Genomic DNA, 1,012,371 nt, shown 5'->3' on the forward strand with positions numbered 1-1,012,371 from the left:
TTAAATGCTTTAATCCATAGTCCTTTTTAATCGATTGTGAAACAAAATCTAAACGACATAATAAAAAGTCAACCGCACCACGGATTCCCAGACAGTCTCCCACACTGGTACTAGCGAGGCCTTAAGCTGTGTAACTTCTGCGATCTGACGAGAGCAGGCACATTCAGCTTAGAATGGCCATTGACGTTAAATGCTTTAATCCATAGTCCTATTTAATCTATTGTGAAACAAAATCTAAACGACATAATAAAAAGTCAACCGCACCACGGATTCCCAGACAGTCTCCCACACTGGTACTAGCGAGGCCTTAAGCTGTGTAACTTCTGCGATCTGACGAGAGCAGGCACATTCAGCTTAGAATGGCCATTGACATTAAATGCTTTAATCCATAGTCCTTTTTAATCGATTGTGAAACAAAATCTAAACGACATAATAAAAAGTCAACCGCACCACGGATTCCCAGACAGTCTCCCACACTGGTACTAGCGAGGCCTTAAGCTGTGTAACTTCTGCGATCTGACGAGAGCAGGGACATTCAGCTTAGAATGGTCATTGACATTAAATGCTTTAATCCATAGTCCTTTTTAATCGATTGTGAAACAAAATCTAAACGACATAATAAAAAGTCAACCGCACCACGGATTCCCAGACAGTCTCCCACACTGGTACTAGCGAGGCCTTAAGCTGTGTAACTTCTGCGATCTGACGAGAGCAGGCACATTCAGCTTAGAATGGCCATTGACATTAAATGCTTTAATCCATAGTCCTTTTTAATCGATTGTGAAACAAAATCTAAACGACATAATAAAAAGTCAACCGCACCACGGATTCCCAGACAGTCTCCCACACTGGTACTAGCGAGGCCTTAAGCTGTGTAACTTCTGCGATCTGACGAGAGCAGGGACATTCAGCTTAGAATGACCATTGACATTAAATGCTTTAATCCATAGTCCTTTTTAATCGATTGTGAAACAAAATCTAAACGACATAATAAAAAGTCAACCGCACCACGGATTCACAGACAGTCTCCCACACTGATACTAGCGAGGCCTTAAGCTGTGTAACTTCTGCGATCTGACGAGAGCAGTCACATTCAGCTTAGAATGGCCATTGACATTAAAAGCCTTAATCCATAGTCCTATTTAATCTATTGTGAAACAAAATCTAACCAACATAATAAAAAGTCAACCGCACCACGGATTCCCAGACAGTCTCCCACACTGGTACTAGCGAGGCCTTAAGCTGTGTAACTTCTGCGATCTGACGAGAGCAGGGACATTCAGCTTAGAATGGCCATTGACATTAAATGCTTTAATCCATAGTCTTTTTTAATCGATTGTGAAACAAAATCGAAACGACATAATAAAAATTCAACTGCACCACGGATTCCCAGACAGTCTCCCACACTGGTACTAGCGAGGCGTTAAGCTGTGTAACTTCTGCGATCTAACGAGAGCAGGCACATTCAGCTTAGAATGGCCATTGACATTAAATGCTTTAATCCATAGTCCTTTTTAATCGATTGTGAAACAAAATCTAAACGACATAATAAAAAGTCAACCGCACCACGGATTCCCAGACAGTTTCCCACACTGGTACTAGTGAGGCCTTAAGCTGTGTAACTTCTGCGATCTGACGAGAGCAGGCACATTCAGTTTAGAATGGCCATTGACATTAAAAGCCTTAATCCATAGTCCTATTTAATCTATTGTGAAACAAAATCTAAACAACATAATAAAAAGTCAACCACACCACGGATTCCCAGACAGTCTCCCACACTGGTACTAGCGAGGCCTTAAGCTGTGTAACTTCTGCGTTCTGACGAGAGCAGGCACATTCAGCTTAGAATGGCCATTGACATTAAATGTTTTAATCTATAGTCCTATTTAATCTATTGTGAAAAAAAATCTAAACGACATAATAAAAAGTCGACCGCACCACGGATTCCCAGACAGTCTCCCACACTGGTACTAGCGAGGCGTTAAGCTGTGTAACTTCTGCGATCTGACGAGAGCAGGCACATTCAGCTTAGAATGGCCATTAACATTAAATGCTTTAATCCATAGTCCTTTTTAATCGATTGTGAAACAAAATCTAAACGACATAATAAAAAGTCAACCGCACCACGGATTCCCAGACAGTCTCCCACACTGGTACTAGCGAGGCCTTAAGCTGTGTAACTTCTGCGATCTGACGAGAGCAGGCACATTCAGCTTAGAATGGCCATTGACATTAAAAGCCTTAATCCATAATCCTATTTAATCTATTGTGAAACAAAATCTAAACAACATAATAAGAAGTCAACCATACCACGGATTCCCAGACAATCTCCCACACTGGTACTAGTGAGGCCTTAAGCTGTGTAACTTCTGCGTTCTGACGAGAGAAGGCACATTCAGCTTAGAATGGCCATTAACATTAACATTAAATGCTTTAATCCATAGTCCTATTTAATCTATTGTGAAACAAAATCTAAACGACATAATAAAAAGTCAACCGAACCACGGATTCCCAGACAGTCTCCCACACTGGTACTAGCGAGGCCTTAAGCTGTGTAACTTCTGCGATCTGACGAGAGCAGGCACATTCAGCTAAGAATGGCCATTGACGTTAAATGCTTTAATCCATAGTCCTATTTAATCTATTGTGAAACAAAATCTAAACGACATAATAAAAAGTCAACCGCACCACGGATTCCCAGGCAGTCTCCCACACTGGTACTAGCGAGGCGTTAAGCTGTGTAACTTCTGCGATCTAACGAGAGCAGGGACATTCAGCTTAGAATGGCCATTAACATTAAAGGCTTTAATCCATAGTCCTTTTTAATCGATTGTGAAACAAAATCTAAACGACATAATAAAAATTCAACCGCACCACGGATTCCCAGACAGTCTCCCACACTGGTACTAGCGAGGCCTTAAGCTGTGTAACTTCTGCGTTCTGACCAGAGCAGGCACATTCAGCTTAGAATGGCCATTGACGTTAAATGCTTTAATCCATAGTCCTATTTAATCTATTGTGAAACAAAATCTAAACGACATAATAAAAAGTCAACGGCACCACAGATTCCCAGACAGTCTCCCACACTGGTACTAGCGAGGCGTTAAGCTGTGTAACTTCTGCGATCTAACGAGAGCAGGCACATTCAGCTTAGAATGGCCATTGACATTAAATGCTTTAATCCATAGTCCTTTTTAATCGATTGTGAAACAAAATCTAAACGACATAATAAAAAGTCAACCGCACCACGGATTCCCAGACAGTCTCCCACACTGGTACTAGCGAGGCCTTAAGCTGTGTAACTTCTGCGATCTGACGAGAGCAGGCACATTCAGCTTAGAATGGCCATTGACATTAAAAGCCTTAATCCATAGTCCTATTTAATCTATTGTGAAACAAAATCTAAACAACATAATAAAAAGTCAACCGCACCATGGATTTCCAGACAGTCTCCCACACTGGTACTAGCGAGGCCTTAAGCTGTGTAACTTCTGCGATCTGACGAGAGCAGGGACATTCAGCTTAGAATGGCCATTGACATTAAATGCTTTAATCCATAGTCCTTTTTAATCGATTGTGAAACAAAATCTAAACGACATAATAAAAATTCAACCGCACCACGGATTCCCAGACAGACTCCCACACTGGTACTAGCGAGGCCTTAAGCTGTGTAACTTCTGCGTTCTGACGAGAGCAGGCACATTCAGCTTAGAATGGCCATTGACGTTAAATGCTTTAATCCATAGTCCTATTTAATCTATTGTGAACCAAAATCTAAACGACATAATAAAAAGTCAACCGCACCACCACGGATTCCCAGACAGTCTCCCGCACTGGTACTAGCGAGGCCTTAAGCTGTGTAACTTCTGCGATCTGACAAGAACAGGCACATTCAGCTTAGAATGGCCATTGACATTAAAAGCCTTAATCCATAGTCCTATTTAATCTATTGTGAAACAAAATCTAAACAACATAATAAAAAGTCAACCGCACCACGGATTCCCAGACAGTCTCCCAAACTGGTACTAGCGAGGCCTTAAGCTGTGTAACTTCTGCGATCTGACGAGAGCAGGCACATTCAGCTTAGAATGGCCATTGACATTAAAAGCCTTAATCCATAGTCCTATTTAATCTATTGTGAAACAAAATCTAAACAACATAATAAAAAGTCAACCGCACCACGGATTCCCAGACAGTCTCCCACACTGGTACTAGCGAGGCCTTAAGCTGTGTAACTTCTGCGATCTGACGAGAGCAGGGACATTCAGCTTAGAATGGCCATTGACATTAAATGCTTTAATCATAGTCCTTTTTAATCGATTGTGAAACAAAATCTAAACGACATAATAAAAATTCAACCGCACCACGGATTCCCAGACAGTCTCCCACACTGGTACTAGCGAGGCCTTAAGCTGTGTAACTTCTGCGTTCTGACGAGAGCAGGCACATTCAGCTTAGAATGGCCATTGACGGTAAATGCTTTAATCCATAGTCCTATTTAATCTATTGTGAAACAAAATCTAAACGACATAATAAAAAGTCAACCGCACCACGGATTCCCAGACAGTCTCCCACACTGGTACTAGCGAGGCCTTAAGCTGTGTAACTTCTGCGATCTGACGAGAACAGGCACATTCAGCTTAGAATGGCCATTGACATTAAAAGCCTTAATCCATAGTCCTATTTAATCTATTGTGAAACAAAATCTAAACAACATAATAAAAAGTCAACCGCACCACGGATTCCCAGACAGTCTCCCACACTGGTACTAGCGAGGCCTTAAGCTGTGTAACTTCTGCGATCTGACGAGAGCAGGCACATTCAGCTTAGAATGGCCATTGACATTAAAAGCCTTAATCCATAGTCCTATTTAATCTATTGTGAAACAAAAATCTAAACAACATAATAAAAAGTCAACCGCACCACGGATTCCCAGACAGTCTCCCACACTGGTACTAGCGAGGCGTTAAGCTGTGTAACTTTTGCGATCTAACGAGAGCAGGCACATTCAGCTTAGAATGGCCATTGACATTAAATGCTTTAATCCATAGTCCTTTTTAATCGATTGTGAAACAAAATCTAAACGACATAATAAAAAGTCAACCGCACCACGGATTCCCAGACAGTCTCCCACACTGGTACTAGCGAGGCCTTAAGCTGTGTAACTTCTGCGATCTGACGAGAGCAGGCACATTCAGCTTAGAATGGCCATTGACATTAAAAGCCTTAATCCATAGTCCTATTTAATCTATTGTGAAACAAAATCTAAACAACATAATAAAAAGTCAACCGCACCACGGATTCCCAGACAGTCTCCCACACTGGTACTAGCGAGGCCTCAAGCTGTGTAACTTCTGCGATCTGACGAGGGCAGGGACATTCAGCTTAGAATGGCCATTGACATTAAAGGCTTTAATCCATAGTCCTTTTTAATCGATTGTGAAACAAAATCTAAACGACATAATAAAAATTCAACCGCACCACGGATTCCCAGACAGTCTCCCACACTGGTACTAGCGAGGCCTTAAGCTGTGTAACTTCTGCGTTCTGACGAGAGCAGGCACATTCAGCTTAGAATGGCCATTGACGTTAAATGCTTTAATCCATAGTCCTATTTAATCTATTGTGAAACAAAATCTAAACGACATAATAAAAAGTCAACCGCACCACGGATTCCCAGACAGTCTCCCACACTGGTACTAGCGAGGCCTTAAGCTGTGTAACTTCTGCGATCTGACGAGAACAGGCACATTCAGCTTAGAATGGCCATTGACATTAAAAGCCTTAATCCATAGTCCTATTTAATCTATTGTGAATCAAAATCTAAACAACATAATAAAAAGTCAACCGCACCACGGATTCCCAGACAGTCTCCCACACTGGTACTAGCGAGGCCTTAAGCTGTGTAACTTCTGCGCTCTGACGAGAGCAGGCACATTCAGCTTAGAATGGCCATTGACATTAAAAGCCTTAATCCATAGTCCTATTTAATCTATTGTGAAACAAAATCTAAACAACATAATAAAAAGTCAACCGCACCACGGATTCCCAGACAGTCTCCCACACTGGTACTAGCGAGGCCTTAAGCTGTGTAACTTCTGCGATCTGACGAGAGCAGGCACATTCAGCTTAGAATGGCCATTGACGTTAAACGCTTTAATCGATAGTCCTATATAATCTATTGTGAAACAAAATCTAAACGACATAATAAAAAGTCAACCGCACCACGGATTCCCAGACAGTCTCCCACACTGGTACTAGCGAGGCGTTAAGCTGTGTAACTTCTGCGATCTAACGAGAGCAGGCACATTCAGCTTAGAATGGCCATTGACATTAAATGCTTTAATCCATAGTCCTTTTTAATCGATTGTGAAACAAAATCTAAACGACATAATAAAAAGTCAACCGCACCACGGATTCCCAGACAGTCTCCCACACTGGTACTAGCGAGGCCTTAAGCTGTGTAACTTCTGCGATCTGACGAGAGCAGGCACATTCAGCTTAGAATGGCCATTGACATTAAATGCTTTAATCCATAGTCCTTTTTAATCGATTGTGAAACAAAATCTAAACGACATAATAAAAAGTCAACCGCACCACGGATTCCCAGACAGTCTCCCACACTGGTACTAGCGAGGCCTTAAACTGTGTAACTTCTGCGATCTGACGAGAGAAGGCACATTCAGCTTAGAATGGCCATTGACATTAAATGCTTTAATCCATAGTCCTTTTTAATCGATTGTGAAACAAAATCTAAATGACATAATAAAAAGTCAACCGCACCACGGATTCCCAGACAGTCTCCCACACTGGTACTAGCGAGGCCTTAAGCTGTGTAACTTCTGCGATCTGACGAGAGCAGGGACATTCAGCTTAGAATGGCCATTGACATTAAATGCTTTAATCCATAGTCCTTTTTAATCGATTGTGAAACAAAATCTAAACGACATAATAAAAATTCAACCGCACCACGGATTCCCAGACAGTCTCCCACACTGGTACTAGCGAGGCCTTAAGCTGGGTAACTTCTGCGATCTGACGAGAGCAGGCACATTCAGCTTAGAATGGCCATTGACGTTAAATGCTTTAATCCATAGTCCTATTTAATCGATTGTGAAACAAAATCTAAACGACATAATAAAAAGACAACCGCACCACGGATTCCCAGACATTCTCCCACACGGGTACTAGCGAGGCCTTAAGCTGTGTAACTTCTGCGATCTGACGAGAGCAGGCACATTCAGCTTAGAATGGCCATTGACGTTAAACGCTTTAATCGATAGTCCTATATAATCTATTGTGAAACAAAATCTAAACGACATAATAAAAAGTCAACCGCACCACGGATTCCCAGACAGTCTCCCACACTGGTACTAGCGAGGCCTTAAGCTGTGTAACTTCTGCGATCTGATGAGAGCAGGGACATTCAGCTTAGAATGGCCATTGACATTAAATGCATTAATCCATAGTCCTTTTTAATCGATTGTGAAACAAAATCTAAACGACATAATAAAAAGTCAACCACACCACGGATTCCCAGACAGTCTCCCACACTGGTACTAGCGAGGCCTTAAGCTGTGTAACTTCTGCGATCTGACGAGAGCAGGGACATTCAGCTTAGAATGGCCATTGACATTAAATGCTTTAATCCATAGTCCTTTTTAATCGATTGTGAAACAAAATCTAAACGACATAATAAAAATTCAACCGCACCACGGATTCCCAGACAGTCTCCCACACTGGTACTAGCTAGGCCTTAAGCTGTGTAATTTCTGCATTCTGACGAGAGCAGGCACATTCAGCTTAGAATGGCCATTGACGTTAAATGCTTTAATCCATAGTCCTATTTAATCTATTGTGAAACAAAATCTAAACGACATAATAAAAAGTCAACCGCACCACGGTTTCCCAGACAGTCTCCCACACTGGTACTAGCGAGGCCTTAAGCTGTGTAACTTCTGCGATCTGACGACAGCAGGCACATTCAGCTTAGAATGGCCATTGACATAAAATGCTTTAATCCATAGTCCTTTTTAATCGATTGTGAAACAAAATCTAAACGACATAATAAAAAGTCAACCGCACCACGGATTCCCAGACAGTCTCCCACACTGGTACTAGCGAGGCCTTAAGCTGTGTAACTTCTGCGATCTGACGAGAGCAGGCACATTCAGCTTAGAATGGCCATTGTCATTAAATGCTTTAATCCATAGTCCTTTTTAATCGATTGTGAAACAAAATCTAAACGACATAATAAAAATTCAACCGCACCACGGATTCCCAGACAGTCTCCCACACTGGTACTAGCGAGGCCTTAAGCTGTGTAACTTCTGCGATCTGACGAGAGCAGGCACATTCAGCTTAGAATGGCCATTGACATTAAAAGCCTTAATCCATAGTCCTATTTAATCTATTGTGAAACAAAATCTAAACAACATAATAAAAAGTCAACCGCACCACGGATTCCCAGACAGTCTCCCACACTGGTACTAGCGAGGCCTTAAGCTGTGTAACTTCTGCGATCTGACGAGAGCAGGGACATTCAGCTTAGAATGGCCATTGACTTTAAATGCTTTAATCCATAGTCCTTTTTAATCGATTGTGAAACAAAATCTAAACGACATAATAAAAATTCAAACGCACCACGGATTCCCAGACAGTCTCCCACACTGGTACTAGCGAGGCCTTAAGCTGTGTAACTTCTGCGATCTGACGAGAGCAGGCACATTCAGCTTAGAATGGCCATTGACATTAAAAGCCTTAATCCATAGTCCTATTTAATCTATTGTGAAACAAAATCTAAACAACATAATAAAAAGTCAACCGCACCACGGATTCCCAGACAGTCTCCCACACTGGTACTAGCGAGGCCTTAAGCTGTGTAACTTCTGTGATTTGACGAGAGCAGGGACATTCAGCTTAGAATGGCCATTGACATTAAATGCTTTAATCCATAGTCCTTTTTAATCGATTGTGAAACAAAATCTAAACGACATAATAAAAATTAAACCGCACCACGGATTCCCAGACAGTCTCCCACACTGGTACTAGCGAGGCCTTAAGCTGTGTAACTTCTGCGATCTGACGAGAGCAGGCACATTCAGCTTAGAATGGCCATTGACATTAAATGCTTTAATCCATAGTCCTATTTAATCTATTGTGAAACAAAATCTAAACGACATAATAAAAAGTCAACAGCACCACGGATTCCCAGACAGTCTCCCACACTTGTACTAGCGAGGCCTTAAGCTGTGTAACTTCTGCGATCTGACGAGAGCAGGCACATTCAGCTTAGAATGGCCATTGACATTAAAAGCCTTAATCCATAGTCCTATTGAATCTATTGTGAAACAAAATCTAAACAACATAATAAAAAGTCAACCACACCACGGATTCCCAGACAGTCTCCCACACTGGTACTAGCGAGGCCTTAAGCTGTGTAACTTCTGCGATCTGACGAGAGCAGGGACATTCAGCTTAGAATGGCCATTGACATTAAATGCTTTAATCCATAGTCCTTTTTAATCGATTGTGAAACAAAATCTAAACGACATAATAAAAAGTCAACAGCACCACGGATTCCCAGACAGTCTCCCACACTGGTACTAGCAAGGCCTTAAGCTGTGTAACTTCTGCAATCTGACGAGAGCAGGGACATTCAGCTTAGAATGGCCATTGACATTAAATGCTTTATTCCATAGTCCTTTTTAATCGATTGTGAAACAAAATCTAAACGACATAATAAAAAGTCAACCGCACCACGGATTCCCAGACAGTCTCCCACACTGGTACTAGCTAGGCCTTAAGCTGTGTAACTTCTGCATTCTGACGAGAGCAGGCACATTCAGCTTAGAATGGCCATTGACGTTAAATGCTTTAATCCATAGTCCTATTTAATCTATTGTGAAACAAAATGTAAACGACATAATAAAAAGTCAACCGCACCACGGTTTCCCAGACAGTCTCCCACACTGGTACTAGCGAGGCCTTAAGCTGTGTAACTTCTGCGATCTGACGAGAGCAGGCACATTCAGCTTAGAATGGCCATTGACATAAAATGCTTTAATCCATAGTCCTTTTTAATCGATTGTGAAACAAAATCTAAACGACATAATAAAAATTCAACCGCACCACGGATTCCCAGACAGTCTCCCACACTGGTACTAGCGAGGCCTTAAGCTGTGTAACTTCTGCAATCTGACGAGAGCAGGCACATTCAGCTTAGAATGGCCATTGACGTTAAAAGCCTTAATCCATAGTCCTATTTAATCTATTGTGAAACAAAATCTAAACGACATAATAAAAAGTCAACCGCACCACGGATTCCCAGACAGTCTCCCACACTGGTACTAGCGAGGCCTTAAGCTGTGTAACTTCTGCGATCTGACGAGAGCAGGGACATTCAGCTTAGAATGGCCATTGACTTTAAATGCTTTAATCCATAGTCCTTTTTAATCGATTGTGAAACAAAATCTAAACGACATAATAAAAATTCAAACGCACCACGGATTCCCAGACAGTCTCCCACACTGGTACTAGCGAGGCCTTAAGCTGTGTAACTTCTGCGATCTGACGAGAGCAGGCACATTCAGCTTAGAATGGCCATTGACATTAAAAGCCTTAATCCATAGTCCTATTTAATCTATTGTGAAACAAAATCTAAACAACATAATAAAAAGTCAACCGCACCACGGATTCCCAGACAGTCTCCCACACTGGTACTAGCGAGGCCTTAAGCTGTGTAACTTCTGTGATTTGACGAGAGCAGGGACATTCAGCTTAGAATGGCCATTGACATTAAATGCTTTAATCCATAGTCCTTTTTAATCGATTGTGAAACAAAATCTAAACGACATAATAAAAAGTCAACCGCACCACGGATTCCCAGACAGTCTACCACACTGGTACTAGCGAGGCCTTAAGCTGTGTAACTTCTGCGATCTGACGAGAGCAGGCACATTCAGCTTAGAATGGCCATTGACATTAAATGCTTTAATCCATAGTCCTTTTTAATCGATTGTGAAACAAAATCTAAACGACATAATAAAAAGTTAACCGCACCACGGATTCCCAGACAGTCTCCCACACTGGTACTAGCGAGGCCTTAAGCTGAGTAACTTCTGCGATCTGACGAGAGCAGGCACATTCAGCTTAGAATGGCCATTGACGTTAAATGCTTTAATCCATAGTCCTATTTAATCTATTGTGAAACAAAATCGAAACTACATAATAAAAATGCAACCGCACCACGGATTCCCAGACAGTCTCCCACACTGGTACTAGCGAGGCCTTAAGCTGTGTAACTTCTGCGATCTAACGAGAGCAGGCACATTCAGTTTAGAAAGGCCATTGACATTAAATGCTTTAATCCATAGTCCTTTTTAATCGATTGTGAAACAAAATCTAAACGACATAATAAAAAGTCAACCGCACCACGGATTCCCAGACAGTCTCCCACACTGGTACTAGCGAGGCCTTAAGCTGTGTAACTTCTGCGATCTGACGAGAGCAGGCACATTCAGCTTAGAATGGCCATTGACATTAAAAGCCTTAATCCATAGTCCTATTTAATCTATTGTGAAACAAAATCTAAACAACATAATAAAAAGTCAACCGCACCACGGATTCCCAGACAGTCTCCCACACTGGTACTAGCGAGGCCTTATGCTGTGTAACTTCTGCGTTCTGACGAGAGCAGGCACATTCTGCTTAGAATGGCCATTGACGTTAAATGCTTTAATCCATAGTCCTATTTAATCTATTGTGAAACAAAATCTAAACGACATAATAAAAAGTCAACCGCACCACGGATTCCCAGACAGTCTCCCACACTGGTACTAGCGAGGCGTTAAGCTGTGTAACTTCTGCGATCTAACGAGAGCAGGCACATTCAGCTTAGAATGGCCATTGACATTAAATGCTTTAATCCATAGTCCTTTTTAATCGATTGTGAAACAAAATCTAAACGACATAATAAAAAGTCAACCGCACCACGGATTCCCAGACAGTCTCCCACACTGGTACTAGCGAGGACTTAAGCTGTGTAACTTCTGCGATCTGACGAGAGCAGGCACATTCAGCTTAGAATGGCCATTGACATTAAATGCGTTAATCCATAGTCCTTTTTAATCGATTGTGAAACAAAATCTAAACGACATAATAAAAATTCAACCGCACCACGGATTCCCATACAGTCTCCCACACTGGTACTAGCGAGGCCTTAAGCTGTGTAACTTCTGCGATCTGACGAGAGCAGGCAAATTCAGCTAAGAATGGCCATTGAGGTTAAATGCTTTAATCCATAGTCCTATTTAATCTATTGTGAAACAAAATCTAAACGACATAATAAAAAGTCAACCGCACCACGGATTCCCAGACTGGTACTAGCGAGGCGTTAAGCTGTGTAACTTCTGCGATCTAACGAGAGCAGGCACATTCAGTTTAGAAAGGCCATTGACATTAAATGCTTTAATCCATAGTTCTTTTTAATCGATTGTGAAACAAAATCTAAACGACATAATAAAAAGTCAACCGCACCACGGATTCCCAGACAGTCTCCCACACTGGTACTAGCGAGGCCTTAAGCTGTGTAACTTCTGCGATCTGACGAGAGCAGGCACATTCAGCTTAGAATGGCCATTGACATTAAAAGCCTTAATCCATAGTCCTATTTAATCTATTGTGAAACAAAATCTAAACAACATAATAAAAAGTCAACCGCACCACGGATTCCCAGACAGTCTCCCACACTGGTACTAGCGAGGCCTTAAGCTGTGTAACTTCTGCGTTCTGACGAGAGCAGGCACATTCTGCTTAGAATGGCCATTGACGTTAAATGCTTTAATCCATAGTCCTATTTAATCTATTGTGAAACAAAATCTAAACGACATAATAAAAAGTCAACCGCACCACGGATTCCCAGACAGTCTCCCACACTGGTACTAGCGAGGACTTAAGCTGTGTAACTTCTGCGATCTGACGAGAGCAGGCACATTCAGCTTAGAATGGCCATTGACATTAAATGCTTTAATCCATAGTCCTTTTTAATCGATTGTGAAACAAAATCTAAACGACATAATAAAAAGGCAACCGCACCACGGATTCCCAGACAGTCTCCCACACTGGTACTAGCGAGGCCTTAAGCTGTGTATCTTCTGTGATCTGACGAGAGCAGGCACATTCAGCTTATAATCGCCATTGACATTAAATGCTTTAATCCATAGTCCTTTTTAATCGATTGTGAAACAAAATCTAAACGACATAATAAAAAGGCAACTGCACCACGGATTCCCAGACAGTCTCCCACACTGGTACTAGCGAGACCTTAAGCTGTGTAACTTCTGCAATCTGACGAGAGCAGGCACATTCAGCTTAGAATGGCCATTGACATTAAATGCTTAAATCCATAGTCCTTTTTAATCGATTGTGAAACAAAATCTAAACGACATAATAAAAAGTCAACCGCACCACGGATTCCCAGACAGTCTCCCACACTGGTACTAGCGAGGCCTTAAGCTGTGTAACTTCAGCGATCTGACGAAAGCAGGCACATTCAGCTTAGAATGGCCATTGACATTAAATGCTTTAATCCATAGTCCTTTTTAATCGATTGTGAAACAAAACCTAAACGACACAATAAAAAGTCAACCGCACCACGGATTCCCAGACAGTCTCCCACACCGGTACTAACGAGGCCTTAAGCTGTGTAACTTCTGCAATCTGACGAGAACAGGGACATTCAGCTTAGTATGGCCATTGACATTAAATGCTTTAATCCATAGTCCTTTTTAATCGATTGTGAAACAAAATCTAAACGACATAATAAAAAGTCAACCGCACCACGGATTCCGAGACAGTCTCCCACGCTGGTACTAGCGAGGCCTTAAGCTGTGTAACTTCTGCGATCTGACGAGAGCAGGCACATTCAGCTTAGAATGGCCATTGACGTTAAATGCTTTAATCCATAGTCCTTTTTAATCGATTGGGAAAAAAAATCTAAACGACATAATAAAAAGTCAACCGCACCACGGATTCCCAGACAGTCTCCCACACTGGTACTAGCGAGGCCTTAAGCTGTGTAACTTCTGCGATCTGACGAGAGCAGGCACATTCAGCTTAGAATGGCCATTGACTTTAAAAGCCTTAATCCATAGTCCTATTTAATCTATTGTGAAACAAAATCTAAACAACATAATAAAAAGTCAACCGCACCACAGAATCCCAGACAGTCTCACACACTGGTACTAGCGAGGCCTTAAGCTGTGTAACTTCTGCGATCTGACGAGAGCAGAGACATTCAGCTTAGAATGGCCATTGACATTAAATGCTTTAATCCATAGTCCTTTTTAATCGATTGTGAAACAAAATCTAAACGACATAATAAAAATTCAACCGCACCACGGATTCCCAGAAAGTCTCCCACACTGGTACTAGCGAGGCCTTAAGCTGTGTAACTTCTGCGTTCTGACGAGAGCAGGCACATTCAGCTTAGAATGGCCATTGACGTTAAATTCTTTAATCCATAGTCCTATTTAATCTATTGTGAAACAAAATCTAAACAACATAATAAAAAGTCAACCGCACCACGGATTCCCAGACAGTCTCCCACACTGGTACTAGCGAGGCCTTAAGCTGTGTAACTTCTGCGATCTGACGAGAGCAGGTACATTCAGCTTAGAATGGCCATTGACATTAAATGCTTTAATCCATAGTCCTTTTTAATCGATTGTGAAACAAAATCTAAACGACATAATAAAAAGTCAACCGCACCACGGATTCCCAGACAGTCTCCCACACTGGTACTAGCGAGGCCTTAAGCTGTGTAACTTCAGCGATCTGACGAAAGCAGGCACATTCAGCTTAGAATGGCCATTGACATTAAATGCTTTAATCCATAGTCCTTTTTAATCGATTGTGAAACAAAACCTAAACGACACAATAAAAAGTCAACCGCACCACGGATTCCCAGACAGTCTCCCACACCGGTACTAACGAGGCCTTAAGCTGTGTAACTTCTGCAATCTGACGAGAACAGGGACATTCAGCTTAGTATGGCCATTGACATTAAATGCTTTAATCCATAGTCCTTTTTAATCGATTGTGAAACAAAATCTAAACGACATAATAAAAAGTCAACCGCACCACGGATTCCGAGACAGTCTCCCACGCTGGTACTAGCGAGGCCTTAAGCTGTGTAACTTCTGCGATCTGACGAGAGCAGGCACATTCAGCTTAGAATGGCCATTGACGTTAAATGCTTTAATCCATAGTCCTTTTTAATCGATTGGGAAAAAAAATCTAAACGACATAATAAAAAGTCAACCGCACCACGGATTCCCAGACAGTCTCCCACACTGGTACTAGCGAGGCCTTAAGCTGTGTAACTTCTGCGATCTGACGAGAGCAGGCACATTCAGCTTAGAATGGCCATTGACTTTAAAAGCCTTAATCCATAGTCCTATTTAATCTATTGTGAAACAAAATCTAAACAACATAATAAAAAGTCAACCGCACCACAGAATCCCAGACAGTCTCACACACTGGTACTAGCGAGGCCTTAAGCTGTGTAACTTCTGCGATCTGACGAGAGCAGAGACATTCAGCTTAGAATGGCCATTGACATTAAATGCTTTAATCCATAGTCCTTTTTAATCGATTGTGAAACAAAATCTAAACGACATAATAAAAATTCAACCGCACCACGGATTCCCAGAAAGTCTCCCACACTGGTACTAGCGAGGCCTTAAGCTGTGTAACTTCTGCGTTCTGACGAGAGCAGGCACATTCAGCTTAGAATGGCCATTGACGTTAAATTCTTTAATCCATAGTCCTATTTAATCTATTGTGAAACAAAATCTAAACAACATAATAAAAAGTCAACCGCACCACGGATTCCCAGACAGTCTCCCACACTGGTACTAGCGAGGCCTTAAGCTGTGTAACTTCTGCGATCTGACGAGAGCAGGTACATTCAGCTTAGAATGGCCATTGACATTAAATGCTTTAATCCATAGTCCTTTTTAATCGATTGTGAAAGAAAATCAAAACGACATAATAAAAAGTCAACCGCACCACGGATTCCCAGACAGTCTCCCACACTGGTACTAGCGAGGCCTTAAGCTGTGTAATTTCTGCGATCTGACGAGAGCAGGCACATTCAGCTTAGAATGGCCATTGACATTAAATGCTTTAATCCATAGTCCTTTTTAATCGATTGTGAAACAAAATCTAAACGACATAATAAAAAGTCAACCACACCACGGATTCCCAGACAGTCTCCCACACTGGTACTAGCGAGGCCTTAAGCTGTGTAACTTCTGCGATCTAACGAGAGCAGGCACATTCAGCTTTGAATGGCCATTAAAATTAAAAGCCTTAAGCCTTAATCCATAGTCCTATTTAATCTATTGTGAAACAAAATCTAAACAACATAATAAAAAGTCAACCGCACCACGGATTCCCAGACAGTCTCCCACACTGGTACTAGCGAGGTGTTAAGCTGTGTAACTTCTGCGATCTAACGAGAGCAGGCACATTCAGCTTTGAATGGCCATTAAAATTAAAAGCCTTAAGCCTTAAGCCTTAAGCCTTAATCCATAGTCCTATTTAATCTATTGTGAAACAAAATCTAAACAACATAATAAAAAGTCAACCGCACCACGGATTCCCAGACAGTCTCCCACACTGATACTAGCGAGGCCTTAAGCTGTGTAACTTCTGCGATCTGACGAGAGCAGGGACATTCAGCTTAGAATGGCCATTGACATTAAATGCTTTAATCCATAGTCCTTTTTTATCGATTGTGAAATAAAATCTAAACGACATAATAAAAATTCAACCGCACCACGGATTCCCAGACAGTCTCCCACACTGTTACTAGCGAGGGCTTAAGCTGTGTAACTTCTGCATTCTGACGAGAGCAGGCACATTCAGCTTAGAATGGCCATTGACGTTAAATGTTTTAATCCATAGTCCTTTTTAATCGATTGTGAAACAAAATCTAAACGACATAATAAAAAGTCAAGCGCACCACGGATTCCCAGACAGTCTCCCACACTGGTACTAGCGAGGCCTTAAGCTGTATAACTTCTGCGATCTGACGAGAGCAGGCACATTCAGCTTAGAATGGCCATTGACATTAAAAGCCTTAATCCATAGTCCTATTTAATCTATTGTGAAACAAAATCTAAACAACATAATAAAAAGTCAACCGCACCACGGATTCCCAGACAGTCTCCCACACTGGTACTAGCGAGGCCTTAAGCTGTGTAACTTCTGCGATCTGACGAGAGCAGAAACATTCAGCTTAGAATGGCCATTGACATTAAATGCTTTAATCCATAGTCCTTTTTAATCGATTGTGAAACAAAATCTAAACGACATAATAAAAAGTCAACCGCACCACGTATTCCCAGACAGTCTCCCACACTGGTACTAGCGAGGACTTAAGCTGTGTAACTTCTGCGATCTGACGAGAGCAGGGACATTCAGCTTAGAATGGCCATTGACATTAAATGCTTTAATCCATAGTCCTTTTTAATCGATTGTGAAACAAAATCTAAACGACATAATAAAAATTCAACCGCACCACGGATTCCCAGACAGTCTCCCACACTGGTACTAGCGAGGCCTTAAGCTGTGTAACTTCTGCGATCTGACGAGAGCAGGCACATTCAGCTTAGAATGGCCATTGACATTAAATGCTTTAATCCATAGTCCTTTTTAATCGATTGTGAAACAAAATCTAAACGACATAATAAAAAGTCAACCGCACCACGGATTCCCAGACAGTCTCCCACACTGGTACTAGCGAGGCCTTAAGCTGTGTAACCTCTGCGATCCAACGAGAGCAGGCACATTCAGCTTAGAATGGCCATTGACATCAATAGCCTTAATCCATAGTCCTATTTAATCTATTGTGAAACAAAATCTAAACAACATAATAAAAAGTCAACCGCACCACGGATTCCCAGACAGTCTCCCACACTGGTACTAGCGAGGCCTTAAGCTGTGTAACTTCTGCGATCTGACGAGAGCAGGCACATTCAGCTTAGAATGGCCATTGACATTAAATGCTTTAATCCATAGTCCTTTTTAATCGATTGTGAAACAAAATCTAAACGACATAATAAAAAGTCAACCGCACCACGTATTCCCAGACAGTCTCCCACACTGGTACTAGCGAGGACTTAAGCTGTGTAACTTCTGCGATCTGACGAGAGCAGGGACATTCAGCTTAGAATGGCCATTGACATTAAATGCTTTAATCCATAGTCCTTTTTAATCGATTGTGAAACAAAATCTAAACGACATAATAAAAATTCAACCGCACCACGGATTCCCAGACAGTCTCCCACACTGGTACTAGCGAGGCCTTAAGCTGTGTAACTTCTGCGATCTGACGAGAGCAGGCACATTCAGCTTAGAATGGCCATTGACATTAAATGCTTTAATCCATAGTCCTTTTTAATCGATTGTGAAACAAAATCTAAACGACATAATAAAAAGTCAACCGCACCACGGATTCCCAGACAGTCTCCCACACTGGTACTAGCGAGGCCTTAAGCTGTGTAACCTCTGCGATCCAACGAGAGCAGGCACATTCAGCTTAGAATGGCCATTGACATCAATAGCCTTAATCCATAGTCCTATTTAATCTATTGTGAAACAAAATCTAAACGACATAATAAAAAGTCAACCGCACCACGGATTCCCAGACAGTCTCCCACACTGGTACTAGCGAGGCCTTAAGCTGTGTAACTTCTGCGATCTGACGAGAGCAGGCACATTCAGCTTAGAATGGCCATTGACATTAAAAGCCTTAATCCATAGTCCTATTTAATCTATTGTGAAACAAAATCTAAACAACATAATAAAAAGTCAACCGCACCACGGATTCCCAGACAGTCTCCCACACTGGTACTAGCGAGGCCTTAAGCTGTGTAACTTCTGCGTTCTGACGAGAGCAGGCACATTCTGCTTAGAATGGCCATTGACGTTAAATGCTTTAATCCATAGTCCTATTTAATCTATTGTGAAACAAAATCTAAACGACATAATAAAAAGTCAACCGCACCACGGATTCCCAGACAGTCTCCCACACTGGTACTAGCGAGGACTTAAGCTGTGTAACTTCTGCGATCTGACGAGAGCAGGCACATTCAGCTTAGAATGGCCATTGACATTAAATGCTTTAATCCATAGTCCTTTTTAATCGATTGTGAAACAAAATCTAAACGACATAATAAAAAGGCAACCGCACCACGGATTCCCAGACAGTCTCCCACACTGGTACTAGCGAGGCCTTAAGCTGTGTATCTTCTGTGATCTGACGAGAGCAGGCACATTCAGCTTATAATCGCCATTGACATTAAATGCTTTAATCCATAGTCCTTTTTAATCGATTGTGAAACAAAATCTAAACGACATAATAAAAAGGCAACTGCACCACGGATTCCCAGACAGTCTCCCACACTGGTACTAGCGAGACCTTAAGCTGTGTAACTTCTGCAATCTGACGAGAGCAGGCACATTCAGCTTAGAATGGCCATTGACATTAAATGCTTAAATCCATAGTCCTTTTTAATCGATTGTGAAACAAAATCTAAACGACATAATAAAAAGTCAACCGCACCACGGATTCCCAGACAGTCTCCCACACTGGTACTAGCGAGGCCTTAAGCTGTGTAACTTCAGCGATCTGACGAAAGCAGGCACATTCAGCTTAGAATGGCCATTGACATTAAATGCTTTAATCCATAGTCCTTTTTAATCGATTGTGAAACAAAACCTAAACGACACAATAAAAAGTCAACCGCACCACGGATTCCCAGACAGTCTCCCACACCGGTACTAACGAGGCCTTAAGCTGTGTAACTTCTGCAATCTGACGAGAACAGGGACATTCAGCTTAGTATGGCCATTGACATTAAATGCTTTAATCCATAGTCCTTTTTAATCGATTGTGAAACAAAATCTAAACGACATAATAAAAAGTCAACCGCACCACGGATTCCGAGACAGTCTCCCACGCTGGTACTAGCGAGGCCTTAAGCTGTGTAACTTCTGCGATCTGACGAGAGCAGGCACATTCAGCTTAGAATGGCCATTGACGTTAAATGCTTTAATCCATAGTCCTTTTTAATCGATTGGGAAAAAAAATCTAAACGACATAATAAAAAGTCAACCGCACCACGGATTCCCAGACAGTCTCCCACACTGGTACTAGCGAGGCCTTAAGCTGTGTAACTTCTGCGATCTGACGAGAGCAGGCACATTCAGCTTAGAATGGCCATTGACTTTAAAAGCCTTAATCCATAGTCCTATTTAATCTATTGTGAAACAAAATCTAAACAACATAATAAAAAGTCAACCGCACCACAGAATCCCAGACAGTCTCACACACTGGTACTAGCGAGGCCTTAAGCTGTGTAACTTCTGCGATCTGACGAGAGCAGAGACATTCAGCTTAGAATGGCCATTGACATTAAATGCTTTAATCCATAGTCCTTTTTAATCGATTGTGAAACAAAATCTAAACGACATAATAAAAATTCAACCGCACCACGGATTCCCAGAAAGTCTCCCACACTGGTACTAGCGAGGCCTTAAGCTGTGTAACTTCTGCGTTCTGACGAGAGCAGGCACATTCAGCTTAGAATGGCCATTGACGTTAAATTCTTTAATCCATAGTCCTATTTAATCTATTGTGAAACAAAATCTAAACAACATAATAAAAAGTCAACCGCACCACGGATTCCCAGACAGTCTCCCACACTGGTACTAGCGAGGCCTTAAGCTGTGTAACTTCTGCGATCTGACGAGAGCAGGTACATTCAGCTTAGAATGGCCATTGACATTAAATGCTTTAATCCATAGTCCTTTTTAATCGATTGTGAAAGAAAATCAAAACGACATAATAAAAAGTCAACCGCACCACGGATTCCCAGACAGTCTCCCACACTGGTACTAGCGAGGCCTTAAGCTGTGTAATTTCTGCGATCTGACGAGAGCAGGCACATTCAGCTTAGAATGGCCATTGACATTAAATGCTTTAATCCATAGTCCTTTTTAATCGATTGTGAAACAAAATCTAAACGACATAATAAAAAGTCAACCACACCACGGATTCCCAGACAGTCTCCCACACTGGTACTAGCGAGGCCTTAAGCTGTGTAACTTCTGCGATCTAACGAGAGCAGGCACATTCAGCTTTGAATGGCCATTAAAATTAAAAGCCTTAAGCCTTAATCCATAGTCCTATTTAATCTATTGTGAAACAAAATCTAAACAACATAATAAAAAGTCAACCGCACCACGGATTCCCAGACAGTCTCCCACACTGGTACTAGCGAGGTGTTAAGCTGTGTAACTTCTGCGATCTAACGAGAGCAGGCACATTCAGCTTTGAATGGCCATTAAAATTAAAAGCCTTAAGCCTTAAGCCTTAAGCCTTAATCCATAGTCCTATTTAATCTATTGTGAAACAAAATCTAAACAACATAATAAAAAGTCAACCGCACCACGGATTCCCAGACAGTCTCCCACACTGATACTAGCGAGGCCTTAAGCTGTGTAACTTCTGCGATCTGACGAGAGCAGGGACATTCAGCTTAGAATGGCCATTGACATTAAATGCTTTAATCCATAGTCCTTTTTTATCGATTGTGAAATAAAATCTAAACGACATAATAAAAATTCAACCGCACCACGGATTCCCAGACAGTCTCCCACACTGTTACTAGCGAGGGCTTAAGCTGTGTAACTTCTGCATTCTGACGAGAGCAGGCACATTCAGCTTAGAATGGCCATTGACGTTAAATGTTTTAATCCATAGTCCTTTTTAATCGATTGTGAAACAAAATCTAAACGACATAATAAAAAGTCAAGCGCACCACGGATTCCCAGACAGTCTCCCACACTGGTACTAGCGAGGCCTTAAGCTGTATAACTTCTGCGATCTGACGAGAGCAGGCACATTCAGCTTAGAATGGCCATTGACATTAAAAGCCTTAATCCATAGTCCTATTTAATCTATTGTGAAACAAAATCTAAACAACATAATAAAAAGTCAACCGCACCACGGATTCCCAGACAGTCTCCCACACTGGTACTAGCGAGGCCTTAAGCTGTGTAACTTCTGCGATCTGACGAGAGCAGAAACATTCAGCTTAGAATGGCCATTGACATTAAATGCTTTAATCCATAGTCCTTTTTAATCGATTGTGAAACAAAATCTAAACGACATAATAAAAAGTCAACCGCACCACGTATTCCCAGACAGTCTCCCACACTGGTACTAGCGAGGACTTAAGCTGTGTAACTTCTGCGATCTGACGAGAGCAGGGACATTCAGCTTAGAATGGCCATTGACATTAAATGCTTTAATCCATAGTCCTTTTTAATCGATTGTGAAACAAAATCTAAACGACATAATAAAAATTCAACCGCACCACGGATTCCCAGACAGTCTCCCACACTGGTACTAGCGAGGCCTTAAGCTGTGTAACTTCTGCGATCTGACGAGAGCAGGCACATTCAGCTTAGAATGGCCATTGACATTAAATGCTTTAATCCATAGTCCTTTTTAATCGATTGTGAAACAAAATCTAAACGACATAATAAAAAGTCAACCGCACCACGGATTCCCAGACAGTCTCCCACACTGGTACTAGCGAGGCCTTAAGCTGTGTAACCTCTGCGATCCAACGAGAGCAGGCACATTCAGCTTAGAATGGCCATTGACATCAATAGCCTTAATCCATAGTCCTATTTAATCTATTGTGAAACAAAATCTAAACAACATAATAAAAAGTCAACCGCACCACGGATTCCCAGACAGTCTCCCACACTGGTACTAGCGAGGCCTTAAGCTGTGTAACTTCTGCGATCTGACGAGAGCAGGCACATTCAGCTTAGAATGGCCATTGACATTAAATGCTTTAATCCATAGTCCTTTTTAATCGATTGTGAAACAAAATCTAAACGACATAATAAAAAGTCAACCGCACCACGTATTCCCAGACAGTCTCCCACACTGGTACTAGCGAGGACTTAAGCTGTGTAACTTCTGCGATCTGACGAGAGCAGGGACATTCAGCTTAGAATGGCCATTGACATTAAATGCTTTAATCCATAGTCCTTTTTAATCGATTGTGAAACAAAATCTAAACGACATAATAAAAATTCAACCGCACCACGGATTCCCAGACAGTCTCCCACACTGGTACTAGCGAGGCCTTAAGCTGTGTAACTTCTGCGATCTGACGAGAGCAGGCACATTCAGCTTAGAATGGCCATTGACATTAAATGCTTTAATCCATAGTCCTTTTTAATCGATTGTGAAACAAAATCTAAACGACATAATAAAAAGTCAACCGCACCACGGATTCCCAGACAGTCTCCCACACTGGTACTAGCGAGGCCTTAAGCTGTGTAACCTCTGCGATCCAACGAGAGCAGGCACATTCAGCTTAGAATGGCCATTGACATCAATAGCCTTAATCCATAGTCCTATTTAATCTATTGTGAAACAAAATCTAAACAACATAATAAAAAGTCAACCGCACCACGGATTCCCAGACAGTCTCCCACACTGGTACTAGCGAGGCCTTAAGCTGTGTAACTTCTGCGATCTGACGAGAGCAGGCACATTCAGCTTAGAATGGCCATTGACATTAAATGCTTTAATCCATAGTCCTTTTTAATCGATTGTGAAACAAAATCTAAACGACATAATAAAAATTCAACCGCTCCACGGATTCCCAGACAGTCTCCCACACTGGTACTAGCGAGGCCTTAAGCTGTGTAACTTCTGCGATCTGACGAGAGCAGGCACATTCAGCTTAGAATGGCCATTGACATTAAATGCTTTAATCCATAGTCCTTTTTAATCGATTGTGAAACAAAATCTAAACGACATAATAAAAATTCAACCGCTCCACGGATTCCCAGACAGTCTCCCACACTGGTACTAGCGAGGCCTTAAGCTGTGTAACTTCTGCGATCTGACGAGAGCAGGCACATTCAGCTTAGAATGGCCATTGACGTTAAATGCTTTAATCCAAAATCCTATTTAATCTATTGTGAAACAAAATCTAAACGACATAATAAAAAGTCAACCACACCCCGGATTCCCAGACAGTCTCCCACACTGGTACTAGCGAGGCGTTAAGCTGTGTAACTTCTGCGATCTAACGAGAGGAGGCACGTTCAGCTTAGAATGGCCATTGTCATTAAAAGATTTAATCCATAGTCCTATTTAATCTATTGCGAAACAAAATCTAAACAACATAATAAAAAGTCAACCGCACCACGGATTCCCAGACAGTCTCCCACACTGGTACTAGCGAGGCCTTAAGCTGTGTAACTTCTGCGATCTGACGAGAGCAGGCACATTCAGCTTAGAATGGTCATTGACATTAAATGCCTTAATCCATAGTCCTATTTAATCTATTGTGAAACAAAATCTAAACAACATAATAAAAAGTCAACCGCACCACGGATTCCCAGACAGTCTCCCACACTGGTACTAGCGAGGCCTTAAGCTGTGTAACTTCTGCGATCTGACGAGAGCAGGGACATTCAGCTTAGAATGGCCATTGACATTAAATGCTTAATCCATAGTCCTTTTTAATCGATTGTGAAACAAAATCTAAACGACATAATAAAAATTCTACCGCACCACGGATTCCCAGACAGTCTCCAACACTGGTACTAGCGAGGCCTTAAGCTGTGTAACTTCTGCGTTCTGACGAGAGCAGGCACATTCAGCTTAGAATGGCCATTGACGTTAAATGCTTTAATCCATCGTCCTATTTAATCTATTGTGAAACAAAATCTAAACGACATAATAAAAAGTCAACCGCACCACGGATTCCCAGACAGTCTCCCACACTGGTACTAGCAAGGCCTTAAGCTGTGTAACTTCTGCGATCTGACGAGAGCAGGCACATTCAGCTTAGAATGGCCATTGACATTAAATGCTTTAATCCATAGTCCTTTTTAATTGATTGTGAAACAAAATCTAAACGACATAATAAAAAGTCAACCGCACCACGGATTCCCAGACAGTCTCCCACACTGGTACTAGCAAGGCCTTAAGCTGTGTAACTTCTGCGATCTGACGAGAGCAGGCACATTCAGCTTAGAATGGCCATTGACAATAAATGCTTTAATACATAGTCCTTTTTAATCGATTGTGAAACAAAATCTAAACGACATAATAAAAAGACAACCGCACCACGGATTCCCAGACAGTCTCCCACACTGGTACTAGCGAGGCCTTAAACTGTGTAACTTCTGCGATCTGACGAGAGCAGGGACATTCAGCTTAGAATGGCCATTGACATTAAATGCTTTAATCCATAGTCCTTTTTAATCGATTGTGAAACAAAATCTAAACGACATAATAAAAATTCAACCGCACCATGGATTCCCAGACAGTCTCCCACACTGGTACTAGCGAGGCCTTAAGCTGTGTAACTTCTGCGATCGGACGAGAGCAAGCACATTCAGATTAGAATGGCCATTGACGTTAAATGCTTTAATCCATAGTGCTATTTAATCTATTGTGAAACTAAATCTTAACGACATAATAAAAAGTCAACCACACCACGGATTCCCAGACAGTCTCCCACACTGGTACTAGTGAGGCGTTAAGCTGTGTAACTTCTGCGATCTAACGAGAGCAGGCACATTCAGCTTAGAATTGCCATTAACATTAAACGCTTTAATCCATAGTCCTTTTTAATCGATTGTGAAACAAAATCTAAACGACATAATAAAAAGTCAACCGCACCACGGATTCCCAGACAGTCTCCCACACTGGTACTAGCGAGGCCTTAAGCTGTGTAACTTCTGCGGTCTGACGAGAGCAGGCACATTCAGCTTAGAATGGCCATTGAGGTTAAATGCTTTAATCCATAGTCCTATTTAATCAATTGTGAAACAAAATGTAAACGACATAATAAAAAGTCAACCGCACCACGGATTCCCAGACAGTCTCCCACACTGTTACTAGCGAGGCCTTAAGCTGTGTAACTTCTGCGATCTGACGAGAGCAGGCACATTCAGCTTAGAATGGCCATTGACATTAAAAGTCTTAATCCATAGTCCTATTTAATCTATTGTGAAACAAAATCTAAACAACATAATAAAAAGTCAACCGCACCACGGATTCCCAGACAGTCTCACACACTGGTACTAGCGAGGCCTTAAGCTGTGTAACTTCTGCGATCTGACGAGAGCAGGGACATTCCGCTTAGAATGGCCATTGACATTAAATGCTTTAATCCATAGTCCTTTTTAATCGATTGTGAAACAAAATCTAAACGACATAATAAAAAGTCAACCACACCACGGATTCCCAGACAGTCTCCCACACTGGTACTAGCGAGGCCTTAAGCTGTGTAACTTCTGCGTTCTGACGAGAGCAGGAACATACAGCTTAGAATGGCCATTGACGTTAAATGCTTTAATCCATAGTCCTATTTAATCTATTGTGAAACAAAATCTAAACGACATAATAAAAAGTCAACCGCACCACGGATTCCCAGACTGGTACTAGCGAGGCGTTAAGCTGTGTAACTTCTGCGATCTAACGAGAGCAGGCACATTCAGTTTAGAAAGGCCATTGACATTAAATGCTTTAATCCATAGTTCTTTTTAATCGATTGTGAAACAAAATCTAAACGACATAATAAAAAGTCAACCACACCACGGATTCCCAGACAGTCTCCCACACTGGTAATAGCGAGGCCTTAAGCTGTGTAACTTCTGCGATCTGACGAGAGCAGGCACATTCAGCTTAGAATGGCCATTGACATTAAATGCTTTAATCCATAGTCCTTTTTAATCGATTGTGAAACAAAATCTAAACGACATAATAAAAAGGCAACCGCACCACGGATTCCCAGACAGTCTCCCACACTGGTACTAGCGAGGCCTTAAGCTGTGTATCTTCTGTGATCTGACGAGAGCAGGCACATTCAGCTTATAATCGCCATTGACATTAAATGCTTTAATCCATAGTCCTTTTTAATCGATTGTGAAACAAAATCTAAACGACATAATAAAAAGGCAACTGCACCACGGATTCCCAGACAGTCTCCCACACTGGTACTAGCGAGACCTTAAGCTGTGTAACTTCTGCAATCTGACGAGAGCAGGCACATTCAGCTTAGAATGGCCATTGACATTAAATGCTTTAATCCATAGTCCTTTTTAATCGATTGTGAAACAAAATCTAAACGACATAATAAAAAGTCAACCGCACCACGGATTCCCAGACAGTCTCCCACACTGGTACTAGCGAGGCCTTAAGCTGTGTAACTTCAGCGATCTGACGAAAGCAGGCACATTCAGCTTAGAATGGCCATTGACATTAAATGCTTTAATCCATAGTCCTTTTTAATCGATTGTGAAACAAAACCTAAACGACACAATAAAAAGTCAACCGCACCACGGATTCCCAGACAGTCTCCCACACCGGTACTAACGAGGCCTTAAGCTGTGTAACTTCTGCAATCTGACGAGAACAGGGACATTCAGCTTAGTATGGCCATTGACATTAAATGCTTTAATCCATAGTCCTTTTTAATCGATTGTGAAACAAAATCTAAACGACATAATAAAAAGTCAACCGCACCACGGATTCCGAGACAGTCTCCCACGCTGGTACTAGCGAGGCCTTAAGCTGTGTAACTTCTGCGATCTGACGAGAGCAGGCACATTCAGCTTAGAATGGCCATTGACGTTAAATGCTTTAATCCATAGTCCTTTTTAATCGATTGGGAAAAAAAATCTAAGCGACATAATAAAAAGTCAACCGCACCACGGATTCCCAGACAGTCTCCCACACTGGTACTAGCGAGGCCTTAAGCTGTGTAACTTCTGCGATCTGACGAGAGCAGGCACATTCAGCTTAGAATGGCCATTGACTTTAAAAGCCTTAATCCATAGTCCTATTTAATCTATTGTGAAACAAAATCTAAACAACATAATAAAAAGTCAACCGCACCACAGAATCCCAGACAGTCTCACACACTGGTACTAGCGAGGTCTTAAGCTGTGTAACTTCTGCGATCTGACGAGAGCAGAGACATTCAGCTTAGAATGGCCATTGACATAAAATGCTTTAATCCATAGTCCTTTTTAATCGATTGTGAAACAAAATCTAAACGACATAATAAAAATTCAACCGCACCACGGATTTCCAGAAAGTCTCCCACACTGGTACTAGCGAGGCCTTAAGCTGTGTAACTTCTGCGTTCTGACGAGAGCAGGCACATTCAGCTTAGAATGGCCATTGACGTTAAATTCTTTAATCCATAGTCCTATTTAATCTATTGTGAAACAAAATCTAAACAACATAATAAAAAGTCAACCGCACCACGGATTCCCAGACAGTCTCCCACACTGGTACTAGCGAGGCCTTAAGCTGTGTAACTTCTGCGATCTGACGAGAGCAGGTACATTCAGCTTAGAATGGCCATTGACATTAAATGCTTTAATCCATAGTCCTTTTTAATCGATTGTGAAACAAAATCAAAACGACATAATAAAAAGTCAACCGCACCACGGATTCCCAGACAGTCTCCCACACTGGTACTAGCGAGGCCTTAAGCTGTGTAATTTCTGCGATCTGACGAGAGCAGGCACATTCAGCTTAGAATGGCCATTGACATTAAATGCTTTAATCCATAGTCCTTTTTAATCGATTGTGAAACAAAATCTAAACGACATAATAAAAAGTCAACCACACCACGGATTCCCAGACAGTCTCCCACACTGGTACTAGCGAGGCCTTAAGCTGTGTAACTTCTGCGATCTAACGAGAGCAGGCACATTCAGCTTTGAATGGCCATTAAAATTAAAAGCCTTAAGCCTTAATCCATAGTCCTATTTAATCTATTGTGAAACAAAATCTAAACAACATAATAAAAAGTCAACCGCACCACGGATTCCCAGACAGTCTCCCACACTGGTACTAGCGAGGTGTTAAGCTGTGTAACTTCTGCGATCTAACGAGAGCAGGCACATTCAGCTTTGAATGGCCATTAAAATTAAAAGCCTTAAGCCTTAATCCATAGTCCTATTTAATCTATTGTGAAACAAAATCTAAACAACATAATAAAAAGTCAACCGCACCACGGATTCCCAGACAGTCTCCCACACTGATACTAGCGAGGCCTTAAGCTGTGTAACTTCTGCGATCTGACGAGAGCAGGGACATTCAGCTTAGAATGGCCATTGACATTAAATGCTTTAATCCATAGTCCTTTTTTATCGATTGTGAAATAAAATCTAAACGACATAATAAAAATTCAACCGCACCACGGATTCCCAGACAGTCTCCCACACTGTTACTAGCGAGGGCTTAAGCTGTGTAACTTCTGCATTCTGACGAGAGCAGGCACATTCAGCTTAGAATGGCCATTGACGTTAAATGTTTTAATCCATAGTCCTTTTTAATCGATTGTGAAACAAAATCTAAACGACATAATAAAAAGTCAAGCGCACCACGGATTCCCAGACAGTCTCCCACACTGGTACTAGCGAGGCCTTAAGCTGTATAACTTCTGCGATCTGACGAGAGCAGGCACATTCAGCTTAGAATGGCCATTGACATTAAAAGCCTTAATCCATAGTCCTATTTAATCTATTGTGAAACAAAATCTAAACAACATAATAAAAGGTCAACCGCACCACGGATTCCCAGACAGTCTCCCACACTGGTACTAGCGAGGCCTTAAGCTGTGTAACTTCTGCGATCTGACGAGAGCAGAAACATTCAGCTTAGAATGGCCATTGACATTAAATGCTTTAATCCATAGTCCTTTTTAATCGATTGTGAAACAAAATCTAAACGACATAATAAAAAGTCAACCGCACCACGGATTCCCAGACAGTCTCCCACACTGGTACTAGCGAGGCCTTAAGCTGTGTAACTTCTGCGATCTGACGAGAGCAGGGACATTCAGCTTAGAATGGCCATTGACATTAAATGCTTTAATCCATAGTCCTTTTTAATCGATTGTGAAACAAAATCTAAACGACATAATAAAAATTCAACCGCACCACGGATTCCCAGACAGTCTCCCACACTGGTACTAGCGAGGCCTTAAGCTGTATAACTTCTGCGATCTGACGAGAGCAGGAACATTCAGCTTAGAATGGCCATTGACATTAAAAGCCTTAATTCATAGTCCTATTTAATCTATTGTGAAACAAAATCTAAACAACATAATAAAAAGTCAACCGCACCATGGATTCGCAGACAGTCTCCCACACTGGTACTAGCGAGGCCTTAAGCTGTGTAACTTCTGCGATCTGACGAGAGCAGGGACATTCAGCTTAGAATGGCCATTGACATTAAATGCTTTAATCCATAGTCCTTTTTAATCGATTGTGAAACAAAATCTAAACGACATAATAAAAATTCAACCGCACCACGGATTCCCAGACAGTCTCCCACACTGGTACTAGCGAGGCCTTAAGCTGTGTAACTTCTGCGTTCTGACGAGAGAAGGCACATTCAGCTTAGAATGGCCATTGTCGTTAAATGCTTTAATCCATAGTCCTATTTAATCTATTGTGAAACAAAATCTAAACGACATAATAAAAAGTCAACCGCACCACGGATTCCCAGACAGTCTCCCACACTGGTACTAGCGAGGCCTTAAGCTGTGTAACTTCTGCGATCTGACGAGAGCAGGCACATTCAGCTTAGAATGGCCATTGACATTAAATGCTTTAATCCATAGTCCTTTTTAATCGATTGTGAAACAAAATCTAAACGACATAATAATAAGTCAACCGCACCACGGATTCCCAGACAGTCTCCCACACTGGTACTAGCGAGGCCTTAAGCTGTGTAACTTCTGCGATCTGACGAGAGCAGGCACATTCAGCTTAGAATGGCCATTGACATTAAATGCTTTAATCCATAGTCCTTTTTAATCGATTGTGAAACAAAATCTAAACGACATAATAAAAAGTCAACCGCACCACGGATTCCCAGACAATCTCCCACACTGGTACTAGCGAGGCCTTAAGCTGTGTAACTTCTGCGATCTGACGAGAGCAGGGACATTCAGCTTAGAATGGCCATTGACATTAAATTCTTTAATCCATAGTCCTTTTTAATCGATTGTGAAACAAAATCTAAACGACATAATAAAAAGTCAACCGCACCACGGATTCCCAGACAGTCTCCCACACTGGTACTAGCGAGGCCTTAAGCTGTGTAACTTCTGCGATCTGACGAGAGCAGGCACATTCAGCTTAGAATGGCCATTGACATTAAAAGCCTTAATCCATAGTCCTATTTAATCTATTGTGAAACAAAATCTAAACAACATAATAAAAAGTCAACCACACCACGGATTCCCAGACAGTCTCCCACACTGGTACTAGCAAGGACTTAAGCTGTGTAACTTCTGCGATCTGACGAGAGCAGGCACATTCAGCTTAGAATTGCCATTGACATTAAATGCTTTAATCCATAGTCCTTTTTAATCGATTGTGAAACAAAATCTAAACGACATAATAAAAATTCAACAGCACCACGGATTCCCAGACAGTCTCCCACACTGGTACTAACGAGGCTTTAAGCTGTCTAACTTCTGCGATCTGACGAGAGCAGGCACATTCAGCTTAGAATGGCCATTGACATTAAATGTTTTAATTCATAGTCCTTTTTAATCGATTGTGAAACAAAATCTAAACGACATAATAAAAAGTCAACCGCACCACGGATTCCCAGACAGTCTCCCACGCTGGTACTAGCGAGGCGTTAAGCTGTGTAACTTCTGCGATCTAACGAGAGCAGGCACATTCAGCTTAGAATGGCCATTGACATTAAATGCTTTAATCCATAGTCCTTTTTAATCGATTGTGAAACAAAATCTAAACGACATAATAAAAAGTCAACCGCACCACGAATTCCCAGACAGTCTCCCACACTGGTACTAGCGAGGCCTTAAGCTGTGTAACTTCTGCGATCTGATGAGAGCAGGGACATTCAGCTTAGAATGGCCATTGACATTAAATGCTTTAATCCATAGTCCTCTTTAATCGATTGTGAAACAAAATCTAAACGACATAATAAAAAGTCAACCGCACCACGGATTCCCAGACAGTCTCCCACACTGGTACTAGCGAGGCCTTAAGCTGTGTAACTTCTGTGATCTGACGAGAGCAGGGACATTCAGCTTAGAATGGCCATTGACATTAAATGCTTTAATCCATAGTCCTTTTTAATCGATTGTGAAACAAAATCTAAACGACATAATAAAAATTCAACCGCTCCACGGATTCCCAGACAGTCTCCCACACTGGTACTAGCGAGGCCTTAAGCTGTGTAACTTCTGCGATCTGACGAGAGCAGGCACATTCAGCTTAGAATGGCCATTGACGTTAAATGCTTTAATCCAAAATCCTATTTAATCTATTGTGAAACAAAATCTAAACGACATAATAAAAAGTCAACCACACCCCGGATTCCCAGACAGTCTCCCACACTGGTACTAGCGAGGCGTTAAGCTGTGTAACTTCTGCGATCTGACGAGAGCAGGCACATTCAGCTTAGAATGGCCATTGACATTAAATGCTTTAATCCATAGTCCTTTTTAATTGATTGTGAAACAAAATCTAAACGACATAATAAAAAGTCAACCGCACCACGGATTCCCAGACAGTCTCCCACACTGGTACTAGCAAGGCCTTAAGCTGTGTAACTTCTGCGATCTGACGAGAGCAGGCACATTCAGCTTAGAATGGCCATTGACAATAAATGCTTTAATACATAGTCCTTTTTAATCGATTGTGAAACAAAATCTAAACGACATAATAAAAAGACAACCGCACCACGGATTCCCAGACAGTCTCCCACACTGGTACTAGCGAGGCCTTAAACTGTGTAACTTCTGCGATCTGACGAGAGCAGGGACATTCAGCTTAGAATGGCCATTGACATTAAATGCTTTAATCCATAGTCCTTTTTAATCGATTGTGAAACAAAATCTAAACGACATAATAAAAATTCAACCGCACCATGGATTCCCAGACAGTCTCCCACACTGGTACTAGCGAGAACTTAAGCTGTGTAACTTCTGCGATCTGACGAGAGCAAGCACATTCAGATTAGAATGGCCATTGACGTTAAATGCTTTAATCCATAGTGCTATTTAATCTATTGTGAAACTAAATCTTAACGACATAATAAAAAGTCAACCACACCACGGATTCCCAGACAGTCTCCCACACTGGTACTAGTGAGGCGTTAAGCTGTGTAACTTCTGCGATCTAACGAGAGCAGGCACATTCAGCTTAGAATTGCCATTAACATTAAACGCTTTAATCCATAGTCCTTTTTAATCGATTGTGAAACAAAATCTAAACGACATAATAAAAAGTCAACCGCACCACGGATTCCCAGACAGTCTCCCACACTGGTACTAGCGAGGCCTTAAGCTGTGTAACTTCTGCGGTCTGACGAGAGCAGGCACATTCAGCTTAGAATGGCCATTGAGGTTAAATGCTTTAATCCATAGTCCTATTTAATCTATTGTGAAACAAAATGTAAACGACATAATAAAAAGTCAACCGCACCACGGATTCCCAGACAGTCTCCCACACTGTTACTAGCGAGGCCTTAAGCTGTGTAACTTCTGCGATCTGACGAGAGCAGGCGCATTCAGCTTAGAATGGCCATTGACATTAAAAGTCTTAATCCATAGTCCTATTTAATCTATTGTGAAACAAAATCTAAACAACATAATAAAAAGTCAACCGCACCACGGATTCCCAGACAGTCTCACACACTGGTACTAGCGAAGCCTTAAGCTGTGTAACTTCTGCGATCTGACGAGAGCAGGGACATTCCGCTTAGAATGGCCATTGACATTAAATGCTTTAATCCATAGTCCTTTTTAATCGATTGTGAAACAAAATCTAAACGACATAATAAAAAGTCAACCACACCACGGATTCCCAGACAGTCTCCCACACTGGTACTAGCGAGGCCTTAAGCTGTGTAACTTCTGCGTTCTGACGAGAGCAGGAACATACAGCTTAGAATGGCCATTGACGTTAAATGCTTTAATCCATAGTCCTATTTAATCTATTGTGAAACAAAATCTAAACGACATAATAAAAAGTCAACAGCACCACGGATTCCCAGACAGTCTCCCACACTGGTACTAGCGAGGCCTTAAGCTGTGTAACTTCTGCGATCTGACGAGAGCAGGTACATTCAGCTTACAATGGCCATTGACATTAAATGCTTTAATCCATAGTCCTTTTTAATCGATTGTGAAACAAAATCTAAACGACATAATAGAAAGTCAACCGCACCACGGATTCCCAGACAGTCTACCACACTGGTACTAGCGAGGCCTTAAGCTGTGTAACTTCTGCGATCTGACGAGAGCAGGCACATTCAGCTTAGAATGGCCATTGACATTAAATGCTTTAATCCATAGTCCTTTTTAATCGATTGTGAAACAAAATCTAAACGACATAATAAAAAGTTAACCGCACCACGGATTCCCAGACAGTCTCCCACACTGGTACTAGCGAGGCCTTAAGCTGGGTAACTTCTGCGATCTGACGAGAGCAGGCACATTCAGCTTAGAATGGCCATTGACGTTAAATGCTTTAATCCATAGTCCTATTTAATCTATTGTGAAACAAAATCGAAACGACATAATAAAAATGCAACCGCACCACGGATTCCCAGACAGTCTCCCACACTGGTACTAGCGAGGCGTTAAGCTTTGTAACTTCTGCGATCTGACGAGAGCAGGGACATTCAGCTTAGAATGGCCATTGATATTAAATGCTTTAATCCATAGTCCTTTTTAATCGATTGTGAAACAAAATCTAAACGACATAATAAAAAGTCAACCGCACCATGGATTCCCAGACAGTCTCCCACACTGGTACTAGCGAGGCCTTAAGCTGTGTAACTTCTGCGATCTGACGAGAGCAGGCACATTCAGCTTAGAATGGCCATTGACGTTAAATGCTTTAATCCATAGTCCTTTTTAATCGATTGTGAAACAAAATCTAAACGACATAATAAAAAGTCAACAGCACCACGGATTCCCTGACAGTCTCCCACAATGGTATTAGCGAGGCCTTAAGCTGTGTAACTTCTGCGATCTGACGAGAGCAGGGACATTCAGCTTAGAATGGCCATTGACATTAAATGCTTTATCCATAGTCCTTTTTAATCGATTGTGAAACAAAATCTAAACGACATAATAAAATGTCAACCGCACCACGGATTCCCAGACAGTCTCCCACACTGGTACTAGCGAGGCCTTAAGCTGTGTAACTTCTGCGATCTGACGAGAGCAGGTACATTCAGCTTAGAATGGCCATTGACATTAAAAGCCTTAATCCATAGTCCTATTTAATCTATTGTGAAACAAAATCTAAACGACATAATAAAAAGTCAACCGCACCACGGATTCCCAGACAGTCTCCCACACTGGTACTAGCGAGGCGTTAAGCTGTGTAACTTCTGCGATCTGACGAGGGCAGGCACATTCAGCTTAGAATGGCCATTGACATTAAATGCTTTAATCCATAGTCCTTTTTAATCGATTGTGAAACAAAATCTAAACGACATAATAAAAAGTCAACCGCACCACGGATTCTCAGACAGTCTCCCACACTGGTACTAGCGAGGCCTTAAGCTGTGTAACTTCTGCGATCTGTCGAGAGCAGGCACATTCAGCTTAGAATGGCCATTGACATTAAAAGCCTTAATCCATAGTCCTATTTAATCTATTGTGAAACAAAATCTAAACGACATAATAAAAAGTCAACCGCACCACGGATTCCCAGACAGTCTCCCACACTGGTACTAGCGAGGCCTTAAGCTGTGTAACTTCTGCGTTCTGACGAGAGCAGGCACATTCAGCTTAGAATGGCCATTGACGTTAAATGCTTTAATCCATAGTCCTATTTAATCTATTGTGAAACAAAATCTAAACGACATAATAAAAAGTCAACCGCACCACGGATTCCCAGACAGCCTCCCACACTGGTACTAGCGAGGCCTTAAGCTGTGTAACTTCTGCGATCTGACGAGGGCAGGCACATTCAGCTTAGAATGGCCATTGACATTAAATGCTTTAATCCATAGTCCTTTTTAATCGATTGTGAAACAAAATCTAAACGACATAATAAAAAGGCAACCGCACCACGGATTCCCAGACAGTCTCCCACACTGGTGCTAGCGAGGCCTTAAGCTGTGTAACTTCTGTGATCTGACGAGAGCAGGAACATACAGCTTAGAATGGCCATTGACATTAAATGCTTTAATCCATAGTCCTTTTTAATCGATTGTGAAACAAAATCTAAACGACATAATAAAAAGTCAACCGCACCACGGATTCCCAGACAGTCTCCCACACTGGTGCTAGCGAGGCCTTAAGCTGTGTAACTTCTGTGATCTGACGAGAGCAGGAACATTCAGCTTAGAAAGGCCATTGACATTAAATGCTTTAATCCATAGTCCTTTTTAATCGATTGTGAAACAAAATCTAAACGACATAATAAAAAGTCAACCGCACCACGGATTCCCTGACAGTCTCCCACACTGGTATTAGCGAGGCCTTAAGCTGTGTAACTTCTGCGATCTGACGAGAGCAGGGACATTCAGCTTAGAATGGCCATTGACATTAAATGCTTTAATCCATAGTCCTTTTTAATCGATTGTGAAACAAAATCTAAACGACATAATAAAAATTCAACCGCACCACGGATTCCCAGACAGTCTCCCACACTGGTACTAGCGAGGTGTTAAGCTGTGTAACTTCTGCGATCTAACGAGAGCAGGCACATTCAGCTTAGAATGGCCATTGACATTAAATGCTTTAATCCATAGTCCTTTTTTATCGATTGTGAAATAAAATCTAAACAACATAATAAAAATTCAACCGCACCACGGATTCCCAGACAGTCTCCCACACTGTTACTAGCGAGGCCTTAAGCTGTGTAACTTCTGCGTTCTGACGAGAGCAGGCACATTCAGCTTAGAATGGCCATTGACGTTAAATGCTTTAATCCATAGTCCTATTTAATCTATTGTGAAACAAAATCTAACCAACATAATAAATAGTCAACCGCACCACGGATTCCCAGACAGTCTCCCACACTGGTACTAGCGAGGCCTTAAGCTGTGTAACTTCTGCGATCTGACGAGAGCAGGGACATTCAGCTTAGAATGGCCATTGACATTAAATGCTTTAATCCATAGTGCTTTTTAATCGATTGTGAAACAAAATCTAAACGACATAATAAAAATTCAACCGCACCACGAATTCCCAGACAGTCTCCCTCAATGGTACTAGCGAGGCCTTAAGCTGTGTATCTTCTGCGATCTGACGAGAGCAGGCACATTCAGCTTAGAATGGCCATTGACGTTAAATGCTTTAATCCATAGTCCTATTTAATCTATTGTGAAACAAAATCTAAACGACATAATAAAAAGTCAACCGCACCACGGATTCCCAGACAGTCTCCCACACTGGTACTAGCGAGGCGTTAAGCTGTGTAACTTCTGCGATCTAACGAGAGCAGGCACATTCAGTTTAGAATGGCCATTGACATTAAATGCTTTAATCCATAGTCCTTTTTAATCGATTGTGAAACAAAATCTAAACGACATAATAAAAAGTCAACCGCACCACGGATTCCCAGACAGTCTCCCACACTGGTACTAGCGAGGCCTTAAGCTGTGTAACTTCTGCGATCTGACGAGAGCAGGGACATTCAGCTTAGAATGGCCATTGACATTAAATGCTTTAATCCATAGTCCTTTTTAATCGATTGTGAAACAAAATCTAAACGACATAATAAAAAGTCAACCGCACCACGGATTCCCAGACAGTCTCCCACACTGGTACTAGCGAGGCGTTAAGCTGTGTAACTTCTGCGATCTAACGAGAGCAGGCACATTCAGCTTAGAATGGCCATTGACATTAAATGCTTTAATCCATAGTCCTTTTTAATCGATTGTGAAACAAAATCTAAACGACATAATAAAAAGTCAACCGCACCACGGATTCCCAGACAGTCTCCCACACTGGTACTAGCGAGGCCTTAAGCTGTGTAACTTCTGCGATCTGACGAGAGCAGGCACATTCTGCTTAGAATGGCCATTGACATTAAATGTGTTAATCCATAGTCCTTTTTAATCGATTGTGAAACAAAATCTAAACGACATAATAAAAATTCAACCGCACCACGGATTCCCATACAGTCTCCCACACTGGTACTAGCGAGGCCTTAAGCTGTGTAACTTCTGCGATCTGACGAGAGCAGGCAAATTCAGCTTAGAATGGCCATTGAGGTTAAATGCTTTAATCCATAGTCCTATTTAATCTATTGTGAAACAAAATCTAAACGACATAATAAAAAGTCAACCGCACCACGGATTCCCATACAGTCTCCCACACTGGTACTAGCGAGGCCTTAAGCTGTGTAACTTCTGCGATCTGACGAGAGCAGGCAAATTCAGCTAAGAATGGCCATTGAGGTTAAATGCTTTAATCCATAGTCCTATTTAATCTATTGTGAAACAAAATCTAAACGACATAATAAAAAGTCAACCGCACCACGGATTCCCAGACAGTCTCCCACACTGGTACTAGCGAGGCCTTAAGCTGTGTAACTTCTGCGATCTGACGAGAGCAGGGACATTCAGCTTAGAATGGCCATTGACATTAAATGCTTTAATCCATAGTCCTTTTTAATCGATTGTGAAACAAAATCTAAACGACATAATAAAAAGTCAACCGCACCACGGATTCCCAGACAGTCTCCCACACTGGTACTAGCGAGGCGTTAAGCTGTGTAACTTCTGCGATCTAACGAGAGCAGGCACATTCAGCTTAGAATGGCCATTGACATTAAAAGCCTTAATCCATAGTCCTATTTAATCTATTGTGAAACAAAATCTAAACAACATAATAAAAAGTCAACCGCACCACGGATTACCAGACAGTCTCCCACACTGGTACTAGCGAGGCCTTAAGCTGTGTAACTTCTGCGTTCTGACGAGAGCAGGCACATTCTGCTTAGAATGGCCATTGACGTTAAATGCTTTAATCCATAGTCCTATTTAATCTATTGTGAAACAAAATCTAAACGACATAATAAAAAGTCCACCGCACCACAGATTCCCAGACAGTCTCCCACACTGGTACTAGCGAGGACTTAAGCTGTGTAACTTCTGCGATCTGACGAGAGCAGGCACATTCAGCTTAGAATGGCCATTGACATTAAATGCTTTAATCCATAGTCCTTTTTAATCGATTGTGAAACAAAATCTAAACGACATAATAAAAATTCAACCGCACCACGGATTCCCAGACAGTCTCCCACACTGGTACTAGCGAGGCCTTAAGCTGTGTAACTTCTGCGATATGACGAGAGCAGGCACATTCAGCTTAGAATGGCCATTGACATTAAATGCTTTAATCCATAGTCCTTTTTAATCGATTGTGAAACAAAATCTAAACGACATAATAAAAAGTCAAGCACACCACGGATTCCCAGACAGTCTCCCACACTGGTACTAGCGAGGCCTTAAGCTGTGTAACTTCTGCGATCTGACGAGAGCAGGGACATTCAGCCTAGAATGGCCATTGACATTAAAGGCTTTAATCCATAGTCCTTTTTAATCGATTGTGAAACAAAATCTAAACGACATAATAAAAATTCAACCACACCACGGATTCCCAGACAGTCTCCCACACTGGTACTAGTGAGGCCTTAAGCTGTGTAACTTCTGCGTTCTGATGAGAGCAGGCACATTCAGCTTAGAATGGCTATTGACGTTAAATGCTTTAATCCATAGTCCTATTTAATCTATTGTGAAACAAAATCTAAACGACATAATAAAAAGTCAACCGCACCACGGATTCCCAGACAGTCTCCCACACTGGTACTAGCGAGGCCTTAAGCTGTGTAACTTCTGCGTTCTGACGAGAGCAGGTACATTCAGCTTAGAATGGCCATTGTCGATAAATGCTTTAATCCATAGTCCTATTTAATCTATTGTGAAACTAAATCTAAACGACATAATAAAAAGTCAGCCGCACCACGGATTCCCAGACAGTCTCCCACACTGGTACTAGCGAGGCCTTAAAGGAACAGTGTCATGGCAAATAATTTTTTTTATATGTTAAAGATGTTAGTGCTTTAATAAAAACGTTTTTATTCATTTGTGTGTTTGTGTTTTACTTTTTATTATTTTTACACTTTTTCTTCCCTATGGGGGCTGCCATTTTTTGTTCCATTTCTGTGTGTGTCGATTAACGACACACACAGACATGGAGTACGGCAGCCACAGTCCCATAGGGACTGTGAACGGCTCCCGTCCCATTCACGTCCGTGTACGGCGTCTGTGTGGGAACTGCGCATGCGCCGCTCCCACACAGTCCTATTCGAAATTGGCGCCGTCCGGCGCCATTTTCCTGTGGACCGGAAGTCGCGGCCGGACTGTAATATTACTACTTCCGGTCGCGGCTTCCGGACTTGTGCACATGGAACAGCGGCAGCAAAGGGAGCGGACGGGCCGGAGGGAGCCGCGGCGGCAGGAGCAGGTAAGACATTTCAATGTATGTTAGTGTTTGTGTGTGTTTACTACTGTATGTAAACCTACTACACTGTGGGTTACCTCAAAAAATGGCGACACACAGTGTAGGAGGTTAAACCTTTCAAACCCCTCGTTTATCCCGGCACTAGCCAGGATAAAGGAGGGGGGGATGCTGAGAGCTCACTAGAGCGAGGGCTTTTAACCCAATGTTGCAATGCTGCAATTTTGGGAACTAGCTCCATCTAGTGACCAAAAATGGGTAGTATTATAAATTAGAATTAATTTATAATATTTCCTGACTATTTCCTGACTCGTGAAAAAAATAAAAAAAATTTGAACCATGTTTAATCACCCACACACTAAATGTTTAATTTTTTTAAAAAAAACATGTTTTTCTGCGAACACCATGCCTTTAAGCTGTGTAACTTCTGCGATCTGACGAGAGCGGGGACATTCAGCTTAGAATGGCCATTGACATTAAATGCTTTAATCCATAGTCCTTTTTAATCGATTGTGAAACAAAATCTAAACGACATAATAAAAATTCAACCGCACCACGGATTCCCAGACAGTCTCCGAAACACGTGTACTAGCGAGGCCTTAAGCTGTGTAACTTCTGCGATCTGACGAGAGCAGGCACATTCAGCTTAGAATGGCCATTGACATTAAAAGCCTTAATCCATAGTCCTATTTAATCGATTGTGAAACAAAATCTAAACGACATAATAAAAAGTCAACCGCACCACGGATTCCCAGACAGTCTCCCACACTGGTACTAGCGAGGCCTTAAGCTGTGTAACTTCTGCGATCTGACGAGAGCAGGCACATTCAGCTTAGAATGGCCAATGACATTAAATGCTTTAATCCATAGTCCTTTTTAATCGATTGTGAAACAAAATCTAAACGACATAATAAAAAGTCAACCGCACCACGGATTCCCAGACAGTCTCCCACACTGGTACTAGCGAGACCTTAAGCTGTGTAACTTCTGCGATCTGACGAGAGCAGGGACATTCAGCTTAGAATGGCCATTGACATTAAATGCTTTAATCCATAGTCCTTTTTAATCGATTGTGAAACAAAATCTAAACGACATAATAAAAAGTCAACCACACCACGGATTCCCAGACAGTCTCCCACACTGGTACTAGCGAGGCCTTAAGCTGTGTAACTTCTGCGATCTGACGAGAGCAGGGACATTCAGCCTAGAATGGCCATTGACATTAAATGCTTTAATCCATAGTCCTTTTTAATCGATTGTGAAACAAAATCTAAACGACATAATAAAAATTCAACCACACCACGGATTCCCAGACAGTCTCCCACACTGGTACTAGCGAGGCCTTAAGCTGTGTAACTTCTGCGTTCTGACGAGAGCAGGTACATTCAGCTTAGAATGGCCATTGTCGTTAAATGCTTTAATCCATAGTCCTATTTAATCTATTGTGAAACAAAATCTAAACGACATAATAAAAAGTCAACCGCACCACGGATTCCCAGACAGTCTCCCACACTGGTACTAGCGAGGCCTTAAGCAGTGTAACTTCTGCGATCTGACGAGAGCGGGGACATTCAGCTTAGAATGGCCATTGACATTAAATGCTTTAATCCATAGTCCTTTATAATCGATTGTGAAACAAAATCTAAACGACATAATAAAAATTCAACCGCACCACGGATTCCCAGACAGTCTCCCACACTGGTACTAGCGAGGCTTTAAGCTGTGTAACTTCTGCGATCTGACGAGAGCAGGCACATTCAGCTTAGAATGGCCATTGACATTAAAAGCCTTAATCCATAGTCCTATTTAATCTATTGTGAAACAAAATCTAAACAACATAATAAAAAGTCAACCGCACCACGGATTCCCAGACAGTCTCCCACACTGGTACTAGCGAGGCCTTAAGCTGTGTAACTTCTGTGATCTGACGAGAGCAGGGACATTCAGCTTAGAATGGCCATTGACATTAAATGCTTTAATCCATAGTCCTTTTTAATCGATTGTGAAACAAAATCTAAACAACATAATAAAAATTCAACCGCACCACGGATTCCCAGACAGTCTCCCACACTGGTACTAGTGAGGCCTTAAGCTGTGTAACTTCTGCGTTCTGACGAGAGCAGGCTCATTCAGCTTAGAATGGCCATTGACGTTAAATGCTTTAATCCATAGTCCTATTTAATCTATTGTGAAACAAAATCTAAACGACATAATAAAAAGTCAACCGCACCACGGATTCCCAGACAGTCTCCCACACTGGTACTAGTGAGGCCTTAAGCTGTGTAACTTCTGCGATCTGACGAGAGCAGGCACATTCAGCTTAGAATGGCCATTGACATTAAATGCTTTAATCCGTAGTCCTTTTTAATCGATTGTGAAACAAAATCTAAACGACATAATAAAAAGTCAACCGCACCACAGATTCCCAGACATTCTCCCACACTGGTACTAGCGAGGCCTTAAGCTGTGTAACTTCTGCGATCTGACGAGAGCAGGGACATTCAGCTTAGAATGGCCATTGACATTAAATGCTTTAATCCATAGTCCTTTTTAATCGATTGTGAAACAAAATCTAAACGACATATTAAAAATTCAACCGCACCACGGATTCCCATACAGTCTACCACACTGGTACTAGCGAGGCCTTAAGCTGTGTAACTTCTTCGATCTGACGAGAGAAGGCACGTTCAGCTTAGAATGGCCATTGACGTTAAATGCTTTAATCCATAGTCCTATTTAATCTATTGTGAAACAAAATCTAAACGACATAATAAAAAGTCAACCGCACCACGGATTCCCAGACAGTCTCCCACACTGGTACTAGCGAGGCATTAAGCTGTGTAACTTCTGCAATCTAACGAGAGCAGGCACATTCAGCTTAGAATGGCCATTGACATTAAATGCTTTAATCCATAGTCCTTTTTAATCGATTGTGAAACAAAATCTAAACGACATAATAAAAGTTAACTGCACCACGGATTCCCAGACAGTCTCCCACACTGGTACTAGCGAGGCCTTAAGCTGTGTAACTTCTGCGATCTGACGAGAGCGGGGACATTCAGCTTAGAATGGCCATTGACATTAAATGCTTTAATCCATAGTCCTTTTTAATCGATTGTGAAACAAAATCTAAACGACATGATAAAAATTCAACCGCACCACGGATTCCCAGACAGTCTCCCACACTGGTACTAGCGAGGCCTTAAGCTGTGTAACTTCTGCGATCTGACGAGAGCAGCACATTCAGCTTAGAATGGCCATTGACATTAAAAGCCTTAATCCATAGTCCTATTTAATCTATTGTGAAACAAAATCTAAACAACATAATAAGAAGTCAACCGCACCACGGATTCCCAGACAGTCTCCCACACTGGTACTAGCGAGGCCTTAAGCTGTGTAACTTCTGCGATCTGACGAGAGCAGGGACATTCAGCTTAGAATGGCCATTGACATTACATGTTTTAATCCATAGTCCTTTTTAATCGATTGTGAAACAAAATCTAAACAACATAATAAAAATTCAACCGCACCACGGATTCCCAGACAGTCTCCCACACTGGTACTAGTGAGGCCTTAAGCTGTGTAACTTCTGCGTTCTGACGAGAGCAGGCACATTCAGCTTAGAATGGCCATTGACGTTAAATGCTTTAATCCATAGTCCTATTTAATCTATTGTGAAACAAAATCTAAACGACATAATAAAAAGTCAACTGCACCACGGATTCCCAGACAGTCTCCCACACTGGTACTAGTGAGGCCTTAAGCTGTGTAACTTCTGCGATCTGACGAGAGCAGGCACATTCAGCTTAGAATGGCCATTGACATTAAATGCTTTAATCCATAGTCCTTTTTAATCGATTGTGAAACAAAATCTAAACGACATAATAAAAAGTCAACCGCACCACGGATTCCCAGACAGTCTCCCACACTGGTACTAGCGAGGCCTTAAGCTGTGTAACTTCTGCGATCTGACGAGAGCAGGGACATTCAGCTTAGAATGGCCATTGACATTAAATGCTTTAATCCATAGTCCTTTTTAATCGATTGTGAAACAAAATCTAAACGACATATTAAAAATTCAACCGCACCACGGAGTCCCAGACAGTCTACCACACTGGTACTAGCGAGGCCTTAAGCTGTGTAACTTCTGCGATCTGACGAGAGCAGGCACGTTTAGCTTAGAATGGCCATTGACGCTAAATGCTTTAATCCATAGTCCTATTTAATCTATTTTGAAACAAAATCTAAACGACATAATAAAAAGTCAACCGCACCACGGATTCCCAGACAGTCTCCCACACTGGTACTAGCGAGGCATTAAGCCGTGTAACTTCTGCAATCTAACGAGAGCAGGCACATTCAGCTTAGAATGGCCATTGACATTAAATGCTTTAATCCATAGTCCTTTTTAATCGATTGTGAAACAAAATCTAAACGACATAATAAAAAGTCAACCGCACCACGGATTCCCAGACAGTCTCACACACTGGTACTAGCGAGGCCTTAAGCTGTGTAATTTCTGCGATCTGACGAGAGCAGGGACATTCAGCTTAGAATGGCCATTGACATTAAATGCTTTAATCCATAGTCCTTTTTAATCGATTGTGAAACAAAATCTAAACGACATAATAAAAAGTCAACCGCACCACGGATTCCCAGACAGTCTCACACACTGGTACTAGCGAGGCCTTAAGCTGTGTAATTTCTGCGATCTGACGAGAGCAGGGACATTCAGCTTAGAATGGCCATTGACATTAAATGCTTTAATCCATAGTCCTTTTTAATCGATTGTGAAACAAAATCTAAACGACATAATAAAAATTCAACCGCACCACGGATTCCCAGACAGTCTCCCACACTGGTACTAGCGAGGCCTTAAGCTGTGTAACTTCTGCGATCTGACGAGAGCAGGCACATTCAGCTTAGAATGGCCATTGACGTAATGTGCTTTAATCCATAGTCCTATTTAATCTATTGTGAAACAAAATCTAAACGACATAATAAAAAGTCAACTGCACCACGGATTCCCAGACAGTCTCCCACACTGGTACTAGCGAGGCCTTAAGCTGTGTAACTTCTGCGATCTGACGAGAGCAGGCACATTCAGCTTAGAATGGCCATTGACATTAAATGCTTTAATCCATAGTCCTTTTTAATCGATTGTGAAACACAATCTAAACGACATATTAAAAATTCAACCGCACCACGGAGTCCCAGACAGTCTCACACACTGGTACTAGCGAGGCCTTAAGCTGTGTAATTTCTGCGATCTGACGAGAGCAGGGACATTCAGCTTAGAATGGCCATTGACATTAAATGCTTTAATCCATAGTCCTTTTTAATCGATTGTGAAACAAAATCTAAACGACATAATAAAAATTCAACCGCACCACGGATTCCCAGACAGTCTCCCACACTGGTACTAGCGAGGCCTTAAGCTGTGTAACTTCTGCGATCTGACGAGAGCAGGCACATTCAGCTTAGAATGGCCATTGACGTAATGTGCTTTAATCCATAGTCCTATTTAATCTATTGTGAAACAAAATCTAAACGACATAATAAAAAGTCAACCGCACCACGGATTCCCAGACAGTCTCCCACACTGGTACTAGCGAGGCCTTAAGCTGTGTAACTTCTGCGATCTGACGAGAGCAGGCACATTCAGCTTAGAATGGCCATTGACATTAAATGCTTTAATCCATAGTCCTTTTTAATCGATTGTGAAACACAATCTAAACGACATATTAAAAATTCAACCGCACCACGGAGTCCCAGACAGTCTACCACACTGATACTAGCGAGGCCTTAAGCTGTGTAACTTCTGCGATCTGACGAAAGCAGGCACGTTCAGCTTAGAATGGCCATTGACGTTAAATGCTTTAATCCATAGTCCTATTTAATCTATTGTGAAACAAAATCTAAACGACATAATAAAAAGTCAACCGCACCACGGATTCCCAGACAGTCTCCCACACTGGTACTAGCGAGGCCTTAAGCTGTGTAACTTCTGCGATCTGACGAGAGCAGGCACATTCAGCTTAGAATGGCCATTGACATTAAATGCTTTAATCCATAGTCCTTTTTAATCGATTGTGAAACACAATCTAAACGACATATTAAAAATTAAACCGCACCACGGAGTCCCAGACAGTCTACCACACTGGTACTAGCGAGGCCTTGAGCTGTGTAACTTCTGCGATCTGACGAGAGCAGGGACGTTCAGCTTAGAATGGCCATTGACGTTAAATGCTTTAATCCATAGTCCTATTTAATCTATTGTGAAACAAAATCTAAACGACATAATAAAAAGTCAACCGCACCACGGATTCCCAGACAGTCTCCCACACTGGTACTAGTGAGGCATTAAGCTGTGTAACTTCTGCAATCTAACGAGAGCAGGCACATTCAGCTTAGAATGGCCATTGACATTAAATGCTTTAATCCATAGTCCTTTTTAATCGATTGTGAAACAAAATCTAAACGACATAATAAAAAGTCAACTGCACCACGGATTCCCAGACAGTCTCCCACACTGGTACTAGCGAGGCCTTAAGCTGTGTAACTTCTGCGATCTGACGAGAGCAGGCACATTCAGCTTAGAATGGCCATTGACTTTAAAAGCCTTAATCCATAGTCCTATTTAATCTATTGTGAAACAAAATCTAAACAACATAATAAAAAGTCAACCGCACCACGGATTCCCAGACAGTCTCCCACACTGGTACTAGCGAGGCCTTAAGCTGTGTAACTTCTGCGATCTGACGAGAGCAGGGACATTCAGCTTAGAATGGCCATTGACATTAAATGCTTTAATCCATAGTCCTTTTTAATCGATTGTGAAACAAAATCTAAACAACATAATAAAAATTCAACCGCACCACGGATTCCCAGACAGTCTCCCACACTGGTACTAGTGAGGCCTTAAGCTGTGTAACTTCTGCGTTCTGACGAGAGCAGGCACATTCAGCTTAGAATGGCCATTGACGTTAAATGCTTTAATCCATAGTCCTATTTAATCTATTGTGAAACAAAATCTAAACGACATAATAAAAAGTCAACCGCACCACGGATTCCCAGACAGTCTCCCACACTGGTACTAGCGAGGCCTTAAGCTGTGTAACTTCTGCGATCTGACGAGAGCAGGCACATTCAGCTTAGAATGGCCATTGACGCTAAATGCTTTAATCCATAGTCCTATTTAATCTATTGAGAAACAAAATCTAAACGACATAATAAAAAGTCAACCGCACCACGGATTCCCAGACAGTCTCCCGCACTAGTACTAGCGAGGCGTTAAGCTGTGTAACTTCTGCGATCTAACGAGAGCAGGCACATTCAGCTTAGAATGGCCATTGGCATTAAATGCTTTAATCCATAGTCCTTTTTAATCGATTGTGAAACAAAATCTAAACGACATAATAAAAAGTCAAACGCACCACGGATTCCCAGACAGTCTCCCACACTGGTACTAGCGAGGTCTTAAGCTGTGTAACTTCTGCGATCTGACGAGAGCAGGCACATTCAGCTTAGAATGGCCATTGACATCAAAAGCCTTAATCCATAGTCCTATTTAATCTATTGTGAAATAAAATCTAAACAACATAATAAAAAGTCAACCGCACCACGGATTCCCAGACAGTCTCCCACACTGGTACTAGCGAGGCCTTAAGCTGTGTAACTTCTGCGATCTGACGAGAGCAAGCACATTCAGCTTTGAATGGCCATTAACATTAAATGCTTTAATCCATAGTCCTTTTTAATCGATTGTGAAACAAAATCTAAACGACATAATAAAAAGTCAACCGCACCACGGATTCCCAGACAGTCTCCCACACTGGTACTAGCGAGGCCTTAGGCTGTGTAATTTCTGCGATCTGACGAGAGCAGGGACATTCAGCTTAGAATGGCCATTGACATTAAATGCTTTAATCCATAGTCCTTTTTAATCGATTGTGAAACAAAATCTAAACGACATAATAAAAATTCAACCGCACCACGGATTCCCAGACAGTCTCCCACACTGGTACTAGCGAGGCCTTAAGCTGTGTAACTTCTGCGATCTGACGAGAGCAGGCACATTCAGCTTAGAATGGCCATTGACGTTATGTGCTTTAATCCATAGTCCTATTTAATCTATTGTGAAACAAAATCTAAACGACATAATAAAAAGTCAACCGCACCACGGATTCCCATACAGTCTCCCACACTGGTACTAGCGAGGCCTTAAGCTGTGTAACTTCTGCGATCTGACGAGAGCAGGCACATTCAGCTTAGAATGGCCATTGACATTAAAAGCCTTAATCCATAGTCCTATTTAATCTATTGTGAAACAAAATCTAAACAACATAATAAAAAGTCAACCGCACCACAGATTCCCAGACAGTCTCCCACACTGGTACTAGGGAGGCCTTAAGCTGTGTAACTTCTGCGATCTGACGAGAGCAGGGACATTCAGCTTAGAATGGCCATTGACATTAAAGGCTTTAATCCATAGTCCTTTTTAATCGATTGTGAAACAAATTCTAAACGACATAATAAAAAGTCAACCGCACCACGGATTCCCAGACAGTCTCCCACACTGGTACTAGCGAGGCCTTAAGCTGTGTAATTTCTGCGATCTGACGAGAGCAGGGACATTCAGCTTAGAATGGCCATTGACATTAAATGCTTTAATCTATAGTCCTTTTTAATCGATTGTGAAACAAAATCTAAACGACATAATAAAAATTCAACCGCACCACGTATTCCCAGACAGTCTCCCACACTGGAACTAGCGAGGCCTTAAGCTGTGTAACTTCTGCGATCTGACGAGAGCAGGCACATTCAGCTTAGAATGGCCATTGACGTTATATGCTTTAATCCATAGTCCTATTTAATCTATTGTGAAACAAAATCTAAACGACATAATAAAAAGTCAACCGCACCACGGATTCCCAGACAGTCTCCCACACTGGTACTAGCGAGGCGTTAAGCTGTGTAACTTCTGCGATCTAACGAGACCAGGCACATTCAGCTTAGAATGGCCATTGACATTAAATGCTTTAATCCATAGTCCTTTTTAATCGATTGTGAAACAAAATCTAAACGACATAATAAAAAGTCAACCGCACCACGGATTTCCAGACAGTCTCCCACACTGGTACTAGCGAGGCCTTAAGCTGTGTAACTTTTGTGATCTGACGAGAGCAGGCACATTCAGCTTAGAATGGCCATTGACATTAAAAGCCTTAATCCATAGTCCTATTTAATCTATTGTGAAACAAAATCTAAACAACATAATAAAAAGTCAACCGCACCACGGATTCCCTGACAGTCTCCCACACTGGTACTAAGAAGGCCTTAAGCTGTGTAACTTCTGCGATCTGACGAGAGCAGGGACATTCAGCTTAGAATGGCCATTGACATTAAAGGCTTTAATCCATAGTCCTTTTTAATCGATTGTGAAACAAAATCTAAACGACATAATAAAAAGTCAACCGCACCACGGATTCCCAGACAGTCTCCCACACTGGTACTAGCGAGGCCTTAAGCTGTGTAACTGCTGCGATCTGACGAGAGCAGGTACATTCAGCTTAGAATGGCCATTGACATTAAATGCTTTAATCCATAGTACTTTTTATTCGATTGTGAAACAAAATCTAAACGACATAATAAAAAGTCAACCGCACCACGGATTCCCAGACAGTCTCCCACACTGGTACTAGCGAGGCCTTAAGCTGTGTAACTTCTGCGATCTGACGAGAGCAGGCACATTCAGCTTAGAATGGCCATTGACATTAAAAGCCTTAATCCATAGTCCTATTTAATCTATTGTGAAACAAAATCTAAACAACATAATAAAAAGTCAACCGCACCACGGATTCCCAGACAGTCTCCCACACTGGTACTAGCGAGGCCTTAAGCTGTGTAACTTCTGCGATCTGACGAGAGCAGGCACATTCAGCTTAGAATGGCCATTGACATTAAATGCTTTAATCCATAGTACTTTTTAATCGATTGTGAAACAAAATCTAAACGACATAATAAAAAGTCAACCGCACCACGGATTCCCAGGCAGTCTCCCACACTGGTACTAGCGAGGCCTTAAGCTGTGTAACTTCTGCGATCTGACGAGAGCAGGCACATTCAGCTTAGAATGGCCACTGACATTAAATGCTTTAATCCATAGTACTTTTTAATCGATTGTGAAACAAAATCTAAACGACATAATAAAAACTCAACCGCACCACGGATTCCCAGACAGTCTCCCACACTGGTACTAGCGAGGCCTTAAGCTGTGTAACTTCTGCGATCTGACGAGAGCAGGCACATTCAGCTTAGAATGGCCATTGACGTTAAATCCTTTAATCCATAGTCCTATTTAATCTATTGTGAAACAAAATCTAAACGACATAATAAAAAGTCAACCGCACCACGGATTCCCAGACAGTCTCCCACACTGGCACTAGCGAGGCGTTAAGCTGTGTAACTTCTGCGAGCTAACGAGAGCAGGCACATTCATCTTAGAATGGCCATTGACATCAAATGCGTTAATCCATAGTCCTATTTAATCTATTGTGAAACAAAATCTAAACAACATAATAAAAAGTCAACCGCACCACGGATTCCCAGACAGTCTCCCACACTGGTACTAGCGAGGCCTTAAGCTGTGTAACTTCTGTGATCTGACGAGAGCAGGGACATTCAGCTTAGAATGGCCATTGACATTAAATGATTTAATCCATAGTCCTTTTTAATCGATTGTGAAACAAAATCTAAACGACATAATAAAAATTCAACCGCACCACGGATTCCCAGACAGTCTCCCACACTGGTACTAGCGAGGTGTTAAGCTGTGTAACTTCAGCGATATAACGAGACCAGGCACATTCAGCTTAGAATGGCCATTGACATTAAATGCTTTAATCCATAGTCCTTTTTAATCGATTGTGAAACAAAATCTAAACGACATAATAAAAAGTCAACCGCACCATGGATTTCCAGACAGTCTCCCACACTGGTACTAGCGAGGCCTTAAGCTGTGTAACTTTTGTGATCTGACGAGAGCAGGCACATTCAGCTTAGAATGGCCATTGACATTAAAAGCCTTAATCCATAGTCCTATTTAATCTATTGTGAAACAAAATCTAAACAACATAATAAAAAGTCAACCGCACCACGGATTCCCAGACAGTCTCCCACACTGGTACTAGCGAGGCCTTAAGCTGTGTAACTGCTGCGATCTGACGAGAGCAGGTACATTCAGCTTAGAATGGCCATTGACATTAAATGCTTTAATCCATAGTACTTTTTATTCGATTGTGAAACAAAATCTAAACGACATAATAAAAAGTCAACCGCACCACGGATTCCCAGACAGTCTCCCACACTGGTACTAGCGAGGCCTTAAGCTGTGTAACTTCTGCGATCTGACGAGAGCAGGCACATTCAGCTTAGAATGGCCATTGACATTAAAAGCCTTAATCCATAGTCCTATTTAATCTATTGTGAAACAAAATCTAAACAACATAATAAAAAGTCAACCGCACCACGGATTCCCAGACAGTCTCCCACACTGGTACTAGCGAGGCCTTAAGCTGTGTAACTTCTGCGATCTGACGAGAGCAGGCACATTCAGCTTAGAATGGCCATTGACATTAAATGCTTTAATCCATAGTACTTTTTAATCGATTGTGAAACAAAATCTAAACGACATAATAAAAAGTCAACCGCACCACGGATTCCCAGGCAGTCTCCCACACTGGTACTAGCGAGGCCTTAAGCTGTGTAACTTCTGCGATCTGACGAGAGCAGGCACATTCAGCTTAGAATGGCCACTGACATTAAATGCTTTAATCCATAGTACTTTTTAATCGATTGTGAAACAAAATCTAAACGACATAATAAAAACTCAACCGCACCACGGATTCCCAGACAGTCTCCCACACTGGTACTAGCGAGGCCTTAAGCTGTGTAACTTCTGCGATCTGACGAGAGCAGGCACATTCAGCTTAGAATGGCCATTGACGTTAAATCCTTTAATCCATAGTCCTATTTAATCTATTGTGAAACAAAATCTAAACGACATAATAAAAAGTCAACCGCACCACGGATTCCCAGACAGTCTCCCACACTGGCACTAGCGAGGCGTTAAGCTGTGTAACTTCTGCGAGCTAACGAGAGCAGGCACATTCATCTTAGAATGGCCATTGACATCAAATGCGTTAATCCATAGTCCTATTTAATCTATTGTGAAACAAAATCTAAACAACATAATAAAAAGTCAACCGCACCACGGATTCCCAGACAGTCTCCCACACTGGTACTAGCGAGGCCTTAAGCTGTGTAACTTCTGTGATCTGACGAGAGCAGGGACATTCAGCTTAGAATGGCCATTGACATTAAATGATTTAATCCATAGTCCTTTTTAATCGATTGTGAAACAAAATCTAAACGACATAATAAAAATTCAACCGCACCACGGATTCCCAGACAGTCTCCCACACTGGTACTAGCGAGGTGTTAAGCTGTGTAACTTCAGCGATATAACGAGAGCAGGCACATTCAGCTTAGAATGGCCATTGACATTAAATGCTTTAATCCATAGTCCTTTTTAATCGATTGTGAAACAAAATCTAAACGACATAATAAAAAGTCAACCACACCATGGATTCCCAGACAGTCTCCCACACTGGTACTAGCAAGGCCATAAGCTGTGTAACTTCTGCGATCTGACGATAGCAGGCACATTCAGCTTAGAATGGCCATTGACATTAAAAGCCTTAATCCATAGTCCTATTTAATCTATTGTGAAACAAAATCTAAACAACATAATAAAAAGTCAACCGCACCACGGATTCCCAGACAGTCTCCCACACTGGTACTAGCGAGGCCTTAAGCTGTGTAACTTCTGAGATCTGACGAGAGCAGGGACATTCAGCTTAGAATGGCCATTGACATTAAATTCTATAATCCATAGTCCTTTTTAATCGATTGTGAAACAAAATCTAAACGACATAATAAAAATTTAACCGCACCACGGATTCCCAGACAGTCTCCCACACTGGTACTAGCGAGGCCCTAAGCTGTGTAACTTCTGCGTTCTGACGAGAGCAGGCACATTCAGCTTAGAATGGCTATTGACGTTAAATGCTTTAATTTATAGTCCTATTTAATCTATTGTGAAACAAAATCTAAACGACATAATAAAAAGTCAACCGCACCCCGGATTCCCAGACAGTCTCCCACAGTGGTACTAGCGAGGCCTTAAGCTGTGTAACTTCTGCGATCTGACGAGAGCAGGTACATGCAGCTTAGAATGGCCATTGACATTAAATGCTTTAATCCATAGTCCTTTTTAATCGATTGTGAAACAAAATCTAAACGACATAATAAAAAGTCAACCGCACCACGGATTCCCAGACAGTCTCCCACACTAGTACTACCGAGGTCTTAAGCAGTGTAACTTCTGCGATCTGAAGAGAGCAGGCACATTCAGCTTAGAATGGCCATTGACATTAAATGCTTTAATCCATAGTCCTTTTTAATCGATTGTGAAACAAAATCTAAACAACATAATAAAAAGTCAACCTCACCACGGATTCCCAGACAGTCTCCCACACTGGTACTAGCGAGGCCTTAAGCTGTGTAACTTCTGCGATCTGACGAGAGAAGGCACATTCAGCTTAGAATGGCCATTGACGTTAAATGCTTTAATCCATAGTCCTATTTAATCTATTGTGAAACAAAATCTAAACAACATAATAAAAAGTCAACCTCACCACGGATTCCCAGACAGTCTCCCACACTGGTACTAGCGAGGCGTTAAGCCGTGTAACTTCTGCGATCTAACGAGAGCAGGCACATTCAGCTTAGAATGGCCATTGACATTAAATGCTTTAATCCATAGTCCTTTTTAATCGATTGTGAAACAAAATCTAAACGACATAATAAAAAGTCAACCGCACCACGGATTCCCAGACAGTCTCCCACACTGGTACTAGCGAGCCTTAAGCTGTGTAACTTCTGCGATCTGACGAGAGAAGGGACATTCAGCTTAGAATGGCCATTGACATTAAATGCTTTAATCCATAGTCCTTTTTAATCGATTGTAAAACAAAATCTAAACGACATAATAAAAATTCAACCGCACCACGGATTCCCAGACAGTCTCCCACACTGGTACTAGCGAGGCCTTAAGCTGTGTAACTTCTGCGATCTGACGAGAGCAAAGACATTCAGCTTAGAATGGCCATTGACATTAAATGCTTCAATCCATAGTCCTTTTTAATCGATTGTGAAACAAAATCTAAACGACATAATAAAAATTCAACCGCACCATGGATTCCCAGACAGTCTCCCACACTGGTACTAGCGAGGCCTTAAGCTGTGTAACTACTGCGATCTGACGAGAGAAGGCACATTCAGCTTAGAATGGCCATTGACATTAAAAGCCTTAATCCATAGTCCTATATAATCTATTGTGAAACAAAATCTAAACAACATAATAAAAAGTCAACCGCACCACGGATTCCCAGACAGTTTCCCACACTGGTACTAGCGAGGCCTTAAGCTGTGTAACTTCTGCAAACTGACGAGAGCAAGGACATTCAGCTTAGAATGGCCATTGACATTAAATGCTTTAATCCATAGTCCTTTTTAATCGATTGTGAAACAAAATCTAAACGACATAATAAAAATTCAACCGCACCACGGATTCCCAGACAGTCTCCCACACTGGTACTAGCGAGGCCTTAAGCTGTGTAACTTCTGCGATCTGACGAGGGCAGGCACATTCAGCTTAGAATGGCCATTGACGTTAAATGCTTTAATCCATAGTCCTATTTAATCTATTGTGAAACAAAATCTAAACGACATAATAAAAAGTCAACCGCACCACGGATTCCCAGACAGTCTCCCACACTGGTACTAGCGAGGCCTTAAGCTGTGTAACTTCTGCGATCTGGCGAGAGCAGGCACATTCAGCTTAGAATGGCCATTGACATTAAAAGCCTTAATCCATAGTCCTATTTAATCTATTGTGAAACAAAATCTAAACAACATAATAAAAAGTCAACCGCACCACGGATTCCCAGACAGTCTCCCACACTGGTACTAGCGAGGCCTTAAGCTGTGTAACTTCTGCGATCTGACGAGAGCAGGGACATTCAGCGTAGAATGGCCATTGACATTAAATGCTTTAATCCATAGTCCTATTTAATCTATTGTGAAACAAAATCTAAACGACATAATAAAAAGTCAACCGCACCACGGATTCCCGGACAGTCTCCCACACTGGTACTAGCGAGGCCTTAAGCTGTGTAACTTCTGCGATCTGACGAGTGCAGGCACATTCAGCTTAGAATGGCCATTGACATTAAAAGCCTTAATCCATAGTCCTATTTAATCGATTGTGAAACAAAATCTAAACGACATAATAAAAAGTCAACCGCACCACGGATTCCCAGACAGTCTCCCACACTGGTACTAGCGAGGCTTAAGCTGTGTAACTTCTGCAATCTGACGAGAGCAGGCACATTCAGCTTAGAATGGCCATTGACATTAAATGCTTTAATCCATAGTCCTTTTTAATCGATTGTGAAACAAAATCTAAACGACATAATAAAAAGGCAACTGCACCACGGATTCCCAGACAGTCTCCCACACTGGTACTAGCGAGGCCTTAAGCTGTGTAACTTCTGCGATCTGACGAGAGCAGGGACATTCAGCTTAGAACGGCCATTGACATAAAATGCTTTAATCCATAGTCCTTTTTAATCGATTGTGAAACAAAATCTAAACGAAATAATAAAAAGTCAACCGCACCACGGATTTCCAGACAGTCTCCCACACTGGTACTAGCGAGGCCTTAAGCTGTGTAACTTCTGCGATCTGACGAGAGCAGGCACATTCAGCTTAGAATGGCCATTGACATTAAACGCTTTAATCCATAGTCCTTTTTAATCGATTGTGAAACAAAATCTAAACAACATAATAAAAAGTCAACCGCACCACGGATTCCCAGACAGTCTCCCACACTGGTACTAGCGAGGCGTTAAGCTGTGTAACTTCTGCGATCTGACGAGAGCAGGCACATTCAGCTTAGAATGGCCATTGACATTAAATGCTTTAATCCATAGTTCTTTTTAATCGATTGTGAAACAAAATCTAAACGACATAATAAAAAGTCAACCGCACCACGGATTCCCAGACAGTCTCCCACACTGGTACTAGCGAGGCCTTAAGCTGTGTAACTTCTGCGCTTTGACGAGAGCAGGCACATTCAGCTTAGAATGGCCATTGACATTAAATGCTTTAATCCATAGTCTTTTTTTAATCGATTGTGAAACAAAATCTAAACGACATAATAAAAAGTCAACCGCACCACGGCTTCCCAGACAGTCTCCAACACTGGTACTAGTGAGGCCTTAAGCTGTGTAACTTCTGCGATCTGACGAGAGCAGGGACATTCAGCTTAGAATGGCCATTGACATTAAATGCTTTAATCCATAGTCCTTTTTAATCGATTGTGAAACAAAATCTAAACGACATAATAAAAATTCAACCACACCACGGATTCCCAGACAGTCTCCCACACTGGTACTAGCGAGGCCTTAAGCTGTGTAACTTCTGCGATCTGACGAGAGCAGGGACATTCAGCTTAGAATGGCCATTGCCATTAAATGCTTTAATCCATAGTCCTTTTTAATCGATTGTGAAACAAAATCTAAACGACATAATAAAAATTCAACCGCACCACGGATTCCCAGACAGTCTCCCACACTGGTACAAGCGAGGCCTTAAGCTGTGTAACTTCTGCGATCTGACGAGAGCAGGCACATTCAGCTTAGAATGGCCATTGACGTTAAATGCTTTAATCCATAGTCCTATTTAATCTATTGTGAAACAAAATCTAAACGACATAATAAAAAGTCAACCGCACCACGGATTCCCAGGCAGTCTCCCACACTGGTACTAGCGAGGCCTTAAGCTGTGTAACTTCTGAGATCTGACGAGAGCAGGCACATTCAGCTTAGAATGGCCATTGACATTAAATGCTTTAATCCATAGTCCTTTTTAATCGAATGTGAAACAAAATCTAAACGACATAATAAAAAGTCAACCGCACCACGGATTCCCAGACAGTCTCCCACACTGGTACTAGCGAGGCCTTAAGCTGTGTAACTTCTGCGATCTGACGAGAGCAGGCACATTCAGCTTAGAATGGCCATTGACATTAAATTCTTTAATCCATAGTCCTTTTTAATCGATTGTGAAAGAAAATCTAAACGACATAATAAAAAGTCAACCGCACCACGGATTCCCAGACAGTCTCCCACACTGGTACTAGCGAGGCCTTAAGCTGTGTAACTTCTGCGATCTGACGAGAGCAGGGACATTCAGCTTAGAATGGCCATTGACATTAAATGCTTTAATCCATAGTCCTTTTTAATCGATTGTGAAACAAAATCTAAACGACATAATAAAAATTCAACCGCACCACGGATTCCCAGACAGTCTCCCACACTGGTACTAGCGAGGCGTTAAGCTGTGTAACTTCTGCGATCTAACGAGAGCAGGCACATTCAGCTTAGAATGGGCATTGACATTAAACGCTTTAATCCATAGTCCTTTTTAATCGATTGTGAAACAAAATCTAAACGACATAATAAAAATTCAACCGCACCACGGATTCCCAGAGAGTCTCCCACACTGGTACTAGCGAGGCCTTAAGCTGTGTAACTTCTGCGATCTAACGAGAGCAGGCACATTCAGCTTAGAATGGCCATTGACATTAAACGCTTTAATCCATAGTCCTTTTTAATCGATTGTGAAACAAAATCTAAACGACATAATAAATAGTCAACCGCACCAAGGATTCCCAGACAGTCTCCCACACTGGTACTAGCAAGGCCTTAAGCTTTGTAAGTTCTGCGATCTGACGAGAGCAGGCACATTCAGCTTAGAATGGCTATTGACATTAAAAGCCTTAATCCATAGTCCTATTTAATCTATTGTGAAACAAAATCCAAACAACATAATAAAAAGTCAACCGCACCACAGATTCCCAGACAGTCTCCCACACTGGTACTAGCGAGGCCTTAAGCTGTGTAACTTCTGCGATCTGACAAGAGCAGGGACGTTCAGCTTAGAATGGCCATTGACATTAAATGCTTTAATCCATAGTCCTTTTTTATCGATTGTGAAACAAAATCTAAACGACATAATAAAAATTCAACCGCACCACGGATTCCCAGAGAGTCTCCCACACTGGTACTAGCGAAGCCTTAAGCTGTGTAACTTCTGCGATCTGACGAGAGGAGGCACATTCAGCTTAGAATGGCCATTGACGATAAATGCTTTAATCCATAGTCCTATTTAATCTATTGTGAAACAAAATCTAAACGACATAATAAAAAGTCAACCGCACCCCGGATTCCCAGACAGTCTCCCACACTGGTACTAGCGAGGCGTTAAGCTGTGTAACTTCTGCGATCTAACGAGAGCAGGCACATTCAGCTTCGAATGGCCATTGACATTAAATGCTTTAATCCATAGTCCTTTTTAATCGATTGTGAAACAAAATCTAAACGACATAATAAAAAGTCAACCGCACCACGGATTCCCAGACAGTCTCCCACACTGGTACTAGCGAGGCCTTAAGCTGTGTAACTTCTGCGATCTGACGAGAGCAGGCACATTCAGCTTAGAATGGCCATTGACATTAAAAGCCTTAATCCATAGTCCTATTTAATCTATTGTGAAACAAAATCTAAACAACATAATAAAAAGTTAACCGCACCACGGATTCCCAGACAGTCTCCCACACTGGTACTAGCGAGGCGTTAAGCTGTGTAACTTCTGCGATCTAACGAGAGCAGGCACATTCAGCTTAGAATGGCCATTGACATTAAATGCTTTAATCCATAGTCCTTTTTAATCGATTGTGAAACAAAATCTAAACGACATAATAAAAAGACAGTCTCCCACACTGGTACTAGCGAGGCCTTAAGCTGTGTATCTTCTGTGATCTGACGAGAGCAGGCACATTCAGCTTAGAATGGCCATTGACGTTAAATGCTTTAATCCATAGTCCTATTTAATCTATTGTGAAACAAAATCTAAACGACATAATAAAACGTCAACCGCACCACGGATTCCCAGACAGTCTCACACACTGGTACTAGCGAGGCGTTAAGCTGTGTAACTTCTGCGATCTGACGAGAGCAGGGACATTCAGCTTAGAATGGCCATTGACATTAAATGCTTTAATCCATAGTCCTTTTTAATCGATTGTGAAACAAAATCTAAACGACATAATAAAAAGTCAACCGCACCACGGATTCCCAGACAGTCTCCCACACTGGTACTAGCGAGGCCTTAAGCTGTGTAACTTCTGCAATCTGACGAGAGCAGGGACATTCAGATTAGAATGGCCATTGACATTAAATGCTTTAATCCATAGTCCTTTTTAATCGATTGTGAAACAAAATCTAAACGACATAATAAAAATTCAACCGCACCACGGATTCCCAGACAGTCTCCCACACTGGTACTAGCGAGGCCTTAAGCTGTGTAACTTCTGCGATCTGACGAGAGCAGGCACATTCATCTTAGAATGGCCATTGACGTCAAATGCTTTAATCCATAGTCCTATTTAATCTATTGTGAAACAAAATGCAAACGACATAATAAAAAGTCAACCGCACCACGGATTCCCAGACAGTCTCCCACACTGGTACTAGCGAGGCCTTAAGCTGTGTAACTTCTGCGATCTGACGAGAGCAGGCACATTCAGCTTAGAATGGCCATTGACATTAAAAGCCTTAATCCATAGTCCTATTTAATCTATTGTGAAACAAAATCTAAACAACATTATAAAAAGTCAACCGCACCACGGATTCCCAGACAGTCTCACACACTGGTACTAGCGAGGCCTTAAGCTGTGTAACTTCTGCGATCTGACGAGAGCAGGGACATTCAGCTTAGAATGGCCATTGACATTAAATGCTTTAATCCATAGTCCTTTTTAATCGATTGTGAAACAAAATCTAAACGACATAATAAAAATTCAACCACACCACGGATTCCCAGACAGTCTCCCACACTGGTACTAGCGAGGCCTTAAGCTGTGTAACTTCTGCGTTCTGACGAGAGCAGGCACATTCAGCTTAGAATGGCCATTGACGTTAAATGCTTTAATCCATAGTCCTATTTAATCTATTGTGAAACAAAATCTAAACGACAATAAAAAGTCAACCGCACCACGGATTCCCAGACAGTCTCCCACGCTGGTACTAGCGAGGCCTTAAGCTGTGTAACTACTGCGATCTGACGAGAGCAGGGACATTCAGCTTAGAATGGCCATTGACATTAAATGCTTTAATCCATAGTCCTTTTTAATCGATTGTGAAACAAAATCTAAACGACATAATAAAAATTCAACCGCACCACGGATTCCCAGACAGTCTCCCACACTGGTACTAGCGAGGCCTTAAGCTGTGTAACTTCTGCGATCTGACGAGAGAAGGCACATTCAGCTTAGAATGGCCATTGACATTAAATGCTTTAATCCATAGTCCTTTTTAATCGATTGTGAAACAAAATCTAAACGACATAATAAAAAGTCAACCGCACCACGGATTCCCAGACAGTCTCCCACACTGGTACTAGCGGGGCCTTAAGCTGTGTAACTTCTGCGATCTGACGAGAGCAGGGACATTCAGCTTAGAATGGCCATTGACATTAAATGCTTTAATCCATAGTCCTTTTTAATCGATTGTGAAACAAAATCTAAACGACATAATAAAAAGTCAACCGCACCACGGATTCCCAGACAGTCTCCCACACTGGTACTAGCGAGGCCTTAAGCTGCGTAACTTCTGCGATCTGACGAGAGCAGGCACATTCAGCTTAGAATGGCCATTGACATTAAAAGCCTTAATCCATAGTCCTATTTAATCTATTGTGAAACAAAATCTAAACAACATAATAAAAAGTCAACCGCACCACGGATTCCCAGACAGTCTCACACACTGGTACTAGCGAGGCCTTAAGCTGTGTAACTTCTGCGATCTGACGAGAGCAGGGACATTCAGTTTAGAATGGCCATTGACATTAAATGCTTTAATCCATAGTCCTTTTTAATCGATTGTGAAACAAAATCTAAACGACATAATAAAAATTCAACCACACCACGAATTCCCAGACAGTCTCCCACACTGGTACTAGCGAGGCCTTAAGCTGTGTAACTTCTGCGTTCTGACGAGAGCAGGCACATTCAGCTTAGAATGGCCATTGACGTTAAATGCTTTAATCCATAGTCCTATTTAATCTATTGTGAAACAAAATCTAAACGACAATAAAAAGTCAACCGCACCACGGATTCCCAGACAGTCTCCCATGCTGGTACTAGCGAGGCCTTAAGCTGTGTAACTTCTGCGATCTGACGAGAGCAAGGACATTCAGCTTAGAATGGCCATTGACATTAAATGCTTAAATGCTTTAATCCATAGTCCTTTTTAATCGATTGTGAAACAAAATCTAAACGACATAATAAAAATTCAACCGCACCACGGATTCCCAGACAGTCTCCCACACTGGTACTAGCGAGGCCTTAAGCTGTGTAACTTCTGCGATATGACGAGAGCAGGCACATTCAGCTTAGAATGGCCATAGACATTAAATGCTTTAATCCATAGTCCTTTTTAATCTATTGTGAAACAAAATCTAAACGACAATAAAAAGTCAACCGCACCACGGATTCCCAGACAGTCTCCCATGCTGGTACTAGCGAGGCCTTAAGCTGTGTAACTTCTGCGATCTGACGAGAGCAGGGACATTCAGCTTAGAATGGCCATTGACATTAAATGCTTTAATCCATAGTCCTTTTTAATCGATTGTGAAACAAAATCTAAACGACATAATAAAAATTCAACCGCACCACGGATTCCCAGACAGTCTCCCACACTGGTACTAGCGAGGCCTTAAGCTGTGTAACTTCTGCGATATGACGAGAGCAGGCACATTCAGCTTAGAATGGCCATAGACATTAAATGCTTTAATCCATAGTCCTTTTTAATCGATTGTGAAACAAAATCTAAACGACATAATAAAAAGTCAACCGCACCATGGATTCCCAGACAGTCTCCCACACTGGTACTAGCGGGGCCTTAAGCTGTGTAACTTCTGCGATCTGACGAGAGCAGGGACATTCAGCTTAGAATGGCCATTGACATTAAATGCTTTAATCCATAGTCCTTTTTAATCGATTGTGAAACAAAATCTAAACGACATAATAAAAATTCAACCGCACCACGGATTCCCAGACAGTCTCCCACACTGGTACTAGCGAGGCCTTAAGCTGTGTAACTTCTGCGATCTGACGAGAGCAGGCACATTCAGCTTAGAATGGCCATTGACGTTAAATGCTTTAATCCATAGTCCTATTTAATCTATTGTGAAACAAAATGTAAACGACATAATAAAAATTCAACCCACCACGGATTCCCAGACAGTCTCCCACACTGGTACTAGCGAGGACTTAAGCTGTGTAACTTCTGCGATCTGACGAGAGCAGGGACATTCAGCTTAGAATGGCCATTGACATTAAATGCTTTAATCCATAGTCCTTTTTAATCGATTGTGAAACAAAATCTAAACGACATAATAAAAATTCAACCACACCACGGATTCCCAGACAGTCTCCCACACTGGTACTAGCGAGGCCTTAAGCTGTGTAACTTCTGCGTTCTGACGAGAGCAGGCACATTCAGCTTAGAATGGCCATTGACGTTAAATGCTTTAATCCATAGTCCTATTTAATCTATTGTGAAACAAAATCTAAACGACAATAAAAAGTCAACCGCACCACGGATTCCCAGACAGTCTCCCACGCTGGTACTAGCGAGGCCTTAAGCTGTGTAACTTCTGCGATCTGACGAGAGCAGGGACATTCAGCTTAGAATGGCCATTGACATTAAATGCTTTAATCCATAGTCCTTTTTAATCGATTGTGAAACAAAATCTAAACGACATAATAAAAATTCAACCGCACCACGGATTCCCAGACAGTCTCCCACACTGGTACTAGTGAGGCCTTAAGCTGTGTAACTTCTGCGATCTGACGAGAGCAGGGACATTCAGTTTAGAATGGCCATTGACATTAAATGCTTTAATCCATAGTCCTTTTTAATCGATTGTGAAACAAAATCTAAAAGACATAATAAAAATTCAACCACACCACGAATTCCCAGACAGTCTCCCACACTGGTACTAGTGAGGCCTTAAACTGTGTAACTTCTGCGTTCTGACGAGAGCAGGCACATTCAGCTTAGAATGGCCATTGACGTTAAATGCTTTAATCCATAGTCCTATTTAATCTATTGTGAAACAAAATCTAAACGACAATAAAAAGTCAACCGCACCACGGATTCCCAGACAGTCTCCCATGCTGGTACTAGCGAGGCCTTAAGCTGTGTAACTTCTGTGATCTAACGAGAGCAGGCACATTCAGTTTAGAATGGCCATTGACATTAAATGCTTTAATCCATAGTCCTTTTTAATCGATTGTGAAACAAAATCTAAACGACATAATAAAAAGACAACCGCACCACGGATTCCCAGACAGTCTCCCACACTGGTACTAGCGAGGCCTTAAGCTGTGTAACTTCTGCGATCTGACGAGAACAGGCACATTCAGCTTAGAATGGCCATTGACATTAAAAGCCTTAATCCATAGTCCTATTTAATCTATTGTGAAACAAAATCTAAACAACATAATAAAAAGTCAACCACACCACGGATTCCCAGACAGTCTCCCACACTAGTACTAGCAAGGCCTTAAGCTGTGTAACTTCTGCGATCTGACGAGAGCAGGCACATTCAGCTTAGAATGGCCATTGACATTAAATGCTTTAATCCATAGTCCTTTTTAATCGATTGTGAAACAAAATCTAAGCGACATAATAAAAAGTCAACCGCACCACGAATTCCCAGACAGTCTCCCACACAGGTACTAGCGAGGCCTTAAGCTGTGTAACTTCTGCGATCTGACGAGAGCAGGCACATTCAGCTTAGAATGGCCATTGACATTAAAAGCCTTAATCCATAGTCCTATTTAATCTATTGTGAAACAAAATCTAAACAACATAATAAAAAGAAAACCACACCACGGATTCCCAGACAGTCTCCCACACTGGTACTAGCGAGGCCTTAAGCTGTGTAACTTCTGCGATCTGACGAGAGCAGGCACATTCAGCTTAGAATGGCCATTGACGTTAAATGCTTTAATCCATAGTCCTATTTAATCTATTGTGAAACAAAATCTAAACGACATAATAAAAAGTCAACCACACCCCGGATTCCCAGACAGTCTCCCACACTGGTACTAGCGAGGCGTTAAGCTGTGTAACTTCTGCAATCTAACGAGAGCAGGCACATTCAGCTTAGAATGGCCATTGCCATTAAAAGCCTTAATCCATAGTCCTATTTAATCTATTGTGAAACAAAATCTAAACAACATAATAAAAAGTCAACCGCACCACGGATTCCCAGACAGTCTCCCACACTGGTACTAGCGAGGCCTTAAGCTGTGTAACTTCTGCGATCTGACGAGAGCAGGCACATTCAGCTTAGAATGGCCATTGACATTAAATGCCTTAATCCATAGTCCTATTTAATCTATTGTGAAACAAAATCTAAACAACATAATAAAAAGTCAACCACACCACGGATTCCCAGACAGTCTCCCACACTGGTACTAGCGAGGCCTTAAGCTGTGTAACTTCTGCGATCTGACGAGAGCAGGGACATTCAGCTTAGAATGGCCATTGACATTAAATGCTTAATCCATAGTCCTTTTTAATCGATTGTGAAACAAAATCTAAACGACATAATAAAAATTCTACCGCACCACGGATTCCCAGACAGTCTCCAACACTGGTACTAGCGAGGCCTTAAGCTGTGTAACTTCTGCGTTCTGACGAGAGAAGGCACATTCAGCTTAGAATGGCCATTGACGTTAAATGTTTTAATCCATAGTCCTATTTAATCTATTGTGAAACAAAATCTAAACGACATAATAAAAAGTCAACCGCACCACGGATTCCCAGACAGTCTCCCACAATGGTACTAGCAAGGCCTTAAGCTGTGTACCTTCTGCGAACTGACGAGAGCAGGCACATTCAGCTTAGAATGGCCATTGACATTAAATGCTTTAATCCATAGTCCTTTTTAATTGATTGTGAAACAAAATCTAAACGACATAATAAAAAGTCAACCGCACCACGGATTCCCAGACAGTCTCCCACACTGGTACTAGCAAGGCCTTAAGCTGTGTAACTTCTGCGATCTGACGAGAGCAGGCACATTCAGCTTAGAATGGCCATTGACAATAAATGCTTTAATCCATAGTCCTTTTTAATCGATTGTGAAACAAAATCTAAACGACATAATAAAAAGTCAACCGCACCACGGATTCCCAGACAGTCTCCCACACTGGTACTAGCGAGGCCTTAAGCTGTGTAACTTCTGCGATCTGACGAGAGCAGGGACATTCAGCTTAGAATGGCCATTGACATTAAATGCTTTAATCCATAGTCCTTTTTAATCGATTGTGAAACAAAATATAAACGACATAATAAAAATTCAACCGCACCATGGATTCCCAGACAGTCTCCCACACTGGTACTAGCGAGGCCTTAAGCTGTGTAACTTCTGCGATCGGACGAGAGCAGGAACATTCAGATTAGAATGGCCATTGACGTTAAATGGTTTAATCCATAGTCCTATTTAATCTATTGTGAAACTAAATCTTAACGACATAATAAAAAGTCAACCACACCACGGATTCCCAGACAGTCTCCCACACTGGTACTAGTGAGGCGTTAAGCTGTGTAACTTCTGCGATCTAACGAGAGCAGGCACATTCAGCTTAGAATTGCCATTAACATTAAATGCTTTAATCCATAGTCCTTTTTAATCGATTGTGAAACAAAATCTAAACGACATAATAAAAAGTCAACCGCACCACGGATTCCCAGACAGTCTCCCACACTGGTACTAGCGAGGCCTTAAGCTGTGTAACTTCTGCGATCTGACGAGAGCAGGTACATTCAGCTTAGAATGGCCATTGACATCAAAAACCTTAATCCATAGTCCTATTTAATCTATTGTGAAACAAAATCTAAACGACATAATTAAAAGTCAGCCGCACCACGGATTCCCAGACAGTCTCCCACACTGGTACTAGCGAGGCCTTAAGCTGTGTAACTTCTGCGATCTGACAAGAGCAGGCACATTCAGCTTAGAATGGCCATTGACAATAAATGCTTTAATCCATAGTCCTTTTTAATCGATTGTGAAACAAAATCTAAACGACATAATAAAAAGTCAACCGCACCACGGATTCCCAGACAGTCTCCCACACTGGTACTAGCGAGGCCTTAAGCTGTGTAACTTCTGCGATTTGACGATAGCAGGCACATTCAGCTTAGAATAGCCATTGACATTAAAGGCTTTAATCCATAGTCCTTTTTAATCGATTGTGAAACAAAATCTAAACGACATAATAAAAATTCAACCACACCACGGATTCCCAGACAGTCTCCCACACTGGTACTAGCGAGGCCTTAAGCTGTGTAACTTCTGCGTTCTGACGAGAGCAGGCACATTCAGCTTAGAATGGCTATTGACGTTAAATGCTTTAATCCATAGTCCTATTTAATCTATTGTGAAACATAATCTAAACGACATAATAAAAAGTCAACCGCACCACGGATTCCCAGACAGTCTCCCACACTGGTACTAGCGAGGCCTTAAGCTGTGTAACTTCTGCAATCTGACGAAAGCAGGCACATTCAGCTTAGAATTGCCATTGACATTCAATGCTTTAATCCATAGTCCTTTTTAATCGATTGTGAAACAAAATCTAAACGACATAATAAAAAGTCAACCGCAACACGGATTCCCAGACAGTCTCCCACACTGGTACTAGCCAGGCCTTAAGCCGTGTAACTTCTGCGATCTGATGATAGCAGGTACATTCGGCTTAGAATGGCCATTGACATCAAAAACCTTAATCCATAGTCCTATTTAATCTATTGTGAAATAAAATCTAAACGACATAATAAAAAGTCAGCCGCACCACGGATTCCCAGACAGTCTCCCACACTGGTAGTAGTGAGGCCATAAACTGTGTAACTTCTGCGATCTGACGAGAGCAGGGACATTCAGCTTAGAATGGCCATTGACATTAAATGCTTTAATCCATAGTCCTTTTTAATCGATTGTGAAACAAAATCTAAACGACATAATAAAAATTCAACCGCACCACGGATTCCCAGACAGTCTCCCACACTGGTACTAGCGAGGCCTTAAGCTGTGTAACTTCTGCGATCTGACGAGAGCAGGCACATTCAGCTTAGAATGGCCATTGACGTTAAATGCTTTAATCCATAGTCCTATTTAATCTATTGTGAAACAAAATCTAAATGACATAATAAAAAGTCAACCGCACCACGGATTCCCAGACAGCCTCCCACACTGGTACTAGCGAGGACTTAAGCTGTGTAACTTCTGCGATCTGACGAGAGCAGGCACATTCAGCTTAGAATGGCCATAGACATTAAATGCTTTAATCCATAGTACTTTTTAATCGATTGTGAAACAAAATCTAAACGACATAATAAAAAGTCAACCGCACCACGGATTCCCAGACAGTCTCCCACACTGGTACTAGCGAGGCCTTAAGCTGTGTAACTTCTGCGATCTGACGAGAGCAGGCACATTCAGCTTAGAATGGCCATTGACGTTAAATGCTTTAATCCATAGTCCTATTTAATCTATTGTGAAACAAAATCTAAACGACATAATAAAAAGTCAACCGCACCACGGATTCCCAGACAGTCTCCCACACTGGTACTAGCAAGGCCTTAAGCTGTGTAACTTCTGCGATCTGACGAGAGCAGGCACATTCAGCTTAGAATGGCCATTGACAATAAATGCATTAATCCATACTCCTATTTAATCTATTGTGAAACATAATCTAAACGACATAATAAAAAGTCAACCGCACCACGGATTCCCAGACAGTCTCCCACACTGGTACTAGCGAGGCCTTAAGCTGTGTAACTTCTGCAATCTGACGAGAGCAGGCACATTCAGCTTAGAATTGCCATTGACATTCAATGCTTTAATCCATAGTCCTTTTTAATCGATTGTGAAACAAAATCTAAACGACATAATAAAAAGTCAACCGCAACACGGATTCCCAGACAGTCTCCCACACTGGTACTAGCCAGGCCTTAAGCTGTGTAACTTCTGCGATCTGACGATAGCAGGTACATTCGGCTTAGAATGGCCATTGACATCAAAAACCTTAATCCATAGTCCTATTTAATCTATTGTGAAACAAAATCGAAACGACATAATAAAAAGTCAGCCGCACCACGGATTCCCAGACAGTCTCCCACACTGGTAGTAGTGAGGCCTTAAGCTGTGTAACTTCTGCGATCTGACGAGAGCAGGGACATTCAGCTTAGAGTGGCCATTGACATTAAATGCTTTAATCCATAGTCCTTTTTAATCGATTGTGAAACAAAATCTAAACGACATAATAAAAATTCAACCGCACCACGGATTCCCAGACAGTCTCCCACACTGGTATTAGCGAGGCCTTAAGCTGTGTAACTTCTGCGATCTGACGAGAGCAGGCACATTCAGCTTAGAATGGCCATTGACTTTAAATGCTTTAATCCATAGTCCTATTTAATCTATTGTGAAACAAAATCTAAACGACATAATAAAAATTCAACCGCACCATGGATTCCCAGACAGTCTCCCACACTGGTACTAGCGAGGCCTTAAGCTGTGTAACTTCTGCGTTCTGACCAGAGCAGGCACATTCAGCTTAGAATGGCCATTGACGTTAAATGCTTTAATCCATAGTCCTATTTAATCTATTGTGAAACAAAATCTAAACGACATAATAAAAAGTCAACCGCACCACGGATTCCCAGACAGTCTCCCACACTGGTACTAGCGAGGCCTTACGCTGTGTAACTTCTGCGATCTGACGAGAGCAGGCACATTCAGCTTAGAATGGCCATTGACATTAAATGCTTTAATCCATAGTACTTTTTAATCGATTGTGAAACAAAATCTAAACGACATAATAAAAAGTCAACCGCACCACGGATTCCCAGACAGTCTCCCACACTGGTACTAGCGAGGCCTTAAGCTGTGTAACTTCTGCGATCTGACGAGAGCAGGGACATTCAGCTTAGAATAGCCATTGACATTAAATGCTTTAATCCATAGTCCTTTTTAATCGATTGTGAAACAAAATCTAAACGACATAATAAAAAGTCAACCGCACCACGGATTCCCAGACAGTCTCCCACACTGGTACTAGCGAGGCCTTAAGCTGTGTAACTTCTGCGATCTGACGAGAGCAGGCACATTCAGCTTAGAATGGCCATTGACGTTAAATGCTTTAATCCATAGTCCTATTTAATCTATTGTGAAACAAAATCTAAACGACATAATAAAAAGTCAACCGCACCACGGATTCCCAGACAGTCTCCCACACTGGTACTAGCGAGGCCTTAAGCTGTGTAACTTCTGCGATCTGACGAGAGCAGGCACATTCAGCTTAGAATGGCCATTGACATTAAATGCTTTAATCCATAGTACTTTTTAATCGATTGTGAAACAAAATCTAAACGACATAATAAAAAGTCAACCGCACCACGGATTCCCAGACAGTCTCCCACACTGGTACTAGCGAGGCCTTAAGCTGTGTAACTTCTGCGATCTGACGAGAGCAGGGACATTCAGCTTAGAATAGCCATTGACATTAAATGCTTTAATCCATAGTCCTTTTTAATCGATTGTGAAACAAAATCTAAACGACATAATAAAAAGTCAACCGCACCACGGATTCCCAGACAGTCTCCCACACTGGTACTAGCGAGGCCTTAAGCTGTGTAACTTCTGCGATCTGACGAGAGCAGGCACATTTAGCTTAGAATGGCCATTGACGTTAAATGCTTTAATCCATAGTCCTATTTAATCTATTGTGAAACAAAATCTAAACGACATAATAAAAAGTCAACCGCACCACGGATTCCCAGACAATCTCCCACACTGGTACTAGCGAGGCCTTAAGCTGTATAACTTCTGCAATCTGACGAGAGCAGGCACATTCAGCTTAGAATGGCCATTGACATTAAATGCTTTAATCCATAGTCCTTTTTAATCGATTGTGAAACAAAATCTAAACGACATAATAAAAAGTCAACCGCACCATGGATTCCCAGACAGTCTCCCACACTGGTACTAGCGAGGCCTTAAGCTGTGTAACTTCTGCTATCTGACGAGAGCAGGGACATTCAGCTTAGAATGGCCATTGACATTAAATGCTTTAATCCACAGTCCTTTTTAATCGATTGTGAAACAAAATCTAAACGACATAATAAAAATGCAACCGCACCACGGATTCCCAGACAGTCTCCCACACTGGTACTAGCGAGGATTTAAGCTGTGTAACTTCTGCTATCTGACGAGAGCAGGCACATTCAGCTTAGAATAGCCATTGACATTAAAGGCTTTAATCCATAGTCCTTTTTAATCGATTGTGAAACAAAATCTGAACGACATAATAAAAATTCAACCACACCACGGATTCCCAGACAGTCTCCCACACTGGTACTAGCGAGGCCTTAAGCTGTGTAACTTCTGCGATCTGACGAGAGCAGGCACATTCAGCTTAGAATGGCCATTGACGTTAAATGCTTTAATCCATAGTCCTATTTAATCTATTGTGAAACAAAATCTAAACGACATAATAAAAAGTCAACCGCACCACGGATTCCCAGACAGTCTCCCACACTGGTACTAGCAAGGCCTTAAGCTGTGTAACTTCTGCGATCTGACGAGAGCAGGCACATTCAGCTTAGAATGGCCATTGACAATAAATGCATTAATCCATACTCCTATTTAATCTATTGTGAAACATAATCTAAACGACATAATAAAAAGTCAACCGCACCACGGATTCCCAGACAGTCTCCCACACTGGTACTAGCGAGGCCTTAAGCTGTGTAACTTCTGCAATCTGACGAGAGCAGGCACATTCAGCTTAGAATTGCCATTGACATTCAATGCTTTAATCCATAGTCCTTTTTAATCGATTGTGAAACAAAATCTAAACGACATAATAAAAAGTCAACCGCAACACGGATTCCCAGACAGTCTCCCACACTGGTACTAGCCAGGCCTTAAGCTGTGTAACTTCTGCGATCTGACGATAGCAGGTACATTCGGCTTAGAATGGCCATTGACATCAAAAACCTTAATCCATAGTCCTATTTAATCTATTGTGAAACAAAATCGAAACGACATAATAAAAAGTCAGCCGCACCACGGATTCCCAGACAGTCTCCCACACTGGTAGTAGTGAGGCCTTAAGCTGTGTAACTTCTGCGATCTGACGAGAGCAGGGACATTCAGCTTAGAATGGCCATTGACATTAAATGCTTTAATCCATAGTCCTTTTTAATCGATTGTGAAACAAAATCTAAACGACATAATAAAAATTCAACCGCACCACGGATTCCCAGACAGTCTCCCACACTGGTACTAGCGAGGCCTTAAGCTGTGTAACTTCTGCGATCTGACGAGAGCAGGCACATTCAGCTTAGAATGGCCATTGACTTTAAATGCTTTTATCCATAGTCCTATTTAATCTATTGTGAAACAAAATCTAAACGACATAATAAAAATTCAACCGCACCATGGATTCCCAGACAGTCTCCCACACTGGTACTAGCGAGGCCTTAAGCTGTGTAACTTCTGCGTTCTGACCAGAGCAGGCACATTCAGCTTAGAATGGCCATTGACGTTAAATGCTTTAATCCATAGTCCTATTTAATCTATTGTGAAACAAAATCTAAACGACATAATAAAAAGTCAACCGCACCACGGATTCCCAGACAGTCTCCCACACTGGTACTAGCGAGGCCTTAAGCTGTGTAACTTCTGCGATCTGACGAGAGCAGGCACATTCAGCTTAGAATGGCCATTGACATTAAATGCTTTAATCCATAGTACTTTTTAATCGATTGTGAAACAAAATCTAAACGACATAATAAAAAGTCAACCGCACCACGGATTCCCAGACAGTCTCCCACACTGGTACTAGCGAGGCCTTAAGCTGTGTAACTTCTGCGATCTGACGAGAGCAGGCACATTCAGCTTAGAATGGCCATTGACGTTAAATGCTTTAATCCATAGTCCTATTTAATCTATTGTGAAACAAAATCTAAACGACATAATAAAAAGTCAACCGCACCACGGATTCCCAGACAGTCTCCCACACTGGTACTAGCGAGGCCTTAAGCTGTGTAACTTCTGCGATCTGAGGAGAGCAGGCACATTCAGCTTAGAATGGCCATTGACATTAAATGCTTTAATCCATAGTACTTTTTAATCGATTGTGAAACAAAATCTAAACGACATAATAAAAAGTCAACCGCACCACGGATTCCCAGACAGTCTCCCACACTGGTACTAGCGAGGCCTTAAGCTGTGTAACTTCTGCGATCTGACGAGAGCAGGGACATTCAGCTTAGAATAGCCATTGACATTAAATGCTTTAATCCATAGTCCTTTTTAATCGATTGTGAAACAAAATCTAAACGACATAATAAAAAGTCAACCGCACCACGGATTCCCAGACAGTCTCCCACACTGGTACTAGCGAGGCCTTAAGCTGTGTAACTTCTGCGATCTGACGAGAGCAGGCACATTTAGCTTAGAATGGCCATTGACGTTAAATGCTTTAATCCATAGTCCTATTTAATCTATTGTGAAACAAAATCTAAACGACATAATAAAAAGTCAACCGCACCACGGATTCCCAGACAGTCTCCCACACTGGTACTAGCGAGGCCTTAAGCTGTATAACTTCTGCAATCTGACGAGAGCAGGCACATTCAGCTTAGAATGGCCATTGACATTAAATGCTTTAATCCATAGTCCTTTTTAATCGATTGTGAAACAAAATCTAAACGACATAATAAAAAGTCAACCGCACCATGGATTCCCAGACAGTCTCCCACACTGGTACTAGCGAGGCCTTAAGCTGTGTAACTTCTGCTATCTGACGAGAGCAGGGACATTCAGCTTAGAATGGCCATTGACATTAAATGCTTTAATCCACAGTCCTTTTTAATCGATTGTGAAACAAAATCTAAACGACATAATAAAAATGCAACCGCACCACGGATTCCCAGACAGTCTCCCACACTGGTACTAGCGAGGATTTAAGCTGTGTAACTTCTGCTATCTGACGAGAGCAGGCACATTCAGCTTAGAATAGCCATTGACATTAAAGGCTTTAATCCATAGTCCTTTTTAATCGATTGTGAAACAAAATCTGAACGACATAATAAAAATTCAACCACACCACGGATTCCCAGACAGTCTCCCACACTGGTACTAGCGAGGCCTTAAGCTGTGTAACTTCTGCGATCTGACGAGAGCAGGCACATTCAGCTTAGAATGGCCATTGACTTTAAATGCTTTAATCCATAGTCCTATTTAATCTATTGTGAAACAAAATCTAAACGACATAATAAAAAGGCAACCGCACCACGGATTCCCAGACAGTCTCCCACACTGGTACTAGCGAGGCCTTAAGCTGTGTAACTTCTGCGTTCTGACCAGAGCAGGCACATTCAGCTTAGAATGGCCATTGACGTTAAATGCTTTAATCCATAGTCCTATTTAATCTATTGTGAAACAAAATCTAAACGACATAATAAAAAGTCAACCGCACCACGGATTCCCAGACAGTCTCCCACACTGGTACTAGCGAGGCCTTAAGCTGTGTAACTTCTGCGATCTGACGAGAGCAGGCACATTCAGCTTAGAATGGCCATTGACATTAAATGCTTTAATCCATAGTACTTTTTAATCGATTGTGAAACAAAATCTAAACGACATAATAAAAAGTCAACCGCACCACGGATTCCCAGACAGTCTCCCACACTGGTACTAGCGAGGCCTTAAGCTGTGTAACTTCTGCGATCTGACGAGAGCAGGGACATTCAGCTTAGAATGGCCATTGACATTAAATGCTTTAATCCATAGTCCTTTTTAATCGATTGTGAAACAAAATCTAAACGACATAATAAAAAGTCAACCGCACCACGGATTCCCAGACAGTCTCCCACACTGGTACTAGCGAGGCCTTAAGCTGTGTAACTTCTGCGATCTGACGAGAACAGGCACATTCAGCTTAGAATGGCCATTGACATTAAATGCTTTAATCCATAGTCCTATTTAATCTATTGTGAAACAAAATCTAAACGACATAATAAAAAGTCAACCGCACCACGGATTCCCAGACAGTCTCCCACACTGGTACTAGCGAGGCCTTAAGCTGTGTAACTTCTGCAATCTGACGAGAGCAGGCACATTCAGCTTAGAATGGCCATTGACATTAAATGCTTTAATCCATAGTCCTTTTTAATCGATTGTGAAACAAAATCTAAACGACATAATAAAAAGTCAACCGCACCATGGATTCCCAGACAGTCTCCCACACTGGTACTAGCGAGGCCTTAAGCTGTGTAACTTCTGCTATCTGACGAGAGCAGGGACATTCAGCTTAGAATGGCCATTGACATTAAATGCTTTAATCCACAGTCCTTTTTAATCGATTGTGAAACAAAATCTAAACGACATAATAAAAATGCAACCGCACCACGGATTCCCAGACAGTCTCCCACACTGGTACTAGCGAGGCCTTAAGCTGTGTAACTACTGCGATCTGACGAGAGCAGGGACATTCAGCTTAGAATGGCCATTGACATTAAATGCTTTAATCCATAGTCCTTTTTAATCGATTGTGAAACAAAATCTAAACGACATAATAAAAATTCAACCGCACCACGGATTCCCAGACAGTCTCCCACACTGGTACTAGCGAGGCCTTAAGCTGTGTAACTTCTGCGATCTGACGAGAGAAGGCACATTCAGCTTAGAATGGCCATTGACATTAAATGCTTTAATCCATAGTCCTTTTTAATCGATTGTGAAACAAAATCTAAACTACATAATAAAAAGTCAACCGCACCACGGATTCCCAGACAGTCTCCCACACTGGTACTAGCGGGGCCTTAAGCTGTGTAACTTCTGCGATCTGACGAGAGCAGGGACATTCAACTTAGAATGGCCATTGACATTAAATGCCTTAATCCATAGTCCTTTTTAATCGATTGTGAAACAAAATCTAAACGACATAATAAAAAGTCAACCGCACCACGGATTCCCAGACAGTCTCCCACACTGGTACTAGCGAGGCCTTAAGCTGCGTAACTTCTGCGATCTGACGAGAGCAGGCACATTCAGCTTAGAATGGCCATTGACATTAAAAGCCTTAATCCATAGTCCTATTTAATCTATTGTGAAACAAAATCTAAACAACATAATAAAAAGTCAACCGCACCACGGATTCCCAGACAGTCTCACACACTGGTACTAGCGAGGCCTTAAGCTGTGTAACTTCTGCGATCTGACGAGAGCAGGGACATTCAGTTTAGAATGGCCATTGACATTAAATGCTTTAATCCATAGTCCTTTTTAATCGATTGTGAAACAAAATCTAAACGACATAATAAAAATTCAACCACACCACGAATTCCCAGACAGTCTCCCACACTGGTACTAGCGAGGCCTTAAGCTGTGTAACTTCTGCGTTCTGACAAGAGCAGGCACATTCAGCTTAGAATGGCCATTGACGTTAAATGCTTTAATCCATAGTCCTATTTAATCTATTGTGAAACAAAATCTAAACGACAATAAAAAGTCAACCGCACCACGGATTCCCAGACAGTCTCCCATGCTGGTACTAGCGAGGCCTTAAGCTGTGTAACTTCTGCGATCTGACGAGAGCAGGGACATTCAGCTTAGAATGGCCATTGACATTAAATGCTTTAATCCATAGTCCTTTTTAATCGATTGTGAAACAAAATCTAAACGACATAATAAAAATTCAACCGCACCACGGATTCCCAGACAGTCTCCCACACTGGTACTAGCGAGGCCTTAAGCTGTGTAACTTCTGCGATCTGACGAGAGAAGGCACATTCAGCTTAGAATGGCCATTGACATTAAATGCGTTAATCCATAGTCCTTTTTAATCGATTGTGAAACAAAATCTAAACTACATAATAAAAAGTCAACCGCACCACGGATTCCCAGACAGTCTCCCACACTGGTACTAGCGGGGCCTTAAGCTGTGTAACTTCTGCGATCTGACGAGAGCAGGGACATTCAGCTTAGAATGGCCACTGACATTAAATGCCTTAATCCATAGTCCTTTTTAATCGATTGTGAAACAAAATCTAAACGACATAATAAAAAGTCAACCGCACCACGGATTCCCAGACAGTCTCCCACACTGGTACTAGCGAGGCCTTAAGCTGCGTAACTTCTGCGATCTGACGAGAGCAGGCACATTCAGCTTAGAATGGCCATTGACATTAAAAGCCTTAATCCATAGTCCTATTTAATCTATTGTGAAACAAAATCTAAACAACATAATAAAAAGTCAACCGCACCACGGATTCCCAGACAGCCTCACACACTGGTACTAGCGAGGCCTTAAGCTGTGTAACTTCTGCGATCTGACGAGAGCAGGGACATTCAGTTTAGAATGGCCATTGACATTAAATGCTTTAATCCATAGTCCTTTTTAATCGATTGTGAAACAAAATCTAAACGACATAATAAAAATTCAACCACACCACGAATTCCCAGACAGTCTCCCACACTGGTACTGGCGAGGCCTTAAGCTGTGTAACTTCTGCGTTCTGACGAGAGCAGGCACATTCAGCTTAGAATGGCCATTGACGTTAAATGCTTTAATCCATAGTCCTATTTAATCTATTGTGAAACAAAATCTAAACGACAATAAAAAGTCAACCGCACCACGGATTCCCAGACAGTCTCCCATGCTGGTACTAGCGAGGCCTTAAGCTGTGTAACTTCTGCGATCTGACGAGAGCAGGGACATTCAGCTTAGAATGGCCATTGACATTAAATGCTTTAATCCATAGTCCTTTTTAATCGATTGTGAAACAAAATCTAAACGACATAATAAAAATTCAACCGCACCACGGATTCCCAGACAGTCTCCCACACTGGTACTAGCGAGGCCTTAAGCTGTGTAACTTCTGCGATATGACGAGAGCAGGCACATTCAGCTTAGAATGGCCATAGACATTAAATGCTTTAATCCATAGTCCTTTTTAATCGATTGTGAAACAAAATCTAAACGACATAATAAAAATTCAACCGCACCACGGATTCCCAGACAGTCTCCCACACTGGTACTAGCGAGGCCTTAAGCTGTGTAACTTCTGCAATCTGACGAGAGCAGGCACATTCAGCTTAGAATGGCCATTGACATTAAATGCTTTAATCCATAGTCCTTTTTAATCGATTGTGAAACAAAATCTAAACGACATAATAAAAATTCAACCACACCACGGATTCCCAGACAGTCTCCAACGCTGGTACTAGCGGGGCCTTAAGCTGTGTAACTTCTGCGTTCTGACGAGAGCAGGCACATTCAGCTTAGAATGGCCATTGACGTTAAATGCTTTAATCCATAGTCCTATTTAAACTGTTGTGAAACAAAATCTAAACGACATAATAAAAAGTAAACCGCACCACGGATTCCCAGACAGTCTCCCACACTGGCACTAGCGAGGCCTTAAGCTGTGTAACTTCTGCGATCTGACGAGAGCAGGCACACTCAGCTTAGAATGGCCATTGACATTAAATGCTTTAATCCATAGTCCTTTTTAATCGATTGTGAAACAAAATCTAAACGACATAATAAAAAGTCAACCGCTCCACGGATTCCCAGACAGTCTCCCACACTGGTACTAGCGAGGCCTTAAGCTGTGTAATTTCTGCGTTCTGACGAGAGCAGGCACATTGAGCTTAGAATGGCCATTGACTTTAAATGCTTTAATCCATAGTCCTATTTAATCTATTGTGAAACAAAATTTAAATGATATAATAAAAAGTCAACCGCACCACGGATTCCCAGACAGTCTCCCACACTGGTACTAGCGAGGCCTTAAGCTGTGTAACTTCTGCGATTTGACGAGAGCAGGCACATTCAGCTTAGAATGGCCATTGACATTAAATGCTTTAATCCATAGTCCTTTTTAATCTATTGTGAAACAAAATCTAAACGACATAATAAAAAGTCAACCGCACCACGGATTCCCAGACAGTCTCCCACACTGGTACTAGCGAGGCGTTAAGCTGTGTAACTTCTGTGATCTAACGAGAGCAGGCACATTCAGCTTAGAATGGCCATTGACATTAAGTGCTTTAATCCATAGTCCTTTTTAATCGATTGTGAAACAAAATCTAAACGCCATAATAAAAAGTCAACCGCACCACGGATTCCCAGACAGTCTCCCACACTGGTACTAGCGAGGCCTTAAGCTGTGTAACTTCTGCGATCTGACGAGAGCAGGCACATTCAGCTTAGAATGGCCATTGACATTAAATGCTTTAATTCATAGTCCTTTTTAATCGAATGTGAAACAAAATCTAAACGACATAATAAAAATTCAACCGCACCACGGATTCCCAGACAGTCTCCCACACTGGTACTAGCGAGGCATTAAGCTGTGTAACTTCTGCGATCTAACGAGAGCAGGCACATTCAGCTTAGAATGGCCATTGACATTAAATGCTTTAATCCATAGTCCTTTTTAATCGATTTTGAAACAAAATCTAAACGACATAATAAAAAGTCAACCGCACCACGAATTCCCAGACAGTCTCCCACACTGGTACTAGCGAGGCCTTAAGCTGTGTAACCTCTGCGATCTGACGAGAGCAGGCACATTCAGCTTAGAATGGCCATTGACATTAAATGCTTTAATCCACAGTCCTATTTAATCTATTGTGAAACAAAATCTAAACAACATAATAAAAAGTCAACCGCACCACGGATTCCCAGACAGTCTCCCACACTGGTACTAGCGAGGCCTTAAGCTGTGTAACTTCTGCGATCTGACGAGAGCAGGGACATTCAGCTTAGAATGGCCATTGACATTAAATGCTTTAATCCATAGTCCTTTTTAATCGATTCTGAAACAAAATCTAAACGACATAATAAAAATTCAACCGCACCACGGATTCCCAGACAGTCTCCAACGCTGGTACTAGCTAGGCCTTAAGCTGTGTAACTTCTGCGTTCTGACGAGAGCAGGCACATTCAGCTTAGAATGGCCATTGACGTTAAATGCTTTAATCGATAGTCCTATTTAATCTATTGTGAAACAAAATCTAAACAACATAATAAAAAGTCAACCGCACCACGGATTCCCAGACAGTCTCCCACACTGGTACTAGCGAGGCCTTAAGCTGTGTAACTTCTGCGATCTGACGAGAGCAGGCACATTCAGCTTAGAATGGCCATTGACATTAAAAGCCTTAATCCATAGTCCTAATTAATCTATTGTGAAACAAAATCTAAACAACATAATAAAAAGTCAACCGCACCACGGATTCCCAGACAGTCTCACACACTGGTACTAGCGAGGCCTTAAGCTGTGTAACTTCTGCGATCTGACGAGTGCAGGGACATTCAGCTTAGAATGGCCATTGACATTAAATGCTTTAATCCATAGTCCTTTTTAATCGATTGTGAAACAAAATCTAAACGACATAATAAAAATTCAACCACACCACGGATTCCCAGACAGTCTCCCACACTGGTACTAGCGAGGCCTTAAGCTGTGTAACTTCTGCGATCTGACGAGAGCAGGCACATTCAGCTTAGAATGGCCATTGAGATTAAATGCTTTAATCCATAGTCCTCTTTAATCGATTGTGAAACAAAATCTAAACGACATAATAAAAAGTCAACCGCACCACGGATTCCCAGAGAGTCTCCCACACCGGTACTAACGAGGCCTTAAGCTGTGTAACTTCTGCGATCTGACGAGAGCAGGCACATTCAGCTTAGAATGGCCATTGCCATTAAAAGCCTTAATCCATAGTCCTATTTAATCTATTGTGAAACAAAATCTAAACAACATAATAAAAAGTCAACCGCACCACGGATTCCCAGACAGTCTCCCACACTGGTACTAGCGAGGCCTTAAGCTGTGTAACTTCTGCGATCTGACGAGAGCAGGCACATTCAGATTAGAATGGCCATTGACATTAAAAGCCTTAATCCATAGTCCTATTTAATCTATTGTGAAACAAAATCTAAACAACATAATAAAAAGTCAACCGCACCACTGATTCCCAGACAGTCTCCCACACTGGTACTAGCGAGGCCTTAAGCTGTGTAACTTCTGCGATCTGACGAGAGCAGGGATATTCAGCTTAGAATGGCCATTGACATTAAATGCTTAATCCATAGTCCTTTTTAATCGATTGTGAAACAAAATCTAAACGACATAATAAAAATTCTACCGCTCCACGGATTCCCAGACAGTCTCCAACACTGGTACTAGCGAGGCCTTAAGCTGTGTAACTTCTGCGTTCTGACGAGAGCAGGCACATTCAGCTTAGAATGGCCATTGACATTAAATGCTTTAATCCATAGTCCTATTTAATCTATTGTGAAACAAAATCTAAACGGCATAATAAAAAGTCAACCGCACCACGGATTCCCAGACAGTCTCCCACACTGGTACTAGCGAGGCCTTAAGCTGTGTAACTTCTGCGATCTGACGAGAGCAGGGACATTCAGCTTAGAATGGCCATTGACATTAAATGCTTTAATCCATAGTCCTTTTTAATCGATTGTGAAACAAAATCTAAACGACATAATAAAAAGTCAACCGCACCACGGATTCCCAGACAGTCTCTCACACTGGTACTAGCGAGGCCTTAAGCTGTGTAACTTCTGCGATCTGACGAGAGCAGGCACATTCAGCTTAGAATGGACATTGACATTTAAAGCCTTAATAAATAGTCCTATTTAATCTATTGTGAAACAAAATCTAAACAACATAATAAAAAGTCAACCGCACCACGGATTCCCAGACAGTCTCCCACACTGGTACTAGCGAGGCCTTAAAGTGTTATATATCTGCGATTTGACGAGAAAAGGCACATTTAAGCTTAGAATAGCTATTAACTTTTAAAGCTTTAGTTTATTATTATTTTTAATCGATTGTGAAACAAATTCTAAACGACATAATAAAAAGTCAACCGCACCATGGATTCCCAGACAGTCTCCCACACGGTACTAGCAAGGCCTTAAGCTGTGTAACTTCTGCGAACTCACGAGAGCAGGCACATTCAGCTTAGAATGGCCATTGACAATAAATGCTTTAATCCATAGTCCATTTTAATCGATTGTGAAACAAATCTAAACGACATAATAAAAAGTCAACTGCACCACGGATTACCAGACAGTCTCCCACACTGGTACTAGCGAGGCCTTAAGCTGTGTAACTACTGCAATCTGACGAGAGAAGGGACATTCAGCTTAGAATGGCCATTGACATTAAATGCTTTAATCCATAGTCCTTTTTAATTGACTGTGAAACAAAATCTAAACGACATAAAAAAAATTTAAACCGCACCACGGATTCCCAGACAGTTTCCCACACTGGTACTAGTGAGGCCTTAAGCTGTGTAACTTCTGCGATCTGACGAGAGCAGGCACATTCAGCTTAGAATGGCCATTGACAATAACTGCTTTAATCCATAGTCCTATTTAATCTATTGTGAAACAAAATCTAAATGACATAATAAAAAGGCAACCGCACCACGGATTCCCAGACAGTCTCCCACACTGGTACTAGCGAGGCCTTAAGCTGTGTAACTTCTGCGATCTGACGAGAGCAGGCACATTCAGTTTAGAATGGCCATTGACATTAAAAGCCTTAATCCATAGTCCTATTTAATCTATTGTGAAACAAAATCTAAACAACATAATAAAAAGTCAACCGCACCACGGATTCCCAGACAGTCTCCCACACTGGTACTAGCGAGACCTTAAGCTGTGTAACTTCTGCGATCTGACGAGAGCATGCACATTCAGGTTAGAATGGCCATTGACGTTAAATGCTTTAATCCATAGTCCTATTTAATCGATTGTGAAACAAAATCTAAACAACATAATAAAAAGTCAACCGCACCACGGATTCCCAGACAGTCTCCCACACTGGTACTAGCGAGGCCTTAAGCTGTGTAACTTCTGCGATCTGACGAGAGAAGGGACATTCAGCTTAGAATGGCCATTGACATTAAATGCTTTAATCCATAGTCCTTTTTAATCGATTGTGAAACAAAATCTAAACGACATAAAAAAAATTTAAACCGCACCACGGATTCCCAGACAGTTTCCCACACTGGTACTAGTGAGGCCTTAAGCTGTGTAACTTCTGCGATCTGACGAGAGCAGGCACATTCAGCTTAGAATGGCCATTGACAATAACTGCTTTAATCCATAGTCCTATTTAATCTATTGTGAAACAAAATCTAAACAACATAATAAAAAGTCAACCGCACCACGGATTCCCAGACAGTCTCCCACACTGGTACTAGCGAGGCCTTAAGCTGTGTAACTTCTGCGATCTGACGAGTGCAGGGACATTCAGCTTAGAATGGCCATTGACATTAAATGCTTTAATCCATAGTCCTTTTTAATCGATTGTGAAACAAAATCTAAACGACATAATAAAAATTCAACCACACCACGGATTCCCAGACAGTCTCCAACGCTGGTACTAGCGAGGCCTTAAGCTGTGTAACTTCTGCGTTCTGACGAGAGCAGGCACATTCAGCTTAGAATGGCCATTGACGTTAAAAGTTTTAATCCATAGTCCTATTTAATCTATTGTGAAACAAAATCTAAACGACATAATAAAAAGTCAACCGCACCACGGATTCCCAGACAGTCTCCCACACTGGTACTAGCGAGGCCTTAAGCTGTGTAACTTCTGCGATCTGACGAGAGCAGGCACATTCAGCTTTGAATGGCCATTGACATTAAATGCTTTAATCCATAGTCCTCTTTAATCGATTGTGAAACAAAATCTAAACGACATAATAAAAAGTCAACCGCACCACAGATTCCCAGACAGTCTCCCACACTGGTACTAACGAGGCCTTAAGCTGTGTAACTTCTGCGATCTGACGAGAGCAGGCACATTCAGCTTAGAATGGCCATTGCCATTAAAAGCCTTAATCCATAGTCCTATTTAATCTATTGTGAAACAAAATCTAAACAACATAATAAAAAGTCAACCGCACCACTGATTCCCAGACAGTCTCCCACACTGGTACTAGCGAGGCCTTAAGCTGTGTAACTTCTGCGATCTGACGAGAGCAGGGATATTCAGCTTAGAATGGCCATTGACATTAAATGCTTAATCCATAGTCCTTTTTAATCGATTGTGAAACAAAATCTAAACGACATAATAAAAATTCTACCGCTCCACGGATTCCCAGACAGTCTCCAACACTGGTACTAGCGAGGCCTTAAGCTGTGTAACTTCTGCGTTCTGACGAGAGCAGGCACATTCAGCTTAGAATGGCCATTGACGTTAAATGCTTTAATCCATAGTCCTATTTAATCGATTGTGAAACAAAATCTAAACGACATAATAAAAAGTCAACCGCACCACGGATTCCCAGACAGTCTCCCACACTGGTACTAGCGAGGCGTTAAGCTGTGTAACTTCTGTGATCTAACGAGAGCAGGCACATTCAGTTTAGAATGGCCATTGACATTAAATGTTTTAATCCATAGTCCTTTTTAATCGATTGTGAAACAAAATCTAAACGACATTATAAAAAGACATCCGCACCACGGATTCCCAGACAGTCTCCCACACTGGTACTAGCGAGGCCTTAAGCTGTGTAACTTCTGCGATCTGACGAGAACAGGCACATTCAGCTTAGAATGGCCATTGACATTAAAAGCCTTAATCCATAGTCCTATTTAATCTATTGTGAAACAAAATCTAAACAACATAATAAAAAGTCAACCACACCACGGATTCCCAGACAGTCTCCCACACTGGTACTAGCAAGGCCTTAAGCTGTGTAACTTCTGCGATCTGACGAGAGCAGGGACATTCAGCTTAGAATGGCCATTGACATTAAACGCTTTAATCCATAGTCCTTTTTAATCGATTGTGAAACAAAATCTAAACGACATAATAAAAATTCAACAGCACCACGGATTCCCAGACAGTCTCCCACACTGGTACTAGCGAGGCCTTAAGCTGTGTAACCTCTGCGATCTGACGAGAGCAGGCACATTCAGCTTAGAATGGCCATTGACATTAAATGCGTTAATCCATAGTCCTTTTTAATCGATTGTGAAACAAAATCTAAACGACATAATAAAAAGTCAACCGCACCACGGATTCCCTGACAGTCTCCCACACTGGTACTAGCGAGGCGTTAAGCTGTGTAACTTCTGCGATCTAACGAGAGCAGGCACATTCAGCTTAGAATGGCCATTGACATTAAATGATTTAATCCATAGTCCTTTTTAATCGATTGTGAAACAAAATCTAAACGACATAATAAAAAGTCAACCGCACCACGAATTCCCAGACAGTCTCCCACACTGGTACTAGCGAGGCCTTAAGCTGTGTAACTTCTGCGATCTGACGAGAGCAGGCACATTCAGCTTAGAATAGCCATTGACATTTAAAGCCTTAATCCATAGTCCTATTTAATCTATTGTGAAACAAAATCTAAACAACATAATAAAAAGTCAACCACACCACGGATTCCCAGACAGTCTCCCACACTGGTACTAGCGAGGCCTTAAGCTGTGTAACTTCTGCGATCTGACGAGAGCAGGGACATTCAGCTTAGAATGGCCATTGACATTAAATGCTTTAATCCATAGTCCTTTTTAATCGATTGTGAAACAAAATCTAAACGACATAATAAAAATTCAACCGCACCACGGATTCCCAGACAGTCTCCAACGCTGGTACTAGAGAGGCCTTAAGCTGTGTAACTTCTGCGTTCTGACGAGAGCAGGCACATTCAGCTTAGAATGGCCATTGACGTTAAATGCTTTAATCCATAGTCCTATTTAATCTATTGTGAAACAAAATCTAAACAACATAATAAAAAGTCAACCGCACCACGGATTCCCAGACAGTCTCCCACACTGGTACTAGCGAGGCCTTAAGCTGTGTAACTTCTGCGATTTGACGAGAGCAGGAACATTCAGCTTAGAATGGCCATTGACATTAAATGCTTTAATCCATAGTCCTTTTTAATCGATTGTGAAACAAAATCTAAACGACATAATAAAAATTCAACCACACCACGGATTCCCAGACAGTCTCCAACGCTGGTACTAGCGAGGCCTTAAGCTGTGTAACTTCTGCGTTCTGACGAGAGCAGGCACATTCAGCTTAGAATGGCCATTGACGTTAAACGCTTTAATCCATAGTCCTATTTAATCTATTGTGAAACAAAATCTAAACGACATAATAAAAAGTCAACCGCACCACAGATTCCCAGACAGTCTCCCTCACTGGTACTAGCGAGGCCTTAAGCTGTGTAACTTCTGCGATCTGACGAGAGCAGGCACATTCAGCTTAGAATGGCCATTGACATTAAATGCTTTAATCCATAGTCCTCTTTAATCGATTGTGAAACAAAATCTAAACGACATAATAAAAAGTCAACCGCACCACGGATTCCCAGACAGTCTCCCACACTGGTACTAGCGAGGCCTTAAGTTGTGTAACTTCTGCGATCTGACGAGAGCAGGTACATTCAGCTTAGAATGGCCATTGACATTAAATGCTTTAATCCATAGTCCTTTTTAATCGATTGTGAAACAAAATCTAAACGACATAATAAAAATTCAACCGCACCATGGATTCCCAGACAGTCTCCCACACTGGTACTAGCGAGGCCTTAAGCTGTGCAACTTCTGCGATCGGACGAGAGCAGGAACATTCAGATTAGAATGGCCATTGACGTTAAATGCTTTAATCCATAGTCCTATTTAATCTATTGTGAAACTAAATCTTAACGACATAATAAAAAGTCAACCACACCACGGAATCCCAGACAGTCTCCCACACTGGTAGTAGTGAGGCCTTAAGCTGTGTAACTTCTGCGATCTGACGAGAGCAGGGACATTCAGCTTAGAATGGCCATTGACATTAAATGCTTTAATCCATAGTCCTTTTTAATCGATTGTGAAACAAAATCTAAACGACATAATAAAAATTCAACCGCACCACGGATTCCCAGACAGTCTCCCACACTGGTACTAGCGAGGCCTTAAGCTGTGTAACTTCTGCGATCTGACGAGAGCAGGCACATTCAGCTTAGAATGGCCATTGACTTTAAATGCTTTAATCCATAGTCCTATTTAATCTATTGTGAAACAAAATCTAAACGACATAATAAAAATTCAACCGCACCACGGATTCCCAGACAGTCTCCCACACTGGTACTAGCGAGGCCTTAAGCTGTGTAACTTCTGCGTTCTGACCAGAGCAGGCACATTCAGCTTAGAATGGCCATTGACGTTAAATGCTTTAATCCATAGTCCTATTTAATCTATTGTGAAACAAAATCTAAACGACATAATAAAAAGTCAACCGCACCACAGATTCCCAGACAGTCTCCCACACTGGTACTAGCGAGGCCTTAAGCTGTGTAACTTCTGCGAGCTGACGAGAGCAGGCACATTCAGCTTAGAATGGCCATTGACATTAAATGCTTTAATCCATAGTCCTCTTTAATCGATTGTGAAACAAAATCTAAACGACATAATAAAAAGTCAACCGCACCACGGATTCCCAGACAGTCTCCCACACTGGTACTAGCGAGGCCTTAAGCTGTGTAACTTCTGCGATCTGACGAGAGCAGGGACATTCAGCTTAGAATGGCCATTGACATTAAATGCTTTAATCCATAGTCCTTTCTAATCGATTGTGAAACAAAATCTAAACGACATAATAAAAATTCAACCGCACCACGGATTCCCAGACAGTCTCCCACACTGGTACTAGCGAGGCCTTAAGCTGTGTAACTTCTGCGATCTGACGAGAGCAGGCACATTCAGCTTAGAATGGCCATTGACAATAAATGCTTTAATCCATAGTCCTTTTTAATCGATTGTGAAACAAAATCTAAACGACATAATAAAAAGTCAACCGCACCACGGATTCCCAGACAGTCTCCCACACTGGTACTAGCGAGGCCTTAAGCTGTGTAACTTCTGCGATCTGACGAGAGCATGCACATTCAGCTTAGAATGGCAATTGACATTAAATGCTTTAATCCATAGTCCTTTTTAATCGATTGTGAAACAAAATCTAAACGACATAATAAAAATTCAACCGCACCACGGATTCCCAGACAGTCTCCCACACTGGTACTAGCGAGGCCTTAAGCTGTGTAACTTCTGCGATCTGACGAGAGCAGGCACATTCAGCTTAGAATGGCCATTGACTTTAAATGCTTTAATCCATAGTCCTATTTAATCGATTGTGAAACAAAATCTAAACAACATAATAAAAATTCAACCGCACCAAGGATTCCCAGACAGTCTCCCACACTGGTACTAGCGAGGCCTTAAGCTGTGTAACTTCTGCGTTCTGACGAGAGCAGGCACATTCAGCTTAGAATGGCTATTGACGTTAAATGCTTTAATCCATAGTCCTATTTAATCTATTGTGAAACATAATCTAAACGACATAATAAAAAGTCAACCGCACCACGGATTCCCAGACAGTCTCCCACACTGGTACTAGTGAGGCCTTAAGCTGTGTAACTTCTGCGATCTGACGAGAGCAGGCACATTCAGCTTAGAATGGCCATTGACATTAAATGCTTTAATCCACAGTCCTTTTTAATCTATTGTGAAACAAAATCTAAACGACATAATAAAAAGGCAACCGCACCACGGATTCCCAGACAGTCTCCCACACTGGTACTAGCGAGGCCTTAAGCTGTGTAACTTCGGCGATCTAACGAGAGCAAGAACATTCAGCTTAGAATGGCCATTGACATTAAATGCTTTAATCCATAGTCTTTTTAATCGATTGTGAAACAAAATCTAAACGACATAATAAAAATTCAACCGCACCACGGATTCCCAGACAGTCTCCCACACTGGTACTAGTGAGGCCTTAAGCTGTGTAACTTCTGCGTTCTGACGAGAGCAGGCACATTCAGCTTAGAATGGCCATTGACGTTAAATGCTTTAATCCATAGTCCTATTTAATCTATTGTGAAAAAAAATCTAAACGACATAATAAAAAGTCAACCGCACCACGGATTCCCAGACAGTCTCCCACACTGGTACTAGCGAGGCGTTAAGCTGTGTAACTTCTGCGATCTAACGAGAGCAGGCACATTCAGCTTAGAATGGCCATTGACATTAAATGCTGTAATCCATAGTCCTTTTTAATCGATTGTGAAACAAAATCTAAACGACATAATAAAAATTCAACCGCACCACGGATTCCCAGACAGTCTCCCACACTGGTACTAGCGAGGCCTTAAGCTGTGTAACTTCTGCGTTTTGACGAGAGTAGGCACATTCAGCTTAGAATGGCCATTGACGTTAAATGCTTTAATCCATAGTCCTATTTAATCTATTGTGAAACAAAATCGAAACGACATAATAAAAAGTCAACCGCACCACGGATTCCCAGACAGTCTCCCACACTGGTACTAGCGAGGCCTTAAGCTGTGTAACTTCTGCGATCTGACGAGAGCAGGCACATTCAGCTTAGAATGGCCATTGCAGTTAAATGCTTTAATCCATAGTCCTATTTAATCTATTGTGAAACAAAATCTAAACGACATAATAAAAAGTCAACCGCACCACGGATTCCCAGACAGTCTCCCACACTGGTACTAGCGAGGCCTTAAGCTGTGTAACTTCTGCGATCTGACGAGAGCAGGCACATTCAGCTTAGAATGGCCATTGACATTAAAAGCCTTAATCCATAGTCCTATTTAATCTATTGTGAAACAAAATCTAAACAACATAATAAAAAGTCAACCGCACCACGGATTCCCAGACAGTCTCCCACACTGGTACTAGCGAGGCCTTAAGCTGTGTAACTTCTGCGATCTGACGAGAGCAGGCACATTCAGCTTAGAATGGCCATTGACATTAAATGCTTTAATCCATAGTCCTTTTTAATCGATTGTGAAACTAAATCTAAACGACATAATAAAAAGTCAACCGCACCACGGATTCCCAGACAGTCTCCCACACTGGTACTAGCGAGGCCTTAAGCTGTGTAACTTCTGCGATCTGACGAGAGCAGGGACATTCAGCTTAGAATGGCCATTGACATTAAATGCTTTAATCCATAGTCCTTTTTAATCGATTGTGAAACAAAATCTAAACGACATAATAAAAAGTCAACCACACCACGGATTCCCAGACAGTCTCCCACACTGGTACTAGCGAGGCCTTAAGCTGTGTAACTTCTGCGATCTGACGAGAGCAGGCACATTCGGCTTAGAATGGCCATTGACGTTAAATGCTTTAATCCATAGTCCTTTTTAATCGATTGTGAAACAAAATCTAAACGACATAATAAAAAGTCAACCGCACCACGGATTGCCAGACAGTCTCCCACACTGGTACTAGCGAGGCCTTAAGCTGTGTAACTTCTGCGATCTGACGAGATCAGGCACATTCAGCTTAGAATGGCCATTGACGTTAAATGCTCTAATCCATAGTCCTATTTAATCTATTGTGAAACAAAATCTAAACAACATAATAAAAAGTCAACCACACCACGGATTCCCAGACAGTCTCCCACACTGGTACTAGCGAGGCCTTAAGCTGTGTAACTTCTGCGATCTGACGAGAGCAGGCACATTCGGCTTAGAATGGCCATTGACGTTAAATGCTTTAATCCATAGTCCTTTTTAATCGATTGTGAAACAAAATCTAAACGACATAATAAAAAGTCAACCACACCACGGATTCCCAGACAGTCTCCCACACTGGTACTAGCGAGGCCTTAAGCTGTGTAACTTCTGCGATCTGACGAGAGCAGGCACATTCGGCTTAGAATGGCCATTGACGTTAAATGCTTTAATCCATAGTCCTTTTTAATCGATTGTGAAACAAAATCTAAACGACATAATAAAAAGTCAACCGCACCACGGATTCCCAGACAGTCTCCCACACTGGTACTAGCGAGGCCTTAAGCTGTGTAACTTCTGCGATCTGACGAGAGCAAGCACATTCAGCTTAGAATGGCCATTGACGTTAAATGCTCTAATCCATAGTCCTATTTAATCTATTGTGAAACAAAATCTAAACGACATAATAAAAAGTCAACCACACCACGGATTCCCAGACAGTCTCCCACACTGGTACTAGCGAGGCCTTAAGCTGTGTAACTTCTGCGATCTGACGAGAGCAGGCACATTCGGCTTAGAATGGCCATTGACGTTAAATGCTTTAATCCATAGTCCTTTTTAATCGATTATGAAACAAAATCTAAACGACATAATAAAAAGGCAACCGCACCACGGATTCCCAGACAGTCTCCCACACTGGTACTAGCGAGGCGTTAAGCTGTGTAACTTATGCAATCTAACGAGAGCAGGCACATTCAGCTTAGAATGGCCATTGACATTAAATGCTTTAATCCATAGTCCTTTTTAATCGATTGTGAAACAAAATCTAAACGACATAATAAAAAGCCAACCGCACCACGGATTCCCAGACAGTCTCCCACACTGGTACTAGCGAGGCCTTAAGCTGTGTAACTTCTGCGATCTGACGAGAGCAGGCACATTCAGCTTAGAATGGCCATTGACATTAAAAGCCTTAATCCATAGTCCTATTTAATCTATTGTGAAACAAAATCTAAACAACATAATAAAAAGGCAACCACACCACGGATTCCCAGACAGTCTCCCACACTGGTACTAGTGAAGCCTTAAGCTGTGTAACTTCTGCGTTCTGACGAGAGCAGGCACATTCAGCTTAGAATGGCGATTGACGTTAAATGCTTTAATCCATAGTCCTATTTAATCTATTGTGAAAAAAAATCTAAACGACATAATAAAAAGTCAACCGCACCACGGATTCACAGACAGTCTCCCACACTGGTACTAGCGAGGCCTTAAGCTGTGTAACTTCTGCGATCTGACGAGAGCAGGCACATTCAGCTTAGAATGGCCATTGACATTAAATGCTTTAATCCATAGTCCTTTTTAATCGATTGTGAAACAAAATCTAAACGACATAATAAAAAGTCAACCGCACCACGGATTCCCAGTCAGTCTCCCACACTGGTACTAGCGAGGCCTTAAGCTGTGTAACTTCTGCGATCTAACGAGAGCAGGCACATTCAGCTTAGAATGGCCATTCACATTAAATGCTTTAATCCGTAGTCCTTTTTAATCGATTGTGAAACAAAATCTAAACGACATAATAAAAAGTCAACCGCACCACGGATTCCCAGACAGTCTCCCACACTGGTACTAGCGAGGTCTTAAGCTGTGTAATTTCTGCGATTTGACGAGAGCAGGCACATTCAGCTTAGAATAGCCATTGACATTAAAGGCGTTAATCCATAGTCCTATTTAATCTATTGTGAAAAAAAATCTAAACGACATAATAAAAAGTCAACCGCACCACGGATTCCCAGACAGTCTCCCACACTGGTACTAGCGAGGCGTTAAGCTGTGTAACTTATGAGATCTAACGAGAGCAGGCACATTCAGCTTAGAATGGCCATTGACATTAAATGCTTTAATCCATAGTCCTTTTTAATCGATTGTGAAACAAAATCTAAACGACATAATAAAAAGTCAACCGCACCACGGATTCCCAGACAGTCTCCCACACTGGTACTAGCGAGGCCTTAAGCTGTGTAACTTCTGCGATCTGACGAGAGCAGGCACATTCAGCTTAGAATGGCCATTGACATTAAAAGCCTTAATCCATAGTCCTATTTAATCTATTGTGAAACAAAATCTAAACAACATAATAAAAAGGCAACCACACCACGGATTCCCAGACAGTCTCCCACACTGGTACTAGCGAGGCCTTAAGCTGTGTAACTTCTGCGTTCTGACGAGAGCAGGCACATTCAGCTTAGAATGGCGATTGACGTTAAATGCTTTAATCCATAGTCCTATTTAATCTATTGTGAAACAAAATCTAAACGACATAATAAAAAGGCAACCGCACCACGGATTCACAGACAGTCTCCCACACTGGTACTAGCGAGGCCTTAAGCTGTGTAACTTCTGCGATCTGACGAGAGCAGGCACATTCAGCTTAGAATGGCCATTGACTTTAAATGCTTTAATCCATAGTCCTTTTTAATCGATTGTGAAACAAAATCTAAACGACATAATAAAAATTCAACCGCACCACGGATTCCCAGACAGTCTCCCACACTGGTACTAGCGAGGCCTTAAGCTGTGTAACTTCTGCGTTTTGACGAGAGTAGGCACATTCAGCTTAGAATGGCCATTGACGTTAAATGCTTTAATCCATAGTCCTATTTAATCTATTGTGAAACAAAATCGAAACGACATAATAAAAAGTCAACCGCACCACGGATTCCCAGACAGTCTCCCACACTGGTACTAGCGAGGCCTTAAGCTGTGTAACTTCTGCGATCTGACGAGAGCAGGCACATTCAGCTTAGAATGGCCATTGCAGTTAAATGCTTTAATCCATAGTCCTATTTAATCTATTGTGAAACAAAATCTAAACGACATAATAAAAAGTCAACCGCACCACGGATTCCCAGACAGTCTCCCACACTGGTACTGGCGAGGCGTTAAGCTGTGTAACTTCTGCGATCTAACGAGGGCAGGCACATTCAGCTTAGAATGGCCATTGACACTAAATGCTTTAATCCATAGTCCTTTTTAATCGATTGTGAAACAAAATCTAAACGACATAATAAAAAGTCAACCGCACCACGGATTCCCAGACAGTCTCCCACACTGGTACTAGCGAGGCCTTAAGCTGTGTAACTTCTGCGATCTGACGAGAGCAGGCAAATTCAGCTTAGAATGGCCATTGACATTAAAAGCCTTAATCCATAGTCCTATTTAATCTATTGTGAAACAAAATCTAAACAACATAATAAAAAGTCAACCGCACCACGGATTCCCAGACAGTCTCCCACACTGGTACTAGCGAGGCCTTAAGCTGTGTAACTTCTGCGATCTGACGAGAGCAGGCACATTCAGCTTAGAATGGCCATTGACATTAAATGCTTTAATCCATAGTCCTTTTTAATCGATTGTGAAACTAAATCTAAACGACATAATAAAAAGTCAACCGCACCACGGATTCCCAGACAGTCTCCCACACTGGTACTAGCGAGGCCTTAAGCTGTGTAACTTCTGCGATCTGACGAGAGCAGGGACATTCAGCTTAGAATGGCCATTGACATTAAATGCTTTAATCCATAGTCCTTTTTAATCGATTGTGAAACAAAATCTAAACGACATAATAAAAAGTCAACCACACCACGGATTCCCAGACAGTCTCCCACACTGGTACTAGCGAGGCCTTAAGCTGTGTAACTTCTGCGATCTGACGAGAGCAGGCACATTCGGCTTAGAATGGCCATTGACGTTAAATGCTTTAATCCATAGTCCTTTTTAATCGATTGTGAAACAAAATCTAAACGACATAATAAAAAGTCAACCGCACCACGGATTCCCAGACAGTCTCCCACACTGGTACTAGCGAGGCCTTAAGCTGTGTAACTTCTGCGATCTGACGAGAGCAGGCACATTCAGCTTAGAATGGCCATTGACGTTAAATGCTCTAATCCATAGTCCTATTTAATCTATTGTTAAACAAAATCTAAACAACATAATAAAAAGTCAACCACACCACGGATTCCCAGACAGTCTCCCACACTGGTACTAGCGAGGCCCTAAGCTGTGTAACTTCTGCGATCTGACGAGAGCAGGCACATTCGGCTTAGAATGGCCATTGACGTTAAATGCTTTAATCCATAGTCCTTTTTAATCGATTGTGAAACAAAATCTAAACGACATAATAAAAAGTCAACCACACCACGGATTCCCAGACAGTCTCCCACACTGGTACTAGCGAGGCCTTAAGCTGTGTAACTTCTGCGATCTGACGAGAGCAGGCACATTCGGCTTAGAATGGCCATTGACGTTAAATGCTTTAATCCATAGTCCTTTTTAATCGATTGTGAAACAAAATCTAAACGACATAATAAAAAGTCAACCGCACCACGGATTCCCAGACAGTCTCCCACACTGGTACTAGCGAGGCCTTAAGCTGTGTAACTTCTGCGATCTGACGAGAGCAGGCACATTCAGCTTAGAACGGCCATTGACGTTAAATGCTCTAATCCATAGTCCTATTTAATCTATTGTGAAACAAAATCTAAACGACATAATAAAAAGTCAACCACACCACGGATTCCCAGACAGTCTCCCACACTGGTACTAGCGAGGCCTTAAGCTGTGTAACTTCTGCGATCTGACGAGAGCAGGCACATTCGGCTTAGAATGGCCATTGACGTTAAATGCTTTAATCCATAGTCCTTTTTAATCGATTGTGAAACAAAATCTAAACGACATAATAAAAAGGCAACCGCACCACGGATTCCCAGACAGTCTCCCACACTGGTACTAGCGAGGCGTTAAGCTGTGTAACTTCTGCGATCTAACGAGAGCATGCACATTCAGCTTAGAATGGCCATTGACATTAAATGCTTTAATCCATAGTCCTTTTTAATCGATTGTGAAACAAAATCTAAACGACATAATAAAAAGTCTACCGCACCACAGATTCCCAGACAGTCTCCCACACTGGTACTAGCGAGGCCTTAAGCTGTGTAACTTCTGCGATCTGACGAGAGCAGTCACATTCAGCTTAGAATGGCCATTGACACTAAAAGCCTTAATCCATAGTCCTATTTAATCTATTGTGAAACAAAATCTAACCAACATAATAAAAAGTCAACCGCACCACGGATTCCCAGACAGTCTCCCACACTGGTACTAGCGAGGCCTTAAGCGGTGTAACTTCTGCGATCTGACGAGAGCAGGGACATTCAGCTTAGAATGGCCATTGACATTAAATGCTTTAATCCATAGTCTTTTTTAATCGATTGTGAAACAAAATCTAAACGACATAATAAAAATTCAACCGCACCACGGATTCCCAGACAGTCTCCCACACTGGTACTAGCGAGGCCTTAAGCTGTGTAACTTCTGCGTTCTGACGAGAGCAGGCACATTCAGCTTAGAATGGCCATTGACGTTAAATGCTTTAATCCATAGTCCTATTTAATCTATTGTGAAAAAAAATCTAAACGACATAATAAAAAGTCAACCGCACCACGGATTCCCAGACAGTCTCCCACACTGGTACTAGCGAGGCGTTAAGCTGTGTAACTTATGCAATCTAACGAGAGCAGGCACATTCAGCTTAGAATGGCCATTGACATTAAATGCTTTAATCCATAGTCCTTTTTAATCGATTGTGAAACAAAATCTAAACGACATAATAAAAAGCCAACCGCACCACGGATTCCCAGACAGTCTCCCACACTGGTACTAGCGAGGCCTTAAGCTGTGTAACTTCTGCGATCTGACGAGAGCAGGCACATTCAGCTTAGAATGGCCATTGACATTAAAAGCCTTAATCCATAGTCCTATTTAATCTATTGTGAAACAAAATCTAAACAACATAATAAAAAGGCAATCACACCACGGATTCCCAGACAGTCTCCCACACTGGTACTAGTGAAGCCTTAAGCTGTGTAACTTCTGCGTTCTGACGAGAGCAGGCACATTCAGCTTAGAATGGCGATTGACGTTAAATGCTTTAATCCATAGTCCTATTTAATCTATTGTGAAACAAAATCTAAACGACATAATAAAAAGTCAACCGCACCACGGATTCACAGACAGTCTCCCACACTGGTACTAGCGAGGCCTTAAGCTGTGTAACTTCTGCGATCTGACGAGAGCAGGCACATTCAGCTTAGAATGGCCATTGACATTAAATGCTTTAATCCATAGTCCTTTTTAATCGATTGTGAAACAAAATCTAAACGACATAATAAAAAGTCAACCGCACCACGGATTCCCAGTCAGTCTCCCACACTGGTACTAGCGAGGCCTTAAGCTGTGTAACTTCTGCGATCTAACGAGAGCAGGCACATTCAGCTTAGAATGGCCATTCACATTAAATGCTTTAATCCGTAGTCCTTTTTAATCGATTGTGAAACAAAATCTAAACGACATAATAAAAAGTCAACCGCACCACGGATTCCCAGACAGTCTCCCACACTGGTACTAGCGAGGTCTTAAGCTGTGTAACTTCTGCGATTTGACGAGAGCAGGCACATTCAGCTTAGAATAGCCATTGACATTAAAGGCGTTAATCCATAGTCCTATTTAATCTATTGTGAAAAAAAATCTAAACGACATAATAAAAAGTCAACCGCACCACGGATTCCCAGACAGTCTCCCACACTGGTACTAGCGAGGCGTTAAGCTGTGTAACTTATGAGATCTAACGAGAGCAGGCACATTCAGCTTAGAATGGCCATTGACATTAAATGCTTTAATCCATAGTCCTTTTTAATCGATTGTGAAACAAAATCTAAACGACATAATAAAAAGTCAACCGCACCACGGATTCCCAGACAGTCTCCCACACTGGTACTAGCGAGGCCTTAAGCTGTGTAACTTCTGCGATCTGACGAGAGCAGGCACATTCAGCTTAGAATGGCCATTGACATTAAAAGCCTTAATCCATAGTCCTATTTAATCTATTGTGAAACAAAATCTAAACAACATAATAAAAAGGCAACCACACCACGGATTCCCAGACAGTCTCCCACACTGGTACTAGCGAGGCCTTAAGCTGTGTAACTTCTGCGTTCTGACGAGAGCAGGCACATTCAGCTTAGAATTGCGATTGACGTTAAATGCTTTAATCCATAGTCCTATTTAATCTATTGTGAAACAAAATCTAAACGACATAATAAAAGGGCAACCGCACCACGGATTCACAGACAGTCTCCCACACTGGTACTAGCGAGGCCTTAAGCTGTGTAACTTCTGCGATCTGACGAGAGCAGGCACATTCAGCTTAGAATGGCCATTGACTTTAAATGCTTTAATCCATAGTCCTTTTTAATCGATTGTGAAACAAAATCTAAACGACATAATAAAAAGTCAACCACACCACGGTTTCCCAGACAGTCTCCCACACTGGTACTAGCGAGGCCTTAAGCTGTGTAACTTCTGCGATCTGACGAGAGCAAGGACATTCAGCTTAGAATGGCCATTGACATTAAATGCTTTAATCCATAGTCCTTTTTAATCTATTGTGAAACAAAATCTAAACGACATAATAAAAATTCAACCGCACCACGGATTCCCAGACAGTCTCCCACTCTGGTACTAGCGAGGCCTTATGCTGTGTAACTTCTGCGATCTGACGAGAGCAGGCACAATCAGCTTAGAATGGCCATTGACGTTAAATGCTTTAATCCATAGTCCTATTTAATCTATTGTGAAACAAAATCTAAACGACATAATAAAAAGTCAACCTCACCACGGATTCCCAGACAGTCTCCCACACTGGTACTAGCGAGGCGTTAAGCTGTGTAACTTCTGCGATCTAACGAGAGCAGGCACATTCAGCTTAGAATGGCCATTGACATTAAATGCTTTAATCCATAGTCCTTTTTAATCGATTGTGAAACAAAATCTAAACGACATAATAAAAAGTCAACCGCACCACGGATTCCCAGACAGTCTCCCACACTGGTACTAGCGAGGCCTTAAGCTGTGTAACTTCTGCGATCTGACGAGAGCAGGGACATTCAGCTTAGAATGGCCATTGACATTAAATGCTTTAATCCATAGTCCTTTTTAATCGATTGTGAAACAAAATCTAAACGACATAATAAAAAGACAACCGCACCACGGATTCCCACACTGGTACTAGCAAGGCCTTAAGCTGTGTAACTTCTGCGATCTGACGAGAGCAGGGACATTCAGCTTAGAATGGCCATTCACATTAAATGCTTTAATCCATAGTCCTTTTTAATCGATTGTGAAACAAAATCTAAACAACATAATAAAAATCCAACAGCACCACGGATTCCCAGACAGTCTCCCACACTGGTACTAGCGAGGCCTTAAGCTGTGTAACTTCTGCGATCTGACGAGAGCAAGCACATTCAGCTTAGAATGGCCATTGACATTAAATGCGTTAATCCATAGTCCTTTTTAATCGATTGTGAAACAAAATCTAAACGACATAATAAAAAGTCAACCGCACCACGGATTCCCAGACAGTCTCCCACACTGGTACTAGCGAGGCGTTAAGCCGTGTAACTTCTGCGATCTAACGAGAGCAGGCACATTCAGCTTAGAATGGCCATTGACATTAAATGCTTTAATCCATAGTCCTTTTTAATCGATTGTGAAACAAAATCTAAACGACATAATAAAAGTCAACCGCACCACGAATTCCCAGACAGTCTCCCACACTAGTACTAGCGAGGCCTTAAGATGTGTAACTTCTGCGATCTGACGAGAGCAGGCACATTCAGCTTAGAATGGCCATTGACATTAAAAGCCTTAATCCATAGTCCTATTTAATCTATTGTGAAACAAAATCTAAACAACATAATAAAAAGTCAACCACACCACGGATTCCCAGACAGTCTCCCACACTGGTACTAGCGAGGCCTTAAGCTGTGTAACTTCTGCGATCTGACGAGAGCAGGGACATTCAGCTTAGAATGGCCATTGACATTAAATGCTTTAATCCATAGTCCTCTTTAATCGATTGTGAAACAAAATCTAAACGACATAATAAAAAGGCAACCGCACCACGGATTCCCAGACAGTCTCCCACACTGGTACTAGCGAGGCCTTAAGCTGTGTAACTTCTGCGATCTGACGAGAGCAGGCACATTCAGCTTAGAATGGCCATTGACATTAAATGCTTTAATCCATAGTCCTCTTTAATCGATTGTGAAACAAAATCTAAACGACATAATAAAAAGTCAACCGCACCACGGATTCCCAGACAGTCTCCCACACTGGTACTAGCGAGGCCTTAAGCTGTGTAACTTCTGCGATCTGACGAGAGCAGGAACATTCAGCTTAGAATGGCCAGTGACAATAAATGCTTTAATCCATAGTCCTTTTTAATCGATTGTGAAACAAAATCTAAACGACATAATAAAAATTCAACCGCACCACGGATTCCCAGACAGTCTCCAACGCTGGTACTAGCGAGGCCTTAAGCTGTGTAACTTCTGCGTTCTGACGAGAGCAGGCACATTCAGCTTAGAATGGCCATTGACGTTAAATGCTTTAATCCATAGTCCTATTTAATCTATTGTGAAACAAAATCTAAACGACATAATAAAAAGTCAACCACACCACGGATTCCCAGACAGTCTCCCACACTGGTACTAGCGAGGCCTTAAGCTGTGTAACTTCTGCGATATGACGAGAGCAGGCACATTCAGCTTAGAATGGCCATTGACATTAAATGCTTTAATCCATAGTCCTCTTTAATCGATTGTGAAACAAAATCTAAACGACATAATAAAAAGTCAACCGCACCACGGATTCCCAGACAGTCTCCCACACTGGTACTAGCGAGGCCTTAAGCTGTGTAACTTCTGGGATCTGACGAGAGCAGGCACATTCAGCTTAGAATGGCCAGTGACAATAAATGCTTTAATCCATAGTCCTTTTTAATCGATTGTGAAACAAAATCTAAACGACATAATAAAAAGTCAACGGCACCACGGATTCCCAGACAGTCTCCCACACTGGTACTAGCGAGGCCTTAAGCTGTGTAACTTCTGCGATCTGACGAGAGCAGGGACATTCAGCTTAGAATGGCCATTGACATTAAATGCTTTAATCCATAGTCCTTTTTAATCGATTGTGAAACAAAATCTAAACGACATAATAAAAATTCAACCGCACCACGGATTCCAAGACAGTCTCCCACACTGGTACTAGCGAGGCCTTAAGCTGTGTAACTTCTGCGATCTGACGAGAGCAGGCACATTCAGCTTAGAATGGCCATTGACGTTAAATGCTTTAATCCATAGTCCTATTTAATCTATTGTGAAACAAAATCTAAACGACATAATAAAAAGTCAACCACACCCCGGATTCCCAGACAGTCTCCCACACTGGTACTAGCGAGGCCTTAAGCTGTGTAACTTCTGCGATCTGACGAGAGCAGGCACATTCAGCTTAGAATGGCCATTGACATTAAATGCTTTAATCCATAGTCCTTTTTAATCGATTGTGAAACAAAATCTAAACGACATAATAAAAAGTCAACCGCACCATGGATTCCCAGACAGTCTCCCACACTGGTACTAGCGAGGCCTTAAGCTGTGTAACTTCTGCGATCTGACGAGAGCAGGGACATTCAGCTTAGAATGGCCATTGACATTAAATGCTTTAATCCATAGTCCTTTTTAATCGATTGTGAAACAAAATCTAAACAACATAATAAAAATGCAACCGCACCACGGATTCCCAGACAGTCTCCCACACTGGTACTAGCGAGGACTTAAGCTGTGTAACTTCTGCGATCTGATGAGAGCAGGCACATTCAGCTTAGAATGGCCATTGACATTAAATGCTTTAATCCATAGTCCTTTTTAATCGATTGTGAAACAAAATCTAAACGACATAATAAAAATTCAACCACACCACGGATTCCCAGACAGTCTCCAACGCTGGTACTAGCGGGGCCTTAAGCTGTGTAACTTCTGCGTTCTGACGAGAGCAGGCACATTCAGCTTAGAATTGCCATTGACGTTAAATGCTTTAATCCATAGTCCTATTTAATCTATTGTGAAACAAAATCTAAACGACATAATAAAAAGTCAACCGCACCACGGATTCCCAGACAGTCTCCCACACTGGTACTAGCGAGGCGTTAAGCTGTGTAACTTCTGTGATCTAACGAGAGCAGGCACATTCAGCTTAGAATGGCCATTGACATTAAGTGCTTTAATCCATAGTCCTTTTTAATCGATTGTGAAACAAAATCTAAACGCCATAATAAAAAGTCAACCGCACCACGGATTCCCAGACAGTCTCCCACACTCGTACTAGCGAGGCCTTAAGCTGTGTAACTTCTGCGATCTGACGAGAGCAGGCACATTCAGCTTAGAATGGCCATTGACATTAAAAGCCTTAATCCATAGTCCTATTTAATCTATTGTGAAACAAAATCTAAACAACATAATAAAAAGTCAACCACACCACGGATTCCCAGACATTCTCCCACACTGGTACTAGCAAGGCCTTAAGCTGTGTAACTTCTGCGATCTGACGAGAGCAGGCACATTCAGCTTAGAATGGCCATTGATATTAAATGCTTTAATCCATAGTCCTTTTTAATCGATTGTGAAACAAAATCTAAACGACATAATAAAAATTCAACAGCACCACGGATTCCCAGACAGTCTCCCACACTGGTACTAGCGAGGCCTTAAGCTGTGTAACTTCTGCGATCTGACGAGAGCAGGCACATTCAGCTTAGAATGGCCATTGACATTAAATGCTTTAATTCATAGTCCTTTTTAATCGATTGTGAAACAAAATCTAAACGACATAATAAAAAGTCAACCGCACCACGAATTCCTAGACAGTCTCCCACACTGGTACTAGCGAGGCCTTAAGCTGTGTAACCTCTGCGATCTGACGAGAGTAGGCACATTCAGCTTAGAATGGCCATTGACATTAAAAGCCTTAATCCACAGTCCTATTTAATCTATTGTGAAACAAAATCTAAACAACATAATAAAAAGTCAACCGCACCACGGATTCCCAGACAGTCTCCCACACTGGTACTAGCGAGGCCTTAAGCTGTGTAACTTCTGCGATCTGACGAGAGCAAGGACATTCAGCTTAGAATGGCCATTGACATTAAATGCTTTAATCCATAGTCCTTTTTAATCGATTCTGAAACAAAATCTAAACGACATAATAAAAATTCAACCGCACCACGGATTCCCAGACAGTCTCCAACGCTGGTACTAGCGAGGCCTTAAGCTGTGTAACTTCTGCGTTCTGACGAGAGCAGGCACATTCAGCTTAGAATGGCCATTGACATTAAATGCTTTAATCCATAGTCCTTTTTAATCGATTGTGAAACAAAATCTAAACGACATAATAAAAATTCAACCGCACCATGGATTCCCAGACAGTCTCCCACACTGGTACTAGCGAGGCCTTAAGCTGTGTAACTTCTGCGACCGGACTAGAGCAGGCACATTCAGATTAGAATGGCCATTGACGTTAAATGCTTTAATCCATAGTCCTATTTAATCTATTGTGAAACTAAATCTTAACGACATAATAAAAAGTCAACCACACCACGGATTCCCAGACAGTCTCCCACACTGGTACTAGTGAGGCGTTAAGCTGTGTAACTTCTGCGATCTAACGAGAGCAGGCACATTCAGCTTAGAATTGCCATTGACATTAAATGCTTTAATCCATAGTCCTTTTTAATCGATTGTGAAACAAAATCTAAACGACATAATAAAAAGTCAACCGCACCACGGATTCCCAGACAGTCTCCCACACTGGTACTAGCGAGGCCTTAAGCTGTGTAACTTCTGCGATCTGACGAGAGCAGGTACATTCAGCTTAGAATGGCCATTGACATCAAAAACCTTAATCCATAGTCCTATTTAATCTATTGTGAAACAAAATCTAAACGACATAATAAAAATTCAACCGCACCACGGATTCCCAGACAGTCTCCCACACTGGTACTAGCGAGGCCTTAAGCTGTGTAACTTCTGCGATCTGACGAGAGCAGGCACATTCAGCTTAGAATGGCCATTGACATTAAAAGCCTTAATCCATAGTCCTATTTAATCTATTGTGAAACAAAATCTAAACGACATAATAAAAAGTCAACCACACCACGGATTCCCAGACAGTCTCCCACACTGGTACTAGCGAGGCCTTAAGCTGAGTAACTTCTGCGATCTGACGAGAGCAGGCACATTCAGCTTAGAATGGCCATTGACATTAAATGCTTTAATCCATAGTCCTTTTTAATCGATTGTGAAACAAAATCTAAACGACATAATAAAAAGTCAACCGCACCACGGATTCCCAGTCAGTCTCCCACACTGGTACTAGCGAGGCCTTAAGCTGTGTAACTTCTGCGATCTGACGAGAGCAGGCACATTCAGCTTAGATTGGCCATTGACATTAAATGCTTTAATCCATAGTCCTATTTAATCTATTGTGAAACAAAATCTAAACGACATAATAAAAAGTCAACCGCACCATGGATTCCCAGACAGTCTCCCACACTGGTACTAGCAAGGCGTTAAGCTGTGTAACTTCTGCGATCTAACGAGAGCAGGCACATTCAGCTTAGAATGGCCATTGACATTAAATGCTTTAATCCATAGTCCTTTTTAATCGATTGTGAAACAAAATCTAAACGACATAATAAAAAGTCAACCGCACCACGAATTCCCAGACAGTCTCCCACACTAGTACTAGCGAGGCCTTAAGATGTGTAACTTCTGCGATCTGACGAGAGCAGGCACATTCACCTTAGAATGGCCATTGACATTAAAAGCCTTAATCCATAGTCCTATTTAATCTATTGTGAAACAAAATCTAAACAACATAATAAAAAGTCAACCACACCACGGATTCCCAGACAGTCTCCCACACTGGTACTAGCGAGGCCTTAAGCTGTGTAACTTCTGCGATCTGACGAGAGCAGGGACATTCAGCTTAGAATGGCCATTGACATTAAATGCTTTAATCCATAGTCCTTTTTAATCGATTGTGAAACAAAATCTAAACGACATAATAAAAATTCAACCGCACCACGGATTCCCAGACAGTCTCCAACGCTGGTACTAGCGAGGCCTTAAGCTGTGTAACTTCTGTGTTCTGACGAGAGCAGGCACATTCAGCTTAGAATGGCCATTGACGTTAAATGCTCTAATCCATAGTCCTATTTAATCTATTGTGAAACAAAATCTAAACAACATAATAAAAAGTCAACCGCACCACGGATTCCCAGACAGTCTCCCACACTGGTACTAGCGAGGCCTTAAGCTGTGTAACTTCTGCGATCTGACGAGAGCAGGCACATTCAGCTTAGAATGGCCATTGACATTAAAAGCCTTAATCCATAGTCCTATTTAATCTATTGTGAAACAAAATCTAAACAACATAATAAAAAGTCAACCGCATTACGGATTCCCAGACAGTCTCCCACACTGGTACTAGCGAGGCCTTAAGCTGTGTAACTTCTGCGAACTGACGAGAGCAGGAACATTCAGCTTAGAATGGCTATTGACATTAAATGCTTTAATCCATAGTCCTTTTTAATCGATTGTGAAACAAAATCTAAACGACATAATAAACATTCAACCGCACCACGGATTCCCAGACAGTCTCCAACGCTGGTACTAGCGAGGCCTTAAGCTGTGTAACTTCTGCGTTCTGACGAGAGCAGGCACATTCAGCTTAGAATGGCCATTGACGTTAAGTGCTTTAATCCATAGTCCTATTTAATCTATTGTGAAACAAAATCTAAACGACATAATAAAAAGGCAACCGCACCACGGATTCCCAGACAGTCTCCCACACTGGTACTAGCGAGGCCTTAAGCTGTGTAACTTCTGCGATCTGACGAGAGCAGGCACATTCAGCTTAGAATGGCCATTGACGTTAAATGCTTTAATCCATAGTCCTATTTAATCTATTGTGAAACAAAATCTAAACGACATAATAAAAAGTCAACCGCACCACGGATTCCCAGACAGTCTCCCACACTGGTACTAGCGAGGCCTTAAGCTGTGTAACTTCTGCGATATGACGAGAGCAGGCACATTCAGCTTAGAATGGCCATTGACATTAAATGCTTTAATCCATAGTCCTCTTTAATCGATTGTGAAACAAAATCTAAACGACATAATAAAAAGTCAACCGCACCACGGATTCCCAGACAGTCTCCCACACTGGTACTAGCGAGGCCTTAAGCTGTGTAACTTCTGGGATCTGACGAGAGCAGGCACATTCAGCTTAGAATGGCCAGTGACAATAAATGCTTTAATCCATAGTCCTTTTTAATCGATTGTGAAACAAAATCTAAACGACATAATAAAAAGTCAACGGCACCACGGATTCCCAGACAGTCTCCCACACTGGTACTAGCGAGGCCTTAAGCTGTGTAACTTCTGCGATCTGACGAGAGCAGGGACATTCAGCTTAGAATGGCCATTGACATTAAATGCTTTAATCCATAGTCCTTTTTAATCGATTGTGAAACAAAATCTAAACGACATAATAAAAATTCAACCGCACCACGGATTCCAAGACAGTCTCCCACACTGGTACTAGCGAGGCCTTAAGCTGTGTAACTTCTGCGATCTGACGAGAGCAGGCACATTCAGCTTAGAATGGCCATTGACGTTAAATGCTTTAATCCATAGTCCTATTTAATCTATTGTGAAACAAAATCTAAACGACATAATAAAAAGTCAACCACACCCCGGATTCCCAGACAGTCTCCCACACTGGTACTAGCGAGGCCTTAAGCTGTGTAACTTCTGCGATCTGACGAGAGCAGGCACATTCAGCTTAGAATGGCCATTGACATTAAATGCTTTAATCCATAGTCCTTTTTAATCGATTGTGAAACAAAATCTAAACGACATAATAAAAAGTCAACCGCACCATGGATTCCCAGACAGTCTCCCACACTGGTACTAGCGAGGCCTTAAGCTGTGTAACTTCTGCGATCTGACGAGAGCAGGGACATTCAGCTTAGAATGGCCATTGACATTAAATGCTTTAATCCATAGTCCTTTTTAATCGATTGTGAAACAAAATCTAAACGACATAATAAAAATGCAACCGCACCACGGATTCCCAGACAGTCTCCCACACTGGTACTAGCGAGGACTTAAGCTGTGTAACTTCTGCGATCTGATGAGAGCAGGGACATTCAGCTTAGAATTGCCATTGACATTAAAAGCCTTAATCCATAGTCCTATTTAATCTATTGTGAAACAAAATCTAAACAACATAATAAAAAGTCAACCGCACCACGGATTCCCAGACAGTCTCCCACACTGGTACAAGCGAGGCCTTAAGCTGTGTAACTTCTGCGATCTGACGAGAGCAGGGACATTCAGCTTAGAATGGCCATTGACATTAAATGCTTTAATCCATAGTCCTTTTTAATCGATTGTGAAACAAAATCTAAACGACATAATAAAAAGTCAACCGCACCACGGATTCCCAGACAGTCTCCCACACTGGTACTAGCGAGGCCTTAAACTGTGTAACTTCTGCGATCTAATGAGAGCAGGCACATTCAGCTTAGAATGGCCATTGACATTAAAAGCTTTAATCCATAGTCCTTTTTAATCGATTGTGAAACAAAATCTAAACGACATAATAAAAAGTCAACCTCACCACGGATTCCCAGACAGTCTCCCACACTGGTACTAGCGAGGTCTTAAGCTGTGTAACTTCTGCGATCTGACGAGAGAAGGGACATTCAGCTTAGAATGGCCATTGACATTAAATGCTTTAATCCATAGTCCTTTTTAATCGATTGTGAAACAAAATCTAAACAACATAATAAAAAGTCAACCGCACCACGGATTCCCAGACAGTCTCATACACTGGTACTAGCGAGGCCTTAAGCTGTGTAACTTCTGCGATCTAACGAGAGCAGGCACATTCAGCTTAGAATGGCCATTGCCATTAAATGCTTTAATCCATAGTCCTTTTTAATCGATTGTGAAACAAAATCTAAACGACATAATAAAAAGTCAACCGCACCACGGATTCCCAGACAGTCTCCCACACTGGTACTAGCGAGGCCTTAAGCTGTGTAACTTCTGCGATCTGACGAGTGCAGGCACATTCAGCTTAGAATGGCCATTGACGTTAAATGCTTTAATCCATAGTCCTATTTAATCTATTGTGAAACAAAATCTAAACGACATAATAAAAAGTCAACCGCACCACGGATTCCCAGACAGTCTCCCACATTGGTACTAGCGAGGCGTTAAGCTGTGTAATTTCTGCGATCTAACGAGAGCAGGAACATTCAGCTTAGAATGGCCATTGACATTAAATGCTTTAATCCATAGTCCTTTTTAATCGATTGTGAAACAAAATCTAAACGACATAATAAAAAGTCAACCGCACCACGGATTCACAGACAGTCTCCCACACTGGTACTAGCGAGGCCTTAAGCTGTGTAACTTCTGCGATCTGACGAGAGCAGGCACATTCAGCTTAGAATGGCAATTGACATTAAATGCTTTAATCCATAGTCCTTTTTAATCGATTGTGAAACAAAATCTAAACGACATAATAAAAAGTCAACCGCACCACGGATTCCCAGACAGTCTCCCACAATGGTACTAGTGAGGCCTTAAGCTGTGTAACTTCTGCGATCTGACGAGAGCAGGGACATTCAGCTTAGAATGGCCATTGACATTAAATGCTTTAATCCATAGTCCTTTTTAATCGATTGTGAAACAAAATCTAAACGACATAATAAAAAGTCAACCTCACCACGGATTCCCAGACAGTCTCTCACACTGGTACTAGCAAGGCCTTAAGCTGTGTAACTTCTGCAATCTAACGAGAGCAGGCACATTCAGATTAGAATGGCCATTGACATTAAAAGCCTTAATCCATAGTCCTATTTAATCTATTGTGAAACAAAATCTAAACAACATAATAAAAAGTCAACCGCACCACGGATTCCCAGACAGTCTCCCACACTGGTACTAGCGAGGCCTTAAGCTGTGTAACTTCTGCGATCTGACGAGAGCAGGGACATTCAGCTTAGAATGGCCATTGACATTAAATGCATTAATCCATAGTCCTTTTTAATCGATTGTGAAACAAAATCTAAACGACATAATAAAAATTCAACCGCACCACGGATTCCCAGACAGTCTCCCACCCTGGTACTAGCGAGGCCTTAAGCTGTGTAACTTCTGCGATCTGACAAGAGCAGGCACATTCAGCTTAGAATGGCCATTGACGTTAAATGCTTTAATCCATAGTCCTATTTAATCTATTGTGAAACAAAATCTAAACGACATAATAAAATGTCAACCGCACCACGGATTCCCAGACAGTCTCCCACACTGGTACTAGCGAGGCCTTAAGCTGTGTAACTTCTGCAATCTGACGAGAGCAGCCACATTCAGCTTAGAATGGCCATTGACATTAAAAGCCTTAATCCATAGTCCTATTTAATCTATTGTGAAACAAAATCTAAACAACATAATAAAAAGTCAACCACACCACGGATTCCCAGACAGTCTCCCACACTGGTACTAGCGAGGCCTTAAGCTGTGTAACTTCTGCGATCTGACGAGAGCAGGCACATTCAGCTTAGAATGGCCATTGACATTAAATGCTTTAATCCATAGTCCTTTTTAATCGATTGTGAAACAAAATCTAAACGACATAATAAAAAGTCAACCGCACCACGGATTCCCAGACAGTCTCCCACACTGGTACTAGCGAGGCCTTAAGCTGTGTAATTTCTGCGATCTGAAGAGAGCAGGCACATTTAGCTTAGAATGCCCATTGACATTAAAAGCCTTAATCCATAGTCCTATTTAATCTATTGTGAAACAAAATCTAAACAACATAATAAAAAGTCAACCGCACCACGGATTCCCAGACAGTCTCCCACACTGGTACTAGCGAGGCCTTAAGCTGTGTAAGTACTGCGATCTGACGAGAGCAGGGACATTCAGCTTAGAATGGCCATTGACATTAAATGCTTTAATCCAAAGTCCTTTTTAATCGATTGTGAAACAAAATCTAAACGACATAATAAAAAGTCAACCGCACCATGGATTCCCAGACAGTCTCCCACACTGGTACTAGCGAGGCCTTAAGCTGTGTAACTTCTGCGATCTGACGAGAGCAGGCACATTCTGCTTAGAATGGCCATTGACGTTAAATGCTTTAATCCATAGTCCTATTTAATCTATTGTGAAACAAAATCTAAACGACATAATAAAATGTCAACCGCACCACGGATTCCCAGACAGTCTCCCACACTGGTACTAGCGAGGTATTAAGCTGTGTAACTTCTGCGATCTAACGAGAGCAGGCACATTCAGCTTAAAATGGCCATTGACATTAAATGCTTTAATCCATAGTCCTTTTTAATCGATTGTGAAACAAAATCTAAACGACATAATAAAATGTCAACCGCACCACAGATTCCCAGACAGTCTCCCACACTGGTACTAGCGAGGCCTTAAGCTGTGTAACTTCAGCGATCTGACGAGAGCAGGCACATTCAGCTTAGAATGGCCATTGACATTAAAAGCCTTAATCCATAGTCCTATTTAATCTATTGTGAAACAAAATCGAAACAACATAATAAAAAGTCAACCGCACCACGGATTCCCAGACAGTCTCCCACACTGGTACTAGCGAGGCCTTAAGCTGTGTAACTTCTGGGATCTGACGAGAGCAGGGACATTCAGCTTAGAATGGCCATTGACATGAAATGCTTTAATCCATAGTCCTTTTTAATCGATTGTGAAACAAAATCTAAACGACATAATAAAATTTCAACCGCACCACGGATTCCCAGACAGTCTCCCACACTGGTACTAGCGAGGCCTTAAGCTGTGTAACTTCTGCGTTCTGACGAGAGCAGGCACATTCAGTTTATAATGGCCATTAACATTAAATTCTTTAATCCATAGTCCTTTTTAATCGATTGTGAAACAAAATCTAAACGACATAATAAAAAGTCAACCGCACCACGGATTCCCAGACAGTTTCCCACACTGGTACTAGCGAGGCCTTAAGCTGTGTAACTTCTGCGATCTGACGAGAGCAGGGACATTCAGCTTAGAATGGCCATTGACATTAAATGATTTAATCCATAGTCCTTTTTAATCGATTGTGAAACAAAATCTAAACGACATAATAAAAATTCAACCGCACCACGGATTCCGAGACAGTCTCCCACACTCGTACTAGCGAGGCCTTAACCTGTGTAACTTCTGCGATCTGACGAGAGCAGGCACATTCAGCTTAGAATGGCCATTGACATTAAATGCTTTAATCCATAGTCCTATTTAATCTATTGTGAAACAAAATCTAAACGACATAATAAAAAGTCAACCGCACCACGGATTCCCAGACAGTCTCCCACACTGGTACTAGCGAGGCGTTAAGCTGTGTAACTTCTGCGATCTAACGAGAGCAGGCACATTTAGCTTAGAATGGCCATTCACATTAAATGCTTTAATCCATAGTCCTTTTTAATCGATTGTGAAACAAAATATAAACGACATAATAAAAAGGCAACCGCACCACTGATTCCAAGACAGTCTCCCACACTGGTACTAGCGAGGCCTTAAGCTGTGTAACTTCTGCGATCTGACGAGAGCAGGCACATTCAGCTTAGAATGGCCATTGACATTAAAAGCCTTAATCCATAGTCCTATTTAATCTATTGTGAAACAAAATCTAAACAACATAATAAAAAGTCAACCGCAACACGGATTCCCAGACAGTCTCCCACACTGGTACTAGCGAGGCCTTAAGCTGTGTAACTTCTGCGATCTGACGAGAGCAGGCACATTCAGCTTAGAATGGCCATTGACATTAAATGCTTTAATCCATAGTCCTTTTTAATCGATTGTGAAACAAAATCTAAACGACATAATAAAAAGTCAACCGCACCACGGATTCCCAGACAGTCTCCCACACTAGTACTAGCGAGGCCTTAAGCTGTGTAACTTCTGCGATCTGACGAGAGCAGGCACATTCAGCTTATAATGGCCATTGACATTAAATTCTTTAATCCATAGTCCTTTTTAATCGATTGTGAAACAAAATCTAAACGACATAATAAAAAGTCAACCGCACCACGGATTCCAAGACAGTCTCCCACACTGGTACTAGCGAGGCCTTAAGCTGTGTAACTTCTGCGATCTGACGAGGGCAGGGACATTCAGCTTAGAATGGCCATTGACATTAAATGCTTTAATCCATAGTCCTTTTTAATCGATTGTGAAACAAAATCTAAACAACATAATAAAAATTCAACCGCACCACGGATTCCCAGACAGTCTCCCACACTCGTACTAGCGAGGCCTTAACTTGTGTAACTTCTGCGATCTGACGAGAGCAGGCACATTCAGCTTAGAATGGCCATTGACGTTAAATGCTTTAATCCATAGTCCTATTTAATCTATTGTGAAACAAAATCTAAACGACATAATAAAAAGTCAACCGCACCACGGATTCCCAGACAGTCTCCCACACTGGTACTAGCGAGGCGTTAAGCTGTGTAACTTCTGCGATCTAACGAGAGGAGGCACATTCAGCTTAGAATGGCCATTCACATTAAATGCTTTAATCCATAGTCCTTTTTAATCGATTGTGAAACAAAATATAAACGACATAATAAAAAGGCAACCGCACCACTGATTCCCAGACAGTCTCCCACACTGGTACTAGCGAGGCCTTAAGCTTTGTAACTTCTGCGTTCTGACGAGAGCAGGCACATTCAGCTTAGAATGGCCATTGACGTTAAATGCTTTAATCCATAGTCCTATTTAATCTATTGTGAAACAAAATCTAAACGACATAATAAAAAGGCAACCGCACCACGGATTCCCAGACAGTCTCCCACACTGGTACTAGCGAGGGCTTAAGCTGTGTAACTTCTGCGATCTGACGAGAGAAGGCACATTCAGCTTAGAATGGCCATTGACGTTAAATGCTTTAATCCATAGTCCTATTTAATCTATTGTGAAACAAAATCTAAACGACATAATAAAAAGTCAACCGCACCACAGATTCCCAGACAGTCTCCCACGCTGGTACTAGCGAGGCCTTAAGCTGTATAACTTCTGCGATCTGACAAGAGCAGGCACATTCAGCTTAGAACGGACATTGACATTAAATACTTTAATCCATAGTCCATTTTAATCGATTGTGAAACAAATCTAAACGACATAATAAAAAGTCAACCGCACCTCGGATTCCCAGACAGTCTCTCACACTCGTACTAGCGAGGACTTAAAGTGTTATATATCGGCGATTTGACGAGAAAAGGCACATTTAAGCTTAGAATGGCTATTAACTTTTAAAGCTTTAGTCTATTTTTATTTTTAAACAATTGTGAAAGAAATTCTAAACGACATAATAAAAAGTCAACAGCACCACGGAAGCCCAGGAAGTCTCCCACACTGGTACTAGCGAGGTGTTAAAGTGTTATTGATCTGCGATTTGACGAGAAAAGGCACATTTCACCTAAGAATAGCTATTAACTTTTAAAGCTTTAGTTTATTATTATTTTTAATCGATTGTGAAACAAATTCTAAACGACATAATAAAAAGGCAACCGCACCATGGATTCCCAGACAGTCTCCCACACTGGTACTAGCGAGGCCTTAAGCTGTGTAACTTCTGCGATCTAACGAGAGCAGGCACATTCAGCTTAGAATGGCCAATGACATTAAATGCTTTAATCAATAGTCCTTTTTAATCGCTTGTGAAACAAAATCTAAACGACATAATAAAAAGTCAACCGAACCACGGATTCCCAGACAGTCTCCCATACTGGTACTAGCGAGGCCTTAAGCTGTGTAACTTCTGCGATCTGACGAGAGCAGGCACATTCAGCTTAGAATGGCCATTGACATTAAAAGCCTTAATCCATAGTCCTATTTAATCTATTGTGAAACAAAATCTAAACAACATAATAAAAAGTCAACCGCTCCACGGATTCCCAGACAGTCTCCCACACTGGTACCAGCGAGGCCTTAAGCTGTGTAACTTCTGCGATCTGACAAGAGCAGGGACATTCAGCTTAGAATGGCCATTGACATTAAATGCTTTAATCCATAGTCCTTTTTAATCGATTGTGAAACAAAATCTAAACGACATAATAAAAATTCAACCTCACCACGGATTCCCAGACAGTCTCCCACACTGGTACTAGCGAGGCCTTAAACTGTCTAACTTCTGCGATCTGACGAGAGCAGGCACATTCAGCTTAGAATGGCCATTGACATTAAATGCTTTAATCCATAGTCCTATTTAATCTATTGTGAAACAAAATCTAAACGACATAATAAAAAGTCAACCTCACCACAGATTCCCAGACAGTCTCCCACACTGGTACTAGCGAAGCCTTAAGCTGTGTAACTTCTGCGATCTGACGAGAGCAGGGACATTCAGCTTAGAATGGCCATTGACATTAAATGCTTTAATCCATAGTCCTTTTTAATCGATTGTGAAACAAAATCTAAACGACATAATAAAAATTCAACCGCACCACGGATTCCCAGACAGTCTTCCGACACTGGTACTAGCAAGGCCTTAAGCTGTGTAACTTCTGCGTTCTGACGAGAGCAGGCACATTCAGCTTAGAATGGCCATTGACGTTAAATGCTTTAATCCATAGTCCTATTTAATCTATTGTGAAACAAAATCTAAACGACATAATAAAAAGTCAACCGCACCACGGATTCCCAGACAGTCTCCCACACTGGTACTAGCGAGGTCTTAAGTGTGTAACTTCTGCGATCTGACGAGAGCAGGCACATTCAGCTTAGAATGGCCATTGACATTAAAAGCCTTAATCCATAGTCCTATTTAATCTATTGTGAAACAAAATCTAAACAACATAATAAAAAGTCAACCGCACCACGGATTCCCAGACAGTCTCCCACACTGGTACTAGCGAGGCCTTAAGCTGTGTAACTTCTGCGATCTGACGAGAGAAGGGACATTCAGCTTAGAACGGCCATTGACGTTAAATGCTTTAATCCATAGTCCTTTTTAATCGATTGTGAAACAAAATCTAAACGACATAATAAAAATTCAACCGCACCACGAATTCCCAGACAGTCTCCCACACTGGTACTAGCGAGGCCTTAAGCTGTGTAACTTCTGCGATCTGACGAGAGCAGGCACATTCAGCTTAGAATGGCCATTGACGTTACATGCTTTAATCCATAGTCGTATTTAATCTATTGTGAAACAAAATCTAAACGACATAATAAAAAGGCAACCGCACCACGGATTCCCAGACAGTCTCCCACAATGGTACTAGCGAGGCATTAAGCTGTGTAACTTCTGCGATCTAACGAGAGCAGGCACATTCAGCTTAGAATGGCCATTGACATTAAATGCTTTAATCCATAGTCCTTTTTAATCGATTGTGAAACAAAATCTAAACGACATAATAAAAAGTCAACCGCACCACGGATTCCCAGACAGTCTCCCACACTAGTACAAGCGAGGCCTTAAGCAGTGTAACTTCTGCGATCTGACGAGAGCAGGGACATTCAGCTTAGAATGGCCATTGACATTAAATGCTTTAATCCATAGTCCTTTTTAATCGATTGTGAAACAAAATCTAAACGACATAATAAAAATTCAACAGCACCACGGATTCCCAGACAGTCTCTCACACTGGTACTAGCGAGGCCTTAAGCTGTGTAACTTCTGCGATCTAACGAGAGCAGGCACATTCAGCTTAGAATGGCCATTGACATTAAATGCTTTAATCCATAGTCCTTTTTAATCGATTGTGAAACAAAATCTAAACGATATGATAAAAAGTCAACCGCACCACGGATTCCCAGACAGTCTCCCACACTGGTACTAGCGAGTCCTTAAGCTGTGTAACTTCTGCGATCTGACGAGAGCAGGCACATTCAGCTTAGAATGGCCATTGACATTAAAAGCCTTAATCCATAGTCCTATTTAATCTATTGTGAAACAAAATCTAAACAACATAATAAAAAGTCAACCGCACCACGGATTCCCAGACAGTCTCCCACACTGGTACTAGCGAGGCCTTAAGCTGTGTAACTTCTGCGATCTGACGAGAGCAGGGACATTCAGCTTAGAATGGCCATTGACATTAAATGCTTTAATCCATAGTCCTTTTTAATCGATTGTGAAACAAAATCTAAACGACATAATAAAAAGTCAACCGCACCACGGATTCCCAGACAGTCTCCCACACTGATACTAGCGAGGCCTTAAGCTGTGTAACTTCTGCGATCTGACAAGAGCAGGGACATTCAGCTTAGAATGGCCATTGACATTAAATGCTTTAATCCATAGTCCTTTTTAATCGATTGTGAAACAAAATCTAAACAATATAATAAACAGTCAACCGCACCACGGATTCCCTGACAGTCTCCCACACTGGTACTAGCGAGGCCTTAAGCTGTGTAACTTCTGCGATCTGACGAGAGCAGGCACATTCAGCTTAGAATGGCCATTGACGTTAAATGCTTTTATCCATAGTCCTATTTAATCTATTGTGAAACAAAATCTAAACGACATAATAAAAAGTCAACCGCACCACGGATTCCCAGACAGTCTCCCACACTGGTACTAGCGAGGCCTTAAGCTGTGTAACTTCTGCGATCTAACGAGAGCAGGCACATTCAGCTTAGAATGGCCATTGACATTAAATGCTTTAATCCATAGTCCTTTTTAATCGATTGTGAAACAAAATCTAAACGACATAATAAAAAGTCAACCGCACCACGGATTCCTAGACAGTCTCCCACACTGGTACTAGCGAGGCCTTAAGCTGTGTAACTTCTGCGATCTGACGAGAGCAGGCACATTCATCTTAGAATGGCCATTGACATTAAAAGCCTTAATCCATAGTCCTATTTAATCTATTGTGAAACAAAATCTAAACAACATAATAAAAAGTCAACCGCACCACGGATTCCCAGACATTCTCCCACACTGGTACTAGCGAGGCCTTAAGCTGTGTAACATCTGCGATCTGACGAGAGCAGGGACATTCAGTTTAGATTGGCCATTGACATTAAACGTTTTAATCCATAGTCCTATTTAATCTATTGTGAAACAAAATCTAAACGATATAATAAAAAGTCAACCGCACCACGGATTCCCAGACAGTCTCCCACACTGGTACTAGCGAGGCCTTAAGCTGTGTAACTTCTGCGATCTGACGAGAGCAGGGACATTCAGCTTAGAATGGCCATTGACATTAAATGCTTTAATCCATAGTCCTTTTTAATCGATTGTGAAACAAAATCTAAACGACATAATAAAAATTCAACCGCACCACGGATTCCCAGACAGTCTCCCACACTGGTACTAGCGAGGCCTTAAGCTGTGTAACTTCTGCGTTCTGACGAGAGCAGGCACATTCAGCTTAGAATGGCCATTGACGTTAAATGTTTTAATCCATAGTCCTATTTAATCTATTGTGAAACAAAATCTAAACGACATAATAAAAAGTCAACCGCACCACGGATTCCCAGACAGTCTCCCACACTGGTACTAGCGAGGCCTTAAGCTGTGTAATTTCTGCGATCTGACGAGAGCAAGCACATTCAGCTTAGAATGGCCATTGACCTTAAACGCTTTAATCCATAGTCCTTTTTAAGCGATTGTGAAGCAAAATCTAAACGACATAATAAAAAGTCAACCGCACCACGGATTCCCGGACAGTCTCCCACACTGGTACTAGCGAGGCCTTAAGCTGTGTAACTTCTGCGATCTGACGAGAGCAGGCACTTTCAGCTTAGAATGGCCATTGACATTGAATGCTTTAATCCATAGTCCTTTATAATCGATTGTGAAACAAAATCTAAACGACATAATAACAATTCAACCGCACCACGGATTCCCAGACAGTCTCCCACACTGGTACTAGCGAGGCCTTAAGCTGTGTAACTTCTGCGTTCTGACGAGAGCAGGCACATTCAGCTTAGAATGGCCATTGACCTTAAATGCTTTAATCCATAGTCCTTTTTAATCGATTGTGAAACAAAATCTAAACGACATAATAAAAGTCAACCGCACCACAGATTCCCAGACAGTCTCCCACACTGGTACTAGCGAGGCCTTAAGCTGTGTAACTTCTGCGATCTGACGAGAGCAGGCACATTCAGCTTAGACTGGCCATTGACATTAAATGCTTTAATCCATAGTCCTTTTTAATCGATTGTGAAACAAAATCTAAACGACATAATAAAAAGTCAACCGCACCACGGATTCCCAGAAAGTCTCCCACACTGGTACTAGCGAGGCCTTAAGCTGTGTAACTTCTGCGATCTGACGAGAGCAGGCACATTCAGCTTAGAATGGCCATTGACGTTAAATGCTTTAATCGATAGTCCTATTTAATCTATTGTGAAACAAAATCTAAACGACATAATAAAAAGTCAACCGCACCACGGATTCCCAGACAGTCTCCCACAATGGTACTAGCGAGGCCTTAAGCTGAGTAACTTCTGCGATCTGACGAGAGCAGGGACATTCAGCTTAGAATGGCCGTTGACATTAAATGCTTTAATCCATAGTCCTTTTTAATCGATTGTGAAACAAAATCTAAACGACATAATAAAAATTCAACCGCACCACGGATTCCCAGACAGTCTCCCACACTGGTACTAGCGAGGCCTTAAGCTGTGTAACTTCTGCGATCTGACGAGAGCAGGCACATTCAGCTTAGAATGGCCATTGGCGTTAAATGCTTTAATCGATAGTCCTATTTAATCTATTGTGAAACAAAATCTAAACTACATAATAAAAAGTCAACCGCACCACGGATTCCCAGACAGTCTCCCACAATGGTACTAGCGAGGCCTTAAGCTGAGTAACTTCTGCGATCTGACGAGAGCAGGGACATTCAGCTTAGAATGGCCGTTGACATTAAATGCTTTAATCCATAGTCCTTTTTAATCGATTGTGAAACAAAATCTAAACGACATAATAACAATTCAACCGCACCACGGATTCCCAGACAGTCTCCCACACTGGTACTAGCGAGGCCTTAAGCTGTGTAACTTCTGCGTTCTGACGAGAGCAGGCACATTCAGCTTAGAATGGCCATTGACATTCAGCTTAGAATGGCCATTGACATTAAATGCTTTAACCCCTTAACGCTCCAGGACATACTATTATGTCATGGTAAGTGCATCGTTCGCGCTCCATGACATAATAGTATGTCATGGAGTAAACACGGCGCCGTTCGCGCGGGGCGCGTGCATGAGCTGTGATAGCTGCTGTTTCCGACAGCAGACTATCATTGCTCAATGTGCCGGGACCGATCGCGGTGGTCCCCGCAGATTTAACCCCTCAGAAGCCGCGTTCAATAGCGATAGCGGCTTCTTAGGGGTTAATCCGCCATCGCCGGCCTCCTACACGATAGCGGCCGGCGATGGTGACTATGGCAGCCGGACACCAAACAATGGCGTCCGGCTATGCCATAGACGGAAGCCTAGTGGGTCCTGACAGAGTCAGGACCCACTATGCTTGCTGTCAGTGAGTAGCTGACAATTCTAATACACTGCACTACGCATGTAGTGCAGTGTATTAGAATAGCGATCAGGGCCTCCTGCCCTCAAGTCCCCTAATGGGACAAAGTAAAAAAGTTAAAAAAAAGTAAAAAAAAGTTGTGTAAAAATAAGAAAATAAAAGTTTTAAAAGTAATAAAAGTAAAAATCCCCCTTTTTCCCTTGTCAGTTTTTATTATTAAAATAAATAAATAAACAAATAAACTATACATAATTGGTATCGCCGCGTCCGTAACGGCCTGAACTACAAAATTATTTCGTTATTTATCCCGCGCGGTGAACGTCGTAAAAAAAATAAATAATAAACCGCACCACAATCACAATTGTTTGGTCACTTGACCTCGCAAAAAATGGAATAAAAAGAGATCAAAAAGTCGCATGTACCGAAAAATGGTACTGATCGAAACTACAGTTCGTTACGCAAAAAATAAGTCCTCGCACGGCTTTTTTGAAGGAAAAATAAAAACGTTATGGCTCTTAGAATAAGGCAACACAAAAAGTAAATGATTTATTACAACAAGTATTTTATTGTGCAAACGCCATAAGACATAAAAAAACTATAAACATCTGGTACCGCCGTAATCGTATCGCCCCGCAGAATGAAGTGAATGTGTCATTTATAGCGCACGGTGAACGCTGTGAAAAAAATAGAACAAAAAAACAATAGTAGAATTGCGGTTTTTTAGTCACCGCGCCACCTAAAAATAGAATAAAAACTGATCAAAAAGCCGCATGCATGACATGAAAACTGCAATGGATTCCTCAAGGGGTCTAGTTTCCAAATTCGGGTCACTTTTGGGGGTTTTCCACTGTTTTGGCACCACAAGACCTCTTCAAACCGGACATGTTGCCTAATAAAAAAGAGGGCTCAAAATCCACTAGGTGCTCCTTTGCTTCGGAGGCCGGTGGTTCAGTCCATTACCGTACTAGCGCCACATGTGGGATATTTCTCTAAACTGCAGAATCTGGGAAATACGTATTAAGTTGCGTTTCTCTGATAAATCCTTTTGTGTTATAAAAAAAATGATATAAAGAGGATTTTCTGACAAAAAAAGAAAAGTAAATTTCACCTCTACTTTGCTCTAAATTTCTGTGAAACACCTAAAGGGTTCATAAACTTTCTAAATGCTGTTGTGAATACTTTGAGGGGTCTAGTTTCTAAAATGGGGTGTTGGATAGGGGTTTCTAATATATGGGCCCCTCAAAGCAACTTCAGAACTGAACTGGAACCTAAAAAAATAAATAAATGAGGCAATACTTCGCTTCTTACATTATACTGATAATGAGCCGTGCCCACCCCGAGATGACCCCAGTTTTGACCGTTTGTATAAATGGAGACCCCTATTAGACCGTTTCAGTGACCGGTTTTCCCAAGCATACACCCCCGAGAAGTGTATTTCTATTGATGAGTCCCTGGTACATTTTAAAGGGAGGGTTCAATTCCGCCAGTACCTGCCGGGTAAGAGGTCAAGGTATGACGTGAGGATGTATAAGCTGTGCGAGAGTGCCTCAGGGTATACCTACAGGTTTAGGATATATGAAGGAAAGGCCACCCCCAAACCAGACTGCATCCTGGACTACAATAGGTACATGGGAGGGAAGGACTTGTCAAATAAAGTCCTGAAGCCCTACAGCGCCATGCGGTGTGGTATAAGAAGCTGGCCGGGCACATCATACAGATGACTTTGTACAATGCGTACGTGCTACGTCGATGTGCAGGCCAGAGGGGAACTTTCCTGGAATTTCAAGATCTAATCTTTAGGGATCAGGAAGGGGGGGCACCCAGTACTTCTGGAAGCGAGGCCACACGCATCGTACCAGGGCAACACTTTCCAAGAGAAGTTCCCCAAACCGGTGGAAAGGGAAAGAGTCAAAAGAGGTGCAGAGTCTGCTATAAGAGGGGGATAAGGAAGAACACAATATACCAATGTGACACGTGTCCCGAAAAACCAGGGCTCTGTATAAAAGATTGTTTTAAAATGTATCATACATCCCTTGATTTTTAATTTACCCTGATGCACTCCGCACAGCTTACCCCCCTCATCTTTCCCTTCTGAGCCCTGCCGTATGCCCAGGCAGCTGATAACAGCCACATGTAGGGTATTGCCGTACCCAGGATAACCCACATTACAATTTAAGGGGTGTATATCTCCGGTGGCGCATGCTGGGCACACTATATCGGACACTGGCATGCCATATATATATATATAAAATTGCAAATCTCACTCTGCACCATCTGCTGCGCATTATCTTTTACACAGTACCTGTGGGGTCAAAATGCTCACTACACCTCTAGATGAATGTCTTAAGAGGTGTAGTTTTTAAAATGGGGTCACTTCTCGGGGGTTTCAACTGTACTGGTACCTCAGGGGCTTCTGCATACATGACTTAGCACCAGAAAAGCTCCAGAAGGCCAAATGGTGGTCCTTTCCTTCTGAGCCCTCCCATGGGCCCAAACGGCAGTTTATCACCACAAATGGGGTATTGCCGCACTAAGGACAAATTGGTCAACAAAATGGGGTATGTTGTTCCTTGTGAAAATAAGAAATTTTGATCAAAAATAACATCTTATTGGAAAAAATATCATTTTTTTCATTTCACAGCCCAATTCAAATAGGTGCTGTGAAAAAACTGTGCTGTCAAAATGATAACAAAAACCATAAATGAATTCCTTGTGGGGTGTAGTTTCCAAAATGGGGTCACTTATGGTGGGTTTACATTGCTTTGATACCTCTGGGGCTCTGCAAATGCGACATGGCACCCGAAAACCAATCCAGCAAAAACTGGACTCCAACAAACACATAGCGCTCCTTTCCTTCTGAGCCCTCCCATGGGCCCAAACGGCAGTTTATCACCACAAATGGGGTATTGCCGCACTAAGGACAAATTGGGCAACAAAATTGGGGTATGTTGTTCCCTGTGAAAATAAGAAATTTTGATCAAAAATGACATCTTATTTGAAAAAATATCATTTTTTTCATTTCACAGCCCAATTCAAATAGGTGCTGTGAAAAAATTGTGCGGTCAAAATGATAACAAAAACCATAAATGAATTCCTTGAGGGGTGTAGTTTCCAAAATGGGGTCACTTCTGGTGGGTTTACATTGCTTTGATACCTCTGGGGCTCTGCAAATGCGACATGGCACCCGAAAACCAATCCAGCAAAATCTGGACTCCAACAAACACATAGCGCTCCTTTCCTTCTGAGCCCTCCCATGGGCCCAAACGGCAGTTTATCACCACAAATGGGGAATTGCCGCACTAAGGACAAATTGCGCAACAAAATGGGGTATGTTGTTCCCTGTGAAAATAAGAAATTTTGATCAAAAATGACATCTTATTGGAAAAAATATCATTTTTTTCATTTCACAGCCCAATTCAAATAGGTGCTGTGAAAAAACTGTGCGGTCAAAATGATAACAAAAACCATAAATTAATTCCTTGAGGGGTGTAGTTTCCAAAATGGGGTCACTTCTGGTGGGTTTCCATTGCTTTGATACCTCTGGGGCTCTGCAAATGCGACATGGCACCCGAAAACCAATCCAGCAAAATCTGGACTCCAACAAACACATAGCGCTCCTTTCCTTCTGAGCCCTCCCATGGGCCCAAACGGCAGTTTATCACCACAAATGGGGTATTGCCGCACTAAGGACAAATTGGGCAACAAAATGGGGTATGTTGTTCCCTGTGAAAATAAGAAATTTTGATCAAAAATGACATCTTATTGGAAAAAATATCATTTTTTTCATTTCACAGCCCAATTCAAATAGGTGCTGTGAAAAAACTGTGCTGTCAAAATGATAACAAAAACCATAAATGAATTCCTTGAGGGGTGTAGTTTCCATTGTTTTGATACCTCAACACCTCTTCAAACCTGGCATGCTGCCTAAAATATATTCTAATAAAAAAGAGGCCTTAAAATGCACTAGGTGCTTCTTTGCTTCTAGGGCTTGTGTTTTAGTCCACGAGCGCAATAGAGCCACATGTGGGACATTTCTAAAAACTGCAGAATCTGGACAATACATATTTAGTAGTATTTCTCTGGTAAAACCTTCTGTGTTATAGAAAAAAAATGAATAAATTTGAAATTCAGCAGAAAAAATGAAATTTGCAAATTTCATTTCCACTTTGCTTTAATTCCTGTGAAATGCCTGAAGGGTTAAAAAACTTTCTATATGCTGTTTTGAATACTTTGAGAGGTCTAGTTTTTAAAATGGGGTATTTTATGGGGGTTTCTAATACATAGGCTCCTCAAATCCACTTCAGAACTGAACTGGTACCTTCAAAAAAAGGCTTTTTAAATTTTCTTAAGAATATGAGAAATTGCTGTTTATGTTCTAAGCCTTGCAACGTCCAAGAAAAATAAAATAATGTTCAAAAAACGATGCCAATCTTAAGTAGACATATGGGAAATGTGAACTAGTAACTATTTTGAGTGGTATAACCGTCTGTTTTTCAAGCAGATGCATTTAAATTCTGAAAAATGCTATTTTTTGTAAATTTTCTCTAAATTTTGCAATTTTTCACAAATAAAGATTGAATATATCGACCAAATTTTACCACGAACATGAAGCCTAAAGTGTCACGAGAAAACATTCTCAGAATCGCTTGGATAGGTTTAAGCATTCCGACGTTATTACCACATAAAGTGAAATATGTCAGATTTGAAAAATGGGCTCTGAGCCTTAAGGCCCAAACTAGGCTGCGTCCTTAAGGGGTTAATCCATAGTCCTTTTTAATCAATTGTGAAACAAAATCTAAACGACATAATAAAACGTCAACCGCACCACGGATTACCAGACAGTCTCCCACACTGGTACTAGCGAGGCCTTAAGGTGTGTAACTTCTGCGTTCTGACGAGAGCAGGCACATTCAGCTTAGAATGGCCATTGACGTTAAATGCTTTAATCCATAGTCCTATTTAATCTATTGTGAAACAAAATCTAAACTACATAATAAAAAGTCAACCGCACCATGGATTCCCAGACAGTCTCCCACACTGGTACTAGCGAGGCCTTAAGCTGTGTAACTTCTGCGATCTGACGAGAGCAGGCACATTCAGCTTAGAATGGCCATTGACCTTAAATGCTTTAATCCATAGTCCTTTTTAATCGATTGTGAAACATAATCTAAACGACATAATAAAAAGTCATCCGCACCACGGATTCCCAGACAGTCTCCCACACTGGTACTAGCGAGGCCTTAAGCTGTGTAACTTCTGCAATCTGACGAGAGCAGGCACATTCAGCTTAGAATAGCTATTGACATTAAATGCTTTAATCCATAGTCCTTTTTAATCGATTGTGAAACAAAATCTAAACGACATAATAAAAAGTCAACCGCACCACGGATTCCCAGACAGTCTCCCACACTGGTACTAGCGAGGCCTTAAGCTGTGTAACTTCTGCGATCTGACGAGAGCAGGGACATTCAGCTTAGAATGGCCATTGACATTCAGCTTAGAATGGCCATTGACATTAAATGCTTTAATCCATAGTCCTTTTTAATCGATTGTGAAACAAAATCTAAACGACATAATAAAAATTCAACCGCACCACGGATTCCCAGACAGTCTCCCACACTGGTACTAGCGAGGCCTTAAGCTGTGTAACTTCTGCGATCTGACGAGAGCAGGGACATTCAGCTTAGAATGGCCATTGACATTAAATGCTTTAATCCATAGTCCTTTTTAATCGATTGTGAAACAAAATCTAAACGACATAATAACAATTCAACCGCACCACGGATTCCCAGACAGTCTCCCACACTGGTACTAGCGAGGCCTTAAACTGTGTAACTTCTGCGATCTGACAAGGGCAGGCACATTCAGCTTAGAATGGCCATTGACATTAAATGCTTTAATCCATAGTCCTTTTTAATCGATTGTGAAACAAAATCTAAACGACATAATAAAAAGTCATCCGCACCACAGATTCCCAGACAGTCTCCCACACTGATACTAGCGAGGCCTTAAGCTGAGTAACTTCTGCGATCTGACGAGAGCAGGCACATTCAGCTTAGAATGGCCATTGACATTAAATGCTTTAATACATAGTCCTTTTTAATCTATTGTGAAACAAAATCTAAACAACATAATAAAAAGTCAACCGCACCACGGATTCCCAGACAGTCTCCCACACTGGTACTAGCGAGGCCTTAAGCCGTGTAACTTCTGCGATCTGACGAGAGCAGGGACATTCAGCTTAGAATGGCCATTGACATTCAGCTTAGAATGGCCATTGACATTAAATGCTTTAATCCATAGTCCTTTTTAATCGATTGTGAAACAAAATCTAAACGACATAATAAAAATTCAACCGCACCACGGATTCCCAGACAGTCTCCCACACTGGTACTAGCGAGGCCTTAAGCTGTGTAACTTCAGCTTAGAATGGCCATTGACGTTAAATGCTTTAATCCATAGTCCTATTTAATCTATTGTGAAACAAAATCTAAACGACATAATAAAAAGTCAACCGCACCACGGATTCCCAGACAGTCTCCCACACTGGTACTAGCGAGGCCTTAAGCTGTGTAACTTCTGCGATCTGACGAGAGCAGGCACATTCAGCTTAGAATGGCCATTGACATTAAATGCTTTAATCCATAGTCCTTTTTAATCGATTGTGAAACAAAATCAAAACGACATAATAAAAAGTCAACCGCACCACGGATTCCCAGACAGTCTCCCACACTGGTACTAGCGAGGCCTTAAGCTGTGTAACTTCTGCGATCTGACGAGAGCAGGGACATTCAGCTTAGAATGGCCATTGACATTCAGGTTAGAATGGCCATTGACATTAAATGCTTTAATCCATAGTCCTTTTTAATCGATTGTGAAACAAAATCTAAACGACATAATAAAAATTCAACCGCACCACGGATTCCCAGACAGTCTCCCACACTGGTACTAGCGAGGCCTTAAGCTGTGTAACTTCTGCGTTTTGACGAGAGCAGGCACATTCAGCTTAGAATGGCCATTGACGTTAAATGCTTTAATCCATAGTCCTATTTAATCTATTGTGAAACAAAATCTAAACGACATAATAAAAAGTCAACCACACCACGGATTCCCAGACAGTCTCCCACACTGGTACTAGCGAGGCCTTAAGCTGTGTAACTTCTGCGATCTGACGAGAGCTGGCACATTCAGCTTAGAATGGCCATTGACATTAAATGCTTTAATCCATAGTCCTTTTTAATCGATTGTGAAACAAAATCTAAACGACATAATAAAAAGTCAACCGCACCACGGATTCCCAGACAGTCTCCCACACTGGTACTAGCGAGGCATTAAGCTGTGTAACTTCTGCGATCTGACGAGAGCAGGCACATTCAGCTTAGAATGGCCATTGACATTAAAAGCCTTAATCCATAGTCCTATTTAATCTATTGTGAAACAAAATCTAAACAACATAATAAAAAGTCAACTGCACCACGGATTCCCAGACAGTCTCCCACACTGGTACTAGCGAGGCCTTAAGCTGTGTAACTTCTGCGATCTGACGAGAGCAGGGACATTCAGCTTAGAATGGCCATTGACATTAAATGCTTTAATCCATAGTCCTTTTTAATCGATTGTGAAACAAAATCTAAACGACATAATAAAAATTCAACCGCACCACGGATTCCCAGACAGTCTCCCACACTGGTACTAGTGAGGCCTTAAGCTGTGTAACTTCTGCGTTCTAACGAGAGCAGGCATATTCAGCTTAGAATGGCCATTGACGTTAAATGCTTTAATCCATAGTCCTATTTAATCTATTGTGAAACAAAATCTAAACGACATAATAAAATGTCAACCGCACCACGGATTCCCAGACAGTCTCCCACACTGGTACTAGCGAGGCCTTAAGCTGTGTAACTTCTGCGATCTGACGAGAGCAGGCACATTCAGCTTAGAATGGCCATTGACCTTAAATGCTTTAATCCATAGTCCTTTTTAATCGATTGTGAAACAAAATCTAAACGACATAATAAAAAGTTAACCGCACCACGGATTCCCAGACAGTCTCCCACACTGGTACTAGCGAGGCCTTAAGCTGTGTAACTTCTGCGATCTGACGAAAGCAGGGACATTCAGCTTAGAATGGCCATTGACATTAAATGCTTTAATCCATAGTCCTTTTTAATCGATTGTGAAACAAAATCTAAACGACATAATAAAAATTCAACCGCACCACGGATTCCCAGAAAGTCTCCCACACTGGTACTAGCGAGGCCTTAAGCTGTGTAACTTCTGCGTTCTGACGAGAGCAGGCACATTCAGCTTAGAATGGCCATTGACGTTAAATGCTTTAATCCATAGTCCTATTTAATCTATTGTGAAACAAAATCTAAACGACATAATAAAAAGTCAACCACACCACGGATTCCAAGACAGTCTCCCACACTGGTACTAGCGAGGCCTTAAGCTGTGTAACTTCTGCGATCTGACGAGAGCAGGCACATTCAGCTTAGAATGGCCATTGACCTTAAATGCTTTAATCCATAGTCCTTTTTAATCGATTGTGAAACAAAATCTAAACGACATAATAAAAAGTCAACCGCACCACGGATTCCCAGACAGTCTCCCACACTGGTACTAGCGAGGCCTTAAGATGTGTAACTTCTGCGATCTGACGAGAGCAGGCACATTCAGCTTAGAATGGCCATTGACATTAAATGCTTTAATCCATAGTCCTTTTTAATCGATTGTGAAACAAAATCTAAACGACATAATAAAAAGTCAACCGCACCACGGATTCCCAGACAGTCTCCCACACTGGTACTAGCGAGGCCTTAAGCTGTGTAACTTCTGCGATCTGACGAGAGCAGGGACATTCAGCTTAGAATGGCCATTGACATTCAGCTTAGAATGGCCATTGACATTCAGCTTAGAATGGCCATTGACGTTAAATGCTTTAATCCATAGTCCTATTTAATCTATTGTGAAACAAAATCTAAACGACATAATAAAAAGTCAACCACACCACGGATTCCCAGACAGTCTCCCACACTGGTACTAGCGAGGCCTTAAGCTGTGTAACTTCTGCGATCCGACGAGAGCAGGCACATTCAGCTTAGAATGGCCATTGACCTTAAATGCTTTAATCCATAGTCCTTTTTAATCGATTGTGAAACAAAATCTAAACGACATAATAAAAAGTCAACCGCACCACGGATTCCCAGACAGTCTCCCACACTGGTACTAGCGAGGCCTTAAGCTGTGTAACTTCTGCGATCTGACGAGAGATGGCACATTCAGCTTAGAATGGCCATTGACATTAAATGCTTTAATCCATAGTCCTTTTTAATCGATTGTGAAACAAAATCTAAACGACATAATAAAAAGTCAACCGCACCACGGATTCCCAGACAGTCTCCCACACTGGTACTAGCGAGGCATTAAGCTGTGTAACTTCTGCGATCTGACGAGAGCAGGCACATTCAGCTTAGAATGGCCATTGACATTAAAAGCCTTAATCCATAGTCCTATTTAATCTATTGTGAAACAAAATCTAAACAACATAATAAAAAGTCAACCGCACCACGGATTCCCAGACAGTCTCCCACACTGATACTAGCGAGGTCTTAAGCTGTGTAACTTCTGCGATCTGACGAGAGCAGGGACATTCAGCTTAGAATGGCCATTGACATTAAATGCTTTAATCCATAGTCCTTTTTAATCGATTGTGAAACAAAATCTAAACGACATAATAAAAATTCAACCGCACCACGGATTCCCAGACAGTCTCCCACACTGGTACTAGCGAGGCCTTAAGCTGTGTAACTTCTGCGTTCTAACGAGAGCAGGCACATTCAGCTTAGAATGGCCATTGACGTTAAATGCTTTAATCCATAGTCCTATTTAATCTATTGTGAAACAAAATCTAAACGACATAATAAAATGTCAACAGCACCACGGATTCCCAGACAGTCTCCCACACTGTTACTAGCGAGGCATTAAGCTGTGTAACTTCTGCGATCTGACGAGAGCAGGCACATTCAGCTTAGAATGGCCATTGACCTTAAAAGCCTTAATCCATAGTCCTATTTAATCTATTGTGAAACAAAATCTAAACAACATAATAAAAAGTCAACCGCACCACGGATTCCCAGACAGTCTCCCACACTGGTACTAGCGAGGCCTTAAGCTGTGTAACTTCTGCGATCTGACGAGAGCAGGGACATTCAGCTTAGAATGGCCATTGACATTAAATGCTTTAATCCATAGTCCTTTTTAATCGATTGTGAAACAAAATCTAAACGACATAATAAAAATTCAACCGCACCACGGATTCCCAGACAGTCTCCCACACTGGTACTAGCGAGGCCTTAAGCTGTGTAACTTCTGCGTTCTGACGAGAGCAGGCACATTCAGCTTAGAATGGCCACTGACGTTAAATGCTTTAATCTATAGTCCTATTTAATCTATTGTGAAACAAAATCTAAACGACATAATAAAAAGGCAACCGCACCACGGATTCCCAGACAGTCTCCCACACTGGTACTAGCGAGGCCTTAAGCTGTGTAACTTCTGCGATCTGACGAGAGAAGGCACATTCAGCTTAGAATGGCCATTGACCTTAAATGCTTTAATCCATAGTCCTTTTTAATCGATTGTGAAACAAAATCTAAACGACATAATAAAAAGTCAACCGCACCACAGATTCCCAGACAGTCTCCCACACTGGTACTAGCGAGGCATTAAGCTGTGTAACTTCTGCGATCTGACAAGAGCAGGCACATTCAGCTTAGAATGGCCATTGACATTAAAAGCCTTAATCCATAGTCCTATTTAATCTATTGTGAAACAAAATCTAAACAACATAATAAAAAGTCAACCGCACCACGGATTCCCAGACAGTCTCCCACACTGGTACTAGCGAGGCCTTAAGCTGTGAAACTTCTGCGATCTGACGAGAGCAGGCACATTCAGCTTAGAATGGCCATTGACCTTAAATGCTTTAATCCATAGTCCTTTTTAATTGATTGTGAAACAAAATCTAAACGCCATAATAAAAAGTCAACCGCACTACGGATTCCCAGACAGTCTCCCACACTGGTACTAGCGAGGCCTTAAGCTGTGTAACTTCTGCGATCTGACGAGAGCAGGGACATTCAGCTTAGAATGGCCATTGACATTAAATGCTTTAATCCATAGTCCTTTTTAATCGATTGTGAAACAAAATCTAAACGACATAATAAAAATTCAACCGCACCACGGATTCCCAGACAGTCTCCCACACTGGTACTAGGGAGGCCTTAAGCTGTGTAACTTCTGAGATCTGACGAGAGCAGGCACATTCAGCTTAGAATGGCCATTGACATTAAATGCTTTAATCCATAGTCCTTTTTAATCGATTGTGAAACAAAATCTAAACGACATAATAAAAATTCAACCGCACCACGGATTCCCAGACAGTCTCCCACACTGGTACTAGCGAGGCCTTAAGCTGTGTAACTTCTGCGTTCTGACGAGAGCAGGCTCATTCAGCTTAAAATGGCCACTGACGTTAAATGCTTTAATCCATAGTCCTATTTAATCTATTGTGAAACAAAATCTAAACGACATAATAAAAAGGCAACCGCACCACGGATTCCCAGACAGTCTCCCACACTGGTACTAGCGAGGCCTTAAGCTGTGTAACTTCTGCGATCTGACGAGAGCAGGGACATTCAGCTTAGAATGGCCATTGACATTAAATGCTTTAATCCATAGTCCTTTTTAATCGATTGTGAAACAAAATCTAAACGACATAAAAACAATTCTACCGCACCACGGATTCCCAGACAGTCTCCCACACTGGTACTAGCGAGGCCTTAAGCTGTGTAACTTCTGCGTTCTGACGAGAGCAGGCACATTCATCTTAGAATGGCCATTGACGTTAAATGCTTTAATCCATAGTCCTATTTAATCTATTGTGAAACAAAATCTAAACTACATAATAAAAAGTCAACCGCACCATGGATTCCCAGACGGTCTCCCACACTGGTACTAGCGAGGCCTTAAGCTGTGTAACTTCTGCGATCTGACGAGAGCAGGCACATTCAGCTTAGAATGGCCATTGACCTTAAATGCTTTAATCCATAGTCCTTTTTAATCGATTGTGAAACAAAATCTAAACGACATAATAAAAAGTCAACCGCACCACGGATTCCCAGACAGTCTCCCACACTGGTACTAGCGAGGCATTAAGCTGTGTAACTTCTGCGATCTGACGAGAGCAGGCACATTCAGCTTAGAATGGCCATTGACATTAAAAGCCTTAATCCATAGTCCTATTTAATCTATTGTGAAACAAAATCTAAACAACATAATAAAAAGTCAACCGCACCACGGATTCCCAGACAGTCTCCCACACTAGTACTAGCGAGGCCTTAAGCTGTGTAACTTCGGCGATCTGACGAGAGCAGGGACATTCAGCTTAGAATGGCCATTGACATTAAATGCTTTAATCCATAGTCCTTTTTAATCGATTGTGAAACAAAATCTAAACGACATAATAAAAATTCAACCGCACCACGGATTCCCAGACAGTCTCCCACACTGGTACTAGCGAGGCCTTAAGCTGTGTATATTCTGCGATCTGACGAGAGCAGGCACATTCAGCTTAGAATGGCCATTGACATTAAATGCTTTAATCCATAGTCCTTTTTAATCGATTGTGAAACAAAATCTAAACGACATAATAAAAATTCAACCGCACCACGGATTCCCAGACAGTCTCCCACACTGGTACTAGCGAGGCCTTAAGCTGTGTAACTTCTGCGTTCTGACGAGAGCAGGCTCATTCAGCTTAAAATGGCCACTGACGTTAAATGCTTTAATCCATAGTCCTATTTAATCTATTGTGAAACAAAATCTAAACGACATAATAAAAAGGCAACCGCACCACGGATTCCCAGACAGTCTCCCACACTGGTACTAGCGAGGCCTTAAGCTGTGTAACTTCTGCGATCTGACGAGAGCAGGGACATTCAGCTTAGAATGGCCATTGACATTAAATGCTTTAATCCATAGTCCTTTTTAATCGATTGTGAAACAAAATCTAAACGACATAATAACAATTCAACCGCACCACGGATTCCCAGACAGTCTCCCACACTGGTACTAGCGAGGCCTTAAGCTGTGTAACTTCTGCGATCTGACGAGAGCAGGCACATTCAGCTTAGAATGGCCATTGACATTAAATGCTTTAATCCATAGTCCTTTTTAATCGATTGTGAAACAAAATCTAAACGACATAATAAAAAGTCAACCGCACCACGGATTCCCAGACAGTCTCCCACACTGGTACTAGCGAGGCCTTAAGCTGTGTAACTTCTGCGATCTGACGAGAGCAGGCACATTCAGCTTAGAATAGCCATTGACATTAAATGCTTTAATCGATAGTCCTATTTAATCTATTGTGAAACAAAATCTAAACAACATAATAAAAAGTCAACCGCACCACGGATTCCCAGACAGTCTCCCACACTGGTACTAGCGAGGCCTTAAGCTGTGTAACTTCTGCGATCTGACGAGAGCAGGGACATTCAGCTTAGAATGGCCATTGACATTAAATGCTTTAATCCATAGTCCTTTTTAATCGATTGTGAAACAAAATCTAAACGACATAATAACAATTCAACCGCACCACGGATTCCCAGACAGTCTCCCACACTGGTACTAGCGAGGCCTTAAGGTGTGTAACTTCTGCGTTCTGACGAGAGCAGGCACATTCAGCTTAGAATGGCCATTGACGTTAAATGCTTTAATCCATAGTCCTATTTAATCTATTGTGAAACCAAATCTAAACTACATAATAAAAAGTCAACCGCACCATGGATTCCCAGACAGTCTCCCACACTGGTACTAGCGAGGCCTTAAGCTGTGTAACTTCTGCGATCTGACGAGAGCAGGCACATTCAGCTTAGAATGGCCATTGACCTTAAATGCTTTAATCCATAGTCCTTTTTAATCGATTGTGAAACAAAATCTAAACGACATAATAAAAAGTCAACCGCACCACGGATTCCCAGACAGTCTCCCACACTGGTACTAGCGAGGCCTTAAGCTGTGTAACTTCTGCAATCTGACGAGAGCAGGCACATTCAGCTTAGAATAGCCATTGACATTAAATGCTTTAATCCATAGTCCTTTTTAATCGATTGTGAAACAAAATCTAAACGACATAATAAAAAGTCAACCGCACCACGGATTCCCAGACAGTCTCCCACACTGGTACTAGCGAGGCCTTAAGCTGTGTAACTTCTGCGATCTGACGAGAGCAGGGACATTCAGCTTAGAATGGCCATTGACATTAAATGCTTTGATCCATAGTCCTTTTTAATCGATTGTGAAACAAAATCTAAACGACATAATAACAATTCAACCGCACCACGGATTCCCAGACAGTCTCCCACACTGGTACTAGCGAGGCCTTAAACTGTGTAACTTCTGCGATCTGACAAGGGCAGGCACATTCAGCTTAGAATGGCCATTGACATTAAATGCTTTAATCCATAGTCCTTTTTAATCGATTGTGAAACAAAATCTAAACGACATAATAAAAAGTCAACCGCACCACGGATTCCCAGACAGTCTCCCACACTGGTACTAGCGAGGGCTTAAGCTGAGTAACTTCTGCGATCTGACGAGAGCAGGCACATTCAGCTTAGAATGGCCATTGACATTAAATGCTTTAATACATAGTCCTTTTTAATCTATTGTGAAACAAAATCTAAACAACATAATAAAAAGTCAACCGCACCACGGATTCCCAGACAGTCTCCCACACTGGTACTAGCGAGGCCTTAAGCAGTGTAACTTCTGCGATCTGACGAGAGCAGGGACATTCAGCTTAGAATGGCCATTGACATTCAGCTTAGAATGGCCATTGACATTAAATGCTTTAATCCATAGTCCTTTTTAATCGATTGTGAAACAAAATCTAAACGACATAATAAAAATTCAACCGCACCACGGATTCCCAGACAGTCTCCCACACTGGTACTAGCGAGGCCTTAAGCTGTGTAACTTCAGCTTAGAATGGCCATTGACGTTAAATGCTTTAATCCATAGTCCTATTTAATCTATTGTGAAACAAAATCTAAACGACATAATAAAAAGTCAACCGCACCACGGATTCCCAGACAGTCTCCCACACTGGTACTAGCGAGGCCTTAAGCTGTGTAACTTCTGCGATCTGACGAGAGCAGGCACATTCAGCTTAGAATGGCCATTGACATTAAATGCTTTAATCCATAGTCCTTTTTAATCGATTGTGAAACAAAATCAAAACGACATAATAAAAAGTCAACTGCACCACGGATTCCCAGACAGTCTCCCACACTGGTACTAGCGAGGCCTTAAGCTGTGTAACTTCTGCGATCTGACGAGAGCAGGGACATTCAGCTTAGAATGGCCATTGACATTCAGCTTAGAATGGCCATTGACATTAAATGCTTTAATCCATAGTCCTTTTTAATCGATTGTGAAACAAAATCTAAACGACATAATAAAAATTCAACCGCACCACGGATTCCCAGACAGTCTCCCACACTGGTACTAGCGAGGCCTTAAGCTGTGTAACTTCTGCGATCTGACGAGAGCAGGCACATTCAGCTTAGAATGGCCATTGACATTAAATGCTTTAATCCATAGTCCTTTTTAATCTATTGTGAAACAAAAGCTAAACAACATAATAAAAAGTCAACCGCACCACGGATTCCCAGACAGTCTCCCACACTGGTACTAGCGAGGCCTTAAGCCGTGTAACTTCTGCGATCTGACGAGAGCAGGGACATTCAGCTTAGAATGGCCATTGACATTCAGCTTAGAATGGCCATTGACATTAAATGCTTTAATCCATAGTCCTTTTTAATCGATTGTGAAACAAAATCTAAACGACATAATAAAAATTCAACCGCACCACGGATTCCCAGACAGTCTCCCACACTGGTACTAGCGAGGCCTTAAGCTGTGTAACTTCTGCGATCTGACGAGAGCAGGCACATTCAGCTTAGAATGGCCATTAACGTTAAATGCTTTAATCCATAGTCCTATTTAATCTATTGTGAAACAAAATCTAAACGACATAATAAAAAGTCAACCGCACCACGGATTCCCAGACAGTCTCCCACACTGGTACTAGCGAGGCCTTAAGCTGTGTAACTTCTGCGATCTGACGAGAGCAGGCACATTCAGCTTAGAATGGCCATTGACATTAAATGCTTTAATCCATAGTCCTTTTTAATCGATTGTGAAACAAAATCAAAACGACATAATAAAAAGTCAACCGCACCACGGATTCCCAGACAGTCTCCCACACTGGTACTAGCAAGGCCTTAAGCTGTGTAACTTCTGCGATCTGACGAGAGAAGGGACATTCAGCTTAGAATGGCCATTGACATTCAGCTTAGAATGGCCATTGACATTAAATGCTTTAATCCATAGTCCTTTTCAATCGATTGTGAAACAAAATCTAAACGACATAATAAAAATTCAACCGCACCACGGATTCCCAGACAGTCTCCCACACTGGTACTAGCGAGGCCTTAAGCTGTGTAACTTCTGCATTCTGACGAGAGCAGGTACATTCAGCTTAGAATGGCCATTGACGTTAAATGCTTTAATCCATAGTCCTATTTAATCTATTGTGAAACAAAATCTAAACGACATAATAAAAAGGCAACCGCACCACGGATTCCCAGACAGTCTCCCACACTGGTACTAGCGAGGCCTTAAGCCGTGTAACTTCTGCGATCTGACGAGAGCAGGCACATTCAGCTTAGAATGGCCATTGACATTATAAGCCTTAATCCATAGTCCTATTTAATCTATTGTGAAACAAAATCTAAACAACATAATAAAAATTCAACCGCACCACGGATTCCCAGACAGTCTCCCACACTGGTACTAGCGAGGCCTTAAGCTGTGTAACTTCTGCGATCTGACTAGAGCAGGGACATTCAGCTCAGAATGGCCATTGACATTAAATGCTTTAATCCATAGTCCTTTTTAATCGATTGTGAAACAAAATCTAAACGACATAATAAAAAGTAAACCGCACCACGGACTCCCAGACAGTCTCCCAGACTGGTACTAGCGAGGCCTTAAGCTGTGTAACTTCTTTAATCTGACGAGAGCAGGGACATTCAGCTTAGAATGGCCGTTGACAATAAATGCTATAATCCATAGTCCTTTTTAATCGATTGTGAAACAAAATCTAAACGACATAATAAAAGGTCAACCGCACCACGGATTCCCAGACAGTCTCCCACACTGGTACTAGCGAGGCCTTAAGCTGTGTAAGTTCTGCGATCTGACGAGAGCAGGCACATTCAGCTTAGAATGGCCATTGACATTAAATTCTTTAATCCATAGTCCTATTTAATCTATTGTGCAACAAAATCTAAACGACATAATAAAAAGTCAGCCGCACCACGGATTCCCAGACAGTCTCCCACACTGGTACTAGCGAGGCCTTAAGCTGTGTAACTTCTGCGATCTGACGAGAGCAGGCACATTCAGCTTAGAATGGCCATTGACATTAAATGCTTTAATCCATAGTCCTTTTTAATCGATTGTGAAACAAAATCAAAACGACATAATAAAAAGTCAACTGCACCACGGATTCCCAGACAGTCTCCCACACTGGTACTAGCGAGGCCTTAAGCTGTGTAACTTCTGCGATCTGACGAGAGCAGGGACATTCAGCTTAGAATGGCCATTGACATTCAGCTTAGAATGGCCATTGACATTAAATGCTTTAATCCATAGTCCTTTTTAATCGATTGTGAAACAAAATCTAAACGACATAATAAAAATTCAACCGCACCACGGATTCCCAGACAGTCTCCCACACTGGTACTAGCGAGGCCTTAAGCTGTGTAACTTCTGCGATCTGACGAGAGCAGGCACATTCAGCTTAGAATGGCCATTGACATTAAATGCTTTAATCCATAGTCCTTTTTAATCTATTGTGAAACAAAAGCTAAACAACATAATAAAAAGTCAACCGCACCACGGATTCCCAGACAGTCTCCCACACTGGTACTAGCGAGGCCTTAAGCCGGGTAACTTCTGCGATCTGACGAGAGCAGGGACATTCAGCTTAGAATGGCCATTGACATTCAGCTTAGAATGGCCATTGACATTAAATGCTTTAATCCATAGTCCTTTTTAATCGATTGTGAAACAAAATCTAAACGACATAATAAAAATTCAACCGCACCACGGATTCCCAGACAGTCTCCCACACTGGTACTAGCGAGGCCTTAAGCTGTGTAACTTCTGCGATCTGACGAGAGCAGGCACATTCAGCTTAGAATGGCCATTGACGTTAAATGCTTTAATCCATAGTCCTATTTAATCTATTGTGAAACAAAATCTAAACGACATAATAAAAAGTCAACCGCACCACGGATTCCCAGACAGTCTCCCACACTGGTACTAGCGAGGCCTTAAGCTGTGTAACTTCTGCGATCTGACGAGAGCAGGCACATTCAGCTTAGAATGGCCATTGACATTAAATGCTTTAATCCATAGTCCTTTTTAATCGATTGTGAAACAAAATCAAAACGACATAATAAAAAGTCAACCGCACCACGGATTCCCAGACAGTCTCCCACACTGGTACTAGCAAGGCCTTAAGCTGTGTAACTTCTGCGATCTGACGAGAGAAGGGACATTCAGCTTAGAATGGCCATTGACATTCAGCTTAGAATGGCCATTGACATTAAATGCTTTAATCCATAGTCCTTTTCAATCGATTGTGAAACAAAATCTAAACGACATAATAAAAATTCAACCGCACCACGGATTCCCAGACAGTCTCCCACACTGGTACTAGCGAGGCCTTAAGCTGTGTAACTTCTGCGTTCTGACGAGAGCAGGTACATTCAGCTTAGAATGGCCATTGACGTTAAATGCTTTAATCCATAGTCCTATTTAATCTATTGTGAAACAAAATCTAAACGACATAATAAAAAGGCAACCGCACCACGGATTCCCAGACAGTCTCCCACACTGGTACTAGCGAGGCCTTAAGCCGTGTAACTTCTGCGATCTGACGAGAGCAGGCACATTCAGCTTAGAATGGCCATTGACATTATAAGCCTTAATCCATAGTCCTATTTAATCTATTGTGAAACAAAATCTAAACAACATAATAAAAATTCAACCGCACCACGGATTCCCAGACAGTCTCCCACACTGGTACTAGCGAGGCCTTAAGCTGTGTAACTTCTGCGATCTGACTAGAGCAGGGACATTCAGCTCAGAATGGCCATTGACATTAAATGCTTTAATCCATAGTCCTTTTTAATCGATTGTGAAACAAAATCTAAACGACATAATAAAAAGTAAACCGCACCACGGACTCCCAGACAGTCTCCCAGACTGGTACTAGCGAGGCCTTAAGCTGTGTAACTTCTTTAATCTGACGAGAGCAGGGACATTCAGCTTAGAATGGCCGTTGACAATAAATGCTATAATCCATAGTCCTTTTTAATCGATTGTGAAACAAAATCTAAACGACATAATAAAAGGTCAACCGCACCACGGATTCCCAGACAGTCTCCCACACTGGTACTAGCGAGGCCTTAAGCTGTGTAAGTTCTGCGATCTGACGAGAGCAGGCACATTCAGCTTAGAATGGCCATTGACATTAAATTCTTTAATCCATAGTCCTATTTAATCTATTGTGCAACAAAATCTAAACGACATAATAAAAAGTCAGCCGCACCACGGATTCCCAGACAGTCTCCCACACTGGTACTAGCGAGGCCTTAAGCTATGTAACTTCTGCGATCTGACGAGGGCAGGCACAATCAGTTTAGAATGGCCATAGACATTAAATGCTTTAATCCATAGTCCTTTTTAATCGATTGTGAAACAAAATCTAAACGACATAATAAAAATTCAACCGCACCACGGATTCCCAGACAGTTTCCCACACTGGTACTAGCGAGGCCTTAAGCTGTGTAACTTCTGCGTTCTGACGAGAGCAGGCACATTCAGCTTAGAATGGCCATTGACGTTAAATGCTTTAATCCATAGTCCTATTTAATCTATTGTGAAACAAAATCTAAACGACATAATAAAAAGTCAACCGCACCACGGATTCCCAGACAGTCTCCCACCCTGGTAATAGCAAAGCATTAAGCTGTGTAACTTCTGCGATCTGACGAGAGCAGGCACATTCAGCTTAGAATGGCCATTGACGTTAAATGCTTTAATCCATAGTCCTTTTTAATCGATTGTGAAACAAAATCTAAACGACATAATAAAAAGTCAACTGCACCACGGATTCCGAGACAGTCTCCCACACTGGTACTAGCGAGGCCTTAAGCTGTGTAACTTCTGCGGTCTGACGAGAGCAGGCACATTCAGCTTAGAATGGCCATTGACATTAAATGCTTTAATCCATAGTCCTTTTTAATCGATTGTGAAACAAAATCTAAACAACATAATAAAAAGTCAACCGCACCACGGATTCCCAGACAGTCTCCCACACTGGTACTAGCAAGGCCTTAAGCTGTGTAACTTCTGCGATCTGACGAGAGCAGGGACATTCAGCTTAGAATGGCCATTGACATTAAATGCTTTAATCCATAGTCCTTTTTAATCGATTGTGAAACAAAATCTAAACGACATAATAAAAATGCAACCGCACCACAGATTCCCAGACAGTCTCCCACACTGGTACTAGCGAGGCCTTAAGCTGTGTAACTTCTGCGATCTGACGAGAGCAGGCACATTCAGCTTAGAATGGCCATTGACGTTAAATGCTTTAATCCATAGTCCTATTTAATCTATTGTGAAACAAAATCTAAACGACATAATAAAAAGTCAACCGCACCACGGATTCCCAGACAGTCTCCCACACTGGTACTAGCGAGGTGTTAAGCTGTGTAACTTCTGCGATCTGACGAGAGCAGGCACATTCAGCTTAGAATGGCCATTGACATTAAATGCTTTAATCCATAGTCCTTTTTAATCGATTGTGAAACAAAATCTAAACAACATAATAAAAAGTCAACCGCACCACGGATTCCCAGACAGTCTCCCACACTGGTACTAGCGAGGCCTTAAGCTGTGTAACTTCTGCGATCTGACGAGAGCAAGCACATTCAGCTTAGAATGGCCATTGACATTAAAAGCCTTAATCCATAGTCCTATTTAATCTATTGTGAAACAAAATCTAAACAACATAATAAAACGTCAACCGCACCACGGATTCCCAGACAGTCTCCCACACTGGTACTAGCGAGGCCTTAAGCTGGGTAACTTCTGCGATCTGACGAGAGCAGGCACATTCAGCTTAGAATGGCCATTGACATTAAATGCTTTAATCCATAGTCCTTTTTAATCGATTGTGAAACAAAATCTAAACAACATAATAAAAAGTCAACCGCACCAGGGATTCCCAGACAGTCTCCCACACTGGTACTAGCGAGGCCTTAAGCCGTGTAACTTCTGCGATCTGACGAGAGCAGGGACATTCAGCTTAGAATGGCCATTGACATTAAATGCTTTAATCCATAGTCCTTTTTAATCGATTGTGAAACAAAATCTAAACGACATAATAAAAATTCAACCGCACCACGGATTCCCAGACAGTCCCCCACACTGGTACTAGCGAGGCCTTAAGCTGTGTAACTTCTGCGTTCTGACGAGAGCAGGCACATTCAGCTTAGAATGGCCATTGACGTTAAATGCTTTAATCCATAGTCCTATTTAATCTATTGTGAAACAAAATCTAAACGACATAATAAAAAGTCAACCGCACCACGGATTCCCAGACAGTCTCCCACACTGGTACTAGCGAGGCCTTAAGCTGTGTAACTTCTGTGATCTGACGACAGCAGGCACATTCAGCTTAGAATGGCCATTGACATTAAAATCCTTAATCCATAGTCCTATTTAATCTATTGTGAAAAAAAATCTAAACAACATTATAAAAAGTCAACCGCACCACGGATTCCCAGCCAGTCTCCCACACTGGTACTAGCGAGGCCTTAAGCTGTGTAACTTCTGCGATCTGACGAGAGCAGGGACATTCAGCTTAGAATGGCCATTGACATTAAATGCTTTAATACATAGTCCTTTTTAATCGATTGTGAAACAAAATCTAAACGACATAATAAAAATTCAACCGCACCACGGATTCCCAGACAGTCTCCCAAACTGGTACTAGCGAGGCCTTAAGCTGTGTAACTTCTGCGTTCTGACGAGAGCAGGAACATTCAGCTTAGAATGGCCATTGACGTTAAATGCTTTAATCCATAGTCCTATTTAATCTATTGTGAAACAAAATCTAAACGACATAATAAAAAGTCAACTGCACCACGGATTCCCAGACAGTCTCCCACACTGGTACTAGCGAGGCCTTAAGCTGTGTAACTTCTGCGATCTGACGAGAGCAGGCACATTCAGCTTAGACTGGCCATTGACATTAAATGCTTTAATCCATAGTCCTTTTTAATCGATTGTGAAACAAAATCTAAACGACATAATAAAAATTCAACCGCACCACGGATTCCCAGACAGTCTCCCACACTGGTACTAGCGAGGCCTTAAGCTGTGTAACTTCTGCGATCTGACGAGAGCAGGCACATTCAGCTTAGACTGGCCATTGACATTAAATGCTTTAATCCATAGTCCTTTTTAATCGATTGTGAAACAAAATCTAAACGACATAATAAAAATTCAACCGCACCACGGATTCCCAGACAGTCTCCCACACTGGTACTAGCGAGGCCTTAAGCTGTGTAACTTCTGCGATCTGACGAGAGCAGGCACATTCAGCTTAGAATGGCCATTGACGTTAAATGCTTTAATCCATAGTCATATTTAATCTATTGTGAAACAAAATCTAAACGACATAATAAAAATTCAACCGCACCACGGATTCCCAGACAGTCTCCCACACTGGTACTAGCGAGGCCTTAAGCTGTGTAACTTCTGCGATCTGACGAGAGCAGGCACATTCAGCTTAGACTGGCCATTGACATTAAATGCTTTAATCCATAGTCCTTTTTAATCGATTGTGAAACAAAATCTAAACGACATAATAAAAATTCAACCGCACCACGGATTCCCAGACAGTCTCCCACACTGGTACTAGCGAGGCCTTAAGCTGTGTAACTTCTGCGATCTGACGAGAGCAGGCACATTCAGCTTAGAATGGCCATTGACGTTAAATGCTTTAATCCATAGTCATATTTAATCTATTGTGAAACAAAATCTAAACGACATAATAAAAATTCAACCGCACCACGGATTCCCAGACAGTCTCCCACACTGGTACTAGCGAGGCCTTAAGCTGTGTAACTTCTGCGATCTGACGAGAGCAGGCACATTCAGCTTAGAATGGCCATTGACGTTAAATGCTTTAATCCATAGTCCTTTTTAATCGATTGTGAAACAAAATCTAAACGACATAATAAAAATTCAACCGCACCACGGATTCCCAGACAGTCCCCCACACTGGTACTAGCGAGGCCTTAAGCTGTGTAACTTCTGCAATCTGACGAGAGCAGGTACATTCAGCTTAGAATGGCCATTGACATTAAATGCTGTAATCCATAGTCCTTTTTAATCGATTGTGAAACAAAATCTAAACGACATAATAAAAATTCAACCACACCACGGATTCCCAGACAGTCTCCCACACTGGTACTAGCGAGGCCTTAAGCTGTGTAACTTCTGCGCTCTGACGAGAGCAGGCACATTCAGCTTAGAATGGCCATTGACGTTAAATGCTTTAATCCATAGTCCTATTTAATCTATTGTGAAACAAAATCTAAACGACATAATAAAAGGTCAACCGCACCACGGATTCCCAGACAGTCTCCCACACTGGTACTAGCGAGGCCTTAAGCTGTGTAACTTCTGCGATCTGACGAGAGCAGGCACATTCAGCTTAGACTGGCCATTAACATTAAATGCTTTAATCCATAGTCCTTTTTAATCGATTGTGAATCAAAATCTAAAAGACATAATAAAAAGTCAACCGCACCACGGATTCCCAGACAGTCTCCCACACTGGTACTAGCGAGGCCTTAAGCTGTGTAACTTCTGTGACCTGACGACAGCAGGCACATTCAGCTTAGAATGGCCATTGACATTAAAATCCTTAATCCATAGTCCTATTTAATCTATTGTGAAAAAAAATTTAAACAACATTATAAAAAGTCAACCGCACCACGGATTCCCAGCCAGTCTCCCACACTGGTACTAGCGAGGCCTTAAGCTGTGTAACTTCTGCGATCTGACGAGAGAAGGGACATTCAGCTTAGAATGGCCATTGACATTAAATGCTTTAATCCATAGTCCTATTTAATCTATTGTGAAACAAAATCTAAACGACATAATAAAAAGTCAACCGCACCACGGATTCCCAGACAGTTTCCCAAACTGGTACTAGCGATGCCTTAAGCTGTGTAACTTCTGCGTTCTGACGAGAGCAGGCACATTCAGCTTAGAATGGCCATTGACGTTAAATGCTTTAATCCATAGTCCTATTTAATCTATTGTGAAACAAAATCTAAACAACATAATAAAAAGTCAACCGCACCACGGATTCCCAGACAGTCTCCCACACTGGTACTAGCGAGGCCTTAAGCTGTGTAACTTCTGCGATCTGACAAGAGCAGGCACATTCAGCTTAGACTGGCCATTGACATTAAATGCTTTAATCCATAGTCCTTTTTAATCGATTGTGAAACAAAATCTAAACGACATAATAAAAATTCAACCGCACCACGGATTCCCAGACAGTCTCCCACACTGGTACTAGCGAGGCCTTAAGCAGTGTAACTTCTGCGATCTGACGAGAGCAGGCACATTCAGCTTAGAATGGCCATTGACATTAAATGCTTTAATCCATAGTCCTATTTAATCTATTGTGAAACAAAATCTAAACGACAAAATAAAAAGTCAACCGCACCACGGATTCCCAGCCAGTCTCCCACACTGGTGCTAGCGAGGCGTTAAACTGTGTAACTTCTGCGATCTAACGAGAGCAGGCACATTCAGCTTAGAATGGCCATTGACATTAAATGTTTTAATCCATAGTCCTTTTTAATCGATTGTGAAACAAAATCTAAACGACATAATAAAAAGTCAACCGCACCACGGATTCCCAGACAGTCTCCCACACTGGTACTAGTGAGGCCTTAAGCTGTGTAACTTCTGAGATCTGACGAGAGCAGGCACATTCAGCTTAGAATGGCCATTGACTTAAATGATTTAATCCATAGTCCTTAATAATCGATTGTGAAACAAAATCTAAACGACATAATAAAAAGTCAACTGCACCACGGATTCCCAGACAGACTCCCACACTGGTACTAGCGAGGCCTTGAGCTGTGTAACTTCTGCGATCTGACGAGAGCAGGCACATTCAGCTCAGAATGGCCATTGACATTAAATGCTTTAATCCATAGTCCTTTTTAATCGATTGTGAAAGAAAATCTAAACGACATAATAAAAAGTCAACCGCACCACGGATTCCCAGACAGTCTCCCACACTGGTACTAGCGAGGCCTTAAGCTGTGTAACTTCTGCGATCTGACGAGAGCAGGGACATTCAGCTTAGAATGGCCATTGACATTAAATGCTTTAATCCATAGTCCTTTTTAATCGATTGTGAAACAAAATCTAAACGACATAATAAAAATTCAACCGCGCCACGCATTCCCAGACAGTCTCCCACACTGGTACTAGCGAGGCGTTAAGCTGTGTAACTTCTGCGATCTAACGAGAGCAGGCACATTCAGCTTAGAATGGCCATTGACATTAAAAGCCTTAATCCATAGTCCTATTTAATCTATTGTCAAACAAAATCTAAACAACATAATAAAAAGTCAACCGCACCACGGATTCCCAGACAGTCTCCCACACTGGTACTAGCGAGGCCTTAAGCTGTGTAACTTCTGCGATCTGACGAGAGCAGGGACATTCAGCTTAGAATGGCCATTGACATTAAATGCTTTAATCCATAGTCCTTTTTTATCGATTGTGAAACAAAATCTAAACGACATAATAAAAATTCAACCGCACCACGGATTCCCAAACAGTCTCCCACACTGGTACTAGCGAGGCCTTAAGCTGTGTAACTTCTGCGATCTGACGAGAGCAGGCACATTCAGCTTAGAATGGCCATTGACGTTAAATGCTTTAATCCATAGTCCTATTTAATCTATTGTGAAACAAAATCTAAACGACATAATAAAAAGTCAACCGCACCACGGATACCCAGACAGTCTCCCACACTGGTACTAGCGAGGCGTTAAGCTGTGTAACTTCTGCGATCTAACGAGAGCAGGCACATTCAGCTTAGAATGGCCATTGACATTAAATGCTTTAATCCATAGTCCTTTTTAATCGATTGTGAAACAAAATCTAAACGACATAATAAAAAGTCAACCGTACCACGGATTCACAGACAGTCTCCCACACTGGTACTAGCGAGGCCTTAAGCTGTGTAACTTCTGCGATCTGACAAGAGCAGGCACGTTCAGCTTAGAATGGCCATTGACATTAAAAGCCTTAATCCATAGTCCTATTTAATCTATTGTGAAACAAAATCTAAACAACATAATAAAAAGTCAACCACACCACGGATTCCCAGACAGTCTCCCACACTGGTACTAGCGAGGTCTTAAGCTGTGTAACTTCTGCGATCTGACGAGAGCAGACACATTCAGCTTAGAATGGCCATTTACATTAAATGCTTTAATCCATAGTCCTTTTTAATCGATTGTGAAACAAAATCTAAACGACATAATAAAAATTCAACCGCTCCACGCATTCCCAGACAGTCTCCCACACTGGTACTAGCGAGGCGTTAAGCTGTGTAACTTCTGCGATCTAACGAGAGCAGGCACATTCAGCTTAGAATGGCCATTGACAGTAAAAGCCTTAATCCATAGTCCTATTTAATCTATTGTCAAACAAAATCTAAACAACATAATAAAAAGTCAACCGCACCACGGATTCCCAGACAGTCTCCCACACTGGTACTAGCGAGGCCTTAAGCTGTGTAACTTCTGCGATCTGACGAGAGCAGGGACATTCAGCTTAGAATGGCCATTGACATTAAATGCTTTAATCCATAGTCCTTTTTTATCGATTGTGAAACAAAATCTAAACGACATAATAAAAATTCAACCGCACCACGGATTCCCAAACAGTCTCCCACACTGGTACTAGCGAGGCCTTAAGCTGTGTAACTTCTGCGATCTGACGAGAGCAGGCACATTCAGCTTAGAATGGCCATTGACGTTAAATGCTTTAATCCATAGTCCTATTTAATCTATTGTGAAACAAAATCTAAACGACATAATAAAAAGTCAACCGCACCACGGATACCCAGACAGTCTCCCACACTGGTACTAGCGAGGCGTTAAGCTGTGTAACTTCTGCGATCTAACGAGAGCAGGCACATTCAGCTTAGAATGGCCATTGACATTAAATGCTTTAATCCATAGTCCTTTTTAATCGATTGTGAAACAAAATCTAAACGACATAATAAAAAGTCAACCGCACCACGGATTCACAGACAGTCTCCCACACTGGTACTAGCGAGGCCTTAAGCTTTGTAACTTCTGCGATCTGACAAGAGCAGGCACGTTCAGCTTAGAATGGCCATTGACATTAAAAGCCTTAATCCATAGTCCTATTTAATCTATTGTGAAACAAAATCTAAACAACATAATAAAAAGTCAACCACACCACGGATTCCCAGACAGTCTCCCACACTGGTACTAGCGAGGTCTTAAGCTGTGTAACTTCTGCGATCTGACGAGAGCAGACACATTCAGCTTAGAATGGCCATTTACATTAAATGCTTTAATCCATAGTCCTTTTTAATCGATTGTGAAACAAAATCTAAACGACATAATAAAAAGTCAACCGCACCAAGGATTCCCAGACAGTCTCCCACACTGGTACTAGCAAGGCCTTAAGCTGTGTAACTTCTGCGATCTGACGAGAGCAGGCATATTCAGCTTAGAATGGCCATTGACATTAAAAGCCTTAATCCATAGTCCTATTTAATCTATTGTGAAACAAAATCTAAACAACATAATAAAAAGTCAACCGCACCATGGATTCCCAGACAGTCTCCCACACTGGTACTAGCGACGCCTTAAGCTGTGTAACTTCTGCGATCTGACGAGAGCAGGGACATTCAGCTTAGAATGGCCATTGACATTTAATGCTTTAATCCATAGTCCTTTTTTATCGATTGTGAAACAAAATCTAAAAGACATAATAAAAATTCAACCGCACCACGGATTCCCAGACAGTCTCCCACACTGGTACTAGCGAGGCCTTAAGCTGTGTAACTTCTGCGATCTGACGAGAGCAGGCACATTCAGCTTAGAATGGCCATTGACGTTAAATGCTTTAATCCATAGTCCTATTTAATCTATTGTGAAACAAAATCTAAACGACATAATAAAAAGTCAACCGCACCACGGATTCCCAGACAGTCTCCCACACTGGTACTAGCGAGGCCTTAAGCTGTGTAACTTATGCGATCTAACGAGAGCAGGCACATTCAGGTTAGAATGGCCATTGACATTAAAAGCCTTAATCCATAGTCCTATTTAATCTATTGTCAAACAAAATCTAAACAACATAATAAAAAGTCAACCGCACCACGGATTCCCAGACAGTCTCCCACACTGGTACTAGCGAGGCCTTAAGCTGTGTAACTTCTGCGATCTGATGAGAGCAGGGACATTCAGCTTAGAATGGCCATTGACATTAAAAGCCTTAATCCATAGTCCTATTTAATCTATTGTGAAACAAAATCTAAACAACATAATAAAAAGTCAACCACACCACGGCTTCCCAGACAGTCTCCCACACTGGTACTAGCGAGGTCTTAAGCTGTGTAACTTCTGCGATCTGACGAGAGCAGACACATTCAGCTTAGAATGGCCATTTACATTAAATGCTTTAATCCATAGTCCTTTTTAATCGATTGTGAAACAAAATCTAAACGACATAATAAAAATTCAACCGCTCCACGCATTCCCAGACAGTCTCCCACACTGGTACTAGCGAGGCGTTAAGCTGTGTAACTTCTGCGATCTAACGAGAGCAGGCACATTCAGCTTAGAATGGCCATTGACATTAAAAGCCTTAATCCATAGTCCTATTTAATCTATTGTCAAACAAAATCTAAACAACATAATAAAAAGTCAACCGCACCACGGATTCCCAGACAGTCTCCCACACTGGTACTAGCGAGGCCTTAAGCTGTGTAACTTCTGCGATCTGACGAGAGCAGGGACATTCAGCTTAGAATGGCCATTGACATTAAATGCTTTAATCCATAGTCCTTTTTTATCGATTGTGAAACAAAATCTAAACGACATAATAAAAATTCAACCGCACCACGGATTCCCAAACAGTCTCCCACACTGGTACTAGCGAGGCCTTAAGCTGTGTAACTTCTGCGATCTGACGAGAGCAGGCACATTCAGCTTAGAATGGCCATTGACGTTAAATGCTTTAATCCATAGTCCTATTTAATCTATTGTGAAACAAAATCTAAACGACATAATAAAAAGTCAACCGCACCACGGATACCCAGACAGTCTCCCACACTGGTACTAGCGAGGCGTTAAGCTGTGTAACTTCTGCGATCTAACGAGAGCAGGCACATTCAGCTTAGAATGGCCATTGACATTAAATGCTTTAATCCATAGTCCTTTTTAATCGATTGTGAAACAAAATCTAAACGACATAATAAAAAGTCAACCGCACCACGGATTCACAGACAGTCTCCCACACTAGTACTAGCGAGGCCTTAAGCTTTGTAACTTCTGCGATCTGACAAGAGCAGGCACGTTCAGCTTAGAATGGCCATTGACATTAAAAGCCTTAATCCATAGTCCTATTTAATCTATTGTGAAACAAAATCTAAACAACATAATAAAAAGTCAACCACACCACGGATTCCCAGACAGTCTCCCACACTGGTACTAGCGAGGTCTTAAGCTGTGAAACTTCTGCGATCTGACGAGAGCAGACACATTCAGCTTAGAATGGCCATTTACATTAAATGCTTTAATCCATAGTCCTTTTTAATCGATTGTGAAACAAAATCTAAACGACATAATAAAAAGTCAACCGCACCAAGGATTCCCAGACAGTCTCCCACACTGGTACTAGCAAGGCCTTAAGCTGTGTAACTTCTGCGATCTGACGAGAGCAGGCATATTCAGCTTAGAATGGCCATTGACATTAAAAGCCTTAATCCATAGTCCTATTTAATCTATTGTGAAACAAAATCTAAACAACATAATAAAAAGTCAACCGCACCATGGATTCCCAGACAGTCTCCCACACTGGTACTAGCGACGCCTTAAGCTGTGTAACTTCTGCGATCTGACGAGAGCAAGCACATTCAGCTTAGAATGGCCATTGACATTAAATGCTTTAATCCATAGTCCTTTTTAATCGATTGTGAAACAAAATCTAAACGACATAATAAAAAGTCAACCGCACCACGGCTTCCCAGACAGTCTCCCACACTGGTACTAGCGAGGCCTTAAGCTGTGTAACTTCTGCGATCTGACGAGAGCAGGGACATTCAGCTTAGAATGGCCATTGACATTAAATGCTTTAATCCATAGTCCTTTTTAATCGATTGTGAAACAAAATCTAAACGACATAATAAAAATTCAACCACACCACGGATTCCCAGACAGTCTCCCACACTGGTACTAGCGAGGCCTTAAGCTGTGTAACTTCTGCGCTCTGACGAGAGCAGGCACATTCAGCTTAGAATGGCCATTGATGTTAAATGCTTTAATCCATAGTCCTTTTTAATCGATTGTGAAACAAAATCTAAACGACATAATAAAAAGTCAACCGCACCACGGATTCCCAGACAGTCTCCCACACTGGTACTAGCGAGGCCTTAAGCTGTGTAACTTCTGTGATCTGGCGACAGCAGGCACATTCAGCTTAGAATGGCCATTGACGTTAAAATCCTTAATCCATAGTCCTATTTAATCTATTGTGAAAAAAAATCTAAACAACATAATAAAAAGTCAACCTCACCACGGATTCCCAGCCAGTCTCCCACACTGGTACTAGCGAGGCCTTAAGCTGTGTAACTTCTGCGATCTGACGAGAGCAGGGACATTCAGCTTAGAATGGCCATTGACATTAAATGCTTTAATCCATAGTCCTTTTTAATCGATTGTGAAACAAAATCTAAACGACATAATAAAAATTCAACCGCACCACGGATTCCCAGACAGTCTCCCAAACTGGTACTAGCGAGGCCTTAAGCTGTGTAACTTCTGCGTTCTGACGAGAGCAGGCACATTCAGCTTAGAATGGCCATTGACGTTAAATGCTTTAATCCATAGTCCTATTTAATCTATTGTGAAATAAAATCTAAACGACATAATAAAAAGTCAACCGCACCACGGATTCCCAGACAGTCTCCCACACTGGTACTAGCGAGGCCTTAAGCTGTGTAACTTCTGCGATCTGACGGGAGCATGCACATTCAGCTTGGAATGGCCATTGACGTTAAAATCCTTAATCCATAGTCCTATTTAATCTATTGTGAAAAAAAATCTAAACAACATAATAAAAAGTCAACCTCACCACGGATTCCCAGCCAGTCTCCCACACTGGTACTAGCGAGTCCTTAAGCTGTGTAACTTCTGCGATCTGACGAGAGCAGGGACATTCAGCTTAGAATGGCCATTGACATTAAATGCTTTAATCCATAGTCCTTTTTAATCGATTGTGAAACAAAATCTAAACGACATAATAAAAATTCAACCGCACCACGGATTCCCAGACAGTCTCCCAAACTGGTACTAGCGAGGCCTTAAGCTGTGTAACTTCTGCGTTCTGACGAGAGCAGGCACATTCAGCTTAGAATGGCCATTGACGTTAAATGCTTTAATCCATAGTCCTATTTAATCTATTGTGAAAAAAAATCTAAACGACATAATAAAAAGTCAACCGCACCACGGATTCCCAGACAGTCTCCCACACTGGTACTAGCGAGGCCTTAAGCTGTGTAACTTCTGCGATCTGACGAGAGCATGCACATTCAGCTTAGAATGGCCATTGACATTAAATGCTTTAATCCATAGTCCTTTTTAATCGATTGTGAAACAAAATCTAAACGACATAATAAAAATTCAACCGCACCACGGATTCCCAGACAGTCTCACACACTGGTACTAGCGAGGCCTTAAGCTGTGTAACTTCTGCGATCTGACGAGAGCAGGCACATTCAGCTTAGAATGGCCATTGACGTTAAATGCTTTAATCCATAGTCATATTTAATCTATTGTGAAACAAAATCTAAACGACATAATAAAAAGTCAACCGCACCACGGATTCCCAGACAGTCTCCCACACTGGTACCAGCGGGGCGTTAAGCTGTGTAACTTCTGCGATCTGACGAGAGCAGGCACATTCAGCTTAGAATGGCCATTGATGTTAAATGCTTTAATCCATAGTCCTATTTAATCTATTGTGAAACAAAATCTAAACGACATAATAAAAAGTCAACCGCACCACGGATTCCCAGACAGTCTCCCACACTGGTACTAGCGAGGCCTTAAGCTGTGTAACTTCTGCGATCTGACGAGAGCAGGGACATTCAGCTTAGAATGGCCATTGACATTAAATGCTTTAATCCATAGTCCTTTTTAATCGATTGTGAAACAAAATCTAAACAACATAATAAAAATTCAACCGCACCACGGATTCCCAGACAGTCTCCCACACTGGTACTAGCGAGGCCTTAAGCTGTGTAACGTCTGCGTTCTGACGAGAGCAGGCACATTCAGCTTAGAATGGCCATTGACGTTAAATGCTTTAATCCATAGTCCTATTTAATCTATTGTGAAACAAAATCGAAACGACATAATGAAAAGTCAACCGCACCACGGATTCCCAGACAGTCTCCCACATTGGTACTAGCGAGGCCTTAAGCTGTGTAACTTCTGCGATCTGACGAGAGCAGGCACATTCAGCTTAGAATGGCCATTGACATTAAATGCTTTAATCCATAGTCCTTTTTAATCGATTGTGAAACAAAATCTAAACGACATAATAAAAAGTCAACCGCACCACGGCTTCACAGACAGTCTCCCACACTGGTACTAGCGAGGCCTTAAGCTGTGTAACTTCTGCGATCTGACGAGAGCAGGGACATTCAGCTTAGAATGGCCATTGACATTAAATGCTTTAATCCATAGTCCTTTTTAATCGATTGTGAAACAAAATCTAAACGACATAATAAAAATTCAACCACACAACGGATTCCCAGACAGTCTCCCACACTGGTACTAGCGAGGCCTTAAGCTGTGTAACTTCTGCGCTCTGACGAGAGCAGGCACATTCAGCTTAGAATGGCCATTGATGTTAAATGCTTTAATCCATAGTCCTTTTTAATCGATTGTGAAACAAAATCTAAACGACATAATAAAAATTCAACTGCACCACGGATTCCCAGACAGTCTCCCACACTGGTACTAGCGAGGCCTTAAGCTGTGTAACTTCTGCGATCTGACGAGAGCAGGCACATAAAACTTAGAATGGCCATTGTCATTAAATGCTTTAATCCATAGTCCTTTTTAATCGATTGTGAAACAAAATCTAAACGACATAATAAAAAGTCAACCACACCACGGATTCCCAGACAGTCTCCCACACAGGTACTAGCGAGGCCTTAAGCTGTGTAACTTCTGTGATCTGACGACAGCAGGCACATTCAGCTTAGAATGGCCATTGACATTAAAATCCTTAATCCATAGTCCTATTTAATCTATTGTGAAAAAAAATCTAAACAACATAATAAAAAGTCAACCGCACCACGGATTCCCAGCCAGTCTCCCACACTGGTACTAGCGAGGCCTTAAGCTGTGTAACTTCTGCGATCTGACGAGAGCAGGGACATTCAGCTTAGAATGGCCATTGACATTAAATGCTTTAATCCATAGTCCTTTTTAATCGATTGTGAAACAAAATCTAAACGACATAATAAAAATTCAACCGCACCACGGATTCCCAGACAGTCTCCCAAACTGGTACTAGCGAGGACTTAAGCTGTGTAACTTCTGCGTTCTGACGAGAGCAGGCACATTCAGCATAGAATGGCCATTGACGTTAAATGCTTTAATCCATAGTCCTATTTAATCTATTGTGAAACAAAATCTAAACGACATAATAAAAAGTCAACCGCACCACGGATTCCCAGACAGTCTCCCACACTGGTACTAGCGAGGCCTTAGGCTGTGTAACTTATGCGATCTGACGAGAGCAGGCACATTCAGCTTAGAATGGCCATTGACATTAAATGCTTTAATCCATAGTCCTTTTTAATCGATTGTGAAACAAAATCTAAACGACATAATAAAAGTTCAACCGCACCACGGATTCCCAGACAGTCTCCCACACTGGTACTAGCGAGGCCTTAAGCTGTGTAACTTCTGCGATCTGACGAGAGCAGGCACATTCAGCTTAGAATGGCCATTGACGTTAAATGCTTTAATCCATAGTCATATTTAATCTATTGTGAAACAAAATCTAAACGACATAATAAAAAGTCAACCGCACCACGGATTCCCAGACAGTCTCCCACACTGGTACCAGCGAGGCGTTAAGCTGTGTAACTTCGGCGATCTAACGAGAGCAGGCACATTCAGCTTAGAATGGCCATTGACGTTAAATGCTTTAATCCATAGTCCTTTTTAATCGATTGTGAAACAAAATCTAAACGACATAATAAAAAGTCAACCGCACCACGGATTCCCAGACAGTCTCCCACACTGGTACTAGCGAGGCCTTAAGCTGTGTAACTTCTGCAATCTGACAAGAGCAGGGACATTAAGCTTAGAATGGCCATTGACATTAAATGCTTTAATCTATAGTCCTTTTTAATCGATTGTGAAACAAAATCTAAACGACATAATAAAATTTCAACCGCACCACGGATTCCCAGACAGTCTCCCACACTGGTACTAGCGAGGCCTTAAGCTGTGCAACTTCTGCGATCTGACGAGAGCAGGCACATTCAGCTTAGAATGGCCATTGACATTAAAAGCCTTAATCCATAGTCCTATTTAATCTATTGTGAAACAAAATCTAAACAACATAATAAAAAGTCAACCGCACCACTGATTCCCAGACAGTCTCCCACACTGGTACTAGCGAGGCCTTAAGCTGTGTAACTTCTGCGTTCTGACGAGAGACGGCACATTCAGCTTAGAATGGCCATTGTCGTTAAATGCTTTAATCCATAGTCCTATTTAATCTATTGTGAAACAAAATCTAAACGACATAATAAAAAGTCAACCGCACCACGGATTCCCAGACAGTCTCCCACACTGGTACTAGCGAGGCCTTAAGCTGTGTAACTTCTGTGATCTGACGAGAGCAGGCACATTCAGCTTAGAATGGCCATTGACATTAAATGCTTTAATCCATAGTCCTTTTTAATCGATTGTGAAAACAAAATCTAAACGACATTATAAAAAGGCAACCGCACCACGGATTCCCAGACAGTCTCCCACACTGGTACTAGCGAGGCCTTAAACTGTGTATCTTCTGTGATCTGACGAGAGCAGGCACATTCAGCTTAGAATGGCCATTGACATTAAATGCTTTAATCCATAGTCCTTTTTAATCGATTGTGAAACAAAATCTAAACGACATAATAAAAATTCAACTGCACCACGGATTCCCAGACAGTCTCCCACACTGGTACTAGCGAGGCATTAAGCTGAGTAACTTCTGCGATCTGACGAGAGCAGGCACATTCAGCTTAGAATGGCCATTGACATTAAAAGCTTTAATCCATAGTCCTATTTAATCTATTGTGAAACAAAATCTAAACAACATAATAAAAAGTCAACCGCACCACGGATTCCCAGACAGTCTCCCACACTGGTACTAGCGAGGCCTTAAGCTGTGTAACTTCTGCGATCTGACGAGAGCAGGGACATTCAGCTTAGAATGGCCATTGACATTAAATGCTTTAATCCATAGTCCTTTTTAATCGATTGTGAAACAAAATCTAAACGACATAATAAAAACTCAACCGCACGACGGATTCCCAGACAGTCTCCCACACTGGTACTAGCGAGGCCTTAAGCTGTGTAACTTCTGCGATCTGACGAGAGCAGGCACATTCAGCTTAGAATGGCCATTGACATTAAAAGCCTTAATCCATAGTCCTATTTAATCTATTGTGAAACAAAATCTAAACAACATAATAAAAAGTCAACCGCACCACGGATTCCCAGACAGTCTCCCACACTGGTACTAGCGAGGCCTTAAGCTATGTAACTTCTGCGTTCTGACGAGAGCACGCACATTCAGCTTAGAATGGCCATTGACGTTAAATGTTTTAATCCATAGTCCTATTTAATCTATTGTGAAACAAAATCTAAATGACATAATAAAAAGTCAACCGCACCACAGATTCCCAGACAGTCTCCCACACTGGTACTAGCAGGGCCTTAAGCTGTGTAACTTCTGCGATCTGACGAGAGCAGGCACATTTAGCTTACAATGGCCATTGACATTAAATGCTGTAATCCATAGTCCTTTTTAATCGATTGTGAAACAAAATCTAAACGACATAATAAAAAGGCTACCGCACCACGGATTCCCAGACAGTCTCCCACACTGGTACTAGCGAGGCCTTAAGCTGTGTAACTTCTGCGATCTGACGAGAGCAGGCACATTCAGCTTAGAATGGCCATTGACTTTAAATGCTTTAATCCATAGTCCTTTTTAATCGATTGTGAAACAAAATCGAAACGACATAATAAAAATTCAACCGCACCACGGATTCCCAGACAGTCTCCCACACCGGTACTAGCGAGGCCTTAAGCTGTGCAACTTCTGCAATCTGACGAGAGCAGGCACATTCAGCTTAGAATGGCCATTGACGTTAAATGCTGTAATCCATAGTCCTATTTAATCTATTGTGAAACAAAATCTAAACGACATAATAAAAAGTCAACCGCACCACGGATTCCCAGACAGTCTACCACACTGGTACTAGCGAGCCCTTAAGCTGTGTAACTTCTGCGCTCTGACGAGAGCAGGCACATTCAGCTTAGAATGGCCATTGACATTAAAAGCCTTAATCCATAGTCCTATTTAATCTATTGTGAAACAAAATCTAAACGACATAATAAAAAGGCTACCGCACCACGGATTCCCAGACAGTCTCCCACACTGGTACTAGCGAGGCCTTAAGCTGTGTAACTTCTGCGATCTGACGAGAGCAGGCACATTCAGCTTAGAATGGCCATTGACATTAAATGCTTTAATCCATAGTCCTTTTTAATCGATTGTGAAACAAAATCGAAACGACATAATAAAAATTCAACTGCACCACGGATCCCCAGACAGTCTACCACACTGGTACTAGCGAGCCCTTAAGCTGTGTAACTTCTGCGCTCTGACGAGAGCAGGCACATTCAGCTTAGAATGGCCATTGACATTAAAAGCCTTAATCCATAGTCCTATTTAATCTATTGTGAAACAAAATCTAAACAACATAATAAAAATTCAACCGCTCCACGGATTCCCAGACAGTCTCCCACACTGGTACTAGCGAGGCCTTAAGCTGTGTAACTTCTGCGATCTGACGAGAACAGGCACATTCAGCTTAGAATGGCCATTGACATTAAATGCTTTAATCCATAGTCCTTTTTAATCGATTGTGAAACAAAATCTAAACGACATAATAAAAAGTCAACCGCACCACGGATTCCCAGACAGTCTCCCACACTGGTACTAGCGAGGCCTTAAGCTGTGTAACTTCTGCGATCTGGCGAGAGCAGAGACATTCAGCTTAGAATGGCCATTGACTTTAAATGCTTTAATCCATAGTCCTTTTTAATCGATTGTGAAACAAAATCTAAACGACATAATAAAAAGGCAACCACACCACAGATTCCCAGACAGTCTCCCACACTGGTACTAGCGAGGCCTTAAGCTGTGTAACTCCTGCGATCTGACGAGAGCAGGCACATTCAGCTTAGAATGGCCATTGACATTAAAAGCCTTAATCCATAGTCCTATTTAATCTATTGTGAAACAAAATCTAAACAACATAAAAAAAAGTCAACCGCACCACGGATTCCCAGACAGTCTCCCACACTGGTACTAGCGAGGCCTTAAGCCGTGTAAGTTCTGCGATCTGACGAGAGCAGGCACATTCAGCTTAGAATGGCCATTGACATTAAACGCTTTAATCCATAGTCCTTTTTAATCGATTGTGAAACAAAATCTAAACGACATAATAAAAAGTCAACCGCACCACGGATTCCCAGAAAGTCTCCCACACTGGTACTAGCGAGGCCTTAAGCTGTGTAACTTCTGCGATCTGACGAAAGCAGGCATATTCAGCTTAGAATGGCCATTGACATTAAAATGCTTTAATCCATAGTCCTTTTTAATCGATTGTGAAACAAAATCTAAACGACATAATAAAAAGTCAACCGCACCACGCATTCCCAGACAGTCTCCCACACTGGTACCAGCGAGGCCTTAAGCTGTGTAACTTTTGCGATCTGACGAGAGCAGGGACATTCAGCTTAGAATGGCCATTGACATTAAAGGCTTTAATCCATAGTCCTTTTTAATCGATTGTGAAACAAAATCTAAACGACATAATAAAAAGTCAACCGCACCACGGATTCCCAGACAGTCACCCACACTGGTACTAGCGAGGCGTTAAGCTGTGTAACTTCTGCGATCTAACGAGAGCAGGCACATTCAGCTTAGAATGGCCATTGCCATTAAATGCTTTAATCCATAGTCCTTTTTAATCGATTGTGAAACAAAATCTAAACGACATAATAAAAAGTCAACCGCACCACGGATTCCCAGACAGTCTCCCACACTGGTACTAGCGAGGCCTTAAGCTGTGTAACTTCTGCGATCTGACGAGAGCAGGCACATTCAGCTTAGAATGGCCATTGACATTAAAAGCCTTAATCCATAGTCCTATTTAATCGATTGTGAAACAAAATCTAAACGACATAATAAAAATGCAACCGCACCACGGATTCCCAGACAGTCTCCCACACTGGTACTAGCGAGGCCTTAAGCTGTGTAATTTCTGCGATCTGACGAGAGCAGGCACATTCAGCTTAGAATGGCCATTGACATTAAATGCTTTAATCCATAGTCCTTTTTAAGCGATTGTGAAACAAAATCTAAACGACATAATAAAAAGGCAACCGTACCACGGATTCCCAGACAGTCTCCCACACTGGTACAAGCGAGGCCTTAAGCTGTGTAACTTTTGCGATCTGACGAGAGCAGGCACATTCAGCTTAGAATGGCCATTGACATTAAATGCTTTAATCCATAGTCCTTTTTAATCGATTGTGAAACAAAATCTAAACGACATAATAAAAAGTCAACCGCACCACGGATTCCCAGACAGTCTCCCACACTGGTACTAGCGAGGCCTTAAGCTGTGTAACTTCTGCGATCTGACGAGAGCAGGCACATTCAGCTTAGAATGGCCATTGACATTAAATGCTTTAATCCATAGTCCTTTTTAATTGATTGTGAAACAAAATCTAAACGACATAATAAAAAGTCAACCGCAAAACGGATTCCCAGACAGTCTCCCACACTGGTACTAGCGAGGCCTTAAGCTGTGTAACTTCTGCAATCTGACGAGAGCAGGGACATTCAGCTTAGAATGGCCATTGACATTAAATGCTTTAATCCATAGTCCTTTTTAATCGATTGTGAAACAAAATCTAAACGACATAATAAAAATTCAACCACACCACGGATTCCCAGACAGTCTCCTACACTGGTACTAGCGAGGCCTTAAGCTGTGTAACTTCTGCGATCTGACGAGAACAGGCACATTCAGCTTAGAATGGCCATTGACGTTAAATGCTTTAATCCATAGTCCTATTTAATCTATTGTGAAACACAATCTAAACGACATAATAAAAAGTCAACCGCACCACGGATTCCCAGACAGTCTCCCACACTGGTACTAGCGAGGCCTTAAGCTGTGTAACTTCTGCGATCTGACGAGAGCAGGCACATTCAGCTTAGAATGGCCATTGACATTAAAAGCCTTAATCCATAGTCCTATTTAATCTATTGTGAAACAAAATCTAAACAACATAATAAAAAGTCAACCGCACCACGGATTCCCAGACAGTCTCCCACACTGGTACTAGCGAGGCCTTAAGCTGTGTAACTTCTGCGATCTGACGATAGCAGGGACATTCAGCTTAGAATGGCCATTGACATTAAATGCTTTAATCCATAGTCCTTTTTAATCGATTGTGAAACAAAATCTAAACGACATAATAAAAATTCAACCGCACCACGGATTCCCAGACAGTCTCCCACACTGGTACTAGCGAGGCCTTAAGCTGTGTAACTTCTGCGATCTGACGAGAGCAGGCACATTCAGCTTAGAATGGCCATTGACGTTAAATGCTGTAATCCATAGTCCTATTTAATCTATTGTGAAACAAAATCTAAACGACATAATAAAAAGTCAACCGCACCACGGATTCCCAGACAGTCTACCACACTGGTACTAGCGAGCCCTTAAGCTGTGTAACTTCTGCGCTCTGACGAGAGCAGGCACATTCAGCTTAGAATGGCCATTGACATTAAAAGCCTTAATCCATAGTCCTATTTAATCTATTGTGAAACAAAATCTAAACGACATAATAAAAAGGCTACCGCACCACGGATTCCCAGACAGTCTCCCACACTGGTACTAGCGAGGCCTTAAGCTGTGTAACTTCTGCGATCTGACGAGAGCAGGCACATTCAGCTTAGAATGGCCATTGACATTAAATGCTTTAATCCATAGTCCTTTTTAATCGATTGTGAAACAAAATCGAAACGACATAATAAAAATTCAACCGCACCACGGATTCCCAGACAGTCTCCCACACTGGTACTAGCGAGGCCTTAAGCTGTGCAACTTCTGCAATCTGACGAGAGCAGGCACATTCAGCTTAGAATGGCCATTGACGTTAAATGCTGTAATCCATAGTCCTATTTAATCTATTGTGAAACAAAATCTAAACGACATAATAAAAAGTCAACCGCACCACGGATTCCCAGACAGTCTACCACACTGGTACTAGCGAGCCCTTAAGCTGTGTAACTTCTGCGCTCTGACGAGAGCAGGCACATTCAGCTTAGAATGGCCATTGACATTAAAAGCCTTAATCCATAGTCCTATTTAATCTATTGTGAAACAAAATCTAAACAACATAATAAAAATTCAACCGCTCCACGGATTCCCAGACAGTCTCCCACACTGGTACTAGCGAGGCCTTAAGCTGTGTAACTTCTGCGATCTGACGAGAACAGGCACATTCAGCTTAGAATGGCCATTGACATTAAATGCTTTAATCCATAGTCCTTTTTAATCGATTGTGAAACAAAATCTAAACGACATAATAAAAAGTCAACCGCACCACGGATTCCCAGACAGTCTCCCACACTGGTACTAGCGAGGCCTTAAGCTGTGTAACTTCTGCGATCTGACGAGAGCAGGCACATTCAGCTTAGAATGGCCATTGACATTAAATGCTTTAATCCATAGTCCTTTTTAATCGATTGTGAAACAAAATCTAAACGACATAATAAAATGTCAACCGAACCACGGATTCCCAGACAGTCTCCCACACTGGTACTAGCGAGGCCTTAAGCTGTGTAACTTCTGCGATCTGACGAGAGCAGGCACATTCAGCTTAGAATGGCCATTGACATTAAAAGCCTTAATCGATAGTCCTATTTAATCTATTGTGAAACAAAATCTAAACAACATAAAAAAAAGTCAACCGCACCACGGATTCCCAGACAGTCTCCCACACTGGTACTAGCGAGGCCTTAAGCTGTGTAACTTCTGCGTTCTGACGAGAGCAGGCACATTCAGCTTAGAATGGCCATTGACGTTAAATGCTTTAATCCATAGTCCTATTTAATCTATTGTGAAACAAAATCTAAACGACATAATACAAAGTCAACCGCACCACGGATTCCCAGACAGTCTCCCACACTGGTACTAGCGAGGCCTTAAGCTGTGTAAGTTCTGCGATCTGACGAGAGCAGGCACATTCAGCTGAGAATGGCCATTGACATTAAATGCTTTAATCCATAGTCCTTTTTAATCGATTGTGAAACAAAATCTAAACGACATAATAAAAAGTCAACCGCACCACGGATTCCCAGAAAGTCTCCCACACTGGTACTAGCGAGGCCTTAAGCTGTGTAACTTCTGCGATCTGACGAAAGCAGGCATATTCAGCTTAGAATGGCCATTGACATTAAATGCTTTAATCCATAGTCCTTTTTAATCGATTGTGAAACAAAATCTAAACGACATAATAAAAAGTCAACCGCACCACGGATTCCCAGACAGTCTCCCACACTGGTACTAGCGAGGCCTTAAGCTGTGTAACTTCTGCGTTCTGACGAGAGCAGGCACATTTAGCTTAGAATGGCCATTGACGTTAAATGCTTTAATCCATAGTCCTATTTAATCTATTGTGAAACAAAATCTAAACGACATAATACAAAGTCAACCGCACCACGGATTCCCAGACAGTCTCCCACACTGGTACTAGCGAGGGCTTAAGCTGTGTAAGTTCTGCGATCTGACGAGAGCAGGCACATTCAGCTTAGAATGGCCATTGACATTAAATGCTTTAATCCATAGTCCTTTTTAATCGATTGTGAAGCAAAATCTAAACGACATAATAAAAAGTCAACCACACCACGGATTCCCAGACAGTCTCCCACACTGGTACTAGCGAGGCCTTAAGCTGTGTAACTTCTGCGAACTGACGAGAGCAGGCACATTCAGCTTAGAATGGCCATTGACATAAAAAGCCTTAATCCATAGTCCTATTTAATCTATTGTGAAACAAAATCTAAACAACATAATAAAAAGTCAACCGCACCACACATTCCCAGACAGTCTCCCACACTGGTACCAGCGAGGCCTTAAGCTGTGTAACTTTTGCGATCTGACGAGAGCAGGGACATTCAGCTTAGAATGGCCATTGACATTAAAGGCTTTAATCCATAGTCCTTTTTAATCGATTGTGAAACAAAATCTAAACGACATGATAAAAACTCAACCGCACCACGGATTCCCAGACAGTCTCCCACACTGGTACTAGCGAGGCCTTAAGCTGTGTAACTTCTGCTATCCGACGAGAGCAGGCACATTCAGCTTAGAATGGCCATTGACGTTAAATGCTTTAATCCATAGTCCTATTTAATCTATTGTGAAACAAAATCTAAACGACATAATAAAAAGTCAACCGCACCACGGATTCCCAGACAGTCACCCACACTGGTACTAGCGAGGCGTTAAGCTGTGTAACTTCTGCGATCTAACGAGAGCAGGCACATTCAGCTTAGAATGGCCATTGACATTAAATGCTTTAATCCATAGTCCTTTTTAATCGATTGTGAAACAAAATCTAAACGACATAATAAAAAGTCAACCGCACCACGGATTCCCAGACAGTCTCCCACACTGGTACTAGCGAGGCCTTAAGCTGTGTAACTTCTGCGATCTGACGAGAGCAGGCACATTCAGCTTAGAATGGCCATTGACATTAAAAGCCTTAATCCATAGTCCTATTTAATCGATTGTGAAACAAAATCTAAACGACATAATAAAAATGCAACCGCACCACGGATTCCCAGACAGTCTCCCACACTGGTACTAGCGAGGCCTTAAGCTGTGTAACTTCTGCGATCTGACGAGAGCAGGCACATTCAGCTTAGAATGGCCATTGACATTAAATGCTTTAATCCATAGTCCTTTTTAAGCGATTGTGAAACAAAATCTAAACGACATAATAAAAAGGCAACCGTACCACGGATTCCCAGACAGTCTCCCACACTGGTACAAGCGAGGCCTTAAGCTGTGTAACTTTTGCGATCTGACGAGAGCAGGCACATTCAGCTTAGAATGGCCATTGACATTAAATGCTTTAATCCATAGTCCTTTTTAATCGATTGTGAAACAAAATCTAAACGACATAATAAAAAGTCAACCGCACCACGGATTCCCAGACAGTCTCCCACACTGGTACTAGCGAGGCCTTAAGCTGTGTAACTTCTGCGATCTGACGAGAGCAAGCACATTCAGCTTAGAATGGCCATTGACATTAAATGCTTTAATCCATAGTCCTTTTTAATTGATTGTGAAACAAAATCTAAACGACATAATAAAAAGTCAACCGCAAAACGGATTCCCAGACAGTCTCCCACACTGGTACTAGCGAGGCCTTAAGCTGTGTAACTTCTGCAATCTGACAAGAGCAGGGACATTCAGCTTAGAATGGCCATTGACATTAAATGCTTTAATCCATAGTCCTTTTTAATCGATTGTGAAACAAAATCTAAACGACATAATAAAAATTCAACCACACCACGGATTTCCAGACAGACTCCTACACTGGTACTAGCGAGGCCTTAAGCTGTGTAACTTCTGCGATCTGACGAGAGTAGGCACATTCAGCTTAGAATGGCCATTGACATTAAATGCTTTAATCCATAGTCCTTTTTAATCGATTGTGAAACAAAATCTAAACGACATAATAAAAAGTCAACCGCACCACGGATTCCCAGACAGTCTCCCACACTGGTACTAGCGAGGCCTTAAGCTGTGTAACTTCTGCGATCTGACGAGAGCAGGCACATTCAGCTTAGAATGGCCATTGACATTAAAAGCCTTAATCCATAGTCCTATTTAACCTATTGTGAAACATAATCTAAACGACATAATAAAAAGTTAAGCGCACCACGGATTCCCAGACAGTCTCCCACACTGGTACTAGCGAGGCCTTAAGCTGTGTAACTTCTGCGATCTGACGAGAGCAGGCACATTCAGCTTGGAATGGCCATTGACATCAAATGTTTTAATCCATAGTCCTTTTTAATCTATTGTGAAACAAAATCTAAACGACATAATAAAAAGTCAACCGCACCACGGATTCCCAGACAGTCTCCCACACTGGTACTAGCGAGGCCTTAAGCTGTGTAACTTCTGCGATCTGACGAGAGCAGGCACATTCAGCTTAGAATGGCCATTGACATTAAAAGCCTTAATCCATAGTCCTATTTAACCTATTGTGAAACATAATCTAAACGACATAATAAAAAGTTAAGCGCACCACGGATTCCCAGACAGTCTCCCACACTGGTACTAGCGAGGCCTTAAGCTGTGTAACTTCTGCGATCTGACGAGAGCAGGCACATTCAGCTTGGAATGGCCATTGACATCAAATGTTTTAATCCATAGTCCTTTTTAATCTATTGTGAAACAAAATCTAAACGACATAATAAAAAGTCAACCGCACCACGGATTCCCAGACAGTCTCCCACACTGGTACTAGCGAGGCCTTAAGCTGTGTAACTTCTGCGATCTGACGAGAGCAGGCACATTCAGCTTAGAATGGCCATTGACATGAAATGCTTTAATCCATAGTCCTTTTTAATCGATTGTGAAACAAAATCTAAACGACATAATAAAAAGTCAACCGCACCACGGATTCCCAGACAGTCTCCCACACTGGTACTAGCGAGGCCTTAAGCTGTGTAACTTCTGCGATCTGACGAGAGCAGGCACATTCAGCTTAGAATGGCCATTGACATTAAATGCTTTAATCCATAGTCCTTTTTAATTGATTGTGAAACAAAATCTAAACGACATAATAAAAAGTCAACCGCACCACGGATTCCCAGACAGTCTCCCACACTGGTACTAGCGAGCAGGGCCGCCATCAGGGGGGTATTAGGGGTACTACTGTAGGGGGCCCGGCCAAACTTAATTGAAAGGGGGGCCCGGCAACTGCCGCGACTTGCCTTTGTTAGAAAAAAACAGGCCCCTGCAATGGGGCCTGTTCTTTTCACCAAAGCAATGTCGTGAGCTGCGGGCCCCCCTCTCATCAAACACCGCTGTGAGCTGCGGGCCCCCCTCTCATCTAACACTGCCGCGAAACACCGCGCGCGACCGCAAGCGCGAACGACCGCAAGCGCGCGCCGGCGCGCTCGTTACCGCAAACGCGCGCTCACGCGCGAACGACCTGGGGAAGGCTGGAAAGCAACCCGCTCGTGCCCGCCGCCGAGAGGGATGCGGTGCGCACGCACCAAAAGTACAGCGACCAATCAACTGGGAAGAACAGCGGCGCACAGTCTAATTACCTGCTGGCCCGCCTCCGACTCCTCGTCCTCCTCCTCCGCCTCCTCGTCCTCCTCCTCGGCCTCCTCGTCCAGCGCCTCCTCGTCCGACTCCGCCTCCGCCTCCTCCTTCTTCTCCTCCTCCAGAGCGTAGCTGCGTAAGGAGAGGGGGAGGAGTCCAGTTCTTGCGCGACGGCAGGAGTTCTTCGATCCCCGCAATTTTCTGGAGCCTGGAGGTGAAGGACGACATCTGGACCGAAGACATCGCCTGACGAGGACTGGAGAGGGAGCAGCTCTTCTGACACAGTGAGTAAAGTGTCTGAAAGTGCTGTTTATGTATGGCCCTGTTCACACAGAGTATTTTTGCAGGCCAAAAAAATCTGCCTCAAAATTCCTTAAAGAATTTTGAGGCAGATTTTGACCTGCCCACACTATCTTGCCGCGTTTTTTGCTGCGTTTTTTGCCCGCGGCGATTGAGGACAGCAGACAAAAAAGGCAGCGAAAAATGCATTTTCTGCCTCCCATTGATTTCGATGGCAGGTCAGAGGCAGAACCGCGGCAAGAAAGGACGTGCTGCTTTTTCTTTTTTCCGCGACTGGCTCCCATTGATTTCAGATTAAATCAATGGGAGGCGGTTTTGGAAGTTTTTTGGTGCTGATTCTGGCGCAGTGTCCGAGTCAATATCAAGGCCCAAAAACTCTGTGAACTGGGCCTTATTGTTAGGGCTTATTCAGACGAACGTGTAATACGTCCGTACAACGTGTGTGATTTTCACGCGCCTCGCACGGACCTATGTTAGTCTATGGGGCCGTGCGGACTGCCAGTGATTTTCACGCAGCGTGTGTCCGCTGCGTAAAACTCACGACATGTCCAATATTTGTGCATTGTTCGCGCATCACGCACCCATTGAAGTCAATGGGTGCGTGAAAGTCACGCCCAGCACATGGAAGCACTCCCGCAGCCGTATAAACTATGAATGAAAACAGAAAAGCACCGCGTGCTACAAACATCCAAACAGAGTGTCATAATGATGGCGGCTGCGCGAAAATCACGCAGCCACGCATCATACGCTGCTGCCACACGGAGCTGTTATGGACCTTTTGCATGCGCAAAACGCCACGTTTTTTGCGCACGCAAAAATCACACGCTCGTGTAAATCCGGCCTTAGGGTAGGAACACACTAGGCATGAACACTGCAGATTTTATGCAACACATTTTATTGTGGAAAATCCTCAGCGTATCACAGTCACAGCCGAGTGGATGAGATTTGAACAAATCTCATCCACACGCTGCAAAAATAATGGACCTGCAGTGTGGCTTTTTAGGCCGCAGCATGTCAATTTATGCTGCAGAATCGCCACTCGTCTGGTGCGGAAATGCTGCGGTTCTGCCGCAAAAATCACAAAAGAGAAAAAAAAAAGGCACTTTTTTAAATTGATAAAAAAGTTTATACTTACCCCGGCCGTAGTCCTGGTGACGCGATCTTCTATTCTTAGCGCAGCTCCTGGAGCTGCTGCCGGTCTCTAAATAGGCAGTTGGTCCAGTAAAATTTGGAATTATTTTTTTTTGTGAACCAGCTTAAAAAAATACAAAACTTTTGTGTTAGGGCCTGTTCACATCACCGTTCGCTTCCGCTCCGGGGTTCCATCTGAGGTTTCTGTCGGGTGAACACCGCAACGGTAAGTGAAAGTGACTGCACAGCTTCCGTTTCAGTCACCATTGATCTCAATGGTGACGGAAACATCGCTAATGGTTTCCGTTCGTCACCATTCCGGCTGGTTTTCGGACGGAATCAATAGTGCAGTCGACTGCGCTAATTGTGACGGAAGCTGTGCTGTCACTTTCACTTTCCGTTGCGGGGTTCACCCGACGGAAACCTCAGATGGAACCCCGGAGCGGAAGCGAACGGTGATGTGAACAGGCCCTAACACAAAAGTTTTGTATTTTTTTAAGCTGGTTCACAAAAAAAAATAATTCCAAATTCTACTGAACCAACTGCCTATTTAGAGACCGGCAGCAGCTCCAGGAGCGACATCATAAGGGACACACTAGGCGGATATGCTGAGTAAAACTACACAGCTTATCCGCCCCGGTAGCCGCAGGGAATTCTGCCAGCAAAACCGCACCAAATAGTGGCGCAGGTTTCGTGAGGCGTGTCCGCTGCGGGAATCCTGCAGGGAAAAAAAAGTTTAGACTTGCCCCGGCCGTAGTCCTGGTGACGCATTTCTCTCTTCTGAACGTAGCCCCGCCTCCTGGGATGACGCTGTAGACCATGTGACCGCTGCAGCGGTCACATGGGATGAAAAGTCATGACAGGAGGCCGAGCTGCGCTAAGAATAGAGGATCGCGTCACCAGGACTACGGCCGGGGCAAGTCTAAACTTTTTTATAAATTTAAAAAAGTGCCTTTTTATTTTTTCTCATGTGTGATTTTTGCGGCAGAACCGCAGCATTTCCACAACAGAGGAGCAGCGATTCCACAGAATACATTGACACGCTGCGGCTTAAAAAGCCAAAAGTCACACTGCAGGTCAATTTTTTTTGCAGAGTGTGGATGAGATTTGTTCATATCTCATCCACTCTGCTGCGACTGTAATACTCTGCGGATTATCCACAATAAAATGTGTTGCATAAAATCCGCAGTGTTCATGCCTAGTGTGTTCCTACCCTAAGGCCGGATTCACACGAGCGTGTGCTATTTGCGCGCGCAAAAACATGGCGTTTTGCGCATGCAAAAGGTCCATAACAGCTCCGTGTGGCAGCAGCGTATGATGCGCGGCTGCGTGATTTTCGCGCCATCATTATGACACTCTGTTTGTATGTTTGTAGCACGCGGTGCTTTTCTGTTTTCATTCATAGTTTATACGGCTGCGGAAGTGCTGGGCGTGATTTTCACGCACCCATTGACTTCAATGGGTGCGTGATGCGCGAACAATGCACAAATATAGGACATGTCGTGAGTTTTACAAAGCGGACACACGCTGCGTGAAAATCACGGACAGTCTGCATGGCCCCATAGAGTAACATAGGTCCGTGTGAAAATCACGCGCGTTGCACGGACGTATTACACGTTCGTCTGAATAAGCCCTAACAATAAGGCCCAGTTCACAGAGTTTTTGGGCCTTGATATTGACTCGGACACTGCGTCAGAATCAGCACCAAAAAACTTCCAAAACCGCCTCCCATTGATTTAATCTGAAATCAATGGGAGCCAGTCGCGGAAAAAAGAAAAAGCAGCACGTCCTTTCTTGCCGCGGTTCTGCCTCTGACCTGCCATCGAAATCAATGGGAGGCAGAAAATGCATTTTTCCCTGCGTTTTTTGTCTGCTGTCCTCAATCGCAGCGGGCAAAAAACGCAGCAAAAAAACGCGGCAAGATAGTGTGGGCAGGTCAATATCTGCCTCAAAATTCGGTGCGCAGTTCCAGGCGGTCGCGGGTGCCCATGCGCAGGAGTTTGCGGGTGCGCGCGATCGGTCGCACGGGCGGCGGTGTTTGACGGCCCCATGACGACCCCCATGCTACCCAGGGCCGCCATCAGGGGGGGTATTATGGGTACTGATGTGAGAGGCCCGGCCAAACCTAATTGAAAGGGGGGCCCGCAGCTCACAACATTCTTTTGGTGAAAAAAACGGGCCCCATTGCAGGGGCCTGTTTTTTTTCTACCAAAGGCAAGTCGCGGCAGTTTGCCGGGCCCCCCTTTCAATTAGGTTTGGCCGGGCCTCTCACATCAGTACCCCTAATACCCCCCCTGATGGCCGCCCTGGGTACCATGATATAGTGCTGGACGGAGTACCGTTAACAGGCGGTGCCACGGTAGGGGGGCCCAAAAAATTTAGCTGTAGGGGGCCCTGAAATTCCTGATGGCAGCCCTGCTAGCGAGGCCTTAAGCTGTGTAACTTCTGCGATCTGACGAGAGCAGGCACATTCAGCTTAGAATGGCCATTGACATTAAATGCTTTAATCCATAGTCCTTTTTAATTGATTGTGAAACAAAATCTAAACGACATAATAAAAAGTCAACCGCAAAACGGATTCCCAGACAGTCTCCCACACTGGTACTAGCGAGGCCTTAAGCTGTGTAACTTCTGCAATCTGACGAGAGCAGGGACATTCAGCTTAGAATGGCCATTGACATTAAATGCTTTAATCCATAGTCCTTTTTAATCGATTGTGAAACAAAATCTAAACGACATAATAAAAATTCAACCACACCACGGATTTCCAGACAGACTCCTACACTGGTACTAGCGAGGCCTTAAGCTGTGTAACTTCTGCGATCTGACGAGAGTAGGCACATTCAGCTTAGAATGGCCATTGACATTAAATGCTTTAATCCATAGTCCTTTTTAATCGATTGTGAAACAAAATCTAAACGACATAATAAAAAGTCAACCGCACCACGGATTCCCAGACAGTCTCCCACACTGGTACTAGCGAGGCCTTAAGCTGTGTAACTTCTGCGATCTGACGAGAGCAGGCACATTCAGCTTAGAATGGCCATTGACATTAAAAGCCTTAATCCATAGTCCTATTTAACCTATTGTGAAACATAATCTAAACGACATAATAAAAAGTTAACCGCACCACGGATTCCCAGACAGTCTCCCACACTGGTACTAGCGAGGCCTTAAGCTGTGTAACTTCTGCGATCTGACGAGAGCAGGCACATTCAGCTTGGAATGGCCATTGACATCAAATGTTTTAATCCATAGTCCTTTTTAATCTATTGTGAAACAAAATCTAAACGACATAATAAAAAGTCAACCGCACCACGGATTCCCAGACAGTCTCCCACACTGGTACTAGCGAGGCCTTAAGCTGTGTAACTTCTGCGATCTGACGAGAGCAGGCACATTCAGCTTAGAATGGCCATTGACATGAAATGCTTTAATCCATAGTCCTTTTTAATCGATTGTGAAACAAAATCTAAACGACATAATAAAAAGTCAACCGCACCACGGATTCCCAGACAGTCTCCCACACTGGTACTAGCGAGGCCTTAAGCTGTGTAACTTCTGCGATCTGACGAGAGCAGGCACATTCAGCTTAGAATGGCCATTGACATTAAATGCTTTAATCCATAGTCCTTTTTAATCGATTGTGAAACAAAATCTAAACGACATAATAAAAAGGCAACCGCACCACGGATTCCCAGACAGTCTCCCACACTGGTACAAGCGAGGCCTTAAGCTGTGTAACTTCTGCGATCTGACGAGAGCAGGCACATTCAGCTTAGAATGGCCATTGACAATAAATGCTTTAATCCATAGTCCTTTTTAATCGATTGTGAAACAAAATCTAAACGACATAATAAAAAGGCAACCGCACCACGGATTCCCAGACAGTCTCCCACACTGGTACTAGCGAGGCCTTAAGCTGTGTAACTTCTGCGATCTGACGAGAGCAGGTACATTCAGCTTAGAATGGCCATTGACATTAAATGCTTTAATCCATAGTCCTTTTTAATTGATTGTGAAACAAAATCTAAACGACATAATAAAAAGTCAACCGCACCACGGATTCCAAGACAGTCTCCCACACTGGTACTAGCAAGGCCTTAAGCTGTGTAACTTCTGCAATCTGACGAGAGCAGGGACATTCAGCTTAGAATGGCCATTGACATTAAATGCTTTAATCCATAGTCCTTTTTAATCGATTGTGAAACAAAATCTAAACGACATAATAAAAATTCAACCGCACCACGGATTCCCAGACAGTCTCCCACACTGGTACTAGCGAGGCCTTAAGCTGTGTAACTTCTGCGATCTGACGAGAACAGGCACATTCAGCTTAGAATGGCCATTGACGTTAAATGCTTTAATCCATAGTCCTATTTAATCTATTGTGAAACAAAATCTAAACGACATAATAAAAAGTCAACCGCACCACGGATTCCCAGACAGTCTCCCACACTGGTACTAGCGAGGCGTTAAGCTGTGTAACTTCTGCGATCTAACGAGAGCAGGCACATTCAGCTTAGAATGGCCATTGACGTTAAATGCTTTAATCCATAGTCCTTTTTAATCGATTGTGAAACAAAATCTAAACGACATAATAAAAAGTCAACCGCACCACGGATTCCCAGACAGTCTCCCACACTGGTACTAGCGAGGCCTTAAGCTGTGTAACTTCTGCGATCTGACGAGAGCAGGCACATTCAGCTTAGAATGGCCATTGACATTAAAAGCCTTAATCCATAGTCCTATATAATCTATTGTGAAACAAAATCTAAACGACATAATAAAAAGTCAACCGCACCACGGATTCCCAGACAGTCTCCCACACTGGTACTAGCGAGGCCTTAAGCTGTGTAACTTCTGCGATCTGACGAGAGCAGGGACATTCAGCTTAGAATGGCCATTGACAGTAAATGCTTTAATCCATAGTCCTTTTTAATCGATTGTGAAACAAAATCTAAACGACATAATAAAAATTCAACCGCACCACGGATTCCCAGACAGTCTCCCACACTGGTACTAGCGAGGCCTTAAGCTGTGTAACTTCTGCGTTCTGACGAGAGCAGGCACATTCAGCTTAGAATGGCCATTGACCTTAAATGCTTTAATCCATAGTCCTATTTAATCTATTGTGAAACAAAATCTAAACGACATAATAAAAAGTCAACCGCACCACGGATTCCCAGACAGTCTCCCACACTGGTACTAGCGAGGCCTTAAGCTATGTAACTTCTGCGTTCTGATGAGAGCAGGCACATTCAGCTTAGAATGGCCATTGACGTTAAATGCTTTAATCCATAGTCCTATTTAATCTATTGTGAAACAAAATCTAAACGACATAATAAAAAGTCAACCGCACCACGGATTCCCAGACAGTCTCCCACACTGGTACTAGCGAGGCCTTAAGCTGCGTAACTTCTGCGATCTGACGAGAGCAGGCACATTCAGCTTAGAATGGCCATTGACATTAAATGCTTTAATCCATAGTCCTTTTTAATCGATTGTGAAACAAAATCTAAACGACATAATAAAAAGTTAACCGCACCACGGATTCCCAGACAGTCTCCCACACTGGTACTAGCGAGGCCTTAAGCTGTGTAACTTCTGCGATCTGACGAGAGCAGGCACATTCAGCTTAGAATGGCCATTGACATTAAAAGCCTTAATCCATAGTCCTATTTAACCTATTGTGAAACATAATCTAAACGACATAATAAAAAGTTAACCGCACCACGGATTCCCAGACAGTCTCCCACACTGGTACTAGCGAGGCCTTAAGCTGTGTAACTTCTGCGATCTGACGAGAGCAGGCACATTCAGCTTGGAATGGCCATTGACATCAAATGTTTTAATCCATAGTCCTTTTTAATCTATTGTGAAACAAAATCTAAACGACATAATAAAAAGTCAACCGCACCACGGATTCCCAGACAGTCTCCCACACTGGTACTAGCGAGGCCTTAAGCTGTGTAACTTCTGCGATCTGACGAGAGCAGGCACATTCAGCTTAGAATGGCCATTGACATGAAATGCTTTAATCCATAGTCCTTTTTAATCGATTGTGAAACAAAATCTAAACGACATAATAAAAAGTCAACCGCACCACGGATTCCCAGACAGTCTCCCACACTGGTACTAGCGAGGCCTTAAGCTGTGTAACTTCTGCGATCTGACGAGAGCAGGCACATTCAGCTTAGAATGGCCATTGACATTAAATGCTTTAATCCATAGTCCTTTTTAATCGATTGTGAAACAAAATCTAAACGACATAATAAAAAGGCAACCGCACCACGGATTCCCAGACAGTCTCCCACACTGGTACAAGCGAGGCCTTAAGCTGTGTAACTTCTGCGATCTGACGAGAGCAGGCACATTCAGCTTAGAATGGCCATTGACAATAAATGCTTTAATCCATAGTCCTTTTTAATCGATTGTGAAACAAAATCTAAACGACATAATAAAAAGGCAACCGCACCACGGATTCCCAGACAGTCTCCCACACTGGTACTAGCGAGGCCTTAAGCTGTGTAACTTCTGCGATCTGACGAGAGCAGGTACATTCAGCTTAGAATGGCCATTGACATTAAATGCTTTAATCCATAGTCCTTTTTAATTGATTGTGAAACAAAATCTAAACGACATAATAAAAAGTCAACCGCACCACGGATTCCAAGACAGTCTCCCACACTGGTACTAGCGAGGCCTTAAGCTGTGTAACTTCTGCGATCTGACGAGAGCAGGGACATTCAGCTTAGAATGGCCATTGACATTAAATGCTTTAATCCATAGTCCTTTTTAATCGATTGTGAAACAAAATCTAAACGACATAATAAAAATTCAACCGCACCACGGATTCCCAGACAGTCTCCCACACTGGTACTAGCGAGGCCTTAAGCTGTGTAACTTCTGCGATCTGACGAGAACAGGCACATTCAGCTTAGAATGGCCATTGACGTTAAATGCTTTAATCCATAGTCCTATTTAATCTATTGTGAAACAAAATCTAAACGACATAATAAAAAGTCAACCGCACCACGGATTCCCAGACAGTCTCCCACACTGGTACTAGCGAGGCCTTAAGCTGTGTAACTTCTGCGATCTGACGAGAGCAGGCACATTCAGCTTAGAATGGCCATTGACATTAAATGCTTTAATCCATAGTCCTTTTTAATCGATTGTGAAACAAAATCTAAACGACATAATAAAAAGTCAACCGCACCACGGATTCCCAGACAGTCTCCCACACTGGTACTAGCGAGGCCTTAAGCTGTGTAACTTCTGCGATCTGACGAGAGCAGGCACATTCAGCTTAGAATGGCCATTGACATTAAAAGCCTTAATCCATAGTCCTATATAATCTATTGTGAAACAAAATCTAAACAACATAATAAAAAGTCAACCGCACCACGGATTCCCAGACAGTCTCCCACACGGATACTAGCGAGGCCTTAAGCTGTGTAACTTCTGCGATCTGACGAGAGCAGGGACATTCAGCTTAGAATGGCCATTGACAGTAAATGCTTTAATCCATAGTCCTTTTTAATCGATTGTGAAACAAAATCTAAACGACATAATAAAAATTCAACCGCACCACGGATTCCCAGACAGTCTCCCACACTGGTACTAGCGAGGCCTTAAGCTGTGTAACTTCTGCGTTCTGACGAGAGGAGGCACATTCATCTTAGAATGGCCATTGACTTTAAATGCTTTAATCCATAGTCCTATTTAATCTATTGTGAAACAAAATCTAAACGACATAATAAAAAGTCAACCGCACCACGGATTCCCAGACAGTCTCCCACACTGGTACTAGCGAGGCCTTAAGCTATGTAACTTCTGCGTTCTGATGAGAGCAGGCACATTCAGCTTAGAATGGCCATTGACGTTAAATGCTTTAATCCATAGTCCTATTTAATCTATTGTGAAACAAAATCTAAACGACATAATAAAAAGTCAACCGCACCACGGATTCCCAGACAGTCTCCCACACTGGTACTAGCGAGGCCTTAAGCTGTGTAACTTCTGCGATCTGACGAGAGCAGGCACATTCAGCTTAGAATGGCCATTGACATTAAATGCTTTAATCCATAGTCCTTTTTAATCGATTGTGAAACAAAATCTAAACGACATAATAAAAAGTTAACCGCACCACGGATTCCCAGACAGTCTCCCACACTGGTACCAGCGAGGCCTTAAGCTGTGTAACTTCTGCGATCTGACGAGAGCAGGGACATTCAGCTTGGAATGGCCATTGACATTAAAGGCTTTAATCCATAGTCCTTTTTAATCGATTGTGAAACAAAATCTAAACGACATAATAAAAACTCCACCGCACCACAGATTCCCAGACAGTCTCCCACACTGGTACTAGCGAGGCCTTAACCTGTGTAACTTCTGCGATCTGACGAGAGCAGGTACATTCAGCTTAGAATGGCCATTGACATTAAATGCTTTAATCCATAGTCCTTTTTAATTGATTGTGAAACAAAATCTAAACGACATCATAAAAAGTCAACCGCACCACGGATTCCCAGACAGTCTCCCACACTGGTACTAGCGAGGCCTTAAGCTGTGTATCTTCTGCGTTCGGACGAGAGCAGGCACATTCAGCTTAGAATGGCCATTGACGTTAAATGCTTTAATCCATAGTCCTATTTAATCTATTGTGAAACAAAATCTAAACGACATAATAAAAAGTCAACCGCACCACGGATTCCCAGACAGTCTCCCACACTGGTACTAGCGAGGCCTTAAGCTGTGTAATTTCTGCAATCTGACGAGAGCAGGCACATTCAGTTTAGAATGGCCATTGACATTAAATGCTTTAATCCATAGTCCTATTTAATCTATTGTGAAACAAAATCTAAACGACATAATAGAAAGTCAACCGCACCACGGATTCCCAGACAGTCTCCCACACTGGTACTAGCGAGGCCTTAAGCTGTGTAACTTCTGCGATCTGACGAGAGCAGGCACATTCAGCTTAGAATGGCCATTGACGTTAAATGCTTTAATCCATAGTCCTATTTAATCTATTGTGAAACAAAATCTAAACGACATCATAAAAAGCCAACCGCACCACAGATTCCCAGACAGTCTCCCACACTGGTACTAGCGAGGCCTTAAGCTGTGTATCTTCTGCGTTCGGACGAGAGCAGGCACATTCAGCTTAGAATGGCCATTGACGTTAAATGCTTTAATCCATAGTCCTATTTAATCTATTGTGAAACAAAATCTAAACGACATAATAAAAAGTCAACCGCACCACGGATTCCCAGACAGTCTCCCACACTGGTACTAGCGAGGCCTTAAGCTGTGTAACTTCTGCGATCTGACGAGAGCAGGCACATTCAGCTTAGAATGGCCATTGACATTAAAAGCCTTAATCCATAGTCCTATTTAATCTATTGTGAAACAAAATCTAAACAACATAAAAAAAAGTCAACCGCACCACGGATTCCCAGACAGTCTCCCACACTGGTACTAGCGAGGCCTTAAGCTGTGTAAGTTCTGCGATCTGACGAGAGCAGGCACATTCAGCTTAGAATGGCCATTGACATTAAATGCTTTAATCCATAGTCCTATTTAATCTATTGTGAAACAAAATCTAAACGACATAATAAAAAGTCAACCGCACCACGGATTCCCAGACAGTCACCCACACTGGTACTAGCGAGGCGTTAAGCTGTGTAACTTCTGCGATCTAACGAGAGCAGGCACATTCAGCTTAGAATGGCCATTGACATTAAATGCTTTAATCCATAGTCCTTTTTAATCGATTGTGAAACAAAATCTAAACGACATAATAAAAAGTCAACCGCACCACGGATTCCCAGACAGTCTCCCACACTGGTACTAGCGAGGCCTTAAGCTGTGTAACTTCTGCGATCTGACGAGAGCAGGCACATTCAGCTTAGAATGGCCATTGACATCAAAAGCCTTAATCCATAGTCCTATTTAATCGATTGTGAAACAAAATCTAAACGACATAATAAAAATGCAACCGCACCACGGATTCCCAGACAGTCTCCCACACTGGTACTAGCGAGGCCTTAAGCTGTGTAACTTCTGCGATCTGACGAGAGCAGGCACATTCAGCTTAGAATGGCCATTGACATTAAATGCTTTAATCCATAGTCCTTTTTAAGCGATTGTGAAACAAAATCTAAACGACATAATAAAAAGGCAACCGTACCACGGATTCCCAGACAGTCTCCCACACTGGTACAAGCGAGGCCTTAAGCTGTGTAACTTTTGCGATCTGACGAGAGCAGGCACATTCAGCTTAAAATGGCCATTGACATTAAATGCTTTAATCCATAGTCCTTTTTAATCGATTGTGAAACAAAATCTAAACGACATAATAAAAAGTCAACCGCACCACGGATTCCCAGACAGTCTCCCACACTGGTACTAGCGAGGACTTAAGCTATGTAACTTCTGCGTTCTGACGAGAGCAGGCACATTCAGCTTAGAATGGCCATTGACGTTACATGCTTTAATCCATAGTCCTTTTTAATCGATTGTGAAACAAAATCTAAACGACATAATAAAAATTCAACAGCACCACGGATTCCCAGACAGTCTCCCACACTGGTACTAGCGAGGGCTTAAGCTGTGTAACTTCTGCGATCTGACGAGAGCAGGGACATTCAGCTTAGAATGGCCATTGACATTAAATGCTTTAATCCATAGTCCTTTTTAATCGATTGTGAAACAAAATCTAAACGACATAATAAAAAGTCAACCGCACCACGGATTCCCAGACAGTCTCCCACACTAGTACTAGCGAGGCCTTAAGCTGTGTAACTTCTGCGATCTGACGAGAGCAGGCACATTCAGCTTAGAATGGCCATTGACATTAAATGCTTTAATCCATAGTCCTTTTTAATCGATTGTGAAACAAAATCTAAACGACATAATAAAAAGTCAACCGCACCACGGATTCCCAGACAGTCTCCCACACTGGTACTAGCGAGGCCTTAAGCTGTGTAACTTCTGCGTTTTGACGAGAGCAGGCACATTCAGCTTAGAATGGCCATTGACGTTAAATTCTTTAATCCATAGTCCTATTTAATCTATTGTGAAACAAAATCTAAACGACATAATAAAAAGTCAACCGCACCACGGATTCCCAGACAGTCTCCCACACTGGTACTAGCGAGGCCTTAAGCTGTGTAATTTCTGCTATCTGACGAGAGCAGGCACATTCAGCTTAGAATGGCCATTGACGTTAAATGCTTTAATCCATAGTCCTTTTTAATCGATTGTGAAACAAAATCTAAACGACATAATAAAAAGTTAACCGCACCACGGATTCCCAGACAGTCTCCCACACTGGTACTAGCGAGGACTTAAGCTGTGTAACTTCTGCGATCTGACGAGAGCAGGCACATTCAGCTTAGAATGGCCATTGACATTAAATGCTTTAATCCATAGTCCTTTTTAATCGATTGTGAAACAAAATCTAAACGACATAATAAAAAGTCAACCACACCACGGATTCCCAGACTGTCTCCCACACTGGTACTAGCAAGGCCTTAAGCTGTGTAACTTCTGCGATCTGACGAGAGCAGGGACATTCAGCTTAGAATGGCCATTGACATTAAATGCTTTAATCCATAGTCCTTTTTAATCGATTGTGAAACAAAATCTAAACGACATAATAAAAATTCAACCGCACCACGGATTCCCAGACAGTCTCCCACACTGGTACTAGCGAGGCGTTAAGCTGTGTAACTTCTGCGATCTGACGAGAGCAGGCACATTCAGCTTAGAATGGCCATTGATATTAAAAGCCTTAATCCATAGTCCTATTTAATCCATTGTGAAACAAAATCTAAACAACATAATAAAAAGTCAACTGCACCACGGATTCCCAGACAGTCTCCCACACTGGTACTAGCGAGGACTTAAGCTGTGTAACTTCTGCGATCTGACGAGAGCAGGCACACTCAGCTTAGAATGGCCATTGACGTTAAATGCTTTAATCCATAGTCCTATTTAATCTATTGTGAAACAAAATCTAAACGACATAATAAAAAGTCAACCGCACCACGGATTCCCAGACAGTCTCCCACACTGGTACTAGCGAGGCGTTAAGCTGTGTAACTTCTGCGATCTAACGAGGGCAGGCACATTCAGCTTAGAATGGCAATTGACATTAAATGCTTTAATCCATAGTCCTTTTTAATCGATTGTGAAACAAAATCTAAACGACATAATAATAAGTCAACCGCACCACGGATTCCCAGACAGTCTCCCACACTGGTACTAGCGAGGCCTTAAGCTGTGTAACTTCTGCGATCTGACGAGAGCAGGGACATTCAGCTTAGAATGGCCATTGACATTAAATGCTTTAATCCATAGTCCTTTTTAATCGATTGTGAAACAAAATCTAAACGACATAATAAAAAGTCAACCGCACCACGGATTCCCAGACAGTCTCCCACACTGGTACTAGCGAGGCCTTAAGCCGTGTAACTTCTGCGATCTGACGAGTGCAGGCACATTCAGCTTAGAATGGCCATTGACATTAAAAGCCTTAATCCATAGTCCTATTTAATCTATTGTGAAACAAAATCTAAACAACATAATAAAAAGTCAACCGCACCACGCATTCCCAGACAGTCTCCCACACTGGTACCAGCGAGGCCTTAAGCTGTGTAACTTCTGCGATCTGACGAGAGCAGGGACATTCAGCTTAGAATGGCCATTGACATTAAAGGCTTTAATCCATAGTCCTTTTTAATCGATTGTGAAACAAAATCTAAACGACATAATAAAAACTCAACCGCACCACGGATTCCCAGACAGTCTCCCACACTGGTACTAGCGAGGACTTAAGCTATGTAACTTCTGCGTTCTGACGAGAGCAGGCACATTCAGCTTAGAATGGCCATTGACGTTAAATGCTTTAATCCATAGTCCTTTTTAATCGATTGTGAAACAAAATCTAAACGACATAATAAAAAGTCAACCGCACCACGGATTCCCAGACAGTCTCCCACACTGGTACTAGCGAGGCCTTAAGCTGTGTAACTTCTGCGATCTGACGAGAGCAGGCACATTCAGCTTAGAATGGCCATTGACATTACATGCTTTAATCCATAGTCCTTTTTAATCGATTGTGAAACAAAATCTAAACGACATAATAAAAAGTCAACAGCACCACGGATTCCCAGACAGTCTCCCACACTGGTACTAGCGAGGCCTTAAGCTGTGTAACTTCTGCGATCTGACGAGAGCAGGCACATTCAGCTTAGAATGGCCATTGACATCAAAAGCCTTAATCCATAGTCCTATTTAATCGATTGTGAAACAAAATCTAAACGACATAATAAAAATGCAACCGCACCACGGATTCCCAGACAGTCTCCCACACTGGTACTAGCGAGGCCTTAAGCTGTGTAACTTCTGCGATCTGACGAGAGCAGGCACATTCAGCTTAGAATGGCCATTGACATTAAATGCTTTAATCCATAGTCCTTTTTAAGCGATTGTGAAACAAAATCTAAACGACATAATAAAAAGGCAACCGTACCACGGATTCCCAGACAGTCTCCCACACTGGTACAAGCGAGGCCTTAAGCTGTGTAACTTTTGCGATCTGACGAGAGCAGGCACATTCAGCTTAGAATGGCCATTGACATTAAATGCTTTAATCCATAGTCCTTTTTAATCGATTGTGAAACAAAATCTAAACGACATAATAAAAAGTCAACCGCACCACGGATTCCCAGACAGTCTCCCACACTGGTACTAGCGAGGACTTAAGCTATGTAACTTCTGCGTTCTGACGAGAGCAGGCACATTCAGCTTAGAATGGCCATTGACGTTAAATGCTTTAATCCATAGTCCTTTTTAATCGATTGTGAAACAAAATCTAAACGACATAATAAAAATTCAACAGCACCACGGATTCCCAGACAGTCTCCCACACTGGTACTAGCGAGGGCTTAAGCTGTGTAACTTCTGCGATCTGACGAGAGCAGGGACATTCAGCTTAGAATGGCCATTGACATTAAATGCTTTAATCCATAGTCCTTTTTAATCGATTGTGAAACAAAATCTAAACGACATAATAAAAAGTCAACCGCACCACGGATTCCCAGACAGTCTCCCACACTAGTACTAGCGAGGCCTTAAGCTGTGTAACTTCTGCGATCTGACGAGAGCAGGCACATTCAGCTTAGAATGGCCATTGACATTAAATGCTTTAATCCATAGTCCTTTTTAATCGATTGTGAAACAAAATCTAAACGACATAATAAAAAGTCAACCGCACCACGGATTCCCAGACAGTCTCCCACACTGGTACTAGCGAGGCCTTAAGCTGTGTAACTTCTGCGTTTTGACGAGAGCAGGCACATTCAGCTTAGAATGGCCATTGACGTTAAATTCTTTAATCCATAGTCCTATTTAATCTATTGTGAAACAAAATCTAAACGACATAATAAAAAGTCAACCGCACCACGGATTCCCAGACAGTCTCCCACACTGGTACTAGCGAGGCCTTAAGCTGTGTAATTTCTGCTATCTGACGAGAGCAGGCACATTCAGCTTAGAATGGCCATTGACGTTAAATGCTTTAATCCATAGTCCTTTTTAATCGATTGTGAAACAAAATCTAAACGACATAATAAAAAGTTAACCGCACCACGGATTCCCAGACAGTCTCCCACACTGGTACTAGCGAGGACTTAAGCTGTGTAACTTCTGCGATCTGACGAGAGCAGGCACATTCAGCTTAGAATGGCCATTGACATTAAATGCTTTAATCCATAGTCCTTTTTAATCGATTGTGAAACAAAATCTAAACGACATAATAAAAAGTCAACCGCACCACGGATTCCCAGACTGTCTCCCACACTGGTACTAGCAAGGCCTTAAGCTGTGTAACTTCTGCGATCTGACGAGAGCAGGGACATTCAGCTTAGAATGGCCATTGACATTAAATGCTTTAATCCATAGTCCTTTTTAATCGATTGTGAAACAAAATCTAAACGACATAATAAAAATTCAACCGCACCACGGATTCCCAGACAGTCTCCCACACTGGTACTAGCGAGGCGTTAAGCTGTGTAACTTCTGCGATCTGACGAGAGCAGGCACATTCAGCTTAGAATGGCCATTGATATTAAAAGCCTTAATCCATAGTCCTATTTAATCCATTGTGAAACAAAATCTAAACAACATAATAAAAAGTCAACTGCACCACGGATTCCCAGACAGTCTCCCACACTGGTACTAGCGAGGACTTAAGCTGTGTAACTTCTGCGATCTGACGAGAGCAGGCACACTCAGCTTAGAATGGCCATTGACGTTAAATGCTTTAATCCATAGTCCTATTTAATCTATTGTGAAACAAAATCTAAACGACATAATAAAAAGTCAACCGCACCACGGATTCCCAGACAGTCTCCCACACTGGTACTAGCGAGGCGTTAAGCTGTGTAACTTCTGCGATCGAACGAGGGCAGGCACATTCAGCTTAGAATGGCAATTGACATTAAATGCTTTAATCCATAGTCCTTTTTAATCGATTGTGAAACAAAATCTAAACGACATAATAAAAAGTCAACCGCACCACGGATTCCCAGACAGTCTCCCACACTGGTACTAGCGAGGCCTTAAGCTGTGTAACTTCTGCGATCTGACGAGAGCAGGGACATTCAGCTTAGAATGGCCATTGACATTAAATGCTTTAATCCATAGTCCTTTTTAATCGATTGTGAAACAAAATCTAAACGACATAATAAAAAGTCAACCGCACCACGGATTCCCAGACAGTCTCCCACACTGGTACTAGCGAGGCCTTAAGCCGTGTAACTTCTGCGATCTGACGAGTGCAGGCACATTCAGCTTAGAATGGCCATTGACATTAAAAGCCTTAATCCATAGTCCTATTTAATCTATTGTGAAACAAAATCTAAACAACATAATAAAAAGTCAACCGCACCACGCATTCCCAGACAGTCTCCCACACTGGTACCAGCGAGGCCTTAAGCTGTGTAACTTCTGCGATCTGACGAGAGCAGGGACATTCAGCTTAGAATGGCCATTGACATTAAAGGCTTTAATCCATAGTCCTTTTTAATCGATTGTGAAACAAAATCTAAACGACATAATAAAAACTCAACCGCACCACGGATTCCCAGACAGTCTCCCACACTGGTACTAGCGAGGACTTAAGCTATGTAACTTCTGCGTTCTGACGAGAGCAGGCACATTCAGCTTAGAATGGCCATTGACGTTAAATGCTTTAATCCATAGTCCTTTTTAATCGATTGTGAAACAAAATCTAAACGACATAATAAAAAGTCAACCGCACCACGGATTCCCAGACAGTCTCCCACACTGGTACTAGCGAGGCCTTAAGCTGTGTAACTTCTGCGATCTGACGAGAGCAGGCACATTCAGCTTAGAATGGCCATTGACATTACATGCTTTAATCCATAGTCCTTTTTAATCGATTGTGAAACAAAATCTAAACGACATAATAAAAAGTCAACAGCACCACGGATTCCCAGACAGTCTCCCACACTGGTACTAGCGAGGCCTTAAGCTGTGTAACTTCTGCGATCTGACGACGGCAGGGACATTCAGCTTAGAATGGCCATTGACATTAAATGCTTTAATCCATAGTCCTTTTTAATCGATTGTGAAACAAAATCTAAACGACATAATAAAAATTCAACCGCACAACGGATTCCGAGACAGTCTCCCACACTGGTACTAGCGAGGCCTTAAGCTGGGTAACATCTGCGATCTGACGAGAGCAGGCACATTCAGCTTAGAATGGCCATTGACATTAAATGCTTTAATCCATAGTCCTTTTTAATCGATTGTGAAACAAAATCTAAACGACATAATAAAAAGTCAACCGCACCACGGATTCCCAGACAGTCTCCCACACTAGTACTAGCGAGGCCTTAAGCTATGTAACTTCTGCGATCTGACGAGAGCAGGCACATTCAGCTTAGAATGGCCATTGACATTAAATGCTTTAATCCATAGTCCTTTTTAATCGATTGTGAAACAAAATCTAAACGACATAATAAAAAGTCAACCGCACCACGGATTCCCAGACAGTCTCCCACACTGGTACTAGCGAGGCCTTAAGCTGTGTAACTTCTGCGTTTTGACGAGAGCAGGCACATTCAGCTTAGAATGGCCATTGACGTTAAATTCTTTAATCCATAGTCCTATTTAATCTATTGTGAAACAAAATCTAAACGACATAATAAAAAGTCAACCGCACCACGGATTCCCAGACAGTCTCCCACACTGGTACTAGCGAGGCCTTAAGCTGTGTAACTTCTGCGATCTGACGAGAGCAGGCACATTCCGCTTAGAATAGCCATTGACGTTAAATGCTTTAATCCATAGTCCTTTTTAATCGATTGTGAAACAAAATCTAAACGACATAATAAAAAGTTAACCGCACCACGGATTCCCAGACAGTCTCCCACACTGGTACTAGCGAGGACTTAAGCTGTTTAACTTCTGCGATCTGACGAGAGCAGGCACATTCAGCTTAGAATGGCCAATAACATTAAATGCTTTAATCCATAGTCCTTTTTAATCGATTGTGAAACAAAATCTAAACGACATAATAAAAAGTCAACCGCACCACGGATTCCCAGACAGTCTCCCACACTGGTACTAGCAAGGCTTTAAGCTGTGTAACTTCTGCGATCTGACGAGAGCAGGCACATTCAGCTTAGAATGGCGATTGAAATTAAAAGCCTTAATCCATAGTCCTATTTAATCTATTGTGAAACAAAATCTAAACAACATAATAAAAAGTCAACTGCATTACGGATGCCCAGACAGTCTCCCACACTGGTACTAGCGAGGCCTTAAGCTGTGTAACTTCTGCGATCTGACGAGAGCAGGGACATTCAACTTAGAATGGCCATTGACATTAAATTCTTTAATCCATAGTCCTTTTTAATCGATTGTGAAACAAAATCTAAACGACATAATAAAAATTCAACCGCACCACGGATTCCCAGACAGTCTCCCACACTGGTACTAGCGAGGCCTTAAGCTGTGTAACTTCTGCGTTCTGACTAGAGCAGGCACTTTCAGCTTAGAATGGCCATTGACGTTAAATGCTTTAATCCATAGTCCTATTTAATCTATTGTGAAACAAAATCTAAACGACATAATAAAAAGTCAACCGCACCACGGATTCCTAGACAGTCTCCCACACTGGTACTAGCGAGGCCTTAAGCTGTGTAACTTCTGCGATCTGACGAGAGCAGGCACATTCAGCTTAGAATGGCCATTGACGTTAAATGTTTTAATCCATAGTCCTATTTAATCTATTGTGAAACAAAATCTAAACGAAATAATAAAAAGTCAACCGCACCACTGATTCCCAGACAGTCTCCCACACTGGTACTAGCTAGGCCTTAAGCTGTGTAACATCTGCGATCTGACGAGAGCAGGCACATTCAGCTTAGAATGGCCATTGACATTAAATGCTTTAATCCATAGTCCTTTTTAATCGATTGTGAAACAAAATCTAAACGACATAATAAAAAGTCAACCGCACCACGGATTCCCAGACAGTCTCCCACACTGGTACTAGCGAGGCCTTAAGCTGTGTAACTTCTGCGATCTGACGAGTGCAGGCACATTCAGCTTAGAATGGCCATTGACGTTAAAAGCCTTAATCCATAGTCCTATTTAATCTATTGTGAAACAAAATCTAAACGACATAATAAAAAGTCAACCGCACCACGCATTCCCAGACAGTCTCCCACACTGGTACCAGCGAGGCCTTAAGCTGTGTAACTTCTGCGATCTGACGAGAGCACGGACATTCAGCTTAGAATGGACATTGACATTAAATGCTTTAATCCATAGTCCTTTTTAATCGATTGTGAAACAAAATCTAAACGACATAATAAAAAGTCAACAGCACCACGGATTCCCAGACAGTCTCCCACACTGGTACTAGCGAGGCCTTAAGCTGTGTAACTTCTGCGATCTGACGAGAGCAGGGACATTCAGCTTAGAATGGCCATTGACATTAAATGCTTTAATCCATAGTCCTTTTTAATCGATTGTGAAACAAAATCTAAACGACATAATAAAAAGTCAACCGCACCACGGATTCCCAGACAGTCTCCCACACTAGTACTAGCGAGGCCTTAAGCTGTGTAACTTCTGTGATCTGACGAGAGCAGGCACATTCAGCTTAGAATGGCCATTGACATTAAATGCTTTAATCCATAGTCCTTTTTAATCGATTGTGAAACAAAATCTAAACGACATAATAAAAAGTCAACCGCACCACGGATTCCCAGACAGTCTCCCACACTGGTACTAGCGAGGCCTTAAGCTGTGTAACTTCTGCGTTTTGACGAGAGCAGGCACATTCAGCTTAGAATGACCATTGACGTTAAATTCTTTAATCCATAGTCCTATTTAATCTATTGTGAAACAAAATCTAAACGACATAATAAAAAGTCAACCGCACCACGGATTCCCAGACAGTCTCCCACACTGGTACTAGCGAGGCCTTAAGCTGTGTCATTTCTGCGATCTGACGAGAGCAGGCACATTCAGCTTAGAATGGCCATTGACGTTAAATGCTTTAATCCATAGTCCTTTTTAATCGATTGTGAAACAAAATCTAAACGACATAATAAAAAGTTAACCGCACCACGGATTCCCAGACAGTCTCACACACTGGTACTAGTGAGGCCTTAAGCTGTATAACTTCTGCGATCTGACGAGAGCAGGGACATTCAGCTTAGAATGGCCATTGACATTAAAAGCCTTAATCCATAGTCCTATTTAATCTATTGTGAAACAAAATCTAAACAACATAATAAAATTCAACCGCACCACGGATTCCCAGACAGTCTCCCACACTGGTACTAGCGAGGACTTAAGCTATGTAACTTCTGCGTTCTGACGAGAGCAGGCACATTCAGCTTAGAATGGCCATTGACGTTAAATGCTTTAATCCATAGTCCTTTTTAATCGATTGTGAAACAAAATCTAAACAACATAATAAAAAGTCAACCGCACCACTGATTCCCAGACAGTCTCCCACACCGGTACTAGCGAGGCCTTAAGCTGTGTAACTTCTGCGATCTGACGAGAGCAGGCACATTCAGCTTAGAATGGCCATTGACATTAAATGCTTTAATCCATAGTCCTTTTTAATCGATTGTGAAACAAAATCTAAACGACATAATAAAAAGTCAACCGCACCACGGATTCCCAGACAGTCTCCCACACTGGTACTAGCGAGGCCTTAAGCTGGGTAACTTCTGCGATCTGACGAGAGCAGGCACATTCAGCTTAGAATGGCCATTGACGTTAAATGATTTAATCCATAGTCCTATTTAATCTATTGTGAAACAAAATCTAAACAACATAATAAAAAGTCAACCGCACCACGGATTCCCAGACAGTCTCCCACACTGGTACTAGGGAGGCGTTAAGCTGTGTAACTTCTGCGATCTAACGAGAGCAGGCACATTCAGCTTAGAATGGCCATTGACATTAAATGCTTTAATCCATAGTCCTTTTTAATCGATTGTGAAACAAAATCTAAACGACATAATAAAAAGTCAACCGCACCACGGATTCCCAGACAGTCTCCCACACTGGTACTAGCGAGGCCTTAAGCTGTGTAACTTCTGCGATCTGACGAGAGCAGGCACATTCAGCTTAGAATGGCCATTGACATTAAAAGCCTTAATCCATAGTCCTATTTAATCTATTGTGAAACAAAAGCTAAACAACATAATAAAAAGTCAACCGCAAAACGGATTCCCAGACAGTCTCCCACAGTGGTACTAGCGAGGCCTTAAGCTGTGTAACTTCTGCGATCTGACGAGAGCAGGGACATTCAGTTTAGAATGGCCATTGAGATTAAATGCTTTAATCCATAGTCCTTTTTAATCGATTGTGAAACAAAATCTAAACGACATAATAAAAATTCAACCGCACCACGCATTCCCAGACAGTCTCCCACACTGGTACTAGCGAGGCCTTAAGCTGTGTAACTTCTGCGATCTGACGAGAGCAGGCACATTCAGCTTAGAATGGCCATTGACATGAAATGCTTTAATCCATAGTCCTTTTTAATCGATTGTAAAACAAAATCTAAACGACATAATAAAAAGGCAACCGCACCACGGATTCCCAGACAGTCTCCCACACTGGTACTAGCGAGGCCTTAAGCTGTGTAACTTCTGCGATCTGACGAGAGCAGGCACATTCAGCTTAGAATGGCCATTGACATTAAATGCTTTAATCCATAGTCCTTTTTAATCGATTGTGAAACAAAATCTAAACGACATAATAAAAAGTCAACCGCACCACGGATTCCTAGACAGTCTCCCACACTGGTACTAGCGAGGCCTTAAGCTGTGTAACTTCTGCGATCTGACGAGAGCAGGCACATTCAGCTTAGAATGGCCATTGACATTAAATGCTTTAATCCATAGTCCTTTTTAATCGATTGTGAAACAAAATCTAAACGACATAATAAAAAGTCAACAGCACCACGGATTCCCAGACAGTCTCCCACACTGGTACTAGCGAGGCCTTAAGCTGTGTAACTTCTGCGATCTGACGAGAGCAGGCACATTCAGCTTAGAATGGCCATTGACGTTAAATGCTTTAATCCATAGTCCTATTTAATCTATTGTGAAACAAAATCTAAACGACATAATAGAAAGTCAACCGCACCACAGATTCCCAGACAGTCTCCCACACTGGTACTAGGGAGGCGTTAAGCTGTGTAACTACTGCGATCTAACGAGAGCAGGCACATTCAGCTTAGAATGGCCATTGACATTAAATGCTTTAATCCATAGTCCTTTTTAATCGATTGTGAAACAAAATCTAAACGACATAATAAAAAGTCAACCGCACCACGGATTCCCAGACAGTCTCCCATACTGGTACTAGCGAGGCCTTAAGCTGGGTAACTTCTGCGATCTGACGAGAGCAGGCACATTCAGCTTAGAATGGCCATTGACGTTAAATGATTTAATCCATAGTCCTATTTAATCTATTGTGAAACAAAATCTAAACAACATAATAAAAAGTCAACCGCACCACGGATTCCCAGACAGTCTCCCACACTGGTACTAGGGAGGCGTTAAGCTGTGTAACTTCTGCGATCTAACGAGAGCAGGCGCATTCAGCTTAGAATGGCCATTGACATTAAATGCTTTAATCCATAGTCCTTTTTAATCGATTGTGAAACAAAATCTAAACGACATAATAAAAAGTCAACCGCACCACGGATTCCCAGACAGTCTCCCACACTGGTACTAGCGAGGCCTTAAGCTGTGTAACTTCTGCGATCTGACGAGAGCAGGCACATTCAGCTTAGAATGGCCATTGACAATAAAAGCCTTAATCCATAGTCCTATTTAATCTATTGTGAAACAAAAGCTAAACAACATAATAAAAAGTCAACCGCAAAACGGATTCCCAGACAGTCTCCCACAGTGGTACTAGCGAGGCCTTAAGCTGTGTAACTTCTGCGATCTGACGAGAGCAGGGACATTCAGTTTAGAATGGCCATTGAGATTAAATGCTTTAATCCATAGTCCTTTTTAATCGATTGTGAAACAAAATCTAAACGACATAATAAAAATTCAACCGCACCACGCATTCCCAGACAGTCTCCCACACTGGTACTAGCGAGGCCTTAAGCTGTGTAACTTCTGCGATCTGACGAGAGCAGGCACATTCATCTTAGAATGGCCATTGACATGAAATGCTTTAATCCATAGTCCTTTTTAATCGATTGTAAAACAAAATCTAAACGACATAATAAAAAGGCAACCGCACCACGGATTCCCAGACAGTCTCCCACACTGGTACTAGCGAGGCCTTAAGCTGTGTAACTTCTGCGATCTGACGAGAGCAGGCACATTCAGCTTAGAATGGCCATTGACATTAAATGCTTTAATCCATAGTCCTTTTTAATCGATTGTGAAACAAAATCTAAACGACATAATAAAAAGTCAACCGCACCACGGATTCCTAGACAGTCTCCCACACTGGTACTAGCGAGGCCTTAAGCTGTGTAACTTCTGCGATCTGACGAGAGCAGGCACATTCAGCTTAGAATGGCCATTGACATTAAATGCTTTAATCCATAGTCCTTTTTAATCGATTGTGAAACAAAATCTAAACGACATAATAAAAAGTCAACAGCACCACGGATTCCCAGACAGTCTCCCACACTGGTACTAGCGAGGCCTTAAGCTGTGTAACTTCTGCGATCTGACGAGAGCAGGCACATTCAGCTTAGAATGGCCATTGACGTTAAATGCTTTAATCCATAGTCCTATTTAATCTATTGTGAAACAAAATCTAAACGACATAATAAAAAGTCAACCGCACCACAGATTCCCAGACAGTCTCCCACACTGGTACTAGGGAGGTGTTAAGCTGTGTAACTACTGCGATCTAACGAGAGCAGGCACATTCAGCTTAGAATGGCCATTGACATTAAATGCTTTAATCCATAGTCCTTTTTAATCGATTGTGAAACAAAATCTAAACGACATAATAAAAAGTCAACCGCACCACGGATTCCCAGACAGTCTCCCACACTGGTACTAGCGAGGCCTTAAGCTGGGTAACTTCTGCGATCTGACGAGAGCAGGCGCATTCAGCTTAGAATGGCCATTGACGTTAAATGATTTAATCCATAGTCCTATTTAATCTATTGTGAAACAAAATCTAAACAACATAATAAAAAGTCAACCGCACCACGGATTCCCAGACAGTCTCCCACACTGGTACTAGGGAGGCGTTAAGCTGTGTAACTTCAGCGATCTAACGAGAGCAGGCGCATTCAGCTTAGAATGGCCATTGACATTAAATGCTTTAATCCATAGTCCTTTTTAATCGATTGTGAAACAAAATCTAAACGACATAATAAAAAGTCAACCGCACCACGGATTCCCAGACAGTCTCCCACACTGGTACTAGCGAGGCCTTAAGCTGTGTAACTTCTGCGATCTGACGAGAGCAGGCACATTCAGCTTAGAATGGCCATTGACATTAAAAGCCTTAATCCATAGTCCTATTTAATCTATTGTGAAACAAAATCTAAACAAAATAATAAAAAGTCAACCGCAAAACGGATTCCCAGACAGTCTCCCACAGTGGTACTAGCGAGGCCTTAAGCTGTGTAACTTCTGCGATCTGACGAGAGCAGGGACATACAGTTTAGAATGGCCATTGACATTAAATGCTTTAATCCATAGTCCTTTTTAATCGATTGTGAAACAAAATCTAAACGACATAATAAAAAGGCAACCGCACCACGGATTCCCAGACAGTCTCCCACACTGGTACTAGCGAGGCCTTAAGCTGTGTAACTTCTGCGATCTGACGAGAGCAGGGACATTCAGCTTAGAATGGCCATTGACATTAAAGGCTTTAATCCATAGTCCTTTTTAATTGATTGTGAAACAAAATCTAAACGACATAATAAAAACTCATCCGCACCACAGATTCCCAGACAGTCTCCCACACTGGTACTAGCGAGGCCTTAAGCTGTGTAACTTCTGCGATCTGACGAGAGCAGGGACATTCAGCTTAGAATGGCCATTGACATTAAAGGCTTTAATCCATAGTCCTTTTTAATCGATTGTGAAACAAAATCTAAACGACATAATAAAAATTCAACCACACCACGGATTCCCAGACAGTCTCCCACACTGGTACTAGCGAGGCCTTAAGCTGTGTAACTTCTGCGTTCTGACGAGAGCAGGAACAGTCAGCTTAGAATGGCTATTGACGTTAAATGCTTTAATCCATAGTCCTATTTAATCTATTGTGAAACATAATCTAAACTACATAATAAAAAGTCAACCGCACCACGGATTCCCAGACAGTCTCCCACACTGGTACTAGCGAGGCCTTAAGCTGTGTAACTTCTGCGATCTGACGAGAGCAGGCACATTCAGCTTAGAATGGCCATTGACATTAAATGCTTTAATCCATAGTCCTATTTAATCTATTGTGAAACAAAATCTAAACGACATAATAAAAAGTCAACCGCACCACGGATTCCCAGACAGTCACCCACACTGGTACTAGCGAGGCGTTAAGCTGTGTAACTTCTGCGATCTAACGAGAGCAGGCACATTCAGCTTAGAATGGCCATTGACATTAAATGCTTTAATCCATAGTCCTTTTTAATCGATTGTGAAACAAAATCTAAACGACATAATAAAAAGTCAAACGCACCACGGATTCCCAGACAGTCTCCCACACTGGTACTAGCGAGGCCTTAAGCTGTGTAACTTCTGCGATCTGACGAGAGCAGGCACATTCAGCTTAGAATGGCCATTGACATTAAAAGCCTTAATCCATAGTCCTATTTAATCTATTGTGAAACAAAATCTAAACAACATAATAAAAAGTCAACCGCACCACGCATTCCCAGACAGTCTCCCACACTGGTACCAGCGAGGCCTTAAGCTGTGTAACTTCCGCGATCTGACGAGAGCAGGGACATTCAGCTTAGAATGGCCATTGACATTAAAGGCTTTAATCCATAGTCCTTTTTAATCGATTGTGAAACAAAATCTAAACGACATACTAAAAACTCAACCGCACCACAGATTCCCAGACAGTCTCCCACACTGGTACTAGCGAGGCGTTAAGCTGTGTAACTTCTGCGATCTAACGAGAGCAGGCACATTCAGCTTAGAATGGCCATTGACATTAAATGTGTTAATCCATAGTCCTTTTTAATCGATTGTGAAACAAAATCTAAACGACATAATAAAAAGTCAACCGCACCACGGATTCCCAGACAGTCTTCCACACTGGTACTAGCGAGGCCTTAAGCTGTGTAACTTCTGCGTTCTGACGAGAGCAGGCACATTCAGCTTAGAATGGCCATTGACGTTAAATTCTTTAATCCATAGTCCTATTTAATCTATTGTGAAACAAAATCTAAACGACTTAATAAAAAGTCAACCGCACCACGGATTCCCAGACAGTCTCCCACACTGGTACTAGCAAAGCCTTAAGCTGTGTAACTTCTGCGATCTGTCGAGAGCAGGCACATTCAGCTTAGAATGGCCATTGACATTAAATGCTTTAATCCATAGTCCTTTTTAATCGATTGTGAAACAAAATCTAAACGACATAATAAAAATTCAACCGCACCACAGATTCCCAGACAGTCTCCCACACTGGTACTAGCGAGGCCTTAAGCTGTGTAAGTTCTGCGATCTGACGAGAGCAGGCACATTCAGCTTAGAATGGCCATTGATGTTAAATGCTTTAATCCATAGTCCTATTTAAGCTATTGTGAAACAAAATCTAAACGACATAATAAAAAGTCAACCGCACCACGGATTCCCAGACAGTCTCCTACACTGGTACTAGCGAGGCGTTAAGCTGTGTAACTTCTGCGATCTAACGAGAGCAGGCACATTCAGCTTAGAATGGCCATTGACATTAAATGCTTTAATCCATAGTCCTTTTTAATCGATTGTGAAACAAAATCTAAACGACATAATAAAAAGTCTACCGCACCAAGGATTCCCAGACAGTCTCCCACACTGGTACTATCGAGGCCTTAAGCTGTGTAACTTCTGCGATCTGACGAGAGCAGGTACATTCAGCTTAGAATGGCCATTGACATTAAATGCTTTAATCCATAGTCCTTTTTAATCGATTGTGAAACAAAATCTAAACGACATAATAAAAAGTCAACCGCACCACGGATTCCCAGACAGTCTCCCACACTGGTACTAGCGAGGCCTTAAGCTGTGTAACTTCTGCGATCTGACGAGAGCAGGGACATTCAGCTTAGAATGGCCATTGACATTAAATGCTTTAATACATAGTCCTTTTTAATCGATTGTGAAACAAAATCTAAACGACATAATAAAAAGTCAACTGCACCACGGATTCCCAGACAGTCTCCCACACTGGTATTAGCGAGGCCTTAAGCTGTGTAACTTCTGCGATCTAACGAGAGCAGGCACATTCAGCTTAGAATGGCCATTGACATTAAATGCTTTAATCCATAGTCCTTTTTAATCGATTGTGAAACAACATCTAAACGACATAATAAAAAGGCAGCCGCACCACGGATTCCCAGACAGTCTCCCACACTGGTACTAGCGAGGCCTTAAGCTGTGTAACTTCTGCGATCTGACTAGAGCAGGCACATTCAGCTTAGAATGGCCATTGACATTAAAAGCCTTAATCCATAGTCCTATTTAATCTATTGTGAAACAAAATCTAAACAACATAATAAAAAGTCAACCGCACCACGGATTCCCAGACAGTCTCCCACACTGGTACTAGCGAGGCCTTAACCCCTTCCCGCTCCTTGACGTACTATTACGTCATGGCAGCTCTATCGTTCGCGCTCCATGCCGTAATAGTACGTCTTGCAGTTAGAACAGCGGTGCGCGCGCCCGGCGCGTTCATGCGCTGTGATAGCTGCTGTTTCTGACAGCAGGCTATCACGGCATAATGGGACGGGACCATTTACTATGGTCCCGCCTCGCCGATCGCCGCTATTGGCTAGTCAGTGAGTAACTAGCCAATAGCAGCGATCGGTCTCATTCAGCACAGCAGTGCTCGAGCCCGGCGTTCCTGAGCTGTGATAGCTGCTGTTTCTGACAGCATGCTATCACAGCATAATGGGCCGGGACCATTTACTATGGTCCCGCCTCGCCGATCGCCGCTATTGGCTAGTCAGTGAGTAACTAGCCAATAGCAGCGATCATTCTCGTCACTTCCTCTCTCTGACCTCACATCCTGCTGCAACCGCCCTGAACGCCCTGTTGGAGTTAGCGAGGCGTTGAGATCGGTTGTGAGCAGAGAGTCAGAGAGAAAAGAAGTGAAAAAAAGTGAAAAAAAGTTTCTAAAACAACGTTTTTTTTGCTTCCCACCACCCAATCCACTACCCACTCCTGTTCCCTTCCTCTTTGAGTTCTACCCACGTTTTTTGGTCAGTGATCTCCTATCACTGACCACTTTTCAGTTTTCAGGACCACATTTCTTGGTCCCTGGGGATTTTTTTTTCATTTTTTTCTATATAAAACATAAAACAAAAAAAAAAATATAAAAAGAAAAAAAGAAACAAAAAAAAATAGTTAGTTTAGCCAATTTTGAAAATTTAACTGGTTAGTTTAGTATTAGCCCCTTCCCGCTCCTTGACGTACTATTACGTCATGGCAGCTCTATCGTTCGCGCTCCATGCCGTAATAGTACGTCTTGCAGTTAGAACAGCGGTGCGCGCGCCCGGCGCGTTCATGCGCTGTGATAGCTGCTGTTTCTGACAGCAGGCTATCACGGCATAATGGGACGGGACCATTTACTATGGTCCCGCCTCGCCGATCGCCGCTATTGGCTAGTCAGTGAGTAACTAGCCAATAGCAGCGATCGGTCTCATTCAGCACAGCAGTGCTCGAGCCCGGCGTTCCTGAGCTGTGATAGCTGCTGTTTCTGACAGCATGCTATCACAGCATAATGGGCCGGGACCATTTACTATGGTCCCGCCTCGCCGATCGCCGCTATTGGCTAGTCAGTGAGTAACTAGCCAATAGCAGCGATCATTCTCGTCACTTCCTCTCTCTGACCTCACATCCTGCTGCAACCGCCCTGAACGCCCTGTTGGAGTTAGCGAGGCGTTGAGATCGGTTGTGAGCAGAGAGTCAGAGAGAAAAGAAGTGAAAAAAAGTGAAAAAAAGTTTCTAAAACAACGTTTTTTTTGCTTCCCACCACCCCATCCACTACCCACTCCTGTTCCCTTCCTCTTTGAGTTCTACCCACGTTTTTTGGTCAGTGATCTCCTATCACTGACCACTTTTCAGTCTTCAGGACCACATTTCTTGGTCCCTGGGGATTTTTTTTTCATTTTTTTCTATATAAAACATAAAACAAAAAAAAAAATATAAAAAGAAAAAAAAGAAACAAAAAAAAATAGTTAGTTTAGCCAATTTTGAAAATTTAACTGGTTAGTTTAGTATTAGGGTTAGTTAGTGTCAGGGAACCGTCAAAAAGCGTAGTTAGGTATAGTGTCAGGGAATTTAGCGTCAGGAATCGGTCACCGTAGATAGGCTTAGCGTTAGGGATCCATCACCGTAGTTAGGTTTAGCGTCAGGGAAGCTCGGAATAATTAGATAGGTTTAGTGTCAGGCACCCGTCACCGTAGTTAGGTTTAGTGTCAGGGAAGCTTGAAATAATCTAGATAGGTTTAGTGTCAGGGAATCGTCGCCGTAGTTAGGTTTAGCGTTAGGGAAGTCCACATAAAATTTAGTTAGGTTTAGTGTTAGGAACCCTCGCCCTAGTTAGCTTTAGTGTCAGGGAAGTCCACTTGCTCTCTAAAAACAAAACACACATTTGTGCTAGTTGTGCTATCCTATTGCTCCCAGTTAGGGATTTATTTTTTTGCAGTATATAAATTTTGTCTTCGCACAACAAGCATGTCCCAACGGACATTTACTGCTGAAGAGGCGTATGCATTTCTGGCCTCCGACACAGACTCGTCGGATGGCGATACACTATTTTATTTGTCTACCTCCTCATCCAGCGATGAAGAGGAGGGACCCCCTAGGAGACGCCCCAGGACCACCACCATAGTAGAAATCCCTGAGAGAAGTGACCCCACAACAAGTGATACCCCTGAGCGAAGTGACCCCATTTGGACGCCCACACCAGACCATTATGAACCCCAAATCCCTGAGTACACGGGCAGCCCAGGCATCAAATTTAACACGGCAGGGTTCAGTGAGATGGACTTTTTCAAGTTCTTCTTCACTGATAACTTTATAGAGCTAATGGTCACCCAGACTAATTTATATGCCCAACAGTATATCACCAAGAACCCCAACTCATTTTATGCCCAATCCCAGAGGTGGACTCCTGTAAACGCAGCAGAGTTGGGCAAGTTCTGGGGACTGCTCTTGAACATGGGGCTTCTAAAAAAGCCATCCATTAGGACCTACTGGAGCACGGACATCCTATACCACACCCCGATGTACCGTATGGCCATGTCCAGGATGCGTTATGAGGCAATACTTTGCTTCCTACATTATGCCGATAATGAGCAGTGCCCACCCCGAGATGACCCCAGTTTTGACCGTTTATATAAACTGAGACCCCTATTAGACCATTTCAGTGCCCGGTTTGCCCAAGCATACACCCCCGAGAAGTGTATTTCCATTGATGAGTCCCTGGTACATTTTAAAGGGAGGCTTCAATTCCGCCAATACCTGCCAAGTAAGAGGGCAAGGTATGGCGTGAAGTTGTATAAGCTGTGCGAGAGTGCATCAGGGTATACATATAAATTCAGGATATATGAAGGGAAGGACAGCAGTATTCAGCCCCCAGAATGCCCCCCCTTACTGGGAATTAACGCAAAAATTGTGTGGGATTTGGTGCACCCACTGCTGGACCAGGGTTACCACCTCTACCTGGATAATTTTTATACCAGCGTCCCGCTCTTCAAGTGCCTCGCTTCCAGAAGGACTGCGGCATGCGGCACTGCTAGAAAAAATCTTAGAGGCCTCCCTAAAACACTGCTTGGGCAAACACTCAGAAGGGGTGAGAGCAGGGCACATTCTAGTAGCAACATATTGTGTGTCAAGTACAAGGACAAGAGAGATGTCCTTGTATTGACAACAATACATGGCCACACCAGTACCCATGTACCTGTACGAGGTACCAGTACAGAGACCCCCAAACCAGATTGCATCCTGGACTACAATAGGTACATGGGAGGGGTGGACTTGTCAGATCAAGTCCTGAAGCCCTACAGCGCTACGCGGAAATCGAGGGTGTGGTATAAGAAGCTGGCCGTGCACATCATACAGATGGCATTGTACAATGCGTACGTGCTACGTCGATGTGCAGGCCAGAGGGGAACTTTCCTGGAATTTCAAGATCTAATCTTTAGGGACCAGGAAGGGGGGGCACCCAGTACTTCTGGAAGCGAGGCCACACGCATCGTACCAGGGCAACACTTTCCAGGAGAAGTTCCCCAAACTGGCAAGAAGGGAAAAAGTCAAAAGAGGTGCAAAGTGTGCTATAAGAGGGGGATAAGGAAGGACACAACATACCAATGCGACACGTGTCCCGAAAAACCAGGGCTCTGTATGAAAGATTGTTTTAAAATTTACCATACATCCCTTGATTTTTAATTTACCCTGATGCACTCCGCACAGCTTATCCCCCTCATCTTTCCCTTTTGAGCCCTGCCATGTGCCCAAGCAGCAAATAACAGCCACATGTAGGGTATTGCCGTACCCGGGAGAACCCACATTACAATTTATGGGGTGTATGTCTCCGGTGGCACATGCTGGGCACAATATATCGGACACTGAAATGGCATATATGTATAGGAAATTGCAAATCTCACTTTGCACCATCTACTGCGCATTACCTTTTACACAATAACTGTTGGGTCAAAATGCTCACTACACTCTAGATGAATGTCTTAAGGGGTGTAGTTTTTAAAATGGGTTCACTTCTCGGGGGTTTCAACTGTACTGGTACCTCAGGGGTTCTGCCTACATGACTTAGCACCAGAAAAGCTCCAGTAGGCTAAATGGTGGTCCTTCCCTTCTGAGCCCTGTCGTGTGCCCAGGCAGCTAATAACAGCCACATGTAGGGTATTGCCGTACCCGGGAGAACCCACATTACAATTTATGGGGTGTATGTCTCCAGTGGCACATGCTGGGCACAATATATCAGACACTGAAATGGCATATATGCATAGGAAATTGCAAATCTCACTTTGCACCATCTGCTGCGCATTACCTTTTACACAATAACTGTGGGGTCAAAATGCTCACTACACCACTAGATGAATGTCTTAAGGGGTGTAGTTTTTAAAATGGGGTCACTTCTCGGGGGTTTCAACTGTACTGGTACCTCAGGGGTTCTGCCTACATGACTTAGCACCAGAAAAGCTCCAGTAGGCTAAATGGTGGTCCTTCCCTTCTGAGCCCTGTCGTGTGCCCAGGCAGCTAATAACAGCCACATGTAGGGTATTGCCGTACCCGGGAGAACCCACATTACAATTTATGGGGTGTATGTCTCCAGTGGCACATGCTGGGCACAATATATCAGACACTGAAATGGCATATATGCATAGGAAATTGCAAATCTCACTTTGCACCATCTGCTGCGCATTACCTTTTACACAATAACTGTGGGGTCAAAATGCTCACTACACCACTAGATGAATGTCTTAAGGGGTGTAGTTTTTAAAATGGGGTCACTTCTCGGGGGTTTCAACTGTACTGGTACCTCAGGGGTTCTGCCTACATGACTTAGCACCAGAAAAGCTCCAGTAGGCTAAATGGTGGTCCTTCCCTTCTGAGCCCTGTCGTGTGCCCAGGCAGCTAATAACAGCCACATGTAGGGTATTGCCGTACCCGGGAGAACCCACATTACAATTTATGGGGTGTATGTCTCCAGTGGCACATGCTGGGCACAATATATCAGACACTGAAATGGCATATATGCATAGGAAATTGCAAATCTCACTTTGCACCATCTGCTGCGCATTACCTTTTACACAATAACTGTGGGGTCAAAATGCTCACTACACCACTAGATGAATGTCTTAAGGGGTGTAGTTTTTAAAATGGGGTCACTTCTCGGGGGTTTCAACTGTACTGGTACCTCAGGGGTTCTGCCTACATGACTTAGCACCAGAAAAGCTCCAGTAGGCTAAATGGTGGTCCTTCCCTTCTGAGCCCTGTCGTGTGCCCAGGCAGCTAATAACAGCCACATGTAGGGTATTGCCGTACCCGGGAGAACCCACATTACAATTTATGGGGTGTATGTCTCCAGTGGCACATGCTGGGCACAATATATCAGACACTGAAATGGCATATATGCATAGGAAATTGCAAATCTCACTTTGCACCATCTGCTGCGCATTACCTTTTACACAATAACTGTGGGGTCAAAATGCTCACTACACCACTAGATGAATGTCTTAAGGGGTGTAGTTTTTAAAATGGGGTCACTTCTCGGGGGTTTTAACTGTACTGGTACCTCAGGGGCTTCTGCCTACATGACTTAGCACAAGAAAAGCTCCAGTAGGCCAAATGGTGGTCCTTTCCTTCTGAGTCCTGCCATGGGCCCAAACATCAGTTTATCACCACAAATGGGGTATTGCCGCACTCAGGACAAATTGGGCAACAAAATGGGGTGTTTTATTCCTTGTGAAAATAAGAAATTTTGAACAAAAATTACATCTTAATGGAAAAAAATATCATTTTTTTAATTCACAGCCCAATTCAAATAGGTGCTGTGAAAAAACGGTGTGGTCAAAATGATAACAACAACCATAAATGAATTCCTTGAGGGGTCTAGTTTCCAAAATGGGGTCACTTCTGGTGGGTTTCCATTGCTTTCATACCTCAACACCTCTTCAAACCTGGCATGCTGCCTAAAATATATTCTAATAAAAAAGAGGCCTCAAAATGCACTAGGTGCTCCTTTGTTTCTGAGGCTTGTGTTTTATTCCACGAGCGCACTAGAGCCACATGTGGGACATTTCTAAAAACTGCAGAATCTGGACAATACATATTTAGTAGTATTTCTCTGGTAAAATCTTCTGTGTTACAGAAAAAAATGGAATAATATTGAAATTCAGCAAGAAAAATGAAATTTGCAAATTTCACCTCCACATTGCTTTAATTCCTGTGAAATGCCTGAAGGGTTAAAAAACTTTCTAAATGCTGTTTTGAATACTTTGAGGGGTCTAGTTTTTAAAATGGGGTGTTTTATGGGGGTTTCTAATACATAGGCCCCTCAAAGCCACTTCAGAACTCAAGAGGTACCTTAAAAAAAAGGCTTTTGAAATTTTCTTAAAAATATGAGAAATTGCTGTTTATGTTCTAAGCCTTGTAACGTCCAAGAAAAATAAAAGAATGTTAAAAAAACGATGCCAATCTAAAGTAGACATATGGGAAATGTGAACTAGTAACTATTTTGGGTGGTATAACCGTCTGTTTTACAAGCAGATGCATTTAAATTCTGAAAAATGCAATTTTTTCAAAATTTTCTCTAAATTTTGCAATTTTTCACCAATAAACACTGAATATATCGACCAAATTTTACCACGAACATGAAGCCCAAAGTGTCACGAGAAAACAATCTCAGAATCGCTTGGATAGGTTTAAGCATTCCGACGTTATTACCACATAAAGTGAAATATGTCAGATTTGAAAAATGGGCTCTGAGCCTTAAGGCCCAAACTAGGCTGCGTCCTTAAGGGGTTAAGCTGTGTAACTTCTGCGATCTGACGAGAGCAGGGACATTCAGCTTAGAATGGCTATTGACATCAAATGCTTTAATCCATAGTCCTTTTTAATCGATTGTGAAACAAAATCTAAACGACATAATAAAAATTCAACCGCACCACGGATTCCCAGACAGTCTCCCACACTGGTACTAGCGAGGCCTTAAGCTGTGTAACTTCTGCGATCTGACGAGAGCAGGCACATTCAGCTTAGAATGGCCATTGACGTTAAATTCTTTAATCCATAGTCCTATTTAATCTATTGTGAAACAAAATCTAAACGACATAATAAAAAGTCAACCGCACCACGGATTCCCAGACAGTCTCCCACACTGGTACTAGCAAAGCCTTAAGCTGTGTAACTTCTGCGATCTGACGAGAGCAGGCACATTCAGCTTAGAATGGCCATTGACATTAAATGCTTTAATCCATAGTCCTTTTTAATCGATTGTGAAACAAAATCTAAACGACATAATAAAAATTCAACCGCACCACGGATTCCCAGACAGTCTCCCACACTGGTACTAGCGAGGCGTTAAGCTGTGTAACTTCTGCGATCTAACGAGAGCAGGCACATTCAGCTTAGAATGGCCATAGACATTAAATGCTTTAATCCATAGTCCTTTTTAATCGATTGTGAAACAAAATCTAAACGACATAATAAAAAGTCAACCGCACCACGGATTCCCAGACAGTCTCCCACACTGGTACTAGCGAGGCCTTATGCTGTGTAACTTCTGCGATCTGACGAGAGCAGGGACACTCAGCTTAGAATGGCCATTGACATCAAATGCTTTAATCCATAGTCCTTTTTAATCGATTGTGAAACAAAATCTAAACGACATAATAAAAATTCAACCGCACCACGGATTCCCAGACAGTCTCCCACACTGGTACTAGCGAGGCCTTAAGCTGTGTAACTTCTGCGATCTGACGAGAGCAGGCACATTCAGCTTAGAATGGCCATTGACGTTAAATGCTTTAATCCATAGTCCTATTTAATCTATTGTGAAACAAAATGTAAACAACATAATAAAAAGTCAACCGCACCACGGATTCCCAGACAGTCTCCCACACTGGTACTAGCGAGGCGTTAAGCTGTGTAACTTCTGCGATCTAACGAGAGCAGGCACATTCAGCTTAGAATGGCCATTGACATTAAATGCTTTAATCCATAGTCCTTTTTAATCGATTGTGAAACAAAATCTAAATGACATAATAAAAAGTCAACCGCACCACGGATTCCCAGACAGTCTCCCACACTGGTACTAGCGAGGCCTTAAGCTGTGTAACTTCTGCGTTCTGACGAGAGCAGGCACATTCAGCTTAGAATGGCCATTGACGTTAAATTCTTTAATCCATAGTCCTATTTAATCTATTGTGAAACAAAATCTAAACGACATAATAAAAAGTCAACCACACCACGGATTCCCAGACAGTCTCCCACACTGGTACTAGCAAAGCCTTAAGCTGTGTAACTTCTGCGATCTGACGAGAGCAGGCACATTCAGCTTAGAATGGCCATTGACATTAAATGCTTTAATCCATAGTCCTTTTTAATCGATTGTGAAACAAAATCTAAACGACATAATAAAAAGTCAACCGCACCACGGATTCCCAGACAGTCTCCCACACTGGTACTAGCGAGGCCTTAAGCTGTGTAACTTCTGCGTTCTGACGAGAGCAGGCACATTCAGCTTAGAATGGCCATTGACGTTAAATTCTTTAATCCATAGTCCTATTTAATCTATTGTGAAACAAAATCTAAACGACATAATAAAAAGTCAACCGCACCACGGATTCCCAGACAGTCTCCCACACTGGTACTAGCAAAGCCTTAAGCTGTGTAACTTCTGCGATCTAACGAGGGCAGGCACATTCAGCTTAGAATTGCCATTGACATTAAATGCTTTAATCCATAGTCCTTTTTAATCGATTGTGAAACAAAATCTAAACGACATAATAAAAAGTCAACCGCACCACGCATTCCCAGACAGTCTCCCACACTGGTACTAGCGAGGCCTTAAGCTGTGTAACTTCTGCGATCTGACGAGAGCAGGGACATTCAGCTTAGAATGGCCATTGACATTAAATGCTTTAATACATAGTCCTTTTTAATCGATTGTGAAACAAAATCTAAACGACATAATAAAAAGTCAACCGCACCACGGATTCCCAGACAGTCTCCCACACTGGTACTAGCGAGGCCTTAAGCTGTGTAACTTCTGCGATCTAACGAGAGCAGGCACATTCAGCTTAGAATGGCCATTGACATTAAATGCTTTAATCCATAGTCCTTTTTAATCGATTGTGAAACAACATCTAAACGACATAATAAAAAGTCAACCGCACCACGGATTCCCAGACAGTCTCCCACACTGGTACTAGCGAGGCCTTAAGCTGTGTAACTTCTGCGATCTGACGAGAGCAGGCACATTCAGCTTAGAATGGCCATTGACATTAAAAGCCTTAATCCATAGTCCTATTTAATCTATTGTGAAACAAAATCTAAACAACATAATAAAAAGTCAACCGCACCACGGATTCCCAGACAGTCTCCCACACTGGTACTAGCGAGGCCTTAAGCTGTGTAACTTCTGCGATCTGACGAGAGCAGGCACATTCAGCTTAGAATGGCCATTGACGTTAAATGCTTTAATCCATAGTCCTATTTAATCGATTGTGAAACAAAATGTAAACGACATAATAAAAAGTCAACCGCAACACGGATTCCCAGACAGTCTCCCACACTGGTACTAGCGAAGCCTTAAGCTGTGTAACTTCTGCGTTCTGACGAGAGCAGGCACATTCAGCTTAGAATGGCCATTGACGTTAAATTCTTTAATCCATAGTCCTATTTAATCTATTGTAAAACAAAATCTAAACGACATAATAAAAAGTCAACCGCACCACGGATTCCCAGACAGTCTCCCACACTGGTACTAGCAAAGCCTTAAGCTGTGTAACTTCTGCGATCTGACGAGAGCAGGCACATTCAGCTTAGAATGGCCATTGACATTAAATGCTTTAATCCATAGTCCTTTTTAATCGATTGTGAAACAAAATCTAAACGACATAATAAAAATTCAACCGCACCACAGATTCCCAGACAGTCTCCCACACTGGTACTAGCGAGGCCTTAAGCTGTGTAACTTCTGCGATCTGACGAGAGGAGGCACATTCAGCTTAGAATGGCCATTGACGTTAAATGCTTTAATCCATAGTCCTATTTAATCTATTGTGAAACAAAATCTAAACGACATAATAAAAAGTCAACCGCACCACGGATTCCCAGACAGTCTCCCACACTGGTACTAGCGAGGCGTTAAGCTGTGTAACTTCTGCGATCTAACGAGAGCAGGCACATTCAGCTTAGAATGGCCATTGACATTAAATGCTTTAATCCATAGTCCTTTTTAATCGATTGTGAAACAAAATCTAAACGACATAATAAAAAGTCTACCGCACCAAGGATTCCCAGACAGTCTCCCACACTGGTACTAGCGAGGCCTTAAGCTGTGTAACTTCTGCGATCTGACGAGAGCAGGTACATTCAGCTTAGAATGGCCATTGACATTAAAAGCCTTAATCCATAGTCCTATTTAATCTATTGTGAAACAAAATCTAAACAACATAATAAAAAGTCAACCGCACCACGGATTCCCAGACAGTCTCCCACACTGGTACTAGCGAGGCCTTAAGCTGTGTAACTTCTGCAATCTAACGAGAGCAGGCACACTCAGCTTAGAATGGCCATTGACATTAAATGCATTAATCCATAGTCCTTTTTAATCGATTGTGAAACAAAATCTAAACGACATAATAAAAAGTCAACCGCACCACTGATTCCCAGACAGTCTCCCACACTGGTACTAGAGAGGCCTTAAGCTGTGTAACTTCTGCGATCTGACGAGAGCAGGCACATTCAGCTTAGAATGGCCATTGACATTAAATGCTTTAATCCATAGTCCTTTTTAATCGATTGTGAAACAAAATCTAAACGACATAATAAAAAGTCAACCGCACCACGGATTCCCAGACACTCTCCCACACTGGTACTAGCGAGGCCTTAAGCTGTGTAACTTCTGCGATCTGACGAGAGCAGGCACATTCAGCTTAGAATGGCCATTGACATTAAATGCTTTAATCCATAGTCCTTTTTAATCGATTGTGAAACAAAATCTAAACGACATAATAAAAAGTCAACCGCACCACGGATTCCCAGACAGTCTCCCACACTGGTACTAGCGAGGCCTTAAGCTGTGTAACTTCTGCGATCTGACGAGAGCAGGCACATTCAGCTTAGAATGGCCATTGACATTAAATGCTTTAATCCATAGTCCTTTTTAATCGATTGTGAAACAAAATCTAAACGACATAATAAAAAGTCAACCGCACCACGGATTCCCAGACAGTCTCCCACACTGGTACTAGCGAGGCCTTAAGCTGTGTAACTTCTGCGATCTGACGAGAGCAGGCACATTCAGCTTAGAATGGCCATTGACATTAAATGCTTTAATCCATAGTCCTTTTTAATCGATTGTGAAACAAAATCTAAACGACATAATAAAAAGGCAACCGCACCACGGATTCCCAGACAGTCTCCCACACTGGTACTAGCGAGGCCTTAAGCTGTGTAACTTCTGCGATCTGACGAGAGCAGGTACATTCAGCTTAGAATGGCCATTGACATTAAATGCTTTAATCCATAGTCCTTTTTAATCGATTGTGAAACAAAATCTAAACGACATAATAAAAATTCAACCGCACCACGGATTCCCAGACAGTCTCCCACACTGGTACTAGCGAGCCCTTAAGCTGTGTAACTTCTGCGATCTGACGAGAGCAGGCACATTCAGCTTAGAATGGCCATTGACGTTAAATGCTTTAATCCATAGTCCTTTTTAATCGATTGTGAAACAAAATCTAAACGACATAATAAAAAGACAACCGCACCACGGATTCCCAGACAGTCTCCCACACTGGTACTAGAGAGGCCTTAAGCTGTGTAACTTCTGCGTTCTGACGAGGGCAGGCACATTCAGCTTAGAATGGCCATTGACGTTAAATGCTTTAATCCATAGTCCTATTTAATCTATTGTGAAACAAAATCTAAACGACATAATAAAAAGTCAACCGCACCACGGATTCCCAGACAGTCTCCCACACTAGTACTAGCGAGGCGTTAAGCTGTGTAACTTCTGCGATCTAACGAGAGCAGGCACATTCAGCTTAGAATGGCCATTGACATTAAATGCTTTAATCCATAGTCCTTTTTAATCGATTGTGAAACAACATCTAAACGACATAATAAAAAGTCAACCGCACCACGGATTCCCAGACAGTCTCCCACACTGGTACTAGCGAGGCCTTAAGCTGTGTAACTTCTGCGATTTGACGAGAGCAGGCACATTCAGCTTAGAATGGCCATTGACATTAAAAGCCTTAATCCATAGTCCTATTTAATCTATTGTGAAACAAAATCTAAACAACATAATAAAAAGTCAACAGCACCACGGATTCCCAGACAGTCTCCCACACTGGTACTAGCGAGGCCTTAAGCTGTGTAACTTCTGCGATCTGACGAGAGCAGGGACATTCAGCTTAGAATGGCCATTGACATTAAATGCTTTAATACATAGTCCTTTTTAATCGATTGTGAAACAAAATCTAAACGACATAATAAAAATTCAACCGCACCACGGATTCCCAGACAGTTTCCCACACTGGTACTAGCGAGGCCTTAAGCTTTGTAACTTCTGCGTTCTGACGAGAGCATGCACATTCAGCTTAGAATGGCCATTGACGTTAAATGCTTTAATCCATAGTCCTATTTAATCTATTGTGAAACAAAATCTAAACGACATAATAAAAAGTCAACCGCACCACGGATTCCCAGACAGTCTCCCACACTGGTACTATCAAAGCCTTAAGCTGTGTAACTTCTGCGATCTGTCGAGAGCAGGCACATTCAGCTTAGAATGGCCATTGACATTAAATGCTTTAATCCATAGTCCTTTTTAATTGATTGTGAAACAAAATCTAAACGACATAATAAAAAGTCAACCGCACCACGGATTCCCAGACAGTCTCCCACACTGGTACTAGCGAGGCCTTAAGCTGTGTAACTTCTGCAGTCTGACGAGAGCAGGCACATTCAGCTTAGAATGGCCATTGACAATAAATGCTTTAATCCATAGTCCTATTTAATCTATTGTGAAACAACATCTAAACAACATAATAAAAAGTCAACCGCACCACGGATTCCCAGACAGTCTCCCACACTGGTACTAGCGAGGCCTTAAGCTGTGTAACTTCTGCGATTTGACGAGAGCAGGCACATTCAGCTTAGAATGACCATTGACATTAAAAGCCTTAATCCATAGTCCTATTTAATCTATTGTGAAACAAAATCTAAACAACATAATAAAAAGTCAACCGCACCACGGATTCCCAGACAGTCTCCCACACTGGTACTAGCAAAGCCTTAAGCTGTGTAACTTCTGCGATCTGTCGAGAGCAGGCACATTCAGCTTAGAATGGCCATTGACATTAAATGCTATAATCCATAGTCCTTTTTAATTGATTGTGAAACAAAATCTAAACGACATAATAAAAAGTCAACCGCACCACGGATTCCCAGACAGTCTCCCACACTGGTACTAGCGAGGCCTTAAACTGTGTAACTTCTGCAGTCTGACGAGAGCAGGCACATTCAGCTTAGAATGGCCATTGACATTAAATGCTTTAATCCATAGTCCTTTTTAATCGATTGTGAAACAAAATCTAAACAACATAATAAAAAGTCAACCACACCACGGATTCCCAGACAGTCTCCCACACTGGTACTAGCGAGGCCTTAAGCTGTGTAACTTCTGCGATCCGACGAGAGCAGGCACATTCAGCTTAGAATGGCCATTGACATTAAATGCTTTAATCCATAGTCCTTTTTAATCGATTGTGAAACAAAATCTAAACGACATAATAAAAATTCAACCGCACCACGGAATCCCAGACAGTCTCCCACACAGGTACTAGCGAGGCCTTAAGCTGTGTAACTTCTGCGATCTGATGAGAGCAGGCACATTCAGCTTAGAATGGCCATTGACGTTAAATGCTTTAATCCATAGTCCTATTTAATCTATTGTGAAACAAAATCTAAACGACATAATAAAAAGTCAACCGCACCACGGATTCCCAGACAGTCTCCCACACTGGTACTAGCGAGACCTTAAGCTGTGTAACTTCTGCGATCTGACGAGAGCAGGGACATTCAGCTTAGAATGGCCATTGACGTTAAATGCTTTAATCCATAATCCTATTTAATCTATTGTGAAACAAAATCTAAACGACATAATAAAAAGTCAAATGCACCACGGATTCCCAGACAGTCTCCCACACTGGTACTAGCGAGGCCTTAAGCTGTGTAACTTCTGTGATCTGACGAGAGCAGGCACATTCAGCTTAGAATGGCCATTGACATCAAATGCTTTAATCCATAGTCCTTTTTAATCGATTGTGAAACAAAATCTAAACGACATAATAAAAATTCAACCGCACCACGGATTCCCAGACAGTCTCCCACAGTGGTATTAGCGAGGCCTTAAGCTGTGTAACTTCTGCGATCTGACGAGAGCAGGCACAATCAGCTTAGAATGGCCATTGACGTTAAATGCTTTAATCCACAGTCCTATTTAATCTATTGTGAAACAAAATCTAAACGACATAATAAAAAGTCAACCGCACCACGGATTCCCAGACAGTCTCCCACACTGGTACTAGCGAGGCGTTAAGCTGTGTAACTTCTGCGATCTAACGAGAGCAGGCACATTCAGCTTAGAATGGCCATTGACATTAAATGCTTTAATCCATAGTCCTTTTTAATCGATTGTGAAACAACATCTAAACGACATAATCAAAAGTCAACCGCACCACGGATTCCCAGACAGTCTCCCACGCTGGTACTAGCGAGGCCTTAAGCTGTGTAACTTCTGCGATCTGACGAGAGCAGGCACATTCAGCTTAGAATGGCCATTGACATTAAAAGCCTTAATCCATAGTCCTATTTAATCTATTGTGAAACAAAATCTAAACAACATAATAATAAGTCAACCGCACCACGGATTCCCAGACAGTCTCCCACACTGGTACTAGCGAGGCCTTAAGCTGTGTAACTTCTGCGATCTGACGAGAGCAGGGACATTCAGCTTAGAATGGCCATTGACATTAAATGCTTTAATACATAGTCCTTTTTAATCGATTGTGAAACAAAATCTAAACGACATAATAAAAATTCAACCGCACCACGGATTCCCAGACAGTTTCCCACACTGGTACTAGCGAGGCCTTAAGCTGTGTAACTTCTGCGTTCTGACGAGAGCAGGCACATTCAGCTTAGAATGGCCATTGACGTTAAATGCTTTAATCCATAGTCCTATTTAATCTATTGTGAAACAAAATCTAAACGACATAATAAAAAGTCAACCGCACCACGGATTCCCAGACAGTCTCCCACACTGGTACTAGCAAAGCCTTAAGCTGTGTAACTTCTGCGATCTGACGAGAGCAGGCACATTCAGCTTAGAATGGCCATTGACATTAAATGCTTTAATCCATAGTCCTTTTTAATTGATTGTGAAACAAAATCTAAACGACATAATAAAAAGTCAACTGCACCATGGATTCCCAGACAGTCTCCCACACTGGTACTAGCGAGGCCTTAAGCTGTGTAACTTCTGCGGTCTGACGAGAGCAGGCACATTCAGCTTAGAATGGCCATTGACATTAAATGCTTTAATCCATAGTCCTTTTTAATCGATTGTGAAACAAAATCTAAACGACATAATAAAAAGTCATCCGCACCACGGATTCCCAGACAGTCTCCCACACTGGTACTAGCCAGGCCTTAAACTGTGTAACTTCTGCGATCTGACGAGAGCAGGTACATTCAGCTTAGAATGGCCATTGACATTAAAAGCCTTAATCCATAGTCCTATTTAATCTATTGTGAAACAAAATCTAAACGACATAATAAAAAGTCAGCCGCACCACGGATTCCCAGACAGTCTCCCACACTGGTACTAGCGAGGCCTTAAACTGTGTAACTTCTGCGATCTGACGAGAGCAGGCACATTCAGCTTAGAATGGCCATAGACATTAAATGCTTTAATCCATAGTCCTTTTTAATCGATTGTGAAACAAAATCTAAACGACATAATAAAAAGTCAACCACACCACGGATTGCCAGACAGTCTCCCACACTGGTACTAGCGAGGCCTTAAGCTGTGTAACTTCTGCGATCCGACGAGAGCAGGGACATTCAGCTTAGAATGGCCATTGACATTAAATGCTTTAATCCATAGTCCTTTTTAATCGATTGTGAAACAAAATCTAAACGACATAATAAAAATTCAACCGCACCACGGATTCCCAGACAGTCTCCCACACTGGTACTAGCGAGGCCTTAAGCTGTGTAACTTCTGCGATCTGACGAGAGCAGGCACATTCAGCTTAGAATGGCCATTAACGTTAAATGCTTTAATCCATAGTCCTATTTAATCTATTGTGAAACAAAATCTAAACGACATAATAAAAAGTCAACCGCACCACGGATTCCCAGACAGTCTCCCACACTGGTACTAGCGAGGCGTTAAGCTGTGTAACTTCTGCGATCTAACGAGAGCAGGCACATTCAGCTTAGAATGGCCATTGACATTAAATGCTTTAATCCATAGTCCTTTTTAATCGATTGTGAAAAAAATCTAAACGACATAATAAAAAGTCAACCGCACCACGGATTCCCAGACAGTCTCCCACACTGGTACTAGCGAGGCCTTAAGCTGTGTAACTTCTGCGATCTGACGAGAGCAGGCACATTCAGCTTAGAATGGCCATTGACGTTAAATGCTTTAATCCATAGTCCTTTTTAATCGATTGTGAAACAAAATCTAAACGACATAATAAAAAGTCAACCGCACCACGGATTCCCAGACAGTCTCCCACACTGGTACTAGCGAGGCCTTAAGCTGTGTAACTTCTGCGATCTGACGAGAGCAGGCACATTCAGCTTAGAATGGCCATTGACGTTAAATGCTTTAATCCATAGTCCTATTTAATCTATTGTGAAACAAAATCTAAACGACATAATAAAAAGTCAACCGCACCACGGATTCCCAGACAGTCTCCCACACTGGTACTAGCGAGGCGTTAAGCTGTGTAACTTCTGCGATCTAACGAGAGCAGGCACATTCAGCTTAGAATGGCCATTGACATTAAATGCTTTAATCCATAGTCCTTTTTAATCGATTGTGAAACAACATCTAAACGACATAATCAAAAGTCAACCGCACCACGGATTCCCAGACAGTCTCCCACGCTGGTACTAGCGAGGCCTTAAGCTGTGTAACTTCTGCGATCTGACGAGAGCAGGCACATTCAGCTTAGAATGGCCATTGACATTAAAAAGCCTTAATCCATAGTCCTATTTAATCTATTGTGAAACAAAATCTAAACAACATAATAAAAAGTCAACCGCACCACGGATTCCCAGACAGTCTCCCACACTGGTACTAGCGAGGCCTTAAGCTGTGTAACTTCTGCGATCTGACGAGAGCAGGGACATTCAGCTTAGAATGGCCATTGACGTTAAATGCTTTAATACATAGTCCTTTTTAATCGATTGTGAAACAAAATCTAAACGACATAATAAAAAGTCAACCGCACCACGGATTCCCAGACAGTTTCCCACACTGGTACTAGCGAGGCCTTAAGCTGTGTAACTTCTGCGTTCTGACGAGAGCAGGCACATTCAGCTTAGAATGGCCATTGACGTTAAATGCTTTAATCCATAGTCCTATTTAATCTATTGTGAAACAAAATCTAAACGACATAATAAAAAGTCAACCGCACCACGGATTCCCAGACAGTCTCCCACACTGGTACTAGCAAAGCCTTAAGCTGTGTAACTTCTGCGATCTGACGAGAGCAGGCACATTCAGCTTAGAATGGCCATTGACATTAAATGCTTTAATCCATAGTCCTTTTTAATTGATTGTGAAACAAAATCTAAACGACATAATAAAAAGGCAACCGCACCATGGATTCCCAGACAGTCTCCCACACTGGTACTAGCGAGGCCTTAAGCTGTGTAACTTCTGCGGTCTGACGAGAGCAGGCACATTCAGCTTAGAATGGCCATTGACATTAAATGCTTTAATCCATAGTCCTTTTTAATCGATTGTGAAACAAAATCTAAACGACATAATAAAAAGTCAACCGCACCACGGATTCCCAGACAGTCTCCCACACTGGTACTAGCCAGGCCTTAAACTGTGTAACTTCTGCGATCTGACGAGAGCAGGTACATTCAGCTTAGAATGGCCATTGACATTAAAAGCCTTAATCCATAGTCCTATTTAATCTATTGTGAAACAAAATCTAAACGACATAATAAAAATTCAACCGCACCACGGATTCCCAGACAGTCTCCCACACTGGTACTAGCGAGGCCTTAAGCTGTGTAACTTCTGCGTTCTGACGAGAGCAGGCACATTCAGCTTAGAATGGCCATTGACGTTAAATGCTTTAATCCATAGTCCTATTTAATCTATTATGAAACAAAATCTAAACGACATAATAAAAAGTCAGCCGCACCACGGATTCCCAGACAGTCTCCCACACTGGTACTAGCGAGGCCTTAAGCTGTGTAACTTCTGCGATCTGACGAGAGCAGGCACATTCAGCTTAGAATGGCCATAGACATTAAATGCTTTAATCCATAGTCCTTTTTAATCGATTGTGAAACAAAATCTAAACGACATAATAAAAAGTCAACCACACCACGGATTCCCAGACAGTCTCCCACACTGGTACTAGCGAGGCCTTAAGCTGTGTAACTTCTGCGATCCGACGAGAGCAGGCACATTCAGCTTAGAATGGCCATTGACATTAAATGCTTTAATCCATAGTCCTTTTTAATCGATTGTGAAACAAAATCTAAACAACATAATAAAAAGTCAACCGCACCACAGATTCCCAGACAGTCTCCCACACTGGTACTAGCGAGGCCTTAAGCTGTGTAACTTCTGCGATCTGACGAGAGCAGGGACATTCAGCTTAGAATGGCCATTGACATTAAATGCTTTAATCCATAGTCCTTTTTAATCGATTGTGAAACAAAATCTAAACGACATAATAAAAATTCAACCGCACCACGGATTCCCAGACAGTCTCCCACACTGGTACTAGCGAGGCCTTAAGCTGTGTAACTTCTGCGATCTGACGAGAGCAGGCACATTCAGCTTAGAATGGCCATTAACGTTAAATGCTTTAATCCATAGTCCTATTTAATCTATTGTGAAACAAAATCTAAACGACATAATAAAAAGTCAACCGCACCACGGATTCCCAGACAGTCTCCGACACTGGTACTAGCGAGGCGTTAAGCTGTGTAACTTCTGCGATCTAACGAGAGCAGGCACATTCAGCTTAGAATGGCCATTGACATTAAATGCTTTAATCCATAGTCCTTTTTAATCGATTGTGAAAAAAATCTAAACGACATAATAAAAAGTCAACCGCACCACGGATTCCCAGACAGTCTCCCACACTGGTACTAGCGAGGCCTTAAGCTGTGTAACTTCTGCGATCTGACGAGAGCAGGCACATTCAGCTTAGAATGGCCATTGACATTAAAAGCCTTAATCCATAGTCCTATTTAATTTATTGTGAAACAAAATCTAAACAACATAATAAAAAGTCAACCGCACCACGGATTCCCAGACAGTCTCCCACACTGGTACTAGCGAGGCCTTAAGCTGTGTAACTTCTGCGATCTGACGAGAGCAGGGACATTGAGCTTAGAATAGCCACTGACATTAAATGCTTTAATACATAGTCCTTTTTAATCGATTGTGAAACAAAATCTAAACGACATAATAAAAAGTCAACCGCACCATGGATTCCCAGACAGTCTCCCACACTGGTACTAGCGAGGCCTTAAGCTGTGTAACTTCTGCGGTCTGACGAGAGCAGGCACATTCAGCTTAGAATGGCCATTGACATTAAATGCTTTAATCCATAGTCCTTTTTAATCGATTGTGAAACAAAATCTAAACGACATAATAAAAAGTCAACCGCACCACGGATTCCCAGACAGTCTCCCACACTGGTACTAGCCAGGCCTTAAACTGTGTAACTTCTGCGATCTGACGAGAGCAGGTACATTCAGCTTAGAATGGCCATTGACATTAAAAGCCTTAATCCATAGTCCTATTTAATCTATTGTGAAACAAAATCTAAACGACATAATAAAAATTCAACCGCACCACGGATTCCCAGACAGTCTCCCACACTGGTACTAGCGAGGCCTTAAGCTGTGTAACTTCTGCGTTCTGACGAGAGCAGGCACATTCAGCTTAGAATGGCCATTGACGTTAAATGCTTTAATCCATAGTCCTATTTAATCTATTGTGAAACAAAATCTAAACGACATAATAAAAAGTCAGCCGCACCACGGATTCCCAGACAGTCTCCCACACTGGTACTAGCGAGGCCTTAAGCTGTGTAACTTCTGCGATCTGACGAGAGCAGGCACATTCAGCTTAGAATGGCCATAGACATTAAATGCTTTAATCCATAGTCCTTTTTAATCGATTGTGAAACAAAATCTAAACGACATAATAAAAAGTCAACCACACCACGGATTCCCAGACAGTCTCCCACACTGGTACTAGCGAGGCCTTAAGCTGTGTAACTTCTGCGATCCGACGAGAGCAGGCACATTCAGCTTAGAATGGCCATTGACATTAAATGCTTTAATCCATAGTCCTTTTTAATCGATTGTGAAACAAAATCTAAACAACATAATAAAAAGTCAACCGCACCACAGATTCCCAGACAGTCTCCCACACTGGTACTAGCGAGGCCTTAAGCTGTGTAACTTCTGCGATCTGACGAGAGCAGGGACATTCAGCTTAGAATGGCCATTGACATTAAATGCTTTAATCCATAGTCCTTTTTAATCGATTGTGAAACAAAATCTAAACGACATAATAAAAATTCAACCGCACCACGGATTCCCAGACAGTCTCCCACACTGGTACTAGCGAGGCCTTAAGCTGTGTAACTTCTGCGATCTGACGAGAGCAGGCACATTCAGCTTAGAATGGCCATTAACGTTAAATGCTTTAATCCATAGTCCTATTTAATCTATTGTGAAACAAAATCTAAACGACATAATAAAAAGTCAACCGCACCACGGATTCCCAGACAGTCTCCGACACTGGTACTAGCGAGGCGTTAAGCTGTGTAACTTCTGCGATCTAACGAGAGCAGGCACATTCAGCTTAGAATGGCCATTGACATTAAATGCTTTAATCCATAGTCCTTTTTAATCGATTGTGAAAAAAATCTAAACGACATAATAAAAAGTCAACCGCACCACGGATTCCCAGACAGTCTCCCACACTGGTACTAGCGAGGCCTTAAGCTGTGTAACTTCTGCGATCTGACGAAAGCAGGCACATTCAGCTTAGAATGGCCATTGACATTAAAAGCCTTAATCCATAGTCCTATTTAATTTATTGTGAAACAAAATCTAAACAACATAATAAAAAGTCAACCGCACCACGGATTCCCAGACAGTCTATCACACTGGTACTAGCGAGGCCTTAAGCTGTGTAACTTCTGCGATCTGACGAGAGCAGGGACATTGAGCTTAGAATAGCCATTGACATTAAATGCTTTAATACATAGTCCTTTTTAATCGATTGTGAAACAAAATCTAAACGACATAATAAAAAGTCAACCGCACCACGGATTCCCAGACACTCTCCCATACTGGTACTAGCGAGGGCTTAAGCTGTGTAACTTCTGCGATCTAACGAGAGCAGGCACATTCAGCTTAGAATTGCCATTGACATTAAATGCTTTAATCCATAGTCCTTTTTAATCGATTGTGAAACAAAATCTAAACGACATAATAAAAAGTCAACCGCACCACGGATTCCCAGACAGTCTCCCACACTGGTACTAGCGAGGCCTTAAGCTGTGTAACGTCTGCGATCTGACGAGAGCAGGTACATTCAGCTTAGAATGGCCATTGACATTAAAAGCCTTAATCCATAGTCCTATTTAATCTATTGTGAAACAAAATCTAAACAACATAATAAAAAGTCAACCGCACCACAGATTCCCAGACAGTCTCCCACACTGGTACTAGCGAGGCCTTAAGCTGTGTAACTTCTGCGTTCTGACGAGAGCAGGCACATTCAGCTTAGAATGGCCATTGACGTTAAATGCTTTAATCCATAGTCCTATTTAATCTATTGTGAAACAAAATCTAAACGACATAATAAAAAGTCAACCGCACCACGGATTCCCAGACAGTCTCCCACACTGGTACTAGCGAGGTGTTAAGCTGTGTAACTTCTGCGATCTAACGAGAGCAGGCACATTCAGCTTAGAATGGCCATTGACATTAAATGCTTTAATCCATATTCCTTTTTATCGATTGTGAAACAACATCTAAACGACATAATAAAAAGTCAACCGCACCACGGATTCCCAGACAGTCTCCCACACTGGTACTAGCGAGGCCTTAAGCTGTGTAACTTCTGCGATCTGACGAGAGCAGGCACATTCAGCTTAGAATGGCCATTGACATTAAAAGCCTTAATCCATAGTCCTATTTAATCTATTGTGAAACAAAATCTAAACAACATAATAAAAAGTCAACCGCACCACGGATTCCCAGACAGTCTCCCACACTGGTACTAGCGAGGCCTTAAGCTGTGTAACTTCTGCAATCTGACGAGAGCAGGGACATTCAGCTTAGAATGGCCATTGACATTAAATGCTTTAATACATAGTCCTTTTTAATCGATTGTGAAACAAAATCTAAACGACATAATAAAGATTCAACCGCACCACGGATTCCCAGACAGTTTCCCACACTGGTACTAGCGAGGCCTTAAGCTGTGTAACTTCTGAGTTCTGACGAGAGCAGGCACATTCAGCTTAGAATGGCCATTGACGTTAAATGCTTTAATCCATAGTCCTATTTAATCTATTGTGAAACAAAATCTAAACGACATAATAAAAAGTCAACCGCACCATGGATTCCCAGACAGTCTCCCACACTGGTACTAGCGAGGCCTTAAGCTGTGTAACTTCTGCGGTCTGACGAGAGCAGGCACATTCAGCTTAGAATGGCCATTGACGTTAAATGCTTTAATCCATAGTCCTATTTAATCTATTGTGAAACAAAATCTAAACAACATAATAAAAAGTCAACCGCACCACGTATTCCCAGACAGTCTCCCACACTGGTACTAGCGAGGCCTTAAGCTGTGTAACTTCTGTGATCTGACGAGAGCAGGCACATTCAGCTTAGAATGGCCATTGACATTAAATGCTTTAATCCATAGTCCTTTTTAATCGATTGTGAAACAAAATCTAAACGACATAATAAAAAGACAACCGCACCACGGATTCCCAGACAGTCTCCCACACTGGTACTAGCGAGGCCTTAAGCTGTGTAACTTCTGCGTTCTGACGAGAGCAGGCACATTCAGCTTAGAATGGCCATTGACGTTAAATGCTTTAATCCATAGTCCTATTTAATCTATTGTGAAACAAAATCTAAACGACATAATAAAAAGTCAACCGCACAACGGATTCCCAGACAGTCTCCCACACTGGTACTAGCGAGGCCTTAAGCTGTGTAACTTCTGCAATCTGACGAGAGCAGGCACATTCAGCTTAGAATGGCCATTGACATTAAATGCTTTAATCCATAGTCCTTTTTAATCGATTGTGAAACAAAATCTAAACGACATTATAAAAAGTCAACCGCACCACGGATTCCCAGACAGTCTCCCACACTGGTACTAGCGAGGCCTTAAGCTGTGTAACTTCTGCGATCTGACGAGAGCAGGCACATTCAGCTTAGAATGGCCATTGACATTAAATGCTTTAATCCATAGTCCTTTTTAATCGATTGTGAAACAAAATCTAAACGACATAATAAAAAGTCAACCGCACCCCGGATTCCCAGACAGTCTCCCACACTGGTACTAGCGAGGCCTTAAGCTGTGTAACTTCTGCGATCTGACGAGAGCAGGGACATTCAGCTTAGAATGGCAATTGACATTAAACGCTTCAATCCATAGTCCTTTTTAATCGATTGTGAAACAAAATCTAAACAACATAATAAAAATTCAACCGCACCACGGATTCCCAGACAGTCTCCCACACTGGTACTAGCGAGGCCTTAAGCTGTGTAACTTCTGCGATCTGACGAGGGCAGGCACATTCAGCTTAGAATGGCCATTGACGTTAAATGCTTTAATCCATAGTCCTATTTAATCTATTGTGAAACAATATCTAAACGACATAATAAAAAGTCAACCGCACCACGGATTCCCAGACAGTCTCCCACACTGGTACTAGCGAGGCGTTAAGCTGTGCAACTTCTGCGATCTAACGAGAGCAGGCACAATCAGCTTAGAATGGCCATTGACATTAAATGCTTTAATCCATAGTCCTTTTTAATCGATTGTGAAACAAAATCTAAACGACATAATAAAAAGTCAACCGCACCACGGATTCCCAGACAGTCTCCCACACTGGTACTAGCGAGGCCTTAAGCTGTGTAACTTCTGCGATCTGACGAGAGCAGGCACATTCAGCTTAGAATGGCCATTGACATTAAATGCTTTAATCCATAGTCCTTTTTAATCGATTGTGAAACAAAATCTAAACGACATAATAAAAAGTCAACCGCACCCCGGATTCCCAGACAGTCTCCCACACTGGTACTAGCGAGGCCTTAAGCTGTGTAACTTCTGCGATCTGACGAGAGCAGGGACATTCAGCTTAGAATGGCAATTGACATTAAACGCTTCAATCCATAGTCCTTTTTAATCGATTGTGAAACAAAATCTAAACAACATAATAAAAATTCAACCGCACCACGGATTCCCAGACAGTCTCCCACACTGGTACTAGCGAGGCCTTAAGCTGTGTAACTTCTGCGATCTGACGAGGGCAGGCACATTCAGCTTAGAATGGCCATTGACGTTAAATGCTTTAATCCATAGTCCTATTTAATCTATTGTGAAACAATATCTAAACGACATAATAAAAAGTCAACCGCACCACGGATTCCCAGACAGTCTCCCACACTGGTACTAGCGAGGCGTTAAGCTGTGCAACTTCTGCGATCTAACGAGAGCAGGCACAATCAGCTTAGAATGGCCATTGACCTTAAATGCTTTAATCCATAGTCCTTTTTAATCGATTGTGAAACAAAATCTAAACGACATAATAAAAAGACAACCGCACCACGGATTCCCAGACAGTCTCCCACACTGGTACTAGCGAGGCCTTAAGCTGTGTAACTTCTGCGATCTGACGAGAGCAGGCACATTCAGCTTAGAATGGCCATTGACATTAAAAGCCTTAATCCATAGTCCTATTTAATCTATTGTGAAACAAAATCTAAACAACATAATAAAAAGTCAACCGCACCACGGATTCCCAGACAGTCTCCCACACTGGTACTAGCGAGGACTTAAGCTGTGTAACTTCTGCAATCTGACGAGAGCAGGGACATTCAGCTTAGAATGGCCATTGACATTAAATGCTTTAATCCATAGTCCTTTTTAATCGATTGTGAAACAAAATCTAAACGACATAATAAAAAGTCAACCGCACCACGGATTCCCAGACAGTCTCCCACACTGGTACTAGCGAGGACTTAAGCTGTGTAACTTCTGCGATCTGACGAGAGCAGGGACATTCAGCTTAGAATGGCCATTGACATTAAATGCTTTAATCCATAGTCCTTTTTAATCGATTGTGAAACAAAATCTAAACGACACAATAAAAAGTCAACCGCACCACGGATTCCCAGACAGTCTCCCACACTGGTACTAGCGAGGCGTTAAGCTGTGTAACTTCTGCGATCTAACGAGAGCAGGCACATTCAGCTTAGAATGGCCATTGACATTTAATGCTTTAATCCATAGTCCTTTTTAATCGATTGTGAAACAAAATCTAAACGACATAATAAAAAGTCAACCGCACCCCGGATTCCCAGACAGTCTCCCACACTGGTACTAGCGAGGCCTTAAGCTGTGTAACTTCTGCGATTTGACGAGAGCAGGGACATTCAGCTTAGAATGGCAATTGACATTAAACGCTTTAATCCATAGTCCTTTTTAATCGATTGTGAAACAAAATCTAAACGACATAATAAAAATTCAACCGCACCACGGATTCCCAGACAGTCTCCCACACTGGTACTAGCGAGGCCTTAAGCTGTGTAACTTCTGCGATCTGACGAGGGCAGGCACATTCAGCTTAGAATGGCCATTGACATTAAATGCTTTAATCCATAGTCATTTTTAATCGATTGTGAAACAAAATCTAAACGACATAATAAAAAGTCAACCGCACCACGGATTCCCAGACAGTCTCCCACACTTGTACTAGCGAGGCCTTAAGCTGTGTAACTTCTGCGATCTGACGAGAGCAGGCACATTCAGCTTAGAATGGCCATTGACATTAAAAGCCTTAATCCATAGTCCTATTTAATCTATTGTGAAACAAAATCTAAACATAATAAAAAGTCAACCACACCACGGATTCCCAGACAGTCTCCCACACTGGTACTAGCGAGGCCTTAAGCTGTGTAACTTCTGCGATCTGACGAGAGCAGGAACATTCAGCTTAGAATGGCCATTGACATTAAATGCTTTAATCCATAGTCCTTTTTAATCGATTGTGAAACGAAATCTAAACGACATAATAAAAATTCAACAGCACCACGGATTCCCAGACAGTCTCCCACACTGGTACTAGCGAGGCCTTAAGCTGTGTAACTTCTGCGTTCTGACGAGAGCAGGCACATTCAGCTTAGAATGGCCATTGACGTTAAGTGCTTTAATCCATAGTCCTATTTAATCTGTTGTGAAACAAAATCTAAACGACATAATAAAAAGTCAACCGCACCACGGATTCCCAGACCGTCTCCCACACTGGTACTAGCGAGGCCTTAAGCTGTGTAACTTCTGCGATCTGACGAGAGCAGGCACATTCAGCTTAGAATGGCCATTGACATTAAATGCTTTAATCCATAGTCCTTTTTAATCGATTGTGAAACAAAATCTAAACGACATAATAAAAATTCAACCGCACCACGGATTCCCAGACAGTCTCCCACACTGGTACTAGCGAGTCCTTAAGCTGTGTAACTTCTGCGATCTGACGAGAGCAGGCACATTCAGCTTAGAATGGCCATTGACGTTAAATGTTTTAATCCATAGTCCTATTTAATCTATTGTGAAACAAAATCTAAACGACATTATAAAAAGTCAACCGCACTACGGATTCCCAGACAGTCTCCCACACTGGTACTAGCGAGGCCTTAAGCTGTGTAACTTCTGCGATCTGACGAGAGCAGGGACATTCAGCCTAGAATGGCCATTGACATTAAATGCTTTAATCCATAGTCCTATTTAATCTATTGTGAAACAAAATCTAAACGACATAATAAAAAGTCAACCGCACCACGGATTCCCAGACAGTCTCCCACACTGGTACTAGCGAGGCCTTAAGCTGTGTAACTTCTGCGATCTGACGAGAGCAGGCACATTCAGCTTAGAATAGCCATTGACATTAAAAGCCTTAATCCATAGTCCTATTTAATCTATTGTGAAACAAAATCTAAACAACATAATAAAAAGCCAACCGCACCACGGATTCCCAGACAGTCTCCCACACTGGTACTAGCGAGGCCTTAAGCTATGTAACTTCTGCGTTCTGACGAGAGCAGGCACATTCAGCTTAGAATGGCCATTGACGTTAAATGCTTTAATCCATAGTCCTATTTAATCTATTGTGAAACAAAATCTAAACGACATAATAAAAAGTCAACCACACCACGGATTCCCAGACAGTCTCCCACACTGGTACTAGCGAGGCCTTAAGCTGTGTAACTTCTGCGATCTGACGAGAATAGGCACATTCAGCTTAGAATGGCCATTGACATTAAATGCTTTAATCCATAGTCCTTTTTAATCGATTGTGAAACAAAATCTAAACGACATAATAAAAAGTCAACCGCACCACGGATTCCCAGACAGTCTCCCACACTGGTACTAGCGAGGCCTTAAGCTGTGTATTTTCTGCGATCTGACGAGAGCAGGCACATTCAGCTTAGAATGGCCATTGACATTAAATGCTTTAATCCATAGTCCTTTTTAATCGATTGTGAAACAAAATCTAAACGACATAATAAAATGTCAACCGAACCACGGATTCCCAGACAGTCTCCCACACTGGTACTAGCGAGGCCTTAAGCTGTGTAACTTCTGCGATCTGACGAGAGCAGGGACATTCAGCTTAGAATGGCCATTGACATTAAATGCTTTAATCCATAGTCCTTTTTAATCGATTGTGAAACAAAATCTAAACGACATAATAAAAATTCAACCGCACCACGGATTCCCAGACAGTCTCCCACACTGGTACTAGTGAGGCGTTAAGCTGTGTAACTTCTGCGATCTAACGAGAGCAGGCACATTCAGCTTAGAATGGCCATTGACATTAAATGCTTTAATCCATAGTCCTTTTTAATCGATTGTGAAACAAAATCTAAACGACATAATAAAAAGTCAACCGCACCACGGATCCCCAGACAGTCTCCCACACTGGTACTAGCGAGGCCTAAAGCTGTGTAACTTCTGCGATCTGACGAGAGCAGGCACATTCAGCTTAGAATGGCCATTGACATTAAAAGCCTTAATCCATAGTCCTATTTAATCTATTGTGAAACAAAATCTAAACAACATAATAAAAAGTCAACCGCACCACGGATTCCCAGACAGTCTCCCACACTGGTACTAGCGAGGCCTTAAGCTGTGTAACTTCTTCGATCTGTTGAGAGCAGGGACATTCAGCTTAGAATGGCCATTGACATTAAATGCTTTAATCCATAGTCCTGTTTAATCGATTGTTAAAGAAAATCTAAACGACATAATAAAAATTCAACCGCACCACGGATTCCCAGACAGTTTCGCACACTGGTAATAGTGAGGCCTTAAGCTGTGTAACTTCTGCGATCTGACGAGAGCAGGCACATTCAGCTTAGAATGGCCATTGACATTAAATGCTTTAATCCATAGTCCTTTTTAATCGATTGTGAAACAAAATCTAAACGACATAATAAAAACTCAACCGCACCACGGATTCCCAGACAGTCTCCCACACTGGTACTAGCGAGGCCTTAAGCTGTGTAACTTCTGCGATCTGACGAGAGCAGGGACATTCAGCTTAGAATGGCCATTGACATTAAATGCTTTAATCCATAGTCCTTTTTAATCGATTGTGAAACAAAATCTAAACGACATAATAAAAATTCAACCGTACCACGGATTCCCAGACAGTCTCCCCACACTGGTACTAGCGAGGCCTTAAGCTGTGTAACTTCTGCGATCTGACGAGAGCAGCACATTCAGCTTAGAATGGCCATCGACGTTAACTGCTTTAATCCATAGTCCTATTTAATCTATTGTGAAACAAAATCTAAACGACATAATAAAAAGTCAACCGCACCACGGATTCCCAGACAGTCTCCCACACTGGTACTAGCGAGGCGTTAAGCTGTGTAACTTCTGCGATCTAACGAGAGCAGGCACATTCAGCTTAGAATGGCCATTGACGTTAAATGCTTTAATCCATAGTCCTATTTAATCTATTGTGAAACAAAATCTAAACGACATAATAAAAAGTCAACCGCACCACGGATTCCCAGACAGTCTCCCACACTGGTACTAGCGAGGCCTTAAGCTGTGTAACTTCTGCGTTCTGACGAGAGCAGGCACATTCAGCTTAGAATGGCCATTGACGTTAAATGCTTTAATCCATAGTCCTATTTAATCTATTGTGAAACAAAATCTAAACGACATATAAAAAGTCAACCGCACCACGGATTCCCAGACAGTCTCCCACACTGGTACTAGCGAGGCCTTAAGCTGTGTAACTTCTGCGCTCTGACAAGAGCAGGCACATTCAGCTTAGAATGGCCATTGACATTAAATGCTTTAATCCATAGTCCTTTTTAATCGATTGTGAAACAAAATCTAAACGACATAATAAAAAGTCAACCGCACCACGGATTCCCAGACAGTCTCCCACACTGGTACTAGCGAGGCCTTAAGCTGTGTAACTTCTGCGATCTGACGAGAGCAGGCACATTCAGCTTAGAATGGCCATTGACATTAAATTCTTTAATCCATAGTCCTTTTTAGTCGATTGTGAAACAAAATCTAAACGACATAATAAAAATTCAACCGCACCACGGATTCCCAGACAGTCTCCCACACTGGTACTAGCGAGGACTTAAGCTGTGTAACTTCTGCGATCTGACGAGAGCAGGCACATTCAGCTTAGAATGGCCATTTGACGTTAAATGCTTTAATCCATAGTCCTATTTAATCTATTGTGAAACAAAATCTAAACGACATAATAAAAAGTCAACCGCACCACGGATTCCCAGACAGTCTCCCACACTGGTACTAGCGAGGCGTTAAGTTGTGTAACTTCTGCGATCTAACGAGGGAAGGCACATTCAGCTTAGAATGGCCATTGACATTAAATGCTTTAATCCATAGTCCTTTTTAATCGATTGTGAAACAAAATCTAAACGACATAATAAAAAGTCAACCGCACCACGGATTCCCAGACAGTCTCCCACACTGGTGCTAGCGAGGCCTTAAGCTGTGTAACTTCTGCGATCTGACGAGAGCAGGCACATTCAGCTTAGAATGGCCATTGACATTAAAAGCCTTAATCCATAGTCCTATTTAATCTATTGTGAAACAAAATCTAAACAACAAAATAAAAAGTCAACCGCACCACGGATTCCCTGACAGTCTCCCACACTGGTACTAGCGAGGCCTTAAGCTGTGTAACTTCTGCGATCTGACGAGAGCAGGCACATTCAGCTTAGAATGGCCATTGACATTAAATGCATTAATCCATAGTCCTTTTTAATCAATTGTGAAACAAAATCTAAACGACATAATAAAAAGTCAACCGCACCACGGATTCACAGACAGTCTCCCACACTGGTACTAGCGAGGCCTTAAACTGTGTAACTTCTGCGATCTGACGAGAGCAGGCACATTCAGCTTAGAATGGCCATTGACATTAAATGCTTTAATCCATAGTCCTTTTTAATCGATTGTGAAACAAAATCTAAACGACATAATAAAAAGTCAACCGCACCACGGATTCCCAGACAGTCTCCCACACTGGTACTAGCGAGGCCTTAAGCTGTGTAACTTCTGCGATCTGACGAGAGCAGGCACATTCAGCTTAGAATGGCCATTGACATTAAATGCTTTAATCCATAGTCCTTTTTAATCGATTGTGAAACAAAATCTAAACGACATAATAAAAAGTCAGCCGCACCACAGATTCCCAGACACTCTCCCACACTGGTACTAGCGAGGCCTTAAGCTGTGTAACTTCTGCGATCTGACGAGAGCAGGGACATTCAGCTTAGAATGGCCATTGACATTAATGCTTTAATCCATAGTCCTTTTTAATCGATTGTGAAACAAAATCTAAACGACATAATAAAAATTCAACCGCAACACAGATTCCCAGACAGTCTCCCACACTGGTACTAGCGAGGCCTTAAGCTGTGTAACTTCTGCGTTCTGACGAGAGCAGGCACAATCAGCTTAGAATGGCCATTGACGTTAAATGCTTTAATCCATAGTCCTATTTAATCTATTGTGAAACAAAATCTAAACGACATAATAAAAAGTCAACCGCACCACGGATTCCCAGACAGTCTCCCACACTGGTACTAGCGAGGCCTTAAGCTGTGTAACTTCTGCGATCTGACGAGAGCAGGCACATTCAGCTTAGAATGGCCATTGACATTATAAGCCTTAATCCATAGTCCTATTTATTCTATTGTGAAACAAAATCTAAACAACATTATAAAAATTCAACCGCACCACGGATACCCAGACAGTCTCCCACACTGGTACTAGCGAGGCCTTAAGCTGTGTAACTTCTGCGATCTGACGAGAGCAGGGACATTCAGCTTAGAATGGCCATTGACATTAAATGCTTTAATCCATAGTCCTTTTTAATCGATTGTGAAACAAAATCTAAACGACATAATAAAAATTCAACCGCACCACGGATTCCCAGACAGTCTCCCACACTGGTACTAGCGAGGCCTTAAGCTGTGTAACTTCTGCGTTCTGACGAGAGCAGGCACATTCAGCTTAGAATGGCCATTGAAGTTAAATGCTTTAATCCATAGTCCTATTTAATCTATTGTGAAACAAAATCTAAACGACATAATAAAAAGTCAACCGCACCACGGATTCACAGACAGTCTCCAACACTGGTACTAGCGAGGCCTTAAGCTGTAACTTCTGCAATCTGACGAGAGGAGGCACATTCAGCTTAGAATGGCCATTGACATTAAATGCTTTAATCCATAGTCCTTTTTAATCGATTGTGAAACAAAATCTAAACGACATAATAAAAAGTCACCGCACCACGGATTCCCAGACAGTCTCCCACACTGGTACTAGCGAGGCCTTAAGCTGTGTAACTTCTGCGATCTGACGAGAGCAGGGACATTCAGCTAAGAATGGCCATTGACATTAAATGCTTTAATCCATAGTCCTTTTTAATCGATTGTGAAACAAAATCTAAACAATATAATAAAAAGTAAACCGCACCACAGATTCCCAGACAGTCTCCCACACTGGTACTAGCGAGGCCTTAAGCTGTGTAACTTCTGCGATCTGACGAGAGCAGGAGCATTCAGCTTAGAATAGCCATTGACATTAAATGCTTTAATCCATAGTCCTTTTTAATCGATTGTGAAACAAAATCTAAACATAATAAAAAGTCAACCTCACCAAGGATTCCAAGACAGTCTCCCACACTGGTACTAGCGAGGCCTTAAGCTGTGTAACTTCTGCGATCTGACGAGAGCAGGCACATTCAGCTTAGAATGGCCATTGACATTAAATGCTTTAATCCATAGTCCTTTTTAATCGATTGTGAAACAAAATCTAAACGACATAATAAAAAGTCAACCGCACCACAGATTCCCAGACAGTCTCCCACACTGGTACTAGCGAGGCCTTAAGCTGTGTAACTTCTGCGATCTGACGAGAGCAGGGACATTCAGCTTAGAATGGCCATTGACGTTAAATGCTTTAATCCATAGTCCTATTTAATCGATTGTGAAACAAAATCTAAACGACATAATAAGAATTCAACCGCACCACGGATTCCCAGCCAGTCTCCCACACTGGTACTAGCGAGGCCTTAAGCTGTGTAACTTCTGCGATCTGATGAGAGCAGGCACATTCAGCTTAGAATGGCCATTGACACTAAATGCTTTAATCCATAGTCCTTTTTAATCGATTGTGAAACAAAATCTAAACGACATAATAAAAAGTCAACCGCACCACGGATTCCCAGACAGTCTCCCACACTGGTACTAGCGAGGCATTAAGCTGTGTAACTTCTGCGATCTAACGAGAGCAGGCACATTCAGCTTAGAATGGCCATTGACTTTAAATGCTTTAATCCATAGTCCTTTTTAATCGATTGTGAAACAAAATCTAAACGACATAATAAAAAGTCAACCGCACCACGGATTCCCAGACAGTCTCCCACACTGGTACTAGCGAGGCCTTAAGCTGTGTAACTTCTGCGATCTGACGAGAGCAGGCACATTCAGCTTAGAATGGCCATTGACATTAAAAACCTTAGTCCATAGTCCTATTTAATCTATTGTGAAACAAAATCTAAACAACATAATAAAAAGTCAACCGCACCACGGATTCCCAGACAGTCTCCCACACTGGTACTAGCGAGGCCTTAAGCTGTGTAACTTCTGCAATCTGATGAGAGCAGGGATATTCAGCTTAGAATGGCCATTGACATTAAATGCTTTAATCCATAGTACTTTTTAATCGATTGTGAAACTAAATCTAAACGACATAATAAAAATTCAACCGCACCACGGATTCCCAGACAGTCTCCCACACTGGTACTAGCGAGGCCTTAAGCTGTGTAACTTCTGCGTTCTGACGAGAGCAGGCACAATCAGCTTAGAATGGCCATTGACGTTAAATGCTTTAATCCATAGTCCTATTTAATCTATTGTGAAACAAAATCTAAACGACATAATAAAAAGTCAACCGCACCACGGATTCCCAGACAGTCTCCCACACTGGTACTAGCGATGCCTTAATCTGTGTAACTTCTGCGATCTGACGAGAGCAGGCACATTCAGCTTAGAATGGCCATTGACATTATAAGCCTTAATCCATAGTCCTATTTATTCTATTGTGAAACAAAATCTAAACAACATAATAAAAATTCAACCGCACCACGGATTCCCAGACAGTCTTCCACACTGGTACTAGCGAGGCCTTAAGCTGTGTAACTTCTGCGATCTGACGAGAGCAGGCACATTCAGCTTAGAATGGCCATTGACATTATAAGCCTTAATCCATAGTCCTATTTATTCTATTGTGAAACAAAATCTAAACAACATAATAAAAATTCAACCGCACCACGGATTCCCAGACAGTCTTCCACACTGGTACTAGCGAGGCCTTAAGCTGTGTAACTTCTGCGATCTGACGAGAGCAGGGACATTCAGCTTAGAACGGCCATTGACATTAAATGCTTTAATCCATAGTCCTTTTTAATCGATTGTGAAACAAAATCTAAACGACATAATAAAAATTCAACCGCAACACAGATTCCCAGACAGTCTCCCACACTGGTACTAGCGAGGCGTTAAGCTGTGTAACTTCGGCGATCTAACGAGAGCAGGCACATTTAGCTTAGAATGGCCATTGACATTAAATGCTTTAATCCATAGTCCTTTTTAATCGATTGTGAAACAAAATCTAAACGACATAATAAAATGTCAACCGCACCACGGATTCACAGACAGTCTCCCACACTGGTACTAGCGAGGCCTTAAGCTGTGTAACTTCTGCGATCTGACGAGAGCAGGCACATTCAGCTTAGAATGGCCATTGACATTAAAAGCCTTAATCCATAGTCCTATTTAATCTATTGTGAAACAAAATCTAAACAACATAATAAAAAGTCAACCGCACCACGGATTCCCAGACAGTCTCCCACACTGGTACTAGCGAGGCCTTAAGCTGTGTAACTTCTGCGATCTGACGAGAGCAGGGACATTCAGCTTAGAATGGCCATTGACATTAAATGCTTTAATCCATAGTCCTTTTTAATCGATTGTGAAACAAAATCTAAACGACATAATAAAAATTCAACCGCACCACGGATTCCCAGACAGTCTCCCACACTGGTACTAGCGAGGCCTTAAGCTGTGTAACTTCTGCGTTCTGACGAGAGCAGGCACATTCAGCTTAGAATGGCCATTGAAGTTAAATGCTTTAATCCATAGTCCTATTTAATCTATTGTGAAACAAAATCTAAACGACATAATAAAAAGTCAACCGCACCACGGATTCACAGACAGTCTCCAACACTGGTACTAGCGAGGCCTTAAGCTGTGTAACTTCTGCAATCTGACGAGAGGAAGCACATTCAGCTTAGAATGGCCATTGACATTAAATGCTTTAATCCATAGTCCTTTTTAATCGATTGTGAAACAAAATCTAAACGACATAATAAAAAGTCAACCGCACCACGGATTCCCAGACAGTCTCCCACACTGGTACTAGCGAGGCCTTAAGCTGTGTAACTTCTGCGAACTGACGAGAGCAGGCACATTCAGTTTAGAATGGCCATTGACATTAAAAGCCTTAATCCATAGTCCTATTTAATCTATTGTGAAACAAAATCTAAACAACATAATAAAAAGTCAACCGCACCACGGATTCCCAGACAGTCTCCCACACTGGTACTAGCGAGGCCTTAAGCTGTGTAACTTCTGCGATCTGACGAGAGCAGGGACATTCAGCTTAGAATGGCCATTGACATTAAATGCTTTAATCCACAGTCCTTTTTAATCGATTGTGAAACAAAATCTAAACGACATAATAAAAATTCAACCGCACCACGGATTCCCAGACAGTCTCCCACACTGGTACTAGCGAGACCTTATGCTGTGTAACTTCTGCGTTCTGACGAGAGCAGGCACATTCAGCTTAGAATGGCCATTGACGTTAAATGCTTTAATCCATAGTCCTATTTAATCTATTGTGAAACAAAATCTAAACGACATAATAAAAAGTCAACTGCACCACGGATTCCCAGACAGTCTCCCACACTGGTACTAGCGAGGACTTAAGCTGTGTAACTTCTGCGATCTGACGAGAGCAGGCACATTCAGCTTAGAATGGCCATTGACATTAAATGCTTTAATCCATAGTCCTTTTTAATCGATTGTGAAACAAAATCTAAACGACATAATAAAAAGTCAACCGCACCACGGATTCCCAGACAGTCTCCCACACTGGTTCTAACGAGGCCTTAAGCTGTGTAACTTCTGCGATCTGACGAGAGCAGGGACATTCAGCTTAGAATGGCCATTGACATTAAATTCTTTAATCCATAGTCCTTTTTAGTCGATTGTGAAACAAAATCTAAACGACATAATAAAAATTCAACCGCACCACGGATTCCCAGACAGTCTCCCACACTGGTACTAGCGAGGACTTAAGCTGTGTAACTTCTGCGATCTGACGAGAGCAGGCACATTCAGCTTAGAATGGCCATTTGACGTTAAATGCTTTAATCCATAGTCCTATTTAATCTATTGTGAAACAAAATCTAAACGACATAATAAAAAGTCAACCGCACCACGGATTCCCAGACAGTCTCCCACACTGGTACTAGCGAGGCGTTAAGTTGTGTAACTTCTGCGATCTAACGAGGGAAGGCACATTCAGCTTAGAATGGCCATTGACATTAAATGCTTTAATCCATAGTCCTTTTTAATCGATTGTGAAACAAAATCTAAACGACATAATAAAAAGTCAACCGCACCACGGATTCCCAGACAGTCTCCCACACTGGTGCTAGCGAGGCCTTAAGCTGTGTAACTTCTGCGATCTGACGAGAGCAGGCACATTCAGCTTAGAATGGCCATTGACGTTAAATGCTTTAATCCATAGTCCTATTTAATCTATTGTGAAACAAAATCTAAACGACATAATAAAAAGTCAACCGCACCACGGATTCCCAGACAGTCTCCCACACTGGTACTAGCGAGGCGTTAAGCTGTGTAACTTCTGCGTTTTGACGAGAGCAGGCACATTCAGCTTAGAATGGCCATTGACGTTAAATGCTTTAATCCATAGTCCTATTTAATCGATTGTGAAACAAAATCTATACGACATAATAAGAATTCAACCGCACCACGGATTCCCAGCCAGTCTCCCACACTGGTACTAGCGAGGCCTTAAGCTGTGTAACTTCTGCGATCTGACGAGAGCAGGCACATTCAGCTTAGAATGGCCATTGACATTAAATGCTTTAATCCATAGTCCTTTTTAATCGATTGTGAAACAAAATCTAAACGACATAATAAAAAGTCAACCGCACCACGGATTCCCAGACAGTCTCCCACACTGGTACTAGCGAGGGATTAAGCTGTGTAACTTCTGCGATCTAACGAGAGCAGGCACATTCAGCTTAGAATGGCCATTGACTTTAAATGCTTTAATCCATAGTCCTTTTTAATCGATTGTGAAACAAAATCTAAACGACATAATAAAAAGTCAACCGCACCACGGATTCCCAGACAGTCTCCCACACTGGTACTAGCGAGGCCTTAAGCTGTGTAACTTCTGCGATCTGACGAGAGCAGGCACATTCAGCTTAGAATGGCCATTGACATTAAAAGCCTTAGTCCATAGTCCTATTTAATCTATTGTGAAACAAAATCTAAACGACATAATAAAAATTCAACCGCACCACGGATTCCCAGACAGTCTCCCACATTGGTACTAGCGAGGCCTTAAGCTGTGTAACTTCTGCGTTCTGACGAGAGCAGGCACAATCAGCTTAGAATGGCCATTGACGTTAAATGCTTTAATCCATAGTCCTATTTAATCTATTGTGAAACAAAATCTAAACGACATAATAAAAAGTCAACCGCACCACGGATTCCCAGACAGTCTCCCACACTGGTACTAGCGAGGCCTTAAGCTGTGTAACTTCTGCGATCTGACGAGAGCAGGCACATTCAGCTTAGAATGGCCATTGACATTAAATGCTTTAATCCATAGTCCTTTTTAATCAATTGTGAAACAAAATCTAAACGACATAATAAAAAGTCAACCGCACCACGGATTCACAGACAGTCTCCCACACTGGTACTAGCGAGGCCTTAAGCTGTGTAACTTCTGCGATCTGACGAGAGCAGGCACATTCAGCTTAGAATGGCCATTGACATTAAATGCTTTAATCCATAGTCCTTTTTAATCGATTGTGAAACAAAATCTAAACGACATAATAAAAAGTCAACCGCACCACGGATTCCCAGACAGTCTCCCACACTGGTACTAGCGAGGCCTTAAGCTGTGTAACTTCTGCGATCTGACGAGAGCAGGGACATTCAGCTAAGAATGGCCATTGACATTAAATGCTTTAATCCATAGTCCTTTTTAATCGATTGTGAAACAAAATCTAAACAATATAATAAAAAGTAAACCGCACCACAGATTCCCAGACAGTCTCCCACACTGGTACTAGCGAGGCCTTAAGCTGTGTAACTTCTGCGATCTGATGAGAGCAGGGACATTCAGCTTAGAATGGCCATTGACATTAAATGCTTTAATCCATAGTCCTTTTTAATCGATTGTGAAACAAAATCTAAACGACATAATAAAAATTCAACCGCACCACGGATCCCCAGACAGTCTCCCACACTGGTACTAGCGAGGCCTTAAGCTGTGTAACTTCTGCGTTCTGACGAGAGCAGGCACATTCAGCTTAGAATGGCCATTGACGTTAAATGCTTTAATCCATAGTCCTATTTAATCTATTGTGAAACAAAATCTAAACGACATAATAAAAATGCAACCGCACCACGGATTCCCAGACAGTCTCCCACACTGGTACTAGCGAGGCCTTAAGCTGTGTAACTTCTGCGATCTGACGAGAGCAGGAGCATTCAGCTTAGAATAGCCATTGACATTAAATGCTTTAATCCATAGTCCTTTTTAATCGATTGTGAAACAAAATCTAAACATAATAAAAAGTCAACCTCACCAAGGATTCCAAGACAGTCTCCCACACTGGTACTAGCGAGGCCTTAAGCTGTGTAACTTCTGCGATCTGACGAGAGCAGGCACATTCAGCTTAGAATGGCCATTGACATTAAATGCTTTAATCCATAGTCCTTTTTAATCGATTGTGAAACAAAATCTAAACGACATAATAAAAAGTCAACCGCACCACGGATTCCCAGACAGTCTCCCACACTGGTACTAGCGAGGCCTTAAGCTGTGTAACTTCTGCGATCTGACGAGAGCAGGCACATTCAGCTTAGAATGGCCATTGACATTAAATGCTTTAATCCATAGTCCTTTTTAATCGATTGTGAAACAAAATCTAAACGACATAATAAAAATTCAACCGCAACACAGATTCCCAGACAGTCTCCCACACTGGTACTAGCGAGGCCTTAAGCTGTGTAACTTATGCGATCTGACGAGAGCAGGCACATTCAGCTTAGAATGGCCATTGACGTTAAATGCTTTAATCCATAGTCCTATTTAATCTATTGTGAAACAAAATCTAAACGACATAATAAAAAGTCAACCGCACCACGGATTCCCAGACAGTCTCCCACACTGGTACTAGCGAGGCGTTAAGCTGTGTAACTTCTGCGTTTTGACGAGAGCAGGCACATTCAGCTTAGAATGGCCATTGACGTTAAATGTTTTAATCCATAGTCCTATTTAATCGATTGTGAAACAAAATCTAAACGACATAATAAGAATTCAACCGCACCACGGATTCCCAGCCAGTCTCCCACACTGGTACTAGCGAGGCCTTAAGCTGTGTAACTTCTGCGATCTGACGAGAGCAGGCACATTCAGCTTAGAATGGCCATTGACATTAAATGCTTTAATCCATAGTCCTTTTTAATCGATTGTGAAACAAAATCTAAACGACATAATAAAAAGTCAACCGCACCACGGATTCCCAGACAGTCTCCCACACTGGTACTAGCGAGGGATTAAGCTGTGTAACTTCTGCGATCTAACGAGAGCAGGCACATTCAGCTTAGAATGGCCATTGACTTTAAATGCTTTAATCCATAGTCCTTTTTAATCGATTGTGAAACAAAATCTAAACGACATAATAAAAAGTCAACCGCACCACGGATTCCCAGACAGTCTCCCACACTGGTACTAGCGAGGCCTTAAGCTGTGTAACTTCTGCGATCTGACGAGAGCAGGCACATTCAGCTTAGAATGGCCATTGACATTAAAAGCCTTAGTCCATAGTCCTATTTAATCTATTGTGAAACAAAATCTAAACGACATAATAAAAATTCAACCGCACCACGGATTCCCAGACAGTCTCCCACATTGGTACTAGCGAGGCCTTAAGCTGTGTAACTTCTGCGTTCTGACGAGAGCAGGCACAATCAGCTTAGAATGGCCATTGACGTTAAATGCTTTAATCCATAGTCCTATTTAATCTATTGTGAAACAAAATCTAAACGACATAATAAAAAGTCAACCGCACCACGGATTCCCAGACAGTCTCCCACACTGGTACTAGCGAGGCCTTAAGCTGTGTAACTTCTGCGATCTGACGAGAGCAGGCACATTCAGCTTAGAATGGCCATTGACATTATAAGCCTTAATCCATAGTCCTATTTATTCTATTGTGAAACAAAATCTAAACAACATAATAAAAATTCAACCGCACCACGGATTCCCAGACAGTCTCCCACACTGGTACTAGCGAGGCCTTAAGCTGTGTATTTTCTGCGATCTGCCTAGAGCAGGGACATTCAGCTTAGAATGGCCATTGACATTAAATGCTTTAATCCATAGTCCTTTTTAATCGATTGTGAAACAAAATCTAAACGACATAATAAAAAGTCAACCGCACCACGGATTCCCAGACAGTCTCCCACACTGGTACTAGCGAGGCCTTAAGCTGTGTAACTTCTGCGATCTGACGAGAGCAGGGACATTCAGCTTAGAATGGCCATTGACATTAAATGCTTTAATCCATAGTCCTTTTTAATCGATTGTGAAACAAAATCTAAACGACATAATAAAAATTCAACCGCAACACAGATTCCCAGACAGTCTCCCACACTGGTACTAGCGAGGCGTTAAGCTGTGTAACTTCTGCGATCTAACGAGAGCAGGCACATTTAGCTTAGAATGGCCATTGACATTAAATGCTTTAATCCATAGTCCTTTTTAATCGATTGTGAAACAAAATCTAAACGACATAATAAAATGTCAACCGCACCACGGATTCACAGACAGTCTCCCACACTGGTACTAGCGAGGCCTTAAGCTGTGTAACTTCTGCGATCTGACGAGAGCAGGCACATTCAGCTTAGAATGGCCATTGACATTAAAAGCCTTAATCCATAGTCCTATTTAATCTATTGTGAAACAAAATCTAAACAACATCATAAAAAGTCAACCGCACCACGGATTCCCAGACAGTCTCCCACACTGGTACTAGCGAGGCCTTAAGCTGTGTAACTTCTGCGATCTGACGAGAGCAGGGACATTCAGCTTAGAATGGCCATTGACATTAAATGCTTTAATCCATAGTCCTTTTTAATCGATTGTGAAACAAAATCTAAACGACATAATAAAAATTTAACCGCACCACGGATTCCCAGACAGTCTCCCACACTGGTACTAGCGAGGCCTTAAGCTGTGTAACTTCTGCGTTCTGACGAGAGCAGGCACATTCAGCTTAGAATGGCCATTGACGTTAAATGCTTTAATCCATAGTCCTATTTAATTGATTGTGAAACAAAATCTAAACGACATAATAAAAAGTCAACCGCACCACGGATTCCCAGACAGTCTCCCACACTGGTACTAGCGAGGCATTAAGCTGTGTAACTTCTGCGATCTAACGAGAGCAGGCACATTCAGCTTAGAATAGCCATTGACTTTAAATGCTTTAATCCATAGTCCTTTTTAATCGATTGTGAAACAAAATCTAAACGACATAATTAAAAGTCAACTGCACCACGGATTCCCAGACAGTCTCCCACACTGGTACTAGCGAGGCCTTAAGCTGTGTAACTTCTGCGATCTAACGAGAGCAGGCACATTCAGCTTAGAATGGCCATTGACTTTAAATGCTTTAATCCATAGTCCTTTTTAATCGATTGTGAAACAAAATCTAAACGACATAATAAAAAGTCAACCGCACCACGGATTCCCAGTCAGTCTCCCACACTGGTACTAGCGAGGCCTTAAGCTGTGTAACTTATGCGATCTGACGAGAGCAGGCACATTCAGCTTAGAATGGCCATTGACATTAAAAGCTTTAGTCCATAGTCCATAGTCCATAGTCCTATTTAATCTATTGTGAAACAAAATCTAAACAACATAATAAAAAGTCAACCGCACCACGGATTCCCAGACAGTCTCCCACACTGGTACTAGCGAGGCCTTAAGCTGTGTAACTTCTGCAATCTGATGAGAGCAGGGATATTCAGCTTAGAATGGCCATTGACATTAAATGCTTTAATCCATAGTACTTTTTAATCGATTGTGAAACTAAATCTAAACGACATAATAGAAATTCAACCGCACCACGGATTCCCAGACAGTCTCCCACACTGGTACTAGCGAGGCCTTAAGCTGTGTAACTTCTGCGTTCTGACGAGAGCAGGCACAATCAGCTTAGAATGGCCATTGACGTTAAATGCTTTAATCCATAGTCCTATTTAATCTATTGTGAAACAAAATCTAAACGACATAATAAAAAGTCAACTGCACCACGGATTCCCAGACAGTCTCCCACACTGGTACTAGCGAGGCCTTAAGCTGTGTAACTTCTGCGATCTGACGAGAGCAGGCACATTCAGCTTAGAATGGCCATTGACGTTAAATGCTTTAATCCATAGTCCTATTTAATCTATTGTGAAACAAAATCTAAACGACATAATAAAAATTCAACCGCACCACGGATTCCCAGACAGTCTCCCACACTGGTACTAGCGAGGCTTTAAGCTGTGTAACTTCTGCGATCTGACTAGAGCAGGCACATTCAGCTTAGAATGGCCATTGACATTAAATGCTTTAATCCATAGTCCTTTTTAATCGATTGTGAAACAAAATCTAAACGACATAATAAAAAGTCAACCGCACCACGGACTCCCAGACAGTCTCCCAGACTGGTACTAGCGAAGCCTTAAGCTGTGTAACTTCTTTAATCTGACGAGAGCAGGGACATTCAGCTTAGAATGGCCATTGACAATAAATGCTATAATCCATAGTCCTTTTTAATCGATTGTGAAACAAAATCTAAACGACATAATAAAAATTCAACCGCACCACGGATTCCCAGACAGTCTCCCACACTGGTACTAGCGAGGCCTTAAGCTGTGTAATTTCTGCGTTCTGACGAGAGCAGGTACATTCAGCTTAGAATGGCCATTGATGTTAAATGCTTTAATCCATAGTCCTATTTAATCTATTGTGAAACAAAATCTAAACGACATAATAAAAAGTCAACCGCACCACGGATTCCCAGACAGTCTCCCACACTGGTACTAGCGAGGCCTTAAGCTGTGTAACTTCTGCGATCTGACGAGAGCAGGGACATTCAGCTTAGAATGGCCATTGACATTAAATGCTTTAATCCATAGTCCTTTTTAATCGATTGTGAAACAAAATCTAAACGACATAATAAAAAGGCAACCGCACCACGGATTCCCAGACAGTCTCCCACACTGGTACTAGCGAGGCCTTAAGCTGTGTAACTTCTGCGATCTGACTAGAGCAGGGACATTCAGCTTAGAATGGCCATTGACATTAAATGCTTTAATCCATAGTCCTTTTTAATCGATTGTGAAACAAAATCTAAGCGACATAATAAAAAGTCAACCGCACCACGGACTCCCAGACAGTCTCCCAGACTGGTACTAGCGAGGCCTTAAGCTGTGTAACTTCTTTAATCTGACGAGAGCAGGGACATTCAGCTTAGAATGGCCATTGACAATAAATGCTATAATCCATAGTCCTTTTTAATCGATTGTGAAACAAAATCTAAACGACATAATAAAAATTCAACCGCACCACGGATTCCCAGACAGTCTCCCACACTGGTACTAGCGAGGCCTTAAGCTGTGTAATTTCTGCGTTCTGACGAGAGCAGGTACATTCAGCTTAGAATGGCCATTGATGTTAAATGCTTTAATCCATAGTCCTATTTAATCTATTGTGAAACAAAATCTAAACGACATAATAAAAAGTCAACCGCACCACGGATTCCCAGACAGTCTCCCACACTGGTACTAGCGAGGCCTTAAGCTGTGTAACTTCTGCGATCTGACGAGAGCAGGGACATTCAGCTTAGAATGGCCATTGACATTAAATGCTTTAATCCATAGTCCTTTTTAATCGATTGTGAAACAAAATCTAAACGACATAATAAAAAGTCAACCGCACCACGGATTCCCAGACAGTCTCCCACACTGGTACTAGCGAGGCCTTAAGCTGTGTAACTTCTGCGATCTGACGAGAGCAGGCACATTCAGCTTAGAATGGCCATTGACATTAAATGCTTTAATCCATAGTCCTTTTAATCGATTGTGAAACAAAATCTAAACGACATAATAAAAACTCAACCGCACCATGGATTCCCAGACAGTCTCCCACACTGGTACTAGCGAGGCCTTAAGCTGTGTAACTTCTGCGATCTGACGAGAGCAGGCACATTCAGCTTAGAATGGCCATTGACATTAAATGCTTTAATCCATAGTCCTTTTTAATCGATTGTGAAACAAAATCTAAACGACATAATAAAAAGTCAACCGCACCACGGATTCCCAGACAGTCTCCCACAATGGTACTAGCGAGGTCTTAAGCTGTGTAACTTCTGCGATTTGACGAGAGCAGGGACATTCAGCTTAGAATTGCCATTGACATTAAAGCCTTAATCCATAGTCCTATTTAATCTATTGTGAAACAAAATCTAAACAACATAATAAAAAGTCAACCGCACCACGGATTCCCAGACAGTCTCCCACACTGGTACAAGCGAGGCCTTAAGCTGTGTAACTTCTGCGATCTGACGAGAGCAGGGACATTCAGCTTAGAATGGCCATTGACATTAAATGCTTTAATCCATAGTCCTTTTTAATCGATTGTGAAACAAAATCTAAACGACATAATAAAAAGTCAACCGCACCACGGATTCCCAGACAGTCTCCCACACTGGTACTAGCGAGGCCTTAAACTGTGTAACTTCTGCGATCTAACGAGAGCAGGCACATTCAGCTTAGAATGGCCATTGACATTAAAAGCTTTAATCCATAGTCCTTTTTAATCGATTGTGAAACAAAATCTAAACGACATAATAAAAAGTCAACCTCACCACGGATTCCCAGACAGTCTCCCACACTGGTACTAGCGAGGTCTTAAGCTGTGTAACTTCTGCGATCTGACGAGAGAAGGGACATTCAGCTTAGAATGGCCATTGACATTAAATGCTTTAATCCATAGTCCTTTTTAATCGATTGTGAAACAAAATCTAAACAACATAATAAAAAGTCAACCGCACCACGGATTCCCAGACAGTCTCATACACTGGTACTAGCGAGGCCTTAAGCTGTGTAACTTCTGCGATCTAACGAGAGCAGGCACATTCAGCTTAGAATGGCCATTGACATTAAATGCTTTAATCCATAGTCCTTTTTAATCGATTGTGAAACAAAATCTAAACGACATAATAAAAAGTCAACCGCACCACGGATTCCCAGACAGTCTCCCACACTGGTACTAGCGAGGCCTTAAGCTGTGTAACTTCTGCGATCTGACGAGTGCAGGCACATTCAGCTTAGAATGGCCATTGACGTTAAATGCTTTAATCCATAGTCCTATTTAATCTATTGTGAAACAAAATCTAAACGACATAATAAAAAGTCAACCGCACCACGGATTCCCAGACAGTCTCCCACATTGGTACTAGCGAGGCGTTAAGCTGTGTAATTTCTGCGATCTAACGAGAGCAGGAACATTCAGCTTAGAATGGCCATTGACATTAAATGCTTTAATCCATAGTCCTTTTTAATCGATTGTGAAACAAAATCTAAACGACATAATAAAAAGTCAACCGCACCACGGATTCACAGACAGTCTCCCACACTGGTACTAGCGAGGCCTTAAGCTGTGTAACTTCTGCGATCTGACGAGAGCAGGCACATTCAGCTTAGAATGGCAATTGACTTTAAATGCTTTAATCCATAGTCCTTTTTAATCGATTGTGAAACAAAATCTAAACGACATAATAAAAAGTCAACCGCACCACGGATTCCCAGACAGTCTCCCACAATGGTACTAGTGAGGCCTTAAGCTGTGTAACTTCTGCGATCTGACGAGAGCAGGGACATTCAGCTTAGAATGGCCATTGACATTAAATGCTTTAATCCATAGTCCTTTTTAATCGATTGTGAAACAAAATCTAAACGACATAATAAAAAGTCAACCTCACCACGGATTCCCAGACAGTCTCTCACACTGGTACTAGCAAGGCCTTAAGCTGTGTAACTTCTGCAATCTAACGAGAGCAGGCACATTCAGATTAGAATGGCCATTGACATTAAAAGCCTTAATCCATAGTCCTATTTAATCTATTGTGAAACAAAATCTAAACAACATAATAAAAAGTCAACCGCACCACGGATTCCCAGACAGTCTCCCACACTGGTACTAGCGAGGCCTTAAGCTGTGTAACTTCTGCGATCTGACGAGAGCAGGGACATTCAGCTTAGAATGGCCATTGACATTAAATGCATTAATCCATAGTCCTTTTTAATCGATTGTGAAACAAAATCTAAACGACATAATAAAAATTCAACCGCACCACGGATTCCCAGACAGTCTCCCACACTGGTACTAGCGAGGCCTTAAGCTGTGTAACTTCTGCGATCTGACAAGAGCAGGCACATTCAGCTTAGAATGGCCATTGACGTTAAATGCTTTAATCCATAGTCCTATTTAATCTATTGTGAAACAAAATCTAAACGACATAATAAAATGTCAACCGCACCACGGATTCCCAGACAGTCTCCCACACTTGTACTAGCGAGGCCATAAGCTGTGTAACTTCTGCAATCTGACGAGAGCAGCCACATTCAGCTTAGAATGGCCATTGACATTAAAAGCCTTAATCCATAGTCCTATTTAATCTATTGTGAAACAAAATCTAAACAACATAATAAAAAGTCAACCACACCACGGATTCCCAGACAGTCTCCCACACTGGTACTAGCGAGGCCTTAAGCTGTGTAACTTCTGCGATCTGACGAGAGCAGGCACATTCAGCTTAGAATGGCCTTTGACATTAAATGCTTTAATCCATAGTCCTTTTTAATCGATTGTGAAACAAAATCTAAACGACATAATAAAAAGTCAACCGCACCACGGATTCCCAGACAGTCTCCCACACTGGTACTAGCGAGGCCTTAAGCTGTGTAACTTCTGCGATCTGACGAGAGCAGGCACATTTAGCTTAGAATGCCCATTGACATTAAAAGCCTTAATCCATAGTCCTATTTAATCTATTGTGAAACAAAATCTAAACAACATAATAAAAAGTCAACCGCACCACGGATTCCCAGACAGTCTCCCACACTGGTACTAGCGAGGCCTTAAGCTGTGTAAGTACTGTGATCTGACGAGAGCAGGGACATTCAGCTTAGAATGGCCATTGACATTAAATGCTTTAATCCAAAGTCCTTTTTAATCGATTGTGAAACAAAATCTAAACGACATAATAAAAATTCAACCACATCACGGATTCCCAGACAGTCTCCCACACTGGTACTAGCGAGGCCTTAAGCTGTGTAACTTCTGCGTTCTGACGAGAGCAGTCACATTCAGCTTAGAATGGCCATTGACGTTAAATGCTTTAATCCATAGTCCTATTTAATCTATTGTGAAACAAAATCTAAACGACATAATAAGAAGTCAACCGCACCACGGATCCCCAGACAGTCTCCCACACTGGTACTAGCGAGGCCTTAAGCTGTGTAACTTCTGCGATCTGACGAGAGCAGGCACATTCAGCTTAGAACGGCCATTGACATTAAATGCTTTAATCCATAGTTCTTTTTAATCGATTGTGAAACAAAATCTAAACGACATAATAAAAAGTCAACCGCACCATGGATTCCCAGACAGTCTCCCACACTGGTACTAGCGAGGCCTTAAGCTGTGTAACTTCTGCGATCTGACGAGAGCAGGCACATTCTGCTTAGAATGGCCATTGACGTTAAATGCTTTAATCCATAGTCCTATTTAATCTATTGTGAAACAAAATCTAAACGACATAATAAAATGTCAACCGCACCACGGATTCCCAGACAGTCTCCCACACTGGTACTAGCGAGGTATTAAGCTGTGTAACTTCTGCGATCTAACGAGAGCAGGCACATTCAGCTTAAAATGGCCATTGACATTAAATGCTTTAATCCATAGTCCTTTTTAATCGATTGTGAAACAAAATCTAAACGACATAATAAAAAGTCAACCGCACCACAGATTCCCAGACAGTCTCCCACACTGGTACTAGCGAGGCCTTAAGCTGTGTAACTTCAGCGATCTGACGAGAGCAGGCACATTCAGCTTAGAATGGCCATTGACATTAAAGGCCTTAATCCATAGTCCTATTTAATCTATTGTGAAACAAAATCGAAACAACATAATAAAAAGTCAACCGCACCACGGATTCCCAGACAGTCTCCCACACTGGTACTAGCGAGGCCTTAAGCTGTGTAACTTCTGGGATCTGACGAGAGCAGGGACATTCAGCTTAGAATGGCCATTGACATGAAATGCTTTAATCCATAGTCCTTTTTAATCGATTGTGAAACAAAATCTAAACGACATAATAAAATTTCAACCGCACCACGGATTCCCAGACAGTCTCCCACACTGGTACTAGCGAGGCCTTAAGCTGTGTAACTTCTGCGTTCTGACGAGAGCAGGCACATTCAGTTTATAATGGCCATTAACATTAAATTCTTTAATCCATAGTCCTTTTTAATCGATTGTGAAACAAAATCTAAACGACATAATAAAAAGTCAACCGCACCACGGATTCCCAGACAGTCTCCCACACTGGTACTAGCGAGGCCTTAAGCTGTGTAACTTCTGCGATCTGACGAGAGCAGGGACATTCAGCTTAGAATGGCCATTGACATTAAATGATTTAATCCATAGTCCTTTTTAATCGATTGTGAAACAAAATCTAAACGACATAATAAAAATTCAACCGCACCACGGATTCCCAGACAGTCTCCCACACTCGTACTAGCGAGGCCTTAACCTGTGTAACTTCTGCGATCTGACGAGAGCAGGCACATTCAGCTTAGAATGGCCATTGACATTAAATGCTTTAATCCATAGTCCTATTTAATCTATTGTGAAACAAAATCTAAACGACATAATAAAAAGTCAACCGCACCACGGATTCCCAGACAGTCTCCCACACTGGTACTAGCGAGGCGTTAAGCTGTGTAACTTCTGCGATCTAACGAGAGCAGGCACATTTAGCTTAGAATGGCCATTCACATTAAATGCTTTAATCCATAGTCCTTTTTAATCGATTGTGAAACAAAATATAAACGACATAATAAAAAGGCAACCGCACCACTGATTCCAAGACAGTCTCCCACACTGGTACTAGCGAGGCCTTAAGCTGTGTAACTTCTGCGATCTGACGAGAGCAGGCACATTCAGCTTAGAATGGCCATTGACATTAAAAGCCTTAATCCATAGTCCTATTTAATCTATTGTGAAACAAAATCTAAACAACATAATAAAAAGTCAACCGCAACACGGATTCCCAGACAGTCTCCCACACTGGTACTAGCGAGGCCTTAAGCTGTGTAACTTCTGCGATCTGACGAGAGCAGGCACATTCAGCTTAGAATGGCCATTGACATTAAATGCTTTAATCCATAGTCCTTTTTAATCGATTGTGAAACAAAATCTAAACGACATAATAAAAAGTCAACCGCACCACGGATTCCCAGACAGTCTCCCACACTAGTACTAGCGAGGCCTTAAGCTGTGTAACTTCTGCGATCTGACGAGAGCAGGCACATTCAGCTTATAATGGCCATTGACATTAAATTCTTTAATCCATAGTCCTTTTTAATCGATTGTGAAACAAAATCTAAACGACATAATAAAAAGTCAACCGCACCACGGATTCCAAGACAGTCTCCCACACTGGTACTAGCGAGGCCTTAAGCTGTGTAACTTCTGCGATCTGACGAGGGCAGGGACATTCAGCTTAGAATGGCCATTGACATTAAATGCTTTAATCCATAGTACTTTTTAATCGATTGTGAAACAAAATCTAAACAACATAATAAAAATTCAACCGCACCACGGATTCCCAGACAGTCTCCCACACTCGTACTAGCGAGGCCTTAACTTGTGTAACTTCTGCGATCTGACGAGAGCAGGCACATTCAGCTTAGAATGGCCATTGACGTTAAATGCTTTAATCCATAGTCCTATTTAATCTATTGTGAAACAAAATCTAAACGACATAATAAAAAGTCAACCGCACCACGGATTCCCAGACAGTCTCCCACACTGGTACTAGCGAGGCGTTAAGCTGTGTAACTTCTGCGATCTAACGAGAGGAGGCACATTCAGCTTAGAATGGCCATTCACATTAAATGCTTTAATCCATAGTCCTTTTTAATCGATTGTGAAACAAAATATAAACGACATAATAAAAAGGCAACCGCACCACAGATTCCCAGACAGTCTCCCACGCTGGTACTAGCGAGGCCTTAAGCTGTATAACTTCTGCGATCTGACAAGAGCAGGCACATTCAGCTTAGAACGGCCATTGACATTAAATACTTTAATCCATAGTCCATTTTAATCGATTGTGAAACAAATCTAAACGACATAATAAAAAGTCAACCGCACCTCGGATTCCCAGACAGTCTCTCACACTCGTACTAGCGAGGACTTAAAGTGTTATATATCGGCGATTTGACGAGAAAAGGCACATTTAAGCTTAGAATGGCTATTAACTTTTAAAGCTTTAGTCTATTTTTATTTTTAAACAATTGTGAAAGAAATTCTAAACGACATAATAAAAAGTCAACAGCACCACGGAAGCCCAGGAAGTCTCCCACACTGGTACTAGCGAGGTGTTAAAGTGTTATTGATCTGCGATTTGACGAGAAAAGGCACATTTCACCTAAGAATAGCTATTAACTTTTAAAGCTTTAGTTTATTATTATTTTTAATCGATTGTGAAACAAATTCTAAACGACATAATAAAAAGGCAACCGCACCATGGATTCCCAGACAGTCTCCCACACTGGTACTAGCGAGGCCTTAAGCTGTGTAACTTCTGCGATCTAACGAGAGCAGGCACATTCAGCTTAGAATGGCCAATGACATTAAATGCTTTAATCAATAGTCCTTTTTAATCGCTTGTGAAACAAAATCTAAACGACATAATAAAAAGTCAACCGAACCACGGATTCCCAGACAGTCTCCCATACTGGTACTAGCGAGGCCTTAAGCTGTGTAACTTCTGCGATCTGACGAGAGCAGGCACATTCAGCTTAGAATGGCCATTGACATTAAAAGCCTTAATCCATAGTCCTATTTAATCTATTGTGAAACAAAATCTAAACAACATAATAAAAAGTCAACCGCTCCACGGATTCCCAGACAGTCTCCCACACTGGTACCAGCGAGGCCTTAAGCTGTGTAACTTCTGCGATCTGACAAGAGCAGGGACATTCAGCTTAGAATGGCCATTGACATTAAATGCTTTAATCCATAGTCCTTTTTAATCGATTGTGAAACAAAATCTAAACGACATAATAAAAATTCAACCTCACCACGGATTCCCAGACAGTCTCCCACACTGGTACTAGCGAGGCCTTAAGCTGTCTAACTTCTGCGATCTGACGAGAGCAGGCACATTCAGCTTAGAATGGCCATTGACATTAAATGCTTTAATCCATAGTCCTATTTAATCTATTGTGAAACAAAATCTAAACGACATAATAAAAAGTCAACCTCACCACAGATTCCCAGACAGTCTCCCACACTGGTACTAGCGAAGCCTTAAGCTGTGTAACTTCTGCGATCTGACGAGAGCAGGGACATTCAGCTTAGAATGGCCATTGACATTAAATGCTTTAATCCATAGTCCTTTTTAATCGATTGTGAAACAAAATCTAAGCGACATAATAAAAATTCAACCGCACCACGGATTCCCAGACAGTCTTCCGACACTGGTACTAGCAAGGCCTTAAGCTGTGTAACTTCTGTGTTTTGACGAGAGCAGGCACTTCCAGCTTAGAATGGCCATTGACGTTAAATGCTTTAATCCATAGTCCTATTTAATCTATTGTGAAACAAAATCTAAACGACATAATAAAAAGTCAACCGCACCACGGATTCCCAGACAGTCTCCCACACTGGTACTAGCGAGGTCTTAAGTGTGTAACTTCTGCGATCTGACGAGAGCAGGCACATTCAGCTTAGAATGGCCATTGACATTAAAAGCCTTAATCCATAGTCCTATTTAATCTATTGTGAAACAAAATCTAAACAACATAATAAAAGTCAACCGCACCACGGATTCCCAGACAGTCTCCCACACTGGTACTAGCGAGGCCTTAAGCTGTGTAACTTCTGCGATCTGACGAGAGAAGGGACATTCAGCTTAGAACGGCCATTGACGTTAAATGCTTTAATCCATAGTCCTTTTTAATCGATTGTGAAACAAAATCTAAACGACATAATAAAAATTCAACCGCACCACGAATTCCCAGACAGTCTCCCACACTGGTACTAGCGAGGCCTTAAGCTGTGTAACTTCTGCGATCTGACGAGAGCAGGCACATTCAGCTTAGAATGGCCATTGACGTTACATGCTTTAATCCATAGTCCTATTTAATCTATTGTGAAACAAAATCTAAACGACATAATAGAAAGCCAACCGCACCACGGATTCCCAGACAGTCTCCCACAATGGTACTAGCGAGGCATTAAGCTGTGTAACTTCTGCGATCTAACGAGAGCAGGCACATTCAGCTTAGAATGGCCATTGACATTAAATGCTTTAATCCATAGTCCTTTTTAATCGATTGTGAAACAAAATCTAAACGACATAATAAAAAGTCAACCGCACCACGGATTCCCAGACAGTCTCCCACACTAGTACAAGCGAGGCCTTAAGCAGTGTAACTTCTGCGATCTGACGAGAGCAGGGACATTCAGCTTAGAATGGCCATTGACATTAAATGCTTTAATCCATAGTCCTTTTTAATCGATTGTGAAACAAAATCTAAACGACATAATAAAAATTCAACAGCACCACGGATTCCCAGACAGTCTCTCACACTGGTACTAGCGAGGCCTTAAGCTGTGTAACTTCTGCGATCTAACGAGAGCAGGCACATTCAGCTTAGAATGGCCATTGACATTAAATGCTTTAATCCATAGTCCTTTTTAATCGATTGTGAAACAAAATCTAAACGATATGATAAAAAGTCAACCGCACCACGGATTCCCAGACAGTCTCCCACACTGGTACTAGCGAGTCCTTAAGCTGTGTAACTTCTGCGATCTGACGAGAGCAGGCACATTCAGCTTAGAATGGCCATTGACATTAAAAGCCTTAATCCATAGTCCTATTTAATCTATTGTGAAACAAAATCTAAACAACATAATAAAAAGTCAACCGCACCACGGATTCCCAGACAGTCTCCCACACTGGTACTAGCGAGGCCTTAAGCTGTGTAACTTCTGCGATCTGACGAGAGCAGGGACATTCAGCTTAGAATGGCCATTGACATTAAATGCTTTAATCCATAGTCCTTTTTAATCGATTGTGAAACAAAATCTAAACGACATAATAAAAAGTCAACCGCACCACGGATTCCCAGACAGTCTCCCACACTGATACTAGCGAGGCCTTAAGCTGTGTAACTTCTGCGATCTGACAAGAGCAGGGACATTCAGCTTAGAATGGCCATTGACATTAAATGCTTTAATCCATAGTCCTTTTTAATCGATTGTGAAACAAAATCTAAACAATATAATAAACAGTCAACCGCACCACGGATTCCCAGACAGTCTCCCACACTGGTACTAGCGAGGCCTTAAGCTGTGTAACTTCTGCGATCTGACGAGAGCAGGCACATTCAGCTTAGAATGGCCATTGACGTTAAATGCTTTTATCCATAGTCCTATTTAATCTATTGTGAAACAAAATCTAAACGACATAATAAAAAGTCAACCGCACCACGGATTCCCAGACAGTCTCCCACACTGGTACTAGCGAGGCCTTAAGCTGTGTAACTTCTGCGATCTAACGAGAGCAGGCACATTCAGCTTAGAATGGCCATTGACATTAAATGCTTTAATCCATAGTCCTTTTTAATCGATTGTGAAACAAAATCTAAACGACATAATAAAAAGTCAACCGCACCACGGATTCCTAGACAGTCTCCCACACTGGTACTAGCGAGGCCTTAAGCTGTGTAACTTCTGCGATCTGACGAGAGCAGGCACATTCATCTTAGAATGGCCATTGACATTAAAAGCCTTAATCCATAGTCCTATTTAATCTATTGTGAAACAAAATCTAAACAACATAATAAAAAGTCAACCGCACCACGGATTCCCAGACATTCTCCCACACTGGTACTAGCGAGGCCTTAAGCTGTGTAACATCTGCGATCTGACGAGAGCAGGGACATTCAGCTTAGATTGGCCATTGACATTAAATGTTTTAATCCATAGTCCTTTTTAATCGATTGTGAAACAAAATCTAAACGACATAATAAAAATTCAACCGCACCACGGATTCCCAGACAGTCTCCCACACTGGTACTAGCGAGGCCTTAAGCTGTGTAACTTCTGCGTTCTGACGAGAGCAGGCACATTCAGCTTAGAATGGCCATTGACGTTAAATGCTTTAATCCATAGTCCTATTTAATCTATTGTGAAACAAAATCTAAACGATATAATAAAAAGTCAACCGCACCACGGATTCCCAGACAGTCTCCCACACTGGTACTAGCGAGGCCTTAAGCTGTGTAACTTCTGCGATCTGACGAGAGCAGGGACATTCAGCTTAGAATGGCCATTGACATTAAATGCTTTAATCCATAGTCCTTTTTAATCGATTGTGAAACAAAATCTAAACGACATAATAAAAATTCAACCGCACCACGGATTCCCAGACAGTCTCCCACACTGGTACTAGCGAGGCCTTAAGCTGTGTAACTTCTGCGTTCTGACGAGAGCAGGCACATTCAGCTTAGAATGGCCATTGACGTTAAATGTTTTAATCCATAGTCCTATTTAATCTATTGTGAAACAAAATCTAAACGACATAATAAAAAGTCAACCGCACCACGGATTCCCAGACAGTCTCCCACACTGGTACTAGCGAGGCCTTAAGCTGTGTAATTTCTGCGATCTGACGAGAGCAAGCACATTCAGCTTAGAATGGCCATTGACCTTAAATGCTTTAATCCATAGTCCTTTTTAATCGATTGTGAAGCAAAATCTAAACGACATAATAAAAAGTCAACCGCACCACGGATTCCCGGACAGTCTCCCACACTGGTACTAGCGAGGCCTTAAGCTGTGTAACTTCTGCGATCTGACGAGAGCAGGCACTTTCAGCTTAGAATGGCCATTGACATTGAATGCTTTAATCCATAGTCCTTTTTAATCGATTGTGAAACAAAATCTAAACGACATAATAACAATTCAACCGCACCACGGATTCCCAGACAGTCTCCCACACTGGTACTAGCGAGGCCTTAAGCTGTGTAACTTCTGCGTTCTGACGAGAGCAGGCACATTCAGCTTAGAATGGCCATTGACCTTAAATGCTTTAATCCATAGTCCTTTTTAATCGATTGTGAAACAAAATCTAAACGACATAATAAAAGTCAACCGCACCACAGATTCCCAGACAGTCTCCCACACTGGTACTAGCGAGGCCTTAAGCTGTGTAACTTCTGCGATCTGACGAGAGCAGGCACATTCAGCTTAGACTGGCCATTGACGTTAAATGCTTTAATCCATAGTCCTTTTTAATCGATTGTGAAACAAAATCTAAACGACATAATAAAAAGTCAACCGCACCACGGATTCCCAGAAAGTCTCCCACACTGGTACTAGCGAGGCCTTAAGCTGTGTAACTTCTGCGATCTGACGAGAGCAGGCACATTCAGCTTAGAATGGCCATTGACGTTAAATGCTTTAATCGATAGTCCTATTTAATCTATTGTGAAACAAAATCTAAACGACATAATAAAAAGTGAACCGCACCACGGATTCCCAGACAGTCTCCCACAATGGTACTAGCGAGGCCTTAAGCTGAGTAACTTCTGCGATCTGACGAGAGCAGGGACATTCAGCTTAGAATGGCCGTTGACATTAAATGCTTTAATCCATAGTCCTTTTTAATCGATTGTGAAACAAAATCTAAACGACATAATAAAAATTCAACCGCACCACGAATTCCCAGACAGTCTCCCACACTGGTACTAGCGAGGCCTTAAGCTGTGTAACTTCTGCGATCTGACGAGAGCAGGCACATTCAGCTTAGAATGGCCATTGACGTTACATGCTTTAATCCATAGTCCTATTTAATCTATTGTGAAACAAAATCTAAACGACATAATAGAAAGCCAACCGCACCACGGATTCCCAGACAGTCTCCCACAATGGTACTAGCGAGGCATTAAGCTGTGTAACTTCTGCGATCTAACGAGAGCAGGCACATTCAGCTTAGAATGGCCATTGACATTAAATGCTTTAATCCATAGTCCTTTTTAATCGATTGTGAAACAAAATCTAAACGACATAATAAAAAGTCAACCGCACCACGGATTCCCAGACAGTCTCCCACACTAGTACAAGCGAGGCCTTAAGCAGTGTAACTTCTGCGATCTGACGAGAGCAGGGACATTCAGCTTAGAATGGCCATTGACATTAAATGCTTTAATCCATAGTCCTTTTTAATCGATTGTGAAACAAAATCTAAACGACATAATAAAAATTCAACAGCACCACGGATTCCCAGACAGTCTCTCACACTGGTACTAGCGAGGCCTTAAGCTGTGTAACTTCTGCGATCTAACGAGAGCAGGCACATTCAGCTTAGAATGGCCATTGACATTAAATGCTTTAATCCATAGTCCTTTTTAATCGATTGTGAAACAAAATCTAAACGATATGATAAAAAGTCAACCGCACCACGGATTCCCAGACAGTCTCCCACACTGGTACTAGCGAGTCCTTAAGCTGTGTAACTTCTGCGATCTGACGAGAGCAGGCACATTCAGCTTAGAATGGCCATTGACATTAAAAGCCTTAATCCATAGTCCTATTTAATCTATTGTGAAACAAAATCTAAACAACATAATAAAAAGTCAACCGCACCACGGATTCCCAGACAGTCTCCCACACTGGTACTAGCGAGGCCTTAAGCTGTGTAACTTCTGCGATCTGACGAGAGCAGGGACATTCAGCTTAGAATGGCCATTGACATTAAATGCTTTAATCCATAGTCCTTTTTAATCGATTGTGAAACAAAATCTAAACGACATAATAAAAAGTCAACCGCACCACGGATTCCCAGACAGTCTCCCACACTGATACTAGCGAGGCCTTAAGCTGTGTAACTTCTGCGATCTGACAAGAGCAGGGACATTCAGCTTAGAATGGCCATTGACATTAAATGCTTTAATCCATAGTCCTTTTTAATCGATTGTGAAACAAAATCTAAACAATATAATAAACAGTCAACCGCACCACGGATTCCCAGACAGTCTCCCACACTGGTACTAGCGAGGCCTTAAGCTGTGTAACTTCTGCGATCTGACGAGAGCAGGCACATTCAGCTTAGAATGGCCATTGACGTTAAATGCTTTTATCCATAGTCCTATTTAATCTATTGTGAAACAAAATCTAAACGACATAATAAAAAGTCAACCGCACCACGGATTCCCAGACAGTCTCCCACACTGGTACTAGCGAGGCCTTAAGCTGTGTAACTTCTGCGATCTAACGAGAGCAGGCACATTCAGCTTAGAATGGCCATTGACATTAAATGCTTTAATCCATAGTCCTTTTTAATCGATTGTGAAACAAAATCTAAACGACATAATAAAAAGTCAACCGCACCACGGATTCCTAGACAGTCTCCCACACTGGTACTAGCGAGGCCTTAAGCTGTGTAACTTCTGCGATCTGACGAGAGCAGGCACATTCATCTTAGAATGGCCATTGACATTAAAAGCCTTAATCCATAGTCCTATTTAATCTATTGTGAAACAAAATCTAAACAACATAATAAAAAGTCAACCGCACCACGGATTCCCAGACATTCTCCCACACTGGTACTAGCGAGGCCTTAAGCTGTGTAACATCTGCGATCTGACGAGAGCAGGGACATTCAGCTTAGATTGGCCATTGACATTAAATGTTTTAATCCATAGTCCTTTTTAATCGATTGTGAAACAAAATCTAAACGACATAATAAAAATTCAACCGCACCACGGATTCCCAGACAGTCTCCCACACTGGTACTAGCGAGGCCTTAAGCTGTGTAACTTCTGCGTTCTGACGAGAGCAGGCACATTCAGCTTAGAATGGCCATTGACGTTAAATGCTTTAATCCATAGTCCTATTTAATCTATTGTGAAACAAAATCTAAACGATATAATAAAAAGTCAACCGCACCACGGATTCCCAGACAGTCTCCCACACTGGTACTAGCGAGGCCTTAAGCTGTGTAACTTCTGCGATCTGACGAGAGCAGGGACATTCAGCTTAGAATGGCCATTGACATTAAATGCTTTAATCCATAGTCCTTTTTAATCGATTGTGAAACAAAATCTAAACGACATAATAAAAATTCAACCGCACCACGGATTCCCAGACAGTCTCCCACACTGGTACTAGCGAGGCCTTAAGCTGTGTAACTTCTGCGTTCTGACGAGAGCAGGCACATTCAGCTTAGAATGGCCATTGACGTTAAATGTTTTAATCCATAGTCCTATTTAATCTATTGTGAAACAAAATCTAAACGACATAATAAAAAGTCAACCGCACCACGGATTCCCAGACAGTCTCCCACACTGGTACTAGCGAGGCCTTAAGCTGTGTAATTTCTGCGATCTGACGAGAGCAAGCACATTCAGCTTAGAATGGCCATTGACCTTAAATGCTTTAATCCATAGTCCTTTTTAATCGATTGTGAAGCAAAATCTAAACGACATAATAAAAAGTCAACCGCACCACGGATTCCCGGACAGTCTCCCACACTGGTACTAGCGAGGCCTTAAGCTGTGTAACTTCTGCGATCTGACGAGAGCAGGCACTTTCAGCTTAGAATGGCCATTGACATTGAATGCTTTAATCCATAGTCCTTTTTAATCGATTGTGAAACAAAATCTAAACGACATAATAACAATTCAACCGCACCACGGATTCCCAGACAGTCTCCCACACTGGTACTAGCGAGGCCTTAAGCTGTGTAACTTCTGCGTTCTGACGAGAGCAGGCACATTCAGCTTAGAATGGCCATTGACCTTAAATGCTTTAATCCATAGTCCTTTTTAATCGATTGTGAAACAAAATCTAAACGACATAATAAAAGTCAACCGCACCACAGATTCCCAGACAGTCTCCCACACTGGTACTAGCGAGGCCTTAAGCTGTGTAACTTCTGCGATCTGACGAGAGCAGGCACATTCAGCTTAGACTGGCCATTGACGTTAAATGCTTTAATCCATAGTCCTTTTTAATCGATTGTGAAACAAAATCTAAACGACATAATAAAAAGTCAACCGCACCACGGATTCCCAGAAAGTCTCCCACACTGGTACTAGCGAGGCCTTAAGCTGTGTAACTTCTGCGATCTGACGAGAGCAGGCACATTCAGCTTAGAATGGCCATTGACGTTAAATGCTTTAATCGATAGTCCTATTTAATCTATTGTGAAACAAAATCTAAACGACATAATAAAAAGTGAACCGCACCACGGATTCCCAGACAGTCTCCCACAATGGTACTAGCGAGGCCTTAAGCTGAGTAACTTCTGCGATCTGACGAGAGCAGGGACATTCAGCTTAGAATGGCCGTTGACATTAAATGCTTTAATCCATAGTCCTTTTTAATCGATTGTGAAACAAAATCTAAACGACATAATAAAAATTCAACCGCACCACGGATTCCCAGACAGTCTCCCACACTGGTACTAGCGAGGCCTTAAGCTGTGTAACTTCTGCGATCTGACGAGAGCAGGCACATTCAGCTTAGAATGGCCATTGGCGTTAAATGCTTTAATCGATAGTCCTATTTAATCTATTGTGAAACAAAATCTAAACTACATAATAAAAAGTCAACCGCACCACGGATTCCCAGACAGTCTCCCACACTGGTACTAGCGAGGCCTTAAGCTGTGTAACTTCTGCGTTCTGACGAGAGCAGGCACATTCAGCTTAGAATGGCCATTGACATTAAATGCTTTAACCCCTTAACGCTCCAGGACATACTATTATGTCATGGTAAGTGCATCGTTCGCGCTCCATGACATAATAGTATGTCATGGAGTAAACACGGCGCCGTTCGCGCGGGGCGCGTGCATGAGCTGTGATAGCTGCTGTTTCCGACAGCAGACTATCATTTCTCAATGTGCCGGGACCGATCGCGGTGGTCCCCGCAGATTTAACCCCTCAGAAGCCGCGTTCAATAGCGATAGCGGCTTCTTAGGGGTTAATCCGCCATCGCCGGCCTCCTACACGATAGCGGCCGGCGATGGTGACTATGGCAGCCGGACACCAAACAATGGCGTCCGGCTATGCCATAGACGGAAGCCTAGTGGGTCCTGACAGAGTCAGGACCCACTATGCTTGCTGTCAGTGAGTAGCTGACAATTCTAATACACTGCACTACGCATGTAGTGCAGTGTATTAGAATAGCGATCAGGGCCTCCTGCCCTCAAGTCCCCTAATGGGACAAAGTAAAAAAGTTAAAAAAAAGTAAAAAAAAGTTGTGTGAAAATAAAAGTTTTAAAAGTAATAAAAGTAAAAATCCCCCTTTTTCCCTTGTCAGTTTTTATTATTAAAATAAATAAATAAACAAATAAACTATACATAATTGGTATCGCCGCGTCCGTAACGGCCTGAACTACAAAATTATTTCGTTATTTATCCCGCGCGGTGAACGTCGTAAAAAAAATAAATAATAAACCGCACCACAATCACAATTGTTTGGTCACTTGACCTCGCAAAAAATGGAATAAAAAGAGATCAAAAAGTCGCATGTACCGAAAAATGGTACTGATCGAAACTACAGTTCGTTACGCAAAAAATAAGTCCTCGCACGGCTTTTTTGAAGGAAAAATAAAAACGTTATGGCTCTTAGAATAAGGCAACACAAAAAGTAAATGATTTATTACAACAAGTATTTTATTGTGCAAACGCCATAAGACATAAAAAAACTATAAACATCTGGTACCGCCGTAATCGTATCGCCCCGCAGAATGAAGTGAATGTGTCATTTATAGCGCACGGTGAACGCTGTGAAAAAAATAGAACAAAATAACAATAGTAGAATTGCGGTTTTTTAGTCACCGCGCCACCTAAAAATAGAATAAAAACTGATCAAAAAGCCGCATGCATGACATGAAAACTGCAATGGATTCCTCAAGGGGTCTAGTTTCCAAATTCGGGTCACTTTTGGGGGTTTTCCACTGTTTTGGCACCACAAGACCTCTTCAAACCGGACATGTTGCCTAATAAAAAAGAGGGCTCAAAATCCACTAGGTGCTCCTTTGCTTCGGAGGCCGGTGGTTCAGTCCATTACCGTACTAGCGCCACATGTGGGATATTTCTCTAAACTGCAGAATCTGGGAAATACGTATTAAGTTGCGTTTCTCTGATAAATCCTTTTGTGTTATAAAAAAAATGATATAAAGAGGATTTTCTGACAAAAAAAGAAAAGTAAATTTCACCTCTACTTTGCTCTAAATTTCTGTGAAACACCTAAAGGGTTCATAAACTTTCTAAATGCTGTTGTGAATACTTTGAGGGGTCTAGTTTCTAAAATGGGGTGTTGGATAGGGGTTTCTAATATATGGGCCCCTCAAAGCAACTTCAGAACTGAACTGGAACCTAAAAAAATAAATAAATGAGGCAATACTTCGCTTCTTACATTATACTGATAATGAGCCGTGCCCACCCCGAGATGACCCCAGTTTTGACCGTTTGTATAAATGGAGACCCCTATTAGACCGTTTCAGTGCCCGGTTTTCCCAAGCATACACCCCCGAGAAGTGTATTTCTATTGATGAGTCCCTGGTACATTTTAAAGGGAGGGTTCAATTCCGCCAGTACCTGCCGGGTAAGAGGTCAAGGTATGACGTGAGGATGTATAAGCTGTGCGAGAGTGCCTCAGGGTATACCTACAGGTTTAGGATATATGAAGGAAAGGCCACCCCCAAACCAGACTGCATCCTGGACTACAATAGGTACATGGGAGGGAAGGACTTGTCAAATAAAGTCCTGAAGCCCTACAGCGCCATGCGGTGTGGTATAAGAAGCTGGCCGGGCACATCATACAGATGACTTTGTACAATGCGTACGTGCTACGTCGATGTGCAGGCCAGAGGGGAACTTTCCTGGAATTTCAAGATCTAATCTTTAGGGATCAGGAAGGGGGGGCACCCAGTACTTCTGGAAGCGAGGCCACACGCATCGTACCAGGGCAACACTTTCCAAGAGAAGTTCCCCAAATCGGTGGAAAGGGAAAGAGTCAAAAGAGGTGCAGAGTCTGCTATAAGAGGGGGATAAGGAAGAACACAATATACCAATGTGACACGTGTCCCGAAAAACCAGGGCTCTGTATAAAAGATTGTTTTAAAATGTATCATACATCCCTTGATTTTTAATTTACCCTGATGCACTCCGCACAGCTTACCCCCCTCATCTTTCCCTTCTGAGCCCTGCCGTATGCCCAGGCAGCTGATAACAGCCACATGTAGGGTATTGCCGTACCCAGGATAACCCACATTACAATTTAAGGGGTGTATATCTCCGGTGGCGCATGCTGGGCACACTATATCGGACACTGGCATGCCATATATATATATATAAAATTGCAAATCTCACTCTGCACCATCTGCTGCGCATTATCTTTTACACAGTACCTGTGGGGTCAAAATGCTCACTACACCTCTAGATGAATGTCTTAAGAGGTGTAGTTTTTAAAATGGGGTCACTTCTCGGGGGTTTCAACTGTACTGGTACCTCAGGGGCTTCTGCATACATGACTTAGCACCAGAAAAGCTCCAGTAGGCCAAATGGTGGTCCTTTCCTTCTGAGCCCTCCCATGGGCCCAAACGGCAGTTTATCACCACAAATGGGGTATTGCCGCACTAAGGACAAATTGGTCAACAAAATGGGGTATGTTGTTCCTTGTGAAAATAAGAAATTTTGATCAAAAATAACATCTTATTGGAAAAAATATCATTTTTTTCATTTCACAGCCCAATTCAAATAGGTGCTGTGAAAAAACTGTGCTGTCAAAATGATAACAAAAACCATAAATGAATTCCTTGTGGGGTGTAGTTTCCAAAATGGGGTCACTTATGGTGGGTTTACATTGCTTTGATACCTCTGGGGCTCTGCAAATGCGACATGGCACCCGAAAACCAATCCAGCAAAAACTGGACTCCAACAAACACATAGCGCTCCTTTCCTTCTGAGCCCTCCCATGGGCCCAAACGGCAGTTTATCACCACAAATGGGGTATTGCCGCACTAAGGACAAATTGGGCAACAAAATTGGGGTATGTTGTTCCCTGTGAAAATAAGAAATTTTGATCAAAAATGACATCTTATTTGAAAAAATATCATTTTTTTCATTTCACAGCCCAATTCAAATAGGTGCTGTGAAAAAATTGTGCGGTCAAAATGATAACAAAAACCATAAATGAATTCCTTGAGGGGTGTAGTTTCCAAAATGGGGTCACTTCTGGTGGGTTTACATTGCTTTGATACCTCTGGGGCTCTGCAAATGCGACATGGCACCCGAAAACCAATCCAGCAAAATCTGGACTCCAACAAACACATAGCGCTCCTTTCCTTCTGAGCCCTCCCATGGGCCCAAACGGCAGTTTATCACCACAAATGGGGAATTGCCGCACTAAGGACAAATTGCGCAACAAAATGGGGTATGTTGTTCCCTGTGAAAATAAGAAATTTTGATCAAAAATGACATCTTATTGGAAAAAATATCATTTTTTTCATTTCACAGCCCAATTCAAATAGGTGCTGTGAAAAAACTGTGCGGTCAAAATGATAACAAAAACCATAAATTAATTCCTTGAGGGGTGTAGTTTCCAAAATGGGGTCACTTCTGGTGGGTTTCCATTGCTTTGATACCTCTGGGGCTCTGCAAATGCGACATGGCACCCGAAAACCAATCCAGCAAAATCTGGACTCCAACAAACACATAGCGCTCCTTTCCTTCTGAGCCCTCCCATGGGCCCAAACGGCAGTTTATCACCACAAATGGGGTATTGCCGCACTAAGGACAAATTGGGCAACAAAATGGGGTATGTTGTTCCCTGTGAAAATAAGAAATTTTGATCAAAAATGACATCTTATTGGAAAAAATATCATTTTTTTCATTTCACAGCCCAATTCAAATAGGTGCTGTGAAAAAACTGTGCTGTCAAAATGATAACAAAAACCATAAATGAATTCCTTGAGGGGTGTAGTTTCCATTGTTTTGATACCTCAACACCTCTTCAAACCTGGCATGCTGCCTAAAATATATTCTAATAAAAAAGAGGCCTTAAAATGCACTAGGTGCTTCTTTGCTTCTAGGGCTTGTGTTTTAGTCCACGAGCGCAATAGAGCCACATGTGGGACATTTCTAAAAACTGCAGAATCTGGACAATACATATTTAGTAGTATTTCTCTGGTAAAACCTTCTGTGTTATAGAAAAAAAATGAATAAATTTGAAATTCAGCAGAAAAAATGAAATTTGCAAATTTCATTTCCACTTTGCTTTAATTCCTGTGAAATGCCTGAAGGGTTAAAAAACTTTCTATATGCTGTTTTGAATACTTTGAGAGGTCTAGTTTTTAAAATGGGGTATTTTATGGGGGTTTCTAATACATAGGCTCCTCAAATCCACTTCAGAACTGAACTGGTACCTTCAAAAAAAGGCTTTTTAAATTTTCTTAAGAATATGAGAAATTGCTGTTTATGTTCTAAGCCTTGCAACGTCCAAGAAAAATAAAATAATGTTCAAAAAACGATGCCAATCTTAAGTAGACATATGGGAAATGTGAACTAGTAACTATTTTGAGTGGTATAACCGTCTGTTTTTCAAGCAGATGCATTTAAATTCTGAAAAATGCTATTTTTTGTAAATTTTCTCTAAATTTTGCAATTTTTCACAAATAAAGATTGAATATATCGACCAAATTTTACCACGAACATGAAGCCTAAAGTGTCACGAGAAAACATTCTCAGAATCGCTTGGATAGGTTTAAGCATTCCGACGTTATTACCACATAAAGTGAAATATGTCAGATTTGAAAAATGGGCTCTGAGCCTTAAGGCCCAAACTAGGCTGCGTCCTTAAGGGGTTAATCCATAGTCCTTTTTAATCAATTGTGAAACAAAATCTAAACGACATAATAAAACGTCAACCGCACCACGGATTACCAGACAGTCTCCCACACTGGTACTAGCGAGGCCTTAAGCTGAGTAACTTCTGCGATCTGACGAGAGCAGGCACATTCAGCTTAGAATGGCCATTGACATTAAATGCTTTAATCCATAGTCCTTTTTAATCGATTGTGAAACAAAATCTAAACAACATAATAAAAAGTCAACTGCACCACGGATTCCCAGACAGTCTCCCACACTGGTACTAGCGAGGCCTTAAGCCGTGTAACTTCTGCGATCTGATGAGAGCAGGGACATTCAGCTTAGAATGGCCATTGACATTCAGCTTAGAATGGCCATTGACATTAAACGCTTTAATCCATAGTCCTTTTTAATCGATTGTGAAACAAAATCTAAACGACATAATAAAAATTCAACCGCACCACGGATTCCCAGACAGTCTCCCACACTGGTACTAGCGAGGCCTTAAGTTGTGTAACTTCTGCGATCTGACGAGAGCAGGCACATTCAGCTTAGAATGGCCATTGACGTTAAATGCTTTAATCCATAGTCCTATTTAATCTATTGTGAAACAAAATCTAAACGACATAATAAAAAGTAAACCGCACCACGGACTCCCAGACAGTCTCCCACACTGGTACTAGCGAGGCCTTAAGCTGTGTAACTTGTGCGATCTGACGAGAGCAGGCACATTCAGCTTAGAATGGCCATTGACATTAAATGCTTTAATCCATAGTCCTTTTTAATCGATTGTGAAACAAAATCTAAACGACATAATAAAAAGTCAACAGCACCACGGATTCCCAGACAGTCTCCCACACTGGTACTAGCGAGGCCTTAAGCTGTGTAACTTCTGCGATCTGACGAGAGCAGTGACATTCAGCTTAGAATGGCCATTGACATTCAGCTTAGAATGGCCATTGACATTAAATGCTTTAATCCATAGTCCTTTTTAATCGATTGTGAAACAAAATCTAAACGACATAATAAAAATTCAACCGCACCACGGATTCCCAGACAGTCTCCCACACTGGTACTAGCGAGGCCTTAAGCTGTGTAACTTCTGCGATCCGACGAGAGCAGGCACATTCAGCTTAGAATGGCCATTGACGTTAAATGCTTTAATCGATAGTCCTATTTAATCTATTGTGAAACAAAATCTAAACGACATAATAAAAAGTCAACCGCACCACGGATTCCCAGACAGTCTCCCACACTGGTACTAGCGAGGCCTTAAGCTGTGTAACTTCTGCGATCTGACGAGAGCAGGGACATTCAGCTTAGAATGGCCATTGACATTAAATGCTTTAATCCATAGTCCTTTTTAATCGATTGTGAAACAAAATCTAAACGACATAATAAAAATTCAACCACACCACGGATTCCCAGACAGTCTCCTACACTGGTACTAGCGAGGCCTTAAGCTGTGTAACTTCTGCGATCTGACGAGAACAGGCACATTCAGCTTAGAATGGCCATTGACGTTAAATGCTTTAATCCATAGTCCTATTTAATCTATTGTGAAACACAATCTAAACGACATAATAAAAATTCAACCGCACCACGGATTCCCAGACAGTCTCCCACACTGGTACTAGCGAGGCCTTAAGCTGTGTAACTTCTGCGTTCTGACGAGAGCAGGCGCATTCAGCTTAGAATGGCCATTGACGTTAAATGCTTTAATCCATAGTCCTATTTAATCTATTGTGAAACAAAATCTAAACAACATAATAAAAAGTCAACCGCTCCACGGATTCCCAGACAGTCTCCCACACTGGTACCAGCGAGGCCTTAAGCTGTGTAACTTCTGCGATCTGACGAGAGCAGGGACATTCAGCTTAGAATGGCCATTGACATTAAATGCTTTAATCCATAGTCCTTTTTAATCGATTGTGAAACAAAATCTAAACGACATAATAAAAATTCAACCGCACCACGGATTCCCAGACAGTCTCCCACACTGGTACTAGGGAGGCCTTAAGCTGTGTAACTTCTGAGATCTGACGAGAGCAGGCACATTCAGCTTAGAATGGCCATTGACATTAAATGCTTTAATCCATAGTCCTTTTTAATCGATTGTGAAACAAAATCTAAACGACATAATAAAAATTCAACTGCACCACGGATTCCCAGACAGTCTCCCACACTGGTACTAGCGAGGCCTTAAGCTGTGTAACTTCTGCGTTCTGACGAGAGCAGGCTCATTCAGCTTAAAATGGCCACTGACGTTAAATGCTTTAATCCATAGTCCTATTTAATCTATTGTGAAACAAAATCTAAACGACATAATAAAAAGGCAACCGCACCACGGATTCCCAGACAGTCTCCCACACTGGTACTAGCGAGGCCTTAAGCTGTGTAACTTCTGCGATCTGACGAGAGCAGGGACATTCAGCTTAGAATGGCCATTGACATTAAATGCTTTAATCCATAGTCCTTTTTAATCGATTGTGAAACAAAATCTAAACGACATAATAACAATTCTACCGCACCACGGATTCCCAGACAGTCTCCCACACTGGTACTAGCGAGGCCTTAAGCTGTGTAACTTCTGCGTTCTGACGAGAGCAGGCACATTCATCTTAGAATGGCCATTGACGTTAAATGCTTTAATCCATAGTCCTATTTAATCTATTGTGAAACAAAATCTAAACTACATAATAAAAAGTCAACCGCACCATGGATTCCCAGACGGTCTCCCACACTGGTACTAGCGAGGCCTTAAGCTGTGTAACTTCTGCGATCTGACGAGAGCAGGCACATTCAGCTTAGAATGGCCATTGACCTTAAATGCTTTAATCCATAGTCCTTTTTAATCGATTGTGAAACAAAATCTAAACGACATAATAAAAAGTCAACCGCACCACGGATTCCCAGACAGTCTCCCACACTGGTACTAGCGAGGCATTAAGCTGTGTAACTTCTGCGATCTGACGAGAGCAGGCACATTCAGCTTAGAATGGCCATTGACATTAAAAGCCTTAATCCATAGTCCTATTTAATCTATTGTGAAACAAAATCTAAACAACATAATAAAAAGTCAACCGCACCACGGATTCCCAGACAGTCTCCCACACTAGTACTAGCGAGGCCTTAAGCTGTGTAACTTCGGCGATCTGACGAGAGCAGGGACATTCAGCTTAGAATGGCCATTGACATTAAATGCTTTAATCCATAGTCCTTTTTAATCGATTGTGAAACAAAATCTAAACGACATAATAAAAATTCAACCGCACCACGGATTCCCAGACAGTCTCCCACACTGGTACTAGCGAGGCCTTAAGCTGTGTAACTTCTGCGATCTGACGAGAGCAGGCACATTCAGCTTAGAATGGCCATTGACATTAAATGCTTTAATCCATAGTCCTTTTTAATCGATTGTGAAACAAAATCTAAACGACATAATAAAAATTCAAAAGCACCACGGATTCCCAGACAGTCTCCCACACTGGTACTAGCGAGGCCTTAAGCTGTGTAACTTCTGCGTTCTGACGAGAGCAGGCTCATTCAGCTTAAAATGGCCACTGACGTTAAATGCTTTAATCCATAGTCCTATTTAATCTATTGTGAAACAAAATCTAAACGACATAATAAAAAGGCAACCGCACCACGGATTCCCAGACAGTCTCCCACACTGGTACTAGCGAGGCCTTAAGCTGTGTAACTTCTGCGATCTGACGAGAGCAGGGACATTCAGCTTAGAATGGCCATTGACATTAAATGCTTTAATCCATAGTCCTTTTTAATCGATTGTGAAACAAAATCTAAACGACATAATAACAATTCAACCGCACCACGGATTCCCAGACAGTCTCCCACACTGGTACTAGCGAGGCCTTAAGGTGTGTAACTTCTGCGTTCTGACGAGAGCAGGCACATTCAGCTTAGAATGGCCATTGACGTTAAATGCTTTAATCCATAGTCCTATTTAATCTATTGTGAAACAAAATCTAAACTACATAATAAAAAGTCAACCGCACCATGGATTCCCAGACAGTCTCCCACACTGGTACTAGCGAGGCCTTAAGCTGTGTAACTTGTGCGATCTGACGAGAGCAGGCACATTCAGCTTAGAATGGCCATTGACCTTAAATGCTTTAATCCATAGTCCTTTTTAATCGATTGTGAAACAAAATCTAAACGACATAATAAAAAGTCAACCGCACCACGGATTCCCAGACAGTCTCCCACACTGGTACTAGCGAGGCCTTAAGCTGTGTAACTTCTGCAATCTGACGAGAGCAGGCACATTCAGCTTAGAATAGCCATTGACATTAAATGCTTTAATCCATAGTCCTTTTTAATCGATTGTGAAACAAAATCTAAACGACATAATAAAAAGTCAACCGCACCACGGATTCCCAGACAGTCTCCCACACTGGTACTAGCGAGGCCTTAAGCTGTGTAACTTCTGCGATCTGACGAGAGCAGGGACATTCAGCTTAGAATGGCCATTGACATTAAATGCTTTAATCCATAGTCCTTTTTAATCGATTGTGAAACAAAATCTAAACGACATAATAACAATTCAACCGCACCACGGATTCCCAGACAGTCTCCCACACTGGTACTAGCGAGGCCTTAAACTGTGTAACTTCTGCGATCTGACAAGGGCAGGCACATTCAGCTTAGAATGGCCATTGACATTAAATGCTTTAATCCATAGTCCTTTTTAATCGATTGTGAAACAAAATCTAAACGACATAATAAAAAGTCAACCGCACCACGGATTCCCAGACAGTCTCCCACACTGGTACTAGCGAGGGCTTAAGCTGAGTAACTTCTGCGATCTGACGAGAGCAGGCACATTCAGCTTAGAATGGCCATTGACATTAAATGCTTTAATACATAGTCCTTTTTAATCTATTGTGAAACAAAATCTAAACAACATAATAAAAAGTCAACCGCACCACGGATTCCCAGACAGTCTCCCACACTGGTACTAGCGAGGCCTTAAGCAGTGTAACTTCTGCGATCTGACGAGAGCAGGGACATTCAGCTTAGAATGGCCATTGACATTCAGCTTAGAATGGCCATTGACATTAAATGCTTTAATCCATAGTCCTTTTTAATCGATTGTGAAACAAAATCTAAACGACATAATAAAAATTCAACCGCACCACGGATTCCCAGACAGTCTCCCACACTGGTACTAGCGAGGCCTTAAGCTGTGTAACTTCAGCTTAGAATGGCCATTGACGTTAAATGCTTTAATCCATAGTCCTATTTAATCTATTGTGAAACAAAATCTAAACGACATAATAAAAAGTCAACCGCACCACGCATTCCCAGACAGTCTCCCACACTGGTACTAGCGAGGCCTTAAGCTGTGTAACTTCTTCGATCTGACGAGAGCAGGCACATTCAGCTTAGAATGGCCATTGACATTAAATGCTTTAATCCATAGTCCTTTTTAATCGATTGTGAAACAAAATCAAAACGACATAATAAAAAGTCAACCGCACCACGGATTCCCAGACAGTCTCCCACACTGGTACTAGCGAGGCCTTAAGCTGTGTAACTTCTGCGATCTGACGAGAGCAGGGACATTCAGCTTAGAATGGCCATTGACATTCAGCTTAGAATGGCCATTGACATTAAATGCTTTAATCCATAGTCCTTTTTAATCGATTGTGAAACAAAATCTAAACGACATAATAAAAATTCAACCGCACCACGGATTCCCAGACAGTTTCCCACACTGGTACTAGCGAGGCCTTAAGCTGTGTAACTTCTGCGTTCTGACGAGAGCAGGCACATTCAGCTTAGAATGGGCATTGACGTTAAATGCTTTAATCCATAGTCCTATTTAATCTATTGTGAAACAAAATCTAAACGACATAATAAAAAGTCAACCGCACCACGGATTCCCAGACAGTCTCCCACACTGGTAATAGCAAAGCATTAAGCTGTGTAACTTCTGCGATCTGACGAGAGCAGGCACATTCAGCTTAGAATGGCCATTGACGTTAAATGCTTTAATCCATAGTCCTTTTTAATCGATTGTGAAACAAAATCTAAACGACATAATAAAAAGTCAACTGCACCACGGATTCCGAGACAGTCTCCCACACTGGTACTAGCGAGGCCTTAAGCTGTGTAACTTCTGCGGTCTGACGAGAGCAGGCACATTCAGCTTAGAATGGCCATTGACATTAAATGCTTTAATCCATAGTCCTTTTTAATCGATTGTGAAACAAAATCTAAACAACATAATAAAAAGTCAACCGCACCACGGATTCCCAGACAGTCTCCCACACTGGTACTAGCAAGGCCTTAAGCTGTGTAACTTCTGCGATCTGACGAGAGCAGGGACATTCAGCTTAGAATGGCCATTGACATTAAATGCTTTAATCCATAGTCCTTTTTAATCGATTGTGAAACAAAATCTAAACGACATAATAAAAATGCAACCGCACCACAGATTCCCAGACAGTCTCCCACACTGGTACTAGCGAGGCCTTAAGTTGTGTAACTTCTGCGATCTGACGAGAGCAGGCACATTCAGCTTAGAATGGCCATTGACGTTAAATGCTTTAATCCATAGTCCTATTTAATCTATTGTGAAACAAAATCTAAACGACATAATAAAAAGTCAACCGCACCACGGATTCCCAGACAGTCTCCCACACTGGTACTAGCGAGGTGTTAAGCTGTGTAACTTCTGCGATCTGACGAGAGCAGGCACATTCAGCTTAGAATGGCCATTGACATTAAATGCTTTAATCCATAGTCCTTTTTAATCGATTGTGAAACAAAATCTAAACAACATAATAAAAAGTGAACCGCACCAGGGATTCCCAGACAGTCTCCCACACTGGTACTAGCAAAGCCTTAAGCTGTGTAACTTCTGCGATCTGACGAGAGCAGGCACATTCAGCTTAGAATGGCCATTGACGATAAATGCTTTAATCCATAGTCCTTTTTAATCGATTGTGAAACAAAATCTAAACGACATAATAAAAAGTCAACCGCACCACGGATTCCGAGACAGTCTCCCACAATGGTACTAGCGAGGCCTTAAGCTGTGTAACTTCTGCGGTCTGACGAGAGCAGGCACATTCAGCTTAGAATGGCCATTGACATTAAATGCTTTAATCCATAGTCCTTTTTAATCGATTGTGAAACAAAATCTAAACAACATAATAAAAAGTCAACCGCACCACGGATTCCCAGACAGTCTCCCACACTGGTACTAGCGAGGCCTTAAGCTGTGTAACTTCTGCGATCTGACGAGAGCAAGCACATTCAGCTTAGAATGGCCATTGACATTAAAAGCCTTAATCCATAGTCCTATTTAATCTATTGTGAAACAAAATCTAAACAACATAATAAAACGTCAACCGCACCACGGATTCCCAGACAGTCTCCCACACTGGTACTAGCGAGGCCTTAAGCTGGGTAACTTCTGCGATCTGACGAGAGCAGGCACATTCAGCTTAGAATGGCCATTGACATTAAATGCTTTAATCCATAGTCCTTTTTAATCGATTGTGAAACAAAATCTAAACAACATAATAAAAAGTCAACCGCACCAGGGATTCCCAGACAGTCTCCCACACTGGTACTAGCGAGGCCTTAAGCCGTGTAACTTCTGCGATCTGACGAGAGCAGGGACATTCAGCTTAGAATGGCCATTGACATTAAATGCTTTAATCCATAGTCCTTTTTAATCGATTGTGAAACAAAATCTAAACGACATAATAAAAATTCAACCGCACCACGGATTCCCAGACAGTCCCCCACACTGGTACTAGCGAGGCCTTAAGCTGTGTAACTTCTGCGTTCTGACGAGAGCAGGCACATTCAGCTTAGAATGGCCATTGACGTTAAATGCTTTAATCCATAGTCCTATTTAATCTATTGTGAAACAAAATCTAAACGACATAATAAAAAGTCAACCGCACCACGGATTCCCAGACAGTCTCCCACACTGGTACTAGCGAGGCCTTAAGCTGTGTAACTTCTGTGATCTGACGACAGCAGGCACATTCAGCTTAGAATGGCCATTGACATTAAAATCCTTAATCCATAGTCCTATTTAATCTATTGTGAAAAAAAATCTAAACAACATTATAAAAAGTCAACCGCACCACGGATTCCCAGCCAGTCTCCCACACTGGTACTAGCGAGGCCTTAAGCTGTGTAACTTCTGCGATCTGACGAGAGCAGGGACATTCAGCTTAGAATGGCCATTGACATTAAATGCTTTAATACATAGTCCTTTTTAATCGATTGTGAAACAAAATCTAAACGACATAATAAAAATTCAACCGCACCACGGATTCCCAGACAGTCTCCCAAACTGGTACTAGCGAGGCCTTAAGCTGTGTAACTTCTGCGTTCTGACGAGAGCAGGAACATTCAGCTTAGAATGGCCATTGACGTTAAATGCTTTAATCCATAGTCCTATTTAATCTATTGTGAAACAAAATCTAAACGACATAATAAAAAGTCAACTGCACCACGGATTCCCAGACAGTCTCCCACACTGGTACTAGCGAGGCCTTAAGCTGTGTAACTTCTGCGATCTGACGAGAGCAGGCACATTCAGCTTAGACTGGCCATTGACATTAAATGCTTTAATCCATAGTCCTTTTTAATCGATTGTGAAACAAAATCTAAACGACATAATAAAAATTCAACCGCACCACGGATTCCCAGACAGTCTCCCACACTGGTACTAGCGAGGCCTTAAGCTGTGTAACTTCTGCGATCTGACGAGAGCAGGCACATTCAGCTTAGAATGGCCATTGACGTTAAATGCTTTAATCCATAGTCATATTTAATCTATTGTGAAACAAAATCTAAACGACATAATAAAAATTCAACCGCACCACGGATTCCCAGACAGTCTCCCACACTGGTACTAGCGAGGCCTTAAGCTGTGTAACTTCTGCGATCTGACGAGAGCAGGCACATTCAGCTTAGACTGGCCATTGACATTAAATGCTTTAATCCATAGTCCTTTTTAATCGATTGTGAAACAAAATCTAAACGACATAATAAAAATTCAACCGCACCACGGATTCCCAGACAGTCTCCCACACTGGTACTAGCGAGGCCTTAAGCTGTGTAACTTCTGCGATCTGACGAGAGCAGGCACATTCAGCTTAGAATGGCCATTGACGTTAAATGCTTTAATCCATAGTCATATTTAATCTATTGTGAAACAAAATCTAAACGACATAATAAAAATTCAACCGCACCATGGATTCCCAGACAGTCTCCCACACTGGTACTAGCGAGGCCTTAAGCTGTGTAACTTCTGCGATCTGACGAGAGCAGGCACATTCAGCTTAGAATGGCCATTGACGTTAAATGCTTTAATCCATAGTCCTTTTTAATCGATTGTGAAACAAAATCTAAACGACATAATAAAAATTCAACCGCACCACGGATTCCCAGACAGTCCCCCACACTGGTACTAGCGAGGCCTTAAGCTGTGTAACTTCTGCAATCTGACGAGAGCAGGTACATTCAGCTTAGAATGGCCATTGACATTAAATGCTTTAATCCATAGTCCTTTTTAATCGATTGTGAAACAAAATCTAAACGACATAATAAAAATTCAATCGCACCACGGATTCCCAGACAGTCTCCCACACTGGTACTAGCGAGGCCTTAAGCTGTGTAACTTCCGCGATCTGACGAGAGCAGGCACATTCAGCTTAGAATGGCCATTGTCATTAAATGCTTTAATCCATAGTCCTTTTTAATCGATTGTGAAACAAAATCTAAACGACATAATAAAAAGTCAACCGCACCACGGATTCCCAGACAGTCTCCCACACTGGTACTAGCGAGGCCTTAAGCTGTGTAACTTCTGTGATCTGACGACAGCAGGCACATTCAGCTTAGAATGGCCATTGACATTAAAATCCTTAATCCATAGTCCTATTTAATCTATTGTGAAAAAAAATCTAAACAACATTATAAAAAGTCAACCGCACCACGGATTCCCAGCCAGTCTCCCACACTGGTACTAGCGAGGCCTTAAGCTGTGTAACTTCTGCGATCTGACGAGAGCAGGGACATTCAGCTTAGAATGGCCATTGACATTAAATGCTTTAATCCATAGTCCTTTTTAATCGATTGTGAAACAAAATCTAAACGACATAATAAAAATTCAACCGCACCACGGATTCCCAGACAGTCTCCCAAACTGGTACTAGCGAGGGCTTAAGCTGTGTAACTTCTGCGTTCTGACGAGAGCAGGCACATTCAGTTTAGAATGGCCATTGACGTTAAATGCTTTAATCCATAGTCCTATTTAATCTACTGTGAAACAAAATCTAAACGACATAATAAAAGGTCAACCGCACCACGGATTCCCAGACAGTCTCCCACACTGGTACTAGCGAGGCCTTAAGCTGTGTAACTTCTGCGATCTGACGAGAGCAGGCACATTCAGCTTAGACTGGCCATTGACGTTAAGTGCTTTAATCCATAGTCATATTTAATCTATTGTGAAACAAAATCTAAACGACATAATAAAAATTCAACAGCACCACGGATTCCCAGACAGTCTCCCACACTGGTACCAGCGAGGCGTTAAGCTGTGTAACTTCTGCGATCTAACGAGAGCAGGCACATTCAGCTTAGAATGGCTTTTGACATTAAATGCTTTAATCCATAGTCCTTTTTAATCGATTGTGAATCAAAATCTAAAAGACATAATAAAAAGTCAACCGCACCACGGATTCCCAGACAGTCTCCCACACTGGTACTAGCGAGGCCTTAAGCTGTGTAACTTCTGTGACCTGACGACAGCAGGCACATTCAGCTTAGAATGGCCATTGACATTAAAATCCTTAATCCATAGTCCTATTTAATCTATTGTGAAAAAAAATCTAAACAACATTATAAAAAGTCAACCGCACCACGGATTCCCAGCCAGTCTCCCACACTGGTACTAGCGAGGCCTTAAGCTGTGTAACTTCTGCGATCTGACGAGAGAAGGGACATTCAGCTTAGAATGGCCATTGACATTAAATGCTTTAATCCATAGTCCTTTTTAATCGATTGTGAAACAAAATCTAAACGACATAATAAAAATTCAACCGCACCACGGATTCCCAGACAGTTTCCCAAACTGGTACTAGCGAGGCCTTAAGCTGTGTAACTTCTGCGTTCTGACGAGAGCAGGCACATTCAGCTTAGAATGGCCATTGACGTTAAATGCTTTAATCCATAGTCCTATTTAATCTATTGTGAAACAAAATCTAAACGACATAATAAAAAGTCAACCGCACCACGGATTCCCAGACAGTCTCCCACACTGGTACTAGCGAGGCCTTAAGCTGTGTAACTTCTGCGATCTGACGAGAGCAGGCACATTCAGCTTAGACTGGCCATTGACATTAAATGCTTTAATCCATAGTCCTTTTTAATCGATTGTGAAACAAAATCTAAACGACATAATAAAAATTCAACCGCACCACGGATTCCCAGACAGTCTCCCACACTGGTACTAGCGAGGCCTTAAGCAGTGTAACTTCTGCGATCTGACGAGAGCAGGCACATTCAGCTTAGAATGGCCATTGACATTAAATGCTTTAATCCATAGTCCTATTTAATCTATTGTGAAACAAAATCTAAACGACAAAATAAAAAGTCAACCGCACCACGGATTCCCAGCCAGTCTCCCACACTGGTGCTAGCGAGGCGTTAAACTGTGTAACTTCTGCGATCTAACGAGAGCAAGCACATTCAGCTTAGAATGGCCATTGACATTAAATGCTTTAATCCATAGTCCTTTTTAATCGATTGTGAAACAAAATCTAAACGACATAATAAAAAGTCAACCGCACCACGGATTCCCAGACAGTCTCCCACACTGGTACTAGCGAGGGCTTAAGCTATGTAACTTCTGCGATCTGACGAGAGCAGGCACATTCAGCTTAGACTGGCCATTGACATTAAATGCTTTAATCCATAGTCCTTTTTAATCGATTGTGAAACAAAATCTAAACGACATAATAAAAATTCAACCGCACCACGGATTCCCAGACAGTCTCCCACACTGGTACTAGCGAGGCCTTAAGCTGTGTAACTTCTGCGATCTGACGAGAGCAGGCACATTCAGCTTAGAATGGCCATTGACGTTAAATGCTTTAATCCATAGTCATATTTAATCTATTGTGAAACAAAATCTAAACGACATAATAAAACGTCAACTGCACCACGGATTCCCAGACAGTCTCCCACACTGGTACCAGCGAGGCGTTAAGCTGTGTAACTTCTGCGATCTAACGAGAGCAGGCACATTCAGCTTAGAATGGCCATTGACATTAAATGTTTTAATCCATAGTCCTTTTTAATCGATTGTGAAACAAAATCTAAACGACATAATAAAAAGTCAACCGCACCACGGATTCCCAGACAGTCTCCCACACTGGTACTAGTGAGGCCTTAAGCTGTGTAACTTCTGCGATCTGACGAGAGCAGGCACATTCAGCTTAGAATGGCCATTGACGTTAAATGCTTTAATCCATAGTCATATTTAATCTATTGTGAAACAAAATCTAAACGACATAATAAAACGTCAACTGCACCACGGATTCCCAGACAGTCTCCCACACTGGTACTAGCGAGGCCTTGAGCTGTGTAACTTCTGCGATCTGACGAGAGCAGGCACATTCAGCTCAGAATGGCCATTGACATTAAATGCTTTAATCCATAGTCCTTTTTAATCGATTGTGAAAGAAAATCTAAACGACATAATAAAAGGTCAACCGCACCACGGATTCCCAGACAGTCTCCCACACTGGTACTAGCGAGGCCTTAAGCTGTGTAACTTCTGCGATCTGACGAGAGCAGGGACATTCAGCTTAGAATGGCCATTGACATTAAATGCTTTAATCCATAGTCCTTTTTAATCGATTGTGAAACAAAATCTAAACGACATAATAAAAATTCAACCGCTCCACGCATTCCCAGACAGTCTCCCACACTGGTACTAGCGAGGCGTTAAGCTGTGTAACTTCTGCGATCTAACGAGAGCAGGCACATTCAGCTTAGAATGGCCATTGACATTAAAAGCCTTAATCCATAGTCCTATTTAATCTATTGTCAAACAAAATCTAAACAACATAATAAAAAGTCAACCGCACCACGGATTCCCAGACAGTCTCCCACACTGGTACTAGCGAGGCCTTAAGCTGTGTAACTTCTGCGATCTGACGAGAGCAGGGACATTCAGCTTAGAATGGCCATTGACATTAAATGCTTTAATCCATAGTCCTTTTTTATCGATTGTGAAACAAAATCTAAACGACATAATAAAGATTCAACCGCACCACGGATTCCCAAACAGTCTCCCACACTGGTACTAGCGAGGCCTTAAGCTGTGTAACTTCTGCGATCTGACGAGAGCAGGCACATTCAGCTTAGAATGGCCATTGACGTTAAATGCTTTAATCCATAGTCCTATTTAATCTATTGTGAAACAAAATCTAAACGACATAATAAAAAAAGTCAACCGCACCACGGATACCCAGACAGTCTCCCACACTGGTACTAGCGAGGCGTTAAGCTGTGTAACTTCTGCGATCTAACGAGAGCAGGCACATTCAGCTTAGAATGGCCATTGACATTAAATGCTTTAATCCATAGTCCTTTTTAATCGATTGTGAAACAAAATCTAAACGACATAATAAAAAGTCAACCGTACCACGGATTCACAGACAGTCTCCCACACTGGTACTAGCGAGGCCTTAAGCTGTGTAACTTCTGCGATCTGACAAGAGCAGGCACGTTCAGCTTAGAATGGCCATTGACATTAAAAGCCTTAATCCATAGTCCTATTTAATCTATTGTGAAACAAAATCTAAACAACATAATAAAAAGTCAACCACACCACGGATTCCCAGACAGTCTCCCACACTGGTACTAGCGAGGTCTTAAGCTGTGTAACTTCTGCGATCTGACGAGAGCAGACACATTCAGCTTAGAATGGCCATTTACATTAAATGCTTTAATCCATAGTCCTTTTTAATCGATTGTGAAACAAAATCTAAACGACATAATAAAAATTCAACCGCTCCACGCATTCCCAGACAGTCTCCCACACTGGTACTAGCGAGGCGTTAAGCTGTGTAACTTCTGCGATCTAACGAGAGCAGGCACATTCAGCTTAGAATGGCCATTGACATTAAAAGCCTTAATCCATAGTCCTATTTAATCTATTGTCAAACAAAATCTAAACAACATAATAAAAAGTCAACCGCACCACGGATTCCCAGACAGTCTCCCACACTGGTACTAGCGAGGCCTTAAGCTGTGTAACTTCTGCGATCTGACGAGAGCAGGGACATTCAGCTTAGAATGGCCATTGACATTAAATGCTTTAATCCATAGTCCTTTTTTATCGATTGTGAAACAAAATCTAAACGACATAATAAAAAGTCAACCGCACCAAGGATTCCCAGACAGTCTCCCACACTGGTACTAGCAAGGCCTTAAGCTGTGTAACTTCTGCAATCTGACGAGAGCAGGCATATTCAGCTTAGAATGGCCATTGACATTAAAAGCCTTAATCCATAGTCCTATTTAATCTATTGTGAAACAAAATCTAAACAACATAATAAAAAGTCAACCGCACCATGGATTCCCAGACAGTCTCCCACACTGGTACTAGCGACGCCTTAAGCTGTGTAACTTCTGCGATCTGACGAGAGCAGGGACATTCAGCTTAGAATGGCCATTGACATTAAATGCTTTAATCCATAGTCCTTTTTTATCGATTGTGAAACAAAATCTAAAAGACATAATAAAAATTCAACCGCACCACGGATTCCCAGACAGTCTCCCACACTGGTACTAGCGAGGCCTTAAGCTGTGTAACTTCTGCAATCTGACGAGAGCAGGCACATTCAGCTTAGAATGGCCATTGACGTTAAATGTTTTAATCCATAGTCCTATTTAATCTATTGTGAAACAAAATCTAAACGACATAATAAAAAGTCAACCGCACCACGGATTCCCAGACAGTCTCCCACACTGGTACTAGCGAGGCCTTAAGCTGTGTAACTTATGCGATCTAACGAGAGCAGGCACATTCAGGTTAGAATGGCCATTGACATTAAAAGCCTTAATCCATAGTCCTATTTAATCTATTGTCAAACAAAATCTAAACAACATAATAAAAAGTCAACCGCACCACGGATTCCCAGACAGTCTCCCACACTGGTACTAGCGAGGCCTTAAGCTGTGTAACTTCTGCGATCTGACGAGAGCAGGGACATTCAGCTTAGAATGGCCATTGACATTAAATGCTTTAATCCATAGTCCTTTTTTATCGATTGTGAAACAAAATCTAAACGACATAATAAAAATTCAACCGCACCACGGATTCCCAAACAGTCTCCCACACTGGTACTAGCGAGGCCTTAAGCTGTGTAACTTCTGCGATCTGACGAGAGCAGGCACATTCAGCTTAGAATGGCCATTGACGTTAAATGCTTTAATCCATAGTCCTATTTAATCTATTGTGAAACAAAATCTAAACGACATAATAAAAAGTCAACCGCACCACGGATTCCCAGACAGTCTCCCACACTGGTACTAGCGAGGCCTTAAGCTGTGTAACTTCTGCGATCTGACAAGAGCAGGCACGTTCAGCTTAGAATGGCCATTGACATTAAAAGCCTTAATCCATAGTCCTATTTAATCTATTGTGAAACAAAATCTAAACAACATAATAAAAAGTCAACCACACCACGGATTCCCAGACAGTCTCCCACACTGGTACTAGTGAGGTCTTAAGCTGTGTAACTTCTGCGATCTGACGAGAGCAGACACATTCAGCTTAGAATGGCCATTTACATTAAATGCTTTAATCCATAGTCCTTTTTAATCGATTGTGAAACAAAATCTAAACGACATAATAAAAATTCAACCGCTCCACGCATTCCCAGACAGTCTCCCACACTGGTACTAGCGAGGCGTTAAGCTGTGTAACTTCTGCGATCTAACGAGAGCAGGCACATTCAGCTTAGAATGGCCATTGACATTAAAAGCCTTAATCCATAGTCCTATTTAATCTATTGTCAAACAAAATCTAAACAACATAATAAAAAGTCAACCGCACCACGGATTCCCAGACAGTCTCCCACACTGGTACTAGCGAGGCCTTAAGCTGTGTAACTTCTGCGATCTGACGAGAGCAGGGACATTCAGCTTAGAATGGCCATTGACATTAAATGCTTTAATCCATAGTCCTTTTTTATCGATTGTGAAACAAAATCTAAACGACATAATAAAAATTCAACCGCACCACGGATTCCCAAACAGTCTCCCACACTGGTACTAGCGAGGCCTTAAGCTGTGTAACTTCTGCGATCTGACGAGAGCAGGCACATTCAGCTTAGAATGGCCATTGACGTTAAATGCTTTAATCCATAGTCCTATTTAATCTATTGTGAAACAAAATCTAAACGACATAATAAAAAGTCAACCGCACCACGGATACCCAGACAGTCTCCCACACTGGTACTAGCGAGGCGTTAAGCTGTGTAACTTCTGCGATCTAACGAGAGCAGGCACATTCAGCTTAGAATGGCCATTGACATTAAATGCTTTAATCCATAGTCCTTTTTAATCGATTGTGAAACAAAATCTAAACGACATAATAAAAAGTCAACCGCACCACGGATTCACAGACAGTCTCCCACACTGGTACTAGCGAGGCCTTAAGCTTTGTAACTTCTGCGATCTGACAAGAGCAGGCACGTTCAGCTTAGAATGGCCATTGACATTAAAAGCCTTAATCCATAGTCCTATTTAATCTATTGTGAAACAAAATCTAAACAACATAATAAAAAGTCAACCACACCACGGATTCCCAGACAGTCTCCCACACTGGTACTAGCGAGGTCTTAAGCTGTGTAACTTCTGCGATCTGACGAGAGCAGACACATTCAGCTTAGAATAGCCATTTACATTAAATGCTTTAATCCATAGTCCTTTTTAATCGATTGTGAAACAAAATCTAAACGACATAATAAAAAGTCAACCGCACCAAGGATTCCCAGACAGTCTCCCACACTGGTACTAGCAAGGCCTTAAGCTGTGTAACTTCTGCGATCTGACGAGAGCAGGCATATTCAGCTTAGAATGGCCATTGACATTAAAAGCCTTAATCCATAGTCCTATTTAATCTATTGTGAAACAAAATCTAAACAACATAATAAAAAGTCAACCGCACCATGGATTCCCAGACAGTCTCCCACACTGGTACTAGCGACGCCTTAAGCTGTGTAACTTCTGCGATCTGACGAGAGCAGGGACATTCAGCTTAGAATGGCCATTGACATTAAATGCTTTAATCCATAGTCCTTTTTTATCGATTGTGAAACAAAATCTAAAAGACATAATAAAAATTCAACCGCACCACGGATTCCCAGACAGTCTCCCACACTGGTACTAGCGAGGCCTTAAGCTGTGTAACTTCTGCGATCTGACGAGAGCAGGCACATTCAGCTTAGAATGGCCATTGACGTTAAATGCTTTAATCCATAGTCCTATTTAATCTATTGTGAAACAAAATCTAAACGACATAATAAAAAGTCAACCGCACCACGGATTCCCAGACAGTCTCCCACACTGGTACTAGCGAGGCCTTAAGCTGTGTAACTTCTGCGTTTTGACGAGAGCAGGCACATTCAGCTTAGAATGGCCATTGACGTTAAATGCTTTAATCCATAGTCCTATTTAATCTATTGTGAAACAAAATCTAAACGACATAATAAAAAGTCAACCGCACCACGGATTCCCAGACAGTCTCCCACACTGGTACTAGCGAGGCCTTAAGCTGTGTAACTTCTGCGATCTGACGAGAGCAGGCACATTCAGCTTAGAATGGCCATTGACATTAAATGTTTTAATCCATAGTCCTTTTTAATCGATTGTGAAACAAAATCTAAACGACATAATAAAAAGTCAACCGCACCACGGATTCCCAGACAGTCTCCCACACTGGTACTAGCGAGGCCTTAAGCTGTGTAACTTCTGCGATCTGACGAGAGCAGGGACATTCAGCTTAGAATGGCCATTGACATTAAATGCTTTAATCCATAGTCCTTTTTAATCGATTGTGAAACAAAATCTAAACGACATAATAAAATTTCAACACCACCACGGATTCCCAGACAGTCTCCCACACTGGTACTAGCGAGGCCTTAAGCTGTGTAACTTCTGCGATCTGACGAGAGCAGGCACATGCAGCTTAGAACGGCCATTGACGTTAAATGCTTTAATCCATAGTCCTTTTTAATCGATTGTGAAACAAAATCTAAACGACATAATAAAAAGTCAACCGCACCACGGATTCACAGACAGTCTCCCACACTGGTACTAGCGAGGCGTTAAGCTGTGTAACTTCTGCGATCTGACGAGAGCAAGCACATTCAGCTTAGAATGGCCATTGACATTAAATGCTTTAATCCATAGTCCTTTTTAATCGATTGTGAAACAAAATCTAAACGACATAATAAAAAGTCAACCGCACCACGGCTTCCCAGACAGTCTCCCACACTGGTACTAGCGAGGCCTTAAGCTGTGTAACTTCTGCGATCTGACGAGAGCAGGGACATTCAGCTTAGAATGGCCATTGACATTAAATGCTTTAATCCATAGTCCTTTTTAATCGATTGTGAAACAAAATCTAAACGACATAATAAAAATTCAACCACACCACGGATTCCCAGACAGTCTCCCACACTGGTACCAGCGAGGCCTTAAGCTGTGTAACTTCTGCGCTCTGACGAGAGCAGGCACATTCAGCTTAGAATGGCCATTGATGTTAAATGCTTTAATCCATAGTCCTTTTTAATCGATTGTGAAACAAAATCTAAACGACATAATAAAAAGTCAACCGCACCACGGATTCCCAGACAGTCTCCCACACTGGTACTAGCGAGGCCTTAAGCTGTGTAACTTCTGTGATCTGACGACAGCAGGCACATTCAGCTTAGAATGGCCATTGACGTTAAAATCCTTAATCCATAGTCCTATTTAATCTATTGTGAAAAAAAATCTAAACAACATAATAAAAAGTCAACCTCACCACGGATTCCCAGCCAGTCTCCCACACTGGTACTAGCGAGGCCTTAAGCTGTGTAACTTCTGCGATCTGACGAGAGCAGGGACATTCAGCTTAGAATGGCCATTGACATTAAATGCTTTAATCCATAGTCCTTTTTAATCGATTGTGAAACAAAATCTAAACGACATAATAAAAATTCAACCGCACCACGGATTCCCAGACAGTCTCCCAAACTGGTACTAGCGAGGCCTTAAGCTGTGTAACTTCTGCGTTCTGACGAGAGCAGGCACATTCAGCTTAGAATGGCCATTGACGTTAAATGCTTTAATCCATAGTCCTATTTAATCTATTGTGAAATAAAATCTAAACGACATAATAAAAAGTCAACCGCACCACGGCTTCCCAGACAGTCTCCCACACTGGTACTAGCGAGGCCTTAAGCTGTGTAACTTCTGCGATCTGACGGGAGCATGCACATTCAGCTTAGAATGGCCATTGACGTTAAAATCCTTAATCCATAGTCCTATTTAATCTATTGTGAAAAAAAATCTAAACAACATAATAAAAAGTCAACCTCACCACGGATTCCCAGCCAGTCTCCCACACTGGTACTAGCGAGGCCTTAAGCTGTGTAACTTCTGCGATCTGACGAGAGCAGGGACATTCAGCTTAGAATGGCCATTGACATTAAATGCTTTAATCCATAGTCCTTTTTAATCGATTGTGAAACAAAATCTAAACGACATAATAAAAATTCAACCGCACCACGGATTCCCAGACAGTCTCCCAAACTGGTACTAGCGAGGCCTTAAGCTGTGTAACTTCTGCGTTCTGACGAGAGCAGGCACATTCAGCTTAGAATGGCCATTGACGTTAAATGCTTTAATCCATAGTCCTATTTAATCTATTGTGAAAAAAAATCTAAACGACATAATAAAAAGTCAACCGCACCACGGATTCCCAGACAGTCTCCCACACTGGTACTAGCGAGGCCTTAAGCTGTGTATCTTCTGCGTTCGGACGAGAGCAGGCACATTCAGCTTAGAATGGCCATTGACGTTAAATGCTTTAATCCATAGTCCTATTTAATCTATTGTGAAACAAAATCTAAACGACATAATAAAAAGTCAACCGCACCACGGATTCCCAGACAGTCTCCCACACTGGTACTAGCGAGGCCTTAAGCTGTGTAATTTCTGCAATCTGACGAGAGCAGGCACATTCAGCTTAGAATGGCCATTGACATTAAATGCTTTAATCCATAGTCCTATTTAATCTATTGTGAAACAAAATCTAAACGACATAATAGAAAGTCAACCGCACCACGGATTCCCAGACAGTCTCCCACACTGGTACTAGCGAGGCCTTAAGCTGTGTAACTTCTGCGATCTGACGAGAGCAGGCACATTCAGCTTAGAATGGCCATTGACGTTAAATGCTTTAATCCATAGTCCTATTTAATCTATTGTGAAACAAAATCTAAACGACATCATAAAAAGCCAACCGCACCACGGATTCCCAGACAGTCTCCCACACTGGTACTAGCGAGGACTTAAGCTGTGTATCTTCTGCGTTCGGACGAGAGCAGGCACATTCAGCTTAGAATGGCCATTGACGTTAAATGCTTTAATCCATAGTCCTATTTAATCTATTGTGAAACAAAATCTAAACGACATAATAAAAAGTCAACCGCACCACGGATTCCCAGACAGTCTCCCACACTGGTACTAGCGAGGCCTTAAGCTGTGTAACTTCTGCGATCTGACGAGAGCAGGCACATTCAGCTTAGAATGGCCATTGACATTAAAAGCCTTAATCCATAGTCCTATTTAATCTATTGTGAAACAAAATCTAAACAACATAAAAAAAAGTCAACCGCACCACGGATTCCCAGACAGTCTCCCACACTGGTACTAGCGAGGCCTTAAGCTGTGTAAGTTCTGCGATCTGACGAGAGCAGGCACATTCAGCTTAGAATGGCCATTGACATTAAATGCTTTAATCCATAGTCCTATTTAATCTATTGTGAAACAAAATCTAAACGACATAATAAAAAGTCAACCGTACCACGGATTCCCAGACAGTCACCCACACTGGTACTAGCGAGGCGTTAAGCTGTGTAACTTCTGCGATCTAACGAGAGCAGGCACATTCAGCTTAGAATGGCCATTGACATTAAATGCTTTAATCCATAGTCCTTTTTAATCGATTGTGAAACAAAATCTAAACGACATAATAAAAAGTCAACCGCACCACGGATTCCCAGACAGTCTCCCACACTGGTACTAGCGAGGCCTTAAGCTGTGTAACTTCTGCGATCTGACGAGAGCAGGCACATTCAGCTTAGAATGGCCATTGACATCAAAAGCCTTAATCCATAGTCCTATTTAATCGATTGTGAAACAAAATCTAAACGACATAATAAAAATGCAACCGCACCACGGATTCCCAGACAGTCTCCCACACTGGTACTAGCGAGGCCTTAAGCTGTGTAACTTCTGCGATCTGACGAGAGCAGGCACATTCAGCTTAGAATGGCCATTGACATTAAATGCTTTAATCCATAGTCCTTTTTAAGCGATTGTGAAACAAAATCTAAACGACATAATAAAAAGGCAACCGTACCACGGATTCCCAGACAGTCTCCCACACTGGTACAAGCGAGGCCTTAAGCTGTGTAACTTTTGCGATCTGACGAGAGCAGGCACATTCAGCTTAGAATGGCCATTGACATTAAATGCTTTAATCCATAGTCCTTTTTAATCGATTGTGAAACAAAATCTAAACGACATAATAAAAAGTCAACCGCAAAACGGATTCCCAAACAGTCTCCCACACTGGTACAAGCGAGGCCTTAAGCTGTGTAACTTCTGCAATCTGACGAGAGCAGGGACATTCAGCTTAGAATGGCCATTGACATTAAATGCTTTAATCCATAGTCCTTTTTAATCGATTGTGAAACAAAATCTAAACGACATAATAAAAATTCAACCACACCACGGATTCCCAGACAGTCTCCTACACTGGTACTAGCGAGGCCTTAAGCTGTGTAACTTCTGCGATCTGACGAGAACAGGCACATTCAGCTTAGAATGGCCATTGACGTTAAATGCTTTAATCCATAGTCCTATTTAATCTATTGTGAAACACAATCTAAACGACATAATAAAAAGTCAACCGCACCACGGATTCCCAGACAGTCTCCCACACTGGTACTAGCGAGGCCTTAAGCTGTGTAACTTCTGCGATCTGACGAGAGCAGGCACATTCAGCTTAGAATGGCCATTGACATTAAAAGCCTTAATCCATAGTCCTATTTAATCTATTGTGAAACAAAATCTAAACAACATAATAAAAAGTAAACCGCACCACGGATTCCCAGACAGTCTCCCACACTGGTACTAGCGAGGCCTTAAGCTGTGTAACTTCTGCGATCTGACGAGAGCAGGGACATTCAGCTTAGAATGGCCATTGACAGTAAATGCTTTAATCCATAGTCCTTTTTAATCGATTGTGAAACAAAATCTAAACGACATAATAAAAATTCAACCGCACCACGGATTCCCAGACAGTCTCCCACACTGGTACTAGCGAGGCCTTAAGCTGTGTAACTTCTGCGTTCTGACGAGAGGAGGCACATTCATCTTAGAATGGCCATTGACTTTAAATGCTTTAATCCATAGTCCTATTTAATCTATTGTGAAACAAAATCTAAACGACATAATAAAAAGTCAACCGCACCACGGATTCCCAGACAGTCTCCCACACTGGTACTAGCGAGGCCTTAAGCTATGTAACTTCTGCGTTCTGATGAGAGCAGGCACATTCAGCTTAGAATGGCCATTGACGTTAAATGCTTTAATCCATAGTCCTATTTAATCTATTGTGAAACAAAATCTAAACGACATAATAAAAAGTCAACCGCACCACGGATTCCCAGACAGTCTCCCACACTGGTACTAGCGAGGCCTTAAGCTGTGTAACTTCTGCGATCTGACGAGAGCAGGCACATTCAGCTTAGAATGGCCATTGACATTAAATGCTTTAATCCATAGTCCTTTTGAATCGATTGTGAAACAAAATCTAAACGACATAATAAAAAGTTAACCGCACCACGGATTCCCAGACAGTCTCCCACACTGGTACTAGCGAGGCCTTAAGCTGTGTAACTTCTGCAATCTGACGAGAGCAGGCACATTCAGCTTAGAATGGCCATTGACGTTAAATGTTTTAATCCATAGTCCTATTTAATCTATTGTGAAACAAAATCTAAACGACATAATAAAAAGTCAACCGCACCACGGATTCCCAGACAGTCTCCCACACTGGTACTAGCGAGGCCTTAAGCTGTGTAACTTATGCGATCTAACGAGAGCAGGCACATTCAGGTTAGAATGGCCATTGACATTAAAAGCCTTAATCCATAGTCCTATTTAATCTATTGTCAAACAAAATCTAAACAACATAATAAAAAGTCAACCGCACCACGGATTCCCAGACAGTCTCCCACACTGGTACTAGCGAGGCCTTAAGCTGTGTAACTTCTGCGATCTGACGAGAGCAGGGACATTCAGCTTAGAATGGCCATTGACATTAAATGCTTTAATCCATAGTCCTTTTTTATCGATTGTGAAACAAAATCTAAACGACATAATAAAAATTCAACCGCACCACGGATTCCCAAACAGTCTCCCACACTGGTACTAGCGAGGCCTTAAGCTGTGTAACTTCTGCGATCTGACGAGAGCAGGCACATTCAGCTTAGAATGGCCATTGACGTTAAATGCTTTAATCCATAGTCCTATTTAATCTATTGTGAAACAAAATCTAAACGACATAATAAAAAGTCAACCGCACCACGGATTCCCAGACAGTCTCCCACACTGGTACTAGCGAGGCCTTAAGCTGTGTAACTTCTGCGATCTGACAAGAGCAGGCACGTTCAGCTTAGAATGGCCATTGACATTAAAAGCCTTAATCCATAGTCCTATTTAATCTATTGTGAAACAAAATCTAAACAACATAATAAAAAGTCAACCACACCACGGATTCCCAGACAGTCTCCCACACTGGTACTAGTGAGGTCTTAAGCTGTGTAACTTCTGCGATCTGACGAGAGCAGACACATTCAGCTTAGAATGGCCATTTACATTAAATGCTTTAATCCATAGTCCTTTTTAATCGATTGTGAAACAAAATCTAAACGACATAATAAAAATTCAACCGCTCCACGCATTCCCAGACAGTCTCCCACACTGGTACTAGCGAGGCGTTAAGCTGTGTAACTTCTGCGATCTAACGAGAGCAGGCACATTCAGCTTAGAATGGCCATTGACATTAAAAGCCTTAATCCATAGTCCTATTTAATCTATTGTCAAACAAAATCTAAACAACATAATAAAAAGTCAACCGCACCACGGATTCCCAGACAGTCTCCCACACTGGTACTAGCGAGGCCTTAAGCTGTGTAACTTCTGCGATCTGACGAGAGCAGGGACATTCAGCTTAGAATGGCCATTGACATTAAATGCTTTAATCCATAGTCCTTTTTTATCGATTGTGAAACAAAATCTAAACGACATAATAAAAATTCAACCGCACCACGGATTCCCAAACAGTCTCCCACACTGGTACTAGCGAGGCCTTAAGCTGTGTAACTTCTGCGATCTGACGAGAGCAGGCACATTCAGCTTAGAATGGCCATTGACGTTAAATGCTTTAATCCATAGTCCTATTTAATCTATTGTGAAACAAAATCTAAACGACATAATAAAAAGTCAACCGCACCACGGATACCCAGACAGTCTCCCACACTGGTACTAGCGAGGCGTTAAGCTGTGTAACTTCTGCGATCTAACGAGAGCAGGCACATTCAGCTTAGAATGGCCATTGACATTAAATGCTTTAATCCATAGTCCTTTTTAATCGATTGTGAAACAAAATCTAAACGACATAATAAAAAGTCAACCGCACCACGGATTCACAGACAGTCTCCCACACTGGTACTAGCGAGGCCTTAAGCTTTGTAACTTCTGCGATCTGACAAGAGCAGGCACGTTCAGCTTAGAATGGCCATTGACATTAAAAGCCTTAATCCATAGTCCTATTTAATCTATTGTGAAACAAAATCTAAACAACATAATAAAAAGTCAACCACACCACGGATTCCCAGACAGTCTCCCACACTGGTACTAGCGAGGTCTTAAGCTGTGTAACTTCTGCGATCTGACGAGAGCAGACACATTCAGCTTAGAATAGCCATTTACATTAAATGCTTTAATCCATAGTCCTTTTTAATCGATTGTGAAACAAAATCTAAACGACATAATAAAAAGTCAACCGCACCAAGGATTCCCAGACAGTCTCCCACACTGGTACTAGCAAGGCCTTAAGCTGTGTAACTTCTGCGATCTGACGAGAGCAGGCATATTCAGCTTAGAATGGCCATTGACATTAAAAGCCTTAATCCATAGTCCTATTTAATCTATTGTGAAACAAAATCTAAACAACATAATAAAAAGTCAACCGCACCATGGATTCCCAGACAGTCTCCCACACTGGTACTAGCGACGCCTTAAGCTGTGTAACTTCTGCGATCTGACGAGAGCAGGGACATTCAGCTTAGAATGGCCATTGACATTAAATGCTTTAATCCATAGTCCTTTTTTATCGATTGTGAAACAAAATCTAAAAGACATAATAAAAATTCAACCGCACCACGGATTCCCAGACAGTCTCCCACACTGGTACTAGCGAGGCCTTAAGCTGTGTAACTTCTGCGATCTGACGAGAGCAGGCACATTCAGCTTAGAATGGCCATTGACGTTAAATGCTTTAATCCATAGTCCTATTTAATCTATTGTGAAACAAAATCTAAACGACATAATAAAAAGTCAACCGCACCACGGATTCCCAGACAGTCTCCCACACTGGTACTAGCGAGGCCTTAAGCTGTGTAACTTCTGCGTTTTGACGAGAGCAGGCACATTCAGCTTAGAATGGCCATTGACGTTAAATGCTTTAATCCATAGTCCTATTTAATCTATTGTGAAACAAAATCTAAACGACATAATAAAAAGTCAACCGCACCACGGATTCCCAGACAGTCTCCCACACTGGTACTAGCGAGGCCTTAAGCTGTGTAACTTCTGCGATCTGACGAGAGCAGGCACATTCAGCTTAGAATGGCCATTGACATTAAATGTTTTAATCCATAGTCCTTTTTAATCGATTGTGAAACAAAATCTAAACGACATAATAAAAAGTCAACCGCACCACGGATTCCCAGACAGTCTCCCACACTGGTACTAGCGAGGCCTTAAGCTGTGTAACTTCTGCGATCTGACGAGAGCAGGGACATTCAGCTTAGAATGGCCATTGACATTAAATGCTTTAATCCATAGTCCTTTTTAATCGATTGTGAAACAAAATCTAAACGACATAATAAAATTTCAACACCACCACGGATTCCCAGACAGTCTCCCACACTGGTACTAGCGAGGCCTTAAGCTGTGTAACTTCTGCGATCTGACGAGAGCAGGCACATGCAGCTTAGAACGGCCATTGACGTTAAATGCTTTAATCCATAGTCCTTTTTAATCGATTGTGAAACAAAATCTAAACGACATAATAAAAAGTCAACCGCACCACGGATTCACAGACAGTCTCCCACACTGGTACTAGCGAGGCGTTAAGCTGTGTAACTTCTGCGATCTGACGAGAGCAAGCACATTCAGCTTAGAATGGCCATTGACATTAAATGCTTTAATCCATAGTCCTTTTTAATCGATTGTGAAACAAAATCTAAACGACATAATAAAAAGTCAACCGCACCACGGCTTCCCAGACAGTCTCCCACACTGGTACTAGCGAGGCCTTAAGCTGTGTAACTTCTGCGATCTGACGAGAGCAGGGACATTCAGCTTAGAATGGCCATTGACATTAAATGCTTTAATCCATAGTCCTTTTTAATCGATTGTGAAACAAAATCTAAACGACATAATAAAAATTCAACCACACCACGGATTCCCAGACAGTCTCCCACACTGGTACCAGCGAGGCCTTAAGCTGTGTAACTTCTGCGCTCTGACGAGAGCAGGCACATTCAGCTTAGAATGGCCATTGATGTTAAATGCTTTAATCCATAGTCCTTTTTAATCGATTGTGAAACAAAATCTAAACGACATAATAAAAAGTCAACCGCACCACGGATTCCCAGACAGTCTCCCACACTGGTACTAGCGAGGCCTTAAGCTGTGTAACTTCTGTGATCTGACGACAGCAGGCACATTCAGCTTAGAATGGCCATTGACGTTAAAATCCTTAATCCATAGTCCTATTTAATCTATTGTGAAAAAAAATCTAAACAACATAATAAAAAGTCAACCTCACCACGGATTCCCAGCCAGTCTCCCACACTGGTACTAGCGAGGCCTTAAGCTGTGTAACTTCTGCGATCTGACGAGAGCAGGGACATTCAGCTTAGAATGGCCATTGACATTAAATGCTTTAATCCATAGTCCTTTTTAATCGATTGTGAAACAAAATCTAAACGACATAATAAAAATTCAACCGCACCACGGATTCCCAGACAGTCTCCCAAACTGGTACTAGCGAGGCCTTAAGCTGTGTAACTTCTGCGTTCTGACGAGAGCAGGCACATTCAGCTTAGAATGGCCATTGACGTTAAATGCTTTAATCCATAGTCCTATTTAATCTATTGTGAAATAAAATCTAAACGACATAATAAAAAGTCAACCGCACCACGGCTTCCCAGACAGTCTCCCACACTGGTACTAGCGAGGCCTTAAGCTGTGTAACTTCTGCGATCTGACGGGAGCATGCACATTCAGCTTAGAATGGCCATTGACGTTAAAATCCTTAATCCATAGTCCTATTTAATCTATTGTGAAAAAAAATCTAAACAACATAATAAAAAGTCAACCTCACCACGGATTCCCAGCCAGTCTCCCACACTGGTACTAGCGAGGCCTTAAGCTGTGTAACTTCTGCGATCTGACGAGAGCAGGGACATTCAGCTTAGAATGGCCATTGACATTAAATGCTTTAATCCATAGTCCTTTTTAATCGATTGTGAAACAAAATCTAAACGACATAATAAAAATTCAACCGCACCACGGATTCCCAGACAGTCTCCCAAACTGGTACTAGCGAGGCCTTAAGCTGTGTAACTTCTGCGTTCTGACGAGAGCAGGCACATTCAGCTTAGAATGGCCATTGACGTTAAATGCTTTAATCCATAGTCCTATTTAATCTATTGTGAAAAAAAATCTAAACGACATAATAAAAAGTCAACCGCACCACGGATTCCCAGACAGTCTCCCACACTGGTACTAGCGAGGCCTTAAGCTGTGTATCTTCTGCGTTCGGACGAGAGCAGGCACATTCAGCTTAGAATGGCCATTGACGTTAAATGCTTTAATCCATAGTCCTATTTAATCTATTGTGAAACAAAATCTAAACGACATAATAAAAAGTCAACCGCACCACGGATTCCCAGACAGTCTCCCACACTGGTACTAGCGAGGCCTTAAGCTGTGTAATTTCTGCAATCTGACGAGAGCAGGCACATTCAGCTTAGAATGGCCATTGACATTAAATGCTTTAATCCATAGTCCTATTTAATCTATTGTGAAACAAAATCTAAACGACATAATAGAAAGTCAACCGCACCACGGATTCCCAGACAGTCTCCCACACTGGTACTAGCGAGGCCTTAAGCTGTGTAACTTCTGCGATCTGACGAGAGCAGGCACATTCAGCTTAGAATGGCCATTGACGTTAAATGCTTTAATCCATAGTCCTATTTAATCTATTGTGAAACAAAATCTAAACGACATCATAAAAAGCCAACCGCACCACGGATTCCCAGACAGTCTCCCACACTGGTACTAGCGAGGACTTAAGCTGTGTATCTTCTGCGTTCGGACGAGAGCAGGCACATTCAGCTTAGAATGGCCATTGACGTTAAATGCTTTAATCCATAGTCCTATTTAATCTATTGTGAAACAAAATCTAAACGACATAATAAAAAGTCAACCGCACCACGGATTCCCAGACAGTCTCCCACACTGGTACTAGCGAGGCCTTAAGCTGTGTAACTTCTGCGATCTGACGAGAGCAGGCACATTCAGCTTAGAATGGCCATTGACATTAAAAGCCTTAATCCATAGTCCTATTTAATCTATTGTGAAACAAAATCTAAACAACATAAAAAAAAGTCAACCGCACCACGGATTCCCAGACAGTCTCCCACACTGGTACTAGCGAGGCCTTAAGCTGTGTAAGTTCTGCGATCTGACGAGAGCAGGCACATTCAGCTTAGAATGGCCATTGACATTAAATGCTTTAATCCATAGTCCTATTTAATCTATTGTGAAACAAAATCTAAACGACATAATAAAAAGTCAACCGTACCACGGATTCCCAGACAGTCACCCACACTGGTACTAGCGAGGCGTTAAGCTGTGTAACTTCTGCGATCTAACGAGAGCAGGCACATTCAGCTTAGAATGGCCATTGACATTAAATGCTTTAATCCATAGTCCTTTTTAATCGATTGTGAAACAAAATCTAAACGACATAATAAAAAGTCAACCGCACCACGGATTCCCAGACAGTCTCCCACACTGGTACTAGCGAGGCCTTAAGCTGTGTAACTTCTGCGATCTGACGAGAGCAGGCACATTCAGCTTAGAATGGCCATTGACATCAAAAGCCTTAATCCATAGTCCTATTTAATCGATTGTGAAACAAAATCTAAACGACATAATAAAAATGCAACCGCACCACGGATTCCCAGACAGTCTCCCACACTGGTACTAGCGAGGCCTTAAGCTGTGTAACTTCTGCGATCTGACGAGAGCAGGCACATTCAGCTTAGAATGGCCATTGACATTAAATGCTTTAATCCATAGTCCTTTTTAAGCGATTGTGAAACAAAATCTAAACGACATAATAAAAAGGCAACCGTACCACGGATTCCCAGACAGTCTCCCACACTGGTACAAGCGAGGCCTTAAGCTGTGTAACTTTTGCGATCTGACGAGAGCAGGCACATTCAGCTTAGAATGGCCATTGACATTAAATGCTTTAATCCATAGTCCTTTTTAATCGATTGTGAAACAAAATCTAAACGACATAATAAAAAGTCAACCGCAAAACGGATTCCCAAACAGTCTCCCACACTGGTACAAGCGAGGCCTTAAGCTGTGTAACTTCTGCAATCTGACGAGAGCAGGGACATTCAGCTTAGAATGGCCATTGACATTAAATGCTTTAATCCATAGTCCTTTTTAATCGATTGTGAAACAAAATCTAAACGACATAATAAAAATTCAACCACACCACGGATTCCCAGACAGTCTCCTACACTGGTACTAGCGAGGCCTTAAGCTGTGTAACTTCTGCGATCTGACGAGAACAGGCACATTCAGCTTAGAATGGCCATTGACGTTAAATGCTTTAATCCATAGTCCTATTTAATCTATTGTGAAACACAATCTAAACGACATAATAAAAAGTCAACCGCACCACGGATTCCCAGACAGTCTCCCACACTGGTACTAGCGAGGCCTTAAGCTGTGTAACTTCTGCGATCTGACGAGAGCAGGCACATTCAGCTTAGAATGGCCATTGACATTAAAAGCCTTAATCCATAGTCCTATTTAATCTATTGTGAAACAAAATCTAAACAACATAATAAAAAGTAAACCGCACCACGGATTCCCAGACAGTCTCCCACACTGGTACTAGCGAGGCCTTAAGCTGTGTAACTTCTGCGATCTGACGAGAGCAGGGACATTCAGCTTAGAATGGCCATTGACAGTAAATGCTTTAATCCATAGTCCTTTTTAATCGATTGTGAAACAAAATCTAAACGACATAATAAAAATTCAACCGCACCACGGATTCCCAGACAGTCTCCCACACTGGTACTAGCGAGGCCTTAAGCTGTGTAACTTCTGCGTTCTGACGAGAGGAGGCACATTCATCTTAGAATGGCCATTGACTTTAAATGCTTTAATCCATAGTCCTATTTAATCTATTGTGAAACAAAATCTAAACGACATAATAAAAAGTCAACCGCACCACGGATTCCCAGACAGTCTCCCACACTGGTACTAGCGAGGCCTTAAGCTATGTAACTTCTGCGTTCTGATGAGAGCAGGCACATTCAGCTTAGAATGGCCATTGACGTTAAATGCTTTAATCCATAGTCCTATTTAATCTATTGTGAAACAAAATCTAAACGACATAATAAAAAGTCAACCGCACCACGGATTCCCAGACAGTCTCCCACACTGGTACTAGCGAGGCCTTAAGCTGTGTAACTTCTGCGATCTGACGAGAGCAGGCACATTCAGCTTAGAATGGCCATTGACATTAAATGCTTTAATCCATAGTCCTTTTGAATCGATTGTGAAACAAAATCTAAACGACATAATAAAAAGTTAACCGCACCACGGATTCCCAGACAGTCTCCCACACTGGTACTAGCGAGGCCTTAAGCTGTGTAACTTCTGCGTTCGGACGAGAGCAGGCACATTCAGCTTAGAATGGCCATTGACGTTAAATGCTTTAATCCATAGTCCTTTTTAATCGATTGTGAAACAAAATCTAAACGACATAATAAAAACTCAACCGCACCACGGATTCCCAGACAGTCTCCCACACTGGTACTAGCGAGGCCTTAAGCTGGGTAACTTCTGCGATCTGACGAGAGCAGGCACATTCAGCTTAGAATGGCCATTGACATTAAATGCTTTAATCCATAGTCCTATTTAATCGATTGTGAAACAAAATCTAAACAACATAATAAAAAGTCAACCGCACCACGGATTCCCAGACAGTCTCCCACACTGGTACTAGCGAGGCCTTAAGCTGTGTAACTTCTGCGATCTGACGAGAGCAGGCACATTCAGCTTAGAATGGCCATTGACATTAAATGCTTTAATCCATAGTCCTTTTTAATCGATTGTGAAACAAAATCTAAACGACATAATAAAAAGTCAACCGCACCACGGATTCCCAGACAGTCTCCCACACTGGTACTAGCGAGGCCTTAAGCTGTGTAACTTCTGTGATCTAACGAGAGCAGGCACATTCAGCTTAGAATGGCCATTGACATGAAATTCTTTAATCCATAGTCCTTTTTAATCGATTGTGAAACAAAATCTAAACGACATAATAAAAAGTCAACCGCACCACGGATTCCCAGACAGTCTCCCACACTGGTACTAGCGAGGCCTTAACCTGTGTAACTTCTGCGATCTGACGAGAGCAGGTACATTCAGCTTAGAATGGCCATTGACATTAAATGCTTTAATCCATAGTCCTTTTTAATTGATTGTGAAACAAAATCTAAACGACATCATAAAAAGTCAACCGCACCACGGATTCCCAGACAGTCTCCCACACTGGTACTAGCTAGGCCTTAAGCTGTGTATCTTCTGCGTTCGGACGAGAGCAGGCACATTCAGCTTAGAATGGCCATTGACGTTAAATGCTTTAATCCATAGTCCTATTTAATCTATTGTGAAACAAAATCTAAACGACATAATAAAAAGTCAACCGCACCACGGATTCCCAGACAGTCTCCCACACTGGTACTAGCGAGGCCTTAAGCTGTGTAATTTCTGCAATCTGACGAGAGCAGGCACATTCAGCTTAGAATGGCCATTGACATTAAATGCTTTAATCCATAGTCCTATTTAATCTATTGTGAAACAAAATCTAAACGACATAATAGAAAGTCAACCGCACCACGGATTCCCAGACAGTCTCCCACACTGGTACTAGCGAGGCCTTAAGCTGTGTAACTTCTGCGATCTGACGAGAGCAGGCACATTCAGCTTAGAATGGCCATTGACGTTAAATGCTTTAATCCATAGTCCTATTTAATCTATTGTGAAACAAAATCTAAACGACATCATAAAAAGCCAACCGCACCACGGATTCCCAGACAGTCTCCCACACTGGTACTAGCGAGGCCTTAAGCTGTGTAACTTCTGCGATCTGACGAGAGCAGGCACATTCAGCTTAGAATGGCCATTGACATTAAAAGCCTTAATCCATAGTCCTATTTAATCTATTGTGAAACAAAATCTAAACAACATAAAAAAAAGTCAACCGCACCACGGATTCCCAGACAGTCTCCCACACTGGTACTAGCGAGGCCTTAAGCTGTGTAAGTTCTGCGATCTGACGAGAGCAGGCACATTCAGCTTAGAATGGCCATTGACATTAAATGCTTTAATCCATAGTCCTATTTAATCTATTGTGAAACAAAATCTAAACGACATAATAAAAAGTCAACCGCACCACGGATTCCCAGACAGTCACCCACACTGGTACTAGCGAGGCGTTAAGCTGTGTAACTTCTGCGATCTAACGAGAGCAGGCACATTCAGCTTAGAATGGCCATTGACATTAAATGCTTTAATCCATAGTCCTTTTTAATCGATTGTGAAACAAAATCTAAACGACATAATAAAAAGTCAACCGCACCACGGATTCCCAGACAGTCTCCCACACTGGTTCTAGCGAGGCCTTAAGCTGTGTAACTTCTGCGATCTGACGAGAGCAGGCACATTCAGCTTAGAATGGCCATTGACATCAAAAGCCTTAATCCATAGTCCTATTTAATCGATTGTGAAACAAAATCTAAACGACATAATAAAAATGCAACCGCACCACGGATTCCCAGACAGTCTCCCACACTGGTACTAGCGAGGCCTTAAGCTGTGTAACTTCTGCGATCTGACGAGAGCAGGCACATTCAGCTTAGAATGGCCATTGACATTAAATGCTTTAATCCATAGTCCTTTTTAAGCGATTGTGAAACAAAATCTAAACGACATAATAAAAAGGCAACCGTACCACGGATTCCCAGACAGTCTCCCACACTGGTACAAGCGAGGCCTTAAGCTGTGTAACTTTTGCGATCTGACGAGAGCAGGCACATTCAGCTTAGAATGGCCATTGACATTAAATGCTTTAATCCATAGTCCTTTTTAATCGATTGTGAAACAAAATCTAAACGACATAATAAAAAGTCAACCGCACCACGGATTCCCAGACAGTCTCCCACACTGGTACTAGCGAGGCCTTAAGCTGTGTAACTTCTGCGATCTGACGAGAGCAGGCACATTCAGCTTAGAATGGCCATTGACATTAAATGCTTTAATCCATAGTCCTTTTTAATTGATTGTGAAACAAAATCAAAACGACATAATAAAAAGTCAACCGCACCACGGATTCCCAGACAGTCTCCCACACTGGTACTAGCGAGGCCTTAAGCTGTGTAACTTCTGCGATCTGACGAGAGCAGGCACATTCAGCTTAGAATGGCCATTGACATTAAATGCTTTAATCCATAGTCCTTTTTAATTGATTGTGAAACAAAATCTAAACGACATAATAAAAAGTCAACCGCAAAACGGATTCCCAGACAGTCTCCCACACTGGTACAAGCGAGGCCTTAAGCTGTGTAACTTCTGCAATCTGACGAGAGCAGGGACATTCAGCTTAGAATGGCCATTGACATTAAATGCTTTAATCCATAGTCCTTTTTAATCGATTGTGAAACAAAATCTAAACGACATAATAAAAATTCAACCACACCACGGATTCCCAGACAGTCTCCTACACTGGTACTAGCGAGGCCTTAAGCTGTGTAACTTCTGCGATCTGACGAGAACAGGCACATTCAGCTTAGAATGGCCATTGACGTTAAATGCTTTAATCCATAGTCCTATTTAATCTATTGTGAAACACAATCTAAACGACATAATAAAAAGTCAACCGCACCACGGATTCCCAGACAGTCTCCCACACTGGTACTAGCGAGGCCTTAAGCTGTGTAACTTCTGCGATCTGACGAGAGCAGGCACATTCAGCTTAGAATGGCCATTGACATTAAAAGCCTTAATCCATAGTCCTATTTAATCTATTGTGAAACAAAATCTAAACAACATAATAAAAAGTCAACCGCACCACGGATTCCCAGACAGTCTCCCACACTGGTACTAGCGAGGCCTTAAGCTGTGTAACTTCTGCGATCTGACGATAGCAGGGACATTCAGCTTAGAATGGCCATTGACATTAAATGCTTTAATCCATAGTCCTTTTTAATCGATTGTGAAACAAAATCTAAACGACATAATAAAAATTCAACCGCACCACGGATTCCCAGACAGTCTCCCACACTGGTACTAGCGAGGCCTTAAGCTGTGCAACTTCTGCAATCTGACGAGAGCAGGCACATTCAGCTTAGAATGGCCATTGACGTTAAATGCTGTAATCCATAGTCCTATTTAATCTATTGTGAAACAAAATCTAAACGACATAATAAAAAGTCAACCGCACCACGGATTCCCAGACAGTCTACCACACTGGTACTAGCGAGCCCTTAAGCTGTGTAACTTCTGCGCTCTGACGAGAGCAGGCACATTCAGCTTAGAATGGCCATTGACATTAAAAGCCGTAATCCATAGTCCTATTTAATCTATTGTGAAACAAAATCTAAACGACATAATAAAAAGGCTACCGCACCACGGATTCCCAGACAGTCTCCCACACTGGTACTAGCGAGGCCTTAAGCTGTGTAACTTCTGCGATCTGACGAGAACAGGCACATTCAGCTTAGAATGGCCATTGACATTAAAAGCCTTAATCCATAGTCCTATTTAATCTATTGTGAAACAAAATCTAAACAACATAAAAAAAAGTCAACCGCACCACGGATTCCCAGACAGTCTCCCACACTGGTACTAGCGAGGCCTTAAGCTGTGTAACTTCTGCGTTCTGACGAGAGCAGGCACATTCAGCTTAGAATGGCCATTGACGTTAAATGCTTTAATCCATAGTCCTATTTAATCGATTGTGAAACAAAATCTAAACGACATAATAAAAAGTCAACCGCACCACGGATTCCCAGACAGTCTCCCACACTGGTACTAGCGAGGCCTTAAGCTGTGTAACTTCTGTGATCTAACGAGAGCAGGCACATTCAGCTTAGAATGGCCATTGACATTAAATGCTTTAATCCATAGTCCTTTTTAATTGATTGTGAAACAAAATCTAAACGACATCATAAAAAGTCAACCGCACCACGGATTCCCAGACAGTCTCCCACACTGGTACTAGCGAGGCCTTAAGCTGTGTAAGTTCTGCGATCTGACGAGAGCAGGCACATTCAGCTTAGAATGGCCATTGACATTAAATGCTTTAATCCATAGTCCTTTTTAATCGATTGTGAAACAAAATCTAAACAACATAATAAAAAGTCAACCGCACCACGGATTCCCAGACAGTCTCCCACACTGGTACTAGCGAGGCCTTAAGCTGTGTAACTTCTGCGATCTGACGAGAGCAGGCACATTCAGCTTAGAATGGCCATTGACATTAAATGCTTTAATCCATAGTCCTTTTTAATCGATTGTGAAACAAAATCTAAACGACATAATAAAAAGTCAACCGCACCACGGATTCCCAGACAGTCTCCCACACTGGTACTAGCGAGGCCTTAACCTGTGTAACTTCTGCGATCTGACGAGAGCAGGTACATTCAGCTTAGAATGGCCATTGACATTAAATGCTTTAATCCATAGTCCTTTTTAATTGATTGTGAAACAAAATCTAAACGACATCATAAAAAGTCAACCGCACCACGGATTCCCAGACAGTCTCCCACACTGGTACTAGCGAGGCCTTAAGCTGTGTATCTTCTGCGTTCGGACGAGAGCAGGCACATTCAGCTTAGAATGGCCATTGACGTTAAATGCTTTAATCCATAGTCCTATTTAATCTATTGTGAAACAAAATCTAAACGACATAATAAAAAGTCAACCGCACCACGGATTCCCAGACAGTCTCCCACACTGGTACTAGCGAGGCCTTAAGCTGTGTAATTTCTGCAATCTGACGAGAGCAGGCACATTCAGCTTAGAATGGCCATTGACATTAAATGCTTTAATCCATAGTCCTATTTAATCTATTGTGAAACAAAATCTAAACGACATAATAGAAAGTCAACCGCACCACGGATTCCCAGACAGTCTCCCACACTGGTACTAGCGAGGCCTTAAGCTGTGTAACTTCTGCGATCTGACGAGAGCAGGCACATTCAGCTTAGAATGGCCATTGACGTTAAATGCTTTAATCCATAGTCCTATTTAATCTATTGTGAAACAAAATCTAAACGACATCATAAAAAGCCAACCGCACCACGGATTCCCAGACAGTCTCCCACACTGGTACTAGCGAGGCCTTAAGCTGTGTATCTTCTGCGTTCGGACGAGAGCAGGCACATTCAGCTTAGAATGGCCATTGACGTTAAATGCTTTAATCCATAGTCCTATTTAATCTATTGTGAAACAAAATCTAAACGACATAATAAAAAGTCAACCGCACCACGGATTCCCAGACAGTCTCCCACACTGGTACTAGCGAGGCCTTAAGCTGTGTAACTTCTGCGATCTGACGAGAGCAGGCACATTCAGCTTAGAATGGCCATTGACATTAAAAGCCTTAATCCATAGTCCTATTTAATCTATTGTGAAACAAAATCTAAACAACATAAAAAAAAGTCAACCGCACCACGGATTCCCAGACAGTCTCCCACACTGGTACTAGCGAGGCCTTAAGCTGTGCAACTTCTGCAATCTGACGAGAGCAGGCACATTCAGCTTAGAATGGCCATTGACGTTAAATGCTGTAATCCATAGTCCTATTTAATCTATTGTGAAACAAAATCTAAACGACATAATAAAAAGTCAACCGCACCACGGATTCCCAGACAGTCTACCACACTGGTACTAGCGAGCCCTTAAGCTGTGTAACTTCTGCGCTCTGACGAGAGCAGGCACATTCAGCTTAGAATGGCCATTGACATTAAAAGCCTTAATCCATAGTCCTATTTAATCTATTGTGAAACAAAATCTAAACGACATAATAAAAAGGCTACCGCACCACGGATTCCCAGACAGTCTCCCACACTGGTACTAGCGAGGCCTTAAGCTGTGTAACTTCTGCGATCTGACGAGAACAGGCACATTCAGCTTAGAATGGCCATTGACATTAAAAGCCTTAATCCATAGTCCTATTTAATCTATTGTGAAACAAAATCTAAACAACATAAAAAAAAGTCAACCGCACCACGGATTCCCAGACAGTCTCCCACACTGGTACTAGCGAGGCCTTAAGCTATGTAACTTCTGCGTTCTGACGAGAGCAGGCACATTCAGCTTAGAATGGCCATTGACGTTAAATGCTTTAATCCATAGTCCTATTTAATCTATTGTGAAACAAAATCTAAACGACATAATACAAAGTCAACCGCACCACGGATTCCCAGACAGTCTCCCACACTGGTACTAGCGAGGCCTTAAGCTGTGTAAGTTCTGCGATCTGACGAGAGCAGGCACATTCAGCTTAGAATGGCCATTGACATTAAATGCTTTAATCCATAGTCCTTTTTAATCGATTGTGAAACAAAATCTAAACGACATAATAAAAACTCAACCGCACCACGGATTCCCAGACAGTCTCCCACACTGGTACTAGCGAGGCCTTAAGCTGGGTAACTTCTGCGATCTGACGAGAGCAGCCACATTCAGCTTAGAATGGCCATTGACATTAAATGCTTTAATCCATAGTCCTATTTAATCGATTGTGAAACAAAATCTAAACAACATAATAAAAAGTCAACCGCACCACGGATTCCCAGACAGTCTCCCACACTGGTACTAGCGAGGCCTTAAGCTGTGTAACTTCTGCGATCTGACGAGAGCAGGCACATTCAGCTTAGAATGGCCATTGACATTAAATGCTTTAATCCATAGTCCTTTTTAATCGATTGTGAAGCAAAATCTAAACGACATAATAAAAAGTCAACCGCTCCACGGATTCCCAGACAGTCTCCCACACTGGTACTAGCGAGGCCTTAAGCTGTGTAACTTCTGTGATCTAACGAGAGCAGGCACATTCAGCTTAGAATGGCCATTGACATTAAATGCTTTAATCCATAGTCCTTTTTAATTGATTGTGAAACAAAATCTAAACGACATCATAAAAAGTCAACCGCACCACGGATTCCCAGACAGTCTCCCACACTGGTACTAGCGAGGCCTTAAGCTGTGTAAGTTCTGCGATCTGACGAGAGCAGGCACATTCAGCTTAGAATGGCCATTGACATTAAATGCTTTAATCCATAGTCCTTTTTAATCGATTGTGAAACAAAATCTAAACAACATAATAAAAAGTCAACCGCACCACGGATTCCCAGACAGTCTCCCACACTGGTACTAGCGAGGCCTTAAGCTGTGTAACTTCTGCGATCTGACGAGAGCAGGCACATTCAGCTTAGAATGGCCATTGACATTAAATGCTTTAATCCATAGTCCTTTTTAATCGATTGTGAAACAAAATCTAAACGACATAATAAAAAGTCAACCGCACCACGGATTCCCAGACAGTCTCCCACACTGGTACTAGCGAGGCCTTAACCTGTGTAACCTCTGCGATCTGACGAGAGCAGGTACATTCAGCTTAGAATGGCCTTTGACATTAAATGCTTTAATCCATAGTCCTTTTTAATTGATTGTGAAACAAAATCTAAACGACATCATAAAAAGTCAACCGCACCACGGATTCCCAGACAGTCTCCCACACTGGTACTAGCGAGGCCTTAAGCTGTGTATCTTCTGCGTTCGGACGAGAGCAGGCACATTCAGCTTAGAATGGCCATTGACGTTAAATGCTTTAATCCATAGTCCTATTTAATCTATTGTGAAACAAAATCTAAACGACATAATAAAAAGTCAACCGCACCACGGATTCCCAGACAGTCTCCCACACTGGTACTAGCGAGGCCTTAAGCTGTGTAATTTCTGCAATCTGACGAGAGCAGGCACATTCAGCTTAGAATGGCCATTGACATTAAATGCTTTAATCCATAGTCCTATTTAATCTATTGTGAAACAAAATCTAAACGACATAATAGAAAGTCAACCGCACCACGGATTCCCAGACAGTCTCCCACACTGGTACTAGCGAGGCCTTAAGCTGTGTAACTTCTGCGATCTGACGAGAGCAGGCACATTCAGCTTAGAATGGCCATTGACGTTAAATGCTTTAATCCATAGTCCTATTTAATCTATTGTGAAACAAAATCTAAACGACATCATAAAAAGCCAACCGCACCACGGATTCCCAGACAGTCTCCCACACTGGTACTAGCGAGGCCTTAAGCTGTGTATCTTCTGCGTTCGGACGAGAGGAGGCACATTCAGCTTAGAATGGCCATTGACGTTAAAAGCTTTAATCCAAAGTCCTATTTAATCTATTGTGAAACAAAATCTAAACGACATAATAAAAAGTCAACCGCACCACGGATTCCCAGACAGTCTCCCACACTGGTACTAGCGAGGCTTTAAGCTGTGTAACTTCTGCGATCTGACGAGAGCAGGCACATTCAGCTTAGAATGGCCATTGACATTAAAAGCCTTAATCCATAGTCCTATTTAATCTATTGTGAAACAAAATCTAAACAACATAAAAAAAAGTCAACCGCACCACGGATTCCCAGACAGTCTCCCACACTGGTACTAGCGAGGCCTTAAGCTGTGTAAGTTCTGCGATCTGACGAGAGCAGGCACATTCAGCTTAGAATGGCCATTGACATTAAATGCTTTAATCCATAGTCCTATTTAATCTATTGTGAAACAAAATCTAAACGACATAATAAAAAGTCAACCGCACCACGGATTCCCAGACAGTCACCCACACTGGTACTAGCGAGGCGTTAAGCTGTGTAACTTCTGCGATCTAACGAGAGCAGGCACATTCAGCTTAGAATGGCCATTGACATTAAATGCTTTAATCCATAGTCCTTTTTAATCGATTGTGAAACAAAATCTAAACGACATAATAAAAAGTCAACCGCACCACGGATTCCCAGACAGTCTCCCACACTGGTACTAGCGAGGCCTTAAGCTGTGTAACTTCTGCGATCTGACGAGAGCAGGCACATTCAGCTTAGAATGGCCATTGACATTAAAAGCCTTAATCCATAGTCCTATTTAATCGATTGTGAAACAAAATCTAAACGACATAATAAAAATGCAACCGCACCACGGATTCCCAGACAGTCTCCCACACTGGTACTAGCGAGGCCTTAAGCTGTGTAACTTCTGCGATCTGACGAGAGCAGGCACATTCAGCTTAGAATGGCCATTGACATTAAATGCTTTAATCCATAGTCCTTTTTAATCGATTGTGAAACAAAATCTAAACGACATAATAAAAATTCAACCACACCACGGATTCCCAGACAGTCTCCTACACTGGTACTAGCGAGGCCTTAAGCTGTGTAACTTCTGCGATCTGACGAGAACAGGCACATTCAGCTTAGAATGGCCATTGACGTTAAATGCTTTAATCCATAGTCCTATTTAATCTATTGTGAAACACAATCTAAACGACATAATAAAAAGTCAACCGCACCACGGATTCCCAGACAGTCTCCCACACTGGTACTAGCGAGGCCTTAAGCTGTGTAACTTCTGCGATCTGACGAGAGCAGGCACATTCAGCTTAGAATGGCCATTGACATTAAAAGCCTTAATCCATAGTCCTATTTAATCTATTGTGAAACAAAATCTAAACAACATAATAAAAAGTCAACCGCACCACGGATTCCCAGACAGTCTCCCACACTGGTACTAGCGAGGCCTTAAGCTGTGCAACTTCTGCAATCTGACGAGAGCAGGCACATTCAGCTTAGAATGGCCATTGACGTTAAATGCTGTAATCCATAGTCCTATTTAATCTATTGTGAAACAAAATCTAAACGACATAATAAAAAGTCAACCGCACCACGGATTCCCAGACAGTCTACCACACTGGTACTAGCGAGCCCTTAAGCTGTGTAACTTCTGCGCTCTGACGAGAGCAGGCACATTCAGCTTAGAATGGCCATTGACATTAAAAGCCTTAATCCATAGTCCTATTTAATCTATTGTGAAACAAAATCTAAACGACATAATAAAAAGGCTACCGCACCACGGATTCCCAGACAGTCTCCCACACTGGTACTAGCGAGGCCTTAAGCTGTGTAACTTCTGCGATCTGACGAGAACAGGCACATTCAGCTTAGAATGGCCATTGACATTAAAAGCCTTAATCCATAGTCCTATTTAATCTATTGTGAAACAAAATCTAAACAATATAAAAAAAAGTCAACCGCACCACGGATTCCCAGACAGTCTCCCACACTGGTACTAGCGAGGCCTTAAGCTATGTAACTTCTGCGTTCTGACGAGAGCAGGCACATTCAGCTTAGAATGGCCATTGACGTTAAATGCTTTAATCCATAGTCCTATTTAATCTATTGTGAAACAAAATCTAAACGACATAATACAAAGTCAACCGCACCACGGATTCCCAGACAGTCTCCCACACTGGTACTAGCGAGGCCTTAAGCTGTGTAAGTTCTGCGATCTGACGAGAGCAGGCACATTCAGCTTAGAATGGCCATTGACATTAAATGCTTTAATCCATAGTCCTTTTTAATCGATTGTGAAACAAAATCTAAACGACATAATAAAAACTCAACCGCACCACGGATTCCCAGACAGTCTCCCACACTGGTACTAGCGAGGCCTTAAGCTGGGTAACTTCTGCGATCTGACGAGAGCAGCCACATTCAGCTTAGAATGGCCATTGACATTAAATGCTTTAATCCATAGTCCTATTTAATCGATTGTGAAACAAAATCTAAACAACATAATAAAAAGTCAACCGCACCACGGATTCCCAGACAGTCTCCCACACTGGTACTAGCGAGGCCTTAAGCTGTGTAACTTCTGCGATCTGACGAGAGCAGGCACATTCAGCTTAGAATGGCCATTGACATTAAATGCTTTAATCCATAGTCCTTTTTAATCGATTGTGAAACAAAATCTAAACGACATAATAAAAAGTCAACCGCACCACGGATTCCCAGACAGTCTCCCACACTGGTACTAGCGAGGCCTTAAGCTGTGTAACTTCTGTGATCTAACGAGAGCAGGCACATTCAGCTTAGAATGGCCATTGACATTAAATGCTTTAATCCATAGTCCTTTTTAATTGATTGTGAAACAAAATCTAAACGACATCATAAAAAGTCAACCGCACCACGGATTCCCAGACAGTCTCCCACACTGGTACTAGCGAGGCCTTAAGCTGTGTAAGTTCTGCGATCTGACGAGAGCAGGCACATTCAGCTTAGAATGGCCATTGACATTAAATGCTTTAATCCATAGTCCTTTTTAATCGATTGTGAAACAAAATCTAAACAACATAATAAAAAGTCAACCGCACCACGGATTCCCAGACAGTCTCCCACACTGGTACTAGCGAGGCCTTAAGCTGTGTAACTTCTGCGATCTGACGAGAGCAGGCACATTCAGCTTAGAATGGCCATTGACATTAAATGCTTTAATCCATAGTCCTTTTTAATCGATTGTGAAACAAAATCTAAACGACATAATAAAAAGTCAACCGCACCACGGATTCCCAGACAGTCTCCCACACTGGTACTAGCGAGGCCTTAACCTGTGTAACCTCTGCGATCTGACGAGAGCAGGTACATTCAGCTTAGAATGGCCATTGACATTAAATGCTTTAATCCATAGTCCTTTTTAATTGATTGTGAAACAAAATCTAAACGACATCATAAAAAGTCAACCGCACCACGGATTCCCAGACAGTCTCCCACACTGGTACTAGCGAGGCCTTAAGCTGTGTATCTTCTGCGTTCGGACGAGAGCAGGCACATTCAGCTTAGAATGGCCATTGACGTTAAATGCTTTAATCCATAGTCCTATTTAATCTATTGTGAAACAAAATCTAAACGACATAATAAAAAGTCAACCGCACCACGGATTCCCAGACAGTCTCCCACACTGGTACTAGCGAGGCCTTAAGCTGTGTAATTTCTGCAATCTGACGAGAGCAGGCACATTCAGCTTAGAATGGCCATTGACATTAAATGCTTTAATCCATAGTCCTATTTAATCTATTGTGAAACAAAATCTAAACGACATAATAGAAAGTCAACCGCACCACGGATTCCCAGACAGTCTCCCACACTGGTACTAGCGAGGCCTTAAGCTGTGTAACTTCTGCGATCTGACGAGAGCAGGCACATTCAGCTTAGAATGGCCATTGACGTTAAATGCTTTAATCCATAGTCCTATTTAATCTATTGTGAAACAAAATCTAAACGACATCATAAAAAGCCAACCGCACCACGGATTCCCAGACAGTCTCCCACACTGGTACTAGCGAGGCCTTAAGCTGTGTATCTTCTGCGTTCGGACGAGAGGAGGCACATTCAGCTTAGAATGGCCATTGACGTTAAAAGCTTTAATCCATAGTCCTATTTAATCTATTGTGAAACAAAATCTAAACGACATAATAAAAAGTCAACCGCACCACGGATTCCCAGACAGTCTCCCACACTGGTACTAGCGAGGCTTTAAGCTGTGTAACTTCTGCGATCTGACGAGAGCAGGCACATTCAGCTTAGAATGGCCATTGACATTAAATGCTTTAATCCATAGTCCTATTTAATCTATTGTGAAACAAAATCTAAACGACATAATAAAAAGTCAACCGCACCACGGATTCCCAGACAGTCACCCACACTGGTACTAGCGAGGCGTTAAGCTGTGTAACTTCTGCGATCTAACGAGAGCAGGCACATTCAGCTTAGAATGGCAATTGACATTAAATGCTTTAATCCATAGTCCTATTTAATCTATTGTGAAACAAAATCTAAACGACATAATAAAAAGTCAACCGCACCACGGATTCCCAGACAGTCACCCACACTGGTACTAGCGAGGCGTTAAGCTGTGTAACTTCTGCGATCTAACGAGAGCAGGCACATTCAGCTTAGAATGGCCATTGACATTAAATGCTTTAATCCATAGTCCTTTTTAATCGATTGTGAAACAAAATCTAAACGACATAATAAAAAGTCAACCGCACCACGGATTCCCAGACAGTCTCCCACACTGGTACTAGCGAGGCCTTAAGCTGTGTAACTTCTGCGATCTGACGAGAGCAGGCACATTCAGCTTAGAATGGCCATTGACATTAAAAGCCTTAATCCATAGTCCTATTTAATCGATTGTGAAACAAAATCTAAACGACATAATAAAAATGCAACCGCACCACGGATTCCCAGACAGTCTCCCACACTGGTACTAGCGAGGCCTTAAGCTGTGTAACTTCTGCGCTCTGACGAGAGCAGGCACATTCAGCTTAGAATGGCCATTGACATTAAATGCTTTAATCCATAGTCCTTTTAAGCGATTGTGAAACAAAATCTAAACGACATAATAAAAAGGCAACCGTACCACGGATTCCCAGACAGTCTCCCACACTGGTACAAGCGAGGCCTTAAGCTGTGTAACTTTTGCGATCTGACGAGAGCAGGCACATTCAGCTTAGAATGGCCATTGACATTAAATGCTTTAATCCATAGTCCTTTTTAATCGATTGTGAAACAAAATCTAAACGACATAATAAAAAGTCAACCGCACCACGGATTCCCAGACAGTCTCCCACACTGGTACTAGCGAGGCCTTAAGCTGTGTAACTTCTGCGATCTGACGAGAGCAGGCACATTCAGCTTAGAATGGCCATTGACATTAAATGCTTTAATCCATAGTCCTTTTTAATTGATTGTGAAACAAAATCTAAACGACATAATAAAAAGTCAACCGCACCACGGATTCCCAGACAGTCTCCCACACTGGTACTAGCGAGGCCTTAAGCTGTGTAACTTCTGCGATCTGACGAGAGCAGGCACATTCAGCTTAGAATGGCCATTGACATTAAATGCTTTAATCCATAGTCCTTTTTAATTGATTGTGAAACAAAATCTAAACGACATAATAAAAAGTCAACCGCAAAACGGATTCCCAGACAGTCTCCCACACTGGTACAAGCGAGGCCTTAAGCTGTGTAACTTCTGCAATCTGACGAGAGCAGGGACATTCAGCTTAGAATGGCCATTGACATTAAATGCTTTAATCCATAGTCCTTTTTAATCGATTGTGAAACAAAATCTAAACGACATAATAAAAATTCAACCACACCACGGATTCCCAGACAGTCTCCTACACTGGTACTAGCGAGGCCTTAAGCTGTGTAACTTCTGCGATCTGACGAGAACAGGCACATTCAGCTTAGAATGGCCATTGACGTTAAATGCTTTAATCCATAGTCCTATTTAATCTATTGTGAAACACAATCTAAACGACATAATAAAAAGTCAACCGCACCACGGATTCCCAGACAGTCTACCACACTGGTACTAGCGAGGCCTTAAGCTGTGCAACTTCTGCAATCTGACGAGAGCAGGCACATTCAGCTTAGAATGGCCATTGACGTTAAATGCTGTAATCCATAGTCCTATTTAATCTATTGTGAAACAAAATCTAAACGACATAATAAAAAGTCAACCGCACCACGGATTCCCAGACAGTCTACCACACTGGTACTAGCGAGCCCTTAAGCTGTGTAACTTCTGCGCTCTGACGAGAGCAGGCACATTCAGCTTAGAATGGCCATTGACATTAAAAGCCTTAATCCATAGTCCTATTTAATCTATTGTGAAACAAAATCTAAACGACATAATAAAAAGGCTACCGCACCACGGATTCCCAGACAGTCTCCCACACTGGTACTAGCGAGGCCTTAAGCTGTGTAACTTCTGCGATCTGACGAGAACAGGCACATTCAGCTTAGAATGGCCATTGACATTAAAAGCCTTAATCCATAGTCCTATTTAATCTATTGTGAAACAAAATCTAAACAACATAAAAAAAAGTCAACCGCACCACGGATTCCCAGACAGTCTCCCACACTGGTACTAGCGAGGCCTTAAGCTGTGTAACTTCTGCGTTCTGACGAGAGCAGGCACATTCAGCTTAGAATGGCCATTGACGTTAAATGCTTTAATCCATAGTCCTATTTAATCTATTGTGAAACAAAATCTAAACGACATAATACAAAGTCAACCGCACCACGGATTCCCAGACAGTCTCCCACACTGGTACTAGCGAGGCCTTAAGCTGTGTAAGTTCTGCGATCTGACGAGAGCAGGCACATTCAGCTTAGAATGGCCATTGACATTAAATGCTTTAATCCATAGTCCTTTTTAATCGATTGTGAAACAAAATCTAAACGACATAATAAAAACTCAACCGCACCACGGATTCCCAGACAGTCTCCCACACTGGTACTAGCGAGGCCTTAAGCTGTGTAACTTCTGCTATCCGACGAGAGCAGGCACATTCAGCTTAGAATGGCCATTGACGTTAAATGCTTTAATCCATAGTCCTATTTAATCTATTGTGAAACAAAATCTAAACGACATAATAAAAAGTCAACCGCACCACGGATTCCCAGACAGTCTCCCACACTGGTACTAGCGAGGCCTTAAGCTGTGTAACTTCTGCGTTCTGACGAGAGCAGGCACATTCAGCTTAGAATGGCCATTGACGTTAAATGCTTTAATCCATAGTCCTATTTAATCTATTGTGAAACAAAATCTAAACGACATAATACAAAGTCAACCGCACCACGGATTCCCAGACAGTCTCCCACACTGGTACAAGCGAGGCCTTAAGCTGTGTAACTTCTGCAATCTGACGAGAGCAGGGACATTCAGCTTAGAATGGCCATTGACATTAAATGCTTAATCCATAGTCCTTTTTAATCGATTGTGAAACAAAATCTAAACGACATAATAAAAATTCAACCACACCACGGATTCCCAGACAGTCTCCTACACTGGTACTAGCGAGGCCTTAAGCTGTGTAACTTCTGCGATCTAACGAGAACAGGCACATTCAGCTTAGAATGGCCATTGACGTTAAATGCTTTAATCCATAGTCCTATTTAATCTATTGTGAAACACAATCTAAACGACATAATAAAAAGTCAACCGCACCACGGATTCCCAGACAGTCTCCCACACTGGTACTAGCGAGGCCTTAAGCTGTGTAACTTCTGCGATCTGACGAGAGCAGGCACATTCAGCTTAGAATGGCCATTGACATTAAAAGCCTTAATCCATAGTCCTATTTAATCTATTGTGAAACAAAATCTAAACAACATAATAAAAAGTCAACCGCACCACGGATTCCCAGACAGTCTCCCACAATGGTACTAGCGAGGCCTTAAGCTGTGTAACTTCTGCGATCTGACGATAGCAGGGACATTCAGCTTAGAATGGCCATTGACATTAAATGCTTTAATCCATAGTCCTTTTTAATCGATTGTGAAACAAAATCTAAACGACATAATAAAAATTCAACCGCACCACGGATTCCCAGACAGTCTCCCACACTGGTACTAGCGAGGCCTTAAGCTGTGCAACTTCTGCAATCTGACGAGAGCAGGCACATTCAGCTTAGAATGGCCATTGACGTTAAATACTGTAATCCATAGTCCTATTTAATCTATTGTGAAACAAAATCTAAACGACATAATAAAAAGTCAACTGCACCACGGATTCCCAGACAGTCTCCCACACTGGTACTAGCGAGCCCTTAAGCTGTGTAACTTCTGCGCTCTGACGAGAGCAGGCACATTCAGCTTAGAATGGCCATTGACATTAAAAGCCTTAATCCATAGTCCTATTTAATCTATTGTGAAACAAAATCTAAACGACATAATAAAAAGGCTACCGCACCACGGATTCCCAGACAGTCTCCCACACTGGTACTAGCGAGGCCTTAAGCTGTGTAACTTCTGCGATCTGACGAGAACAGGCACATTCAGCTTAGAATGGCCATTGACATTAAAAGCCTTAATCCATAGTCCTATTTAATCTATTGTGAAACAAAATCTAAACAACATAAAAAAAAGTCAACCGCACCACGGATTCCCAGACAGTCTCCCACACTGGTACTAGCGAGGCCTTAAGCTGTGTAACTTCTGCGTTCTGACGAGAGCAGGCACATTCAGCTTAGAATGGCCATTGACATTAAATGCTTTAATCCATAGTCCTAATTAATCTATTGTGAAACAAAATCTAAACGACATAATACAAAGTCAACCGCACCACGGATTCCCAGACAGTCTCCCACACTGGTACCAGCGAGGCCTTAAGCTGTGTAACTTTTGCGATCTGACGAGAGCAGGGACATTCAGCTTAGAATGGCCATTGACATTAAAGGCTTTAATCCATAGTCCTTTTTAATCGATTGTGAAACAAAATCTAAACGACATAATAAAAACTCAACCGCACCACGGATTCCCAGACAGTCTCCCACACTGGTACTAGCGAGGCCTTAAGCTGTGTAACTTCTGCTATCCGACGAGAGCAGGCACATTCAGCTTAGAATGGCCATTGACGTTAAATGCTTTAATCCATAGTCCTATTTAATCTATTGTGAAACAAAATCTAAACGACATAATGAAAAGTCAACCGCACCACGGATTCCCAGACAGTCACCCACACTGGTACTAGCGAGGCGTTAAGCTGTGTAACTTCTGCGATCTAACGAGAGCAGGCACATTCAGCTTAGAATGGCCATTGACATTAAATGCTTTAATCCATAGTCCTTTTTAATCGATTGTGAAACAAAATCTAAACGACATAATAAAAAGTCAACCGCACCACGGATTCCCAGACAGTCTCCCACACTGGTACTAGCGAGGCCTTAAGCTGTGTAACTTCTGCGATCTGACGAGAGCAGGCACATTCAGCTTAGAATGGCCATTGACATTAAAAGCCTTAATCCATAGTCCTATTTAATCGATTGTGAAACAAAATCTAAACGACATAATAAAAATGCAACCGCACCACGGATTCCCAGACAGTCTCCCACACTGGTACTAGCGAGGCCTTAAGCTGTGTAACTTCTGCGATCTGACGAGAGCAGGCACATTCAGCTTAGAATGGCCATTGACATTAAATGCTTTAATCCATAGTCCTTTTTAAGCGATTGTGAAACAAAATCTAAACGACATAATAAAAAGGCAACCGTACCATGGATTCCCAGACAGTCTCCCACACTGGTACAAGCGAGGCCTTAAGCTGTGTAACTTTTGCGATCTGACGAGAGCAGGCAATTCAGCTTAGAATGGCCATTGACATTAAATGCTTTAATCCATAGTCCTTTTTAATCGATTGTGAAACAAAATCTAAACGACATAATAAAAAGTCAACCGCACCACGGATTCCCAGACAGTCTCCCACACTGGTACTAGCGAGGCCTTAAGCTGTGTAACTTCTGCGATCTGACGAGAGCAGGCACATTCAGCTTAGAATGGCCATTGACATTAAATGCTTTAATCCATAGTCCTTTTTAATTGATTGTGAAACAAAATCTAAACGACATAATAAAAAGTCAACCGCAAAACGGATTCCCAGACAGTCTCCCACACTGGTACTAGCAAGGCCTTAAGCTGTGTAACTTCTGCAATCTGACGAGAGCAGGGACATTCAGCTTAGAATGGCCATTGACATTAAATGCTTTAATCCATAGTCCTTTTTAATCGATTGTGAAACAAAATCTAAACGACATAATAAAAATTCAACCACACCACGGATTCCCAGACAGTCTCCTACACTGGTACTAGCGAGGCCTTTAGCTGTGTAACTTCTGCGATCTGACGAGAGTAGGCACATTCAGCTTAGAATGGCCATTGACATTAAATGCTTTAATCCATAGTCCTTTTTAATCGATTGTGAAACAAAATCTAAACGACATAATAAAAAGTCAACCGCACCACGGATTCCCAGACAGTCTCCCACACTGGTACTAGCGAGGCCTTAAGCTGTGTAACTTCTGTGATCTGACGAGAGCAGGCACATTCAGCTTAGAATGGCCATTGACATTAAAAGCCTTAATCCATAGTCCTATTTAACCTATTGTGAAACATAATCTAAACGACATAATAAAAAGTTAACCGCACCACGGATTCCCAGACAGTCTCCCACACTGGTACTAGCGAGGCCTTAAGCTGTGTAACTTCTGCGATCTGACGAGAGCAGGCACATTCAGCTTGGAATGGCCATTGACATCAAATGTTTTAATCCATAGTCCTTTTTAATCTATTGTGAAACAAAATCTAAACGACATAATAAAAAGCCAACCGCACCACGGATTCCCAGACAGTCTCCCACACTGGTACTAGCGAGGCCTTAAGCTGTGTAACTTCTGCGATCTGACGAGAGCAGGCACATTCAGCTTAGAATGGCCATTGACATTAAATGCTTTAATCCATAGTCCTTTTTAATCGATTGTGAAACAAAATCTAAACGACATCATAAAAAGTCAACCGCACCACGGATTCCCAGACAGTCTCCCACACTGGTACTAGCGAGGCCTTAAGCTGTGTAACTTCTGCGATCTGACGAGAGCAGGCACATTCAGCTTAGAATGGCCATTGACATGAAATGCTTTAATCCATAGTCCTTTTTAATCGATTGTGAAACAAAATCTAAACGACATAATAAAAAGTCAAACGCACCACGGATTCCCAGACAGTCTCCCACACTGGTACTAGCGAGGCCTTAAGCTGTGTAACTTCTGCGATCTGACGAGAGCAGGCACATTCAGCTTAGAATGGCCATTAACATTAAATGCTTTAATCCATAGTCCTTTTTAATCGATTGTGAAACAAAATCTAAACGACATAATAAAAAGGCAACCGCACCACGGATTCCCAGACAGTCTCCCACACTGGTACAAGCGAGGCCTTAAGCTGTGTAACTTCTGCGATCTGACGAGAGCAGGCACATTCAGCTTAGAATGGCCATTGACATTAAATGCTTTAATCCAAAGTCCTTTTTAATTGATTGTGAAACAAAATCTAAACGACATAATAAAAAGTCAACCGCACCACGGATTCCAAGACAGTCTCCCACACTGGTAATAGCAAGGCCTTAAGCTGTGTAACTTCTGCAATCTGACGAGAGCAGGGACATTCAGCTTAGAATGGCCATTGACATTAAATGCTTTAATCCATAGTCCTTTTTAATCGATTGTGAAACAAAATCTAAACGACATAATAAAAATTCAACCGCTCTACGGATTCCCAGACAGTCTCCCACACTGGTACTAGCGAGGCCTTAAGCTGTGTAACTTCTGCGATCTGACGAGAGCAGGCACATTCAGCTTAGAATGGCCATTGACGTTAAATGCTTTAATTCATAGTCCTTTTTAATCGATTGTGAAACAAAATCTAAACGACATAATAAAAAGTTAACCGCACCACGGATTCCCAGACAGTCTCCCACACTGGTACTAGCGAGGCCTTAAGCTGTGTAACTTCTGCGATCTGACGAGAGCAGGCACATTCAGCTTAGAATGGCCATTAACATTAAATGCTTTAATCCATAGTCCTTTTTAATCGATTGTGAAACAAAATCTAAACGACATAATAAAAATTCAACCGCACAACGGATTCCCAGACAGTCTCCCACACTGGTACTAGCGAGGCCTTAAGCGGTGTAACTTCTGCGATCTGACGAGAGCAGGCACATTCAGCTTAGAATGGCCATTGACATTAAAAGCCTTAATCCATAGTCCTATTTAATCTATTGTGAAACAAAATCTAAACAAGATAATAAAAAGTCAACCGCACCACGCATTCCCAGACAGTCTCCCACACTGGTAACAGCGAGGCCTTAAGCTGTGTAACTTCTGCGATCTGACGAGAGCAGGGACATTCAGCTTAGAATGGCCATTGACATTAAAGGCTTTAATCCATAGTCCTTTTTAATCGATTGTGAAACAAAATCTAAACGACATAATAAAAACTCAACCGCACCACAGATTCCCAGACAGTCTCCCACACTGGTACTAGCGAGGCCTTAAGCTGTGTAACTTCTGCGTTCGGACGAGAGCAGGCACATTCAGCTTAGAATGGCCATTGACGTTAAATGCTTTAATCCATAGTCCTTTTTAATCGATTGTGAAACAAAATCTAAACGACATAATAAAAAGTCAACCGCACCACGGATTCCCAGACAGTCTCCCACACTGGTACTAGCGAGGCCTTAAGCTGGGTAACTTCTGCGATCTGACGAGAGCAGGCACATTCAGCTTAGAATGGCCATTGACGTTAAATGCTTTAATCCATAGTCCTATTTAATCGATTGTGAAACAAAATCTAAACAACATAATAAAAAGTCAACCGCACCACGGATTCCCAGACAGTCTCCCACACTGGTACTAGCGAGGCCTTAAGCTGTGTAACTTCTGCGATCTGACGAGAGCAGGCACATTCAGCTTAGAATGGCCATTGACATTAAATGCTTTAATCCATAGTCCTTTTTAATCGATTGTGAAACAAAATCTAAACGACATAATAAAAAGTCAACCGCACCACGGATTCCCAGACAGTCTCCCACACTGGTACTAGCGAGGCCTTAAGCTGTGTAACTTCTGTGATCTGACGAGAGCAGGCACATTCAGCTTAGAATGGCCATTGACATGAAATTCTTTAATCCATAGTCCTTTTTAATCGATTGTGAAACAAAATCTAAACGACATAATAAAAAGTCAACCGCACCACGGATTCCCAGACAGTCTCCCACACTGGTACTAGCGAGGCCTTAACCTGTGTAACTTCTGCGATCTGACGAGAGCAGGTACATTCAGCTTAGAATGGCCATTGACATTAAATGCTTTAATCCATAGTCCTTTTTAATCGATTGTGAAACAAAATCTAAACGACATAATAAAAATTCAACCACACCACGGATTCCCAGACAGTCTCCTACACTGGTACTAGCGAGGCCTTAAGCTGTGTAACTTCTGCGATCTGACGAGAACAGGCACATTCAGCTTAGAATGGCCATTGACATTAAATGCTTTAATCCATAGTCCTTTTTAATCGATTGTGAAACAAAATCTAAACGACATAATAAAAATTCAACCACACCACGGATTCCCAGACAGTCTCCTACACTGGTACTAGCGAGGCCTTAAGCTGTGTAACTTCTGCGATCTGACGAGAACAGGCACATTCAGCTTAGAATGGCCATTGACGTTAAATGCTTTAATCCATAGTCCTATTTAATCTATTGTGAAACACAATCTAAACGACATAATAAAAAGTCAACCGCACCACGGATTCCCAGACAGTCTCCCACACTGGTACTAGCGAGGCCTTAAGCTGTGTAACTTCTGCGATCTGACGAGAGCAGGCACATTCAGCTTAGAATGGCCATTGACATTAAAAGCCTTAATCCATAGTCCTATTTAATCTATTGTGAAACAAAATCTAAACAACATAATAAAAAGTCAACCGCACCACGGATTCCCAGACAGTCTCCCACACTGGTACTAGCGAGGCCTTAAGCTGTGTAACTTCTGCGATCTGACGAGAGCAGGCACATTCAGCTTAGAATGGCCATTGACATTAAATGCTTTAATCCATAGTCCTTTTTAATTGATTGTGAAACAAAATCTAAACGACATAATAAAAAGTCAACCGCAAAACGGATTCCCAGACAGTCTCCCACACTGGTACTAGCAAGGCCTTAAGCTGTGTAACTTCTGCAATCTGACGAGAGCAGGGACATTCAGCTTAGAATGGCCATTGACATTAAATGCTTTAATCCATAGTCCTTTTTAATCGATTGTGAAACAAAATCTAAACGACATAATAAAAATTCAACCACACCACGGATTCCCAGACAGTCTCCTACACTGGTACTAGCGAGGCCTTTAGCTGTGTAACTTCTGCGATCTGACGAGAGTAGGCACATTCAGCTTAGAATGGCCATTGACATTAAATGCTTTAATCCATAGTCCTTTTTAATCGATTGTGAAACAAAATCTAAACGACATAATAAAAAGTCAACCGCACCACGGATTCCCAGACAGTCTCCCACACTGGTACTAGCGAGGCCTTAAGCTGTGTAACTTCTGTGATCTGACGAGAGCAGGCACATTCAGCTTAGAATGGCCATTGACATTAAAAGCCTTAATCCATAGTCCTATTTAACCTATTGTGAAACATAATCTAAACGACATAATAAAAAGTTAACCGCACCACGGATTCCCAGACAGTCTCCCACACTGGTACTAGCGAGGCCTTAAGCTGTGTAACTTCTGCGATCTGACGAGAGCAGGCACATTCAGCTTGGAATGGCCATTGACATCAAATGTTTTAATCCATAGTCCTTTTTAATCTATTGTGAAACAAAATCTAAACGACATAATAAAAAGCCAACCGCACCACGGATTCCCAGACAGTCTCCCACACTGGTACTAGCGAGGCCTTAAGCTGTGTAACTTCTGCGATCTGACGAGAGCAGGCACATTCAGCTTAGAATGGCCATTGACATTAAATGCTTTAATCCATAGTCCTTTTTAATCGATTGTGAAACAAAATCTAAACGACATCATAAAAAGTCAACCGCACCACGGATTCCCAGACAGTCTCCCACACTGGTACTAGCGAGGCCTTAAGCTGTGTAACTTCTGCGATCTGACGAGAGCAGGCACATTCAGCTTAGAATGGCCATTGACATGAAATGCTTTAATCCATAGTCCTTTTTAATCGATTGTGAAACAAAATCTAAACGACATAATAAAAAGTCAACCGCACCACGGATTCCCAGACAGTCTCCCACACTGGTACTAGCGAGGCCTTAAGCTGTGTAACTTCTGCGATCTGACGAGAGCAGGCACATTCAGCTTAGAATGGCCATTGACATTAAATGCTTTAATCCATAGTCCTTTTTAATCGATTGTGAAACAAAATCTAAACGACATAATAAAAAGGCAACCGCACCACGGATTCCCAGACAGTCTCCCACACTGGTACAAGCGAGGCCTTAAGCTGTGTAACTTCTGCGATCTGACGAGAGCAGGCACATTCAGCTTAGAATGGCCATTGACATTAAATGCTTTAATCCATAGTCCTTTTTAATTGATTGTGAAACAAAATCTAAACGACATAATAAAAAGTCAACCGCACCACGGATTCCAAGACAGTCTCCCACACTGGTACTAGCAAGGCCTTAAGCTGTGTAACTTCTGCAATCTGACGAGAGCAGGGACATTCAGCTTAGAATGGCCATTGACATTAAATGCTTTAATCCATAGTCCTTTTTAATCGATTGTGAAACAAAATCTAAACGACATAATAAAAATTCAACCGCTCTACGGATTCCCAGACAGTCTCCCACACTGGTACTAGCGAGGCCTTAAGCTGTGTAACTTCTGCGATCTGACGAGAGCAGGCACATTCAGCTTAGAATGGCCATTGACGTTAAATGCTTTAATCCATAGTCCTTTTTAATCGATTGTGAAACAAAATCTAAACGACATAATAAAAACTCAACCGCACCACGGATTCCCAGACAGTCTCCCACACTGGTACTAGCGAGGCCTTAAGCTGTGTAACTTCTGCGATCTGACTAGAGCAGGCACATTCAGCTTAGAATGGCCATTGACATTAAAAGCCTTAATCCATAGTCCTATATAATCTATTGTGAAACAAAATCTAAACGACATAATAAAAAGTCAACCGCACCACGGATTCCCAGACAGTCTCCCACACTGGTACTAGCGAGGCCTTAAGCTGTGTAACTTCTGCGATCTGACGAGAGCAGGGACATTCAGCTTAGAATGGCCATTGACAGTAAATGCTTTAATCCATAGTCCTTTTTAATCGATTGTGAAACAAAATCTAAACGACATAATAAAAATTCAACCGCACCACGGATTCCCAGACAGTCTCCCACACTGGTACTAGCGAGGCCTTAAGCTGTGTAACTTCTGCGTTCTGACGAGAGCAGGCACATTCAGCTTAGAATGGCCATTGACTTTAAATGCTTTAATCCATAGTCCTATTTAATCTATTGTGAAACAAAATCTAAACGACATAATAAAAAGTCAACCGCACCACGGATTCCCAGACAGTCTCCCACACTGGTACTAGCGAGGCCTTAAGCTATGTAACTTCTGCGTTCTGATGAGAGCAGGCACATTCAGCTTAGAATGGCCATTGACGTTAAATGCTTTAATCCATAGTCCTATTTAATCTATTGTGAAACAAAATCTAAACGACATAATAAAAAGTCAACCGCACCACGGATTCCCAGACAGTCTCCCACACTGGTACTAGCGAGGCCTTAAGCTGTGTAACTTCTGCGATCTGACGAGAGCAGGCACATTCAGCTTAGAATGGCCATTGACATTAAATGCTTTAATCCATAGTCCTTTTTAATCGATTGTGAAACAAAATCTAAACGACATAATAAAAAGTTAACCGCACCACGGATTCCCAGACAGTCTCCCACACTGGTACTAGCGAGGCCTTAAGCTGTGTAACTTCTGCGATCTGACGAGAGCAGGCACATTCAGCTTAGAATGGCCATTAACATTAAATGCTTTAATCCATAGTCCTTTTTAATCGATTGTGAAACAAAATCTAAACGACATAATAAAAATTCAACCGCACAACGGATTCCCAGACAGTCTCCCACACTGGTACTAGCGAGGCCTTAAGCGGTGTAACTTCTGCGATCTGACGAGAGCAGGCACATTCAGCTTAGAATGGCCATTGACATTAAAAGCCTTAATCCATAGTCCTATTTAATCTATTGTGAAACAAAATCTAAACAAGATAATAAAAAGTCAACCGCACCACGCATTCCCAGACAGTCTCCCACACTGGTACTAGCGAGGCCTTAAGCTGTGTAACTTCTGCGATCTGACGAGAGCAGGCACATTCAGCTTAGAATGGCCATTGACATTAAATGCTTTAATCCATAGTCCTTTTTAATCGATTGTGAAACAAAATCTAAACGACATAATAAAAAGTCAACCGCACCACGGATTCCCAGACAGTCTCCCACACTGGTACTAGCGAGGCCTTAAGCTGTGTAACTTCTGTGATCTGACGAGAGCAGGCACATTCAGCTTAGAATGGCCATTGACATGAAATTCTTTAATCCATAGTCCTTTTTAATCGATTGTGAAACAAAATCTAAACGACATAATAAAAAGTCAACCGCACCACGGATTCCCAGACAGTCTCCCACACTGGTACTAGCGAGGCCTTAACCTGTGTAACTTCTGCGATCTGACGAGAGCAGGTACATTCAGCTTAGAATGGCCATTGACATTAAATGCTTTAATCCATAGTCCTTTTTAATTGATTGTGAAACAAAATCTAAACGACATCATAAAAAGTCAACCGCACCACGGATTCCCAGACAGTCTCCCACACTGGTACTAGCGAGGCCTTAAGTTGTGTATCTTCTGCGTTCGGACGAGAGCAGGCACATTCAGCTTAGAATGGCCATTGACGTTAAATGCTTTAATCCATAGTCCTATTTAATCTATTGTGAAACAAAATCTAAACGACATAATAAAAAGTAAACCGCACCACGGATTCCCAGACAGTCTCCCACACTGGTACTAGCGAGGCCTTAAGCTGTGTAATTTCTGCAATCTGACGAGAGCAGGCACATTCAGCTTAGAATGGCCATTGACATTAAATGCTTTAATCCATAGTCCTATTTAATCTATTGTGAAACAAAATCTAAACGACATAATAGAAAGTCAACCGCACCACGGATTCCCAGACAGTCTCCCACACTGGAACTAGCGAGGCCTTAAGCTGTGTAACTTCTGCGATCTGACGAGAGCAGGCACATTCAGCTTAGAATGGCCATTGACGTTAAATGCTTTAATCCATAGTCCTATTTAATCTATTGTGAAACAAAATCTAAACGACATCATAAAAAGTCAACCGCACCACGGATTCCCAGACAGTCTCCCACACTGGTACTAGCGAGGCCTTAAGCTGTGTATCTTCTGCGTTCGGACGAGCGCAGGCACATTCAGCTTAGAATGGCCATTGACGTTAAATGCTTTAATCCATAGTCCTATTTAATCTATTGTGAAACAAAATCTAAACGACATAATAAAAAGTCAACCGCACCACGCATTCCCAGACAGTCTCCCACACTGGTACTAGCGAGGCCTTAAGCTGTGTAACTTCTGCGATCTGACGAGAGCAGGCACATTCAGCTTAGAATGGCCATTGACATTAAATGCTTTAATCCATAGTCCTTTTTAATCGATTGTGAAACAAAATCTAAACGACATAATAAAAATTCAACCGCACCACGGATTCCCAGACAGTCTCCCACACTGGTACTAGCGAGGCGTTAAGCTGTGTAACTTCTGCGATCTAACGAGAGCAGGCACATTCAGCTTAGAATGGCCATTGACATTAAATGCTTTAATCCATAGTCCTTTTTAATCGATTGTGAAACAAAATCTAAACGACATAATAAAAAGTCAACCGCACCACGGATTCCCAGACAGTCTCCCACACTGGTACTAGCGAGGCCTTAAGCTGTGTAACTTCTGCGATCTGACGAGAGCAAGCACATTCAGCTTAGAATGGCCATTGACATTAAAAGCCTTAATCCATAGTCCTATTTAATCTATTGTGAAACAAAATCTAAACAACATAATAAAAAGTCAACCGCACCACGGATTCCCAGACAGTCTCCCACACTGGTACTAGCGAGGCCTTAAGCTGTGTAACTTCTGCGATCTGACGAGAGCAGGGACATTCAGCTTAGAATGGCCATTGACGTTAAATGCTTTAATCCATAGTCCTATTTAATCTATTGTGAAACAAAATCTAAACGACATAATAAAAAGTCAACCACACCACAGATTCCCAGACAGTCTCCCACACTGGTACTAGCGAGGCCTTAAGCTGTGTAACTTCTGCGATCTGACGAGAGCAGGCACATTCAGCTTAGAATGGCCATTGACGTTAAATGCTTTAATCCATAGTCCTATTTAATCTATTGTGAAACAAAATCTAAACGACATAATAAAAAGTCAACCGCACCACGGATTCCCAGACAGTCTCCCACACTGGTACTAGCGAGGCCTTAAGCTGTGTAACTTCTGCGTTCGGACGAGAGCAGGCACATTCAGCTTAGAATGGCCATTGACGTTAAATGCTTTAATCCATAGTCCTATTTAATCTATTGTGAAACAAAATCTAAACGACATAATAAAAAGTCAACCGCACCACGGATTCCCAGACAGTCTCCCACACTGGTACTAGCGAGGCGTTAAGCTGTGTAACTTCTGCGATCTAACGAGAGCAGGCACATTCAGCTTAGAATGGCCATTGACTTTAAATGCTTTAATCCATAGTCCTTTTTAATCGATTGTGAAACAAAATCTAAACGACATAATAAAAAGTCAACCGCACCACGGATTCCCAGACAGTCTCCCACACTGGTACTAGCGAGGCCTTAAGCTGTGTAACTTCTGCGATCTGACGAGAGCAGGCACATTCAGCTTAGAATGGCCATTGACATTAAAAGCCTTAATCCATAGTCCTATTTAATCTATTGTGAAACAAAATCTAAACAACATAATAAAAAGTCAACCGCACCACGGATTCCCAGACAGTCTCCCACACTGGTATTAGCAGGACTTAAGCTATGTAACTTCTGCGTTCTGACGAGAAGAGGCACATTCAGCTTAGAATGGCCATTGACGTTAAATGCTTTAATCCATAGTCCTTTTTAATCGATTGTGAAACAAAATCTAAACGACATAATAAAAAGTCAACCGCACCACGGATTCCCAGACAGTCTCCCACACTGGTACTAGCGAGGCCTTAAGCTGTGTAACTTCTGCGATCTGACGAGAGCAGGCACATTCAGCTTAGAATGGCCATTGACATTAAATGCTTTAATCCATAGTCCTTTTTAATCGATTGTGAAACAAAATCTAAACGACATAATAAAAATTCAACAGCACCACGAATTCCCAGACAGTCTCCCACACTGGTACTTGCGAGGCCTTAAGCTGCGTAACTTCTGCGATCTGACGAGAGCAGGCACATTCAGCTTAGAATGGCCATTGACATTAAAAGCCTTAATCCATAGTCCTATTTAATCTATTGTGAAACAAAACCTAAACAACATAATAAAAAGTCAACCGCACCACGCATTCCTAGACAGTCTCCCACACTCGTACCAGCGAGGCCTTAAGCTGTGTAACTTCTGCGATCTGACGAGAGCAGGGACATTCAGCTTAGAATGGCCATTGACATTAAAGGCTTTAATCCATAGTCCTTTTTAATCGATTGTGAAACAAAATCTAAACAACATAATAAAAACTCAACCGCACCACAGATTCCCAGACAGTCTCCCACACTGGTACTAGCGAGGCCTTAAGCTGTGTAACTTCTGCGTTCGGACGAGAGCAGGCACATTCAGCTTAGAATGGCCATTGACGTTAAATGCTTTAATCCATAGTTCTATTTAATCTATTGTGAAACAATCTAAACGACATAATAAAAAGTTAACCGCACCACGGATTCCCAGACAGTCTCCCACACTGGTACTAGCGAGGCCTTAAGCTGTGTAACTTCTGCGATCTGACGAGAGCAGGCACATTCAGCTTGGAATGGCCATTGACATTAAATGCTTTAATCCATAGTCCTTTTTAATCTATTGTGAAACAAAATCTAAACGACATAATAAAAAGTCAACCGCACCACGGATTCCCAGACAGTCTCCCACACTGGTACTAGCGAGGCGTTAAGCTGTGTAACTTCTGCGTTCTGACGAGAGCAGGCACATTCAGCTTAGAATGGCCATTGACGTTAAATGCTTTAATCCATAGTCCTTTTTAATCGATTGTGAAACAAAATCTAAACGACATAATAAAAAGACAACCGCACCACGGATTCCCAGACAGTCTCCCACACTGGTACTAGCGAGGCCTTAAGCTGTGTAACTTCTGCGATCTGACGAGAGCAGGCACATTCAGCTTCGAATGGCCATTGACATTAAATGCTTTAATCCATAGTCCTTTTTAATCGATTGTGAAACAAAATCTAAACGACATAATAAAAATTCAACTGCACCACGAATTCCCAGACAGTCTCCCACACTGGTACTTGCGAGGCCTTAAGCTGTGTAACTTCTGCGATCTGACGAGAGCAGGCACATTCAGCTTAGAATGGCCATTGACGTTAAATGCTTTAATCCATAGTCCTATTTAATCTATTGTGAAACAAAATCTAAACAACATAATAAAAAGTCAACCGCACCACGGATTCCCAGACAGTCACCCACACTGGTACTAGCGAGGCGTTAAGCTGTGTAACTTCTGCGATCTAAAGAGAGCAGGCACATTCAGCTTAGAATGGCCATTGACATTAAAAGCCTTAATCCATAGTCCTATTTAATCTATTGTGAAACAAAACCTAAACAACATAATAAAAAGTCAACCGCACCACGCATTCCCAGACAGTCTCCCACACTGGTACCAGCGAGGCCTTAAGCTGTGTAACTTCTGCGATCTGACGAGAGCAGGGACATTCAGCTTAGAATGGCCATTGACATTAAAGGTTTTAATCCATAGTCCTTTTTAATCGATTGTGAAACAAAATCTAAACGACATAATAAAAACTCAACCGCACCACAGATTCCCAGACAGTCTCCCACACTGGTACTAGCGAGGCCTTAAGCTGTGTAATTTCTGCGTTCGGACGAGAGCAGGCACATTCAGCTTAGAATGGCCATTGACGTTAAATGCTTTAATCCATAGTCCTATTTAATCTATTGTGAAACAAAATCTAAACGACACAATAAAAAGTCAACCGCACCACGGATTCCCAGACAGTCTCCCACACTGGTACTAGCGAGGCCTTAAGCTGTGTAATTTTTGCAATCTGACGAGAGCAGGCACATTCAGCTTAGAATGGCCATTGACATTAAATGCTTTAATCCATAGTCCTATTTAATCTATTGTGAAACAAAATCTAAACGACATAATAGAAAGTCAACCGCACCACGGATTCCCAGACAGTCTCCCACACTGGTACTAGCGAGGCCTTAAGCTGTGTAACTTCTGCGATCTGACGAGAGCAGGCACATTCAGCTTAGAATGGCCATTGACGTTAAATGCTTTAATCCATAGTCCTATTTAATCTATTGTGAAACAAAATCTAAACGACATCATAAAAAGACAACCGCACCACGGATTCCCAGACAGTCTCCCACACTGGTACTAGCGAGGCCTTAAGCTGTGTATCTTCTGCGTTCGGACGAGAGCAGGCACATTCAGCTTAGAATGGCCATTGACGTTAAATGCTTTAATCCATAGTCCTATTTAATCTATTGTGAAACAAAATCTAAACGACATAATAAAAAGTCAACCGCACCACGGATTCCCAGACAGTCTCCCACACTGGTACTAGCGAGGCCTTAAGCTGTGTAACTTCTGCGATCTGACGAGAGCAGGCACATTCAGCTTAGAATGGCCATTGACATTAAATGCTTTAATCCATAGTCCTTTTTAATCGATTGTGAAACAAAATCTAAACGACATAATAAAAATTCAACTGCACCACGGATTCCCAGACAGTCTCCCACACTGGTACTAGCGAGGCGTTAAGCTGTGTAACTTCTGCGATCTAAAGAGAGCAGGCACATTCAGCTTAGAATGGCCATTGACATTAAAAGCCTTAATCCATAGTCCTATTTAATCTATTGTGAAACAAAACCTAAACAACATAATAAAAAGTCAACCGCACCACGCATTCCCAGACAGTCTCCCACACTGGTACCAGCGAGGCCTTAAGCTGTGTAACTTCTGCGATCTGACGAGAGCAGGGACATTCAGCTTAGAATGGCCATTGACATTAAAGGCTTTAATCCATAGTCCTTTTTAATCGATTGTGAAACAAAATCTAAACGACATAATAAAAACTCAACCGCACCACAGATTCCCAGACAGTCTCCCACACTGGTACTAGCGAGGCCTTAAGCTGTGTAATTTCTGCGTTCGGACGAGAGCAGGCACATTCAGCTTAGAATGGCCATTGACGTTAAATGCTTTAATCCATAGTCCTATTTAATCTATTGTGAAACAAAATCTAAACGACACAATAAAAAGTCAACCGCACCACGGATTCCCAGACAGTCTCCCACACTGGTACTAGCGAGGCCTTAAGCTGTGTAATTTTTGCAATCTGACGAGAGCAGGCACATTCAGCTTAGAATGGCCATTGACATTAAATGCTTTAATCCATAGTCCTATTTAATCTATTGTGAAACAAAATCTAAACGACATAATAGAAAGTCAACCGCACCACGGATTCCCAGACAGTCTCCCACACTGGTACTAGCGAGGCCTTAAGCTGTGTAACTTCTGCGATCTGACGAGAGCAGGCACATTCAGCTTAGAATGGCCATTGACGTTAAATGCTTTAATCCATAGTCCTATTTAATCTATTGTGAAACAAAATCTAAACGACATCATAAAAAGACAACCGCACCACGGATTCCCAGACAGTCTCCCACACTGGTACTAGCGAGGCCTTAAGCTGTGTATCTTCTGCGTTCGGACGAGAGCAGGCACATTCAGCTTAGAATGGCCATTGACGTTAAATGCTTTAATCCATAGTCCTATTTAATCTATTGTGAAACAAAATCTAAACGACATAATAAAAAGTCAACCGCACCACGGATTCCCAGACAGTCTCCCACACTGGTACTAGCGAGGCGTTAAGCTGTGTAACTTCTGCGATCTAACGAGAGCAGGCACATTCAGCTTAGAATGGCCATTGACTTTAAATGCTTTAATCCATAGTCCTTTTTAATCGATTGTGAAACAAAATCTAAACGACATAATAAAAAGTCAACCGCACCACGGATTCCCAGACAGTCTCCCACACTGGTACTAGCGAGGCCTTTAGCTGTGTAACTTCTGCGATCTGACGAGAGCAGGCACATTCAGCTTAGAATGGCCATTGACATTAAATGCTTTAATCCATAGTCCTTTTTAATCGATTGTGAAACAAAATCTAAACGACATAATAAAAATTCAACAGCACCACGAATTCCCAGACAGTCTCCCACACTGGTACTTGCGAGGCCTTAAGCTGCGTAACTTCTGCGATCTGACGAGAGCAGGCACATTCAGCTTAGAATGGCCATTGACGTTAAATGCTTTAATCCATAGTCCTATTTAATCTATTGTGAAACAAAATCTAAACAACATAATAAAAAGTCAACCGCACCACGGATTCCCAGACAGTCACCCACACTGATACTAGCGAGGCGTTAAGCTGTGTAACTTCTGCGATCTAACGAGAGCAGGCACATTCAGCTTAGAATGGCCATTGACATTAAAAGCCTTAATCCATAGTCCTATTTAATCTATTGTGAAACAAAACCTAAACAACATAATAAAAAGTCAACCGCACCACGCATTCCCAGACAGTCTCCCACACTGGTACCAGCGAGGCCTTAAGCTGTGTAACTTCTGCGATCTGACGAGAGCAGGGACATTCAGCTTAGAATGGCCATTGACATTAAAGGCTTTAATCCATAGTCCTTTTTAATCGATTGTGAAACAAAATCTAAACGACATAATAAAAACTCAACCGCACCACAGATTCCCAGACAGTCTCCCACACTGGTACTAGCGAGGCCTTAAGCTGTGTAACTTCTGCGTTCGGACGAGAGCAGGCACATTCAGCTTAGAATGGCCATTGACGTTAAATGCTTTAATCCATAGTCCTTTTTAATCTATTGTGAAACTAAATCTTAACGACATAATAAAAAGTCAACCACACCACGGATTCCCAGACAGTCTCCCACACTGGTACTAGTGAGGCGTTAAGCTGTGTAACTTCTGCGATCTAACGAGAGCAGGCACATTCAGCTTAGAATTGCCATTGACATTAAATGCTTTAATCCATAGTCCTTTTTAATCGATTGTGAAACAAAATCTAAACGACATAATAAAAAGTCAACCGCACCACGGATTCCCAGACAGTCTCCCACACTGGTACTAGCGAGGCCTTAAGCTGTGTATCTTCTGCGATCTGACGAGAGCAGGGACATTCAGCTTAGAATGTCCATTGACATTAAATGCTTTAATCCATAGTCCTTTTTAATCGATTGTGAAACAAAATCTAAACGACATAATAAAAAGTCAACCGCACCACGGATTCCCAGACAGTCTCCCACACTGGTACTAGCGAGGCCTTAAGCTGTGTAACTTCTGCGATCTGACGAGAGCAGGGACATTCAGCTTAGAATGGCCATTGACATTAAATGCTTTAATCCATAGTCTTTTTTAATCGATTGTGAAACAAAATCTAAACGACATAATAAAAAGTCAACCGCACCACGGATTCCCAGACAGTCTCCCACACTGGTACTAGCGAGGCCTTAAGCTGTGTAACTTCTGCGATCTGACGAGAGCAGGCACATTCAGCTTAGAATGGCCATTGACATTAAATGCTTTAATCCATAGTCCTTTTTAATCGATTGTGAAACAAAATCTAAACGACATAATAATAAGTCAACCACACCACGCATTCCCAGACAGTCTCCCACACTGGTACTAGCAAGGCCTTAAGCTGTGTAACTTCTGCGATCTGACGAGAGCAGGCACATTCAGCTTAGAATGGCCATTAACATTAAATGCTTTAATCCATAGTCCTTTTTAATCGATTGTGAAACAAAATCTAAACGACATAATAAAAAGTCAACCGCACCACGGATTCCCAGACAGTCTCCCACACTGGTACTAGCGAGGCCTTAAGCTGTGTAATTTCTGCGATCTGACGAGAGCAGGGACATTCAGCTTAGAATGGCCATTGACATTAAATGCTTTAATCCATAGTCCTTTTTAATCGATTGTGAAACAAAATCTAAACGACATAATAAAAATTCAACCACACCACGGATTCCCAGACAGTCTCCCACACTGGTACTAGCGAGGCGTTAAGCTGTGTAACTTCTGTGATCTAACGAGAGCAGGCACATTCAGCTTAGAATGGCCATTGACATTAAATGCTTTAATCCATAGTCCTTTTTAATCGATTGTGAAACAAAATCTAAACGCCATAATAAAAAGTCAACCGCACCACGGATTCCCAGACAGTCTCCCACACTGGTACTAGCGAGGCCTTAAGCTGTGTAACTTCTGCGATCTGACGAAAGGAGGCACATTCAGCTTAGAATGGCCATTGACATTAAATGCTTTAATCCATAGTCCTTTTTAATCGATTGTGAAACAAAATCTAAACGACATAATAATAAGTCAACCGCACCACGGATTCCCAGACAGTCTCCCACACTGGTACTAGCGAGGCCTTAAGCTGTGTAACTTCTGCGATCTGACGAGAGCAGGCACATTCAGCTTAGAATGGCCATTGACATTAGATGCTTTAATCCATAGTCCTTTTTAATCGATTGTGAAACAAAATCTAAACGACATAATAAAAAGTCAACCGCACCACGGATTCCCAGACAGTCTCCCACACTGGTACTAGCGAGGCCTTAAGCTGTGTAACTTCTGCGATCTGACGAGAGCAGGGACATTCAGCTTAGAATGGCCATTGACATTAAAAGCCTTAATCCATAGTCCTATTTAATCTATTGTGAAACTAAATCTTAAAGACATAATAAAAAGTCAACCACACCACGGATTCCCAGACAGTCTCCCACACTGGTACTAGCGAGGCCTTAAGCTGTGTAACTTCTGCGATCTGACGAGAGCAGGCACATTCAGCTTAGAATGGCCATTGACAAAAAATGCTTTAATCCATAGTCCTTTTTAATCGATTGTGAAACAAAATCTAAACGACATAATAAAAAGTCAACCGCACCACGGATTCCCAGACAGTCTCCCACAGTGGTACTAGCGAGGCCTTAATCTGTGTAACTTCTGCGATCTGACGAGAGCAGGGACATTCAGCTTAGAATGGCCATTGATATTAAATGCTTTAATCCATAGTCCTTTTTAATCGATTGTGAAACAAAATCTAAACGACATAATAAAAATTCAACCGCACCACGGATTCCCAGACAGTCTCCCACACTGGTACTAGCGAGGCCTTAAGCTGTGTAACTTCTGCGATCTGACGAGAGCAGGCACATTCAGCTTAGAATGGCCATTGACATTAAATGCTTTAATCCATAGTCCTTTTTAATCGATTGTGAAACAAAATCTAAACGACATAATAAAAAGTCAACCGCACCACGGATTCCCAGACAGTCTCCCACACTGGTACTAGCGAGGCCTTAAGCTGTGTATCTTCTGCGATCTGACGAGAGCAGGGACATTCAGCTTAGAATGGCCATTGACAATAAATGCTTTAATCCATAGTCCTTTTTAATCGATTGTGAAACAAAATCTAAACGACATAATAAAAAGTCAACCGCACCACGGATTCCCAGACAGTCTCCCACACTGGTACTAGCGAGGCCTTAAGCTGTGTAACTTCTGCGTTCTGACGAGAGCAGGGACATTCAGCTTAGAATGGCCATTGACATTAAATGCTTTAATCCATAGTCCTTTTTAATCGATTGTGAAACAAAATCTAAACGACATAATAAAAAGTCAACCGCACCACGGATTCCCAGACAGTCTCCCACACTGGTACTAGCGAGGCCTTAAGCTGTGTAACTTCTGCGATCTGACGAGAGCAGGCACATTCAGCTTAGAATGGCCATTGACATTAAATGCTTTAATCCATAGTCCTTTTTAATCGATTGTGAAACAAAATCTAAACGACATAATAATAAGTCAACCGCACCACGCATTCCCAGACAGTCTCCCACACTGGTACTAGCAAGGCCTTAAGCTGTGTAACTTCTGCGATCTGACGAGAGCAGGCACATTCAGCTTAGAATGGCCATTAACATTAAATGCTTTAATCCATAGTCCTTTTTAATCGATTGTGAAACAAAATCTAAACGACATAATAAAAAGTCAACCGCACCACGGATTCCCAGACAGTCTCCCACACTGGTACTAGCGAGGCATTAAGCTGTGTAACTTCTGCGATCTGACGAGAGCAGTGACATTCAGCTTAGAATGGCCATTGACATTAAATGCTTTAATCCATAGTCCTTTTTAATCGATTGTGAAACAAAATCTAAACGACATAATAAAAATTCAACCACACCACGGATTCCCAGACAGTCTCCCACACTGGTACTAGCGAGGCGTTAAGCTGTGTAACTTCTGTGATCTAACGAGAGCAGGCACATTCAGCTTAGAATGGCCATTGACATTAAATGCTTTAATCCATAGTCCTTTTTAATCGATTGTGAAACAAAATCTAAACGCCATAATAAAAAGTCAACCGCACAACGGATTCCCAGACAGTCTCCCACACTGGTACTAGCGAGGCCTTAAGCTGTGTAACTTCTGCGATCTGACGAAAGGAGGCACATTCAGCTTAGAATGGCCATTGATATTAAATGCTTTAATCCATAGTCCTTTTTAATCGATTGTGAAACAAAATCTAAACGACATAATAATAAGTCAACCGCACCACGGATTCCCAGACAGTCTCCCACACTGGTACTAGCGAGGCCTTAAGCTGTGTAACTTCTGCGATCTGACGAGAGCAGGCACATTCAGCTTAGAATGGCCATTGACATCAAATGCTTTAATCCATAGTCCTTTTTAATCGATTGTGAAACAAAATCTAAACGACATAATAAAAATTCAACCACACCACGGATTCCCAGACAGTCTCCCACACTGGTACTAGCGAGGCCTTAAGCTGTGTAACTTCTGCGATCTGACGAGAGCAGGCACATTCAGCTTAGAATTGCCATTGACGTTACATGCTTTAATCCATAGTCCTATTTAATCTATTGTGAAACAAAATCTAAACGACATAATAAAAAGTCAACCGCACCACGGATTCCCAGACAGTCTCCCACACTGGTACTAGCGAGGCCTTAAGCTGTGTAACTTCTGCGACCTGACGAGAGCAGGCACATTCAGCTTAGAATGGCCATTGACATTAAAAGCCTTAATCCATAGTCTTATTTAATCTATTGTGAAACAATATCTAAACGACATAATAAATAGTCAACCGCACCACTGATTCTCAGACAGTCTCCCACACTGGTACTAGAGAGGCCTTAAGCTGTGTAACTTCTGCGATCTGACGAGGGCAGGCACATTCAGCTTAGAATGGCCATTGACATTAAGTGCTTTAATCCATAGTCCTTTTTAATCGATTGTGAAACAAAATCTAAACGACATAATAAAAAGTCAACCGCACCACGGATTCCCAGACAGTCTCCCACACTGGTACTAGCGAGGCCTTAAGCTGTGTAACTTCTGCGATCTGACGACAGCAGGCACATTCAGCTTAGAATGGCCATTGACATTAAATGCTTTAATCCATAGTCCTTTTTAATCGATTGTGAAACAAAATCTAAACGACATAATAAAAAGTCAACCGCACCACGGATTCCCAGACAGTCTCCCACACTGGTACTAGCGAGTCCTTAAGCTGTGTAACTTCTGCGATCTGACGAGAGCAGGGACATTCAGCTTAGAATGGTGATTGACATTAAATGCTTTAATCCATAGTCCTTTTTAATCCATTGTGAAACAAAATCTAAACGACATAATAAAAAGTCAACCGCACCACGGATTCCCAGACAGTCTCCCACACTGGTACTAGAGAGTCCTTAAGCTGTGTAACTTCTGCGATCTGACGAGAGCAGGCACATTCAGCTTAGAATGGCCATTGACATTAAGTGCTTTAATCCATAGTCCTTTTTAATCGATTGTGAAACAAAATCTAAACGACATAATAAAAAGTCAACCGCACCACGGATTCCCAGACAGTCTCCCACACTGGTACTAGCGAGGGCTTAAGCTGTGTAACTTCTGCGATCTGACGAGAGCAGGCACATTCAGCTTAGAATGGCCATTGACATTAAATGCTTTAATCCATAGTCCTATTTAATCTATTGTGAAACAAAATCTAAACAACATAGTAAAAAGTCAACCGCACCACGGATTCCCAGACAGTCTCCCACACTGGTACTAGCGAGGCCTTAAGCTGTGTAACTTCTGCGTTCTGACGAGAGCAGGCACATTCAGCTTAGAATGGCCATTGACGTTAAATGCTTTAATCCATAGTCCTATTTAATCTATTGTGAAACAAAATCTAAACGACATAATAAAAAGTCAACCGCACCACGGATTCCCAGACAGTCTCCCACACTGGTACTAGCGAGGCCTTAAGCTGTGTAACTTCTGCGATCTGAGGAGAGCAGGCAAATTCAGCTTAGAATGGCCATTGACATTAAATGCTTTAATCCATAGTCCTTTTTAATCGATTGTGAAACAAAATCTAAACGACATAATAAAAAGTCTACCGCACCACGGATTCCCAGACACTCTCCCACACTGGTACTAGCGAGGGCTTAAGCTGTGTAACTTCTGCGATTTAACGAGAGCAGGCACATTCAGCTTAGAATTGCCATTGACATTAAATGCTTTAATCCATAATCCTTTTTAATCGATTGTGAAACAAAATCTAAACAACATAATAAAAAGTCTACCGCACCACGGATTCCCAGACAGTCTCCCACACTGGTACTAGCGAGGCGTTAAGCTGTGTAACTTCTGCGATCTAACGAGAGCAGGCACATTCAGCTTAGAATGGCCATTGACATTAAATGCTTTAATCCATAGTCCTTTTTAATCGATTGTGAAACAAAATCTAAACGACATAATAAAAAGTCAACCGCACCACGGATTCCCAGACAGTCTCCCACACTGGTACTAGCGAGGCCTTAAGCTGTGTAACTTCTGCGATCTGACGAGAGCAGGGACATTCAGCTTAGAATGGCCATTGACATTAAATGCTTTAATCCATAGTCCTTTTTAATCGATTGTGAAACAAAATCTAAACGACATAATAAAAATGCAACCGCACCACGGATTCCCAGACAGTCTCCCACACTGGTACTAGCGAGGCCTTAAGCTGTGTAACTTCTGCGATCTGACGAGAGCAGGCACATTCAGCTTAGAATGGCCATTGACATTAAAAGTTTTAATCCATAGTCCTATTTAATCTATTGTGAAACAAAATCTAAACAACATAATAAAAATTCAACCGCACCACGGATTCCCAGACAGTCTCCCACACTGGTACTAGCGAGGCCTTAAGCTGTGTAACTTCTGCGATCTGACGAGAGCAGGCACATTCAGCTTAGAATGGCCATTGACATTAAATGCTTTAATCCATAGTCCTCTTTAATCGATTGTGAAACAAAATCTAAACGACATAATAAAAAGTCAACCGCACCACGGATTCCCAGACAGTCTCCCACACTGGTACTAGCGAGGCCTTAAGCTGTGTAACTTCTGCGATCTGACGAGAGCAGGGACATTCAGCTTAGAATGGCCATTGACATTAAATATTTTAATCCATAGTCCTTTTTAATCGATTGTGAAACAAAATCTAAACGACATATAAAAATTCAACCACACCACGGATTCCCAGACAGTCTCCCACACTGGTACTAGTGAGGCGTTAAGCTGTGTAACTTCTGCGATTTAACGAGAGCAGGCACATTCAGCTTAGAATGGCCATTGACATTAGATGCTTTAATCCATAGTCCTTTTTAATCGATTGTGAAACAAAATCTAAACGACATAATAAAAAGTCAACCGCACCACGGATTCCCAGACAGTCTCCCACACTGGTACTAACGAGGCCTTAAGCTGTGTAACTTCTGCGATCTGACGAGAGCAGGCACATTCAGCTCAGAATGGCCATTGACGTTAAATGCTTTAATCCATAGTCCTATTTAATCTATTGTGAAACAAAATCTAAACGACATAATAAAAAGTCAACCGCACTACGGATTCCCAGACAGTCTCCCACACTGGTACTAGCAAGGCCTTAAGCTGTGTAACTTCTGTGATCTGACGAGAGCAGGGACATTCCGCTTAGAATGGCCATTGACATTAAATGCTTTAATCCATAGACCTTTTTAATCGATTGTGAAACAAAATCTAAACGACATAATAAAAAGTCAACCGCACCACGGATTCCCAGACAGTCTCCCACACTGGTACTAGCGAGGCCTTAAGCTGTGTAACTTCTGTGATCTGACGAGAGCAGGCACATTCAGCTTAGAATGGCCATTGACATTAAATGCTTTAATCCATAGTCCTTTTTAATCGATTGTGAAACAATATCTAAACGACGTAATAAATAGTCAACCGCACCACTGATTCCCAGACAGTCTCCCACACTGGTACTAGAGAGGCCTTAAGCTGTGTAACTTCTGCGATCTGACGAGAGCAGGCACATTCAGCTTAGAATGGCCATTGACATTAAGTGCTTTAATCCATAGTCCTTTTTAATCGATTGTGAAACAAAATCTAAACGACATAATAAGAAGTCAACCGCACCACGGATTCCCAGACAGTCTCCCACACTGGTACTAGCGAGGCCTTAAGCTGTGTAACTTCTGCGATCTGACGACAGCAGGCACATTCAGCTTAGAATGGCCATTGACATTAAATACTTTAATCCATAGTCCTTTTTAATCGATTGTGAAACAAAATCTAAACGACATAATAAAAAGTCAACCGCACCACGGATTCCCAGACAGTCTCCCACACTGGTACTAGAGAGTCCTTAAGCTGTGTAACTTCTGCGATCTGACGAGAGCAGGCACATTCAGCTTAGAATGGCCATTGACATTAAGTGCTTTAATCCATAGTCCTTTTTAATCGATTGTGAAACAAAATCTAAACGACATAATAAAAAGTCAACTGCACCACGGATTCCCAGACAGTCTCCCACACTGGTACTAGCGAGTGCTTAAGCTGTGTAACTTCTGCTATCTGACGAGAGCAGGCACATTCAGCTTAGAATGGCCATTGACATTAAATGCTTTAATCCATAGTCCTATTTAATCTATTGTGAAACAAAATCTAAACAACATAGTAAAAAGTCAACGCACCACGGATTCCCAGACAGTCTCCCACACTGGTACTAGCGAGGCCTTAAGCTGTGTAACTTCTGCGATCTGACGAGAGCAGGGACATTCAGCTTAGAATGGCCATTGACATTAAATGCTTTAATCCATAGTCCTTTTTAATCGATTGTGAAACAAAATCTAAACGACATAATAAAAATTCAACCGCACCACGGATTCCCATACAGTCTCCCACACTGGTACTAGCGAGGCCTTAAGCTGTGTAACTTCTGCGTTCTGACGAGAGCAGGCACATTCAGCTTAGAATGGCCATTGACGTTAAATGCTTTAATCCATAGTCCTATTTAATCTATTGTGAAACAAAATCTAAACGACATAATAAAAAGTCAACCGCACCACGGATTCCCAGACAGTCTCCCACACTGGTACTAGCGAGGCCTTAAGCTGTGTAACTTCTGCGATCTGAGGAGAGCAGGCAAATTCAGCTTAGAATGGCCATTGACATTAAATGCTTTAATCCATAGTCCTTTTTAATCGATTGTGAAACAAAATCTAAACGACATAATAAAAAGTCAACCGCACCACGGATTCCCAGACACTCTCCCACACTGGTACTAGCGAGGGCTTAAGCTGTGTAACTTCTGCGATCTAACGAGAGCAGGCACATTCAGCTTAGAATTGCCATTGACATTAAATGCTTTAATCCATAATCCTTTTTAATCGATTGTGAAACAAAATCTAAACAACATAATAAAAAGTCTACCGCACCACGGATTCCCAGACAGTCTCCCACACTGGTACTAGCGAGGCCTTAAGCTGTGTAACTTCTGCGATCTGACGAGAGCAGGTACATTCAGTTTAGAATGGCCATTGACATTAAAAGCCTTAATCCATAGTCCTATTTAATCTATTGTGAAACAAAATCTAAACAACATAATAAAAAGTCAACCGCACCACGGATTCCCAGACAGTCTCCCACACTGGTACTAGCGAGGCCTTAAGCTGTGTAACTTCTGCGATCTGACGAAAGCAGGAACATTCAGCTTAGAATGGCCATTGACATTAAATGCTTTAATCCATAGTCCTTTTTAATCGATTGTGAAACAAAATCTAAACGACATAATAAAATTTCAACCGCACCACGGATTCCCAGGCAGTCTCCCACACTGGTACTAGCGAGGCCTTAAGCTGTGTAACTTCTGCGTTCTGACGAGAGCAGGCACATTCAGCTTAGAATGGCCATTGACGTTAAATGCTTTAATCCATAGTCCTTTTTAATCGATTGTGAAACAAAATCTAAACGACATAATAAAAAGTCAACCGCACCACGGATTCCCAGACAGTCTCCCACACTGGTACTAGCAAGGCGTTAAGCCGTGTAACTTCTGCGATCTAACGAGAGCAGGCACATTCAGCTTAGAATGGCCATTGACATTAACTGCTTTAATCCATAGTCCTTTTTAATCGATTGTGAAACAACATCTAAACGACATAATAAAAAGTCAACCGCACCACGGATTCCCATACAGTCTCCCACACTGGTACTAGCGAGGCCTTAAGCTGTGTAACTTCTGCGATCTGATGAGAGCAGGGACATTCAGCTTAGAATGGCCATTGACATTAAATGCTTTAATACATAGTCCTTTTTAATCGATTGTGAAACAAAATCTAAACGACAAAATAAAAATTCAACCGCACCACGGATTCCCAGACAGTTTCCCACACTGGTACTAGCGAGGCCTTAAGCTGTGTAACTTCTGCGTTCTGACGAGAGCAGGCACATTCAGCTTAGAATGGCCATTGACGTTAAATGCTTTAATCCATAGTCCTATTTAATCTATTGTGAAACAAAATCTAAACGACATAATAAAAAGTCAACCGCACCACGGATTCCCAGACAGTCTCCCACACTGGTACTAGCAAAGCCTTAAGCTGTGTAACTTCTGCAATCTGAAGAGAGCAGGCACATTCAGCTTAGAATGGCCATTGACATTAAATGCTTTAATCCATAGTCCTTTTTAATCGATTGTGAAACATAATCTAAACGACATAATAAAAAGTCAACCGCACCACGGATTCCCAGACAGTCTCCCACACTGGTACTAGCGAGGCCTTAAGCTGTGTAACTTCTGCAGTCTGACGAGAGCAGGCACATTCAGCTTAGAATGGCCTTTGACATCAAATGCTTTAATCCATAGTCCTTTTTAATCGATTGTGAAACAAAATCTAAACAACATAATAAAAAGTCAACCGCACTACGGATTCCCAGACAGTCTCCCACACTCGTACTAGCAAGGCCTTAAGCTGTGTAACTTCTGCGATCTGACGAGAGCAGGGACATTCCGCTTAGAATGGCCATTGACATTAAATGCTTTAAACCATAGTCCTTTTTAATCGATTGTGAAACAAAATCTAAACGACATAATAAAAATTCAACCGCACCACGGATTCCCAGACAGTCTCCCACACTGGTACTAGCGAGGCGTTAAGCTGTGTAACTTCTGCGATCTAACGAGAGCAGGCACATTTAGCTTAGAATGGCCATTGACATTAAATGCTTTAATCCATAGACCTTTTTAATCGATTGTGAAACAAAATCTAAACGACATAATAAAAAGTCAACCGCACCACGGATTCCCAGACAGTCTCCCACACTGGTACTAGCGAGGCCTTAAGCTGTGTAACTTCTGCGATCTGACGAGAGCAGGTACATTCAGCTTAGAATGGCCATTGACATTAAAAGCCTTAATCCATAGTCCTATTTAATCTATTGTGAAACAAAATCTAAACAACATAATAAAAAGTCAACCGCACCACGGATTCCCAGACAGTCTCCCACACTGGTTCTAGCGAGGCCTTAAGCTGTGTAACTTCTGCGATCTGACGAAAGCAGGAACATTCAGCTTAGAATGGCCATTGACATTAAATGCTTTAATCCATAGTCCTTTTTAATCGATTGTGAAACAAAATCTAAACGACATAATAAAAAGTCAACCGCACCACGGATTCCCAGACAGTCTCCCACACTGGTACTAGCGAGTCCTTAAGCTGTGTAACTTCTGCGATCTGACGAGAGCAGGGACATTCAGCTTAGAATGGTGATTGACATTAAATGCTTTAATCCATAGTCCTTTTTAATCGATTGTGAAACAAAATCTAAACGACATTATAAAAAGTCAACCGCACCACGGATTCCCAGACAGTCTCCCACACTGGTATTAGAGAGTCCTTAAGCTGTGTAACTTCTGCGATCTGACGAGAGAAGGCACATTCAGCTTAGAATGGCCATTGACATTAAATGCTTTAATCCATAGTCCTTTTTAATCGATTGTGAAACAAAATCTAAACGACATAATAAAAAGTCAACCGCACCACGGATTCCCAGACAGTCTCCCACACTGGTACTAGCGAGGCCTTAAGCTGTGTAACTTCTGCGATCTGACGAGAGCAGGCACATTCAGCTTAGAATGGCCATTCACATTAAAAGCCTTAATCCATAGTCCTATTTAATCTATTGTGAAACAAAATCTAAACAACATAGTAAAAAGTCAACCGCACCACGGATTCCCAGACAGTCTCCCACACTGGTACTAGCGAGGCCTTAAGCTGTGTAACTTCTGCGATCTGACGAGAGCAGGGACATTCAGCTTAGAATGGCCATTGACATTAAATGCTTTAATCCATAGTCCTTTTTAATCGATTGTGAAACAAAATCTAAACGACATAATAAAAATTCAACCGCACCACGGATTCCCAGACAGTCTCCCACACTGGTACTAGCGAGGCCTTAAGCTGGGTAACTTCTGCGATCTGACGAGAGCAGGCACATTCAGCTTAGAATGGCCATTGACATTAAATGCTTTAATCCATAGTCCTTTTTAATCGATTGTGAAACAAAATCTAAACGACATAATAATAAGTCAACCGCACCACGCATTCCCAGACAGTCTCCCACACTGGTACTAGCAAGGCCTTAAGCTGTGTAACTTCTGCGATCTGACGAGAGCAGGCACATTCAGCTTAGAATGGCCATCAACATTAAATGCTTTAATCCATAGTCCTTTTTAATCGATTGTGAAACAAAATCTAAACGACATAATAAAAAGTCAACCGCACCACAGATTCCCAGACAGTCTCCCACACTGGTACTAGCGAGGCCTTAAGCTGTGTAACTTCTGCGATCTGACGAGAACAGGGACATTCAGCTTAGAATGGCCATTGACATTAAAAGCCTTAATCCATAGTCCTATTTAATCTATTGTGAAACAAAATCTAAACAACATAATAAAAAGTCAACCGCACCACGGATTCCCAGACAGTCTCCCACACTGGTACTAGCGAGGCCTTAAGCTGTGTAACTTCTGCGATCTGACGAGAGCAGGCACATTCAGCTTAGAATGGCCATTGACATTAAATGTTTTAATCCATAGTCCTTTTTAATCGATTGTGAAACAAAATCTAAACGACATAATAAAAATTCAACCGCACCACGGATTCCCAGACAGTCTCCCACACTGGTACTAGCGAGGCCTTAAGCTGTGTAACTTCTGCGATCTGACGAGAGCAGGCACATTCAGCTTAGAATGGCCATTGACATTAAATGCTTTAATCCATAGTTCTATTTAATCTATTGTGAAACAAAATCTAAACGACATAATAAAAAGTCAATCACACCACGGATTCCCAGACAGTCTCCCACACTGGTACTAGTGAGGCGTTAAGCTGTGTAACTTCTGCGATTTAACGAGAGCAGGCACATTCAGCTTAGAATGGCCATTGACATTAGATGCTTTAATCCATAGTCCTTTTTAATCGATTGTGAAACAAAATCTAAACGACATAATAAAAAGTCAACCGCACCACGGATTCCCAGACAGTCTCCCACACTGGTACTAACGAGGCCTTAAGCTGTGTAACTTCTGCGATCTGACGAGAGCAGGCACATTCAGCTTAGAATGGCCATTGACAAAAAATGCTTTAATCCATAGTCCTTTTTAATCGATTGTGAAACAAAATCTAAACGACATAATAAAAAGTCAACCGCACCACGGATTCCCAGACAGTCTCCCACACTGGTACTAGCGAGGCCTTAAGCTGTGTAACTTCTGCGATCTGACGAGAGCAGGGACATTCAGCTTAGAATGGCCATTGACATTAAATGCTTTAATCCATAGTCCTTTTTAATCGATTGTGAAACAAAATCTAAACGACATAATAAAAATTCAACCGCACCACGGATTCCCAGACATTCTCCCACACTGGTACTAGCGAGGCCTTAAGCTGTGTAACTTCTGCGATCTGACGAGAGCAGGCACATTCAGCTTAGAATGGCCATTGACGTTAAATGCTTTAATCCATAGTCCTATTTAATCTATTGTGAAACTAAATCTTAAAGACATAATAAAAAGTCAACCACACCACGGATTCCCAGACAGTCTCCCACACTGGTACTAGTGAGGCGTTAAGCTGTGTAACTACTGCGATCTGACGAGAGCAGGCACATTCAGCTTAGAATGGCCATTGACATTAAATGCTTTAATCCATAGTCCTTTTTAATTGATTGTGAAACAAAATCTAAACAACATAATAAAAAGTCAACCGCACCACGGATTCCCAGACAGTCTCCCACACTGGTACTAGCGAGGCCTTAAGCTGTGTAACTTCTGCGATCTGACGAGAGCAGGGACATTCAGCTTAGAATGGCCATTGACATTAAATGCTTTAATCCATAGTCCTTTTTAATCGATTGTGAAACAAAATCTAAACGACATAATAAAAAGTCAACCGCACCACGGATTCCCAGACAGTCTCCCACACTGGTACTAGCGAGGCCTTAAGCTGTGTAACTTCTGCGATCTGACGAGGGCAGGCACATTCAGCTTAGAATGGCCATTGACATTAAATGCTTTAATCCATAGTCCTTTTTAATCGATTGTGAAACAAAATCTAAACTACATAATAATAAGTCAACCGCACCACGCATTCCCAGACAGTCTCCCACACTGGTACTAGCAAGGCCTTAAGCTGTGTAACTTCTGCGATCTGACGAGAGCAGGCACATTCAGCTTAGAATGGCCATTAACATTAAATGCTTTAATCCATAGTCCTTTTTAATCGATTGTGAAACAAAATCTAAACAACATAATAAAAAGTCAACCGCACCACGGATTCCCAGACAGTCTCCCACACTGGTACTAGCGAGGCCTTAAGCTGTGTAACTTCTGCGATCTGACGAGAGCAGGGACATTCAGCTTAGAATGGCCATTGACATTAAATGCTTTAATCCATAGTCCTTTTTAATCGATTGTGAAACAAAATCTAAATGACATAATAAAAATTCAACCACACCACGGATTCCCAGACAGTCTCCCACACTGGTACTAGCGAGGCGTTAAGCTGTGTAACTTCTGTGATCTAACGAGAGCAGGCACATTCAGCTTAGAATGGCCATTGACATTAAATGCTTTAATCCATAGTCCTTTTTAATCGATTGTGAAACAAAATCTAAACGCCATAATAAAAAGTCAACCGCACAACGGATTCCCAGACAGTCTCCCACACTGGTACTAGCGAGGCCTTAAGCTGTGTAACTTCTGCGATCTGACGAAAGGAGGCACATTCAGCTTAGAATGGCCATTGACATTAAATGCTTTAATCCATAGTCCTTTTTAATCGATTGTGAAACAAAATCTAAACGACATAATAATAAGTCAACCGCACCACGGATTCCCAGACAGTCTCCCACACTGGTACTAGCAAGGCCTTAAGCTGCGTAACTTCTGCGATCTGACGAGAGCAGGCACATTCAGCTTAGAATGGCCATTGACATTAAATGCTTTAATCCATAGTCCTTTTTAATCGATTGTGAAACAAAATCTAAACGACATAATAAAAATTCAACCACACCACGGATTCCCAGACAGTCTCCCACACTGGTACTAGCGAGGCCTTAAGCTGTGTAACTTCTGCGATCTGACGAGAGCAGGCACATTCAGCTTAGAATTGCCATTGACGTTACATGCTTTAATCCATAGTCCTATTTAATCTATTGTGAAACAAAATCTAAACGACATAATAAAAAGTCAACCGCACCACGGATTCCCAGACAGTCTCCCACACTGGTACTAGCGAGGCCTTAAGCTGTGTAACTTCTGCGATCTGACGAGAGCAGGCACATTCAGCTTAGAATGGCCATTGACATTAAAAGCCTTAATCCATAGTCCTATTTAATCTATTGTGAAACAAAATCTAAACAACATAATAAATAGGCAACCACACCACGGATTCCCAGACAGGCTCCCACACTGGTACTAGCAAGGCCTTAAGCTGTGTAACTTCTGCGATCTGACGAGAGCAGGCACATTCAGCTTAGAATTGCCATTGACGTTAAATGCTTTAATCCATAGTCCTATTTAATCTATTGTGAAACAAAATCTAAACGACATAATAAAAAGTCAACCGCACCACGGATTCCCAGACAGTCTCCCACACTGGTACTAGCGAGGCCTTAAGCTGTGTAACTTCGGCGATCTGACGAGAGCAGGCACATTCAGCTTAGAATGGCCATTGACTTTAAAAGCCTTAATCCATAGTCCTATTTAATCTATTGTGAAACAAAATCTAAACGACATAATAAAAATTCAACAGCACCACAGATTCCCAGACAGTCTCCCACACTGGTACTAGCGAGGCCTTAAGCTGTGTAACTTCTGCGATCTGACGAGAGCAGGCACATTCAGCTTAGAATGGCCATTGACATTAAATGTTTTAATCCATAGTCCTTTTTAATCGATTGTGAAACAAAATCTAAACGACATAATAAAAATTCAACAGCACCACAGATTCCCAGACAGTCTACCACACTGGTACTAGCGAGGCCTTAAGCTGTGTAACTTCTGCGATCTGACGAGAGCAGGCACATTTAGCTTAGAATGGCCATTGACATTAAATGCTTTAATCCATAGTCCTTTTTAATCGATTGTGAAACAAAATCTAAACGACATAATAAAAAGTCAACCGCACCACGGATTCCCAGACAGTCTCCCACACTGGTACTAGCGAGGCCTTAAGCTGTGTAACTTCTGCGATCTGACGAGAGCAGGGACATTCAGCTTAGAATGGCCATTGACATTAAATGCTTTAATCCATAGTCCTTTTTAATCGATTGTGAAACATAATCTAAACGACATAATAAAAATGCAACCGCACCACGGATTCCCAGACAGTCTCCAACGCTGGTACTAGCGAGGCCTTAGGCTGTGTAACTTCTGCGTTCTGACGAGAGCAGGCACATTCAGCTTAGAATGGCCATTGACGTTAAATGCTTTAATCCATAGTCCTATTTAATCTATTGTGAAACAAAATCTAAACAACATAATAAAAAGGCAACCGCACCACGGATTCCCAGACAGTCTCCCACACTGGTACTAGCGAGGCCTTAAGCTGTGTAACTTCTGCGATCTGACGAGAGCAGGCACATTCAGCTTAGAATGGCCATTGACATTAAAAGCTTTAATCCATAGTCCTATTTAATCTATTGTGAAACAAAATCTAAACAACATAATAAAAAGTCAACCGCACCACGGATTCCCAGACAGTCTCCCACACTGGTACTAGCGAGGCCTTAAGCTGTGTAACTTCTGCGATCTGACGAGAGCAGGCACATTCAGCTTAGAATGGCCATTGACATTAAATGCTTTAATCCATAGTCCTCTTTAATCGATTGTGAAACAAAATCTAAACGACATAATAAAAAGTCAACCGCACCACGGATTCCCAGACAGTCTCCCACACTGGTACTAGCGAGGCCTTAAGCTGTGTAACTTCTGCGATCTGACGAGAGCAGGGACATTCAGCTTAGAATGGCCATTGACATTAAATGTTTTAATCCATAGTCCTTTTTAATCGATTGTGAAACAAAATCTAAACGACATAATAAAAATTCAACCGCACCACGGATTCCCAGACAGTCTCCCACACTGTTACTAGCGAGGCCTTAAGCTGTGTAACTTCTGCGATCTGACGAGAGCAGGCACATTCAGCTTAGAATGGCCATTGACGTTAAATGCTTTAATCCATAGTTCTATTTAATCTATTGTGAAACAAAATCTAAACGACATAATAAAAAGTCAACCACACCACGGATTCCCAGACAGTCTCCCACACTGGTACTAGTGAGGCGTTAAGCTGTGTAACTTCTGCGATTTAACGAGAGCAGGCACATTCAGCTTAGAATGGCCATTGACATTAGATGCTTTAATCCATAGTCCTTTTTAATCGATTGTGAAACAAAATCTAAACGACATAATAAAAAGTCAACCGCACCACGGATTCCCAGACAGTCTCCCACACTGGTACTAACGAGGCCTTAAGCTGTGTAACTTCTGCGATCTGACGAGAGCAGGCACATTCAGCTCAGAATGGCCATTGACGTTAAATGCTTTAATCCATAGTCCTATTTAATCTATTGTGAAACAAAATCTAAACGACATAATAAAAAGTCAACCGCACCACGGATTCCCAGACAGTCTCCCACACTGGTACTAGCGAGGCCTTAAGCTGTGTAACTTCTGCAGTCTGACGAGAGCAGGCACATTCAGCTTAGAATGGCCATTGACATCAAATGCTTTAATCCATAGTCCTTTTTAATCGATTGTGAAACAAAATCTAAACAACATAATAAAAAGTCAACCGCACTACGGATTCCCAGACAGTCTCCCACCCTGGTACTAGCAAGGCCTTAAGCTGTGTAACTTCTGCGATCTGACGAGAGCAGGGACATTCCGCTTAGAATGGCCATTGACATTAAATGCTTTAATCCATAGACCTTTTTAATCGATTGTGAAACAAAATCTAAACGACATAATAAAAAGTCAACCGCACCACGGATTCCCAGACAGTCTCCCACACTGGTACTAGCGAGGCCTTATGCTGTGTAACTTCTGTGATCTGACGAGAGCAGGCACATTCAGCTTAGAATGGCCATTGACATTAAATGCTTTAATCCATAGTCCTTTTTAATCGATTGTGAAACAATATCTAAACGACATAATAAATAGTCACCCGCACCACTGATTCCCAGACAGTCTCCCACACTGGTACTAGAGAGGCCTTAAGCTGTGTAACTTCTGCGATCTGACGAGAGCAGGCACATTCAGCTTAGAATGGCCATTGACATTAAGTGCTTTAATCCATAGTCCTTTTTAATCGATTGTGAAACAAAATCTAAACGACATAATAAAAAGTCAACCGCACCACGGATTCCCAGACAGTCTCCCACACTGGTACTAGCGAGGCCTTAAGCTGTGTAACTTCTGCGATCTGACGACAGCAGGCACATTCAGCTTAGAATGGCCATTGACATTAAATGCTTTAATCCATAGTCCTTTTTAATCGATTGTGAAACAAAATCTAAACGACATAATAAAAAGTCAACCGCACCACGGATTCCCAGACAGTCTCCCACACTGGTACTAGCGAGTCCTTAAGCTGTGTAACTTCTGCGATCTGACGAGAGCAGGGACATTCAGCTTAGAATGGTGATTGACATTAAATGCTTTAATCCATAGTCCTTTTTAATCGATTGTGAAACAAAATCTAAACGACATAATAAAAAGTCAACCGCACCACGGATTCCCAGACAGTCTCCCACACTGGTACTAGAGAGTCCTTAAGCTGTGTAACTTCTGCGATCTGACGAGAGCAGGCACATTCAGCTTAGAATGGCCATTGACATTAAGTGCTTTAATCCATAGACCTTTTTAATCGATTGTGAAACAAAATCTAAACGACATAATAAAAAGTCAACTGCACCACGGATTCCCAGACAGTCTCCCACACTGGTACTAGCGAGGGCTTAAGATGTGTAACTTCTGCGATCTGACGAGAGCAGGCACATTCAGCTTAGAATGGCCATTGACATTAAATGCTTTAATCCATAGTCCTATTTAATCTATTGTGAAACAAAATCTAAACAACATAGTAAAAAGTCAACCGCACCACGGATTCCCAGACAGTCTCCCACACTGGTACTAGCGAGGCCTTAAGCTGTGTAACTTCTGCGATCTGACGAGAGCAGGGACATTCAGCTTAGAATGGCCATTGACATTAAATGCTTTAATCCATAGTCCTTTTTAATCGATTGTGAAACAAAATCTAAACGACATAATAAAAATTCAACCGCACCACGGATTCCCATACAGTCTCCCACACTGGTACTAGCGAGGCCTTAAGCTGTGTAACTTCTGCGTTCTGACGAGAGCAGGCACATTCAGCTTAGAATGGCCATTGACGTTAAATGCTTTAATCCATAGTCCTATTTAATCTATTGTGAAACAAAATCTAAACGACATAATAAAAAGTCAACCGCACCACGGATTCCCAGACAGTCTCCCACACTGGTACTAGCGAGGCCTTAAGCTGTGTAACTTCTGCGATCTGAGGAGAGCAGGCAAATTCAGCTTAGAATGGCCATTGACATTAAATGCTTTAATCCATAGTCCTTTTTAATCGATTGTGAAACAAAATCTAAACGACATAATAAAAAGTCAACCGCACCACGGATTCCCAGACAGTTTCCCACACTGGTACTAGCGAGGCCTTAAGCTGTGTAACTTCTGCGATCTGACGAGAGCAGGTACATTCAGCTTAGAATGGCCATTGACATTAAAAGCCTTAATCCATAGTCCTATTTAATCTATTGTGAAACAAAATCTAAACAACATAATAAAAAGTCAACCGCACCACGGATTCCCAGACAGTCTCCCACACTGGTACTACCAACGCTTAAGCTGTGTAACTTCTGCGATCTGACGAAAGCAGGAACATTCAGCTTAGAATGGCCATTGACATTAAATGCTTTAATCCATAGTCCTTTTTAATCGATTGTGAAACAAAATCTAAACGACATAATAAAATTTCAACCGCACCACGGATTCCCAGGCAGTCTCCCACACTGGTACTAGCGAGGCCTTAAGCTGTGTAACTTCTGCGTTCTGACGAGAGCAGGCACATTCAGCTTAGAATGGCCATTGACGTTAAATGCTTTAATCCATAGTCCTTTTTAATCGATTGTGAAACAAAATCTAAACGACATAATAAAAATTCAACCGCACCACGGATTCCCATACAGTCTCCCACACTGGTACTAGCGAGGCCTTAAGCTGTGTAACTTCTGCGTTCTGACGAGAGCAGGCACATTCAGCTTAGAATGGCCATTGACGTTAAATGCTTTAATCCATAGTCCTATTTAATCTATTGTGAAACAAAATCTAAACATAATAAAAAGTCAACCGCACCACGGATTCCCAGACAGTCTCCCACACTGGTACTAGCGAGGCCTTAAGCTGTGTAACTTCTGCGATCTGAGGAGAGCAGGCAAATTCAGCTTAGAATGGCCATTGACATTAAATGCTTTAATCCATAGTCCTTTTTAATCGATTGTGAAACAAAATCTAAACGACATAATAAAAAGTCAACCGCACCACGGATTCCCAGACAGTCTCCCACACTGGTACTAGCGAGGCCTTAAGCTGTGTAACTTCTGCGATCTGACGAGAGCAGGTACATTCAGCTTAGAATGGCCATTGACATTAAAAGCCTTAATCCATAGTCCTATTTAATCTATTGTGAAACAAAATCTAAACAACATAATAAAAAGTCAACCGCACCACGGATTCCCAGACAGTCTCCCACACTGGTACTACCGAGGCCTTAAGCTGTGTAACTTCTGCGATCTGACGAAAGCAGGAACATTCAGCTTAGAATGGCCATTGACATTAAATGCTTTAATCCATAGTCCTTTTTAATCGATTGTGAAACAAAATCTAAACGACATAATAAAATTTCAACCGCACCACGGATTCCCAGGCAGTCTCCCACACTGGTACTAGCGAGGCCTTAAGCTGTGTAACTTCTGCGTTCTGACGAGAGCAGGCACATTCAGCTTAGAATGGCCATTGACGTTAAATGCTTTAATCCATAGTCCTTTTTAATCGATTGTGAAACAAAATCTAAACGACATAATAAAAAGTCAACCGCACCACGGATTCCCAGACAGTCTCGCACACTGGTACTAGCGAGGCCTTAAGCTGTGTAACTTCTGCGATCCGACGAGAGCAGGCACATTCAGCTTAGAATGGCCATTGACATTAAATGCTTTAATCCATAGTCCTTTTTAAACGATTGTGAAACAAAATCTAAACGACATAATAAAAAGTCAACCGCACCACGGATTCCCAGACAGTCTCCCACACTGGTACTAGCAAGGCGTTAAGCCGTGTAACTTCTGCGATCTAACGAGAGCAGGCACATTCAGCTTAGAATGGCCATTGACATTAAATGCTTTAATCCATAGTCCTTTTTAATCGATTGTGAAACAACATCTAAACGACATAATAAAAAGACAACCGCACCACGGATTCCCAGACAGTCTCCCACACTGGTACTAGCGAGGCCTTAAGCTGTATAACTTCTGCGTTCTGACGAGAGCAGGCACATTCAGCTTAGAATGGCCATTGACGTTAAATGCTTTAATCCATAGTCCTATTTAATCTACTGTGAAACAAAATCTAAACGACATAATAAAAAGTCAACCGCACCACGGATTCCCAGACAGTCTCCCACACTGGTACTAGCGAGGCCTTAAGCTGTGTAACTTCTGCGATCTGACGAGAGCAGGCACATTCAGCTTAGAATGGCCATTGACATTAAATGCTTTAATCCATAGTCCTTTTTAATCGATTGTGAAACAAAATCTAAACGACATAATAAAAATTCAACCACACCACGGATTCCCAGACAGTCTCCCACACTGGTACTAGCGAGGCCTTAAGCTGTGTAACTTCTGCGATCTGACGAGAGCATGCACATTCAGCTTAGAATGGCCATTGACGTTAAATGCTTTAATCCATAGTCCTATTTTATCGATTGTGAAACAAAATCTAAACGACATAATAAAAAGTCAACCGCACCACGGATTCCCAGACAGTCTCCCACACTGGTACTAGCGAGGCCTTAAGCTGTGTAACTTCTGCGATCTGACGAGAGCAGGCACATTCAGCTTAGAATGGCCATTGACATTAAAAGCCTTAATCCATAGTCCTATTTAATCTATTGTGAAACAAAATCTAAACAACATAATAAAAAGTCAACCGCACCACGGATTCCCAGACAGTCTCCCACACTGGTACTAGCGAGGCCTTAAGCTGTGTAACTTCTGCGATCTGACGAGAGTAGGGACATTCAGCTTAGAATGGCCATTGACCTTAAATGCTTTAATCCATAGTCCTTTTTAATCGATTGTGAAACAAAATCTAAACGACATAATAAAAATTCAACCGCACCACGGATTCCCAGACAGTCTCCCACACTGGTACTAGCGAGGCCTTATGCTGTGTAACTTCTGCGATCTGACGAGAGCAGGCACATTCAGCTTAGAATGGCCATTGACGTTAAATGCTTTAATCCATAGTCCTATTTAATCTATTGTGAAACAAAATCTAAACGACATAATAAAAAGTCAACCGCACCACGGATTCCCAGACAGTCTCCCACACTGGTACTAGCGAGGCGTTAAGCTGTGTAACTTCTGCGATCTAACGAGAGCAGGCACATTCAGCTTAGAATGGCCATTGACATTAAATGCTTTAATCCATAGTCCTTTTTAATCGATTGTGAAACAAAATCTAAACGACATAATAAAAATTCAACCGCACCACAGATTCCCAGACAGTCTCCCACACTGGTACTAGCGAGGCCTTAAGCTGTGTAACTTCTGCGTTCTGACGAGAGCAGGCACATTCAGCTTAGAATGGCCATTGACGTTAAATGCTTTAATCCATAGTCCTATTTAATCTATTGTGAAACAAAATCTAAACGACATAATAAAAAGTCAACCGCACCACGGATTCCCAGACTGTCTCCCACACTGGTACTAGCGAGGCCTTAAGCTGTGTAACTTCTGCGATCTGACGAGAGCAGGCACATTCAGCTTAGAATGGCCATTGACATTAAATGCTTTAATCCATAGTCCTTTTTAATCGATTGTGAAACAAAATCTAAACGACATAATAAAAAGTCAACCGCACCACGGATCCCCAGACAGTCTCCCACACTGGTACTAGCGAGGCCTAAAGCTGTGTAACTTCTGCGATCTGACGAGAGCAGGCACATTCAGCTTAGAATGGCCATTGACATTAAAAGCCTTAATCCATAGTCCTATTTAATCTATTGTGAAACAAAATCTAAACAACATAATAAAAAGTCAACCGCACCACGGATTCCCAGACAGTCTCCCACACTGGTACTAGCGAGGCGTTAAGCTGTGTAACTTCTGCGATCTGACGAGAGCAGGCACATTCAGCTTAGAATGGCCATTGACATTAAATGCTTTAATCCATAGTCCTTTTTAATCGATTGTGAAACAAAATCTAAACGACATAATAAAAATTCAACCGCACCACGGATTCCCAGACAGTCTCCCACACTGGTACTAGCGAGGCCTTAAGCTGTGTAACTTCTGCGATCTGACGAGAGCAGGCACATTCAGCTTAGAATGGCCATTGACGTTAAATGCTTTAATCCATAGTCCTTTTTAATCGATTGTGAAACAAAATCTAAACGACATAATAAAAAGTCAACCACACCATGGATTCCCAGACAGTCTCCCACACTGGTACTAGCGAGGCCTTAAGCTGTGTAACTTCTGCGATCTGACGAGAGCAGCACATTCAGCTTAGAATGGCCATTGACGTTAACTGCTTTAATCCATAGTCCTATTTAATCTATTGTGAAACAAAATCTAAACGACATAATAAAAAGTCAACCGCACCACGGATTCCCAGACAGTCTCCCACACTGGTACTAGCGAGGCGTTAAGGGGTGTAACTTCTGCGATCTAACGAGAGCAGGCACATTCAGCTTAGAATGGCCATTGACGTTAAATGCTTTAATCCATAGTCCTATTTAATCTATTGTGAAACAAAATCTAAACGACATAATAAAAAGTCAACCGCACCACGGATTCCCAGACAGTCTCCCACACTGGTACTAGCGAGGCCTTAAGCTGTGTAACTTCTGCGTTCTGACGAGATCAGGCACATTCAGCTTAGAATGGCCATTGACGTTAAATGCTTTAATCCATAGTCCTATTTAATCTATTGTGAAACAAAATCTAAACGACATAATAAAAAGTCAACCGCACCACGGATTCCCCGACAGTCTCCCACACTGGTACTAGCGAGGCCTTAAGCTGTGTAACTTCTGCGATCTGACGAGAGCAGGGACATTCAGCTTAGAATGGCCATTGACATTAAATGCTTTAATCCATAGTCCTTTTTAATCGATTGTGAAACAAAATCTAAACGACATAATAAAAATTCAACCGCACCACGGATTCCCAGACAGTCTCCCACACTGGTACTAGCGAGGCCTTAAGGGGTGTAACTTCTGCGTTCTGACGAGAGCAGGCACATTCAGCTTAGAATGGCCATTGACGTTAAATGCTTTAATCCATAGTCCTATTTAATCGATTGTGAAACAAAATCTAAACGACATAATAAAAATGCAACCGCACCACGGATTCCCAGACAGTCTCCCACACTGGTACTAGCGAGGCCTTAAGCTGTGTAACTTCTGCGATCTGACGAGAGCAGCACATTCAGCTTAGAATGGCCATCGACGTTAACTGATTTAATCCATAGTCCTATTTAATCTATTGTGAAACAAAATCTAAACGACATAATAAAAAGTCAACCGCACCACGGATTCCCAGACAGTCTCCCACACTGGTACTAGCGAGGCGTTAAGCTGTGTAACTTCTGACGAGAGCAGGCACATTCAGCTTAGAATGGCCATTGACGTTAAATGCTTTAATCCATAGTCCTATTTAATCTATTGTGAAACAAAATCTAAACGACATAATAAAAAGTCAACCGCACCACGGATTCCCAGACAGTCTCCCACACTGGTACTAGCGAGGCCTTAAGCTGTGTAACTTCTGCGTTCTGACGAGAGCAGGCACATTCAGCTTAGAATGGCCATTGACGTTAAATGCTTTAATCCATAGTCCTATTTAATCTATTGTGAAACAAAATCTAAACGACATAATAAAAAGTCAACCGCACCACGGATTCCCAGACAGTCTCCCACACTGGTACTAGCGAGGCCTTAAGCTGTGTAACTTCTGCGCTCTGACAAGAGCAGGCACATTCAGCTTAGAATGGCCATTGACATTAAATGCTTTAATCCATAGTCCTTTTTAATCGATTGTGAAACAAAATCTAAACGACATAATAAAAAGTCAACCGCACCACGGATTCCCAGACAGTCCGCCACACTGGTACTAGCGAGGCCTTAAGCTGTGTTACTTCTGCGATCTGACGAGAGCAGGCACATTCAGCTTAGAATGGCCATTGACGTTAAATGCTTTAATCCATAGTCTTTTGTAATCTATTGTGAAACAAAATCTAAACGACATAATAAAAAGTCAACCGCACCACGGATTCCCAGACAGTCTCCCACACTGGTACTAGCGAGGCGTTAAGCTGTGTAACTTCTGCAATCTAACGAGAGCAGGCACATTCAGCTTAGAATGGCCATTGACATTAAATGCTTTAATCCATAGTCCTTTTTAATCGATTGTGAAACAAAATCTAAACGACATAATAAAAAGTCAACTGCACCATGGATTCCCAGACAGTCTCCCACACTGGTACTAGCGAGGGCTTAAGCTGTGTAACTTCGGCGATCTGACGAGAGCAGGCACATTCAGCTTAGAATGGCCATTGACATTAAAAGCCTTAATCCATAGTCCTATTTAATCTATTGTGAAACAAAATCTAAACAACATAATAAAAAGTCAACCGCACCACGGATTCCCAGACAGTCTCCCACACTGGTACTAGCGAGGACTTAAGCTGTGTAACTTCTGCGATCTGACGAGAGCAGGGACATTCAGCTTAGAATGGCCATTGACATTAAATGCTTTAATCCATAGTCCTTTTTAATCGATTGTGAAACAAAATCTAAACGACATAATAAAAATTCAACCGCACCACGGATTCCCAGACAGTCTCCCACACTGGTACTAGCGAGGCCTTAAGGGGTGTAACTTCTGCGTTCTGACGAGAGCAGGCACATTCAGTTTAGAATGGCCATTGACGTTAAATGCTTTAATCCATAGTCCTATTTAATCGATTGTGAAACAAAATCTAAACGACATAATAAAAAGGCAACCGCACCACGGATTCCCAGACAGTCTCCCACACTGGTCCTAGCAAGGCCTTAAGCTGTGTAACTTCTGCGATCTGACGAGAGCAGGCACATTCAGCTTAGAATGGCCATTGACATTAAATGCTTTAATCCATAGTCCTTTTTAATCGATTGTGAAACAAAATCTAAACGACATAATAAAAATTCAACCGCACCACGGATTCCCAGACAGTCTCCCACACTGGTACTAGCGAGGCCTTAAGCTGTGTAACTTCTGCGATCTGACGAGAGCAGGCACATTCAGCTTAGAATGGCCATTGACACTAAATGCTTTAATCCATAGTCCTTTTTAATCGATTGTGAAACAAAATCTAAACGACATAATAAAAAGTCAACCGCACCATGGATTCCCAGACAGTCTCCCACACTGGTACTAGCGAGGCCTTAAGGGGTGTAACTTCTGCGTTCTGACGAGAGCAGGCACATTCAGCTTAGAATGGCCATTGACGTTAAATGCTTTAATCCATAGTCCTATTTAATCGATTGTGAAACAAAATCTAAACGACATAATAAAAAGGCAACCGCACCACGGATTCCCAGACAGTCTCCCACACTGGTACTAGCGAGGCCTTAAGCTGTGTAACTTCTGCGATCTGACGAGAGCAGGGACATTCAGCTTAGAATGGCCATTGACATTAAATGCTTTAATCCATAGTCCTTTTTAATCGATTGTGAAACAAAATCTAAACGACATAATAAAAATTCAACCGCACCACGGATTCCCAGACAGTCTCCCACACTGGTACTAGCGAGGCCTTAAGGGGTGTAACTTCTGCGTTTTGCCGAGAGCAGGCACATTCAGCTTAGAATGGCCATTGACGTTAAATGCTTTAATCCATAGTCCTATTTAATCGATTGTGAAACAAAATCTAAACGACATAATAAAAAGGCAACCGCACCACGGATTCCCAGACAGTCTCCCACACTGGTACTAGCGAGGCCTTAAGCTGTGTAACTTCTGCGATCTGACGAGAGCAGCACATTCAGCTTAGAATGGCCATCGACGTTAACTGCTTTAATCCATAGTCCTATTTAATCTATTGTGAAACAAAATCTAAACGACATAATTAAAAGTCAACCGCACCACGGATTCCCAGACAGTCTCCCACACTGGTACTAGCGAGGCGTTAAGCTGTGTAACTTCTGCGATCTAACGAGAGCAGGCACATTCAGCTTAGAATGGCCATTGACGTTAAATGCTTTAATCCATAGTCCTATTTAATCTATTGTGAAACAAAATCTAAACGACATAATAAAAAGTCAACCGCACCACGGATTCCCAGACAGTCTCCCACACTGGTACTAGCGAGGCGTTAAGCTGTGTAACTTCTGCAATCTAACGAGAGCAGGCACATTCAGCTTAGAATGGCCATTGACATTAAATGCTTTAATCCATAGTCCTTTTTAATCGATTGTGAAACAAAATCTAAACGACATAATAAAAAGTCAACCGCACCATGGATTCCCAGACAGTCTCCCACACTGGTACTAGCGAGGCCTTAAGGGGTGTAACTTCTGCGTTCTGACGAGAGCAGGCACATTCAGCTTAGAATGGCCATTGACGTTAAATGCTTTAATCCATAGTCCTATTTAATCGATTGTGAAACAAAATCTAAACGACATAATAAAAAGGCAACCGCACCACGGATTCCCAGACAGTCTCCCACACTGGTACTAGCGAGGCCTTAAGCTGTGTAACTTCTGCGATCTGACGAGAGCAGCACATTCAGCTTAGAATGGCCATTGACGTTAACTGCTTTAATCCATAGTCCTATTTAATCTATTGTGAAACAAAATCTAAACGACATAATAAAAAGTCAACCGCACCACGGATTCCCAGACAGTCTCCCACACTGGTACTAGCGAGGCGTTAAGCTGTGTAACTTCTGCGATCTAACGAGAGCAGGCACATTCAGCTTAGAATGGCCATTGACGTTAACTGCTTTAATCCATAGTCCTATTTAATCTATTGTGAAACAAAATCTAAACGACATAATAATAAGTCAACCGCACCACGGATTCCCAGACAGTCTCCCACACTGGTACTAGCGAGGCCTTAAGCTGTGTAACTTCTGCGTTCTGACGAGAGCAGGCACATTCAGCTTAGAATGGCCATTGACGTTAAATGCTTTAATCCATAGTCCTATTTAATCTATTGTGAAACAAAATCTAAACGACATAATAAAAAGTCAACCGCACCACGGATTCCCAGACAGTCTCCCACACTGGTACTAGCGAGGCCTTAAGCTGTGTAACTTCTGCGATCTGACGAGAGCAGGGACATTCAGCTTAGAATGGCCATTGACATTAAATGCTTTAATCCATAGTCCTTTTTAATCGATTGTGAAACAAAATCTAAACGACATAATAAAAATTCAACCGCACCACGGATTCCCAGACAGTCTCCCACACTGGTACTAGCGAGGCCTTAAGGGGTGTAACTTCTGCGTTCTGACGAGAGCAGGCACATTCAGCTTAGAATGGCCATTGACATTAAATGCTTTAATCCATAGTCCTATTTAATCGATTGTGAAACAAAATCTAAACGACATAATAAAAAGGCAACCGCACCACGGATTCCCAGACAGTCTCCCACACTGGTACTAGCGAGGCCTTAAGCTGTGTAACTTCTGCGATCTGACGAGAGCAGCACATTCAGCTTAGAATGGCCATCGACGTTAACTGCTTAAATCCATAGTCCTATTTAATCTATTGTGAAACAAAATCTAAACGACATAATAAAAAGTCAACCGCACCACGGATTCCCAGACAGTCTCCCACACTGGTACTAGCGAGGCGTTAAGCTGTGTAACTTCTGCGATCTAACGAGAGCAGGCACATTCAGCTTAGAATGGCCATTGACGTTAAATGCTTTAATCCATAGTCCTATTTAATCTATTGTGAAACAAAATCTAAACGACATAATAAAAAGTCAACCGCACCACGGATTCCCAGACAGTCTCCCACACTGGTACTAGCGAGGCGTTAAGCTGTGTAACTTCTGACGAGAGCAGGCACATTCAGCTTAGAATGGCCATTGACGTTAAATGTTTTAATCCATAGTCCTATTTAATCTATTGTGAAACAAAATCTAAACGACATAATAAAAAGTCAACCGCACCACGGATTCCCAGACAGTCTCCCACACTGGTACTAGCGAGGCCTTAAGCTGTGTAACTTCTGCGATCTGACGAGAGCAGGCACATTCAGCTTAGAATGGCCATTGACGTTAAATGCTTTAATCCATAGTCTTTTTTAATCTATTGTGAAACAAAATCTAAACGACATAATAAAAAGTCAACCGCACCACGGATTCCCAGACAGTCTCCCACACTGGTACTAGCGAGGCGTTAAGCTGTGTAACTTCTGCAATCTAACGAGAGCAGGCACATTCAGCTTAGAATGGCCATTGACATTAAATGCTTTAATCCATAGTCCTTTTTAATCGATTGTGAAACAAAATCTAAACGACGTAATAAAAAGTCAACCGCACCATGGATTCCCAGACAGTCTCCCACACTGGTGCTAGCGAGGGCTTAAACTGTGTAACTTCGGCGATCTGACGAGAGCAGGCACATTCAGCTTAGAATGGCCATTGACATTAAAAGCCTTAATCCATAGTCCTATTTAATCTATTGTGAAACAAAATCTAAACAACATAATAAAAAGTCAACCGCACCACGGATTCCCAGACAGTCTCCCACACTGGTACTAGCGAGGACTTAAGCTGTGTAACTTCTGCGATCTGACGAGAGCAGGGACATTCAGCTTAGAATGGCCATTGACATTAAATGCTTTAATCCATAGTCCTTTTTAATCGATTGTGAAACAAAATCTAAACGACATAATAAAAATTCAACCGCACCACGGATTCCCAGACAGTCTCCCACACTGGTACTAGCGAGGCCTTAAGGGGTGTAACTTCTGCGTTCTGACGAGAGCAGGCACATTCAGCTTAGAATGGCCATTGACGTTAAATGCTTTAATCCATAGTCCTATTTAATCGATTGTGAAACAAAATCTAAACGACATAATAAAAAGGCAACCGCACCACGGATTCCCAGACAGTCTCCCACACTGGTCCTAGCAAGGCCTTAAGCTGTGTAACTTCTGCGATCTGACGAGAGCAGGCACATTCAGCTTAGAATGGCCATTGACATTAAATGCTTTAATCCATAGTCCTTTTTAATCGATTGTGAAACAAAATCTAAACGACATAATAAAAATTCAACCGCACCACGGATTCCCAGACAGTCTCCCACACTGGTACTAGCGAGGCCTTAAGCTGTGTAACTTCTGCGATCTGACGAGAGCAGGCACATTCAGCTTAGAATGGCCATTGACATTAAATGCTTTAATCCATAGTCCTTTTTAATCGATTGTGAAACAAAATCTAAACGACATAATAAAAATTCAACCGCACCACGGATTCCCAGACAGTCTCCCACACTGGTACTAGTGAGGCCTTAAGCTGTGTAACTTCTGCGATCTGACGAGAGCTGGCACATTCAGCTTAGAATGGCCATTGACGTTAAATGCTTTAATCCATAGTCCTATTTAATCTATTGTGAAACAAAATCTAAACGACATAATAAAAAGTCAACCGCACCACGGATTCCCAGACAGTCTCCCACACTGGTACTAGCGAGGCGTTAAGCTGTGTAACTTCTGCAATCTAACGAGAGCAGGCACATTCAGCTTAGAATGGCCATTGACATTAAATGCTTTAATCCATAGTCCTTTTTAATCGATTGTGAAACAAAATCTAAACGACATAATAAAAAGTCAACCGCACCATGGATTCCCAGACAGTCTCCCACACTGGTACTAGCGAGGCCTTAAGCTGTGTAACTTCTGCGTTCTGACGAGAGCAGGCACATTCAGCTTAGAATGGCCATTGACATTAAATGCTTTAATCCATAGTCCTATTTAATCTATTGTGAAACAAAATCTAAACGACATAATAAAAAGTCAACCGCACCACGGATTCCCAGACAGTCTGCCACACTGGTACTAGCGAGGCCTTAAGCTGTGTAACTTCTGCGATCTGATGAGAGCAGAGACATTCAGCTAAGAATGGCCATTGACATTAAATGCTTTAATCCATAGTCCTTTTTAATCGATTGTGAAACAAAATCTAAACGACATAATAAAAAGTCAACCGCACCACGGATTCCCAGACAGTCTCCCACACTGGTACTAGCGAGGCCTTAAGCTGTGTAACTTCTGCATTCTGACGAGAGCAGGCACATTCAGCTTAGAATGGCCATTGACGTTAAATGCTTTAATCCATAGTCCTATTTAATCTATTGTGAAACAAAATCTAAACGATATAATAAAAAGGCAACTGCACCACGGTTTCCCAGACAGTCTCCCACACTGGTACTAGCGAGGCCTTAAGCTGTGTAACTTCTGCGATCTGACGAGAGCAGGCACATTCAGCTTAGAATGGCCATTGACATTAAATGCTTTAATCCATAGTCCTTTTTAAGCGATTGTGAAACAAAATCTAAACGACATAGTATATCGTGCAAGCAATCTAACGATCGCTGGTTAAAGTCCCCTAGGGGGACAAGTAAAAAAAGTAAGAAACAGTCAAATAACGTTTTTTTTAACAAATACAAAAAAAGAAATAAATTAAAAGCTCAAAAAAAAACCCTTTTCCAATTTTCCCTTGAAGCAAAATGTAAAAAAAATAAAAAGTTAACATAACTGGTATCGACGCGTCTGTAAAAGTCTGAACTATTACAATATATCATTATTTAGTCCGCACGGTGAACTGCGTAAAAAAAATAAAAATTAAAAACATCATATATGCTGTTTTTTGGTCACTTCTTCTCCCACAAAAAATTACATAAAAAGTGATTCAAAATTCTCACGTACCTAAACTGCAGCTTGCCCCGCAAAAAATAAGCCCTCACACGGGTAAATCGACAGAAAAATAAAAAACTTTATGGCTCTCAGAATGTGGCGAGAAAACTAAAATTTTATTTTTAACAATCAGTTTTTCCCTTGTAAAAGTAGTAAAACATAAAGAAAACTATATATATTTGGTATCACTGTAATTGTATTGACCCGCAGAATAAAGTTAACATGCCATTTTTTCCGTACGGTAAACGCCGTAAAAATAAAACCACCCAAATGGTTGAGGAACCGCTATATTTTTCCTATTCCACCCCACAAATATTTTTTTTCTCATTTCCCACTACATTATATGGTAACAAAAATGATGCTGTGAAAATCTACAACTCGTCCTGCAAAAAACAAGCCCTTATACGGCAATATTGATGAAAAAATAAAACAGTTATGGCTTTTGGAAGGTCGGGAGGAAAAAACAAAAGTGAAAATCCGAAAAATGGCTGCAGAGGGAAGGGGTTAAGTTTGTCCTTGAAAATGGTCTCCTAGTGTTTTCCAGTTCCCAGTGTTACCCGTTCCTGCTGCCTGTACCCTGTGTCCGTGCTATGGTGCCTTCAAGAGTTGGAGTCTCTCTTGTGTCGCACCCCGCCGGGTGTGTGTCTACTGTCGGAACTTCATCTTAGCCTGACTCCACCGCTACTGTCTACATTGCCTCAGGTACCCTTTCTGAACTATAGACATTGCATTATGGGTCCCACACCCAGAGCCGTGACACTGAATTCTTGCACCAGGGCCCATGAGCCTTTAGCTACGCCGCTGGGCGGATACACATCAAATCTGCAGCGTATGAACATACCCTTATGCCTCAACTTCCTTCATCAACCGAGTATACTAGATAACAATAATGTCAGTGATGTTTTTGTCTAGGTTTTTGCTTTATTTTGCATTAACATGTGTTTTTTTGGGGGAAAAATTATAAACATATTTTCTTGTAATTTTAATCAAAGAACGCCAAAAATACCATAGAAGTTTTGATCGGTGGGTGTCCAAACGCTAAGACCCCCACGATCGCTAAAACTAAGTGACAGAAGCACTCAGGTGGGTGCTCTGCCGCTTTGTTTTTAATCGGCTTTCCTCAAACTCATAGACTTTCAATTGAGCCTGTACACCACTCCGAGGAAAGCTGAGAAAAGACAGAGACGAATTGGCACAGCACTTACCCGAGTGTTTCTGCCACTTCGTTTTAGCAATCTGTGAGAGTCATAGTGCTCAGACCCCCACCGATCAAAACTTCTGACAAGTCTAAAAGTTTAGTTACTGTTTAAGGTAGTTTTGGTGTTCTTTGATTAAAATTACAGGAAAATATGTTTAGTATTTTTGCCCAAAAAACACATGCAAAAAAATAATGAAGCAAAAACCATGACAAATACATCGGCTAATTGAATCGTTTCTGCAGCACAAAATATTATCGTTGTCAGCAGCACAACTTCCTGTGTAAACATGGAGATGCACTGCCAATATGATGGAAATTCAAGTGTTACGATACTGGCGAACACTGCTGGAATCCTATGGTCAGAAGTAGCGAGCGGAGCACAGTGCAGAACCCGGTGAGACGTCCCCAGGAACAGTGCTTGGAGGGTGGAACACGAGTAGTAGTAGTAGCAGCAAGGAAGTAGGAACAGTCTGGCAAAGACAGTTCTCAGGAGCAGGAGACTGGAACAAGTCACAATACTCAAGCACTGTTTGGTATTCCATGTGGTCTGAAGTAGGCCCAAACAGGAAACAAGATGGTTCACACGATGCAACATTTGCCATCTTGGTTAAGGGCAAGTTTAAGGGCAAAACAGCAGCCTCCAGTGGTAAGGAGTAAAGGTGCAGCACAATTCTTCAAAGTGTAAAACAGCGGCCACTAGTGCTAATTTTGCAGTACAACAACAGCATCCTGACATTACTCCCTCCTTTCGACAGCGGCCTCAGGACGATGTTTGACTTGGTTTATCTGGATATCTTTGGTGAAATTCCCTAACCAGTCGAGGAGCATTGAGATTGCCTACGGGCTCCCACGAATTATCCTCAGGGCCATATCCTTGCCATTTTATTAGATATTGCAACCGATTTCTGAATATCCTGGAGTCCAGGATGTTTTCAACAGTATAATGTTCTTGTCCATCAACTTCGATAGGATCAGGGGGAGGCAGGTGGCGTCCTGGAAATGGATTTGAAACAACAGGTTTCAATAGGGATACATGGAACACTGGATGTATTCTCATTGGTCTGGGAAGTTTGAGACGAAAAGCCACTGAGTTTACTTGTCCAATAATCTTGAAAGGACCAATAAATTTTTGGCCCAATTTTGCTGAAGGTAAGTGAAGTTTCAGATTCTTGGTGGAAAGCCATACTTCATCTCCCACTTTGAAGGTTGGAGAAGGTCTACGAGATTTATCTGCTGTTTCTTTATATTTCTCCTGGGCAATTGATAATGTAATTTTTAGCATTTCCAGATTCTGTTGAAGTGATTGTATTCTGTCAGTCACTGCAGGAATAAAAGTTTCTCTGGGAAGATTGGGAAGAATACTGGGATGGTAACCCAAATTTGCAAAAAACGGTGTTTGTTTAGTGGAGGCATTCTGAGAATTATTGTAGGAGAACTCCGCCATTGGAAGCAAATCGACCCAGTCATCCTGTAAATGGCAGATGTAGCATCGGAGATACTGTTCTAACGTTTGATTTGTGCGCTCAGTCTGACCATTAGACTGGGGATGAAAAGCAGAAGACAAACTGACATTTATGTCGAGTGCTGTGCAAAAACTCTGCCAGAATCTTGATGTGAATTGTACTCCGCGATCCGAAACCACTTCATCTGGTATTCCATGAAGACGAAACACATTCTGAATTATAAGATCAGCAGTCTCTTTAGCAGAAGGTAGTCCAGGGCAAGGAATAAAATGGGCTGCTTTAGTGAGCCGATCAACCACTACTAAGATGGAATTCTTCCCTTTGGAGACTGGTAAATCGACAATAAAGTCCATAGAGATAGATCCCCAAGGGCGAGATGGAATTGACAGAGGCTGCAATAATCCCATGGGTGAGGTACGAGGAGTTTTGTACATGGCACAGGTGTTGCAAGAAGAAACATATTTCTTCACATCTTTTTGATAATTGGGCCACCAAAAGAAGCGGGAAAGAAATTCTTGTGTTTTCTGAATCCCCTTGTGACCTGCTAGTTTAGAGTCATGCATTAATTTTAGCACGTTTAATCTTACAGTTTCTGGAACGTAAATGCAGTGCTTGTTAGTCCATACTTGATTTTTGAAAGTTAGGGACACTTCCTCTGGTGGGTGCAAAAGAATTGGGTCGGTCTCATAGGCTTCCTTTATCTCATCAAGCAAGTCCTTGCTATGGATCACCCCCAGGAAATTGGACTCGGAAAGAATAGTTGTTGGTGGTACTGTCGAGGAGGAGTCATTGGAGAACAACCTAGATAAGGCTAAGAATTTCTACTCGGCACACCTTGCTGTGTTACAAAAATATATATTTTTATTATGGATGCCAGAGGCTGCATGTGCGACGTCGACGTTTCGGTCAGACAGACCTTCGTCGGGCACTAGAGAAATGTACAATTGATTAGATTATGGCATGGATATAGGAGAACTATCACTTACGATATACATGATAACATCGTAAAATATGTCATATAGGTGAAAAAACAGAGCGTGTAACTGGGTCAATTCAAACATAGTATACCTAACACATAGGACTATGAAATCAACGTGAAAATTAAAAGCAAAAACGAAAACAAAAAAGGAGGAAACAGAGACATAGATCCCAGGAACATGCAACACATCAGGGAATGTCCCATATGGCTATGGAGAGAAATCTTGTGTCTAGGAAACTCATAATTTGGACGATACGAATCGTTGTGCGAGCACAAGGCGCGGTAGAATCACATGATGATCTACGGTACTGATTTAAGGCATAAATACAGATACGGACGTAATTTTTTACGGACAATATGGAGGTACAACTCAGGTATATACAATGCAGAAATGAACACAGAATGCATCACTGAAGAAAGCATGGACATAGACATGTCATATAGAAACGACCAGAAGGTGGAGACAAATAGATGATACAGGTGAAATAGCGTGGGTGTAGTACCCTAAACATCTTCAGATGATATGTATCTTACCTGAGCCGTGCTGGGGACTGGACCGGTACAAAATATGATGCGTATATAGCGCTGCTGTGGTCAGTAATCGGCGGCTTACCGCTCTGTGTTGGCGCTGGTATACCCTGGTCACTTCCTGGTTTATATGTGTGTGTAAGATGGTGGGTGTGTCTAGACGTGTGGAACGCATCGGCCAAGATGGCCGTGCGTTCCACTGACGTGTCGGTGAAACGCATGCGCATGCTCAGAGGGAATGGTTGTGTTGGGCAGAGGAATATCACTATAACTGTAGATAGTGCGCTTGGTTGGATATAATAACAATATTACAGACTAGATAGTCTATGGGTAGATGGCTACGGGAAAAAATACTGGAGCGCTATTGATTTGAGTAATATTAGGGAGGCTGGATTGTGCTCTAGCGCCATCTTGTGTCTGAGTGTGGAGGTGCAGCATGAGATGGAAATAAGTACAGATGCAGGGAAAAAGAGGGGGAATAGAACAGGATAACTCTAGTATGCCCTAGTTAAAAGGATACCGTGTCAATTTGGATGGTGTATAGGCGGGATCTCTTGTAGTATAGGCAGGCTCAGGGAAAATCATCGTGTCTGTGATGAAACAGATGCAAATAGTATTAATGACAATAGCATAACAGTGTGGTACATTTACAATACGTAAAACCTCATTTTCCTACAGTACAGAGAGGTGACGCCTTAGAATAGATAAACGGAATCACACTTAAGATATGGTTACCCGAGACGTCTCGGCATCGAATACTGTTATAAAAAGCTACTAATCTCGTACTCTCTATTCAGGCCCTTTGGTTCTAATGTCTGGAGTTTGTGAATCCAGTAGGCTTCTCTCCGTTTAAGAGAATTAATCCTGTCACCCCCTCTTCTATGAGCTGGGACGTGTTCAATAACTTGAAACATAAGTTGGGAAATATTATGTTTATGGCGGGCAAAATGCGCAGGGATAGGAAGTAATATTTTGCCGCATCTGATGTTGGACTTATGCTGGCTGATTCTATCTTTGATTCGCTGTGTGGTCTCTCCTACATAGGCTAATCCACAGGGACACTTGATCAAATAGACCACGAAGTTTGTGTTGCAATCAAAGTATTCTTTGATTGGAATACTTTGTCCCGACGATGGATGGTGTATTTTATCGCCCCTAATGATGTGGGAACATTGGAGGCAGCTTCTGCAGGGGAAGGTGCCCCTCTTGGGTGTGTTCAAGAAAGTCTGCCTAGAAATTTTACGGGACGATCCGATGTCAGCCCTAACAATCTTATCTTTAAGATTTTTTGTTCTCTTTAAACAGGGTAAGAAGGGGGATTTGAACTCAGTAATTTGTGGGTAGGCTTCTTGTAATAGGGGCCAGTGTTTCCTGATGACGTGATGGATCTTATAGGTACAAGGGTGATAGACATGTACGAAGGGAATACGTTTAGGTTTGTCCAGGGTTTGGGGAACAGTGGTTATTTGAGCTGATTTTAAGACTCCACTAGGATAACCCCTTTCTAGAAACTTTTTGGTCATATTGTCAGTTCTCTCTCTCAGAAGTAGTGGATTATCTACAATCCGATTTACCCGTGTGTACTGGGATTTAGGTAACGAATTTCTGGTAGTTAATGGATGGCAGCTGGAGTAGTGTAGTAAACCATTCTTATCCGTTTCTTTTGTAAAGAGGTCACTGCTAAGATTGCCAAATGGATCTTTAATAATGGTAGTATCAAGGAAGTTGATTTTGGACACATCATGGCTCAGAGTAAACTGAAGTTCTGGCCAGATGTTGTTCAAATAAGTAGTGAAATTGAGAAGGCTATCAATTGGTCCTTCCCATAGGCAAAAGATGTCATCTATGTACCTTTTCCACATACGTGCGTGTTTTATGAAGAGGTTATTGGGATAGATGTGATGTTCTTCTAGATGGGCCATGTAGCAATTCGCATATGGGGGGGGCAACATTGGAGCCCATTGCCGTACCTTGTAGCTGTATATAGTACTGGTCCTCAAAGAGGAAGAAATTGTCAGTGAGTACAAGATGGAGTAATTCGTCACAGAGGTTTATGACATCTGGATTTGTGCTAGTGTCAGTTAAAATCTCATGTACTGCTTGTGTGCCCTTTGGATGTTGGATGGACGTATATAAGCTACAGACATCTAGTGTGACTAGAATGGTCTCCGTGGATACTGTCTTTAAATCTCTGATATGTGAGAGAAAATCTGTAGTGTCTAATAGGTAGGATTTTGTTTTCCTAACTAATGGTGTAAGTATTTTTTCCAAAAATTTTGAGACGGGTGAGAGAATAGAGTCAGTAGATGCAACTATAGGTCTGCCGGGGGGTTTATCGAGTCTTTTATGAATTTTCGGGAGGACATAGAACACCGGTGTAATTGGATACCTATTTGTCAGGAATGATGCTGTCTCTTGATCTATGGTGCCATTGGTTACGTATTTATCTAGAATCTTAGTCGCTCTGGTCATGATTCTACTAGTTGGGTCATGATCAATACGTCTATATACTGACGTGTCATTCAGCTGTCTAAGAACTTCCTCTATATATGTGTCCCTATCCATAACAACTATAGCACCGCCTTTGTCAGCGGGTTTGATGATCAGATCCCTATCGTTTGTTAGGGAGAGTAGGGCTTGCCTCTCAACATTACTCATGTTGGTCTGGCTTTTGAAAAGACCTTGGTCGAAGTCGTGGCGAAAGTTCTCCACGTCTCTCTGGACCAGTCCAATAAACGTTTCCAATGGGGGCGAAGTCTTTGGGGGAGCAAACAAACTCTTGTTCCTCAGACCCAGTTCCTTCGAGGTGATCGTAGAGGTCATACTCGACGTAGCGGGACCTTCCGGTCCTCGTGTATCCCCCTTATTGGAAAAAAAGACCCGTAGACGCAAGGTTCTGTAGAAGCGGTTAAGATCCATATCCAGCTGGAATAGATCGTACCGGTAAGTGGGGCAGAAGGAAAGGCCCTTCTGTAGTAAGAGGAGTTCGGCTGGACCCAGTAGCTTCGAAGAGATATTGACTACCAATGGTTGTGGGGTGCTCGTCATACCTGCGACCTCGTCGTCATCAGTCGATTTGTGTCTTCTACTGCCGCCTCTCCTCGTCCTCTTCTTGGGCGCCTGCCCCTGCGTTGGTCTAAAAAACGGAATCTGCCTTGGTTTGAGTAGCCAGGATAGTGGTAGTCCGATCCTTCTCCACCCGATCCGGATTGCGATGAGTCCGATGACTGGTATGGTGTTCTGCGTTGTGGTCGCATGGATGTGAATCCTTCGTGCCATCTATATACTCTATTCCTTAGGTAATCCTCTTGATCTCTTTGGAACTTGCTTCTCTTGAAAGCCTCAACCTCGCTTCGGTGGGTGTTGAGATTTGTTCTCAATTTGCTGTCGAACTCAGAGAACTCTGAACTAGAGAGGGTTGCTTTCAATTGTTGTTCGGAGGCTGCGATTTTCTCCTGAAGTTCTGTGATATTCTTCTGTAGGTATGATACAGTGAGTGTCATCAGATCAAATGAACATTTATTGAGGATGTGTTCGAACTGCGTACAGTAATCAGGGTCTTCTTTGAAGATGGTAGGCTTGATTTGTACGCGTAATCCTCGAGGAATACGTTGGACTTTAATATATTCGGCCAATGTGGCACTGTGTAGCTCCTGGTTGATGAGTTTCCTCTTATTCCTTTCGTGATCCCTGTTCCGGATTTCTGTTGGTGGGATCTGTAGAAAATCCCTAGGTGTGGTGACTGTAGATAGGATACTATCTGTTTCCTCCTTGTTGTAGGAAAAGGTTGGATTGGACATATTCACCGTGCTCGTCTGAAAAGGAGATGCATATATTCAGATGGCAGATGGCACTGGTTTCTTTGGGTGCTCGAGGTAGGGTCCCAACCCGGGTGTAGGTTAAGAATTTGTACTCGGCACACCTTGCTGTGTTACAAAAATATATATTTTTATTATGGATGCCAGAGGCTGCATGTGCGACGTCGACGTTTCGGTCAGACAGACCTTCGTCGGGCACTAGAGAAATGTACAATTGATTAGATCATGGCATGGGTATAGGAGAACTATCACTTACGATATACATGATAACATCGTAAAATATGTCATATAGGTGAAAAAACAGAGCGTGTAACTGGGTCAATTCAAACATAGTATACCTAACACATAGGACTATGAAATCAACGTGAAAATTAAAAGCAAAAACGAAAACAAAAAAGGAGGAAACAGAGACATAGATCCCAGGAACATGCAACACATCAGGGAATGTCCCATATGGCTATGGAGAGAAATCTTGTGTCTAGGAAACTCATAATTTGGACGATACGAATCGTTGTGCGAGCACAAGGCGCGGTAGAATCACATGATGATCTACGGTACTGATTTAAGGCATAAATACAGATACGGACGTAATTTTTTACGGACAATATGGAGGTACAACTCAGGTATATACAATGCAGAAATGAACACAGAATGCATCACTGAAGAAAGCATGGACATAGACATGTCATATAGAAACGACCAGAAGGTGGAGACAAATAGATGATACAGGTGAAATAGCGGGGGTGTAGTACCCTAAACATCTTCAGATGATATGTATCTTACCTGAGCCGTGCTGGGGACTGGACCGGTACAAAATATGATGCGTATATAGCGCTGCTGTGGTCCGTAATCGGCGGCTTACCGCTCTGTGTTGGCGCTGGTATACCCTGGTCACTTCCTGGTTTATATGTGTGTGTAAGATGGTGGGTGTGTCTAGACGTGTGGAACGCATCGGCCAAGATGGCCGTGCGTTCCACTGACGTGTCGGTGAAACGCATGCGCATGCTCAGAGGGAATGGTTGTGTTGGGCAGAGGAATATCACTATAACTGTAGATAGTGCGCTTGGTTGGATATAATAACAATATTACAGGCTAGATAGTCTATGGGTAGATGGCTACGGGAAAAAATACTGGAGCGCTATTGATTTGAGTAATATTAGGGAGGCTGGATTGTGCTCTAGCGCCATCTTGTGTCTGAGTGTGGAGGTGCAGCATGAGATGGAAATAAGTACAGATGCAGGGAAAAAGAGGGGGAATAGAACAGGATAACTCTAGTATGCCCTAGTTAAAAGGATACCGTGTCAATTTGGATGGTGTATAGGCGGGATCTCTTGTAGTATAGGCAGGCTCAGGGAAAATCATCGTGTCTGTGATGAAACAGATGCAAATAGTATTAATGACAATAGCATAACAGTGTGGTACATTTACAATACGTAAAACCTCATTTTCCTACAGTACAGAGAGGTGACGCCTTAGAATAGATAAACGGAATCACACTTAAGATATGGTTACCCGAGACGTCTCGGCATCGAATACTGTTATAAAAAGCTACTAATCTCGTACTCTCTATTCAGGCCCTTTGGTTCTAATGTCTGGAGTTTGTGAATCCAGTAGGCTTCTCTCCGTTTAAGAGAATTAATCCTGTCACCCCCTCTTCTATGAGCTGGGACGTGTTCAATAACTTGAAACATAAGTTGGGAAATATTATGTTTATGGCGGGCAAAATGCGCAGGGATAGGAAGTAATATTTTGCCGCATCTGATGTTGGACTTATGCTGGCTGATTCTATCTTTGATTCGCTGTGTGGTCTCTCCTACATAGGCTAATCCACAGGGACACTTGATCAAATAGACCACGAAGTTTGTGTTGCAATCAAAGTATTCTTTGATTGGAATACTTTGTCCCGACGATGGATGGTGTATTTTATCACCCCTAATGATGTGGGAACATTGGAGGCAGCTTCTGCAGGGGAAGGTGCCCCTCTTGGGTGTGTTCAAGAAAGTCTGCCTAGAAATTTTACGGGACGATCCGATGTCAGCCCTAACAATCTTATCTTTAAGATTTTTTGTTCTCTTTAAACAGGGTAAGAAGGGGGATTTGAACTCAGTAATTTGTGGGTAGGCTTCTTGTAATAGGGGCCAGTGTTTCCTGATGACGTGATGGATCTTATAGGTACAAGGGTGATAGACATGTACGAAGGGAATACGTTTAGGTTTGTCCAGGGTTTGGGGAACAGTGGTTATTTGAGCTGATTTTAAGACTCCACTAGGATAACCCCTTTCTAGAAACTTTTTGGTCATATTGTCAGTTCTCTCTCTCAGAAGTAGTGGATTATCTACAATCCGATTTACCCGTGTGTACTGGGATTTAGGTAACGAATTTCTGGTAGTTAATGGATGGCAGCTGGAGTAGTGTAGTAAACCATTCTTATCCGTTTCTTTTGTAAAGAGGTCACTGCTAAGATTGCCAAATGGATCTTTAATAATGGTAGTATCAAGGAAGTTGATTTTGGACACATCATGGCTCAGAGTAAACTGAAGTTCTGGCCAGATGTTGTTCAAATAAGTAGTGAAATTGAGAAGGCTATCAATTGGTCCTTCCCATAGGCAAAAGATGTCATCTATGTACCTCTTCCACATACCATTTCGGGAACCAGGCCTGTAAGAGATCACAAAGTTGAAACGATTTAGAAACAGACTCCACCGGGCTTGGCGGGGAGACAAACATTTGGCAGATCTAACAAATTCAAGGTTACGATGATCAGTTAGAACCACTATTTGTTGAGCTGTGCCTTCTAAATGATGTCTCCATTCTTTGAAAGCAGCAATGATGGCTAGGAGTTCCTTGTTCCCCACGTCATAATTCTTTTCAGCAGAAGTCAAACTTCGAGAAAAGTAAGCACAAGGGTGCAGCAAATCTTTCTCTCCAGTTCTCTGTGATAGAATAGCCCCTATTGCACAGTCTGAAGCATCCACTTCAACAATAAACGCTTTTTCAGGGTTAGGATGAACCAGTATAGGGGCTGTTGTGAATTTTGTTTTCAAATTGAAAAAAGCATCTTGTGTCTGAGGAGACCACACAAAAGGTATCCTTTTCTTTGTTAATTGGGTAATTGGTGTAATAATGCCCGAAAAATTCTTGATAAAACGTCTATAGAAATTAGCAAATCCTACAAATCGTTGGACCTCTTTCACATTTTTTGGAGTTGGCCAGTCTCTAATTGCTTGAATCTTGCTAGAATCCATGTGTAACCCTAGGGGAGAAATGATATAACCCAAGAACTGTATTTCCGTTTGATGGAATTCACATTTCTCCAACTTGATATAGAGTTGATATGCTTTCAGACGTTCCAACACCATTCTCACATGATTCTGATGTTCTTCTGTAGAATTAGAAAAGATTAATATGTCATCCAGATAGATGACTACGAACTGATCTAACAAGTCCTTGAAGATATCGTTAATAAAATGCTGAAAGGTTGCAGGAGCATTGCAAAGTCCAAAAGACATGACTAGGTATTCATAATGTCCATAACGTGATCTAAACGCTGTCTTCCATTCATCACCTGGTCTAATGCGAACCAAATTATATGCACCTCGAAGATCCAATTTGGTGAATATTTTAGCTTGACGAACTCTATCCAGCAACTCCGGAATCAATGGCAGAGGGTAACGGTTTTTAATTGTGACTTTGTTTAATTCTCTATAGTCCACGCAAGGTCTCAAAGAGCCGTCTTTCTTTTTAACAAAAAAAATAGGTGCACCTGCTGGCGATGAAGATGGACGAATAAAACCTTTAGCTAAATTTTCATCTATGTATTCTTTAAGAGCCTTCAGTTCCGGCTCTGCTAATGGGTAGATGCATCCAAAAGGTCTAATAGCTGCTCCAGGCAACAGTTCAATCGGACAATCGTAAGGTCGATGTGGAGGAAGTTTATTAGCATTCTCTTTGTCACATATATCGGTAAATTCGTCATATAGAGGAGGTAATTTAGGAGATACTTCAAGCTCCCCTTCAATCTTTTCGTGAGATTGTTCTGGTAAAGACTCTGAGGAGGGGACCTCTGATGGAAAAGACACTTCTTTGGTTTCCCAGTCAATTGTAGGGTTCTGAGCCTGCAGCCATGGTAGTCCAAAAATAATTGGAAAATGTGGGGATGAAATTAATAGGAAAGATAGAACCTCATGGTGATTAGGTCTCATAATTATCTCCAATGGTTCAGTCTCTTGATCAACTGGACCTGAGTTCAGAGGGGATCCATCTACAGTTTCCATAAGAATGGGTGACAGTCTCTCTTGAAATTTTACACCATGTTTATTAGCAAAAGAAATGTCCATAAAGTTCCCATTTTCTCCAGAGTCCACCATGGCAGAGGCGGATATCCATTGAGAATCAATTCTAAACTTGATGGGAATAAAGCAATGAGTGCCTTTGTGTTCTTTTTTAATATTGGGTGCTGTGCAGGAGACTGAATGAATGAGTGCATGCACTGGTGGCACTTGTTCAGAAGAAACAGATTCTACACCAGAGAATTCATGATCTGCTACTACCGCCACCATCTTGCGTTGACGACATGGACAATTGATAAGGAAGTGATCAGTTTTACCACAATAGAAGCATTGATTTTCTCTAAACCTTCGTTCTCTTCTGTCGGCACTTTCACGCTTTTGTATACTGTCAATTTGCATAGGTTCAGCTTGGTGTTCTTGGTAATTCTTTGTTTCAGAGTCTCTCTAGGAGTGGGAGCTGAAGCAGACGAGTAATAGTTATTATTACGGGACCAGGTAGAACCCCATTTTTCTTGTCGACGCTCTGACAGCCGAGTGTCTATTCGGATACAATGGTGTACAAAATCATCAAACTCTGTGGGAGCTTCAGCCCGTGCTAACTCGTCCTTAAGTGCACTAGATAGTCCTTTTTTAAAGAATGTTAATTTTGCAGCATTATTCCACTCAGTATCCATCACCCACTGTCTGAAATCTGTGGCATATTCAGCAACAGAGCGTCTGCCCTGACGTAGAGCCATCAACGCTGCTTCTGCTGTAGTACACCGGTTAGGATCATCAAATACTTGGCTCATGGCTGCTAGGAAGGCGTCCAAGTCATCAAGCCGAGCATCGTTGGTTTCAATAAGAGGGCTTGCCCAGGCTACAGCCTTATGTGTCAGAAGCATAATAATACACAGCACCTTTGAATTATCAGTAGGGAAGTGAGCAGGATGTGCACCAAAATATAACTTGCATTGGTTTATAAATCCACGGTATTTGTCACGATCCCCACCAAACCTGAATGGTGGAAGCGGCAGGGTAGATGAAGAGGCTGGGGTCACAACTCGAGTCTGAAGTTCCCGGATCAGCTCTGCTTGCTGAGCCACCATGCCTTGTAAACCCTGTGTAGCTTGTCCATAAACTTGAACATCATGGGTTGTTTGATTTTCAAACGCCAAATATTTAGTCTTTAAAGTTTGCATGTCAGCAAAGATGTTAGTAAGCAAACAGTTCATATTGTTCACACGAACCTCCAAACTTGCTTCTCTGGCGGATTCCATGGAAATGGCTTGAGTATCCTGTTACGATACTGGCGAACACTGCTGGAATCCTATGGTCAGAAGTAGCAAGCGGAGCACAGTGCAGAACCCGGTGAGATGTCCCCAGGAACAGTGCTTGGAGGGTGGAACACGAGTAGTAGTAGTAGCAGCAAGGAAGTAGGAACAGTCTGGCAAAGACAGTTCTCAGGAGCAGGAGACTGGAACAAGTCACAATACTCAAGTGCTAATGCTGCTCAGCAGGCAGCACTGGACTGGATTAAAGCTGATACAAGGTGTGAAAGGAGAAGGGGTGGTAGTGGGCATGCACTTACTGCTGCTGCTGCTGCTGCCAGTGTTTGCACGGCAGGAGGGCATTTGGGCGTTGCCAGGAAGGCGTTTTTATGTCGATTCCTCCTCTTTCAGCACTGCATTGTGGTGCAAGCAAAAGAAGCAAATCCTGTCTTGCTTCCTCTCCGGCCTTTATTCACCTCCCGCTTAGTAGCTGTGAGTGTGTGTGATACTGCAGGGCCCCATGGAATTGCCTAGGAGTAGGCTGAATCGCTGCAAGGGTGAACAGCAGTATTGGGCAGGCTCGGTCAACGCGCGGCCCGTTCGGGTTATCGCTTCTCGGCCTTTTGGCTAAGATCAAGTGTAGTACTTTAGGGTATTGCCTTGTCTCTTGGTCAGGAGGTGCCCTGGTACCCTTTTCCTTGGCCTGGGGGGATCGTCTCTTTCACAAGAGACTTCACCCCTCTGCTGCTATTGGGGAGGAGGATTAGTCCAGGGCAACGAGGAGCGATCACCTACCTGACACCTCGGTGTTGAAGGTTTATCCTGAAAACCATCAGAATGGAGGCCATACCGGAATATATGAAGACCAGGAATGCTGTTCGTTTTACGGTGACGGAACTGGAAAGGACCAAGAAAGACCTGCGTTTCCTGAGCGAAGATTTGTTGCTGGGACTGTTTCGGCTGAGCAAGGAGGACATACTGGCTGTAATGGACTACCCACGGAGAGGTGTTTATGACGTCACGTTCATCAATGAAGAAACATATTTGAAGTTTTTGGGAATCATGGTGAAGTCACGTGAAGATCCAAAGTTGGGAGGTGTGGTGATGGTACCACACTTTCCTGTGTGGCAGCGACTTGTGACCGTCAAGATGTACTCGCCATATGTTGAAGAGGAGGATATTAGTATATTCCTAGGAAAGTATTGCGAGAAAGTTGTGGAGAAAGGCAAAGTTCTAAATGAATTTGGCTTTTGGACCGGGAAATGGAGATTTTTTTGTTCAATGAAACTGGACAGAACTTCAGGAAAAATGGTAACCCCACCAGCTCGCTTTAAAATTGGAAACACGACTGGAGATTTGTTCTTTTCTGGGATGGACATTTTTTGCAGGAACTGTAAGAAATATGGGCACAATACAGCAGAATGTCAAAAGATTGTGTGTACAAAATGTTTGCATGAAGGCCACGACTATCAAGACTGCAAAGAGGAAAAAATTTGTAACATGTGTGGAGAAGGTGGGCATGTCTTTAGGATATGTCCAAAGAGACATAGAAGAGTAATGCAACAAGAGAGTGGAGCAAGCAGGGAGAACAGCAAACCGAATATTGAAGAGGTTTCTTCAGTAACGGGAAAAGTGGAGAATAGTGGAGGAGGAAGTATTAAAGATACGGATGTGGGCAAAGGTAAAATTGCTGAAAAAAGGAAAATTGGGAAAGTTAAAATATCTAAAGAAGAAAGTGAAGAAAGAGAGGATATAATAAGAGAGTCGATTAATTTACGGAAGAAGGTGGATGTAGAGGTTTTGCGTGGACTAATAGAGGCGCATTTGACAAAACAATTTTTCCGTTTTATGGAAACATATAATATACCACCTTGGTTGGTGGAAGAGGTCAAAAATGAATGGGATGGTAAACCTCTGAAGCAGGAACTATTGGAGATGCTTGCCGTTTACGCGGTTAGAAAAGGCTTGGTGCCATGATTTAAATGTCATGTAAATAATTGAAAAATATATGTATGTGTTTGTGTAATGGATAATATGGAAAGGGAAAAAATATATATAATTTTTCATTATGATGATCCAAGTCTTAAGATTTGAGTTTTAAGATTTTAGACTTGAGACCTGAGTGGAAAAAAAAAAAAAAAAAAAATCTGTTCTTATCAGTTTAATATCTGATACGTCCCCTATCTGGGGACCATATATTAAATGGATTTTTAGAACAGGGAGATGGAAATAGAGCTTGCTCTGTCCACTCCACGCATTGACCTGGTATTGCAGTATTTCCTGGACCGGTGCACCCTTTCCTTATGTGTTTACTAAAATCAGATTCCAAAAGTGCTTTTTGTGTTTTCCATTGTTTTTGTCTTTCGGATGGGATCTCCCCTTTTAATCCCATTATTTCAACACCTGTTGGACAATGCATTTGTACAGTCATGTGTGATAATGAGCTAATTTATTAAATGCAATTAATTAATACATTGCCACCTCTTGTTTTGTGTCGTCTGTGTTTCTGTGTTTCCGGCATTTCACATTGGAACAGCTCATTCACCTTCCTTGTCTTCTCTCCGCCCTCCCTCCTAGGTAGGTTAAAGAGCTGCACCTGAGCCAGCCACTGATTGATGCAGCACCATAGTCAAATAGTGGAGTGGAGTAGGGGAACAGCAAACAGCCATTAAAGCAGCCAGCCCGCCCGCCCGTCACAATGGACCTACCTGTGTACACTAGATGGATGTGATGGAATGTACTGTGGTCCTTGTAGACACTGAAGCACCTAGGGAGAGTGTCAGGGACTGCAAGGGGTTAAGAAAGGATGGAACGGTTTAAAATAATGCCCAGGATCAGGATTGGTCAACAAGGGGTAAGAGGGGCGTGGTTAAGAAGATATAAGGCAGAGGTTTGGAGCAGGAAGCCCTCTTACCTTCAAGCTGCAGTGGAAGAAACACCTTTGCTGCTGCTGTGGAGTTTCAGAGCGTGGTCGTTAAGAAGATGGCAGAAGAACTGTTGCGGAAGGTGGCACAGCGGGTAGCGGCAGAAGGGCCTGCCTGGCTGGAATCCCTGTTGGAGGAAGGAGAGAGGCGAGGAGCGGAGCGGGGCACGGAACAGTCGGGAGCGGCTACCCGAGGTAGGCCGCAGCGCGTTACACGCCCTCCGGTTAGACTAAGCCCTAGCCCTGTTGCTATGAGGGGTGCTGTGACTGCTGCACAGTCATGCGGTGGTCCCAGCAGGTCCCCTAGGCCTATGTCGACGGGTGCTTCGTCGGTCGACATAGTGCCCCCCTCCCCCCCGTCCACTCGTCGCGCTGGCGTCCTTCCCCATGGCGGTAAGAGGGCGGCTGTTAAACCGGCACGGGCACGGTACAACCCGCCTCGAGCTGCTGATGCGGGCGCGGAGGCAGCGGCCGACTATCGTGACAGTGGGGTGAATATGGCGGACTCAGGCGACTGGTCCGACATGGTCGCTTACCATGCGGCATGTTCACAGGAGCTGGGACTTGCTTCTGGGGCCTGTGTGCAGCCGGGGTCGGCGCCATCTTTCCCCGTGCTGTTCTCTACGCAGCCAGAATTGGCGGCGGGGGGAACAGGGGCGGGACGTCCTGGCAGGCGCAGTGCAGCCAGGACACAAGATGGCGGCGCACGAAAAAAGAAGATGGCGGCGGGTGCGGGGAGGCGGACGGTGAGCAAGCAGCCCAGCCAGGGGGCGGGGGCTTCTGCGGTGCCTGTCGCTTCTCCACCCCGGTCCCCCACGGGCCCCTGTCAGCACGGGTCAGGGGCAGGGGGGGAGTGTGCTAGGAAAGATAGGAGTGAGGGTGTTTTGGATGCTATTTGCCCTTCTCCTGCCTTGTCATCTTTCTCTCCTGCAGGTCCAAGAAGGGAGCGTTCCAGGCGAGGGAGGAAACGCCGGGCTGGTGGACATCGCCGGCACGGCCATCATGGACGTCGCAGGTCAGGTGACGGGAAGAGGCGTGGTCGACGGTATTCCTCGTCTTCCAGCGATGGTTTCTCCTCCTCGTCTGCGACGACGTCCGCATCATCCGGATCATGGAGGAGGTCGTCGAGGAGATCCTCACGGCCGCAGAGACGCAGTCGACGCCGGGAGGTGCAGCGCTTGTCGGTGGATCAGGAGCAGCTGTCCCAGGTTGTACCTCCCGCCGGGCCGGTGGAGGAGGTGCAGGCCGTGGTTCCAGTGCCGCGGCAAGTGGCTGAAGGACCCTCTGGAGTCGGTGGGACCTCTGGGAGCGGTGAGTCGGCCTGCGGTGACGCATGGCTTAATAAACCTAATGCAGCGGGTGCGGATTTGATTTCTGTTTTAAAAGCCGTGGTGGCTGGGTTGAAAGTGAATGAGGGAACGTCGTGTCCCTCTGTGCCACCAGAGGGAGCTATGCCCCCGTCTGAGAAAGAGAATGCTTTAGCTAGTTTGACGTTTAGAGATTCATTGTTTTGTGGAGTCGCTCCTCTCGGGACTCATTTGTCAGCTGAGGTCAAGGACAAGATTTGGAGGAATGAATTTGTGGATATTTGGTCCTTGGTCTCGGTGGAGCAGGTGACTGTCGACAAGGAGCGGGGCTTTGAGAGAGGTTCGGATAGGAAAGCAAAAGTAGCGAAAACATTTGGCAACTGGGTACAGTGTTACGCTACACTGGCTCATGTTATTTGCCAACGCTATCCTGGGAAAGGGGCCGAGTTGTTTGTCTATTTTGACACAATTTTCAGCGCCCACAGGCTGCACGGTGGTGCGGCCTGGTGGCGATATGATGAAGAATTTCGGCGACGTTTGGCTTTGTCGCCTGATATTAGTTGGGCGACGAAGGCAACGGACGTGTGGTTGCAGCTTATTTTAGCGCAAGGGAGTAGGCAACAACGCCCCTTTCCCAGTGCGGCCGCAGCACCGGGCCCCGCCCCTGGAGTTGCGGCCGCTAGGCCCACAGGTGCCTGTTGGCTCTACAATGAGGGCCACTGTCGTTTCTTTGCCACGTGCAAATTTCGACATGAATGCTCCATCTGTGGGGGCGCTCATTCGGCGCTCCGGTGTTTCCGGAGAGGTAAGCAGCCGGTCAAGGCACCTCCTTCCGGCGCAGCGGAGAACGCCGGTGAACGTGCTCGAGATGGGCCCATGGTTAGAGCGGTACCACAGGAGGCGGGAAGCAGAGGTGCTCACTAACGGGTTTTCGTTTGGTTTTGAGATTCCTTTTGAATATTCTGCGACATTGTCATTGGCTGACAATTTGAAGTCGATCAATGAGAATGTGGGCATTGCGCGGCTAAAATTAGCTAAAGAAGTGGAATTAGGAAGAATGGCAGGTCCATTCAGCGAGCCGCCGTATACGAATCTGCGAGTTTCCCCCCTTGGTTTAGTTCCAAAGAAGGAACGAGGAAAGTTTAGGCTGATTCATCACCTTTCTTTTCCTCGCGGTGGTTCTGTTAATGACGGTATTTCTAGGGCGGAGGCGGCGGTTTCGTATACGTCTTTTGATGTTGCAGTAAGGTTGGTACAGGCGGCTGGACAAGGGGCGTTGTTAGCCAAATCTGATATTGAAGCGGCCTTTCGTTTGCTGCCGGTTCATCCGGAGTGTTTTCACCTGCTGGGTTGTTGTTTAGACAAAGGGTTTTACGTGGATATGTGCCTTCCTATGGGTTGTTCAATATCATGCAGTTACTTTGAGATGTTTGCGTCATTTTTAGAGTGGGTAGTTCGTTTGGAGTCTGGTTGTGACTCGGTCATTCATTATCTGGATGATTTTCTTTTTGTGGGCCCGGGGGGCTCTGGGTTGTGCAGCACGTTGCTAAGAGTGTTTCGACAGGTGATGTCGCGTTTCGGGGTACCTATTTCCGAGGATAAGACGGAAGGTCCTGTAACGGTTTTGTCATTTTTGGGTATCGAAATAGATAGCGAGCGGATGATTTTTCGGTTGCCGGATGATAAATTGGCAAGGCTAGTGACGCAGGTTGACCAGGTCATGGGGTCGAAAAAAGTGACGTTAAAACAGTTACAGTCGTTAATGGGATTGCTGGTGTTTGCTTGTCGTATAATTCCAATGGGTCGTGTTTTTTCTAGGCGTTTGTCTTTAGCCACTAGAGGTATCTCGAAGCCAAATCATTTTATCAGGGTAACCTCTTGTATGAGGAAGGATTTGTTTGTCTGGCATTCTTTTTTGAGTTCGTTTAACGGGAGGTCGGTGTGTCAGGACGCTGAGTTGTCTAATGTAGACTTGGAATTATTTACGGATGCAGCCGGAAGTGATGGTTTTGGAGCAATTTTGGGCCGAAGTTGGTGTAGATCCCCTTGGCCCTTGCATTGGAGTGATTTGGGAGTCTTACGTAATTTAACGCTATTGGAATTGTTTCCTATTATAGTTGCAATAGAGTTATGGGGTAGCGTGATGGTGAATAAGAGGATTGTATTTTGGACAGACAACATGGCGGTGGTGCATGCGGTGAACGGGTTGTCGTCTAGTTCGTTGCCGGTATTAGCTTTATTAAGACGGTTGGTTTTGAAGTGTTTGCGTTTGAATGTGTGGTTTCGTGCAAAACATGTTCCGGGTGTCAGTAATGTGATGGCTGATGCTTTGTCTCGTTCACAGATGTCCCGGTTTCGGGAATTGCACCCGGCAGCTTTGGCAGAAGGGGTGTCCCCCCCCCTTCACTTATGGGCCCTGGTCGAGGACAACTTATGAGACTGTTGAGGGGTTCGGTGGTACCGGCGACTTGGAAGAGTCATTGCAGAGCGTGGGATCGGTGGTTGGAGATTGCGGGGAATGACTTCCCATCACAGGAGGGGTGTCACCTGGACGTTACGATAGCAAGTTTGGTACAAATACGTCAGGAAGGGGGTAGTGCGGCCACGGCGAGCAAGTTTTTAGCAGGAGTGGCCTTTATGTTAAAATTGTGGGGATGCAGAGATGTTACAAAAGAATTTGTAGTTCGGCAGTCTTTAAAAGGGTGGAAAAAAGAGGCGTGTTCAAGGGACACGAGGCGGCCAGTATCTTTTTCACTTTTGGGTCGGCTTCTAGCCGTTTTATGTTTTGTGTGTCGGGATGAATATGAAGTGTCCTTGTTCGGCGCGGCGTTTTCGTTGGCTTTCTTTGCCGCTTTGCGAGTTAGTGAGCTGGTTCCGCACAGAGTAAGTGCGAGCGGTGGTCTTCTCGGATCGGATGTAGTAACGTTGGGAGATTCTCTCAGGGTCTGTGTGCGGAGGTCAAAGACTGATGTGGTAGGAAAGGGGGCTTGGCTGTCGATTGGGAGGATTGGGGGGCAGTATTGCCCGGTAAAATGGGTCCAGGAATTCGTGTTGGTCCGAGTGCCCGGGACGCAATTCTTGATCCATCAGGATGGATCCGCGATGTCGCGTTTTCAATTTGAGGCGATTTTTAAGGCCGGCTTGAAGTATCTAGGTTTGCCGCCGGGCGAGTTTGGTACACATTCATTTAGGATAGGTGCGGCAACTGAGGCGGATGCCTTGGGTTTGGATTCAGCGGCTATCATGAGTCTGGGTAGATGGCGCTCTAATAGCTATAAGTCATATGTGCGACCTGATCTGGTTTTAAAGATGGTGTAAGCTGGAAGTTTTCATAAGAAAGGTCGCCCCCTCCCCTTCCCCCCCCTCCCCTTCCCCCCCCCCCCCTGTTTTCCTTCCTGTTATATGGAGTGTTATGTTAACCCTGCCTGTAATTTTCATTTGACCGGAATGTAGCTTAATTTCTTTGTTAGGGTTGCGGCGCCCCCAAGTGTGGATCTTGGGGCATTCGTATGTGCATTGGGCAGCGGTTCGAGCGGGTCGAAGGCCATTAGGTCCGAATTTGGGCCTCGCACAGGCCGACGTCCATTGGAGAGGTGTCCGGGGATTACGGTGGGTGCAGTTACTGCCAGAAGTAGTGGCAGTTACAAGGCACACGTACGGACCTGTTGTCCTAATCATCCATGCGGGTGGAAATGATATCGGCCAAGTGAAAATGGCTGAGTTATTGTCAATTATACGAACTGATTTGGCGCGTTTTCGGGATCTGTTCGCCCGTTGCGTGATAGTTTGGTCCCAAATAGTGGCGCGCACGGTGTGGCGAGGAGCGAGGAATATGGCAGCTTTGGAGAGAGTGCGCAGGTTAATTAATGTGCGGGTGTCGCGGTTCATTCGCTCTATAGGGGGGATCGGGTTGCGACACCAATCCCTGGAGGGGGATAATGCAGATCTGCTGGCACCGGATGGAGTGCATCTGAATGATATCGGGCTCGATATCTTTTTATTGGATCTCTTGGATGGTGCCGAGAGAGGGCTGGCGTTGCTTGGTGGGGGTGGTCGGGGGACTGAGTAGGTGTCTCAGTTCCCCCTTCTTGGCGGAAAGTACGGCAGATGAAGACGGAGGTAGCACCCTACATGCCTGATGGAGACAGGGAGCATCGGCATTTCAGGAGGAGAGGAAATAAATAAATATATATATGTCTTCATGCCGATGGTTGTAAATAATAATAAAGCTGTGGCCACTTCCACATTTGCATAAAGAAGGTGTTGGTGTGTTAATTCAAAGAAGGATGGTTAAGGTCCTGGGCAGGTAAAGTGGATAATGGGTCCTTGCAGTCTTGTAGACACTGAAGCGCCTAGGGAGAGTGTCAGGGACTGCAAGGGGTTAAGAAAGTATGGAACGGTTTAAAATAATGCCCAGGATCAGGATTGGTCAACAAGGGGTAAGAGGGGCGTGGTTAAGAAGATATAAGGCAGAGGTTTGGAGCAGGAAGCCCTCTTACCTTCAAGCTGCAGTGGAAGAAACACCCGCCCTCCCTCCCCTGGTGGTTTTGGTTTTGTTTTTAATAAATTTTTCTACGGTTATATTCTTGTTCTGGCGTTTTTCTGGTTTTTTCGTAGATGTCACAGCTGGCGGAAAGTACGGCAGATGAAGACGGAGGTAGCACCCTACATGCCTGATGGAGACAGGGAGCATCGGCATTTCAGGAGGAGAGGAAATAAATAAATATATATATATGTCTTCATGCCGATGGTTGTAAATAATAATAAAGCTGTGGCCACTTCCACATTTGCATAAAGAAGGTGTTGGTGTGTTAATTCAAAGAAGGATGGTTAAGGTCCTGGGCAGGTAAAGTGGATAATGGGTCCTTGCAGTCCTACATTTCAAGAAGAAGTAAGAATTGCAGTTGCAACAAACCCTTGCTTGCCTACAAAGAGAGCAGCAATTTCGATTTGTTACTATGTTACCTGGAAGAATAACAAACTGTGCAAGGATGGAGGTTGTAGGAGCAAGGAGAACAAGTTGTCTGTAAAGTTGGTGGATGCCTATTTTCCATTTTGCAGTCCCTTGTCTCCCTCTTGTGGCCTCCTGGTGGCAACTAGCTGTGCAAAAAAAAGACAGCCTGGGGGCTGGCTGTTGCAGTGTTGCCCTCTCAGGCAACACTGAGTGACTGACTGAGCCGCACCGTCTTATATAAAGTTCAGACGGAACTTTGCACGTGTCATAGTGGAGACCTCAGGAGCCAGAGCCAGCTTTCTGACATCATAATGGGGCCTCAGAGATAAAAGCCTGGGCCCAGGCAGTGTTGGTCAGTGCTGCTCAGCAGGCAGCACTGGACTGGATTAAAGCTGATACAAGGTGTGAAAGGAGAAGGGGTGGCAGTGGGCATGCACTTACTGCTGCTGCTGCTGCTGCTGCTGCTGCCAGTGTTTGCACGGCAGGAGGGCATTTGGGCGTTGCCAGGAAGGCGTTTTTATGTCGATTCCTCCTCTTTCAGCACTGCATTGTGGTGCAAGCAAAAGAAGCAAATCCTGTCTTGCTTCCTCTCCGGCCTTTATTCACCTCCCGCGTAGCTGTGAGTGTGTGTGAGCCTGCAGGTCCCCATGGAATTGCCTAGGAGTAGGCTGAATCGCTGCAAGGGGTGAACAGCAGTATTGGGCAGGCTCGGTCAACGCGCGGCACGTTCGGGTTATCGCTTCTCGGCCTTTTGGCAAGATCGGGTGTAGTATTTCTGCATCTGGTTTTGTTGGGAGGTGTCCGGGGTACCCTGCTCCTTGGCCTTGGGGGATCGTCTCTTTTCACAGAGAGACTTCACCCCCTTGCTGCTATTTGGGGAGTGGGCTTAGCCCCCGGACAACGAGTGGCGATCGCGCCTTTTCCAAGAGGTCAACCGGCCTTGAGGCGTCATTAAACGAGCGTTCCAAGGGCGTTTTGTCGGGCATCGTAGGTGTCTGGGGTACCCTAATCCTTGGCCTTGGGGGAGGGTTTCACTTAATTGTGGAATCTGAGCCCTTGCTGCTATAAGGGACAGGCTTAGCCCCCAGGCACTGAAAATGCCATTCACATTTGGTTTCGCATCCGGGGACACCCGGTTGCGCCAGTCCGTCCGCATCGAGGTGGAAGAAGGCCATCGTCAGCGGAAGAACCTTCGCTTCATTGTGGAGGTGATTCTGCTGGACTTCCTGGGGCTTAAGCGGGCGGACATCCTGTGTCTCAATGACCAGGAAAGCCGCGGTCGGTACACCATCTCCTTTACGGCCGCGGCATGCTGCGAGAATATGCACAAGAAACTATCTGATGCGGGCCAGAGTGAGGAGCGGCTAAATGGACTGAACTTTTTATTCCTCTACGGGGAGGAAGAGGTCCCGCTCGTGATATGTATGTTCAGTCCATTTGTCCCAGAGTGTGACATTGAAACCTTCCTCAGTCGTTACTGCAGGGAGGTCCGCTTCTCACACAAGATCTTGAATACCCAGAGCTTCTGGAATGGGAAAAGAAAATATTGGGTGAAGTTCCGCCAGGATCCCAATGGCATTGGAGGCTTTCACCACCCACCCCAGAACTTTGCCATTGGGAAGAATCGAGGATTCTTATTTTACCCCCAGATGCCAATAGCCTGCCGGAACTGCTTGAGATATGGCCACACCAGAGAACATTGTGACCGGCCCCATGTGGTGCAGTGTAACAGGTGTGGCCAGGTTGGACACGTGGCGGCAAAATGCAGTTCCGAGGTGTTGTGCAATCTGTGCGGCATGACTGGGCATGCTTTTAAAGACTGCCCCCGCAGAGCGAAGTCTGGGCCACCCAGACCAGGGCCAGAGCGGCAGTTTGCAACATGTGCAGACGCCGCTGGTAATGCCCCAAAACGAGCATTGACGACTGAGGGGTCCAGGCCAAAGTCCTTCACAGCTCCATCGGGGGGCCCACCGATGTCAGCCTCGAGGGACGGCCACAGGGATTCCACTGGGTCCAGGCAGAGCAGGAGGAATTCTGACTCTGCTGGACATAAGTTGACCGGCACCTCTGCAGGCGGGTCCTCTGCTCCGCCTGCAGTGGACCCTGTTGAGGCAGTGGTTAGCGACAGGCGTCGTGCTTCCGTAGGTTCTGCGGTAAGACCTGACGCCTGTCCCAAGAGTGTGGGCATGGAGCGGAGACACTCTGTGTCAAACGAGGGCTCCATTAAGAAAACCCCCAAACATGCTGGATTGGAGCCTCGTTTTGACCATTACCGGTCAACAGGGGAGCCAGAGCAAAGTTCCTCCACTGCGGTTGTAGAGGGGCTTGCGATGAAGGCTCCCCGTAAGCAGGCAAAGGTTGCCAAAAGTGATGGGACCTCACAGGCCCCTGTGCAGCTGCCAAGTAGAGACATCAGCGATATCTTCAGCCAGGGGCCAGAGATGGGTGAGAGCGACTTCGAGGAGATGGATAGGAGCCATTCTGCTAAGAGACAGCGAGAGGAGGAGGAGTCCGGAGTTCGGAGGAAAGCTGCCTACCGGAGTTCCGATGAAAGCAGTGTGGGGGTTGGAGCCGCCCACGTATCTGGCTCTGACCCTACCAACATTAAAGATTTGTTGACCCCTCAAAAAGGGGGTCCAGATTCGCAGCTGATCTCCGAGTACGACTCTTCTGGTTCGGACTCTGACTTAAACTGAGACTATGTTGGTTCCTATCAAAGTCGCCTCACTAAATGTGAGGTCCCTAAAGAGCCCTGTTCGCAGGACTGCTTTATTTTCATTTTTAGAGACTGTGGACTTTGACCTTTGCCTGCTTCAGGAATGTGGAATCCCTAATGACTTGGAATATGAAGATCTAAAGATGGACTGGAAACTAGGCCCCTCAGTCTGGTCTGGTGGAAATGACTGTCGCTCTGCGGGGGTTGGATTGCTCTGCCGAGGTCGTTTTATCTCCATCCAAACAGTGACTGAAATCATGCCCGGCAGAGCTATTTTAATACATTTGCTTTTTAATGGAATTTTAATTCGTGTTTTAAACGTTTATGCCCCTCCTTCCAAACAGGAGAGGGCAGAACTATTAGAAATTTTACCATTGTTTTGTGTTGGGTCTACCCCCCTGCTGGTGGGTGGTGATTTTAACTGTGTACGAGATGGAGAACAACGGCAGGGTGGGGATTTTAATCGAAAAATTGACCGTACTTCTTACCTGCTCAAGAATTTTATTGGTGATTTTAAATTGAAAGATTGCTGGAGGGAACTCTTGCCTGCAGACCCAGGCCCCACCTGGTCCAATGGAAGAGTGAGCTCCAGAATTGATTTTATTTTCACTTCTAACAGTTTTATTCCCAAAAAATGTTTGCTTTTAACAAATATTTTATCTGATCACAAGCTCCTTTCGGTGCACTTGGAGCTAGAGGGGGAGCAAAAAGCTTGTAGGGGTCCCTGGAGACTAAACACCACGCTCCTGGAGGACCCCATCATTAAAGAGGAGTTTGTGCGGACCTACCAGTGTTGGCAGTCCCATAGAGCGCCCAGTCAGCCTATGCTACACTGGTGGGAGGGCATTAAACCCAAAATCAGAGCTTTTTTTATTCGAGCAGGTAAGAAGAAAGCAAAAGAGAAAAAACAATGGTTTTATGTTCTTAATAAACGTTTACATGTGCTTTTTAAATTGAAGGAGATTGGTATGGATGTTGATGATGATATCTTAAATCTTAAAGCTGAAATAAAACATGCCATAGAAGAGAAAGGGAAACAAATAATTTTTAATTCACATGTAAAGCACCTCGAGGATGGCGAGAAGTGTTCCCGGTTCTTCTTCAAAAAGGTAATGGATAAACGAGATGTCATTTTAAACCTTGAAGGAGAAACCACTATGGTCGGCATTTTAAATTCTGCTTTTAATTTCTACCAATCTCTTTTTAACAAGAAAAATATTGATCCTTCCTTTTTAGAACATGTTCTTAATTCCCTTGATGCCAAGCTAGATATTTTAGACCAGGAAGTTTTATCCCGTAATATTACCTTGGAGGAACTTTTATTTGCTTTTAAAAGTTTTTCTAATGGGAAAGCTCCTGGGGAAGATGGTCTGCCCATCGAATTTTATCATGCTTTTTGGGAAATTTTAAAGAATGACATGTTTTTATTGTATAAGGAAGTTTTTATTGCTGAAGAGCTGCCACCTTCCTGGAGGAGGGGGATTGTGTCCTTAATTTTTAAAAAAGGTGAGAAGGACCAGTTAAAAAACTGGCGTCCTATTACTCTTTTAAACGTTGATTGTAAAATTTTAGCTAAACTAATAACAATCCGTTTTAAACCTTTTATTCATAAATTAATCCATCCAAACCAGGTATGTGGGGTACCTGGGAGGTCAATTACTGAGTCCCTGAATATTTTACGTGACATCATTTGGTATTTTAAAGAAAGGGGTCAAAGTCTTGCTATTTTATCCTTAGATTTCGAGAAGGCTTTTGACCGGGTCTCCCATGAATATCTTTTTATGGTTCTTAAAAAGATGGCTGTTCCTGAAATTATTTTAACACGTATTAAGCTTTTATATCGATCCTGTTTTAGCCAAATTTCTATCAACGGATTTTTAACTAAAGGTGTTCCTCTTTTATCAGGGGTGAAACAGGGGTGCCCGTTGTCTCCGCTCCTTTTTATTTGTGCCATAGAACCTCTGTTCACCCTAATAAGAGATGATAAAGTCATCAGAGGCGTGCCCATACCTGGAGGAAGGGGGAACCAGGTAAAAATCCTGGGCTATATGGATGACGCCACCGTCCTATGCCCAGACGCCGCTTCTATGAGAAGGGCATTGAGGAACACCGGCTTTTTTTGTGAAGCCTCTGGTTTTAAATTAAACGTTGATAAGTGTGACTGTTTTTATACTGGTGTATGGGATTCCTCTGTGACACCAGGAGTTAACATGCAGCAGGATCAGATAAAAATTTTAGGAATTGTTTTTAATCAAGAAAACGATGGGAGACCCAATTGGGATTCAGTAATTGCCAAAATGGAAAAAAAGGTTTTAATGTGGAATTTGAGAAATCTCACCATGGAGGGAAAAGTTTTAATAATTAAATCTGTTTTATTACCTATAATGCTCTATGTAGCTATGGTTTTCCCTCCAACAATTTTATATATTAAAAAAGTGACCAGGATCTGTTTTATGTTTTTATGGGGTTCCAAAATGGAAAAACTAAAACGTGATTTTATGTACAGATGTAAGGACAATGGCGGGAGAGATGTTCCTAACCTTTTTAACTTCTTTTACATTAAATACTTTTGCTTCTGTTTTAAAATGTATAATTCTGATGGTATTTTTAGCTACTTTTTAAAGTACGCTACGGGCATGATTTTTAAACGATGGTTTCGTGTCCCTTTGAATTCTCCTGTGCTTCTGTGTCCCCCAAAACAATATGCGGTGCTCGAAAAAACTGTCAGGCTCCTAGGTCTCCAAGAATTGGAGCCTGACATATTGGGGGACCAGAAAAAAGTGTCACTCTCCTGTAGGCGGCAGGAAGATACACTGGCAGTTTCAAATTTCTCACAGGCAAGGTCCAAGGTGGTGTGGCGGAACGTTTTCGGAAAATTTATGGCAAATGTGCACAGGGACCTTGCCTGGGCAATCGTTCACCAGTGCCTCCCTACCCGTGAATTCCAGCATAGGCGAGGACTGGTGGCGAGAGCCAAGTGCCCGAGAGACAGGTGTGGTGACGACGAGACGGTAATGCACCTGTTTTGGAACTGCCCATATGCACAGGAGGTTTGGAGGAAGGTAGGCCCATTGCTGAAATGGGCCTGCGGTCTTAAAGATCTTAAATTTGAATACGTGTTTTATGGTCTTTTTAACTGCCCAAGTTTTAAACAGCAAATGGTCTGTTGGATCATTTTAAACTGTTTTAAGAATGCCATCTGGAAGGTTAGGAACATTCTGCTTTTTAAACATGATTTTATTGACGTTAAAAATTGTGTGAAATATGCCCTAAGTGAAATGTATATTTATTATCTTAGGGACAAAAAGCAGCTAGGGGTAAAAGAAGCAACATCCATGTGGTGTTTGCAAATGTGGAATACCATAACATTGTAAATAAAAATGGTTTTATTCTTTTATGTCTTTTATGCCCTGTATAAATTTTATCCTGCTATTGTTCTGTACTTTTATTATAACATCTGTATTACTGGTCTTATTATTATTACTTTTGTATTCATTTAAATGTATGAATATTCATGTATTATGCTGTTGATTTTATCTTGTGGTTTCAATTTTTTAAAAAAAAAGTCTGTAAAATATATTATTTTTGCCAATAAAAAACTTTGTTGAAACCTTATCTGCTCTTATCAGTTTAATATCTGATACGTCCCCTATCTGGGGACCATATATTAAATGGATTTTTAGAACAGGGAGATGGAAATAGAGCTTGCTCTGTCCACTCCACGCATTGACCTGGTATTGCAGTATTTCCAGGACCGGTGCACCCTTTCCTTATGTGTTTACTAAAATCAGATTCCAAAAGTGCTTTTTGTGTTTGCCATTGTTTTTGTCTTTCGGATGGGATCTCCCCTTTTAATCCCATTATTTCAACACCTGTTGGACAATGCATTTGTACAGTCATGTGTGATAATGAGCTAATTTATTAAATGCAATTAATTAATACATTGCCACCTCTTGTTTTGTGTCGTCTGTGTTTCTGTGTTTCCGGCATTTCACATTGGAACAGCTCATTCACCTTCCTTGTCTTCTCTCCGCCCTCCCTCCTAGGTAGGTTAAAGAGCTGCACCTGAGCCAGCCACTGATTGATGCAGCACCATAGTCAAATAGTGGAGTGGAGTAGGGGAACAGCAAACAGCCATTAAAGCAGCCAGCCCGCCCGCCCGTCACAATGGACCTACCTGTGTACACTAGATGGATGTGATGGAATGTACTGTGGTCCCTACATTTCAAGAAGAAGTAAGAATTGCAGTTGCAACAAACCCTTGCTTGCCTACAAAGAGAGCAGCAATTTGGATTTGTTACTATGTTACCTGGAAGAATAACAAACTGTGCAAGGATGGAGGTTGTAGGAGCAAGGAGAACAAGTTGTCTGTAAAGTTGGTGGATGCCTATTTTCCATTTTGCAGTCCCTTGTCTCCCTCTTGTGGCCTCCTGGAGGCAACTAGCTGTGCAAAAAAAAGACAGCCTGGGGGCCGGCTGTTGCAGTGTTGCCCTCTCAGGCAACACTGAGTGACTGACTGAGCCGCACCGTCTTATATAAAGTTCAGACGGAACTTTGCACGTGTCATAGTGGAGACCTCAGGAGCCAGAGCCAGCTTTCTGACATCATAATGGGGCCTCAGAGATAAAAGCCTGGGCCCAGGCAGTGTTGGTCAGTGCTGCTCAGCAGGCAGCACTGGACTGGATTAAAGCTGATACAAGGTGTGAAAGGAGAAGGGGTGGCAGTGGGCATGCACTTACTGCTGCTGCTGCTGCTGCTGCCAGTGTTTGCACGGCAGGAGGGCATTTGGGCGTTGCCAGGAAGGCGTTTTTATGTCGATTCCTCCTCTTTCAGCACTGCATTGTGGTGCAAGCAAAAGAAGCAAAACGCGCGGCACGTTCGGGTTATCGCTTCTCGGCCTTTTGGCTAAGATCAAGTGTAGTATCTGTTCTTATCAGTTTAATATCTGATACGTCCCCTATCTGGGGACCATATATTAAATGGATTTTTAGAACAGGGAGATGGAAATAGAGCTTGCTCTGTCCACTCCACGCATTGACCTGGTATTGCAGTATTTCCAGGACCGGTGCACCCTTTCCTTATGTGTTTACTAAAATCAGATTCCAAAAGTGCTTTTTGTGTTTGCCATTGTTTTTGTCTTTCGGATGGGATCTCCCCTTTTAATCCCATTATTTCAACACCTGTTGGACAATGCATTTGTACAGTCATGTGTGATAATGAGCTAATTTATTAAATGCAATTAATTAATACATTGCCACCTCTTGTTTTGTGTCGTCTGTGTTTCTGTGTTTCCGGCATTTCACATTGGAACAGCTCATTCACCTTCCTTGTCTTCTCTCCGCCCTCCCTCCTAGGTAGGTTAAAGAGCTGCACCTGAGCCAGCCACTGATTGATGCAGCACCATAGTCAAATAGTGGAGTGGAGTAGGGGAACAGCAAACAGCCATTAAAGCAGCCAGCCCGCCCGCCCGCCCGTCACAATGGACCTACCTGTGTACACTAGATGGATGTGATGGAATGTACTGTGGTCCCTACATTTCAAGAAGAAGTAAGAATTGCAGTTGCAACAAACCCTTGCTTGCCTACAAAGAGAGCAGCAATTTGGATTTGTTACTATGTTACCTGGAAGAATAACAAACTGTGCAAGGATGGAGGTTGTAGGAGCAAGGAGAACAAGTTGTCTGTAAAGTTGGTGGATGCCTATTTTCCATTTTGCAGTCCCTTGTCTCCCTCTTGTGGCCTCCTGGAGGCAACTAGCTGTGCAAAAAAAAGACAGCCTGGGGGCCGGCTGTTGCAGTGTTGCCCTCTCAGGCAACACTGAGTGACTGACTGAGCCGCACCGTCTTATATAAAGTTCAGACGGAACTTTGCACGTGTCATAGTGGAGACCTCAGGAGCCAGAGCCAGCTTTCTGACATCATAATGGGGCCTCAGAGATAAAAGCCTGGGCCCAGGCAGTGTTGGTCAGTGCTGCTCAGCAGGCAGCACTGGACTGGATTAAAGCTGATACAAGGTGTGAAAGGAGAAGGGGTGGCAGTGGGCATGCACTTACTGCTGCTGCTGCTGCTGCTGCCAGTGTTTGCACGGCAGGAGGGCATTTGGGCGTTGCCAGGAAGGCGTTTTTATGTCGATTCCTCCTCTTTCAGCACTGCATTGTGGTGCAAGCAAAAGAAGCAAAATGCGCGGCACGTTCGGGTTATCGCTTCTCGGCCTTTTGGCTTCGATCAAGTGTAGTATCTGTTCTTATCAGTTTAATATCTGATACGTCCCCTATCTGGGGACCATATATTAAATGGATTTTTAGAACAGGGAGATGGAAATAGAGCTTGCTCTGTCCACTCCACGCATTGACCTGGTATTGCAGTATTTCCAGGACCGGTGCACCCTTTCCTTATGTGTTTACTAAAATCAGATTCCAAAAGTGCTTTTTGTGTTTGCCATTGTTTTTGTCTTTCGGATGGGATCTCCCCTTTTAATCCCATTATTTCAACACCTGTTGGACAATGCATTTGTACGGTCATGTGTGATAATGAGCTAATTTATTAAATGCAATTAATTAATACATTGCCACCTCTTGTTTTGTGTCGTCTGTGTTTCTGTGTTTCCGGCATTTCACATTGGAACAGCTCATTCACCTTCCTTGTCTTCTCTCCGCCCTCCCTCCTAGGTAGGTTAAAGAGCTGCACCTGAGCCAGCCACTGATTGATGCAGCACCATAGTCAAATAGTGGAGTGGATTAGGGGAACAGCAAACAGCCATTAGAGCAGCCAGCCCGCCCGCCCGCCCGCCCGCCCGTCACAATGGACCTACCTGTGTACACTAGATGGATGTGATGGAATGTACTGTGGTCCCTACATTTCAAGAAGAAGTAAGAATTGCAGTTGCAACAAACCCTTGCTTGCCTACAAAGAGAGCAGCAATTTGGATTTGTTACTATGTTACCTGGAAGAATAACAAACTGTGCAAGGATGGAGGTTGTAGGAGCAAGGAGAACAAGTTGTCTGTAAAGTTGGTGGATGCCTATTTTCCATTTTGCAGTCCCTTGTCTCCCTCTTGTGGCCTCCTGGAGGCAACTAGCTGTGCAAAAAAAAGACAGCCTGGGGGCCGGCTGTTGCAGTGTTGCCCTCTCAGGCAACACTGAGTGACTGACTGAGCCGCACCGTCTTATATAAAGTTCAGACGGAACTTTGCACGTGTCATAGTGGAGACCTCAGGAGCCAGAGCCAGCTTTCTGACATCATAATGGGGCCTCAGAGATAAAAGCCTGGGCCCAGGCAGTGTTGGTCAGTGCTGCTCAGCAGGCAGCACTGGACTGGATTAAAGCTGATACAAGGTGTGAAAGGAGAAGGGGTGGCAGTGGGCATGCACTTACTGCTGCTGCTGCTGCTGCTGCCAGTGTTTGCACGACAGGAGGGCATTTGGGCGTTGCCAGGAAGGCGTTTTTATGTCGATTCCTCCTCTTTCAGCACTGCATTGTGGTGCAAGCAAAAGAAGCAAAACGCGCGGCACGTTCGGGTTATCGCTTCTCGGCCTTTTGGCTAAGATCAAGTGTAGTATCTGTTCTTATCAGTTTAATATCTGATACGTCCCCTATCTGGGGACCATATATTAAATGGATTTTTAGAACAGGGAGATGGAAATAGAGCTTGCTCTGTCCACTCCACGCATTGACCTGGTATTGCAGTATTTCCAGGACCGGTGCACCCTTTCCTTATGTGTTTACTAAAATCAGATTCCAAAAGTGCTTTTTGTGTTTGCCATTGTTTTTGTCTTTCGGATGGGATCTCCCCTTTTAATCCCATTATTTCAACACCTGTTGGACAATGCATTTGTACAGTCATGTGTGATAATGAGCTAATTTATTAAATGCAATTAATTAATACATTGCCACCTCTTGTTTTGTGTCGTCTGTGTTTCTGTGTTTCCGGCATTTCACATTGGAACAGCTCATTCACCTTCCTTGTCTTCTCTCCGCCCTCCCTCCTAGGTAGGTTAAAGAGCTGCACCTGAGCCAGCCACTGATTGATGCAGCACCATAGTCAAATAGTGGAGTGGAGTAGGGGAACAGCAAACAGCCATTAAAGCAGCCAGCCCGCCCGTCACAATGGACCTACCTGTGTACACTAGATGGATGTGATGGAATGTACTGTGGTCCCTACATTTCAAGAAGAAGTAAGAATTGCAGTTGCAACAAACCCTTGCTTGCCTACAAAGAGAGCAGCAATTTGGATTTGTTACTATGTTACCTGGAAGAATAACAAACTGTGCAAGGATGGAGGTTGTAGGAGCAAGGAGAACAAGTTGTCTGTAAAGTTGGTGGATGCCTATTTTCCATTTTGCAGTCCCTTGTCTCCCTCTTGTGGCCTCCTGGAGGCAACTAGCTGTGCAAAAAAAAGACAGCCTGGGGGCCGGCTGTTGCAGTGTTGCCCTCTCAGGCAACACTGAGTGACTGACTGAGCCGCACCGTCTTATATAAAGTCCAGACGGAACTTTGCACGTGTCATAGTGGAGACCTCAGGAGCCAGAGCCAGCTTTCTGACATCATAATGGGGCCTCAGAGATAAAAGCCTGGGCCCAGGCAGTGTTGGTCAGTGCTGCTCAGCAGGCAGCACTGGACTGGATTAAAGCTGATACAAGGTGTGAAAGGAGAAGGGGTGGCAGTGGGCATGCACTTACTGCTGCTGCTGCTGCTGCTGCTGCCAGGGTTTGCACGGCAGGAGGGCATTTGGGCGTTCCCAGGAAGGCGTTTTTATGTCGATTCCTCCTCTTTCAGCACTGCATTGTGGTGCAAGCAAAAGAAGCAAAACGCGCGGCACGTTCGGGTTATCGCTTCTCGGCCTTTTGGCTAAGATCAAGTGTAGTATCTGTTCTTATCAGTTTAATATCTGATACGTCCCCTATCTGGGGACCATATATTAAATGAATTTTTAGAACAGGGAGATGGAAATAGAGCTTGCTCTGTCCACTCCACGCATTAACCTGGTATTGCAGTATTTCCAGGACCGGTGCACCCTTTCCTTATGTGTTTACTAAAATCAGATTCCAAAAGTGCTTTTTGTGTTTGCCATTGTTTTTGTCTTTCGGATGGGATCTCCCCTTTTAATCCCATTATTTCAACACCTGTTGGACAATGCATTTGTACAGTCATGTGTGATAATGAGCTAATTTATTAAATGCAATTAATTAATACATTGCCACCTCTTGTTTTGTGTCGTCTGTGTTTCTGTGTTTCCGGCATTTCACATTGGAACAGCTCATTCACCTTCCTTGTCTTCTCTCCGCCCTCCCTCCTAGGTAGGTTAAAGAGCTGCACCTGAGCCAGCCACTGATTGATGCAGCACCATAGTCAAATAGTGGAGTGGAGTAGGGGAACAGCAAACAGCCATTAAAGCAGCCAGCCAGCCCGCCCGCCCGCCCGCCCGTCACAATGGACCTAATTGTGTACACTAGATGGATGTGATGGAATGTACTGTGGTCCCTACATTTCAAGAAGAAGTAAGAACTGCAGTTGCAACAAACCCTTGCTTGCCTACAAAGAGAGCAGCAATTTGGATTTGTTACTATGTTACCTGGAAGAATAACAAACTGTGCAAGGATGGAGGTTGTAGGAGCAAGGAGAACAAGTTGTCTGTAAAGTTGGTGGATGCCTATTTTCCATTTTGCAGTCCCTTGTCTCCCTCTTGTGGCCTCCTGGAGGCAACTAGCTGTGCAAAAAAAAGACAGCCTGGGGGCCGGCTGTTGCAGTGTTGCCCTCTCAGGCAACACTGAGTGACTGACTGAGCCGCACCGTCTTATATAAAGTTCAGACGGAACTTTGCACGTGTCATAGTGGAGACCTCAGGAGCCAGAGCCAGCTTTCTGACATCATAATGGGGCCTCAGAGATAAAAGCCTGGGCCCAGGCAGTGTTGGTCAGTGCTGCTCAGCAGGCAGCACTGGACTGGATTAAAGCTGATACAAGGTGTGAAAGGAGAAGGGGTGGCAGTGGGCATGCACTTACTGCTGCTGCTGCTGCTGCTGCCAGTGTTTGCACGGCAGGAGGGCATTTGGGCGTTGCCAGGAAGGCGTTTTTATGTCGATTCCTCCTCTTTCAGCACTGCATTGTGGTGCAAGCAAAAGAAGCAAAACGCGCGGCACGTTCGGGTTATCGCTTCTCGGCCTTTTGGCTAAGATCAAGTGTAGTATCTGTTCTTATCAGTTTAATATCTGATACGTCCCCTATCTGGGGACCATATATTAAATGGATTTTTAGAACAGGGAGATGGAAATAGAGCTTGCTCTGTCCACTCCACGCATTGACCTGGTATTGCAGTATTTCCAGGACCGGTGCACCCTTTCCTTATGTGTTTACTAAAATCAGATTCCAAAAGTGCTTTTTGTGTTTGCCATTGTTTTTGTCTTTCGGATGGGATCTCCCGTTTTAATCCCATTATTTCAACACCTGTTGGACAATGCATTTGTACAGTCATGTGTGATAATGAGCTAATTTATTAAATGCAATTAATTAATACATTGCCACCTCTTGTTTTGTGTCGTCTGTGTTTCTGTGTTTCCGGCATTTCACATTGGAACAGCTCATTCACCTTCCTTGTCTTCTCTCCGCCCTCCCTCCTAGGTAGGTTAAAGAGCTGCACCTGAGCCAGCCACTGATTGATGCAGCACCATAGTCAAATAGTGGAGTGGAGTAGGGGAACAGCAAACAGCCATTAGAGCAGCCAGCCCGCCCGCCCGCCCGCCCGCCCGTCACAATGGACCTACCTGTGTACACTAGATGGATGTGATGGAATGTACTGTGGTCCCTACATTTCAAGAAGAAGTAAGAATTGCAGTTGCAACAAACCCTTGCTTGCCTACAAAGAGAGCAGCAATTTGGATTTGTTACTATGTTACCTGGAAGAATAACAAACTGTGCAAGGATGGAGGTTGTAGGAGCAAGGAGAACAAGTTGTCTGTAAAGTTGGTGGATGCCTATTTTCCATTTTGCAGTCCCTCGTCTCCCTCTTGTGGCCTCCTGGAGGCAACTAGCTGTGCAAAAAAAAGACAGCCTGGGGGCCGGCTGTTGCAGTGTTGCCCTCTCAGGCAACACTGAGTGACTGACTGAGCCGCACCGTCTTATATAAAGTTCAGACGGAACTTTGCACGTGTCATAGTGGAGACCTCAGGAGCCAGAGCCAGCTTTCTGACATCATAATGGGGCCTCAGAGATAAAAGCCTGGGCCCAGGCAGTGTTGGTCAGTGCTGCTCAGCAGGCAGCACTGGACTGGATTAAAGCTGATACAAGGTGTGAAAGGAGAAGGGGTGGCAGTGGGCATGCACTTACTGCTGCTGCTGCTGCTGCTGCTGCTGCTGCCAGTGTTTGCACGGCAGGAGGGCATTTGGGCGTTGCCAGGAAGGCGTTTTTATGTCGATTCCTCCTCTTTCAGCACTGCATTGTGGTGCAAGCAAAAGAAGCAAAACGCGCGGCACGTTCGGGTTATCGCTTCTCGGCCTTTTGGCTAAGATCAAGTGTAGTATCTGCTCTTATCAGTTTAATATCTGATACGTCCCCTATCTGGGGACCATATATTAAATGGATTTTTAGAACAGGGAGATGGAAATAGAGCTTGCTCTTTCCACTCCACGCATTGACCTGGTATTGCAGTATTTCCAGGACCGGTGCACCCTTTCCTTATGTGTTTACTAAAATCAGATTCCAAAAGTGCTTTTTGTGTTTGCCATTGTTTTTGTCTTTCGGATGGGATCTCCCCTTTTAATCCCATTATTTCAACACCTGTTGGACAATGCATTTGTACAGTCATGTGTGATAATGAGCTAATTTATTAAATGCAATTAATTAATACATTGCCACCTCTTGTTTTGTGTCGTCTGTGTTTCTGTGTTTCCGGCATTTCACATTGGAACAGCTCATTCACCTTCCTTGTCTTCTCTCCGCCCTCCCTCCTAGGTAGGTTAAAGAGCTGCACCTGAGCCAGCCACTGATTGATGCAGCACCATAGTCAAATAGTGGAGTGGAGTAGGGGAACAGCAAACAGCCATTAAAGCAGCCAGCCCGACCGCCCGCCCGCCCGCCCGTCACAATGGACCTACCTGTGTACACTAGATGGATGTGATGGAATGTACTGTGGTCCCTACATTTCAAGAAGAAGTAAGAATTGCAGTTGCAACAAACCCTTGCTTGCCTACAAAGAGAGCAGCAATTTGGATTTGTTACTATGTTACCTGGAAGAATAACAAACTGTGCAAGGATGGAGGTTGTAGGAGCAAGGAGAACAAGTTGTCTGTAAAGTTGGTGGATGCCTATTTTCCATTTTGCAGTCCCTTGTCTCCCTCTTGTGGCCTCCTGGAGGCAACTAGCTGTGCAAAAAAAAGACATCCTGGGGGCCGGCTGTTGCAGTGTTGCCCTCTCAGGCAACACTGAGTGACTGACTGAGCCGCACCGTCTTATATAAAGTTCAGACGGAACTTTGCACGTGTCATAGTGGAGACCTCAGGAGCCAGAGCCAGCTTTCTGACATCATAATGGGGCCTCAGAGATAAAAGCCTGGGCCCAGGCAGTGTTGGTCAGTGCTGCTCAGCAGGCAGCACTGGACTGGATTAAAGCTGATACAAGGTGTGAAAGGAGAAGGGGTGGCAGTGGGCATGCACTTACTGCTGCTGCTGCTGCTGCTGCCAGTGTTTGCACGGCAGGAGGGCATTTGGGCGTTGCCAGGAAGGCGTTTTTATGTCGATTCCTCCTCTTTCAGCACTGCATTGTGGTGCAAGCAAAAGAAGCAAAACGCGCGGCACGTTCGGGTTATCGCTTCTCGGCCTTTTGGCTAAGATCAAGTGTAGTATCTGTTCTTATCAGTTTAATATCTGATACGTCCCCTATCTGGGGACCATATATTAAATGGATTTTTAGAACAGGGAGATGGAAATAGAGCTTGCTCTGTCCTCTCCACGCATTGACCTGGTATTGCAGTATTTCCAGGACCGGTGCACCCTTTCCTTATGTGTTTACTAAAATCAGATTCCAAAAGTGCTTTTTGTGTTTGCCATTGTTTTTGTCTTTCGGATGGGATCTCCCCTTTTAATCCCATTATTTCAACACCTGTTGGACAATGCATTTGTACAGTCATGTGTGATAATGAGCTAATTTATTAAATGCAATTAATTAATACATTGCCACCTCTTGTTTTGTGTCGTCTGTGGTTCTGTGTTTCCGGCATTTCACATTGGAACAGCTCATTCACCTTCCTTGTCTTCTCTCCGCCCTCCCTCCTAGGTAGGTTAAAGAGCTGCACCTGAGCCAGCCACTGATTGATGCAGCACCATAGTCAAATAGTGGAGTGGAGTAGGGGAACAGCAAACAGCCATTAAAGCAGCCAGCCCGCCCGCCCGCCCGTCACAATGGACCTACCTGTGTACACTAGATGGATGTGATGGAATGTACTGAGGTCCCTACATTTCAAGAAGAAGTAAGAATTGCAGTTGCAACAAACCCTTGCTTGCCTACAAAGAGAGCAGCAATTTGGATTTGTTACTATGTTACCTGGAAGAATAACAAACTGTGCAAGGATGGAGGTTGTAGGAGCAAGGAGAACAAGTTGTCTGTAAAGTTGGTGGATGCCTATTTTCCATTTTGCAGTCCCTTGTCTCCCTCTTGTGGCCTCCTGGAGGCAACTAGCTGTGCAAAAAAAAGACAGCCTGGGGGCCGGCTGTTGCAGTGTTGCCCTCTCAGGCAACACTGAGTGACTGACTGAGCCGCACCGTCTTATATAAAGTTCAGACGGAACTTTGCACGTGTCATAGTGGAGACCTCAGGAGCCAGAGCCAGCTTTCTGACATCATAATGGGGCCTCAGAGATAAAAGCCTGGGCCCAGGCAGTGTTGGTCAGTGCTGCTCAGCAGGCAGCACTGGACTGGATTAAAGCTGATACAAGGTGTGAAAGAAGAAGGGGTGGCAGTGGGCATGCACCTACTGCTGCTGCTGCTGCTGCTGCTGCTGCCAGTGTTTGCACGGCAGGAGGGCATTTGGGCGTTGCCAGGAAGGCGTTTTTATGTCGATTCCTCCTCTTTCAGCACTGCACTGTGGTGCAAGCAAAAGAAGCAAAACGCGCGGCACGTTCGGGTTATCGCTTCTCGGCCTTTTGTCTAAGATCAAGTGTAGTATCTGTTCTTATCAGTTTAATATCTGATACGTCCCCTATCTGGGGACCATATATTAAATGGATTTTTAGAACAGGGAGATGGAAATAGAGCTTGCTCTGTCCACTCCACGCATTGACCTGGTATTGCAGTATTTCCAGGACCGGTGCACCCTTTCCTTATGTGTTTACTAAAATCAGATTCCAAAAGTGCTTTTTGTGTTTGCCATTGTTTTTGTCTTTCGGATGGGATCTCCCCTTTTAATCCCATTATTTCAACACCTGTTGGACAATGCATTTGTACAGTCATGTGTGATAATGAGCTAATTTATTAAATGCAATTAATTAATACATTGCCACCTCTTGTTTTGTGTCGTCTGTGTTTCTGTGTTTCCGGCATTTCACATTGGAACAGCTCATTCACCTTCCTTGTCTTCTCTCCGCCCTCCCTCCTAGGTAGGTTAAAGAGCTGCACCTGAGCCAGCCACTGATTGATGCAGCACCATAGTCAAATAGTGGAGTGAAGTAGGGGAACAGCAAACAGCCATTAAAGCAGCCAGCCCGCCCGCCCGCCCGTCACAATGGACCTACCTGTGTACACTAGATGGATGTGATGGAATGTACTGTGGTCCCTACATTTCAAGAAGAAGTAAGAATTGCAGTTGCAACAAACCCTTGCTTGCCTACAAAGAGAGCAGCAATTTGGATTTGTTACTATGTTACCTGGAAGAATAACAAACTGTGCAAGGATGGAGGTTGTAGGAGCAAGGAGAACAAGTTGTCTGTAAAGTTGGTGGATGCCTATTTTCCATTTTGCAGTCCCTTGTCTCCCTCTTGTGGCCTCCTGGAGGCAACTAGCTGTGCAAAAAAAAGACAGCCTGGGGGCCGGCTGTTGCAGTGTTGCCCTCTCAGGCAACACTGAGTGACTGACTGAGCCGCACCGTCTTATATAAAGTTCAGACGGAACTTTGCACGTGTCATAGTGGAGACCTCAGGAGCCAGAGCCAGCTTTCTGACATCATAATGGGGCCTCAGAGATAAAAGCCTGGGCCCAGGCAGTGTTGGTCAGTGCTGCTCAGCAGGCAGCACTGGACTGGATTAAAGCTGATACAAGGTGTGAAAGGAGAAGGGGTGGCAGTGGGCATGCACTTACTGCTGCTGCTGCTGCTGCTGCTGCTGCCAGTGTTTGCACGGCAGGAGGGCATTTGGGCGTTGCCAGGAAGGCGTTTTTATGTCGATTCCTCCTCTTTCAGCACTGCATTGTGGTGCAAGCAAAAGAAGCAAATCCTGTCTTGCTTCCTCTCCGGCCTTTATTCACCTCTCGCGTAGCTGTGAGTGTGTGTGAGCCTGCAGGGCCCCATGGAATTGCCTAGGAGTAGGCTGAATCGCTGCAAGGGGTGAACAGCAGTATTGGGCAGGCTCGGTCAACGCGCGGCCCGTTCGGGTTATCGCTTCTCGGCCTTTTGGCTCAGATCAGGTTTATTGCCTGGTCTGGGCCGGGGGTTCGGTCTTTCGTGGAGTCCTCTCCGACGTTTTTGGGAGCGATCACCGTGCCGTTGGGCATTCCATATCAAGATGGCAGCTGTGCGGAATACTATTCGTTTTGTGGTAAATGAGCAGAGGAGAGACGAAGTGGATACTGGGCACATCATTGAGAACATCCTTCTGGACCTGGCTGGAGTTAAGTTGGTAGAGGTATTCTGTATCCAAGCTTTCAGTAATATTGCTACGTATGACGTATCCTTTTTTGAGGCCGCCTACTGTCTAAATGTTTTTCAGTTGCTCAAGGAGAAACACATGCATGAGGCTTTAACATCTATTGAAGTGCAACCTCTTTTTTCAGCAGTGGAGAAATGTATCACAATCCACATGTATAACCCATTTCTGGATAGAAGGCTGGTTAGGGCCTTTTTAGCTCACTACTGTACCCATGTTAGAGGTGGTGTGGAGCAGAAGAATCTATGGGGAGTTTTCAATGGTGATATCAAGTACTGGGTCAGGCTGAAACCTGACTCCAGCTGTATTGGAGGAGTGATGAATCCTCCTGCTAATTTTTCAATTGGTGGTAATAAGGGATATCTTTACTACCAAGATATGCCATGCTTTTGTAGATCATGTTTTTCCTACGGGCATACCAAAGATGCATGCAAAGGCAAGGTATGCAGGAATTGTAAAGAAACAGGACATGAGGCTAGTGCATGTATTTCCCCATCCAGGTGTGACATTTGTGGTTTGCCTGGTCATACCTGTAGAAAATGCCCAAAGGTGTTTCCCTTCTTAGGGCAAGAGAGAAGGACATGGGGCAGACAGGTGAGAACAACAGGTTCCCTTGCTGCCTCTTCTGATGTAATTTCAGAGCCTGCTGGCAGTGTTTCTGTGGCTGCTTCTCAGGACCCTGGGAAAGCTGGATTTGGAGAGGTTCTAACCTCACATACTGATAGCATGGAGTTGGGTGTGGTCCCTCCTGCAGAGCCAACTGTTGATGAGACACCTGTGGTTATACCTATGGAAGGTGAAGACACAGCGCCACCTAGTGGGTGTGCATACCCTGATAATGGTGCAAGTATGCAAATTTTGTCTTTCTCTAGCCCAGAGTCAAAAACGGAAGACTCAGCTAAAGTGGAGTGGTCAATATCGGAGGAGGACGAGAAGGAGGCCAGGATGCCTAGTGCCACTAGTGCGGAAATTTTCCACAAAGTTGTCTCAAAAAGGGGGAAGTCTGGAAAGGCGGTGAAGAGACTGAAGATAGGTTTGTTGGAAGATTCTGCTCATGCAAATCCTTTCTCATTGCTGGACAGTGACTCTAGTTGTAGCCCTAAGTCATCTGAGGTGGCCTCAGAAGTACCCAGCTCTCCTGGGGAAGGTTTCCTCAGTGAAGCCAATGTGGCGAATCTGGAAAGAGCTATGTATTTCCCTGGGACGTGATATGTTCTGGTTTTCTCATGGCTTTCTTTTCCACTAACCATACTATGCCCGCATGTCTTTGAGATTAAAGATTGTCTCTCAAAATGTACGGGTGTTCTCCTCTGCTCACAAGCGTGCTGCAGTCCTGGACTTTTTGGCCTCTAAGGGCAGTGACATTGTTTGCGTACAAGAATGTGGTTTATCAAAAATGCCTAGGAAAGAAGAATGGAAGTTTGGGGAAGCAATTTGGTCCTTTTCTTCCACAAATAGGAATGATGGAATTGGTATTCTCTTCAAAAATAATGAGTTTGTCATCAAACAGACTCAAATCATTCAGGAAGGAAGATGTGTCTGTGTGTTACTATCCTATAAGGGATGGCAGTTTAGGCTTATCAATATCTATGGCCATGCTGTGAAAACTGATAGGTTGGCACTTTTTGATAGTTTAAAATTTTTTCTACATGGTAAAGTTCCTGTTATTATTGTCGGTGATATTAACTGTATCCTGGAGAAGCAGGCCCGAGCTGGATCCACAGAGTCTAATGTGGACGCTACCGGAAGTTTGTGGAATAAAATTTTGCAGGACTTTGCTTTGCAGGACGCTGTCACCAGGAAACCAGGTCCATTTACTTACCATGCCGATGACGGAAGAACGGATTCTCGTCTGGACTTTTTCTTTTTTTCTACTTCAGCAATGAAATGTGTCGATTATGCGCAGGAGAGAGTGTGGTTTTCAGATCACGAGTGTTTGTTGGGGGTTTTTGTTATAAATAATTTCTTTTATGGTAGAGGGGTATGGAAGATGAATGTCAGTTTTCTGAGTGATGAAAGGGTAAAAACTAGGTTTGGGAAAAAATATGGGTTTTGGGTTAGGAAGAAAAGTTCTTTCTCTAATGTGTGTGAATGGTGGGTATGGGTGAAAAAAAAGATTGGTGGGTTTTTTAGACAGATAGGATATAGAAGAGCGAGAAGGAAAAGATTGCAATATTCACGCTTTAATATGCGGATGACGTTCCTTCATCAATGTAAAAATTTGGGTATGGATGTAAGACACGATTTAGAAAAAACAAAAAAAGATATTAAGGAGTGGTTCCGAGAGAAAGGGAAAGAAATAATATTTAGGTCTAAGGTGGAGGTTAGAGATAATCATGAGAAGTGCACTAGATTTTTCTTTAAAAAAATGTGTGGTGGGAAAAGTGGTATGAATGTGTTATTGGATAAGGATGATAAAGAGGTGTTTGGTAAGGATGTGATTGATGTGGTGTCTGATTTTTATAAACAACTGTATGATGTGAAGAAGTGTGATCTGGGTGATGATGAGGAGTTTTTGGATATTGTGTGTAATTTTGTTCCTGAAAGTGAATGTGAGCTTTTGCTTGGTGAGATTATGGATGGTGAAGTAAAGGATGTGGTGGGAAGTATGGCCAAAAATAAGTCTCCAGGGATCGATGGAATACCAGCTGATTTCTATGGGAAATATTGGGATATAATTGGGAAGGATGTTATTGATGTTATGAGAGTGTTGTTTTCTGGGACGAATATGTGTGATGTGATGAAGAAGGGTATGGTAGTTCTGTTGCATAAAAAAGGAGATAAGAGACGGTTAGAAAACTGGCGACCAATTACTTTGCTGAATACGGATTATAAAATTTTTGCCAAGCTGATTGCGAATCGTATGAGAGATGTGATTGGGTGTGTAATTGATGAGGATCAGGTATGTGCGGTACCGAAAAGGAAATTGCATGAGAACGTGGCGTTGGTGCGGGACATGCTTGAGGATTGTAAGGGTCGGAATAAGAAGGTGATTGTGTGTGCGTTAGATTTTGAGAAAGCGTTTGATCGTGTGGCGCATGTGTTTTTGTTCAAAGTGTTAGAGAGAATGGGTTTTCCGGTTCAGTTTGTGAGTTTGTTGAAGAAATTATACGCGAATGCAAAGAGTTGTGTGCAGGTGAATGGGTTTTTTTCAGAATCATTTAGTATTATGTCTGGTGTGCGACAGGGTTGTCCGTTGTCTCCCATCCTTTTTATTTGTGCGATTGAACCATTGTTGCAAATGATTAGAAATGATAAGGTTGTGAAAGGTTTGGTGGTGCCCGGGTGTGATGGAAAGCGTGTGAAAGCTTTGGGATATATGGATGATATTTGTGTATTGTGTGATTCAGTGTATGATATGTCCAGAGTGAAGTTGATTGTAAATATGTTTTGTATTGCGTCTGCTTTTAAAATAAATTGGGGTAAGAGCAAATTTAAAATTTTTTTCAGTAATGAGCGAGTGTGTGATTCTGATATGGAACAGGTGAATGGTGTGAAAATTTTGGGTATTGTGTTTGATGATGAGCTGAAAGGGAAAGAAAGTTGGGATGAGTTAGGTGGTAGGATTGTGAGAAAGTTGGAAATGTGGAGAATGAGGGATCTTTCTTTTTCGGGGAAGGTTTTAATTGTCAAAAGTATTATTCTACCTATGATTTTATATGTTGCTCTGGTTTTTCCTCCTGCTGTTGCTATGTTAAAAAAAGTGAATAGAGTTTTGTTCCTTTTTCTATGGGGGAGCGGGATTGAGAAGGCAAGGAGAGAAATTCTAATGAAAAGCAGACGTAATGGAGGCCTTGATTTCCCAAATTTGGAGATTTTCATTGGAATTAATTGTGTACGTTTTTTTGTAGAGCTTTTATTTAAGGAATCCAAGGCTTCCAGAATGTCTAAGTATCTAGCTGGAACGGTGATTCAGCGTCTAAGTTGGGAAAAAAGAAATTTATGTAAACCAATTGCTTTCCAGTGCACGGGGTGGTATTTGTATGTAGAAAAATTTATCAAAAAGTTCCAGCTAGAGGATGTAAGAATGGAGAGATTTTTGAGAGAAAAGAATGTTGTGAGAAGTATGTGTATGAATAATGTGATGTGTTCTGTAAATGGTTTGAATTCGATGGAGTCTAAGTCTGTGTGGAAGAAGATTGTTACGTTTGATGTGTCAAATAAGCAGAAAGATTTGTTATGGATGTCGGTACATGGAGTGTTGCCTGTAAGGAGTGTTCAGAAAAGAAGAGGTTTGGTTGCGTCTGAAAGGTGTCCGAGAGAAGGTTGTGGGGATGATGAGGATGTGAGTCATGTGTTTTGGTCGTGTAAGCATGCAAAGGATGTTTGGAAAAAGTTGAGTGGGTTGTGTGAAGAATTGACTGGTTTGAAGGTTTTGACGTATGAAATTGTCTTGTTTGGTTTGTGTAGTTTGGGTAGTGAAAAGGATAGAGTGTTGTGGATTTTTCTGACTTGTGTGAAAGAAGTATTGTGGAATACGAGGAATTTGAATGTGTATAAAAGAGAAGTATTTGAGATGGAGGATGTGGTTAGTATGGTATTGGCTAAATTGTATTTTTATTATAAATGGGATCTAGAAAGAGGTATGGATGCGGAAGGGATATGGCGAATGTTAAAATGGAGGTATTTAGTTTGAGGAATTTTGTTTGATTTATCTTGTATTTGATGGAAAAATAAAATAATGAACCAGAGTGATGAGATTTTTTGAAAAATAGAGAGGTGGTTTGAACAACTACAGTTCTCGGTTTTATTCAAAAAAACCTGAATGGTTTAATAAAAAAAAAAAAAAAAAAAAAAAAAAAAAATCTGTTCTTATCAGTTTAATATCTGATACGTCCCCTATCTGGGGACCATATATTAAATGGATTTTTAGAACAGGGAGATGGAAATAGAGCTTGCTCTGTCCACTCCACGCATTGACCTGGTATTGCAGTATTTCCAGGACCGGTGCACCCTTTCCTTATGTGTTTACTAAAATCAGATTCCAAAAGTGCTATTTGTGTTTGCCATTGTTTTTGTCTTTCGGATGGGATCTCCCCTTTTAATCCCATTATTTCAACACCTGTTGGACAATGCATTTGTACAGTCATGTGTGATAATGAGCTAATTTATTAAATGCAATTAATTAATACATTGCCACCTCTTGTTTTGTGTCGTCTGTGTTTCTGTGTTTCCGGCATTTCACATTGGAACAGCTCATTCACCTTCCTTGTCTTCTCTCCGCCCTCCCTCCTAGGTAGGTTAAAGAGCTGCACCTGAGCCAGCCACTGATTGATGCAGCACCATAGTCAAATAGTGGAGTGAAGTAGGGGAACAGCAAACAGCCATTAAAGCAGCCAGCCCGCCCGCCCGCCCGTCACAATGGACCTACCTGTGTACACTAGATGGATGTGATGGAATGTACTGTGGTCCCTACATTTCAAGAAGAAGTAAGAATTGCAGTTGCAACAAACCCTTGCTTGCCTACAAAGAGAGCAGCAATTTGGATTTGTTACTATGTTACCTGGAAGAATAACAAACTGTGCAAGGATGGAGGTTGTAGGAGCAAGGAGAACAAGTTGTCTGTAAAGTTGGTGGATGCCTATTTTCCATTTTGCAGTCCCTTGTCTCCCTCTTGTGGCCTCCTGGAGGCAACTAGCTGTGCAAAAAAAAGACAGCCTGGGGGCCGGCTGTTGCAGTGTTGCCCTCTCAGGCAACACTGAGTGACTGACTGAGCCGCACCGTCTTATATAAAGTTCAGACGGAACTTTGCACGTGTCATAGTGGAGACCTCAGGAGCCAGAGCCAGCTTTCTGACATCATAATGGGGCCTCAGAGATAAAAGCCTGGGCCCAGGCAGTGTTGGTCAGTGCTGCTCAGCAGGCAGCACTGGACTGGATTAAAGCTGATACAAGGTGTGAAAGGAGAAGGGGTGGCAGTGGGCATGCACTTACTGCTGCTGCTGCTGCTGCTGCCAGTGTTTGTACGGCAGGAGGGCATTTGGGCGTTGCCAGGAAGGCGTTTTTATGTCGATTCCTCCTCTTTCAGCACTGCATTGTGGTGCAAGCAAAAGAAGCAAATCCTGTCTTGCTTCCTCTCCGGCCTTTATTCACCTCCCGCTTAGTAGCTGTGAGTGTGTGTGAGCCTGCAGAGCCCCATGGAATTGCCTAGGAGTAGGCTGAATCGCTGCAAGGGGTGAACAGCAGTATTGGGCAGGCTCGGTCAACGTGCGGCCCGTTCGGGTTATCGCTTCTCGGCCTTTTGGCTAAGATCAAGTGTAGTATCTGTTCTTATCAGTTTAATATCTGATACGTCCCCTATCTGGGGACCATATATTAAATGGATTTTTAGAACAGGGAGATGGAAATAGAGCTTGCTCTGTCCACTCCACGCATTGACCTGGTATTGCAGTATTTCCAGGACCGGTGCACCCTTTCCTTATGTGTTTACTAAAATCAGATTCCAAAAGTGCTTTTTGTGTTTGCCATTGTTTTTGTCTTTCGGATGGGATCTCCCCTTTTAATCCCATTATTTCAACACCTGTTGGACAATGCATTTGTACAGTCATGTGTGATAATGAGCTAATTTATTAAATGCAATTAATTAATACATTGCCACCTCTTGTTTTGTGTCATCTGTGTTTCTGTGTTTCCGGCATTTCACATTGGAACAGCTCATTCACCTTCCTTGTCTTCTCTCCGCCCTCCCTCCTAGGTAGGTTAAAGAGCTGCACCTGAGCCAGCCACTGATTGATGCAGCACCATAGTCAAATAGTGGAGTGGAGTAGGGGAACAGCAAACAGCCATTAAAGCAGCCAGCCCGCCCGCCCGCCCGTCACAATGGACCTACCTGTGTACACTAGATGGATGTGATGGAATGTACTGTGGTCCCTACATTTCAAGAAGAAGTAAGAATTGCAGTTGCAACAAACCCTTGCTTGCCTACAAAGAGAGCAGCAATTTGGATTTGTTACTATGTTACCTGGAAGAATAACAAACTGTGCAAGGATGGAGGTTGTAGGAGCAAGGAGAACAAGTTGTCTGTAAAGTTGGTGGATGCCTATTATCCATTTTGCAGTCCCTTGTCTCCCTCTTGTGGCCTCCTGGAGGCAACTAGCTGTGCAAAAAAAAGACAGCCTGGGGGCCGGCTGTTGCAGTGTTGCCCTCTCAGGCAACACTGAGTGACTGACTGAGCCGCACCGTCTTATATAAAGTTCAGACGGAACTTTGCACGTGTCATAGTGGAGACCTCAGGAGCCAGAGCCAGCTTTCTGACATCATAATGGGGCCTCAGAGATAAAAGCCTGGGCCCAGGCAGTGTTGGTCAGTGCTGCTCAGCAGGCAGCACTGGACTGGATTAAAGCTGATACAAGGTGTGAAAGGAGAAGGGGTGGCAGTGGGCATGCACTTACTGCTGCTGCTGCTGCTGCTGCCAGTGTTTGCATGGCAGGAGGGCATTTGGGCGTTGCCAGGAAGGCGTTTTTATGTCGATTCCTCCTCTTTCAGCACTGCATTGTGGTGCAAGCAAAAGAAGCAAATCCTGTCTTGCTTCCTCTCCGGCCTTTATTCACCTCCCGCTTAGTAGCTGTGAGTGTGTGTGAGCCTGCAGGGCCCCATGGAATTGCCTAGGAGTAGGCTGAATCGCTGCAAGGGGTGAACAGCAGTTTTGGGCAGGCTCGGTCAACGCGCGGCCCGTTCGGGTTATCGCTTCTCGGCCTTTTGGCTAAGATCAAGTGTAGTATCTGTTCTTATCAGTTTAATATCTGATACGTCCCCTATCTGGGGACCATATATTAAATGGATTTTTAGAACAGGAAGATGGAAATAGAGCTTGCTCTGTCCACTCCACGCATTGACCTGGTATTGCAGTATTTCCAGGACCGGTGCACCCTTTCCTTATGTGTTTACTAAAATCAGATTCCAAAAGTGCTTTTTGTGTTTGCCATTGTTTTTGTCTTTCGGATGGGATCTCCCCTTTTAATCCCATTATTTCAACACCTGTTGGACAATGCATTTGTACAGTCATGTGTGATAATGAGCTAATTTATTAAATGCAATTAATTAATACATTGCCACCTCTTGTTTTGTGTCGTCTGTGTTTCTGTGTTTCCGGCATTTCACATTGGAACAGCTCATTCACCTTCCTTGTCTTCTCTCCGCCCTCCCTCCTAGGTAGGTTAAAGAGCTGCACCTGAGCCAGCCACTGATTGATGCAGCACCATAGTCAAATAGTGGAGTGGAGTAGGGGAACAGCAAACAGCCATTAAAGCAGCCAGCCCGCCCGCCCGCCCGCCCGTCACAATGGACCTACCTGTGTACACTAGATGGATGTGATGGAATGTACTGTGGTCCCTACATTTCAAGAAGAAGTAAGAATTGCAGTTGCAACAAACCCTTGCTTGCCTACAAAGAGAGCAGCAATTTGGATTTGTTACTATGTTACCTGGAAGAATAACAAACTGTGCAAGGATGGAGGTTGTAGGAGCAAGGAGAACAAGTTGTCTGTAAAGTTGGTGGATGCCTATTTTCCATTTTGCAGTCCCTTGTCTCCCTCTTGTGGCCTCCTGGAGGCAACTAGCTGTGCAAAAAAAAGACAGCCTGGGGGCCGGCTGTTGCAGTGTTGCCCTCTCAGGCAACACTGAGTGACTGACTGAGCCGCACCGTCTTATATAAAGTTCAGACGGAACTTTGCACGTGTCATAGTGGAGACCTCAGGAGCCAGAGCCAGCTTTCTGACATCATAATGGGGCCTCAGAGATAAAAGCCTGGGCCCAGGCAGTGTTGGTCAGTGCTGCTCAGCAGGCAGCACTGGACTGGATTAAAGCTGATACAAGGTGTGAAAGGAGAAGGGGTGGCAGTGGGCATGCACTTACTGCTGCTGCTGCTGGTGCTGCCAGTGTTTGCACGGCAGGAGGGCATTTGGGCGTTGCCAGGAAGGCGTTTTTATGTCGATTCCTCCTCTTTCAGCACTGCATTGTGGTGCAAGCAAAAGAAGCAAAACGTGCGGCACGTTCGGGTTATCGCTTCTCGGCCTTTTGGCTAAGATCAAGTGTAGTATCTGTTCTTATCAGTTTAATATCTGATACGTCCCCTATCTGGGGACCATATATTAAATGGATTTTTAGAACAGGGAGATGGAAATAGAGCTTGCTCTGTCCACTCCACGCATTGACCTGGTATTGCAGTATTTCCAGGACCGGTGCACCCTTTCCTTATGTGTTTACTAAAATCAGATTCCAAAAGTGCTTTTTGTGTTTGCCATTGTTTTTGTCTTTCGGATGGGATCTCCCCTTTTAATCCCATTATTTCAACACCTGTTGGACAATGCATTTGTACAGTCATGTGTGATAATGAGCTAATTTATTAAATGCAATTAATTAATACATTGCCACCTCTTGTTTTGTGTCATCTGTGTTTCTGTGTTTCCGGCATTTCACATTGGAACAGCTCATTCACCTTCCTTGTCTTCTCTCCGCCCTCCCTCCTAGGTAGGTTAAAGAGCTGCACCTGAGCCAGCCACTGATTGATGCAGCACCATAGTCAAATAGTGGAGTGGAGTAGGGGAACAGCAAACAGCCATTAAAGCAGCCAGCCCGCCCGCCCGCCCGCCCGTCACAATGGACCTACCTGTGTACACTAGATGGATGTGATGGAATGTACTGTGGTCCCTACATTTCAAGAAGAAGTAAGAATTGCAGTTGCAACAAACCCTTGCTTGCCTACAAAGAGAGCAGCAATTTGGATTTGTTACTATGTTACCTGGAAGAATAACAAACTGTGCAAGGATGGAGGTTGTAGGAGCAAGGAGAACAAGTTGTCTGTAAAGTTGGTGGATGCCTATTTTCCATTTTGCAGTCCCTTGTCTCCCTCTTGTGGCCTCCTGGAGGCAACTAGCTGTGCAAAAAAAAGACAGCCTGGGGGCCGGCTGTTGCAGTGTTGCCCTCTCAGGCAACACTGAGTGACTGACTGAGCCGCACCGTCTTATATAAAGTTCAGACGGAACATTGCACGTGTCATAGTGGAGACCTCAGGAACCAGAGCCAGCTTTCTGACATCATAATGGGGCCTCAGAGATAAAAGCCTGGGCCCAGGCAGTGTTGGTCAGTGCTGCTCAGCAGGCAGCACTGGACTGGATTAAAGCTGATACAAGGTGTGAAAGGAGAAGGGGTGGCAGTGGGCATGCACTTACTGCTGCTGCTACTGCTGCTGCCAGTGTTTGCACGGCAGGAGGGCATTTGGGCGTTGCCAGGAAGGCGTTTTTATGTCGATTCCTCCTCTTTCAGCACTGCATTGTGGTGCAAGCAAAAGAAGCAAAACGCGTGGCACGTTCGGGTTATCGCTTCTCGGCCTTTTGGCTAAGATCAAGTGTAGTATCTGTTCTTATCAGTTTAATATCTGATACGTCCCCTATCTGGGGACCATATATTAAATGGATTTTTAGAACAGGAAGATGGAAATAGAGCTTGCTCTGTCCACTCCACGCATTGACCTGGTATTGCAGTATTTCCAGGACCGGTGCACCCTTTCCTTATGTGTTTACTAAAATCAGATTCCAAAAGTGCTTTTTGTGTTTGCCATTGTTTTTGTCTTTCGGATGGGATCTCCCCTTTTAATCCCATTATTTCAACACCTGTTGGACAATGCATTTGTACAGTCATGTGTGATATAGAGCTAATTTATTAAATGCAATTAATTAATACATTGCCACCTCTTGTTTTGTGTCGTCTGTGTTTCTGTGTTTCCGGCATTTCACATTGGAACAGCTCATTCACCTTCCTTGTCTTCTCTCCGCCCTCCCTCCTAGGTAGGTTAAAGAGCTGCACCTGAGCCAGCCACTGATTGATGCAGCACCATAGTCAAATAGTGGAGTGGAGTAGGGGAACAGCAAACAGCCATTAAAGCAGCCAGCCCGCCCGCCCGCCCGTCACAATGGACCTACCTGTGTACACTAGATGGATGTGATGGAATGTACTGTGGTCCCTACATTTCAAGAACAAGTAAGAATTGCAGTTGCAACAAACCCTTGCTTGCCTACAAAGAGAGCAGCAATTTGGATTTGTTACTATGTTACCTGGAAGAATAACAAACTGTGCAAGGATGGAGGTTGTAGGAGCAAGGAGAACAAGTTGTCTGTAAAGTTGGTGGATGCCTATTTTCCATTTTGCAGTCCCTTGTCTCCCTCTTGTGGCCTCCTGGAGGCAACTAGCTGTGCAAAAAAAAGACAGCCTGGGGGCCGGCTGTTGCAGTGTTGCCCTCTCAGGCAACACTGAGTGACTGACTGAGCCGCACCGTCTTATATAAAGTTCAGACGGAACTTTGCACGTGTCATAGTGGAGACCTCAGGAGCCAGAGCCAGCTTTCTGACATCATAATGGGGCCTCAGAGATAAAAGCCTGGGCCCAGGCAGTGTTGGTCAGTGCTGCTCAGCAGGCAGCACTGGACTGGATTAAAGCTGATACAAGGTGTGAAAGGAGAAGGGGTGGCAGTGGGCATGCACTTACTGCTGCTGCTGCTGGTGCTGCCAGTGTTTGCACGGCAGGAGGGCATTTGGGCGTTGCCAGGAAGGCGTTTTTATGTCGATTCCTCCTCTTTCAGCACTGCATTGTGGTGCAAGCAAAAGAAGCAAAACGTGCGGCACGTTCGGGTTATCGCTTCTCGGCCTTTTGGCTAAGATCAAGTGTAGTATCTGTTCTTATCAGTTTAATATCTGATACGTCCCCTATCTGGGGACCATATATTAAATGGATTTTTAGAACAGGGAGATGGAAATAGAGCTTGCTCTGTCCACTCCACGCATTGACCTGGTATTGCAGTATTTCCAGGACCGGTGCACCCTTTCCTTATGTGTTTACTAAAATCAGATTCCAAAAGTGCTTTTTGTGTTTGCCATTGTTTTTGTCTTTCGGATGGGATCTCCCCTTTTAATCCCATTATTTCAACACCTGTTGGACAATGCATTTGTACAGTCATGTGTGATAATGAGCTAATTTATTAAATGCAATTAATTAATACATTGCCACCTCTTGTTTTGTGTTGTCTGTGTTTCTGTGTTTCCGGCATTTCACATTGGAACAGCTCATTCACCTTCCTTGTCTTCTCTCCGCCCTCCCTCCTAGGTAGGTTAAAGAGCTGCACCTGAGCCAGCCACTGATTGATGCAGCACCATAGTCAAATAGTGGAGTGGAGTAGGGGAACAGCAAACAGCCATTAAAGCAGCCAGCCCGCCCGCCCGTCACAATGGACCTACCTGTGTACACTAGATGGATGTGATGGAATGTACTGTGGTCCCTACATTTCAAGAAGAAGTAAGAATTGCAGTTGCAACAAACCCTTGCTTGCCTACAAAGAGAGCAGCAATTTGGATTTGTTACTATGTTACCTGGAAGAATAACAAACTGTGCAAGGATGGAGGTTGTAGGAGCAAGGAGAACAAGTTGTCTGTAAAGTTGGTGGATGCCTATTTTCCATTTTGCAGTCCCTTGTCTCCCTCTTGTGGCCTCCTGGAGGCAACTAGCTGTGCAAAAAAAAGACAGCCTGGGGGCCGGCTGTTGCAGTGTTGCCCTCTCAGGCAACACTGAGTGACTGACTGAGCCGCACCGTCTTATATAAAGTTCAGACGGAACTTTGCACGTGTCATAGTGGAGACCTCAGGAGCCAGAGCCAGCTTTCTGACATCATAATGGGGCCTCAGAGATAAAAGCCTGGGCCCAGGCAGTGTTGGTCAGTGCTGCTCAGCAGGCAGCACTGGACTGGATTAAAGCTGATACAAGGTGTGAAAGGAGAAGGGGTGGCAGTGGGCATGCACTTACTGCTGCTGCTGCTGGTGCTGCCAGTGTTTGCACGGCAGGAGGGCATTTGGGCGTTGCCAGGAAGGCGTTTTTATGTCGATTCCTCCTCTTTCAGCACTGCATTGTGGTGCAAGCAAAAGAAGCAAAACGTGCGGCACGTTCGGGTTATCGCTTCTCGGCCTTTTGGCTAAGATCAAGTGTAGTATCTGTTCTTATCAGTTTAATATCTGATACGTCCCCTATCTGGGGACCATATATTAAATGGATTTTTAGAACAGGGAGATGGAAATAGAGCTTGCTCTGTCCACTCCACGCATTGACCTGGTATTGCAGTATTTCCAGGACCGGTGCACCCTTTCCTTATGTGTTTACTAAAATCAGATTCCAAAAGTGCTTTTTGTGTTTGCCATTGTTTTTGTCTTTCGGATGGGATCTCCCCTTTTAATCCCATTATTTCAACACCTGTTGGACAATGCATTTGTACAGTCATGTGTGATAATGAGCTAATTTATTAAATGCAATTAATTAATACATTGCCACCTCTTGTTTTGTGTTGTCTGTGTTTCTGTGTTTCCGGCATTTCACATTGGAACAGCTCATTCACCTTCCTTGTCTTCTCTCCGCCCTCCCTCCTAGGTAGGTTAAAGAGCTGCACCTGAGCCAGCCACTGATTGATGCAGCACCATAGTCAAATAGTGGAGTGGAGTAGGGGAACAGCAAACAGCCATTAAAGCAGCCAGCCCGCCCGCCCGCCCGCCCGTCACAATGGACCTACCTGTGTACACTAGATGGATGTGATGGAATGTACTGTGGTCCCTACATTTCAAGAAGAAGTAAGAATTGCAGTTGCAACAAACCCTTGCTTGCCTACAAAGAGAGCAGCAATTTGGATTTGTTACTATGTTACCTGGAAGAATAACAAACTGTGCAAGGATGGAGGTTGTAGGAGCAAGGAGAACAAGTTGTCTGTAAAGTTGGTGGATGCCTATTTTCCATTTTGCAGTCCCTTGTCTCCCTCTTGTGGCCTCCTGGAGGCAACTAGCTGTGCAAAAAAAAGACAGCCTGGGGGCCGGCTGTTGCAGTGTTGCCCTCTCAGGCAACACTGAGTGACTGACTGAGCCGCACCGTCTTATATAAAGTTCAAACGGAACTTTGCACGTGTCATAGTGGAGACCTCAGGAGCCAGAGCCAGCTTTCTGACATCATAATGGGGCCTCAGAGATAAAAGCCTGGGCCCAGGCAGTGTTGGTCAGTGCTGCTCAGCAGGCAGCACTGGACTGGATTAAAGCTGATACAAGGTGTGAAAGGAGAAGGGGTGGCAGTGGGCATGCACTTACTGCTGCTGCTGCTGCTGCCAGTGTTTGCACGGCAGGAGGGCATTTGGGCGTTGCCAGGAAGGCGTTTTTATGTTGATTCCTCCTCTTTCAGCACTGCATTGTGGTGCAAGCAAAAGAAGCAAAACGCGCGGCACGTTCGGGTTATCGCTTCTCGGCCTTTTGGCTAAGATCAAGTGTAGTATCTGTTCTTATCAGTTTAATATCTGATACGTCCCCTATCTGGGGACCATATATTAAATGGATTTTTAGAACAGGGAGATGGAAATAGAGCTTGCTCTGTCCACTCCACGCATTGACCTGGTATTGCAGTATTTCCAGGACCGGTGCACCCTTTCCTTATGTGTTTACTAAAATCAGATTCCAAAAGTGCTTTTTGTGTTTGCCATTGTTTTTGTCTTTCGGATGGGATCTCCCCTTTTAATCCCATTATTTCAACACCTGTTGGACAATGCATTTGTACAGTCATGTGTGATAATGAGCTAATTTATTAAATGCAATTAATTAATACATTGCCACCTCTTGTTTTGTGTCGTCTGTGTTTCTGTGTTTCCGGCATTTCACATTGGAACAGCTCATTCACCTTCCTTGTCTTCTCTCCGCCCTCCCTCCTAGGTAGGTTAAAGAGCTGCACCTGAGCCAGCCACTGATTGATGCAGCACCATAGTCAAATAGTGGAGTGGAGTAGGGGAACAGCAAACAGCCATTAAAGCAGCCAGCCCGCCCGCCCGCCCGCCCGTCACAATGGACCTACCTTTGTACACTAGATGGATGTGATGGAATGTACTGTGGTCCCTACATTTCAAGAAGAAGTAAGAATTGCAGTTGCAACAAACCCTTGCTTGCCTACAAAGAGAGCAGCAATTTGGATTTGTTACTATGTTACCTGGAAGAATAACAAACTGTGCAAGGATGGAGGTTGTAGGAGCAAGGAGAACAAGTTGTCTGTAAAGTTGGTGGAAGCCTATTTTCCATTTTGCAGTCCCTTGTCTCCCTCTTGTGGCCTCCTGGAGGCAACTAGCAGTGCAAAAAAAAGACAGCCTGGGGGCCGGCTGTTGCAGTGTTGCCCTCTCAGGCAACACTGAGTGACTGACTGAGCCGCACCGTCTTATATAAAGTTCAGATGGAACTTTGCACGTGTCATAGTGGAGACCTCAGGAGCCAGAGCCAGCTTTCTGACATCATAATGGGGCCTCAGAGATAAAAGCCTGGGCCCAGGCAGTGTTGGTCAGTGCTGCTCAGCAGGCAGCACTGGACTGGATTAAAGCTGATACAAGGTGTGAAAGGAGAAGGGGTGGCAGTGGGCATGCACTTACTGCTGCTGCTGCTGCTGCCAGTGTTTGCACGGCAGGAGGGCATTTGGGCGTTGCCAGGAAGGCGTTTTTATGTCGATTCCTCCTCTTTCAGCACTGCATTGTGGTGCAAGCAAAAGAAGCAAAACGCGCGGCACGTTCGGGTTATCGCTTCTCGGCCTTTTGGCTAAGATCAAGTGTAGTATCTGTTCTTATCAGTTTAATATCTGATACGTCCCCTATCTGGGGACCATATATTAAATGGATTTTTAGAACAGGGAGATGGAAATAGAGCTTGCTCTGTCCACTCCACGCATTGACCTGGTATTGCAGTATTTCCAGGACCGGTGCACCCTTTCCTTATGTGTTTACTAAAATCAGATTCCAAAAGTGCTTTTTGTGTTTGCCATTGTTTTTGTCTTTCGGATGGGATCTCCCCTTTTAATCCCATTATTTCAACACCTGTTGGACAATGCATTTGTACAGTCATGTGTGATAATGAGCTAATTTATTAAATGCAATTAATTAATACATTGCCACCTCTTGTTTTGTGTCGTCTGTGTTTCTGTGTTTCCGGCATTTCACATTGGAACAGCTCATTCACCTTCCTTGTCTTCTCTCCGCCCTCCCTCCTAGGTAGGTTAAAGAGCTGCACCTGAGCCAGCCACTGATTGATGCAGCACCATAGTCAAATAGTGGAGTGGAGTAGGGGAACAGCAAACAGCCATTAAAGCAGCCAGCCCGCCCGCCCGCCCGTCACAATGGACCTACCTGTGTACACTAGATGGATGTGATGGAATGTACTGTGGTCCCTACATTTCAAGAAGAAGTAAGAATTGCAGTTGCAACAAACCCTTGCTTGCCTACAAAGAGAGCAGCAATTTGGATTTGTTACTATGTTACCTGGAAGAATAACAAACTGTGCAAGGATGGAGGTTGTAGGAGCAAGGAGAATAAGTTGTCTGTAAAGTTGGTGGATGCCTATTTTCCATTTTGCAGTCCCTTGTCTCCCTCTTGTGGCCTCCTGGAGGCAACTAGCTGTGCAAAAAAAAGACAGCCTGGGGGCCGGCTGTTGCAGTGTTGCCCTCTCAGGCAACACTGAGTGACTGACTGAGCCGCACCGCAGGGCCGCCATCAGGGGGGTATTAGGGGTACTACTGTAGGGGGCCCGGCCAAACTTAATTGAAAGGGGGGCCCGGCAACTGCCGCGACTTGCCTTTGTTAGAAAAAAACAGGCCCCTGCAATGGGGCCTGTTCTTTTCACCAAAGCAATGTCGTGAGCTGCGGGCCCCCCTCTCATCAAACACCGCTGTGAGCTGCGGGCCCCCCTCTCATCTAACACTGCCGCGAAACACCGCGCGCGAACGACCGCAAGCGCGCGCCGGCGCACTCGTTACCGCAAACGCGCGCTCACGCGCGAACGACCTGGGGAAGGCTGGAAAGCAACCCGCTCGTGCCCGCCGCCGAGAGGGATGCGGTGCGCACACACCAAAAGTACAGCGACCAATCAACTGGGAAGAACAGCGGCGCACAGTCTAATTACCTGCTGGCCCGCCTCCGACTCCTCGTCCTCCTCCTCCGCCTCCTCGTCCTCCTCCTCGGCCTCCTCGTCCAGCGCCTCCTCGTCCGACTCCGCCTCCGCCTCCTCCTTCTTCTCCTCCTCCAGAGCGTAGCTGCGTAAGGAGAGGGGGAGGAGTCCAGTTCTTGCGCGACGGCAGGAGTTCTTCGATCCTCGCAATTTTCTGGAGCCTGGAGGTGAAGGACGACATCTGGACCGAAGACATCGCCTGACGAGGACTGGAGAGGGAGCAGCTCTTCTGACACAGTGAGTAAAGTGTCTGAAAGTGCTGTTTATGTATGGCCCTGTTCACACAGAGTATTTTTGCAGGGCAAAAAAATCTGCCTCAAAATTCCTTAAAGAATTTTGAGGCAGATTTTGACCTGCCCACACTATCTTGCCGCGTTTTTTGCTGCGTTTTTTGCCCGCGGCGATTGAGGACAGCAGACAAAAAAGGCAGCGAAAAATGCATTTTCTGCCTCCCATTGATTTCGATGGGAGGTCAGAGGCAGAACCGCGGCAAGAAAGGACGTGCTGCTTTTTCTTTTTTCCGCGACTGGCTCCCATTGATTTCAGATTAAATCAATGGGAGGCGGTTTTGGAAGTTTTTTGGTGCTGATTCTGACGCAGTGTCCGAGTCAATATCAAGGTCCAAAAACTCTGTGAACTGGGCCTTATTGTTAGGGCTTATTCAGACGAACGTGTAATACGTCCGTGCAACGTGTGTGATTTTCACGCGCCTCGCACGGACCTATGTTAGTCTATGGGGCCGTGCAGACTGTCAGTGATTTTCACGCAGCGTGTGTCCGTGTGTCCGCTGCGTAAAACTCACGACATGTCCGATATTTGTGCATTGTTCGCGCATCACGCACCCATTGAAGTCAATGGGTGCGTGAAAGTCACGCCCAGCACATGGAAGCACTCCCGCAGCCGTATAAACTATGAATGAAAACAGAAAAGCACCACGTGCTACAAACATCCAAACAGAGTGTCATAATGATGGCGGCTGCGCGAAAATAACGCAGCCACGCATCATACGCTGCTGACACACGGAGCTGTTATGGACCTTTTGCATGCGCAAAACGCCACGTTTTTTGCGCACGCAAAAATCACACGCTCGTGTAAATCCGGCCTTAGGGTAGGAACACACTAGGCATGAACACTGCGGATTTTATGCAACACATTTTATTGTGGAAAATCCACAGTGTATCACAGTCACAGCCGAGTGGATGAGATTTGAACAAATCTCATCCACACGCTGCAAAAAAAATTGACCTGCAGTGTGGCTTTTTAGGCCGCAGCATGTCAATTTATGCTGCAGAATCGCCACTCGTCTGGTGCGGAAATGCTGCGGTTCTGCCGCAAAAATCACAAAAGAGAAAAAAAAAAGGCACTTTTTTAAATTGATAAAAAAGTTTATACTTACCCCGGCCGTAGTCCTGGTGACGCGATCTTCTATTCTTAGCGCAGCTCCTGGAGCTGCTGCCGGTCTCTAAATAGGCAGTTGGTCCAGTAAAATTTGGAATTATTTTTTTTTGTGAACCAGCTTAAAAAAATACAAAACTTTTGTGTTAGGGCCTGTTCACATCACCGTTCGCTTCCGCTCCGGGGTTCCATCTGAGGTTTCTGTCGGGTGAACACCGCAACGGAAAGTGAAAGTGACAGCACAGCTTCCGTTTCAGTCACCATTGATCTCAATGGTGACGGAAACATCGCTAATGGTTTCCGTTCGTCACCATTCCGGCTGGTTTTCGGACGGAATCAATAGTGCAGTCGACTGCGCTAATTGTGACGGAAGCTGTGCTGTCACTTTCACTTTCCGTTGCGGGGTTCACCCGACGGAAACCTCAGATGGAACCCCGGAGCGGAAGCGAACGGTGATGTGAACAGGCCCTAACACAAAAGTTTTGTATTTTTTTAAGCTGGTTCACAAAAAAAAATAATTCCAAATTCTACTGGACCAACTGCCTATTTAGAGACCGGCAGCAGCTCCAGGAGCGACATCATAAGGGACACACTAGGCGGATATGCTGAGTAAAACTACACAGCTTATCCGCCCCGGTAGCCGCAGGGAATTCCGCCAGCAAAACCGCACCAAGTAGTGGTGCAGGTTTCGTGAGGCGTGTCCGCTGCGGGAATCCTGCAGGGAAAAAAAAGTTTAGACTTCCCCCGGCTGTAGTCCTGGTGACGCATCTCTCTCTTCTGAACGTAGCCCCGCCTCCTGGGATGACGCTGTAGACCATGTGACCGCTGCAGCGGTCACATGGGATGAAAAGTCATGACAGGAGGCCGAGCTGCGCTAAGACTAGAGGATCGCGTCACCAGGACTACGGCCGGGGCAAGTCTAAACTTTTTTATAAATTTAAAAAAGTGCCTTTTTATTTTTTCTCATGTGTGATTTTTGCGGCAGAACCGCAGCATTTCCACAACAGAGGAGCAGCGATCCCACAGAATACATTGACATGCTGCGCCTTAAAAAGCCAAAAGCCACACGGCAGGTCCATTATTTTTGCAGCGTGTGGATGAGATTTGTTCATATCTCATCCACTCTGCTGCGACTGTGATACGCTGCGGATTTTCCACAATAAAATGTGTTGCATAAAATCCGCAGTGTTCATGCCTAGTGTGTTCCTACCCTAAGGCCGGATTCACACGAGCGCGTGCTATTTGCGCGCGCAAAAACATGGCGTTTTGCGCATGCAAAAGGTCCATAACAGCTCCGTGTGGCAGCAGCGTATGATGCGCGGCTGCGTGATTTTCACGCCATCATTATGACACTCTGTTTGTATGTTTGTAGCACGTGGTGCTTTTCTGTTTTCATTCATAGTTTATACGGTTGCGGAAGTGCTGGGCGTGACTTTCACGCACCCATTGACTTCAATGGGTGCGTGATGCGCGAACAATGCACAAATATAGGACATGTCGTGAGTTTTACGCAGCGGACACACGCTGCGTGAAAATCACGGACAGTCTGCACGGCCCCATAGAGTAACATAGGTCCGTGTGAAAATCACGCACGTTGCACGGACGTATTACACGTTCGTCTGAATAAGCCCTAACAATAAGGCCCAGTTCACAGACTTTTTGGGCCTTGATATTGACTCGGACACTGCGTCAGAATCAGCACCAAAAAACTTCCAAAACCGCCTCCCATTGATTTAATCTGAAATCAATGGGAGCCAGTCGCGGAAAAAAGAAAAAGCAGCACGTCCTTTCTTGCCGCGGTTCTGCCTCTGACCTCCCATCGAAATCAATGGGAGGCAGAAAATGCATTTTTCCCTGCGTTTTTTGTCTGCTGTCCTCAATCGCCGCGGGCAAAAAACGCGGCAAGATAGTGTGGGCAGGTCAATATCTGCCTCAAAATTCGGTGCGCGGTTCCAGGCGGTCGCGGGTGCCCATGCGCAGGAGTTTGCGGGTGCGCGCGATCGGTCGCACGGGCAGCGGTGTTTGACGGCCCCATGACGACCCCCATGCTACCCAGGGCCGCCATCAGGGGGGGTATTATGGGTACTGATGTGAGAGGCCCGGCCAAACCTAATTGAAAGGGGGGCCCGCAGCTCACGACATTCTTTTGGTGAAAAAAACGGGCCCCATTGCAGGGGCCTGTTTTTTTTCTACCAAAGGCAAGTCGCGGCAGTTTGCCGGGCCCCCCTTTCAATTAGGTTTGGCCGGGCCTCTCACATCAGTACCCCTAATACCCCCCCTGATGGCCGCCCTGGGTACCATGATATAGTGCTGGACGGAGTACCGTTAACAGGCGGTGCCACGGTAGGGGGGCCCAAAAAATTTAGCTGTAGGGGGCCCTGAAATTCCTGATGGCGGCCCTGCCGCACCGTCTTATATAAAGTTCAGACGGAACTTTGCACGTGTCATAGTGGAGACCTCAGGAGCCAGAGCCAGCTTTCTGACATCATAATGGGGCCTCAGAGATAAAAGCCTGGGCCCAGGCAGTGTTGGTCAGTGCTGCTCAGCAGGCAGCACTGGACTGGATTAAAGCTGATACAAGGTGTGAAAGGAGAAGGGGTGGCAGTGGGCATGCACTTACTGCTGCTGCTGCTGCTGCTGCTGCTGCCAGTGTTTGCACGGCAGGAGGGCATTTGGGCGTTGCCAGGAAGGCGTTTTTATGTCGATTCCTCCTCTTTCAGCACTGCATTGTGGTGCAAGCAAAATAAGCAAATCCTGTCTTGCTTCCTCTCCGGCCTTTATTCACCTCCCGCTTAGTAGCTGTGAGTGTGTGTGAGCCTGCAGGGCCCCATGGAATTGCCTAGGAGTAGGCTGAATCGCTGCAAGGGGTGAACAGCAGTATTGGGCAGGCTCGGTCAACGCGCGGCCCATTCGGGTTATCGCTTCTCGGCCTTTTGGCTAAGACCAAGTGTATTTATACAGGAGGTTTTTGGTCAGAAGGTGCTCAGGTACCCTCTCTCTCGGCCTCGGGGGATCGTCCAGGTTCGCCTGGACTTCACCCCCGTGCTGCTATTTGGGAGAGAGGCTTAGTCCTGAGCAACGAGTTGCGATCCCCCCCCCCCAGCCCTTTGGTGTGTCTCCTTAAAGCCAAAGGGCGCAGCGCAAGCTGTGCGGTACCGACCTGGCCACGCAAATGGCAGGCGGACCTGATGCGGTGCCGGTATACGCCCGGTTGAGGAATACTGCAAGATTTATCTTGGCAGAGGGTGGAGGCGGTCCTCGTGGTCTCAAGTTCCTTGTCCACGATATTTTGGAAAAGCGGTTGGCGGTCCACAAGAACGAGATTTTGGCGATCCAGGACTACCCAAGGCGTGGAGTGTACGACGTGACTTTCATGGGAGAAGGAATCCTCCGTGATGCCATGGGAAAAGCTGAGAGGCAACAAGGTGAACTCATGGCCTTGGGAGTCCAGGTAATTGAACACGCTTTTGAAGTAACCAAACTCGTAGTGATTAAAATGTATTCCCCATACGTGAAAGATCAGGAAGTGGCGGCGTTTCTTGCTGCATACTTTAAGAACGTTAAGCTGCTGGGGAGAGTTATGAACGAGTGCGGTGTGTGGACCGTCAAATGGAAATTTATTGTTACGCTAATAAAGGACCCCTCCACCCAAGAAACGAAGCTACCACCTGCTCGTTTTAAACTTGGGAATGTGAATGGCGACCTCTATTTCTCAGGAATGCCAAACTTCTGCAGGGCCTGCGGTACCTATGGACATACCAGTTTTAACTGCGATGTCACCTGCAGGAACTGTGGAAGTAAACAACACACAATGAGAGAATGTACAGAAGAGAAAAAATGCAATTTTTGTCAAAAAACTGGTCATCTTTACTATGCTTGTCCACATAGGTACCGAGGCGAAGAAGATGAGCAACCCGAGGTGCCCCCACGTGCTCCACCAGCAGAGCAGTCCCGTCCTCAAGGAGGAGAACAAGCTGTTGCGGCGAAAGAGCAGAGAGGTACCTGGGCTTCAAGAGTACGGCTAGCCGAAGCCAAAACAGGTGCCTCTCAGCCAGCGACCTCAGGGGATAAAAATGAGCCCAGCGCCAAGGAAAAACGGCAGGCCAAGAGGAAGGCAGAAAAGGAGCAGGCCATCGATGAACCTGTGGCATCCCAGACGGCTGGTTGCTCAGGCGGTGCCGGGCCTGCTCCTAATCCTGGGTCTCTAGAGACCGACTCGGAAGGAGAAGACTGGGTACAGGTGGGTCCCCGTAAAAAGGGGAAGCAAGAACGTGCCAGTAGGAGGGAGACAGGGGAGGAGCAGATGGATACGTCCGTGCGGAAAGATGTGGCTCCTCCTGGGACCCCCTCCTCGCCTGCACTGGTGAGGAGGACGGGCACTGCTCCCTCCGTATTATCGGACACCCCGCCATGCGCACAACCTCCCCCTCTAGACCGGCCTTCTCGGGCCCAGGGGGGAGAGGCGGGGCCCTTGGGGGACCCACCAGACATGGACCCAGTCGGTCAACCGAGAGAGACCCAGGTGAGGCTGTGCGAGTCTGGGCTCCCCGTGTACGAGGTGAGTGTTGCTGGCTCAGCTCTCAGCGACAGTAGTTCTTCTCCTGCCTCGTCCCTCTTTTCAGTTGAGTCGGATGAGGGCGGGGCCATGAGTTCAAGTGAGGTTTCGGGTATTGCTGGTGGAGGAGCAATCTGATTTTAAGTACGCCTATTATTTATTATTTTAAAATCAGAATTTTGCTTTAACTCTCCACGATGTCTGAGCTCATGGGAATCTCCCTCAACGTGAGGGGCGCCAAGTCAAAAGTGAGAAGGGTTGCTCTCTTCAATTTTTTATCTTGCCTGGCAGCCTCTGTATTTTTCCTGCAGGAGTGCGGCATTCCCCATACAATGAGATATGAAAATTACAAAAAGGATTGGAAGTATGGTCCATCCGTCTGGTCTGGATCCAACGAGTCCAGATCAGCAGGGGTCGCCATTCTTTTTAAGGGAAACGTTTTAATTGATTTTATTCAAGAAATCTTACCAGGACGTATTTTAATGGTTAAAGCTTTTATTGATGGTGTAAAGTGGCAGTTTTTAAATTTTTACGGATCACCAGAAAAGAACGAAAGAGCGAGGATGCTGGAGATTTTACCGCTTTTTATCAACACATCTGAGCCTTTTATCCTCGCAGGTGATTTTAATTGTATCCTGAGAGGAGAACGCCGGCTTACCAACAGTACGAGTAGGAACTATGACAAGACCTCTGGACTGCTCAAGGATATCGTGACTGATTTTAAATTAAAAGACATATACAAAGAATGTAACAGGAGCAGTCCAGAGGAAGCCGGCGTTACCTGGAGCAACGCCACCTGTAGCTCCAGGATTGATTTTATCTTTTGTTCTGAAAATTTACTGCCTTTTAATTGTGAAGTTTTAACCAATGTGTTTTCAGATCACAGGCTTTTATCTTTTAAAGTAAAGCATGATCTTAATAATATTGTATGTAAAAAGTCCTGGAAGATGAATGTTTCCCTTTTAGACGATCCACAGGTTTTAGCAGATTTTATTGAATTTTACCAAGAAAGCAGGCGGGTAAGAGACACACGTACTCCCATCAGTGCATGGTGGGAGAAAATGAAAAAGAAAATAAAAGATTTTTTTATTAAGAAAAGCGTGGCGAAAGCCAAAGAGAAATACGCTTTTTTTAAAATTCTCAATACCCGTCTGCAGACCCTGTACAAAATGCAAGATCATGACATAGACGTTAAAGATGACATCACCAATTTGAAAAAGGAGATAGCCCAGTGCCTGGAGCAGAAAGGTAAAGAGATTATATTCCGTTCAAAAATACAACATGTGGAGGAGAACGAGACCTGCTCCAGGTACTTTTTTAAGAAAATAAATAACAAAAAGGCAATTATCAAAAATATAGAAGGGGTGTCAGATGTACAGGGTCTTTTAAGTAAAGTTCATGAGTTTTACACTGACCTTTTTAATGTTAAGACTGTGGATCATAATTTTATGCGTGACTCACTGAAGGAGATTACTACTGTTTTAGACCCTGTCTCCCAGAATTTTTTATTACAGGAGCTGACGGAGCAGGAGGTTTTAGAAACTGTTAAGAGTTTTAAAACAGGGAAAGTTCCCGGACCGGACGGTATACCCAGTGAGTTTTATGTAAAATTTTATGACATTTTAAAAGAGGATCTTTTTAACCTTTTTTCTGATGTTTTTAATTCCAAGATGCTGCCTAAGTCCTGGCGGAAGGGTGAGGTCTCCCTGCTGTATAAGACGGGTGACATCGCAGTTTTAAAGAATTGGAGACCAATAACCCTTCTAAATAGCGACTATAAAATTATGGCTAAAATATGTGCAAATAGATTAAAAGCCATAATACCCCACATTATACACTCTGACCAGGTGTGTGGGGTGCCAGGCCGCAGCATCTGGGATAATTTAAACCTAATAAAAGACGTGATTGAGGACACGAGGTCTAGAAAAGTTAAATTAGCCATTTTATCTATAGACTTTGAGAAGGCGTTCGACCGTGTCTCTCATTTTTATCTTTTTAAGGTTTTAGAACGTATGGGTATACCTGAAGGATTTTTATTATCTATTAAAGCCTTTTACAGAGAATGCACCAGCAAAATTTTAGTGAATGGTTTTAAGACACAGGACGTATTTTTAAACTCTGGGGTGAAGCAGGGGTGTCCCTTGTCCCCACTGCTTTTTATATGTGCATTGGAGCCTCTGTTATGCGCAATTCGCCGCGATAAGTGTATCCGTGGAGTCCCCCTGCCCGGGGGAGGCGGCGTAGAGGCCAAAGCAGTGGGGTACATGGATGATGTGGCGGTTTTATGTAGGGACGCCCTGTCGCTTCAGAGAACCCTTAGGCAAATCGAGTTTTATTGCTGTGCTTCCGGTTTTAAAGTAAACTTCAGCAAGAGTCATATTTTAAACATAGGAAGCATGGCTCTTAGAGATATACCGGTTCCTGTGTCTGATAATATTAAAATTTTAGGTGTCTCCTTCAGTGGGTACGACAATGGTTTTATCAGTTGGGACATGGTGGCGCAGAAGGTAAATCAAAAAATATGCATGTGGAACATGAGGAAGCTTACCATGGAGGGAAAAATTTTAATAATTAAAATGATAATTTTACCTTTGCTTTTATACTTAAGCATGGTTTTCCCTCCTCCCACGGTTTTATTAAGAAAATTACTAAAGCTTGTTTTACCTTCTTTTGGAGTTCCAGAATGGAGAAACTTAAACGTGAGACGGTAATGAAAATCAAACCAAAGGGTGGCAAAGACTTTCCAGATTTTAATAGGTTTCTTTTAATCAAGTACTTTTGTTTCTGTCTTAATTCTCTTTTTAAACAACATCATTGGTCTTATTTTCTACGTTTTAATACTGGGTTTTTTATGCGAAGGATGGGGTGGTTTGAAATTGTTTTAACCTCACCTTATGCTTTTAATCTACCAGCAAATTACGTGATTTTAGAGAAAATAGTGGCCTTGTTTAATTTTAAAGGGAAAAATTTTAATGATATGATAAACAGTAAGAAACTTATAAAAGACATAAGAGGAAATGAAGTCGTCACTAATATTGAAAATTTTAATAATGAACGCTGTGCTTTTATCTTCAAAATGGTTAATGTGTTTTATCTTTTTAATACACAGATGGACCTGGCCTGGAGCTGCGTTCATCAATGTCTTCCATGCCGGGCATTCCAATTCAGGAGAGGATTCGCGAGGTCTGCCATCTGTCCGAGGGAAGGCTGCCAGGCTGAGGAGACCGTGCGTCATATTTTTTGGACTTGCGATTTTACTAAACATATTTGGATAAAGATATTCCCTCTAATGAAGAAGATGGCAGACCTAAAGGACTTGACTTACGAAATGATTTTATATGGACTCTTTGGATGCCCAACCGCGAACCAAAAGACTATTGCATGGAAGACGATGAACTGCGTAAAAGAAGCTCTGTGGAAGGCCAGGAACATCCTGATTTTTAAGCACGATGTTTTATCTGTTGACGATGTTTTAGGTCTTTGTTTTAGCGAGATGTACATTTATTATTTATTAGATAAAAAAAGAAATGCCACCCTTTCAAATAAATGGTTTGTAAAAGAATGGAACTCCAATATATAAGAATTTGCCACCATGTCCCCTTTTTATGTGTTTTTATGTAAATTGATTTTATTACTGTAATTCATTGTAAAAAGCTGTAATTCATTGTAAATATTTTTTGAATTTTAAGTAATAAATCATTGACACCCCCGCGAGGGGGTAGCCAACTTAAAAAAAAAAATCTGTTCTTATCAGTTTAATATCTGATACGTCCCCTATCTGGGGACCATATATTAAATGGATTTTTAGAACAGGGAGATGGAAATAGAGCTTGCTCTGTCCACTCCACGCATTGACCTGGTATTGCAGTATTTCCAGGACCGGTGCACCCTTTCCTTATGTGTTTACTAAAATCAGATTCCAAAAGTGCTTTTTGTGTTTGCCATTGTTTTTGTCTTTCAGATGGGATCTCCCCATTTAATCCCATTATTTCAACACCTGTTGGACAATGCATTTGTACAGTCATGTGTGATAATGAGCTAATTTATTAAATGCAATTAATTAATACATTGCCACCTCTTGTTTTGTGTCGTCTGTGTTTCTGTGTTTCCGGCATTTCACATTGGAACAGCTCATTCACCTTCCTTGTCTTCTCTCCGCCCTCCCTCCTAGGTAGGTTAAAGAGCTGCACCTGAGCCAGCCACTGATTGATGCAGCACCATAGTCAAATAGTGGAGTGGAGTAGGGGAACAGCAAACAGCCATTAAAGCAGCCAGCCCGCCCGCCCGCCCGTCACAATGGACCTACCTGTGTACACTAGATGGATGTGATGGAATGTACTGTGGTCCCTACATTTCAAGAAGAAGTAAGAATTGCAGTTGCAACAAACCCTTGCTTGCCTACAAAGAGAGCAGCAATTTGGATTTGTTACTATGTTACCTGGAAGAATAACAAACTGTGCAAGGATGGAGGTTGTAGGAGCAAGGAGAACAAGTTGTCTGTAAAGTTGGTGGATGCCTATTTTCCATTTTGCAGTCCCTTGTCTCCCTCTTGTGGCCTCCTGGAGGCAACTAGCTGTGCAAAAAAAAGACAGCCTGGGGGCCGGCTGTTGCAGTGTTGCCCTCTCAGGCAACACTGAGTGACTGACTGAGCCGCACCGTCTTATATAAAGTTCAGACGGAACTTTGCACGTGTCATAGTGGAGACCTCAGGAGCCAGAGCCAGCTTTCTGACATCATAATGGGGCCTCAGAGATAAAAGCCTGGGCCCAGGCAGTGTTGGTCAGTGCTGCTCAGCAGGCAGCACTGGACTGGATTAAAGCTGATACAAGGTGTGAAAGGAGAAGGGGTGGCAGTGGGCATGCACTTACTGCTGCTGCTGCTGCTGCTGCTGCTGCCAGTGTTTGCACGGCAGGAGGGCATTTGGGCGTTGCCAGGAAGGCGTTTTTATGTCGATTCCTCCTCTTTCAGCACTGCATTGTGGTGCAAGCAAAAGAAGCAAATCCTGTCTTGCTTCCTCTCCGGCCTTTATTCACCTCCCGCTTAGTAGCTGTGAGTGTGTGTGAGCCTGCAGGGCCCCATGGAATTGCCTAGGAGTAGGCTGAATCGCTGCAAGGGGTGAACAGCAGTATTGGGCAGGCTCGGTCAACGCGCGGCCCGTTCGGGTTATCGTTTCTCGGCCTTTTGGCTAAGCTCAAGTGGCTAACCAGAGGCGTCCAGTGCTGAACTCTCGGCCCTGCAGCATCGCCCTTTGGGGCTTAAGCTGCTTGTTGCTATAGGGAGACAGCCAGTGGCAGGAAGGCGATCGACATGGGCGTTATTGTACGTCACGCTAAGGCCGGGGAAACCCGGGTCAAGTACGGCATTCGGATCGAAGTTGATGTTGGATCAGAGAAGACCCTGGACCTACGACACCTGGTGAACAACATCTTGTTTGGAATTTTGAAAGTGGAGCGGAAGAAAATCCTTTGTCTTCAGGAGCATAAGGTTGGTCATTTTACCTTGATATTGACGGATTTACCTGCCTGCCATACTTTCCATTACAATTTGATGCAAAATGTGAACAATCCTGAGCTTGGAGGACTTACTTTTATCCTGCTGTATGATGAAGGAGAAGTCTTCCTGGTTGTTTTTCTCTACAATGCACATGTACCTTTGCAAGATATCACGGCATTCCTGTCTAGACATTGTGCATATGTTAAGTTTGAGAATAAAATCTTGAACACTGAAATGATCTGGAATGGGAAATACAAATTTCGGGTCCGGTTTCGGCAAGATATTGAGGAACCAGGAGGCTTCCATTTCCCTCCATCGAACTTCTCCATTGGAAGAGACAGGGGATATCTGTTTTTTCCCAGGTGTCCTCCCTTCTGCAGGAATTGTAAAGTTTTTGGCCACACAAGGGAAGGATGTCAAAATTCAGGGAAGTGTTCCAGATGTAACCAGGAGGGTCACAAAGCAAAAGAATGTGTCAACCGCATTGTTTGTAATCTCTGCGAGGTGGAAGGGCATACATTCAAAGACTGCCCTCTGCGGAAGAAGTCATATGCAGAGGCAGCCAGGAGCCAAGTGGCTGAGATGATAGCGAGAACTGGACGGTTGGGCGAGGAGGTACCCGCTGACTATCTGGCTTCTTTAAGCACATCTCCAGTAGAAGTACGTGTGGAGGAAGGGGCAGGCATGGAGGTAGCCCCGGTCGAGGAGGATCTTCCTCACCCATCCGATGCCCAGACTGGGCTACAGGGTGAGGGAGAAATTGAGGGCGACGTCCCCGTGACTCCTCCTGTTTCTTGGAGTCTGGATGAAGTGTTCCTGGAAGGAGTTGGAGGTCAAGGGGATTTTACCACTGTAGGCACCCGACCTGCAGATGAAATTCTGGATATGGGGGCTAAGAGAGCCAGGCTGGCCGCGTCACCCCCTGTAACCCCTGGAAGGGAGGAGGAATACCCCTCATCAGTGATTTCGTTTGATGAGCCTTTTCTAGAAGATCAAGGGACCAGTTTCTTCACATTAGGTTGCCAGCCTCCAGAAGGCAAAGGCTGAAGTGCAAATGGACAACCTGCGGTTATCTGGCTATGAAAATTAAAATATGGCATCCAAACCTACATTTGATGTCGTATCCTTAAATGTACGACTGATTCAATCTAAGCCCAGGAGGGCTGCAGTTCTGGATTTTTTAAAAAATTTAGGAGCTGATGTATATTGTTTGCAAGAATGCGGTATTAGGGAACCTGTGCCAGAACAGGAATGGCCATATGGCCAATGTATATGGTCTGGTTCTTCTATAAATAAAAATGATGGGGTAGGAATATTGCTAGGGAATAGGAATTTAAAATTAGAAAGTTATATTGTGGTGGAAGTGGGGAGGTGTATTTTGGCAGAGATAAATATCAGAGGGTGGAGGGTAAGGGTAATTAATATATATGGAGCAACAAAAAAAGAAGAGAGGTTAGAGCTCCTAGAGAAGTTGTCCTTTTTTTTGCCAGGGAGAATTCCTACGATTTGGGTTGGGGACTTTAACTGTGTGACGGAAAGGGAAAAAATGGATGTGTCTGGTAAAAAGTTGTACCAATTAATCAAAGATTTTTCTTTTATAGATGCTGCTGAGGTTCATTTGGGAAAGCCACCACCCGACACTTATAGGTCTGATAGAGGAGGGGTAACATCAAGGATAGATCGGGTGCTTTTCTCAAAAAATGTGGGGTGTATGAGTTTGCGGCAGCGCGATGTGACCTTTTCTGACCATGTGTGTATGTGTGCAACCTTTGAAGGGGATGCTCGTTTAGTGCGTGGTGCAGGGGTATGGAAGTTAAATGTAAGTTTATTAGAGGATGAAAGAATTGTGAAGGCTTATATATATGCTTATAAAGGATGGAAATTGCGGCAGGAATTTTTTGGGAATGTGTTGGAGTGGTGGGATTGGATGAAGAATGAATGTAAAAAATTCTTTAAAAAATGGGGCTATAAAAAAGCAGCTATGCTAAGAAACCAATATAATGAGTTGAATGTTCGAATAGAATGGTTGAGAAAACTTGGCGAGCTTGGTGTGGATGTGAGTGATTTGATGAGGGACGCAAGGAATGAAAGTAGGCTTTTATTAGAGGAAAAAGGGAAAAAAATTATATATAGATCAAAAGTTGAGAACTTAGACAAAGATGAAAAATGTACAAGATTTTTTTTCAAAAAAATATGTGGTAAAAAGGATGATATGGATGAATTATTGAATGATAGGGGTGAGTGTGTTTCTGGAAAGGATGTGATGAGTGAAGTTGAAGGTTTTTATACCCAGTTGTATGGAGAGAAGTGGTATGATAAGGATTTGATGAATGAGGTTTTGAATGGGTTGGAAAATAAACTTGGAGAGGAAGATCGTGAGTCTCTGTGTGGTGATATTACCATGGATGAAGTGAGAAATGTGGTGATGAGTGCAAGTAAAAATAAAACACCTGGGAAGGATGGGATCCCAATTGAATTATATGTGAGGATGTGGGATATAATGGGTGGGGATTTGCTTGAGGTATGTCAGTATATGTGGAAGCATGGTGTGTTGAGCAAATCTATGAAAGAAGGTGTGGTTGTGCTGATATATAAAAAAGGTGAGAAGAAAAATTTGGCAAATTGGAGGCCAATTACTTTGTTGGATTCTGACTATAAGTGTTTTAGTAAAGTATTGGCCAATAGGATGCGTGAGGTTGTTGGTGAAGTGGTGAATGAAGATCAAGTGTGTGCAGTGCCTGGTAGAAGTATGACTGATAATTTGTTGTTACTAAGGGATATGATTGGGGACTGTATGGATAGAAAGCAGAAATGTATGGTCCTATCTGTGGATTTTGAAAAGGCATTTGATAGGGTGTCGCATGAGTTTATGTTTAGGGTGCTGTGTAAAATGGGTTTTCCGAGAAAGTTTGTGTATGCAGTGAAAGGTTTGTATGGGAACGTAACAAGTGAGTTTCTCGTAAATGGGTTTCTGAGTGGAAAAGTGGGGATAAGGTCAGGTGTCAGGCAGGGTTGTCCTATGTCCCCTGTCCTGTTCATTAGTGTGATTGAAGTATTGTTGTGTATGGTTAGAAGGGAAAAATTTATGAGGGGGTTATTAATTCCTGGGAGTAATGGTAAGTTCCTGAAAGTATTGGGTTATATGGACGATGTGGTAATTGTTAGTGAGAGAGAGGCGGAGATAAATAGAGCGAGATTGTTGTTGAGGTTGTTTTGTAGTGCGTCTGCGTTTAAAGTGAATTGGGGTAAATGTAGCTTTAAGTGCTTTGGTGATAGGAGTGTGAGAATGGATGGGGTTAATTGTGAGATGGGTGCTATTAAAATATTGGGTGTGCAATTTAATGAGGATTTGAGAGGGAATGAAAGTTGGGATGAATGTGGTATGAGAATAGAACGAAAGCTGAACTTTTGGAGCCTGAGAAGTTTGACACTGACGGGAAAAATTTTGATAGTTAAATCTGTTGTGTTACCAATTTTACTTTTTTGTGCAGTTGTTTTCCCTTTTGCTACTCACAAAATTAAGAAGACGGAAAAGATGATTTTTACATTTTTTTGGGGGAGTAGAATGGAAAAATTGAAGAGAGAGTATGTGTATAAGATGTGTGTGAATGGTGGTTTGGATTTTCCAAATGTTGAGTTATTTTTGGGTTTGAATTATATCAAAGTGGTGTCTGTGTTAGTGCAGAGGAATAACAAGACTGGTTTCATGATTAGATACTTGGCTGGTTGGATGTTGTATGGTCTGAATTGGGTAAAGAGAGATGCAAGTGTGCCTGTGGCTTTCAAGTGTCCAGTGTGGTATATGAGGATTGAGGTTTTTGTGAGGAAAAATGACTTGCTTGCTGTGCCAATGAGTGAGTTTAAAAATAAGAATGCGGTGATGAAGAGAATACGTGCGAATGAAATTCCATGTGAAATTGCAGGTTTGAGGTTAAACGAAGTGCAGAGTGTATGGAGTAAATTGAAGGTGAGTGGTCTGTCAAACAGACAGCGTGATATTGTGTGGATGTCGCTGCATAATATCCTACCTGTTAGGCAAGTGCAGAAAAGAAGGGATCTTATTAGGTCTGAGGTTTGCCCGAGGAATGGATGTGGAGCAAGTGAGAGTGTGAGACATATGTTGTGGGATTGTGACTATTCGTATGAAGTATGGAAAGGGGTGGGTGGTTTGTGTAAAGAACTAGCGGGGGTAAAATTTGTTAATTGGAAAGTAGCAATGTTTGGAATGGGTGCAAGTAGTCGTATGAAAGATAGAATTATGTGGTTAATTATGGCATGTGTGATGGAAAGTTTGTGGGATGTGAGAAACTTGTTAGTGTTTAAAAGGAAATTAGTGCCTGTAAATGAGTGTATTAGGATGATTTTGTCTAGACTATACGTCATGTATTTGTGGGATAGACAGCGTGGTGGTGGCCTAGATTCAGAGGGGATATGGAAGTTCAAAAAATGGAAATTCCTGATACGATGTAGGTAATATTGTTCTGTTTTTTTTGTGATTGTTTATGTAAATTGAAGAAAAAATAAAGAACAAACCAGAATGATGATAAGTTTGAAGCAACGTGGATTTGATTTTCAAGTTTTGAGAAACATTATAAGTTGCTTATAACTAACTGAAATGGTTTTAAAAAAAAAAAAAATCTGTTCTTATCAGTTTAATATCTGATACGTCCCCTATCTGGGGACCATATATTAAATGGATTTTTAGAACAGGGAGATGGAAATAGAGCTTGCTCTGTCCACTCCACGCATTGACCTGGTATTGCAGTATTTCCAGGACCGGTGCACCCTTTCCTTATGTGTTTACTAAAATCAGATTCCAAAAGTGCTTTTTGTGTTTGCCATTGTTTTTGTCTTTCGGATGGGATCTCCCCTTTTAATCCCATTATTTCAACACCTGTTGGACAATGCATTTGTACAGTCATGTGTGATAATGAGCTAATTTATTAAATGCAATTAATTAATACATTGCCACCTCTTGTTTTGTGTCGTCTGTGTTTCTGTGTTTCCGGCATTTCACATTGGAACAGCTCATTCACCTTCCTTGTCTTCTCTCCGCCCTCCCTCCTAGGTAGGTTAAAGAGCTGCACCTGAGCCAGCCACTGATTGATGCATCACCATAGTCAAATAGTGGAGTGGAGTAGGGGAACAGCAAACAGCCATTAAAGCAGCCAGCCCGCCCGCCCGCCCGTCACAATGGACCTACCTGTGTACACTAGATGGATGTGATGGAATGTACTGTGGTCCCTACATTTCAAGAAGAAGTAAGAATTGCAGTTGCAACAAACCCTTGCTTGCCTACAAAGAGAGCAGCAATTTGGATTTGTTACTATGTTACCTGGAAGAATAACAAACTGTGCAAGGATGGAGGTTGTAGGAGCAAGGAGAACAAGTTGTCTGTAAAGTTGGTGGATGCCTATTTTCCATTTTGCAGTCCCTTGTCTCCCTCTTGTGGCCTCCTGGAGGCAACTAGCTGTGCAAAAAAAAGACAGCCTGGGGGCCGGCTGTTGCAGTGTTGCCCTCTCAGGCAACACTGAGTGACTGACTGAGCCGCACCGTCTTATATAAAGTTCAGACGGAACTTTGCACGTGTCATAGTGGAGACCTCAGGAGCCAGAGCCAGCTTTCTGACATCATAATGGGGCCTCAGAGATAAAAGCCTGGGCCCAGGCAGTGTTGGTCAGTGCTGCTCAGCAGGCAGCACTGGACTGGATTAAAGCTGATACAAGGTGTGAAAGGAGAAGGGGTGGCAGTGGGCATGCACTTACTGCTGCTGCTGCTGCTGCTGCTGCTGCCAGTGTTTGCACGGCAGGAGGGCATTTGGGCGTTGCCAGGAAGGCGTTTTTATGTCGATTCCTCCTCTTTCAGCACTGCAATGTGGTGCAAGCAAAAGAAGCAAATCCTGTCTTGCTTCCTCTCCGGCCTTTATTCACCTCCCGCTTAGTAGCTGTGAGTGTGTGTGAGCCTGCAGGGCCCCATGGAATTGCCTAGGAGTAGGCTGAATCGCTGCAAGGGGTGAACAGCAGTATTGGGCAGGCTCGGTCAACGCGCGGCCCGTTCGGGTTATCGCTTCTCGGCCTTTTGGCTACGATCTGGTAGGGGAAACCTTATTGGGTCAGGTCAGAAGGCTTCTTTGGGGTCCTCCTTGTGGGGGCCCCGGGTAAACGAGTTGGGATCTTGGAGGTGCGAAGGACGACGACATGGCGGTTCGAGGGGCGGAGGACACGATCCGTTTTCAGGTAAAGCCTGCTTTTCTAAAGAAAATTTCGTTAAAAGAAATCGTGGAGGAGATCATTTATGGCGTGTTGAAGCTTCGTGCATCGGATGTGGAGAGCCTGCAGGATTTTCCTAATCAAGGTACTTTTGATATGACTTTAACAAATGAATACATGTGCATGGATGCAATGGAGAAAATCAGACTAAGTACTGCAGAGATTTTGAAAAAAGTGGATATTGAACCTTTATTCAAGCAAGCAAGAAGGGTCCTGATTGTGCATATGTACAACACCAGATTTTCAGAGGAACTTTTAAAAGCATACTTGTGGCGGTTTTGTGAGGAAATTTCTGCTGGAGAGAGACTAAAAAACTCATATGGTATACCTAATGGTAAAAGGAGGTACTTGGTGGTGTTTAAAAAAGACAAGAATGCTTTGGAGGGATATTTATGTCCACCTGCTTCATTTTCTATAACTGGGGAGAGAGGGTTTTGTTTCTTTAGAGGACAGCCAGAGTTTTGCAGGAATTGCAGTAGATATGGTCATACTAAGGACAGGTGTGTGAAGGGGGAGGTGTGCAGGATTTGTGGGAGTTCTTCACATAAGGCTGCTAATTGTGGTAGTGCAAGAGTTTGTGACTTGTGTGGGTTGGCTGGACACATGGCTAGGAAATGCCCTGAGCATGGGGAGGTTTTTACTTATGCTCAAGCTGCCAGGAGAAATGTAAGACGCAGGGTGCCAAATGTGGAGGTGTCTGGTGCCAAACTGCGGCAAACTGATGTAGGGATTGGGGCATCATCGGCTGATTTCGCTGAGGCTGGAGAACCCCAGTCGCTCGGAAATGTGGGATTTGTGGATACCGCAGGAGTGGGGCTCCCTCCCGACAGTGGGGAGTGTGAGCTAGTCCACATGGAGACTGTTCCTACAGTGGAGCAGGCATTAGACCTTCCACAAGAGGCACAATGTGCAATTGGTGATTTGGAGGTAATGATGGATGAGTTTTCTCAGGTGGCAGCTGAAAGTGATTTGGGTGTGGTGAGCCCCGTTAGTCTCCCTGACCTGGATGAGGTTGATTCAGATGACTTGCTAACGCCTGGACAAAGGAGTACTAGGAGAGCCTCTGGTGAGGATGAAAGACCTGTGAGGGCAGTATTGAAAAAGCCAAGGTTTGATCATGCCAATAGGTATGCATGCTTATCTGTAGAGGCAATGCCTTCCTTCTCAGGGGACGGTGGAGGTTTTGAATCTCCAGGTTCGCCTGTTATTGAATATCTGGAAAAAGATGATGTTGAGAAGTTAAAAAAGACTAGTCAGTTTAAAAAGTAGTACAGATTCAAATTATAATGGCTAAGTATTGTATAAAACTTGCTTTTATCCTTATAATGGCATTGATAGTAGCTTCCCTTAATGTTAGGAGTATAGGATCTGAATTTAGAAGGGCAGCAATTTTTGACCAATTAAAAAATGTTAATGCTGACATAATTTGCATACAGGAGTGTGCTATTCAGATCGCTCCAGCTGGGGCTGAGTGGAATTGTGGGAAATCCTTTTGGTCGGTCGGTGGTGAGAATCGGAATGAAGGAGTGGGTATTCTCCTTAAGAATAATAATGTTACAGTGAGTGATTTTAGAATTATTGTACCAGGTCGTTTTATAATTTTAGACTGTGTTTTTTTAGGTCATAAAATTAGGGTTTTTAGTATTTATGCTCCTGCTGAGAAGCAGGCTAGAATTTCCTTTTTTGAGACACTTAAATTATATATGCCTGGTCGTGCTTTTACAATTGTTGCAGGGGATTTTAATTGTATCAGAGTAGTAGGGGATAGAGAAAGTGTTGCAGAGGTAAAATTGGACTTTTCTTCTAAAATTTTAAATCAGCTTATTTTAGATTTGAGATATCAGGATGCTGGAGTATCGATTGACGGAGAGGATAAATATACTTACCTGGCGGAAAGTGGAAGGGCCAAATCCAGAATTGATTTTATTTTTGCCTCTGAAGGTATAAAAACTAAGAATTGCAGACATCAGAAAAATAGTTTTTCAGACCATAAAATGGTTTCTGTTGAATTTTGTTTTAATGAGTCTCTCAGGTTTGGAAGGGGGTTGTGGAAACTAAATACAAGTTTGTTGCAGGAGGTTGACGTATTGCAGGAATTAAAAAAGGTATTTCAATTTTGTGTTGAGAAACAATCTGATTATGCAGATTTGTTGGTTTGGTGGGATTGGGCAAAAGAACAGATGGTTTCCCTCCTTAAAAGAATAGGTATCAGGAAGGCAAAAGAGAGGAGGGAAGAGGAAGCCCGTTTGACGAGGAAGTTGGAGACTCTCCAGAAGTTTAAAAATGCAGGTTGTGATGTGGAGGAGGACTTAAAAATCATAAAGGATGAGATAAAGAAAGGTTTGATGGATCGAGGGAGGCAGATTGTGTTCCAATCAAAGATAAGGCATTTGGAGGAAAACGAACAGTGTTCGAGGTATTTCTTTAAAAAAACCTTTAATGCAAAAGGGATCATTTCCTCAGTTTTAACACCTACAGGAGAAGTTTGTGGCAAGGGAATGACTACTGAGGTTTGTAGGTTTTATCAATCATTGTTTGGAGTGGATGAGGCGGCATGTGACAACGAGATTTATGACTACTGCAAAAACGTGGAGAATAATATCTTGCTTGAAGATATAGAAAATATGTCTAGCGATATTAGTGAGTCAGATATTAAAAAAAGTATGGACGCCATGGCTAAAGATAAGACCCCAGGGTGTGATGGGCTCCCGGTTGAATTTTACCAAGAATGCTGGTCTTTCATCAAGGAACAGGTGGTGAAAGTTCTGAGATATGCATTTGATAGTGGGGGGCTTTCAACCTCAATGAGGCAGGGAGTGGTGACTTTGATTCATAAGAAGGGAGATAGGAGGGAAATGAAGAACTGGCGTCCTATCACCCTCTTGAATACGGACTATAAGCTATTAGCAAAGATCATTGCAGGAAGGATGAGTCAGGTAGTAAAATACATGGTTGGTATGCATCAAACTTGCGCTGTCCCTGGGCGTAGGATATCGGACAATTTGCTGTTATTACGGGATCTGATATTTTATGCAAACGAGGTGGATATATCTTTGATATTGGAGTCAATTGACTTGGAAAAGGCGTTTGACAAAGTTTCTCATCGATTTATGTTCGCAGTATTGAAGAGGATGGGAATACCTGCAAAACTAATGACGATGATCCAAGGGCTGTATAATGGGGTTGAGAGCCAGGTATTAATTAATGGGAATGTGAGTCCCTCCATTAAGGTTAAATCCGGTGTGAGGCAAGGGTGCCCGCTCTCACCCATTTTATTTGTGTGTGTTATGGAGCCTTTGTTTATTAGTTTACAAAATGATAAAAAAATATCTGGTTGTTTTATTCCGGGAGGCGATGGGCATCAGGTCAAGTCACTAGGATACATGGATGACGCAGTATTTGTGTGTACCTCGGTGGCCGATCTTAATCGAGCTAACTTACATCTTAGGATTTTTTGTGCAATATCAGGGATGAAAGTCAACTGGGACAAATGTCAGTTGTGTAACTTTGGCAAGCAGGTACAAGTGAAGGTGGACAGAGTGATACAGACTGATAACATTGAAGTCTTGGGAGTTACCTTTGAGAGGGATCTCAAGGGTAAACACAGCTTCTCTCTATTAGAGGCTAAAGTCGACCAGAAGCTTGCCTTCTGGAAACTGAGAAGCCTGTCCCTGAAAGGGAAGGTATTGGTTATAAAGTCGGTAATCCTTCCTTTGCTGTTGTATGTTGCTGTAATTTTCCCTCCCAACAAGTTATGGGTAAGAAGAATTACCAGAAAATTATTCGTGTTTTTCTGGAACTCCAAAATGGAGAAACTAAGACGGGAGGTGGTCATGAGGAAAACGATTTTGGGAGGGTATGATTTTCCTAATATTGATGTGTTTTTAAATCTGCACTATTTATTGTTGATTCTTAAAACTGTGAAAGGGGAAAACAGAGCGGCAGATATGATACGTTACCTGGCTGGATGGTTGATGGTGAAATGGAAATGGTGCGTAAGAGATTTAAAACGGCCGATATCCTGGAAACTGCCTGTATTTTATGTCATCTTAAAATCCTTTTATGTGCGTTTTAATCTGGGTACTGCAGGTGACATTGAGAAAAAGAAAATTATTGATATAGTTAGGAATAACGAGGTTTTATGTGAGGTTCCTTTTTTAAATAACACACAATCTGCTAGAGTTTGGAAGCTCTTTAAGACACCTGGAGTATCAAATAGACAACATGATGTGGTTTGGTTGACTTTACATAACTGTCTTCCAACAAGGTCTCTCCTCGAGAGAAGAGGTGTGGGAGTATCAGAGGTCTGTCCCAGGAGTGGTTGTGGAGGTATTGAAGATGTAAAACATGTATATTGGAATTGTAATTTTACAAAGCAGGTTTTATCACTTTTAAACCGGCTCTTAATGTTCTTATTGAAATCTAATGCTTTTAGCTATGAGAATATTTTGATTGGATGTGATTTTACAAAACTTGAAAATGTACGTATTTATTGGATTGTCTTTGCTATTTTTAAAGAAACTGTCTGGGATGCAAGAAATCTTATTATTTTTAGGAAGACTGTTTTAACTCCAAACGATGCTGTCAAACTGTTTTTATCCAGGCTGCATACTGTGTACCTCTATGACAAGAAAAGGTGGGGTGAGGTTAAGGCTGAAGGTATGTGGAATGTTAAAAAATGGAACCTGTATTGTTAACGCATGTAAAGAAATAAATTTTCTGATATGACTCATATGATGTAAGGTCTAACCGCAGTATGAAGTAGCTTTTATGTGAAATAAGATGCGGATAGTATATAAACTGATGAGTTAAAAAAAAAAAAAAAAAATCTGTTCTTATCAGTTTAATATCTGATACGTCCCCTATCTGGGGACCATATATTAAATGGATTTTTAGAACAGGGAGATGGAAATAGAGCTTGCTCTGTCCACTCCACGCATTGACCTGGTATTGCAGTATTTCCAGGACCGGTGCACCCTTTCCTTATGTGTTTACTAAAATCAGATTCCAAAAGTGCTTTTTGTGTTTGCCATTGTTTTTGTCTTTCGGATGGGATCTCCCCTTTTAATCCCATTATTTCAACACCTGTTGGACAATGCATTTGTACAGTCATGTGTGATAATGAGCTAATTTATTAAATGCAATTAATTAATACATTGCCACCTCTTGTTTTGTGTCGTCTGTGTTTCTGTGTTTCCGGCATTTCACATTGGAACAGCTCATTCACCTTCCTTGTCTTCTCTCCGCCCTCCCTCCTAGGTAGGTTAAAGAGCTGCACCTGAGCCAGCCACTGATTGATGCAGCACCATAGTCAAATAGTGGAGTGGAGTAGGGGAACAGCAAACAGCCATTAACCTGGCCCGACCCAATGGACCTACCTGTGTACACTAGATGGATGTGATGGAATGTACTGTGGTCCCTACATTTCAAGAAGAAGTAAGAATTGCAGTTGCAACAAACCCTTGCTTGCCTACAAAGAGAGCAGCAATTTGGATTTGTTACTATGTTACCTGGAAGAATAACAAACTGTGCAAGGATGGAGGTTGTAGGAGCAAGGAGAACAAGTTGTCTGTAAAGTTGGTGGATGCCTATTTTCCATTTTGCAGTCCCTTGTCTCCCTCTTGTGGCCTCCTGGAGGCAACTAGCTGTGCAAAAAAAAGACAGCCTGGGGGCCGGCTGTTGCAGTGTTGCCCTCTCAGGCAACACTGAGTGACTGACTGAGCCGCACCGTCTTATATAAAGTTCAGACGGAACTTTGCACGTGTCATAGTGGAGACCTCAAGAGCCAGAGCCAGCTTTCTGACATCATAATGGGGCCTCAGAGATAAAAGCCTGGGCCCAGGCAGTGTTGGTCAGTGCTGCTCAGCAGGCAGCACTGGACTGGATTAAAGCTGATACAAGGTGTGAAAGGAGAAGGGGTGGCAGTGGGCATGCACTTACTGCTGCTGCTGCTGCTGCTGCCAGTGTTTGCACGGCAGGAGGGCATTTGGGCGTTGCCAGGAAGGCGTTTTTATGTCGATTCCTCCTCTTTCAGCACTGCATTGTGGTGCAAGCAAAAGAAGCAAATCCTGTCTTGCTTCCTCTCCGGCCTTTATTCACCTCCCGCTTAGTAGCTGTGAGTGTGTGTGAGCCTGCAGGGCCCCATGGAATTGCCTAGGAGTAGGCTGAATCGCTGCAAGGGGTGAACAGCAGTATTGGGCAGGCTCGGTCAACACGCGGCCCGTTCGGGTTATCGCTTCTCGGCCTTCTGGCTGAGATCAAGTGTAGTTCTGATTACTTGTAGTCAGTGCTGCCTGGTCTTGGTTAGGAGGTGCTCAGGTACCCTCTCTCTCGGCCTCGGGGGATCGTCCAGGTTCGCCTGGACTTCACCCCCGTGCTGCTATTTGGGAGAGAGGCTTAGTCCTGAGCAACGAGTTGCGATCCACATATCCCCCGTGTAGGCTTCGGCCGAAAAGGGGAAAAGCTGCGTAGACGTTACGTCACCAACGGGTGGCGTAACTTTCCTTGAAAACCCCTCACCATGGACGAAAGTCCTGGTGAGATACCGGCGTATGCCCGGATAAAGAATACAATCCGTGTAATTGTATCAGAAGAGAAGGCGACGACCTGCGGCCTGAAGTTCTTGGTGGAGACCGTGCTTGTTGGCATTTTCAACATTCAGAAGCGGGAGATATTGGCGGTACAAGACTATCCTAGGAGAAGAACATACGACATAACTTTTGTACAGAATGGAGTGTTCCAAGATCTGCTGGCGGCATACATGGTAAAAAACGATCCGAGACTGGACGGTATTGAATTTTACGAACATGTGTTGGACATCACTAAGATGATTGTGATAAAAATGTACTGCCCGTTTGCTGATTTAAAAGATGTGATGTCCTTTTTATCCCCCTATTTCAAAAGTGTAAAATATATTGGCAAAATAATGAACGAAGTTGGAGTTTGGACGTCAAAGTGGAGATTTTTAGTAACTTGTTATAGAGATGCCAATACAGCAGGGGGGATAATGTTGCCGCCAGCACGCTTTAAATTAGGTGATATGGCAGGAGATCTTTTTTATACAGGAATGCCTCCATTCTGTAGAAAATGTCAAAAGTACGGTCACACCAAAGAGTTCTGCGAAAGCACCTGTAGGAACTGTGGCAGCTCTGAGCACGAGGCCAAAACTTGCCCTCTGGGGAAAAGGTGTCGTTTTTGCAGCCGAGTTGGTCATCTATATGCTACTTGTCCCCACAGATCGGAACAACCCGAGGTCCGGCCGAGGCGTCCAGAGCAGCCAGCAGGCCAGATCGCCCCCGCACAAGGAGAGGAACCAAGAGGTGAAGAGGCAGATGACATGGACACCTCCAGCAGACCCCCCCAAACAGGTGACCCAAAGGAGCAAAGGCGGTTTAAGAGAAGAGCCAGTGATCAGCGGACGAAAAAGCCCCCTCAGGAAACGGAGGAGATGGGTAGTTCGGATGAAGCTGATCCGCCTGGGCCGCAGGAGGTGCTGGGTCAGCCTGTACCTGAGGCAGAGGACCCGGGCGGAGCGGCAGCAAGGACTAAAAGGCGTAGGGCGTACTCAGAGGTGGCAGCGGGGGTGCCGATGGGAGTACCTGCTAGAGCGAAAGCAGGGAAACCAGTTGACGCGCCCCCGGAAGCACCAGCTGAAGGTCTCCCCCCTTCTCGCCAGTTGGGGGAGACAAGCATAGCTACCTCTGAGGTGACAGAAGTCCCGGAAACGGCCGCGAGTGCGTTTCCTGCCCCTATCGTAGGGGAGGAGGCTGCCATACAATATGCTCCAGAAACCTTGCCCGTGGAGTCCATCTGGGACCCATTTGCGATAAGTGCCTCAGGTATGGCGGGGGGTCAGCTGTCTGACATGAGTTCCTCTCCAATCTCCTCAAGTTATACAGTCGGTTTGAAGTCGGAGGGCGATGAGAGTTCGAGTGAGGTCTCTGGTAACGCCGAGGACTGCTGAGGCCACCTCGGGTAAGATTACATAAGACTGTCTCTTTTCCCTTTTCCTCATGGCAGAGTTAGGTGGCATTTCCTTAAATGTTAGGAGCGTGCATTCTAAGACGAGAAGAGCTGCCCTGTTTGACTATCTTTCTATTTTTTCCGCCACCGTTTTTTTCCTACAGGAATGCTGTATCCCACATCGCACGAACTACAACAAATATAAGGAAGACTGGAGACTCGGACCTTCAGTGTGGTCCGGGTCTAACGATTCCAGAGCCGCAGGTGTCGCCATTTTATTTAAAGGGAACGTTTTAATTGACAGTTTTAATGAAATTTTACCAGGTAGAATTTTATTGGTCAAAGCTTTTATAGACGGTATTAGATGGCAGTTTTTAAATTTTTATGGGTCCTCGGACAAGAATGAAAGAGCTAGAATGCTAGAGATTTTACCCCTTTTTTTAAACGATTCAGAGCCACTTGTTTTAGCGGGTGATTTTAATTGTATTTTAAAGGGGGAACGCCGGTTCTCTAACTCAGTAAGCAGGAATTATGACAAAACCTCCTCATTATTAAAAGATATAGTTACTGATTTTAAACTTACTGATGTTTTTAAGAAATGTAACAGCAATTTATCTGCAGAGGCCGGCGTCACCTGGAGCAATGTGAACTGTAGCTCCAGGATCGATTTTATATTCTGCTCTTATCAAGTACTGCCTTTTAAATGTGATCTTAATCCCAATGTTTTATCTGATCATAAATTATTGTATTTTAAAGTTAAAAATGATATTGGGAAAAATACTGTCAAAAAAGCCTGGAAAATGAACGTTTCCCTTTTAGATGATCCGCAAATTTTATCTGATTTTATTACCTTTTATAAGGGCTGCAGACGGGTAAGACATCCAAATATGTCCATAGTCTCATGGTGGGAGAAAATAAAAATAAAAATAAGAGACTTTTTCATAAAAATCGGAAGGAGAAAAGCAAAAGAAAAACAGGATTTTTTTGCTAATTTGAATACCCGTCTGCAGACCCAATACAAGTTCAGAGAACAGGGTATGCAGGTGGAGGAGGAGATTATGGAGATTAGGAAGGAGATCTCCCAGTGCCTGGAGCAGAGAGGTAAGGAAATTGTCTTTCGTTCAAAAATGAAACACCTCGAGGAAAATGAGACCTGCTCCAGGTACTTTTTTAAGAAAATTAACGATAAGCATACCCTGTTAGACAATGTTGATGGAGATACAAATACTGACAATATTTTAAAAAAGGTGCACAGATTTTATGCGGATCTTTTTAATATAAAGCTTGTTAATGTTGATTTGATGAACGACTCATTGAAGGAGGTTGACGCTGTTTTAAATCCTGTCTCCAAAGATTTTTTATTACAGGATATTACGGAACAGGAGATTTTAGATACCATCAAGAGTTTTAAAACAGGTAAAGTCCCTGGCCCTGATGGTATACCCATAGAGTTTTATGTCACATTTTATGGAGTTTTAAAAGAGGATCTCTATTCCCTTTTTACTCAAGTTTTTAGAACAAAAGCCCTCCCGGGGTCCTGGAAGAAAGGTGAGGTGTCCCTGCTTTATAAAAAGGGGGACAAAACAGATATTAAAAACTGGAGGCCTATCACCTTACTAAACACAGACTACAAAATAATGGCCAAGATTTGCGCGAATAGGCTAAAGGCTGTTATAGAGAAAATCGTCCACTCCAACCAAGTCTGTGGGATACCTGGGAGGAGCATATGGGACAATTTAAACCTTTTAAAAGATGCTATTGGTGATACGAAGGAGAGAAAAGGCAGATTGGCGGTTTTATCCATAGATTTCGAGAAAGCCTTTGATAGAGTATCACATTTTTATCTTTTTAAGGTTTTAGAAAAGATGGGTATACCAGAAGGCTTTTTACAGTCTCTGAAGGCCTTTTATGAAAATTGTACGAGCAAGATTTTAGTAAAGGGTTTTAAGACACAGGATGTCCTTTTAAACTCCGGAGTGAAGCAGGGGTGTCCCTTGTCCCCACTACTTTTTATATGTGCGATCGAGCCTCTACTCTGCAGATTGAGGAATGACAGGCAGATATGTGGAGTCCCCCTGCCGGGCGGGGGGGGACTAGAGGCAAAAGTAGTGGGGTACATGGATGATGTCGCGGTCCTGTGCAGGGACGCCCCGTCACTGCAAAAAGCATTACAACAGATATACCAATTTTGCTGCTCCTCCGGTTTTAAAGTCAATTTTAATAAAAGTAATATTTTAAATATTGGCAATATGATTTTACAGGACATTCCAGTCCCTGTGTCGGAGTCTGTACAGATTTTAGGGGTCTCCTTCAATGAGTCAAACAATGGTTTTATCAGTTGGGACTTGGTGGCACAAAAAGTTAATAAGAAAATTTGTTTATGGAATCTTAGAAAACTGACAATGGAGGGAAAAATTTTAATCACAAAAATGGTGATTTTACCAATTTTATTATATCTAAGTATGGTTTTCCCTCCCCCTGATATTTTATTAAAAAAGATTACCAAGGCATGTTTTACATTTTTATGGAATTCTAGGATGGAGAAGCTCAGGAGAGAAAAAGTGATGTTACCAAAGCTAATGGGTGGTAAAGATTTTCCAAATATAAAAGCATTTCTTTTAATCCATTTTTTTACACTGTGTCTTAATACTGTTTTTAAGGAACACTACTGGTCTTATTTTATCCGTTTTAACACTGGCTATTTTATGAGGAGGTACGGATGGTTCTCTACGGTTTTAAGCTCGCCATATGCTTTTAACCTGCCAGACCAGTATAAGATTTTAGAAAAAATAGTGAACCTTTTTAACCTAAAAGACAAAAGAATAGAAGATGTAAAAAATAGTAAATATGTTTTAAAGGAAATAAAAGAAAATGTTTTAATAGCCCCCATTAGCAATTTTAATGAAAACAAATGCAAAATTATCTGGAGCATGGTTAATGCTAAATTCATTTTTAATTCACAGAAGGATCTGGCCTGGAGCTGCGCCCACGAGTGTCTTCCATGCCGGGCATTCCAGCATCGAAGGGGACTGACCAACTCGGCTGCGTGTCCAAGGGGAGGATGCCGCGATGACGAGACAGTCTTACATCTCTTTTGGCAATGTTATTTTTCACAACTTATATGGACAAAAATCCTCCCCTTGATGAAGAAGATAACCGGAATAAAGAGAATTACAAGTGAAGGCGTTTTTTACGGATGTCTGGAGTGCCCAACAAGGACTCAGAAAATTATGGCATGGAAGATTACTAACTGCGTTAAAGCAGCTCTGTGGGCGGCCAGGAATATTCTTTTATTCAAACATGAAATTTTATCTGTGAATGATATTTTAGGAATTTGTTTTTATGAAATGCACAAGTATTATCTTTTAGACAAAAAATTCTCTCCTGTTTTAAGTAGAAAATGGTTTTTTAGCGAATGGAATTCTATAATATGATGCCACCAAGTGCCCTTTTATAAATTGTATGATTTTAATCTGACAATTTGTATTTATTTTTTAACCATTGTTGTAAAATTTGAATCCCTGTAAAAATGTTGAAAAATGTTAATTTATTGCAAAACCTGAAAAATTTTAAATAAACGGTTACCCCCAAAGTTGGGGTAGTCAACTTAAAAAAAATCTGTTCTTATCAGTTTAATATCTGATACGTCCCCTATCTGGGGACCATATATTAAATGGATTTTTAGAACAGGGAGATGGAAATAGAGCTTGCTCTGTCCACTCCACGCATTGACCTGGTATTGCAGTATTTCCAGGACCGGTGCACCCTTTCCTTATGTGTTTACTAAAATCAGATTCCAAAAGTGCTTTTTGTGTTTGCCATTGTTTTTGTCTTTCGAATGGGATCTCCCCTTTTAATCCCATTATTTCAACACCTGTTGGACAATGCATTTGTACAGTCATGTGTGATAATGAGCTAATTTATTAAATGCAATTAATTAATACATTGCCACCTCTTGTTTTGTGTCGTCTGTGTTTCTGTGTTTCCGGCATTTCACATTGGAACAGCTCATTCACCTTCCTTGTCTTCTCTCCGCCCTCCCTCCTAGGTAGGTTAAAGAGCTGCACCTGAGCCAGCCACTGATTGATGCAGCACCATAGTCAAATAGTGGAGTGGAGTAGGGGAACAGCAAACAGCCATTAAAGCAGCCGGCCCGCCCGTCACAATGGACCTACCTGTGTACACTAGATGGATGTGATGGAATGTACTGTGGTCCCTACATTTCAAGAAGAAGTAAGAATTGCAGTTGCAACAAACCCTTGCTTGCCTACAAAGAGAGCAGCAATTTGGATTTGTTACTATGTTACCTGGAAGAATAACAAACTGTGCAAGGATGGAGGTTGTAGGAGCAAGGAGAACAAGTTGTCTGTAAAGTTGGTGGATGCCTATTTTCCATTTTGCAGTCCCTTGTCTCCCTCTTGTGGCCTCCTGGAGGCAACTAGCTGTGCAAAAAAAAGACAGCCTGGGGGCCGGCTGTTGCAGTGTTGCCCTCTCAGGCAACACTGAGTGACTGACTGAGCCGCACCGTCTTATATAAAGTTCAGACGGAACTTTGCACGTGTCATAGTGGAGACCTCAGGAGCCAGAGCCAGCTTTCTGACATCATAATGGGGCCTCTGAGATAAAAGCCTGGGCCCAGGCAGTGTTGGTCAGTGCTGCTCAGCAGGCAGCACTGGACTGGATTAAAGCTGATACAAGGTGTGAAAGGAGAAGGGGTGGCAGTGGGCATGCACTTACTGCTGCTGCTGCTGCTGCTGCCAGTGTTTGCACGGCAGGAGGGCATTTGGGCGTTGCCAGGAAGGCGTTTTTATGTCGATTCCTCCTCTTTCAGCACTGCATTGTGGTGCAAGCAAAAGAAGCAAATCCTGTCTTGCTTCCTCTCCGGCCTTTATTCACCTCCCGCTTAGTAGCTGTGAGTGTGTGTGAGCCTGCAGGGCCCCATGGAATTGCCTAGGAGTAGGCTGAATCGCTGCAAGGGGTGAACAGCAGTATTGGGCAGGCTCGGTCAACGCGCGGCCCGTTCGGGTTATCGCTTCTCGGCCTTTTGGCAAAGATCAGTGGTGGGGGACTGCTACTGGTCTGCGTCAGAAGGAGTGATCGGGGTCCTCCTTGTGGGGGCCCCGGATTGTGTTCGGGGGTGATCGTGGGTTGGAGAATATATCGACCTGCAAAATGGCGAAAACGGCTCAAGGACTTGAGGACACGGTGCGATTGGAAGTCGAGGAGGGATTTCGTGACCGAATTGGATTGGATCAGATCGTGAGGGAGATTCTGCAGAAGCTCCCTTATCTCAAGGTAACGGATGTGTTAGCTTTGCAAGATTTCCAGAGGCAAGGAATTTATGATATCACTCTTTGTTTTGAGGATATATGTAAGAAAGTGTATGCAGATATATTGAAGATGAAGGAGGAGAAGAAAGTGACTGTTTTGGAGCATATAAGAGTGATACCATCGTTTAAACAGCAAAAGAAAATGTTAATAGTGCACATGTATAACCCAAAAGTTAAGGACGACACGGTGAAGGTTTTTTTGACAAGATATTGCAAGGAAGTAGTTTTTGACAGAAGATTGGTGAACAAACATGGATATTTGAATGGTAAAAGAAGATTTTTTGTTATATTTAAAGAAGATTGTGAGGTCCCTGCAGTTTTTTCAATTGGTGGAGAGAGGGGCTTTTGTTACTACCCAGGACAGGATATGTATTGCAGGCATTGTTTTGTTTATGGCCATGTACAGGAAAATTGTCCAGTGAAAGAAGAGGTATGTAGGAACTGTAATAAACAAGGACATAGTGCTAGAGAATGTCAGGTAGCAAGGTTGTGTGACATATGTGGAAGTGGGAATCATCTAGCAAGAAAATGTGTACACTGGGGGAAGCAGGTGCAGGCAAGGGAGGAAGGAGTTAAGAGAATTGGGAATAGTTCCATTAGAGGCAAAAGTACATATGCAGACAGAGTTAAAAGTATAAGTCATGGCTTGCAAGATGTTGCAAAAGTACAAGCAGATAGAAGGATTGTTGGTGCTTGTAGTTCCACAGAAGATGGTGGACAAACAGTTTTGGAGGGAAAAACAGTTTTGGAGGGAAATGCATATTCAAATGAGGGGGAGGGGCTTGAGGACATTTTGAATGAGATCTTTCTGGCTCCTTCAGTGATGGTAGAGAATATCTCCAATAGTAGTGAGAGTGATGTGGATGGGGAGGATTGCCCTGATCCTGCAGTAGGAGAAGGTGAGGAGATGGAGTGCCAGGGTGATAGCTCTGACGCCTCCTTGACTCCAGGACAAAGAGTTTTAAGTGAAGAAGAATATGAAGATGCTGATGATGTTGATGTTGAGAGAGGAATGGAGGAAGGGGAGGCCGCTTCTGCCAGTAAAAGAACTAGGGTAGAAGGGTCTTGGACTGGGTTGCAGAGGGATCCTGTCTTAACTGGAGGTAGTCAGATGTGCAGGGATTCTGATACAGGATCGCCTGATATAGGGGTTTTTTTAAGTCGCAAGGTTGAGAGACAGGGCCCTTTTAAGTAAGAATATGGCTGACAAAATGGTGAACATTGCTATAGTTGCAATAATGAGTGTGTTGGTAGCTACACTGAATGTGCGGAGTATTGGATCCAGCACAAGAAGAGCTGCAATTTTTGACCACCTAAGCACATTGAAGGTTGATGTGATATGCTTGCAAGAGTGTGCTATAAGATCTGCACCCCATAGCAGTGAGTGGCCTCAGGGGCAGTCCTTCTGGTCACCTTGCGCTGAGAATAAAAATGAAGGCATTGGTATTTTACTCAAGAACAGTAATTTTAAAGTTTTGGAGTGTAATGTGATTTTACCAGGTCGTTTTATGATATTGGTTTTAGAGTTTTTAGGACAACGTATTAGGATTTTTAATGCTTATGCACCAGCAGATAAGCAGGCACGTGTGTCATTTTTAGAAACTCTTAAACTTTTTATGCCTGGTAGGGTTTTTACCATTGTCTTAGGTGATCTTAATTGTATCAGAAGTATTAATGATCGTCAGAGCTCTACAGATGTCAAGTTAGATATTACCTCTAATGCTTTAAATAATATGGTGCAGGACTTACGTTATACAGACGCAGGGCTGATGGTTACCACCGAGGAGAATTTTACATACATAGCTGATAGTGGGAGATCAAAATCCCGGATTGATTACATTTTTGCGTCCGAAGGAGTTAAGGTGGCTCGATGTGACCAAGTGATGACCAGCTTTTCAGATCATAAGATTATTACTGCGGAAATAAGTGTCTCAGAGTCAGCTGTCTTTGGCAGAGGGCTCTGGAAATTAAATATAAGTCTTTTGCAGGAAGAAGAGGTAATGGAAGATTTTAAAAAAGTGTTTTTATCTTGTGTTGATAAACAGAAGTGTTTTAGCAGCATACTGGTCTGGTGGGATTGGGCCAAGGAGAAGTTTGCTGTTTTTTTTAAACAAACTTGTTTTAAGAAGGCACAAGATAGGAAGAAGAAGGAAGCCATTTTAATCTCAAGATTGGAAGCACTTTATAAATTCAGGAATATTGGTTTTGATGTGAGTAGCGAAATTGAGGATATTAGGGAGGAGAGGAGAAAGTGCTTCAAAGAAAGTGGGAGAAACATTGTGTACCGTGCAAAAGTACAGCATATGGAGGAGAATGAGAAGTGTACTCGGTACTTTTTTAAGAAATGTTTTAATTCCAAAGGGCTTTTTAAATCGATTCTAACCCCAGATGGTGAAGTGACTGGGAAGGAGATGGTGAAGGGAATCGTTGGCTTTTATGAAACACTTTTTAATAATGATAGTAGAGCGTCTGACGTGGAGATTAATGACTATTGTAAGATTTTATCCAATAATGTGCCAGAGGAAAGTGTTGGCTTTTTAACGGAAGATGTGAGGAAGGGGGAGGTCAAGCGCGCCATGGAGGGTATGGCAAAAGGGAAAACTCCTGGTAGCGATGGCCTCCCTGCTGAGTTTTATTGTTCTTATTGGCATATAATTGGGGAAGAATTTCATAAGGTTGTGCAATATATCTTTAGTTGCGGGCTTTTATCATCTTCTATGCAGAATGGGATTGTGACTTTGATACATAAAAAAGGTGATGAAAAAGATATAAGAAATTGGCGCCCAATCACATTGTTAAATAATGATTATAAAATTGTGGCAAAGATTGTGGCAAACAGGTTAAACGATGTGATAGGTCTTATGGTAGGGGACTATCAGGTGTGCGCAGTACCTGGAAGAAAGATTTCTGACAACTTAGTGCTTTTAAGAGATATTATTTATTATTCAAATTTTAACAAAATTCCTTTATTTATTGAATCAACTGACTTTGAAAAAGCATATGATAAAGTGTCACACCGTTTTATGTTTACAGCTTTGAGACAGTTAGGCGTCCCTGAAAAACTGCTTAGAGTGATTAGAGGATTGTACAGTGGAGCTAATAGTCAAATATTAGTAAATGGTCATGTTAGTGAAGCATTTAGGGTAAGATCAGGAGTGAGACAGGGATGCCCTCTCTCCCCAATTCTTTTTATATGTGTAATCGAAACACTTTTAAAATCAGTTCAGCAGGACAAAGGAATGAGAGGAGTTTTTGTCCCAGGTGCCAATGGGAAAAATGTAAAATCGATAGGCTACATGGATGATGTGGCCTTTATCTGTAATTCTCAGAGTGATCTAAATAGAGCGAATCTCCATTTGAGGATTTTTTGTAGCTTGGCAGGGATGAATGTAAATTGGAGCAAATGCCAGCTAGTGAATTTTGGACAACAAATGGATGTAGTGGTGGATAAGATTCAAAAGAAAGAAGAGATAGAGATACTAGGTATAATTTTTGAGAAAGATTTAAAAGGCAAGAAGAGTCATGCAATATTGGAGAAAAAGGTGGAGAAGAAGATACATTTTTGGAAATTGAGAAAATTGTCTTTTAAAGGGAAAATTTTAATAATCAAAGCTGTGATTTTACCTCTACTTTTATACACAACGATGATCCTCCCGCCGGGGAAGTTATGGATGAGAAGAATGACGAGGAAACTGTTCATTTTCTATTGGGGATCAAAAATGGAAAAGATAAGAAGAGCGACTGTTATGAGCAACACCGAGCGGGGAGGGTATGGTTTTCCAAATATAGAAGTTTTTATAAAAATGCATTATTTTTTATTGATTTTTAAAACCGTACAGTGCAACAACAGGACAGCTGACATGTGTAAGTATCTAGCAGGTTGGTTGCTTACAAAATGGGGATGGTGTGAAAGGGATCTGAGGAGACCTATGTCATTGGTAATGCCTGTTTTTTATACGGTCCTCAGGTCCTTTAGTGATCAATACCGATTGAGTTCCCTTGGTAAGCCTGAGAAAAGTGCAATAGTACAACATTTGAGGAAAGATGAGGTTTTGTGTGATGTGCCATTTTGCAGTTCTGCACAGTCAGCTAAGATATGGAAGTTATTTTACGTGTCTGGGCTGTCAAATAGACAAAAAGACGTGACATGGCTCTCCTTACATGGCTGCCTCCCAACCCGATCTTTTATGAGTAGACGGGGCATTAATATACGAGAAGTATGTCCAAGAGAGGGTTGTGGAGGTATAGAAGATATTTATCACATATTTTGGGACTGTTTTTATGCCAGACAAGTTCTGTTTTTATTAGAGGGCCTGTTTGCTGCACTTACTGGTGTTAGGAATTTTATTTTTGAAAGGGTTTTAATTGGTCAAGATTTTACTTCTGATTTAAATGTACGCGTCTGCTGGATTGTTTTTACTATTTTTAAGGAGGTTTTGTGGGATACTAGAAACCTGCTGGTTTTTGGAAAGAACATACTAACTCCGAGAGAATGTAGAAAAGTGTTTTTATCCAGATTATTTACAGTGTTTTTATGTGATAAGAAGAGATTAGGTAATGGAAAAGCGGAAGAAATCTGGAAACATACGGAATGGAACAGTTTTTGTAAGTAAACTTGATTATTTATTCTTTTACTAGAAGTGTCGACCAATAGGTTTTTCCAAATGATGTTTTTTTAGACCTTGTTTTATGGCTTGAGTCACATGACGTGAAACTGATTACAGAAATATAAACGAGAGTCTGTTAACTGAGGAAAAATTTAAAAAAAAAAAAAATCTGTTCTTATCAGTTTAAAATCTGATACGTCCCCTATCTGGGGACCATATATTAAATGGATTTTTAGAACAGGGAGATGGAAATAGAGCTTGCTCTGTCCACTCCACGCATTGACCTGGTATTGCAGTATTTCCAGGACCGGTGCACCCTTTCCTTATGTGTTTACTAAAATCAGATTCCAAAAGTGCTTTTTGTGTTTGCCATTGTTTTTGTCTTTCGGATGGGATCTCCCCTTTTAATCCCATTATTTCAACACCTGTTGGACAATGCATTTGTACAGTCATGTGTGATAATGAGCTAATTTATTAAATGCAATTAATTAATACATTGCCACCTCTTGTTTTGTGTCGTCTGTGTTTCTGTGTTTCCGGCATTTCACATTGGAACAGCTCATTCACCTTCCTTGTCTTCTCTCCGCCCTCCATCCTAGGTAGGTTAAAGAGCTGCACCTGAGCCAGCCACTGATTGATGCAGCACCATAGTCAAATAGTGGAGTGGAGTAGGGGAACAGCAAACAGCCATTAAAGCAGCCAGCCCGCCCGTCACAATGGACCTACCTGTGTACACTAGATGGATGTGATGGAATGTACTGTGGTCCCTACATTTCAAGAAGAAGTAAGAATTGCAGTTGCAACAAACCCTTGCTTGCCTACAAAGAGAGCAGCAATTTGGATTTGTTACTATGTTACCTGGAAGAATAACAAACTGTGCAAGGATGGAGGTTGTAGGAGCAAGGAGAACAAGTTGTCTGTAAAGTTGGTGGATGCCTATTTTCCATTTTGCAGTCCCTTGTCTCCCTCTTGTGGCCTCCTGGAGGCAACTAGCTGTGCAAAAAAAAGACAGCCTGGGGGCCGGCTGTTGCAGTGTTGCCCTCTCAGGCAACACTGAGTGACTGACTGAGCCGCACCGTCTTATATAAAGTTCAGACGGAACTTTGCACGTGTCATAGTGGAGACCTCAGGAGCCAGAGCCAGCTTTCTGACATCATAATGGGGCCTCAGAGATAAAAGCCTGGGCCCAGGCAGTGTTGGTCAGTGCTGCTCAGCAGGCAGCACTGGACTGGATTAAAGCTGATACAAGGTGTGAAAGGAGAAGGGGTGGCAGTGGGCATGCACTTACTGCTGCTGCTGCTGCTGCCAGTGTTTGCACGGCAGGAGGGCATTTGGGCGTTGCCAGGAAGGCGTTTTTATGTCGATTCCTCCTCTTTCAGCACTGCATTGTGGTGCAAGCAAAAGAAGCAAATCCTGTCTTGCTTCCTCTCCGGCCTTTATTCACCTCCCGCTTAGTAGCTGTGAGTGTGTGTGAGCCTGCAGGGCCCCATGGAATTGCCTAGGAGTAGGCTGAATCGCTGCAAGGGGTGAACAGCAGTATTGGGCAGGCTCGGTCAACGCGCGGCCCGTTCGGGTTATCGCTTCTCGGCCTTTTGGCTACGATCAAGGTTCGTCCTGACGTAGCTGAGGGTGCGAGTACTTGGGCGACTTCCGGAGCAGGAGGAATCTCTATTTCTGTGGTCCAAGGACTGACAGGTGCGTCATGGCTGGAAAAAATACCATTCGTTTGGAGGTGAGTCCCACGGACATGCTAAAGAATAATGTTGTGTTCCTGGTTCGGGACATTATGATGAGGAAAATCGGAGTCCAGAAGGAGGAAATCTTTAGTGTGAACGAGTTCCCACGCAGAGGTATCTATGAAGTTACTTTTGAGAATGGGGGAAGGTGTCTGCATGTCTTTGAGTGGATGAGAACATATGCAAATGACTCACTGCTGGAAGGAATCAAAGTAACACCGTTGTTTGGGCTACAAGAGAAAATGGTTGTTGTCCATGTGTACAACCCCTACACAAGTGTGGACCTGATAGAGAACTTTTTAAAGCAGTATTGTGAACATGTGCGTGGTGGGGACAAACTCACCAATGTGTTGGGCATTTATAATTGCAAGCTCAGATATTTTGTCCGCTTCAAAATGGACTCTACCTGTGTGGGAGGCTTCAAGCACCCTCCTGCAAATTTCTCTGTTGCAGGGTTCAGGGGCTATATCACCTATGCTGGACAGCCAACCTTTTGCCGCAATTGCTTTCAGTTTGGCCACACAAAAGATAGTTGTGAGAAGGGCCAGGTGTGCAGAAACTGCAAGAAAGTTGGACACCATGCTGGAAGTTGCACCCAAGGCAGAGTGTGTGATTTGTGTGGAGCCGACACCCACCTGTACAGAGATTGCCCAGCTGTCATACAAAGGAGGGAGGAGGCGTGGAGCAGAAGTATGCAAATTGGAAGGGAGGCGGCCTCCAGACAGAGTGAGGCTGAAGTGGAAAGAGAAATGGAGAGAGTCCAGAGGGAAGTGTCCAGAGAGGAAAATGCAGCCCAGGATGTTGCAGCAGCAGCAGTAGAACCTGTAGTGCCCAATATTGTGGAGGAAACACAAATGGAGGACGTTATCCGCCAACTGGAGGAGGTAATTGACGGAGTTGTGAGTCCAGTTCACCCCTCGGATCCGGCGAACATTGAGATGTTCTCATCAAGCAATGAGACTAGTTTGTGTCACAGGGAGGGTGGTGGGAAACAAAAAAATGAGAACGAAGACAGTGATGAGTTTGTACAAGTGGAGACCAAAAGAAGAAAAAGATCCGCCAAAAAAAATGGTGGTGAGACGAGTTCGGAGGCGGTCTCTGAAACTGACAAAAACCCGTTTGATGCGTTACAGGCACAGGACCCAGATTCTGATTAAAGTGGCTAAAAGTTATGCAACTATATAAGCTTTTTGTTATGTTTAAGTTTTGGTGTTTAATATGCCTGTAAAGTTTATTTTTCCTCAGAGTCTTGCAGGAAGTGAGGAATGTCAGAGCCTGGGTATGGTAAGGCAATAACTGGGAACTGCTGACTTTTTGGTGCAATGGGTTTTATTATTTGTTCACAGAATGTGAGGGTCTTTAAGAACAAGGCTAGGAGAACTGCAATTTTAAGTTTTCTTAGGCAGGAAAATGCGTCTATTTTTTGTTTGCAGGAGTGTGGCATTGAATGTGCGATAAGTCCTGACGAATGGCAGTGTGGGAGTGCGGTGTGGTCTGGAAGTGTGAGTAATAAAAATGATGGGGTGGGAATTTTGATAAAATCTAAAGAAATTACTCTAGATAGTTACATTGTAGTAGAGGAGGGGAGGTGTGTATCCGCAATATTAAAATATAATAATGTGAATTTTAAATTAATTAATGTTTACGCGTCCGCAAATAAAAATGAAAGGGCAGCATTATTTGAAAAAATGAAATTTTATGTTCAGGGTAGAATGCCTGTTATCATTATTGGGGATATGAATTGTGATCTGTCTAAACGTTCTTTTGATGTGTCTGGGAAAATTTTGTCTGATTTAATTTGTGATTTTAGGTTGGGGGATATTCAGAATCTGTGTAAAATTGACCCAGAATTAAAAACATACCATTCTGATAGAGGGGGTATCCACTCCAAATTAGATTATTGTTTACTGTCCGAAAATGTGAAGTCAGTAAGTTATAGACAGAAGCCTGTAATGTATTCGGACCATGATGCATTGTTCTGTGGGGTTGATGTTGGGATGAGTGGTACGTATGGGAGAGGATTGTGGAAGCTCAACATAAGTCATCTAGATAGTGTGGATGTGAGGGAGCAGTATGAACGGTTGTATGCAGTGTGGAGTGAAAAACAAAGTGAATTTGGAGATATACTTTTGTGGTGGGAGTGGGTGAAATGTAAAACAAAGTCCTTTTTCAAAACTGTTGGATATAAAGCAGGTACAATTAGAAGGAGAAATTATGTCAGACTGAATTCAAGATTGAGGTTTTTGTATAGATTGAGAGAGGAAGGAATGGATGTTGAGGATGAAATTGTGGGTGTGAGAAGGGAAATTAAAAAATTTTTGTCTGAAAAGGGGAGGAACATTATTTTCAGAGCAAAGTTGGATAAAATGGAACAGGATGAGAAGTGTTCGCGTTTCTTCTTTAAGAAAGTTTTTTCAAAGAAACCAGCAATTGAGGTTGTTTTGAAAGAAGATGGAAGTGAAGTGTGCGGTGATGAGGTGAGTGAGGAGATTGCAAAGTTTTATGAAGATTTGTATGCGGTGAAATGGAGGGATGAGAATTTGGAGAGTGAAGTTTTGAGTGTGTTAGAAAATAAGCTTGGGGAGAGTGAGAAAGAGATGATTATGCATAAGGTGTCTAGTGAGGAAGTATGGGAAGTGGTGGAGAGAATGGCAGCAAATAAGACGCCTGGAGAGGATGGTTTGCCAATAGAATTTTATCGTGTGATGTGGAAGGTCATAGGGAAGGATGTTGTGAGAGTGTGTGAATATATGTGGGAGCATATGGAAATTGCAAAGGGTATGAAGAGTGGTGTGGTGGTCTTGATCCCAAAGAAAGGGGATATAAGAAACTTGAAAAATTGGCGTCCAATAAGTCTACTTAATTGTGACTATAAAATATATGCAAAAATGATTGCAAATAGGATGAAGAGTGTTGTTGAGAGTGTAGTGGGGGATGATCAGTTCTGTGCTGTGCCTGGGCGTCGTATCCAAGAGTGTCTGTGTTTGTTGAGAGATTGTCTGTGGGATTGTAAGAGTAGAAAGAAGGATGTGTTTGTGCTGTCTCTAGATTTTGAGAAGGCATATGATAGGTTGGCACATAATTTTTTGTTCAGAGTATTGTTACGTATGGGGTTTCCGAGTGATTTTGTTGGAAGAGTGAGAAGTTTGTATCAGGGAATATATAGTAGTGTGCTTGTAAATGGAAGATTAGGAAGGAGAGTGAATGTTTGTTCTGGTGTTAGACAGGGATGTCCACTGTCACCTGTTGTCTTTATTTGCGCAATAGAGCCGTTGCTTTGTCTTATTAGGCGTGACAAAGTAGTAAGGGGAGTTTTTTTGCCCGGTAGTGATGGAAGACAAGTAAAGGTGAGTGGTTATATGGATGATGTGTGTGTGGTGTGTGATTCTGAATGTTCGGTGAAGAGAGTTAAGTTGTTAGTGTCTATTTTTTGTGGAGCATCTGCCTTTAAGGTCAATTGGTTGAAGAGTGAATGTAAATGTTTTGGTAGCAGGGAGATGTCAGATGATGTGGGAGTAAATAAAGTGACTGGTCCTATTAAGATCTTGGGGGTTAAATTTGATGATAAATTAGATGGGAGGGAAAGTTGGGAGGATGCAAAAAAGAAAGTAGAGGTCAGGCTAAATTTTTGGAAGTTGAGAAGCCTTTCTTTCATAGGGAAAATTGTGGTGATCAAAAGTGTGGTATTGCCTATTTTTTTGTACATTGCAATGATTTTTCCACCAGATAATATGTGCTTGAGGAGAGTAAATAGGGTTTTATTTATTTTTTTCTGGGGTTCCAAAATGGAACGGTTGAGAAGAGAGGTAGTGGTGAAAAGTTGGAAAAATGGTGGGATGAGTTTTCCAAATTTAGAAGTATATTTTGGAGTTAATATGTTGGTATTTTTATTGGTAATAATTGATAGGGATCGGAAGGTGTCTTGTATGTCTAAATATTTGGGCGGAAGAATCTTTGTTAGGCTGAAATGGTATCAGCCTGGTTTGAATAAACCTGTGTCGGGTGAAATTCCCAAGTGGTATGAGTGGGTAGTGAAGTTCTTGGAGAAGTTTGAGTTGCGAGAAGTTGAAAAGAATGTGTTGAAAAATAAACGGGTGGTTTTGAGAATGATTGAGAGTAAGGAAGTAGTGAGCGGGATAAATACTGTGAGAGGTGGTGATGTGCAAAGGGTGTGGAAGAAAATTAGAATGGATGGTATGTCAAACAAACAGAGAGAAATAGTATGGCAGAGTTTGCATGGTGTGTTGCCTGTGCGTGAATTTCAGAGAAATAGGGGTCTTGTGAGAGAAGAAAGATGTCCAAGAGAGAGTTGTAATGGGTGTGAAAATATTGTCCATTTGTTTTGGAACTGTAAGTTTGCGAGAGATGTTATTAAGAGGTTGGGGCCTTTATGTAAAGAACTAACGGGGGTTAATTTCATGACATTCGAGTGTTTGATGTTTGGGTTGAGTGTATGTGGTGGTGTGAAGGAGAGAGTACTGTGGCTGTTCTTGGCGTGTATTAAAGAAGTTTTGTGGGATGTGAGGAATGTCTATGTGTATAGGAGAAAGGAATTGAGTGTGAATGACAGTGTTAGGATGGTGTTAGGTAAACTTTATGTTTGTTTTTTGTGGGATAAAAAAAAGGGTGGGATGGATGCGGAGGGAATCTGGAAGGTCAAAAAATGGCTAGATGTTGTTGACCTGTATTGATTTTTTCATGCCTGTATTATGTATGTTATAAATGTTATGTAATTAATGAATATGTAATAAAGCCTGGTGATGACAGGGTGATGAGGTATACGAGTACCAGTATCACAGAGAGTATAGATGTATGTACTCTCAACCCTATCTGAGGGTTTAAAAAAAAAAAAAAAAAAAAAATCTGTTCTTATCAGTTTAATATCTGATACGTCCCCTATCTGGGGACCATATATTAAATGGATTTTTAGAACAGGGAGATGGAAATAGAGCTTGCTCTGTCCACTCCACGCATTGACCTGGTATTGCAGTATTTCCAGGACCGGTGCACCCTTTCCTTATGTGTTTACTAAAATCAGATTCCAAAAGTGCTTTTTGTGTTTGCCATTGTTTTTGTCTTTCGGATGGGATCTCCCCTTTTAATCCCATTATTTCAACACCTGTTGGACAATGCATTTGTACAGTCATGTGTGATAATGAGCTAATTTATTAAATGCAATTAATTAATACATTGCCACCTCTTGTTTTGTGTCGTCTGTGTTTCTGTGTTTCCGGCATTTCACATTGGAACAGCTCATTCACCTTCCTTGTCTTCTCTCCGCCCTCCCTCCTAGGTAGGTTAAAGAGCAGCACCTGAGCCAGCCACTGATTGATGCAGCACCATAGTCAAATAGTGGAGTGGAGTAGGGGAACAGCAAACAGCCATTAAAGCAGCCAGCCCGCCCGCCCGCCCGCCCGTCACAATGGACCTACCTGTGTACACTAGATGGATGTGATGGAATGTACTGTGGTCCCTACATTTCAAGAAGAAGTAAGAATTGCAGTTGCAACAAACCCTTGCTTGCCTACAAAGAGAGCAGCAATTTGGATTTGTTACTATGTTACCTGGAAGAATAACAAACTGTGCAAGGATGGAGGTTGTAGGAGCAAGGAGAACAAGTTGTCTGTAAAGTTGGTGGATGCCTATTTTCCATTTTGCAGTCCCTTGTCTCCCTCTTGTGGCCTCCTGGAGGCAACTAGCTGTGCAAAAAAAAGACAGCCTGGGGGCCGGCTGTTGCAGTGTTGCCCTCTCAGGCAACACTGAGTGACTGACTGAGCCGCACCGTCTTATATAAAGTTCAGACGGAACTTTGCACGTGTCATAGTGGAGACCTCAGGAGCCAGAGCCAGCTTTCTGACATCATAATGGGGCCTCAGAGATAAAAGCCTGGGCCCAGGCAGTGTTGGTCAGTGCTGCTCAGTAGGCAGCACTGGACTGGATTAAAGCTGATACAAGGTGTGAAAGGAGAAGGGGTGGCAGTGGGCATGCACTTACTGCTGCTGCTGCTGCTGCTGCTGCCAGTGTTTGCACGGCAGGAGGGCATTTGGGCGTTGCCAGGAAGGCGTTTTTATGTCGATTCCTCCTCTTTCAGCACTGCAATGTGGTGCAAGCAAAAGAAGCAAATCCTGTCTTGCTTCCTCTCCGGCCTTTATTCACCTCCCGCTTAGTAGCTGTGAGTGTGTGTGAGCCTGCAGGGCCCCATGGAATTGCCTAGGAGTAGGCTGAATCGCTGCAAGGGGTGAACAGCAGTATTGGGCAGGCTCGGTCAACGCGTGGCCCGTTCGGGTTATCGCTTCTCGGCCTTCTGGCTGAGATCAAGTGTAGTGCTGGTTACTTGTAGTCAGTGCTGCCTGGTCTTGGTTAGGAGGTGCTCAGGTACCCTCTCTCTCGGCCTCGGGGGATCGTCCAGGTTCGCCTGGACTTCACCCCCGTGCTGCTATTTGGGAGAGAGGCTTAGTCCTGAGCAACGGGTTGCGATCCATATACCCCCGTGTAGGTTTCGACCGAAAAGGGGAGTTGCGCCCAAAGTTGCGCCTACTAAGGAGTAGCGTAACGATCCCAAAAAAACCTTACTCACCATGGACGAGGATCCATGTGAGATACCGGCTTATGCCCGGATTAAAAACACAATTCGTGTAGTGCTATCGGAGGAGAAGGCGACGACCTGCGGCTTAAAATTCGTGGTGGAGACCGTACTTGTTGGTATCTTCAACATCCAGAAGCGAGAAATTTTGGCGGTGCAGGATTACCCAAGAAGGAGGACATACGACGTTACTTTCATACAGAATGGAGTATTCCGAGATCTGCTGGCGGCTTATACGGTAAAAAATGACCCGAGACTGGACGGTGTTGATTTTTATGAGCACGTTGTGGACATCACTAAAATGATAGTTATAAAGATGTACTGCCCTTTTGCCGACTTAAAAGAAGTGATGTCCTTTTTATTCCCTTATTTTAAAACTGTGAAATGTATTGGCAAAGTAATGAATGAGGTTGGTGTATGGACCTCAAAGTGGAGATTCAATGTAACATGTTATAAAGATGCCAATTTTACAGGAGGGATAATGTTGCCGCCAGCACGTTTTAAAATAGGTGATATGGCCGGAGACTTTTATTTTTCAGGGATGCCTCCATTCTGTAGGAAGTGCCAAAAGTACGGTCACACCAAGGAGTCTTGTGACAGCACCTGTAGGAACTGCGGCAGCTCTGAGCACGAGACCAAAACTTGCCCTCTGGGGAAAAGGTGCCGTTTTTGCAGCCGAGTTGGTCACCTCTATGCTACTTGTCCCCACAGATCTAAAGAGTTGGAACAACCCGAGGACCGGCCAAGGCGTCCCGAGCGGCCCGCAGGCCAGATCACCCCTGTACAAGGAGAGGAACCCCAAGGAGGCGAGCAAGACGATATGGATACCTCCAGCAGACCCCCCCAAACAGGTGACCCTAAAGAGCAGAGGCGACAAAAACGCAGAGCCAGTGATCAGCGGACAAAAGAGCCCCCCCAGGAGACTGGGGCGCAGGATAGTTCGGATGAAGCTGATCCTACTGGCCTGCAAGAGATGCTGGGTCAGCCTGTACCTGAGGCAGAGGTCCCGGGCGGAGCGGCAGCGCTCACTAAGAGACGTAGGGCGTACTCGGAGGTGGCAGCGGGGGTGCCGATGGGAGTACCTGCCAGGTTGAAGGCAGGGAAACCAGTTGACGTGCCCCCGGAAGCGACAACTGAAGGTCCCCCCCCTTCCAGACAGTTGGGGGATATAGGGACAGCTGCCTCCGAGGTAAGCGTGGTCCCTGAGACGTCCAGAAGCGCGATTCCTGCCCCTATAGAAGTGGAGGACGCTGCCAAAGATTGCAGAATCTTACCCGTTGAGTCCGTCTGGGACCCATTTTCAAGAAGCGCCTTAGGTATGGGGGGTCAGCTGAGTGACGGGTCTTCCTCTCAAACCTCATCGATGCGTACATTTGACTCGAGGAAATATGATGATGAGAGCTCGAGTGGGGTGTCTGGCGACGCGGAGGACTGCTGAGGCCTCCTCGGGTAAGATAAAAATAGACTGTCTCTCTCCCTTTTCCTCATGGCTGAGTTATGTGGTCTTTCCCTTAATGTAAGAAGCGTGCACTCACAGACAAGAAGAGCTGCCCTTTTCAACTACCTTTCTGTTTTTACCGCCTCAGTGTTTTTCCTACAGGAATGCTGCATACCTCACCGCATGAATTATAAAAAATATGAGGAAGACTGGAGACTCGGACCTTCAGTGTGGTCCGGGTCCAATGAATCAAAAGCCGCAGGTGTCGCCATTTTATTCAAAGGGAACGTTTTAATTGATAATTTTTATGAAATTTTACCAGGCAGAATTTTAATGGTCAAAGCTTTTATAAACGGTGTTAGATGGCAGTTTTTAAACTTTTATGGTTCTACAGACAAAAAAGAAAGAGCAAAAATGCTAGAAATTTTACCCCTTTTTATCAATGATTCAGAACCACTTATTTTAGCTGGTGATTTTAATTGTATTTTAAAGGGGGAACGCCGGTTCTCTAATTCAGTAAGTCGAAACTATGATAAAACCCCGTCTATTTTAAAAGATATTACAGTGGATTTTAAACTTACTGATGTTTTTAAAAAATGCAATAGGGATCTACCGGAAGAGGACGGCGTCACCTGGAGCAATGTAAACTGCAGCTCCAGGATTGATTTTATTTTTTGCTCTTATCAAATACTGCCTTTTAAATGTGATCTTAATTCTAACGTGTTTTCTGACCATAAACTTTTATATTTTAAAGTTAATTTGAACGATCAAAGGAGAACTCCGAAGAAAGCCTGGAAATTAAACGTATCCCTTTTAGAGGATCCGCAAATTTTATCCGATTTTATCACCTTTTATAAGGGCTGCAGACGGGTAAGACATCCCAATATGCTAATTGTTTCCTGGTGGGAAAAAATGAAAATAAAGATAAGAGATTTTTTTATTAAAGCTGGGATGAAGAAAGCAAAAGAAAAATCTGAATTTTATGCTAATTTAAATACCCGTCTGCAGACCCAATACAAGTTCAGAGAACAGGGTATGCAGGTGGAGAAAGAGATCACCGAAATTAAAAAAGAAATCTCCCAGTGCCTGGAGCAGAGGGGAAAGGAGATAATCTTTCGCTCTAAGGTGAATCATCTTGAAGAAAACGAGACCTGCTCCAGGTACTTCTTCAAGAAAATAAATGATAAGCATACCCTGTTAAATGAGATAGATGGGGAAACAAATACCCAAAACATTTTAAAAAAGGTGCACGGTTTTTATGCGGATCTTTTTAATACAAAACATGTTGATGTTGATTTTATGAACGACTCATTGAAGGAGGTGGATGCTGTTTTAAATCCTGCTTCCCAAGTGTTTTTATTACAGGATATTACGGAACAGGAGATTTTAGAAACTACAAAGAGTTTTAAAACAGGTAAAGTCCCTGGTCCTGATGGTATACCCATAGAATTTTATGTCATATTTTATGGTATTTTAAAAGAGGATCTCCACCCTCTTTTTACCCAAGTTTTTAGAACAAAATCCCTCCCGGGGTCCTGGAAGAAAGGCGAGGTGTCCCTGCTTTACAAAAAGGGGGACAAAACAGACATTAGAAATTGGAGGCCTATCACTTTACTAAACTGTGACTATAAAATAATGGCAAAGATATGTGCGAACAGATTAAAAGCAGTGATAGGCCAGATCATACACTCCAATCAGGTCTGTGGGATACCCGGGAGGAGTATATGGGATAATTTAAACCTTTTAAAAGATGTGATCAGTGACACGAAAGAGAGAGGAGGTAAAATGGCAATTTTATCTATAGATTTCTAGAAAGCCTTCGATAGAGTGTCACATTTTTATCTTTTTAAGGTTTTAGAAAAGATGGGTATACCGGAAGGTTTTTTACAGTCTCTGAAGGCCTTTTATGAAAATTGTACTAGCAAAATTTTAGTAAAGGGTTTTAAGACACAGGATGTCCTTTTAAATTCCGGAGTGAAGCAGGGGTGTCCCTTGTCCCCACTACTTTTTATTTGTGCGATCGAGCCTCTACTCTGCAGGTTAAGAAAGGATAAGCAGATAAGAGGAGTCCCCCTGCCGGGCGGGGGGGGACTAGAGGCTAAAGTGGTGGGGTACATGGACGATGTCGCGGTCCTTTGCAGGGACACCCTGTCATTACAGAAATCTTTTAAACAGATTTACCAATTCTGTTGCTCCTCCGGTTTTTTAGTAAATTTTAATAAAAGTAACATCTTAAATATCGGCAAAATGGTTTTAATGGACATTCCAGTCCCTGTGTCAGAGTCTGTACAAATTTTAGGAGTCTCCTTCAATGAGTCAAATAATGGTTTTACCAGTTGGGACTTGGTGGCACAAAAAGTCAATCAGAAAATTTGCATGTGGAACATGAGACAGTTAACAATGGAGGGAAAGGTTTTAATTACAAAAATGGTGATTTTACCTATTTTATTGTATCTAAGTATGGTTTTCCCTCCCCCTGAGATTTTATTGAAAAAAATAATTAAAGCATGTTTCACATTTTTATGGAACTCCAGGATGGAAAAGCTCAGGAGAGAGAAGGTAATATTACCCAAACCAATGGGGGGGAAAGATTTCCCCGATATAAAAGCATTCCTTTTAATAAAATTTTTTACTTTATGTCTTAATGCAGTTTTTAAGGAACATTACTGGTCATATTTTATACGTTTTAACACAGGTTATTTTATGAGGAGGAACGGTTGGTTCTCCACGGTTTTAAGCTCCCCGTATGCTTTTAACCTTTCGGGCCAGTATAAGATTTTAGAAAAAATTGTAAACCTTTTTAACTTAAAAGACAAAAATATTAACGAAGTAAAAAATAGTAAAGGAATTTTAAAAAAGATAAAAGAAAATGTTTTAGTAGCTCCCATCAGTAATTTTAATGAACAAAAATGCAAAGAAATATGGAAGATGGTGAGCGCTAAATATCTTTTTAACCCACAGAAAGATCTGGCCTGGAGCTGTGCCCACGAGTGTCTTCCATGCCGGGCATTCCAGCATCGAAGGGGACTGACCAACTCGGCTGCGTGTCCAAGGGGAGGATGTAGAGATGACGAGACAGTCTACCACCTATTCTGGGAATGTTTTTACGCGCAATTGATATGGACAAGAATCCTCCCCTTGGTACAGAAGATTACAGGACTTCGGAGATACACAAGTGATGGCGTTTTATATGGATGCCTGGAATGCCCAACACAGACTCGAAAAATGATGGCATGGAAGATCACCAACTGCGTTAAAGCAGCTCTGTGGGCGGCCAGAAACATTTTATTATTTAAGCATGAAGTTTTAGCTGTGGAAGATGTTTTAGCCATTTGTCTTAATGAAATGTACAAATATTTTCTTTTAGATAAAAAACTCTCTCCTGTTTTATGTAGAAAATGGTTTTTAAGTGAATGGAGTTCCATAATATGATGCCACCAAGTGCCCTTTTATAAATTGTTTTTATTTGACAATTTGTATTTATCTGTATTAAAAACCATGATTGTAAATTTATGTAAATTTCTTTTGTAAAAACGTATTGATTTTTTGTAAATCTGTTCAAAATTTTAAATAAACGGTTACCTCCTTTGTTGGGGTAGTCAACTCAAAAAAATCTGTTCTTATCAGTTTAATATCTGATACGTCCCCTATCTGGGGACCATATATTAAATGGATTTTTAGAACAGGGAGATGGAAATAGAGCTTGCTCTGTCCACTCCACGCATTGACCTGGTATTGCAGTATTTCCAGGACCGGTGCACCCTTTCCTTATGTGTTTACTAAAATCAGATTCCAAAAGTGCTTTTTGTGTTTGCCATTGTTTTTGTCTTTCGGATGGGATCTCCCCTTTTAATCCCATTATTTCAACACCTGTTGGACAATGCATTTGTACAGTCATGTGTGATAATGAGCTAATTTATTAAATGCAATTAATTAATACATTGCCACCTCTTGTTTTGTGTCGTCTGTGTTTCTGTGTTTCCGGCATTTCACATTGGAACAGCTCATTCACCTTCCTTGTCTTCTCTCCGCCCTCCCTCCTAGGTAGGTTAAAGAGCTGCACCTGAGCCAGCCACTGATTGATGCAGCACCATAGTCAAATAGTGGAGTGGAGTAGGGGAACAGCAAACAGCCATTAAAGCAGCCAGCCCGCCGGCCCGCCCGTCACAATGGACCTACCTGTGTACACTAGATGGATGTGATGGAATGTACTGTTGTCCCTACATTTCAAGAAGAAGTAAGAATTGCATTTGCAACAAACCCTTGCTTGCCTACAAAGAGAGCAGCAATTTGGATTTGTTACTATGTTACCTGGAAGAATAACAAACTGTGCAAGGATGGAGGTTGTAGGAGCAAGGAGAACAAGTTGTCTGTAAAGTTGGTGGATGCCTATTTTCCATTTTGCAGTCCCTTGTCTCCCTCTTGTGGCCTCCTGGAGGCAACTAGCTGTGCAAAAAAAAGACAGCCTGGGGGCCGGCTGTTGCAGTGTTGCCCTCTCAGGCAACACTGAGTGACTGACTGAGCCGCACCGTCTTATATAAAGTTCAGACGGAACTTTGCACGTGTCATAGTGGAGACCTCAGGAGCCAGAGCCAGCTTTCTGACATCATAATGGGGCCTCAGAGATAAAAGCCTGGGCCCAGGCAGTGTTGTAGACACTGAAGCGCCTAGGGAGAGTGTCAGGGACTGCAAGGGGTTAAGAAAGGATGGAACGGTTTAAAATAATGCCCAGGATCAGGATTGCTCAACAAGGGGTAAGAGGGGCGTGGTTAAGAAGATATAAGGCAGAGGTTTGGAGCAGGAAGCCCTCTTACCTTCAAGCTGCAGTGGAAGAAACACCTTTGCTGCTGCTGTGGAGATTCAGAGCGTGGTCGTTAAGAAGATGGCAGAAGAACTGTTGCGGAAGGTGGCACAGCGGGTAGCGTTGGAGGGACCTGCCTGGCTGGAATCCCTGTTGGAGGAAGGAGAGAAGCGAGGATCTGAGCGGGGCACGGAACAGTCGGGAGCGGCTACCCGAGGTAGGCCGCAGCGCGTTACACGCCCTCCGGTTCGACTGAGCCCTAGCCCTGTTGCTATGAGGGGTGCTGTGACTGCTGCACAGTCATGCGGTGGTCCCAGCAGGTCCCCTAGGCCTATGTCGACGGGTGCTTCGTCGGTCGACATAGTGCCCCCCTCCCCCCCGTCGCGCTGGCGTCCTTCCCCATGGCGGTAAGAGGGTGGCTGTTAAACCGGCACGGGCACGGTACAACCCGCCTCGAGCTGCTGATGCGGGCGCGGAGGCAGCGGCCGACTATCGTGACAGTGGGGTGAATATGGCGGATTCAGGCGACTGGTCCGACATGGTCGCTTACCATGCGGCATGTTCACAGGAGCTGGGACTTGCTTCTGGGGCCTGTGTGCAGCCGGGGTCGGCGCCATCTTTCCCCGTGCTGTTCTCTACGCAGCCAGAATTGGCGGCGGGGGGAACAGGGGCGGGACGTCCTGGCAGGCGCAGTGCAGCCAGGACACAAGATGGCGGCGCACGAAAAAAGAAGATGGCGGCGGGTGCGGGGAGGCGGACGGTGAGCAAGCAGCCCAGCCAGGGGGCGGGGGCTTCTGCGGTGCCTGTCGCTTCTCCACCCCGGTCCCCCCCGGGCCCCTGTCAGCACGGGTCAGGGGCAGGGGGGGAGTGTGCTAGGAAAGATAGGAGTGAGGGTGTTTTGGATGCTATTTGCCCTTCTCCTGCCTTGTCATCTTTCTCTACTGCAGGTCCAAGAAGGGAGCGTTCCAGGCGAGGGAGGAAACGCCGGGCTGGTGGACATCGCCGGCACGGCCATCATGGACGTCGCAGGTCAGGTGACGGGAAGAGGCGTGGTCGACGGTATTCCTCGTCTTCCAGCGATGGTTTCTCCTCCTCGTCTGCGACGACGTCCGCATCATCCGGATCATGGAGGAGGTCGTCGAGGAGATCCTCACGGCCGCAGAGACGCAGTCGACGCCGGGAGGTGCAGCGCTTGTCGGTGGATCAGGAGCAGCTGTCCCAGGTTGTACCTCCCGCCGGGCCGGTGGAGGAGGTGCAGGCCGTGGTTCCAGTGCCGCGGCAAGTGGCTGAAGGACCCTCTGGAGTCGGTGGGACCTCTGGGAGCGGTGAGTCGGCCTGCGGTGACGCATGGCTTAATAAACCTAATGCAGCGGGTGCGGATTTGATTTCTGTTTTAAAAGCCGTGGTGGCTGGGTTGAAAGTGAATGAGGGAACGTCGTGTCCCTCTGTGCCACCAGAGGGAGCTATGCCCCCGTCTGAGAAAGAGAATGCTTTAGCTAGTTTGACTTTTAGAGATTCATTGTTTTGTGGAGTCGCTCCTCTCGGGACTCATTTGTCAGCTGAGGTCAAGGACAAGATTTGGAGGAATGAATTTGTGGATATTTGGTCCTTGGTCTCGGTGGAGCAGGTGACTGTCGACATGGAGCGGGGCTTTGAGAGAGGTTCGGATAGGAAAGCAAAAGTAGCGAAAACATTTGGCAACTGGGTACAGTGTTACGCTACACTGGCTCATGTTATTTGCCAACGCTATCCTGGGAAAGGGGCCGAGTTGTTTGTCTATTTTGACACAATTTTCAGCGCCCACAGGCTGCACGGTGGTGCGGCCTGGTGGCGATATGATGAAGAATTTCGGCGACGTTTGGCTTTGTCGCCTGATATTAGTTGGGCGACGAAGGCAACGGACGTGTGGTTGCAGCTTATTTTAGCGCAAGGGAGTAGGCAACAACGCCCCTTTCCCAGTGCGGCCGCAGCACCGGGCCCCGCCCCTGGAGTTGCGGCCGCTAGGCCCACAGGTGCCTGTTGGCTCTACAATGAGGGCCACTGTCGTTTCTTTGCCACGTGCAAATTTCGACATGAATGCTCCATCTGTGGGGGCGCTCATTCGGCGCTCCGGTGTTTCCGGAGAGGTAAGCAGCCGGTCAAGGCACCTCCTTCCGGCGCAGCGGAGAACGCCGGTGAACGTGCTCGAGATGGGCCCATGGTTAGAGCGGTACCACAGGAGGCGGGAAGCAGAGGTGCTCACTAACGGGTTTTCGTTTGGTTTTGAGATTCCTTTTGAATATTCTGCGACATTGTCATTGGCTGACAATTTGAAGTCGATCAATGAGAATGTGGGCATTGCGCGGCTAAAATTAGCTAAAGAAGTGGAATTAGGAAGAATGGCAGGTCCATTCTGCGAGCCGCCGTATACGAATCTGCGAGTTTCCCCCCTTGGTTTAGTTCCAAAGAAGGAACGAGGAAAGTTTAGGCTGATTCATCACCTTTCTTTTCCTCGCGGTGGTTCTGTTAATGACGGTATTTCTAGGGCGGAGGCGGCGGTTTCGTATACGTCTTTTGATGTTGCAGTAAGGTTGGTACAGGCGGCTGGACAGGGGGCGTTGTTAGCCAAATCTGATATTGAAGCGGCCTTTCGTTTGCTGCCGGTTCATCCGGAGTGTTTTCACCTGCTGGGTTGTTGTTTAGACAAAGGGTTTTACGTGGATATGTGCCTTCCTATGGGTTGTTCAATATCATGCAGTTACTTTGAGATGTTTGCGTCATTTTTAGAGTGGGTAGTTCGTTTGGAGTCTGGTTGTGACTCGGTCATTCATTATCTGGATGATTTTCTTTTTGTGGGCCCGGGGGGCTCGGGGTTGTGCAGCACGTTGCTGAGAGTGTTTCGACAGGTGATGTCGCGTTTCGGGGTACCTATTTCCGAGGATAAGACGGAAGGTCCTGTAACGGTTTTGTCATTTTTGGGTATCGAAATAGATAGCGAGCGGATGATTTTTCGCTTGCCGGATGATAAATTGGCTAGGCTAGTGACGCAGGTTGACCAGGTCATGGGGTCGAAAAAAGTGACGTTAAAACAGTTACAGTCGTTAATGGGATTGCTGGTGTTTGCTTGTCGTATAATTCCAATGGGTCGTGTTTTTTCTAGGCGTTTGTCTTTAGCCACTAGAGGTATCTCGAAGCCAAATCATTTTATCAGGGTAACCTCTTGTATGAGGAAGGATTTGTTTGTATGGCATTCTTTTTTGAGTTCGTTTAACGGGAGGTCGGTGTGTCAGGACGCTGAGTTGTCTAATGTAGATTTGGAATTATTTACGGATGCAGCCGGAAGTGATGGTTTTGGAGCAATTTTGGGCCGAAGTTGGTGTAGATCCCCTTGGCCCTTGCATTGGAGTAATTTGGGAGTCTTACGTAATTTAACGCTATTGGAATTGTTTCCTATTATAGTTGCAATAGAGTTATGGGGTAGCGTGATGGTGAATAAGAGGATTGTATTTTGGACAGACAACATGGCGGTGGTGCATGCGGTGAACGGGTTGTCGTCTAGTTCGTTGCCGGTATTAGCTTTATTAAGACGGTTGGTTTTGAAGTGTTTGCGTTTGAATGTGTGGTTTCGTGCAAAACATGTTCCGGGTGTCAGTAATGTGATGGCTGATGCTTTGTCTCGTTCACAGATGTCCCGGTTTCGGGAATTGCACCCGGCAGCTTTGGCAGAAGGGGTGTCCCCCCCCCTTCACTTATGGGCCCTGGTCGAGGACAACTTATGAGACTGTTGAGGGGTTCGGTGGTACCGGCGACTTGGAAGAGTCATTGCAGAGCGTGGGATCGGTGGTTGGAGATTGCGGGGAATGACTTCCCATCACAGGATGGGTGTCACCTGGACGTCACGTTAGCAAGTTTGGTACAAATACGTCAGGAAGGGGGTAGTGCGGCCACGGCGAGCAAGTTTTTAGCAGGAGTGGCCTTTATGTTAAAATTGTGGGGATGCAGAGATGTTACAAAAGAATTTGTAGTTCGGCAGTCGTTAAAAGGGTGGAAAAAAGAGGCGTGTTCAAGGGACACGAGGCGGCCAGTATCTTTTTCACTTTTGGGTCGGCTGCTAGCCGTTTTATGTTTTGTGTGTCGGGATGAATATGAAGTGTCCTTGTTCGGCGCGGCGTTTTCTTTGGCTTTCTTTGCCGCTTTACGGGTTAGTGAGCTGGTTCCGCACAGAGTAAGTGCGAGCGGTGGTCTTCTCGGATCGGATGTAGTAACGTTGGGAGATTCTCTCAGGGTCTGTGTGCGGAGGTCAAAGACTGATGTGGTAGGAAGGGGGGCTTGGCTGTCGATTGGGAGGATTGGGGGGCAGTATTGCCCGGTAAAATGGGTCCAGGAATTCGTGTTGGTCCGAGTGCCCGGGACTCAATTCTTGATCCATCAGGATGGATCCGCGATGTCGCGTTTTCAATTTGAGGCGATTTTTAAGGCCGGCTTGAAGTATCTAGGTTTGCCGCCGGGCGAGTTTGGTACACATTCATTTAGGATAGGTGCGGCAACTGAGGCGGATGCCTTGGGCTTGGATTCAGCGGCTATCATGAGTCTGGGTAGATGGCGCTCTAATAGCTATAAGTCATATGTGCGACCTGATCTGGTTTTAAAGATGGTGTAAGCTGGAAGTTTTCATAAGAAAGGTCGCCCCCTCCCCTCCCCCCCCCTCCCCTTCCCCCCCCCCCCCCCTGCTTTCCTTCCTGTTATATGGAGTGTTATGTTAACCCTGCCTGTAATTTTCATTTGACCGGAATGTAGCTTAATTTCTTTGTTAGGGTTGCGGCGCCCCCAAGTGTGGATCTTGGGGCATTCGTATGTGCATTGGGCAGCGGTTCGAGCGGGTCGAAGGCCATTAGGTCCGAATTTGGGCCTCGCACAGGCCGACGTCCATTGGAGAGGTGTCCGGGGATTACGGTGGGTGCAGTTACTGCCAGAAGTAGTGGCAGTTACAAGGCACACGTACGGACCTGTTGTCCTAATCATCCATGCGGGTGGAAATGATATCGGCCAAGTGAAAATGGCTGAGTTATTGTCAATTATACGAACTGATTTGGCGCGTTTTCGGGATCTGTTCGCCCGTTGCGTGATAGTTTGGTCCGAAATAGTGGCGCGCACGGTGTGGCGAGGAGCGAGGAATATGGCAGCTTTGGAGAGAGTGCGCAGGTTAATTAATGTGCGGGTGTCGCGGTTCATTCGCTCTATAGGGGGGATCGGGTTGCGACACCAATCCCTGGAGGGGGATAATGCATATCTGCTGGCACCGGATGGAGTGCATCTGAATGATATCGGGCTCGATATCTTTTTATTGGATCTCTTGGATGGTGCCGAGAGAGGGCTGGCGTTGCTTGGTGGGGGTGGTCGGGGGACTGAGTAGGTTTCTCAGTTCCCCCTTCTTGGCGGAAAGTACGGCAGATGAAGACGGAGGTAGCACCCTACATGCCTGATGGAGACAGGGAGCATCGGCATTTCAGGAGGAGAGAAAATAAATAAATATATATATGTCTTCATGCCGATGGTTGTAAATAATAATAAAGCTGTGGCCACTTCCACATTTGCATAAAGAAGGTGTTGGTGTGTTAATTCAAAGAAGGATGGTTAAGGTCCTGGGCAGGTAAAGTGGATAATGGGTCCTTGCAGTCTTGTAGACACTGAAGCGCCTAGGGAGAGTGTCAGGGACTGCAAGGGGTTAAGAAAGGATGGAACGGTTTAAAATAATGCCCAGGATCAGGATTGGTCAACAAGGGGTAAGAGGGGCGTGGTTAAGAAGATATAAGGCAGAGGTTTGGAGCAGGAAGCCCTCTTACCTTCAAGCTGCAGTGGAAGAAACACCCGCCCTCCCTCCCCTGGTGGTTTTGGTTTTGTTTTTTAAAAATTTTCTACGGTTATATTCTTGTTCTGGCGTTTTTCTGGTTTTTTCGTAGATGTCACAGCTGGCGGAAAGTACGGCAGATGAAGACGGAGGTAGCACCCTACATGCCTGATGGAGACAGGGAGCATCGGCATTTCAGGAGGAGAGAAAATAAATAAATATATATATGTCTTCATGCCGATGGTTGTAAATAATAATAAAGCTGTGGCCACTTCCACATTTGCATAAAGAAGGTGTTGGTGTGTTAATTCAAAGAAGGATGGTTAAGGTCCTGGGCAGGTAAAGTGGATAATGGGTCCTTGCAGTCTTGGTCAGTGCTGCTCAGCAGGCAGCACTGGACTGGATTAAAGCTGATACAAGGTGTGAAAGGAGAAGGGGTGGCAGTGGGCATGCACTTACTGCTGCTGCTGCTGCTGCTGCCAGTGTTTGCACGGCAGGAGGGCATTTGGGCGTTGCCAGGAAGGCGTTTTTATGTCGATTCCTCCTCTTTCAGCACTGCATTGTGGTGCAAGCAAAAGAAGCAAATCCTGTCTTGCTTCCTCTCCGGCCTTTATTCACCTCCCGCTTAGTAGCTGTGAGTGTGTGTGAGCCTGCAGGGTCCCATGGAATTGCCTAGGAGTAGGCTGAATCGCTGCAAGGGGTGAACAGCAGTATTGGGCAGGCTCGGTCAACGCGCGGCCCGTTCGGGTTATCGCTTCTCGGCCTTTTGGCTCAGATCAGGTTTATTGCCTGGTTTGGGCTGGAGGTGCGAGTTTGGAGCGATCCTCCGTTTCCGTTTACGGGAAACTTTTTTTGCTGTGGTTTTGTACCGACAGGTTTATTGTGAAGAATGGCTGCCATCAAGAATACCATCCGGATTGAAGTGCCCCCGAGAGAAGCCAACAAGAACAACGTGAAATTTGTGGTTGCAGATCTTATCGAAAAAAAGGCTGGAGCAGAAAGGCAAGACATCTATGCTGTACAAGACTTTCCAAAAACAGGTGCGTACGATGTCACGTTCCATGAGGATTTTACTTGCCTTAATGTATATGAGTGGCTGAGAAACAACACTGAAGATCCCATGATGCAAGGAGTTAAAGTTACACCATTGTTTGGATTCAATGAAATTAACTTGCTTGTACATGTGTATAACCCTTACACCAAGATTGATCTGCTGGTGGATTTCCTGCTCAAGTACTGTGAGTATGTGAAAGGAGGAGTTGCACAGACCAACATCCTAGGGATTTTTAACTGTAAGTACAGATTTCAAGTCAAGCTGAAACGTGACTTAAACTGTGTTGGGGGTTTTCAACACCCACCGTCAAGTTTCTCTGTCGCAGGGCACCGTGGTTTTCTAAGTTATCCAGGACAGCCAAGGTATTGCAGGAAATGTTTTTCCTTTGGTCACACACAGGTCTTCTGTGATAAATCAGTGTGTTGCAGAAATTGCAAACAAGAAGGCCACACTGCAGGTGAGTGCCCCACCCCAAAATCCTGTGATGCGTGTGGGGGGACTGACCACATGTACAAGTTTTGTCCTGTAGCAGATGCTCAAAGGGCTGCAAATGAGGAAAAAACCAAAGCAGCACAGCAGAGACAGGAGGAGCAAAGAAAGCAAAGACAAATGCAACAGGTAAAGTCTTATGCTAGTGTGGTGAAAGACTCGGGCGGAGCACAGAAGCTGAAAGTAAGTGAGCCACAGATTTTGCAACCAGGTGGGCCCCACCCTTTCTTACCCCTGATGAGGCACTTTGAGGAGCTGTTTGAAGAGGCAGGGGAGGCGGTGCATGAATCAGATCCAACGAATATTCATGAGTTCCCATCAAGCATAGAGACGGTAAAGAGTCAAAGGGAGGGTGGTGGGGATGAATCAGACGAAGATGGCCAAGCATTGTGCGTGCAGAGGAGGGTTTTCAAGAAAAGACGTAGTGAGGAGGGTGAAAACCAAACCCCGCAAGCCGGCTCTTCGTTGCAAACGCTGGAGGAAGACATTGCGGACGTTGTGGATGGTGGTGGAACTTTATAGATAATGTTTTTCCTTTGTTCTGTTTTTTCAGTGTTCTCCATGAGCTAAAAGTTTTTTGGCAATATGGGAGTCAAAATCGCTTCACAAAATGTGAGAGTGTTTAAAACTAAGAATAGAAGAACTGCCATATTAGAGTTTCTTGCACAAGAAAATGCAGTCATATATTGTTTGCAAGAATGTGGTTTGAATGAAGCAATTAGTAGTGATGAATGGGTGCATGGAAGTTCAATTTGGTCATGGAGTGTATCAAATAAAAATGATGGGCTGGGAATTTTAGTTAAGGGAAAAGAAGTGTCTCTTATTAGTTATACAGTTATAGAGGAGGGGAGGTGTATCTTGGCCTTTTTTAGCTATAAAAATGTTAAGTTTTGTATCATTAATGTTTATGCGTCAACGGACAAAGTTGAAAGAAAAAATTTGTTTGATAAAATTAAGTTTTTCGTTCCAGGAGGGCTACCGGTAATATTAGTTGGAGACATGAACTGTGATATTGGTAAAAGTACTGTCGATATTTCAGGGAAAGTATTATTAGAAATAATTAATGATTTTCATTTATCGGACATGCAGAAATTATGCAAAATCGATCCCAGGTTGAATACCTATCATGCAGATAGAGGTAGAATACATAGTTGTTTAGATTATTGTTTTATTTCTCGGAACTTAGTTCCTTTAAGTTACAGTCAACAGCAAGTGGTATTTTCTGACCATGAATTGGTTATATGTGAAGTAGATGTGGATGTAAACAATGTGTCTGGGCGTGGTTTATGGAAATTAAATGTTAATTTGATGGAAAGTGAAGATGTGAGAAAGGAGTATGCTAGAAAGTATGAGAGTTGGTGTAGACAAAAAGGAACTTTCAATAATATAGGTAAATGGTGGGATTGGGTTAAATGGAAAACAAAAATATTTTTTAGGAATCTTGGGTATAAAACTGCTGCAGTTAAAAGAGAGAAGTATGTGAGACTAAATGCACGTCTGAATTTATTGTATAAATTGAGAGAGAGCGGTGCGGAAGTGAATGAAGATATCTTGTGTGTAAGAAGAGAGATTAATGAATATTTGAATGATAGAGGAAAAAGTATTATTTATAGGGCAAAATTAGATAAAATGGAGTTTGATGAGAAGTGTAGCAGGTTTTTTTTCAAAAAAGTCTTTAGTAAAAGACAAAGTATGAATGTGTTGGTTGGAAGAGATGGCAATGAGGTGAGCGGTGATGGAGTAAGTGAAGAAGTTGCGAGTTTTTATGAGGATTTGTATGCAAATAAGTGGAGAGATGAAGATATGGAAAGTGATGTGCTAAAAGTTTTGGATGGTAAGTTGAGTGATGTAGAAAAACAAGGTGTCATGAAAGAGTTGGTGATAGAAGAATTATGGAAGGTAATAAATAGTATGGCGGTAAATAAAACGCCTGGTGAAGACGGATTACCAATAGAATTTTATAGACGTATGTGGGATGTGATAGGGCGTGATTTCTTCGAAGTATGTAAATATATGTGGACGAATGAAGAAATGGTTGAGAGTATGCGTGCAGGAGTAATTGTATTGATACCAAAAAAAGGGGATTTGAAAGATTTGAAGAATTGGCGTCCAATAACGTTGCTCAATTGTGATTATAAAATTTATGCAAAGGTGATCGCGAATAGGATGCGTGATGTGATAGAGAGTGTGATTGGGGAAGAACAGTGTTGTGCAGTGCCTGGAAGAAGATTGCATGAGAATGTGTGTATGCTGAGAGATTGTTTATGGGACTCTATGGAGAGGAAAAATGATGTCTTTTTATTAAGTTTAGACTTTGAAAAAGCCTATGACAGGTTATCTCATAGTTATTTATTTAAGGTTTTAGTTAGAATGGGGTTTCCAGTTGAGTTTGTCTGGCGTATTAGAAGCCTATATAAAGGGATATATAGTCGGGTGTTATTGAATGGGCATGTAGGAAGGAAAGTGAATGTGTTGTCAGGCGTGCGTCAAGGATGTCCGTTGTCTGCGATTGTTTTTATTTGTTCAATTGAACCTTTGTTGTGTATGATAAGAAAGGACAAAGTTATTCGTGGTGTACATGTGCCAGGTGGAGGAGGGAAAGAATGGAAAGTAAGTGGTTATATGGATGATGTTTGTGTTTGGTGTGATTCTGAGTGTTCAGTGAGACGAGTGAAATTGCTAGTGTCCTTCTTTTGTAGCGTGTCTGCTTTTCGTGTGAATTGGGACAAGAGCGAATGTAAAAATTTTGGAAAAGGCGTTTTGAGGAGGGATATAGGAGTGAATGTAGTGAATGGACCAATTAAGGTTTTGGGTGTAAAGTTCAATGAAAGATTGGATGGTGCGGAATGTTGGGAAGATGCTAAGAAAAAAGTTGAAAACAAGTTAAATTTTTGGAAAATGAGGAGTTTATCCTTCTTTGGGAAAATCTTAGTAATCAAAAGCATTATTTTACCGATCTTTTTGTTTATTGCCATAGTCTTTCCACCAAGCTATATGGGTCTTAGGAGTCTAAATAGAATTTTGTTTGTTTTTTTATGGGGATCCAAAATGGAGAGGGCTAAAAGAGAAATTTTAGTGAAAAGTATAGATAAGGGAGGTCTTGGGTTTCCAAATTTAGAAATTTATTTTGGGGTAAATTTGGTTATCTTTCTATTGAGAGTAGTTAGATCAGATGGAAAGTACGCATATATGTGTAGATTTTATTTGGTACCTATTTGATTCGAATGAAGTGGTGTGTGCGAGATTTGCGTCGTCCTGTTTCCTTCGTCATTCCTGTGTGGTATGTATGGATGTACAAGTTCCTTGGTAAATATGAATTACGGGATGTGGATGTCAGAATGTTGCGAAATAAGAGTCTAGTGTATAGGATGATTGAATGTAGAGAGACTGAGTGTAGTATAAATATGGTGAGAGGAAGAGATGTAAGTAAAGTATGGAAGAAAGTAAGAATGGATGGCTTAACGAATAAACAGAGAGAGTTAGTCTGGCAAAGCCTTCACGGAGTACTACCGGTTAGAGAGTTCCAGAGGAATCGAGGTTTGGTCAGGAGTGATGCGTGCCCGAGGTCTGGCTGTAATGGAAAAGAGAGTATTGTTCATTTGTTTTGGAATTGCCAGTATGCAAGAGAAGTGATAAAGAGAATGGGACCGTTATGTAAAGAGTTGACTGGGGTAAGTTTGTTATCTTTTGAAATATTTATGTTTGGTTTGTGTGCGTGTAATGGAGAAAAAGAGAGAGTGTTGTGGTTGCTGCTTGCATGTATAAAAGAAGTATTATGGGATGTTAGAAATGTGTATGTATTTAAAAGAAAAGAATTTCCTGTAAAAGACAGTGTAAGAATGGTGTTAGGAAAATTATATGTTTGTTTTTTGTGGGATAAAAGGAGAAGAGGAGAAGATGCTGAAGGAGTGTGGAAAGTGAGAAAGTGGATAGATGTAGTAAATTGTTCCTAATAGCTATTTTATGTTTATTTATGTGTATTATTTGTTGGAAATAAAGAAAGTCCACATGATGATGGGAAACAGTGCCCTATAACTGTTACTGATGTTCTAATGGTAGTTTTGGACCGTTGAATATCCCATCTGAGGATTTAAAAAAAAAAAAAAATCTGTTCTTATCAGTTTAATATCTGATACGTCCCCTATCTGGGGACCATATATTAAATGGATTTTTAGAATAGGGAGATGGAAATAGAGCTTGCTCTGTCCACTCCACGCATTGACCTGGTATTGCAGTATTTCCAGGACCGGTGCACCCTTTCCTTATGTGTTTACTAAAATCAGATTCCAAAAGTGCTTTTTGTGTTTGCCATTGTTTTTGTCTTTCGGATGGGATCTCCCCTTTTAATCCCATTATTTCAACACCTGTTGGACAATGCATTTGTACAGTCATGTGTGATAATGAGCTAATTTATTAAATGCAATTAATTAATACATTGCCACCTCTTGTTTTGTGTCGTCTGTGTTTCTGTGTTTCCGGCATTTCACATTGGAACAGCTCATTCACCTTCCTTGTCTTCTCTCCGCCCTCCCTCCTAGGTAGGTTAAAGAGCTGCACCTGAGCCAGCCACTGATTGATGCAGCACCATAGTCAAATAGTGGAGTGGAGTAGGGGAACAGCAAACAGCCATTAAAGCAGCCAGCCCGCCCGCCCGCCCGTCACAATGGACCTACCTGTGTACACTAGATGGATGTGATGGAATGTACTGTGGTCCCTACATTTCAAGAAGAAGTAAGAATTGCAGTTGCAACAAACCCTTGCTTGCCTACAAAGAGAGCAGCAATTTGGATTTGTTACTATGTTACCTGGAAGAATAACAAACTGTGCAAGGATGGAGGTTGTAGGAGCAAGGAGAACAAGTTGTCTGTAAAGTTGGTGGATGCCTATTTTCCATTTTGCAGTCCCTTGTCTCCCTCTTGTGGCCTCCTGGAGGCAACTAGCTGTGCAAAAAAAAGACAGCCTGGGGGCCGGCTGTTGCAGTGTTGCCCTCTCAGGCAACACTGAGTGACTGACTGAGCCGCACCGTCTTATATAAAGTTCAGACGGAACTTTGCACGTGTCATAGTGGAGACCTCAGGAGCCAGAGCCAGCTTTCTGACATCATAATGGGGCCTCAGAGATAAAAGCCTGGGCCCAGGCAGTGTTGGTCAGTGCTGCTCAGCAGGCAGCACTGGACTGGATTAAAGCTGATACAAGGTGTGAAAGGAGAAGGGGTGGCAGTGGGCATGCACTTACTGCTGCTGCTGCTGCTGCTGCCAGTGTTTGCACGGCAGGAGGGCATTTGGGCGTTGCCAGGAAGGCGTTTTTATGTCGATTCCTCCTCTTTCAGCACTGCAATGTGGTGCAAGCAAAAGAAGCAAATCCTGTCTTGCTTCCTCTCCGGCCTTTATTCACCTCCCGCTTAGTAGCTGTGAGTGTGTGTGAGCCTGCAGGGCCCCATGGAATTGCCTAGGAGTAGGCTGAATCGCTGCAAGGGGTGAACAGCAGTATTGGGCAGGCTCGGTCAACGCGCGGCCCGTTCGGGTTATCGCTTCTCGGCCTTTTGGCTAAGACCAAGTGTATTTATACAGGAGGTTTTTAGTCAGAAGGTGCTCAGGTACCCTCTCTCTCGGCCTCGGGGGATCGTCCAGGTTCGCCTGGACTTCACCCCCGTGCTGCTATTTGGGAGAGAGGCTTAGTCCTGAGCAACGAGTTGCGATCCCCCCCAGCCCCTTGGTCTCCGTTAGTCAAGGGGCGCAGCGAAAGCTGCGCGGTTTGACCTGGCCACGCTAATGGCAGGCGAACCCGATGCGGTGCCGGTGTACGCCCGGCTGCGAAACTCTGCTAGAGTCATCTTGGCAGAGGGTGGAGGCGGTCCACGAGGTGTCAAGTTCCTCGTCTACGAAATCCTCGAGAAGTTGCTGGCGGTCCGCAAGCATGAAATTTTGGCGATCCAGGATTACCCAAGGCGTGGAGTTTTTGACGTAACTTTTGTTGGAGAAGGTATCCTCCGTGATGCTATGGACAAAGCTGAGAGGGAAAAAGTTCAACTCACGTCTTTGGGAGTCCAGGTAATAGAGCATGCTTTTGAGGTAACCAAACTCGTGGTGATTAAGATGTATTCCCCATATGTGAAGGACCAGGAAGTGGCAGCATTCTTAGCTGCCTACTTCAAGAACATCAAGCTTATGGGGAGAGTTATGAACGAGTGCGGTGTGTGGACCGTCAAGTGGAAGTACTTAGTGACTTTGATAAAGGACCCCTCCACCCAAAATACGAGACTCCCACCGGCTCGTTTTAAAATTGGAACAGTGAATGGCGACCTCTACTTCTCGGGGATGCCAAACTTCTGCAGGGCCTGCGGTACCTATGGGCATACCAGTTACAACTGCGATGTCACCTGCAGAAACTGCGGAAGCAAAGAGCACACAATAAGAGAATGCATAGGAGAAAAAAAATGTAACTTTTGTCAGAAAACTGGTCATCTGTATTTTTCTTGCCCCTATAGGTACCGAGGCGAAGAAGATGAGCAACCCGGAGCGCCCCCACGTGCTCCACCAGCGGACCAAACCCGTCCCCAGGGAGAGGAACAGACCAGCCACACGAAAGAGGAGAGAGGTACCTGGGCTTCAAAGGTGCGAGGGACTGGAGCCAAAACAGGTACCTCGCAGCCAGCAACCTTGGAGGATAAAGGGGAGCCCAGTGCGAAGGAAAAGCGGCAGACTAAGCGGAAGGCGGAAAAGGAGCAGGCCGGAAAAACTGAGGCATCCCAGAAGGCTGGTTGCTCAGGGGGTGCCGGGCCTGCTCCAAGCCCTGGGTCTCTGGCATCCTCGTCGGATGAAGAGGACGAGGTGCCGGTGGGTCCCCGTAAAAAAGGGAGGCAAGCCAGAGTCAGTAGGGGGGAGACAGGGGAGGAGCAGATGGACACAACGGTGAAAAACGATGCGGCTCCTCCTAGAACCCCCTCCTCGCCGCGACTGGTGAGGAGGGCGGGCACTGTTCCCCCCGTGGAAACTGACACCCCACCTTGTGCGCAACCTCCCCCTCCAGAAGGGCCTGCACGGTCCCAGGGGGGAGGTGCGAGCCCACCCGACCTAGACGGTCAACCGTTTGAGACCCAGGGAGATCCGAATGAGTTTGGGCTCCCCGTACGCAGAAGTTTGGTTGCTGGCGTTACCCTCAGCGAAGGTAGTTCCTCTCCTTCGTTCTCCCTCCTGACAAATGATTCGGACGGGGGCGGGTATCTGAGCCCAAGTGAGATATTTGGTATTGCTGGTGGAGAAAATGTGTGATTTTAAAATACCGCTACTATTTATTATTTTAAAATCAAATACGCATTCAAAACTCCACAATGTCTGAACTAAAGGGAATATCCCTCAACGTGAGGGGCGCCAAGTCTAAAGTAAGAAGGGTTGCTCTCTTCAATTTTTTATCTTGCCTGGCAGCCTCTGTTTTTTTCCTGCAGGAGTGCGGTATTCCCCATACGATGAAGTACACCAAATATAAAGAAGATTGGAAATATGGTCCATCCGTCTGGTCTGGATCAAACGAGTCCAGATCAGCAGGGGTCGCCATTCTTTTTAAGGGAAACGTTTTAATTGATTTTATTCAAGAAATCTTACCAGGACGTATTTTATTGGTTAAGGCTTTTATTGACGGTGTGAAATGGCAGTTTTTAAATTTTTACGGCTCACCTGATAAAAATGAGAGGGCAGAAATGCTAGAAGTTTTATCTCTTTTTATTAACACAACTGAGCCTTTTATCCTCGCAGGTGATTTTAACTGTATCCTGAGAGGGGAACGCCGGCTTACAAGTGCTACAAGCAGAAATTACGATAAGACCTCTGGACTGCTCAAAAATATGGTGAGCGATTTTAATTTAAAAGATGTTTACAAAGAATGTAACAGGAGCAGTCCAGAGGAAGCCGGCGTTACCTGGAGCAACGCCACCTGTAGCTCCAGGATAGATTTTATATTTTGTAATGAGAACTTACTGCCTTTTAAATGTGAAGTTTTAACCAACGTGTTTTCTGATCATAGGCTTTTATCTTTTTATGTGAAGCGTGATCTTAATAATCTTATTTGTAAGAAGTCCTGGAAGATGAATGTTTCCCTTTTAGATGATCCACAGGTTTTAACCGATTTTATTGAATTTTACAAGAAAAGCAGGCGGGTGAGAGATACCAGAGCTCCCATCAGTGCATGGTGGGAGAAGATGAAAAGTAAAATAAAAGATTTTTTTATTAAAAAGAGTGTGGCAAAAGCCAAAATAAAATATTCTGTTTTTAATACACTAAACACCCGTCTGCAGACCCTGTACAAAATGCGAGACAATGAAATAGAAGTGGAAGCCGACATCACCGACCTCAAAAAGGAGATAGCCCAGTGCCTGGAGCAGAAAGGTAAAGAAATAATCTTTCGTTCAAAAATTCAAAACATAGAGGAGAACGAGACCTGCTCCAGGTACTTTTTAAAAAAAATCAACAATAAAAGGGCTGTCATCAAAAATATTGAAGGTGTGTCGGATGTACAGGGTCTTTTAAGTAAAGTTCATGAGTTTTATACTGACCTTTTTAATGTTAAGACTGTGGATCGTGATTTTATGCGTGACTCACTGAAGGAGATTACCACTGTTTTAGACCCTGTCTCCCAGAATTTTTTATTGCAGGACCTGACGGAGCAGGAGATTTTAGAAACAGTTAAAAGTTTTAAAGCAGGTAAAGTTCCTGGTCCGGACGGTATACCCAGTGAGTTTTATGTAAAATTTTATGATCTTTTAAAAGAAGATTTGTTTTTACTATACGCAGAAGTTTTTAAATCCAAGATGCTGCCTAAGTCCTGGCAGAAGGGTGAGGTCTCCCTATTATACAAGACGGGTGACATCGCAGTTTTAAAGAACTGGAGACCAATAACCCTTCTAAACAGCGACTACAAGATCATGGCTAAATTATGTGCGAACCGGATGAAAGCCATAATACCCCACATAATACATTCCAACCAAGTATGTGGGGTGCCAGGCCGCAGCATCTGGGACAATCTTAACCTTATTAAAGATGTGATTGAGGACACGAGGTCTAGGAAGAATAATTTAGCAATTTTATCAATAGACTTTGAAAAAGCTTTTGACCGTGTCTCTCACTTTTATTTGTTTAAGGTTTTAGAGCGTATGGGTATACCTGAAGGATTTTTATTATCCATCAAAGCCTTTTATAAAAATTGTACAAGTAAGATTTTAGTAAATGGTTTTAAGACACAGGACGTATTTTTAAACTCTGGGGTGAAGCAGGGGTGTCCCTTGTCCCCACTGCTTTTTATATGTGCGTTAGAGCCTCTATTATGCGCAATTCGCCGAGACAAGTTGATACGTGGAGTCCCCCTGCCAGGGGGAGGCGGCATAGAGGCTAAAGCAGTGGGGTACATGGATGATGTAGCGGTTTTATGCAGGGACACCCGGTCGCTTCAGAGAGCCCTCAAGCAGATAGAGTTTTATTGCTGTGCTTCCAGTTTTAAGATAAACTTTAGCAAGAGTAGTATTTTAAGCATAGGAAGCATGGTTTTTAGTGACATACCAGTTCCTGTGTCGGATAATATAAAAATTTTAGGGGTCTCCTTCAGTGAGTACGACAATGGTTTTATCAGTTGGGACATGGTGGCGCAGAAAGTAAACAAGAAGATATGTATGTGGAATATGAGGAAGCTTACTATGGAGGGAAAAATTTTAATTATTAAAATGGTCATTTTACCCCTGCTTTTATATCTGAGTATGGTTTTCCCTCCTCCCACGGTTTTACTGAGAAAAATAACCAAAGCTTGTTTTACTTTCTTTTGGAGTTCCAGAATGGAGAAATTAAAGCGAGGAATCGTGATGAAGTCCAAACCAAAGGGTGGCAAAGACTTTCCAGATTTTAATAGGTTTCTTTTACTAAAATTTTTTAGCTTCTGTTTTAATTCCCTTTTTAAAGAGCACTATTGGTCGTTTTATTTACGTTTTAATACAGGGTTTTTTATGCGAAGGTGTGGGTGGTTCCAGATTATTTTAACCTCACCTTATGCTTTTAATTTACCCCCACAATATGTAATTTTAGAAAAAATAGTTGCTTTATTTAAATTAAAAGGGAAGAGTATTAATGATCTTAAAAATAGCAAGAAGCTTTTAATTGACCTAAAAAGAGAGGATGCGGTCAGCAGAATAGACAATTTTAACGAAAAACGCAGTGGTTTTATCTGGAAAATGTCTAACATATTTTATCTCTTTAACACACAGAAGGACCTGGCCTGGAGCTGCATTCATCAATGTCTTCCATGCCGGGCATTCCAATACAGAAGAAGATTCGCGAGGTCTGCCGTCTGCCCGAGGGAAGGCTGCCAGGCTGAGGAGACAGTGCGTCATATACTTTGGACATGTTACTTTGCACAACATTTTTGGAAAAAGATATTCCCTCTTATGGAAAAGATGGCAGACCTGAAGGACTTATGTTACGATGATATTTTATATGGACAATTTGGATGCCCGACCGCGAATCAGAAGACAATAGCATGGAAGACGATGAATTGCGCTAAAGAAGCTCTTTGGAAGGCCAGGAACATCCTTCTTTTTAAACACGACGTTTTAACAACGGATGATGTTTTAGGTCTTTGTTTTAGTGAGATGTATTTATATTATTTAATTGACAGGAAAGCAAATGCCACCCTTCTAAATAAATGGTTTGTGACTGACTGGAACTCCAATAAATAAAGATTTGCCACCATGTCCCCCTATAAATATTAATGTAATTTGATTTTTACTATTGTAACAATATGAAAATGTTTGATGTAATTGTAGTGTTATCTATTGTAAAATTGAATTTTTATTAATAAATCATTGACACCCCCGCGAGGGGGTAGCCAACTGAAAAAAAATCTGTTCTTATCAGTTTAATATCTGATACGTCCCCTATCTGGGGACCATATATTAAATGGATTTTTAGAACAGGGAGATGGAAATAGAGCTTGCTCTGTCCACTCCACGCATTGACCTGGTATTGCAGTATTTCCAGGACCGGTGCACCCTTTCCTTATGTGTTTACTAAAATCAGATTCCAAAAGTGCTTTTTGTGTTTGCCATTGTTTTTGTCTTTCGGATGGGATCTCCCCTTTTAATCCCATTATTTCAACACCTGTTGGACAATGCATTTGTACAGTCATGTGTGATAATGAGCTAATTTATTAAATGCAATTAATTAATACATTGCCACCTCTTGTTTTGTGTCGTCTGTGTTTCTGTGTTTCCGGCATTTCACATTGGAACAGCTCATTCACCTTCCTTGTCTTCTCTCCGCCCTCCCTCCTAGGTAGGTTAAAGAGCTGCACCTGAGCCAGCCACTGATTGATGCAGCACCATAGTCAAATAGTGGAGTGGAGTAGGGGAACAGCAAACAGCCATTAAAGCAGCCAGCCCGCCCGCCCGCCCGTCACAATGGACCTACCTGTGTACACTAGATGGATGTGATGGAATGTACTGTGGTCCCTACATTTCAAGAAGAAGTAAGAATTGCAGTTGCAACAAACCCTTGCTTGCCTACAAAGAGAGCAGCAATTTGGATTTGTTACTATGTTACCTGGAAGAATAACAAACTGTGCAAGGATGGAGGTTGTAGGAGCAAGGAGAACAAGTTGTCTGTAAAGTTGGTGGATGCCTATTTTCCATTTTGCAGTCCCTTGTCTCCCTCTTGTGGCCTCCTGGAGGCAACTAGCTGTGCAAAAAAAAGACAGCCTGGGGGCCGGCTGTTGCAGTGTTGCCCTCTCAGGCAACACTGAGTGACTGACTGAGCCGCACCGTCTTATATAAAGTTCAGACGGAACTTTGCACGTGTCATAGTGGAGACCTCAGGAGCCAGAGCCAGCTTTCTGACATCATAATGGGGCCTCAGAGATAAAAGCCTGGGCCCAGGCAGTGTTGGTCAGTGCTGCTCAGCAGGCAGCACTGGACTGGATTAAAGCTGATACAAGGTGTGAAAGGAGAAGGGGTGGCAGTGGGCATGCACTTACTGCTGCTGCTGCTGCTGCTGCTGCTGCCAGTGTTTGCACGGCAGGAGGGCATTTGGGCGTTGCCAGGAAGGCGTTTTTATGTCGATTCCTCCTCTTTCAGCACTGCAATGTGGTGCAAGCAAAAGAAGCAAATCCTGTCTTGCTTCCTCTCCGGCCTTTATTCACCTCCCGCTTAGTAGCTGTGAGTGTGTGTGAGCCTGCAGGGCCCCATGGAATTGCCTAGGAGTAGGCTGAATCGCTGCAAGGGGTGAACAGCAGTATTGGGCAGGCTCGGTCAACGCGCGGCCCGTTCGGGTTATCGCTTCTCGGCCTTCTGGCTGAGATCAAGTGTAGTTCTGATTACTTGTAGTCAGTGCTGCCTGGTCTTAGTTGGGAGGTGCTCAGGTACCCTCTCTCTCGGCCTCGGGGGATCGTCCAGGTTCGCCTGGACTTCACCCCCGTGCTGCTATTTGGGAGAGAGGCTTAGTCCTGAGCAACGAGTTGCGATCCACATATCCCCCGTGTAGGCTTCGGCCGAAAAGGGGAAAGCTGCGTAGACGTTGCGTCACCAACGGGTGGCGTAACTTTCCCGAAATCCCCTCACCATGGACGAAAGTCCTGGTGAGATACCGGCGTATGCCCGGATAAAAAATACAATCCGTGTTATTGTATCAGAAGAGAAGGCGACAACCTGCGGCCTGAAGTTCTTGGTGGAGACCGTGCTTGTTGGCATTTTCAACATTCAGAAGCGGGAGATATTGGCGGTGCAAGACTATCCAAGGAGAAGAACATATGACATAACGTTTGTACAGAATGGAGTGTTCCAAGATCTGCTGGCGGCATACATGGTAAAAAACGATCCGAGACTGGACGGTATTGAATTTTACGAACATGTGTTGGACATCACTAAGATGATTGTGATAAAAATGTACTGCCCGTTTGCTGATTTAAAAGATGTGATGTCCTTTTTATCCCCCTATTTCAAAAGTGTTAAATGTATTGGCAAAATAATGAACGAAGTTGGAGTTTGGACGTCAAAGTGGAGATTTTTAGTAACTTGTTATAGAGATGCCAATACAGCAGGGGGGATAATGTTGCCGCCAGCACGCTTTAAATTAGGTGATATGGCAGGAGATCTTTTTTATACAGGAATGCCTCCATTCTGTAGAAAATGTCAAAAGTACGGTCACACCAAAGAGTTCTGCGAAAGCACCTGTAGGAATTGTGGCAGCTCTGAGCACGAGGCCAAAACTTGCCCTCTGGGGAAAAGGTGTCGTTTTTGCAGCCGAGTTGGTCATCTATATGCTACTTGTCCCCACAGATCGGAACAACCCGAGGTCCGGCCGAGGCGTCCAGAGCAGCCAGCAGGCCAGATCGCCCCCGCACAAGGAGAGGAACCAAGAGGTGAAGAGGCAGATGACATGGACACCTCCAGCAGACCCCCCCAAACAGGTGACCCAAAGGAGCAAAGGCGGTTTAAGAGAAGAGCCAGTGATCAGCGGACGAAAAAGCCCCCTCAGGAAACGGAGGAGATGGGTAGTTCGGATGAAGCTGATCCGCCTGGGCCGCAGGAGGTGCTGGGTCAGCCTGTACCTGAGGCAGAGGACCCGGGCGGAGCGGCAGCAAGGACTAAAAGGCGTAGGGCGTACTCAGAGGTGGCAGCGGGGGTGCCGATGGGAGTACCTGCTAGAGCGAAAGCAGGGAAACCAGTTGACGCGCCCCCGGAAGCACCAGCTGAAGGTCTCCCCCCTTCTCGCCAGTTGGGGGAGACAAGCATAGCTACCTCTGAGGTGACAGAAGTCCCGGAAACGGCCGCGAGTGCGTTTCCTGCCCCTATCGTAGGGGAGGAGGCTGCCATACAATATGCTCCAGAAACCTTGCCCGTGGAGTCCATCTGGGACCCATTTGCGATAAGTGCCTCAGGTATGGCGGGGGGTCAGCTGTCTGACATGAGTTCCTCTCCAATCTCCTCAAGTTATACAGTCGGTTTGAAGTCGGAGGGCGATGAGAGTTCGAGTGAGGTCTCTGGTAACGCCGAGGACTGCTGAGGCCACCTCGGGTAAGATTACATAAGACTGTCTCTTTTCCCTTTTCCTCATGGCAGAGTTAGGTGGCATTTCCTTAAATGTTAGGAGCGTGCATTCTAAGACGAGAAGAGCTGCCCTGTTTGACTATCTTTCTATTTTTTCCGCCACCGTTTTTTTCCTACAGGAATGCTGTATCCCACATCGCACGAACTACAACAAATATAAGGAAGACTGGAGACTCGGACCTTCAGTGTGGTCCGGGTCTAACGATTCCAGAGCCGCAGGTGTCGCCATTTTATTTAAAGGGAACGTTTTAATTGACAGTTTTAATGAAATTTTACCAGGTAGAATTTTATTGGTCAAAGCTTTTATAGACGGTATTAGATGGCAGTTTTTAAATTTTTATGGGTCCTCGGACAAGAATGAAAGAGCTAGAATGCTAGAGATTTTACCCCTTTTTTTAAACGATTCAGAGCCACTTGTTTTAGCGGGTGATTTTAATTGTATTTTAAAGGGGGAACGCCGGTTCTCTAACTCAGTAAGCAGGAATTATGACAAAACCTCCTCATTATTAAAAGATATAGTTACTGATTTTAAACTTACTGATGTTTTTAAGAAATGTAATAGCAATTTATCTGCAGAGGCCGGCGTCACCTGGAGCAATGTGAACTGTAGCTCCAGGATCGATTTTATATTCTGCTCTTATCAAGTACTGCCTTTTAAATGTGATCTTAATCCCAATGTTTTATCTGATCATAAATTATTGTATTTTAAAGTTAAAAATGATATTGGGAAAAATACTGTCAAAAAAGCCTGGAAAATGAACGTTTCCCTTTTAGATGATCCGCAAATTTTATCTGATTTTATTACCTTTTATAAGGGCTGCAGACGGGTAAGACATCCAAATATGTCCATAGTCTCATGGTGGGAGAAAATAAAAATAAAAATAAGAGACTTTTTCATAAAAATCGGAAGGAGAAAAGCAAAAGAAAAACAGGATTTTTTTGCTAATTTGAATACCCGTCTGCAGACCCAATACAAGTTCAGAGAACAGGGTATGCAGGTGGAGGAGGAGATTATGGAGATTAGGAAGGAGATCTCCCAGTGCCTGGAGCAGAGAGGTAAGGAAATTGTCTTTCGTTCAAAAATGAAACACCTCGAGGAAAATGAGACCTGCTCCAGGTACTTTTTTAAGAAAATTAACGATAAGCATACCCTGTTAGACAATGTTGATGGAGATACAAATACTGACAATATTTTAAAAAAGGTGCACAGATTTTATGCGGATCTTTTTAATATAAAGCTTGTTAATGTTGATTTGATGAACGACTCATTGAAGGAGGTTGACGCTGTTTTAAATCCTGTCTCCAAAGATTTTTTATTACAGGATATTACGGAACAGGAGATTTTAGATACCATCAAGAGTTTTAAAACAGGTAAAGTCCCTGGCCCTGATGGTATACCCATAGAGTTTTATGTCACATTTTATGGAGTTTTAAAAGAGGATCTCTATTCCCTTTTTACTCAAGTTTTTAGAACAAAAGCCCTCCCGGGGTCCTGGAAGAAAGGTGAGGTGTCCCTGCTTTATATAAAGGGGGACAAAACAGATATTAAAAACTGGAGGCCTATCACCTTACTAAACACAGACTACAAAATAATGGCCAAGATTTGCGCGAATAGGCTAAAGGCTGTTATAGAGAAAATCGTCCACTCCAACCAAGTCTGTGGGATACCTGGGAGGAGCATATGGGACAATTTAAACCTTTTAAAAGATGCTATTGGTGATACGAAGGAGAGAAAAGGCAGATTGGCGGTTTTATCCATAGATTTCGAGAAAGCCTTTGATAGAGTATCACATTTTTATCTTTTTAAGGTTTTAGAAAAGATGGGTATACCAGAAGGTTTTTTACAGTCTCTGAAGGCCTTTTATGACAATTGCACGAGCAAGATTTTAGTAAAGGGTTTTAAGACACAGGATGTCCTTTTAAACTCCGGAGTGAAGCAGGGGTGTCCCTTGTCCCCACTACTTTTTATATGTGCGATCGAGCCTCTACTCTGCAGATTGAGGAATGACAGGCAGATATGTGGAGTCCCCCTGCCGGGCGGGGGGGGGACTAGAGGCAAAAGTAGTGGGGTACATGGATGATGTCGCGGTCCTGTGCAGGGACGCCCCGTCACTGCAAAAAGCATTACAACAGATATACCAATTTTGCTGCTCCTCCGGTTTTAAAGTCAATTTTAATAAAAGTAATATTTTAAATATTGGCAACATGATTTTACAGGACATTCCAGTCCCTGTGTCGGAGTCTGTACAGATTTTAGGGGTCTCCTTCAATGAGTCAAACAATGGTTTTATCAGTTGGGACTTGGTGGCACAAAAAGTTAATAAGAAAATTTGTTTATGGAATCTTAGAAAACTGACAATGGAGGGAAAAATTTTAATCACAAAAATGGTGATTTTACCAATTTTATTATATCTAAGTATGGTTTTCCCTCCCCCTGATATTTTATTAAAAAAGATTACCAAGGCATGTTTTACATTTTTATGGAATTCTAGGATGGAGAAGCTCAGGAGAGAAAAAGTGATGTTGCCAAAGCTAATGGGTGGTAAAGATTTTCCAAATATAAAAGCATTTCTTTTAATCCATTTTTTTACACTGTGTCTTAATACTGTTTTTAAGGAACACTACTGGTCTTATTTTATCCGTTTTAACACTGGCTATTTTATGAGGAGGTACGGATGGTTCTCTACTGTTTTAAGCTCGCCATATGCTTTTAACCTGCCAGACCAGTATAAGATTTTAGAAAAAATAGTGAACCTTTTTAACTTAAAAGACAAAAGAATAGAAGATGTAAAAAATAGTAAATATGTTTTAAAGGAAATAAAAGAAAATGTTTTAATAGCCCCCATTAGCAATTTTAATGAAAACAAGTGCAAATTCATCTGGAGCATGGTTAATGCTAAATTCATTTTTAATTCACAGAAGGATCTGGCCTGGAGCTGCGCCCACGAGTGTCTTCCATGCCGGGCATTCCAGCATCGAAGGGGACTGACCAACTCGGCTGCGTGTCCAAGGGGAGGATGCCGCGATGACGAGACAGTCTTACATCTCTTTTGGCAATGCTATTTTTCACAACTGATATGGACAAAAATCCTCCCCTTGATGAAGAAGATAACCGGAATAAAGAGAATGACAAGTGAAGGCGTTTTTTACGGATGTCTGGAGTGCCCAACAAGGACTCAGAAAATTATGGCATGGAAGATTACTAACTGCGTTAAAGCAGCTCTGTGGGCGGCCAGGAATATTCTTTTATTCAAACATGAAATTTTATCTGTGAATGATATTTTAGGAATTTGTTTTTATGAAATGCACAAGTATTATCTTTTAGACAAAAAATTCTCTCCTGTTTTAAGTAGAAAATGGTTTTTTAGCGAATGGAATTCTATAATATGATGCCACCAAGTGCCCTTTTATAAATTGTATGATTTTAATCTGACAATTTGTATTTATTTTTTAACCATTGTTGTAAAATTTGAATCCCTGTAAAAATGTTGAAAAATGTTAATTTATTGTAAAACCTGAAAAATTTTAAATAAACGGTTACCCCCAAAGTTGGGGTAGTCAACTTAAAAAAATCTGTTCTTATCAGTTTAATATCTGATACGTCCCCTATCTGGGGACCATATATTAAATGGATTTTTAGAACAGGGAGATGGAAATAGAGCTTGCTCTGTCCACTCCACGCATTGACCTGGTATTGCAGTATTTCCAGGACCGGTGCACCCTTTCCTTATGTGTTTACTAAAATCAGATTCCAAAAGTGCTTTTTGTGTTTGCCATTGTTTTTGTCTTTCGGATGGGATCTCCCCTTTTAATCCCATTATTTCAACACCTGTTGGACAATGCATTTGTACAGTCATGTGTGATAATGAGCTAATTTATTAAATGCAATTAATTAATACATTGCCACCTCTTGTTTTGTGTCGTCTGTGTTTCTGTGTTTCCGGCATTTCACATTGGAACAGCTCATTCACCTTCCTTGTCTTCTCTCCGCCCTCCCTCCTAGGTAGGTTAAAGAGCTGCACCTGAGCCAGCCACTGATTGATGCAGCACCATAGTCAAATAGTGGAGTGGAGTAGGGGAACAGCAAACAGCCATTAAAGCAGCCAGCCCGCCCGCCCGCCCGTCACAATGGACCTACCTGTGTACACTAGATGGATGTGATGGAATGTACTGTGGTCCCTACATTTCAAGAAGAAGTAAGAATTGCAGTTGCAACAAACCCTTGCTTGCCTACAAAGAGAGCAGCAATTTGGATTTGTTACTATGTTACCTGGAAGAATAACAAACTGTGCAAGGATGGAGGTTGTAGGAGCAAGGAGAACAAGTTGTCTGTAAAGTTGGTGGATGCCTATTTTCCATTTTGCAGTCCCTTGTCTCCCTCTTGTGGCCTCCTGGAGGCAACTAGCTGTGCAAAAAAAAGACAGCCTGGGGGCCGGCTGTTGCAGTGTTGCCCTCTCAGGCAACACTGAGTGACTGACTGAGCCGCACCGTCTTATATAAAGTTCAGACGGAACTTTGCACGTGTCATAGTGGAGACCTCAGGAGCCAGAGCCAGCTTTCTGACATCATAATGGGGCCTCAGAGATAAAAGCCTGGGCCCAGGCAGTGTTGGTCAGTGCTGCTCAGCAGGCAGCACTGGACTGGATTAAAGCTGATACAAGGTGTGAAAGGAGAAGGGGTGGCAGTGGGCATGCACTTACTGCTGCTGCTGCTGCTGCTGCCAGTGTTTGCACGGCAGGAGGGCATTTGGGCGTTGCCAGGAAGGCGTTTTTATGTCGATTCCTCCTCTTTCAGCACTGCATTGTGGTGCAAGCAAAAGAAGCAAATCCTGTCTTGCTTCCTCTCCGGCCTTTATTCACCTCCCGCTTAGTAGCTGTGAGTGTGTGTGAGCCTGCAGGGCCCCATGGAATTGCCTAGGAGTAGGCTGAATCGCTGCAAGGGGTGAACAGCAGTATTGGGCAGGCTCGGTCAACGCGCGGCCCGTTCGGGTTATCGCTTCTCGGCCTTTTGGCTAAGACCAAGTGTATTTATACAGGAGGTTTTTAGTCAGAAGGTGCTCAGGTACCCTCTCTCTCGGCCTCGGGGGATCGTCCAGGTTCGCCTGGACTTCACCCCCGTGCTGCTATTTGGGAGAGAGGCTTAGTCCTGAGCAACGAGTTGCGATCCCCCCCCCAGCCCTTTGGTGTGTCTCCTTGAACCCAAAGGGCGCAGCGCAAGCTGTGCGGTACCGACCTGGCCACGCAAATGGCAGGCGGACCTGATGCGGTGCCGGTATACGCCCGGTTGCGGAATACTGCAAGATTTATCTTGGCAGAGGGTGGAGGCGGTCCTCGTGGTCTCAAGTTCCTTGTCCACGATATTTTGGAAAAGCGGTTGGCGGTCCACAAGAACGAGATTTTGGCGATCCAGGACTACCCAAGGCGTGGAGTGTACGATGTAACCTTTATGGGAGAAGGAATCCTCCGTGATGCCATGGGAAAAGCTGAGAGGCAACAAGGTGAACTCATGGCCTTGGGAGTCCAGGTAATTGAACACGCTTTTGAAGTAACCAAACTCGTAGTGATTAAAATGTATTCCCCATATGTGAAAGATCAGGAAGTGGCAGCGTTTCTTGCTGCATACTTTAAGAACGTTAAGCTTCTGGGGAGAGTTATGAACGAGTGCGGTGTGTGGACCGTCAAATGGAAATTTATTGTTACGCTAATAAAGGACCCCTCCACCCAAGAAACGAAGCTACCACCTGCTCGTTTTAAACTTGGGAATGTGAATGGCGACCTCTATTTCTCAGGAATGCCAAACTTCTGCAGGGCCTGCGGTACCTATGGACATACCAGTTTTAACTGCGATGTCACCTGCAGGAACTGTGGAAGTAAACAACACACAATGAGAGAATGTACAGGAGAGAAAAAATGCAATTTTTGTCAAAAAACTGGTCATCTTTATTATGCTTGTCCACATAGGTACCGAGGCGAAGAAGATGAGCAACCCGAGGTGCCCCCACGTGCTCCACCAGCAGAGCAGTCCCGTCCTCAAGGAGGAGAACAAGCTGTTGCGGCGAAAGAGCAGAGAGGTACCTGGGCTTCAAGGGTACGGCCAGCCGAAGCGAAAACAGGTGCCTCTCAGCCAGTAACCTCAGGGGATAAAATGGAGCCCAGCGCCAAGGAAAAACGGCAGGCCAAGAGGAAGCAGGCCATCGATGAATCTGTGGCATCCCAGACGGCTGGTTGCTCAGGCGGTGCCGGGCCTGCTCCTAATCCTGGGTCTCTAGAGACCGACTCGGAAGGAGAAAACTGGGTACAGGTGGGTCCCCGTAAAAAGGGGAAGCAAGAACGTGCCAGTAGGAGGGAGACAGGGGAGGAGCAGATGGATACGTCCGTGCGGAAAGATGTGGCTCCTCCTGGGACCCCCTCCTCGCCTGCACTGGTGAGGAGGACGGGCACTGCTCCCTCCGTATTATCGGACACCCCGCCATGCGCACAACCTCCCCCTCTAGACCGGCCTTCACGGGCCCAGGGGGGAGAGGCGGGGCCCTTGGGGGACCCACCAGACATGGACCCAGTCGGTCAACCGAGAGAGACCCAGGTGAGGCTGTGCGAGTCTGGGCTCCCCGTGTACGAGGTGAGTGTTGCTGGCTCAGCTCTCAGCGACAGTAGTTCTTCTCCTGCCTCGTCCCTCTTTTCAGTTGAGTCGGATGAGGGCGGGGCCATGAGTTCAAGTGAGGTTTCGGGTATTGCTGGTGGAGGAGCAATCTGATTTTAAGTACGCCTATTATTTATTATTTTAAAATCAGAATTTTGCTTTAACTCTCCACGATGTCTGAGCTCATGGGAATCTCCCTCAACGTGAGGGGCGCCAAGTCAAAAGTGAGAAGGGTTGCTCTCTTCAATTTTTTATCTTGCCTGGCAGCCTCTGTATTTTTCCTGCAGGAGTGCGGCATTCCCCATACAATGAGATATGAAAATTACAAAAAGGATTGGAAGTATGGTCCATCCGTCTGGTCTGGATCCAACGAGTCCAGATCAGCAGGGGTCGCCATTCTTTTTAAGGGAAACGTTTTAATTGATTTTATTCAAGAAATCTTACCAGGACGTATTTTAATGGTTAAAGCTTTTATTGATGGTGTAAAGTGGCAGTTTTTAAATTTTTACGGATCACCAGAAAAGAACGAAAGAGCGAGGATGCTGGAGATTTTACCGCTTTTTATCAACACATCTGAGCCTTTTATCCTCGCAGGTGATTTTAATTGTATCCTGAGAGGAGAACGCCGGCTTACCAACAGTACGAGTAGGAACTATGACAAGACCTCTGGACTGCTCAAGGATATCGTGACTGATTTTAAATTAAAAGACATATACAAAGAATGTAACAGGAGCAGTCCAGAGGAAGCCGGCGTTACCTGGAGCAACGCCACCTGTAGCTCCAGGATTGATTTTATCTTTTGTTCTGAAAATTTACTGCCTTTTAATTGTGAAGTTTTAACCAATGTGTTTTCAGATCACAGGCTTTTATCTTTTAAAGTAAAGCATGATCTTAATAATATTGTATGTAAAAAGTCCTGGAAGATGAATGTTTCCCTTTTAGACGATCCACAGGTTTTAGCAGATTTTATTGAATTTTACCAAGAAAGCAGGCGGGTAAGAGACACACGTACTCCCATCAGTGCATGGTGGGAGAAAATGAAAAAGAAAATAAAAGATTTTTTTATTAAGAAAAGCGTGGCGAAAGCCAAAGAGAAATACGCTTTTTTTAAAATTCTCAATACCCGTCTGCAGACCCTGTGCAAAATGCAAGATCATGACATAGACGTTAAAGATGACATCACCAATTTGAAAAAGGAGATAGCCCAGTGCCTGGAGCAGAAAGGTAAAGAGATTATATTCCGTTCAAAAATACAACATGTGGAGGAGAACGAGACCTGCTCCAGGTACTTTTTTAAGAAAATAAATAACAAAAAGGCAATTATCAAAAATATAGAAGGGGTGTCAGATGTACAGGGTCTTTTAAGTAAAGTTCATGAGTTTTACACTGACCTTTTTAATGTTAAGACTGTGGATCATAATTTTATGCGTGACTCACTGAAGGAGATTACTACTGTTTTAGACCCTGTCTCCCAGAATTTTTTATTACAGGAGCTGACGGAGCAGGAGGTTTTAGAAACTGTTAAGAGTTTTAAAACAGGGAAAGTTCCCGGACCGGACGGTATACCCAGTGAGTTTTATGTAAAATTTTATGACATTTTAAAAGAGGATCTTTTTAACCTTTTTTCTGATGTTTTTAATTCCAAGATGCTGCCTAAGTCCTGGCGGAAGGGTGAGGTCTCCCTGCTGTATAAGACGGGTGACATCGCAGTTTTAAAGAATTGGAGACCAATAACCCTTCTAAATAGCGACTATAAAATTATGGCTAAAATATGTGCAAATAGATTAAAAGCCATAATACCCCACATTATACACTCTGACCAGGTGTGTGGGGTGCCAGGCCGCAGCATCTGGGATAATTTAAACCTAATAAAAGACGTGATTGAGGACACGAGGTCTAGAAAAGTTAAATTAGCCATTTTATCTATAGACTTTGAGAAGGCGTTCGACCGTGTCTCTCATTTTTATCTTTTTAAGGTTTTAGAACGTATGGGTATACCTGAAGGATTTTTATTATCTATTAAAGCCTTTTACAGAGAATGCACCAGCAAAATTTTAGTGAATGGTTTTAAGACACAGGACGTATTTTTAAACTCTGGGGTGAAGCAGGGGTGTCCCTTGTCCCCACTGCTTTTTATATGTGCATTGGAGCCTCTGTTATGCGCAATTCGCCGCGATAAGTGTATCCGTGGAGTCCCCCTGCCCGGGGGAGGCGGCGTAGAGGCCAAAGCAGTGGGGTACATGGATGATGTGGCGGTTTTATGTAGGGACGCCCTGTCGCTTCAGAGAACCCTTAGGCAAATCGAGTTTTATTGCTGTGCTTCCGGTTTTAAAGTAAACTTCAGCAAGAGTCATATTTTAAACATAGGAAGCATGGCTCTTAGAGATATACCGGTTCCTGTGTCTGATAATATTAAAATTTTAGGTGTCTCCTTCAGTGGGTACGACAATGGTTTTATCAGTTGGGACATGGTGGCGCAGAAGGTAAATCAAAAAATATGCATGTGGAACATGAGGAAGCTTACCATGGAGGGAAAAATTTTAATAATTAAAATGATAATTTTACCTTTGCTTTTATACTTAAGCATGGTTTTCCCTCCTCCCACGGTTTTATTAAGAAAAATTACTAAAGCTTGTTTTACCTTCTTTTGGAGTTCCAGAATGGAGAAACTTAAACGTGAGACGGTAATGAAAATCAAACCAAAGGGTGGCAAAGACTTTCCAGATTTTAATAGGTTTCTTTTAATCAAGTACTTTTGTTTCTGTCTTAATTCTCTTTTTAAACAACATCATTGGTCTTATTTTCTACGTTTTAATACTGGGTTTTTTATGCGAAGGATGGGGTGGTTTGAAATTGTTTTAACCTCACCTTATGCTTTTAATCTACCAGCAAATTACGTGATTTTAGAGAAAATAGTGGCCTTGTTTAATTTTAAAGGGAAAAATTTTAATGACATGATAAACAGTAAGAAACTTATAAAAGACATAAGAGGAAATGAAGTCGTCACTAATATTGAAAATTTTAATAATGAACGCTGTGCTTTTATCTTCAAAATGGTTAACGTGTTTTATCTTTTTAATACACAGATGGACCTGGCCTGGAGCTGCGTTCATCAATGTCTTCCATGCCGGGCATTCCAATTCAGGAGAGGATTCGCGAGGTCTGCCATCTGTCCGAGGGAAGGCTGCCAGGCTGAGGAGACCGTGCGTCATATTTTTTGGACTTGCGATTTTACTAAACATATTTGGATAAAGATATTCCCTCTAATGAAGAAGATGGCAGACCTAAAGGACTTGACTTACGAAATGATTTTATATGGACTCTTTGGATGCCCAACCGCGAACCAAAAGACTATTGCATGGAAGACGATGAACTGCGTAAAAGAAGCTCTGTGGAAGGCCAGGAACATCCTGATTTTTAAGCACGATGTTTTATCTGTTGACGATGTTTTAGGTCTTTGTTTTAGCGAGATGTACATTTATTATTTATTAGATAAAAAAAGAAATGCCACCCTTTCAAATAAATGGTTTGTAAAAGAATGGAACTCCAATATATAAGAATTTGCCACCATGTCCCCTTTTATGTATTTTTATGTAAATTGATTTTATTACTGTAATTCATTGTAAAAAGCTGTAATTCATTGTAAATATTTTTTGAATTTTAAGTAATAAATCATTGACACCCCCGCGAGGGGGTAGCCAACTTAAAAAAAAAAAAATCTGTTCTTATCAGTTTAATATCTGATACGTCCCCTATCTGGGGACCATATATTAAATGGATTTTTAGAACAGGGAGATGGAAATAGAGCTTGCTCTGTCCACTCCACGCATTGACCTGGTATTGCAGTATTTCCAGGACCGGTGCACCCTTTCCTTATGTGTTTACTAAAATCAGATTCCAAAAGTGCTTTTTGTGTTTGCCATTGTTTTTGTCTTTCGGATGGGATCTCCCCTTTTAATCCCATTATTTCAACACCTGTTGGACAATGCATTTGTACAGTCATGTGTGATAATGAGCTAATTTATTAAATGCAATTAATTAATACATTGCCACCTCTTGTTTTGTGTCGTCTGTCTTTCTGTGTTTCCGGCATTTCACATTGGAACAGCTCATTCACCTTCCTTGTCTTCTCTCCGCCCTCCCTCCTAGGTAGGTTAAAGAGCTGCACCTGAGCCAGCCACTGATTGATGCAGCACCATAGTCAAATAGTGAAGTGGAGTAGGGGAACAGCAAACAGCCATTAAAGCAGCCAGCCCGCCCGCCCGCCCGTCACAATGGACCTACCTGTGTACACTAGATGGATGTGATGGAATGTACTGTGGTCCCTACATTTCAAGAAGAAGTAAGAATTGCAGTTGCAACAAACCCTTGCTTGCCTACAAAGAGAGCAGCAATTTGGATTTGTTACTATGTTACCTGGAAGAATAACAAACTGTGCAAGGATGGAGGTTGTAGGAGCAAGGAGAACAAGTTGTCTGTAAAGTTGGTTAATGCCTATTTTCCATTTTGCAGTCCCTTGTCTCCCTCTTGTGGCCTCCTGGAGGCAACTAGCTGTGCAAAAAAAAGACAGCCTGGGGGCCGGCTGTTGCAGTGTTGCCCTCTCAGGCATCACTGAGTGACTGACTGAGCCGCACCGTCTTATATAAAGTTCAGACGGAACTTTGCACGTGTCATAGTGGAGACCTCAGGAGCCAGAGCCAGCTTTCTGACATCATAATGGGGCCTCAGAGATAAAAGCCTGGGCCCAGGCAGTGTTGGTCAGTGCTGCTCAGCAGGCAGCACTGGACTGGATTAAAGCTGATACAAGGTGTGAAAGGAGAAGGGGTGGCAGTGGGCATGCACTTACTGCTGCTGCTGCTGCTGCTGCCAGTGTTTGCACGGCAGGAGGGCATTTGGGCGTTGCCAGGAAGGCGTTTTTATGTCGATTCCTCCTCTTTCAGCACTGCATTGTGGTGCAAGCAAAAGAAGCAAATCCTGTCTTGCTTCCTCTCCGGCCTTTATTCACCTCCCGCTTAGTAGCTGTGAGTGTGTGTGAGCCTGCAGGGCCCCATGGAATTGCCTAGGAGTAGGCTGAATCGCTGCAAGGGGTGAACAGCAGTATTGGGCAGGCTCGGTCAACGCGCGGCCCGTTCGGGTTATCGCTTCTCGGCCTTCTGGCTGAGATCAAGTGTAGTTCTGATTACTTGTAGTCAGTGCTGCCTGGTCTTGGTTAGGAGGTGCTCAGGTACCCTCTCTCTCGGCCTCGGGGGATCGTCCAGGTTCGCCTGGACTTCACCCCCGTGCTGCTATTTGGGAGAGAGGCTTAGTCCTGAGCAACGAGTTGCGATCCACATACCCCCGTGTAGGCTTCGGCCGAAAAGGGGAGGCTGCGTAGACGTTACGTCACCAACGGGTGGCGTGACTATTCCAAAAAAATAAAAGATTCACTATGGATGAAAATCCAGGTGACATACCGGCGTATGCCCGGATTAAGAATACCGTGCGAGTTATTCTTTCGGAGGAGAAGGCGACGACTTGCGGCTTGAAATTCGTGGTGGAGACCGTGCTTGTTGGCATTTTCAATGTCCAAAAGAGGGAGATTTTGGCAGTGCAGGACTACCCAAGAAGAAGAACCTATGACATCACATTTATACAGAATGGAGTATTCCAAGATCTGCTGGCGGCATATGCAGTAAAAAAGGACCCGAGACTGGACGGAGTGGATTTTTACGAGCATGTTTTGGACATCACAAAAATGATTGTTATTAAGATGTACTGCCCATTTGCTGACGTAAAAGATGTGATGTCCTTTTTATCCCCCTATTTTAAAACGGTAAAGTGTATTGGCAAAGTCATGAATGAGGTTGGGGTCTGGACCTCTAAATGGAGATTTCTAGTGACATGCTACAGAGATGCCAATTTTACAGGAGGGATAATGTTGCCGCCAGCACGTTTTAAATTAGGAGATATGGCAGGAGACTTTTATTTTTCAGGGATGCCTCCATTCTGTAGGAAATGCCAAAAGTACGGTCACACCAATGAGTCCTGCGAGAGCACCTGTAGGAACTGTGGCAGCTCTGAGCACGAGGCCAAAACTTGCCCTCTGGGGAAAAGGTGTCGATATTGCAGCCGAGTTGGTCACCTTTTTGCATTTTGTCCCCACAGATCGGAACAACCCGAGGTCCGGCCGAGGCGTCCCGAGCAGCCAGCAGGCCAGATCGTACCCCCAGAAGGAGAGGAACCCCAAGGAGAAGGCCAGGATGAGATGGATACCTCTAGCAGACCCCCCCAAACAGGTGACCCAAAAGAGCAGAGACGGAACAAGCGTCGATCCAGTGATCAGCGGACGAAAAAGCCCCCCCAGGAAACTGGGGAGACGGGTAGTTCGGATGAAGCTGATCCTACTGGTCCGCAAGAGATGCTGGGTCAGCCTGTACCTGAGGCAGAGGACCCGGGCGGAGCGGCAGCGACACACAAGCGACGTAGGGCGTACTCGGAGGTGGCAGCGGGGGTGCCGATGGAAGTACCTGCATTGGCGAAGGCAGGGAAACCACTGGACGTGCCCCCGAAAGTGACAACTAAAGGTCCACCCCCTTCTAGCCAGTTGGGGGATACACGGACAGCTGCCTCCGAGGTGACGGAGGTCCCAGAGACGTCAGGGAGCGCAATTCCTGCCCCTATCGAAGGGGAGGTCGCTGCCAAAAAAGCTCCAGCAGATGAAATGTTGCCCGTGGAGTCCATATGGGATCCATTTATGATTAGTGCCTCAGGTATGGCGGGGGGTCAGCTAAGTGATGGGAGTTCCTCTCCTACCTTCTCCATATTTTCCGTGGACTCCAAAATTGAAGGCTATGAGAGTGCAAGTGGGGTCTCTGGCGACGCGGAGGACTGCTGAGGCCACCTCGGGTAAGATTATAAAGACTGTCTCTCTCCCTTTTCCTCATGGCTGAGTTATGTGGTCTTTCCTTAAATGTAAGAAGCGTGCATTCTAAGACAAGAAGAGCTGCCCTGTTTGATTACCTCTCTATTCTTACCGCGTCAGTTTTTTTCCTACAGGAATGCTGCATCCCACATCGCATGGACTATAAAAAATATGAAAGAGATTGGAGACTCGGACCTTCGGTGTGGTCCGGGTCTAACGAATCTAAAGCCGCAGGTGTCGCCATTTTATTTAAAGGGAACGTTTTAATTGACAGTTTTTATGAAATTTTACCAGGCAGAATTTTAATGGTCAAAGCTTTTATAGACGGTATTAAATGGCAGTTTTTAAACTTTTATGGTTCTCCTGAGAGAAATGAAAGAGCTAGAATGCTAGAGATTTTACCCCTTTTTATTAATGATTCAGAACCACTTGTTTTAGCGGGTGATTTTAATTGTATTTTAAAGGGGGAACGCCGGTTCTCTAATTCAGTAAGCAGGAACTACGACAAGACCTCGTCAATTTTAAAAGATATTGTTACTGATTTTAAACTCACCGATGTTTTTAAAAAATGTAACAGGGATTTATGTGAAGAGGCCGGCGTTACCTGGAGCAACGTGACCTGCAGCTCCAGGATTGATTTTATCTTCTGCTCTTACCAAATACTGCCTTTTAAATGTGATATTAACCCAAACGTCTTTTCTGACCATAAGTTATTGTATTTTAAAGTGAAATGTGATAACGAAAGAAGAACTCCGAAAAAAGCCTGGAAATTAAACGTATCCCTTTTAGAAGATCCGCAAATTTTAGCTGATTTTATTACCTTTTACAAAGGCTGCAGACGGGTAAGACATCCCAATATGCCCATCGTCACCTGGTGGGAAAAAATGAAAGTTAAAATAAGAGATTTTTTTATTAAGATTGGGATGAGAAAAGCAAAAGAGAAATGCAAATTTTATGCAAATTTAAATACCCGTCTGCAGACCCAATATAAATTCAGAGAACAGGGTATGCTGGTGGATAAGGAGATCATTGAGATTAAAAAAGAGATCTCCCAGTGCCTGGAGCAGAGGGGAAAGGAAATAATATTTCGCTGTAAGGTAAAACATCTTGAGGAGAACGAGACCTGCTCCAGGTATTTTTTTAAGAAAATCAATGATAAGCATACCCTGTTGGATAATATTGAAGGTGAAACAAATACCCAAAATATTTTAAAAAAGGTACATGGGTTTTATGCGGATCTTTTTAATGTTAAAAACATTGACAATGCTTTTATGAATGACTCATTGAAGGAGGTTGATGCTGTTTTAGATCCTGTCTCCCAAAACTTTTTATTACAGGAGATTTCAGAACAAGAAATTTTAGAAACTACCAAGAGTTTTAAAACAGGTAAAGTTCCTGGTCCTGATGGTATACCCATAGAGTTTTATGTTCTATTTTACGGTGTTTTAAAGGAGGATCTCCACTCTCTTTTTACACAAGTTTTTAGAACAAAAGCCCTCCCGGGGTCCTGGTAGAAAGGTGAGGTGTCCCTGCTGTACAAAAAGGGGGACAAAACCGACATTAAAAACTGGAGACCAATTACACTGCTAAATTGCGACTACAAGATAATGGCTAAAATTTGTGCAAATAGATTAAAAGCAGTCGTAAACAAAATAATTCACTCCAACCAGGTCTGTGGGATACCCGGGAGGAGCATATGGGATAACCTGAACCTTTTAAAAGATGTTATTAATGACACAAAGGAGAGGAAAGGCAAAATGGCAGTTTTAACAATCGACTTCGAGAAAGCCTTTGACAGAGTGTCACACTTTTATCTTTTTAAGGTTTTAGAGAAAATGGGTATACCGGAAGGTTTTATACAGTCTCTGAAGGCCTTTTATGACAACTGCACTAGCAAGATTTTAGTCAAAGGTTTTAAAACACAGGATGTCCTTTTAAATTCCGGAGTGAAGCAGGGGTGTCCCTTGTCCCCACTACTTTTTATTTGTGCAATTGAGCCTCTACTGTGCACCTTGAGGAAAAGCAAACAGATACGTGGAGTCCCCCTGCCGGGCGGGGGGGGACTAGAGGCAAAGGTAGTGGGGTACATGGATGATGTCGCGGTACTGTGTAGGGACACCCTATCACTGCAAACAACTTTAAGACAGATCTATAAGTTTTGTTGCTCCTCCGGTTTTAAAGTCAATTTTAATAAAAGTAACATTTTAAACATTGGCAATATGATTTTACAGGACATTCCAGTCCCTGTGTCAGAGACTGTGCAGATTTTAGGGGTCTCCTTCAATGAGTTAAACAATGGTTTTAACAGTTGGGACTTGGTGGCACAAAAAGTTAATAAAAAGATTTGTATGTGGAATTTGAGAAAGCTGACTATGGAGGGAAAAGTTTTAATTACCAAAATGGTGATTTTACCGATTTTATTATATTTGAGTATGGTTTTCCCTCCCCCTGATATTTTATTAAAAAAAATAAATAAAGCTTGTTTTACATTTTTATGGAACTCCAAAATGGAAAAACTCAGGAGAGAGAAGGTGATGATGCCAAAACTAATGGGTGGTAAGGATTTCCCTGACATAAAGACCTTTCTTTTAATCAAATTTTTTACTGCATGTCTTAACGCTGCTTTTAAGGATCACTACTGGTCATATTTTATCCGTTTTAACACCGGTTATTTTATGAGGAGGAACGGATGGTTCTCCACGGTTTTAAGCTCCCCGTATGCTTTTAACCTCCCTGACCAGTACAAGATTTTAGAGAAAATTGTGAACCTTTTTAACTTGAAAGGCAAGAGAATTGAAGACGTGCAAAATAGTAAAAGTGTTTTAAAAAAGATAAAAGAAAATGTTTTAGTAGCCCCCATTAGTAATTTTAGTGAACAAAAGTGCAAACAAATATGGAGAATGGTAAATATTAATTATCTTTTTAATCCTCAGAAAGATCTGGCCTGGAGTTGTGCCCACGAGTGTCTTCCATGCCGGGCATTCCAGCATCGAAGGGGACTGACCAACTCGGCTGCGTGTCCAAGGGGAGGTTGCAGAGATGATGAGACAGTCTACCACATTTTCTGGCAGTGCTACTACGCACAATTGGTGTGGTCAAGAATCCTCCCCTTGGCACAGAAGATTACAGGACTACAGAGATTTACTAGCGATGGCGTTTTTTATGGATGTCTGGAATGCCCAACACAGACCCGAAAAATGATGGCATGGAAGATCACTAACTGCGTCAAAGCAGCTCTGTGGGCGGCCAGAAACATTCTTTTATTTAAACATGACGTTTTAACTGTGGATGATGTTTTAGCCATTTGTTTAAGTGAGATGCACAAGTATTTTCTTTTAGATAAAAAACTCTCTCCTGTTTTATGTAGAAAATGGTTTTTTTAGTGAATGGAGTTCCATAATTTGATGCCACCAAGTGCCCTTTTATAAGTTATGTGATTTTATCTGATAACTTGTATTTATTATTATACCATTGTTGTAAACCCTGTGTATTTATTGATTTATTGTAAAAATGTAAAAATTTGTAAATCCTTTTTTGTCAAAAATTTTAAATAAACGGTTACCTCCTTTGTTGGGGTAGTCAACTCAAAAAATCTGTTCTTATCAGTTTAATATCTGATACGTCCCCTATCTGGGGACCATATATTAAATGGATTTTTAGAACAGGGAGATGGAAATAGAGCTTGCTCTGTCCACTCCACGCATTGACCTGGTATTGCAGTATTTCCAGGACCGGTGCACCCTTTCCTTATGTGTTTACTAAAATCAGATTCCAAAAGTGCTTTTTGTGTTTGCCATTGTTTTTGTCTTTCGGATGGGATCTCCCCTTTTAATCCCATTATTTCAACACCTGTTGGACAATGCATTTGTACAGTCATGTGTGATAATGAGCTAATTTATTAAATGCAATTAATTAATACATTGCCACCTCTTGTTTTGTGTCGTCTGTGTTTCTGTGTTTCCGGCATTTCACATTGGAACAGCTCATTCACCTTCCTTGTCTTCTCTCCGCCCTCCCTCCTAGGTAGGTTAAAGAGCTGCACCTGAGCCAGCCACTGATTGATGCAGCACCATAGTCAAATAGTGGAGTGGAGCAGGGGAACAGCAAACAGCCATTAAAGCAGCCAGCCCGCCCGCCCGCCCGTCACAATGGACCTACCTGTGTACACTAGATGGATGTGATGGAATGTACTGTGGTCCCTACATTTCAAGAAGAAGTAAGAATTGCAGTTGCAACAAACCCTTGCTTGCCTACAAAGAGAGCAGCAATTTGGATTTGTTACTATGTTACCTGGAAGAATAACAAACTGTGCAAGGATGGAGGTTGTAGGAGCAAGGAGAACAAGTTGTCTGTAAAGTTGGTGGATGCCTATTTTCCATTTTGCAGTCCCTTGTCTCCCTCTTGTGGCCTCCTGGAGGCAACTAGCTGTGCAAAAAAAAGACAGCCTGGGGGCCGGCTGTTGCAGTGTTGCCCTCTCAGGCAACACTGAGTGACTGACTGAGCCGCACCGTCTTATATAAAGTTCAGACGGAACTTTGCACGTGTCATAGTGGAGACCTCAGGAGCCAGAGCCAGCTTTCTGACATCATAATGGGGCCTCAGAGATAAAAGCCTGGGCCCAGGCAGTGTTGGTCAGTGCTGCTCAGCAGGCAGCACTGGACTGGATTAAAGCTGATACAAGGTGTGAAAGGAGAAGGGGTGGCAGTGGGCATGCACTTACTGCTGCTGCTGCTGCTCTGCTGCCAGTGTTTGCACGGCAGGAGGGCATTTGGGCGTTGCCAGGAAGGCGTTTTTATGTCGATTCCTCCTCTTTCAGCACTGCATTGTGGTGCAAGCAAAAGAAGCAAATCCTGTCTTGCTTCCTCTCCGGCCTTTATTCACCTCTCGCGTAGCTGTGAGTGTGTGTGAGCCTGCAGGGCCCCATGGAATTGCCTAGGAGTAGGCTGAATCGCTGCAAGGGGTGAACAGCAGTATTGGGCAGGCTCGGTCAACGCGTGGCCCGTTCGGGTTATCGCTTCTCGGCCTTTTGGCTCAGATCAGGGTTTATTGCCTTGGTCTGGGCCGGGGGGCTGGTTTTCGTGGAGGAGACTCCGGCGTTCTGAGGGCGATCATCGTGCCGCTGGGCATTCAGGAAACATGGCTGCTGTCAGGAATACCATCCGGTTCGTTGTAAATGGACAGAAGAAGGACGATTATGGAACTGCACACGTTATCGAGACAATTCTCTTGGACTTGGCTTGCATTGATTTGGATCAGGTATTCTGTATACAATCCTTTTCTAACATTGGTACATATGACGTATCTTTTTTTGAAGCTGCTTACTGTCTGAATACGTTTCAGTTTTTGAAAGAGAAACATTTGCATGAGGCCTTGCGGTATGTTGAAGTTCAACCTCTCTTTTCTGCAGTTGAAAAATGTGTAACTATACATATGTACAACCCTTTTTTGGACAGAAGGCTGGTCAAGGCATTTTTGGCTCACTATTGTACCCATGTCAGAGGAGGTGTGGAGCAAAAAAATCATTGGGGGGTGTTTAATGGTGACATAAAATATTGGGTGCGTTTGAAGCCAGACTCCAGCTGCATTGGAGGGGTAATGAATCCCCCAGCCAATTTCTCAATTGGTGGAAACAAAGGTTATTTGTACTACCAGGACATGCCGTGTTTCTGTAGGTCATGTTTCATGTATGGCCACACTAAAGAGGAGTGTAAAGGCAAATTGTGCCGTAATTGCAAAAAGTCTGGGCATGAAGCAAATGCTTGCCCTTCTCCACCTATGTGTGACATTTGTGGATTGCCTGGACACACATGTAGGAAATGCCCAAAAGTAAGCCTGTTTCATGGTCTGGAGAGAGGACCTGGTTGGCAAGTAGGACCTACTGGTTCTGTGGCCTCTACATCGGCTAAAAATAAAGAGCCTACCAGCAGTGTTGCAGTATCTGCCCTTCAGAAGCCTGAGAAAGCAGAGTCCTGTGCAAAGGTAGTTGCTGATACTGGCAGTATGGTTTTGGGTGTGGTCCCTCCTGTGGAACAGGCTGATGCCAGTACACCTGTTGTTGAATCAGTGGAAAGTGGAGCAGCAGCGCCACCTACTGGGTGTGCATCTCCAGAGCATGGTGCAAGTATGCAAATTCAGGAGTTCTCCAGCCCAGAATCCAAAATGGATGAGTCAGCTCAGGTGGAATGGTCGGTATCAGAGGAGGATGAGAGGGAAGCCAGGATGCCTAGCGCTACTAATGCTGCAATATTTTATAAAGTTGTTTCCAAAAGGGGCAAGTCTGGTAAGGCTGTGAAAAGGCTGAAGAGAGGCTCTTTAGAGGATGTGGCGCACTCTAACCCTTTTTCCGTACTGGACACTGACTCAAGCACTAGCCCTAAGTCTGTTGGGGCAGGCTCAGAAGCACCCAGTTCCCCTGGGGAAGGGTTTCTGAATGAAGAAAATGTGGCAAATTTGGAGAAAGCAATGCATTTTGCTGGAACTTGATGTGTGTCATGTCCTTTTTTCCATTTGTCTAAACATGACCTTACTAAATGTCTTTGAGAATTAAAATCCTTTCTCAGAACGTGAGGGTTTTCACATCTAGCCATAAGCGGGCTACTGTATTGGATTACCTGTCTTGTAAAGGCAGTGATATCATCTGTGTACAGGAATGCGGCTTATCAAAAATGCCTAAAAAAAGTGAATGGAGTCATGGTGAAGCGGTCTGGTCTTTTTCCACCCAAAACAGGAATGATGGAGTGGGCATATTGTTTCACAGCAAAGAGTTTATTATTAAGCAAACAGAAATTATCCAAGAAGGAAGATGTGTTTGTCTATTGTTGTCCTATAGGGGTTGGACTTTCAAACTAATCAACATATATGCAAATGCTGACAAAAAAGAGAGATTGGCGCTTTTTGAAAAGTTAAAGTTTTTTTTGCATGGCAAAGTCCCGGTCATCATTGTTGGTGATATCAATTGCATTTTTGAAAAGCAGGCTCGTGCTGGATCCACTGAATCCAAGGTTGACATAACTGGGAATTTTTGGAAACAATTACTGTTAGATTTTTCTTTGCAGGACGCTGTATCCCAGAAACCTGGACCATTTACATACCATGCAGACGATGGGAGGACTGATTCACGTCTGGACTTCTTTTTCTTTTCTGCGACTGCAATGAAATGTGTGGAATACACACAAGAAAGGGTTTGCTTTTCGGATCACGAGTGTTTGATGGGGGTGTTTGAGATAAATAATTTCTTTTATGGTAAAGGGGTATGGAGGATGAATGTTAGTTTTTTGGCTGAAGAGAGAGTTAAAAGTATGTTTGTAAAAAAATATGGGTTTTGGGTAAGGAAAAAACGTGCTTTCCGTAATGTGTGTGAATGGTGGGTGTGGGTGAAGAAGAAAATTGGTGGGTTCTTTAGGCAGTTGGGATATAGGAGAGCAAAAAGGAAAAGGTTGCAGTACTCTCTTCTCAACAGGAGGATGTCTTTTTTGCGTGAGTGTAAAGCTATGGGGATGGATGTGCAACATGACTTGGAAAAAACAAAAAAAGATATAACTGATTGGTTTCGGGTGAAGGGGAATGAAATAATTTTTAGATCTAAGGTGGAGGTTAGAGAGAAGCATGAGAAGTGCACTAGGTTTTTCTTTAAAAAAATGTGTGGTGGGAAAAGTGGAATGAATGTGTTATTGGATAAGGATGATAAAGAGGTGTCTGGTAAGGATGTGATGGATGTGGTGTTTGACTTCTATAATGAACTGTATAATGTGAAAACGTGTGATTTGGGGGAGGATGATGAGTTTTTGGATGTTGTGTGTAAATATGTTCCTGAAAGTGAGTATTCCTTTTTGCTTGGTGAGATTATGGATGATGAAGTTAAGGATGTAATTGGAAGTATGGCCAACAATAAGTCTCCAGGGTGTGATGGGATACCAGTAGAATTTTATAAGAAGTATTGGGATGTGATTGGGAAGGATGTGATTGACGTTATGAGAGTGTTGTTTTCTGGGACAAACATGTGTGATGTGATGAAGAAAGGTATGGTTGTTTTGTTGTACAAAAAAGGAGATAAAAAGCGTTTGGAAAATTGGCGACCAATAACTCTATTAAATACGGATTATAAAATTTTTTCTAAATTGATTGCGAACCGTATGAAAGAAGTGATTGGATGTGTGATAGATGAAAATCAGGTGTGTGCGGTACCGAAAAGAAAATTGCATGATAACGTGGCGTTGGTGCGGGATATGCTTGAAGATTGTAAGTATCGGAATAAGGAGGTGATTGTATGTGCGTTAGATTTTGAAAAAGCTTTTGACCGTGTGGCGCATATGTTTTTGTTTAAAGTGTTAGTAAGAATGGGTTTTCCGTTTCGTTTTGTGAGTTTGCTGGAAAATTTATATGCGAATGCAAAGAGTTGTGTGCAGGTGAATGGGTTTTTCTCAGAACCGTTTGAAATTATGTCAGGTGTGCGTCAGGGTTGTCCGTTGTCTCCCATTTTATTTATTTGTGCGATTGAACCGTTGTTACAAATGATTAGGAATGATAAAGTAGTGAAAGGTTTGTTGGTGCCTGGGAGTGATGGAAAACGAGTAAAGGCTCTAGGATATATGGATGATATTTGCGTTTTGTGTGATTCTGTGTACGATATGTCTAGAGTGAAGTTGATTGTGAATCTGTTCTGTATTGCGTCTGCTTTTAAAATTAATTGGGGTAAGAGTAAATTTAAAATCTTCTTTAGTAACAAAAGGGTGAGTGATTCTGACATGGAACAGGTGAATGGGGTGAAAATTTTAGGGATAGTGTTTGACGATGATTTGAAAGGGAGAGAAAGTTGGGAGGAAGTGGGTGGTAGGATTGCGCGTAAGTTGGAAATGTGGAGAATGAGGGACCTTTCTTTTTCGGGGAAAGTATTAGTCGTTAAGAGTATTATTTTACCAATGATCTTATATATTTCTTTGGTTTTTCTTCCTAATGCCTTAACTCTGAAAAGAGTAAATAGAATTTTGTTCCTTTTTTTATGGGGGAGCGGGATAGAAAAAGCAAGAAGGGACATCTTAATGAAAAGCAGGCGCAACGGAGGCTTGGATTTTCCGAATTTGGAAATATTTATCGGGTTAAACTGTGTACGTTTTTTTGTTGAACTTTTATTAAAGGAATCCAAGACCTCCGGAATGATGGAATATTTAGCTGGAACGGTGATTCGGCGGTTAAGGTGGAAGGAAAGGAATTTATGCAAACCTATTGCTTTTCAGTGCACGGGGTGGTATTTGGGAGTTGAGAAATTTATAAATAAGTTCCAGCTAGAAGATGTGAGAATGGAGAGGTTTTTGAGTGATAGGAATGTTGTGAGGAAAATGTGTATGAATAATGTGATGTGTTCTGTAAATGGTTTGAATTCGAATGAGTCTAAAACTGTGTGGAAGAAGATTGTTACGTATGATGTGTCGAATAAGCAGAAGGATTTGTTATGGATGTCGGTACATGGTGTGTTGCCTGTGAGGTGTGTTCAAAAAAGGAGAGGCTTGGTTGCGTCTGAGAGGTGTCCGAGAGAAGGTTGTGGTGATGACGAGGATGTGAGTCATGTGTTTTGGTCGTGTAAGCATGCAAAGGATGTTTGGGAAAAGTTGAGTGGCTTGTGTGAAGAATTGACTGGATTGAAGAAATTGACGTATGAAATTGCTTTATTCGGTCTGTGTAGTCTGGGTAGCGAAAAGGACAGAGTGTTGTGGATCTTTTTGACGTGCGTGAAAGAGGTATTATGGGATACGAGGAATTTGAATGTATATAGAAGAGAGGTTTTTGAGATGGATGAGGTGGTTAGAATGGTGTTGGCTAAATTGTATTTTTATTATAAATGGGATCTAGAGAGAGGTATGGATGCGGAAGGTATATGGCGAATGATGAAATGGAGGCACTTAGTTTGAGGGAATATTGTTTATGATTTTCTGTATTGTGTTGAAAAATAAATAACGAACCAGTATGATGATTTTTGATAAATAGAGAGGTAGTTTGTTTCAAACTACAATTCTCGGTTTTATTAAAATAACCTGAATGGTTTAATAAAAAAAAAAAAAAAAAAAAATCTGTTCTTATCAGTTTAATATCTGATACGTCCCCTATCTGGGGACCATATATTAAATGGATTTTTAGAACAGGGAGATGGAAATAGAGCTTGCTCTGTCCACTCCACGCATTGACCTGGTATTGCAGTATTTCCAGGACCGGTGCACCCTTTCCTTATGTGTTTACTAAAATCAGATTCCAAAAGTGCTTTTTGTGTTTGCCATTGTTTTTGTCTTTCGGATGGGATCTCCCCTTTTAATACCATTATTTCAACACCTGTTGGACAATGCATTTGTACAGTCATGTGTGATAATGAGCTAATTTATTAAATGCAATTAATTAATACATTGCCACCTCTTGTTTTGTGTCGTCTGTGTTTCTGTGTTTCCGGCATTTCGCATTGGAACAGCTCATTCACCTTCCTTGTCTTCTCTCCGCCCTCCCTCCTAGGTAGGTTAAAGAGCTGCACCTGAGCCAGCGACTGATTGATGCAGCACCATAGTCAAATAGTGGAGTGAAGTAGGGGAACAGCAAACAGCCATTAAAGCAGCCAGCCCGCCCGCCCGCCCGTCACAATGGACCTACCTGTGTACACTAGATGGATGTGATGGAATGTACTGTGGTCCCTACATTTCAAGAAGAAGTAAGAATTGCAGTTGCAACAAACCCTTGCTTGCCTACAAAGAGAGCAGCAATTTGGATTTGTTACTATGTTACCTGGAAGAATAACAAACTGTGCAAGGATGGAGGTTGTAGGAGCAAGGAGAACAAGTTGTCTGTAAAGTTGGTGGATGCCTATTTTCTATTTTGCAGTCCCTTGTCTCCCTCTTGTGGCCTCCTGGAGGCAACTAGCTGTGCAAAAAAAAGACAGCCTGGGGGCCGGCTGTTGCAGTGTTGCCCTCTCAGGCAACACTGAGTGACTGACTGAGCCGCACCGTCTTATATAAAGTTCAGACGGAACTTTGCACGTGTCATAGTGGAGACCTCAGGAGCCAGAGCCAGCTTTCTGACATCATAATGGGGCCTCAGAGATAAAAGCCTGGGCCCAGGCAGTGTTGGTCAGTGCTGCTCAGCAGGCAGCACTGGACTGGATTAAAGCTGATACAAGGTGTGAAAGGAGAAGGGGTGGCAGTGGGCATGCACTTACTGCTGCTGCTGCTGCTGCTGCCAGTGTTTGCACGGCAGGAGGGCATTTGGGCGTTGCCAGGAAGGCGTTTTTATGTCGATTCCTCCTCTTTCAGCACTGCATTGTGGTGCAAGCAAAAGAAGCAAATCCTGTCTTGCTTCCTCTCCGGCCTTTATTCACCTCCCGCTTAGTAGCTGTGAGTGTGTGTGAGCCTGCAGGGCCCCATGGAATTGCCTAGGAGTAGGCTGAATCGCTGCAAGGGGTGAACAGCAGTATTGGGCAGGCTCGGTCAACGCGCGGCCCGTTCGGGTTATCGCTTCTCGGCCTTTTGGCTCAGATCAGGTTTATTGCCTGGTCTGGGCCGGGGGTTCGGCCTTTCGTGGAGTCCTTTCCGACGTTTTTTGGGAGCGATCACCGTGCCGTTGGGCATTCCAGATCAAGATGGCAGCTGTGCGTAACACTATCCGTTTCGTGGTGAATGAGCAGAGGAGAGACGAAGTTGATACTGGACATATCATTGAGAACATCCTTCTGGACCTGGCTGGAGTTAAGTTGGTAGAGGTATTCTGTATCCAAGCTTTCAGCAATATTTCTACATATGATGTATCTTTTTTTGAGGCCGCCTACTGTTTAAATGTGTTTCAGTTGCTCAAGGAAAAACACATGCATGAGGCTTTGACATCCATTGAAGTGCAACCTCTTTTTTCTGCAGTGGAAAAATGCATAACAATCCATATGTATAACCCATTTTTGGATAGAAGGCTGGTCAGGGCTTTTTTAGCTCATTACTGTACCCATGTTAGAGGAGGTGTGGAGCAGAAGAATCTATGGGGAGTCTTTAATGGTGATATCAAGTACTGGGTCAGGCTGAAACCTGACTCCAGCTGTATTGGAGGAGTGATGAATCCTCCTGCTAATTTTTCTATTGGTGGTAATAAGGGATATCTTTATTACCAAGATATGCCATGCTTTTGTAGATCATGTTTTGCCTACGGGCATACCAAAGATGCAAGTAAAGGCAAAGTTTGCAGAAATTGCAAGGAAACAGGACATGAGGCTAGTGCGTGTATTTCCCCATCCAGGTGTGATATTTGTGGTTTGCCTGGTCATACATGTAGAAAATGTCCAAAGGTGTTTCCCTTTTTAGGGCAAGAGAGAAGAACATGGGGCAGACAGGTGAGAACAACAAGTTCCCTTGCTACCACTTCTGATGTAATTCCAGAGCCAGCTGGCAGTGTTTCTGTGGCTGCTTCTCAGGACCCTGGGAAAGCTGGATTAGGAGAGGTTCTAACTTCACATATTAACAGCATGGAGTTGGGTGTGGTCCCTCCTGCAGAGCCGATTGTTGAGGAAACGCCTGTTGTTATGCCTATGGAAGGTGAAGACACAGCGCCACCTATTGGATGTGCTTCCCCTGGAAATGGTGCAAGTATGCAAATTTTGTCCTTTTCTAGCCCAGAGTCAAAAATGGACGACTCAGCTAAAGTGGAGTGGTCAATATCGGAGGAGGATGAGAAGGAGGCCAGGATGCCTAGTGCCACTAGTGCGGAAATCTTCCATAAAGTGGTCTCAAAAAGGGGCAAGTCTGGAAAGGCAGTGAAAAGACTGAAGATAGGTTTATTGGAAGATTCTGCCCATTCAAACCCTTTTTCATTGCTGGACAGTGACTCTAGTTCTAGCCCTAAGTCATCTGAGGTGGCCTCAGAAGTACCCAGCTCTCCTGGGGAAGGTTTCCTCAGTGAAGTTAATGTGGCAAATCTGGAAAGAGCGATGTATTTCCCTGGGACGTGATATGTTCTGGTTATTTCATGGCTTTACATTGCACTAACCATACTATGCCCGCATGTCTTTGAGATTAAAGATTGTCTCTCAAAATGTACGGGTGTTCTCCTCTGCTCACAAGCGTGCTGCAGTCCTGGACTTTTTGGCCTCTAAGGGCAGTGATATTGTTTGCGTACAAGAATGTGGTTTGTCAAAAATGCCTAGTAAAGAAGAATGGAAGTTTGGGGAAGCAATTTGGTCTTTTTCTTCCACAAATAGGAATGATGGAATTGGTATCCTCTTTAAAAATAATGAGTTTGTCATCAAACAGACTCAAATTATTCAGGAAGGAAGATGTGTCTGCGTGTTACTATCCTATAAGGGGTGGCAGTTTAGGCTAATTAATATCTATGGCCATGCTGTGAAAACTGATAGGTTGGCACTTTTTGATACTTTAAAATTTTTTCTACATGGTAAAGTTCCTGTAATTATTGTTGGTGACATTAACTGTATCCTGGAGAAGCAGGCCCGAGCTGGATCCACAGAGTCTAATGTGGACGCTACCGGAGTTTTGTGGAATCAAATTTTGCAGGACTTTGCTTTGCAGGACGCTGTCACCAGGAAACCAGGTCCATTTACCTATCATGCCGATGACGGAAGAACGGATTCTCGTCTGGACTTTTTCTTTTTTTCTACTTCAGCAATGAAATGTGTCGATTATGCGCAGGAGAGAGTGTGGTTTTCAGATCACGAGTGTTTGTTGGGGGTTTTTGTTATAACTAATTTCTTTTATGGTAGAGGGGTATGGAAGATGAATGTTAGTTTTCTGAGTGATGAAAGGGTAAAAACTAGGTTTGGGAAAAAATATGGGTTTTGGGTTAGGAAGAAAAGTTCTTTCTCTAATGTGTGTGAATGGTGGGTATGGGTGAAAAAAAAGATTGGTGGGTTTTTTAGACAGATAGGGTATAGAAGAGCAAGAAGGAAAAGATTAGAATATTCACGCTTTAATATGCGGATGACGTTCCTTCAACAATGTAAAAATTTGGGTATGGATGTAAGACACGATTTGGAAAAAACAAAAAAAGATATTAAGGAGTGGTTCCGAGAGAAAGGGAAAGAAATAATATTTAGGTCTAAGGTGGAGGTTAGAGAAAATCACGAGAAATGCACTAGATTTTTCTTTAAAAAAATGTGTGGTGGAAAAAGTGGAATGAATGTGTTATTGGATAAGGATGATAAAGAGGTGTTTGGTAAGGATGTGATTGATGTGGTGTCTGATTTTTATAAACAACTGTATGATGTGAAGAAGTGTGATTTGGGTGATGATGATGAGTTTTTGGATATTGTGTGTAATTTTGTTCCTGAAAGTGAATGTTTGCCTTTGCTTGGTGAGATTATGGATGGTGAAGTAAAGGATGTGGTGGGAAATATGGCTAAAAATAAGTCTCCAGGGATCGATGGAATACCAGCTGATTTCTATGGGAAATATTGGGATATAATTGGGAAGGATGTTATTGATGTTATGAGAGTGTTGTTTTCTGGGACGAATATGTGTGATGTGATGAAGAAGGGTATGGTAGTTCTGTTGCATAAAAAAGGAGATAAGAGACGGTTAGAAAACTGGCGACCAATTACTTTGTTGAATACGGATTATAAAATTTTTGCCAAGCTGATTGCGAATCGTATGAGAGATGTGATTGGGTGTGTAATTGATGAGGATCAGGTATGTGCGGTACCGAAAAGGAAATTGCATGAGAATGTGGCGTTGGTGCGGGACATGCTTGAGGATTGTAAGGCTCGGAATAAGAAGGTGATTGTGTGTGCGTTAGATTTTGAGAAAGCGTTTGATCGTGTGGCGCATGTGTTTTTGTTTAAAGTGTTAGAGAGAATGGGTTTTCCGGTTCAGTTTGTGAGTTTGTTGAAAAATTTATATGCGAATGCAAAGAGTTGTGTGCAGGTGAATGGGTTTTTTTCAGAATCATTTAGTATTATGTCTGGTGTGCGACAGGGTTGTCCGTTGTCTCCCATCCTATTTATTTGTGCGATTGAACCATTGTTGCAAATGATTAGAAATGATAAGGCTGTGAAAGGTTTGGTGGTGCCAGGGTGTGATGGAAAGCGTGTGAAAGCTTTGGGATATATGGATGATATTTGTGTATTGTGTGATTCAGTGTATGATATGTCCAGAGTGAAGTTGATTGTAAATATGTTTTGTATTGCGTCTGCTTTTAAAATAAATTGGGGTAAGAGCAAATTTAAAATTTTTTTCAGCAATGAGCGGGTGAGTGATTCTGATATGGAACAGGTGAATGGTGTGAAAATTTTGGGTATTGTGTTTGATGATGAGCTGAAAGGGAAAGAAAGTTGGGATCAGTTGGGTGGTAGGATTGTGCGAAAGTTGGAAATGTGGAGAATGAGGGATCTTTCTTTTTCGGGGAAGGTTTTAATAGTCAAAAGCATTATTCTTCCTATGATTTTATATGTTGCTCTGGTTTTTCCTCCTGCTGTTGCTATGTTAAAAAAAGTGAATAGAGTTTTGTTCCTTTTTTTATGGGGGAGCGGGATTGAGAAGGCAAGGAGAGAAATTCTAATGAAAAGCAGACGTAATGGAGGCCTTGATTTCCCAAATTTGGAGATTTTCATTGGAATTAATTGTGTACGTTTTTTTGTAGAGCTTTTATTTAAGGAATCCAAGGCTTCCAGAATGTCTAAGTATCTAGCTGGAACGGTGATTCAGCGTCTAAGGTGGGAAAAACGTAATTTATGTAAACCAATTGCTTTTCAGTGCACAGGGTGGTATTTGTATGTTGAAAAATTTATTAAAAAGTTCCAGCTAGAGGATGTAAGAATGGAGAGATTTTTGAGTGAAAAGAATGTTGTGAGAAGTATGTGTATGAATAATGTGATGTGTTCTGTAAATGGTTTGAATTCGATGGAGTCTAGGTCTGTGTGGAAGAAGATTGTTACGTATGATGTGTCAAATAAGCAGAAAGATTTGTTATGGATGTCGGTACATGGAGTGTTGCCTGTAAGGAGTGTTCAGAAAAGAAGAGGTTTGGTTGCTTCTGAAAGGTGTCCGAGAGAAGGTTGTGGGGATGATGAGGATGTGAGTCATGTGTTTTGGTCGTGTAAGCATGCAAAGGATGTTTGGAAAAAGTTGAGTGGGTTGTGTGAAGAATTGACTGGTTTGAAGGTTTTGACGTATGAAATTGTCTTGTTTGGTTTGTGTAGTTTGGGTAGCGAAAAGGATAGAGTGTTGTGGATTTTCTTGACTTGTGTGAAAGAGGTATTGTGGAATACACGGAATTTGAATGTGTATAAAAGAGAAGTTTTTGAGATTGAGGATGTGGTTAGTATGGTATTGGCTAAGTTGTATTTTTATTATAAATGGGATCTAGAAAAAGGTATGGATGCGGAAGGGATATGGCGAATGTTAAAATGGAGGTATTTAGTTTGAGGAATTTTGTTTGACTTATCTTGTATTTGATGGAAAAATAAAATAATGAACCAGAGTGATGAGATTTTTTGAAAAATAGAGAGGTGGTTTGAACAACTACAGTTCTCGGTTTTATTCAAAAAACCTGAATGGTTTAATAAAAAAAAAAAAAAAAAAAAAAAAAAAAAAATCTGTTCTTATCAGTTTAATATCTGATACGTCCCCTATCTGGGGACCCTATATTAAATGGATTTTTAGAACAGGGAGATGGAAATAGAGCTTGCTCTGTCCACTCCACGCATTGACCTGGTATTGCAGTATTTCCATGACCGGCCTAGGTAGAGTCGTGTGTTAACCTTAGACCATACTATCCCCCACCCCCATTTAGTAACGACACATGACACCGAGGTTGGATGTGAAATGGCCACAGCAGCCGTTTATTAATTTCACAGTTTTATAAAAACAATTTAAATCCGAAACATTCGGATAACTAGTTAGGAATCCACCAGAGAATTCCTCCTAATAATTCACATGACCCAACATGGGTCAGAATCATAAATAACAATTAAACGTTAACATTAACCCGAGCAGAGGAAGTCCTTGAAGCCCCTTCAGATGTTCCTTTCAAGAACACACCGAATTAGCCATCTGCAAACCACTAATTACCTCCAGCCGTAAACCAGCTCGGAAGCACCGTTCACCTCTGCAGATGGCTCCAACCACTAGAAGTCCACTTCAAGGGGATAACACCCGATGAAGCCCTCAAGTGATATACCGACCACTAGAAGTCCACTTCAAAGGGATAACACCCGATGAAGCCTTCAAGTGACATACCTTCTACCAGAAGACCACTTCAAAGGGATAACACCCGATGAAGTCTTCAACCATGTACCTTTTTTGGGGGACGCATACCCCCGATGCGACCCCCCCACCATTTTGTACTGACTGGCCTGAAGGACTCCCCCCGCCAGCTGCCATGACAACAGAACCTACTCCGGAAAAAAGAAAAACATGTTAAATAAGCACACAAAATAACACACAACGCTCATAGACGGACGTACATAAGACCTAAGGAGTAACAAAACAAGGGTGGGAGGGTGGGAGCTTTGCTTAGTGTGTGTTACTCCTCCCGCTGCTTCCGGCTCAATGCCGAGAAACAGCGGGAAGCGCAGTAATGGCCCCCCCGTCCCCCTTAACTCCTCCCCGTCCCTCCTTCAGCTCCTTCAACTTTCCCTCACCTCATAACATTAACCCTTTCCCTACCAGGACTGTCATGTCGGCTTCCCTTAAGCCTGCAGCTGCGTCCAGCCTCTTCTTGACCTGCCTAGGTAGAGTCGTGTGTTAACCTTAGACCATACTATCCCCCACCCCCATTTAGTAACGACACATGACACCGAGGTTGGATGTGAAATGGCCACAGCAGCCGTTTATTAATTTCACAGTTTTATAAAAACAATTTAAATCCGAAACATTCGGATAACTAGTTAGGAATCCACCAGAGAATTCCTCCTAATAATTCACATGACCCAACATGGGTCAGAATCATAAATAACAATTAAACGTTAACATTAACCCGAGCAGAGGAAGTCCTTGAAGCCCCTTCAGATGTTCCTTTCAAGAACACACCGAATTAGCCATCTGCAAACCACTAATTACCTCCAGCCGTAAACCAGCTCGGAAGCACCGTTCACCTCTGCAGATGGCTCCAACCACTAGAAGTCCACTTCAAGGGGATAACACCCGATGAAGCCCTCAAGTGATATACCGACCACTAGAAGTCCACTTCAAAGGGATAACACCCGATGAAGCCTTCAAGTGACATACCTTCTACCAGAAGACCACTTCAAAGGGATAACACCCGATGAAGTCTTCAACCATGTACCTTTTTTGGGGGACGCATACCCCCGATGCGACCCCCCCACCATTTTGTACTGACTGGCCTCAAGGACTCCCCCCGCCACCGCGAAACAGGCCTTGACCACCTTAAGCCTGTGAGTTCCTCCACACCACCACCGCCCTTTCTATGCCTTCTGCTATAGCCAAGCTCCAAATATCAATGCCAACCTCGGTCAGATGAACCCCGTCACTTCTCCAGAAATTCCCCAATCCTGACTCCAAATCCCTATGCCTCACGCAAATGCCCCCGTTCTTCGCCACAAAACGGGACACCGCCCGGTTAACTTTTATCCGAGCCTTATTGACTCTCTCCACCGATCTAGCTAACCGCCAATGCTTCCTTGGGACTATGTCCGACCACACTACCACCAACTTGGGATAAGATACCCACAAACACAACAAATCATGTTTGATATCCCGCACCAACTCACGAAAAGGGCGGACTCCTAAGTCATTCCCACCCACGTGCAACACTAAAACCTCCGGAACCCTATCAAGCCGCACATATGTCTGGAATTCCGCCAACACCCTGTTCCACGACATACCTCTAAACCCCAGCCAATGCACAACCGCATCCTGTCGCGGAATGCGCAACTGGCGACCATCCGGGCGGACGTCCGCCCTCAAAGCCCCCCAGTGCACGTACGAATGACCCATCAACCACACCAGACAAGGAGGCGAATCTGAAACGGAAAACACAGTTAGGCACCACCATATAACATTCGCAAGCATAAACAACAAAATTACAACATATGGGGGCGGACATAGGACTTAAACCTTTTAGACTCCCAACGACCAATACGCCTCACCCCCTCATCATCCAACCCCCAGCGCCCTGCTTCCGTTGCTGCGCCAATCCGGAAGGAATGAGATGAATATGAGCCTGCCGCAACCCCCACCGCCGTCAAACATTTTTTAAAAACAGCTCCAAACTGAAACCTGGACAAGAACGACCCGTCCACATGACGTAACAAAGGCAAATCTGGAGACCCCCTGTTTTTTGTAAAACCCTGCATGCACTCTACTGGGCACATGACCGACCCCGGGAGAGCGAACAAAACTATCAGTTTTCCCTTCCCTAATTGGTCAGTTTTTGATCTACGCAACCATACCTCCAGCCGATCTGCAAAAAGGCTCACCTCCCCAGATCTCAGCCCCCTGCCTGTTTAGTACTTGGCGACACCAACTCACCTATTCTAAATGCTCCGAAGAACGCCAACGAAAAAGCCAACCGAAACAAATCCCTTTCATCTGAAGAACGACATACCGATGCTAATGAACCGCCCAACAAGCCAAGCAAAGCAAACGACACCGGCCTTCTACTATCCGCCTCCAACCTACCTCTGCGCAACCCCTTCAAAGCCTGCGATACCAGAAATTCCTTCGATACATCCCGCAAGCCCCGCAACTTAAGCCCAAATGCCACCGCGGATATGAACCGGTTCACCTTCGCTACTGAAAACCCCACCTCCCAGGCATCCCCTAACCAATACAAAAGTGCCACCAACCTGTCTCTATCCGTATTGACATCACCCAACTCTCTTACCCACTCCTCCCACTGCCTCCAACAAGCAGCATAAGCACTCCACGTCGCGCGCGCCAAAGACCTTTGTAACAGCTGCTCTACGGGACCGATACCAGATCCCATAGATGATCCGGACAAGCCAAACCGAGACGTTCCGCTCCCGGGGCCAATTGCCGAAACCGGTCCCACTGCGAGCGAGAAAGAGCATCAGCAACACAATTCCGTACACCCGGGACATGCACCGCCACCACCCACGCGTTCAACGACAAACACACCAACACTAAATGTCGCAACAATTGAACTACCGGAGGAGAGGACGCCGTGATGTTATTAATGGCAAGCACCACCCCCATGTTGTCGCAGTAAAAACGGACCTTCTTATCCCTGAGCCTGTCCCCCCAAATGGTAGCCGCCACCACGATGGGAAACAGCTCGAGCAGGGCCAGATTCCGCGTCAATCCACTGGACACCCAGCTAGCCGGCCATTGACCTGCGCACCACGGACCTCCCCCGTAAGCTCCAAAGCCACCCGCCCCAGCCGCATCCGTGAAAATATTCAGATCACTCGTATCCTGCGCTGGGGCCATCCATAGCGATCGACCATTGTACTGGCCCAAGAAGTCATCCCAAACCTGAAGATCAGCTCGGTGCTCCTCCTTGAGCCGCACAAAATGATGCGGCGCCGTACTCCTGCCGTTGCCGCCGCCAACCTTCTACCAAACACCCTCCCCATCGGCATAATCCGGCATGCGAAATTCAACTTCCCCAGCAGCGACTGAAGCTCCCGCAGCGACATTTTCTTCCTTCTACAAGCCCGTCGCACCTCCAGCCTCAAAGCACCCAACTTATCCGCCGGGAGCCGACACTCCATTGCCACCGAGTCAATTTCGATTCCCAAGAAACAAATCGTCGCTACCGGGCCCTCCGTTTTTTCCGGCGCCAAAGGGATCCCAAAATCCCTCGCCACCTTCTGCAGGGCATGAAGCAAGTTACCGCAAACCGGCGAACCCCCCGGGCCAACGCACAAAAAATCATCTAAGTAATGGATCAACGAATCGACCCCGGATACTCCCCTCGTTACCCACTCCACGAAGCTACTAAACGCCTCGAAGTATGCACAAGAAAGAGAACACCCCATCGGAAGGCACCGATCCACGTAAAAGGCCCCATTCCAAAAACAACCCAACAGCCGTTGGCTTTCTGGATGGACCGGCAACAACCTGAACGCCGCCTCGATGTCGGTTTTTGCTAGCAGCGCCCCCGGACCCGCAGCCCGCACTAACCCCACCGCCTTATCGAATGAGGTATAAACTACGGAACACAACTCGTGATCAATCCCGTCATTTACCGACGAACCTTTGGGATACGATAAATGTTGAATCAAACGAAACTTTCCGGGCTCGCGTTTAGGGACAATACCCAAAGGGGACACAACTAAATCTTTCACCGGCGCCTCCCCAAATGGCCCCGACATGCGCCCCAACGAAACTTCTTTTAACAACTTTTTCGACACGACTTCCGCCTGCAAGTAAGCCGATTTTAAATTTCTCCGCGTAACCGGAACCTCATAAGGAGGCGGAGGAATAACAAAACCAACACTAAACCCTTCATAAAGCAACTTAGCTGCCGCCCTATCCGGATACTCACTTAGATAAGGGGCCATCCTTTCCACCCTCACCGGCGACACCCCCTTGACCAGCCCCGTGCTGGTTCCCTGACCTCTTTTTTCGCAGACATTTTGCCGCCCCGTGTGATGCACCATTACACTCGGAGCACACGTGCTTGAACTTGCACGTGGCCCCGAACTTGCACTGGCCTTCATTGAATTGCCAGCAAAACCCCGCCTTTCCCCCGCCGCTTTGTCCACTCTGACTAGACTGGCCTCCCTGGCCACCGCTCCCGGGAAAGGGCTGCCTAACCGGAGCCGTAACCCGTAACCAGAGAGCAATATCCTTCTGGTCCCACCGAATCGCCGGCCGAACCGCCTTCCGCTGACGGAATTGCTCATCATATCGCAGCCACGCCTGACCCCCATACGCCCTATGAGCCTCCCCAATAGCATCAAAATAACAAAATAACGCCGAACAATTTTCCGGCGCCTTTTCCCCTATCACACTAGCCAATATGGCGAACGCCTGCGACCAATTAACGAACGTCTGCGGGATAAGCCTATACCGCCGCCGTTCCTCCTCGTCCTTTTTACTCTCATCCCGCTTGCTCTTATCCAAATTAAATTTAGCCAGCGGCAAGAGAGAAAAAATTTCAACATATTCATCTTTCCAGATCCGATCACGCACCTCCTGCTTTAAATGCGCCCCCAACGGACCCTCAAAACAAACATACACCTCCCCCCGAGCACGATCATCCATGCGCACTAGATCGCCGTCCTTCTGTGCCTCAGTCTGTACCGACACCGCGACCGCCTCTCTAACCGCCACCACAGGACGCGCCTGCAACGATCCCACGTCCCTGGGGCCTTCCCAAACTACCGCAGGGGACACTTCCGTTACTACCGGCGCCGCGGCCCTATCCAGGCGCCCCACCAGCTCCCGTAAGCAACCCACTAAATCTGCCAAACCCGCTCCGTCGCGTCCGCCCGCGCCACTACCGGCCCCCGATGCTATGCTAGCAGCCCCCCCGCCGACACCCGACATAAAAATCGCTGGATAAGACAATAATGGAGTTATACACTCACCGGGCTGCACAGGCGCTGTGTTCCCGTCAGCCGGACCATCCTGACCTCGACGATACACGTCCAGTTCACCTTCCTCCAATTCTTCTCTCGCCGACGACTGTCCCTCCCAACGACATCTTCGGAAAGGGGATGAGGACGCGCTGACCGATGGGCCGGCAACCTGCCGCCCGACCGCCGGGACCCAGACTTCCGACCGGACCTGTTGCCTCGACGTCGCTGCAGATCTAGTCGCCCGTCTAGACGATCCTGACGAAGCCTGCCCCCTGGCCGGAACATCACCATGCGGGGCGGCCGTACCTTGCTCTCGACATCTTCCATCTGATGGGGGAGGGGTGACAGGGAGCCCAGCCTGCGACTCCCTGCTTACCGCCGGACCCCGTCGCGGCCTGGGATTCCTGCCAGGACGCAGGGCCTGGGAAGGGGCGGTCCTCCCAGCTGCCTGGCCTGCAGCGTCCGGGATCGGGCTCCCACTGCGACGCCGTGTCCGCGGGACTACCTCCGGACTAAGGCGCTATGGAGGTCGGGACCGCCGAGAGGGACGGGTCGACACAGCCTGCATCGCCGTCACCCCTGGCACCGCTCTCTGCCTGCCCAGCGCAGGAGCGGTTGTTGCCGACTCCCCCCCCGCCGCCATAGCCATGCTCGTAAGGGGGCCGGGGGAGGGGAGCCTGTCCCTTACAACAGACCCCGAACGCCGTGCCCGGCGTGGCGAAACGGCGTCCGGGATCCGCGTTAATGCAGCCACGGTCTCCTCCAGCCATCCGGGACCGTGGTGCACAGCAGCGGCACGCAGCCGCTCTAAAATCAGGGCCTCTGCCATTACTAAAAAACCGGGCAACGGGGAGCTTTGCTTAGTGTGTGTTACTCCTCCCGCTGCTTCCGGCTCAATGCCGAGAAACAGCGGGAAGCGCAGTAACGGCCCCCCCGTCCCCCTTAACTCCTCCCCGTCCCTCCTTCAGCTCCTTCAACTTTCCCTCACCTCATAACATTAACCCTTTCCCTACCAGGACGGTCATGTCGGCTTCCCTTAAGCCTGCAGCTGCGTCCAGCCTCTTCTGGACCGGTGCACCCTTTCCTTATGTGTTTACTAAAATCTGATTCCAAAAGTGCTTTTTGTGTTTGCCATTGTTTTTGTCTTTCGGATGGGATCTCCCCTTTTAATCCCATTATTTCAACACCTGTTGGACAATGCATTTGTACAGTCATGTGTGATAATGAGCTAATTTATTAAATGCAATTAATTAATACATTGCCACCTCTTGTTTTGTGTCGTCTGTGTTTCTGTGTTTCCGGCATTTCACATTGGAACAGCTCATTCACCTTCCTTGTCTTCTCTCCGCCCTCCCTCCTAGGTAGGTTAAAGAGCTGCACCTGAGCCAGCCACTGATTGATGCAGCACCATAGTCAAATAGTGGAGTGGAGTAGGGGAACAGCAAACAGCCATTAAAGCAGCCAGCCCGCCCGCCCGCCCGTCACAATGGACCTACCTGTGTACACTAGATGGATGTGATGGAATGTACTGTGGTCCCTACATTTCAAGAAGAAGTAAGAATTGCAGTTGCAACAAACCCTTGCTTGCCTACAAAGAGAGCAGCAATTTGGATTTGTTACTATGTTACCTGGAAGAATAACAAACTGTGCAAGGATGGAGGTTGTAGGAGCAAGGAGAACAAGTTGTCTGTAAAGTTGGTGGATGCCTATTTTCCATTTTGCAGTCCCTTGTCTCCCTCTTGTGGCCTCCTGGAGGCAACTAGCTGTGCAAAAAAAAGACAGCCTGGGGGCCGGCTGTTGCAGTGTTGCCCTCTCAGGCAACACTGAGTGACTGACTGAGCCGCACCGTCTTATATAAAGTTCAGACGGAACTTTGCACGTGTCATAGTGGAGACCTCAGGAGCCAGAGCCAGCTTTCTGACATCATAATGGGGCCTCAGAGATAAAAGCCTGGGCCCAGGCAGTGTTGGTCAGTGCTGCTCAGCAGGCAGCACTGGACTGGATTAAAGCAGATACAAGGTGTGAAAGGAGAAGGGGTGGCAGTGGGCATGCACTTACTGCTGCTGCTGCTGCTGCTGCTGCTGCCAGTGTTTGCACGGCAGGAGGGCATTTGGGCGTTGCCAGGAAGGCGTTTTTATGTCGATTCCTCCTCTTTCAGCACTGCATTGTGGTGCAAGCAAAAGAAGCAAATCCTGTCTTGCTTCCTCTCCGGCCTTTATTCACCTCCCGCTTAGTAGCTGTGAGTGTGTGTGAGCCTGCAGGGCCCCATGGAATTGCCTAGGAGTAGGCTGAATCGCTGCAAGGGGTGAACAGCAGTATTGGGCAGGCTCGGTCAACGCGCGGCCCGTTCGGGTTATCGCTTCTCGGCCTTTTGGCACGATCTCGTGTCATTAGGTGATCAGCATGTCATGCCCTTGGCCTTTTGGCATCGCCACCTCGGTGGCTTAAGCCATCTGCTGCTATTAGGGGGTAGGCTGGGTGATCATTAGTAGAGCGATCATGGGAGCTAGGCTCCGCTACGCTGGGATCGGGGAAACCCGGATCAAGAACGCTTTCGGTATCGACGTACCCTTGGATAAAAGAGATCTGTTTTCATTGAAGCATCTGGTGCAAGACATCCTCTTCAAGACCCTCAATGTCAGCAGGAGCGACATTCTATGCCTTCAGGACCCTAGAGGTAACCGTTTTACTCTTGTTCTCAACAGTCTCAATGCTTGTTACAATTTGTATGCGACAATCAAGGCAAACCTGCAAAATACTGAGCTGGATGGACTTGTCTTCACTGTGCTGTATAACAATGATGTGCCATTGGTTGTGCTTATGTACAATCCTCATGTGTTGGTGGAGGACATTCTTTCTTTTCTAAGGAAGTACTGCTCCTATGCAAGTTATTCCCACCAGGTTCTAAACACTGAGTCTATATGGACTGGAAAACATAAGTTTTTTGTGCGCTTTGAAGAGGACCCTGCAGGACCATTGGGGGTTAAATACCCTCCCAGAAATTTTGCAATTGGCCGTGATAAAGGTTATTTATTTTTTCCCCAGCCTCCTGTGTTTTGCAGGAAGTGTAAAACGTATGGGCATACTTATGAAGACTGCACACAGGAAGGGGTTACATGCAACAAATGCAACCAGGATGGTCATCTGGCTAAAGACTGTAAGAATCCTATTGTGTGCAATATGTGTAGTACAGTGGGACATGCATTTAAAAACTGCCCAATGCGTGCAAAAAATAAGAGGGTGAGGACTATGGCGGAGGTAGTAGCAGGTGAAGCCAGTGGCAGTACATCTAATGTGGTTCTAAGCTCTGTTGTCCAGGGAATTCAGGAGCCGACGCCTAAGGAGCCTGCTGAGCCGACGCCTCCCAGAGGGCCTGCTGGGCCATCACCTCCTGGGGAGCCTGCTGAATCTCTCACTGAGCTAACTCATGCTAGCAAAACGGTGGCTGAAGAAATGGAAGTGGCTTTGTTGGAAGGAGACCTGCCTCACCCCTCTGATGACTTGACTGGTTTGAGGGGGGATGGTGAGATAGATGCTTCTCTCTCCAGGACTCCGGTCTTGTCCTGGGAAGGAATTTACATAGAACAAGATGGCGGAGGTGGCCAAGGAGACTTTCCATCTTCTCTTGTGAGATCTGCTGAGGAGGAGGGAGAAGGGTCGTCTTCCAAAAGACTACGTACTATGCTGTCACCCTTGAGTGAGGATGGAGCCAGTCCAGACAGGGGAATTTACCCTATCTCTCATTTCTCTGAGGATTTTCCTTTTTTAGGGGAGGACGCAGAAAAAGCTGTCTTTGTGTCCGGTTGCCAGCCTCCAGGAGGCGTAGGCTGATCAGACAGTGGGGTATCGGTGGTTACGTCCGTAAAAAGATCAAGATATGGGCTCCAAAACTACATTTAATGTCATATCCATAAATGTCAGACAAATAGCATCTAAGTCTAGACGTGCTTTAGTTTTGGATCATGTCAGGAATCTTGGAGCAGAAATTTCTTGCCTGCAGGAATGTGGCATATCTGAACCACCGGGGGAGGGGGATTGGCCCTATGGGCAATGTGTTTGGTCAGGGTCTTCGTTTAATAAAAATGATGGTGTAGGGATACTACTGGGGAATAAGGGTATAAACTTGGAGAGTTACACAGTGGTTGAAATAGGTCGATGTTTGATTGCAGTAGTGTGTTGTAGGGGATTTAGGGTCAGGGTGATAAATACGTATTGCCCTACAGACAGGGCGAGTAGGCTGGCTTTGTTAGAAAAGCTGAGCCTTTTCCTACCTGGGAGGATACCTACAATTTTTGTAGGAGATTTCAATTGCTCCTTTGATGGAGAGGGCCTGGATGTGACCGGGAAAAAGTTAAATCAATTAATGTCTGACTTTTCTTTTCTAGATACGGCAGAAATGCATTTGGGTAAGCCACCACCACCAACGTATAAATCAGACAGAGGAGGGGTTGAGTCTAGGATTGACCGTATATGTGTATCCAAGAATCTAGTTTGTAAGACTTTTGTTCAAAGTGAGGTACCATTTTCGGATCATGTATGTTTGCAAGTATGGATGGAAGGTAATTGTAAATTTAGTTTTGGGAGGGGTGTATGGAAGTTGAATAGTAGATTATTAGAGGACGTGGAAGTGATGGATGAGTTTAAGTGTAAGTATGCTGTGTGGAAAAGGGAGAAAAATAGTTTTAAAGATGTGCTTAAGTGGTGGGATTGGGTGAAAGTGCAGATTAAAATTTTTTTTGTAAAATGGGGACATAAACAAGCTACTAGACTACGTAACCAGTATAAAGATCTGAATGTTAGGATAGAATGGTTACGTAAGATGGGTGAAAATGGGATTGATATGAGTGATTTGTTGGAAGAAGCCAGAAAGGAGTTAAAGCAGGTTTTGGAAAGAAAAGGTAAAGAAATCATTTTTAGATCAAAAGTGGAATATCTAGATAAAAATGAAAAATGTACAAGATTTTTTTTCAAAAAAATGTGTGGTAAGAAAGAAGATATGAATGAAGTTGTTAATGAGAAAGGTGAGTGTATGGAGGGTGTAGATGTGGTAAAAGTGGTGGAATCATACTATTCAGAGTTGTATGGGAAAAAATGGATTGATAATGGTTTGATGAATGAGGTTTTGGGTGGTTTGGAAAGTGTCCTTGGTGAGGATGACTGCGTGGGGTTGAATGAAGAGATAACTCTTGAAGAAGTGAAGAATGTGATAATGAGTGCGGGGAAAAATAAAACTCCTGGTAAAGATGGTATTCCGGTGGAATTCTACGTAAAGATGTGGGAGGTAATTGGGGTAGACTTGCTGGAAGTGTGTAAGAATATATGGGATAAAGGGGTTTTGTGTGAGTCTATGAAAGAAGGTGTGATTGTTTTGATCTACAAGAAAGGAGACAAGAAGTGTTTGGGTAATTGGAGGCCAATTTCATTATTGAATGCAGATTATAAATGTTTTAGTAAAATCTTGGCTAATCGTATGCGTGAGGTGGTAGGTAAAATTGCAGGGGAGGAGCAAGTGTGTGCTGTGCCAGGTAGAAGTATGACTGATAATTTGGTTTTGTTGAGAGATTTGATTGGTGACTGTATGAGTAGGAAACAGAAGTGTATGATGCTTGCATTGGATTTTGAAAAGGCTTTCGATAGGGTGTCGCACGGGTTTATGTTTGCTGTACTTGCTAGGATGGGTTTTTCCACTAGGTTTTTGGACGGTGTGAAGTGTTTGTACAGGGATGTGTCAAGTGAAGTTTTGGTGAATGGTAATTTAAGTTCAAAAGTAAGTGTAGAATCTGGGGTTAGACAGGGGTGCCCTATGTCCCCTGTTTTGTTTATTTGTGTAATTGAAGTTTTGATGTGTTTAGTAAGAAGAGATAAGGTAATGAGAGGTTTTCTGATTCCAGGGAGTGGGGGTAAATGTGTTAAAATTTTGGGTTATATGGATGATGTGGTGGTCGTGAGTGATTGTATGGCTGGGCTGAATAGAGTTAAATTATGGTTGGATTTCTTCTGTGGTGCATCTGCTTTTAAAGTGAATTGGGGTAAGTGTGTATTCAAGTGTTTTGGAGACAGGGGAGTAAGAATGGGAGGGGTGAGAAATGAAGTGGGTGCAGTGAAAGTGTTGGGGATTCAGTTTAATGATGATTTAAGAGGGAATGAGAGTTGGGATGAATGTGGCTTGAGAATTGAGAGGAAGTTAAATTTTTGGAGGCTTAGGGACCTGACTCTATCGGGGAAGGTATTGATAATAAAATCGGTTATTCTGCCAATTTTGGTCTTTGTGGCTTGTGTTTTTCCAACCGCTAGTAGGAAGATTAAGAAGTTAGAGAAAATGGTTTTTACCTTTTTTTGGGGAAGCCGAATGGAGAAACTGAAGCGTGAATTTGTGTATAAGTCTTGTGAGAATGGGGGTTTGGGTTTTCCACATGTTGAGGTTTTTCTTGGGCTTAATTATATTAAAATGGTGGTGGTTCTTTTGGGGAAAGGCAGTAAGAGCGCGTATATGGTTAGGTATATGGCTGGTTGGATGCTTTATGGGTTAGATTGGGTTAAGAGAGATGCCACTGTGCCTGTTGCTTATGTATGTCCTGTATGGTATATTCTGATTGAAAAATTTATTAGGAAGCATGATTTGATTGCAGTTCCAATGGGTGAGTTTAAGAATAAGAAGGCTGTGTTAAAAAGGTTGTGTGTGAATGAGGTTGTGTGTAATATTGTGGGTTTGAGAGGACAGGATGTTGTGAATGTTTGGAAGAAGTTAAGTGTGACAGGTATGTCAAATAGGCAAAAAGACATAGTGTGGATGGCGATGCATGATATTTTGCCTGTTAGAGATGTGCAGAGGAGGAGGATGTTAGTTAGATTTGAGGTTTGTCCGAGGGTTGGGTGTGGTTCTTGTGAGACTGTAAGACATCTCTTTTGGGACTGTGATTATGCCTATGAGGTCTGGAGAAGAATGGGTGGTTTGTGTAAGGAATTGGCTGGGGTAAATTTTATGGATTGGAAGGTTGCAATGTTTGCTATAGGTGCATGTAATAGGGCAAGTGATAGGGTATTATGGCTGATTATGGTGTGTATAATGGAGAGCTTGTGGGATGTGCGCAATTTAGGTATTTTCAAGCACAAGTGGGTACCAATTAATGATTGTGTAAGGATGATATTGTCGAGATTATATGTGGTTTATCGCTGGGATAGTCAGTGTGGTGGTGGCATAGACGCAGAGGGAGTTTGGAAATTTAAGAAATGGAGAAGGTTAGTGAAATACAGTTAATTGTTGTTTTCTATCTCTGTTTCAAATGTTGTCCCTTGTATTATTATGTTCCTTTTTTTGATCGGAATAAAGTATTACCATGATGATGTATGACTAAGGCAACTTATGCCTTAAAGATGCAAAATGGTTCTTGCGTTGTACTGTTGCTTTAAGTTGAACTGAATGGTATTAAAAAAAAAAAAAAAAAAAAAAAAAAAAAAAATCTGTTCTTATCAGTTTAATATCTGATACGTCCCCTATCTGGGGACCATATATTAAATGGATTTTTAGAACAGGGAGATGGAAATAGAGCTTGCTCTGTCCACTCCACGCATTGACCTGGTATTGCAGTATTTCCAGGACCGGTGCACCCTTTCCTTATGTGTTTACTAAAATCAGATTCCAAAAGTGCTTTTTGTGTTTGCCATTGTTTTTGTCTTTCGGATGGGATCTCCCCTTTTAATCCCATTATTTCAACACCTGTTGGACAATGCATTTGTACAGTCATGTGTGATAATGAGCTAATTTATTAAATGCAATTAATTAATACATTGCCACCTCTTGTTTTGTGTCGTCTGTGTTTCTGTGTTTCCGGCATTTCACATTGGAACAGCTCATTCACCTTCCTTGTCTTCTCTCCGCCCTCCCTCCTAGGTAGGTTAAAGAGCTGCACCTGAGCCAGCCACTGATTGATGCAGCACCATAGTCAAATAGTGGAGTGGAGTAGGGGAACAGCAAACAGCCATTAAAGCAGCCAGCCCGCCCGCCCGCCCGCCCGTCACAATGGACCTACCTGTGTACACTAGATGGATGTGATGGAATGTACTGTGGTCCCTACATTTCAAGAAGAAGTAAGAATTGCAGTTGCAACAAACCCTTGCTTGCCTACAAAGAGAGCAGCAATTTGGATTTGTTACTATGTTACCTGGAAGAATAACAAACTGTGCAAGGATGGAGGTTGTAGGAGCAAGGAGAACAAGTTGTCTGTAAAGTTGGTGGATGCCTATTTTCCATTTTGCAGTCCCTTGTCTCCCTCTTGTGGCCTCCTGGAGGCAACTAGCTGTGCAAAAAAAAGACAGCCTGGGGGCCGGCTGTTGCAGTGTTGCCCTCTCAGGCAACACTGAGTGACTGACTGAGCCGCACCGTCTTATATAAAGTTCAGACGGAACTTTGCACGTGTCATAGTGGAGACCTCCGGAGCCAGAGCCAGCTTTCTGACATCATAATGGGGCCTCAGAGATAAAAGCCTGGGCCCAGGCAGTGTTGGTCAGTGCTGCTCAGCAGGCAGCACTGGACTGGATTAAAGCTGATACAAGGTGTGAAAGGAGAAGGGGTGGCAGTGGGCATGCACTTACTGCTGCTGCTGCTGCTGCTGCTGCCAGTGTTTGCACGGCAGGAGGGCATTTGGGCGTTGCCAGGAAGGCGTTTTTATGTCGATTCCTCCTCTTTCAGCACTGCATTGTGGTGCAAGCAAAAGAAGCAAATCCTGTCTTGCTTCCTCTCCGGCCTTTATTCACCTCCCGCTTAGTAGCTGTGAGTGTGTGTGAGCCTGCAGGGCCCCATGGAATTGCCTAGGAGTAGGCTGAATCGCTGCAAGGGGTGAACAGCAGTATTGGGCAGGCTCGGTCAACGCGCGGCCCGTTCGGGTTATCGCTTCTCGGCCTTTTGGCTCAGATCAGGTTTATTGCCTGGTCTGGGCCGGGGGTTCGGTCTTTCGTGGAGTCCTATCCGACGTTTTTGGGAGCGATCATCGTGCCGTTGGGCATTCCATTTCAAGATGGCAGCTGTGCGTAACACTATCCGTTTCGTGGTGAATGAGCAGAGGAGAGACGAAGTTGATACTGGACATATCATTGAGAACATCCTTCTGGACCTGGCTGGAGTTAAGTTGGTAGAGGTATTCTGTATCCAAGCTTTCAGCAATATTGCTACATATGATGTATCCTTTTTTGAGGCCGCCTACTGTTTAAACGTTTTTCAGTTGCTAAAGGAAAAACACATGCATGAGGCATTAACATCCATTGAAGTGCAACCTCCTTTTTCTACAGTGGAGAAATGTATAACAATTCATATGTATAACCCATTTTTGGATAGAAGGCTGGTCAGGGCTTTTTTAGCTCATTACTGTACCCATGTTAGAGGAGGTGTGGAGCAGAAGAACCTATGGGGAGTCTTTAATGGTGATATCAAGTACTGGGTCAGGCTGAAACCTGACTCCAGCTGTATTGGAGGAGTGATGAATCCTCCTGCTAATTTTTCCATTGGTGGGAATAAGGGATATCTGTACTACCAAGATATGCCATGCTTTTGTAGATCATGTTTTTCCTACGGGCATACCAAAGATGCATGCAAAGGCAAAGTTTGCAGAAATTGCAAGGAAACAGGACATGAGGCTAGCGCATGTATTTCCCCATCCAGGTGTGATATTTGTGGTTTGCCTGGTCATACCTGTAGGAAATGTCCAAAGGTGTTTCCTTTCTTAGGACAAGAGAGAAGAACATGGGGCAGACAGGTGAGAACAACAAGTTCCCTTGCTGCCTCTTCTGAGGTAATTTCAGAGCCAGCTGGCAGTGTTTCTGTGGCTGCTTCTCAGGACCCTGGGAAAGCTGGATTAGGAGAGGTTCTAACCTCACATACTGACAGCATGGAGTTGGGTGTGGTCCCTCCTGCAGAGCCAACTGTTGATGAGACACCTGGGGTTATACCTATGGAAGGTAAAGACACAGCGCCATCTAGTGGGTGTGCATACCCTGATAATGGTGCAAGTATGCAAATTTTGTCCTTTTCTAGCCCAGAGTCAAAAATGGACGATTCAGCAAAAGTGGAGTGGTCAATATCGGAGGAGGACGAGAAGGAGGCCAGGATGCCTAGTGCCACTAGTGCGGAAATCTTCCATAAAGTTGTCTCAAAAAGGGGGAAGTCTGGAAAGGCGGTGAAGAGACTTAAGATAGGCTTATTGGAAGATTCTGCTCATGCAAATCCTTTTTCTTTGCTGGATAGTGACTCCAGTTCTAGCCCTAAGTCATCTGAGGTGGCCTCAGAAGTACCCAGCTCTCCTGGGGAAGGTTTCCTCAGTGAAGTCAATGTGGCAAATTTGGAAAGAGCGATGTATTTCCCTGGGACGTGATATGTTCTGGTTTTTCCATGGCTTTCCATTGCACTAACCATACTATGCCCGCATGTCTTTGAGATTAAAAATTGTCTCACAAAATGTACGGGTGTTCTCCTCTGCTCACAAGCGTGCTGCAGTCCTGGACTTTTTGGCCTCTAAGGGCAGTGACATTGTTTGCGTACAAGAGTGTGGTTTGTCAAAAATGCCTAGGAAAGAAGAATGGAAGTTTGGGGAAGCAATTTGGTCTTTTTCTTCCACAAATAGGAATGATGGAATTGGTATTCTTTTTAAAAATAATGAGTTTGTCATCAAACAGACTCAAATTATACAGGAAGGAAGATGTGTCTGTGTGTTACTATCCTATAAGGGGTGGCAGTTTAGGCTTATCAATATCTATGGCCATGCTGTGAAAACTGATAGGTTGGCACTTTTTGATTCTTTAAAATTTTTTCTTCATGGTAAAGTTCCTGTAATTATTGTTGGTGACATTAACTGTATCCTGGAGAAGCAGGCCCGAGCTGGGTCCACAGAATCTAATGTGGATGTCACTGGAGTTTTGTGGAATAAAATTTTGCAGGACTTTGCTTTGCAGGACGCTGTCACCAGGAAACCAGGTCCATTTACTTACCATGCCGATGACGGAAGAACGGATTCTCGTCTGGACTTTTTCTTTTTTTCTACTTCAGCAATGAAATGTGTAGATTATGCGCAGGAGAGAGTGTGGTTTTCAGATCACGAGTGTTTGTTGGGGGTTTTTGTTATAACTAATTTCTTTTATGGTAGAGGGGTATGGAAGATGAATGTTAGTTTTCTGAGTGATGAAAGGGTGAAAACTAGGTTTGGGAAAAAATATGGGTTTTGGGTTAGGAAGAAAAGTTCTTTCTCTAATGTGTGTGAATGGTGGGTATGGGTGAAAAAAAAGATTGGTGGGTTCTTTAGACAGATAGGGTATAGAAGAGCGAGAAGGAAAAGATTAGAATATTCACGCTTTAATATGCGGATGACTTTCCTTCAACAATGTAAAAATTTGGGTATGGATGTAAGACACGATTTGGAAAAAACAAAAAAAGATATTAAGGAGTGGTTCCGAGAGAAAGGGAAAGAAATAATATTTAGATCTAAGGTGGAGGTTAGAGATAATCACGAGAAGTGCACTAGATTTTTCTTTAAAAAAATGTGTGGTGGGAAAAGTGGAATGAATGTGTTATTGGATAAGGATGATAAAGAGGTGTTTGGTAAGGATGTGATTGATGTGGTGTCTGATTTTTATAAACAACTGTATGATGTGAAGAAGTGTGATCTGGGTGATGATGAGGAGTTTTTGGATATTGTGGGTAATTTTGTTCCTGAAAGTGAATGTGAGTCTTTGCTTGGTGAGATTATGGATGGTGAAGTAAAGGATGTGGTGGGAAGTATGGCTAAAAATAAGTCTCCAGGGATCGATGGAATACCAGCTGAGTTCTATGGGAAATATTGGGATATAATTGGGAAGGATGTTATAGATGTTATGAGAGTGTTGTTTTCTGGGACGAATATGTGTGATGTGATGAAGAAGGGTATGGTAGTTTTGTTGCATAAAAAAGGAGATAAGAGACGGTTAGAAAACTGGCGACCAATTACTTTGCTTAATACGGATTATAAAATTTTTGCCAAGCTGATTGCGAATCGTATGAGGAATGTGATTGGGTGTGTGATTGATGAGGATCAGGTATGTGCGGTACCGAAAAGGAAATTGCATGAGAATGTGGCATTGGTGCGGGACATGCTTGAGGATTGTAAGGGTCGGAATAAGAAGGTGATTGTGTGTGCGTTAGATTTTGAGAAAGCGTTTGATCGTGTGGCGCATGTGTTTTTGTTCAAAGTGTTAGAGAGAATGGGTTTTCCGGTTCAGTTTGTGAGTTTGTTGAAGAAATTATACGCGAATGCAAAGAGTTGTGTGCAGGTGAATGGGTTTTTTTCAGAATCATTTTGTATTATGTCTGGTGTGCGACAGGGTTGTCCGTTGTCTCCCATCCTTTTTATTTGTGCGATTGAACCATTGTTGCAAATGATTAGAAATGATAAGGTTGTGAAAGGTTTGGTGGTGCCCGGGTGTGATGGAAAGCGTGTGAAAGCTTTGGGATATATGGATGATATTTGTGTATTGTGTGATTCAGTGTATGATATGTCCAGAGTGAAGTTGATTGTAAATATGTTTTGTATTGCGTCTGCTTTTAAAATAAATTGGGGTAAGAGCAAATTTAAATTTTTCTTCAGTAATGAACGGGTGAGTGATCCTGATATGGAACAGGTGAATGGTGTGAAAATTTTGGGTATTGTGTTTGATGATGAGTTGAAAGGGAGAGAAAGTTGGGATGAGTTAGGTGGTAGGATTGTGAGAAAGTTGGAAATGTGGAGAATGAGGGATCTTTCTTTTTCGGGGAAGGTTTTAATTGTCAAAAGCATTATTCTACCTATGATTTTATATGTTGCTTTGGTTTTTCCTCCTGCTGTTGCTATGTTAAAAAAAGTAAATAGAGTTTTGTTCCTTTTTTTATGGGGGAGCGGGATTGAGAAGGCAAGGAGAGAAATTCTAATGAAAAGCAGACGTAATGGAGGCTTGGATTTCCCAAATTTGGAGATTTTCATTGGAATTAATTGTGTACGTTTTTTTGTTGAGCTTTTATTTAAAGAATCCAAGGCTTCTAGAATGTCGAAGTATTTAGCTGGAACGGTGATTCAGCGTTTAAGGTGGGAAAAACGGAATTTATGTAAACCAATTGCTTTTCAGTGCACGGGGTGGTATTTGTATGTAGAAAAATTTATCAAAAAGTTCCAGCTAGAGGATGTAAGAATGGAGAGATTTTTGAGTGAAAAGAATGTTGTGAGAAGTATGTGTATGAATAATGTGATGTGTTCTGTAAATGGTTTGAATTCGATGGAGTCTAAGTCTGTGTGGAAGAAGATTGTTACGTATGATGTGTCAAATAAGCAGAAAGATTTGTTATGGATGTCGGTACATGGAGTGTTGCCTGTAAGGAGTGTTCAGAAAAGAAGAGGTTTGGTTGCATCTGAAAGGTGTCCGAGAGAAGGTTGTGGGGATGATGAGGATGTGAGTCATGTGTTTTGGTCGTGTAAGCATGCAAAGGATGTTTGGAAAAAGTTGAGTGGGTTGTGTGAAGAATTGACTGGTTTGAAGGTTTTGACGTATGAAATTGTCTTGTTTGGTTTGTGTAGTTTGGGTAGTGAAAAGGATAGAGTGTTGTGGATTTTTCTGACTTGTGTGAAAGAAGTATTGTGGAATACGAGGAATTTGAATGTGTATAAAAGAGAAGTATTTGAGATGGAGGATGTGGTTAGTATGGTATTGGCTAAATTGTATTTTTATTATAAATGGGATCTAGAAAGAGGTATGGATGCGGAAGGGATATGGCGATTGTTGAAATGGAGGTATTTAGTTTGAGGAATTTGTTTGATTTATCTTGTATTTGATGGAAAAATAAAATAATGAACCAGAGTGATGAGATTTTTTGAAAAATAGAGAGGTGGTTTGAACAACTACAGTTCTCGGTTTTATTCAAAAAAACCTGAATGGTTTAATAAAAAAAAAAAAAAAAAAAAAAAAAAAATCTGTTCTTATCAGTTTAATATCTGATACGTCCCCTATCTGGGAACCATATATTAAATGGATTTTTAGAACAGGGAGATGGAAATAGAGCTTGCTCTGTCCACTCCACGCATTGACCTGGTATTGCAGTATTTCCAGGACCGGTGCACCCTTTCCTTATGTGTTTACTAAAATCAGATTCCAAAAGTGCTTTTTGTGTTTGCCATTGTTTTTGTCTTTCGGATGGGATCTCCCCTTTTAATCCCATTATTTCAACACCTGTTGGACAATGCATTTGTACAGTCATGTGTGATAATGAGCTAATTTATTCAATGCAATTAATTAATACATTGCCACCTCTTGTTTTGTGTCGTCTGTGTTTCTGTGTTTCCGGCATTTCACATTGGAACAGCTCATTCACCTTCCTTGTCTTCTCTCCGCCCTCCCTCCTAGGTAGGTTAAAGAGCTGCACCTGAGCCAGCCACTGATTGATGCAGCACCATAGTCAAATAGTGGAGTGGAGTAGGGGAACAGCAAACAGCCATTAAAGCAGCCAGCCCGCCCGCCCGCCCGTCACAATGGACCTACCTGTGTACACTAGATGGATGTGATGGAATGTACTGTGGTCCCTACATTTCAAGAAGAAGTAAGAATTGCAGTTGCAACAAACCCTTGCTTGCCTACAAAGAGAGCAGCAATTTGGATTTGTTACTATGTTACCTGGAAGAATAACAAACTGTGCAAGGATGGAGGTTGTAGGAGCAAGGAGAACAAGTTGTCTGTAAAGTTGGTGGATGCCTATTTTCCATTTTGCAGTCCCTTGTCTCCCTCTTGTGGCCTCCTGGAGGCAACTAGCTGTGCAAAAAAAAGACAGCCTGGGGGCCGGCTGTTGCAGTGTTGCCCTCTCAGGCAACACTGAGTGACTGACTGAGCCGCACCGTCTTATATAAAGTTCAGACGGAACTTTGCACGTGTCATAGTGGAGACCTCAGGAGCCAGAGCCAGCTTTCTGACATCATAATGGGGCCTCAGAGATAAAAGCCTGGGCCCAGGCAGTGTTGGTCAGTGCTGCTCAGCAGGCAGCACTGGACTGGATTAAAGCTGATACAAGGTGTGAAAGGAGAAGGGGTGGCAGTGGGCATGCACTTACTGCTGCTGCTGCTGCTGCCAGTGTTTGCACGGCAGGAGGGCATTTGGGCGTTGCCAGGAAGGCGTTTTTATGTCGATTCCTCCTCTTTCAGCACTGCATTGTGGTGCAAGCAAAAGAAGCAAATCCTGTCTTGCTTCCTCTCCGGCCTTTATTCACCTCCCGCTTAGTAGCTGTGAGTGTGTGTGAGCCTGCAGGGCCCCATGGAATTGCCTAGGAGTAGGCTGAATCGCTGCAAGGGGTGAACAGTAGTATTGGGCAGGCTCGGTCAACGCGTGGCCCGTTCGGGTTATCGCTTCTCGGCCTTTTGGCTGCGACCAAGTGTATTCGTACAGGAGGTTTCAGTCAGAAGGTGCCTGGGGTACCCGGCTACTTGGCCTGGGGGGATCGTCACTGGTTTATCGCCTTGACTTCACCCCCCTGCAGCTATTGGGTAGTCGGACTAGTCCTCAGGCAACGGGAAGGGATCGCTAGGCGGACAGCTTGCGCTGGACGGCCTAGAAGGGCGGAAAAAACTTGTTGGGACAAGCAGGAATGCCGTTCACCTATGGGTTTGTAACTGGGGAGACCCAGTTACGCCAAACCATCCGGATCGAGGTCGGAGAGGAACATCGCCAGCGGAAGAACCTGAAATTCATAGTAGGGGAAATCCTGCTTGGCTCCTTCGGCCTCAGACGGGAAAATATCCTGTGTCTGAATGACCAGGAAGGCCGCGGTCGGTATACCATCTCCTTCTGCACCGCGGCCTGCTGCGATACGATCTGTGCAGCCCTGTCTGGTTCCGACCAGACAGATGAGCGCCTAGATGGGCTTCATTTTTCTCTCCTCTACGGAGAAGAATCTATTCCACTGGTCGTGGTAATGCATAGCCCCTTTGTCCCCGCCAAGGACATTGACACATTCCTAGGGCGCTATTGCAAGGAAATTCACTTCTCGCATGAAGTAAAAAATGCTGAGGGATTTTGGAACGGAAAGAGAAAGTACTTTGTCAAGTTCTTTCAAGACCCCAATGGCATACGTGGCTTTGTGCACCCTCCAGCGAATTTTGCCATTGGGAAGAACCGGGGATACCTGTTTTACCCCCAGATGCCCCGGTTTTGCTGGAACTGCCAAAAATATGGGCACACAAAAGAATCATGCAGTGAAAACAGTGTTGTTCGCTGTAACAAATGTGGAGGCCTGGGGCACGTGGCCGCCAAGTGCAGTTCCAGAGCAACATGTAACCTGTGCGGGGAGGCAGGTCACATGTATAAAGACTGTCCTAAAAGAACGCAGTCATTGAGGGGTGGGCCTAGGCCTGGTCCATCCCGTCCGGGGCCAGGGCAGCAGTCCACAACAGGTGTGGACTCTGCTGGTAATGCCCCGGAAACGGCACCCGCCGAAGGGCCAGGACCAAGACCCTCCAAGTCACGAGTGGAGGGTGGTCCTGGGGATTCCAAAGGGCCGGAGCAGGGCTGTTCTGGTTCTGCGATGAAGGCCCCGAGCTCCATACCTGAGTCGGTTGGTAGGAAATCTCGCCGGTCCTCGGTGCCGTCAAAGGAGGACTGGGCAGAGGTGGTGGCTGGTGATGATCCAATTAAGGGATCTAGAAGGAGGGGCTCCACGCTGGACCTCCCTGCCACCAGCTGCCTCCGACCGACTGAGAAGCCCGAGTCTGACCCTCTTATTACGCCAACAGGGGGTCGGGCATTGACGGCTTCAGGTGCAGTAGGCAAGATGACGAGAGAGAAGGAGGGGACCTCACAGGCTCCTGAGCGCCCTGAGCAGATGAGTGACCCGGAGATACCTGCAGCCGTACCGGAGGTAGCAGCGGCCGGAGTTCGCGATGGTGATGACAACAGCCAGGAGTCGGAGGTGACATCCAGTGACGGGGAGGAGGAATCAAGGATGGACCTGACGAGTACGGGGAAAAGGCTAAGAGAAGAAGATGTGCCCACCATAAAGAGGAAGACAATATGCCGCAGCTCGGATGAGAGTGAGTTCAGGGGAAGAGTCGGGTCGATTCATATATCTGGCTCTGACCCTGGGAAAATCCTGGAGTTTGCGTCCCCTGATACAGGGGAGTCTGGCTCCCAATTTATATCGGAGTCGGATTCCTCGGAGGTGGACACTGACGCCTAACAATAACTATGCCTTGTATTCCTCTGAAAGTTGCCTCGCTAAATGTGAGGTCCCTAAAGAGCCCTGTTCGCAGGGCTGCTTTATTCTCTTTTCTACAGACTATGGACTTTGATTTTTGCCTACTGCAGGAGTGCGGAATCCCTAACAGCATGGACTATATGGACTTGAAAAAAGACTGGAAGCTGGGCCCTTCGGTGTGGTCGGGTGCTAATGACTGTCGTTCTTCAGGTGTGGGATTGCTCTGCCGTGGCCATTCTATTTCGATACAAACCGTCACTGAGATTATGCCTGGCAGAGCTATTTTAACCCACCTGCACATTAATGGACTTTTAATACGTATTTTAAATGTCTATGCCCCTCCTGATAAACAGGAGCGGGCAGAGCTTTTTAATATTTTACCACTGTTTTGTGTTGGGTCTACCCCCCTGCTGGTAGGAGGTGATTTTAACTGCACAAGAGAAGGAGAAGGCCGGCAGGGTGGGGATGCAAATAGAAAAGACCGCACTACCTACCTGCTCAAAAATTTTATTGAAGATTTTAAATTGCGCGATTGCTGGAGGGAACTCTTGCCAGGAGACGCAGGTGCCACATGGTCTAATGGAAGAGTGAGCTCCAGAATCGATTTTATTTTTGCTTCCCATGATTTTATCTCTCAAAAATGTATGATTTTAACAAATATATTTTCAGACCATAAGCTCCTTAGTGTGTCCCTGGAGCTGGAGGGAGAGCAAAAAGTGAGTAAGGGCCTCTGGAGGTTAAACACCACGCTCCTAGAGGACCCTGAAAACAAAAGTGAGTTTGTGCGGACCTACCAGTGCTGGCAATCACAGAAAAAGCCCCACGAGACCATGCTGCACTGGTGGGAGGGCATTAAACCCAGAATTAAATTATTTTTTATCCGAGCAGGTAGGAAGAAAGCTAGAGAAAAGAAACAGTGGTTTTATGTTCTTAATAAGCGTTTGCATGTGCTTTTTAAACTAAAGGATGTTGGGTTTGAGGTGGATTCGGATATTTTAAATTTAAAAGCTGAAATAAAAAAATGTTTAGATGATAAAGGCAAACAAATCATTTTTAACTCCCATGTAAAACACCTTGAAGAAGATGAGAAGTGCTCCCGATTCTTTTTTAAAAAGGTAAATGGTAGGCGAGATGCTATTTTAAACCTAGAAGGGGAGACTTCTATGGGAGGAATGTTGAATGCAGCTTTTAACTTTTACCAACTCCTTTTTAGTAAAAAAGCTATTGATAAATCCTTTTTAAATCATGCTCTTAACTCCCTTGATTTTAAGTTAGATATTTTAGACCAGGAGGTTTTATCCCGAGATCTTAATTTAGAGGAACTTTTATCTGTTTTTAAAAGTTTTTCAGCGGGAAAGGCCCCTGGGGAGGATGGGTTGCCTATTGAATTTTATCTAACTTTTTGGGATGTTTTAAAAGAGGATATGATTTTACTGTACAAAGAGGTTTTTATCACTGAAGAGCTGCCCCCTTCCTGGAGAAGGGGGATCGTGTCTTTAATTTTTAAAAAAGGTGAAAAGGACCAACTGAAAAATTGGCGTCCCATTACACTTTTAAATGTAGACTACAAGATTTTAGCCAAATTGATAGCGGTCCGTTTTAAACCTTTTATCAGTAAGCTAATCCACCCAAACCAGGTCTGTGGGGTACCTGGTAGATCTATCACTGAGTCCCTTAATATTTTAAGAGATGTTATTTGGTATTTTAAAGATCGAGGCCAAAATCTTGCTATTTTATCACTAGACTTTGAAAAGGCCTTTGATAGAGTGTCCCATGAGTTCCTTTTTATGGTTCTTAAAAAGATGGCGGTGCCTGATTTTATGATAAGTCGTGTTATGCTTTTATATCGGTCCTGTTTTAGTGAAATTTCTGTAAATGGATTTTTAACTAAAGGTGTTCCTCTTTTATCTGGAGTCAAGCAAGGGTGCCCATTGTCTCCCCTACTATTTATATGCGCAATGGAGCCCCTGTTAGCTATGCTCAGAAGTGACAAAGTAGTCAGAGGCGCCCCGATACCTGGTGGGAGGGGTAACCAAATAAAGGTATTGGGCTACATGGATGACGTAACAATTTTATGCCCTGATTCAACATCCATGAGGAGGGCGCTGAGGAACACCACCTTTTTCTGCGAGGCTTCTGGTTTTAAACTTAACATTGATAAATGTGAGTGTTTTAATATAGGAGGCTGGGATTCCTCCCTGACCCCAGGAGTCAGAATGCAGAAGGACCAGATTAAAATTTTAGGCATTGTTTTTAATCAGGCGAACAATGGGACCTCTAACTGGGACTCAGTGATAGCAAAAATAGAGAAGAAGGTTTTAATGTGGAATCTTAGGAGCCTCACGATGGAGGGGAAAATTTTAATTATAAAAATGGTTTTAATCCCAATAATGCTTTATGTTGCCATGGTTTTCCCTCCGTCCATTTTATATATTAAAAAGCTAACACGCATTTGTTTTATGTTTCTGTGGGGCTCCAAGATGGAAAAATTAAAACGTGATTTTATGTATAAATGTAAGGACAATGGCGGGAGAGATGTTCCTAACCTTTTTACATTTTTTTATATCAAATATTTCTGCTTCTGTTTTAAAATGTTTAAATCCGATGGCATTTTTAGCTGCTTTTTAAAATATGCAGCGGGCATGGTTTTTAAGCGTTGGTCTCGTATCTCCCTAAATTCTCCTGTGCTCCTGTGTCCCCCAGAACACTACGTGGTGCTGGAGAAGACTGTCAGGCTCCTGAGCCTCCATGAGTTGGAGCCTGATATATTGGGGGACCAGAGGAAGGTGTCAGTGGCGTGTAGACACAGAGAAGAAATGGTGGCAGTTTCCAATCTCTCACAGGCAAGGTCCAAGCAAGTGTGGCGGAATGTTTTTGGGAAATACCTTGCAAATGTGCATAAGGACCTTGCCTGGGCGATCGTGCACCAGTGCCTCCCTACACGTGAGTTCCAACACAGGCGAGGACTGGTGGCGAGAGCCAAGTGCCCGAGAGATATGTGCAGAAATGATGAGACGGTAATGCACTTATTCTGGAACTGCCACTATGCACAGGAGATTTGGAGGAAGGCTGGCCTTTTATTAAAATGGATTTGCGGTCTTAACGATTTTAAATACGAGTACGTTTTTTATGGCCTTTTTACCTGCCCATCATTCAGACAGCAGATGATCTGCTGGATGATTATTAATTGTTTTAAAAATGCCATCTGGAAGGTTAGGAACATTCTTCTTTTTAAACGTGATTTTATTGATATTAAAGATTGTGTTAAAATCGCGTTGAGTGAATTATATGTATATTATCTAAGAGACAAAAAACATCTCGGAGCAAAAGAGGCGGCATCCATGTGGTGTCTGTCTCTATGGAACACAATTATTATGTAAATTATCCATGTATTTATAATTGTGATTTTATTGCTTGTTTTATGATGTTTTATCCTGCCATTGTCATACTTTTAAAGAAACCTTCTTCTCGTTGAAAATATATTGCCTTTATCGTTTTAATGAAATGTATTAAAAATAAACATTTTTAGTACCGAATTTTATGCTATAAAAAGGTTTTTTAATGAAATGTATTAAAAACGTTTTATTACTAATCTTATTGGACAATTGAATGTATAAACAAATTTATTATTACGGAATTTTATTTAACAGCATTTCATTACTGAATTTTATTTTGTAAAAATTGCATTCTATGTATGTGAATATTTGTCAATAAAAATTTGTTGAAACCTTATCTGTTCTTATCAGTTTAATATCTGATACGTCCCCTATCTGGGGACCATATATTAAATGGATTTTTAGAACAGGGAGATGGAAATAGAGCTTGCTCTGTCCACTCCACGCATTGACCTGGTATTGCAGTATTTCCAGGACCGGTGCACCCTTTCCTTATGTGTTTACTAAAATCAGATTCCAAAAGTGCTTTTTGTGTTTGCCATTGTTTTTGTCTTTCGGATGGGATCTCCCCTTTTAATCCCATTATTTCAACACCTGTTGGACAATGCATTTGTACAGTCATGTGTGATAATGAGCTAATTTATTAAATGCAATTAATTAATACATTGCCACCTCTTGTTTTGTGTCGTCTGTGTTTCTGTGTTTCCGGCATTTCACATTGGAACAGCTCATTCACCTTCCTTGTCTTCTCTCCGCCCTCCCTCCTAGGTAGGTTAAAGAGCTGCACCTGAGCCAGCCACTGATTGATGCAGCACCATAGTCAAATAGTGGAGTGGAGTAGGGGAACAGCAAACAGCCATTAAAGCAGCCAGCCCGCCCGCCCGCCCGCCCGTCACAATGGACCTACCTGTGTACACTAGATGGATGTGATGGAATGTACTGTGGTCCCTACATTTCAAGAAGAAGTAAGAATTGCAGTTGCAACAAACCCTTGCTTGCCTACAAAGAGAGCAGCAATTTGGATTTGTTACTATGTTACCTGGAAGAATAACAAACTGTGCAAGGATGGAGGTTGTAGGAGCAAGGAGAACAAGTTGTCTGTAAAGTTGGTGGATGCCTATTTTCCATTTTGCAGTCCCTTGTCTCCCTCTTGTGGCCTCCTGGAGGCAACTAGCTGTGCAAAAAAAAGACAGCCTGGGGGCCGGCTGTTGCAGTGTTGCCCTCTCAGGCAACACTGAGTGACTGACTGAGCCGCACCGTCTTATATAAAGTTCAGACGGAACTTTGCACGTGTCATAGTGGAGACCTCAGGAGCCAGAGCCAACCTTTCTGACATCATAATGGGGCCTCAGAGATAAAAGCCTGGGCCCAGGCAGTGTTGGTCAGTGCTGCTCAGCAGGCAGCACTGGACTGGATTAAAGCTGATACAAGGTGTGAAAGGAGAAGGGGTGGCAGTGGGCATGCACTTACTGCTGCTGCTGCTGCTGCTGCTGCTGCCAGTGTTTGCACGGCAGGAGGGCATTTGGGCGTTGCCAGGAAGGCGTTTTTATGTCGATTCCTCCTCTTTCAGCACTGCATTGTGGTGCAAGCAAAAGAAGCAAATCCTGTCTTGCTTCCTCTCCGGCCTTTATTCACCTCCCGCTTAGTAGCTGTGAGTGTGTGTGAGCCTGCAGGGCCCCATGGAATTGCCTAGGAGTAGGCTGAATCGCTGCAAGGGGTGAACAGCAGTATTGGGCAGGCTCGGTCAACGCGTGGCCCGTTCGGGTTATCGCTTCTCGGCCTTTTGGCTAATCTCAAGGGGTTGGTCAGGAGGTCCGTCTGTGTGCTCGCCCTTGGCCTTGTGGCATCGCTGGTTTACCAGCTTAAGCCACCTGCTGCTTTAGGGGGTGAGCCAGGAGACAAAGAAGGCGATCATGGGCGTTCAGATCGTATATCCCAGGACCGGAGATCTCCGGGTCAAGTTTGGAATCCGCATCAATGCTACAGCTGGATTGGAGAATCGCTTTCCTCTTGGACGTCTGGTGGACGAAGTTATTTTTGGAGCTCTGAAGATCCCTCGCCCTGCCATCCTCTGCCTCCAGGAACATAAGGTGGGTCATTATACCCTTGTGCTTAATTCTAGGAGCGACTGCCTAAATTTCTACAACACTTTGAAGAAGAACCGCAACAATGCTGCTTTGGATGGTCTTGTTTTCACTCTCCTCTATGAAGATGGGAATGTCCCTTTGGTTGTCTTCATGTACAATCCCCATGTGCCAAGGTCGGACATTGAGGCCTTCCTCCTCCGCCATTGTGAGTCTGTGGTCTTTTCCAACAAGATCCTCAACGAGGCTGGAATCTGGAGTGGCAAGTACAAATTTATTGTTAATTTTAAGAGGGATCCAGAAGGGGTTGATGGGCTAAGCAGACCCCCCTTGAACTTTTCTATTGGCAGGGACAGGGGCTATCTTTTCTTCCCTAACCCCCCTCTCTTTTGCAAGAACTGCAAGATCTTTGGACACATACTGGAGTCCTGTAATCAAGGAAAAAGGTGTGGGAAATGCGGCCAGGTGGGCCATGAGTCAAAGGTTTGTACCAACCCCATCGTTTGCAACCTCTGTGCACAGACAGGACACGCCTTCAGGAATTGTCCTAAGCGTTCTTATGCAGATATGGCCAGACAGAGGCCTGCTGGGAGACCTGAAGATCCTGAGGTTGCTGGTCCAATTATCCAGGCAGAAAGTCCACTGTCTGAGGAAATTGCAGTTGCAGGTGCGGAGGGTGGAGTGATGGAAATATCACCTGTGGAAGAAGACCTTCCCCCTCTTTCTGATGAGCAAACCGGGCTGCAAGGTGAAGGTGAGGTTGAGACTTCAGTCTCCATAACCCCAGTGATTGTGTGGGAGGAGGCAGAGGAGGCTCATGAGGTGGCTGGAGAGCAGGGTGATTTTGCAACAGCTGTTGTGAGACCAGGTGAAGAGGAGTTTGGGATGGCTCCAAAAAGGCAGAGAACAAACTTTTCACCATCAAGTGAAGGAAGTGCGAGTCCACAGAGGGACGGCGTGTATCCTGTGACTAGTATTTCTTTTGACACTCCTTTTCTAGGGGATCTGGAAGGCTCTATCTTTGCGTTGGATTGCCAGCCTCAAGAAGGAAAAGGCTGAGGAAAAGATGGGCTTGTTGTTCAACGTTTTCATCTCCAGATTAAAACATGGCTGCCAAAATCACATGTCATGTCCTATCCCTGAATGTCAGGCTGATTAAATCTAGGCCTAGGAGAATTGCAGCACTAGATTTCCTTAAAAATCTAGGGGCTGATATTTTTTGCTTGCAAGAATGCGGCATCTCTGATGCATTAGATGAAAAAGAATGGCAATATGGCCAAAGTATATGGTCAGGCTCGGTTAAAAATAAAAATGATGGTGTGGGAATCTTATTGGGGAATAAGGATTATAAATTTGATAGTTATACTGTGGTGGAGGCGGGTAGATGCTTATCTGCAATTATAAGCTATAGAGGGTGGAAGGTCAGGGTAATAAATGTGTATGGGCCAACAAGTAAAGGGGATAGAGTAGAGTTGTTAGAAAAATTGAGTATTTTTTTGCCTGGTAGGATCCCTACTGTGTGGGTGGGGGACTTCAATTGTGTTACCGAAGGATTTACTATGGATGTGTCGGGTAAAATGTTAAATAATTTAATTAATGATTTTTCTTTTGTAGATGCATCTGAAATGTTTTTAGGTAAGCCGCCGCCCGCAACCTTTAGAGCAGAGGGGGGTGGGGTGACATCCAGGATTGACCGGGTGTTTTTCAAAAATTTGGTATGTAAATCTTTCCGCCAAGATGATGTGATGTTTACTGATCACGTGAGTATGAGTGCTTTTTTTGAGGGGAATACAAAATTAAAGTATGGTAAAGGGGTGTGGAAGCTGAATATCAGGTTGCTTGAAGATAAAAAAGTGATGGATGATTTTAAGCGTGCGTATGTGGGATGGAAGTGGAAAAAAAGAAATTTTGCGAATATGTTAGAATGGTGGGATTGGATGAAGGGTGAAGTTAGGAAATTTTTTAAAAAATGGGGATATAAAAAAGCTGCAATTCGTAGGAATAAATATAAAGAGCTGAATATGAGAATGGAGTGGTTGAGGAAGCTTAGTATGCTTGGGTATGATGTGGGTGACTTGCTTTGTGCGGTCAAAAGTGAGATTAAGAAAGAGATGGATGAGAGGGGGAAAGAAATCATATATAGATCTAAGATTGAACATCTGGAAAAGGATGAGAAGTGCACAAGATTTTTCTTCAAAAAGATGTGTGGGAAGAAGGATGATATGGATGTTGTTATGAATAGTGGGGGTGACTGTGTTTATGGGGAGGATGTGATGAATGAAGTGGAGTCGTTCTATCGCGAGCTGTATGGTGACAAATGGACTGATAGAGATTTGGTGAATGATACCATGAATAAATTAGAGAATGTGCTAGGGAAGGAGGATTCTGATATGTTATCAGAGGGAATTACAATGGATGAAGTTATGCAAGTGGTCAAGAGTGCTAGTAAAAATAAAACTCCAGGGAAGGACGGTATTCCTGTGGAATTGTATGTGCAAGCGTGGGACATAATGGGAGCAGACCTAGTGGAAGTGTGTCAGTTTATGTGGGACAATGGGATAATGAGTGAATCTATGAAAGAGGGTGTTGTTGTGTTAATACATAAAAAGGGTGATAAAAGGAATCTGGGTAATTGGAGACCTATCTCTTTGCTCAATAGTGATTACAAGTGCTATAGCAAAATTCTAGCAAATCGAATGCGTGAAGTGATCGGTCAAGTAGTGGGGGAGGATCAGGTGTGTGCGGTACCAAGTAGGCGTATGACTGACAACCTGTTGCTGTTAAAAGATTTGATTGGGGATAGCATGGACAGAAAGCAAAAGTGTATGGTGCTAGCTGTGGACTTTGAGAAGGCGTTTGACCGCGTGTCACATGAATTTATGTTTGGTGTGTTGAATAAAATGGGTTTTCATAGCAAGTTTGTGAGTGCAGTAAGATGCTTGTATGGAGGAGTGACGAGCGAATTTTTGGTGAATGGGTTTTTGAGTGGTAAAGTGAGAATTAAATCGGGAGTCAGACAAGGTTGTCCGATGTCCCCCGTTCTTTTTATTAGCGTAATTGAAGTTTTGTTGTGTATGTTTAGGAAAGAGAAGGTGATGAGGGGCTTGCTGATACCTGGTAGTGGAGGTAAGGTGGTGAAAACTCTAGCTTATATGGACGATGTGGTCATTGTGAGTGAGTCTCTAGCTAGTTTGACTAGGGCTAGATTGGTGTTAGATCTTTTCTGTAGTGCGTCCGCTTTTAGAGTGAACTGGAGTAAAAGCATTTTTAAGTGTTTTGGTGACAGTAATGTTAGAATGGATGGTGTAAAGTGTGAACAAGGCGCAATTAGGGTTTTGGGTATTTTATTCAATGAAAACTTAAAGGGGAACGAGAGTTGGGATGAATGTGGTATGCGGATTGAGCGAAAGTTGAATTTCTGGCGTATGCGTAGTTTGACGTTTTCTGGTAAAACCTTAATCATTAAGTCAGTTATTTTGCCAATCCTGCTCTTTTGTGCAGTGATATTTCCCTTTTCAACCAGGAAAATAAAAAAAGCAAAGAAAATGGTTTTTACTTTTTTTTGGGGATGCAGGATGGAAAAGTTGAAGCGGGAGTATCTATATAAATTGTGCGAGCATGGTGGAATGAATTTCCCAAATATTGAGGTTTTCTTGGGGTTGAGTTATGTGAAGGTAGTGACGGTGTTGATTGAGCGGAATAACAAAACTGCGTATATGATGAGGTATTTGGCTGGATGGACGCTTTTCGGGTTAAATTGGGTGAAGAGGGATGCAAGAGTGCCTGTGGCATTTAAATGTCCTGTGTGGTACATGAAGATTGAATGGTTTGTGAGGAAGTATGATTTACTATCTGTACCTATGGTGGATTTCAAGAATAAGAATGGTGTGATGAAAAGAATGCGGGCGAATGAGCTTGCATGTAATATTGATGGGCTGCGGTCAGGTGAAGCGGATGCAGTATGGAAGAATTTGGATATTGTAGGGGTGTCAAACCGCCAACGGGATGTAGTGTGGATGTCATTACATAATATACTGCCTGTGAGACAAGTCCAAAAGCAGCGGGATCTCATTAGACATGAAGTGTGCCCTAGGGAGGGGTGTGGGGCTAGTGAGAGCATACGCCATCTAATATGGGATTGTGACTTCTCTTATGAAGTATGGAAGAGAGTAGGGGGTTTGTGTAAAGAGCTGGCAGGTGTAACATATGTGAATTGGAAGGTGGCAATGTTTGGGATGGGTGCATGTAGTAGAGCTAAAGATAGAATATTATGGTTAATAATGGTATGTGTGATGGAAAGTCTGTGGGATGTGAGGAATCTTTTGGTATTTAAAAGAAAGGTTGTGTCTGTAAATGATTGTGTTAAGATATTTTTGTCCCGGTTATATGTCAAATATTTATGGGATAAGCAGCGCGGTGGTGGCAATGTTGATTCCGAAGGGATTTGGAAATTCAAAAAGTGGAAAGCATTAATCCGCTATAAATAATGTTGTTTTGTCATCTGTTATTTCTGTAATGCATTGTCTTTCTTTTGGAATTAAATAAAAGAACAAATTTAAAGAGTAACCATAGAGATGATTGATATAAGCGATATCGTTTTTTTGATTATTCAGATTGAAAAACTTAAGTTTTCGCTTCGTATCTAACTGAATGGTTATTAAAAAGAAAAAAAAATAAAAAAAAAAAAAAAAAAAAAAAAACTTTAGGGTATTGCCTTGTTTCTTGGTCAGGAGGTGCCCTGGTACCCTTTTCCTTGGCCTGGGGGGATCGTTTCTCTTAGGAGAGACTTCACCCCTCTGCTGCTATTGGGGAGGAGGATTAGTCCAGGGCAACGGGGAGCGATCACTTGCCTGGCATCTAGGTGCTGAAGGTACTATCTTTGGATTTCTTTGGATATCGTTGGCTTTTGTTGCGGCAGGATGGAGGAAGTCCCTGACTACATGCGTACTCGGAATGCTGTTCGTTTTACGATGGAGGAATCTGGAGGACAAAGCAGAGACTTGGAATTCCTAACGAAGGTACTCTTGCTTGATCTTTTCCAGTTGGAGAGACAATGGATATTGTCTGTAATGGACTATCCAAGAAGAGGATGTTTCGATGTCACTTTTTGTACAGAGGACATTTATCTGGATTTTCTGGACACTTTAAAGAAGAAGAAGCAGGATCCAAGACTGGTTGGTGTGATTGTAACACCGCACTTTGCTCCTAGCAAAAAGTTGGTCATTGTTAAAATGTTTTCCCCCTATGTGTGTAAAGACGATATTATATGCTTTCTCACTAAGTTCTGTGAGGAGGTGGTGGAGAAGGGTAAGGTCTTTAATCCCTTTGGATTCTGGACAGGTAAATGGAAATTCCTGTGTAAATTTAAGGCAGTTGGAGAGGCTGGAAACTTATTGCTTCCTCCAGCACGCTTTAAAATTGGCAGTGCAAGTGGGAATCTCTACTTTTTTGGAATGGGGATTTTTTGCCACAATTGTAAAGAGTATGGGCATGAGAAGGAGAATTCTGGAAAAATAATTTGTACCAAATGTTTTAAGGAAGGTCATAAGTATAATGATTGTGAGAAGGGCAAAGTGTGTAACATGTGTAGAGAAGAAGGGCATGTGTTTAAAAATTGTCCAAAAAAAAGTAAAAGTGAAGCAAAGGAGGAGAGTAAGAAGACCGTTAAAAGAAAGGAAGAGAAAGTTACCCCACAAAAAGAGGATAAACCACAGAAAAAGGGAGGAGCGGGGAAAAGTGTTGAGGTTAAAAAAAGTGATGAAACAAAAAGGAGGAAAATTGTGGAACAAAATGTAGTTTCAGATGAAGATAGAGCAGAAAGAGATAAACTAGTGAAAGACGTGGAGGGATTAAGAGATAAAATTAATTTTGAGAAGGTTCGGAGGCGGGTACGAACCTGTTTAAGAGGGAATATACCAGATTTTCTGGAGAGATATAAAGTACCAACCTGGTTGGCATGTATTGTAAATTTGGAATGGGACGGTCAAGATCTTCGAGAACATCTTGTGGATATGCTTGGTGTAATCGCTGTAAGAAACGGTTTGTTTTATTAATTTTACTTAAAAAAAAAAAAAAAAAAGAGAGAGAAATAAAAATTATATTTGGTTTTTTCATAATGATGATCAAGTCTTTAAATTTGAAGTTTAAAATTTAACTCGAGACGGATCTGAGTGGAAACCTTATCTGTTCTTTTCAGTTTAATATCTGATACGTCCCCTATCTGGGGACCATATATTAAATGGATTTTTAGAACAGGGAGATGGAAATAGAGCTTGCTCTGTCCACTCCACGCATTGACCTGGTATTGCAGTATTTCCAGGACCGGTGCACCCTTTCCTTATGTGTTTACTAAAATCAGATTCCAAAAGTGCTTTTTGTGTTTGCCATTGTTTTTGTCTTTCGGATGGGATCTCCCCTTTTAATCCCATTATTTCAACACCTGTTGGACAATGCATTTGTACAGTCATGTGTGATAATGAGCTAATTTATTAAATGCAATTAATTAATACATTGCCACCTCTTGTTTTGTGTCGTCTGTGTTTCTGTGTTTCCGGCATTTCACATTGGAACAGCTCATTCACCTTCCTTGTCTTCTCTCCGCCCTCCCTCCTAGGTAGGTTAAAGAGCTGCACCTGAGCCAGCCACTGATTGATGCAGCACCATAGTCAAATAGTGGAGTAGGGGAACAGCAAACAGCCATTAAAGCAGCCAGCCCGCCCGCCCGTCACAATGGACCTACCTGTGTACACTAGATGGATGTGATGGAATGTACTGTGGTCCCTACATTTCAAGAAGAAGTAAGAATTGCAGTTGCAACAAACCCTTGCTTGCCTACAAAGAGAGCAGCAATTTGGATTTGTTACTATGTTACCTGGAAGAATAACAAACTGTGCAAGGATGGAGGTTGTAGGAGCAAGGAGAACAAGTTGTCTGTAAAGTTGGTGGATGCCTATTTTCCATTTTGCAGTCCCTTGTCTCCCTCTTGTGGCCTCCTGGAGGCAACTAGCTGTGCAAAAAAAAGACAGCCTGGGGACCGGCTGTTGCAGTGTTGCCCTCTCAGGCAACACTGAGTGACTGACTGAGCCGCACCGTCTTATATAAAGTTCAGACGGAACTTTGCACGTGTCATAGTGGAGACCTCAGGAGCCAGAGCCAGCTTTCTGACATCATAATGGGGCCTCAGAGATAAAAGCCTGGGCCCAGGCAGTGTTGGTCAGTGCTGCTCAGCAGGCAGCACTGGACTGGATTAAAGCTGATACAAGGTGTGAAAGGAGAAGGGGTGGCAGTGGGCATGCACTTACTGCTGCTGCTGCTGCTGCTGCTGCTGCTGCTGCCAGTGTTTGCACGGCAGGAGGGCATTTGGGCGTTGCCAGGAAGGCGTTTTTATGTCGATTCCTCCTCTTTCAGCACTGCATTGTGGTGCAAGCAAAAGAAGCAAATCCTGTCTTGCTTCCTCTCCGGCCTTTATTCACCTCCCGCTTAGTAGCTGTGAGTGTGTGTGAGCCTGCAGGGCCCCATGGAATTGCCTAGGAGTAGGCTGAATCGCTGCAAGGGGTGAACAGCAGTATTGGGCAGGCTCGGTCAACGCGCGGCCCGTTCGGGTTATCGCTTCTCGGCCTTTTGGCTACGATCTGGTAGGGGAAACCTTATTGGATCAGGTCAGAAGGCTTCTTTGGGGTCCTCCTTGTGGGGGCCCCGGGTAAACGAGTTGGGATCTTGGAGGTGCGAAGGACGACGACATGGCGGTTCGAGGGGCGGAGGACACGATCCGTTTTCAGGTAAAGCCTGCTTTTCTAAAGAAAATTTCGTTAAAAGAAATCGTGGAGGAGATCATTTATGGCGTGTTGAAGCTTCGTGCATCGGATGTGGAGAGCCTGCAGGATTTTCCTAATCAAGGTACTTTTGATATGACTTTAACAAATGAATACATGTGCATGGATGCAATGGAGAAAATCAGACTAAGTACTGCAGAGATTTTGAAAAAAGTGGATATTGAACCTTTATTCAAGCAAGCAAGAAGGGTCCTGATTGTGCATATGTACAACACCAGATTTTCAGAGGAACTTTTAAAAGCATACTTGTGGCGGTTTTGTGAGGAAATTTCTGCTGGAGAGAGACTAAAAAACTCATATGGTATACCTAATGGTAAAAGGAGGTACTTGGTGGTGTTTAACCCCTTAAGGACGCAGCCTAGTTTGGGCCTTAAGGCTCAGAGCCCATTTTTCAAATCTGACATATTTCACTTTATGTGGTAATAACGTCGGAATGCTTAAACCTATCCAAGCGATTCTGAGATTGTTTTCTCGTGACACTTTGGGCTTCATGTTCGTGGTAAAATTTGGTCGATATATTCAGTCTTTATTTGTGAAAAATTGCAAAATTTAGAGAAAATTTACAAAAAATAGCATTTTTCAGAATTTAAATGCATCTGCTTGAAAAACAGACGGTTATACCACCCAAAATAGTCACTAGTTCACATTTCCCATATGTCTACTTTAGATTGGCATCGTTTTTTGAACATTATTTTATTTTTCTTGGACGTTACAACGTTTAGAACATAAACAGCAATTTCTCATATTCTTAAGAAAATTTCAAAAGCCTTTTTTTGAAGGTGCCAGTTCAGTTCTGAAGTGGATTTGAGGGGCCTATGTATTAGAAACCCCCATAAAACACCCCATTTTAAAAACTAGACCCCTCAAAGTATTCAAAACAGCATATAGAAAGTTTTTTAACCCTTCAGGCATTTCACAGGAATTAAAGCAAAGTGGAAATGAAATTTGCAAATTTCATTTTTTCTGCTGAATTTCAATTTTATTCAATTTTTTTTTAGTAACAGAGAAGGTTTTACCAGAGAAACACTACTAAATATGTATTGTCCAGATTCTGCAGTTTTTAGAAATGTCCCACATGTGGCCCTACTGCGCTCGTGGACTAAAACACAAGCCCTAGAAGCAAAGAAGCACCTAGTGCATTTTGAGGCCTCTTTTTTATTAGAATATATTTTAGGCAGCATGCCAGGTTTGAAGAGGCGTTGAGGTATCAAAACAATGGAAACCCACCAGAAGTGACCCCATTTTGGAAATTACACCCCTCAAGGAATTCATTTATGGTTTTTGTTATCATTTTGACCGCACAGTTTTTTCACAGCACCTATTTGAATTGGGCTGTGAAATGAAAAAAATGATATTTTTTCCAATAAAATGTCATTTTTGATCAAATTTTCTTATTTTCACAGGGAACAACATACCCCATTTTGTTGCCCAATTTGTCCTTAGTGCGGCAATACCCCATTTGTGGTGATAAACTGCCGTTTGGGCCCATGGGAGGGCTCAGAAGGAAAGGAGCGCTATGTGTTTGTTGGAGTCCAGATTTTGCTGGATTGGTTTTCGGGTGCCATGTTGCATTTGCAGAGCCCCAGAGGTATCAAAGCAATGGAAACCCACCAGAAGTGACCCCATTTTGGAAACTACACCCCTCAAGGAATTCATTTATGGTTTTTGTTATCATTTTGACCGCACAGTTTTTTCACAGCACCTATTTGAATTGGGCTGTGAAATGAAAAAAATGATATTTTTTCCAATAAGATGTCATTTTTGATCAAAATTTCTTATTTTCACAAGGAACAACATACCCCATTTTGTTGCCCAATTTGTCCTTAGTGCGGCAATACCCCATTTGTGGTGATAAACTGCCCTTTGGGCCCATGGGAGGGCTCAGAAGGAAAGGACCACCATTTGGCCTACTGGAGCTTTTCTGGTGCTAAGTCATGTGTGCAGAAGCCCCTGAGGTACCAGTACAGTTGAAACCCCCGAGAAGTGACCCCATTTTAAAAACTACACCCCTTAAGACATTCATCTAGAGGTGTAGTGAGCATTTTGACCCCACAGGTACTGTGTAAAAGATAATGCGCAGCAGATGGTGCAGTGTGAGATTTGCAATTTTATATATGTATATGCCATTTCAGTGTCCAATATATTGTGCCCAGCATGCGCCACCGGAGATATACACCCCTTAAATTGTAATGTGGGTTCTCCTGGGTACGACAATACCCTACATGTGGCTGTTATCAGCTGCCTGGGCATACGGCAGGGCTCAGAAGGGAAAGATGAGGGGGGTAAGCTGTGCGGAGTGCATCAGGGTAAATTAAAAATCAAGGGATGTATGATACATTTTAAAACAATCTTTTATACAGAGCCCTGGTTTTTCGGGACACGTGTCACATTGGTATATTGTGTTCTTCCTTATCCCCCTCTTATAGCAGACTCTGCACCACTTTTGACTCTTTCCCTTTCCACCGGTTTGGGGACCTTCTCCTGGAAAGTGTTGCCCTGGTACGATGAGTGTGGCCTCGCTTCCAGAAGTACTGGGTGCCCCCCCTTCCTGGTCCCTAAAGATTAGATCTTGAAATTCCAGGAAAGTTCCCCTCTGGCCTGCACATCGACGTAGCACATACGCATTGTACAAAGCCATCTATATGATGTGCCCGGCCAGCTTCTTCGTACGCATGGCGCTGTAAGGCTTCAGGACTTGATTTGACAAGTCCATCCCTCCCATGTACCTATTGTAGTCCAGGATGCAGTCTGGTTTGGGTGTGGCCTTTCCTTCATATATCCTAAACCTGTAGGTATACCCTGATGCACTCTCGCACAGCTTATACATCTTCACGCCATACCTTGCCCTCTTACCTGGCAGGTACTGGCGGAATTGAACCCTCCCTTTAAAATGTACCAGGGACTCATCAATAGAAAAACACTTCTCGGGGGTGTATGCTTGTGAAAACCGGGCACTGGAACGGTCTAATAGGGGTCTCCGTTTATACAAACGGTCAAAACTGGGGTCATCTCGGAGTGGGCACGGCTCATTATCAGTATAATGTAAGAAGCGAAGTATTGCCTCATTTATTTATTTTTTTAGGTTCCAGTTCATTTCTGAAGTTGCTTTGAGGGGCCCATATATTAGAAACCCCTATCAAACACCCCATTTTAGAAACTAGACCCCTCAAAGTATTCACAACAGCATTTAGAAAGTTTATGAACCCTTTAGGTGTTTCACAGAAATTTAGAGCAAAGTAGAGGTGAAATTTACTCTTTTTATACCATTTTTTTTATAACACAAAAGGATTTAACAGAGAAACGCAACTCAATACTTATTGCCCAGATTCTGCATTTTTGAGAAATATCCCACATGTTGCCCTCGGGCGGTAATGGACTGAAGCACCGGCCTCCGAAGCAAAGGAGCACCTAGCGGATTTTGAGCCCTCTTTTTTATTAGGCACCATGTCCGGTTTGAAGAGGTCTTGTGGTGCCAAAACATTGGAAACCCCCCAAAAGTGACCCCAATTTGGAAACTAGACCCCTTGAGGAATCCATTGTAGTTTTCTTGGGGTGCATGCGGCTTTTTGATCAGTTTTTATTCCATTTTTAGGTGGCGTGGTGACTAATAAACAGCAATTCTACTATTGTTTTTGTATACTTTTTTTTTTTACAGCGTTCACCGTGCGCTATAAATGACATATTCACTTTATTCTGCGGGGCGATACGATCACGGCGATACCAGATGTTTATAGTTTTTTTTTATGTCTTATGGCGTTTGCACAATAAAATACGTTTTGTAAACAATCACTCACTTTTTGTGTTACCTTATTCTAAGAGCCAGAACGTTTTTATTTTTCAATCAATAAAGCCGTGCGAGGACTTATTTTTTGCGTAACGAACTGTATTTTCCATCAGTACCATTTTTAGGTACATGCGACTTTTTGATCTCTTTTTATTCCATTTTTTGGGAGGTGAAGTGACCAAACAATTGTGATTGTGGTACGGTTTATTAATATTTTTTTTTACGGCGTTCACCGTGCGGGATAAATAACAAAATAATTTTGTAGTTCAGGCCGTTACGGACGCGGCGATACCAATTATGTATAGTTTATTTGTTTGTTTATATATTTTTATTAATAATAAAGGACTGATAAGGGAAAAAGTGGGACTTTTACTTTTATTACTTTTAAAACTTTTATTTTCTTATTTTTACACATCTTTTTTTAACTTTTTTTTTACTTTATTACTTTGTCCCACTAGGGGACTTGAGGGCTGGAGGCCCTGATCGCTATTCTAATACACTGCACTACATGCGTAGTGCAGTGTATTAGAACTGTCAGCTACTCACTGACAGCAAGCATAGTGGGTCCTGACGTTGTCAGGACCCACTAGGCTTCCGTCTATGGCATAGCCGGACGCCATTGTTTGGTGTCCGGTTGCCATAGTCACCATCGCCGGCCGCTATCGCGTAGCAGGCCGGCGATGGCAGCTTAACCCCTAAAAAGCCGCGATCTCTATAGAACGCGGCTTTTAAGGGGTTAATCAGCGGGGACACAGCGATCGGTCCCCGCTGTAGGAGCTGTGACAGCTGCTGAACAAGACAGCAGCGTCACAGCTCCTGTATGTGTCGGGAGGACGGCCGAAACGGCCGTTACTCCCGAGACGTACTATTACGGCATGGAGCGCGAACGATACAGCTGCCATGACGTAATAGTACGTCAAGGAGCGGGAAGGGGTTAAAAAAGACAAGAATGCTTTGGAGGGATATTTATGTCCACCTGCTTCATTTTCTATAACTGGAGAGAGAGGGTTTTGTTTCTTTAGAGGACAGCCAGAGTTTTGCAGGAATTGCAGTAGATATGGTCATACTAAGGACAGGTGTGTGAAGGGGGAGGTGTGCAGGATTTGTGGGAGTTCTTCACATAAGGCTGCTAATTGTGGTAGTGCAAGAGTTTGTGACTTGTGTGGGTTGGCTGGACACATGGCTAGGAAATGCCCTGAGCATGGGGAGGTTTTTACTTATGCTCAAGCTGCCAGGAGAAATGTAAGACGCAGGGCGCCAAATGTGGAGGTGTCTGGTGCCAAACTGCGGCAAACTGATGTAGGGATTGGGGCATCATCGGCTGATTTCGCTGAGGCTGGAGAACCCCAGTCGCTCGGAAATGTGGGATTTGTGGATACCGCAGGAGTGGGGCTCCCTCCCGACAGTGGGGAGTGTGAGCTAGTCCACATGGAGACTGTTCCTACAGTGGAGCAGGCATTAGACCTTCCACAAGAGGCACAATGTGCAATTGGTGATTTGGAGGTAATGATGGATGAGTTTTCTCAGGTGGCAGCTGAAAGTGATTTGGGTGTGGTGAGCCCCGTTAGTCTCCCTGACCTGGATGAGGTTGATTCAGATGACTTGCTAACGCCTGGACAAAGGAGTACTAGGAGAGCCTCTGGTGAGGATGAAAGACCTGTGAGGGCAGTATTGAAAAAGCCAAGGTTTGATCATGCCAATAGGTATGCATGCTTATCTGTAGAGGCAATGCCTTCCTTCTCAGGGGACGGTGGAGGTTTTGAATCTCCAGGTTCGCCTGTTATTGAATATCTGGAAAAAGATGATGTTGAGAAGTTAAAAAAGACTAGTCAGTTTAAAAAGTAGTACAGATTCAAATTATAATGGCTAAGTATTGTATAAAACTTGCTTTTATCCTTATAATGGCATTGATAGTAGCTTCCCTTAATGTTAGGAGTATAGGATCTGAATTTAGAAGGGCAGCAATTTTTGACCAATTAAAAAATGTTAATGCTGACATAATTTGCATACAGGAGTGTGCTATTCAGATCGCTCCAGCTGGGGCTGAGTGGAATTGTGGGAAATCCTTTTGGTCGGTCGGTGGTGAGAATCGGAATGAAGGAGTGGGTATTCTCCTTAAGAATAATAATGTTACAGTGAGTGATTTTAGAATTATTGTACCAGGTCGTTTTATAATTTTAGACTGTGTTTTTTTAGGTCATAAAATTAGGGTTTTTAGTATTTATGCTCCTGCTGAGAAGCAGGCTAGAATTTCCTTTTTTGAGACACTTAAATTATATATGCCTGGTCGTGCTTTTACAATTGTTGCAGGGGATTTTAATTGTATCAGAGTAGTAGGGGATAGAGAAAGTGTTGCAGAGGTAAAATTGGACTTTTCTTCTAAAATTTTAAATCAGCTTATTTTAGATTTGAGATATCAGGATGCTGGAGTATCGATTGACGGAGAGGATAAATATACTTACCTGGCGGAAAGTGGAAGGGCCAAATCCAGAATTGATTTTATTTTTGCCTCTGAAGGTATAAAAACTAAGAATTGCAGACATCAGAAAAATAGTTTTTCAGACCATAAAATGGTTTCTGTTGAATTTTGTTTTAATGAGTCTCTCAGGTTTGGAAGGGGGTTGTGGAAACTAAATACAAGTTTGTTGCAGGAGGTTGACGTATTGCAGGAATTAAAAAAGGTATTTCAATTTTGTGTTGAGAAACAATCTGATTATGCAGATTTGTTGGTTTGGTGGGATTGGGCAAAAGAACAGATGGTTTCCCTCCTTAAAAGAATAGGTATCAGGAAGGCAAAAGAGAGGAGGGAAGAGGAAGCCCGTTTGACGAGGAAGTTGGAGACTCTCCAGAAGTTTAAAAATGCAGGTTGTGATGTGGAGGAGGACTTAAAAATCATAAAGGATGAGATAAAGAAAGGTTTGATGGATCGAGGGAGGCAGATTGTGTTCCAATCAAAGATAAGGCATTTGGAGGAAAACGAACAGTGTTCGAGGTATTTCTTTAAAAAAACCTTTAATGCAAAAGGGATCATTTCCTCAGTTTTAACACCTACAGGAGAAGTTTGTGGCAAGGGAATGACTACTGAGGTTTGTAGGTTTTATCAATCATTGTTTGGAGTGGATGGGGCGGCATGTGACGGCGAGATTTGTGGCTGCTGCGGGGATGTGGAGAGTGGTGTCTTGCTTGAAGATGTAGAGGGTATGTCTGGCGGTATTGGTGAGTTAGAGATTGGGGAAGGTGTGGACGCCATGGCTGGAGATGGGACCCCGGGGTGTGGTGGGCTCCCGGTTGAGTTTTGCCGGGGGTGCTGGTCTTTCGTCAAGGAACAGGTGGTGAAAGTTCTGAGATATGCATTTGATAGTGGGGGGCTTTCAACCTCAATGAGGCAGGGAGTGGTGACTTTGATTCATAAGAAGGGAGATAGGAGGGAAATGAAGAACTGGCGTCCTATCACCCTCTTGAATACTGACTATAAGCTATTAGCAAAGATCATTGCAGGAAGGATGAGTCAGGTGGTAAAATACATGGTTGGTATGCATCAAACTTGCGCTGTCCCTGGGCGTAGGATATCGGACAATTTGCTGTTATTACGGGATCTGATATTTTATGCAAACGAGGTGGATATATCTTTGATATTGGAGTCAATTGACTTGGAAAAGGCGTTTGACAAAGTTTCTCATCGATTTATGTTTGCAGTATTGAAGAGGATGGGAATACCTGCAAAACTAATGACGATGATCCAAGGGCTGTATAATGGGGTTGAGAGCCAGGTATTAATTAATGGGAATGTGAGTCCCTCCATTAAGGTTAAATCCGGTGTGAGGCAAGGGTGCCCGCTCTCACCCATTTTATTTGTGTGTGTTATGGAGCCTTTGTTTATTAGTTTACAAAATGATAAAAAAATATCTGGTTGTTTTATTCCGGGAGGCGATGGGCATCAGGTCAAGTCACTAGGATACATGGATGACGCAGTATTTGTGTGTACCTCGGTGGCCGATCTTAATCGAGCCAATTTACATCTTAGGATTTTTTGTGCAATATCAGGGATGAAAGTCAACTGGGACAAATGTCAGTTGTGTAACTTTGGCAAGCAGGTACAAGTGAAGGTGGACAGAGTGATGCAGACAGATAAGATTGAAGTCTTGGGAGTTACCTTTGAGAGAGATCTCAAGGGTAAACACAGTTTCTCTCTATTAGAGGCTAAAGTAGACCAGAAGCTTGCCTTCTGGAAATTGAGAAGCCTGTCCCTGAAAGGGAAAGTATTGGTAATAAAGTCGGTAATCCTTCCTTTACTGTTGTATGTTGCTGTAATTTTCCCTCCCAATAAGTTGTGGGTAAGAAGAATTACTAGGAAATTATTCGTATTTTTCTGGAACTCCAAAATGGAGAAACTAAGACGGGAGGTGGTCATGAGGAAAACGATTTTGGGAGGGTATGATTTTCCTAATATTGATGTGTTTTTAAATCTGCACTATTTATTGTTGATTCTTAAAACTGTGAAAGGGGAAAACAGAGCGGCAGATATGATACGTTACCTGGCGGGATGGTTGATGGTGAAATGGAAATGGTGCGTAAGAGATTTAAAACGGCCGATATCCTGGAAACTGCCTGTATTTTATGTCATCTTAAAATCCTTTTATGTACGTTTTAATCTGGGTACTGCAGGTGACCTTGACAAGAAGAAAATTATTGATTTAGTTAGAAATAACGAGGTTTTATGTGAGGTTCCTTTTGCAAATAATGCACAATCCGCTAGAGTTTGGAAGCTCTTTAAGACACCTGGAGTATCTAATAGACAACATGATGTGGTTTGGTTGACTTTACATAACTGTCTTCCAACAAGGTCTCTCCTCGAGAGAAGAGGTGTGGGAGTATCAGAGGTCTGTCCCAGGAGTGGCTGCGGAGGTATTGAAGATGTAAAGCATCTATTTTGGAGTTGTAATTTTACGAAGCAGGTTTTATCACTTTTAAACCGGCTCTTAATATTCTTATTGAAATCTAATGCTTTTAGCTATGAAAATATTTTGATTGGATGTGATTTTACTAAATTTGAAAATGTACGTATTTATTGGATTGTCTTTGCTATTTTCAAAGAAACTGTCTGGGATGCAAGAAATCTAATTATTTTTAGGAAGACTGTTTTAACTCCAAACGATGCTGTCAAACTGTTTTTATCCAGGCTGCATACTGTGTACCTCTATGACAAGAAAAGGTGGGGTGAGGTTAAGGCTGAAGGTATGTGGAATGTTAAAAAATGGAACCTGTATTGTTAATGTATGTAAAGAAATAAATTTTTGATATGACTCATATGATGTAAGGTCTAACCGCAGTATGAAGTAGCTTTTATGTGAAATAAGATGCGGATAGTATATAAACTGATGAGTTTAAAAAAAAAAAAAAAAAAAAAAAAAAAAAAAAAAAATCTGTTCTTATCAGTTTAATATCTGATACGTCCCCTATCTGGGGACCATATATTAAATGGATTTTTAGAACAGGGAGATGGAAATAGAGCTTGCTCTGTCCACTCCACGCATTGACCTGGTATTGCAGTATTTCCAGGACCGGTGCACCCTTTCCTTATGTGTTTACTAAAATCAGATTCCAAAAGTGCTTTTTGTGTTTGCCATTGTTTTTGTCTTTCGGATGGGATCTCCCCTTTTAATCCCATTATTTCAACACCTGTTGGACAATGCATTTGTACAGTCATGTGTGATAATGAGCTAATTTATTAAATGCAATTAATTAATACATTGCCACCTCTTGTTTTGTGTCGTCTGTGTTTCTGTGTTTCCGGCATTTCACATTGGAACAGCTCATTCACCTTCCTTGTCTTCTCTCCGCCCTCCCTCCTAGGTAGGTTAAAGAGCTGCACCTGAGCCAGCCACTGATTGATGCAGCACCATAGTCAAATAGTGGAGTGGAGTAGGGGAACAGCAAACAGCCATTAAAGCAGCCAGCCCGCCCGCCCGCCCGTCACAATGGACCTACCTGTGTACACTAGATGGATGTGATGGAATGTACTGTGGTCCCTACATTTCAAGAAGAAGTAAGAATTGCAGTTGCAACAAACCCTTGCTTGCCTACAAAGAGAGCAGCAATTTGGATTTGTTACTATGTTACCTGGAAGAATAACAAACTGTGCAAGGATGGAGGTTGTAGGATCAAGGAGAACAAGTTGTCTGTAAAGTTGGTGGATGCCTATTTTCCATTTTGCAGTCCCTTGTCTCCCTCTTGTGGCCTCCTGGAGGCAACTAGCTGTGCAAAAAAAAGACAGCCTGGGGGCCGGCTGTTGCAGTGTTGCCCTCTCAGGCAACACTGAGTGACTGACTGAGCCGCACCGTCTTATATAAAGTTCAGACGGAACTTTGCACGTGTCATAGTGGAGACCTCAGGAGCCAGAGCCAGCTTTGTGACATCATAATGGGGCCTCAGAGATAAAAGCCTGGGCCCAGGCAGTGTTGGTCAGTGCTGCTCAGCAGGCAGCACTGGACTGGATTAAAGCTGATACAAGGTGTGAAAGGAGAAGGGGTGGCAGTGGGCATGCACTTACTGCTGCTGCTGCTGCTGCTGCTGCCAGTGTTTGCACGGCAGGAGGGCATTTGGGCGTTGCCAGGAAGGCGTTTTTATGTCGATTCCTCCTCTTTCAGCACTGCATTGTGGTGCAAGCAAAAGAAGCAAAACGCGCGGCACGTTCGGCTTATCGCTTCTCGGCCTTTTGGCTAAGATCAAGTGTAGTATCTGTTCTTATCAGTTTAATATCTGATACGTCCCCTATCTGGGGACCATATATTAAATGGATTTTTAGAACAGGGAGATGGAAATAGAGCTTGCTCTGTCCACTCCACGCATTGACCTGGTATTGCAGTATTTCCAGGACCGGTGCACCCTTTCCTTATGTGTTTACTAAAATCAGATTCCAAAAGTGCTTTTTGTGTTTGCCATTGTTTTTGTCTTTCGGATGGGATCTCCCCTTTTAATCCCATTATTTCAACACCTGTTGGACAATGCATTTGTACAGTCATGTGTGATAATGAGCTAATTTATTAAATGCAATTAATTAATACATTGCCACCTCTTGTTTTGTGTCGTCTGTGTTTCTGTGTTTCCGGCATTTCACATTGGAACAGCTCATTCACCTTCCTTGTCTTCTCTCCGCCCTCCCTCCTAGGTAGGTTAAAGAGCTGCACCTGAGCCAGCCACTGATTGATGCAGCACCATAGTCAAATAGTGGAGTGGAGTAGGGGAACAGCAAACAGCCATTAAAGCAGCCAGCCCGCCCGCCCGCCCGTCACAATGGACCTACCTGTGTACACTAGATGGATGTGATGGAATGTACTGTGGTCCCTACATTTCAAGAAGAAGTAAGAATTGCAGTTGCAACAAACCCTTGCTTGCCTACAAAGAGAGCAGCAATTTGGATTTGTTACTATGTTACCTGGAAGAATAACAAACTGTGCAAGGATGGAGGTTGTAGGAGCAAGGAGAACAAGTTGTCTGTAAAGTTGGTGGATGCCTATTTTCCATTTTGCAGTCCCTTGTCTCCCTCTTGTGGCCTCCTGGAGGCAACTAGCTGTGCAAAAAAAAGACAGCCTGGGGGCCGGCTGTTGCAGTGTTGCCCTCTCAGGCAACACTGAGTGACTGACTGAGCCGCACCGTCTTATATAAAGTTCAGACGGAACTTTGCACGTGTCATAGTGGAGACCTCAGGAGCCAGAGCCAGCTTTGTGACATCATAATGGGGCCTCAGAGATAAAAGCCTGGGCCCAGGCAGTGTTGGTCAGTGCTGCTCAGCAGGCAGCACTGGACTGGATTAAAGCTGATACAAGGTGTGAAAGGAGAAGGGGTGGCAGTGGGCATGCACTTACTGCTGCTGCTGCTGCTGCTGCTGCTGCCAGTGTTTGCACGGCAGGAGGGCATTTGGGCGTTGCCAGGAAGGCGTTTTTATGTCGATTCCTCCTCTTTCAGCACTGCATTGTGGTGCAAGCAAAAGAAGCAAAACGCGCGGCCCGTTCGGGTTATCACTTCTCGGCCTTTTGGCTAAGATCAAGTGTAGTATCTGTTCTTATCAGTTTAATATCTGATACGTCCCTATCTGGGGACCATATATTAAATGGATTTTTAGAACAGGGAGATGGAAATAGAGCTTGCTCTGTCCACTCCACGCATTGACCTGGTATTGCAGTATTTCCAGGACCGGTGCACCCTTTCCTTATGTGTTTACTAAAATCAGATTCCAAAAGTGCTTTTTGTGTTTGCCATTGTTTTTGTCTTTCGGATGGGATCTCCCCTTTTAATCCCATTATTTCAACACCTGTTGGACAATGCATTTGTACAGTCATGTGTGATAATGAGCTAATTTATTAAATGCAATTAATTAATACATTGCCACCTCTTGTTTTGTGTCGTCTGTGTTTCTGTGTTTCCGGCATTTCACATTGGAACAGCTCATTCACCTTCCTTGTCTTCTCTCCGCCCTCCCTCCTAGGTAGGTTAAAGAGCTGCACCTGAGCCAGCCACTGATTGATGCAGCACCATAGTCAAATAGTGGAGTGGAGTAGGGGAACAGCAAACAGCCATTAAAGCAGCCAGCCCGCCCGCCCGCCCGCCCGTCACAATGGACCTACCTGTGTACACTAGATGGATGTGATGGAATGTACTGTGGTCCCTACATTTCAAGAAGAAGTAAGAATTGCAGTTGCAACAAACCCTTGCTTGCCTACAAAGAGAGCAACAATTTGGATTTGTTACTATGTTACCTGGAAGAATAACAAACTGTGCAAGGATGGAGGTTGTAGGAGCAAGGAGAACAAGTTGTCTGTAAAGTTGGTGGATGCCTATTTTCCATTTTGCAGTCCCTTGTCTCCCTCTTGTGGCCTCCTGGAGGCAACTAGCTGTGCAAAAAAAAGACAGCCTGGGGGCCGGCTGTTGCAGTGTTGCCCTCTCAGGCAACACTGAGTGACTGACTGAGCCGCACCGTCTTATATAAAGTTCAGACGGAACTTTGCACTTGTCATAGTGGAGACCTCAGGAGCCAGAGCCAGCTTTCTGACATCATAATGGGGCCTCAGAGATAAAAGCCTGGGCCCAGGCAGTGTTGGTCAGTGCTGCTCAGCAGGCAGCACTGGACTGGATTAAAGCTGATACAAGGTGTGAAAGGAGAAGGGGTGGCAGTGGGCATGCACTTACTGCTGCTGCTGCTGCTGCTGCTGCTGCCAGTGTTTGCACGGCAGGAGGGCATTTGGGCGTTGCCAGGAAGGCGTTTTTATGTCGATTCCTCCTCTTTCAGCACTGCATTGTGGTGCAAGCAAAAGAAGCAAAACGCGCGGCACGTTTGGGTTATCGCTTCTCGGCCTTTTGGCTAAGATCAAGTGTAGTATCTGTTCTTATCAGTTTAATATCTGATACGTCCCCTATCTGGGGACCATATATTAAATGGATTTTTAGAACAGGGAGATGGAAATAGAGCTTGCTCTGTCCACTCCACGCATTGACCTGGTATTGCAGTATTTCCAGGACTGGTGCACCCTTTCCTTATGTGTTTACTAAAATCAGATTCCAAAAGTGCTTTTTGTGTTTGCCATTGTTTTTGTCTTTCGGATGGGATCTCCCCTTTTAATCCCATTATTTCAACACCTGTTGGACAATGCATTTGTACAGTCATGTGTGATAATGAGCTAATTTATTAAATGCAATTAATTAATACATTGCCACCTCTTGTTTTGTGTCGTCTGTGTTTCTGTGTTTCCGACATTTCACATTGGAACAGCTCATTCACCTTCCTTGTCTTCTCTCCGCCCTCCCTCCTAGGTAGGTTAAAGAGCTGCACCTGACCCAGCCACTGATTGATGCAGCACCATAGTCAAATAGTGGAGTGGAGTAGGGGAACAGCAAACAGCCTTTAAAGCAGCCAGCCCGCCCGCCCGCCCGTCACAATGGACCTACCTGTGTACACTAGATGGATGTGATGGAATGTACTGTGGTCCCTACATTTCAAGAAGAAGTAAGAATTGCAGTTGCAACAAACCCTTGCTTGCCTACAAAGAGAGCAGCAATTTGGATTTGTTACTATGTTACCTGGAAGAATAACAAACTGTGCAAGGATGGAGGTTGTAGGAGCAACGAGAACAAGTTGTCTGTAAAGTTGGTGGATGCCTATTTTCCATTTTGCAGTCCCTTGTCTCCCTCTTGTGGCCTCCTGGAGGCAACTAGCTGTGCAAAAAAAAGACAGCCTGGGGGCCGGCTGTTGCAGTGTTGCCCTCTCAGGCAACACTGAGTGACTGACTGAGCCGCACCGTCTTATATAAAGTTCAGACGGAACTTTGCACGTGTCATAGTGGAGACCTCAGGAGCCAGAGCCAGCTTTCTGACATCATAATGGGGCCTCAGAGATAAAAGCCTGGGCCCAGGCAGTGTTGGTCAGTGCTGCTCAGCAGGCAGCACTGGACTGGATTAAAGCTGATACAAGGTGTGAAAGGAGAAGGGGTGGCAGTGGGCATGCACTTACTGCTGCTGCTGCTGCTGCTGCTGCTGCTGCCAGTGTTTGCACGGCAGGAGGGCATTTGGGCGTTGCCAGGAAGGCGTTTTTATGTCGATTCCTCCTCTTTCAGCACTGCATTGTGGTGCAAGCAAAAGAAGCAAAACGCGCGGCACGTTCGGGTTATCGCTTCTCGGCCTTTTGGCTAAGATCAAGTGTAGTATCTGTTCTTATCAGTTTAATATCTGATACGTCCCCTATCTGGGGACCATATATTAAATGGATTTTTAGAACAGGGAGATGGAAATAGAGCTTGCTCTGTCCACTCCACGCATTGACCTGGTATTGCAGTATTTCCAGGACCGGTGCACCCTTTCCTTATGTGTTTACTAAAATCAGATTCCAAAAGTGCTTTTTGTGTTTGCCATTGTTTTTGTCTTTCGGATGGGATCTCCCCTTTTAATCCCATTATTTCAACACCTGTTGGACAATGCATTTGTACAGTCATGTGTGATAATGAGCTAATTTATTAAATGCAATTAATTAATACATTGCCACCTCTTGTTTTGTGTCGTCTGTGTTTCTGTGTTTCCGGCATTTCACATTGGAACAGCTCATTCACCTTCCTTGTCTTCTCTCCGCCCTCCCTCCTAGGTAGGTTAAAGAGCTGCACCTGAGCCAGCCACTGATTGATGCAGCACCATAGTCAAATAGTGGAGTGGAGTAGGGGAACAGCAAACAGCCATTAAAGCAGCCAGCCCGCCCGCCCGCCCGCCCGTCACAATGGACCTACCTGTGTACACTAGATGGATGTGATGGAATGTACTGTGGTCCCTACATTTCAAGAAGAAGTAAGAATTGCAGTTGCAACAAACCCTTGCTTGCCTACAAAGAGAGCAGCAATTTGGATTTGTTACTATGTTACCTGGAAGAATAACAAACTGTGCAAGGATGGAGGTTGTAGGAGCAAGGAGAACAAGTTGTCTGTAAAGTTGGTGGATGCCTATTTTCCATTTTGCAGTCCCTTGTCTCCCTCTTGTGGCCTCCTGGAGGCAACTAGCTGTGCAAAAAAAAGACAGCCTGGGGGCCGGCTGTTGCAGTGTTGCCCTCTCAGGCAACACTGAGTGACTGACTGAGCCGCACCGTCTTATATAAAGTTCAGACGGAACTTTGCACGTGTCATAGTGGAGACCTCAGGAGCCAGAGCCAGCTTTCTGACATCATAATGGGGCCTCAGAGATAAAAGCCTGGGCCCAGACAGTGTTGGTCAGTGCTGCTCAGCAGGCAGCACTGGACTGGATTAAAGCTGATACAAGGTGTGAAAGGAGAAGGGGTGGCAGTGGGCATGCACTTACTGCTGCTGCTGCTGCTGCTGCTGCTGCCAGTGTTTGCACGGCAGGGGGGCATTTGGGCGTTGCCAGGAAGGCGTTTTTATGTAGATTCCTCCTCTTTCAGCACTGCATTGTGGTGCAAGCAAAAGAAGCAAAACGCGCGGCACGTTCGGGTTATCGCTTCTCGGCCTTTTGGCTAAGATCAAGTGTAGTATCTGTTCTTATCAGTTTAATATCTGATACGTCCCCTATCTGGGGACCATATATTAAATGGATTTTTAGAACAGGGAGATGGAAATAGAGCTTGCTCTGTCCACTCCACGCATTGACCTGGTATTGCAGTATTTCCATGACCTGCCTAGGTAGAGTCGTGTGTTAACCTTAAACCATACTATCCCCCATCCCCATTTAGTAACGACACATGACACCGAGGTTGGATGTGAAATGGCCACAGCAGCCGTTTATTAATTTCACAGTTTTATAAAAACAATTTAAATCCGAAACATTCGGATAACTAGTTAGGAATCCACCAGAGAATTCCTCCTAATAATTCACATGACCCAACATGGGTCATAACATTAACCCGAGCAGAGGAAGCCCTTGAAGCCCCCTCAGATAGTCCTTTTTAAAGAACACACCGAATTAGCCATCTGCAAACCACCAATTACCTCCAGCCGTAAACCAGCTCGGAAGCACCGTTCACCTCTGCAGATGGCTCCAACCACTAGAAGTCCACTTCAAGGGGATAACACCCGATGAAGCCCTCAAGTGATATACCGACCACTAGAAGTCCACTTCAAGGGGATAACACCCGATGAAGCCCTCAAGTGATATACCGACCACTAGAAGTCCACTTCAAAGGGATAACACCCGATGAAGCCTTCAAGTGATATACCTTCTACCAGAAGACCACTTCAAAGGGATACCACCCGATGAAGTCTTCAACCATGTACCTTTTTTGGGGGACGCATACCCCCGATGCGACCCCCCCACCATTTTGTACTGACTGGCCTCAAGGACTCCCCCCGCCAGCTGCCATGACAACAGAACCTACTCCGGAAAAAAGAAAAACATGTTAAATAAGCACACAAAATAAAAACACAACGCTCATAGCCAGACGTACATAAGACCTAAAGAGTAACAAAACAAGGGTGGGAGGGTGGGAGCTTTGCTTACTGTGTGTTACTCCTCCCGCTGCTTCCGGCTCAATGCCGAGAAACAGCGGGAAGCGCAGTAACGGCCCCCCCGCCCCCCTTAACTCCTCCCCGTCCCTCCTTCAGCTCCTTCAACTTTCCCTGACCTCGTAACATTAACCCTTTCCCTACCAGGACGGTCATGTCGGCTTCCCTTAAGCCTGCAGCTGCGTCCAGCCTCTTCTTGACCTGCCTAGGTAGAGTCGTGTGTTAACCTTAAACCATACTATCCCCCATCCCCATTTAGTAACGACACATGACACCGAGGTTGGATGTGAAATGGCCACAGCAGCCGTTTATTAATTTCACAGTTTTATAAAAACAATTTAAATCCGAAACATTCGGATAACTAGTTAGGAATCCACCAGAGAATTCCTCCTAATAATTCACATGACCCAACATGGGTCATAACATTAACCCGAGCAGAGGAAGCCCTTGAAGCCCCCTCAGATAGTCCTTTTTAAAGAACACACCGAATTAGCCATCTGCAAACCACCAATTACCTCCAGCCGTAAACCAGCTCGGAAGCACCGTTCACCTCTGCAGATGGCTCCAACCACTAGAAGTCCACTTCAAGGGGATAACACCCGATGAAGCCCTCAAGTGATATACCGACCACTAGAAGTCCACTTCAAGGGGATAACACCCGATGAAGCCCTCAAGTGATATACCGACCACTAGAAGTCCACTTCAAAGGGATAACACCCGATGAAGCCTTCAAGTGATATACCTTCTACCAGAAGACCACTTCAAAGGGATACCACCCGATGAAGTCTTCAACCATGTACCTTTTTTGGGGGACGCATACCCCCGATGCGACCCCCCCACCATTTTGTACTGACTGGCCTCAAGGACTCCCCCCGCCACAGCGAAACAGGCCTTGACCACCTTAAGCCTGTGAGTTCCTCCACACCACCACCGCCCTTTCTATTCCTTCTGCTATCGCCAAGCTCCAAAGATCAATGCCAACCTCGGTCAGATGAACCCCGTCACTCCTCCAGAAATTCCCCACTCCTGACTCCAAATCCCTATGCCTCACGCAAATGCCCCCGTTTTTTGCCACAAAACGGGACACCGCCCGATTAACTTTAATGCGAGCCTTATTGACTCTCTCCACAGATCTAGCTAACCGCCAATGCTTTCTTGGGACTATGTCCGACCACACTATCACCAACTTGGGATAAGATACCCACAAACACAACATATCATGTTTGATATCCCGCACCAACTCACGAAAGGGGCGGACTCCTAAGTCATTCCCACCCACGTGCAACACTAAGACCTCCGGAACCCTATCAAGCCGAGCATATGTCTGGAATTCCGCCAACACCCTGCTCTACGACATACCTCTAAAACCCAGCCAATGCACAACCGCATCCTGTCGCGGAATGCGCAACTGGCGACCATTCGGGCGGACGTCCGCCCTCAAAGCCCCCCAGTGCACGTAAGAATGACCCATCAACCACACCAAACACGGAGGCGAATCTGAAACGGAAAAACAATTAGGCACCACCATATAACATTTGTAAAGCGTTAACAGCAAAATTCATAACATATGGGGGCGGACATAGGACTTAAACCTGTTGGACTCCCAACGACCAATACGCCTCACCCCCTCATCATCCAACCCCCAGCGCCCCGCTTCTGTTGCTGCGCCAATCCTGAAGGAATGAGATGAATATGAGCCTGCCGCGACACCAACCGCCGTCAAACATTTTTTAAATACAGCTCCAAACTGAAACCTGGACAAAAACGACCCGTCCACATGACGTAACAAAGGCAAATCTGGAGACCCCCTGTTTGGCGTAAAACCCCGCATGCACTCTACTGGGCACATAACCGACCCCGGGGCGCAACCCCTTCAAAGCCTGCGATACCAGAAATTCCTTCGATACATCCTGAAAGCCCCGCAACTTAAACCCAAACGCCACCGCAGATATGAACCGGTTCACCTTCGCCACTGAAAACCCCGCCTCCCAGGCGTCCCCTAACCAGTACAAAAGTGCCACCAACCTGTCTCTATCCGTATTGACGTCACCCAACTCTCTTACCCACTCCTCCCACTGCCTCCAACAAGCAGCATAAGCACTCCACGTCGTGCGCGCCAAAGACCTTTGTACCAATTGTTCTACGGGACCGAGACCAGATCCCAAAGATGCTGCGGACAAGCCAAACCGAGACGTTCCGCTCCCGGTGCCAATTGCCGAAACCGGTCCCACTGCGAGCGAGAAAGAGCATCAGCGATACAATTCCGTACACCCGGGACATGCACCGCCACCACCCACGCGTTCAACGACAAACATACCAACACTAAATGTCGCAACAATTGAACTACCGGAGGAAAGGACGCCGTGATGTTATTAATGGCAAGCACCACCCCCATGTTGTCGCAGTAAAAAACGGACCTTCTTATCCCTGAGCCAGTCCCCCCAAATGGTAGCCGCCACCACGATGGGAAACAGCTCGAGCAGGGCCAGATTCCGCGTGAGTCCACTGGACACCCAGCTAGCCGGCCATTGACCTGCGCACCACGGACCTCCCCCGTAAGCTCCAAAACCACCCGCCCCAGCCGCATCCGTGAAAATATTCAAAACACTCGTATCCTGCGCTGGGGCCATCCATAGCGAGCGACCATTGAACTGGCCCAAGAAGTCATTCCAAACCTGAAGATCAGCACGGTACTCCTCCTTGAGCCGCACAAAATGATGCGGCGCACGCACTCCCACCGTTGCCGCCGCCAACCTCCTACCAAACACCCTCCCCATCGGCATAATCCGGCAGGCGAAATTCAACTTCCCCAGCAGCGACTGAAGCTCCCTCAGCGTCATTTTCTTCATTCTACAAGCCCGTTGAACCTCCAGCCTCAAAGCACCCAACTTATCCGCCGGGAGACGACACTCCATTGCCACCGAGTCTATTTCGATTCCCAAAAACAAATCGTCGCTACCGGGCCCTCCGTTTTTTCCGGCGCCAAAGGAATCCCAAAATCCCTCGCCACCTTCTGTAGAGCATGAAGCAAATTACCGCAAACCGGCGAACCCCCCGGGCCAACGCATAACAAATCATCTAAGTAATGGATCAACGAGTCGACCCCGGATACTCCCCTCTTTACCCACTCCACGAAGCTACTAAACGCCTCGAAGTATGCACAAGAAAGGGAACACCCCATCGGAAGGCACTGATCCACGTAAAAGGCCCCATTCCAAAAACAACCCAACAGCCGTTGGCTTTCTGTATGGACCGGCAACAACCTGAACGCCGCCTCGATGTCAGTTTTTGCTAGCAGCGCCCCAGGACCCGCAGCCCGCACTAACCCCACCGCCTTATCGAATGAGGTATAAACTACGGAGCACAACTCGTGATCAATCCCGTCATTTACCGACGAACCTTTGGGATACGATAACTGTTGAATCAAACGAAACTTTCCGGGCTCGCGTTTAGGGACAATACCCAAAGGGGACACAACTAAATCTTTCACCGGCGACTCCACAAATGGCCCCGACATGCGCCCCAACGAAACTTCTTTTAACAACTTTTCCGACACGACTTCCGCATGCAAGTAAGCCGATCTTAAATTTCTCCGCGTAACCGGAACCTCATAAGGAGGCGGAGGAATAACAAAACCAACACTAAACCCTTCATAAAGCAACCTAGCTGCCGCCCTATCCGGATACTCATTTAGATAAAGGGCCATCCTTTCCACCCTCACCGGCGACACCCCCTTGACCAGCCCCGTGCTGGTTCCCGGACCTCTTTTTTCGCAGACATTTTGCCGCCCCGTGTGATGCACCATTACACTCGGAGCACACGTGCTTGAACTTGCACGTGGCCCCAAACTTGCACTGGCCTTCATTGAATTGCCAGCAAAACCCCGCCTTTCCCCCGCCGCTTGGTCCACTCTGACTAGACTGGCCTCCCTGGCCACCGCTCCCGGGAAAGGGCTGCCTAACCGGAGCCGTAACCCGCAACCAGAGAGCAATATCCTTCTGGTCCCACCGAATCGCCGGCCGAACCGCCTTCCGCTGACGGAATTGCTCATCATATCGCAGCCACGCCTGACCCCCATACGCCCTATGAGCCTCCCCAATAGCATCAAAATAACAAAATAACGCCGAACAATTTTCCGGCGCCTTTTCCCCTATCACACTAGCCAATATGGCGAACGCCTGCGACCAATTAACGAACGTCTGCGGGATAAGCCTATACCGCCGCCGTTCCTCCTCGTCCTTTTTACTCTCATCCCGCTTGCTCTTATCCAAATTGAATTTAGCCAGCGGCAAGAGAGAAAAAATTTCAACGTATTCATCTTTCCAGATCCGATCACGCACCTCCTGCTTTAAATGCGCCCCCAACGGACCCTCAAAACAAACATACACCTCCCCCCGAGCACGATCGTCCATGCGCACTCGATCGCCGTCCTTCTGTGCCTCAGTCTGCACCGACACCGCGACCGCCTCTCTAACCGCCACCACAGGACGCGCCTGCAACGATCCCACGTCCCTGGGGCCTTCCCAAACTACCGCAGGGGACACTTCCGTTACTACCGGCGCCGCGGCCCTATCAAGGCGCCCCACCAGCTCCCGTAAGCAACCCACTAAATCTGCCAAACCCGCTCCGTCGCGTCCGCCCGCGCCACTACCGGCCCCCGATGCTATGCTAGCAGCCCCCCCGCCGACACCCGACATAAAAATCGCTGGATAAGACAATAATGGAGTTATACACTCACCGGGCTGCACAGGCGCTGTGTTCCCGTCAGCCGGACCATCCTGACCTCGACGATAGACGTCCAGTTCACCTTCCTCCAGTTCTTCTCTCGCCGACGACTGTCCCTCCCAACGACATCTTCGGAAAGGGGATGAGGACGCGCTGACCGATGGGCCGGCAACCTGCCGCCCGACCGCCGGGACCCAGACTTCCGACCGGACCTGTTGCCTCGACGTCGCTGCAGATCTAGTCGTCCGTCTAGACGATCCTGACGAAGCCTGCCCCCTGGCCAGAACATCACCATGCGGGGCGGCCGTACCTTGCTCTCGACATCTTCCATCTGATGGGGGAGGGGTGACAGGGAGCCCAGCCTGCGACTCCCTGCTTACCGCCGGACCCCGTCGCGGCCTGGGATTCCTGCCAGGACGCAGGGCCTGGGAAGGGGCGGTCCTCCCAGCTGCCTGGCCTGCAGCGTCCGGGATCGGGCTCCCTCTGCGACGCCGTGTCCGCGGGACTACCTCCGGACTAAGGCGCTCTGGAGGTCGGGACCGCCGAGAGGGACGGGTCGACACAGCCTGCATCGCCGTCACCCCTGCCACCGCTCTCTGCCTGCCCAGCGCAGGAGCGGTTGTTGCCGACTCCCCCCCCGCCGCCATAGCCATGCTCGTAGGGGGGCCGGGGGAGGGGAGCCTGTCCCTTACAACAGACCCCGAACGCCGTGCCCGACGTGGCGAAACGGCGTCCGGGATCCGCGTTAATGCAGCCACGGTCTCCTCCAGCCATCCGGGACCGTGGTGCACAGCAGCGGCGCGCAGCCGCTCTAAAATCAGGGCCTCTGCCATTGCTAAAAAACCGGGCAACGGGGAGCTTTGCTTACTGTGTGTTACTCCTCCCGCTGCTTCCGGCTCAATGCCGAGAAACAGCGGGAAGCGCAGTAACGGCCCCCCCGCCCCCCTTAACTCCTCCCCGTCCCTCCTTCAGCTCCTTCAACTTTCCCTGACCTCGTAACATTAACCCTTTCCCTACCAGGACGGTCATGTCGGCTTCCCTTAAGCCTGCAGCTGCGTCCAGCCTCTTCTGGACCGGTGCACACTTTCCTTATGTGTTTACTAAAATCAGATTCCAAAAGTGCTTTTTGTGTTTGCCATTGTTTTTGTCTTTCGGATGGGATCTCCCCTTTTAATCCCATTATTTCAACACCTGTTGGACAATGCATTTGTACAGTCATGTGTGATAATGAGCTAATTTATTAAATGCAATTAATTAATACATTGCCACCTCTTGTTTTGTGTCGTCTGTGTTTCTGTGTTTCCGGCATTTCACATTGGAACAGCTCATTCACCTTCCTTGTCTTCTCTCCGCCCTCCCTCCTAGGTAGGTTAAAGAGCTGCACCTGAGCCAGCCACTGATTGATGCAGCACCATAGTCAAATAGTGGAGTGGAGTAGGGGAACAGCAAACAGCCATTAAAGCAGCCAGCCCGCCCGCCCGCCCGCCCGCCCGCCCGCCCGAATGGACCTACCTGTGTACACTAGATGGATGTGATGGAATGTACTGTGGTCCCTACATTTCAAGAAGAAGTAAGAATTGCAGTTGCAACAAACCCTTGCTTGCCTACAAAGAGAGCAGCAATTTGGATTTGTTACTATGTTACCTGGAAGAATAACAAACTGTGCAAGGATGGAGGTTGTAGGAGCAAGGAGAACAAGTTGTCTGTAAAGTTGGTGGATGCCTATTTTCCATTTTGCAGTCCCTTGTCTCCCTCTTGTGGCCTCCTGGAGGCAACTAGCTGTGCAAAAAAAAGACAGCCTGGGGGCCGGCTGTTGCAGTGTTGCCCTCTCAGGCAACACTGAGTGACTGACTGAGCCGCACCGTCTTATATAAAGTTCAGACGGAACTTTGCACGTGTCATAGTGGAGACCTCAGGAGCCAGAGCCAGCTTTCTGACATCATAATGGGGCCTCAGAGATAAAAGCCTGGGCCCAGGCAGTGTTGGTCAGTGCTGCTCAGCAGGCAGCACTGGACTGGATTAAAGCTGATACAAGGTGTGAAAGGAGAAGGGGTGGCAGTGGGCATGCACTTACTGCTGCTGCTGCTGCTGCTGCTGCTGCTGCCAGTGTTTGCACGGCAGGAGGGCATTTGGGCGTTGCCAGGAAGGCGTTTTTATGTCGATTCCTCCTCTTTCAGCACTGCATTGTGGTGCAAGCAAAAGAAGCAAAACGCGTGGCACGTTCGGGTTATCGCTTCTCGGCCTTTTGGCTAAGATCAAGTGTAGTATCTGTTCTTATCAGTTTAATATCTGATACGTCCCCTATCTGGGGACCATATATTAAATGGATTTTTAGAACAGGGAGATGGAAATAGAGCTTGCTCTGTCCACTCCACGCATTGACCTGGTATTGCAGTATTTCCAGGACCGGTGCACCCTTTCCTTATGTGTTTACTAAAATCAGATTCCAAAAGTGCTTTTTGTGTTTGCCATTGTTTTTGTCTTTCGGATGGGATCTCCCCTTTTAATCCCATTATTTCAACACCTGTTGGACAATGCATTTGTACAGTCATGTGTGATAATGAGCTAATTTATTAAATGCAATTAATTAATACATTGCCACCTCTTGTTTTGTGTCGTCTGTGTTTCTGTGTTTCCGGCATTTCACATTGGAACAGCTCATTCACCTTCCTTGTCTTCTCTCCGCCCTCCCTCCTAGGTAGGTTAAAGAGCTGCACCTGAGCCAGCCACTGATTGATGCAGCACCATAGTCAAATAGTGGAGTGGAGTAGGGGAACAGCAAACAGCCATTAAAGCAGCCAGCCCGCCCGCCCGCCCGTCACAATGGACCTACCTGTGTACACTAGATGGATGTGATGGAATGTACTGTGGTCCCTACATTTCAAGAAGAAGTAAGAATTGCAGTTGCAACAAACCCTTGCTTGCCTACAAAGAGAGCAGCAATTTGGATTTGTTACTATGTTACCTGGAAGAATAACAAACTGTGCAAGGATGGAGGTTGTAGGAGCAAGGAGAACAAGTTGTCTGTAAAGTTGGTGGATGCCTATTTTCCATTTTGCAGTCCCTTGTCTCCCTCTTGTGGCCTCCTGGAGGCAATTAGCTGTGCAAAAAAAAGACAGCCTGGGGGCCGGCTGTTGCAGTGTTGCCCTCTCAGGCAACACTGAGTGACTGACTGAGCCGCACCGTCTTATATAAAGTTCAGACGGAACTTTGCACGTGTCATAGTGGAGACCTCAGGAGCCAGAGCCAGCTTTCTGACATCATAATGGGGCCTCAGAGATAAAAGCCTGGGCCCAGGCAGTGTTGGTCAGTGCTGCTCAGCAGGCAGCACTGGACTGGATTAAAGCTGATACAAGGTGTGAAAGGAGAAGGGGTGGCAGTGGGCATGCACTTACTGCTGCTGCTGCTGCTGCTGCTGCTGCTGCTGCCAGTGTTTGCACGGCAGGAGGGCATTTGGGCGTTGCCAGGAAGGCGTTTTTATGTCGATTCCTCCTCTTTCAGCACTGCATTGTGGTGCAAGCAAAAGAAGCAAAACGCGCGGCACGTTCGGGTTATCGCTTCTCGGCCTTTTGGCTAAGATCAAGTGTAGTATCTGTTCTTATCAGTTTAATATCTGATATGTCCCCTATCTGGGGACCATATATTAAATGGATTTTTAGAACAGGGAGATGGAAATAGAGCTTGCTCTGTCCACTCCACGCATCGACCTGGTATTGCAGTATTTCCAGGATCGGTGCACCCTTTCCTTATGTGTTTACTAAAATCAGATTCCAAAAGTGCTTTTTGTGTTTGCCATTGTTTTTGTCTTTCGGATGGGATCTCCCCTTTTAATCCCATTATTTCAACACCTGTTGGACAATGCATTTGTACAGTCATGTGTGATAATGAGCTAATTTATTAAATGCAATTAATTAATACATTGCCACCTCTTGTTTTGTGTCGTCTGTGTTTCTGTGTTTCCGGCATTTCACATTGGAACAGCTCATTCACCTTCCTTGTCTTCTCTCCGCCCTCCCTCCTAGGTAGGTTAAAGAGCTGCACCTGAGCCAGCCACTGATTGATGCAGCACCATAGTCAAATAGTGGAGTGGAGTAGGGGAACAGCAAACAGCCATTAAAGCAGCCAGCCCGCCCGCCCGCCCGCCCGCCCGTCACAATGGACCTACCTGTGTACACTAGATGGATGTGATGGAATGTACTGTGGTCCCTACATTTCAAGAAGAAGTAAGAATTGCAGTTGCAACAAACCCTTGCTTGCCTACAAAGAGAGCAGCAATTTGGATTTGTTACTATGTTACCTGGAAGAATAACAAACTGTGCAAGGATGGAGGTTGTAGGAGCAAGGAGAACAAGTTGTCTGTAAAGTTGGTGGATGCCTATTTTCCATTTTGCAGTCCCTTGTCTCCCTCTTGTGGCCTCCTGGAGGCAACTAGCTGTGCAAAAAAAAGACAGCCTGGGGGCCGGCTGTTGCAGTGTTGCCCTCTCAGGCAACACTGAGTGACTGACTGAGCCGCACCGTCTTATATAAAGTTCAGACGGAACTTTGCACGTGTCATAGTGGAGACCTCAGGAGCCAGAGTCAGCTTTCTGACATCATAATGGGGCCTCAGAGATAAAAGCCTGGGCCCAGGCAGTGTTGGTCAGTGCTGCTCAGCAGGCAGCACTGGACTGGATTAAAGCTGATACAAGGTGTGAAAGGAGAAGGGGTGGCAGTGGGCATGCACTTACTGCTGCTGCTGCTGCTGCTGCTGCCAGTGTTTGCACGGCAGGAGGGCATTTGGGCGTTGCCAGGAAGGCGTTTTTATGTCGATTCCTCCTCTTTCAGCACTGCATTGTGGTGCAAGCAAAAGAAGCAAAACGCGCGGCACGTTCGGGTTATCGCTTCTCGGCCTTTTGGCTAAGATCAAGTGTAGTATCTGTTCTTATCAGTTTAATATCTGATACGTCCCCTATCTGGGGACCATATATTAAATGGATTTTTAGAACAGGGAGATGGAAATAGAGCTTGCTCTGTCCACTCCACGCATTGACCTGGTATTGCAGTATTTCCAGGACCGGTGCACCCTTTCCTTATGTGTTTACTAAAATCAGATTCCAAAAGTGCTTTTTGTGTTTGCCATTGTTTTTGTCTTTCGGATGGGATCTCCCCTTTTAATCCCATTATTTCAACACCTGTTGGACAATGCATTTGTACAGTCATGTGTGATAATGAGCTAATTTATTAAATGCAATTAATTAATACATTGCCACCTCTTGTTTTGTGTCGTCTGTGTTTCCGGCATTTCACATTGGAACAGCTCATTCACCTTCCTTGTCTTCTCTCCGCCCTCCCTCCTAGGTAGGTTAAAGAGCTGCACCTGAGCCAGCCACTGATTGATGCAGCACCATAGTCAAATAGTGGAGTGGAGTAGGGGAACAGCAAACAGCCATTAAAGCAGCCAGCCCGCCCGCCCGCCCGCCCGTCACAATGGACCTACCTGTGTACACTAGATGGATGTGATGGAATGTACTGTGGTCCCTACATTTCAAGAAGAAGTAAGAATTGCAGTTGCAACAAACCCTTGCTTGCCTACAAAGAGAGCAGCAATTTGGATTTGTTACTATGTTACCTGGAAGAATAACAAACTGTGCAAGGATGGAGGTTGTAGGAGCAAGGAGAACAAGTTGTCTGTAAAGTTGGTGGATGCCTATTTTCCATTTTGCAGTCCCTTGTCTCCCTCTTGTGGCCTCCTGGAGGCAACTAGCTGTGCAAAAAAAAGACAGCCTGGGGGCCGGCTGTTGCAGTGTTGCCCTCTCAGGCAACACTGAGTGACTGACTGAGCCGCACCGTCTTATATAAAGTTCAGACGGAACTTTGCACGTGTCATAGTGGAGACCTCAGGAGCCAGAGCCAGCTTTCTGACATCATAATGGGGCCTCAGAGATAAAAGCCTGGGCCCAGGCAGTGTTGGTCAGTGCTGCTCAGCAGGCAGCACTGGACTGGATTAAAGCTGATACAAGGTGTGAAAGGAGAAGGGGTGGCAGTGGGCATGCACTTACTGCTGCTGCTGCTGCTGCTGCTGCCAGTGTTTGCACGGCAGGAGGGCATTTGGGCGTTGCCAGGAAGGCGTTTTTATGTCGATTCCTCCTCTTTCAGCACTGCATTGTGGTGCAAGCAAAAGAAGCAAAACGCGTGGCACGTTCGGGTTATCGCTTCTCGGCCTTTTGGCTAAGATCAAGTGTAGTATCTGTTCTTATCAGTTTAATATCTGATACGTCCCCTATCTGGGGACCATATATTAAATGGATTTTTAGAACAGGGAGATGGAAATAGAGCTTGCTCTGTCCACTCCACGCATTGACCTGGTATTGCAGTATTTCCAGGACCGGTGCACCCTTTCCTTATGTGTTTACTAAAATCAGATTCCAAAAGTGCTTTTTGTGTTTGCCATTGTTTTTGTCTTTCGGATGGGATCTCCCCTTTTAATCCCATTATTTCAACACCTGTTGGACAATGCATTTGTACAGTCATGTGTGATAATGAGCTAATTTATTAAATGCAATTAATTAATACATTGCCACCTCTTGTTTTGTGTCGTCTGTGTTTCCGGCATTTCACATTGGAACAGCTCATTCACCTTCCTTGTCTTCTCTCCGCCCTCCCTCCTAGGTAGGTTAAAGAGCTGCACCTGAGCCAGCCACTGATTGATGCAGCACCATAGTCAAATAGTGGAGTGGAGTAGGGGAACAGCAAACAGCCATTAAAGCAGCCAGCCCGCCCGCCCGCCCGCCCGTCACAATGGACCTACCTGTGTACACTAGATGGATGTGATGGAATGTACTGTGGTCCCTACATTTCAAGAAGAAGTAAGAATTGCAGTTGCAACAAACCCTTGCTTGCCTACAAAGAGAGCAGCAATTTGGATTTGTTACTATGTTACCTGGAAGAATAACAAACTGTGCAAGGATGGAGGTTGTAGGAGCAAGGAGAACAAGTTGTCTGTAAAGTTGGTGGATGCCTATTTTCCATTTTGCAGTCCCTTGTCTCCCTCTTGTGGCCTCCTGGAGGCAACTAGCTGTGCAAAAAAAAGACAGCCTGGGGGCCGGCTGTTGCAGTGTTGCCCTCTCAGGCAACACTGAGTGACTGACTGAGCCGCACCGTCTTATATAAAGTTCAGACGGAACTTTGCACGTGTCATAGTGGAGACCTCAGGAGCCAGCTTTCTGACATCATAATGGGGCCTCAGAGATAAAAGCCTGGGCCCAGGCAGTGTTGGTCAGTGCTGCTCAGCAGGCAGCACTGGACTGGATTAAAGCTGATACAAGGTGTGAAAGGAGAAGGGGTGGCAGTGGGCATGCACTTACTGCTGCTGCTGCTGCTGCTGCTGCCAGTGTTTGCACGGCAGGAGGGCATTTGGGCGTTGCCAGGAAGGCGTTTTTATGTCGATTCCTCCTCTTTCAGCACTGCATTGTGGTGCAAGCAAAAGAAGCAAAACGCGCGGCACGTTCGGGTTATCGCTTCTCGGCCTTTTGGCTAAGATCAAGTGTAGTATCTGTTCTTATCAGTTTAATATCTGATACGTCCCCTATCTGGGGACCATATATTAAATGGATTTTTAGAACAGGGAGATGGAAATAGAGCTTGCTCTGTCCACTCCACGCATTGACCTGGTATTGCAGTATTTCCAGGACCGGTGCACCCTTTCCTTATGTGTTTACTAAAATCAGATTCCAAAAGTGCTTTTTGTGTTTGCCATTGTTTTTGTCTTTCGGATGGGATCTCCCCTTTTAATCCCATTATTTCAACACCTGTTGGACAATGCATTTGTACAGTCATGTGTGATAATGAGCTAATTTATTAAATGCAATTAATTAATACATTGCCACCTCTTGTTTTGTGTCGTCTGTGTTTCTGTGTTTCCGGCATTTCACATTGGAACAGCTCATTCACCTTCCTTGTCTTCTCTCCGCCCTCCCTCCTAGGTAGGTTAAAGAGCTGCACCTGAGCCAGCCACTGATTGATGCAGCACCATAGTCAAATAGTGGAGTGGAGTAGGGGAACAGCAAACAGCCATTAAAGCAGCCAGCCCGCCCGCCCGCCCGCCCGTCACAATGGACCTACCTGTGTACACTAGATGGATGTGATGGAATGTACTGTGGTCCCTACATTTCAAGAAGAAGTAAGAATTGCAGTTGCAACAAACCCTTGCTTGCCTACAAAGAGAGCAGCAATTTGGATTTGTTACTATGTTACCTGGAAGAATAACAAACTGTGCAAGGATGGAGGTTGTAGGAGCAAGGAGAACAAGTTGTCTGTAAAGTTGGTGGATGCCTATTTTCCATTTTGCAGTCCCTTGTCTCCCTCTTGTGGCCTCCTGGAGGCAACTAGCTGTGCAAAAAAAAGACAGCCTGGGGGCCGGCTGTTGCAGTGTTGCCCTCTCAGGCAACACTGAGTGACTGACTGAGCCGCACCGTCTTATATAAAGTTCAGACGGAACTTTGCACGTGTCATAGTGGAGACCTCAGGAGCCAGAGCCAGCTTTCTGACATCATAATGGGGCCTCAGAGATAAAAGCCTGGGCCCAGGCAGTGTTGGTCAGTGCTGCTCAGCAGGCAGCACTGGACTGGATTAAAGCTGATACAAGGTGTGAAAGGAGAAGGGGTGGCAGTGGGCATGCACTTACTGCTGCTGCTGCTGCTGCCAGTGTTTGCACGGCAGGAGGGCATTTGGGCGTTGCCAGGAAGGCGTTTTTATGTCGATTCCTCCTCTTTCAGCACTGCATTGTGTTGCAAGCAAAAGAAGCAAATCCTGTCTTGCTTCCTCTCCGGCCTTTATTCACCTCCCGCTTAGTAGCTGTGAGTGTGTGTGAGCCTGCAGGGCCCCATGGAATTGCCTAGGAGTAGGCTGAATCGCTGCAAGGGGTGAACAGCAGTATTGGGCAGGCTCGGTCAACGCGCGGCCCGTTTGGGTTATCGCTTCTCGGCCTTTTGGCTAAGATCAAGTGTAGTATCTGTTCTTATCAGTTTAATATCTGATACGTCCCCTATCTGGGGACCATATATTAAATGGATTTTTAGAACAGGGAGATGGAAATAGAGCTTGCTCTGTCCACTCCACGCATTGACCTGGTATTGCAGTATTTCCAGGACCGGTGCACCCTTTCCTTATGTGTTTACTAAAATCAGATTCCAAAAGTGCTTTTTGTGTTTGCCATTGTTTTTGTCTTTCGGATGGGATCTCCCCTTTTAATCCCATTATTTCAACACCTGTTGGACAATGCATTTGTACAGTCATGTGTGATAATGAGCTAATTTATTAAATGCAATTAATTAATACATTGCCACCTCTTGTTTTGTGTCGTCTGTGTTTCTGTGTTTCCGGCATTTCACATTGGAACAGCTCATTCACCTTCCTTGTCTTCTCTCCGCCCTCCCTCCTAGGTAGGTTAAAGAGCTGCACCTGAGCCAGCCACTGATTGATGCAGCACCATAGTCAAATAGTGGAGTGGAGTAGGGGAACAGCAAACAGCCATTAAAGCAGCCAGCCCGCCCGCCCGCCCGTCACAATGGACCTACCTGTGTACACTAGATGGATGTGATGGAATGTACTGTGGTCCCTACATTTCGAGAAGAAGTAAGAATTGCAGTTGCAACAAACCCTTGCTTGCCTACAAAGAGAGCAGCAATTTGGATTTGTTACTATGTTACATGGAAGAATAACAAACTGTGCAAGGATGGAGGTTGTAGGAGCAAGGAGAACAAGTTGTCTGTAAAGTTGGTGGATGCCTATTTTCCATTTTGCAGTCCCTTGTCTCCCTCTTGTGGCCTCCTGGAGGCAACTAGCTGTGCAAAAAAAAGACAGCCTGGGGGCCGGCTGTTGCAGTGTTGCCCTCTCAGGCAACACTGAGTGACTGACTGAGCCGCACCGTCTTATATAAAGTTCAGACGGAACTTTGCACGTGTCATAGTGGAGACCTCAGGAGCCAGAGCCAGCTTTCTGACATCATAATGGGGCCTCAGAGATAAAAGCCTGGGCCCAGGCAGTGTTGGTCAGTGCTGCTCAGCTGGCAGCACTGGACTGGATTAAAGCTGATACAAGGTGTGAAAGGAGAAGGGGTGGCAGTGGGCATGCACTTACTGCTGCTGCTGCTGCTGCTGCTGCTGCTGCCAGTGTTTGCACGGCAGGAGGGCATTTGGGCGTTGCCAGGAAGGCGTTTTTATGTCGATTCCTCCTCTTTCAGCACTGCATTGTGTTGCAAGCAAAAGAAGCAAATCCTGTCTTGCTTCCTCTCCGGCCTTTATTCACCTCCCGCTTAGTAGCTGTGAGTGTGTGTGAGCCTGCAGGGCCCCATGGAATTGCCTAGGAGTAGGCTGAATCGCTGCAAGGGGTGAACAGCAGTATTGGGCAGGCTCGGTCAACGCGCGGCCCGTTCGGGTTATCGCTTCTCGGCCTTTTGGCTAAGATCAAGTGTAGTATCTGTTCTTATCAGTTTAATATCTGATACGTCCCCTATCTGGGGACCATATATTAAATGGATTTTTAGAACAGGGAGATGGAAATAGAGCTTGCTCTGTCCACTCCACGCATTGACCTGGTATTGCAGTATTTCCAGGACCGGTGCACCCTTTCCTTATGTGTTTACTAAAATCAGATTCCAAAAGTGCTTTTTGTGTTTGCCATTGTTTTTGTCTTTCGGATGGGATCTCCCCTTTTAATCCCATTATTTCAACACCTGTTGGACAATGCATTTGTACAGTCATGTGTGATAATGAGCTAATTTATTAAATGCAATTAATTAATACATTGCCACCTCTTGTTTTGTGTCGTCTGTGTTTCTGTGTTTCCGGCATTTCACATTGGAACAGCTCATTCACCTTCCTTGTCTTCTCTCCGCCCTCCCTCCTAGGTAGGTTAAAGAGCTGCACCTGAGCCAGCCACTGATTGATGCAGCACCATAGTCAAATAGTGGAGTGGAGTAGGGGAACAGCAAACAGCCATTAAAGCAGCCAGCCCGCCCGCCCGCCCGCCCGTCACAATGGACCTACCTGTGTACACTAGATGGATGTGATGGAATGTACTGTGGTCCCTACATTTCAAGAAGAAGTAAGAATTGCAGTTGCAACAAACCCTTGCTTGCCTACAAAGAGAGCAGCAATTTGGATTTGTTACTATGTTACCTGGAAGAATAACAAACTGTGCAAGGATGGAGGTTGTAGGAGCAAGGAGAACAAGTTGTCTGTAAAGTTGGTGGATGCCTATTTTCCATTTTGCAGTCCCTTGTCTCCCTCTTGTGGCCTCCTGGAGGCAACTAGCTGTGCAAAAAAAAGACAGCCTGGGGGCCGGCTGTTGCAGTGTTGCCCTCTCAGGCAACACTGAGTGACTGACTGAGCCGCACCGTCTTATATAAAGTTCAGACGGAACTTTGCACGTGTCATAGTGGAGACCTCAGGAGCCAGAGCCAGCTTTCTGACATCATAATGGGGCCTCAGAGATAAAAGCCTGGGCCCAGGCAGTGTTGGTCAGTGCTGCTCAGCAGGCAGCACTGGACTGGATTAAAGCTGATACAAGGTGTGAAAGGAGAAGGGGTGGCAGTGGGCATGCACTTACTGCTGCTGCTGCTGCTGCTGCTGCTGCTGCCAGTGTTTGCACGGCAGGAGGGCATTTGGGCGTTGCCAGGAAGGCGTTTTTATGTCGATTCCTCCTCTTTCAGCACTGCATTGTGGTGCAAGCAAAAGAAGCAAAACGCGCGGCACGTTCGGGTTATCGCTTCTCGGCCTTTTGGCTAAGATCAAGTGTAGTATCTGTTCTTATCAGTTTAATATCTGATACGTCCCCTATCTGGGGACCATATATTAAATGGATTTTTAGAACAGGGAGATGGAAATAGAGCTTGCTCTGTCCACTCCACGCATTGACCTGGTATTGCAGTATTTCCAGGACCGGTGCACCCTTTCCTTATGTGTTTACTAAAATCAGATTCCAAAAGTGCTTTTTGTGTTTGCCATTGTTTTTGTCTTTCGGATGGGATCTCCCCTTTTAATCCCATTATTTCAACACCTGTTGGACAATGCATTTGTACAGTCATGTGTGATAATGAGCTAATTTATTAAATGCAATTAATTAATACATTGCCACCTCTTGTTTTGTGTCGTCTGTGTTTCTGTGTTTCCGGCATTTCACATTGGAACAGCTCATTCACCTTCCTTGTCTTCTCTCCGCCCTCCCTCCTAGGTAGGTTAAAGAGCTGCACCTGAGCCAGCCACTGATTGATGCAGCACCATAGTCAAATAGTGGAGTGGAGTAGGGGAACAGCAAACAGCCATTAAAGCAGCCAGCCCGCCCGCCCGCCCGCCCGCCCGTCACAATGGACCTACCTGTGTACACTAGATGGATGTGATGGAATGTACTGTGGTCCCTACATTTCAAGAAGAAGTAAGAATTGCAGTTGCAACAAACCCTTGCTTGCCTACAAAGAGAGCAGCAATTTGGATTTGTTACTATGTTACCTGGAAGAATAACAAACTGTGCAAGGATGGAGGTTGTAGGAGCAAGGAGAACAAGTTGTCTGTAAAGTTGGTGGATGCCTATTTTCCATTTTGCAGTCCCTTGTCTCCCTCTTGTGGCCTCCTGGAGGCAACTAGCTGTGCAAAAAAAAGACAGCCTGGGGGCCGGCTGTTGCAGTGTTGCCCTCTCAGGCAACACTGAGTGACTGACTGAGCCGCACCGTCTTATATAAAGTTCAGACGGAACTTTGCACGTGTCATAGTGGAGACCTCAGGAGCCAGAGCCAGCTTTCTGACATCATAATGGGGCCTCAGAGATAAAAGCCTGGGCCCAGGCAGTGTTGCTCAGCAGGCAGCACTGGACTGGATTAAAGCTGATACAAGGTGTGAAAGGAGAAGGGGTGGCAGTGGGCATGCACTTACTGCTGCTGCTGCTGCTGCCAGTGTTTGCACGGCAGGAGGGCATTTGGGCGTTGCCAGGAAGGCGTTTTTATGTCGAGTCCTCCTCTTTCAGCACTGCATTGTGGTGCAAGCAAAAGAAGCAAAACGCGCGGCCCGTTCGGGTTATCGCTTCTCGGCCTTTTGGCTAAGATCAAGTGTAGTATCTGTTCTTATCAGTTTAATATCTGATACGTCCCCTATCTGGGGACCATATATTAAATGGATTTTTAGAACAGGGAGATGGAAATAGAGCTTGCTCTGTCCACTCCACGCATTGACCTGGTATTGCAGTATTTCCAGGACCGGTGCACCCTTTCCTTATGTGTTTACTAAAATCAGATTCCAAAAGTGCTTTTTGTGTTTGCCATTGTTTTTGTCTTTCGGATGGGATCTCCCCTTTTAATCCCATTATTTCAACACCTGTTGGACAATGCATTTGTACAGTCATGTGTGATAATGAGCTAATTTATTAAATGCAATTAATTAATACATTGCCACCTCTTGTTTTGTGTCGTCTGTGTTTCTGTGTTTCCGGCATTTCACATTGGAACAGCTCATTCACCTTCCTTGTCTTCTCTCCGCCCTCCCTCCTAGGTAGGTTAAAGAGCTGCACCTGAGCCAGCCACTGATTGATGCAGCACGATAGTCAAATAGTGGAGTGGAGTAGGGGAACAGCAAACAGCCATTAAAGCAGCCAGCCCGCCCGCCCGCCCGCCCGTCACAATGGACCTACCTGTGTACACTAGATGGATGTGATGGAATGTACTGTGGTCCCTACATTTCAAGAAGAAGTAAGAATTGCAGTTGCAACAAACCCTTGCTTGCCTACAAAGGGAGCAGCAATTTGGATTTGTTACTATGTTACCTGGAAGAATAACAAACTGTGCAAGGATGGAGGTTGTAGGAGCAAGGAGAACAAGTTGTCTGTAAAGTTGGTGGATGCCTATTTTCCATTTTGCAGTCCCTTGTCTCCCTCTTGTGGCCTCCTGGAGGCAACTAGCTGTGCAAAAAAAAGACAGCCTGGGGGCCGGCTGTTGCAGTGTTGCCCTCTCAGGCAACACTGAGTGACTGACTGAGCCGCACCGTCTTATATAAAGTTCAGACGGAACTTTGCACGTGTCATAGTGGAGACCTCAGGAGCCAGAGCCAGCTTTCTGACATCATAATGGGGCCTCAGAGATAAAAGCCTGGGCCCAGGCAGTGTTGGTCAGTGCTGCTCAGCAGGCAGCACTGGACTGGATTAAAGCTGATACAAGGTGTGAAAGGAGAAGGGGTGGCAGTGGGCATGCACTTACTGCTGCTGCTGCTGCTGCTGCTGCTGCCAGTGTTTGCACTGCAGGAGGGCATTTGGGCGTTGCCAGGAAGGCGTTTTTATGTCAATTCCTCCTCTTTCAGCACTGCATTGTGGTGCAAGCAAAAGAAGCAAAACACGCGGCACGTTCGGGTTATCGCTTCTCGGCCTTTTGGCTAAGATCAAGTGTAGCATCTGTTCTTATCAGTTTAATATCTGATACGTCCCCTATCTGGGGACCATATATTAAATGGATTTTTAGAACAGGGAGATGGAAATAGAGCTTGCTCTGTCCACTCCACGCATTGACCTGGTATTGCAGTATTTCCAGGACCGGTGCACCCTTTCCTTATGTGTTTACTAAAATCAGATTCCAAAAGTGCTTTTTGTGTTTGCCATTGTTTTTGTCTTTCGGATGGGATCTCCCCTTTTAATCCCATTATTTCAACACCTGTTGGACAATGCATTTGTACAGTCATGTGTGATAATGAGCTAATTTATTAAATGCAATTAATTAATACATTGCCACCTCTTGTTTTGTGTCGTCTGTGTTTCTGTGTTTCCGGCATTTCACATTGGAACAGCTCATTCACCTTCCTTGTCTTCTCTCCGCCCTCCCTCCTAGGTAGGTTAAAGAGCTGCACCTGAGCCAGCCACTGATTGATGCAGCACCATAGTCAAATAGTGGAGTGGAGTAGGGGAACAGCAAACAGCCATTAAAGCAGCCAGCCCGCCCGCCCGCCCGCCCGTCACAATGGACCTACCTGTGTACACTAGATGGATGTGATGGAATGTACTGTGGTCCCTACATTTCAAGAAGAAGTAAGAATTGCAGTTGCAACAAACCCTTGCTTGCCTACAAAGAGAGCAGCAATTTGGATTTGTTACTATGTTACCTGGAAGAATAACAAACTGTGCAAGGATGGAGGTTGTAGGAGCAAGGAGAACAAGTTGTCTGTAAAGTTGGTGGATGCCTATTTTCCATTTTGCAGTCCCTTGTCTCCCTCTTGTGGCCTCCTGGAGGCAACTAGCTGTGCAAAAAAAAGACAGCCTGGGGGCCGGCTGTTGCAGTGTTGCCCTCTCAGGCAACACTGAGTGACTGACTGAGCCGCACCGTCTTATATAAAGTTCAGACGGAACTTTGCACGTGTCATAGTGGAGACCTCAGGAGCCAGAGCCAGCTTTCTGACATCATAATGGGGCCTCAGAGATAAAAGCCTGGGCCCAGGCAGTGTTGGTCAGTGCTGCTCAGCAGGCAGCACTGGACTGGATTAAAGCTGATACAAGGTGTGAAAGGAGAAGGGGTGGCAGTGGGCATGCACTTACTGCTGCTGCTGCTGCTGCCAGTGTTTGCACGGCAGGAGGGCATTTGGGCGTTGCCAGGAAGGCGTTTTTATGTCGATTCCTCCTCTTTCAGCACTGCATTGTGTTGCAAGCAAAAGAAGCAAATCCTGTCTTGCTTCCTCTCCGGCCTTTATTCACCTCCCGCTTAGTAGCTGTGAGTGTGTGTGAGCCTGCAGGGCCCCATGGAATTGCCTAGGAGTAGGCTGAATCGCTGCAAGGGGTGAACAGCAGTATTGGGCAGGCTCGGTCAACGCGCGGCCCGTTTGGGTTATCGCTTCTCGGCCTTTTGGCTAAGACCAAGTGTATTTATACAGGAGGTTTTTAGTCAGAAGGTGCTCAGGTACCCTCTCTCTCGGCCTCGGGGGATCGTCCAGGTTCGCCTGGACTTCACCCCCGTGCTGCTATTTGGGAGAGAGGCTTAGTCCTGAGCAACGAGTTGCGATCCCCCCAGCCCCTTGGTCTCTGTACGTCAAGGGGCGCAGCGAAAGCTGCGCGGTTCGACCTGGCCACGCTAATGGCAGGCGAACCCGATGCGGTGCCGGTATACGCCCGGCTGCGAAACTCTGCTAGAGTCATCTTGGCAGAGGGTGGAGGCGGTCCACGAGGTGTCAAGTTCCTCGTATACGAAATCCTCGAGAAGTTGCTGGCGGTCCGCAAGCATGAAATTTTGGCGATCCAGGATTACCCAAGGCGTGGAGTTTTTGACATAACTTTTGTTGGAGAAGGTATCCTCCGTGATGCTATGGACAAAGCTGAGAGGGAAAAAGTTCAACTCACGTCTTTGGGAGTCCAGGTAATAGAGCATGCTTTTGAGGTAACCAAACTCGTGGTGATTAAGATGTATTCCCCATATGTGAAGGACCAGGAAGTGGCAGCATTCTTAGCTGCCTACTTCAAGAACATCAAGCTTATGGGGAGAGTTATGAACGAGTGCGGTGTGTGGACCGTCAAGTGGAAGTACTTAGTGACTTTGATAAAGGACCCCTCCACCCAAAATACGAGACTCCCACCGGCTCGTTTTAAAATTGGAACAGTGAATGGCGACCTCTACTTCTCGGGGATGCCAAACTTCTGCAGGGCCTGCGGTACCTATGGGCATACCAGTTACAACTGCGATGTCACCTGCAGGAACTGCGGAAGCAAAGAGCACACAATTAGAGAATGCACAGGAGAAAAAAAATGTAACTTTTGTCAGAAAACTGGTCATCTGTATTTTTCTTGCCCCTATAGGTACCGAGGCGAAGAAGATGAGCAACCCGGAGCGCCCCCACGTGCTCCACCAGCGGACCAAACCCGTCCCCAGGGAGAGGAACAGACCAGCCACACGAAAGAGGAGAGAGGTACCTGGGCTTCAAAGGTGCGAGGGACTGGAGCCAAAACAGGTACCTCGCAGCCAGCAACCTTGGAGGATAAAGGGGAGCCCAGTGCGAAGGAAAAGCGGCAGACTAAGCGGAAGGCGGAAAAGGAGCAGGCCGGAAAAACTGAGGCATCCCAGAAGGCTGGTTGCTCAGGGGGTGCCGGGCCTGCTCCAAGCCCTGGGTCTCTGGCATCCTCGTCGGAGGAAGAGGACGAGGTGCCGGTGGGTCCCCGTAAAAAAGGGAGGCAAGCCAGAGTCAGTAGGGGGGAGACAGGGGAGGAGCAGATGGACACAACGGTGAAAAACGATGCGGCTCCTCCTAGAACCCCCTCCTCGCCGCGACTGGTGAGGAGGGCGGGCACTGTTCCCCCCGTGGAAACTGACACCCCACCTTGTGCGCAACCTCCCCCTCCAGAAGGGCCTGCACGGTCCCAGGGGGGAGGTGCGAGCCCCCTAGGGGACCCACCCGACCTAGACGGTCAACCGTTTGAGACCCAGGGAGATCCGAATGAGTTTGGGCTCCCCGTACGCAGAAGTTTGGTTGCTGGCGTTACCCTCAGCGAAGGTAGTTCCTCTCCTTCGTTCTCCCTCCTGACAAATGATTCGGACGGGGGCGGGTATCTGAGCCCAAGTGAGATATTTGGTATTGCTGGTGGAGAAAATGTGTGATTTTAAAATACCGCTACTATTTATTATTTTAAAATCAAATACGCATTCAAAACTCCACAATGTCTGAACTAAAGGGAATATCCCTCAACGTGAGGGGCGCCAAGTCTAAAGTAAGAAGGGTTGCTCTCTTCAATTTTTTATCTTGCCTGGCAGCCTCTGTTTTTTTCCTGCAGGAGTGCGGTATTCCCCATACGATGAAGTACACCAAATATAAAGAAGATTGGAAATATGGTCCATCCGTCTGGTCTGGATCAAACGAGTCCAGATCAGCAGGGGTCGCCATTCTATTTAAGGGAAACGTTTTAATTGATTTTATTCAAGAAATCTTACCAGGACGTATTTTATTGGTTAAGGCTTTTATTGACGGTGTGAAATGGCAGTTTTTAAATTTTTATGGCTCACCTGATAAAAATGAGAGGGCAGAAATGCTAGAAGTTTTACCTCTTTTTATTAACACAACTGAGCCTTTTATCCTCGCAGGTGATTTTAACTGTATCCTGAGAGGGGAACGCCGGCTTACAAGTGCTACAAGCAGAAATTACGATAAGACCTCTGGACTGCTCAAAAATATGGTGAGCGATTTTAATTTAAAAGAGGTTTACAAAGAATGTAACAGGAGCAGTCCAGAGGAAGCCGGCGTTACCTGGAGCAACGCCACCTGTAGCTCCAGGATAGATTTTATATTTTGTAATGAGAACTTACTGCCTTTTAAATGTGAAGTTTTAACCAACGTGTTTTCAGATCATAGGCTTTTATCTTTTTATGTGAAGCGTGATCTTAATAATCTTATTTGTAAGAAGTCCTGGAAGATGAATGTTTCCCTTTTAGATGATCCACAGGTTTTAACCGATTTTATTGAATTTTACAAGAAAAGCAGGCGGGTGAGAGATACCAGAGCTCCCATCAGTGCATGGTGGGAGAAGATGAAAAGTAAAATAAAAGATTTTTTTATTAAAAAGAGTGTGGTAAAAGCCAAAATAAAATATGCTGTTTTTAATACATTAAACACCCGTCTGCAGACCCTGTACAAAATGCGAGACAATGAAATAGAAGTGGAAGCCGACATCACCGACCTTAAAAAGGAGATAGCCCAGTGCCTGGAGCAGAAAGGTAAAGAAATAATCTTTCGTTCAAAAATTCAAAACATAGAGGAGAACGAGACCTGCTCCAGGTACTTTTTTAAAAAAATCAACAATAAAAGGGCTGTCATCAAAAATATTGAAGGTGTGTCGGATGTACAGGGTCTTTTAAGTAAAGTTCATGAGTTTTATACTGACCTTTTTAATGTTAAGACTGTGGATCGTGATTTTATGCGTGACTCACTGAAGGAGATTACCACTGTTTTAGACCCTGTCTCCCAGAATTTTTTATTGCAGGACCTGACGGAGCAGGAGATTTTAGAAACAGTTAAAAGTTTTAAAGCAGGTAAAGTTCCTGGTCCGGACGGTATACCCAGTGAGTTTTATGTAAAATTTTATGATCTTTTAAAAGAAGATTTGTTTTTACTATACGCAGAAGTTTTTAAATCCAAGATGCTGCCTAAGTCCTGGCAGAAGGGTGAGGTCTCCCTATTATACAAGACGGGTGACATCGCAGTTTTAAAGAACTGGAGACCAATAACCCTTCTAAACAGCGACTACAAGATCATGGCTAAATTATGTGCGAACCGGATGAAAGCCATAATACCCCACATAATACATTCCAACCAAGTATGTGGGGTGCCAGGCCGCAGCATCTGGGACAATCTTAACCTTATTAAAGATGTGATTGAGGACACGAGGTCTAAGAAGAATAATTTAGCAATTTTATCAATAGACTTTGAAAAAGCTTTTGACCGTGTCTCTCACTTTTATTTGTTTAAGGTTTTAGAGCGTATGGGTATACCTGAAGGATTTTTATTATCCATCAAAGCCTTTTATAAAAATTGTACAAGTAAGATTTTAGTAAATGGTTTTAAGACACAGGACATATTTTTAAACTCTGGGGTGAAGCAGGGGTGTCCCTTGTCCCCACTGCTTTTTATATGTGCGTTAGAGCCTCTATTATGCGCAATTCGCCGAGACAAGTTGATACGTGGAGTCCCCCTGCCAGGGGGAGGCGGCATAGAGGCTAAAGCAGTGGGGTACATGGATGATGTAGCGGTATTATGCAGGGACACCCGGTCGCTTCAGAGAGCCCTCAAGCAGATAGAGTTTTATTGCTGTGCTTCCAGTTTTAAGATAAACTTTAGCAAGAGTAGTATTTTAAGCATAGGAAGCATGGTTTTTAGTGACATACCAGTTCCTGTGTCGGATAATATTAAAATTTTAGGGGTCTCCTTCAGTGAGTACGACAATGGTTTTATCAGTTGGGACATGGTGGCGCAGAAAGTAAACAAGAAGATATGTATGTGGAATATGAGGAAGCTTACTATGGAGGGAAAAATTTTAATTATTAAAATGGTCATTTTACCCCTGCTTTTATATCTGAGTATGGTTTTCCCTCCTCCCACGGTTTTACTGAGAAAAATAACCAAAGCTTGTTTTACTTTCTTTTGGAGTTCCAGAATGGAGAAATTAAAGAGAGGAATCGTGATGAAGTCCAAACCAAAGGGTGGCAAAGACTTTCCAGATTTTAATAGGTTTCTTTTACTAAAATTTTTTAGCTTCTGTTTTAATTCCCTTTTTAAAGAGCACTATTGGTCGTTTTATTTACGTTATAATACAGGGTTTTTTATGCGAAGGTGTGGGTGGTTCCAGATTATTTTAACCTCACCTTATGCTTTTAATTTACCCCCACAATATGTAATTTTAGAAAAAATAGTTGCTTTATTTAAATTAAAAGGGAAGAGTATTAATGATCTTAAAAATAGCAAGAAGCTTTTAATCGACCTAAAAAGAGAGGATGCGGTCAGCAGAATAGACAATTTTAACGAAAAACGCAGTGGTTTTATCTGGAAAATGTCTAACATATTTTATCTCTTTAACACACAGAAGGACCTGGCCTGGAGCTGCATTCATCAATGTCTTCCATGCCGGGCATTCCAATACAGAAGAAGATTCGCGAGGTCTGCCGTCTGCCCGAGGGAAGGCTGCCAGGCTGAGGAGACAGTGCGTCATTTACTTTGGACATGTTACTTTGCACAACATTTTTGGAAAAAGATATTCCCTCTTATGGAAAAGATGGCAGACCTGAAGGACTTATGTTACGATGATATTTTATATGGACAATTTGGATGCCCGACCGCGAATCAGCAGACAATAGCATGGAAGACGATGAATTGCGCTAAAGAAGCTCTTTGGAAGGCCAGGAACATCCTTCTTTTTAAACACGACGTTTTAACAACGGATGATGTTTTAGGTCTTTGTTTTAGTGAGATGTATTTATATTATTTAATTGACAGGAAAGCAAATGCCACCCTTCTAAATAAATGGTTTGTGACTGACTGGAACTCCAATAAATAAAGATTTGCCACCATGTCCCCCTATAAATATTAATGTAATTTGATTTTTACTATTGTAACAATATGAAAATGTTTGATGTAATTGTAGTGTTATCTATTGTAAAATTGAATTTTTATTAATAAATCATTGACACCCCCGCGAGGGGGTAGCCAACTGAAAAAAAAAAAATCTGTTCTTATCAGTTTAATATCTGATACGTCCCCTATCTGGGGACCATATATTAAATGGATTTTTAGAACAGGGAGATGGAAATAGAGCTTGCTCTGTCCACTCCACGCATTGACCTGGTATTGCAGTATTTCCAGGACCGGTGCACCCTTTCCTTATGTGTTTACTAAAATCAGATTCCAAAAGTGCTTTTTGTGTTTGCCATTGTTTTTGTCTTTCGGATGGGATCTCCCCTTTTAATCCCATTATTTCAACACCTGTTGGACAATGCATTTGTACAGTCATATGTGATAATGAGCTAATTTATTAAATGCAATTAATTAATACATTGCCACCTCTTGTTTTGTGTCGTCTGTGTTTCTGTGTTTCCGGCATTTCACATTGGAACAGCTCATTCACCTTCCTTGTCTTCTCTCCGCCCTCCCTCCTAGGTAGGTTAAAGAGCTGCACCTGAGCCAGCCACTGATTGATGCAGCACCATAGTCAAATAGTGGAGTGGAGTAGGGGAACAGCAAACAGCCATTAAAGCAGCCAGCCCGCCCGCCCGCCCGTCACAATGGACCTACCTGTGTACACTAGATGGATGTGATGGAATGTACTGTGGTCCCTACATTTCGAGAAGAAGTAAGAATTGCAGTTGCAACAAACCCTTGCTTGCCTACAAAGAGAGCAGCAATTTGGATTTGTTACTATGTTACATGGAAGAATAACAAACTGTGCAAGGATGGAGGTTGTAGGAGCAAGGAGAACAAGTTGTCTGTAAAGTTGGTGGATGCCTATTTTCCATTTTGCAGTCCCTTGTCTCCCTCTTGTGGCCTCCTGGAGGCAACTAGCTGTGCAAAAAAAAGACAGCCTGGGGGCCGGCTGTTGCAGTGTTGCCCTCTCAGGCAACACTGAGTGACTGACTGAGCCGCACCGTCTTATATAAAGTTCAGACGGAACTTTGCACGTGTCATAGTGGAGACCTCAGGAGCCAGAGCCAGCTTTCTGACATCATAATGGGGCCTCAGAGATAAAAGCCTGGGCCCAGGCAGTGTTGGTCAGTGCTGCTCAGCTGACAGCACTGGACTGGATTAAAGCTGATACAAGGTGTGAAAGGAGAAGGGGTGGCAGTGGGCATGCACTTACTGCTGCTGCTGCTGCTGCCAGTGTTTGCACGGCAGGAGGGCATTTGGGCGTTGCCAGGAAGGCGTTTTTATGTCGATTCCTCCTCTTTCAGCACTGCATTGTGTTGCAAGCAAAAGAAGCAAATCCTGTCTTGCTTCCTCTCCGGCCTTTATTCACCTCCCGCTTAGTAGCTGTGAGTGTGTGTGAGCCTGCAGGGCCCCATGGAATTGCCTAGGAGTAGGCTGAATCGCTGCAAGGGGTGAACAGCAGTATTGGGCAGGCTCGGTCAACGCGCGGCCCGTTCGGGTTATCGCTTCTCGGCCTTTTGGCTAAGACCAAGTGTATTTATACAGGAGGTTTTTAGTCAGAAGGTGCTCAGGTACCCTCTCTCTCGGCCTCGGGGGATCGTCCAGGTTCGCCTGGACTTCACCCCCGTGCTGCTATTTGGGAGAGAGGCTTAGTCCTGAGCAACGAGTTGCGATCCCCCCAGCCCCTTGGTCTCTGTACGTCAAGGGGCGCAGCGAAAGCTGCGCGGTTCGACCTGGCCACGCTAATGGCAGGCGAACCCGATGCGGTGCCGGTATACGCCCGGCTGCGAAACTCTGCTAGAGTCATCTTGGCAGAGGGTGGAGGCGGTCCACGAGGTGTCAAGTTCCTCGTATACGAAATCCTCGAGAAGTTGCTGGCGGTCCGCAAGCATGAAATTTTGGCGATCCAGGATTACCCAAGGCGTGGAGTTTTTGACATAACTTTTGTTGGAGAAGGTATCCTCCGTGATGCTATGGACAAAGCTGAGAGGGAAAAAGTTCAACTCACGTCTTTGGGAGTCCAGGTAATAGAGCATGCTTTTGAGGTAACCAAACTCGTGGTGATTAAGATGTATTCCCCATATGTGAAGGACCAGGAAGTGGCAGCATTCTTAGCTGCCTACTTCAAGAACATCAAGCTTATGGGGAGAGTTATGAACGAGTGCGGTGTGTGGACCGTCAAGTGGAAGTACTTAGTGACTTTGATAAAGGACCCCTCCACCCAAAATACGAGACTCCCACCGGCTCGTTTTAAAATTGGAACAGTGAATGGCGACCTCTACTTCTCGGGGATGCCAAACTTCTGCAGGGCCTGCGGTACCTATGGGCATACCAGTTACAACTGCGATGTCACCTGCAGGAACTGCGGAAGCAAAGAGCACACAATTAGAGAATGCACAGGAGAAAAAAAATGTAACTTTTGTCAGAAAACTGGTCATCTGTATTTTTCTTGCCCCTATAGGTACCGAGGCGAAGAAGATGAGCAACCCGGAGCGCCCCCACGTGCTCCACCAGCGGACCAAACCCGTCCCCAGGGAGAGGAACAGACCAGCCACACGAAAGAGGAGAGAGGTACCTGGGCTTCAAAGGTGCGAGGGACTGGAGCCAAAACAGGTACCTCGCAGCCAGCAACCTTGGAGGATAAAGGGGAGCCCAGTGCGAAGGAAAAGCGGCAGACTAAGCGGAAGGCGGAAAAGGAGCAGGCCGGAAAAACTGAGGCATCCCAGAAGGCTGGTTGCTCAGGGGGTGCCGGGCCTGCTCCAAGCCCTGGGTCTCTGGCATCCTCGTCGGAGGAAGAGGACGAGGTGCCGGTGGGTCCCCGAAAAAAAGGGAGGCAAGCCAGAGTCAGTAGGGGGGAGACAGGGGAGGAGCAGATGGACACAACGGTGAAAAACGATGCGGCTCCTCCTAGAACCCCCTCCTCGCCGCGACTGGTGAGGAGGGCGGGCACTGTTCCCCCCGTGGAAACTGACACCCCACCTTGTGCGCAACCTCCCCCTCCAGAAGGGCCTGCACGGTCCCAGGGGGGAGGTGCGAGCCCCCTAGGGGACCCACCCGACCTAGACGGTCAACCGTTTGAGACCCAGGGAGATCCGAATGAGTTTGGGCTCCCCGTACGCAGAAGTTTGGTTGCTGGCGTTACCCTCAGCGAAGGTAGTTCCTCTCCTTCGTTCTCCCTCCTGACAAATGATTCGGACGGGGGCGGGTATCTGAGCCCAAGTGAGATATTTGGTATTGCTGGTGGAGAAAATGTGTGATTTTAAAATACCGCTACTATTTATTATTTTAAAATCAAATACGCATTCAAAACTCCACAATGTCTGAACTAAAGGGAATATCCCTCAACGTGAGGGGCGCCAAGTCTAAAGTAAGAAGGGTTGCTCTCTTCAATTTTTTATCTTGCCTGGCAGCCTCTGTTTTTTTCCTGCAGGAGTGCGGTATTCCCCATACGATGAAGTACACCAAATATAAAGAAGATTGGAAATATGGTCCATCCGTCTGGTCTGGATCAAACGAGTCCAGATCAGCAGGGGTCGCCATTCTATTTAAGGGAAACGTTTTAATTGATTTTATTCAAGAAATCTTACCAGGACGTATTTTATTGGTTAAGGCTTTTATTGACGGTGTGAAATGGCAGTTTTTAAATTTTTATGGCTCACCTGATAAAAATGAGAGGGCAGAAATGCTAGAAGTTTTACCTCTTTTTATTAACACAACTGAGCCTTTTATCCTCGCAGGTGATTTTAACTGTATCCTGAGAGGGGAACGCCGGCTTACAAGTGCTACAAGCAGAAATTACGATAAGACCTCTGGACTGCTCAAAAATATGGTGAGCGATTTTAATTTAAAAGATGTTTACAAAGAATGTAACAGGAGCAGTCCAGAGGAAGCCGGCGTTACCTGGAGCAACGCCACCTGTAGCTCCAGGATAGATTTTATATTTTGTAATGAGAACTTACTGCCTTTTAAATGTGAAGTTTTAACCAACGTGTTTTCAGATCATAGGCTTTTATCTTTTTATGTGAAGCGTGATCTTAATAATTTTATTTGTAAGAAGTCCTGGAAGATGAATGTTTCCCTTTTAGATGATCCACAGGTTTTAACCGATTTTATTGAATTTTACAAGAAAAGCAGGCGGGTGAGAGATACTAGAGCTCCCATCAGTGCATGGTGGGAGAAGATGAAAAGTAAAATAAAAGATTTTTTTATTAAAAAGAGTGTGGCAAAAGCCAAAATAAAATATGCTGTTTTTAATACACTAAACACCCGTCTGCAGACCCTGTACAAAATGCGAGACAATGAAATAGAAGTGGAAGCCGACATCACCGACCTCAAAAAGGAGATAGCCCAGTGCCTGGAGCAGAAAGGTAAAGAAATAATCTTTCGTTCAAAAATTCAAAATATAGAGGAGAACGAGACCTGCTCCAGGTACTTTTTTAAAAAAATCAACAATAAAAGGGCTGTCATCAAAAATATTGAAGGTGTGTCGGATGTACAGGGTCTTTTAAGTAAAGTTCATGAGTTTTATACTGACCTTTTTAACGTTAAGACTGTGGATCGTGATTTTATGCGTGACTCACTGAAGGAGATTACCACTGTTTTAGACCCTGTCTCCCAGAATTTTTTATTGCAGGACCTGACGGAGCAGGAGATTTTAGAAACAGTTAAAAGTTTTAAAGCAGGTAAAGTTCCTGGTCCGGACGGTATACCCAGTGAGTTTTATGTAAAATTTTATGATCTTTTAAAAGAAGATTTGTTTTTACTATACGCAGAAGTTTTTAAATCCAAGATGCTGCCTAAGTCCTGGCAGAAGGGTGAGGTCTCCCTATTATACAAGACGGGTGACATCGCAGTTTTAAAGAACTGGAGACCAATAACCCTTCTAAACAGCGACTACAAGATCATGGCTAAATTATGTGCGAACCGGATGAAAGCCATAATACCCCACATAATACATTCCAACCAAGTATGTGGGGTGCCAGGCCGCAGCATCTGGGACAATCTTAACCTTATTAAAGATGTGATTGAGGACACGAGGTCTAAGAAGAATAATTTAGCAATTTTATCAATAGACTTTGAAAAAGCTTTTGACCGTGTCTCTCACTTTTATTTGTTTAAGGTTTTAGAGCGTATGGGTATACCTGAAGGATTTTTATTATCCATCAAAGCCTTTTATAAAAATTGTACAAGTAAGATTTTAGTAAATGGTTTTAAGACACAGGACGTATTTTTAAACTCTGGGGTGAAGCAGGGGTGTCCCTTGTCCCCACTGCTTTTTATATGTGCGTTAGAGCCTCTATTATGCGCAATTCGCCGAGACAAGATGATACGTGGAGTCCCCCTGCCAGGGGGAGGCGGCATAGAGGCTAAAGCAGTGGGGTACATGGATGATGTAGCGGTTTTATGCAGGGACACCCGGTCGCTTCAGAGAGCCCTCAAGCAGATAGAGTTTTATTGCTGTGCTTCCAGTTTTAAGATAAACTTTAGCAAGAGTAGTATTTTAAGCGTAGGAAGCATGGTTTTTAGTGACATACCAGTTCCTGTGTCGGATAATATTAAAATTTTAGGGGTCTCCTTCAGTGAGTACGACAATGGTTTTATCAGTTGGGACATGGTGGCGCAGAAAGTAAACAAGAAGATATGTATGTGGAATATGAGGAAGCTTACTATGGAGGGAAAAATTTTAATTATTAAAATGGTCATTTTACCCCTGCTTTTATATCTGAGTATGGTTTTCCCTCCTCCCACGGTTTTACTGAGAAAAATAACCAAAGCTTGTTTTACTTTCTTTTGGAGTTCCAGAATGGAGAAATTAAAGAGAGGAATCGTGATGAAGTCCAAACCAAAGGGTGGCAAAGACTTTCCAGATTTTAATAGGTTTCTTTTACTAAAATTTTTTAGCTTCTGTTTTAATTCCCTTTTTAAAGAGCACTATTGGTCGTTTTATTTACGTTATAATACAGGGTTTTTTATGCGAAGGTGTGGGTGGTTCCAGATTATTTTAACCTCACCTTATGCTTTTAATTTACCCCCACAATATGTAATTTTAGAAAAAATAGTTGCTTTATTTAAATTAAAAGGGAAGAGTATTAATGATCTTAAAAATAGCAAGAAGCTTATAAATGACCTAAAAAGAGAGGATGCGGTCAGCAGAATAGACAATTTTAACGAAAAACGCAGTGGTTTTATCTGGAAAATGTCTAACATATTTTATCTCTTTAACACACAGAAGGACCTGGCCTGGAGCTGCATTCATCAATGTCTTCCATGCCGGGCATTCCAATACAGAAGAAGATTCGCGAGGTCTGCCGTCTGCCCGAGGGAAGGCTGCCAGGCTGAGGAGACAGTGCGTCATTTACTTTGGACATGTTACTTTGCACAACATTTTTGGAAAAAGATATTCCCTCTTATGGAAAAGATGGCAGACCTGAAGGACATATGTTACAATGATATTTTATATGGACAATTTGGATGCCCGACCGCGAATCAGAAGACAATAGCATGGAAGACGATGAATTGCGCTAAAGAAGCTCTTTGGAAGGCCAGGAACATCCTTCTTTTTAAACACGACGTTTTAACAACGGATGATGTTTTAGGTCTTTGTTTTAGTGAGATGTATTTATATTATTTAATTGACAGGAAAGCAAATGCCACCCTTCTAAATAAATGGTTTGTGACTGACTGGAACTCCAATAAATAAAGATTTGCCACCATGTCCCCCTATAAATATTAATGCTAATTTGATTTTACTATTGTAACAATGTGAAAATGTTTGACGTAATTGTAATGTTATTTATTGTAAAATTGAATTTTTTATTAATAAATCATTGACACCCCCGCGAGGGGGTAGCCAACTGAAAAAAAAATCTGTTCTTATCAGTTTAATATCTGATACGTCCCCTATCTGGGGACCATATATTAAATGGATTTTTAGAACAGGGAGATGGAAATAGAGCTTGCTCTGTCCACTCCACGCATTGACCTGGTATTGCAGTATTTCCAGGACCGGTGCACCCTTTCCTTATGTGTTTACTAAAATCAGATTCCAAAAGTGCTTTTTGTGTTTGCCATTGTTTTTGTCTTTCGGATGGGATCTCCCCTTTTAATCCCATTATTTCAACACCTGTTGGACAATGCATTTGTACAGTCATGTGTGATAATGAGCTAATTTATTAAATGCAATTAATTAATACATTGCCACCTCTTGTTTTGTGTCGTCTGTGTTTCTGTGTTTCCGGCATTTCACATTGGAACAGCTCATTCACCTTCCTTGTCTTCTCTCCGCCCTCCCTCCTAGGTAGGTTAAAGAGCTGCACCTGAGCCAGCCACTGATTGATGCAGCACCATAGTCAAATAGTGGAGTGGAGTAGGGGAACAGCAAACAGCCATTAAAGCAGCCAGCCCGCCCGCCCGCCCGTCACAATGGACCTACCTGTGTACACTAGATGGATGTGATGGAATGTACTGTGGTCCCTACATTTCAAGAAGAAGTAAGAATTGCAGTTGCAACAAACCCTTGTTTGCCTACAAAGAGAGCAGCAATTTGGATTTGTTACTATGTTACCTGGAAGAATAACAAACAGTGCAAGGATGGAGGTTGTAGGAGCAAGGAGAACAAGTTGTCTGTAAAGTTGGTGGATGCCTATTTTCCATTTTGCAGTCCCTTGTCTCTCTCTTGTGGCCTCCTGGAGGCAACTAGCTGTGCAAAAAAAAGACAGCCTGGGGGCCGGCTGTTGCAGTGTTGCCCTCTCAGGCAACACTGAGTGACTGACTGAGCCGCACCGTCTTATATAAAGTTCAGACGGAACTTTGCACGTGTCATAGTGGAGACCTCAGGAGCCAGAGCCAGCTTTCTGACATCATAATGGGGCCTCAGAGATAAAAGCCTGGGCCCAGGCAGTGTTGGTCAGTGCTGCTCAGCAGGCAGCACTGGACTGGATTAAAGCTGATACAAGGTGTGAAAGGAGAAGGGGTGGCAGTGGGCATGCACTTACTGCTGCTGCTGCTGCTGCTGCTGCTGCCAGTGTTTGCACGGCAGGAGGGCATTTGGGCGTTGCCAGGAAGGCGTTTTTATGTTGATTCCTCCTCTTTCAGCACTGCATTGTGGTGCAAGCAAAAGAAGCAAAACGCGCGGCACGTTCGGGTTATCGCTTCTCGGCCTTTTGGCTAAGATCAAGTGTAGTATCTGTTCTTATCAGTTTAATATCTGATACGTCCCCTATCTGGGGACCATATATTAAATGGATTTTTAGAACAGGGAGATGGAAATAGAGCTTGCTCTGTCCACTCCACGCATTGACCTGGTATTGCAGTATTTCCAGGACCGGTGCACCCTTTCCTTATGTGTTTACTAAAATCAGATTCCAAAAGTGCTTTTTGTGTTTGCCATTGTTTTTGTCTTTCGGATGGGATCTCCCCTTTTAATCCCATTATTTCAACACCTGTTGGACAATGCATTTGTACAGTCATGTGTGATAATGAGCTAATTTATTAAATGCAATTAATTAATACATTGCCACCTCTTGTTTTGTGTCGTCTGTGTTTCTGTGTTTCCGGCATTTCACATTGGAACAGCTCATTCACCTTCCTTGTCTTCTCTCCGCCCTCCCTCCTAGGTAGGTTAAAGAGCTGCACCTGAGCCAGCCACTGATTGATGCAGCACCATAGTCAAATAGTGGAGTGGAGTAGGGGAACAGCAAACAGCCATTAAAGCAGCCAGCCCGCCCGCCCGCCCGCCCGTCACAATGGACCTACCTGTGTACACTAGATGGATGTGATGGAATGTACTGTGGTCCCTACATTTCAAGAAGAAGTAAGAATTGCAGTTGCAACAAACCCTTGCTTGCCTACAAAGAGAGCAGCAATTTGGATTTGTTACTATGTTACCTGGAAGAATAACAAACTGTGCAAGGATGGAGGTTGTAGGAGCAAGGAGAACAAGTTGTCTGTAAAGTTGGTGGATGCCTATTTTCCATTTTGCAGTCCCTTGTCTCCCTCTTGTGGCCTCCTGGAGGCAACTAGCTGTGCAAAAAAAAGACAGCCTGGGGGCCGGCTGTTGCAGTGTTGCCCTCTCAGGCAACACTGAGTGACTGACTGAGCCGCACCGTCTTATATAAAGTTCAGACGGAACTTTGCACGTGTCATAGTGGAGACCTCAGGAGCCAGAGCCAGCTTTCTGACATCATAATGGGGCCTCAGAGATAAAAGCCTGGGCCCAGGCAGTGTTGGTCAGTGCTGCTCAGCAGGCAGCACTGGACTGGATTAAAGCTGATACAAGGTGTGAAAGGAGAAGGGGTGGCAGTGGGCATGCACTTACTGCTGCTGCTGCTGCTGCCAGTGTTTGCACGGCAGGAGGGCATTTGGGCGTTGCCAGGAAGGCGTTTTTATGTCGATTCCTCCTCTTTCAGCACTGCATTGTGTTGCAAGCAAAAGAAGCAAATCCTGTCTTGCTTCCTCTCCGGCCTTTATTCACCTCCCGCTTAGTAGCTGTGAGTGTGTGTGAGCCTGCAGGGCCCCATGGAATTGCCTAGGAGTAGGCTGAATCGCTGCAAGGGGTGAACAGCAGTATTGGGCAGGCTCGGTCAACGCGCGGCCCGTTTGGGTTATCGCTTCTCGGCCTTTTGGCTAAGATCAAGTGTAGTACTTTAGGGTATTGCCTTGTTTCTTGGTCAGGAGGTGCCCTGGTACCCTTTTCCTTGGCCTGGGGGGATCGTCTCTTTTACAAGAGACTTAACCCCTCTGCTGCTATTGGGGGAGAGGATTAGTCCAGGGCAACGGGGAGCGATCACTTGCCTGGCATTTAGGTGCTGAAGGTATTATCGTTGGAGTTCGTTGGATATCGTTGGCTTTTTTGCGGCAGGATGGAGGAAATCCCTGACTACATGCGGACTCGGAATGCTGTTCGTTTTACGATGGAGGAATCTGGAGGACAAAGCAGGGACTTGGAATTCCTAACAAAGGTACTCTTGCTTGGTCTTTTCCAGTTGGAGAGACAATGGATATTGTCTGTAATGGACTATCCAAGAAGAGGATGCTTCGATGTCACCTTTTGTACGGAGGAAATTTATCTGGACTTTCTGGACACTTTGAAGGAGAAGAAGCAGGATCCAAGACTGGTTGGTGTGATTGTAACACCACACTTTGCTCCTAGCAAAAAGTTGGTGATTGTTAAAATGTTTTCCCCCTATGTGTGTAAAGACGATATTATATGTTTTCTCACTAAGTTCTGTGAGGAGGTGGTGGAGAAGGGTAAGGTCTTTAATCCCTTTGGATTTTGGACAGGCAAATGGAAATTCCTGTGTAAAATTAAGGCAGTTGGAGAGGCTGGAAACTTATTGCTTCCTCCAGCACGCTTTAAAATTGGCAGTGCAAGTGGGAATCTCTATTTTTTTGGAATGGGGATTTTTTGCCATAATTGCAAAGAGTATGGACATGTGAAGGAAAATTGTGGGAAAATATTCTGTACAAAATGTTTCCAAGAAGGTCATAGGTACAATGATTGTGAGAAGGGTAAAGTGTGTAACATGTGTAGAGAAGAAGGGCATGTGTTTAAAAATTGTTTAAAGAAAAGCAAAAGTGAAGTAAAGGAGGAGAGTAAGAAGACCGTTAAAAGAAAGGAACAGATAGTTAAAAGAAAGGAAGAGAAAGTTACCTCAGGAAAAGAGGATAAGCCACAGGAAGTGGGAGGAGGATGGAAAAGCGTTGAGGTTAAAAGGAGTGATGAAACAAAAAGGAGAAAAATTGTGGAAAAAAATGTTGTTTCAGATGAAAATAGAGCAGAAAGAGATAAATTAGTAAAAGACATAGAGGAATTAAGAGAGAAAATTAACTTTGAGAAGGTTCGGAGGCGGGTACGAACTTGTCTAAGAGGAGATATATCTGATTTTCTTGAAAGATATAAAGTGCCAACCTGGTTGGCGTGTATTGTAAATTTGGAGTGGGATGGTCAAGATCTTCGAGAACATCTTGTGGATATGGTAGGTGTAATCGCTGTAAGAAATGGTTTGTTTTATTAATTTTACTTACAAAAAAAAGAGAAATGAAAATTATATTTTGGTTTTTCATAATGATGATCAAGTCTTTAAATTTGAAGTTTAAAATTTAACTCGAGACGGATCTGAGTGGAAACCTGATCTGTTCTTATCAGTTTAATATCTGATACGTCCCCTATCTGGGGACCATATATTAAATGGATTTTTAGAACAGGGAGATGGAAATAGAGCTTGCTCTGTCCACTCCACGCATTGACCTGGTATTGCAGTATTTCCAGGACCGGTGCACCCTTTCCTTATGTGTTTACTAAAATCAGATTCCAAAAGTGCTTTTTGTGTTTGCCATTGTTTTTGTCTTTCGGATGGGATCTCCCCTTTTAATCCCATTATTTCAACACCTGTTGGACAATGCATTTGTACAGTCATGTGTGATAATGAGCTAATTTATTAAATGCAATTAATTAATACATTGCCACCTCTTGTTTTGTGTCGTCTGTGTTTCTGTGTTTCCGGCATTTCACATTGGAACAGCTCATTCACCTTCCTTGTCTTCTCTCCGCCCTCCCTCCTAGGTAGGTTAAAGAGCTGCACCTGAGCCAGCCACTGATTGATGCAGCACCATAGTCAAATAGTGGAGTGGAGTAGGGGAACAGCAAACAGCCATTAAAGCAGCCAGCCCGCCCGCCCGCCCGTCACAATGGACCTACCTGTGTACACTAGATGGATGTGATGGAATGTACTGTGGTCCCTACATTTCAAGAAGAAGTAAGAATTGCAGTTGCAACAAACCCTTGTTTGCCTACAAAGAGAGCAGCAATTTGGATTTGTTACTATGTTACCTGGAAGAATAACAAACAGTGCAAGGATGGAGGTTGTAGGAGCAAGGAGAACAAGTTGTCTGTAAAGTTGGTGGATGCCTATTTTCCATTTTGCAGTCCCTTGTCTCTCTCTTGTGGCCTCCTGGAGGCAACTAGCTGTGCAAAAAAAAGACAGCCTGGGGGCCGGCTGTTGCAGTGTTGCCCTCTCAGGCAACACTGAGTGACTGACTGAGCCGCACCGTCTTATATAAAGTTCAGACGGAACTTTGCACGTGTCATAGTGGAGACCTCAGGAGCCAGAGCCAGCTTTCTGACATCATAATGGGGCCTCAGAGATAAAAGCCTGGGCCCAGGCAGTGTTGGTCAGTGCTGCTCAGCAGGCAGCACTGGACTGGATTAAAGCTGATACAAGGTGTGAAAGGAGAAGGGGTGGCAGTGGGCATGCACTTACTGCTGCTGCTGCTGCTGCTGCTGCTGCCAGTGTTTGCACGGCAGGAGGGCATTTGGGCGTTGCCAGGAAGGCGTTTTTATGTTGATTCCTCCTCTTTCAGCACTGCATTGTGGTGCAAGCAAAAGAAGCAAAACGCGCGGCACGTTCGGGTTATCGCTTCTCGGCCTTTTGGCTAAGATCAAGTGTAGTATCTGTTCTTATCAGTTTAATATCTGATACGTCCCCTATCTGGGGACCATATATTAAATGGATTTTTAGAACAGGGAGATGGAAATAGAGCTTGCTCTGTCCACTCCACGCATTGACCTGGTATTGCAGTATTTCCAGGACCGGTGCACCCTTTCCTTATGTGTTTACTAAAATCAGATTCCAAAAGTGCTTTTTGTGTTTGCCATTGTTTTTGTCTTTCGGATGGGATCTCCCCTTTTAATCCCATTATTTCAACACCTGTTGGACAATGCATTTGTACAGTCATGTGTGATAATGAGCTAATTTATTAAATGCAATTAATTAATACATTGCCACCTCTTGTTTTGTGTCGTCTGTGTTTCTGTGTTTCCGGCATTTCACATTGGAACAGCTCATTCACCTTCCTTGTCTTCTCTCCGCCCTCCCTCCTAGGTAGGTTAAAGAGCTGCACCTGAGCCAGCCACTGATTGATGCAGCACCATAGTCAAATAGTGGAGTGGAGTAGGGGAACAGCAAACAGCCATTAAAGCAGCCAGCCCGCCCGCCCGCCCGCCCGTCACAATGGACCTACCTGTGTACACTAGATGGATGTGATGGAATGTACTGTGGTCCCTACATTTCAAGAAGAAGTAAGAATTGCAGTTGCAACAAACCCTTGCTTGCCTACAAAGAGAGCAGCAATTTGGATTTGTTACTATGTTACCTGGAAGAATAACAAACTGTGCAAGGATGGAGGTTGTAGGAGCAAGGAGAACAAGTTGTCTGTAAAGTTGGTGGATGCCTATTTTCCATTTTGCAGTCCCTTGTCTCCCTCTTGTGGCCTCCTGGAGGCAACTAGCTGTGCAAAAAAAAGACAGCCTGGGGGCCGGCTGTTGCAGTGTTGCCCTCTCAGGCAACACTGAGTGACTGACTGAGCCGCACCGTCTTATATAAAGTTCAGACGGAACTTTGCACGTGTCATAGTGGAGACCTCAGGAGCCAGAGCCAGCTTTCTGACATCATAATGGGGCCTCAGAGATAAAAGCCTGGGCCCAGGCAGTGTTGGTCAGTGCTGCTCAGCAGGCAGCACTGGACTGGATTAAAGCTGATACAAGGTGTGAAAGGAGAAGGGGTGGCAGTGGGCATGCACTTACTGCTGCTGCTGCTGCTGCCAGTGTTTGCACGGCAGGAGGGCATTTGGGCGTTGCCAGGAAGGCGTTTTTATGTCGATTCCTCCTCTTTCAGCACTGCATTGTGTTGCAAGCAAAAGAAGCAAATCCTGTCTTGCTTCCTCTCCGGCCTTTATTCACCTCCCGCTTAGTAGCTGTGAGTGTGTGTGAGCCTGCAGGGCCCCATGGAATTGCCTAGGAGTAGGCTGAATCGCTGCAAGGGGTGAACAGCAGTATTGGGCAGGCTCGGTCAACGCGCGGCCCGTTTGGGTTATCGCTTCTCGGCCTTTTGGCTAAGATCAAGTGTAGTACTTTAGGGTATTGCCTTGTTTCTTGGTCAGGAGGTGCCCTGGTACCCTTTTCCTTGGCCTGGGGGGATCGTCTCTTTTACAAGAGACTTAACCCCTCTGCTGCTATTGGGGGAGAGGATTAGTCCAGGGCAACGGGGAGCGATCACTTGCCTGGCATTTAGGTGCTGAAGGTATTATCGTTGGAGTTCGTTGGATATCGTTGGCTTTTTTGCGGCAGGATGGAGGAAATCCCTGACTACATGCGGACTCGGAATGCTGTTCGTTTTACGATGGAGGAATCTGGAGGACAAAGCAGGGACTTGGAATTCCTAACAAAGGTACTCTTGCTTGGTCTTTTCCAGTTGGAGAGACAATGGATATTGTCTGTAATGGACTATCCAAGAAGAGGATGCTTCGATGTCACCTTTTGTACGGAGGAAATTTATCTGGACTTTCTGGACACTTTGAAGGAGAAGAAGCAGGATCCAAGACTGGTTGGTGTGATTGTAACACCACACTTTGCTCCTAGCAAAAAGTTGGTGATTGTTAAAATGTTTTCCCCCTATGTGTGTAAAGACGATATTATATGTTTTCTCACTAAGTTCTGTGAGGAGGTGGTGGAGAAGGGTAAGGTCTTTAATCCCTTTGGATTTTGGACAGGCAAATGGAAATTCCTGTGTAAAATTAAGGCAGTTGGAGAGGCTGGAAACTTATTGCTTCCTCCAGCACGCTTTAAAATTGGCAGTGCAAGTGGGAATCTCTATTTTTTTGGAATGGGGATTTTTTGCCATAATTGCAAAGAGTATGGACATGTGAAGGAAAATTGTGGGAAAATATTCTGTACAAAATGTTTCCAAGAAGGTCATAGGTACAATGATTGTGAGAAGGGTAAAGTGTGTAACATGTGTAGAGAAGAAGGGCATGTGTTTAAAAATTGTTTAAAGAAAAGCAAAAGTGAAGTAAAGGAGGAGAGTAAGAAGACCGTTAAAAGAAAGGAACAGATAGTTAAAAGAAAGGAAGAGAAAGTTACCTCAGGAAAAGAGGATAAGCCACAGGAAGTGGGAGGAGGATGGAAAAGCGTTGAGGTTAAAAGGAGTGATGAAACAAAAAGGAGAAAAATTGTGGAAAAAAATGTTGTTTCAGATGAAAATAGAGCAGAAAGAGATAAATTAGTAAAAGACATAGAGGAATTAAGAGAGAAAATTAATTTTGAGAAGGTTCGGAGGCGGGTACGAACTTGTCTAAGAGGAGATATATCTGATTTTCTTGAAAGATATAAAGTGCCAACCTGGTTGGCGTGTATTGTAAATTTGGAGTGGGATGGTCAAGATCTTCGAGAACATCTTGTGGATATGGTAGGTGTAATCGCTGTAAGAAATGGTTTGTTTTATTAATTTTACTTACAAAAAAAAGAGAAATGAAAATTATATTTTGGTTTTTCATAATGATGATCAAGTCTTTAAATTTGAAGTTTAAAATTTAACTCGAGACGGATCTGAGTGGAAACCTGATCTGTTCTTATCAGTTTAATATCTGATACGTCCCCTATCTGGGGACCATATATTAAATGGATTTTTAGAACAGGGAGATGGAAATAGAGCTTGCTCTGTCCACTCCACGCATTGACCTGGTATTGCAGTATTTCCAGGACCGGTGCACCCTTTCCTTATGTGTTTACTAAAATCAGATTCCAAAAGTGCTTTTTGTGTTTGCCATTGTTTTTGTCTTTCGGATGGGATCTCCCCTTTTAATCCCATTATTTCAACACCTGTTGGACAATGCATTTGTACAGTCATGTGTGATAATGAGCTAATTTATTAAATGCAATTAATTAATACATTGCCACCTCTTGTTTTGTGTCGTCTGTGTTTCTGTGTTTCCGGCATTTCACATTGGAACAGCTCATTCACCTTCCTTGTCTTCTCTCCGCCCTCCCTCCTAGGTAGGTTAAAGAGCTGCACCTGAGCCAGCCACTGATTGATGCAGCACCATAGTCAAATAGTGGAGTGGAGTAGGGGAACAGCAAACAGCCATTAAAGCAGCCAGCCCGCCCGCCCGCCCGTCACAATGGACCTACCTGTGTACACTAGATGGATGTGATGGAATGTACTGTGGTCCCTACATTTCGAGAAGAAGTAAGAATTGCAGTTGCAACAAACCCTTGCTTGCCTACAAAGAGAGCAGCAATTTGGATTTGTTACTATGTTACATGGAAGAATAACAAACTGTGCAAGGATGGAGGTTGTAGGAGCAAGGAGAACAAGTTGTCTGTAAAGTTGGTGGATGCCTATTTTCCATTTTGCAGTCCCTTGTCTCCCTCTTGTGGCCTCCTGGAGGCAACTAGCTGTGCAAAAAAAAGACAGCCTGGGGGCCGGCTGTTGCAGTGTTGCCCTCTCAGGCAACACTGAGTGACTGACTGAGCCGCACCGTCTTATATAAAGTTCAGACGGAACTTTGCACGTGTCATAGTGGAGACCTCAGGAGCCAGAGCCAGCTTTCTGACATCATAATGGGGCCTCAGAGATAAAAGCCTGGGCCCAGGCAGTGTTGGTCAGTGCTGCTCAGCTGGCAGCACTGGACTGGATTAAAGCTGATACAAGGTGTGAAAGGAGAAGGGGTGGCAGTGGGCATGCACTTACTGCTGCTGCTGCTGCTGCTGCTGCCAGTGTTTGCACGGCAGGAGGGCATTTGGGCGTTGCCAGGAAGGCGTTTTTATGTCGATTCCTCCTCTTTCAGCACTGCATTGTGTTGCAAGCAAAAGAAGCAAATCCTGTCTTGCTTCCTCTCCGGCCTTTATTCACCTCCCGCTTAGTAGCTGTGAGTGTGTGTGAGCCTGCAGGGCCCCATGGAATTGCCTAGGAGTAGGCTGAATCGCTGCAAGGGGTGAACAGCAGTATTGGGCAGGCTCGGTCAACGCGCGGCCCGTTCGGGTTATCGCTTCTCGGCCTTTTGGCTAAGATCAAGTGTAGTATCTGTTCTTATCAGTTTAATATCTGATACGTCCCCTATCTGGGGACCATATATTAAATGGATTTTTAGAACAGGGAGATGGAAATAGAGCTTGCTCTGTCCACTCCACGCATTGACCTGGTATTGCAGTATTTCCAGGACCGGTGCACCCTTTCCTTATGTGTTTACTAAAATCAGATTCCAAAAGTGCTTTTTGTGTTTGCCATTGTTTTTGTCTTTCGGATGGGATCTCCCCTTTTAATCCCATTATTTCAACACCTGTTGGACAATGCATTTGTACAGTCATGTGTGATAATGAGCTAATTTATTAAATGCAATTAATTAATACATTGCCACCTCTTGTTTTGTGTCGTCTGTGTTTCTGTGTTTCCGGCATTTCACATTGGAACAGCTCATTCACCTTCCTTGTCTTCTCTCCGCCCTCCCTCCTAGGTAGGTTAAAGAGCTGCACCTGAGCCAGCCACTGATTGATGCAGCACCATAGTCAAATAGTGGAGTGGAGTAGGGGAACAGCAAACAGCCATTAAAGCAGCCAGCCCGCCCGCCCGCCCGCCCGCCCGTCACAATGGACCTACCTGTGTACACTAGATGGATGTGATGGAATGTACTGTGGTCCCTACATTTCAAGAAGAAGTAAGAATTGCAGTTGCAACAAACCCTTGTTTGCCTACAAAGAGAGCAGCAATTTGGATTTGTTACTATGTTACCTGGAAGAATAACAAACAGTGCAAGGATGGAGGTTGTAGGAGCAAGGAGAACAAGTTGTCTGTAAAGTTGGTGGATGCCTATTTTCCATTTTGCAGTCCCTTGTCTCTCTCTTGTGGCCTCCTGGAGGCAACTAGCTGTGCAAAAAAAAGACAGCCTGGGGGCCGGCTGTTGCAGTGTTGCCCTCTCAGGCAACACTGAGTGACTGACTGAGCCGCACCGTCTTATATAAAGTTCAGACGGAACTTTGCACGTGTCATAGTGGAGACCTCAGGAGCCAGAGCCAGCTTTCTGACATCATAATGGGGCCTCAGAGATAAAAGCCTGGGCCCAGGCAGTGTTGGTCAGTGCTGCTCAGCAGGCAGCACTGGACTGGATTAAAGCTGATACAAGGTGTGAAAGGAGAAGGGGTGGCAGTGGGCATGCACTTACTGCTGCTGCTGCTGCTGCTGCTGCTGCCAGTGTTTGCACGGCAGGAGGGCATTTGGGCGTTGCCAGGAAGGCGTTTTTATGTTGATTCCTCCTCTTTCAGCACTGCATTGTGGTGCAAGCAAAAGAAGCAAAACGCGCGGCACGTTCGGGTTATCGCTTCTCGGCCTTTTGGCTAAGATCAAGTGTAGTATCTGTTCTTATCAGTTTAATATCTGATACGTCCCCTATCTGGGGACCATATATTAAATGGATTTTTAGAACAGGGAGATGGAAATAGAGCTTGCTCTGTCCACTCCACGCATTGACCTGGTATTGCAGTATTTCCAGGACCGGTGCACCCTTTCCTTATGTGTTTACTAAAATCAGATTCCAAAAGTGCTTTTTGTGTTTGCCATTGTTTTTGTCTTTCGGATGGGATCTCCCCTTTTAATCCCATTATTTCAACACCTGTTGGACAATGCATTTGTACAGTCATGTGTGATAATGAGCTAATTTATTAAATGCAATTAATTAATACATTGCCACCTCTTGTTTTGTGTCGTCTGTGTTTCTGTGTTTCCGGCATTTCACATTGGAACAGCTCATTCACCTTCCTTGTCTTCTCTCCGCCCTCCCTCCTAGGTAGGTTAAAGAGCTGCACCTGAGCCAGCCACTGATTGATGCAGCACCATAGTCAAATAGTGGAGTGGAGTAGGGGAACAGCAAACAGCCATTAAAGCAGCCAGCCCGCCCGCCCGCCCGTCACAATGGACCTACCTGTGTACACTAGATGGATGTGATGGAATGTACTGTGGTCCCTACATTTCAAGAAGAAGTAAGAATTGCAGTTGCAACAAACCCTTGCTTGCCTACAAAGAGAGCAGCAATTTGGATTTGTTACTATGTTACCTGGAAGAATAACAAACTGTGCAAGGATGGAGGTTGTAGGAGCAAGGAGAACAAGTTGTCTGTAAAGTTGGTGGATGCCTATTTTCCATTTTGCTGTCCCTTGTCTCCCTCTTGTTGCCTCCTGGAGGCAACTAGCTGTGCAAAAAAAAGACAGCCTGGGGGCCGGCTGTTGCAGTGTTGCCCTCTCAGGCAACACTGAGTGACTGACTGAGCCGCACCGTCTTATATAAAGTTCAGACGGAACTTTGCACGTGTCATAGTGGAGACCTCAGGAGCCAGAGCCAGCTTTCTGACATCATAATGGGGCCTCAGAGATAAAAGCCTGGGCCCAGGCAGTGTTGGTCAGTGCTGCTCAGCAGGCAGCACTGGACTGGATTAAAGCTGATACAAGGTGTGAAAGGAGAAGGGGTGGCAGTGGGCATGCACTTACTGCTGCTGCTGCTGCTGCTGCTGCCAGTGTTTGCACGGCAGGAGGGCATTTGGGCGTTGCCAGGAAGGCGTTTTTATGTCGATTCCTCCTCTTTCAGCACTGCATTGTGGTGCAAGCAAAAGAAGCAAAACGCGCGGCACGTTCGGGTTATCGCTTCTCGGCCTTTTGGCTAAGATCAAGTGTAGTATCTGTTCTTATCAGTTTAATATCTGATACGTCCCCTATCTGGGGACCATATATTAAATGGATTTTTAGAACAGGGAGATGGAAATAGAGCTTGCTCTGTCCACTCCACGCATTGACCTGGTATTGCAGTATTTCCAGGACCGGTGCACCCTTTCCTTATGTGTTTACTAAAATCAGATTCCAAAAGTGCTTTTTGTGTTTGCCATTGTTTTTGTCTTTCGGATGGGATCTCCCCTTTTAATCCCATTATTTCAACACCTGTTGGACAATGCATTTGTACAGTCATGTGTGATAATGAGCTAATTTATTAAATGCAATTAATTAATACATTGCCACCTCTTGTTTTGTGTCGTCTGTGTTTCTGTGTTTCCGGCATTTCACATTGGAACAGCTCATTCACCTTCCTTGTCTTCTCTCCGCCCTCCCTCCTAGGTAGGTTAAAGAGCTGCACCTGAGCCAGCCACTGATTGATGCAGCACCATAGTCAAATAGTGGAGTGGAGTAGGGGAACAGCAAACAGCCATTAAAGCAGCCAGCCCGCCCGCCCGCCCGCCCGCCCGTCACAATGGACCTACCTGTGTACACTAGATGGATGTGATGGAATGTACTGTGGTCCCTACATTTCAAGAAGAAGTAAGAATTGCAGTTGCAACAAACCCTTGCTTGCCTACAAAGAGAGCAGCAATTTGGATTTGTTACTATGTTACCTGGAAGAATAACAAACTGTGCAAGGATGGAGGTTGTAGGAGCAAGGAGAACAAGTTGTCTGTAAAGTTGGTGGATGCCTATTTTCCATTTTGCAGTCCCTTGTCTCCCTCTTGTGGCCTCCTGGAGGCAACTAGCTGTGCAAAAAAAAGACAGCCTGGGGGCCGGCTGTTGCAGTGTTGCCCTCTCAGGCAACACTGAGTGACTGACTGAGCCGCACCGTCTTATATAAAGTTCAGACGGAACTTTGCACGTGTCATAGTGGAGACCTCAGGAGCCAGAGCCAGCTTTCTGACATCATAATGGGGCCTCAGAGATAAAAGCCTGGGCCCAGGCAGTGTTGGTCAGTGCTGCTCAGCAGGCAGCACTGGACTGGATTAAAGCTGATACAAGGTGTGAAAGGAGAAGGGGTGGCAGTGGGCATGCACTTACTGCTGCTGCTGCTGCCAGTGTTTGCACGGCAGGAGGGCATTTGGGCGTTGCCAGGAAGGCGTTTTTATGTCGATTCCTCCTCTTTCAGCACTGCATTGTGGTGCAAGCAAAAGAAGCAAAACGCGCGGCACGTTCGGGTTATCGCTTCTCGGCCTTTTGGCTAAGATCAAGTGTAGTATCTGTTCTTATCAGTTTAATATCTGATACGTCCCCTATCTGGGGACCATATATTAAATGGATTTTTAGAACAGGGAGATGGAAATAGAGCTTGCTCTGTCCACTCCACGCATTGACCTGGTATTGCAGTATTTCCAGGACCGGTGCACCCTTTCCTTATGTGTTTACTAAAATCAGATTCCAAAAGTGCTTTTTGTGTTTGCCATTGTTTTTGTCTTTCGGATGGGATCTCCCCTTTTAATCCCATTATTTCAACACCTGTTGGACAATGCATTTGTACAGTCATGTGTGATAATGAGCTAATTTATTAAATGCAATTAATTAATACATTGCCACCTCTTGTTTTGTGTCGTCTGTGTTTCTGTGTTTCCGGCATTTCACATTGGAACAGCTCATTCACCTTCCTTGTCTTCTCTCCGCCCTCCCTCCTAGGTAGGTTAAAGAGCTGCACCTGAGCCAGCCACTGATTGATGCAGCACCATAGTCAAATAGTGGAGTGGAGTAGGGGAACAGCAAACAGCCATTAAAGCAGCCAGCCCGCCCGCCCGCCCGTCACAATGGACCTACCTGTGTACACTAGATGGATGTGATGGAATGTACTGTGGTCCCTACATTTCAAGAAGAAGTAAGAACTGCAGTTGCAACAAACCCTTGCTTGCCTACAAAGAGAGCAGCAATTTGGATTTGTTACTATGTTACCTGGAAGAATAGCAAACTGTGCAAGGATGGAGGTTGTAGGAGCAAGGAGAACAAGTTGTCTGTAAAGTTGGTGGATGCCTATTTTCCATTTTGCAGTCCCTTGTCTCCCTCTTGTGGCCTCCTGGAGGCAACTAGCTGTGCAAAAAAAAGACAGCCTGGGGGCCGGCTGTTGCAGTGTTGCCCTCTCAGGCAACACTGAGTGACTGACTGAGCCGCACCGTCTTATATAAAGTTCAGACGGAACTTTGCACGTGTCATAGTGGAGACCTCAGGAGCCAGAGCCAGCTTTCTGACATCATAATGGGGCCTCAGAGATAAAAGCCTGGGCCCAGGCAGTGTTGGTCAGTGCTGCTCAGCAGGCAGCACTGGACTGGATTAAAGCTGATACAAGGTGTGAAAGGAGAAGGGGTGGCAGTGGGCATGCACTTACTGCTGCTGCTGCTGCTGCTGCTGCTGCCAGTGTTTGCACGGCAGGAGGGCATTTGGGCGTTGCCAGGAAGGCGTTTTTATGTCGATTCCTCCTCTTTCAGCACTGCATTGTGGTGCAAGCAAAAGAAGCAAAACGCGCGGCACGTTCGGGTTATCGCTTGTCGGCCTTTTGGCTAAGATCAAGTGTAGTATCTGTTCTTATCAGTTTAATATCTGATACGTCCCCTATCTGGGGACCATATATTAAATGGATTTTTAGAACAGGGAGATGGAAATAGAGCTTGCTCTGTCCACTCCACGCATTGACCTGGTATTGCAGTATTTCCAGGACCGGTGCACCCTTTCCTTATGTGTTTACTAAAATCAGATTCCAAAAGTGCTTTTTGTGTTTGCCATTGTTTTTGTCTTTCGGATGGGATCTCCCCTTTTAATCCCATTATTTCAACACCTGTTGGACAATGCATTTGTACAGTCATGTGTGATAATGAGCTAATTTATTAAATACAATTAATTAATACATTGCCACCTCTTGTTTTGTGTCGTCTGTTTTTCTGTGTTTCCGGCATTTCACATTGGAACAGCTCATTCACCTTCCTTGTCTTCTCTCCGCCCTCCCTCCTAGGTAGGTTAAAGAGCTGCACCTGAGCCAGCCACTGATTGATGCAGCACCATAGTCAAATAGTGGAGTGGAGTAGGGGAACAGCAAACAGCCATTAAAGCAGCCAGCCCGCCCGCCCGCCCGTCACAATGGACCTACCTGTGTACACTAGATGGATGTGATGGAATGTACTGTGGTCCCTACATTTCAAGAAGAAGTAAGAATTGCAGTTGCAACAAACCCTTGCTTGCCTACAAAGAGAGCAGCAATTTGGATTTGTTACTATGTTACCTGGAAGAATAACAAACTGTGCAAGGATGGAGGTTGTAGGAGCAAGGAGAACAAGTTGTCTGTAAAGTTGGTGGATGCCTATTTTCCATTTTGCTGTCCCTTGTCTCCCTCTTGTGGCCTCCTGGAGGCAACTAGCTGTGCAAAAAAAAGACAGCCTGGGGGCCGGCTGTTGCAGTGTTGCCCTCTCAGGCAACACTGAGTGACTGACTGAGCCGCACCGTCTTATATAAAGTTCAGACGGAACTTTGCACGTGTCATAGTGGAGACCTCAGAAGCCAGAGCCAGCTTTCTGACATCATAATGGGGCCTCAGAGATAAAAGCCTGGGCCACGGCAGTGTTGGTCAGTGCTGCTCAGCAGGCAGCACTGGACTGGATTAAAGCTGATACAAGGTGTGAAAGGAGAAGGGGTGGCAGTGGGCATGCACTTACTGCTGCTGCTGCTGCTGCTGCCAGTGTTTGCACGGCAGGAGGGCATTTGGGCGTTGCCAGGAAGGCGTTTTTATGTCGATTCCTCCTCTTTCAGCACTGCATTGTGGTGCAAGCAAAAGAAGCAAAACGCGCGGCACGTTCGGGTTATCGCTTCTCGGCCTTTTGGCTAAGATCAAGTGTAGTATCTGTTCTTATCAGTTTAATATCTGATACGTCCCCTATCTGGGGACCATATATTAAATGGATTTTTAGAACAGGGAGATGGAAAGAGAGCTTGCTCTGTCCACTCCACGCATTGACCTGGTATTGCAGTATTTCCAGGACCGGTGCACCCTTTCCTTATGTGTTTACTAAAATCAGATTCCAAAAGTGCTTTTTGTGTTTGCCATTGTTTTTGTCTTTCGGATGGGATCTCCCCTTTTAATCCCATTATTTCAACACCTGTTGGACAATGCATTTGTACAGTCATGTGTGATAATGAGCTAATTTATTAAATGCAATTAATTAATACATTGCCACCTCTTGTTTTGTGTCGTCTGTGTTTCTGTGTTTCCGGCATTTCACATTGGAACAGCTCATTCACCTTCCTTGTCTTCTCTCCGCCCTCCCTCCTAGGTAGGTTAAAGAGCTGCACCTGAGCCAGCCACTGATTGATGCAGCACCATAGTCAAATAGTGGAGTGGAGTAGGGGAACAGCAAACAGCCATTAAAGCAGCCAGCCCGCCCGCCCGCCCGTCACAATGGACCTACCTGTGTACACTAGATGGATGTGATGGAATGTACTGTGGTCCCTACATTTCAAGAAGAAGTAAGAATTGCAGTTGCAACAAACCCTTGCTTGCCTACAAAGAGAGCAGCAATTTGGATTTGTTACTATGTTACCTGGAAGAATAACAAACTGTGCAAGGATGGAGGTTGTAGGAGCAAGGAGAACAAGTTGTCTGTAAAGTTGGTGGATGCCTATTTTCCATTTTGCAGTCCCTTGTCTCCCTCTTGTGGCCTCCTGGAGGCAACTAGCTGTGCAAAAAAAAGACAGCCTGGGGGACGGCTGTTGCAGTGTTGCCCTCTCAGGCAACACTGAGTGACTGACTGAGCCGCACCGTCTTATATAAAGTTCAGACGGAACTTTGCACGTGTCATAGTGGAGACCTCAGGAGCCAGAGCCAGCTTTCTGACATCATAATGGGGCCTCAGAGATAAAAGCCTGGGCCCAGGCAGTGTTGGTCAGTGCTGCTCAGCAGGCAGCACTGGACTGGATTAAAGCTGATACAAGGTGTGAAAGGAGAAGGGGTGGCAGTGGGCATGCACTTATTGCTGCTGCTGCTGCTGCTGCTGCTGCCAGTGTTTGCACGGCAGGAGGGCATTTGGGCGTTGCCAGGAAGGCGTTTTTATGTCGATTCCTCCTCTTTCAGCACTGCATTGTGGTGCAAGCAAAAGAAGCAAAACGCGCGGCACGTTCGGGTTATCGCTTCTCGGCCTTTTGGCTAAGATCAAGTGTAGTATCTGTTCTTATCAGTTTAATATCTGATACGTCCCCTATCTGGGGACCATATATTAAATGGATTTTTAGAACAGGGAGATGGAAATAGAGCTTGCTCTGTCCACTCCACGCATTGACCTGGTATTGCAGTATTTCCAGGACCGGTGCACCCTTTCCTTATGTGTTTACTAAAATCAGATTCCAAAAGTGCTTTTTGTGTTTGCCATTGTTTTTGTCTTTCGGATGGGATCTCCCCTTTTAATCCCATTATTTCAACACCTGTTGGACAATGCATTTGTACAGTCATGTGTGATAATGAGCTAATTTATTAAATGCAATTAATTAATACATTGCCACCTCTTGTTTTGTGTCGTCTGTGTTTCTGTGTTTCCGGCATTTCACATTGGAACAGCTCATTCACCTTCCTTGTCTTCTCTCCGCCCTCCCTCCTAGGTAGGTTAAAGAGCTGCACCTGAGCCAGCCACTGATTGATGCAGCACCATAGTCAAATAGTGGAGTGGAGTAGGGGAACAGCAAACAGCCATTAAAGCAGCCAGCCCGCCCGCCCGCCCGCCCGCCCGTCACAATGGACCTACCTGTGTACACTAGATGGATGTGATGGAATGTACTGTGGTCCCTACATTTCAAGAAGAAGTAAGAATTGCAGTTGCAACAAACCCTTGCTTGCTTACAAAGAGAGCAGCAATTTGGATTTGTTACTATGTTACCTGGAAGAATAACAAACTGTGCAAGGATGGAGGTTGTAGGAGCAAGGAGAACAAGTTGTCTGTAAAGTTGGTGGATGCCTATTTTCCATTTTGCAGTCCCTTGTCTCCCTCTTGTGGCCTCCTGGAGGCAACTAGCTGTGCAAAAAAAAGACAGCCTGGGGGCCGGCTGTTGCAGTGTTGCCCTCTCAGGCAACACTGAGTGACTGACTGAGCCGCACCGTCTTATATAAAGTTCAGACGGAACTTTGCACGTGTCATAGTGGAGACCTCAGGAGCCAGAGCCAGCTTTCTGACATCATAATGGGGCCTCAGAGATAAAAGCCTGGGCCCAGGCAGTGTTGGTCAGTGCTGCTCAGCAGGCAGCACTGGACTGGATTAAAGCTGATACAAGGTGTGAAAGGAGAAGGGGTGGCAGTGGGCATGCACTTACTGCTGCTGCTGCTGCTGCTGCTGCCAGTGTTTGCACGGCAGGAGGGCATTTGGGCGTTGCCAGGAAGGCGTTTTTATGTCGATTCCTCCTCTTTCAGTACTGCATTGTGGTGCAAGCAAAAGAAGCAAATCCTGTCTTGCTTCCTCTCCGGCCTTTATTCACCTCCCGCTTAGTAGCTGTGAGTGTGTGTGAGCCTGCAGGGCCCCATGGAATTGCCTAGGCGTAGGCTGAATCGCTGCAAGGGGTGAACAGCAGTATTGGGCAGGCTCGGTCAACGCGCGGCCCGTTCGGGTTATCGCTTCTCGGCCTTTTGGCTAAGATCAAGTGTAGTATCTGTTCTTATCAGTTTAATATCTGATACGTCCCCTATCTGGGGACCATATATTAAATGGATTTTTAGAACAGGGAGATGGAAATAGAGCTTGCTCTTTCCACTCCACGCATTGACCTGGTATTGCAGTATTTCCAGGAACGGTGCACCCTTTCCTTATGTGTTTACTAAAATCAGATTCCAAAAGTGCTTATTGTGTTTGCCATTGTTTTTGTCTTTCGGATGGGATCTCCCCTTTTAATCCCATTATTTCAACACCTGTTGGACAATGCATTTGTACAGTCATGTGTGATAATGAGCTAATTTATTAAATGCAATTAATTAATACATTGCCACCTCTTGTTTTGTGTCGTCTGTGTTTCTGTGTTTCCGGCATTTCACATTGGAACAGCTCATTCACCTTCCTTGTCTTCTCTCCGCCCTCCCTCCTAGGTAGGTTAAAGAGCTGCACCTGAGCCAGCCACTGATTGATGCAGCACCATAGTCAAATAGTGGAGTGGAGTAGGGGAACAGCAAACAGCCATTAAAGCAGCCAGCCCGCCCGCCCGCCCGCCCGCCCGTCACAATGGACCTACCTGTGTACACTAGATGGATGTGATGGAATGTACTGTGGTCCCTACATTTCAAGAAGAAGTAAGAATTGCAGTTGCAACAAACCCTTGCTTGCCTACAAAGAGAGCAGCAATTTGGATTTGTTACTATGTTACCTGGAAGAATAACAAACTGTGCAAGGATGGAGGTTGTAGGAGCAAGGAGAACAAGTTGTCTGTAAAGTTGGTGGATGCCTATTTTCCATTTTGCAGTCCCTTGTCTCCCTCTTGTGGCCTCCTGGAGGCAACTAGCTGTGCAAAAAAAAGACAGCCTGGGGGACGGCTGTTGCAGTGTTGCCCTCTCAGGCAACACTGAGTGACTGACTGAGCCGCACCGTCTTATATAAAGTTCAGACGGAACTTTGCACGTGTCATAGTGGAGACCTCAGGAGCCAGAGCCAGCTTTCTGACATCATAATGGGGCCTCAGAGATAAAAGCCTGGGCCCAGGCAGTGTTGGTCAGTGCTGCTCAGCAGGCAGCACTGGACTGGATTAAAGCTGATACAAGGTGTGAAAGGAGAAGGGGTGGCAGTGGGCATGCACTTATTGCTGCTGCTGCTGCTGCTGCTGCTGCCAGTGTTTGCACGGCAGGAGGGCATTTGGGCGTTGCCAGGAAGGCGTTTTTATGTCGATTCCTCCTCTTTCAGCACTGCATTGTGGTGCAAGCAAAAGAAGCAAAACGCGCGGCACGTTCGGGTTATCGCTTCTCGGCCTTTTGGCTAAGATCAAGTGTAGTATCTGTTCTTATCAGTTTAATATCTGATACGTCCCCTATCTGGGGACCATATATTAAATGGATTTTTAGAACAGGGAGATGGAAATAGAGCTTGCTCTGTCCACTCCACGCATTGACCTGGTATTGCAGTATTTCCAGGACCGGTGCACCCTTTCCTTATGTGTTTACTAAAATCAGATTCCAAAAGTGCTTTTTGTGTTTGCCATTGTTTTTGTCTTTCGGATGGGATCTCCCCTTTTAATCCCATTATTTCAACACCTGTTGGACAATGCATTTGTACAGTCATGTGTGATAATGAGCTAATTTATTAAATGCAATTAATTAATACATTGCCACCTCTTGTTTTGTGTCGTCTGTGTTTCTGTGTTTCCGGCATTTCACATTGGAACAGCTCATTCACCTTCCTTGTCTTCTCTCCGCCCTCCCTCCTAGGTAGGTTAAAGAGCTGCACCTGAGCCAGCCACTGATTGATGCAGCACCATAGTCAAATAGTGGAGTGGAGTAGGGGAACAGCAAACAGCCATTAAAGCAGCCAGCCCGCCCGCCCGCCCGTCACAATGGACCTACCTGTGTACACTAGATGGATGTGATGGAATGTACTGTGGTCCCTACATTTCAAGAAGAAGTAAGAATTGCAGTTGCAAAAAACCCTTGCTTGCCTACAAAGAGAGCAGCAATTTGGATTTGTTACTATGTTACCTGGAAGAATAACAAACTGTGCAAGGATGGAGGTTGTAGGAGCAAGGAGAACAAGTTGTCTGTAAAGTTGGTGGATGCCTATTTTCCATTTTGCTGTCCCTTGTCTCCCTCTTGTGGCCTCCTGGAGGCAACTAGCTGTGCAAAAAAAAGACAGCCTGGGGGCCGGCTGTTGCAGTGTTGCCCTCTCAGGCAACACTGAGTGACTGACTGAGCCGCACCGTCTTATATAAAGTTCAGACGGAACTTTGCACGTGTCATAGTGGAGACCTCAGGAGCCAGAGCCAGCTTTCTGACATCATAATGGGGCCTCAGAGATAAAAGCCTGGGCCCAGGCAGTGTTGGTCAGTGCTGCTCAGCAGGCAGCACTGGACTGGATTAAAGCTGATACAAGGTGTGAAAGGAGAAGGGGTGGCAGTGGGCATGCACTTACTGCTGCTGCTGCTGCTGCTGCCAGTCTTTGCACGGCAGGAGGGCATTTGGGCGTTGCCAGGAAGGCGTTTTTATGTCGATTCCTCCTCTTTCAGCACTGCATTGTGGTGCAAGCAAAAGAAGCAAAACGCGCGGCACGTTCGGGTTATCGCTTCTCGGCCTTTTGGCTAAGATCAAGTGTAGTATCTGTTCTTATCAGTTTAATATCTGATACGTCCCCTATCTGGGGACCATATATTAAATGGATTTTTAGAACAGGGAGATGGAAATAGAGCTTGCTCTGTCCACTCCACGCATTGACCTGGTATTGCAGTATTTCCAGGACCGGTGCACCCTTTCCTTATGTGTTTACTAAAATCAGATTCCAAAAGTGCTTTTTGTGTTTGCCATTGTTTTTGTCTTTCGGATGGGATCTCCCCTTTTAATCCCATTATTTCAACACCTGTTGGACAATGCATTTGTACAGTCATGTGTGATAATGAGCTAATTTATTAAATGCAATTAATTAATACATTGCCACCTCTTGTTTTGTGTCATCTGTGTTTCTGTGTTTCCGGCATTTCACATTGGAACAGCTCATTCACCTTCCTTGTCTTCTCTCCGCCCTCCCTCCTAGGTAGGTTAAAGAGCTGCACCTGAGCCAGCCACTGATTGATGCAGCACCATAGTCAAATAGTGGAGTGGAGTAGGGGAACAGCAAACAGCCATTAAAGCAGCCAGCCCGCCCGCCCGCCCGTCACAATGGACCTACCTGTGTACACTAGATGGATGTGATGGAATGTACTGTGGTCCCTACATTTCAAGAAGAAGTAAGAATTGCAGTTGCAACAAACCCTTGCTTGCCTACAAAGAGAGCAGCAATTTGGATTTGTTACTATGTTACCTGGAAGAATAACAAACTGTGCAAGGATGGAGGTTGTAGGAGCAAGGAGAACAAGTTGTCTGTAAAGTTGGTGGATGCCTATTTTCCATTTTGCAGTCCCTTGTCTCCCTCTTGTGGCCTCCTGGAGGCAACTAGCTGTGCAAAAAAAAGACAGCCTGGGGGCCGGCTGTTGCAGTGTTGCCCTCTCAGGCAACACTGAGTGACTGACTGAGCCGCACCGTCTTATATAAAGTTCAGACGGAACTTTGCACGTGTCATAGTGGAGACCTCAGGAGCCAGAGCCAGCTTTCTGACATCATAATGGGGCCTCAGAGATAAAAGCCTGGGCCCAGGTAGTGTTGGTTAGTGCTGCTCAGCAGGCAGCACTGGACTGGATTAATGCTGATACAAGGTGTGAAAGGAGAAGGGGTGGCAGTGGGCATGCACTTACTGCTGCTGCTGCTGCTGCTGCCAGTGTTTGCACGGCAGGAGGGCATTTGGGCGTTGCCAGGAAGGCGTTTTTATGTCGATTCCTCCTCTTTCAGCACTGCATTGTGGTGCAAGCAAAAGAAGCAAAACGCGCGGCACGTTCAGGTTATCGCTTCTCGGCCTTTTGGCTAAGATCAAGTGTAGTATCTGTTCTTATCAGTTTAATATCTGATACGTCCCCTATCAGGGGACCATATATTAAATGGATTTTTAGAACAGGGAGATGGAAATAGAGCTTGCTCTGTCCACTCCACGCATTGACCTGGTATTGCAGTATTTCCAGGACCGGTGCACCGTTTCCTTATGTGTTTACTAAAATCAGATTCCAAAAGTGCTTTTTGTGTTTGCCATTGTTTTTGTCTTTCGGATGGGATCTCCCCTTTTAATCCCATTATTTCAACACCTGTTGGACAATGCATTTGTACAGTCATGTGTGATAATGAGCTAATTTATTAAATGCAATTAATTAATACATTGCCACCTCTTGTTTTGTGTCGTCTGTGTTTCTGTGTTTCCGGCATTTCACATTGGAACAGCTCATTCACCTTCCTTGTCTTCTCTCCGCCCTCCCTCCTAGGTAGGTTAAAGAGCTGCACCTGAGCCAGCCACTGATTGATGCAGCACCATAGTCAAATAGTGGAGTGGAGTAGGGGAACAGCAAACAGCCATTAAAGCAGCCAGCCCGCCCGCCCGCCCGCCCGTCACAATGGACCTACCTGTGTACACTAGATGGATGTGATGGAATGTACTGTGGTCCCTACATTTCAAGAAGAAGTAAGAATTGCAGTTGCAACAAACCCTTGCTTGCCTACAAAGAGAGCAGCAATTTGGATTTGTTACTATGTTACCTGGAAGAATAACAAACTGTGCAAGGATGGAGGTTGTAGGAGCAACGAGAACAAGTTGTCTGTAAAGTTGGTGGATGCCTATTTTCCATTTTGCAGTCCCTTGTCTCCCTCTTGTGGCCTCCTGGAGGCAACTAGCTGTGCGAAAAAAAGACAGCCTGGGGGCCGGCTGTTGCAGTGTTGCCCTCTCAGGCAACACTGAGTGACTGACTGAGCCGCACCGTCTTATATAAAGTTCAGACGGAACTTTGCACGTGTCATAGTGGAGACCTCAGGAGCCAGAGCCAGCTTTCTGACATCATAATGGGGCCTCAGAGATAAAAGCCTGGGCCCAGGCAGTGTTGGTCAGTGCTGCTCAGCAGGCAGCACTGGACTGGATTAAAGCTGATACAAGGTGTGAAAGGAGAAGGTATTCTGTCCTCATACACGTTAGCACGGTGTGTAATCTGACATGTAGCTAAACCCCCTGTCTTCTTAAGAAAAAGGCTGTGAAACTGTGAAATCTTTCTCTTTATTGCTGGTAGACAGGAAAGGTGAAACTATAGGATGAAATAAAAGTAGTATTCAGAATATATCAACTGTACAGTGCATAGGATACAGATAATCTGCTATACATACACAATATAACATGAGGTAATACTGCAAGCTGACAATGTGATATCTGATACAGCAAAACATACAGTGAACCACAGGATTATAACATATAGATATGGATCTTACCGACTATGCTTAGAACAGGCTGTTGGCACTGAACTTGAGGTAGAAATGGAGAGTGGCCCCTCACACTGGCATGATGAGGAAAATGGCTGCTACTCATACACAAACAGGAACAGGAAATAACCCACAATGCCTCAGGTGCTTTCCCATAATACATAGAGAACTACAATCTAGGAATACACAAAACCACCAGTAGATGGTGCTATAACCATACAATACAATATAGATGGGGTACAAGAATAGGCAATTGCAATATCTGTACTGGTAATCATACACAAAAAAAAGGTATTATTACGTAAATAACTGGACTAGCTGGCGAGGACAGAACACTCCCCGCTTGACGTCAGCCGACGTCACTATTGGGTTAGTTGGATGAAAACATTTTTTGCCTGTTCCAGATCGAGAGCCGTGTAGACATGTTTACAACGATGCCAGCCTTTACAGTACCTTTTATCTGCTGACGAGATTATCTTGTACGACCGAGCCATGTGAGTCAAGAAGGTGATTGCACGGACAAGTGATCTCCAAGTAGGGAATATACTGAATCGATGAAATTTCAGGTGGCTGTCCACAGTCTCCGTATGCAACGCAGATACCAGAGGGCGTATCTCAACATCTGCATGTGGGTCCACTAGTTCAAACATGGCGGTTTCTGCTGTGCTGGGCATCGGTCTATACAAGAAGGTAGGGCCTGTAAACCAGATTGTGTCTTTCAGACGGTTAGCGGCAACGGATCTGGTTGCTTGGTCTGCAGGATTGAGATGCGTAGGTACGTAATGCCATTGTTCGGGAGAGGTAGATCTTCTAATCCTTAGCACTCTGTTGCTTACGTAGACATAGAAGCGTCTAGTTAAGTTACAGATGTATCCTAGTACTATCTTGCTGTCAGTGTAAAACTCAGCATCTTTAATCTCCATGTTCAATTCCGTAGTGATGAGTTCGGCTAAATCCACTGCTAACACCGCGGCGCAAAGTTCCAGGCGTGGTATTGTGTGTTCAAGAAGTGGCGCTAGTTTTGCTCTGCTCATGACGAACCCTACGTGGCATTGTCCGCTGGTATCTATCGTCTTTAAGTAAGCTACAGCAGCAATCTCTTTGACTGAAGCGTCGCAGAAAACACAAAGTCTTTGTGTGTCAACCTTGGTAGTTGGTACAGAAGCATACGGGCGTGGTATGTGAAGACCAGATAAGGCTGTGAGGGAATTTCTCCAAGCCGTCCATGTGGCTCTTTCCTTCATGGGAAGAGGAGCATCCCAGTTCGACACTTCCCTGGTGTAGTCTCTCAACATAGCTTTACCTTCGATGGTTACAGGAGCTGCAAATCCCAGTGGGTCGTATAAACTGCTTATGGCCGACAGTACTCCTCTGCGAGTGAAGGGTTTTTCTTCTCTGCTGGCCTGGAAGGTGAAGGTATCAGCTTTTAGGTCCCAGAGTAGGCCAAGGCTCCGATGTATGGGAGGGGAGTCGATGCCTAGATCTAAATCCTTTAAGTCACTTGAGTGGTCATGAGTAGGAAAGGCTTCCATCACTTTCTGGCTGTTAGAAGCGATCTTGTGTAACCTCAGGTTAGATAGAGCGAGCATTTCCTGGGCTCTCTTCAGAAGACAAATTGCGGTTTCATTTGTGGGCATTGATTTCAAACAGTCGTCCACATAGAAATCCTTTTCTACGAAGCGTCTGACATCCGTTCCGTACTTCGTTTCGACATCTTGAGCCGCACGCCTCAGCCCATAGATGGCGACTGCAGGGGAAGGACTATTACCGAAGATGTGTACCTTCATTCGATACTCGGTAACATCTTTAGAGGGATCGTTATCCTTGTACCAAAGGAATCTCAAGAAATTCCTGTGTTCTTTTTTGACGAGGAAGCAATGGAACATCTGTTGGATATCAGCCGTGAATGCAACAGAGTCTTTGCGAAAGCGTAGAAGTACTCCCAAGAGCTTGTTGTTTAGATCCGGGCCTGACATCAGGACGTCATTCAACGAGACACCTTCATACTTGGCACTTGAGTCAAATACTACTCTGATCTGACCTGGTTTCTTCGGGTGATACACTCCAAACAGGGGCAGGTACCAGCGCTCTTCAGAGTCTGGAAGTATAGGTGCTAACTCCGCATGGCCGTTCTGGAATATCTTTTCCATGAAGGTAAAGAAGTGGTCTCTCATCTCTGGTTTTCTTTGCAGGCTATGTCTGAGAGAGACGAAACGTTTGTAAACCTGTTCTCTGTTGTTAGGTAAGCGTTGTCTTTGAGGCCTAAATGGTAGAGGTGCAACCCAGCTCTTCATTTAGTTCTGCACCATTCCCTGCTCCATTATGTCTAGGAACAGTCTATCTTCGAATGACATTGCCATACGATTGTCCTCCTTTGTCTGGCGGAAGACTGTGCACCCTAGGTGATCTTGGTTGCCGTCCCAGATGTAGTCATCGTAGGCAGAGCCTACAAGGATACTTGATGATGAAGTGCTGTGTGGCAGTTCCTTTATGAAGAAATGATTTTCACATGGTCGGAGGAGAGATGGGCGTCCATTCTCCAGTGTACTGGTAAGCATGCTGTTGACAGTTGTCGGTTTGTGTACACCTCCCAAACAGACCTCTCCTATGACGACCCATCCTAGGTCGAGTCTCTGTGCATATGGAGCGTTGTGAGGGCCATTGATCTGTTGCCTAACCTTGTGGACTCGAAGAATATCTCTCCCAAGGAGCAAGACTATCTGAGCCTCTGGATCAAGTTTCGGGATCAAGTGTTCTATACGCTTCAGGTGAGGTTGGTGCGCTGCTACTTCCGGCGTAGGTATCTCAGACCTGTTATCAGGAATTTGGTTACACTCCAGTATGGTTGGTAAGGGCAGACACACTTGGCCATTTATAGACTCGACTACATAGCCGCTTGCCCTCCTTCCAGCTGTCTCTACAGTACCGGCACAAGTTTTTAGAGAGTAGGGGGCGCCAGGGCCTCTGACGTTAAAGCTATCAAAGAAGGCAGACTTGGCTAACGACTTGTTGCTTTGATCGTCTAGAATAGCATATACTTTGATGGCTTTGTCCCGGTCGTCTGCTGGGTAAATCCTCACTAGGGAGATTTTTGAGCAGGACCTTCCTCCTATGAGGCCTCTACAAACCTCTGTGCATTTAGAAGTAACCGCTGGAGTGTCAGTACTTGTGTCCTTCAGCTCCCCGCTATGCTATTGGTCTTGGGGCGAAGTCCACGATGGTGCTCCAGGGTGTAGAGCTGTGTTATGTTCTGTGCTACCACATTCGATACACTTTGCACGAACCTCGCAATCTCTGGCGAAGTGTGATGTTGAAGAACAGCATTTGAAGCAGATGTTGTTTTCCTTAAGGAAGGCCTTGCGGTCCTCTAATGACTTTTCCCTGAAGGTTCTGCACCTAAGTAGGGAATGTGGCTTCCTGTGTAAGGGACACTGTCTGCTCGGGTCTTTGGGTTTGTCTCCTTGACGGGAGCTGAACTCTTTATGGACTGAACCTGTGGAGGAAACGTTAATTTTGTGGACCTCCACCATTGCTCTACGAGGTTTACTAACAGGGGTGGCGGCACATGACAGCGTGAAATCAAAGCTAGGATCATTTCTAATTTTAGCTTGTTCAGAGACAAAATCTACAAACACATTAAATGGAGGAAATAGTACATTGTAAGTCTGTTTATATCTAGAACCATGCATAACCCATTTCTCTTGCAGGTTGTATGGGAGCTTCTGAACTATGGGGTTCACACCTCTTGCAGTGTCAAGGAATGTCAATCCTACCAGATCCCCTTCTGCCTTTGCTACACACAACTCCATTAACAGATCACTTAACTCCCTAAGCTTTGTATAGCCTTTGTTTGCTATTTTAGGAAAGTCCTCAATTCTCTTGAATAAGGCACTTTCTATGACTTCGGCCGAGCCATAGCACTCTTCAAGTCTGTCCCAGACCCTTTTAAGACCAACATCTGGATAATTGACATTGATATCTCTGATTCTTTTAGCGTGTTCGGCGAACTCACTTCCTAGCCACTTTACCAGGAGATCCAGTTCCTCACTACATGATAGATCTAAGTCTCTGGTGGCATTTTGGAAGGAAGCTCGCCAAGCTCTGTAGTTTTCAGCGCGATCGCTGAACTTTACAAGTCCCTTGGTGACCAGCTCACGTCGAACAAGGAATCTGGCAAAGTCCATTGTGGCTTGATTAACATTAGATCCGACTACTGGTGTGTTGTCAGAGTGCATGTGTGGTGTGTGACCATACCTGTTGGGAGTCTCTGATTTATTACAACCTGCGTAGTACCGCTCTGAAGCGAAGGGCGTCTCTCTTAGCTGGAGCGGGTTTTTGATATTCTGCTCTGAAGAGAAGTTGTTGTAGCCGGTTTCCCTTTGATGTGTCTTGTCTTGTTTGCAGTAAGGAGACTGATAGTCAACTTTCTGGCGGTCTGAATAATCAGGGTGGATTGGCTTGTTAATAAAACCCTTTGTGTTGAGTTGGAAGTCGGTATCGTATTCTGACTTGGAATGTTGATAGACGTATTGTAAGGTACGCTGTTCTGGATCTTGGTGTTCAAGTTCCGGCTGGAGAACGTCGCGACGATTCTCTATTTCTGGAAGTTCTACTGCTTCTAGAAATTCTGCTTCTGCTATGGCAGCCGCTGTCTCTTTCTCAACAGTGAGTTTCTCTAGAGTTGCTTCAAGGCGCGCTTTCTCTAGCTTTATCTGTATTTCCTGTTCTGCGAAGCTGGCTTTCGCTTTTGCCGCTTCAGCTTTTGCGCGGGCAATGGCGGCAGCTTCTCTGATCGATGTCCTGCTAGAGCCACTTCTAAGGGACCTTGTCTTGACCGAAGATGCTCGACTTTGAGACATGATGCGACCGTTAGGAGGTTGCTGCGATATCCGTATGCAGGCTCTGCGTGGATAATGGCGGGCACCCTATGGTCTGATCTTCTGAGCTTGTTCTCAGCAGTCGTTTCACTATTCTGTCCTCATACACGTTAGCACGGTGTGTAATCTGACATGTAGCTAAACCCCCTGTCTTCTTAAGAAAAAGGCTGTGAAACTGTGAAATCTTTCTCTTTATTGCTGGTAGACAGGAAAGGTGAAACTATAGGATGAAATAACAGTAGTATTCAGAATATATCAACTGTACAGTGCATAGGATACAGATAATCTGCTATACATACACAATATAACATGAGGTAATACTGCAAGCTGACAATGTGATATCTGATACAGCAAAACATACAGTGAACCACAGGATTATAACATATAGATATGGATCTTACCGACTATGCTTAGAACAGGCTGTTGGCACTGAACTTGAGGTAGAAATGGAGAGTGGCCCCTCACACTGGCATGATGAGGAAAATGGCTGCTACTCATACACAAACAGGAACAGGAAATAACCCACAATGCCTCAGGTGCTTTCCCATAATACATAGAGAACTACAATCTAGGAATACACAAAACCACCAGTAGATGGTGCTATAACCATACAATACAATATAGATGGGGTACAAGAATAGGCAATTGCAATATCTGTACTGGTAATCATACACAAAAAAAAGGTATTATTACGTAAATAACTGGACTAGCTGGCGAGGACAGAACAGAAGGGGTGGCAGTGGGCATGCACTTACTGCTGCTGCTGCTGCTGCTGCCAGTGTTTGCACGGCAGGAGGGCATTTGGGCGTTGCCAGGAAGGCGTTTTTATGTCGATTCCTCCTCTTTCAGCACTGCATTGTGGTGCAAGCAAAAGAAGCAAATCCTGTCTTGCTTCCTCTCCGGCCTTTATTCACCTCCCGCTTAGTAGCTGTGAGTGTGTGTGAGCCTGCAGGGCCCCATGGAATTGCGTAGGAGTAGGCTGAATCGCTGCAAGGGGTGAACAGCAGTATTGGGCAGGCTCGGTCAACGCGCGGCCCGTTCGGGTTATCGCTTCTCGGCCTTTTGGCACGATCTCGTGTCATTAGGTGATCAGCATGTCATGCCCTTGGCCTTTTGGCATCGCCACCTCGGTGGCTTAAGCCATCTGCTGCTATTAGGGGGTAGGCTGGGTGATCATTAGTAGAGCGATCATGGGAGCTAGGCTCCGCTACGCTGGGATCGGGGAAACCCGGATCAAGAACGCTTTCGGTATCAACGTACCCTTGGATAAAAGAGATCTGTTTTCATTGAAGCATCTGGTGCAAGACATCCTCTTCAAGACCCTCAATGTCAGCAGGAGCGACATTCTATGCCTTCAGGACCCTAGAGGTAACCGTTTTACTCTTGTTCTCAACAGTCTCAATGCTTGTTACAATTTGTATGCGACAATCAAGGCAAACCTGCAAAATACTGAGCTGGATGGACTTGTCTTCACTGTGCTGTATAACAATGATGTGCCATTGGTTGTGCTTATGTACAATCCTCATGTGTTGGTGGAGGACATTCTTTCTTTTCTAAGGAAGTACTGCTCCTATGCAAGTTATTCCCACCAGGTTCTAAACACTGAGTCTATATGGACTGGAAAACATAAGTTTTTTGTGCGCTTTGAAGAGGACCCTGCAGGACCATTGGGGGTTAAATACCCTCCCAGAAATTTTGCAATTGGCCGTGATAAAGGTTATTTATTTTTTCCCCAGCCTCCTGTGTTTTGCAGGAAGTGTAAAACGTATGGGCATACTTATGAAGACTGCACACAGGAAGGGGTTACATGCAACAAATGCAACCAGGATGGTCATCTGGCTAAAGACTGTAAGAATCCTATTGTGTGCAATATGTGTAGTACAGTGGGACATGCATTTAAAAACTGCCCAATGCGTGCAAAAAATAAGAGGGTGAGGACTATGGCGGAGGTAGTAGCAGGTGAAGCCAGTGGCAGTACATCTAATGTGGTTCTAAGCTCTGTTGTCCAGGGAATTCAGGAGCCGACACCTAAGGAGCCTGCTGAGCCGACGCCTCCCAGAGGGCCTGCTGGGCCATCACCTCCTGGGGAGCCTGCTGAATCTCTCACTGAGCTAACTCATGCTAGCAAAACGGTGGCTGAAGAAATGGAAGTGGCTTTGTTGGAAGGAGACCTGCCTCACCCCTCTGATGACTTGACTGGTTTGAGGGGGGATGGTGAGATAGATGCTTCTCTCTCCAGGACTCCGGTCTTGTCCTGGGAAGGAATTTACATAGAACAAGATGGCGGAGGTGGCCAAGGAGACTTTCCATCTTCTCTTGTGAGATCTGCTGAGGAGGAGGGAGAAGGGTCGTCTTCCAAAAGACTACGTACTATGCTGTCACCCTTGAGTGAGGATGGAGCCAGTCCAGACAGGGGAATTTACCCTATCTCTCATTTCTCTGAGGATTTTCCTTTTTTAGGGGAGGACGCAGAAAAAGCTGTCTTTGTGTCCGGTTGCCAGCCTCCAGGAGGCGTAGGCTGATCAGACAGTGGGGTATCGGTGGTTACGTCCGTAAAAAGATCAAGATATGGGCTCCAAAACTACATTTAATGTCATATCCATAAATGTCAGACAAATAGCATCTAAGTCTAGACGTGCTTTAGTTTTGGATCATGTCAGGAATCTTGGAGCAGAAATTTCTTGCCTGCAGGAATGTGGCATATCTGAACCACCGGGGGAGGGGGATTGGCCCTATGGGCAATGTGTTTGGTCAGGGTCTTCGTTTAATAAAAATGATGGTGTAGGGATACTACTGGGGAATAAGGGTATAAACTTGGAGAGTTACACAGTGGTTGAAATAGGTCGATGTTTGATTGCAGTAGTGTGTTGTAGGGGATTTAGGGTCAGGGTGATAAATACGTATTGCCCTACAGACAGGGCGAGTAGGCTGGCTTTGTTAGAAAAGCTGAGCCTTTTCCTACCTGGGAGGATACCTACAATTTTTGTAGGAGATTTCAATTGCTCCTTTGATGGAGAGGGCCTGGATGTGACCGGGAAAAAGTTAAATCAATTAATGTCTGACTTTTCTTTTCTAGATACGGCAGAAATGCATTTGGGTAAGCCACCACCACCAACGTATAAATCAGACAGAGGAGGGGTTGAGTCTAGGATTGACCGTATATGTGTATCCAAGAATCTAGTTTGTAAGACTTTTGTTCAAAGTGAGGTACCATTTTCGGATCATGTATGTTTGCAAGTATGGATGGAAGGTAATTGTAAATTTAGTTTTGGGAGGGGTGTATGGAAGTTGAATAGTAGATTATTAGAGGACGTGGAAGTGATGGATGAGTTTAAGTGTAAGTATGCTGTGTGGAAAAGGGAGAAAAATAGTTTTAAAGATGTGCTTAAGTGGTGGGATTGGGTGAAAGTGCAGATTAAAATTTTTTTTGTAAAATGGGGACATAAACAAGCTACTAGACTACGTAACCAGTATAAAGATCTGAATGTTAGGATAGAATGGTTACGTAAGATGGGTGAAAATGGGATTGATATGAGTGATTTGTTGGAAGAAGCCAGAAAGGAGTTAAAGCAGGTTTTGGAAAGAAAAGGTAAAGAAATCATTTTTAGATCAAAAGTGGAATATCTAGATAAAAATGAAAAATGTACAAGATTTTTTTTCAAAAAAATGTGTGGTAAGAAAGAAGATATGAATGAAGTTGTTAATGAGAAAGGTGAGTGTATGGAGGGTGTAGATGTGGTAAAAGTGGTGGAATCATACTATTCAGAGTTGTATGGGAAAAAATGGATTGATAATGGTTTGATGAATGAGGTTTTGGGTGGTTTGGAAAGTGTCCTTGGTGAGGATGACTGCGTGGGGTTGAATGAAGAGATAACTCTTGAAGAAGTGAAGAATGTGATAATGAGTGCGGGGAAAAATAAAACTCCTGGTAAAGATGGTATTCCGGTGGAATTCTACGTAAAGATGTGGGAGGTAATTGGGGTAGACTTGCTGGAAGTGTGTAAGAATATATGGGATAAAGGGGTTTTGTGTGAGTCTATGAAAGAAGGTGTGATTGTTTTGATCTACAAGAAAGGAGACAAGAAGTGTTTGGGTAATTGGAGGCCAATTTCATTATTGAATGCAGATTATAAATGTTTTAGTAAAATCTTGGCTAATCGTATGCGTGAGGTGGTAGGTAAAATTGCAGGGGAGGAGCAAGTGTGTGCTGTGCCAGGTAGAAGTATGACTGATAATTTGGTTTTGTTGAGAGATTTGATTGGTGACTGTATGAGTAGGAAACAGAAGTGTATGATGCTTGCATTGGATTTTGAAAAGGCTTTCGATAGGGTGTCGCACGGGTTTATGTTTGCTGTACTTGCTAGGATGGGTTTTTCCACTAGGTTTTTGGACGGTGTGAAGTGTTTGTACAGGGATGTGTCAAGTGAAGTTTTGGTGAATGGTAATTTAAGTTCAAAAGTAAGTGTAGAATCTGGGGTTAGACAGGGGTGCCCTATGTCCCCTGTTTTGTTTATTTGTGTAATTGAAGTTTTGATGTGTTTAGTAAGAAGAGATAAGGTAATGAGAGGTTTTCTGATTCCAGGGAGTGGGGGTAAATGTGTTAAAATTTTGGGTTATATGGATGATGTGGTGGTCGTGAGTGATTGTATGGCTGGGCTGAATAGAGTTAAATTATGGTTGGATTTCTTCTGTGGTGCATCTGCTTTTAAAGTGAATTGGGGTAAGTGTGTATTCAAGTGTTTTGGAGACAGGGGAGTAAGAATGGGAGGGGTGAGAAATGAAGTGGGTGCAGTGAAAGTGTTGGGGATTCAGTTTAATGATGATTTAAGAGGGAATGAGAGTTGGGATGAATGTGGCTTGAGAATTGAGAGGAAGTTAAATTTTTGGAGGCTTAGGGACCTGACTCTATCGGGGAAGGTATTGATAATAAAATCGGTTATTCTGCCAATTTTGGACTTTGTGGCTTGTGTTTTTCCAACCGCTAGTAGGAAGATTAAGAAGTTAGAGAAAATGGTTTTTACCTTTTTTTGGGGAAGCCGAATGGAGAAACTGAAGCGTGAATTTGTGTATAAGTCTTGTGAGAATGGGGGTTTGGGTTTTCCACATGTTGAGGTTTTTCTTGGGCTTAATTATATTAAAATGGTGGTGGTTCTTTTGGGGAAAGGCAGTAAGAGCGCGTATATGGTTAGGTATATGGCTGGTTGGATGCTTTATGGGTTAGATTGGGTTAAGAGAGATGCCACTGTGCCTGTTGCTTATGTATGTCCTGTATGGTATATTCTGATTGAAAAATTTATTAGGAAGCATGATTTGATTGCAGTTCCAATGGGTGAGTTTAAGAATAAGAAGGCTGTGTTAAAAAGGTTGTGTGTGAATGAGGTTGTGTGTAATATTGTGGGTTTGAAAGGACAGGATGTTGTGAATGTTTGGAAGAAGTTAAGTGTGACAGGTATGTCAAATAGGCAAAAAGACATAGTGTGGATGGCGATGCATGATATTTTGCCTGTTAGAGATGTGCAGAGGAGGAGGATGTTAGTTAGATTTGAGGTTTGTCCGAGGGTTGGGTGTGGTTCTTGTGAGACTGTAAGACATCTCTTTTGGGACTGTGATTATGCCTATGAGGTCTGGAGAAGAATGGGTGGTTTGTGTAAGGAATTGGCTGGGGTAAATTTTATGGATTGGAAGGTTGCAATGTTTGCTATAGGTGCATGTAATAGGGCAAGTGATAGGGTATTATGGCTGATTATGGTGTGTATAATGGAGAGCTTGTGGGATGTGCGCAATTTAGGTATTTTCAAGCACAAGTGGGTACCAATTAATGATTGTGTAAGGATGATATTGTCGAGATTATATGTGGTTTATCGCTGGGATAGTCAGTGTGGTGGTGGCATAGACGCAGAGGGAGTTTGGAAATTTAAGAAATGGAGAAGGTTAGTGAAATACAGTTAATTGTTGTTTCCTATCTCTGTTTCAAATGTTGTCCCTTGTATTATTATGTTCCTTTTTTTGATCGGAATAAAGTATTACCATGATGATGTATGACTAAGGCAACTTATGCCTTAAAGATGCAAAATGGTTCTTGCGTTGTACTGTTGCTTTAAGTTGAACTGAATGGTATTAAAAAAAAAAAAAAAAAAAAAAAAAAATCTGTTCTTATCAGTTTAATATCTGATACGTCCCCTATCTGGGGACCATATATTAAATGGATTTTTAGAACAGGGAGATGGAAATAGAGCTTGCTCTGTCCACTCCACGCATTGACCTGGTATTGCAGTATTTCTAGGACCGGTGCACCCTTTCCTTATGTGTTTACTAAAATCAGATTCCAAAAGTGCTTTTTGTGTTTGCCATTGTTTTTGTCTTTCGGATGGGATCTCCCCTTTTAATCCCATTATTTCAACACCTGTTGGACAATGCATTTGTACAGTCATGTGTGATAATGAGCTAATTTATTAAATGCAATTAATTAATACATTGCCACCTGTTGTTTTGTGTCGTCTGTGTTTCTGTGTTTCCGGCATTTCACATTGGAACAGCTCATTCACCTTCCTTGTCTTCTCTCCGCCCTCCCTCCTAGGTAGGTTAAAGAGCTGCACCTGAGCCAGCCACTGATTGATGCAGCACCATAGTCAAATAGTGGAGTGGAGTAGGGGAACAGCAAACAGCCATTAAAGCAGCCAGCCCGCCCGCCCGCCCGTCACAATGGACCTACCTGTGTACACTAGATGGATGTGATGGAATGTACTGTGGTCCCTACATTTCAAGAAGAAGTAAGAATTGCAGTTGCAACAAACCCTTGCTTGCCTACAAAGAGAGCAGCAATTTGGATTTGTTACTATGTTACCTGGAAGAATAACAAACTGTGCAAGGATGGAGGTTGTAGGAGCAAGGAGAACAAGTTGTCTGTAAAGTTGGTGGATGCCTATTTTCCATTTTGCAGTCCCTTGTCTCCCTCTTGTGGCCTCCTGGAGGCAACTAGCTGTGCAAAAAAAAGACAGCCTGGGGGCCGGCTGTTGCAGTGTTGCCCTCTCAGGCAACACTGAGTGACTGACTGAGCCGCACCGTCTTATATAAAGTTCAGACGGAACTTTGCACGTGTCATAGTGGAGACCTCAGGAGCCAGAGCCAGCTTTCTGACATCATAATGGGGCCTCAGAGATAAAAGCCTGGGCCCAGGCAGTGTTGGTCAGTGCTGCTCAGCAGGCAGCACTGGACTGGATTAAAGCTGATACAAGGTGTGAAAGGAGAAGGGGTGGCAGTGGGCATGCACTTACTGCTGCTGCTGCTGCTGCTGCTGCTGCCAGTGTTTGCACGGCAGGAGGGCATTTGGGCGTTGCCAGGAAGGCGTTTTTATGTCGATTCCTCCTCTTTCAGCACTGCATTGTGGTGCAAGCAAAAGAAGCAAATCCTGTCTTGCTTCCTCTCCGGCCTTTATTCACCTCCCGCTTAGTAGCTGTGAGTGTGTGTGAGCCTGCAGGGCCCCATGGAATTGCGTAGGAGTAGGCTGAATCGCTGCAAGGGGTGAACAGCAGTATTGGGCAGGCTCGGTCAACGCGCGGCCCGTTCGGGTTATCGCTTCTCGGCCTTTTGGCTAAGACCAAGTGTATTTATACAGGAGGTTTTGTCAGAAGGTGCCTGGGGTACCCGGCTACTTGGCCTGGGGGGATCGTCACAGGTTTATCGCCTTGACTTCACCCCCCTGCAGCTATTGGGTAGTCGGACTAGTCCTCAGGCAACGAGAAGGGATCACTAGGCGGACGGCTTGCGCCGGACGGCCTAGAAGGGCGAATCCTTGTCGGGACAAGCTGAAAATGCCGTTTGCGTACGGATTCGTGACTGGGGAAACCCAGTTGCGACAATCTATCCGGATTGAGGTCGAGGAGAAACATCGCCAGCGGAAGAACCTGAAGTTCATAGTAGGGGAAATCCTGCTTGGCTTCTTCGGCCTCAGACGGGAGAACATCCTGTGTCTTAATGACCAGGAAGGCCGCGGACGATATACCATCTCCTTTTGTACCGCGGCCTGCTGCGACACCATCTGTGCAGCCCTGTCTGGTGCGGACCAGACAGAAGAGCGCCTGGACGGGCTCTATTTCGCATTCCTCTACGGGGAGGAATCTATTCCACTTGTCGTGGTGATGCACAGCCCGTTTGTCCCTGCCAGGGACATTGAGATCTTTCTTGGGCGATACTGTCGAGAAATCCACTTCAGCCATGAAGTTAAAAATGCGGAAGGCTTCTGGAATGGAAAGCGGAAGTATTTTGTGAAATTCTTCCAAGACCCAAATGGCATACGAGGCTTTATACATCCGCCAGCCAACTTTGCCATTGGGAGGAACCGGGGATATCTCTTTTACCCCCAGATGCCTCGGTTCTGCTGGAACTGCCAGTCGTATGGACATACGAAAGACGCATGCAGTGAGGGTCATGTCATACGCTGTAATAAATGTGGAGGCCTTGGGCACGTGGCCTCCAAATGCAGTTCCAGCACCATGTGTAACCTGTGCGGGGAAACAGGACACATGTACAAAGAATGTCCAAAGAGAACGCAGTCATTGAGGGGTGAACCCAAACCTGGGCCACCCCGACCGGGGCCAGGGCAGCAGCCTGCAACAGGTGCGGGCACTGCTGGTAATGCCCCGGGACCCACCGAAGGGTCAGGGCCAATACCCTCCGGGTCACGTGTGGAGGGTGGTCCTAGGGATTCCAAGGGTGCCGAGCAGGGCTGTTCTAGCTCTGTAATGAAGGCCCCAAGCTCCAACCCGGAGCCGGTCGGCAAAAAGTCTCGCCGGTCCTCGATACCCACAAAAGGGGACTGGGCAGAGATGGCGGCTGGTGAAGAGCCAAATAAGGAGTCCAGACGTAGGGGCTCCTTGCGGGATACCCCAAGCACCAGCCGCCGCCGATCGGCCGGGCAGCTAGAGTCGGTCCCTCTTGTCACGCCAATAGAGGGTCAGATGCTGACAGCTTTAGATGCAGTAGGCGGAATGATAAGGAAGAAGGAAGGGACCTCACAGGCTCCTGAGCAACCCAAGACGACCAGCGATCCGGAGGAACCTGTAGCCGCACTTGAGGTAGCAGTGGCCGGAGATCGTGACGGAGATGACATCAGCCAGGAGACCGAGGTGACGTCGAGTGAGGAGGACGAGGACGATACGACGATGGATTTATCCAGTACGGGGAAGAGGTCAAGAGAGGAGGAGGTGTCTACAATAAAGAGGAAAACGTTATGCCGCAGTTCGGACGAAAGCGAATTCAGGGGAAGGGTCGGGTCGAAACATCTGTCCGGCTCTGACCCTGTGAACATCGTGGAGTTCGCGTCCCCGGATGCGGGGCAGCCTGACTCCCAGAGTATATCGGAGTCGGGCTCCTCAGAAGTGGACACTGACTCTCCATAAATTATGCCTTGTAGTACCCTAAAATTCTCCTCACTGAATGTGAGGTCCCTAAAGAGCCCTGTTCGCAGGGCTGCTTTGTTTTCTTACCTTGAGACTATGGACTTTGATTTTTGCCTACTGCAGGAGTGTGGAATCCCTAACAGCATGGACTATATGGATCTAAAACAAGATTGGAAGCTGGGCCCTTCGGTGTGGTCTGGAGCCAATGACTGTCGTTCTACAGGTGTGGGATTACTCTGCCGTGGCCATTTTATTTCTATACAAAATGTGATTGAGATTATGCCCGGCAGAGCTGTTTTAACCCACCTGCACATTAATGGACTTTTAATTCGTATTTTAAATGTGTATGCCCCTCCTGACAAACAGGAGCGGGCAGAACTTTTTAATATTTTACCACTGTTTTGTGTTGGGTCTGCCCCCCTGCTGGTAGGGGGTGATTTTAACTGCATAAGAGAAGGAGAGTGCCGGCAGGGGGGTGATGCAAATAGGAAAGACCACACTACCTACCTGCTCAAAAATTTTATTGATGATTTTAAATTACGCGATTGCTGGAAGGATCTCTTGCCAGGAGACGCAGGCGCCACATGGTCTAATGGAAGAGTGAGCTCCAGAATCGATTTTATTTTTGCCTCCCATGATTTTACCCCTCAAAAATGCATGCTTTTAAATAACATCTTTTCAGATCATAAACTCCTAAATGTGTCTCTGGAGCTGGAGGGAGAGCAAAAAGTAAGTAAGGGCCTCTGGAGGTTGAACACCACGCTCCTGGAGGACCCTGAAATTAAAAATGAGTTTGTGCGGACCTACCAGTGCTGGCAATTACAGAGAAAACCCCACGGGACCATGCTGCACTGGTGGGAGGGCATTAAACCAAAAATTAAATTATTTTTTATCCGAGCAGGTAGGAAGAAAGCCAGAGAAAAGAAACAGTGGTTTTATGTTCTTAATAAGCGTCTACATGTGCTTTTTAAATTGAAGGATGTTGGGTTTGATGTGGATTCTGATATTTTAAACTTAAAAGCTGAAATAAAAAAATGTCTTGATGATAAAGGTAAACAAATAATTTTTAACTCCCACGTGAAGCATCTAGAAGAAGACGAGAAGTGCTCCCGATTCTTTTTTAAAAAGGTAAACGACAAAAGAGACGCTATTTTAAACCTAGAAGGGGAGACTTCCGTGGGAGGAATGTTAAAGGCAGCTTTTAATTTTTACCAACTCCTTTTTAGTAAAAAAGCCATTGATGAATCCTTTTTAAATCATGCTCTTAACTCCCTTGATTTTAAGTTAGATACTTTGGACCAGGAGGTTTTATCCCGGGATCTTAATTTGGAGGAACTTTTATTTGTTTTTAAAAGTTTTTCAGCGGGAAAGGCCCCTGGGGAGGATGGGTTGCCTATTGAATTTTATCTAACTTTTTGGGATGTTTTAAACGAGGATATGATTTTATTATATAAAGAGGCTTTTATTGTAGAAGAGCTGCCCCCTTCTTGGAGAAGGGGGATTGTGTCCCTAATTTTTAAAAATAAGGGTGGAAAGGACCAGCTCAAAAATTGGCGCCCGATTACGCTTTTAAATGTAGATTATAAAATTTTAGCCAAACTGATAGCGGTCCGTTTTAAACCTTTTATCAGTAAATTAATCCACCCAAATCAGGTCTGTGGGGTACCTGGTAGATCTATCACTGAGTCCCTTAATATTTTAAGAGATGTTATTTGGTATTTTAAAGATCGAGGCCAAAACCTTGCTATTTTATCCCTTGATTTTGAAAAGGCCTTTGATAGAGTGTCCCATGAGTTCCTTTTTATGGTGCTTAAAAAAATGGCGGTGCCTGATTTTATTATAAGTCGTGTTATGCTTTTATATCGGTCCTGTTTTAGTGAGATTTCTATAAATGGATTTTTAACTAGTGGTGTTCCTCTTTTATCTGGAGTCAAGCAAGGGTGCCCATTGTCTCCCCTACTATTTATTTGCGCAATGGAGCCCCTTTTAGCCATGCTCAGGAACGATAAAGTTATTAGAGGCGCCCCAATACCTGGTGGGAGGGGCAACCAAGTAAAGGTATTAAGCTACATGGATGATGTGACAATTCTGTGCCCCGATTCATCATCCATGAGGAGGGCGCTGAGGAACACCACCTTTTTCTGCGAGGCTTCTGGTTTTAAACTTAACATTGATAAATGTGAGTGTTTTAACATAGGAGGCTGGGATTCCTCCCTGACCCCAGGAGTCAGAATGCAGAAGGACCAGATTAAAATTTTAGGGATTGTTTTTAATCAGGCGAACAATGGGACCTCTAACTGGGACTCAGTGATAGCAAAAATAGAGAAGAAGGTTTTAATGTGGAATCTTAGGAGCCTCACGATGGAGGGGAAAATTTTAATCATAAAAATGATTTTAATCCCAATAATGCTCTATGTGGCCATGGTTTTCCCTCCATCCATTTTATATATTAAAAAGCTAACACGCATTTGTTTTATGTTTCTGTGGGGCTCCAAGATGGAAAAATTAAAACGTGATTTTATGTATAAAGGTAAAGACAATGGCGGGAGAGATGTTCCTAACCTTTTTACATTTTTTTATATCAAATATTTCTGCTTCTGTTTTAAAATGTTTAAATCCGATGGCATTTTTAGCTGCTTTTTAAAATACGCAGCGGGCATGGTTTTTAAACGTTGGGCTCGTATCTCCCTAAATTCTCCTGTGCTTCTGTGTCCCCCAAAACACTATGTGGTGCTAGAGAAGACTGTTAGGCTCCTGAGCCTCCAAGAATTGGAGCCTGACATATTGGGGGACCAGTGAAAGGTGTCGATGGCGTGCAGACACGGAGAAGAGACAGTGGCAGTGTCCAATTTCTCGCAGGCAAGGTCCAAGCAAGTGTGGCGAAATGTCTTTGGAAAATATCTTGCAAATGTGCATAAGGACCTTGCCTGGGCAATCGTCCACCAGTGCCTCCCTACACGTGCATTCCAACATAGGCGAGGACTGGTGGCGAGAGCCAAGTGCCCACGAGATAGGTGCGGGAATGATGAAACAATAATGCACTTGTTCTGGAACTGCCACTATGCACAGGAGGTATGGAGGAAAGCAGGCCTTTTACTAAAATGGATCTGTGGTCTTAAAGATTTTAAGTACGAATACGTTTTTTATGGCCTTTTTACCTGCCCATCATTCAGACAGCAGATGATCTGCTGGATGATTATTAATTGTTTTAAAAATGCCATCTGGAAGGTTAGGAACATTCTTCTTTTTAAACGTGATTTTATTGACATTACAGACTGTGTCAAGATTGCGCTAAGTGAGCTGTATGTATACTACCTCAGAGACAAAAAAAATCTAGGAGCAAAAGAGGCGGCATCCATGTGGTGTCTGTCTCTGTGGAACACGATTACCATGTAAATAATTTATGTATTTGTAATTGTGATTTTACTGCTTGTTTTATCCTGCCATTGTCATATTTTTAAAGAAACCTTCTTCTCGTTAAAAATTTATTGCTTTTATCATTTTAATGAAATGTATTAAAAATAAACATTTTATTACTGAATTTAATTTTACAAAAAGGTTTTAATGAAATGAATTATAAAAACCTTTTGTTACTGAATTTTATTAAAGAAAAATGTACAAACAAATAATTTATTACAGAATTGTATTACACCAAAAATATTTTATGAAATGTACAACAAGCATTTTATTACTGAATTTTATTCTATGAAATGTATTCTCTGTATATATATATATATGTGTCAATAAAATTTTGTTGAAACCTTATCTGTTCTTATCAGTTTAATATCTGATACGTCCCCTATCTGGGGACCATATATTAAATGGATTTTTAGAACAGGGAGATGGAAATAGAGCTTGCTCTGTCCACTCCACGCATTGACCTGGTATTGCAGTATTTCCAGGACCGGTGCACCCTTTCCTTATGTGTTTACTAAAATCAGATTCCAAAAGTGCTTTTTGTGTTTGCCATTGTTTTTGTCTTTCGGATGGGATCTCCCCTTTTAATCCCATTATTTCAACACCTGTTGGACAATGCATTTGTACAGTCATGTGTGATAATGAGCTAATTTATTAAATGCAATTAATTAATACATTGCCACCTCTTGTTTTGTGTCGTCTGTGTTTCTGTGTTTCCGGCATTTCACATTGGAACAGCTCATTCACCTTCCTTGTCTTCTCTCCGCCCTCCCTCCTAGGTAGGTTAAAGAGCTGCACCTGAGCCAGCCACTGATTGATGCAGCACCATAGTCAAATAGTGGAGTGGAGTAGGGGAACAGCAAACAGCCATTAAAGCAGCCAGCCCGCCCGCCCGCCCGTCACAATGGACCTACCTGTGTACACTAGATGGATGTGATGGAATGTACTGTGGTCCCTACATTTCAAGAAGAAGTAAGAATTGCAGTTGCAACAAACCCTTGCTTGCCTACAAAGAGAGCAGCAATTTGGATTTGTTACTATGTTACCTGGAAGAATAACAAACTGTGCAAGGATGGAGGTTGTAGGAGCAAGGAGAACAAGTTGTCTGTAAAGTTGGTGGATGCCAATTTTCCATTTTGCTGTCCCTTGTCTCCCTCTTGTGGCCTCCTGGAGGCAACTAGCTGTGCAAAAAAAAGACAGCCTGGGGGCCGGCTGTTGCAGTGTTGCCCTCTCAGGCAACACTGAGTGACTGACTGAGCCGCACCGTCTTATATAAAGTTCAGACGGAACTTTGCACGTGTCATAGTGGAGACCTCAGGAGCCAGAGCCAGCTTTCTGACATCATAATGGGGCCTCAGAGATAAAAGCCTGGGCCCAGGCAGTGTTGGTCAGTGCTGCTCAGCAGGCAGCACTGGACTGGATTAAAGCTGATACAAGGTGTGAAAGGAGAAGGGGTGGCAGTGGGCATGCACTTACTGCTGCTGCTGCTGCTGCCAGTGTTTGCACGGCAGGAGGGCATTTGGGCGTTGCCAGGAAGGCGTTTTTATGTCGATTCCTCCTCTTTCAGCACTGCATTGTGGTGCAAGCAAAAGAAGCAAAACGCGCGGCACGTTCGGGTTATCGCTTCTCGGCCTTTTGGCTAAGATCAAGTGTAGTATCTGTTCTTATCAGTTTAATATCTGATACGTCCCCTATCTGGGGACCATATATTAAATGGATTTTTAGAACAGGGAGATGGAAATAGAGCTTGCTCTGTACACTCCACGCATTGACCTGGTATTGCAGTATTTCCAGGACCAGTGCACCCTTTCCTTATGTGTTTACTAAAATCAGATTCCAAAAGTGCTTTTTGTGTTTGCCATTGTTTTTGTCTTTCGGATGGGATCTCCCCTTTTAATCCCATTATTTCAACACCTGTTGGACAATGCATTTGTACAGTCATGTGTGATAATGAGCTAATTTATTAAATGCAATTAATTAATACATTGCCACCTCTTGTTTTGTGTCATCTGTGTTTCTGTGTTTCCGGCATTTCACATTGGAACAGCTCATTCACCTTCCTTGTCTTCTCTCCGCCCTCCCTCCTAGGTAGGTTAAAGAGCTGCACCTGAGCCAGCCACTGATTGATGCAGCACCATAGTCAAATAGTGGAGTGGAGTAGGGGAACAGCAAACAGCCATTAAAGCAGCCAGCCCGCCCGCCCGCCCGTCACAATGGACCTACCTGTGTACACTAGATGGATGTGATGGAATGTACTGTGGTCCCTACATTTCAAGAAGAAGTAAGAATTGCAGTTGCAACAAACCCTTGCTTGCCTACAAAGAGAGCAGCAATTTGGATTTGTTACTATGTTACCTGGAAGAATAACAAACTGTGCAAGGATGGAGGTTGTAGGAGCAAGGAGAACAAGTTGTCTGTAAAGTTGGTGGATGCCTATTTTCCATTTTGCAGTCCCTTGTCTCCCTCTTGTGGCCTCCTGGAGGCAACTAGCTGTGCAAAAAAAAGACAGCCTGGGGGCCGGCTGTTCCAGTGTTGCCCTCTCAGGCAACACTGAGTGACTGACTGAGCCGCACCGTCTTATATAAAGTTCAGACGGAACTTTGCACGTGTCATAGTGGAGACCTCAGGAGCCAGAGCCAGCTTTCTGACATCATAATGGGGCCTCAGAGATAAAAGCCTGGGCCCAGGCAGTGTTGGTCAGTGCTGCTCAGCAGGCAGCACTGGACTGGATTAATGCTGATACAAGGTGTGAAAGGAGAAGGGGTGGCAGTGGGCATGCACTTACTGCTGCTGCTGCTGCTGCTGCTGCTGCTGCCAGTGTTTGCACGGCAGGAGGGCATTTGGGCGTTGCCAGGAAGGCGTTTTTATGTCGATTCCTCCTCTTTCAGCACTGCATTGTGGTGCAAGCAAAAGAAGCAAAACGCGCGGCACGTTCGGGTTATCGCTTCTCGGCCTTTTGGCTAAGATCAAGTGTAGTATCTGTTCTTATCAGTTTAATATCTGATACGTCCCCTATCAGGGGACCATATATTAAATGGATTTTTAGAACAGGGAGATGGAAATAGAGCTTGCTCTGTCCACTCCACGCATTGACCTGGTATTGCAGTATTTCCAGGACCGGTGCACCGTTTCCTTATGTGTTTACTAAAATCAGATTCCAAAAGTGCTTTTTGTGTTTGCCATTGTTTTTGTCTTTCGGATGGGATCTCCCCTTTTAATCCCATTATTTCAACACCTGTTGGACAATGCATTTGTACAGTCATGTGTGATAATGAGCTAATTTATTAAATGCAATTAATTAATACATTGCCACCTCTTGTTTTGTGTCGTCTGTGTTTCTGTGTTTCCGGCATTTCACATTGGAACAGCTCATTCACCTTCCTTGTCTTCTCTCCGCCCTCCCTCCTAGGTAGGTTAAAGAGCTGCACCTGAGCCAGCCACTGATTGATGCAGCACCATAGTCAAATAGTGGAGTGGAGTAGGGGAACAGCAAACAGCCATTAAAGCAGCCAGCCCGCCCGCCCGTCACAATGGACCTACCTGTGTACACTAGATGGATGTGATGGAATGTACTGTGGTCCCTACATTTCAAGAAGAAGTAAGAATTGCAGTTGCAACAAACCCTTGCTTGCCTACAAAGAGAGCAGCAATTTGGATTTGTTACTATGTTACCTGGAAGAATAACAAACTGTGCAAGGATGGAGGTTGTAGGAGCAACGAGAACAAGTTGTCTGTAAAGTTGGTGGATGCCTATTTTCCATTTTGCAGTCCCTTGTCTCCCTCTTGTGGCCTCCTGGAGGCAACTAGCTGTGCGAAAAAAAGACAGCCTGGGGGCCGGCTGTTGCAGTGTTGCCCTCTCAGGCAACACTGAGTGACTGACTGAGCCGCACCGTCTTATATAAAGTTCAGACGGAACTTTGCACGTGTCATAGTGGAGACCTCAGGAGCCAGAGCCAGCTTTCTGACATCATAATGGGGCCTCAGAGATAAAAGCCTGGGCCCAGGCAGTGTTGGTCAGTGCTGCTCAGCAGGCAGCACTGGACTGGATTAAAGCTGATACAAGGTGTGAAAGGAGAAGGTATTCTGTCCTCATACACGTTAGCACGGTGTGTAATCTGACATGTAGCTAAACCCCCTGTCTTCTTAAGAAAAAGGCTGTGAAACTGTGAAATCTTTCTCTTTATTGCTGGTAGACAGGAAAGGTGAAACTATAGGATGAAATAAAAGTAGTATTCAGAATATATCAACTGTACAGTGCATAGGATACAGATAATCTGCTATACATACACAATATAACATGAGGTAATACTGCAAGCTGACAATGTGATATCTGATACAGCAAAACATACAGTGAACCACAGGATTATAACATATAGATATGGATCTTACCGACTATGCTTAGAACAGGCTGTTGGCACTGAACTTGAGGTAGAAATGGAGAGTGGCCCCTCACACTGGCATGATGAGGAAAATGGCTGCTACTCATACACAAACAGGAACAGGAAATAACCCACAATGCCTCAGGTGCTTTCCCATAATACATAGAGAACTACAATCTAGGAATACACAAAACCACCAGTAGATGGTGCTATAACCATACAATACAATATAGATGGGGTACAAGAATAGGCAATTGCAATATCTGTACTGGTAATCATACACAAAAAAAAGGTATTATTACGTAAATAACTGGACTAGCTGGCGAGGACAGAACACTCCCCGCTTGACGTCAGCCGACGTCACTATTGGGTTAGTTGGATGAAAACATTTTTTGCCTGTTCCAGATCGAGAGCCGTGTAGACATGTTTACAACGATGCCAGCCTTTACAGTACCTTTTATCTGCTGACGAGATTATCTTGTACGACCGAGCCATGTGAGTCAAGAAGGTGATTGCACGGACAAGTGATCTCCAAGTAGGGAATATACTGAATCGATGAAATTTCAGGTGGCTGTCCACAGTCTCCGTATGCAATGCAGATACCAGAGGGCGTATCTCAACATCTGCATGTGGGTCCACTAGTTCAAAAATGGCGGTTTCTGCTGTGCTGGGCATCGGTCTATACAAGAAGGTAGGGCCTGTAAACCAGATTGTGTCTTTCAGACGGTTAGCGGCAACGGATCTGGTTGCTTGGTCTGCAGGATTGAGATGCGTAGGTACGTAATGCCATTGTTCGGGAGAGGTAGATCTTCTAATCCTTAGCACTCTGTTGCTTACGTAGACATAGAAGCGTCTAGTTAAGTTACAGATGTATCCTAGTACTATCTTGCTGTCAGTGTAAAACTCAGCATCTTTAATCTCCATGTTCAATTCCGTAGTGATGAGTTCGGCTAACTCCACTGCTAACACCGCGGCGCAAAGTTCCAGGCGTGGTATTGTGTGTTCAAGAAGTGGCGCTAGTTTTGCTCTGCTCATGACGAACCCTACGTGGCATTGTCCGCTGGTATCTATCGTCTTTAAGTAAGCTACAGCAGCAATCGCTTTGACTGAAGCGTCGCAGAAAACACAAAGTCTTTGTGTGTCAACCTTGGTAGTTGGTACAGAAGCATACGGGCGTGGTATGTGAAGACCAGATAAGGCTGTGAGGGAATTTCTCCAAGCCGTCCATGTGGCTCTTTCCTTCATGGGAAGAGGAGCATCCCAGTTCGACACTTCCCTGGTGTAGTCTCTCAACATAGCTTTACCTTCGATGGTTACAGGAGCTGCAAATCCCAGTGGGTCGTATAAACTGCTTATGGCCGACAGTACTCCTCTGCGAGTGAAGGGTTTTTCTTCTCTGCTGGCCTGGAAGGTGAAGGTATCAGCTTTTAGGTCCCAGAGTAGGCCAAGGCTCCGATGTATGGGAGGGGAGTCGATGCCTAGATCTAAATCCTTTAAGTCACTTGAGTGGTCATGAGTAGGAAAGGCTTCCATCACTTTCTGGCTGTTAGAAGCGATCTTGTGTAACCTCAGGTTAGATAGAGCGAGCATTTCCTGGGCTCTCTTCAGAAGACAAATTGCGGTTTCATTTGTGGGCATTGATTTCAAACAGTCGTCCACATAGAAATCCTTTTCTACGAAGCGTCTGACATCCGTTCCGTACTTCGTTTCGACATCTTGAGCCGCACGCCTCAGCCCATAGATGGCGACTGCAGGGGAAGGACTATTACCGAAGATGTGTACCTTCATTCGATACTCGGTAACATCTTTAGAGGGATCGTTATCCTTGTACCAAAGGAATCTCAAGAAATTCCTGTGTTCTTTTTTGACGAGGAAGCAATGGAACATCTGTTGGATATCAGCCGTGAATGCAACAGAGTCTTTGCGAAAGCGTAGAAGTACTCCCAAGAGCTTGTTGTTTAGATCCGGGCCTGACATCAGGACGTCATTCAACGAGACACCTTCATACTTGGCACTTGAGTCAAATACTACTCTGATCTGACCTGGTTTCTTCGGGTGATACACTCCAAACAGGGGCAGGTACCAGCGCTCTTCAGAGTCTGGAAGTATAGGTGCTAACTCCGCATGGCCGTTCTGGAATATCTTTTCCATGAAGGTAAAGAAGTGGTCTCTCATCTCTGGTTTTCTTTGCAGGCTATGTCTGAGAGAGACGAAACGTTTGTAAACCTGTTCTCTGTTGTTAGGTAAGCGTTGTCTTTGAGGCCTAAATGGTAGAGGTGCAACCCAGCTCTTCATTTCGTTCTGCACCATTCCCTGCTCCATTATGTCTAGGAACAGTCTATCTTCGAATGACATTGCCATACGATTGTCCTCCTTTGTCTGGCGGAAGACTGTGCACCCTAGGTGATCTTGGTTGCCGTCCCAGATGTAGTCATCGTAGGCAGAGCCTACAAGGATACTTGATGATGAAGTGCTGTGTGGCAGTTCCTTTATGAAGAAATGATTTTCACATGGTCGGAGGAGAGATGGGCGTCCATTCTCCAGTGTACTGGTAAGCATGCTGTTGACAGTTGTCGGTTTGTGTACACCTCCCAAACAGACCTCTCCTATGACGACCCATCCTAGGTCGAGTCTCTGTGCATATGGAGCGTTGTGAGGGCCATTGATCTGTTGCCTAACCTTGTGGACTCGAAGAATATCTCTCCCAAGGAGCAAGACTATCTGAGCCTCTGGATCAAGTTTTTCGGGATCAAGTGTTCTATACGCTTCAGGTGAGGTTGGTGCGCTGCTACTTCCGGCGTAGGTATCTCAGACCTGTTATCAGGAATTTGGTTACACTCCAGTATGGTTGGTAAGGGCAGACACACTTGGCCATTTATAGACTCGACTACATAGCCGCTTGCCCTCCTTCCAGCTGCCTCTACAGTACCGGCACAAGTTTTTAGAGAGTAGGGGGCGCCAGGGCCTCTGACGTTAAAGCTATCAAAGAAGGCAGACTTGGCTAACGACTTGTTGCTTTGATCGTCTAGAATAGCATATACTTTGATGGCTTTGTCCCGGTCGTCTGCTGGGTAAATCCTCACTAGGGAGATTTTTGAGCAGGACCTTCCTCCTATGAGGCCTCTACAAACCTCTGTGCATTTAGAAGTAACCGCTGGAGTGTCAGTACTTGTGTCCTTCAGCTCCCCGCTATGCTATTGGTCTTGGGGCGAAGTCCACGATGGTGCTCCAGGGTGTAGAGCTGTGTTATGTTCTGTGCTACCACATTCGATACACTTTGCACGAACCTCGCAATCTCTGGCGAAGTGTGATGTTGAAGAACAGCATTTGAAGCAGGTGTTGTTTTCCTTAAGGAAGGCCTTGCGGTCCTCTAATGACTTTTCCCTGAAGGTTCTGCACCTAAGTAGGGAATGTGGCTTCCTGTGTAAGGGACACTGTCTGCTCGGGTCTTTGGGTTTGTCTCCTTGACGGGAGCTGAACTCTTTATGGACTGAACCTGTGGAGGAAACGTTAATTTTGTGGACCTCCACCATTGCTCTACGAGGTTTACTAACAGGGGTGGCGGCACATGACAGCGTGAAATCAAAGCTAGGATCATTTCTAATTTTAGCTTGTTCAGAGACAAAATCTACAAACACATTAAATGGAGGAAATAGTACATTGTAAGTCTGTTTATATCTAGAACCATGCATAACCCATTTCTCTTGCAGGTTGTATGGGAGCTTCTGAACTATGGGGTTCACACCTCTTGCAGTGTCAAGGAATGTCAATCCTACCAGATCCCCTTCTGCCTTTGCTACACACAACTCCATTAACAGATCACTTAACTCCCTAAGCTTTGTATAGCCTTTGTTTGCTATTTTAGGAAAGTCCTCAATTCTCTTGAATAAGGCACTTTCTATGACTTCGGCCGAGCCATAGCACTCTTCAAGTCTGTCCCAGACCCTTTTAAGACCAACATCTGGATAATTGACATTGATATCTCTGATTCTTTTAGCGTGTTCGGCGAACTCACTTCCTAGCCACTTTACCAGGAGATCCAGTTCCTCACTACATGATAGATCTAAGTCTCTGGTGGCATTTTGGAAGGAAGCTCGCCAAGCTCTGTAGTTTTCAGCGCGATCGCTGAACTTTACAAGTCCCTTGGTGACCAGCTCACGTCGAACAAGGAATCTGGCAAAGTCCATTGTGGCTTGATTAACATTAGATCCGACTACTGGTGTGTTGTCAGAGTGCATGTGTGGTGTGTGACCATACCTGTTGGGAGTCTCTGATTTATTACAACCTGCGTAGTACCGCTCTGAAGCGAAGGGCGTCTCTCTTAGCTGGAGCGGGTTTTTGATATTCTGCTCTGAAGAGAAGTTGTTGTAGCCGGTTTCCCTTTGATGTGTCTTGTCTTGTTTGCAGTAAGGAGACTGATAGTCAACTTTCTGGCGGTCTGAATAATCAGGGTGGATTGGCTTGTTAATAAAACCCTTTGTGTTGAGTTGGAAGTCGGTATCGTATTCTGACTTGGAATGTTGATAGACGTATTGTAAGGTACGCTGTTCTGGATCTTGGTGTTCAAGTTCCGGCTGGAGAACGTCGCGACGATTCTCTATTTCTGGAAGTTCTACTGCTTCTAGAAATTCTGCTTCTGCTATGGCAGCCGCTGTCTCTTTCTCAACAGTGAGTTTCTCTAGAGTTGCTTCAAGGCGCGCTTTCTCTAGCTTTATCTGTATTTCCTGTTCTGCGAAGCTGGCTTTCGCTTTTGCCGCTTCAGCTTTTGCGCGGGCAATGGCGGCAGCTTCTCTGATCGATGTCCTGCTAGAGCCACTTCTAAGGGACCTTGTCTTGACCGAAGATGCTCGACTTTGAGACATGATGCGACCGTTAGGAGGTTGCTGCGATATCCGTATGCAGGCTCTGCGTGGATAATGGCGGGCACCCTATGGTCTGATCTTCTGAGCTTGTTCTCAGCAGTCGTTTCACTATTCTGTCCTCATACACGTTAGCACGGTGTGTAATCTGACATGTAGCTAAACCCCCTGTCTTCTTAAGAAAAAGGCTGTGAAACTGTGAAATCTTTCTCTTTATTGCTGGTAGACAGGAAAGGTGAAACTATAGGATGAAATAACAGTAGTATTCAGAATATATCAACTGTACAGTGCATAGGATACAGATAATCTGCTATACATACACAATATAACATGAGGTAATACTGCAAGCTGACAATGTGATATCTGATACAGCAAAACATACAGTGAACCACAGGATTATAACATATAGATATGGATCTTACCGACTATGCTTAGAACAGGCTGTTGGCACTGAACTTGAGGTAGAAATGGAGAGTGGCCCCTCACACTGGCATGATGAGGAAAATGGCTGCTACTCATACACAAACAGGAACAGGAAATAACCCACAATGCCTCAGGTGCTTTCCCATAATACATAGAGAACTACAATCTAGGAATACACAAAACCACCAGTAGATGGTGCTATAACCATACAATACAATATAGATGGGGTACAAGAATAGGCAATTGCAATATCTGTACTGGTAATCATACACAAAAAAAAGGTATTATTACGTAAATAACTGGACTAGCTGGCGAGGACAGAACAGAAGGGGTGGCAGTGGGCATGCACTTACTGCTGCTGCTGCTGCCAGTGTTTGCACGGCAGGAGGGCATTTCGGCGTTGCCAGGAAGGCGTTTTTATGTCGATTCCTCCTCTTTCAGCACTGCATTGTGGTGCAAGCAAAAGAAGCAAATCCTGTCTTGCTTCCTCTCCGGCCTTTATTCACCTCCCGCTTAGTAGCTGTGAGTGTGTGTGAGCCTGCAGGGCCCCATGGAATTGCGTAGGAGTAGGCTGAATCGCTGCAAGGGGTGAACAGCAGTATTGGGCAGGCTCGGTCAACGCGCGGCCCGTTCGGGTTATCGCTTCTCGGCCTTCTGGCTGAGATCAAGTGTAGTTCTGATTACTTGTAGTCAGTGCTGCCTGGTCTTGGTTAGGAGGTGCTCAGGTACCCTCTCTCTCGGCCTCGGGGGATCGTCCAGGTTCGCCTGGACTTCACCCCCGTGCTGCTATTTGGGAGAGAGGCTTAGTCCTGAGCAACGGGTTGCGATCCATATACCCCCGTGTAGGTTTCGACCGAAAAGGGGAGTTGCGCCCAAAGTTGCGCCTACTAAGGAGTAGCGTAACGATCCCAAAAAACCTTACTCACCATGGACGAGGATCCATGTGAGATACCGGCTTATGCCCGGATTAAAAACACAATTCGTGTAGTGCTATCGGAGGAGAAGGCGACGACCTGCGGCTTAAAATTCGTGGTGGAGACCGTACTTGTTGGTATCTTCAACATCCAGAAGCGAGAAATTTTGGCGGTGCAGGATTACCCAAGAAGGAGGACATACGACGTTACTTTCATACAGAATGGAGTATTCCGAGATCTGCTGGCGGCTTATACGGTAAAAAATGACCCGAGACTGGACGGTGTTGATTTTTATGAGCACGTTATGGACATCACTAAAATGATAGTTATAAAGATGTACTGCCCTTTTGCCGACTTAAAAGAAGTGATGTCCTTTTTATTCCCTTATTTTAAAACTGTGAAATGTATTGGCAAAGTCATGAATGAGGTTGGTGTATGGACCTCAAAGTGGAGATTCAATGTAACATGTTATAAAGATGCCAATTTTACAGGAGGGATAATGTTGCCGCCAGCACGTTTTAAAATAGGTGATATGGCCGGAGACTTTTATTTTTCAGGGATGCCTCCATTCTGTAGGAAGTGCCAAAAGTACGGTCACACCAAGGAGTCTTGTGACAGCACCTGTAGGAACTGCGGCAGCTCTGAGCACGAGACCAAAACTTGCCCTCTGGGGAAAAGGTGCCGTTTTTGCAGCCGAGTTGGTCACCTCTATGCTACTTGTCCCCACAGATCTAAGGAGTTGGAACAACCTGAGGACCGGCCAAGGCGTCCCGAGCGGCCCGCAGGCCAGATCACCCCCGTACAAAGAGAGGAACCCCAAGGAGGTGAGCAAGACGAAATGGATACCTCCAGCAGACCCCCCCAAACAGGTGACCCTAAAGAGCAGAGGCGACAAAAACGCAGAGCCAGTGATCAGCGGACGAAAGAGCCCCCCCAGGAGACTGGGGCGCAGGATAGTTCGGATGAAGCTGATCCTACTGGCCTGCAAGAGATGCTGGGTCAGCCTGTACCTGAGGCAGAGGTCCCGGGCGGAGCGGCAGCGCTCACTAAGAGACGTAGGGCGTACTCGGAGGTGGCAGCGGGGGTGCCGATGGGAGTACCTGCCAGGTTGAAGGCAGGGAAACCAGTTGACGTGCCCCCGGAAGCGACAACTGAAGGTCCCCCCCCTTCCAGACAGTTGGGGGATATAGGGACAGCTGCCTCCGAGGTAAGCGTGGTCCCTGAGACGTCCAGAAGCGCGATTCCTGCCCCTATAGAAGGGGAGGACGCTGCCAAAGATTGCGGAATCTTACCCGTTGAGTCCGTCTGGGACCCATTTTCAAGAAGCGCCTTAGGTATGGGGGGTCAGCTGAGTGACGGGTCTTCCTCTCAAACCTCATCGATGCGTACATTTGACTCGAGGAAATATGATGATGAGAGCTCGAGTGGGGTGTCTGGCGACGCGGAGGACTGCTGAGGCCTCCTCGGGTAAGATAAAAATAGACTGTCTCTCTCCCTTTTCCTCATGGCTGAGTTATGTGGTCTTTCCCTTAATGTAAGAAGCGTGCACTCACAGACAAGAAGAGCTGCCCTTTTCAACTACCTTTCTGTTTTTACCGCCTCAGTGTTTTTCCTACAGGAATGCTGCATACCTCACCGCATGAATTATAAAAAATATGAGGAAGACTGGAGACTCGGACCTTCAGTGTGGTCCGGGTCCAATGAATCAAAAGCCGCAGGTGTCGCCATTTTATTCAAAGGGAACGTTTTAATTGATCGTTTTTATGAAATTTTACCAGGCAGAATTTTAATGGTCAAAGCTTTTATAAACGGTGTTAGATGGCAGTTTTTAAACTTTTATGGTTCTACAGACAAAAAAGAAAGAGCAAAAATGCTAGAAATTTTACCCCTTTTTATCAATGATTCAGAACCACTTATTTTAGCTGGTGATTTTAATTGTATTTTAAAGGGGGAACGCCGGTTCTCTAATTCAGTAAGTCGAAACTATGATAAAACCCCGTCTATTTTAAAAGATATTACAGTGGATTTTAAACTTACTGATGTTTTTAAAAAATGCAATAGGGATCTACCGGAAGAGGACGGCGTCACCTGGAGCAATGTAAACTGCAGCTCCAGGATTGATTTTATTTTTTGCTCTTATCAAATACTGCCTTTTAAATGTGATCTTAATTCTAACGTGTTTTCTGACCATAAACTTTTATATTTTAAAGTTAATTTGAACGATCAAAGGAGAACTCCGAAGAAAGCCTGGAAATTAAACGTATCCCTTTTAGAGGATCCGCAAATTTTATCCGATTTTATCACCTTTTATAAGGGCTGCAGACGGGTAAGACATCCCAATATGCTAATTGTTTCCTGGTGGGAAAAAATGAAAATAAAGATAAGAGATTTTTTTATTAAAGCTGGGATGAAGAAAGCAAAAGAGAAATCTGAATTTTATGCTAATTTAAATACCCGTCTGCAGACCCAATACAAGTTCAGAGAACAGGGTATGCAGGTGGAGAAGGAGATCACCGAAATTAAAAAAGAAATCTCCCAGTGCCTGGAGCAGAGGGGAAAGGAGATAATCTTTCGCTCTAAGGTAAAACATCTTGAAGAAAATGAGACCTGCTCCAGGTACTTCTTCAAGAAAATAAATGATAAGCATACCCTGTTAAATGAGATAGATGGGGAAACAAATACCCAAAACATTTTAAAAAAGGTGCACGGTTTTTATGCGGATCTTTTTAATACAAAACATGTTGATGTTGATTTTATGAACGACTCATTGAAGGAGGTGGATGCTGTTTTAGATCCTGCTTCCCAAGTGTTTTTATTACAGGATATTACGGAACAGGAGATTTTAGAAACTACAAAGAGTTTTAAAACAGGTAAAGTCCCTGGCCCTGACGGTATACCTATAGAATTCTATGTTTTATTTTATGGTATTTTAAAAGAGGATCTCCACCCTCTTTTTACCCAAGTTTTTAGAACAAAAGCCCTCCCGGGGTCCTGGAAGAAAGGCGAGGTGTCCCTGCTTTACAAAAAGGGGGACAAAACAGACATTAAAAATTGGAGGCCTATCACTTTGCTAAACTCTGACTACAAAGTAATGGCGAAGATATGTGCGAACAGATTAAAAGCAGTGATAGGCCAGATCATACACTCCAATCAGGTCTGTGGGATACCCGGGAGGAGTATATGGGATAATTTAAACCTTTTAAAAGATGTGATCAGTGACACGAAAGAGAGAGGAGGTAAAATGGCAATTTTATCTATAGATTTTGAGAAAGCCTTCGATAGAGTGTCACATTTTTATCTTTTTAAGGTTTTAGAAAAAATGGGTATACCGGAAGGTTTTTTACAGTCTCTGAAGGCCTTTTATGAAAATTGTACTAGCAAAATTTTAGTAAAGGGTTTTAAGACACAGGATGTCCTTTTAAATTCCGGAGTGAAGCAGGGGTGTCCCTTGTCCCCACTACTTTTTATTTGTGCGATCGAGCCTCTACTCTGCAGGTTAAGAAAGGATAAGCAGATAAGCGGAGTCCCCCTGCCGGGCGGGGGGGGACTAGAGGCTAAAGTGGTGGGGTACATGGACGATGTCGCGGTCCTTTGCAGGGACACCCTGTCGTTACAGAAATCTTTTAAACAGATTTACCAATTCTGTTGCTCCTCCGGTTTTTTAGTCAATTTTAATAAAAGTAACATCTTAAATATCGGCAAAATGGTTTTAATGGACATTCCAGTCCCTGTGTCAGAGTCTGTACAAATTTTAGGAGTCTCCTTCAATGAGTCAAATAATGGTTTTACCAGTTGGGACTTGGTGGCACAAAAAGTTAATCAGAAAATTTGCATGTGGAACATGAGAAAGTTAACAATGGAGGGAAAGGTTTTAATTACAAAAATGGTGATTTTACCTATTTTATTATATTTAAGTATGGTATTCCCTCCCCCTGAGATTTTATTGAAAAAAATAATTAAAGCATGTTTCACATTTTTATGGAACTCCAGGATGGAAAAGCTCAGGAGAGAGAAGGTAATATTACCCAAACCAATGGGGGGGGAAAGATTTCCCCGATATAAAAGCATTCCTTTTAATAAAATTTTTTACTTTATGTCTTAATGCAGTTTTTAAGGAACATTACTGGTCATATTTTATACGTTTTAACACAGGTTATTTTATGAGGAGGAACGGTTGGTTCTCCACGGTTTTAAGCTCCCCGTATGCTTTTAACCTTTCTGGCCAGTATAAGATTTTAGAAAAAATTGTAAACCTTTTTAACTTAAAAGACAAAAATATTAACGAAGTAAAAAATAGTAAAGGAATTTTAAAAAAGATAAAAGAAAATGTTTTAGTAGCTCCCATCAGTAATTTTAATGAACAAAAATGTAAAGAAATATGGAAGATGGTGAGCGCTAAATATCTTTTTAACCCACAGAAAGATCTGGCCTGGAGCTGTGCCCACGAGTGTCTTCCATGCCGGGCATTCCAGCATCGAAGGGGACTGACCAACTCGGCTGCGTGTCCAAGGGGAGGATGTAGAGATGACGAGACAGTCTACCACCTATTCTGGGAATGTTTTTACGCGCAATTGATATGGACAAGAATCCTCCCCTTGGTACAGAAGATTACAGGACTTCGGAGATACACAAGTGATGGCGTTTTATATGGATGCCTGGAATGCCCAACACAGACTCGAAAAATGATGGCATGGAAGATCACCAACTGCGTAAAAGCAGCTCTGTGGGCGGCCAGAAACATTTTATTATTTAAGCATGAAGTTTTAGCTGTGGAAGATGTTTTAGCCATTTGTCTTAATGAAATGTACAAATATTTTCTTTTAGATAAAAAACTCTCTCCTGTTTTATGTAGAAAATGGTTTTTAAGTGAATGGAGTTCCATAATATGATGCCACCAAGTGCCCTTTTATAAATTGTTTTTATTTGACAATTTGTATTTATCTGTATTAAAAAAACCATGATTGTAAATTTATGTAAATTTTTGTTGAAATGTATTGATTTATTGTAAATTTGTTCAAAATTTTAAATAAACGGTTACCTCCTTTGTTGGGGTAGTCAACTCAAAAATCTGTTCTTATCAGTTTAATATCTGATACGTCCCCTATCTGGGGATCCTATATTAAATGGATTTTTAGAACAGGGAGATGGAAATAGAGCTTGCTCTGTCCACTCCACGCATTGACCTGGTATTGCAGTATTTCCAGGACCGGTGCACCCTTTCCTTATGTGTTTACTAAAATCAGATTCCAAAAGTGCTTTTTGTGTTTGCCATTGTTTTTGTCTTTCGGATGGGATCTCCCCTTTTAATCCCATTATTTCAACACCTGTTGGACAATGCATTTGTACAGTCATGTGTGATAATGAGCTAATTTATTAAATGCAATTAATTAATACATTGCCACCTCTTGTTTTGTGTCGTCTGTGTTTCTGTGTTTCCGGCATTTCACATTGGAACAGCTCATTCACCTTCCTTGTCTTCTCTCCGCCCTCCCTCCTAGGTAGGTTAAAGAGCTGCACCTGAGCCAGCCACTGATTGATGCAGCACCATAGTCAAATAGTGGAGTGGAGTAGGGGAACAGCAAACAGCCATTAAAGCAGCCAGCCCGCCCGCCCGCCCGTCACAATGGACCTACCTGTGTACACTAGATGGATGTGATGGAATGTACTGTGGTCCCTACATTTCAAGAAGAAGTAAGAATTGCAGTTGCAACAAACCCTTGCTTGCCTACAAAGAGAGCAGCAATTTGGATTTGTTACTATGTTACCTGGAAGAATAACAAACTGTGCAAGGATGGAGGTTGTAGGAGCAAGGAGAACAAGTTGTCTGTAAAGTTGGTGGATGCCTATTTTCCATTTTGCAGTCCCTTGTCTCCCTCTTGTGGCCTCCTGGAGGCAACTAGCTGTGCAAAAAAAAGACAGCCTGGGGGCCGGCTGTTGCAGTGTTGCCCTCTCAGGCAACACTGAGTGACTGACTGAGCCGCACCGTCTTATATAAAGTTCAGACGGAACTTTGCACGTGTCATAGTGGAGACCTCAGGAGCCAGAGCCAGCTTTCTGACATCATAATGGGGCCTCAGAGATAAAAGCCTGGGCCCAGGCAGTGTTGGTCAGTGCTGCTCAGCAGGCAGCACTGGACTGGATTAAAGCTGATACAAGGTGTGAAAGGAGAAGGGGTGGCAGTGGGCATGCACTTACTGCTGCTGCTGCTGCTGCTGCTGCTGCCAGTGTTTGCACGGCAGGAGGGCATTTGGGCGTTGCCAGGAAGGCGTTTTTATGTCGATTCCTCCTCTTTCAGCACTGCATTGTGGTGCAAGCAAAAGAAGCAAATCCTGTCTTGCTTCCTCTCCGGCCTTTATTCACCTCCCGCTTAGTAGCTGTGAGTGTGTGTGAGCCTGCAGGGCCCCATGGAATTGCCTAGGAGTAGGCTGAATCGCTGCAAGGGGTGAACAGCAGTATTGGGCAGGCTCGGTCAACGCGCGGCCCGTTCGGGTTATCGCTTCTCGGCCTTTTGGCTAAGCTCAAGTGGTTTAGCTGGGAGGTCCGTCTGAGTGTTCGCCCTTGGCCTTGTGGCATCGCTGGTCCGCCAGCTTAAGCCACCTGCTGCTTTAGGGGGTGATCCAGGAGACAGGGAAGGCGATCGGAGGACGAGGAGGATTATGGCTGGACCGCCTAATGCACCAAATACAGTTCGGCTGTTTATCGCAGAGGAGAAGAGGACGTCGTATGGAATTTTGCATGTGCAACAGAAGGTGTTGGAAGGAATTCTGGGAATGGCACACGAATCAATCTTCTGTCTTCAGTCCTTTCCCCAGCAAGGATTCTTTGATGCAAGTTTTTCCACCGTGAGTGAAATGAGGACCTGCTACCTCCGGAGTCAGGAGAACCTTTCCCATCCAGAGCTGCAGGGAATTGATTTTGTCCCTTGTGAGACCAAGAAAAAGAGGATCCCGGTGGTAATCCACATGTACAATCCTTTTGTTGAGGATGAGGAGATCCAGGCATTTTTGGGTCGTTATTGTGCCTATGTCTCTGGTGTGGAGAAAAGGAAGAACATTCTTGGGACTTTTAATGGTATGAGGAGGGTTTGGGTGGAGCTGCGTCCAGACCCAAATGGGCATGATGGTCTGTGCCACCCTCCCCAGAACTTTGCTATTGGGAACAACAGAGGTTTCCTTCACTACCCTGGCCAGCCGGATTTTTGTAGGGTGTGCTACGCCTTTGGCCACACCCGGGAGAATTGTACCACTGGACAGGTATGCAGAAACTGTTACAAGCCTGGACATGAGACTGCCAATTGTGAGGAGGCACGTAAGTGTCACTTCTGTGGATCTGTGGAACACCTGGCCAGGCGGTGCCCTAAGGTGTATGGAGAGGTGCAGAGGTCCTATGCCGGGGTCGTGAGAGGTGAGATTGCTGCCTCCGGTCCAACAGCGCCACCTGTGGTGGAGCCGGAGGTTCATGCGGCTGTTGTGGAGGATGTTCCTGTTGCGGTGATGACGGAAGCTGTTGCAGTTCCGGACCTGTTGGTCGCTGAAGGGGAGGAGGCTCAAGCTCCATCTGAGTCCTCTGGAGATCCGGGGGAGATGCAGGTTGATAAATCCTCTCTGAAGCGCAAGGAACCAGAGAGCGTAGTTTCAACGCCATTGGGTGAGCGCATTGAGGAATTTTCCAGTCCGGGTGGGGGAGGGGGAGATTCATCGGCTGCGGTGGACTCTGACTCTTCTACCTCTTCTTTTGGGGCTGGCTACCTTGAGAGCGGTACTGTTACCAAGTTGGCGAAAACCATTCACTTCACAAGAGGTGTAGTGGGGAATAAGAAGGAGAATGTGGCTCGTACTGCTGCGGATGGGACTCCGACGAAACATAGAGGAAGGGGTGCTTTAAAGAAGTCGTGAGGCCCTGTGTTTGAATTGTTTTGACTTTCATTTATAAATAATGCATTTTGTTATAGGTTCCTTAAATGTCCGGAGTATCAGGACTGCAACAAGAAGAGCTGCAACTTTTGATTTTCTGTCGAATTATCATTTTGATGTTTTATGTTTGCAGGAGTGTTGTTTGCTGGAGGAACCTATAAATGCTACCTGGGCCTTGGGTCCTGCAATTTGGTCAGGATCCCAGGAAAGAAACGGGGGGGTGGGAATATTATTTAAAAGTAATGATTTTGTTGTGAAGAAGGTAATTCACATAGTTCAGGGGAGGGTTTTATTAGTTAATTTTGAGTATAGAGGTGCCTCTTATAAAGTTATTAATGTCTATGCTCCGACTACACGGAGAGAAAGAGCGGAGATGTTTGAGAAATTATATTTTTTCTTGGGGGGGAGGGAAAATTGTTTCCTTCTGGGAGACTTTAATTGTACAGTGAATGCAGGGGATAGGAGTAATGTTGGAGGTGGAGGTGATAGTGGGGTGGATAGTACTGGGAAACAATTAAATGAAATTGTGAGTTTATTTGAACTTAAGGATTGTTTTCGTGAAAAAAATGATGGTTCTTTTGGTTATACGTATTTTAGTAATACTGGAAATATATCGTCACGAATTGATTTTATGTTTTGTTCTAGGTCATTAACTGTTATGGACTTTAAAAGGAGGAGGATGCCGTTCACGGATCATGCGTGGATCGAATGTGTGGTTAATAGTAACAGTACGTATGAATTTGGTAGGGGTGTATGGAAATTAAATGTGACATTGTTGGAGGATGAATGTGTTCGGGAGCAATATAGGAGATTGTTTGGGATGTGGCAATCAAAGAAAGGGGAGTTTTTTAGTGTGATTGACTGGTGGGAATGGGTTAAAAGGGAAACAAAAAGGTTTTTTGTAAAAAAAGGGTGTGAAAGAGGAAGGAAAGAAATGGAGGAGTATGAGAGATGGCAAAAAAGATTGGAGTATTTGTATGAACTTAGACGGGTGGGTATGAATGTTGAAGGTGAGATTGAAGAAGCACGTGATTATGTTAAAAGATGTTTGGAGGAAAAAGGTAAGAAAATTATTGCACAAGCTAGAGTGGAAGTAAGGGAAAAAGATGAGAAATGCACAAAGTTTTTCTTTAAAAAAGCTTTTAATAAAAAAACTGGAATGGTGAGTGTGTTGAGAGAGGATGGTGTAGAAGTGTTTGGTAAAAATGAGATTCTGGATGAAGTATGGAAGTTTTATACGGATTTGTTTACTGAGAAGAAGCGTGATTGTTCATTAGAGCGTGAATGTTTGGGGTATGTGGATAAACAGTTGGATGAGATTGATCAGAGTTTTTTGAGTGAGGACATAAGGAAGAGTGAAGTAGAGGATGCAATGAATGGTATGAAGAAGGGGAAAGTAGCAGGAAGTGATGGTTTGCCTGTAGAATTTTATTGTGTATTTTGGGATATGATTGGTGATTATGTATGGGAAGTTTGTAAGGAAGTTTTGGAGAGAGGTAGGTTGTCAAAAAGTATGAGTGAAAGTGTGACTGTTCTTTTGTTTAAGAAGGGGGAGAAAAAGAGTTTAAAAAATTGGAGGCCGATAGCGCTCTTAAATTGCGATTACAAGATTATATCTAAGATTATTGCTAATAGATTGAGAAGTGTGATTGACTGTATGGTTGGTGAAGAACAAATGTGTGCAGTGCCTGACAGGAGGATTTCTGAATGTTTGCTGGGTTTGAGAGATGTGTTGTGGGACTGTAAGGATAGGAAACAAGGTGTGGCTGTGATTACGGTTGATTTTGAGAAGGCGTATGATAGAGTTGTGCATGATTTTATGTTCAAGATTTTGAGGAAAATGGGTGTACCGGAGAGAATGGTTGGATGGATTCAGTGTTTATACAGAGATATAGGGAGTAGAATCCAGGTGAATGGTTTTCTGAGCGAGAAAGTGAGGATTATGTCAGGAGTTCGTCAAGGGTGTCCATTGTCACCAATTTTATTTGTTTGTGTGATTGAACCGTTGTTGGGTATGTTTAGGCGGGACAAGGTAATGCGGGGTGTAGAAATCCCTGGCAGTAAGGGGAGAGATGTGCGTGTGATTGGTTATATTGATGATGTCACGGTTGTGTGTAAATGTATGGCTGCTGTTAAGCGGGCTAAGTTGCTGATTGAATGTTTTTGTATGATGAGTGGGTTTAAGTTGAATGTGGATAAAAGTGGTTGTAAGTTTTTTGATGAATGGAAGGAAAATGACTTGTGTGGATGGCCAGTGAGACAAGGTGGGGTGGAAGTTCTGGGGGTGATTTTTGACAATGATTTGTATGGGAAAGAGAGTTGGGGGAGAGTTTTAGAACGGGTGAAAAATAAAACCAATTTTTGGTCTTTAAGGAGTTTATCGATTGATGGGAGAGTTTTGGTGATTAAATCTGTGATTATTCCAATTCTGTTGTATATTAATTATGTTTTTCCTCCGCCTGACAGATGTCTGGCGAGAATCATCCGAGTAATTTTTTTGTTCCTTTGGAACTCAAAGATGGAGAAATTGAAGCGAGAGAAAGTGGTGAAGAGAAGAGTGAATGGTGGAAAAGGTCTGATGAATATTGAATGTTTTCTGGCGGTGAAGTATGTAAGTTTTTGTATGTCGATCAGTAAGAAGGAAAGTGTGTATGGTTGTATGGTGAAGTATTTGGCTGGAAGGGTGTTACTGAGATATAAATTAATGGTAAGGGATTTGAGGGAGCCAACAAGTTTTGGTACTCCATGGTTTTATATGAGGATTGATAGGTGCATTAGGAGGAACCACTTAGAGAATGTGACAGTGAATGATTGGTGTGAGAGCAAGAAAGTGATGAAAGTTTTGGAGTCAAGAGAGATGGTTGAATGTGTGGCTGGTTTGACTGAGAATGAGAGTAAAGCAGTGTGGAAGAATGTGCAAAGTAAAGAGTTAGTAAACAGGCAAAAGGATCTTGCTTGGATGACTGTGCATAGGTGTTTACCTACGCGCGAGTTTCAACGGAGAAGAAGGTTGGTAAACAGTGAGAACTGCCCCAGGGCAGGATGTGGTAGGTGTGAGAATTATGTTCATTTACTGTGGGAGTGTGAGTATGCTAAGAATGTATGGAAAGGGATGGGTAAATTGATCAAAGGTATAACTGGGGTTGAATTATTGACGTTTAATATGATGATGTTTGGGTTGTGTGGTGTGAATAGAGAGAAAGCTAGGTTGTTGTGGTTGATTGTAAATTGCGTAAAAGAAGTGTTATGGGATGTCAGGAATATCTTAGTTTTTAAGCAAAAGGACGTTGAAGTGTATGAGTGTTTGGGCATGATCCGTGGACGTTTATTTCTGTATGTGCTATGTGACCGAAAAAGACTTGGCAGTGATGCCGAAGGAGTCTGGAAATACAAAAAATGGCGGTCATGGCTTATTAATTGAATTTAATGTGTTTTTTTATTTTCTTATAAGAATGGGTTTTTTTGTTTTGTTTTGGGAGGATACAATGTATTTGTGTTTGTAGTTTTGGATATTTCTCTTTTGAAATGATGGATGTATCTTTGAATATTTTGTTTTTGTACTTTTCATGACAAATGTATGAAATGTAATCTGACTTTATTTTCAATAAAAATTAAAAAAAAAAATCTGTTCTTATCAGTTTAATATCTGATACGTCCCCTATCTGGGGACCATATATTAAATGGATTTTTAGAACAGGGAGATGGAAATAGAGCTTGCTCTGTCCACTCCACGCATTGACCTGGTATTGCAGTATTTCCAGGACCGGTGCACCCTTTCCTTATGTGTTTACTAAAATCAGATTCCAAAAGTGCTTTTTGTGTTTGCCATTGTTTTTGTCTTTCGGATGGGATCTCCCCTTTTAATCCCATTATTTCAACACCTGTTGGACAATGCATTTGTACAGTCATGTGTGATAATGAGCTAATTTATTAAATGCAATTAATTAATACATTGCCACCTCTTGTTTTGTGTCGTCTGTGTTTCTGTGTTTCCGGCATTTCACATTGGAACAGCTCATTCACCTTCCTTGTCTTCTCTCCGCCCTCCCTCCTAGGTAGGTTAAAGAGCTGCACCTGAGCCAGCCACTGATTGATGCAGCACCATAGTCAAATAGTGGAGTGGAGTAGGGGAACAGCAAACAGCCATTAAAGCAGCCAGCCCGCCGGCCCGCCCGTCACAATGGACCTAACTGTGTACACTAGATGGATGTGATGGAATGTACTGTGGTCCCTACATTTCAAGAAGAAGTAAGAATTGCAGTTGCAACAAACCCTTGCTTGCCTACAAAGAGAGCAGCAATTTGGATTTGTTACTATGTTACCTGGAAGAATAACAAACTGTGCAAGGATGGAGGTTGTAGGAGCAAGGAGAACAAGGTGTCTGTAAAGTTGGTGGATGCCTATTTTCCATTTTGCAGTCCCTTGTCTCCCTCTTGTGGCCTCCTGGAGGCAACTAGCTGTGCAAAAAAAAGACAACCTGGGGGCCGGCAGTTGCAGTGTTGCCCTCTCAGGCAACACTGAGTGACTGACTGAGCCGCACCGTCTTATATAAAGTTCAGACGGAACTTTGCACGTGTCATAGTGGAGACCTCAGGAGCCAGAGCCAGCTTTCTGACATCATAATGGGGCCTCAGAGATAAAAGTCTGGGCCCAGGCAGTGTTGGTCAGTGCTGCTCAGCAGGCAGCACTGGACTGGATTAAAGCTGATACAAGGTGTGAAAGGAGAAGGGGTGGCAGTGGGCATGCACTTACTGCTGCTGCTGCTGCTGCTGCCAGTGTTTGCACGGCAGGAGGGCATTTGGGCCTTGCCAGGAAGGCGTTTTTATGTCGATTCCTCCTCTTTCAGCACTGCATTGTGGTGCAAGCAAAAGAAGCAAATCCTGTCTTGCTTCCTCTCCGGCCTTTATTCACCTCCCGCTTAGTAGCTGTGAGTGTGTGTGAGCCTGCAGGGCCCCAAGGAATTGCCTAGGAGTAGGCTGAATCGCTGCAAGGGGTGAACAGCAGTATTGGGCAGGCTCGGTCAACGCGCGGCCCGTTCGGGTTATCGCTTCTCGGCCTTCTGGCTGAGATCAAGTGTAGTTCTGATTACTTGTAGTCAGTGCTGCCTGGTCTTGGTTAGGAGGTGCTCAGGTACCCTCTCTCTCGGCCTCGGGGGATCGTCCAGGTTCGCCTGGACTTCACCCCCGTGCTGCTATTTGGGAGAGAGGCTTAGTCCTGAGCAACGAGTTGCGATCCACATATCCCCCGTGTAGGCTTCGGCCGAAAAGGGGAAAGCTGCGTAGACGTTACGTCACCAACGGGTGGCGTAACTTTCCGTGAAAACCCCTCACCATGGACGAAAGTCCTGGTGAGATACCGGCGTATGCCCGGATAAAGAATACAATCCGTGTTATTGTATCAGAAGAGAAGGCGACGACCTGCGGCCTGAAGTTCTTGGTGGAGACCGTGCTTGTTGGCATTTTCAACATTCAGAAGCGGGAGATATTGGCGGTACAAGACTATCCTAGGAGAAGAACATACGACATAACTTTTGTACAGAATGGAGTGTTCCAAGATCTGCTGGCGGCATACATGGTAAAAAACGATCCGAGACTGGACGGTATTGAATTTTACGAACATGTGTTGGACATCACTAAGATGATTGTGATAAAAATGTACTGCCCGTTTGCTGATTTAAAAGATGTGATGTCCTTTTTATCCCCCTATTTCAAAAGTGTAAAATGTATTGGCAAAATAATGAACGAAGTTGGAGTTTGGACGTCAAAGTGGAGATTTTTAGTAACTTGTTATAGAGATGCCAATACAGCAGGGGGGATAATGTTGCCGCCAGCACGCTTTAAATTAGGTGATATGGCAGGAGATCTTTTTTATACAGGAATGCCTCCATTCTGTAGAAAATGTCAAAAGTACGGTCACACCAAAGAGTTCTGCGAAAGCACCTGTAGGAACTGTGGCAGCTCTGAGCACGAGGCCAAAACTTGCCCTCTGGGGAAAAGGTGTCGTTTTTGCAGCCGAGTTGGTCATCTATATGCTACTTGTCCCCACAGATCGGAACAACCCGAGGTCCGGCCGAGGCGTCCAGAGCAGCCAGCAGGCCAGATCGCCCCCGCACAAGGAGAGGAACCAAGAGGTGAAGAGGCAGATGACATGGACACCTCCAGCAGACCCCCCCAAACAGGTGACCCAAAGGAGCAAAGGCGGTTTAAGAGAAGAGCCAGTGATCAGCGGACGAAAAAGCCCCCTCAGGAAACGGAGGAGATGGGTAGTTCGGATGAAGCTGATCCGCCTGGGCCGCAGGAGGTGCTGGGTCAGCCTGTACCTGAGGCAGAGGACCCGGGCGGAGCGGCAGCAAGGACTAAAAGGCGTAGGGCGTACTCAGAGGTGGCAGCGGGGGTGCCGATGGGAGTACCTGCTAGAGCGAAAGCAGGGAAACCAGTTGACGCGCCCCCGGAAGCACCAGCTGAAGGTCTCCCCCCTTCTCGCCAGTTGGGGGAGACAAGCATAGCTACCTCTGAGGTGACAGAAGTCCCGGAAACGGCCGCGAGTGCGTTTCCTGCCCCTATCGTAGGGGAGGAGGCTGCCATACAATATGCTCCAGAAACCTTGCCCGTGGAGTCCATCTGGGACCCATTTGCGATAAGTGCCTCAGGTATGGCGGGGGGTCAGCTGTCTGACATGAGTTCCTCTCCAATCTCCTCAAGTTATACAGTCGGTTTGAAGTCGGAGGGCGATGAGAGTTCGAGTGAGGCCTCTGGTAACGCCGAGGACTGCTGAGGCCACCTCGGGTAAGATTACATAAGACTGTCTCTTTTCCCTTTTCCTCATGGCAGAGTTAGGTGGCATTTCCTTAAATGTTAGGAGCGTGCATTCTAAGACGAGAAGAGCTGCCCTGTTTGACTATCTTTCTATTTTTTCCGCCACCGTTTTTTTCCTACAGGAATGCTGTATCCCACATCGCACGAACTACAACAAATATAAGGAAGACTGGAGACTCGGACCTTCAGTGTGGTCCGGGTCTAACGATTCCAGAGCCGCAGGTGTCGCCATTTTATTTAAAGGGAACGTTTTAATTGACAGTTTTAATGAAATTTTACCAGGTAGAATTTTATTGGTCAAAGCTTTTATAGACGGTATTAGATGGCAGTTTTTAAATTTTTATGGGTCCTCGGACAAGAATGAAAGAGCTAGAATGCTAGAGATTTTACCCTTTTTTTTAAACGATTCAGAGCCACTTGTTTTAGCGGGTGATTTTAATTGTATTTTAAAGGGGGAACGCCGGTTCTCTAACTCAGTAAGCAGGAATTATGACAAAACCTCCTCATTATTAAAAGATATAGTTACTGATTTTAAACTTACTGATGTTTTTAAGAAATGTAACAGCAATTTATCTGCAGAGGCCGGCGTCACCTGGAGCAATGTGAACTGTAGCTCCAGGATCGATTTTATATTCTGCTCTTATCAAGTACTGCCTTTTAAATGTGATCTTAATCCCAATGTTTTATCTGATCATAAATTATTGTATTTTAAAGTTAAAAATGATATTGGGAAAAATACTGTCAAAAAAGCCTGGAAAATGAACGTTTCCCTTTTAGATGATCCGCAAATTTTATCTGATTTTATTACCTTTTATAAGGGCTGCAGACGGGTAAGACATCCAAATATGTCCATAGTCTCATGGTGGGAGAAAGTAAAAATAAAAATAAGAGACTTTTTCATAAAAATCGGAAGGAGAAAAGCAAAAGAAAAACAGGATTTTTTTGCTAATTTGAATACCCGTCTGCAGACCCAATACAAGTTCAGAGAACAGGGTATGCAGGTGGAGGAGGAGATTATGGAGATTAGGAAGGAGATCTCCCAGTGCCTGGAGCAGAGAGGTAAGGAAATTGTCTTTCGTTCAAAAATGAAACACCTTGAGGAAAATGAGACCTGCTCCAGGTACTTTTTTAAGAAAATTAACGATAAGCATACCCTGTTAGACAATGTTGATGGAGATACAAACACTGACAATATTTTAAAAAAGGTACACAGATTTTATGCGGATCTTTTTAATATAAAGCTTGTTAATGTTGATTTGATGAACGACTCATTGAAGGAGGTTGACGCTGTTTTAAATCCTGTCTCCAAAGATTTTTTATTACAGGATATTACGGAACAGGAGATTTTAGATACCATCAAGAGTTTTAAAACAGGTAAAGTCCCTGGCCCTGATGGTATACCCATAGAGTTTTATGTCACATTTTATGGAGTTTTAAAAGAGGATCTCTATTCCCTTTTTACTCAAGTTTTTAGAACAAAAGCCCTCCCGGGGTCCTGGAAGAAAGGTGAGGTGTCCCTGCTTTATAAAAAGGGGGACAAAACAGATATTAAAAACTGGAGGCCTATCACCTTACTAAACGCAGACTATAAAATAATGGCCAAGATTTGCGCAAATAGGCTAAAAGCTGTTATAGAGAAAATCGTCCACTCCAACCAAGTCTGTGGGATACCTGGGAGGAGCATATGGGACAATTTAAACCTTTTAAAAGATGCTATTGGTGATACGAAGGAGAGAAAAGGCAGATTGGCGGTTTTATCCATAGATTTCGAGAAAGCCTTTGATAGAGTATCACATTTTTATCTTTTTAAGGTTTTAGAAAAGATGGGTATACCAGAAGGCTTTTTACAGTCTCTGAAGGCCTTTTATGAAAATTGTACGAGCAAGATTTTAGTAAAGGGTTTTAAGACACAGGATGTCCTTTTAAACTCCGGAGTGAAGCAGGGGTGTCCCTTGTCCCCACTACTTTTTATATGTGCGATCGAGCCTCTACTCTGCAGATTGAGGAATGACAAGCAGATATGTGGAGTCCCCCTGCCGGGCGGGGGGGGACTAGAGGCAAAAGTAGTGGGGTACATGGATGATGTCGCGGTCCTGTGCAGGGACGCCCCGTCACTGCAAAAAGCATTACAACAGATATACCAATTTTGCTGCTCCTCCGGTTTTAAAGTCAATTTTAATAAAAGTAATATTTTAAATATTGGCAATATGATTTTACAGGACATTCCAGTCCCTGTGTCGGAGTCTGTACAGATTTTAGGGGTCTCCTTCAATGAGTCAAACAATGGTTTTATCAGTTGGGACTTGGTGGCACAAAAAGTTAATAAGAAAATTTGTTTATGGAATCTTAGAAAACTGACAATGGAGGGAAAAATTTTAATCACAAAAATGGTGATTTTACCAATTTTATTATATCTAAGTATGGTTTTCCCTCCCCCTGATATTTTATTAAAAAAGATTACCAAGGCATGTTTTACATTTTTATGGAATTCTAGGATGGAGAAGCTCAGGAGAGAAAAAGTGATGTTGCCAAAGCTAATGGGTGGTAAAGATTTTCCAAATATAAAAGCATTTCTTTTAATCCATTTTTTTACACTGTGTCTTAATACTGTTTTTAAGGAACACTACTGGTCTTATTTTATCCGTTTTAACACTGGCTATTTTATGAGGAGGTACGGATGGTTCTCTACTGTTTTAAGCTCGCCATATGCTTTTAACCTGCCAGACCAGTATAAGATTTTAGAAAAAATAGTGAACCTTTTTAACTTAAAAGACAAAAGAATAGAAGATGTAAAAAATAGTAAATATGTTTTAAAGGAAATAAAAGAAAATGTTTTAATAGCCCCCATTAGCAATTTTAATGAAAACAAGTGCAAATTCATCTGGAGCATGGTTAATGCTAAATTCATTTTTAATTCACAGAAGGATCTGGCCTGGAGCTGCGCCCACGAGTGTCTTCCATGCCGGGCATTCCAGCATCGAAGGGGACTGACCAACTCGGCTGCGTGTCCAAGGGGAGGATGCCGCGATGACGAGACAGTCTTACATCTTTTTTGGCAATGCTATTTCTCACAACTGATATGGACAAAAATCCTCCCCTTGATGAAGAAGATAACCGGAATAAAGAGAATTACAAGTGAAGGCGTTTTTTACGGATGTCTGGAGTGCCCAACAAGGACTCAGAAAATTATGGCATGGAAGATTACTAACTGCGTTAAAGCAGCTCTGTGGGCGGCCAGGAATATTCTTTTATTCAAACATGAAATTTTATCTGTGAATGATATTTTAGGAATTTGTTTTTATGAAATGCACAAGTATTATCTTTTAGACAAAAAATTCTCTCCTGTTTTAAGTAGAAAATGTTTTTTTAGCGAATGGAATTCTATAATATGATGCCACCAAGTGCCCTTTTATAAATTGTATGATTTTAATCTGACAATTTGTATTTATTTTTTAACCATTGTTGTAAAATCTGAAATCTTTGTAAAAATGTTGAAAAATGTTGATTTATTGTAAAATCTGAAAAATTTTAAATAAACGGTTACCCCCAAAGTTGGGGTAGTCAACTTAAAAAAATCTGTTCTTATCAGTTTAATATCTGATACGTCCCCTATCTGGGGACCATATATTAAATGGATTTTTAGAACAGGGAGATGGAAATAGAGCTTGCTCTGTCCACTCCACGCATTGACCTGGTATTGCAGTATTTCCAGGACCGGTGCACCCTTTCCTTATGTGTTTACTAAAATCAGATTCCAAAAGTGCTTTTTGTGTTTGCCATTGTTTTTGTCTTTCGGATGGGATCTCCCCTTTTAATCCCATTATTTCAACACCTGTTGGACAATGCATTTGTACAGTCATGTGTTAGGGATCTGCCAGGTACTTCATCTAGCTATACTCCTGGGATTAATCAATCCACACCTGAGGCCAGACCTGCTCGACTGACACCATCTCCCACCAACCAGGGTGGCAGGCTCAGGAGTGGGAGAGCCTATCGCGGCCTGGTCTCTCGGAGTTAGCTCCGCCCCCTGCCCTTTATTACCTGCCCTGTGCTCTCCCTCAGTGCTTGTAATTCTTTTGGATTCCTGGCCCCACTGCTGCTTGCTCCAGCCTGCTTCTGCCGTGCTTCTGCCTTGCTGCAGTTCTGCTTGACCTGCTTGCTTGCCCTGGCTTGCTTCTGTCTCCGTGCCTGCTCGGGTGTACTCACTTCGTCCTGGTCCTGACTGTTCGTTCGCCGCCCCGTTTCCTCGTGGCGTTCCGTGGCTACTGCCCCTTCCCTTGCATGTTCCCTGTTTGTCTTCCTGTGCACTTAGCCAGCGTAGGGACCGCCGCCCAGTTGTACCTCGTCGCCTAGGGCGGGTCGTTGCAAGTAGGCAGGGACAGGGCGGTGGGTAGATTAGGGCTCACTTTCCCTTCACCTCCTTCCTGCCATTACATAATTACAAGCCCTTACCTAGTCTACCATTTCTCCTACGCTGACGCTATCATGGACCCCCTTGAGACCCTGACCCAGCAGATGCAGGGCCTCTCCCTACAGGTCCAGGCCCTGGCCCAAAGGGTCAATCAGGGTGACGCTGCTTTAGTAGTACCCCTCACCTCACCTCTAGAACCCGACCTCAAGTTACCTGACCGGTTTTCAGGGGACCGTAAGATGTTTCTCTCCTTCCGGGAGAGTTGCAGACTGTATTTCCGCCTAAAGCCCCACTCCTCAGGTTCCGAGAACCAGCGGGTGGGTATCATCATATCCCGACTCCAGGAAGGGCCCCAAGAGTGGGCCTTCTCCTTGGCTCCTGACGCCCCTGAACTTTCCTCTGTTGATCGTTTTTTCTCTGCCCTCGGACTCATTTACGACGAGACTGACAGGACTGCTTTAGCCGAGAGTCAGCTGGTGACCTTACGTCAGGGTAGGAGACCGGTTGAGGAATACTGTTCTGATTTTAGGAAGTGGTGCGTAGCTTCTCAGTGGAACGATCCGGCCCTAAGGTGCCAGTTTAGGTTAGGATTATCTGACGCCCTGAAGGATCTGCTGGTTAGCTACCCCTCGCCTGACTCCCTTGACCAGGTTATGGCCCTAGCAGTACGACTTGACCGACGTCTCAGGGAACGTCAGCTAGAACGCTTCAGTGTGCTCCCCTCTGACTTTTCTGCGATTCCCCCCGAGGTCCCGTCTCCTCGCCCCTCCACGGAGGACTCGGAGGTACCTATGCAACTCGGGGCCTCCATGTCCCCTCGACAACGTAGGGAGTTTCGCAGAATGAATGGTCTCTGCTTCTACTGTGGGGACGACAAGCATCTACTGAACACCTGTCCCAGGCGCAAGAATAAGAAGCCGGAAAACTTCCGCGCCTAAGTGATCATCGGGGAGGTCACTTGGGCGCACAGGTATTTCCCATTAATGTGAAACGCAATAAAATTTTGCTTCCCTTTCAGGTCTCGTTTGCTGGCCGGTCTGCCACGGGCAGTGCTTTCGTGGATTCTGGCTCATCTGCTAATATCATGTCTGTGGAATTTGCTATGTCTCTAAAGATGCCTTGTATTGATTTACCTTATCCCATCCCTGTAGTAGGAATCGACTCAACCCCCCTTGCTAATGGTTATTTTACTCAGCATACTCCTGTTTTTGAACTCCTGGTTGGCTCCATGCATTTGGAGCAGTGCTCTGTACTGGTGATGCAGGGATTATCGTCTGATCTGGTATTAGGTCTTCCCTGGTTGCAGTTGCATAATCCCACATTTGATTGGAATACTGGGGATCTCACCAAATGGGGTAATGAATGTCTTATGTCATGTCTTTCTGTTAACTCTATTTCTCCCCGGAAGGAGGTAAACACGCTTCCTGAGTTTATTCAGGACTTCGCCGATGTGTTTTCTAAGGAGGCCTCCGAGGTGTTGCCCCCCCATAGAGATTACGATTGCGCTATCGATTTGGTGCCTGGTGCCAAGCTTCCTAAGGGTAGGATATTTAATCTTTCATGTCCTGAACGTGAAGCGATGAGGGTGTATATCCAAGAATGCCTGGCCAAGGGTTTCATTCGCCCCTCGACTTCTCCTGTAGGTGCTGGCTTCTTCTTCGTGGGGAAGAAGGATGGTGGTCTTAGGCCGTGCATTGATTATCGTAACCTGAATAAGGTCACCGTAAGGAACCAGTACCCACTTCCTTTGATTCCGGATCTTTTTAATCAGGTTCAGGGAGCCCAATGGTTTTCTAAGTTCGATCTACGGGGGGCATATAACCTTATCCGCATCAAAGAGGGGGATGAGTGGAAAACTGCGTTCAACACACCCGAGGGTCATTTCGAATACCTGGTCATGCCCTTTGGGTTGTGTAATGCCCCTGCTGTCTTCCAGAATTTTATTAATGAAATCCTGAGAGAGTACCTGGGTAATTTTCTTGTTGTGTACCTTGATGACATACTGGTGTTTTCCAAGGACTGGTCCTCCCACGTGGAGCATGTCAGGAAGGTGCTCCAGGTCCTTCGGGAGAATAATCTGTTTGCTAAGACTGAAAAATGTGTCTTTGGGGTACAGGAGATACCATTTTTAGGGCAAATCCTCACTCCTCATGAATTCCGCATGGACCCTGCCAAGGTTCAAGCTGTGGCGGAATGGGTCCAACCTGCCTCCCTTAAGGCGTTACAGTGTTTTTTAGGGTTCGCCAACTATTACAGGAGATTTATTGCCAACTTCTCGGTCGTCGCTAAGCCTCTTACGGACCTTACCCGCAAGGGTGCCGATGTCCTCCATTGGCCCCCTGAGGCCGTCCAGGCCTTTGAGACTCTCAAGAAGTGCTTTATCTCGGCCCCCGTGCTGATTCAGCCCAACCAAGAGGAGCCATTTATTGTGGAGGTTGACGCTTCCGAGGTGGGAGTGGGGGCCGTCTTGTCCCAGGGTACCAGCTCCCTCACCCATCTCCGCCCCTGTGCTTACTTCTCTAGGAAGTTTTCGCCCACGGAGAGTAACTATGATATTGGTAACCGCGAACTTCTAGCCATTAAATGGGCTTTTGAGGAGTGGCGGCACTTCCTGGAGGGGGCCAGACACCAGGTAACGGTCCTTACGGATCACAAGAATCTGGTTTTCCTAGAATCGGCCCGGAGGCTTAATCCTAGACAAGCTCGGTGGGCACTATTCTTTACCAGATTTAATTTCTTGGTTACCTATAGGGCTGGGTCCAAGAATATTAAGGCTGACGCCCTGTCACGTAGTTTCATGGCCAATCCTCCTTCCGAGAAGGATCCCGCTTGTATTTTACCCCCTGGTATAATCGTCTCTGCCACGGATTCTGATTTAGCTTCTGATATCGCGGCTGATCAGGGTGCAGCTCCCGGGAACGTCCCTGGGGACAAACTGTTTGTTCCCCTGCAATACCGGCTGAGGGTACTCAGGGAAAACCATGACTCCGCTCTATCTGGTCATCCTGGCATCTTGGGCACCAAACACCTCATTACCAGAAACTATTGGTGGCCTGGGTTGCCTAAAGATGTTAGGGCTTACGTCGCCGCTTGTGAGGTTTGCGCTAGGTCCAAAACCCCTAGGTCCCGACCTGCGGGCCTACTACGTTCCTTGCCCATTCCCCAGAGACCTTGGACCCATATCTCCATGGATTTTATCACCGATTTGCCTCCATCTCAGGGCAAGTCGGTGGTGTGGGTGGTAGTCGACCGCTTCAGCAAGATGTGCCACTTTGTGCCCCTTAAGAAGCTACCTAACGCCAAGACGTTAGCTTCTTTGTTTGTGAAACACATCCTGCGTCTCCATGGGGCCCCAGTCAATATCGTTTCTGACAGAGGGGTACAATTTGTTTCCTTATTTTGGAGAGCTTTTTGTAAAAAGTTGGAGATTGATCTGTCCTTCTCCTCCGCCTTCCATCCCGAAACTAATGGCCAAACGGAAAGGACCAACCAATCCCTGGAACAATATTTAAGGTGTTTCATCTCTGACTGTCAATTTGATTGGGTCTCATTCCTTCCATTTGCTGAATTTTCCCTGAATAACCGGGTCAGTAACTCGTCAGGGGTCTCCCCGTTTTTCTGTAATTTCGGGTTTAACCCAAGGTTCTCCTCCGTCTCCCCTGGTTGTTCCAATAATCCTGAGGTAGAGGAGGTTCATCGGGAACTGTGCACTGTCTGGGCCCAGGTTCAGAAGAACCTAGAGGCGTCCCAGAGCGCACAAAAGATTCAGGCGGATAGTAGACGTTCTGCTAACCCCCGGTTTGTCGTCGGGGATTTGGTCTGGTTGTCGTCCAGGAACTTGCGCCTTAAGGTCCCGTCCAGGAAGTTTGCTCCCCGCTTTATTGGACCTTATAAGATCATTGAAGTCCTCAACCCTGTATCCTTCCGTCTGGAGCTCCCCCCATCCTTTCGCATACATGACGTCTTCCATGCCTCCCTCCTTAAACGCTGCTCCCCGTCCTGGTCCCCCTCGAGGATACCTCCTGTTCCCGTTCTCACCCCTGAGGGGGTGGAATTCGAGGTGGCCAAGATTATGGACAGTAGGATGGTCCAGGGCTCCCTCCAGTACCTGGTCCATTGGAGAGGATACGGGCTGGAGGAGAGGACTTGGGTACCTGCCCGTGATGTTCACGCTGGGGTATTGATCAGGAGGTTCCACCTCCTCTTCCCCACTAAACCGGGTCCCCTTAGTAAGGGTCCGGTGGCCCCTCATAAAAGGGGGAGTACTGTTAGGGATCTGCCAGGTACTTCATCTAGCTATACTCCTGGGATTAATCAATCCACACCTGAGGCCAGACCTGCTCGACTGACACCATCTCCCACCAACCAGGGTGGCAGGCTCAGGAGTGGGAGAGCCTATCGCGGCCTGGTCTCTCGGAGTTAGCTCCGCCCCCTGCCCTTTATTACCTGCCCTGTGCTCTCCCTCAGTGCTTGTAATTCTTTTGGATTCCTGGCCCCACTGCTGCTTGCTCCAGCCTGCTTCTGCCGTGCTTCTGCCTTGCTGCAGTTCTGCTTGACCTGCTTGCTTGCCCTGGCTTGCTTCTGTCTCCGTGCCTGCTCGGGTGTACTCACTTCGTCCTGGTCCTGACTGTTCGTTCGCCGCCCCGTTTCCTCTTGGCGTTCCGTGGCTACTGCCCCTTCCCTTGCGTGTTCCCTGTTTGTCTTCCTGTGCACTTAGCCAGCGTAGGGACCGCCGCCCAGTTGTACCTCGTCGCCTAGGGCGGGTCGTTGCAAGTAGGCAGGGACAGGGCGGTGGGTAGATTAGGGCTCACTTTCCCTTCACCTCCTTCCTGCCATTACACATGTGTGATAATGAGCTAATTTATTAAATGCAATTAATTAATACATTGCCACCTCTTGTTTTGTGTCGTCTGTGTTTCTGTGTTTCCGGCATTTCACATTGGAACAGCTCATTCACCTTCCTTGTCTTCTCTCCGCCCTCCCTCCTAGGTAGGTTAAAGAGCTGCACCTGAGCCAGCCACTGATTGATGCAGCACCATAGTCAAATAGTGGAGTGGAGTAGGGGAACAGCAAACAGCCATTAAAGCAGCCAGCCCGCCCGCCCGCCCGTCACAATGGACCTACCTGTGTACACTAGATGGATGTGATGGAATGTACTGTGGTCCCTACATTTCAAGAAGAAGTAAGAATTGCAGTTGCAACAAACCCTTGCTTGCCTACAAAGAGAGCAGCAATTTGGATTTGTTACTATGTTACCTGGAAGAATAACAAACTGTGCAAGGATGGAGGTTGTAGGAGCAAGGAGAACAAGTTGTCTGTAAAGTTGGTGAATGCCTATTTTCCATTTTGCAGTCCCTTGTCTCCCTCTTGTGGCCTCCTGGAGGCAACTAGCTGTGCAAAAAAAAGACAGCCTGGGGGCCGGCTGTTGCAGTGTTGCCCTCTCAGGCAACACTGAGTGACTGACTGAGCCGCACCGTCTTATATAAAGTTCAGACGGAACTTTGCACGTGTCATAGTGGAGACCTCAGGAGCCAGAGCCAGCTTTCTGACATCATAATGGGGCCTCAGAGATAAAAGCCTGGGCCCAGGCAGTTTTGTTCAGTGCTGCTCAGCAGGCAGCACTGGACTGGATTAAAGCTGATACAAGGTGTGAAAGGAGAAGGGGTGGCAGTGGGCATGCACTTACTGCTGCTGCCAGTGTTTGCATGGCAGGAGGGCATTTGGGCGTTGCCAGGAAGGCGTTTTTATGTCGATTCCTCCTCTTTCAGCACTGCATTGTGGTGCAAGCAAAAGAAGCAAATCCTGTCTTGCTTCCTCTCCGGCCTTTATTCACCTCCCGCTTAGTAGCTGTGAGTGTGTGTGAGCCTGCAGGGCCCCATGGAATTGCCTAGGAGTAGGCTGAATCGCTGCAAGGGGTGAACAGCAGTATTGGGCAGGCTCGGTCAACGCGCGGCCCGTTCGGGTTATCGCTTCTCGGCCTTTTGGCTAAGACCAAGTGTATTTATACAGGAGGTTTTTAGTCAGAAGGTGCTCAGGTACCCTCTCTCTCGGCCTCGGGGGATCGTCCAGGTTCGCCTGGACTTCACCCCCGTGCTGCTATTTGGGAGAGAGGCTTAGTCCTGAGCAACGAGTTGCGATCCCCCCCCAGCCCTTTGGTGTGTCTCCTTGAACCCAAAGGGCGCAGCGCAAGCTGTGCGGTACCGACCTGGCCACGCAAATGGCAGGCGGACCTGATGCGGTGCCGGTATACGCCCGGTTGCGGAATACTGCAAGATTTATCTTGGCAGAGGGTGGAGGCGGTCCTCGTGGTCTCAAGTTCCTTGTCCACGATATTTTGGAAAAGCGGTTGGCGGTCCACAAGAACGAGATTTTGGCGATCCAGGACTACCCAAGGCGTGGAGTGTACGACGTGACTTTTATGGGAGAAGGAATCCTCCGTGATGCCATGGGAAAAGCTGAGAGGCAACAAGGTGAACTCATGGCCTTGGGAGTCCAGGTAATTGAACACGCTTTTGAAGTAACCAAACTCGTAGTGATTAAAATGTATTCCCCATACGTGAAAGATCAGGAAGTGGCGGCGTTTCTTGCTGCATACTTTAAGAACGTTAAGCTGCTGGGGAGAGTTATGAACGAGTGCGGTGTGTGGACCGTCAAATGGAAATTTATTGTTACGCTAATAAAGGACCCCTCCACCCAAGAAACGAAGCTACCACCTGCTCGTTTTAAACTTGGGAATGTGAATGGCGACCTCTATTTCTCAGGAATGCCAAACTTCTGCAGGGCCTGCGGTACCTATGGACATACCAGTTTTAACTGCGATGTCACCTGCAGGAACTGTGGAAGTAAACAACACACAATGAGAGAATGTACAGAAGAGAAAAAATGCAATTTTTGTCAAAAAACTGGTCATCTTTATTATGCTTGTCCACATAGGTACCGAGGCGAAGAAGATGAGCAACCCGAGGTGCCCCCACGTGCTCCACCAGCAGAGCAGTCCCGTCCTCAAGGAGGAGAACAAGCTGTTGCGGCGAAAGAGCAGAGAGGTACCTGGGCTTCAAGAGTACGGCTAGCCGAAGCCAAAACAGGTGCCTCTCAGCCAGCGACCTCAGGGGATAAAAATGAGCCCAGCGCCAAGGAAAAACGGCAGGCCAAGAGGAAGGCAGAAAAGGAGCAGGCCATCGATGAACCTGTGGCATCCCAGACGGCTGGTTGCTCAGGCGGTGCCGGGCCTGCTCCTAATCCTGGGTCTCTAGAGACCGACTCGGAAGGAGAAGACTGGGTACAGGTGGGTCCCCGTAAAAAGGGGAAGCAAGAACGTGCCAGTAGGAGGGAGACAGGGGAGGAGCAGATGGATACGTCCGTGCGGAAAGATGTGGCTCCTCCTGGGACCCCCTCCTCGCCTGCACTGGTGAGGAGGACGGGCACTGCTCCCTCCGTATTATCGGACACCCCGCCATGCGCACAACCTCCCCCTCTAGACCGGCCTTCACGGGCCCAGGGGGGAGAGGCGGGGCCCTTGGGGGACCCACCAGACATGGACCCAGTCGGTCAACCGAGAGAGACCCAGGTGAGGCTGTGCGAGTCTGGGCTCCCCGTGTACGAGGTGAGTGTTGCTGGCTCAGCTCTCAGCGACAGTAGTTCTTCTCCTGCCTCGTCCCTCTTTTCAGTTGAGTCGGATGAGGGCGGGGCCATGAGTTCAAGTGAGGTTTCGGGTATTGCTGGTGGAGGAGCAATCTGATTTTAAGTACGCCTATTATTTATTATTTTAAAATCAGAATTTTGCTTTAACTCTCCACGATGTCTGAGCTCATGGGAATCTCCCTCAACGTGAGGGGCGCCAAGTCAAAAGTGAGAAGGGTTGCTCTCTTCAATTTTTTATCTTGCCTGGCAGCCTCTGTATTTTTCCTGCAGGAGTGCGGCATTCCCCATACAATGAGATATGAAAATTACAAAAAGGATTGGAAGTATGGTCCATCCGTCTGGTCTGGATCCAACGAGTCCAGATCAGCAGGGGTCGCCATTCTTTTTAAGGGAAACGTTTTAATTGATTTTATTCAAGAAATCTTACCAGGACGTATTTTAATGGTTAAAGCTTTTATTGATGGTGTAAAGTGGCAGTTTTTAAATTTTTACGGATCACCAGAAAAGAACGAAAGAGCGAGGATGCTGGAGATTTTACCGCTTTTTATCAACACATCTGAGCCTTTTATCCTCGCAGGTGATTTTAATTGTATCCTGAGAGGAGAACGCCGGCTTACCAACAGTACGAGTAGGAACTATGACAAGACCTCTGGACTGCTCAAGGATATCGTGACTGATTTTAAATTAAAAGACATATACAAAGAATGTAACAGGAGCAGTCCAGAGGAAGCCGGCGTTACCTGGAGCAACGCCACCTGTAGCTCCAGGATTGATTTTATCTTTTGTTCTGAAAATTTACTGCCTTTTAATTGTGAAGTTTTAACCAATGTGTTTTCAGATCACAGGCTTTTATCTTTTAAAGTAAAGCATGATCTTAATAATATTGTATGTAAAAAGTCCTGGAAGATGAATGTTTCCCTTTTAGACGATCCACAGGTTTTAGCAGATTTTATTGAATTTTACCAAGAAAGCAGGCGGGTAAGAGACACACGTACTCCCATCAGTGCATGGTGGGAGAAAATGAAAAAGAAAATAAAAGATTTTTTTATTAAGAAAAGCGTGGCGAAAGCCAAAGAGAAATACGCTTTTTTTAAAATTCTCAATACCCGTCTGCAGACCCTGTACAAAATGCAAGATCATGACATAGACGTTAAAGATGACATCACCAATTTGAAAAAGGAGATAGCCCAGTGCCTGGAGCAGAAAGGTAAAGAGATTATATTCCGTTCAAAAATACAACATGTGGAGGAGAACGAGACCTGCTCCAGGTACTTTTTTAAGAAAATAAATAACAAAAAGGCAATTATCAAAAATATAGAAGGGGTGTCAAATGTACAGGGTCTTTTAAGTAAAGTTCATGAGTTTTACACTGACCTTTTTAATGTTAAGACTGTGGATCATAATTTTATGCGTGACTCACTGAAGGAGATTACTACTGTTTTAGACCCTGTCTCCCAGAATTTTTTATTACAGGAGCTGACGGAGCAGGAGGTTTTAGAAACTGTTAAGAGTTTTAAAACAGGGAAAGTTCCCGGACCGGACGGTATACCCAGTGAGTTTTATGTAAAATTTTATGACATTTTAAAAGAGGATCTTTTTAACCTTTTTTCTGATGTTTTTAATTCCAAGATGCTGCCTAAGTCCTGGCGGAAGGGTGAGGTCTCCCTGCTGTATAAGACGGGTGACATCGCAGTTTTAAAGAATTGGAGACCAATAACCCTTCTAAATAGCGACTATAAAATTATGGCTAAAATATGTGCAAATAGATTAAAAGCCATAATACCCCACATTATACACTCTGACCAGGTGTGTGGGGTGCCAGGCCGCAGCATCTGGGATAATTTAAACCTAATAAAAGACGTGATTGAGGACACGAGGTCTAGAAAAGTTAAATTAGCCATTTTATCTATAGACTTTGAGAAGGCGTTCGACCGTGTCTCTCATTTTTATCTTTTTAAGGTTTTAGAACGTATGGGTATACCTGAAGGATTTTTATTATCTATTAAAGCCTTTTACAGAGAATGCACCAGCAAAATTTTAGTGAATGGTTTTAAGACACAGGACGTATTCTTAAACTCTGGGGTGAAGCAGGGGTGTCCCTTGTCCCCACTGCTTTTTATATGTGCATTGGAGCCTCTGTTATGCGCAATTCGCCGCGATAAGTGTATCCGTGGAGTCCCCCTGCCCGGGGGAGGCGGCGTAGAGGCCAAAGCAGTGGGGTACATGGATGATGTGGCGGTTTTATGTAGGGACGCCCTGTCGCTTCAGAGAACCCTTAGGCAAATCGAGTTTTATTGCTGTGCTTCCGGTTTTAAAGTAAACTTCAGCAAGAGTCATATTTTAAACATAGGAAGCATGGCTCTTAGAGATATACCGGTTCCTGTGTCTGATAATATTAAAATTTTAGGTGTCTCCTTCAGTGGGTACGACAATGGTTTTATCAGTTGGGACATGGTGGCGCAGAAGGTAAATCAAAAAATATGCATGTGGAACATGAGGAAGCTTACCATGGAGGGAAAAATTTTAATAATTAAAATGATAATTTTACCTTTGCTTTTATACTTAAGCATGGTTTTCCCTCCTCCCACGGTTTTATTAAGAAAAATTACTAAAGCTTGTTTTACCTTCTTTTGGAGTTCCAGAATGGAGAAACTTAAACGTGAGACGGTAATGAAAATCAAACCAAAGGGTGGCAAAGACTTTCCAGATTTTAATAGGTTTCTTTTAATCAAGTACTTTTGTTTCTGTCTTAATTCTCTTTTTAAACAACATCATTGGTCTTATTTTCTACGTTTTAATACTGGGTTTTTTATGCGAAGGATGGGGTGGTTTGAAATTGTTTTAACCTCACCTTATGCTTTTAATCTACCAGCAAATTATGTGATTTTAGAGAAAATAGTGGCCTTGTTTAATTTTAAAGGGAAAAATTTTAATGACATGATAAACAGTAAGAAACTTATAAAAGACATAAGAGGAAATGAAGTCGTCACTAATATTGAAAATTTTAATAATGAACGCTGTGCTTTTATCTTCAAAATGGTTAATGTGTTTTATCTTTTTAATACACAGATGGACCTGGCCTGGAGCTGCGTTCATCAATGTCTTCCATGCCGGGCATTCCAATTCAGGAGAGGATTCGCGAGGTCTGCCATCTGTCCGAGGGAAGGCTGCCAGGCTGAGGAGACCGTGCGTCATATTTTTTGGACTTGCGATTTTACTAAACATATTTGGATAAAGATATTCCCTCTAATGAAGAAGATGGCAGACCTAAAGGACTTGACTTACGAAATGATTTTATATGGACTCTTTGGATGCCCAACCGCGAACCAAAAGACTATTGCATGGAAGACGATGAACTGCGTAAAAGAAGCTCTGTGGAAGGCCAGGAACATCCTGATTTTTAAGCACGATGTTTTATCTGTTGACAATGTTTTAGGTCTTTGTTTTAGCGAGATGTACATTTATTATTTATTAGATAAAAAAAGAAATGCCACCCTTTCAAATAAATGGTTTGTAAAAGAATGGAACTCCAATATATAAGAATTTGCCACCATGTCCCCTTTTTATGTGTTTTTATGTAAATTGATTTTATTACTGTAATTCATTGTAAAAAGCTGTAATTCATTGTAAATATTTTTTGAATTTTAAGTAATAAATCATTGACACCCCCGCGAGGGGGTAGCCAACTTAAAAAAAAAAAAATCTGTTCTTATCAGTTTAATATCTGATACGTCCCCTATCTGGGGACCATATATTAAATGGATTTTTAGAACAGGGAGATGGAAATAGAGCTTGCTCTGTCCACTCCACGCATTGACCTGGTATTGCAGTATTTCCAGGACTGGTGCACCCTTTCCTTATGTGTTTACTAAAATCAGATTCCAAAAGTGCTTTTTGTGTTTGCCATTGTTTTTGTCTTTCGGATGGGATCTCCCCTTTTAATCCCATTATTTCAACACCTGTTGGACAATGCATTTGTACAGTCATGTGTGATAATGAGCTAATTTATTAAATGCAATTAATTAATACATTGCCACCTCTTGTTTTGTGTCGTCTATGTTTCTGTGTTTCCGGCATTTCACATTGGAACAGCTCATTCACCTTCCTTGTCTTCTCTCCGCCCTCCCTCCTAGGTAGGTTAACCCCTTAACGCTCCAGGTCATACTATTATGTCATGGTAAGTGCATCGTTCGCGCTCCATGACATAATAGTATGTCATGGAGTAAACACGGCGCCGTTCGCGCGGGGCGCGTGCATGAGCTGTGATAGCTGCTGTTTCCGACAGCAGACTATCACTGCTCAATGTGCCGGGACCGATCGCGGTGGTCCCCGCAGATTTAACCCCTCAGAAGCCGCGTTCAATAGCGATCGCGGCTTCTTAGGGGTTAATCCGCCATCGCCGGCCTGCTACACGATAGCGGCCGGCGATGGTGACTATGGCAACCGGACACCAAAAAATGGCGTCCGGCTATGTCATAGACGGAAGCCTAGTGGGTCCTGACAGAGTCAGGACCCACTATGCTTGCTGTCAGTGAGTAGCTGACAGTTCTAATACACTGCACTACGCATGTAGTGCAGTGTATTAGAATAGCGATCAGGACCTCCTGCCCTCAAGTCCCCTAATGGGACAAAGTAAAAAAGTAAAAAAAAAGTTAAAAAAAGTTGTGTAAAAATAAGAAAATAAAAGTTTTAAAAGTAATAAAAGTAAAAATCCCCCTTTTTCCCTTGTCAGTCTTTATTATTAAAATAAATAAATAAATAAACAAATAAACTATACATAATTGGTATCGCCGCGTCCGTAACGGCCTGAACTACAAAATTATTTCGTTATTTATCCCGCGCGGTGAACGCCGTAAAAAAAATAAATAATAAACCGCACCACAATCACAATTGTTTGGTCACTTCACCTCCCAAAAAATGGAATAAAAAGAGATCAAAAAGTCGCATGTACCGAAAAATGGTACTGATCGAAACTACAGTTCGTTACGCAAAAAATAAGTCCTCGCACGGCTTTTTTGAAGGAAAAATAAAAACGTTCTGGCTCTTAGAATAAGGTAACACAAAAAGTGAATGATTGCTTACAAAACGTATTTTATTGTGCAAACGCCATAAGACATAAAAAAACTATAAACATCTGGTATCGCCGTAATCGTATCGCCCCGCAGAATGAAGTGAATGTGTTATTTATAGCGCACGGTGAACGCTGTGAAAAAAATAGAACAAAAAAACAATAGTAGAATTGCGGTTTTTTAGTCACCGCGCCACATAAAAATAGAATAAAGACTGATCAAAAAGTCGCATGCATGACATGAAAACTGCAATGGATTCCTCAAGGTCTCTAGTTTCCAAATTGGGGTCACTTTTGGGGGTTTTCCACTGTTTTGGCACCACAAGACCTCTTCAAACCGGACATGGTGCCTAATAAAAAAGAGGGCTCAAAATCCACTAGGTGTTCTTTTGCTTCGGAGGCCGGTGCTTCAGTCCATTACCGGCCCGAGGGCCACGTGTGGGATATTTCTCTAAACTGCAGAATCTGGGCAATACGTATTAAGTTGCGTTTCTCTGATAAATCCTTTTGTGTTATAAAAAAAATGGTATAAAGAGGATTTTCTGACAAAAAAAAAAAAAGTAAATTTCACCTCTACTTTGCTCTAAATTTCTGTGAAACACCTAAAGGGTTCATAAACTTTCTACATGCTGTTGTGAATACTTTGAGGGGTCTAGTTTCTAAAATGGGGTGTTTGATAGGGGTTTCTAATATATGGGCCCCTCAAAGCAACTTCAGAACTGAACTGGAACCTAAAAAAATAAATAAATGAGGCAATACTTCGCTTCTCACATTATACTGATAATGAGTCGTGCCCACCCCGAGATGACCCCATTTTGACCGTTTGTATAAACGGAGACCCCTATTAGACCGTTCCAGTGTCCGGTTTTCCCAAGCATACACCCCCGAGAAGTGTATTTCTATTGATGAGTCCCTGGTACATTTTAAAGCGAGGGTTCAATTCCGCCAGTACCTGTCGGGTAAGAGGGCAAGGTATGGCGTGAAGATGTATAAGCTGTGAGAGTGCATCAGGGTATACCTACAGGTTTAGGATATATGAAGGAAAGGCCACCCCCAAACCAGACTGCATCCTGGACTACAATAGGTACATGGGAGGGAAGGACTTGTCAAATCAAGTCCTGAAGGCCTACAGCGCCATGCGGTGTGGTATAAGAAGCTGGCCGGGCACATCATACAGATGGCTTTGTACAATGCGTACGTGCTACGTCGATGTGCAGGCCAGAGGGGAACTTTCCTGGAATTTCAAGATCTAATCTTTAGGGACCAGGAAGGGGGGGCACCCAGTACTTCTGGAAGCGAGGCCACACGCATCGTACCAGGGCAACACTTTCCAAGAGAAGTTCCCCAAACCGGTGGAAAGGGAAAGAGTCAAAAGAGGTGCAGAGTCTGCTATAAGAGGGGGATAAGGAAGAACACAATATACCAATGTGACACGTGTCCCGAAAAACCAGGGCTCTGTATAAAAGATTGTTTTAAAATGTATCATACATCCCTTGATTTTTAATTTACCCTGATGCACTCCGCACAGCTTACCCCCCTCATCTTTCCCTTCTGAGCCCTGCTGTGTGCCCAGGCAGCTGATAACAGCCACATGTAGGGTATTGCCGTACCCAGGAGAACCCACATTACAATTTAAGGGGTGTATATCTCCGGTGGCGCATGCTGGGCACACTATATCGGACACTGACATGCCATATATATATATATATATAAAATTGCAAATCTCACTCTGCACCATCTGCTGCGCATTATCTTTTACACAGTACCTGTGGGGTCAAAATGCTCACTACACCTCTAGATGAATGTCTTAAGAGGTGTAGTTTTTAAAATGGGGTCACTTCTCGGGGGTTTCAACTCTACTGGTACCTCAGGGGCTTCTGCATACATGACTTAGCACCAGAAAAGCTCCAGTAGGCCAAATGGTGGTCATTTCCTTCTGAGCCCTCCCATGGGCCCAAACGGCAGTTTATCACCACAAATGGGGTATTGCCGCACTAAGGACAAATTGGGCAACAAAATGGGGTATGTTGTTCCCTGTGAAAATAAGAAATTTTGATCAAAAATTACATCTTATTGGAAAAAATATCTTTTTTTTCATTTCACAGCCCAATTCAAATAGGTGCTGTGAAAAAACTGTGCGGTCAAAATGATAACAAAAACCATAAATGAATTCCTTGAGGGGTGTAGTTTCCAAAATGGGGTCACTTCTGGTGGGTTTCCATTGCTTTGATACCTCTGGGGCTCTGCAAATGCGACATGGCACCCGAAAACCAATCCAGCAAAATCTGGACTCCAACAAACACATAGCGCTCCTTTCCTTCTGAGCCCTCCCATGGGCCCAAACGGCAGTTTATCACCACAAATGGGGTATTGCCGCACTAAGGACAAATTGGGCAACAAAATGGGGTATGTTGTTCCCTGTGAAAATAAGAAATTTTGATCAAAAATTACATCTTATTGGAAAAAATATCTTTTTTTTCATTTCACAGCCCAATTCAAATAGGTGCTGTGAAAAAACTGTGCGGTCAAAATGATAACAAAAACCATAAATGAATTCCTTGAGGGGTGTAGTTTCCAAAATGGGGTCACTTCTGGTGGGTTTCCATTGCTTTGATACCTCTGGGGCTCTGCAAATGCGACATGGCACCCGAAAACCAATCCAGCAAAATCTGGACTCCAACAAACACATAGCGCTCCTTTCCTTCTGAGCCCTCCCATGGGCCCAAACGGCAGTTTATCACCACAAATGGGGTATTGCCGCACTAAGGACAAATTGGGCAACAAAATGGGGTATGTTGTTCCCTGTGAAAATAAGAAATTTTGATCAAAAATTACATCTTATTGGAAAAAATATCTTTTTTTTCATTTCACAGCCCAATTCAAATAGGTGCTGTGAAAAAACTGTGCGGTCAAAATGATAACAAAAACCATAAATGAATTCCTTGAGGGGTGTAGTTTCCAAAATGGGGTCACTTCTGGTGGGTTTCCATTGCTTTGATACCTCTGGGGCTCTGCAAATGCGACATGGCACCCGAAAACCAATCCAGCAAAATCTGGACTCCAACAAACACATAGCGCTCCTTTCCTTCTGAGCCCTCCCATGGGCCCAAACGGCAGTTTATCACCACAAATGGGGTATTGCCGCACTAAGGACAAATTGGGCAACAAAATGGGGTATGTTGTTCCCTGTGAAAATAAGAAATTTTGATCAAAAATTACATCTTATTGGAAAAAATATCTTTTTTTTCATTTCACAGCCCAATTCAAATAGGTGCTGTGAAAAAACTGTGCGGTCAAAATGATAACAAAAACCATAAATGAATTCCTTGAGGGGTGTAGTTTCCAAAATGGGGTCACTTCTGGTGGGTTTCCATTGCTTTGATACCTCTGGGGCTCTGCAAATGCGACATGGCACCCGAAAACCAATCCAGCAAAATCTGGACTCCAACAAACACATAGCGCTCCTTTCCTTCTGAGCCCTCCCATGGGCCCAAACGGCAGTTTATCACCACAAATGGGGTATTGCCGCACTAAGGACAAATTGGGCAACAAAATGGGGTATGTTGTTCCCTGTGAAAATAAGAAATTTTGATCAAAAATTACATCTTATTGGAAAAAATATCATTTTTTTCATTTCACAGCCCAATTCAAATAGGTGCTGTGAAAAAACTGTGCGGTCAAAATGATAACAAAAACCATAAATTAATTCCTTGAGGGGTGTAATTTCCAAAATGGGGTCACTTCTGGTGGGTTTCCATTGTTTTGATACCTCAACACCTCTTCAAACCTGGCATGCTGCCTAAAATATATTCTAATAAAAAAGAGGCCTTAAAATGCACTAGGTGCTTCTTTGCTTCTAGGGCTTGTGTTTTAGTCCACGAGCGCACTAGGGCCACATGTGGGACATTTATAAAAACTGCAGAATTTGGACAATACATATTTAGTAGTATTTCTCTGGTAAAACCTTCTGTGTTACAGAAAAAAAATTAATAAATTTGAAATTCAGCAGAAAAAAATGAAATTTGCAAATTTCATTTCCACTTTGCTTTAATTCCTGTGAAATGCCTGAAGGGTTAAAAAACTTTCTATATGCTGTTTTGAATACTTTGAGGGGTCTAGTTTTTAAAATGGGGTGTTTTATGGGGGTAACTAATACATAGGCCCCTCAAATCCACTTCAGAACTGAACCGGTACCTTCAAAAAAAGGCTTTTGAAATTTTCTTAAGAATATGAGAAATTGCTGTTTATGTTCTAAGCCTTGCAACGTCCAAGAAAAATAAAATAATGTTCAAAAAACGATGCCAATCTTAAGTAGACATATGGGAAATGTGAACTAGTAACTATTTTGGGTGGTATAACCGTCTGTTTTTCAAGCAGATGCATTTAAATTCTGAAAAATGCTATTTTTTGTAAATTTTCTCTACATTTTGCAATTTTTCACAAATAAAGACTGAATATATCGACCAAATTTTACCACGAACATGAAGCCCAAAGTGTCACGAGAAAACAATCTCAGAATCGCTTGGATAGGTTTAAGCATTCCGACGTTATTACCACATAAAGTGAAATATGTCAGATTTGAAAAATGGGCTCTGAGCCTTAAGGCCCAAACTAGGCTGCGTCCTTAAGGGGTTAAAGAGCTGCACCTGAGCCAGCCACTGATTGATGCAGCACCATAGTCAAATAGTGGAGTGGAGTAGGGGAACAGCAAACAGCCATTAAAGCAGCCAGCCCGCCCGCCCGCCCGCCCGTCACAATGGACCTACCTGTGTACACTAGATGGATGTGATGGAATGTACTGTGGTCCCTACATTTCAAGAAGAAGTAAGAATTGCAGTTGCAACAAACCCTTGCTTGCCTACAAAGAGAGCAGCAATTTGGATTTGTTACTATGTTACCTGGAAGAATAACAAACTGTGCAAGGATGGAGGTTGTAGGAGCAAGGAGAACAAGTTGTCTGTAAAGTTGGTGGATGCCTATTTTCCATTTTGCAGTCCCTTGTCTCCCTCTTGTGGCCTCCTGGAGGCAACTAGCTGTGCAAAAAAAAGACAGCCTGGGGGCCGGCTGTTGCAGTGTTGCCCTCTCAGGCAACACTGAGTGACTGACTGAGCCGCACCGTCTTATATAAAGTTCAGACGGAACTTTGCACGTGTCATAGTGGAGACCTCAGGAGCCAGAGCCAGCTTTCTGACATCATAATGGGGCCTCAGAGATAAAAGCCTGGGCCCAGGCAGTGTTGGTCAGTGCTGCTCAGCAGGCAGCACTGGACTGGATTAAAGCTGATACAAGGTGTGAAAGGAGAAGGGGTGGCAGTGGGCATGCACTTACTGCTGCTGCTGCTGCTGCTGCCAGTGTTTGCACGGCAGGAGGGCATTTGGGCGTTGCCAGGAAGGCGTTTTTATGTCGATTCCTCCTCTTTCAGCACTGCATTGTGGTGCAAGCAAAAGAAGCAAATCCTGTCTTGCTTCCTCTCCGGCCTTTATTCACCTCCCGCTTAGTAGCTGTGAGTGTGTGTGAGCCTGCAGGGCCCCATGGAATTGCCTAGGAGTAGGCTGAATCGCTGCAAGGGGTGAACAGCAGTATTGGGCAGGCTCGGTCAACGCGCGGCCCGTTCGGGTTATCGCTTCTCGGCCTTTTGGCTAAGATCAAGTGTAGTATCTGTTCTTATCAGTTTAATATCTGATACGTCCCCTATCTGGGGACCATATATTAAATGGATTTTTAGAACAGGGAGATGGAAATAGAGCTTGCTCTGTCCACTCCACGCATTGACCTGGTATTGCAGTATTTCCAGGACCGGTGCACCCTTTCCTTATGTGTTTACTAAAATCAGATTCCAAAAGTGCTTTTTGTGTTTGCCATTGTTTTTGTCTTTCGGATGGGATCTCCCCTTTTAATCCCATTATTTCAACACCTGTTGGACAATGCATTTGTACAGTCATGTGTGATAATGAGCTAATTTATTAAATGCAATTAATTAATACATTGCCACCTCTTGTTTTGTGTCGTTTGTGTTTCTGTGTTTCCGGCATTTCACATTGGAACAGCTCATTCACCTTCCTTGTCTTCTCTCCGCCCTCCCTCCTAGGTAGGTTAAAGAGCTGCACCTGAGCCAGCCACTGATTGATGCAGCACCATAGTCAAATAGTGGAGTGAAGTAGGGGAACAGCAAACAGCCATTAAAGCAGCCAGCCCGCCCGCCCGCCCCCGTCACAATGGACCTACCTGTGTACACTAGATGGATGTGATGGAATGTACTGTGGTCCCTACATTTCAAGAAGAAGTAAGAATTGCAGTTGCAACAAACCCTTGCTTGCCTACAAAGAGAGCAGCAATTTGGATTTGTTACTATGTTACCTGGAAGAATAACAAACTGTGCAAGGATGGAGGTTGTAGGAGCAAGGAGATCAAGTTGTCTGTAAAGTTGGTGGATGCCTATTTTCCATTTTGCAGTCCCTTGTCTCCCTCTTGTGGCCTCCTGGAGGCAACTAGCTGTGCAAAAAAAAGACAGCCTGGGGGCCGGCTGTTGCAGTGTTGCCCTCTCAGGCAACACTGAGTGACTGACTGAGCCGCACCGTCTTATATAAAGTTCAGACGGAACTTTGCACGTGTCATAGTGGAGACCTCAGGAGCCAGAGCCAGCTTTCTGACATCATAATGGGGCCTCAGAGATAAAAGCCTGGGCCCAGGCAGTGTTGGTCAGTGCTGCTCAGCAGGCAGCACTGGACTGGATTAAAGCTGATACAAGGTGTGAAAGGAGAAGGGGTGGCAGTGGGCATGCACTTACTGCTGCTGCTGCTGCTGCTGCTGCTGCTGCTGCCAGTGTTTGCACGGCAGGAGGGCATTTGGGCGTTGCCAGGAAGGCGTTTTTATGTCGATTCCTCCTCTTTCAGCACTGCATTGTGGTGCAAGCAAAAGAAGCAAATCCTGTCTTGCTTCCTCTCCGGCCTTTATTCACCTCCCGCTTAGTAGCTGTGAGTGTGTGTGAGCCTGCAGGGCCCCATGGAATTGCCTAGGAGTAGGCTGAATCGCTGCAAGGGGTGAACAGCAGTATTGGGCAGGCTCGGTCAACGCGCGGCCCGTTCGGGTTATCGCTTCTCGGCCTTTTGGCAAGATCGGGTGTAGTATTTCTGCATCTGGTTTTGTTGGGAGGTGTCCGGGGTACCCTGCTCCTTGGCCTTGGGGGATCGTCTCTTTTCACAGAGAGACTTCACCCCCTTGCTGCTATTTGGGGAGTGGGCTTAGCCCCCGGACAACGAGTGGCGATCGCGCCTTTTCCAAGAGGTCAACCGGCCTTGAGGCGTCATTAAACGAGCGTTCCAAGGGCGTTTTGTCGGGCATCGTAGGTGTCTGGGGTACCCTAATCCTTGGCCTTGGGGGAGGGTTTCACTTAATTGTGGAATCTGAGCCCTTGCTGCTATAAGGGACAGGCTTAGCCCCAGGCACTGAAAATGCCATTCACATTTGGTTTCGCATCCGGGGACACCCGGTTGCGCCAGTCCGTCCGCATCGAGGTGGAAGAAGGCCATCGTCAGCGGAAGAACCTTCGCTTCATTGTGGAGGTGATTCTGCTGGACTTCCTGGGGCTCAAGCGGGCGGACATCCTGTGTCTCAATGACCAGGAAAGCCGCGGTCGGTACACCATCTCCTTTACGGCCGCGGCATGCTGCGAGAATATGCACAAGAAACTATCTGATGCGGGCCAGAGTGAGGAGCGGCTAAATGGACTGAACTTTTTATTCCTCTACGGGGAGGAAGAGGTCCCGCTCGTGATATGTATGTTCAGTCCATTTGTCCCAGAGTGTGACATTGAAACCTTCCTCAGTCGTTACTGCAGGGAGGTCCGCTTCTCACACAAGATCTTGAATACCCAGAGCTTCTGGAATGGGAAAAGAAAATATTGGGTGAAGTTCCGCCAGGATCCCAATGGCATTGGAGGCTTTCACCACCCACCCCAGAACTTTGCCATTGGGAAGAATCGAGGATTCTTATTTTACCCCCAGATGCCAATAGCCTGCCGGAACTGCTTGAGATATGGCCACACCAGAGAACATTGTGACCGGCCCCATGTGGTGCAGTGTAACAGGTGTGGCCAGGTTGGACACGTGGCGGCAAAATGCAGTTCCGAGGTGTTGTGCAATCTGTGCGGCATGACTGGGCATGCTTTTAAAGACTGCCCCCGCAGAGCGAAGTCTGGGCCACCCAGACCAGGGCCAGAGCGGCAGTTTGCAACATGTGCAGACGCCGCTGGTAATGCCCCAAAACGAGCATTGACGACTGAGGGGTCCAGGCCAAAGTCCTTCACAGCTCCATCGGGGGGCCCACCGATGTCAGCCTCGAGGGACGGCCACAGGGATTCCACTGGGTCCAGGCAGAGCAGGAGGAATTCTGACTCTGCTGGACATAAGTTGACCGGCACCTCTGCAGACGGGTCCTCTGCTCCGCCTGCAGTGGACCCTGTTGAGGCAGTGGTTAGCGACAGGCGTCGTGCTTCCGTAGGTTCTGCGGTAAGACCTGACGCCTGTCCCAAGAGTGTGGGCATGGAGCGGAGACACTCTGTGTCAAACGAGGGCTCCATTAAGAAAACCCCCAAACATGCTGGATTGGAGCCTCGTTTTGACCATTACCGGTCAACAGGGGAGCCAGAGCAAAGTTCCTCCACTGCGGTTGTAGAGGGGCTTGCGATGAAGGCTCCCCGTAAGCAGGCAAAGGTTGCCAAAAGTGATGGGACCTCACAGGCCCCTGTGCAGCTGCCAAGTAGAGACATCAGCGATATCTTCAGCCAGGGGCCAGAGATGGGTGAGAGCGACTTCGAGGAGATGGATAGGAGCCATTCTGCTAAGAGACAGCGAGAGGAGGAGGAGTCCGGAGTTCGGAGGAAAGCTGCCTACCGGAGTTCCGATGAAAGCAGTGTGGGGGTTGGAGCCGCCCACGTATCTGGCTCTGACCCTACCAACATTAAAGATTTGTTGACCCCTCAAAAAGGGGGTCCAGATTCGCAGCTGATCTCCGAGTACGACTCTTCTGGTTCGGACTCTGACTTAAACTGAGACTATGTTGGTTCCTATCAAAGTCGCCTCACTAAATGTGAGGTCCCTAAAGAGCCCTGTTCGCAGGACTGCTTTATTTTCATTTTTAGAGACTGTGGACTTTGACCTTTGCCTGCTTCAGGAATGTGGAATCCCTAATGACTTGGAATATGAAGATCTAAAGATGGACTGGAAACTAGGCCCCTCAGTCTGGTCTGGTGGAAATGACTGTCGCTCTGCGGGGGTTGGATTGCTCTGCCGAGGTCGTTTTATCTCCATCCAAACAGTGACTGAAATCATGCCCGGCAGAGCTATTTTAATACATTTGCTTTTTAATGGAATTTTAATTCGTGTTTTAAACGTTTATGCCCCTCCTTCCAAACAGGAGAGGGCAGAACTATTAGAAATTTTACCATTGTTTTGTGTTGGGTCTACCCCCCTGCTGGTGGGTGGTGATTTTAACTGTGTACGAGATGGAGAACACCGGCAGGGTGGGGATTTTAATCGAAAAATTGACCGTACTTCTTACCTGCTCAAGAATTTTATTGGTGATTTTAAATTGAAAGATTGCTGGAGGGAACTCTTGCCTGCAGACCCAGGCCCCACCTGGTCCAATGGAAGAGTGAGCTCCAGAATTGATTTTATTTTCACTTCTAACAGTTTTATTCCCAAAAAATGTTTGCTTTTAACAAATATTTTATCTGATCACAAGCTCCTTTCGGTGCACTTGGAGCTAGAGGGGGAGCAAAAAGCTTGTAGGGGTCCCTGGAGACTAAACACCACGCTCCTGGAGGACCCCATCATTAAAGAGGAGTTTGTGCGGACCTACCAGTGTTGGCAGTCCCATAGAGCGCCCAGTCAGCCTATGCTACACTGGTGGGAGGGCATTAAACCCAAAATCAGAGCTTTTTTTATTCGAGCAGGTAAGAAGAAAGCAAAAGAGAAAAAACAATGGTTTTATGTTCTTAATAAACGTTTACATGTGCTTTTTAAATTGAAGGAGATTGGTATGGATGTTGATGATGATATCTTAAATCTTAAAGCTGAAATAAAACATGCCATAGAAGAGAAAGGGAAACAAATAATTTTTAATTCACATGTAAAGCACCTCGAGGATGGCGAGAAGTGTTCCCGGTTCTTCTTCAAAAAGGTAATGGATAAACGAGATGTCATTTTAAACCTTGAAGGAGAAACCACTATGGTCGGCATTTTAAATTCTGCTTTTAATTTCTACCAATCTCTTTTTAACAAGAAAAATATTGATCCTTCCTTTTTAGAACATGTTCTTAATTCCCTTGATGCCAAGCTAGATATTTTAGACCAGGAAGTTTTATCCCGTAATATTACCTTGGAGGAACTTTTATTTGCTTTTAAAAGTTTTTCTAATGGGAAAGCTCCTGGGGAAGATGGTCTGCCCATCGAATTTTATCATGCTTTTTGGGAAATTTTAAAGAATGACATGTTTTTATTGTATAAGGAAGTTTTTATTACTGAAGAGCTGCCCCCTTCCTGGAGGAGGGGGATTGTGTCCTTAATTTTTAAAAAAGGTGAGAAGGACCAGTTAAAAAACTGGCGCCCTATTACTCTTTTAAACGTTGATTGTAAAATTTTAGCTAAACTAATAACAATCCGTTTTAAACCTTTTATTCATAAATTAATCCATCCAAACCAGGTATGTGGGGTACCTGGGAGGTCAATTACTGAGTCCCTGAATATTTTACGTGACATCATTTGGTATTTTAAAGAAAGGGGTCAAAGTCTTGCTATTTTATCCTTAGATTTCGAGAAGGCTTTTGACCGGGTCTCCCATGAATATCTTTTTATGGTTCTTAAAAAGATGGCTGTTCCTGAAATTATTTTAACACGTATTAAGCTTTTATATCGATCCTGTTTTAGCCAAATTTCTATCAACGGATTTTTAACTAAAGGTGTTCCTCTTTTATCAGGGGTGAAACAGGGGTGCCCGTTGTCTCCGCTCCTTTTTATTTGTGCCATAGAACCTCTGTTCACCCTAATAAGAGATGATAAAGTCATCAGAGGCGTGCCCATACCTGGAGGAAGGGGGAACCAGGTAAAAATCCTGGGCTATATGGATGACGCCACCGTCCTATGCCCAGACGCCGCTTCTATGAGAAGGGCATTGAGGAACACCGGCTTTTTTTGTGAAGCCTCTGGTTTTAAATTAAACGTTGATAAGTGTGACTGTTTTTATACTGGTGTATGGGATTCCTCTGTGACACCAGGAGTTAACATGCAGCAGGATCAGATAAAAATTTTAGGAATTGTTTTTAATCAAGAAAACGATGGGAGACCCAATTGGGATTCAGTAATTGCCAAAATGGAAAAAAAGGTTTTAATGTGGAATTTGAGAAATCTCACCATGGAGGGAAAAGTTTTAATAATTAAATCTGTTTTATTACCTATAATGCTCTATGTAGCTATGGTTTTCCCTCCAACAATTTTATATATTAAAAAAGTGACCAGGATCTGTTTTATGTTTTTATGGGGTTCCAAAATGGAAAAACTAAAACGTGATTTTATGTACAGATGTAAGGACAATGGCGGGAGAGATGTTCCTAACCTTTTTAACTTCTTTTACATTAAATACTTTTGCTTCTGTTTTAAAATGTATAATTCTGATGGTATTTTTAGCTACTTTTTAAAGTACGCTACGGGCATGATTTTTAAACGATGGTTTCGTGTCCCTTTGAATTCTCCTGTGCTTCTGTGTCCCCCAAAACAATATGCGGTGCTCGGAAAAACTGTCAGGCTACTAGGTCTCCAAGAATTGGGGCCTGACATATTGGGGGACCAGAAAAAAGTGTCACTCTCCTGTAGGCGGCAGGAAGATACACTGGCAGTTTCAAATTTCTCACAGGCAAGGTCCAAGGTGGTGTGGCGGAACGTTTTCGGGAAATTTATGGCAAATGTGCACAGGGACCTTGCCTGGGCAATCGTTCACCAGTGCCTCCCTACCCGTGAATTCCAGCATAGGCGAGGACTGGTGGCGAGAGCCAAGTGCCCGAGAGACAGGTGTGGTGACGACGAGACGGTAATGCACCTGTTTTGGAACTGCCCATATGCACAGGAGGTTTGGAGGAAGGTAGGCCCATTGCTGAAATGGGCCTGCGGTCTTAAAGATCTTAAATTTGAATACGTGTTTTATGGTCTTTTTAACTGCCCAAGTTTTAAACAGCAAATGGTCTGTTGGATCATTTTAAACTGTTTTAAGAATGCCATCTGGAAGGTTAGGAACATTCTGCTTTTTAAACATGATTTTATTGACGTTAAAAATTGTGTGAAATATGCCCTAAGTGAAATGTATATTTATTATCTTAGGGACAAAAAGCAGCTAGGGGTAAAAGAAGCAACATCCATGTGGTGTTTGCAAATGTGGAATACCATAACATTGTAAATAAAAATGGTTTTATTCTTTTATGTCTTTTATGCCCTGTACAAATTTTATCCTGCTATTGTTCTGTACTTTTATTATAACATCTGTATTACTGGTCTTATTATTATTCTTTTGTATTCATTTAAATGTATGAATATTTATGTATTATGCCATTGATTTTATCTTGTGGTTTCAATTCTTAAAAAAAAGTCTGTAAAATATATTATTTTTGCCAATAAAAAACTTTGTTGAAACCTTATCTGTTCTTATCAGTTTAATATCTGATACGTCCCCTATCTGGGGACCATATATTAAATGGATTTTTAGAACAGGGAGATGGAAATAGAGCTTGCTCTGTCCACTCCACGCATTGACCTGGTATTGCAGTATTTCCAGGACCGGTGCACCCTTTCCTTATGTGTTTACTAAAATCAGATTCCAAAAGTGCTTTTTGTGTTTGCCATTGTTTTTGTCTTTCGGATGGGATCTCCCCTTTTAATCCCATTATTTCAACACCTGTTGGACAATGCATTTGTACAGTCATGTGTGATAATGAGCTAATTTATTAAATGCAATTAATTAATACATTGCCACCTCTTGTTTTGTATCGTCTGTGTTTCTGTGTTTCCGGCATTTCACATTGGAACAGCTCATTCACCTTCTTTGTCTTCTCTCCGCCCTCCCTCCTAGGTAGGTTAAAGAGCTGCACCTGAGCCAGCCACTGATTGATGCAGCACCATAGTCAAATAGTGGAGTGGAGTAGGGGAACAGCAAACAGCCATTAAAGCAGCCAGCCCGCCCGCCCGCCCGTCACAATGGACCTACCTGTGTACACTACATGGATGTGATGGAATGTACTGTGGTCCCTACATTTCAAGAAGAAGTAAGAATTGCAGTTGCAACAAACCCTTGCTTGCCTACAAAGAGAGCAGCAATTTGGATTTGTTACTATGTTACCTGGAAGAATAACAAACTGTGCAAGGATGGAGGTTGTAGGAGCAAGGAGAACAAGTTGTCTGTAAAGTTGGTGGATGCCTATTTTCCATTTTGCAGTCCCTTGTCTCCCTCTTGTGGCCTCCTGGAGGCAACTAGCTGTGCAAAAAAAAGACAGCCTGGGGGCCGGCTGTTGCAGTGTTGCCCTCTCAGGCAACACTGAGTGACTGACTGAGCCGCACCGTCTTATATAAAGTTCAGACGGAACTTTGCACGTGTCATAGTGGAGACCTCAGGAGCCAGAGCCAGCTTTCTGACATCATAATGGGGCCTCAGAGATAAAAGCCTGGGCCCAGGCAGTGTTGGTCAGTGCTGCTCAGCAGGCAGCACTGGACTGGATTAAAGCTGATACAAGGTGTGAAAGGAGAAGGGGTGGCAGTGGGCATGCACTTACTGCTGCTGCTGCTGCTGCTGCTGCTGCTGCCAGTGTTTGCACGGCAGGAGGGCATTTGGGCGTTGCCAGGAAGGCGTTTTTATGTCGATTCCTCCTCTTTCAGCACTGCATTGTGGTGCAAGCAAAAGAAGCAAATCCTGTCTTGCTTCCTCTCCGGCCTTTATTCACCTCCCGCTTAGTAGCTGTGAGTGTGTGTGAGCCTGCAGGGCCCCATGGAATTGCCTAGGAGTAGGCTGAATCGCTGCAAGGGGTGAACAGCAGTATTGGGCAGGCTCGGTCAACGCGCGGCCCGTTCGGGTTATCGCTTCTCGGCCTTTTGGCTAAGACCAAGTGTATTTATACAGGAGGTTTTGTCAGAAGGTGCCTGGGGTACCCGGCTACTTGGCCTGGGGGGATCGTCACAGGTTTATCGCCTTGACTTCACCCCCCTGCAGCTATTGGGTAGTCGGACTAGTCCTCAGGCAACGAGAAGGGATCACTAGGCGGACGGCTTGCGCCGGACGGCCTAGAAGGGCGATTCCTTGTTGCGACAAGCTGTGTTGGGACAAGCTGTGATGCCGTTCACATACGGATTCGTGACTGGGGAGACCCAGTTGCGACAATCTATCCGGATTGAGGTCGAGGAGAAACATCGCCAGCGGAGGAACCTGAAGTTCATAGTAGGGGAAATCTTGCTTGGCTTCTTCGGCCTCAGACGGGAGAATATCCTGTGTCTTAATGACCAGGAAGGCCGCGGACGATATACCATCTCCTTTTGTACCGCGGCCTGCTGCGACACCATCTGTGCAGCCCTGTCTGGTGCGGACCAGACAGATGAGCGCCTGGACGGGCTCAATTTCTCGTTCCTCTACGGCGAGGAATCCATTCCACTCGTCGTGGTGATGCATAGCCCGTTTGTCCCTGCCAGGGACATCGAGATTTTCCTAGGGCGATATTGTAAAGAGATACACTTCAGCCATGAAGTAAAAAATGCAGAGGGCTTCTGGAATGGCAAACGGAAGTACTTCGTGAAGTTCTTCCAAGACCCAAGTGGCATACGAGGCTTTGTACATCCGCCAGCCAACTTTGCCATTGGGAGGAACCGGGGTTATCTCTTTTACCCCCAGATGCCCCGGTTCTGCTGGAACTGCCAGTCGTATGGACATACAAAAGACGCATGCAGTGAAGGTCATGTCATACGCTGTAACAAATGTGGAGGCCTTGGGCACGTGGCCTCCAAGTGCAGTTCCAGCACCATGTGTAACCTGTGCGGGGAGACAGGACACATGTACAAAGATTGTCCAAAGAGAACGCAGTCATTGAGGGGTGAACCCAAACCTGGGCCACCCCGACCGGGGCCAGGGCAGCAGCCTGCAACAGGTGTGGGCACTGCTGGTAATGCCCCGGGACCTACCGAAGGGTCAGGGCCAATACCCTCCACTCCACGTGTGGAGGGTGGTCCTAGGGATTCCAAGGGGGCCGAGCAGGGCTGTTCTAGCTCTGTAATGAAGGCCCCAAGCTCCAACCCGGAACCGGTCGGAAAAAAGTCTCGCCGGTCCTCGATACCCACAAAAGGGGACTGGGCAGAGATGGTGGCTGGTGAAGAGCCAAATAAGGAGTCCAGACGCAGGGGCTCCTTGCGGGATACCCCAAGCACCAGCCGCCACCGATCGGCTGGGGAGCTAGAGTCCGTCCCTCTTGTTACGCCAATAGAGGGTCGGATGCAGACGGCTTTAGATGCAGTAGGCGGAATGATGAGAAAGAAGGAAGGGACCTCACAGGCTCCTGAGCAACCCGAGATGACCAGCGATCCGGAGAGACCTGTAGCCGCACCTGAGGTAGCAGAGGCCGGAGATCGTGACGGAGATGACATCAGCCAGGAGACCGAGGAGACATCGAGTGAGGAGGACGAGGACGGAGCGCGTATGGATTTATCCAGTACGGGGAAGAGGACGAGAGAAGAGGACGTGTCCACAATTAAGAGGAAAACACTATGCCGCAGCTCGGATGAAAGCGAATTCAGGGGAAGAGTCGGGTCTAAACATCTATCCGGCTCTGACCCTGTGAACATCTTGGAGTTCGCGTCCCCGGATGCGGGGCAGCCTGACTCCCAGAGTATATCGGGGTCGGGCTCCTCAGAAGTGGACACTGACTCTCCATAAGTGATGCCTTCTAGTACCCCAAAATTCTCCTCACTGAATGTGAGGTCCCTAAAGAGCCCTGTTCGCAGGGCTGCTTTATTTTCTTTTCTTGAGACAATGGACTTTGATTTTTGCCTACTGCAGGAGTGTGGAATCCCTAACAGCATGGACTATATGGATTTAAAACAAGACTGGAAGCTGGGCCCTTCGGTGTGGTCTGGAGCCAATGACTGTCGTTCTTCAGGTGTGGGATTACTCTGCCGTGGCCGTTTTATTTCCATACAAAATGTGATTGAGATTATGCCCGGCAGAGCTGTTTTAACCCACCTACATATTAATGGACTTTTAATTCGTATTTTAAATGTGTATGCCCCTCCTGACAAACAGGAGCGGGCAGAACTTTTTAAGATATTACCACTGTTTTGTGTTGGGTCTACCCCCCTGCTGGTAGGGGGTGATTTTAACTGCATAAGAGAAGGAGAGTGCCGGCAGGGGGGTGATGCAAATAGAAAAGACCTAACTACCTACCTGCTCAAAAATTTTATTGATGATTTTAAATTACGCGATTGCTGGAAGGATCTCTTGCCAGGAGACCCAGGCGCCACATGGTCGAATGGAAGAGTGAGCTCCAGAATCGATTTTATCTTTGCCTCTCATGATTTTACCCCTCAAAAATGCATGCTTTTAAATAATATCTTTTCAGATCACAAACTCCTAAATGTGTCTCTGGAGCTCGAGGGAGAGCAAAAAGTAAGTAAGGGCCTCTGGAGGTTGAACGCCACACTCCTGGAGGACCCCGAAATTAAAAATGAGTTTGTGCGGACCTACCAGTGCTGGCAATTACAGAGAAAACCCCACGAGACCATGCTGCACTGGTGGGAGGGCATTAAACCAAAAATTAAATTATTTTTTATCCGAGCAGGTAGGAAGAAAGCTAGAGAAAAGAAACAGTGGTTTTATGTTCTTAATAAGCGTCTACATGTGCTTTTTAAATTGAAGGATGTTGGGTTTGATGTGGATTCTGATATTTTAAACTTAAAAGCTGAAATAAAAAAATGTCTTGATGATAAAGGTAAACAAATAATTTTTAACTCCCACGTGAAGCATCTAGAAGAAGACGAGAAGTGCTCCCGATTCTTTTTTAAAAAGGTAAATGACAAAAGAGACGCTATTTTAAACCTAGAAGGGGAGACTTCCGTGGGAGGAATGTTAAATGCAGCTTTTAATTTTTACCAACTCCTTTTTAGCAAAAAAGCTATTGATGAATCCTTTTTAAATCATGCTCTTAACTCCCTTGATTTTAAGTTAGATACTTTGGACCAGGAGGTTTTATCCCGGGATCTTAATTTAGAGGAACTTTTATTTGTTTTTAAAAGTTTTTCAGCGGGAAAGGCCCCTGGGGAGGATGGGTTGCCTATTGAATTTTATCTAACTTTTTGGGATGTTTTAAAAGAGGATATGATTTTACTATATAAAGAGGCTTTTATTGTAGAAGAGCTGCCCCCTTCTTGGAGAAGGGGGATTGTGTCCCTAATTTTTAAAAAGAAGGGTGGAAAGGACCAGCTCAAAAATTGGCGCCCGATTACGCTTTTAAATGTAGATTATAAAATTTTAGCCAAACTGATAGCGGTCCGTTTTAAACCTTTTATCAGTAAATTAATCCACCCAAATCAGGTCTGTGGGGTACCTGGTAGATCTATCACTGAGTCCCTTAATATTTTAAGAGATGTTATTTGGTATTTTAAAGATCGAGGCCAAAACCTTGCTATTTTATCCCTTGACTTTGAAAAGGCCTTTGATAGAGTGTCCCATGAGTTCCTTTTTATGGTTCTTAAAAAAATGGCGGTGCCTGATTTTATTATAAGTCGTGTGATGCTTTTATATCGGTCCTGTTTTAGTGAGATTTCTATAAATGGATTTTTAACTAGTGGTGTTCCTCTTTTATCTGGAGTCAAGCAAGGGTGCCCATTGTCTCCCCTACTATTTATTTGCGCAATGGAGCCCCTTTTAGCCATGATCAGGAACGATAAAGTTATTAGAGGCGCCCCAATACCTGGTGGGAGGGGCAACCAAGTAAAGGTATTAAGCTACATGGATGATGTGACAATTCTGTGCCCCGATTCATCATCCATGAGGAGGGCGCTGAGGAACACCACCTTTTTCTGCGAGGCTTCTGGTTTTAAACTTAACATTGATAAATGTGACTGTTTTAATATAGGAGGCTGGGATTCCTCCCTGACCCCAGGAGTCAGAATGCAGAAGGACCAGATTAAAATTTTAGGGATTGTTTTTAATCAGGCGAACAATGGGACCTCTAACTGGGACTCAGTGATAGCAAAAATAGAGAAGAAGGTTTTAATGTGGGATCTTAGGAGCCTCACGATGGAGGGGAAAATTTTAATCATAAAAATGATTTTAATCCCAATAATGCTCTATGTGGCCATGGTTTTCCCTCCATCCATTTTATATATTAAAAAGCTAACACGCATTTGTTTTATGTTTCTGTGGGGCTCCAAGATGGAAAAATTAAAACGTGATTTTATGTATAAAGGTAAAGACAATGGCGGGAGAAATGTTCCTAACCTTTTTACATTTTTTTATATCAAATATTTCTGCTTCTGTTTTAAAATGTTTAAATCCGATGGCATTTTTAGCTGCTTTTTAAAATACGCAGCGGGCATGGTTTTTAAACGTTGGGCTCGTATCTCCTTAAATTCTCCTGTGCTTCTGTGTCCCCCAAAACACTATGTGGTGCTAGAAAAGACTGTTAGGCTCCTGAGCCTCCAAGAATTGGAGCCTGACATATTGGGGGACCAGAGGAAGGTGTCAGTGGCGTGCAGACACGGAGAAGAGACAGTGGCAGTGTCCAATTTCTCGCAGGCAAGGTCCAAGCAAGTGTGGCGAAATGTGTATGGGAAATATCTTGCAAATGTGCATAAGGACCTTGCCTGGGCAATCGTCCACCAGTGCCTCCCTACACGTGCATTCCAACATAGGAGAGGACTGGTGGCGAGAGCCAAGTGCCCACGAGATAGGTGCGGGAATGACGAAACAGTAATGCACTTGTTCTGGAACTGCCACTATGCACAGGAGGTATGGAGGAAAGCAGGCCTTTTACTAAAATGGATCTGTGGTCTTAAAGATTTTAAGTACGAATACGTTTTTTATGGCCTTTTTACCTGCCCATCATTCAGATCTGCTGGATGATTATTAATTGTTTTAAAAATGCCATCTGGAAGGTTAGGAACATTCTTCTTTTTAAACGTGATTTTATTGACATTACAGACTGTGTCAAGATTGCGCTAAGTGAGCTGTATGTATACTACCTCAGAGACAAAAAAAATCTAGGAGCAAAAGAAGCGGCATCCATGTGGTGTCTGTCTCTGTGGAACACGATTACCATGTAAATAATTTATGTATTTGTAATTGTGATTTTACTGCTTGTTTTATCCTGCCATTGTCATATTTTTAAAGAAACCTTCTTCTCGTTAAAAATTTATTGCTTTTATCATTTTAATGAAATGTACTAAAAATAAACATTTTATTACTGAATTTAATTTTACAAAAAGGTTTTAATGAAATGAATTATAAAAACTTTTTGTTACTGAATTTTATTAAAGAAAAATGTACAAACAAATAATTTATTACAGAATTGTATTACACCAAAAATATTTTATGAAATGTACAACAAGCATTTTATTACTGAATTTTATTCTATGAAATGTATTCTCTGTATATATATATGTGTCAATAAAATTTTGTTGAAACCTTATCTGTTCTTATCAGTTTAATATCTGATACGTCCCCTATCTGGGGACCATATATTAAATGGATTTTTAGAACAGGGAGATGGAAATAGAGCTTGCTCTGTCCACTCCACGCATTGACCTGGTATTGCAGTATTTCCAGGACCGGTGCACCCTTTCCTTATGTGTTTACTAAAATCAGATTCCAAAAGTGCTTTTTGTGTTTGCCATTGTTTTTGTCTTTCGGATGGGATCTCCCCTTTTAATCCCATTATTTCAACACCTGTTGGACAATGCATTTGTACAGTCATGTGTGATAATGAGCTAATTTATTAAATGCAATTAATTAATACATTGCCACCTCTTGTTTTGTGTCGTCTGTGTTTCTGTGTTTCCGGCATTTCACATTGGAACAGCTCATTCACCTTCCTTGTCTTCTCTCCGCCCTCCCTCCTAGGTAGGTTAAAGAGCTGCACCTGAGCCAGCCACTGATTGATGCAGCACCATAGTCAAATAGTGGAGTGGAGTAGGGGAACAGCAAACAGCCATTAAAGCAGCCAGCCCGCCCGCCCGCCCGTCACAATGGACCTACCTGTGTACACTAGATGGATGTGATGGAATGTACTGTGGTCCCTACATTTCAAGAAGAAGTAAGAATTGCAGTTGCAACAAACCCTTGCTTGCCTACAAAGAGAGCAGCAATTTGGATTTTTTACTATGTTACCTGGAAGAATAACAAACTGTGCAAGGATGGAGGTTGTAGGAGCAAGGAGAACAAGTTGTCTGTAAAGTTGGTGGATGCCTATTTTCCATTTTGCAGTCCCTTGTCTCCCTCTTGTGGCCTCCTGGAGGCAACTAGCTGTGCAAAAAAAAGACAGCCTGGGGGCCGGCTGTTGCAGTGTTGCCCTCTCAGGCAACACTGAGTGACTGACTGAGCCGCACCGTCTTATATAAAGTTCAGACGGAACTTTGCACGTGTCATAGTGGAGACCTCAGGAGCCAGAGCCAGCTTTCTGACATCATAATGGGGCCTCAGAGATAAAAGCCTGGGCCCAGGCAGTGTTGGTCAGTGCTGCTCAGCAGGCAGCACTGGACTGGATTAAAGCTGATACAAGGTGTGAAAGGAGAAGGGGTGGCAGTGGGCATGCACTTACTGCTGCTGCTGCTGCTGCTGCCAGTGTTTGCACGGCAGGAGGGCATTTGGGCCTTGCCAGGAAGGCGTTTTTATGTCGATTCCTCCTCTTTCAGCACTGCATTGTGGTGCAAGCAAAAGAAGCAAATCCTGTCTTGCTTCCTCTCCGGCCTTTATTCACCTCCCGCTTAGTAGCTGTGAGTGTGTGTGAGCCTGCAGGGCCCCATGGAATTGCCTAGGAGTAGGCTGAATCGCTGCAAGGGGTGAACAGCAGTATTGGGCAGGCTCGGTCAACGCGCGGCCCGTTCGGGTTATCGCTTCTCGGCCTTTTGGCTAAGATCAAGTGTAGTATCTGTTCTTATCAGTTTAATATCTGATACGTCCCCTATCTGGGGACCATATATTAAATGGATTTTTAGAACAGGGAGATGGAAATAGAGCTTGCTCTGTCCACTCCACGCATTGACCTGGTATTGCAGTATTTCCAGGACCGGTGCACCCTTTCCTTATGTGTTTACTAAAATCAGATTCCAAAAGTGCTTTTTGTGTTTGCCATTGTTTTTGTCTTTCGGATGGGATCTCCCCTTTTAATCCCATTATTTCAACACCTGTTGGACAATGCATTTGTACAGTCATGTGTGATAATGAGCTAATTTATTAAATGCAATTAATTAATACATTGCCACCTCTTGTTTTGTGTCGTCTGTGTTTCTGTGTTTCCGGCATTTCACATTGGAACAGCTCATTCACCTTCCTTGTCTTCTCTCCGCCCTCCCTCCTAGGTAGGTTAAAGAGCTGCACCTGAGCCAGCCACTGATTGATGCAGCACCATAGTCAAATAGTGGAGTGGAGTAGGGGAACAGCAAACAGCCATTAAAGCAGCCAGCCCGCCCGCCCGCCCGTCACAATGGACCTACCTGTGTACACTAGATGGATGTGATGGAATGTACTGTGGTCCCTACATTTCAAGAAGAAGTAAGAATTGCAGTTGCAACAAACCCTTGCTTGCCTACAAAGAGAGCAGCAATTTGGATTTGTTACTATGTTACCTGGAAGAATAACAAACTGTGCAAGGATGGAGGTTGTAGGAGCAAGAGAGAACAAGTTGTCTGTAAAGTTGGTGGATGCCTATTTTCCATTTTGCAGTCCCTTGTCTCCCTCTTGTGGCCTCCTGGAGGCAACTAGCTGTGCAAAAAAAAGACAGCCTGGGGGCCGGCTGTTGCAGTGTTGCCCTCTCAGGCAACACTGAGTGACTGACTGAGCCGCACCGTCTTATATAAAGTTCAGACGGAACTTTGCACGTGTCATAGTGGAGACCTCAGGAGCCAGAGCCAGCTTTCTGACATCATAATGGGGCCTCAGAGATAAAAGCCTGGGCCCAGGCAGTGTTGGTCAGTGCTGCTCAGCAGGCAGCACTGGACTGGATTAAAGCTGATACAAGGTGTGAAAGGAGAAGGGGTGGCAGTGGGCATGCACTTACTACTGCTGCTGCTGCTGCTGCTGCCGCCAGTGTTTGCACGGCAGGAGGGCATTTGGGCGTTGCCAGGAAGGCGTTTTTATGTCGATTCCTCCTCTTTCAGCACTGCATTGTGGTGCAAGCAAAAGAAGCAAAACGCGCGGCACGTTCGGGTTATCGCTTCTCGGCCTTTTGGCTAAGATCAAGTGTAGTATCTGTTCTTATCAGTTTAATATCTGATACGTCCCCTAAATGGGGACCATATATTAAATGGATTTTTAGAACAGGGAGATGGAAATAGAGCTTGCTCTGTCCACTCCACGCATTGACCTGGTATTGCAGTATTTCCAGGACCGGTGCACCCTTTCCTTATGTGTTTACTAAAATCAGATTCCAAAAGTGCTTTTTGTGTTTGCCATTGTTTTTGTCTTTCGGATGGGATCTCCCCTTTTAATCCCATTATTTCAACACCTGTTGGACAATGCATTTGTACAGTCATGTGTGATAATGAGCTAATTTATTAAATGCAATTAATTAATACATTGCCACCTCTTGTTTTGTGTCGTCTGTGTTTCTGTGTTTCCGGCATTTCACATTGGAACAGCTCATTCACCTTCCTTGTCTTCTCTCCGCCCTCCCTCCTAGGTAGGTTCAAGAGCTGCACCTGAGCCAGCCACTGATTGATGCAGCACCATAGTCAAATAGTGGAGTGGAGTAGGGGAACAGCAAACAGCCATTAAAGCAGCCAGCCCGCCCGCCCGCCCGCTCGCCCGTCACAATGGACCTACCTGTGTACACTAGATGGATGTGATTGAATGTACTGTGGTCCCTACATTTCAAGAAGAAGTAAGAATTGCAGTTGCAACAAACCCTTGCTTGCCTACAAAGAGAGCAGCAATTTGGATTTGTTACTATGTTACCTGGAAGAATAACAAACTGTGCAAGGATGGAGGTTGTAGGAGCAAGGAGAACAAGTTGTCTGTAAAGATGGTGGATGCTTTTTTTCCATTTTGCAGTCCCTTGTCTCCCTCTTGTGGCCTCCTGGAGGCAACTAGCTGTGCAAAAAAAAAGACAGCCTGGGGGCCGGCTGTTGCAGTGTTGCCCTCTCAGGCAACACTGAGTGACTGACTGAGCCGCACCGTCTTATATAAAGTTCAGACGGAACTTTGCACGTGTCATAGTGGAGACCTGAGGAGCCAGAGCCAGCTTTCTGACATCATAATGGGGCCTCAGAGATAAAAGCCTGGGCCCAGGCAGTGTTGGTCAGTGCTGCTCAGCAGGCAGCACTGGACTGGATTAAAGCTGATACAAGGTGTGAAAGGAGAAGGGGTGGCAGTGGGCATGCACTTACTGCTGCTGCTGCTGCTGCTGCTGCTGCTGCCAGTGTTTGCACGGCAGGAGGGCATTTGGGCGTTGCCAGGAAGGCGTTTTTATGTCGATTCCTCCTCTTTCAGCACTGCATTGTGGTGCAAGCAAAAGAAGCAAAACGCGCGGCACGTTCGGGTTATCGCTTCTCGGCCTTTTGGCTAAGATCAAGTGTAGTATCTGTTCTTATCAGTTTAATATCTGATACGTCCCCTATCTGGGGACCATATATTAAATGGATTTTTAGAACAGGGAGATGGAAATAGAGCTTGCTCTGTCCACTCCACGCATTGACCTGGTATTGCAGTATTTCCAGGACCGGTGCACCCTTTCCTTATGTGTTTACTAAAATCAGATTCCAAAAGTGCTTTTTGTGTTTGCCATTGTTTTTGTCTTTCGGATGGGATCTCCCCTTTTAATCCCATTATTTCAACACCTGTTGGACAATGCATTTGTACAGTCATGTGTGATAATGAGCTAATTTATTAAATGCAATTAATTAATACATTGCCACCTCTTGTTTTGTGTCGTCTGTGTTTCTGTGTTTCCGGCATTTCACATTGGAACAGCTCATTCACCTTCCTTGTCTTCTCTCCGCCCTCCCTCCTAGGTAGGTTAAAGAGCTGCACCTGAGCCAGCCACTGATTGATGCAGCACCATAGTCAAATAGTGGAGTGGAGTAGGGGAACAGCAAACAGCCATTAAAGCAGCCAGCCCGCCCGCCCGCCCGTCACAATGGACCTACCTGTGTACACTAGATGGATGTGATGGAATGTACTGTGGTCCCTACATTTCAAGAAGAAGTAAGAATTGCAGTTGCAACAAACCCTTGCTTGCCTACAAAGAGAGCAGCAATTTGGATTTGTTACTATGTTACCTGGAAGAATAACAAACTGTGCAAGGATGGAGGTTGTAGGAGCAAGGAGAACAAGTTGTCTGTAAAGTTGGTGGATGCCTATTTTCCATTTTGCAGTCCCTTGTCTCCCTCTTGTGGCCTCCTGGAGGCAACTAGCTGTGCAAAAAAAAGACAGCCTGGGGGCCGGCTGTTGCAGTGTTGCCCTCTCAGGCAACACTGAGTGACTGACTGAGCCGCACCGTCTTATATAAAGTTCAGACAGAACTTTGCACGTGTCATAGTGGAGACCTCAGGAGCCAGAGCCAGCTTTCTGACATCATAATGGGGCCTCAGAGATAAAAGCCTGGGCCCAGGCAGTGTTGGTCAGTGCTGCTCAGCAGGCAGCACTGGACTGGATTAAAGCTGATACAAGGTGTGAAAGGAGAAGGGGTGGCAGTGGGCATGCACTTACTGCTGCTGCTGCTGCTGCTGCTGCTGCTGCTGCCAGTGTTTGCACGGCAGGAGGGCATTTGGGCGTTGCCAGGAAGGCGTTTTTATGTCGATTCCTCCTCTTTCAGCACTGCATTGTGGTGCAAGCAAAAGAAGCAAAACGCGCGGCACGTTCGGGTTATCGCTTCTCGGCCTTTTGGCTAAGATCAAGTGTAGTATCTGTTCTTATCAGTTTAATATCTGATACGTCCCCTATCTGGGGACCATATATTAAATGGATTTTTAGAACAGGGAGATGGAAATAGAGCTTGCTCTGTCCACTCCACGCATTGACCTGGTATTGCAGTATTTCCAGGACCGGTGCACCCTTTCCTTATGTGTTTACTAAAATCAGATTCCAAAAGTGCTTTTTGTGTTTGCCATTGTTTTTGTCTTTCGGATGGGATCTCCCCTTTTAATCCCATTATTTCAACACCTGTTGGACAATGCATTTGTACAGTCATGTGTGATAATGAGCTAATTTATTAAATGCAATTAATTAATACATTGCCACCTCTTGTTTTGTGTCGTCTGTGTTTCCGGCATTTCACATTGGAACAGCTCATTCACCTTCCTTGTCTTCTCTCCGCCCTCCCTCCTAGGTAGGTTAAAGAGCTGCACCTGAGCCAGCCACTGATTGATGCAGCACCATAGTCAAATAGTGGAGTGGAGTAGGGGAACAGCAAACAGCCATTAAAGCAGCCAGCCCGCCCGCCCGCCCGTCACAATGGACCTACCTGTGTACACTAGATGGATGTGATGGAATGTACTGTGGTCCCTACATTTCAAGAAGAAGTAAGAATTGCAGTTGCAACAAACCCTTGCTTGCCTACAAAGAGAGCAGCAATTTGGATTTGTTACTATGTTACCTGGAAGAATAACAAACTGTGCAAGGATGGAGGTTGTAGGAGCAAGGAGAACAAGTTGTCTGTAAAGTTGGTGGATGCCTATTTTCCATTTTGCAGTCCCTTGTCTCCCTCTTGTGGCCTCCTGGTGGCAACTAGCTGTGCAAAAAAAAGACAGCCTGGGGGCCGGCTGTTGCAGTATTGCCCTCTCAGGCAACACTGAGTGACTGACTGAGCCGCACCGTCTTATATAAAGTTCAGACGGAACTTTGCACGTGTCATAGTGGAGACCTCAGGAGCCAGAGCCAGCTTTCTGACATCATAATGGGGCTGTAATATGACTTTAAGGACAATAATTACTGACACCGGGATTATATTCGTTTTGTCTTTACTGAACATGCAGAAAATATGACAACAGTCAAAAACTTGAGCTCTAGGCAAAATATAACTGGTGCTCGGTAAACAATACAGTCTCTGCTTTTATCCGGCACTTAAATATAACACAGTCTCTTATAATCCGTAATGATTAAAATATGTTCTCTTTATCCGGTGCCTTAGGATAATAAAGTCTCTTAGCTTCCAGGTTTAGTGTAATGTGATCTTTGAGGTCCGGCAATGTAATACAATGCACTCTCTGATGATCCGGCAGTTAATCGCTCTATGCTACCTTATGCTCAAAATGGCGTCTTCAGCTTCTTGCTCTAAACACTCTCTTCTTAACTCAGCCGGATCTCCTTAACTTGGAACTCCAGTAAATGCGTGTCTGATACTTCACATTACTTATGCTCTGCTGCTGGCCAGAATGCTCTTTATCTTTTACAGTTATCTGAGTCTCATTGTCTTCCTTACTTGCTACAGCTCTCTCCGTCCAGTCTCTGTCTCTTCCTGTCCAGCGCTTCTCCGACCTCTCTCCAGACACTTCCTCACTAGACCTCTCTTGTATATCACTCCACACACTAAACACTGTCGATGTACCAACCTCACAGCGCCCTCTAGTGGCCGGCCACAACCTCCCATTTCTCAATGCCATACAATCCTTTTGCTGGGTTACATCTTTTCCCCCAGGTTTATCAGTTGCCGTCCCGGCAACTTGCTGTGGCGTCACAAATCCTTCAAACCTAGAAGGAAGTCTTCCAAAATTGGATCGCTGAGAATGACGTACCTGTGACAACTCTTCTTCCACAGGAGTAACATTCTCTTCTTGTACTTCACTGGTACTTTCTTGTCTCTCTGGTACTTGAACCGGCGGACTCCACCAACCTTCATCTATGGGAACGGGTGTTGCAACAGGAGGATCTCCAGTGTTTGCTTCTGGTTCACGACTTATAAATGTGCAGGGTCTCAGCATATTTCTGTGTACGGTTTTCAAAGGGCCACTACTACCCTCCGGCTTGATCACAAATACAGGAATATATGGATTGGGCTGACGCACCACCTCATACGCCAAGGTTTCCCACTTCCATTGCAGCTTTCCTGCTCTTCTTGCACCCTGGTTTCGCACGATTACTCTATCACCCACTTGCAAAGGTAGTTCCTTCAATTTCTGATTTACTGTAAGATCATGAGGCCCCAGTCTCTGCGCCACTAAATTATACATTTCTTGTACCTTGCGTCGATGACCCCACATCCAGGTCTGCGGAATCCACTCTTCTTGTTCTTCCGGGATAGGCATCATTAAATTTAGGGGACATCGTCCATTTCTTCCGAACATTAACAGAAAAGGAGAATATCCAGTAGTGGCATGTACAGTGTTATTATAGATCCAGATTAATTCTGCAATGTAGTCAGGCCATCTCTCTTTTTTTTGTTTCTCCAGTGTTCGCAACAACTGCAATATGGTCCGATTCATCCTTTCACAGGCCCCGTTCCCTTGAGGGTGATACGGGGTCGTGCGGGTCTTTTTAATCTGGTACAATCTGCATAATTCTTCTATTACTCGCCCCTCAAAACAAGCTCCTTGATCAGAGTGAAGCTGTGAAGGACATCCATAGGGTAAGATGAAATGAGTCCACAATCCCTGTGCCGCAGATTCAGCCGTTTGATCTCTGGTAGGTACGGCCACTGTGAATTTGGTGAAGTGGTCTATCACAACCAATAAATATCTGTACCCTTGTAAAGACTCATCTACTGTCAAATAGTCCATCATGACCAACTGTAATGGATAATGCGTCTGTATATGCCCCACCGGAGCTTGTTGTTCAGCCGCTCTGGCCAGGGTGCAATTTCTACAGTTCTGACACACTTTCTGTGCCACTGCAAACAGCAAAGGATGATAGTAGAATTGTTGCAACCAACGGAAAGTCTTTTCAGGACCGTAATGCCCCTTTTTCTCATGCATCCACTTAACCGTACTTTCTAACTCTCGCTCCGGCAACACAGCTTGCCAGACGGGTCCTTCCATGGTCGGTAGGAATACTCGGCGGTACAATATCCCTTGTTTTACTGCCAATCTATCTCGTTGGCGATATATTCTCTGTCCCACTCCAGACAATCGCAATCGCTCTCGTTGATTGGGTCGGTATCTCTCTAGCACCCATCTTCTTACAGTCCGAATTTGAATATCTTGCAACTGCTGTTTCTTCCATTCTTCAGCAGTCCATTGATCGATGGTTTCTCTTATGGGCTCCCCAGTATGCACCGGAGCACTTTGAATATTCTCACCTGGCATCTGATCATGTACTTCATTGGCAAGGAAATTAGGAGTCTCTGTTTCCTCTAACTCCTCTTCAGTCAGTCCTTCAGGCAAATCTACTGGATTACGGGACAGGGCATCTGCATTCCCATTAGCTCGTCCTGGGCGGTACTTCACAGTAAATTTAAATTTGCTAAGTCGTGCTCGCCAACGTTGCTCCATAGCACCCAATTTGGCCGAGTCTAAATGAACCAATGGATTATTGTCAGTCCATAACACACACTCTGCGCCCAGCAAGATATCTGCAAATCGCTCGGTAACCGCCCATACGACTGCCAAAAGTTCCAACCGGAATGAGCTATAGTTGTCCGGATTCTTTTCCCCATCTCTCAGCGTCCGACTGGCATAAGCAATGACACGTTCCCGTCCATTCTGCACTTGAGAAAGAACAGCTCCTAATCCTTTTAAACTTCCATCGGTACACAAAACAAATGGTAGAGAGTAATCTGCATACGCCAAGACAGGAGCACCAGTTAGTCGTCTTTTTAACTCTTGGAAGGCTTGTTCAGCCTCTATTCCCCAAGTGATACTTCTCTTATGATCGACTCCCGGTTTGGTTCCATTCAGTAACACATATAGGGGAGCAGCCACCTTAGCAAAATTCTGTATGAACCGTCTGTAATATCCAATCAGTCCTAGGAAACTTCTAATCTCTGTTACTGTCTTTGGTACCGGCCATTGTTGCACGGCTCGTACTTTGGCATCCATTGGTTGTACACCGTCTCTAGTAACCACGTGTCCCAGGTACTCAATTCTTTCTTTAAACAAGTGACATTTGCCCGGTTTTAGTTTTAGACCATGTTCTTCGATACGCGTAAGTACCACTTTCAATCTTTCCAAATGTTCTGTGAAAGTGGCTGAGAAGATAATGATGTCATCTAGGTAGATGAGCAAACATTCAAAGTTTAAATCTCCCAAACAAACTTCCATCAAGCGCTGAAATGTAGCTGGTGCATTGGTTAGACCGAACGGCATCCTCAAAAATTCGTATAACCCCATAGGGGTGATGAATGCAGTTTTTTCTCGATCTTCTTCTGCAACTGGTACTTGCCAGTACCCACTGGCCAAATCCAGGGTAGAGAAGTATTTGGCCTTACCCAAAGCCAGCAAAGAGTCTTCTATTCGTGGTAAAGGGTATGCATCTCTGACGGTGCAGGCATTCAATCGCCGGTAATCTACACAGAACCGCAAGCTTCCATCTTTCTTCTTTACTAATACTATGGGAGAAGCCCATGGACTTTTACTGGGTCGGATAACATGACTGTCTAGCATGCGTTTTAGCAACACTTTGGCTTCTTGATAAAAAGCGGGCGGAATGGTACGGTATCGTTCTCGTACCGGGTGAGCATTTCCCGTATGTATTTCATGTTCTAAAGTTGTTGTCAACCCAAAGTCTGCTTCATTCTTGGAAAAAGCCTTGGAGTGCTCTCCTAACACTCCCGCCACTTCATCTATTTGTCTGGTGGTCAAATCCGTTCCTTCTAAAGGTATTTGCTCCAGTAATCGCCTCCCAATGGTGTCATTAGCTTGAGTGGTGGCTCGACACACTGTAACCACAGCTACACTTTCACAAGGATAACTCACTTGCCAATCTGAACGGCTTTCCACTTGTTCCTCCCTCACCGGAAACACTTCAGCTACTAGTTCCCGGGGAAATAAGGTTACATTTTGTTTCGTGATATTAACCACTCGTAATAATACTTGTCCAGCCTGTACCTTGCATATCGACCGGGCCACGGCTACTCCTTCTTTCTGCAGAGCTGATTCAATTAACACAGTGGTGCCCTTTAACACTTTATTAGTACCCACTGGCAAGGGTAACAACATTTCATGGCCTGCTGGTACTTGTATACTTCGAGAGGCTGGTATCTTAACCAGTCCTACCCTTCCAGGCCAATTTAACAGTTCTCCATTAATGCGACAATGTTTTAAAGTGCGCTGTAAAGCCATTTGAGAAGGTCGTTGAGTGGGTATTTGTTTCCAGTATTTTGGGCCCAGCTCTTGTGACATTACTCCATCTAAGTCCCGCAATATATTCATTCCTAGAATCACGGGAATTTCAGAGTCCATAGCTTTTTCTACTATGATAACCCCCTTTTTGTTCAAATCACGATTCCATATTGAAATGTCCATTTGTATAACTCCCAGGATAGGGATAGGTAAACTATTAGCTGCCTTGCGTCTTATCCAAGTGTCACTCTTCTCACATAACAAGGAAGGGAAATAAGTTTCAAACACAACTTTATCCATAGTGGTCACTTGAGATCCAGTATCGATTGAACATGACAACTCAACGCCATTGAATTTTGCTACGACGACGGGACATTCCCCCACTATATCTGTAGCATCTAACGCAGGGCATGTATCCGTGGACTCCCCTGTAGTTTGCCCCTCAACTACAGGTCGTTCTAGTTTAAATTCCTGCGATTGCTCTGATAGTGAGAACGCATGCAATTTCTAGCAATGTGTCCTGCTCGGCCACAATTATAGCAGATGGTAGGGTCTGGAGCATTCCTACCTTGCTTCCTCCTATCTGCAAACGACTGTCTCTCTTGTGAGTATCGAACTGGAGTTCCAGGGTCAGGCTTATTAGTAATAGCGGCTTTCAACTCTCTCATGGCACCTTCCAATGACTCCATCCTTGCCTCCATGTCGGGGTTCTTCTTGGTTACAATTTCTGCTTGCCTGACCACCGTATCAGTGCTGGCCGATTCCTCTTTTTCCAATGCGATAGCTTCCGTCAATAATTGATGAATCGTCATATCTGGTTCTTTCTTTAACTTTTCCTTCAGAGTTCTCCTTAACGGTGGATTCTTGAGACCTATTACAAACTGATCCCGCAATACTACGTGTACATTGGTAAAGGACCCGGCTGATTGTTCTTCTTTACGTTGCAACATTGCCATTATTTCCTGTAATCCATTTGCAAACTGCGCCAGTGTCTCTTCTTCTTTCTGCTGGCGGGCAAAGAATCGCTTCCTTATCATGCCCTCAGAGGACGTATCCCCATACACATCATCTAATAGCTGCCGAATTTGTTCGAAGGTTTGTCGGTGTCGTGCTGGCTGTAACAAAACGGTTTTCCTAGCTTCTCCTTCTAAGGTACTTAGCGCCAATTCTACTTTTAAATGTGGAGCGACATTACAGAGCCGTGCCGCTCCTTCCAGCCGTTCACTCCAATCTTCCAACAATAGATCAGATCCATTAAACTTTGGCAAATGATTTAAGAGGGCTCCCACCGGTATCATTGGATGGGTCACACTGGATGATAATGTTGTCTCGTCCATTGTATCTGCATCCATCCTGCCGACTACGCCAAGTTGTAATATGACTTTAAGGACAATAATTACTGACACCGGGATTATATTCGTTTTGTCTTTACTGAACATGCAGAAAATATGACAACAGTCAAAAACTTGAGCTCTAGGCAAAATATAACTGGTGCTCGGTAAACAATACAGTCTCTGCTTTTATCCGGCACTTCAATATAACACAGTCTCTTATAATCCGTAATGATTAAAATATGTTCTCTTTATCCGGTGCCTTAGGATAATAAAGTCTCTTAGCTTCCAGGTTTAGTGTAATGTGATCTTTGAGGTCCGGCAATGTAATACAATGCACTCTCTGATGATCCGGCAGTTAATCGCTCTATGCTACCTTATGCTCAAAATGGCGTCTTCAGCTTCTTGCTCTAAACACTCTCTTCTTAACTCAGCCGGATCTCCTTAACTTGGAACTCCAGTAAATGCGTGTCTGATACTTCACATTACTTATGCTCTGCTGCTGGCCAGAATGCTATTTATCTTTTACAGTTATCTGAGTCTCATTGTCTTCCTTACTTGCTACAGCTCTCTCCGTCCAGTCTCTGTCTCTTCCTGTCCAGCGCTTCTCCGACCTCTCTCCAGACACTTCCTCACTAGACCTCTCTTGTATATCACTCCACACACTAAACACTGTCGATGTACCAACCTCACAGCGCCCTCTAGTGGCCGGCCACAACCTCCCATTTCTCAATGCCATACAATCCTTTTGCTGGGTTACAGGGCCTCAGAGATAAAAGCCTGGGCCCAGGCAGTGTTGGTCAGTGCTGCTCAGCAGGCAGCACTGGACTGGACTAAAGCTGATACAAGGTGTGAAAGGAGAAGGGGTGGCAGTGGGCATGCACTTACTGCTGCTGCTGCTGCTGCTGCTGCCAGTGTTTGCACGGCAGGAGGACATTTGGGCGTTGCCAGGAAGGCGTTTTTATGTCGATTCCTCCTCTTTCAGCACTGCATTGTGGTGCAAGCAAAAGAAGCAAATCCTGTCTTGCTTCCTCTCCGGCCTTTATTCACCTCCCGCGTAGCTGTCAGTGTGTGTGAGCCTGCAGGGCCCCATGGAATTGCCTAGGAGTAGGCTGAATCGCTGCAAGGGGTGAACAGCAGTATTGGGCAGGCTCGGTCAACGCGCGGCACGTTCGGGTTATCGCTTCTCGGCCTTTTGGCTTCGATCTGTAGTGGGTTGAAGTCAGAGGGCAAGGTGCACTGGTGGAAACCTACCTGCTCGGCCTTTTCGGTTTTCGGACCGAACTGCTGCTATTGAGGGGTGGCTGAAAGCTGGTGTGCCTTTTTCTTTGGAGGATCTGGAACCTATTCGTGGAGGGATTCTTTCGCTGGACGTGTGGATTTCGTGTTTTCCATTGGAATCAGGAGGCGATCGAGCTCTTTTCAAGGGCTTTTTTTCGTGCTGTGGAGGAAGAAGAAATTCGTTGGAATATGGCTTATGGAAGGAGAACACCAGGAGAATGGCGAGGATTTCAGGATAATCGGCCTGACTTCTTTGATGATAAGTATGGCTTAAAGGATACTATTCGGTTCTTCGTGTCCCCAGAAGTCCGACAAGAAAAAAATCTAAGGTACCTTTATGACAAAATACTAATACCGGTTATGGAATTGGAGAAGAAGAACTTCTTTTGTATACAAACCTTCTTCTCTAGGGGAATTTATGATGTGACTTTGGAAACAAATGCATTATGCGAAAAGGCATACACCCTTTATGAAGCTAATAAGGGGCGAGATGTTTTTAAGGGGATAAAAATTGCCCCATTGTTTCAATTTCAGGCAAAATTGTTAACCATACAAATGTATAGTCCATTTATAACGGACCAAGAGGTGGAATCATACCTCTGGAATTTTTGTGAAAAACTCTCCCTAAAGCAACATGGGATGACGGATTTCGGAGTGTGGAATGGAAAGCGAGTATATTATGCTACGTTTAAAAAAGATCCACAGGAAGAAGGAGGAGTCTGTAGGCCCCCGCCTGTGGTGTTTATAAATCGTAGTAGAGGATATTTATTTTTTTCAGGGATGCCTCCCTATTGCAGAAGTTGCAAGAAATACGGCCACAGTGATGATAACTGTAAACGCTGTATGGACTGCCCGATGAGTATTCATCAAGAGGCAGATTGTCCAAAACGTATGGAAGAAATACCTGAACCACAGCAAGTTGAAGAGGTAATGGAGGAGGTTCAGGAGGAGGTTCAGGAGGAGGAAAGAGAGTCTACGGAGAAAGAGAGGAAGGAGAAGGAGAGAAAGGAGAAGAGACGAGAGGGAAAAGAAAAGAGGCAAGAGAAAAAAGAAATTAGGAAGGAAAAAGAGGAAAAGAAAAAAGTAAAAGAAAAAGTGGAAAAAATACCTGAAGTAGTGGTAACCCAGGGATCTGAAGCTGGGGGATCTGGACAAACAGAAGGTATCACTGTAGTGAGGGAAACCCCTTCAGATAGTCCTGTGGAAGAGGAGGGCCTTACTGAAGAGGTAATGGAAACGACATTAGGTAATTTGAAAAGATGTTTAGATGATGAAGCAGAGGCGAAACGTGGAAATATTAGTGGTGAAAAAAGAAGAGTGATAGAAATTTTGGAAGTCGTGTCACCCTTAAGCTCTGTTAGTTCGGAGGCTTTGAGGATAAACGAGTATCCTTCTACCACTGATGAGGGCGGGGGAGATAGCCCTGGAATTGTCATTAAAAGATGATCAGTATAGCTTCCCTGAATGTTCAGGGGTTAAAAAATTCAAAAAAGAGAGTTGCTTTATATGACTTTTTTAATAATGAAGCTTATGATTTCATTTTTTTACAAGAATGTAATATAGAGAAAAGTATGTGTTATGAGTTCTATAAAAAATATTGGAAAGGAAAAGCCTTTTTTTTCAGGAGGTAATGAGCAAAAGAGCGATGGAGTAGGTTTTTTATGTAGTAAGGAGTGGAAAGTGGAGAAAATTCAAGAGATTTATCCGGGGAGGATAATGATGATAGAAGTGAAGAAGACTAATAAAAAAATCAAATGTTTCTGTGTGTATGGATACACAGAGAAGAGTAAGAGAATCCAGCTCTTTGAAATTCTGCAGTTGTTCCTTACAGGTTCGGACCCTATTATAATTGGAGGAGACTTTAACTGCCATCTGGAAAATAAGAAAGATGGTTCAGTATCATGCCTAAAAGGAATTCTCTCATCAAGTAATTTAAAAGATATGTGGGAAATATGTGGCAAAAAGAAAGAAGATGAATTTACATGGAGTAGGAAAAACTCTAGGTCTAGAATAGACTATTTTTTTGTATCAGAGCATTTTAAAGGGTTATCTTTTAAAACTGATTTTAACTGTTTTTCCGATCATAGATTGATCAAATGTACGTTAGAATGTGAGAGAATGGAAAGCAAAAAATCTTCACATTGGAAATTGAATACAAAACTATTAGAAGATGAGAACGTAAAATCGGAATTTGGTTCATTCTATAAAAAGTTGCAGTGTAGGAAAAGCAGTTTTAAGGATGTTTTTGAATGGTGGGAGTTCGCAAAATCTCAGATCAAAACATTTTTCATTCGTATTAGTAAAAGAAAGGCGAGAGAGAGAGTGGAATTATATGAATCTCTAAATACGAAACTCCAGTGTTTTTATGTCTTGAAAAAGAGTGGTGTAATGATGGATGATGAGATTGAAGGCATTAAAAGCCAAATTAATAGAAGTTTGTATGAAAAAGGAAGGGAAATCATATTTAATTCGAGAGTAAAAATTTTGGAATGTGATGAAAAATGCTCAAAGTTCTTCTTTAAAAAAATCATCAATAAGAGAGATTATATTGACAAGTTGGAGGGAGAGGTGGTTTTGGAAGGTAAATTGAAAAAGGCACATGAGTTTTATGATAACTTATTTTCTGAAAAAAAGAGTGATGGTTCTTTAAGGGACCACTTTATCAATCAACTAGATAAAAATTTTAATAAAGAAGAAATAGGTCTTTTATCTGAAGATTTTACTGAAAATGAAATTTATAATACTGTTAATAGCTTTTCAAATGGGAAAACACCTGGTTTGGATGGTTTACCGATAGAGTTCTATAGGGTCTTTTGGAAGTTGGTGGGTGTGGATTTTTGTGATATCATTTTTAGGGTGCTATCCTCTTTTAAAATGCCAATATCATGGTCTGAAGGGTTAATTGTTTTACTTTTTAAGAAAGGGGATAAAGAAATGATAAAGAATTGGAGGCCTATAACGTTACTAAACATGGATTATAAAATTTATGCAAAATTATTTGCTAATCGTTTGAAAAAAGTAATTTCATCGGTAATTGAGGAGGATCAGACATGTGCTGTGCCAGGGAGAAAAATTACAGATTCATTACTCTTGATTAGAGATGTATTATGGGATTTTAAAGATCGTGATCAGGATTTGGCATTGATCTCATTAGATTTCGAAAAAGCATATGATAGAATTTCCCATTTGTTTTTATTTCAGGTTTTAAAAAAGCTTGGTTGTCCTGATATGTTTATTAAGTGTATTAAGAGTTTATATTCTAGTTGTTTCAGTAAAATTTCAGTGAATGGCTTTTTATCGGAAAAGGTTAAAATGAATTGTGGAGTGAAGCAAGGGTGTCCTTTGTCGCCAATACTCTTTATTTGTGCCGTGGAACCACTTTTATGTGCAATAAGAAGGGATAAAGTTATTGATGGTGTTTTTATACCAGGGAATAAAAATGAGCGAGTTAAAATTGTGGCATATATGGATGACATTACGGTTTTAGTTAGAAGTTTGAGAGGGTTTAATAGGGTATTACGAGTAGTTGAATGGTTTAATGGTGCATCTGGTTTTAAAATAAACTGGGAAAAATCAGGGGTTTTATTGATAGGGAATCTTAAGTTGGAAAGGGAATGTAAATTATTAAGTGTAGTAGATATGAAAATTCTAGGTATTCATTTCTCACAAAACTGTGGAAGTATAAAAAATTGGGAATCTCTCTTGGAAAGGGTTAAAAAGAAGGTGGATTTTTGGAAACTAAGGTGCCTATCAATGGAAGGGAAAATCTTAGTGATTAAACAAGTTCTATTGCCTCTGATTTTATATGTATCTGCTGTTTTTATGCCCTCAAACATTATGATGAAAAGAATTATTAAGGTATGTTTTAATTTCTTTTGGGGTTCAAAAATGGAGAGAGTAAGGAGAGTAGAGTTATATAAATCGAAAGGAAATGGTGGTAAGGGTTTCCCTGATCTTAGACAGTTTTTATTTTGTAAGTATTTATCACAGTGTATTAGTATCCTATGTGGACCTGAATCAAAGTTGAGAGCCTTTGTAATATATAATTTTGGTTTTTTCATAAGGAAGTATAAATGGATCAATATAGATCTAAAGAGACCATATAGGTGGTTGCCTCCAGAGTACTATTTAATCTTAGAGAAAATTATAAGAGAGTTCAATCTGGCAGAAGAAGGAAAAGAGGTTCTTATTAATCATAAAAAAATATTAAAAGTCTTAGAGGGTAGAACCATTTGCAGCCCGATTGAACGGTTTACTCCCCAGGTAGTTAAAAACATTTGGAAATGTGTTAACCATCTTTGTTTGTCTAATGATCACAAAGATCTATTATGGTGTATGATAAAGGATTGTTTACCAACAAAGGATTTCCAATATAAAAGACGACTGAATCGGAATAGCCAATGTCCTAGAAGTGGTTGTATTGATGATGAAACCACAATGCATGTTTTCTGGAATTGTGATTTTGCACAAAAAGTGTGGAAAAAGATAAGTAAGTTGGTGAGCATGGTGAGTAAAGTTAACTATTTTAATTTTAACTTGATATTTTATGGAATTGGAATCGGGGAAAATGAGTTTCAAATAGTTTGGCTGATCTTAGCATCAGTTAAAATGGCGCTATGGAGGTCCAGGAATATTTTACTATTTAAAAGGGATGCTTTAACTGTTGATGATTGCATACGTCTAAGCCTAAATTATTTATTTATCTATTTTTGGAAAGAAAAGAAAGAACTAGGAATAGAGAAAGCAGAAGAAAAATGGAAGCAAAAGAAATGGAATTCTGTAATGGGAGTGTAGAATAGATATTTAGGGGGAAATAATGTATAAATATACTTACCTTTTACGATGATGATGTGAGTCTTGAGATCTGTGAAGAGAAAAAGATGGTGATTTTAAGTTTTGAGACTTGTGATCTGAGTAAAAAAAAAAAAAAAAAAAAAAAAAAAAAAAATTCTGCATCTGGTTTTGTTGGGAGGTGTCCGGGGTACCCTGCTCCTTGGCCTTGGGGGATCGTCTCTTTTCACAGAGAGACTTCACCCCCTTGCTGCTATTTGGGGAGTGGGCTTAGCCCCCGGACAACGAGTTGCGATCGCGCCTTACCCAAGAGGTCAACCGGCCTTGAGGCGTTTTTCTAAGAGCGTTCCGAGGGCGTTTATCGGGCTTCGTAGGTGTCTGGGGTACCCTAATCCTTGGCCTTGGGGGAGGGTTCCACTTAATTGTGGAATCTGAGCCCTTGCTGCTATAAGGGACAGGCTTAGCCCCCAGGCACTGAAAATGCCATTTACATTTGGATTTGCATCCGGGGACACCCGGTTGCGCCAGTCCGTCCGCATCGAGGTGGAAGAAGGCCATCGCCAGCGGAAGAACCTTCGCTTCATTGTGGAGGTGATTCTGCTGGACTTCCTGGGGCTCAAGCGGGCGGACATCCTGTGTCTCAACGACCAGGAAAGCCGCGGTCGGTACACCGTATCCTTTACGGCCGCGGCATGTTGCGACAACATGCACAAAAGATTGTCTGATGCGGACCAGAGTGAGGAGCGGCTAAATGGACTGAACTTTTTATTCCTCTACGGGGAGGAAGAAGTCCCGCTCGTGATGTGCATGTTCAGTCCATTTGTCTCAGAGCGTGACATTGAAACCTTCCTCAGTCGTTACTGCAGGGAGGTCCGCTTCTCACATAAAATCTTGAACACCCAGAGCTTCTGGAATGGCAAAAGGAAATATTGGGTGAAGTTCCGCCAGGATCCCAATGGCATTGGAGGCTTACATCACCCACCCCAGAACTTTGCCATTGGGAAGAATCGAGGATTCCTATTTTACCCCCAGATGCCAATAGCCTGCCGGAACTGCTTGAGATATGGCCACACCAGAGAACATTGTGACCGGCCCCATGTGGTGCAGTGTAACAGGTGTGGCCAGGTTGGACACGTAGCGGCAAAATGCAGTTCCGAGGTGTTGTGCAATCTGTGCGGCATGACTGGGCATGCTTTTAAAGATTGCCCCCGCAGAGCGAAATCTGGGCCACCCAGACCAGGGCCAGAGCGGCAGTTTGCAACATGTGCAGACGCCGCTGGTAATGCCCCAAAACGAGCATTGACGACTGAGGGGTCCAGGCCAAAGTCCTTCACAGCTCCATCGGGGGGCCCACCGATGTCAGCCTCGAGGGACGGCCATAGGGATTCCACCGGGTCCAGGCAGAGCAGGAGGAATTCTGACTCTGCTGGACATAAGTTGACCGGCACCTCTGCAAACAGGTCCTCTGCTCCGCCTGCAGTGGACCCTGTTGAGGCAGTGGTTAGCGACAGGCGTCGTGGCTCCGTAGGTTCTGCAGTAGGACCTGACGCCTGTCCCAAGAGTGTGGGCATGGAGCGGAGACACTCTGTGTCAGACGAGGGCTCCATTAAGAAAACCCTAAAATATGCTGGATTGGAGCCTCGTTTTGACCATTACCGGTCAACGGGGGGGTCGGAGCAAAGTTCCTCCACTGCGGTTGTGGAGGGGCTTGCGATGAAGGCTCCCCGTAAGCAGGCAAAGGTTGCCAAGAGTGATGGGACCTCACTGGCCCCTGTGCAGCTGCCCAGTAAGGACATCAGCGATATCTTCAGCCAGGGGCCAGAGATGGGTGAGAGCGACTTCGAGGAGATGGATAGGAGCCATTCTGCAAAGAGACAGCGAGAGGAAGAGGAGTCCGGAGTTCGGAGGAAAGCTGCCTATCGGAGTTCGGATGAGAGCAGTGTGGGGGTTGGAGCCGCCCACGTATCTGGCTCTGACCCTACCAACATCCAAGATTTATTGACCCCTCAAAAAGGGGGTCCAGACTCGCAGCTGATCTCCGAGTACGACTCTTCTGGTTCGGACTCTGACCTCAACTAAGACTATGTTGGTTCCTATCAAAGTCGCCTCACTAAATGTGAGGTCCCTAAAGAGCCCTGTCCGCAGGACTGCTTTATTTTCATTTTTAGAGACTGTGGACTTTGACCTTTGCCTGCTTCAAGAATGTGGAATCCCTAATGACTTGGAATATCAAGATTTAAAGATGGACTGGAAACTAGGCCCCTCAGTCTGGTCTGGTGGAAATGACTGTCGCTCTGCGGGGGTTGGATTGCTCTGCCGAGGTCGTTTTATCTCCATCCAAACAGTGACTGAAATCATGCCCGGCAGAGCTATTTTAATACATTTGCTTTTTAATGGAATTTTAATTCGTGTTTTAAACGTTTATGCCCCTCCTACCAAACAGGAGAGGGCAGAACTATTAGAGATTTTACCATTGTTTTGTGTTGGGTCTACCCCCCTGCTGGTGGGTGGTGATTTTAACTGTGTACGAGATGGAGAACACCGGCAGGGTGGGGATTTTAATCGAAAAATTGACCGTACTTCTTACCTGCTCAAGAATTTTATTGGTGATTTTAAATTGAAAGATTGCTGGAGGGAACTCTTGCCTGCGGACCCAGGCCCCACCTGGTCCAATGGAAGAGTGAGCTCCAGAATTGATTTTATTTTCACTTCTAATAGTTTTATTCCCAAAAAATGTTTGCTTTTAACAAATATTTTATCTGATCACAAGCTCCTTTCGGTGCACCTGGAGCTAGAGGGAGAGCAAAAAGCTTGTAGGGGTCCCTGGAGACTAAACACCACACTCCTGGAGGACCCCATCATTAAAGAGGAGTTTGTGCGGACCTACCAGTGTTGGCAGTCCCATAGAGCGCCCAGTCAGCCTATGCTACACTGGTGGGAGGGCATTAAACCCAAAATCAGAGCTTTTTTTATTCGAGCAGGTAAGAAGAAAGCCAAAGAGAAAAAACAATGGTTTTATGTTCTTAATAAACGTTTACATGTACTTTTTAAATTGAAGGAGATTGGTATGGATGTTGATGATGATATCTTAAATCTTAAAGCTGAAATAAAACATGCCATAGAAGAGAAAGGGAAACAAATAATTTTTAATTCACATGTAAAGCACCTCGAGGATGGCGAGAAGTGTTCCCGGTTCTTCTTCAAAAAGGTAATGGATAAACGAGATGTCATTTCAAACCTTGAAGGAGAAACCACTATGGTCGGCATTTTAAATTCTGCTTTTAATTTCTACCAATCTCTTTTTAACAAGAAAAATATTGATCCTTCCTTTTTAGAACATGTTCTTAATTCCCTTGATGCCAAGCTAGATATTTTAGACCAGGAAGTTTTATCCCGTAATATTACCTTGGAGGAACTTTTATTTGCTTTTAAAAGTTTTTCTAATGGGAAAGCTCCTGGGGAAGATGGTCTGCCCATCGAATTTTATCATGCTTTTTGGGAAATTTTAAAGAATGACATGTTTTTATTGTATAAGGAAGTTTTTATTACTGAAGAGCTGCCCCCTTCCTGGAGGAGGGGGATTGTGTCCTTAATTTTTAAAAAAGGTGAGAAGGACCAGTTAAAAAACTGGCGCCCTATTACTCTTTTAAACGTTGATTGTAAAATTTTAGCTAAACTAATAACAATCCGTTTTAAACCTTTTATTCATAAATTAATCCATCCAAACCAGGTATGTGGGGTACCTGGGAGGTCAATTACTGAGTCCCTGAATATTTTACGTGACATCATTTGGTATTTTAAAGAAAGGGGTCAAAGCCTTGCTATTTTATCCTTAGATTTCGAGAAGGCTTTTGACCGGGTCTCCCATGAATATCTTTTTATGGTTCTTAAAAAGATGGCTGTTCCTGAAATTATTTTAACACGTATTAAGCTTTTATATCGATCCTGTTTTAGCCAAATTTCTATCAACGGATTTTTAACTAAAGGTGTTCCTCTTTTATCAGCGGTGAAACAGGGGTGCCCGTTGTCTCCGCTCCTTTTTATTTGTGCCATAGAACCTCTGTTCACCCTAATAAGAGATGATAAAGTCATCAGAGGCGTGCCCATACCTGGAGGAAGGGGGAACCAGGTAAAAATCCTAGGCTATATGGATGACGCCACCATCCTATGCCCAGACGCCGCTTCTATGAGAAGGGCATTGAGGAACACCGGCTTTTTTTGTGAAGCCTCTGGTTTTAAATTAAACGTTGATAAATGTGACTGTTTTTATACTGGTGTGTGGGATTCCTCTGTGACACCAGGAGTTAACATGCAGCAGGATCAGATAAAAATTTTAGGAATTGTTTTTAATCAAGAAAACGATGGGAGACCCAATTGGGATTCAGTAATTGCCAAAATGGAAAAAAAGGTTTTAATGTGGAATTTGAGAAATCTCACCATGGAGGGAAAAGTTTTAATAATTAAATCTGTTTTATTACCCATAATGCTTTATGTAGCTATGGTTTTCCCTCCAACAATTTTATATATTAAAAAAGTGACCAGGATCTGTTTTATGTTTTTATGGGGTTCCAAAATGGAAAAACTAAAACGTGATTTTATGTACAGATGTAAGGACAATGGCGGGAGAGATGTTCCTAACCTTTTTAACTTCTTTTACATTAAATACTTTTGCTTCTGTTTTAAAATGTATAATTCTGATGGTATTTTTAGCTACTTTTTAAAGTACGCTACGGGCATGATTTTTAAACGATGGTTTCGTGTCCCTTTGAATTCTCCTGTGCTTCTGTGTCCCCCAAAACAATATGCGGTGCTCGAAAAAACTGTCATGCTCCTAGGTCTCCAAGAATTGGAGCCTGACATATTGGGGGACCAGAAAAAAGTGTCACTCTCCTGTAGGCGGCAGGAGGATACACTGGCAGTTTCAAATTTCTCACAGGCAAGGTCCAAGGTGGTGTGGCGGAACGTTTTCGGGAAATTTATGGCAAATGTGCACAAGGACCTTGCCTGGGCAATCGTTCACCAGTGCCTCCCTACTCGTGAATTCCAGCATAGGCGAGGACTGGTGGCGAGAGCCAAGTGCCCGAGAGACAGGTGTGGTGACGACGAGACGGTAATGCACCTGTTTTGGAACTGCCCATATGCACAGGAGGTTTGGAGGAAGGCAGGCCCATTGCTGAAATGGGCCTGCGGTCTTAAAGATCTTAAATTTGAATACGTGTTTTATGGTCTTTTTAACTGCCCAAGTTTTAAACAGCAAATGGTCTGTTGGATCATTTTAAACTGTTTTAAGAATGCCATCTGGAAGGTTAGGAACATTCTGCTTTTTAAACATGATTTTATTGACGTTAAAAATTGTGTGAAATATGCCCTAAGTGAAATGTATATTTATTATCTTAGGGACAAAAAGCAGCTAGGGGTAAAAGAAGCAACATCCATGTGGTGTTTGCAAATGTGGAATACTATAACATTGTAAATAAAAATGGTTTTATTCTTTTATGTCTTTTATGCCCTGTATAAATTTTATCCTGCTATTGTTCTGTACTTTTATTATAACATCTGTATTACTGGTCTTATTATTATTACTTTTGTATTCATTTAAATGTATGAATATTCATGTATTATGCCATTGATTTTATCTTGTGGTTTCAATTTTAAAAAAAAAAGTCTGTAAAATATATTATTTTTGCCAATAAAAAACTTTGTTGAAACCTTATCTGTTCTTATCAGTTTAATATCTGATACGTCCCCTATCTGGGGACCATATATTAAATGGATTTTTAGAACAGGGAGATGGAAATAGAGCTTGCTCTGTCCACTCCACGCATTGACCTGGTATTGCAGTATTTCCAGGATCGGTGCACCCTTTCCTTATGTGTTTACTAAAATCAGATTCCAAAAGTGCTTTTTGTGTTTGCCATTGTTTTTGTCTTTCGGATGGGATCTCCCCTTTTAATCCCATTATTTCAACACCTGTTGGACAATGCATTTGTACAGTCATGTGTGATAATGAGCTAATTTATTAAATGCAATTAATTAATACATTGCCACCTCTTGTTTTGTGTCGTCTGTGTTTCTGTGTTTCCGGCATTTCACATTGGAACAGCTCATTCACCTTCCTTGTCTTCTCTCCGCCCTCCCTCCTAGGTAGGTTAAAGAGCTGCACCTGAGCCAGCCACTGATTGATGCAGCACCATAGTCAAATAGTGGAGTGGAGTAGGGGAACAGCAAACAGCCATTAAAGCAGCCAGCCCGCCCGCCCGCCCGTCACAATGGACCTACCTGTGTACACTAGATGGATGTGATGGAATGTACTGTGGTCCCTACATTTCAAGAAGAAGTAAGAATTGCAGTTGCAACAAACCCTTGCTTGCCTACAAAGAGAGCAGCAATTTGGATTTGTTACTATGTTACCTGGAAGAATAACAAACTGTGCAAGGATGGAGGTTGTAGGAGCAAGGAGAACAAGTTGTCTGTAAAGTTGGTGGATGCCTATTTTCCATTTTGCAGTCCCTTGTCTCCCTCTTGTGGCCTCCTGGAGGCAACTAGCTGTGCAAAAAAAAGACAGCCTGGGGGCCGGCTGTTGCAGTGTTGCCCTCTCAGGCAACACTGAGTGACTGACTGAGCCGCACCGTCTTATATAAAGTTCAGACGGAACTTTGCACGTGTCATAGTGGAGACCTCAGGAGCCAGAGCCAGCTTTCTGACATCATAATGGGGCCTCAGAGATAAAAGCCTGGGCCCAGGCAGTGTTGGTCAGTGCTGCTCAGCAGGCAGCACTGGACTGGATTAAAGCTGATACAAGGTGTGAAAGGAGAAGGGGTGGCAGTGGGCATGCACTTACTGCTGCTGCTGCTGCTGCTGCTGCTGCTGCTGCCAGTGTTTGCACGGCAGGAGGGCATTTGGGCGTTGCCAGGAAGGCGTTTTTATGTCGATTCCTCCTCTTTCAACACTGCATTGTGGTGCAAGCAAAAGAAGCAAATCCTGTCTTGCTTCCTCTCCGGCCTTTATTCACCTCCCGCTTAGTAGCTGTGAGTGTGTGTGAGCCTGCAGGGCCCCATGGAATTGCCTAGGAGTAGGCTGAATCGCTGCAAGGGGTGAACAGCAGTATTGGGCAGGCTCGGTCAACGCGCGGCACGTTCGGGTTATCGCTTCTCGGCCTTCTGGCTAAGATCAATTGGATTTATCCAGGAGACTTGTCAGGAGGTGCTTCCGGTACCCTTTCTCTCGGCCTGGGGGGATCGTCTGGGTTCATAGCCCAGACTTCACCCCCCTGTCGCTATTGGGAGAAAGGCCTAGTCCGGGAGCAACGGGAAGGGATCCCCAGGCAATCGGCCTGTTTCCTGCCAGACGGGAGAGATGCCAGCCAGGATTTCGTACGCATCGGGTGAGGCCCGGATGAAGAATACTATTCGTATTGAAGTGGAGGAAAGACACAGACCAAAGAAGAACTTGGAATTTATCGCCAGAGAAGTGCTTTTGGGTTCGCTTGGACTACATCACAGGGATATTTTTTGCTTCCAGGACAACGAAGCCAAAGGAACCCACACCATCACCTTCCAGGATCTCGGGTGCTGCCAGAACGTCGTAAAGAAGGTAAACGAACTAATGTATGATGAAAAGTTTGATGGACTAGAGTTCGTATTACTTTTTGCCTATGATGAGATCCCTCTGGTAGTCTATCTCTACAATCCCCATGTAGAGACTGATGATATAACCACTTACCTTCAGAGATATTGTGATGACGTAAAATTTATGAACAAAATTAATAATGCTGTTGGATTTTGGGGAGGCAAGCGAAAATTTTTGGTCCGCTTAAAAAAAGACCCAGAGGGAATCGGAGGCATGCAGCACCCACCCTCTACCGTAGTTATTGGGAAAAGCAGAGGTTATATATTTTACCCGGGTATGCCCACATATTGCCGGCAGTGTGGACGCTTTGGACATACCCAGGTTTCCTGCAAAGATGAGAAGTTGGATAGGTGCAATAATTGTGGCCAATACGGACATCAAATGAAGAGTTGCCCCAAAGAGAGACTGTGCAATTTATGTGGGGGCAAGGGCCACATGTTCAGGGATTGCCCCAGCAGAGCCAGGAATCGTACCTACGCTGACACGGTGAAGAGTTTTGTGAAATCCACACCTGGGTCAGAGCCAAAGCGATCTTCAGTAGCGTCTGCTGAGGATCGGGTGATGATGACCCAGGGCGCCAGACAAGAGACTGTGATTTCAAGACCGGAGCCAATGTCTGCTGAATCTCTATCAGTAGACAAGGCGATGAAGGTCAAGGGCGCCTCCTGTAGCAGGAGTGCGGTTGGGACAGAGCAGGAGCCTGACACAGTTCCTGGTCAGGCCTCTGCTTGTAAGTCCCGTGGTGTTGCCATCAGTGGGTCAGAGCAGAGGGTCTCCATAACTTCAGTGGAGAGCCCTGCAATGACGACCCCAAATACCAGCCGCAAGTCCGAGCAGAAATCCCTTTCAACACCAGAGGGAGGAGCTATGCAAATGACCTCAAAGTCCCAACGTGAGAAGAGCCAGCCTAGGAAGGAGACTTCGCTGAAGACCCTTGACGACCGCTCTGAGGACCACCAAAACATCGTGGAGGAGATGGAGTCAAGCATTCCAGAGGGTGAGAAGAGAGCAGCCTCCAGTGAGCGGGGAGGAGATGACAGCGATGAGAGGGAGAATGAACCAGTAAGGAAGTGGCGGAGGGGAGTGGAACTTGACTCCCCGGATATCTGCTTGGCCGATGACGATTTGTGGTTGGGGCCGGTGACCTATCAGTTGTCTGCTTCCAACCCCCAGAACATCCAGTCGCCTGGGTCTCCTGAGCAGGAGATCTTTGGTGGGCTAGACATCCAGGAGTTTAGTTGTGGCTCGAGCATGGACGATCCGCCACCATAATATGTGTAATGCCTCTCGTCAATGTCGTCTCACTGAACGTGAGACTATTAAAGAGCCCCGCTCGTAGGGCTGCTTTGTTTTCCTTCCTAGAGACTGAGGACTTTGATTTCTGCTTGTTACAGGAGTGTGGATTTCAACACGCAATAGACTATTCGGACATTAAAAAAGATTGGAAGCTGGGTCCTTCCGTGTGGTCCGGCTCCAATGAAAATAGATCTGCTGGGGTAGGACTGCTCTGCCGTGGCTTTTCTACTATTATACATTCTGTGACTGAGATTTTACCTGGCAGAGCAATAGTAGTCCACCTGAATTTTAATGGTTTTATGTTTCGTATTTTAAATGTATATGCCTCTCCTGATAAGCAGGAGAGGGCGGAGTTAATGCAAATTTTACCATTGTTTTGTGTTGGGTCATCCCCCTTATTAGTAGGAGGAGATTTCAATTGTATATGTGAAGGAGAATGCCGGCAGGGGGGTGACCCTCTCCGCAAACTAGATAAGACCTCTTACCTGCTTAAGAATTTTTTATGCGATTTTAAGCTGAGGGATGCCTGGAAGTTGCTCTTGCCGGCAGACCTAGGCCACACATGGTCCAATGGGAGAGTGGCTTCTAGGATCGATTTTATATTTTTATCAGAGGATTTTAACCCAGTGAAATTTGTTTTAATATCTAATATATTTTCTGACCACAAACTCTTGCAGGCTAAGATAGAGTTTAGTGGTGAACTGAAGGTAAATAAGGGCCTCTGGAGGTTGAGCACGCACCTGCTGGAGGATCCTCTGACTCAGCTGGAATTTGGCCAATCCTACCAGTGTTGGCAGCAGCAGAAAAACCCCGACATACCAATGCTGACCTGGTGGGAAGAAATAAAAACAAAAATTAAGTTATTTTTTATTAAAGCAGGTAAGAGGAAAGCAAAAGAAAAGAAGCAATGGTTTTATAATTTTAACACAAGGTTGCAAACACTTTTTAAATTCAAGGAGCTGGGGATAGATGTGAAAGAAGATATTGAAAGTATGAAAGCAGAAATTAAGAAATGTTTAGAGCAAAGAGGTAAACAAATTATTTTCAGATCCCGAGTTCAACATCTGGAGGAAGGAGAAAAATGTTCCAGATTTTTCTTCAAAAAAGTTATGGATAAAAGAGATGTGATTTTAAACTTGGAGGGTCAAACCTCTAGGGAAGGTATTTTAAAGTCTGCTCATGATTTTTACCAGCTCCTTTTTAATGAAAAGTGTATTGATATGTCCTTTTTAACAGATGCTCTTAATGTCCTTGATCTTAAGTTAGATGTTTTAGACCAGGAGGTTTTATCACGTGATATCAACTTAGAAGAACTTTTTACTGTTTTTAAAAGTTTTTCTTATGGGAAAGCTCCTGGTTCAGATGGACTTCCCATCGAATTTTATCTAACGTTTTGGGACATTTTAAAGGACGACCTTTTTGTGTTATTTAAAGATGCTTTTACTGTAAATATGTTGCCGGTTTCATGGAGGAGGGGGGTAGTGTCTTTGATTTTTAAAAAAGGAGATCGGACTCTGCTGGGGAACTGGAGACCTATCACCCTCCTAAATATGGAATACAAAGTAATGGCCAAGATAATTGCAAACCGGTTAAAAATAGTGATCAGCAAAATTATACATCCGGACCAGGTTTGTGGGGTTCCTGGGAGAAGTATTACTGAGACTTTAAATATAATCCGTGATGTCATATGGTATTCAAGAGACCGGAGTCAAGGTTTAGCCCTCCTAGCGCTAGATTTTGAGAAGGCTTTTGACAGAGTTTCACATTTGTACCTTTTTAATGTTTTAAAGAAAATGTCAATCCCTGAGATGATTTTAAGTCGTATTAAGGTTCTATATAAGTCTTGTTTTAGCCAAATTTCTATTAATGGGTTTTTAACCGAAAATGTGGTTTTAAAATCTGGAGTGAAGCAGGGGTGTCCGCTCTCCCCGATTTTATTTATATGTGCAATGGAGCCCCTATTGTGTCAGATACGCAAGGACAAAGTCATCAGAGGGGTTCCTATCCCTGGAGGAGGTGGCAACCAGGTAAAAGTGTTGAGCTATATGGATGATGTGACAGTAGCATGTACAGACCCTGCTTCGCTCAAAAGAACCTTAAGGTGCACAGAGTTTTTTAGCCAGGCTTCAGGTTTTAAATTAAACGTTGCAAAAAGTGAATGTCTGAGCGTTGGAGCTTGGGACGCCTCCCAGACTCCGGAAATTAGCATAAAACAAGATAAAATAAAAATTCTTGGTATCATTTTCAAAGAAACAAATGATGGGATTGACAATTGGGATGAGATTTTATGCAAAATGGAAAAAAAGATCTCTTTCTGGAACCTTAGAGAATTGACGATGGAGGGCAAGGTACTAATAATAAAAATGATCTTACTGCCGCTAATGTTATATGTGGGAATGGTTTTCCCTCCATCGGATGTTTTGATAAAAAAACTAACCAGAATTATATTTATGTTTTTATGGGGTTCAAAGATGGAAAGATTAAAAAGAGATCATATGTACAAAAGCAAGTTGAATGGTGGAAAAGATGTCCCTAATTTGCATATTTTCTTTTATGTAAAATTTTTCTGCTTCTGTTTTAAATGTTTTAATTCCAATGGCGTTTTTAGTTGTTTTTTAAAGTACGCTGCCGGTATGGTTTTTAAAAAATGGTGTATGCCTCCGTTGAATTCCCCTGTTCTTTTATGCCCCCCAAAGCATTATGTGATTTTAGAAAAGACTATACGAACATTTCATTTAAAGGACCAAGAAAGCGACGTTTTAAAGGACCAGAGGAAACTGTCTGCAATTCTAAGGGGGAATGAGGAGGTTATCCCTGTGGCAAACTATTCCCAGACGAGGTCTAGACAAGTATGGCGGAACGTCTTTGGGAAATTTCTCGCAAATGGACATATAGACCTTGCCTGGATGATGGTCCACCAGTGCCTCCCAACAAGAGACTTTCAGCACAGGAGAGGCCTGGTGGCAAGGGCAAAATGCCCAAGAGACTCTTGTGTGAATGATGAATCTGTGCTACATTTATTTTGGAACTGTCCTTACGCACAAGAAGTCTGGAGGAAAGTCGGCGTGCTTTTAAAATGGACTTGTGGATTAAAAGATCTAACATACGAATATATAATTTACGGACTATTTAATTGCCCAACTTTTAAACAGTACATGGTTTGTTGGAGTATGATAAATTGTCTTAAAAACGCCATTTGGAAAGTCAGAAATATTTTACTTTTTAAACGTGATTTTATTTCTGTGGACGAATGTATTAAACTTGCTTTTAGTGAAATGTACATATATTTTTTAAGGGACAGGAAAAACTATGGTACAAGAGATGCAAATAGTGCTTGGAATGTACAATTATGGAAAACAGTTTTATATTAATGTACATATTGTATTTTATTGTATGACGAACTTGTGAATCAATAAAATCTTTGTTGAAACCTTATCTGTTCTTATCAGTTTAATATCTGATACGTCCCCTATCTGGGGACCATATATTAAATGGATTTTTAGAACAGGGAGATGGAAATAGAGCTTGCTCTGTCCACTCCACGCATTGACCTGGTATTGCAGTATTTCCAGGACCGGTGCACCCTTTCCTTATGTGTTTACTAAAATCAGATTCCAAAAGTGCTTTTTGTGCTTGCCATTGTTTTTGTCTTTCGGATGGGATCTCCCCTTTTAATCCCATTATTTCAACACCTGTTGGACAATGCATTTGTACAGTCATGTGTGATAATGAGCTAATTTATTAAATGCAATTAATTAATACATTGCCACCTCTTGTTTTGTGTCGTCTGTGTTTCTGTGTTTCCGGCATTTCACATTGGAACAGCTCATTCACCTTCCTTGTCTTCTCTCCACCCTCCCTCCTAGGTAGGTTAAAGAGCTGCACCTGAGCCAGCCACTGATTGATGCAGCACCATAGTCAAATAGTGGAGTGGAGTAGGGGAACAGCAAACAGCCATTAAAGCAGCCAGCCCGCCCGCCCGCCCGCCCGCCCGCCCGTCACAATGGACCTACCTGTGTACACTAGATGGATGTGATGGAATGTACTGTGGTCCCTACATTTCAAGAAGAAGTAAGAATTGCAGTTGCAACAAACCCTTGCTTGCCTACAAAGAGAGCAGCAATTTGGATTTGTTACTATGTTACCTGGAAGAATAACAAACTGTGCAAGGATGGAGGTTGTAGGAGCAAGGAGAACAAGTTGTCTGTAAAGTTGGTGGATGCCTATTTTCCATTTTGCAGTCCCTTGTCTCCCTCTTGTGGCCTCCTGGAGGCAACTAGCTGTGCAAAAAAAAGACAGCCTGGGGGCCGGCTGTTGCAGTGTTGCCCTCTCAGGCAACACTGAGTGACTGACTGAGCCGCACCGTCTTATATAAAGTTCAGACGGAACTTTGCACGTGTCATAGTGGAGACCTCAGGAGCCAGAGCAAGCTTTCTGACATCATAATGGGACCTCAGAGATAAAAGCCTGGGCCCAGGCAGTTTTGGTCAGTGCTGCTCAGCAGGCAGCACTGGACTGGATTAAAGCTGATACAAGGTGTGAAAGGAGAAGGGGTGGCAGTGGGCATGCACTTACTGCTGCTGCTGCCAGTGTTTGCACGGCAGGAGGGCATTTGGGCGTTGCCAGGAAGGCGTTTTTATGTCGATTCCTCCTCTTTCAGCACTGCATTGTGGTGCAAGCAAAAGAAGCAAATCCTGTCTTGCTTCCTCTCCGGCCTTTATTCACCTCCCGCTTAGTAGCTGTGAGTGTGTGTGAGCCTGCAGGGCCCCATGGAATTGCCTAGGAGTAGGCTGAATCGCTGCAAGGGGTGAACAGCAGTATTGGGCAGGCTCGGTCAACGCGCGGCCCGTTCGGGTTATCGCTTCTCGGCCTTTTGGCTCAGATCAGGTTTATTGCCTGGTCTGGGCCGGGGGTTCGGTCTTTCGTGGAGTCCTCTCCGACGTTTTTGGGAGCGATCATCGTGCCGTTGGGCATTCCTCATCAAGATGGCAGCTGTGCGGAATACAATTCGTTTTGTGGTGAATGAGCAGAGGAGAGTAGAAGTGGATACTGGGCACATCATTGAGAACATCCTTCTGGACCTGGCTGGAGTCACATTGGTAGAGGTATTCTGTATCCAAGCTTTCAGCAATATTGCTACGTATGACGTATCCTTTTTTGAGGCCGCCTACTGTCTAAATGTTTTTCAGTTGCTCAAGGAGAAACATATGCATGAGGCTTTAAAATCTATTGAAGTGCTACCTCTTTTCTCAGCAGTGGAGAAATGTATTACCATCCACATGTATAACCCATTTCTGGATAGAAGGCTGGTCAGGGCCTTTTTAGCTCACTACTGTACCCATGTTAGAGGAGGTGTGGAGCAGAAGAACCTATGGGGAGTTTTCAATGGTGATATCAAGTACTGGGTCAGGCTGAAACCTGACTCCAGCTGTATTGGAGGAGTGATGAATCCTCCTGCTAATTTTTCCATTGGTGGGAACAAGGGATATCTTTACTACCAAGATATGCCATCATTTTGCAGATCATGTTTTTCCTACGGGCATACTAAAGATGCATGTAAAGGCAAGGTTTGCAGAAATTGCAAGGAAACAGGACATGAGGTTAGTGCATGCATTTCCCCATCCAGGTGTGATATTTGTGGTTTGCCTGGTCATACCTGTAGAAAATGCCCAAAGGTGTTTCCCTTCTTAGGGCAAGAGAGAAGGACATGGGGCAGACAGGTGAGAACAACAAGTTCCCTTGCTGCCTCTTCTGATGTAATTTCAGAGCCTGCTGGCAGTGTTTCTGTGGCTGCTTCTCAGGACCCTGGGAAAGCTGGATTAGGAGAGGTTCTAACCTCACATACTGACAGCATGGAGTTGGGTGTGGTCCCTCCTGCAGTCCCTCCTGCTGCTGCTGCCAGTGTTTGCACGGCAGGAGGGCATTTGGGCGTTGCCAGGAAGGCGTTTTTATGTCGATTCCTCCTCTTTCAGCACTGCATTGTGGTGCAAGCAAAAGAAGCAAATCCTGTCTTGCTTCCTCTCCGGCCTTTATTCACCTCCCGCTTAGTAGCTGTGAGTGTGTGTGAGCCTGCAGGGCCCCATGGAATTGCCTAGGAGTAGGCTGAATCGCTGCAAGGGGTGAACAGCAGTATTGGGCAGGCTCGGTCAACGCGCGGCCCGTTCGGGTTATCGCTTCTCGGCCTTTTGGCTCAGATCAGGTTTATTGCCTGGTCTGGGCCGGGGGTTCGGTCTTTCGTGGAGTCCTCTCCGACGTTTTTGGGAGCGATCATCGTGCCGTTGGGCATTCCTCATCAAGATGGCAGCTGTGCGGAATACAATTCGTTTTGTGGTGAATGAGCAGAGGAGAGTAGAAGTGGATACTGGGCACATCATTGAGAACATCCTTCTGGACCTGGCTGGAGTCACATTGGTAGAGGTATTCTGTATCCAAGCTTTCAGCAATATTGCTACGTATGACGTATCCTTTTTTGAGGCCGCCTACTGTCTAAATGTTTTTCAGTTGCTCAAGGAGAAACATATGCATGAGGCTTTAAAATCTATTGAAGTGCTACCTCTTTTCTCAGCAGTGGAGAAATGTATTACCATCCACATGTATAACCCATTTCTGGATAGAAGGCTGGTCAGGGCCTTTTTAGCTCACTACTGTACCCATGTTAGAGGAGGTGTGGAGCAGAAGAACCTATGGGGAGTTTTCAATGGTGATATCAAGTACTGGGTCAGGCTGAAACCTGACTCCAGCTGTATTGGAGGAGTGATGAATCCTCCTGCTAATTTTTCCATTGGTGGGAACAAGGGATATCTTTACTACCAAGATATGCCATCATTTTGCAGATCATGTTTTTCCTACGGGCATACTAAAGATGCATGTAAAGGCAAGGTTTGCAGAAATTGCAAGGAAACAGGACATGAGGTTAGTGCATGCATTTCCCCATCCAGGTGTGATATTTGTGGTTTGCCTGGTCATACCTGTAGAAAATGCCCAAAGGTGTTTCCCTTCTTAGGGCAAGAGAGAAGGACATGGGGCAGACAGGTGAGAACAACAAGTTCCCTTGCTGCCTCTTCTGATGTAATTTCAGAGCCTGCTGGCAGTGTTTCTGTGGCTGCTTCTCAGGACCCTGGGAAAGCTGGATTAGGAGAGGTTCTAACCTCACATACTGACAGCATGGAGTTGGGTGTGGTCCCTCCTGCAGAGCCAACTGTTGATGGAACACCTGTGGTTATACCTATGGAAGGTGAAGACACAGCGCCACCTAGTGGGTGTGCATACCCTGATAATGGTGCAAGTATGCAAATTTTGTCTTTCTCTAGCCCAGAGTCAAAAACGGAAGACTCAGCTAAAGTGGAGTGGTCAATATCGGAGGAGGACGAGAAGGAGGCCAGGATGCCTAGTGCCACTAGTGCGGAAATTTTCCACAAAGTTGTCTCAAAAAGGGGGAAATCTGGAAAGGCGGTGAAGAGACTGAAGATTGGTTTGTTGGAAGATTCTGCTCATGCAAATCCTTTCTCATTGCTGGACAGTGACTCTAGTTGTAGCCCTAAGTCATCTGAGGTGGCCTCAGAAGTACCCAGCTCTCCTGGGGAAGGTTTCCTCAGTGAAGTCAATGTGGCAAATCTGGAAAGAGCAATGTATTTCCCTGGGACGTGATATGTTCTGGCTATTTCATGGCTTGCTTTTCCACTAACCATACTATGCCCGCATGTCTTTGAGATTAAAGATTGTCTCACAAAATGTACGGGTGTTCTCCTCTGCTCACAAGCGTGCTGCAGTCCTGGACTTTTTGGCCTCTAAGGGCAGTGACATTGTTTGCGTACAAGAATGTGGTTTATCAAAAATGCCTAGGAAAGAAGAATGGAAGTTTGGGGAAGCAATTTGGTCCTTTTCTTCCACAAATAGGAATGATGGAATTGGTATTCTCTTCAAAAATAATGAGTTTGTCATCAAACAGACTCAGATCATTCAGGAAGGAAGATGTGTCTGTGTGTTACTATCCTATAAGGGATGGCAGTTTAGGCTTATCAATATCTATGGCCATGCTGTGAAATCTGATAGGTTGGCACTTTTTGATAGTTTAAAATTTTTTCTACATGGTAAAGTTCCTGTTATTATTGTCGGTGATATTAACTGTATCCTGGAGAAGCAGGCCCGAGCTGGATCCACAGAGTCTAATGTGGACGCTACCGGAAGTTTGTGGAATCAAATTTTGCAGGACTTTGCTTTGCAGGACGCTGTCACCAGGAAACCAGGTCCATTTACGTACCATGCCGATGACGGAAGAACGGATTCTCGTCTGGACTTTTTCTTTTTTTCTATTTCAGCAATGAAATGTGTAGATTATGCGCAGGAGAGAGTGTGGTTTTCAGATCACGAGTGTTTGTTGGGGGTTTTTGTTATAAATAATTTCTTTTATGGTAGAGGGGTATGGAAGATGAATGTTAGTTTTCTGAGTGATGAAAGGGTAAAAACTAGGTTTGGGAAAAAATATGGGTTTTGGGTTAGGAAGAAAAGTTCTTTCTCTAATGTGTGTGAATGGTGGGTATGGGTGAAAAAAAAGATTGGTGGGTTTTTTAGACAGATAGGGTATAGAAGAGCGAGAAGGAAAAGATTGCAATATTCACGCTTTAATATGCGGATGACGTTCCTTCAACAATGTAAAAATTTGGGTATGGATGTAAGACACGATTTGGAAAAAACAAAAAAAGATATTAAGGAGTGGTTCCGAGAGAAAGGGAAAGAAATAATATTTAGGTCTAAGGTGGAGGTTAGAGATAATCACGAGAAGTGCACTAGATTTTTCTTTAAAAAAATGTGTGGTGGGAAAAGTGGTATGAATGTGTTATTGGATAAGGATGATAAAGAGGTGTTTGGTAAGGATGTGATTGATGTGGTGTCTGATTTTTATAAACAACTGTATGATGTGAAGAAGTGTGATCTGGGTGACGATGATGAGTTTTTGGATATTGTGTGTAATTTTGTTCCTGAAAGTGAATGTGAGCTTTTGCTTGGTGAGATTATGGATGGTGAAGTAAAGGATGTGGTGGGAAGTATGGCCAAAAATAAGTCTCCAGGGATCGATGGAATACCAGCTGATTTCTATGGGAAATATTGGGATATAATTGGGAAGGATGTTATTGATGTTATGAGAGTGTTGTTTTCTGGGACGAATATGTGTGATGTGATGAAGAAGGGTATGGTAGTTCTGTTGCATAAAAAAGGAGATAAGAGACGGTTAGAAAATTGGCGACCAATTACTTTGCTGAATACGGATTATAAAATTTTTGCCAAGCTGATTGCGAATCGTATGAGAGATGTGATTGGGTGTGTAATTGATGAGGATCAGGTATGTGCGGTACCGAAAAGGAAATTGCATGAGAACGTGGCGTTGGTGCGGGACATGCTTGAGGATTGTAAGGGTCGGAATAAGAAGGTGATTGTGTGTGCGTTAGATTTTGAGAAAGCGTTTGATCGTGTGGCGCATGTGTTTTTGTTCAAAGTGTTAGAGAGAATGGGTTTTCCGGTTCAGTTTGTGAGTTTGTTGAAGAAATTATACGCGAATGCAAAGAGTTGTGTGCAGGTGAATGGGTTTTTTTCAGAATCATTTAGTATTAGGTCTGGTGTGCGACAGGGTTGTCCGTTGTCTCCCATCCTTTTTATTTGTGCGATTGAACCATTGTTGCAAATGATTAGAAATGATAAGGTTGTGAAAGGTTTGGTGGTGCCCGGGTGTGATGGAAAGCGTGTGAAAGCTTTGGGATATATGGATGATATTTGTGTATTGTGTGATTCAGTGTATGATATGTCCAGAGTGAAGTTGATTGTAAATATGTTTTGTATTGCGTCTGCTTTTAAAATAAATTGGGGTAAGAGCAAATTTAAAATTTTTTTCAGTAATGAGCGAGTGTGTGATTCTGATATGGAACAGGTGAATGGTGTGAAAATTTTGGGTATTGTGTTTGATGATGAGCTGAAAGGGAAAGAAAGTTGGGATGAGTTAGGTGGTAGGATTGTGCGAAAGTTGGAAATGTGGAGAATGAGGGATCTTTCTTTTTCGGGGAAGGTTTTAATTGTCAAAAGTATTATTCTACCTATGATTTTATATGTTGCTCTGGTTTTTCCTCCTGCTGTTGCTATGTTAAAAAAAGTTAATAGAGTTTTGTTCCTTTTTCTATGGGGGAGCGGGATTGAGAAGGCAAGGAGAGAAATTCTAATGAAAAGCAGACGTAATGGAGGCCTTGATTTCCCAAATTTGGAGATTTTCATTGGAATTAATTGTGTACGTTTTTTTGTAGAGCTTTTATTTAAGGAATCCAAGGCTTCCAGAATGTCTAAATATCTAGCTGGAACGGTGATTCAGCGTCTAAGTTGGGAAAAACGAAATTTATGTAAACCAATTGCTTTCCAGTGCACGGGGTGGTATTTGTATGTAGAAAAATTTATCAAAAAGTTCCAGCTAGAGGATGTAAGAATGGAGAGATTTTTGAGAGAAAAGAATGTTGTGAGAAGTATGTGTATGAATAATGTGATGTGTTCTGTAAATGGTTTGAATTCGATGGAGTCTAAGTCTGTGTGGAAGAAGATTGTTACGTATGATGTGTCAAATAAGCAGAAAGATTTATTATGGATGTCGGTACATGGAGTGTTGCCTGTAAGGAGTGTTCAGAAAAGAAGAGGTTTGGTTGCGTCTGAAAGGTGTCCGAGAGAAGGTTGTGGGGATGATGAGGATGTGAGTCATGTGTTTTGGTCGTGTAAGCATGCAAAGGATGTTTGGAAAAAGTTGAGTGGGTTGTGCGAAGAATTGACTGGTTTGAAGAGTTTGACGTATGAAATTGTCTTGTTTGGTTTGTGTAGTTTGGGTAGTGAAAAGGATAGAGTGTTGTGGATTTTTTTGACTTGTGTGAAAGAGGTATTGTGGAATACGAGGAATTTGAATGTGTATAAAAGAGAAGTATTTGAGATGGAGGATGTGGTTAGTATGGTATTGGCTAAATTGTATTTTTATTATAAATGGGATCTAGAAAGAGGTATGGATGCGGAAGGGATATGGCGAATGTTAAAATGGAGGTATTTAGTTTGAGGAATTTTGTTTGATTTATCTTGTATTTGATGGAAAAATAAAATAATGAACCAGAGTGATGAGATTTTTTGAAAAATAGAGAGGTGGTTTGAACAACTACAGTTCTCGGTTTTATTCAAAAAAACCTGAATGGTTTAATAAAAAAAAAAAAAAAAAAAAATCTGTTCTTATCAGTTTAATATCTGATACGTCCCCTATCTGGGGACCATATATTAAATGGATTTTTAGAACAGGGAGATGGAAATAGAGCTTGCTCTGTCCACTCCACGCATTGACCTGGTATTGCAGTATTTCCAGGACCGGTGCACCCTTTCCTTATGTGTTTACTAAAATCAGATTCCAAAAGTGCTTTTTGTGTTTGCCATTGTTTTTGTCTTTCGGATGGGATCTCCCCTTTTAATCCCATTATTTCAACACCTGTTGGACAATGCATTTGTACAGTCATGTGTGATAATGAGCTAATTTATTAAATGCAATTAATTAATACATTGCCACCTCTTGTTTTGTGTCGTCTGTGTTTCTGTGTTTCCGGCATTTCACATTGGAACAGCTCATTCACCTTCCTTGTCTTCTCTCCACCCTCCCACCTAGGTAGGTTAAAGAGCTGCACCTGAGCCAGCCACTGATTGATGCAGCACCATAGTCAAATAGTGGAGTGGAGTAGGGGAACAGCAAACAGCCATTAAAGCAGCCAGCCCGCCCGCCCGCCCGCCCGCCCGTCTCAATGGACCTACCTGTGTACACTAGATGGATGTGATGGAATGTACTGTGGTCCCTACATTTCAAGAAGAAGTAAGAATTGCAGTTGCAACAAACCCTTGCTTGCCTACAAAGAGAGCAGCAATTTGGATTTGTTACTATGTTACCTGGAAGAATAACAAACTGTGAAAGGATGGAGGTTGTAGGAGCAAGGAGAACAAGTTGTCTGTAAAGTTGGTGGATGCCTATTTTCCATTTTGCAGTCCCTTGTCTCCCTCTTGTGGCCTCCTGGAGGCAACTAGCTGTGCAAAAAAAAGACAGCCTGGGGGCCGGCTGTTGCAGTGTTGCCCTCTCAGGCAACACTGAGTGACTGACTGAGCCGCACCGTCTTATATAAAGTTCAGACGGAACTTTGCACGTGTCATAGTGGAGACCTCAGGAGCCAGAGCCAGCTTTCTGACATCATAATGGGACCTCAGAGATAAAAGCCTGGGCCCAGGCAGTTTTGGTCAGTGCTGCTCAGCAGGCAGCACTGGACTGGATTAAAGCTGATACAAGGTGTGAAAGGAGAAGGGGTGGCAGTGGGCATGCACTTGCTGCTGCTGCTGCCAGTGTTTGCACGGCAGGAGGGCATTTGGGCGTTGCCAGGAAGGCGTTTTTATGTTGATTCCTCCTCTTTCAGCACTGCATTGTGGTGCAAGCAAAAGAAGCAAATCCTGTCTTGCTTCCTCTCCGGCCTTTATTCACCTCCCGCTTAGTAGCTGTGAGTGTGTGTGAGCCTGCAGGGCCCCATGGAATTGCCTAGGAGTAGGCTGAATCGCTGCAAGGGGTGAACAGCAGTATTGGGCAGGCTCGGTCAACGCGCGGCCCGTTCGGGTTATCGCTTCTCGGCCTTTTGGCACGATCCCGTGTCAAGAGGAGGTCAGCATGTCATGCCCTTGGCCTTTTGGCATCGCCACTTCGGTGGCTTAAGCCAACTGCTGCTATAAGGGGGTAGGCTGGGTGATCAACTGTCGAGCGATCATGGGAGCTAGGCTTCGATACGCTGGGATCGGGGAAACCCGGATCAAGAATGGATTTGGCATTGACGTACCCTTGAACAAGAAGGACCTTTTTTCATTGAAACACCTGGTGAATGAAGTCATTTTCAAGACCCTCAACGTGAGTAGGAACGACATCCTTTGTCTTCAAGATCCCAGAGGTAATCGCTTCACTTTGGTTCTTAAAAGTTTGAATGCTTGTTACAACTTGTATGCCGCAATTAATGCTAACTTGCAAAACCCTGGGTTGGATGGACTTATCTTCACCGTTTTATATAACAACGATGTTCCACTGGTTGTTTTGATGTACAATCCTTATGTGATGGTGGATGATATTACTTCCTTCTTAAAGAAGTACTGCTCTTACGTCAGCTATTCTCACCAGGTGTTAAATGCTGAATCCCTCTGGACAGGGAAGCATAAATTCTTTGTGAGATTTGAGGAGGATCCTTCAGGGCCTCTGGGTGTGAAATACCCTCCTAGGAATTTTGCCATCGGCCGGGACAAAGGCTACTTATTTTTTCCCCAGCCTCCTGTGTTTTGCAGGAAATGTAAAAGATATGGCCATGTTCATGAAGATTGTACGCAAGAAGGTGTTACATGTAACAAATGTAATCAGGACGGTCACCTGGCCAAGGATTGCAAAAACCCAATTGTGTGTAACATGTGCAGCATTGTGGGTCATGCCTTTAAAGACTGTCCAGAGCGTGCTAAAAACAGAAGGGTTAGGACTCTGGCGGAAGTAGTTGCAGGTGAACCTGGCAGTATGAGGTCTAATGTGATTCAGGGCCCAGCTGCCCCGGGAACTGAGGAGTCAGTGCCTGCCCAGGTGTCTGATGGGACTCTCCCTGAGTTAAATCGGTCTGGAAATACGCTGGCTGATGAAATGGAGGTAGCACCTGTTGAGAAAGACCTGCCTCACCCCTCTGATGACCTGACTGGGTTAAGAGGTGATGGGGAGGTGGATGGTTCTTTATCCAAATCACCTGTCTTTTCCTGGGAAGGAATTCTGGTGGACCAACAAGGTGAAGGTGGTCAAGGGGACTTTTCAACTGCACTTGTGAGGCCTTCTGAGGAGGAGGAAGGAGGTTCATCTTCTAAGAGACTTCGCACCATGTTGTCTCCTCTGAGTGAAGATGGAGTGAGCCCGGATAGGGGAGTCTACCCCATTTCTCATTTTCCTGAGGACTTTCCTTTTTTAGGAGAAGACGTGGACAAAGCTATCTTTGTGTCCGGTTGTCAGCCACCAGGAGGTGTAGGCTGATTAAACAGTGGGGTATTGGTGGATATCTACGGAAAAAGATCAAAATATGGACCCCAAAATTACACTTAATGTCTTATCCTTGAATGTCAGGCAAATTACATCAAAGCCTAGACGTGCTGTTGTGCTGGACTATGTTAGGAATCTTGGGGCAGAGATCATATGCCTGCAAGAGTGTGGTATATCTGAGTCACTGGGGGAGGGGGATTGGCCATATGGGCAGTATGTCTGGTCAGGATCTACTTCCAATAAGAATGATGGGGTGGGGATCCTATTAGGAAATATGGGTATGGATCTGGAGAGTTATACAGTGGTGGAAACAGGTAGATGTGTAATTGCAGTGGTATGTTGCAGGGGAGTTAGGGTTAGGGTGGTGAATACTTATTGTCCTATAGATAGAGCAAAAAGGCTGGCGTTGTTGGAAAAGCTAAGTTTGTTCTTACCTGGAAGGATTCCTACCTTTTTTTTGGGAGACTTTAATTGTTCTTTTGATGGGGATGGTCTGGATGTAACTGGGAAAAAGCTTAACCAACTTATATCTGATTTTTCTTTTATAGATGCAGCCGAATTGTCATTGGGTAAACCACCACCGCCAACATATAAATCAGATAGAGGGGGTATTGAGTCAAGAATTGATCGTATTTGCATATCTAAGGGTTTAGTGTGTAATAAGATGGTTCAGAATGAGGTACCTTTTTCAGACCATGTATGTTTACGGGTATGGGTGGAGGTAAGTAGTAAACTTTGTTTTGGGAAAGGGGTGTGGAAGTTCAATACTAGATTATTGGAGGATGTTGAAGTGATGGATGAGTTCAAACGAAAGTATGATGTGTGGAAGGGAGAAAAAGATAGTTTTGTTGATGTGCTTAAATGGTGGGATTGGATGAAAGGGCAGATTAAAAAATTTTTTGTGAGATGGGGATACAAGCAGGCTGCTAGGAAACGTAACCAGTATAAGGAATTGAATATTAGGATAGAATGGTTGCGGAAGATGGGTGAGAAGGGAATTGATTTGAGTGATTTGCTAGAGGAGGCAAGGAACGAGTTAAAGCAAGTTTTGGAAAGAAAGGGAAAGGAGATTATTTTTAGGTCTAAAGTGGAGTACTTAGATAAAAATGAAAAATGCACAAGGTTTTTTTTCAAGAAAATGTGTGGTAAGAAAGATGATATGGATGAAATTGTTAATGCGAAGGGGGAGCGTATAGTGGGTATGGATGTGTTAAAAGTGGTGGAATCGTTTTATTCAGAACTATATGGCAAAAAGTGGATTGATATCGGGTTGATGGATGAAGTTTTGAATGGTTTGGAAAATGTTCTTAGAGAGGAGGATTGTGTGGGGTTGAATGAGGATGTAACGTCTGAAGAAGTAAAGAAAGTGATAATGAGTGCGGGGAAAAATAAAACACCTGGTAAAGATGGTATTCCTGTGGAATTTTATGTGAAGGCCTGGGAGATAATAGGGTTGGATTTGGTGGAAGTATGTAAGTTTATATGGGATAAGGGGGTTTTGTGTGAGTCTATGAAAGAGGGTGTGATTGTTTTGATTTATAAGAAAGGGGATAAGAAGTGTTTGGGTAATTGGAGACCGATTTCACTGCTGAATGTGGATTATAAATGTTTTAGTAAAATTTTGGCTAATCGTATGCGTGAGGTGGTAGGAAAGGTTGTGGGTGAAGACCAAGTCTGTGCTGTGCCAGGTAGGAGTATGTCTGATAATTTGGTTTTGCTGAGAGATTTGATTGGGGACTGTATGAGTAGGAAACAGAAGTGTATGATGCTTGCGTTAGATTTCGAAAAGGCGTTTGATAGAGTGTCGCATGTGTTTATGTTTGCTGTACTTGTTAGGATGGGCTTCCCAGTGAGGTTTTTGGAAGGTGTGAAGTGTTTGTATAGGGATGTGTCAAGTGAAGTGTTGGTGAATGGTAATTTAAGTTCAAAAGTATGTGTGAGATCTGGGGTAAGACAGGGGTGTCCTATGTCCCCAGTTTTGTTTATTTGTGTGATCGAAAGTTTGATGTGTTTGGTAAGAAAAGATAAAGTGGTGAAAGGTTTTTTGATCCCCGGGAGTGGAGGTAAATACGTTAAAATTCTGGGTTATATGGATGATGTTGTGGTTATGAGTGATTGTATGGCTGGGTTGAATAGAGCAAAATTATGGTTGGTTTTTTTTTGTGGGGCATCAGCTTTTAAGGTGAATTGGGATAAGTGTGTCTTTAAGTGCTTTGGGGATAGGAGGGTAAGTATGGAGGGAGTGAGGAATGAAGTGGGTGCAGTAAAAGTGTTGGGGATACAGTTTAATGAGGACTTGAGAGGGAATGAGAGTTGGGATGAATGTGGCAAGAGGATTGAGAAGAAATTGAATTTTTGGAGACTTAGAGACCTGACTTTATCAGGGAAGGTGTTGATAATTAAGACAGTGATTTTGCCTATTTTGGTTTTTGTGGCTAGTATTTTTCCCTCCGCTAGTAGGAAAATCAAAAAGTCAGAGAAAATGGTGTTTACCTTTCTGTGGGGAAGTCAAATGGAAAAGTTGAAGCGTGAGTATGTTTATAAGTCTTGTGAGAATGGAGGTTTGGGTTTTCCGAATGTGGAGGTCTTTCTTGGGTTAAATTATATTAAAACAGTGGTGGGGCTCTTGGGGAAAGGAAATAAGAGTGCGTATATGGTAAGGTATATGGCCGGTTGGATGCTTTATGGGTTAAATTGGTTTAAGAGAGATGCTACTGTGCCTGTTGCTTATGTATGTCCGGTATGGTATGTTGTGATTGAAAGGTTCATTAGGAAATATGATTTGATTGCAGTGCCTATGGGTGGGTTTCTGGATAAGAAGGCTGTGCTAAAAAGATTGTGTGTGAATGAGGTTGTGTGTAACATTGTGGGTTTGCGAGGAGAGGATGTTGTGGATACTTGGAAGAAGTTAGGCGTGAGAGGTATGTCCAATAGACAAAAGGACATAGTGTGGATGGCGTTGCATGATATATTGCCTGTTAGAGATGTGCAGAGGAGGAGAATGCTAGTTAGATTTGAGGTGTGTCCAAGGGGTGGGTGTAATTCACGGGAGACTGTTAGGCATCTTTTTTGGGACTGCAATTATTCGTATGAGGTATGGAGGAGGATGGGTGGCGTCTGTAAGGAGTTAGCTGGGGTGAAGTTTGTGGATTGGAAGGTTGCGATGTTTGCTATAGGGGCTTGTAACAGAGTAAGTGATAGGATCTTATGGTTGATTATGGCGTGTATAATGGAAAGCTTATGGGATGTACGTAATTTAGGTGTTTTCAAACATAAGTGGGTACCTATTGGTGAGTGTGTGAGGATGGTTTTGTCAAGACTATACGTAGTCTATCGTTGGGATAGTCAGTGCGGTGGTGGTATAGACGCAGAGGGGATATGGAAATTTAAGAAGTGGAGAAGGTTGGTGAAATATAGCTAATTGATAAGATTTATTCCTGTTTTATTTTTGTTCTTCACAATCCTTTCTGTGTCTTGATTATTATTGTTTGGAATAAAATAGCCATGATGATGTACGACTAAGGCAACTTATGCCTTAAAATGCAAAATGGTTTGTGTACTGTTGCTTTAAGTTAAACTGAATGGTTTTAAAAAAAAAAAAAAAAAAAAAATCTGTTCTTATCAGTTTAATATCTGATACGTCCCCTATCTGGGGACCATATATTAAATGGATTTTTAGAACAGGGAGATGGAAATAGAGCTTGCTCTGTCCACTCCACGCATTGACCTGGTATTGCAGTATTTCCAGGACCGGTGCACCCTTTCCTTATGTGTTTACTAAAATCAGATTCCAAAAGTGCTTTTTGTGTTTGCCATTGTTTTTGTCTTTCGGATGGGATCTCCCCTTTTAATCCCATTATTTCAACACCTGTTGGACAATGCATTTGTACAGTCATGTGTGATAATGAGCTAATTTATTAAATGCAATTAATTAATACATTGCCACCTCTTGTTTTGTGTCGTCTGTGTTTCTGTGTTTCCGGCATTTCACATTGGAACAGCTCATTCACCTTCCTTGTCTTCTCTCCGCCCTCCCTCCTAGGTAGGTTAAAGAGCTGCACCTGAGCCAGCCACTGATTGATGCAGCACCATAGTCAAATAGTGGAGTGGAGTAGGGGAACAGCAAACAGCCATTAAAGCAGCCAGCCCGCCCGCCCGTCACAATGGACCTACCTGTGTACACTAGATGGATGTGATGGAATGTACTGTGGTCCCTACATTTCAAGAAGAAGTAAGAATTGCAGTTGCAACAAACCCTTGCTTGCCTACAAAGAGAGCAGCAATTTGGATTTGTTACTATGTTACCTGGAAGAATAACAAACTGTGCAAGGATGGAGGTTGTAGGAGCAAGGAGAACAAGTTGTCTGTAAAGTTGGTGGATGCCTATTTTCCATTTTGCAGTCCCTTGTCTCCCTCTTGTGGCCTCCTGGAGGCAACTAGCTGTGCAAAAAAAAGACAGCCTGGGGGCCGGCTGTTGCAGTGTTGCCCTCTCAGGCAACATTGAGTGACTGACTGAGCCGCACCGTCTTATATAAAGTTCAGACGGAACTTTGCATGTGTCATAGTGGAGACCTCAGGAGCCAGAGCAAGCTTTCTGACATCATAATGGGACCTCAGAGATAAAAGCCTGGGCCCAGGCAGTTTTGGTCAGTGCTGCTCAGCAGGCAGCACTGGACTGGATTAAAGCTGATACAAGGTGTGAAAGGAGAAGGGGTGGCAGTGGGCATGCACTTACTGCTGCTGCTGCTGCTGCTGCCAGTGTTTGCACGGCAGGAGGGCATTTGGGCGTTGCCAGGAAGGCGTTTTTATGTCGATTCCTCCTCTTTCAGCACTGCATTGTGGTGCAAGCAAAAGAAGCAAATCCTGTCTTGCTTCCTCTCCGGCCTTTATTCACCTCCCGCTTAGTAGCTGTGAGTGTGTGTGAGCCTGCAGGGCCCCATGGAATTGCCTAGGAGTAGGCTGAATCGCTGCAAGGGGTGAACAGCAGTATTGGGCAGGCTCGGTCAACGCGCGGCCCGTTCGGGTTATCGCTTCTCGGCCTTTTGGCTACGATCTGGTAGGGGAAACCTTATTGGGTCAGGTCAGAAGGCTTCTTTGGGGTCCTCCTTGTGGGGGCCCCGGGTAAACGAGTTGGGATCTTGGAGGTGCGAAGGACGACGACATGGCGGTTCGAGGGGCGGAGGACACGATCCGTTTTCAGGTAAAGCCTGCTTTTCTAAAGAAAATTTCGTTAAAAGAAATCGTGGAGGAGATCATTTATGGCGTGTTGAAGCTTCGTGCATCGGATGTGGAGAGCCTGCAGGATTTTCCTAATCAAGGTACTTTTGATATGACTTTAACAAATGAATACATGTGCATGGATGCAATGGAGAAAATCAGACTAAGTACTGCAGAGATTTTGAAAAAAGTGGATATTGAACCTTTATTCAAGCAAGCAAGAAGGGTCCTGATTGTGCATATGTACAACACCAGATTTTCAGAGGAACTTTTAAAAGCATACTTGTGGCGGTTTTGTGAGGAAATTTCTGCTGGAGAGAGACTAAAAAACTCATATGGTATACCTAATGGTAAAAGGAGGTACTTGGTGGTGTTTAAAAAAGACAAGAATGCTTTGGAGGGATATTTATGTCCACCTGCTTCATTTTCTATAACTGGGGAGAGAGGGTTTTGTTTCTTTAGAGGACAGCCAGAGTTTTGCAGGAATTGCAGTAGATATGGTCATACTAAGGACAGGTGTGTGAAGGGGGAGGTGTGCAGGATTTGTGGGAGTTCTTCACATAAGGCTGCTAATTGTGGTAGTGCAAGAGTTTGTGACTTGTGTGGGTTGGCTGGACACATGGCTAGGAAATGCCCTGAGCATGGGGAGGTTTTTACTTATGCTCAAGCTGCCAGGAGAAATGTAAGACGCAGGGTGCCAAATGTGGAGGTGTCTGGTGCCAAACTGCGGCAAACTGATGTAGGGATTGGGGCATCATCGGCTGATTTCGCTGAGGCTGGAGAACCCCAGTCGCTCGGAAATGTGGGATTTGTGGATACCGCAGGAGTGGGGCTCCCTCCCGACAGTGGGGAGTGTGAGCTAGTCCACATGGAGACTGTTCCTACAGTGGAGCAGGCATTAGACCTTCCACAAGAGGCACAATGTGCAATTGGTGATTTGGAGGTAATGATGGATGAGTTTTCTCAGGTGGCAGCTGAAAGTGATTTGGGTGTGGTGAGCCCCGTTAGTCTCCCTGACCTGGATGAGGTTGATTCAGATGACTTGCTAACGCCTGGACAAAGGAGTACTAGGAGAGCCTCTGGTGAGGATGAAAGACCTGTGAGGGCAGTATTGAAAAAGCCAAGGTTTGATCATGCCAATAGGTATGCATGCTTATCTGTAGAGGCAATGCCTTCCTTCTCAGGGGACGGTGGAGGTTTTGAATCTCCAGGTTCGCCTGTTATTGAATATCTGGAAAAAGATGATGTTGAGAAGTTAAAAAAGACTAGTCAGTTTAAAAAGTAGTACAGATTCAAATTATAATGGCTAAGTATTGTATAAAACTTGCTTTTATCCTTATAATGGCATTGATAGTAGCTTCCCTTAATGTTAGGAGTATAGGATCTGAATTTAGAAGGGCAGCAATTTTTGACCAATTAAAAAATGTTAATGCTGACATAATTTGCATACAGGAGTGTGCTATTCAGATCGCTCCAGCTGGGGCTGAGTGGAATTGTGGGAAATCCTTTTGGTCGGTCGGTGGTGAGAATCGGAATGAAGGAGTGGGTATTCTCCTTAAGAATAATAATGTTACAGTGAGTGATTTTAGAATTATTGTACCAGGTCGTTTTATAATTTTAGACTGTGTTTTTTTAGGTCATAAAATTAGGGTTTTTAGTATTTATGCTCCTGCTGAGAAGCAGGCTAGAATTTCCTTTTTTGAGACACTTAAATTATATATGCCTGGTCGTGCTTTTACAATTGTTGCAGGGGATTTTAATTGTATCAGAGTAGTAGGGGATAGAGAAAGTGTTGCAGAGGTAAAATTGGACTTTTCTTCTAAAATTTTAAATCAGCTTATTTTAGATTTGAGATATCAGGATGCTGGAGTATCGATTGACGGAGAGGATAAATATACTTACCTGGCGGAAAGTGGAAGGGCCAAATCCAGAATTGATTTTATTTTTGCCTCTGAAGGTATAAAAACTAAGAATTGCAGACATCAGAAAAATAGTTTTTCAGACCATAAAATGGTTTCTGTTGAATTTTGTTTTAATGAGTCTCTCAGGTTTGGAAGGGGGTTGTGGAAACTAAATACAAGTTTGTTGCAGGAGGTTGACGTATTGCAGGAATTAAAAAAGGTATTTCAATTTTGTGTTGAGAAACAATCTGATTATGCAGATTTGTTGGTTTGGTGGGATTGGGCAAAAGAACAGATGGTTTCCCTCCTTAAAAGAATAGGTATCAGGAAGGCAAAAGAGAGGAGGGAAGAGGAAGCCCGTTTGACGAGGAAGTTGGAGACTCTCCAGAAGTTTAAAAATGCAGGTTGTGATGTGGAGGAGGACTTAAAAATCATAAAGGATGAGATAAAGAAAGGTTTGATGGATCGAGGGAGGCAGATTGTGTTCCAATCAAAGATAAGGCATTTGGAGGAAAACGAACAGTGTTCGAGGTATTTCTTTAAAAAAACCTTTAATGCAAAAGGGATCATTTCCTCAGTTTTAACACCTACAGGAGAAGTTTGTGGCAAGGGAATGACTACTGAGGTTTGTAGGTTTTATCAATCATTGTTTGGAGTGGATGAGGCGGCATGTGACAACGAGATTTATGACTACTGCAAAAACGTGGAGAATAATATCTTGCTTGAAGATATAGAAAATATGTCTAGCGATATTAGTGAGTCAGATATTAAAAAAAGTATGGACGCCATGGCTAAAGATAAGACCCCAGGGTGTGATGGGCTCCCGGTTGAATTTTACCAAGAATGCTGGTCTTTCATCAAGGAACAGGTGGTGAAAGTTCTGAGATATGCATTTGATAGTGGGGGGCTTTCAACCTCAATGAGGCAGGGAGTGGTGACTTTGATTCATAAGAAGGGAGATAGGAGGGAAATGAAGAACTGGCGTCCTATCACCCTCTTGAATACGGACTATAAGCTATTAGCAAAGATCATTGCAGGAAGGATGAGTCAGGTAGTAAAATACATGGTTGGTATGCATCAAACTTGCGCTGTCCCTGGGCGTAGGATATCGGACAATTTGCTGTTATTACGGGATCTGATATTTTATGCAAACGAGGTGGATATATCTTTGATATTGGAGTCAATTGACTTGGAAAAGGCGTTTGACAAAGTTTCTCATCGATTTATGTTCGCAGTATTGAAGAGGATGGGAATACCTGCAAAACTAATGACGATGATCCAAGGGCTGTATAATGGGGTTGAGAGCCAGGTATTAATTAATGGGAATGTGAGTCCCTCCATTAAGGTTAAATCCGGTGTGAGGCAAGGGTGCCCGCTCTCACCCATTTTATTTGTGTGTGTTATGGAGCCTTTGTTTATTAGTTTACAAAATGATAAAAAAATATCTGGTTGTTTTATTCCGGGAGGCGATGGGCATCAGGTCAAGTCACTAGGATACATGGATGACGCAGTATTTGTGTGTACCTCGGTGGCCGATCTTAATCGAGCCAACTTACATCTTAGGATTTTTTGTGCAATATCAGGGATGAAAGTCAACTGGGACAAATGTCAGTTGTGTAACTTTGGCAAGCAGGTACAAGTGAAGGTGGACAGAGTGATACAGACTGATAACATTGAAGTCTTGGGAGTTACCTTTGAGAGGGATCTCAAGGGTAAACACAGCTTCTCTCTATTAGAGGCTAAAGTCGACCAGAAGCTTGCCTTCTGGAAACTGAGAAGCCTGTCCCTGAAAGGGAAGGTATTGGTTATAAAGTCGGTAATCCTTCCTTTGCTGTTGTATGTTGCTGTAATTTTCCCTCCCAACAAGTTATGGGTAAGAAGAATTACCAGAAAATTATTCGTGTTTTTCTGGAACTCCAAAATGGAGAAACTAAGACGGGAGGTGGTCATGAGGAAAACGATTTTGGGAGGGTATGATTTTCCTAATATTGATGTGTTTTTAAATCTGCACTATTTATTGTTGATTCTTAAAACTGTGAAAGGGGAAAACAGAGCGGCAGATATGATACGTTACCTGGCTGGATGGTTGATGGTGAAATGGAAATGGTGCGTAAGAGATTTAAAACGGCCGATATCCTGGAAACTGCCTGTATTTTATGTCATCTTAAAATCCTTTTATGTGCGTTTTAATCTGGGTACTGCAGGTGACATTGAGAAAAAGAAAATTATTGATATAGTTAGGAATAACGAGGTTTTATGTGAGGTTCCTTTTTTAAATAACACACAATCTGCTAGAGTTTGGAAGCTCTTTAAGACACCTGGAGTATCAAATAGACAACATGATGTGGTTTGGTTGACTTTACATAACTGTCTTCCAACAAGGTCTCTCCTCGAGAGAAGAGGTGTGGGAGTATCAGAGGTCTGTCCCAGGAGTGGTTGTGGAGGTATTGAAGATGTAAAACATGTATATTGGAATTGTAATTTTACAAAGCAGGTTTTATCACTTTTAAACCGGCTCTTAATGTTCTTATTGAAATCTAATGCTTTTAGCTATGAGAATATTTTGATTGGATGTGATTTTACAAAACTTGAAAATGTACGTATTTATTGGATTGTCTTTGCTATTTTTAAAGAAACTGTCTGGGATGCAAGAAATCTTATTATTTTTAGGAAGACTGTTTTAACTCCAAACGATGCTGTCAAACTGTTTTTATCCAGGCTGCATACTGTGTACCTCTATGACAAGAAAAGGTGGGGTGAGGTTAAGGCTGAAGGTATGTGGAATGTTAAAAAATGGAACCTGTATTGTTAACGCATGTAAAGAAATAAATTTTCTGATATGACTCATATGATGTAAGGTCTAACCGCAGTATGAAGTAGCTTTTATGTGAAATAAGATGCGGATAGTATATAAACTGATGAGTTAAAAAAAAAAAAAAAAAATCTGTTCTTATCAGTTTAATATCTGATACGTCCCCTATCTGGGGACCATATATTAAATGGATTTTTAGAACAGGGAGATGGAAATAGAGCTTGCTCTGTCCACTCCACGCATTGACCTGGTATTGCAGTATTTCCAGGACCGGTGCACCCTTTCTTTATGTGTTTACTAAAATCAGATTCCAAAAGTGCTTTTTGTGTTTGCCATTGTTTTTGTCTTTCGGATGGGATCTCCCCTTTTAATCCCATTATTTCAACACCTGTTGGACAATGCATTTGTACAGTCATGTGTGATAATGAGCTAATTTATTAAATGCAATTAATTAATACATTGCCACCTCTTGTTTTGTGTCGTCTGTGTTTCTGTGTTTCCGGCATTTCACATTGGAACAGCTCATTCACCTTCCTTGTCTTCTCTCCGCCCTCCCTCCTAGGTAGGTTAAAGAGCTGCACCTGAGCCAGCCACTGATTGATGCAGCACCATAGTCAAATAGTGGAGTGGAGTAGGGGAACAGCAAACAGCCATTAAAGCAGCCAGCCCGCCCGCCCGCCCGTCACAATGGACCTACCTGTGTACACTAGATGGATGTGATGGAATGTACTGTGGTCCCTACATTTCAAGAAGAAGTAAGAATTGCAGTTGCAACAAACCCTTGCTTGCCTACAAAGAGAGCAGCAATTTGGATTTGTTACTATGTTACCTGGAAGAATAACAAACTGTGCAAGGATGGAGGTTGTAGGAGCAAGGAGAACAAGTTGTCTGTAAAGTTGGTGGATGCCTATTTTCCATTTTGCAGTCCCTTGTCTCCCTCTTGTGGCCTCCTGGAGGCAACTAGCTGTGCAAAAAAAAGACAGCCTGGGGGCCGGCTGTTGCAGTGTTGCCCTCTCAGGCAACACTGAGTGACTGACTGAGCCGCACCGTCTTATATAAAGTTCAGACGGAACTTTGCACGTGTCATAGTGGAGACCTCAGGAGCCAGAGCCAGCTTTCTGACATCATAATGGGGCCTCAGAGATAAAAGCCTGGGCCCAGGCAGTGTTGGTCAGTGCTGCTCAGCAGGCAGCACTGGACTGGATTAAAGCTGATACAAGGTGTGAAAGGAGAAGGGGTGGCAGTGGGCATGCACTTACTGCTGCTGCTGCTGCTGCTGCTGCCAGTGTTTGCACGGCAGGAGGGCATTTGGGCGTTGCCAGGAAGGCGTTTTTATGTCGATACTTCCTCTTTCAGCACTGCATTGTGGTGCAAGCAAAAGAAGCAAATCCTGTCTTGCTTCCTCTCCGGCCTTTATTCACCTCCCGCTTAGTAGCTGTGAGTGTGTGTGAGCCTGCAGGGCCCCATGGAATTGCCTAGGAGTAGGCTGAATCGCTGCAAGGGGTGAACAGCAGTATTGGGCAGGCTCGGTCAACGTGCGGCCCGTTCGGGTTATCGCTTCTCGGCCTTCTGGCTGAGATCAAGTGTAGTTCTGATTACTTGTAGTCAGTGCTGCCTGGTCTTGGTTAGGAGGTGCTCAGGTACCCTCTCTCTCGGCCTCGGGGGATCGTCCAGGTTCGCCTGGACTTCACCCCCGTGCTGCTATTTGGGAGAGAGGCTTAGTCCTGAGCAACGGGTTGCGATCCATATACCCCCGTGTAGGTTTCGACCGAAAAGGGGAGTTGCGCCCAAAGTTGCGCCTACTAAGGAGTAGCGTAACGATCCCAAAAAACCTTACTCACCATGGACGAGGATCCATGTGAGATACCGGCTTATGCCCGGATTAAAAACACAATTCGTGTAGTGCTATCGGAGGAGAAGGCGACGACCTGCGGCTTAAAATTCGTGGTGGAGACCGTACTTGTTGGTATCTTCAACATCCAGAAGCGAGAAATTTTGGCGGTGCAGGATTACCCAAGAAGGAGGACATACGACGTTACTTTCATACAGAATGGAGTATTCAGAGATCTGCTGGCGGCTTATACGGTAAAAAATGACCCGAGACTGGACGGTGTTGATTTTTATGAGCACGTTATGGACATCACTAAAATGATAGTTATAAAGATGTACTGCCCTTTTGCCGACTTAAAAGAAGTGATGTCCTTTTTATTCCCTTATTTTAAAACTGTGAAATGTATTGGCAAAGTCATGAATGAGGTTGGTGTATGGACCTCAAAGTGGAGATTCAATGTAACATGTTATAAAGATGCCAATTTTACAGGAGGGATAATGTTGCCGCCAGCACGTTTTAAAATAGGTGATATGGCCGGAGACTTTTATTTTTCAGGGATGCCTCCATTCTGTAGGAAGTGCCAAAAGTACGGTCACACCAAGGAGTCTTGTGACAGCACCTGTAGGAACTGCGGCAGCTCTGAGCACGAGACCAAAACTTGCCCTCTGGGGAAAAGGTGCCGTTTTTGCAGCCGAGTTGGTCACCTCTATGCTACTTGTCCCCACAGATCTAAGGAGTTGGAACAACCTGAGGACCGGCCAAGGCGTCCTGAGCGGCCCGCAGGCCAGATCACCCCCGTACAAAGAGAGGAACCCCAAGGAGGTGAGCAAGACGAAATGGATACCTCCAGCAGACCCCCCCAAACAGGTGACCCTAAAGAGCAGAGGCGACAAAAACGCAGAGCCAGTGATCAGCGGACGAAAGAGCCCCCCCAGGAGACTGGGGTGCAGGATAGTTCGGATGAAGCTGATCCTACTGGCCTGCAAGAGATGCTGGGTCAGCCTGTACCTGAGGCAGAGGTCCCGGGCGGAGCGGCAGCGCTCACTAAGAGACGTAGGGCGTACTCGGAGGTGGCAGCGGGGGTGCCGATGGGAGTACCTGCCAGGTTGAAGGCAGGGAAACCAGTTGACGTGCCCCCGGAAGCGACAACTGAAGGTCCCCCCCCTTCCAGACAGTTGGGGGATATAGGGACAGCTGCCTCCGAGGTAAGCGTGGTCCCTGAGACGTCCAGAAGCGCGATTCCTGCCCCTATAGAAGGGGAGGACGCTGCCAAAGATTGCGGAATCTTACCCGTTGAGTCCGTCTGGGACCCATTTTCAAGAAGCGCCTTAGGTATGGGGGGTCAGCTGAGTGACGGGTCTTCCTCTCAAACCTCATCGATGCATACATTTGACTCGAGGAAATATGATGATGAGAGCTCGAGTGGGGTGTCTGGCGACGCGGAGGACTGCTGAGGCCTCCTCGGGTAAGATAAAAATAGACTGTCTCTCTCCCTTTTCCTCATGGCTGAGTTATGTGGTCTTTCCCTTAATGTAAGAAGCGTGCACTCACAGACAAGAAGAGCTGCCCTTTTCAACTACCTTTCTGTTTTTACCGCCTCAGTGTTTTTCCTACAGGAATGCTGCATACCTCACCGCATGAATTATAAAAAATATGAGGAAGACTGGAGACTCGGACCTTCAGTGTGGTCCGGGTCCAATGAATCAAAAGCCGCAGGTGTCGCCATTTTATTCAAAGGGAACGTTTTAATTGATCGTTTTTATGAAATTTTACCAGGCAGAATTTTAATGGTCAAAGCTTTTATAAACGGTGTTAGATGGCAGTTTTTAAACTTTTATGGTTCTACAGACAAAAAAGAAAGAGCAAAAATGCTAGAAATTTTACCCCTTTTTATCAATGATTCAGAACCACTCATTTTAGCTGGTGATTTTAATTGTATTTTAAAGGGGGAACGCCGGTTCTCTAATTCAGTAAGTCGAAACTATGATAAAACCCCGTCTATTTTAAAAGATATTACAGTGGATTTTAAACTTACTGATGTTTTTAAAAAATGCAATAGGGATCTACCGGAAGAGGACGGCGTCACCTGGAGCAATGTAAACTGCAGCTCCAGGATTGATTTTATTTTTTGCTCTTATCAAATACTGCCTTTTAAATGTGATCTTAATTCTAACGTGTTTTCTGACCATAAACTTTTATATTTTAAAGTTAATTTGAACGATCAAAGGAGAACTCCGAAGAAAGCCTGGAAATTAAACGTATCCCTTTTAGAGGATCCGCAAATTTTATCCGATTTTATCACCTTTTATAAGGGCTGCAGACGGGTAAGACATCCCAATATGCTAATTGTTTCCTGGTGGGAAAAAATGAAAATAAAGATAAGAGATTTTTTTATTAAAGCTGGGATGAAGAAAGCAAAAGAGAAATCTGAATTTTATGCTAATTTAAATACCCGTCTGCAGACCCAATACAAGTTCAGAGAACAGGGTATGCAGGTGGAGAAGGAGATCACCGAAATTAAAAAAGAAATCTCCCAGTGCCTGGAGCAGAGGGGAAAGGAGATAATCTTTCGCTCTAAGGTAAAACATCTTGAAGAAAATGAGACCTGCTCCAGGTACTTCTTCAAGAAAATAAATGATAAGCATACCCTGTTAAATGAGATAGATGGGGAAACAAATACCCAAAACATTTTAAAAAAGGTGCACGGTTTTTATGCGGATCTTTTTAATACAAAACATGTTGATGTTGATTTTATGAACGACTCATTGAAGGAGGTGGATGCTGTTTTAAATCCTGTTTCCCAAGTGTTTTTATTACAGGATATTACGGAACAGGAGATTTTAGAAACTACAAAGAGTTTTAAAACAGGTAAAGTCCCTGGCCCTGACGGTATACCTATAGAATTCTATGTTATATTTTATGGTATTTTAAAAGAGGATCTCCACCCTCTTTTTACCCAAGTTTTTAGAACAAAAGCCCTCCCAGGGTCCTGGAAGAAAGGCGAAGTGTCCCTGCTTTACAAAAAGGGGGACAAAACAGACATTAAAAATTGGAGGCCTATCACTTTGCTAAACTCTGACTACAAAGTAATGGCGAAGATATGTGCGAACAGATTAAAAGCAGTGATAGGCCAGATCATACACTCCAATCAGGTCTGTGGGATACCCGGGAGGAGTATATGGGATAATTTAAACCTTTTAAAAGATGTGATCAGTGACACGAAAGAGAGAGGAGGTAAAATGGCAATTTTATCTATAGATTTTGAGAAAGCCTTCGATAGAGTGTCACATTTTTATCTTTTTAAGGTTTTAGAAAAAATGGGTATACCGGAAGGTTTTTTACAGTCTCTGAAGGCCTTTTATGAAAATTGTACTAGCAAAATTTTAGTAAAGGGTTTTAAGACACAGGATGTCCTTTTAAATTCCGGAGTGAAGCAGGGGTGTCCCTTGTCCCCACTACTTTTTATTTGTGCGATCGAGCCTCTACTCTGCAGGTTAAGAAAGGATAAGCAGATAAGCGGAGTCCCCCTGCCGGGCGGGGGGGGACTAGAGGCTAAAGTGGTGGGGTACATGGACGATGTCGCGGTCCTTTGCAGGGACACCCTGTCATTACAGAAATCTTTTAAACAGATTTACCAATTCTGTTGCTCCTCCGGTTTTTTAGTGAATTTTAATAAAAGTAACATCTTAAATATCGGCAAAATGGTTTTAATGGACATTCCAGTCCCTGTGTCAGAGTCTGTACAAATTTTAGGAGTCTCCTTCAATGAGTCAAATAATGGTTTTACCAGTTGGGACTTGGTGGCACAAAAAGTCAATCAGAAAATTTGCATGTGGAACATGAGAAAGTTAACAATGGAGGGAAAGGTTTTAATTACAAAAATGGTGATTTTACCTATTTTATTATATTTAAGTATGGTATTCCCTCCCCCTGAGATTTTATTGAAAAAAATAATTAAAGCATGTTTTACATTTTTATGGAACTCCAGGATGGAAAAGCTCAGGAGAGAGAAGGTAATATTACCCAAACCAATGGGGGGGAAAGATTTCCCCGATATAAAAGCATTCCTTTTAATAAAATTTTTTACTTTATGTCTTAATGCAGTTTTTAAGGAACATTACTGGTCATATTTTATACGTTTTAACACAGGTTATTTTATGAGGAGGAACGGTTGGTTCTCCACGGTTTTAAGCTCCCCGTATGCTTTTAACCTTTCTGGCCAGTATAAGATTTTAGAAAAAATTGTAAACCTTTTTAACTTAAAAGACAAAAATATTAACGAAGTAAAAAATAGTAAAGGAATTTTAAAAAAGATAAAAGAAAATGTTTTAGTAGCTCCCATCAGTAATTTTAATGAACAAAAATGCAAAGAAATATGGAAGATGGTGAGCGCTAAATATCTTTTTAACCCACAGAAAGATCTGGCCTGGAGCTGTGCCCACGAGTGTCTTCCATGCCGGGCATTCCAGCATCGAAGGGGACTGACCAACTCGGCTGCGTGTCCAAGGGGAGGATGTAGAGATGACGAGACAGTCTACCACCTATTCTGGGAATGTTTTTACGCGCAATTGATATGGACAAGAACCCTCCCCTTGGTACAGAAGATTACAGGACTTCGGAGATACACAAGTGATGGCGTTTTATATGGATGCCTGGAATGCCCAACACAGACTCGAAAAATGATGGCATGGAAGATCACCAACTGCGTAAAAGCAGCTCTGTGGGCGGCCAGAAACATTTTATTATTTAAGCATGAAGTTTTAGCTGTGGAAGATGTTTTAGCCATTTGTCTTAATGAAATGTACAAATATTTTCTTTTAGATAAAAAACTCTCTCCTGTTTTATGTAGAAAATGGTTTTTAAGTGAATGGAGTTCCATAATATGATGCCACCAAGTGCCCTTTTATAAATTGTTTTATATGACAATTTGTATTTATTTGTATTAAACCATGGTTGTAAATTTATGTAAATTTCTTTTGTAAAAACGTATTGATTTTTTTGTAAATCTGTTCAAATTTTAAATAAACGGTTACCTCCTTTGTTGGGGTAGTCAACTCAAAAAAATCTGTTCTTATCAGTTTAATATCTGATACGTCCCCTATCTGGGGACCATATATTAAATGGATTTTTAGAACAGGGAGATGGAAATAGTGCTTGCTCTGTCCACTCCACGCATTGACCTGGTATTGCAGTATTTCCAGGACCGGTGCACCCTTTCCTTATGTGTTTACTAAAATCAGATTCCAAAAGTGCTTTTTGTGTTTGCCATTGTTTTTGTCTTTCGGATGGGATCTCCCCTTTTAATCTCATTATTTCAACACCTGTTGGACAATGCATTTGTACAGTCATGTGTGATAATGAGCTAATTTATTAAATGCAATTAATTAATACATTGCCACCTCTTGTTTTGTGTCGTCTGTGTTTCTGTGTTTCCGGCATTTCACATTGGAACAGCTCATTCACCTTCCTTGTCTTCTCTCCGCCCTCCCTCCTAGGTAGGTTAAAGAGCTGCACCTGAGCCAGCCACTGATTGATGCAGCACCATAGTCAAATAGTGGAGTGGAGTAGGGGAACAGCAAACAGCCATTAAAGCAGCCAGCCCGCCCGTCACAATGGACCTACCTGTGTACACTAGATGGATGTGATGGAATGTACTGTGGTCCCCACATTTCAAGAAGAAGTAAGAACTGCAGTTGCAACAAACCCTTGCTTGCCTACAAAGAGAGCAGCAATTTGGATTTGTTACTATGTTACCTGGAAGAATAACAAACTGTGCAAGGATGGAGGTTGTAGGAGCAAGGAGAACAAGTTGTCTGTAAAGTTGGTGGATGCCTATTTTCCATTTTGCAGTCCCTTGTCTCCCTCTTGTGGCCTCCTGGAGGCAACTAGCTGTGCAAAAAAAAGACAGCCTGGGGGCCGGCTGTTGCAGTGTTGCCCTCTCAGGCAACACTGAGTGACTGACTGAGCCGCACCGTCTTATATAAAGTTCAGACGGAACTTTGCACGTGTCATAGTGGAGACCTCAGGAGCCAGAGCCAGCTTTCTGACATCATAATGGGGCCTCAGAGATAAAAGCCTGGGCCCAGGCAGTGTTGGTCAGTGCTGCTCAGCAGGCAGCACTGGACTGGATTAAAGCTGATACAAGGTGTGAAAGGAGAAGGGGTGGCAGTGGGCATGCACTTACTGCTGCTGCTGCTGCTGCCAGTGTTTGCACGGCAGGAGGGCATTTGGGCGTTGCCAGGAAGGCGTTTTTATGTCGATTCCTCCTCTTTCAGCACTGCATTGTGGTGCAAGCAAAAGAAGCAAATCCTGTCTTGCTTCCTCTCCGGCCTTTATTCACCTCCCGCTTAGTAGCTGTAAGTGTGTGAGAGCCTGCAGGGCCCCATGGAATTGCCTAGGAGTAGGCTGAATCGCTGCAAGGGGTGAACAGCAGTATTGAGCAGGCTCGGTCAACGCGCGGCCCGTTCGGGTTATCGCTTCTCGGCCTTCTGGCTGAGATCAAGTGTAGTGCTGGTTACTTGTAGTCAGTGCTGCCTGGTCTTAGTTGGGAGGTGCTCAGGTACCCTCTCTCTCGGCCTCGGGGGATCGTCCAGGTTCGCCTGGACTTCACCCCCGTGCTGCTATTTGGGAGAGAGGCTTAGTCCTGAGCAACGAGTTGCGATCCACATATCCCCCGTGTAGGCTTCGGCCGAAAAGGGGAAGCTGCGTAGACGTTGCGTCACCAACGGGTGGCGTAACTTTCCCGAAATCCCCTCACCATGGACGAAAGTCCTGGTGAGATACCGGCGTATGCCCGGATAAAAAATACAATCCGTGTTATTGTATCAGAAGAGAAGGCGACAACCTGCGGCCTGAAGTTCTTGGTGGAGACCGTGCTTGTTGGCATTTTCAACATTCAGAAGCGGGAGATATTGGCGGTGCAAGACTATCCAAGGAGAAGAACATATGACATAACGTTTGTACAGAATGGAGTGTTCCAAGATCTGCTGGCGGCATACATGGTAAATAACGATCCGAGACTGGACGGTATTGAATTTTACGAACATGTGTTGGACATCACTAAGATGATTGTGATAAAAATGTACTGCCCGTTTGCTGATTTAAAAGATGTGATGTCCTTTTTATCCCCCTATTTCAAAAGTGTAAAATGTATTGGCAAAATAATGAACGAAGTTGGAGTTTGGACGTCAAAGTGGAGATTTTTAGTAACTTGTTATAGAGATGCCAATACAGCAGGGGGGATAATGTTGCCGCCAGCACGCTTTAAATTAGGTGATATGGCAGGAGATCTTTTTTATACAGGAATGCCTCCATTCTGTAGAAAATGTCAAAAGTACGGTCACACCAAAGAGTTCTGCGAAAGCACCTGTAGGAATTGTGGCAGCTCTGAGCACGAGGCCAAAACTTGCCCTCTGGGGAAAAGGTGTCGTTTTTGCAGCCGAGTTGGTCATCTATATGCTACTTGTCCCCACAGATCGGAACAACCCGAGGTCCGGCCGAGGCGTCCAGAGCAGCCAGCAGGCCAGATCGCCCCCGCACAAGGAGAGGAACCAGGAGGTGAAGAGGCAAATGACATGGACACCTCCAGCAGACCCCCCCAAACAGGTGACCCAAAAGAGCAAAGGCGGTTTAAGAGAAGAGCCAGTGATCAGCGGACGAAAAAGCCCCCTCAGGAAACGGAGGAGATGGGTAGTTCGGATGAAGCTGATCCGCCTGGGCCGCAGGAGGTGCTGGGTCAGCCTGTACCTGAGGCAGAGGACCCGGGCGGAGCGGCAGCAAGGACTAAAAGGCGTAGGGCGTACTCAGAGGTGGCAGCGGGGGTGCCGATGGGAGTACCTGCTAGAGCGAAAGCAGGGAAACCAGTTGACGCGCCCCCGGAAGCACCAGCTGAAGGTCTCCCCCCTTCTCGCCAGTTGGGGGAGACAAGCATAGCTACCTCTGAGGTGACAGAAGTCCCGGAAACGGCCGCGAGTGCGTTTCCTGCCCCTATCGTAGGGGAGGAGGCTGCCATACGAGATGCTCCAGAAACCTTGCCCGTGGAGTCCATATGGGACCCATTTGCGATTAGTGCCTCAGGTATGGCGGGGGGTCAGCTGTCTGACATGAGTTCCTCTCCAATCTCCTCAAGTTATACAGTCGGTTTGAAGTCGGAGGGCGATGAGAGTTCGAGTGAGGTCTCTGGTAACGCCGAGGACTGCTGAGGCCACCTCGGGTAAGATTACATAAGACTGTCTCTTTTCCCTTTTCCTCATGGCAGAGTTAGGTGGCATTTCCTTAAATGTTAGGAGCGTGCATTCCAAGACGAGAAGAGCTGCCCTGTTTGATTATCTTTCTATTTTTTCCGCCACCGTTTTTTTCCTACAGGAATGCTGTATCCCACATCGCACGAACTACAACAAATATAAGGAAGACTGGAGACTCGGACCTTCAGTGTGGTCCGGGTCTAACGATTCCAGAGCCGCAGGTGTCGCCATTTTATTTAAAGGGAACGTTTTAATTGACAGTTTTAATGAAATTTTACCAGGTAGAATTTTATTGGTCAAAGCTTTTATAGACGGTATTAGATGGCAGTTTTTAAATTTTTATGGGTCCTCGGACAAGAATGAAAGAGCTAGAATGCTAGAGATTTTACCCCTTTTTTTAAACGATTCAGAGCCACTTGTTTTAGCGGGTGATTTTAATTGTATTTTAAAGGGGGAACGCCGGTTCTCTAACTCAGTAAGCAGGAATTATGACAAAACCTCCTCATTATTAAAAGATATAGTTACTGATTTTAAACTTACTGATGTTTTTAAGAAATGTAACAGCAATTTATCTGCAGAGGCCGGCGTCACCTGGAGCAATGTGAACTGTAGCTCCAGGATCGATTTTATATTCTGCTCTTATCAAGTACTGCCTTTTAAATGTGATCTTAATCCCAATGTTTTATCTGATCATAAATTATTGTATTTTAAAGTTAAAAATGATATTGGGAAAAATACTGTCAAAAAAGCCTGGAAAATGAACGTTTCCCTTTTAGATGATCCGCAAATTTTATCTGATTTTATTACCTTTTATAAGGGCTGCAGACGGGTAAGACATCCAAATATGTCCATAGTCTCATGGTGGGAGAAAATAAAAATAAAAATAAGAGACTTTTTCATAAAAATCGGAAGGAGAAAAGCAAAAGAAAAACAGGATTTTTTTGCTAATTTGAATACCCGGCTGCAGACCCAATACAAGTTCAGAGAACAGGGTATGCAGGTGGAGGAGGAGATTATGGAGATTAGGAAGGAGATCTCCCAGTGCCTGGAGCAGAGAGGTAAGGAAATTGTCTTTCGCTCAAAAATGAAACACCTCGAGGAAAATGAGACCTGCTCCAGGTACTTTTTTAAGAAAATTAACGATAAGCATACCCTGTTAGACAATGTTGATGGAGATACAAACACTGACAATATTTTAAAAAAGGTACACAGATTTTATGCGGATCTTTTTAATATAAAGCTTGTTAATGTTGATTTGATGAACGACTCATTGAAGGAGGTTGACGCTGTTTTAAATCCTGTCTCCAAAGATTTTTTATTACAGGATATTACGGAACAGGAGATTTTAGATACCATCAAGAGTTTTAAAACAGGTAAAGTCCCTGGCCCTGATGGTATACCCATAGAGTTTTATGTCACATTTTATGGAGTTTTAAAAGAGGATCTCTATTCCCTTTTTACTCAAGTTTTTAGAACAAAAGCCCTCCCGGGGTCCTGGAAGAAAGGTGAGGTGTCCCTGCTTTATAAAAAGGGGGACAAAACAGATATTAAAAACTGGAGGCCTATCACCTTACTAAACGCAGACTATAAAATAATGGCCAAGATTTGCGCGAATAGACTAAAGGCTGTTATAGAGAAAATCGTCCACTCCAACCAAGTCTGTGGGATACCTGGGAGGAGCATATGGGACAATTTAAACCTTTTAAAAGATGCTATTGGTGATACGAAGGAGAGAAAAGGCAGATTGTCGGTTTTATCCATAGATTTCGAGAAAGCCTTTGATAGAGTATCACATTTTTATCTTTTTAAGGTTTTAGAAAAGATGGGTATACCAGAAGGTTTTTTACAGTCTCTGAAGGCCTTTTATGAAAATTGTACGAGCAAGATTTTAGTAAAGGGTTTTAAGACACAGGATGTCCTTTTAAACTCCGGAGTGAAGCAGGGGTGTCCCTTGTCCCCACTACTTTTTATATGTGCGATCGAGCCTCTACTCTGCAGATTGAGGAATGACAGGCAGATATGTGGAGTCCCCCTGCCGGGCGGGGGGGGACTAGAGGCAAAAGTAGTGGGGTACATGGATGATGTCGCGGTCCTGTGCAGGGACGCCCCGTCACTGCAAAAAGCATTACAACAGATATACCAATTTTGCTGCTCCTCCGGTTTTAAAGTCAATTTTAATAAAAGTAATATTTTAAATATTGGCAATATGATTTTACAGGACATTCCAGTCCCTGTGTCGGAGTCTGTACAGATTTTAGGGGTCTCCTTCAATGAGTCAAACAATGGTTTTATCAGTTGGGACTTGGTGGCACAAAAAGTTAATAAGAAAATTTGTTTATGGAATCTTAGAAAACTGACAATGGAGGGAAAAATTTTAATCACAAAAATGGTGATTTTACCAATTTTATTATATCTAAGTATGGTTTTCCCTCCCCCTGATATTTTATTAAAAAAGATTACCAAGGCATGTTTTACATTTTTATGGAATTCTAGGATGGAGAAGCTCAGGAGAGAAAAAGTGATGTTACCAAAGCTAATGGGTGGTAAAGATTTTCCAAATATAAAAGCATTTCTTTTAATCCATTTTTTTACACTGTGTCTTAATACTGTTTTTAAGGAACACTACTGGTCTTATTTTATCCGTTTTAACACTGGCTATTTTATGAGGAGGTACGGATGGTTCTCTACGGTTTTAAGCTCGCCATATGCTTTTAACCTGCCAGACCAGTATAAGATTTTAGAAAAAATAGTGAACCTTTTTAACCTAAAAGACAAAAGAATAGAAGATGTAAAAAATAGTAAATATGTTTTAAAGGAAATAAAAGAAAATGTTTTAATAGCCCCCATTAGCAATTTTAATGAAAACAAATGCAAAATTATCTGGAGCATGGTTAATGCTAAATTCATTTTTAATTCACAGAAGGATCTGGCCTGGAGCTGCGCCCACGAGTGTCTTCCATGCCGGGCATTCCAGCATCGAAGGGGACTGACCAACTCGGCTGCGTGTCCAAGGGGAGGATGCCGCGATGACGAGACAGTCTTACATCTCTTTTGGCAATGTTATTTTTCACAACTAATATGGACAAAAATCCTCCCCTTGATGAAGAAGATAACCGGAATAAAAAGAATTACAAGTGAAGGCGTATTTTACGGATGTCTGGAGTGCCCAACAAGGACTCAGAAAATTATGGCATGGAAGATTACTAACTGCGTTAAAGCAGCTCTGTGGGCGGCCAGGAATATTCTTTTATTCAAACATGAAATTTTATCTGTGAATGATATTTTAGGAATTTGTTTTTATGAAATGCACAAGTATTATCTTTTAGACAAAAAATTCTCTCCTGTTTTAAGTAGAAAATGGTTTTTTAGCGAATGGAATTCTATAATATGATGCCACCAAGTGCCCTTTTATAAATTGTATGATTTTAATCTGACAATTTGTATTTATTTTTTAACCATTGTTGTAAAATGTGAATCCCTGTAAAAATGTTGAAAAATGTTAATTTATTGTAAAACCTGAAAAATTTTAAATAAACGGTTACCCCCAAAGTTGGGGTAGTCAACTTAAAAAATCTGTTCTTATCAGTTTAATATCTGATACGTCCCCTATCTGGGGACCATATATTAAATGGATTTTTAGAACAGGGAGATGGAAATAGAGCTTGCTCTGTCCACTCCACGCATTGACCTGGTATTGCAGTATTTCCAGGACCGGTGCACCCTTTCCTTATGTGTTTACTAAAATCAGATTCCAAAAGTGCTTTTTGTGTTTGCCATTGTTTTTGTCTTTCGGATGGGATCTCCCCTTTTAATCCCATTATTTCAACACCTGTTGGACAATGCATTTGTACAGTCATGTGTGATAATGAGCTAATTTATTAAATGCAATTAATTAATACATTGCCACCTCTTGTTTTGTGTCGTCTGTGTTTCTATGTTTCCGGCATTTCACATTGGAACAGCTCATTCACCTTCCTTGTCTTCTCTCCGCCCTCCCTCCTAGGTAGGTTAAAGAGCTGCACCTGAGCCAGCCACTGATTGATGCAGCACCATAGTCAAATAGTGGAGTGGAGTAGGGGAACAGCAAACAGCCATTAAAGCAGCCAGCCCGCCCGCCCGCCCGTCACAATGGACCTACCTGTGTACACTAGATGGATGTGATGGAATGTACTGTGGTCCCTACATTTCAAGAAGAAGTAAGAATTGCAGTTGCAACAAACCCTTGCTTGCCTACAAAGAGAGCAGCAATTTGGATTTGTTACTATGTTACCTGGAAGAATAACAAACTGTGCAAGGATGGAGGTTGTAGGAGCAAGGAGAACAAGTTGTCTGTAAAGTTGGTGGATGCCTATTTTCCATTTTGCAGTCCCTTGTCTCCCTCTTGTGGCCTCCTGGAGGCAACTAGCTGTGCAAAAAAAAGACAGCCTGGGGGCCGGCTGTTGCAGTGTTGCCCTCTCAGGCAACACTGAGTGACTGACTGAGCCGCACCGTCTTATATAAAGTTCAGACGGAACTTTGCACGTGTCATAGTGGAGACCTCAGGAGCCAGAGCCAGCTTTCTGACATCATAATGGGGCCTCAGAGATAAAAGCCTGGGCCCAGGCAGTGTTGGTCAGTGCTGCTCAGCAGGCAGCACTGGACTGGATTAAAGCTGATACAAGGTGTGAAAGGAGAAGGGGTGGCAGTGGGCATGCACTTTCTGCTGCTGCTGCTGCTGCTGCTGCCAGTGTTTGCACGGCAGGAGGGCATTTGGGCGTTGCCAGGAAGGCGTTTTTATGTCGATTCCTCCTCTTTCAGCACTGCATTGTGGTGCAAGCAAAAGAAGCAAATCCTGTCTTGCTTCCTCTCCGGCCTTTATTCACCTCCCGCTTAGTAGCTGTGAGTGTGTGTGAGCCTGCAGGGCCCCATGGAATTGCCTAGGAGTAGGCTGAATCGCTGCAAGGGGTGAACAGCAGTATTGGGCAGGCTCGGTCAACGCGCGGCCCGTTCGGGTTATCGCTTCTCGGCCTTTTGGCTAAGACCAAGTGTATTTATACAGGAGGTTTTTAGTCAGAAGGTGCTCAGGTACCCTCTCTCTCGGCCTCGGGGGATCGTCCAGGTTCGCCTGGACTTCACCCCCGTGCTGCTATTTGGGAGAGAGGCTTAGTCCTGAGCAACGAGTTGCGATCCCCCCCCAGCCCCTTGGTCTCCGTAAGACAAGGGGCGCAGCGAAAGCTGTGCGGTTCGACCTGGCCACGCTTATGGCAGGCGAACCCGATGCGGTGCCGGTGTACGCCCGGCTTAAGAATTCTGCACGATTTATCGTGGCAGAGGGTGGAGGCGGTCCCCGTGGTATTAAATTTTTAGTCCACGCCATTTTGGAAGATCTGCTGGCGGTCCACAAGAACGAGCTCTTGGCTATCCAGGACTACCCGAAGCGAGGAATCTACGATGTCACCTTCATGGGAGAAGGAATACTCCGTGATGCTATGGACCGAGCTGAGAGGAAACAAGGTGAACTCGTAGCAGCGGGAGTCAAGGTAGTAGAGCATGAATTTGAAATAACCAAACTCGTGGTGATTAAAATGTATTCCCCATATGTGAGAGATATGGAAGTGGCAGCATTTCTAGCTGCCTACTTCAAAAATGTCAAACTCCTGGGGAATGTGATGAACGAGTGTGGAGTGTGGACCGCCAAATGGAAGTTTTTAGTTACGCTGATTAAGGACCCCTCCACCCAAGAAACGAGATTACCACCGGCTCGTTTTAAAATTGGAAATGTGAATGGCGACCTCTACTTCTCAGGGATGCCAAACTTCTGCAGGGCTTGCGGTACCTATGGACATACCAGTTTTAACTGCGATGTCACCTGCAGAAACTGTGGAAGCAAAGAGCACAATATAAGGGAGTGCACAGAAGAAAAAAAATGCAACTTTTGTCAAAAAACTGGTCACTTGTATTTTTCTTGTCCTCATAGGTACCGAAGCGGAGAAGAAGAGCAACCCGGGGCGCCCCCACGTGCTCCACCAGTGGACCAGCCCCGCCCTCAGGGAGAGGAACAAGCCAGTGCTGCAAAGGAGCAGCGGGGTACCTGGGCTTCAAGAGTACGGTCTGTTGGAGCCAAAGCAGGTACCTCACAGCCAACAGCCTCAGAGGAGAGAAGGGAGTCCAGTGCGAAAGAAAAACGCCAAGCCAAACGTAAGGCTGAGAAGGGGCAGGCCAGTGAGATAACTGAGGCATCCCAGAGTGCTGGTTGCTCAGTGGATGCCGGGCCTGCTCCCAATCCTGGGTCTCTAGATACGGAGTCTGAAGAGGAAGGTTGGCTGAAAGTGGGTCCCCGTAAAAAGGGTAAACAGGAGCGTGCCGGTAGGGGGGTGACAGGGGAGGAGCAAATGGATACGTCCGTAAAGCAAAGTGAGGCTCCTCCTAGGACCACCCCCTCGTCGTTACTGGTGAGGAGGGTGGGCGCTGTTCCCCCCGAGCCAACCGACACCCCGCCATGTGCGCAACCTCCCCCTCTAGAACGGCCTGCACGGCCTGCACGGCCTCAGGGGGGAGCGGCGGGGCCCTTGGGGGACCCACCCGATACAGACCTATATGGTCAGCCGTTAGAGACCCAGGTAAGGCTGTGTGAATCTGGGCTCCCTGTATACGAGATGAGGGCTGTTGGCTCGACGCTCACTGAAGGTAGTTCCTCTCCTGAGTCATCCCCTTTCTCGCAAGAGTCAGACGAGGGCGGGGAGTTGAGTTCAAGCGAGATTTCTGGTATTGCTGGTGGAGGCCAAGTCTGATTTTAAGTAACACGATTATTTATTTTTTTAAAATCAAGACTAACACAATCAAATCTCCACGATGTCTGAAATAAAGGGGATCTCCCTCAACGTGAGGGGCGCCAAGTCCAAAGTCAGAAGGGTTGCTCTCTTCAGTTTTTTATCTGGCCTGGCAGCCTCTGTTTTTTTCCTGCAGGAGTGCGGCATTTCCCATGCAATGAAGTACCATAAATACAAAGAGGATTGGAAGTATGGTCCATCAGTCTGGTCTGGATCTAACGAGTCCAGATCAGCAGGGGTCGCCATTCTTTTTAAGGGAAACGTTTTTATTGATTTTATCCAAGAGATTCTTCCAGGACGTATTTTATTGGTTAAAGCTTTTATTGACGGCGTAAAATGGCAGTTTTTAAATTTTTACGGCTCACCTGACAAAAATGAGAGAGCAGAGATGCTAGAAATGTTACCTCTTTTTATTAATACAACTGAGCCTTTTATCCTCGCAGGTGATTTTAACTGTATCCTGAGGGGGGAACGCCGGCTTACCAGTGCTACAAGTAGGAATTACGATAAGACCTCTGGACTGCTCAAAGATATTGTAAATGATTTTAAATTAACTGATGTGTACAAAGAATGTAATAGGAGCAGCCCAGAGGAAGCCGGCGTTACCTGGAGCAACGCCACCTGTAGCTCCAGGATAGATTTTATTTTTTGTAATGAGAATGTACTGCCTTTTAATTGTGAAGTTTTAACTAATGTTTTTTCAGATCACAAGCTTTTATCATTTTATGTAAAGCGTGATTTTAATAAACCGGTGTGTAAGAAGTCCTGGAAGTTAAATGTTTCCCTTTTAGATGATCCACAGGTTTTTACTGATTTTATTGAATTTTACCAAAAATGCAGGCGGGGGAGAGACATGCGTACTCCCATCAGTGCATGGTGGGAGAAAATGAAAAAAAGAATAAAGGAATTTTTTATTAAAAAGAGCGTGGCGAAAGCCAGAGAAAAACATGCTTTTTTTAAAATTCTCAGCATCCGTCTGCAGACCCTGTACAAGATGAGAGATAATGAAATTGACGTTAAAACTGACATCACTAATTTAAAAAAAGAAATAGCTCAGTGCCTGGAGCAGAAAGGCAAAGAAATAATTTTCCGTTCCAAAATTCAGCATGTGGAGGAGAATGAGACCTGCTCCAGGTACTTTTTTAAAAAAATTAACAATAAAAAGGCTATTATTAAAAATATTGAAGGTGTGTCAGATGTACAGGGTATTTTAAGTAAAGTTCATGAGTTTTATACTGACCTTTTTAGTGTTAAAACTGTGGATCATAATTTTATGCGTGACTCACTGAAGGAGATTACTACTGTTTTAGACCCTGTCTCCCAGAATTTTTTATTACAGGAGCTGACGGAGCAGGAGGTTTTAGAAACGGTAAAGAGTTTTAAAGCCGGAAAAGTTCCCGGACCGGACGGTATACCCAGTGAGTTTTATGTCAAATTTTATGACATTTTAAAAGAGGATCTTTTTAGCCTTTTTTATGAAGTTTTTAATTCCAAGATGCTGCCTAAGTCCTGGCGGAAGGGTGAGGTCTCCCTGCTACATAAGAAAGGTGACATCGCAGTTTTGAAGAACTGGAGACCAATAACCCTTCTGAATAGCGACTATAAAATAATGGCAAAAGTGTGCGCAAATAGATTAAAAGCCATAATACCCCACATTGTACACTCTAACCAGGTGTGTGGGGTGCCAGGCCGCAGCATCTGGGATAATCTTAACCTGATAAAAGACGTAATTGAGGACACGAGGTCTAGAAGAGGTAAATTAGCCATTTTATCTATAGACTTCGAGAAGGCGTTCGACCGTGTCTCTCATTTTTATCTTTTTAAGGTTTTAGAGCGTATGGGTATACCTGAAGGATTTTTATTATCACTTAAAGCCTTTTATAAAGATTGCACAAGCAAAATTTTAGTGAATGGTTTTAAGACACAGGACGTGATTTTAAACTCAGGGGTGAAGCAGGGGTGTCCCTTGTCCCCACTGCTTTTTATTTGCGCATTAGAGCCTCTACTGTGTACAATTCGCCGCGATAAGTTAATACGTGGAGTCCCCCTGCCCGGGGGTGGCGGCGTAGAGGCTAAAGCAGTGGGGTACATGGACGATGTAGCGGTTTTTTGCAGGGACACCCTGTCGCTTCAGAGAACCCTCAGACAAATTGAGTTTTATTGCTGTGCTTCCGGTTTTAAGGTGAACTTCGACAAAAGTAATATTTTAAATATAGGAAGCATGGCTTTTAGAGACATACCCGTCCCTGTGTCAGATAATATTACAATTTTAGGTGTCTCCTTCAGTGAGTGCGATAATGGTTTTATCAGTTGGGACATGGTGGCGCAGAAGGTAAATCAAAAAATATGTATGTGGAACATGAGAAAACTTACCATGGAGGGAAAAGTTTTAATTATTAAAATGGTCATTTTACCCCTGCTTTTATATCTAAGTATGGTTTTCCCTCCCCCCACGGTTTTATTGCAAAAAATTACTAAAGCATGTTTTACCTTCTTTTGGAGTTCCAGAATGGAGAAACTAAAAAGAGAGATTGTGATGAAATCCAAACCGAAGGGTGGCAAAGATTTTCCGAATTTTAACAGGTTTCTTTTAATCAAGTTCTTCAGTTTCTGTTTTAATTCCCTTTTTAAAGAACATTATTGGTCCTATTTTTTACGTTTTAATACAGGGTTTTTAATGCGAAGGTTTGGGTGGTTCAACATTGTTTTATCCTCACCTTACGCTTTTAAACTCTCAATAAACTATGTGATTTTAGAAAAGATAGTGACCTTATTCAACCTGAAGGGGAAAAATGTAAATGAGCTGAAAAATAGTAAAAAGTTAATTAAAGACCTAAGAGAAAGTGAGACGGTCAGCAGGATTGAGAATTTTAATGAGGAACGAAGTGCTTTTATCTTCAAAATTATTCATGTGTTTTATCTTTTTAATACACAGATGGACCTGGCCTGGAGCTGCATTCATCAATGTCTTCCATGCCGGGCATTCCAATACAGAAGGAGGTTCGCGAGGTCTGCCGTCTGCCCGAGGGAAGGCTGCCAGGCCGAGGAAACGGTTCGACACATTTTTTGGACGTGTGATTTTGCGAAGGAATTTTGGAAAAAAATATTCCCTCTTTTGGCAAAGATGGCAGACCTGAAAGACTTGAATTATGAAGATATTTTATATGGACTATTTGGATGCCCAACCGCGAGCCAAAAGATAATAGCGTGGAAGACGATGAATTGCGCCAAAGAAGCTCTCTGGAAGGCCAGGAACATCCTGATTTTTAAGCACGATGTTTTATCTACTGATGATGTTTTAGGTCTTTGTTTTAGCGAAATGTACATTTATTATTTATTAGACAAAAAAAGAAATGCCACCCTTCCAAATAAATGGTTTGTGAAAGAATGGAATTCCAACATATAAAGATTTGCCACCATGTCCCTTTTATGTAATGTAATGCAATGAAATATTGATTTTATTGTTATTCATTTGTACAAAAGTTGGTTTTATTGTAAACTGTATTTTTTTTTATGAAATAAATCATTGACACCCCTGAAAAGGGGTAGCCAACTTAAAAAAAAAAAATCTGTTCTTATCAGTTTAATATCTGATACGTCCCCTATCTGGGGACCATATATTAAATGGATTTTTAGAACAGGGAGATGGAAATAGAGCTTGCTCTGTCCACTCCACGCATTGACCTGGTATTGCAGTATTTCCAGGACCGGTGCACCCTTTCCTTATGTGTTTACTAAAATCAGATTCCAAAAGTGCTTTTTGTGTTTGCCATTGTTTTTGTCTTTCGGATGGGATCTCCCCTTTTAATCCCATTATTTCAACACCTGTTGGACAATGCATTTGTACAGTCATGTGTGATAATGAGCTAATTTATTAAATGCAATTAATTAATACATTGCCACCTCTTGTTTTGTGTCGTCTGTGTTTCTGTGTTTCCGGCATTTCACATTGGAACAGCTCATTCACCTTCCTTGTCTTCTCTCCGCCCTCCCTCCTAGGTAGGTTAAAGAGCTGCACCTGAGCCAGCCACTGATTGATGCAGCACCATAGTCAAATAGTGGAGTGGAGTAGGGGAACAGCAAACAGCCATTAAAGCAGCCAGCCCGCCCGCCCGCCCGTCACAATGGACCTACCTGTGTACACTAGATGGATGTGATGGAATGTACTGTGGTCCCTACATTTCAAGAAGAAGTAAGAATTGCAGTTGCAACAAACCCTTGCTTGCCTACAAAGAAAGCAGCAATTTGGATTTGTTACTATGTTACCTGGAAGAATAACAAACTGTGCAAGGATGGAGGTTGTAGGAGCAAGGAGAACAAGTTGTCTGTAAAGTTGGTGGATGCCTATTTTCCATTTTGCAGTTCCTTGTCTCCCTCTTGTGGCCTCCTGGAGGCAACTAGCTGTGCAAAAAAAAGACAGCCTGGGGGCCGGCTGTTGCAGTGTTGCCCTCTCAGGCAACACTGAGTGACTGACTGAGCCGCACCGTCTTATATAAAGTTCAGACGGAACTTTGCACGTGTCATAGTGGAGACCTCAGGAGCCAGAGCCAGCTTTCTGACATCATAATGGGGCCTCAGAGATAAAAGCCTGGGCCCAGGCAGTGTTGGTCAGTGCTGCTCAGCAGGCAGCACTGGACTGGATTAAAGCTGATACAAGGTGTGAAAGGAGAAGGGGTGGCAGTGGGCATGCACTTACTGCTGCTGCTGCTGCTGCTGCTGCTGCCAGTGTTTGCACGGCAGGAGGGCATTTGGGCGTTGCCAGGAAGGCGTTTTTATGTCGATACCTCCTCTTTCAGCACTGCATTGTGGTGCAAGCAAAAGAAGCAAATCCTGTCTTGCTTCCTCTCCGGCCTTTATTCACCTCCCGCTTAGTAGCTGTGAGTGTGTGTGAGCCTGCAGGGCCCCATGGAATTGCCTAGGAGTAGGCTGAATCGCTGCAAGGGGTGAACAGCAGTATTGGGCAGGCTCGGTCAACGCGCGGCCCGTTCGGGTTATCGCTTCTCGGCCTTTTGGCTAAGATCAAGTGTAGTACTTTAGGGTATTGCCTTGTTTCTTGGTCAGGAGGTGCCCTGGTACCCTTTTCCTTGGCCTGGGGGGATCGTTTCTCTTAGGAGAGACTTCACCCCTCTGCTGCTATTGGGGAGGAGGATTAGTCCAGGGCAACGGGGAGCGATCACTTGCCTGGCATCTAGGTGCTGAAGGTACTATCTTTGGATTTCTTTGGATATCGTTGGCTTTTGTTGCGGCAGGATGGAGGAAGTCCCTGACTACATGCGTACTCGGAATGCTGTTCGTTTTACGATGGAGGAATCTGGAGGACAAAGCAGAGACTTGGAATTCCTAACGAAGGTACTCTTGCTTGATCTTTTCCAGTTGGAGAGACAATGGATATTGTCTGTAATGGACTATCCAAGAAGAGGATGTTTCGATGTCACTTTTTGTACAGAGGACATTTATCTGGATTTTCTGGACACTTTAAAGAAGAAGAAGCAGGATCCAAGACTGGTTGGTGTGATTGTAACACCGCACTTTGCTCCTAGCAAAAAGTTGGTCATTGTTAAAATGTTTTCCCCCTATGTGTGTAAAGACGATATTATATGCTTTCTCACTAAGTTCTGTGAGGAGGTGGTGGAGAAGGGTAAGGTCTTTAATCCCTTTGGATTCTGGACAGGTAAATGGAAATTCCTGTGTAAATTTAAGGCAGTTGGAGAGGCTGGAAACTTATTGCTTCCTCCAGCACGCTTTAAAATTGGCAGTGCAAGTGGGAATCTCTACTTTTTTGGAATGGGGATTTTTTGCCACAATTGTAAAGAGTATGGGCATGAGAAGGAGAATTGTGGAAAAATAATTTGTACCAAATGTTTTAAGGAAGGTCATAAGTATAATGATTGTGAGAAGGGCAAAGTGTGTAACATGTGTAGAGAAGAAGGGCATGTGTTTAAAAATTGTCCAAAAAAAAGTAAAAGTGAAGCAAAGGAGGAGAGTAAGAAGACCGTTAAAAGAAAGGAAGTGATAGTTAACAGAAAGGAAGAGAAAGTTACCCCACAAAAAGAGGATAAGCCACAGAAAAAGGGAGGAACGGGGAAAAGTGTTGAAGTTAAAAAAAGTGATGAAACAAAAAGGAGAAAAATTGTGGAACAAAATGTAGTTTCAGATGAAGATAGAGCAGAAAGAGACAAACTAGTAAAAGACGTGGAGGGATTAAGAGATAAAATTAATTTTGAGAAGGTTCGGAGGCGGGTACGAACCTGTTTGAGAGGGAGTGTACCGGATTTTCTGGAGAGATATGAAGTGCCAACCTGGTTGGCATGTATTGTAAATTTGGAATGGGACGGTCAAGATCTTCGAGAACATCTTGTGGATATGCTTGGTGTAATCGCTTTAAGAAACGGTTTGTTTTATTAATTTTACTTTAAAAAAAAAAAGAGAGAGAAATTAAAATTATATTTGGTTTTTCATAATGATGATCAAGTCTTTAAATTTGAAGTTTAAAATTTAACTCGAGACGGATCTGAGTGGAAACCTTATCTGTTCTTATCAGTTTAATATCTGATACGTCCCCTATCTGGGGACCATATATTAAATGGATTTTTAGAACAGGGAGATGGAAATAGAGCTTGCTCTGTCCACTCCACGCATTGACCTGGTATTGCAGTATTTCCAGGACCGGTGCACCCTTTCTTTATGTGTTTACTAAAATCAGATTCCAAAAGTGCTTTTTGTGTTTGCCATTGTTTTTGTCTTTCGGATGGGATCTCCCCTTTTAATCCCATTATTTCAACACCTGTTGGACAATGCATTTGTACAGTCATGTGTGATAATGAGCTAATTTATTAAATGCAATTAATTAATACATTGCCACCTCTTGTTTTGTGTCGTCTGTGTTTCTGTGTTTCCGGCATTTCACATTGGAACAGCTCATTCACCTTCCTTGTCTTCTCTCCGCCCTCCCTCCTAGGTAGGTTAAAGAGCTGCACCTGAGCCAGCCACTGATTGATGCAGCACCATAGTCAAATAGTGGAGTGGAGTAGGGGAACAGCAAACAGCCATTAAAGCAGCCAGCCCGTCACAATGGACCTACCTGTGTACACTAGATGGATGTGATGGAATGTACTGTGGTCCCTACATTTCAAGAAGAAGTAAGAATTGCAGTTGCAACAAACCCTTGCTTGCCTACAAAGAGAGCAGCAATTTGGATTTGTTACTATGTTACCTGGAAGAATAACAAACTGTGCAAGGATGGAGGTTGTAGGAGCAAGGAGAACAAGTTGTCTGTAAAGTTGGTGGATGCCTATTTTCCATTTTGCAGTCCCTTGTCTCCCTCTTGTGGCCTCCTGGAGGCAACTAGCTGTGCAAAAAAAAGACAGCCTGGGGGCCGGCTGTTGCAGTGTTGCCCTCTCAGGCAACACTGAGTGACTGACTGAGCCGCACCGTCTTATATAAAGTTCAGACGGAACTTTGCACGTGTCATAGTGGAGACCTCAGGAGCCAGAGCCAGCTTTCTGACATCATAATGGGGCCTCAGAGATAAAAGCCTGGGCCCAGGCAGTGTTGGTCAGTGCTGCTCAGCAGGCAGCACTGGACTGGATTAAAGCTGATACAAGGTGTGAAAGGAGAAGGGGTGGCAGTGGGCATGCACTTACTGCTGCTGCTGCTGCTGCTGCTGCTGCTGCCAGTGTTTGCACGGCAGGAGGGCATTTGGGCGTTGCCAGGAAGGCGTTTTTATGTCGATTCCTCCTCTTTCAGCACTGCATTGTGGTGCAAGCAAAAGAAGCAAATCCTGTCTTGCTTCCTCTCCGGCCTTTATTCACCTCCCGCTTAGTAGCTGTGAGTGTGTGTGAGCCTGCAGGGCCCCATGGAATTGCCTAGGAGTAGGCTGAATCGCTGCAAGGGGTGAACAGCAGTATTGGGCAGGCTCGGTCAACGCGCGGCCCGTTCGGGTTATCGCTTCTCGGCCTTTTGGCACGATCCCGTGTCAAGAGGAGGTCAGCATGTCATGCCCTTGGCCTTTTGGCATCGCCACTTCGGTGGCTTAAGCCAACTGCTGCTATAAGGGGGTAGGCTGGGTGATCAACTGTCGAGCGATCATGGGAGCTAGGCTTCGATACGCTGGGATCGGGGAAACCCGGATCAAGAATGGATTTGGCATTGACGTACCCTTGAACAAGAAGGACCTTTTTTCATTGAAACACCTGGTGAATGAAGTCATTTTCAAGACCCTCAACGTGAGTAGGAACGACATCCTTTGTCTTCAAGATCCCAGAGGTAATCGCTTCACTTTGGTTCTTAAAAGTTTGAATGCTTGTTACAACTTGTATGCCGCAATTAATGCTAACTTGCAAAACCCTGGGTTGGATGGACTTATCTTCACCGTTTTATATAACAACGATGTTCCACTGGTTGTTTTGATGTACAATCCTTATGTGATGGTGGATGATATTACTTCCTTCTTAAAGAAGTACTGTTCTTACGTCAGCTATTCTCACCAGGTGTTAAATGCTGAATCCCTCTGGACAGGGAAGCATAAATTCTTTGTGAGATTTGAGGAGGATCCTTCAGGGCCTCTGGGTGTGAAATACCCTCCTAGGAATTTTGCCATCGGCCGGGACAAAGGCTACTTATTTTTTCCCCAGCCTCCTGTGTTTTGCAGGAAATGTAAAAGATATGGCCATGTTCATGAAGATTGTACGCAAGAAGGTGTTACATGTAACAAATGTAATCAGGACGGTCACCTGGCCAAGGATTGCAAAAACCCAATTGTGTGTAACATGTGCAGCATTGTGGGTCATGCCTTTAAAGACTGTCCAGAGCGTGCTAAAAACAGAAGGGTTAGGACTCTGGCGGAAGTAGTTGCAGGTGAACCTGGCAGTATGAGGTCTAATGTGATTCAGGGCCCAGCTGCCCCGGGAACTGAGGAGTCAGTGCCTGCCCAGGTGTCTGATGGGACTCTCCCTGAGTTAAATCGGTCTGGAAATACGCTGGCTGATGAAATGGAGGTAGCACCTGTTGAGAAAGACCTGCCTCACCCCTCTGATGACCTGACTGGGTTAAGAGGTGATGGGGAGGTGGATGGTTCTTTATCCAAATCACCTGTCTTTTCCTGGGAAGGAATTCTGGTGGACCAACAAGGTGAAGGTGGTCAAGGGGACTTTTCAACTGCACTTGTGAGGCCTTCTGAGGAGGAGGAAGGAGGTTCATCTTCTAAGAGACTTCGCACCATGTTGTCTCCTCTGAGTGAAGATGGAGTGAGCCCGGATAGGGGAGTCTACCCCATTTCTCATTTTCCTGAGGACTTTCCTTTTTTAGGAGAAGACGTGGACAAAGCTATCTTTGTGTCCGGTTGTCAGCCACCAGGAGGTGTAGGCTGATTAAACAGTGGGGTATTGGTGGATATCTACGGAAAAAGATCAAAATATGGACCCCAAAATTACACTTAATGTCTTATCCTTGAATGTCAGGCAAATTACATCAAAGCCTAGACGTGCTGTTGTGCTGGACTATGTTAGGAATCTTGGGGCAGAGATCATATGCCTGCAAGAGTGTGGTATATCTGAGTCACTGGGGGAGGGGGATTGGCCATATGGGCAGTATGTCTGGTCAGGATCTACTTCCAATAAGAATGATGGGGTGGGGATCCTATTAGGAAATATGGGTATGGATCTGGAGAGTTATACAGTGGTGGAAACAGGTAGATGTGTAATTGCAGTGGTATGTTGCAGGGGAGTTAGGGTTAGGGTGGTGAATACTTATTGTCCTATAGATAGAGCAAAAAGGCTGGCGTTGTTGGAAAAGCTAAGTTTGTTCTTACCTGGAAGGATTCCTACCTTTTTTTTGGGAGACTTTAATTGTTCTTTTGATGGGGATGGTCTGGATGTAACTGGGAAAAAGCTTAACCAACTTATATCTGATTTTTCTTTTATAGATGCAGCCGAATTGTCATTGGGTAAACCACCACCGCCAACATATAAATCAGATAGAGGGGGTATTGAGTCAAGAATTGATCGTATTTGCATATCTAAGGGTTTAGTGTGTAATAAGATGGTTCAGAATGAGGTACCTTTTTCAGACCATGTATGTTTACGGGTATGGGTGGAGGTAAGTAGTAAACTTTGTTTTGGGAAAGGGGTGTGGAAGTTGAATACTAGATTATTGGAGGATGTTGAAGTGATGGATGAGTTCAAACGAAAGTATGATGTGTGGAAGGGAGAAAAAGATAGTTTTGTGGATGTGCTTAAATGGTGGGATTGGATGAAAGGGCAGATTAAAAATTTTTTTGTGAGATGGGGATACAAGCAGGCTGCTAGGAAACGTAACCAGTATAAGGAATTGAATATTAGGATAGAATGGTTGCGGAAGATGGGTGAGAAGGGAATTGATTTGAGTGATTTGCTAGAGGAGGCAAGGAACGAGTTAAAGCAAGTTTTGGAAAGAAAGGGAAAGGAGATTATTTTTAGGTCTAAAGTGGAGTTCTTAGATAAAAATGAAAAATGCACAAGGTTTTTTTTCAAGAAAATGTGTGGTAAGAAAGATGATATGGATGAAATTGTTAATGCGAAGGGGGAGCGTATAGTGGGTATGGATGTGTTAAAAGTGGTGGAATCGTTTTATTCAGAACTATATGGCAAAAAGTGGATTGATATCGGGTTGATGGATGAAGTTTTGAATGGTTTGGAAAATGTTCTTAGAGAGGAGGATTGTGTGGGGTTGAATGAGGATGTAACGTCTGAAGAAGTAAAGAAAGTGATAATGAGTGCGGGGAAAAATAAAACACCTGGTAAAGATGGTATTCCTGTGGAATTTTATGTGAAGGCCTGGGAGATAATAGGGTTGGATTTGGTGGAAGTATGTAAGTTTATATGGGATAAGGGGGTTTTGTGTGAGTCTATGAAAGAGGGTGTGATTGTTTTGATTTATAAGAAAGGGGATAAGAAGTGTTTGGGTAATTGGAGACCGATTTCACTGCTGAATGTGGATTATAAATGTTTTAGTAAAATTTTGGCTAATCGTATGCGTGAGGTGGTAGGAAAGGTTGTGGGTGAAGACCAAGTCTGTGCTGTGCCAGGTAGGAGTATGTCTGATAATTTGGTTTTGCTGAGAGATTTGATTGGTGACTGTATGAGTAGGAAACAGAAGTGTATGATGCTTGCGTTAGATTTCGAAAAGGCGTTTGATAGAGTGTCGCATGTGTTTATGTTTGCTGTACTTGTTAGGATGGGCTTCCCAGTGAGGTTTTTGGAAGGTGTGAAGTGTTTGTATAGGGATGTGTCAAGTGAAGTGTTGGTGAATGGTAATTTAAGTTCAAAAGTATGTGTGAGATCTGGGGTAAGACAGGGGTGTCCTATGTCCCCAGTTTTGTTTATTTGTGTGATCGAAAGTTTGATGTGTTTGGTAAGAAAAGATAAAGTGGTGAAAGGTTTTTTGATCCCAGGGAGTGGAGGTAAATACGTTAAAATTCTGGGTTATATGGATGATGTTGTGGTTATGAGTGATTGTATGGCTGGGTTGAATAGAGCAAAATTATGGTTGGATTTTTTTTGTGGGGCATCAGCTTTTAAGGTGAATTGGGATAAGTGTGTCTTTAAGTGCTTTGGGGATAGGAGGGTAAGTATGGAGGGAGTGAGGAATGAAGTGGGTGCAGTAAAAGTGTTGGGGATACAGTTTAATGAGGACTTGAGAGGGAATGAGAGTTGGGATGAATGTGGCAAGAGGATTGAGAAGAAATTGAATTTTTGGAGACTTAGAGACCTGACTTTATCAGGGAAGGTGTTGATAATTAAGACAGTGATTTTGCCTATTTTGGTTTTTGTGGCTAGTATTTTTCCCTCCGCTAGTAGGAAAATCAAAAAGTCAGAGAAAATGGTGTTTACCTTTCTGTGGGGAAGTCAAATGGAAAAGTTGAAGCGTGAGTATGTTTATAAGTCTTGTGAGAATGGAGGTTTGGATTTTCCGAATGTGGAGGTCTTTCTTGGGTTAAATTATATTAAAACAGTGGTGGGGCTCTTGGGGAAAGGAAATAAGAGTGCGTATATGGTAAGGTATATGGCCGGTTGGATGCTTTATGGGTTAAATTGGTTTAAGAGAGACGCTACTGTGCCTGTTGCTTATGTATGTCCGGTATGGTATGTTGTGATTGAAAGGTTCATTAGGAAATATGATTTGATTGCAGTGCCTATGGGTGGGTTTCTGGATAAGAAGGCTGTGCTAAAAAGATTGTGTGTGAATGAGGTTGTGTGTAACATTGTGGGTTTGCGAGGAGAGGATGTTGTGGATACTTGGAAGAAGTTAGGCGTGAGAGGTATGTCCAATAGACAAAAGGACATAGTGTGGATGGCGTTGCATGATATATTGCCTGTTAGAGATGTGCAGAGGAGGAGAATGCTAGTTAGATTTGAGGTGTGTCCAAGGGTTGGGTGTAATTCACGGGAGACTGTTAGGCATCTTTTTTGGGACTGCAATTATTCGTATGAGGTATGGAGGAGGATGGGTGGCGTCTGTAAGGAGTTAGCTGGGGTGAAGTTTGTGGATTGGAAGGTTGCGATGTTTGCTATAGGGGCTTGTAACAGAGTAAGTGATAGGATCTTATGGTTGATTATGGCGTGTATAATGGAAAGCTTATGGGATGTACGTAATTTAGGTGTTTTCAAACATAAGTGGGTACCCATTGGTGAGTGTGTGAGGATGGTTTTGTCAAGACTATACGTAGTCTATCGTTGGGATAGTCAGTGCGGTGGTGGTATAGACGCAGAGGGGATATGGAAATTTAAGAAGTGGAGAAGGTTGGTGAAATATAGCTAATTGATAAGATTTATTCCTGTTTTATTTTTGTTCTTCACAATCCTTTCTGTGTCTTGATTATTATTGTTTGGAATAAAATAGCCATGATGATGTACGACTAAGGCAACTTATGCCTTAAAATGCAAAATGGTTTGTGTACTGTTGCTTTAAGTTAAACTGAATGGTTTAAAAAAAAAAAAAAAAAAAAAAAAAAAAAATCTGTTCTTATCAGTTTAATATCTGATACGTCCCCTATCTGGGGACCATATATTAAATGGATTTTTAGAACAGGGAGATGGAAATAGAGCTTGCTCTGTCCACTCCACGCATTGACCTGGTATTGCAGTATTTCCAGGACCGGTGCACCCTTTCTTTATGTGTTTACTAAAATCAGATTCCAAAAGTGCTTTTTGTGTTTGCCATTGTTTTTGTCTTTCGGATGGGATCTCCCCTTTTAATCCCATTATTTCAACACCTGTTGGACAATGCATTTGTACAGTCATGTGTGATAATGAGCTAATTTATTAAATGCAATTAATTAATACATTGCCACCTCTTGTTTTGTGTCGTCTGTGTTTCTGTGTTTCCGGCATTTCACATTGGAACAGCTCATTCACCTTCCTTGTCTTCTCTCCACCCTCCCTCCTAGGTAGGTTAAAGAGCTGCACCTGAGCCAGCCACTGATTGATGCAGCACCATAGTCAAATAGTGGAGTGGAGTAGGGGAACATCAAACAGCCATTAAAGCAGCCAGCCCGCCCGCCCGCCCGCCCGTCACAATGGACCTACCTGTGTACACTAGATGGATGTGATGGAATGTACTGTGGTCCCTACATTTCAAGAAGAAGTAAGAATTGCAGTTGCAACAAACCCTTGCTTGCCTACAAAGAGAGCAGCAATTTGGATTTGTTACTATGTTACCTGGAAGAATAACAAACTGTGCAAGGATGGAGGTTGTAGGAGCAAGGAGAACAAGTTGTCTGTAAAGTTGGTGGATGCCTATTTTCCATTTTGCAGTCCCTTGTCTCCCTCTTGTGGCCTCCTGGAGGCAACTAGCTGTGCAAAAAAAAGACAGCCTGGGGGCCGGCTGTTGCAGTGTTGCCCTCTCAGGCAACACTGAGTGACTGACTGAGCCGCACCGTCTTATATAAAGTTCAGACGGAACTTTGCACGTGTCATAGTGGAGACCTCAGGAGCCAGAGCCAGCTTTCTGACATCATAATGGGGCCTCAGAGATAAAAGCCTGGGCCCAGGCAGTGTTGGTCAGTGCTGCTCAGCAGGCAGCACTGGACTGGATTAAAGCTGATACAAGGTGTGAAAGGAGAAGGGGTGGCAGTGGGCATGCACTTACTGCTGCTGCTGCTGCTGCTGCTGCCAGTGTTTGCACGGCAGGAGGGCATTTGGGCGTTGCCAGGAAGGCGTTTTTATGTCGATTCCTCCTCTTTCAGCACTGCATTGTGGTGCAAGCAAAAGAAGCAAATCCTGTCTTGCTTCCTCTCCGGCCTTTATTCACCTCCCGCTTAGTAGCTGTGAGTGTGTGTGAGCCTGCAGGGCCCCATGGAATTGCCTAGGAGTAGGCTGAATCGCTGCAAGGGGTGAACAGCAGTATTGGGCAGGCTCGGTCAACGCGCGGCCCGTTCGGGTTATCGCTTCTCGGCCTTTTGGCTCAGATCTGTAGTGGGTTTGAAACCATTAGGCAAGGTTCCTACAGTGGAAACCTACCTGCTCGGCCTTTTCGGTTTTCGGACCGAACTGCTGCTATTGAGGGGTGGCTGAAAGCTGTAGTGCCTTTTCCTTAGGAGGATCCGGATTCTTTTCGTGGAGGGAGAAATTCTTTGGACGTGGGATTCTGGATTATCGATTTGGATCAGGAGGCGATCGAGCTTGGATTTCTGGGCTGTGAGTATATTTTTCATTTGGAACGATGGAAGGAAGATCGGATAATTTCCAGGACTTCTTTGCGGATGATACTCCTTTGAAGGACACGATTCGTTTTGTCATCTCGCCGCAATACCGCCAGGTAAAAGAACTGGGGTTTCTTTATTCCAATGTGTTTGGTCCTATCCTGAAGATCAAGGATGGGGATTATTTTTGTGTTCAATCGTTTAACTCCCGTGGAATTCACGATGTTACTTTGAACTCTTGTGGGATTTGTGAAGCAGCGTATGCTCTCTATGAGCGAAATAGAGGACATGCTATGTTGGAGGGAGTAAAGGTCCTTCCTTTGTTTCAATATCAATATAAACTGCTGACAGTGCAAATGTACAACCCATTTATTTCTGATATGGAAGTCACATCTTTTTTGTACAACTTTTGTGAGAAGGTGACCCTTAAGAAACATGGGATTACTAATTTCGGTGCATGGAATGGGAAAAGGATCTACAGTGTGGTCTTTAAAAAAGATCCGACTGCTGAGGGGGGTGTTCTGAGACCACCCCCTATTATTTTCATCAACAGGAGTAGGGGTTATCTTTTTTTTACGGGGATGCCCCAATACTGTCGTAGATGTCGCAAATATGGACATGCTGACATGGCCTGTAAGCGTTGCATGAAATGCCATGATTCCGTTCATCAGGAAACAGATTGTCCTAAAAAAAGAGTGGAGGAAATTTTGTCAGATGAGGACTTCGTGCCTCCAGAAGAGGCGCAGGCTCCTATAGGTTCTGTGGTACAGAATAAGGGCAAGGAAAAAAAAGAGGAAAAAAAGAAGGATAAAAAGAGCTCCCAGGGGAAAACAAAATCCTCAGGTGTGGAGGCTTCAGTGGTAGAAAAAGAGAAAAAAATATCAAAAGAGAAAAAGGAGAAGAAAAAAGAGGAATTAACTGTGGTGTTGGAGACTCCCCTTTCACCCCCTGGGCAAGCAGGTTCGTCTGGTGCTCAGGAGGAGATGGAGGTGGCAACAAAAAGTTTAAAAAGATATACTAGAGAAGAAGAGAAAGTGAGTGATGAAGAGACTGACCAAAGTGGGAAGAAAAGCAAGGTTTATGATCTTCTTGGAGATATTTCTCCCTCTGACTCATCTGGAGCTGAAGATCTGAAGATTGATACTTCTCCACCATTTATCGATGAGGGCGGGGGAGAAAGCCCTGGCATCTTGGTTAAAAGATGATCAGGGCTGCCTCCCTGAATGTTCAGGGGTTTAATAACCAATATAAACGTACAGCCATTTATGATTTTTTTAATAATGAAAATTATGACTTTGTTTTCTTACAGGAATGTAATTTAGAAAAGAGATTATGTTATAAGTATCTACAAGGTATATGGAAAGGTAAATCTTGTTTTTCAGGTGGAAACGAATTCAAAAGTGACGGGATAGGTTTTTTATGTTCTAAAGATTGGGAAATTGTTAGGGAATCGTTTAAAAAAAGTGATAGCATCAATAATTGGGGTTGACCAGACATGCGCTGTGCCAAAAAGAAAAATTGTCGATTCTTTGGTTTTGCTACGGGATATTATTTGGGACAGCAAGGACCGCAATCAGGATTTAGCTTTGATCTCCTTTGATTTTGAAAAAGCTTATGATCGAGTTTCACACGATTTCTTATTCACAGTTTTAAGCAAATTAGGATGTTCAGAGGGTTTTATTAATCGTATTAAAATCTTATACAATGGAGGTTTTAGTAAAATTTCAGTTAATGGTTCCTTATCTGATAAAGTTCATATTCGATGTGGGGTGAAACAGGGCTGCCCTCTGTCACCTATCTTATTTATATGTGCAATTGAACCCCTCTTAGAGGCCTTTAGAAAAGATAAAGTAATTAACGGTTTTTTTATCCCGGGCTGTAAAAATGAACAAGTTAAAGTTATTGCATATATGGATGACGTGACAGTTTTGGTGCGTGATCTTAGAAGTTTTAATAGGGTTTTAAGAACAGTGGATTGGTTCTGTGGAGCATCAGGTTTCAAAGTGAATTTAGATAAAACCGGTGTTTTAACAATTGGGAAATTTACCCTTGAACCTGATTGTAAGTTGCTTAAAATGCATGACATGAAGATTTTAGGTATCTATTTTTCAGAATCTTGTGGGAATATAAAAAATTGGGAATCCTTGCTGGAAAGGGTAAGGAAAAAGATTTCCTTTTGGAATTTGCGAACTTTGACTCTTGAAGGTAAAATTTTGATCATAAAACAGGTTTTACTCCCCATGATTTTGTACATATCTGCTGTTTTTATCCCCCCAAATAATATCATGAAAAAACTTATTAAAATCTGTTTTTATTTCCTATGGAAATCAAATATGGAAAGAGTCAAAAGGGAGGAGTTGTATAAACCTAAGAATAAAGGAGGGAAAGGCTTCCCCGATATTAGGTCTTTTTTGTATATTAAATATTTGGCCTATTGTACAAGCACTTTATTGGGGCCCAGTTCAAAGATAAAAACTTTTCTTATTTATAATCTTGGGTTTTATATAAGGAAATACAAGTGGTTAGAAATTGACTTAAACAGACCATATAAGTTTTTACCACCAGAACATTATATTATTTTAGAGAAAATTTTAAGGGAGTTTGAGTTGTTAAAATCTGACTTAAGTATTATTACTAATCATAGAAAAGTGTTAAAGATCTTAGATGAGAGGAAAATTATGAGTTCTGTAACAGGTTTCTCTGTAAGAATTGTACAAGGTATTTGGATCAATGTTAACCTGTTTTACTTGTCTAACGAACATAAGGACCTGTTGTGGTGTATGTTGAAGGATTGCTTACCTACAAGAGAATTTCAGCATAGAAGAGGTTTGGTAAGACATGAAAGATGCCCAAGAGTAAGATGTAGCGGAAGTGAAACGCCAACGCATATTTTTTGGAATTGCTCATTTGCACAAAAGATTTGGAGGAAAGTTAGCATCTTAGTTAAATATTTGAGCAAAATTGATCATTTTGATTTTAATATGATCTTTTATGGATTGGGCATTGGTAAAGAGGATTTTAAAGTCGTATGGTTAATATTTACATGTGTTAAGATGGCTTTATGGAAAGCAAGAAATATTGTATTATTTAAAAGAGATCAGATATCTGTTGAAAACTGTCTTAAACTATGTTTAAGCTATCTGTATGTATATTTTTGGAGAGATAAAGTATTACTAGGTACTGTGAGAGCAAATGAGATTTGGAAACCAGAAATGTGGAATGTACTTACCTTGTGATCTTGTATTGTTTTCTTCTTTGTTATACCTGTAAAAAAAAAAAAAAAAAAAGTTAAAATATAATTAAAAAAAAAAAGAAAACAAAACATATTAAAAAAAGAGAAAAAAAGTAATAATAACAATTAAAAAATGGATAAGATCATGAAAATTATATATTCATACTACAATGATGGTTTTGATGAAATCTAAGACTTTCAACCTATGTTTTGCGTTTTAAGATTTCAAATCTGAGTAGAAAAAAAAAACTTTAGGGTATTGCCTTGTTTCTTGGTCAGGAGGTGCCCTGGTACCCTTTTCCTTGGCCTGGGGGGATCGTTTCTCTTAGGAGAGACTTCACCCCTCTGCTGCTATTGGGGAGGAGGATTAGTCCAGGGCAACGGGGAGCGATCACTTGCCTGGCATTTAGGTGCTGAAGGTATTATCTTTGGATTTCGTTTGGATTTCGTTGGATTTTCGTTGGATCGTTGGCTTCTATTGCGGCAGGATGGAGGAAATTCCTGACTACATGCGGACTCGGAATGCGGTTCGCTTCTCTATGGAGGAATCTGGAGGACAAGGCAAGGACTTGGAATTCCTAACTAAGGTACTGTTGCTTGGTCTTTTCCAGTTGGAGAGACAATGGATTTTGTCTGTAATGGACTATCCAAGAAGAGGATGTTTCGACGTCACCTTTCATACGGAGGACATTTATTTGAAATTTCTGGACACTTTGAAGGAGAAGAAGCAGGATCCAAGACTGGTTGGTGTGACAGTAACACCACACTTTGCTCCAAGTAAAAAGTTGGTGATTGTCAAAATGTTTTCACCTTATGTAAATAAGGATGACATTATGTGGTTTCTCACTAAGTTCTGTGAGGAAGTGGTGGAGAAGGGTAAGGTCTTTAATCCGTTTGGATTCTGGACAGGTAAATGGAAATTCCTGTGTAAGTTTAAGGCAGTTGGAGAGGCTGGAAACTTATTGCTTCCTCCAGCACGCTTTAAAATTGGCAGTGCAAGTGGGAATCTGTATTTCTTTGGAATGGGGATTTTTTGCCACAATTGTAAAGAGTATGGGCATGAGAAGGAGAATTGTGGAAAAATAATTTGTACAAAATGTTTTAAGGAAGGTCATAAGTATAATGATTGTGAGAAGGGCAAAGTGTGTAACATGTGTAGAGAAGAAGGGCATGTGTTTAAAAATTGTCCAAAAAAAAGTATAAGTGAAGCAAAGGAGGAGAGTAAGAAGACAGTTAAAAGAAAGGAAGTGATAGTTAACAGAAAGGAAGAGAAAGTTACCCCACAAAAAGAGGATAAGCCACAGAAAAAGGGAGGAGCGGGGAAAAGTGTTGAAGTTGAAAAAAGTGATGAAACAAAAAGGAGAAAAATTGTGGAACAAAATGTAGTTTCAGATGAAGATAGAGCAGAAAGAGACAAACTAGTAAAAGACGTGGAGGGATTAAGAGATAAAATTAATTTTGAGAAGGTTCGGAGGCGGGTACGAACCTGTTTGAGAGGGAGTGTACCGGATTTTCTGTAGAGATATGAAGTGCCAACCTGGTTGGCATGTATTGTAAATTTGGAATGGGACGGTCAAGATCTTCGAGAACATCTTGTGGATATGCTTGGTGTAATCGCTTTAAGAAACGGTTTGTTTTATTAATTTTACTTTAAAAAAAAAAAAAAAAAGAGAGAGAAATTAAAATTATATTTGGTTTTTTCATAATGATGATCAAGTCTTTTAAATTTGAAGTTTAAAATTTAACTCGAGACGGATCTGAGTGGAAACCTTTATCTGTTCTTATCAGTTTAATATCTGATACGTCCCCTATCTGGGGACCATATATTAAATGGATTTTTAGAACAGGGAGATGGAAATAGTGCTTGCTCTGTCCACTCCACGCATTGACCTGGTATTGCAGTATTTCCAGGACCGGTGCACCCTTTCCTTATGTGTTTACTAAAATCAGATTCCAAAAGTGCTTTTTGTGTTTGCCATTGTTTTTGTCTTTCGGATGGGATCTCCCCTTTTAATCTCATTATTTCAACACCTGTTGGACAATGCATTTGTACAGTCATGTGTGATAATGAGCTAATTTATTAAATGCAATTAATTAATACATTGCCACCTCTTGTTTTGTGTCGTCTGTGTTTCTGTGTTTCCGGCATTTCACATTGGAACAGCTCATTCACCTTCCTTGTCTTCTCTCCGCCCTCCCTCCTAGGTAGGTTAAAGAGCTGCACCTGAGCCAGCCACTGATTGATGCAGCACCATAGTCAAATAGTGGAGTGGAGTAGGGGAACAGCAAACAGCCATTAAAGCAGCCAGCCCGCCCGCCCGCCCGTCACAATGGACCTACCTGTGTACACTAGATGGATGTGATGGAATGTACTGTGGTCCCTACATTTCAAGAAGAAGTAAGAACTGCAGTTGCAACAAACCCTTGCTTGCCTACAAAGAGAGCAGCAATTTGGATTTGTTACTATGTTACCTGGAAGAATAACAAACTGTGCAAGGATGGAGGTTGTAGGAGCAAGGAGAACAAGTTGTCTGTAAAGTTGGTGGATGCCTATTTTCCATTTTGCAGTCCCTTGTCTCCCTCTTGTGGCCTCCTGGAGGCAACTAGCTGTGCAAAAAAAAGACAGCCTGGGGGCCGGCTGTTGCAGTGTTGCCCTCTCAGGCAACACTGAGTGACTGACTGAGCCGCACCGTCTTATATAAAGTTCAGACGGAACTTTGCACGTGTCATAGTGGAGACCTCAGGAGCCAGAGCCAGCTTTCTGACATCATAATGGGGCCTCAGAGATAAAAGCCTGGGCCCAGGCAGTGTTGGTCAGTGCTGCTCAGCAGGCAGCACTGGACTGGATTAAAGCTGATACAAGGTGTGAAAGGAGAAGGGGTGGCAGTGGGCATGCACTTACTGCTGCTGCTGCTGCTGCTGCTGCTGCCAGTGTTTGCACGGCAGGAGGGCATTTGGGCGTTGCCAGGAAGGCGTTTTTATGTCGATACTTCCTCTTTCAGCACTGCATTGTGGTGCAAGCAAAAGAAGCAAATCCTGTCTTGCTTCCTCTCCGGCCTTTATTCACCTCCCGCTTAGTAGCTGTGAGTGTGTGTGAGCCTGCAGGGCCCCATGGAATTGCCTAGGAGTAGGCTGAATCGCTGCAAGGGGTGAACAGCAGTATTGGGCAGGCTCGGTCAACGCGCGGCCCGTTCGGGTTATCGCTTCTCGGCCTTCTGGCTGAGATCAAGTGTAGTTCTGATTACTTGTAGTCAGTGCTGCCTGGTCTTGGTTAGGAGGTGCTCAGGTACCCTCTCTCTCGGCCTCGGGGGATCGTCCAGGTTCGCCTGGACTTCACCCCCGTGCTGCTATTTGGGAGAGAGGCTTAGTCCTGAGCAACGGGTTGCGATCCATATACCCCCGTGTAGGTTTCGACCGAAAAGGGGAGTTGCGCCCAAAGTTGCGCCTACTAAGGAGTAGCGTAACGATCCCAAAAAACCTTACTCACCATGGACGAGGATCCATGTGAGATACCGGCTTATGCCCGGATTAAAAACACAATTCGTGTAGTGCTATCGGAGGAGAAGGCGACGACCTGCGGCTTAAAATTCGTGGTGGAGACCGTACTTGTTGGTATCTTCAACATCCAGAAGCGAGAAATTTTGGCGGTGCAGGATTACCCAAGAAGGAGGACATACGACGTTACTTTCATACAGAATGGAGTATTCCGAGATCTGCTGGCGGCTTATACGGTAAAAAATGACCCGAGACTGGACGGTGTTGATTTTTATGAGCACGTTATGGACATCACTAAAATGATAGTTATAAAGATGTACTGCCCTTTTGCCGACTTAAAAGAAGTGATGTCCTTTTTATTCCCTTATTTTAAAACTGTGAAATGTATTGGCAAAGTCATGAATGAGGTTGGTGTATGGACCTCAAAGTGGAGATTCAATGTAACATGTTATAAAGATGCCAATTTTACAGGAGGGATAATGTTGCCGCCAGCACGTTTTAAAATAGGTGATATGGCCGGAGACTTTTATTTTTCAGGGATGCCTCCATTCTGTAGGAAGTGCCAAAAGTACGGTCACACCAAGGAGTCTTGTGACAGCACCTGTAGGAACTGCGGCAGCTCTGAGCACGAGACCAAAACTTGCCCTCTGGGGAAAAGGTGCCGTTTTTGCAGCCGAGTTGGTCACCTCTATGCTACTTGTCCCCACAGATCTAAGGAGTTGGAACAACCTGAGGAACGGCCAAGGCGTCCCGAGCGGCCCGCAGGCCAGATCACCCCCGTACAATGAGAGGAACCCCAAGGAGGTGAGCAAGACGAAATGGATACCTCCAGCAGACCCCCCCAAACAGGTGACCCTAAAGAGCAGAGGCGACAAAAACGCAGAGCCAGTGATCAGCGGACGAAAGAGCCCCCCCAGGAGACTGGGGCGCAGGATAGTTCGGATGAAGCTGATCCTACTGGCCTGCAAGAGATGCTGGGTCAGTCTGTACCTGAGGCAGAGGTCCCGGGCGGAGCGGCAGCGCTCACTAAGAGACGTAGGGCGTACTCGGAGGTGGCAGCGGGGGTGCCGATGGGAGTACCTGCCAGGTTGAAGGCAGGGAAACCAGTTGACGTGCCCCCGGAAGCGACAACTGAAGGTCCCCCCCCTTCCAGACAGTTGGGGGATATAGGGACAGCTGCCTCCGAGGTAAGCGTGGTCCCTGAGACGTCCAGAAGCGCGATTCCTGCCCCTATAGAAGGGGAGGACGCTGCCAAAGATTGCGGAATCTTACCCGTTGAGTCCGTCTGGGACCCATTTTCAAGAAGCGCCTTAGGTATGGGGGGTCAGCTGAGTGACGGGTCTTCCTCTCAAACCTCATCGATGCGTACATTTGACTCGAGGAAATATGATGATGAGAGCTCGAGTGGGGTGTCTGGCGACGCGGAGGACTGCTGAGGCCTCCTCGGGTAAGATAAAAATAGACTGTCTCTCTCCCTTTTCCTCATGGCTGAGTTATGTGGTCTTTCCCTTAATGTAAGAAGCGTGCACTCACAGACAAGAAGAGCTGCCCTTTTCAACTACCTTTCTGTTTTTACCGCCTCAGTGTTTTTCCTACAGGAATGCTGCATACCTCACCGCATGAATTATAAAAAATATGAGGAAGACTGGAGACTCGGACCTTCAGTGTGGTCCGGGTCCAATGAATCAAAAGCCGCAGGTGTCGCCATTTTATTCAAAGGGAACGTTTTAATTGATCGTTTTTATGAAATTTTACCAGGCAGAATTTTAATGGTCAAAGCTTTTATAAACGGTGTTAGATGGCAGTTTTTAAACTTTTATGGTTCTACAGACAAAAAAGAAAGAGCAAAAATGCTAGAAATTTTACCCCTTTTTATCAATGATTCAGAACCACTTATTTTAGCTGGTGATTTTAATTGTATTTTAAAGGGGGAACGCCGGTTCTCTAATTCAGTAAGTCGAAACTATGATAAAACCCCGTCTATTTTAAAAGATATTACAGTGGATTTTAAACTTACTGATGTTTTTAAAAAATGCAATAGGGATCTACCGGAAGAGGACGGCGTCACCTGGAGCAATGTAAACTGCAGCTCCAGGATTGATTTTATTTTTTGCTCTTATCAAATACTGCCTTTTAAATGTGATCTTAATTCTAACGTGTTTTCTGACCATAAACTTTTATATTTTAAAGTTAATTTGAACGATCAAAGGAGAACTCCGAAGAAAGCCTGGAAATTAAACGTATCCCTTTTAGAGGATCCGCAAATTTTATCCGATTTTATCACCTTTTATAAGGGCTGCAGACGGGTAAGACATCCCAATATGCTAATTGTTTCCTGGTGGGAAAAAATGAAAATAAAGATAAGAGATTTTTTTATTAAAGCTGGGATGAAGAAAGCAAAAGAGAAATCTGAATTTTATGCTAATTTAAATACCCGTCTGCAGACCCAATACAAGTTCAGAGAACAGGGTATGCAGGTGGAGAAGGAGATCACCGAAATTAAAAAAGAAATCTCCCAGTGCCTGGAGCAGAGGGGAAAGGAGATAATCTTTCGCTCTAAGGTAAAACATCTTGAAGAAAATGAGACCTGCTCCAGGTACTTCTTCAAGAAAATAAATGATAAGCATACCCTGTTAAATGAGATAGATGGGGAAACAAATACCCAAAACATTTTAAAAAAGGTGCACGGTTTTTATGCGGATCTTTTTAATACAAAACATGTTGATGTTGATTTTATGAACGACTCATTGAAGGAGGTGGATGCTGTTTTAAATCCTGCTTCCCAAGTGTTTTTATTACAGGATATTACGGAACAGGAGATTTTAGAAACTACAAAGAGTTTTAAAACAGGTAAAGTCCCTGGCCCTGACGGTATACCTATAGAATTCTATGTTATATTTTATGGTATTTTAAAAGAGGATCTCCACCCTCTTTTTACCCAAGTTTTTAGAACAAAAGCCCTCCCAGGGTCCTGGAAGAAAGGCGAAGTGTCCCTGCTTTACAAAAAGGGGGACAAAACAGACATTAAAAATTGGAGGCCTATCACTTTGCTAAACTCTGACTACAAAGTAATGGCGAAGATATGTGCGAACAGATTAAAAGCAGTGATAGGCCAGATCATACACTCCAATCAGGTCTGTGGGATACCCGGGAGGAGTATATGGGATAATTTAAACCTTTTAAAAGATGTGATCAGTGACACGAAAGAGAGAGGAGGTAAAATGGCAATTTTATCTATAGATTTTGAGAAAGCCTTCGATAGAGTGTCACATTTTTATCTTTTTAAGGTTTTAGAAAAAATGGGTATACCGGAAGGTTTTTTACAGTCTCTGAAGGCCTTTTATGAAAATTGTACTAGCAAAATTTTAGTAAAGGGTTTTAAGACACAGGATGTCCTTTTAAATTCCGGAGTGAAGCAGGGGTGTCCCTTGTCCCCACTACTTTTTATTTGTGCGATCGAGCCTCTACTCTGCAGGTTAAGAAAGGATAAGCAGATAAGCGGAGTCCCCCTGCCGGGCGGGGGGGGACTAGAGGCTAAAGTGGTGGGGTACATGGACGATGTCGCGGTCCTTTGCAGGGACACCCTGTCATTACAGAAATCTTTTAAACAGATTTACCAATTCTGTTGCTCCTCCGGTTTTTTAGTAAATTTTAATAAAAGTAACATCTTAAATATCGGCAAAATGGTTTTAATGGACATTCCAGTCCCTGTGTCAGAGTCTGTACAAATTTTAGGAGTCTCCTTCAATGAGTCAAATAATGGTTTTACCAGTTGGGACTTGGTGGCACAAAAAGTCAATCAGAAAATTTGCATGTGGAACATGAGAAAGTTAACAATGGAGGGAAAGGTTTTAATTACAAAAATGGTGATTTTACCTATTTTATTATATTTAAGTATGGTATTCCCTCCCCCTGAGATTTTATTGAAAAAAATAATTAAAGCATGTTTTACATTTTTATGGAACTCCAGGATGGAAAAGCTCAGGAGAGAGAAGGTAATATTACCCAAACCAATGGGGGGGAAAGATTTCCCCGATATAAAAGCATTCCTTTTAATAAAATTTTTTACTTTATGTCTTAATGCAGTTTTTAAGGAACATTACTGGTCATATTTTATACGTTTTAACACAGGTTATTTTATGAGGAGGAACGGTTGGTTCTCCACGGTTTTAAGCTCCCCGTATGCTTTTAACCTTTCTGGCCAGTATAAGATTTTAGAAAAAATTGTAAACCTTTTTAACTTAAAAGACAAAAATATTAACGAAGTAAAAAATAGTAAAGGAATTTTAAAAACGATAAAAGAAAATGTTTTAGTAGCTCCCATCAGTAATTTTAATGAACAAAAATGCAAAGAAATATGGAAGATGGTGAGCGCTAAATATCTTTTTAACCCACAGAAAGATCTGGCCTGGAGCTGTGCCCACGAGTGTCTTCCATGCCGGGCATTCCAGCATCGAAGGGGACTGACCAACTCGGCTGCGTGTCCAAGGGGAGGATGTAGAGATGACGAGACAGTCTACCACCTATTCTGGGAATGTTTTTACGCGCAATTGATATGGACAAGAATCCTCCCCTTGGTACAGAAGATTACAGGACTTCGGAGATACACAAGTGATGGCGTTTTATATGGATGCCTGGAATGCCCAACACAGACTCGAAAAATGATGGCATGGAAGATCACCAACTGCGTAAAAGCAGCTCTGTGGGCGGCCAGAAACATTTTATTATTTAAGCATGAAGTTTTAGCTGTGGAAGATGTTTTAGCCATTTGTCTTAATGAAATGTACAAATATTTTCTTTTAGATAAAAAACTCTCTCCTGTTTTATGTAGAAAATGGTTTTTAAGTGAATGGAGTTCCATAATATGATGCCACCAAGTGCCCTTTTATAAATTGTTTTTATTTGACAATTTGTATTTATCTGTATTAAAAACCATGATTGTAAATTTATGTAAATTTTTGATGAAATGTATTGATTTATTGTAAATTTGTTCAAAATTTTAAATAAACGGTTACCTCCTTTGTTGGGGTAGTCAACTCAAAAAAATCTGTTCTTATCAGTTTAATATCTGATACGTCCCCTATCTGGGGACCATATATTAAATGGATTTTTAGAACAGGGAGATGGAAATAGAGCTTGCTCTGTCCACTCCACGCATTGACCTGGTATTGCAGTATTTCCAGGACCGGTGCACCCTTTCCTTATGTGTTTACTAAAATCAGATTCCAAAAGTGCTTTTTGTGTTTGCCATTGTTTTTGTCTTTCGGATGGGATCTCCCCTTTTAATCCCATTATTTCAACACCTGTTGGACAATGCATTTGTACAGTCATGTGTGATAATGAGCTAATTTATTAAATGCAATTAATTAATACATTGCCACCTCTTGTTTTGTGTCGTCTGTGTTTCTGTGTTTCCGGCATTTCACATTGGAACAGCTCATTCACCTTCCTTGTCTTCTCTCCGCCCTCCCTCCTAGGTAGGTTAAAGAGCTGCACCTGAGCCAGCCACTGATTGATGCAGCACCATAGTCAAATAGTGGAGTGGAGTAGGGGAACAGCAAACAGCCATTAAAGCAGCCAACCCGCCCGCCCGCCCGTCACAATGGACCTACCTGTGTACACTAGATGGATGTGATGGAATGTACTGTGGTCCCTACATTTCAAGAAGAAGTAAGAATTGCAGTTGCAACAAACCCTTGCTTGCCTACAAAGAGAGCAGCAATTTGGATTTGTTACTATGTTACCTGGAAGAATAACAAACTGTGCAAGGATGGAGGTTGTAGGAGCAAGGAGAACAAGTTGTCTGTAAAGTTGGTGGATGCCTATTTTCCATTTTGCAGTTCCTTGTCTCCCTCTTGTGGCCTCCTGGAGGCAACTAGCTGTGCAAAAAAAAGACAGCCTGGGGGCCGGCTGTTGCAGTGTTGCCCTCTCAGGCAACACTGAGTGACTGACTGAGCCGCACCGTCTTATATAAAGTTCAGACGGAACTTTGCACGTGTCATAGTGGAGACCTCAGGAGCCAGAGCCAGCTTTCTGACATCATAATGGGGCCTCAGAGATAAAAGCCTGGGCCCAGGCAGTGTTGGTCAGTGCTGCTCAGCAGGCAGCACTGGACTGGATTAAAGCTGATACAAGGTGTGAAAGGAGAAGGGGTGGCAGTGGGCATGCACTTTCTGCTGCTGCTGCTGCTGCTGCCAGTGTTTGCACGGCAGGAGGGCATTTGGGCGTTGCCAGGAAGGCGTTTTTATGTCGATTCCTCCTCTTTCAGCACTGCATTGTGGTGCAAGCAAAAGAAGCAAATCCTGTCTTGCTTCCTCTCCGGCCTTTATTCACCTCCCGCTTAGTAGCTGTGAGTGTGTGTGAGCCTGCAGGGCCCCATGGAATTGCCTAGGAGTAGGCTGAATCGCTGCAAGGGGTGAACAGCAGTATTGGGCAGGCTCGGTCAACGCGCGGCCCGTTCGGGTTATCGCTTCTCGGCCTTTTGGCTAAGACCAAGTGTATTTATACAGGAGGTTTTGTCAGAAGGTGCCTGGGGTACCCGGCTACTTGGCCTGGGGGGATCGTCACAGGTTTATCGCCTTGACTTCACCCCCCTGCAGCTATTGGGTAGTCGGACTAGTCCTCAGGCAACGAGAAGGGATCACTAGGCGGACGGCTTGCGCCGGACGGCCTAGAAGGGCGATTCCTTGTTGCGACAAGCTGTGTTGGGACAAGCTGTGATGCCGTTCACATACGGATTCGTGACTGGGGAGACCCAGTTGCGACAATCTATCCGGATTGAGGTCGAGGAGAAACATCGCCAGCGGAGGAACCTGAAGTTCATAGTAGGGGAAATCTTGCTTGGCTTCTTCGGCCTCAGACGGGAGAATATCCTGTGTCTTAATGACCAGGAAGGCCGCGGACGATATACCATCTCCTTTTGTACCGCGGCCTGCTGCGACACCATCTGTGCAGCCCTGTCTGGTGCGGACCAGACAGATGAGCGCCTGGACGGGCTCAATTTCTCGTTCCTCTACGGCGAGGAATCCATTCCACTCGTCGTGGTGATGCATAGCCCGTTTGTCCCTGCCAGGGACATCGAGATTTTCCTAGGGCGATATTGTAAAGAGATACACTTCAGCCATGAAGTAAAAAATGCAGAGGGCTTCTGGAATGGCAAACGGAAGTACTTCGTGAAGTTCTTCCAAGACCCAAGTGGCATACGAGGCTTTGTACATCCGCCAGCCAACTTTGCCATTGGGAGGAACCGGGGTTATCTCTTTTACCCCCAGATGCCCCGGTTCTGCTGGAACTGCCAGTCGTATGGACATACAAAAGACGCATGCAGTGAAGGTCATGTCATACGCTGTAACAAATGTGGAGGCCTTGGGCACGTGGCCTCCAAGTGCAGTTCCAGCACCATGTGTAACCTGTGCGGGGAGACAGGACACATGTACAAAGATTGTCCAAAGAGAACGCAGTCATTGAGGGGTGAACCCAAACCTGGGCCACCCCGACCGGGGCCAGGGCAGCAGCCTGCAACAGGTGTGGGCACTGCTGGTAATGCCCCGGGACCTACCGAAGGGTCAGGGCCAATACCCTCCACTCCACGTGTGGAGGGTGGTCCTAGGGATTCCAAGGGGGCCGAGCAGGGCTGTTCTAGCTCTGTAATGAAGGCCCCAAGCTCCAACCCGGAACCGGTCGGAAAAAAGTCTCGCCGGTCCTCGATACCCACAAAAGGGGACTGGGCAGAGATGGTGGCTGGTGAAGAGCCAAATAAGGAGTCCAGACGCAGGGGCTCCTTGCGGGATACCCCAAGCACCAGCCGCCACCGATCGGCTGGGGAGCTAGAGTCCGTCCCTCTTGTTACGCCAATAGAGGGTCGGATGCAGACGGCTTTAGATGCAGTAGGCGGAATGATGAGAAAGAAGGAAGGGACCTCACAGGCTCCTGAGCAACCCGAGATGACCAGCGATCCGGAGAGACCTGTAGCCGCACCTGAGGTAGCAGAGGCCGGAGATCGTGACGGAGATGACATCAGCCAGGAGACCGAGGAGACATCGAGTGAGGAGGACGAGGACGGAGCGCGTATGGATTTATCCAGTACGGGGAAGAGGACGAGAGAAGAGGACGTGTCCACAATTAAGAGGAAAACACTATGCCGCAGCTCGGATGAAAGCGAATTCAGGGGAAGAGTCGGGTCTAAACATCTATCCGGCTCTGACCCTGTGAACATCTTGGAGTTCGCGTCCCCGGATGCGGGGCAGCCTGACTCCCAGAGTATATCGGGGTCGGGCTCCTCAGACGTGGACACTGACTCTCCATAAGTGATGCCTTCTAGTACCTTAAAATTCTCCTCACTGAATGTGAGGTCCCTAAAGAGCCCTGTTCGCAGGGCTGCTTTATTTTCTTTTCTTGAGACAATGGACTTTGATTTTTGCCTACTGCAGGAGTGTGGAATCCCTAACAGCATGGACTATATGGATTTAAAACAAGACTGGAAGCTGGGCCCTTCGGTGTGGTCTGGAGCCAATGACTGTCGTTCTTCAGGTGTGGGATTACTCTGCCGTGGCCGTTTTATTTCCATACAAAATGTGATTGAGATTATGCCCGGCAGAGCTGTTTTAACCCACCTACATATTAATGGACTTTTAATTCGTATTTTAAATGTGTATGCCCCTCCTGACAAACAGGAGCGGGCAGAACTTTTTAATATATTACCACTGTTTTGTGTTGGGTCTACCCCCCTGCTGGTAGGGGGTGATTTTAACTGCATAAGAGAAGGAGAGTGCCGGCAGGGGGGTGATGCAAATAGAAAAGACCTAACTACCTACCTGCTCAAAAATTTTATTGATGATTTTAAATTACGCGATTGCTGGAAGGATCTCTTGCCAGGAGACCCAGGCGCCACATGGTCGAATGGAAGAGTGAGCTCCAGAATCGATTTTATCTTTGCCTCTCATGATTTTACCCCTCAAAAATGCATGCTTTTAAATAATATCTTTTCAGATCACAAACTCCTAAATGTGTCTCTGGAGCTCGAGGGAGAGCAAAAAGTAAGTAAGGGCCTCTGGAGGTTGAACGCCACACTCCTGGAGGACCCCGAAATTAAAAATGAGTTTGTGCGGACCTACCAGTGCTGGCAATTACAGAGAAAACCCCACGAGACCATGCTGCACTGGTGGGAGGGCATTAAACCAAAAATTAAATTATTTTTTATCCGAGCAGGTAGGAAGAAAGCTAGAGAAAAGAAACAGTGGTTTTATGTTCTTAATAAGCGTCTACATGTGCTTTTTAAATTGAAGGATGTTGGGTTTGATGTGGATTCTGATATTTTAAACTTAAAAGCTGAAATAAAAAAATGTCTTGATGATAAAGGTAAACAAATAATTTTTAACTCCCACGTGAAGCATCTAGAAGAAGACGAGAAGTGCTCCCGATTCTTTTTTAAAAAGGTAAATGACAAAAGAGACGCTATTTTAAACCTAGAAGGGGAGACTTCCGTGGGAGGAATGTTAAATGCAGCTTTTAATTTTTACCAACTCCTTTTTAGCAAAAAAGCTATTGATGAATCCTTTTTAAATCATGCTCTTAACTCCCTTGATTTTAAGTTAGATACTTTGGACCAGGAGGTTTTATCCCGGGATCTTAATTTAGAGGAACTTTTATTTGTTTTTAAAAGTTTTTCAGCGGGAAAGGCCCCTGGGGAGGATGGGTTGCCTATTGAATTTTATCTAACTTTTTGGGATGTTTTAAAAGAGGATATGATTTTACTATATAAAGAGGCTTTTATTGTAAAAGAGCTGCCCCCTTCTTGGAGAAGGGGGATTGTGTCCCTAATTTTTAAAAAGAAGGGTGGAAAGGACCAGCTCAAAAATTGGCGCCCGATTACGCTTTTAAATGTAGATTATAAAATTTTAGCCAAACTGATAGCGGTCCGTTTTAAACCTTTTATCAGTAAATTAATCCACCCAAATCAGGTCTGTGGGGTACCTGGTAGATCTATCACTGAGTCCCTTAATATTTTAAGAGATGTTATTTGGTATTTTAAAGATCGAGGCCAAAACCTTGCTATTTTATCCCTTGACTTTGAAAAGGCCTTTGATAGAGTGTCCCATGAGTTCCTTTTTATGGTTCTTAAAAAAATGGCGGTGCCTGATTTTATTATAAGTCGTGTGATGCTTTTATATCGGTCCTGTTTTAGTGAGATTTCTATAAATGGATTTTTAACTAGTGGTGTTCCTCTTTTATCTGGAGTCAAGCAAGGGTGCCCATTGTCTCCCCTACTATTTATTTGCGCAATGGAGCCCCTTTTAGCCATGCTCAGGAACGATAAAGTTATTAGAGGCGCCCCAATACCTGGTGGGAGGGGCAACCAAGTAAAGGTATTAAGCTGCATGGATGATGTGACAATTCTGTGCCCCGATTCATCATCCATGAGGAGGGCGCTGAGGAACACCACCTTTTTCTGCGAGGCTTCTGGTTTTAAACTTAACATTGATAAATGTGACTGTTTTAATATAGGAGGCTGGGATTCCTCCCTGACCCCAGGAGTCAGAATGCAGAAGGACCAGATTAAAATTTTAGGGATTGTTTTTAATCAGGCGAACAATGGGACCTCTAACTGGGACTCAGTGATAGCAAAAATAGAGAAGAAGGTTTTAATGTGGGATCTTAGGAGCCTCACGATGGAGGGGAAAATTTTAATCATAAAAATGATTTTAATCCCAATAATGCTCTATGTGGCCATGGTTTTCCCTCCATCCATTTTATATATTAAAAAGCTAACACGCATTTGTTTTATGTTTCTGTGGGGCTCCAAGATGGAAAAATTAAAACGTGATTTTATGTATAAAGGTAAAGACAATGGCGGGAGAAATGTTCCTAACCTTTTTACATTTTTTTATATCAAATATTTCTGCTTCTGTTTTAAAATGTTTAAATCCGATGGCATTTTTAGCTGCTTTTTAAAATACGCAGCGGGCATGGTTTTTAAACGTTGGGCTCGTATCTCCTTAAATTCTCCTGTGCTTCTGTGTCCCCCAAAACACTATGTGGTGCTAGAAAAGACTGTTAGGCTCCTGAGCCTCCAAGAATTGGAGCCTGACATATTGGGGGACCAGAGGAAGGTGTCAGTGGCGTGCAGACACGGAGAAGAGACAGTGGCAGTGTCCAATTTCTCGCAGGCAAGGTCCAAGCAAGTGTGGCGAAATGTGTATGGAAAATATCTTGCAAATGTGCATAAGGACCTTGCCTGGGCAATCGTCCACCAGTGCCTCCCTACACGTGCATTCCAACATAGGAGAGGACTGGTGGCGAGAGCCAAGTGCCCACGAGATAGGTGCGGGAATGACGAAACAGTAATGCACTTGTTCTGGAACTGCCACTATGCACAGGAGGTATGGAGAAAAGCAGGCCTTTTACTAAAATGGATCTGTGGTCTTAAAGATTTTAAGTACGAATATGTTTTTTATGGCCTTTTTACCTGCCCATCATTCAGACAGCAGATGATCTGCTGGATGATTATTAATTGTTTTAAAAATGCCATCTGGAAGGTTAGGAACATTCTTCTTTTTAAACGTGATTTTATTGACATTACAGACTGTGTCAAGATTGCGCTAAGTGAGCTGTATGTCTACTACCTCAGAGACAAAAAAAATCTAGGAGCAAAAGAGGCGGCATCCATGTGGTGTCTGTCTCTGTGGAACACGATTACCATGTAAATAATTTATGTATTTGTAATTGTGATTTTACTGCTTGTTTTATCCTGCCATTGTCATTTTTAAAGAAACCTTCTTCTCGTTAAAAATTTATTGCTTTTATCATTTTAATGAAATGTATTAAAAATAAACATTTTATTACTGAATTTAATTTTACAAAAAGGTTTTAATGAAATGAATTATAAAAACCTTTTGTTACTGAATTTTATTAAAGAAAAATGTACAAACAAATAATTTATTACAGAATTGTATTACACCAAAAATTATTTTATGAAATGTACAACAAGCATTTTATTACTGAATTTTATTCTATGAAAATGTATTCTCTGTATATATATATGTGCCAATAAAATTTTGTTGAAACCTTATCTGTTCTTATCAGTTTAATATCTGATACGTCCCCTATCTGGGGACCATATATTAAATGGATTTTTAGAACAGGGAGATGGAAATAGAGCTTGCTCTGTCCACTCCACGCATTGACCTGGTATTGCAGTATTTCCAGGACCGGTGCACCCTTTCTTTATGTGTTTACTAAAATCAGATTCCAAAAGTGCTTTTTGTGTTTGCCATTGTTTTTGTCTTTCGGATGGGATCTCCCCTTTTAATCCCATTATTTCAACACCTGTTGGACAATGCATTTGTACAGTCATGTGTGATAATGAGCTAATTTATTAAATGCAATTAATTAATACATTGCCACCTCTTGTTTTGTGTCGTCTGTGTTTCTGTGTTTCCGGCATTTCACATTGGAACAGCTCATTCACCTTCCTTGTCTTCTTTCCACCCTCCCTCCTAGGTAGGTTAAAGAGCTGCACCTGAGCCAGCCACTGATTGATGCAGCACCATAGTCAAATAGTGGAGTGGAGTAGGGGAACAGCAAACAGCCATTAAAGCAGCCAGCCCGCCCGCCCGCCCGCCCGTCACAATGGACCTACCTGTGTACACTAGATGGATGTGATGGAATGTACTGTGGTCCCTACATTTCAAGAAGAAGTAAGAATTGCAGTTGCAACAAACCCTTGCTTGCCTACAAAGAGAGCAGCAATTTGGATTTGTTACTATGTTACCTGGAAGAATAACAAACTGTGCAAGGATGGAGGTTGTAGGAGCAAGGAGAACAAGTTGTCTGTAAAGTTGGTGGATGCCTATTTTCCATTTTGCAGTCCCTTGTCTCCCTCTTGTGGCCTCCTGGAGGCAACTAGCTGTGCAAAAAAAAGACAGCCTGGGGGCCGGCTGTTGCAGTGTTGCCCTCTCAGGCAACACTGAGTGACTGACTGAGCCGCACCGTCTTATATAAAGTTCAGACGGAACTTTGCACGTGTCATAGTGGAGACCTCAGGAGCCAGAGCCAGCTTTCTGACATCATAATGGGGCCTCAGAGATAAAAGCCTGGGCCCAGGCAGTGTTGGTCAGTGCTGCTCAGCAGGCAGCACTGGACTGGATTAAAGCTGATACAAGGTGTGAAAGGAGAAGGGGTGGCAGTGGGCATGCACTTACTGCTGCTGCTGCTGCTGCCAGTGTTTGCACGGCAGGAGGGCATTTGGGCGTTGCCAGGAAGGCGTTTTTATGTCGATTCCTCCTCTTTCAGCACTGCATTGTGGTGCAAGCAAAAGAAGCAAATCCTGTCTTGCTTCCTCTCCGGCCTTTATTCACCTCCCGCTTAGTAGCTGTGAGTGTGTGTGAGCCTGCAGGGCCCCATGGAATTGCCTAGGAGTAGGCTGAATCGCTGCAAGGGGTGAACAGCAGTATTGGGCAGGCTCGGTCAACGCGCGGCCCGTTCGGGTTATCGCTTCTCGGCCTTTTGGCTAAGATCAAGTGTATTTATACAGGAGGTTTTTGGTCAGAAGGTGCTCAGGTACCCTCTCTCTCGGCCTCGGGGGATCGTCCAGGTTCGCCTGGACTTCACCCCCGTGCTGCTATTTGGGAGAGAGGCTTAGTCCTGAGCAACGAGTTGCGATCCCCCCCAGCCCCTTGGTCTCCGTAAGACAAGGGGCGCAGCGAAAGCTGTGCGGTTCGACCTGGCCACGCAAATGGCAGGCGAACCCGATGCGGTGCCGGTGTACGCACGGCTTAAGAATTCTGCACGATTTATCGTGGCAGAGGGTGGAGGCGGTCCCCGTGGTATTAAATTTTTAGTCCACGCCATTTTGGAAGATCTGCTGGCGGTCCACAAGAACGAGCTCTTGGCTATCCAGGACTACCCGAAGCGAGGAATCTACGATGTCACCTTCATGGGAGAAGGAATACTCCGTGATGCTATGGACCGAGCTGAGAGGAAACAAGGTGAACTCGTAGCAGCGGGAGTCAAGGTAGTAGAGCATGAATTTGAAATAACCAAACTCGTGGTGATTAAAATGTATTCCCCATATGTGAGAGATATGGAAGTGGCAGCATTTCTAGCTGCCTACTTCAAAAATGTCAAACTCCTGGGGAAAGTGATGAACGAGTGTGGAGTGTGGACCGCCAAATGGAAGTTTTTAGTTACGCTGATTAAGGACCCCTCCACCCAAGAAACGAGATTACCACCGGCTCGTTTTAAAATTGGAAATGTGAATGGCGACCTCTACTTCTCAGGGATGCCAAACTTCTGCAGGGCTTGTGGTACCTATGGACATACCAGTTTTAACTGCGATGTCACCTGCAGAAACTGTGGAAGCAAAGAGCACAATATAAGGGAGTGCACAGAAGAAAAAAAATGCAACTTTTGTCAAAAAACTGGTCACTTGTATTTTTCTTGTCCTCATAGGTACCGAAGCGGAGAAGAAGAGCAACCCGGGGCGCCCCCACGTGCTCCACCAGCGGACCAGCCCCGCCCTCAGGGAGAGGAACAAGCCAATGCTGCAAAGGAGCAGCGGGGTACCTGGGCTTCAAGGGTACGGTCTGTTGGAGCCAAAGCAGGTACCTCACAGCCAACAGCCTCAGAGGAGAGAAGGGAGTCCAGTGCGAAGGAAAAACGCCAAGCCAAACGTAAGGCTGAGAAGGGGCAGGCCAGTGAGATAACTGAGGCATCCCAGAGTGCTGGTTGCTCAGTGGATGCCGGGCCTGCTCCCAATCCTGGGTCTCTAGATACGGAGTCTGAAGAGGAAGGTTGGCTGAAAGTGGGTCCCCGTAAAAAGGGTAAACAGGAGCGTGCCGGTAGGGGGGTGACAGGGGAGGAGCAAATGGATACGTCCGTAAAGCAAAGTGAGGCTCCTCCTAGGACCGCCCCCTCGTCGTTACTGGTGAGGAGGGTGGGCACTGTTCCCCCCGAGCCAACCGACACCCCGCCATGTGCGCAACCTCCCCCTCTAGAACGGCCTGCACGGCCTGCACGGCCTCAGGGGGGAGCGGCGGGGCCCTTGGGGGACCCACCCGATACAGACCTATATGGTCAGCCGTTAGAGACCCAGGTAAGGCTGTGTGAATCTGGACTCCCTGTATACGAGATGAGGGCTGTTGGCTCGACGCTCACGGAAGGTAGTTCCTCTCCTGAATCATCCCCTTTCTCGCTAGAGTCAGACGAGGGCGGGGAGATGAGTTCAAGCGAGATTTCTGGTATTGCTGGTGGGGGCCAAGTCTGATTTTAAGTAACACGATTATTTATTTTTTAAAATCAAGACTAACACAATTAAAACTCCACGATGTCTGAAATAAAGGGGATCTCCCTCAACGTGAGGGGCGCCAAGTCCAAAGTCAGAAGGGTTGCTCTCTTCAGTTTTTTATCTGGCCTGGCAGCCTCTGTTTTTTTCCTGCAGGAGTGCGGCATTCCCCATGCAATGAAGTACCATAAATACAAAGAGGATTGGAAGTATGGTCCATCAGTCTGGTCTGGATCTAACGAGTCCAGATCAGCAGGGGTCGCCATTCTTTTTAAGGGAAACGTTTTTATTGATTTTATTCAAGAGATTCTTCCAGGACGTATTTTATTGGTTAAAGCTTTTATTGACGGCGTAAAATGGCAGTTTTTAAATTTTTACGGCTCACCTGACAAAAAGGAGAGAGCAGAGATGCTAGAAATGTTACCTCTTTTTATTAATACAACTGAGCCTTTTATCCTCGCAGGTGATTTTAACTGTATCCTGAGGGGGGAACGCCGGCTTACCAGTACTACAAGTAGGAATTACGATAAGACCTCTGGACTGCTCAAAGATATTGTAAATGATTTTAAATTAACAGATTTGTACAAAGAATGTAATAGGAGCAGCCCAGAGGAAGCCGGCGTTACCTGGAGCAACGCCACCTGTAGCTCCAGGATAGATTTTATTTTTTGTAATGAGAATGTACTGCCTTTTAATTGTGAAGTTTTAACTAATGTTTTCTCAGATCACAAGCTTTTATCATTTTATGTAAAGCGTGATTTTAATAAACCGGTGTGTAAGAAGTCCTGGAAGTTAAATGTTTCCCTTTTAGATGATCCACAGGTTTTTACTGATTTTATTGAATTTTACCAAAAATGCAGGCGGGGGAGAGACATGCGTACTCCCATCAGTGCATGGTGGGAGAAAATGAAAAAAAGAATAAAGGAATTTTTTATTAAAAAGAGCGTGGCGAAAGCCAGAGAAAAACATGCTTTTTTTAAAATTCTCAGCACCCGTCTGCAGACCCTGTACAAGATGAGAGATAATGAAATTGACGTTAAAACTGACATCACTAATTTAAAAAAAGAAATAGCTCAGTGCCTGGAGCAGAAAGGCAAAGAAATAATTTTCCGTTCCAAAATTCAGCATGTGGAGGAGAATGAGACCTGCTCCAGGTACTTTTTTAAAAAAATTAACAATAAAAAGGCTATTATTAAAAATATTGAAGGTGTGTCAGATGTACAGGGTATTTTAAGTAAAGTTCATGAGTTTTATGCTGACCTTTTTAGTGTTAAAACTGTGGATCATAATTTTATGCGTGACTCACTGAAGGAGATTACTACTGTTTTAGACCCTGTCTCCCAGAATTTTTTATTACAGGAGCTGACGGAGCAGGAGGTTTTAGAAACGGTAAAGAGTTTTAAAGCCGGAAAAGTTCCCGGACCGGACGGTATACCCAGTGAGTTTTATGTCAAATTTTATGACATTTTAAAAGAGGATCTTTTTAGCCTTTTTTATGAAGTTTTTAATTCCAAGATGCTGCCTAAGTCCTGGCGGAAGGGTGAGGTCTCCCTGCTACATAAGAAAGGTGACATCGCAGTTTTGAAGAACTGGAGACCAATAACCCTTCTGAATAGCGACTATAAAATAATGGCAAAAGTGTGCGCAAATAGATTAAAAGCCATAATACCCCACATTGTACACTCTAACCAGGTGTGTGGGGTGCCAGGCCGCAGCATCTGGGATAATCTTAACCTGGTAAAAGATGTGATTGAGGACACGAGGTCTAGAAGAGGTAAATTAGCCATTTTATCTATAGACTTCGAGAAGGCGTTCGACCGTGTCTCTCATTTTTATCTTTTTAAGGTTTTAGAGCGTATGGGTATACCTGAAGGATTTTTATTATCACTTAAAGCCTTTTATAAAGATTGCACAAGCAAAATTTTAGTGAATGGTTTTAAGACACAGGACGTGATTTTAGACTCAGGGGTGAAGCAGGGGTGTCCCTTGTCCCCACTGCTTTTTATTTGCGCATTAGAGCCTCTACTGTGTACAATTCGCCGCGATAAGTTAATACGTGGAGTCCCCCTGCCCGGGGGTGGCGGCGTAGAGGCTAAAGCAGTGGGGTACATGGACGATGTAGCGTTTTTTTGCAGGGACACCCTGTCGCTTCAGAGAACCCTCAGACAAGTTGAGTTTTATTGCTGTGCTTCCGGTTTTAAGGTGAACTTCGACAAAAGTAATATTTTAAATATAGGAAGCATGGCTTTTAGAGACATACCTGTCCCTGTGTCAGATAATATTACGATTTTAGGTGTCTCCTTCAGTGAGTGCGATAATGGTTTTATCAGTTGGGACATGGTGGCGCAGAAGGTAAATCAAAAAATATGTATGTGGAACATGAGAAAACTTACCATGGAGGGAAAAGTTTTAATTATTAAAATGGTCATTTTACCCCTGCTTTTATATCTCAGTATGGTTTTCCCTCCCCCCACGGTTTTATTGCAAAAAATTACTAAAGCATGTTTTACCTTCTTTTGGAGTTCCAGAATGGAGAAACTTAAAAGAGAGATTGTGATGAAATCCAAACCGAAGGGTGGCAAAGATTTTCCGAATTTTAACAGGTTTCTTTTAATCAAGTTCTTCAGTTTCTGTTTTAATTCCCTTTTTAAAGAACATTATTGGTCCTATTTTTTACGTTTTAATACAGGGTTTTTAATGCGAAGGTTTGGGTGGTTCAACATTGTTTTATCCTCACCTTACGCTTTTAAACTCTCAATAAACTATGTGATTTTAGAAAAGATAGTGACCTTATTCAACCTGAAGGGAAAAAATGTAAATGAGCTGAAAAATAGTAAAAAATTAATTAAAGACCTAAGAGAAAGTGAGACGGTCAGCAGGATTGAGAATTTTAATGAGGAACGAAGTGCTTTTATCTTCAAAATTATTAATGTGTTTTATCTTTTTAATACACAGATGGACCTGGCCTGGAGCTGCATTCATCAATGTCTTCCATGCCGGGCATTCCAATACAGAAGGAGGCTCGCGAGGTCTGCCGTCTGCCCGAGGGAAGGCTGCCAGGCCGAGGAAACGATTCGACACATTTTTTGGACGTGTGATTTTGCGAAGGAATTTTGGAAAAAAATATTCCCTCTTTTGGTAAAGATGGCAGACCTGAAAGACTTGAATTATGAAGATATTTTATATGGACTATTTGGATGCCCAACCGCGAGCCAAAAGATAATAGCGTGGAAGACGATGAATTGCGCCAAAGAAGCTCTATGGAAGGCCAGGAACATCCTGATTTTTAAGCACGATGTTTTATCTACTGATGATGTTTTAGGTCTTTGTTTTAGCGAAATGTACATTTATTATTTATTAGACAAAAAAAGAAATGCCACCCTTCTTAATAAATGGTTTGTGAAAGAATGGAACTCCAACATATAAAGATTTGCCACCATGTCCCTTTTATGTAATGTAATGCAATGAAATATTGATTTTATTGTTATTCATTTGTACAAAAGTTGGTTTTATTGTAAACTGTATTTTTTATCATGAAATAAATCATTGACACCCCTGAAAAGGGGTAGCCAACTTAAAAAAAAAATCTGTTCTTATCAGTTTAATATCTGATACGTCCCCTATCTGGGGACCATATATTAAATGGATTTTTAGAACAGGGAGATGGAAATAGAGCTTGCTCTGTCCACTCCACGCATTGACCTGGTATTGCAGTATTTCCAGGACCGGTGCACCCTTTCCTTATGTGTTTACTAAAATCAGATTCCAAAAGTGCTTTTTGTGTTTGCCATTGTTTTTGTCTTTCGGATGGGATCTCCCCTTTTAATCCCATTATTTCAACACCTGTTGGACAATGCATTTGTACAGTCATGTGTGATAATGAGCTAATTTATTAAATGCAATTAATTAATACATTGCCACCTCTTGTTTTGTGTCGTCTGTGTTTCTATGTTTCCGGCATTTCACATTGGAACAGCTCATTCACCTTCCTTGTCTTCTCTCCGCCCTCCCTCCTAGGTAGGTTAAAGAGCTGCACCTGAGCCAGCCACTGATTGATGCAGCACCATAGTCAAATAGTGGAGTGGAGTAGGGGAACAGCAAACAGCCATTAAAGCAGCCAGCCAGCCCGCCCGCCCGCCCGTCACAATGGACCTACCTGTGTACACTAGATGGATGTGATGGAATGTACTGTGGTCCCTACATTTCAAGAAGAAGTAAGAATTGCAGTTGCAACAAACCCTTGCTTGCCTACAAAGAGAGCAGCAATTTGGATTTGTTACTATGTTACCTGGAAGAATAACAAACTGTGCAAGGATGGAGGTTGTAGGAGCAAGGAGAACAAGTTGTCTGTAAAGTTGGTGGATGCCTATTTTCCATTTTGCAGTCCCTTGTCTCCCTCTTGTGGCCTCCTGGAGGCAACTAGCTGTGCAAAAAAAAGACAGCCTGGGGGCCGGCTGTTGCAGTGTTGCCCTCTCAGGCAACACTGAGTGACTGACTGAGCCGCACCGTCTTATATAAAGTTCAGACGGAACTTTGCACGTGTCATAGTGGAGACCTCAGGAGCCAGAGCCAGCTTTCTGACATCATAATGGGGCCTCAGAGATAAAAGCCTGGGCCCAGGCAGTGTTGGTCAGTGCTGCTCAGCAGGCAGCACTGGACTGGATTAAAGCTGATACAAGGTGTGAAAGGAGAAGGGGTGGCAGTGGGCATGCACTTTCTGCTGCTGCTGCTGCTGCTGCTGCCAGTGTTTGCACGGCAGGAGGGCATTTGGGCGTTGCCAGGAAGGCGTTTTTATGTCGATTCCTCCTCTTTCAGCACTGCATTGTGGTGCAAGCAAAAGAAGCAAATCCTGTCTTGCTTCCTCTCCGGCCTTTATTCACCTCCCGCTTAGTAGCTGTGAGTGTGTGTGAGCCTGCAGGGCCCCATGGAATTGCCTAGGAGTAGGCTGAATCGCTGCAAGGGGTGAACAGCAGTATTGGGCAGGCTCGGTCAACGCGCGGCCCGTTCGGGTTATCGCTTCTCGGCCTTCTGGCTGAGATCAAGTGTAGTTCTGATTACTTGTAGTCAGTGCTGCCTGGTCTTGGTTAGGAGGTGCTCAGGTACCCTCTCTCTCGGCCTCGGGGGATCGTCCAGGTTCGCCTGGACTTCACCCCCGTGCTGCTATTTGGGAGAGAGGCTTAGTCCTGAGCAACGAGTTGCGATCCACATATCCCCCGTGTAGGCTTCGGCCGAAAAGGGGAAAAGCTGCGTAGACGTTACGTCACCAACGGGTGGCGTAACTTTCCTTGAAAACCCCTCACCATGGACGAAAGTCCTGGTGAGATACCGGCGTATGCCCGGATAAAGAATACAATCCGTGTAATTGTATCAGAAGAGAAGGCGACGACCTGCGGCCTGAAGTTCTTGGTGGAGACCGTGCTTGTTGGCATTTTCAACATTCAGAAGCGGGAGATATTGGCGGTACAAGACTATCCTAGGAGAAGAACATACGACATAACTTTTGTACAGAATGGAGTGTTCCAAGATCTGCTGGCGGCATACATGGTAAAAAACGATCCGAGACTGGACGGTATTGAATTTTACGAACATGTGTTGGACATCACTAAGATGATTGTGATAAAAATGTACTGCCCGTTTGCTGATTTAAAAGATGTGATGTCCTTTTTATCCCCCTATTTCAAAAGTGTAAAATGTATTGGCAAAATAATGAACGAAGTTGGAGTTTGGACGTCAAAGTGGAGATTTTTAGTAACTTGTTATAGAGATGCCAATACAGCAGGGGGGATAATGTTGCCGCCAGCACGCTTTAAATTAGGTGATATGGCAGGAGATCTTTTTTATACAGGAATGCCTCCATTCTGTAGAAAATGTCAAAAGTACGGTCACACCAAAGAGTTCTGCGAAAGCACCTGTAGGAACTGTGGCAGCTCTGAGCACGAGGCCAAAACTTGCCCTCTGGGGAAAAGGTGTCGTTTTTGCAGCCGAGTTGGTCATCTATATGCTACTTGTCCCCACAGATCGGAACAACCCGAGGTCCGGCCGAGGCGTCCAGAGCAGCCAGCAGACCAGATCGCCCCCGCACAAGGAGAGGAACCAAGAGGTGAAGAGGCAGATAACATGGACACCTCCAGCAGACCCCCCCAAACAGGTGACCCAAAGGAGCAAAGGCGGTTTAAGAGAAGAGCCAGTGATCAGCGGACGAAAAAGCCCCCTCAGGAAACGGAGGAGATGGGTAGTTCGGATGAAGCTGATCCGCCTGGGCCGCAGGAGATGCTGGGTCAGCCTGTACCTGAGGCAGAGGACCCGGGTGGAGCGGCAGCTAGGTCTAAGAGGCGTAGGGCGTACTCAGAGGTGGCAGCGGGGGTGCCGATGGGAGTACCTGCTAGAGCGAAAGCAGGGAAACCAGTTGACGCGCCCCCGGAAGCACCAGCTGAAGGTCTCCCCCCTTCTCGCCAGTTGGGGGAGACAAGCATAGCTACCTCTGAGGTGACAGAAGTCCCGGAAACGGCCGCGAGTGCGTTTCCTGCCCCTATCGTAGGGGAGGAGGCTGCCATACAATATGCTCCAGAAACCTTGCCCGTGGAGTCCATCTGGGACCCATTTGCGATAAGTGCCTCAGGTATGGCGGGGGGTCAGCTGTCTGACATGAGTTCCTCTCCAATCTCCTCAAGTTATACAGTCGGTTTGAAGTCGGAGGGCGATGAGAGTTCGAGTGAGGTCTCTGGTAACGCCGAGGACTGCTGAGGCCACCTCGGGTAAGATTACATAAGACTGTCTCTTTTCCCTTTTCCTCATGGCAGAGTTAGGTGGCATTTCCTTAAATGTTAGGAGCGTGCATTCTAAGACGAGAAGAGCTGCCCTGTTTGACTATCTTTCTATTTTTTCCGCCACCGTTTTTTTCCTACAGGAATGCTGTATCCCACATCGCACGAACTACAACAAATATAAGGAAGACTGGAGACTCGGACCTTCAGTGTGGTCCGGGTCTAACGATTCCAGAGCCGCAGGTGTCGCCATTTTATTTAAAGGGAACGTTTTAATTGACAGTTTTAATGAAATTTTACCAGGTAGAATTTTATTGGTCAAAGCTTTTATAGACGGTATTAGATGGCAGTTTTTAAATTTTTATGGGTCCTCGGACAAGAATGAAAGAGCTAGAATGCTAGAGATTTTACCCCTTTTTTTAAACGATTCAGAGCCACTTGTTTTAGCGGGTGATTTTAATTGTATTTTAAAGGGGGAACGCCGGTTCTCTAACTCAGTAAGCAGGAATTATGACAAAACCTCCTCATTATTAAAAGATATAGTTACTGATTTTAAACTTACTGATGTTTTTAAGAAATGTAACAGCAATTTATCTGCAGAGGCCGGCGTCACCTGGAGCAATGTGAACTGTAGCTCCAGGATCGATTTTATATTCTGCTCTTATAAAGTACTGCCTTTTAAATGTGATCTTAATCCCAATGTTTTATCTGATCATAAATTATTGTATTTTAAAGTTAAAAATGATATTGGGAAAAATACTGTCAAAAAAGCCTGGAAAATGAACGTTTCCCTTTTAGATGATCCGCAAATTTTATCTGATTTTATTACCTTTTATAAGGGCTGCAGACGGGTAAGACATCCAAATATGTCCATAGTCTCATGGTGGGAGAAAATAAAAATAAAAATAAGAGACTTTTTCATAAAAATCGGAAGGAGAAAAGCAAAAGAAAAACAGGATTTTTTTGCTAATTTGAATACCCGTCTGCAGACCCAATACAAATTCAGAGAACAGGGTATGCAGGTGGAGGAGGAGATTATGGAGATTAGGAAGGAGATCTCCCAGTGCCTGGAGCAGAGAGGTAAGGAAATTGTCTTTCGTTCAAAAATGAAACACCTCGAGGAAAATGAGACCTGCTCCAGGTACTTTTTTAAGAAAATTAACGATAAGCATACCCTGTTAGACAATGTTGATGGAGATACAAACACTGACAATATTTTAAAAAAGGTACACAGATTTTATGCGGATCTTTTTAATATAAAGCTTGTTAATGTTGATTTGATGAACGACTCATTGAAGGAGGTTGACGCTGTTTTAAATCCTGTCTCCAAAGATTTTTTATTACAGGATATTACGGAACAGGAGATTTTAGATACCATCAAGAGTTTTAAAACAGGTAAAGTCCCTGGCCCTGATGGTATACCCATAGAGTTTTATGTCACATTTTATGGAGTTTTAAAAGAGGATCTCTATTCCCTTTTTACTCAAGTTTTTAGAACAAAAGCCCTCCCGGGGTCCTGGAAGAAAGGTGAGGTGTCCCTGCTTTATAAAAAGGGGGACAAAACAGATATTAAAAACTGGAGGCCTATCACCTTACTGAACGCAGACTACAAAATAATGGCCAAGATTTGCGCGAATAGGCTAAAGGCTGTTATAGAGAAAATCGTCCACTCCAACCAAGTCTGTGGGATACCTGGGAGGAGCATATGGGACAATTTAAACCTTTTAAAAGATGCTATTGGTGATACGAAGGAGAGAAAAGGCAGATTGGCGGTTTTATCCATAGATTTCGAGAAAGCCTTTGATAGAGTATCACATTTTTATCTTTTTAAGGTTTTAGAAAAGATGGGTATACCAGAAGGCTTTTTACAGTCTCTGAAGGCCTTTTATGAAAATTGTACGAGCAAGATTTTAGTAAAGGGTTTTAAGACACAGGATGTCCTTTTAAACTCCGGAGTGAAGCAGGGGTGTCCCTTGTCCCCACTACTTTTTATATGTGCGATCGAGCCTCTACTCTGCAGATTGAGGAATGACAAGCAGATATGTGGAGTCCCCCTGCCGGGCGGGGGGGGACTAGAGGCAAAAGTAGTGGGGTACATGGATGATGTCGCGGTCCTGTGCAGGGACGCCCCGTCACTGCAAAAAGCATTACAACAGATATACCAATTTTGCTGCTCCTCCGGTTTTAAAGTCAATTTTAATAAAAGTAATATTTTAAATATTGGCAATATGATTTTACAGGACATTCCAGTCCCTGTGTCGGAGTCTGTACAGATTTTAGGGGTCTCCTTCAATGAGTCAAACAATGGTTTTATCAGTTGGGACTTGGTGGCACAAAAAGTTAATAAGAAAATTTGTTTATGGAATCTTAGAAAACTGACAATGGAGGGAAAAATTTTAATCACAAAAATGGTGATTTTACCAATTTTATTATATCTAAGTATGGTTTTCCCTCCCCCTGATATTTTATTAAAAAAGATTACCAAGGCATGTTTTACATTTTTATGGAATTCTAGGATGGAGAAGCTCAGGAGAGAAAAAGTGATGTTACCAAAGCTAATGGGTGGTAAAGATTTTCCAAATATAAAAGCATTTCTTTTAATCCATTTTTTTACACTGTGTCTTAATACTGTTTTTAAGGAACACTACTGGTCTTATTTTATCCGTTTTAACACTGGCTATTTTATGAGGAGGTACGGATGGTTCTCTACGGTTTTAAGCTCGCCATATGCTTTTAACCTGCCAGACCAGTATAAGATTTTAGAAAAAATAGTGAACCTTTTTAACCTAAAAGACAAAAGAATAGAAGATGTAAAAAATAGTAAATATGTTTTAAAGGAAATAAAAGAAAATGTTTTAATAGCCCCCATTAGCAATTTTAATGAAAACAAATGCAAAATTATCTGGAGCATGGTTAATGCTAAATTCATTTTTAATTCACAGAAGGATCTGGCCTGGAGCTGCGCCCACGAGTGTCTTCCATGCCGGGCATTCCAGCATCGAAGGGGACTGACCAACTCGGCTGCGTGTCCAAGGGGAGGATGCCGCGATGACGAGACAGTCTTACATCTTTTTTGGCAATGCTATTTTTCACAACTGATATGGACAAAAATCCTCCCCTTGATGAAGAAGATAACCGGAATAAAGAGAATTACAAGTGAAGGCGTTTTTTACGGATGTCTGGAGTGCCCAACAAGGACTCAGAAAATTATGGCATGGAAGATTACTAACTGCGTTAAAGCAGCTCTGTGGGCGGCCAGGAATATTCTTTTATTCAAACATGAAATTTTATCTGTGAATGATATTTTAGGAATTTGTTTTTATGAAATGCACAAGTATTATCTTTTAGACAAAAAATTCTCTCCTGTTTTAAGTAGAAAATGGTTTTTTAGCGAATGGAATTCTATAATATGATGCCACCAAGTGCCCTTTTATAAATTGTATGATTTTAATCTGACAATTTGTATTTATTTTTTAACCATTGTTGTAAAATCTGAATCTCTGTAAAAATGTTGAAAAATGTTGATTTATTGTAAAATCTGAAAAATTTTAAATAAACGGTTACCCCCAAAGTTGGGGTAGTCAACTTAAAAAAAATCTGTTCTTATCAGTTTAATATCTGATACGTCCCCTATCTGGGGACCATATATTAAATGGATTTTTAGAACAGGGAGATGGAAATAGAGCTTGCTCTGTCCACTCCACGCATTGACCTGGTATTGCAGTATTTCCAGGACCGGTGCACCCTTTCCTTATGTGTTTACTAAAATCAGATTCCAAAAGTGCTTTTTGTGTTTGCCATTGTTTTTGTCTTTCGGATGGGATCTCCCCTTTTAATCCCATTATTTCAACACCTGTTGGACAATGCATTTGTACAGTCATGTGTGATAATGAGCTAATTTATTAAATGCAATTAATTAATACATTGCCACCTCTTGTTTTGTGTCGTCTGTGTTTCTGTGTTTCCGGCATTTCACATTGGAACAGCTCATTCACCTTCCTTGTCTTCTCTCCGCCCTCCCTCCTAGGTAGGTTAAAGAGCTGCACCTGAGCCAGCCACTGATTGATGCAGCACCATAGTCAAATAGTGGAGTGGAGTAGGGGAACAGCAAACAGCCATTAAAGCAGCCAGCCAGCCCGCCCGCCCGCCCGCCCGCCCGTCACAATGGACCTACCTGTGTACACTAGATGGATGTGATGGAATGTACTGTGGTCCCTACATTTCAAGAAGAAGTAAGAATTGCAGTTGCAACAAACCCTTGCTTGCCTACAAAGAGAGCAGCAATTTGGATTTGTTACTTGTTACCTGGAAGAATAACAAACTGTGCAAGGATGGAGGTTGTAGGGGCAAGGAGAACAAGTTGTCTGTAAAGTTGGTGGATGCCTATTTTCCATTTTGCAGTCCCTTGTCTCCCTCTTGTGGCCTCCTGGAGGCAACTAGCTGTGCAAAAAAAAGACAGCCTGGGGGCCGGCTGTTGCAGTGTTGCCCTCTCAGGCAACACTGAGTGACTGACTGAGCCGCACCGTCTTATATAAAGTTCAGACGGAACTTTGCACGTGTCATAGTGGAGACCTCAGGAGCCAGAGCCAGCTTTCTGACATCATAATGGGGCCTCAGAGATAAAAGCCTGGGCCCAGGCAGTGTTGGTCAGTGCTGCTCAGCAGGCAGCACTGGACTGGATTAAAGCTGATACAAGGTGTGAAAGGAGAAGGGGTGGCAGTGGGCATGCACTTACTGCTGCTGCTGCTGCTGCTGCCAGTGTTTGCACGGCAGGAGGGCATTTGGGCGTTGCCAGGAAGGCGTTTTTATGTCGATTCCTCCTCTTTCAGCACTGCATTGTGGTGCAAGCAAAAGAAGCAAAACGCGCGGCACGTTCGGGTTATCGCTTCTCGGCCTTTTGGCTAAGATCAAGTGTAGTATCTGTTCTTATCAGTTTAATATCTGATACGTCCCCTATCTGGGGACCATATATTAAATGGATTTTTAGAACAGGGAGATGGAAATAGAGCTTGCTCTGTCCACTCCACGCATTGACCTGGTATTGCAGTATTTCCAGGACCGGTGCACCCTTTCCTTATGTGTTTACTAAAATCAGATTCCAAAAGTGCTTTTTGTGTTTGCCATTGTTTTTGTCTTTCGGATGGGATCTCCCCTTTTAATCCCATTATTTCAACACCTGTTGGACAATGCATTTGTACAGTCATGTGTGATAATGAGCTAATTTATTAAATGCAATTAATTAATACATTGCCACCTCTTGTTTTGTGTCGTCTGTGTTTCTGTGTTTCCGGCATTTCACATTGGAACAGCTCTTTCACCTTCCTTGTCTTCTCTCCGCCCTCCCTCCTAGGTAGGTTAAAGAGCTGCACCTGAGCCAGCCACTGATTGATGCAGCACCATAGTCAAATAGTGGAGTGGAGTAGGGGAACAGCAAACAGCCATTAAAGCAGCCAGCCAGCCCGCCCGCCCGCCCCCGCCCGTCACAATGGACCTACCTGTGTACACTAGATGGATGTGATGGAATGTACTGTGGTCCCTACATTTCAAGAAGAAGTAAGAATTGCAGTTGCAACAAACCCTTGCTTGCCTACAAAGAGAGCAGCAATTTGGATTTGTTACTATGTTACCTGGAAGAATAACAAACTGTGCAAGGATGGAGGTTGTAGGAGCAAGGAGAACAAGTTGTCTGTAAAGTTGGTGGATGCCTATTTTCCATTTTGCAGTTCCTTGTCTCCCTCTTGTGGCCTCCTGGAGGCAACTAGCTGTGCAAAAAAAAGACAGCCTGGGGGCCGGCTGTTGCAGTGTTGCCCTCTCAGGCAACACTGAGTGACTGACTGAGCCGCACCGTCTTATATAAAGTTCAGACGGAACTTTGCACGTGTCATAGTGGAGACCTCAGGAGCCAGAGCCAGCTTTCTGACATCATAATGGGGCCTCAGAGATAAAAGCCTGGGCCCAGGCAGTGTTGGTCAGTGCTGCTCAGCAGGCAGCACTGGACTGGATTAAAGCTGATACAAGGTGTGAAAGGAGAAGGGGTGGCAGTGGGCATGCACTTACTGCTGCTGCTGCTGCCAGTGTGTGCACGGCAGGAGGGCATTTGGGCGTTGCCAGGAAGGCGTTTTTATGTCGATTCCTCCTCTTTCAGCACTGCATTGTGGTGCAAGCAAAAGAAGCAAAATGTGCGGCACGTTCGGGTTATCGCTTCTCGGACTTTTGGCTAAGATCAAGTGTAGTATCTGTTCTTATCAGTTTAATATCTGATACGTCCCCTATCTGGGGACCATATATTAAATGGATTTTTAGAACAGGGAGATGGAAATAGAGCTTGCTCTGTCCACTCCACGCATTGACCTGGTATTGCAGTGTTTCCAGGACCGGTGCACCCTTTCCTTATGTGTTTACTAAAATCAGATTCCAAAAGTGCTTTTTGTGTTTGCCATTGTTTTTGTCTTTCGGATGGGATCTCCCCTTTTAATCCCATTATTTCAACACCTGTTGGACAATGCATTTGTACAGTCATGTGTGATAATGAGCTAATTTATTAAATGCAATTAATTAATACATTGCCACCTCTTGTTTTGTGTCGTCTGTGTTTCTGTGTTTCCGGCATTTCACATTGGAACAGCTCATTCACCTTCCTTGTCTTCTCTCCGCCCTCCCTCCTAGGTAGGTTAAAGAGCTGCAACTGAGCCAGCCACTGATTGATGCAGCACCATAGTCAAATAGTGGAGTGGAGTAGGGGAACAGCAAACAGCCATTAAAGCAGCCAGCCCGCCCGCCCGCCCGCCCGCCCGTCACAATGGACCTACCTGTGTACACTAGATGGATGTGATGGAATGTACTGTGGTCCCTACATTTCAAGAAGAAGTAAGAATTGCAGTTGCAACAAACCCTTGCTTGCCTACAAAGAGAGCAGCAATTTGGATTTGTTACTATGTTACCTGGAAGAATAACAAACTGTGCAAGGATGGAGGTTGTAGGAGCAAGGAGAACAAGTTGTCTGTAAAGTTGGTGGATGCCTATTTTCCATTTTGCAGTCCCTTGTCTCCCTCTTGTGGCCTCCTGGAGGCAACTAGCTGTGCAAAAAAAAGACAGCCTGGGGGCCGGCTGTTGCAGTGTTGCCCTCTCAGGCAACACTGAGTGACTGACTGAGCCGCACCGTCTTATATAAAGTTCAGACGGAACTTTGCACGTGTCATAGTGGAGACCTCAGGAGCCAGAGCCAGCTTTCTGACATCATAATGGGGCCTCAGAGATAAAAGCCTGGGCCCAGGCAGTGTTGGTCAGTGCTGCTCAGCAGGCAGCACTGGACTGGATTAAAGCTGATACAAGGTGTGAAAGGAGAAGGGGTGGCAGTGGGCATGCACTTACTGCTGCTGCTGCTGCTGCTGCTGCCAGTGTTTGCACGGCAGGAGGGCATTTGGGCGTTGCCAGGAAGGCGTTTTTATGTCGATTCCTCCTCTTTCAGCACTGCATTGTGGTGCAAGCAAAAGAAGCAAAACGCGCGGCACGTTCGGGTTATCGCTTCTCTGCCTTTTGGCTAAGATCAAGTGTAGTATCTGTTCTTATCAGTTTAATATCTGATACGTCCCCTATCTGGGGACCATATATTAAATGGATTTTTAGAACAGGGAGATGGAAATAGAGCTTGCTCTGTCCACTCCACGCATTGACCTGGTATTGCAGTATTTCCAGGACCGGTGCACCCTTTCCTTATGTGTTTACTAAAATCAGATTCCAAAAGTGCTTTTTGTGTTTGCCATTGTTTTTGTCTTTCGGATGGGATCTCCCCTTTTAATCCCATTATTTCAACACCTGTTGGACAATGCATTTGTACAGTCATGTGTGATAATGAGCTAATTTATTAAATGCAATTAATTAATACATTGCCACCTCTTGTTTTGTGTCGTCTGTGTTTCTGTGTTTCCGGCATTTCACATTGGAACAGCTCATTCACCTTCCTTGTCTTCTCTCCGCCCTCCCTCCTAGGTAGGTTAAAGAGCTGCACCTGAGCCAGCCACTGATTGATGCAGCACCATAGTCAAATAGTGGAGTGGAGTAGGGGAACAGCAAACAGCTATTAAAGCAGCCAGCCCGCCCGCCCGCCCGTCACAATGGACCTACCTGTGTACACTAGATGGATGTGATGGAATGTACTGTGGTCCCTACATTTCAAGAAGAAGTAAGAATTGCAGTTGCAACAAACCCTTGCTTGCCTACAAAGAGAGCAGCAATTTGGATTTGTTACTATGTTACCTGGAAGAATAACAAACTGTGCAAGGATGGAGGTTGTAGGAGCAAGGAGAACAAGTTGTCTGTAAAGTTGGTGGATGCCTATTTTCCATTTTGCAGTCCCTTGTCTCCCTCTTGTGGCCTCCTGGAGGCAACTAGCTGTGCAAAAAAAAGACAGCCTGGGGGCCGGCTGTTGCAGTGTTGCCCTCTCAGGCAACACTGAGTGACTGACTGAGCCGCACCGTCTTATATAAAGTTCAGACGGAACTTTGCACGTGTCATAGTGGAGACCTCAGGAGCCAGAGCCAGCTTTCTGACATCATAATGGGGCCTCAGAGATAAAAGCCTGGGCCCAGGCAGTGTTGGTCAGTGCTGCTCAGAAGGCAGCACTGGACTGGATTAAAGCTGATACAAGGTGTGAAAGGAGAAGGGGTGGCAGTGGGCATGCACTTACTGCTGCTGCTGCTGCTGCCAGTGTTTGCACGGCAGGAGGGCATTTGGGCGTTGCCAGGAAGGCGTTTTTATGTCGATTCCTCCTCTTTCAGCACTGCATTGTGGTGCAAGCAAAAGAAGCAAATCCTGTCTTGCTTCCTCTCCGGCCTTTATTCACCTCCCGCTTAGTAGCTGTGAGTGTGTGTGAGCCTGCAGGGCCCCATGGAATTGCCTAGGAGTAGGCTGAATCGCTGCAAGGGGTGAACAGCAGTATTGGGCAGGCTCGGTCAACGCGCGGCCCGTTCGGGTTATCGCTTCTCGGCCTTTTGGCTAAGACCAAGTGTATTTATACAGGAGGTTTTTAGTCAGAAGGTGCTCAGGTACCCTCTCTCTCGGCCTCGGGGGATCGTCCAGGTTCGCCTGGACTTCACCCCCGTGCTGCTATTTGGGAGAGAGGCTTAGTCCTGAGCAACGAGTTGCGATCCCCCCCCAGCCCTTTGGTGTGTCTCCTTGAACCCAAAGGGCGCAGCGCAAGCTGTGCGGTACCGACCTGGCCACGCAAATGGCAGGCGGACCTGATGCGGTGCCGGTATACGCCCGGTTGCGGAATACTGCAAGATTTATCTTGGCAGAGGGTGGAGGCGGTCCTCGTGGTCTCAAGTTCCTTGTCCACGATATTTTGGAAAAGCGGTTGGCGGTCCACAAGAACGAGATTTTGGCGATCCAGGACTACCCAAGGCGTGGAGTGTACGACGTGACTTTTATGGGAGAAGGAATCCTCCGTGATGCCATGGGAAAAGCTGAGAGGCAACAAGGTGAACTCATGGCCTTGGGAGTCCAGGTAATTGAACACGCTTTCGAAGTAACCAAACTCGTAGTGATTAAAATGTATTCCCCATACGTGAAAGATCAGGAAGTGGCGGCGTTTCTTGCTGCATACTTTAAGAACGTTAAGCTGCTGGGGAGAGTTATGAACGAGTGCGGTGTGTGGACCGTCAAATGGAAATTTATTGTTACGCTAATAAAGGACCCCTCCACCCAAGAAACGAAGCTACCACCTGCTCGTTTTAAACTTGGGAATGTGAATGGCGACCTCTATTTCTCAGGAATGCCAAACTTCTGCAGGGCCTGCGGTACCTATGGACATACCAGTTTTAACTGCGATGTCACCTGCAGGAACTGTGGAAGTAAACAACACACAATGAGAGAATGTACAGAAGAGAAAAAATGCAATTTTTGTCAAAAAACTGGTCATCTTTATTATGCTTGTCCACATAGGTACCGAGGCGAAGAAGATGAGCAACCCGAGGTGCCCCCACGTGCTCCACCAGCAGAGCAGTCCCGTCCTCAAGGAGGAGAACAAGCTGTTGTGGCGAAAGAGCAGAGAGGTACCTGGGCTTCAAGAGTACGGCTAGCCGAAGCCAAAACAGGTGCCTCTCAGCCAGCGACCTCAGGGGATAAAAATGAGCCCAGCGCCAAGGAAAAACGGCAGGCCAAGAGGAAGGCAGAAAAGGAGCAGGCCATCGATGAACCTGTGGCATCCCAGACGGCTGGTTGCTCAGGCGGTGCCGGGCCTGCTCCTGATCCTGGGTCTCTAGAGACCGACTCGGAAGGAGAAAACTGGGTACAGGTGGGTCCCCGTAAAAAGGGGAAGCAAGAACGTGCCAGTAGGAGGGAGACAGGGGAGGAGCAGATGGATACGTCCGTGCGGAAAGATGTGGCTCCTCCTGGGACCCCCTCCTCGCCTGCACTGGTGAGGAGGACGGGCACTGCTCCCTCCGTATTGTCGGACACCCCGCCATGCGCACAACCTCCCCCTCTAGACCGGCCTTCACGGGCCCAGGGGGGAGAGGCGGGGCCCTTGGGGGACCCACCAGACATGGACCCAGTCGGTCAACCGAGAGAGACCCAGGTGAGGCTGTGCGAGTCTGGGCTCCCCGTGTACGAGGTGAGTGTTGCTGGCTCAGCTCTCAGCGACAGTAGTTCTTCTCCTGCCTCGTCCCTCTTTTCAGTTGAGTCGGATGAGGGCGGGGCCATGAGTTCAAGTGAGGTTTCGGGTATTGCTGGTGGAGGAGCAATCTGATTTTAAGTACGCCTATTATTTATTATTTTAAAATCAGAATTTTGCTTTAACTCTCCACGATGTCTGAGCTCATGGGAATCTCCCTCAACGTGAGGGGCGCCAAGTCAAAAGTGAGAAGGGTTGCTCTCTTCAATTTTTTATCTTGCCTGGCAGCCTCTGTATTTTTCCTGCAGGAGTGCGGCATTCCCCATACAATGAGATATGAAAATTACAAAAAGGATTGGAAGTATGGTCCATCCGTCTGGTCTGGATCCAACGAGTCCAGATCAGCAGGGGTCGCCATTCTTTTTAAGGGAAACGTTTTAATTGATTTTATTCAAGAAATCTTACCAGGACGTATTTTAATGGTTAAAGCTTTTATTGATGGTGTAAAGTGGCAGTTTTTAAATTTTTACGGATCACCAGAAAAGAACGAAAGAGCGAGGATGCTGGAGATTTTACCGCTTTTTATCAACACATCTGAGCCTTTTATCCTCGCAGGTGATTTTAATTGTATCCTGAGAGGAGAACGCCGGCTTACCAACAGTACGAGTAGGAACTATGACAAGACCTCTGGACTGCTCAAGGATATCGTGACTGATTTTAAATTAAAAGACATATACAAAGAATGTAACAGGAGCAGTCCAGAGGAAGCCGGCGTTACCTGGAGCAACGCCACCTGTAGCTCCAGGATTGATTTTACCTTTTGTTCTGAAAATTTACTGCCTTTTAATTGTGAAGTTTTAACCAATGTGTTTTCAGATCACAGGCTTTTATCTTTTAAAGTAAAGCATGATCTTAATAATATTGTATGTAAAAAGTCCTGGAAGATGAATGTTTCCCTTTTAGACGATCCACAGGTTTTAGCAGATTTTATTGAATTTTACCAAGAAAGCAGGCGGGTAAGAGACACACGTACTCCCATCAGTGCATGGTGGGAGAAAATGAAAAAGAAAATAAAAGATTTTTTTATTAAGAAAAGCGTGGCGAAAGCCAAAGAGAAATACGCTTTTTTTAAAATTCTCAATACCCGTCTGCAGACCCTGTACAAAATGCAAGATCATGACATAGACGTTAAAGATGACATCACCAATTTGAAAAAGGAGATAGCCCAGTGCCTGGAGCAGAAAGGTAAAGAGATTATATTCCGTTCAAAAATACAACATGTGGAGGAGAACGAGACCTGCTCCAGGTACTTTTTTAAGAAAATAAATAACAAAAAGGCAATTATCAAAAATATAGAAGGGGTGTCAGATGTACAGGGTCTTTTAAGTAAAGTTCATGAGTTTTACACTGACCTTTTTAATGTTAAGACTGTGGATCATAATTTTATGCGTGACTCACTGAAGGAGATTACTACTGTTTTAGACCCTGTCTCCCAGAATTTTTTATTACAGGAGCTGACGGAGCAGGAGGTTTTAGAAACTGTTAAGAGTTTTAAAACAGGGAAAGTTCCCGGACCGGACGGTATACCCAGTGAGTTTTATGTAAAATTTTATGACATTTTAAAAGAGGATCTTTTTAACCTTTTTTCTGATGTTTTTAATTCCAAGATGCTGCCTAAGTCCTGGCGGAAGGGTGAGGTCTCCCTGCTGTATAAGACGGGTGACATCGCAGTTTTAAAGAATTGGAGACCAATAACCCTTCTAAATAGCGACTATAAAATTATGGCTAAAATATGTGCAAATAGATTAAAAGCCATAATACCCCACATTATACACTCTGACCAGGTGTGTGGGGTGCCAGGCCGCAGCATCTGGGATAATTTAAACCTAATAAAAGACGTGATTGAGGACACGAGGTCTAGAAAAGTTAAATTAGCCATTTTATCTATAGACTTTGAGAAGGCGTTCGACCGTGTCTCTCATTTTTATCTTTTTAAGGTTTTAGAACGTATGGGTATACCTGAAGGATTTTTATTATCTATTAAAGCCTTTTACAGAGAATGCACCAGCAAAATTTTAGTGAATGGTTTTAAGACACAGGACGTATTTTTAAACTCTGGGGTGAAGCAGGGGTGTCCCTTGTCCCCACTGCTTTTTATATGTGCATTGGAGCCTCTGTTATGCGCAATTCGCCACGATAAGTGTATCCGTGGAGTCCCCCTGCCCGGGGGAGGCGGCGTAGAGGCCAAAGCAGTGGGGTACATGGATGATGTGGCGGTTTTATGTAGGGACGCCCTGTCGCTTCAGAGAACCCTTAGGCAAATCGAGTTTTATTGCTGTGCTTCCGGTTTTAAAGTAAACTTCAGCAAGAGTCATATTTTAAACATAGGAAGCATGGCTCTTAGAGATATACCGGTTCCTGTGTCTGATAATATTAAAATTTTAGGTGTCTCCTTCAGTGGGTACGACAATGGTTTTATCAGTTGGGACATGGTGGCGCAGAAGGTAAATCAAAAAATATGCATGTGGAACATGAGGAAGCTTACCATGGAGGGAAAAATTTTAATAATTAAAATGATAATTTTACCTTTGCTTTTATACTTAAGCATGGTTTTCCCTCCTCCCACGGTTTTATTAAGAAAAATTACTAAAGCTTGTTTTACCTTCTTTTGGAGTTCCAGAATGGAGAAACTTAAACGTGAGACGGTAATGAAAATCAAACCAAAGGGTGGCAAAGACTTTCCAGATTTTAATAGGTTTCTTTTAATCAAGTACTTTTGTTTCTGTCTTAATTCTCTTTTTAAACAACATCATTGGTCTTATTTTCTACGTTTTAATACTGGGTTTTTTATGCGAAGGATGGGGTGGTTTGAAATTGTTTTAACCTCACCTTATGCTTTTAATCTACCAGCAAATTACGTGATTTTAGAGAAAATAGTGGCCTTGTTTAATTTTAAAGGGAAAAATTTTAATGACATGATAAACAGTAAGAAACTTATAAAAGACATAAGAGGAAATGAAGTCGTCACTAATATTGAAAATTTTAATAATGAACGCTGTGCTTTTATCTTCAAAATGGTTAATGTGTTTTATCTTTTTAATACACAGATGGACCTGGCCTGGAGCTGCGTTCATCAATGTCTTCCATGCCGGGCATTCCAATTCAGGAGAGGATTCGCGAGGTCTGCCATCTGTCCGAGGGAAGGCTGCCAGGCTGAGGAGACCGTGCGTCATATTTTTTGGACTTGCGATTTTACTAAACATATTTGGATAAAGATATTCCCTCTAATGAAGAAGATGGCAGACCTAAAGGACTTGACTTACGAAATGATTTTATATGGACTCTTTGGATGCCCAACCGCGAACCAAAAGACTATTGCATGGAAGACGATGAACTGCGTAAAAGAAGCTCTGTGGAAGGCCAGGAACATCCTGATTTTTAAGCACGATGTTTTATCTGTTGACGATGTTTTAGGTCTTTGTTTTAGCGAGATGTACATTTATTATTTATTAGATAAAAAAAGAAATGCCACCCTTTCAAATAAATGGTTTGTAAAAGAATGGAACTCCAATATATAAGAATTTGCCACCATGTCCCCTTTTATGTGTTTTTATGTAAATTGATTTTATTACTGTAATTCATTGTAAAAAGCTGTAATTCATTGTAAATATTTTTTGAATTTTAAGTAATAAATCATTGACACCCCCGCGAGGGGGTAGCCAACTTAAAAAAAAATCTGTTCTTATCAGTTTAATATCTGATACGTCCCCTATCTGGGGACCATATATTAAATGGATTTTTAGAACAGGGAGATGGAAATAGAGCTTGCTCTGTCCACTCCACGCATTGACCTGGTATTGCAGTATTTCCAGGACCGGTGCACCCTTTCCTTATGTGTTTACTAAAATCAGATTCCAAAAGTGCTTTTTGTGTTTGCCATTGTTTTTGTCTTTCGGATGGGATCTCCCCTTTTAATCCCATTATTTCAACACCTGTTGGACAATGCATTTGTACAGTCATGTGTGATAATGAGCTAATTTATTAAATGCAATTAATTAATACATTGCCACCTCTTGTTTTGTGTCGTCTGTGTTTCTGTGTTTCCGGCATTTCACATTGGAACAGCTCTTTCACCTTCCTTGTCTTCTCTCCGCCCTCCCTCCTAGGTAGGTTAAAGAGCTGCACCTGAGCCAGCCACTGATTGATGCAGCACCATAGTCAAATAGTGGAGTGGAGTAGGGGAACAGCAAACAGCCATTAAAGCAGCCAGCCAGCCCGCCCGCCCGCCCGCCCGCCCGCCCGTCACAATGGACCTACCTGTGTACACTAGATGGATGTGATGGAATGTACTGTGGTCCCTACATTTCAAGAAGAAGTAAGAATTGCAGTTGCAACAAACCCTTGCTTGCCTACAAAGAGAGCAGCAATTTGGATTTGTTACTATGTTACCTGGAAGAATAACAAACTGTGCAAGGATGGAGGTTGTAGGAGCAAGGAGAACAAGTTGTCTGTAAAGTTGGTGGATGCCTATTTTCCATTTTGCAGTCCCTTGTCTCCCTCTTGTGGCCTCCTGGAGGCAACTAGCTGTGCAAAAAAAAGACAGCCTGGGGGCCGGCTGTTGCAGTGTTGCCCTCTCAGGCAACACTGAGTGACTGACTGAGCCGCACCGTCTTATATAAAGTTCAGACGGAACTTTGCACGTGTCATAGTGGAGACCTCAGGAGCCAGAGCCAGCTTTCTGACATCATAATGGGGCCTCAGAGATAAAAGCCTGGGCCCAGGCAGTGTTGGTCAGTGCTGCTCAGAAGGCAGCACTGGACTGGATTAAAGCTGATACAAGGTGTGAAAGGAGAAGGGGTGGCAGTGGGCATGCACTTACTGCTGCTGCTGCTGCTGCCAGTGTTTGCACGGCAGGAGGGCATTTGGGCGTTGCCAGGAAGGCGTTTTTATGTCGATTCCTCCTCTTTCAGCACTGCATTGTGGTGCAAGCAAAAGAAGCAAATCCTGTCTTGCTTCCTCTCCGGCCTTTATTCACCTCCCGCTTAGTAGCTGTGAGTGTGTGTGAGCCTGCAGGGCCCCATGGAATTGCCTAGGAGTAGGCTGAATCGCTGCAAGGGGTGAACAGCAGTATTGGGCAGGCTCGGTCAACGCGCGGCCCGTTCGGGTTATCGCTTCTCGGCCTTTTGGCTAAGACCAAGTGTATTTATACAGGAGGTTTTTAGTCAGAAGGTGCTCAGGTACCCTCTCTCTCGGCCTCGGGGGATCGTCCAGGTTCGCCTGGACTTCACCCCCGTGCTGCTATTTGGGAGAGAGGCTTAGTCCTGAGCAACGAGTTGCGATCCCCCCCCCAGCCCTTTGGTGTGTCTCCTTAAAGCCAAAGGGCGCAGCGCAAGCTGTGCGGTACCGACCTGGCCACGCAAATGGCAGGCGGACCTGATGCGGTGCCGGTATACGCCCGGTTGAGGAATACTGCAAGATTTATCTTGGCAGAGGGTGGAGGCGGTCCTCGTGGTCTCAAGTTCCTTGTCCACGATATTTTGGAAAAGCGGTTGGCGGTCCACAAGAACGAGATTTTGGCGATCCAGGACTACCCAAGGCGTGGAGTGTACGACGTGACCTTTATGGGAGAAGGAATCCTCCGTGATGCCATGGGAAAAGCTGAGAGGCAACAAGGTGAACTCATGGCCTTGGGAGTCCAGGTAATTGAACACGCTTTTGAAGTAACCAAACTCGTAGTGATTAAAATGTATTCCCCATACGTGAAAGATCAGGAAGTGGCGGCGTTTCTTGCTGCATACTTTAAGAACGTTAAGCTGCTGGGGAGAGTTATGAACGAGTGCGGTGTGTGGACCGTCAAATGGAAATTTATTGTTACGCTAATAAAGGACCCCTCCACCCAAGAAACGAAGCTACCACCTGCTCGTTTTAAACTTGGGAATGTGAATGGCGACCTCTATTTCTCAGGAATGCCAAACTTCTGCAGGGCCTGCGGTACCTATGGACATACCAGTTTTAACTGCGATGTCACCTGCAGGAACTGTGGAAGTAAACAACACACAATGAGGGAATGTACAGAAGAGAAAAAATGCAATTTTTGTCAAAAAACTGGTCATCTTTATTATGCTTGTCCACATAGGTACCGAGGCGAAGAAGATGAGCAACCCGAGGTGCCCCCACGTGCTCCACCAGCAGAGCAGTCCCGTCCTCAAGGAGGAGAGCAAGCTGTTGCGGCGAAAGAGCAGAGAGGTACCTGGGCTTCAAGGGTACGGCCAGCCGAAGCCAAAACAGGTGCCTCTCAGCCAGCGACCTCAGGGGATAAAAATGAGCCCAGCGCGAAGGAAAAACGGCAGGCCAAGAGGAAGGCAGAAAAGGAGCAGGCCATCGATGAACCTGTGGCATCCCAGACGGCTGGTTGCTCAGGCGGTGCCGGGCCTGCTCCTAATCCTGGGTCTCTAGAGACCGACTCGGAAGGAGAAGACTGGGTACAGGTGGGTCCCCGTAAAAAGGGGAAGCAAGAACGTGCCAGTAGGAGGGAGACAGGGGAGGAGCAGATGGATACGTCCGTGCGGAAAGATGTGGCTCCTCCTGGGACCCCCTCCTCGCCTGCACTGGTGAGGAGGACGGGCACTGCTCCCTCCGTATTATCGGACACCCCGCCATGCGCACAACCTCCCCCTCTAGACCGGCCTTCACGGGCCCAGGGGGGAGAGGCGGGGCCCTTGGGGGACCCACCAGACATGGACCCAGTCGGTCAACCGAGAGAGACCCAGGTGAGGCTGTGCGAGTCTGGGCTCCCCGTGTACGAGGTGAGTGTTGCTGGCTCAGCTCTCAGCGACAGTAGTTCTTCTCCTGCCTCGTCCCTCTTTTCAGTTGAGTCGGATGAGGGCGGGGCCATGAGTTCAAGTGAGGTTTCGGGTATTGCTGGTGGAGGAGCAATCTGATTTTAAGTACGCCTATTATTTATTATTTTAAAATCAGAATTTTGCTTTTACTCTCCACGATGTCTGAGCTCATGGGAATCTCCCTCAACGTGAGGGGCGCCAAGTCAAAAGTGAGAAGGGTTGCTCTCTTCAATTTTTTATCTTGCCTGGCAGCCTCTGTATTTTTCCTGCAGGAGTGCGGCATTCCCCATACAATGAGATATGAAAATTACAAAAAGGATTGGAAGTATGGTCCATCCGTCTGGTCTGGATCCAACGAGTCCAGATCAGCAGGGGTCGCCATTCTTTTTAAGGGAAACGTTTTAATTGATTTTATTCAAGAAATCTTACCAGGACGTATTTTAATGGTTAAAGCTTTTATTGATGGTGTAAAGTGGCAGTTTTTAAATTTTTACGGATCACCAGAAAAGAACGAAAGAGCGAGGATGCTGGAGATTTTACCGCTTTTTATCAACACATCTGAGCCTTTTATCCTCGCAGGTGATTTTAATTGTATCCTGAGAGGAGAACGCCGGCTTACCAACAGTACAAGTAGGAACTATGACAAGACCTCTGGACTGCTCAAGGATATCGTGACTGATTTTAAATTAAAAGACATATACAAAGAATGTAACAGGAGCAGTCCAGAGGAAGCCGGCGTTACCTGGAGCAACGCCACCTGTAGCTCCAGGATTGATTTTATCTTTTGTTCTGAAAATTTACTGCCTTTTAATTGTGAAGTTTTAACCAATGTGTTTTCAGATCACAGGCTTTTATCTTTTAAAGTAAAGCATGATCTTAATAATATTGTATGTAAAAAGTCCTGGAAGATGAATGTTTCCCTTTTAGACGATCCACAGGTTTTAGCAGATTTTATTGAATTTTACCAAGAAAGCAGGCGGGTAAGAGATACACGTACTCCCATCAGTGCATGGTGGGAGAAAATGAAAAAGAAAATTAAAGATTTTTTTATTAAGAAAAGCGTGGCGAAAGCCAAAGAGAAATACGCTTTTTTTAAAATTCTCAATACCCGTCTGCAGACCCTGTACAAAATGCAAGATCATGACATAGACGTTAAAGATGACATCACCAATTTGAAAAAGGAGATAGCCCAGTGCCTGGAGCAGAAAGGTAAAGAGATTATATTCCGTTCAAAAATACAACATGTGGAGGAGAACGAGACCTGCTCCAGGTACTTTTTTAAGAAAATAAATAACAAAAAGGCAATTATCAAAAATATAGAAGGGGTGTCAGATGTACAGGGTCTTTTAAGTAAAGTTCATGAGTTTTACACTGACCTTTTTAATGTTAAGACTGTGGATCATAATTTTATGCGTGACTCACTGAAGGAGATTACTACTGTTTTAGACCCTGTCTCCCAGAATTTTTTATTACAGGAGCTGACGGAGCAGGAGGTTTTAGAAACTGTCAAAAGTTTTAAAACAGGGAAAGTTCCCGGACCGGACGGTATACCCAGTGAGTTTTATGTAAAATTTTATGACATTTTAAAAGAGGATCTTTTTAACCTTTTTTCTGATGTTTTTAATTCCAAGATGCTGCCTAAGTCCTGGCGGAAGGGTGAGGTCTCCCTGCTGTATAAGACGGGTGACATCGCAGTTTTAAAGAATTGGAGACCAATAACCCTTCTAAATAGCGACTATAAAATTATGGCTAAAATATGTGCAAATAGATTAAAAGCCATAATACCCCACATTATACACTCTGACCAGGTGTGTGGGGTGCCAGGCCGCAGCATCTGGGATAATTTAAACCTAATAAAAGACGTGATTGAGGACACGAGGTCTAGAAAAGGTAAACTAGCCATTTTATCTATAGACTTTGAGAAGGCGTTCGACCGTGTCTCTCATTTTTATCTTTTTAAGGTTTTAGAACGTATGGGTATACCTGAAGGTTTTTTATTATCTATTAAAGCCTTTTACAGAGAATGCACCAGCAAAATTTTAGTGAATGGTTTTAAGACACAGGACATATTTTTAAACTCTGGGGTGAAGCAGGGGTGTCCCTTGTCCCCACTGCTTTTTATATGTGCATTGGAGCCTCTGTTATGCGCAATTCGCCGCGATAAGTGTATCCGTGGAGTCCCCCTGCCCGGGGGAGGCGGCGTAGAGGCCAAAGCAGTGGGGTACATGGATGATGTGGCGGTTTTATGTAGGGACGCCCTGTCGCTTCAGAGAACCCTTAGGCAAATCGAGTTTTATTGCTGTGCTTCCGGTTTTAAGGTAAACTTCAGCAAGAGTAATATTTTAAACATAGGAAGCATGGCTCTTAGAGATATACCGGTTCCTGTGTCTGATAATATTAAAATTTTAGGTGTCTCCTTCAGTGAGTACGACAATGGTTTTATCAGTTGGGACATGGTGGCGCAGAAGGTAAATCAAAAAATATGCATGTGGAACATGAGGAAGCTTACCATGGAGGGAAAAATTTTAATAATTAAAATGATAATTTTACCTTTGCTTTTATACTTAAGCATGGTTTTCCCTCCTCCCACGGTTTTATTAAGAAAAATTACTAAAGCTTGTTTTACCTTCTTTTGGAGTTCCAGAATGGAGAAACTTAAACGTGAGACGGTAATGAAAATCAAACCAAAGGGTGGCAAAGACTTTCCAGATTTTAATAGGTTTCTTTTAATCAAGTACTTTTGTTTCTGTCTTAATTCTCTTTTTAAACAACATCATTGGTCTTATTTTCTACGTTTTAATACTGGGTTTTTTATGCGAAGGATGGGGTGGTTTGAAATTGTTTTAACCTCACCTTATGCTTTTAATCTACCAGCAAATTACGTGATTTTAGAGAAAATAGTGGCCTTGTTTAATTTTAAAGGGAAAAATTTTAATGACATGATAAACAGTAAGAAACTTATAAAAGACATAAGAGGAAATGAAGTCGTCACTAATATTGAAAATTTTAATAATGAACGCTGTGCTTTTATCTTCAAAATGGTTAATGTGTTTTATCTTTTTAATACACAGATGGACCTGGCCTGGAGCTGCGTTCATCAATGTCTTCCATGCCGGGCATTCCAATTCAGGAGAGGATTCACGAGGTCTGCTATCTGTCCGAGGGAAGGCTGCCAGGCTGAGGAGACCGTGCGTCATATTTTTTGGAGTTGCGATTTTACTAAACATATTTGGATAAAGATATTCCCTCTAATGAAGAAGATGGCAGACCTAAAGGACTTGAGTTACGAAATGATTTTATATGGACTCTTTGGATGCCCAACCGCGAACCAAAAGACTATTGCATGGAAGACGATGAACTGCGTAAAAGAAGCTCTGTGGAAGGCCAGGAACATCCTGATTTTTAAGCACGATGTTTTATCTGTTGACGATGTTTTAGGTCTTTGTTTTAGCGAGATGTACATTTATTATTTATTAGATAAAAAAAGAAATGCCACCCTTTCAAATAAATGGTTTGTAAAAGAATGGAACTCCAATATATAAGAATTTGCCACCATGTCCCCTTTTATGTGTTTTTATGTAAATTGATTTTATTACTGTAATTCATTGTAAAAAAGCTGTAATTTATTGTAAATGTTTTTGAATTTTAAGTAATAAATCATTGACACCCCCGCGAGGGGGTAGCCAACTGAAAAAAAAATCTGTTCTTATCAGTTTAATATCTGATACGTCCCCTATCTGGGGACCATATATTAAATGGATTTTTAGAACAGGGAGATGGAAATAGAGCTTGCTCTGTCCACTCCACGCATTGACCTGGTATTGCAGTATTTCCAGGACCGGTGCACCCTTTCCTTATGTGTTTACTAAAATCAGATTCCAAAAGTGCTTTTTGTGTTTGCCATTGTTTTTGTCTTTCGGATGGGATCTCCCCTTTTAATCCCATTATTTCAACACCTGTTGGACAATGCATTTGTACAGTCATGTGTGATAATGAGCTAATTTATTAAATGCAATTAATTAATACATTGCCACCTCTTGTTTTGTGTCGTCTGTGTTTCTGTGTTTCCGCAATTTCACATTGGAACAGCTCATTCACCTTCCTTGTCTTCTCTCCGCCCTCCCTCCTAGGTAGGTTAAAGAGCTGCACCTGAGCCAGCCACTGATTGATGCAGCACCATAGTCAAATAGTGGAGTGGAGTAGGGGAACAGCAAACAGCTATTAAAGCAGCCAGCCCGCCCGCCCGCCCGCCCGTCACAATGGACCTACCTGTGTACACTAGATGGATGTGATGGAATGTACTGTGGTCCCTACATTTCAAGAAGAAGTAAGAATTGCAGTTGCAACAAACCCTTGCTTGCCTACAAAGAGAGCAGCAATTTGGATTTGTTACTATGTTACCTGGAAGAATAACAAACTGTGCAAGGATGGAGGTTGTAGGAGCAAGGAGAACAAGTTGTCTGTAAAGTTGGTGGATGCCTATTTTCCATTTTGCAGTCCCTTGTCTCCCTCTTGTGGCCTCCTGGAGGCAACTAGCTGTGCAAAAAAAAGACAGCCTGGGGGCCGGCTGTTGCAGTGTTGCCCTCTCAGGCAACACTGAGTGACTGACTGAGCCGCACCGTCTTATATAAAGTTCAGACGGAACTTTGCACGTGTCATAGTGGAGACCTCAGGAGCCAGAGCCAGCTTTCTGACATCATAATGGGGCCTCAGAGATAAAAGCCTGGGCCCAGGCAGTGTTGGTCAGTGCTGCTCAGCAGGCAGCACTGGACTGGATTAAAGCTGATACAAGGTGTGAAAGGAGAAGGGGTGGCAGTGGGCATGCACTTACTGCTGCTGCTGCTGCCAGTGTTTGCACGGCAGGAGGGCATTTGGGCGTTGCCAGGAAGGCGTTTTTATGTCGATTCCTCCTCTTTCAGCACTGCATTGTGGTGCAAGCAAAAGAAGCAAATCCTGTCTTGCTTCCTCTCCGGCCTTTATTCACCTCCCGCTTAGTAGCTGTGAGTGTGTGTGAGCCTGCAGGGCCCCATGGAATTGCCTAGGAGTAGGCTGAATCGCTGCAAGGGGTGAACAGCAGTATTGGGCAGGCTCGGTCAACGCGCGGCCCGTTCGGGTTATCGCTTCTCGGCCTTTTGGCTAAGCTCAAGTGGCTAACCAGAGGCGTCCAGTGCTGAACTCTCGGCCCTGCAGCATCGCCCTTTGGGGCTTAAGCTGCTTGTTGCTATAGGGAGACAGCCAGTGGCAGGAAGGCGATCGACATGGGCGTTATTGTACGTCACGCTAAGGCCGGGGAAACCCGGGTCAAGTACGGCATTCGGATCGAAGTTGATGTTGGATCAGAGAAGACCCTGGACCTACGACACCTGGTGAACAACATCTTGTTTGGAATTCTGAAAGTGGAGCGGAAGAAAATCCTTTGTCTTCAGGAGCATAAGGTTGGTCATTTTACCTTGATATTGACGGATTTACCTGCCTGCCATACTTTCCATTACAATTTGATGCAAAATGTGAACAATCCTGAGCTTGGAGGACTTACTTTTATCCTGCTGTATGATGAAGGAGAAGTCTTCCTGGTTGTTTTTCTCTACAATGCACATGTACCTTTGCAAGATATCACGGCATTCCTGTCTAGACATTGTGCATATGTTAAGTTTGAGAATAAAATCTTGAACACTGAAATGATCTGGAATGGGAAATACAAATTTCGGGTCCGGTTTCGGCAAGATATTGAGGAACCAGGAGGCTTCCATTTCCCTCCATCGAACTTCTCCATTGGAAGAGACAGGGGATATCTGTTTTTTCCCAGGTGTCCTCCCTTCTGCAGGAATTGTAAAGTTTTTGGCCACACAAGGGAAGGATGTCAAAATTCAGGGAAGTGTTCCAGATGTAACCAGGAGGGTCACAAAGCAAAAGAATGTGTCAACCGCATTGTTTGTAATCTCTGCGAGGTGGAAGGGCATACATTCAAAGACTGCCCTCTGCGGAAGAAGTCATATGCAGAGGCAGCCAGGAGCCAAGTGGCTGAGATGATAGCGAGAACTGGACGGTTGGGCGAGGAGGTACCCGCTGACTATCTGGCTTCTTTAAGCACATCTCCAGTAGAAGTACGTGTGGAGGAAGGGGCAGGCATGGAGGTAGCCCCGGTCGAGGAGGATCTTCCTCACCCATCCGATGCCCAGACTGGGCTACAGGGTGAGGGAGAAATTGAGGGCGACGTCCCCGTGACTCCTCCTGTTTCTTGGAGTCTGGATGAAGTGTTTCTGGAAGGAGTTGGAGGTCAAGGGGATTTTACCACTGTAGGCACCCGACCTGCAGACGAAATTCTGGATATGGGGGCTAAGAGAGCCAGGCTGGCCGCGTCACCCCCTGTAACCCCTGGAAGGGAGGAGGAATACCCCTCATCAGTGATTTCGTTTGATGAGCCTTTTCTAGAAGATCAAGGGACCAGTTTCTTCACATTAGGTTGCCAGCCTCCAGAAGGCAAAGGCTGAAGTGCAAATGGACAACCTGCGGTTATCTGGCTATGAAAATTAAAATATGGCATCCAAACCTACATTTGATGTCGTATCCTTAAATGTACGACTGATTCAATCTAAGCCCAGGAGGGCTGCAGTTCTGGATTTTTTAAAAAATTTAGGAGCTGATGTATATTGTTTGCAAGAATGCGGTATTAGGGAACCTGTGCCAGAACAGGAATGGCCATATGGCCAATGTATATGGTCTGGTTCTTCTATAAATAAAAATGATGGGGTAGGAATATTGCTAGGGAATAGGAATTTAAAATTAGAAAGTTATATTGTGGTGGAAGTGGGGAGGTGTATTTTGGCAGAGATAAATGTCAGAGGGTGGAGGGTAAGGGTAATTAATATATATGGAGCAACAAAAAAAGAAGAGAGGTTAGAGCTCCTAGAGAAGTTGTCCTTTTTTTTGCCAGGGAGAATTCCTACGATTTGGGTTGGGGACTTTAACTGTGTGACGGAAGGGGAAAAAATGGATGTATCTGGTAAAAAGTTGTACCAATTAATCAAAGATTTTTCTTTTATAGATGCTGCTGAGGTTCATTTGGGAAAGCCACCACCCGACACTTATAGGTCTGATAGAGGAGGGGTAACATCAAGGATAGATCGGGTGCTTTTCTCAAAAAATGTGGGGTGCATGAGTTTGCGGCAGCGCGATGTGACCTTTTCTGACCATGTGTGTATGTGTGCAACTTTTGAAGGGGATGTTCGTTTAGTGCGTGGTGCAGGGGTATGGAAGTTAAATGTAAGTTTATTAGAGGATGAAAGAATTGTGAAGGCTTTTATATATGCGTATAAAGGATGGAAATCGCGGCAGGAATCTTTTGGGAATGTGTTGGAGTGGTGGGATTGGATGAAGAATGAATGTAAAAGATTCTTTAAAAAATGGGGCTATAAAAAAGCAGCTATGCTAAGAAACCAATATAATGAGTTGAATGTTAGAATAGAATGGTTGAGAAAACTTGGCGAGCTTGGTGTGGATGTCAGTGATTTGATGAGGGACGCAAGGAATGAAAGTAGGCTTTTATTAGAGGAAAAAGGGAAAAAAATTATATATAGATCAAAAGTTGAAAACTTAGACAAAGATGAAAAATGTACAAGATTTTTTTTCAAAAAAATATGTGGTAAAAAGGATGATATGGATGAATTATTGAATGATAGGGGTGAGTGTGTTTCTGGAAAGGATGTGATGAGTGAAGTTGAAGGTTTTTATACCCAGTTGTATGGAGAGAAGTGGTATGATAAGGATTTGATGAATGAGGTTTTGAATGGGTTGGAAAATAAACTTGGAGAGGAAGATTGTGAGTCTCTGTGTGGTGATATTACCATGGATGAAGTGAGAAATGTGGTGATGAGTGCAAGTAAAAATAAAACACCTGGGAAGGATGGGATCCCAATTGAATTATATGTGAGGATGTGGGATATAATGGGTGGGGATTTGCTTGAGGTATGTCAGTATATGTGGAAGCATGGTGTGTTGAGCAAATCTATGAAAGAAGGTGTGGTTGTGCTGATATATAAAAAAGGTGAGAAGAAAAATTTGGCAAATTGGAGGCCAATTACTTTGTTGGATTCTGACTATAAGTGTTTTAGTAAAGTATTGGCCAATAGGATGCGTGAGGTTGTTGCTGAAGTGGTGAATGAAGATCAAGTGTGTGCAGTGCCTGGTAGAAGTATGACTGATAATTTGTTGTTACTAAGGGATATGATTGGGGACTGTATGGATAGAAAGCAGAAATGTATGGTCCTATCTGTGGATTTTGAAAAGGCATTTGATAGGGTGTCGCATGAGTTTATGTTTAGTGTGCTGTGTAAAATGGGTTTTCCGAGAAAGTTTGTGTATGCAGTGAAAGGTTTGTATGGGAACGTAACAAGTGAGTTTCTCGTAAATGGGTTTCTGAGTGGAAAAGTGGGGATAAGGTCAGGTGTCAGGCAGGGTTGTCCTATGTCCCCTGTCCTGTTCATTAGTGTGATTGAAGTGTTGTTGTGTATGGTTAGAAGGGAAAAATTTATGAGGGGGTTATTAATTCCTGGGAGTAATGGTAAGTTTCTGAAAGTATTGGGTTATATGGACGATGTGGTGATTGTTAGTGAAAGAGAGGCGGAGATAAATAGAGCGAGATTGTTGTTGAGGTTGTTTTGTAGTGCGTCTGCGTTTAAAGTGAATTGGGGTAAATGTAGCTTTAAGTGTTTTGGTGATAGGAGTGTGAGAATGGATGGGGTTAATTGTGAGATGGGTGCTATTAAAATATTGGGTGTGCAATTTAATGAGGATTTGAGAGGGAATGAAAGTTGGGATGAATGTGGTATGAGAATAGAACGAAAACTGAACTTTTGGAGACTGAGAAGTTTGACACTGACGGGAAAAATTTTGATAGTTAAATCTGTTGTGTTACCAATTTTACTTTTTTGTGCAGTTGTTTTCCCTTTTGCTACTCACAAAATTAAGAAGACGGAAAAGATGATTTTTACATTTTTTTGGGGGAGTAGAATGGAAAAATTGAAGAGAGAGTATGTGTATAAGATGTGTGTGAATGGTGGTTTGGATTTTCCAAATGTTGAGGTATTTTTGGCTTTGAATTATATCAAAGTGGTGTCTGTGTTAGTGCAGAGGAATAATAAGACTGGTTTCATGATTAGATACTTGGCTGGTTGGATGTTGTATGGTCTGAATTGGGTAAAGAGAGATGCAAGTGTGCCTGTGGCTTTCAAGTGTCCAGTGTGGTATATGAGGATTGAGGTTTTTGTGAGGAAAAATGACTTGCTTGCTGTGCCAATGAGTGAGTTTAAAAATAAGAATGCGGTGATGAAGAGAATACGTGCGAATGAAATTCCATGTGAAATTGCAGGTTTGAGGTCTAATGAAGTGCAGAGTGTATGGAGTAAATTGAAGGTGAGTGGTATGTCAAACAGACAGCGTGATATTGTATGGATGTCGCTGCATAATATCCTACCTGTTAGGCAAGTGCAGAAAAGAAGGGATCTTATTAGGTCTGAGGTTTGCCCGAGGAATGGATGTGGAGCAAGTGAGAGTGTGAGACATATGTTGTGGGATTGTGACTATTCGTATGAAGTATGGAAAGGGGTGGGTGGTTTGTGTAAAGAACTAGCGGGGGTAAAATTTGTTAATTGGAAAGTAGCAATGTTTGGAATGGGTGCAAGTAGTCGTATGAAAGATAGAATTATGTGGTTAATTATGGCATGTGTGATGGAAAGTTTGTGGGATGTGAGAAACTTGTTAGTGTTTAAAAGGAAATTAGTGCCTGTAAATGAGTGTATTAGGATGATTTTGTCTAGACTTTACGTCATGTATTTGTGGGATAGACAGCATGGTGGTGGCTTAGATTCAGAGGGGATATGGAAGTTCAAAAAATGGAAATTCCTGATACGATGTAGGTAATATTGTTCTGTTTTTTTTTGTGATTGTTTATGTAAATTGAAGAAAAAATAAAGAACAAACCAGAATGATGATAAGTTTGAAGCAACGTGGATTTGATTTTCAAGTTTTGAGAAACATTATAAGTTGCTTATAACTAACTGAAATGGTTTTAAAAAAAAAAAAAAAAAAAAAAAAAATCTGTTCTTATCAGTTTAATATCTGATACGTCCCCTATCTGGGGACCATATATTAAATGGATTTTTAGAACAGGGAGATGGAAATAGAGCTTGCTCTGTCCACTCCACGCATTGACCTGGTATTGCAGTATTTTCAGGACCGGTGCACCCTTTCCTTATGTGTTTACTAAAATCAGATTCCAAAAGTGCTTTTTGTGTTTGCCATTGTTTTTGTCTTTCGGATGGGATCTCCCCTTTTAATCCCATTATTTCAACACCTGTTGGACAATGCATTTGTACAGTCATGTGTGATAATGAGCTAATTTATTAAATGCAATTAATTAATACATTGCCACCTCTTGTTTTGTGTCGTCTGTGTTTCTGTGTTTCCGGCATTTCACATTGGAACAGCTCATTCACCTTCCTTGTCTTCTCTCCGCCCTCCCTCCTAGGTAGGTTAAAGAGCTGCACCTGAGCCAGCCACTGATTGATGCAGCACCATAGTCAAATAGTGGAGTGGAGTAGGGGAACAGCAAACAGCCATTAAAGCAGCCAGCCCACCCGCCCGCCCGTCACAATGGACCTACCTGTGTACACTAGATGGATGTGATGGAATGTACTGTGGTCCCTACATTTCAAGAAGAAGTAAGAATTGCAGTTGCAACAAACCCTTGCTTGCCTACAAAGAGAGCAGCAATTTGGATTTGTTACTATGTTACCTGGAAGAATAACAAACTGTGCAAGGATGGAGGTTGTAGGAGCAAGGAGAACAAGTTGTCTGTAAAGTTGGTGGATGCCTATTTTCCATTTTGCAGTCCCTTGTCTCCCTCTTGTGGCCTCCTGGAGGCAACTAGCTGTGCAAAAAAAAGACAGCCTGGGGGCCGGCTGTTGCAGTGTTGCCCTCTCAGGCAACACTGAGTGACTGACTGAGCCGCACCGTCTTATATAAAGTTCAGACGGAACTTTGCACGTGTCATAGTGGAGACCTCAGGAGCCAGAGCCAGCTTTCTGACATCATAATGGGGCCTCAGAGATAAAAGCCTGGGCCCAGGCAGTGTTGGTCAGTGCTGCTCAGCAGGCAGCACTGGACTGGATTAAAGCTGATACAAGGTGTGAAAGGAGAAGGGGTGGCAGTGGGCATGCACTTACTGCTGCTGCTGCTGCTGCTGCTGCTGCTACCAGTGTTTGCACGGCAGGAGGGCATTTGGGCGTTGCCAGGAAGGCGTTTTTATGTCGATTCCTCCTCTTTCAGCACTGCATTGTGGTGCAAGCAAAAGAAGCAAAACGTGCGGCACGTTCGGGTTATCGCTTCTCGGCCTTTTTGCTAAGATCAAGTGTAGTATCTGTTCTTATCAGTTTAATATCTGATACGTCCCCTATCTGGGGACCATATATTAAATGGATTTTTAGAACAGGGAGATGGAAATAGAGCTTGCTCTGTCCACTCCACGCATTGACCTGGTATTGCAGTATTTCCAGGACCGGTGCACCCTTTCCTTATGTGTTTACTAAAATCAGATTCCAAAAGTGCTTTTTGTGTTTGCCATTGTTTTTGTCTTTCGGATGGGATCTCCCCTTTTAATCCCATTATTTCAACACCTGTTGGACAATGCATTTGTACAGTCATGTGTGATAATGAGCTAATTTATTAAATGCAATTAATTAATACATTGCCACCTCTTGTTTTGTGTCGTCTGTGTTTCTGTGTTTCCGGCATTTCACATTGGAACAGCTCATTCACCTTCCTTGTCTTCTCTCCGCCCTCCCTCCTAGGTAGGTTAAAGAGCTGCACCTGAGCCAGCCACTGATTGATGCAGCACCATAGTCAAATAGTGGAGTGGAGTAGGGGAACAGCAAACAGCCATTAAAGCAGCCAGCCAGCCCGCCCGCCCGCCCGCCCGTCACAATGGACCTACCTGTGTACACTAGATGGATGTGATGGAATGTACTGTGGTCCCTACATTTCAAGAAGAAGTAAGAATTGCAGTTGCAACAAACCCTTGCTTGCCTACAAAGAGAGCAGCAATTTGGATTTGTTACTATGTTACCTGGAAGAATAACAAACTGTGCAAGGATGGAGGTTGTAGGAGCAAGGAGAACAAGTTGTCTGTAAAGTTGGTGGATGCCTATTTTCCATTTTGCAGTCCCTTGTCTCCCTCTTGTGGCCTCCTGGAGGCAACTAGCTGTGCAAAAAAAAGACAGCCTGGGGGCCGGCTGTTGCAGTGTTGCCCTCTCAGGCAACACTGAGTGACTGACTGAGCCGCACCGTCTTATATAAAGTTCAGACGGAACTTTGCACGTGTCATAGTGGAGACCTCAGGAGCCAGAGCCAGCTTTCTGACATCATAATGGGGCCTCAGAGATAAAAGCCTGGGCCCAGGCAGTGTTGGTCAGTGCTGCTCAGCAGGCAGCACTGGACTGGATTAAAGCTGATACAAGGTGTGAAAGGAGAAGGGGTGGCAGTGGGCATGCACTTACTGCTGCTGCTGCTGCTGCTGCCAGTGTTTGCACGGCAGGAGGGCATTTGGGCGTTGCCAGGAAGGCGTTTTTATGTCGATTCCTCCTCTTTCAGCACTGCATTGTGGTGCAAGCAAAAGAAGCAAAACGCGCGGCACGTTCGGGTTATCGCTTCTCGGCCTTTTGGCTAAGATCAAGTGTAGTATCTGTTCTTATCAGTTTAATATCTGATACGTCCCCTATCTGGGGACCATATATTAAATGGATTTTTAGAACAGGGAGATGGAAATAGAGCTTTATCTGTCCACTCCACGCATTGACCTGGTATTGCAGTATTTACAGGACCGGTGCACCCTTTCCTTATGTGTTTACTAAAATCAGATTCCAAAAGTGCTTTTTGTGTTTGCCATTGTTTTTGTCTTTCGGATGGGATCTCCCCTTTTAATCCCATTATTTCAACACCTGTTGGACAATGCATTTGTACAGTCATGTGTGATAATGAGCTAATTTATTAAATGCAATTTTTTAATACATTGCCACCTCTTGTTTTGTGTCGTCTGTGTTTCTGTGTTTCCGGCATTTCACATTGGAACAGCTCATTCACCTTCCTTGTCTTCTCTCCGCCCTCCCTCCTAGGTAGGTTAAAGAGCTGCACCTGAGCCAGCCACTGATTGATGCAGCACCATAGTCAAATAGTGGAGTGGAGTAGGGGAACAGCAAACAGCCATTAAAGCAGCCAGCCAGCCCGCCCGCCCGCCCGTCACAATGGACCTACCTGTGTACACTAGATGGATGTGATGGAATGTACTGTGGTCCCTACATTTCAAGAAGAAGTAAGAATTGCAGTTGCAACAAACCCTTGCTTGCCTACAAAGAGAGCAGCAATTTGGATTTGTTACTATGTTACCTGGAAGAATAACAAACTGTGCAAGGATGGAGGTTGTAGGAGCAAGGAGAACAAGTTGTCTGTAAAGTTGGTGGATGCCTATTTTCCATTTTGCAGTTCCTTGTCTCCCTCTTGTGGCCTCCTGGAGGCAACTAGCTGTGCAAAAAAAAGACAGCCTGGGGGCCGGCTGTTGCAGTATTGCCCTCTCAGGCAACACTGAGTGACTGACTGAGCCGCACCGTCTTATATAAAGTTCAGACGGAACTTTGCACGTGTCATAGTGGAGACCTCAGGAGCCAGAGCCAGCTTTCTGACATCATAATGGGGCCTCAGAGATAAAAGCCTGGGCCCAGGCAGTGTTGGTCAGTGCTGCTCAGCAGGCAGCACTGGACTGGATTAAAGCTGATACAAGGTGTGAAAGGAGAAGGGGTGGCAGTGGGCATGCACTTACTGCTGCTGCTGCTGCCAGTGTTTGCACGGCAGGAGGGCATTTGGGCGTTGCCAGGAAGGCGTTTTTATGTCGATTCCTCCTCTTTCAGCACTGCATTGTGGTGCAAGCAAAAGAAGCAAAACGCGCGGCACGTTCGGGTTATCGCTTCTCGGCCTTTTGGCTAAGATCAAGTGTAGTATCTGTTCTTATCAGTTTAATATCTGATACGTCCCCTATCTGGGGACCATATATTAAATGGATTTTTAGAACAGGGAGATGGAAATAGAGCTTTATCTGTCCACTCCACGCATTGACCTGGTATTGCAGTATTTACAGGACCGGTGCACCCTTTCCTTATGTGTTTACTAAAATCAGATTCCAAAAGTGCTTTTTGTGTTTGCCATTGTTTTTGTCTTTCGGATGGGATCTCCCCTTTTAATCCCATTATTTCAACACCTGTTGGACAATGCATTTGTACAGTCATGTGTGATAATGAGCTAATTTATTAAATGCAATTAATTAATACATTGCCACCTCTTGTTTTGTGTCGTCTGTGTTTCTGTGTTTCCGGCATTTCACATTGGAACAGCTCATTCACCTTCCTTGTCTTCTCTCCGCCCTCCCTCCTAGGTAGGTTAAAGAGCTGCACCTGAGCCAGCCACTGATTGATGCAGCACCATAGTCAAATAGTGGAGTGGAGTAGGGGAACAGCAAACAGCCATTAAAGCAGCCAGCCAGCCCGCCCGCCCGCCCGCCCGCCCGTCACAATGGACCTACCTGTGTACACTAGATGGATGTGATGGAATGTACTGTGGTCCCTACATTTCAAGAAGAAGTAAGAATTGCAGTTGCAACAAACCCTTGCTTGCCTACAAAGAGAGCAGCAATTTGGATTTGTTACTATGTTACCTGGAAGAATAACAAACTGTGCAAGGATGGAGGTTGTAGGAGCAAGGAGAACAAGTTGTCTGTAAAGTTGGTGGATGCCTATTTTCCATTTTGCAGTCCCTTGTCTCCCTCTTGTGGCCTCCTGGAGGCAACTAGCTGTGCAAAAAAAAGACAGCCTGGGGGCCGGCTGTTGCAGTGTTGCCCTCTCAGGCAACACTGAGTGACTGACTGAGCCGCACCGTCTTATATAAAGTTCAGACGGAACTTTGCACGTGTCATAGTGGAGACCTCAGGAGCCAGAGCCAGCTTTCTGACATCATAATGGGGCCTCAGAGATAAAAGCCTGGGCCCAGGCAGTGTTGGTCAGTGCTGCTCAGCAGGCAGCACTGGACTGGATTAAAGCTGATACAAGGTGTGAAAGGAGAAGGGGTGGCAGTGGGCATGCACTTACTGCTGCTGCTGCTGCTGCCAGTGTTTGCACGGCAGGAGGGCATTTGGGCGTTGCCAGGAAGGCGTTTTTATGTCGATTCCTCCTCTTTCAGCACTGCATTGTTGTGCAAGCAAAAGAAGCAAAACGCGCGGCACGTTCGGGTTATCGCTTCTCGGCCTTTTGGCTAAGATCAAGTGTAGTATCTGTTCTTATCAGTTTAATATCTGATACGTCCCCTATCTGGGGACCATATATTAAATGGATTTTTAGAACAGGGAGATGGAAATAGAGCTTGCTCTGTCCACTCCACGCATTGACCTGGTATTGCAGTATTTCCAGGACCGGTGCACCCTTTCCTTATGTGTTTACTAAAATCAGATTCCAAAAGTGCTTTTTGTGTTTGCCATTGTTTTTGTCTTTCGGATGGGATCTCCCCTTTTAATCCCATTATTTCAACACCTGTTGGACAATGCATTTGTACAGTCATGTGTGATAATGAGCTAATTTATTAAATGCAATTAATTAATACATTGCCACCTCTTGTTTTGTGTCGTCTGTGTTTCTGTGTTTCCGGCATTTCACATTGGAACAGCTCATTCACCTTCCTTGTCTTCTCTCCGCCCTCCCTCCTAGGTAGGTTAAAGAGCTGCAACTGAGCCAGCCACTGATTGATGCAGCACCATAGTCAAATAGTGGAGTGGAGTAGGGGAACAGCAAACAGCCATTAAAGCAGCCAGCCAGCCCGCCCGCCCGCCCGCCCGTCACAATGGACCTACCTGTGTACACTAGATGGATGTGATGGAATGTACTGTGGTCCCTACATTTCAAGAAGAAGTAAGAATTGCAGTTGCAACAAACCCTTGCTTGCCTACAAAGAGAGCAGCAATTTGGATTTGTTACTATGTTACCTGGAAGAATAACAAACTGTGCAAGGATGGAGGTTGTAGGAGCAAGGAGAACAAGTTGTCTGTAAAGTTGGTGGATGCCTATTTTCCATTTTGCAGTTCCTTGTCTCCCTCTTGTGGCCTCCTGGAGGCAACTAGCTGTGCAAAAAAAAGACAGCCTGGGGGCCGGCTGTTGCAGTGTTGCCCTCTCAGGCAACACTGAGTGACTGACTGAGCCGCACCGTCTTATATAAAGTTCAGACGGAACTTTGCACGTGTCATAGTGGAGACCTCAGGAGCCAGAGCCAGCTTTCTGACATCATAATGGGGCCTCAGAGATAAAAGCCTGGGCCCAGGCAGTGTTGGTCAGTGCTGCTCAGCAGGCAGCACTGGACTGGATTAAAGCTGATACAAGGTGTGAAAGGAGAAGGGGTGGCAGTGGGCATGCACTTACTGCTGCTGCTGCTGCTGCCAGTGTTTGCACGGCAGGAGGGCATTTGGGCGTTGCCAGGAAGGCGTTTTTATGTCGATTCCTCCTCTTTCAGCACTGCATTGTGGTGCAAGCAAAAGAAGCAAAACGCGCGGCACGTTCGGGTTATCGCTTCTCGGCCTTTTGGCTAAGATCAAGTGTAGTATCTGTTCTTATCAGTTTAATATCTGATACGTCCCCTATCTGGGGACCATATATTAAATGGATTTTTAGAACAGGGAGATGGAAATAGAGCTTGCTCTGTCCACTCCACGCATTGACCTGGTATTGCAGTATTTCCAGGACCGGTGCACCCTTTCCTTATGTGTTTACTAAACTCAGATTCCAAAAGGGCTTTTTGTGTTTGCCATTGTTTTTGTCTTTCGGATGGGATCTCCCCTTTTAATCCCATTATTTCAACACCTGTTGGACAATGCATTTGTACAGTCATGTGTGATAATGAGCTAATTTATTAAATGCAATTAATTAATACATTGCCACCTCTTGTTTTGTGTCGTCTGTGTTTCTGTGTTTCCGGCATTTCACATTGGAACAGCTCATTCACCTTCCTTGTCTTCTCTCCGCCCTCCCTCCTAGGTAGGTTAAAGAGCTGCAACTGAGCCAGCCACTGATTGATGCAGCAGCATAGTCAAATAGTGGAGTGGAGTAGGGGAACAGCAAACAGCCATTAAAGCAGCCAGCCCGCCCGCCCGCCCGCCCGCCCGTCACAATGGACCTACCTGTGTACACTAGATGGATGTGATGGAATGTACTGTGGTCCCTACATTTCAAGAAGAAGTAAGAATTGCAGTTGCAACAAACCCTTGCTTGCCTACAAAGAGAGCAGCAATTTGGATTTGTTACTATGTTACCTGGAAGAATAACAAACTGTGCAAGGATGGAGGTTGTAGGAGCAAGGAGAACAAGTTGTCTGTAAAGTTGGTGGATGCCTATTTTCCATTTTGCAGTCCCTTGTCTCCCTCTTGTGGCCTCCTGGAGGCAACTAGCTGTGCAAAAAAAAGACAGCCTGGGGGCCGGCTGTTGCAGTGTTGCCCTCTCAGGCAACACTGAGTGACTGACTGAGCCGCACCGTCTTATATAAAGTTCAGACGGAACTTTGCACGTGTCATAGTGGAGACCTCAGGAGCCAGAGCCAGCTTTCTGACATCATAATGGGGCCTCAGAGATAAAAGCCTGGGCCCAGGCAGTGTTGGTCAGTGCTGCTCAGCAGGCAGCACTGGACTGGATTAAAGCTGATACAAGGTGTGAAAGGAGAAGGGGTGGCAGTGGGCATGCACTTACTGCTGCTGCTGCTGCTGCCAGTGTTTGCACGGCAGGAGGGCATTTGGGCGTTGCCAGGAAGGCGTTTTTATGTCGATTCCTCCTCTTTCAGCACTGCATTGTGGTGCAAGCAAAAGAAGCAAAACGCGCGGCCCGTTCGGGTTATCGCTTCTCGGCCTTTTGGCTAAGATCAAGTGTAGTATCTGTTCTTATCAGTTTAATATCTGATACGTCCCCTATCTGGGGACCATATATTAAATGGATTTTTAGAACAGGGAGATGGAAATAGAGCTTGCTCTGTCCACTCCACGCATTGACCTGGTATTGCAGTATTTCCAGGACCGGTGCACCCTTTCCTTATGTGTTTACTAAAATCAGATTCCAAAAGTGCTTTTTGTGTTTGCCATTGTTTTTGTCTTTCGGATGGGATCTCCCCTTTTAATCCCATTATTTCAACACCTGTTGGACAATGCATTTGTACAGTCATGTGTGATAATGAGCTAATTTATTAAATGCAATTAATTAATACATTGCCACCTCTTGTTTTGTGTCGTCTGTGTTTCTGTGTTTCCGGCATTTCACATTGGAACAGCTCATTCACCTTCCTTGTCTTCTCTCCGCCCTCCCTCCTAGGTAGGTTAAAGAGCTGCACCTGAGCCAGCCACTGATTGATGCAGCACCATAGTCAAATAGTGGAGTGGAGTAGGGGAACAGCAAACAGCTATTAAAGCAGCCAGCCCGCCGGCCCGCCCGCCCGCCCGTCACAATGGACCTACCTGTGTACACTAGATGGATGTGATGGAATGTACTGTGGTCCCTACATTTCAAGAAGAAGTAAGAATTGCAGTTGCAACAAACCCTTGCTTGCCTACAAAGAGAGCAGCAATTTGGATTTGTTACTATGTTACCTGGAAGAATAACAAACTGTGCAAGGATGGAGGTTGTAGGAGCAAGGAGAACAAGTTGTCTGTAAAGTTGGTGGATGCCTATTTTCCATTTTGCAGTCCCTTGTCTCCCTCTTGTGGCCTCCTGGAGGCAACTAGCTGTGCAAAAAAAAGACAGCCTGGGGGCCGGCTGTTGCAGTGTTGCCCTCTCAGGCAACACTGAGTGACTGACTGAGCCGCACCGTCTTATATAAAGTTCAGACGGAACTTTGCACGTGTCATAGTGGAGACCTCAGGAGCCAGAGCCAGCTTTCTGACATCATAATGGGGCCTCAGAGATAAAAGCCTGGGCCCAGGCAGTGTTGGTCAGTGCTGCTCAGCAGGCAGCACTGGACTGGATTAAAGCTGATACAAGGTGTGAAAGGAGAAGGGGTGGCAGTGGGCATACACTTACTGCTGCTGCTGCTGCTGCTGCTGCTGCCAGTGTTTGCACGGCAGGAGGGCATTTGGGCGTTGCCAGGAAGGCGTTTTTATGTCGATTCCTCCTCTTTCAGCACTGCATTGTGGTGCAAGCAAAAGAAGCAAAACGCGCGGCACGTTCGGGTTATCGCTTCTCGGCCTTTTGGCTAAGATCTAGTGTAGTATCTGTTCTTATCAGTTTAATATCTGATACGTCCCCTATCTGGGGACCATATATTAAATGGATTTTTAGAACAGGGAGATGGAAATAGAGCTTGCTCTGTCCACTCCACGCATTGACCTGGTATTGCAGTATTTCCAGGACCGGTGCACCCTTTCCTTATGTGTTTACTAAAATCAGATTCCAAAAGTGCTTTTTGTGTTTGCCATTGTTTTTGTCTTTCGGATGGGATCTCCCCTTTTAATCCCATTATTTCAACACCTGTTGGACAATGCATTTGTACAGTCATGTGTGATAATGAGCTAATTTATTAAATGCAATTAATTAATACATTGCCACCTCTTGTTTTGTGTCGTCTGTGTTTCTGTATTTCCGGCATTTCACATTGGAACAGCTCATTCACCTTCCTTGTCTTCTCTCCGCCCTCCCTCCTAGGTAGGTTAAAGAGCTGCACCTGAGCCAGCCACTGATTGATGCAGCACCATAGTCAAATAGTGGAGTGGAGTAGGGGAACAGCAAACAGCTATTAAAGCAGCCAGCCCGCCCGCCCGCCCGCCCGTCACAATGGACCTACCTGTGTACACTAGATGGATGTGATGGAATGTACTGTGGTCCCTACATTTCAAGAAGAAGTAAGAATTGCAGTTGCAACAAACCCTTGCTTGCCTACAAAGAGAGCAGCAATTTGGATTTGTTACTATGTTACCTGGAAGAATAACAAACTGTGCAAGGATGGAGGTTGTAGGAGCAAGGAGAACAAGTTGTCTGTAAAGTTGGTGGATGCCTATTTTCCATTTTGCAGTCCCTTGTCTCCCTCTTGTGGCCTCCTGGAGGCAACTAGCTGTGCAAAAAAAAGACAGCCTGGGGGCCGGCTGTTGCAGTGTTGCCCTCTCAGGCAACACTGAGTGACTGACTGAGCCGCACCGTCTTATATAAAGTTCAGACGGAACTTTGCACGTGTCATAGTGGAGACCTCAGGAGCCAGAGCCAGCTTTCTGACATCATAATGGGGCCTCAAAGATAAAAGCCTGGGCCCAGGCAGTGTTGGTCAGTGCTGCTCAGCAGGCAGCACTGGACTGGATTAAAGCTGATACAAGGTGTGAAAGGAGAAGGGGTGGCAGTGGGCATGCACTTACTGCTGCTGCTGCTGCTGCTGCTGCTGCCAGTGTTTGCACGGCAGGAGGGCATTTGGGCGTTGCCAGGAAGGCGTTTTTATGTCGATTCCTCCTCTTTCAGCACTGCATTGTGGTGCAAGCAAAAGAAGCAAAACGCGCGGCACGTTCGGGTTATCGCTTCTCGGCCTTTTGGCTAAGATCAAGTGTAGTATCTGTTCTTATCAGTTTAATATCTGATACGTCCCCTATCTGGGGACCATATATTAAATGGATTTTTAGAACAGGGAGATGGAAATAGAGCTTGCTCTGTCCACTCCACGCATTGACCTGGTATTGCAGTATTTCCAGGACCGGTGCACCCTTTCCTTATGTGTTTACTAAAATCAGATTCCAAAAGTGCTTTTTGTGTTTGCCATTGTTTTTGTCTTTCGGATGGGATCTCCCCTTTTAATCCCATTATTTCAACACCTGTTGGACAATGCATTTGTACAGTCATGTGTGATAATGAGCTAATTTATTAAATGCAATTAATTAATACATTGCCACCTCTTGTTTTGTGTCGTCTGTGTTTCTGTGTTTCCGGCATTTCACATTGGAACAGCTCATTCACCTTCCTTGTCTTCTCTCCGCCCTCCCTCCTAGGTAGGTTAAAGAGCTGCACCTGAGCCAGCCACTGATTGATGCAGCACCATAGTCAAATAGTGGAGTGGAGTAGGGGAACAGCAAACAGCCATTAAAGCAGCCAGCCCGCCCGCCCGCCCGCCCGCCCGTCACAATGGACCTACCTGTGTACACTAGATGGATGTGATGGAATGTACTGTGGTCCCTACATTTCAAGAAGAAGTAAGAATTGCAGTTGCAACAAACCCTTGCTTGCCTACAAAGAGAGCAGAAATTTGGATTTGTTACTATGTTACCTGGAAGAATAACAAACTGTGCAAGGATGGAGGTTGTAGGAGCAAGGAGAACAAGTTGTCTGTAAAGTTGGTGGATGCCTATTTTCCATTTTGCAGTCCCTTGTCTCCCTCTTGTGGCCTCCTGGAGGCAACTAGCTGTGCAAAAAAAAGACAGCCTGGGGGCCGGCTGTTGCAGTGTTGCCCTCTCAGGCAACACTGAGTGACTGACTGAGCCGCACCGTCTTATATAAAGTTCAGACGGAACTTTGCACGTGTCATAGTGGAGACCTCAGGAGCCAGAGCCAGCTTTCTGACATCATAATGGGGCCTCAGAGATAAAAGCCTGGGCCCAGGCAGTGTTGGTCAGTGCTGCTCAGCAGGCAGCACTGGACTGGATTAAAGCTGATACAAGGTGTGAAAGGAGAAGGGGTGGCAGTGGGCATGCACTTACTGCTGCTGCTGCTGCTGCTGCTGCCAGTGTGTGCACGGCAGGAGGGCATTTGGGCGCTGCCAGGAAGGCGTTTTTATGTCGATTCCTCCTCTTTCAGCACTGCATTGTGGTGCAAGCAAAAGAAGCAAAACGCGCGGCACGTTCGGGTTATCGCTACTCGGCCTTTTGGCTAAGATCAAGTGTAGTATCTGTTCTTATCAGTTTAATATCTGATACGTCCCCTATCTGGGGACCATATATTAAATGGATTTTTAGAACAGGGAGATGGAAATAGAGCTTGCTCTGTCCACTCCACGCATTGACCTGGTATTGCAGTATTTCCAGGACCGGTGCACCCTTTCCTTATGTGTTTACTAAAATCAGATTCCAAAAGTGCTTTTTGTGTTTGCCATTGTTTTTGTCTTTCGGATGGGATCTCCCCTTTTAATCCCATTATTTCAACACCTGTTGGACAATGCATTTGTACAGTCATGTGTGATAATGAGCTAATTTATTAAATGCAATTAATTAATACATTGCCACCTCTTGTTTTGTGTCGTCTGTGTTTCTGTGTTTCCGGCATTTCACATTGGAACAGCTCATTCACCTTCCTTGTCTTCTCTCCGCCCTCCCTCCTAGGTAGGTTAAAGAGCTGCACCTGAGCCAGCCACTGATTGATGCAGCACCATAGTCAAATAGTGGAGTGGAGTAGGGGAACAGCAAACAGCCATTAAAGCAGCCAGCCCGCCCGCCCGCCCGCCCGTCACAATGGACCTACCTGTGTACACTAGATGGATGTGATGGAATGTACTGTGGTCCCTACATTTCAAGAAGAAGTAAGAATTGCAGTTGCAACAAACCCTTGCTTGCCTACAAAGAGAGCAGAAATTTGGATTTGTTACTATGTTACCTGGAAGAATAACAAACTGTGCAAGGATGGAGGTTGTAGGAGCAAGGAGAACAAGTTGTCTGTAAAGTTGGTGGATGCCTATTTTCCATTTTGCAGTCCCTTGTCTCCCTCTTGTGGCCTCCTGGAGGCAACTAGCTGTGCAAAAAAAAGACAGCCTGGGGGCCGGCTGTTGCAGTGTTGCCCTCTCAGGCAACACTGAGTGACTGACTGAGCCGCACCGTCTTATATAAAGTTCAGACGGAACTTTGCACGTGTCATAGTGGAGACCTCAGGAGCCAGAGCCAGCTTTCTGACATCATAATGGGGCCTCAGAGATAAAAGCCTGGGCCCAGGCAGTGTTGGTCAGTGCTGCTCAGCAGGCAGCACTGGACTGGATTAAAGCTGATACAAGGTGTGAAAGGAGAAGGGGTGGCAGTGGGCATGCACTTACTGCTGCTGCTGCTGCTGCTGCTGCTGCTGCCAGTGTTTGCACGGCAGGAGGGCATTTGGGCGTTGCCAGGAAGGCGTTTTTATGTCGATTCCTCCTCTTTCAGCACTGCATTGTGGTGCAAGCAAAAGAAGCAAAACGCGCGGCACGTTCGGGTTATCGCTTCTCGGCCTTTTGGCTAAGATCAAGTGTAGTATCTGTTCTTATCAGTTTAATATCTGATACGTCCCCTATCTGGGGACCATATATTAAATGGATTTTTAGAACAGGGAGATGGAAATAGAGCTTGCTCTGTCCACTCCACGCATTGACCTGGTATTGCAGTATTTCCAGGACCGGTGCACCCTTTCCTTATGTGTTTACTAAAATCAGAATCCAAAAGTGCTTTTTGTGTTTGCCATTGTTTTTGTCTTTCGGATGGGATCTCCCCTTTTAATCCCATTATTTCAACACCTGTTGGACAATGCATTTGTACAGTCATGTGTGATAATGAGCTAATTTATTAAATGCAATTAATTAATACATTGCCACCTCTTGTTTTGTGTCGTCTGTGTTTCTGTGTTTCCGGCATTTCACATTGGAACAGCTCATTCACCTTCCTTGTCTTCTCTCAGCCCTCCCTCCTAGGTAGGTTAAAGAGCTGCAACTGAGCCAGCCACTGATTGATGCAGCACCATAGTCAAATAGTGGAGTGGAGTAGGGGAACAGCAAACAGCCATTAAAGCAGCCAGCCCGCCCGCCCGCCCGTCACAATGGACCTACCTGTGTACACTAGATGGATGTGATGGAATGTACTGTGGTCCCTACATTTCAAGAAGAAGTAAGAATTGCAGTTGCAACAAACCCTTGCTTGCCTACAAAGAGAGCAGCAATTTGGATTTGTTACTATGTTACCTGGAAGAATAACAAACTGTGCAAGGATGGAGGTTGTAGGAGCAAGGAGAACAAGTTGTCTGTAAAGTTGGTGGATGCCTATTTTCCATTTTGCAGTCCCTTGTCTCCCTCTTGTGGCCTCCTGGAGGCAACTAGCTGTGCAAAAAAAAGACAGCCTGGGGGCCGGCTGTTGCAGTGTTGCCCTCTCAGGCAACACTGAGTGACTGACTGAGCCGCACCGTCTTATATAAAGTTCAGACGGAACTTTGCACGTGTCATAGTGGAGACCTCAGGAGCCAGAGCCAGCTTTCTGACATCATAATGGGGCCTCAGAGATAAAAGCCTAGGCCCAGGCAGTGTTGGTCAGTGCTGCTCAGCAGGCAGCACTGGACTGGATTAAAGCTGATACAAGGTGTGAAAGGAGAAGGGGTGGCAGTGGGCATGCACTTACTGCTGCTGCTGCTGCTGCCAATGTGTGCACGGCAGGAGGGCATTTGGGCGCTGCCAGGAAGGCGTTTTTATGTCGATTCCTCCTCTTTCAGCACTGCATTGTGGTGCAAGCAAAAGAAGCAAAACGCGCGGCACGTTCGGGTTATCGCTTCTCGGCCTTTTGGCTAAGATCAAGTGTAGTATCTGTTCTTATCAGTTTAATATCTGATACGTCCCCTATCTGGGGACCATATATTAAATGGATTTTTAGAACAGGGAGATGGAAATAGAGCTTGCTCTGTCCACTCCACGCATTGACCTGGTATTGCAGTATTTCCAGGACCAGTGCACCCTTTCCTTATGTGTTTACTAAAATCAGAATCCAAAAGTGCTTTTTGTGTTTGCCATTGTTTTTGTCTTTCGGATGGGATCTCCCCTTTTAATCCCATTATTTCAACACCTGTTGGACAATGCATTTGTACAGTCATGTGTGATAATGAGCTAATTTATTAAATGCAATTAATTAATACATTGCCACCTCTTGTTTTGTGTCGTCTGTGTTTCTGTGTTTCCGGCATTTCACATTGGAACAGCTCATTCACCTTCCTTGTCTTCTCTCCGCCCTCCCTCCTAGGTAGGTTAAAGAGCTGCACCTGAGCCAGCCACTGATTGATGCAGCACCATAGTCAAATAGTGGAGTGGAGTAGGGGAACAGCAAACAGCCATTAAAGCAGCCAGCCCGCCCGCCCGCCCGCCCGCCCGTCACAATGGACCTACCTGTGTACACTAGATGGATGTGATGGAATGTACTGTGGTCCCTACATTTCAAGAAGAAGTAAGAATTGCAGTTGCAACAAACCCTTGCTTGCCTACAAAGAGAGCAGAAATTTGGATTTGTTACTATGTTACCTGGAAGAATAACAAACTGTGCAAGGATGGAGGTTGTAGGAGCAAGGAGAACAAGTTGTCTGTAAAGTTGGTGGATGCCTATTTTCCATTTTGCAGTCCCTTGTCTCCCTCTTGTGGCCTCCTGGAGGCAACTAGCTGTGCAAAAAAAAGACAGCCTGGGGGCCGGCTGTTGCAGTGTTGCCCTCTCAGGCAACACTGAGTGACTGACTGAGCCGCACCGTCTTATATAAAGTTCAGACGGAACTTTGCACGTGTCATAGTGGAGACCTCAGGAGCCAGAGCCAGCTTTCTGACATCATAATGGGGCCTCAGAGATAAAAGCCTGGGCCCAGGCAGTGTTGGTCAGTGCTGCTCAGCAGGCAGCACTGGACTGGATTAAAGCTGATACAAGGTGTGAAAGGAGAAGGGGTGGCAGTGGGCATGCACTTACTGCTGCTGCTGCTGCTGCTGCTGCCAGTGTTTGCACGGCAGGAGGGCATTTGGGCGTTGCCAGGAAGGCGTTTTTATGTCGATTCCTCCTCTTTCAGCACTGCATTGTGGTGCAAGCAAAAGAAGCAAAACGCGCGGCACGTTCGGGTTATCGCTTCTCGGCCTTTTGGCTAAGATCAAGTGTAGTATCTGTTCTTATCAGTTTAATATCTGATACGTCCCCTATCTGGGGACCATATATTAAATGGATTTTTAGAACAGGGAGATGGAAATAGAGCTTGCTCTGTCCACTCCACGCATTGACCTGGTATTGCAGTATTTCCAGGACCGGTGCACCCTTTCCTTATGTGTTTACTAAAATCAGATTCCAAAAGTGCTTTTTGTGTTTGCCATTGTTTTTGTCTTTCGGATGGGATCTCCCCTTTTAATCCCATTATTTCAACACCTGTTGGACAATGCATTTGTACAGTCATGTGTGATAATGAGCTAATTTATTAAATGCAATTAATTAATACATTGCCACCTCTTGTTTTGTGTCGTCTGTGTTTCTGTGTTTCCGGCATTTCACATTGGAACAGCTCATTCACCTTCCTTGTCTTCTCTCCGCCCTCCCTCCTAGGTAGGTTAAAGAGCTGCACCTGAGCCAGCCACTGATTGATGCAGCACCATAGTCAAATAGTGGAGTGGAGTAGGGGAACAGCAAACAGCCATTAAAGCAGCCAGCCCGCCCGCCCGCCCGCCCGTCACAATGGACCTACCTGTGTACACTAGATGGATGTGATGGAATGTACTGTGGTCCCTACATTTCAAGAAGAAGTAAGAATTGCAGTTGCAACAAACCCTTGCTTGCCTACAAAGAGAGCAGCAATTTGGATTTGTTACTATGTTACCTGGAAGAATAACAAACTGTGCAAGGATGGAGGTTGTAGGAGCAAGGAGAACAAGTTGTCTGTAAAGTTGGTGGATGCTTTTTTTCCATTTTGCAGTCCCTTGTCTCCCTCTTGTGGCCTCCTGGAGGCAACTAGCTGTGCAAAAAAAAGACAGCCTGGGGGCCGGCTGTTGCAGTGTTGCCCTCTCAGGCAACACTGAGTGACTGAATGAGCCGCACCGTCTTATATAAAGTTCAGACGGAACTTTGCACGTGTCATAGTGGAGACCTCAGGAGCCAGAGGCAGCTTTCTGACATCATAATGGGGCCTCAGAGATAAAAGCCTGGGCCCAGGCAGTGTTGGTCAGTGCTGCTCAGCAGGCAGCACTGGACTGGATTAAAGCTGATACAAGGTGTGAAAGGAGAAGGGGTGGCAGTGGGCATGCACTTACTGCTGCTGCTGCTGCTGCTGCTGCCAGTGTTTGCACGGCAGGAGGGCATTTGGGCGTTGCCAGGAAGGCGTTTTTATGTTGATTCCTCCTCTTTCAGCACTGCATTGTGGTGCAAGCAAAAGAAGCAAAACGCGCGGCACGTTCGGGTTATCGCTTCTCGGCCTTTTGGCTAAGATCAAGTGTAGTATCTGTTCTTATCAGTTTAATATCTGATACGTCCCCTATCTGGGGACCATATATTAAATGGATTTTTAGAACAGGGAGATGGAAATAGAGCTTGCTCTGTCCACTCCACGCATTGACCTGGTATTGCAGTATTTCCAGGACCGGTGCACCCTTTCCTTATGTGTTTACTAAAATCAGATTCCAAAAGTGCTTTTTGTGTTTGCCATTGTTTTTGTCTTTCGGATGGGATCTCCCCTTTTAATCCCATTATTTCAACACCTGTTGGACAATGCATTTGTACAGTCATGTGTGATAATGAGCTAATTTATTAAATGCAATTAATTAATACATTGCCACCTCTTGTTTTGTGTCGTCTGTGTTTCTGTGTTTCCGGCATTTCACATTGGAACAGCTCATTCACCTTCCTTGTCTTCTCTTCGCCCTCCCTCCTAGGTAGGTTAAAGAGCTGCACCTGAGCCAGCCACTGATTGATGCAGCACCATAGTCAAATAGTGGAGTGGAGTAGGGGAACAGCAAACAGCCATTAAAGCAGCCAGCCCGCCCGCCCGCCCGCCCGTCACAATGGACCTACCTGTGTACACTAGATGGATGTGATGGAATGTACTGTGGTCCCTACATTTCAAGAAGAAGTAAGAATTGCAGTTGCAACAAACCCTTGCTTGCCTACAAAGAGAGCAGCAATTTGGATTTGTTACTATGTTACCTGGAAGAATAACAAACTGTGCAAGGATGGAGGTTGTAGGAGCAAGGAGAACAAGTTGTCTGTAAAGTTGGTGGATGCTTTTTTTCCATTTTGCAGTCCCTTGTCTCCCTCTTGTGGCCTCCTGGAGGCAACTAGCTGTGCAAAAAAAAGACAGCCTGGGGGCCGGCTGTTGCAGTGTTGCCCTCTCAGGCAACACTGAGTGACTGACTGAGCCGCACCGTCTTATATAAAGTTCAGACGGAACTTTGCACGTGTCATAGTGGAGACCTCAGAAGCCAGAGGCAGCTTTCTGACATCATAATGGGGCCTCAGAGATAAAAGCCTGGGCCCAGGCAGTGTTGGTCAGTGCTGCTCAGCAGGCAGCACTGGACTGGATTAAAGCTGATACAAGGTGTGAAAGGAGAAGGGGTGGCAGTGGGCATGCACTTACTGCTGCTGCTGCTGCTGCTGCTGCTGCCAGTGTTTGCACGGCAGGAGGGCATTTGGGCGTTGCCAGGAAGGCGTTTTTATGTCGATTCCTCCTCTTTCAGCACTGCATTGTGGTGCAAGCAAAAGAAGCAAAACGCGCGGCACGTTCGGGTTATCGCTTCTCGGCCTTTTGGCTAAGATCAAGTGTAGTATCTGTTCTTATCAGTTTAATATCTGATACGTCCCCTATCTGGGGACCATATATTAAATGGATTTTTAGAACAGGGAGATGGAAATAGAGCTTGCTCTGTCCACTCCACGCATTGACCTGGTATTGCAGTATTTCCAGGACCGGTGCACCCTTTCCTTATGTGTTTACTAAAATCAGATTCCAAAAGTGCTTTTTGTGTTTGCCATTGTTTTTGTCTTTCGGATGGGATCTCCCCTTTTAATCCCATTATTTCAACACCTGTTGGACAATGCATTTGTACAGTCATGTGTGATAATGAGCTAATTTATTAAATGCAATTAATTAATACATTGCCACCTCTTGTTTTGTGTCGTCTGTGTTTCTGTGTTTCCGGCATTTCACATTGGAACAGCTCATTCACCTTCCTTGTCTTCTCTCCGCCCTCCCTCCTAGGTAGGTTAAAGAGCTGCACCTGAGCCAGCCACTGATTGATGCAGCACCATAGTCAAATAGTGGAGTGGAGTAGGGGAACAGCAAACAGCCATTAAAGCAGCCAGCCCGCCCGCCCGCCCGCCCGTCACAATGGACCTACCTGTGTACACTAGATGGATGTGACGGAATGTACTGTGGTCCCTACATTTCAAGAAGAAGTAAGAATTGCAGTTGCAACAAACCCTTGCTTGCCTACAAAGAGAGCAGCAATTTGGATTTGTTACTATGTTACCTGGAAGAATAACAAACTGTGCAAGGATGGAGGTTGTAGGAGCAAGGAGAACAAGTTGTCTGTAAAGTTGGTGGATGCTTTTTTTCCATTTTGCAGTCCCTTGTCTCCCTCTTGTGGCCTCCTGGAGGCAACTAGCTGTGCAAAAAAAAGACAGCCTGGGGGCCGGCTGTTGCAGTGTTGCCCTCTCAGGCAACACTGAGTGACTGACTGAGCCGCACCGTCTTATATAAAGTTCAGACGGAACTTTGCACGTGTCATAGTGGAGACCTCAGGAGCCAGAGCCAGCTTTCTGACATCATAATGGGGCCTCAGAGATAAAAGCCTGGGCCCAGGCAGTGTTGGTCAGTGCTGCTCAGCAGGCAGCACTGGACTGGATTAAAGCTGATACAAGGTGTGAAAGGAGAAGGGGTGGCAGTGGGCATGCACTTACTGCTGCTGCTGCTGCTGCCAGTGTTTGCACGGCAGGAGGGCATTTGGGCGTTGCCAGGAAGGCGTTTTTATGTCGATTCCTCCTCTTTCAGCACTGCATTGTGGTGCAAGCAAAAGAAGCAAAACGCGCGGCACGTTCGGGTTATCGCTTCTCGGCCTTTTGGCTAAGATCAAGTGTAGTATCTGTTCTTATCAGTTTAATATCTGATACGTCCCCTATCTGGGGACCATATATTAAATGGATTTTTAGAACAGGGAGATGGAAATAGAGCTTGCTCTGTCCACTCCACGCATTGACCTGGTATTGCAGTATTTCCAGGACCGGTGCACCCTTTCCTTATGTGTTTACTAAAATCAGATTCCAAAAGTGCTTTTTGTGTTTGCCATTGTTTTTGTCTTTCGGATGGGATCTCCCCTTTTAATCCCATTATTTCAACACCTGTTGGACAATGCATTTGTACAGTCATGTGTGATAATGAGCTAATTTATTAAATGCAATTAATTAATACATTGCCACCTCTTGTTTTGTGTCGTCTGTGTTTCTGTGTTTCCGGCATTTCACATTGGAACAGCTCATTCACCTTCCTTGTCTTCTCTCCGCCCTCCCTCCTATGTAGGTTAAAGAGCTGCACCTGAGCCAGCCACTGATTGATGCAGCACCATAGTCAAATAGTGGAGTGGAGTAGGGGAACAGCAAACAGCCATTAAAGCAGCCAGCCCGCCCGCCCGCCCGTCACAATGGACCTACCTGTGTACACTAGATGGATGTGATGGAATGTACTGTGGTCCCTACATTTCAAGAAGAAGTAAGAATTGCAGTTGCAACAAACCCTTGCTTGCCTACAAAGAGAGCAGAAATTTGGATTTGTTACTATGTTACCTGGAAGAATAACAAACTGTGCAAGGATGGAGGTTGTAGGAGCAAGGAGAACAAGTTGTCTGTAAAGTTGGTGGATGCCTATTTTCCATTTTGCAGTCCCTTGTCTCCCTCTTGTGGCCTCCTGGAGGCAACTAGCTGTGCAAAAAAAAGACAGCCTGGGGGCCGGCTGTTGCAGTGTTGCCCTCTCAGGCAACACTGAGTGACTGACTGAGCCGCACCGTCTTATATAAAGTTCAGACGGAACTTTGCACGTGTCATAGTGGAGACCTCAGGAGCCAGGGCCAGCTTTCTGACATCATAATGGGGCCTCAGAGATAAAAGCCTGGGCCCAGGCAGTGTTGGTCAGTGCTGCTCAGCAGGCAGCACTGGACTGGATTAAAGCTGATACAAGGTGTGAAAGGAGAAGGGGTGGCAGTGGGCATGCACTTACTGCTGCTGCTGCTGCTGCTGCCAGTGTTTGCACGGCAGGAGGGCATTTGGGCGTTGCCAGGAAGGCGTTTTTATGTCGATTCCTCCTCTTTCAGCACTGCATTGTGGTGCAAGCAAAAGAAGCAAAACGCGCGGCACGTTCGGGTTATCGCTTCTCGGCCTTTTGGCTAAGATCAAGTGTAGTATCTGTTCTTATCAGTTTAATATCTGATACGTCCCCTATCTGGGGACCATATATTAAATGGATTTTTAGAACAGGGAGATGGAAATAGAGCTTGCTCTGTCCACTCCACGCATTGACCTGGTATTGCAGTATTTCCAGGACCGGTGCACCCTTTCCTTATGTGTTTACTAAAATCAGATTCCAAAAGTGCTTTTTGTGTTTGCCATTGTTTTTGTCTTTCGGATGGGATCTCCCCTTTTAATCCCATTATTTCAACACCTGTTGGACAATGCATTTGTACAGTCATGTGTGATAATGAGCTAATTTATTAAATGCAATTAATTAATACATTGCCACCTCTTGTTTTGTGTCGTCTGTGTTTCTGTGTTTCCGGCATTTCACATTGGAACAGCTCATTCACCTTCCTTGTCTTCTCTCCGCCCTCCCTCCTAGGTAGGTTAAAGAGCTGCACCTGAGCCAGCCACTGATTGATGCAGCACCATAGTCAAATAGTGGAGTGGAGTAGGGGAACAGCAAACAGCCATTAAAGCAGCCAGCCCGCCCGCCCGCCCGTCACAATGGACCTACCTGTGTACACTAGATGGATGTGATGGAATGTACTGTGGTCCCTACATTTCAAGAAGAAGTAAGAATTGCAGTTGCAACAAACCCTTGCTTGCCTACAAAGAGAGCAGCAATTTGGATTTGTTACTATGTTACCTGGAAGAATAACAAACTGTGCAAGGATGGAGGTTGTAGGAGCAAGGAGAACAAGTTGTCTGTAAAGTTGGTGGATGCCTATTTTCCATTTTGCAGTCCCTTGTCTCCCTCTTGTGGCCTCCTGGAGGCAACTAGCTGTGCAAAAAAAAGACAGCCTGGGGGCCGGCTGTTGCAGTGTTGCCCTCTCAGGCAACACTGAGTGACTGACTGAGCCGCACCGTCTTATATAAAGTTCAGACGGAACTTTGCACGTGTCATAGTGGAGACCTCAGGAGCCAGAGCCAGCTTTCTGACATCATAATGGGGCCTCAGAGATAAAAGCCTGGGCCCAGGCAGTGTTGGTTAGTGCTGCTCAGCAGGCAGCACTGGACTGGATTAAAGCTGATACAAGGTGTGAAAGGAGAAGGGGTGGCAGTGGGCATGCACTTACTGCTGCTGCTGCTGCTGCTGCTGCTGCTGCCAGTGTTTGCACGGCAGGAGGGCATTTGGGCGTTGCCAGGAAGGCGTTTTTATGTTGATTCCTCCTCTTTCAGCACTGCATTGTGGTGCAAGCAAAAGAAGCAAAACGCGCGGCACGTTCGGGTTATCGCTTCTCGGCCTTTTGGCTAAGATCAAGTGTAGTATCTGTTCTTATCAGTTTAATATCTGATACGTCCCCTATCTGGGGACCATATATTAAATGGATTTTTAGAACAGGGAGATGGAAATAGAGCTTGCTCTGTCCACTCCACGCATTGACCTGGTATTGCAGTATTTCCAGGACCGGTGCACCCTTTCCTTATGTGTTTACTAAAATCAGATTCCAAAAGTGCTTTTTGTGTTTGCCATTGTTTTTGTCTTTCGGATGGGATCTCCCCTTTTAATCCCATTATTTCAACACCTGTTGGACAATGCATTTGTACAGTCATGTGTGATAATGAGCTAATTTATTAAATGCAATTAATTAATACATTGCCACCTCTTGTTTTGTGTCGTCTGTGTTTCTGTGTTTCCGGCATTTCACATTGGAACAGCTCATTCACCTTCCTTGTCTTCTCTTCGCCCTCCCTCCTAGGTAGGTTAAAGAGCTGCACCTGAGCCAGCCACTGATTGATGCAGCACCATAGTCAAATAGTGGAGTGGAGTAGGGGAACAGCAAACAGCCATTAAAGCAGCCAGCCCGCCCGCCCGCCCGTCACAATGGACCTACCTGTGTACACTAGATGGATGTGATGGAATGTACTGTGGTCCCTACATTTCAAGAAGAAGTAAGAATTGCAGTTGCAACAAACCCTTGCTTGCCTACAAAGAGAGCAGCAATTTGGATTTGTTACTATGTTACCTGGAAGAATAACAAACTGTGCAAGGATGGAGGTTGTAGGAGCAAGGAGAACAAGTTGTCTGTAAAGTTGGTGGATGCTTTTTTTCCATTTTGCAGTCCCTTGTCTCCCTCTTGTGGCCTCCTGGAGGCAACTAGCTGTGCAAAAAAAAGACAGCCTGGGGGCCGGCTGTTGCAGTGTTGCCCTCTCAGGCAACACTGAGTGACTGACTGAGCCGCACCGTCTTATATAAAGTTCAGACGGAACTTTGCACGTGTCATAGTGGAGACCTCAGAAGCCAGAGGCAGCTTTCTGACATCATAATGGGGCCTCAGAGATAAAAGCCTGGGCCCAGGCAGTGTTGGTCAGTGCTGCTCAGCAGGCAGCACTGGACTGGATTAAAGCTGATACAAGGTGTGAAAGGAGAAGGGGTGGCAGTGGGCATGCACTTACTGCTGCTGCTGCTGCTGCTGCTGCTGCCAGTGTTTGCACGGCAGGAGGGCATTTGGGCGTTGCCAGGAAGGCGTTTTTATGTCGATTCCTCCTCTTTCAGCACTGCATTGTGGTGCAAGCAAAAGAAGCAAAACGCGCGGCACGTTCGGGTTATCGCTTCTCGGCCTTTTGGCTAAGATCAAGTGTAGTATCTGTTCTTATCAGTTTAATATCTGATACGTCCCCTATCTGGGGACCATATATTAAATGGATTTTTAGAACAGGGAGATGGAAATAGAGCTTGCTCTGTCCACTCCACGCATTGACCTGGTATTGCAGTATTTCCAGGACCGGTGCACCCTTTCCTTATGTGTTTACTAAAATCAGATTCCAAAAGTGCTTTTTGTGTTTGCCATTGTTTTTGTCTTTCGGATGGGATCTCCCCTTTTAATCCCATTATTTCAACACCTGTTGGACAATGCATTTGTACAGTCATGTGTGATAATGAGCTAATTTATTAAATGCAATTAATTAATACATTGCCACCTCTTGTTTTGTGTCGTCTGTGTTTCTGTGTTTCCGGCATTTCACATTGGAACAGCTCATTCACCTTCCTTGTCTTCTCTCCGCCCTCCCTCCTAGGTAGGTTAAAGAGCTGCACCTGAGCCAGCCACTGATTGATGCAGCACCATAGTCAAATAGTGGAGTGGAGTAGGGGAACAGCAAACAGCCATTAAAGCAGCCAGCCCGACCGTCACAATGGACCTACCTGTGTACACTAGATGGATGTGATGGAATGTACTGTGGTCCCTACATTTCAAGAAGAAGTAAGAATTGCAGTTGCAACAAACCCTTGCTTGCCTACAAAGAGAGCAGCAATTTGGATTTGTTACTATGTTACCTGGAAGAATAACAAACTGTGCAAGGATGGAGGTTGTAGGAGCAAGGAGAACAAGTTGTCTGTAAAGTTGGTGGATGCCTATTTTCCATTTTGCAGTCCCTTGTCTCCCTCTTGTGGCCTCCTGGAGGCAACTAGCTGTGCAAAAAAAAGACAGCCTGGGGGCCGGCTGTTGCAGTGTTGCCCTCTCAGGCAACACTGAGTGACTGACTGAGCCGCACCGTCTTATATAAAGTTCAAACGGAACTTTGCACGTGTCATAGTGGAGACCTCAGGAGCCAGAGCCAGCTTTCTGACATCATAATGGGGCCTCAGAGATAAAAGCCTGGGCCCAGGCAGTGTTGGTCAGTGCTGCTCAGCAGGCAGCACTGGACTGGATTAAAGCTGATACAAGGTGTGAAAGGAGAAGGGGTGGCAGTGGGCATGCACTTACTGCTGCTGCTGCTGCTGCTGCCAGTGTTTGCACGGCAGGAGGGCATTTGGGCGTTGCCAGGAAGGCGTTTTTATGTCGATTCCTCCTCTTTCAGCACTGCATTGTGGTGCAAGCAAAAGAAGCAAATCCTGTCTTGCTTCCTCTCCGGCCTTTATTCACCTCCCGCTTAGTAGCTGTGAGTGTGTGTGAGCCTGCAGGGCCCCATGGAATTGCCTAGGAGTAGGCTGAATCGCTGCAAGGGGTGAACAGCAGTATTGGGCAGGCTCGGTCAACGCGCGGCCCGTTCGGGTTATCGCTTCTCGGCCTTTTGGCTCAGATCAGGGTTTATTGCTCTGGTCTGGGTCGGGGGTGCGAGTGTTCCTGTGGTAGCAGGAGACCTTTTGAGTGGCGATCCTCCTATGGTCCTGGACCGATAGGCTGAAAGATGGCAGGTATGGAATTTTCCTCAGGTATCCAGAAGACAGTCCGGCTGAAGGTGGAGATCTCAGACAGCATGAAGAACAGCATCTCATATGTTGGACACGAAATTGTGGAAAAGATGGCGGGTATTTCCCTTGAAGATGATGTGTTTTGTATTCAGGAATCAAAGAAACAAGGTATCTATGACATTTCCTTTTATGTGGATGGGACCTGCCTGCTTTTCTATGAATGCCTGAAGACTAATGCAGCAAATCAGGTACTGAGGAATGTCACATTTGTTCCGCTGTTTGAACTAGAGGAAAAAACTGTCTTTATCCATGTGTTTAACCCTTTCACGGATGTTAATATCCTAAAGAACTTTCTTGGACAGTACTGTTTAAGTGTGAAAGGAGGGGTAAGGCAGAAAAGTATCCTTAACATATTTAATGGAACATACAAATTCTGGGTAAAGCTAAGACCTGATGAAGGCTGTATTGGGGGAGTGAGACACCCACCTGCCAATTTTTCTGTGGCTGGAAACAGAGGCTACCTGTATTACCAAGGACAGCCATCCTTTTGCAGGAACTGTTTTAAATTTGGCCATTTAAAGGAGGATTGCCCAGGGGTTAAACTGTGCAGGAACTGTAAAAATCCTGGACATGAGGCTGGGGCGTGTCCACAGCCTAGAGCCTGTGACTTATGTGGATTGACTGGACATATGTACAGAGACTGTCCTGAAGTGGTAAAGAGGAGGGAAGAAAGGAAGAAGCAGGAGGAGGCTAGGAAGCAAAGGAATCAAATGGATCTTGATAGGAAGAGGGAGGAAGGAGCAAGAATCTTGAGGATGTCTGAGGAGGCTGAAAAAAGACAAAATGAAGCTGTGCAAGACCAGCAGCAGGTGGAGATGGGGGAGGGGTTGATTAGCCCAGCTGTGGAATCTCCCATGAGCATTCTGATGGATGAGTCAGCAAGAATAGACTGGTCTCTCTCCGAGGAAGATGAACCTCCTGGGGGGGAAGTGACTGTCACAGGTGCAGAATGTTTTCGTTCCCCCAGGAAAACGGCAAAAAAGCCACGTTTTGAGAAGGTGGAAGAAGAGGCGATTTCGTTGGAGAACCCATTCGAATCTTTATTTGAGGCCCATATGGATACAGGCTCTGGCGGAGAAGGTTCTTCCAAAGTACTCCAGAGGAAAATCTTAAAATAATGGCGTTGCTAAATTTTCTTCCTTTGGGTTGTTTTAGATTATGTCTTTGAAGTTTTTGTCATCCAATGTGCGTATGTTTAGGAGTAGAGCCAGAAGAGCTCTTATACTAGACTTATTAGCAAATCAAAATGTTGATGTCATTTGTGTTCAAGAGTGTGGATTGGATTTTGTGGTGGGGCAGGAGGAGTGGGTGCACGGGCCTGCAATATGGTCAGTGTCAAACAAAAATAGAAATGATGGTGTGGGGATTTTATTAAAAAACAAAAAAATAGAAATTTTCAGTCATACTGTTATTGAGGAGGGAAGGTGTGTGATGGTGGTGGTGAGATTTAATAGAGTGAATGTTCGTATAATTAATATATATGCTCCAGTTAATAAGAATGAAAGAGTGGAATTGTTTGAAAAAGTGAAAATGTTTTTGCCTGGGAAGGATCCGGTTGTGTGGATAGGGGACTTTAATTGTGAGATTGATGGAAAAAATGTGGATGTGTCTGGTAATGTGGTTAAAAATATTTTGTTTGATTTTCAGTTGAAGGATGTGATAAAACTATGTGGGGTAGACCCCCAAGATACGTATTTTTCAGACAGGGGTATTTATAGTTCAAGACTAGATATGTGTTTTGTGTCGAAAGGTGTGATGGGTAAAAATTATATGCAAATGAGGGTAATATATTCAGATCATGAGTGTGTGATGTGTGAACTGGTTTTTGATGTGGAATGTATAAGTGGGAGGGGTTTATGGAAATTAAATGTTAATTTGTTAGAAGATGAGGAGGTGTATGGGAAATATGTTCATTTGTATGGGAGTTGGTGTAGAAGGAAGAAAGAGTTTGTAGATGTGTTAGAGTGGTGGGATTGGGTGAAGGAAAAGACAAAAGTATATTTTAAGAAAGCTGGTTATAGAAGAGCGGCTGGTAGAAGGAGAAAGTATGAGTGCTTGTATAAAAGATTGGGGTTTTTGAGAAGTTTGAAGAAGAATGGTTGGGAGGTGGATGAGAAGATTGAGGAAGTTAAGAAGAATATGAAAGAATGGATGGTGAAAAAGGGTAAGGAAATTATGTATCAAGCAAGATTGGATAAGTTAGAAAAGAATGAGAAATGTTCGAGATATTTTTTTAAAAAAGTGATTGGGAAGAAAGAGGATTTGGTATGTGTATATGATAAGGATGGGAATCTGGTAAAAGGGAAAGTGGTGTTAGGAGTGGTTGAAGAGTTTTACAGAGAATTGTATGCAGTAAAGGAGTGTGATAGAGATTTGGAGTCTGAGGTGGTGGCTGTGATTGAGAAGCAGGTGGAGAGAATGGAGTGTGATAGGCTGATGAGAGGAGTTGGGGAGGAAGAGGTTAAATCAGCTATTGAAAGCATGTCAGTGAATAGAACACCGGGGGAGGATGGGTTGCCAGTGGAGTTTTATAAGAGAATGTGGGATGTGATTAAGCTAGATATGATTGAGATATATGTTTTTATGCGGGAAAAGTGTAGATTGGCGGAGAGTATGAAGAGTGGAGTGGTTGTGCTGATTTATAAGAAAGGGGATGAGAAGGATGTAAGGAATTGGAGACCTATAACTTTGTTGAATGTGGATTATAAGATTTTTGCTAAAATGATTGCCAATAGAATGAGAGATGTGATAGATCAGGTGATTGGGGAGGATCAAGTGTGTGGAATTCCTGGGAGAAGGATTGGGGAGAATCTTTGTTTGTTGAGAGATGTGTTGTGGGATGCAAGGGAGAGAAAGCAAGAGGTTAGTGTGTTGTCTATTGATTTTGAAAAAGCATTTGATAGGTTGTCGCATGATTTTCTGTTTAAAGTGTTGGTGAGGATGGGGTTTCCTGGAGAGTTTGTGAATATGGTGAGGATGTTGTATAAGGGTGTGGGCAGTAAGGTTTTGATAAACGGATGGGTGAGCGAAGAAGTGAAGGTGTGTTCGGGTGTAAGACAGGGATGCCCTTTGTCCCCTATAGTCTTTGTGTGTGCTTTAGAACCATTATTAGAGATGATTAGGAAGGATAAGTGTATGAGAGGGGTGCAGATTCCAGGGAGTGGTGGAAAAGAGCTGAAAGTGTTGGCGTATATGGACGATGTGTGTGTGCTGTGTGATTCTTTTGCAGTTTTGAGGAGGGCGAAATTATTGGTGTCTTTGTTTTGTGGTGCGTCAGCTTTCAGGGTAAATTGGAAGAAAAGTGAGTATAAGAGGTTTGGAAGTTCAGGTATGAATGAGGACTTGGGTGTGAAAAGAGTGGACGGAGCGATTCAAATTTTGGGGGTTAAAATGGATGAAAAATTGGATGGAAGTGAGAGTTGGGTAGATGTGGAGAAAAGAGTGAGTAGGAAGTTGAGATTTTGGAGTTTGAGAGAGTTGACGTTTGAAGGAAAGATAATGGTGATAAAAAGTGTGATTTTGCCGATTTTTCTGTATCTTGCTGTGGTGTTTCCTCCGGGGTATATGGTTGTAAGGAAATTGAATAGAATTGTGTTTGTGTTTTTTTGGGGAACGACAATGGAGAGAGTGAAAAGAGAGACTGTGTTGAAGGACTGGGTGAATGGGGGTATGAATTTTCCTAATATTGAAGTGTATTTAGGGGTGAATGTGATGTTTGCAGTGAAGAGGATGCTGGGAGGTGATTGGAAATTTGCATGCATGGTGAGATTTTTGGGTGGGAAGGTGTTGGGAAAAATAGGATGGATGAAAAGAGATTTAAGGAAGCCGTATGCGTTTGTGAGTCCTAAATGGTATGAGGTTATTGAGAATTTTATGAGGAAGTTTGGATTGACAGCGGTGAAGAAAGAATGTTTGAAAGATAAGAAGAGTGTGTTTAAGTGTATAAAAGATATGGAAGTCCAATGTAATATAAATATGGTGAGAGGTCAGTGTGTTGGTAAGGTGTGGAAGGGGTTGAGGACAGATGGTATTACAAATAGACAGAGAGAGATTGTATGGCAGAGTTTGCATGGTGGGTTGTCAGTTAGAGAGTTTCAGAAAAATCGTGGAGTTGTGAGGAGTGATTTGTGTCCGAGAGAGAATTGTGGTGGGAGTGAAAGTATAGTTCATCTGTTTTGGAATTGTGGGGTGGCGCAGGGAGTTTGGAGGGGTATGGGTCCGTTACTTAAGGAGTTGGTTGGGATTAATAGGTTATGTATGGAAATAGTTTTGTTTGGGCTTGCGAGTGTAAGTCAGAAAAATCAAAGGGTATTATTTGTCATGTTAGCAATTATAAAAGAGGTTTTGTGGGATGTTAGGAACCTGTATGTGTTTAGAAAGAAAGATGTAACTGTGGAAGGATGTTTGAGAATGGTATTGGATAGGATGTATACAGCGTATTTGGTAGATAAGGAAAGGTTGGGGGAGGTGGATGCAGAAGGGATTTGGAAGGTTTTGAAGTGGAGGTATATGGTGAGAGTGTAGTGGAGGGGTGGAATTTTTGATATTGTTTCTGTATTTTGCTTTGTGTTATATGAAAATTTAAAAAACTAAAATGAAAAAGCCTGATGATGATTGGATGGAATCGTTCAGAATGTCTTGGATACTGATAGTAAGTATCGACAGGATATGAACGAGTGTTTTTAAAAATAATCAATCCAAACCTGAAGGTTTTAAAAAAAAAAAAAAAAAAAAAAAATCTGTTCTTATCAGTTTAATATCTGATACGTCCCCTATCTGGGGACCATATATTAAATGGATTTTTAGAACAGGGAGATGGAAATAGAGCTTGCTCTGTCCACTCCACGCATTGACCTGGTATTGCAGTATTTCCAGGAGCGGTGCACCCTTTCCTTATGTGTTTACTAAAATCAGATTCCAAAAGTGCTTTTTGTGTTTGCCATTGTTTTTGTCTTTCGGATGGGATCTCCCCTTTTAATCCCATTATTTCAACACCTGTTGGACAATGCATTTGTACAGTCATGTGTGATAATGAGCTAATTTATTAAATGCAATTAATTAATACATTGCCACCTCTTGTTTTGTGTCGTCTGTGTTTCTGTGTTTCCGGCATTTCACATTGGAACAGCTCATTCACCTTCCTTGTCTTCTCTCCGCCCTCCCTCCTAGGTAGGTTAAAGAGCTGCACCTGAGCCAGCCACTGATTGATGCAGCACCATAGTCAAATAGTGGAGTGGAGTAGGGGAACAGCAAACAGCCATTAAAGCAGCCAGCCCGCCCGCCCGCCCGTCACAATGGACCTACCTGTGTACACTAGATGGATGTGATGGAATGTACTGTGGTCCCTACATTTCAAGAAGAAGTAAGAATTGCAGTTGCAACAAACCCTTGCTTGCCTACAAAGAGAGCAGCAATTTGGATTTGTTACTATGTTACCTGGAAGAATAACAAACTGTGCAAGGATGGAGGTTGTAGGAGCAAGGAGAACAAGTTGTCTGTAAAGTTGGTGGATGCCTATTTTCCATTTTGCAGTCCCTTGTCTCCCTCTTGTGGCCTCCTGGAGGCAACTAGCTGTGCAAAAAAAAGACAGCCTGGGGGCCGGCTGTTGCAGTGTTGCCCTCTCAGGCAACACTGAGTGACTGACTGAGCCGCACCGTCTTATATAAAGTTCAGACGGAACTTTGCACGTGTCATAGTGGAGACCTCAGGAGCCAGAGCCAGCTTTCTGACATCATAATGGGGCCTCAGAGATAAAAGCCTGGGCCCAGGCAGTGTTGGTCAGTGCTGCTCAGCAGGCAGCACTGGACTGGATTAAAGCTGATACAAGGTGTGAAAGGAGAAGGGGTGGCAGTGGGCATGCACTTACTGCTGCTGCTGCTGCTGCTGCTGCTGCTGCCAGTGTTTGCACGGCAGGAGGGCATTTGGGCGTTGCCAGGAAGGCGTTTTTATGTCGATTCCTCCTCTTTCAGCACTGCATTGTGGTGCAAGCAAAAGAAGCAAATCCTGTCTTGCTTCCTCTCCGGCCTTTATTCACCTCCCGCTTAGTAGCTGTGTGTGTGTGAGCCTGCAGGGCCCCATGGAATTGCCTAGGAGTAGGCTGAATCGCTGCAAGGGGTGAACAGCAGTATTGGGCAGGCTCGGTCAACGCGCGGCCCGTTCGGGTTATCGCTTCTCGGCCTTCTGGCTGAGATCAAGTGTAGTGCTGGTTACTTGTAGTCAGTGCTGCCTGGTCTTAGTTGGGAGGTGCTCAGGTACCCTCTCTCTCGGCCTCGGGGGATCGTCCAGGTTCGCCTGGACTTCACCCCCGTGCTGCTATTTGGGAGAGAGGCTTAGTCCTGAGCAACGGGTTGCGATCCATATACCCCCGTGTAGGTTTCGGCCGAAAAGGGGAGTTGCGCCTAACGTTGCGCCTACTACGGAGTAGCGTAACAATACCATACTCACCATGGACGAGGATCCATGTGAGATACCGGCTTATGCCCGGATTAAAAACACAATTCGTGTAGTGCTATCGGAGGAGAAGGCGACGACCTGCGGCTTAAAATTCGTGGTGGAGACCGTACTTGTTGGTATCTTCAACATCCAGAAGCGAGAAATTTTGGCGGTGCAGGATTACCCAAGAAGGAGGACATACGATGTTACTTTCATACAGAATGGAGTATTCAGAGATCTGCTGGCGGCTTATACGGTAAAAAATGACCCGAGACTGGACGGTGTTGATTTTTATGAGCACGTTATGGACATCACTAAAATGATAGTTATAAAGATGTACTGCCCTTTTGCCGACTTAAAAGAAGTGATGTCCTTTTTATTCCCTTATTTTAAAACTGTGAAATGTATTGGCAAAGTCATGAATGAGGTTGGTGTATGGACCTCAAAGTGGAGATTCAATGTAACATGTTATAAAGATGCCAATTTTACAGGAGGGATAATGTTGCCGCCAGCACGTTTTAAAATAGGTGATATGGCCGGAGACTTTTATTTTTCAGGGATGCCTCCATTCTGTAGGAAGTGCCAAAAGTACGGTCACACCAAGGAGTCTTGCGACAGCACCTGTAGGAACTGCGGCAGCTCTGAGCACGAGACCAAAACTTGCCCTCTGGGGAAAAGGTGCCGTTTTTGCAGCCGAGTTGGTCACCTCTATGCTACTTGTCCCCACAGATCTAAAGAGTTGGAACAACCCGAGGACCGGCCAAGGCGTCCCGAGCGGCCCGCAGGCCAGATCACCCCTGTACAAGGAGAGGAACCCCAAGGAGGCGAGCAAGACGATATGGATACCTCCAGCAGACCCCCCCAAACAGGTGACCCTAAAGAGCAGAGGCGACAAAAACGCAGAGCCAGTGATCAGCGGACGAAAGAGCCCCCCCAGGAGACTGGGGCACAGGGTAGTTCGGATGAAGCTGATCCTACTGGCCTGCAAGAGATGCTGGGTCAGCCTGTACCTGAGGCAGAGGTCCCGGGCGGAGCGGCAGCGCTCACTAAGAGACGTAGGGCGTACTCGGAGGTGGCAGCGGGGGTGCCGATGGGAGTACCTGCCAGGTTGAAGGCAGGGAAACCAGCTGACGTGCCCCCGGAAGCGACAGCTAAAGGTCCCCCCCCTTCTAGACAGTTGGGGGATATAGGGACAGCTGCCTCCGAGGTAAGCGTGGTCCCTGAGACGTCCGGAAGCGCGATTCCTGCCCCTATAGAAGGGGAGGGCGCTGCCAAAGATTGCCAAATCTTACCCGTTGAGTCCGTCTGGGACCCATTTTCAAGAAGCGCCTTAGGTATGGGGGGTCAGCTGAGTGATGGGTCTTCCTCTCAAACCTCGTCGATGCGTACATTCGACTCGAGGAAAGATGACGATGAGAACTCGAGTGGGGTGTCTGGCGACGCGGAGGACTGCTGAGGCCTCCTCGGGTAAGATAAAAATAGACTGTCTCTCTCCCTTTTCCTCATGGCTGAGTTATGTGGTCTTTCCCTTAATGTAAGAAGCGTGCACTCACAGACAAGAAGAGCTGCCCTTTTCAACTACCTTTCTGTTTTTACCGCCTCAGTGTTTTTCCTACAGGAATGCTGCATACCTCACCGCATGAATTATAAAAAATATGAGGAAGACTGGAGACTCGGACCTTCAGTGTGGTCCGGGTCTAATGAATCCAAAGCCGCAGGTGTCGCCATTTTATTCAAAGGGAACGTTTTAATTGATCGTTTTTATGAAATTTTACCAGGCAGAATTTTAATGGTCAAAGCTTTTATAAACGGTGTTAGATGGCAGTTTTTAAACTTTTATGGTTCTACAGACAAGAAGGAAAGAGCAAAAATGCTAGAAATTTTACCCCTTTTTATCAATGATTCAGAACCACTTATTTTAGCTGGTGATTTTAATTGTATTTTAAAGGGGGAACGCCGGTTCTCGAATTCAGTAAGTCGAAACTATGATAAAACCCCGTCTATTTTAAAAGATATTACAGTGGATTTTAAACTTACTGATGTTTTTAAAAAATGCAATAGGGATCTACCTGAAGAGGACGGCGTCACCTGGAGCAATGTAAACTGCAGCTCCAGGATTGATTTTATTTTTTGCTCTTATCAAATACTGCCTTTTAAATGTGATCTTAATTCTAACGTGTTTTCTGACCATAAACTTTTATATTTTAAAGTTAATTTGAACGATCAAAGGAGAACTCCGAAGAAAGCCTGGAAATTAAACGTATCCCTTTTAGAGGATCCGCAAATTTTATCCGATTTTATCACCTTTTATAAGGGCTGCAGACGGGTAAGACATTCCAATATGCTAATTGTTTCCTGGTGGGAGAAAATGAAAATAAAGATAAGAGATTTTTTTATTAAAGCTGGGATGAAGAAAGCCAAAGAAAAATTTGAATTTTATGCTAATTTAAATACCCGTCTGCAGACCCAATACAAGTTCAGAGAACAGGGTATGCAGGTGGAGAAAGAGATCACCGAAATTAAAAAAGAAATCTCCCAGTGCCTGGAGCAGAGGGGAAAGGAGATAATCTTTCGCTCTAAGGTAAAACATCTTGAAGAAAATGAGACCTGCTCCAGGTACTTCTTCAAGAAAATAAATGATAAGCATACCCTGTTAAATGAGATAGATGGGGAAACAAATACCCAAAACATTTTAAAAAAGGTGCACGGTTTTTATGCGGATCTTTTTAATACAAAACATGTTGATGTTGATTTTATGAACGACTCATTGAAGGAGGTGGATGCTGTTTTAGATCCTGCTTCCCAAGTGTTTTTATTACAGGATATTACGGAACAGGAGATTTTAGAAACTACAAAGAGTTTTAAAACAGGTAAAGTCCCTGGCCCTGACGGTATACCTATAGAATTCTATGTTATATTTTATGGTATTTTAAAAGAGGATCTCCACCCTCTTTTTACCCAAGTTTTTAGAACAAAAGCCCTCCCGGGGTCCTGGAAGAAAGGCGAGGTGTCCCTGCTTTACAAAAAGGGGGACAAAACAGACATTAAAAATTGGAGGCCTATCACTTTGCTAAACTCTGACTACAAAATAATGGCGAAGATATGTGCAAACAGATTAAAAGCAGTGATAGGCCAGATCATACACTCCAATCAGGTCTGTGGGATACCCGGGAGGAGTATATGGGATAATTTAAACCTTTTAAAAGATGTGATCAGTGACACGAAAGAGAGAGGAGGTAAAATGGCAATTTTATCTATAGATTTTGAGAAAGCCTTCGATAGAGTGTCACATTTTTATCTTTTTAAGGTTTTAGAAAAAATGGGTATACCGGAAGGTTTTTTACAGTCTCTGAAGGCCTTTTATGAAAATTGTACTAGTAAGATTTTAGTAAAGGGTTTTAAGACACAGGATGTCCTTTTAAATTCCGGAGTGAAGCAGGGGTGTCCCTTGTCCCCACTACTTTTTATTTGTGCGATCGAGCCTCTACTCTGCAGGTTAAGAAAGGATAAGCAGATAAGCGGAGTCCCCCTGCCGGGCGGGGGGGGACTAGAGGCTAAAGTGGTGGGGTACATGGACGATGTCGCGGTCCTTTGCAGGGACACCCTGTCATTACAGAAATCCTTTAAACAGATTTACCAATTCTGTTGCTCCTCCGGTTTTTTAGTAAATTTTAATAAAAGTAACATCTTAAATATCGGCAAAATGGTTTTAATGGACATTCCAGTCCCTGTGTCAGAGTCTGTACAAATTTTAGGAGTCTCCTTCAATGAGTCAAATAATGGTTTTACCAGTTGGGACTTGGTGGCACAAAAAGTTAATCAGAAAATTTGCATGTGGAACATGAGAAAGTTAACAATGGAGGGAAAGGTTTTAATTACAAAAATGGTGATTTTACCTATTTTATTATATTTAAGTATGGTATTCCCTCCCCCTGAGATTTTATTGAAAAAAATAATTAAAGCATGTTTCACATTTTTATGGAACTCCAGGATGGAAAAGCTCAGGAGAGAGAAGGTAATATTACCCAAACCAATGGGGGGGAAAGATTTCCCCGATATAAAAGCATTCCTTTTAATAAAATTTTTTACTTTATGTCTTAATGCAGTTTTTAAGGAACATTACTGGTCATATTTTATACGTTTTAACACAGGTTATTTTATGAGGAGGAACGGTTGGTTCTCCACGGTTTTAAGCTCCCCGTATGCTTTTAACCTTTCTGGCCAGTATAAGATTTTAGAAAAAATTGTAAACCTTTTTAACTTAAAAGACAAAAATATTAACGAAGTAAAAAATAGTAAAGGAATTTTAAAAAAGATAAAAGAAAATGTTTTAGTAGCTCCCATCAGTAATTTTAATGAACAAAAATGCAAAGAAATATGGAAGATGGTGAGCGCTAAATATCTTTTTAACCCACAGAAAGATCTGGCCTGGAGCTGTGCCCACGAGTGTCTTCCATGCCGGGCATTCCAGCATCGAAGGGGACTGACCAACTCGGCTGCGTGTCCAAGGGGAGGATGTAGAGATGACGAGACAGTCTACCACCTATTCTGGGAATGTTTTTACGCGAAATCGATATGGACAAGAATCCTCCCCTTGGTACAGAAGATTACAGGACTTCGGAGATACACAAGTGATGGCGTTTTATATGGATGCCTGGAATGCCCAACACAGACTCGAAAAATGATGGCATGGAAGATCACCAACTGCGTAAAAACAGCTCTGTGGGCGGCCAGAAACATTTTATTATTTAAGCATGAAGTTTTAGCTGTGGAAGATGTTTTAGCCATTTGTCTTAATGAAATGTACAAATATTTTCTTTTAGATAAAAAACTCTCTCCTGTTTTATGTAGAAAATGGTTTTTAAGTGAATGGAGTTCCATAATATGATGCCACCAAGTGCCCTTTTATAAATTGTTTTTATTTGACAATTTGTATTTATCTGTATTAAAAAACCATGATTGTAAATTTATGTAAATTTTTGTTGAAATGTATTGATTTATTGTAAATTTGTTCAAAATTTTAAATAAACGGTTACCTCCTTTGTTGGGGTAGTCAACTCAAAAAAATCTGTTCTTATCAGTTTAATATCTGATACGTCCCCTATCTGGGGACCATATATTAAATGGATTTTTAGAACAGGGAGATGGAAATAGAGCTTGCTCTGTCCACTCCACGCATTGACCTGGTATTGCAGTATTTCCAGGACCGGTGCACCCTTTCCTTATGTGTTTACTAAAATCAGATTCCAAAAGTGCTTTTTGTGTTTGCCATTGTTTTTGTCTTTCGGATGGGATCTCCCCTTTTAATCCCATTATTTCAACACCTGTTGGACAATGCATTTGTACAGTCATGTGTGATAATGAGCTAATTTATTAAATGCAATTAATTAATACATTGCCACCTCTTGTTTTGTGTCGTCTGTGTTTCTGTGTTTCCGGCATTTCACATTGGAACAGCTCATTCACCTTCCTTGTCTTCTCTCCGCCCTCCCTCCTAGGTAGGTTAAAGAGCTGCACCTGAGCCAGCCACTGATTGATGCAGCACCATAGTCAAATAGTGGAGTGGAGTAGGGGAACAGCAAACAGCCATTAAAGCAGCCAGCCCGCCCGCCCGCCCGTCACAATGGACCTACCTGTGTACACTAGATGGATGTGATGGAATGTACTGTGGTCCCTACATTTCAAGAAGAAGTAAGAATTGCAGTTGCAACAAACCCTTGCTTGCCTACAAAGAGAGCAGCAATTTGGATTTGTTACTATGTTACCTGGAAGAATAACAAACTGTGCAAGGATGGAGGTTGTAGGAGCAAGGAGAACAAGTTGTCTGTAAAGTTGGTGGATGCCTATTTTCCATTTTGCAGTCCCTTGTCTCCCTCTTGTGGCCTCCTGGAGGCAACTAGCTGTGCAAAAAAAAGACAGCCTGGGGGCCGGCTGTTGCAGTGTTGCCCTCTCAGGCAACACTGAGTGACTGACTGAGCCGCACCGTCTTATATAAAGTTCAGACGGAACTTTGCACGTGTCATAGTGGAGACCTCAGGAGCCAGAGCCAGCTTTGTGACATCATAATGGGGCCTCAGAGATAAAAGCCTGGGCCCAGGCAGTGTTGGTCAGTGCTGCTCAGCAGGCAGCACTGGACTGGATTAAAGCTGATACAAGGTGTGAAAGGAGAAGGGGTGGCAGTGGGCATGCACTTACTGCTGCTGCTGCTGCTGCTGCTGCTGCTGCCAGTGTTTGCACGGCAGGAGGGCATTTGGGCGTTGCCAGGAAGGCGTTTTTATGTCGATTCCTCCTCTTTCAGCACTGCATTGTGGTGCAAGCAAAAGAAGCAAATCCTGTCTTGCTTCCTCTCCGGCCTTTATTCACCTCCCGCTTAGTAGCTGTGAGTGTGTGTGAGCCTGCAGGGCCCCATGGAATTGCCTAGGAGTAGGCTGAATCGCTGCAAGGGGTGAACAGCAGTATTGGGCAGGCTCAGTCAACGCGCGGCCCGTTCGGGTTATCGCTTCTCGGCCTTTTGGCAAGATCGGGTGTAGTATTTCTGCATCTGGTTTTGTTGGGAGGTGTCCGGGGTACCCTGCTCCTTGGCCTTGGGGGATCGTCTCTTTTCACAGAGAGACTTCACCCCCTTGCTGCTATTTGGGGAGTGGGCTTAGCCCCCGGACAACGAGTGGCGATCGCGCCTTTTCCAAGAGGTCAACCGGCCTTGAGGCGTCATTAAACGAGCGTTCCAAGGGCGTTTTGTCGGGCATCGTAGGTGTCTGGGGTACCCTAATCCTTGGCCTTGGGGGAGGGTTTCACTTAATTGTGGAATCTGAGCCCTTGCTGCTATAAGGGACAGGCTTAGCCCCCAGGCACTGAAAATGCCATTCACATTTGGTTTCGCATCCGGGGACACCCGGTTGCGCCAGTCCGTCCGCATCGAGGTGGAAGAAGGCCATCGTCAGCGGAAGAACCTTCGCTTCATTGTGGAGGTGATTCTGCTGGACTTCCTGGGGCTTAAGCGGGCGGACATCCTGTGTCTCAATGACCAGGAAAGCCGCGGTCGGTACACCATCTCCTTTACGGCCGCGGCATACTGCGAGAATATGCACAAGAAACTATCTGATGCGGGCCAGAGTGAGGAGCGGCTAAATGGACTGAACTTTTTATTCCTCTACGGGGAGGAAGAGGTCCCGCTCGTGATATGTATGTTCAGTCCATTTGTCCCAGAGTGTGACATTGAAACCTTCCTCAGTCGTTACTGCAGGGAGGTCCGCTTCTCACACAAGATCTTGAATACCCAGAGCTTCTGGAATGGGAAAAGAAAATATTGGGTGAAGTTCCGCCAGGATCCCAATGGCATTGGAGGCTTTCACCACCCACCCCAGAACTTTGCCATTGGGAAGAATCGAGGATTCTTATTTTACCCCCAGATGCCAATAGCCTGCCGGAACTGCTTGAGATATGGCCACACCAGAGAACATTGTGACCGGCCCCATGTGGTGCAGTGTAACAGGTGTGGCCAGGTTGGACACGTGGCGGCAAAATGCAGTTCCGAGGTGTTGTGCAATCTGTGCGGCATGACTGGGCATGCTTTTAAAGACTGCCCCCGCAGAGCGAAGTCTGGGCCACCCAGACCAGGGCCAGAGCGGCAGTTTGCAACATGTGCAGACGCCGCTGGTAATGCCCCAAAACGAGCATTGACGACTGAGGGGTCCAGGCCAAAGTCCTTCACAGCTCCATCGGGGGGCCCACCGATGTCAGCCTCGAGGGACGGCCACAGGGATTCCACTGGGTCCAGGCAGAGCAGGAGGAATTCTGACTCTGCTGGACATAAGTTGACCGGCACCTCTGCAGACGGGTCCTCTGCTCCGCCTGCAGTGGACCCTGTTGAGGCAGTGGTTAGCGACAGGCGTCGTGCTTCCGTAGGTTCTGCGGTAAGACCTGACGCCTGTCCCAAGAGTGTGGGCATGGAGCGGAGACACTCTGTGTCAAACGAGGGCTCCATTAAGAAAACCCCCAAACATGCTGGATTGGAGCCTCGTTTTGACCATTACCGGTCAACAGGGGAGCCAGAGCAAAGTTCCTCCACTGCGGTTGTAGAGGGGCTTGCGATGAAGGCTCCCCGTAAGCAGGCAAAGGTTGCCAAAAGTGATGGGACCTCACAGGCCCCTGTGCAGCTGCCAAGTAGAGACATCAGCGATATCTTCAGCCAGGGGCCAGAGATGGGTGAGAGCGACTTCGAGGAGATGGATAGGAGCCATTCTGCTAAGAGACAGCGAGAGGAGGAGGAGTCCGGAGTTCCGATGAAAGCAGTGTGGGGGTTGGAGCCGCCCACGTATCTGGCTCTGACCCTACCAACATTAAAGATTTGTTGACCCCTCAAAAAGGGGGTCCAGATTCGCAGCTGATCTCCGAGTACGACTCTTCTGGTTCGGACTCTGACTTAAACTGAGACTATGTTGGTTCCTATCAAAGTCGCCTCACTAAATGTGAGGTCCCTAAAGAGCCCTGTTCGCAGGACTGCTTTATTTTCATTTTTAGAGACTGTGGACTTTGACCTTTGCCTGCTTCAGGAATGTGGAATCCCTAATGACTTGGAATATGAAGATCTAAAGATGGACTGGAAACTAGGCCCCTCAGTCTGGTCTGGTGGAAATGACTGTCGCTCTGCGGGGGTTGGATTGCTCTGCCGAGGTCGTTTTATCTCCATCCAAACAGTGACTGAAATCATGCCCGGCAGAGCTATTTTAATACATTTGCTTTTTAATGGAATTTTAATTCGTGTTTTAAACGTTTATGCCCCTCCTTCCAAACAGGAGAGGGCAGAACTATTAGAAATTTTACCATTGTTTTGTGTTGGGTCTACCCCCCTGCTGGTGGGTGGTGATTTTAACTGTGTACGAGATGGAGAACAACGGCAGGGTGGGGATTTTAATCGAAAAATTGACCGTACTTCTTACCTGCTCAAGAATTTTATTGGTGATTTTAAATTGAAAGATTGCTGGAGGGAACTCTTGCCTGCAGACCCAGGCCCCACCTGGTCCAATGGAAGAGTGAGCTCCAGAATTGATTTTATTTTCACTTCTAACAGTTTTATTCCCAAAAAATGTTTGCTTTTAACAAATATTTTATCTGATCACAAGCTCCTTTCGGTGCACTTGGAGCTAGAGGGGGAGCAAAAAGCTTGTAGGGGTCCCTGGAGACTAAACACCACGCTCCTGGAGGACCCCATCATTAAAGAGGAGTTTGTGCGGACCTACCAGTGTTGGCAGTCCCATAGAGCGCCCAGTCAGCCTATGCTACACTGGTGGGAGGGCATTAAACCCAAAATCAGAGCTTTTTTTATTCGAGCAGGTAAGAAGAAAGCAAAAGAGAAAAAACAATGGTTTTATGTTCTTAATAAACGTTTACATGTGCTTTTTAAATTGAAGGAGATTGGTATGGATGTTGATGATGATATCTTAAATCTTAAAGCTGAAATAAAACATGCCATAGAAGAGAAAGGGAAACAAATAATTTTTAATTCACATGTAAAGCACCTCGAGGATGGCGAGAAGTGTTCCCGGTTCTTCTTCAAAAAGGTAATGGATAAACGAGATGTCATTTTAAACCTTGAAGGAGAAACCACTATGGTCGGCATTTTAAATTCTGCTTTTAATTTCTACCAATCTCTTTTTAACAAGAAAAATATTGATCCTTCCTTTTTAGAACATGTTCTTAATTCCCTTGATGCCAAGCTAGATATTTTAGACCAGGAAGTTTTATCCCGTAATATTACCTTGGAGGAACTTTTATTTGCTTTTAAAAGTTTTTCTAATGGGAAAGCTCCTGGGGAAGATGGTCTGCCCATCGAATTTTATCATGCTTTTTGGGAAATTTTAAAGAATGACATGTTTTTATTGTATAAGGAAGTTTTTATTGCTGAAGAGCTGCCACCTTCCTGGAGGAGGGGGATTGTGTCCTTAATTTTTAAAAAAGGTGAGAAGGACCAGTTAAAAAACTGGCGTCCTATTACTCTTTTAAACGTTGATTGTAAAATTTTAGCTAAACTAATAACAATCCGTTTTAAACCTTTTATTCATAAATTAATCCATCCAAACCAGGTATGTGGGGTACCTGGGAGGTCAATTACTGAGTCCCTGAATATTTTACGTGACATCATTTGGTATTTTAAAGAAAGGGGTCAAAGTCTTGCTATTTTATCCTTAGATTTCGAGAAGGCTTTTGACCGGGTCTCCCATGAATATCTTTTTATGGTTCTTAAAAAGATGGCTGTTCCTGAAATTATTTTAACACGTATTAAGCTTTTATATCGATCCTGTTTTAGCCAAATTTCTATCAACGGATTTTTAACTAAAGGTGTTCCTCTTTTATCAGGGGTGAAACAGGGGTGCCCGTTGTCTCCGCTCCTTTTTATTTGTGCCATAGAACCTCTGTTCACCCTAATAAGAGATGATAAAGTCATCAGAGGCGTGCCCATACCTGGAGGAAGGGGGAACCAGGTAAAAATCCTGGGCTATATGGATGACGCCACCGTCCTATGCCCAGACGCCGCTTCTATGAGAAGGGCATTGAGGAACACCGGCTTTTTTTGTGAAGCCTCTGGTTTTAAATTAAACGTTGATAAGTGTGACTGTTTTTATACTGGTGTATGGGATTCCTCTGTGACACCAGGAGTTAACATGCAGCAGGATCAGATAAAAATTTTAGGAATTGTTTTTAATCAAGAAAACGATGGGAGACCCAATTGGGATTCAGTAATTGCCAAAATGGAAAAAAAGGTTTTAATGTGGAATTTGAGAAATCTCACCATGGAGGGAAAAGTTTTAATAATTAAATCTGTTTTATTACCTATAATGCTCTATGTAGCTATGGTTTTCCCTCCAACAATTTTATATATTAAAAAAGTGACCAGGATCTGTTTTATGTTTTTATGGGGTTCCAAAATGGAAAAACTAAAACGTGATTTTATGTACAGATGTAAGGACAATGGCGGGAGAGATGTTCCTAACCTTTTTAACTTCTTTTACATTAAATACTTTTGCTTCTGTTTTAAAATGTATAATTCTGATGGTATTTTTAGCTACTTTTTAAAGTACGCTACGGGCATGATTTTTAAACGATGGTTTCGTGTCCCTTTGAATTCTCCTGTGCTTCTGTGTCCCCCAAAACAATATGCGGTGCTCGAAAAAACTGTCAGGCTACTAGGTCTCCAAGAATTGGGGCCTGACATATTGGGGGACCAGAAAAAAGTGTCACTCTCCTGTAGGCGGCAGGAAGATACACTGGCAGTTTCAAATTTCTCACAGGCAAGGTCCAAGGTGGTGTGGCGGAACGTTTTCGGGAAATTTATGGCAAATGTGCACAGGGACCTTGCCTGGGCAATCGTTCACCAGTGCCTCCCTACCCGTGAATTCCAGCATAGGCGAGGACTGGTGGCGAGAGCCAAGTGCCCGAAAGACAGGTGTGGTGACGACGAGACGGTAATGCACCTGTTTTGGAACTGCCCATATGCACAGGAGGTTTGGAGGAAGGTAGGCCCATTGCTGAAATGGGCCTGCGGTCTTAAAGATCTTAAATTTGAATACGTGTTTTATGGTCTTTTTAACTGCCCAAGTTTTAAACAGCAAATGGTCTGTTGGATCATTTTAAACTGTTTTAAGAATGCCATCTGGAAGGTTAGGAACATTCTGCTTTTTAAACATGATTTTATTGACGTTAAAAATTGTGTGAAATATGCCCTAAGTGAAATGTATATTTATTATCTTAGGGACAAAAAGCAGCTAGGGGTAAAAGAAGCAACATCCATGTGGTGTTTGCAAATGTGGAATACCATAACATTGTAAATAAAAATGGTTTTATTCTTTTATGTCTTTTATGCCCTGTACAAATTTTATCCTGCTATTGTTCTGTACTTTTATTATAACATCTGTATTACTGGTCTTATTATTATTCTTTTGTATTCATTTAAATGTATGAATATTTATGTATTATGCCATTGATTTTATCTTGTGGTTTCAATTCTTAAAAAAAGTCTGTAAAATATATTATTTTTGCCAATAAAAAACTTTGTTGAAACCTTATCTGTTCTTATCAGTTTAATATCTGATACGTCCCCTATCTGGGGACCATATATTAAATGGATTTTTAGAACAGGGAGATGGAAATAGAGCTTGCTCTGTCCACTCCACGCATTGACCTGGTATTGCAGTATTTCCAGGACCGGTGCACCCTTTCCTTATGTGTTTACTAAAATCAGATTCCAAAAGTGCTTTTTGTGTTTGCCATTGTTTTTGTCTTTCGGATGGGATCTCCCCTTTTAATCCCATTATTTCAACACCTGTTGGACAATGCATTTGTACAGTCATGTGTGATAATGAGCTAATTTATTAAATGCAATTAATTAATACATTGCCACCTCTTGTTTTGTGTCGTCTGTGTTTCTGTGTTTCCGGCATTTCACATTGGAACAGCTCATTCACCTTCCTTGTCTTCTCTCCGCCCTCCCTCCTAGGTAGGTTAAAGAGCTGCACCTGAGCCAGCCACTGATTGATGCAGCACCATAGTCAAATAGTGGAGTGGAGTAGGGGAACAGCAAACAGCCATTAAAGCAGCCAGCCCGCCCGCCCGCCCGCCCGTCACAATGGACCTACCTGTGTACACTAGATGGATGTGATGGAATGTACTGTGGTCCCTACATTTCAAGAAGAAGTAAGAATTGCAGTTGCAACAAACCCTTGCTTGCCTACAAAGAGAGCAGCAATTTGGATTTGTTACTATGTTACCTGGAAGAATAACAAACTGTGCAAGGATGGAGGTTGTAGGAGCAAGGAGAACAAGTTGTCTGTAAAGTTGGTGGATGCCTATTTTCCATTTTGCAGTCCCTTGTCTCCCTCTTGTGGCCTCCTGGAGGCAACTAGCTGTGCAAAAAAAAGACAGCCTGGGGGCCGGCTGTTGCAGTGTTGCCCTCTCAGGCAACACTGAGTGACTGACTGAGCCGCACCGTCTTATATAAAGTTCAGACGGAACTTTGCACGTGTCATAGTGGAGACCTCAGGAGCCAGAGCCAGCTTTCTGACATCATAATGGGGCCTCAGAGATAAAAGCCTGGGCCCAGGCAGTGTTGATCAGTGCTGCTCAGCAGGCAGCACTGGACTGGATTAAAGCTGATACAAGGTGTGAAAGGAGAAGGGGTGGCAGTGGGCATGCACTTACTGCTGCTGCTGCTGCTGCCAGTGTTTGCACGGCAGGAGGGCATTTGGGCGTTGCCAGGAAGGCGTTTTTATGTCGATTCCTCCTCTTTCAGCACTGCATTGTGGTGCAAGCAAAAGAAGCAAATCCTGTCTTGCTTCCTCTCCGGCCTTTATTCACCTCCCGCTTAGTAGCTGTGAGTGTGTGTGAGCCTGCAGGGCCCCATGGAATTGCCTAGGAGTAGGCTGAATCGCTGCAAGGGGTGAACAGCAGTATTGGGCAGCCTCGGTCAACGCGCGGCCCGTTCGGGTTATCGCTTCTCGGCCTTCTGGCTGAGATCAAGTGTAGTTCTGATTACTTGTAGTCAGTGCTGCCTGGTCTTGGTTAGGAGGTGCTCAGGTACCCTCTCTCTCGGCCTCGGGGGATCGTCCAGGTTCGCCTGGACTTCACCCCCGTGCTGCTATTTGGGAGAGAGGCTTAGTCCTGAGCAACGGGTTGCGATCCACATACCCCCGTGTAGGTTCCGGCCGAAAAGGGGAGGTTGCGTAGACGTTACGTCACCAACGGGTGGCGTGACTTTCCTAAAAGACTCACTATGGATGAAAATCCAGGTGACATACCGGCATATGCCCGGATTAAGAATACTGTGCGAATAATTCTTTCGGAGGAGAAGGCGACGACTTGTGGCTTGAAATTCGTGGTGGAGACCGTGCTTGTTGGCATTTTCAATGTCCAAAAGAGGGAGATTTTGGCAGTGCAGGACTACCCAAGAAGAAGAACCTATGACATCACATTTATACAGAATGGAGTATTCCAAGATTTGCTGGCGGCATATGCAGTAAAAAATGACCCGAGACTGGACGGAGTGGATTTTTACGAGCATGTTTTGGACATCACAAAAATGATTGTTATTAAGATGTACTGCCCATTTGCTGACGTAAAAGATGTGATGTCCTTTTTATCCCCCTATTTTAAAACGGTTAAGTGTATTGGCAAAGTGATGAATGAGGTTGGGGTCTGGACCTCTAAATGGAGATTCTTAGTGACATGCTACAGAGATGCCAATTTTACAGGAGGGATAATGCTGCCGCCAGCACGTTTTAAATTAGGAGATATGGCAGGAGATTTTTACTTTTCAGGGATGCCTCCATTCTGTAGGAAATGCCAAAAGTACGGTCACACCAATGAGTCCTGCGAGAGCACCTGTAGGAACTGTGGCAGCTCTGAGCACGAGGCCAAAACTTGCCCTCTGGGGAAAAGGTGTCGATATTGCAGCCGAGTTGGTCACCTTTTTGCATTTTGTCCCCACAGATCGGAACAACCCGAGGTCCGGCCGAGGCGTCCCGAGCAGCCAGCAGGCCAGATCGTACCCCCAGAAGGAGAGGAACCCCAAGGAGAAGGTCAGGATGAGATGGATACCTCTAGCAGACCCCCCCAAACAGGTGACCCAAAAGAGCAGAGACGGAACAAGCGTCGATCCAGTGATCAGCGGACGAAAAAGCCCCCCCAGGAAACTGGGGAGACGGGTAGTTCGGATGAAGCTGATCCTACTGGTCCGCAAGAGATGCTGGGTCAGCCTGTACCTGAGGCAGAGGACCCGGGCGGAGCGGCAGCGAACCACAAGCGACGTAGGGCGTACTCGGAGGTGGCAGCGGGGGTGCCGATGGAAGTACCTGCATTGGCGAAGGCAGGGAAACCACTGGACGTGCCCCCGAAAGTGACAACTAAAGGTCCACCCCCTTCTAGCCAGTTGGGGGATACACGGACAGCTGCCTCCGAGGTGACGGAGGTCCCAGAGACGTCAGGGAGCGCAATTCCTGCCCCTATCGAAGGGGAGGTCGCTGCCAAAAAAGCTCCTGCAGATGAAATATTGCCCGTGGAGTCCATATGGGATCCTTTCATGATTAGTGCCTCAGGTTTGGCGGGGGGTCAGCTAAGTGATGGGAGTTCCTCTCCTACCTTCTCTATTTTTTCCGTGGACTCCAGAATCGAAGGTTATGAGAGTCCTAGTGGGGTCTCTGGCGATGCGGAGGACTGCTGAGGCCACCTCGGGTAAGATTATAAAGACTGTCTCTCTCCCTTTTCCTCATGGCTGAGTTATGTGGTCTTTCCTTAAACGTAAGAAGCGTGCATTCTAAGACAAGAAGAGCTGCCCTGTTCGATTACCTCTCTATTCTTACCGCGTCAGTTTTTTTCCTACAGGAATGCTGCATCCCACATCGCATGGACTATAAAAAATATGAAAGAGATTGGAGACTCGGACCTTCGGTGTGGTCCGGGTCTAACGAATCTAAAGCCGCAGGTGTCGCCATTTTATTTAAAGGGAACGTTTTAATTGACAGTTTTTATGAAATTTTACCAGGCAGAATTTTAATGGTCAAAGCTTTTATAGACGGTATTAAATGGCAGTTTTTAAACTTTTATGGTTCTCCTGAGAGAAATGAAAGAGCTAGAATGCTAGAGATTTTACCCCTTTTTATTAATGATTCAGAACCACTTGTTTTAGCGGGTGATTTTAATTGTATTTTAAAGGGGGAACGCCGGTTCTCTAATTCAGTAAGCAGGAACTACGACAAGACCTCGTCAATTTTAAAAGATATTGTTACTGATTTTAAACTCACCGATGTTTTTAAAAAATGTAACAGGGATTTATGTGAAGAGGCCGGCGTTACCTGGAGCAACGTGACCTGCAGCTCCAGGATTGATTTTATCTTCTGCTCTTACCAAATACTGCCTTTTAAATGTGATATTAACCCAAACGTCTTTTCTGACCATAAGTTATTGTATTTTAAAGTGAAATGTGATAACGAAAGAAGAACTCCGAAAAAAGCCTGGAAATTAAACGTATCCCTTTTAGAAGATCCGCAAATTTTAGCTGATTTTATTACCTTTTACAAAGGCTGCAGACGGGTAAGACATCCCAATATGCCCATCGTCACCTGGTGGGAAAAAATGAAAGTTAAAATAAGAGATTTTTTTATTAAGATTGGGATGAGAAAAGCAAAAGAGAAATGCAAATTTTATGCAAATTTAAATACCCGTCTGCAGACCCAATATAAATTCAGAGAACAGGGTATGCTGGTGGACAAGGAGATCATTGAGATTAAAAAAGAGATCTCCCAGTGCCTGGAGCAGAGGGGAAAGGAAATAATCTTTCGCTGTAAGGTAAAACATCTTGAGGAGAACGAGACCTGCTCCAGGTATTTTTTTAAGAAAATCAATGATAAGCATACCCTGTTGGATAATATTGAAGGTGAAACAAATACCCAAAATATTTTAAAAAAGGTACATGGGTTTTATGCGGATCTTTTTAATGTTAAAAACATTGACAATGCTTTTATGAATGACTCATTGAAGGAGGTTGATGCTGTTTTAGATCCTGTCTCCCAAAACTTTTTATTACAGGAGATTTCAGAACAAGAAATTTTAGAAACTACCAAGAGTTTTAAAACAGGTAAAGTCCCTGGTCCTGATGGTATACCCATAGAGTTTTATGTTCTATTTTACGGTGTTTTAAAGGAAGATCTCCACTCTCTTTTTACACAAGTTTTTAGAACAAAAGCCCTCCCGGGGTCCTGGAAGAAAGGTGAGGTGTCCCTGCTGTACAAAAAGGGGGACAAAACCGACATTAAAAACTGGAGACCAATTACACTGCTAAATTGCGACTACAAGATAATGGCTAAAATGTGTGCAAATAGATTAAAAGCAGTCGTAAACAAAATAATTCACTCCAACCAGGTCTGTGGGATACCCGGGAGGAGCATATGGGATAACCTGAACCTTTTAAAAGATGTTATTAATGACACAAAGGAGAGGAAAGGCAAAATGGCAGTTTTAACAATCGACTTTGAGAAAGCCTTTGACAGAGTGTCACACTTTTATCTTTTTAAGGTTTTAGAGAAAATGGGTATACCGGAAGGTTTTATACAGTCTCTGAAGGCCTTTTATGACAACTGCACTAGCAAGATTTTAGTCAAAGGTTTTAAAACACAGGATGTCCTTTTAAATTCCGGAGTGAAGCAGGGGTGTCCCTTGTCCCCACTACTTTTTATTTGTGCAATTGAGCCTCTACTGTGCACCTTGAGGAAAAGCAAACAGATACGTGGAGTCCCCCTGCCGGGCGGGGGGGGACTAGAGGCAAAGGTAGTGGGGTACATGGATGATGTCGCGGTACTGTGTAGGGACACCCTATCACTACAAACAACTTTAAGACAGATCTATAAGTTTTGTTGCTCCTCCGGTTTTAAAGTCAATTTTAATAAAAGTAACATTTTAAACATTGGCAATATGATTTTACAGGACATTCCAGTCCCTGTGTCAGAGACTGTGCAGATTTTAGGGGTCTCCTTCAATGAGTTAAACAATGGTTTTAACAGTTGGGACTTGGTGGCACAAAAAGTTAATAAAAAGATTTGTATGTGGAATTTGAGAAAGCTGACTATGGAGGGAAAAGTTTTAATTATGAAAATGGTGATTTTACCGATTTTATTATATTTGAGTATGGTTTTCCCTCCCCCTGATATTTTATTAAAAAAAATAAATAAAGCTTGTTTTACATTTCTATGGAACTCCAAAATGGAAAAACTCAGGAGAGAGAAGGTGATGATGCCAAAACTAATGGGTGGTAAGGATTTCCCTGACATAAAGACCTTTCTTTTAATCAAATTTTTTACTGCATGTCTTAACGCTGTTTTTAAGGATCACTACTGGTCATATTTTATCCGTTTTAACACCGGTTATTTTATGAAGAGGAACGGATGGTTCTCCACGGTTTTAAGCTCCCCGTATGCTTTTAACCTCCCTGACCAGTACAAGATTTTAGAGAAAATTGTGAACCTTTTTAACTTGAAAGGCAAGAGAATTGAAGACGTGCAAAATAGTAAAAGTGTTTTAAAAAAGATAAAAGAAAATGTTTTAGTAGCCCCCATTAGTAATTTTAGTGAACAAAAGTGCAAACAAATATGGAGAATGGTAAATATTAATTATCTTTTTAATCCTCAGAAAGATCTGGCCTGGAGTTGTGCCCACGAGTGTCTTCCATGCCGGGCATTCCAGCATCGAAGGGGACTGACCAACTCGGCTGCGTGTCCAAGGGGAGGTTGCAGAGATGATGAGACAGTCTACCACCTTTTCTGGCAGTGCTACTACGCACAATTGGTGTGGTCAAGAATCCTCCCCTTGGCACAGAAGATTACAGGACTACAGAGATTTACTAGCGATGGCGTTTTTTATGGATGTCTGGAATGCCCAACACAGACCCGAAAAATGATGGCATGGAAGATCACTAACTGCGTCAAAGCAGCTCTGTGGGCGGCCAGAAACATTCTTTTATTCAAACATGACGTTTTAACTGTGGATGATGTTTTAGCCATTTGTTTAAGTGAGATGCACAAGTATTTTCTTTTAGATAAAAAACTCTCTCCTGTTTTATGTAGAAAATGGTTTTTTAGTGAATGGAGTTCCATAATTTGATGCCACCAAGTGCCCTTTTATAAGTTATGTGATTTTATCTGATAACTTGTATTTATTATTATACCATTGTTGTAAACCCTGTGTATTTATTGATTTATTGTAAAAATGTAAAAAATTTGTAAATCCTTTTTATGTCAAAAATTTTAAATAAACGGTTACCTCCTTTGTTGGGGTAGTCAACTCAAAAAAAATCTGTTCTTATCAGTTTAATATCTGATACGTCCCCTATCTGGGGACCATATATTAAATGGATTTTTAGAACAGGGAGATGGAAATAGAGCTTGCTCTGTCCACTCCACGCATTGACCTGGTATTGCAGTATTTCCAGGACCGGTGCACCCTTTCCTTATGTGTTTACTAAAATCAGATTCCAAAAGTGCTTTTTGTGTTTGCCATTGTTTTTGTCTTTCGGATGGGATCTCCCCTTTTAATCCAATTATTTCAACACCTGTTGGACAATGCATTTGTACAGTCATGTGTGATAATGAGCTAATTTATTAAATGCAATTAATTAATACATTGCCACCTCTTGTTTTGTGTCGTCTGTGTTTCTGTGTTTCCGGCATTTCACATTGGAACAGCTCATTCACCTTCCTTGTCTTCTCTCCGCCCTCCCTCCTAGGTAGGTTAAAGAGCTGCACCTGAGCCAGCCACTGATTGATGCAGCACCATAGTCAAATAGTGGAGTGGAGTAGGGGAACAGCAAACAGCCATTAAAGCAGCCAGCCCGCCCGCCCGCCCGTCACAATGGACCTACCTGTGTACACCAGATGGATGTGATGGAATTTACTGTGGTCCCTACATTTCAAGAAGAAGTAAGAATTGCAGTTGCAACAAACCCTTGCTTGCCTACAAAGAGAGCAGCAATTTGGATTTGTTACTATGTTACCTGGAAGAATAACAAACTGTGCAAGGATGGAGGTTGTAGGAGCAAGGAGAACAAGTTGTCTGTAAAGTTGGTGGATGCCTATTTTCCATTTTGCAGTCCCTTGTCTCCCTCTTGTGGCCTCCTGGAGGCAACTAGCTGTGCAAAAAAAAAGACAGCCTGGGGGCCGGCTGTTGCAGTGTTGCCCTCTCAGGCAACACTGAGTGACTGACTGAGCCGCATTGTCTTATATAAAGTTCAGACGGAACTTTGCACGTGTCATAGTGGAGACCTCAGGAGCCAGAGCCAGCTTTCTGACATCATAATGGGGCCTCAGAGATAAAAGCCTGGGCCCAGGCAGTGTTGGTCAGTGCTGCTCAGCAGGCAGCACAGGACTGGATTAAAGCTGATACAAGGTGTGAAAGGAGAAGGGGTGGCAGTGGGCATGCACTTACTGCTGCTGCTGCTGCTGCTGCTGCTGCCAGTGTTTGCACGGCAGGAGGGCATTTGGGCGTTGCCAGGAAGGCGTTTTTATGTCGATTCCTCCTCTTTCAGCACTGCATTGTGGTGCAAGCAAAAGAAGCAAATCCTGTCTTGCTTCCTCTCCGGCCTTTATTCACCTCCCGCTTAGTAGCTGTGAGTGTGTGTGAGCCTGCAGGGCCCCATGGAATTGCCTAGGAGTAGGCTGAATCGCTGCAAGGGGTGAACAGCAGTATTGGGCAGGCTCGGTCAACGCGCGGCCCGTTCGGGTTATCGCCTCTCGGCCTTCTGGCTGAGATCAAGTGTAGTGCTGTTTATTCGTATCAGTACTGCCTTGGTCTTGGTTGGGAGGTGCTCCGGTACCCTCTCTCTCGGCCTCGGGGGATTGTCCAGGTTCGCCTGGACTTCACCCCCGTGCTGCTATTTGGGAGAGAGGCTTAGTCCGGAGCAACGAGCGGCGATCCCCCTGGCCACAGTGACCCGTGTGTCTCTGTGGTGCGATACCCATTCAGTGAGTTATCATGGCGGCAGATGATACTCTCACGTTCGAGCCGAACTTCACTCGGCTAAAAAACTCGGTACGTTTTACGTATACGGAGGAGGCTCCAGCCAATCGTGGATTGAAACACCTGATCGAAGAGGTGCTTTTGGGAGTATTTGCGATCCGGCCATTGGAGATTTTGGCAATCCAGGACTATCCTAGGCGTGGGATCTATGATGTGACCTTGCGATATGACGGTATATACTTGGATTTTGCAAATCGCTTGAAAAAGGTAGGCAGAGATCCCAGGCTTAAAGGGGTCCAGATTGTGGAGCATTTTTCTTCAGATCGGAAACTCATGGTGATTAAAATGTATTCTCCTTATATAACTGAAGATGAGATAATATTCTTTTTAAAAAATTTTTGTACTTTGGTTATTCCTAAGGGGAAGGTTATGAATGAGTTTGATGTATGGACCTCTAAATGGAAATTTTTTGTTGAACTTAAAGACGACCCAAAAGCACCTGAGGAAAAATTGGTACCCCCAGCTCGTTTTAAATTGGGCAATATTAACGGTGATATTTTTTTTTAATGGTATGGAGGAATTTTGTCGAATTTGCAAAAAATATGGGCATACAAAAAATGATTGCGAGAGTACTTGCACAAATTGTGGCAGCCAAAACCATACTGTTAAAAGTTGTAACAAACCAAAAAAGTGTAGTCTGTGTCAAGACACCAGTCACTTTTACGTAGCTTGTCCCCACAGACAGAAACCGCAGAAGAGACCACAAAATTCTACATACCGACCCCAACGAGAGAAACAACTGGAAAACCAGCCGGCCCCCGAAGAGGAAGCAAGAATGGAGACCCAAGAAGCAAGTCACACTTCGGATATTAATACTGGTAAGTCTGTTGCCTCTCTTGATAACGAAGGATTTCAGTCTCAAATTAGGATGAAGGACCGACAAAAGGAGAGGAAGCGAATAGAGAAGCAGGGGACGGGGATGCCTTTTTCTCGAAAGGAAGGTAGAAACCCGGAGGAAGCTGTTTCTCAAGAAAAACAAGAAGATCTAGGTGCGAAAAAACGGAAGACAGGTGAGCCTCAAAATCAGGACGTACTAAGGATGACAAACCGGTACTTAGCAATACAACCTGTAGGTGAACCTGGAGCAACCAGCACTGTCCCGGAAACCCCAGAAGAGATGGCCCAGATGTCTGTTGGACAGCCTGGCGCTTCCCATTCAGGAGGCCCTATGGAAGAGACGGACTACGGGTCAAAAACACCAGAGAGGGGAAAGACGGGTTTAACGATCATTCCAAATACTCTCCTTAGTCCTCTGTGTGAGGATTTTTCGGAGGAGGCAACAGACAGCGATTCCAGTTCTACAAGCTTCTTGCACTGCGTAACTTCTAGAGGTGACCTGGAAAACTCTGACAGCTCTCAGGGGTTGGCTAGGCTGGAAGAAGAAATAAAGGTTTTAAGGGGTTGAAAATTGTGTTTTATCCCACCTTTTATATCTCATCAATGGCAGTTTTAAAAGGACTCTCCCTAAATGTAAGGGGACTCAAGTCAAAAATACGCAGAACAGTCCTTTTTAATTATTTATCCCTGCTTTCTGCTTCAGTGTTCTTTTTGCAGGAGTGTGGCATCCCTCATCGGGCAGAATATCAAAAATACGAAACAGATTGGAAATATGGAACTTCGGTATGGTCTGGTTCTAACCTATCAAAATCTGCAGGAGTGGCAATCCTTTTTAAGGGTAATATTAACATTACTTTTAAACAAGAAATTTTACCAGGCAGGATTTTATTAGTAAAGGCTTTTATAAATGGTATTAAGTGGCAGTTTTTAAATTTTTATGGATCACCAGATAAAAAAGAAAGAGAAGAAATGCTGGGAATTTTACCTCTTTTTATAACCGATTCCTGTCCCTTGGTTTTAGCTGGGGATTTTAATTGTGTTTTAAGAGGTGAAAAAAGAATTACGCAGTCCTCCAGTAGAAACTACGATAAAACTTCTGGTCTTTTAAGTAACATTGTGAGTGATTTTAAACTTACAGATGTCTTCAAAAATTGTAATAAAAAAATGTCAGATCTAGATAGCACTACTTGGAGTAACATACGATGTAGCTCAAGAATTGATTTTATTTTTTCTTCTCAGCAAATTTTACCTGTCCACTGTGAACTTTTAACAAACATGTTCTCTGACCATAAAGGCCTTTTATTTGTTCTAAATTTTGACTCTGGTTTTAGAAGAGGCTCCAGTTCATGGAAGATGAATGTAGCACTTTTAAAGGATGAAAAAATAATTGCAGATTTTATCAGGTTTTATAATAGGTGTAAGCGAAAGAGAGACCCTACAAAATCCATGACGTTATGGTGGGATAAGATGAAGAAGAAGATCAAAAATTTTTTCATAAGGTATGGAATTCAAAGAGCAAAAGAAAAAAGAGCGGTCTATGAAAAATTAAATATTCAATTGCAAACTCTTTACAAAATAAGGTCTGTGGGGGTAGAAGTGACTGAGGAGATAATACAGGTAAAAAAAGAAGCCCAAATGTTTCTGGAAGATAAAGGAAAAGAGATAATTTTTAAAGCAAAAATACAACACATGGAAGAAAACGAGAAATGCTCCAGATACTTTTTTAAAAAAAGTATACAAAAGAAGATTCATATAGATAAAATGGAAGGAGAAACCGATATTGACAACATTTTAAAAAAAACTCATATTTATTATAAAAATCTTTTTAGCGAAAAAAATGTGGATACTAATTTTATGGAGAACGTTTTAAAAGAAGTTTCATGTGTTTTAGATTTTAATGCCCAATCTGCTTTATTACAGCCCATCACCGAGAAAGAGATGCTGGATACTATAAATAGCTTTAAGTTGGGCAAGGTTCCAGGAGCTGATGGGGTACCAATCGAATTTTACAGAACTTTTTATGAGGTTTTAAAGGATGATTTTTTATCTCTCCTTTTAGAAGTTTTTAGCTCAAAGATTTTACCAGAATCCTGGAAAATGGGTGATGTATCATTACTGCACAAAAAAGGTAATAAAGAAGAGATCAAGAACTGGAGGCCGATAACTTTATTAAATTGCGACTACAAGGTAATGGCCAAGATCTGTGCAAACAGACTCAAAACTGTGATTGAGAAACTTATTCACCCCAATCAAGTCTGTGGAATTCCAGGAAGAAGTATATGGGAAAATCTTAACCTCATAAAAGATCTGATAAATGATGCAAACAGCAGGAAAAGCAACTTGGCAATTTTAATGGTAGATTTTGAAAAAGCATTTGACAGGGTCTCACACCAGTTTTTATTCAATGTTTTAGGAAAGATGGGCGTACCAGAAAATTTTATAAATTCTTTAAAAGCATTTTATAGGGACTGTCAAAGTAGAATTTTAATTAATGGTTTTAAGTCCCAGGCTGTTCCCCTCAGGTCCGGTGTGAAACAAGGTTGTCCCCTATCACCTCTACTTTTTATCTGTGCCCTTGAACCCCTTTTATGCATGATTAGGAGAGATAATGACATTTGTGGGGTAGCTCTCCCGGGTAGCAAGGGTACTGAAGCCAAGGTTGTAAGTTATATGGATGATGTTGCAATAACTTGTAAGGATAATATATCATTAAAAAAGACCTTAAAACAAATCCATTATTTCTGCTGTGCATCAGGTTTTAAAGTAAATTTTAATAAATGTGAGATTTTAAAGATTGGTGCAATAGATATGCAAGACATTGAGATTCCAATTGTAGAGAAAGTGAAGATTTTAGGTATTTATTTTAATGAATACAATAATGTAACGGAGAACTGGGAGGGGATCATGCAAAAAGTAAACCAGAAGTTATGTATATGGAGAATGAGAGATCTGACTATGGAGGGCAAAGTGCTTATTATTAAAATGGTGATCCTGCCTTTGATTTTATACTTGAGCTTAGTCTTCCCCCCTCCCACCCGTATTTTATGCAAATTGCAAAAAGCATGTTTCACTTTCTTTTGGAATTCAAAAATGGAAAAATTAAAAAGAGAAATCGTTTTTAAACCCAAAGATAAAGGAGGAAAAGATTTTACTGATTTTAGAGTTTTCTTATACACTAAGTTCTTTTCATTATGTTTTAAGAATTTTTTTAAAGAAAACTATTGGTCATTCTTCTTGAGATATAATTTGGGAAATTTCATGAGGCGTTTTGGGTGGTTTCAAACTGATCTTAAACATCCCTACAGTTTTAACATGCCAGATATTTATGAGATTTTAGAGAAAATTGTTATCCTTTTTAATCTCACTAAGGTAAAAACAGATGTCTTAATGAATGGCAAAGTTTTAACAAAATTTATTTCAAAATCCACTGAGGTTTGTTTTATTGGGAATTTTAATGAGATACAATGTAAGAATATATGGAAAATGCTGAATTCTTTTTATCTTTTTAATTCCCAGAAAGACCTAGCCTGGAGCTGCGTCCACAGTTGCCTGCCATGCCGTTCCTTCCAACACAGAAGGCATTTGTCATCTACAGCCAATTGCCCAAGAGAGGGATGCCACAACGAGGAAACTGTTTTTCATCTTTTATGGACTTGCGATTTTGCGAAGGACGTTTGGAAGAAGATTTTACCGCTACTAAAAACAATCACGGCAATAAAGACTTTGAACTATTACGTCATATTATATGGACAAATAGACTGTGTTTCCTTTCCAGACAGATGGACGGCATGGAGGATCATAAACTGTGTGAAGGCAGCTCTTTGGAAGGCACGGAACATTTTACTTTTTAAAAAGGATATTTTATCGGTGGATAATGTAATTGGGATGATTTTAAGTGAAATGTTTTTATATCTTTTACTTGATAAACAAAAGGACGCTTCTGCATATGTAAAATGGCATTTTAATGATTGGAATTCTATATTGTAAATGTCTTGCACCTGTATGTAAAATCTTTTGAAATTTGAATAAACGGTTTTGTATCCTTGTGGTACAGCCAAAACAAAAAAAAAATCTGTTCTTATCAGTTTAATATCTGATACGTCCCCTATCTGGGGACCATATATTAAATGGATTTTTAGAACAGGGAGATGGAAATAGAGCTTGCTCTGTCCACTCCACGCATTGACCTGGTATTGCAGTATTTCCAGGATCGGTGCACCCTTTCCTTATGTGTTTACTAAAATCAGATTCCAAAAGTGCTTTTTGTGTTTGCCATTGTTTTTGTCTTTCGGATGGGATCTCCCCTTTTAATCCCATTATTTCAACACCTGTTGGACAATGCATTTGTACAGTCATGTGTGATAATGAGCTAATTTATTAAATGCAATTAATTAATACATTGCCACCTCTTGTTTTGTGTCGTCTGTGTTTCTGTGTTTCCGGCATTTCACATTGGAACAGCTCATTCACCTTCCTTGTCTTCTCTCCGCCCTCCCTCCTAGGTAGGTTAAAGAGCTGCACCTGAGCCAGCCACTGATTGATGCAGCACCAGAGTCAAATAGTGGAGTGGAGTAGGGGAACAGCAAACAGCCATTAAAGCAGCCAGCCCGCCCGCCCACCCGTCACAATGGACCTACCTGTGTACACTAGATGGATGTGATGGAATGTACTGTGGTCCCTACATTTCAAGAAGAAGTAAGAATTGCAGTTGCAACAAACCCTTGCTTGCCTACAAAGAGAGCAGCAATTTGGATTTGTTACTATGTTACCTGGAAGAATAACAAACTGTGCAAGGATGGAGGTTGTAGGAGCAAGGAGAACAAGTTGTCTGTAAAGTTGGTGGATGCCTATTTTCCATTTTGCAGTCCCTTGTCTCCCTCTTGTGGCCTCCTGGAGGCAACTAGCTGTGCAAAAAAAAGACAGCCTGGGGGCCGGCTGTTGCAGTGTTGCCCTCTCAGGCAACACTGAGTGACTGACTGAGCCGCACCGTCTTATATAAAGTTCAGACGGAACTTTGCACGTGTCATAGTGGAGACCTCAGGAGCCAGAGCCAGCTTTCTGACATCATAATGGGGCCTCAGAGATAAAAGCCTGGGCCCAGGCAGTGTTGGTCAGTGCTGCTCAGCAGGCAGCACAGGACTGGATTAAAGCTGATACAAGGTGTGAAAGGAGAAGGGGTGGCAGTGGGCATGCACTTACTGCTGCTGCTGCTGCTGCTGCTGCTGCCAGTGTTTGCACGGCAGGAGGGCATTTGGGCGTTGCCAGGAAGGCGTTTTTATGTCGATTCCTCCTCTTTCAGCACTGCATTGTGGTGCAAGCAAAAGAAGCAAATCCTGTCTTGCTTCCTCTCCGGCCTTTATTCACCTCCCGCTTAGTAGCTGTGAGTGTGTGTGAGCCTGCAGGGCCCCATGGAATTGCCTAGGAGTAGGCTGAATCGCTGCAAGGGGTGAACAGCAGTATTGGGCAGGCTCGGTCAACGCGCGGCCCGTTCGGGTTATCGCTTCTCGGCCTTTTGGCTTCGATCTGTAGTGGGTTGAAGTCAGAGGGCAAGGTGCACTGGTGGAAACCTACCTGCTCGGCCTTTTCGGTTTTCGGACCGAACTGCTGCTATTGAGGGGTGGCTGAAAGCTGGTGTGCCTTTTTCTTTGGAGGATCTGGAACCTATTCGTGGAGGGATTCTTTCGCTGGACGTGTGGATTTCGTGTTTTCCATTGGAATCAGGAGGCGATCGAGCTCTTTTCAAGGGCTTTTTTTCGTGCTGTGGAGGAAGAAGAAATTCGTTGGAATATGGCTTATGGAAGGAGAACACCAGGAGAATGGCGAGGATTTCAGGATAATCGGCCTGACTTCTTTGATGATAAGTATGGCTTAAAGGATACTATTCGGTTCTTCGTGTCCCCAGAAGTCCGACAAGAAAAAAATCTAAGGTACCTTTATGACAAAATACTAATACCGGTTATGGAATTGGAGAAGAAGAACTTCTTTTGTATACAAACCTTCTTCTCTAGGGGAATTTATGATGTGACTTTGGAAACAAATGCATTATGCGAAAAGGCATACACCCTTTATGAAGCTAATAAGGGGCGAGATGTTTTTAAGGGGATAAAAATTGCCCCATTGTTTCAATTTCAGGCAAAATTGTTAACCATACAAATGTATAGTCCATTTATAACGGACCAAGAGGTGGAATCATACCTCTGGAATTTTTGTGAAAAACTCTCCCTAAAGCAACATGGGATGACGGATTTCGGAGTGTGGAATGGAAAGCGAGTATATTATGCTACGTTTAAAAAAGATCCACAGGAAGAAGGAGGAGTCTGTAGGCCCCCGCCTGTGGTGTTTATAAATCGTAGTAGAGGATATTTATTTTTTTCAGGGATGCCTCCCTATTGCAGAAGTTGCAAGAAATACGGCCACAGTGATGATAACTGTAAACGCTGTATGGACTGCCCGATGAGTATTCATCAAGAGGCAGATTGTCCAAAACGTATGGAAGAAATACCTGAACCACAGCAAGTTGAAGAGGTAATGGAGGAGGTTCAGGAGGAGGTTCAGGAGGAGGAAAGAGAGTCTACGGAGAAAGAGAGGAAGGAGAAGGAGAGAAAGGAGAAGAGACGAGAGGGAAAAGAAAAGAGGCAAGAGAAAAAAGAAATTAGGAAGGAAAAAGAGGAAAAGAAAAAAGTAAAAGAAAAAGTGGAAAAAATACCTGAAGTAGTGGTAACCCAGGGATCTGAAGCTGGGGGATCTGGACAAACAGAAGGTATCACTGTAGTGAGGGAAACCCCTTCAGATAGTCCTGTGGAAGAGGAGGGCCTTACTGAAGAGGTAATGGAAACGACATTAGGTAATTTGAAAAGATGTTTAGATGATGAAGCAGAGGCGAAACGTGGAAATATTAGTGGTGAAAAAAGAAGAGTGATAGAAATTTTGGAAGTCGTGTCACCCTTAAGCTCTGTTAGTTCGGAGGCTTTGAGGATAAACGAGTATCCTTCTACCACTGATGAGGGCGGGGGAGATAGCCCTGGAATTGTCATTAAAAGATGATCAGTATAGCTTCCCTGAATGTTCAGGGGTTAAAAAATTCAAAAAAGAGAGTTGCTTTATATGACTTTTTTAATAATGAAGCTTATGATTTCATTTTTTTACAAGAATGTAATATAGAGAAAAGTATGTGTTATGAGTTCTATAAAAAATATTGGAAAGGAAAAGCCTTTTTTTCAGGAGGTAATGAGCAAAAGAGCGATGGAGTAGGTTTTTTATGTAGTAAGGAGTGGAAAGTGGAGAAAATTCAAGAGATTTATCCGGGGAGGATAATGATGATAGAAGTGAAGAAGACTAATAAAAAAATCAAATGTTTCTGTGTGTATGGATACACAGAGAAGAGTAAGAGAATCCAGCTCTTTGAAATTCTGCAGTTGTTCCTTACAGGTTCGGACCCTATTATAATTGGAGGAGACTTTAACTGCCATCTGGAAAATAAGAAAGATGGTTCAGTATCATGCCTAAAAGGAATTCTCTCATCAAGTAATTTAAAAGATATGTGGGAAATATGTGGCAAAAAGAAAGAAGATGAATTTACATGGAGTAGGAAAAACTCTAGGTCTAGAATAGACTATTTTTTTGTATCAGAGCATTTTAAAGGGTTATCTTTTAAAACTGATTTTAACTGTTTTTCCGATCATAGATTGATCAAATGTACGTTAGAATGTGAGAGAATGGAAAGCAAAAAATCTTCACATTGGAAATTGAATACAAAACTATTAGAAGATGAGAACGTAAAATCGGAATTTGGTTCATTCTATAAAAAGTTGCAGTGTAGGAAAAGCAGTTTTAAGGATGTTTTTGAATGGTGGGAGTTCGCAAAATCTCAGATCAAAACATTTTTCATTCGTATTAGTAAAAGAAAGGCGAGAGAGAGAGTGGAATTATATGAATCTCTAAATACGAAACTCCAGTGTTTTTATGTCTTGAAAAAGAGTGGTGTAATGATGGATGATGAGATTGAAGGCATTAAAAGCCAAATTAATAGAAGTTTGTATGAAAAAGGAAGGGAAATCATATTTAATTCGAGAGTAAAAATTTTGGAATGTGATGAAAAATGCTCAAAGTTCTTCTTTAAAAAAATCATCAATAAGAGAGATTATATTGACAAGTTGGAGGGAGAGGTGGTTTTGGAAGGTAAATTGAAAAAGGCACATGAGTTTTATGATAACTTATTTTCTGAAAAAAAGAGTGATGGTTCTTTAAGGGACCACTTTATCAGTCAACTAGATAAAAATTTTAATAAAGAAGAAATAGGTCTTTTATCTGAAGATTTTACTGAAAATGAAATTTATAATACAGTTAATAGCTTTTCAAATGGGAAAACACCTGGTTTGGATGGTTTACCGATAGAGTTCTATAGGGTCTTTTGGAAGTTGGTGGGTGTGGATTTTTGTGATATCATTTTTAGGGTGCTATCCTCTTTTAAAATGCCAATATCATGGTCTGAAGGGTTAATTGTTTTACTTTTTAAGAAAGGGGATAAAGAAATGATAAAGAATTGGAGGCCTATAACGTTACTAAACATGGATTATAAAATTTATGCAAAATTATTTGCTAATCGTTTGAAAAAAGTAATTTCATCGGTAATTGAGGAGGATCAGACATGTGCTGTGCCAGGGAGAAAAATTACAGATTCATTACTCTTGATTAGAGATGTATTATGGGATTTTAAAGATCGTGATCAGGATTTGGCATTGATCTCATTAGATTTCGAAAAAGCATATGATAGAATTTCCCATTTGTTTTTATTTCAGGTTTTAAAAAAGCTTGGTTGTCCTGATATGTTTATTAAGTGTATTAAGAGTTTATATTCTAGTTGTTTCAGTAAAATTTCAGTGAATGGCTTTTTATCGGAAAAGGTTAAAATGAATTGTGGAGTGAAGCAAGGGTGTCCTTTGTCGCCAATACTCTTTATTTGTGCCGTGGAACCACTTTTATGTGCAATAAGAAGGGATAAAGTTATTGATGGTGTTTTTATACCAGGGAATAAAAATGAGCGAGTTAAAATTGTGGCATATATGGATGACATTACGGTTTTAGTTAGAAGTTTGAGAGGGTTTAATAGGGTATTACGAGTAGTTGAATGGTTTAATGGTGCATCTGGTTTTAAAATAAACTGGGAAAAATCAGGGGTTTTATTGATAGGGAATCTTAAGTTGGAAAGGGAATGTAAATTATTAAGTGTAGTAGATATGAAAATTCTAGGTATTCATTTCTCACAAAACTGTGGAAGTATAAAAAATTGGGAATCTCTCTTGGAAAGGGTTAAAAAGAAGGTGGATTTTTGGAAACTAAGGTGCCTATCAATGGAAGGGAAAATCTTAGTGATTAAACAAGTTCTATTGCCTCTGATTTTATATGTATCTGCTGTTTTTATGCCCTCAAACATTATGATGAAAAGAATTATTAAGGTATGTTTTAATTTCTTTTGGGGTTCAAAAATGGAGAGAGTAAGGAGAGTAGAGTTATATAAATCGAAAGGAAATGGTGGTAAGGGTTTCCCTGATCTTAGACAGTTTTTATTTTGTAAGTATTTATCACAGTGTATTAGTATCCTATGTGGACCTGAATCAAAGTTGAGAGCCTTTGTAATATATAATTTTGGTTTTTTCATAAGGAAGTATAAATGGATCAATATAGATCTAAAGAGACCATATAGGTGGTTGCCTCCAGAGTACTATTTAATCTTAGAGAAAATTATAAGAGAGTTCAATCTGGCAGAAGAAGGAAAAGAGGTTCTTATTAATCATAAAAAAATATTAAAAGTCTTAGAGGGTAGAACCATTTGCAGCCCGATTGAACGGTTTACTCCCCAGGTAGTTAAAAACATTTGGAAATGTGTTAACCATCTTTGTTTGTCTAATGATCACAAAGATCTATTATGGTGTATGATAAAGGATTGTTTACCAACAAAGGATTTCCAATATAAAAGACGACTGAATCGGAATAGCCAATGTCCTAGAAGTGGTTGTATTGATGATAAAACCACAATGCATGTTTTCTGGAATTGTGATTTTGCACAAAAAGTGTGGAAAAAGATAAGTAAGTTGGTGAGCATGGTGAGTAAAGTTAACTATTTTAATTTTAACTTGATATTTTATGGAATTGGAATCGGGGAAAATGAGTTTCAAATAGTTTGGCTGATCTTAGCATCAGTTAAAATGGCGCTATGGAGGTCCAGGAATATTTTACTATTTAAAAGGGATGCTTTAACTGTTGATGATTGCATACGTCTAAGCCTAAATTATTTATTTATCTATTTTTGGAAAGAAAAGAAAGAACTAGGAATAGAGAAAGCAGAAGAAAAATGGAAGCAAAAGAAATGGAATTCTGTAATGGGAGTGTAGAATAGATATTTAGGGGGAAATAATGTATAAATATACTTACCTTTTACGATGATGATGTGAGTCTTGAGATCTGTGAAGAGAAAAAGATGGTGATTTTAAGTTTTGAGACTTGTGATCTGAGTAAAAAAAAAAAAAAAAAAAAAGAAAAAAAAAGAAAAAAAAGAAACAAAAAAAAAAAAAAAAAAAAAAAAAAAAAATCTATTCTTATCAGTTTAATATCTGATACGTCCCCTATCTGGGGACCATATATTAAATGGATTTTTAGAACAGGGAGATGGAAATAGAGCTTGCTCTGTCCACTCCACGCATTGACCTGGTATTGCAGTATTTCCAGGACCGGTGCACCCTTTCCTTATGTGTTTACTAAAATCAGATTCCAAAAGTGCTTTTTGTGTTTGCCATTGTTTTTGTCTTTCGGATGGGATCTCCCCTTTTAATCCCATTATTTCAACACCTGTTGGACAATGCATTTGTACAGTCATGTGTGATAATGAGCTAATTTATTAAATGCAATTAATTAATACATTGCCACCTCTTGTTTTGTGTCGTCTGTGTTTCTGTGTTTCCGGCATTTCACATTGGAACAGCTCATTCACCTTCCTTGTCTTCTCTCCGCCCTCCCTCCTAGGTAGGTTAAAGAGCTGCACCTGAGCCAGCCACTGATTGATGCAGCACCAGAGTCAAATAGTGGAGTGGAGTAGGGGAACAGCAAACAGCCATTAAAGCAGCCAGCCCGCCCGCCCACCCGTCACAATGGACCTACCTGTGTACACTAGATGGATGTGATGGAATGTACTGTGGTCCCTACATTTCAAGAAGAAGTAAGAATTGCAGTTGCAACAAACCCTTGCTTGCCTACAAAGAGAGCAGCAATTTGGATTTGTTACTATGTTACCTGGAAGAATAACAAACTGTGCAAGGATGGAGGTTGTAGGAGCAAGGAGAACAAGTTGTCTGTAAAGTTGGTGGATGCCTATTTTCCATTTTGCAGTCCCTTGTCTCCCTCTTGTGGCCTCCTGGAGGCAACTAGCTGTGCAAAAAAAAGACAGCCTGGGGGCCGGCTGTTGCAGTGTTGCCCTCTCAGGCAACACTGAGTGACTGACTGAGCCGCACCGTCTTATATAAAGTTCAGACAGAACTTTGCACGTGTCATAGTGGAGACCTCAGGAGCCAGAGCCAGCTTTCTGACATCATAATGGGGCCTCAGAGATAAAAGCCTGGGCCCAGGCAGTGTTGGTCAGTGCTGCTCAGCAGGCAGCACTGGACTGGATTAAAGCTGATACAAGGTGTGAAAGGAGAAGGGGTGGCAGTGGGCATGCACTTACTGCTGCTGCTGCTGCTGCTGCTGCCAGTGTTTGCACGGCAGGAGGGCATTTGGGCGTTGCCAGGAAGGCGTTTTTATGTCGATTCCTCCTCTTTCAGCACTGCATTGTGGTGCAAGCAAAAGAAGCAAATCCTGTCTTGCTTCCTCTCCGGCCTTTATTCACCTCCCGCTTAGTAGCTGTGAGTGTGTGTGAGCCTGCAGGGCCCCATGGAATTGCCTAGGAGTAGGCTGAATCGCTGCAAGGGGTGAACAGCAGTATTGGGCAGGCTCGGTCAACGCGCGGCCCGTTCGGGTTATCGCTTCTCGGCCTTTTGGCTAAGATCAAGTGTAGTGCTGGTTACTTGTAGTCAGTGCTGCCTGGTCTTGGTTAGGAGGTGCTCAGGTACCCTCTCTCTCGGCCTCGGGGGATCGTCCAGGTTCGCCTGGACTTCACCCCCGTGCTGCTATTTGGGAGAGAGGCTTAGTCCTGAGCAACGGGTTGCGATCCATATACCCCCGTGTAGGTTTCGGCCGAAAAGGGGAGTTGCGCCTACTACGGAGTAGCGTAACAATACCATACTCACCATGGACGAGGATCCATGTGAGATACCGGCTTATGCCCGGATTAAAAACACGATTCGTGTAGTTCTATCGGAGGAGAAGGCGACGACCTGCGGCTTAAAATTTGTGGTGGAGACCGTACTTGTTGGTATCTTCAACATCCAGAAGCGAGAAATTTTGGCGGTGCAGGATTACCCAAGAAGGAGGACATACGATGTTACTTTCATACAGAATGGAGTATTCCGAGATCTGCTGGCGGCTTATACGGTAAAAAATGACCCGAGACTGGACGGTGTTGATTTTTATGAGCACGTTATGGACATCACTAAAATGATAGTTATAAAGATGTACTGCCCTTTTGCCGACTTAAAAGAAGTGATGTCCTTTTTATTCCCTTATTTTAAAACTGTGAAATGTATTGGCAAAGTCATGAATGAGGTTGGTGTATGGACCTCAAAGTGGAGATTCAATGTAACATGTTATAAAGATGCCAATTTTACAGGAGGGATAATGTTGCCGCCAGCACGTTTTAAAATAGGTGATATGGCCGGAGACTTTTATTTTTCAGGGATGCCTCCATTCTGTAGGAAGTGCCAAAAGTACGGTCACACCAAGGAGTCTTGCGACAGCACCTGTAGGAACTGCGGCAGCTCTGAGCACGAGACCAAAACTTGCCCTCTGGGGAAAAGGTGCCGTTTTTGCAGCCGAGTTGGTCACCTCTATGCTACTTGTCCCCACAGATCTAAAGAGTTGGAACAACCCGAGGACCGGCCAAGGCGTCCCGAGCGGCCCGCAGGCCAGATCACCCCTGTACAAGGAGAGGAACCCCAAGGAGGCGAGCAAGACGATATGGATACCTCCAGCAGACCCCCCCAAACAGGTGACCCTAAAGAGCAGAGGCGACAAAAACGCAGAGCCAGTGATCAGCGGACGAAAGAGCCCCCCCAGGAGACTGGGGCACAGGGTAGTTCGGATGAAGCTGATCCTACTGGCCTGCAAGAGATGCTGGGTCAGCCTGTACCTGAGGCAGAGGTCCCGGGCGGAGCGGCAGCGCTCACTAAGAGACGTAGGGCGTACTCGGAGGTGGCAGCGGGGGTGCCGATGGGAGTACCTGCCAGGTTGAAGGCAGGGAAACCAGTTGACGTGCCCCCGGAAGCGACAGCTAAAGGTCCCCCCCCCTTCTAGACAGTTGGGGGATATAGGGACAGCTGCCTCCGAGGTAAGCGTGGTCCCTGAGACGTCCGGAAGCGCGATTCCTGCCCCTATAGAAGGGGAGGGCGCTGCCAAAGATTGCCAAATCTTACCCGTTGAGTCCGTCTGGGACCCATTTTCAAGAAGTGCCTTAGGTGAGGGGGGTCAGCTGAGTGACGGGACTTCCTCTCAAACCTCATCGATGCGCACATTTGACTCGAGGAAAGATGATGATGAGAGCTCGAGTGGGGTGTCTGGCGACGCGGAGGACTGCTAAGGCCTCCTCGGGTAAGATAAAAATAGACTGTCTCTCTCCCTTTTCCTCATGGCTGAGTTATGTGGTCTTTCCTTTAATGTAAGAAGCGTGCACTCACAGACAAGAAGAGCTGCCCTTTTTAACTACCTTTCTGTTTTTACCGCCTCAGTGTTTTTCCTACAGGAATGCTGCATACCTCACCGCATGAATTATAAAAAATATGAGGAAGACTGGAGACTCGGACCTTCAGTGTGGTCCGGGTCTAATGAATCCAAAGCCGCAGGTGTCGCCATTTTATTCAAAGGGAACGTTTTAATTGATCGTTTTTATGAAATTTTACCAGGCAGAATTTTAATGGTCAAAGCTTTTATAAACGGTGTTAGATGGCAGTTTTTAAACTTTTATGGTTCTACAGACAAGAAGGAAAGAGCAAAAATGCTAGAAATTTTACCCCTTTTTATCAATGATTCAGAACCACTTATTTTAGCTGGTGATTTTAATTGTATTTTAAAGGGGGAACGCCGGTTCTCTAATTCAGTAAGTCGAAATTATGATAAAACCCCGTCTATTTTAAAAGATATTACAGTGGATTTTAAACTTACTGATGTTTTTAAAAAATGCAATAGGGATCTACCTGAAGAGGACGGCGTCACCTGGAGCAATGTAAACTGCAGCTCCAGGATTGATTTTATTTTTTGCTCTTATCAAATACTGCCTTTTAAATGTGATCTTAATTCTAACGTGTTTTCTGACCATAAACTTTTATATTTTAAAGTTAATTTGAACGATCAAAGGAGAACTCCGAAGAAAGCCTGGAAATTAAACGTATCCCTTTTAGAGGATCCGCAAATTTTATCCGATTTTATCACCTTTTATAAGGGCTGCAGACGGGTAAGACATCCCAATATGCTAATTGTTTCCTGGTGGGAAAAAATGAAAATAAAGATAAGAGATTTTTTTATTAAAGCTGGGATGAAGAAAGCAAAAGAAAAATTTGAATTTTATGCTAATTTAAATACCCGTCTGCAGACCCAATACAAGTTCAGAGAACAGGGTATGCATGTGGAGAAAGAGATCACCGAAATTAAAAAAGAAATCTCCCAGTGCCTGGAGCAGAGGGGAAAGGAGATAATCTTTCGCTCTAAGGTAAAACATCTTGAAGAAAATGAGACCTGTTCCAGGTACTTCTTCAAGAAAATAAATGATAAGCATACCCTGTTAAATGAGATAGATGGGGAAACAAATACCCAAAACATTTTAAAAAAGGTGCACGGTTTTTATGCGGATCTTTTTAATACAAAACATGTTGATGTTGATTTTATGAACGACTCATTGAAGGAGGTGGATGCTGTTTTAGATCCTGCTTCCCAAGTGTTTTTATTACAGGATATTACGGAACAGGAGATTTTAGAAACTACGAAGAGTTTTAAAACAGGTAAAGTCCCTGGCCCTGACGGTATACCTATAGAATTCTATGTTATATTTTATGGTATTTTAAAAGAGGATCTCCACCCCCTTTTTACCCAAGTTTTTAGAACAAAAGCCCTCCCGGGGTCCTGGAAGAAAGGCGAGGTGTCCCTGCTTTACAAAAAGGGGGACAAAACAGACATTAAAAATTGGAGGCCTATCACTTTGCTAAACTCTGACTACAAAGTAATGGCGAAGATATGTGCGAACAGATTAAAAGCAGTGATAGGCCAGATCATACACTCCAATCAGGTCTGTGGGATACCCGGGAGGAGTATATGGGATAATTTAAACCTTTTAAAAGATGTGATCAGTGACACGAAAGAGAGAGGAGGTAAAATGGCAATTTTATCTATAGATTTCGAGAAAGCCTTCGATAGAGTGTCACATTTTTATCTTTTTAAGGTTTTAGAAAAAATGGGTATACCGGAAGGTTTTTTACAGTCTCTGAAGGCCTTTTATGAAAATTGTACTAGAAAAATTTTAGTAAAGGGTTTTAAGACACAGGATGTCCTTTTAAATTCCGGAGTGAAGCAGGGGTGTCCCTTGTCCCCACTACTTTTTATTTGTGCGATCGAGCCTCTACTCTGCAGGTTAAGAAAGGATAAGCAGATAAGCGGAGTCCCCCTGCCGGGCGGGGGGGGACTAGAGGCTAAAGTGGTGGGGTACATGGACGATGTCGCGGTCCTTTGCAGGGACACCCTGTCATTACAGAAATCTTTTAAACAGATTTACCAATTCTGTTGCTCCTCCGGTTTTTTAGTCAATTTTAATAAAAGTAACATCTTAAATATCGGCAAAATGGTTTTAATGGACATTCCAGTCCCTGTGTCAGAGTCTGTACAAATTTTAGGAGTCTCCTTCAATGAGTCAAATAATGGTTTTACCAGTTGGGACTTGGTGGCACAAAAAGTCAATCAGAAAATTTGCATGTGGAACATGAGAAAGCTAACAATGGAGGGAAAGGTTTTAATTACAAAAATGGTGATTTTACCTATTTTATTATATTTAAGTATGGTATTCCCTCCCCCTGAGATTTTATTGAAAAAAATAATTAAAGCATGTTTCACATTTTTATGGAACTCCAGGATGGAAAAGCTCAGGAGAGAGAAGGTAATATTACCCAAACCAATGGGGGGGAAAGATTTCCCCGATATAAAAGCATTCCTTTTAATAAATTTTTTTACTTTATGTCTTAATGCAGTTTTTAAGGAACATTACTGGTCATATTTTATACGTTTTAACACAGGTTATTTTATGAGGAGGAACGGTTGGTTCTCCACGGTTTTAAGCTCCCCGTATGCTTTTAACCTTTCTGGCCAGTATAAGATTTTAGAAAAAATTGTAAACCTTTTTAACTTAAAAGACAAAAATATTAACGAAGTAAAAAATAGTAAAGGAATTTTAAAAAAGATAAAAGAAAATGTTTTAGTAGCTCCCATCAGTAATTTTAATGAACAAAAATGTAAAGAAATATGGAAGATGGTGAGCGCTAAATATCTTTTTAACCCACAGAAAGATCTGGCCTGGAGCTGTGCCCACGAGTGTCTTCCATGCCGGGCATTCCAGCATCGAAGGGGACTGACCAACTCGGCTGCGTGTCCAAGGGGAGGATGTAGAGATGACGAGACAGTCTACCACCTATTCTGGGAATGTTTTTACGCGAAATTGATATGGACAAGAATCCTCCCCTTGGTACAGAAGATTACAGGACTTCGGAGATACACAAGTGATGGCGTTTTATATGGATGCCTGGAATGCCCAACACAGACTCGAAAAATGATGGCATGGAAGATCACCAACTGCGTAAAAGCAGCTCTGTGGGCGGCCAGAAACATTTTATTATTTAAGCGTGAAGTTTTAGCTGTGGAAGATGTTTTAGCCATTTGTCTTAATGAAATGTACAAATATTTTCTTTTAGATAAAAAACTCTCTCCTGTTTTATGTAGAAAATGGTTTTTAAGTGAATGGAGTTCCATAATATGATGCCACCAAGTGCCCTTTTATAAATTGTTTTTATTTGACAATTTGTATTTATCTGTATTAAAAAACCATGATTGTAAATTTATGTAAATTTTTGTTGAAATGTATTGATTTATTGTAAATTTGTTCAAAATTTTAAATAAACGGTTACCTCCTTTGTTGGGGTAGTCAACTCAAAAAAATCTGTTCTTATCAGTTTAATATCTGATACGTCCCCTATCTGGGGACCATATATTAAATGGATTTTTAGAACAGGGAGATGGAAATAGAGCTTGTTCTGTCCACTCCACGCATTGACCTGGTATTGCAGTATTTCCAGGACCGGTGCACCCTTTCCTTATGTGTTTACTAAAATCAGATTCCAAAAGTGCTTTTTGTGTTTGCCATTGTTTTTGTCTTTCGGATGGGATCTCCCCTTTTAACCCCTTAATGACCGGGCCATTTTGCACGTTAATGACCAAGGATTCTTTTTTGTTTTTTCACGGTTGCATTCCAAGAGTCGTAACTCTTTTTGTATTCCGTCTACATAGCCGTATAAGGGCTTGTTTTTTGTGGGACGAGTTGTATTTTGTAATTGTACCATTTTTAGATGCTTATAATATATTGATTAACTTTTATTAACTTTATTTTAGGAGAGAATTGAAAATAAGCAGCTATTCCAGCATTAATTTTCACGTTATAAATTTACGCCGTTTACTATGCAGCGTAAATAACATGTTACCTTTATTCTATGGGTCGGCACGATTACGGGGATACCAAATATGTAAAGATTTTATATGTTTTCCTATGTTTGCACAATAAAAACCCTTTTAGAAAAAAATTACTTGTTTTTGCATCGCCGCGTTCCAAGAGCCGTAACGTTTTTATTTTTCCGTCGATGTGGCCGTACGTGGGCTTGATTTTTGCGGGACAATGTGTAGTTTTTATTAGTACTATTTTGGGGTACTTAGGACTTATAGATTAACTTTTATTTTATTTTTTATGGGGGGAATGGGAGAAAAGAGAGAATTTTGACGTTGTTTTTTGCGTTTTCTTTGGACGCCGTTCATCCGGCGGTTTAATTAATATGTTCATTTTATTGTTCAAGTTGTTACGATCGCGGGGATACCATATATGTGTATGTGTGATTTGTTTTGACCGTTTTACTAAATAAAACCACTTTTTGGGCCAAAAAAGTAGTTTTATTTGACTTTGACTGTAATTATTTATTTATTTTTTTCACAAACTTTATTTAACTGTTTTACATTTTTTTTTTTAGTCCCACCAGGGGACTTCACTATGCGATGTGCCGATCGCATATATAATGCTTTGGTATACTTCGTATACCAAAGCATTATTGCCTGTCAGTGTAAAACTGACAGGCAACCTGTTAGGTCATGCCTCCGGCATCGCCTAACAGGCAGATGCTGAAGGCAGACCTGGGGGTCTTTGTTAGACCCCCGGCTGTCATGGAAACCCGACGGCGACCCGCGATTTGTTTGCGGGGGCGCCGATCGGGTGACAGAGGGAGCCCCCCCCCCTCTGTCAAACACATTAAATGCCGCTGTCACTATTGACAGCGGCATTTAATGGGTTAAACTGCCGGAATCGGCGCGCGCTTCGATTCCGGCAGTTGCAGCAGGAGCCAGGCTGTGTATAACAGCCGTGCTCCTGCCGCTGATCGCGTGGGTACAGTCTCAGTACCCGCGCCATCACAGGACGGATATATCCGTCCTCCTGCGCGAACTAGCAGCTGCTGAGGACGGATATATCCGTCCTTCGGCGTTAAGGAGTTAATCCCATTATTTCAACACCTGATGGACAATGCATTTGTACAGTCATGTGTGATAATGAGCTAATTTATTAAATGCAATTAATTAATACATTGCCACCTCTTGTTTTGTGTCGTCTGTGTTTCTGTGTTTCCGGCATTTCACATTGGAACAGCTCATTCACCTTCCTTGTCTTCTCTCCGCCCTCCCTCCTAGGTAGGTTAAAGAGCTGCACCTGAGCCAGCCACTGATTGATGCAGCACCATAGTCAAATAGTGGAGTGGAGTAGGGGAACAGCAAACAGCCATTAAAGCAGCCAGCCCGCCCGCCCGCCCGTCACAATGGACCTACCTGTGTACACTAGATGGATGTGATGGAATGTACTGTGGTCCCTACATTTCAAGAAGAAGTAAGAATTGCAGTTGCAACAAACCCTTGCTTGCCTACAAAGAGAGCAGCAATTTGGATTTGTTACTATGTTACCTGGAAGAATAACAAACTGTGCAAGGATGGAGGTTGTAGGAGCAAGGAGAACAAGTTGTCTGTAAAGTTGGTGGATGCCTATTTTCCATTTTGCAGTCCCTTGTCTCCCTCTTGTGGCCTCCTGGAGGCAACTAGCTGTGCAAAAAAAAGACAGCCTGGGGGCCGGCTGTTGCAGTGTTGCCCTCTCAGGCAACACTGAGTGACTGACTGAGCCGCACCGTCTTATATAAAGTTCAGACGGAACTTTGCACGTGTCATAGTGGAGACCTCAGGAGCCAGAGCCAGCTTTCTGACATCATAATGGGGCCTCAGAGATAAAAGCCTGGGCCCAGGCAGTGTTGGTCAGTGCTGCTCAGCAGGCAGCACTGGACTGGATTAAAGCTGATACAAGGTGTGAAAGGAGAAGGGGTGGCAGTGGGCATGCACTTACTGCTGCTGCTGCTGCTGCTGCCAGTGTTTGCACGGCAGGAGGGCATTTGGGCGTTGCCAGGAAGGCGTTTTTATGTCGATTCCTCCTCTTTCAGCACTGCATTGTGGTGCAAGCAAAAGAAGCAAAACGCGCGGCACGTTCGGGTTATCGCTTCTCGGCCTTTTGGCTAAGATCAAGTGTAGTATCTGTTCTTATCAGTTTAATATCTGATACGTCCCCTATCTGGGGACCATATATAAAATGGATTTTTAGAACAGGGAGATGGAAATAGAGCTTGCTCTGTCCACTCCACGCATTGACCTGGTATTGCAGTATTTCCAGGACCGGTGCACCCTTTCCTTATGTGTTTACTAAAATCAGATTCCAAAAGTGCTTTTTGTGTTTGCCATTGTTTTTGTCTTTCGGATGGGATCTCCCCTTTTAATCCCATTATTTCAACACCTGTTGGACAATGCATTTGTACAGTCATGTGTGATAATGAGCTAATTTATTAAATGCAATTAATTAATACATTGCCACCTCTTGTTTTGTGTCGTCTGTGTTTCTGTGTTTCCGGCATTTCACATTGGAACAGCTCATTCACCTTCCTTGTCTTCTCTCCGCCCTCCCTCCTAGGTAGGTTAAAGAGCTGCACCTGAGCCAGCCACTGATTGATGCAGCACCATAGTCAAATAGTGGAGTGGAGTAGGGGAACAGCAACCAGCCATTAAAGCAGCAAGCCCGCCCGCCCGTCACAATGGACCTACCTGTGTACACTAGATGGATGTGATGGAATGTACTGTGGTCCCTACATTTCAAGAAGAAGTAAGAATTGCAGTTGCAACAAACCCTTGCTTGCCTACAAAGAGAGCAGCAATTTGGATTTGTTACTATGTTACCTGGAAGAATAACAAACTGTGCAAGGATGGAGGTTGTAGGAGCAAGGAGAACAAGTTGTCTGTAAAGTTGGTGGATGCCTATTTTCCATTTTGCAGTCCCTTGTCTCCCTCTTGTGGCCTCCTGGAGGCAACTAGCTGTGCAAAAAAAAGACAGCCTGGGGGCCGGCTGTTGCAGTGTTGCCCTCTCAGGCAACACTGAGTGACTGACTGAGCCGCACCGTCTTATATAAAGTTCAGACGGAACTTTGCACGTGTCATAGTGGAGACCTCAGGAGCCAGAGCCAGCTTTCTGACATCATAATGGGGCCTCAGAGATAAAAGCCTGGGCCCAGGCAGTGTTGGTCAGTGCTGCTCAGCAGGCAGCACTGGACTGGATTAAAGCTGATACAAGGTGTGAAAGGAGAAGGGGTGGCAGTGGGCATGCACTTACTGCTGCTGCTGCTGCTGCTGCTGCTGCTGCCAGTGTTTGCACGGCAGGAGGGCATTTGGGCGTTGCCAGGAAGGCGTTTTTATGTCGATTCCTCCTCTTTCAGCACTGCATTGTGGTGCAAGCAAAAGAAGCAAATCCTGTCTTGCTTCCTCTCCGGCCTTTATTCACCTCCCGCTTAGTAGCTGTGAGTGTGTGTGAGCCTGCAGGGCCCCATGGAATTGCCTAGGAGTAGGCTGAATCGCTGCAAGGGGTGAACAGCAGTATTGGGCAGGCTCGGTCAACGCGCGGCCCGTTCGGGTTATCGCTTCTCGGCCTTCTGGCTGAGATCAAGTGTAGTTCTGATTACTTGTAGTCAGTGCTGCCTGGTCTTGGTTAGGAGGTGCTCAGGTACCCTCTCTCTCGGCCTCGGGGGATCGTCCAGGTTCGCCTGGACTTCACCCCCGTGCTGCTATTTGGGAGAGAGGCTTAGTCCTGAGCAACGAGTTGCGATCCACATACCCCCGTGTAGGCTTCGGCCGAAAAGGGGAGGCTGCGTAGACGTTACGTCACCAACGGGTGGCGTGACTATTCCAAAAAAATAAAAGATTCACTATGGATGAAAATCCAGGTGACATACCGGCGTATGCCCGGATTAAGAATACCGTGCGAGTTATTCTTTCGGAGGAGAAGGCGACGACTTGTGGCTTGAAATTCGTGGTGGAGACCGTGCTTGTTGGCATTTTCAATGTCCAAAAGAGGGAGATTTTGGCAGTGCAGGACTACCCAAGAAGAAGAACCTATGACATCACATTTATACAGAATGGAGTATTCCAAGATCTGCTGGCGGCATATGCAGTAAAAAAGGACCCGAGACTGGACGGAGTGGATTTTTACGAGCATGTTTTGGACATCACAAAAATGATTGTTATTAAGATGTACTGCCCATTTGCTGACGTAAAAGATGTGATGTCCTTTTTATCCCCCTATTTTAAAACGGTAAAGTGTATTGGCAAAGTCATGAATGAGGTTGGGGTCTGGACCTCTAAATGGAGATTCTTAGTGACATGCTACAGAGATGCCAATTTTACAGGAGGGATAATGCTGCCGCCAGCACGTTTTAAATTAGGAGATATGGCAGGAGATTTTTACTTTTCAGGGATGCCTCCATTCTGTAGGAAATGCCAAAAGTACGGTCACACCAATGAGTCCTGCGAGAGCACCTGTAGGAACTGTGGCAGCTCTGAGCACGAGGCCAAAACTTGCCCTCTGGGGAAAAGGTGTCGATATTGCAGCCGAGTTGGTCACCTTTTTGCATTTTGTCCCCACAGATCGGAACAACCCGAGGTCCGGCCGAGGCGTCCCGAGCAGCCAGCAGGCCAGATCGTACCCCCAGAAGGAGAGGAACCCCAAGGAGAAGGCCAGGATGAGATGGATACCTCTAGCAGACCCCCCCAAACAGGTGACCCAAAAGAGCAAAGACGGAACAAGCGTCGATCCAGTGATCAGCGGACGAAAAAGCCCCCCCAGGAAACTGGGGAGACGGGTAGTTCGGATGAAGCTGATCCTACTGGTCCGCAAGAGATGCTGGGTCAGCCTGTACCTGAGGCAGAGGACCCGGGCGGAGCGGCAGCGAACCACAAGCGACGTAGGGCGTACTCGGAGGTGGCAGCGGGGGTGCCGATGGAAGTACCTGCATTGGCGAAGGCAGGGAAACCACTGGACGTGCCCCCGAAAGTGACAACTAAAGGTCCACCCCCTTCTAGCCAGTTGGGGGATACACGGACAGCTGCCTCCGAGGTGACGGAGGTCCCAGAGACGTCAGGGAGCGCAATTCCTGCCCCTATCGAAGGGGAGGTCGCTGCCAAAAAAGCTCCTGCAGATGAAATATTGCCCGTGGAGTCCATATGGGATCCTTTCATGATTAGTGCCTCAGGTTTGGCGGGGGGTCAGCTAAGTGATGGGAGTTCCTCTCCTACCTTCTCTATTTTTTCCGTGGACTCCAGAATCGAAGGTTATGAGAGTCCTAGTGGGGTCTCTGGCGATGCGGAGGACTGCTGAGGCCACCTCGGGTAAGATTATAAAGACTGTCTCTCTCCCTTTTCCTCATGGCTGAGTTATGTGGTCTTTCCTTAAACGTAAGAAGCGTGCATTCTAAGACAAGAAGAGCTGCCCTGTTTGATTACCTCTCTATTCTTACCGCGTCAGTTTTTTTCCTACAGGAATGCTGCATCCCACATCGCATGGACTATAAAAAATATGAAAGAGATTGGAGACTCGGACCTTCGGTGTGGTCCGGGTCTAACGAATCTAAAGCCGCAGGTGTCGCCATTTTATTTAAAGGGAACGTTTTAATTGACAGTTTTTATGAAATTTTACCAGGCAGAATTTTAATGGTCAAAGCTTTTATAGACGGTATTAAATGGCAGTTTTTAAACTTTTATGGTTCTCCTGAGAGAAATGAAAGAGCTAGAATGCTAGAGATTTTACCCCTTTTTATTAATGATTCAGAACCACTTGTTTTAGCGGGTGATTTTAATTGTATTTTAAAGGGGGAACGCCGGTTCTCTAATTCAGTAAGCAGGAACTACGACAAGACCTCGTCAATTTTAAAAGATATTGTTACTGATTTTAAACTCACCGATGTTTTTAAAAAATGTAACAGGGATTTATGTGAAGAGGCCGGCGTTACCTGGAGCAACGTGACCTGCAGCTCCAGGATTGATTTTATCTTCTGCTCTTACCAAATACTGCCTTTTAAATGTGATATTAACCCAAACGTCTTTTCTGACTATAAGTTATTGTATTTTAAAGTGAAATGTGATAACGAAAGAAGAACTCCGAAAAAAGCCTGGAAATTAAACGTATCCCTTTTAGAAGATCCGCAAATTTTAGCTGATTTTATTACCTTTTACAAAGGCTGCAGACGGGTAAGACATCCCAATATGCCCATCGTCACCTGGTGGGAAAAAATGAAAGTTAAAATAAGAGATTTTTTTATTAAGATTGGGATGAGAAAAGCAAAAGAGAAATGCAAATTTTATGCAAATTTAAATACCCGTCTGCAGACCCAATATAAATTCAGAGAACAGGGTATGCTGGTGGACAAGGAGATTATTGAGATTAAAAAAGAGATCTCCCAGTGCCTGGAGCAGAGGGGAAAGGAAATAATCTTTCGCTGTAAGGTAAAACATCTTGAGGAGAACGAGACCTGCTCCAGGTATTTTTTTAAGAAAATCAATGATAAGCATACCCTGTTGGATAATATTGAAGGTGAAACAAATACCCAAAATATTTTAAAAAAGGTACATGGGTTTTATGCGGATCTTTTTAATGTTAAAAACATTGACAATGCTTTTATGAATGACTCATTGAAGGAGGTTGATGCTGTTTTAGATCCTGTCTCCCAAAACTTTTTATTACAGGAGATTTCAGAACAAGAAATTTTAGAAACTACCAAGAGTTTTAAAACAGGTAAAGTCCCTGGTCCTGATGGTATACCCATAGAGTTTTATGTTCTATTTTACAGTGTTTTAAAGGAAGATCTCCACTCTCTTTTTACACAAGTTTTTAGAACAAAAGCCCTCCCGGGGTCCTGGAAGAAAGGTGAGGTGTCCCTGCTGTACAAAAAGGGGGACAAAACCGACATTAAAAACTGGAGACCAATTACACTGCTAAATTGCGACTACAAGATAATGGCTAAAATGTGTGCAAATAGATTAAAAGCAGTCGTAAACAAAATAATTCACTCCAACCAGGTCTGTGGGATACCCGGGAGGAGCATATGGGATAACCTGAACCTTTTAAAAGATGTTATTAATGACACAAAGGAGAGGAAAGGCAAAATGGCAGTTTTAACAATCGACTTTGAGAAAGCCTTTGACAGAGTGTCACACTTTTATCTTTTTAAGGTTTTAGAGAAAATGGGTATACCGGAAGGTTTTATACAGTCTCTGAAGGCCTTTTATGACAACTGCACTAGCAAGATTTTAGTCAAAGGTTTTAAAACACAGGATGTCCTTTTAAATTCCGGAGTGAAGCAGGGGTGTCCCTTGTCCCCACTACTTTTTATTTGTGCAATTGAGCCTCTACTGTGCACCTTGAGGAAAAGCAAACAGATACGTGGAGTCCCCCTGCCGGGCGGGGGGGGACTAGAGGCAAAGGTAGTGGGGTACATGGATGATGTCGCGGTACTGTGTAGGGACACCCTATCACTACAAACAACTTTAAGACAGATCTATAAGTTTTGTTGCTCCTCCGGTTTTAAAGTCAATTTTAATAAAAGTAACATTTTAAACATTGGCAATATGATTTTACAGGACATTCCAGTCCCTGTGTCAGAGACTGTGCAGATTTTAGGGGTCTCCTTCAATGAGTTAAACAATGGTTTTAACAGTTGGGACTTGGTGGCACAAAAAGTTAATAAAAAGATTTGTATGTGGAATTTGAGAAAGCTGACTATGGAGGGAAAAGTTTTAATTATGAAAATGGTGATTTTACCGATTTTATTATATTTGAGTATGGTTTTCCCTCCCCCTGATATTTTATTAAAAAAAATAAATAAAGCTTGTTTTACATTTCTATGGAACTCCAAAATGGAAAAACTCAGGAGAGAGAAGGTGATGATGCCAAAACTAATGGGTGGTAAGGATTTCCCTGACATAAAGACCTTTCTTTTAATCAAATTTTTTACTGCATGTCTTAACGCTGTTTTTAAGGATCACTACTGGTCATATTTTATCCGTTTTAACACCGGTTATTTTATGAGGAGGAACGGATGGTTCTCCACGGTTTTAAGCTCCCCGTATGCTTTTAACCTCCCTGACCAGTACAAGATTTTAGAGAAAATTGTGAACCTTTTTAACTTGAAAGGCAAGAGAATTGAAGACGTGCAAAATAGTAAAAGTGTTTTAAAAAAGATAAAAGAAAATGTTTTAGTAGCCCCCATTAGTAATTTTAGTGAACAAAAGTGCAAACAAATATGGAGAATGGTAAATATTAATTATCTTTTTAATCCTCAGAAAGATCTGGCCTGGAGTTGTGCCCACGAGTGTCTTCCATGCCGGGCATTCCAGCATCGAAGGGGACTGACCAACTCGGCTGCGTGTCCAAGGGGAGGTTGCAGAGATGATGAGACAGTCTACCACCTTTTCTGGCAGTGCTACTACGCACAATTGGTGTGGTCAAGAATCCTCCCCTTGGCACAGAAGATTACAGGACTACAGAGATTTACTAGCAATGGCGTTTTTTATGGATGTCTGGAATGCCCAACACAGACCCGAAAAATGATGGCATGGAAGATCACTAACTGCGTCAAAGCAGCTCTGTGGGCGGCCAGAAACATTCTTTTATTCAAACATGACGTTTTAACTGTGGATGATGTTTTAGCCATTTGTTTAAGTGAGATGCACAAGTATTTTCTTTTAGATAAAAAACTCTCTCCTGTTTTATGTAGAAAATGGTTTTTTAGTGAATGGAGTTCCATAATTTGATGCCACCAAGTGCCCTTTTATAAGTTATGTGATTTTATCTGATAACTTGTATTTATTATTATACCATTGTTGTAAACCCTGTGTATTTATTGATTTATTGTAAAAATGTAAAAAATTTGTAAATCCTTTTTATGTCAAAAATTTTAAATAAACGGTTACCTCCTTTGTTGGGGTAGTCAACTCAAAAAAATCTGTTCTTATCAGTTTAATATCTGATACTTCCCCTATCTGGGGACCATATATTAAATGGATTTTTAGAACAGGGAGATGGAAATAGAGCTTGTTCTGTCCACTCCACGCATTGACCTGGTATTGCAGTATTTCCAGGACCGGTGCACCCTTTCCTTATGTGTTTACTAAAATCAGATTCCAAAAGTGCTTTTTGTGTTTGCCATTGTTTTTGTCTTTCGGATGGGATCTCCCCTTTTAATCCCATTATTTCAACACCTGTTGGACAATGCATTTGTACAGTCATGTGTGATAATGAGCTAATTTATTAAATGCAATTAATTAATACATTGCCACCTCTTGTTTTGTGTCGTCTGTGTTTCTGTGTTTCCGGCATTTCACATTGGAACAGCTCATTCACCTTCCTTGTCTTCTCTCCGCCCTCCCTCCTAGGTAGGTTAAAGAGCTGCACCTGAGCCAGCCACTGATTGATGCAGCACCATAGTCAAATAGTGGAGTGGAGTAGGGGAACAGCAAACAGCCATTAAAGCAGCCAGCCCGCCCGCCCGCCCGTCACAATGGACCTACCTGTGTACACTAGATGGATGTGATGGAATGTACTGTGGTCCCTACATTTCAAGAAGAAGTAAGAATTGCAGTTGCAACAAACTCTTGCTTGCCTACAAAGAGAGCAGCAATTTGGATTTGTTACTATGTTACCTGGAAGAATAACAAACTGTGCAAGGATGGAGGTTGTAGGAGCAAGGAGAACAAGTTGTCTGTAAAGTTGGTGGATGCCTATTTTCCATTTTGCAGTCCCTTGTCTCCCTCTTGTGGCCTCCTGGAGGCAACTAGCTGTGCAAAAAAAAGACAGCCTGGGGGCCGGCTGTTGCAGTGTTGCCCTCTCAGGCAACACTGAGTGACTGACTGAGCCGCACCGTCTTATATAAAGTTCAGACGGAACTTTGCACGTGTCATAGTGGAGACCTCAGGAGCCAGAGCCAGCTTTCTGACATCATAATGGGGCCTCAGAGATAAAAGCCTGGGCCCAGGCAGTGTTGGTCAGTGCTGCTCAGCAGGCAGCACTGGACTGGATTAAAGCTGATACAAGGTATGAAAGGAGAAGGGGTGGCAGTGGGCATGCCCTTACTGCTGCTGCTGCTGCTGCTGCTGCCAGTGTTTGCACGGCAGGAGGGCATTTGGGCGTTGCCAGGAAGGCGTTTTTATGTCGATTCCTCCTCTTTCAGCACTGCATTGTGGTGCAAGCAAAAGAAGCAAATCCTGTCTTGCTTCCTCTCCGGCCTTTATTCACCTCCCGCTTAGTAGCTGTGAGTGTGTGTGAGCCTGCAGGGCCCCATGGAATTGCCTAGGAGTAGGCTGAATCGCTGCAAGGGGTGAACAGCAGTATTGGGCAGGCTCGGTCAACGCGCGGCCCGTTCGGGTTATCGCTTCTCGGCCTTTTGGCTAAGACCAAGTGTATTTATACAGGAGGTTTTGTCAGAAGGTGCCTGGGGTACCCGGCTACTTGGCCTGGGGGGATCGTCACAGGTTTATCGCCTTGACTTCACCCCCCTGCAGCTATTGGGTAGTCGGACTAGTCCTCAGGCAACGAGAAGGGATCACTAGGCGGACGGCTTGCGCCGGACGGCCTAGAAGGGCGATTCCTTGTTGCGACAAGCTGTGTTGGGACAAGCTGTGATGCCGTTCACATACGGATTCGTGACTGGGGAGACCCAGTTGCGACAATCTATCCGGATTGAGGTCGAGGAGAAACATCGCCAGCGGAGGAACCTGAAGTTCATAGTAGGGGAAATCTTGCTTGGCTTCTTCGGCCTCAGACGGGAGAATATCCTGTGTCTTAATGACCAGGAAGGCCGCGGACGATATACCATCTCCTTTTGTACCGCGGCCTGCTGCGACACCATCTGTGCAGCCCTGTCTGGTGCGGACCAGACAGATGAGCGCCTGGACGGGCTCAATTTCTCGTTCCTCTACGGCGAGGAATCCATTCCACTCGTCGTGGTGATGCATAGCCCGTTTGTCCCTGCCAGGGACATCGAGATTTTCCTAGGGCGATATTGTAAAGAGATACACTTCAGCCATGAAGTAAAAAATGCAGAGGGCTTCTGGAATGGCAAACGGAAGTACTTCGTGAAGTTCTTCCAAGACCCAAGTGGCATACGAGGCTTTGTACATCCGCCAGCCAACTTTGCCATTGGGAGGAACCGGGGTTATCTCTTTTACCCCCAGATGCCCCGGTTCTGCTGGAACTGCCAGTCGTATGGACATACAAAAGACGCATGCAGTGAAGGTCATGTCATACGCTGTAACAAATGTGGAGGCCTTGGGCACGTGGCCTCCAAGTGCAGTTCCAGCACCATGTGTAACCTGTGCGGGGAGACAGGACACATGTACAAAGATTGTCCAAAGAGAACGCAGTCATTGAGGGGTGAACCCAAACCTGGGCCACCCCGACCGGGGCCAGGGCAGCAGCCTGCAACAGGTGTGGGCACTGCTGGTAATGCCCCGGGACCTACCGAAGGGTCAGGGCCAATACCCTCCACTCCATGTGTGGAGGGTGGTCCTAGGGATTCCAAGGGGGCCGAGCAGGGCTGTTCTAGCTCTGTAATGAAGGCCCCAAGCTCCAACCCGGAACCGGTCGGAAAAAAGTCTCGCCGGTCCTCGATACCCACAAAAGGGGACTGGGCAGAGATGGTGGCTGGTGAAGAGCCAAATAAGGAGTCCAGACGCAGGGGCTCCCTGCGGGATACCCCAAGCACCAGCCGCCACCGATCGGCTGGGGAGCTAGAGTCCGTCCCTCTTGTTACGCCAATAGAGGGTCGGATGCAGACGGCTTTAGATGCAGTAGGCGGAATGATGAGAAAGAAGGAAGGGACCTCACAGGCTCCTGAGCAACCCGAGATGACCAGCGATCCGGAGAGACCTGTAGCCGCACCTGAGGTAGCAGAGGCCGGAGATCGTGACGGAGATGACATCAGCCAGGAGACCGAGGAGACATCGAGTGAGGAGGACGAGGACGGAGCGCGTATGGATTTATCCAGTACGGGGAAGAGGACGAGAGAAGAGGACGTGTCCACAATTAAGAGGAAAACACTATGCCGCAGCTCGGATGAAAGCGAATTCAGGGGAAGAGTCGGGTCTAAACATCTATCCGGCTCTGACCCTGTGAACATCTTGGAGTTCGCGTCCCCGGATGCGGGGCAGCCTGACTCCCAGAGTATATCGGGGTCGGGCTCCTCAGAGGTGGACACTGACTCTCCATAAGTGATGCCTTCTAGTACCCTAAAATTCTCCTCACTGAATGTGAGGTCCCTAAAGAGCCCTGTTCGCAGGGCTGCTTTATTTTCTTTTCTTGAGACAATGGACTTTGATTTTTGCCTACTGCAGGAGTGTGGAATCCCTAACAGCATGGACTATATGGATTTAAAACAAGACTGGAAGCTGGGCCCTTCGGTGTGGTCTGGAGCCAATGACTGTCGTTCTTCAGGTGTGGGATTACTCTGCCGTGGCCGTTTTATTTCCATACAAAATGTGATTGAGATTATGCCCGGCAGAGCTGTTTTAACCCACCTACATATTAATGGACTTTTAATTCGTATTTTAAATGTGTATGCCCCTCCTGACAAACAGGAGCGGGCAGAACTTTTTAAGATATTACCACTGTTTTGTGTTGGGTCTACCCCCCTGCTGGTAGGGGGTGATTTTAACTGCATAAGAGAAGGAGAGTGCCGGCAGGGGGGTGATGCAAATAGAAAAGACCTAACTACCTACCTGCTCAAAAATTTTATTGATGATTTTAAATTACGCGATTGCTGGAAGGATCTCTTGCCAGGAGACCCAGGCGCCACATGGTCGAATGGAAGAGTGAGCTCCAGAATCGATTTTATCTTTGCCTCTCATGATTTTACCCCTCAAAAATGCATGCTTTTAAATAATATCTTTTCAGATCACAAACTCCTAAATGTGTCTCTGGAGCTCGAGGGAGAGCAAAAAGTAAGTAAGGGCCTCTGGAGGTTGAACGCCACACTCCTGGAGGACCCCGAAATTAAAAATGAGTTTGTGCGGACCTACCAGTGCTGGCAATTACAGAGAAAACCCCACGAGACCATGCTGCACTGGTGGGAGGGCATTAAACCAAAAATTAAATTATTTTTTATCCGAGCAGGTAGGAAGAAAGCTAGAGAAAAGAAACAGTGGTTTTATGTTCTTAATAAGCGTCTACATGTGCTTTTTAAATTGAAGGATGTTGGGTTTGATGTGGATTCTGATATTTTAAACTTAAAAGCTGAAATAAAAAAATGTCTTGATGATAAAGGTAAACAAATAATTTTTAACTCCCACGTGAAGCATCTAGAAGAAGACGAGAAGTGCTCCCGATTCTTTTTTAAAAAGGTAAATGACAAAAGAGACGCTATTTTAAACCTAGAAGGGGAGACTTCCGTGGGAGGAATGTTAAATGCAGCTTTTAATTTTTACCAACTCCTTTTTAGCAAAAAAGCTATTGATGAATCCTTTTTAAATCATGCTCTTAACTCCCTTGATTTTAAGTTAGATACTTTGGACCAGGAGGTTTTATCCCGGGATCTTAATTTAGAGGAACTTTTATTTGTTTTTAAAAGTTTTTCAGCGGGAAAGGCCCCTGGGGAGGATGGGTTGCCTATTGAATTTTATCTAACTTTTTGGGATGTTTTAAAAGAGGATATGATTTTACTATATAAAGAGGCTTTTATTGTAGAAGAGCTGCCCCCTTCTTGGAGAAGGGGGATTGTGTCCCTAATTTTTAAAAAGAAGGGTGGAAAGGACCAGCTCAAAAATTGGCGCCCGATTACGCTTTTAAATGTAGATTATAAAATTTTAGCCAAACTGATAGCGGTCCGTTTTAAACCTTTTATCAGTAAATTAATCCACCCAAATCAGGTCTGTGGGGTACCTGGTAGATCTATCACTGAGTCCCTTAATATTTTAAGAGATGTTATTTGGTATTTTAAAGATCGAGGCCAAAACCTTGCTATTTTATCCCTTGACTTTGAAAAGGCCTTTGATAGAGTGTCCCATGAGTTCCTTTTTATGGTTCTTAAAAAAATGGCGGTGCCTGATTTTATTATAAGTCGTGTGATGCTTTTATATCGGTCCTGTTTTAGTGAGATTTCTATAAATGGATTTTTAACTAGTGGTGTTCCTCTTTTATCTGGAGTCAAGCAAGGGTGCCCATTGTCTCCCCTACTATTTATTTGCGCAATGGAGCCCCTTTTAGCCATGCTCAGGAACGATAAAGTTATTAGAGGCGCCCCAATACCTGGTGGGAGGGGCAACCAAGTAAAGGTATTAAGCTACATGGATGATGTGACAATTCTGTGCCCCGATTCATCATCCATGAGGAGGGCGCTGAGGAACACCACCTTTTTCTGCGAGGCTTCTGGTTTTAAACTTAACATTGATAAATGTGACTGTTTTAATATAGGAGGCTGGGATTCCTCCCTGACCCCAGGAGTCAGAATGCAGAAGGACCAGATTAAAATTTTAGGGATTGTTTTTAATCAGGCGAACAATGGGACCTCTAACTGGGACTCAGTGATAGCAAAAATAGAGAAGAAGGTTTTAATGTGGGATCTTAGGAGCCTCACGATGGAGGGGAAAATTTTAATCATAAAAATGATTTTAATCCCAATAATGCTCTATGTGGCCATGGTTTTCCCTCCATCCATTTTATATATTAAAAAGCTAACACGCATTTGTTTTATGTTTCTGTGGGGCTCCAAGATGGAAAAATTAAAACGTGATTTTATGTATAAAGGTAAAGACAATGGCGGGAGAAATGTTCCTAACCTTTTTACATTTTTTTATATCAAATATTTCTGCTTCTGTTTTAAAATGTTTAAATCCGATGGCATTTTTAGCTGCTTTTTAAAATACGCAGCGGGCATGGTTTTTAAACGTTGGGCTCGTATCTCCTTAAATTCTCCTGTGCTTCTGTGTCCCCCAAAACACTATGTGGTGCTAGAAAAGACTGTTAGGCTCCTGAGCCTCCAAGAATTGGAGCCTGACATATTGGGGGACCAGAGGAAGGTGTCAGTGGCGTGCAGACACGGAGAAGAGACAGTGGCAGTGTCCAATTTCTCGCAGGCAAGGTCCAAGCAAGTGTGGCGAAATGTGTATGGGAAATATCTTGCAAATGTGCATAAGGACCTTGCCTGGGCAATCGTCCACCAGTGCCTCCCTACACGTGCATTCCAACATAGGAGAGGACTGGTGGCGAGAGCCAAGTGCCCACGAGATAGGTGCGGGAATGACGAAACAGTAATGCACTTGTTCTGGAACTGCCACTATGCACAGGAGGTATGGAGGAAAGCAGGCCTTTTACTAAAATGGATCTGTGGTCTTAAAGATTTTAAGTACGAATACGTTTTTTATGGCCTTTTTACCTGCCCATCATTCAGACAGCAGATGATCTGCTGGATGATTATTAATTGTTTTAAAAATGCCATCTGGAAGGTTAGGAACATTCTTCTTTTTAAACGTGATTTTATTGACATTACAGACTGTGTCAAGATTGCGCTAAGTGAGCTGTATGTATACTACCTCAGAGACAAAAAAAATCTAGGAGCAAAAGAAGCGGCATCCATGTGGTGTCTGTCTCTGTGGAACACGATTACCATGTAAATAATTTATGTATTTGTAATTGTGATTTTACTGCTTGTTTTATCCTGCCATTGTCATATTTTTAAAGAAACCTTCTTCTCGTTAAAAATTTATTGCTTTTATCATTTTAATGAAATGTATTAAAAATAAACATTTTATTACTGAATTTAATTTTACAAAAAGGTTTTAATGAAATGAATTATAAAAACTTTTTGTTACTGAATTTTATTAAAGAAAAATGTACAAACAAATAATTTATTACAGAATTGTATTACACCAAAAATATTTTATGAAATGTACAACAAGCATTTTATTACTGAATTTTATTCTATGAAATGTATTCTCTGTATATATATATATATGTGTCAATAAAATTTTGTTGAAACCTTATCTGTTCTTATCAGTTTAATATCTGATACGTCCCCTATCTGGGGACCATATATTAAATGGATTTTTAGAACAGGGAGATGGAAATAGAGCTTGCTCTGTCCACTCCACGCATTGACCTGGTATTGCAGTATTTCCAGGACCGGTGCACCCTTTCCTTATGTGTTTACTAAAATCAGATTCCAAAAGTGCTTTTTGTGTTTGCCATTGTTTTTGTCTTTCGGATGGGATCTCCCCTTTTAATCCCATTATTTCAACACCTGTTGGACAATGCATTTGTACAGTCATGTGTGATAATGAGCTAATTTATTAAATGCAATTAATTAATACATTGCCACCTCTTGTTTTGTGTCGTCTGTGTTTCTGTGTTTCCGGCATTTCACATTGGAACAGCTCATTCACCTTCCTTGTCTTCTCTCCGCCCTCCCTCCTAGGTAGGTTAAAGAGCTGCACCTGAGCCAGCCACTGATTGATGCAGCACCATAGTCAAATAGTGGAGTGGAGTAGGGGAACAGCAAACAGCCATTAAAGCAGCCAGCCCGCCCGCCCGCCCGTCACAATGGACCTACCTGTGTACACTAGATGGATGAGATGGAATGTACTGTGGTCCCTACATTTCAAGAAGAAGTAAGAATTGCAGTTGCAACAAACCCTTGCTTGCCTACAAAGAGAGCAGCAATTTGGATTTGTTACTATGTTACCTGGAAGAATAACAAACTGTGCAAGGATGGAGGTTGTAGGAGCAAGGAGAACAAGTTGTCTGTAAAGTTGGTGGATGCCTATTTTCCATTTTGCAGTCCCTTGTCTCCCTCTTGTGGCCTCCTGGAGGCAACTAGCTGTGCAAAAAAAAGACAGCCTGGGGGCCGGCTGTTGCAGTGTTGCCCTCTCAGGCAACACTGAGTGACTGACTGAGCCGCACCGTCTTATATAAAGTTCAGACGGAACTTTGCACGTGTCATAGTGGAGACCTCAGGAGCCAGAGCCAGCTTTCTGACATCATAATGGGGCCTCAGAGATAAAAGCCTGGGCCCAGGCAGTGTTGGTCAGTGCTGCTCAGCAGGCAGCACTGGACTGGATTAAAGCTGATACAAGGTGTGAAAGGAGAAGGGGTGGCAGTGGGCATGCACTTACTGCTGCTGCTGCTGCTGCTGCTGCTGCCAGTGTTTGCACGGCAGGAGGGCATTTGGGCGTTGCCAGGAAGGCGTTTTTATGTCGATTCCTCCTCTTTCAGCACTGCATTGTGGTGCAAGCAAAAGAAGCAAATCCTGTCTTGCTTCCTCTCCGGCCTTTATTCACCTCCCGCTTAGTAGCTGTGAGTGTGTGTGAGCCTGCAGGGCCCCATGGAATTGCCTAGGAGTAGGCTGAATCGCTGCAAGGGGTGAACAGCAGTATTGGGCAGGCTCGGTCAACGCGCGGCCCGTTCGGGTTATCGCTTCTCGGCCTTTTGGCTGCGATCAAGTGCAGTACTGACGTAGTCAGAGGTGCGTGGCTTCTGGCTTGTCCAGAAGCGTTCCTTGAGGAGGGATACATTTTGTTTCTGTGGGAAACCGACAGATTTGAAGATGGCTGGAATCAGGAACACCATTCGTCTGCAGGTGGATCCAAACGATGGAAGAAGGAACAACGTGGTGTACTTGATCCGGGATATCGTGGAGACAAGGGCTGGAGCATCCCGGAAGGATATTTTCAGTGTCCAGGAGTTCCCAAGGCAGGGTCTGTATGACGTAACCTTTGTGGATGAAGGTATGTGCCTGACTATTTATGAGTGGATGCGGGGACATGCTGAGGATCAGGTAATGACCGGGATCCGTTTCCAACCGCTGTTTGGTCTTCAGGAGAAGGTAATCACTGTACATGTGTATAACCCCTTCACTGAGGTGGAAGTCCTGATGAACTTTCTGCGCCAGTACTGCGAGTATGTGCATGCGGGAGTACCACAGACAAATGTGTTGGGAATTTTTAATTGCAAGTATAAATTTAGGGTCAAGTTCAGACTGGATGCTGGGTGTATTGGAGGATGCAGACATCCCCCAGCAAATTTTACTGTGGCTGGGCATAGAGGGTTCCTGACTTACCCAGGTCAGCCCCAGTATTGTAGAAATTGCTTTATGTTTGGGCATACCAAGGCTGACTGTGCAAAAAAGCAGTGTTGCAGGAATTGCAAACAGGAGGGTCATTTGGCGGGAAATTGCCCAAGTCCCAAAGCGTGTGATATGTGTGGACAGACAACTCACATGTATAGAGACTGCCCTAATGTGCATAAAGAAAAAGCAGAGAGGGAGGAAAAGCAGCAGGAAGCAGAAAGAAGTCGCAAATCCTATGCTGAAATGGCTAAGGAAGTGGCCAGACTGGAGAAAGAGCTGCGTGTACCAGTTCAGAGGCCAGGAGTGAGAGTGTTGGTTGCTCCAGAGTTGCCTCCTATGAGAAACCTGGAGGAATTAATTGAGGAGACCATAAGCCCAGTTCACCTCTCTGATCCGGTTAATATTGAGGTGTTTCCATCTGGTGAACCTGGAGGTGGAAAGTGTCCCAGGGAGGGTGGAGGGAATACTGTTTCAGAGGAGGAGGAGGACTTTGTGCAGGTTGAAGGGAAGAAGGCCTTCAAAAAGAGAAGATGTGAGAGGAGTGAAACAAGCACTACAAAAACCAGCAATGTCTATCAAGCGCTGGAGGAGAACAGTATGGACTCTGGTGGAGGTGGCTCTACAGTATAGATAGCCATGTGCTGGTTGTATGGCCTTACTTTCTGGCTTCATGTAAAATGAAGGCCTGTTTCCTTTTTTAGCTGTGAAAAAGTGGAGTAACATGTGCTTTAAAAGTTGTAACATGTGCTTAACATGTGCTTGTGTCTATGTACTGCTTTGCCTTGCCTCATTTGTGTTTGCAGGTGTTCCAGCAATGAAGAAAGGGCTGGGGGTTGGAAAATGCTCCACCTGTATTTTTTTTGTCTGTCTTAGGCTTCCTAATCAAAGGGAAAAGAAAGTGGTTACTGCTGGAATGCTGGGAAGTATGCAAATTATGCAAATTTTATGTTCCCCTTAGGTTTGTGGGTTTACACCAGAGTGTGATATTTTGTTTTTGTGCATTTGCTTCTTTTTAGGATGTTTTTTTCTATTTGCTCTCAGAATGTTAGAGTGTTTAAGAGCAAGGTTCGTAGGAGTGCAATTTTGGAATTTTTAGCACAAGAAAATGCTTCAATATATTGTTTACAGGAGTGTGGACTGTGTGAATGTATTGGAAGTGATGAATGGGCGTATGGTAGTACAGTATGGTCAGGTAGTACATTGAATAAAAATGATGGGGTGGGTATTTTAGTAAAGGGGAGGGAAGTGTCTTTAGTTAACTATACAGTAATAGAGGAGGGTAGGTGTATATCTGCAATTTTTGAATATAGAAATATTAAGTTTTGTGTTATAAATGTTTATGCCTCAACAGATAAATTAGAGAGGAAGTTATTATTTGAAAAAATTAAGTTATTTATCCCAGGGAGAATGCCCTTAATTGTAGTGGGGGATTTGAATTGTGATATCACAAAAAGTCATGTGGATGTGTCTGGGAAAACTTTTTTGGAGATTGTTAGCGACTTTAATTTGGGAGATATGCAGAAATTATGTAAAGTAGATCCGATGTTAGACACATATCATGCAGACAGAGGGAAAATTCACAGTCGTTTAGATTATTGTTTTGTGTCCCAGAATGTTGTACCTGTAAATTATAAACAAAAAGGTGTTTTATTTTCTGATCATGAGTGTGTAATGTGTGATTTGGATCTGGATGTAAAGGGTGTGTATGGGCGGGGTTTATGGAAACTGAATGTGAGTCTGTTAGAAAGTGAGGATGTGAGGCGGGAATATGCAAATCGGTATGAATGTTGGGTAAGGAAGAAAAGTGAGTTTACTGATATCTGTAGGTGGTGGGATTGGGTGAAGATGAAAACAAGATCCTTTTTTAAGACTATTGGGTATAAAGTTGCCGCAATAAAGAGGGAGAAGTATGTGAGGTTGAATGCTCAGTTAAGTTTGTTGTATAAGTTAAGGGATGGAGGTGCGGAGGTGAGTGAAGATATAATAATTGTTAAAAGAGAAATTAATGAGTTTTTGTCTGAAAGAGGTAGAAGTATTATCTATAGGGCTAAGTTGGAAAGAATGGAGTTTGATGAGAAATGTACTCGTTTCTTTTTCAAGAAGGTTTTTGGTAAAAAGCAAAGTATGAATGTGTTAATTGGATTGGATGGTAGTGAGGTGAGTGGTGATGATGTGAGTGAGGAAGTTGCAAAGTTCTATGAAGAATTGTACGCAGAAAAATGGAGGGATGATACATTGGAGAGTGAGGTGTTGAATGGGATGGACAAAAATTTGAGTGAGGCTGAGAAAGAAGGTGTTATGAAGGATGTGACTATGGATGAAGTATGGAAGGTAATAAATAGTATGGCTGTGAATAAGACACCAGGGGAAGATGGACTCCCTATAGAGTTCTATAGGCTAATGTGGGATGTGATTGGAAAAGATGTGATAGAATTGTGTAAGTATATGTGGGTGAATGAAGCAATTACTGAAAGTATGCGTGCGGGTGTGATTGTGTTGATTCCGAAAAAGGGAGATCTGAAGGAATTGAAGAATTGGCGTCCGATTACGTTACTTAATTGTGATTACAAGATTTATGCGAAGGTGATAGCCAATAGGATGCGTGATGTGATTGAGTGTGTGGTTGGGGATGAGCAATGTTGTGCGGTGCCTGGGAGAAGAATACATGAGAATTTGTGTATGTTAAGAGATTGCTTGTGGGATTGTATGGGAAGGAAGAAGGATGTGCATTTGTTAAGTTTGGATTTTGAAAAAGCCTACGATAGGTTGTCTCATAAGTTTTTGTATAAGGTGTTGCTGAAAATGGGGTTTCCAGCTGAGTTTGTATGTAGAATCAGGAGTTTGTATGGTGGGATATATAGTCGTGTGTTATTGAATGGTTGTGTGGGTAGGAGAGTGATTGTGTCTTCTGGTGTGCGTCAAGGATGTCCGTTGTCACCGGTTGCTTTCATTTGTGCGATTGAGCCATTATTGTGTTTGTTAAGGAAGGATAAGGTTGTACGTGGTGTTCAGGTTCCAGGGAGTGGGGGGAGAGAGTGGAAGGTAAGTGGCTATATGGATGATGTGTGTGTTCTATGTGATTCTGAATGTACTATAAAACGTGTGAAATTGCTAGTGTCGTTTTTTTGTGGCGCGTCTGCTTTCCGTGTTAATTGGAATAAGAGTGAATGTAAAAGCTTTGGGAATGGTAGATTGAGGGGTGATATAGGTCTAAATGTGGTGGATGGACCTATCAAAGTCTTGGGAGTGAAATTTACGGAAAAATTAGATGGGAAAGAATGTTGGGATGATGTGAAGAAGAAAGTGGAAAGTAAATTATGTTTTTGGAGGATGAGAAGTTTATCGTTTATTGGGAAGATTTTGATTATTAAGAGTGTTGTCTTGCCAATATACTTGTATATTGCTTTAGTGTTTCCGCCAAATTATATGTCTTTGAGGAGCTTAAATAGGATTCTGTTTGTTTTTTTGTGGGGCTCGAAAATGGAGCGAGCGAGGAGGGAGGTGGTAATTAAATCTGTGAGGAATGGTGGATTGGGTTTTCCTAATTTAGAAGTATTCTTTGGGGTAAATATGTGTATCTTTCTTCTAAGAGTAGTCAGGGCAGATTTAAAATATTCTGTTATGTGTAGATATTTGTTTGGGACTTACCTGATTCGGATGAAGTGGTGTGCGAGAGATTTACGTAGGCCAGTCGCGTTTGTTGTGCCTGTGTGGTATGAGTGGATGTATAAGTTCCTTGTGAAATATAAGTTGCATGGTGTGGATGTTAGGATGTTGCGCAATAAGAGTTTGGTGTATAGGATGATTGAGTGTGCGGAGACTGAGTGCGGTATAAATATGGTGAGAGGAAGAGATGTGGGGAAAGTATGGAAGAAAGTAAGAATGGATGGTTTGACTAACAAGCAGAGTGAATTGGTGTGGCAAAGTTTGCATGGAGTGTTGCCAGTAAGAGAGTTCCAGAGGAATCGTGGGCTAGTCAGGAGTGATATGTGTCCAAGGTCTGACTGTAATGGAAGGGAGAGTGTTACTCATTTGTTCTGGAATTGTAAGTATGCAAGAGAAGTGATAAAGAGAATGGGACCGTTATGTAAGGAGTTGACTGGGGTGAGTTTGTTGTCTTTTGAAATGTTTATGTTTGGGTTGTGTGCGTGTAGTGGAGAAAAAGAGAGAGTGTTGTGGTTGTTGCTTGCATGTATAAAAGAAGTACTATGGGATGTTCGGAATGTATATGTGTTTAAGAGAAAAGAATTAGCTGTTAGAGATAGTGTGCGAATGGTATTGGGAAAATTGTATGTTTGTTTTTTGTGGGATAAAAAAAGAAAAGGGGAAATGGATTCGGAGGGGGTGTGGAAGGTGATGAAGTGGATAGATATTGTTGATTATTCATCATGATATTGTTTTCTGTATTTTTTATGTGAAGACATTGTTTGTTTTCCTTGTACATATTAAAAGAAAAGAGTAATGAGCGCTGTCTAGATGATGATGGGGACAATTGATGGAAATTGTCTTGGATTGAATATGGTTGGTTTTTGATCGTATTAATTCCCATCTGAGGGATAGCAAAAAAAAAAAAAAAATCTGTTCTTATCAGTTTAATATCTGATACGTCCCCTATCTGGGGACCATATATTAAATGGATTTTTAGAACAGGGAGATGGAAATAGAGCTTGTTCTGTCCACTCCACGCATTGACCTGGTATTGCAGTATTTCCAGGACCGGTGCACCCTTTCCTTATGTGTTTACTAAAATCAGATTCCAAAAGTGCTTTTTGTGTTTGCCATTGTTTTTGTCTTTCGGATGGGATCTCCCCTTTTAACCCCTTAATGACCGGGCCATTTTGCACGTTAATGACCAAGGATTCTTTTTTGTTTTTTCACGGTTGCATTCCAAGAGTCGTAACTCTTTTTGTATTCCGTCTACATAGCCGTATAAGGGCTTGTTTTTTGTGGGACGAGTTGTATTTTGTAATTGTACCATTTTTAGATGCTTATAATATATTGATTAACTTTTATTAACTTTATTTTAGGAGAGAATTGAAAATAAGCAGCTATTCCAGCATTAATTTTCACGTTATAAATTTACGCCGTTTACTATGCAGCGTAAATAACATGTTACCTTTATTCTATGGGTCGGCACGATTACGGGGATACCAAATATGTAAAGATTTTATATGTTTTCCTATGTTTGCACAATAAAAACCCTTTTAGAAAAAAATTACTTGTTTTTGCATCGCCGCGTTCCAAGAGCCGTAACGTTTTTATTTTTCCGTCGATGTGGCCGTACGTGGGCTTGATTTTTGCGGGACAATGTGTAGTTTTTATTAGTACTATTTTGGGGTACTTAGGACTTATAGATTAACTTTTATTTTATTTTTTATGGGGGGAATGGGAGAAAAGAGAGAATTTTGACGTTGTTTTTTGCGTTTTCTTTGGACGCCGTTCATCCGGCGGTTTAATTAATATGTTCATTTTATTGTTCAAGTTGTTATGATCATGGGGATACCATATATGTGTATGTGTGATTTGTTTTGACCGTTTTACTAAATAAAACCACTTTTTGGGCCAAAAAAGTAGTTTTATTTGACTTTGACTGTAATTATTTATTTATTTTTTTCACAAACTTTATTTAACTGTTTTACATTTTTTTTTTTAGTCCCACCAGGGGACTTCACTATGCGATGTGCCGATCGCATATATAATGCTTTGGTATACTTCGTATACCAAAGCATTATTGCCTGTCAGTGTAAAACTGACAGGCAACCTGTTAGGTCATGCCTCCGGCATCGCCTAACAGGCAGATGCTGAAGGCAGACCTGGGGGTCTTTGTTAGACCCCCGGCTGTCATGGAAACCCGACGGCGACCCGCGATTTGTTTGCGGTGGCGCCGATCGGGTGACAGAGGGAGCCCCCCCCCCCTCTGTCAAACACATTAAATGCCGCTGTCACTATTGACAGCGGCATTTAATGGGTTAAACTGCCGGAATCGGCGCGCGCTTCGATTCCGGCAGTTGCAGCAGGAGCCAGGCTGTGTATAACAGCCGTGCTCCTGCCGCTGATCGCGTGGGTACAGTCTCAGTACCCGCGCCATCACAGGACGGATATATCCGTCCTCCTGCGCGAACTAGCAGCTGCTGAGGACGGATATATCCGTCCTTCGGCGTTAAGGAGTTAATCCCATTATTTCAACACCTGTTGGACAATGCATTTGTACAGTCATGTGTGATAATGAGCTAATTGATTAAATGCAATTAATGAATACATTGCCACCTCTTGTTTTGTGTCGTCTGTGTGTCTGTGTTTCCGGCATTTCACATTGGAACAGCTCATTCACCTTCCTTGTCTTCTCTCCGCCCTCCCTCCTAGGTAGGTTAAAGAGCTGCACCTGAGCCAGCCACTGATTGATGCAGCACCATAGTCAAATAGTGGAGTGGAGTAGGGGAACAGCAAACAGCCATTAAAGCAGCCAGCCCGCCCGCCCGCCCGCCACAATGGACCTACCTGTGTACACTAGATGGATGTGATGGAATGTACTGTCGTCCCTACATTTCAAGAAGGAGTAAGAATTGCAGTTGCAACAAAGCCTTGCTTGCCTACAAAGAGAGCAGCAATTTGGATTTGTTACTATGTTACCTAGAAGAATAACAAACTGTGCAAGGATGGAGGTTGTAGGAGCAAGGAGAAGTTGTCTGTAAAGTTGGTGGATGCTTATTTTCCATTTTGCAGTCCCTTGTCTCCCTCTTGTGGCCTCCTGGAGGCAACTAGCTGTGCAAAAAAAGACAGCCTGGCGGCCGGCTGTTGCAGTGTTGCCCTCTCAGGCAACACTGAGTGACTGACTGAGCCGCACCGTCTTATATAAAGTTCAGACGGAACTTTGCACGTGTCATAGTGGAGCCCTGAGGAGCCAGAGCCAGCTTTCTGACATCATAATGGGGCCTCAGAGATAAAAGCCTGGGCCCAGGCAGTGTTGGTCAGTGCTGCTCAGCAGGCAGCACTGGACTGGACTGGATTACAGCTGATACAAGGTGTGAAGGAACAAGGGGTGGCTGTGGGCATGCACTTGCTGCCGCTGCCAGTGTTTATCTGCATGGCAGCAGGGCATTTGGGCGTTGCCAGGAAGGCGTTTTTATGTAGATTCCTCCTCTTTCAGCACTGCATTGTGGTGCAAGCAAAAGAAGCAAATCCTGTCTGGCTTCCTCTCCGGCCTTTATTCACCTCCCGTGTAGCTGTGAGTGTGTGAGCCTGCAGGGCCCCATGGAATTGCCTAGAAGTAGGCTGAATCGCTGCAAGGGCTGAACAGCAGTATCGGGCAGGCTCGGGCAACGCGCGGCCCGTTCGGGTTATCGCTTCTCGGCCTTTTGGCTAAGACCAAGTGTATTTATACAGGAGGTTTTTGGTCAGAAGGTGCTCAGGTACCCTCTCTCTCGGCCTCGGGGGATCGTCCAGGTTCGCCTGGACTTCACCCCCGTGCTGCTATTTGGGAGAGAGGCTTAGTCCTGAGCAACGAGTTGCGATCCCCCCCAGCCCCTTGGTCTCCGTAAGACAAGGGGCGCAGCGAAAGCTGTGCGGTTCGACCTGGCCACGCTAATGGCAGGCGAACCCGATGCGGTGCCGGTGTACGCCCGGCTTAAGAATTCTGCACGATTTATCGTGGCAGAGGGTGGAGGCGGTCCCCGTGGTATTAAATTTTTAGTCCACGCCATTTTGGAAGATCTGCTGGCGGTCCACAAGAACGAGCTCTTGGCTATCCAGGACTACCCGAAGCGAGGAATCTACGATGTCACCTTCATGGGAGAAGGAATACTCCGTGATGCTATGGACCGAGCTGAGAGGAAACAAGGTGAACTCGTAGCAGCGGGAGTCAAGGTAGTAGAGCATGAATTTGAAATAACCAAACTCGTGGTGATTAAAATGTATTCCCCATATGTGAGAGATATGGAAGTGGCAGCATTTCTAGCTGCCTACTTCAAAAATGTCAAACTCCTGGGGAAAGTGATGAACGAGTGTGGAGTGTGGACCGCCAAATGGAAGTTTTTAGTTACGCTGATTAAGGACCCCTCCACCCAAGAAACGAGATTACCACCGGCTCGTTTTAAAATTGGAAATGTGAATGGCGACCTCTACTTCTCAGGGATGCCAAACTTCTGCAGGGCTTGTGGTACCTATGGACATACCAGTTTTAACTGCGATGTCACCTGCAGAAACTGTGGAAGCAAAGAGCACAATATAAGGGAGTGCACAGAAGAAAAAAAATGCAACTTTTGTCAAAAAACTGGTCACTTGTATTTTTCTTGTCCTCATAGGTACCGAAGCGGAGAAGAAGAGCAACCCGGGGCGCCCCCACGTGCTCCACCAGCGGACCAGCCCCGCCCTCAGGGAGAGGAACAAGCCAGTGCTGCAAAGGAGCAGCGGGGTACCTGGGCTTCAAGGGTACGGTCTGTTGGAGCCAAAGCAGGTACCTCACAGCCAACAGCCTCAGAGGAGAGAAGGGAGTCCAGTGCGAAGGAAAAACGCCAAGCCAAACGTAAGGCTGAGAAGGGGCAGGCCAGTGAGATAACTGAGGCATCCCAGAGTGCTGGTTGCTCAGTGGATGCCGGGCCTGCTCCCAATCCTGGGTCTCTAGATACGGAGTCTGAAGAGGAAGGTTGGCTGAAAGTGGGTCCCCGTAAAAAGGGTAAACAGGAGCGTGCCGGTAGGGGGGTGACAGGGGAGGAGCAAATGGATACGTCCGTAAAGCAAAGTGAGGCTCCTCCTAGGACCGCCCCCTCGTCGTTACTGGTGAGGAGGGTGGGCACTGTTCCCCCCGAGCCAACCGACACCCCGCCATGTGCGCAACCTCCCCCTCTAGAACGGCCTGCACGGCCTGCACGGCCTCAGGGGGGAGCGGCGGGGCCCTTGGGGGACCCACCCGATACAGACCTATATGGTCAGCCGTTAGAGACCCAGGTAAGGCTGTGTGAATCTGGACTCCCTGTATACGAGATGAGGGCTGTTGGCTCGACGCTCACGGAAGGTAGTTCCTCTCCTGAATCATCCCCTTTCTCGCTAGAGTCAGACGAGGGCGGGGAGATGAGTTCAAGCGAGATTTCTGGTATTGCTGGTGGAGGCCAAGTCTGATTTTAAGTAACACGATTATTTATTTTTTAAAATCAAGACTAACACAATTAAAACTCCACGATGTCTGAAATAAAGGGGATCTCCCTCAACGTGAGGGGCGCCAAGTCCAAAGTCAGAAGGGTTGCTCTCTTCAGTTTTTTATCTGGCCTGGCAGCCTCTGTTTTTTTCCTGCAGGAGTGCGGCATTCCCCATGCAATGAAGTACCATAAATACAAAGAGGATTGGAAGTATGGTCCATCAGTCTGGTCTGGATCTAACGAGTCCAGATCAGCAGGGGTCGCCATTCTTTTTAAGGGAAACGTTTTTATTGATTTTATTCAAGAGATTCTTCCAGGACGTATTTTATTGGTTAAAGCTTTTATTGACGGCGTAAAATGGCAGTTTTTAAATTTTTACGGCTCACCTGACAAAAATGAGAGAGCAGAGATGCTAGAAATGTTACCTCTTTTTATTAATACAACTGAGCCTTTTATCCTCGCAGGTGATTTTAACTGTATCCTGAGGGGGGAACGCCGGCTTACCAGTACTACAAGTAGGAATTACGATAAGACCTCTGGACTGCTCAAAGATATTGTAAATGATTTTAAATTAACAGATTTGTACAAAGAATGTAATAGGAGCAGCCCAGAGGAAGCCGGCGTTACCTGGAGCAACGCCACCTGTAGCTCCAGGATAGATTTTATTTTTTGTAATGAGAATGTACTGCCTTTTAATTGTGAAGTTTTAACTAATGTTTTCTCAGATCACAAGCTTTTATCATTTTATGTAAAGCGTGATTTTAATAAACCGGTGTGTAAGAAGTCCTGGAAGTTAAATGTTTCCCTTTTAGATGATCCACAGGTTTTTACTGATTTTATTGAATTTTACCAAAAATGCAGGCGGGGGAGAGACATGCGTACTCCCATCAGTGCATGGTGGGAGAAAATGAAAAAAAGAATAAAGGAATTTTTTATTAAAAAGAGCGTGGCGAAAGCCAGAGAAAAACATGCTTTTTTTAAAATTCTCAGCACCCGTCTGCAGACCCTGTACAAGATGAGAGATAATGAAATTGACGTTAAAACTGACATCACTAATTTAAAAAAAGAAATAGCTCAGTGCCTGGAGCAGAAAGGCAAAGAAATCATTTTTCGTTCCAAAATTCAGCATGTGGAGGAGAATGAGACCTGCTCCAGGTACTTTTTTAAAAAAATTAACAATAAAAAGGCTATTATTAAAAATATTGAAGGTGTGTCAGATGTACAGGGTATTTTAAGTAAAGTTCATGAGTTTTATGCTGACCTTTTTAGTGTTAAAACTGTGGATCATAATTTTATGCGTGACTCACTGAAGGAGATTACTACTGTTTTAGACCCTGTCTCCCAGAATTTTTTATTACAGGAGCTGACGGAGCAGGAGGTTTTAGAAACGGTAAAGAGTTTTAAAGCCGGAAAAGTTCCCGGACCGGACGGTATACCCAGTGAGTTTTATGTCAAATTTTATGACATTTTAAAAGAGGATCTTTTTAGCCTTTTTTATGAAGTTTTTAATTCCAAGATGCTGCCTAAGTCCTGGCGGAAGGGTGAGGTCTCCCTGCTACATAAGAAAGGTGACATCGCAGTTTTGAAGAACTGGAGACCAATAACCCTTCTGAATAGCGACTATAAAATAATGGCAAAAGTGTGCGCAAATAGATTAAAAGCCATAATACCCCACATTGTACACTCTAACCAGGTGTGTGGGGTGCCAGGCCGCAGCATCTGGGATAATCTTAACCTGGTAAAAGATGTGATTGAGGACACGAGGTCTAGAAGAGGTAAATTAGCCATTTTATCTATAGACTTCGAGAAGGCGTTCGACCGTGTCTCTCATTTTTATCTTTTTAAGGTTTTAGAGCGTATGGGTATACCTGAAGGATTTTTATTATCACTTAAAGCCTTTTATAAAGATTGCACAAGCAAAATTTTAGTGAATGGTTTTAAGACACAGGACGTGATTTTAGACTCAGGGGTGAAGCAGGGGTGTCCCTTGTCCCCACTGCTTTTTATTTGCGCATTAGAGCCTCTACTGTGTACAATTCGCCGCGATAAGTTAATACGTGGAGTCCCCCTGCCCGGGGGTGGCGGCGTAGAGGCTAAAGCAGTGGGGTACATGGACGATGTAGCGGTTTTTTGCAGGGACACCCTGTCGCTTCAGAGAACCCTCAGACAAATTGAGTTTTATTGCTGTGCTTCCGGTTTTAAGGTGAACTTCGACAAAAGTAATATTTTAAATATAGGAAGCATGGCTTTTAGAGACATACCCGTCCCTGTGTCAGATAATATTACGATTTTAGGTGTCTCCTTCAGTGAGTGCGATAATGGTTTTATCAGTTGGGACATGGTGGCGCAGAAGGTAAATCAAAAAATATGTATGTGGAACATGAGAAAACTTACCATGGAGGGAAAAGTTTTAATTATTAAAATGGTCATTTTACCCCTGCTTTTATATCTCAGTATGGTTTTCCCTCCCCCCACGGTTTTATTGCAAAAAATTACTAAAGCATGTTTTACCTTCTTTTGGAGTTCCAGAATGGAGAAACTTAAAAGAGAGATTGTGATGAAATCCAAACCGAAGGGTGGCAAAGATTTTCCGAATTTTAACAGGTTTCTTTTAATCAAGTTCTTCAGTTTCTGTTTTAATTCCCTTTTTAAAGAACATTATTGGTCCTATTTTTTACGTTTTAATACAGGGTTTTTAATGCGAAGGTTTGGGTGGTTCAACATTGTTTTATCCTCACCTTACGCTTTTAAACTCTCAATAAACTATGTGATTTTAGAAAAGATAGTGACCTTATTCAACCTGAAGGGAAAAAATGTAAATGAGCTGAAAAATAGTAAAAAATTAATTAAAGACCTAAGAGAAAGTGAGACGGTCAGCAGGATTGAGAATTTTAATGAGGAACGAAGTGCTTTTATCTTCAAAATTATTAATGTGTTTTATCTTTTTAATACACAGATGGACCTGGCCTGGAGCTGCATTCATCAATGTCTTCCATGCCGGGCATTCCAATACAGAAGGAGGCTCGCGAGGTCTGCCGTCTGCCCGAGGGAAGGCTGCCAGGCCGAGGAAACGATTCGACACATTTTTTGGACGTGTGATTTTGCGAAGGAATTTTGGAAAAAAATATTCCCTCTTTTGGTAAAGATGGCAGACCTGAAAGACTTGAATTATGAAGATATTTTATATGGACTATTTGGATGCCCAACCGCGAGCCAAAAGATAATAGCGTGGAAGACGATGAATTGCGCCAAAGAAGCTCTATGGAAGGCCAGGAACATCCTGATTTTTAAGCACGATGTTTTATCTACTGATGATGTTTTAGGTCTTTGTTTTAGCGAAATGTACATTTATTATTTATTAGACAAAAAAAGAAATGCCACCCTTCTTAATAAATGGTTTGTGAAAGAATGGAACTCCAACATATAAAGATTTGCCACCATGTCCCTTTTATGTAATGTAATGCAATGAAATATTGATTTTATTGTTATTCATTTGTACAAAAGTTGGTTTTATTGTAAACTGTATTTTTTATCATGAAATAAATCATTGACACCCCTGAAAAGGGGTAGCCAACTTAAAAAAAAATCTGTTCTTATCAGTTTAATATCTGATACGTCCCCTATCTGGGGACCATATATTAAATGGATTTTTAGAACAGGGAGATGGAAATAGAGCTTGCTCTGTCCACTCCACGCATTGACCTGGTATTGCAGTATTTCCAGGACCGGTGCACCCTTTCCTTATGTGTTGACTAAAATCAGATTCCAAAAGTGTTTTTTGTGTTTGCCATTGTTTCTGTCTTTCTGAAGGGATCTCTCCTTTTAATCCCATTATTTCAACACCTGTTGGACAATGCATGAGTGATAATGAGCTAATTGATTAAATGCAATTAATGAATACATTGCCACCTCTTGTTTTGTGTCGTCTGTGTGTCTGTGTTTCCGGCATTTCACATTGGAACAGCTCATTCACCTTCCTTGTCTTCTCTCCGCCATCCCTTTTAGGTAAGTTAAAGAGCTGCACCTGAGCCAGCCACTGATTGATGCAGCACCACAGTCAAATAGTGGAGTGGAGTAGGGGAACAGCAAACAGCCATTAAAGCCGCCCGCCCGCCCGCCACAATGGACCTACCTGTGTACACTAGATGGATGTGATGGAATGTACTGTCGTCCCTACATTTCAAGAAGGAGTAAGAATTGCAGTTGCAACAAAGCCTTGCTTGCCTACAAAGAGAGCAGCAATTTGGATTTGTTACTATGTTACCTAGAAGAATAACAAACTGTGCAAGGATGGAGGTTGTAGGAGCAAGGAGAAGTTGTCTGTAAAGTTGGTGGATGCTTATTTTCCATTTTGCAGTCCCTTGTCTCCCTCTTGTGGCCTCCTGGAGGCAACTAGCTGTGCAAAAAAAGACAGCCTGGCGGCCGGCTGTTGCAGTGTTGCCCTCTCAGGCAACACTGAGTGACTGACTGAGCCGCACCGTCTTATATAAAGTTCAGACGGAACTTTGCACGTGTCATAGTGGAGCCCTGAGGAGCCAGAGCCAGCTTTCTGACATCATAATGGGGCCTCAGAGATAAAAGCCTGGGCCCAGGCAGTGTTGGTCAGTGCTGCTCAGCAGGCAGCACTGGACTGGACTGGATTACAGCTGATACAAGGTGTGAAGGAACAAGGGGTGGCTGTGGGCATGCACTTGCTGCCGCTGCCAGTGTTTATCTGCATGGCAGCAGGGCATTTGGGCGTTGCCAGGAAGGCGTTTTTATGTAGATTCCTCCTCTTTCAGCACTGCATTGTGGTGCAAGCAAAAGAAGCAAATCCTGTCTGGCTTCCTCTCCGGCCTTTATTCACCTCCCGTGTAGCTGTGAGTGTGTGAGCCTGCAGGGCCCCATGGAATTGCCTAGAAGTAGGCTGAATCGCTGCAAGGGCTGAACAGCAGTATCGGGCAGGCTCGGGCAACGCGCGGCCCGTTCGGGTTATCGCTTCTCGGCCTTTTGGCTAAGATCAAGTGTAGTACTTTAGGGTATTGCCTTGTTTCTTGGTCAGGAGGTGCCCTGGTACCCTTTTCCTTGGCCTGGGGGGATCGTTTCTCTTAGGAGAGACTTCACCCCTCTGCTGCTATTGGGGAGGAGGATTAGTCCAGGGCAACGGGGAGCGATCACCTGCCTGGTACTCCGGTACTGAAGGTATTTCTTTGGAGATTGCTGGAATTCTTTTGGAGCAGGATGGAGGAAATTCCCGAACATATGCGAACCAGGAATGCGGTCCGGTTTTTCGTGGAGGAATCTGAGAGGCAAAGGAAGGATTTGGAGTACATCACGAAGGTCCTTTTGTTGGATTTCTTTCAGCTGGAGAGATCGTGCATTTTGGCGGTGATGGACTATCCGAGGAGAGGGTGCTTTGACGTTACCTTCGCTACAGAAGAAATTTATTCAGATTTTTTGGAACGCTTGAAGGAAGGTAAAAGGGACCCAAGACTTGTGGGTGTGAAGGTAACACCACATTTTGTGCCAAACAAGAAGTTGGTGGTCGTAAAGATGTTTTCGCCTTACGTGGAGGAAGAGGACATTAAGTCATTTCTCACTAAGTTTTGTGAGGAGGTGGTGGGAAAGGGGAAAGTGTTTAACCCCTTTGGATTTTGGACTGGGAAATGGAAATTTCTTTGTAAATTTGTGAGAATTGGTGAATCTAGAAACCTATTGTTTCCTCCAGCGCGGTTTAAGATTGGAAGTGCATGTGGAAATTTATTTTTTTTGGGAATGGATATGTTTTGTTTGAATTGTAAAGATTATGGTCATGAGAGAGAAACGTGTGAGAAAGTAATGTGTACAAAATGTCTGCAAGAGGGGCATAAGTATAATGAATGTCAGAAAGGGAAAGTATGTAATATGTGTGGAGAGGAGGGGCACATATTCAAATCATGCCCAAAGAAAAGCAAACGTGAGGTACAAGAGGAAAATAAGAAGATAGTCAAAAGAAAGGAAGCGGAAGTTAGTTTGGAAGAAGGAAAGCTTCAGAAATTGGAAGGAAGTGGGCAAAGTGATGAGAAAAAAAGGAAAAAAGCAGAGAGAAAGAAAAAAAGTGTCATTTCAGAAGAGGAAAGAGCAGAAAGAGACAGGTTACTGGAAGAAGTAGAGCAGTTACGTAGTAAAATTAATTTTGAAAAAATGCGGAGAAGGGTGCGGCTCTGTGTAAGAGAAAATTTACCAGGGTTTCTTGAACGGTATGGTGTGCCAACGTGGTTAGCGTGCATTGTAAACTGTGAATGGGATGGTAATGATTTGCAGGAACATTTAGTGGATATGTTAGGAACTATTGCTGTTAAAAAAGGAATGTTTTTTTGATTTCTTAAAAGGAAAAAAGGAAAGAGGAAAACAAAAGTTAATTATACGTTTTCAGTTTTCATTGTGATGATCTAAGTCTTTTTTATTTTGAATTTTATGATTTTTAAGACGTGATCTGAATGAAAAAAAAAAAAAAAAAAAAAAAAATCTGTTCTTATCAGTCCTTGTAAGGATAGATAGCTCGGAGAACCACTGGGGGCTATAAACACTAGCTTAGCGATCCAAGAGCGTTCCAGACGAAGCCGGCGACGAACTGCGGAGAAGAACCAGCGAAGACGACGATCCAGAAGGGAGAAGCCGCCATCGGGGAAGAAGCTCCGGGAGATCGCTGCCGGGAAGAAGAAGGAGAACTGCGACAGAGACCTTCGGAGAAGAGCCGCTGCTGAAGGGGATCTTCGAAGAAGCTCGGCCGCAGAAGAAGAAGCTCGACGAGGAACCGCTGCGGAAGAAATTTCGTGGAAGAACCTCGGCCAGCAAGGAGAAGATTTGCATAGCTCCGCCCCCTTCGGGAAAGAGCTATCGAAGATCCTCCCCAAGCGACAGGAACAGCTGGAAGAAGCCATGGCCTCAACCAGCAACCCTGCCACCCAGAAGAAGAAGGCTGATGGACCAGGTGAGCCGACCCAGGCCAGGACATCTCCTCCTGAAGCCTCCTCAAGCCAACAGGCCACCAGGAAGCCGAACCAGGCTGCTCCAACCCTGGAGCCCTGGAGCCCTGGAGCCCTGGATGAAGCAGACGGTGGCCCTGAAGCTGAAGGAGGTGGACGGGAGAGTGCCGGACATGACGGAAGAAGTGTTCTGCCAGAAGATGCTCCTGGACCAGGGCTTCGCTAAGCCGGAGACCATCAGCATCCAGGCCTTCATGACCGGGATGTTCTTCGTGACCTTCGCTTCGATCAACATCTGCAGAAGGTACTGGGAGATGGTGAAAGCGGCGAGGCCTGAATCCCCTTTCTCTCGCTTTGTGGGCAACTGCCCTGTCCAAAGAGAGGAAAGGCGGGTGACGGTCTCAATGCGGAACCCACACACCCCCGGCAAAGACATCACCACGCTCCTGAAGCGGTTCTGCACAGTGGTGAGGGAACCCACCCACATCCTGAACGGACTCGGCTTCTGGACTGGCAAGTGGTCGGTAATCGTCCGACTGAACAAGGATTCGAGCGCGGAAGACGGCCTCCAGCACCTGCCCCAGTCATTCTCGCTGGGCAACTCCTACGGCCTCATCTACTACCCGGACATGCCGCAGATCTGCAGGAGATGCAGCAAGAAGGGTCACTCGGTGAAGGACTGCAAGGAGGACGCCTGCAAGAACTGCCGGGTAACAGGACACGAGACCAAAGACTGCCCGAAACGGACAATGTGCAACCTCTGCGGACAAGCAGCCCACTCCTACAAGGACTGCCCGAAGAGGGATCGATCCTGGGCAACTGTAGCGGCGAAAGCTCCGGCCAGAGGGAACCCCGCCCCAGCCAGAGCTCCAGCGGCGCAGAAGACCGGGAATAAGAAGGATGGTAAGAAGACGACAGTCCCTCCCCCTCCCGGCCCTCCCTCGCCCTACCCCTCCCACCCTCCCTCGCCCGGCCCCCCCCACCCCCCCGTCCCCGACCCCTGTCACCCCCACTGAGGCTCTCACCTTCTCCTACCCACCCATCTCAGTGGTCCTGTCACCTGCACCTCTCCCAACCCAGCCTCCCTTCTCCCCAGCTCCAGCAGCACTAACACCTTCCCCTCCAGCTGCTGGAGTCCTCTCCCTGGAGGATTTTCCCCCTCTTGTCTCCTCAGGTGCCATCCAGAGGAAGAGAAAGGTGAGGGACAGCCCAGCTGCTGAGTCCTCAAAGCGACAAGTCGTGGAAATCTGCGAATATTCCCTTGCGCAGCAGGAGGAAATGGAGCAGATGGTGGAGGAACTCGTGTCTGAACCTGAGGTCATCGACTTCACAAAAGACATCCAGGTGGCTACAATCCTGGAACAATTTTTGTCAGAGGGCCTGCTGGATCTTTCGGACCCGCCAGGCGAGGAGGATCCGCCCGACCGGACTGGTAACTAAGGTGTATCGTTTGCACTAACCTTCTTTATTCTCCCCCATGGCTGCTGAACTTAACATCTTTAGCCTCAATGTGAGGAGTGTTAGAGATAGGACTAGATGTCAGATGGTGCTAACTTTTCTTTCCAAGCAGTCGAGTGATATATTTATGCTGCAGGAATGTACTCTCCCCTCTTCCAGGTCATATCATCACCTGGCCAGGCAGTGGACCCATGGCCCGTCCTACTGGTCTGGTGGGGGCAACTGTAAGTCTGCGGGGGTTGCCATCCTGATTAGGGGAGGCGTATTTACTGTTGACTCTGTCCAGGAGCTCGTCTGCGGCCGCTTGTTGGTCGTAGACGGTTCCTGGGCAGGAGAGCCGATTAGGCTCATCAACGTGTACGCCCCCCCTATGAAGGCTGAGCGCCTGGAACTATTCCAGACCCTGCGGACCCAGCTCGCCACCACTAGGGCAGTGGTGATGGCCGGGGACTTCAACTGCCCCATCGAAGAGGATGGACGAAGTTCCTGCACTTCAATCAAGCTGGATGTCAGTTCCAAACTGCTTATCGAGATGGTAACCGAAGCATCCTTGCAGGACGTTGTGGGCTCCATGGGGATCGGCTCTGTGAACTATTCATGGAGCCGACCCGATGGCTCACTTCGTTCTCGGATTGACTTTGTGTTCACCTCCCGGGCAGTCAAGCAGCATGGGCACTCCATGGTCCCCTGCTTCTTCTCTGACCACAGGGCCATTCTCTTCCAGGGTGCCATCGGCCACGGTTTTCCTCCCGGCCCTGGCTCCTGGAAGCTGAATTGTGCCCTGCTGGAAAGAGAGGAGGTACTGGCGGAACTTAGAGACGCCTATATTGTTTGGAGGAATGATAAAGTTTTCTTTGACAAAACCTGTGACTGGTGGGAATATGTTAAAGTTGAATTTCGTTGTTTCTTTCAGGCAAAAAGTCGCCAACAGGCTTGTGAGAGGAAGAGAGACTTCAGAGAGATGCAGCGTCAGCTGCGATCCCTGCAAGACCTCCTTCAATGCGGCTGGGACGTCAGGAAGGAGCTGGAGGAAGCCAAAAAGGGCCTGAAAAGGCACTTTGAGGAGGAATCCAAGCGAATTGTCTTTCGTTCCAAGGTGGAGAACCTGGAGAAGGGTGAGAAATGTAACTCGTTCTTTTTCAGGAAACTCCATGCCGGCCACACGCCCCTGAAGGAACTTCGAGATGAGACCGGAAACATGCATTCTGGGAAGAAGGAGGTGATGGGAGTCGTCACAGACTACTACCGAAGCCTCTACTCCCGGAAAACCACTGACCCCGAAGCCGCCGACAAATTCCTGTCAGGTATCACTAATCATCTTGATCCTGCAGGTACGGAGGCTATGGATGTACCCCTGACGGTGGAGGAACTGCTCTCTGCCGCTAAATCCTTCAGACCCGGCAGGACCCCGGGCAGTGATGGTCTCCCAGCAGAGCTCTATGTAGCGCTGGGGGACTTGATCTGTCCGGACCTGCTGGAGCTCTATGAGGAGATGGTGGTGGAGGGTAGAATGCCACCGTCCTTGAGAGAAGGCATGATCACGATCTTGTATAAGCGGAAGGGGGAGAGATGTGACCTGAAAAACTGGCGTCCCATCTCTCTCCTGAACGTGGACTACAAGATCCTCGCCAAAGTATTGGCCAACAGACTGAAGGTTGTCATCGGACAGATCATCGGATCGGACCAAACCTGCGGCATTCCTGGCCGTAGGGTGGCCGACAGTCTTGCCCTGGTGAGGGACACGGTGCATTACATGCAAAGCCGCCGTACACACGCGGCCCTGGTCAGTCTGGATCAGGAGAAGGCTTTTGACCGGGTCTCTCACGAATTCATGGGTAAGGTTCTGCGTAGGCTGCGGCTTGGCAGGTTGTTCTGTTTGTATGTTAACCTGATGTATTGCGACATTTACAGCTCGGTGCTGGTGAACGGCTGGAAGACTGACCCCTTTCCTGTATCGTCGGGGGTTAGACAAGGCTGTCCTCTTTCACCTCTCCTTTTTGTTTGTGTTATAGAGCTCTTCGCAGAGGCTATCCGGCAGAATGGAGAGATCAGAGGGATCACCGCACCAGGTCCAGGACACTTCGAGGTCAAATGCTCGCTGTACATGGACGACGTGACTGTCTTCTGCGCTGACCAGAGTTCGGTGACTGCACTCGTCCAGACCTGCGAGGAGTTCGGACGCGCTTCAAGGGCAAAAGTCAACTGCGGGAAGTCGGAAGCCATGCTCTTCGGAAAGTGGTACCTGCCTTCTCCTGCCTCCTTCCCGTTTACTATCAAGCCGGACTTCATCAAAATTCTGGGAGTCTGGTTCGGTAAGGAAGGTGCAGCCCTAAAGTCGTGGGAAGAACGCTTGGCCAAAGTCAACCAAAGGATCGGACTGTGGAGCCTCAGACAACTCACTATTGAGGGCAAAGCAATGGTCCTGCGTAACGAAGTCTTGCCTGTGCTACAATACACTGCACAGGCATGGCCCCCTCTTGCCACCGTCTCGAGGGCCATTACCAGGACTGTGTTTCGCTTCATCTGGGGCTCGAAAATGGACAGAGTAAAGCGGACTGTTATGTACAAGGAGCCCCGCAAAGGTGGGAAGGGTATACCCGACATTCCCACTCTGCTGCGGATTGCTTTTGTATGTGACTGTGTTCGTAGGACTCTGAGGACAGCAAACGGCTCTGCGGGCAAGGCCATGTCCCGCTACTTCCTCCTTCCCCTCTGGCGAGGTTTTGGCTGGGACAAGTGGGACAGCTCCTTCCCTTACAACTGGCACGCTCCCTGGTTCTACGGAGATGTCGTCCGGTTTGTGAGGGAGCATCAACTGGAGGGTCTCAAGCCCGACTTGTGGAAACCTAAGACGATCCACAAGCACATCAGAGCAAAGGACTCACTGGAGTCTGTTCCAGGGCTTCATGCCGACACGTTGGAGACTGTTTGGACTAACGTGTCATCTGGCAGGTTGACCAACGGGCACAAGGATATTTCATGGATGGCCATCCAGGGAGGACTGCCTCTTAGGTCATTCATGCATGCCCGCAACCTGTGCAAGACCCGGTACTGCCCCAGGTGCCCCTTCACGGAGGAAACATCTTTGCACATTTTCTGGCAGTGCCCCTTTGCACAGGGTCTGTTGAAAGCCTTGGAACATGAACTCAAGGACTCAGTACCCAGGAACAGACTGTCGTACCGCTCGGTACTTTATGGACTATTTCCTGGGAATACCACGGATGGAGCAATCCAGGAAGCCTGGCGCCTTATGAACTGCTTTAAGGACGCTATATGGTTTGCCAGGAACCGTCTGATTTTGCGGAGAGAGAGTGTGTCCGTCCAGGACTGCCGCAGGCTGATCCACAGCCTACTCAGAGACTATTCCACCTGGGACAGCCCGGACGTCGATGAGGAAGAGGACTGATACTCCCCTTCCCCCCACTCTCCCTTCTTGTGTGTTGTCTTTCAATAAAGCTTCGGGCCTGTGATTTCCCCCTTCCCTATCCCCTCCTACCCACTCCCCTATCCCATCACTTGTCTGTAATGCTTTGTTGTTTGGCGTTAGTGAATGCAAGAATGTTAGTGTAGCATGTGGTGTAATGTATAGCATAGGCTAGCCTGTACTGTGTATTATACTGTCATGTTATGTTTGACGACTGTTATTATTTATTATTTGCTGCTTCATGGCTTGCGCTGCGTCGCAGTAATGTTTGTATGATGACGATTGATTGTCAATAAAGCAATTTTCAATCAAAAAATCTGTTCTTATCAGTTTAATATCTGATACGTCCCCTATCTGGGGACCATATATTAAATGGATTTTTAGAACAGGGAGATGGAAGTAGAGCTTGCTCTGTCCACTCCACGCATTGACCTGGTATTGCAGTATTTCCAGGACCGGTGCACCCTTTCCTTATGTGTTTACTAAAATCAGATTCCAAAAGTGCTTTTTGTGTTTGCCATTGTTTTTGTCTTTCGGATGGGATCTCCCCTTTTAATCCCATTATTTCAACACCTGTTGGACAATGCATTTGTACAGTCATGTGTGATAATGAGCTAATTTATTAAATGCAATTAATTAATACATTGCCACCTCTTGTTTTGTGTCGTCTGTGTTTCTGTGTTTCCGGCATTTCACATTGGAACAGCTCATTCACCTTCCTTGTCTTCTCTCCGCCCTCCCTCCTAGGTAGGTTAAAGAGCTGCACCTGAGCCAGCCACTGATTGATGCAGCACCATAGTCAAATAGTGGAGTGGAGTAGGGGAACAGCAAACAGCCATTAAAGCAGCCAGCCCGCCCGCCCGCCCGTCACAATGGACCTACCTGTGTACACTAGATGGATGTGATGGAATGTACTGTGGTCCCTACATTTCAAGAAGAAGTAAGAATTGCAGTTGCAACAAACCCTTGCTTGCCTACAAAGAGAGCAGCAATTTGGATTTGTTACTATGTTACCTGGAAGAATAACAAACTGTGCAAGGATGGAGGTTGTAGGAGCAAGGAGAACAAGTTGTCTGTAAAGTTGGTGGATGCCTATTTTCCATTTTGCAGTCCCTTGTCTCCCTCTTGTGGCCTCCTGGAGGCAACTAGCTGTGCAAAAAAAAGACAGCCTGGGTGCCGGCTGTTGCAGTGTTGCCCTCTCAGGCAACACTGAGTGACTGACTGAGCCGCACCGTCTTATATAAAGTTCAGACGGAACTTTGCACGTGTCATAGTGGAGACCTCAGGAGCCAGAGCCAGCTTTCTGACATCATAATGGGGCCTCAGAGATAAAAGCCTGGGCCCAGGCAGTGTTGATCAGTGCTGCTCAGCAGGCAGCACTGGACTGGATTAAAGCTGATACAAGGTGTGAAAGGAGAAGGGGTGGCAGTGGGCATGCACTTACTGCTGCTGCTGCTGCCAGTGTTTGCACGGCAGGAGGGCATTTGGGCGTTGCCAGGAAGGCGTTTTTATGTCGATTCCTCCTCTTTCAGCACTGCATTGTGATGCAAGCAAAAGAAGCAAATCCTGTCTTGCTTCCTCTCCGGCCTTTATTCACCTCCCGCGTAGCTGTGAGTGTGTGTGAGCCTGCAGGGCCCCATGGAATTGCCTAGGAGTAGGCTTAATCGCTGCAAGGGGTGAACAGCAGTATTGGGCAGGCTCGGTCAACGCGCGGCCCGTTCGGGTTATCGCTTCTCGGCCTTTTGGCTAAGACCAAGTGTATTTATACAGGAGGTTTTGTCAGAAGGTGCCTGGGGTACCCGGCTACTTGGCCTGGGGGGATCGTCACAGGTTTATCGCCTTGACTTCACCCCCCTGCAGCTATTGGGCAGGAGGGCATTTGGGCGTTGCCAGGAAGGCGTTTTTATGTCGATTCCTCCTCTTTCAGCACTGCATTGTGGTGCAAGCAAAAGAAGCAAAACGCGCGGCACGTTCGGGTTATCGCTTCTCGGCCTTCTGGCTGAGATCAAGTGTAGTTCTGATTACTTGTAGTCAGTGCTGCCTGGTCTTGGTTAGGAGGTGCTCAGGTACCCTCTCTCTCGGCCTCGGGGGATCGTCCAGGTTCGCCTGGACTTCACCCCCGTGCTGCTATTTGGGAGAGAGGCTTAGTCCTGAGCAACGAGTTGCGATCCACATATCCCCCGTGTAGGCTTCGGCCGAAAAGGGGAAAAGCTGCGTAGACGTTACGTCACCAACGGGTGGCGTAACTTTCCTTGAAAATCCCTCACCATGGACGAAAGTCCTGGTGAGATACCGGCGTATGCCCGGATAAAGAATACAATCCGTGTAATTGTATCAGAAGAGAAGGCGACGACCTGCGGCCTGAAGTTCTTGGTGGAGACCGTGCTTGTTGGCATTTTCAACATTCAGAAGCGGGAGATATTGGCGGTACAAGACTATCCTAGGAGAAGAACATACGACATAACTTTTGTACAGAATGGAGTGTTCCAAGATCTGCTGGCGGCATACATGGTAAAAAACGATCCGAGACTGGACGGTATTGAATTTTACGAACATGTGTTGGACATCACTAAGATGATTGTGATAAAAATGTACTGCCCGTTTGCTGATTTAAAAGATGTGATGTCCTTTTTATCCCCCTATTTCAAAAGTGTAAAATGTATTGGCAAAATAATGAACGAAGTTGGAGTTTGGACGTCAAAGTGGAGATTTTTAGTAACTTGTTATAGAGATGCCAATACAGTAGGGGGGATAATGTTGCCGCCAGCACGCTTTAAATTAGGTGATATGGCAGGAGATCTTTTTTATACAGGAATGCCTCCATTCTGTAGAAAATGTCAAAAGTACGGTCACACCAAAGAGTTCTGCGAAAGCACCTGTAGGAACTGTGGCAGCTCTGAGCACGAGGCCAAAACTTGCCCTCTGGGGAAAAGGTGTCGTTTTTGCAGCCGAGTTGGTCATCTATATGCTACTTGTCCCCACAGATCGGAACAACCCGAGGTCCGGCCGAGGCGTCCAGAGCAGCCAGCAGGCCAGATCGCCCCCGCACAAGGAGAGGAACCAAGAGGTGAAGAGGCAGATGACATGGACACCTCCAGCAGACCCCCCCAAACAGGTGACCCAAAGGAGCAAAGGCGGTTTAAGAGAAGAGCCAGTGATCAGCGGACGAAAAAGCCCCCTCAGGAAACGGAGGAGATGGGTAGTTCGGATGAAGCTGATCCGCCTGGGCCGCAGGAGGTGCTGGGTCAGCCTGTACCTGAGGCAGAGGACCCGGGCGGAGCGGCAGCAAGGACTAAAAGGCGTAGGGCGTACTCAGAGGTGGCAGCGGGGGTGCCGATGGGAGTACCTGCTAGAGCGAAAGCAGGGAAACCAGTTGACGCGCCCCCGGAAGCACCAGCTGAAGGTCTCCCCCCTTCTCGCCAGTTGGGGGAGACAAGCATAGCTACCTCTGAGGTGACAGAAGTCCCGGAAACGGCCGCGAGTGCGTTTCCTGCCCCTATCGTAGGGGAGGAGGCTGCCATACAATATGCTCCAGAAACCTTGCCCGTGGAGTCCATCTGGGACCCATTTGCGATAAGTGCCTCAGGTATGGCGGGGGGTCAGCTGTCTGACATGAGTTCCTCTCCAATCTCCTCAAGTTATACAGTCGGTTTGAAGTCGGAGGGCGATGAGAGTTCGAGTGAGGTCTCTGGTAACTCCGAGGACTGCTGAGGCCACCTCGGGTAAGATTACATAAGACTGTCTCTTTTCCCTTTTCCTCATGGCAGAGTTAGGTGGCATTTCCTTAAATGTTAGGAGCGTGCATTCTAAGACGAGAAGAGCTGCCCTGTTTGACTATCTTTCTATTTTTTCCGCCACCGTTTTTTTCCTACAGGAATGCTGTATCCCACATCGCACGAACTACAACAAATATAAGGAAGACTGGAGACTCGGACCTTCAGTGTGGTCCGGGTCTAACGATTCCAGAGCCGCAGGTGTCGCCATTTTATTTAAAGGGAACGTTTTAATTGACAGTTTTAATGAAATTTTACCAGGTAGAATTTTATTGGTCAAAGCTTTTATAGACGGTATTAGATGGCAGTTTTTAAATTTTTATGGGTCCTCGGACAAGAATGAAAGAGCTAGAATGCTAGAGATTTTACCCCTTTTTTTAAACGATTCAGAGCCACTTGTTTTAGCGGGTGATTTTAATTGTATTTTAAAGGGGGAACGCCGGTTCTCTAACTCAGTAAGCAGGAATTATGACAAAACCTCCTCATTATTAAAAGATATAGTTACTGATTTTAAACTTACTGATGTTTTTAAGAAATGTAACAGCAATTTATCTGCAGAGGCCGGCGTCACCTGGAGCAATGTGAACTGTAGCTCCAGGATCGATTTTATATTCTGCTCTTATCAAGTACTGCCTTTTAAATGTGATCTTAATCCCAATGTTTTATCTGATCATAAATTATTGTATTTTAAAGTTAAAAATGATATTGGGAAAAATACTGTCAAAAAAGCCTGGAAAATGAACGTTTCCCTTTTAGATGATCCGCAAATTTTATCTGATTTTATTACCTTTTATAAGGGCTGCAGACGGGTAAGACATCCAAATATGTCCATAGTCTCATGGTGGGAGAAAATAAAAATAAAAATAAGAGACTTTTTCATAAAAATCGGAAGGAGAAAAGCAAAAGAAAAACAGGATTTTTTTGCTAATTTGAATACCCGGCTGCAGACCCAATACAAGTTCAGAGAACAGGGTATGCAGGTGGAGGAGGAGATTATGGAGATTAGGAAGGAGATCTCCCAGTGCCTGGAGCAGAGAGGTAAGGAAATTGTCTTTCGCTCAAAAATGAAACACCTCGAGGAAAATGAGACCTGCTCCAGGTACTTTTTTAAGAAAATTAACGATAAGCATACCCTGTTAGACAATGTTGATGGAGATACAAACACTGACAATATTTTAAAAAAGGTACACAGATTTTATGCGGATCTTTTTAATATAAAGCTTGTTAATGTTGATTTGATGAACGACTCATTGAAGGAGGTTGATGCTGTTTTAAATCCTGTCTCCAAAGATTTTTTATTACAGGATATTACGGAACAGGAGATTTTAGATACCATCAAGAGTTTTAAAACAGGTAAAGTCCCTGGCCCTGATGGTATACCCATAGAGTTTTATGTCACATTTTATGGAGTTTTAAAAGAGGATCTCTATTCCCTTTTTACTCAAGTTTTTAGAACAAAAGCCCTCCCGGGGTCCTGTAAGAAAGGTGAGGTGTCCCTGCTTTATAAAAAGGGGGACAAAACAGATATTAAAAACTGGAGGCCTATCACCTTACTAAACACAGACTACAAAATAATGGCCAAGATTTGCGCGAATAGGCTAAAGGCTGTTATAGAGAAAATCGTCCACTCCAACCAAGTCTGTGGGATACCTGGGAGGAGCATATGGGACAATTTAAACCTTTTAAAAGATGCTATTGGTGATACGAAGGAGAGAAAAGGCAGATTGGCGGTTTTATCCATAGATTTCGAGAAAGCCTTTGATAGAGTATCACATTTTTATCTTTTTAAGGTTTTAGAAAAGATGGGTATACCAGAAGGCTTTTTACAGTCTCTGAAGGCCTTTTATGAAAATTGTACGAGCAAGATTTTAGTAAAGGGTTTTAAGACACAGGATGTCCTTTTAAACTCCGGAGTGAAGCAGGGGTGTCCCTTGTCCCCACTACTTTTTATATGTGCGATCGAGCCTCTACTCTGCAGATTGAGGAATGACAAGCAGATATGTGGAGTCCCCCTGCCGGGCGGGGGGGGACTAGAGGCAAAAGTAGTGGGGTACATGGATGATGTCGCGGTCCTGTGCAGGGACGCCCCGTCACTGCAAAGAGCATTACAACAGATATACCAATTTTGCTGCTCCTCCGGTTTTAAAGTCAATTTTAATAAAAGTAATATTTTAAATATTGGCAATATGATTTTACAGGACATTCCAGTCCCTGTGTCGGAGTCTGTACAGATTTTAGGGGTCTCCTTCAATGAGTCAAACAATGGTTTTATCAGTTGGGACTTGGTGGCACAAAAAGTTAATAAGAAAATTTGTTTATGGAATCTTAGAAAACTGACAATGGAGGGAAAAATTTTAATCACAAAAATGGTGATTTTACCAATTTTATTATATCTAAGTATGGTTTTCCCTCCCCCTGATATTTTATTAAAAAAGATTACCAAGGCATGTTTTACATTTTTATGGAATTCTAGGATGGAGAAGCTCAGGAGAGAAAAAGTGATGTTGCCAAAGCTAATGGGTGGTAAAGATTTTCCAAATATAAAAGCATTTCTTTTAATCCATTTTTTTACACTGTGTCTTAATACTGTTTTTAAGGAACACTACTGGTCTTATTTTATCCGTTTTAACACTGGCTATTTTATGAGGAGGTACGGATGGTTCTCTACGGTTTTAAGCTCGCCATATGCTTTTAACCTGCCAGACCAGTATAAGATTTTAGAAAAAATAGTGAACCTTTTTAACTTAAAAGACAAAAGAATAGAAGATGTAAAAAATAGTAAATATGTTTTAAAGGAAATAAAAGAAAATGTTTTAATAGCCCCCATTAGCAATTTTAATGAAAACAAGTGCAAATTCATCTGGAGCATGGTTAATGCTAAATTCATTTTTAATTCACAGAAGGATCTGGCCTGGAGCTGCGCCCACGAGTGTCTTCCATGCCGGGCATTCCAGCATCGAAGGGGACTGACCAACTCGGCTGCGTGTCCAAGGGGAGGATGCCGCGATGACGAGACAGTCTTACATCTTTTTTGGCAATGCTATTTCTCACAACTGATATGGACAAAAATCCTCCCCTTGATGAAGAAGATAACCGGAATAAAGAGAATTACAAGTGAAGGCGTTTTTTACGGATGTCTGGAGTGCCCAACAAGGACTCAGAAAATTATGGCATGGAAGATTACTAACTGCGTTAAAGCAGCTCTGTGGGCGGCCAGGAATATTCTTTTATTCAAACATGAAATTTTATCTGTGAATGATATTTTAGGAATTTGTCTTTATGAAATGCACAAGTATTATCTTTTAGACAAAAAATTCTCTCCTGTTTTAAGTAGAAAATGGTTTTTTAGCGAATGGAATTCTATAATATGATGCCACCAAGTGCCCTTTTATAAATTGTATGATTTTAATCTGACAATTTGTATTTATTTTTTAACCATTGTTGTAAAATCTGAAATCTCTGTAAAAATGTTGAAAAATGTTGAATTATTGTAAAATCTGAAAAATTTTAAATAAACGGTTACCCCCAAAGTTGGGGTAGTCAACTTAAAAAAAAATCTGTTCTTATCAGTTTAATATCTGATACGTCCCCTATCTGGGGACCATATATTAAATGGATTTTTAGAACAGGGAGATGGAAATAGAGCTTGCTCTGTCCACTCCACGCATTGACCTGGTATTGCAGTATTTCCAGGACCGGTGCACCCTTTCCTTATGTGTTTACTAAAATCAGATTCCAAAAGTGCTTTTTGTGTTTGCCATTGTTTTTGTCTTTCGGATGGGATCTCCCCTTTTAATCCCATTATTTCAACACCTGTTGGACAATGCATTTGTACAGTCATGTGTGATAATGAGCTAATTTATTAAATGCAATTAATTAATACATTGCCACCTCTTGTTTTGTGTCGTCTGTGTTTCTGTGTTTCCGGCATTTCACATTGGAACAGCTCATTCACCTTCCTTGTCTTCTCTCCGCCCTCCCTCCTAGGTAGGTTAAAGAGCTGCACCTGAGCCAGCCACTGATTGATGCAGCACCATAGTCAAATAGTGGAGTGGAGTAGGGGAACAGCAAACAGCCATTAAAGCAGCCAGCCCGCCCGTCACAATGGACCTACCTGTGTACACTAGATGGATGTGATGGAATGTACTGTGGTCCCTACATTTCAAGAAGAAGTAAGAATTGCAGTTGCAACAAACCCTTGCTTGCCTACAAAGAGAGCAGCAATTTGGATTTGTTACTATGTTACCTGGAAGAATAACAAACTGTGCAAGGATGGAGGTTGTAGGAGCAAGGAGAACAAGTTGTCTGTAAAGTTGGTGGATGCCTATTTTCCATTTTGCAGTCCCTTGTCTCCCTCTTGTGGCCTCCTGGAGGCAACTAGCTGTGCAAAAAAAAGACAGCCTGGGGGCCGGCTGTTGCAGTGTTGCCCTCTCAGGCAACACTGAGTGACTGACTGAGCCGCACCGTCTTATATAAAGTTCAGACGGAACTTTGCACGTGTCATAGTGGAGACCTCAGGAGCCAGAGCCAGCTTTCTGACATCATAATGGGGCCTCAGAGATAAAAGCCTGGGCCCAGGCAGTGTTGGTCAGTGCTGCTCAGCAGGCAGCACTGGACTGGATTAAAGCTGATACAAGGTGTGAAAGGAGAAGGGGTGGCAGTGGGCATGCACTTACTGCTGCTGCTGCTGCTGCCAGTGTTTGCACGGCAGGAGGGCATTTGGGCGTTGCCAGGAAGGCGTTTTTATGTCGATTCCTCCTCTTTCAGCACTGCATTGTGGTGCAAGCAAAAGAAGCAAAACGCGCGGCACGTTCGGGTTATCGCTTCTCGGCCTTTTGGCTAAGATCAAGTGTAGTATCTGTTCTTATCAGTTTAATATCTGATACGTCCCCTATCTGGGGACCATATATTAAATGGATTTTTAGAACAGGGAGATGGAAATAGAGCTTGCTCTGTCCACTCCACGCATTGACCTGGTATTGCAGTATTTCCAGGACCGGTGCACCCTTTCCTTATGTGTTTACTAAAATCAGATTCCAAAAGTGCTTTTTGTGTTTGCCATTGTTTTTGTCTTTCGGATGGGATCTCCCCTTTTAATCCCATTATTTCAACACCTGTTGGACAATGCATTTGTACAGTCATGTGTGATAATGAGCTAATTTATTAAATGCAATTAATTAATACATTGCCACCTCTTGTTTTGTGTCGTCTGTGTTTCTGTGTTTCCGGCATTTCACATTGGAACAGCTCATTCACCTTCCTTGTCTTCTCTCCGCCCTCCCTCCTAGGTAGGTTAAAGAGCTGCACCTGAGCCAGCCACTGATTGATGCAGCACCATAGTCAAATAGTGGAGTGGAGTAGGGGAACAGCAAACAGCCATTAAAGTAGCCAGCCCGCCCGCCCGCCCGTCACAATGGACCTACCTGTGTACACTAGATGGATGTGATGGAATGTACTGTGGTCCCTACATTTCAAGAAGAAGTAAGAATTGCAGTTGCAACAAACCCTTGCTTGCCTACAAAGAGAGCAGCAATTTGGATTTGTTACTATGTTACCTGGAAGAATAACAAACTGTGCAAGGATGGAGGTTGTAGGAGCAAGGAGAACAAGTTGTCTGTAAAGTTGGTGGATGCCTATTTTCCATTTTGCAGTCCCTTGTCTCCCTCTTGTGGCCTCCTGGAGGCAACTAGCTGTGCAAAAAAAAGACAGCCTGGGGGCCGGCTGTTGCAGTGTTGCCCTCTCAGGCAACACTGAGTGACTGACTGAGCCGCACCGTCTTATATAAAGTTCAGACGGAACTTTGCACGTGTCATAGTGGAGACCTCAGGAGCCAGAGCCAGCTTTCTGACATCATAATGGGGCCTCAGAGATAAAAGCCTGGGCCCAGGCAGTGTTGGTCAGTGCTGCTCAGCAGGCAGCACTGGACTGGATTAAAGCTGATACAAGGTGTGAAAGGAGAAGGGGTGGCAGTGGGCATGCACTTACTGCTGCTGCTGCTGCTGCTGCTGCTGCTGCCAGTGTTTGCACGGCAGGAGGGCATTTGGGCGTTGCCAGGAAGGCGTTTTTATGTCGATTCCTCCTCTTTCAGCACTGCATTGTGGTGCAAGCAAAAGAAGCAAAATGCGCGGCACGTTCGGGTTATCGCTTCTCGGCCTTTTGGCTAAGATCAAGTGTAGTATCTGTTCTTATCAGTTTAATATCTGATACGTCCCCTATCTGGGGACCATATATTAAATGGATTTTTAGAACAGGGAGATGGAAATAGAGCTTGCTCTGTCCACTCCACGCATTGACCTGGTATTGCAGTATTTCCAGGACCGGTGCACCCTTTCCTTATGTGTTTACTAAAATCAGATTCCAAAAGTGCTTTTTGTGTTTGCCATTGTTTTTGTCTTTCGGATGGGATCTCCCCTTTTAATCCCATTATTTCAACACCTGTTGGAAAATGCATTTGTACAGTCATGTGTGATAATGAGCTAATTTATTAAATGCAATTAATTAATACATTGCCACCTCTTGTTTTGTGTCGTCTGTGTTTCTGTGTTTCCGGCATTTCACATTGGAACAGCTCATTCACCTTCCTTGTCTTCTCTCCGCCCTCCCTCCTAGGTAGGTTAAAGAGCTGCACCTGAGCCAGCCACTGATTGATGCAGCACCATAGTCAAATAGTGGAGTGGAGTAGGGGAACAGCAAACAGCCATTAAAGCAGCCAGCCCGCCCGCCCGCCCGCCCGCCCGTCACAATGGACCTACCTGTGTACACTAGATGGATGTGATGGAATGTACTGTGGTCCCTACATTTCAAGAAGAAGTAAGAATTGCAGTTGCAACAAACCCTTGCTTGCCTACAAAGGGAGCAGCAATTTGGATTTGTTACTATGTTACCTGGAAGAATAACAAACTGTGCAAGGATGGAGGTTGTAGGAGCAAGGAGAACAAGTTGTCTGTAAAGTTGTTGGATGCCTATTTTCCATTTTGCAGTCCCTTGTCTCCCTCTTGTGGCCTCCTGGAGGCAACTAGCTGTGCAAAAAAAAGACAGCCTGGGGCCGGCTGTTGCAGTGTTGCCCTCTCAGGCAACACTGAGTGACTGACTGAGCCGCACCGTCTTATATAAAGTTCAGACGGAACTTTGCACGTGTCATAGTGGAGACCTCAGGAGCCAGAGCCAGCTTTCTGACATCATAATGGGGCCTCAGAGATAAAAGCCTGGGCCCAGGCAGTGTTGGTCAGTGCTGCTCAGCAGGCAGCACTGGACTGGATTAAAGCTGATACAAGGTGTGAAAGGAGAATGGGTGGCAGTGGGCATGCACTTACTGCTGCTGCTGCTGCTGCTGCCAGTGTTTGCACGACAGGAGGGCATTTGGGCGTTGCCAGGAAGGCGTTTTTATGTCGATTCCTCCTCTTTCAGCACTGCATTGTGGTGCAAGCAAAAGAAGCAAAACGCGCGGCACGTTCGGGTTATCGCTTCTCGGCCTTTTGGCTAAGATCAAGTGTAGTATCTGTTCTTATCAGTTTAATATCTGATACGTCCCCTATCTGGGGACCATATATTAAATGGATTTTTAGAACAGGGAGATGGAAATAGAGCTTGCTCTGTCCACTCCACGCATTGACCTGGTATTGCAGTATTTCCAGGACAGGTGCACCCTTTCCTTATGTGTTTACTAAAATCAGATTCCAAAAGTGCTGTAACGGCAGGGGGTAGGGAGACGGACAAGTGAGCCCTAATCTACCCGCCACTCTGTCCCTGCCTACTTGCAACGACCCGCCCTAGGCGACGGGGTACAACTGGGCGGCGGTCCCTGCGCTCAGTAAGTGCACGACAAACACGGCAAACATACAAGGAACACGAGCAAGGAAAAGGGGCCGTTGCCCACGGCAACACCGTGAGCAACCAGAGTGGTGAACGAGCCGAGTCAAGCCAGGAGTGTGCGAGGTACAAAACGAAAAGCAGAAGAGTAGTCGGTAAGCCAGGGTCGTTATGGAGCAGGCTCAAAAATAGCAGGAGCTGTAGCTGGGCCAGGAACCACAAGGAAGGAAACAAAAGCAATAACAAGCACCGAGGGACAGGAAGTGCAGGCTTAAATAGACCGAGGGCGGGAGCTAGCTGAGTCTGGCCAGGTTACGATAGGCTCTCCCACTCCTAAGCCTGCCAGCCTGAATGGTGGAAGCAGGAGTCAGTCTCAGGGATGTATTCTCAGGTGCTGACTGATTAGTTCTGGGAGTTAACCCCGCAGTGCCTGGCAGATCCTTTACAGTACCCCCCCTTTTATGAGGGGCCACCGGACCCTTTCTAAGTGGACCTGGCTTACTGGGGAAACGCAGGTGGAACCTCCTGACCAATACCCCAGCGTGAACATCCCGGGCGGGTACCCAAGTCCTCTCCTCGGGCCCGTATCCTCTCCAATGGACCAGGTACTGGAGGGAGCCTTGGACCATCTTGCTGTCCACAATCCTGGCCACCTCGAATTCCACCCCCTCCGGGGTGAGGATGGGAACAGGAGGTCTCCTCGAGGGAGCCAAGGACGGGGAGCAGCGTTTGAGGAGGGAGGCATGAAACACGTCGTGTATCCGAAAAGACGGGGGTAACTCCAGCCGGAAGGAGACAGGATTGAGGACCTCAATGACCTTATACGGCCCAATAAACCGGGGAGCAAACTTCTTGGACGGAACCTTGAGACGCAAGTTCCTAGACGACAACCACACCAGATCCCCGACCATAAACAGGGGGTTAGCAGAACGTTTTTTATCAGCCTGAGTTTTTTGTACGCTCTGGGACACCTCTAGGTTTTTCTGAACCTGGGCCCAGACTGTGCACAGTTCCCGATGAACGACCTCTACCTCAGGATTGTTGGAACTACCAGGTGAAACGGAGGAGAACCGTGGATTAAACCCAAAATTACAAAAAAAAGGAGAGACCCCAGACGAGTTACTGACCCGGTTATTAAGGGAAAATTCGGCGAGGGGAATGAAAGAGACCCAATCAAATTGACAGTCAGAGACAAAACACCTTAAGTATTGTTCTAGAGACTGATTAGTCCTCTCCGTTTGGCCATTGGTTTCAGGATGGAAGGCAGAGGAGAAGGACAGATCAATCCCCAACTTCATACAGAAGGCTCTCCAAAACAATGAAACAAATTGTACCCCTCTGTCCGAAACAATATTGACAGGGACCCCATGGAGACGCAGGATGTGTTTGACAAACAAGGTAGCCAACGTTTTGGCGTTGGGTAGTTTCTTGAGGGGCACAAAGTGGCACATCTTACTGAAGCGGTCCACCACCACCCACACCACCGACTTGCCTTGGGATGGAGGCAAATCGGTGATAAAATCCATGGAGATGTGTGTCCAAGGTCTCTGGGGAATGGGCAGCGAACGCAGTAAGCCCGCTGGTCGGGACCTGGGAGTCTTGGACCTAGCACAAACCTCACAAGCGGCGACGTAGGCCTTAACGTCTTTAGGCAACCCAGGCCACCAATAATTTCTGGTAATGAGGTGTTTGGTACCCAGGATGCCTGGATGGCCAGATAGTGCGGAGTCATGATTTTCCCTAAGTACCCTTAGCCGGAATTGCAGGGGAACAAACAGCTTGTTCTCAGGAAGGTTCCTGGGAGCTGCACCTTGATCAGCAGCAATTTCAGAGACTAAATCAGAATCGATCGAGGAAATGATTATACCTGGAGGCAAAATACAAGCAGGATCTTCCTCCGAAGGAGGGCTGGCCATGAAGCTACGCGACAGTGCATCAGCCTTAATATTTTTAGACCCAGCCCTATAGGTAACCAAAAAATTGAATCTGGTAAAAAATAACGCCCATCGAGCTTGTCTCGGGTTTAGCCTCCGGGCAGATTCTAGGAACACCAGATTCTTGTGGTCGGTAAGGACCGTTACCTGGTGCCTAGCCCCCTCCAGGAAGTGGCGCCACTCTTCAAATGCCCATTTAATGGCTAAGAGTTCGCGGTTGCCAATATCATAGTTACTTTCAGTTGGCGAAAACTTCCTGGAGAAGTAGGCACAGGGGCGGAGATGGGTGAGGGACCTGGTACCCTGGGACAAGACAGCCCCCACTCCCACCTCAGATGCGTCAACTTCCACGATAAATGGCTCCATTTGGTTGGGCTGAACCAGCACCGGGGCCGAGACAAAGCACTTCTTAAGGACCTCAAAAGCCTGGACAGCCTCAGGAGGCCAGTGGAGGAGATCAGCACCTTTGCGAGTGAGGTCCGTAAGGGGCTTAGCGATGACCGAGAAGTTAGCAATAAATCTCCTGTAATAATTAGCAAACCCCAAAAAACACTGTAACGCCTTCAGGGAGGCAGGTTGGACCCATTCCGCCACAGCCTGAACCTTGGCGGGGTCCATGCGGAATTCATGAGGAGTGAGGATTTGACCCAAAAATGGAATCTCCTGTACCCCAAACACACATTTTTCGGTTTTGGCAAACAGTTTATTTTCCCGAAGGACCTGGAGCACCTTCCTGACATGCTCCACGTGGGAGGACCAGTCCTTGGAAAACACCAGTATGTCATCAAGGTACACTACCAGAAAAATCCCCAGGTAATTTCTCAAAATCTCATTTATGAAATTCTGGAAGACCGCAGGGGCATTACACAACCCAAAGGGCATGACAAGGTATTCGAAATGGCCTTCGGGCGTGTTAAACGCAGTCTTCCACTCATCCCCCTCTTTGATGCGAATAAGGTTATACGCCCCCCGTAGATCCAATTTAGAAAACCATTGGGCCCCCTGAACCTGATTAAAGAGATCAGGAATCAAAGGAAGGGGATACTGGTTCCTTACCGTGACCTTATTCAGGCTACGGTAGTCAATGCATGGCCTAAGACCACCATCCTTCTTCCCAACGAAGAAGAAGCCAGCACCTACCGGAGAAGAAGAGGGACGAATGTAACCCTTGGCCAGGGATTCCTGGATATACACTCTCATAGCTTCACGTTCGGGACAAGAAAGATTAAATATCCTACCCTTAGGAAGCTTAGCTCCTGGTACCAATTCGATAGCGCAATCGTATTCTCTATGAGGAGGTAACACTTCGGAGGCCTCCCTAGAGAAAACATCAGCGAAGTCCTGAACAAACTCGGGTAGTGTATTCGCCTCCTTAGGGGGAGAAATAGAATTAACAGAAAAACATGACGTACAACATTCATTACCCCATTTGGTTAGCTCCCCAGTATTCCAGTCAAACGTAGGATTATGCAACTGCAACCAGGGAAGACCTAGCACCAAATCGTACGATAATCCCTGCATCAACAGTACAGAGCATTGCTCCAAATGCATGGAGCCAACAAGGAGTTCAAAAACAGGGGTATGCTGTGTAAAATAACCATTAGCAAGAGGAGTGGCGTCGATACCCACTACCGGGACAGGTTTAGGCAAATCAATAAGAGGCATAGCAAGGGACATAGCAAATTCTACAGACATGATATTAGTAGAGGACCCTGAATCCACGAAAGCACTGCCGGTAGCAGACCTACCACCAAAAGAGAACTGAAAGGGAAGCAAGATCTTAGTACGTTTCATATTTATGGGAAATACCTGTGCGCCCAAGTGACCTCCCCGATGATCACTTAGACGCGGAAGTTCTCTGGCTGCAACCTTACGCTTAGGACAGTTGTTCACTTGATGCTTGTCGTCCCCACAGTAGAAGCAGAGACCATTCTTCCTGCGGAATTCTCTACGTTGTTGGGGGGACACGGAGGCCCCGAGTTGCATAGGTATCTCTGAATCTTTCGGGGAGGAACGAAGCAACGGAGCTTCGGGAGGCATCATGGGGGAGTCGGAGGAGAAAACACATAAACGTTCACGTTGTCGTTCCCTGAGACGTCGGTCAAGTCGTATCGCTAAAGCCATAACCTGGTCTAGGGAGTCAGAAGAGGGATAGCTAACTAGCAGGTCTTTCAGGGCATTCGACAGACCCAACCTAAACTGGCACCTTAAGGCAGGGTCATTCCACCGAGAAGCTACGCACCACTTCCGAAAGTCAGAGCAATACTCCTCAACAGGTCTCTTACCCTGACTTAAGGTCACCAGCTGACTCTCGGCAAAGGCAGTCCTGTCAGTCTCGTCATAAATAAGTCCGAGAGCAGAAAAGAAACAATCAACGGAGGAAAGTTCAGGGGCGTCAGGAGCCAAGGAGAAGGCCCACTCTTGGGGCCCTTCCTGGAGCCGGGACATAATTATACCCACCCGCTGGCTCTCAGAACCTGAGGAATGAGGCTTTAAACGAAAGTAAAGCCTACAACTCTCCCGAAAGGAGAGAAAAGTCCTCCGGTCCCCTGAGAACCGGTCGGGCAACTTGAGGTGGGGTTCAAGAGGTGCGGTGCGGGGAACTACCAGGGTAGCATCAGGCTGGTTGACCCTCTGAGCCAGGGCCTGGACCTGTAGGGAGAGACCCTGCATTTGCTGAGCCAGGGTCTCACGGGGATCCATAGTGGTGTCAGGGACCAGGGGTAGACTAGGTATGGGCTTGTTATTATGTAACGGCAGGGGGTAGGGAGACGGACAAGTGAGCCCTAATCTACCCGCCACTCTGTCCCTGCCTACTTGCAACGACCCGCCCTAGGCGACGGGGTACAACTGGGCGGCGGTCCCTGCGCTCAGTAAGTGCACGACAAACACGGCAAACATACAAGGAACACGAGCAAGGAAAAGGGGCCGTTGCCCACGGCAACACCGTGAGCAACCAGAGTGGTGAACGAGCCGAGTCAAGCCAGGAGTGTGCGAGGTACAAAACGAAAAGCAGAAGAGTAGTCGGTAAGCCAGGGTCGGTATGGAGCAGGATCAAAAATAGCAGGAGCTGTAGCTGGGCCAGGAACCACAAGGAAGGAAACAAAAGCAATAACAAGCACCGAGGGACAGGAAGTGCAGGCTTAAATAGACCGAGGGCGGGAGCTAGCTGAGTCTGGCCAGGTTACGATAGGCTCTCCCACTCCTAAGCCTGCCAGCCTCAATGGTGGAAGCAGGAGTCAGTCTCAGGGATGTATTCTCAGGTGCTGACTGATTAGTTCTGGGAGTTAACCCCGCAGTGCCTGGCAGATCCTTTACAAGTGCTTTTTGTGTTTGCCATTGTTTTTGTCTTTCGGATGGGATCTCCCCTTTTAATCCCATTATTTCAACACCTGTTGGACAATGCATTTGTACAGTCATGTGTGATAATGAGCTAATTTATTAAATGCAATTAATTAATACATTGCCACCTCTTGTTTTGTGTCGTCTGTGTTTCTGTGTTTCCGGCATTTCACATTGGAACAGCTCATTCACCTTCCTTGTCTTCTCTCCGCCCTCCCTCCTAGGTAGGTTAAAGAGCTGCACCTGAGCCAGCCACTGATTGATGCAGCACCATAGTCAAATAGTGGAGTGGAGTAGGGGAACAGCAAACAGCCATTAAAGCAGCCAGCCCGCCCGTCACAATGGACCTACCTGTGTACACTAGATGGATGTGATGGAATGTACTGTGGTCCCTACATTTCAAGAAGAAGTAAGAATTGCAGTTGCAACAAACCCTTGCTTGCCTACAAAGAGAGCAGCAATTTGGATTTGTTACTATGTTACCTGGAAGAATAACAAACTGTGCAAGGATGGAGGTTGTAGGAGCAAGGAGAACAAGTTGTCTGTAAAGTTGGTGGATGCCTATTTTCCATTTTGCAGTCCCTTGTCTCCCTCTTGTGGCCTCCTGGAGGCAACTAGCTGTGCAAAAAAAAGACAGCCTGGGGGCCGGCTGTTGCAGTGTTGCCCTCTCAGGCAACACTGAGTGACTGACTGAGCCGCACCGTCTTATATAAAGTTCAGACGGAACTTTGCACGTGTCATAGTGGAGACCTCAGGAGCCAGAGCCAGCTTTCTGACATCATAATGGGGCCTCAGAGATAAAAGCCTGGGCCCTGGCAGTGTTGGTCAGTGCTGCTCAGCAGGCAGCACTGGACTGGATTAAAGCTGATACAAGGTGTGAAAGGAGAAGGGGTGGCAGTGGGCATGCACTTACTGCTGCTGCTGCTGCTGCCAGTGTTTGCACGGCAGGAGGGCATTTGGGCGTTGCCAGGAAGGCGTTTTTATGTTGATTCCTCCTCTTTCAGCACTGCATTGTGGTGCAAGCAAAAGAAGCAAAACGCGCGGCACGTTCGGGTTATCGCTTCTCGGCCTTTTGGCTAAGATCAAGTGTAGTATCTGTTCTTATCAGTTTAATATCTGATACGTCCCCTATCTGGGGACCATATATTAAATGGATTTTTAGAACAGGAAGATGGAAATAGAGCTTGCTCTGTCCACTCCACGCATTGACCTGGTATTGCAGTATTTCCAGGACCGGTGCACCCTTTCCTTATGTGTTTACTAAAATCAGATTCCAAAAGTGCTTTTTGTGTTTGCCATTGTTTTTGTCTTTCGGATGGGATCTCCCCTTTTAATCCCATTATTTCAACACCTGTTGGACAATGCATTTGTACAGTCATGTGTGATAATGAGCTAATTTATTAAATGCAATTAATTAATACATTGCCACCTCTTGTTTTGTGTCGTCTGTGTTTCTGTGTTTCCGGCATTTCACATTGGAACAGCTCATTCACCTTCCTTGTCTTCTCTCCGCCCTCCCTCCTAGGTAGGTTAAAGAGCTGCACCTGAGCCAGCCACTGATTGATGCAGCACCATAGTCAAATAGTGGAGTGGAGTAGGGGAACAGCAAACAGCCATTAAAGCAGCCAGCCCGCCCGCCCGCCCGCCCGTCACAATGGACCTACCTGTGTACACTAGATTGATGTGATGGAATGTACTGTGGTCCCTACATTTCAAGAAGAAGTAAGAATTGCAGTTGCAACAAACCCTTGCTTGCCTACAAAGAGAGCAGCAATTTGGATTTGTTACTATGTTACCTGGAAGAATAACAAACTGTGCAAGGATGGAGGTTGTAGGAGCAAGGAGAACAAGTTGTCTGTAAAGTTGGTGGATGCCTATTTTCCATTTTGCAGTCCCTTGTCTCCCTCTTGTGGCCTCCTGGAGGCAACTAGCTGTGCAAAAAAAAAGACAGCCTGGGGGCCGGCTGTTGCAGTGTTGCCCTCTCAGGCAACACTGAGTGACTGACTGAGCCGCACCGTCTTATATAAAGTTCAGACGGAACTTTGCACGTGTCATAGTGGAGACCTCAGGAGCCAGAGCCAGCTTTCTGACATCATAATGGGGCCTCAGAGATAAAAGCCTGGGCCCAGGCAGTGTTGGTCAGTGCTGCTCAGCAGGCAGCACTGGACTGGATTAAAGCTGATACAAGGTGTGAAAGGAGAAGGGGTGGCAGTGGGCATGCACTTACTGCTGCTGCTGCTGCTGCTGCTGCTGCCAGTGTTTGCACGGCAGGAGGGCATTTGGGCGTTGCCAGGAAGGCGTTTTTATGTCGATTCCTCCTCTTTCAGCACTGCATTGTGGTGCAAGCAAAAGAAGCAAAACGCGCGGCACGTTCGGGTTATCGCTTCTCGGCCTTTTGGCTAAGATCAAGTGTAGTATCTGTTCTTATCAGTTTAATATCTGATACGTCCCCTATCTGGGGACCATAAATTAAATGGATTTTTAGAACAGGGAGATGGAAATAGAGCTTGCTCTGTCCACTCCACGCATTGACCTGGTATTGCAGTATTTCCAGGACCGGTGCACCCTTTCCTTATGTGTTTACTAAAATCAGATTCCAAAAGTGCTTTTTGTGTTTGCCATTGTTTTTGTCTTTCGGATGGGATCTCCCCTTTTAATCCCATTATTTCAACACCTGTTGGACAATGCATTTGTACAGTCATGTGTGATAATGAGCTAATTTATTAAATGCAATTAATTAATACATTGCCACCTCTTGTTTTGTGTCGTCTGTGTTTCTGTGTTTCCGGCATTTCACATTGGAACAGCTCATTCACCTTCCTTGTCTTCTCTTCGCCCTCCCTCCTAGGTAGGTTAAAGAGCTGCACCTGAGCCAGCCACTGATTGATGCAGCACCATAGTCAAATAGTGGAGTGGAGTAGGGGAACAGCAAACAGCCATTAAAGCAGCCAGCCCGCCCGCCCGTCACAATGGACCTACCTGTGTACACTAGATGGATGTGATGGAATGTACTGTGGTCCCTACATTTCAAGAAGAAGTAAGAATTGCAGTTGCAACAAACCCTTGCTTGCCTACAAAGAGAGCAGCAATTTGGATTTGTTACTATGTTACCTGGAAGAATAACAAACTGTGCAAGGATGGAGGTTGTAGGAGCAAGGAGAACAAGTTGTCTGTAAAGTTGGTGGATGCCTATTTTCCATTTTGCAGTCCCTTGTCTCCCTCTTGTGGCCTCCTGGAGGCAACTAGCTGTGCAAAAAAAAGACAGCCTGGGGGCCGGCTGTTGCAGTGTTGCCCTCTCAGGCAACACTGAGTGACTGACTGAGCCGCACCGTCTTATATAAAGTTCAGACGGAACTTTGCACGTGTCATAGTGGAGACCTCAGGAGCCAGAGCCAGCTTTCTAACATCATAATGGGGCCTCAGAGATAAAAGCCTGGGCCCAGGCAGTGTTGGTCAGTGCTGCTCAGCAGGCAGCACTGGACTGGATTAAAGCTGATACAAGGTGTGAAAGGAGAAGGGGTGGCAGTGGGCATGCACTTACTGCTGCTGCTGCTGCCAGTGTTTGCACGGCAGGAGGGCATTTGGGCGTTGCCAGGAAGGCGTTTTTATGTCGATTCCTCCTCTTTCAGCACTGCATTGTGGTGCAAGCAAAAGAAGCAAAACGCGCGGCACGTTCGGGTTATCGCTTCTCGGCCTTTTGGCTAAGATCAAGTGTAGTATCTGTTCTTATCAGTTTAATATCTGATACGTCCCCTATCTGGGGACCATATATTAAATGGATTTTTAGAACAGGGAGATGGAAATAGAGCTTGCTCTGTCCACTCCACGCATTGACCTGGTATTGCAGTATTTCCAGGACCGGTGCACCCTTTCCTTATGTGTTTACTAAAATCAGATTCCAAAAGTGCTTTTTGTGTTTGCCATTGTTTTTGTCTTTCGGATGGGATCTCCCCTTTTAATCCCATTATTTCAACACCTGTTGGACAATGCATTTGTACAGTCATGTGTGATAATGAGCTAATTTATTAAATGCAATTAATTAATACATTGCCACCTCTTGTTTTGTGTCGTCTGTGTTTCTGTGTTTCCGGCATTTCACATTGGAACAGCTCATTCACCTTCCTTGTCTTCTCTCCGCCCTCCCTCCTAGGTAGGTTAAAGAGCTGCACCTGAGCCAGCCACTGATTGATGCAGCACCATAGTCAAATAGTGGAGTGGAGTAGGGGAACAGCAAACAGCCATTAAAGCAGCCAGCCCGCCCGCCCGCCCGTCGCAATGGACCTACCTGTGTACACTAGATGGATGTGATGGAATGTACTGTGGTCCCTACATTTCAAGAAGAAGTAAGAATTGCAGTTGCAACAAACCCTTGCTTGCCTACAAAGAGAGCAGCAATTTGGATTTGTTACTATGTTACCTGGAAGAATAACAAACTGTGCAAGGATGGAGGTTGTAGGAGCAAGGAGAACAAGTTGTCTGTAAAGTTGGTGGATGCCTATTTTCCATTTTGCAGTCCCTTGTCTCCCTCTTGTGGCCTCCTGGAGGCAACTAGCTGTGCAAAAAAAAGACAGCCTGGGGGCCGGCTGTTGCAGTGTTGCCCTCTCAGGCAACACTGAGTGACTGACTGAGCCGCACCGTCTTATATAAAGTTCAGACGGAACTTTGCACATGTCATAGTGGAGACCTCAGGAGCCAGAGCCAGCTTTCTGACATCATAATGGGGCCTCAGAGATAAAAGCCTGGGCCCAGGCAGTGTTGGTCAGTGCTGCTCAGCAGGCAGCACTGGACTGGATTAAAGCTGATACAAGGTGTGAAAGGAGAAGGAGTGGCAGTGGGCATGCACTTACTGCTGCTGCTGCTGCTGCTGCTGCCAGTGTTTGCACGGCAGGAGGGCATTTGGGCGTTGCCAGGAAGGCGTTTTTATGTCGATTCCTCCTCTTTCAGCACTGCATTGTGGTGCAAGCAAAAGAAGCAAAACGCGCGGCACGTTCGGGTTATCGCTTCTCGGCCTTTTGGCTAAGATCAAGTGTAGTATCTGTTCTTATCAGTTTAATATCTGATACGTCCCCTATCTGGGGACCATATATTAAATGGATTTTTAGAACAGGGAGATGGAAATAGAGCTTGCTCTGTCCACTCCACGCATTGACCTGGTATTGCAGTATTTCCAGGACCGGTGCACCCTTTCCTTATGTGTTTACTAAAATCAGATTCCAAAAGTGCTTTTTGTGTTTGCCATTGTTTTTGTCTTTCGGATGGGATCTCCCCTTTTAATCCCATTATTTCAACACCTGTTGGACAATGCATTTGTACAGTCATGTGTGATAATGAGCTAATTTATTAAATGCAATTAATTAATACATTGCCACCTCTTGTTTTGTGTCGTCTGTGTTTCTGTGTTTCCGGCATTTCACATTGGAACAGCTCATTCACCTTCCTTGTCTTCTCTCCGCCCTCCCTTCTAGGTAGGTTAAAGAGCTGCACCTGAGCCAGCCACTGATTGATGCAGCACCATAGTCAAATAGTGGAGTGGAGTAGGGGAACAGCAAACAGCCATTAAAGCAGCCAGCCCGCCCGCCCGCCCGCCCGTCACAATGGACCTACCTGTGTACACTAGATGGATGTGATGGAATGTACTGTGGTCCCTACATTTCAAGAAGTAAGAATTGCAGTTGCAACAAACCCTTGCTTGCCTACAAAGAGAGCAGCAATTTGGATTTGTTACTATGTTACCTGGAAGAATAACAAACTGTGCAAGGATGGAGGTTGTAGGAGCAAGGAGAACAAGTTGTCTGTAAAGTTGGTGGATGCCTATTTTCCATTTTGCAGTCCCTTGTCTCCCTCTTGTGGCCTCCTGGAGGCAACTAGCTGTGCAAAAAAAAGACAGCCTGGGGGCCGGCTGTTGCAGTGTTGCCCTCTCAGGCAACACTGAGTGACTGACTGAGCCGCACCGTCTTATATAAAGTTCAGACGGAACTTTGCACGTGTCATAGTGGAGACCTCAGGAGCCAGAGCCAGCTTTCTGACATCATAATGGGGCCTCAGAGATAAAAGCCTGGGCCCAGGCAGTGTTGGTCAGTGCTGCTCAGCAGGCAGCACTGGACTGGATTAAAGCTGATACAAGGTGTGAAAGGAGAAGGGGTGGCAGTGGGCATGCACTTACTGCTGCTGCTGCTGCTGCTGCCAGTGTTTGCACGGCAGGAGGGCATTTGGGCGTTGCCAGGAAGGTGTTTTTATGTCGATTCCTCCTCTTTCAGCACTGCATTGTGGTGCAAGCAAAAGAAGCAAAACGCGCGGCACGTTCGGGTTATCGCTTCTCGGCCTTTTGGCTAAGATCAAGTGTAGTATCTGTTCTTATCAGTTTAATATCTGATACGTCCCCTATCTGGGGACCATATATTAATGGATTTTTAGAACAGGGAGATGGAAATAGAGCTTGCTCTGTCCACTCCACGCATTGACCTGGTATTGCAGTATTTCCAGGACCGGTGCACCCTTTCCTTATGTGTTTACTAAAATCAGATTCCAAAAGTGCTTTTTGTGTTTGCCATTGTTTTTGTCTTTCAGATGGGATCTCCCCTTTTAATCCCATTATTTCAACACCTGTTGGACAATGCATTTGTACAGTCATGTGTCATAATGAGCTAATTTATTAAATGCAATTAATTAATACATTGCCACCTCTTGTTTTGTGTCGTCTGTGTTTCTGTGTTTCCGGCATTTCACATTGGAACAGCTCATTCACCTTCCTTGTCTTCTCTCCGCCCTCCCTCCTAGGTAGGTTAAAGAGCTGCACCTGAGCCAGCCACTGATTGATGCAGCACCATAGTCAAATAGTGGAGTGGAGTAGGGGAACAGCAAACAGCCATTAAAGCAGCCAGCCAGCCCGCCCGCCCGCCCGCCCGTCACAATGGACCTACCTGTGTACACTAGATGGATGTGATGGAATGTACTGTGGTCCCTACATTTCAAGAAGAAGTAAGAATTGCAGTTGCAACAAACCCTTGCTTGCCTACAAAGAGAGCAGCAATTTGGATTTGTTACTATGTTACCTGGAAGAATAACAAACTGTGCAAGGATGGAGGTTGTAGGAGCAAGGAGAACAAGTTGTCTGTAAAGTTGGTGGATGCCTATTTTCCATTTTGCAGTCCCTTGTCTCCCTCTTGTGGCCTCCTGGAGGCAACTAGCTGAGCAAAAAAAAGACAGCCTGGGGGCCGGCTGTTGCAGTGTTGCCCTCTCAGGCAACACTGAGTGACTGACTGAGCCGCACCGTCTTATATAAAGTTCAGACGGAACTTTGCACGTGTCATAGTGGAGACCTCAGGAGCCAGAGCCAGCTTTCTGACATCATAATGGGGCCTCAGAGATAAAAGCCTGGGCCCAGGCAGTGTTGGTCAGTGCTGCTCAGCAGGCAGCACTGGACTGGATTAAAGCTGATACAAGGTGTGAAAGGAGAAGGGGTGGCAGTGGGCATGCACTTACTGCTGCTGCTGCTGCTGCTGCTGCCAGTGTTTGCACGGCAGGAGGGCATTTGGGCGTTGCCAGGAAGGCGTTTTTATGTCGATTCCTCCTCTTTCAGCACTGCATTGTGGTGCAAGCAAAAGAAGCAAAACGCGCGGCACGTTCGGGTTATCGCTTCTCGGCCTTTTGGCTAAGATCAAGTGTAGTATCTGTTCTTATCAGTTTAATATCTGATACGTCCCCTATCTGGGGACCATATATTAAATGGATTTTTAGAACAGGGAGATGGAAATAGAGCTTGCTCTGTCCACTCCACGCATTGACCTGGTATTGCAGTATTTCCAGGACCGGTGCACCCTTTCCTTATGTGTTTACTAAAATCAGATTCCAAAAGTGCTTTTTGTGTTTGCCATTGTTTTTGTCTTTCGGATGGGATCTCCCCTTTTAATCCCATTATTTCAACACCTGTTGGACAATGCATTTGTACAGTCATGTGTGATAATGAGCTAATTTATTAAATGCAATTAATTAATACATTGCCACCTCTTGTTTTGTGTCGTCTGTGTTTCTGTGTTTCCGGCATTTCACATTGGAACAGCTCATTCACCTTCCTTGTCTTCTCTCCGCCCTCCCTCCTAGGTAGGTTAAAGAGCTGCACCTGAGCCAGCCACTGATTGATGCAGCACCATAGTCAAATAGTGGAGTGGAGTAGGGGAACAGCAAACAGCCATTAAAGCAGCCAGCCCGCCCACCCGCCCGCCCGTCACAATGGACCTACCTGTGTACACTAGATGGATGTGATGGAATGTACTGTGGTCCTTACATTTCAAGAAGTAAGAATTGCAGTTGCAACAAACCCTTGCTTGCCTACAAAGAGAGCAGCAATTTGGATTTGTTACTATGTTACCTGGAAGAATAACAAACTGTGCAAGGATGGAGGTTGTAGGAGCAAGGAGAACAAGTTGTCTGTAAAGTTGGTGGATGCCTATTTTCCATTTTGCAGTCCCTTGTCTCCCTCTTGTGGCCTCCTGGAGGCAACTAGCTGTGCAAAAAAAAGACAGCCTGGGGGCCGGCTGTTGCAGTGTTGCCCTCTCAGGCAACACTGAGTGACTGACTGAGCCGCACCGTCTTATATAAAGTTCAGACGGAACTTTGCACGTGTCATAGTGGAGACCTCAGGAGCCAGAGCCAGCTTTCTGACATCATAATGGGGCCTCAGAGATAAAAGCCTTGGCCCAGGCAGTGTTGGTCAGTGCTGCTCAGCAGGCAGCACTGGACTGGATTAAAGCTGATACAAGGTGTGAAAGGAGAAGGGGTGGCAGTGGGCATGCACTTACTGCTGCTGCTGCTGCTGCCAGTGTTTGCACGGCAGGAGGGCATTTGGGCGTTGCCAGGAAGGCGTTTTTATGTCGATTCCTCCTCTTTCAGCACTGCATTGTGGTGCAAGCAAAAGAAGCAAATCTTGTCTTGCTTCCTCTCCGGCCTTTATTCACCTCCCGCTTAGTAGCTGTGAGTGTGTGTGAGCCTGCAGGGCCCCATGGAATTGCCTAGGAGTAGGCTGAATCGCTGCAAGGGGTGAACAGCAGTATTGGGCAGGCTCGGTCAACGCGCGGCCCGTTCGGGTTATCGCTTCTCGGCCTTTTGGCTCAGATCAGAGTTTATTGCTCTGGTCTGGGTCGGGGGTGCGAGTGTTCCTGTGGTAGCAGGAGACCTTTTGAGTGGCGATCCTCCTATGGTCCTGGACCGATAGGCTGAAAAGATGGCAGGTATGGAATTTTCCTCAGGTATCCAGAAGACAGTCCGGCTGAAGGTGGAGATCTCTGACAGCGTGAAGAACAGCATCTCATATGTTGGACACGAAATTGTGGAGAAGATGGCGGGTATTTCCCTGGAAAATGATGTATTTTGTATTCAAGAATCAAAAAAACAAGGTATCTATGACATTTCCTTTTATGTGGATGGGACCTGCCTGCTCTTTTATGAATGCCTGAAGACTAATGCATCTAACCAGGTACTGAGGAATGTCACATTTGTTCCACTGTTTGAACTAGAGGAAAAAACTGTCTTTATCCATGTATTTAACCCTTTCACGGATGTTAATATCCTAAAGAACTTTCTTGGACAGTACTGTTTAAGTGTGAAAGGAGGGGTAAGGCAGAAAAGTATCCTTAACATCTTTAATGGAACATATAAATTCTGGGTGAAATTAAGACCTGATGAAAGCTGTATTGGGGGAGTGAGACACCCACCTGCCAATTTTTCTGTGGCTGGAAACAGAGGCTACCTGTATTATCAAGGACAGCCATCCTTTTGCAGGAACTGCTTTAAATTTGGCCATTTAAAGGAGGATTGCCCAGGGGTTAAACTGTGCAGGAACTGTAAAAATCCTGGACATGAGGCTGGGGCGTGTCCACAGCCTAGAGCCTGTGATTTATGTGGATTGACTGGGCATATGTACAGAGACTGTCCTGAGGTTGTCAAGAGGAGGGAAGAAAGAAAGAAGCAGGAGGAAGCTAGAAAGCAAAGGAACCAAATGGATCTTGATAGGAAGAGGGAGGAAGGAGCAAGAATCTTGAGGATGTCTGAGGAGGCTGAAAAAAGACAAAATGAAGCTGTGCAAGACCAGCAGGAGATGGGGGAGGGGTTGATTAGCCCAGCTGTGGAATCTCCCATGAGCATTCTGATGGATGAGTCAGCAAGAATAGACTGGTCTCTCTCTGAGGAAGATGAACCTCCTGGGGGGGAAGTGACTGTCACAGGTGCAGAATGTTTTCGTCCCCCCAGGAAAACGGCAAAAAAGCCACGTTTTGAGAAGGTGGAAGAAGAGGCGATTTCGTTGGAGAACCCATTCGAATCTTTATTTGAGGCCCATATGGATACAGGCTCTGGCGGAGAAGGTTCTTCCAAAGTACTCCAGAGGAAAATCTTAAAATAATGGCGTTGCTAAATTTTCTTCCTTTGGGTTGTTTTAGATTATGTCTTTGAAGTTTTTGTCATCCAATGTGCGTGTGTTTAGGAGTAGAGCCAGAAGAGCTCTTATACTAGATATATTAGCAAATCAAAATGTTGATGTCATTTGTGTTCAAGAGTGTGGATTGGATTTTGTGGTGGGGCAGGAGGAGTGGGTGCACGGGCCTGCAATATGGTCAGTGTCAAACAAAAATAGAAATGATGGTGTGGGGATTTTATTCAAAAACAAAAAAATAGAAATTTGCAGTCATACTGTTATTGAGGAGGGAAGGTGCGTGATGGTGGTGGTGAGATTTAATAGAGTGAATGTTCGTATAATTAATATATATGCTCCAGTTAATAAGAATGAAAGAGTGGAATTGTTTGAAAAAGTGAAAATGTTTTTGCCTGGGAAGGATCCGGTTGTGTGGATAGGGGACTTTAATTGTGAGATTGATGGAAAAAATGTGGATGTGTCTGGTAATGTGGTTAAAAATATTTTGTTTGATTTTCAGTTGAAGGATGTGATAAAATTATGTGGGGTAGACCCCCAAGATACATATTTTTCAGACAGGGGTATTTATAGTTCGAGACTAGATATGTGTTTTGTGTCGAAAGGTGTGATGGGTAAAAATTATATGCAAATGAGGGTAATATATTCAGATCATGAGTGTGTGATGTGTGAACTGGTTTTGGATGTGGAATGTATAAGTGGGAGGGGTTTATGGAAATTAAATGTTAATTTGTTAGAAGATGAGGAGGTGTATGGGAAATATGTTAATTTGTATGGGAGTTGGTGTAGAAGGAAGAAAGAGTTTGTAGATGTGTTGGAGTGGTGGGATTGGGTGAAGGAAAAGACAAAAGTATATTTTAAGAAAGCTGGTTATAGAAGAGCGGCTGGTAGAAGGAGAAAGTATGAGTGCTTGTATAAAAGATTGGGGTTTTTGAGAAGTTTGAAGAAGAATGGTTGGGCGGTGGATGAGAAGATTGAGGAAGTTAAGAAGAATATGAAAGAATGGATGGTGAAGAAGGGTAAGGAAATTATGTATCAAGCAAGATTGGATAAGTTAGAAAAGAATGAGAAATGTTCGAGATATTTTTTTAAAAAAGTGATTGGGAAGAAAGAGGATTTGGTATGTGTGTATGATAAGGATGGGAATGTGGTAAAAGGGAAAGTGGTGTTAGGAGTGGTTGAAGAGTTTTACAGAGAATTGTATGCAGTAAAGGAGTGTGATAGAGATTTGGAGTCTGAGGTGGTGGCTGTGATTGAGAAGCAGGTGGAGAGAATGGAGTATGATAGGCTGATGAGAGGAGTTGGGGAGGAAGAGGTTAAATCAGCTATTGAAAGCATGTCAGTGAATAGAACACCGGGAGAGGATGGGTTGCCAGTGGAGTTTTATAAGAGAATGTGGGATGTGATTAAGCTAGATATGATTGAGATATATGTTTTTATGCGGGAAAAGTGTAGATTGGCGGAGAGTATGAAGAGTGGAGTGGTTGTGCTGATTTATAAGAAAGGGGATGAGAAGGATGTAAGGAATTGGAGACCTATAACTTTGTTGAATGTGGATTATAAGATTTTTGCTAAAATGATTGCCAATAGAATGAGAGATGTGATCGATCAGGTGATTGGGGAGGATCAAGTGTGTGGAATTCCTGGGAGAAGGATTGGGGAGAATCTTTGTTTGTTGAGAGATGTGTTGTGGGATGCAAGGGAGAGAAAGCAAGAGGTTAGTGTGTTGTCTATTGATTTTGAAAAAGCATTTGATAGGTTGTCGCATGATTTTCTGTTTAAAGTGTTGGTGAGGATGGGGTTTCCTGGAGAGTTTGTGAATATGGTGAGGATGTTGTATAGGGGTGTTGGCAGTAAGATTTTGATAAACGGATGGGTGAGTGAAGAAGTGAAGGTGTGTTCGGGTGTTAGGCAGGGATGCCCTTTGTCCCCTATAGTCTTTGTGTGTGCTTTAGAACCATTATTAGAGATGATTAGGAAGGATAAGTGTATGAGAGGAATACAGATTCCAGGGAGTGGTGGGAAAGAGCTGAAAGTGTTGGCGTATATGGACGATGTGTGTGTGCTGTGTGATTCTATTGCAGTTTTGAGGAGGGCAAAACTATTGGTGTCCTTGTTTTGTGGTGCGTCTGCTTTTAGGGTAAATTGGAAGAAAAGTGAGTATAAGAGGTTTGGAAGTTCAGGTATGAATGAGGACTTGGGTGTGAAAAGAGTGGACGGTGCGATTCAAATTTTGGGGGTTAAAATGGATGAAAAATTGGATGGAAGTGAGAGTTGGGTAGATGTGGAGAAAAGAGTGAGTAGGAAGTTGAGATTTTGGAGTTTGAGAGAGTTGACGTTTGAAGGAAAGATAATGGTGATAAAAAGTGTGATTTTGCCGATTTTTCTGTATCTTGCTGTGGTGTTTCCTCCGGGGTATATGGTTGTAAGGAAATTGAATAGAATTGTGTTTGTGTTTTTCTGGGGAACGACAATGGAGAGAGTGAGAAGGGAGACTGTGCTGAAGGACTGGGTGAATGGGGGTATGAATTTTCCTAATATTGAAGTGTATTTAGGGGTGAATGTGATGTTTGCAGTGAAGAGGATGCTGGGAGGTGATTGGAAATTTGCATGCATGGTGAGATTTCTGGGTGGGAAGGTGTTAGGAAAAATAGGATGGATAAAAAGAGATTTAAGGAAGCCGTATGCGTTTGTGAGTCCTAAATGGTATGAGTTTATTGAGAATTTTATGAGGAAGTTTGGATTGACCACGGTGAAGAAAGAATGTTTGAAAGATAAGAAGAGTGTGTTTAAGTGTATAAAAGATATGGAAGTCCAATGTAATATAAATATGGTGAGAGGTCAGTGTGTTGGTAAGGTGTGGAAGGGGTTGAGGACAGATGGTATTACAAATAGACAGAGAGAGATTGTATGGCAGAGTTTGCATGGTGGGTTGTCAGTTAGAGAGTTTCAGAAAAATCGTGGAGTTGTGAGGAGTGATTTGTGTCCAAGAGAGAATTGTGGTGGGAGCGAAAGTATAGTGCATCTGTTTTGGAATTGTGGGGTGGCACAGGGAGTTTGGAGGGGTATGGGTCCGTTACTTAAGGAGTTGGTTGGGATCAATAGGTTATGTATGGAAATAGTTTTGTTTGGGCTTGCGAGTGTAAGTGAGAAAAATCAAAGGGTATTATTTGTCATGCTAGCAATTATAAAAGAGGTTTTGTGGGATGTTAGGAACCTGTATGTGTTTAGAAAAAAAGATGTAACTGTGGAAGGATGTTTGAGAATGGTATTGGATAGGATGTATACAGTGTATTTGGTAGATAAGGAAAGGTTGGGGGAGGTGGATGCAGAAGGGATTTGGAAGGTCTTGAAGTGGAGGTATATGGTGAGAGTGTAGTGGAGGGGTGGAATTTTTTTGATATGATTTCTGTATTTGCTTTTTGTTATATGAAAATTTAAAAAACCTAAATGAAAAAGCCTGATGATGATTGGATGGAACCGTTCAGAATATCTAGGATACTGATAGTAAGTATCGACAGGATATGAACGAGTGCTTTTAAACAAAATTTAATCCAAACCTGAAGGTTTTAAAAAAAAAAAAAAAAAAAAATCTGTTCTTATCAGTTTAATATCTGATACGTCCCCTATCTGGGGACCATATATTAAATGGATTTTTAGAACAGGGAGATGGAAATAGAGCTTGCTCTGTCCACTCCACGCATTGACCTGGTATTGCAGTATTTCCAGGACCGGTGCACCCTTTCCTTATGTGTTTACTAAAATCAGATTCCAAAAGTGCTTTTTGTGTTTGCCATTGTTTTTGTCTTTCGGATGGGATCTCCCCTTTTAATCCCATTATTTCAACACCTGTTGGACAATGCATTTGTACAATCATGTGTGATAATGAGCTAATTTATTAAATGCAATTAATTAATACATTGCCACCTCTTGTTTTGTGTCGTCTGTGTTTCTGTGTTTCCGGCATTTCACATTGGAACAGCTCATTCACCTTCCTTGTCTTCTCTCCGCCCTCCCTCCTAGGTAGGTTAAAGAGCTGCACCTGAGCCAGCCACTGATTGATGCAGCACCATAGTCAAATAGTGGAGTGGAGTAGGGGAACAGCAAACAGCCATTAAAGCAGCCAGCCCGCCCGCCCGCCCACCCGTCACAATGGACCTACCTGTGTACACTAGATGGATGTGATGGAATGTACTGTGGTCCCTACATTTCAAGAAGAAGTAATAATTGCAGTTGCAACAAACCCTTGCTTGCCTACAAAGAGAGCAGCAATTTGGATTTGTTACTATGTTACCTGGAAGAATAACAAACTGTGCAAGGATGGAGGTTGTAGGAGCAAGGAGAACAAGTTGTCTGTAAAGTTGGTGGATGCCTATTTTCCATTTTGCAATCCCTTGTCTCCCTCTTGTGGCCTCCTGGAGGCAACTAGCTGTGCAAAAAAAAGACAGCCTGGGGGCCGGCTGTTGCAGTGTTGCCCTCTCAGGCAACACTGAGTGACTGACTGAGCCGCACCGTCTTATATAAAGTTCAGACGGAACTTTGCACGTGTCATAGTGGAGACCTCAGGAGCCAGAGCCAGCTTTCTGACATCATAATGGGGCCTCAGAGATAAAAGCCTGGGCCCAGGCAGTGTTGGTCAGTGCTGCTCAGCAGGCAGCACTGGACTGGATTAAAGCTGATACAAGGTGTGAAAGGAGAAGGGGTGGCAGTGGGCATGCACTTACTGCTGCTGCTGCTGCTGCCAGTGTTTGCACGGCAGGAGGGCATTTGGGCATTGCCAGGAAGGCGTTTTTATGTCGATTCCTCCTCTTTCAGCACTGCATTGTGGTGCAAGCAAAAGAAGCAAAACGCGCGGCACGTTCGGGTTATCGCTTCTCGGCCTTTTGGCTAAGATCAAGTGTAGTATCTGTTCTTATCAGTTTAATATCTGATACGTCCCCTATCTGGGGACCATATATTAAATGGATTTTTAGAACAGGGAGATGGAAATAGAGCTTGCTCTGTCCACTCCACGCATTGACCTGGTATTGCAGTATTTCCAGGACCGGTGCACCCTTTCCTTATGTGTTTACTAAAATCAGATTCCAAAAGTGCTTTTTGTGTTTGCCATTGTTTTTGTCTTTCGGATGGGATCTCCCCTTTTAATCCCATTATTTCAACACCTGTTGGACAATGCATTTGTACAGTCATGTGTGATAATGAGCTAATTTATTAAATGCAATTAATTAATACATTGCCACCTCTTGTTTTGTGTCGTCTGTGTTTCTGTGTTTCCGGCATTTCACATTGGAACAGCTCATTCACCTTCCTTGTCTTCTCTCCGCCCTCCCTCCTAGGTAGGTTAAAGAGCTGCACCTGAGCCAGCCAATGATTGATGCAGCACCATAGTCAAATAGTGGAGTGGAGTAGGGGAACAGCAAACAGCCATTAAAGCAGCCAGCCAGCCCGCCCGCCCGCCCGCCCGCCCGTCACAATGGACCTACCTGTGTACACTAGATGGATGTGATGGAATGTACTGTGGTCCCTACATTTCAAGAAGAAGTAAGAATTGCAGTTGCAACAAACCCTTGCTTGCCTACAAAGAGAGCAGCAATTTGGATTTGTTACTATGTTACCTGGAAGAATAACAAACTGTGCAAGGATGGAGGTTGTAGGAGCAAGGAGAACAAGTTGTCTGTAAAGTTGGTGGATGCCTATTTTCCATTTTGCAGTCCCTTGTCTCCCTCTTGTAGCCTCCTGGAGGCAACTAGCTGTGCAAAAAAAGACAGCCTGGGGGCCGGCTGTTGCAGTGTTGCCCTCTCAGGCAACACTGAGTGACTGACTGAGCCGCACCGTCTTATATAAAGTTCAGACGGAACTTTGCACGTGTCATAGTGGAGACCTCAGGAGCCAGAGCCAGCTTTCTGACATCATAATGGGGCCTCAGAGATAAAAGCCTGGGCCCAGGCAGTGTTGGTCAGTGCTGCTCAGCAGGCAGCACTGGACTGGATTAAAGCTGATACAAGGTGTGAAAGGAGAAGAGGTGGCAGTGGGCATGCACTTACTGCTGCTGCTGCTGCTGCTGCTGCCAGTGTTTGCACGGCAGGAGGGCATTTGGGCGTTGCCAGGAAGGCGTTTTTATGTCGATTCCTCCTCTTTCAGCACTGCATTGTGGTGCAAGCAAAAGAAGCAAAACGCGCGGCACGTTCGGGTTATCGCTTCTCGGCCTTTTGGCTAAGATCAAGTGTAGTATCTGTTCTTATCAGTTTAATATCTGATACGTCCCCTATCTGGGGACCATATATTAAATGGATTTTTAGAACAGGGAGATGGAAATAGAGCTTGCTTTGTCCACTCCACGCATTGACCTGGTATTGCAGTATTTCCAGGACCGGTGCACCCTTTCCTTATGTGTTTACTAAAATCAGATTCCAAAAGTGCTTTTTGTGTTTGCCATTGTTTTTGTCTTTCGGATGGGATCTCCCCTTTTAATCCCATTATTTCAACACCTGTTGGACAATGCATTTGTACAGTCATGTGTGATAATGAGCTAATTTATTAAATGCAATTAATTAATACATTGCCACCTCTTGTTTTGTGTCGTCTGTGTTTCTGTGTTTCCGGCATTTCACATTGGAACAGCTCATTCACCTTCCTTGTCTTCTCTCCGCCCTCCCTCCTAGGTAGGTTAAAGAGCTGCACCTGAGCCAGCCAATGATTGATGCAGCACCATAGTCAAATAGTGGAGTGGAGTAGGGGAACAGCAAACAGCCATTAAAGCAGCCAGCCAGCCCGCCCGCCCGCCCGCCCGCCCGTCACAATGGACCTACCTGTGTACACTAGATGGATGTGATGGAATGTACTGTGGTCCCTACATTTCAAGAAGAAGTAAGAATTGCAGTTGCAACAAACCCTTGCTTGCCTACAAAGAGAGCAGCAATTTGGATTTGTTACTATGTTACCTGGAAGAATAACAAACTGTGCAAGGATGGAGGTTGTAGGAGCAAGGAGAACAAGTTGTCTGTAAAGTTGGTGGATGCCTATTTTCCATTTTGCAGTCCCTTGTCTCCCTCTTGTAGCCTCCTGGAGGCAACTAGCTGTGCAAAAAAAAGACAGCCTGGGGGCCGGCTGTTGCAGTGTTGCCCTCTCAGGCAACACTGAGTGACTGACTGAGCCGCACCGTCTTATATAAAGTTCAGACGGAACTTTGCACGTGTCATAGTGGAGACCTCAGGAGCCAGAGCCAGCTTTCTGACATCATAATGGGGCCTCAGAGATAAAAGCCTGGGCCCAGGCAGTGTTGGTCAGTGCTGCTCAGCAGGCAGCACTGGACTGGATTAAAGCTGATACAAGGTGTGAAAGGAGAAGAGGTGGCAGTGGGCATGCACTTACTGCTGCTGCTGCTGCTGCTGCTGCCAGTGTTTGCACGGCAGGAGGGCATTTGGGCGTTGCCAGGAAGGCGTTTTTATGTCGATTCCTCCTCTTTCAGCACTGCATTGTGGTGCAAGCAAAAGAAGCAAAACGCGCGGCACGTTCGGGTTATCGCTTCTCGGCCTTTTGGCTAAGATCAAGTGTAGTATCTGTTCTTATCAGTTTAATATCTGATACGTCCCCTATCTGGGGACCATATATTAAATGGATTTTTAGAACAGGGAGATGGAAATAGAGCTTGCTCTGTCCACTCCACGCATTGACCTGGTATTGCAGTATTTCCAGGACCGGTGCACCCTTTCCTTATGTGTTTACTAAAATCAGATTCCAAAAGTGCTTTTTGTGTTTGCCATTGTTTTTGTCTTTCGGATGGGATCTCCCCTTTTAATCCCATTATTTCAACACCTGTTGGACAATGCATTTGTACAGTCATGTGTGATAATGAGCTAATTTATTAAATGCAATTAATTAATACATTGCCACCTCTTGTTTTGTGTCGTCTGTGTTTCTGTGTTTCCGGCATTTCACATTGGAACAGCTCATTCACCTTCCTTGTCTTCTCTCCGCCCTCCCTCCTAGGTAGGTTAAAGAGCTGCACCTGAGCCAGCCAATGATTGATGCAGCACCATAGTCAAATAGTGGAGTGGAGTAGGGGAACAGCAAACAGCCATTAAAGCAGCCAGCCAGCCCGCCCGCCCGCCCGCCCGCCCGCCCGCCCGTCACAATGGACCTACCTGTGTACACTAGATGGATGTGATGGAATGTACTGTGGTCCCTACATTTCAAGAAGAAGTAAGAATTGCAGTTGCAACAAACCCTTGCTTGCCTACAAAGAGAGCAGCAATTTGGATTTGTTACTATGTTACCTGGAAGAATAACAAACTGTGCAAGGATGGAGGTTGTAGGAGCAAGGAGAACAAGTTGTCTGTAAAGTTGGTGGATGCCTATTTTCCATTTTGCAGTCCCTTGTCTCCCTCTTGTAGCCTCCTGGAGGCAACTAGCTGTGCAAAAAAAAGACAGCCTGGGGGCCGGCTGTTGCAGTGTTGCCCTCTCAGGCAACACTGAGTGACTGACTGAGCCGCACCGTCTTATATAAAGTTCAGACGGAACTTTGCACGTGTCATAGTGGAGACCTCAGGAGCCAGAGCCAGCTTTCTGACATCATAATGGGGCCTCAGAGATAAAAGCCTGGGCCCAGGCAGTGTTGGTCAGTGCTGCTCAGCAGGCAGCACTGGACTGGATTAAAGCTGATACAAGGTGTGAAAGGAGAAGAGGTGGCAGTGGGCATGCACTTACTGCTGCTGCTGCTGCTGCTGCTGCCAGTGTTTGCACGGCAGGAGGGCATTTGGGCGTTGCCAGGAAGGCGTTTTTATGTCGATTCCTCCTCTTTCAGCACTGCATTGTGGTGCAAGCAAAAGAAGCAAAACGCGCGGCACGTTCGGGTTATCGCTTCTCGGCCTTTTGGCTAAGATCAAGTGTAGTATCTGTTCTTATCAGTTTAATATCTGATACGTCCCCTATCTGGGGACCATATATTAAATGGATTTTTAGAACAGGGAGATGGAAATAGAGCTTGCTCTGTCCACTCCACGCATTGACCTGGTATTGCAGTATTTCCAGGACCGGTGCACCCTTTCCTTATGTGTTTACTAAAATCAGATTCCAAAAGTGCTTTTTGTGTTTGCCATTGTTTTTGTCTTTCGGATGGGATCTCCCCTTTTAATCCCATTATTTCAACACCTGTTGGACAATGCATTTGTACAGTCATGTGTGATAATGAGCTAATTTATTAAATGCAATTAATTAATACATTGCCACCTCTTGTTTTGTGTCGTCTGTGTTTCTGTGTTTCCGGCATTTCACATTGGAACAGCTCATTCACCTTCCTTGTCTTCTCTCCGCCCTCCCTCCTAGGTAGGTTAAAGAGCTGCACCTGAGCCAGCCACTGATTGATGCAGCACCATAGTCAAATAGTGGAGTGGAGTAGGGGAACAGCAAACAGCCATTAAAGCAGCCAGCCCGCCCACCCGCCCGCCCGTCACAATGGACCTACCTGTGTACACTAGATGGATGTGATGGAATGTACTGTGGTCCCTACATTTCAAGAAGTAAGAATTGCAGTTGCAACAAACACTTGCTTGCCTACAAAGAGAGCAGCAATTTGGATTTGTTACTATGTTACCTGGAAGAATAACAAACTGTGCAAGGATGGAGGTTGTAGGAGCAAGGAGAACAAGTTGTCTGTAAAGTTGGTGGATGCCTATTTTCCATTTTGCAATCCCTTGTCTCCCTCTTGTGGCCTCCTGGAGGCAACTAGCTGTGCAAAAAAAAGACAGCCTGGGGGCCGGCTGTTGCAGTGTTGCCCTCTCAGGCAACACTGAGTGACTGACTGAGCCGCACCGTCTTATATAAAGTTCAGACGGAACTTTGCACGTGTCATAGTGGAGACCTCAGGAGCCAGAGCCAGCTTTCTGACATCATAATGGGGCCTCAGAGATAAAAGCCTGGGCCCAGGCAGTGTTGGTCAGTGCTGCTCAGCAGGCAGCACTGGACTGGATTAAAGCTGATACAAGGTGTGAAAGGAGAAGGGGTGGCAGTGGGCATGCACTTACTGCTGCTGCTGCTGCTGCCAGTGTTTGCACGGTAGGAGGGCATTTGGGCGTTGCCAGGAAGGCGTTTTTATGTCGATTCCTCCTCTTTCAGCACTGCATTGTGGTGCAAGCAAAAGAAGCAAAACGCGCGGCACGTTCGGGTTATCGCTTCTCGGCCTTTTGGCTAAGATCAAGTGTAGTATCTGTTCTTATCAGTTTAATATCTGATACGTCCCCTATCTGGGGACCATATATTAAATGGATTTTTAGAACAGGGAGATGGAAATAGAGCTTGCTCTGTCCACTCCACGCATTGACCTGGTATTGCAGTATTTCCAGGACCGGTGCACCCTTTCCTTATGTGTTTACTAAAATCAGATTCCAAAAGTGCTTTTTGTGTTTGCCATTGTTTTTGTCTTTCGGATGGGATCTCCCCTTTTAATCCCATTATTTCAACACCTGTTGGACAATGCATTTGTACAGTCATGTGTGATAATGAGCTAATTTATTAAATGCAATTAATTAATACATTGCCACCTCTTGTTTTGTGTCGTCTGTGTTTCTGTGTTTCCGGCATTTCACATTGGAACAGCTCATTCACCTTCCTTGTCTTCTCTCCGCCCTCCCTCCTAGGTAGGTTAAAGAGCTGCACCTGAGCCAGCCAATGATTGATGCAGCACCATAGTCAAATAGTGGAGTGGAGTAGGGGAACAGCAAACAGCCATTAAAGCAGCCAGCCAGCCCGCCCGCCCGCCCGCCCGTCACAATGGACCTACCTGTGTACACTAGATGGATGTGATGGAATGTACTGTGGTCCCTACATTTCAAGAAGAAGTAAGAATTGCAGTTGCAACAAACCCTTGCTTGCCTACAAAGAGAGCAGCAATTTGGATTTGTTACTATGTTACCTGGAAGAATAACAAACTGTGCAAGGATGGAGGTTGTAGGAGCAAGGAGAACAAGTTGTCTGTAAAGTTGGTGGATGCCTATTTTCCATTTTGCAGTCCCTTGTCTCCCTCTTGTGGCCTCCTGGAGGCAACTAGCTGTGCAAAAAAAAGACAGCCTGGGGGCCGGCTGTTGCAGTGTTGCCCTCTCAGGCAACACTGAGTGACTGACTGAGCCGCACCGTCTTATATAAAGTTCAGACGGAACTTTGCACGTGTCATAGTGGAGACCTCAGGAGCCAGAGCCAGCTTTCTGACATCATAATGGGGCCTCAGAGATAAAAGCCTGGGCCCAGGCAGTGTTGGTCAGTGCTGCTCAGCAGGCAGCACTGGACTGGATTAAAGCTGATACAAGGTGTGAAAGGAGAAGAGGTGGCAGTGGGCATGCACTTACTGCTGCTGCTGCTGCTGCTGCTGCCAGTGTTTGCACGGCAGGAGGGCATTTGGGCGTTGCCAGGAAGGCGTTTTTATGTCGATTCCTCCTCTTTCAGCACTGCATTGTGGTGCAAGCAAAAGAAGCAAAACGCGCGGCACGTTCGGGTTATCGCTTCTCGGCCTTTTGGCTAATATCAAGTGTAGTATCTGTTCTTATCAGTTTAATATCTGATACGTCCCCTATCTGGGGACCATATATTAAATGGATTTTTAGAACAGGGAGATGGAAATAGAGCTTGCTCTGTCCACTCCACGCATTGACCTGGTATTGCAGTATTTCCAGGACCGGTGCACCCTTTCCTTATGTGTTTACTAAAATCAGATTCCAAAAGTGCTTTTTGTGTTTGCCATTGTTTTTGTCTTTCGGATGGGATCTCCCCTTTTAATCCCATTATTTCAACACCTGTTGGACAATGCATTTGTACAGTCATGTGTGATAATGAGCTAATTTATTAAATGCAATTAATTAATACATTGCCACCTCTTGTTTTGTGTCGTCTGTGTTTCTGTGTTTCCGGCATTTCACATTGGAACAGCTCATTCACCTTCCTTGTCTTCTCTCCGCCCTCCCTCCTAGGTAGGTTAAAGAGCTGCACCTGAGCCAGCCACTGATTGATGCAGCACCATAGTCAAATAGTGGAGTGGAGTAGGGGAACAGCAAACAGCCATTAAAGCAGCCAGCCCGCCCGCCCGCCCGTCACAATGGACCTACCTGTGTACACTAGATGGATGTGGATGGAATGTACTGTGGTCCCTACATTTCAAGAAGAAGTAAGAATTGCAGTTGCAACAAACCCTTGCTTGCCTACAAAGAGAGCAGCAATTTGGATTTGTTACTATGTTACCTGGAAGAATAACAAACTGTGCAAGGATGGAGGTTGTAGGAGCAAGGAGAACAAGTTGTCTGTAAAGTTGGTGGATGCCTATTTTCCATTTTGCAGTTCCTTGTCTCCCTCTTGTGGCCTCCTGGAGGCAACTAGCTGTGCAAAAAAAAGACAGCCTGGGGGCCGGCTGTTGCAGTGTTGCCCTCTCAGGCAACACTGAGTGACTGACTGAGCCGCACCGTCTTATATAAAGTTCAGACGGAACTTTGCACGTGTCATAGTGGAGACCTCAGGAGCCAGAGCCAGCTTTCTGACATCATAATGGGGCCTCAGAGATAAAAGCCTGGGCCCAGGCAGTGTTGGTCAGTGCTGCTCAGCAGGCAGCACTGGACTGGATTAAAGCTGATACAAGGTGTGAAAGGAGAAGGGGTGGCAGTGGGCATGCACTTACTGCTGCTGCTGCTGCTGCTGCTGCCAGTGTTTGCACGGCAGGAGGGCATTTGGGCGTTGCCAGGAAGGCGTTTTTATGTCGATTCCTCCTCTTTCAGCACTGCATTGTGGTGCAAGCAAAAGAAGCAAATCCTGTCTTGCTTCCTCTCCGGCCTTTATTCACCTCCCGCTTAGTAGCTGTGAGTGTGTGTGAGCCTGCAGGGCCCCATGGAATTGCCTAGGAGTAGGCTGAATCGCTGCAAGGGGTGAACAGCAGTATTGGGCAGGCTCGGTCAACGCGCGGCCCGTTCGGGTTATCGCTTCTCGGCCTTTTGGCTAAGACCAAGTGTATTTATACAGGAGGTTTTTAGTCAGAAGGTGCTCAGGTACCCTCTCTCTCGGCCTCGGGGGATCGTCCAGGTTCGCCTGGACTTCACCCCCGTGCTGCTATTTGGGAGAGAGGCTTAGTCCTGAGCAACGAGTTGCGATCCCCCCCCAGCCCTTTGGTAAGTCTCAGGACCCCATAGGGCGCAGCAATTGCTGTGCGGTTCGGCCTGGCCACGGAAATGGCAGGCGAGCCTGATGCGGTGCCGGTGTATGCCCGGCTAAGGAACTCTGCCCGATTTATCGTGGCAGAGGGTGGAGGCGGTCCACGTGGCGTAAAGTTCTTGGTCCACAAGATCTTGGAAGAACTACTGGCGGTCCACAAGAATGAGATTCTGGCTATCCAGGACTACCCGAAACGAGGAATTTTCGATGTCACCTTTATGGGAGAAGGAATCCTCCGTGATGCCATGGACCGAGCTGAGAGGAGAAAAGGTGAACTCGTGGTAGCGGGAGTCCAGGTAGTAGAACATGCCTTCGAAATTACGAAACTCGTGGTGATTAAAATGTACTCCCCATATGTGAAGGATATGGAAGTGGCAGCATTCTTAGCTGCCTACTTCAAGAATGTCAAACTGTTGGGGAGAGTTATGAACGAGTGTGGAGTGTGGACCGTCAAGTGGAAGTTCTTAGTAACATTGATAAAGGACCCCTCCACCCAAGAAACGAGATTACCACCGGCTCGTTTTAAAATTGGAAATGTGAATGGCGACCTCTATTTTTCAGGGATGCCAAACTTCTGCAGGGCCTGCGGTACCTATGGACATACCAGTTTTAACTGCGATGTCACCTGTAGAAACTGTGGAAGCAAAGAGCACAATATGAGAGAGTGCACACAAGAGAAAAAATTTAATTTTTGCCAAAAAACTGGTCATCTGTACTATTCTTGTCCCCATAGGTACCGAGGCGAAGAAAATGAGCAACCCGAGGCGCCCCCACGTGCTCCACCAGCAGACCAGTCCCACCCCCTGGGAGAGGAGCATGCCGGGGCAGCGAAGGAGCAGCGAGGCACCTGGGCTTCAGTGGTGCGAAGTAATGGAGCCAAAGCGGGTGCCTCGCGGCCAGCAACCTCTGAGGAAAGGATGGAGCCCAATGCCAAAGAAAAAAGGCAATCTAAGAGGAAGGCGGAAAAGGAGCAGGCCACCGATGATACTGGGGCATCCCAGAGGGCTGGTTGTCCAGTGGGTGCCGGGCCTGCTCCTGTACCTGGGTCTCAGGAGTCTGACTCCGAGCAGGAGAACTGGGTAGCGGTGGGTCCCCGAAAAAAGGGAAAACAGGAGCGTGCTGGTAGGAGGGAATCAGGGGAGGAGCAGATGGACACAACCGTGAAAAAAAGTGAGGCTCCTCCTAGGACCACCTCCTCGCCTGACCTGGTGAGGAGGGTGGGCACTGTTCCCTCCCAGATACCGGACACCCCGCCATGTGCGCAACCTCCCCCTCTAAGACGGCGTCATCAGAGCCTGGGGGGAGAGGCGGGGCCCTTGGGGGACCCACCCGAAATGGACCTACGTGGTCACCCAGTTGAGACCCAGGTGACGCTAGGCGAGATTGGGCTCCCCTTGTATGAGATAAGAGTTGCTGGCACGGCCCTCAGTGAAGGTAGTTCCTCTCCCTTTTCGTCCCTCTTTGCAGGCGATTCGGACGAGGGTGGGGATATGAGCGCAAACGAGAGTTCTGGTAATGCTGGTGGAGGAAATGTCTGATTTTAAGTTCCACGAATATTTATTATTTTAAAATCAAGACGTTATTTTAATCTCCACAATGTCAGAAGTAAAGGGAATCTCCCTCAACGTGAGGGGCGCCAAGTCCAAAGTTAGAAGGGTTGCTCTCTTCAGCTTTTTAGCTGGCCTGGCAGCCTCTGTTTTTTTCCTGCAGGAGTGCGGCATTCCCCATACGATGAAGTACCATAAATACCAAGAGGATTGGAAGTATGGTCCATCAGTCTGGTCTGGATCTAACGAGTCCAGATCAGCAGGGGTCGCCATTCTTTTTAAGGGAAATGTTTTAATCGATTTTATCCAAGAGATTCTTCCAGGACGTATTTTATTGGTTAAGGCTTTTATTGACGGTGTGAAATGGCAGTTTTTAAATTTTTACGGCTCACCAGATAAAAATGAAAGAGCAGAAATGTTAGCGATTTTACCTCTTTTTATTAACACGACTGAGCCTTTTATCCTCGCAGGTGATTTTAATTGTATCCTGAGGGGGGAACGCCGGCTTACCAGCGCTACAAGCAGAAACTATGACAAGACCTCTGGACTGCTCAAAGATATGGTGGGTGATTTTAAATTAAAAGACGTTTATAAAGAGTGTAACAGGAGCAGTCCAGAGGAAGCCGGCGTTACCTGGAGCAACGCCACCTGTAGCTCCAGGATAGATTTTATATTTTGTAATGAGAATCTACTGCCTTTTAAATGTGAAGTTTTAACCAATATTTTTTCCGATCACAAGCTTTTATCATTTTATGTAAAGCGTGATTTTAATAACATTATTAGTAAAAAGTCCTGGAAGTTAAATGTTTCCCTTTTAGATGATCCACAGGTTTTTACAGATTTTATTGAATTTTACAAAGAGAGTAGGCGGGTGAGAGACACACGGGCTCCCATCACCGCATGGTGGGAGAAAATGAAAAGGAAAATAAAAGAATTTTTTATTAAAAAAAGCGTGGCGAAAGCTAGAGAGAAGCAAGCTTTTTTTAAAATTCTCAACACCCGCCTACAGACCCTGTACAAGATGAGAGAACACGAGATAGAGGTACAAGACGACATCGCCAACTTAAAAAAATAGATAGCTCAGTGCCTGGAGCAGAAAGGTAAAGAAATTATATTTCGTTCTAAAGTACAGCACGTGGAAGAGAACGAGACCTGCTCCAGGTACTTTTTTAAGAAAATGAACAATAAAAAAGCTATTCTTAAAAATATTGATGGGGTGTCGGATGTACAGGGTCTTTTAAGTAAAGTTCAGGAGTTTTATACTGACCTTTTTAATGTGAAAACTGTGGATCGTGATTTTATGCGTGACTCGCTGAAGGAGATTACCACTGTTTTAGACCCTGTCTCCCAGAATTTTTTATTGCAGGAACTGTCGGAGCAGGAGATTTTAGAAACAGTGAAGAGTTTTAAAGCAGGTAAAGTTCCTGGCCCGGACGGTATACCCAGCGAGTTTTATGTCAAATTTTATGATATTTTAAAAGATGATCTCCTAAACCTTTTTACCGAAGTCTTTCATTCCAAGATGCTGCCTAAGTCCTGGCGGAAGGGTGAGGTCTCCTTGCTATACAAAAAAGGTGACATCGCAGTTTTAGAGAATTGGAGACCAATAACCCTTCTGAATAGTGACTACAAAATAATGGCAAAACTATGTGCAAACCGTTTAAAAGCCATAGTACCCCACATCATACACTCTAACCAGGTGTGTGGGGTGCCAGGCCGCAGCATCTGGGATAATATTAATTTAATAAAAGATGCGATTGAAGACACAAAATCTAGAAACGGAAAATTAGCCATTTTATCCATAGATTTTCAAAAAGCTTTCGACCGAGTATCGCACTTTTATCTTTTTAAGGTTTTAGAGCGGATGGGTATACCTGAAGGTTTTTTACTATCTATTAAAGCCTTTTATAAAGATTGCACAAGCAAAATTTTAGTAAATGGTTTTAAGACACAGGACGTTCTTTTAAACTCTGGGGTGAAGCAGGGGTGTCCCTTGTCCCCACTGCTTTTCATATGTGCACTAGAGCCTCTGCTATGCGCAATACGCCGTGATAAACAAATACGTGGAGTCCCCCTGCCAGGGGGAGGCGGCATAGAGGCTAAAGCAGTGGGGTACATGGATGATGTGGCGATACTTTGTAGGGACACCCTGTCGCTTCAGAAAGCCCTAAAACAAATTGAGTTTTATTGCTGTGCTTCCGGTTTTAGAATAAATTTCAGCAAAAGTAATATTTTAAGAATAGGAAGCATGGTTTTTAGAGACGTACCCGTTCCTGTGTCAGATACTATTAAAGTTTTAGGTATCTCCTTCAGTGAGCACGACAATGGTTTTATAAGTTGGGACATGGTGGCGCAGAAGGTAAACAATAAAATTTGTATGTGGAATATGAGGAAACTCACCATGGAGGGAAAAATTTTAATCATAAAAATGGTCATTTTACCCCTTCTTTTATATACAAGCATGGTGTTCCCTCCCCCAACAGTTTTATTACAAAAAATAACAAAAGCATGTTTTACCTTCTTTTGGAGTTCCAGGATGGAGAAATTGAAACGAGAAACGGTAATAAAGTCCAAACTAAAGGGTGGCAAAGATTTTCCTGATTTTAATAGGTTTCTTTTAATTAAGTTCTTTAGTTTCTGTTTTAATTCCCTTTTTAAAGAGCACTATTGGTCTTACTTTTTACGTTTTAATACTGGGTTTTTTATGCGGAGGTTTGGTTGGTTTAACATAATTTTATCCTCACCATACGCTTTTAAATTACCAGCAAACTACGTAATTTTAGAAAAAATAGTGGCTCTCTTCAATTTAAAAGGGAAGACCGTGAATGAACTTAAGAATAGCAAAAAACTAATAAAAGACCTGAGAGAGAGCGAGACGGTCAGCAATGTGGAGAATTTTAATACACAACGATGTGCTTTTATTTTCAAAATGATTAATGTGTTTTATCTTTTTAATACACAGATGGACCTGGCCTGGAGCTGCGTTCATCAATGTCTTCCATGCCGGGCATTCCAGTACAGAAGAGGATTCGCGAGGTCTGCCGTCTGCCCGAGGGAAGGCTGCCAGGCCGAGGAGACGATAAGACATATTTTTTGGACATGTGACTTTGCAAAAGAATTTTGGAAAAAAATATTCCCTCTTTTGGTGAAGATGGCAGACCTAAAGGACTTAAACTATGAGGATATTTTATATGGACTTTTTGGATGCCCAACCGCGAATCAGAAAATAATTGCATGGAAGACGATGAATTGCGCCAAAGAAGCTCTGTGGAAGGCCAGGAACATCCTTCTTTTTAAGCACGACGTTTTATCGATTGATGATGTTTTAGGTCTTTGTTTTAGTGAAATGTATATTTATTTTTTATTAGACAAAAAAAGGAATGCCACCCTTCTAAATAAATGGTTTGTGACTGACTGGAACTCCAAATAAATAAAGATTTGCCCCATGTCCCCCTACATACATTTTATGAAAATTTGATTTTACTATTGTTACAATGTAAAAATTCTTTGTATATATTTATGTAACTAAAATGTGTTTTATTGTAAAATTGAAATTTTTATAAATAAATCATTGACACCCCCGCGAGGGGGTAGCCAACTGAAAAAAAAAATCTGTTCTTATCAGTTTAATATCTGATACGTCCCCTATCTGGGGACCATATATTAAATAGATTTTTAGAACAGGGAGATGGAAATAGAGCTTGCTCTGTCCACTCCACGCATTGACCTGGTATTGCAGTATTTCCAGGACCGGTGCACCCTTTCCTTATGTGTTTACTAAAATCAGATTCCAAAAGTGCTTTTTGTGTTTGCCATTGTTTTTGTCTTTCGGATGGGATCTCCCCTTTTAATCCCATTATTTCAACACCTGTTGGACAATGCATTTGTACAGTCATGTGTGATAATGAGCTAATTTATTAAATGCAATTAATTAATACATTGCCACCTCTTGTTTTGTGTCGTCTGTGTTTCTGTGTTTCCGGCATTTCACATTGGAACAGCTCATTCACCTTCCTTGTCTTCTCTCCGCCCTCCCTCCTAGGTAGGTTAAAGAGCTGCACCTGAGCCAGCCACTGATTGATGCAGCACCATAGTCAAATAGTGGAGTGGAGTAGGGGAACAGCAAACAGCCATTAAAGCAGCCAGCCCGCCCGCCCGCCCGTCACAATGGACCTACCTGTGTACACTAGATGGATGTGATGGAATGTACTGTGGTCCCTACATTTCAAGAAGAAGTAAGAATTGCAGTTGCAACAAACCCTTGCTTGCCTACAAAGAGAGCAGCAATTTGGATTTGTTACTATGTTACCTGGAAGAATAACAAACTGTGCAAGGATGGAGGTTGTAGGAGCAAGGAGAACAAGTTGTCTGTAAAGTTGGTGGATGCCTATTTTCCATTTTGCAGTCCCTTGTCTCCCTCTTGTGGCCTCCTGGAGGCAACTAGCTGTGCAAAAAAAAGACAGCCTGGGGGCCGGCTGTTGCAGTGTTGCCCTCTCAGGCAACACTGAGTGACTGACTGAGCCGCACCGTCTTATATAAAGTTCAGACGGAACTTTGCACGTGTCATAGTGGAGACCTCAGGAGCCAGAGCCAGCTTTCTGACATCATAATGGGGCCTCAGAGATAAAAGCCTGGGCCCAGGCAGTGTTGGTCAGTGCTGCTCAGCAGGCAGCACTGGACTGGATTAAAGCTGATACAAGGTGTGAAAGGAGAAGGGGTGGCAGTGGGCATGCACTTACTGCTGCTGCTGCTGCTGCTGCCAGTGTTTGCAAGGCAGGAGGGCATTTGGGCGTTGCCAGGAAGGCGTTTTTATGTCGATTCCTCCTCTTTCAGCACTGCATTGTGGTGCAAGCAAAAGAAGCAAATCCTGTCTTGCTTCCTCTCCGGCCTTTATTCACCTCCCGCTTAGTAGCTGTGAGTGTGTGTGAGCCTGCAGGGCCCCATGGAATTGCCTAGGAGTAGGCTGAATCGCTGCAAGGGGTGAACAGCAGTATTGGGCAGGCTCGGTCAACGCGCGGCCCGTTCGGGTTATCGCTTCTCGGCCTTTTGGCTAAGACCAAGTGTATTTATACAGGAGGTTTTTAGTCAGAAGGTGCTCAGGTACCCTCTCTCTCGGCCTCGGGGGATCGTCCAGGTTCGCCTGGACTTCACCCCCGTGCTGCTATTTGGGAGAGAGGCTTAGTCCTGAGCAACGAGTTGCGATCCCCCCCCCAGCCCTTTGGTGTGTCTCCTTAAAGCCAAAGGGCGCAGCGCAAGCTGTGCGGTACCGACCTGGCCACGCAAATGGCAGGCGGACCTGATGCGGTGCCGGTATACGCCCGGTTGAGGAATACTGCAAGATTTATCTTGGCAGAGGGTGGAGGCGGTCCTCGTGGTCTCAAGTTCCTTGTCCACGATATTTTGGAAAAGCGGTTGGCGGTCCACAAGAACGAGATTTTGGCGATCCAGGACTACCCAAGGCGTGGAGTGTACGACGTGACCTTTATGGGAGAAGGAATCCTCCGTGATGCCATGGGAAAAGCTGAGAGGCAACAAGGTGAACTCATGGCCTTGGGAGTCCAGGTAATTGAACACGCTTTTGAAGTAACCAAACTCGTAGTGATTAAAATGTATTCCCCATACGTGAAAGATCAGGAAGTGGCGGCGTTTCTTGCTGCATACTTTAAGAACGTTAAGCTGCTGGGGAGAGTTATGAACGAGTGCGGTGTGTGGACCGTCAAATGGAAATTTATTGTTACGCTAATAAAGGACCCCTCCACCCAAGAAACGAAGCTACCACCTGCTCGTTTTAAACTTGGGAATGTGAATGGCGACCTCTATTTCTCAGGAATGCCAAACTTCTGCAGGGCCTGCGGTACCTATGGACATACCAGTTTTAACTGCGATGTCACCTGCAGGAACTGTGGAAGTAAACAACACACAATGAGGGAATGTACAGAAGAGAAAAAATGCAATTTTTGTCAAAAAACTGGTCATCTTTATTATGCTTGTCCACATAGGTACCGAGGCGAAGAAGATGAGCAACCCGAGGTGCCCCCACGTGCTCCACCAGCAGAGCAGTCCCGTCCTCAAGGAGGAGAGCAAGCTGTTGCGGCGAAAGAGCAGAGAGGTACCTGGGCTTCAAGGGTACGGCCAGCCGAAGCCAAAACAGGTGCCTCTCAGCCAGCGACCTCAGGGGATAAAAATGAGCCCAGCGCGAAGGAAAAACGGCAGGCCAAGAGGAAGGCAGAAAAGGAGCAGGCCATCGATGAACCTGTGGCATCCCAGACGGCTGGTTGCTCAGGCGGTGCCGGGCCTGCTCCTAATCCTGGGTCTCTAGAGACCGACTCGGAAGGAGAAGACTGGGTACAGGTGGGTCCCCGTAAAAAGGGGAAGCAAGAACGTGCCAGTAGGAGGGAGACAGGGGAGGAGCAGATGGATACGTCCGTGCGGAAAGATGTGGCTCCTCCTGGGACCCCCTCCTCGCCTGCACTGGTGAGGAGGACGGGCACTGCTCCCTCCGTATTATCGGACACCCCGCCATGCGCACAACCTCCCCCTCTAGACCGGCCTTCACGGGCCCAGGGGGGAGAGGCGGGGCCCTTGGGGGACCCACCAGACATGGACCCAGTCGGTCAACCGAGAGAGACCCAGGTGAGGCTGTGCGAGTCTGGGCTCCCCGTGTACGAGGTGAGTGTTGCTGGCTCAGCTCTCAGCGACAGTAGTTCTTCTCCTGCCTCGTCCCTCTTTTCAGTTGAGTCGGATGAGGGCGGGGCCATGAGTTCAAGTGAGGTTTCGGGTATTGCTGGTGGAGGAGCAATCTGATTTTAAGTACGCCTATTATTTATTATTTTAAAATCAGAATTTTGCTTTTACTCTCCACGATGTCTGAGCTCATGGGAATCTCCCTCAACGTGAGGGGCGCCAAGTCAAAAGTGAGAAGGGTTGCGCTCTTCAATTTTTTATCTTGCCTGGCAGCCTCTGTATTTTTCCTGCAGGAGTGCGGCATTCCCCATACAATGAGATATGAAAATTACAAAAAGGATTGGAAGTATGGTCCATCCGTCTGGTCTGGATCCAACGAGTCCAGATCAGCAGGGGTCGCCATTCTTTTTAAGGGAAACGTTTTAATTGATTTTATTCAAGAAATCTTACCAGGACGTATTTTAATGGTTAAAGCTTTTATTGATGGTGTAAAGTGGCAGTTTTTAAATTTTTACGGATCACCAGAAAAGAACGAAAGAGCGAGGATGCTGGAGATTTTACCGCTTTTTATCAACACATCTGAGCCTTTTATCCTCGCAGGTGATTTTAATTGTATCCTGAGAGGAGAACGCCGGCTTACCAACAGTACAAGTAGGAACTATGACAAGACCTCTGGACTGCTCAAGGATATCGTGACTGATTTTAAATTAAAAGACATATACAAAGAATGTAACAGGAGCAGTCCAGAGGAAGCCGGCGTTACCTGGAGCAACGCCACCTGTAGCTCCAGGATTGATTTTATCTTTTGTTCTGAAAATTTACTGCCTTTTAATTGTGAAGTTTTAACCAATGTGTTTTCAGATCACAGGCTTTTATCTTTTAAAGTAAAGCATGATCTTAATAATATTGTATGTAAAAAGTCCTGGAAGATGAATGTTTCCCTTTTAGACGATCCACAGGTTTTAGCAGATTTTATTGAATTTTACCAAGAAAGCAGGCGGGTAAGAGATACACGTACTCCCATCAGTGCATGGTGGGAGAAAATGAAAAAGAAAATTAAAGATTTTTTTATTAAGAAAAGCGTGGCGAAAGCCAAAGAGAAATACGCTTTTTTTAAAATTCTCAATACCCGTCTGCAGACCCTGTACAAAATGCAAGATCATGACATAGACGTTAAAGATGACATCACCAATTTGAAAAAGGAGATAGCCCAGTGCCTGGAGCAGAAAGGTAAAGAGATTATATTCCGTTCAAAAATACAACATGTGGAGGAGAACGAGACCTGCTCCAGGTACTTTTTTAAGAAAATAAATAACAAAAAGGCAATTATCAAAAATATAGAAGGGGTGTCAGATGTACAGGGTCTTTTAAGTAAAGTTCATGAGTTTTACACTGACCTTTTTAATGTTAAGACTGTGGATCATAATTTTATGCGTGACTCACTGAAGGAGATTACTACTGTTTTAGACCCTGTCTCCCAGAATTTTTTATTACAGGAGCTGACGGAGCAGGAGGTTTTAGAAACTGTCAAAAGTTTTAAAACAGGGAAAGTTCCCGGACCGGACGGTATACCCAGTGAGTTTTATGTAAAATTTTATGACATTTTAAAAGAGGATCTTTTTAACCTTTTTTCTGATGTTTTTAATTCCAAGATGCTGCCTAAGTCCTGGCGGAAGGGTGAGGTCTCCCTGCTGTATAAGACGGGTGACATCGCAGTTTTAAAGAATTGGAGACCAATAACCCTTCTAAATAGCGACTATAAAATTATGGCTAAAATATGTGCAAATAGATTAAAAGCCATAATACCCCACATTATACACTCTGACCAGGTGTGTGGGGTGCCAGGCCGCAGCATCTGGGATAATTTAAACCTAATAAAAGACGTGATTGAGGACACGAGGTCTAGAAAAGGTAAACTAGCCATTTTATCTATAGACTTTGAGAAGGCGTTCGACCGTGTCTCTCATTTTTATCTTTTTAAGGTTTTAGAACGTATGGGTATACCTGAAGGTTTTTTATTATCTATTAAAGCCTTTTACAGAGAATGCACCAGCAAAATTTTAGTGAATGGTTTTAAGACACAGGACATATTTTTAAACTCTGGGGTGAAGCAGGGGTGTCCCTTGTCCCCACTGCTTTTTATATGTGCATTGGAGCCTCTGTTATGCGCAATTCGCCGCGATAAGTGTATCCGTGGAGTCCCCCTGCCCGGGGGAGGCGGCGTAGAGGCCAAAGCAGTGGGGTACATGGATGATGTGGCGGTTTTATGTAGGGACGCCCTGTCGCTTCAGAGAACCCTTAGGCAAATCGAGTTTTATTGCTGTGCTTCCGGTTTTAAGGTAAACTTCAGCAAGAGTAATATTTTAAACATAGGAAGCATGGCTCTTAGAGATATACCGGTTCCTGTGTCTGATAATATTAAAATTTTAGGTGTCTCCTTCAGTGAGTACGACAATGGTTTTATCAGTTGGGACATGGTGGCGCAGAAGGTAAATCAAAAAATATGCATGTGGAACATGAGGAAGCTTACCATGGAGGGAAAAATTTTAATAATTAAAATGATAATTTTACCTTTGCTTTTATACTTAAGCATGGTTTTCCCTCCTCCCACGGTTTTATTAAGAAAAATTACTAAAGCTTGTTTTACCTTCTTTTGGAGTTCCAGAATGGAGAAACTTAAACGTGAGACGGTAATGAAAATCAAACCAAAGGGTGGCAAAGACTTTCCAGATTTTAATAGGTTTCTTTTAATCAAGTACTTTTGTTTCTGTCTTAATTCTCTTTTTAAACAACATCATTGGTCTTATTTTCTACGTTTTAATACTGGGTTTTTTATGCGAAGGATGGGGTGGTTTGAAATTGTTTTAACCTCACCTTATGCTTTTAATCTACCAGCAAATTACGTGATTTTAGAGAAAATAGTGGCCTTGTTTAATTTTAAAGGGAAAAATTTTAATGACATGATAAACAGTAAGAAACTTATAAAAGACATAAGAGGAAATGAAGTCGTCACTAATATTGAAAATTTTAATAATGAACGCTGTGCTTTTATCTTCAAAATGGTTAATGTGTTTTATCTTTTTAATACACAGATGGACCTGGCCTGGAGCTGCGTTCATCAATGTCTTCCATGCCGGGCATTCCAATTCAGGAGAGGATTCACGAGGTCTGCTATCTGTCCGAGGGAAGGCTGCCAGGCTGAGGAGACCGTGCGTCATATTTTTTGGAGTTGCGATTTTACTAAACATATTTGGATAAAGATATTCCCTCTAATGAAGAAGATGGCAGACCTAAAGGACTTGAGTTACGAAATGATTTTATATGGACTCTTTGGATGCCCAACCGCGAACCAAAAGACTATTGCATGGAAGACGATGAACTGCGTAAAAGAAGCTCTGTGGAAGGCCAGGAACATCCTGATTTTTAAGCACGATGTTTTATCTGTTGACGATGTTTTAGGTCTTTGTTTTAGCGAGATGTACATTTATTATTTATTAGATAAAAAAAGAAATGCCACCCTTTCAAATAAATGGTTTGTAAAAGAATGGAACTCCAATATATAAGAATTTGCCACCATGTCCCCTTTTATGTGTTTTTATGTAAATTGATTTTATTACTGTAATTCATTGTAAAAAAGCTGTAATTTATTGTAAATGGTTTTGAATTTTAAGTAATAAATCATTGACACCCCCGCGAGGGGGTAGCCAACTGAAAAAAAAAATCTGTTCTTATCAGTTTAATATCTGATACGTCCCCTATCTGGGGACCATATATTAAATGGATTTTTAGAACAGGGAGATGGAAATAGAGCTTGCTCTGTCCACTCCACGCATTGACCTGGTATTGCAGTATTTCCAGGACCGGTGCACCCTTTCCTTATGTGTTTACTAAAATCAGATTCCAAAAGTGCTTTTTGTGTTTGCCATTGTTTTTGTCTTTCGGATGGGATCTCCCCTTTTAATCCCATTATTTCAACACCTGTTGGACAATGCATTTGTACAGTCATGTGTGATAATGAGCTAATTTATTAAATGCAATTAATTAATACATTGCCACCTCTTGTTTTGTGTCGTCTGTGTTTCTGTGTTTCCGGCATTTCACATTGGAACAGCTCATTCACCTTCCTTGTCTTCTCTCCGCCCTCCCTCCTAGGTAGGTTAAAGAGCTGCACCTGAGCCAGCCACTGATTGATGCAGCACCATAGTCAAATAGTGGAGTGGAGTAGGGGAACAGCAAACAGCCATTAACCCCTTAAGGACGCAGCCTAGTTTGGGCCTTAAGGCTCAGAGCCCATTTTTCAAATCTGACATATTTCACTTTATGTGGTAATAACGTCGGAATGCTTAAACCTATCCAAGCGATTCTGAGATTGTTTTCTCGTGACACTTTGGGCTTCATGTTCGTGGTAAAATTTGGTCGATATATTCAGTCTTTATTTGTGAAAAATTGCAAAATTTAGAGAAAATTTACAAAAAATAGCATTTTTCAGAATTTAAATGCATCTGCTTGAAAAACAGACGGTTATACCACCCAAAATAGTTACTAGTTCACATTTCCCATATGTCTACTTTTGATTGGCATCGTTTTTTGAACATTCTTTTATTTTTCTTGGACGTTACAAGGCTTAGAACATAAACAGCAATTTCTCATATTCTTAAGAAAATTTCAAAAGCCTTTTTTTGAAGGTGCCAGTTCAGTTCTGAAGTGGATTTGAGGGGACTATGTGTTAGAAACCCCCATAAAACACCCCATTTTAAAAACTAGACCCCTCAAAGTATTCAAAACAGCATATAGAAAGTTTTTTAACCCTTCAGGCATTTCACAGGAATTAAAGCAAAGTGGAAATTAAATTTGCAAATTTCATTTTTTCTGCTGAATTTCAATTTTATTCAATTTTTTTTTAGTAACAGAGAAGGTTTTACCAGAGAAACACTACTAAATATGTATTGTCCAGATTCTGCAGTTTTTAGAAATGTCCCACATGTGGCCCTACTGCGCTCGTGGACTAAAACACAAGCCCTAGAAGCAAAGAAGCACCTAGTGCATTTTGAGGCCTCTTTTTTATTAGAATATATTTTAGGCAGCATGCCAGGTTTGAAGAGGCGTTGAGGTATCAAAACAATGGAAACCCACCAGAAGTGACCCCATTTTGGAAATTACACCCCTCAAGGAATTCATTTATGGTTTTTGTTATCATTTTGACCACACAGTTTTTTCACAGCACCTATTTGAATTGGGCTGTGAAATGAAAAAAATGATATTTTTTCCAATAAAATGTCATTTTTGATCAAATTTTCTTATTTTCACAGGGAACAACATACCCCATTTTGTTGCCCAATTTGTCCTTAGTGCGGCAATACCCCATTTGTGGTGATAAACTGCCGTTTGGGCCCATGGGAGGGCTCAGAAGGAAAGGAGCGCTATGTGTTTGTTGGAGTCCAGATTTTGCTGGATTGGTTTTCGGGTGCCATGTCGCATTTGCAGAGCCCCAGAGGTATCAAAGCAATGGAAACCCACCAGAAGTGACCCCATTTTGGAAACTACACCCCTCAAGGAATTCATTTATGGTTTTTGTTATCATTTTGACCGCACAGGTTTTTCACAGCACCTATTTGAATTGGGCTGTGAAATGAAAAAAATTATATTTTTTCCAATAAGATGTCATTTTTGATCAAAATTTCTTATTTTCACAGGGAACAACATACCCCATTTTGTTGCCCAATTTGTCCTTAGTGCGGCAATACCCCATTTGTGGTGATAAACTGCCGTTTGGGCCCATGGGAGGGCTCAGACGGAAAGGAGCGCTATGTGTTTGTTGGAGTCCAGATTTTGCTGGATTGGTTTTCGGGTGCCATGTTGCATTTGCAGAGCCCCAGAGGTATCAAAGCAATGGAAACCCACCAGAAGTGACCCCATTTTGGAAACTACACCCCTCAAGGAATTCATTTATGGTTTTTGTTATCATTTTGACCGCACAGTTTTTTCACAGCACCTATTTGAATTGGGCTGTGAAATGAAAAAAATGATATTTTTTCCAATAAGATGTCATTTTTGATCAAAATTTCTTATTTTCACAAGGAACAACATACCCCATTTTGTTGCCCAATTTGTCCTTAGTGCGGCAATACCCCATTTGTGGTGATAAACTGCCCTTTGGGCCCATGGGAGGGCTCAGAAGGAAAGGACCACCATTTGGCCTACTGGAGCTTTTCTGGTGCTAA

The 1,012,371-nt window shown here is 43.8% G+C and overlaps 1 long non-coding RNA gene, 132 other non-coding genes and 1560 pseudogenes across 133 annotated transcripts; 161 read left to right on the forward strand and 1532 right to left on the reverse strand.

Annotated features, from left to right (window-relative positions):
* Window positions 1-66: 66 nt before the first annotated feature.
* On the reverse strand, window positions 67-185 carry LOC142678294 (5S ribosomal RNA; annotated as a pseudogene).
* A 67-nt stretch (window positions 186-252) lies between these two features.
* LOC142678306 (5S ribosomal RNA) lies at window positions 253-371 on the reverse strand (annotated as a pseudogene).
* A 67-nt stretch (window positions 372-438) lies between these two features.
* LOC142678307 (5S ribosomal RNA) lies at window positions 439-557 on the reverse strand (annotated as a pseudogene).
* Window positions 558-624: 67 nt separating this feature from the next.
* Window positions 625-743, reverse strand: LOC142678318 (5S ribosomal RNA; annotated as a pseudogene).
* A 67-nt stretch (window positions 744-810) lies between these two features.
* Window positions 811-929, reverse strand: LOC142677723 (5S ribosomal RNA; annotated as a pseudogene).
* Window positions 930-996: 67 nt separating this feature from the next.
* LOC142679251 (5S ribosomal RNA) lies at window positions 997-1,115 on the reverse strand (annotated as a pseudogene).
* A 67-nt stretch (window positions 1,116-1,182) lies between these two features.
* Window positions 1,183-1,301, reverse strand: LOC142679864 (5S ribosomal RNA; annotated as a pseudogene).
* A 67-nt stretch (window positions 1,302-1,368) lies between these two features.
* Window positions 1,369-1,487, reverse strand: LOC142679290 (5S ribosomal RNA; annotated as a pseudogene).
* Window positions 1,488-1,554: 67 nt separating this feature from the next.
* Window positions 1,555-1,673, reverse strand: LOC142678575 (5S ribosomal RNA; annotated as a pseudogene).
* A 67-nt stretch (window positions 1,674-1,740) lies between these two features.
* LOC142679825 (5S ribosomal RNA) lies at window positions 1,741-1,859 on the reverse strand (annotated as a pseudogene).
* Window positions 1,860-1,926: 67 nt separating this feature from the next.
* LOC142679257 (5S ribosomal RNA) lies at window positions 1,927-2,045 on the reverse strand (annotated as a pseudogene).
* Window positions 2,046-2,112: 67 nt separating this feature from the next.
* Window positions 2,113-2,231, reverse strand: LOC142678330 (5S ribosomal RNA; annotated as a pseudogene).
* A 259-nt stretch (window positions 2,232-2,490) lies between these two features.
* On the reverse strand, window positions 2,491-2,609 carry LOC142678476 (5S ribosomal RNA; annotated as a pseudogene).
* A 67-nt stretch (window positions 2,610-2,676) lies between these two features.
* On the reverse strand, window positions 2,677-2,795 carry LOC142679008 (5S ribosomal RNA; annotated as a pseudogene).
* A 67-nt stretch (window positions 2,796-2,862) lies between these two features.
* Window positions 2,863-2,981, reverse strand: LOC142678744 (5S ribosomal RNA; annotated as a pseudogene).
* Window positions 2,982-3,048: 67 nt separating this feature from the next.
* On the reverse strand, window positions 3,049-3,167 carry LOC142678218 (5S ribosomal RNA; annotated as a pseudogene).
* Window positions 3,168-3,234: 67 nt separating this feature from the next.
* LOC142678343 (5S ribosomal RNA) lies at window positions 3,235-3,353 on the reverse strand (annotated as a pseudogene).
* Window positions 3,354-3,420: 67 nt separating this feature from the next.
* On the reverse strand, window positions 3,421-3,539 carry LOC142679047 (5S ribosomal RNA; annotated as a pseudogene).
* Window positions 3,540-3,606: 67 nt separating this feature from the next.
* Window positions 3,607-3,725, reverse strand: LOC142678291 (5S ribosomal RNA; annotated as a pseudogene).
* A 256-nt stretch (window positions 3,726-3,981) lies between these two features.
* On the reverse strand, window positions 3,982-4,100 carry LOC142679833 (5S ribosomal RNA; annotated as a pseudogene).
* A 67-nt stretch (window positions 4,101-4,167) lies between these two features.
* On the reverse strand, window positions 4,168-4,286 carry LOC142679865 (5S ribosomal RNA; annotated as a pseudogene).
* A 66-nt stretch (window positions 4,287-4,352) lies between these two features.
* On the reverse strand, window positions 4,353-4,471 carry LOC142677727 (5S ribosomal RNA; annotated as a pseudogene).
* Window positions 4,472-4,538: 67 nt separating this feature from the next.
* Window positions 4,539-4,657, reverse strand: LOC142680016 (5S ribosomal RNA; annotated as a pseudogene).
* Window positions 4,658-4,724: 67 nt separating this feature from the next.
* LOC142678356 (5S ribosomal RNA) lies at window positions 4,725-4,843 on the reverse strand (annotated as a pseudogene).
* A 68-nt stretch (window positions 4,844-4,911) lies between these two features.
* LOC142679207 (5S ribosomal RNA) lies at window positions 4,912-5,030 on the reverse strand (annotated as a pseudogene).
* Window positions 5,031-5,097: 67 nt separating this feature from the next.
* Window positions 5,098-5,216, reverse strand: LOC142678368 (5S ribosomal RNA; annotated as a pseudogene).
* A 67-nt stretch (window positions 5,217-5,283) lies between these two features.
* Window positions 5,284-5,402, reverse strand: LOC142678673 (5S ribosomal RNA; annotated as a pseudogene).
* Window positions 5,403-5,469: 67 nt separating this feature from the next.
* On the reverse strand, window positions 5,470-5,588 carry LOC142677728 (5S ribosomal RNA; annotated as a pseudogene).
* A 67-nt stretch (window positions 5,589-5,655) lies between these two features.
* On the reverse strand, window positions 5,656-5,774 carry LOC142680017 (5S ribosomal RNA; annotated as a pseudogene).
* A 67-nt stretch (window positions 5,775-5,841) lies between these two features.
* Window positions 5,842-5,960, reverse strand: LOC142680005 (5S ribosomal RNA; annotated as a pseudogene).
* Window positions 5,961-6,027: 67 nt separating this feature from the next.
* Window positions 6,028-6,146, reverse strand: LOC142678381 (5S ribosomal RNA; annotated as a pseudogene).
* Window positions 6,147-6,213: 67 nt separating this feature from the next.
* On the reverse strand, window positions 6,214-6,332 carry LOC142678774 (5S ribosomal RNA; annotated as a pseudogene).
* Window positions 6,333-6,399: 67 nt separating this feature from the next.
* LOC142678393 (5S ribosomal RNA) lies at window positions 6,400-6,518 on the reverse strand (annotated as a pseudogene).
* Window positions 6,519-6,585: 67 nt separating this feature from the next.
* LOC142678938 (5S ribosomal RNA) lies at window positions 6,586-6,704 on the reverse strand (annotated as a pseudogene).
* Window positions 6,705-6,771: 67 nt separating this feature from the next.
* On the reverse strand, window positions 6,772-6,890 carry LOC142679866 (5S ribosomal RNA; annotated as a pseudogene).
* A 67-nt stretch (window positions 6,891-6,957) lies between these two features.
* LOC142678414 (5S ribosomal RNA) lies at window positions 6,958-7,076 on the reverse strand (annotated as a pseudogene).
* Window positions 7,077-7,143: 67 nt separating this feature from the next.
* On the reverse strand, window positions 7,144-7,262 carry LOC142679078 (5S ribosomal RNA; annotated as a pseudogene).
* Window positions 7,263-7,329: 67 nt separating this feature from the next.
* LOC142678058 (5S ribosomal RNA) lies at window positions 7,330-7,448 on the reverse strand (annotated as a pseudogene).
* Window positions 7,449-7,515: 67 nt separating this feature from the next.
* LOC142677941 (5S ribosomal RNA) lies at window positions 7,516-7,634 on the reverse strand (annotated as a pseudogene).
* Window positions 7,635-7,701: 67 nt separating this feature from the next.
* On the reverse strand, window positions 7,702-7,820 carry LOC142679024 (5S ribosomal RNA; annotated as a pseudogene).
* A 67-nt stretch (window positions 7,821-7,887) lies between these two features.
* On the reverse strand, window positions 7,888-8,006 carry LOC142678850 (5S ribosomal RNA; annotated as a pseudogene).
* A 67-nt stretch (window positions 8,007-8,073) lies between these two features.
* On the reverse strand, window positions 8,074-8,192 carry LOC142677778 (5S ribosomal RNA; annotated as a pseudogene).
* A 67-nt stretch (window positions 8,193-8,259) lies between these two features.
* LOC142677980 (5S ribosomal RNA) lies at window positions 8,260-8,378 on the reverse strand (annotated as a pseudogene).
* A 67-nt stretch (window positions 8,379-8,445) lies between these two features.
* LOC142679867 (5S ribosomal RNA) lies at window positions 8,446-8,564 on the reverse strand (annotated as a pseudogene).
* A 67-nt stretch (window positions 8,565-8,631) lies between these two features.
* On the reverse strand, window positions 8,632-8,750 carry LOC142678683 (5S ribosomal RNA; annotated as a pseudogene).
* Window positions 8,751-8,817: 67 nt separating this feature from the next.
* On the reverse strand, window positions 8,818-8,936 carry LOC142679180 (5S ribosomal RNA; annotated as a pseudogene).
* A 67-nt stretch (window positions 8,937-9,003) lies between these two features.
* Window positions 9,004-9,122, reverse strand: LOC142678694 (5S ribosomal RNA; annotated as a pseudogene).
* A 67-nt stretch (window positions 9,123-9,189) lies between these two features.
* Window positions 9,190-9,308, reverse strand: LOC142677701 (5S ribosomal RNA; annotated as a pseudogene).
* A 67-nt stretch (window positions 9,309-9,375) lies between these two features.
* On the reverse strand, window positions 9,376-9,494 carry LOC142677943 (5S ribosomal RNA; annotated as a pseudogene).
* A 67-nt stretch (window positions 9,495-9,561) lies between these two features.
* Window positions 9,562-9,680, reverse strand: LOC142677793 (5S ribosomal RNA; annotated as a pseudogene).
* A 67-nt stretch (window positions 9,681-9,747) lies between these two features.
* LOC142678514 (5S ribosomal RNA) lies at window positions 9,748-9,866 on the reverse strand (annotated as a pseudogene).
* Window positions 9,867-9,933: 67 nt separating this feature from the next.
* LOC142679789 (5S ribosomal RNA) lies at window positions 9,934-10,052 on the reverse strand (annotated as a pseudogene).
* Window positions 10,053-10,119: 67 nt separating this feature from the next.
* On the reverse strand, window positions 10,120-10,238 carry LOC142678734 (5S ribosomal RNA; annotated as a pseudogene).
* Window positions 10,239-10,305: 67 nt separating this feature from the next.
* LOC142679869 (5S ribosomal RNA) lies at window positions 10,306-10,424 on the reverse strand (annotated as a pseudogene).
* A 67-nt stretch (window positions 10,425-10,491) lies between these two features.
* On the reverse strand, window positions 10,492-10,610 carry LOC142678684 (5S ribosomal RNA; annotated as a pseudogene).
* A 67-nt stretch (window positions 10,611-10,677) lies between these two features.
* On the reverse strand, window positions 10,678-10,796 carry LOC142679182 (5S ribosomal RNA; annotated as a pseudogene).
* A 67-nt stretch (window positions 10,797-10,863) lies between these two features.
* Window positions 10,864-10,982, reverse strand: LOC142677845 (5S ribosomal RNA; annotated as a pseudogene).
* Window positions 10,983-11,049: 67 nt separating this feature from the next.
* LOC142678364 (5S ribosomal RNA) lies at window positions 11,050-11,168 on the reverse strand (annotated as a pseudogene).
* A 253-nt stretch (window positions 11,169-11,421) lies between these two features.
* LOC142678082 (5S ribosomal RNA) lies at window positions 11,422-11,540 on the reverse strand (annotated as a pseudogene).
* Window positions 11,541-11,607: 67 nt separating this feature from the next.
* LOC142678693 (5S ribosomal RNA) lies at window positions 11,608-11,726 on the reverse strand (annotated as a pseudogene).
* Window positions 11,727-11,793: 67 nt separating this feature from the next.
* LOC142678772 (5S ribosomal RNA) lies at window positions 11,794-11,912 on the reverse strand (annotated as a pseudogene).
* Window positions 11,913-11,979: 67 nt separating this feature from the next.
* On the reverse strand, window positions 11,980-12,098 carry LOC142678071 (5S ribosomal RNA; annotated as a pseudogene).
* A 67-nt stretch (window positions 12,099-12,165) lies between these two features.
* LOC142678832 (5S ribosomal RNA) lies at window positions 12,166-12,284 on the reverse strand (annotated as a pseudogene).
* A 241-nt stretch (window positions 12,285-12,525) lies between these two features.
* LOC142678405 (5S ribosomal RNA) lies at window positions 12,526-12,644 on the reverse strand (annotated as a pseudogene).
* Window positions 12,645-12,711: 67 nt separating this feature from the next.
* Window positions 12,712-12,830, reverse strand: LOC142677749 (5S ribosomal RNA; annotated as a pseudogene).
* A 67-nt stretch (window positions 12,831-12,897) lies between these two features.
* On the reverse strand, window positions 12,898-13,016 carry LOC142678072 (5S ribosomal RNA; annotated as a pseudogene).
* A 253-nt stretch (window positions 13,017-13,269) lies between these two features.
* Window positions 13,270-13,388, reverse strand: LOC142679065 (5S ribosomal RNA; annotated as a pseudogene).
* A 67-nt stretch (window positions 13,389-13,455) lies between these two features.
* On the reverse strand, window positions 13,456-13,574 carry LOC142678535 (5S ribosomal RNA; annotated as a pseudogene).
* A 67-nt stretch (window positions 13,575-13,641) lies between these two features.
* LOC142677956 (5S ribosomal RNA) lies at window positions 13,642-13,760 on the reverse strand (annotated as a pseudogene).
* Window positions 13,761-13,827: 67 nt separating this feature from the next.
* LOC142677905 (5S ribosomal RNA) lies at window positions 13,828-13,946 on the reverse strand (annotated as a pseudogene).
* Window positions 13,947-14,013: 67 nt separating this feature from the next.
* LOC142678094 (5S ribosomal RNA) lies at window positions 14,014-14,132 on the reverse strand (annotated as a pseudogene).
* A 253-nt stretch (window positions 14,133-14,385) lies between these two features.
* On the reverse strand, window positions 14,386-14,504 carry LOC142679998 (5S ribosomal RNA; annotated as a pseudogene).
* Window positions 14,505-14,571: 67 nt separating this feature from the next.
* Window positions 14,572-14,690, reverse strand: LOC142678866 (5S ribosomal RNA; annotated as a pseudogene).
* Window positions 14,691-14,757: 67 nt separating this feature from the next.
* Window positions 14,758-14,876, reverse strand: LOC142678536 (5S ribosomal RNA; annotated as a pseudogene).
* Window positions 14,877-14,943: 67 nt separating this feature from the next.
* LOC142677957 (5S ribosomal RNA) lies at window positions 14,944-15,062 on the reverse strand (annotated as a pseudogene).
* Window positions 15,063-15,129: 67 nt separating this feature from the next.
* Window positions 15,130-15,248, reverse strand: LOC142677906 (5S ribosomal RNA; annotated as a pseudogene).
* A 67-nt stretch (window positions 15,249-15,315) lies between these two features.
* On the reverse strand, window positions 15,316-15,434 carry LOC142678417 (5S ribosomal RNA; annotated as a pseudogene).
* A 253-nt stretch (window positions 15,435-15,687) lies between these two features.
* Window positions 15,688-15,806, reverse strand: LOC142679999 (5S ribosomal RNA; annotated as a pseudogene).
* Window positions 15,807-15,873: 67 nt separating this feature from the next.
* LOC142678990 (5S ribosomal RNA) lies at window positions 15,874-15,992 on the reverse strand (annotated as a pseudogene).
* A 67-nt stretch (window positions 15,993-16,059) lies between these two features.
* Window positions 16,060-16,178, reverse strand: LOC142677899 (5S ribosomal RNA; annotated as a pseudogene).
* A 467-nt stretch (window positions 16,179-16,645) lies between these two features.
* On the reverse strand, window positions 16,646-16,764 carry LOC142678254 (5S ribosomal RNA; annotated as a pseudogene).
* Window positions 16,765-17,017: 253 nt separating this feature from the next.
* LOC142678138 (5S ribosomal RNA) lies at window positions 17,018-17,136 on the reverse strand (annotated as a pseudogene).
* Window positions 17,137-17,203: 67 nt separating this feature from the next.
* LOC142677961 (5S ribosomal RNA) lies at window positions 17,204-17,322 on the reverse strand (annotated as a pseudogene).
* Window positions 17,323-17,389: 67 nt separating this feature from the next.
* Window positions 17,390-17,508, reverse strand: LOC142678194 (5S ribosomal RNA; annotated as a pseudogene).
* A 67-nt stretch (window positions 17,509-17,575) lies between these two features.
* On the reverse strand, window positions 17,576-17,694 carry LOC142677981 (5S ribosomal RNA; annotated as a pseudogene).
* Window positions 17,695-17,761: 67 nt separating this feature from the next.
* On the reverse strand, window positions 17,762-17,880 carry LOC142678666 (5S ribosomal RNA; annotated as a pseudogene).
* Window positions 17,881-17,947: 67 nt separating this feature from the next.
* Window positions 17,948-18,066, reverse strand: LOC142678429 (5S ribosomal RNA; annotated as a pseudogene).
* Window positions 18,067-18,133: 67 nt separating this feature from the next.
* On the reverse strand, window positions 18,134-18,252 carry LOC142678196 (5S ribosomal RNA; annotated as a pseudogene).
* A 67-nt stretch (window positions 18,253-18,319) lies between these two features.
* Window positions 18,320-18,438, reverse strand: LOC142677982 (5S ribosomal RNA; annotated as a pseudogene).
* A 67-nt stretch (window positions 18,439-18,505) lies between these two features.
* On the reverse strand, window positions 18,506-18,624 carry LOC142678669 (5S ribosomal RNA; annotated as a pseudogene).
* A 67-nt stretch (window positions 18,625-18,691) lies between these two features.
* Window positions 18,692-18,810, reverse strand: LOC142678441 (5S ribosomal RNA; annotated as a pseudogene).
* A 67-nt stretch (window positions 18,811-18,877) lies between these two features.
* Window positions 18,878-18,996, reverse strand: LOC142677751 (5S ribosomal RNA; annotated as a pseudogene).
* Window positions 18,997-19,063: 67 nt separating this feature from the next.
* On the reverse strand, window positions 19,064-19,182 carry LOC142678073 (5S ribosomal RNA; annotated as a pseudogene).
* Window positions 19,183-19,435: 253 nt separating this feature from the next.
* Window positions 19,436-19,554, reverse strand: LOC142679067 (5S ribosomal RNA; annotated as a pseudogene).
* Window positions 19,555-19,621: 67 nt separating this feature from the next.
* Window positions 19,622-19,740, reverse strand: LOC142678533 (5S ribosomal RNA; annotated as a pseudogene).
* Window positions 19,741-19,807: 67 nt separating this feature from the next.
* LOC142677958 (5S ribosomal RNA) lies at window positions 19,808-19,926 on the reverse strand (annotated as a pseudogene).
* A 67-nt stretch (window positions 19,927-19,993) lies between these two features.
* Window positions 19,994-20,112, reverse strand: LOC142677907 (5S ribosomal RNA; annotated as a pseudogene).
* A 67-nt stretch (window positions 20,113-20,179) lies between these two features.
* On the reverse strand, window positions 20,180-20,298 carry LOC142678454 (5S ribosomal RNA; annotated as a pseudogene).
* A 253-nt stretch (window positions 20,299-20,551) lies between these two features.
* On the reverse strand, window positions 20,552-20,670 carry LOC142679997 (5S ribosomal RNA; annotated as a pseudogene).
* Window positions 20,671-20,737: 67 nt separating this feature from the next.
* LOC142678743 (5S ribosomal RNA) lies at window positions 20,738-20,856 on the reverse strand (annotated as a pseudogene).
* Window positions 20,857-20,923: 67 nt separating this feature from the next.
* On the reverse strand, window positions 20,924-21,042 carry LOC142677911 (5S ribosomal RNA; annotated as a pseudogene).
* Window positions 21,043-21,509: 467 nt separating this feature from the next.
* Window positions 21,510-21,628, reverse strand: LOC142678256 (5S ribosomal RNA; annotated as a pseudogene).
* A 253-nt stretch (window positions 21,629-21,881) lies between these two features.
* Window positions 21,882-22,000, reverse strand: LOC142678139 (5S ribosomal RNA; annotated as a pseudogene).
* A 67-nt stretch (window positions 22,001-22,067) lies between these two features.
* LOC142677962 (5S ribosomal RNA) lies at window positions 22,068-22,186 on the reverse strand (annotated as a pseudogene).
* A 67-nt stretch (window positions 22,187-22,253) lies between these two features.
* LOC142678197 (5S ribosomal RNA) lies at window positions 22,254-22,372 on the reverse strand (annotated as a pseudogene).
* Window positions 22,373-22,439: 67 nt separating this feature from the next.
* Window positions 22,440-22,558, reverse strand: LOC142677984 (5S ribosomal RNA; annotated as a pseudogene).
* Window positions 22,559-22,625: 67 nt separating this feature from the next.
* Window positions 22,626-22,744, reverse strand: LOC142678667 (5S ribosomal RNA; annotated as a pseudogene).
* Window positions 22,745-22,811: 67 nt separating this feature from the next.
* LOC142678467 (5S ribosomal RNA) lies at window positions 22,812-22,930 on the reverse strand (annotated as a pseudogene).
* A 67-nt stretch (window positions 22,931-22,997) lies between these two features.
* On the reverse strand, window positions 22,998-23,116 carry LOC142678198 (5S ribosomal RNA; annotated as a pseudogene).
* Window positions 23,117-23,183: 67 nt separating this feature from the next.
* Window positions 23,184-23,302, reverse strand: LOC142677985 (5S ribosomal RNA; annotated as a pseudogene).
* A 67-nt stretch (window positions 23,303-23,369) lies between these two features.
* LOC142678668 (5S ribosomal RNA) lies at window positions 23,370-23,488 on the reverse strand (annotated as a pseudogene).
* Window positions 23,489-23,555: 67 nt separating this feature from the next.
* On the reverse strand, window positions 23,556-23,674 carry LOC142678479 (5S ribosomal RNA; annotated as a pseudogene).
* Window positions 23,675-23,741: 67 nt separating this feature from the next.
* Window positions 23,742-23,860, reverse strand: LOC142678659 (5S ribosomal RNA; annotated as a pseudogene).
* Window positions 23,861-23,927: 67 nt separating this feature from the next.
* LOC142678660 (5S ribosomal RNA) lies at window positions 23,928-24,046 on the reverse strand (annotated as a pseudogene).
* A 253-nt stretch (window positions 24,047-24,299) lies between these two features.
* Window positions 24,300-24,418, reverse strand: LOC142677972 (5S ribosomal RNA; annotated as a pseudogene).
* Window positions 24,419-24,485: 67 nt separating this feature from the next.
* On the reverse strand, window positions 24,486-24,604 carry LOC142679870 (5S ribosomal RNA; annotated as a pseudogene).
* Window positions 24,605-24,670: 66 nt separating this feature from the next.
* On the reverse strand, window positions 24,671-24,789 carry LOC142678606 (5S ribosomal RNA; annotated as a pseudogene).
* Window positions 24,790-24,856: 67 nt separating this feature from the next.
* Window positions 24,857-24,975, reverse strand: LOC142680036 (5S ribosomal RNA; annotated as a pseudogene).
* A 67-nt stretch (window positions 24,976-25,042) lies between these two features.
* LOC142680035 (5S ribosomal RNA) lies at window positions 25,043-25,161 on the reverse strand (annotated as a pseudogene).
* A 67-nt stretch (window positions 25,162-25,228) lies between these two features.
* Window positions 25,229-25,347, reverse strand: LOC142678397 (5S ribosomal RNA; annotated as a pseudogene).
* Window positions 25,348-25,786: 439 nt separating this feature from the next.
* On the reverse strand, window positions 25,787-25,905 carry LOC142678395 (5S ribosomal RNA; annotated as a pseudogene).
* A 67-nt stretch (window positions 25,906-25,972) lies between these two features.
* Window positions 25,973-26,091, reverse strand: LOC142678363 (5S ribosomal RNA; annotated as a pseudogene).
* A 67-nt stretch (window positions 26,092-26,158) lies between these two features.
* On the reverse strand, window positions 26,159-26,277 carry LOC142679282 (5S ribosomal RNA; annotated as a pseudogene).
* A 67-nt stretch (window positions 26,278-26,344) lies between these two features.
* LOC142677695 (5S ribosomal RNA) lies at window positions 26,345-26,463 on the reverse strand (annotated as a pseudogene).
* Window positions 26,464-26,704: 241 nt separating this feature from the next.
* LOC142678703 (5S ribosomal RNA) lies at window positions 26,705-26,823 on the reverse strand (annotated as a pseudogene).
* Window positions 26,824-27,076: 253 nt separating this feature from the next.
* LOC142679066 (5S ribosomal RNA) lies at window positions 27,077-27,195 on the reverse strand (annotated as a pseudogene).
* Window positions 27,196-27,262: 67 nt separating this feature from the next.
* LOC142678534 (5S ribosomal RNA) lies at window positions 27,263-27,381 on the reverse strand (annotated as a pseudogene).
* Window positions 27,382-27,448: 67 nt separating this feature from the next.
* On the reverse strand, window positions 27,449-27,567 carry LOC142677960 (5S ribosomal RNA; annotated as a pseudogene).
* Window positions 27,568-27,634: 67 nt separating this feature from the next.
* On the reverse strand, window positions 27,635-27,753 carry LOC142677908 (5S ribosomal RNA; annotated as a pseudogene).
* A 67-nt stretch (window positions 27,754-27,820) lies between these two features.
* Window positions 27,821-27,939, reverse strand: LOC142678491 (5S ribosomal RNA; annotated as a pseudogene).
* Window positions 27,940-28,192: 253 nt separating this feature from the next.
* On the reverse strand, window positions 28,193-28,311 carry LOC142678469 (5S ribosomal RNA; annotated as a pseudogene).
* Window positions 28,312-28,378: 67 nt separating this feature from the next.
* Window positions 28,379-28,497, reverse strand: LOC142679114 (5S ribosomal RNA; annotated as a pseudogene).
* Window positions 28,498-28,564: 67 nt separating this feature from the next.
* LOC142677923 (5S ribosomal RNA) lies at window positions 28,565-28,683 on the reverse strand (annotated as a pseudogene).
* Window positions 28,684-29,136: 453 nt separating this feature from the next.
* Window positions 29,137-29,255, reverse strand: LOC142678257 (5S ribosomal RNA; annotated as a pseudogene).
* A 253-nt stretch (window positions 29,256-29,508) lies between these two features.
* On the reverse strand, window positions 29,509-29,627 carry LOC142678140 (5S ribosomal RNA; annotated as a pseudogene).
* A 67-nt stretch (window positions 29,628-29,694) lies between these two features.
* Window positions 29,695-29,813, reverse strand: LOC142677823 (5S ribosomal RNA; annotated as a pseudogene).
* A 67-nt stretch (window positions 29,814-29,880) lies between these two features.
* Window positions 29,881-29,999, reverse strand: LOC142679871 (5S ribosomal RNA; annotated as a pseudogene).
* A 67-nt stretch (window positions 30,000-30,066) lies between these two features.
* LOC142678047 (5S ribosomal RNA) lies at window positions 30,067-30,185 on the reverse strand (annotated as a pseudogene).
* A 67-nt stretch (window positions 30,186-30,252) lies between these two features.
* On the reverse strand, window positions 30,253-30,371 carry LOC142679045 (5S ribosomal RNA; annotated as a pseudogene).
* A 253-nt stretch (window positions 30,372-30,624) lies between these two features.
* LOC142678504 (5S ribosomal RNA) lies at window positions 30,625-30,743 on the reverse strand (annotated as a pseudogene).
* Window positions 30,744-30,810: 67 nt separating this feature from the next.
* On the reverse strand, window positions 30,811-30,929 carry LOC142678516 (5S ribosomal RNA; annotated as a pseudogene).
* Window positions 30,930-30,996: 67 nt separating this feature from the next.
* LOC142678217 (5S ribosomal RNA) lies at window positions 30,997-31,115 on the reverse strand (annotated as a pseudogene).
* A 67-nt stretch (window positions 31,116-31,182) lies between these two features.
* LOC142678528 (5S ribosomal RNA) lies at window positions 31,183-31,301 on the reverse strand (annotated as a pseudogene).
* A 67-nt stretch (window positions 31,302-31,368) lies between these two features.
* Window positions 31,369-31,487, reverse strand: LOC142679188 (5S ribosomal RNA; annotated as a pseudogene).
* A 67-nt stretch (window positions 31,488-31,554) lies between these two features.
* LOC142677968 (5S ribosomal RNA) lies at window positions 31,555-31,673 on the reverse strand (annotated as a pseudogene).
* Window positions 31,674-31,740: 67 nt separating this feature from the next.
* Window positions 31,741-31,859, reverse strand: LOC142678806 (5S ribosomal RNA; annotated as a pseudogene).
* A 67-nt stretch (window positions 31,860-31,926) lies between these two features.
* LOC142677824 (5S ribosomal RNA) lies at window positions 31,927-32,045 on the reverse strand (annotated as a pseudogene).
* Window positions 32,046-32,112: 67 nt separating this feature from the next.
* On the reverse strand, window positions 32,113-32,231 carry LOC142678378 (5S ribosomal RNA; annotated as a pseudogene).
* A 67-nt stretch (window positions 32,232-32,298) lies between these two features.
* Window positions 32,299-32,417, reverse strand: LOC142678661 (5S ribosomal RNA; annotated as a pseudogene).
* Window positions 32,418-32,484: 67 nt separating this feature from the next.
* Window positions 32,485-32,603, reverse strand: LOC142679044 (5S ribosomal RNA; annotated as a pseudogene).
* Window positions 32,604-32,670: 67 nt separating this feature from the next.
* Window positions 32,671-32,789, reverse strand: LOC142680038 (5S ribosomal RNA; annotated as a pseudogene).
* Window positions 32,790-32,856: 67 nt separating this feature from the next.
* On the reverse strand, window positions 32,857-32,975 carry LOC142678398 (5S ribosomal RNA; annotated as a pseudogene).
* A 439-nt stretch (window positions 32,976-33,414) lies between these two features.
* LOC142678396 (5S ribosomal RNA) lies at window positions 33,415-33,533 on the reverse strand (annotated as a pseudogene).
* A 67-nt stretch (window positions 33,534-33,600) lies between these two features.
* Window positions 33,601-33,719, reverse strand: LOC142677811 (5S ribosomal RNA; annotated as a pseudogene).
* Window positions 33,720-33,972: 253 nt separating this feature from the next.
* LOC142677696 (5S ribosomal RNA) lies at window positions 33,973-34,091 on the reverse strand (annotated as a pseudogene).
* Window positions 34,092-34,158: 67 nt separating this feature from the next.
* On the reverse strand, window positions 34,159-34,277 carry LOC142677848 (5S ribosomal RNA; annotated as a pseudogene).
* Window positions 34,278-34,344: 67 nt separating this feature from the next.
* Window positions 34,345-34,463, reverse strand: LOC142677846 (5S ribosomal RNA; annotated as a pseudogene).
* A 67-nt stretch (window positions 34,464-34,530) lies between these two features.
* Window positions 34,531-34,649, reverse strand: LOC142678392 (5S ribosomal RNA; annotated as a pseudogene).
* A 253-nt stretch (window positions 34,650-34,902) lies between these two features.
* Window positions 34,903-35,021, reverse strand: LOC142678189 (5S ribosomal RNA; annotated as a pseudogene).
* Window positions 35,022-35,088: 67 nt separating this feature from the next.
* LOC142678224 (5S ribosomal RNA) lies at window positions 35,089-35,207 on the reverse strand (annotated as a pseudogene).
* A 66-nt stretch (window positions 35,208-35,273) lies between these two features.
* On the reverse strand, window positions 35,274-35,392 carry LOC142680002 (5S ribosomal RNA; annotated as a pseudogene).
* Window positions 35,393-35,459: 67 nt separating this feature from the next.
* LOC142679171 (5S ribosomal RNA) lies at window positions 35,460-35,578 on the reverse strand (annotated as a pseudogene).
* A 67-nt stretch (window positions 35,579-35,645) lies between these two features.
* LOC142678722 (5S ribosomal RNA) lies at window positions 35,646-35,764 on the reverse strand (annotated as a pseudogene).
* Window positions 35,765-35,831: 67 nt separating this feature from the next.
* LOC142679794 (5S ribosomal RNA) lies at window positions 35,832-35,950 on the reverse strand (annotated as a pseudogene).
* Window positions 35,951-36,017: 67 nt separating this feature from the next.
* LOC142678653 (5S ribosomal RNA) lies at window positions 36,018-36,136 on the reverse strand (annotated as a pseudogene).
* A 439-nt stretch (window positions 36,137-36,575) lies between these two features.
* Window positions 36,576-36,694, reverse strand: LOC142678833 (5S ribosomal RNA; annotated as a pseudogene).
* Window positions 36,695-36,947: 253 nt separating this feature from the next.
* Window positions 36,948-37,066, reverse strand: LOC142678770 (5S ribosomal RNA; annotated as a pseudogene).
* Window positions 37,067-37,133: 67 nt separating this feature from the next.
* LOC142679873 (5S ribosomal RNA) lies at window positions 37,134-37,252 on the reverse strand (annotated as a pseudogene).
* A 67-nt stretch (window positions 37,253-37,319) lies between these two features.
* LOC142679149 (5S ribosomal RNA) lies at window positions 37,320-37,438 on the reverse strand (annotated as a pseudogene).
* Window positions 37,439-37,505: 67 nt separating this feature from the next.
* Window positions 37,506-37,624, reverse strand: LOC142679235 (5S ribosomal RNA; annotated as a pseudogene).
* A 67-nt stretch (window positions 37,625-37,691) lies between these two features.
* Window positions 37,692-37,810, reverse strand: LOC142679874 (5S ribosomal RNA; annotated as a pseudogene).
* Window positions 37,811-37,877: 67 nt separating this feature from the next.
* Window positions 37,878-37,996, reverse strand: LOC142678777 (5S ribosomal RNA; annotated as a pseudogene).
* Window positions 37,997-38,063: 67 nt separating this feature from the next.
* On the reverse strand, window positions 38,064-38,182 carry LOC142678049 (5S ribosomal RNA; annotated as a pseudogene).
* Window positions 38,183-38,249: 67 nt separating this feature from the next.
* On the reverse strand, window positions 38,250-38,368 carry LOC142678656 (5S ribosomal RNA; annotated as a pseudogene).
* A 67-nt stretch (window positions 38,369-38,435) lies between these two features.
* LOC142678878 (5S ribosomal RNA) lies at window positions 38,436-38,554 on the reverse strand (annotated as a pseudogene).
* Window positions 38,555-38,621: 67 nt separating this feature from the next.
* LOC142679875 (5S ribosomal RNA) lies at window positions 38,622-38,740 on the reverse strand (annotated as a pseudogene).
* Window positions 38,741-38,807: 67 nt separating this feature from the next.
* On the reverse strand, window positions 38,808-38,926 carry LOC142678778 (5S ribosomal RNA; annotated as a pseudogene).
* A 67-nt stretch (window positions 38,927-38,993) lies between these two features.
* Window positions 38,994-39,112, reverse strand: LOC142678880 (5S ribosomal RNA; annotated as a pseudogene).
* Window positions 39,113-39,179: 67 nt separating this feature from the next.
* LOC142678934 (5S ribosomal RNA) lies at window positions 39,180-39,298 on the reverse strand (annotated as a pseudogene).
* A 67-nt stretch (window positions 39,299-39,365) lies between these two features.
* On the reverse strand, window positions 39,366-39,484 carry LOC142679274 (5S ribosomal RNA; annotated as a pseudogene).
* A 67-nt stretch (window positions 39,485-39,551) lies between these two features.
* LOC142678994 (5S ribosomal RNA) lies at window positions 39,552-39,670 on the reverse strand (annotated as a pseudogene).
* A 67-nt stretch (window positions 39,671-39,737) lies between these two features.
* LOC142678275 (5S ribosomal RNA) lies at window positions 39,738-39,856 on the reverse strand (annotated as a pseudogene).
* Window positions 39,857-39,923: 67 nt separating this feature from the next.
* On the reverse strand, window positions 39,924-40,042 carry LOC142677872 (5S ribosomal RNA; annotated as a pseudogene).
* Window positions 40,043-41,349: 1,307 nt separating this feature from the next.
* Window positions 41,350-41,468, reverse strand: LOC142677871 (5S ribosomal RNA; annotated as a pseudogene).
* Window positions 41,469-41,535: 67 nt separating this feature from the next.
* LOC142678272 (5S ribosomal RNA) lies at window positions 41,536-41,654 on the reverse strand (annotated as a pseudogene).
* Window positions 41,655-41,721: 67 nt separating this feature from the next.
* Window positions 41,722-41,840, reverse strand: LOC142678362 (5S ribosomal RNA; annotated as a pseudogene).
* Window positions 41,841-41,907: 67 nt separating this feature from the next.
* On the reverse strand, window positions 41,908-42,026 carry LOC142678425 (5S ribosomal RNA; annotated as a pseudogene).
* A 67-nt stretch (window positions 42,027-42,093) lies between these two features.
* Window positions 42,094-42,212, reverse strand: LOC142678899 (5S ribosomal RNA; annotated as a pseudogene).
* Window positions 42,213-42,279: 67 nt separating this feature from the next.
* LOC142678932 (5S ribosomal RNA) lies at window positions 42,280-42,398 on the reverse strand (annotated as a pseudogene).
* A 67-nt stretch (window positions 42,399-42,465) lies between these two features.
* On the reverse strand, window positions 42,466-42,584 carry LOC142678379 (5S ribosomal RNA; annotated as a pseudogene).
* Window positions 42,585-42,651: 67 nt separating this feature from the next.
* Window positions 42,652-42,770, reverse strand: LOC142678426 (5S ribosomal RNA; annotated as a pseudogene).
* A 67-nt stretch (window positions 42,771-42,837) lies between these two features.
* On the reverse strand, window positions 42,838-42,956 carry LOC142679821 (5S ribosomal RNA; annotated as a pseudogene).
* A 67-nt stretch (window positions 42,957-43,023) lies between these two features.
* LOC142678988 (5S ribosomal RNA) lies at window positions 43,024-43,142 on the reverse strand (annotated as a pseudogene).
* Window positions 43,143-43,209: 67 nt separating this feature from the next.
* On the reverse strand, window positions 43,210-43,328 carry LOC142679234 (5S ribosomal RNA; annotated as a pseudogene).
* A 67-nt stretch (window positions 43,329-43,395) lies between these two features.
* On the reverse strand, window positions 43,396-43,514 carry LOC142679176 (5S ribosomal RNA; annotated as a pseudogene).
* A 66-nt stretch (window positions 43,515-43,580) lies between these two features.
* LOC142678984 (5S ribosomal RNA) lies at window positions 43,581-43,699 on the reverse strand (annotated as a pseudogene).
* A 67-nt stretch (window positions 43,700-43,766) lies between these two features.
* LOC142679279 (5S ribosomal RNA) lies at window positions 43,767-43,884 on the reverse strand (annotated as a pseudogene).
* A 67-nt stretch (window positions 43,885-43,951) lies between these two features.
* LOC142679876 (5S ribosomal RNA) lies at window positions 43,952-44,070 on the reverse strand (annotated as a pseudogene).
* Window positions 44,071-44,137: 67 nt separating this feature from the next.
* Window positions 44,138-44,256, reverse strand: LOC142677888 (5S ribosomal RNA; annotated as a pseudogene).
* A 67-nt stretch (window positions 44,257-44,323) lies between these two features.
* On the reverse strand, window positions 44,324-44,442 carry LOC142679838 (5S ribosomal RNA; annotated as a pseudogene).
* A 67-nt stretch (window positions 44,443-44,509) lies between these two features.
* Window positions 44,510-44,628, reverse strand: LOC142679877 (5S ribosomal RNA; annotated as a pseudogene).
* A 253-nt stretch (window positions 44,629-44,881) lies between these two features.
* Window positions 44,882-45,000, reverse strand: LOC142679336 (5S ribosomal RNA; annotated as a pseudogene).
* Window positions 45,001-45,067: 67 nt separating this feature from the next.
* LOC142678705 (5S ribosomal RNA) lies at window positions 45,068-45,186 on the reverse strand (annotated as a pseudogene).
* A 67-nt stretch (window positions 45,187-45,253) lies between these two features.
* Window positions 45,254-45,372, reverse strand: LOC142678706 (5S ribosomal RNA; annotated as a pseudogene).
* Window positions 45,373-45,439: 67 nt separating this feature from the next.
* Window positions 45,440-45,558, reverse strand: LOC142677987 (5S ribosomal RNA; annotated as a pseudogene).
* A 67-nt stretch (window positions 45,559-45,625) lies between these two features.
* Window positions 45,626-45,744, reverse strand: LOC142679771 (5S ribosomal RNA; annotated as a pseudogene).
* A 253-nt stretch (window positions 45,745-45,997) lies between these two features.
* LOC142677988 (5S ribosomal RNA) lies at window positions 45,998-46,116 on the reverse strand (annotated as a pseudogene).
* A 67-nt stretch (window positions 46,117-46,183) lies between these two features.
* Window positions 46,184-46,302, reverse strand: LOC142678540 (5S ribosomal RNA; annotated as a pseudogene).
* A 253-nt stretch (window positions 46,303-46,555) lies between these two features.
* LOC142678552 (5S ribosomal RNA) lies at window positions 46,556-46,674 on the reverse strand (annotated as a pseudogene).
* A 253-nt stretch (window positions 46,675-46,927) lies between these two features.
* On the reverse strand, window positions 46,928-47,046 carry LOC142679283 (5S ribosomal RNA; annotated as a pseudogene).
* A 67-nt stretch (window positions 47,047-47,113) lies between these two features.
* LOC142679772 (5S ribosomal RNA) lies at window positions 47,114-47,232 on the reverse strand (annotated as a pseudogene).
* Window positions 47,233-47,299: 67 nt separating this feature from the next.
* On the reverse strand, window positions 47,300-47,418 carry LOC142679878 (5S ribosomal RNA; annotated as a pseudogene).
* Window positions 47,419-47,485: 67 nt separating this feature from the next.
* LOC142677889 (5S ribosomal RNA) lies at window positions 47,486-47,604 on the reverse strand (annotated as a pseudogene).
* Window positions 47,605-47,671: 67 nt separating this feature from the next.
* On the reverse strand, window positions 47,672-47,790 carry LOC142678564 (5S ribosomal RNA; annotated as a pseudogene).
* A 253-nt stretch (window positions 47,791-48,043) lies between these two features.
* Window positions 48,044-48,162, reverse strand: LOC142678431 (5S ribosomal RNA; annotated as a pseudogene).
* Window positions 48,163-48,229: 67 nt separating this feature from the next.
* Window positions 48,230-48,348, reverse strand: LOC142678882 (5S ribosomal RNA; annotated as a pseudogene).
* A 67-nt stretch (window positions 48,349-48,415) lies between these two features.
* Window positions 48,416-48,534, reverse strand: LOC142678260 (5S ribosomal RNA; annotated as a pseudogene).
* Window positions 48,535-48,601: 67 nt separating this feature from the next.
* LOC142677989 (5S ribosomal RNA) lies at window positions 48,602-48,720 on the reverse strand (annotated as a pseudogene).
* A 67-nt stretch (window positions 48,721-48,787) lies between these two features.
* Window positions 48,788-48,906, reverse strand: LOC142679804 (5S ribosomal RNA; annotated as a pseudogene).
* Window positions 48,907-48,973: 67 nt separating this feature from the next.
* On the reverse strand, window positions 48,974-49,092 carry LOC142678246 (5S ribosomal RNA; annotated as a pseudogene).
* Window positions 49,093-49,159: 67 nt separating this feature from the next.
* LOC142679826 (5S ribosomal RNA) lies at window positions 49,160-49,278 on the reverse strand (annotated as a pseudogene).
* Window positions 49,279-49,345: 67 nt separating this feature from the next.
* Window positions 49,346-49,464, reverse strand: LOC142678763 (5S ribosomal RNA; annotated as a pseudogene).
* A 253-nt stretch (window positions 49,465-49,717) lies between these two features.
* Window positions 49,718-49,836, reverse strand: LOC142679267 (5S ribosomal RNA; annotated as a pseudogene).
* Window positions 49,837-49,903: 67 nt separating this feature from the next.
* On the reverse strand, window positions 49,904-50,022 carry LOC142678945 (5S ribosomal RNA; annotated as a pseudogene).
* Window positions 50,023-50,089: 67 nt separating this feature from the next.
* LOC142677983 (5S ribosomal RNA) lies at window positions 50,090-50,208 on the reverse strand (annotated as a pseudogene).
* Window positions 50,209-50,275: 67 nt separating this feature from the next.
* On the reverse strand, window positions 50,276-50,394 carry LOC142678577 (5S ribosomal RNA; annotated as a pseudogene).
* Window positions 50,395-50,461: 67 nt separating this feature from the next.
* On the reverse strand, window positions 50,462-50,580 carry LOC142678589 (5S ribosomal RNA; annotated as a pseudogene).
* Window positions 50,581-50,647: 67 nt separating this feature from the next.
* Window positions 50,648-50,766, reverse strand: LOC142679801 (5S ribosomal RNA; annotated as a pseudogene).
* Window positions 50,767-50,833: 67 nt separating this feature from the next.
* LOC142678117 (5S ribosomal RNA) lies at window positions 50,834-50,952 on the reverse strand (annotated as a pseudogene).
* A 253-nt stretch (window positions 50,953-51,205) lies between these two features.
* On the reverse strand, window positions 51,206-51,324 carry LOC142678380 (5S ribosomal RNA; annotated as a pseudogene).
* Window positions 51,325-51,763: 439 nt separating this feature from the next.
* On the reverse strand, window positions 51,764-51,882 carry LOC142677995 (5S ribosomal RNA; annotated as a pseudogene).
* A 67-nt stretch (window positions 51,883-51,949) lies between these two features.
* On the reverse strand, window positions 51,950-52,068 carry LOC142678601 (5S ribosomal RNA; annotated as a pseudogene).
* A 67-nt stretch (window positions 52,069-52,135) lies between these two features.
* LOC142678614 (5S ribosomal RNA) lies at window positions 52,136-52,254 on the reverse strand (annotated as a pseudogene).
* A 67-nt stretch (window positions 52,255-52,321) lies between these two features.
* Window positions 52,322-52,440, reverse strand: LOC142679802 (5S ribosomal RNA; annotated as a pseudogene).
* A 67-nt stretch (window positions 52,441-52,507) lies between these two features.
* On the reverse strand, window positions 52,508-52,626 carry LOC142678118 (5S ribosomal RNA; annotated as a pseudogene).
* Window positions 52,627-52,879: 253 nt separating this feature from the next.
* On the reverse strand, window positions 52,880-52,998 carry LOC142678382 (5S ribosomal RNA; annotated as a pseudogene).
* Window positions 52,999-53,437: 439 nt separating this feature from the next.
* LOC142678360 (5S ribosomal RNA) lies at window positions 53,438-53,556 on the reverse strand (annotated as a pseudogene).
* Window positions 53,557-53,623: 67 nt separating this feature from the next.
* LOC142678822 (5S ribosomal RNA) lies at window positions 53,624-53,742 on the reverse strand (annotated as a pseudogene).
* Window positions 53,743-53,809: 67 nt separating this feature from the next.
* Window positions 53,810-53,928, reverse strand: LOC142680019 (5S ribosomal RNA; annotated as a pseudogene).
* A 67-nt stretch (window positions 53,929-53,995) lies between these two features.
* LOC142678281 (5S ribosomal RNA) lies at window positions 53,996-54,114 on the reverse strand (annotated as a pseudogene).
* Window positions 54,115-54,181: 67 nt separating this feature from the next.
* Window positions 54,182-54,300, reverse strand: LOC142679287 (5S ribosomal RNA; annotated as a pseudogene).
* Window positions 54,301-54,738: 438 nt separating this feature from the next.
* Window positions 54,739-54,857, reverse strand: LOC142679206 (5S ribosomal RNA; annotated as a pseudogene).
* A 439-nt stretch (window positions 54,858-55,296) lies between these two features.
* On the reverse strand, window positions 55,297-55,415 carry LOC142678826 (5S ribosomal RNA; annotated as a pseudogene).
* Window positions 55,416-55,482: 67 nt separating this feature from the next.
* On the reverse strand, window positions 55,483-55,601 carry LOC142678076 (5S ribosomal RNA; annotated as a pseudogene).
* Window positions 55,602-55,668: 67 nt separating this feature from the next.
* LOC142678512 (5S ribosomal RNA) lies at window positions 55,669-55,787 on the reverse strand (annotated as a pseudogene).
* A 67-nt stretch (window positions 55,788-55,854) lies between these two features.
* LOC142678264 (5S ribosomal RNA) lies at window positions 55,855-55,973 on the reverse strand (annotated as a pseudogene).
* Window positions 55,974-56,225: 252 nt separating this feature from the next.
* LOC142678723 (5S ribosomal RNA) lies at window positions 56,226-56,344 on the reverse strand (annotated as a pseudogene).
* A 67-nt stretch (window positions 56,345-56,411) lies between these two features.
* On the reverse strand, window positions 56,412-56,530 carry LOC142678127 (5S ribosomal RNA; annotated as a pseudogene).
* A 67-nt stretch (window positions 56,531-56,597) lies between these two features.
* On the reverse strand, window positions 56,598-56,716 carry LOC142678588 (5S ribosomal RNA; annotated as a pseudogene).
* Window positions 56,717-56,783: 67 nt separating this feature from the next.
* On the reverse strand, window positions 56,784-56,902 carry LOC142678704 (5S ribosomal RNA; annotated as a pseudogene).
* A 68-nt stretch (window positions 56,903-56,970) lies between these two features.
* LOC142678173 (5S ribosomal RNA) lies at window positions 56,971-57,089 on the reverse strand (annotated as a pseudogene).
* Window positions 57,090-57,156: 67 nt separating this feature from the next.
* LOC142679162 (5S ribosomal RNA) lies at window positions 57,157-57,275 on the reverse strand (annotated as a pseudogene).
* A 67-nt stretch (window positions 57,276-57,342) lies between these two features.
* On the reverse strand, window positions 57,343-57,461 carry LOC142678524 (5S ribosomal RNA; annotated as a pseudogene).
* Window positions 57,462-57,528: 67 nt separating this feature from the next.
* LOC142677777 (5S ribosomal RNA) lies at window positions 57,529-57,647 on the reverse strand (annotated as a pseudogene).
* A 67-nt stretch (window positions 57,648-57,714) lies between these two features.
* Window positions 57,715-57,833, reverse strand: LOC142678627 (5S ribosomal RNA; annotated as a pseudogene).
* Window positions 57,834-57,900: 67 nt separating this feature from the next.
* Window positions 57,901-58,019, reverse strand: LOC142679879 (5S ribosomal RNA; annotated as a pseudogene).
* A 253-nt stretch (window positions 58,020-58,272) lies between these two features.
* Window positions 58,273-58,391, reverse strand: LOC142678285 (5S ribosomal RNA; annotated as a pseudogene).
* Window positions 58,392-58,458: 67 nt separating this feature from the next.
* On the reverse strand, window positions 58,459-58,577 carry LOC142679259 (5S ribosomal RNA; annotated as a pseudogene).
* Window positions 58,578-58,644: 67 nt separating this feature from the next.
* On the reverse strand, window positions 58,645-58,763 carry LOC142678766 (5S ribosomal RNA; annotated as a pseudogene).
* Window positions 58,764-59,202: 439 nt separating this feature from the next.
* Window positions 59,203-59,321, reverse strand: LOC142678639 (5S ribosomal RNA; annotated as a pseudogene).
* Window positions 59,322-59,388: 67 nt separating this feature from the next.
* Window positions 59,389-59,507, reverse strand: LOC142679252 (5S ribosomal RNA; annotated as a pseudogene).
* Window positions 59,508-59,923: 416 nt separating this feature from the next.
* On the reverse strand, window positions 59,924-60,042 carry LOC142678894 (5S ribosomal RNA; annotated as a pseudogene).
* A 67-nt stretch (window positions 60,043-60,109) lies between these two features.
* Window positions 60,110-60,228, reverse strand: LOC142678765 (5S ribosomal RNA; annotated as a pseudogene).
* Window positions 60,229-60,295: 67 nt separating this feature from the next.
* Window positions 60,296-60,414, reverse strand: LOC142678651 (5S ribosomal RNA; annotated as a pseudogene).
* Window positions 60,415-60,481: 67 nt separating this feature from the next.
* LOC142678738 (5S ribosomal RNA) lies at window positions 60,482-60,600 on the reverse strand (annotated as a pseudogene).
* Window positions 60,601-60,667: 67 nt separating this feature from the next.
* On the reverse strand, window positions 60,668-60,786 carry LOC142678261 (5S ribosomal RNA; annotated as a pseudogene).
* A 65-nt stretch (window positions 60,787-60,851) lies between these two features.
* LOC142677881 (5S ribosomal RNA) lies at window positions 60,852-60,970 on the reverse strand (annotated as a pseudogene).
* Window positions 60,971-61,037: 67 nt separating this feature from the next.
* LOC142679172 (5S ribosomal RNA) lies at window positions 61,038-61,156 on the reverse strand (annotated as a pseudogene).
* A 67-nt stretch (window positions 61,157-61,223) lies between these two features.
* Window positions 61,224-61,342, reverse strand: LOC142680032 (5S ribosomal RNA; annotated as a pseudogene).
* A 67-nt stretch (window positions 61,343-61,409) lies between these two features.
* LOC142679615 (5S ribosomal RNA) lies at window positions 61,410-61,528 on the reverse strand (annotated as a pseudogene).
* A 67-nt stretch (window positions 61,529-61,595) lies between these two features.
* Window positions 61,596-61,714, reverse strand: LOC142679214 (5S ribosomal RNA; annotated as a pseudogene).
* A 67-nt stretch (window positions 61,715-61,781) lies between these two features.
* Window positions 61,782-61,900, reverse strand: LOC142678129 (5S ribosomal RNA; annotated as a pseudogene).
* A 65-nt stretch (window positions 61,901-61,965) lies between these two features.
* Window positions 61,966-62,084, reverse strand: LOC142677807 (5S ribosomal RNA; annotated as a pseudogene).
* A 259-nt stretch (window positions 62,085-62,343) lies between these two features.
* On the reverse strand, window positions 62,344-62,462 carry LOC142679798 (5S ribosomal RNA; annotated as a pseudogene).
* A 253-nt stretch (window positions 62,463-62,715) lies between these two features.
* LOC142678572 (5S ribosomal RNA) lies at window positions 62,716-62,834 on the reverse strand (annotated as a pseudogene).
* Window positions 62,835-62,901: 67 nt separating this feature from the next.
* LOC142677990 (5S ribosomal RNA) lies at window positions 62,902-63,020 on the reverse strand (annotated as a pseudogene).
* Window positions 63,021-63,272: 252 nt separating this feature from the next.
* Window positions 63,273-63,391, reverse strand: LOC142678262 (5S ribosomal RNA; annotated as a pseudogene).
* A 65-nt stretch (window positions 63,392-63,456) lies between these two features.
* LOC142679974 (5S ribosomal RNA) lies at window positions 63,457-63,575 on the reverse strand (annotated as a pseudogene).
* A 67-nt stretch (window positions 63,576-63,642) lies between these two features.
* LOC142679006 (5S ribosomal RNA) lies at window positions 63,643-63,761 on the reverse strand (annotated as a pseudogene).
* A 67-nt stretch (window positions 63,762-63,828) lies between these two features.
* On the reverse strand, window positions 63,829-63,947 carry LOC142678689 (5S ribosomal RNA; annotated as a pseudogene).
* A 65-nt stretch (window positions 63,948-64,012) lies between these two features.
* LOC142678843 (5S ribosomal RNA) lies at window positions 64,013-64,131 on the reverse strand (annotated as a pseudogene).
* Window positions 64,132-64,198: 67 nt separating this feature from the next.
* On the reverse strand, window positions 64,199-64,317 carry LOC142678100 (5S ribosomal RNA; annotated as a pseudogene).
* Window positions 64,318-64,384: 67 nt separating this feature from the next.
* On the reverse strand, window positions 64,385-64,503 carry LOC142677950 (5S ribosomal RNA; annotated as a pseudogene).
* Window positions 64,504-64,570: 67 nt separating this feature from the next.
* On the reverse strand, window positions 64,571-64,689 carry LOC142679768 (5S ribosomal RNA; annotated as a pseudogene).
* Window positions 64,690-64,756: 67 nt separating this feature from the next.
* Window positions 64,757-64,875, reverse strand: LOC142678819 (5S ribosomal RNA; annotated as a pseudogene).
* Window positions 64,876-65,128: 253 nt separating this feature from the next.
* On the reverse strand, window positions 65,129-65,247 carry LOC142678663 (5S ribosomal RNA; annotated as a pseudogene).
* A 67-nt stretch (window positions 65,248-65,314) lies between these two features.
* LOC142677944 (5S ribosomal RNA) lies at window positions 65,315-65,433 on the reverse strand (annotated as a pseudogene).
* A 252-nt stretch (window positions 65,434-65,685) lies between these two features.
* LOC142679107 (5S ribosomal RNA) lies at window positions 65,686-65,804 on the reverse strand (annotated as a pseudogene).
* A 67-nt stretch (window positions 65,805-65,871) lies between these two features.
* Window positions 65,872-65,990, reverse strand: LOC142680040 (5S ribosomal RNA; annotated as a pseudogene).
* Window positions 65,991-66,057: 67 nt separating this feature from the next.
* On the reverse strand, window positions 66,058-66,176 carry LOC142679881 (5S ribosomal RNA; annotated as a pseudogene).
* Window positions 66,177-66,243: 67 nt separating this feature from the next.
* Window positions 66,244-66,362, reverse strand: LOC142679250 (5S ribosomal RNA; annotated as a pseudogene).
* Window positions 66,363-66,615: 253 nt separating this feature from the next.
* On the reverse strand, window positions 66,616-66,734 carry LOC142679237 (5S ribosomal RNA; annotated as a pseudogene).
* Window positions 66,735-66,801: 67 nt separating this feature from the next.
* LOC142678860 (5S ribosomal RNA) lies at window positions 66,802-66,920 on the reverse strand (annotated as a pseudogene).
* Window positions 66,921-66,987: 67 nt separating this feature from the next.
* Window positions 66,988-67,106, reverse strand: LOC142679069 (5S ribosomal RNA; annotated as a pseudogene).
* A 67-nt stretch (window positions 67,107-67,173) lies between these two features.
* Window positions 67,174-67,292, reverse strand: LOC142678342 (5S ribosomal RNA; annotated as a pseudogene).
* A 67-nt stretch (window positions 67,293-67,359) lies between these two features.
* On the reverse strand, window positions 67,360-67,478 carry LOC142678978 (5S ribosomal RNA; annotated as a pseudogene).
* Window positions 67,479-67,545: 67 nt separating this feature from the next.
* LOC142678855 (5S ribosomal RNA) lies at window positions 67,546-67,664 on the reverse strand (annotated as a pseudogene).
* Window positions 67,665-67,917: 253 nt separating this feature from the next.
* On the reverse strand, window positions 67,918-68,036 carry LOC142677991 (5S ribosomal RNA; annotated as a pseudogene).
* A 67-nt stretch (window positions 68,037-68,103) lies between these two features.
* LOC142678974 (5S ribosomal RNA) lies at window positions 68,104-68,222 on the reverse strand (annotated as a pseudogene).
* A 67-nt stretch (window positions 68,223-68,289) lies between these two features.
* On the reverse strand, window positions 68,290-68,408 carry LOC142678675 (5S ribosomal RNA; annotated as a pseudogene).
* A 67-nt stretch (window positions 68,409-68,475) lies between these two features.
* On the reverse strand, window positions 68,476-68,594 carry LOC142680041 (5S ribosomal RNA; annotated as a pseudogene).
* Window positions 68,595-68,661: 67 nt separating this feature from the next.
* Window positions 68,662-68,780, reverse strand: LOC142678495 (5S ribosomal RNA; annotated as a pseudogene).
* Window positions 68,781-69,219: 439 nt separating this feature from the next.
* On the reverse strand, window positions 69,220-69,338 carry LOC142678834 (5S ribosomal RNA; annotated as a pseudogene).
* Window positions 69,339-69,405: 67 nt separating this feature from the next.
* Window positions 69,406-69,524, reverse strand: LOC142679332 (5S ribosomal RNA; annotated as a pseudogene).
* A 67-nt stretch (window positions 69,525-69,591) lies between these two features.
* LOC142678206 (5S ribosomal RNA) lies at window positions 69,592-69,710 on the reverse strand (annotated as a pseudogene).
* Window positions 69,711-69,777: 67 nt separating this feature from the next.
* On the reverse strand, window positions 69,778-69,896 carry LOC142677826 (5S ribosomal RNA; annotated as a pseudogene).
* Window positions 69,897-69,963: 67 nt separating this feature from the next.
* Window positions 69,964-70,082, reverse strand: LOC142678688 (5S ribosomal RNA; annotated as a pseudogene).
* A 67-nt stretch (window positions 70,083-70,149) lies between these two features.
* On the reverse strand, window positions 70,150-70,268 carry LOC142678700 (5S ribosomal RNA; annotated as a pseudogene).
* Window positions 70,269-70,335: 67 nt separating this feature from the next.
* Window positions 70,336-70,454, reverse strand: LOC142677827 (5S ribosomal RNA; annotated as a pseudogene).
* Window positions 70,455-70,521: 67 nt separating this feature from the next.
* LOC142678050 (5S ribosomal RNA) lies at window positions 70,522-70,640 on the reverse strand (annotated as a pseudogene).
* Window positions 70,641-70,707: 67 nt separating this feature from the next.
* On the reverse strand, window positions 70,708-70,826 carry LOC142678670 (5S ribosomal RNA; annotated as a pseudogene).
* A 67-nt stretch (window positions 70,827-70,893) lies between these two features.
* LOC142679103 (5S ribosomal RNA) lies at window positions 70,894-71,012 on the reverse strand (annotated as a pseudogene).
* Window positions 71,013-71,265: 253 nt separating this feature from the next.
* LOC142678480 (5S ribosomal RNA) lies at window positions 71,266-71,384 on the reverse strand (annotated as a pseudogene).
* A 67-nt stretch (window positions 71,385-71,451) lies between these two features.
* On the reverse strand, window positions 71,452-71,570 carry LOC142680042 (5S ribosomal RNA; annotated as a pseudogene).
* Window positions 71,571-71,637: 67 nt separating this feature from the next.
* LOC142678496 (5S ribosomal RNA) lies at window positions 71,638-71,756 on the reverse strand (annotated as a pseudogene).
* Window positions 71,757-72,009: 253 nt separating this feature from the next.
* Window positions 72,010-72,128, reverse strand: LOC142679198 (5S ribosomal RNA; annotated as a pseudogene).
* A 67-nt stretch (window positions 72,129-72,195) lies between these two features.
* Window positions 72,196-72,314, reverse strand: LOC142677992 (5S ribosomal RNA; annotated as a pseudogene).
* Window positions 72,315-72,381: 67 nt separating this feature from the next.
* Window positions 72,382-72,500, reverse strand: LOC142679333 (5S ribosomal RNA; annotated as a pseudogene).
* Window positions 72,501-72,567: 67 nt separating this feature from the next.
* Window positions 72,568-72,686, reverse strand: LOC142678712 (5S ribosomal RNA; annotated as a pseudogene).
* A 67-nt stretch (window positions 72,687-72,753) lies between these two features.
* On the reverse strand, window positions 72,754-72,872 carry LOC142678724 (5S ribosomal RNA; annotated as a pseudogene).
* A 67-nt stretch (window positions 72,873-72,939) lies between these two features.
* On the reverse strand, window positions 72,940-73,058 carry LOC142677715 (5S ribosomal RNA; annotated as a pseudogene).
* Window positions 73,059-73,125: 67 nt separating this feature from the next.
* Window positions 73,126-73,244, reverse strand: LOC142677828 (5S ribosomal RNA; annotated as a pseudogene).
* A 67-nt stretch (window positions 73,245-73,311) lies between these two features.
* LOC142678051 (5S ribosomal RNA) lies at window positions 73,312-73,430 on the reverse strand (annotated as a pseudogene).
* A 67-nt stretch (window positions 73,431-73,497) lies between these two features.
* LOC142677969 (5S ribosomal RNA) lies at window positions 73,498-73,616 on the reverse strand (annotated as a pseudogene).
* Window positions 73,617-73,683: 67 nt separating this feature from the next.
* LOC142679104 (5S ribosomal RNA) lies at window positions 73,684-73,802 on the reverse strand (annotated as a pseudogene).
* Window positions 73,803-74,055: 253 nt separating this feature from the next.
* Window positions 74,056-74,174, reverse strand: LOC142678481 (5S ribosomal RNA; annotated as a pseudogene).
* A 67-nt stretch (window positions 74,175-74,241) lies between these two features.
* Window positions 74,242-74,360, reverse strand: LOC142678567 (5S ribosomal RNA; annotated as a pseudogene).
* Window positions 74,361-74,427: 67 nt separating this feature from the next.
* On the reverse strand, window positions 74,428-74,546 carry LOC142678736 (5S ribosomal RNA; annotated as a pseudogene).
* A 67-nt stretch (window positions 74,547-74,613) lies between these two features.
* Window positions 74,614-74,732, reverse strand: LOC142679882 (5S ribosomal RNA; annotated as a pseudogene).
* A 67-nt stretch (window positions 74,733-74,799) lies between these two features.
* On the reverse strand, window positions 74,800-74,918 carry LOC142680018 (5S ribosomal RNA; annotated as a pseudogene).
* A 67-nt stretch (window positions 74,919-74,985) lies between these two features.
* On the reverse strand, window positions 74,986-75,104 carry LOC142677973 (5S ribosomal RNA; annotated as a pseudogene).
* Window positions 75,105-75,171: 67 nt separating this feature from the next.
* LOC142679105 (5S ribosomal RNA) lies at window positions 75,172-75,290 on the reverse strand (annotated as a pseudogene).
* A 67-nt stretch (window positions 75,291-75,357) lies between these two features.
* Window positions 75,358-75,476, reverse strand: LOC142679028 (5S ribosomal RNA; annotated as a pseudogene).
* A 67-nt stretch (window positions 75,477-75,543) lies between these two features.
* Window positions 75,544-75,662, reverse strand: LOC142679173 (5S ribosomal RNA; annotated as a pseudogene).
* A 67-nt stretch (window positions 75,663-75,729) lies between these two features.
* LOC142678035 (5S ribosomal RNA) lies at window positions 75,730-75,848 on the reverse strand (annotated as a pseudogene).
* Window positions 75,849-75,915: 67 nt separating this feature from the next.
* Window positions 75,916-76,034, reverse strand: LOC142679733 (5S ribosomal RNA; annotated as a pseudogene).
* A 67-nt stretch (window positions 76,035-76,101) lies between these two features.
* On the reverse strand, window positions 76,102-76,220 carry LOC142679215 (5S ribosomal RNA; annotated as a pseudogene).
* Window positions 76,221-76,287: 67 nt separating this feature from the next.
* LOC142678870 (5S ribosomal RNA) lies at window positions 76,288-76,406 on the reverse strand (annotated as a pseudogene).
* Window positions 76,407-76,471: 65 nt separating this feature from the next.
* Window positions 76,472-76,590, reverse strand: LOC142679799 (5S ribosomal RNA; annotated as a pseudogene).
* A 67-nt stretch (window positions 76,591-76,657) lies between these two features.
* LOC142679174 (5S ribosomal RNA) lies at window positions 76,658-76,776 on the reverse strand (annotated as a pseudogene).
* A 67-nt stretch (window positions 76,777-76,843) lies between these two features.
* Window positions 76,844-76,962, reverse strand: LOC142678055 (5S ribosomal RNA; annotated as a pseudogene).
* A 67-nt stretch (window positions 76,963-77,029) lies between these two features.
* LOC142679746 (5S ribosomal RNA) lies at window positions 77,030-77,148 on the reverse strand (annotated as a pseudogene).
* A 253-nt stretch (window positions 77,149-77,401) lies between these two features.
* On the reverse strand, window positions 77,402-77,520 carry LOC142678507 (5S ribosomal RNA; annotated as a pseudogene).
* A 65-nt stretch (window positions 77,521-77,585) lies between these two features.
* Window positions 77,586-77,704, reverse strand: LOC142679800 (5S ribosomal RNA; annotated as a pseudogene).
* Window positions 77,705-77,957: 253 nt separating this feature from the next.
* On the reverse strand, window positions 77,958-78,076 carry LOC142678735 (5S ribosomal RNA; annotated as a pseudogene).
* Window positions 78,077-78,143: 67 nt separating this feature from the next.
* On the reverse strand, window positions 78,144-78,262 carry LOC142678830 (5S ribosomal RNA; annotated as a pseudogene).
* Window positions 78,263-78,329: 67 nt separating this feature from the next.
* LOC142679143 (5S ribosomal RNA) lies at window positions 78,330-78,448 on the reverse strand (annotated as a pseudogene).
* A 67-nt stretch (window positions 78,449-78,515) lies between these two features.
* LOC142678445 (5S ribosomal RNA) lies at window positions 78,516-78,634 on the reverse strand (annotated as a pseudogene).
* Window positions 78,635-78,701: 67 nt separating this feature from the next.
* LOC142678386 (5S ribosomal RNA) lies at window positions 78,702-78,820 on the reverse strand (annotated as a pseudogene).
* Window positions 78,821-78,887: 67 nt separating this feature from the next.
* On the reverse strand, window positions 78,888-79,006 carry LOC142679298 (5S ribosomal RNA; annotated as a pseudogene).
* Window positions 79,007-79,073: 67 nt separating this feature from the next.
* Window positions 79,074-79,192, reverse strand: LOC142678749 (5S ribosomal RNA; annotated as a pseudogene).
* A 67-nt stretch (window positions 79,193-79,259) lies between these two features.
* LOC142679185 (5S ribosomal RNA) lies at window positions 79,260-79,378 on the reverse strand (annotated as a pseudogene).
* A 67-nt stretch (window positions 79,379-79,445) lies between these two features.
* LOC142677880 (5S ribosomal RNA) lies at window positions 79,446-79,564 on the reverse strand (annotated as a pseudogene).
* A 67-nt stretch (window positions 79,565-79,631) lies between these two features.
* Window positions 79,632-79,750, reverse strand: LOC142679884 (5S ribosomal RNA; annotated as a pseudogene).
* Window positions 79,751-79,817: 67 nt separating this feature from the next.
* Window positions 79,818-79,936, reverse strand: LOC142678915 (5S ribosomal RNA; annotated as a pseudogene).
* A 67-nt stretch (window positions 79,937-80,003) lies between these two features.
* Window positions 80,004-80,122, reverse strand: LOC142678761 (5S ribosomal RNA; annotated as a pseudogene).
* Window positions 80,123-80,189: 67 nt separating this feature from the next.
* LOC142679170 (5S ribosomal RNA) lies at window positions 80,190-80,308 on the reverse strand (annotated as a pseudogene).
* Window positions 80,309-80,375: 67 nt separating this feature from the next.
* On the reverse strand, window positions 80,376-80,494 carry LOC142678460 (5S ribosomal RNA; annotated as a pseudogene).
* A 67-nt stretch (window positions 80,495-80,561) lies between these two features.
* Window positions 80,562-80,680, reverse strand: LOC142677782 (5S ribosomal RNA; annotated as a pseudogene).
* Window positions 80,681-80,747: 67 nt separating this feature from the next.
* Window positions 80,748-80,866, reverse strand: LOC142677936 (5S ribosomal RNA; annotated as a pseudogene).
* A 67-nt stretch (window positions 80,867-80,933) lies between these two features.
* LOC142678192 (5S ribosomal RNA) lies at window positions 80,934-81,052 on the reverse strand (annotated as a pseudogene).
* A 66-nt stretch (window positions 81,053-81,118) lies between these two features.
* LOC142679038 (5S ribosomal RNA) lies at window positions 81,119-81,237 on the reverse strand (annotated as a pseudogene).
* Window positions 81,238-81,304: 67 nt separating this feature from the next.
* LOC142679885 (5S ribosomal RNA) lies at window positions 81,305-81,423 on the reverse strand (annotated as a pseudogene).
* Window positions 81,424-81,490: 67 nt separating this feature from the next.
* On the reverse strand, window positions 81,491-81,609 carry LOC142679051 (5S ribosomal RNA; annotated as a pseudogene).
* Window positions 81,610-81,863: 254 nt separating this feature from the next.
* LOC142679011 (5S ribosomal RNA) lies at window positions 81,864-81,981 on the reverse strand (annotated as a pseudogene).
* Window positions 81,982-82,234: 253 nt separating this feature from the next.
* On the reverse strand, window positions 82,235-82,353 carry LOC142679195 (5S ribosomal RNA; annotated as a pseudogene).
* A 67-nt stretch (window positions 82,354-82,420) lies between these two features.
* Window positions 82,421-82,539, reverse strand: LOC142678508 (5S ribosomal RNA; annotated as a pseudogene).
* A 253-nt stretch (window positions 82,540-82,792) lies between these two features.
* On the reverse strand, window positions 82,793-82,911 carry LOC142678857 (5S ribosomal RNA; annotated as a pseudogene).
* A 68-nt stretch (window positions 82,912-82,979) lies between these two features.
* Window positions 82,980-83,098, reverse strand: LOC142679196 (5S ribosomal RNA; annotated as a pseudogene).
* Window positions 83,099-83,165: 67 nt separating this feature from the next.
* Window positions 83,166-83,284, reverse strand: LOC142678208 (5S ribosomal RNA; annotated as a pseudogene).
* A 67-nt stretch (window positions 83,285-83,351) lies between these two features.
* LOC142678707 (5S ribosomal RNA) lies at window positions 83,352-83,470 on the reverse strand (annotated as a pseudogene).
* A 67-nt stretch (window positions 83,471-83,537) lies between these two features.
* Window positions 83,538-83,656, reverse strand: LOC142678179 (5S ribosomal RNA; annotated as a pseudogene).
* A 67-nt stretch (window positions 83,657-83,723) lies between these two features.
* Window positions 83,724-83,842, reverse strand: LOC142678149 (5S ribosomal RNA; annotated as a pseudogene).
* Window positions 83,843-83,909: 67 nt separating this feature from the next.
* On the reverse strand, window positions 83,910-84,028 carry LOC142678193 (5S ribosomal RNA; annotated as a pseudogene).
* A 66-nt stretch (window positions 84,029-84,094) lies between these two features.
* LOC142679039 (5S ribosomal RNA) lies at window positions 84,095-84,213 on the reverse strand (annotated as a pseudogene).
* A 253-nt stretch (window positions 84,214-84,466) lies between these two features.
* Window positions 84,467-84,585, reverse strand: LOC142678925 (5S ribosomal RNA; annotated as a pseudogene).
* Window positions 84,586-84,652: 67 nt separating this feature from the next.
* Window positions 84,653-84,771, reverse strand: LOC142678430 (5S ribosomal RNA; annotated as a pseudogene).
* A 67-nt stretch (window positions 84,772-84,838) lies between these two features.
* On the reverse strand, window positions 84,839-84,957 carry LOC142677912 (5S ribosomal RNA; annotated as a pseudogene).
* Window positions 84,958-85,024: 67 nt separating this feature from the next.
* On the reverse strand, window positions 85,025-85,143 carry LOC142679068 (5S ribosomal RNA; annotated as a pseudogene).
* Window positions 85,144-85,210: 67 nt separating this feature from the next.
* Window positions 85,211-85,329, reverse strand: LOC142679856 (5S ribosomal RNA; annotated as a pseudogene).
* Window positions 85,330-85,396: 67 nt separating this feature from the next.
* Window positions 85,397-85,515, reverse strand: LOC142677945 (5S ribosomal RNA; annotated as a pseudogene).
* A 67-nt stretch (window positions 85,516-85,582) lies between these two features.
* On the reverse strand, window positions 85,583-85,701 carry LOC142678740 (5S ribosomal RNA; annotated as a pseudogene).
* A 67-nt stretch (window positions 85,702-85,768) lies between these two features.
* LOC142678402 (5S ribosomal RNA) lies at window positions 85,769-85,887 on the reverse strand (annotated as a pseudogene).
* A 67-nt stretch (window positions 85,888-85,954) lies between these two features.
* LOC142678708 (5S ribosomal RNA) lies at window positions 85,955-86,073 on the reverse strand (annotated as a pseudogene).
* Window positions 86,074-86,140: 67 nt separating this feature from the next.
* On the reverse strand, window positions 86,141-86,259 carry LOC142678297 (5S ribosomal RNA; annotated as a pseudogene).
* Window positions 86,260-86,326: 67 nt separating this feature from the next.
* LOC142680025 (5S ribosomal RNA) lies at window positions 86,327-86,445 on the reverse strand (annotated as a pseudogene).
* Window positions 86,446-86,884: 439 nt separating this feature from the next.
* Window positions 86,885-87,003, reverse strand: LOC142677993 (5S ribosomal RNA; annotated as a pseudogene).
* Window positions 87,004-87,070: 67 nt separating this feature from the next.
* On the reverse strand, window positions 87,071-87,189 carry LOC142678745 (5S ribosomal RNA; annotated as a pseudogene).
* Window positions 87,190-87,256: 67 nt separating this feature from the next.
* Window positions 87,257-87,375, reverse strand: LOC142678449 (5S ribosomal RNA; annotated as a pseudogene).
* A 67-nt stretch (window positions 87,376-87,442) lies between these two features.
* On the reverse strand, window positions 87,443-87,561 carry LOC142679886 (5S ribosomal RNA; annotated as a pseudogene).
* A 67-nt stretch (window positions 87,562-87,628) lies between these two features.
* LOC142677994 (5S ribosomal RNA) lies at window positions 87,629-87,747 on the reverse strand (annotated as a pseudogene).
* Window positions 87,748-87,814: 67 nt separating this feature from the next.
* On the reverse strand, window positions 87,815-87,933 carry LOC142677934 (5S ribosomal RNA; annotated as a pseudogene).
* A 67-nt stretch (window positions 87,934-88,000) lies between these two features.
* On the reverse strand, window positions 88,001-88,119 carry LOC142677996 (5S ribosomal RNA; annotated as a pseudogene).
* Window positions 88,120-88,186: 67 nt separating this feature from the next.
* Window positions 88,187-88,305, reverse strand: LOC142678725 (5S ribosomal RNA; annotated as a pseudogene).
* Window positions 88,306-88,372: 67 nt separating this feature from the next.
* LOC142679822 (5S ribosomal RNA) lies at window positions 88,373-88,491 on the reverse strand (annotated as a pseudogene).
* Window positions 88,492-88,558: 67 nt separating this feature from the next.
* LOC142679126 (5S ribosomal RNA) lies at window positions 88,559-88,677 on the reverse strand (annotated as a pseudogene).
* Window positions 88,678-88,743: 66 nt separating this feature from the next.
* LOC142677890 (5S ribosomal RNA) lies at window positions 88,744-88,862 on the reverse strand (annotated as a pseudogene).
* A 67-nt stretch (window positions 88,863-88,929) lies between these two features.
* LOC142678779 (5S ribosomal RNA) lies at window positions 88,930-89,048 on the reverse strand (annotated as a pseudogene).
* Window positions 89,049-89,301: 253 nt separating this feature from the next.
* Window positions 89,302-89,420, reverse strand: LOC142678489 (5S ribosomal RNA; annotated as a pseudogene).
* Window positions 89,421-89,487: 67 nt separating this feature from the next.
* On the reverse strand, window positions 89,488-89,606 carry LOC142678773 (5S ribosomal RNA; annotated as a pseudogene).
* Window positions 89,607-89,673: 67 nt separating this feature from the next.
* Window positions 89,674-89,792, reverse strand: LOC142678786 (5S ribosomal RNA; annotated as a pseudogene).
* A 67-nt stretch (window positions 89,793-89,859) lies between these two features.
* LOC142679887 (5S ribosomal RNA) lies at window positions 89,860-89,978 on the reverse strand (annotated as a pseudogene).
* Window positions 89,979-90,045: 67 nt separating this feature from the next.
* Window positions 90,046-90,164, reverse strand: LOC142678435 (5S ribosomal RNA; annotated as a pseudogene).
* A 67-nt stretch (window positions 90,165-90,231) lies between these two features.
* On the reverse strand, window positions 90,232-90,350 carry LOC142679096 (5S ribosomal RNA; annotated as a pseudogene).
* Window positions 90,351-90,417: 67 nt separating this feature from the next.
* LOC142678436 (5S ribosomal RNA) lies at window positions 90,418-90,536 on the reverse strand (annotated as a pseudogene).
* A 67-nt stretch (window positions 90,537-90,603) lies between these two features.
* LOC142678437 (5S ribosomal RNA) lies at window positions 90,604-90,722 on the reverse strand (annotated as a pseudogene).
* A 67-nt stretch (window positions 90,723-90,789) lies between these two features.
* Window positions 90,790-90,908, reverse strand: LOC142677705 (5S ribosomal RNA; annotated as a pseudogene).
* Window positions 90,909-90,975: 67 nt separating this feature from the next.
* On the reverse strand, window positions 90,976-91,094 carry LOC142678438 (5S ribosomal RNA; annotated as a pseudogene).
* Window positions 91,095-91,347: 253 nt separating this feature from the next.
* LOC142679847 (5S ribosomal RNA) lies at window positions 91,348-91,466 on the reverse strand (annotated as a pseudogene).
* A 67-nt stretch (window positions 91,467-91,533) lies between these two features.
* LOC142678116 (5S ribosomal RNA) lies at window positions 91,534-91,652 on the reverse strand (annotated as a pseudogene).
* A 67-nt stretch (window positions 91,653-91,719) lies between these two features.
* LOC142677938 (5S ribosomal RNA) lies at window positions 91,720-91,838 on the reverse strand (annotated as a pseudogene).
* A 67-nt stretch (window positions 91,839-91,905) lies between these two features.
* On the reverse strand, window positions 91,906-92,024 carry LOC142678623 (5S ribosomal RNA; annotated as a pseudogene).
* Window positions 92,025-92,091: 67 nt separating this feature from the next.
* Window positions 92,092-92,210, reverse strand: LOC142678987 (5S ribosomal RNA; annotated as a pseudogene).
* A 253-nt stretch (window positions 92,211-92,463) lies between these two features.
* LOC142678799 (5S ribosomal RNA) lies at window positions 92,464-92,582 on the reverse strand (annotated as a pseudogene).
* Window positions 92,583-92,649: 67 nt separating this feature from the next.
* Window positions 92,650-92,768, reverse strand: LOC142679810 (5S ribosomal RNA; annotated as a pseudogene).
* A 67-nt stretch (window positions 92,769-92,835) lies between these two features.
* Window positions 92,836-92,954, reverse strand: LOC142678513 (5S ribosomal RNA; annotated as a pseudogene).
* A 253-nt stretch (window positions 92,955-93,207) lies between these two features.
* Window positions 93,208-93,326, reverse strand: LOC142678490 (5S ribosomal RNA; annotated as a pseudogene).
* A 253-nt stretch (window positions 93,327-93,579) lies between these two features.
* On the reverse strand, window positions 93,580-93,698 carry LOC142677756 (5S ribosomal RNA; annotated as a pseudogene).
* A 67-nt stretch (window positions 93,699-93,765) lies between these two features.
* LOC142678811 (5S ribosomal RNA) lies at window positions 93,766-93,884 on the reverse strand (annotated as a pseudogene).
* Window positions 93,885-93,951: 67 nt separating this feature from the next.
* Window positions 93,952-94,070, reverse strand: LOC142679888 (5S ribosomal RNA; annotated as a pseudogene).
* A 67-nt stretch (window positions 94,071-94,137) lies between these two features.
* LOC142678439 (5S ribosomal RNA) lies at window positions 94,138-94,256 on the reverse strand (annotated as a pseudogene).
* Window positions 94,257-94,323: 67 nt separating this feature from the next.
* On the reverse strand, window positions 94,324-94,442 carry LOC142678823 (5S ribosomal RNA; annotated as a pseudogene).
* A 67-nt stretch (window positions 94,443-94,509) lies between these two features.
* Window positions 94,510-94,628, reverse strand: LOC142678658 (5S ribosomal RNA; annotated as a pseudogene).
* Window positions 94,629-94,695: 67 nt separating this feature from the next.
* On the reverse strand, window positions 94,696-94,814 carry LOC142678440 (5S ribosomal RNA; annotated as a pseudogene).
* A 67-nt stretch (window positions 94,815-94,881) lies between these two features.
* Window positions 94,882-95,000, reverse strand: LOC142677829 (5S ribosomal RNA; annotated as a pseudogene).
* A 67-nt stretch (window positions 95,001-95,067) lies between these two features.
* Window positions 95,068-95,186, reverse strand: LOC142678442 (5S ribosomal RNA; annotated as a pseudogene).
* A 253-nt stretch (window positions 95,187-95,439) lies between these two features.
* On the reverse strand, window positions 95,440-95,558 carry LOC142678839 (5S ribosomal RNA; annotated as a pseudogene).
* Window positions 95,559-95,625: 67 nt separating this feature from the next.
* Window positions 95,626-95,744, reverse strand: LOC142678390 (5S ribosomal RNA; annotated as a pseudogene).
* Window positions 95,745-95,811: 67 nt separating this feature from the next.
* On the reverse strand, window positions 95,812-95,930 carry LOC142677729 (5S ribosomal RNA; annotated as a pseudogene).
* Window positions 95,931-96,183: 253 nt separating this feature from the next.
* LOC142679848 (5S ribosomal RNA) lies at window positions 96,184-96,302 on the reverse strand (annotated as a pseudogene).
* A 67-nt stretch (window positions 96,303-96,369) lies between these two features.
* On the reverse strand, window positions 96,370-96,488 carry LOC142678156 (5S ribosomal RNA; annotated as a pseudogene).
* A 67-nt stretch (window positions 96,489-96,555) lies between these two features.
* On the reverse strand, window positions 96,556-96,674 carry LOC142677939 (5S ribosomal RNA; annotated as a pseudogene).
* Window positions 96,675-96,741: 67 nt separating this feature from the next.
* LOC142678624 (5S ribosomal RNA) lies at window positions 96,742-96,860 on the reverse strand (annotated as a pseudogene).
* Window positions 96,861-96,927: 67 nt separating this feature from the next.
* LOC142679017 (5S ribosomal RNA) lies at window positions 96,928-97,046 on the reverse strand (annotated as a pseudogene).
* A 253-nt stretch (window positions 97,047-97,299) lies between these two features.
* Window positions 97,300-97,418, reverse strand: LOC142678835 (5S ribosomal RNA; annotated as a pseudogene).
* Window positions 97,419-97,485: 67 nt separating this feature from the next.
* Window positions 97,486-97,604, reverse strand: LOC142677844 (5S ribosomal RNA; annotated as a pseudogene).
* Window positions 97,605-97,671: 67 nt separating this feature from the next.
* LOC142678433 (5S ribosomal RNA) lies at window positions 97,672-97,790 on the reverse strand (annotated as a pseudogene).
* A 67-nt stretch (window positions 97,791-97,857) lies between these two features.
* Window positions 97,858-97,976, reverse strand: LOC142678517 (5S ribosomal RNA; annotated as a pseudogene).
* A 67-nt stretch (window positions 97,977-98,043) lies between these two features.
* LOC142678901 (5S ribosomal RNA) lies at window positions 98,044-98,162 on the reverse strand (annotated as a pseudogene).
* A 253-nt stretch (window positions 98,163-98,415) lies between these two features.
* On the reverse strand, window positions 98,416-98,534 carry LOC142679889 (5S ribosomal RNA; annotated as a pseudogene).
* Window positions 98,535-98,775: 241 nt separating this feature from the next.
* On the reverse strand, window positions 98,776-98,894 carry LOC142677825 (5S ribosomal RNA; annotated as a pseudogene).
* A 67-nt stretch (window positions 98,895-98,961) lies between these two features.
* LOC142678955 (5S ribosomal RNA) lies at window positions 98,962-99,080 on the reverse strand (annotated as a pseudogene).
* A 66-nt stretch (window positions 99,081-99,146) lies between these two features.
* Window positions 99,147-99,265, reverse strand: LOC142677780 (5S ribosomal RNA; annotated as a pseudogene).
* Window positions 99,266-99,332: 67 nt separating this feature from the next.
* Window positions 99,333-99,451, reverse strand: LOC142677946 (5S ribosomal RNA; annotated as a pseudogene).
* Window positions 99,452-99,518: 67 nt separating this feature from the next.
* Window positions 99,519-99,637, reverse strand: LOC142677767 (5S ribosomal RNA; annotated as a pseudogene).
* A 67-nt stretch (window positions 99,638-99,704) lies between these two features.
* On the reverse strand, window positions 99,705-99,823 carry LOC142678416 (5S ribosomal RNA; annotated as a pseudogene).
* Window positions 99,824-99,890: 67 nt separating this feature from the next.
* On the reverse strand, window positions 99,891-100,009 carry LOC142678287 (5S ribosomal RNA; annotated as a pseudogene).
* Window positions 100,010-100,076: 67 nt separating this feature from the next.
* On the reverse strand, window positions 100,077-100,195 carry LOC142679052 (5S ribosomal RNA; annotated as a pseudogene).
* Window positions 100,196-100,262: 67 nt separating this feature from the next.
* Window positions 100,263-100,381, reverse strand: LOC142679090 (5S ribosomal RNA; annotated as a pseudogene).
* A 67-nt stretch (window positions 100,382-100,448) lies between these two features.
* On the reverse strand, window positions 100,449-100,567 carry LOC142677757 (5S ribosomal RNA; annotated as a pseudogene).
* A 67-nt stretch (window positions 100,568-100,634) lies between these two features.
* Window positions 100,635-100,753, reverse strand: LOC142678649 (5S ribosomal RNA; annotated as a pseudogene).
* Window positions 100,754-100,820: 67 nt separating this feature from the next.
* LOC142677877 (5S ribosomal RNA) lies at window positions 100,821-100,939 on the reverse strand (annotated as a pseudogene).
* A 67-nt stretch (window positions 100,940-101,006) lies between these two features.
* On the reverse strand, window positions 101,007-101,125 carry LOC142678447 (5S ribosomal RNA; annotated as a pseudogene).
* Window positions 101,126-101,192: 67 nt separating this feature from the next.
* On the reverse strand, window positions 101,193-101,311 carry LOC142678979 (5S ribosomal RNA; annotated as a pseudogene).
* A 67-nt stretch (window positions 101,312-101,378) lies between these two features.
* On the reverse strand, window positions 101,379-101,497 carry LOC142679098 (5S ribosomal RNA; annotated as a pseudogene).
* Window positions 101,498-101,564: 67 nt separating this feature from the next.
* Window positions 101,565-101,683, reverse strand: LOC142679299 (5S ribosomal RNA; annotated as a pseudogene).
* Window positions 101,684-101,750: 67 nt separating this feature from the next.
* Window positions 101,751-101,869, reverse strand: LOC142677882 (5S ribosomal RNA; annotated as a pseudogene).
* A 253-nt stretch (window positions 101,870-102,122) lies between these two features.
* LOC142677885 (5S ribosomal RNA) lies at window positions 102,123-102,241 on the reverse strand (annotated as a pseudogene).
* Window positions 102,242-102,308: 67 nt separating this feature from the next.
* Window positions 102,309-102,427, reverse strand: LOC142679272 (5S ribosomal RNA; annotated as a pseudogene).
* Window positions 102,428-102,494: 67 nt separating this feature from the next.
* Window positions 102,495-102,613, reverse strand: LOC142677949 (5S ribosomal RNA; annotated as a pseudogene).
* A 67-nt stretch (window positions 102,614-102,680) lies between these two features.
* Window positions 102,681-102,799, reverse strand: LOC142678289 (5S ribosomal RNA; annotated as a pseudogene).
* A 439-nt stretch (window positions 102,800-103,238) lies between these two features.
* LOC142679341 (5S ribosomal RNA) lies at window positions 103,239-103,357 on the reverse strand (annotated as a pseudogene).
* A 67-nt stretch (window positions 103,358-103,424) lies between these two features.
* Window positions 103,425-103,543, reverse strand: LOC142677999 (5S ribosomal RNA; annotated as a pseudogene).
* A 67-nt stretch (window positions 103,544-103,610) lies between these two features.
* Window positions 103,611-103,729, reverse strand: LOC142678038 (5S ribosomal RNA; annotated as a pseudogene).
* Window positions 103,730-103,796: 67 nt separating this feature from the next.
* On the reverse strand, window positions 103,797-103,915 carry LOC142678130 (5S ribosomal RNA; annotated as a pseudogene).
* A 67-nt stretch (window positions 103,916-103,982) lies between these two features.
* LOC142678836 (5S ribosomal RNA) lies at window positions 103,983-104,101 on the reverse strand (annotated as a pseudogene).
* Window positions 104,102-104,168: 67 nt separating this feature from the next.
* Window positions 104,169-104,287, reverse strand: LOC142679763 (5S ribosomal RNA; annotated as a pseudogene).
* Window positions 104,288-104,354: 67 nt separating this feature from the next.
* Window positions 104,355-104,473, reverse strand: LOC142677948 (5S ribosomal RNA; annotated as a pseudogene).
* A 67-nt stretch (window positions 104,474-104,540) lies between these two features.
* On the reverse strand, window positions 104,541-104,659 carry LOC142678950 (5S ribosomal RNA; annotated as a pseudogene).
* A 67-nt stretch (window positions 104,660-104,726) lies between these two features.
* LOC142678847 (5S ribosomal RNA) lies at window positions 104,727-104,845 on the reverse strand (annotated as a pseudogene).
* Window positions 104,846-105,098: 253 nt separating this feature from the next.
* On the reverse strand, window positions 105,099-105,217 carry LOC142678290 (5S ribosomal RNA; annotated as a pseudogene).
* A 67-nt stretch (window positions 105,218-105,284) lies between these two features.
* Window positions 105,285-105,403, reverse strand: LOC142677768 (5S ribosomal RNA; annotated as a pseudogene).
* A 67-nt stretch (window positions 105,404-105,470) lies between these two features.
* LOC142678800 (5S ribosomal RNA) lies at window positions 105,471-105,589 on the reverse strand (annotated as a pseudogene).
* A 67-nt stretch (window positions 105,590-105,656) lies between these two features.
* Window positions 105,657-105,775, reverse strand: LOC142679091 (5S ribosomal RNA; annotated as a pseudogene).
* A 67-nt stretch (window positions 105,776-105,842) lies between these two features.
* LOC142677879 (5S ribosomal RNA) lies at window positions 105,843-105,961 on the reverse strand (annotated as a pseudogene).
* Window positions 105,962-106,028: 67 nt separating this feature from the next.
* LOC142678650 (5S ribosomal RNA) lies at window positions 106,029-106,147 on the reverse strand (annotated as a pseudogene).
* A 67-nt stretch (window positions 106,148-106,214) lies between these two features.
* LOC142677878 (5S ribosomal RNA) lies at window positions 106,215-106,333 on the reverse strand (annotated as a pseudogene).
* Window positions 106,334-106,400: 67 nt separating this feature from the next.
* Window positions 106,401-106,519, reverse strand: LOC142678448 (5S ribosomal RNA; annotated as a pseudogene).
* A 253-nt stretch (window positions 106,520-106,772) lies between these two features.
* LOC142678043 (5S ribosomal RNA) lies at window positions 106,773-106,891 on the reverse strand (annotated as a pseudogene).
* A 67-nt stretch (window positions 106,892-106,958) lies between these two features.
* On the reverse strand, window positions 106,959-107,077 carry LOC142679996 (5S ribosomal RNA; annotated as a pseudogene).
* A 253-nt stretch (window positions 107,078-107,330) lies between these two features.
* On the reverse strand, window positions 107,331-107,449 carry LOC142679001 (5S ribosomal RNA; annotated as a pseudogene).
* A 67-nt stretch (window positions 107,450-107,516) lies between these two features.
* On the reverse strand, window positions 107,517-107,635 carry LOC142677849 (5S ribosomal RNA; annotated as a pseudogene).
* A 67-nt stretch (window positions 107,636-107,702) lies between these two features.
* On the reverse strand, window positions 107,703-107,821 carry LOC142678902 (5S ribosomal RNA; annotated as a pseudogene).
* A 67-nt stretch (window positions 107,822-107,888) lies between these two features.
* LOC142677747 (5S ribosomal RNA) lies at window positions 107,889-108,007 on the reverse strand (annotated as a pseudogene).
* Window positions 108,008-108,074: 67 nt separating this feature from the next.
* LOC142677815 (5S ribosomal RNA) lies at window positions 108,075-108,193 on the reverse strand (annotated as a pseudogene).
* Window positions 108,194-108,446: 253 nt separating this feature from the next.
* Window positions 108,447-108,565, reverse strand: LOC142679890 (5S ribosomal RNA; annotated as a pseudogene).
* A 67-nt stretch (window positions 108,566-108,632) lies between these two features.
* Window positions 108,633-108,751, reverse strand: LOC142678316 (5S ribosomal RNA; annotated as a pseudogene).
* Window positions 108,752-108,818: 67 nt separating this feature from the next.
* On the reverse strand, window positions 108,819-108,937 carry LOC142678993 (5S ribosomal RNA; annotated as a pseudogene).
* Window positions 108,938-109,004: 67 nt separating this feature from the next.
* On the reverse strand, window positions 109,005-109,123 carry LOC142677700 (5S ribosomal RNA; annotated as a pseudogene).
* A 67-nt stretch (window positions 109,124-109,190) lies between these two features.
* Window positions 109,191-109,309, reverse strand: LOC142679036 (5S ribosomal RNA; annotated as a pseudogene).
* Window positions 109,310-109,376: 67 nt separating this feature from the next.
* LOC142678626 (5S ribosomal RNA) lies at window positions 109,377-109,495 on the reverse strand (annotated as a pseudogene).
* Window positions 109,496-109,562: 67 nt separating this feature from the next.
* On the reverse strand, window positions 109,563-109,681 carry LOC142678862 (5S ribosomal RNA; annotated as a pseudogene).
* A 67-nt stretch (window positions 109,682-109,748) lies between these two features.
* On the reverse strand, window positions 109,749-109,867 carry LOC142678970 (5S ribosomal RNA; annotated as a pseudogene).
* A 67-nt stretch (window positions 109,868-109,934) lies between these two features.
* Window positions 109,935-110,053, reverse strand: LOC142678461 (5S ribosomal RNA; annotated as a pseudogene).
* Window positions 110,054-110,120: 67 nt separating this feature from the next.
* Window positions 110,121-110,239, reverse strand: LOC142678493 (5S ribosomal RNA; annotated as a pseudogene).
* Window positions 110,240-110,492: 253 nt separating this feature from the next.
* On the reverse strand, window positions 110,493-110,611 carry LOC142677884 (5S ribosomal RNA; annotated as a pseudogene).
* Window positions 110,612-111,050: 439 nt separating this feature from the next.
* On the reverse strand, window positions 111,051-111,169 carry LOC142678911 (5S ribosomal RNA; annotated as a pseudogene).
* A 67-nt stretch (window positions 111,170-111,236) lies between these two features.
* Window positions 111,237-111,355, reverse strand: LOC142678505 (5S ribosomal RNA; annotated as a pseudogene).
* Window positions 111,356-111,422: 67 nt separating this feature from the next.
* Window positions 111,423-111,541, reverse strand: LOC142678326 (5S ribosomal RNA; annotated as a pseudogene).
* A 67-nt stretch (window positions 111,542-111,608) lies between these two features.
* LOC142678890 (5S ribosomal RNA) lies at window positions 111,609-111,727 on the reverse strand (annotated as a pseudogene).
* A 439-nt stretch (window positions 111,728-112,166) lies between these two features.
* LOC142678930 (5S ribosomal RNA) lies at window positions 112,167-112,285 on the reverse strand (annotated as a pseudogene).
* An 812-nt stretch (window positions 112,286-113,097) lies between these two features.
* LOC142679270 (5S ribosomal RNA) lies at window positions 113,098-113,216 on the reverse strand (annotated as a pseudogene).
* Window positions 113,217-113,283: 67 nt separating this feature from the next.
* Window positions 113,284-113,402, reverse strand: LOC142678167 (5S ribosomal RNA; annotated as a pseudogene).
* Window positions 113,403-113,469: 67 nt separating this feature from the next.
* LOC142679291 (5S ribosomal RNA) lies at window positions 113,470-113,588 on the reverse strand (annotated as a pseudogene).
* Window positions 113,589-113,655: 67 nt separating this feature from the next.
* Window positions 113,656-113,774, reverse strand: LOC142679112 (5S ribosomal RNA; annotated as a pseudogene).
* A 67-nt stretch (window positions 113,775-113,841) lies between these two features.
* LOC142679081 (5S ribosomal RNA) lies at window positions 113,842-113,960 on the reverse strand (annotated as a pseudogene).
* A 439-nt stretch (window positions 113,961-114,399) lies between these two features.
* LOC142679254 (5S ribosomal RNA) lies at window positions 114,400-114,518 on the reverse strand (annotated as a pseudogene).
* Window positions 114,519-114,585: 67 nt separating this feature from the next.
* Window positions 114,586-114,704, reverse strand: LOC142677867 (5S ribosomal RNA; annotated as a pseudogene).
* Window positions 114,705-114,771: 67 nt separating this feature from the next.
* LOC142679147 (5S ribosomal RNA) lies at window positions 114,772-114,890 on the reverse strand (annotated as a pseudogene).
* A 67-nt stretch (window positions 114,891-114,957) lies between these two features.
* LOC142678527 (5S ribosomal RNA) lies at window positions 114,958-115,076 on the reverse strand (annotated as a pseudogene).
* Window positions 115,077-115,143: 67 nt separating this feature from the next.
* Window positions 115,144-115,262, reverse strand: LOC142678473 (5S ribosomal RNA; annotated as a pseudogene).
* A 67-nt stretch (window positions 115,263-115,329) lies between these two features.
* On the reverse strand, window positions 115,330-115,448 carry LOC142678549 (5S ribosomal RNA; annotated as a pseudogene).
* Window positions 115,449-115,515: 67 nt separating this feature from the next.
* On the reverse strand, window positions 115,516-115,634 carry LOC142679891 (5S ribosomal RNA; annotated as a pseudogene).
* Window positions 115,635-115,701: 67 nt separating this feature from the next.
* LOC142678939 (5S ribosomal RNA) lies at window positions 115,702-115,820 on the reverse strand (annotated as a pseudogene).
* A 67-nt stretch (window positions 115,821-115,887) lies between these two features.
* LOC142677718 (5S ribosomal RNA) lies at window positions 115,888-116,006 on the reverse strand (annotated as a pseudogene).
* A 67-nt stretch (window positions 116,007-116,073) lies between these two features.
* LOC142679834 (5S ribosomal RNA) lies at window positions 116,074-116,192 on the reverse strand (annotated as a pseudogene).
* A 67-nt stretch (window positions 116,193-116,259) lies between these two features.
* Window positions 116,260-116,378, reverse strand: LOC142678568 (5S ribosomal RNA; annotated as a pseudogene).
* Window positions 116,379-116,631: 253 nt separating this feature from the next.
* On the reverse strand, window positions 116,632-116,750 carry LOC142679893 (5S ribosomal RNA; annotated as a pseudogene).
* A 67-nt stretch (window positions 116,751-116,817) lies between these two features.
* Window positions 116,818-116,936, reverse strand: LOC142677730 (5S ribosomal RNA; annotated as a pseudogene).
* Window positions 116,937-117,003: 67 nt separating this feature from the next.
* Window positions 117,004-117,122, reverse strand: LOC142680022 (5S ribosomal RNA; annotated as a pseudogene).
* A 67-nt stretch (window positions 117,123-117,189) lies between these two features.
* Window positions 117,190-117,308, reverse strand: LOC142679792 (5S ribosomal RNA; annotated as a pseudogene).
* Window positions 117,309-117,375: 67 nt separating this feature from the next.
* Window positions 117,376-117,494, reverse strand: LOC142677731 (5S ribosomal RNA; annotated as a pseudogene).
* A 66-nt stretch (window positions 117,495-117,560) lies between these two features.
* Window positions 117,561-117,679, reverse strand: LOC142678351 (5S ribosomal RNA; annotated as a pseudogene).
* A 67-nt stretch (window positions 117,680-117,746) lies between these two features.
* On the reverse strand, window positions 117,747-117,865 carry LOC142677763 (5S ribosomal RNA; annotated as a pseudogene).
* Window positions 117,866-117,932: 67 nt separating this feature from the next.
* LOC142680033 (5S ribosomal RNA) lies at window positions 117,933-118,051 on the reverse strand (annotated as a pseudogene).
* Window positions 118,052-118,118: 67 nt separating this feature from the next.
* On the reverse strand, window positions 118,119-118,237 carry LOC142678611 (5S ribosomal RNA; annotated as a pseudogene).
* A 67-nt stretch (window positions 118,238-118,304) lies between these two features.
* Window positions 118,305-118,423, reverse strand: LOC142680034 (5S ribosomal RNA; annotated as a pseudogene).
* Window positions 118,424-118,490: 67 nt separating this feature from the next.
* LOC142677733 (5S ribosomal RNA) lies at window positions 118,491-118,609 on the reverse strand (annotated as a pseudogene).
* Window positions 118,610-123,843: 5,234 nt separating this feature from the next.
* Window positions 123,844-123,962, reverse strand: LOC142679063 (5S ribosomal RNA; annotated as a pseudogene).
* Window positions 123,963-124,029: 67 nt separating this feature from the next.
* Window positions 124,030-124,148, reverse strand: LOC142678190 (5S ribosomal RNA; annotated as a pseudogene).
* Window positions 124,149-124,215: 67 nt separating this feature from the next.
* Window positions 124,216-124,334, reverse strand: LOC142679179 (5S ribosomal RNA; annotated as a pseudogene).
* Window positions 124,335-124,401: 67 nt separating this feature from the next.
* Window positions 124,402-124,520, reverse strand: LOC142679895 (5S ribosomal RNA; annotated as a pseudogene).
* Window positions 124,521-124,611: 91 nt separating this feature from the next.
* On the reverse strand, window positions 124,612-124,730 carry LOC142678313 (5S ribosomal RNA; annotated as a pseudogene).
* Window positions 124,731-124,983: 253 nt separating this feature from the next.
* On the reverse strand, window positions 124,984-125,102 carry LOC142679269 (5S ribosomal RNA; annotated as a pseudogene).
* Window positions 125,103-125,169: 67 nt separating this feature from the next.
* On the reverse strand, window positions 125,170-125,288 carry LOC142677762 (5S ribosomal RNA; annotated as a pseudogene).
* A 250-nt stretch (window positions 125,289-125,538) lies between these two features.
* LOC142678859 (5S ribosomal RNA) lies at window positions 125,539-125,657 on the reverse strand (annotated as a pseudogene).
* Window positions 125,658-125,724: 67 nt separating this feature from the next.
* On the reverse strand, window positions 125,725-125,843 carry LOC142679896 (5S ribosomal RNA; annotated as a pseudogene).
* Window positions 125,844-125,934: 91 nt separating this feature from the next.
* On the reverse strand, window positions 125,935-126,053 carry LOC142678824 (5S ribosomal RNA; annotated as a pseudogene).
* A 67-nt stretch (window positions 126,054-126,120) lies between these two features.
* Window positions 126,121-126,239, reverse strand: LOC142678537 (5S ribosomal RNA; annotated as a pseudogene).
* A 67-nt stretch (window positions 126,240-126,306) lies between these two features.
* LOC142678462 (5S ribosomal RNA) lies at window positions 126,307-126,425 on the reverse strand (annotated as a pseudogene).
* A 67-nt stretch (window positions 126,426-126,492) lies between these two features.
* LOC142679986 (5S ribosomal RNA) lies at window positions 126,493-126,611 on the reverse strand (annotated as a pseudogene).
* Window positions 126,612-126,678: 67 nt separating this feature from the next.
* On the reverse strand, window positions 126,679-126,797 carry LOC142678263 (5S ribosomal RNA; annotated as a pseudogene).
* Window positions 126,798-126,864: 67 nt separating this feature from the next.
* LOC142679809 (5S ribosomal RNA) lies at window positions 126,865-126,983 on the reverse strand (annotated as a pseudogene).
* Window positions 126,984-127,050: 67 nt separating this feature from the next.
* Window positions 127,051-127,169, reverse strand: LOC142678838 (5S ribosomal RNA; annotated as a pseudogene).
* Window positions 127,170-127,236: 67 nt separating this feature from the next.
* LOC142680000 (5S ribosomal RNA) lies at window positions 127,237-127,355 on the reverse strand (annotated as a pseudogene).
* Window positions 127,356-127,422: 67 nt separating this feature from the next.
* Window positions 127,423-127,541, reverse strand: LOC142678383 (5S ribosomal RNA; annotated as a pseudogene).
* A 67-nt stretch (window positions 127,542-127,608) lies between these two features.
* On the reverse strand, window positions 127,609-127,727 carry LOC142678102 (5S ribosomal RNA; annotated as a pseudogene).
* Window positions 127,728-127,794: 67 nt separating this feature from the next.
* On the reverse strand, window positions 127,795-127,913 carry LOC142679897 (5S ribosomal RNA; annotated as a pseudogene).
* A 115-nt stretch (window positions 127,914-128,028) lies between these two features.
* On the reverse strand, window positions 128,029-128,147 carry LOC142678154 (5S ribosomal RNA; annotated as a pseudogene).
* Window positions 128,148-128,214: 67 nt separating this feature from the next.
* Window positions 128,215-128,333, reverse strand: LOC142679216 (5S ribosomal RNA; annotated as a pseudogene).
* A 67-nt stretch (window positions 128,334-128,400) lies between these two features.
* On the reverse strand, window positions 128,401-128,519 carry LOC142678463 (5S ribosomal RNA; annotated as a pseudogene).
* A 67-nt stretch (window positions 128,520-128,586) lies between these two features.
* LOC142678699 (5S ribosomal RNA) lies at window positions 128,587-128,705 on the reverse strand (annotated as a pseudogene).
* Window positions 128,706-128,772: 67 nt separating this feature from the next.
* LOC142677937 (5S ribosomal RNA) lies at window positions 128,773-128,891 on the reverse strand (annotated as a pseudogene).
* Window positions 128,892-128,958: 67 nt separating this feature from the next.
* LOC142678805 (5S ribosomal RNA) lies at window positions 128,959-129,077 on the reverse strand (annotated as a pseudogene).
* Window positions 129,078-129,144: 67 nt separating this feature from the next.
* On the reverse strand, window positions 129,145-129,263 carry LOC142679898 (5S ribosomal RNA; annotated as a pseudogene).
* A 67-nt stretch (window positions 129,264-129,330) lies between these two features.
* Window positions 129,331-129,449, reverse strand: LOC142678172 (5S ribosomal RNA; annotated as a pseudogene).
* A 67-nt stretch (window positions 129,450-129,516) lies between these two features.
* On the reverse strand, window positions 129,517-129,635 carry LOC142679018 (5S ribosomal RNA; annotated as a pseudogene).
* Window positions 129,636-129,702: 67 nt separating this feature from the next.
* On the reverse strand, window positions 129,703-129,821 carry LOC142679322 (5S ribosomal RNA; annotated as a pseudogene).
* A 67-nt stretch (window positions 129,822-129,888) lies between these two features.
* LOC142678370 (5S ribosomal RNA) lies at window positions 129,889-130,007 on the reverse strand (annotated as a pseudogene).
* A 67-nt stretch (window positions 130,008-130,074) lies between these two features.
* LOC142678478 (5S ribosomal RNA) lies at window positions 130,075-130,193 on the reverse strand (annotated as a pseudogene).
* Window positions 130,194-130,260: 67 nt separating this feature from the next.
* On the reverse strand, window positions 130,261-130,379 carry LOC142679294 (5S ribosomal RNA; annotated as a pseudogene).
* Window positions 130,380-130,446: 67 nt separating this feature from the next.
* LOC142679021 (5S ribosomal RNA) lies at window positions 130,447-130,565 on the reverse strand (annotated as a pseudogene).
* A 67-nt stretch (window positions 130,566-130,632) lies between these two features.
* On the reverse strand, window positions 130,633-130,751 carry LOC142678059 (5S ribosomal RNA; annotated as a pseudogene).
* A 67-nt stretch (window positions 130,752-130,818) lies between these two features.
* On the reverse strand, window positions 130,819-130,937 carry LOC142678844 (5S ribosomal RNA; annotated as a pseudogene).
* A 67-nt stretch (window positions 130,938-131,004) lies between these two features.
* LOC142679844 (5S ribosomal RNA) lies at window positions 131,005-131,123 on the reverse strand (annotated as a pseudogene).
* Window positions 131,124-131,190: 67 nt separating this feature from the next.
* Window positions 131,191-131,309, reverse strand: LOC142678464 (5S ribosomal RNA; annotated as a pseudogene).
* A 67-nt stretch (window positions 131,310-131,376) lies between these two features.
* On the reverse strand, window positions 131,377-131,495 carry LOC142678276 (5S ribosomal RNA; annotated as a pseudogene).
* A 67-nt stretch (window positions 131,496-131,562) lies between these two features.
* On the reverse strand, window positions 131,563-131,681 carry LOC142679004 (5S ribosomal RNA; annotated as a pseudogene).
* A 67-nt stretch (window positions 131,682-131,748) lies between these two features.
* LOC142679023 (5S ribosomal RNA) lies at window positions 131,749-131,867 on the reverse strand (annotated as a pseudogene).
* A 67-nt stretch (window positions 131,868-131,934) lies between these two features.
* Window positions 131,935-132,053, reverse strand: LOC142678060 (5S ribosomal RNA; annotated as a pseudogene).
* A 67-nt stretch (window positions 132,054-132,120) lies between these two features.
* LOC142678000 (5S ribosomal RNA) lies at window positions 132,121-132,239 on the reverse strand (annotated as a pseudogene).
* A 67-nt stretch (window positions 132,240-132,306) lies between these two features.
* Window positions 132,307-132,425, reverse strand: LOC142680010 (5S ribosomal RNA; annotated as a pseudogene).
* Window positions 132,426-132,492: 67 nt separating this feature from the next.
* Window positions 132,493-132,611, reverse strand: LOC142679899 (5S ribosomal RNA; annotated as a pseudogene).
* A 67-nt stretch (window positions 132,612-132,678) lies between these two features.
* Window positions 132,679-132,797, reverse strand: LOC142678542 (5S ribosomal RNA; annotated as a pseudogene).
* A 67-nt stretch (window positions 132,798-132,864) lies between these two features.
* LOC142678191 (5S ribosomal RNA) lies at window positions 132,865-132,983 on the reverse strand (annotated as a pseudogene).
* A 67-nt stretch (window positions 132,984-133,050) lies between these two features.
* Window positions 133,051-133,169, reverse strand: LOC142678412 (5S ribosomal RNA; annotated as a pseudogene).
* Window positions 133,170-133,236: 67 nt separating this feature from the next.
* Window positions 133,237-133,355, reverse strand: LOC142679900 (5S ribosomal RNA; annotated as a pseudogene).
* A 253-nt stretch (window positions 133,356-133,608) lies between these two features.
* LOC142678573 (5S ribosomal RNA) lies at window positions 133,609-133,727 on the reverse strand (annotated as a pseudogene).
* A 67-nt stretch (window positions 133,728-133,794) lies between these two features.
* Window positions 133,795-133,913, reverse strand: LOC142678215 (5S ribosomal RNA; annotated as a pseudogene).
* Window positions 133,914-134,163: 250 nt separating this feature from the next.
* Window positions 134,164-134,282, reverse strand: LOC142678872 (5S ribosomal RNA; annotated as a pseudogene).
* Window positions 134,283-134,349: 67 nt separating this feature from the next.
* LOC142679987 (5S ribosomal RNA) lies at window positions 134,350-134,468 on the reverse strand (annotated as a pseudogene).
* Window positions 134,469-134,559: 91 nt separating this feature from the next.
* Window positions 134,560-134,678, reverse strand: LOC142678001 (5S ribosomal RNA; annotated as a pseudogene).
* A 67-nt stretch (window positions 134,679-134,745) lies between these two features.
* Window positions 134,746-134,864, reverse strand: LOC142677764 (5S ribosomal RNA; annotated as a pseudogene).
* A 91-nt stretch (window positions 134,865-134,955) lies between these two features.
* Window positions 134,956-135,074, reverse strand: LOC142678404 (5S ribosomal RNA; annotated as a pseudogene).
* A 67-nt stretch (window positions 135,075-135,141) lies between these two features.
* On the reverse strand, window positions 135,142-135,260 carry LOC142678884 (5S ribosomal RNA; annotated as a pseudogene).
* A 67-nt stretch (window positions 135,261-135,327) lies between these two features.
* Window positions 135,328-135,446, reverse strand: LOC142679110 (5S ribosomal RNA; annotated as a pseudogene).
* Window positions 135,447-135,537: 91 nt separating this feature from the next.
* LOC142678162 (5S ribosomal RNA) lies at window positions 135,538-135,656 on the reverse strand (annotated as a pseudogene).
* A 67-nt stretch (window positions 135,657-135,723) lies between these two features.
* LOC142678066 (5S ribosomal RNA) lies at window positions 135,724-135,842 on the reverse strand (annotated as a pseudogene).
* Window positions 135,843-135,909: 67 nt separating this feature from the next.
* LOC142679129 (5S ribosomal RNA) lies at window positions 135,910-136,028 on the reverse strand (annotated as a pseudogene).
* A 253-nt stretch (window positions 136,029-136,281) lies between these two features.
* Window positions 136,282-136,400, reverse strand: LOC142677794 (5S ribosomal RNA; annotated as a pseudogene).
* Window positions 136,401-136,467: 67 nt separating this feature from the next.
* On the reverse strand, window positions 136,468-136,586 carry LOC142678103 (5S ribosomal RNA; annotated as a pseudogene).
* Window positions 136,587-136,653: 67 nt separating this feature from the next.
* LOC142679988 (5S ribosomal RNA) lies at window positions 136,654-136,772 on the reverse strand (annotated as a pseudogene).
* Window positions 136,773-136,863: 91 nt separating this feature from the next.
* On the reverse strand, window positions 136,864-136,982 carry LOC142678002 (5S ribosomal RNA; annotated as a pseudogene).
* Window positions 136,983-137,049: 67 nt separating this feature from the next.
* Window positions 137,050-137,168, reverse strand: LOC142678181 (5S ribosomal RNA; annotated as a pseudogene).
* Window positions 137,169-137,259: 91 nt separating this feature from the next.
* On the reverse strand, window positions 137,260-137,378 carry LOC142678004 (5S ribosomal RNA; annotated as a pseudogene).
* Window positions 137,379-137,445: 67 nt separating this feature from the next.
* Window positions 137,446-137,564, reverse strand: LOC142678897 (5S ribosomal RNA; annotated as a pseudogene).
* A 67-nt stretch (window positions 137,565-137,631) lies between these two features.
* On the reverse strand, window positions 137,632-137,750 carry LOC142679111 (5S ribosomal RNA; annotated as a pseudogene).
* Window positions 137,751-137,841: 91 nt separating this feature from the next.
* Window positions 137,842-137,960, reverse strand: LOC142679797 (5S ribosomal RNA; annotated as a pseudogene).
* Window positions 137,961-138,027: 67 nt separating this feature from the next.
* On the reverse strand, window positions 138,028-138,146 carry LOC142678067 (5S ribosomal RNA; annotated as a pseudogene).
* A 67-nt stretch (window positions 138,147-138,213) lies between these two features.
* Window positions 138,214-138,332, reverse strand: LOC142679130 (5S ribosomal RNA; annotated as a pseudogene).
* Window positions 138,333-138,585: 253 nt separating this feature from the next.
* Window positions 138,586-138,704, reverse strand: LOC142677795 (5S ribosomal RNA; annotated as a pseudogene).
* A 253-nt stretch (window positions 138,705-138,957) lies between these two features.
* LOC142678209 (5S ribosomal RNA) lies at window positions 138,958-139,076 on the reverse strand (annotated as a pseudogene).
* A 253-nt stretch (window positions 139,077-139,329) lies between these two features.
* Window positions 139,330-139,448, reverse strand: LOC142678293 (5S ribosomal RNA; annotated as a pseudogene).
* Window positions 139,449-139,515: 67 nt separating this feature from the next.
* On the reverse strand, window positions 139,516-139,634 carry LOC142677893 (5S ribosomal RNA; annotated as a pseudogene).
* A 67-nt stretch (window positions 139,635-139,701) lies between these two features.
* Window positions 139,702-139,820, reverse strand: LOC142678851 (5S ribosomal RNA; annotated as a pseudogene).
* A 67-nt stretch (window positions 139,821-139,887) lies between these two features.
* LOC142678962 (5S ribosomal RNA) lies at window positions 139,888-140,006 on the reverse strand (annotated as a pseudogene).
* Window positions 140,007-140,073: 67 nt separating this feature from the next.
* Window positions 140,074-140,192, reverse strand: LOC142677704 (5S ribosomal RNA; annotated as a pseudogene).
* Window positions 140,193-140,259: 67 nt separating this feature from the next.
* On the reverse strand, window positions 140,260-140,378 carry LOC142677891 (5S ribosomal RNA; annotated as a pseudogene).
* A 67-nt stretch (window positions 140,379-140,445) lies between these two features.
* On the reverse strand, window positions 140,446-140,564 carry LOC142678701 (5S ribosomal RNA; annotated as a pseudogene).
* A 67-nt stretch (window positions 140,565-140,631) lies between these two features.
* On the reverse strand, window positions 140,632-140,750 carry LOC142677808 (5S ribosomal RNA; annotated as a pseudogene).
* Window positions 140,751-140,817: 67 nt separating this feature from the next.
* Window positions 140,818-140,936, reverse strand: LOC142679312 (5S ribosomal RNA; annotated as a pseudogene).
* Window positions 140,937-141,003: 67 nt separating this feature from the next.
* On the reverse strand, window positions 141,004-141,122 carry LOC142677786 (5S ribosomal RNA; annotated as a pseudogene).
* A 67-nt stretch (window positions 141,123-141,189) lies between these two features.
* LOC142677951 (5S ribosomal RNA) lies at window positions 141,190-141,308 on the reverse strand (annotated as a pseudogene).
* Window positions 141,309-141,375: 67 nt separating this feature from the next.
* LOC142677954 (5S ribosomal RNA) lies at window positions 141,376-141,494 on the reverse strand (annotated as a pseudogene).
* A 67-nt stretch (window positions 141,495-141,561) lies between these two features.
* On the reverse strand, window positions 141,562-141,680 carry LOC142678711 (5S ribosomal RNA; annotated as a pseudogene).
* A 67-nt stretch (window positions 141,681-141,747) lies between these two features.
* LOC142678005 (5S ribosomal RNA) lies at window positions 141,748-141,866 on the reverse strand (annotated as a pseudogene).
* Window positions 141,867-141,933: 67 nt separating this feature from the next.
* Window positions 141,934-142,052, reverse strand: LOC142678710 (5S ribosomal RNA; annotated as a pseudogene).
* A 67-nt stretch (window positions 142,053-142,119) lies between these two features.
* LOC142677979 (5S ribosomal RNA) lies at window positions 142,120-142,238 on the reverse strand (annotated as a pseudogene).
* Window positions 142,239-142,305: 67 nt separating this feature from the next.
* LOC142678006 (5S ribosomal RNA) lies at window positions 142,306-142,424 on the reverse strand (annotated as a pseudogene).
* Window positions 142,425-142,491: 67 nt separating this feature from the next.
* LOC142678502 (5S ribosomal RNA) lies at window positions 142,492-142,610 on the reverse strand (annotated as a pseudogene).
* Window positions 142,611-142,677: 67 nt separating this feature from the next.
* Window positions 142,678-142,796, reverse strand: LOC142678821 (5S ribosomal RNA; annotated as a pseudogene).
* Window positions 142,797-142,863: 67 nt separating this feature from the next.
* Window positions 142,864-142,982, reverse strand: LOC142678249 (5S ribosomal RNA; annotated as a pseudogene).
* Window positions 142,983-143,235: 253 nt separating this feature from the next.
* LOC142679041 (5S ribosomal RNA) lies at window positions 143,236-143,354 on the reverse strand (annotated as a pseudogene).
* Window positions 143,355-143,421: 67 nt separating this feature from the next.
* LOC142678645 (5S ribosomal RNA) lies at window positions 143,422-143,540 on the reverse strand (annotated as a pseudogene).
* Window positions 143,541-143,607: 67 nt separating this feature from the next.
* LOC142678769 (5S ribosomal RNA) lies at window positions 143,608-143,726 on the reverse strand (annotated as a pseudogene).
* Window positions 143,727-143,793: 67 nt separating this feature from the next.
* LOC142678677 (5S ribosomal RNA) lies at window positions 143,794-143,912 on the reverse strand (annotated as a pseudogene).
* A 253-nt stretch (window positions 143,913-144,165) lies between these two features.
* Window positions 144,166-144,284, reverse strand: LOC142678283 (5S ribosomal RNA; annotated as a pseudogene).
* A 66-nt stretch (window positions 144,285-144,350) lies between these two features.
* On the reverse strand, window positions 144,351-144,469 carry LOC142678057 (5S ribosomal RNA; annotated as a pseudogene).
* A 67-nt stretch (window positions 144,470-144,536) lies between these two features.
* On the reverse strand, window positions 144,537-144,655 carry LOC142679901 (5S ribosomal RNA; annotated as a pseudogene).
* Window positions 144,656-144,908: 253 nt separating this feature from the next.
* Window positions 144,909-145,027, reverse strand: LOC142679902 (5S ribosomal RNA; annotated as a pseudogene).
* Window positions 145,028-145,094: 67 nt separating this feature from the next.
* LOC142678235 (5S ribosomal RNA) lies at window positions 145,095-145,213 on the reverse strand (annotated as a pseudogene).
* A 253-nt stretch (window positions 145,214-145,466) lies between these two features.
* On the reverse strand, window positions 145,467-145,585 carry LOC142679209 (5S ribosomal RNA; annotated as a pseudogene).
* Window positions 145,586-145,652: 67 nt separating this feature from the next.
* Window positions 145,653-145,771, reverse strand: LOC142679302 (5S ribosomal RNA; annotated as a pseudogene).
* Window positions 145,772-146,024: 253 nt separating this feature from the next.
* LOC142679903 (5S ribosomal RNA) lies at window positions 146,025-146,143 on the reverse strand (annotated as a pseudogene).
* Window positions 146,144-146,210: 67 nt separating this feature from the next.
* On the reverse strand, window positions 146,211-146,329 carry LOC142678236 (5S ribosomal RNA; annotated as a pseudogene).
* Window positions 146,330-146,768: 439 nt separating this feature from the next.
* On the reverse strand, window positions 146,769-146,887 carry LOC142679303 (5S ribosomal RNA; annotated as a pseudogene).
* A 67-nt stretch (window positions 146,888-146,954) lies between these two features.
* On the reverse strand, window positions 146,955-147,073 carry LOC142677834 (5S ribosomal RNA; annotated as a pseudogene).
* A 67-nt stretch (window positions 147,074-147,140) lies between these two features.
* LOC142679190 (5S ribosomal RNA) lies at window positions 147,141-147,259 on the reverse strand (annotated as a pseudogene).
* A 67-nt stretch (window positions 147,260-147,326) lies between these two features.
* LOC142678007 (5S ribosomal RNA) lies at window positions 147,327-147,445 on the reverse strand (annotated as a pseudogene).
* A 67-nt stretch (window positions 147,446-147,512) lies between these two features.
* Window positions 147,513-147,631, reverse strand: LOC142679132 (5S ribosomal RNA; annotated as a pseudogene).
* A 67-nt stretch (window positions 147,632-147,698) lies between these two features.
* On the reverse strand, window positions 147,699-147,817 carry LOC142678070 (5S ribosomal RNA; annotated as a pseudogene).
* Window positions 147,818-147,884: 67 nt separating this feature from the next.
* Window positions 147,885-148,003, reverse strand: LOC142679278 (5S ribosomal RNA; annotated as a pseudogene).
* A 253-nt stretch (window positions 148,004-148,256) lies between these two features.
* LOC142679906 (5S ribosomal RNA) lies at window positions 148,257-148,375 on the reverse strand (annotated as a pseudogene).
* A 67-nt stretch (window positions 148,376-148,442) lies between these two features.
* LOC142678237 (5S ribosomal RNA) lies at window positions 148,443-148,561 on the reverse strand (annotated as a pseudogene).
* Window positions 148,562-148,814: 253 nt separating this feature from the next.
* Window positions 148,815-148,933, reverse strand: LOC142679199 (5S ribosomal RNA; annotated as a pseudogene).
* Window positions 148,934-149,186: 253 nt separating this feature from the next.
* Window positions 149,187-149,305, reverse strand: LOC142677835 (5S ribosomal RNA; annotated as a pseudogene).
* Window positions 149,306-149,372: 67 nt separating this feature from the next.
* Window positions 149,373-149,491, reverse strand: LOC142679307 (5S ribosomal RNA; annotated as a pseudogene).
* A 67-nt stretch (window positions 149,492-149,558) lies between these two features.
* On the reverse strand, window positions 149,559-149,677 carry LOC142679829 (5S ribosomal RNA; annotated as a pseudogene).
* A 67-nt stretch (window positions 149,678-149,744) lies between these two features.
* LOC142678750 (5S ribosomal RNA) lies at window positions 149,745-149,863 on the reverse strand (annotated as a pseudogene).
* Window positions 149,864-150,116: 253 nt separating this feature from the next.
* On the reverse strand, window positions 150,117-150,235 carry LOC142678756 (5S ribosomal RNA; annotated as a pseudogene).
* A 67-nt stretch (window positions 150,236-150,302) lies between these two features.
* LOC142677914 (5S ribosomal RNA) lies at window positions 150,303-150,421 on the reverse strand (annotated as a pseudogene).
* Window positions 150,422-150,488: 67 nt separating this feature from the next.
* LOC142678451 (5S ribosomal RNA) lies at window positions 150,489-150,607 on the reverse strand (annotated as a pseudogene).
* Window positions 150,608-150,860: 253 nt separating this feature from the next.
* On the reverse strand, window positions 150,861-150,979 carry LOC142677915 (5S ribosomal RNA; annotated as a pseudogene).
* Window positions 150,980-151,046: 67 nt separating this feature from the next.
* LOC142678231 (5S ribosomal RNA) lies at window positions 151,047-151,165 on the reverse strand (annotated as a pseudogene).
* A 67-nt stretch (window positions 151,166-151,232) lies between these two features.
* LOC142679054 (5S ribosomal RNA) lies at window positions 151,233-151,351 on the reverse strand (annotated as a pseudogene).
* A 253-nt stretch (window positions 151,352-151,604) lies between these two features.
* Window positions 151,605-151,723, reverse strand: LOC142679907 (5S ribosomal RNA; annotated as a pseudogene).
* A 67-nt stretch (window positions 151,724-151,790) lies between these two features.
* On the reverse strand, window positions 151,791-151,909 carry LOC142678400 (5S ribosomal RNA; annotated as a pseudogene).
* A 67-nt stretch (window positions 151,910-151,976) lies between these two features.
* LOC142679840 (5S ribosomal RNA) lies at window positions 151,977-152,095 on the reverse strand (annotated as a pseudogene).
* Window positions 152,096-152,162: 67 nt separating this feature from the next.
* LOC142678230 (5S ribosomal RNA) lies at window positions 152,163-152,281 on the reverse strand (annotated as a pseudogene).
* A 253-nt stretch (window positions 152,282-152,534) lies between these two features.
* LOC142679300 (5S ribosomal RNA) lies at window positions 152,535-152,653 on the reverse strand (annotated as a pseudogene).
* A 253-nt stretch (window positions 152,654-152,906) lies between these two features.
* On the reverse strand, window positions 152,907-153,025 carry LOC142677789 (5S ribosomal RNA; annotated as a pseudogene).
* A 67-nt stretch (window positions 153,026-153,092) lies between these two features.
* On the reverse strand, window positions 153,093-153,211 carry LOC142679201 (5S ribosomal RNA; annotated as a pseudogene).
* Window positions 153,212-153,278: 67 nt separating this feature from the next.
* LOC142678929 (5S ribosomal RNA) lies at window positions 153,279-153,397 on the reverse strand (annotated as a pseudogene).
* A 67-nt stretch (window positions 153,398-153,464) lies between these two features.
* LOC142677866 (5S ribosomal RNA) lies at window positions 153,465-153,583 on the reverse strand (annotated as a pseudogene).
* Window positions 153,584-153,836: 253 nt separating this feature from the next.
* On the reverse strand, window positions 153,837-153,955 carry LOC142679276 (5S ribosomal RNA; annotated as a pseudogene).
* A 67-nt stretch (window positions 153,956-154,022) lies between these two features.
* LOC142679033 (5S ribosomal RNA) lies at window positions 154,023-154,141 on the reverse strand (annotated as a pseudogene).
* Window positions 154,142-154,394: 253 nt separating this feature from the next.
* Window positions 154,395-154,513, reverse strand: LOC142678090 (5S ribosomal RNA; annotated as a pseudogene).
* A 68-nt stretch (window positions 154,514-154,581) lies between these two features.
* Window positions 154,582-154,700, reverse strand: LOC142679326 (5S ribosomal RNA; annotated as a pseudogene).
* Window positions 154,701-154,767: 67 nt separating this feature from the next.
* On the reverse strand, window positions 154,768-154,886 carry LOC142679258 (5S ribosomal RNA; annotated as a pseudogene).
* Window positions 154,887-154,953: 67 nt separating this feature from the next.
* On the reverse strand, window positions 154,954-155,072 carry LOC142679908 (5S ribosomal RNA; annotated as a pseudogene).
* Window positions 155,073-155,139: 67 nt separating this feature from the next.
* LOC142679061 (5S ribosomal RNA) lies at window positions 155,140-155,258 on the reverse strand (annotated as a pseudogene).
* A 67-nt stretch (window positions 155,259-155,325) lies between these two features.
* LOC142678389 (5S ribosomal RNA) lies at window positions 155,326-155,444 on the reverse strand (annotated as a pseudogene).
* A 253-nt stretch (window positions 155,445-155,697) lies between these two features.
* LOC142678182 (5S ribosomal RNA) lies at window positions 155,698-155,816 on the reverse strand (annotated as a pseudogene).
* A 439-nt stretch (window positions 155,817-156,255) lies between these two features.
* On the reverse strand, window positions 156,256-156,374 carry LOC142678184 (5S ribosomal RNA; annotated as a pseudogene).
* A 253-nt stretch (window positions 156,375-156,627) lies between these two features.
* Window positions 156,628-156,746, reverse strand: LOC142678919 (5S ribosomal RNA; annotated as a pseudogene).
* Window positions 156,747-156,813: 67 nt separating this feature from the next.
* LOC142678933 (5S ribosomal RNA) lies at window positions 156,814-156,932 on the reverse strand (annotated as a pseudogene).
* A 67-nt stretch (window positions 156,933-156,999) lies between these two features.
* Window positions 157,000-157,118, reverse strand: LOC142679032 (5S ribosomal RNA; annotated as a pseudogene).
* Window positions 157,119-157,185: 67 nt separating this feature from the next.
* Window positions 157,186-157,304, reverse strand: LOC142678279 (5S ribosomal RNA; annotated as a pseudogene).
* Window positions 157,305-157,371: 67 nt separating this feature from the next.
* LOC142677753 (5S ribosomal RNA) lies at window positions 157,372-157,490 on the reverse strand (annotated as a pseudogene).
* Window positions 157,491-157,558: 68 nt separating this feature from the next.
* LOC142678867 (5S ribosomal RNA) lies at window positions 157,559-157,677 on the reverse strand (annotated as a pseudogene).
* A 67-nt stretch (window positions 157,678-157,744) lies between these two features.
* LOC142679084 (5S ribosomal RNA) lies at window positions 157,745-157,863 on the reverse strand (annotated as a pseudogene).
* A 67-nt stretch (window positions 157,864-157,930) lies between these two features.
* Window positions 157,931-158,049, reverse strand: LOC142678910 (5S ribosomal RNA; annotated as a pseudogene).
* A 67-nt stretch (window positions 158,050-158,116) lies between these two features.
* Window positions 158,117-158,235, reverse strand: LOC142678487 (5S ribosomal RNA; annotated as a pseudogene).
* Window positions 158,236-158,302: 67 nt separating this feature from the next.
* Window positions 158,303-158,421, reverse strand: LOC142679236 (5S ribosomal RNA; annotated as a pseudogene).
* A 67-nt stretch (window positions 158,422-158,488) lies between these two features.
* LOC142678106 (5S ribosomal RNA) lies at window positions 158,489-158,607 on the reverse strand (annotated as a pseudogene).
* Window positions 158,608-158,860: 253 nt separating this feature from the next.
* Window positions 158,861-158,979, reverse strand: LOC142678594 (5S ribosomal RNA; annotated as a pseudogene).
* A 67-nt stretch (window positions 158,980-159,046) lies between these two features.
* Window positions 159,047-159,165, reverse strand: LOC142678119 (5S ribosomal RNA; annotated as a pseudogene).
* A 67-nt stretch (window positions 159,166-159,232) lies between these two features.
* On the reverse strand, window positions 159,233-159,351 carry LOC142678846 (5S ribosomal RNA; annotated as a pseudogene).
* Window positions 159,352-159,418: 67 nt separating this feature from the next.
* Window positions 159,419-159,537, reverse strand: LOC142678008 (5S ribosomal RNA; annotated as a pseudogene).
* A 253-nt stretch (window positions 159,538-159,790) lies between these two features.
* On the reverse strand, window positions 159,791-159,909 carry LOC142678185 (5S ribosomal RNA; annotated as a pseudogene).
* A 439-nt stretch (window positions 159,910-160,348) lies between these two features.
* LOC142678921 (5S ribosomal RNA) lies at window positions 160,349-160,467 on the reverse strand (annotated as a pseudogene).
* Window positions 160,468-160,534: 67 nt separating this feature from the next.
* On the reverse strand, window positions 160,535-160,653 carry LOC142678922 (5S ribosomal RNA; annotated as a pseudogene).
* A 67-nt stretch (window positions 160,654-160,720) lies between these two features.
* On the reverse strand, window positions 160,721-160,839 carry LOC142678459 (5S ribosomal RNA; annotated as a pseudogene).
* Window positions 160,840-160,906: 67 nt separating this feature from the next.
* Window positions 160,907-161,025, reverse strand: LOC142679807 (5S ribosomal RNA; annotated as a pseudogene).
* A 67-nt stretch (window positions 161,026-161,092) lies between these two features.
* On the reverse strand, window positions 161,093-161,211 carry LOC142678376 (5S ribosomal RNA; annotated as a pseudogene).
* Window positions 161,212-161,278: 67 nt separating this feature from the next.
* On the reverse strand, window positions 161,279-161,397 carry LOC142677755 (5S ribosomal RNA; annotated as a pseudogene).
* Window positions 161,398-161,464: 67 nt separating this feature from the next.
* LOC142677752 (5S ribosomal RNA) lies at window positions 161,465-161,583 on the reverse strand (annotated as a pseudogene).
* Window positions 161,584-161,650: 67 nt separating this feature from the next.
* On the reverse strand, window positions 161,651-161,769 carry LOC142678874 (5S ribosomal RNA; annotated as a pseudogene).
* Window positions 161,770-161,836: 67 nt separating this feature from the next.
* On the reverse strand, window positions 161,837-161,955 carry LOC142678501 (5S ribosomal RNA; annotated as a pseudogene).
* Window positions 161,956-162,022: 67 nt separating this feature from the next.
* Window positions 162,023-162,141, reverse strand: LOC142679079 (5S ribosomal RNA; annotated as a pseudogene).
* A 67-nt stretch (window positions 162,142-162,208) lies between these two features.
* On the reverse strand, window positions 162,209-162,327 carry LOC142679166 (5S ribosomal RNA; annotated as a pseudogene).
* Window positions 162,328-162,394: 67 nt separating this feature from the next.
* On the reverse strand, window positions 162,395-162,513 carry LOC142678628 (5S ribosomal RNA; annotated as a pseudogene).
* A 67-nt stretch (window positions 162,514-162,580) lies between these two features.
* LOC142678935 (5S ribosomal RNA) lies at window positions 162,581-162,699 on the reverse strand (annotated as a pseudogene).
* A 67-nt stretch (window positions 162,700-162,766) lies between these two features.
* On the reverse strand, window positions 162,767-162,885 carry LOC142678558 (5S ribosomal RNA; annotated as a pseudogene).
* Window positions 162,886-162,952: 67 nt separating this feature from the next.
* LOC142679238 (5S ribosomal RNA) lies at window positions 162,953-163,071 on the reverse strand (annotated as a pseudogene).
* A 67-nt stretch (window positions 163,072-163,138) lies between these two features.
* LOC142677706 (5S ribosomal RNA) lies at window positions 163,139-163,257 on the reverse strand (annotated as a pseudogene).
* Window positions 163,258-163,696: 439 nt separating this feature from the next.
* LOC142678947 (5S ribosomal RNA) lies at window positions 163,697-163,815 on the reverse strand (annotated as a pseudogene).
* A 67-nt stretch (window positions 163,816-163,882) lies between these two features.
* Window positions 163,883-164,001, reverse strand: LOC142679218 (5S ribosomal RNA; annotated as a pseudogene).
* Window positions 164,002-164,068: 67 nt separating this feature from the next.
* Window positions 164,069-164,187, reverse strand: LOC142678959 (5S ribosomal RNA; annotated as a pseudogene).
* Window positions 164,188-164,254: 67 nt separating this feature from the next.
* LOC142679221 (5S ribosomal RNA) lies at window positions 164,255-164,373 on the reverse strand (annotated as a pseudogene).
* Window positions 164,374-164,440: 67 nt separating this feature from the next.
* Window positions 164,441-164,559, reverse strand: LOC142678971 (5S ribosomal RNA; annotated as a pseudogene).
* Window positions 164,560-164,626: 67 nt separating this feature from the next.
* On the reverse strand, window positions 164,627-164,745 carry LOC142678983 (5S ribosomal RNA; annotated as a pseudogene).
* Window positions 164,746-169,657: 4,912 nt separating this feature from the next.
* On the reverse strand, window positions 169,658-169,776 carry LOC142678996 (5S ribosomal RNA; annotated as a pseudogene).
* Window positions 169,777-169,843: 67 nt separating this feature from the next.
* On the reverse strand, window positions 169,844-169,962 carry LOC142678638 (5S ribosomal RNA; annotated as a pseudogene).
* A 67-nt stretch (window positions 169,963-170,029) lies between these two features.
* Window positions 170,030-170,148, reverse strand: LOC142679010 (5S ribosomal RNA; annotated as a pseudogene).
* A 67-nt stretch (window positions 170,149-170,215) lies between these two features.
* Window positions 170,216-170,334, reverse strand: LOC142679022 (5S ribosomal RNA; annotated as a pseudogene).
* A 67-nt stretch (window positions 170,335-170,401) lies between these two features.
* LOC142678357 (5S ribosomal RNA) lies at window positions 170,402-170,520 on the reverse strand (annotated as a pseudogene).
* A 67-nt stretch (window positions 170,521-170,587) lies between these two features.
* LOC142679812 (5S ribosomal RNA) lies at window positions 170,588-170,706 on the reverse strand (annotated as a pseudogene).
* A 67-nt stretch (window positions 170,707-170,773) lies between these two features.
* On the reverse strand, window positions 170,774-170,892 carry LOC142679088 (5S ribosomal RNA; annotated as a pseudogene).
* A 67-nt stretch (window positions 170,893-170,959) lies between these two features.
* LOC142678428 (5S ribosomal RNA) lies at window positions 170,960-171,078 on the reverse strand (annotated as a pseudogene).
* A 67-nt stretch (window positions 171,079-171,145) lies between these two features.
* Window positions 171,146-171,264, reverse strand: LOC142678780 (5S ribosomal RNA; annotated as a pseudogene).
* Window positions 171,265-171,331: 67 nt separating this feature from the next.
* LOC142679034 (5S ribosomal RNA) lies at window positions 171,332-171,450 on the reverse strand (annotated as a pseudogene).
* Window positions 171,451-171,517: 67 nt separating this feature from the next.
* Window positions 171,518-171,636, reverse strand: LOC142679909 (5S ribosomal RNA; annotated as a pseudogene).
* A 67-nt stretch (window positions 171,637-171,703) lies between these two features.
* Window positions 171,704-171,822, reverse strand: LOC142677734 (5S ribosomal RNA; annotated as a pseudogene).
* Window positions 171,823-171,889: 67 nt separating this feature from the next.
* Window positions 171,890-172,008, reverse strand: LOC142679776 (5S ribosomal RNA; annotated as a pseudogene).
* A 67-nt stretch (window positions 172,009-172,075) lies between these two features.
* Window positions 172,076-172,194, reverse strand: LOC142679758 (5S ribosomal RNA; annotated as a pseudogene).
* Window positions 172,195-172,261: 67 nt separating this feature from the next.
* Window positions 172,262-172,380, reverse strand: LOC142677963 (5S ribosomal RNA; annotated as a pseudogene).
* A 67-nt stretch (window positions 172,381-172,447) lies between these two features.
* On the reverse strand, window positions 172,448-172,566 carry LOC142678640 (5S ribosomal RNA; annotated as a pseudogene).
* Window positions 172,567-172,633: 67 nt separating this feature from the next.
* LOC142678133 (5S ribosomal RNA) lies at window positions 172,634-172,752 on the reverse strand (annotated as a pseudogene).
* Window positions 172,753-172,819: 67 nt separating this feature from the next.
* Window positions 172,820-172,938, reverse strand: LOC142678145 (5S ribosomal RNA; annotated as a pseudogene).
* Window positions 172,939-173,005: 67 nt separating this feature from the next.
* Window positions 173,006-173,124, reverse strand: LOC142678354 (5S ribosomal RNA; annotated as a pseudogene).
* Window positions 173,125-173,191: 67 nt separating this feature from the next.
* LOC142679811 (5S ribosomal RNA) lies at window positions 173,192-173,310 on the reverse strand (annotated as a pseudogene).
* A 67-nt stretch (window positions 173,311-173,377) lies between these two features.
* LOC142678180 (5S ribosomal RNA) lies at window positions 173,378-173,496 on the reverse strand (annotated as a pseudogene).
* A 67-nt stretch (window positions 173,497-173,563) lies between these two features.
* Window positions 173,564-173,682, reverse strand: LOC142678427 (5S ribosomal RNA; annotated as a pseudogene).
* Window positions 173,683-173,749: 67 nt separating this feature from the next.
* Window positions 173,750-173,868, reverse strand: LOC142678157 (5S ribosomal RNA; annotated as a pseudogene).
* A 67-nt stretch (window positions 173,869-173,935) lies between these two features.
* On the reverse strand, window positions 173,936-174,054 carry LOC142678171 (5S ribosomal RNA; annotated as a pseudogene).
* A 67-nt stretch (window positions 174,055-174,121) lies between these two features.
* On the reverse strand, window positions 174,122-174,240 carry LOC142678548 (5S ribosomal RNA; annotated as a pseudogene).
* Window positions 174,241-174,493: 253 nt separating this feature from the next.
* LOC142679777 (5S ribosomal RNA) lies at window positions 174,494-174,612 on the reverse strand (annotated as a pseudogene).
* A 67-nt stretch (window positions 174,613-174,679) lies between these two features.
* On the reverse strand, window positions 174,680-174,798 carry LOC142679046 (5S ribosomal RNA; annotated as a pseudogene).
* A 67-nt stretch (window positions 174,799-174,865) lies between these two features.
* Window positions 174,866-174,984, reverse strand: LOC142679228 (5S ribosomal RNA; annotated as a pseudogene).
* Window positions 174,985-175,051: 67 nt separating this feature from the next.
* LOC142679100 (5S ribosomal RNA) lies at window positions 175,052-175,170 on the reverse strand (annotated as a pseudogene).
* A 67-nt stretch (window positions 175,171-175,237) lies between these two features.
* Window positions 175,238-175,356, reverse strand: LOC142679976 (5S ribosomal RNA; annotated as a pseudogene).
* Window positions 175,357-175,423: 67 nt separating this feature from the next.
* Window positions 175,424-175,542, reverse strand: LOC142678657 (5S ribosomal RNA; annotated as a pseudogene).
* Window positions 175,543-175,609: 67 nt separating this feature from the next.
* Window positions 175,610-175,728, reverse strand: LOC142679058 (5S ribosomal RNA; annotated as a pseudogene).
* Window positions 175,729-175,795: 67 nt separating this feature from the next.
* On the reverse strand, window positions 175,796-175,914 carry LOC142678187 (5S ribosomal RNA; annotated as a pseudogene).
* A 67-nt stretch (window positions 175,915-175,981) lies between these two features.
* On the reverse strand, window positions 175,982-176,100 carry LOC142679070 (5S ribosomal RNA; annotated as a pseudogene).
* A 67-nt stretch (window positions 176,101-176,167) lies between these two features.
* On the reverse strand, window positions 176,168-176,286 carry LOC142677922 (5S ribosomal RNA; annotated as a pseudogene).
* A 67-nt stretch (window positions 176,287-176,353) lies between these two features.
* On the reverse strand, window positions 176,354-176,472 carry LOC142678629 (5S ribosomal RNA; annotated as a pseudogene).
* A 67-nt stretch (window positions 176,473-176,539) lies between these two features.
* On the reverse strand, window positions 176,540-176,658 carry LOC142679082 (5S ribosomal RNA; annotated as a pseudogene).
* Window positions 176,659-176,725: 67 nt separating this feature from the next.
* On the reverse strand, window positions 176,726-176,844 carry LOC142678556 (5S ribosomal RNA; annotated as a pseudogene).
* A 253-nt stretch (window positions 176,845-177,097) lies between these two features.
* Window positions 177,098-177,216, reverse strand: LOC142678419 (5S ribosomal RNA; annotated as a pseudogene).
* Window positions 177,217-177,283: 67 nt separating this feature from the next.
* On the reverse strand, window positions 177,284-177,402 carry LOC142678452 (5S ribosomal RNA; annotated as a pseudogene).
* A 67-nt stretch (window positions 177,403-177,469) lies between these two features.
* LOC142677713 (5S ribosomal RNA) lies at window positions 177,470-177,588 on the reverse strand (annotated as a pseudogene).
* A 67-nt stretch (window positions 177,589-177,655) lies between these two features.
* On the reverse strand, window positions 177,656-177,774 carry LOC142678077 (5S ribosomal RNA; annotated as a pseudogene).
* Window positions 177,775-177,841: 67 nt separating this feature from the next.
* On the reverse strand, window positions 177,842-177,960 carry LOC142678141 (5S ribosomal RNA; annotated as a pseudogene).
* Window positions 177,961-178,027: 67 nt separating this feature from the next.
* LOC142678802 (5S ribosomal RNA) lies at window positions 178,028-178,146 on the reverse strand (annotated as a pseudogene).
* A 67-nt stretch (window positions 178,147-178,213) lies between these two features.
* Window positions 178,214-178,332, reverse strand: LOC142679000 (5S ribosomal RNA; annotated as a pseudogene).
* Window positions 178,333-178,399: 67 nt separating this feature from the next.
* On the reverse strand, window positions 178,400-178,518 carry LOC142679074 (5S ribosomal RNA; annotated as a pseudogene).
* A 67-nt stretch (window positions 178,519-178,585) lies between these two features.
* Window positions 178,586-178,704, reverse strand: LOC142678580 (5S ribosomal RNA; annotated as a pseudogene).
* Window positions 178,705-178,771: 67 nt separating this feature from the next.
* Window positions 178,772-178,890, reverse strand: LOC142679178 (5S ribosomal RNA; annotated as a pseudogene).
* A 67-nt stretch (window positions 178,891-178,957) lies between these two features.
* On the reverse strand, window positions 178,958-179,076 carry LOC142679910 (5S ribosomal RNA; annotated as a pseudogene).
* A 67-nt stretch (window positions 179,077-179,143) lies between these two features.
* LOC142678213 (5S ribosomal RNA) lies at window positions 179,144-179,262 on the reverse strand (annotated as a pseudogene).
* Window positions 179,263-179,329: 67 nt separating this feature from the next.
* On the reverse strand, window positions 179,330-179,448 carry LOC142678334 (5S ribosomal RNA; annotated as a pseudogene).
* A 67-nt stretch (window positions 179,449-179,515) lies between these two features.
* LOC142679029 (5S ribosomal RNA) lies at window positions 179,516-179,634 on the reverse strand (annotated as a pseudogene).
* Window positions 179,635-179,701: 67 nt separating this feature from the next.
* On the reverse strand, window positions 179,702-179,820 carry LOC142679094 (5S ribosomal RNA; annotated as a pseudogene).
* Window positions 179,821-179,887: 67 nt separating this feature from the next.
* LOC142678928 (5S ribosomal RNA) lies at window positions 179,888-180,006 on the reverse strand (annotated as a pseudogene).
* A 67-nt stretch (window positions 180,007-180,073) lies between these two features.
* LOC142678555 (5S ribosomal RNA) lies at window positions 180,074-180,192 on the reverse strand (annotated as a pseudogene).
* A 67-nt stretch (window positions 180,193-180,259) lies between these two features.
* LOC142679239 (5S ribosomal RNA) lies at window positions 180,260-180,378 on the reverse strand (annotated as a pseudogene).
* Window positions 180,379-180,445: 67 nt separating this feature from the next.
* Window positions 180,446-180,564, reverse strand: LOC142678420 (5S ribosomal RNA; annotated as a pseudogene).
* Window positions 180,565-180,631: 67 nt separating this feature from the next.
* On the reverse strand, window positions 180,632-180,750 carry LOC142678453 (5S ribosomal RNA; annotated as a pseudogene).
* A 67-nt stretch (window positions 180,751-180,817) lies between these two features.
* Window positions 180,818-180,936, reverse strand: LOC142677726 (5S ribosomal RNA; annotated as a pseudogene).
* A 67-nt stretch (window positions 180,937-181,003) lies between these two features.
* LOC142678078 (5S ribosomal RNA) lies at window positions 181,004-181,122 on the reverse strand (annotated as a pseudogene).
* A 67-nt stretch (window positions 181,123-181,189) lies between these two features.
* LOC142678143 (5S ribosomal RNA) lies at window positions 181,190-181,308 on the reverse strand (annotated as a pseudogene).
* A 67-nt stretch (window positions 181,309-181,375) lies between these two features.
* Window positions 181,376-181,494, reverse strand: LOC142678801 (5S ribosomal RNA; annotated as a pseudogene).
* A 67-nt stretch (window positions 181,495-181,561) lies between these two features.
* Window positions 181,562-181,680, reverse strand: LOC142678697 (5S ribosomal RNA; annotated as a pseudogene).
* Window positions 181,681-181,747: 67 nt separating this feature from the next.
* Window positions 181,748-181,866, reverse strand: LOC142679076 (5S ribosomal RNA; annotated as a pseudogene).
* A 67-nt stretch (window positions 181,867-181,933) lies between these two features.
* Window positions 181,934-182,052, reverse strand: LOC142678581 (5S ribosomal RNA; annotated as a pseudogene).
* Window positions 182,053-182,119: 67 nt separating this feature from the next.
* On the reverse strand, window positions 182,120-182,238 carry LOC142679092 (5S ribosomal RNA; annotated as a pseudogene).
* A 67-nt stretch (window positions 182,239-182,305) lies between these two features.
* LOC142679911 (5S ribosomal RNA) lies at window positions 182,306-182,424 on the reverse strand (annotated as a pseudogene).
* A 67-nt stretch (window positions 182,425-182,491) lies between these two features.
* Window positions 182,492-182,610, reverse strand: LOC142678214 (5S ribosomal RNA; annotated as a pseudogene).
* A 67-nt stretch (window positions 182,611-182,677) lies between these two features.
* On the reverse strand, window positions 182,678-182,796 carry LOC142678335 (5S ribosomal RNA; annotated as a pseudogene).
* Window positions 182,797-182,863: 67 nt separating this feature from the next.
* On the reverse strand, window positions 182,864-182,982 carry LOC142679030 (5S ribosomal RNA; annotated as a pseudogene).
* Window positions 182,983-183,049: 67 nt separating this feature from the next.
* On the reverse strand, window positions 183,050-183,168 carry LOC142679106 (5S ribosomal RNA; annotated as a pseudogene).
* Window positions 183,169-183,235: 67 nt separating this feature from the next.
* On the reverse strand, window positions 183,236-183,354 carry LOC142678937 (5S ribosomal RNA; annotated as a pseudogene).
* Window positions 183,355-183,607: 253 nt separating this feature from the next.
* Window positions 183,608-183,726, reverse strand: LOC142680043 (5S ribosomal RNA; annotated as a pseudogene).
* Window positions 183,727-183,793: 67 nt separating this feature from the next.
* LOC142678079 (5S ribosomal RNA) lies at window positions 183,794-183,912 on the reverse strand (annotated as a pseudogene).
* A 67-nt stretch (window positions 183,913-183,979) lies between these two features.
* LOC142678470 (5S ribosomal RNA) lies at window positions 183,980-184,098 on the reverse strand (annotated as a pseudogene).
* A 67-nt stretch (window positions 184,099-184,165) lies between these two features.
* LOC142680020 (5S ribosomal RNA) lies at window positions 184,166-184,284 on the reverse strand (annotated as a pseudogene).
* Window positions 184,285-184,351: 67 nt separating this feature from the next.
* LOC142678695 (5S ribosomal RNA) lies at window positions 184,352-184,470 on the reverse strand (annotated as a pseudogene).
* Window positions 184,471-184,723: 253 nt separating this feature from the next.
* On the reverse strand, window positions 184,724-184,842 carry LOC142678579 (5S ribosomal RNA; annotated as a pseudogene).
* Window positions 184,843-184,909: 67 nt separating this feature from the next.
* LOC142677759 (5S ribosomal RNA) lies at window positions 184,910-185,028 on the reverse strand (annotated as a pseudogene).
* A 67-nt stretch (window positions 185,029-185,095) lies between these two features.
* On the reverse strand, window positions 185,096-185,214 carry LOC142679099 (5S ribosomal RNA; annotated as a pseudogene).
* Window positions 185,215-185,281: 67 nt separating this feature from the next.
* Window positions 185,282-185,400, reverse strand: LOC142677850 (5S ribosomal RNA; annotated as a pseudogene).
* Window positions 185,401-185,653: 253 nt separating this feature from the next.
* On the reverse strand, window positions 185,654-185,772 carry LOC142678126 (5S ribosomal RNA; annotated as a pseudogene).
* Window positions 185,773-185,839: 67 nt separating this feature from the next.
* On the reverse strand, window positions 185,840-185,958 carry LOC142677883 (5S ribosomal RNA; annotated as a pseudogene).
* A 67-nt stretch (window positions 185,959-186,025) lies between these two features.
* On the reverse strand, window positions 186,026-186,144 carry LOC142678349 (5S ribosomal RNA; annotated as a pseudogene).
* Window positions 186,145-186,211: 67 nt separating this feature from the next.
* Window positions 186,212-186,330, reverse strand: LOC142680011 (5S ribosomal RNA; annotated as a pseudogene).
* Window positions 186,331-186,397: 67 nt separating this feature from the next.
* LOC142679338 (5S ribosomal RNA) lies at window positions 186,398-186,516 on the reverse strand (annotated as a pseudogene).
* Window positions 186,517-186,582: 66 nt separating this feature from the next.
* Window positions 186,583-186,701, reverse strand: LOC142678995 (5S ribosomal RNA; annotated as a pseudogene).
* Window positions 186,702-186,768: 67 nt separating this feature from the next.
* LOC142677873 (5S ribosomal RNA) lies at window positions 186,769-186,887 on the reverse strand (annotated as a pseudogene).
* Window positions 186,888-186,954: 67 nt separating this feature from the next.
* On the reverse strand, window positions 186,955-187,073 carry LOC142680006 (5S ribosomal RNA; annotated as a pseudogene).
* Window positions 187,074-187,140: 67 nt separating this feature from the next.
* LOC142679306 (5S ribosomal RNA) lies at window positions 187,141-187,259 on the reverse strand (annotated as a pseudogene).
* Window positions 187,260-187,326: 67 nt separating this feature from the next.
* Window positions 187,327-187,445, reverse strand: LOC142679121 (5S ribosomal RNA; annotated as a pseudogene).
* A 253-nt stretch (window positions 187,446-187,698) lies between these two features.
* LOC142678247 (5S ribosomal RNA) lies at window positions 187,699-187,817 on the reverse strand (annotated as a pseudogene).
* A 67-nt stretch (window positions 187,818-187,884) lies between these two features.
* Window positions 187,885-188,003, reverse strand: LOC142677769 (5S ribosomal RNA; annotated as a pseudogene).
* Window positions 188,004-188,070: 67 nt separating this feature from the next.
* LOC142677760 (5S ribosomal RNA) lies at window positions 188,071-188,189 on the reverse strand (annotated as a pseudogene).
* A 67-nt stretch (window positions 188,190-188,256) lies between these two features.
* Window positions 188,257-188,375, reverse strand: LOC142679739 (5S ribosomal RNA; annotated as a pseudogene).
* A 253-nt stretch (window positions 188,376-188,628) lies between these two features.
* On the reverse strand, window positions 188,629-188,747 carry LOC142679841 (5S ribosomal RNA; annotated as a pseudogene).
* A 67-nt stretch (window positions 188,748-188,814) lies between these two features.
* LOC142679013 (5S ribosomal RNA) lies at window positions 188,815-188,933 on the reverse strand (annotated as a pseudogene).
* A 67-nt stretch (window positions 188,934-189,000) lies between these two features.
* On the reverse strand, window positions 189,001-189,119 carry LOC142678183 (5S ribosomal RNA; annotated as a pseudogene).
* Window positions 189,120-189,372: 253 nt separating this feature from the next.
* Window positions 189,373-189,491, reverse strand: LOC142678885 (5S ribosomal RNA; annotated as a pseudogene).
* A 67-nt stretch (window positions 189,492-189,558) lies between these two features.
* On the reverse strand, window positions 189,559-189,677 carry LOC142677766 (5S ribosomal RNA; annotated as a pseudogene).
* Window positions 189,678-189,744: 67 nt separating this feature from the next.
* LOC142677758 (5S ribosomal RNA) lies at window positions 189,745-189,863 on the reverse strand (annotated as a pseudogene).
* A 67-nt stretch (window positions 189,864-189,930) lies between these two features.
* Window positions 189,931-190,049, reverse strand: LOC142679862 (5S ribosomal RNA; annotated as a pseudogene).
* Window positions 190,050-190,302: 253 nt separating this feature from the next.
* LOC142677860 (5S ribosomal RNA) lies at window positions 190,303-190,421 on the reverse strand (annotated as a pseudogene).
* Window positions 190,422-190,674: 253 nt separating this feature from the next.
* On the reverse strand, window positions 190,675-190,793 carry LOC142679133 (5S ribosomal RNA; annotated as a pseudogene).
* Window positions 190,794-191,046: 253 nt separating this feature from the next.
* LOC142678061 (5S ribosomal RNA) lies at window positions 191,047-191,165 on the reverse strand (annotated as a pseudogene).
* Window positions 191,166-191,232: 67 nt separating this feature from the next.
* Window positions 191,233-191,351, reverse strand: LOC142679325 (5S ribosomal RNA; annotated as a pseudogene).
* A 67-nt stretch (window positions 191,352-191,418) lies between these two features.
* Window positions 191,419-191,537, reverse strand: LOC142678728 (5S ribosomal RNA; annotated as a pseudogene).
* A 67-nt stretch (window positions 191,538-191,604) lies between these two features.
* Window positions 191,605-191,723, reverse strand: LOC142679145 (5S ribosomal RNA; annotated as a pseudogene).
* A 67-nt stretch (window positions 191,724-191,790) lies between these two features.
* On the reverse strand, window positions 191,791-191,909 carry LOC142678630 (5S ribosomal RNA; annotated as a pseudogene).
* A 67-nt stretch (window positions 191,910-191,976) lies between these two features.
* Window positions 191,977-192,095, reverse strand: LOC142677870 (5S ribosomal RNA; annotated as a pseudogene).
* A 67-nt stretch (window positions 192,096-192,162) lies between these two features.
* Window positions 192,163-192,281, reverse strand: LOC142678718 (5S ribosomal RNA; annotated as a pseudogene).
* Window positions 192,282-192,534: 253 nt separating this feature from the next.
* On the reverse strand, window positions 192,535-192,653 carry LOC142680012 (5S ribosomal RNA; annotated as a pseudogene).
* A 67-nt stretch (window positions 192,654-192,720) lies between these two features.
* Window positions 192,721-192,839, reverse strand: LOC142678868 (5S ribosomal RNA; annotated as a pseudogene).
* A 67-nt stretch (window positions 192,840-192,906) lies between these two features.
* LOC142678927 (5S ribosomal RNA) lies at window positions 192,907-193,025 on the reverse strand (annotated as a pseudogene).
* Window positions 193,026-193,092: 67 nt separating this feature from the next.
* LOC142678571 (5S ribosomal RNA) lies at window positions 193,093-193,211 on the reverse strand (annotated as a pseudogene).
* A 67-nt stretch (window positions 193,212-193,278) lies between these two features.
* LOC142678048 (5S ribosomal RNA) lies at window positions 193,279-193,397 on the reverse strand (annotated as a pseudogene).
* A 67-nt stretch (window positions 193,398-193,464) lies between these two features.
* Window positions 193,465-193,583, reverse strand: LOC142679912 (5S ribosomal RNA; annotated as a pseudogene).
* A 67-nt stretch (window positions 193,584-193,650) lies between these two features.
* LOC142678401 (5S ribosomal RNA) lies at window positions 193,651-193,769 on the reverse strand (annotated as a pseudogene).
* A 67-nt stretch (window positions 193,770-193,836) lies between these two features.
* On the reverse strand, window positions 193,837-193,955 carry LOC142679318 (5S ribosomal RNA; annotated as a pseudogene).
* A 7,187-nt stretch (window positions 193,956-201,142) lies between these two features.
* LOC142678011 (5S ribosomal RNA) lies at window positions 201,143-201,261 on the reverse strand (annotated as a pseudogene).
* Window positions 201,262-201,328: 67 nt separating this feature from the next.
* LOC142678200 (5S ribosomal RNA) lies at window positions 201,329-201,447 on the reverse strand (annotated as a pseudogene).
* Window positions 201,448-201,700: 253 nt separating this feature from the next.
* LOC142678849 (5S ribosomal RNA) lies at window positions 201,701-201,819 on the reverse strand (annotated as a pseudogene).
* A 67-nt stretch (window positions 201,820-201,886) lies between these two features.
* On the reverse strand, window positions 201,887-202,005 carry LOC142678012 (5S ribosomal RNA; annotated as a pseudogene).
* Window positions 202,006-202,072: 67 nt separating this feature from the next.
* On the reverse strand, window positions 202,073-202,191 carry LOC142678781 (5S ribosomal RNA; annotated as a pseudogene).
* Window positions 202,192-202,258: 67 nt separating this feature from the next.
* LOC142679819 (5S ribosomal RNA) lies at window positions 202,259-202,377 on the reverse strand (annotated as a pseudogene).
* Window positions 202,378-202,444: 67 nt separating this feature from the next.
* On the reverse strand, window positions 202,445-202,563 carry LOC142678622 (5S ribosomal RNA; annotated as a pseudogene).
* Window positions 202,564-202,630: 67 nt separating this feature from the next.
* Window positions 202,631-202,749, reverse strand: LOC142679831 (5S ribosomal RNA; annotated as a pseudogene).
* Window positions 202,750-202,816: 67 nt separating this feature from the next.
* LOC142679337 (5S ribosomal RNA) lies at window positions 202,817-202,935 on the reverse strand (annotated as a pseudogene).
* A 67-nt stretch (window positions 202,936-203,002) lies between these two features.
* LOC142677697 (5S ribosomal RNA) lies at window positions 203,003-203,121 on the reverse strand (annotated as a pseudogene).
* A 67-nt stretch (window positions 203,122-203,188) lies between these two features.
* LOC142679835 (5S ribosomal RNA) lies at window positions 203,189-203,307 on the reverse strand (annotated as a pseudogene).
* Window positions 203,308-203,374: 67 nt separating this feature from the next.
* On the reverse strand, window positions 203,375-203,493 carry LOC142679157 (5S ribosomal RNA; annotated as a pseudogene).
* A 67-nt stretch (window positions 203,494-203,560) lies between these two features.
* Window positions 203,561-203,679, reverse strand: LOC142679169 (5S ribosomal RNA; annotated as a pseudogene).
* A 67-nt stretch (window positions 203,680-203,746) lies between these two features.
* Window positions 203,747-203,865, reverse strand: LOC142678646 (5S ribosomal RNA; annotated as a pseudogene).
* Window positions 203,866-203,932: 67 nt separating this feature from the next.
* On the reverse strand, window positions 203,933-204,051 carry LOC142678201 (5S ribosomal RNA; annotated as a pseudogene).
* Window positions 204,052-204,304: 253 nt separating this feature from the next.
* Window positions 204,305-204,423, reverse strand: LOC142678782 (5S ribosomal RNA; annotated as a pseudogene).
* Window positions 204,424-204,490: 67 nt separating this feature from the next.
* On the reverse strand, window positions 204,491-204,609 carry LOC142678159 (5S ribosomal RNA; annotated as a pseudogene).
* A 67-nt stretch (window positions 204,610-204,676) lies between these two features.
* LOC142678715 (5S ribosomal RNA) lies at window positions 204,677-204,795 on the reverse strand (annotated as a pseudogene).
* Window positions 204,796-204,862: 67 nt separating this feature from the next.
* LOC142679783 (5S ribosomal RNA) lies at window positions 204,863-204,981 on the reverse strand (annotated as a pseudogene).
* A 67-nt stretch (window positions 204,982-205,048) lies between these two features.
* Window positions 205,049-205,167, reverse strand: LOC142678515 (5S ribosomal RNA; annotated as a pseudogene).
* A 67-nt stretch (window positions 205,168-205,234) lies between these two features.
* On the reverse strand, window positions 205,235-205,353 carry LOC142679181 (5S ribosomal RNA; annotated as a pseudogene).
* A 67-nt stretch (window positions 205,354-205,420) lies between these two features.
* Window positions 205,421-205,539, reverse strand: LOC142679193 (5S ribosomal RNA; annotated as a pseudogene).
* Window positions 205,540-205,606: 67 nt separating this feature from the next.
* Window positions 205,607-205,725, reverse strand: LOC142679813 (5S ribosomal RNA; annotated as a pseudogene).
* A 67-nt stretch (window positions 205,726-205,792) lies between these two features.
* Window positions 205,793-205,911, reverse strand: LOC142679203 (5S ribosomal RNA; annotated as a pseudogene).
* A 67-nt stretch (window positions 205,912-205,978) lies between these two features.
* Window positions 205,979-206,097, reverse strand: LOC142678767 (5S ribosomal RNA; annotated as a pseudogene).
* Window positions 206,098-206,164: 67 nt separating this feature from the next.
* LOC142678674 (5S ribosomal RNA) lies at window positions 206,165-206,283 on the reverse strand (annotated as a pseudogene).
* A 67-nt stretch (window positions 206,284-206,350) lies between these two features.
* LOC142678387 (5S ribosomal RNA) lies at window positions 206,351-206,469 on the reverse strand (annotated as a pseudogene).
* A 67-nt stretch (window positions 206,470-206,536) lies between these two features.
* LOC142678251 (5S ribosomal RNA) lies at window positions 206,537-206,655 on the reverse strand (annotated as a pseudogene).
* A 253-nt stretch (window positions 206,656-206,908) lies between these two features.
* On the reverse strand, window positions 206,909-207,027 carry LOC142678837 (5S ribosomal RNA; annotated as a pseudogene).
* Window positions 207,028-207,094: 67 nt separating this feature from the next.
* On the reverse strand, window positions 207,095-207,213 carry LOC142678314 (5S ribosomal RNA; annotated as a pseudogene).
* A 67-nt stretch (window positions 207,214-207,280) lies between these two features.
* On the reverse strand, window positions 207,281-207,399 carry LOC142678578 (5S ribosomal RNA; annotated as a pseudogene).
* A 67-nt stretch (window positions 207,400-207,466) lies between these two features.
* LOC142678869 (5S ribosomal RNA) lies at window positions 207,467-207,585 on the reverse strand (annotated as a pseudogene).
* A 67-nt stretch (window positions 207,586-207,652) lies between these two features.
* Window positions 207,653-207,771, reverse strand: LOC142678690 (5S ribosomal RNA; annotated as a pseudogene).
* Window positions 207,772-207,838: 67 nt separating this feature from the next.
* On the reverse strand, window positions 207,839-207,957 carry LOC142678155 (5S ribosomal RNA; annotated as a pseudogene).
* A 67-nt stretch (window positions 207,958-208,024) lies between these two features.
* On the reverse strand, window positions 208,025-208,143 carry LOC142678946 (5S ribosomal RNA; annotated as a pseudogene).
* A 67-nt stretch (window positions 208,144-208,210) lies between these two features.
* On the reverse strand, window positions 208,211-208,329 carry LOC142678273 (5S ribosomal RNA; annotated as a pseudogene).
* Window positions 208,330-208,396: 67 nt separating this feature from the next.
* LOC142678741 (5S ribosomal RNA) lies at window positions 208,397-208,515 on the reverse strand (annotated as a pseudogene).
* Window positions 208,516-208,582: 67 nt separating this feature from the next.
* LOC142679150 (5S ribosomal RNA) lies at window positions 208,583-208,701 on the reverse strand (annotated as a pseudogene).
* Window positions 208,702-208,768: 67 nt separating this feature from the next.
* LOC142678783 (5S ribosomal RNA) lies at window positions 208,769-208,887 on the reverse strand (annotated as a pseudogene).
* A 67-nt stretch (window positions 208,888-208,954) lies between these two features.
* On the reverse strand, window positions 208,955-209,073 carry LOC142679764 (5S ribosomal RNA; annotated as a pseudogene).
* Window positions 209,074-209,140: 67 nt separating this feature from the next.
* On the reverse strand, window positions 209,141-209,259 carry LOC142679913 (5S ribosomal RNA; annotated as a pseudogene).
* Window positions 209,260-209,326: 67 nt separating this feature from the next.
* Window positions 209,327-209,445, reverse strand: LOC142678211 (5S ribosomal RNA; annotated as a pseudogene).
* A 67-nt stretch (window positions 209,446-209,512) lies between these two features.
* On the reverse strand, window positions 209,513-209,631 carry LOC142678202 (5S ribosomal RNA; annotated as a pseudogene).
* A 67-nt stretch (window positions 209,632-209,698) lies between these two features.
* On the reverse strand, window positions 209,699-209,817 carry LOC142678472 (5S ribosomal RNA; annotated as a pseudogene).
* A 67-nt stretch (window positions 209,818-209,884) lies between these two features.
* On the reverse strand, window positions 209,885-210,003 carry LOC142678716 (5S ribosomal RNA; annotated as a pseudogene).
* A 67-nt stretch (window positions 210,004-210,070) lies between these two features.
* Window positions 210,071-210,189, reverse strand: LOC142678861 (5S ribosomal RNA; annotated as a pseudogene).
* Window positions 210,190-210,442: 253 nt separating this feature from the next.
* LOC142678406 (5S ribosomal RNA) lies at window positions 210,443-210,561 on the reverse strand (annotated as a pseudogene).
* A 67-nt stretch (window positions 210,562-210,628) lies between these two features.
* LOC142678784 (5S ribosomal RNA) lies at window positions 210,629-210,747 on the reverse strand (annotated as a pseudogene).
* Window positions 210,748-210,813: 66 nt separating this feature from the next.
* On the reverse strand, window positions 210,814-210,932 carry LOC142679205 (5S ribosomal RNA; annotated as a pseudogene).
* A 67-nt stretch (window positions 210,933-210,999) lies between these two features.
* Window positions 211,000-211,118, reverse strand: LOC142679217 (5S ribosomal RNA; annotated as a pseudogene).
* A 67-nt stretch (window positions 211,119-211,185) lies between these two features.
* On the reverse strand, window positions 211,186-211,304 carry LOC142678785 (5S ribosomal RNA; annotated as a pseudogene).
* Window positions 211,305-211,371: 67 nt separating this feature from the next.
* Window positions 211,372-211,490, reverse strand: LOC142679765 (5S ribosomal RNA; annotated as a pseudogene).
* A 68-nt stretch (window positions 211,491-211,558) lies between these two features.
* Window positions 211,559-211,677, reverse strand: LOC142679914 (5S ribosomal RNA; annotated as a pseudogene).
* A 67-nt stretch (window positions 211,678-211,744) lies between these two features.
* LOC142679805 (5S ribosomal RNA) lies at window positions 211,745-211,863 on the reverse strand (annotated as a pseudogene).
* A 67-nt stretch (window positions 211,864-211,930) lies between these two features.
* LOC142678203 (5S ribosomal RNA) lies at window positions 211,931-212,049 on the reverse strand (annotated as a pseudogene).
* Window positions 212,050-212,116: 67 nt separating this feature from the next.
* Window positions 212,117-212,235, reverse strand: LOC142678881 (5S ribosomal RNA; annotated as a pseudogene).
* A 67-nt stretch (window positions 212,236-212,302) lies between these two features.
* Window positions 212,303-212,421, reverse strand: LOC142677745 (5S ribosomal RNA; annotated as a pseudogene).
* Window positions 212,422-212,488: 67 nt separating this feature from the next.
* Window positions 212,489-212,607, reverse strand: LOC142677725 (5S ribosomal RNA; annotated as a pseudogene).
* A 67-nt stretch (window positions 212,608-212,674) lies between these two features.
* LOC142678539 (5S ribosomal RNA) lies at window positions 212,675-212,793 on the reverse strand (annotated as a pseudogene).
* Window positions 212,794-212,860: 67 nt separating this feature from the next.
* LOC142678151 (5S ribosomal RNA) lies at window positions 212,861-212,979 on the reverse strand (annotated as a pseudogene).
* Window positions 212,980-213,046: 67 nt separating this feature from the next.
* LOC142677819 (5S ribosomal RNA) lies at window positions 213,047-213,165 on the reverse strand (annotated as a pseudogene).
* A 67-nt stretch (window positions 213,166-213,232) lies between these two features.
* LOC142678407 (5S ribosomal RNA) lies at window positions 213,233-213,351 on the reverse strand (annotated as a pseudogene).
* Window positions 213,352-213,418: 67 nt separating this feature from the next.
* Window positions 213,419-213,537, reverse strand: LOC142679289 (5S ribosomal RNA; annotated as a pseudogene).
* A 66-nt stretch (window positions 213,538-213,603) lies between these two features.
* LOC142678195 (5S ribosomal RNA) lies at window positions 213,604-213,722 on the reverse strand (annotated as a pseudogene).
* Window positions 213,723-213,789: 67 nt separating this feature from the next.
* LOC142678981 (5S ribosomal RNA) lies at window positions 213,790-213,908 on the reverse strand (annotated as a pseudogene).
* A 67-nt stretch (window positions 213,909-213,975) lies between these two features.
* Window positions 213,976-214,094, reverse strand: LOC142678457 (5S ribosomal RNA; annotated as a pseudogene).
* A 67-nt stretch (window positions 214,095-214,161) lies between these two features.
* On the reverse strand, window positions 214,162-214,280 carry LOC142677746 (5S ribosomal RNA; annotated as a pseudogene).
* A 67-nt stretch (window positions 214,281-214,347) lies between these two features.
* On the reverse strand, window positions 214,348-214,466 carry LOC142677735 (5S ribosomal RNA; annotated as a pseudogene).
* A 67-nt stretch (window positions 214,467-214,533) lies between these two features.
* Window positions 214,534-214,652, reverse strand: LOC142678541 (5S ribosomal RNA; annotated as a pseudogene).
* Window positions 214,653-214,719: 67 nt separating this feature from the next.
* Window positions 214,720-214,838, reverse strand: LOC142678152 (5S ribosomal RNA; annotated as a pseudogene).
* A 67-nt stretch (window positions 214,839-214,905) lies between these two features.
* On the reverse strand, window positions 214,906-215,024 carry LOC142677821 (5S ribosomal RNA; annotated as a pseudogene).
* A 67-nt stretch (window positions 215,025-215,091) lies between these two features.
* On the reverse strand, window positions 215,092-215,210 carry LOC142678408 (5S ribosomal RNA; annotated as a pseudogene).
* A 67-nt stretch (window positions 215,211-215,277) lies between these two features.
* LOC142679288 (5S ribosomal RNA) lies at window positions 215,278-215,396 on the reverse strand (annotated as a pseudogene).
* A 66-nt stretch (window positions 215,397-215,462) lies between these two features.
* LOC142677813 (5S ribosomal RNA) lies at window positions 215,463-215,581 on the reverse strand (annotated as a pseudogene).
* A 439-nt stretch (window positions 215,582-216,020) lies between these two features.
* Window positions 216,021-216,139, reverse strand: LOC142679846 (5S ribosomal RNA; annotated as a pseudogene).
* A 67-nt stretch (window positions 216,140-216,206) lies between these two features.
* On the reverse strand, window positions 216,207-216,325 carry LOC142679791 (5S ribosomal RNA; annotated as a pseudogene).
* A 67-nt stretch (window positions 216,326-216,392) lies between these two features.
* LOC142679071 (5S ribosomal RNA) lies at window positions 216,393-216,511 on the reverse strand (annotated as a pseudogene).
* Window positions 216,512-216,577: 66 nt separating this feature from the next.
* Window positions 216,578-216,696, reverse strand: LOC142679230 (5S ribosomal RNA; annotated as a pseudogene).
* A 67-nt stretch (window positions 216,697-216,763) lies between these two features.
* LOC142678309 (5S ribosomal RNA) lies at window positions 216,764-216,882 on the reverse strand (annotated as a pseudogene).
* Window positions 216,883-216,949: 67 nt separating this feature from the next.
* Window positions 216,950-217,068, reverse strand: LOC142678876 (5S ribosomal RNA; annotated as a pseudogene).
* Window positions 217,069-217,135: 67 nt separating this feature from the next.
* Window positions 217,136-217,254, reverse strand: LOC142678458 (5S ribosomal RNA; annotated as a pseudogene).
* Window positions 217,255-217,321: 67 nt separating this feature from the next.
* On the reverse strand, window positions 217,322-217,440 carry LOC142677847 (5S ribosomal RNA; annotated as a pseudogene).
* Window positions 217,441-217,507: 67 nt separating this feature from the next.
* Window positions 217,508-217,626, reverse strand: LOC142679824 (5S ribosomal RNA; annotated as a pseudogene).
* A 67-nt stretch (window positions 217,627-217,693) lies between these two features.
* LOC142678936 (5S ribosomal RNA) lies at window positions 217,694-217,812 on the reverse strand (annotated as a pseudogene).
* A 67-nt stretch (window positions 217,813-217,879) lies between these two features.
* On the reverse strand, window positions 217,880-217,998 carry LOC142679244 (5S ribosomal RNA; annotated as a pseudogene).
* Window positions 217,999-218,065: 67 nt separating this feature from the next.
* Window positions 218,066-218,184, reverse strand: LOC142679853 (5S ribosomal RNA; annotated as a pseudogene).
* Window positions 218,185-218,251: 67 nt separating this feature from the next.
* LOC142678827 (5S ribosomal RNA) lies at window positions 218,252-218,370 on the reverse strand (annotated as a pseudogene).
* Window positions 218,371-218,623: 253 nt separating this feature from the next.
* LOC142679256 (5S ribosomal RNA) lies at window positions 218,624-218,742 on the reverse strand (annotated as a pseudogene).
* A 67-nt stretch (window positions 218,743-218,809) lies between these two features.
* On the reverse strand, window positions 218,810-218,928 carry LOC142679854 (5S ribosomal RNA; annotated as a pseudogene).
* Window positions 218,929-218,995: 67 nt separating this feature from the next.
* LOC142678828 (5S ribosomal RNA) lies at window positions 218,996-219,114 on the reverse strand (annotated as a pseudogene).
* A 253-nt stretch (window positions 219,115-219,367) lies between these two features.
* LOC142677699 (5S ribosomal RNA) lies at window positions 219,368-219,486 on the reverse strand (annotated as a pseudogene).
* Window positions 219,487-219,553: 67 nt separating this feature from the next.
* On the reverse strand, window positions 219,554-219,672 carry LOC142678973 (5S ribosomal RNA; annotated as a pseudogene).
* A 67-nt stretch (window positions 219,673-219,739) lies between these two features.
* LOC142678371 (5S ribosomal RNA) lies at window positions 219,740-219,858 on the reverse strand (annotated as a pseudogene).
* A 67-nt stretch (window positions 219,859-219,925) lies between these two features.
* LOC142678788 (5S ribosomal RNA) lies at window positions 219,926-220,044 on the reverse strand (annotated as a pseudogene).
* A 67-nt stretch (window positions 220,045-220,111) lies between these two features.
* LOC142678592 (5S ribosomal RNA) lies at window positions 220,112-220,230 on the reverse strand (annotated as a pseudogene).
* A 67-nt stretch (window positions 220,231-220,297) lies between these two features.
* LOC142678829 (5S ribosomal RNA) lies at window positions 220,298-220,416 on the reverse strand (annotated as a pseudogene).
* Window positions 220,417-220,483: 67 nt separating this feature from the next.
* On the reverse strand, window positions 220,484-220,602 carry LOC142677895 (5S ribosomal RNA; annotated as a pseudogene).
* A 64-nt stretch (window positions 220,603-220,666) lies between these two features.
* LOC142677714 (5S ribosomal RNA) lies at window positions 220,667-220,785 on the reverse strand (annotated as a pseudogene).
* Window positions 220,786-220,852: 67 nt separating this feature from the next.
* Window positions 220,853-220,971, reverse strand: LOC142679492 (5S ribosomal RNA; annotated as a pseudogene).
* A 67-nt stretch (window positions 220,972-221,038) lies between these two features.
* LOC142677785 (5S ribosomal RNA) lies at window positions 221,039-221,157 on the reverse strand (annotated as a pseudogene).
* Window positions 221,158-221,224: 67 nt separating this feature from the next.
* Window positions 221,225-221,343, reverse strand: LOC142679085 (5S ribosomal RNA; annotated as a pseudogene).
* Window positions 221,344-221,410: 67 nt separating this feature from the next.
* LOC142678771 (5S ribosomal RNA) lies at window positions 221,411-221,529 on the reverse strand (annotated as a pseudogene).
* Window positions 221,530-221,596: 67 nt separating this feature from the next.
* On the reverse strand, window positions 221,597-221,715 carry LOC142680009 (5S ribosomal RNA; annotated as a pseudogene).
* Window positions 221,716-221,782: 67 nt separating this feature from the next.
* Window positions 221,783-221,901, reverse strand: LOC142677779 (5S ribosomal RNA; annotated as a pseudogene).
* Window positions 221,902-221,968: 67 nt separating this feature from the next.
* LOC142679027 (5S ribosomal RNA) lies at window positions 221,969-222,087 on the reverse strand (annotated as a pseudogene).
* Window positions 222,088-222,154: 67 nt separating this feature from the next.
* LOC142677792 (5S ribosomal RNA) lies at window positions 222,155-222,273 on the reverse strand (annotated as a pseudogene).
* A 67-nt stretch (window positions 222,274-222,340) lies between these two features.
* On the reverse strand, window positions 222,341-222,459 carry LOC142678696 (5S ribosomal RNA; annotated as a pseudogene).
* A 253-nt stretch (window positions 222,460-222,712) lies between these two features.
* LOC142678227 (5S ribosomal RNA) lies at window positions 222,713-222,831 on the reverse strand (annotated as a pseudogene).
* A 67-nt stretch (window positions 222,832-222,898) lies between these two features.
* Window positions 222,899-223,017, reverse strand: LOC142679158 (5S ribosomal RNA; annotated as a pseudogene).
* Window positions 223,018-223,270: 253 nt separating this feature from the next.
* LOC142678391 (5S ribosomal RNA) lies at window positions 223,271-223,389 on the reverse strand (annotated as a pseudogene).
* A 253-nt stretch (window positions 223,390-223,642) lies between these two features.
* Window positions 223,643-223,761, reverse strand: LOC142678789 (5S ribosomal RNA; annotated as a pseudogene).
* Window positions 223,762-223,828: 67 nt separating this feature from the next.
* On the reverse strand, window positions 223,829-223,947 carry LOC142679843 (5S ribosomal RNA; annotated as a pseudogene).
* Window positions 223,948-224,013: 66 nt separating this feature from the next.
* Window positions 224,014-224,132, reverse strand: LOC142678483 (5S ribosomal RNA; annotated as a pseudogene).
* Window positions 224,133-224,199: 67 nt separating this feature from the next.
* LOC142679268 (5S ribosomal RNA) lies at window positions 224,200-224,318 on the reverse strand (annotated as a pseudogene).
* A 67-nt stretch (window positions 224,319-224,385) lies between these two features.
* On the reverse strand, window positions 224,386-224,504 carry LOC142679212 (5S ribosomal RNA; annotated as a pseudogene).
* A 254-nt stretch (window positions 224,505-224,758) lies between these two features.
* LOC142678546 (5S ribosomal RNA) lies at window positions 224,759-224,877 on the reverse strand (annotated as a pseudogene).
* Window positions 224,878-224,944: 67 nt separating this feature from the next.
* Window positions 224,945-225,063, reverse strand: LOC142677717 (5S ribosomal RNA; annotated as a pseudogene).
* Window positions 225,064-225,130: 67 nt separating this feature from the next.
* LOC142678403 (5S ribosomal RNA) lies at window positions 225,131-225,249 on the reverse strand (annotated as a pseudogene).
* Window positions 225,250-225,316: 67 nt separating this feature from the next.
* LOC142678207 (5S ribosomal RNA) lies at window positions 225,317-225,435 on the reverse strand (annotated as a pseudogene).
* Window positions 225,436-225,687: 252 nt separating this feature from the next.
* Window positions 225,688-225,806, reverse strand: LOC142679311 (5S ribosomal RNA; annotated as a pseudogene).
* A 67-nt stretch (window positions 225,807-225,873) lies between these two features.
* Window positions 225,874-225,992, reverse strand: LOC142678219 (5S ribosomal RNA; annotated as a pseudogene).
* A 67-nt stretch (window positions 225,993-226,059) lies between these two features.
* Window positions 226,060-226,178, reverse strand: LOC142679007 (5S ribosomal RNA; annotated as a pseudogene).
* Window positions 226,179-226,245: 67 nt separating this feature from the next.
* LOC142680027 (5S ribosomal RNA) lies at window positions 226,246-226,364 on the reverse strand (annotated as a pseudogene).
* A 251-nt stretch (window positions 226,365-226,615) lies between these two features.
* Window positions 226,616-226,733, reverse strand: LOC142679177 (5S ribosomal RNA; annotated as a pseudogene).
* Window positions 226,734-226,800: 67 nt separating this feature from the next.
* LOC142678284 (5S ribosomal RNA) lies at window positions 226,801-226,919 on the reverse strand (annotated as a pseudogene).
* A 250-nt stretch (window positions 226,920-227,169) lies between these two features.
* LOC142677822 (5S ribosomal RNA) lies at window positions 227,170-227,288 on the reverse strand (annotated as a pseudogene).
* A 67-nt stretch (window positions 227,289-227,355) lies between these two features.
* Window positions 227,356-227,474, reverse strand: LOC142678099 (5S ribosomal RNA; annotated as a pseudogene).
* Window positions 227,475-227,541: 67 nt separating this feature from the next.
* LOC142678682 (5S ribosomal RNA) lies at window positions 227,542-227,660 on the reverse strand (annotated as a pseudogene).
* Window positions 227,661-227,727: 67 nt separating this feature from the next.
* Window positions 227,728-227,846, reverse strand: LOC142678232 (5S ribosomal RNA; annotated as a pseudogene).
* Window positions 227,847-227,913: 67 nt separating this feature from the next.
* Window positions 227,914-228,032, reverse strand: LOC142678068 (5S ribosomal RNA; annotated as a pseudogene).
* A 67-nt stretch (window positions 228,033-228,099) lies between these two features.
* Window positions 228,100-228,218, reverse strand: LOC142678052 (5S ribosomal RNA; annotated as a pseudogene).
* Window positions 228,219-228,285: 67 nt separating this feature from the next.
* LOC142678913 (5S ribosomal RNA) lies at window positions 228,286-228,404 on the reverse strand (annotated as a pseudogene).
* A 67-nt stretch (window positions 228,405-228,471) lies between these two features.
* Window positions 228,472-228,590, reverse strand: LOC142678655 (5S ribosomal RNA; annotated as a pseudogene).
* A 67-nt stretch (window positions 228,591-228,657) lies between these two features.
* Window positions 228,658-228,776, reverse strand: LOC142679249 (5S ribosomal RNA; annotated as a pseudogene).
* Window positions 228,777-229,029: 253 nt separating this feature from the next.
* Window positions 229,030-229,148, reverse strand: LOC142678160 (5S ribosomal RNA; annotated as a pseudogene).
* A 67-nt stretch (window positions 229,149-229,215) lies between these two features.
* LOC142679915 (5S ribosomal RNA) lies at window positions 229,216-229,334 on the reverse strand (annotated as a pseudogene).
* Window positions 229,335-229,401: 67 nt separating this feature from the next.
* LOC142680039 (5S ribosomal RNA) lies at window positions 229,402-229,520 on the reverse strand (annotated as a pseudogene).
* A 253-nt stretch (window positions 229,521-229,773) lies between these two features.
* On the reverse strand, window positions 229,774-229,892 carry LOC142678730 (5S ribosomal RNA; annotated as a pseudogene).
* A 67-nt stretch (window positions 229,893-229,959) lies between these two features.
* LOC142679918 (5S ribosomal RNA) lies at window positions 229,960-230,078 on the reverse strand (annotated as a pseudogene).
* A 67-nt stretch (window positions 230,079-230,145) lies between these two features.
* On the reverse strand, window positions 230,146-230,264 carry LOC142679127 (5S ribosomal RNA; annotated as a pseudogene).
* A 67-nt stretch (window positions 230,265-230,331) lies between these two features.
* On the reverse strand, window positions 230,332-230,450 carry LOC142678150 (5S ribosomal RNA; annotated as a pseudogene).
* A 67-nt stretch (window positions 230,451-230,517) lies between these two features.
* LOC142678810 (5S ribosomal RNA) lies at window positions 230,518-230,636 on the reverse strand (annotated as a pseudogene).
* Window positions 230,637-230,703: 67 nt separating this feature from the next.
* LOC142679213 (5S ribosomal RNA) lies at window positions 230,704-230,822 on the reverse strand (annotated as a pseudogene).
* Window positions 230,823-231,076: 254 nt separating this feature from the next.
* LOC142678547 (5S ribosomal RNA) lies at window positions 231,077-231,195 on the reverse strand (annotated as a pseudogene).
* A 67-nt stretch (window positions 231,196-231,262) lies between these two features.
* On the reverse strand, window positions 231,263-231,381 carry LOC142679160 (5S ribosomal RNA; annotated as a pseudogene).
* A 67-nt stretch (window positions 231,382-231,448) lies between these two features.
* Window positions 231,449-231,567, reverse strand: LOC142678384 (5S ribosomal RNA; annotated as a pseudogene).
* Window positions 231,568-231,634: 67 nt separating this feature from the next.
* LOC142679320 (5S ribosomal RNA) lies at window positions 231,635-231,753 on the reverse strand (annotated as a pseudogene).
* A 67-nt stretch (window positions 231,754-231,820) lies between these two features.
* On the reverse strand, window positions 231,821-231,939 carry LOC142679280 (5S ribosomal RNA; annotated as a pseudogene).
* Window positions 231,940-232,006: 67 nt separating this feature from the next.
* Window positions 232,007-232,125, reverse strand: LOC142678311 (5S ribosomal RNA; annotated as a pseudogene).
* A 67-nt stretch (window positions 232,126-232,192) lies between these two features.
* Window positions 232,193-232,311, reverse strand: LOC142679292 (5S ribosomal RNA; annotated as a pseudogene).
* Window positions 232,312-232,378: 67 nt separating this feature from the next.
* LOC142677940 (5S ribosomal RNA) lies at window positions 232,379-232,497 on the reverse strand (annotated as a pseudogene).
* Window positions 232,498-232,564: 67 nt separating this feature from the next.
* LOC142677703 (5S ribosomal RNA) lies at window positions 232,565-232,683 on the reverse strand (annotated as a pseudogene).
* Window positions 232,684-232,750: 67 nt separating this feature from the next.
* Window positions 232,751-232,869, reverse strand: LOC142678317 (5S ribosomal RNA; annotated as a pseudogene).
* Window positions 232,870-232,936: 67 nt separating this feature from the next.
* On the reverse strand, window positions 232,937-233,055 carry LOC142678726 (5S ribosomal RNA; annotated as a pseudogene).
* Window positions 233,056-233,122: 67 nt separating this feature from the next.
* Window positions 233,123-233,241, reverse strand: LOC142678500 (5S ribosomal RNA; annotated as a pseudogene).
* A 250-nt stretch (window positions 233,242-233,491) lies between these two features.
* On the reverse strand, window positions 233,492-233,610 carry LOC142679304 (5S ribosomal RNA; annotated as a pseudogene).
* A 253-nt stretch (window positions 233,611-233,863) lies between these two features.
* LOC142679161 (5S ribosomal RNA) lies at window positions 233,864-233,982 on the reverse strand (annotated as a pseudogene).
* A 67-nt stretch (window positions 233,983-234,049) lies between these two features.
* LOC142678385 (5S ribosomal RNA) lies at window positions 234,050-234,168 on the reverse strand (annotated as a pseudogene).
* A 67-nt stretch (window positions 234,169-234,235) lies between these two features.
* Window positions 234,236-234,354, reverse strand: LOC142679321 (5S ribosomal RNA; annotated as a pseudogene).
* A 67-nt stretch (window positions 234,355-234,421) lies between these two features.
* Window positions 234,422-234,540, reverse strand: LOC142679316 (5S ribosomal RNA; annotated as a pseudogene).
* A 67-nt stretch (window positions 234,541-234,607) lies between these two features.
* On the reverse strand, window positions 234,608-234,726 carry LOC142678312 (5S ribosomal RNA; annotated as a pseudogene).
* A 67-nt stretch (window positions 234,727-234,793) lies between these two features.
* On the reverse strand, window positions 234,794-234,912 carry LOC142679328 (5S ribosomal RNA; annotated as a pseudogene).
* A 253-nt stretch (window positions 234,913-235,165) lies between these two features.
* LOC142679919 (5S ribosomal RNA) lies at window positions 235,166-235,284 on the reverse strand (annotated as a pseudogene).
* Window positions 235,285-235,537: 253 nt separating this feature from the next.
* Window positions 235,538-235,656, reverse strand: LOC142678161 (5S ribosomal RNA; annotated as a pseudogene).
* A 67-nt stretch (window positions 235,657-235,723) lies between these two features.
* On the reverse strand, window positions 235,724-235,842 carry LOC142679920 (5S ribosomal RNA; annotated as a pseudogene).
* A 67-nt stretch (window positions 235,843-235,909) lies between these two features.
* On the reverse strand, window positions 235,910-236,028 carry LOC142678498 (5S ribosomal RNA; annotated as a pseudogene).
* A 67-nt stretch (window positions 236,029-236,095) lies between these two features.
* LOC142678926 (5S ribosomal RNA) lies at window positions 236,096-236,214 on the reverse strand (annotated as a pseudogene).
* A 67-nt stretch (window positions 236,215-236,281) lies between these two features.
* On the reverse strand, window positions 236,282-236,400 carry LOC142679863 (5S ribosomal RNA; annotated as a pseudogene).
* Window positions 236,401-236,467: 67 nt separating this feature from the next.
* LOC142678538 (5S ribosomal RNA) lies at window positions 236,468-236,586 on the reverse strand (annotated as a pseudogene).
* An 81-nt stretch (window positions 236,587-236,667) lies between these two features.
* Window positions 236,668-236,786, reverse strand: LOC142678069 (5S ribosomal RNA; annotated as a pseudogene).
* Window positions 236,787-236,853: 67 nt separating this feature from the next.
* LOC142678054 (5S ribosomal RNA) lies at window positions 236,854-236,972 on the reverse strand (annotated as a pseudogene).
* Window positions 236,973-237,039: 67 nt separating this feature from the next.
* On the reverse strand, window positions 237,040-237,158 carry LOC142679774 (5S ribosomal RNA; annotated as a pseudogene).
* A 439-nt stretch (window positions 237,159-237,597) lies between these two features.
* On the reverse strand, window positions 237,598-237,716 carry LOC142679766 (5S ribosomal RNA; annotated as a pseudogene).
* Window positions 237,717-237,783: 67 nt separating this feature from the next.
* LOC142679921 (5S ribosomal RNA) lies at window positions 237,784-237,902 on the reverse strand (annotated as a pseudogene).
* A 67-nt stretch (window positions 237,903-237,969) lies between these two features.
* LOC142678969 (5S ribosomal RNA) lies at window positions 237,970-238,088 on the reverse strand (annotated as a pseudogene).
* Window positions 238,089-238,341: 253 nt separating this feature from the next.
* Window positions 238,342-238,460, reverse strand: LOC142679767 (5S ribosomal RNA; annotated as a pseudogene).
* Window positions 238,461-238,527: 67 nt separating this feature from the next.
* LOC142679922 (5S ribosomal RNA) lies at window positions 238,528-238,646 on the reverse strand (annotated as a pseudogene).
* Window positions 238,647-238,713: 67 nt separating this feature from the next.
* LOC142679339 (5S ribosomal RNA) lies at window positions 238,714-238,832 on the reverse strand (annotated as a pseudogene).
* A 66-nt stretch (window positions 238,833-238,898) lies between these two features.
* LOC142678900 (5S ribosomal RNA) lies at window positions 238,899-239,017 on the reverse strand (annotated as a pseudogene).
* Window positions 239,018-239,269: 252 nt separating this feature from the next.
* Window positions 239,270-239,388, reverse strand: LOC142678044 (5S ribosomal RNA; annotated as a pseudogene).
* A 67-nt stretch (window positions 239,389-239,455) lies between these two features.
* LOC142677818 (5S ribosomal RNA) lies at window positions 239,456-239,574 on the reverse strand (annotated as a pseudogene).
* A 253-nt stretch (window positions 239,575-239,827) lies between these two features.
* LOC142678492 (5S ribosomal RNA) lies at window positions 239,828-239,946 on the reverse strand (annotated as a pseudogene).
* A 67-nt stretch (window positions 239,947-240,013) lies between these two features.
* Window positions 240,014-240,132, reverse strand: LOC142677851 (5S ribosomal RNA; annotated as a pseudogene).
* A 67-nt stretch (window positions 240,133-240,199) lies between these two features.
* Window positions 240,200-240,318, reverse strand: LOC142678903 (5S ribosomal RNA; annotated as a pseudogene).
* A 67-nt stretch (window positions 240,319-240,385) lies between these two features.
* LOC142677748 (5S ribosomal RNA) lies at window positions 240,386-240,504 on the reverse strand (annotated as a pseudogene).
* A 67-nt stretch (window positions 240,505-240,571) lies between these two features.
* On the reverse strand, window positions 240,572-240,690 carry LOC142677816 (5S ribosomal RNA; annotated as a pseudogene).
* A 253-nt stretch (window positions 240,691-240,943) lies between these two features.
* LOC142679923 (5S ribosomal RNA) lies at window positions 240,944-241,062 on the reverse strand (annotated as a pseudogene).
* Window positions 241,063-241,129: 67 nt separating this feature from the next.
* Window positions 241,130-241,248, reverse strand: LOC142678840 (5S ribosomal RNA; annotated as a pseudogene).
* Window positions 241,249-241,501: 253 nt separating this feature from the next.
* Window positions 241,502-241,620, reverse strand: LOC142678566 (5S ribosomal RNA; annotated as a pseudogene).
* Window positions 241,621-241,687: 67 nt separating this feature from the next.
* LOC142678877 (5S ribosomal RNA) lies at window positions 241,688-241,806 on the reverse strand (annotated as a pseudogene).
* A 67-nt stretch (window positions 241,807-241,873) lies between these two features.
* Window positions 241,874-241,992, reverse strand: LOC142679202 (5S ribosomal RNA; annotated as a pseudogene).
* A 253-nt stretch (window positions 241,993-242,245) lies between these two features.
* On the reverse strand, window positions 242,246-242,364 carry LOC142678841 (5S ribosomal RNA; annotated as a pseudogene).
* Window positions 242,365-242,431: 67 nt separating this feature from the next.
* On the reverse strand, window positions 242,432-242,550 carry LOC142678863 (5S ribosomal RNA; annotated as a pseudogene).
* Window positions 242,551-242,617: 67 nt separating this feature from the next.
* LOC142678972 (5S ribosomal RNA) lies at window positions 242,618-242,736 on the reverse strand (annotated as a pseudogene).
* A 67-nt stretch (window positions 242,737-242,803) lies between these two features.
* Window positions 242,804-242,922, reverse strand: LOC142678324 (5S ribosomal RNA; annotated as a pseudogene).
* A 67-nt stretch (window positions 242,923-242,989) lies between these two features.
* Window positions 242,990-243,108, reverse strand: LOC142678494 (5S ribosomal RNA; annotated as a pseudogene).
* A 253-nt stretch (window positions 243,109-243,361) lies between these two features.
* LOC142679924 (5S ribosomal RNA) lies at window positions 243,362-243,480 on the reverse strand (annotated as a pseudogene).
* A 67-nt stretch (window positions 243,481-243,547) lies between these two features.
* Window positions 243,548-243,666, reverse strand: LOC142679093 (5S ribosomal RNA; annotated as a pseudogene).
* A 253-nt stretch (window positions 243,667-243,919) lies between these two features.
* LOC142678912 (5S ribosomal RNA) lies at window positions 243,920-244,038 on the reverse strand (annotated as a pseudogene).
* Window positions 244,039-244,105: 67 nt separating this feature from the next.
* LOC142678506 (5S ribosomal RNA) lies at window positions 244,106-244,224 on the reverse strand (annotated as a pseudogene).
* A 67-nt stretch (window positions 244,225-244,291) lies between these two features.
* Window positions 244,292-244,410, reverse strand: LOC142678327 (5S ribosomal RNA; annotated as a pseudogene).
* Window positions 244,411-244,477: 67 nt separating this feature from the next.
* On the reverse strand, window positions 244,478-244,596 carry LOC142678891 (5S ribosomal RNA; annotated as a pseudogene).
* A 439-nt stretch (window positions 244,597-245,035) lies between these two features.
* On the reverse strand, window positions 245,036-245,154 carry LOC142679310 (5S ribosomal RNA; annotated as a pseudogene).
* A 440-nt stretch (window positions 245,155-245,594) lies between these two features.
* On the reverse strand, window positions 245,595-245,713 carry LOC142679271 (5S ribosomal RNA; annotated as a pseudogene).
* Window positions 245,714-245,780: 67 nt separating this feature from the next.
* Window positions 245,781-245,899, reverse strand: LOC142678168 (5S ribosomal RNA; annotated as a pseudogene).
* Window positions 245,900-245,966: 67 nt separating this feature from the next.
* LOC142679293 (5S ribosomal RNA) lies at window positions 245,967-246,085 on the reverse strand (annotated as a pseudogene).
* Window positions 246,086-246,152: 67 nt separating this feature from the next.
* LOC142678865 (5S ribosomal RNA) lies at window positions 246,153-246,271 on the reverse strand (annotated as a pseudogene).
* Window positions 246,272-246,338: 67 nt separating this feature from the next.
* LOC142679083 (5S ribosomal RNA) lies at window positions 246,339-246,457 on the reverse strand (annotated as a pseudogene).
* A 438-nt stretch (window positions 246,458-246,895) lies between these two features.
* Window positions 246,896-247,014, reverse strand: LOC142679255 (5S ribosomal RNA; annotated as a pseudogene).
* A 67-nt stretch (window positions 247,015-247,081) lies between these two features.
* LOC142677868 (5S ribosomal RNA) lies at window positions 247,082-247,200 on the reverse strand (annotated as a pseudogene).
* A 67-nt stretch (window positions 247,201-247,267) lies between these two features.
* Window positions 247,268-247,386, reverse strand: LOC142678967 (5S ribosomal RNA; annotated as a pseudogene).
* A 67-nt stretch (window positions 247,387-247,453) lies between these two features.
* LOC142678529 (5S ribosomal RNA) lies at window positions 247,454-247,572 on the reverse strand (annotated as a pseudogene).
* Window positions 247,573-247,639: 67 nt separating this feature from the next.
* On the reverse strand, window positions 247,640-247,758 carry LOC142678474 (5S ribosomal RNA; annotated as a pseudogene).
* Window positions 247,759-247,825: 67 nt separating this feature from the next.
* Window positions 247,826-247,944, reverse strand: LOC142678550 (5S ribosomal RNA; annotated as a pseudogene).
* Window positions 247,945-248,011: 67 nt separating this feature from the next.
* Window positions 248,012-248,130, reverse strand: LOC142679925 (5S ribosomal RNA; annotated as a pseudogene).
* Window positions 248,131-248,197: 67 nt separating this feature from the next.
* On the reverse strand, window positions 248,198-248,316 carry LOC142678940 (5S ribosomal RNA; annotated as a pseudogene).
* A 67-nt stretch (window positions 248,317-248,383) lies between these two features.
* LOC142679340 (5S ribosomal RNA) lies at window positions 248,384-248,502 on the reverse strand (annotated as a pseudogene).
* Window positions 248,503-248,569: 67 nt separating this feature from the next.
* LOC142679836 (5S ribosomal RNA) lies at window positions 248,570-248,688 on the reverse strand (annotated as a pseudogene).
* A 67-nt stretch (window positions 248,689-248,755) lies between these two features.
* Window positions 248,756-248,874, reverse strand: LOC142678569 (5S ribosomal RNA; annotated as a pseudogene).
* A 253-nt stretch (window positions 248,875-249,127) lies between these two features.
* On the reverse strand, window positions 249,128-249,246 carry LOC142677736 (5S ribosomal RNA; annotated as a pseudogene).
* A 67-nt stretch (window positions 249,247-249,313) lies between these two features.
* LOC142679926 (5S ribosomal RNA) lies at window positions 249,314-249,432 on the reverse strand (annotated as a pseudogene).
* A 67-nt stretch (window positions 249,433-249,499) lies between these two features.
* Window positions 249,500-249,618, reverse strand: LOC142677737 (5S ribosomal RNA; annotated as a pseudogene).
* A 67-nt stretch (window positions 249,619-249,685) lies between these two features.
* LOC142680023 (5S ribosomal RNA) lies at window positions 249,686-249,804 on the reverse strand (annotated as a pseudogene).
* Window positions 249,805-249,871: 67 nt separating this feature from the next.
* Window positions 249,872-249,990, reverse strand: LOC142679793 (5S ribosomal RNA; annotated as a pseudogene).
* Window positions 249,991-250,057: 67 nt separating this feature from the next.
* Window positions 250,058-250,176, reverse strand: LOC142677739 (5S ribosomal RNA; annotated as a pseudogene).
* Window positions 250,177-250,242: 66 nt separating this feature from the next.
* On the reverse strand, window positions 250,243-250,361 carry LOC142678352 (5S ribosomal RNA; annotated as a pseudogene).
* Window positions 250,362-250,428: 67 nt separating this feature from the next.
* LOC142677775 (5S ribosomal RNA) lies at window positions 250,429-250,547 on the reverse strand (annotated as a pseudogene).
* Window positions 250,548-250,614: 67 nt separating this feature from the next.
* Window positions 250,615-250,733, reverse strand: LOC142678618 (5S ribosomal RNA; annotated as a pseudogene).
* Window positions 250,734-250,800: 67 nt separating this feature from the next.
* On the reverse strand, window positions 250,801-250,919 carry LOC142677869 (5S ribosomal RNA; annotated as a pseudogene).
* Window positions 250,920-250,986: 67 nt separating this feature from the next.
* On the reverse strand, window positions 250,987-251,105 carry LOC142678968 (5S ribosomal RNA; annotated as a pseudogene).
* A 67-nt stretch (window positions 251,106-251,172) lies between these two features.
* Window positions 251,173-251,291, reverse strand: LOC142678530 (5S ribosomal RNA; annotated as a pseudogene).
* Window positions 251,292-251,358: 67 nt separating this feature from the next.
* On the reverse strand, window positions 251,359-251,477 carry LOC142678475 (5S ribosomal RNA; annotated as a pseudogene).
* Window positions 251,478-251,544: 67 nt separating this feature from the next.
* LOC142678551 (5S ribosomal RNA) lies at window positions 251,545-251,663 on the reverse strand (annotated as a pseudogene).
* Window positions 251,664-251,730: 67 nt separating this feature from the next.
* LOC142679928 (5S ribosomal RNA) lies at window positions 251,731-251,849 on the reverse strand (annotated as a pseudogene).
* A 67-nt stretch (window positions 251,850-251,916) lies between these two features.
* On the reverse strand, window positions 251,917-252,035 carry LOC142678941 (5S ribosomal RNA; annotated as a pseudogene).
* Window positions 252,036-252,102: 67 nt separating this feature from the next.
* On the reverse strand, window positions 252,103-252,221 carry LOC142679343 (5S ribosomal RNA; annotated as a pseudogene).
* A 67-nt stretch (window positions 252,222-252,288) lies between these two features.
* LOC142679837 (5S ribosomal RNA) lies at window positions 252,289-252,407 on the reverse strand (annotated as a pseudogene).
* Window positions 252,408-252,474: 67 nt separating this feature from the next.
* On the reverse strand, window positions 252,475-252,593 carry LOC142678570 (5S ribosomal RNA; annotated as a pseudogene).
* A 253-nt stretch (window positions 252,594-252,846) lies between these two features.
* LOC142677740 (5S ribosomal RNA) lies at window positions 252,847-252,965 on the reverse strand (annotated as a pseudogene).
* Window positions 252,966-253,032: 67 nt separating this feature from the next.
* On the reverse strand, window positions 253,033-253,151 carry LOC142679930 (5S ribosomal RNA; annotated as a pseudogene).
* Window positions 253,152-253,218: 67 nt separating this feature from the next.
* Window positions 253,219-253,337, reverse strand: LOC142677741 (5S ribosomal RNA; annotated as a pseudogene).
* A 67-nt stretch (window positions 253,338-253,404) lies between these two features.
* On the reverse strand, window positions 253,405-253,523 carry LOC142680024 (5S ribosomal RNA; annotated as a pseudogene).
* A 67-nt stretch (window positions 253,524-253,590) lies between these two features.
* Window positions 253,591-253,709, reverse strand: LOC142679796 (5S ribosomal RNA; annotated as a pseudogene).
* Window positions 253,710-253,776: 67 nt separating this feature from the next.
* Window positions 253,777-253,895, reverse strand: LOC142677742 (5S ribosomal RNA; annotated as a pseudogene).
* A 66-nt stretch (window positions 253,896-253,961) lies between these two features.
* On the reverse strand, window positions 253,962-254,080 carry LOC142678353 (5S ribosomal RNA; annotated as a pseudogene).
* A 67-nt stretch (window positions 254,081-254,147) lies between these two features.
* LOC142677788 (5S ribosomal RNA) lies at window positions 254,148-254,266 on the reverse strand (annotated as a pseudogene).
* Window positions 254,267-254,333: 67 nt separating this feature from the next.
* LOC142678619 (5S ribosomal RNA) lies at window positions 254,334-254,452 on the reverse strand (annotated as a pseudogene).
* A 67-nt stretch (window positions 254,453-254,519) lies between these two features.
* LOC142678612 (5S ribosomal RNA) lies at window positions 254,520-254,638 on the reverse strand (annotated as a pseudogene).
* Window positions 254,639-254,705: 67 nt separating this feature from the next.
* On the reverse strand, window positions 254,706-254,824 carry LOC142679855 (5S ribosomal RNA; annotated as a pseudogene).
* Window positions 254,825-260,026: 5,202 nt separating this feature from the next.
* On the reverse strand, window positions 260,027-260,145 carry LOC142678952 (5S ribosomal RNA; annotated as a pseudogene).
* Window positions 260,146-260,212: 67 nt separating this feature from the next.
* Window positions 260,213-260,331, reverse strand: LOC142679989 (5S ribosomal RNA; annotated as a pseudogene).
* Window positions 260,332-260,422: 91 nt separating this feature from the next.
* On the reverse strand, window positions 260,423-260,541 carry LOC142678754 (5S ribosomal RNA; annotated as a pseudogene).
* Window positions 260,542-260,608: 67 nt separating this feature from the next.
* Window positions 260,609-260,727, reverse strand: LOC142679128 (5S ribosomal RNA; annotated as a pseudogene).
* Window positions 260,728-260,794: 67 nt separating this feature from the next.
* On the reverse strand, window positions 260,795-260,913 carry LOC142679991 (5S ribosomal RNA; annotated as a pseudogene).
* A 91-nt stretch (window positions 260,914-261,004) lies between these two features.
* Window positions 261,005-261,123, reverse strand: LOC142678450 (5S ribosomal RNA; annotated as a pseudogene).
* Window positions 261,124-261,190: 67 nt separating this feature from the next.
* Window positions 261,191-261,309, reverse strand: LOC142679931 (5S ribosomal RNA; annotated as a pseudogene).
* Window positions 261,310-261,376: 67 nt separating this feature from the next.
* On the reverse strand, window positions 261,377-261,495 carry LOC142678595 (5S ribosomal RNA; annotated as a pseudogene).
* Window positions 261,496-261,562: 67 nt separating this feature from the next.
* LOC142679775 (5S ribosomal RNA) lies at window positions 261,563-261,681 on the reverse strand (annotated as a pseudogene).
* A 67-nt stretch (window positions 261,682-261,748) lies between these two features.
* On the reverse strand, window positions 261,749-261,867 carry LOC142678733 (5S ribosomal RNA; annotated as a pseudogene).
* Window positions 261,868-261,934: 67 nt separating this feature from the next.
* On the reverse strand, window positions 261,935-262,053 carry LOC142679295 (5S ribosomal RNA; annotated as a pseudogene).
* Window positions 262,054-262,120: 67 nt separating this feature from the next.
* Window positions 262,121-262,239, reverse strand: LOC142679040 (5S ribosomal RNA; annotated as a pseudogene).
* A 67-nt stretch (window positions 262,240-262,306) lies between these two features.
* LOC142678062 (5S ribosomal RNA) lies at window positions 262,307-262,425 on the reverse strand (annotated as a pseudogene).
* Window positions 262,426-262,492: 67 nt separating this feature from the next.
* Window positions 262,493-262,611, reverse strand: LOC142678845 (5S ribosomal RNA; annotated as a pseudogene).
* A 67-nt stretch (window positions 262,612-262,678) lies between these two features.
* On the reverse strand, window positions 262,679-262,797 carry LOC142679845 (5S ribosomal RNA; annotated as a pseudogene).
* Window positions 262,798-262,864: 67 nt separating this feature from the next.
* On the reverse strand, window positions 262,865-262,983 carry LOC142678465 (5S ribosomal RNA; annotated as a pseudogene).
* A 67-nt stretch (window positions 262,984-263,050) lies between these two features.
* On the reverse strand, window positions 263,051-263,169 carry LOC142678278 (5S ribosomal RNA; annotated as a pseudogene).
* Window positions 263,170-263,236: 67 nt separating this feature from the next.
* Window positions 263,237-263,355, reverse strand: LOC142678013 (5S ribosomal RNA; annotated as a pseudogene).
* Window positions 263,356-263,422: 67 nt separating this feature from the next.
* LOC142678916 (5S ribosomal RNA) lies at window positions 263,423-263,541 on the reverse strand (annotated as a pseudogene).
* Window positions 263,542-263,608: 67 nt separating this feature from the next.
* LOC142678063 (5S ribosomal RNA) lies at window positions 263,609-263,727 on the reverse strand (annotated as a pseudogene).
* A 67-nt stretch (window positions 263,728-263,794) lies between these two features.
* Window positions 263,795-263,913, reverse strand: LOC142678544 (5S ribosomal RNA; annotated as a pseudogene).
* A 67-nt stretch (window positions 263,914-263,980) lies between these two features.
* LOC142679059 (5S ribosomal RNA) lies at window positions 263,981-264,099 on the reverse strand (annotated as a pseudogene).
* A 67-nt stretch (window positions 264,100-264,166) lies between these two features.
* Window positions 264,167-264,285, reverse strand: LOC142678413 (5S ribosomal RNA; annotated as a pseudogene).
* A 67-nt stretch (window positions 264,286-264,352) lies between these two features.
* LOC142679932 (5S ribosomal RNA) lies at window positions 264,353-264,471 on the reverse strand (annotated as a pseudogene).
* A 253-nt stretch (window positions 264,472-264,724) lies between these two features.
* Window positions 264,725-264,843, reverse strand: LOC142678574 (5S ribosomal RNA; annotated as a pseudogene).
* Window positions 264,844-264,910: 67 nt separating this feature from the next.
* On the reverse strand, window positions 264,911-265,029 carry LOC142678216 (5S ribosomal RNA; annotated as a pseudogene).
* A 250-nt stretch (window positions 265,030-265,279) lies between these two features.
* LOC142678747 (5S ribosomal RNA) lies at window positions 265,280-265,398 on the reverse strand (annotated as a pseudogene).
* A 67-nt stretch (window positions 265,399-265,465) lies between these two features.
* LOC142679933 (5S ribosomal RNA) lies at window positions 265,466-265,584 on the reverse strand (annotated as a pseudogene).
* A 91-nt stretch (window positions 265,585-265,675) lies between these two features.
* Window positions 265,676-265,794, reverse strand: LOC142679035 (5S ribosomal RNA; annotated as a pseudogene).
* Window positions 265,795-266,047: 253 nt separating this feature from the next.
* LOC142678295 (5S ribosomal RNA) lies at window positions 266,048-266,166 on the reverse strand (annotated as a pseudogene).
* Window positions 266,167-266,233: 67 nt separating this feature from the next.
* LOC142677894 (5S ribosomal RNA) lies at window positions 266,234-266,352 on the reverse strand (annotated as a pseudogene).
* A 67-nt stretch (window positions 266,353-266,419) lies between these two features.
* LOC142679335 (5S ribosomal RNA) lies at window positions 266,420-266,538 on the reverse strand (annotated as a pseudogene).
* A 67-nt stretch (window positions 266,539-266,605) lies between these two features.
* LOC142678963 (5S ribosomal RNA) lies at window positions 266,606-266,724 on the reverse strand (annotated as a pseudogene).
* A 67-nt stretch (window positions 266,725-266,791) lies between these two features.
* Window positions 266,792-266,910, reverse strand: LOC142679125 (5S ribosomal RNA; annotated as a pseudogene).
* A 67-nt stretch (window positions 266,911-266,977) lies between these two features.
* Window positions 266,978-267,096, reverse strand: LOC142678418 (5S ribosomal RNA; annotated as a pseudogene).
* A 67-nt stretch (window positions 267,097-267,163) lies between these two features.
* LOC142677707 (5S ribosomal RNA) lies at window positions 267,164-267,282 on the reverse strand (annotated as a pseudogene).
* Window positions 267,283-267,349: 67 nt separating this feature from the next.
* On the reverse strand, window positions 267,350-267,468 carry LOC142677892 (5S ribosomal RNA; annotated as a pseudogene).
* Window positions 267,469-267,535: 67 nt separating this feature from the next.
* On the reverse strand, window positions 267,536-267,654 carry LOC142678702 (5S ribosomal RNA; annotated as a pseudogene).
* Window positions 267,655-267,721: 67 nt separating this feature from the next.
* On the reverse strand, window positions 267,722-267,840 carry LOC142677810 (5S ribosomal RNA; annotated as a pseudogene).
* Window positions 267,841-267,907: 67 nt separating this feature from the next.
* LOC142679313 (5S ribosomal RNA) lies at window positions 267,908-268,026 on the reverse strand (annotated as a pseudogene).
* Window positions 268,027-268,093: 67 nt separating this feature from the next.
* On the reverse strand, window positions 268,094-268,212 carry LOC142677790 (5S ribosomal RNA; annotated as a pseudogene).
* Window positions 268,213-268,279: 67 nt separating this feature from the next.
* Window positions 268,280-268,398, reverse strand: LOC142677952 (5S ribosomal RNA; annotated as a pseudogene).
* A 67-nt stretch (window positions 268,399-268,465) lies between these two features.
* LOC142677955 (5S ribosomal RNA) lies at window positions 268,466-268,584 on the reverse strand (annotated as a pseudogene).
* A 67-nt stretch (window positions 268,585-268,651) lies between these two features.
* Window positions 268,652-268,770, reverse strand: LOC142678014 (5S ribosomal RNA; annotated as a pseudogene).
* A 67-nt stretch (window positions 268,771-268,837) lies between these two features.
* On the reverse strand, window positions 268,838-268,956 carry LOC142678713 (5S ribosomal RNA; annotated as a pseudogene).
* A 67-nt stretch (window positions 268,957-269,023) lies between these two features.
* LOC142678015 (5S ribosomal RNA) lies at window positions 269,024-269,142 on the reverse strand (annotated as a pseudogene).
* Window positions 269,143-269,209: 67 nt separating this feature from the next.
* Window positions 269,210-269,328, reverse strand: LOC142678852 (5S ribosomal RNA; annotated as a pseudogene).
* A 67-nt stretch (window positions 269,329-269,395) lies between these two features.
* On the reverse strand, window positions 269,396-269,514 carry LOC142678503 (5S ribosomal RNA; annotated as a pseudogene).
* A 67-nt stretch (window positions 269,515-269,581) lies between these two features.
* On the reverse strand, window positions 269,582-269,700 carry LOC142678914 (5S ribosomal RNA; annotated as a pseudogene).
* A 67-nt stretch (window positions 269,701-269,767) lies between these two features.
* Window positions 269,768-269,886, reverse strand: LOC142679314 (5S ribosomal RNA; annotated as a pseudogene).
* A 67-nt stretch (window positions 269,887-269,953) lies between these two features.
* LOC142677791 (5S ribosomal RNA) lies at window positions 269,954-270,072 on the reverse strand (annotated as a pseudogene).
* Window positions 270,073-270,139: 67 nt separating this feature from the next.
* LOC142679323 (5S ribosomal RNA) lies at window positions 270,140-270,258 on the reverse strand (annotated as a pseudogene).
* Window positions 270,259-270,325: 67 nt separating this feature from the next.
* Window positions 270,326-270,444, reverse strand: LOC142677784 (5S ribosomal RNA; annotated as a pseudogene).
* A 439-nt stretch (window positions 270,445-270,883) lies between these two features.
* LOC142679043 (5S ribosomal RNA) lies at window positions 270,884-271,002 on the reverse strand (annotated as a pseudogene).
* Window positions 271,003-271,069: 67 nt separating this feature from the next.
* Window positions 271,070-271,188, reverse strand: LOC142678409 (5S ribosomal RNA; annotated as a pseudogene).
* A 67-nt stretch (window positions 271,189-271,255) lies between these two features.
* LOC142677910 (5S ribosomal RNA) lies at window positions 271,256-271,374 on the reverse strand (annotated as a pseudogene).
* A 67-nt stretch (window positions 271,375-271,441) lies between these two features.
* LOC142678678 (5S ribosomal RNA) lies at window positions 271,442-271,560 on the reverse strand (annotated as a pseudogene).
* Window positions 271,561-271,813: 253 nt separating this feature from the next.
* LOC142679233 (5S ribosomal RNA) lies at window positions 271,814-271,932 on the reverse strand (annotated as a pseudogene).
* Window positions 271,933-271,999: 67 nt separating this feature from the next.
* On the reverse strand, window positions 272,000-272,118 carry LOC142678016 (5S ribosomal RNA; annotated as a pseudogene).
* Window positions 272,119-272,371: 253 nt separating this feature from the next.
* LOC142679823 (5S ribosomal RNA) lies at window positions 272,372-272,490 on the reverse strand (annotated as a pseudogene).
* A 67-nt stretch (window positions 272,491-272,557) lies between these two features.
* LOC142677814 (5S ribosomal RNA) lies at window positions 272,558-272,676 on the reverse strand (annotated as a pseudogene).
* Window positions 272,677-272,743: 67 nt separating this feature from the next.
* LOC142679808 (5S ribosomal RNA) lies at window positions 272,744-272,862 on the reverse strand (annotated as a pseudogene).
* Window positions 272,863-273,115: 253 nt separating this feature from the next.
* LOC142679934 (5S ribosomal RNA) lies at window positions 273,116-273,234 on the reverse strand (annotated as a pseudogene).
* Window positions 273,235-273,301: 67 nt separating this feature from the next.
* Window positions 273,302-273,420, reverse strand: LOC142678238 (5S ribosomal RNA; annotated as a pseudogene).
* Window positions 273,421-273,675: 255 nt separating this feature from the next.
* Window positions 273,676-273,794, reverse strand: LOC142679210 (5S ribosomal RNA; annotated as a pseudogene).
* Window positions 273,795-273,861: 67 nt separating this feature from the next.
* Window positions 273,862-273,980, reverse strand: LOC142679305 (5S ribosomal RNA; annotated as a pseudogene).
* A 253-nt stretch (window positions 273,981-274,233) lies between these two features.
* LOC142679935 (5S ribosomal RNA) lies at window positions 274,234-274,352 on the reverse strand (annotated as a pseudogene).
* A 67-nt stretch (window positions 274,353-274,419) lies between these two features.
* Window positions 274,420-274,538, reverse strand: LOC142678652 (5S ribosomal RNA; annotated as a pseudogene).
* Window positions 274,539-274,605: 67 nt separating this feature from the next.
* On the reverse strand, window positions 274,606-274,724 carry LOC142679191 (5S ribosomal RNA; annotated as a pseudogene).
* A 67-nt stretch (window positions 274,725-274,791) lies between these two features.
* On the reverse strand, window positions 274,792-274,910 carry LOC142678737 (5S ribosomal RNA; annotated as a pseudogene).
* Window positions 274,911-274,977: 67 nt separating this feature from the next.
* On the reverse strand, window positions 274,978-275,096 carry LOC142679134 (5S ribosomal RNA; annotated as a pseudogene).
* Window positions 275,097-275,163: 67 nt separating this feature from the next.
* Window positions 275,164-275,282, reverse strand: LOC142679936 (5S ribosomal RNA; annotated as a pseudogene).
* Window positions 275,283-275,349: 67 nt separating this feature from the next.
* On the reverse strand, window positions 275,350-275,468 carry LOC142678234 (5S ribosomal RNA; annotated as a pseudogene).
* Window positions 275,469-275,535: 67 nt separating this feature from the next.
* LOC142678220 (5S ribosomal RNA) lies at window positions 275,536-275,654 on the reverse strand (annotated as a pseudogene).
* Window positions 275,655-276,093: 439 nt separating this feature from the next.
* LOC142679937 (5S ribosomal RNA) lies at window positions 276,094-276,212 on the reverse strand (annotated as a pseudogene).
* Window positions 276,213-276,279: 67 nt separating this feature from the next.
* On the reverse strand, window positions 276,280-276,398 carry LOC142678239 (5S ribosomal RNA; annotated as a pseudogene).
* Window positions 276,399-277,023: 625 nt separating this feature from the next.
* On the reverse strand, window positions 277,024-277,142 carry LOC142677837 (5S ribosomal RNA; annotated as a pseudogene).
* A 67-nt stretch (window positions 277,143-277,209) lies between these two features.
* LOC142679192 (5S ribosomal RNA) lies at window positions 277,210-277,328 on the reverse strand (annotated as a pseudogene).
* Window positions 277,329-277,395: 67 nt separating this feature from the next.
* Window positions 277,396-277,514, reverse strand: LOC142678017 (5S ribosomal RNA; annotated as a pseudogene).
* A 67-nt stretch (window positions 277,515-277,581) lies between these two features.
* On the reverse strand, window positions 277,582-277,700 carry LOC142678080 (5S ribosomal RNA; annotated as a pseudogene).
* A 67-nt stretch (window positions 277,701-277,767) lies between these two features.
* On the reverse strand, window positions 277,768-277,886 carry LOC142679344 (5S ribosomal RNA; annotated as a pseudogene).
* Window positions 277,887-277,953: 67 nt separating this feature from the next.
* Window positions 277,954-278,072, reverse strand: LOC142679939 (5S ribosomal RNA; annotated as a pseudogene).
* A 67-nt stretch (window positions 278,073-278,139) lies between these two features.
* Window positions 278,140-278,258, reverse strand: LOC142679101 (5S ribosomal RNA; annotated as a pseudogene).
* A 253-nt stretch (window positions 278,259-278,511) lies between these two features.
* LOC142679830 (5S ribosomal RNA) lies at window positions 278,512-278,630 on the reverse strand (annotated as a pseudogene).
* Window positions 278,631-278,697: 67 nt separating this feature from the next.
* Window positions 278,698-278,816, reverse strand: LOC142679151 (5S ribosomal RNA; annotated as a pseudogene).
* Window positions 278,817-278,883: 67 nt separating this feature from the next.
* Window positions 278,884-279,002, reverse strand: LOC142679315 (5S ribosomal RNA; annotated as a pseudogene).
* Window positions 279,003-279,069: 67 nt separating this feature from the next.
* LOC142678757 (5S ribosomal RNA) lies at window positions 279,070-279,188 on the reverse strand (annotated as a pseudogene).
* Window positions 279,189-279,255: 67 nt separating this feature from the next.
* LOC142677916 (5S ribosomal RNA) lies at window positions 279,256-279,374 on the reverse strand (annotated as a pseudogene).
* A 67-nt stretch (window positions 279,375-279,441) lies between these two features.
* LOC142677711 (5S ribosomal RNA) lies at window positions 279,442-279,560 on the reverse strand (annotated as a pseudogene).
* Window positions 279,561-279,627: 67 nt separating this feature from the next.
* On the reverse strand, window positions 279,628-279,746 carry LOC142678758 (5S ribosomal RNA; annotated as a pseudogene).
* Window positions 279,747-279,813: 67 nt separating this feature from the next.
* LOC142677917 (5S ribosomal RNA) lies at window positions 279,814-279,932 on the reverse strand (annotated as a pseudogene).
* Window positions 279,933-279,999: 67 nt separating this feature from the next.
* On the reverse strand, window positions 280,000-280,118 carry LOC142679978 (5S ribosomal RNA; annotated as a pseudogene).
* A 67-nt stretch (window positions 280,119-280,185) lies between these two features.
* On the reverse strand, window positions 280,186-280,304 carry LOC142677896 (5S ribosomal RNA; annotated as a pseudogene).
* Window positions 280,305-280,371: 67 nt separating this feature from the next.
* LOC142679345 (5S ribosomal RNA) lies at window positions 280,372-280,490 on the reverse strand (annotated as a pseudogene).
* A 67-nt stretch (window positions 280,491-280,557) lies between these two features.
* Window positions 280,558-280,676, reverse strand: LOC142678615 (5S ribosomal RNA; annotated as a pseudogene).
* A 67-nt stretch (window positions 280,677-280,743) lies between these two features.
* Window positions 280,744-280,862, reverse strand: LOC142679346 (5S ribosomal RNA; annotated as a pseudogene).
* A 67-nt stretch (window positions 280,863-280,929) lies between these two features.
* On the reverse strand, window positions 280,930-281,048 carry LOC142677924 (5S ribosomal RNA; annotated as a pseudogene).
* A 67-nt stretch (window positions 281,049-281,115) lies between these two features.
* Window positions 281,116-281,234, reverse strand: LOC142679025 (5S ribosomal RNA; annotated as a pseudogene).
* Window positions 281,235-281,301: 67 nt separating this feature from the next.
* Window positions 281,302-281,420, reverse strand: LOC142678245 (5S ribosomal RNA; annotated as a pseudogene).
* A 67-nt stretch (window positions 281,421-281,487) lies between these two features.
* On the reverse strand, window positions 281,488-281,606 carry LOC142678559 (5S ribosomal RNA; annotated as a pseudogene).
* Window positions 281,607-281,673: 67 nt separating this feature from the next.
* On the reverse strand, window positions 281,674-281,792 carry LOC142679240 (5S ribosomal RNA; annotated as a pseudogene).
* A 253-nt stretch (window positions 281,793-282,045) lies between these two features.
* LOC142678596 (5S ribosomal RNA) lies at window positions 282,046-282,164 on the reverse strand (annotated as a pseudogene).
* Window positions 282,165-282,231: 67 nt separating this feature from the next.
* Window positions 282,232-282,350, reverse strand: LOC142679347 (5S ribosomal RNA; annotated as a pseudogene).
* Window positions 282,351-282,417: 67 nt separating this feature from the next.
* Window positions 282,418-282,536, reverse strand: LOC142678242 (5S ribosomal RNA; annotated as a pseudogene).
* Window positions 282,537-282,789: 253 nt separating this feature from the next.
* On the reverse strand, window positions 282,790-282,908 carry LOC142679778 (5S ribosomal RNA; annotated as a pseudogene).
* Window positions 282,909-282,975: 67 nt separating this feature from the next.
* On the reverse strand, window positions 282,976-283,094 carry LOC142679348 (5S ribosomal RNA; annotated as a pseudogene).
* A 67-nt stretch (window positions 283,095-283,161) lies between these two features.
* On the reverse strand, window positions 283,162-283,280 carry LOC142678729 (5S ribosomal RNA; annotated as a pseudogene).
* A 67-nt stretch (window positions 283,281-283,347) lies between these two features.
* LOC142679135 (5S ribosomal RNA) lies at window positions 283,348-283,466 on the reverse strand (annotated as a pseudogene).
* A 67-nt stretch (window positions 283,467-283,533) lies between these two features.
* LOC142679940 (5S ribosomal RNA) lies at window positions 283,534-283,652 on the reverse strand (annotated as a pseudogene).
* Window positions 283,653-283,719: 67 nt separating this feature from the next.
* On the reverse strand, window positions 283,720-283,838 carry LOC142678240 (5S ribosomal RNA; annotated as a pseudogene).
* Window positions 283,839-283,905: 67 nt separating this feature from the next.
* On the reverse strand, window positions 283,906-284,024 carry LOC142678223 (5S ribosomal RNA; annotated as a pseudogene).
* Window positions 284,025-284,463: 439 nt separating this feature from the next.
* Window positions 284,464-284,582, reverse strand: LOC142679942 (5S ribosomal RNA; annotated as a pseudogene).
* Window positions 284,583-284,649: 67 nt separating this feature from the next.
* Window positions 284,650-284,768, reverse strand: LOC142678241 (5S ribosomal RNA; annotated as a pseudogene).
* A 625-nt stretch (window positions 284,769-285,393) lies between these two features.
* LOC142677838 (5S ribosomal RNA) lies at window positions 285,394-285,512 on the reverse strand (annotated as a pseudogene).
* A 67-nt stretch (window positions 285,513-285,579) lies between these two features.
* LOC142679194 (5S ribosomal RNA) lies at window positions 285,580-285,698 on the reverse strand (annotated as a pseudogene).
* Window positions 285,699-285,765: 67 nt separating this feature from the next.
* On the reverse strand, window positions 285,766-285,884 carry LOC142678018 (5S ribosomal RNA; annotated as a pseudogene).
* A 67-nt stretch (window positions 285,885-285,951) lies between these two features.
* Window positions 285,952-286,070, reverse strand: LOC142678081 (5S ribosomal RNA; annotated as a pseudogene).
* A 67-nt stretch (window positions 286,071-286,137) lies between these two features.
* Window positions 286,138-286,256, reverse strand: LOC142679349 (5S ribosomal RNA; annotated as a pseudogene).
* A 67-nt stretch (window positions 286,257-286,323) lies between these two features.
* Window positions 286,324-286,442, reverse strand: LOC142679943 (5S ribosomal RNA; annotated as a pseudogene).
* Window positions 286,443-286,509: 67 nt separating this feature from the next.
* LOC142679102 (5S ribosomal RNA) lies at window positions 286,510-286,628 on the reverse strand (annotated as a pseudogene).
* A 253-nt stretch (window positions 286,629-286,881) lies between these two features.
* On the reverse strand, window positions 286,882-287,000 carry LOC142679832 (5S ribosomal RNA; annotated as a pseudogene).
* A 67-nt stretch (window positions 287,001-287,067) lies between these two features.
* Window positions 287,068-287,186, reverse strand: LOC142679152 (5S ribosomal RNA; annotated as a pseudogene).
* A 67-nt stretch (window positions 287,187-287,253) lies between these two features.
* On the reverse strand, window positions 287,254-287,372 carry LOC142679317 (5S ribosomal RNA; annotated as a pseudogene).
* A 67-nt stretch (window positions 287,373-287,439) lies between these two features.
* LOC142678759 (5S ribosomal RNA) lies at window positions 287,440-287,558 on the reverse strand (annotated as a pseudogene).
* A 67-nt stretch (window positions 287,559-287,625) lies between these two features.
* On the reverse strand, window positions 287,626-287,744 carry LOC142677918 (5S ribosomal RNA; annotated as a pseudogene).
* Window positions 287,745-287,811: 67 nt separating this feature from the next.
* Window positions 287,812-287,930, reverse strand: LOC142677712 (5S ribosomal RNA; annotated as a pseudogene).
* Window positions 287,931-287,997: 67 nt separating this feature from the next.
* Window positions 287,998-288,116, reverse strand: LOC142678760 (5S ribosomal RNA; annotated as a pseudogene).
* Window positions 288,117-288,183: 67 nt separating this feature from the next.
* Window positions 288,184-288,302, reverse strand: LOC142677919 (5S ribosomal RNA; annotated as a pseudogene).
* A 67-nt stretch (window positions 288,303-288,369) lies between these two features.
* Window positions 288,370-288,488, reverse strand: LOC142679979 (5S ribosomal RNA; annotated as a pseudogene).
* Window positions 288,489-288,555: 67 nt separating this feature from the next.
* Window positions 288,556-288,674, reverse strand: LOC142677897 (5S ribosomal RNA; annotated as a pseudogene).
* Window positions 288,675-288,741: 67 nt separating this feature from the next.
* Window positions 288,742-288,860, reverse strand: LOC142678258 (5S ribosomal RNA; annotated as a pseudogene).
* A 67-nt stretch (window positions 288,861-288,927) lies between these two features.
* On the reverse strand, window positions 288,928-289,046 carry LOC142678613 (5S ribosomal RNA; annotated as a pseudogene).
* Window positions 289,047-289,113: 67 nt separating this feature from the next.
* LOC142678270 (5S ribosomal RNA) lies at window positions 289,114-289,232 on the reverse strand (annotated as a pseudogene).
* A 67-nt stretch (window positions 289,233-289,299) lies between these two features.
* LOC142677921 (5S ribosomal RNA) lies at window positions 289,300-289,418 on the reverse strand (annotated as a pseudogene).
* Window positions 289,419-289,485: 67 nt separating this feature from the next.
* LOC142679026 (5S ribosomal RNA) lies at window positions 289,486-289,604 on the reverse strand (annotated as a pseudogene).
* A 67-nt stretch (window positions 289,605-289,671) lies between these two features.
* Window positions 289,672-289,790, reverse strand: LOC142678282 (5S ribosomal RNA; annotated as a pseudogene).
* Window positions 289,791-289,857: 67 nt separating this feature from the next.
* LOC142678557 (5S ribosomal RNA) lies at window positions 289,858-289,976 on the reverse strand (annotated as a pseudogene).
* Window positions 289,977-290,043: 67 nt separating this feature from the next.
* On the reverse strand, window positions 290,044-290,162 carry LOC142679241 (5S ribosomal RNA; annotated as a pseudogene).
* Window positions 290,163-290,415: 253 nt separating this feature from the next.
* On the reverse strand, window positions 290,416-290,534 carry LOC142678597 (5S ribosomal RNA; annotated as a pseudogene).
* A 67-nt stretch (window positions 290,535-290,601) lies between these two features.
* On the reverse strand, window positions 290,602-290,720 carry LOC142679350 (5S ribosomal RNA; annotated as a pseudogene).
* Window positions 290,721-290,787: 67 nt separating this feature from the next.
* LOC142678243 (5S ribosomal RNA) lies at window positions 290,788-290,906 on the reverse strand (annotated as a pseudogene).
* Window positions 290,907-291,159: 253 nt separating this feature from the next.
* Window positions 291,160-291,278, reverse strand: LOC142679779 (5S ribosomal RNA; annotated as a pseudogene).
* A 67-nt stretch (window positions 291,279-291,345) lies between these two features.
* Window positions 291,346-291,464, reverse strand: LOC142679351 (5S ribosomal RNA; annotated as a pseudogene).
* A 67-nt stretch (window positions 291,465-291,531) lies between these two features.
* Window positions 291,532-291,650, reverse strand: LOC142680013 (5S ribosomal RNA; annotated as a pseudogene).
* Window positions 291,651-291,717: 67 nt separating this feature from the next.
* LOC142678471 (5S ribosomal RNA) lies at window positions 291,718-291,836 on the reverse strand (annotated as a pseudogene).
* Window positions 291,837-291,903: 67 nt separating this feature from the next.
* Window positions 291,904-292,022, reverse strand: LOC142679352 (5S ribosomal RNA; annotated as a pseudogene).
* Window positions 292,023-292,089: 67 nt separating this feature from the next.
* LOC142678328 (5S ribosomal RNA) lies at window positions 292,090-292,208 on the reverse strand (annotated as a pseudogene).
* A 67-nt stretch (window positions 292,209-292,275) lies between these two features.
* LOC142679857 (5S ribosomal RNA) lies at window positions 292,276-292,394 on the reverse strand (annotated as a pseudogene).
* A 67-nt stretch (window positions 292,395-292,461) lies between these two features.
* On the reverse strand, window positions 292,462-292,580 carry LOC142678365 (5S ribosomal RNA; annotated as a pseudogene).
* A 67-nt stretch (window positions 292,581-292,647) lies between these two features.
* LOC142677900 (5S ribosomal RNA) lies at window positions 292,648-292,766 on the reverse strand (annotated as a pseudogene).
* A 67-nt stretch (window positions 292,767-292,833) lies between these two features.
* Window positions 292,834-292,952, reverse strand: LOC142679355 (5S ribosomal RNA; annotated as a pseudogene).
* A 67-nt stretch (window positions 292,953-293,019) lies between these two features.
* LOC142679849 (5S ribosomal RNA) lies at window positions 293,020-293,138 on the reverse strand (annotated as a pseudogene).
* A 67-nt stretch (window positions 293,139-293,205) lies between these two features.
* LOC142677925 (5S ribosomal RNA) lies at window positions 293,206-293,324 on the reverse strand (annotated as a pseudogene).
* Window positions 293,325-293,391: 67 nt separating this feature from the next.
* LOC142678631 (5S ribosomal RNA) lies at window positions 293,392-293,510 on the reverse strand (annotated as a pseudogene).
* A 67-nt stretch (window positions 293,511-293,577) lies between these two features.
* LOC142678727 (5S ribosomal RNA) lies at window positions 293,578-293,696 on the reverse strand (annotated as a pseudogene).
* Window positions 293,697-293,763: 67 nt separating this feature from the next.
* Window positions 293,764-293,882, reverse strand: LOC142678560 (5S ribosomal RNA; annotated as a pseudogene).
* A 67-nt stretch (window positions 293,883-293,949) lies between these two features.
* On the reverse strand, window positions 293,950-294,068 carry LOC142679243 (5S ribosomal RNA; annotated as a pseudogene).
* A 67-nt stretch (window positions 294,069-294,135) lies between these two features.
* On the reverse strand, window positions 294,136-294,254 carry LOC142679356 (5S ribosomal RNA; annotated as a pseudogene).
* Window positions 294,255-294,321: 67 nt separating this feature from the next.
* Window positions 294,322-294,440, reverse strand: LOC142679357 (5S ribosomal RNA; annotated as a pseudogene).
* Window positions 294,441-294,693: 253 nt separating this feature from the next.
* LOC142678599 (5S ribosomal RNA) lies at window positions 294,694-294,812 on the reverse strand (annotated as a pseudogene).
* A 67-nt stretch (window positions 294,813-294,879) lies between these two features.
* Window positions 294,880-294,998, reverse strand: LOC142679358 (5S ribosomal RNA; annotated as a pseudogene).
* Window positions 294,999-295,065: 67 nt separating this feature from the next.
* LOC142678848 (5S ribosomal RNA) lies at window positions 295,066-295,184 on the reverse strand (annotated as a pseudogene).
* Window positions 295,185-295,623: 439 nt separating this feature from the next.
* LOC142678518 (5S ribosomal RNA) lies at window positions 295,624-295,742 on the reverse strand (annotated as a pseudogene).
* A 67-nt stretch (window positions 295,743-295,809) lies between these two features.
* Window positions 295,810-295,928, reverse strand: LOC142679868 (5S ribosomal RNA; annotated as a pseudogene).
* Window positions 295,929-295,995: 67 nt separating this feature from the next.
* Window positions 295,996-296,114, reverse strand: LOC142678329 (5S ribosomal RNA; annotated as a pseudogene).
* Window positions 296,115-296,181: 67 nt separating this feature from the next.
* On the reverse strand, window positions 296,182-296,300 carry LOC142677926 (5S ribosomal RNA; annotated as a pseudogene).
* Window positions 296,301-296,367: 67 nt separating this feature from the next.
* Window positions 296,368-296,486, reverse strand: LOC142679359 (5S ribosomal RNA; annotated as a pseudogene).
* Window positions 296,487-296,553: 67 nt separating this feature from the next.
* On the reverse strand, window positions 296,554-296,672 carry LOC142679858 (5S ribosomal RNA; annotated as a pseudogene).
* A 67-nt stretch (window positions 296,673-296,739) lies between these two features.
* LOC142679980 (5S ribosomal RNA) lies at window positions 296,740-296,858 on the reverse strand (annotated as a pseudogene).
* A 67-nt stretch (window positions 296,859-296,925) lies between these two features.
* On the reverse strand, window positions 296,926-297,044 carry LOC142677901 (5S ribosomal RNA; annotated as a pseudogene).
* A 67-nt stretch (window positions 297,045-297,111) lies between these two features.
* LOC142679360 (5S ribosomal RNA) lies at window positions 297,112-297,230 on the reverse strand (annotated as a pseudogene).
* Window positions 297,231-297,297: 67 nt separating this feature from the next.
* On the reverse strand, window positions 297,298-297,416 carry LOC142677774 (5S ribosomal RNA; annotated as a pseudogene).
* Window positions 297,417-297,483: 67 nt separating this feature from the next.
* LOC142679361 (5S ribosomal RNA) lies at window positions 297,484-297,602 on the reverse strand (annotated as a pseudogene).
* Window positions 297,603-297,669: 67 nt separating this feature from the next.
* Window positions 297,670-297,788, reverse strand: LOC142678948 (5S ribosomal RNA; annotated as a pseudogene).
* A 253-nt stretch (window positions 297,789-298,041) lies between these two features.
* Window positions 298,042-298,160, reverse strand: LOC142678519 (5S ribosomal RNA; annotated as a pseudogene).
* A 67-nt stretch (window positions 298,161-298,227) lies between these two features.
* On the reverse strand, window positions 298,228-298,346 carry LOC142679992 (5S ribosomal RNA; annotated as a pseudogene).
* A 67-nt stretch (window positions 298,347-298,413) lies between these two features.
* Window positions 298,414-298,532, reverse strand: LOC142677927 (5S ribosomal RNA; annotated as a pseudogene).
* A 67-nt stretch (window positions 298,533-298,599) lies between these two features.
* LOC142679183 (5S ribosomal RNA) lies at window positions 298,600-298,718 on the reverse strand (annotated as a pseudogene).
* Window positions 298,719-298,785: 67 nt separating this feature from the next.
* LOC142679362 (5S ribosomal RNA) lies at window positions 298,786-298,904 on the reverse strand (annotated as a pseudogene).
* A 67-nt stretch (window positions 298,905-298,971) lies between these two features.
* LOC142678858 (5S ribosomal RNA) lies at window positions 298,972-299,090 on the reverse strand (annotated as a pseudogene).
* Window positions 299,091-299,157: 67 nt separating this feature from the next.
* On the reverse strand, window positions 299,158-299,276 carry LOC142677928 (5S ribosomal RNA; annotated as a pseudogene).
* Window positions 299,277-299,343: 67 nt separating this feature from the next.
* LOC142679363 (5S ribosomal RNA) lies at window positions 299,344-299,462 on the reverse strand (annotated as a pseudogene).
* Window positions 299,463-299,529: 67 nt separating this feature from the next.
* LOC142678991 (5S ribosomal RNA) lies at window positions 299,530-299,648 on the reverse strand (annotated as a pseudogene).
* Window positions 299,649-299,715: 67 nt separating this feature from the next.
* On the reverse strand, window positions 299,716-299,834 carry LOC142679981 (5S ribosomal RNA; annotated as a pseudogene).
* Window positions 299,835-299,901: 67 nt separating this feature from the next.
* On the reverse strand, window positions 299,902-300,020 carry LOC142677902 (5S ribosomal RNA; annotated as a pseudogene).
* Window positions 300,021-300,087: 67 nt separating this feature from the next.
* Window positions 300,088-300,206, reverse strand: LOC142679365 (5S ribosomal RNA; annotated as a pseudogene).
* A 67-nt stretch (window positions 300,207-300,273) lies between these two features.
* On the reverse strand, window positions 300,274-300,392 carry LOC142679113 (5S ribosomal RNA; annotated as a pseudogene).
* A 67-nt stretch (window positions 300,393-300,459) lies between these two features.
* On the reverse strand, window positions 300,460-300,578 carry LOC142678319 (5S ribosomal RNA; annotated as a pseudogene).
* Window positions 300,579-300,645: 67 nt separating this feature from the next.
* Window positions 300,646-300,764, reverse strand: LOC142677929 (5S ribosomal RNA; annotated as a pseudogene).
* Window positions 300,765-300,831: 67 nt separating this feature from the next.
* Window positions 300,832-300,950, reverse strand: LOC142678633 (5S ribosomal RNA; annotated as a pseudogene).
* A 67-nt stretch (window positions 300,951-301,017) lies between these two features.
* LOC142679367 (5S ribosomal RNA) lies at window positions 301,018-301,136 on the reverse strand (annotated as a pseudogene).
* A 67-nt stretch (window positions 301,137-301,203) lies between these two features.
* Window positions 301,204-301,322, reverse strand: LOC142678561 (5S ribosomal RNA; annotated as a pseudogene).
* A 67-nt stretch (window positions 301,323-301,389) lies between these two features.
* Window positions 301,390-301,508, reverse strand: LOC142678600 (5S ribosomal RNA; annotated as a pseudogene).
* A 67-nt stretch (window positions 301,509-301,575) lies between these two features.
* On the reverse strand, window positions 301,576-301,694 carry LOC142679368 (5S ribosomal RNA; annotated as a pseudogene).
* A 67-nt stretch (window positions 301,695-301,761) lies between these two features.
* LOC142678949 (5S ribosomal RNA) lies at window positions 301,762-301,880 on the reverse strand (annotated as a pseudogene).
* A 253-nt stretch (window positions 301,881-302,133) lies between these two features.
* Window positions 302,134-302,252, reverse strand: LOC142678520 (5S ribosomal RNA; annotated as a pseudogene).
* A 67-nt stretch (window positions 302,253-302,319) lies between these two features.
* Window positions 302,320-302,438, reverse strand: LOC142679994 (5S ribosomal RNA; annotated as a pseudogene).
* Window positions 302,439-302,505: 67 nt separating this feature from the next.
* LOC142677930 (5S ribosomal RNA) lies at window positions 302,506-302,624 on the reverse strand (annotated as a pseudogene).
* Window positions 302,625-302,691: 67 nt separating this feature from the next.
* Window positions 302,692-302,810, reverse strand: LOC142679184 (5S ribosomal RNA; annotated as a pseudogene).
* Window positions 302,811-302,877: 67 nt separating this feature from the next.
* On the reverse strand, window positions 302,878-302,996 carry LOC142679369 (5S ribosomal RNA; annotated as a pseudogene).
* Window positions 302,997-303,063: 67 nt separating this feature from the next.
* On the reverse strand, window positions 303,064-303,182 carry LOC142678331 (5S ribosomal RNA; annotated as a pseudogene).
* A 67-nt stretch (window positions 303,183-303,249) lies between these two features.
* Window positions 303,250-303,368, reverse strand: LOC142677932 (5S ribosomal RNA; annotated as a pseudogene).
* Window positions 303,369-303,435: 67 nt separating this feature from the next.
* Window positions 303,436-303,554, reverse strand: LOC142679370 (5S ribosomal RNA; annotated as a pseudogene).
* A 67-nt stretch (window positions 303,555-303,621) lies between these two features.
* On the reverse strand, window positions 303,622-303,740 carry LOC142678325 (5S ribosomal RNA; annotated as a pseudogene).
* Window positions 303,741-303,807: 67 nt separating this feature from the next.
* On the reverse strand, window positions 303,808-303,926 carry LOC142679983 (5S ribosomal RNA; annotated as a pseudogene).
* Window positions 303,927-303,993: 67 nt separating this feature from the next.
* On the reverse strand, window positions 303,994-304,112 carry LOC142677903 (5S ribosomal RNA; annotated as a pseudogene).
* A 67-nt stretch (window positions 304,113-304,179) lies between these two features.
* Window positions 304,180-304,298, reverse strand: LOC142679371 (5S ribosomal RNA; annotated as a pseudogene).
* Window positions 304,299-304,365: 67 nt separating this feature from the next.
* Window positions 304,366-304,484, reverse strand: LOC142679115 (5S ribosomal RNA; annotated as a pseudogene).
* A 67-nt stretch (window positions 304,485-304,551) lies between these two features.
* LOC142678320 (5S ribosomal RNA) lies at window positions 304,552-304,670 on the reverse strand (annotated as a pseudogene).
* Window positions 304,671-304,737: 67 nt separating this feature from the next.
* On the reverse strand, window positions 304,738-304,856 carry LOC142678446 (5S ribosomal RNA; annotated as a pseudogene).
* Window positions 304,857-304,923: 67 nt separating this feature from the next.
* On the reverse strand, window positions 304,924-305,042 carry LOC142678634 (5S ribosomal RNA; annotated as a pseudogene).
* Window positions 305,043-305,109: 67 nt separating this feature from the next.
* On the reverse strand, window positions 305,110-305,228 carry LOC142679372 (5S ribosomal RNA; annotated as a pseudogene).
* Window positions 305,229-305,295: 67 nt separating this feature from the next.
* On the reverse strand, window positions 305,296-305,414 carry LOC142678854 (5S ribosomal RNA; annotated as a pseudogene).
* A 66-nt stretch (window positions 305,415-305,480) lies between these two features.
* LOC142679245 (5S ribosomal RNA) lies at window positions 305,481-305,599 on the reverse strand (annotated as a pseudogene).
* A 67-nt stretch (window positions 305,600-305,666) lies between these two features.
* Window positions 305,667-305,785, reverse strand: LOC142679373 (5S ribosomal RNA; annotated as a pseudogene).
* Window positions 305,786-305,852: 67 nt separating this feature from the next.
* LOC142679374 (5S ribosomal RNA) lies at window positions 305,853-305,971 on the reverse strand (annotated as a pseudogene).
* Window positions 305,972-306,224: 253 nt separating this feature from the next.
* LOC142678602 (5S ribosomal RNA) lies at window positions 306,225-306,343 on the reverse strand (annotated as a pseudogene).
* Window positions 306,344-306,782: 439 nt separating this feature from the next.
* LOC142678522 (5S ribosomal RNA) lies at window positions 306,783-306,901 on the reverse strand (annotated as a pseudogene).
* Window positions 306,902-306,968: 67 nt separating this feature from the next.
* On the reverse strand, window positions 306,969-307,087 carry LOC142679880 (5S ribosomal RNA; annotated as a pseudogene).
* A 67-nt stretch (window positions 307,088-307,154) lies between these two features.
* On the reverse strand, window positions 307,155-307,273 carry LOC142677933 (5S ribosomal RNA; annotated as a pseudogene).
* A 67-nt stretch (window positions 307,274-307,340) lies between these two features.
* Window positions 307,341-307,459, reverse strand: LOC142679167 (5S ribosomal RNA; annotated as a pseudogene).
* A 67-nt stretch (window positions 307,460-307,526) lies between these two features.
* LOC142679892 (5S ribosomal RNA) lies at window positions 307,527-307,645 on the reverse strand (annotated as a pseudogene).
* A 67-nt stretch (window positions 307,646-307,712) lies between these two features.
* On the reverse strand, window positions 307,713-307,831 carry LOC142678748 (5S ribosomal RNA; annotated as a pseudogene).
* A 66-nt stretch (window positions 307,832-307,897) lies between these two features.
* LOC142678807 (5S ribosomal RNA) lies at window positions 307,898-308,016 on the reverse strand (annotated as a pseudogene).
* Window positions 308,017-308,083: 67 nt separating this feature from the next.
* Window positions 308,084-308,202, reverse strand: LOC142679376 (5S ribosomal RNA; annotated as a pseudogene).
* A 67-nt stretch (window positions 308,203-308,269) lies between these two features.
* Window positions 308,270-308,388, reverse strand: LOC142678944 (5S ribosomal RNA; annotated as a pseudogene).
* Window positions 308,389-308,641: 253 nt separating this feature from the next.
* LOC142678976 (5S ribosomal RNA) lies at window positions 308,642-308,760 on the reverse strand (annotated as a pseudogene).
* A 67-nt stretch (window positions 308,761-308,827) lies between these two features.
* Window positions 308,828-308,946, reverse strand: LOC142678523 (5S ribosomal RNA; annotated as a pseudogene).
* Window positions 308,947-309,013: 67 nt separating this feature from the next.
* LOC142679904 (5S ribosomal RNA) lies at window positions 309,014-309,132 on the reverse strand (annotated as a pseudogene).
* A 67-nt stretch (window positions 309,133-309,199) lies between these two features.
* On the reverse strand, window positions 309,200-309,318 carry LOC142678739 (5S ribosomal RNA; annotated as a pseudogene).
* Window positions 309,319-309,385: 67 nt separating this feature from the next.
* On the reverse strand, window positions 309,386-309,504 carry LOC142679168 (5S ribosomal RNA; annotated as a pseudogene).
* Window positions 309,505-309,571: 67 nt separating this feature from the next.
* Window positions 309,572-309,690, reverse strand: LOC142678635 (5S ribosomal RNA; annotated as a pseudogene).
* A 67-nt stretch (window positions 309,691-309,757) lies between these two features.
* LOC142679377 (5S ribosomal RNA) lies at window positions 309,758-309,876 on the reverse strand (annotated as a pseudogene).
* Window positions 309,877-309,943: 67 nt separating this feature from the next.
* LOC142678562 (5S ribosomal RNA) lies at window positions 309,944-310,062 on the reverse strand (annotated as a pseudogene).
* Window positions 310,063-310,314: 252 nt separating this feature from the next.
* On the reverse strand, window positions 310,315-310,433 carry LOC142679379 (5S ribosomal RNA; annotated as a pseudogene).
* Window positions 310,434-310,872: 439 nt separating this feature from the next.
* LOC142678091 (5S ribosomal RNA) lies at window positions 310,873-310,991 on the reverse strand (annotated as a pseudogene).
* A 67-nt stretch (window positions 310,992-311,058) lies between these two features.
* LOC142678641 (5S ribosomal RNA) lies at window positions 311,059-311,177 on the reverse strand (annotated as a pseudogene).
* A 67-nt stretch (window positions 311,178-311,244) lies between these two features.
* LOC142679851 (5S ribosomal RNA) lies at window positions 311,245-311,363 on the reverse strand (annotated as a pseudogene).
* A 67-nt stretch (window positions 311,364-311,430) lies between these two features.
* Window positions 311,431-311,549, reverse strand: LOC142679388 (5S ribosomal RNA; annotated as a pseudogene).
* A 67-nt stretch (window positions 311,550-311,616) lies between these two features.
* LOC142678305 (5S ribosomal RNA) lies at window positions 311,617-311,735 on the reverse strand (annotated as a pseudogene).
* Window positions 311,736-311,802: 67 nt separating this feature from the next.
* Window positions 311,803-311,921, reverse strand: LOC142678358 (5S ribosomal RNA; annotated as a pseudogene).
* A 253-nt stretch (window positions 311,922-312,174) lies between these two features.
* Window positions 312,175-312,293, reverse strand: LOC142679284 (5S ribosomal RNA; annotated as a pseudogene).
* A 67-nt stretch (window positions 312,294-312,360) lies between these two features.
* LOC142679760 (5S ribosomal RNA) lies at window positions 312,361-312,479 on the reverse strand (annotated as a pseudogene).
* A 253-nt stretch (window positions 312,480-312,732) lies between these two features.
* Window positions 312,733-312,851, reverse strand: LOC142679057 (5S ribosomal RNA; annotated as a pseudogene).
* Window positions 312,852-312,918: 67 nt separating this feature from the next.
* LOC142678104 (5S ribosomal RNA) lies at window positions 312,919-313,037 on the reverse strand (annotated as a pseudogene).
* Window positions 313,038-313,104: 67 nt separating this feature from the next.
* On the reverse strand, window positions 313,105-313,223 carry LOC142680007 (5S ribosomal RNA; annotated as a pseudogene).
* A 67-nt stretch (window positions 313,224-313,290) lies between these two features.
* On the reverse strand, window positions 313,291-313,409 carry LOC142679400 (5S ribosomal RNA; annotated as a pseudogene).
* A 67-nt stretch (window positions 313,410-313,476) lies between these two features.
* Window positions 313,477-313,595, reverse strand: LOC142678092 (5S ribosomal RNA; annotated as a pseudogene).
* Window positions 313,596-313,662: 67 nt separating this feature from the next.
* Window positions 313,663-313,781, reverse strand: LOC142679859 (5S ribosomal RNA; annotated as a pseudogene).
* A 67-nt stretch (window positions 313,782-313,848) lies between these two features.
* LOC142678603 (5S ribosomal RNA) lies at window positions 313,849-313,967 on the reverse strand (annotated as a pseudogene).
* Window positions 313,968-314,034: 67 nt separating this feature from the next.
* On the reverse strand, window positions 314,035-314,153 carry LOC142678604 (5S ribosomal RNA; annotated as a pseudogene).
* A 67-nt stretch (window positions 314,154-314,220) lies between these two features.
* LOC142679412 (5S ribosomal RNA) lies at window positions 314,221-314,339 on the reverse strand (annotated as a pseudogene).
* Window positions 314,340-314,406: 67 nt separating this feature from the next.
* On the reverse strand, window positions 314,407-314,525 carry LOC142679424 (5S ribosomal RNA; annotated as a pseudogene).
* A 439-nt stretch (window positions 314,526-314,964) lies between these two features.
* LOC142678093 (5S ribosomal RNA) lies at window positions 314,965-315,083 on the reverse strand (annotated as a pseudogene).
* A 67-nt stretch (window positions 315,084-315,150) lies between these two features.
* On the reverse strand, window positions 315,151-315,269 carry LOC142678642 (5S ribosomal RNA; annotated as a pseudogene).
* A 67-nt stretch (window positions 315,270-315,336) lies between these two features.
* On the reverse strand, window positions 315,337-315,455 carry LOC142679852 (5S ribosomal RNA; annotated as a pseudogene).
* A 67-nt stretch (window positions 315,456-315,522) lies between these two features.
* On the reverse strand, window positions 315,523-315,641 carry LOC142679436 (5S ribosomal RNA; annotated as a pseudogene).
* Window positions 315,642-315,708: 67 nt separating this feature from the next.
* On the reverse strand, window positions 315,709-315,827 carry LOC142679449 (5S ribosomal RNA; annotated as a pseudogene).
* Window positions 315,828-315,894: 67 nt separating this feature from the next.
* Window positions 315,895-316,013, reverse strand: LOC142678359 (5S ribosomal RNA; annotated as a pseudogene).
* A 67-nt stretch (window positions 316,014-316,080) lies between these two features.
* Window positions 316,081-316,199, reverse strand: LOC142679089 (5S ribosomal RNA; annotated as a pseudogene).
* Window positions 316,200-316,266: 67 nt separating this feature from the next.
* Window positions 316,267-316,385, reverse strand: LOC142679285 (5S ribosomal RNA; annotated as a pseudogene).
* A 67-nt stretch (window positions 316,386-316,452) lies between these two features.
* Window positions 316,453-316,571, reverse strand: LOC142678985 (5S ribosomal RNA; annotated as a pseudogene).
* Window positions 316,572-316,638: 67 nt separating this feature from the next.
* On the reverse strand, window positions 316,639-316,757 carry LOC142679944 (5S ribosomal RNA; annotated as a pseudogene).
* A 67-nt stretch (window positions 316,758-316,824) lies between these two features.
* LOC142677744 (5S ribosomal RNA) lies at window positions 316,825-316,943 on the reverse strand (annotated as a pseudogene).
* Window positions 316,944-317,010: 67 nt separating this feature from the next.
* Window positions 317,011-317,129, reverse strand: LOC142679780 (5S ribosomal RNA; annotated as a pseudogene).
* Window positions 317,130-317,196: 67 nt separating this feature from the next.
* Window positions 317,197-317,315, reverse strand: LOC142679461 (5S ribosomal RNA; annotated as a pseudogene).
* Window positions 317,316-317,382: 67 nt separating this feature from the next.
* LOC142679761 (5S ribosomal RNA) lies at window positions 317,383-317,501 on the reverse strand (annotated as a pseudogene).
* Window positions 317,502-317,754: 253 nt separating this feature from the next.
* Window positions 317,755-317,873, reverse strand: LOC142679815 (5S ribosomal RNA; annotated as a pseudogene).
* A 67-nt stretch (window positions 317,874-317,940) lies between these two features.
* Window positions 317,941-318,059, reverse strand: LOC142678095 (5S ribosomal RNA; annotated as a pseudogene).
* Window positions 318,060-318,126: 67 nt separating this feature from the next.
* Window positions 318,127-318,245, reverse strand: LOC142679860 (5S ribosomal RNA; annotated as a pseudogene).
* A 67-nt stretch (window positions 318,246-318,312) lies between these two features.
* LOC142678367 (5S ribosomal RNA) lies at window positions 318,313-318,431 on the reverse strand (annotated as a pseudogene).
* Window positions 318,432-318,498: 67 nt separating this feature from the next.
* Window positions 318,499-318,617, reverse strand: LOC142678616 (5S ribosomal RNA; annotated as a pseudogene).
* Window positions 318,618-318,684: 67 nt separating this feature from the next.
* Window positions 318,685-318,803, reverse strand: LOC142678268 (5S ribosomal RNA; annotated as a pseudogene).
* A 67-nt stretch (window positions 318,804-318,870) lies between these two features.
* On the reverse strand, window positions 318,871-318,989 carry LOC142678511 (5S ribosomal RNA; annotated as a pseudogene).
* A 67-nt stretch (window positions 318,990-319,056) lies between these two features.
* On the reverse strand, window positions 319,057-319,175 carry LOC142679816 (5S ribosomal RNA; annotated as a pseudogene).
* A 67-nt stretch (window positions 319,176-319,242) lies between these two features.
* Window positions 319,243-319,361, reverse strand: LOC142679273 (5S ribosomal RNA; annotated as a pseudogene).
* A 67-nt stretch (window positions 319,362-319,428) lies between these two features.
* Window positions 319,429-319,547, reverse strand: LOC142677708 (5S ribosomal RNA; annotated as a pseudogene).
* A 67-nt stretch (window positions 319,548-319,614) lies between these two features.
* On the reverse strand, window positions 319,615-319,733 carry LOC142679945 (5S ribosomal RNA; annotated as a pseudogene).
* A 67-nt stretch (window positions 319,734-319,800) lies between these two features.
* Window positions 319,801-319,919, reverse strand: LOC142678074 (5S ribosomal RNA; annotated as a pseudogene).
* Window positions 319,920-319,986: 67 nt separating this feature from the next.
* LOC142679378 (5S ribosomal RNA) lies at window positions 319,987-320,105 on the reverse strand (annotated as a pseudogene).
* A 67-nt stretch (window positions 320,106-320,172) lies between these two features.
* LOC142678790 (5S ribosomal RNA) lies at window positions 320,173-320,291 on the reverse strand (annotated as a pseudogene).
* Window positions 320,292-320,358: 67 nt separating this feature from the next.
* Window positions 320,359-320,477, reverse strand: LOC142679473 (5S ribosomal RNA; annotated as a pseudogene).
* A 252-nt stretch (window positions 320,478-320,729) lies between these two features.
* On the reverse strand, window positions 320,730-320,848 carry LOC142679485 (5S ribosomal RNA; annotated as a pseudogene).
* Window positions 320,849-320,915: 67 nt separating this feature from the next.
* On the reverse strand, window positions 320,916-321,034 carry LOC142679770 (5S ribosomal RNA; annotated as a pseudogene).
* A 67-nt stretch (window positions 321,035-321,101) lies between these two features.
* On the reverse strand, window positions 321,102-321,220 carry LOC142679227 (5S ribosomal RNA; annotated as a pseudogene).
* A 67-nt stretch (window positions 321,221-321,287) lies between these two features.
* On the reverse strand, window positions 321,288-321,406 carry LOC142678105 (5S ribosomal RNA; annotated as a pseudogene).
* Window positions 321,407-321,471: 65 nt separating this feature from the next.
* Window positions 321,472-321,590, reverse strand: LOC142678644 (5S ribosomal RNA; annotated as a pseudogene).
* A 67-nt stretch (window positions 321,591-321,657) lies between these two features.
* Window positions 321,658-321,776, reverse strand: LOC142678369 (5S ribosomal RNA; annotated as a pseudogene).
* A 67-nt stretch (window positions 321,777-321,843) lies between these two features.
* LOC142678625 (5S ribosomal RNA) lies at window positions 321,844-321,962 on the reverse strand (annotated as a pseudogene).
* A 67-nt stretch (window positions 321,963-322,029) lies between these two features.
* Window positions 322,030-322,148, reverse strand: LOC142678274 (5S ribosomal RNA; annotated as a pseudogene).
* A 67-nt stretch (window positions 322,149-322,215) lies between these two features.
* On the reverse strand, window positions 322,216-322,334 carry LOC142678892 (5S ribosomal RNA; annotated as a pseudogene).
* Window positions 322,335-322,401: 67 nt separating this feature from the next.
* Window positions 322,402-322,520, reverse strand: LOC142678336 (5S ribosomal RNA; annotated as a pseudogene).
* A 67-nt stretch (window positions 322,521-322,587) lies between these two features.
* On the reverse strand, window positions 322,588-322,706 carry LOC142677977 (5S ribosomal RNA; annotated as a pseudogene).
* Window positions 322,707-322,773: 67 nt separating this feature from the next.
* On the reverse strand, window positions 322,774-322,892 carry LOC142678585 (5S ribosomal RNA; annotated as a pseudogene).
* Window positions 322,893-322,959: 67 nt separating this feature from the next.
* Window positions 322,960-323,078, reverse strand: LOC142679499 (5S ribosomal RNA; annotated as a pseudogene).
* Window positions 323,079-323,145: 67 nt separating this feature from the next.
* On the reverse strand, window positions 323,146-323,264 carry LOC142677965 (5S ribosomal RNA; annotated as a pseudogene).
* A 67-nt stretch (window positions 323,265-323,331) lies between these two features.
* On the reverse strand, window positions 323,332-323,450 carry LOC142679511 (5S ribosomal RNA; annotated as a pseudogene).
* A 253-nt stretch (window positions 323,451-323,703) lies between these two features.
* Window positions 323,704-323,822, reverse strand: LOC142678337 (5S ribosomal RNA; annotated as a pseudogene).
* A 67-nt stretch (window positions 323,823-323,889) lies between these two features.
* Window positions 323,890-324,008, reverse strand: LOC142677978 (5S ribosomal RNA; annotated as a pseudogene).
* Window positions 324,009-324,075: 67 nt separating this feature from the next.
* Window positions 324,076-324,194, reverse strand: LOC142678586 (5S ribosomal RNA; annotated as a pseudogene).
* A 67-nt stretch (window positions 324,195-324,261) lies between these two features.
* Window positions 324,262-324,380, reverse strand: LOC142679523 (5S ribosomal RNA; annotated as a pseudogene).
* A 67-nt stretch (window positions 324,381-324,447) lies between these two features.
* LOC142677966 (5S ribosomal RNA) lies at window positions 324,448-324,566 on the reverse strand (annotated as a pseudogene).
* Window positions 324,567-324,633: 67 nt separating this feature from the next.
* LOC142678791 (5S ribosomal RNA) lies at window positions 324,634-324,752 on the reverse strand (annotated as a pseudogene).
* Window positions 324,753-324,819: 67 nt separating this feature from the next.
* LOC142680003 (5S ribosomal RNA) lies at window positions 324,820-324,938 on the reverse strand (annotated as a pseudogene).
* Window positions 324,939-325,005: 67 nt separating this feature from the next.
* LOC142679782 (5S ribosomal RNA) lies at window positions 325,006-325,124 on the reverse strand (annotated as a pseudogene).
* Window positions 325,125-325,191: 67 nt separating this feature from the next.
* Window positions 325,192-325,310, reverse strand: LOC142679087 (5S ribosomal RNA; annotated as a pseudogene).
* Window positions 325,311-325,377: 67 nt separating this feature from the next.
* LOC142678338 (5S ribosomal RNA) lies at window positions 325,378-325,496 on the reverse strand (annotated as a pseudogene).
* A 67-nt stretch (window positions 325,497-325,563) lies between these two features.
* LOC142678107 (5S ribosomal RNA) lies at window positions 325,564-325,682 on the reverse strand (annotated as a pseudogene).
* Window positions 325,683-325,935: 253 nt separating this feature from the next.
* On the reverse strand, window positions 325,936-326,054 carry LOC142678989 (5S ribosomal RNA; annotated as a pseudogene).
* A 67-nt stretch (window positions 326,055-326,121) lies between these two features.
* Window positions 326,122-326,240, reverse strand: LOC142679946 (5S ribosomal RNA; annotated as a pseudogene).
* Window positions 326,241-326,307: 67 nt separating this feature from the next.
* Window positions 326,308-326,426, reverse strand: LOC142679535 (5S ribosomal RNA; annotated as a pseudogene).
* Window positions 326,427-326,493: 67 nt separating this feature from the next.
* On the reverse strand, window positions 326,494-326,612 carry LOC142678680 (5S ribosomal RNA; annotated as a pseudogene).
* Window positions 326,613-326,679: 67 nt separating this feature from the next.
* Window positions 326,680-326,798, reverse strand: LOC142679827 (5S ribosomal RNA; annotated as a pseudogene).
* A 253-nt stretch (window positions 326,799-327,051) lies between these two features.
* On the reverse strand, window positions 327,052-327,170 carry LOC142679163 (5S ribosomal RNA; annotated as a pseudogene).
* Window positions 327,171-327,237: 67 nt separating this feature from the next.
* On the reverse strand, window positions 327,238-327,356 carry LOC142679547 (5S ribosomal RNA; annotated as a pseudogene).
* A 67-nt stretch (window positions 327,357-327,423) lies between these two features.
* LOC142679947 (5S ribosomal RNA) lies at window positions 327,424-327,542 on the reverse strand (annotated as a pseudogene).
* A 67-nt stretch (window positions 327,543-327,609) lies between these two features.
* Window positions 327,610-327,728, reverse strand: LOC142677702 (5S ribosomal RNA; annotated as a pseudogene).
* A 67-nt stretch (window positions 327,729-327,795) lies between these two features.
* LOC142678965 (5S ribosomal RNA) lies at window positions 327,796-327,914 on the reverse strand (annotated as a pseudogene).
* Window positions 327,915-327,981: 67 nt separating this feature from the next.
* Window positions 327,982-328,100, reverse strand: LOC142678019 (5S ribosomal RNA; annotated as a pseudogene).
* A 67-nt stretch (window positions 328,101-328,167) lies between these two features.
* Window positions 328,168-328,286, reverse strand: LOC142678225 (5S ribosomal RNA; annotated as a pseudogene).
* Window positions 328,287-328,353: 67 nt separating this feature from the next.
* LOC142678046 (5S ribosomal RNA) lies at window positions 328,354-328,472 on the reverse strand (annotated as a pseudogene).
* Window positions 328,473-328,539: 67 nt separating this feature from the next.
* On the reverse strand, window positions 328,540-328,658 carry LOC142679559 (5S ribosomal RNA; annotated as a pseudogene).
* A 67-nt stretch (window positions 328,659-328,725) lies between these two features.
* LOC142678265 (5S ribosomal RNA) lies at window positions 328,726-328,844 on the reverse strand (annotated as a pseudogene).
* Window positions 328,845-328,911: 67 nt separating this feature from the next.
* On the reverse strand, window positions 328,912-329,030 carry LOC142679281 (5S ribosomal RNA; annotated as a pseudogene).
* A 439-nt stretch (window positions 329,031-329,469) lies between these two features.
* LOC142679571 (5S ribosomal RNA) lies at window positions 329,470-329,588 on the reverse strand (annotated as a pseudogene).
* A 67-nt stretch (window positions 329,589-329,655) lies between these two features.
* On the reverse strand, window positions 329,656-329,774 carry LOC142678871 (5S ribosomal RNA; annotated as a pseudogene).
* A 67-nt stretch (window positions 329,775-329,841) lies between these two features.
* On the reverse strand, window positions 329,842-329,960 carry LOC142677803 (5S ribosomal RNA; annotated as a pseudogene).
* A 67-nt stretch (window positions 329,961-330,027) lies between these two features.
* Window positions 330,028-330,146, reverse strand: LOC142678808 (5S ribosomal RNA; annotated as a pseudogene).
* Window positions 330,147-330,213: 67 nt separating this feature from the next.
* LOC142678814 (5S ribosomal RNA) lies at window positions 330,214-330,332 on the reverse strand (annotated as a pseudogene).
* Window positions 330,333-330,399: 67 nt separating this feature from the next.
* LOC142678904 (5S ribosomal RNA) lies at window positions 330,400-330,518 on the reverse strand (annotated as a pseudogene).
* Window positions 330,519-330,585: 67 nt separating this feature from the next.
* Window positions 330,586-330,704, reverse strand: LOC142678956 (5S ribosomal RNA; annotated as a pseudogene).
* A 67-nt stretch (window positions 330,705-330,771) lies between these two features.
* LOC142678286 (5S ribosomal RNA) lies at window positions 330,772-330,890 on the reverse strand (annotated as a pseudogene).
* Window positions 330,891-330,957: 67 nt separating this feature from the next.
* LOC142679917 (5S ribosomal RNA) lies at window positions 330,958-331,076 on the reverse strand (annotated as a pseudogene).
* Window positions 331,077-331,143: 67 nt separating this feature from the next.
* LOC142678298 (5S ribosomal RNA) lies at window positions 331,144-331,262 on the reverse strand (annotated as a pseudogene).
* A 253-nt stretch (window positions 331,263-331,515) lies between these two features.
* On the reverse strand, window positions 331,516-331,634 carry LOC142679002 (5S ribosomal RNA; annotated as a pseudogene).
* A 67-nt stretch (window positions 331,635-331,701) lies between these two features.
* LOC142679948 (5S ribosomal RNA) lies at window positions 331,702-331,820 on the reverse strand (annotated as a pseudogene).
* Window positions 331,821-331,887: 67 nt separating this feature from the next.
* LOC142678563 (5S ribosomal RNA) lies at window positions 331,888-332,006 on the reverse strand (annotated as a pseudogene).
* A 67-nt stretch (window positions 332,007-332,073) lies between these two features.
* Window positions 332,074-332,192, reverse strand: LOC142678021 (5S ribosomal RNA; annotated as a pseudogene).
* Window positions 332,193-332,259: 67 nt separating this feature from the next.
* On the reverse strand, window positions 332,260-332,378 carry LOC142679950 (5S ribosomal RNA; annotated as a pseudogene).
* A 252-nt stretch (window positions 332,379-332,630) lies between these two features.
* On the reverse strand, window positions 332,631-332,749 carry LOC142677800 (5S ribosomal RNA; annotated as a pseudogene).
* Window positions 332,750-333,002: 253 nt separating this feature from the next.
* On the reverse strand, window positions 333,003-333,121 carry LOC142678096 (5S ribosomal RNA; annotated as a pseudogene).
* Window positions 333,122-333,188: 67 nt separating this feature from the next.
* On the reverse strand, window positions 333,189-333,307 carry LOC142679785 (5S ribosomal RNA; annotated as a pseudogene).
* Window positions 333,308-333,374: 67 nt separating this feature from the next.
* On the reverse strand, window positions 333,375-333,493 carry LOC142678815 (5S ribosomal RNA; annotated as a pseudogene).
* Window positions 333,494-333,560: 67 nt separating this feature from the next.
* Window positions 333,561-333,679, reverse strand: LOC142678957 (5S ribosomal RNA; annotated as a pseudogene).
* Window positions 333,680-333,932: 253 nt separating this feature from the next.
* LOC142678434 (5S ribosomal RNA) lies at window positions 333,933-334,050 on the reverse strand (annotated as a pseudogene).
* A 67-nt stretch (window positions 334,051-334,117) lies between these two features.
* Window positions 334,118-334,236, reverse strand: LOC142677839 (5S ribosomal RNA; annotated as a pseudogene).
* Window positions 334,237-334,303: 67 nt separating this feature from the next.
* LOC142678300 (5S ribosomal RNA) lies at window positions 334,304-334,422 on the reverse strand (annotated as a pseudogene).
* Window positions 334,423-334,675: 253 nt separating this feature from the next.
* On the reverse strand, window positions 334,676-334,794 carry LOC142677913 (5S ribosomal RNA; annotated as a pseudogene).
* A 67-nt stretch (window positions 334,795-334,861) lies between these two features.
* Window positions 334,862-334,980, reverse strand: LOC142677830 (5S ribosomal RNA; annotated as a pseudogene).
* Window positions 334,981-335,047: 67 nt separating this feature from the next.
* Window positions 335,048-335,166, reverse strand: LOC142680028 (5S ribosomal RNA; annotated as a pseudogene).
* A 67-nt stretch (window positions 335,167-335,233) lies between these two features.
* LOC142679224 (5S ribosomal RNA) lies at window positions 335,234-335,352 on the reverse strand (annotated as a pseudogene).
* A 67-nt stretch (window positions 335,353-335,419) lies between these two features.
* On the reverse strand, window positions 335,420-335,538 carry LOC142679803 (5S ribosomal RNA; annotated as a pseudogene).
* A 67-nt stretch (window positions 335,539-335,605) lies between these two features.
* Window positions 335,606-335,724, reverse strand: LOC142678212 (5S ribosomal RNA; annotated as a pseudogene).
* Window positions 335,725-335,791: 67 nt separating this feature from the next.
* LOC142679049 (5S ribosomal RNA) lies at window positions 335,792-335,910 on the reverse strand (annotated as a pseudogene).
* Window positions 335,911-335,977: 67 nt separating this feature from the next.
* Window positions 335,978-336,096, reverse strand: LOC142678982 (5S ribosomal RNA; annotated as a pseudogene).
* A 439-nt stretch (window positions 336,097-336,535) lies between these two features.
* On the reverse strand, window positions 336,536-336,654 carry LOC142679354 (5S ribosomal RNA; annotated as a pseudogene).
* Window positions 336,655-336,721: 67 nt separating this feature from the next.
* Window positions 336,722-336,840, reverse strand: LOC142679141 (5S ribosomal RNA; annotated as a pseudogene).
* A 67-nt stretch (window positions 336,841-336,907) lies between these two features.
* Window positions 336,908-337,026, reverse strand: LOC142678905 (5S ribosomal RNA; annotated as a pseudogene).
* A 253-nt stretch (window positions 337,027-337,279) lies between these two features.
* Window positions 337,280-337,398, reverse strand: LOC142678163 (5S ribosomal RNA; annotated as a pseudogene).
* Window positions 337,399-337,465: 67 nt separating this feature from the next.
* LOC142679951 (5S ribosomal RNA) lies at window positions 337,466-337,584 on the reverse strand (annotated as a pseudogene).
* Window positions 337,585-337,651: 67 nt separating this feature from the next.
* On the reverse strand, window positions 337,652-337,770 carry LOC142678415 (5S ribosomal RNA; annotated as a pseudogene).
* Window positions 337,771-337,837: 67 nt separating this feature from the next.
* LOC142678509 (5S ribosomal RNA) lies at window positions 337,838-337,956 on the reverse strand (annotated as a pseudogene).
* Window positions 337,957-338,023: 67 nt separating this feature from the next.
* On the reverse strand, window positions 338,024-338,142 carry LOC142678292 (5S ribosomal RNA; annotated as a pseudogene).
* A 67-nt stretch (window positions 338,143-338,209) lies between these two features.
* Window positions 338,210-338,328, reverse strand: LOC142679583 (5S ribosomal RNA; annotated as a pseudogene).
* Window positions 338,329-338,395: 67 nt separating this feature from the next.
* On the reverse strand, window positions 338,396-338,514 carry LOC142678023 (5S ribosomal RNA; annotated as a pseudogene).
* A 253-nt stretch (window positions 338,515-338,767) lies between these two features.
* On the reverse strand, window positions 338,768-338,886 carry LOC142680014 (5S ribosomal RNA; annotated as a pseudogene).
* Window positions 338,887-338,953: 67 nt separating this feature from the next.
* On the reverse strand, window positions 338,954-339,072 carry LOC142679952 (5S ribosomal RNA; annotated as a pseudogene).
* Window positions 339,073-339,139: 67 nt separating this feature from the next.
* LOC142679055 (5S ribosomal RNA) lies at window positions 339,140-339,258 on the reverse strand (annotated as a pseudogene).
* A 67-nt stretch (window positions 339,259-339,325) lies between these two features.
* LOC142679301 (5S ribosomal RNA) lies at window positions 339,326-339,444 on the reverse strand (annotated as a pseudogene).
* Window positions 339,445-339,511: 67 nt separating this feature from the next.
* LOC142679954 (5S ribosomal RNA) lies at window positions 339,512-339,630 on the reverse strand (annotated as a pseudogene).
* Window positions 339,631-339,697: 67 nt separating this feature from the next.
* Window positions 339,698-339,816, reverse strand: LOC142678101 (5S ribosomal RNA; annotated as a pseudogene).
* Window positions 339,817-339,883: 67 nt separating this feature from the next.
* Window positions 339,884-340,002, reverse strand: LOC142678267 (5S ribosomal RNA; annotated as a pseudogene).
* Window positions 340,003-340,069: 67 nt separating this feature from the next.
* LOC142679955 (5S ribosomal RNA) lies at window positions 340,070-340,188 on the reverse strand (annotated as a pseudogene).
* A 439-nt stretch (window positions 340,189-340,627) lies between these two features.
* LOC142679787 (5S ribosomal RNA) lies at window positions 340,628-340,746 on the reverse strand (annotated as a pseudogene).
* A 67-nt stretch (window positions 340,747-340,813) lies between these two features.
* LOC142678873 (5S ribosomal RNA) lies at window positions 340,814-340,932 on the reverse strand (annotated as a pseudogene).
* Window positions 340,933-340,999: 67 nt separating this feature from the next.
* LOC142679595 (5S ribosomal RNA) lies at window positions 341,000-341,118 on the reverse strand (annotated as a pseudogene).
* A 253-nt stretch (window positions 341,119-341,371) lies between these two features.
* On the reverse strand, window positions 341,372-341,490 carry LOC142678147 (5S ribosomal RNA; annotated as a pseudogene).
* Window positions 341,491-341,557: 67 nt separating this feature from the next.
* LOC142679975 (5S ribosomal RNA) lies at window positions 341,558-341,676 on the reverse strand (annotated as a pseudogene).
* A 67-nt stretch (window positions 341,677-341,743) lies between these two features.
* On the reverse strand, window positions 341,744-341,862 carry LOC142678879 (5S ribosomal RNA; annotated as a pseudogene).
* A 67-nt stretch (window positions 341,863-341,929) lies between these two features.
* On the reverse strand, window positions 341,930-342,048 carry LOC142679956 (5S ribosomal RNA; annotated as a pseudogene).
* Window positions 342,049-342,115: 67 nt separating this feature from the next.
* On the reverse strand, window positions 342,116-342,234 carry LOC142679247 (5S ribosomal RNA; annotated as a pseudogene).
* Window positions 342,235-342,301: 67 nt separating this feature from the next.
* Window positions 342,302-342,420, reverse strand: LOC142677770 (5S ribosomal RNA; annotated as a pseudogene).
* A 67-nt stretch (window positions 342,421-342,487) lies between these two features.
* LOC142679609 (5S ribosomal RNA) lies at window positions 342,488-342,606 on the reverse strand (annotated as a pseudogene).
* Window positions 342,607-342,673: 67 nt separating this feature from the next.
* On the reverse strand, window positions 342,674-342,792 carry LOC142679957 (5S ribosomal RNA; annotated as a pseudogene).
* A 67-nt stretch (window positions 342,793-342,859) lies between these two features.
* Window positions 342,860-342,978, reverse strand: LOC142678951 (5S ribosomal RNA; annotated as a pseudogene).
* Window positions 342,979-343,231: 253 nt separating this feature from the next.
* On the reverse strand, window positions 343,232-343,350 carry LOC142677812 (5S ribosomal RNA; annotated as a pseudogene).
* A 67-nt stretch (window positions 343,351-343,417) lies between these two features.
* LOC142678315 (5S ribosomal RNA) lies at window positions 343,418-343,536 on the reverse strand (annotated as a pseudogene).
* Window positions 343,537-343,603: 67 nt separating this feature from the next.
* On the reverse strand, window positions 343,604-343,722 carry LOC142678992 (5S ribosomal RNA; annotated as a pseudogene).
* Window positions 343,723-343,789: 67 nt separating this feature from the next.
* On the reverse strand, window positions 343,790-343,908 carry LOC142678893 (5S ribosomal RNA; annotated as a pseudogene).
* A 67-nt stretch (window positions 343,909-343,975) lies between these two features.
* Window positions 343,976-344,094, reverse strand: LOC142678394 (5S ribosomal RNA; annotated as a pseudogene).
* A 67-nt stretch (window positions 344,095-344,161) lies between these two features.
* LOC142678816 (5S ribosomal RNA) lies at window positions 344,162-344,280 on the reverse strand (annotated as a pseudogene).
* Window positions 344,281-344,347: 67 nt separating this feature from the next.
* On the reverse strand, window positions 344,348-344,466 carry LOC142678906 (5S ribosomal RNA; annotated as a pseudogene).
* Window positions 344,467-344,533: 67 nt separating this feature from the next.
* LOC142678958 (5S ribosomal RNA) lies at window positions 344,534-344,652 on the reverse strand (annotated as a pseudogene).
* Window positions 344,653-344,719: 67 nt separating this feature from the next.
* Window positions 344,720-344,838, reverse strand: LOC142678980 (5S ribosomal RNA; annotated as a pseudogene).
* A 67-nt stretch (window positions 344,839-344,905) lies between these two features.
* On the reverse strand, window positions 344,906-345,024 carry LOC142679958 (5S ribosomal RNA; annotated as a pseudogene).
* Window positions 345,025-345,091: 67 nt separating this feature from the next.
* Window positions 345,092-345,210, reverse strand: LOC142677840 (5S ribosomal RNA; annotated as a pseudogene).
* Window positions 345,211-345,277: 67 nt separating this feature from the next.
* On the reverse strand, window positions 345,278-345,396 carry LOC142678301 (5S ribosomal RNA; annotated as a pseudogene).
* Window positions 345,397-345,463: 67 nt separating this feature from the next.
* On the reverse strand, window positions 345,464-345,582 carry LOC142679769 (5S ribosomal RNA; annotated as a pseudogene).
* A 252-nt stretch (window positions 345,583-345,834) lies between these two features.
* LOC142680029 (5S ribosomal RNA) lies at window positions 345,835-345,953 on the reverse strand (annotated as a pseudogene).
* A 67-nt stretch (window positions 345,954-346,020) lies between these two features.
* On the reverse strand, window positions 346,021-346,139 carry LOC142677841 (5S ribosomal RNA; annotated as a pseudogene).
* A 64-nt stretch (window positions 346,140-346,203) lies between these two features.
* LOC142678302 (5S ribosomal RNA) lies at window positions 346,204-346,322 on the reverse strand (annotated as a pseudogene).
* A 67-nt stretch (window positions 346,323-346,389) lies between these two features.
* On the reverse strand, window positions 346,390-346,508 carry LOC142679366 (5S ribosomal RNA; annotated as a pseudogene).
* A 67-nt stretch (window positions 346,509-346,575) lies between these two features.
* LOC142679972 (5S ribosomal RNA) lies at window positions 346,576-346,694 on the reverse strand (annotated as a pseudogene).
* A 67-nt stretch (window positions 346,695-346,761) lies between these two features.
* LOC142680030 (5S ribosomal RNA) lies at window positions 346,762-346,880 on the reverse strand (annotated as a pseudogene).
* A 67-nt stretch (window positions 346,881-346,947) lies between these two features.
* On the reverse strand, window positions 346,948-347,066 carry LOC142678923 (5S ribosomal RNA; annotated as a pseudogene).
* Window positions 347,067-347,133: 67 nt separating this feature from the next.
* On the reverse strand, window positions 347,134-347,252 carry LOC142679225 (5S ribosomal RNA; annotated as a pseudogene).
* Window positions 347,253-347,319: 67 nt separating this feature from the next.
* Window positions 347,320-347,438, reverse strand: LOC142679818 (5S ribosomal RNA; annotated as a pseudogene).
* Window positions 347,439-347,505: 67 nt separating this feature from the next.
* Window positions 347,506-347,624, reverse strand: LOC142679622 (5S ribosomal RNA; annotated as a pseudogene).
* Window positions 347,625-347,691: 67 nt separating this feature from the next.
* Window positions 347,692-347,810, reverse strand: LOC142679155 (5S ribosomal RNA; annotated as a pseudogene).
* A 67-nt stretch (window positions 347,811-347,877) lies between these two features.
* Window positions 347,878-347,996, reverse strand: LOC142679634 (5S ribosomal RNA; annotated as a pseudogene).
* Window positions 347,997-348,063: 67 nt separating this feature from the next.
* Window positions 348,064-348,182, reverse strand: LOC142678647 (5S ribosomal RNA; annotated as a pseudogene).
* A 67-nt stretch (window positions 348,183-348,249) lies between these two features.
* LOC142678856 (5S ribosomal RNA) lies at window positions 348,250-348,368 on the reverse strand (annotated as a pseudogene).
* A 67-nt stretch (window positions 348,369-348,435) lies between these two features.
* Window positions 348,436-348,554, reverse strand: LOC142678792 (5S ribosomal RNA; annotated as a pseudogene).
* Window positions 348,555-348,621: 67 nt separating this feature from the next.
* Window positions 348,622-348,740, reverse strand: LOC142678148 (5S ribosomal RNA; annotated as a pseudogene).
* Window positions 348,741-348,807: 67 nt separating this feature from the next.
* LOC142677970 (5S ribosomal RNA) lies at window positions 348,808-348,926 on the reverse strand (annotated as a pseudogene).
* Window positions 348,927-348,993: 67 nt separating this feature from the next.
* LOC142678228 (5S ribosomal RNA) lies at window positions 348,994-349,112 on the reverse strand (annotated as a pseudogene).
* Window positions 349,113-349,179: 67 nt separating this feature from the next.
* LOC142678590 (5S ribosomal RNA) lies at window positions 349,180-349,298 on the reverse strand (annotated as a pseudogene).
* Window positions 349,299-349,365: 67 nt separating this feature from the next.
* On the reverse strand, window positions 349,366-349,484 carry LOC142678024 (5S ribosomal RNA; annotated as a pseudogene).
* A 438-nt stretch (window positions 349,485-349,922) lies between these two features.
* LOC142677710 (5S ribosomal RNA) lies at window positions 349,923-350,041 on the reverse strand (annotated as a pseudogene).
* Window positions 350,042-350,108: 67 nt separating this feature from the next.
* On the reverse strand, window positions 350,109-350,227 carry LOC142678169 (5S ribosomal RNA; annotated as a pseudogene).
* Window positions 350,228-350,294: 67 nt separating this feature from the next.
* Window positions 350,295-350,413, reverse strand: LOC142679136 (5S ribosomal RNA; annotated as a pseudogene).
* A 431-nt stretch (window positions 350,414-350,844) lies between these two features.
* On the reverse strand, window positions 350,845-350,963 carry LOC142679929 (5S ribosomal RNA; annotated as a pseudogene).
* Window positions 350,964-351,030: 67 nt separating this feature from the next.
* LOC142678484 (5S ribosomal RNA) lies at window positions 351,031-351,149 on the reverse strand (annotated as a pseudogene).
* Window positions 351,150-351,216: 67 nt separating this feature from the next.
* On the reverse strand, window positions 351,217-351,335 carry LOC142678714 (5S ribosomal RNA; annotated as a pseudogene).
* Window positions 351,336-351,402: 67 nt separating this feature from the next.
* LOC142679260 (5S ribosomal RNA) lies at window positions 351,403-351,521 on the reverse strand (annotated as a pseudogene).
* Window positions 351,522-351,774: 253 nt separating this feature from the next.
* On the reverse strand, window positions 351,775-351,893 carry LOC142678372 (5S ribosomal RNA; annotated as a pseudogene).
* Window positions 351,894-352,332: 439 nt separating this feature from the next.
* On the reverse strand, window positions 352,333-352,451 carry LOC142678025 (5S ribosomal RNA; annotated as a pseudogene).
* Window positions 352,452-352,518: 67 nt separating this feature from the next.
* LOC142679229 (5S ribosomal RNA) lies at window positions 352,519-352,637 on the reverse strand (annotated as a pseudogene).
* Window positions 352,638-352,704: 67 nt separating this feature from the next.
* On the reverse strand, window positions 352,705-352,823 carry LOC142678065 (5S ribosomal RNA; annotated as a pseudogene).
* Window positions 352,824-353,076: 253 nt separating this feature from the next.
* On the reverse strand, window positions 353,077-353,194 carry LOC142679327 (5S ribosomal RNA; annotated as a pseudogene).
* Window positions 353,195-353,261: 67 nt separating this feature from the next.
* On the reverse strand, window positions 353,262-353,380 carry LOC142678793 (5S ribosomal RNA; annotated as a pseudogene).
* Window positions 353,381-353,447: 67 nt separating this feature from the next.
* Window positions 353,448-353,566, reverse strand: LOC142679261 (5S ribosomal RNA; annotated as a pseudogene).
* Window positions 353,567-353,633: 67 nt separating this feature from the next.
* On the reverse strand, window positions 353,634-353,752 carry LOC142679232 (5S ribosomal RNA; annotated as a pseudogene).
* A 67-nt stretch (window positions 353,753-353,819) lies between these two features.
* Window positions 353,820-353,937, reverse strand: LOC142679148 (5S ribosomal RNA; annotated as a pseudogene).
* Window positions 353,938-354,004: 67 nt separating this feature from the next.
* LOC142678794 (5S ribosomal RNA) lies at window positions 354,005-354,123 on the reverse strand (annotated as a pseudogene).
* Window positions 354,124-354,190: 67 nt separating this feature from the next.
* Window positions 354,191-354,309, reverse strand: LOC142679941 (5S ribosomal RNA; annotated as a pseudogene).
* A 67-nt stretch (window positions 354,310-354,376) lies between these two features.
* LOC142679959 (5S ribosomal RNA) lies at window positions 354,377-354,495 on the reverse strand (annotated as a pseudogene).
* Window positions 354,496-354,562: 67 nt separating this feature from the next.
* On the reverse strand, window positions 354,563-354,681 carry LOC142679137 (5S ribosomal RNA; annotated as a pseudogene).
* Window positions 354,682-354,748: 67 nt separating this feature from the next.
* On the reverse strand, window positions 354,749-354,866 carry LOC142679329 (5S ribosomal RNA; annotated as a pseudogene).
* Window positions 354,867-354,933: 67 nt separating this feature from the next.
* On the reverse strand, window positions 354,934-355,052 carry LOC142678795 (5S ribosomal RNA; annotated as a pseudogene).
* A 246-nt stretch (window positions 355,053-355,298) lies between these two features.
* On the reverse strand, window positions 355,299-355,417 carry LOC142679646 (5S ribosomal RNA; annotated as a pseudogene).
* Window positions 355,418-355,484: 67 nt separating this feature from the next.
* Window positions 355,485-355,603, reverse strand: LOC142679262 (5S ribosomal RNA; annotated as a pseudogene).
* A 253-nt stretch (window positions 355,604-355,856) lies between these two features.
* Window positions 355,857-355,975, reverse strand: LOC142678373 (5S ribosomal RNA; annotated as a pseudogene).
* Window positions 355,976-356,042: 67 nt separating this feature from the next.
* LOC142679138 (5S ribosomal RNA) lies at window positions 356,043-356,161 on the reverse strand (annotated as a pseudogene).
* A 253-nt stretch (window positions 356,162-356,414) lies between these two features.
* On the reverse strand, window positions 356,415-356,533 carry LOC142678026 (5S ribosomal RNA; annotated as a pseudogene).
* A 67-nt stretch (window positions 356,534-356,600) lies between these two features.
* On the reverse strand, window positions 356,601-356,719 carry LOC142678917 (5S ribosomal RNA; annotated as a pseudogene).
* Window positions 356,720-356,786: 67 nt separating this feature from the next.
* Window positions 356,787-356,905, reverse strand: LOC142679263 (5S ribosomal RNA; annotated as a pseudogene).
* A 67-nt stretch (window positions 356,906-356,972) lies between these two features.
* Window positions 356,973-357,091, reverse strand: LOC142677832 (5S ribosomal RNA; annotated as a pseudogene).
* A 67-nt stretch (window positions 357,092-357,158) lies between these two features.
* LOC142678895 (5S ribosomal RNA) lies at window positions 357,159-357,277 on the reverse strand (annotated as a pseudogene).
* Window positions 357,278-357,344: 67 nt separating this feature from the next.
* LOC142677719 (5S ribosomal RNA) lies at window positions 357,345-357,463 on the reverse strand (annotated as a pseudogene).
* Window positions 357,464-357,530: 67 nt separating this feature from the next.
* LOC142677876 (5S ribosomal RNA) lies at window positions 357,531-357,649 on the reverse strand (annotated as a pseudogene).
* Window positions 357,650-361,744: 4,095 nt separating this feature from the next.
* LOC142677693 (uncharacterized) lies at window positions 361,745-365,464 on the reverse strand. Its single transcript, XR_012852626.1, has 3 exons — window positions 365,279-365,464; window positions 362,749-362,818; window positions 361,745-362,000 (listed from the first exon to the last, which is right to left on the reverse strand). It is a non-coding gene; the product is annotated as an uncharacterized LOC142677693 (long non-coding RNA).
* A 6,728-nt stretch (window positions 365,465-372,192) lies between these two features.
* On the forward strand, window positions 372,193-372,334 carry LOC142679724 (U2 spliceosomal RNA; annotated as a pseudogene).
* A 1,349-nt stretch (window positions 372,335-373,683) lies between these two features.
* On the forward strand, window positions 373,684-373,884 carry LOC142679702 (U2 spliceosomal RNA; annotated as a pseudogene).
* A 13,177-nt stretch (window positions 373,885-387,061) lies between these two features.
* On the forward strand, window positions 387,062-387,253 carry LOC142679665 (U2 spliceosomal RNA). Its single transcript, XR_012852855.1, has one exon. It is a non-coding gene; the product is annotated as a U2 spliceosomal RNA (small nuclear RNA).
* A 1,117-nt stretch (window positions 387,254-388,370) lies between these two features.
* Window positions 388,371-388,561, forward strand: LOC142679385 (U2 spliceosomal RNA). The gene has a single exon (XR_012852646.1). It is a non-coding gene; the product is annotated as a U2 spliceosomal RNA (small nuclear RNA).
* A 1,121-nt stretch (window positions 388,562-389,682) lies between these two features.
* Window positions 389,683-389,873, forward strand: LOC142679567 (U2 spliceosomal RNA). Its single transcript, XR_012852797.1, has one exon. It is a non-coding gene; the product is annotated as a U2 spliceosomal RNA (small nuclear RNA).
* A 1,129-nt stretch (window positions 389,874-391,002) lies between these two features.
* LOC142679387 (U2 spliceosomal RNA) lies at window positions 391,003-391,193 on the forward strand. Its single transcript, XR_012852648.1, has one exon. It is a non-coding gene; the product is annotated as a U2 spliceosomal RNA (small nuclear RNA).
* A 1,116-nt stretch (window positions 391,194-392,309) lies between these two features.
* LOC142679540 (U2 spliceosomal RNA) lies at window positions 392,310-392,500 on the forward strand. The gene has a single exon (XR_012852774.1). It is a non-coding gene; the product is annotated as a U2 spliceosomal RNA (small nuclear RNA).
* Window positions 392,501-393,629: 1,129 nt separating this feature from the next.
* LOC142679389 (U2 spliceosomal RNA) lies at window positions 393,630-393,820 on the forward strand. Its single transcript, XR_012852649.1, has one exon. It is a non-coding gene; the product is annotated as a U2 spliceosomal RNA (small nuclear RNA).
* A 1,138-nt stretch (window positions 393,821-394,958) lies between these two features.
* LOC142679545 (U2 spliceosomal RNA) lies at window positions 394,959-395,149 on the forward strand. Its single transcript, XR_012852778.1, has one exon. It is a non-coding gene; the product is annotated as a U2 spliceosomal RNA (small nuclear RNA).
* A 1,129-nt stretch (window positions 395,150-396,278) lies between these two features.
* On the forward strand, window positions 396,279-396,469 carry LOC142679381 (U2 spliceosomal RNA). Its single transcript, XR_012852642.1, has one exon. It is a non-coding gene; the product is annotated as a U2 spliceosomal RNA (small nuclear RNA).
* Window positions 396,470-397,596: 1,127 nt separating this feature from the next.
* On the forward strand, window positions 397,597-397,787 carry LOC142679579 (U2 spliceosomal RNA). The gene has a single exon (XR_012852807.1). It is a non-coding gene; the product is annotated as a U2 spliceosomal RNA (small nuclear RNA).
* A 6,303-nt stretch (window positions 397,788-404,090) lies between these two features.
* Window positions 404,091-404,283, forward strand: LOC142679677 (U2 spliceosomal RNA). The gene has a single exon (XR_012852860.1). It is a non-coding gene; the product is annotated as a U2 spliceosomal RNA (small nuclear RNA).
* Window positions 404,284-405,549: 1,266 nt separating this feature from the next.
* LOC142679390 (U2 spliceosomal RNA) lies at window positions 405,550-405,740 on the forward strand. Its single transcript, XR_012852650.1, has one exon. It is a non-coding gene; the product is annotated as a U2 spliceosomal RNA (small nuclear RNA).
* Window positions 405,741-407,006: 1,266 nt separating this feature from the next.
* Window positions 407,007-407,197, forward strand: LOC142679553 (U2 spliceosomal RNA). The gene has a single exon (XR_012852785.1). It is a non-coding gene; the product is annotated as a U2 spliceosomal RNA (small nuclear RNA).
* Window positions 407,198-408,322: 1,125 nt separating this feature from the next.
* Window positions 408,323-408,513, forward strand: LOC142679391 (U2 spliceosomal RNA). Its single transcript, XR_012852651.1, has one exon. It is a non-coding gene; the product is annotated as a U2 spliceosomal RNA (small nuclear RNA).
* A 1,125-nt stretch (window positions 408,514-409,638) lies between these two features.
* LOC142679554 (U2 spliceosomal RNA) lies at window positions 409,639-409,829 on the forward strand. Its single transcript, XR_012852786.1, has one exon. It is a non-coding gene; the product is annotated as a U2 spliceosomal RNA (small nuclear RNA).
* Window positions 409,830-410,950: 1,121 nt separating this feature from the next.
* On the forward strand, window positions 410,951-411,141 carry LOC142679392 (U2 spliceosomal RNA). Its single transcript, XR_012852652.1, has one exon. It is a non-coding gene; the product is annotated as a U2 spliceosomal RNA (small nuclear RNA).
* Window positions 411,142-412,258: 1,117 nt separating this feature from the next.
* Window positions 412,259-412,449, forward strand: LOC142679393 (U2 spliceosomal RNA). Its single transcript, XR_012852653.1, has one exon. It is a non-coding gene; the product is annotated as a U2 spliceosomal RNA (small nuclear RNA).
* A 1,122-nt stretch (window positions 412,450-413,571) lies between these two features.
* LOC142679394 (U2 spliceosomal RNA) lies at window positions 413,572-413,762 on the forward strand. Its single transcript, XR_012852654.1, has one exon. It is a non-coding gene; the product is annotated as a U2 spliceosomal RNA (small nuclear RNA).
* A 1,122-nt stretch (window positions 413,763-414,884) lies between these two features.
* On the forward strand, window positions 414,885-415,075 carry LOC142679395 (U2 spliceosomal RNA). The gene has a single exon (XR_012852655.1). It is a non-coding gene; the product is annotated as a U2 spliceosomal RNA (small nuclear RNA).
* A 10,902-nt stretch (window positions 415,076-425,977) lies between these two features.
* LOC142679657 (U2 spliceosomal RNA) lies at window positions 425,978-426,148 on the forward strand (annotated as a pseudogene).
* Window positions 426,149-432,363: 6,215 nt separating this feature from the next.
* On the forward strand, window positions 432,364-432,538 carry LOC142679637 (U2 spliceosomal RNA; annotated as a pseudogene).
* Window positions 432,539-438,805: 6,267 nt separating this feature from the next.
* Window positions 438,806-438,998, forward strand: LOC142679606 (U2 spliceosomal RNA). Its single transcript, XR_012852829.1, has one exon. It is a non-coding gene; the product is annotated as a U2 spliceosomal RNA (small nuclear RNA).
* A 6,570-nt stretch (window positions 438,999-445,568) lies between these two features.
* Window positions 445,569-445,749, forward strand: LOC142679659 (U2 spliceosomal RNA; annotated as a pseudogene).
* A 6,315-nt stretch (window positions 445,750-452,064) lies between these two features.
* LOC142679672 (U2 spliceosomal RNA) lies at window positions 452,065-452,237 on the forward strand (annotated as a pseudogene).
* A 6,237-nt stretch (window positions 452,238-458,474) lies between these two features.
* Window positions 458,475-458,667, forward strand: LOC142679668 (U2 spliceosomal RNA). Its single transcript, XR_012852856.1, has one exon. It is a non-coding gene; the product is annotated as a U2 spliceosomal RNA (small nuclear RNA).
* Window positions 458,668-465,251: 6,584 nt separating this feature from the next.
* LOC142679602 (U2 spliceosomal RNA) lies at window positions 465,252-465,439 on the forward strand. Its single transcript, XR_012852825.1, has one exon. It is a non-coding gene; the product is annotated as a U2 spliceosomal RNA (small nuclear RNA).
* A 12,480-nt stretch (window positions 465,440-477,919) lies between these two features.
* On the forward strand, window positions 477,920-478,104 carry LOC142679625 (U2 spliceosomal RNA). The gene has a single exon (XR_012852838.1). It is a non-coding gene; the product is annotated as a U2 spliceosomal RNA (small nuclear RNA).
* Window positions 478,105-484,680: 6,576 nt separating this feature from the next.
* Window positions 484,681-484,875, forward strand: LOC142679683 (U2 spliceosomal RNA). Its single transcript, XR_012852865.1, has one exon. It is a non-coding gene; the product is annotated as a U2 spliceosomal RNA (small nuclear RNA).
* A 6,583-nt stretch (window positions 484,876-491,458) lies between these two features.
* LOC142679651 (U2 spliceosomal RNA) lies at window positions 491,459-491,646 on the forward strand. The gene has a single exon (XR_012852849.1). It is a non-coding gene; the product is annotated as a U2 spliceosomal RNA (small nuclear RNA).
* A 6,560-nt stretch (window positions 491,647-498,206) lies between these two features.
* On the forward strand, window positions 498,207-498,431 carry LOC142679636 (U2 spliceosomal RNA; annotated as a pseudogene).
* A 6,588-nt stretch (window positions 498,432-505,019) lies between these two features.
* On the forward strand, window positions 505,020-505,206 carry LOC142679597 (U2 spliceosomal RNA). The gene has a single exon (XR_012852820.1). It is a non-coding gene; the product is annotated as a U2 spliceosomal RNA (small nuclear RNA).
* Window positions 505,207-511,469: 6,263 nt separating this feature from the next.
* On the forward strand, window positions 511,470-511,677 carry LOC142679654 (U2 spliceosomal RNA; annotated as a pseudogene).
* Window positions 511,678-517,977: 6,300 nt separating this feature from the next.
* LOC142679720 (U2 spliceosomal RNA) lies at window positions 517,978-518,171 on the forward strand. Its single transcript, XR_012852884.1, has one exon. It is a non-coding gene; the product is annotated as a U2 spliceosomal RNA (small nuclear RNA).
* A 13,164-nt stretch (window positions 518,172-531,335) lies between these two features.
* Window positions 531,336-531,548, forward strand: LOC142679687 (U2 spliceosomal RNA; annotated as a pseudogene).
* A 6,306-nt stretch (window positions 531,549-537,854) lies between these two features.
* Window positions 537,855-538,045, forward strand: LOC142679712 (U2 spliceosomal RNA). Its single transcript, XR_012852881.1, has one exon. It is a non-coding gene; the product is annotated as a U2 spliceosomal RNA (small nuclear RNA).
* A 6,811-nt stretch (window positions 538,046-544,856) lies between these two features.
* LOC142679616 (U2 spliceosomal RNA) lies at window positions 544,857-545,041 on the forward strand. The gene has a single exon (XR_012852835.1). It is a non-coding gene; the product is annotated as a U2 spliceosomal RNA (small nuclear RNA).
* Window positions 545,042-552,785: 7,744 nt separating this feature from the next.
* On the forward strand, window positions 552,786-552,970 carry LOC142679713 (U2 spliceosomal RNA). Its single transcript, XR_012852882.1, has one exon. It is a non-coding gene; the product is annotated as a U2 spliceosomal RNA (small nuclear RNA).
* A 10,659-nt stretch (window positions 552,971-563,629) lies between these two features.
* Window positions 563,630-563,826, forward strand: LOC142679704 (U2 spliceosomal RNA). Its single transcript, XR_012852877.1, has one exon. It is a non-coding gene; the product is annotated as a U2 spliceosomal RNA (small nuclear RNA).
* Window positions 563,827-564,950: 1,124 nt separating this feature from the next.
* Window positions 564,951-565,141, forward strand: LOC142679396 (U2 spliceosomal RNA). The gene has a single exon (XR_012852656.1). It is a non-coding gene; the product is annotated as a U2 spliceosomal RNA (small nuclear RNA).
* Window positions 565,142-566,268: 1,127 nt separating this feature from the next.
* Window positions 566,269-566,458, forward strand: LOC142679570 (U2 spliceosomal RNA). The gene has a single exon (XR_012852800.1). It is a non-coding gene; the product is annotated as a U2 spliceosomal RNA (small nuclear RNA).
* Window positions 566,459-567,589: 1,131 nt separating this feature from the next.
* LOC142679528 (U2 spliceosomal RNA) lies at window positions 567,590-567,780 on the forward strand. Its single transcript, XR_012852764.1, has one exon. It is a non-coding gene; the product is annotated as a U2 spliceosomal RNA (small nuclear RNA).
* A 1,130-nt stretch (window positions 567,781-568,910) lies between these two features.
* Window positions 568,911-569,101, forward strand: LOC142679398 (U2 spliceosomal RNA). The gene has a single exon (XR_012852657.1). It is a non-coding gene; the product is annotated as a U2 spliceosomal RNA (small nuclear RNA).
* Window positions 569,102-570,232: 1,131 nt separating this feature from the next.
* Window positions 570,233-570,423, forward strand: LOC142679589 (U2 spliceosomal RNA). Its single transcript, XR_012852815.1, has one exon. It is a non-coding gene; the product is annotated as a U2 spliceosomal RNA (small nuclear RNA).
* A 7,768-nt stretch (window positions 570,424-578,191) lies between these two features.
* On the forward strand, window positions 578,192-578,382 carry LOC142679399 (U2 spliceosomal RNA). Its single transcript, XR_012852658.1, has one exon. It is a non-coding gene; the product is annotated as a U2 spliceosomal RNA (small nuclear RNA).
* A 1,133-nt stretch (window positions 578,383-579,515) lies between these two features.
* Window positions 579,516-579,706, forward strand: LOC142679380 (U2 spliceosomal RNA). Its single transcript, XR_012852641.1, has one exon. It is a non-coding gene; the product is annotated as a U2 spliceosomal RNA (small nuclear RNA).
* Window positions 579,707-580,838: 1,132 nt separating this feature from the next.
* On the forward strand, window positions 580,839-581,029 carry LOC142679401 (U2 spliceosomal RNA). The gene has a single exon (XR_012852659.1). It is a non-coding gene; the product is annotated as a U2 spliceosomal RNA (small nuclear RNA).
* A 1,120-nt stretch (window positions 581,030-582,149) lies between these two features.
* On the forward strand, window positions 582,150-582,340 carry LOC142679402 (U2 spliceosomal RNA). Its single transcript, XR_012852660.1, has one exon. It is a non-coding gene; the product is annotated as a U2 spliceosomal RNA (small nuclear RNA).
* A 1,114-nt stretch (window positions 582,341-583,454) lies between these two features.
* Window positions 583,455-583,645, forward strand: LOC142679403 (U2 spliceosomal RNA). The gene has a single exon (XR_012852661.1). It is a non-coding gene; the product is annotated as a U2 spliceosomal RNA (small nuclear RNA).
* A 1,267-nt stretch (window positions 583,646-584,912) lies between these two features.
* LOC142679404 (U2 spliceosomal RNA) lies at window positions 584,913-585,103 on the forward strand. The gene has a single exon (XR_012852662.1). It is a non-coding gene; the product is annotated as a U2 spliceosomal RNA (small nuclear RNA).
* A 1,275-nt stretch (window positions 585,104-586,378) lies between these two features.
* Window positions 586,379-586,569, forward strand: LOC142679405 (U2 spliceosomal RNA). Its single transcript, XR_012852663.1, has one exon. It is a non-coding gene; the product is annotated as a U2 spliceosomal RNA (small nuclear RNA).
* A 1,134-nt stretch (window positions 586,570-587,703) lies between these two features.
* Window positions 587,704-587,894, forward strand: LOC142679406 (U2 spliceosomal RNA). Its single transcript, XR_012852664.1, has one exon. It is a non-coding gene; the product is annotated as a U2 spliceosomal RNA (small nuclear RNA).
* Window positions 587,895-589,010: 1,116 nt separating this feature from the next.
* Window positions 589,011-589,201, forward strand: LOC142679407 (U2 spliceosomal RNA). The gene has a single exon (XR_012852665.1). It is a non-coding gene; the product is annotated as a U2 spliceosomal RNA (small nuclear RNA).
* Window positions 589,202-590,332: 1,131 nt separating this feature from the next.
* LOC142679544 (U2 spliceosomal RNA) lies at window positions 590,333-590,523 on the forward strand. Its single transcript, XR_012852777.1, has one exon. It is a non-coding gene; the product is annotated as a U2 spliceosomal RNA (small nuclear RNA).
* Window positions 590,524-597,109: 6,586 nt separating this feature from the next.
* Window positions 597,110-597,310, forward strand: LOC142679699 (U2 spliceosomal RNA; annotated as a pseudogene).
* A 6,583-nt stretch (window positions 597,311-603,893) lies between these two features.
* Window positions 603,894-604,091, forward strand: LOC142679691 (U2 spliceosomal RNA). The gene has a single exon (XR_012852871.1). It is a non-coding gene; the product is annotated as a U2 spliceosomal RNA (small nuclear RNA).
* Window positions 604,092-605,218: 1,127 nt separating this feature from the next.
* LOC142679409 (U2 spliceosomal RNA) lies at window positions 605,219-605,409 on the forward strand. Its single transcript, XR_012852666.1, has one exon. It is a non-coding gene; the product is annotated as a U2 spliceosomal RNA (small nuclear RNA).
* Window positions 605,410-606,676: 1,267 nt separating this feature from the next.
* Window positions 606,677-606,816, forward strand: LOC142679722 (U2 spliceosomal RNA; annotated as a pseudogene).
* A 1,356-nt stretch (window positions 606,817-608,172) lies between these two features.
* Window positions 608,173-608,357, forward strand: LOC142679705 (U2 spliceosomal RNA). Its single transcript, XR_012852878.1, has one exon. It is a non-coding gene; the product is annotated as a U2 spliceosomal RNA (small nuclear RNA).
* Window positions 608,358-609,484: 1,127 nt separating this feature from the next.
* Window positions 609,485-609,675, forward strand: LOC142679410 (U2 spliceosomal RNA). The gene has a single exon (XR_012852667.1). It is a non-coding gene; the product is annotated as a U2 spliceosomal RNA (small nuclear RNA).
* Window positions 609,676-610,942: 1,267 nt separating this feature from the next.
* Window positions 610,943-611,082, forward strand: LOC142679723 (U2 spliceosomal RNA; annotated as a pseudogene).
* Window positions 611,083-612,438: 1,356 nt separating this feature from the next.
* Window positions 612,439-612,623, forward strand: LOC142679708 (U2 spliceosomal RNA). Its single transcript, XR_012852879.1, has one exon. It is a non-coding gene; the product is annotated as a U2 spliceosomal RNA (small nuclear RNA).
* Window positions 612,624-613,892: 1,269 nt separating this feature from the next.
* Window positions 613,893-614,083, forward strand: LOC142679411 (U2 spliceosomal RNA). The gene has a single exon (XR_012852668.1). It is a non-coding gene; the product is annotated as a U2 spliceosomal RNA (small nuclear RNA).
* A 1,135-nt stretch (window positions 614,084-615,218) lies between these two features.
* Window positions 615,219-615,409, forward strand: LOC142679413 (U2 spliceosomal RNA). Its single transcript, XR_012852669.1, has one exon. It is a non-coding gene; the product is annotated as a U2 spliceosomal RNA (small nuclear RNA).
* Window positions 615,410-616,533: 1,124 nt separating this feature from the next.
* LOC142679414 (U2 spliceosomal RNA) lies at window positions 616,534-616,724 on the forward strand. Its single transcript, XR_012852670.1, has one exon. It is a non-coding gene; the product is annotated as a U2 spliceosomal RNA (small nuclear RNA).
* A 1,123-nt stretch (window positions 616,725-617,847) lies between these two features.
* Window positions 617,848-618,038, forward strand: LOC142679415 (U2 spliceosomal RNA). The gene has a single exon (XR_012852671.1). It is a non-coding gene; the product is annotated as a U2 spliceosomal RNA (small nuclear RNA).
* A 1,127-nt stretch (window positions 618,039-619,165) lies between these two features.
* LOC142679577 (U2 spliceosomal RNA) lies at window positions 619,166-619,356 on the forward strand. Its single transcript, XR_012852805.1, has one exon. It is a non-coding gene; the product is annotated as a U2 spliceosomal RNA (small nuclear RNA).
* Window positions 619,357-620,477: 1,121 nt separating this feature from the next.
* Window positions 620,478-620,668, forward strand: LOC142679527 (U2 spliceosomal RNA). The gene has a single exon (XR_012852763.1). It is a non-coding gene; the product is annotated as a U2 spliceosomal RNA (small nuclear RNA).
* Window positions 620,669-621,795: 1,127 nt separating this feature from the next.
* LOC142679416 (U2 spliceosomal RNA) lies at window positions 621,796-621,986 on the forward strand. Its single transcript, XR_012852672.1, has one exon. It is a non-coding gene; the product is annotated as a U2 spliceosomal RNA (small nuclear RNA).
* A 1,277-nt stretch (window positions 621,987-623,263) lies between these two features.
* On the forward strand, window positions 623,264-623,454 carry LOC142679384 (U2 spliceosomal RNA). Its single transcript, XR_012852645.1, has one exon. It is a non-coding gene; the product is annotated as a U2 spliceosomal RNA (small nuclear RNA).
* Window positions 623,455-624,589: 1,135 nt separating this feature from the next.
* LOC142679417 (U2 spliceosomal RNA) lies at window positions 624,590-624,780 on the forward strand. The gene has a single exon (XR_012852673.1). It is a non-coding gene; the product is annotated as a U2 spliceosomal RNA (small nuclear RNA).
* Window positions 624,781-625,901: 1,121 nt separating this feature from the next.
* Window positions 625,902-626,092, forward strand: LOC142679418 (U2 spliceosomal RNA). Its single transcript, XR_012852674.1, has one exon. It is a non-coding gene; the product is annotated as a U2 spliceosomal RNA (small nuclear RNA).
* A 1,121-nt stretch (window positions 626,093-627,213) lies between these two features.
* Window positions 627,214-627,404, forward strand: LOC142679516 (U2 spliceosomal RNA). The gene has a single exon (XR_012852754.1). It is a non-coding gene; the product is annotated as a U2 spliceosomal RNA (small nuclear RNA).
* Window positions 627,405-639,629: 12,225 nt separating this feature from the next.
* Window positions 639,630-639,837, forward strand: LOC142679709 (U2 spliceosomal RNA; annotated as a pseudogene).
* A 6,842-nt stretch (window positions 639,838-646,679) lies between these two features.
* LOC142679620 (U2 spliceosomal RNA) lies at window positions 646,680-646,854 on the forward strand (annotated as a pseudogene).
* A 1,118-nt stretch (window positions 646,855-647,972) lies between these two features.
* On the forward strand, window positions 647,973-648,163 carry LOC142679526 (U2 spliceosomal RNA). The gene has a single exon (XR_012852762.1). It is a non-coding gene; the product is annotated as a U2 spliceosomal RNA (small nuclear RNA).
* A 1,130-nt stretch (window positions 648,164-649,293) lies between these two features.
* On the forward strand, window positions 649,294-649,484 carry LOC142679517 (U2 spliceosomal RNA). The gene has a single exon (XR_012852755.1). It is a non-coding gene; the product is annotated as a U2 spliceosomal RNA (small nuclear RNA).
* A 12,478-nt stretch (window positions 649,485-661,962) lies between these two features.
* Window positions 661,963-662,148, forward strand: LOC142679593 (U2 spliceosomal RNA). The gene has a single exon (XR_012852818.1). It is a non-coding gene; the product is annotated as a U2 spliceosomal RNA (small nuclear RNA).
* A 6,280-nt stretch (window positions 662,149-668,428) lies between these two features.
* Window positions 668,429-668,618, forward strand: LOC142679598 (U2 spliceosomal RNA). The gene has a single exon (XR_012852821.1). It is a non-coding gene; the product is annotated as a U2 spliceosomal RNA (small nuclear RNA).
* Window positions 668,619-675,196: 6,578 nt separating this feature from the next.
* On the forward strand, window positions 675,197-675,384 carry LOC142679653 (U2 spliceosomal RNA). The gene has a single exon (XR_012852850.1). It is a non-coding gene; the product is annotated as a U2 spliceosomal RNA (small nuclear RNA).
* Window positions 675,385-687,338: 11,954 nt separating this feature from the next.
* LOC142679644 (U2 spliceosomal RNA) lies at window positions 687,339-687,563 on the forward strand (annotated as a pseudogene).
* A 6,832-nt stretch (window positions 687,564-694,395) lies between these two features.
* Window positions 694,396-694,586, forward strand: LOC142679420 (U2 spliceosomal RNA). The gene has a single exon (XR_012852675.1). It is a non-coding gene; the product is annotated as a U2 spliceosomal RNA (small nuclear RNA).
* A 6,833-nt stretch (window positions 694,587-701,419) lies between these two features.
* Window positions 701,420-701,611, forward strand: LOC142679617 (U2 spliceosomal RNA). Its single transcript, XR_012852836.1, has one exon. It is a non-coding gene; the product is annotated as a U2 spliceosomal RNA (small nuclear RNA).
* Window positions 701,612-708,456: 6,845 nt separating this feature from the next.
* Window positions 708,457-708,631, forward strand: LOC142679621 (U2 spliceosomal RNA; annotated as a pseudogene).
* Window positions 708,632-709,897: 1,266 nt separating this feature from the next.
* On the forward strand, window positions 709,898-710,088 carry LOC142679421 (U2 spliceosomal RNA). Its single transcript, XR_012852676.1, has one exon. It is a non-coding gene; the product is annotated as a U2 spliceosomal RNA (small nuclear RNA).
* A 1,128-nt stretch (window positions 710,089-711,216) lies between these two features.
* LOC142679520 (U2 spliceosomal RNA) lies at window positions 711,217-711,407 on the forward strand. The gene has a single exon (XR_012852757.1). It is a non-coding gene; the product is annotated as a U2 spliceosomal RNA (small nuclear RNA).
* Window positions 711,408-712,546: 1,139 nt separating this feature from the next.
* On the forward strand, window positions 712,547-712,737 carry LOC142679422 (U2 spliceosomal RNA). The gene has a single exon (XR_012852677.1). It is a non-coding gene; the product is annotated as a U2 spliceosomal RNA (small nuclear RNA).
* Window positions 712,738-713,870: 1,133 nt separating this feature from the next.
* LOC142679423 (U2 spliceosomal RNA) lies at window positions 713,871-714,061 on the forward strand. Its single transcript, XR_012852678.1, has one exon. It is a non-coding gene; the product is annotated as a U2 spliceosomal RNA (small nuclear RNA).
* Window positions 714,062-732,293: 18,232 nt separating this feature from the next.
* LOC142679611 (U2 spliceosomal RNA) lies at window positions 732,294-732,485 on the forward strand. Its single transcript, XR_012852831.1, has one exon. It is a non-coding gene; the product is annotated as a U2 spliceosomal RNA (small nuclear RNA).
* A 6,476-nt stretch (window positions 732,486-738,961) lies between these two features.
* LOC142679631 (U2 spliceosomal RNA) lies at window positions 738,962-739,132 on the forward strand (annotated as a pseudogene).
* A 7,590-nt stretch (window positions 739,133-746,722) lies between these two features.
* On the forward strand, window positions 746,723-746,931 carry LOC142679655 (U2 spliceosomal RNA; annotated as a pseudogene).
* A 6,277-nt stretch (window positions 746,932-753,208) lies between these two features.
* LOC142679638 (U2 spliceosomal RNA) lies at window positions 753,209-753,391 on the forward strand. Its single transcript, XR_012852840.1, has one exon. It is a non-coding gene; the product is annotated as a U2 spliceosomal RNA (small nuclear RNA).
* Window positions 753,392-759,648: 6,257 nt separating this feature from the next.
* Window positions 759,649-759,841, forward strand: LOC142679610 (U2 spliceosomal RNA). Its single transcript, XR_012852830.1, has one exon. It is a non-coding gene; the product is annotated as a U2 spliceosomal RNA (small nuclear RNA).
* Window positions 759,842-766,417: 6,576 nt separating this feature from the next.
* Window positions 766,418-766,605, forward strand: LOC142679640 (U2 spliceosomal RNA). Its single transcript, XR_012852841.1, has one exon. It is a non-coding gene; the product is annotated as a U2 spliceosomal RNA (small nuclear RNA).
* Window positions 766,606-773,169: 6,564 nt separating this feature from the next.
* Window positions 773,170-773,356, forward strand: LOC142679601 (U2 spliceosomal RNA). Its single transcript, XR_012852824.1, has one exon. It is a non-coding gene; the product is annotated as a U2 spliceosomal RNA (small nuclear RNA).
* A 6,587-nt stretch (window positions 773,357-779,943) lies between these two features.
* On the forward strand, window positions 779,944-780,161 carry LOC142679628 (U2 spliceosomal RNA; annotated as a pseudogene).
* Window positions 780,162-781,433: 1,272 nt separating this feature from the next.
* Window positions 781,434-781,544, forward strand: LOC142679725 (U2 spliceosomal RNA; annotated as a pseudogene).
* A 1,391-nt stretch (window positions 781,545-782,935) lies between these two features.
* On the forward strand, window positions 782,936-783,120 carry LOC142679679 (U2 spliceosomal RNA). The gene has a single exon (XR_012852862.1). It is a non-coding gene; the product is annotated as a U2 spliceosomal RNA (small nuclear RNA).
* A 6,275-nt stretch (window positions 783,121-789,395) lies between these two features.
* Window positions 789,396-789,585, forward strand: LOC142679673 (U2 spliceosomal RNA). Its single transcript, XR_012852857.1, has one exon. It is a non-coding gene; the product is annotated as a U2 spliceosomal RNA (small nuclear RNA).
* Window positions 789,586-796,114: 6,529 nt separating this feature from the next.
* LOC142679711 (U2 spliceosomal RNA) lies at window positions 796,115-796,276 on the forward strand (annotated as a pseudogene).
* Window positions 796,277-802,855: 6,579 nt separating this feature from the next.
* Window positions 802,856-803,043, forward strand: LOC142679603 (U2 spliceosomal RNA). The gene has a single exon (XR_012852826.1). It is a non-coding gene; the product is annotated as a U2 spliceosomal RNA (small nuclear RNA).
* Window positions 803,044-809,889: 6,846 nt separating this feature from the next.
* LOC142679624 (U2 spliceosomal RNA) lies at window positions 809,890-810,064 on the forward strand (annotated as a pseudogene).
* Window positions 810,065-816,675: 6,611 nt separating this feature from the next.
* On the forward strand, window positions 816,676-816,863 carry LOC142679647 (U2 spliceosomal RNA). Its single transcript, XR_012852845.1, has one exon. It is a non-coding gene; the product is annotated as a U2 spliceosomal RNA (small nuclear RNA).
* A 6,593-nt stretch (window positions 816,864-823,456) lies between these two features.
* LOC142679660 (U2 spliceosomal RNA) lies at window positions 823,457-823,637 on the forward strand (annotated as a pseudogene).
* A 1,132-nt stretch (window positions 823,638-824,769) lies between these two features.
* LOC142679425 (U2 spliceosomal RNA) lies at window positions 824,770-824,960 on the forward strand. The gene has a single exon (XR_012852679.1). It is a non-coding gene; the product is annotated as a U2 spliceosomal RNA (small nuclear RNA).
* Window positions 824,961-826,085: 1,125 nt separating this feature from the next.
* On the forward strand, window positions 826,086-826,276 carry LOC142679582 (U2 spliceosomal RNA). Its single transcript, XR_012852810.1, has one exon. It is a non-coding gene; the product is annotated as a U2 spliceosomal RNA (small nuclear RNA).
* A 1,132-nt stretch (window positions 826,277-827,408) lies between these two features.
* On the forward strand, window positions 827,409-827,599 carry LOC142679522 (U2 spliceosomal RNA). Its single transcript, XR_012852759.1, has one exon. It is a non-coding gene; the product is annotated as a U2 spliceosomal RNA (small nuclear RNA).
* Window positions 827,600-834,167: 6,568 nt separating this feature from the next.
* LOC142679633 (U2 spliceosomal RNA) lies at window positions 834,168-834,388 on the forward strand (annotated as a pseudogene).
* Window positions 834,389-840,996: 6,608 nt separating this feature from the next.
* Window positions 840,997-841,194, forward strand: LOC142679690 (U2 spliceosomal RNA). The gene has a single exon (XR_012852870.1). It is a non-coding gene; the product is annotated as a U2 spliceosomal RNA (small nuclear RNA).
* A 6,208-nt stretch (window positions 841,195-847,402) lies between these two features.
* Window positions 847,403-847,589, forward strand: LOC142679689 (U2 spliceosomal RNA). The gene has a single exon (XR_012852869.1). It is a non-coding gene; the product is annotated as a U2 spliceosomal RNA (small nuclear RNA).
* A 1,130-nt stretch (window positions 847,590-848,719) lies between these two features.
* Window positions 848,720-848,910, forward strand: LOC142679572 (U2 spliceosomal RNA). The gene has a single exon (XR_012852801.1). It is a non-coding gene; the product is annotated as a U2 spliceosomal RNA (small nuclear RNA).
* A 1,129-nt stretch (window positions 848,911-850,039) lies between these two features.
* Window positions 850,040-850,230, forward strand: LOC142679587 (U2 spliceosomal RNA). The gene has a single exon (XR_012852813.1). It is a non-coding gene; the product is annotated as a U2 spliceosomal RNA (small nuclear RNA).
* Window positions 850,231-851,349: 1,119 nt separating this feature from the next.
* LOC142679588 (U2 spliceosomal RNA) lies at window positions 851,350-851,540 on the forward strand. Its single transcript, XR_012852814.1, has one exon. It is a non-coding gene; the product is annotated as a U2 spliceosomal RNA (small nuclear RNA).
* Window positions 851,541-852,670: 1,130 nt separating this feature from the next.
* Window positions 852,671-852,861, forward strand: LOC142679426 (U2 spliceosomal RNA). The gene has a single exon (XR_012852680.1). It is a non-coding gene; the product is annotated as a U2 spliceosomal RNA (small nuclear RNA).
* A 1,126-nt stretch (window positions 852,862-853,987) lies between these two features.
* On the forward strand, window positions 853,988-854,178 carry LOC142679427 (U2 spliceosomal RNA). Its single transcript, XR_012852681.1, has one exon. It is a non-coding gene; the product is annotated as a U2 spliceosomal RNA (small nuclear RNA).
* A 1,126-nt stretch (window positions 854,179-855,304) lies between these two features.
* On the forward strand, window positions 855,305-855,495 carry LOC142679428 (U2 spliceosomal RNA). The gene has a single exon (XR_012852682.1). It is a non-coding gene; the product is annotated as a U2 spliceosomal RNA (small nuclear RNA).
* A 1,135-nt stretch (window positions 855,496-856,630) lies between these two features.
* On the forward strand, window positions 856,631-856,821 carry LOC142679549 (U2 spliceosomal RNA). Its single transcript, XR_012852781.1, has one exon. It is a non-coding gene; the product is annotated as a U2 spliceosomal RNA (small nuclear RNA).
* A 1,131-nt stretch (window positions 856,822-857,952) lies between these two features.
* On the forward strand, window positions 857,953-858,143 carry LOC142679429 (U2 spliceosomal RNA). Its single transcript, XR_012852683.1, has one exon. It is a non-coding gene; the product is annotated as a U2 spliceosomal RNA (small nuclear RNA).
* Window positions 858,144-859,275: 1,132 nt separating this feature from the next.
* Window positions 859,276-859,466, forward strand: LOC142679581 (U2 spliceosomal RNA). Its single transcript, XR_012852809.1, has one exon. It is a non-coding gene; the product is annotated as a U2 spliceosomal RNA (small nuclear RNA).
* A 1,134-nt stretch (window positions 859,467-860,600) lies between these two features.
* LOC142679431 (U2 spliceosomal RNA) lies at window positions 860,601-860,791 on the forward strand. Its single transcript, XR_012852684.1, has one exon. It is a non-coding gene; the product is annotated as a U2 spliceosomal RNA (small nuclear RNA).
* Window positions 860,792-861,909: 1,118 nt separating this feature from the next.
* On the forward strand, window positions 861,910-862,100 carry LOC142679383 (U2 spliceosomal RNA). Its single transcript, XR_012852644.1, has one exon. It is a non-coding gene; the product is annotated as a U2 spliceosomal RNA (small nuclear RNA).
* Window positions 862,101-863,232: 1,132 nt separating this feature from the next.
* Window positions 863,233-863,423, forward strand: LOC142679432 (U2 spliceosomal RNA). Its single transcript, XR_012852685.1, has one exon. It is a non-coding gene; the product is annotated as a U2 spliceosomal RNA (small nuclear RNA).
* A 1,128-nt stretch (window positions 863,424-864,551) lies between these two features.
* LOC142679433 (U2 spliceosomal RNA) lies at window positions 864,552-864,742 on the forward strand. The gene has a single exon (XR_012852686.1). It is a non-coding gene; the product is annotated as a U2 spliceosomal RNA (small nuclear RNA).
* Window positions 864,743-865,873: 1,131 nt separating this feature from the next.
* Window positions 865,874-866,064, forward strand: LOC142679434 (U2 spliceosomal RNA). The gene has a single exon (XR_012852687.1). It is a non-coding gene; the product is annotated as a U2 spliceosomal RNA (small nuclear RNA).
* Window positions 866,065-867,186: 1,122 nt separating this feature from the next.
* On the forward strand, window positions 867,187-867,377 carry LOC142679435 (U2 spliceosomal RNA). The gene has a single exon (XR_012852688.1). It is a non-coding gene; the product is annotated as a U2 spliceosomal RNA (small nuclear RNA).
* A 1,121-nt stretch (window positions 867,378-868,498) lies between these two features.
* LOC142679437 (U2 spliceosomal RNA) lies at window positions 868,499-868,689 on the forward strand. The gene has a single exon (XR_012852689.1). It is a non-coding gene; the product is annotated as a U2 spliceosomal RNA (small nuclear RNA).
* A 1,130-nt stretch (window positions 868,690-869,819) lies between these two features.
* On the forward strand, window positions 869,820-870,010 carry LOC142679438 (U2 spliceosomal RNA). The gene has a single exon (XR_012852690.1). It is a non-coding gene; the product is annotated as a U2 spliceosomal RNA (small nuclear RNA).
* A 1,127-nt stretch (window positions 870,011-871,137) lies between these two features.
* Window positions 871,138-871,328, forward strand: LOC142679439 (U2 spliceosomal RNA). Its single transcript, XR_012852691.1, has one exon. It is a non-coding gene; the product is annotated as a U2 spliceosomal RNA (small nuclear RNA).
* A 6,160-nt stretch (window positions 871,329-877,488) lies between these two features.
* LOC142679675 (U2 spliceosomal RNA) lies at window positions 877,489-877,674 on the forward strand. The gene has a single exon (XR_012852858.1). It is a non-coding gene; the product is annotated as a U2 spliceosomal RNA (small nuclear RNA).
* A 6,573-nt stretch (window positions 877,675-884,247) lies between these two features.
* On the forward strand, window positions 884,248-884,435 carry LOC142679604 (U2 spliceosomal RNA). The gene has a single exon (XR_012852827.1). It is a non-coding gene; the product is annotated as a U2 spliceosomal RNA (small nuclear RNA).
* A 6,803-nt stretch (window positions 884,436-891,238) lies between these two features.
* On the forward strand, window positions 891,239-891,430 carry LOC142679618 (U2 spliceosomal RNA). The gene has a single exon (XR_012852837.1). It is a non-coding gene; the product is annotated as a U2 spliceosomal RNA (small nuclear RNA).
* Window positions 891,431-898,012: 6,582 nt separating this feature from the next.
* On the forward strand, window positions 898,013-898,201 carry LOC142679614 (U2 spliceosomal RNA). Its single transcript, XR_012852834.1, has one exon. It is a non-coding gene; the product is annotated as a U2 spliceosomal RNA (small nuclear RNA).
* A 6,443-nt stretch (window positions 898,202-904,644) lies between these two features.
* Window positions 904,645-904,829, forward strand: LOC142679600 (U2 spliceosomal RNA). The gene has a single exon (XR_012852823.1). It is a non-coding gene; the product is annotated as a U2 spliceosomal RNA (small nuclear RNA).
* A 6,346-nt stretch (window positions 904,830-911,175) lies between these two features.
* LOC142679715 (U2 spliceosomal RNA) lies at window positions 911,176-911,346 on the forward strand (annotated as a pseudogene).
* A 6,558-nt stretch (window positions 911,347-917,904) lies between these two features.
* On the forward strand, window positions 917,905-918,092 carry LOC142679643 (U2 spliceosomal RNA). The gene has a single exon (XR_012852843.1). It is a non-coding gene; the product is annotated as a U2 spliceosomal RNA (small nuclear RNA).
* Window positions 918,093-920,567: 2,475 nt separating this feature from the next.
* On the forward strand, window positions 920,568-920,758 carry LOC142679534 (U2 spliceosomal RNA). Its single transcript, XR_012852769.1, has one exon. It is a non-coding gene; the product is annotated as a U2 spliceosomal RNA (small nuclear RNA).
* A 6,594-nt stretch (window positions 920,759-927,352) lies between these two features.
* LOC142679697 (U2 spliceosomal RNA) lies at window positions 927,353-927,540 on the forward strand. The gene has a single exon (XR_012852875.1). It is a non-coding gene; the product is annotated as a U2 spliceosomal RNA (small nuclear RNA).
* A 6,853-nt stretch (window positions 927,541-934,393) lies between these two features.
* Window positions 934,394-934,568, forward strand: LOC142679623 (U2 spliceosomal RNA; annotated as a pseudogene).
* A 6,470-nt stretch (window positions 934,569-941,038) lies between these two features.
* Window positions 941,039-941,226, forward strand: LOC142679710 (U2 spliceosomal RNA). The gene has a single exon (XR_012852880.1). It is a non-coding gene; the product is annotated as a U2 spliceosomal RNA (small nuclear RNA).
* A 7,971-nt stretch (window positions 941,227-949,197) lies between these two features.
* LOC142679669 (U2 spliceosomal RNA) lies at window positions 949,198-949,366 on the forward strand (annotated as a pseudogene).
* Window positions 949,367-950,600: 1,234 nt separating this feature from the next.
* On the forward strand, window positions 950,601-950,711 carry LOC142679726 (U2 spliceosomal RNA; annotated as a pseudogene).
* Window positions 950,712-957,737: 7,026 nt separating this feature from the next.
* On the forward strand, window positions 957,738-957,925 carry LOC142679599 (U2 spliceosomal RNA). Its single transcript, XR_012852822.1, has one exon. It is a non-coding gene; the product is annotated as a U2 spliceosomal RNA (small nuclear RNA).
* Window positions 957,926-964,769: 6,844 nt separating this feature from the next.
* Window positions 964,770-964,938, forward strand: LOC142679664 (U2 spliceosomal RNA; annotated as a pseudogene).
* A 1,110-nt stretch (window positions 964,939-966,048) lies between these two features.
* On the forward strand, window positions 966,049-966,239 carry LOC142679440 (U2 spliceosomal RNA). The gene has a single exon (XR_012852692.1). It is a non-coding gene; the product is annotated as a U2 spliceosomal RNA (small nuclear RNA).
* Window positions 966,240-967,369: 1,130 nt separating this feature from the next.
* On the forward strand, window positions 967,370-967,560 carry LOC142679443 (U2 spliceosomal RNA). The gene has a single exon (XR_012852693.1). It is a non-coding gene; the product is annotated as a U2 spliceosomal RNA (small nuclear RNA).
* A 1,128-nt stretch (window positions 967,561-968,688) lies between these two features.
* LOC142679551 (U2 spliceosomal RNA) lies at window positions 968,689-968,879 on the forward strand. Its single transcript, XR_012852783.1, has one exon. It is a non-coding gene; the product is annotated as a U2 spliceosomal RNA (small nuclear RNA).
* A 6,491-nt stretch (window positions 968,880-975,370) lies between these two features.
* LOC142679555 (U2 spliceosomal RNA) lies at window positions 975,371-975,561 on the forward strand. The gene has a single exon (XR_012852787.1). It is a non-coding gene; the product is annotated as a U2 spliceosomal RNA (small nuclear RNA).
* A 1,132-nt stretch (window positions 975,562-976,693) lies between these two features.
* LOC142679521 (U2 spliceosomal RNA) lies at window positions 976,694-976,884 on the forward strand. The gene has a single exon (XR_012852758.1). It is a non-coding gene; the product is annotated as a U2 spliceosomal RNA (small nuclear RNA).
* A 1,111-nt stretch (window positions 976,885-977,995) lies between these two features.
* LOC142679444 (U2 spliceosomal RNA) lies at window positions 977,996-978,186 on the forward strand. The gene has a single exon (XR_012852694.1). It is a non-coding gene; the product is annotated as a U2 spliceosomal RNA (small nuclear RNA).
* Window positions 978,187-979,310: 1,124 nt separating this feature from the next.
* On the forward strand, window positions 979,311-979,501 carry LOC142679445 (U2 spliceosomal RNA). The gene has a single exon (XR_012852695.1). It is a non-coding gene; the product is annotated as a U2 spliceosomal RNA (small nuclear RNA).
* Window positions 979,502-980,623: 1,122 nt separating this feature from the next.
* LOC142679575 (U2 spliceosomal RNA) lies at window positions 980,624-980,813 on the forward strand. Its single transcript, XR_012852803.1, has one exon. It is a non-coding gene; the product is annotated as a U2 spliceosomal RNA (small nuclear RNA).
* Window positions 980,814-981,945: 1,132 nt separating this feature from the next.
* Window positions 981,946-982,136, forward strand: LOC142679446 (U2 spliceosomal RNA). Its single transcript, XR_012852696.1, has one exon. It is a non-coding gene; the product is annotated as a U2 spliceosomal RNA (small nuclear RNA).
* Window positions 982,137-988,299: 6,163 nt separating this feature from the next.
* Window positions 988,300-988,482, forward strand: LOC142679661 (U2 spliceosomal RNA). The gene has a single exon (XR_012852852.1). It is a non-coding gene; the product is annotated as a U2 spliceosomal RNA (small nuclear RNA).
* Window positions 988,483-989,604: 1,122 nt separating this feature from the next.
* On the forward strand, window positions 989,605-989,795 carry LOC142679447 (U2 spliceosomal RNA). The gene has a single exon (XR_012852697.1). It is a non-coding gene; the product is annotated as a U2 spliceosomal RNA (small nuclear RNA).
* Window positions 989,796-990,930: 1,135 nt separating this feature from the next.
* Window positions 990,931-991,121, forward strand: LOC142679536 (U2 spliceosomal RNA). Its single transcript, XR_012852770.1, has one exon. It is a non-coding gene; the product is annotated as a U2 spliceosomal RNA (small nuclear RNA).
* Window positions 991,122-992,257: 1,136 nt separating this feature from the next.
* On the forward strand, window positions 992,258-992,448 carry LOC142679448 (U2 spliceosomal RNA). Its single transcript, XR_012852698.1, has one exon. It is a non-coding gene; the product is annotated as a U2 spliceosomal RNA (small nuclear RNA).
* Window positions 992,449-993,592: 1,144 nt separating this feature from the next.
* LOC142679450 (U2 spliceosomal RNA) lies at window positions 993,593-993,783 on the forward strand. The gene has a single exon (XR_012852699.1). It is a non-coding gene; the product is annotated as a U2 spliceosomal RNA (small nuclear RNA).
* Window positions 993,784-994,902: 1,119 nt separating this feature from the next.
* On the forward strand, window positions 994,903-995,093 carry LOC142679451 (U2 spliceosomal RNA). The gene has a single exon (XR_012852700.1). It is a non-coding gene; the product is annotated as a U2 spliceosomal RNA (small nuclear RNA).
* Window positions 995,094-996,225: 1,132 nt separating this feature from the next.
* Window positions 996,226-996,416, forward strand: LOC142679576 (U2 spliceosomal RNA). Its single transcript, XR_012852804.1, has one exon. It is a non-coding gene; the product is annotated as a U2 spliceosomal RNA (small nuclear RNA).
* A 6,617-nt stretch (window positions 996,417-1,003,033) lies between these two features.
* LOC142679681 (U2 spliceosomal RNA) lies at window positions 1,003,034-1,003,230 on the forward strand. The gene has a single exon (XR_012852864.1). It is a non-coding gene; the product is annotated as a U2 spliceosomal RNA (small nuclear RNA).
* A 6,597-nt stretch (window positions 1,003,231-1,009,827) lies between these two features.
* On the forward strand, window positions 1,009,828-1,010,024 carry LOC142679688 (U2 spliceosomal RNA). Its single transcript, XR_012852868.1, has one exon. It is a non-coding gene; the product is annotated as a U2 spliceosomal RNA (small nuclear RNA).
* Window positions 1,010,025-1,012,371: the final 2,347 nt, after the last annotated feature.

The sequence above is a fragment of the Rhinoderma darwinii genome (genome assembly GCF_050947455.1).
Source record: "Rhinoderma darwinii isolate aRhiDar2 chromosome 2 unlocalized genomic scaffold, aRhiDar2.hap1 SUPER_2_unloc_55, whole genome shotgun sequence".
Taxonomy (NCBI): Eukaryota; Metazoa; Chordata; class Amphibia; order Anura; family Rhinodermatidae; genus Rhinoderma; species Rhinoderma darwinii.